The 1,153,433-nt window shown below is 42.4% G+C and overlaps 1 protein-coding gene and 3 pseudogenes across 3 annotated transcripts; 2 read left to right on the forward strand and 2 right to left on the reverse strand.

The window, feature by feature from the left end:
* Nucleotides 1–34,462: 34,462 nt before the first annotated feature.
* On the forward strand, nt 34,463–34,580 carry LOC124621239 (annotated as a pseudogene).
* Nucleotides 34,581–87,278: 52,698 nt separating this feature from the next.
* Nucleotides 87,279–614,388, reverse strand: LOC124619745 (ankyrin repeat and IBR domain-containing protein 1-like). Of its 3 annotated transcripts, none has more exons than XM_047146322.1 (21): nt 614,223–614,388; nt 540,676–540,756; nt 540,417–540,540; nt 345,606–345,935; nt 326,266–326,445; nt 307,176–307,350; nt 294,127–294,308; nt 293,082–293,318; nt 287,458–287,621; nt 280,065–280,284; nt 261,185–261,319; nt 249,980–250,187; nt 246,821–246,975; nt 240,465–240,656; nt 225,363–225,473; nt 184,715–184,979; nt 171,076–171,261; nt 152,079–152,319; nt 144,515–144,694; nt 108,551–108,960; nt 87,279–87,776 (listed from the first exon to the last, which is right to left on the reverse strand). In XM_047146322.1, the coding sequence occupies exons 2-21, from the start codon at nt 540,705–540,707 to the stop codon at nt 87,508–87,510; spliced, it is 3,996 nt and encodes a 1,331-aa protein (XP_047002278.1). In that variant the 5' UTR covers nt 540,708–540,756; nt 614,223–614,388; the 3' UTR covers nt 87,279–87,507. The 3 variants fall into 3 exon arrangements, with proteins under 3 accessions (XP_047002278.1, XP_047002277.1, XP_047002279.1); XM_047146321.1 differs by having other exon boundaries at nt 293,082–293,321; XM_047146323.1 differs by lacking the exon at nt 540,676–540,756 and having other exon boundaries at nt 293,082–293,321; nt 614,223–614,387.
* LOC124620611 lies at nt 376,700–376,817 on the forward strand (annotated as a pseudogene).
* On the reverse strand, nt 584,207–584,324 carry LOC124620503 (annotated as a pseudogene).
* Nucleotides 614,389–1,153,433: the final 539,045 nt, after the last annotated feature.

Below are 1,153,433 nucleotides of genomic sequence, written 5' to 3' on the forward strand. Positions count from 1 at the left end.
GTCAGGGTGCGTGGGATAACCATGAGCTTCTGCTGTCATACGAAATCGTACTCCAGACCATAACTCCAGGTGTATGTCCAGTGTGTCTAGCACGCAGAAAGGTTGGTTGCCTCAACTGGCCTCTTTCTAATCAACACACGGTCATCACTGGCACCAAGGCAGAACCAGTTTTCAACAGAAAACAAAACTGACCTCCGCCCTGCCTTCCAATGAGCTTCCGCTTGACACAACTGATGTAAATTGCGGTGACTTGAGGTCAGTGGAATGAACGCAACAGGGCGTGTGTCTCGGAGCTGTCCTAGAAGTAACCGATTTGTAACAGTTCGTTCTGTCACTGTGGTGCCAACTGCTGCTCGAACTGCAGTACGATGCATCAGCGCCATACGCCGATTATGATGGGCTTCCCTCTCGATAGTGCCATGTTGCCGTCTTCCTGCCACCGTACATTCTCGTGACCACCGCTACCAACAATCATGTACACTGGCTACATTCCTGCCAAGTCTTTCTGCAGTGTTGCAGAAGGAACAACCAGCTTCTCGTAGCCCTATTACACGACCTCGTTTAAACTTAGTGATTTGTTGATAATAGTGTTTTTGTAGCCTTAAAGCAAAATAACTGATGATGCTCGAAGTAGAAAGAGTATAAAGTGTAGACTGGCGCTGGCATGAAAGCATTTCTGAAGAAGAGAAACCTGTTAACATCGAGTATAGATTTAAGTGTCAGGAAGTCTTTCCTGAAAGTATTTGTATGGAGTGTAGCCATGTATTAAAGTGAAATATGGACGATAAACAGTTTAGACAAGAAGAGAATAGAAGCTTTTGAAATGTAGTGCTACAGAAGACTGCTGAAGATTAGATGAGTAGATCACGTAACTAATGAGGAGGTACTGAACACAACTGGGGAGAACAGGAATTTGTGGCACAACTTGACTATAAGAAGGAATCTGTTGATGGGACACCTTCTGAGGCATCAAGGGATCACTAATTTAGTACTGGAGGGAAGCATGGAAGGTAAAAATTGTAGAGGGAGACCAAGACATGAATACACTTAGCAGATTCAGAAGGTTGTAGGTTGCAGTAGATGAAAAGGCTTGCACATGATAGAATAGTGTGTAGAGCTGCATCAAACCAGTCTTTGAGATAAAGATCACAACAACAACAATTTGGTATTAAAGGCATTCTTGACTAACATCCAATTCTTGCTAACGTCCAATCCCAAGGGTAACTAACGCTCACGACCATTACAGCGTATACTTAAAGCAAAACCTGATTTGCATCCTTATAGTGGCGCTACTAGCACCACTGTTATACAACTGGCGCAAAATCTGAATAGACATCATCTTTCAGACGTAGAACCTACCATCTTTCGTTTACGTCCCACAACACTTTTCTTGGTGTTGCGATTTTTTTCCCCCGTCAGTGTATTTACGAGTGGAATAGGAAGGGTGATGATTAGTAGTGGCAGGAGGTACTCTCCGCCATGCACCGTACGGTGGCTTGCTGAGTATGTACTGGCAATGACGAGAAACTGTGTTCAGATGCTAATGAATATTCTGTGTCAGCTCCTGTTATAGTTGACTGAAGAAGAAACAGAAAACAATTGTTCTCGTCCGTGTTCAGAACAGGGCCTGTGATGCAGCTGACTTCCGCAACAGAGATCAGATTGTTGAACCTGTGTAGATGTAGATGTAAATGTACATGACAGATCCCAATATCTCTACTACATCTGTTGTTAGAACAAGGTTCAACAATCTCATCTCTGTTCCGGAAGTCGGCTACATCATAGGCCCAATTCTGAACACGGACGAGAATAGTTGTTTTCTGTTTCTTCTCCAGTCAACTATAATTGGAGCTGATATAGAATATTCACTAGCGACTGAACACAGTTTCTCGTCGTTATCGGTACAAAGAAATGGGACAAACGGATATTTTCCGATCCAGTTACTCCAGCAACAGTCGTTCTTCAGTAGTGCCTTTTTAACTATTATTAATAACAGACAGCTATTTGCGAGGACTGGTTGATAGAGAACAGACTGGGCAGACATCAAATTTGATTATTTCATTTAATAAATCTGAAGGGAGTATGTCGTATTTGGTGTCTTTCTTTAAGTTTATTATGTTCCTCACATACGCCGAAAAGAGGTTATTGTTGTTTGTAAAATTCGAAATTATATTTCTGCTGATGTAAACCAAATGCGGTAGGTGCAGCGCTATACTTAATCACAGAAGAAATCTGAATGACATGATGGTAGATTTGTTTACTCTTGAACAAGACACTGCATCTGAGAAAAGCTATAAATGCAGTAGAAAAGTATTTAACTACACTATTTCACCAGCTGATCCCTACGAAATGTATACCGTGAAGAGATTCATACGAAAATCTCGTTTTTGAAGGCCACCATTTTTTTTTCTTTCAGCCTTAAAAGAAGGTTTAATAATAATGCTAGTGACTGAATGGTTAGTGTAACAGACTGACGTATGAAAATTCACGAATTCTATCCAAACTGTGGCCTTTTCTACGCCAAATTGTGTGGCTCATCATATCGAAGTAGGATGTAGAACCCCGAAGTATCTGTTTAGCTTACTCGCAGAAAACATTATTCCTCACATTTCGGAGCTGAAAATTGAGACCGAACATTTTTGTGCGGGTAATAGAGATGCGTGAATGATCTACTCGAGGAATGCGAACAGCTGTCAACCCTCTACCGTGGACGAAACATTTCAACATTCTCAAAAATTTTAATTACCTGACGCTTGTATAAATATCCACTCTTTGCAGTAAGGTAGACTCCTCTCTTGTCAGACAATATTCTCGTACTCGCATCTACAGATTATGAAATACTTATATCACGAAAACGAACAGTAAAAGTACCATTCAGAGTTTACAGTCATTGCATAGAAGTTTTGGAAAGACCTGGATATATTATGTGCCAGTGCATTATAACGTTTAATTAAATTTGGGGCTAGCAAAAAATGTGAACACAAAATATCTGCTATCTAAGATAATTATGGAGACTCAAAATATGAGACTGTATTCTTCCACTTCAATCATTAGCAAGCTACCAGTACTCCTAAATTGAACTGAGAGCCCACGGAAATGTTGAAAAACAGGCAACGTTTCTAGCATAAGAGGAATTTGAAGATGTTATCTGGGACAGAAAAATTAATTAGCAAACACTTGGCCCAGAGTTTCTTCATATGTCAGCAAAAGGTTGGGATACTGTAATTTCTCTTGCAGCGGTCTCTCCGCGATATTTTCAGAAATTTTATAAATTATATAACTCAGTACATATCTCGAAATATCTCTTCTTATCGTACCGATTCCTAAAGTTTAATATTCGATGATTATCAATGCAAAGTAGTTTCAAGCCCTATTATTCCCTGTAGCGTCCATTTACTCCATGGAATAGCTTCTCTGATATCTATGTTTTCTCTTATGAAAAGAATGATTCAGATCTTGCCGATTAGCCGTGAAAGAACGAGGATGTATATGTATGTATTGTTGAGCTAGTCGCCATCTTGATGAGATTCTGTATGAGAAGGAATTTAATACATGAACTAAACTAAAGTAAGTGTGTTCGTGTATTATTTAACTGATTATTATTGACAGTGTCTGCTTACTAAGCTGTGTTGCACGGGATCAGTGGGGAACGTCTGATTTACACTGGACGAACCTGCCGTTTTGTATGCTCAAGATATCCAGTTACTTCAAATAAATAGGCTAACACGGTCTTACCAGCAGATCTCCGGTCTTCCCCATGTGATCACCGAAAGTTAATAATTATTACAAATGTTTTTAGGAGATCGACTGACAATTTTCGTCGCACCGAGACTTCGAAATTGCTTCACTGCCTTATGGAATTTATGTTAAGCTCAATTTAATCAGGATAGAACAGTATTGAACTGTGTGAATGTGATAAGCTGCTTTGTGAATAAAAATTCCCTTAACATACGCATGTTTTTACTATACTGATCAGTGAAGCTAAATCAGGCCGGTGTGAGAGAGGTTTTTAAATTTTTGAATACCACAAAAAATATTAAAATACTAAATTGAGACTCGTTATAAATTGATACGCAGTAAGAATCCTGAGAACATTCTATGCGATACATTAAATGTGTCCGCAATTGTTAATATGGACAACCATTAGCTGCAGAACGGAATGACGGCAATGAAAATTTTGTGCCGGGCCGGAAATCGAACCCGGATTTCCCGCTTATCACGAGCGCTCGCCTTACCATTTTTCAGTGTTGACATTCCATTCTACAGCTGATGGTTGTCCATATTCGCAACTGCGAATACATTTAATGTATTACGTAACGGCTGTAGTCACCGCAGTGCCTATTCCTTTGAATATGCATGCCTGTCCAAAGGAACTTTACATTGCAATTTAGAATATAAACATACACTGATACACCGCATTCTATGCAAAGATCTAATTGAGAGAAGCCTCATTTAAACACACTTTTTCTCAGTGATTGATAAGTTTTCTAAAACGTGTTTGTCACTATTTTATGAACCCCTTGTAACTGTTCATATAGATGAAAACAGTTCAACAATAACACTAATGTGCCAAATGAAATTGGAGGTGAAAGAGTCAAATGGCACACACTGTACACAAAATAAAATGTTAACATGACGGAAGAGAAATCCAGGCATCAGCTGAAGTCGGGCATTGAAATAAATCCAGTGGCGACAAGTAAAAACTTGTGTCGAACCGGGACTCGAACTCGAATGTCCAACTTATCATCACCTTAGCCACATCGTGTTCCGGTCCAGCACAAATTTGCTCTTGTCGCCGTTGGATTTATTTCAATGCCCGACTTCAGCTGATGTCTGCATTTCTCTTTTGTCTAATACATATGCGGCTGTGGTATCATGTGGTGTCTGTTCTTTCGGACATGTCTTTCAGACATATACAGGATGCTCCGCTGATCATGATCGGCCAAATATCTCACGAAATAATCGTCAAACGAAAAAACTACGAAGAACGAAACTTGTCTAGCTTGAAGGGGGAAACCAGATGGCGCTATGGTTGGCCCGCTAGATGGCGCTGCCGTAGAACAAACGCATATCAACTGCGTTTTTTTAAATAGGAACCCCCATTTTTAATTACATATTCATGTAGTACGTAAAGAATTATGAACGTTTTAGTTGGACCACTTTTTTCGCTTTGTGATAGATGGCGCTGTAATAGTCACAAACATATGGGTCACAATTGTAGACGAACAGTTGGGAACACGTAGGTTTTTTAAATTAAAATACAGAACGTAGGTACGTTAGAACATTTTATTTCGGTTGTCCCAATGTGATACATGTACCTTTGTGAACTTATCATTTCTGAGAACGCGCATGCTGTTACAGCGTGATTACCTGTAAATACCACATTAATCCAATAAATGCTCAAAATGATGTCCGTCAACCTCAATGTATTTGGCAATACGTGTAACGACATTCCTCTCAACAGCGAGTAGTTCGCCTTCCGCAATGTTCGCAGATGCATTGACAATGTGCTGACGCATGTTGTCAGGCGTTGTCGGTGGATCACCATAGCAAATATCTATCAACATTCCCCACAGAAAGAAATCCGGGGACGTCAGATCCGGTGAACGCGCGGGCCAATCCACCTGTCATGAAATATGCTGTTCAATACCGATTCAACCGCACGCGAGCTATGTGCCGGACATCCGTCATGTTGGAAGTACATCGCCATTCTGTCATGCAGTGAAACATCTTGTAGTAACATCGGTAGAACATTACGTGGGAAATCAGCATACACTGCTCCATTTAGATTGCCATCGATAAAATGGGGGCCAATTATCCTTCCTCCCATAATGCAACACCGTACATTAACCCTTCAAGGTCGCTGATGTTCCACATGTCGCAGCCATCGTGGATTTTCCGTTGCCCAATAGTGCAGATTATACCGGTTTACGTTACCGCTGTTGATGAATGACGCTTCGTCGCTAAATAGAGCGCGTGCAAAAAATCTGTCATCGTCCCGTAATTTCTCTTGTGCCCAGTGGCAGAACTGTACACGACGTTCAAAGTCGTCGCCATGCAATTCCTGGTGCATAGAAATATGGTACGGGTGCAATAGATGTTGATGTAGCATTCTCAACACCGACGTTTTTGAGATTCCCGATTCTCGCGCAATTTGTGTGCTGCTGATGTGCGGATTAGCCACGACAGCAGCTAAAACACCTACTTGGGCATCATCATTTGTTGCAGGTCGTGGTTGACGTTTCACATGTGGCTGAACACTTCCTGTTTCCTTAAATAACGTAACTATCCGGCGAACGGTCCGGACACTTGGATGATGTCGTCCAGGATACCGAGCACCATACATAGCACACGTCCAGTGGGCATTTTGATCACAATAGCCGTACATCAACACGATATCGACCTTTTCCGCAATTGGTAAACGCTCCATTTCAACCCGGGTAATGTATCACGAAGCAAATACCGTCCGCACTGGCGGAATGTTACGTGATACCACGTACTTATACGTTTGTGATTATCACAGCGCCATTTATCACAAAGCGAAAAAAGTGGTCCAACTAAAATATTCATATTGCTTTACGTACTACACGAATATGTGATAAAAAATGGGGGTTCGTATTTAAAAAAACGAAGTTGATATCCGTTTTACCTATGGCAGCGCCATCTAGCGGGCCAACCATAGCGTCATCTGGTTTCCCCCTTCAAGCTAGATGCGTTTCCTTCTTTGTAGTTTTTTCGTTTGATGCTTATTTCGTGAGATATTTGGCCCGGTCACTATCAATGGACCACTCTGTATACGCACAGACTTATTCGCATGTGACATAAATGGCCGTATCTTGTGACTGCATTGACTTGGGAGCTGATGCTTATTATACCGCCAAGAGACCATAGACCTCACAAAGTCACATAAATTTTAGTTTGGTATGTCTACTCATTCCTGAGAAAAAGGGGTGTTAACGGAAGAACAGCCACAGAGACAGCTTGATAACAAAAGACAAAATTTTTTTACTATAATACAATTATAAATTAACAATTTTCGGACTTTTTTCTTTGGTTGTAGTGTGAAATCTTGCTTCTTGCCAGATTTAATGAGTCTAGGTCAAACCCTGTAGGTTTCGATGTCTGAGTTTGCGAGTATGAAAACACGTGACCTAAATTACCTTATCTTTTGATTGCATTGACTTAGAAGCTTCAATTTTTACGTTGTCTAGTGACCTAGACCTCAAAATGTAGACCTCAAAATGTGACATAAATTTAAATTTGATGTGTCTGTCCGTTCCTGAGAAAAAGGGTTCTGAACAGTTGGACAGACAAACGGACAGACATACGGACATTGTGAGCCTCTAGGGGATCCTTTTTTACCGACTAAGGTATGAATCCTCAAAATGTCAACAGTCGAGTACAGCAGCTTAGGGCAACAGTCTCATGTATCGTCTACAGCTTGCATAGAGTGAGACACATAGTGATGTGCCAGACATACTGACCACGTGCTTAGTAGCGCGTTGGTCCAAAATTGGAACACAATATAACAGCGATGCTGCGTGGAGTGAATTCCATAAGTTGTTGATAGGTTTTCAAAAGTATATTGCACCAGATGCCTACGCACAGGTCTTTCAGTTTCCATAAATTACGAGCCGGTGGTTTGTGAGCACAAAATTTGCGCTCTATAAATCACTGTAGCACGATTCTTTCCTTGGGAACGGACCGCTATCCTGCTGTGCGATGCCGTAGCCGTCGAGAAATACATCAAATATGAAACGATCCAGATGGACCACAATAATACTCACACAGTCCATAACAGTCATGGTGCGTACGATTACTACCGTAGGACCTATGATAGCACAGGTGAATGCACTCCATGGCATATCATCCCCACTCGACTGCGTACTTAGTGCAGTACATGTTTCAGTACATGTTTCGAGCGGCCGGAATATCCCCCCATGGCCGACCATCGGCTCGATGCAACACGAAACGTAATTCATCCGACCAGAAGATACGTTTCCATTAATTCACGGTCCAATCTCGATGATCCCGTGCCCACTGTAGTTGTAGTTGATGATATTGTAGGGTCAACGTGAAAACATGGAAGGGCTGTCTGTGACAGAGCGTCGTGTCCAACAATGTGCGCTAAACGTTGTACCCCTGAATACGTATGCCTATACCAGCATTATACTATATCGTCAGATCTGCTCCAGATCGCGGACTATCCTGCTTTACAGAACGGTCAAGCCCCCAGCCTCCAAGTTCTGTGTTGAGTGGTGGACTTACAACTTTCACCAACATTCCACCACTTTCTGTAAGTACAGCGTGAACAGCCGGCGAGCTTCCCCATTATACCCGTTCCCAGGGGCCGGACCATAACAATTAACTACGAGGGCTATTCGGAAAGCAAGGAACGATAGGTCGAGAAATGAGAACCACAGTGAAAATTAAACTGCTCTATTTGCAACGGTTGGTTACACCTTCAGCTACTTCTCTACACAGTGGCCGCTCAGACTTAGACATCTGTCGTACGTTGTACTAACTTTTCAATTCCGCCAGTGCTTTTCGACAATTTTCTACTCTGGACTCCAGCTCGTTGTCTGTGTCAAAATATTGTCTTCATAGCCAGCTGTTCAATTGAGCAGAGATGAACCTCAGGGGTAGCCAATTACGAGCTGTATTGTGGGTGATCAAACACTTCCCATCGAAAACGCTGCAGGTGCATCTTCATTGCCCCTGCAGAGTGCGGCCGAGAATTGTCATGTAGAACGAACAGCACGACGGCTATGTTATGTGGATTGCATAGCTTCAAGTGCAATCTTTCGCCAGACCCTCATACTTGGCGGGAGACACCAATTTCTAGCCATCTTTACGTCCTCACTGTGAGCTCAGAACTGGAAAGAGCGACATGATGCGATCGACAGGCGTACTAGACACAGTGCCCAATGCGTCTGTGCAAAGCTTCATACGATTTTCACTGTATTTTCCATTTCGCGGCCGATCGTTCCTTACTTTCCGAATAACCCTCGTATTTGTCAAAGTCATGTATGTCAGTGGACTTGCCACTTTGCGCCCCATATCGTCGCTGGAATGATTCTCCATTCGCCTCTGCTCCGATTATACACAGTCCAGTCACATTAACGTGATCACCTGCCAAAAGCCTGAATAACCCTCTTTCGCAGCGCGGACCGCTCCGAAACGTGCAGCAAGAAAGTCAGCGAGATTCTGGAAGGCACCGACATGGATATTGAGCCATGTCGAATCCAGTGGCGAGGCCTGCTCCGATAAATCTCTAGGTTGAGGATCCATGGCGCCCGAGGCATCCAGCCCAATCGAGGTGGTCTGCTATATTCTCGTTCTGGTTTAAATGCGAGAAACCTCGTGGCTGGGGAGTGTGGTAAACTCACCCTGGTGCTCTTCGAACTACACTCGTACACTATAAGCAGTGCGACGTTTCATTGTCCTGCTGGTAGATACCATCGTGCTGAGGAAAAACATACTGCATGTATTGGTAGACATGGTCTCCAACGGTACACGTACGTTTGTCGTGATCCATTGTCCCTGCCAGAATGAGTTCACCCAGGAAATTAGTGATGGGGAGCAATTAGTGATGGGAAGCTCGTGAATGAGTCGTTCAGATGAACGCTTCACTCCAGTGAAGTGTGAACTAACCACTCAATTTCAATGAACTGGTGCTTCAAACTCTTCACAGATAGCACACTCCTCACTTTTTTCTAGTTCACTCGCTCGCTTCCCCTCTTCCTCTCCCACTACATCAGCGGCCAACATGAAAATAAAAGGTTAGTTAATAACACTGAAATAGGGATTTTACCTGAAATTGTACCAATGACTACAGGTGACAGTTTACATTTTGAGGGAGGGTTATTATTTTCAACAAAAATATAATCTACAGGAAAACTTATGAATAATTACTTAACGTAGGTATATAGACTTTGTGACGGTGGTAAACATACTCATTCTATTTTGGATTAAATTTTAAAAGGAACATAAAATTGGACTGCATTTCGTTGGTAGCCCTAGTTTTCAGTCCATGAATACAACAAATAATGTATCATTTGGTAGATAAAGACTTTTTTGAGAGATTCATGAGAAAATGTCGAGCAAGATTAAATGTAATACCCTCTTTATATGTGACAGGTTTCTCTGTTTATCTTTCCTTTGTCCCCTTCGACCATGCTCTATTTAACTCAGACGCTGTAAGAGCGTAAAAAGTTGCGTGCACATTACTGCATAGTTCGGCCATCTGTTGGTAAAATTATGAAGTAATACGAAGCTTTATTGTACGAGCGAGGCGAAGCGAGCGTAGTCGCGGCTAAGCGGCGAACTGGGCAACTTCGCCAGGCTTCCGTACTTCATGAATTAACTATTTCATTTGAACGCTTCACGGCAAAGAGTGAAATGAATGAAGTAGTTCACGGGAATGAACGAGTTCGACCCATCCCTACAGGAAATACTACGAAAACATTCCCCACACCATAACGCTCCCTCCTTGTTTGCCTTCAGACGTTGCACGCCGTACACACCAACACACATCTGTCCGATGGAGCATAAAACGTGATTCATCTGTAGGGACTACCTGTCGCTACTAGTGGACGTCCAGTGTTCCAGCGTTCCCCGACGCGCTTTAAATACCCTCGACTGCTTGTGCTGCCACCTGCTGTCTGTGAGTGTTGTAGCACGCTGACGTCGAACAGTAATATTACGTTAATTTGATTGGACCGCGCATATTTCCTTAACGAATTACGTGTCCACAATTCCACCATGTGGCATTCAGTCTTACATTCGGCTGTGGTGATAGTATTTTGGTTCATCAATCTAAGTGGAAGTTCTTTCTGTAAGAAATGCATTTGTAGAGTCTTACCTGCCAGATGCGGAACATGATGATGGCCAGCTTCTGGTAGCGGTCCCGGATTCCTGGCACAGATTCTGGGAAGCTCTTCCTGGCCTTCATCAGCAGCGTCACGAGCTCCTGCATCAAGTCCTTCTGCCCCGTCAACAGAAAGATCTGGAAACACCAACAGTAAAAGAAATTGCAACGCTAATTTTGAACGGCTGTTGGAAGCAGTTCTAAGCATACTTCGGCTGCTTTCACATTGACGACTTCGACGCGTCGAATCAGTCGTGCGGTTCAATTGCTGTAATCCTCGACAATCGCGCGGTTGAGCCGCACTGCCGAGTTGCGGGTCATGCGACTGAACCTCTTGGCTGAAGCTCTATGGCGAGAGCTGTCTGTGTGCCTGTGGAAACCTGTTACGAAATGTATTCTTTTCGTTTTGTTATTGGAAAGAAAATACAGTCAACGAAAGTATTGTGTTTTCGAAGTACAGAACAAATTGTTTACACATCTCTTCACAAACATTACATTTTTCGTTCTTTTTTTTGTGTGGTTTTAGGGCGCACAACTACAGTGATTATTAGCACCCAGACTAAATTATGAATACACTGCGAGGCACAATGTTAAAACAGCAACTAAAAAGGACAACACTATAAAAGGCACATTAACAGGCAAGGGATTAAAAGAAAACAGCATAATCAAATGTCCTTAGACAGGTTTGTCAAGTGGATAAAACGAAGAACGCGAGCAGCTGCTCCTGGGTCATCCGCTAAAATTTCATCCAGAGTACATGGCAGGCCAAGATCAATGCGCAGTGTATTAAAATTCGGACAGGACGTTAAAATGTGGCATACCGTCAACACTTGCCGACATGGGCAGAACGGCGCCGGCGCAGCCGTCAGCAGATGGCGGTCGAGCTTATTGCTGTAATAAACATGATACCCTACAAGTCATGGATGGGGGGCAACAGACAGTTTCCATAATCCGAGATTTCCAAAAAACGTTTGACACCGTGCCCTACTGAAAGCTGTTAACAAAAGTTCGAGCATACTGATTGTGTTCCTAGATATGTAAGTGGCTCGAAGACTTTTTAAATAGTAGAACCCAATACCTTGTCATCGACAGAGAGTATTCATCAGAGATAAGGACATCGTCATTAGTGCCCTCCGGAAGTGTGATAGGGCCGCTCTCATTCCGTATATAAATAAATTATCTGGCGGACAATATTCAAGAAAGGAAATAGGAGTAACCCATTGAATTACAGACCCATATCACTGACCTCAATTTGCAGTAGGATTTTGGAGCGTATACTGTACTCGAACATTATGAATCACCTTGAAGAAAATGACTTATTGATACATAAACAACACGGATTCAGAAAATATCGTTCTTGTGCAACGCAGCTAGCTCTTTATTCCCATGAAGTAATGAGTGCTGTGGATAAAGGATCTCACATCGATTCCATACTCCTGGATTTCCAGAAGGCTTTTGATACCGTTCCTCACAAGCGACTATTAATCAAATTGCGTCCATATGGAGTATCGTCTCAGTCGTGTGACAGGATTCGTGATTTCCTATCAGAGAGGTCACAGTTCGTAGTGATAGACGGTAAATAATCGAATAGAACAGAGGTGCTATCTGGCGTTCCGCAAGGAAGTGTCATAGGCCCTCTGCTGTTCCTGATTCACATAAATGATCTAGGTGATAATCTGAGCAGCCCCCTTAGATTGTTTGCAGATGACGCTGTATTTACCGTCTAGTAAAATCATCAGACGATCAATTCCAATTACAAAATGATCTAGTGAGATTTCTGTATGGTGCGAAAAGTAGCAATTGGCACTAAACAAAGAAAAGTGCGAGGTCATCCACATGGGTGCTAAAAGAAATCCGATAAATTTTGGGCATACGATAAATCGCACAAATCTAAGGGTTGTCAATTCGACTAAATACCTAGGAATTACAATTACCAGCAACTTAAATTGGAAAGACCACATAGATAATATTGAGGGGAAGGCGAAACAAAGACTGCGCTTTGTTGGCAGAACACTTAGAAGATGCGACAAACCCACTAAAGAAACAGCCTACATTACACTTGTCCCTCCTCTGCCGGAATATCGCCGCCCGGTGTGGGATCCTTACCAGGTAGGATTGACGGAGGACATCGAAAAAGTGCAAAGAAGGGCAGCTCGTTTCGTGTTATCGCGCAATAGGGGTGAGAGTGTCACTGACATGAACGCGAGTTGGGGTGGCAGTCAGTGAAACAAAGGCTGTTTTCTTTGGGGCGAGATCTATTTACGAAATTTCAGTCATCAACTTTCTCTTCCGAATGCGAAAATATTTTGTTGACACCCAGCTACGTAGGGAGAAATGATCATCATAATAAAATAAGAGAAATCAGAGCTCGAACGTAAAGATTTAGGTGTTCCTTTTTCCCACGCGTCATTCGAGAGTGGAATGGCAGAGAAGTAGTATGAAAATGCTTCGATGAACCCTCTTCCAGGCACTTAAGTGTGAATTGCAGAGTAACCATATAGATGTAGATGTAGATGTAGATGTTATGGCTGTCTGCTGATGACACAGTGGTGGACGGAACAGTGTCGTCCTTGAGTGATGATAGGTGGATACAAGATGACTTAGAATTTTTAGTTGATATTATGAATGGCAGTCTGCTCTAGATGTAGAGAAATGTAAATTAATGCGGATGAGTAGGTAATCAACCCTATAACGTTCGAATAGGGCATTAGTATTATGCTGCTTCACAGAGTCACATCAATGAAATATCTGGGCGTAAAGTTGCAAAGCGATTAGAAATGGAGTGAGCCCGTCAGATTGGTATTCGGGAAGGCGAAAGACTGACTTCGTTATATTCAGAGAATTTTAGGAGAGTGTACTTCATTTAAATAGGAGACGACGTATGACGGTAGCGACCCATTCTTGAGTACTGCCCGAGTGTTTGGCATCCTCATCGTATCAGTTTAAAAGAAGATATCAAAGCGATGCATAAGCGGTTTGCTAGACATGTTACCGGAAGGTTCGATCAGCACGCAAGTATTAAGTAAATACTTCGTGAACTCAAATAGGAATCCCTGGAGGAAAGACAATGCACTTTTAGTGAGGCACTATTACGGAAATTCAGAGAACCGCCTCTTCTGAGGTCGCCTGCAGATCGATTGTACCGCCGCCATCGCTCGTTTCTCGCAAGGACCCCGAAGAAATTAGGGTTCGTACGGAGGACAATAGACAGTAGTTTTTCCCTTGCTCTGTTTGCTGGTGGAACAGAAAAGAAAATGACTAGTAGTGGTTCGTGCCACCCAACGCCATGTACCGTACGGTGGTTTGCGGAGTATGTATGTAGATGTAGATGTAGATGTAGATGTAGGGTCTTGAAAATGGGGCTCCGCAGCAGACGACGCAAAATGTGTTCTCACGCTGACCCAACGGCATCTTCAATCAAGACTGCAGTGGGCATCTTGGCGTATGGAATATATGAGACTGGTGATATATCATCAGAATTTCGGAAAAACATCATCCACACTATCTGAAGATTGCAAGAACCAACAAGTGCGAGAATTTCCGCACAATCGGCTTAACAGCTCATGCATCCAAATTACTGACAAGAATAATATACAGAAAAATTGAAAAGATTCAGAATCTGTTAGATGACGAACAGTTTGGCTTTAGGAAAGATAAAAGCACTAGAGAGGCTTTTCTGACGTTGCGGTCGATAATGAAAGCAAGGCTGAAGAAAAATCAAGACACGTTCTTAGAATTTGGCGACCTGGAGATAGCATTCGAAAATGTAAAATGATGTAAGGTGTTCGATGTTCTGAGAAGAATAGAGATAAGCTACAGGGAAAGATGCGTGATATAGGCTATATAATACGTACAAAAACCAAGAGGGAACAATAAGACTGGAAGACCAAGAACGAAGCCCTCGGACTGAAAAGTGTGTAACACTGTGAAGTAGTCTTTCACCCTTACTGTTTAGTCCATACACTGAACAAGCATTGACGGAAATAAAAGAAAGGTTGAAGAGTGGGATTAAAATTCATGGTGAAAGGATAACAAAGATGATTCACTGATGACATTGCTACCCTCAGTGAAAGTGAACAAGAATTAAGTGATGAACCGTCTAATGAATACAGAATATGGACTAGCGTAAATCGAAGAAAGAAGAAAGTAATGAGGAATAGAATAAACGAGAACAGCGAGAAATTTACCATCAGAATTGGGGATCAAGAAGGCGGTGAAGTTAAGAAATTATGCTACCTAGGCAGCAAAATAACCTGTGAGGAACGGAGCAAAGAGTACATCAAAAGCAGCCTATTGTTTGCTAAAGGCATTACTAGCCAAAAGAAGTCTGATAGTATCAAACATAGGTCTCAATTTGAGGTAGAAATTTCTGAGAATGTACGTTTGGACCAGAGCATTCTATGGTAATGGAACATGGATTGAGGGAAAACCGGAACGGAAGAGAATCGAAGCATTTGAATGGTGGTGCCACAGAGTAATGTTGAAAACTGGGTGGATCGATAACATAACGAATAAGGAGGTTCTCCGCAGAATCGGCGATGAAAGGATATATGGAAAACACTGACAAGAAGAAGGGACAGGGTGATATTATGTCTGTTAAGACATCCGGGAATAACTTCCGTGGCACTAGGAGGAGCTGTAGAAGGTACAAACCGTAGAGGAAGACAGATTTTGTAATAATCCAGCAAACCACATGGGGCGTGGGTTGCAAGTGCTACTCTGAGATGAAGAGATTGGCACAGAAGAGTAATTCGTGGCGAGCCATGTCAAACCAGTCAGAAGAACGATAACTTAAAAACAGGAGAGGGCATGCGATCATCGATAATGGACCGTGAATCGACAGAAACATGTGACCTGGTGCGATGAATCACATTTCTTGTTACATCAGTACGATAGTCGTGTCAGGATACGCCATCATCCAGACAAATGAGTGCTCGAAACATACACTACACCACGGTTGCAAGCAAGTGGGGGCGGCGTTATTATATGGGGGACATTCATCTGGGCTTCCATTGGACCTGTGGAAGCAATATGAGGTACCACAACTACTGTACTCTACCTGAACATTATTGGGTAGCACTTCCATCACTTCGTACTTGATGTCTTCGTCGACTGCAATGGCATCTTCCAGCAGGTGGTCTGTCTCACAAGGTCAGAATCGCGGTACTGTGGTTTGAGGAGCATGACAGTGAAATCACGTTGATATCTTTGCCACCAAATTCGCCTGAACTGAACCCAATGGAATACATGTTTAACGCTATCGAGCTACAGTTCCACACCAACAGACCACCGCCACGTGAGTTCTGGGAAAATACTAAGCGGGTCTAAGACTTCCATGAGGTCACTCTTTGACCCGTCTCGTGTAAAATTGAAGATAGCAGAACGAAATCCAAAGTTTTAAATTTCATGTTTAAGAAATCGTTCAAGCAGGAGGATGGCACAAACGTACCTTCGTCTGGTCATCACATGGAGGACATCCCTGGTGTAGAGAAACAACTGACAGAATCGAATACGCCGGCCGGTGTGGACGTGCGGTTCTAGACGCTTCAGTCTGGAACCGCGTGACCGCTACGGTCGCAGGTTCGAACCCTGCCTCGGGCAGGGATGTGTGTGATGTCCTTAGGTTAGTTAGGTTTAAGTAGTTCTAAGTTCTAAGGGACTGGTGACCACAGATGTTAAGTCCCATAGTGCTCAGAGCCATTTGAACCATTTTTAGAATCGAAAACAAATAAGTCGGTAGGTTCAGATGGAATCCCAATTCGATTTTAAAAAGCATACTCTACGGCACTGGCTCCTTACACAGCTTGTACTTATCGGGAATCTCTCGCCCAGCGCAAAGTCCCATGCGACTGGAAAAAGCGCAGGTGATTTCTGTATATAAGAAAGGTTAAAGAACGGACCGGTAGAATTAAGGGCCAATATTCTTAACATCAGTTTTCTGCACAATTCTAGAACATATTCTGAGCTCTAATATAATAAATTTCCTAAAGACCGAAAAACTCATGTCCACCAATCAGTACGTTTTTAGAAAGAAACGCTCGTGTGAAACTCAGCTTGCCACTATCTCACATGAAACACTGCGAATTATGAATGAAGGGCAACAGGTAGATTCCGTATTCCTAGATTTCCGAAAAGCATTTGACATGGTACTCCACTGCAGACTGTTAACGATGATGCCAGCATACGCAGTAGGTCTCCAGGTAAGTGAGTGACTCGAAGACTATGAGTAATAGATCCCAGCATGTTATCCACGATGGCAAGTGCTCATCACAGACAAGGGTATCGTTAGGAGTGCCCTGCGACAGTGCGTCAGGACAGCTATTATTTTCTATATACGAAGATTATCTGGGGGAGAGGGCGAGCAGTAGTCTGCGGATGTTTGCTGATGACGCTGTGGTGTATGGGAAGGTTGCAAGGTTGAGTGACTGTAGAAGGATACTAGATGACTTAGACAAAAATTCTGGTTTATGGGGTGGATGGCAGCTGCTTCTAAATGTAGAAAAATGAAATTTAATGCGGGTGGGAAGGAAAAACAAACCCATAATGTTCGGGTATAGCATTAGCAGTGTCCTGCTTCACACAGTCATGTCTTTTAAATACCTGGACGTAACGTTTCCGAGCGATTTGAAGTGGAACGAGCATGCGAGGATTGTGTTAGGGAAGGCGAATGGTCGAGTTCGGTTTAATGGGAGAATTTTACGTAAGTGTCGTTCATCTGTAGAAGAGATCACATATAGGATGCTAGTGCGATCTGTTCTTTAAGTACCGCTCGAGTGTTTGGGATCCACACTGTAGCGTTGCTCTTGGGGGACAAAAAATAAAAAGAATTGTTACTTTTTTTTAATGTCGAAAAAGTGAATATTTTGGTGGGCCACTTGGCAACAGAATCAGGGATTTATTACACTATTATAATAACATACGTTGACCATTAAATACCTGAATAAGAGCAGCATATTGATATATATATATATATTTGAGATCGCTCGGAAGAAACATTATCATTTCTGTGCATTTTTATAGTCGCGATGTAGTCATACCCGGATCAACACTAAGGGACCAGAAGATTTATAGACTTTAAAAGAAATGCAACACTACACGAAAAAGTTGGTTCAGAAATAATAGGAAAACGATAATGTTCCTTCTGCCTCATGCTGCGTTCGGCCCATCAGCGTGATCGTAATTTCTGATGAAGTAACACAAAAATAATTATCATTCAGTTAAATCAGGAGATGGAATCATCAAGGTTAATTTACGAAAATAAGCACACTTATCTTTAACACACGTTTTTTTTTAATGCTACGTACCTTTTCATATTAAATTACAATAGATGACCATTGTGGTTAAATACTTTATACATAACAGTCAAAATGTCCTCTTGACGCTGTCTGTTCGATATCAGTTACAAGAAACTACATGTTTTCTGATTGGAAAAAATAACAATTAGCATATTCACTAAATATTTTCACATAAAATATAAAATACAGTTGCGGAACGCAGCAAGTCCGCGTCCGCCTCTCATGGAATACAATCAGTAAAAGGTGAGGCGCGAAAAGCCTCATTTGTCTTGAAACAACAGAATTCTTTTTTATACCATTAATCGATACATGTACATAGAGATTTACTGGCACCGCGCAAGAAGGGCAAAGATAAAGAATAATAGATTCTGTCGCTGCTATGCGATGATTCATTTCTTTTACTTTACAATTTTTCGATAACTTTAGGCCATCAGGCGTTTACTATTGAGCGTATATTAATGTTTGTGAGGCGAAAATTACTAATATTACACTGCCTCCCATGAGGAGGGAAGGAATACCGAAGGTATTACTTTCATCCTCATGCCCATTGGAATATTTGTAATTTTCGAGTGTAACATACAGGTTATTAAAAGTTTCATTTTATATTCATTCCATAATAAAAGAATTAACGTTTCAATTTGTAATTACTGACGGTGGATCATTGTGAATTTGTTCTGTTTTCTATCAGTGTTTGCATGGATTCAGTCTATCTTGATGATTCTTAAAATTAAGGCTATAAGTACACATATTTACAAAATTTATAAGGAAATAGAGTCACACTTCATTTTTCATCGTTGCAAAAGTAATTTGACTACCACAACTGGTACACAACTTTCTGTTTTGACAGTATTCATTATATTGTCATCGTCTTGTCGATTGATTGCCTTGTCCGTCGTCGCATTTAATTATACATTTATTTTCGTCGCACATACACTATTTATGATAGACTTGGATTGTAGAGCGGCCACTGGTGATGGCTTCGAAAAGGAAGTCCATATCTTTCACTTTCAGGGTTCGAGTGTGGCTCTCCGAATTATTTCACATATGAAACAGATAAAATGTCTTATATTAGAATAGCTTACAAAACTAATTTTATATACATGTGGGATGGGATATAGGAAGGATCGGATCCTTTGACGTATTTTCGTGTGCTTATTTTGTTCTGTTTTCTATCAGTGTTTGCATGGATTCAGTCTATCTTGATGATTCTTAAAATTAAGGCTATAAGTACACATATTTACAAAATTTATAAGGAAATAGAGTCACACTTCATTTTTCATCGTTGCAAAAGTAATTTGACTATCACAACTGGTACACAACTTTCTGTTTTGACAGTATTCATTACATTGTCATCGTCTTGTCGATTGATTGCCTTGTCCGTCGTCGCACTTAATTATACATTTATTTTCGTCGCACATACACTATTTATGATAGACTTTGATTGTAGAGCGGCCACTGGTGATGGCTTCGACAAGGAAGTCCATATCTTTCACTTTCAGGGCTCGAGTGTGGCTCTCCGAATTATTTCACATATGAAACAGATAAAATGTCTTATATTAGAATAGCTTACAAAACTAATTTTATATACATGTGGGATGGGATATAGGAAGGATCGGATCCTTTGACGTATTTTCGTGTGCTTATTTTCATTCGTATCGTGACCGTTCGTTAAAGTTTACATTTCAACAGTGTTCAGAGGTGACCTTGTGACTTGTCTCTGTGTACAATCAGTCATTATAATAATTACGTTAACTTCTCTATTTTAGAGTCTCTCGGAAGGTTTATGATACATACAAAATGTTTTCAGTACTGGGTGTGAATGTTTTTGCTACAGAATGTAGCGCACAGCAACTGTGTTGGCGGTTGAACGTTTACATTATTTCGTCACGTGGTGGCTGTCCGCCTCCACTGTTGCGAGCAATCTTGAAATTCAGTCTGTGCGCGCGCACGTGACCGGAGCTTTCTTGCAGTGTTGATTTCGCACTTGAGGTGCCGTGCGTCGCTTTTGTTCGGCGGATCGTGGCTTTGTGCTTTTTTAGATTGCTGGAGGGAGCTTCTGCCACCGAAACTGCCTCACATCACTTCCTGTCCACTATCCAGTTACGGATTCACAGGTAAGTGGTAGCTACCGCTGCAACTGCATGTGTGGAATGACACTGATTATTACACGCTGCACACATCAACGAAATTGTTCACACATATGGTGCAGTAGAATACTGCCACTGAAAATCGTCGAACTTTAAAACTTCACTTGCACTGTGGTGAGCGTCTGCGTGAACGGTGTATTAACAGAAATTCTCGCGTCATAACATCACACGGTGTTTACAAGTTGATTTACATACTAATATTTACAAGAGTTCATTTAAATCGATAAATAATCTAATTGACCACTTTGAATCAAAACAATTGTTTCTTAATTAGTCTTTTTTTTTTATTTATGCCTACGGTCACAGGTAGGCTATTATAAGTACTTTTTCTTTGACCAAATCCATTCCAATCTCCTTTACAAATTAATTTCATTCATAGTAATCTTTATCACGCTTGCTTATTCATTTTGTAGGACCAATACTTTTTTTTTTTAGTGCTCGTCTTGTTTAGTGTCAAAAGTTTTTCTCGTATGTGCTTGTCTTTAAAGAAAGTTCGAGGACAGATTTGAAAATAGCAATTCCGCCTCTGAGTTTCGTGTAGAAATACAAACAGTCGAAAAAAGAAAGGTGGGAAAAGCGGGCCTACTCGCGGATCGTCGACAGAATCTAAATTACTCCTCAACCAGGTCGAAAATTTAAATTACCTTGCGCATTACAAAAGCAATATGCGCGTCGCGAACCTACTCATTTTTATATGTAGTGCCTCACTTCCTAAGCACACGTGCATCTTTACAAGTTGATCCTGAGGAGTGGATAGGATCAAGGATCTTAAAGGATTTGCACTTAGGAAAGGGATTCAATAATCACATAATCACAGAGAAAACAATAAATATTGCAGTGCACACTTAAAATAAAATCTATCACTTCAAGCATGTATATCTAATATGTATCTTGCTGCAGCTTGCTTACTACTCTTTGCTCATTTCTTAGACTAAGTCAAGTTTATGCATTACGCATTTGGGTATTAATTATCATTTGTATATATAAGCCTCTCACTAGAGTGTTGTTTGCTGCTGTCGCTACCTGTGAAGCTTGGGCGAGATCCTTATTCTATGTGCTGCTAGCTTGTGAATTTGCAGTATCGCTAATGCTCAATAGTACCGTGAAGTTGCCATAATAAACCATGTTACTCCTATCTTCTTTTACTCAGCTTGTTTATAGTCTGGACTCATCTTACTTTGCGTTATACAATAAACTTCCTTTTTATTCCATCACGCTTTTACTTAAGGTTAACGTCAGGCCTTTGTAGAACAATTGCACTGCGTCATCAATCTGTTCATGCTTAATCCTAGGTATCTGTTCACTTCAAAGAGATGTTATTTTATCGCTGGCACAGCACTGTGCTGGAATTTACAAGTTAAATCTACCGACTGTTTTACGCTAACAGGTGGTGCCTTATTTACGTCACCTTTGAAAATAGGGAATAACCTCATGGAATCGAATCTTTTCTTACAACTTTCCTATTTTGTCTGGACGTTTAAGTATTTCCTTTTAAAACAGGTCATTAATTTGTCCTCGATTAAATTTCACTTACTAATACTAAGCACATATAATCATCATTTTCATATTACTATTTAGTGAGAGAAGTGCATTATTCGCTCCTTCCTGCTCATTCTCAAATTACTATTTAGCGAGAGAAGTGCATTATTCGCTCCTTCCTCTTTCCTCATTTTAGTACCTCGGGGCTAATTAATACCTCTCGAGTACATCATTTTCCTTACATGCTAACTTATAACTAAAATTGAAAATCGCCTCTAGGACATGTCCTCCTGTTTACATAAAGATTATTCATGTAAATACTTGTCTGCAACTTATTCTGTATTTTATTTTCCAGACACGTTGTTTTGATACATAAGGTTTCCTTTTAGCACCGGCTAACGTCCGTAGTCAGTTCAGATCCGTTCTTGTTACTCATTGGTTAATCCTGATCTCCAATACCTTAGAATTTTCTTACAGCTTAAATTAACTTAATTCCTGGCGTTATAAAATTTTCTTAAATCTTGATGGTGGAACAATCCTTTGATTTTATTCGTGGCAGGGTCAGATAACAAATAGCTACCAATGTGTGGTTTCCTCATTATCACAAAGGGACCTTCATAAATGTGTTGCCACTTACGATTCTTCTTTAACAACAGGGATGGTTTAAAGTGAGTCCTGACTAATACCTTTTCTCCTTCTTTGAAATCTATAACTCTGTTTATCTTCTTATCAAATGCCTTTTTTCGGAGGTTAGCATACGTTGTCAATGATATGAGAGCTTGCCTGATTTTTGCGTCTAGGTCCAATTCGTTGTCTTGTAACTTTGGAAGGGGGTCTATCCATTCATTCCTCTCTTTTGATCTTGACATTAACTCATGTGGCGTGAATCCGGTCGACAGATGAGGAAGGTGGTTTACAATCTGTTCGAATGGTGTTACGAAGTCTACCCACTTAGATTGCTTATTCGGAATGTACGTCCTTATAAATCTGTTAAATTCTTTGAAGATTCTTTCTGTCGGATTCGATTGCGGTCGAAACAGGGATATCAAAATTTGTTTGATTCTATGGCGAGCAAGAAATGCACGCCACGGGCGTGATGTGAAATTTGAAGCATTATCAGACAAAATTGATTCTGGAACCCCGAATCGTGGGAAATAATCATTTTCAATGCGACGAATTATTGGATTTGCACAAGAAGATTTTACTGCGTACAGTCTTATGTGCTTAGAAAAATTGTCCAGGATTGCTACTAAGTATTTAGCGCCTCCCCTACCGGTGGGTAGTGGACCTGCTAAATCAATACTAAGAAGCTGGTTTGGCCTTTCAGTAACTATTGGATTTAGTGGAATTGAAGTGGAAATGTTTAAGGATTTTGCCTTTTGACAGATGACACAGTTTCTCAATAATTTATGAATTCTCTGGTGTAGATTCGGAACATAACAGTAAGTCGAGATTTTCCTTTTACATTTTTCTGGTCCGTAGTGACCCCATGAAATGTGAGTGTACCACAGAAGATGTTCAATGAAATTTCGAGGGATGCAAACACACCACCTCTCAGATGACTCAGACGTCTTATGAAATAGCACTTGGTTATGAACTTTATAAAACTCGGACAACTTGTGGGCTGGATTTTCGTGAAGAATTTGTATAACCTTTTTCCATTTTGGATCTGTATTTTGAAGAATCTGAATCTGCCTACATAACTGAAGAAAATACTTTCTGTGAATTGGATCTTTCATTAACAAAACTTTATAATTAGACATTTGTTCCACCAGTTCGCTGGTTTCTAGTAAGCCCTCAGGTGAGCGAGAAAGTGCGTCTGCTATAACATTATCTTTACCTTTTATGTATACAATGTCAAAGTCATATTCCTGCAGGAATAAGCACCATCGAGTAAGACGAGGGTGTTGCAACTTGCATGTAAGGAGGAATGATAAGGCTTGATGGTCTGAATAGACTTTAATTTTTCTTCCATAGATATAATAGTTAAATCGCCTAAAAGCCCATATTACGGCAAGTGCCTCCAACTCCGTAACCGAATAAGACTTCTCACACTCTGATAACACTCAACTCGCAAAGCTAATCACTTGGATTTGCTCGTGTCCATTTACTAATTGAATCTGGAAAAGACAAGCGCCGATACCCACAAAGGAAGCGTCTGCAGTAATACAAAATTCCTTATCCATCTGAGGATGATGGAGAATGTTACTGTTAACCAGACTGTCCTTAATTTTCTTAAATCCGTCTTGGCATTCCGGCGTCCAATTCCAATGTGAATTCTTTTTTAAAAGGTTGTGAAGAGCGGGATTGTTCAATACCTGATTGGGAACAAAACGTCTGAAAAATGACGTAAGACCGATAAATCCTCTCAGTTGCCTTTTTGTAACAGGGGTTGGAAAGTTTTTTATAGCAGATAATTTTTCCGGGTCGGGTTTAATTCCTTCAGGGGTGATGATGTGCCCTAAAAATTTAATTTCACTTTTTCCAAACTTGGATTTCTTAAGATTTGCTGTAACACCATACTCTCTGAATCGTTGAAATATCTTTTGCAGAAGGGCCACATGATCTTCCCAATTTTTCGATGCTACAAGAACGTCATCCACATAGACTGTTACCTCATCTAAAAGTTCAGGACCTAGTACATAGTCAAGGGCAGAAATAAAAATTCCGGAACTCACATTTAGTCCAAACGGTACAACTTTGAAATGGTAAGATCTACCTGCAAATATAAACGCAGTGTACTTCCTAGACTCCTGCGCAAGTTTTACTTGCCAGTAACTGCTTTTCAAATCAAGGGTACTCAAATACTTAACTCCATGAAACTTCTGCAGATGCTCTTCAAGAGCCTCTGGTCTCGTTCTTATGGGTACTATAATTTTATTGATTAATCTTGCATCTAGGACTAGCCTTACGCTACCATCTGATTTTAGCACAGACAATAAAGGACTCGAATAAGGTGAATGAGATACTTCTATCACATTCCAGCGTAACATTTTCTTGATCTCGCACTTGACAGCTTCGCGTCTCGCATATGGAATGGAATAGCTTGTTCTACAGTAGGTTGAATGGGGCAGGACATCCATTCGATATTCAAAGCCTTTTATTAGTCCAGGTTTCTTAGAAAATACTTGAACGTAATCTGTTAACAAATTGTAAAGCTCATTCTTCTGTTGTTTGGATAATTCAATGGACTCACTAGCTTTACCGTATAATTCATTCTGACCGGGAATTAGGTCTTTATACTCATCGTCATTAACACTTTCAAGATCTGTCATGTCTTCTGTCTGACTGTACTGTTGTCTTTTAGTCCATGGCCGTACTGCTGTTTGAAGCACCCCAAAGTTTGTCTTCACCTTACTTCTTAACAAATTTACAGTTACTTGTTGCTGGCTCGCTACTAGAGTACAGATTCCACACTCGATGTCAATTTTAGCTTTCGTCTGCCTCAAGAATTCCATACTCAGGATACATGGCACTGATAGGTTTTTAACAATAAGAAAAATGCACGTTACTGAAATAGACTCTATCTGGATTTGAAGCTGAGTCTGAAGATTTACACGTTGTGTTAGTGGACCAATTGCTCCCGATATGGTGCAACCTTGAATTGGAAGTGATAAAACTTTGCATACAGAGGATATTTGCTTAAATAAACATAAAGATAAGACATTTATATTAGCTCCTGTATCTACAATAGCTGTTACTGGTATGTTGGCAATTGATACCCTTATGGAAGCTTGAACTTGTTCGTCCCATACGTCATCATTGTCTTTCGTCTCAGTGTCTGCTACTAGATCATCCCGTAAGTTTGTCTCTTTGTCATACCTAATTGCTTTAATTTCGTGTGGACTAAGGGACAGGGTGCCCCCATTCAAACCTGCAGCATCCTCTAGGAGGCTCAAAGGTGCTGCTTTTAATTTTCCGCTCGACGCTTACTTTCCTGCTGATTTATATTTCTTAATGTTTCTTCCGTCTGGAACTGGTGTTGGTTTTGTGGTACGAACTCTGTTGGAAACGGATCTTGTTGTCCTGGCATATTCGCTTGCGCATAATAAATTTGCGTATTATGCGGGCGTTTAGGCTTCAGAGTTCCCGAAGGTCCGTTCGCTTGTTGCGTGAAGTGTATATTTTGTGGCTGAAAGGTATTTTGCTGTGGCTTGTGTTGATTGTAACCGTTACTGAAAGGTGTACATTGGTCTCCACCTTGATTATGCCATTTATTTCTTTTCCACTGTCGATTTGAATCGTAAGACTGATCATTTTGATAATTCCCGTTGATCGGTTGCGTGTTTCCATATTGCTGGGGCTGTGTGTTATAATGTGCATTTTCGTACTGAGGTGGTGACGAATTATATATTGGATTGTATCTCTGGCCGTTATTGTACTTATTTTTGTATTTGCTGTTGGAGTACGTAGTGTGTTTATTTTTGAAACCGTTGTGGGGTTGGTACTGGCTGTCGCTGTGACGCGCTTTCGCTCGGCCACCATTGTTGCCTGCGTATTCTGTATTGTGCTGGCCGCCTGCACTGAAGTGGGCGTTGCCAACATCAACTCTAGCGTCCTCGTAAATCAGATCTAACGAGTCTAACACAGATAGGAAAGTGTCCGTATCGTCCTCAGACACGTTTACTAACTTTTCTCTGATCGCAATCGGTAGCTTAGTTTTTAGAATCATAATAACGTCTTTGGCGGTGATCGGCGAATCCCAGAACTTGATTTTCGCTAAATACTTTTCAAAATATCTTCTCAAACTACCGCGCTTACTGTTAAACACTTCGGCGTTGTAAACCTCTTTTCTCAGGCGCTGCTGCACACCAGAACTCCAGAATTTAGCTAAAAACATCTGTTCAAACTCTTTGTAACTTTTACAAGAGTCGACCATTTCGGTTCCCCATAAGGCAGCATCGCCTACGATAAATCCACTAACAAATTGAATTCGCTGGCGGTCACTCCAGCTACTCGGGAAAATTCCTGAAAAATTTCGGAGGAACACTATAGGATGAATTTCTCTTTTCTGTGGGTGAAAGGTCGGAAAAATACGATGTTTGATCACGCTTTCCTCCTGCATCAAACTGACAAAAGTGGATGGGCTGGTAGTCTGGTTAACGTGTGCTTCTATAGAACTATGAGTTTGAGCGTTATCAAATGGTGAACGGTAATGTACCTGCTGTTGTTCATTACTTCGTGGTGAATTATTCCAGTTTCCTGACACGGGAGGTGGGGAATTTTCAACTTGACATTTTAGTGTACGAATTTCATCAACTATCTGTTGACGCCATTCAGGTAAATCTTGAGCTAACGCTCGTCTTATCCGGCCTAATTCTGACATCACCGTGTCTCCTGTTTTTCCAGGGGCTGCCAATATTTCAAAGGTCATGTTTTTGACAGTTTCCCTGAGTTCGTTCTTGACCTTGTTTTCTATGAATCCGTCTTTGTTTTTAATCCACTCTTGGTAGTGATCAGACAATGCTTCAGCATGTGCCTTAACAGTATTCTTTATTTGGTCCTCTACATTAAGAGTCTCAATCTGTTTCGAAAGATCATCAACAACATTCTCGATCGTGTCTACTGCGGTTTTAACTCCTTTGACCTCATCAGAGATTGCAGTATAATCTTCTTTTAAGGTCGCAGCTTGTTTTTGATATTCTATCACTTTTGAATTTATCTCCCCCTTGGCTGCTTCGATTTTTTCATCTAACCGTTTTGAAATATCTTCTATTTTTGACTCTACTTGTGTGTCAATTTCTAGCCTCATGATCGTGATCTGACTGCTGATTTGGCTTTGGACATTACCCAACAGGGTATTTAAATCAGCTGTTATGTCTGCCTTTAGTTCGGCCTTTACCGAATTTAACCGTGTATTTAGGTCATTTATCTCCGTTTGCAGATCTGTTTTTACTGAATTTATGTCTGTTTTTACCGAATTTATTTCTGTTTTTACTGAATTTATGTCTTCTTTTACTGAGTTGCACAGATTTGTAAGGACCTGATTTTTATTATGCCGTCTTTCGGCCTTCTCTTTTTCTTCGCGGGCCTTTTCATCTAATTTTTCCTGCTTTTCACGTTCCTGTCTTTGCGCCTCTCTCTGCCTTTGACTTTCGAACTTGCGTTCCATTATTGCTTCGATCATTGCAGCCAAGTCATTTTTTTCAAAAGCGGGAATAGTTTGCACACTAGGACCAGCTTCTAAAACTTCGGTCGAGGCTGCTTCTGCCTCCGCTCGTGTACCTATCGCGCGTGATCGTAATGGATAGTGAGGTCCATTCGCATCACCGCTGTCGTCTGGTTTTGTTTGTGTCCGCTGTTTACCGTCAGCCATGTTCATGAATTATTTGTTAAACGTCAAAATGCTACAGATATTGTTTGTCACTGCCGTCAGTCGTTTGTCTGTGACGTAGTGCTATGGCTTACTGGGACCTAAGATAAAATTTTATCTCTGTGTAACAACTGACGTTCATTTACGCCAAGAAGACAAGATGGTTCCTACTAATTACAAACAAATGAAATATCACACGTTTTACCGGTTTTGAGCGTAGTTATCCGCCATATCGTATTTTTTTATGCACTGACAACAATGGTACACTTTCACTGAATTTAACTACATAGGAATGGGCTATGGACAAATTGAAATAAAGCTGTTTCAAGGCAAGGAAAGACAGGTTTACGTTCTGATCAACTCGAAAGATGCTACGTCACTACGAAAGCTTGGCTACTGCGTATAAAAATTTGACTTACTATGGCTGTCTTGATAATGATACAGCTGGATACTCGCGTTTTTTTGGTAATTTCATCAATGGTTCTTCTGAATTAATTAAAAGGTTTTCCCACTTCTCTTTCTCGGTTGAATTGCATCCACATGAAAAAATGAAACAGTTATTAGAACAAGAACTGAAAATTTTTTTTAAACACATACATGAAATGATTTTTTGATCAAGTCCCTGTTCGGGCGCCAAGTGTAGCGTTGCTCTTGGGGGACAAAAAATAAAAAGAATTGTTACTTTTTTTTAATGTCGAAAAAGTGAATATTTTGGTGGGCCACTTGGCAACAGAATCAGGGATTTATTACACTATTATAATAACATACGTTGACCATTAAATACCTGAATAAGAGCAGCATATTGATATATATATATATTTGAGATCGCTCGGAAGAAACATTATCATTTCTGTGCATTTTTATAGTCGCGATGTAGTCATACCCGGATCAACACTAAGGGACCAGAAGATTTATAGACTTTAAAAGAAATGCAACACTACACGAAAAAGTTGGTTCAGAAATAATAGGAAAACGATAATGTTCCTTCTGCCTCATGCTGCGTTCGGCCCATCAGCGTGATCGTAATTTCTGATGAAGTAACACAAAAATAATTATCATTCAGTTAAATCAGGAGATGGAATCATCAAGGTTAATTTACGAAAATAAGCACACTTATCTTTAACACACGTTTTTTTTTAATGCTACGTACCTTTTCATATTAAATTACAATAGATGACCATTGTGGTTAAATACTTTATACATAACAGTCAAAATGTCCTCTTGACGCTGTCTGTTCGATATCAGTTACAAGAAACTACATGTTTTCTGATTGGAAAAAATAACAATTAGCATATTCACTAAATATTTTCACATAAAATATAAAATACAGTTGCGGAACGCAGCAAGTCCGCGTCCGCCTCTCATGGAATACAATCAGTAAAAGGTGAGGCGCGAAAAGCCTCATTTGTCTTGAAACAACAGAATTCTTTTTTATACCATTAATCGATACATGTACATAGAGATTTACTGGCACCGCGCAAGAAGGGCAAAGATAAAGAATAATAGATTCTGTCGCTGCTATGCGATGATTCATTTCTTTTACTTTACAATTTTTCGATAACTTTAGGCCATCAGGCGTTTACTATTGAGCGTATATTAATGTTTGTGAGGCGAAAATTACTAATATTACAACACCAGCTCGGCTTAAACGAAGAAATCGAAGCAATTCAGAGGCGGGTTGCTAGATTTATTACTATTAGGTTCGACCAATACGCAAGTGTTACAGTGATGCTTCGGGACCTCAAATGGGAATCCCTGGAGCGACGTTCTCTTCAAGGAACACTACTGAGAAAATTTAAAGAAGCAGCATTGAAGTTGACTGCAGAACGATCGTACTGTCGCCGATATACAGGGTGTCCCATTCAAACCTCCCTGATTTCAAGGACCCAGGAGAGAAAAACCACAGTAGATATGACAATGAAAAATGCACCACATTGTAGAGTATCTCAAAAAAAAATTATATTCCGACATCAGAAGTGCCAAGTATATTCGCCACAGTGCAACATGGTCTCATGAAGTGAAAATGGCGACTCCACAGCAGAGCGCGCAAGCAGTAGTGTGGTTTGCAGAAACAAAATCGCCGATTACTGTGCAAAGATATTATCGCCATGTGTATGAATGTGATCTACCTGACGTGAAGACAATTAAGGAATGGTATAGGAAGTTTCTGGCAACAGGAAGTGTACTGAAGCATTCTGGGAGTGCACGTTACGGAGTTTCAGAAGAGAGGACATCAGACAAAAGTTTCTCAGAAGCCCACGTAAGTCAATTCGTGAAGCATCTAGGCAACTTGATGTACCTCAATCAACACTGCATCGTGTAGTTCACCAGCGTCTTCGTATGTGTGCTTGCAAAGTGCAAATTCTGCAAGATCTGACTCCGAACTACAAACCACGCAAACAACAATTTGCTGCGGATATGCTGCAGCGTATTGACATGGATGCCAGCTTCCTGGAAAGATATTTATTCTAAGATGAGGCAACCTTTCATCTATCAGGAAAAGTTAATAGGCATAATGTTCGGATTTGGGGTTCGCAAAATCCGCACGTTGTCATTGAACATGTTCGTGATAGCTCTAAACTAAACGTCTGGTGTGGGATAATGTACGACAGGATTGTTGGACCGTTCTTCTTTGTGGAGCAAACAGTGAATGGGTCAGTGTATCTGGACATGTTGGAGCAGTTTGTGTACCCTTAGATACAAGACTTGCAACCCAACAGCATTTTTCAACAAGATGGAGTCCTCCACATTGGTCAACGGCTGTTCGCAAGTTCCTGGATAGGAAATTTCCCAATCGTTGGATCGGACGCGAAGGACCCATTACCTGGCCACCACGTTAACCCGACATTACGCCACTTCATTTCCTAATGTGGGGATTCGTGATGGATCCCGTGTATGCGACGAAAGTGGACGATATTCCTACGTTGCGACATCGTATCACTAATGCGATTACAACAATAACAGAGGAAATGTTACAAAAAACTTGGCTAGAAATTGAATCTAGATTCGATATTTTTCGTGCTACAAATAGTTCACATGTAGAGGTATATTGATGATAAATAAATAAATTCGTTGAGATGCTCTACAATGTGGTGCATTTTTCATTGTCGTATCTACTGTGGTATTTTTTTCCTTGGTCTTTGAAATCTGGGAGGCTTGAGTGGGATAACTTGTACTTTTCGCGTAAGGACCACGAAGATAAGGTACGAGAAATTAGGACACATATGGAAGCAAATACAGTCGTTTCTCCCTCGCTCTATCTACAGGTGGAACAGGAAAGGAAACGACTAGTAGTAGTATGAATACCATACGCCACACGTCGTACGGTTGCCTGCAAAGTATGCATGTAGATGTAGATGTAGACATCTGGGTAGAGATCTGGTGCCAGATACCTCTGGCAACCTACCAATGTCTTTTGGCATGGGTGCTAAGAAGGACCGGTGTTATATTACGTTCCAATGGTGAACCAAACCGCTATGAAGCAGGTAATCACAATATTTTGGCTTGTGTTAGCCCCAAATGGGAGTCAATCGTTTTTGTAAAATTCCATTACCACAGCACAGCACGACTGCGTGCTGCGGTCTAGTTTTGGGCTTGCTGCACGTTATAAGATTACAACGTGTGAGCCTTTGTTTGTAAAATGATCGTCGCATCACTGCAGGACATAAAGGAAGAGTACATATTATCTTTCATTCCGATTTCATGTACACTGCATTAAAGTGTGGAATGACTAATAAACAAAAACCCATCATGACGTCTTGTGACCCGTTTCTGATGCTTTTGCTACAGTTTAGAGGTTGTTGTGTTAAACTTCCTTAAAACTGCGTGCCGGATCGAGACTCGAACTCTGGACATTTGCCTTTAGCAGGTAAGTGCTCTACTGACTTTTTTATAAATCTCACTTTGTTCGTTATTGTCCGTTAGGGGCGGACGTACTATGACACTTGTTCATGTTCATCGTTGATCCATTAACTCAGTTCTTTTATTACAGAGAGCAGCTAACACTGACCGAACACGCTGAGCTACCGTGCCGGCTTTCTCAAGCTTCACAGAAGCTCTCCTGCGAACCTGACAGAACTAGCGTTCCTGGAAGAAAGGATATTTCGGATACATGGCTTAGCCGCAGCCTGGGGGATGTTCCAGAATGAAATTTTCACTCGCGGGCAAGTGATGTGCCGCGAAAAGCAAATGTCTCGAGTTCGAGTCTCGGACCAGCACACAGTTTTATTCTGCCAGGAAGTTTCATATCAGCGAACACTCCGCTGCAGAGTGAAAATGTCATTCAGGTTGAAGTGTATTTTTCGTAATACACTACTGGCCATTAAAATTGCTACACCACGAAGATGACGTGCTACAGACGCGAAATTTAACCGACAGGAAGAAGATGCTGTGATATGCAAATGATTAGCTTTTCAGACCATTCACACAAGGTTGGCACCGGTGGCGACACCTACAAAGTGCTGACATGAGGAAAGTTTCCAACCGATTTCTCATACACAAACAGCAGTTGACCGGCGTTGCCTGGTGAAACGTTGTTGTGATGCCTCGTGTATTTCCGACTTTGATAAAGGTCGGATTGTAGCCTATTGCGGTTGCCGTTTATCGTATCGCGACATTGCTCCTCACGTTGATCGAGATCCAGTGACTGTTAGCAAAATATGGAATCGGTGGGTTCGGGAGGGTAATAAGGAACGCCGAGTTGGATCCCAACGGCCTCGTATCACTAGCAGTCGAGATGACAGGCATTTTATCCGCATGGCTGTAACGGATCGTGAGGCCACGTCTCGATCCCTGAATCAACAGATGGGGACGTTTGGAAGACAACAACCATCTGCACGAACAGTTCGCCGACGTTTGCAGCAACATGGACTATCAGCTCGGAGACCATGGCTGCGGTTACCCTTGACGCTGCATCACAGACAGGAGCGCCTGCGATGGTGTACTCAACGACGAACGTAGGTGCACGAATGGCAAAACGTCTTTTCGGATGAATCCAGGTTCTGTTTACAGCATCATAATGGTCGCATCCGTGTTTGGTGACATCGCGGTGAACGCACATTGAAAGCGTGTGTTCGTCATCGCCATACTGACGTATCACCCGGCGTGATGGTATGGTGTGCCATTGGTTACACGTCTCGGTCACCTCTTATTCGCATTGACGGCATTTTGAACAGTGGACGTTACGTTTCAGATGTGTTACGACCCGTGGCTCTAGCCATCATTCGATCCCTGCGAAACCCCACATTTCAGCAGGATAATGCACGACCGCATGTTGCAGGTCCTGTACGGGCCTTTCTGGATACAGAAAATGTTCGACTGCTGGCCTGGCCAGCACATTCTCCAGATCTCTCACCAATTGAAAACGTCTGGTCAATGGTGGCCGAGCAACTGGCTCGTCACAATACGCCAGTCACTACTCTTGATGAACTGTGGTATCGTGCTGAAGCTACATGGGCAGCTGTAGCAGTACACGCCAAGCTGTGTTTGACTCAATGCCGAGGCGTATCAAGGCCGTTATTACGGCCAGAGGTGGTTGTTCTGGGTACTGATTTCTCAGGGTCTATGCACCCAAACTGCATGAAAATGTAATCACATGTCAGTTCTAGTATAATATATTTGTCCTATGAATACCCGTTTATCAATTGCATTTCTTCTTGGTGTAGCAATTTTAATGGCCAGTAGTGTATTTGAAATAAGTGTGGTTGCAATTATTAGTGTAGTTTTGCATGTTTGTTATTATATTTGAAAATCACAACTCAGTGTGTCGTGTTATATAACCTTTTAAAAATTTTATTGTTTTAGTGACTGTGGCGTGACGACCTTGTGTGGTGTCAAATAAACATTTTAAGTTGCATATGCGGTGTCGCCCTTACCCTGCTGCTGACAGAGACGGAAGTGGCGATGACGAAGAAGGCGTCGCTGAGGCTCTTGAGGTCTCGTGCGCTCTCCATGAGCACGTAGGCCAGCGCGAAGACGCCCAGAGACACGTCGTTGGCCGCCAGCAGCAGGGCTCCCACCGGGCCGTCGCCGTCGCGGCGCCCGCCGTCGCGACGCCCCCCGTCCGGCCAGATGCCCAGCAGGCGGAACGCCGCGGCGCTGACGCCCATCAGCCTGATGGACTCCCGCTCCCACTGCCTCATCTCGCAAGTGTGTCGGGCACACGCAACGTGCAGTGCGGCTTTCGGGTGTGCTCAGCTACGTGGTAGATTGAAGTAATCGTTAGTGACACTATTTTAGCAAAAAGGCGCAAAGACAAAGTAATGGGTTCGTGCTTAAGTTACTAGCGTTTTTCCATAAGTTCAATAAACAGATACACGTAACAGAGAATTTAGTCATGAATAATGTATTCTCCTCCTTCGCCAACGGCCTTGCCGCAGTGGTAACACCGGTTCCCGTCAGACCACCGAAGTTAAGCACTGTCGGGCTGGGCTAGCACTTGGATGGGCGACCACCCGGTCTGCCGAGCGCTGTTGGCAAGCTTGGTGCACTCAGCCCTTGTAAGGCAAATTGAGGAGCTACTTGATTGAGAAGTAGCGGCTCCGGTATCGGGAACTGACATACGGCCGTGAGAGCGGTGTGCTGACTACATGCCCCTCCGTATCCGCATCCAGTGACGTCCACAGGCTGAGGATGACACGGCGGCCGGTCGGTACCGTTGGGCCTTCAAGGCCCGTTCGGGAGGAGTTTTTAGTTTTAATATATTCTCCTTCACTATTTACAACAGTCTGCCAACGCTCGGGTAATATTTCGACCCCGCAATGGAAGAAATCATGTTGCATTGAGGCGAAGCACTCGTCGACCCACATTCAGAGCGCACTTTCATCCGGAAAGAAAGTTCATTGAAAGCTCTTCGATAGAGAGCGGAAAAGGTGAAAATCTGAGGGCGTAATATCCGGTGAATAAGGTGGATGCGGAATGACTTTTACATCTACATCCACACTCCACAAGCCACCTGACGGTGTGCGGCGGAGGATACTTTGACTACCTCTATCGGTTCTCCCTTCTATTCCAGTCTCGTATTGTTCGTGGAAAGAAAGACTGTCAGTATGCCTCTGTGTGGGCTCTAATCACTCTGATTTTATCATCATGGTCTCTTCGCGAGATATACGTAGGAGAGAGCAATATATTGCTTGACTCCTCGGTGAAAGTATGTTCTCGAAACTTCAACAAAAGCCCGTACCGAGCTACTGAGCGTCTCTCTTGCAGGGTCTTACACTGGAGTTTATCTATCATCTCCGTAACGCTTTCGCGATTACTAAATGATCCTGTAACGAAGCGCGCTGCTCTCCGTTGGATCTTCTCTACCTCTTCTATCATCCCTATCTGGTTCGGATCCCACACCGGTGAGCAGTATTCAAGAAGTGGGCGAACAAGTGTACTGTAACCTACTTCCTTTGTTTTCGCCGGCCGCGGTGGCCGTGCGGTTCTGGCGCTGCCGTCCGGAACCGCGGGACTGCTACGGTCGCAGGTTCGAATCCTGCCTCGGGCATGGATGTGTGTGATGTCCTTAGGTTAGTTAGGTTTAAGTAGTTCTAAGTTCTAGGGGACTGATGACCTAAGATGTTAAGTCCCATAGTGCTCAGAGCCATTTGAACCATTTTGAACCTTTGTTTTCGGACTGCATTCCCTTAGGATTCTTCCAATGAATCTCAGTCTGGCATCTGCTTTAACGACGATTAATTTTATATGGTCATTCCATTTTAAATCACTCCTAATGACTACGGTCCTACGACACTCCCCTGCGGCACATCTGAAATCACTCTTACTTCGAAAGACTTCTCTCCACTGAGAATGACATGCAGTGTTCTGTTACCTAGGAACTCTTCAATCCAATCACAGAATTGGTCTGATAGTCCATATGCTCTCACTTTGTTCATTAAACGACAGTGGGGAACTGTATCAAACGCCTTGCGGAAGTCAAGAAACACGGCATCTACCTGGGAACCCGTGTCTATGGCCCTCTGAGTCTCGTGAACGAATAGCGCGAGCTGCGTTTCACACGATCGTGTTTTTCGAAACCCATGCTGATTCCAACAGAGTACATTTCTAGTCTCCCAACACGACACCCTGTATAGCGTTTTTTGTCAGTCTAGCAGAATGCGGGCGGGCTTTATTGTGGAGTAGCATCACTTCATGCTGTCTTTCTGGTCCTTGTAATTCATTTGCGTCTGCTAGACGTCTCAGTTGTTGACAATAAATGTCAGCAGCGATGGATACACCTCGGATAAGCGATTCGTAGTACACCACACCGTCGCTGTTCAACCAGATGCATAACATTATCTTTTGTGGATGCGCGCAGGTGTTTCCACGGCGAGTTGCTGCTTTGATTGAGGTTAGTCAGTCCTTTCATTTTCTTGTGTTTTCATAAAGACACCATTTCTCGTCACCAGTAATGGTAGAGAACAGACATGGTCGGTGTTGTTCACGATCCAGTTGATGACGAGCAAGTGGAGATCCACATATGGCAGCCACTGATTTTTGTTATTTTGGCTTAGAGCACGTGGTACCTATACTCCCAATTTTTGAACCTTTTCCATTGCATGCAAATGTCGCATGAGGTTGGAACGATCACAGTTCATCACATGCGTCAGTCCTCGAGTACACTGACATGGCTCATTGTGGATTAGTGCCTCTAAACGATTTTCATCAAACGCCGAAGGTCTTCCTGAACGTGGAGAGTCACTAACCATTTTCTTGCCGTGCTCTGTCCAATGGCATTATCCCCATACACGGCGTAAATGTTTCTCGCTGCCTCCGCTGCTGTCAAAAAAATGGCTCTGAGCACTGTGGGACTTAACTTCTGAGGTCATCAGTCCAGAGAACTTAGAACTACTTATATCTAACCAACCTAAGGACATCACACACATCCATGCCCGAGGCAGTATTCGAACCTGCGACGGTAGCTGTTGCGCGATTCCAGACTGAAGCGCCTAGAATCGCTGCTGTCACCCTACAACTCAATTCAAACAGAAGAAAATGTCGGAAACGTTCTAATTTCCCCACTTGGCACTCCATTTTCTAGCGTTCACAGTTCCACTCACTGTCTCCAAATGACCAAATGGCAACATGTAAACTCATGTAGCAACAGTGAACCACAATAAAAAATCGCTATTGATCAATAAACCCATAGTGACCGGAATACCAACACGCAAAGCATAAAGAGTACGAACTAACGCACAGAAACCTAATAGAAAATTAAGGGCCAATTTCTCTGCTATAAGTGCTTACGACACATATTGAGAAACTGAACTACAGGATGGGCAAAATAAACTGACTGACAAAGAAAGTGGAGCATCCCGCAGACATGATGATGCCAGTGTAGCTTCTTACACATACGCAATGATTAGTGTGGCAAATCTGTGTGACAGGTAGAACGGCCACCAGAGGGCATTAGTGTTGTTATCGGCCTGGAACGAGAATGACAGTGTGTGACACTCAGCGAGCACCTACGGTGTACTGTGGTGACGATCTTCATTACAGTGTAGCCCACAGACAACGTTTGGATGACTTAAAACTGGGAAGAATCATTGGAAAACTGCAAAGAGGACTAAGTGTGGCGAATGTGGTGCAGGAGTCTGGTATTGCTCGAAGAATTGCTTCACATACATGGGGAGCGTTCCAAACCACAGGCATAGCTGTCCGAAGAAGAGGAGGTGGTGGACGACGGTCAAATGCAGCAGCAGATGACTGCTACATTGGGAAACAGGCAAGAAGGGACCCGAGTCAAAAAGTGGGTGCACCTGAAACCGCTTTTAACAGGGGTTCAATGCACACAGTGTCACGCTCCATAGTGTCACGGCGACTGCATAGGTGGTTGGTTTGTCCGAGGACCAATACATTGTGTTGACACGCGCACGTCGGCGATTGTGCCAAGAGAGGCTGGAACAGCGAGGATTTGAGTCACGTGCTCTCCTCGGATGAGAACAGATTCAGACTCAGTAGTGATTTTGGACATAATCTCAAATGATGAGAATTGGTAACACGTAATGCATTGAGGAACGTTGTCGAACGTGCTCGTTTTGGTGGTCAAGATTTCATGATGTTGGGAGATATGGTTGGACTCCAAATCTCTGAACACTGTGCATTCGCCACTGAACGTTTTTGAGACTTTGTACTCCAGCCTATGTGCGTCTTTTCAGTGGTGCATTCTGCGCTGACTTCACTTTTATAGATAGCAATGCGTGGCCGCATCGAACATTGGAAATGGCGGAAGTCTTGGAACAACAGCATAGTCGGCGAATGGACTGTCCTGCCCCTTCCCTCGACTTAAATCCCATTGAGTACATGTGGGATGTGTTGGGCAGACGTATTGCAGCACGCCCACATATGGCTGCGGCCATCCAGAGACGTCAACCGCGCTGCTGGAGGAATGGAAGACCCTCCCACAAGAACTCCTTACCAATATTGTGGCCAGTAAGGGAATATGAATATGAACATGCATTGCTGTCCAGGATGATCACACACCGTGTGAAGAACCATGTCCCGTCTTTTTTTTAATCTGAAAGAGACCATCATAAACCGCAGTGACTGCAGTCCAATTATTGTCTTATCCGAATAAATGTGTCTTTTTTGTTCGTCTCATTGCCTATTTCTTTGAGTTACTTTCTGTCCATTTGTGGTCCACGTTTCATCGAACTATGTTACCTGGCAGTGATGCATCATGCGAAAGTTGTTTTCATCGTTAAGTTTCGCACACCAGTGTATTTAAAAACAAACGTGGAAAAATTTATAGAGTAGAAATAGATGAAAACATAATGAAGTTGCGGGAGTAATGCGAAAGTCCTTTTAAGGTACATAGGGGGCGTGAGCTGCGTCAGATGTCGAGTCGTGTGACGAAGGCCTCCCGTCGCGTAGACCGTTCGCCGGGTGCACGTCTTTCGATTTGACGCCACTTCGGTGACTTGCGCGTCGATGGGGATGAAATAAATCTCATTTTGTTTGTTTCGTTCGTTGTATCTGCTCTAGGCGGACGTCGAAAGACACCTGTTTCAGTTCGTTGTTGATCCATTAACTCAGTTTTGGTCGGCCGTGGTGGCCGTGCGGTTCTAGGCGCTCCAGTCCGGAGCCGCACTGCTGCTACGGTCGCAGGTTCGAATCCTGCCTCGGGCATGGGTGTATGTGATGTCCTTAGGTTAGTTAGGTTTAAGTAGTTCTAAGTTCTAGGGGACTGATGACCGCAGCAGTTGAGTCCCATAGTGCTCAGAGCCATTTTTTTAACTCAGTTTTTTTTATTACAGAGGGCAGCTGGCCCTCTGCCGAACACGCTGAGCTACCGTGCCGGCTACCACTCAGCTACCGATGTCGGACAGATATTAAGTGACCACTGTGAAGCACACGGATGTGCCGTGCACTCCTGGACACCGCACAGCAGACATTCACTTTTGGAAAGTCGCACTGGTGCTCAGTCAACGTATGTGGTTTCTCGCTTCCCCAGATACGGACGTTGTGTGCACCTTGCAATATACACGGAAAGAGGCTTCATCGTAGAAGACGAGTCTTTCTACAAAACCAGCGTCCTCAATTTTTAGCTGCAGCTCTTCATAACAGTCACGCCTTTTCACTTTGTCAGCTGATGTAAGGGTTTATGCTAATCCCACTTTGTTCGGTTTAAAACATAGCCGCTTAACCAACACTTTCCACACCTTAATCTCTGGCATGAAACAATTCCCTGCTTACTGTATTATGCTACTTGCGAGTTCATTTAAATGCCTTGCGCACTTTTTCGACTTTTTCTTCAGACACACGGGGCTCAGCAGGACTCTTGCCCTTACATTGGCATCCGGTTTCCACGAACTGTCGATACCACCTATCTGTGTTGTTTGTGTGTTGGGTCTTTCCTATACTGTGCACGAAACTCACGTTATGCTGTAACCATAAATCTGGACACCTCAAAACAGAGCGCGTGGAAAGCGTTTTCCTCTTGAGAAGCCAACTCGGAACCAGAGTTTTTAAAACAGCACGATTCATTTATAAACACGATGTTAATGCTGTAACGTAGCAAGTTATTACGGGATAACATTCAGGACAGTACAGCACGCATCAGTGTATCACGGTAGCTGCAGGATTGTTCTCTGCTCTGCAAAGCTGACGCTACTAGCCGTGAGAACGGTCTCCAGTACCATCTAGTAGGGACGTAAATTCATACCCCCTACGAATTTAAATAAACCATACTAATTATGAACCGATTTTCTTCAAACTTGGTATCCCATCTTTTGTTATTAAGAAAAGAATCCTGTGAATATTTCAGATATTTGTCTCATATAGTTCCGGAAACTGAGAAAATTACTTAAATGTCCCAAAACCGACACTTCTGTTTCAAAACTCAATTAGGAAGAACAGCAGCTTGACTTTTAGTATCATCTAAAGTCATAAACAGTGTTCTCAACATATAAAGTCACTTCATTGGAATTTTTTCTTTTCAAACCTTTAAATCCTCTGCATTTTGTAGTGTGAAAATTATTCAGAATTATTATCTGCTTACTAGTTTTGTGTATTCATGGGAATGAATGAGAGAGTGTCTGTGGCACATACGTTAAAACCTTAACATTGTTTTATGTAAAACCTGGTAAAACTGAATTGTGGGAAAATTGTGGTGCAACCATGATGCTGATGACGTATGTCGAAGAGTGCTTGCTTTTGTAAGAGAGCAGCCAGAATAGAAGCCGCAAGTAGAGTAAGTTTAAAAATTAACTTAAAGATTATTTATCATTTCGGTCTATTATATTAAACATTATGTTGAGACTTGGCAAGACAGCCAAGCCACTAGGAGAGGAAACCGAAAGGCACGCGTTTAAGCTCACGCAGGCTGGTGTGAGGTCTGGAATAACGTACGTAGCTGCTGGAATACTTAACTTTAATCCACAATTGGTGAACATCGGTCTGACGGTACATGCATCACAAGATAAATAGCAAATGATAATGGCGCCTTGCTAGGTCGTAGCAAATGGCGTAGCTGAAGGCTACGCTAACTATCGTCTCGGCAAATGAGAGCGTAATTTGTCAGTGAACCATCGCTAGCAAAGTCGGCTGTACAACTGGGGCGAGTGCTAGGAAGTGTCTCTAGACCTGCCGTGTGGCGGCGCTCGGTCTGCAATCACGGACAGTGGAAACACGCGGGTCCGACGTATACTAACGGACCGCGGCCGATTTAAAGGCTACCACCTAGCAAGTGTGGTGTCTGGCGGTGACACCACACATTATATTAGAAATTAGAAGTGTAATGACGTCCCCGACTTCACTGCTACTGTGTACGGACTGAACTCTGACAGACGACGACCCGGAAATGCTAGCGGTCGCTCCAGAGATGGTGCGATAGTTCACTTATTGATAAGCGCTGCTGCTGCCACTCGCGGGCAAGAAATCCAGCAACCTAGTGAAGCCAGTAAGTCGAATAAGAGGGACGCGACAGTACTGTAAAGATAAGGTGACAAGCAATAAACGGGCATGAACACGAGCCGCGCACGGCTCAGAGATACAAGGGCGTTATATCAGTTTAAAATTCCAGCTGGGTTTCACAGTAAGTGTCACACATTCTTTATATAACAAATGTATTTTCAGAGCTTACAACCTTTTTAAATTCTCATATTCTTGTATTACATTCTTACATCAATTCTTATATTAATCCTTATATTATATTCTTCTGGAAGATTTGGTGGGTTGCCTTGGTGACACCGATCGTAGAAACATTCTTAACATGGAAATTCCGAAAAACAAGAGCATCGTGCTAAGGGAGGTGTCCCACAGCGATATTCTCCGTATAAATCTCACTCTGGAAGATAACAACGATAGAACTGCTGAAGATTTCACGCGTTGGCAATAAAATCCCGGCAAACCACGCATAAAGGATCCCTTTACCGAAAACTGGCGATTAAAATTAATTTTGAATCCAGGAATTTCAACGAAACTATTTCAAATATTTTTATCATTCATTTTTTTAAATTCATTGACCGGACATACAATTGGTAGAAGAATAAGGACAATATTATTTCAGCATGCACTGGAAAAATTTTGGTGTAGTTATCTTCTGCGGACATGGGTAGATAAATGAAAAATAAAGATAATATTCGGGTTTCGAACAACGGATTCAAAAGTGTGAAACTGCGACGCTAGCCACTGTGCCACCGCTTCGGCTGCATTACTCACTCTCTAAAGATACATAAAATTTGACCGTCGTTTGCTCGGAAACGGCAAAGAACAGATAAGCTGAGACACGTGTTCGCTTATTTTGACCCCTCTTCCAATGAGCGAAGTTTCTCGGAAGTAGGGTTATGAGACTTGCCGTGTTCTCCTGGTGAAAAATACTGTATGTGTGCACTCGTCAGTACTTAATGTTCTGTTAGAATCCTTAGAAACCACAATACACTTCAACTTTCCAGGCCCTTTCCACCAAAATGGCGTCCAGCCTTAAGTTCAAAATACTACGCGCCCGCAGCATCTCGAGGAGTCTAGTTATTCTTACAAGGTCTTTGATCGTGTTTTGGGAGGAATCCTGCACAATAGCCAGTTCTTGGAACAGGAAATGAGAACCTTTGTTAAGATCAAATTCGGAGAAGAAGATAATTTTCATATTCAGGACTTCTTCAAAACCGATCTTACCAAGAAACAAAGTTAAACAGACGAATTCTACTGTCGTTTCTGCCTGTTACAACAACTAGGTCGTCAGCCTGGTCAACTTGTGAAGAACCGGTGCAGTAGATTCTCTGGAACTTACCATAGAACTCAAGTCAACGGTTTTCGGAGTAGTAGTATAAGAAACGAGAAGTGTCGTACAACTGCCTCAATGACGAATGGGCGTCTTATTTCCGACACCGAGTCCATGCATCACTGAGGTCAACGTCGTCGCAGCAAACCATGTTGCAGTAAGCAGCTAAACTCTCCGTAGCTAGCAATTATAGCTGCTCTGTTTTCCCTACCCTCATCGGATTTGTGGGCTTTCAGTACATTAAGAATACGTACACTACTGGCCATTAAAATTGCCACACCAAGAAGAAATACAGATGATAAACGGGTATTCATTGGACAGATATATTATACTAGAACTGACATGTGACTACATTTTCACGCAATTTGGGTGCATAGATCCTGAGAAATCAGTACCCAGAACAACCACCTCTGGCCGTAATAACGGCCTTGATACGCCTGGGCATTGAGTCAAACACAGCTTGGATGGCGTGTACAGTTACAGCTCCCCATGCAGCTTCAACACGATACTACAGTTCATCAAGTATTGTGACAAGCCAGTTGCTCGGCCACCATTGACCAGACGTCTTCAGTTGGTGAGAGGTCTACAGAATGTGCTGGCCAGGGCAGCAGTCGAACATTTTCTGTGTCCAGAAAGACCCGTACAGGACCTGCAATATGCGGTCGTGCATGATCCTGCTGAAATGTAGGGTTTCGCAGGGATCGAATGAAGGGTAGAGCCACGTGTCGTAACACATCTGAAATGGAACGTCCACTGTGCCTTCAGTGCGAACAAGAGGTGACAGAGACATGTAACCAATGGCACCCCATACCATCATGCCTGGTGATACGCCAGTATGGCGATGACGAATACACGCTTCCAATGTGCGTTCACCACGATGTTGCCAAACACGGATGCGACCATCATGATGCTGTAAACAGAACCTGGATTCATCCGAAAAAATGACGTTTTGCCATTCGTGCACCCAGGTTCGTCGTTGAGTACAGCATCGCAGGCGCTCCCGTCTGTGATTCAGCGTCAAGGATAACCGCAGCCATGGTCTCCGAGCTGATAGTCCATGCTGCTGCAAACGTCATCGAACTGTTCGTGCAGATGGTTGTTGTCTTGCAAACGTCCCCATCTGTTGACTCAGGGATCGAGACGTGGCTGCACGATCCGTTACAGCCATGTGGATAGGATGCCTGTCATCTCGACTGCTAGTGATACGAGGCCGTTGGGATCTAGCACGGCGTTCCGTATTACCCTCCTGAAACCACCGATTCCATATTCTGCTAACAGTCATTGGATCTCGACCAACGCAAGCAGCAATGTCGCGATGCGATAAACCGCAATCGCGATAGGCTACAATCCGACCTTTATCAAAGTCGGAAACGTGATCGTACGCATTTCTCCTCCTTACACGAGGCATCACAACAACGTTTCACCAGGCAACGCCGGTCAACTGCCGTTTGTGTATGAGAAATCGTTTGGAAACTTTTCTCATGTCAGCACGTTGTAGGTGTCGCCACCGGCGTGTGAATGCTCTGAAAAGCTAATCATTTGCATATCACAGCATCTTCTTTCTGTCGGTTAAATTTCGCTTCTGTAGCACGTCATCTTAGTGGTGTAGTAATTTTAATGGCCAGTTGTGTATATTACAGCCAAAGCCCGAAGTGCAGCCAGTTGCCTAATTGTCCGGCTATTTCTCGGATTGGTGGAAGTCTCTGGTTAAAGTTCGATGTCATGCTGGAACAATGTGCAGTAGGCAGCACTTCTTTCACTTTCATGTTAAGTGTAGCTGACGAATGAATCAGCACACTGGGCTGAGAGTCTCTTATTTATTTATTCAGTTCATGAAAAACAGTTCTTTTCATCCATGCCATCGCCATATGGGGCCATGTTTGGTTGCAAAGCAAAAGTGGGCCTGAGAACCTCTGACCTGCCCACCTTGAATCTACCAACAGAGGTTATGGATAGCATACTGACAGCAGATGGAGACCTTGAGAACGTTGACAAGAATTGAGGGATGCTGAAATGAAATGAAATGAAATGTCATGTGGCTAGGGCCTCCCGTCGGGTAGACCGTTCGCCTGGTGCAGGTCTTTCGAGTTGACGCCACTTCGGCGAACTGCGCGTCGATGGGGATGAAATGATGATGATTAGGACGACACAACACCCAGTCCCTGAGCGGAGAAAATCTCCGACCCAGCCGGGAATCGAACCCGGGCGCTTAGGATTGACATTCCGTCACGCTGTCCACTCAGCTACCGGGGACGGACGAGGATGCTGTAAACGCAGAAAACCCCTCCCCGACGGCGAAACTGACGCCGTGGTTGTGAAATCGTCGGAATGTGCAGACCAGTTGTCTGACAATAACAATGCGAAAGTATCGTTTGTGGCGTGTGAAACACAGTGTAGTGCAGCCACTCATTGTGTATCCTTCGGCCAAGATGTCCGTGCAATTTTAGGAACAAGTAGCGAAGCGGACGAAGGGTATGGAGAGAAAATTATTTGCAAACTATGTCAAAATAAATAAGAAATAAGGAACAAGAGGTCAGGAGCTGATGTCAGTTTGCAAACACATGGTGCGTAAATACGTAAAAATTCAGATGCAAAATTCCCACCAGCAAAAGTTGGAGACAATGTTGGCGACCGTGTACCAGATGTTGAGGTCGTGGTGATCCCAGAGGCGTTCTTGCAGTTGTCATGAACGTCGACGATGCTTTCTGCAAGCCAGGAACAGACAGCGGTGTTTGTAAATCAACTCTATTACAGACGTACGTTTTCCCTTCTGCACGAGAAACCGCTCACCCTGTAATCTCTCGTTACAGAAGAAAAATCATTACGAACCATCTCTTCTTCACAGTCACCGACCGGCGGCCAAGGATACACTCGATTCAAATGCGCTGATAAGTGCGCAACAAAACCGCTGCACATGTAGAAGTCAGAAACTGTTGTGCACTTACGAATGTCATAAAAGGTTATCTTGTAATAAATGATGACTTATTGCGATGATGAGACTGACAACGGCAACAGGTTGTATAAAGTTTGAAATCATCTACGCTCATCAATTCTTTTTTTTCTCGTTGTTGATCGTTGTGTTTTGGTCGTTGCGGACGTCATATGACATCCGTTCAAGTTCGTTTGTTGATCTTTACACTCAGTTTTTTTTATTACCGCGGCCGAACAGCTCTCTGACTGAACACGCTGAGCTACCGTGCCGGCATGTCGAAACAGTTTTTACAATTCTAAATGTCATAAAAGTTCATATTATAGTTTAAGTGACGACAGGTCGTGTAAGTGAGAACGTAATAAGAATAGCTTGTCTGAAATTATTCAGACTCTTCAGATAGACTCAGTTTTTTTTTTTCGTTCGATTTTGGCCGATGGGTCCACAGCATTTCGCTAATTGGCCGGCCAGGCCCCAAAATCAAGAAAAGCTCAGACATTGGCCAATCAGTTAACAGCGACACTGGCCAATTGCTGGCTTGGTAGCCACATCGCGTTTTGGCCGATTTCGCACATTGGCTATAACATATCCACTTTTCATCAGGATTCCTGTGACCATAAATTCCCTCGCACACCCAGCGAAAACAATAAGTTTTGTATGTACCTCCAGTCATTTTGCTGCTCTAGACTCGATCAACGGTCACAGTGTTACTGCGCAACACTGCAAGTAGCATAGAACCGATGTCATTTGATCCACAGTATTTTCATTTCGATTAATGTGAGCGGTTACTCTTTCAGATTATTTTATACACTTATTTCAGGTAGCCATATGCATGCGGTCGGTGCCATGAGTAAATGGTTGACCTCAAGCGGCGACCGACAGAGAACAGCAGCTATGAGAAAGTCACATTTGACTGAAAATATTGTACCGCAGATTAAATAAGTGACAATATACACAATAACAGGATTGCAGAAATGCTCACGATCCCAAATATTAAAAAAATTCTAGTGTTAAAGATCCCTCATGTAAAATGGTCGTGCTTAATATTTCAAAAATCCTTCATGCTACTGAAACAAAAATATGACAGTATTTCTGTGCTTCACAAATAACGAAAATGGACGTTTCAGAAATGTTAAGTAAATACGTCCAGATATGAGGTACTGTCTCGCCGGTACATTTTAACTACTTCAACTGTGGCATCACTCAACGCCCACCTTTGTACCTACAGAAAAATAATCAAAATTAATTTAAAAAGAGTGGCTTTATGTTTCTGAGTAACTTCGGGGTTTCCCTTCACTATCTATCTTTTATGTTATTTGTGAGGTACGCACCGATCTCCTGTCTGCTCTTTGGTACACGAAAGAAGACTAGCATCGGTGACGACGGTATACGACAGAACAGTACGGTAAAATAAGTTACATGATGTCCTACGGCTGAGTACTTGGCGGGGACCTCTTATAAATAATGTGGTGGCCACCTCTGTCAGTAAAAACTATGGGTAACAATCCCACATGTGTTACAGAGTTCGCACTTTAGCTTGTAATTGAGGCGTGAAATGTTTAGCCTCGACTTCGTTAAGTATTAACGGACACGTGCCAGATTCTTTGAAACGTCATTCCTATCTCTACTCCGCCTTTCAGTGACCATTCCGACTTCCACTGTCAAATAACATTGCTACAACAAGTCCTTTGCGCATAGAAATAAGGGGTGCCTTTGAGATTCGTTGATTCGTTACTAGTTTCGAACTCACTTGAATACGGTCATGTGCTAGAGAACTTTCGATCCCGTTAATGTAAAATTCATTCACCTAACGTAGGGTGAGGATGGTACCAAGCGTGGTTACAGGTGCTACGTGTCACAACGTAAGCAGTCGCTTTACGTTTCACGGGCAGCCATACGTAATGACAGGTTTCAACCGATCAATGAGCGTTTTGTTGACCTTGTGGTAGTTTCTTACTTTGCAAACGTAAAAAGCTTAAGAAATTTTTACTAGTATTTTCGGCCCTGGACAGAAAACTTGACCTTCTGCAGTAATGCTTTAAAAATGACCTATGAGAGACATTTTGCCCTTAATCATTGCAATATCTTAGAGATGTATCGACATTTTCAGTTCAAGGGACACTTTGTTATCCTTACTATTATTATTATTATTATACATCTATACACATTATAAAATATATATGTATGCATGTAAGTGTGTGTGTGTATATATATGTTCCACATTTCCTCCTAATACACTCGACCTATTTCAACCAAACTTGGTACTCATATACCTAAATGTCAGGCAACAATTGCTGTGTGGGTAAGAATCACCTATTATAGGGCTAGGGGTGGGGGTGGGGCGGAAAAGGAGCGCAACCCATGACGCGTAAATTCTCAGAATTTATTCACCCAATATTGGAAAATGAGAGCATTTAGCAACTTGCAAACTTTACGCATAATTTCAAACCTTTAAGAAATTTTTTCTCGGTGACAACGCCTACAGAATGATAAAAGGAAAACAGTTTAACACATATTCCTCTTCCGCTGTTTGTGAAGTGCAGGTACCGTATAAGGCGTGACGTTAGAATTTATTACTTCTTTATTACTACCTCTATTCACGGCATATATTGCAGGCACGATGCACATATAGCACTGAATATAAATACAAAATTATAATATTGCACGACACGTAATTCAGAAGATATGAGATCATAAACAATTAGATCCGTGAGAAACAACGACTCCATGCATGACGTTCAAATTTATTCCTTCTTTGCTACTACATTCGCAATAAATTTCACCGACAGTATGCACGTATGATGCTGAACGTAATTACAGTATTTTATCATTGTACAAAATACAGGTCAAGGGATATGACGTCATAACAATGAGATGCGTGAAAACCTTCCGCATCGAGCATGACGTTTAAATTTATTACTTTTTTGCTACATATTCCAATCGCAAAACGTTTTACAGTCAGTATTCACATATGCCGCTGAATGTACCAACAAAATTATATCATTGTACGATGCACAGTTCAGGCGATATGACGTTATAAACGTCGAGCACAAGGCCAGGCGCTGCTTGGTACAGGCGTGGACACAGCTATAAATAAATACCTGAACAATGCCGGGTTTCTCTGCTAGTATTGTTTATCAAAGTAAGCACAGCAGATAAGTTCACTACGTTGGATTTCCTATTTGATCACTAGTCGGACACTTCCCAAGCGCTGAGGACTGCGTGATATATCGACAGATAATTAGTACAGATCCCAGTAAAGTGGCTTTTTGTGGAATGGTTGATAGATCTTCGATCAATGGTAGTGGTTTTCAAGTGCTCAGTAAGCTATCTTGGTACTGCTCCCATTGTGCTGAGAACTACAGGGGCCATTTCTACTGTTTTACGCCAGAGTCGATGTAGTTCGATATTCAAGTTATCGTATCTGCTAAGTTTTTCAAGTTGTTTCTCTTAGATTCTCCTACCTGTGATGACAATGTCAATGGCCCTCACTTTATTTTTCACCACTGTTGTGATGTCTGGTGTATTGTGTTCCAGCATTCGATCTCGCTGAAGTCAGTAGCCCCACAGTAATCGGCATGTTCGTTTTAGAAAGTAGGTGGTAATTTTGCCGTAAGTTCCAGCGGATAGTTCTTGCCACATTATTGCTATTATTATTATTCCTGGATCAACTAGCTGATGGTCCAAAACTGTGTACCCTCACCGACGATTTGCCAAGAGTTACAAGTTGTGACAAACGAATATTTTACCGCATGCGTTTGCGTAGTAATTACATCGAAAAGGAAAGGGAATTTTATAAACATCGAAAGGAAATTTCATAAACATGTATTAGGCCTACCAAAAAATTAATGTTTTAATGAGTCATTCCCCTTTCTACAATTTTGACAAAGTCAGGTTATCAATTTGCCATGGTGACTGTTAACAGCTTCTTTGATTTCATTCACAAATTGCAACACCTTCTAAACTTCTCACGGTAATTAAGGCTTCTAAAGCGTAGTCTTTGGCGAATGTGCTTCTGACCAAAAAGCGATTCTGATAGCTGTAGTCCAAGGCTTTGTTAATCAAGCCTCTATCTTTTTTGAAGTGATATTTCCGTAGAAACTGTCATCCACTAACACATATCTCTTCATATCTAATAGAGAAGTGCAATCCCAATTTTCATGGATTTAGCGTTTTTTAATATAATAAAATATTTTCTTAAAAATGTTCATACCCTGTTTCGCGCCCTTTGGGATTGAATTCCCTAAAAGAGAGAAACACACATTTTTCTTTGTTTCAAACGGAGATGCCAATTACAAATTTTCATAGATTTAACTTTGTAAAGGCTTTCGTAATGAATGATTTCATAAAACTTTTCATCGTGTTTTTCACTGTCTTAGGGAATTGAATTTTCAAAAGCACCGAAAAAAGAAGTCAAATAGCAGTTTTATAGATTTAGCTTTAAAATGTTGTAATAGTTATTTAGTAATGACTTATTTTCATAAAAAAAAAACTTTCACCCACACCACCTCTTTAAGGGCTGAATTTCCAAAAGTGCTGAAACACGTATCTTTTTAGTTATGACTGAGAAACCAAATGCTGACTTTTGTGGCTCTAGTCTCGAATTTGCCTCAGCTGCCGCCAGGTTTTTCATTCGCCGATTCCCCGCCAATCACAAGCTGCAATGTAAACACCAATCAAAATGTCAGGTTTCCGACAGTGAGAAGAAATAATAAAAACACCAATAAAGAACTTCTGACATCTCTCTCCTTCATCCTTACCAGCCTATCAGAATTAGTTGTTTTCCTGCCTTCTAGCGCCGGCTGATCGCGCCAGTACTGTACGTACTTGCGGCCGCTGCAGTCTTCCGCGCGCCTGAATGTGTCGCTTCACGTGAGCCGTCGTCCCGTAACGCTGTTATTGCTGGCAGCCAAGACGTCTGAAGTCAGTACATGTCTTCTCTGTTCATGTTGGTGGGTGGTTTTTCCACGTCGAGGAAAGGCAGCACCCCATTATTTTCTATCTCAGTTAAGGTGTTGGTATCATCAACATATCGGAGCCAACATTCTGGCCGTAATGTTGTGGACTGGAGCGCTGTTTCTTCAAATGCTTCCATGAAGATGTCTGCTGCAGTAGGCGAGAGAGGGGAGCCCATAGCTACCCCATCTGTCTGTTCATAGAATTCCCATTTCCACCTGAAATATGTGGTCGTTAAACAGTGGCGCACTAGCTAGCAGATATCGGGTGCCATGCGTTCAAATGGTTCAAATGGCTCTGAGCACTACGGGACTTAACTGCTGTAGTCATCAGTCCCCTAGAACTTAGAACCACCTAAACCTAACTAACCTAAGGACATCATACACATCCATGCCCGAGGCAGGATTCGAACCTGCGACCGTAGCGGTCACGCGGCTCCAGACTGTAGCGCCTAGAACCGCTCGGCCACTCCGGCCGGCTTGTGCCATGCGTTCCTCCATTATGTTCATGGTGTCTTGTACCTTTACTCACGTCAAGGTACTATCAGATCTGTGGTCGAGATACACTTTTCTTTTAGAAGTTCTACAAAATGAGTTCTAGGAAATGGGTGGAGTCCTCAACGTACGAATTTTTGTGGCTCACCAAATCGACGTAAGCACTGCTAAAGCAAAGCACTGCTAAAGCAAATTAGAATATATTTTGACACGGCCAGAATACTCATCCCACAAGTTCCACAGGCACCAAGGGTATATGGTGTACAGAAGGTCCATAAAGAGGCCTTTCCTTTACGACCGATTGTGAGTACCAATAATTCACCGACGTACAGCCTAGCAAAGGAATCGGCTCCAAAGCTGCCACATGGTTCTCCATTCGCCGATTTCCACCAATCACAAGCAGGAATGCAAACATTCATCAAAAGGTCGGGTTTCTACCAACGAGAAGAAATTATAAAATCACCAATAAAGAACTTCTAACATCCCTATCCTTCATCCTTAACAGCCTGACAGAATTAGATAAAAGTACTGCCTGCAGATATAGAAGAAACAAAGTCTTCTCATTTAGCAGTAAACAAAAACACCCTGAAGAAGGTCACTTGAAACGTCGGTAGTGTACTGACAACGCGGTCACAAACCCAGAAGAAGTTTACTGACTGCGACAGTGGCCGGGGAAGCCTACGTTTAAGTTTCAAGAGGGTTTCCTTTAATTACGTTGAGTGATTATTTGTCAGTGTACGTTTTGTAATTTTATAATGCGTGTACGTTTTAGATTTTGCCTGTACCCGACTGAAGCGGTTCCAGACTGAAGCGCCTAGAACCTCTCGGCCACAAGGGCCGGCTACATGTATTGTACTTGGGATCGTAACAACATTAACAAATTACTTTGTGAAGGAAGCGGTCAACAAGGTCTTAGGGGATGTTTGTTTGGAAGCTATGTCGTTCGCTGCATGCCAGCGTACCTGTCATTTGAAATTTTTTTAACTGTTCAAATTGCTATTTTTGGGTAATTTACTGTTGAATACATATATATAATCTATGAGTGTTTCTTTGTGTTTGCGTCCACGGACTTCCCACAACAGAATTGACCGTGCTTAATTTTTTGTCAAGTAGTTCTACCAAGACTGCTAAACAACAATAAACTACGCCCGAAGTAGACTCATCTTTGATTTCCGTAAACAGATGTACCCAGTTACTCCATTCATAATTGCTGGTTTTGGCAAGACCACACACACGACTAATTTGTCAGGGCCATTAATTTCCAAATCGTTTCCACTGGGCACAGTTTGTCACATCACATCTGAGACGGAGGCATATCGATGGTTTATCTGACACAGATCAGAGCCACTATATGCATTCATCTATAGTCCAGTAGCCCCTTGAATTAAATTGGCCTAGGGTCGCAGGTTCGAATCCTACCTCGGGCATGGATGTGTGTGATGTCCTTAGGTTAGTTAGGTTTAAGTAGTTCTAAGTTCTAGAGGACTGATTACCTCAGATGTTAAGTCCCATAGTGCTCAGAGCCATTTGAACCATTAAATTGGCGGACCCTGTCTGGATGCTTGCAGTTAGGTAGCCTCCGATCATTTCAGAGAAATATTTGTCATTAGAGTTTTGTCCTTTTTCCATGGTTGGAACTTCATGACCGCATCACTGATAATTTTGGTTGTGGGGGTGCCTCTAGCACTTCACTTGCATTATTATGAGGAATATGGTTTCAAAAGAACTGATAAAGACTAAGTGCATGCAGAAAGTAAGGGGAAAGTTAATTCGCACTGTTCGAAAGATAGAAGAGTGTTCTTAATACGATAATAAACAAGTTTGGTAAGGGAAGGAGAAATAATTTAACTGGGTGGCGCATTTATTCGATTCCTATGTTATCTTTACGGATTTCTTTAAACTGTGTGAGGTTTGTAAGACTGGTCCATGTGTGTTGTGACTAGCGTTGTTTCAGTGTTGTAAAATTTTTGGAAGAGTTTCTTTCATGTATTGGCTCAAATGGCTCTGAGCACTATGAGACTTACCATTTGAGGTCATCGGTGCCCTAGGTTTGGAACTACTTTAACCTAACTAACCTAAGGACATCACACACATCCATGCCCGAGGCAGGATTCGAACCTGCGCGGTTCCAAACTGAAGCGCCCAGAACCGCTCTGCCACAGCGGCCGGCTTCATGTATTGTACTTGGGATCGTAACAACAGAGAGAGCTACAGACACTTCGTGTGCAGAAGGCCAAGCTCAGAGTGTGGGACACATTAGGAGGCATAAGGAGGCATTAGAAACACAGCAGCATTTGTAATAATATTTATTTGGTAGGATGAGTTCACAGAGTTATAAAGCGGCCCCCGTGCGTCATACAGCAGCCGGGCAGCAGTGCGTGCCACGAAGTGCTGACATTCCTTGTCAGCGAGTCGTCAGGTCGAAGCCTCATGTCATTGTGCCGCGGCCGTGTATTGTCATGCAGGTGGCAGTATGAAGACGCGAAGACATCGCCAGCCCAGACGTTCTGCAGTATGGTACGACGCTACACCCCAGAGCTCTCGTGAACAGCCCGTCGTGCACCGAGGCGAGGATAGCGGCCTGTGTGGTCCACGGCGTCGGTTGTCATGAAGGTTAGGCCATAGTCATCCACCATCTATCAAGACGGCAGCAGATGTTCACGACTCGGCCAGGGGCTGCACGAATGCATCACACCTGGACACTGTAGAACGTGCATATCAACCAAGGTTGACCCTGATTGGGAGGAGGGGTGTCAGCACACCAGTCTTCTCCTCATCTGTGGCAGCAATGGCAGACCATGGCTCTGGTTTGCATCAGGTTGGCTGCACCTTGGTATTGAAGCCAGCAAGCAAGTAGCAGGTGGATCATCATGGATCAACTTGTTGTGGTTTCAACTTGTGGCTTCACGTAAACTCAATAGAGCGTCATTCTCTTTGGTTCTAGCGAAACGGACAGAATGGCGGCACGACTGCGTGCGTCTTTGAGCTCCAAAAGCTCCACGATTTAAAGGGCTGAACACACGCAAATGATGCAGTGGCTCTCTGTTCATGAACGAATTTCGTTTACTGGTCTTGTTAGAGCTCCTTGCCTCGCTATGGTTGTTCAGTAATTATTCTGGGTCGCCGAGCTTGGGTATTTCTGAAACTTGACTGCTGAAGTGCGTTCTGGTGCTTGAAGCTACGGTTTGTTACTTCATACTGCTCAGTTATGTCGTACTGCGACGTTTGCTCTTGCTAGCCTCGCTCGGAGGGTGTGTGGCAGTGCTCTCCTGGTGCCCAGTCTTCCGCTGTCAGAGGCATGCCTTATTTATACTAATGTTGGCACACCGGTCCTCAGGTGGCCTCCCCGGCTCTGAGCTCGCTGTGTAGAACTAAACCATTAAGTCCCAAATTAATTTTTTTAAACTGAATTTTTTATTCCTTAATCATAATGTACTGGTGTATGAACCACAATAAGTACAAAAATAGCCAAAGAATATTTATACATGCTGATATAATGGCCGTCCTCAAAATAGGACACTGGGATCTAACAGTATCGTATACCACACTAAACTGTATTCAAGTCTTAACTATTTATTTCTTGTGAAATGGTACAAAACACTTCACACACAGCGTTACACGGCATTTAACACAATATGTTTTTGGTTTCCCGTTGCATCTAGCTCTTACACATCTTCTTTGCGTGCTTCTTTTGTCAATCATATGACCAATTCCATCAAACCTGATGTCTCGTATCACTCTCAACTGACTGGATGGGTATTCCATTGGACGTCCAATATTCGGTCTTCCAGTGTCCAATTTCAGGTATGTAACTGTAACAGCACGTCTGAAATCCAGTAAACCCTGTGCATTTTTCCCGTGTACTAGTCTGTAGAAGAGTCAGGCATTTACTAGGGCCATTTCCAGCAAACGTGTAATAGGACCCAGTACCATTTTTTCCCTCTAATTACCGTCGCATATTTCCCAACTAACCAGTCATGGTGGTCAACACCTTCCATGTACGCGTTATACGACTTTAAAATGGCAGGTTGTTGCACTTGTGTCTTCTTACTTGCTTGTCTACTGTACCGCGTAGCTCCTCCCAGAGGTTCAACTTGGTCAAAATTTGTACCAATTGTAACGCATCTGTTGTCGTGCCGCCGGCCGAAATGGCCGTGCGGTTAAAGGCGCTGCAGTCTGGAACCGCAAGACCGCTACGTCGCAGGTTCGAATCCTGCCTCGGGCATGGATGTTTGTGATGTCCTTAGGTTCGTTAGGTTTAACTAGTTCTAAGTTCTAGGGGACTAATGACCTCAGCAGTTGAGTCCCATAGTGCACAGAGCCATTTGAACATTTTTTTGTTGTCGTGCCATTGAACAAATAAGACTTCATCATTACTGTCGAACTGGTAGTCATAGTTTCCTCGAACTGTCTTTTTCAGTTCGTTGCTGCTCAGTAGTGGACAGTCATCAACTCGATTCTCTCTGACAGTCCCAGTTGCTCTAAAACCCAAATTTCTCAGATGAATCAGAATATCTCTACTAGTGAAGAAATTGTCAAAGTACACACAATGATTCTCGGGTTTTTCAATGCAGTCCAACATGTTTAGGACTACTCTTGATCCCAATAGTAGGTCATCCCTTGCAGTATCTTCTGGATCCTTTCCACAGTGTAAATCAAATTTGAAACAGTAGCCACTTGCTCCACAAAGAGACCACAACTTATAGCCAAATCTAATAGGCTTGCCTCGGATAAACTGTCCATCTGGAACTGTATTATTTAGTAATGGGTAACATATTCATAAATATACTTACATAATACACTGTAAATTTCAAAGTAACTTCATATCCTATATATATAAAGAGGGGTCGTTACTTACCTCAGTAACAAAATCTGGTAAAATTACCACGTTCAAAAAAGAAAATACACCAGCAGTAGCAGAGTTTCATATTCGAATGTGCAACAATACAAATCACTGAAATGATAACACCAAGTCCCAGTGTCCTATTTCGAGTACACCAAATTTTATAACAATGGAAAACAATGAATATAGCTCCAATTGAGCTAACAATGCAAGTAGTTTAAAAGACACATTGTTGACTATAAATAATCGCAAAAAGATCTTTGCCACATATGTCAAATATTACTAAATTGTAGATAAAGTAAATACCTGTAACAACGAAAAGTGTGCCTTAGTATTCAATAATCAATTAATGTTAGGATTTATTGCTTTTAATTTCCTGTAAGCATACATTTGTTATAAAAAGCATCAACAAATGACGTAGAACAGTAATAGTTGCAAATTAATAATTTATTGTGTATTTATAAATAAATATGTGCTCTGTCCTCAAAATAGGACACTGGTACTTAATGGGTTAAAACATTTAGGCACGTACACCCAAATTATTCTGTGGTGCAATATTCATCACTTCTTCTAAATAATTTCTCGCCAATTTTTCCACTGTTTATCCTCTGCATCAGCCTCATACATTTAAATAGACACACTGCGGCCGGCCACAGTGGCCGAGCGGTTCTAGGCGCTACAGTCTGGAACCGCGCGACCGCTACGGTCGCAGGTTCGAATCCTGCCTCGGGCATGGATGTGTGTGATGTCCTTAGGTTTGTAAGTAGGCTGTTTAGGTTTTTATTTTGGTAACGTCACGTAGCGCTCTGTATGAAAATCACTGACTGTGCTGTGTGCAGCCTGTGGCTGGTTTGCATTGTTGTAATCTGCTATTGTAGTTTTGGGCAGTTGGCTGTTAACAGCGCGTAGCGTTGCGCAGTTGGAGGTGAGCCGTCAGCAGTGGTGGATGTGGGGAGAGAGATGGCGGAGTTTTGAGAGCGGATGATCTGGACGTGTGTCCATCAGAGACGGTAAATTTGTGAGGTTGGATGTCTTGAATTGATATATATTATGACTTTTGAACACTATTAAGGTAAATACATTGTTTGTCTTTATCAAAATCTTTCATTTGCTAACTATGCCCATCAGTAGTTAGTGACTTCAGTAGTTAGAATCTTTTATTTAGCTGACAGTAGTGGCGCTCGCTGTATTGCGGTAGTTCGAGTAACGAAGGTTTTTGTGAGGTAAGTGATTGATGAAAGGTATAGACTATTGTTAGTCAGGGCCATTCTTTTGTAGGGATTTTTGAAAGTCAGATTGCGTTGCGCTAAAAATATTGTGTGTCAGTTTAAGCAATCATTTATAATTTTTCTAAGGGGAAATTATAAATGACTGTTTAAACTGACGCACAATATTTCTAAGGAAGTCAGTGATTTTCATACAGAGCGCTACGTGACGTTACCAAAATAAAAACCTAAACAGCCTATTTACAGATTAGTTAGGTTTAAGTAGTTCTAAGTTCTAGGGGACTGATGACCTTAGAAGTTAAGTCCCATAGTGCTCAGAGCCATTTAGACACACTACACAACAAAATTTAAAGATCAATTTTACGAAACCTCATAAATGTCCCCCATTTCAACGCGTAAGTTTGGAATTTGGCTCAAATGCGCCTAAAAGCTTCCTCTACAAAAGCATGCTGCCTTGCGGCGTCACCCTCGGGCTCAGCGACACTTCAAACACCGACGTATCGAGACGTGCGGAAAGAAGGTCACTGCTCACATGTTCATGTGAGCTTTAAGGTGTGTTAAATGTTGCATAAGCACCAGATTTCACCAATTCTATCCAACACCATCGTTGACGCGTCACATTATGGGAAGGGCGTCATACGTACTCTCAATCATGTTTCACCCCTGTTTTCGCCGCCACTGCAATGGAAGTTAGAACCGCGACACCGAGAGTTGAAATCACGAGGTTTATGCGTGCCCTAGCCAAACATTTCGGACATACCGCCGCTCAGAACCGACACTAAAAGCTCTCAGGAGTGGCATATGGGGCGTTAATGAAACCACACTTTCCCTTGGAGCGTTGGTTACCACACATTTCGACGTCGAAAACGACAATTTTGTAAAGCGATGAGCAACAGGATGACGTACTTCATAATGCTCGACGCTGCTGATACCACCTGAGCGTTCCAACCTTTCTCTAAAAACAGCGTGGGCCTCCAACCCCACTGCACGTGATCTGATCGCTTTTTTTTTCGCTTTCTCTTTTGACGTGATCACAGAGGAAAAGGGTGGGGGGTGGGGGATGGGAAGCGTGAATAAAACGACAAACGGTTCCCCTAAGACCCCCAACATCCTCGGTGCTCACCACTCACGTTTGTTGTGAACTTTAAAAATGTAGCTGTTGGGAATTTAGGACACCAGAATGAGATTTTCACTCTGTAGCAGAGTGTGCGCTGATATGAAAATTCCTGGCAGATTAAAACTGTGTGCCGGACCGAGACTCGAAATCGGGACCTTTGGCTTTCGCGGGCAAGTGCTCCACCAACTGAGCCACTCAAGCACGACTCACGCCCCGTCCTCACAGCTTTACTTCTGCCAGTACCTCGTCTCCTACCTTCCAAACTTTACAGACGCTCTCCTGCGAACCTTGCAGAACTAGCACTCCAGAAAGAAAGGATATTGCGGAGACATGGCTTAGCCACAGCCTGGGGGATGTTTCCAGAATGACATTTTCACTCTGCAGCGGAGTGTGCGCTGATATGAAACTTCCTGGCAGATTAAAACTGTGTGCCGGACCGAGACTCGAACTCGGGACCTTTGCCTTTCGCGGGCAAGACACCAGTTTAGTCTCGCATCCGCTCTAACGCCTGAAGGTAGGCAAACTACACCTAAAAGTTGTCGAAAGGGATGCCAAACTCCCAAACTTAGAGCAGCTACGAGACTAAATTGGCCTCGAAGTTCCCGACCGGCACATTTTTAAAGTGTTTAACAAAGATGAGTGGGTGCCACCGTGAGCGTTGCCGAACTTTGGGGTCTCAGAGGACCCTTTGCCGTTTCATTCACGCACATATAAAGTAGCTACCGACAGTCCCCCCACTCCCTCCCCTTTGTCACGCCACGGGAGAGCGCGAAACACAAGCACCGAAAAAGTATATAACCCCTTCGATGCTTCGGATCACTTTCATATGTCGTCGAATGGTTTTGATCGGCCCTGCTTAGTAGATCACATTCAATAGGGTTACAGCCCCATGATGCCTTTATAGTAGCATTTAAAAGCCCAGGGGGTGCCTGTAGTGTCGGATGCTGTCAATAACATCGTCCTGGTGCTCATCGCTCTGCAAACTATCGTTTTCGACGACCAAATGTTTGCGAATCAACGCCCCAGGGGAAAGAGTGATTTCATTGACCCCCTTTTTGCCAATTCCTGAGGCCTCTTCGTATCGGTTCTGAGCAGCTGTGTCTGAAATGTTTCCCTCGGCCACCCATAAGAAAACCACGTGATTTCAACGCTGGGTGTCGCGCTTCTGTCCTCCATCGCACAGACGGCAAATGAAGGGATGAAACGTGGGTAAGAAGGGGTGTGACGACATTCCCATCGCGTGTGCTGGACAGAACTGTGGAAAAATTTGGTGATACCATTAGCCCACCTTAAAGCTCACATGAATTCGTGAGCTGTGACCTTCTTTTCGCCCGTCTCGACACCTTCCTATTGGCAGAGAGGCCCAGCCCAAGGGTAATATCGCCGGGCGCCATGCATTTGCACCATTATGGAGGAAGGTCGTAGGCACCTATGAGCCAAATTTCAAACTTATGTGTCGGAAATGGAGACAACTATTTCGGGAAAGCGATCGTTTTATTTTGTTGCGTAGCGTAATTTTACACTGTGCCCAATACGCCTACTGTTTTGCTCGTGTGTGCTTACCACCATGAATATTCCTTTTGTTATTTAATTCTACACCGTCATTCTTAAGTTTTGGTTTCCTGAACCCTTTTCAGTGTTTACAAGCCATCACAAATTTACAGTTTTTCTGATTCTATGGTTTCCGTGTTATGTCAGTTAACCACTCGACAGGTATTTGAAGTGTCAGTAGATCTGCGGAAAGCCTACTACAACGCCTAACAAAAATAAGGTATGCAGATATAGCTATCAGAAACACGGCAAGACTGGTGGCTGTAATGCTTATAGTTATCGCATTTCGACGTCGTTCTCTTGATATCGCTGAATGTGTTGAATATTTCTCCTGTGGAAATTTTCCCTTGCTGAGATGCTATTAGTGTATCTAAAAAGTGAATGAGGTCAGGGTTTGGGGCGCTGTTAAGCCAGGTTAAATTTTGTGGTGAGAGTACTTCCAACAGTTTCTTTGGTGAATACAATGCAGAATGAATTAGTTGAAGAGCAGTGTAACTAGTCAGTGCTGGCCCACTGACAACATTCAATATGGGGCCCGTGACGTCAGCTGATGACGCGACTACCGTTATCCAAGATGGCGGCCGTGACATTAGCTGATAACACGAGTACCTTTATCCAAGATGGCGGGTTTTGCGGGAAAGTGCCACGCACCCCTGCCACGCCCCCCTGGCGGGAAGTTCGAATTTTGGCGGGAACTTGAATTATGTGCTTCTACGGGTCCCCCGCACCCCATTTTGCCGACTTTTTGCACGATGGCGCGTCATCCTCTTGGAAAATGGGCGGGAATTTCGAATTTTTGATGGAACTTTGCTCTAAGAGCTTACTTCTGCAGTTGAGGGGGAGTGAGTATGATGTTGCCCCCACTAGAGACTGCTCATGATGCCATTCAGTTCGAATATGATTTGTTTAAATGTGTATAACTTTGTTTAAATTTGTTGAAATATGTGGCAATTTATTATCCTCCTACAGCAGTAACGGCTTAGTGTGGTGTTATCACCACAAGAGGCCGAGATATCAGTGCTTGTTGAGCTGTCGGTGTGGAAAGAGCATGTATTCAATTAGCGAAATGTTGGTGCGAGATAGGGGTTGTTTTAAGAGCTGTATGCATGCACTCAATCAGCTGAAAAGTACATCCACATCTCACTGCATGAAGAATGGAAGCGAGCATTAATGCTTGAACATATGAAGAGGAAGAATATGGTTCTGCAAATAAATGCATTACACAATGCATGGAAACATCTGTCTCAGCTCCCACCCCACAAGAGACAACTGCCTACAGTCCAACAGACTGAGCTAGTTCGTGAGTTCACTCCGACAGGTCATGTGATTGTGCAGTTCAGTCAACAGGAGCCCAGCATCATAATGACCTCATGTGTTATTCCAGTACGTGTGCCCCAGCCTCCAAATCCCCTCCCCTCCCCCCCCCCCCCCAGCGGTCTGGGGGATAGGGGGGGGGGGATTGGCGGGGAAAGGAATCAGCCTGTTCTGGGCTGCTGGAGTAAGGAGCGTACTTTATTTATTTTTGGAACAATAAATAAATTGTTCCAAAAATAAATAAAGTACGGATTTCACTTAGTTTATTTATTACGATGATACAAAACACTCACCCTGACATGCTTGGGGTCTCAATATACAGTTTACAGACCTGGAAACTACTCATAAATAATGCAGTACACTAATGTGCAGAGACGCAAACAACCTGTAAATTACCGAAATAATCCAGTACACAGCATACAGATGTGCGAACTACTGGTAGTTCACCGAAATAATGCATGTATAACACTATGCAAACACTTAAACACCAGAAAATAATACACTACACAAACATTCAGTGCATGTAAAAAATGTATCGCATCAGCGACTCGAACCCTGATTCTACTGGATGGAAAGCCTAAGTGCACCGCCTAACACGTGGACACTGTCCAGATGCAGGAGAAGAAGGTTAGTTTAGTGCACTTTATTTATTGTTCTTGGGAAACTGACCCAAATATCGATCCTAATTACATAGTTAATCACAAATATCGGGCCTAATTACACAACTATATGCATGGCGCTACACGAGGACGGTATATGCCGCAAAAACTGACGATAGCATAAAACTGGTGTTATCCTGCTGGGAAAAAAAGTCACAATACCCCTCGAAACCAGCGAGAGAAACACTCAAACTCTACCCTACACCTACAAGCTAGGAGGGGAAAAGGCTGGGGTGTAAGCTACTATCTTTATTCTTTTTGGTGGGAAATAAGTTCAACTGACGAGATGCTGGTGTTCGATAGAGAGGAGTTTAAAAAAAAGCGTATTACCTTCAAGCATACAGCATCTATCACTGTTTGACGTCAGAGTTCACTACACACACCTAATAAAAATCATCATACAGCCCGGCTAACTGAAGCCAATACGCGCTATCACAGCTGATGGAAAAAAATGCATCACAATTCTAATTACACTTCGAAATTGTCGTGAAAAAACCAGCACTCGTATTGAACAGGTACTGGGGAAAATCATCGTCCTAAAACACTGCAGTTGACGTGCGTTCTCCTCCATGTAGAATTACAAACTGCCAAAAATCCACCTACACGTTGGAAGGAAAGAGGGAGGGAGCTACTCTGCCGACAGTCTTGCAACTTGTGATGGCCGCCGTCCACCTTGAAGCGATGGTACTTCGCCAGCGCAAAAGCATATATAGAGGTAAAAGGACGGCTTTCCCAAATTCGTCTTGATCATCTAATGACCTAGCTGCCCCTAATGGTTAGGAGGCGCCGCTGAGGCGACGAGCTGTCACAGACTAGACAGGTCCCCAACACCTCCAATAGGCCTCTCGTTCTCAGGTGGAAAACACTTTTGCTTAATGTCACGTAGGGTGCTCCAGCTGGGACCGGTCTGGTACAGTAGTCACCTGTCATTCTGCGCAGGATTATTTAACATCAACTCGACTCCTATAGTAAAGCAACTTAAAAAAAGGGAAAAAAACATTCACAATGATAATAAACGTCCTCTTTCCATGAAAATAAACAAAGTGTATTTTCATTTAGTTTTATGAGCAAAATCAGTATATCTTCTTACATTCAACTCAGAAACTTATCCCGTCAGTGAAGACCGTTACGTGAAAACTCGAAAAAAAAATAGAGGAAATTGATATTTCCACTCGCGAATTGCGTTGTCGGTGATATAACAGATTCTAAATCATCCTTATAATTTACAAAGCCAACTAAGGTGTTTCTCACGTCTAGAGAACCAGCAAACGTGTACTCCACCTGTCTTTCACCTGCTAGATGTACTCAGCAAACACTACAATCGATCTTCTCTCAACCAAATAAAGATGGGAAATGTGAAGAAGTAGACAATTGGCCAATTTACATGGGTGGTAATAACGGTCCAGCGCAAACAAATGTCTGTGGTGTCACCGCCAGACACCACACTTGCTAGGTGGTAGCTTTAAATCGGCCGCAGTCCATTAGTACATGTCGAACCCGTGTGTCGCCACTGGCAGTGATCGCATACCGAGCGCCACCACAAGGCAGGTCTCAAGAGACGTACTAGCACTCGCCCCAGTTGTATGGACGACGTAGCTAGTGATGCACACTGACGAAGCCTCGCTCATTTGCAGAGCAGATAGTTAGAATAGCCTTCAGCTAAGTCCATCGCTACGACCTAGCAAGGCGCCATTAGCCTTGCATAGCTTGTATCTAAAGAGTCTCACTTGTATCGCCACAATCTCCAGATGTACAACAAGGATGGATTAAAGTTAAGTATTCCAGAAGCTACGTACTTTTCTTTATAGCCTTCATTACGTATCCTGTTTCAGACCTCACGCCATCCTTCGTGAGCTTATAGCGTGCATTGCGGTCCCCTCAAACCACACTGTCGGCACTTCTGTCGACACATCTTATGGCGACGAGTCAAAAAAGGGTCTTGTTCTTTCTACTTGCTTACATTTACTTGTGTCATGGCTTCGCCAGATGTACTGTCCGAATTTTATCGCTTGCAGAATCAGCAGACGCAGGCGTTATTGGATCCCCTTGGACAGCTCGTTCAGGGTCAACGTGCACTGCAAACCGATGCGGCAGCCGCCGCTTCACTGCTACCGCAGCCACAACATGCAGTTGCACCCCCATTCCGTAATTTTCAAGCGGACATGGAAACATGGACGGAGTGGTCACGCAAATTTGGATTCCATCTCGCCGCCTACAGAATTCAAGGTAACGAGCGGCAGCCTTTTTTATTGGCCTGCGTAGGTGTGTCCACCTACCATGTGATAGTGAAATCGTTTCCCCGAAGTGACGTAGCAACTCTGTCCTACGAAGAAATTTTGTCGGCGTTAGATGCCTATTTCAAAGAAACAGTAAATGTCGTTGCAAAAAGGTATACGTTCTTTCGTACAAAACGTACGGCCAGTCAGACTAATAGGGAGTGGGTTGCAACATTGCAAGGCCTTACTAGGGATTGTGCTTTTGAATGTGAATGTGGACTCCCTTATTCAGATACAATGGTACGTGATGCAATAGCACAGAACGTTCTGATGTTCGTATACGGGAACAGATTTTGAAACTAGTTAATCCCTCCCTTCAACAAGTGATAGACACATTAGATAGGCAAGACACACTTGACTTTGCACAGGAATCATTTGAAACTTCGCCAGCCGTGTGTCACATTAACCGGCCCGCCGGGCGCGCTGCACGGAACGATAAACAGCCCTCGCGGTCGTCCGCGCAGCTGCCGCCTAGCTCTCCACGTGTGCCGCGTAAGCGAGCAAATGCAGTGAAATCATGCCCGCGGTGTGCGACTAGACATTCGCGTGAACATTTCCCGTCACGCCAAGCTATTTGCTTTTACTGTCATAAGAAAGGACGTGTTCAAAGTGTTTGCCAGAAAAAGCTCAGATCAGACAATCACAACCACTCCAGGCCCTTTGCTTTGCGCCGGAATCGAACCATGGACAATCAGGCTCGTGAACCTTCGCCCATGGACATTCATGTAGTTAATTCCACTCCGTCCAGTGCCACTTTCTCTACCAGTGACTGTGGTCGTCCCACAAAACGTGTGCGTCGCCGTCGACGGAAATCCCGTCAGGTCGCAAGTGCTTCTGTACCTGTATCAGTTCAAATTGCACGAGAAAGTCGCTCTTGTCGTCAGCAGGACAATAAACTTTTTGTAGACTTGGACTTTGAAGGCAAAGTGATCCCATTCCAGCTCGATACGGGAGCTGCCGTTTCATTGATCAATCACGACACGTACAAACAACTGGGCAAACCTCCGTTGCGTGCCGCAAATGTTCAGCTCACTAGTTATTCAGGACAGCCTATCCCTGTGATAGGACAGTGCACTCTTCCTGCAACATACAAGGGACGAACAAAACTTGATTCATTTTACGTTCTTCGTTCTTCTACTGCAGTAAACATGTTTGGTTTAGATTTATTTCAATTGTTTAACATGTCTATAGTCAATCAGGTACTATCAGTGAACGAGACTGTGCCTTCAGCCAGTGTTTCTCGTCTATGTGAAGACTTTGCAGACATTTTTGCACCGGGCCTTGGTTGCGCTAAGAACTATGAAGCACATTTGGAACTGAAAGTAAACGCGCAACCGAAATTTTTCAGAGCGCACAATGTTCCCCACGCATTGCGTGATGAGGTCGCAAGGACATTAAATGATTTGGAGTCACAAGGTGTGATTGAATGTGCGCAATGCCTCTTTCATTTCAGCTCCGCTTCATCGCTTACGCCGTACAGGTGTTCTGTTCGTCTGGACGATGGAATGCGAACGCGCCTTTCGCCAGTTGAAATCGGCGTTGCTTTCAAATACTTGCCTTACGCCATTCGATCCCCAGAAACCCCTTTTGTTGATGGTAGATGCATCGGATTTCAGGATCGCTGTGCTTGCGCACAAAGATGGGTCGCATGATCGCCCTATTGCCTTTGCGTCCAAATTGCTCTCATCTGCGCAATGAAATTATTCACAAATAGAGAAAGAAGCTTTGGCTCTCGTGTTTGGTGTTACTAAGTTCCATGATTTCTTGTATGGTCGTCACTTCACCATCATCACGGACCACAAACCTTTGACATCGCTTTTTCATCCGAACAAGCCTGTACCTCCACGTACAGTGCAGAAATTCATTCGCTGTTCTCTTTTCCTCTCGCAGTACTGCTACGATATCTTGTATCGGTCCACTGCTAAGCACGGCGACGCTGATGTGTTGTCCCGTTTGCCTGTTGCTGAGGATACAGCATTCGATTCTTCCGAACTTGCTTGCATGTTCATTGATTCGGAAACCGATGACGTGGTGGAATCGTTTCTGATTGATTTTCGTCGTGTAGCTACAGCCACAGCTGCTGACCCTGTCCTTGCTACCGTTTTGCGTTTTGTTGCTACGCAATGGCCCTTGTCAAAGTCACGGATCGAGGATCCGTTGGTTCGCCGATTTTTTGCTCACAAGGAGAGACTTTTTGTACGACATGGTGTTTTGTTGTTGCGTTCTGATAATGATCAGTCCAGAGTCGTGGTCCCACGTTCGTCACAGTCCTCTGTCTTACGGCTTCTTCATCAAGGACATTGGGGTATAGTGTGAACGAAACAACTTGCTCGTCAGCACTGTACTTGGTTTGGAATCGATGCTGCGATTGCGAGTATGTGCTCTTCTTGCATGGCGTGTGCCGAACAACAATCTGCACCACCGCGGAAATTCTTTGCATGGCCGAAAGCCACTTCCCCTTGGCAACGCTTGCACATCGATTTTCCTGGTCCATTCTGGAATGCTAGATGGTTGGTTGTGGTCGATTCTTTCAGTAATTTTCCTTTTGTTGTCAGGATGTCTCCCACAACGCCATCTGCCACCATCCAAGCGTTATCTGCTATCTTTTGCATTGAAGGTCTTCCACAGACTATTGTTTCCGACAATGGCCCACAATTCATGTCCGCAGAATTTCATTCTGCAAGGCTAATAGTATTCAACATCTGACATCCGCGCCGTTTTCGCCTCAGTCAAACGGTGCCGCTGAAAGATTGGTCCGGACTTTCAAGTCACAGATGTTGAAGTTGAAAGAGTTGCATTCTCGGGAGGACGCGTTATTGCTCTTTTTGTCTTCATATCGCTCTCAGCCCCGAGATGGTCGCTCGCCGGCTGAATTGCTCCACGGTCGTCCTCATCGAACCTTGATGTCTTTGCTGCATCCGCCGTATCAGGTTCCTGTGCAGCGGCAGACTCCTGCTTTTGCTCCAGGCGATGTTGTATTCTATCGCAACTATCGCGGTTCATGGCGTTGGCTCGCAGGGCTCATTCTTCGCTGCCTCGGCCGTGCGATGTATTTGGTTTTGGGGGCCTCTGGTGAGGTGCGTCGGCATCTCAATCAGCTGCGCCTCTGTCGTCGCCCGGGTTCTGCCGCTCCCCGTCTGCTTTCAGCGACGGTGCCGTCCGGTCAGCGCCCTGGGGACCCATCTACTGGCTCGCCTCATCCCCAGGTGTTACCGACGATGCCTTCCATTTTGCCCCATGGCGACGCGCCGCCGCCGCCGCCTGTTCTCCCGCCGGCGACGCCCGCAGTGGACGCGTCGCTGCACCCGCCTGGCGCCTCCCTGGGTCACGCACCGCCGATCGCTTCCCGTGACCAGATGTCCTCCGCCATGGAACTTTTGCCCGCTCCGGACCAGATGTCGTCTTCGCCCATCGGGTGCCCCGACGCAATGGCGGTCGACCCTTCGGCCCCTCCTATACATCTAAGGGCGCATACACCGCCTGTTGACGTGCACCCTAGACTAGATTTTCAGGCGTTTCCTAGCTCCCCTCGGACCGAATGGCCGGGTGCGGGTGGCACAGCCTCACCTGTTGTTAGGCTCCCCACCTCATCGCATACGTCAACATGGGGTCCTCCCCACGGCGGGCGGAAGCCTTATAAAACGACCGTTCGCCGATTTGCGGGGGAGGAATGTGGTGTCACCGCCAGACAGCACACTTGCTAGGTGGTAGCTTTAAATCGGCCGCGGTCCATTAGTACATGTCGGACCCGCGTGTCGCCACTGGCAGTGATCGCAGACCGAGCGCCACCACACGGCAGGTCTCGAGAGACGTACTAGCACTCGCCCCAGTTGTACGGACGACGTAGCTAGCGATGCATACTGACGAAGCCTCGCTCATTTGCAGAACAGATAGTTAGAATAGCCTTCAGCTAAGTCCATCGCTACGACCTAGCAAGGCGCCATTAGCCTTGCATAGCTTGTATCTAAAGAGTCTCACTCGTATCGCCACAATCTCCAGATGTACAACAAGGATGGATTAAAGTTAAGTATTCCAGAAGCTACGTACTTTTCTTTATAGCCTTCATTACGTATCCTGTTTCAGACCTCACGCCATCCTTCGTGAGCTTATAGCGTGCATTGCGGTCCCCTCAAACCACACTGTCGGCACTTCTGTCGACACATCAATGTCCATATTGAATCTCCTCAATTTTTCACATGATCACGAAAGCTGTCCAACACATACTAAGTATAAGTCCGCTATTCGACTGTCTAGAGGTCGACATGGTTAAGTCAGCTACATTCATGCATTGCAGCAGGCCTCACCATTCAGATGGCTCCTGTGGTTAGCGGGAAACGTGAATCATTCCCGCCAAGGGCCACTGCCACCACCGCATCAAGCACACATGGACAGAATCATCCTACGAAATGGGTCACAAATATATTTCATTGCTGTACTTACAATTAAATGTTAGGATTGCGGTTTCAGTTGAACGACATTCAACACCGAGTGAAGTATTGGAAATACACCCTTCTGACGACTGTGAATCTGGAAATAGAAATATCTGTACCATTCTTCTTTACGACTGGACATAGTCATTTCCTTTGCACATGTCAGAACACAAACATACTTTACAAGCCTGATGCTCAGAGCGAACCTATCACACATCCCCTACTACTAAGTGTAATACATCGTAAATAGCTGATTGCTGGCGATACGAAATAATACTGACCGAAAATCAACGATGGGTGGACATGTGTCATAAGTTTTTCTTACGAGTGATACCACTGCACCTTTGAAAGAGAGGCGTAATCATCGTACAAACCTTCAGTTGTTAAAAAAGCACAACCATATTACCATCACAAGCGGTCTTGGTTCTGCATGTACCAATGTTAAAAGCTACACTGGCTTTATAAATCGAGGTATGGCATTATCTCTGAATGAAGTGGTTTTTTCCAGACAAATACCGTGACACTGAATATAGACGGTGATTGCCGAATTGTATAGTATGAGACCAACAGTGCAGTTACATGTCACCGATGGTGCAATCTTGTAACAAAATTCCTAAATTTAGGAAGTGATTCGGCTAAGGAATGTGGTATAAAACTGGTATTTGCAACTCCTACATGCTGCCGCTGCTAGATATTTCTCCAGTATTTGTAACGCATTCTGTCTTAATGCCATGTCAGAGGTTCGGTGATTATCGACTGGGTAATAGGCGATGGATGATTGAGCAGGCACACAAACAGTAGGTGGTGTGCTGATTGAGATCGTAAGAAATGTACACTAGCTTTTCATTTCTCTAGTGCTATGCTATCCGCTATAAAAGCTGCCTGGGATTTAGAATCAAGTCTCCCCATTCAAACACACACCTGCGTTGGATCCAATGGAGAAGTCCTTCAATGATTACAGCCATTAGTGAATCATATTTCTGGCACTCTCATATCTTGTAACGAGTCACCTTTCACGAACCTATCTGCTACAGTAAAATTCCAACGTCGTTCTAGGTAGTCCGTAAGCATCTTGTAGTTGTTGCCGTTTCTGCAGCTTAATGCAGGTGATCGTTCCAATTTAAGTTGAAACTGGGGAGAAGTCGGAGAAAACTATATCTACAACATTCTGCAACCCATTTAGAAACAAGCTAGGGTGCATTACTGTGACAGTACTGTGTTTTGACCATTCGATGGAAACGGAAACTGGGAGAAGGACGAGGAGTTTTGCTACTGCACTGTGGTGCATCTCCAAACTACATACAAGTACTACAGATCTGCGTCCCTCAGAGACCATTCACATCTATCACCCCAAAATGCTATCTTTGTCATTCTGTACCATCCAACGGCGAAAAATTACCAACTATAAAAGCTCTACTAACTTTATCCGATAGAGAACTCGATAAGATTTTTACCATATCTCTCTCCTCCCATACATCGAAAACAAATACCGCAAACATGCCAGCATCGAGCACATGTGACGATCCTATTAAATGTACAGGTATTGATCAACTGCACAGACCAATTTAAAGTTTCATCACCTGTACTGTACGAGGATCATTGTATCCCGCAGACTATACTGTAAGTCGCAAGACACGCTCCCTGTGACCCTGTCTCGTTGTTTGAAACATTGTTTTTTTCTGCTGTAACATGCTTTGTACACTGCCATACATTTCGTTTTTCTGCCACGACTTCGAAGTCTGTGTCAGGTTCTAAACTGACATTAACACGTTCTGATCCATGGCCTCTCGCACGGTGGAAATTATGTTGTTGCTGCTGCTATCATAACAACCCACACACTCTGGATGACTTCAAATAAAAGTCAGTTACAACATAAGGAACCTGAAAGAGCTTTGCGGTGTTGTGGAGAGTCTCCAAACTACAGTCTGAAGGTGATTGATGACCTCTACGTTTAAACTCAGCTGTCACTGTGCTGGAATAGCTGATGGCTGTGCATTCCATTTCGACTGATTCCTCACATTGCAGTCATGTACGAGATCTCTGTTTTGTTGCTAGCCATCCCCAGAAGGTGTTGCCCCTCCACAAAACTCTTTCTCCAACTCAAACAAGCATTGTCAATCAATCATTAAGTGGTAAACAACAGCGTGCCAATAGACGGATGGGATAGAAACGACATCATCAATGTAATGAAATAATAAGCATCACAGTTGATAGTGCAAACAATTTTAGCAATTTTACAGTAATTTCAACACTGATCAATGATGCGACAGCATGTTTCCCAATTTCAGTATCATAGCTAGACCACCTCTTCTCCACTTTGCAAATATCATTGCGAATGTAGACAGATGACTGTCCAGTACGTCTATTTATTGCTAATCCTCGAACACATACATCATCAAAGTATACCAGACAGCGCACTACATATTTCTAACACCTCGAGCATGTGCTTAATTTACGATCTATCTCAATGCTGATGAGAGTCACAGAGCATTCTCGCAGTCTTAGGATAAAATTAGAGACAGAAAGACCCCCTCACACTGTCACTGACCAACCCACCCAGCAACACCGTTACCGATTTAATCTGAAACCAACCAGAAGTAGACCAGCACATTCCACGTCTCGTGAATGAATGGTGCTTGCCGAGGCCTCGCCCATCCAAGTGCACAAGATTTCTCGAGATGCGCCCATGTCGAGGAGATTAGCACTCCTTATCGATGTATAGTAACAGGTTTGAAAGTGTTGTGAGGTAATAGCAGACAGTTAAGAAGAACAAGAAACGGGTGATTTTTATGCGTGATGGAGATCCAGATGAATGGAATTCGAAGCATTTTTACATATATCAACTTGGAAGGTACTGGTAAGAGAGAACATAAACAAACGCACTCCTAAGGCTAAACTGTTCTGTACTTAAAGCAGGCTATAATGTTAGATCGCTTGACTTTCCGACCTATCAGTCTTATGGAAAGCAGCGCTGTTAATATTGCCATGTAAGAAATATATTTCGAGCACATGACATACATCTTTCTTCCCGGTTTCTCTACGACAAACTATGTTATAGAATCGTAAAACGAAAAAACTACTTCCTTAAAACATTGTGGTGTATGTTGAGTGGATCTAGCATGTGAATGACAGGTGGAGGACACGTTTGCTGGTTCTCTAGACATGAGAAACGCCTTAGTTGACACACGAGGTCGTCATGATGCTGTGCTGCTATTGACTGAACTGCACGATCACGTGAACTATCGTGGTGAACTCGCGAACTAGTTCAGTTTTTTGGTCTGTTGGATCGGAGGCAGTTGTCTCTCGTGAAGTGGGAGCTGACACAGATATTTCCATGCATTGTGTAATGCATCTTTAATGCAAAACATTTATTTTAAGGACCGTATTCTTCCTCTTCATATGTTCAAGCATTAATGCTCGCTTCCATGCTTCATGCAGTGCGCGGCTTGCGTTGATGCCGTTCATAGCTTGGCATCTTGTAATAGCGATAGCGACGTCTCGTTTTCTTAGTGTGTTCACTGGCGCCATTATGTTTGCTCGCCTTGTCTGTCCGTGAGTGGCAGCAGCAGCGCTTATTGGTAGCGTGTACTGTGGTACCATCTTTGGTGCGGTCTCTAGTATTTCCGGGTCGTCATGTGTCGAGCTAGTTGAGTTGGGACGGAACAACAGTGAGATCCGGACAGCCAGTACTCGCCCAACTGCTGGCGACACACATGCACTGTCCGACGGAAGGATGTGGTCGCGAGAGTGCACGACCAAGTCAAGGACCGGATTCAGCGAGTTTTAGTTGAATGGGCCGTGATATTCGAGTAGCGCAACTTCTTTCACCTGTGTGTGTGTGTGTGTGTGTGTGTGTCTTCCGGTCGAAGTGCCCTCTTGGCAATAAGTTGTCATTTGACGATTTATATTGGGATCTTTTCCATGCATGACTTGAGTAGGAATGACCGTCGTTCGTTCGGTCGTCGCAGCGTACGACGTACATTTTGTTTTCCGACCGCTTCTGGCTTCTCTGAGTTTGTTCTGACCTACAATTCGTCCGTGTTGTTTCACAGTGACTGGTTTTAGTATTGTTTGAGACATTGTGGAACTGTCTTCACCGATCCGTGTGCATTTTGTATGGTTTTTGATGTGCAGTTATTTATATGCTGTCTGCATTCTGGGTCGTCGTGTGTGTCAGGCAGTTCTGCTTCGGACTGAGCTGTGAGGAGGTCCGCAGCGGAGGGCAGGCCGGGACCACTGGCAGCGTGCAGCCTCTGTCGGACCGAGGGGCTGTGGCCGACGACCAAACCCAGGACGTTTGAAGTTGAGTGAACCGTGTCCAGTACTGAAACCTCCACCGTTTGAGATCTCGCTGTTGTTTGTGTGTTGCTGCTCCCAGGGTCGGCGAGAGCAACCACAACAAGTGGAGTCTGTCAAGTTGGTGGAAGGTATTAGCCGCCTTCTACTCCTTGATGTTAATTTGAATTTAGTATTATTCTTATTAGTGGAGTGCAACCAGCGGTATTTTCTGCCTTGTGGCCTTAACGCCCCAGTTACCTGCACTGGAGATAAGCATACTTTTTCGGCAGTGTACCTTTCCTCGTGGTGTTGATGCTGTCCGACACGGTGTGTAGTTCGACAGCTTCTTGAATTGTACTGTGCATATGTTTTTGGGAGGTCTACCTTGATTCTAGTGTTTCCTTCGGCCTTGGGTGTTTTTTCTGAAGACGTAGTGCTGTCCGTCTCTTCGCCCTTGCCTAAAAATATTTCATCGTTGTTCCCGGTGATCGGATGTTAGGCGGGCTGGTTAGTCAGTCGGTCAGTGCTTAAGCTACACCGAGTGTGAGTTGCCAACCTGTTACGTGAGTACAACTCTTGGTTGCCTGTCTCACTGCTTGCACTGCTGTAGTCACTTTCCTCAGGTCGATCCAGGGAGCACTGCCTGTGGATCACTCTGTCTTATTTGGACAAGTTGCCATAACTGTTTAAAATTTACCCTAATATATTAACAAGTTATTGCTTTCCCCACTTGTAATTCCGGCCATCAGCCGTTAATATATTCTGAAATTACTGCTGGCCTTCAGCCAACAAATAATTTTCAATCTAGCTTTAGTGAGGCCTTCAGCCATCACTATAGCTTGTTATAAGTTATTAAGATTTTTAGAAAGGTTATTAGTATTTTGAAAGCACCTTATTTGTAATTCAGGTCTTGAGCCCCTGTGTGTTCTGAAATTGCTTGTGACTTTCAGCCCACGAATAATTTTCAACTTTCTTAATCAGGCCTTCAGCCATAGATTGTGTGTAACATTATTTGTGGCCTTCAGCAGACCAATAATTTGCAATTTTTCTTAATAAGGCCTTCAGCCATTACTATAGCTTGTTAGCATTTGATTGTTAAGAAGAAAACATCTTAGTATTTGTTAATGTGTAACAGCCTTCCTCACTTGTAATTCAGGCCTTCAGCCGTTGCATATTTTGAAATTGCTGCTGGCCTTCTGCTGTTAATTGTCTCTAATATTGCTTGTGGCTTTCAGCTGACAGATAGCTTCAGTCCTGTCTTGATAAGGCCTTCAGCCATCCCTATAACTCGTTACAGTTACTAAGATTGTTAAAGGGGTTTTTGGTATTTTTAACGTGTAAATGTCCACCTTATTGGTAATTAAGGCCTTCAGCCATTGTGTATTTTTTAAATTTCTTCAGGCCTTCAACCACTGAATAATTTCGAACCTTCTTAATCAGGCCTTCAGCCATTGATTGTGTGTAACATTGCTTGTGACAGTCAGCCAACAATAACTTGCAATTCTTCTAATAATGCTTTCAGCCGCCAGTGTAGTAGAATCTTTTAAAAATGATTGTTGAGAGTTTTGTTTTTTAAAAATAAAGTGTATCTGTTTTCTGTGCAACCAACAGTAACTGATTAGGCCCCGTCCACACCTTTCCTCCTTTCCCTAAGTTCCACGTCTCAAATAGAGCTATTAAAACACTCCGTGTATGGCACCATCATCTTGCTAATTGAATACATGTTCCTTCCACACTGACAGCTCAACAATCACTGATATCTCTGTCTCTTGTGGCGGTAACACCAAACTAAGCTGCTACTGCTGTAGGTAGATAACAAATTTAATCAAATTTCAGCATATTTAAACAAATTTAGACAAATTATATTCGAATTGAATGACATCATGAGCAGTCTCTAGTGGGGACAACACCATATTAACTCCCCCTCAGCTGCAGATGCAAGCTATTAGAACAAAATTCTCTCCAAAATTCGAAATTCCAACCCATTTTCCAAGAGGATGATGCACCATTATGCAAAAAGTTGGAAAGGGGGAGAGGGTGCGGGGGGCCATAGAAGCACTTAATTCAATTTCCCGCCAAAATTCAAACTTCCCACTTCCCACCAGGGGGCGTCGCAGGGGGGCGTCGCACTTTCCTGCCAAAAGCCGCCATCTTGGATAATGGTACATGTGTCATCAGCTGGCGTCACGGTCGCCATCTTGGAACTTGTCTGGAGCAAGTTACGGAGTTGTCGCGAGAAATAGCAAGACATTTAAGTTGCCAGACATACTGGAACTAATGAGCAAAGCTTTCCACATAGCTCACACAGAAAAATTATCCTGTGTTTATATTCGGAATTTCAGTCATTCTATTTTTTAATTACAGTTTATGTTAGCTAAAGACGAAAGCATGTTCCATTTTTCGTCTGGATACCTAAGAAGCGTATTATCGGAGTTTTGTCACATACTATTTCATTCTGTTTAAAAATTGAATGATATTCGAAGCTATATTGTTTCTCTGCTCGCTCTTTTTACGTCTTAACTTGCACTGTTCATATCACTGCAGCTTAGCTGGAACATCTGGCTGGATAGTACTGTCCATGTTAAATGAACCGGTAAAGCTGTTGTCTCGCAACATCGCTGAGTAACGCCCAGCATAAAATGTATTTTTATTATTGCACTTGACTGTACTCGAGACGGCTTGGCTTTTTCTCTACATGGAACGACATCCAATGAGGATCCTGCAAACGCTGGAGAATCGTAGTGTAACATTTACATCGGGTTTATTCTTACTATAAATGAAGTACAGTTGCGCAGCAAATATATTTTCAAACTAGGCGCTGCCCTGTCAGGAATTGTTGTAGTGGTAATAATATCAAACTCAGTTGTCTCTTTACTGGATGATAAACTGCTTCTTGTACTGACTTGTACTTCCATTCTCGCATAGTTGAGTTTATGCCTGTAGCAGTATGGCTGCTGCTATTTTGCTGCCTAGTCAGCTCGGATGAGGGTGTGTTAGATGACGATCACTTTGGCTTTAGGAACGGTAAAGACATTAGAGAGGCAGTTCTGACGTTGAGACTGATAATGGAAGCGAGACTAAAGAAAAATCAAGATGCAATCATAGGACTTGCCGAGCTGGAAAAAGCGTTCGACATTGTCAAATCGTGCAAGATAGGGCCTACTCGAAAGTCTGAGGAAAACAGCTAAGTTACAGGGAGAGACGGGTAATATACAACATGCACAAGAGCCAAGAGAGAACAATAAGGGTGGAAGAGCAAGAATGAAGTGGTCTGATTAAAAAGGTTGTAAGGCAGAGACGTAGTCTTTCGCCCCTGCTGCTCAATCTATACATGGAAGATGGAATGACGAAAATAAAAGAAAGGTTCAAGATTGGAATTAAAACTCAAGGTAAAAGGATATTGTTGTTGTGGTCTTCAGTTTTGAGACTGGTTAGATGCAGCTCTCCATGCTACTCTATCCTCTGCAAGCTGCTTCATCTCCCAGTACTTACTGCAACCTAGTCTCCCTCTACGATTTTTACCCTCCACGCTGCCCTCCAATGCTATATATGTGATCCCTTGTTGCCTCAGAACATGTCCTACCAACTGGTCCCTTCTTCTTGTCAAGCTGTGCCACAAACTTCTCTTCTCCCCAAATCTATTCAATACCTCCTCATTAGTCATGTGATCTACCCATAAAATCTTCAGCATTCTTCTGTAACACCATACTTCGAAAGCTTCTATTCTCTTCTTGTCCAAACTATTTATCGTCCATGTTTCACTTCCATACATGGCTACACTCCAGACAAATACTTTCAGAAACGACTTCCTGACATTTAAATCTATACTCGATGTTAACAAATTTCTCTTCTTCAGAAACGCTTTCCTTGCCATTGCCAGTCTACATTTTATATCCTCTCTACTTCGACCATCATCAGTTATTTTGCTCCCCAAGTAGCAAAACTCCTTTACTACTTTAAGTGTCTCATTTCCTAATCTAATTCCCTCAGCATCACCCGACTTTATTCAACTACATTCCATTATCCTCGTTTTGCTTTTGTTGATGTTCATCTTATATTCTCCTTTCAAGACACTATGCATTCCATTCAACTGCTCTTCCAAGTCCTTTGCTGTCTCTGACAGAATTACAATTTCATCGGCGAACCTCAAAGTTTTTATTTCTTCTCTATGGATTTTAATACCTACTCCAAAATTTCTTTTGTTTCCTTTTCTGCTTGCGCAATGTAGAGATTGAATAACATCGGGAAGAGGCTGCAACCCTGTCTCACTCCCTTCCCAACCACTGCTTCCCTTTCATGTCCCTCAACTCTTATAACTGCCATCTGGTTTCTGTACAAATTGTAAATAGCATTTCGATCCCTGTATTTTACCCTTGCCACCTTCAGAATTTGAAAGAGAGTATTCCAGTCAACATTGTCAAAAGCTTTCTCTAGGTCTACAAATGCTAGAAACGTAGGTTTGCCTTTCCTTAATCTATCTTCTAAGATAAGTCGTAAGGTCAGTATTGCCTCACGTGTTCCAATATTTCTATGGAATCCAAACTGATCTTCCCCGAGGTCGACTTCTACCAGTTTTTCCATTCGTCTGTAAAGAATTCATGTTAATATCTTGCAACCATGACTTATTAAACTGATAGTTCTGTAATTTTCACATCTGTCAACACCTGCTTTCTATGGAATTAGAGTTATATTCTTCTTAAAGTCTGAGGGTATTTCGCCTGTTCCATACATCTTGCCCACCAGATGGTAGAGTTTTGTCAGGACTGGCTCTCCCAAGGCTGTCAGTAGTTATAATGGAATGTTGTCTGCTCCTGGGGCCTTGTTTCAACTTAGGTCTTTCAGTGCTCTGTCAGACTCTTCACGCAGTACCATATCTCCCATTTCATCTTCACCTACATCCTCTTCCATTTCCATAATATTGTCCTCATGTACATCGCCCTTGTATAGACCCTCTATATATCCCTTCCACCTTTCTGCTTTCCCTTCTTTGCTTAGGACTGGGTTTGCATCTGAGCTCTTGATATTCATACAAGTGGTTCTCTTTTCTCCAAGGGTCTCTTTAATTTTCCTGTAGGCAGTATCAATCTTACCCCTAGTGAGATAAGCCTCTACATCCTTACATTTGTCCTCTAGCCATCCCTGCTTAGCCATTTTGCACTTCCTGTCGATCTCATTTTTGGGACGTTTGTATTCCTTTTTGCCTGCTTCATTTACTGCATTTTTGTATTTTCTCCTTTCATCAATTAAATTCAATATCTACTAGCCCTCGTCTTTTTACCTACTTGATTCTGTGCTGCCTTCACTACTTCATCCCTCAAAGCTTCCCATTCTTCTTCTACTGTATTTCTTTCCACCATTCCTGTCAATTGTTCCCTTATGCTTTCCCTGAAACTCTGTACAATCTCTGGTTTAGTCAGTTTATTTGGGTCCCATCTCCTTAAATTCCCACCTTTTTGCAGTTTTTTCAGTTTTAATCTACAGTTCATAACCAATAGATTGTGGTCAGAGTCCACATCTGCCCTTGGAAATGTCTTACAATTTAAAACCTGGTTCCTGCATCTCTGTCTTACCATTATATAATCTATCTGATACCTTCTAGTATCACCAGGCTTCTTCCAGGTATCCCTAACGATCAGGTAATTCTCCTTTGGAAGGCATGTACCTTCATAGTATAGTCTGTCAGAACAAGTAACAATGTAGTTAGTAGCATAACTGAAAGGAGCACAAAACCTTTCTAAATCTGTCCACTGCGAAAGGCATTTTCCAGTACAACAATGCCCATCCCCAGACAGTACTCAGAATTTAAGTACCTTTTCTAAACTAGAAATGGGTTACATAAGGAAAAGATCTTTTGAATTGGATAATATTGAGATAAATTTTGTGTACAACTCTATGATAAGTTTTGTACATTATGTATGATAAGTCTATAAGGAAAGTTTTATCAGATAACCACGTCTGGGAGTATTTATATAATTTTCTATGCGATAGCAGGTACCGGTACACTTTACTCAAATTTTGTAGAAGCAAGTATTTTTACATTTTGTAGATATACTGTTTGAATTGGTTGGGTTTGTATAAAATTTTCTATGGGATGGTGACTATACTTAGATGTATAGCAGGGACCATCCCTGTTAAGAACTGAAGTGCAGTAACTGCTAACCATGTAAATGCTTATCAAATCAGCTTTAGGTTAGTTGAAAGTTATAGGTCACAGCATCTCAAGGTAGTGTAGACCTAGACAACTTCTGACCGTTGTTACAAAGCCGGTACATATTAAGCTGGGATTAATGTTCTATGTATTTATGGCTGAAAAAGGAAAGACATTTGAATCTCTCAAAAATGAATTGTTCATCTATATCAATAAATATGTAGCAGATTTTTTACTGTCTGATGGGAGTCAGATGCAATGCTAAGTCTTTCACAAATATAATTGTGATTGATATTGCTGATCACTAAATTTTTTTCTGTGATGTAAACTGCAGAATTTCATTTTATAATAATTAGAACTGGTTTGACTAAACCAGACAATATTAACTGATCAGAGCATTGATCTGCTAAACACTCATATGAAATGCTGTAATGACAAATGAACAACTTTATTATTTAGATCATCTCTTCTTCTTCTGTAGTGGTCAATCCAAGGATTGGTTTGCAACAGCTACAATGGCATCTTGTCTCCATTCTGTGCGTCTTTCAGCTTTTCTCTTCATTTCTTTATAGGTGTTACATCCCACATCTTTCACGATTTGATCCATGTACCTCAGTCGTGGTCTTCCTCTTGGTCTTTTTCCCTCGACATATCCCTCTATGTCTTAATAGATGGCCTGTAAATTGCACTCTTCTTTTAACAATGAAACTCCAGAAGCTTCTCTTCTCACCTGCTCTTTCCAGAACCACTTCGTTTGTGACCTTGTCGATCCATTTTATTTTGAGCATGTGTCTATAGCACCACATTTCAAAAGAATTTAGCTTCTGCTGTTCCTCTGTTCCGAGAGTCCATGTTTCACACCCATAGCATGCCACACTCCACACATATGCTTTCAAAAATCTTTTCCTGGTTTCAAGGCTGATGCTCTTAGATGTTAATATGTTTTTCTTCTTGTTAAAAGCAGCCTTTGCTTGAGCTATTCTACTTCTCACTTCTGCCTTGCTCCTTCCATCCCTGGTAATATTACTGCCCAGATAAGTAAATTTATCAACTTGTTCAAGCAATTCATTGCGTACATGAACTTGGACTTTCACTTGATCTTCTTTGTCGCATGCCATTACTTTTGTTTTTGCTTTATTAATTCTCATATTATATTCTTCATCCATAACTTTATCCAGTCTATTCAGTAGGACTACAAGATCTTCTTCACTTTCAGCCAGGACAGCTTTATCATCGGCATATCTTATCATATCTATTCATTGGCCGTGAATTACTACACCTGTCTGTGAATTTTCCCTTACTTTTTTCAGCGCCTCTTCAATGTATACGTTAAAGATAACAGGGGATAGTGCGCAACCTTGCCGGACATCTTTCCATATCTGCACCTGTTCTTGTTTTGTCCGTCTACGGATAACTGCTGTCTCGTTTTTGTACAGGTTCCATATCATTTTTCTATCTTTATGGTCTATTCCTACTTTTTTGAGTACCTCAAACATCTTATCCCATTTAACATTATCAAAGGCTTTCTCTACATCTACGAAAGCTATGTATGTTTTCAGGTTCTTATCTAGTCATTTCTCTATTATTAGTTTTAGAGCAAATATTGCTTCTCTGGTTCCTCTATCTTTATGGAATCCAAACTGGTCTTCGGAGAGTGTAGCTTCGACTTTTTGTTCTATGCGTTTTAGGATAATTGAGGTTAATATTTTAGAGGCGTGAGTAACTAGGCTGAGTGTCCTATAATCTTCACATCTTGTAGCATTTGCCTTCTTTGGAATGGGGACCATAATGTTTTTCTCAAAGTCTGTAGGAATTTTACCCTGCTCGTACATGTTGAAAACAAGATTATACAACTCCTGATTCAGTTTTGCTCCTCCAGATTTCAGAAGTTCGGCTGGGATATTGTCTATACAAGGCGATTTGTTGTTTTTCAATTTTTTCAGAGCTATTTCAAACTCTACCTTTAATATAGGTTCACCTATGTTGTGTGCATCTACTTCTGTTTCTTCTTCCATGATGTTTTCAGACAGGTCTGGTCCGCTGTACAGTTTTCCTATATATTGTTTCCATCTTCTTGCAACTTCATCATCGTCATCCAACATATTGCCATTTTCATCCATCACAGCCCTACATTTGTTTCTTCTGTCTCCAAAGCAATGTCTCACACATTTATAGGCCTTGTCGATATTTCCCTTGCTCATGTTGTCCTCAACTGAAATACAGAGATCATCAAGGTATTTTTCCTTGCTTGTTTTGCCTCTCTGTTGATTCTGTTTTTCAGACTCTTGTATTTCTCTTGGTCTTCCTTCTTCACAGAATTTTTTAATTTCCTTCTTTCTTCCATCATATTTAGTAGGTCATTAGTGATCCATTCCTTCCTTTTCTCTGTCGTAGATCATATTGTAAATAAATACGACAGTTTATCTATTTTATATAAAAGCGCTGGCAGGTCGATAGACACACAAACAATACTGGCAAAAACAGAAAGAGGAAAATAAGACGACAGAAAAGATTTCGAAATGCAACAGTGACAATAACAAACGTAATTGTTGGATTCAAATTAATGATATCAATATAATGGAAGGAAACATTCCACGTGGGAAAAATTATATTTTTCCCACGTGGAATGTTTCCTTCCATTATATAGTTTATCTATTTTCCTTTACTTATCATCACAACAAATGTAATTATTTGCTATACAAAATAAAGGTTTTCTTAAGGTTTGTGTGTTTGATTCATTAGTGAATAGAATTTCATTCATAGGGTCAGTGTGTGAGGGGGCACGTCAATTATGAGGTTTTAGTTTGTGAGAGCTTCATGAATATTTTTTATTTAAAACTGTTGTATTCTTAGTGTTGATTAAGAATGAGCAAACATACTATATTGTCATGCTGAAATGACACTAATTAATATTAGACAAGAGTTTAATTTTGTAGAGCAATGATTTACTTAAGTAACATGTGCCAGGTTATTCTGCATATAGAATGAGATTTTCACTTTGCAGCAGTGTGTGTGCTGATATGAAACTTCCTGGCAGATGGGAAAATCTCATTCTGGAAACATCCCCCAAGCTGTGGCTATGCCATGTCTCCGCAATGTCCTTTCTTTCAGGAGTGTTAGTTCTGCAAGGTTCACAGGAGAGCTTCTGTAAAGTTTGGAAGGTAGGAGACGAGATACTGGTATAAATAAAGCTGTGAGGACGGGGCGTGAGTCGTGCTTGGGTAGCTCAGATGGTAGAGCACTTGCCCGCAAAAGGCAATGGTCCCGAGTTCGAGTCTTGGTCCGGCACACAGTTTTAATCTGCCCGGAAGTTTCATATTCTGCTTGTGTTTTACAATTTCTATTTGAGATATTTTTTGGGCTTCATGTGCTGTTGTGGGCACAGCAACCAACGCTCAGGTATCAGGATAGTTGTAGCAGAGACCTCAATGCCATACATTACTCCAAAATATACTTCAGGTAGGAGCCTTCCTGGAATCAACATTAACAATGGTATATTAATAGAATATCAGTTGAATATAGAATATGGTCAGTCATTTGAGATGTTTTACCTTAGAAATGTCTATTGTATCAAGCATGGTAATAAATCAAACTGTCACTCTCAAGTCTACGACTACTCACAGATGTACACTTGGGCAATACACACACAGTAACATACTGGAGAATGAGGGTGCTGCAGGGCCAGAAGTTATAACACTTTATCCTGTGGAACCCTTGCAGTGCCACCTGAAGGAGGTTAGTGTACAAAGTGTAGGGTATACACTGAATCTCTCCCTGCAAGGATGCATACTGCATACTTTAAAATTCATCTAGCAAATTTCAGTTTACAAAATAAAATCAAACCCACGGAAAAGAAAAAACATGTAAGATGTTACTCACGATTATTTCCTCTTGTTGCATTATTTTATAATCATCTATGAAGTAGATTTCAAAGATCATCTATCACAACTTATCAAACAGTACAATAAATACTTTCAAATAGTTACTACCTGCAAATTTGCATGGATTCCAGATCTATTTAGAAAGAAATATCCAACACAACTTACTTCTTTGGAACAGAAAAACCATATTCTTCTGCCTTGACAGTACATTGAAGGCAAGCATTAGCAGTATACCACTTGTGATTTTTTGAACAGCAGTAATAGATGAGGAACTGTTGCTCAGTGGTAGTGCTCAATGAACAATAATTACATTTGCACCTTATTTGTGTGCAGCTTGGTTTGCAGCTATTGTAATAAAGAGTTCTATTGTCAGAAAAAAATAGTGTGATGTATGAAATGAGGGTAGCTGTATCCTGTTTGATTACAAGATTTGAAAAACTGAAAAAATGAGAGTATGGCATCGTTGACTGGGAGTCTCCATCCGGGGAAGTTTGGTGGCCACCAAGTGCAAGTCTTCTTTCCGTTGCTGCCACATTAGGTGACTTGTGCACCAGTGATGAGGATGAAATGATGATGAGGACGACACAAAAACCAGTCCCCAAGTGGAGAAAATCTCCAACCCCGCTGGGAATCAAACCCAGGCCCGCTTGCAAGAGAGGCAAGCATGTTACCATCCAGATAAGCAGGCGGGCTTGAGAAACTGATAAATCTGTTCAAAAAATTGTTTGTGAATTGAAAATGAGTGTTTCATTTATAATTATACTGTAAAACTAATATCAGTGAAGAAACTGTACCAAATAGATCAATGCTTTGAGTTAGGCCGCCACAGAAAAATTCTGATATACTTAACATCAGAAACAAAAAAGATTGAACCACTGTTCTGACATGTGTGATTAAATATTATCTGCTCCTGTAGGCATTACAGCTCAAAAATATGTTTGTTATTTGTACGAAAATATGATTTTTATTTTTGTGTGGATACTGACCAGAGTTTGTGGTTTTTACCTCATAAATGGCCCATTATTCTAAGTTTTTGACTGTTATATTACTACCTAAATATGACGATTTCTACTCATCTTCTGCACAGTAAATTGAGTGCTTGCATCAGTATTGTATAATGTTTCACAATGCTGTTGGGGTTGTATTCACTGAGAGGCTGCTGCTATCCACAACTTGAGTTCAACAAGCTGGTTTTTATACACTCTCCTACATTCTTGATACATGTCACTGTAAGAGGATGTAAAAATGGTAGGGGAGAGTGACTTCAGTAACCATTGTAAAGTGAAACAATGTCAGAGATCGAATAAACCTCATTAGCCACGCGCAATTCTTCCCCCCCCCCCCCCCCCCCACTTTGTGAATAAAGCACACAGAACCCCATACACAGACCTTAGTTTTTGTATGTGTTTAGGAGTTGACTCCAGTCTTTGTCTTGATGGATACCAAGCACTCCCTCATCAGTTATTAGGTAAGCAGCTGGCCAATTGATTTCAGGTAGTCACACCGTCTTTCAGAATGGAATGAAGGAACCTGTCATTGCACAGATCCTTTGTCTGTTCTGGAAAATTGCATTACATTTTTATTCAATATTTTGAGAATTCTGGCTGTTTGGTCCTTAACACAGAAACAAACATAAGAATTAATGATATATTACCTGGAAAACAAATCAGAAATAGCGAGCATTATAAAGAGAAGGAAAAAACAACTTATTCAAATTTCCCTTACTGAAAGATGATATAATCATCATGTACACTGATGTCATTCATGATTTTTCTTGTGCTTTGATTTATTTTGCTTGTCATGTTTCTGGCAATAAAACATTTTATAATCTTAATTGACATCTAATAATTTACTCAGTCACAATTCAACCATTAATCACAGGAATAGGCCAAATCAGTCAAACACAATAAACACACAGATTATTTCCCAAATTCAATAATTCTGACCTTGTACTAAGAAACTTCTTTCCTGACAGTACATATTCATAGGACAGTGCCTGTACTGTTTCTGAAACTACTTCACGACCCATTGTCGAAGAGTGTAATAAAAAGTGGCAGTGATTGCTGCTAGTATATAACTGGAAGTGGGGCGCAGAATGAAACAGTGTTGCGTTTGATGAGATTTCTCCTCATTGTCAGATCAAGTACTCCCATTTTTAAAAGATATTTTAAAATACAAATTCATGTCTCACAATAAACTGATAGAGAAACATATTGGAATACTGTTGAAGCCTGTCACTGGAACCCATCACTGTAATACTCAGGCAAAGCAATACTTGGATTATATTACCTATATGGCAAACTATGTCAGAAATCCTTTATCTGATACAATGGAATGCAGTATTATATTTTTTAGAATTAAGCAATGTGATGTCCAGGATGGATTAACAACGATATGGAATGAACAGACTGCTGTTCACCACATAGAGGGGGTATTGAGTGGGCACAAAGAAAAAGAATGGCGAAATATTTTAACTTTTGGACAAAGTCCTTCTTCAGAAGTAGTTATGTATATTCACACGCTGCTAAGCACACATGGCCACTGTCACCAGGTACTAAGGGCCGACTGCGGCTACTACTCATGTCAGCAGCAGTCTAGCTGGTGTGGGAAGATGGGGTAAGAAAATGATGTGAGGCAGGGAGGGGTGGGCGTTATAACATGGTAGAGATGGGGAAAGATGCTAGTGCTGCCTGTTGAAGATTGCAAGCCCATGGAAATGGTGAGGACAGGCACAGCATCGGAAGCCTGTGCTTGGGCAAAGGGGTGGGGCTGGGAGGGGAGATGGGAGGAGTGGAGGAGAAAGAGAGAGGAGATAAGTTGAGAATAGAAAGGTCTAGGTTGGTATGTTAAGAATATACACAGGTGGAGGACAGGTAGTAGCAAAGGTTGTGGTCAGGGTTTACAAAGGATATCTTGTAGGGAAAGTTCCCACTTGCACAATTCAGAAAAGTTGGTGTTGTTGGGAAGAATTCATGGTATAGGCTGTGAAGCAATCATTAGAGTGAAGCATACCATGTTGGACAGCATGTTCAGCAACTGGATGGTCCTGCTGTCTCTTGGTCACAATTTGGCAATGCCCATTCATGCAGATAGATAGCTTGCTATTTGTCATGCCCACGAAGAATTGCAGAATGCAGGAAACTGGTTGCAGCTAAGTTGGCAGATCACATGGCTGCGAAAGTGACAGCCTGAAGACAGTGGTCATGTGTATTTGACAATGTGTCAATGTGTTTAACTACTTGTGAAGAATGACTCTGTCACAAAACTAAAATATTTCAGCAACTTTTTTGCTACTCAGTGCCTCCTCTATGTGGTTTACCAACCCATTCTTTTCATATTGTAGCCATTTAGATTACATGTATATAAGCTACAAATCACCAATTCAAACTATAAATCTGTGTACCAATTCCTGCAGAGATATTAGCTGCTGACTAGGATTGAACTATGACAATCAATCATCTTAAGAGAATTAGTATTTACTATACTGTTTTTCTGTAAATACTATTCTCTACTCTCAACCTTAACTTCTAGTCTGCTCCACTTGTTTCTTTAGTATTGTCTGCATGTTTACATATTAAACTTTAGGACATATCACAAGCTCAGGAAATTGTTGACAACAGCGTTCTAGTACCATCTAAAAAAGTATTCAGATAAACTCAGAACAGTCAGTATTAGGACATAAATATCATAAATAACAGTGACTGTTTATGCTATATAGTTGATTTCAATGTAATTGTGGTCTTATTGCGTATCCGAAATAATATGTAATTACATACACAGAAAACATTCTACACAGTGTAAAAACGGTTTTAATTGCATTTACAAAGTATTGTACCATGGAATGTTTGAGGAATTATTTTAATTACATGCAAATTGTAAGAATCAGCGTTGCATACACACAGACAAATGTTTCAAAACCTTTTCTGTGATTCCAGTAACAGAAAAGCTGTTGGTTCAATTTTTTACAAATGTTGAAAACATGTTACACCGTTCTTGAAAAACCAAAGGAACATGTTATCACTAAATATGCATAAATGTCAAAAAATTGTTTGGTTATCATTTTGTTCTTAACAAAAGTTTGTCTGAAAGAGAGTGCTAAAAAAGCAGTCTCAGAAATTGATCCACTCCACATAAAAGAATTCAGAATCCCTTTACAATAACAATTCCAGTGTTAGTTTACAGTAAAGAATGAACATTCTCTAACCACACAGTCATTACATCGTACTAATAGCATCCCAGTGATTTATAAAACACAACTCATAAACAAGATTGCATCACAGTTTATTGCACAAAACAGATTAATTTTTGACCGCCACACAAGAACTGCCTGCCGAGTCCACAGATGATCTGCAACTATCATTTCCAATCATTTCCAACTACAGACTTTTCAACACCAGGAATTGTCCTCGCACCTTAAGAGATCTGACTGAGAGACTTGGTATCTCTCAGGCAAAAGTTCCAAGAGAAAGTAATAGAAAAAGCTCCACATTTGAGTGCCATGATCTACACACATGTAAGCACAATACAAGAGGATCAATGTATATGCATCCACATGCCGAGAAGTTAGTTCAGAACGAGGCACCAACATAGATGTTGTATCTCACAGTGCAGAGCTGGCTTCTTTGTGGCGTTCCTTTTTCGACTTCTTGCGGCGCTTGCAGGACTCCTTTGGTTCGAGCAGGAACAGGGCTTCGTGGAAATCATCAGAACTCAGATTGCTTTCCTGCACAAGAAGCACTGAGCTGAGTGCTCCATCTGTCTGTGATTTGGGAAAACGGAACACGGACCGCTCACGCTCAGGTTCGCTTGCTGACCGTGACTGTCCGGGAGCAGGGGCAGCTGGAGTCGTCGGCACTGCTGCGACACTGGCTGCACAGTAAACAAGGTTAGGCTCATATTAAAAATCTGCATAATGTGTGGGATAGCAAAAGGCACTCATTAATTACTATTTCTTGGAAGCAGTCATTTGAAAATGGACCATTTGTCAAAATTGTCACTAAGGATCTATTATATCAACATTCATCTACATCCACATGATCTAGATCTACATGATTAATCTGCAATTCACAATTAGGTGCCTAGGAGAGGGTTCACTGAATCATCTTCAAGATATTTCTCTACCGCTCCACCAAAATATTTTCACACTCTCAGGAGAATGTTGGTGACTGAAATCCCACAACGAGATCCTGCTGCAATGAAAAACACCTTTTTGAATTATTCACATATCATATCTGTAGCAGCTGCTCCCCTGTTTCACGATTACACAAAACAACCAGCTGTTTTTTGAAATTTTTTGATGTCCTCTGTCAATCCTACATAATGGGGATCCCACACTGCACAGCAATACTCCAGAAGAGGATGGGCAAGCATAGTGTAAGCAGTCTTTTTTAGACATAAAGCTCTGAAGAAATCAAAAACTGCACAACAGAATATCAGCAAAACTCAAATCAATTTGGAAGGATGTGCAATTGTTTCATGTTTTGTGCTGGAAATACATTACCATTTTTCTCATTTCTCTGTGGTTACTTACAACAATAATCCCTATTAGCTATGCATAACTGACACACTGTCTACCAAATCTAGGGAAGAAGCATCGTGGCTGACATTGTCCCTAAATTTAATATTAGTTTTCAGTGTAAATGACAAGCTCTGCATAAAAGAAAAAAAGGACTTATATTTCAAAATGGGCCACAGAACATCATAGGTAAAAATGAGGAGAAATATATTAATTCACTGGACAATTAAGCCCGGCTTAGCTGGTTAATCAATTATTAGTCCTCTCCCTTAGCTGACTGGTCAGCATGTCTGACCGTCATGCAGTGAGACTGGGTTCGATTCCTAGCTGACTGAGATTTTCTCTGCTCAGAGGCTGGGTGTAGTGTTGTCCTCATCATCAATTTGTCATCATTTGCCTTATGTGGTGTCAACTCAAAAGACTCACAAGTCGGTAGCATCAATGCTATACAATCATTTCATTTCATTTTATGTCATTTCAGTCAATCATAATTTTGTGGCTATTCACTAAGATGCAGAATGCAGAAAGTTGTTAGTCTACCGAAGTAGATACACCTTCCCAGTGAAAAATATGGCAACATGATTGTGTCAAAATAGACAAAACACACACACACACACACACACACACACACACACACACTTGCAAACACAACTTACACACATTAGACCACAGTCTCTGGCAGCTGGAGCCAGACTGTGAGCAGCAGGGCATTATGGGAGAGGTAACCGTGTGGGGTAAGGAGAGGCTGGGGCAAGGAAGGGGAGAGATGACAGGGTTTACATTCTCCACCAGGGTTTCAACTACCTCTTACTGTGCCCTGAAACGAAAAATGTCCTACCCACTACCCTTCCCACTCCTCCCACAGTGGTATTCCACTGCCCACTGAACCTACACAACATCCTCGTCAATCCCTGCATAACCCCTGCTCCCAACCCTAGCTTCGTGGCTTATATCCCCGAATTGAGCTACATACAAGACCTGTCCCATACATCCTCCCACCACCACCTGCTCCAGTCCTGTCACAAACATCACCTATCTCATCAAAGGCAGGGCTACCAGTCAAACCAGTCATGAGATCTACAAGCTGAGCTGCCACTACTGTGCTGCATCCTGTGCAGGCACGACAACCAACAAGCTGTCTGTCCACACGAATGGCCACTGACAAACTATGGTCAAGAAACAACTCAACCACCCTGTTGCTGAGCATGCCATCCAACACAATGTCCTTCATTACAAAGACTGCTTCACACCCTCCCTGCAATATATCCAATGTTTCTGTAAACCTCCTCACCTCAATCTTTGTTAGTGTCCTTACCCACCTACCCCCTTCCCTGTTCCCATTCCAGCACTACACAGTCCTCTTTTCCACCAATGTACCCATCTTTTTACTTCTCTCCTTTTGCAGTAACCCCCCTCCTCCCCTCGCCCCTTTGTCCAACCTCCCGACTGCACCTAGCTGCCCCATTCTCCACCTTGTCCCTGCACACTTCCAGCAGCACTTTGCCATCCCCCTGCTATCCTTCCTCTCCCTGACCCAGCCTCTCCCCCAGCCTCTCCTTACCCCCACCTGGTTGCCTCCCCCATAATGCCCTGCTGCTCCCAGTCTGGCTCCAGCTGCCAAAGAATGTGGCCATGTGTGTGTAAGTTGTGTTTGCATGAGTGTGTTCATGTGTATATGTTTTCTATTCTTGACAAAGGCCTTGTTGGCCGAAAGCTAACTTTCCGACAGTCTTTTTGGTGTTCCTCTCTGTGACTCAGGTTTTCATTATATGGTGAATATCAACCATTCTTTTATTGTATTGTAACTGTTCAAAGATTTTCATGGCTGAAAACACACCTTTCTGGGCCACACTAAGAATGAGTTTTGATAGTATAAGTTATTCTAGTATTACATTTATGAATCTTGCTTTTGGTTCCAAACTGAGATTGACTGTTGACAACAAAGTGCATAAGGGAGTAAAGGGGCTGTGGAGATGTCAGTATGCCCAACTGATTGAATAACCGTCTACAAAAGGTTCTAGAGTGGAACCACATGTTATCCTTATTACATTCTTCTGTGGAATGAGCACTTTCTATCTTAATGAAGAATTGCAGCATAACATATTACCATACAACATTGGCAAGAATGGAGTAAGAATGGAAAAATTAAATCAATTTTTTTGCCATTATCATGTCCAAAGTCTGCTTTTATCTGTCGTTCAAAAGTTTCAGAGTTTAGATGTTTCTCTACACTGAAGAACCAAAGAAACTGGTACAGGTATATTCAGGTACAGAGATAAGTAAACAGGCAGAATACGGCACTGTGGTTGGCAATGCCTATATAAGACAACAAATGTCTGGTGCAGTTGTTAGATTGGTTACTACTGCTACAATGGCAGATTATCAAGATTTAAGTGAGTTTAAACATGGTGCTACAGCTGGTGCCCGAGCAATGGGACACAACATCTCCCAGGTACAGATGAAGTGATGATTTTCATCTACAACCATTTCATGAGTGTACCGTGAATATCAGGAATCCGGTAAGACGTCAAATCTTCAGCATCGCTGTAGCTGGAGAAAGATCCTGGAAGAATGGGACCAACGACAGCTGAAGACAATTGTTCAACATGACAGAAGTGCAATCCTTCCACAAATTGCTGCAGATTTCAATGCTGGGCCATCAGCAAGTATCAGCATGTGAACCATTCAATGAAACATCATTGACATGGGTTTTCGGAGCCAAACATCCACTTGCGTACCCTTGGTGACTGCATGGTACAAAGTTTTATGCCTTGCCTGGGCCCGTCAACACCTACATTGGACTGTTGATGACTGGAAACATGTTGCCTGGTCGGACGAGTCTTGTCTCAGATTGTATCGAGTGGGTAGACGTGTACGGGTACGGAGACAACCTCATGAATCCATGGACCCTGCATGTCAGCAGGGCACTGTTCAAGCTAGTGGAGGCTCTGTAATGGTGTGGGTCATATGCAGTTGGAGTGATAGGGGCCCCCGATACATCTAAATATGACTCTGACAGGTGACACAAGCATAAGCTTTCTGTATGACCACCTGCATTCATTCATGTCCATTGTGCATTCTGACAAACTCAGGCAATTCCAGCAGGACAATGTGACACCCCACACATCCAGAATTGCCACAGAGTGCCTCTAGGAACACTCTTCTGAGTTTAAACAAACTTCCCAGACACAAACATTATTGAGTGTATCTGGGATGTCTTGCGTCGTACTGTTCAGAAGAGATCTCCACCCCCTCGTACTCTGCTCATGTGGGTCCTACACTATATTAGGCAGATGTAACAGTTTCTTTGGGTCTTCAGTGTAGATCTACAACACCTGATTTCCAATTCATATTCTTATCATATGAATACCAAGGAATCTTGAGTATTTCTTTTATTTATTGATTTTCCCTCATCCATTATTTCTAAAGTTGTGGTCAGGCCTTGTGCAGTAAAGATCAATATCAGCTTTGTAGAATTTGATTTCATATTTCCAACTGTATGGAAAGGATGCAATCTTACGTAGTGGTGGCACTAAGTCACAGACAGACACAATAAAAAAGAATGCTACAAATTTTTAACTTTCTTACATGTTCACACATCAACAACTCGCACACATATGCCTACGGTCTCCTGGTACTGAGGGCTGACTGAGCTTTAATATTTCTAGTATTCTTCTCCATTTTGTCTGTCTGTGACTCAACACTTCTTTGTGATGAGTACCTGTCTATCCTAGCCTTATTGTTGTTATTCCATCCTGGACTTTCTACTACTTGATTTCACTTCTTCAAGCAGCCTTCACAACTTCAGCTATATTCCTCAGATGGTTGGAACAGATTTTGCATTTGACTGCAGTTCTTTTATCACTGAATATATTTTACTAGACAATGAAGGCTTTGACAAATCACAGCTGAGAAATTAAACAGATACTCACTGTGGTCTTCTTGCAATGACGCTGAATTTAAAGATGGTGACTAGTGAACTAAAGATTCATTTAACAACAATTACCTAGCTTGAAATTGAGAAACATCTTGTTCCATAAAACAGCTGTTCATATAGCTTACTGCTATGTGATTCACTGGCTTGGTGAGTCAGATACTACATTGTAAATCAGTCTATTGAATCCAATAGTGGCGAGCCCCTTTGGAAAAGTGTTTGACTTCCACATTTGATACAGTTGTGTCTCATTTTAGCAGCAATGGAGTGATTTTCAAATTGGATCACTTCTGGAAAAAACTAGAGATAAGTGCTTGGCCAGTGATAATGTTGAGTTGATTGTGACGGGAATTTTTTTTAAAAAAAGAGAAGGATATCTGTGCAAAAAAATCTTGACTTTTTCCCATTTTTAACAACAGAAAAATTAGTGCCTATTGCCAGTAATTCTACAATTCTAGATTACATCTTCTACTGAAATGTGTTTGACAGTGTTATCATTAAACATGAGGAAAGTATTATTTTTTTTCCATTTCCTTAACAGTACATAAAACAGGCCCAGCGATAAACACATTAACCGAAAGCAATAAAAAGCATTCATTATTGATCAAAGAATACTATGAGTCACTGAACACATCATATCCCTCTCCAATACATTGTATAAAACTTATATAAGCAACGGACATTACATGTACAATACAGTGTTTATAAAATAATTTGTGGTAATGAATTCCACCAATTCTTAAAAACCAGCAAGTGAAAAGTCATCAAAAAAATGAAATCGGTATTGGCATACAAGGGAACTGAGCTATTTTCTTAGATCTTTCCTTTTTGCTCACCCAGGAAAAAGGAAAACTGATGAACATGGTGAATTAAACAAAAAAATGGTGAAGTATGGTGAAAGGTGTCAGAATCTAACATGTGGGGTTCCGGTATGTGTTTTTCTTTTCTCAATGAGAGAAACAGATATGTGAAAAAATGAGTTTCCCCAGCTGACTTTACAAGTTTATTAGAAGTCGGCTCAGAGAATTTCTGTACACTGTTTAAAATTTAAGTTTAAAAGAAAGCTCAGGTGCTACAGTTTCACTTCATGCGTTCCATCCCTGCTGCCTATCTTTATGATCTATGTTTGTGGTGCAAAGTATATATGTGTATAGTGTATGTGGTTGTTGCAGCTGTATCATGTCCGATTTTATGAAGAAAGTCTTTAAAATGTACTGTCACAAAACCCTTGTTATATTTCCATGTGACATCCCTCCCATAATACACAATCTGCATGAAAAGTATATTTTTGGCATTTTACAAAATGCTTTCACACCTACCTGCACTCCTGTAATTGAAGGACCCTTCCCCCTCTCCACACATCAAGAAGCTGAGCTCATTTTTATGTACTTGTCCTATATCATGTGTACTTTGTTCAATATGTGATCCACAGGGTAAATAAATAAATACAAATACATTAGTGTGGTGTGGTGGCTGCGCTGGCTGTTGGGTGATATAACAAGTCGCCAGCTAATAAGACCTCACTAGCTGGAAATGGCTGACATTTCCTTGATTCTGACCAAGTATATTTTTCAAGACTAAGTGTTGGATTTAAAAGATTGGCTCTTGATGTTATTGCTGAATACAGTACATCGGAAATACATACAAAAAGATGAAACTGAATTATAAGTGACACAACAAAATGTGGCAGCTGAGCCACTTTGTCATGTATTGGCTTCATCTGGAAAACTTCACATCAACTGTCCTGTTTTTCCATTGCTGCCACAAGCTAACAGTAGCTGTATGATGAAACTAAATGTTGCATGTTGTGTTGGTAATGGCAATCATGGATTACATCAGCATTTCCTCTCTCATGTCTACCCTCTACTCAATGGCCTAAAATATTCCTTAAACTCCATCACCATCAGTGGTGTGAACTGTCTGTCTCTTGTGCCACTTATAACTCTTTCAGTCACATCAAATGTCAATAGGAACAAAACGGAATGAAGTCAAGTGAGCCGTTGAGTAAGAACGTAGATGTAGACCTTACTTGGAAGAAACGTAAAATGGGGAATTTTTAGCATTCATCTTATGGTTTTTTTTTTCACAGTGGTGATGAATTTATGGAGTAGGATCATGAAAAACATAAAATCAGTTAATGTAAAATTGAATTTCCATTGTAATAATTTCCTGTGAGGGTTTATGTAATAACTAAATTTAATCATGGAAAATGGAAAGAGACATACTTTAATGACGAATGACAGGATAACAAAAGGTGCTTTCATTAAGGTGGTCTTTGATTTGTGTGTGTGTGTGTGTGTGTGTGTGTGTGTGTGTGTGTGTGTGTGTGTGTGTGTGTGTGTGTGTGAGGGGGGAGGGGGAGGAGGGGCAGTTAGTTCTAAATTTTTAGACACATGGTAGAGGATCTTAAACTGAATATTTTGAATGAGTAATGCATCTGAATCACATGTTTGTGAACTGCTTATGTATCTGTGTTGATGTTAGTAGATTAGTTTTCAAAAACAGTACAGTATAACCTGTGATGTTGCCATCATGGACTACACCAACGTATATAGTTTTGAATGTAATAACATGTACTTAATGATGGTGCTGCAGGATGTTTTGCCCAGGAAGTCAAATGAACATACAGGATATTTCATGTACTTAATGACAATGATGCAGGATGTTTTGTCTGGAAAGTCACATGAATATACAGGATATTTCTTTTCAGTGACAGTAATTTTAGTAAATGTTTTAATATTTTTAGGGAGGTGTAATGATTAAGCTCTTAGCAATAAACAGCCAAAATATTTTAATACTGTGTACGCTGTTCTCTGACAGTATTGTTAAAAGAGTGCCATATAAAGCTCAATTGCAAGTAAATATTCTTTTATTCTGATATTGATACAATCACAAGAACATCTTTCAATGTAACTGGTTTCAACCTCACAGTGATTATCTTCACACTTCACAAGAAAGGAGAACAATGTAAAGTTAGAATGCAGTCTGCCAACTCTTCAACTATACAACACAATAAATCCAAAACACTGTCACTCTTAACTGCACACACAATATATTGTTACACATAAGTTTTTTCATCATAAGAGGTCCTCTTCTTCTGGGGCCTTTCTATACTTCCCCAACACATCCCTATTTCCTCCCTGAGGAGACAACTAATAATTTTGAAAGCTAGGGATGGTTTTTCACTTTTAAATGTGTGTATTAGCAATGCTGGAATTTTGCCTCTTGCAGGTCAGTACTGGGTAGCCTTTTAATAGCTCCGTAATTTTATAATATGAGGCTTTGTACGATTATCAGTCAGCTGTTTTATTAGAACCAGTGTAAACCTGCCCATTATTCTCTTGGTTGTAACTGGTATGGATATGTTTGGGCTTTCTACCAGTATACTTGTGTCATCAGCAAACATAGCAATTTTTTAAGAGTCTGACATTGTACTGAATAAATCTCTATATATAAAAGGCAATGATCTGACTGACTGACTCATCGTCACCCACCCCAAACTGCTATGGGTAGAAATTTGAAATTTGGAGAAAGTGTGAAGCTTATACTCTAGGTGTCTTTTAAGAAAGCATTTTTCAAAATTCCATCACTAAGGGGGTGAAATACAGGATGAAGGTTTAAAAAAAAAAAAAAAAAAAACATGTTGCTGTTATGCCAATTTTGAAGGTAGACCTACCAAAACTGGTATTTGGTTTTTTGGTCAGAAGTAAAGAAATACGTTTCAGCATTTTTGGAAATTTAAACCTATGGGGGTGAAATAGTAGGTGAAAGCATTTTTAAAAAGTATATTATTATTAAAGAACTACTAAAGGCCTTTTAAAGCTACATTATCAACATTGGTATCTGACTTTTTGGTTACAAACTAAAAAAGTACGTGTTCCAGTGTTTCTGAAAATTGCACTCCTAAGCAGGAGAAATGGGGAATGAGAGTCTTTGTGAAAATATATTATGAAAGCATTTTTAAAGCTAAATTTATGAAATTTTAAATTTGGCTTCTCAATTAGAAATAAAAAATATGTTTCATTGTTTCTGGAAATGCAGTCCTTATGGTGCTGAAATGGGGTCAGTGACATTCACTGACTCATCATCACCCAGCCCAAACTGATAAGTATAAAAACTTGAAGTTTGAGAGAGGGTGTGGATCTTATACTGTAGGCATCATTTAAGAAGGGACAACCCAAAATTGTACTCCTCAGGGGGCAAAATAGGTGATGAAAGGCTTTTTGAAAGTGTCACAATTAAGGGAATTTTGAAGCTAAAACTATGAAAACTGGTATTTGGTTTCTCTATTCAGAACTAAAGAAATACTTGTTCCAGCATTTTTAGAAATTTAACCATATGGTGGTTGAAATAGTGGGTGAAAGCTTTTTTTAAAAAATATTACATTATTAAAGAACTACTAAAGGAGTTTTAAAGTATGTCTCTGAATGCTGGTATCTGACTTCTCAGTTACAAATAAAGAAGATATATGTTTCAGTGTTTTTGGAAAGTGAACCTCCAGGGGATGAAATAGGAGATGAGACTTTTTATGAAAATATTTTACTATGAAAACATTTTTAAAGTTAAATCTGTGAAAATTTAGATTTGGCTTCCCAGTTAGAAATAAAAAGATAGTGTTTCACTGTTTTTGGGAGTTCAATCCCTATGGGGGTGAAACGAAAATTTGTAAATGGCTCCACTGTTAGGAATCAAACATACATACATCACTGTTCGGGAAATTTCAACCCCTAAGGTGGTGAAATAGGGCATGAAATGTTTTATGAAAATATTTCATTGCAAAAGCATTTTAAAAGCTAAATCTTTGAGAATTGGTGATTGGTGTCTCAGTTAGAGATAAAAAATACATGTTTCAGTGTTTTTGGAAATTCAACCTTTAAGGGGGTGAAATCGGGTCCGACTGATTCACTGACTCATCATCACCCAGCCCCGACTTCTAAGGATAGAAAGTTGAAGTTTGGAGAGGGTCTTATGATGGTGGTCTGAAAAGTTCTCGTAATCAGCACAAGAGATCAGTGCTAGCACAAGTTGTTCACATAATATTCATTGGACTGTTGCCTGTAAACACATGCCACATCAGTGTTCTTGGAAGAGAGCTGTAGCGGTGATGTGGTTTGGATTTAAATTTGGTAGGGAGATCTTAGATGATGATCTGTGCAGTTGTTAGCCAAGATGTGTCACTACTCCAGAAATCATTGTAAAAGTGCACAAAATGGTCATGGAAGATCACCAACTGAAAGCGTGTGAAATTACTCACGCTTGACAGGTGTCATCTGAAAGGTTGTATCACATTTTAACTGAAGAATTAGAAATGAAAAAATTATCTGCAAGAAGGGCGCCGCAACTCTTGATGTGCCCGCACACATATGCCATCGCCATGGCAAAATTACATGAATTAAGGTATGAATTGTTGCCACACCCACCTTATTCACCTGATATGGCTCCATCAGACTTCCATCTTTTCCCAAAACAGAAAATTTTTCTTGGTGGACAAAGATTCACTTCAAACAAAGAATTGATAGCCTGAGTCGACAACTATTTTGCAGGCCTGGAGAAAACCCGTTTTCAAGATGGGATCAAGTCATTGGAACATCGTTGGACCAAGTGCATTAATCTAGAAGGACACGCTTTGAACCAAAGCTAACATAATCCCAACACTTAATGCTGCCTCTCCCAGTTCATTCCACTATCCAACCTTGATCCTCTCCCCCACCCCTGCCCCCTGGTCACCTTCCAGGAATTGCTTACCTCCAAACTGGCCTCTCCATCCTTCCCCAAGTCACGTACCAAAAACATCAATCTTTAGCAGAAGGTAGCCTTACACAGCCTCAAAACAAGTCCTCAGTACACCAATCTTCTTCCTATTCCCAAATATCAAGAAACCCATCAATCTGTGATACACTATTGTAGCTGGTTATAGAGTCTCCACTGAAAGAATTTCGACCCTCACTGATGTCACTTTCCTGTACACCAGCATCCCTCAGCCCACATTCTTGCTGCTATTGAACACTAACTCTCCCAATAACTCTGAGACTCCAGACCCACTATCTCATTCCTTATACACCTCACTAACTTTATCCTAACACACAACAACTTCTTCTTTGAAGAAAAGGTATACACAAAATCTACGACACAGCCAGGGGCACCCTCTGGCACCTTCCTGCACAAACTTGTTTATGCACCATCTAGAAGAAACCTTCGTAGCCTCCTAAAACCCCCAGCCCTTGGTATGGTTTATTCACAATATACATAAATGACCTTTTGGATGACATCGGAAGTTCACTGAGGCTTTTTGCGGATGATGCTGTGGTGTATCGAGAGGTTGTAACAATGGAAAATTGTACTGAAATGCAGGAGGATCTGCAGCGAATTGACGCATGGTGCAGGGAATGGCAATTGAATCTCAATGTAGACAAGTGTAATGTGCTGTGAATACACAGAAAGATAGATCCTTTATCATTTAGCTACAAAATAGCAGGTCAGCAACTGGAAGCAGTTAATACCATAAATTATCTGGGAGTACGCATTAGGAGTGATTTAAAATGGAATGATCATATAATGTTGATCGTCGGTAAAGCAGATGCCAGACTGAGATTCATTGGAAGAATCCTAAGGAAATGCAATCCGAAAACAAAGGAAGTAGGTTACAGTACGCTTGTTCGCCCACTGCTTGAATACTGCTCAGCAGTGTGGGATCCGAACCAGATAGGGTTGATAGAAGATATAGAGAAGATCCAACGGAGAGCAGCACGCTTCGTTACAGGATCATTTAGTAATCGCCAAAGCGTTACGGAGATGATAGATAAACTCCAGTGGAAGACTCTGCAGGAGAGACGCTCAGTAGCTCGGTACGGGCTTTTGTCAAAGTTTCGAGAACATACCTTCACCGAAGAGTCAAGCAGTATATTGCTCCCTCCTACGTATATCTCGCGAAGAGACCATGAGGATAAAATCAGAGAGATTAGAGCCCACACAGAGGCATACCGACAATCCTTCTTTCCACAAACAATACGAGACTGGAATAGAAGGGAGAACCGATAGAGGTACTCAAGGTACCCTCCGCCACACACCGTCAGGTGGCTTGCGGAGTATAGATGTATATGTAGATGTAGATGGTTAAGATTCATTAATGATATCTTCATGATCTGCACTCAAGGTCAACACACCCTCTCCTCAGTCCATCACGTCAAGATGTTCTCTATGATGGCTCCATCCATTCCTCTATCCACATTAATCCCACCAACTACCAACAGTACCTGCATTTTGACAGATTATCAGAGAGTTGTTCTGATTGATTATTTCCGAGAGTTGTTCTGATTGATTATTTCAAAGTTTCTTTGAAGCTGGAGTATTCTTCACATTCAGTGTGTTATTACATAAAATAGCTTAGGAAAGAGATTTAAAATATTATTTTACTTTGCAAAGTAAATATGTTTGTTTAATAAAAACTCTGGAAAAAATCCAGGAATTTTGTTGTTGTTTTAGTTTTCAATTAAGTTTTTGTAATTTTGACTGGTAAGAACTCCGGTAAGAACTGATACTCTAACAAAGAATTTTACTTTATCCAGCTACTGCACAATGATACTGCAGCAATGCAGCAATAAACCATAAACAAGGCGGGGGTGGGGGGCAATAAAGTAAAATTTATGTTGCAAAGGAAATACCTAATAACAAAACATAAGTGTCTGCCAACAGCAAAATGTGTCAAATGCTTTAGGATGAAGCCTATGCAATACTTCATGACAACAAACTTCTTCCGATTAGCATGACGTCAAAACATTTTACATTAGGTTCGTTTGAGCAGTTGCCAATGGGCTCATGCACATGTGCAGTTGAGTCACTTATGAGCAGTACTTGCTCCTGCTTATGGCTACTTTAAGTGTGGCTGTTAGCTGTATCAGCAAAAGCAACGAGCTGCTAGAAGCTACCACGAAAAAATTTTCTGGTGTGCCAAAGTTGCCAGCTTCATGCCTGCATAGAGCAGTCTGAGTTGTAGTGGGGAGGGGGATGGTCTTCATGTGAGCCATGTTTAGGTTTAGTGATTTTGCTGTTTCCTCTTCATTTACAGCTCTCACATAACACGAAAATTGAAAACAAAACAGATTTCTATGGCTGGTAGCTAGCAAGTGAATTAAAATACATTCACACAATTATGGAAGGCTAAAATATGTTATTAATTTCAGTTTTCTGATTTTATTTTATTTCCAGGTTTTGCCAGTCAAGCATTAATTGCCTTGCATAACAATGAAGATATTTTTGTTGATTTTCTAAAGACTTAATTTTTTTAAATTAATTTTTTCCACAGAGGGAGCAAATTTATTAGAAAAAAAGTGCTTTATTCCACACTATTGGCTAGTGTCAACTGTTTGCTGAATTACAAGTACCCATTTTGATCTTCTGGCACTTATGGCATTATGCCATAGTGGTACTCTAAGAAACTTTGCAGCCCGAAAACTGCATTCAAAAGCTTAATATCAGGTTGGGGCCTATTTCTTTGTGACTCTGGACATATGAATTTTCACTTTCTGCCGAAATATTCATTTTAATGTGGTTTATGTAATTCCGATGCTCTTAGAGTATGCTCTGATGTCCTGTTTCATTTATAACATAATGTAATATCTCTTAATGCTATATAGATGCGAACATGTGAGTTTTCTATGTCATCATAGCTGCTCATGCACAGTAACACCATTTTCTGGCACTCTCTGACAACCATTGAAATGAATTCTACCAAGTGATGGGAAAATATTGTAAATGGTGGTTCAAAATCATTACTTTCAAAGTAAATTTCATTTTATGCCAAATGAATTATGTTATATATGCAAATGTGCTTTGAATTTCTTAAATCATAGAGCATTTGATTCACATTTAAAGCTTAACAGTTTGAGGGCCAGCCACTTAGAAGAATTTCAAGCCAAGAAGACCAGACATTTATGTCATTATTTATAATTTTAGTGGCACATTTATGTGATGTATATTAAATTGTAACACACGCAAAGAAGACCGACACTATCTGTGAAAGATTAGCTTTTCTTGTAGCTATATCATGTATATTAATTTAAACCATTAACTTTTCCTATTTGTATGTTCGCACTATGGAACAGTGATGTTGCTATTGGCTGACTACATCATATGTAATATGCTCTAAAAATCTGCTATCATCAGCTGGTGAGATCACATTATATGAGCAATGATTGGCATACTAAAGCGCTTCACAATCTCGATTTCAGTGCTTCAGAAACTAACATATTGTGCTTGGTGGAATTCAAATACATACTTTTGTAATATGAAAATATGCATCGTATCATAATATGAAGATACACAGCATAATTGTTGCTGCACATCAAGATCTAAGAAAATGTATTTTTACCCGGGAAAAGGTGTATTTTCAACCAGGCAGAACTCAGGATTTTTTTTTTTCCTTGTCCACTTCTACACCTTGAAAATACAATTTTTATTGAATTAAGGTCTCAGACTCCTGCTTCTAGTTTTAACAACTGTTTCATATTAAAACACGGAAGATTTCACTTTATTTCTTATTTTATGCATTGATCTAAGGGAAAAAAAACTTAAATTTGATATTACATTGACACTTCAAATCAGTAAGTCTTACATATTACACTATCGCATCAGATATTTTGAAACCAAGCTCTTTTGTCTATATTTGAGTGAAATTTGATCCATGTATGAGAAACTGAGGATGCTCTGTAACTCAGTTTCATTATATCTCAGTTAAGTCATTGCTCCAGAGAACACCTAAGTTACAAATGATATTCTTTTATATTAGTACTGTGCATCATAAACAGTAACATATTTCTGAAAATGTGAGGGCCTCAGAGTCTGATGATGGGGCAAATTTTCTTGGTGGGTAATAAATCACAGTACCTGCCTAAGAAAGAATAAAGTGTTCAGGCTTTGCTGATCACTGACCTTGACAACTGCTGCAGCCATTTTATGTAAGGGTTCGGACCTTCTTTTGCACCTCTAAATGTTTCAAGTAGCACAGGAATCCCTGCCTCATTGCTGCTGTTGTCTTTCCCAGACAACAAAATAGTCAAGGAAATGTGTAGTCTTGTATTGTCATACAGAATCTGTGAAAGTAGCCATGACATATCCCACTTCTGCTGCAAACACTGCTGACTACAAACCAGCTATCCACCAGGATGAATGGTTACCATCAAACTCTGGCCAAGAGCAGAGTAGATCACTCTGTGGCACAGCATGCACCTGAGCATAATGTTTTTGAGTTCAATTGCTTCTTCACAAACCAGGCCATCAGGATCCTTCCCTCCACCATCAGCTTTCCTGAACTGCACAAATAGGAGCTATGCTTACAACACATTCTCCACTCTTGAAATTATCCCAGCCTCAACCTACAATAACCTGCTGCCCCATGCCCTCCATCCAATAATTTATTCCGCCTCTGCTCTATCATTTCCTCTCAAATCACACCGCCTCACCCTCACTGTGTGCCATTCTCTACCAGTGCTCCCAGTAGTCTCTTTTTCTGCTCCAACCCCCCCCCCCCCCCCCCACACACACACACAATCTCCTGATGCTGCACCTGGCAGGCTTCTACATCTACACATCTACATCTATACTCCGCAAGCCACCTGACGGTGTGTGGCTTGTCCTGCTTCCTTCTAGTCCCTGCACCCACTGTCCGAAAGCACTCTTCTCTCACCCTACCTGTATCCTGCTATTCCTTTCCATTCCCTACCCAACTTAGGATTGCTGCTTCCATTCAATTGAAACAGTTCCATTCTGGTCAGAGCAGCCAGAGATAGCGTCATGTGTGCATGAGGTGTGCCTGCTTGTGTGAATGTGTGTGTGTGTGTGTGTTTTCCTTTCTTTTCTGAAGAACGCTTTGGCCAAAAGCTCAGTGTGTAACAGTCTTTTTGTTGTGCCAGACTGCCAGTCTTTATGGTGAGTTGCCATTCCAACCTGAACTTTCCACTACCTTGTGCGTTATTTCCCCTTACAGCCCAAAAGCTTTCATGGAGCTCTTCTTCATCTTTTGTGTATATTTTTACAAAATATAGCTTTGCACAACAGTCCTTACTGACATCAAATTTCTAGTGAAAAATAATACTGTCCAGAATTTCTCCTTTTCTCCACCAACTCTTTCTTCCACTTTCCTTCCTGAACTTTACATTTCCTTCCAATGTTGTGGTTCTCATATTCGCTCTTCCTCCTGGATGTAAGAGGGACATTCAATAAGTAACGCAACACATTTTTTTCTCAGAAAATCTCAGTTAAAAAATGCAGACTTTGGTATGCAACAACAAACTGCTTCAGCCCCTACAGTTTCATGAAGTTCCAACGGGTTGCAGCCCTATATGTTCACTTCAAAATGGCATTTGTAACAGAGGTGTGTTCCAAGCAGAGCGCTCTCACTGACTTTCTTTTGGCAGGAAACCAGAGCATTGCAGGTATTCAGAGGCACTTGAAGAATGTGCATGGAGACCCAACAGTGAACAAAGCACAGTGTTGGGTGAGGTGTCTGTCATCATCAAAACAAGAATACACAAACCTGTCTGATCTCTACCATACTGGCTGGCCACACACAGCTGTGACTCCTTCAATGTTGGAATGTACAAACATTCTCATTCAAGGTGACTGATGGATCACAATCAAATACCTTGCTGCACAACTGGATATCTCTGTTGGTAGTGTTGACACACTCATCAAAAAAACTTCGCTGGACTGTTCTCCCTCATACACCCTGCAGCCCACATGTCACACCTTCCAACTTCCACCTGTTTCACCCAATGAAGGATGCACTCCATGGAAAGCAGTATGTGAATGTTAGGAAGGTTACTGATGCAGCAGGATGTTGGCTCTGACACTGACCAGTAGACTCATGCCACCCAGGCATACAGGCTCTCTCAGTAAGGTAGTGTAAGGCCAGCACTGAATGGAGATTACATTGAAAAATAGGGTTTCGTAGCCAAAAAAAGTAGGGAACAATACAGTGTATTGTGATGCTGAATAAAAGCAACTTCCTTTCAGAAAAATAATATGTCACATTACTTATTGGATGTCCCTCATATTATCACACTCACTTCTCATGCTGTTTATACAGTTTCTACTAGCTTCTGATGTGATGTCATCAAAAGTAGATTCCATGTTATGGATACCTATGGATACCCCATCACAGTCTCAGCTCAGTGCTCAGAAAACATGTTCTAGTGGTATTGTTTGTCTACAGTCTACAGTGATCTATGCGACAACATGTTGGCACAGTCCAGTAGACAAATGTTTATAGAGGGCATTGTGTCTGTCAGAAAGCAATAATATTTTGTAAAAAAAAAAAAAAAAAAAAAAAAAAAAAAAAAAAAAAAAAAAAAAAAAAACTTAATTCCAGGAAATGTCTTAATTTCTAGATTACATTTTCACCAGTCATGAAAGAAACCAGGCCAGTTAAATAAGACGCGATAATTGATTTCTTGCATAGAGAACTGCGAGTTTTCAGTTTGTCAGAACTACCAAGCACCATACAAAGATTTTCTAATCCACATCATATGCCCCAGGCTTGGAAATCCATCATAAAGCATTAAAGTTAGCATATCTTTCTTCAGAACAAGTTCTAAAAATTACTTAAGCTTTCAAACCTGTTCAAAGATCCAATATACATCAGCAAGCACAGCTGCACACTTGCACACACCTTAGACTCAGCACTTGTCAACATCTTCAAATGTGAGAAATCAGTATTTTCTGTGCAGCAGTGAAAGTCTACATAACACCAGTATTATATCTAAAAACAAAGATGATGTGACTTACCAAACGAAAGCACTGGCAGGTCGATAGACACACAAACAAACACAAACATACACACAAAATTCAAGCTTTCGCAACAAACTGTTGCCTCATCAGGAAAGAGGGAAGGAGAGGGAAAGATGAAAGGATGTGGGTTTTAAGGGAGAGGGTAAGGAGTCATTCCAATCCCGGGAGCGGAAAGACTTACCTTAGGGGGAAAAAAGGACGGGTATACACTAGCACACACACACACGTATCCATCCACACATATACAGACACAAGCAGACATATTTAAAGACCTCCTTTTTTCCCCCTAAGGTAAGTCTTTACACTCCCGGGATTGGAATGACTCCTTACCCTCTCCCTTAAAACCCACATCCTTTCGTCTTTCCCTCTCCTTCCCTCATTCCTGATGAGGCAACAGTTTGTTGCGAAAGCTTGAATTTTGTGTGTATGTTTGTGTTTGTTTGTGTGTCTATCGACCTGTCAGCGCTTTCATTTGGTAAGTCACATCATCTTTGTTTTTAGATATATTTTTCCCAAGTGGAATGTTTCCCTCTATTATATTAACACCAGTATTAGTCATACAGAGAGGACAAGACCTTGCTGATTTAGTTTCACTCTGCACTACCATGACTAAAAAGGATGTGACCCAGCCAGTCAACAATACTCTCCTCTAGAAACTGCCACATACTTCCTTCTTGTCCTTGGTACTTCCCTGATCACTAGCAACATGAATGTTCATTCTGCTTTATTTCTATGACTGTTGTCATAATCATGACCGCATCAACAGCATGTCATAGGAGGCTACCTAAATCATTGCATCGCCAATTGATATCAACTCTTTTGTATCACAGTGTTACCCTGAAGTGAATAAACTTCACAAAATTTTCATAGCATTCACCATACATTGGTATCCAAGATTCTTTCAAGTGGACCCTCATACAGTCCACACACAATTCAATTTAGAAAGCTATTACCAATTCCTAGGTCAACTGGTTTCACACAAGAAATACTTATTCACTTTTATAGCAATCAGGCTACTGCAATAAAAGGGATGTATTCTTTAATTGGAAGTAATCTGGTCTTGATTTTAGCAGATTAAAGCTGACAGGCTGAGAAGTCATTGCCTCCCAGAGAGGATGATAATTGTGACTTCCACATCATTGAGTTTTTCAGTATAATTAGATACAAGTTATTTACTATGAAGATTTTATTAATAAGCGAAAGTAAGTAGAAATGATCAAGCAGTGTGCTAGTATTAAAGGTACCTTTATCGTTCCAAAACCTTATACTGATAACATTAACTGTAACTTCAATGGCCCATGGTGCAGGAATAAGGGTAAATCCAGAATTAAGAAACATTAGATACTCCAACCTGGATATGGTTTGTCAAATCTCTATCTCAGTCATACAGATGACTCTGATGAAAGCTTGTGCAGTGTAATGTTGTGTCTGTGTTGGTATGGTGGAGTACTTAATGATGAGAAAAGAGGAACTGAAATCGACATAACGAACTTCTCTCAAAGAGCATTAAATGGACTGCCAAGATTTATTATTGCTACTCCCTGTCGCTCCATGTGACACTGCATGGAACTTTGAGTTTTAATCTATAACTTAGGTGGATAAAGTGGAACTTAGATTTAATGTTCTTCAATTTTACATTTTTGTGATTCTACTCCATAAATTCATAGCCCCTGTGAAAAACCCATAAGATCAATGCTAAAAATTCCCCGATTTTACATTGCTTCCTAGTAAGGTTTACCCCAATTCTAACTTCTTATTCAAAATCTTGCTTGACTTCATCCCATTTTCTTCCTATTGACATTTGATGTGACTGAATAAGTTATAAGTGGTACAACTGACAGACAGTTTGCACCAAGGGTGGTGCTGGAGTTAAGGTATTATTTTAGGCCATTCTGCAGAGGGGAGACATTAGAGAGCAAATGCTGACATAATTCACCATAGGCATTGGCAATGCAACTTGCAACAATTATCTTCACCACACTGCTATGGTTGCGGCAGCAATGGAAAAAAAGGAAAGTTAACGGAAGTGTTGAAAGTGTTCGGGACTTAACAAATACATGATGAAGGAACACAATCTTTTCCTGTGCCACTTATAGCTCAGTCTCATTTATTTGCATATATTTCTGATGTACTGTATTCAATAACAATATCACCTTTTAAATTCCAACACTGAGTCTCAAAGAATATGCTCAGTCAGAGTCAAGGAAACATCAGCCATTTCCAGCTAGTCAGCTCTTATTGGCTGGCGACTTGTTACATCATCCAACAGCCAGTGCAGCCATCACTATGCACTAACAAACATAAAATGAGCTTGCTTGCTGGATGTATAGAGAGGGGGGAGTGATCCTTCAATGACGGGAGTCTATGTAGAAGTGAAAGCATTTTCTGAAGTGCTGAAAATTTACTTTTCATGCAGATCTACATCTACATCTACATTTATACTCCGCAAGCCACCCAACGGTGTGTGGCGGAGGGCACTTTACGTGCCACTGTCATTACATCCCACATGTTATATTCCAATGCCTTACAAAATACAACATAGTTTTCAGTTTAATGTGCCATGTTAATTAATTTTTGCTTTCTGCTGTGTGAGCACAAAGGAATTTCTCAAAAATAAGTGTTTTGACATATAATTTGTGGTCATACATTGTACCCAAATACCAATTTCAATTGATGAGGAACTTTTACTTGCTATTACACATTTGTGTTTCTTAAGAACTGTGAGTTTTTAAAAAACAAATGAAATTCATTACCACAAATTAAGGCATAAACATCTTATTGCACATTTAATTTCCTTCACTTATACAAATTTTATACAGTGTATTGAAGAGGATTATGATTTTTTATTATACATGCCAACTGCATGTTTTTGTTCCTATTTCAACGGTTTTAACATTTTTCTCAGATCTCCATTTTCCTTAGTTTTGTGTTTCTTAACTCTGGACTGCAAGAAAATGTAAAACAAGGGTTTCACTGTACACTACTGATCAGAAACTTTATGCTACCACTATTCTCCCTGGAGTCCAAACACTGGTAAATAAAATGTAAGCCACAGCAGGACTTGAATAAGCTGCATTTTGTTTGAGCACTGTCAGAGTAACATTTCTTAATGACCTTGGATCAAGAGCCAAATTAGTTGAAGTAGTTGTCAGCATTCTATTGCAAAATTATGCATTATGGAGTGACAAACAAAACTAAATATCAATACTTATCTGCAGTAAATAGGTAAAATAGAGAATGGCCTGATAAACATTAATCTGGACAGAGATCAACATTCTGCTCACATGGATAAAAGTTTTATAGTGAACTTCACTGAAGGAAGAAGACTTTTACATACACAACTCATACAACAAAAAATAAGTAGCAAGAAATAAAGGGGGAAAATGTGATGGTGAGCAATAGAAAGCATACCAGTGTCACGAGGTGAGCTTGGAGCTGGAGATACAGAGGCTGGTGAAATAGGCTGTGTAGGGGCAATAGAGGCAGCACCAGAGGTTGGCGACCCCTCTTCGGGCACTGCAGGAGGTGGCAGAGTAGGGACTGCTGCAGGCTCAGGCGTCCGACTGATGGACACCCCACTGATGAAGAGCGTCGGGGAGCGGGGAATGCCCGTTTCACTCTCGTACTCATTGCTGGAGTCTGTCTCCAGAGGGCCTCGTGCACGGTCTGTTCCAGATGTAGTGCTCTGGACCCCACCAGAGCCACCACCGCCAGCCCCTGGGGAACGGCATATGCGTATTCGCAGTGAACGTGCCTGGGACGGTGCTCTCAGTTGTGCGTTACTGACAGTCACACTTGTGGCAGCAGGAGCTGGACTTGTACTGTCAACAGAGAAAAAGAAATATATGTTGTGGCATCTGCAAACCTCACTTTTATTAATAAAACATTAAAATATTGTAACTATAAATGTTTTTACACACAGCATATTTGTATGTTCCAATAGATGCTTGCTGAAAGAGGGCGAATCACTAGATACCAACAAAATAAATTGTGTGACAGTATGAGACAAGTAGGTGATTATTAAAAACAAAACAGATCTCATTATCTCCCTACACACACACACACACACACACACACACACACACACACACACACACACACACACACACACACACAAAAGCACGCACGCATGCGCTTTCAAGAAGAACCATAAATACACAGTTTTAAGCCTCATGGTAATAAAGGTGTGTCTATGCTTGGAATTATTTATTTGTAGGAATGCCTACGATGAAATAACAAATACTGAGTACAGAACAATAAACATAAGGGCATATAAAAAAATTTCGCTATTTTGAGTAGCAACAGTGGCATCATAAAATACAATCACTGACAGGATATAAGAAAAACTGAGCTCCAGACAAGCAAATAAACTAGATGTTGGACACAGTAGCTGAGCTTTTGCACTTGCGTTCTTCTTCGTACCATTCATGCATACAATTAAATCCTCTTAACAATGTATCTTGTTTGTATGCACTTATGTTACTAACTGCTTCCATCATACAGTACTTAAAGTTTTAAACAAATTGTTATTTTTCAGATAAACAATGCATTTTATGGAAAAGGAATACACCACAACCAGTCACAGAAATATCTGTGGAAATAAAAGATAGTACATCTCAATTATTTGCAGACTGTGTGTTCTTCTCAATGAAGAACACATGCAGATTCTTGAATGGAAGCAGAAGTTGAAGTTGATTATAACAGACAAAATTCACATTAACATTTAGGTATTTATGATATCTGTGGACTATAATTTTGACATTTTAGTATGATGTGAAACATGTTAATAGTTTCATCAATAGGATAAATTTCCTTTATGAAAATATGGTTACATGCTGGCCATTTATGTAGTTAGATATTTAGTTTAATCTTCATCTACAACAAAATTTAATAAATTTAACCCAACCACACATATGTATTATCTACACAGAAATTCATCTGTGAATTAGATAGAGTGCCAAGCAGAAATGATTTCAAATTTCTTTTTGTCTACCACCACCTTTCATTCACAATGATCAAATACCTTTTGGCTTATCCTTTCTGTGCTACTGTTAAACAAAATAAATTGGTCTTACACAATCGATAGTAACAATAAAATAATTGATAAATGCTTTTCCATTTTCCTAACAGAGATTAAGTGCATAGCAGAAAAGATCTCTCCCTCTGTAACCAACAGGTAGTATACTAATATTACATATAAGCAGCATCATACCATCATTTGGTGCATTCTACAATGTAACGAACTCAGGATACTACCACTCATCCTGAAAAGTAGGTCTCATGAATGTGGCTGGGACAAGGAAAATTATGTAAATATGAGAAAACTGTACAGATCAACAGTAAGAATGATAATAGCAGTACAAATGATGAGTTTATTTTAAATCCTGGAAATAAATGTAAAACAGCCTGAAACGTCATTAAAAGGGAAATTAATAATATCAATAAAGAAATCTGTATTGCTATTGACTGTGATATGCTCAAAAATATTTTGTAAATAGTGCCAGTACCACCTCCCCACTAAATAGGGACGCAGAAGCCCTGCTTGCATACAAAACAAACAAATGAGAACTTTTTTGGATCCTAATCAATTTAAGTGACATTCACAAGAAGAGGCCATTTCTCTCTAGATGAAGGTATAATCCAGGAACATCTCAAGCTCACAATTACATTAACTATAGCCTAGCAAAATTAGTCTGATAAACTTCTTAAGCTCACAATTACATTAACTATCACCTAGGAAAATTATCCTGATAAAAGGTCATGCCAGTAAATATGCACAACCTGGAAATAATTTTAATTGACATTAATAACATTAGGAAAAGGACAGATAGCTACTCACTGTAAAGATGACCTGTTGAGTTGCAGACAGCCACAATGGAAAGACTGTAGCATATTATAGCTTTCAGCCATAGTCTTCTTCAGCAAAGAAAAAACACACACATATTCACACAAGCAAGCACACCTCATACACATATGGCCGCTACCACTGGCAAATCTGACAGGACAAACCATGAAATTTTTGGACCTTTTTCAATTTTTTGCTTAACAATATATCCTACAGAAAATTTGCTAAACATCAAATTGAAAGAGCATCGAAATTTTGGATAGAATGACCAATGTAGGATTTAAAATTGTTTCAGTCATTTAGCCACAATCAATCATCAAAGATCAGCAATTTTTACCAACTTAATGGAAAAATAAGTTATGTTCATGTTCCAACACCTGTGGCTCCTAAACTGCTACTACAAATGAAAAGTGTGATTTATGAAAGTTGTAAAGCATCAAATTCTGCCTAAACAGAGCTCCTAAATTTTAAAATTCACTCATTTCTTTGCAAAGATACAAATAAAAATGTGAAACTATTTGTAGGGCTAAATTCATACTAAGACGTTTTTGGTGAAGTCAAATTACTGTTGAACCCCAAATCATCCACATTCATCCAAATATTCAAACAGCACTGATATGGAGAAATTCAGTTAGTGGTTTTATTCTCATGATCTATTCCCTCAAAGAACATTCGTCATGTGCATTAACACAAGAGTGTTGAGGGATGGTGTTATTTACTGCCAAGGAGTTTATGAGGAAAGGGAAAAAGCATAGAAAATATTCAAGGGAAAAACACTTTACGAAAGTGCGGTTCCTGTGGAAGAACTGAGTAGTGCCTCTATGAGACAGGGAGGCAACATCTTCATAGTGAAGAAAGATAACGACTTTTTGGTCCTGCTGACTGACCACATAGCTGATATTAGTGATCAGGAAGAACTTGTCACCAACATCTTTGTTACGAAACATAGAAAGGGCAACCAAGACACATTCATTTACACCCACAACAGTTCTAAGCTCTTTGAAGAACCCAAAAAAACATGTTATTTCTTCTCATGTTCAGTGGCTCTGATATTTTTTGAGAGGGAAAAGTTAAATTTAGAAACACATTTCAAATGAACAGGAACCTCCAACATGTTGCCTTAAGAGTTCAAGGATTCCAAAGTCACTCCTCGATAAGGTTGTTGAGATACGAATGGAGTGCACAGATGGCAGCTGCAAACCTTTGAATGAAATTCGTCTGCAACTATTCCCGAGAACTCTATCAGGTTAAAATTACCTCAGCTGTTTCATTAAAAGAATTCATATGATTTTGTTGTTGTTGTTGTTGTGGTCTTCAGTCCTGAGACTGGTTTGATGTAGCTCTCCATGCTACTATATCCTGTGCAAGCTTCTTCATCTCCCAGTACCTACTGCAACCTACATCCTTCTGAATCTGTTTAGTGTATTCATCTCTTGGCCTCCCTCTACGATTTTTACCCTCCACGCTGCCCTCCAATACTAAATTGGTGATCCCTTGATGCCTCAGAACATGTCCTACCAACCAATCCCTTCTTCTAGTCAAGTTGTGCCACAAACTTCTCTTCTCCCCAATCCTATTCAATACATCCTCATTAGTTATATGATCTACCCACCTAATCTTCAGCATTCTTCTGTAGCACCATATTTCGAAAGATTCTATTCTCTTCTTGTCCAAACTAGTTATCGTCCACGTTTCACTTCTATACATGGCTACGCTCCATACAAATACTTTCAGAAATGACTTCCTGACACTTAAATCTATACTCTATGTTAACAAATTTCTCTTCTTCATAAACGCTTTCCTTGCCATTTTCAGCCTACATTTTATATCCTCTACCCCAAGGCTCTGTTCTTGGGCCTTTCCTGTAAATTGTAGATATTAATGGGTTTTTGAGTTATATAGCATGTAAGAATATACTATATGCTGACGATAAGAGACTAATAACCATAGGTAAGACTTTACAAAGTGAACTTGTTGTGACTCGCCGATCTCTCAAAGTGCCGCCGCGCATCCTCTACATGCGGCACTGTCTGCCAGCCATGCAGCAGCAGCGCCACCTAAGCGGCCGGCCAGCCAGCCAGTGGCCTCTAGAATCAGACTCAGTTATGATTTGACTGTTAAAGTGACACACATCTTACTCTGCTTACTTGATCACACATTTTACTCTGCTTACTTGATCTGCGACTTTCATGTATTGCGTCGTCCTTGAAATATATTTGTTCAACTTGAAGTTATAACAATTGGTGACAAGGTAGTGAATTTTTCTTTTTCATCGTTGACCCACGTGTTTCCATGGCTACTTTAGAGCAACTATTGCAAGGTCTCGTAGAACAACAAATGCTTCTCACAAATGCAATTTGTGATTTCGTCATGGCATCAAATGTGGGGCGTCTCTCATCGTTGTCTCTACCTCCTTTTCCTCCTTACGACGAGACAGCGGAAGACTGGTCTGATTACGAAAAACGCCTTCGACAGCACTTCTTGGCATTTCATGTCGCGAATGACCAAACATGTAAGTCTCTGTTCCTTTCATGGATTTCACCTCAAATGTATCGATTGTTGTCGCAATTGGCTCCTTTGTAAGATCGGCGAGTCACAACAGAACTAGCTGTGCATAAATCAGACAAAAACAGAAAAAATAATTTTTAATCTAAAGATAATTAAAAATGAAAATAAAACATTAAAACTACTTGAACTGTTCACTGCTCAAAACGTCTCTTGGGAAGTAAACATTAATTAATTATCTATGCAGCAAACTAGCTTGTCTAATCTTTTTATTGTATAATTTAAGAAACAGTGTGGGCAAACAGTTGTTATCCCACTCATATTTTGCTTTCTTCTCTTGCCATCCACAGTAAGGAAGGTACAAAATCCCAGAAGGATTCACTTGCTTGATCTTTTGTCCTCAAGACATGCTATAATGCATAAGAACTACAAATTTTTCAATAAGTTACCATACTCGGCTCATACAATACCATTAAATATTATTGCCACTGGACAGCTAATCATGACACTTTTTCAATGACAGGCAAAATGTCCAGTGGATACCTCTTATATGGCTTTAATGCAGAGGTTTCCATTGCCTTTTGCATCGTCATGCCACTGATCATTGCTAAATCTTCTGCCTTTAGGAGCAGTTTCCCACCCCAAGGGCAAGAATTGCCATCATCCTCTTTCGGCTCCTCCACCATCTTTGACGAGGCTGTTGGCTAAATGAGGGTTACTGCTCATGCCAGAAGTCTTTGACCACCACTGATGATGACTTTTATTCAAAATTTAAGGGGTGGAGAGGTTCAGACCCAGAACAAAGGATTTTTTCATTACTAATAAAATACGGAGTCCCTAGATCACGGGTGCATTAACAATCTGGAATTTAAATCCTAACTTATGCAGACTGCCATATGCCTATCTTAGTGCCTGAACCTCTTGGTCAGTTGTACTAAATGACTCAATTATCTACATTACTTATACAAAGTGTTTCTAAATTTCACTTTTAATCTTCAAGAACGCGTAGATGGCAAATGTAGATAATGACCTGATTAGGAATTTACATATGGAATGCATACAGATGAATAATGCTACAGAAGAACAACCCAATTTCTTCAACTCTCCTGCAGCTGATGGCTGACAGTAGTAATTTATCGTCACCACAGTAATTTTATCATTGGTACCAAATTAACCAAAGTTATAACAGAGTCCAGTACGAATGTACACACAAAACATATGTATTCATGTGTAGTATCAGCTACTCATTCACTTTCTTCCACTAGTATTTCATATTCTGTTCCATTATTACAACAGCAGTTAGCATTAAGCATTTTTATCATATTAGTTGCTTGGTTTCAAATGTAATGATTATCAAAGACATAGTAAAATGCTGAAGCACATACATGCTATCTCCTTGGAAATACATTTCCATTCAAATCATTAAGAAGCACTCGCTATATGACTTAGGAGTTTAAAAGGGTAATTTGGAAACGTCCTATATATAGACTGACATAAAAGTTTTCTGTCATAGCACATCATAATGTAAAAAACTATATTGGAGAAACTAGTATTTCGGCCACTGTAATTGTGGCTGAAACTTTGGGTTCTCCTATATAGTTTTTTTTAAGTTATGACATGGTATGATACTCAGAAAACTTTTATGTCAACTGACTCTGGCCGCAGAAGTCTTTGCAGCTATATCCCATATATCCTTCTTCACACTTCCCAACTTTTTGCTCTTAAATTCTCACTGTTTTTTTTCCTCAAAAGGAAGATTATTGTTTGCATTTGGCTGCTCTGTTCAGGTTGACCCTACTATGTAATGTGTGTTCTTTCTGCACACTTATACAGAGCAGCACTGCAATATATATGGAAGTCAGCACAATGTATACAGCATATTATAATACCAAAATAAATCTAAAAATCATGCACCACATTATATATAACAAAAATGTACTGGGTGTAGCTTGTTATTGGTGAAAGCAAAATTATAATCCATCGACTTTTCCAGTGCACTCAGTATCCACACCTGACCGATAGAAAACTCTCATGTTACAAAATAATGCAAGTAGTAAAAAGGAGAATTTTAGGATAATATTGGAGCTATATTACCAGTACGACTTCATAAGATCGCATGTTCTACGACCATGTTCGTCAGGTGCCACTATGGTAATGTTTTGATATATCATTATTGGACTAGGCATTGTAGCACAAAAACCTGAGAAGAAAAGGACATGTCTTGGACAGATTTTTTAATGCACTGTATCAGTGAAACTGCATATTTGCTCAATATGCAAGTATAAATATGAAACTACCAAATATGGCACTATAGCTTCAGAAATTGTGGAATCGAGATTGTGCTGCATGATGTGCTTTAGTTACACAATCTGAGCACATGACATATGATCCAATTAGCCAAATACAGTGAGCACAGCAGACATGATGCACTCAGCCAATTCAAACATGACTATCCCATCGTGTGCACACAAGTTAATATACATACGGTATAGAAGTTAAGTAGAGCTGTGGCTTCATATACCATTTTGGTTGTCACAAATACTGGCTTCTTTTTTTCCCCTCAGAGATGTTGTTAGGCTGTGGTGTAAGAGGACATCTTAAATTGTTGCAAGTGAAGCAACGACATCCCTATTCTTGTTTGCAAGAAATATTTGCTGTTTTATTCCAAATATGACGTGGTTTCCACATCACAATTTCTGAGAGTGTGTTTCAGCTCTGACATAACAACAGAACTTAATCCTAGAAAAGTAAAGGGAGGAAAATGTTAATTGTTACCAAACCATCATAAATTTTACTACTCCATATATTATACAAAGAAAGTCATAATTTGTAGTTTATGCACAAGTTAATTACAATTATAAGGTCTCCAGTGCTGCATCACATACAAAATAAGTACAGAATGTTCTGTTTTACACTCTGTACTGACAACTGTACTGCTCAAAATTTTGGCAGGAACTGCGAATTGGTAGCAACTTTAGGATTCATAAACTTTACGAGGGTTTGCTAACCTAGGGTTAATTGACAGAATGAAGCAGTGAGATTTATATTCTTCATTTAATAAATATTTAGCTGCTGTTCTATGAATAGGTTGCAATTTCCATGTATGTGGTTAGGCTGTTTTTGGCAGTTTTTTTTTTATTTATCTTGCAATTTCTGAGGGTATGGTTAGGCTGGGACACAAGAGCACAGCTTAATTTGCTAGAAAAAAATCTGGTTGTGGTGGCAGATTGACCTGTAGTATAGCCAGAGATCTAGATTGGAAGGCAACAGTTTGGTTGTGAGTTGGTGGAGTCAATGAATACGAAAGCAACAAATCTTGTTGTGATGAAAGACTGATCTGTAGCGTAGCCAGAGTTCTTGGTTAGGTTGGAATGTAAGAGTTTGATTGTGAGTTGGTGAAGCAAATGAATATTAAAGCAGAAAGTCTTGTTTTGGTGGCAAACTAATCTGCAGTATAGCCAGAGGTCTAGATTAGGTTGGAATGCAACAGTTTGGTTGTGAGTTGGAAAAGCCAAGGAATGTTTAAGCAAAAAGTCTTGTTCTGAGACAGACTGAACTGCAGAACAACCAGAGGTCTACTTAGGTTGGAATGCAACAGTTTGGACATGAGATGGCAAATTCAATGAACTTGAAAGCAAAAAATCTGGTTGTGGTGACAGACTGATTGTAGAGTAGCCAGTGGTTTAGGTTAGGTTGGAACACAACAGTTTGGTTGTGAGTTGGTGAAGTCAATGAATGTGAAAGCAAAAAATCTGGTTGTGGAGACAGACTGACGTGTAGCATAGCCAGAGGTCTAGGTTAGGTTGGAATGCAACAGTTTGGTTGTCACTTGGCAAAGCTAATGAATGTGAAAGCAAAAAATCTGGTTGTGATGACACAATGATCTGCAGCATAGTATGAGATCCTGGTTGCGTTGGAAGGTAATTATTTATCTGCTAATTGGTGAAACCTATGAATTTGAAAGCAAAGAACCTGGTTGTGGTGACACAGTTATGTGTAGCTTGTGGAGCAACAGTGAAATGTATAACTTTTCTTGTCATAAATAATCGCTTATTTTCCCAAATACGTCACAATTTCCGATGGCATCGGTAGGCAGGAAACTAAGAGTATAACTTCAATAGATAGAGAAAACTATCCATTATAACCTAAAAGCAGAGTTATAGCTCATTGTGACTGTTTCACAGTACATCTCTAGAAGTTACTCTGTGTCAGTATGGTATAAAGTGCTGTGACATATTATAAAATTTGGGCCCCTTCGAAGGTGACTGCCAATTGGCCAGTCATAATTCATCTTCAACATGGAGTGGGTTGTATGCTGTCTGGGTGAAGTACCATATTTTACAGACTATAAGAGACTATTTTTCTTCTGAAAATTGACTCCAAAATTCAGGTGCATCTTATACTTGAAATTAATATAAAAATGTCCAGTGTTTGATTTAAAATTCCCACCAGTCTTAAAAAATGGCCTGTTATTCAATGCTATGGGAAACCTATCACAACACTGGATTCAACTGGCAGCACCAGTGCACTGATGTGACGAACATGAGTTGTGAGGATTCACAAGCTTGCTAATGCTATCTCCCTCTTGCCCCATCATTACAAACCCAGAACACTGCTAGCCCATGATGCATCATTGCAATCTATGGTGCCAGTGAACTTGAATTAAAAATGAGTTGTGTTATCAGTAACAGTACAATATTTTTGCTAGTAGTTAGCTTCATAATGGAAAAAAATAACAGGTATTCATATGAAGCGGGTTATAAATTGAAAGTAATGGTGTATGCAGAAGAACAACTGAGTGGCATTTTGGCCATCTACCAACAGAAAAAAACATTTGTGATTGGCAGTCTAGTAAAGGAGAACTGAAAAAATTGAGGGAGACAATATGTGAATATAGAGGACTGAATGCAAAAAGGCCCAAACTAGAAGAAGACACACTGAAATGGATCCAAGGACACCATCAAAATAGAAATGGAATTAATACAAAAGTGATTCAAATACACACTCGTAAGCTAGTGCTACAGTGGAATTTAACAGATTTTAAGGTTGGAGTTGGTTAGTGTTACAGGTTTATGAAACATCATGGACTTAGCACGCAAACAGAACCAAAATATCTCATAAAATGCCAGAAGTGTATGAAGAGAAAATATTTTCTTTCTGTTGCTTTATTATTCAACACTGAAAGAAAACCAGTATGGAACTAAGCTAAATAGTTAATATGGGCGAAACTCCTTTGACACTTACGCTGAGCAAGAGAACTGTTGCTATGAAAGGTGCTAAAACCATAACTATAAAAATAAGTGGGCATGATAAAAATTCACACACTGTTGTCCTTTCATGTTGTGCCAATGGTACCAAACTTAATCCAATGATCATTTTTAAGCAAAAAACTATGTCAAAACCTGCTGAAATACTGCCAGGTGTTTTTGTTCATGTACATGACAAGGGTAGGATGGACAACACTGGTATGAAATTATGGATTAATAGTGTGTGGGAGAGAAGGAAGGTGCTTCTTGTGGTAGATCAATTTAGTAGCCATTTGAAAAAATCAATGAAAGAGAAATTGAGACAGGGAAACACAGAGCTTGCTGTTATTCTGGGAGAACTTACTTCACAAATGCAACCTATTGATGTATCAACAAATAAACCATTTTAAACAATGGAAAATCCAGGATGGAATGAAACAATATTATGAAAGTAAAGTTGCCACTCACCACATATTGGAGATGCTGGGTTGCATATAGGCACAACAAAAAGACTGTCACAAAGAAGCTTTCAACTAGCAAGGCCTTCGACAAAAACAGAAGACAGATACACATACGCATTCACACAAACGCAACTCACACACACATAACTGCAGTCTCTGGCAACCGAAGCCACACTGCGAACAGCAGTACCAATGGTGAATGGGTGATGATTAGGAGGAGGCTGGGCAGAAAGGGGGAGGAGTATTAGGGTAGGGGTGGATGACATGAAGTGCTGCTGAGGAGCACGCAGGGACGAGATGGAGAGAGAGCAGGGCAGCTATGTGCAGTCGGAAGGTTAGGCGGTGGGCAAGGGAGAGGGAGGTGTTGGTGTTGGTGGGAAGGATCCATATGGCACAGGCTGTGAAGCAGTCATTGAAATGGAGGTTGTTGTGTTGGCTAGCATGCTCAGCAACAGGGCCATTCATGCAGACAAACACCTTGTTGGTTGCCATGCCCACATAGAATGCAGCAACTGGTTGCAGTATAGATTGTAGATCACACGACTGGTTTCACAAATAGCCCTTCCTTTGATGGGTTAGTTTATTGTTAATACACCATTTTAAAGTGTATATGAGAGAGGAATGGATCAAATTGCTCATGTATGAAACCAAACACGAATTCACACCGAAGGGAGCTTTAAAACAACCTACAATTGAACGATTGTGTCAGTAGATAAAACAGTCATGGTCTTCATCTACATCTACATTTGTACTCCGCAAGCCACCCAACAGTGTGTGGCGGAGGGCACTTTACGTGCCACTGTCATTACCTCCCTTTTCTGTTCCAGTCGTGTATGGTTCGCGGGAAGAACGACTGTCTGGAAGCCTCCATGCGCGCTCCAATCTCTCTAATTTTACATTCGTGATCTCCTCGGGAGGTATAAGTAGGGGGAAGCAATATATTCGATACCTCATCCAGAAACGCACCCGCTCGAAACCTGGCGAGCAAGCTGCACCGCGATGCAGAGTGCCTCTCTTGCGAGTCTGCCACTTGAGTTTGCTAAACATCTCCGTAACGCTATCACGCTTACCAAATAGCCCTGTGACGAAACGCGCTGCTCTTCTTTGGATCTTCTCTATCTCCTCCGTCAACCCAATCTGGTACGGATCCCACACTGATGAGCAATACTCGAGTATAGGTCGAACAAGTGTTTTGTAAGCCACCTCCTTTGTTGATGGACTACATTTTCTAAGGACTCTCCCAATAAATCTCAACCTGGTACCCGCTGTAGTGGGACGCAAAATTGAAGCGTCACACATCCACCAGTGTCAGCCCAGTTTGCAGGTGAATATAAGTTTAATTTAGTTTTGTTTATGTATTTTTGTAATATTTGTAATGGTTGTGAATTGTCTAAAGTTTTTGTATTTTTTTTTATGTTTCACGTACGGAGAGGGCGGCGCAACGAACGGAGACAGCATCTTCGATGCCGGGACCAGAGAGAAAATTGCTGGCCACTATACGTCGCGGGTCGACAGCCAAAGAGCAACAGAAGATCCTGAAACCGAGTTGTTGCGTCGTGCTTCTAAAAATCAAATAAATGAGAATTTATAATGTTTTGTACAACAATGATATCATAGGAAGTTTAATCTTATTGAAAATGTTAGTTTTGTCTCGTCAAGGCTCATGTTCACGTCTGTATGTAGGAAGATAATAAACTAGTGGATGCAACTAAAGTTGAAATACGTGTTCCGAGGATTTATTTATGAAGAATTATGTGAATGAATTAATAATATATTTGACAAGATTATTGGATTTTGTCAGCGTTCATCGTGACTTTGAATCTCAAAAGTCTATTCAATGTGGTTCTAATATCGATTAAATCAGATAACGTGTATCAATGTAATTTCTGAGGAGAAACAAACGACATCTAAATTGAAAAAGTTTACGCAAACCAATTGGCCCGAGTGACGTAATTCTGTGCATACGACTCAAATGATGTTTTACAGTTTCATTCAAGAACCATTCTGAGACAATTTAAAAAGAATATAAATAATTTTGAAGTGGGTTGTAACTGACGTAGGTGACGGAAGTCTACACATGGTCATATGTCGAAAGAAAATCATTTAAACAAATCTATATGTCGTTACACTACACCGTGGCGACCTTATAAACAGGACTTGATTGCATCTAAGGCACACAGGTACGAGACAATTAAAACATCAAGAGTCCTTTGGAAGTCAACGCGAGTCTTCGGGGAGCCTTTACCAGCCAGCGGCGACTTCTTGGGTGTGGGCAACTGACGGAGCACAGCCAAGCAGTACGGTCACGCAGTTATTCCACGAGAAGACGCATCTGTTGAGCAGCAGCTGAACGCTGCAAACCCCGACAACCTTTTTCTCCTAAACTAACAGGCCCAGTACGTCAGCTGGGGGGGCGTTCCTCCGGCTGGTATTAGAGGTGTTGCTGAGGGCTTCGCCTGTCAACGGTGGGCCGGGCGTGGTTGCAGCCAGTGACGTCTCCGGTGTTCGACTCAGCGTCCTGCCGGTTGCGGAAGTGGGGTCGCAGCATCTCAGCGGCTGCATCGTCGGCTGTTACATCCGCATCTCATAGCAGCACACTGATCATCGAGAACTACAAATTACAATATTAGTGTCCGGTGAGTCTGTTTTAAGTTGGAAGTGGAGTGTTGTATGTAGGGAGTGTGCTTTTATAGGATTGTTGATTACAAGTCTGCGTGTGTAACTAGTTAATATCTTACAATAATGTCAGGAAGTGAAATGTCAGACGAAGAGCAATCCATGTCCGATAGGAGCATGAGATCCCTTTTTAGGGCGATTGCTAAATTAAAACAATCTAATGGGGATTTTCTAGCTGAATTAAAACAGTCTAACGAAGAATCTACTGCTAGATTAAAACAGTCTAACGAAGAATCTGCTGCTAGATTAAAAGGGGAACTAAAACAGGAATTAAAACAGTCTAACGAAGAATGTATGACTAGATTAAAACAGTCTAACGACGAATCTACAGCTAGATTAAAAGAGGAACTTAAAGGGGAGCTAACAAAATCGACAGACAGGTTACAGGAACATCTTAAGGAAACCAGTCGAGAATTAAGTGATAAAATAGAGGCTTCTAAAGTTGAAATGCAGGAAAAACTAGTAGGACTTAGTAATAAGATTGCTGGTAATTGTAAAATGTTAGAAGAACATATCCAGGAATCACGTGAGGAAAAAGCTCGCATGCGAAATGATATTATTGACTTAACCAAGAGACTAGATAATGTCAATATCTTAGTTGTAAATGAAATACAGAAAAATAACGATAAGTTACGAGATGAATTTTCTATGCAAACAGAAACTGTTCATAGAGAATTATTACAATCTATTAAAGAGGTCTCTACCAAACTTGTAGAGATTTCTTCAATAGATAATGTAGAATTAGAGACATTAACTCATCAATTAGAAAAAGATCATACTGAAATAGAAAACATGAAATTTTTAATTACTGAAATATGCAGTAACCTTGAGACCTCCAAAGATAATAACATTGACGAAGGTACAGAGCGTTCACATCGTGAACACAGTGAAGAATCGATATTAGCTAACCGTGTATCCAATACAGAAATGAGAATACAGGAAATTACTAAACGGTTATCGGAATTAGATAATAATGAAAACATTCCAAGTAGTAGAAGTAATAACGTAATCAGAGACAACAGTCGCATCGTGTTTGCTAGCTCGGATGACAACAATACAAATAAAGAAATCATGGCAAGCAAATCCGACGCAACTCCGTCTCTGCAATCTAAACAAAATCCAACTATGTCTCTCGCAGAATGTTTGGATGATATAACGACAAATTCAAATGTAGCAAGTCGATTTCCTGTATTCAAACCAGGAGGCGAACTTCACCCTATAATCTTTATAAAAGCTTTTGAAACTTCATTATCTCCTAAATGGAGTAATGAAAAACGGATTCAATTTGTAATAGGACATTTAGAAGCAGAAGCTGCGGAATGGGCAGTACTGCATAGAACTGAATTTAGGGACTGGGATGATTTCGTTAAGCAGTTTACACAAAATTATTGGTCAAGAGGAAAACAACAACACTTAACTTTAGAGTTGTTAGACCCTCCTCCATACTCTAAATGGTGGGGAGGTTATAGGAATTATTTCGAATGGCATTTAAACCGTGCTAAATTAATTGAAGAACCAATTATTGAAAGTCACCTAATACGAGTCCTAATTAGTAGGGTACCGTATTATGTAAAGGAAAGAAAAATGTTATTCTACGAATTGTCCATCCGAACGAGAAAAGGAAGATCTTGTGTTAGTACGATCTCATCCTAAAAGTTCGAAGATCAATAAGGAATGTAGGAAATTCTTCTTTATCTTTGAAGGTCCATATGTTGTACATAAGATTGTACATCCCAAAGTGTTACTTCTTATGGAACCTTCATCAGGTGTAATTAAAGGATTATATAGTGTCGATTAAATGAAACCCTTCATTCCTAAATAAGTTAATATTTAGTATTTGTTACATATGGAAGAGCATTCATAGTTTATTCATGTGAAATTTTTCGTGATAGTTACGTGTTATTTTAAAGAAATGACAGGAAGCTTAAACAAGTGTTCTACAATAATCTACCGGTACTTCAAAAAGAGAAAGGTAACTAAAAGGGGATTTATATGGAAGAAATTTTGTTATTAGGTCAGAAGGAATTTTGTATATTTTTATATTTACTCGGATAGTAGGAACCAAAGGGGATGGTTAATAATTTTAGGGACCATGGGCGTCCAGAGCTATATGGCTCACGAGAACATAGCAGAGCGCCTTTAATAGAGATTTGTAATAGTGTTAATTTAGAACACACCAAACGGGGCTCTCTCGCTTGTTTCTCCTAAATAAATTGCCATTACCCAACAAAGTGTCCGAAGGTAAAGAAAGCCGTGCCGAGATTCTAAAGAAAGTTTTGCTTGATTTCTTCTTGACCTCAGGCATAAATAGGGCATTAGGGAAAAGAATGACATAAAGTAAATAGTACTATTAGTTATTGTGAGAAACTTATTAGTAATATACATTTTTGGAAAGAATAACTCTAGTAAATAAAACTGAAACTAATCTATCACAATTTGAACGCTCTGTCCTAATGTAACAATGTTAAAGAACGTACTAAATTATTATTTACTAGCAACTATTAAATGAAAAGGAGTAATCTCCATATATTCGGTTATGAATTACCATAATAGCACAATTAAGAGTAAATGACAAATAGTCACAACAATATCGTAGTAAAAGGATTAAATCTATCTCAGAGCAAGGACTCTAGAGTAATTAAAATGTGAGGAAAATGTATTAACAGTTAAATATTGTATATAGAAAAAGTTTTATTTTCAGATAAAACCTGACAAACTGCGCTTGTGGGTGGGGTATGTAGTGGGACGCGAAATTGAAGCGTCACACATCCACCAGTGTCAGCCCAGTTTGCAGGTGAATATAAATTTAATTTAGTTTTGTTTATGTATTTTTGTAATATTTGTAATGGTTGTGAATTGTCTAAAGTTTTTGTATTTTTTTTTTATGTTTCATGTACGGAGAGGGCGGCGCAACAAACGGAGACAGCATCTTCGATGCCGGGACCAGAGAGAAAATTGCTGGCCACTATACGTCGCGGGTCGACAGCCAAAGAGCAACAGAAGATCCTGAAACCGAGTTGTTGCGTCGTGCTTCTAAAAATCAAATAAATGAGAATTTATAATGTTTTGTACAACAATGATATCATAGGAAGTTTAATCTTATTGAAAATGTTAGTTTTGACTCGTCAAGGCTCAGGTTCACGTCTGTATGTAGGAAGATAATAAACTAGTGGATGCTGCTAAAGTTGAAATACGTGTTCCAAGGATTTATTTATGAAGAATTATGTGAATGAATTAATAATATATTTGACAAGATTATTGGATTTTGTCAGTGTTCATCGCGACTTTGAATCTCAAAAGTTTATTCAATGTGGTTCTAATATCGATTAAATCAGATAACGTGTATCAATATAATTTCTGAGGAGAAACAAATGACATCTAAATTGAAAAAGTTTACGCAAACAAATTGGCCTGAGTGACGTAATTCTGTGCATACGACTCAAATGATGTTTTACAGTTTCGTTCAAGAACCATTCTGAGACAATTTAAAAAGAATATAAATAATTTTGAAGTGGGTTGTAACTGACGTAGGTGACGGAAGTCTACACATGGTCATATGTCAAAAGAAAATCATTTAAACAAATCTATACGTCGTTACACTACACCGCCTTACCAACAATTAATTTTATATGATCATTCCACTTCAAATCGTTCCACACGCATACTCCCAGATATTTTACAGAAGTAACTGCTACCAGTGTTTGTTCCGCTATCATATAACCATACAATAAAGGATCCTTCTTTCTATGTATTCGCAATACATTACATTTGTCTATGTTAAGGGTCAGTTGCCACTCCCTGCACCAAGTGCCTATCCGCTGCAGATCTTCCTGCATTTCGCTACAATTTTCTAATGCTGCAACTTCTCTGTATACTACAGCATCATCCGCCAAAAAGCCGCATGGAACTTCCAACACTATCTACTAGGTCATTTATATATATTGTGAAAAGTAATGGTCCCATAACACTCCCCTGTGGCACGCCAGAGGTTACTTTAACGTCTGTAGGCGTCTCTCCATTGAGAACAACATGCTGTGTTCTGTTTGCTAAAAACTCTTCAATCCAGCCACACAGCTGGGCTGATATTCCGTAGGCTCTTACTTTGTTTATCAGTCGACAGTGTGGAACTGTATTGAACGCCTTTCGGAAGTCAAGGAAAATAGCATCTACCTGGGAGCTGTATCTAATATTTTCTGGGTCTCATGAACAAATAAACCAAGTTGGGTCTCACACGATCGCTGTTTCCGGAATCCATGTTGATTCCTACAAAGTAGATTCTGGGTTTCCAAACACGACATGATACTCGAGCAAAAAACATGTTCTAAAATTCTACAACAGATCAACGTCAGAGATATAAGTCTATAGTTTTGCGCATCTGCTCGACGACCCTTCTTGAAGACTGGGACTACCTGTGCTCTTTTCCAATCATTTGGAACCTTCCATTACTCTAGAGACTTGCGGTACACGGTTGTTAGAAGGGGCAAGTTCTTTCGTGTCTTGATTGAGAGAAGACATTACTGTTAAATCTTTCAAGAAGTGCAGCATAAGTAATACTCTCGATGGCAGTGAAGACCATCTTATATATGAAGAGGATAATGATGATGAAGAAGAAGAAAGCTCCAATGACAATTTTCAGGGATTTTAAAGGTTAGTTTAGTTTTATATACTAAGCCTTCTTTTGCCTGGCTTCATAAGGTAATAATAAAAATAGTAAAAATGTTATTTTCTAAAAAAAAATTGATAAAAATCAAAATGTATCTTATAGTCTATAAAGCCCAAGCACAATGCTCGGAATGGTACTTGGTTCAGACATTCATGGATGACAGTCTGAAAAATCTCCAATTTCTTTCTTTTGTTGTGAAGTGTGTACTGAGTGGGTGACAAACAGTTAAAAACAGTTATGGGGACTAGGAGTCATCACTGAAATAGACGAGATGAAATTTGGGAAAAGGGAACACAGCAGAGGCCATAAAATCTGTGGAAACTGGGTGCTCATCGGAATCAAGCAGCATCGAATAAGGCTTTGTTTAGCCAGCTGAATTTCAAATCAAGGAAGTGTAGATAAAGAATAATCAAAGAAAAGATCCTCTCTGGGACAATGATTATTAACAAACAATTCAGTTCACACAACACCCTAGGTATTGAAAGTTTTCAGCACCTTCGAGTGAAGCATAGTCTGAACTTCATAAATCCAAAAGATTGTTCCATTCACACAAACAATTATCATTAGCGACCAATTCAGTTAATACAACACTCTAGGTACCGAAAGTTTTGAGCACCTTAGAATGAAGCATAGTCTGGACTTTGTAGATCTGAAAGATTGTTCCCTTCACACATGGAATGTGGAGAGAATGTGACAGGATACCAAAGATGCTATCCCATGATATGGCAGATAGACCAAATATTTCATTGATTTCTAGCTGAATATATGTTCTATCAAGCACATAACTAAAAACAAAAATTAGATAACTTTTTTTGTTGAAGCAGGTAAGCTTTACCCATCTGACGGAACTGTGATGCAATAATTCTTTTGAAGGATACTGCAAGAACAGTTAGCAAGTACAATTCCATGCCGTTTATGTGAATGCAGATTTTCTTGGTATGTGTAAGGAAATCTTCTTGGGCTTCCATCCTGGTAGTTGCATTCAAATTCTACAATGTTTTGATGAGTGTCATCCTCATTATCTTCTTTGCCAGAAGATGGGGAGAATGATACTCATCAAAACGTCACGGAGTTTGAATACAGCCACCCACATGGAAGCCCGAGAAGATATCATCACTTCTGTGCCTTTCAGGAAAACCAGCACCTTCACTTTCCTCACATTAAAGGTATGTTACAGCGTCTCTTTTCTTGGTACTGTAGATTTTATACATTACTCTGAAACATCTACTTTATTCACGTTTAACAATTATTTGTCATTTGTACGTTTGCGCATTGAAAATGTAATGATGTGGATTGGCTGATTACATAATATGTAATGTGCTCTGATTTTGTATTCTCATTGGCTAAGGAGAGCATATGTTCTGTGCTCAGATTGTGTAACAAAAGTACATCTCACAGTGCAATCTCAATTTCACAGTTTCTGAGGCTATCGTACCATACATGGCGGATTTCATATCTATACTTGTGTACAGCCCAAATATCCAGTTTCAGTGATACAGTATATTAAAAAACTATCCAAGACATGTTCTTTTTCTCTCAGTTTGTTGTGCTATGGTGACAAGGACTTCGATAACAATATATAAAGACAGTACCACAGCTACCTCATGCTTTTACAAAAGAAGCTTCGTAAATTGTTGGATAGTATCAATTTGGCTACTTAAATGACTATATTTCTCACGAAACACTGCTTCCCTGCTCACTTTAGTAAACAAGTTATTTGACTGGGAGGGATGAACTGACGACATTGTCTGCTGTATCCCAAGAACTAAAGCCATAGGATCTAGTATGGCTCCAGTTCTCAGCTGAAACAGATCTACAGAGCAGCAAGTTACTTTTCCTGTATTTTCCTCCTAGTATATATATTAAATTGCATGCATTTTTCCATTTAAGAGGTGTGAGCTCTCATTCGTAAATGTAAATTTGCACAGTCCTTAGCACAGTTTTCATTCCTTCTGAATAGCCAACTACATTTAGGCATCAGCATCCATTGGTAACACTTCAGGAGAGTAGCAAGTTGCCAGAGACTGTGGTCATTTGTGTGTGTGTGTGTGTGTGTGTGTGTGTGTGTTGTCTTTTTTTGACAAAGATGAGCTGAAAGCTCATTTTGTGACAGTCTTTTTGTTGTGTCTATCTGTGACTCAGCATCTCTGCTATATTGTGAATAGCAACAATCCTGTTCATAATATTGTTACTTCTTGAGTTAGTGTCACTAGGATTGTTAGGATGCGTGCATGCTATGTGCAGATGCAGGAGGAGCTGGCCGCAGTTTGCAAACAGCTGAAGGAACTTTTGGCTTCAGTCAGTCTCCTTCAGGCAGCTGCCTAGGGGTGCAGCAGTGGTAGAGAATCTGGAGCATCACATGGGACACCTAAGGTACTGCTTGTTTTGCCCACGGGTTCTGCTATCAAGGCACCTCCTTTTGTACTAAACACAGTGGATCTGCTCTCACAGTAGAGTGAGTGGTGGGTGGTAACGCATTTGTGTCATTCGAGGCGCAGGACAAATGTGGAGATTGGTCGTCTGGCCTCGCCCACTCACCCTATGAGTAGACATGTGGCTGTTCCTTCAGCATGGTCCAAGTTTGCACATGGGGGGAGAGCTTAACTAGTACAACTTTAGGCGCATTATGGAGCCCCTTAGGCAGATAGCATTCAGGGCTGGCAAGAAAGCCAATGCGCACTCAGTACAGTATGTACTGGGGGGGGGGGGGGGGGGGGGGGGAGGGGGGGGGCCTTGGCCAACATGTGAAGGTGGCTTTGCCTGCAGCTATTGAGTGTACTGGGTGCAGTCATCTGCAAGCTGTGGCTCACGTTGACACCAACAATGCCTGTCGCATGTGTTCTGAGGCCAACCTCAGTTCATACAAGTGGCTGGTGGAAGTGGTGAAGGCTGCTGGCCTCGCATGTGGGGTGCAAGCAGAGCTTGCAATTTGCAGCAGTGTTCCCAGGTTGATCAAGGTCCTTTGATTTGGAGCTGAGTGGAAGGTCTCAACCAAAGGATTTGTCAACTTTGTTAGGGTCTTGGCTGCAGATTTCTAGACCTGCTTTATCGGTTGGGGATTTGTAGGACCCCCTTGATAGGTGTAACATGCAATTAGCCGTTTGGACCACATATATTCTCAAATTTACGATCTTATTTGAAATGTTTTAAACTCCTACTGTGTAATATGTCATGCTAACACAATTAGCCACTGTGATTAAGAGAAAAATTCATAAAAGTATTGTACTACAAAAATATATATTTTTTATGTGATATATATTATCATAATTGTTTTATTGTGCTGTTGAGTAAATTTCATTTTCTGTAAATTATTTTTGATTTAATGTTATATGCTTTGATCTTAATATGACTATGTCTTTACTTATATACTTTGGAATGATGTTAACTGATTGTGGTTGGCTTGCATGTGTGTATGGCGGGAAGGAAGGAAGGAAGGAGATATGAGAAGTTTTCTGGAAGTGTGTACAAATGGAATGTATTTCACTGAGTGAAGATTGTAAATGATTGCAGCAAGGCATCCAGAAGTATTAAATACGAAAAGTTACATATGAATCAGTTTTCTTGTCTACATTTTTCTACAAACACATCAACCAATAGGGCTTCGAGACCTACAAGAGAATCTGGCTTCCAGATAGAAGAAATTCAAGCAACGGATTTAAGGAGATCCTCAAGAAACAAGATGAGTATTTTTTCTTTACAGCTACCACTAGACCCAGCCAACAGTATTTTTACTCCATGAAAATTTATTACAATTAATGGTCATCCAATGTATGAAACAAAAGAAGTCATTAAAGTGGTGCCATTGTGACCAGGATACTTGTACATTTGGATTTTTGACAGTGTTTATGTTTCAGGTGACCAAACAGCACATAATTCTGTTGCAAAGTGAAATGATTTTTAAAACCAAATATAATTTTATGTAGAACATGTGGAGAAGTATTGGAATGAGGCAACACTATGGACATACATGGTTGTAAAAGCTCGAAGCATTATTACCAAAGTTGATGCCACCTACCCAATCCAGGACAATAATAAGCTAAGTACCAATTAAAACATTTATTTTTGTATTTTTTCAGTGCAGTGTTATGTGAACATTTTGATCGGTTTTTTCTTGCATTGATAATTTACGAACACATTTACAAAAAATGGATTGTGATCAGGACAATGAAATAAATATGCCGAACTTACCAGCTTCAGCTAGTGACTCTAAACAGGAAACAGCCAATAAAGACATGTTTTAGGATGTATTAGACAATAGTCAACCTAAACAGTTAAATGAAATCAGTGCAGACTCGGGATTTTTAGATAGTAGCGTGTTAGATTCGAGTCCAGACTGTGAGAAACAAGAACAGTCACACGTAAGTGAAACAATGTTGAGTGAGAAACCTAAACAGTTATACAGGACATGTTTACTGCATTAACGTCATCAATGAACAAAAACAGTGAAAAACGTGAAAAAATAGTGTAAAACTTGAAAAGTCAATAGTCACAGAACGTAATCTCATTAGAGCAGAGCTTAATGCACAAATATCTAATGTTAAAAATGACTTAGTTGGTGTGTTTTCTCGAGTGAAAGCTACAGATGAATGTGTGATAAAAGTAGAAGGGAGGGTAGAAGCTTCAGAGTCCAAAATACAATCTTTAGAGACAAAAATAGGGGAAGTAGAAAAGGATCTCAGATCTGAAATAGGTGCTGTTGAAGTTAGATGTAATGATTCTGTTGGAGACACTAGTAAACAAGCTGTAACCTTTATAAATAAGCTAAATGAAAAAATAGACAGTGTTGCCTTGAATGTAGATGAAAAAGTTGAGGAGATAACAGACTCAAAAGGGCCAGACTTACATAGTGATGTCACTATTACCAAAAAACAAGTACAACAGTTACAATATGGGGCTTATCTAAAAACATTCAGTAATGGACGACATCCAAGCTATCCTACTACGACACTAAAGTGTTTCCCTGGTGACAAACATTTTCATCCAGTTGATATTATACAACATTGCCGTGATAGTTTTCTCCTTGGTATGAAGGATGAACTAAAAATTAAGTTCTTTAAAAGAACATTGGAAGGAGAAGCCTTGTCATGGCCCAACCAACTTGACTGTAACAATTTATGCATAGATGAATTTGAGATGTGTTTCTTCAAAAAGTTTTGGTTTGACACCGAACAATCTAGGATAAAGAGTGAGTTTTTAAATGGTCCAATGTACAGGGAGTAGAGAGGGAGTATGAAAGAGTTTTGCAAAGACTAGATCATGGAACTTGCACACTTAGACCAATCTTTTGATGAATTAACTCAAATAGGCTACCAGAAAGAATTCAAATGGGGTTAGTTTATGGGCCTAATGATTCCATCTTTTTAATGAGGTGCCTGTGAATGAGCATACTAGCTGTAGCAAAAGTAATATTCTTGAAAATTTATTTGAGTTGAAAGAGAATAATAATACCAAGGGTAATAGTGTAACTTATAGTTCAGTAAATGAGGGTGTTATTGATAAGGATGTTGTGAATGATTCAGATGTTGATGATGCTGATTGTATTATTAGTGATTATAATGAGATAGAAGCTAATGATGATAGTGCTGAGGATGTGAAATATAAAGGAAGAAGTGAAGATGGGTTGTGATGATAATGATGGAGATTTTTCAGAATTAATTGAACTTAATGGTAGAAAGGGGGTTTTTGCAGAACATTTTAAGTTATCTAAAAACTAAAGTATTATAATTGCTCAGCTATGCTCAAGGCTTACATGATGTTGAGGGAAAATGCAACAGAAGGACAGAAAAAACTCACACTGTTATGATAAGGAAGCTAGAGAGGGGACCCTATATTTATGTGAAGTAGATAGTAACAGTAAAGAAGTACATAAACTTAGCAATCAGACAGCTATACAGTTAATAAATAAGGAGGTTGACCTGAATAACTTTGGTGAAAAGAAACAAGACTTACTTACTGAACCTGTTGACCATAATACCCATGATCAGATCAAAATTCCTTACATTAATCTAAAAATTTGGAACTGAGAAGGGAGGTGCCTTTTGGATAGTGGTAGTCAGATCTCAGGCATTTCAGAAACTTTGAGTGCTATTTAGAAGCACCTGTTGGGGGAGTCAAGGTTAGAGGAGCAACTGGCAGATACAGGAAACAAATTTAAGTCCAGGCTTGCATATCTTTCCAACTTAGCAATGCTACATTTACCCATGGGTTTCTTGTCATACAGGATTTGAATGACCACATAATTTTAGGGGTTGATTGGCTACATAAAACAAATGCAGTAATTAACTGGAAAGAGAAATCTCTGTTTATTTTAGGCCATAATGATAAAATTGTACAATCACCATCCTTGCAGGACGGGGACACATCATTAAAAGTTAAGGCAAATAAATTAACTTTCATTGAAGAGAAATTTTTACAACAGAGTGTGTGGAGGAGGGAGGTATATATGATGACTTCAGACAGACTGTTAATGAAAAAGTCATAATTGCAAACAGTTTAGATGATGGACAGAAAAGTGAACTTAAATCCTTACTTTATGAGTATTATGGTGTTTTTAGTGATGTACCAGAATAGTTAAGAATTTTGAATGTGAACTTAGGATGAAACCTCATATGCCACTTTTTCAAAAACTGTATGATGTTCCAATTTCTAAGAAAGAAGCAGTAGAAAAAGAGTTACAAAAACTTGAAAGATTTGGGATTATATAAAGGAGTAAAAATGAATACAACAACCCAATAGTCATTATTTCTAAATGATGTGGGGCTGTTGGAATTATTCTGGACTCTCGGCTGTTGAACAAGTACGTACAAAGAGAAAATGACCACCATGAAAATACGGATGAACTCTTATACAAATTCAAGAGTGCAATGCTAATGAGTACCCTATATTTAAAATCGGGTTTTCATCAAATACCTCTGTCACCAGAATCTAGAAAATATAGTGCCTTCTTGTACAATGGTAAGTGTTATCAGTAAAAATTTGTACCATTTGGTTTAACTGTGTCGTTCGCTTAATTCATTAGGGCATTGGACAGTGTACTGGATGAAGAACTCAGATCTAAATTAGCTATCTATGTAGATGACATTTTGGTATGTAACTCAAAATGGGATGATCATTACTGGTATTTGAAGGAAATATTTCCAAAATTATGGGAAGGGGGTATGATTAAAAAAATGTAATTTTGGAATGAAAGGAATAAAATTTTTAGATCATTACATTTCTGAAGACGGTATTCTGCCTGATCCTGAAAAGGTAGAAGCCATGAAGCCATTGTGAAGTTACCAGCCCCAAGGAATAGGAAGCAGTTGAAATCATTTTTTGGTTTAGCGGCATTTTACCAAAAACTTTTAGATAACCAAGTATTAAACACACCCTGTCTCAGTAACCTACTTAAGAAAAATGCTATTTGTAAATGGGACCAAAATTGTTAGGAAGCTTTTGAAAAGATCAAACAAACCCTATGCAATATTAGAATCCTATTTAGACCAGACTCTTCTCTACTATTTTGTTTATATTGTGACTTAAGTGGCTAAGGCTTAGGAACTCATTTATTTCAAATACATGAAGAAAATGGAATAAGGAAATGTTGTGCAATAGCATTTGTGAGTAGAGTCCTATTAAAACATGAGTGTAAATACACAGTGACTGAAAAGGAATTTCTTCCCATACATAGAGCTTTTACGAAATTTAAGACTTATCTTCTAGGCCACAAAGTAATAGTGTTTTCTGACCATACAGCACTGAGTTACTTGCAAGAATGTAGGTTGTACCACATGTGCTTGACCAGATGGGCAATGTTTCTTCAACAATTTGATTATGAAATTAGGTACATCAAAGGTTCAGGTAACAAAATTGCAGATGCATTATCTTGAGTACCTGTATGTAATTACCAAATAATTCATGAAGAAAGAGAAAGAGTTTACACTTACATATATGAAAGGAGTAAAGGGTGAGTAAACTATTAAAGCAATTTGTGATGACATCAGAAGGAACCAAACTCATGACAACAATTGGAAACTAGTTAAGAACCTATTAGGAAAGCCAGGTGAAGATAAAGTAGCAAAATTTTACAAAGTACTCAAAGGTATACTGTTTCGTAGAACACAAGATGACTCAGATGTTTGGAAATTAGGCTGGCCAGAACAATTTATTGAAAAATTAGTTAGTTGTCCTCATCAGAGCTAAAGACATTTTGGTGCACAAAAATGTTTACAAAAACTACTAGAAAACATTTATTTTTATAGTGTGTCAAAACATGTTAAGAAATTTATTGCTGGTAGTGATAATTGCCAAAGATTAAAGGTGAGTTGCCAAACTAGTCAAGGTTTGATGCAGAATATTTTACCTGAAAAACCATCAAGTCTCGTGGCTGCCTATCTTTATGGACCCCTCTCCACATCAAAAGGCAGATATAATTATATTATAGTGATGGTAGACATTTTCTCAAAATTTATTATACTCTAACCTATTAGGAAATCCACTAACCATGCAACTGCATTAATAGTTGAAAACAAGTATATCCCTACAGTAGGTAAACATGAAGCCATCTTATCAGATAATGGGTCACAATTCATTGCAAATAATTGGAGATACACAATTCCAAGATCAAAAATTACACATTTTAATATCTGCCCATAATCCATCTAGTAACCCAGCAGAGAGAAGCATGCAAGAGATTGGGAGATTGTGTAGAACATACTGTAGCCATAAACATACATCCTGGATTAAAAACATTGCAGATTTTTAAGACATTATAAATAGTTTACAACACTCAAGTACAGGTTTTTCCCCTTTCGAAGTTATATTTAATAGGAATCCACCAAAGTTCATGAATGAATCTATAGATTTCCCAACTTGTAAACCCGTTTCAGTCCAGAAAAGAGAAGAAATTGTTAGAAAGATAATGACGAAACATGGTGATGCTAGAAAAAAGAGACATGAGAATGAAGTAAAAACCACTCAGATAAATCTTGGTGAATTGCTCCTTGTTAAGATTCACGATAGATCAAAATCCCCCACTTCTGAAATAAGAAATTCTTCCATATTTACATTGGACCCATTGAAGTAATTGAAATCCTCCACCTCAATGCAAATAGACTGGTATACCCAAAGTCTAGAAAACTCCTAGGTTTGTGAAATATTGCCACCTTTTCAAAATTTGCAGAAAAGTATGGAATTCCAAGATGTGTCTGTGACTCTTCAGTGGCAATGTCACATATTCTTCTTCCTATTGTGTCATTAGTTTGTAGAAGTTAGGTAGTGGAGAAAAAAAAGGTTTTTGAGTATACCGAAAAGGTAAGGTAATGGAATTTTACAATATGTACAAGTATATCAAATTATGTTCAACACCCTGAGTAACCAGTAAACATGCAAGTGTAAAAGGTTGTATAACTGCAGGAGTAATGAGATTAGTACACAATGTATACACAATTTTTGGTAAGTTTTGAGGAAGTATATGGGATATATATATAGCTATTAGTAGAAGAGTACACCTGAGATATTTAGTGTAATGCACTAGTTTTCAAAGCGTTTGTACAATGTAACAAGTGAAAGTACAGTTGCCTAATGAAGTGTATTTGAAAGTAATAAAGTGATTGTTGGGAGTGTTACCCTTCTGACCCTTATGTTGAAATAATATGATTGTATATAGTAATTAGTTGTGCAAGCAATTTAATGATTACATACAGTAAAGTAATAAAACATATAAATAGTGTAATGTCTTTTCTATTGTTATAGAAGAAAAGCTATATCAGTTGTGAGGTCTGCTGCTACGTGATGTTATTTTGTGAGGTTGATCTATTGCCTAAGATGAAGCAGGTGACTTTTCTTAGGTGATTATTAAGATGATGGTGATGATGTTTGGTTTGTTGGGCACTCAACTGCTGTGTCATCAGCACTGTAAAAAGTCCCAATTTTTACCCAGTCCAATTTTTCATGCAATCCAATCAAGAAACTGTCACGAATGATGATGAAGATGATGATGATGATGAAATGTTGAGGACAACACAAACACGCAGTCCTCTGGCAGAGAAAATCCCCAACCCAGCTGGGAATCGAACCTCGGACCCCATGATCTAGGATTATTACTATGGAGTATTTAGTGCAGTAGTGAAGTGATATGAGGATATGAGGTGGAGTTATTAAGTTGATGCATTGAAGAGATATTTGATGAATTTAATGAGGTATTGATGTATTACTGATGTAATGAGGAGAATGATGTTAGGTAAGGACTGGTCAGGGACCCTGTTTTTTCTTACTGTGGAGAAAGTTTACGAAAGACACACACAGTCAGTGAGGTTTGTAATGTAGGTTGTTTTTTATTTGAAGTGACAGATGCAAGTAAATACTATACATATTTATGCAGAAATGTTGATTCTAGGTGAAGTGTGACATCTTCTGTAATTAAGCAACATGTCAGAAAGCTGTACATTGAAAATTGATTAAGCATCAAGTTGGTAATTAATGTGAAGAACATGACACTTGAAAGTAGGAAGTAAACTGAGGAATGTTTTAATGAATTAACAACTATACCTATACACCACTACATACTTGTACACCGTTGAAAGGTAATGAGAAATGAAAACTGTTTATTTCTGAACTTACAAAATTTTTTATACTTACATTGAATCATATAAGGTAAGTCTAGAAGACACATCTGACCACTTGATGGTTGACATATTCAGTACTCAAAGGTTTATAAATTGAACTGCGTATTGTATCAGACTACATACTTGAGATGTATGGTATAACTGTTTCATTACTGTTTCTGAAAAACTAATGAGAGGTGGGAATTATTTTGTTACTTTTCTGAAAACATGGTGAGGTATATACTAAGTTTTGAAATATTTTACACCAGATGGGAGACTTTATACTGAATTTACCTTGTGCTTTATGTGCACCAAGTGTTACAACCATACAGTGACTTATTGAAACACGTAATGATCAACATTTATCTGTACAGAAATTCTAGTTTTTTTCAGTGTTCAACACAACCATGTCCCACACAATGACTTGTAAATATGTTAGTGGTATTACATATTTTCTTTGATTTTTGCTATTTATGTAACCAACTATGAGTATGGGGGCAGTTCTTGAAAGATACTAACTGGTACAAAGACTACTTTGCCATTGAATACTATACCCATACCCCATAAAAAAAACTGCATAATACAGTATTTTAATATTTCTGTAAATACCTTGAAGATACTGTCTGATAATTAGTAATATATGCATACTATTCTTTGTCCTTGAACTACCTGTAAACAGTGCAGAAGGCACCACGCAATTTTACATAGATGTCTATGTCACAGAACTCTGAAACAAACAAATCCTATCTTCACTGAATAGTGTAAAAGATATCACGAGAGTATTGAAATCTGTAGGCACTTGTTTCCCAAAATTAGACTCATAATATCATGTGTGTGCAGTATATAATTTTGTGTATTACCTAAGAAGGCATTTTCCAGTTCTACCTAGCTTTAAGTAAATTTTCAACCAGAAATGATGTGTAAACTTCAGACAACCCCATGATATGGAAAGGACATTTTCATTTTTGTGCTTTAATTGTTAGTTACATGACATGTTCTATGGATACTCACCATAGTGCTTATAAATATAAGTTATTTCATTGATGTTGTATAGTATCCTAAACCATGAGTGGAATCAAACTGATAGTGACTTTGGTTGTCTGTTTGTTTAAACACACAACATTGTATTCCAAATAACAGTTGTGCTATTTTAGCACACAGGACTTATATTTGAACTACTATACACATAATCTAGTATCCTGGAATTGTGTAATGCTTATGTAGCACACAGAACTTTATCATATGCTTTGACATTTTAGTAATGTCTGTGCTGCACATAGTATTTCATGAACTATTGACAATGTAAAATGGTGTTGTAAGCCATGGTAGTACCAAAAAAGGCACAGAGGACTTGCTTCTGTGATATGGTATCGCATTTTTCAGTAGTGATATTGGCATCGTAATTTATAATATTGCAGTTATGATGAAAGTAACAGAAAAGATGGTTTTCAAAATAATATTAACCATTCAAAAATTGAGTAACTTTAGAAAGTCAAGTGTATAAGAAAACAAAGCATTTATCTTATTATCTTCTGCATCCAAGTTAAAATTTACTGACTGCTGAGTGTTAGTTTTAGTTTTGTTACACCTAATGCATTAATATTTGCTTTACAATTTTGTCTTAGTATAAGTATTTTTTCTTTAATATTTCTAAATAGTATTTGTACAAAATTCAACAGCATAATTACATCTGACAAAGTCTAAAATATTATTCTCCCCCCCCCCCTCCCCCCCTCTGAGAAGTGACCTTTTTCAAACTTTTTTTTCCAAGATGAGTTAGTATTTGCTTTCACCTAAGAGAATGCCAAGTATTCTTCTCACTTAACTTCAAATAAATTAAGAGGTCATTTTGACATTTCTGTCCCCCCCCCCCCCCCCCCTCTTTTAATTCAGATTCTGAGAACGTTGTTTACCTTGCAATTTTCACAGGAAATATTTCATATATGTGATTAGGGAACATTGGATCCTGAAGCTGATACACTGTGAAATGTTGTAAGAAATGCCCTGGGACATGTGTCTACTCCTACAAAATAATCAAGACCATCATCAGTATGAAGAACCATTGGACACCACCCTCCAATTCAGCACAGACCAGATGGTACTCTACAGCACTGGCCTGTTACTTAGCTTGCATTTATTGTTAATCACTAGCCCAGTGCAAAGTCTCAAGAGACTGAAAAAAAGTTCAGATGACTCCCATGTATAAGAAAATTTCCTTCAGACTGATAAACTTATGAGCAGGAATCAGCAAGATTTCAGAAATCATCGCTTATGTGAAACTCAACTTCCCTTTTCTCACATGATATTCCATGAACTATAGATGAAGGGCAAAAGTGAGATTCCATATTTCTGTATTTCCAGAAAGCATTTGACATAGTGCCCCAATGCAGGCTGTTAAAGAAGGTAAGAATATATGGAATATGTTCACAGATATGTTAGTGGCTTGAAGACTTCTTAAGTTATAGAACACAGTATGTTCTCCTCAATGGCTGTCATTCATCAGAGACAAGGAAATTGCGAGGAGTGCCCCACAGAAGTATGATAGGATTGCTATTGTTCTCAATATATATAAATGATTTGGCAGATAGCTGGCCAGTAATCTGTGGTTGTCTGCTGATGATGCTGTGGTGTATGGTAAGGTGTTGAAGTTAAGTGACAGTAGGAGGATACAAATGACTTAGACCAAATTTCTAGTTAGGGTCATGAACAGTGGATAGCTCTCAATGTAGAGAAAGTTAATACAGATGAGTAGGAAAAACAAACCTGTAATGTTCAGATACAGCTTTAGGAGTATACTGCTTGACACTGTCATGGCGTTTAAATTTCTGGGCCTAACACTGCAAGGAAATACGAAATGGAACAACCATGTAAGGATTGTGGTAGGAAAGGCAAATGACTGACTACAGTTTATTGGGAGAAATCTAGGAAAGTGTGGTTCAGCTGTAAAGGATACTGCAGATAGGGCACTAGTGAAACCTATTCTTGAGTATTGCTTGAGTGTTTGGAATCTATACCACGTCAGATTGAAGGAAGGCATTGTAGCAATTCAGAGGGGAGCTGCTAGGTTTGTTACTGACAGGTTTGAACACAAGTGTTATGGAGGTGCTTCAGGAACTCAAATGGGAATCCTTGGAGGGAAGGCAACATTCTTTTCAAGGAACACTATTAAGAAAATTTAGTGAACCACGATTTGAAGCTGACTGCGGGACAATTCTGCTGCTTCAAACATAGATTGCACATAAGGACCAAGAAGGTTAGATACCCCAAAATCAAGTCTCATACAGAGGCATATAGAAAGTCATTTTCCCCTCATTCTGTTTGTGAGTGAAACAGGAAAGAAAACGACTAATTGTGCTACGTGGTACCCTCCACTATGCACTGTAAGGTGGATTGTGGAGTATCAATGTAGATGTAGGTACATATTATGAGTTATGGAGATATTCAGAAAGTCACTGCATGAAAAAGGATATATTTATCATGAAAAAGCTTGTTTTAATTAAATGCAAATCAGACATGTGAAAATATGCAAAACAGACAACACTGGATTTTTAAGGTAACAGTTAATTTCCATAAATGTTTTCAAGTTGGACAAAAATGCACTATTTAGTTGCTGTGCAGTTACAACATATGTCGTAAATCATAACCATTGGCATATATACAAGACAGAACATGCTTAATTTTACTGGAAAACATTTTCTGCAGATATGATTGTGATACACTTCTCACATATGCTGTTATTTGAGTTTTTATGTCACAAAGTGTGTATGGGAAAATGTGTTACACTACAGGTTTTGCAGCTTTCCAAGGAAAAAACAACTGGTGGAGTAAGATCCAACAAGCAATGGGGCCATAAGCCTTTTGAGATGACACTTTCCAAAAAGACTTTTCCAGAAGATTCATAGTGTTGTTAGCTGTGTGCACAGTAGTGTCTTCTTGTTGAAACTATTGGTAGTTGATTTCATTCTCCTTTAGCTGGCCAATGAAAACATGTATAATTAAACAATGTTCACAGTTCACTGTTCCTTAAAAAAATAAAGGTCCACTGATGCACCGCTTACATATTGCTATCCACACTCCAATTTCCTGATCATGCAATGGTGGTTCAAGCACAGTACAAGGATTTTGACTACAAGTGTGGGTTTTGTGTTTTAATATGAGCAGAAAATTGACACAGGCTCATCTGTATAGGCAATGACAGCAAGAATATCAGTGGTTTTCCTCTTAATAAAAGATGTCACTCATTTTCTGTAATGGTTTCACTTTTCATGATCTGCATCTTTCAATTCATATACTGCTATAACTCATAAGGAACAATTTCAGTATTTTCCTAACCATTTTCTGCACAGTTGCAAGAGCAATATGTTTTCCTTTCTCTAACTAGCGCAATGATTTTGCTGGGCTCTGCTGCATAGGGTTAGAGATGTCCAAAAACTTCTGTTCACTTAGTTTAAGTGGTCTTTCATGTCATATGGCATCTAACACTAATGCTGTTTCTCAAAATTTCTCAGTAAGTTGATGAACCACATTATGATGAAAGACAGCTGTCTAAGGATATTTTGTGGCAAATGCAACCTCAACTAAATCTATGTGTTTATCACCTCGTCAGAACATGCGTTCAACAGGAAAAATACATTCCTCAATTGAAAGCAGCATAATTGAAAAAAAAAAAAAAATTGAACATCTAACACTCAATAGCTTTAATCAACTGAACCAAACAGTCAAATGATACATAACAGTAGGACAAATTAAAACACAATCACGTATCTATGAATAAACAGTTCTGTCCACTTACAACTTGCAACATAATCTACATCTGTAGTTCAGTGCACAGTGAGTTTCCAAACACACTGTAAAACAGAGCTTCAAAAGAAGACATGACTACCAATAAGTGGTGATATGCTTTTTTGACTATAATGAAGATTGGTGGTCACTCCTGCTGCTGCAGAAACAGTGGTGTGGTGTGGTGTGGTGTGTGTGTGTGTGTGTGTGTGTGTGTGTGTGTGTGTGTGTGTGTGTGTGTGTGTGTTCTTCAGAAGAAGAAGAAGAAGAAGAAGGCTTTTTTTTTCCAACGTCTGACTTTGCCTGGCAGCATAATTTTGTTATTCCAGTGGTGTGTTACTGTACTGTGGTGTGGGCATTTCAATGTGTATCAGGACTGCAGACATCTACCTGCAAATAAACAAAAATTAAGTACATGATACATAATTTTTTTATGACTATGCCTGTATAGAAAACAGCAACTGGAAATTTTGACTACAGGTGGCTACACACTCTGATCACTCACTACATATTTCCAAAAGTCTGATCTACAGACAAAGCATTTTAGCACTGTGATCCTGCAGGCTTTCGTGGCAGATATGTTCACTACATGGCTCTCAAGTCATCATAGCATTAATTATTTACTCATCCATGACTCATCAAAAATGCATAAGAGATTTTCATTATCAGTCTGATGGTACATTTACATTGATGATTTTCTGTATATGTTGACTGCCACACCATACATAATTAATATTCTTTTTCACTGTTCTTGGAGTCCTTTGTGGCAGTGCGTCTGAATGAAATCTTCTCAGTTTCCAGCCATGTCAATTTAAATAAAATTATCAAACTTTCAATGGCTAACTCCACCATCATTATCAGCAATAAAAACCACTGACTTCCAGGACTGGCATGGTTTCCCACTTATACAGATGCAATTTCAGCTTTGGGTACCAATCAGAGAGAGGACTGTAATGACACATGCACAGAAGGTGAGTGGGGCAGCTCACAGAAGCTCTAGCCCACTGCAGGACTGAGTAATGTCAGGTGGCACGAGGGGGCTGTGCCATGTTTGAAACTGCTGTTCCCATCTCTCTAAAAGCATCAAACACTTGCCTGTGCTTCCTTTTGATAGCCAAAGCCTGCCCCCATGCTCTTCTAAGTGTGCACCCTTAGCCTCTGTTAAAATTTTCTCTGTTAAATTTTTACTGCTTGTTCTGATCACAGCCACCTCCTTTATAATGGATCCCAATATGTTGATGCATGAGCTAAGACTCTTGTGCTTTCAAACTGTATTTTGTGTCATTTTCCAGGTAATGTTCAGCTATGGCTGACTTGTCAAGCTTCCTTTGTTTAATATGTCATTTTTGCTTGGCACAACACTCTGCAGCTGTGTGAGCTGACTGACCTATATAGCTGCTGTCACATTTGCAAAGGACACCATGCACACTGGGCACATGAAGAGCTACGTCATCTTTAACAGGGCACAGCATATCTCATATGAGTCTATACCTCTGCAGCATATGTCCTAACTTGCAGCTTGTTGCCCTGCAGTCTGGTAGCAAAGCAGCTGGCTTGGTCCCTACTGCTGATTCCAGTGACACCTGAAAGCATTTGCAGTGTCTCTTTTGCTATAACCATTCTCTCTGAACATGTGTCTCAAGTACTGCAGCTCAGACTGTAGGTGGTATTATTAGAAATAACTTTTGCTCTGTGTATTAAAATGTTCCGGAATGCTTTCTTGTGTCCAGAGTGCTGAAAACTACCATCATTCAGATAGCAACCAGCATGTGTTGATGTGTATTAAAATGTTCCGGAATGCTTTCTTGTGTCCAGAGTGCTGAAAACTACCATCATTCAGATAGCAACCAGCATGTGTTGATGTCCTGTACACTGGATGACCAACCAAGCGTTCTGCCTGCAACTAATACACCCAAGAACAGTAGCTGGCCATCATTCTCCATCTCAATAGTCAATTTAATGTTTAGATGAGCACGGCTCATGTGGCACAAAAAACAGTTTGAAAACACAAGAATCTTGGCTCATGCATCATCATATTGGGATTCCGTTAGGAGGCAGCTGAAAGTAGAATAACAGCAGCAATTTTAACAGAGACCTGGGGCGCACACTTAGTAAGGCATGGGTGCAGGCTTTGGATATCAAAAGGAAACAAAAATGGATTCTTGATGCTTGTAGGGAGGTAGGAGCAGCAGCTTCAAATGTGGTGCTGGCCTCTTGTGCTACCTGATATCACTAGGTCCTACAGTGTGCCAGAGCTGTTGTGAACTGCTCCACATACCCTCTGGGCATGTATCATTTTGGCCCTCTCTGATTGTTGCAAGGGTACAATTGTGCCCATATAAGCAGAAAACATGCCAGTCCTGGCAATCAGTGGTTTTTATTCCTGACGATGATGGTGGAGATAACCATCAAAAGCTTGAGAATTTTATTCCAGTTGATGCACCTTTGAAACCCAGAAGATTTTATTCATTCTTTTTCATTATGGTGTCTCTATTCTTCCTTAGGAAAGGGAGAATGCTGTTAGTAAGGAATGGCAGCATGAAATAGTGCAAAGAAGAACATTATGTATGTAGATTTGCAACTGTATAAAGATTACAGGAGAAGAAATGGCAGGCACCTTGTGCTGGGCCCTGCAGCCTCAGGGTCGGGGTCTGGTTCCTCCTCAGTGGCAGTGCTCGTGCTGGTGCCCAGAATCCCACACACCTCCAAGTCAGCATTGAGGGAGTCTGATGCAGTTGTGGTGGTTGTTGTGTCTTCCATGGAAGACTGACCACCAGGGCCTCCCGCATGCTCTACCCTATAAACATTGTAAGAGGATCAGTAAGCTGCACAGTCAAATTGGTGCAATGGTTAGTATTCTCTCATACAGATTGATACTACCATAAGATGAACATGAAGATTGTTGCTTGCTAAAATACAGTATGACTGGATGTGATTCTATTGCTCTTCTCCTACAAGAGATAAACTTGCCAAATTTAGCTCTGGACAAGGGCATGTGAAACAACTATGGCTCAAGTTTAAAAGAATAGTTGGTAATCCACTCGATAGATATGACATCTGTTCAAAAAATTTCATAACATTAGTAATTTTGTGCCAATGGTGTGCTGGAGTCAAATGCGGTTGGCATCCCTGCACGTGCCTGTGTTTAATGTGTAACGGCCAGAAGTTTCATTGTTGTATGTCTGTTAGTTATTGTTCAGTGCTGTATTGAGTAGCATGTTGTGTCACACAGTTTGTGTAATTCAAAATGGCAGAGTCAGAGGAGCAATGCATGTCCTTTAAATTTTGTGCAAAACTCAAGAAAACCTTTACAGAGACACACCAAATGATGCAAGTAGCCTACGATGACGAGTGCTTAAGCTGTTATGAATGATTCACATGGTTTAAAAATGGCTGGATGGAAGTTAAAGATGACCTTTGTTTAGGACGCTCTTTGACATCTACTGACAATGCTCATGTCAGAAACATCAATGACAATGTGCATGCCATTTGAAGACTGACTGTCCTAGAGATTGCAGAAAAATGTAACATTTCATTTGGTTCATGTCATGAAATCCTAAAACAACATCTTGGACTGCATCATGTAGCTGCCAAGTTTGTCCCACAGCTCATGAGTCAAGACCAGAAAAACCTTTGCCCCGCAATCTTCAAAGAGCTTTCAGGTTGTGCAAATGAGAATGAGATGTTCCTTAAGAGAATCATGACTGATGATGAGACGTGGGTCAACAGTTATGATGTTGAGACCAAAGTTCAATCTTCACAATGGGTTGGTAAAGGCTCCCCAATACCAGAAAAAGCTTCTCAGGTCAAGTCAAATGTCAAAGCCATGCTGTTAGTTTCCTTTGGCTCTGAAGGATTAGTTCATTATGAATTCGCACAACAGGGACAAACTGATGATCAATGGTACTATTAGGATGCATTGCAATGCCTGCAAGAAAATATAAGAAGGAAATGGCCTGAAATGTGGTTAGACAGTTCATGGCTCTTGCATCACGATAATGCACCCACACATCCCATCCATGTTTGAGCATGACTAGTGCACAAAAAACGAAATTGCTGTGCTGCTTCATCCTCTGTACTCTCCAGGCCTGGCCCCTGCAGACTTTTTTTATTTCCAAAGCAGAAAACCCTCTTGAAAGGACAAAGATTTGCAATGATACATGAGATAAAAGAAAATTCGCAGACAGCACATTACACAAACCAGCAAAGGCTTACCAAGACTGCTTCCAGAAGTGGAAATGATGTTGTGAGCAGTTTATCAATAGTCAGAGAATTTTGAAGGAGAAGATAATGTAAAAGGTGAGCATATAAAAATTTTGTGGACAAAGTTGAGGAAATTTTTGAACACACCTTGTATGTACTTAGTAGAACAGTTCATGATGGGAGGGATCCTCCATGGAATACAGTCACTGTAAATAAACTTGTAAGGAACCAGAGACTACCACAAATAGGTGAAAAATGAACAAAAGAGCTATAGATGAGAGATTCACAATGAAACGCATTTAGCTGTCAACAGGGCAATGTGTGATGCCTTCAAGAATTACTGTACAGAATATTATCAAAAGATCTCCACAACGGCCGAATAAATTCAGATCACATGTAAAGGCTGTTGGTGGTACAAAAACATTTTGTCCAGACACTCATCGACGAGTCAGAAACTAAATAAACCCTATTTTCAATTAATCCTTTACAAAGGAAAATCCAGGATATTGTCCCAACTTAATTCTTGTAATACCACTGCAAAAATAACTGGAATAGATATTAGTGTCATTGGTGTTGAGAAACAACTGAAATTGTTAAAACTGTACAATGTCTCAGTGTCCATGGAACTCCTATCAGATTTCAAACTGAACTTGCAAAGATAATAGACACAGGGATTTAAATACACATTCTTTCTGTACTCCATACACAGTTGGAATACGAATGAACCCTAACATTTGGTAAAATGTTAAGTATCCTCTACCATGCACATCACAATGGTTTGCTGTGTATGTATATAAATTCAGAATATTTACCTCATTCAACCTCTGTTTCACTGCTGCCCAACTGCATATTCTAATACAGCTTAAAAATGCTTGAAATTTGGTAGTTGTCAAGTCTTTCCATGCAAGACAGACACTGTCTGTTCTGGCAGCATTGGCATTTGTGGAAAGGTATTTGTGTGGATGTTTATACACTACATGAAAACACTACCAATAATACCCCACCCATCATAAATGCCTCACTTGTAATTCTATTGTTTTGTGTTTTTCTCTCATCTTTCACTTATCAGTATATCTCTCTAACACTTCTTTCAGGTTTGCAGAGCTCTTTTGTTGCTAACCCTTCCCTCATGCCCTGCAACATTATATTTCCTTTGGCACAAGATCCTGAGGGATCTTCCAACCTTTCAGTCTCTTTTCACAGATGAAGGTACCTCTCATTCCATGCTGTAAGCATTGGTGACTTATTTATTTTCTGTTTATTTATTTTATTTGCTCCAAGAAATCATTTTTAGTACATTGATTGTTCATATGATACAGGAAAAGAGTAAACACAATTAATTTACAATTACAGTACACATTGTAACTACATGGTCAACACAACCAAATTAGGCACAATTAATAATATAAACTGACAAACTACATTGTTTCTGCATGTGATAGCAGCAGTTATTAAGGATACAGGGTACTTTTCCAGCTCAATATTATGTAAAAATTAACACTATTTCTTTCAGGCACTGTTTATAATGTATATGTTTTACAGATTGTTAGCTGATATCAGCCAATGTAGCACATTTTCTAAACAAATTAGAAATGGTTTGAATATTTTTGAACCTGCTAGGGTTATTAAAAAAATTACAAAAAATTGCTGCAATTTATTTTTCCAAAGTGCTTCCTCAAATTGAGGTCCCATTTAGTCCAATGTTATAGAATTGAAGGAGACCAAATTTTTACCAGATATGCATGACATGATGGCTGTGGTACCAACCTACTTAATTCCACCTTTTATGTTTATTACAAGGATAAAAAATACCACATCTTATATTTTAATATTTATAATTTTTTTCCTGATAAAAAGGTTATTTTTTCTATAATTTAGTTGATTCTTCAATAAAGCTTACGTCTACTCCATAAGTATGGACTATTGAAAGTCACAGAAAAAATTAGAGCAAAGCTTTATAAACTTTAGGAAATATTTGTACCTATTCTGAAAAATACAACTTGTGGGAAATTGTGAATGTAGATACGAGTCCACTTAAACTGTGCCTCAGAACATTCCAAAAACACAGTCTTCATCCTGCAGCATTTCTTCCTCTTCAAGCTTCCTCTTGGCATTCCTTTTAGCACTTCTTGCTTCTTTGGTAACTTGAAGAGTGAATCTTACAGCTTCATGCACCCGTTGTCTGTCACATGCAAGCAATTTATCTTCCATATCAGAGCCACATTTTATGTCTAAATTTCTTAGGACTTCCAACCTTTCTATCACTATGTCACTGAAACATATCATTGCATCTAGTACACCAACTTGTAATGTATTTAGTGCTACAAAAGAATTCTTGGGTAACCTTTTCCATACGCAATGGTTGAAACTTTCATTTGTATTCTGAGTACCCCCATGAAGACATTTACTGAGCAAAACAGGGTCATTCAGGTCTCTAAAAATTGGTTTTATTTCATTCATAACAGGCTCAGGAAGAGAATGCTTATAATGGTATATTTGACCACTTTCTTTTGCTTTTTGGTAACCACACCAAGAACCTGCTCCTTTAGGGTAAAGTCCGTGAACAGGGTGGTCATCTGCGAACAAAATGTGAAATTACGTGGCCCATACAGCTTTTCTCATTGCTGTAACATCATTCAGGGGTGCAGTTCATCTAATGGTCAGTCCATAATAACTCTGAAGAAGGTCTATTTCAGTTTCTGTCAATCTGCCTTGGCCAGACATAGATCTTTCATCACATAGCAACTTTCCTTTCATTTCTCTTTGAAGCTCCCTCAATATAGCAACCTTCCTCTTTTGTACATGTCCACAACACTCCAGTTTTGTATATCTAATGTTATAAATGGGCACTGACCTCTAAAATATTTTTAGAGCTCCATCACACTCCACTGTAATCATCATAATTCGTAGAACACTGATGTTCAATATGTCCTTCATTGTTACCATGGCAGGTGTGGCAGTACTTACATAAGCATTCAACATCAACAACTTTTCCATTCTCCAGAGAAGTAGCATTTACAACACCATTCAAGGAATGATGTCATTGACGTTGCCACGTCCCATCAAGTGCAACAGCAATGTCCCTGGTTTCACTAACATTTGTTTTTCTTCTACTGCACATTTCATAGATGCTTTAGACACAACTGTCAAGGCACCTAAAAGTATTTTTATGTACTTTTTGGACCTACTGGGAGGAGGAGGACGGTCCATCAAACCACAAAACGTTTGAGCAGGCTTTTTTCCTTTTCCTATTGCACATACTGCATACAATAACTTCAAATTCACATCATATGAATTATACACAATGTTTGAAGTCATTTTTGAGGTACATTTATTGCAGGATCTACACAGAACAACTAATTTTGATCAACTTCATGGTTGGAGTGCTGACACATTATATGCATATCCAGTAATGCTGGCAACTGATGGGTTATGCATGGGGATCGTATCAACCTGTACCGCATCAAAACAGCCTGAAGATGAAGCAATGAAGTGTTGAAACTGGTAGTGACAAAATAAAATAAAATCATAAGGACAGCTGTAGGTGCTTTTATTTTTTGTCAAGACTGTATGTTGTTTGTCACGTGCATGTAGAATGCAGCACAGTGGTAGCCACTTAGCTCAGAGATCCCATGAATGGTTTCACAGTGAACTTCAAGCTAAGCTGCAACCACCGTGCAGCATTCTATGTGGGTATGACAACCAGTAAGATATCTATCCACATGAATGGTCACTGACAAACTGACAACGAAACAGCTGGTCCATCCCGTTGCTGAGCACGCCACCCAACACAAAGCTGCTTCACAGCCTATGCCGTTGTATCCACCAACACCAGCTTTCTTGAAATGTGCAGGTGAGAACTCTCCCTGCAACATATCCTACATTACCGTAACTCTCATTGCCTCAGCCTTTGTTAAGTCACTGTGCTTACCTATCTAACCCCTTCCTTGTTCCCATTCCAGCACTATACAGCCCTCTATTTCACCAAAGCACCCTCAGTCTTTTTAGTTCTCTCCTTTTCTGCTACCCCCTCTCCCCACCCTCTCCCCCACCACCCATCTAACCTTCCAACTGCACCTAGCTGCCCTACCCTCCCTCCAGTTCAGCCCTTTACATTCCCACAAGCAGCACTTTATTACTATCTGCCACCCCTACCCGGCTACCCCTTCCACTTTCTGCACGGCCTCTCCTTACCCCCACCAATTGGTTGCCTCTTCCATCGTGCACTGCTGCTTGCAATCTGGTTTCAGTTTCTAGAGACTGTGGTCATGTGTGTGTGAGTTGCATTTGTGTGAATGTGTGTATGTTCATGTTGTCTATTTTTGACAAAGCCCTTGTTGGATGGAAGTTCATTTTCTTAAGTTTTTTTGTTGTGCCTATCTGCAACTCAGCATCTTCACTATATGGCGAGTAGCAACTATCATTTTCATAATATTTTTACTTCCATCCTGGATTTTGCATTATTTCTTTTGTACTTTCTGTGTTTATGTGTAGGATCAGCTTCTGCTTAGTTTCATAAGCTTCTATATAATAGTTATATTTGAAGAAGTTGTTTTTTTCTTAAGAGGCTCCATTTGGTAAAAATCAGTATTTCATATATATACAAAGAAGGCAGATACAGTACTTTCAGACTTTTAAAAAGGGGTCTACAGGAATAATTGCATTTGACTTTCTTTATCATTCTGCTGATCTTTTTCTGTATTTTTAATTTTTTAAAAGAACTGTGGAATTCACCCAAAAAATTATTTTGTACATATTTGCTGACAGTATACTGCCATTTATGCCATTGTCACCACTGGTAAGCAGCTCATATTTTGAGTGAGAATCACAACAATAAATGTAAGTGTATTAAGTTTTTTATATTAATTCTTAAGATAAATTTCCCACTTCAAACCCTCATGAATGGTACACCTAAAAATTCTGTATGACCCACACTTGAGACATCTTTTCCTTAAATGGTGAAAACCGGGTTTACAAGATTGAGGTTTGTGTGATGTGAAAGTTAACTGCCACAATTTCTTTCAGAATTTATGATGAGCCTATTGGTCCTGAAGTACTGTGCAAAGCTATTAATATTGTAATTTCCTGCACATTTTCCTCACCACGTGATTTAATTAAAATATTAGTGTCCTTTTCAAAGAGTACTGTGGTTTCAGCATGTATTTTATCAGCCAAGTCATTTACGAACTGCAGAAATAGAATAGGCCCTATTACTGCAAAAACTAGAATCTTTTTGGATTCACTGTCTTTAGATTTTATTTCTGTAATCTGTTGATGATTGTTGAGGTATAGCTGACTCCACCTTTCAGACTGGCCTCTAATTCCATAATTACTTAACTAATGCAATAGAATTTCATGATTAGTAACATGAAAAGCTCTACTAAGATCAAGAAATATTCTAGATACATGTTGCTTATCATCCACGGCTTTTAGTATTTCATTTAAAAAAGGCAAAAATTGTTGACTGGTTTGACTTTCTGGCTCTGAACCCATGTTGTGAGTCATTTAGTAGCCCTACTTGTTAGTATCTATCCCTGCTGTTCGACATGCAGAAATTTTTTCAGTCTACATTTTATTTAACCATAATCACATGTGTGTGGCTCTAATACAACTCTAATCATGCTATGAGCTCTAACAGAGTGTTCTGGAATTCATTATAAAATGTTCCAAAGCTGCTTCTTTTTTCTTCCTCATCTTCTTTATCACTTTCACAGTTCAGCTCAAAGATTTTCCTTGATTAGTAATGTTGTCAGAAAGTTAAACACAAAAAAGTTTTAAGGTTTTTTTTTTTTTTTTTTTTTTACTACTTCCCCACAAATGTGACAAAATAAAATAATTATCATTTATAGAGGACTGATATCTGCTGGCCAATTTATTTGTACAAAAGTAAGATATAACCAATAAGTCAGAATATTGAATTCGTTGAAAAAATATACAAAATAAAAACACAGGAAACTGCAGTAAAGATAGAGACTTACGAATCTGCATTATGAGCTGTATGGGCGACAGCACAGAGGAATGCAGGTGGTGGTGGAGGTGGGGGACGCGCACAGCACAAGTCTCCTGTGGAGTGCGCCCTCCGCAGCTGCAGCAGGTGGCTGGTGCCAGACCCCGGGCCCTCGACCCAGCCGTTCTGGTGCAGTTCTCCAATCTGGAAACGGCCATCCTCTTTGCTACCCGGTCCCGGTCCTTGGCTCTGAAGTGTGCTGCTGCCTGACCCTGTAAAAAGATTGATAAATGTGCATTGTAAATTTATAATGATATCCCATCATTCACAGACAACATAGAGCAGAACACTCCAAACTGCATAATATCTAAAGTGGAAGAAATATTTAACAAACAACAATATTGAGAATCTTTGGTTCAAATGACTCTGAGCACTATGGGACTTAACTTCTGAGGTCATCAGTCCCCTAGAACGTAGAACTACTTAAACCTAACTAACTGAAGGACATCACACACATCCATGCCCGAGGCAGGATTCGAACCTGCGACCGGAGCGGTCGCGTGGCTCCAGACTGTAGCGCCTAGAACCGCTCGGCCACTACGGCCGGCCGAATCTTTAGTACTTTGCTTTAATGTGAGTTTTCTAAACTAACAAATCATTATGTTGTTCCATGGAATTTCAGCTGAACTGTCTGATGTTGGCAACTTCCTGCACTGATATTTCAGTGCGAGCTCTTCTGGCCATCTTTGGGTGTATACTGGCAAAAGTACACTGAGCTCCCCTCTTTAGGACCACTCTGTTGCAAGCTAGTACAATCAAATATTGCTGTACAGGAATTACTTGCTTAAGAAAATATAAGGTTAAAGTGGTTTTCAAGCCTTCAGCAAAAATTTGGCACTTCTGGGATCAGCCAAAAATGACTAAGGCTGCAGTCACAGTGGCACTGATATTGGTGGATTCCCCAATGATCACCATCAGCTGAAGATGGCTGATCTTTCCAAATAAGTATTCCACTACATACACAGCCACAATGCAGGTGATCTGAGCATCTGAATGTATAGACTTTGAATGACAATTGGTGAACTTCAACAGCAAATCAGCCAACATTCTCATTGTGAGGACTGTGGAGAACTGGTAAGCTTAGTGCAAGAAAAAGGAAGTTTGCGCTACCTTGAGGATGAAAAATATCATAACTGGAATGTAGTTCAGATTTTATGGACTAAAATGACAGCTCTACTGGAAACCACAAGAAGCCAAAATCTTTATCGAAAATTTTAAGCATAAAACATAACCTCACAAAATAAGACTAGCCAACCACTAAAAGCTTTTGAATAAGTTCAGTTCTCCCTTATGTATTTTTCCATGCTCAATATGAAAATCAGCATAAAAAGTGTGTAGCACATGCAGTTTATTCAGATTTTTTAAATTCATGATTCACTGCTTACTGGATGCTTTTTCTTTTTATTTCCTTTTGTGTGTGTGTGTGTGTGTGTGTGTGTGTGTGTGTGTGTGTGTGTGTGTGTGTGTGTGTCCAGGAAACTGTACTACTGCAAGCTGTATGTCGCTGGACAAAATTAAACATCAGTAACTTGATATCAGAGAGTGAGTGTAATAAAGCGGAAGTGCTCCAAGTTTTGATAAATACTCATTATGAGATTGCAGTATGACACCTCATTGTTGTGTGAATTCTCCAAATTTATTCTGTTATATTTGTGGTGAATATTTAATATGAAAACATCAACAAAATGTAACAGACTTCATTAGAAAGGTGCACTTTGCATATTTTTGCTTTCAACTGGGGAACTAAGACAAATATTGGGCACCCAATAAAGTGTGTTATGTGTGCATAGAAGACTTAAGGACATGGTTAAAGGGAATGAAAAAAGAGTTTCAGATTCAGCATCCAAATGGTGAGGCAGGATCAAATGAACCACTGTGAAAATTGTTGTTTTTGTTGTAGTGATGTTAGTGGTTATAATTCAAGAAAACACTCTATACCCAGCCTTTCCATCTGTCATCCAAGTGATTCCTCATGGTCCAAGCATTCCAACCTCCACAGTCACGACAAGAAACTGCACTTCCTACAAATATTTGAAGTGATTGTGATCCAGCAGATTCAAGTCATGATGTAGATCCTACTTTCAAATGTGCTAGACATCAAAACTGTGAGGTGTTTACATAGCCTGAACTTAGTGACTTTGCTAGAGACTTAAGTCTAACCAAAGAAAACGCAAAACTGCTTGCAGCTAGATTGAAACATAAGAATTTACTTCTGAAGGTATCTCTGTTCGTTTCTATAGGTGGAGAGACTTGCACTTTACATCTTAGTTTGAACAAGAAAGTGACTTAGTGTTTTATTCGGATGTACCAGGATTAATGCAAGAACTTTGATAAAGTATGAAGAGATCCTTGGAGGCTGTTTATTGATTCCCCTAAAACAAGCTTAAAAGCTGTCCTTTTACATTATGGTGACAAATATGCATCAGTGCCAACTGGTCATTAAGTGCACTTAAAAGAAACTTATGGAAACATACAATTGATCCTTGCAAAAGCAAAATACTCAGATCATAAACAGATGATCCGTTTCTATGCATGGTATTTGGTCAGCATGCAGGATTTATGAAGTACCCATGTTTCCTGTGTCACCTATACAGCAGAGCAAGTGTTGATAACTGGATCAGAGACAAATGGACACTTCACCAAAATCTCATACCTGGAACTAAAAATTTTGATTGAGCCTTGTTGACTGTAAAAAAATATTACACGTCTGACCCCACATTTAGCTTGGTATGATGAAGTAACTTGTGAAAACACTTCCTAAAACTGGGATATGTTTCTATAATTTGTGTGAATGTTTTCCTAATTTCCAAAAACATTTGTGCTTTTGGTCAGAAGGCCTTCTTCTGAAACAGAGAACATACACACTCACATTCAAGCAAATGCAGCTCACACATACACGATCACTGTCTCTGGTTGCCTAAGCTTTTTGTTATGCCTGTCTGTAACTCAACATCTCCATTATATGATGAGTAGCAATCTATCCTTTTCATAATATTGTCACTATTCCATCCTGGATTTTCCATTGTTTGTTTTCCTAGTCTGTCAGAGACCAAACTCAAAGGTGTTTTTGTTGGTCCTGACAACCACAAATTAATGTGTGATGACAAATTTGTTGCTGCAATAATGTATAATGGAAGAGAGGCATGGACTGCATTCAGAGATGTCATTTGCAAATTTCTTGGAAATACAAAGGATTCAGATTACAGGAACACTGTTCAACACATGCTTCAAAAGTTTGAAAAATTGGATTGTCTGATGGGCTTGAAACTTCACTTTCTTAAATCATATTTCAACTTCTTTCCAGAAAATCTAAGAGCAGTCAGTGATGATCAGGGGGAAAGATCCCACAGGACATTTGTGTCATGGAGAGGAGATATCAAGAAAGTTGGAAGGGTTCTATCATTGGTGACTATCACTGGCTACTGCATGAAGAAAACCCAGAGTCATCTTGTAAGAGGAAGAACAATATAAGAAGTTTTACAGAGAAGAGACAGGGAACACATTAGTATGGGAATAATGATGATGCTAAATACACACATCAAAAAAAGTTTTACATCACCCCAGTTCCCAGAACTCCTGAAGATAAACGTCGACTGTGGATATTGTATCACAGACACAGTCTCTTTGGCTGTTCAGAGATGTCACTAAACCTGCCCAAAGATGCAAACAACCATGCATGAGCAGCACCTATTAGACAGAGGGGGTCCGACAGCCAATCAGTTTCAGTTATTCCACCAGGAAGGAGGTACACGGCTCTTGTTGTCTGTAGTTAACCATGCCTAGATGGTCAATATTGCAGTTTGATCGTGTCCACATTGTTACTGTGTGCCAGGAAGGACTCTCAAAAAGGGAAGCATCCAGGCGTCTTGGAGTGAACCCAAGTGATGTTGTTCGGACATGGAGGAGATACAGAAAGACAGGAAATGTCGATAACATGCCTCACTCAGGCCGCTACCTACGGATTACAGCTTGGAGATACAACATGAAGTCATGTAGGAAGCAAGCAACCATCAAATCAACTTGAATATTTAAACACTGCTGAATAGCTTGCTAAAATGATTATTCACTTTGCTGTTCAGAAGCAATTTCTTGGTGCATTTTGGGCTCCGCCCTCATCAGAAATATCTGCCATCGAAGAATGCATAGTCGTAACCCCAAATGTAATTAACATACACATACAATAAATTTTGCAAAAGGTGTTACATAAAGTACAGGAGTAGACATACAAAAATAAGAACAAAGTCTTTATAAGGAGCATGGTGTCACATACCAGAACTTAATTGATAGCAGGACAGCCTTGAAAAGCTTAACTGATATCATTTGCCACCAGCTGCTGTACAGGTATGGGACAGTGGCATTGTATTGTGCCCATGGAAATAGTTGAAAACCTTAAATTAAAAATATAAATAACATAGGAAAAATCTAAGTATAAATCTAAAAATACGAAAAGGAAAGGATATATACAACAGTGCATACAGTATACAAGCTTCACAAACAGCTTCACAAAAAACAGCTGACAGAAGCTGCCACCATGTGACAAGACTGAGTTGAGAAATACCATAATTTAGGCAATATTAGTAATAAGTGATAAAATACAAACTACATGTCATTCACTATTCATATAAAAAAATAAGGCAAAACAATTAATCTGATGACAAAATATGACTACAAAGCTTGACTGAATAGACACATACCTTACATTTTGTATTTATATGAATAGTGCATTATGAGCAGTTGGTATTTTACAATTTACTACTAATGTCATGCAAATTACATCATTTCTCAACTCAGTCTTGTCACCTGGTGGCAGCTCCTATCATCATCTATATTTTTTGTAAAGCTGTTTATTGTATCCTGTACACTGTACACATTTTTGTGTCTTCTTCTCTCATTTAGTTCACACTTAAATATGTTTCTTTTATTTTTATATTTTTGATTTAAGGTTGTTCATCTATTTCCATGGGTACAATACAGTGCCATTGTCTACACATGCACATCACCTGGCAGCATGTGTTGTCAGTTAAGTTTTGTAACACTGGGCTGTTGTCAGTTAAGTTCTGGTACTGATGGGTGATGCATATGACTCCATACCCTGTACAAAGACTTTGTTCCTGTTTTGGTATGCCTACTCATGTGCATCATGTAACACCTTTTGTAAAATCTATTCTGAGTAAAGTGTTGTTAAGTACATTTGTGGTTACGACTTTGTATCCTTCCCTGGCTGATATTTCTGGAGATGGACAGAGTCACTCCTGAGCTGCAAAGTGAATAATTATTTTAGCAACCTATTCAGCAGTGGATAAAATTACAGTTTCTGCTGAAGTGTGGTTTCCTCTACTACAATAAAAGAAACAAAAATAAGTTTCAGGTTAAATTTGTCTTTTTCTCTGCAGTTCAGAATGGAGTTATGTACTCATATGAAAAAAATCTCCAATACAAACCAAGAAATTGGCAGACCATAACAATTTAAAAGAAAATTAAAAACATGCATCATTCACCAATTCTACAAATTACCTGATTACCTACATTTAAGGATTGAAGATCCTGTTAGGTTAAGAGTGTTAGCTACATATTGTAAATGAGAAAGCAGTAGCTGTGTTCAAAGTACAGATTTCTTGCTGGTTAACTAGATTTCATTTATCTAGTATTACACATTGTTAGTAATAAATTTCTAGGAGCTACTTCGATGTTGTTAATGTATGCCTTGACTTATGTCACATGCCTGAAGGCTATTGTTCTCGGTGGGATCGATACAACACTTTGAACGAAAGTAGAAAATCAACATGTTAAAAGTATACTTCGGTTATAGCACTGGTAGTGTAAAGGACAAATTTGTTTATTTTGTTATTAAATTCAAGTGTACTCTTTTACGGTACTTGTCAAACTCTAAAAGGTCAACATGTAGCCACATACACAAGTGAGTCACGCCTACTAAGCAGCAACACTACTATCACATAAATCTTACAAATGATCTATGTTAACACTGACTTGACTAGTTTCCTTTGCAAAAGGTGAAAATAAATGGGAGTAAAGATATGTTTGCTAGTTTTTGGATTAGGAAAACAAACTGTATTCACTTCACATGTATAGCTGGGGAGAAACAAGCACGGCTCTAAAAGGAACCAATACTGACAGAATTTTTAGGTGTTTATTCACAACCACCAAACGACGTGTTTATTGGTTTTCCATTTCCATTCCAAACAGATTATTTAAATATAATGGTAATGAAGAAGCATAAATTTACAAATATGTTGACAGTGGTTTTTCCATCCAGACGATTAAATCTGAATGAATTACTTCTATATTAGGCAAGTACTACTTGCCACTAAATTAGTTGAGTATTGTACAACATGATATCACTAAACAATGACAGCAATCTCAGTCATTAAATGACAATTGTTCTGGGAGAAACAATGTCTATCACTGAGGTGAGAAGATATGGTGTTATATATCAGGTAGTTGCATAAGTTAGTAGCATTTTTGTTTTGCACATTGGTATTCTGGTTGCTTCAGGGTTTCTTTATCGATTGTTGTTTTTTATTTGTAGTTCACTGTTGCTATTTGAGTTTACAAATTGCCATTTTGTCATTTGGAGATAGTGATTAGATCTGTGCATGCTAGGATATAGAGTGCTGAGTGGGGAGAGCTGAACATTTCCAACATATTCTTCTGTTTGAGTTCAGTTGAGTGGTAACAGCAGTGGAGATGGCACAAACATTTGCACCACATGTGAAGATAATGCCACTGGACAGAGCACAGCAGGAAAATGGTGGTCTTGTTCTAAGAAGGATCACTTTGACATTAGTGACTCTCCATGTTCAGGAAGACCTTCAGAGTTTGATGAAGATCATTTAAACACATTAATTCACAATGGTCCACATCAGTGTACTTGAGAGCTGACAAATGTGATGACCTGTGATCATTCCATGGGGAATGTTCAAAAACTGTATGGGTATGCACTCCGTCTTCAGGCCACAAGTGGCCCAATGGGACCATCTGGCCACCGTGTCATCCTCAGCTTAGAATGCAGATAGGAAGGGCATGTGGTCAGCACATCACTCTCCTGGTCGTTATTGATGGTTTTCTTTGACCAGAGCTGCTACTATTCAGTTGAGTAACTCCTCAATTGGCATCACAAGGCTGAGTGACACCGGGGGGTGTATGGGTACTGTATGCTATAAGCCAACATCACAAAAATCAACAGGTGGCTACATGTGATCTGTGCTTGCTTGTCATCAATTGGCTCATGACAAAAACACCAACCATTCCTATCCTCTATCGTTACTGGTGACAAGAAATACTGTCTTTATGCGAACATAAAGAAAAGAGAGGAATAGTTGAGCTAAAACTGTGCAGCTGCTCCTGGTACAAAGACCTATGTTCATCCACGAAAACCAATGTTATGCATCTGGTGGAACAGCGATGGTGTGCTGTAGTACAAATTGCTTCCCCAAAGTGTAACCATCACTGCTGACATTTACTGTCAACAACTGAAATGTCTTGCAGATGCAGTCCTAGAACAATGACCAAGAAGACTGTGTGAAGTGATGCTACTCCATGATAATGTCTGCCAGCTTTCTGCTAGACTGACAAAAAACACTGTACAGGAGTTGGGTTGGGAAGTCAGTCTGCACCTACCTTGTTCACCTGACCTTGTGCCCTCATATTTTAACCTTTTCCACACTCTATTGAGCGACCTTCAAGAAACTTGCATTCCGGATGAAAATGCACTCTGAACATGGCTCAATGAGATCTTTGGCTCGAAACCAATAGTGAAGGAGAATATATTACGGATAATTAAAGTCTCTGTTATGTGTATCTGTTGTGTTTACTAAACTTGTGGGAAAAATGCTATGAACTTTTGCATCCATCTAATAGATTCATTCATTCATACAAAGAAAATGAGTTGAAGGGAAAGATAAATTACTGAGAACACGGATCAAGAGAAACACATGGAAAGATTTGAAATGGCACATTCACGTGCAGTGATTATTTTGTCTCTGTCTACTTCCTACGCAACAAGTGGTCTTCAGGAATTATTACCTCTATCTCATGTTAACAGTTTTCAGTTCTGTGCATTAAGAATTTTACATTGTACAGATGATTGACGATTAAGATCTCAACCACCAACATTTTCCATACTGAGGTGATTGGTCCACTTGGAGCTGCAATGGGGAGCTAACAACCACCAACTTCCCCAGCCCTGACAAGACATAGCCTCCTCATATGTAATCTTAAACTCATCTGCTAATAAATAATGACACACAAGTGTATTGTTATGTTGGGCATATGTAATAACATTTGGAAAAACAGCAGAAGAAGGAAAGAAGGAAGATTTGTGTTTCATATCCCATGGATAATGAGGTCATTAGGGATGGGGCACAATCTCACTTTTTACAACGGTGGGGAGGAAAACTGGCCAATTTTTTTATTTTATTTTTTATTTTATTTTATTTTTTTTATTTTCATTTTTTTAAGAAAGTATCCTAGGATTTACCTTAATCAATTTTGAAAAATTTAAATATGAATGACTGGATAGGCATTTGAACCTCTACTCTTACTGAAGGCATCCAGCTCCATATCACTGTCCTCAACAGAAGAACAGCGTACCGTATTTACTGGAATCTAAGCCGCACTCGAATCTAAGCTGCACTCGAATCTAAGCCGCACCTGAAAAATGAGACTCGAAATCAAGGAAAAAAATTTTCCCGATTCTAAGCCGCACCTGAAATTTGAGACTCGAAATTCAAGGGGAGATAATAGTTTTAGGCCACACCTCCAAATCGAAACAAAGTTGGTCCATTATAATACGAGACACAGTTTAGGTTGAATGAATGACGATACAGCTACAGTAGTTTGGTTCGAGTCGTAAGCTTAGCAGTTAAGCTTTACCAGGTAGCCATTGCTATGCGTCAGGCGCTCCGTCCGTATTTATATGGGTACCCTTCCTTTTTCACGTGCTTCGGCTGGTTTGAATTGATTGCTTATTTTTCTTTGATCTGATAAGTGCCGTTATGTGTTTACGTCACTCTAAGCTGAAAATGCATTACTGTACTGTGTCATGCATTGTCTGTCGCATTCTGATAATGAGTGTTTACGGCCTGTCGCTGCTCACGGCATGGCTTGCTCTTGTGCGCGGTTACTTACACTGCTGCTTTCTTTGATAATGATCAACAAGAACCAAATAATAGACTGCATATGATGGAAGACGTTCTGAACGAGAGTTTAGCGAACATTTTTCTCCGTTTGAAAATCTTTGCAGACGCCTCTTTAGTACATTATATTCTGCACAGAAATTAGAGTCATCTTAGATTTAAAAATCTAGTCAATTGCCGTGCTTCATTTCTGACTGTATCACTATTAGGCATAAGAATAATACGAATATAAACATGACATGATATGTGTATTTTTCCACGTTTACTGTTGTCTCGCTATAGTTTCGTAGTTTATTAGGCAGACAGGATTTAAATGAGACAGCAGCAAACACGAAAGAATACATGGCAAAATGTTTATATTCATATTATTCTTATGGTGAAGAGAATACTGCATGTGATTCACAATTCATAAAAGTTCCTAGTAGCAAATATCTCTTCTCACAGGTAGGAAAAAATTCAGGACATAGAGTGTCCCATATTGACAAACATCCCAAACAGTCTTGCCAGTCGGATTATCGTAGTACATTGAACTGCTGCTAGAAGATGAACAATACGAAGTTTCTATTTACTTCGTTGGATAATGTATGAAAGTGCAGTGGTCGAAACTCGGGGCGGAGAAAAATCCCGTTTTCCACCTTTTTTTTTTAAATTTATTTACTGACGAAGAGGTTTTGGCACCAGTATTTATCTTTGTGCCTGCAAAACATGCCTGTTGTAGCGCTACATATATTCGATGGCAGAAGTTAGTTGTGGCGGCACCTACCAACATTTTTCAGAACTTCCGCTTACTGTGCACTCGATTCTAAGCCGCAGGCAGTTTTTTGGATTACAAAAACTGGAAAAAAAGTGCGGCTTAGATTCGAGTAAATACGGTAAGGAATCATCCCAAAATTACCTTAGATGATTTAGGAAGACCACAAAAAAAAACATAAATCAGATTGGCTGGAGTGGTCCTTCAACCCAGAGCTTCCTTGTAGCTCACTGGCCTGGTGCAAGTCTTTCAATTGGACGCCACTTTGGTGACTTGCATGGTGCTAACCTGCCCCATTTATCCAACTGAGGAATGGGGACCTATGGTTTAATGCTCATTATTTACAACTGCACCCTCTAACACTTATGAATACACAGTTCGTAATTAGTGTAACTTAATTCACAGGAAAAAAACTTCACACCCTAACGTAGATTTCTACAAGGGCTGCTGAATTTTATCACACAGAAAATAAAATGTTCTGTGTTTTAACCACTTTACACATAAACTGAATATACACAATTACACAGATATCATTACAGCACTACAGAAGTGGTATTAAACCTGTCAGATAAAATGTCAAAGAGTCTAAATGTGTGTGTAAGTTCTTCATAGAAACTCTTCCTCTGTTGTTGATGAGTAACTCTGTTTCCTTTTGCATTAGTATGTGTGCCAGTTTGTTTGTCTCAAATAGATGTCAGAGTTGTGATCAAATTACAGCTTTTGGTAAGTTTACTACTCAAGTGCAAATCTGAATAGAGGGTGGGGAGTCATCAAGTTCTCAGGATGCATGCACAAAAATGAAAACTGCACACTCCATGTTCTGTTACTCTTAAGAAACAACCTATTTTGATGCCACCCACTACCCTATATATTGCGTCATCTGCATTATATTCCGTATCTTTACTATCTTGTGTCACTGTGTACAGGTTTTTTAATTATATTTCGTTTTCATTGCTAAACCAATACTGCAGACATATCTAGCACTTCTCAAATTTTAATTTTTTACTTTGAATGCTATTCTGCAGCACAATAGGGTTTTTGGTTACATAACTAAGCACAAAGCAGACAGCAAGTGAAACTGTGAGAAAATTCAGACAATTTATGAAAGAAGTTCTAGTCAATTAAACTCCTGTAGCAGTTTGTCCAGTTTATTAACTCACTCTTCACAATGAAGATATTGTTATTAAATTACACTTTATAATGTAGTGCTTGGACAATGTACACATACTCTAGAGTTCTGAAGAAGAATTTGTTCAAACACTAGCAATGTTCTCAGACTTGTTTATGAACCTGTCCATGACTCAATGCCTGAATTATTTGGTGAGCTGTTACCATTACTCCTTAAATTATTTATATTCTATCAAGGACTTTCCATTACCATACTCTGTACTAGTAACATTCATATGTACCAAGAACTGTATTGATGCACTAGATGTTTCAACAGTCAGGAAAATACACTACTGGCCATTAAAATTGCTACACCAAGAAGATGAATTGCTACAGATGCAAAATTTAACTGACAGGAAGAAGATGCTGTGATATGCAAATGATTAGCTATTCAGAGCATTCACACAAAGTTGGTGCTGGTGGCGACACCTACAATGTGCTGACATGAGGAAAGTTTGCAACCGATTTCTCATACACAAACAGCAGTTGGCCAGCGTTGCCTGGTGAAACGTTGTTGTGATGCCACATGTAAGGAGGAAAAATGCGTGCCATCACATTTCCGACTTTGATAAAGGTCGGATTGTAGTCTATGGCAATTGCGGTTTATCGTATCGTGACATTGCCGCTCGCATTGCTCGATATCCAATGACTGTTAGCAGAATATGGAATCGGTGGGTTCAGGAGCATAAAACGGAACACCGTGCTGGATCCCAACGACCTCGTATCACTAGCAGTCAAGATGACATGCATCTTATCTGCATGGCTGTAACAGATCGTGCAGCCACGTCTCGATCCCTGAGTCAACAGATGGGGACGTTTGCAAGACAACAACCATCTGCACGAACAGTTTGACAACGTTTGCAGCAGCATGGACTATCAGCTTGGAGACCATAGCTGCAGTTACCCTTGATGCTGCATCACAGACAGGAGAATCTGTGATGGTGTACTCAATGACGAACCTGGGTGCACGAATGGCAAAACGTCATTTTTTCAGATGAATCCAGGTTCCGTTTACAGCATCTTGATGGTCGTATGTTTGGCGATATTGCGGTGAACGCACATTGGAAGCGTGTATTCGTCATCGCCATACTGGCGTATCACCTGGCATGATGGTATGGGGTGCCATTGGTTACACGTCTTGGTCTCCTCTTGTTCGCATTGATGGCACTTTGAACAGTGGACATTACATTTCAGATATGTTACGACCCATGACTCTACCCTTCATTCGATCCCTGTGAAACCCTACCTTTCAGCAGGATAATGCACGACCGCATGTTGCAGGTCCTGTACGGGCCTTTCTGGATACAGAAAATGTTCGACTGCTGCCCTGGCCAGCACATTCTCCAGATCTCTCACCAATTGAAAACGTCTGGTCAATGGTGGCCGAACAACTGGCTCGTCACAATACGCCAGTCACTACTCTTGATGAACTGTGGTATCGTGTTGAAGCTGCATGGGCAGCTGTACCTGTACACGCCATTCAAGCTCTGTTTGACTCAATGCCCAGGTGTATCAAGGCCGTTATTACAGCCAGAGGTGGTTGTTCTGGGTACTGATGTCTCAGGATCTATGCACCCAAACTGCATGAAAATGTAATCACATGTCAGTTCTAGTATAATATATTTGTCCAATGAATACCCGTTTATCATCTGCATTTCTTCTTGGTGTACCAATTTTAATGGCCAGTAGTGTAAATAAATGTATTCTGCCCAGAAGGTGACTGTTACGTTAGGTATCCTAGCTTTTTCTTTATAGGTTCTTCAACACTGGGACAACTATTAATTCACACAAGCATTTCATATAATACTGATAAACTGAACTGTGATTCTAGGTCATAATGAAAAATAACTTGGTCACATGCCTGTATATTTTTATGATCCTATTCAGTGTAGTCTGCACAGTTATCTCTTAGTATAAGTATCAAAAATTGTCAAGGAAAATACCTTCACTGACAAGTATCATTGCTTGTTATGTATGTTATTCAATTTATTGAATGAGAGGGAAAACTAACAATGGTTTTGAAGGAGAAAGTGACAGAATATGATACCAGGATGATAAAGCCTAGTAAGTAAACACTGTGCAAAAAAAGGAATTTATTTATTTTATTTCATGTTATTTTTTTTTATTTTTATTTTATTTTATTTTATTTTTTTTTTTTTTTTTTTGGGGGGGGGGGGGGGGGGATGGGTGGAGGGGATGTGTGGACATGCTATCAAGTGAAGAGGGAAACTCACCCAGAGAAGAAAAAGAGAAGTACTCACAAGGACTATTGCATTGGTGACAGCAATAAATTTGCTACTGAGTAGGTCTGTGCTACGTATAGTATACAGTATTAGAAACTATTAACTCTACTGAAAGTTTACAATATTTTATATTTATACTGTAATTAAAAACCAACAAAGAAGACACCAGGAAATGTTATCTAACCCTACGAGTGTCCTGGATGTGTTAACATGCACCACCGCTACTGTCCCCAAGTGCTCTGGACATTTTTACATGGACCTTTTGTCCTCCCATCAGCTGCTCTAGGCATGTACATGTGCACTCCGTTTCCACACCCTTTGTGCTCCCTACATGTTAACGCATCTGCCTGCTTATGTCTCTGTGTGCTCCGGATGAGTAAACGCACAAGGCACTTAGCACCCACATAGAGAAGCCAAGTAGCTGAATTTCTGCCCTGAGCGCTCAGCAGCTTTCCATCATTCGGCCTTTGTGGACTTGCTGCTGTAATCTTATTCACGTTGCTGATTTCACCTTCCTTTTTGTCTGAGAAAATGGCACATTACTGTGGTTGAACAGAGGAAGAAATCTTGAAAATAGTGAAAGGTAATTATACTTGGTGCTTGGCATCACAGGATAAAACAAACTGAAGTAGAGTATCAGATGCCTCCATATAAAGACCACTGCAAAAGTGTTGCTAGAGAGACTAGCAGGCAAACTGATATCATTACATGTAGTTGTCATGAATTCTAAAGGTTTAAATAAACAAAAGGTCTCAGTGGAAACTAAAATAATCAATCCATTTGGTTACTTAGCGATTACATCTTTTGGTACATAACAACAAACAGGTTTTGATTAAAGGTGAGTATCCCACACAAGGTATTATAAGTATTAATGTGTGCAATACCACAGTATTCTTTTCTGACAAGACATAAAATGCTGTCGAAAGAGACACACACACACACACACACACACACACACACACACACACACACACATCTACATCTCAATAGATAAAAGGCTTTCATTGCAAAAAAAAAAAAAAAAAAAAAACTCATTTCAATGTTTTGAATTGTTTTTTAAATACAAAGGATATTAAAACCACATGACTGCCATTGCAAATGGGCAGAACACTGGCAGAAATGCAAAAAAACACTCCCATGGATATGAGAACCAATATCCTGAGAACAGTGATCATATGACTTTGCATTCAATTTTTTAAATAAAATTTCAATTTGTTAGTTTCATTTCATACACAGCAATAAATGACATAAAATGAACCATACGAAAAGTCTACACAATGAGTTTTTACATCTTTAAAAATCTTGAAATATCATGTAATGCTTTATTTTATTGGATGCAGTACAGTAACTAAGAAGAGTAATGGAAAGAAATTCATTCTTTTAAGATATCATTGCAGTAGTTACTCAGAGATGAAGAAGCTTGCACAGGGCAGAGTAGCATGGAGAGCTGGATCAAACCAGTCTCTGGACTGAAGATCACAACAACAAGATATCATACTGTAAGATTTTAAAGCATCAAATGGTTTTCTTAAAACCAGATTGCGTGTGTTTCATAGTGGCTGGAATGTTCACTCCTCTGTGGCTCTGACAATTTGTGTAACCCACCTGTACATATAAAACCATTATCTCAAACAAGGTGATGATTTTTGAATTGTTAGCTACATTTCATACATGACAATAAATGTCCTAAAACGAACCATATGTAACGTCTATGTAATATATTTTTACCTCACAAAAGTCTTAAAATTTTGTGCAGTCTTTTATTTAACCAGATGCAGGTCAGCAATTTGGATAATAATGAAAAGAAAGATGTCATACTGTAACATGTCAAATTTTTTTGCCAAATAGTTTTCTTAGAGTGAAGTGATAAGTATTTCATTAGTGGCCTGCCACTCACCTGTGTCACTGACAATTCATGAATTAAATCAACAAATGAGGAGTGAAAAAGTTATTACTGTGGTTCCCAATGACTGACGATGTATTAGAGAACTATCACTAATAGATTCACCCTTTCCTCGAGTTACTACAGTTATGAATATGTGTGGGGCAGCAGATTTATGGAAGAGTAACTATGAAAGAATTCTAAGTTACTGAGATGAATCCTATGTGATGCATTGCTTTTGTCATAGGCTTCTACCATCCTACTAAAAATTCCAGGAAAGGTACAATTCTTAGGCACAAAACAGTATTGACACACCTGTGTGTTTGTCTATGGAGTGTTTCATCTCCAGAGGAGTTTTAAAGTGAGAAACTTAAGTTCTTTTTTCCCTTTCTTTTTTGAGTCTTCGGTGTTCTAACTGGTTTCATGAAACCTACCACAAATTCTTCTCCTGTGTCAACCTCTTCATCTCACAGTAGCACGGGCAACCTATGCCCTCAATTATTTTCTGGATGTATTCCATCCTCTGACTTCCTCTACAGTTTTTACCCTCTAAAGCTCGTTCTAGTACCATGGAAGTTATCCTGTGACATATTAACAGATGTCCTGCTACCCTGTCCTTCTTCTTGTTGGTTTTTTCCATATATTCCTTTCCTTGCCAATCTTCCCATATTTCCCAGCATTTTCCAAGTGTACCTCCTCCTCTTATGATTCTTGAACAGTGTTCACTATAACTGTTTACAATAACTCTCTTTCTCTGCCCTATCTTGCTATTCATAACAAATCCTACTCTGGTTATACCATTTTCTGCTGCTGTTGATATTACCCTCATTTTCTGCTGCTGTTGATATTACCCTGTACTTGCCTGACCAGGAACCCTTGTCTTATTTCCATTTCACTTCACTGACCCCCACTATATCTAGACCGAACCTTAGTATTTCCCTTTTCCGATTTCCTAGTTTTCCTATCACATTCAAATTTCTGAGATTCCATGCCCTGACTCATAGAACATTGTGCTTTCATTGGTTATTCAGTCTTTTTCTCAAGGTCGCCTTCCCCTTGACAGTCATCTCCTGGAAATCTGAATGGTGGACTAGTCTGGAATCTTTTGCCACTGGAGATATCACCATGACACTTCTTCAATTATTGTTGTATGTCCTGTGAATACACATTATGTGTCTTCAAAGCAGTGGCTTCCATTGCTTCCTGCATCCTCCTGCCCCTGATCATTGTTGATTCTTCTGCTTTTAGGGGCAGTTTCCCACCCCAAGGGCAAGAGAGTGCCCTGAGCCTGTGTTCGCTCCTGCAAACTCTTTGACAAAGCTGTTTGCTGAATGTGGGTGACTACTTATGCCAGAAGTCATTGGCCACCATTGCCGATGATTTTTATTCAAAATTTAAATGGTGGCAGGATTGGAACCCAGTACCAAAAAGACACTACCTCTAGACTATGCGTACTCAAGTAGATAGTCTTTCTTTCCTTTAAAATGTATTTTTCTGTACTCAAGTAGATAGTCTTTCTCTCCTTTAAAATGCATTTTTCTGTTCTTTCTGCATCCATGGCATCAGGGTAACCTGTAATATTTATTGTTAATAGAGTAACTGTATTTATTTCTTACTGATGGGGGCTGGGGGAAGACAAAACTTGTAACAGCAGCTAAAGTCGTCATGCCCAGCACTCCAGGAATATGCAGCACAGGGGAGATAGACCATGTGGTAAATCCGGTATTTAGGTAGTGGTCAGAACATGGTCTCCCAGGCAATGACAAAGCTATGCTCTCCATGGAGTGTAGCAAACCCGTTTGTAGCAGTCAAAGGGTTAAAATATGCGAAGCTAGATGAGGGAGAATGTGCAAAGGAACAGAAATATTTGTGAAGAGGACATATTAAATTAGATTTTAACCAAGGGATTTGGCGATGGACTTCTACTCAGAAGGACAGGAGTTTGATTCCCCATCTGTCCATGGGGTAGGTAAATGGAAAAAGGAGGTGGGTGGGGACGGAAGAGCACAGTAAAGCATAGTAAAGGGTGACTAAGGTCTATGAGGAAGAGGCTGCAGGAGAACAAGACAGGAATGTGACACTGGTGAGCTCACAATCCTCTTGGCCTCAGTCTCTTTTAGCCCCTGTCCAACACCCAACCCACCCCCGTCTCTCTTCTCATGGCTCTCCCCTACCCCCACCTTCTCACTTCACTCATTCCACACTTACAGAGTCTTCTTCATGGCCCCTGTTCTAGCTCCCACTTCCATTAACTTCACTGTGTGCCACATGTAACTCCCCACGCCCGCACCAGGTCCAGCTCACTAGTATCACATTTCCAGCCTGTTCCCTTCCTACCTTTCCCTTTCATATCCTTATCCCGGTTGAGCTATAATGCGAGGTACCATGTAATCAACCAGGATAACACCGTCTGAAAGCTTAGCGACATTTTCAGTCCTGTTTATGGGCTACTGACTGCTCAATTCCTCTGCTTTATGGAGAGTTTTCTTGTTTAATCCTTCCAGTATTTATATGTGATGTAGATTCACAACAAAGGAATTTGACAGTTATATGGTTAATTTCATGTGGAGTATAAAATTAAGTGTTTTCAAGTAAAGTGTTCACAAATTTCAAACTGTGGAAATTAATAACTTTAGGAGTAAAGGAGACCATTCACCAACAAGCAGAAACATTGAGTTGTAGACAGTCACATACAAAACAGAGATAGAATGCTTGCTGGCTTGTGGCAAATACAGGGATTCCTCTGAAGGAGAGCAAGTTTTCTTTCTCTTTTTCATGTGTGCTTGTTGACAATTCTTCTGCTTTTTAGGAAATGGTCTCCTTTACTCCCAAAGTATTTACATTCTACCAGAACTTTCTTACAAAAAAATTTAATAACTATGATTATCAGTAAAATTACAGAGATTTTCCAGCAACATTTCTGCAGTCTCATTTATTGTAAATGCATAAATTAAAAAGAGATACTCAGTTTCATTAATTGGATGTCTTATCTGAGAGTAGGTCCTTTGTGTATCTTTTTATTGTGTGTCGCTGTTTTCCTTTCCTGTTTGCAGTATATGCAACCTCATTTTTCGAAAATAGACAGAAAAAACATTTAAATAGCAATGACCATCTTCAGGTCTGTGTCATAACTCATCCTAAAATAAAAAAGGCATAATGGTATCATCACAAAATATATACAAAATCAGTATATCTATACCACACATATTTAAAATATGATGTAAACTACGCCACAGTTCTGGCAGTCATACTGCCTCTATTGCTACTGGCCACAACCAGGAGCGATAGAGGCCGCATGACTCTACCAGAGCTGTGGCTTGCTATGCTATCCTGATTTAGTGTATATTTTGTGGCAATTCCACTATGCCTTTATTATTTTAGAACAAGTTAAAAAACAGATCTGAAGATGGTGATTGTTGACTGAAACTGGTAGTCTAATGACCAAAGGTTTTGTGATCATTGGCAGGAATAAAAGAAACTCATTCTGCACTTCCTGGATCACTGTTTAGACCCACAACTATGTTGCAACTTGTGAAAAACATTTAACTGTTGGTTGAGAGCATTTTCTATTCGTGAAATACAAGGGCACGACATCTGTAATTAGGACACTGCTTCTATTTTGACATATAATTTTTATAGATAGAAAATTGACAGTAATAAAAGCAATTCTTGTACAAGTGGCTAGGTTTTCAGTACCAACACTAAAATAATGATAAGGTAGTTCTTTTGAATTAAAGAATTAAATTTCATTTCAGTAACAATATACACACCTGTTTCACTGCTGGCGTCTAGTCGTTGGCCAGCTAAACTACGAAGAAAATTGTCGACAGCAACATCAACGTCAATATCCATATCTTGGTCATTTTCAGTTTCCTGCACAGAGTCCTGCTGCTGTTCACGATCACAAAGAGATAATTCAATTGCAAGTTCTAACTGATGCTGATCTTCACGATTCCCTGGAATAAAATAATACATTTTGGTGGATCAATTTAAACTAACATGTAACACTACAGTAGTTTCAGTATTTGATTACTATTGTATGTCATCTGGATACAAATCATGCAATGCAATGCAATGATTTCATACTGTCATTATACACTGACATAAGTGAAAATTGCAACACCAATGATAATTGTGGCTGAAATGAAATTTATATCAAGCAAGACACATAAGACAATACAAAAATGATTAGAAATACAGATCTATCCATGATCTCTGTCTTTGAGAATTTAGTATAGGGTGGAGCCCTCAGGCTCTGCAATTAGAGCCTCAAAGCATCCTGTAATGGAATCAAAGAAGGCCTAGTACTGAAAAATCTTCTTCCCCATAATTTGTATGTGAGTTCACAAACCATCAAAAATGTTTCTTACAAGAGAGTGACAAAAAAGTTTCAACGAACTATACTCCAAGTGTGTTTGGTGTGGAACATATCACACAAAAGTGCAGACTAGGAAGTAGTACTATTCATAGTTCTTCAAGGAAGGCTTGCAAATTTTTCACCATTATGGCTTGGCATTGCCTTGCTTAAGTATTGTTTATTGTTACTGTTTCACACTGTAATAACTCTATGCTGTCTAGTAAAACTAATTTAGATAGAATTCTGCCAAGATAAGCCATTCATGTTAAGCAAAGCTATGTGGACTCTTTCTGAGAAAGCCTCTGCAAGAGTTAATGTAGCTACTCTTTGTGTATTCATTCCCATGGAATATGTGAAACTGGTGCACATGCTAATCTTATAACCTGGTGTAAGCAATGTGGTGATGCTACTAAGCTCAGTGATGGTGATTTGTATGCATATTATAGCATGAGGGAGGGGCATGCTACAGGCTTAATAACTATCCTCATGAAGCAGCTGTTCAGACTACCCTAAGTGCCTACGGGTCAAGATAACATACTGTATGCAGTGGCCTACCAGATCAAGAAGGCAGGTGCTGATAGGTGTGAATATTACTGAACCATCAGTTTAATACATCATTGTCGCAAAATACAGGGTGTCCACAATGAGACTCCGACATTTTAATATCCTATATCTTTCTCATTTCAGATGGTGGACCTGTGAATCCTGAAGGGGCAGACAGAGCAACTCAACAAGTTTGTGGTGTGCAAATTTGATATACCAAGTGGCCATAGTGGAGCTGCAATCAATTGTTTTAGCAAAATGGAGGATATGAAGGATCATGCACAAGTGGTCTGGTGGTAAGCATAGACAAAATCTGAGACCCAAGTGCAAAGAAACTTTTGTCGAGTTTACAACAAAGCGCCCCTGTCGTTCAAGACTATAAAGAAGTGGTGTGATCAGTTTTTGGCTACTGGGAGGGTTACGAAGGGGCATGGTGGTGGTAAGCCTAGGATCAACGAACATCATGTAGAACAAGTGTGGCGGTTATTCGAACAAAGTCCACAGAAGTTAGTGCGACAGACAGCTTTGCAGGTTGCGCAAGAAATCAAGCCTGATGATCGACCAAAGCAAGAAAAATTTGCATGTGTCATGTTAGATCGCATTGCCGCGAACGAGACATTTTTATCATGCATGGTGTTTACTGACAAGGCAGCCTTTCATGTGTCAGGGGCTGTCAATCATCACAATGTGCGCATCTGGGTGTCCAAAAATCCACATGCACCTTGGGAACATATGTGCGACAGTCCAAAAGTTAATGTGTGGTGTGGTTTGATGATAAATCGCATTGTTGGGCCGTTTTTCTTTCAGGAGCCGACTGTGGATGGAGCCATCTACCTGGACATGTTGGAACAATTTACTGTGCCACAGATAACAGACCTGCAGCCAAATGTGATGTTTCAACAGGACGGTGCACCACCCCATTGGGGTCTTGATGCCCGAAAATTTTAAAATGACACATTCCCACAATGATGGATTGGCCGTGGATGTCCAATTCCTTGGCCGCCACGTTTGCCCGACATAACCCCCCTCGATTTTTTCTTGTGGGGTTATGTGAAAGAACAGGTATATGCTACACCAGTAAAGGACCTGCAAGACTTGAAACAGTGCATAAGAATTGTCATCAACTCTGTCACAGAACAGATTCTCCACAATACATGGCACGAAATAGATTATAGATTTGATATTCTTCACGCTACCCATGGCACCCATGTTCAAGGGTACTGAACTGTCCATCTGTGTATGAAAACTTGATGAGCTGCCGTATGATTTCCCTGTATTTGTTTGTCAATAAATTGTGTTTCCTCTCAGATTTTATGAGTTCAAATGTTGGAGTCTCATTGTGGACACCCTGTACTTACCCATATTATCTACTGAAGACTTGAACAGCATGAGGTAGAGGCAGTGCTACAGGCTTAATAACCTCCCTCATGAAGCAGTTGTTCAGACTACCCTAAGTACCTAGGGGTCAAGATAACATACTGTATGCAGTGGCCTACCAGATCAAGAAGGCAGGTGCTGATAGGTGTGAATATTACTGAACCATCAGTTTAATACATCATTGTGACAAAATACTTACACAAATTATCTACAGAAGAATTGAACAACTGGTAGACACCAGCCTGTGCGAAGATAACCTAGATTCCAGAGAAATGTAGGAACCTGGTGGCAATACTCACCAGATGAATTGTCTAAGAAAATATATTGAAAAAAGACAAACCTAAATACTGTAGGAGCGAAGGAGACCATTCACTGAAAAGCAGAAGTGTTGAGTTGTTAACAGGAACATACAATGAAGGTGGCATGTGTGTCTGAATTGGGAAAGGGTGACAACAACCTTCTTGGCAACAGTTTGGTGGTGGCCACTCATTCTGGTGGATAGCTGGTTGGTAGTCAAACACAAAAAGTATAGTGTTTGCAGCAGTGTTGGTGTATAGCATGGCTTCTGGCCTCTGATGTGGTAGGATAAGTCTGTGACAGGATGGGAGTAGGAAGAGCTGGGTTGGTGACTGCGTAGATCTTGCACTTGCGTCTTCCACAGGGATATGATCCCTGTAAGAAGGGACTAGGTTTGGGAGTGGCATAGGAATGGACCAGGATGTTTTGGAGATTGGATGGGCAATGGACGCCACTTTAGGAGAGGTGGGAATGATCTTGGGTATGATTTCCCTCATTTCAGGGCATGATTAAGGATAATAAAAGCCCTGATGAAGGATGTTGTTCAGTTGCTTATACCCAGTGTGGCATTGGGTGATGAAGAGCACACCCCTTTGTAGCTGGTTCTTTGGGGTGGTGGGAGGATTGGGCGTATGAGGGGATGGATATGGCACAGAAAATCTGTTTGTGGACTAGGTCTGGAGAATAGTGCCTCTCTGTGAAGGCCTTTGTGAGACCTTCAGCATATTGGGCAAGGGATTTCTTGGTACTGCAGATACACTGTTCCCAAGTAACACAGCTGCATGGAAGGGATTTTTTGGTGTGGAATGGATGGCTCCTTTTGAAAATCAGGTATTGTTGGTGGTAGGTGGCATAATGTGGACAGAGGTGTTTGTGGGGCTGTTAGAGAAGAGAAAGTCAATGTCAAGGAAAGTGACACACTGTGTTGAGCAGGACCATGTGGCACAGGTGGGAGAAATGTTGAGGTTGTGAAGGAATAAAGATAGGGTGTCTTGGCCCTGAATCCAGATCATGAACATATCACCAATGAACCTAAACCAGATCAGGTGTTTGAGGTTTTGGGAGGCTAGAAAGGTTTCCTCTAGATGGTCCATAAACAGGTTGGCATAGGAGTGTGCCATATGGGTGTCCATGGCTGTGCCACAGATTTGTTTGTTTGTATACCTTCACTTTTGGAGAAGAAGTAATTGTGTGCTAGGATAAAGTCAGTAAGTTGTATGAAAAATGAAGTAGTGAGTTTGGAGCCTGAAGGACTCTGGGAGAGGTAGTGATCAATAGGTCCATGGGCGTAAGGAAAGTTCACTATAGAGAGGTGGCATCAATAGTGATGAGTAGGGGTCTAAGAAGTAAGGGTGTGGAGATGGTGGTGAGACAGTGAAAAACTGGTTAGCATCTCTGATGTGGGAGACTGGTTTCAGGCAATTAATTGGAGGTGGTGGTCAACAAGAGCAGAAATTCTTTCAGTGGGATCACAATAACCAACTACAATAGCGTGTCAATGACTGTTGGGTTTGTGGATTTTGGGGAGCATGTGGAATGTGTGCGTGTGTGGAATGATGTTGGGGAGAGAAGGGGGATACTCAGGTAGATGTTCTGGGAAGTGGTTAAGGATTTCATTAGGAAGGAGGAGTTGGAAAGTTCACAGAAGCCTTTTGCCAGGTAGTCCCTGTGATTCATCAGAAAAGTTGTGGAGCTTATGTCTGCAGGGAGTATGATTAGGCCAGGATCTGTTTTGAGGTGTATGGCTGTTCTTTCCTCTGCTGAATGGTTAGCATTCTGAGGAAGGGACCTGGGGAAGGATGGTGAGGCCAAGTCGGAGGTAAGGAATTCTCATAACATGACCAGGGGCTGTTTAGGTGAAACAGGGGGAGGTTCGTTGTTGGCTGGGGTGGTATGACATGGCTGAGGCGACGTTGGATGTTGGGATTAGGTTGGCTATGGTTGGCAGGGTTGGTATCAGTGGTAGCAGAGAAGTGTTTCCACTAGGGATCAGGAAAGGAGATTAGTTCTTTGACAAGTGCAACATGGTTAAACATGGAGTATACATGGACAAAAAAAAGAAATTCCTGGATTTTTCCTGGATCTCCTGGTTAAAAACACACTATTTCCCATGTTAAAATACACATCTTCCAAGGTGAAAATACACTTTTTCCATGATAAGCAACAGTGTACTTTCCATTGGAGCTCTAAAAGCATCAATCCTTTGAGTGGTAAAGGTTTTATACACCAGTGAGAACTTCCCAGCACTTTAGAAAACAAAACTCGGCAAGGGAGAAAAGGAAACGGCACTTTAGAAAGATCTTTGATGTGCAGCAACATGTACATTGCATACTTTCATATCAAGATATGCTGCATATTTTTTATTATGAAAGTATAAATTTGAGTTCCACCAAACACAGCGCATTAGTTTCTGAAGCATTGAAACAGAGATTGCAATGCACTATTGAAAGCAAAAATTCGAATTCCATTGAACACAGCATGTTAGTCTGCAAAGCACTGAAATAAGAGATTGCAATGTGCTACTGTAAGCCAATCATAGCTCATGTCGAGTGATCTCATGAGCCAATCGCATCAGATATTGGAGCATAGGACACATGATGTATTCAGCCGATACCAACATCACTTAAGTAGCATGAGCACACAAATAGGAAAAGTTAATAGCTTAAATTAATGTACATACAGTAGCTAGAAGAAAAGCCAAGCTTTCAGATATAATACAGCTCTTTAAGATTAATAACCCACAAGAAAAGTTAAGCTTTCACATATAACATTGGTATTTTTAGCTTGTGTTGCACTTTAAGATACATCACACAAATGTGCCAGTAAAATTTTAAACAATGACAATGTCTGGTCTTATGGGCTCAAAATTATTCTATGTGGTTGGTCCTGAAAGTTTTAAGTGTTAAATGAAAGTCAAACACTCTGTGATTTAAGAGATTCATTGCACATTCTCACATGTTACATAGTTCATCTTGCGTAAAAGAATAGTTCCTTCTAAAATAACACTTTTCGAAGAACCACTTGCAATTCTTTCCCGTGACCTCTTAGACATGGGTTCGTTTCAGCAGTTGCCATGGAACACCAGAAAACAGGCGTTACTGCGCATGGGCAGCTACGATGATGCAGGAAGCCCGTATGTTCGTACACACATAGCATTAAGATATCTTACATGATGTCATAAAAGAAATAGGACATCAGAGGATGCTCCAAGACCACAGGAATTTCATAAACCATACTAAAATGTGTAATTCAGCTTAAAGGACACATTCATGTGTCCATATTCACAGTGCAGTAGGCCCCGCCTGATATTAAGCTTTACAATGCACCTTTTGGGATGCAAATTTTCTTGGAATACCAGTACTGTATTGTCTCATGTTGGATCCTTTATTATGGCATAATGCCATATGTGCCAGAAGGTAAAAATATGCACTTGAATAGTGTGGAATGAAATACTTCATTTCTTATAAATTGACTGCATCTGCAGAAAAGATTAATAAAAAGCCACATTTATTTAGCAAACTGACAAAAATAAGTTCATTGTTGTGCAAGGCAATTAATGCTTGACTGTTAAAAAGGCAGAAATAAAACAGAGTCAGAAAACTGAAACTATTAACAGCCTTCTGTTATTATGTGAATGTTTTTTACTTCACTTGATAGCTCCTGATCACAGAAATTCGTTTTGTTTTCATTTGACATGTGAATTGTAAATGAAGAGGAAATAAGACATCAGGAAACAGCAAAATCACTAAACGTAAACATGGGTCAATATCCCCCTCCCCACTAAAATCCAGACTGCTCTGCACACGCACAAGTCTGGCAGCTTGGGGGCACCAGAAAAATGTTTCTGTGTAGCTTGAATGCTTCTTGCTACTACTGCAGCCACACTTCAAGTAGTCACAAGTGAGAGAAGGCACCGCTCATAAACAACTCAACTGTGCACGTGCACGAGCCTGCTGGCAACTGCTCAAAATGAACTTTATGTAAACAGTTGTGACGTCACACTCATCAGAAGCAGTTTGCTGTTATGAAGTATTCCATAGTCTTCATCCTAAAGTATTTGACACATTTTGCTGTTTATCAGCTCTTGTTGTTGTTGTTGTTGTTGTGGTCTTCAGTCCTGAGACTGGTTTGATGCAGCTCTCCATGCTAATCTATCCTGTGCAAGCTCCTTCATCTCCCAGTACCTACTGCAACCTACATCCTTCTGAATCTGCATAGTGTATTCATCTCTTGGTCTCCCTCTACGATTTTTACCCTCCACGCTGCCCTCCAATGCTAAATTTGTGATACCTTGATACTTCAGGACATGTCCTACCAACCGATCCCTTCTTCTAGTCAAGTTGTGCCACAAACTTCTCTTCTCCCCAATCCTATTCAATACCTCCTCATTAGTTACGTGATCTACCCACCTAATCTTCAACATTCTTCTGTAGCACCACATTTTGAAAGCTTCTATTCTCTTCTTGTCCAAACTATTTATTATCCATGTTTCACTTCCATACATGGCTACACTCCATACAAGTACTTTCAGAAATGACTTCCTGACACTTGAATCTATACTCGATGTTAAAAAATTTCTCTTCTTCAGAAACGCTTTCCTTGCCATTGCCAGTCTACATTTTATATCCTCTCTACTTTGACCATCATCAGTTATTTTGCTCCCCAAACAGCAAAACTCCTTTACTACTTCAAGTGTCTCATTTCCTAATCTAATTCCCTCAGCATCACGCGGCTTAATTTGACTACATTAGATTATCCTTGTTTTCTTTTGTTGATGTTCATCTTATATCCTCCTTTCAAGACACTGTCCATTCCATTCAACTGCTCTTCAAAGTCCTTTACTGTCTCTGACAGAATTACAATGTCATCGGCGAACCTCAAAGTTTTTATTTCTTCTCCATGGATTTTAATACCTACTCCAAATTTTTCTTTTGTTTCCTTTACTGCTTGCTCAATATACAGATTGAATAACATCGGGGAGAGGCTACAACCCTGTCTCACTCCCTTCCCAACCACTGCTTCCCTTTCATGTCCCTCGACTCTTATAACTGCCATCTCATTTCTGTACAAATTGTAAATAGCCTTTCGCTCCCTGTATTTTACCCCTGCCACCTTTAGAATTTGAAAGAGAGTATTCCAGTCAACATTGTCAAAAGCTTTCTCTAAGTCTACAAATGCTAGAAAAGTAGGTTTGCCTTTCCTTAATCTTTCTTCTAAGATAAGTCGTAAAGTCAGTATTGCCTCACGTGTTCCAACATTTCTGCGGAATCAAAACTGATCTTCGCTGAGGTCAGCTTCTACCAGTTTTTCCATTCGTCTGTAAATAATTCGGATTAGTATTTTGCAGCCGTGACTTATTAAACTGATAGTTCGGTAATTTTCACATCTGTCAACACCTGCTTTCTTTGGGATTCGAATTATTATATTTTTCTTGAAGTCTGAGACGATTTCGCCTGTCTCATACATCTTGCTCACCAGATGGTAGAGTTTAGTCAGCACTGGCTCTCCCAAGGCCGTCAGTAGTTCTAATGGAATGTTGTCTACTCCCATGGCCTTGTCTTGCTCTGTCAAACTCTTCACGCAGTATCATGTCTCCCATTTCATCTTCATCTACATCCTCTTCCATTTCAATAATAATGTCCTCAAGTACATCGCCCTTGTATAGACCCTCTATATATTCCTTCCACCTTTCTGCTTTCCCCTCTTTGCTTAGAACTGAGTTTCCATCTGAGCTCTTGATATTCATACAAGTGGTTCTCTTTTCTCCAAAGGTCTCTTTAATTTTCCTGTAGGCTGTATCTATCTTACCCCTAGTGAGATAAGCCTCTACATCCTTACATTTGTCCTCTAGCCATGCCTGCTTAGCCATTTTGCACTTCCTGTCGATCTCATTTTTGAGACGTTTGTATTCCTTTTCACCTGCTTCATGTACTGCATTTTTATATTTTCTCCTTTCATCAATTAAATTCAATATTTCTTCTGTTACCCAAGGATTTCTACTAGCCCTCGTCTTTTTACCTACTTGATCCTCTGCTGCCTTCACGACTTCATCCCTCAGAGCTACCCACTCGTCTTCTACTGTATTTCTTTCCCCCATTCCTGTCAATTGTTCCCTTATGCTCTCCCTGAAACTCTGTACAACCGCTGGTTTAGTCAGTTTATCCAGGTCCCATCTACTTAAATTCCCACCTTTTTGCAATTTCTTCAGTTTTAATCTACAGTTCATTGCCAATAGATTGTGGTCAGAGTCCACATTTGCCCCTGGAATGTCCTACAATTTAAAACCTAGTTCCTAAATCTCTGTCTTACCATTACATAATCTATCTGATACCTTTCAGTATCTCCAGGATTCTTCCATGTATACAACCTTCTTTTATGATTCTTGAACCAAGTGTTAGCTATGATTAAGTTATGCTCTGTGCAAAAATCTACCAGACAGCTTCCTCTTTCATTTCTTAGCCCCAATCCATATTCACCTACTATGTTTCTTTCTCTCCCTTTTCCTACTGTCGAATTCCAGTCACCCATGACTATTAAATTTTCGTCTCCCTTCACTACCTGAATAATTTCTTTTATCTCATCATACATTTCTTCAATTTCTTCGTCATCTGCAGAGCTAGTTGGCATATAAACTTGTACTACTGTAGTAGGCGTGGGCTTCGTGTCTATCTTGGCCACAATAATGCGTTCACAATGCTGTTTGTAGTAGCTTACCTGCACTCCTATTTTTTTATTCATTATTAAACCTACTCCTGCATTACCCCTATTTGATTTTGTATTTATAACCCTGTATTAACCTGACCAGAAGTCTTGTTCCTCCTGCCCCCGAACTTCACTAATTCCCACTATATCTAACTTTAACCTATCCATTTCCCTTTTTAAATTTTCTAACCTACCTGCCCGATTATGGGATCTGACATTCCACGCTCCGATCCGTAGAATGCCAGTTTTCTTTCTCCTGTCAGTTTTCTTTCTCCTGATAGCGGCATCCTCTTGAGTAGTCCCCGCCCGGAGATCCGAATGGGGGACTATTTTACCTCCGGAATACTTTACCCAAGAGGACGCCATCATCATTTAACCATATTATTATATAACATTATTATATAACATTATTATATAACATTACCATGTTATTATCAGCTCTTACCAGTCAAAATTACAAAAATTTAACCAAAGACTAAAAACAATGAAAAATTCCTGGAATTGTAGAAAATTCCTGGTTTTTTTGTGGTTTTCTCCCAGATAAAAAAATTCCCAGTTGTCCTGGAGTGTGTACACCCTGTTAAAATTAGGTACAGGCCTGAGGGTGAGGCTTTGGATAGGATTTAAACTCCTTTTGAGATTGAGAGTTTTGGTAGAAAGGTTAGTAACAGTGTTTTGGGTTTGTTTGGGTTCTGGATTTTTTGGAATATTGGTGAGAATTGTTGGAGGATACAGTAAATTGAAGAAGTCAGCTAGGCAGGGCCTGAGTGCTATGAGGGGTTGGCGAGGTTCACCATGGTAGCAACAGTGGTGCTACAATGCAGGAGTAGGACGTCAGTAGGTTAGACAATTTATGGAGACAGTTTCTGTAATGCTCTTCCACGTGCTGGATTCCAAGGGTTTCACTTCTGAGGATGTGGTGTATGTAGTAATAGAATCTTTCAGAGGGAGCAGAGGTGGTTCTGGGATGCCTGTGTCATGGAGAGGTGTTTCTGCAGTACCATGTTTGTGAGGGATAGGGACTGGAGGAATCCGAAAATATAAAGTTCGTTACAAAAAAAAGGATGGGAATTTTTATGGTTATGCCACTGTGTGTGTGTGGGGGGAGGGACGGGGGGGGGGGGGGGAATCCATAGCTTAGTTAGCATTTAAGGGACTGGGAAAGGGATATTTTTCTGAACTGATGCAGATAGATGAAGCAGCACTTCTGGGGGGTAGGGATGGTGCAAGGGAAATGGTAAAATGAGTCCAGAAATGGATGACTGAAAGTGTTAGGTGGTTGTAAGGTGAGGTGATAGCAGAGCATAAGTTTGGGGATGGAAAAAATGGGAGAAATAGTGCTGAGGGCAATGGGATAGTTTTGTGATGTGAGAATATTTGATTCCATATAAGTCCACGTAAGGAAAAAACACACTGGATGCAGTGAATAACTTTATTAAAAAGATAAGCAAACCACTGGATGAGAGGAGTAAAATTGCAGGTATCTTTTATGATCTCAAAAAAGCCTTTAACTCCATGAACCACAATTTGCTTATCTACAATTCAGAAAAACACGAGACTAAGGACAATGCTCTAAATTGGCTAACATCATACTTACACAACAGAAAACAAAGGGTAATTATCACCTCAGATGCAGTGAATTATTATTCTAAATGGAGTACAATATCACAAGGTGTGCCTCAATGCTCCATTTTGGGACCAGTCCTGTTCCTTTCCTACATAAATGACTTAATCATAAATATAAATTCCCCATTAGTTCTGTTTGCAGATGATGCTTGTGTTTTAATTGAATATGACAATGCAGAAAAAATTCCGAGCTCCATCATAAGCACACTGGATACCTTAGAAAACTGGTTCCAGTTAAAAGGATTCAAACTGAACATTGCAGAAACCCATACGGTATATTTCAAAACCAAACATCCAAAATGTCTGAAACTTAAAACACACCATAACAATCCATCTATGAAAGAAGTTCCTGCAGCAGGAGATCCTGGGTTCGGGTCCTGGTCATGGCACACATTTTCAACTGTCCCCGTTGATGTATATCAATGCCTGTATGCAGCTAAGGGTATTCATTTCATTGTATTGATTTAATTGTAATTTCATAAAAAAAATTAGATACCAGAGAATTCAACAATGTAGGAAAAGGTAGATTGCTACTCACTCTGAAGCTAACATGGTAATTTGCAGACAGTTCATTGGAGCTGGCAGTCATATGTGCATGAGGTGTGCTTGCTTGTGTGAATGAATACCATGTGTTTCTCTTTTTCTGACAAAGGTTGAGGCGCAAAACTTATGTCTATGTGCCTTTTAATTAATGGTAATTAGCAGTCTGTCTTTTCCTACACTGTTGAATTCCTACCTGGAGTTTCTGTTGTTAGATACAAGAGAAATCATCTTAAAGATGGATGATATCATGCCAAAGAAAATACATTTCTGTTTTAGAGAATGAGTGAACAGACTATCCAACACACTTACTATGACATTCAGTGTGTGTTTGAGACTGGATCAGTGGTTATTTGTAAGACTCCCCATAAAAGTCTCCATCATGAGAACATTTGGAGTTGGCTGATCCCACACTATTTAACTCAGGAACAGTAAGCACAGAATTTGGTGTTCAGTAAAAAAATGCTCGATAGGTTGAATTTTAACAGATTAAAACTGATTTTCAAAATTTAAATTGGTAACCGATAATTAATTTACCCATTTACCTTAGAGGTATGGCAATTACGCTTTTAGATCTTCTTATCCAATGAATTCAGCTATGACTAGAATGATCTATCTTTGCTTAAAGTAAACATATTAGTAGGTTTACACTTTTCAAAGGTAGAGTTGCAAGCACTGACTGGTGTGTGGAGTATGTCTCTCCAAGTGTTTAGAAAACTGGAGAAGTGGCCAACAATGGGCCTGCATGGGATCTCCGTATACCATAAGACCAGTATTTCTTGAGAACCAAACTGTGTTTGACAATATGTGTCATATATTTACTATTTCATATATATATATATATATATATATATATATATATATATATATATATATATATATATATAAAAAAAACAAAGATGAGGTGACTTACCGAACAAAAGCGCTGGCAGGTCGATAGACACACAAACAAACACAAACATACACACAAAATTCAAGCTTTCGCAACAAACTGTTGCCTCATCAGGAAAGAGGGAAGGAGAGGGGAAGACGAAAGGAAGTGGGTTTTAAGGGAGAGGGTAAGGAGTCATTCCAATCCCGGGAGCGGAAAGACTTACCTTAGGGGGAAAAAAGGACAGGTATACACTCGCACACACGCACATATCCATCCACACATACAGACACAAGCAGACATCATGTCATTCACACTACTGAAGATTTCATGCTTTGGCAATAATTCCACAGCAAATCACAGATCATGGATCACTTTACTGAAAACTGGTGCTTGCAGGTGATGAACTACAGGAATTTCACCAAAAACATTTTTCAATAGTTTCCTCACTCATTTACTGCTTTTTTAAATTCATCTACCCAAGTAGACTAATAGAACAACATTAATTCAATATTTACTGGAAAACATTTGTGTAGTAATCTTCTATGGACGTGGGTGGATAAATGAAAAATAAAAGTAATAATCCGGTTTTGATCATGGAGTGCGAAAGAGTGAAGCTACAATGTTAGCCACTGCACCAACGCTTTGCTTGAAAAATTTATCTGCTAAGAGGCACATACAGTACCTTGAAAACTTTGACCGTCATTTTGTCAAAAATGGTCGAGTATCTACAGTTAAGTGGAGACGTGTTCACTTGTTATGACTCATCTTCCACTGAGCGAAGTTTCTGGGAAATTAAATTATGGCACTTGATGTGTTCTCCTCATCAGAAAATGCCTACCTGCAACCCCTATTCCAATAACTACCAGTCCCCAAAGAACACATATCGTGCAACTTGCACTAAGTGGTGTGAGTTGATGCATAAAGTGTGCATAAAGTTTGAAGAAGGGCACTCTGAGAACAGGTGAAGGTAATTATTCTGAAAAGGAGAAGTTTGCATTACCTTCTCTAAACTTTCAAAATTACTCAGATAATAATAGCTACAAACTGAATGGAGCTTGAACTGATTTGGTAAGGAAACAGGACTGCAGTATACCTGATCTTGATGGCTCTCCAGTATCAGCTTCTTCACGCTGTCTCTTCTTGAACTCATCTTCAATCATCTGTAACCGTGACATTTCCAGGGCAATGACCAGGTCAACATTGTAATCAGCTGGGCCATTCACCACAGTAGCAGTAGCCAAGTGAGAACAGCGCCAGCTGCAGTATGCATGCAGCTCTCCTGTGCGAGGGTTACGAGCACGAGGATGGGGGCAGCCTATTCGTTCACATTTGCCCAGCAATGTCACTGTTGGAGAATCCTGAAATTTGACAAAGTTCTTAATAAAACATACTGGTTCAGCAACGAATTAGAAAACATAATTACTTCTATCCTTACATGCATCCCCCCCCCCCCACCCTCTCTCTCTCTCTCTCTCTCTCTCTCTCTCTCTCTCTCTCTCTCACACACACACACACACACACACACACACACACACAACACATATAGATATATATACGCACACCAAGAAGTTCTTTGCCTGCGATAGAGATACTTGACTTTTGGTCAAATACTATGATTTTTGGAAAGTATAACACTTCACATGGAACACTGTGATGTTTCAGAGCCACACACTTAAACACTTGTTTATGGTATTGATAATATTAAATTATAAGCTGCAGAAAGCACTTCATTTTAAGAGGTTTAACCTCAATTAATATACAAGATGTTAGATTCATCATTAAAGGATTACTTCTTTATGTTTATGAGTGCTTAGAGCAATAAAAAATCTTTCAGACCATTGAGCTGTGGCACGATTCACAATACCATACTCATTGGTCATTGACTTAAAGATATGTAAACTTGGTGGCATTACAACAATTCCAATAAGTTGTGTTCACCACTTTATACACAAAGTTTTGTGTGTGATCGCTTTCTCCTCAAAGAGTACCGCATCAATTAATCATTAACGAAAATGAAATTCAAATGAATTTTGCTAAGACTGTTCTTCTCTATTTAACACAATTCCAGTGAGGCTTTCCAATGGTTCATGTCAGTATGTGGTATGTGTATTCATCATTGCATGCGGTAATGAAACAGAAATAAACATAGCAAGTGGCAAGTGTGAAAATGTATTAAAGAAATAAAAAATGATTCCGTCTGTAGGAAAAGTAATGGTTAAATGACAATATTAAGAAAAGGATAGATTGCTACTCACCATATAGAGGAGACATGAGCTGTAGACAGGCTCAACAAAAAGACTGCTAAACATGTGAGCTTATGGTGGAAAGGTTTTCTTTTTAAGTAGACATCACACACACTCATTCACACAAGCACAACTTACACACAGGTGACACTGCTTTGGCTACTGAGTCTCAGTGGTCTGAGACAGTTGTCATTTGTGTGTGAGTTGTGCTTGTGTGAATGTGTGTTGTATACTTTAGAAGAAGGCCTTTTAGCCAAAAGCTGACATGTTTGGCAGTCTTTTTGTTGTGCCTGTCTGTGAGTCAACATCTGCTCTATATGGTAAGTAGCAATCTATCCTTTCCATAATATTATCATTATTCCTGCCTGGATTTTCCATTGATTAAAAGTAATAGTACTATTTCCTAAGATTCAATAGAATTGTGCCTATAGGGTACGTCCACAACTGCAGAATCATCACTGATGAGTATTCTGTTTCACTATTGGACAAACTGAAAGATATCATTCAGGCTTAAACTCAGCATCTTACAGTGGAGTCTTTTGTATGTAATGCTTGCCTTGAAACCTGAAACCTTCCAGTTTCTCATTCCATTTTGATTAGTCCATAGTTTGGGCACTACATCTTTTGTATTATTGCGATTCCTTTAGTTCCACTATTCATTATATTCTGATTAGCTTATTAGCAGATTTGGCTATTTTGTATTGATGGATTTTGAGCCCATGTGCCTGGATATAACAATGCTTGTATAAGCATTGCCCATGGGGAAGTCTATAGATGCAGAAACTCTAGAATACCAAGTAATAATTATTTTCTTGGAAAATTTGGTATGGAATATAACAACATAAAAAAGGATAGTTGCTACTAACCACATAGTGAAGATGCTGGGTCACAGAAAGTCACAACAAAGACTGTCAAAAAGTTAGCCAACAAGGCCTTTGTCAAAATAGACAGCAAACACACACACACACACACACACTCACACACGCAATGCAACTCACACACACGTCTGTGATAATGTGTGTGAGTTGCATTTGTGTGTGTGTGTGTGTGTGTGTGTGTGTGTGTGTGTGTGTGTGTTTATGCTAAGCCTTGCTGACCAAAAGCTAACTTTCGGACAGTCGCTTTGTTGTGACTTTCAGCAGCTCAGCGTCTCTGCTGTATGGTGAGTAGCAGCTATCCTTTTCATTACATTGTTATTTACTTTATTTATTTTCATGATTACATGAAAATGGTCACATGACAATCATTAAACAGAGAACTGTCAAAAACATTAAAGCAAAGAATAATCACGGAAACACAACTCAGCCAGTTGGTCAAAGAATATCTAAATCTCTTCACTTGTTGGAGCTCGCCACACAGGGATCACTCCCCCCATCACTTTGTCCCACCCCAAACAGTAGAGTATGGCTCCCAGAAAGTGTGGGGATTTGTGTTGTACTCATTGACCTGCCCTTGTATAAGTGATAGGACCCTTGGGTTTCTCTTCTACATCTACATCTACATTGATACTCCGCAAGCCACCCAACGGTGTGTGGCGGAGGGCACTTTACGTGCCACTGTCATTACCTCCCTTTCCTGTTCCAGTCGCGTATGGTTCGCGGGAAGAACAACTGTCTGAAAGCCTCCATGCGCGCTCTAATCTCTCTAATTTTACATTCGTGATCTCCTCGGGAGGTATAAGTAGGGGGAAGCAATATATTTGATACCTCATCCAGAAACACACCCTCTCGAAACCTGGCGAGCAAGCTACACCGCGATGCAGAGCGCCTCTCTTGCAGAGTCTGCCACTTGAGTTTATTAAACATCTCCGTAATGCTATCACGGTTACCAAATAACCCTGTGACGAAATCTTGTGGATTTGTTTGTCATGTTGGAGGCGGTACTGTTGCTGGTTGCATGGTCTCCATGTCTGGTGAGGCAAAGTTGCCAGTGTAGAACTCACATTCTCTCGCTGTTGCATAGGAATGTCTGTGGTGGCACATACGGTGTTTTACCTGCTCCCATGAAACCTGCAGGGACCAGTCTTGTATGCTATTTGGACCGTATGCTCACTGCATTTTAATATTCAGAAAGGTCACAAATATGATGTAAAGGCATGCACGCAGTATCTGTCTGCAATGTCGTATGGGAACAAGTTGCAGTTTCTTTCTGTATGAACCCTTTCCAAACCCCATGATGTTAGGGCTGGGTGCAGCCAGAAATTGAACCAATTCTTGACAAAAAAATCAGCTTCCGTGTTCCCTGCCCCTTTTAATGTGCCTTATATTGGTTATAAATTGTCCAGTAAATTCCAGGTGGTGGAAGTACCAAGGAGGAAAACCTTCTTTCAATTCTTAGGAATCAAACATGATTGGCTTATGACTGGGGTAGATCATACACGGCCAAGTGTCAACATAAGGACAGAAGTGTCATATGGCTTCATGAATGGCCAGTAATTTCCAGTCATGTGCCCTTCACTTAGTCTGTGCTTCTGACAGAGTTCAGGAGAAAAACCCTACAGACTTGCAATCGCCCTCCACATTTTGATGGAGTGCAGTACCAGTAGCCATTTGGCTGGTATCTACAACAGTTGCCAACAACTCATTATGAACTAACTGGGTGAGACAACAATACAGTTCTTTGAAAACTATCTCTTATCTTGTTGAAGGCTTGCCACATGGTGAGTGTTCATGGTAGGCACTGTTTGCCTGTAGTGTTGTTAGCTACTAGTGCATCATAGTGTTATTACCTGCTAATGCATCATAGTGTTGCTACTTGATGATTACAAGGTAGATATAACTTGCTTGCCCCACTATCAAGTGCACCTTGTCAGCGACTGACAGTACAGAACTAAAGTTTTCTATCCCACAAGTGACTACTGCCATTTTCACTAACTTTCATGACAGTGGCAGATGCATAAGCCACAAATGCCAAAGTCTCTCATCTGACATTGCTGCCCCTTCCACAAAATGCAGCAGATGTCCTGTCACCAACAAATTCAAACTGTAGGACCCACTGCATCTGTTGGTCTAAATATATGCCCATGTGATGGACCACCATGTCCCGCGAGTGTCGATATTGATCATGTGTAGAAGGCATCAAAATGATGTCTTGACAAGGCATGAATGAAGGGCTTATTTCAATAGTGGCACAAGTCCACCCCCCTCATTCTGAGACACAGAGTCCCAAAGCCAAAAGAGCGCTGAAAAATCTGCAGTTGAGACACCAGAAATATTCAAGTATATATACTTGAATATCCCGGCATCCCAACTGCAAACCCTTCAGTGCTCCCCCAACTCTAGGGGGTCTCTACTGCTCAAGTGTCCATGCTATTAACTGCCACTACAAACTTTGTATAGTTATTAGTGATGTCATTCTGAGTAAATGCTAACTCTAACATAGCAAAACATAGTTCTGGTTTCTTCCATAGAAAATTTGGCATTTATGTTTTCATCATCAGATTGGCACCCTTGTTAGATTCCACAGTTCCTTTGTCTGCCATATTTACTGCATGTCAATGCAGCTTCCCGTCATTATGTATTGTGTTTTGCCTTTGCATGTCCCTATGCTGTCTCTCTAGCTCTTCTCGCACAAGTGAACATTGTTCTTCCAACCAGTCTTGTTCAGTCTCATAACACAAAATTGCCGTCTCACTCTGTGCCATGCTTGAATTTGATTTTTCCTTTTGTGGTTTCAGTGTCGCCATTTTTCATAGTGTAGTCTACAGATCCAGAAACTAACCAGAATAATGATCAATAACTAATTCTTTTCCTTACAACAAGAAAATTTTCGCTTTACAAAGAAAGCAAGAATAAGTTGGGAAACATAACTCAGCTGGCCAGCCACAGACTAATTAAGTTTCTTGCTGTCTATAGCTGGTGCTTCCCAACCTTTAAAAATGATCATGCATTTCCTGGAAATTCTCCCTGTGAGGGACAACACCTATCACCTCTTTCAGTTGTACTGTGGGAAAGCCCCTTAGTAAGAGGCGTGCAATTCACAATGCACTATTTGGGATAGGCTGTATTAGCTGAAAAGCTGTTTTTTTCTGTTGCAGTACCCCACATTATGGTAGCATAATCCAAGCCTGGTTGGTGAAGCTACTTGCACTTTTATTAAAATTTCTTCTAACACCTGTAGCCACTTAACTTCGATTAATTCAAAACTCTTTTGGTTAACAATTAATAGGAGATATAAGACTTTATTCCCAAGAGTCAGTTCTCTAACTGACTGCTCAATATATACACTGATGTCCTTGCAGAGAAGTAATACCACAGTAACATTTTCTCTTCCTCATCAGCAAGAACTAATGTCCTCCACAGTAGTTAACATGGCTGATCTGTTTTCTCAGATTCACCCTGATCCTACTGATAAGTGTCCTATGTTAAAAAAAAGTAACAAATTTGCATGCCATACATACTCATACATACTCTGCTGCCTGAGTAGCTGTTTCCTTTATACAGTGGTTGCCTGGCCTACTTAAGATGGCCTACAATTCTTCACATAATAGCAGAGACCATGAAGTCCACAGCAGATACATCTGAGCTTCTGGTTCAAGTCTTCCATTCAGCTTCAGACCACAGAACCACTGTTAATTCTGAGTATGATGCTGTAAATCATACTTCACACACACACACACACACACACACACACACACACACACACACACACACACACAGAATAGGCACTGGAGGAGGCTCTTCCACATCAAGGATGAGATTCCAGTGCTTGTCTGGACATGGTAGGAAAATCTTGTACAGGCACAACACTGAGTGAAGTCTCAGCAACATTTGGAAGTGGCCAGTACCCATATTCACCTTCTGTCAAAAGGTAAACTGACCCACCAACATCTATCACTCACTCTCAGGTGGGACAAACAAGCGAGAACATGCACATTGGAATGTGCATCAGGGCTGCTACAGCTTTTGCCACAGGTGCACCAACATCACTGCTGCCTAGGACAGCAGCTTCAAGTCTGCTTATGGCAGTGAAAGTAGCTAATAGCTGTTTCCACACAACAGCCAGTTACCCTTGCATTCAAGTGCAGCAAATGCAGTTGCTATCCATTTCCTACTAAGTCAAACTACATGATTACTTGAAAGAATGAACTAATCAAAGTAAGTAAAGGCTAACTGAGAAACTAGCAGCAGACTGCAACAGTGAGCGGTCAAAATGCACCACTGTTGCACTCTAAGAGGCTTGAATGTACACTAATAAAATTATGACCTACTCAGAATAAAATGAAGAAAATAAAAACTAGTTCAAGTCTCATTTAGATGGCAGTTAAATTGATATTGCTAAATAATGCTGCTAATCACTTTCACAAAAGTCAGAGTGAAAATTACTGTGAGAGCACCAACTTACAAAACACTACAGCACTGCCTATGGGATTATAACCAAATGTGAGTACTGACTTGCTACTCTACCATGCTCAAAATATGAGACAATTACACTGCAGGTGGCATACATCTACACTACTAAAATTACAACGTACCCACAATAAGAACAAGAGAATAAAAACTGACTTTGTTGTCTTTTATACAGTATTAAAGAGATAGCACTAAATGGATTCATAAAATCGAAAGCAGAATAATTGGCTTTCAACTGATACATGTAGTCATAAAAACTGATAAGTTCACTCATAATGAATGAAATCTACTAAACACAAGAGGTAACTTCTTTCAGTTCTAAATTATTCATTTCTGTCTTGAGAGAGAGGTCAGAGGTGGATCAATAGTCATGCATGTTATTGGGCTATCACTGAGAATTAATCAAATATTGGTGCAATACAGTAGTGCCAATGAATAACAAACACCCAATAAAATACACGAATAAGGAAAAAGACAGCAGTTGATGACATGATAATGGCTGTTATGAAACAGAAATGAAGAAAGGCTGACCATGTAGCAAGACAGATTGCTGGAAGATGAACCAAGGCAATACTGTATTAGAGTCCTTGTTATAAAAGAAGACTTAGAGGATGACAAAGTGAAAGATGGACTGATGACATTAAAAAAAAACAATCAGGGTAAACTTGGATGTGAAAAGTTGTAGATTGTAGTGTATGGTGAAGTCCATAAGATGTCTGTATCCAGCATTGGATGATAAATGACTGATGATGACCAAATTGTTTTTTTCTTACACTACAACAACATGAAAATTATAATGAGAAACTGTAAATAATTCTAAATATGGAAATTCTTTTGACTGTAATAATTTCATGCAGTGTACCAAATATGTAGTATCTCTAGTTCATTAGCTATGTGAGCAAGCTAAAGTATCCTATACACGTGAAGGAGTGTCTACTCTTAATGCCATGTTTTTAGTATTGTAATTTGAAGTGGACGAGCATTCTCTACATTGAGACACTAAACGGTCAGGTGATCATATGAAAACTGAAAGAGAAAGAGCGTAACAGACTGAAAATTTAAGTCATAATTTGCTCATAATAATAATCTGTATATCTACACACAATATGCTATACCACAGTTCACTAAAGTAATTTTAGAAGCACTGGACAAAGGTGAAAATGTAAGTGGTATCTTTTTAGACTTGTCCAAGGCCTTTGATACAGTTGACCACAAAATCTTACTTCATAAATTAGGGCAAATGGGAATAAGAGGTGTGACAAAGAAGTGGTTCAAATCATACTTGGAAAACAGAGTTCAACAAGTTGAGATATCACAAGTTTCAAACAATTCCCTTATAAAACACCTGTCTGACCCAGAAAATGTGAATATAGGCGTCCCACAGGGAAGTGTATTAGGCCCAATATTGTTTCTTATATACATTAACGACTTCCCACAAAGTATCAGACAGGGCGAAAAAATACTTTTTGCTGATGACAGCAACATAGTAATAACAGGTGAAAATCCAACACAACTGTCAGAAAGAGCAAACGAGGCTCTCAATGATGTCCACAACTGGTCATTAAAAAATAAAGTAACCATAAATGTAAAGAAAACTAAGTATATTAACTTCCAATTGAACAAAAAACACAATGCCACTAGAATAAAAGTTAATAATAATGAATTAGAATGTGTAACAAGTACCAAATTCTTAGGGATGAATGTAGACAGCCAACTGAAATGGACAAACCATGTCAACATTTTGGCAAAGAAATTATCCACAGCATGCTATGCTCTTAGAATCCTTGCACCAGTATGCAATAATACCTGTCTTAAAATAACATATTACGGATATCTACACTCAGTCCTCAGCTATGGGATCATGTTTTGGGGAACAAGTGCCAGTAACATACAAACTGTGTTCAAAGTACAAAAAAGAGCCATAAGGATAATAACAAATAGCAACAACAGGGGCCCACTGTCTAGAATTATTTAGAAAGCTAGGAATTCTAACTGTTTCTTGTGAGTATATCTTTCAGAACATAATGTTCATTAAGAAAAATCTCAACATGTACAACACAAACAGCCTAATACATGACCATGAAACAAGAGCTTGTCACCACCTCCATCTAGATAGAAAGAACAAGGCAAAGACGCAAAAAAGTATATTTTACAATGGGATAAAACTGTACAACAAATTACCACAAGAAATTAAAGAAATAAATGAGCCCCTCACTTTCAGACAAAAGCTTAAAACCTTTTTAGTAAGTAAATGTTGTTATACTGTAAAAGAATATTTAACATAGATGTAGATTATTAGCAACATATGACATTATCACCAAAATATTATGTAATTATAAATATGTGTATGACTAGTTATAAAAACTACACAAAATATGAGAAACCTGTTTAATTGTAAATGTAAATGTGTGCTCATGTGTTGTAATCTGACGACATCCATACAATATTTATTGTTCCACGGATGAATAAATAAATAAATAAATAAATAAAATACATTGCCAATCTTCAAGGAACACTAACAAGTCAATACATTTCAGGAATCCCTGAAATATATTGTGGTTTGCATAGAAACACACTGGTGTGCAAAACTTAAGGATGAAATTAAATTTTGCATAATGTGTCACTGTCACAAAGCACAAAACTTGGACCACAGTTACAAAGAATTTCTAAAGTACATTACAGAAGGTAACTGAAAGAACAGAAATGATGCTTTTCATTCAAAGACAATAATTACACTGAATTCACCATGATTTATGATGGTCCTCTCGCTGGTACAAAGGGCAAGACATGTTACTTAAAAGGATATGTGATAAGCAAGGATGGCAGTGCATGCTCTGCAATATGATCTTGTGCTGGCCCTAAGGTTAGAAAGGAGTTCTTGTGGTAGAGTGTTCCATTCCTCCACCAGCATGACTGATAACAGCTGGATGGTTGTTATTGCTGCGGCTGCTGCATGTATATGCGGTGCAAAACATTTCCACCACACATCCCATATGTGCTCTATGAGACTGAACTCGAGGGGGGAGGGGGGGGGGGATAGTGTGGGCAAGCCAGACTCTTCGCCAAATATACTCTCATTCCAAAAGAACCTCTCCACCTCTGTTGTTCAATGTGGCTGTGCATTGTCATCAATAAAAGTGTAGTCAGGGCCGTATGCATCCATGAAAAGACACACATAGGGAAGGAGCACAGCGTCACAGTAACATCAACTGGTGAGTGTCGTGTTCAGATGTCTGTAAGTCAGTATGCCCATGCAACATTATGCATCCCTGCACCACCTGGTCGACCAAACCAATCATGTTTGACAATGTTTAGGGGGCACATCCAGACTGAATCTGCTCTCATTGGTGCCGTCCTTATGCTCTTGATATCATCACAAATAGTGCTACTTACATGTGGCTGTCAACAGAACACAATGTACTAGTCACCAGGCAAGGAGACAGCTGCATGCAGTTGCTGTGCATCTGTGGGTATGCAATTGTGTGCCTTGCTGCCTTGTTAAACATGGTTATTGCACCCCCTGACTGACATGTATCCCTTCTTGCCTGTAGCATAATGTAGCCCTGTGATTTGAAATGCTACCCCTGCAAGTGAAAAAATGCTTTGAGCAATACCAAAATTGTGGGCTGCACTTCTCACACTGGGTCCTCCTTCCCATTTTCCAATGATTCTTCCCCAGGTGCAGTCATCCAAATATTGTCTCCGGGCCATATTGTAATGAAGAACACCATCATAGTGCATTTTAACTGCTTACTGGTTGACACACACTGGCTTTTCCCATTCCTTCAATTGCTTCATGTTGTGAGGACAGCCCCATTTGGAACTATAGTCATGCTAACCTCATATCATGTGACGTCAAGCTTTCTGTGTATGAATGAGAGACCTATGGCAACACGCTCTAACACTTTCATTCATTTTCACCATGTTGTTAATATGTTATTTTACATGATCCATCTTGTCCCTGAGTTCTGAAGAGCAGTGAACATAAATGGTGCAATAACATTGTTATTTGAATAAGTTGTGTTACAACTGTAGACTTCGAATCAGGATACATATTACCCGACTCTGTTTCAAGGAGTTCCTTGCGGAGTGGGGGAGTGGCCATGTACGTAAAAAACAGTATCCCGTTTGAGTCTATAGACATATCACGGCACTGCACTGAACAGCTATTTGAATGTTGTGCAGGGACAGTTGAATTTAATGAGACTAAACCTCTAATTGCTGTTGTTTATAGGTCCCCTAACTCTGACTTCAGAGCCTTTCTGCTCAAGCTAGAGAGGGTTCTTGGTTCACTTTATGCTAAGTAACAAAAATCAGTTAGACATGGTGACTTCAGTATTAATTTTGTATTTGATTGTGCAAGAAAAAGGATGTTGATAGATCTCCTAAACTCATATGATCTAATGCAGACTGTATTTTTTCTAACTAGGGTGCAGGGAAACAGTAGCACAGCCACAGACAATATTTTTATTCATTCTTCATTACTAGATGGCCATTCTGTTGGTAAAAGGGTGAATGGCCTTTCAGACCATGATGCACAAATTTTAACTCTAAAAGGCTTTTGTACTCGAACAAATGTCACATATAATTACAAACTATGTAGGAAAGTTAATCCAATGGAAATGGAGAATTTTTTAAACCTCTTCACGGAACAAGCATGGCAGGATGTCCACAGTGCCAATAACATAGATGACAAATGTAGTGCTTTCCTTAACACATTTCTCATGCTCTTTGAGAGTTGCTTCCCATTAGAACAGGGTACTAGCAGTAAAAGGCAGCCTTGGTGGCTGACTAGTGTAGAATAAAGTGGGAATTATATCAAAATGTTAGAAGTAGTCACAATCAACTTACAGTAGTCCATTACAAACAGTATTTTAAGGTGCTTAAACGTGTTGTTAATAAGGCAAAGAGTATGTGGTATGCAAATAGAATAGCTAATTCACAGGACAAAATTAAAACCAGATGGTCAGTTGTGAAGTAAGTGTCTCATCAGCAGCACAAGGTCAATGGTATAGAGTCAGTTTGTAGTAAAAATATTTCGGTTACCGATAAGTCAGATATATGTACAGTACTTAACAATCATTTTTGAGCATTGTTGGTGAATTAAATAAAAGTTTAGTTTCTGCAGGGAATCATATAACACTCTTGGAAAATGCCTTTCCAAGACTGATGTCTGGAATACTCCTCTGTGATACTGACAAGGGGGAGACTGAGTCAATAATTATTGGATATGATGGAGTGCCTAGCAAAATACTGTGCTGCACACGTTAGCCCTGTGCTTAACCACATTTGTAATTTTTCCTTTAAGAATGGTCAGTTTCCTGAATGATTAAAGTACTCAGTAGTAAAGCCGTTTTATAAAAAGGGATAATGTAGACAATTTAGGCCTATTTCTATGCCATCAGTGTTTGCAAAAGTTATTGAAAATTCTGCGTATGTAAGGACAATTGATCGTTTTACATCACATAATTTGCTATCAAATGTACAGTTCAGCTTTAGAAGTCTCTAACAACTGAAAATGCTATATTATCTTTTCTCTGTGAGGCACCGAATGGATTAAACAAAAGATTTGAATGCTACGCATATTTTTTATTTAATTAAGGCGTTTGATTGTGTTGATCACAAGATACTGCTCCAGAAGATGGCCCATTACAGAATACAGGGAGCAGCTCACAATTGGTTCACCTCTTACTTTAACAACAGACAGCAAAAGGTCATTATTCGCAGTGTTGAGAATGGCTGTTATGTGGGGTACGATCAAATGAAGGGGTGCACCAGGGATCAGTGTTGGGGCCACTCCTGTTCCTTACTTATATAAATGATATGCCCTCTAGTATTACGGGTAATTCTAAAATACTTCTGTTCGCTGGTGACACTAGCTTCGTAGTAAAGGTTGTTGTGTGCAGTGTTCGCTCCATTTCAAACAGTGCAGAGCTCATGGCTTGTAGAAAATAAACTAATGCTAAATCACAGTAAGACTCAATTTTTACAGTTTCTAACACACAATTAAAAAAAAAAAAACATTTTAATTTCGCAGGATGGGCATATGATTAGTGAAACTGAACAGTTCAAATTTCTAGGTGTTCAGTAGATAGTAAACTGTTGTGAAAAGCTCACATTCAGGATCTTGTTCAAAGACTTAATGCTACCATTTTTCCTATTCAAATGGTATCTGAAGCAAGTGATAGTTCGACACAAAAATTAATCCACTTTGCTTATTTTTATTCGCTAATGTCATGTGGTATCGTATTTTGGGGTAACTCTTTCCATTCTAAAAGGATATTTTTGGCTCAGAAACGGACAGTTGTTGATTGCTTTTGTATAAACTTATGGTTTGACTTTTTTTGCTTTCATAAACATTTTATTTTTATCTGTTATTACTTTTATGATGTAATTTCATGTAGTGACATGTTCCGAGGCCTTGAGATTTGCTCCTCAATTTTGTCCTATGGAACTAGAAGTGTAAATAAATAAGTACATAAATAAATAAACCATTTATGGGTGTTAAGGAGAAAATATGTTAAACATAAATGGTCATTTTTAAGTACTCAAATTTTCAAGCAATCTATCTAAGTTTCAGTACATTTTCACAGGTTTCGAACAGCAGAGCATCTGTAGCACTTCCTTGGAATGCCAGATATCACTTCGGTTTTATTTGATAACTCTCCATCAATTACTACCAACTGTGACTTTTCTGACTGGAATTCGTGAATTTAGTTGCACAGCTGACAAGGGTAGGCTACAGCATTTGGATCACAGATTTAATTCAGACTTTGTACAATATCAATAGTCCTTTAGGATAACATAATGTGCACTTAGTAAGGTGTTCTGCTTCGGCTGTTTTGAGAAAATTGCAAGAGAAGTTTTATGTGTCAATAACATATTGGTGCATTGTGACCCTGAGCACAAGCTGGCAGTGCTCATTTGGTTAGCATTCAAGCTCCATAACTGGTGGACTTCTGGAATAAGTCCAGCTCATTCTCCCTTTTTTTCCCCAACACTAGCCATATTATTTGATATATATTTGAAAGGTAATCTAATGAAAATACAAATGTATTTGCATGAAATTTTATTGAATTTCCACAGTTATTTGGCTGTTAACTATTTTTTATTACTACAACAAACATTATGTGATTTTTATTTCTACAGGCAAATTAAAAACTTTAGCAATTGACTTCATATTTGACTGTCAACAACAAGAAATTGCTTCTTGTGAAAATGCTATTAAAATACATTCAGTCATACATAGCCAATTTTTGGTACCTATATTTGTGAAAATGTTGCATATGCATGGTTTGGATCCAAATTGTTGCAAGAAAGAGAAATTTTTTAATATGTCAATGAGCTTTGTTTTTCCTTAGGAACTCTTAGGATTCCATGTGCATGCAGGAAAATTGCATTCATTTGATGAAGTAGATACATTTACCATTTATGTTCTCCATGTCCATGTGAAAAATATCATCCTGAAACTAGTAACGTCGGAAAACATGTCTAACGATTAATCATTCGTACCATCATATTCTGGCATATTGTAACTCATTGTATTATTGAATAAAGTTATTTACATATTTATGCAGCAAAACCTGTTCCTCCTTCGTGAAACCAGTGTCTACAGATCAAAGCTTTCTTGGTACCTTACTTGATTGGAGATACAAGGGATTTCGGAAATTATGACAGGCACGCATTCTCAGGAAAACTTCACGTGTGCGGTCATTTACTTGTTGATAATTATAAAAATTTAATATTTGTTGTGATAATAAAAATTAGCAAACAACCAAATAACATTGGAAATCCAATGAAATTTCATGTAAATGCACGTCTTTTCATTATGTTACCTTTTAAATGTAATGTGTGTGAAATAATGGAGCTTGAACACTAACCATGTGACTACTGCCAACTCATGTTCAGGGTCATAATGCACTGATGCATAAAACTTCACTTGCACTTTTCTTAAAATTGCCAAACCTGTACATCTTACAACTTGCACGTTAAGTTGTCCTAATGGACTTCTCGTGTGAGATGATACTAGAGCTGTTCATGAGGAATGATGTTGTAGGCTCTCTACTGTTCCCAGTCTTTATAAATGATTTAGGAGACAATTTGAGCAGCCTCTTAAATTGTTTGCAGATATCGTTATTGTTTACCAACTAATAAAGTCATCATAAGATCAAAACGAATTGCAAAATAATTTATACGAGATATCTGTTTGTGTGAGGTTATCCACTTGAGTGGTAAAAGAAATCTGTTGAATTTCAGTAAAACGATAAATCACACAAAACTACAAACTGTCAGTTCAGCTAAATACCTATGTATTACAATTATGAACAGCTTAAATTGGAATAATCACCTACAAAATGTTGTTGGGAAGTTGAAAAACAAAAGACTGCATTCGATTGGCAGAATATCTGGAGGATACAACAGATCTACTACAGTGAGTGCCTGCACTACACTTGTCTGTCCTCTTCTGGACAACTGCTGCATGCTATGGGGATTAATGGATGACACTAAAACGTTCAAAGAAAGGCAGCTTGTTTTGTATCATTGCAAAATTGTGGAGAAAGTATCAGGGGTATGATATGTAAGTTGGATGGAAATCATTAAAATAAAGGCTTTTTCATTGTGGTAACATCTTTTCACAAAATTTCAATTACCAACTTTCTCCTCTAAATGCAAAAATATTTCCTATGGTATAATTTATGAAAACACCTGCAGTGTTCTCCAACCAAAATGGATAAAATAATGCAAAATTTTTTCTGTTGATGACCACCTACATAGGGGAAATTATAATTGTAATAAAATGAAAGAAATCAGAGCTCAGATGGAAAGATTTAAACATTCACTTTTCCCATGTGTTGTTTGAGGGAGGAATAGCAGAGAAATTATCTTAAAGTGGTATGATGAACCTCTGCCAGGCACTTAAGTGTGAATTGTAGAGTAGTCATGCTTGTGTAGATGTACATGTAGACATCTGTCAATCATGTTCAAGTGAGCTGTTGAAGGCTGACATAAGTTTCCTTCATATCATTCATGCACCGTATGCATGTCACACATGTGCGAAGATCATACAAACAGGTCTAGCAGCAGCATCCAGTGTAGTGATCCCTGCCATTCATGGAAGCGCGTGTACCACATATGTCCAATATAGAAGAGCTCACAGCAAAAATGTGCATGATTGCAATTAGTTTCTAAACATTGGGCCATATATTGTGGGAAAGTATTACTCAACAGGTGCAGGATCTATCTGCTGGAGAGCATTTGTAATCTCCATGGAACAAGGGGGAATGAAGGAGCTCTGGTAACATGGAAGATTTCCGGCATCATGGAAGACGAATACGATGTATATAAGTGATTGTTGTTATATACTATTTAGAGACAGAATGTTAATGAGAAGTCTTTGAGACAGTAATATTAGTATGTTCCTGTGTAACTTTTTGTGAAAGTTCTTAATAATATACAGAGTTTTTGAAACCAATTTGCACTTCATTTAAGCATAGCTGGACCCTGAGGTAAATCACTAGAGTTGCAAGGCTGAATATCAACACCAATCTAATAAATGAGTATTAAGGTGGTGGTGTTAGGTGTAGCTGCATGGAGTTAGAGGTCTAAAACAGACGTTGCTCAAGCAGTCAAAACATGGCCACAATACCTAAATACAACAGTCATCAGCCACCTAATAAAAACTCCATGTGGTGATCATATGGTTATAAGTGAAAAGTGCCAGATAAAAAACAGATTGAAAGGAAGAAATTCTGTAATAAATCTGCAAAGAGAACAGATGTTGCCAAGGGCAACAGGAAGTGTAAACAACAACATCGATGTGCCTGGGCTAAGAGTATCTGACGAAACACACAGCCATAGATGACTCGCCAAAAGTGAGCACACAGCCAGCAACATCCAGCCAGTCCACAGCCATCGATGACTGACCTAATGCTACCACACAGTCTACACCACTGCGACGCCAGCACACAGTCTGCATCATCACAATGCCAGCATGCAATCTACACCACTGTGATGCCAGCACACGGTATAGCTACGGTGAGCTACACCAGCATTTCACTTCAAAATTTTTTTGTGGTTGCAGTGCAGTGATTTGGAAATATTTGTGAGTTTTTTCATGCTGGTGATAACAAGGAAAATTCAACAGAAGATAATATGAAATGTTATTACAAGAACTGAATGGTAAGTTTGTGCAACTATATAAATACTTAGGTGTGCTGGCTTATGCCTTTGCCAGCACAACAGTCCATATTAGGAAACACTGTATAGCAGGTGCTGAACTAAGGATGCTAAGACAAGAGAAGACCAAGACACGCCCGCAGGCTACGTGTCGATAACAGCCCCTGGGCAGCGTGCATATAGGCAACCGGTGCCAACCAAGCTGTCTCAATCTCTCAATATCAGTACCTCCGTATGTCGCATTGGGACTGAGTTCACATTGCACCTCACTACTTTGCATTGTGCTCTAGTTTTCCACAGTGATATTCCTCATCTCACACCTCAGCTTGCTGTGAGGTAATGTTAGTCATTGTATACAGTTATGATAGGACACAGATAAGATTCAAGAATTAGTACACATTATTTGAATGCTGTTAACCACAGAACTTCAGATTGGACATAATTGAAGTTAAGTACTCAATTACTTCCTGTAATAAAGTGTATTTTAACAACATGTGCATTTTGTGTTGTCTTTTCATATTTTGCTGCAATTTGTTAGTGAGGGAATGGCTACCCCGCCACCTCCACCCCATTCCCCTGCACCTCCGCCACAGAGTGCTCCTGCTCTGGAACTAAATCAAATTTTTCAATTTCAGAACCAGCAAATCGCCACATTGCTGTCTACTGTACAGCAGCTGCTTGCCACACAAGCTGCGTTGTCTGCCTAACTGACAAACCAACTGACAAACCAACTGATCCAACAAGTGTAACCAAGCAACATTCCACTGTTTCGGCACTTTGATGTAAAAGAAGAGAAATGGCTCTAATACCTCACCACCCAGTTTAAGGCCCACTGTCAAGTCCATCAAATTCAAAGAACTGTGACATCTTATTATTTCTTATCTATCATGGGACCCCTCCGTTTCAATTAATTCAAAAACTCTTCTCAATGTTATTTTCCAACACACTCTCCTATGATGAAGTAGTAGGTGCATTAAGTTGGTATTACAAACAGCAGATTCAGGTTATAGCAGCCAGATTTCAGTTCTTTTGGGAAAAAAAATCTGGAACAGATGTACCATCAATGGTATACCGATTTACAGGGTCTCATTGGGAAGTGTAAATTCAAGTGTAGTTGGGGAACTTTTATAGTGACATGATGATCCTTGATGTATTCACATACAATGTCCCTGATTGCGGAATTAGAGATCAGATTCTCAAGTACTCAGATCCTTTGCTCCATCAAGTGCTGCAGTTATTAGAACAATTCAATTCCGGTGCCATAGCTGCCAATAAACTTGATCAGGTTCCGATTTGTCAGGTCCAGTTGCCTCTTACCTGTGATTGCCCCACTCAGCTGCTACAATGAGCACTGCTACAATGAGCACTCACACAGATGCGCAGAAAGCATAGTGAACAACAAGCCAGGCCTGTAAATCTAGTGAAGTCTTGCCTTCACTGTTTTGCTCACCATAACTGGAAAAATGCATGTCGCGCAACACAACATGTTACTCATGTGGAAAGAAAGGCCATGTCCAGGCAGTTTGCTTGCAAAGCCAAAGGAACGTCAATTCTGCCTGCTTGCACAACAACAGGTCTCATGCACATTCTGTGAATGCAGTGTTTTCAAAACTGACAACAGGTTCTAGCAGTAATTCAAGTAAGGTTGTGCCCTCATCTCGTCCCATTGCAGTTAAACACCATTCCGGCAAACTGTTTGTAACACTACAAATTCCTGGCCATTGTATTGACTTTCAGTAGGAGACAGAGGTTTCTGTAACTTTGCTTAACCGTTCCACATGTGAACAGTTAGGCTCACCACACCTGTCAAGATCTAGCATGCTCCTCACTGCATACTCACCTGCATGGGACCCTTACCAGTTGGGTCTGATTCAAGAGATTGAGAAGGTCCAAAGAAGAGGGGCAAGATTTGTGACTGGTACATTTAGCCATCATGAGAGCATTACAAATCTCATTGAAAGTTTGAAGTGGGACACACTTGCAGGCAGACGGCGCATAGAACGGAAGGGGCTGCTCACTAAATTCCGAAATCCGATCTTTGCCGAGGATGTAGAGCATATATTATTACCACCAACTTCCAAATCGCACAAAGATCACCATTCAAAGATAAGGGAAATTAGAGCTCGTACTGAGGCATTCAGACAGTTGTTTTTCTCTCGCGCGATACGTGAATGGAACAGAGGGGGGTGAGGAATATGACTTTGGCGCGAATTGTGCTCTCCGCCACACACCGCTTGGTGGCTAGCAAAGTATATATGTAGATGTAGATACAATGAACAGGAAATCACAGTACTTGGACAGTGTAGTTTACCTCCCACTTACAAATCTCACACTACGACAGTGTAATTTACTCTGTTGCAATCAAGAGACAGTGAAAATATTTTTTGCTTAGATTCGTTTGACTTGTCTGCCCTTACCATCCAAGACAATGTACTTTCAGTGAGTGTTTTTAATCCAATAGACATCACTGCTAGTTTGCTTAAGGAATTGCCTTAACTTCTTTCTGATGGACTTGGAAGAGCTAATAATTGTGTAGCACACATTACCCTGAAAGACAATACACAGCCTAAGTTTTTCCAGGCTCAGCCCATTCCCATTGCTTTATGAGACAAAGTAGCCAGTGAATTAAAGGAACTGCAAGACTATGGTGTGACTGCTCCAATACAAGCTAGTCAGAGGGCAAGTCCATTGGTTTTGATGCCAAAGCCTTCTGGTCACATTCACATTGCTGTTGACTTCGAAACTATGGCCAATTCACAGACAATAATTGCCTCACCCTGAGGACAGGCTTGGCACAGGCCATTACTTTTCTTAGATAGATTTGCGTGAAGTTTATTTGCAAATACCACTAGATGACAAATCACAGAAAGTTTTTGTTCTTAGTGCACACTCAGGCCTGTTCAAGTATTGGCATTTGCCCTCTGGCAGTGCCTCCTCACCTGCCATTTTTCAGTGTTACTTGGAACAGCTGACTGCTTGAGCGCCATTCTGTTTGAACTACCTTGATGACATTGTCGTCTCAGGTCATACGCCAGAGGAACGCATTGCCAATTTGCCTACTCTTTTTCAAGTGTTGACAGATGCAGGATTCAAGTGTCATCTCAAAAAGTGTGACTTTTTTCAAACAGAACTACAGTACTTAGATCATGTGATAAATGGTCAGAGGTGCACCCTCTCCATTCTCATTTGCTTGCAATCCATGACCTGCCTGTTCCCTGTAATGCATCTGAACTACAGACAGTGCTAGGCAAGTTGACATACTACATTTGTTACATTCCAAATGCTTCACAGATCACAGCTCCATTGCATCACTTGGGTCAGAAAAATATGCCTTTTGTGCAGACCAAAGAGTGTTGCAACGATTTCAGAAACTCAAAGATGCCTTGCTCAGTGACATGTTTAGTACATTTTGTTCCTAGCAGACCAGTGATTTTGCAAGTAGACACTTCCCCTTACAGAATCGGTGCTGTGCTTTCGCAAATAATTGGTGAACAAGACAGACCTATTGCTTTTGCCTCAAATTTGCAGTGCAATTATTCAAAAATTGAAAAAGAAGCTCTCACTCTTGTGTAGGGTGCAACAAAATTCCATCACTATCCGTTTGATCACAAGTTCTATTCAGTGACGGATCACAAGTCTTTGCAGTCCTTGTTTCATTCGTAAAAGCCAGTTCCTACATGTACTGCTCAAAAACTGCAACTTTGGACTTTGGTTCTATCCTATTATCAGCACGAAATTGTGTACAGACCTACGGCAAAACATGGCAGAGCTGACATCCTTTCTTGCCGTGCATTTGGTCCCGTCTCCACTTTTGATTCCTCTGATGCATCTTGTTGCCAGATTGACGCATAGGACTCTGAATTGCTGCAATCTTTTCCACTGAATTACAAAAAAATTTCATAGGTCATGGAAGTGGACCCTGATCTGAAGATTTTGTTACATTACATTCGCATGACTCAGCCTCACTCATTGAACAGTATTCAGAACTCAGTAGTGTGCTGATACTTTGCTTGTCAGCGTAAACTTTCAGTACAACATGGTGTGATCTTAGTGCAATCTGACAGTGGGCAATCACATGTGCTCATTCCCATAGTGTTTCAAAAGCATGTGTTACAACCGCTTCACCTAGGACATTAGGGAGTTGTTCACACTAAACAGTTAGTGTGCCAGCACTGTACTTGGCAGGGCATGGACACTCCGCCACAGCCATTCTCAACTTGGCCTGAGACTCAATCCCCACGACAACAAGTACATATAGGCTTCCCAGGACCATTTTGGAACACTCATTGGCTCATAGTGGTAGACTCTTTTACCAAGTTCCCATTTGTGGTGCCAATGAATGCTACCACATCATGTAGCACCATTCAAGTGTTGTTCTCCATTTTTTGCATTGAAAGATTACATGAAGTCGTTGTTAGTGATAATGGACCTCAGATTACATCACATGAGTTTGAACAGTTTTGTGAACTAAATGGCATTCATTATCTAACAAGTGCTCCGTTTCACCCCCAGTCCAATGGAGAAGCAGAACGCTTCATACGCACTTTTAAACGACAGATGGCCCAGCTTCTCACCTCCCACACACGGGAACATCTGCTGCAATTCTTTCTTGACTCCTATCACTCCCATCCATGTGACAGACCATCACCGGCGAAACTTCTGCATGGCCACCACCATCGGATGCTGCTTCTCTTGCTTCACACAGCATAGAATCCAGCACCACCAAAGGTCCGCAAGTATCACTTTTCACCATGTGATCTTGTTCTTTACAGGGTTTTTGACCAACGTCAGCAGTGGGAGCGAAGTGAGATCCAGAAACGCATTGGCACTTGTACGTATCTAATTGCAGGTCTCAATGGTTTGCAGCACCATCACCAGGATTAAATTCGCATTTGTAATTTGCCCTGTGGTTCTGCTTATTTTCTTCCCCCAGATTCCCAGCTTCAAGGGACCATGCAGCCTTCACAGCCACCCACTGGTGCCACTACGACGCCCCAGGACAAGTCAATGGGTGTTGTGCCTTCACCTCTGCCATCACCACTCTCTGACATGATGGACCGGGACCTGCCATTGCCATCGCCATCGCTGTCATTGGCCCAGGAGACGCCATCAGGACTGGACATGAATCCTGGGCATTGGGACATTCCTCTGCTCTCGCAAGCCAGATGGTGGGTTATGGCCAGGAGTATGCCGTCCTCCACAGCTATTGCTTCCAACTAATCTGTATGTGCAGCTTCCTGCCTTCCCCCCCCCCCCCCCCCTTTCCCTCCACCATCCGGTTGTCATTCGCATCTCCAACAATCCAATACACAATAACGGTGCTACATTTCAGGGGGGAGGAATGTGTTGGCATACACCTTCGCCAGCACACCGGTCAGCACTAGGAAACATTATATAGCAGCATCTGAACTAAGTGCACCTACGACAAGAGAAGACAGGCTACACACCAATAACAACCCCTGGGCAGCATGCATACTGGCTGCCACTGTCAACCAAGCTGTCTCATTCTCTCAATATCAGTACCTCCGTACGTCGCATCCAGACTCAGTTTGCATTGCACCTCAGCAAGTCACACTACGCTGTAGTTTTCCACAGTGATAGTCATCACCTTGCACCTTAGATAGCTGTGAGGGAACATTAGTCATTGTGTATAGTTGTGATATGTGATATGGACATGGACAAGATTCAACAATTAGTACATTCTATTTGATTGCCGTTAACCACAGAACTTCAGACTGGACATCATTGAAGTTAGGCGCTCAATTGGTTGCTGTAATAAAGTGTATTTTAACCACATGTGCATTTTGTGTTGTAGTGAGAGGAAATCGACCACTCTCCCATCATACCACCCTCTCTTCATCCAGCCATGAACTACAAAAATTACAAGAGGGCACAGACACAACATTACGAAATTAGCTTAATGAAACTCATGAGCAAGTAATGGAAACCAAAACAGATGATGACAAGAATTATAAACTCACATTACAGACACTCATGAAACGTTACAGACAGGTTTAGGACAGAAGCTACATCAAAGGGTCAATGTGTTAAGAGAAGAAATATACGCCAAAGTCTTCAAACAATGTGACTTAGTTTGGGAAGAGATATATGACCATATTGAAGATTTGCTTATGAACGTAGATAGTCCACGTAATTTTGCTGAAACAAAATGCAATTTGGTAAAAGAGCAGCTGTCAGATGTGCAAAGAGCCATACATATTTGCTAACAGAGAAGCAACAACACAGATTCCATATATTCACATGAGATACAGCAGTAAGGTTTGGAGGAAAAAATACAAGCATTGATAGATCATAAATTTCAGGAGACTTTATGCAGTTCATGAATTGGGCAGCTTTCCAGGGAGGAAGTCTCTACAACACCAACAACACCAATGAGTTTAAAAGACTCTGGGACAAATTGGCAAAAACTAGAAGGGAATTAACAGACATCAGGTTAACGTTAAACCTTTTGATGCAACAGCACTTTTAGAGAAATTACAGTTGGGAAGCAGAATGAAATTTTATAACCATTTTCCGAAGTTTAAACCAGATGGGTAAGTACATCCAACGTACATCCTGCGAGTGTTTTCCAGGTCATTACCACAAGTGTCCCCCCCCCCCCCTGCCCCCCAATGAACCATGGACATTGCCATTTGTGGGAAAGCTTGCGAGCCTCAGCGATACAGACAGCTGTACCGTAGGTGCAACCACGACCGAGGGGTATCTGTTGAGAGGCCAGACAAACGTGTGGTTCCTGAAGAGGGGCAGCAACCTTCTCAGTAGTTGCAGGGGCAACAGTCTGGATGACTGACTGATCTGGCTGTGTAACATTAACCAAACCGAGCCTTGCTGTGCTGGTACTGCAAACAGTTGTAAGAAAGGGGAAACTACACCTGAAATTTTTCCCGAAGGCATGCAGCTTTACTGCATCATTAAATGATGATGGCATCCTCTTGGGTAAAATATTCTGGAGGGAAAATAATCCCCCATTTGGATCTCTGAGCAGGGACTACTCAGGAGGACATCGTTATCAGGAGAAACAAAACTGGCCTTCTGCGGATCGGAGTGTGGAACGCCAGATCCCTCAATCGGGCAGGTAGGTTAGAAAGTTTAAAAAGGGAAATGGATAGATTAAAGTTAGATATAGTGGAAATTAGTGAAGTTCGGTGGCAGGAGGGAAAAAGAGTTCTGGTCAAGTGAATACAGGGTTATAAATACAAAATAAAATAGGGGTAAAGCAGGAGTAGATTTAATAATTAATAAAGAAATAGGAGCACAGGTACGCTACTATGAACAGCATAGTGGCCTTATTATTGTAGCCAAGATAGACATGAAGCCCACACCTACCACAGTAGTACAAGTATCAAGCCAACTAGCTCCACAGATAACAAACAGATTGAAGAAATGTATGATGAGATAAAACAAATTATTCCGATAGTGAAGGGAGACGAATAGTTAATAGTCATGGGGGACTGGAATTTGATAGTAGGACAAGGAAGGGAAGGAAAAGTAATAGGCGAATATAGAATGGGGATAAGGAATGAAAGAGGAAGCCACCTGGTGAATTTTGCACAGAGCATAACTTAATCACAGCTAACACTTGGTTTAAGAATCATGATACTAGGTTGTATATGTGGAAGAGGCCTGGAGACACTGGGAGGTTTCAGATAGATTATATAATGGTAAAACAGAGATATATGGACCAGGTCTTAAATTGTAAGACATTTCCAGAAGAGCAGATGTGGACTCTGACCACAATCTATTGGTTATGAACTGTAGATTAAAACTGAATAAACTGCAAAAGGGTGGGTATTTAAGGAGACAGGACCTGGATAAACTGAAAGAACCAGAGGTTGTAGACAGTTTCAGAGAGAGCATTAGGGAACAATTGACAAGAACAGGGGAAAGAAATACAATAGAAAAATATGGGTAGCTTTGAGAGATGAAATAGTGAAGGCAGCAGAGGATGAAGTAGGTAAAAAGAAGAGGGCTAGTAGAAATCCTTGGGTAACAGGAGAGATACTGAATTTAATTGATGAAAGGAGAAAATATAAAAACACAGTAAATGAAGCAGGCAAAAAGGAATACAAACGTCTCAAAAATGAGATCAACAGGAAGTGCAAATGGCTAAGCAGGGATGGCTAGAGGACAAATGCAAGGATGCAGACGCATATATCACTAGGGGTAAGATAGGTACCGCCTACAGGAAAATTAAAGAGACCTTTGGAGAAAAGAGAACCGCTTGTATGAATATCAAGATGGAAAACCAGTTCTAAGCAAAGAAGGGAAGGCAGAAAGGTGGAAGTAGTATATAGAGGGTCTATAGAAGGGCGATGTTCTTCAGGGCAATATTATGGAGATGAAAGAGGACATAAACGAAGATGAAATGGGAGATATGACACTGCATGTACAGTTTGACAGAGCACTGAAAGATCAAGGTCAAAACAAGGCCCCAGGAGTAGACAACATTCCATTAGAACTACTGATTGCCTTGGGAGAGCCAGCCCTGACAAAACTCAACCATCTCGTGAGTAATATATATGAGGCAGGCAAAATACCCTCAGACTTCAAGAAGAATATAATAACTCCAATTCCAAATAAAGCAGGTGTTGACAGGTGTGAAAATTACAGAACTATCAGTTTAATACGTCACAGCTGCAAAATACTAACACAAATTCTTTACAGATGAATGGAAAAACTGGTAGAAGCTGACCTCAGGGAAGATCAGTTTGGATTGCATAGAAATGTTGGAACACGTGAGGCAATACTGACCCTATGACTTATCTTAGAAGATAGATTAAGGAAAGGCAAACCCACATTTCTAGCATTTGTAGACTTAGAGAAAGTTTTTGACAATGTTGACTTTAATATCCTCTTTCAAATTCTGAAGGTGGCAGGGGTAAAATACAGGGAGCGAAAGGCTATTTACAATTTGTACAGAAACCAGATGGCAGTTATAAGAGTCGAGTGGTGTGAAAGGGAAGCAGTGGTTGGGAAGGGAGTGAGACAGGGCTGTAGCCTTTCCTCAATGTTATTCAATCTATATATTGAGCAAGAAGTAAAGCAAACAAAAGAAAACATTGGGGGAGGAATTAAAATCAATGGAGATGAAATAAAAACTTTGAGGTTTGCCGATGACATTGTAATTCTGTCGGAGACAGCAAAGGACCTGGAAGAGCAGTTATACGGAATGGACGGTATCTTGAAAGGAGGATATAAGGTGAACACCAACAAAAGCAAAACGAGGATAATGGAATGTATTCGAATTAAATCAGGTGATGCTGAGGGAATTAGATTTGGAAATGAGACACTTAAAGTAGTAAAGGAGTTTTGCTATTTGGGGAGCAAAATAACTGGTGATGGTCAAAGTAGAGAGGATATAAAGTGTAGACTGGCTATGGCAAGGAAAGCACTTCTGAAGAAGAGAGGTTTGTTAACATCAAGTACAGATTTAAGTGTCAGGAAGTCTGTTCTGAAAGTACGTGTATGGAGTGTTGCCATGTATGGAAGTGAAACATGGATGATAAATAGTTTAGACAAGAAGAAAATAGAAGCTTTCGAAATGTGGTGCTACAGAAGAATGCTGAAGATTAGATGGGTAGATCACGAAACTAATGAGGAGGTACTGACCAGAATTAGGGGGAAGAGGAATCTGTGGCATAACTTGACTAGAAGAAGGGATCGGTTGGTGGAACACATTCTGAGGCATCAAGTGATCACCAATTTAGTACTGGAGGGCAAAAATCATAGAGGGAGACCAAAAGATGAATACACTAAGCAGATTCAGAAGGATGTAGGTTGCAGTAGGCACTTGCAGGTGAAGAAACTTGCACAGGATAGAGTAGCATGGGGAGCTGCATCAAACCAGTCTCTGGACTGAAGACCACAAAAACAACCAACACCCTAGACCCAAGACCCAAGACCCTAGAAAAATAGATTTGTTTTCGAAAACAAAGTAAATTAGACTCAAATGGAGACACTGTATACCAAAATCTATAGAACTTGATCTAATTACATTTGTTCATCAAAGGTATGGACACTTTGGAGTACAAAAATGTGTTCAATATATGATAAAATTTTACTACTTTAAGAATTTAAGTAAAAAAGTACAGTCTGTACTAATTACATGTGAAACTTGCCAAAAGATGAATGACAACAATCAAATGCTAATGTATAAGTTATACCAAATACTACCTAAAGCCTTACATGACCTCACAGCTGCTGATTTATTTGGCCAACTGCCAATTGGTAGAGTATATATTGGAACTAGCTGAATGTTGGTCTAAATGTGTTAAACTATTTTCTATTAAACAAGCCAACACAAAGATGGTGATTAGATGTTTTCGGGAATATTTCTCAGAGATAGGCAAGCCACATAAGATTGTTGACAGACAACGGCCCATAGTTTATGTGTGAATCCTTTACACATAGGGAAATGTGGGACATTGCTATCTCGAAATACCAACCGCAAAGTAACCCTTGTGAACCTATCATGAAAGAAATTGGTAGGTTATGTAGAACATACTGTTCAAACAGACATGCAACTTGGGCACAGAAAACACCAGAATTCCAAGTAATACTGAATGAACTTCCTTATTTATCTACTGGTTTATCTCCCATCGAAATAATGCAATGTAAATTCATAGAAAGCCACTGTTGAAATTATTTAAATGGCCAGACAGTGATAATAATGTACATGGAGACAGTTTAGACAAGGCTGTAAAAGAAAATTTATAATTACCAGCAAATAAAAGGCTGCATATTGTGAATTGTGTTTTACTCATCTCGTGATGTACATTTGCAATCCATTTGGTTTGCACACAGGAGACATTGCAAAAAGTTATAAAACAGTTACAATGATTTCTACATTAATAAATAACAACACTATCATAAATAATAAACACTATAAGGATATTTCTTGTAATGTGTAACACATTGTATCCAGCTCAAACTTCCACTTTTTCCCGCATGAATTCATCCATTGAGTAATAACACTTCAGTGTCACCGTCATAAATATAATGAAAAAGCTACAACACCCACCTTTGATATGGAAGTACACCATAGCTCAAATCTGAAGAAAGAAACACACAAGTTTCTCCCTCAATATATTGGTCCTTACAAAGTTTTAATCATACTACATCCCAACACACTTTTCTTGGTCGATACACAAACTGGTCAATAAAAAGGATTATATTATACTGAAATGTTAAGGCAGCATAAGGCACCATTAAATTAAACTTGGGAAAGAAACACAGTAGCAACAAAGACAGTTACTAATGGTGAAAGTGTGTAAACAAATACTGTCAACTGTTATTTATTTCTTTACTATAAGATCGCTGACCAAAGAGGCAGGTTATTTACCATCATATGGTAAAAACAAGGGTTGGATTTGTAATTAACTTTATTTTTTTTTTTAAGGGATAGTAATCACGGGTAGTGATATCACCTTAATCGAGTATCGACCGATGAATAGACTGACTACAGAAATTATATTTAATGTATGACAATGATAGTGGACTACTATCTTGACATGGAACAAGGTGCATTATGCCGTGATTATCAAGGACATAACTGACATTGCAGTAATTTGATGTGTCGAAGGTGGCTTTGTGTTTAGTTTTTACAGAGGAGGTGTGGGATTTGTGTGTACTACATCTATCTCTCTCTCTCTCTCTCTCTCTCTCTCTCTCTCTCTCACACACACACACACACACACACACACACACACACACACACACACACACACACAGACCAGACTATGCACAAACATAGATGATTTAGGGGTATTCTTTAGCTGGGCTTGTCACTGTTTCAAGGGGAGGGAGGAATAGGACAGGGTGTCCTACTGATGAGCTTGAAACAGAAATGACAAGCCAACGCTATACAGGAAAAGGAGTTTTGGAGAAAGGAAGTTAGACAGGAGAATTAGTGGTGGAAAAGAGGAAGGTAGCTGGAGTTTCATGGAGGTTTCAGCCTCAAGATGAGATGAAATGATAAAGGGGAGGAGCATAGACGTACAAAGTAGTATAGTAGAAAAAGAGGGTGAGCTTCTTCAAATTGGGAGTTACGGGTAAGTAATCCCAAAAGAAGGGAGCTTAAGCCAGATTTTGGTGGATCACTGGAAGGGAGAACCCCGACTACTTTAGCAACTGGGCCTACGAAATAAGAGGAAAAGAGTACTGAATCCCTGGAAAGATAGCTTTCAATGAGGGAGAAATTGTTCAGGGTAATAGTTTACTGTCAGTATTTGAGTCCCTGCATAATCTGATGTTTGTTCTTCAAACTGTATAACAATTGCTTTTCCAGAGGTAAGAATACAAATTAATGGAATTAATGGCTAAAGAGCTGAAAGTGTACCAAAAGAAAGAAATGTAATTATGGTTCACTCTGTGTCACTGTGCTGGCCAAAGTAGAGGAGCTATTAAATAAAAACAATCAATTTAATGAAAATTCTAATTAGAGGATATGAATGTTTGTAGTGAAACTTCCTGGCAGATTAACACTGTGTGCCGGACTGAGACTGAGACTTGAACTTGGGACCTTTGCCTTTCACAGGTAAGTGCTCTACCATCTGAGCTACCAAAGCACAATTCATGTCCCATCTCACAGCTCCACTTCTGCCAGTACCTCATCTCCTACACATTCCAAACTTCGCAGAAGCTCTCCTGCTAACCTGGAGAACTAATATCCATTGAAGAAAAGATACTGCGGTGACATGGCTTAGCCACAGCCTGATGGATGTTTCCAGAATGAAATTTTACTCTGCAGCAGAGTGTGTGCTGATATGAAATTTCCTGGTAGATTAAAACTGTGTGCTTGACCAAGACTCTAACTCGGGACCTTTGCCTTTTGTGGGCATGTGCTCTACCATCTGAGAGAGCACTTGCCTGCGAAAGGCAAAGGTCCTGAGTTAAGAGTTTTGGTCCAGCACATAGTTTTAATCTGCCATGAAGTTTCATATCAGCACACACTCCACTAAAGAGCAAAAATCGCAGCTAATGTTTGTAGTGATTGATTGTTAAGTGTATGATCATAATATCTTTTCTCTTAGTGAAGGGATATGTAGTGATCCATGCAATTCATGGAAGGGCATGTACCATGTACATCAAATATAGCCTCAGAGTAAAGATGCGTGACCGCAGTTAATTTATAAACACTGAACCATGTACGGTGTGAAAGTATTAGTCAACAGGTGGGGAATCTACATGCTGGAGAGCATTTGTAATCTCTGTGGAGTAAGGAGGGATGAAGGAGCTCTGGTACCATGGAAGACTTCTGGCACCAAGGAAGATGAATATGAGGTATATAAGCAATTGTTGTTATATACTATTCACAGACAGAATGTTAACAAGAAGTCTCTGAGACGGTAATATTAGTTGGTTCCCGTGTAACCTTTTGTGAAAGTTTGTGATAATATACATAATTATTTAGAACAAATTTACACTTCATTTAAGTGTAGAGCAGTGTTTTATTTTATAGCTGCTATACTTACAGAAATCTGTGCAGAACCAAGAAGTTGGATGGCGAGGAAGTACAGGGCACAGCATAGCTGGACTCTGAGGTAAATCACTAGAGTTGCAATGCTGAATATCTACACCGGTCTAATAAAGGAGGATTAAGGTGGCAGTGTTAGGTGTAGCTGCATGGAGTAATAAGTCAGGAATAGATGTTGCTCAAGCAGTCGAAACTTGAAACTTCCAGGCAGATAAAAACTGTGTGCCGGACCGAGACTCTAACTCGGGACCTTTTCCTTTCGCGGGCAAATGCTCTACCAACTTAGCTACCCAAGCACGACTCACGCCCTGTCCTCACAGCTTTACTTCTGCCAGTACCTCATTTCCTATCTTCCAAACTTTACAGAAGCTCTCCTGCGAACCTTGCAGGACTAGCACTCCTGAAAGAAGGATATTACGGACACATGGCTTAGCCACAGACTGGGGGATGTTTTCAGTCAAAAGATTGTCACACTAGCTAAATACAGCAGTCATCAGCCACCTAGAAAACACTCCACCAGCAGCAAAAGCACACTGTCAATGGTAAAAGTACAATATCCACTAGAGAGCAGAGTTCTGCCCTTTCACCACAACGGCTCTGCCCATATTATCTTATCAGGTAGCAATGATATTCTTCCCACTGGCATACAAAGCTGCTTGTGACTAATGATGTATTCTAAAACTCATTTGACATTCCTGAAGGTTCTCCTTTACATGAGTATCTATTGAATCTGACACGTGAATCAATTAATGATATTTCACATTCCAAATGATTACAGAACAATATAGCTAAGTAAAAAAAAAAAGAAAAATGGTGTGTGCAAGTAATGAAACAACATAAGAAAATACATAAAATGTGAATCATATAGGAACAAGACATGGGTCCCTATCTTGAGATCTGAATGATATGCCCTTTTGTTCTAATATTCTCTGGGCTCCCCTAGTCTCCTTGAGCAAGGAACTATTAGTTCTAAAAGCTAAGAATAGTTTTTCATTTGTAAATATGTCTACCATCAGTACTAGAATTTTGCCTCTTTGTGATAAGTAATGACCAACCATTCTGTATCTTTGTAATTTTATTGACAGTTTATTTTCAGATCAACTACTCTCAGTAGTTCAGGAATAAAAGTAATATTCAATGGTGTATATGACCATGATGGTTAAATGTTACCAATACAACTTGCTGATCAGTTGGGTTAAGATCATAGACAAAAAGTGTTGTGTCGCAGAATCATAAACAAGGATGTCATCATGACATTCAGAGAGAAATAATAGGAAGAATGCATTGGAAGAGATTTATAAAGTAGACAGTAATAGGAAAAACAAACTCTTTCTTAAAGATATTCCTGCACCACTTTTAAGTATTCTTTTCCTCTAAAACACAAAATTATAAAATTAAACTGAGCAGAGACAAGTGTTGGTTAACTGCTGGTGTTAAAGTATCTTGCACAAGAGAGAGCGAGAACTCCACCTAATTCAGAGAACAGGCTGCAGTAAATAAATGACACTGTATTAAAGGCCTATTGCAAAATCTCCCTATGTGTTATTAGAAAAAGTAAAATACATGCATTGTGCATAAAGAAAACACATCTCCCCAAGAATAAAACAAAAATAATTTGGAATGTTGCTAAACAAAATACAAACAAATATAGTGGTGCAAATAATATACAGTTTCCAGAAAATTTGCTGAAATAGAAATAATGAAGCAAATTATCATTTCCTCACAGTCTAAAAGCATTGTACCAGCTAACAAGAAACCAAATGCAGATGCATCAGATTTACACTGACTAATTCTGGGCACACCCCCAACAAATATCAGTTTCAAAAATACAATTGATACGGAGATCACAAAATTCATTAGGTTCTAAAAAGTGGTCATTCTTATGACTAAGACGGTGTTCCTTTCCCAGAGTTAAAATAATATTCCGATTTTATAAGACTATCCTTAAGCTACCTTTCTAATGAGTTAATGACTCAGATTTGTTTTACTTCTTCCAGGCTTTTCAAACATTTTTGAGGAAGTGATCTATGACAGAATTTCTTGCTTATTTTTCTGGACAGAAAACATTAATTAACTCTCATCCAGGGGTGGCTTCTGAGGTAGTGCCACTGTGCCATGGAACCACTTGTATGGAAAAAAAAGAGAGAGAGAGAGAAATCTTTGCGAACTGTGTATAAAGTATTGTTTCAGAGTATGTATTATCTGACTTGAAGAGGCACATTTCACCGTGCGTGGCCTCACAGTAGTTTTCTGAATCTTGAAGCCAACTGCAGGCTGGCACTGTCTGCCCTCACAAGCACTGTGTGAAATGCTCGGCCGTTGCTGCTTGTGGCGGAGGTGGAGCCACAGCTGCTCTGACTCAGAGCTTAACGTTCCTTCTACCAGAGAGCAATAAAGTGCAGAACTATAGAAGCACAATCTGCCATTAGTGGCCATGTTAGAATATATCGGACTCAAACTTCTTGTTATCCAGTGCTTGCAAATTTCACAACAACAGGGCTATTGATGCAGAACAAAAAAGACTAATGTGTTCACCATCTGTTGAGCATCTATTTTCCAAAGAACAGTGGAGTATTTCTGTTTATACTCATTACATTTGTGTAATACAGTTCTGTACAAACACATTGTGGTAATTGTGGTCAGATAATATGCTTGCAAACAAAGTTTACACTTGGCACAGTGGCTGATGGGAGTGACTGTAAATGGGAAATGCCTTTATGGTCACTCCCATCAGCCACTGCATCAAGTATCAACTTGCATGTGTAGTAATTGACTGTAAATAGCTGTGTGCAAAGTGTTAGCTGTAAGTGAAAATTGACTGTGAATGTACCAAACATGAACAAAATAAGTGAGTTATTAAAAGATGCCATTTAGTGACAAGACACTCAGTGAAAAAATTCACATAAAAACTCTAGGTAGGCCACTCACGAATCTGAATCTGCAGCAGCACACAAAAAGTCGATGCTATAACTTCAATCTGGAAATTCACTAAAAGAACAAATGGATTTGTGGCTGTGAAGAAAACAACACTGTCTGTTTTTCTTGTGTGTTATTTTTGGGGAGATGTTCATTGGTGTCAGATCAGAATAAATGATATTTGGCATATACGGTCTAAACTGAAAGTACATGTGTCAAAGTGACACATGAATAACGTACCTAGTCTTCCATTTCTAGGCAAAACCAAGATTCAGCAGAAATTAGATTTGCAATGTAGATAAACAACTGACAGCCACAACAAACATGTACAAAAGAATAGATATTTATTGAATTTAAGTGTAAACAGTATTTGGTTCCGTGACGCTTTGGAACTGGTCCTCAGGAGCGACAATGAAACTGATGCCTCTCAAAATAAGAGGGTTTTTCGTGAGCTACCTCAGATCATTGTAGAACTGGACAAAGGATCTTCAAGTTCATCTCAGTCAAACATCAGCGTTTAAAAACATTTCTAAGACAGCTGAGAATGAACTACCGCAATGTATTTTGGAACTGATGATGTTCATAAAAAAATAAAATGTGCCGATCAGCTGGAATGATCGTGGATTAAACCACAAACGTGTATTGCGAATTTCTGATAATTATTGTCTTAGCATTATGTTGTTGAAGGAAAACCTGTTGAAAGATTTTGGAACTTTGTCAATCCAGAAAGTCAGAATGCTCATACTATGTCTGAGAGTATTGTGAAAGAAATTGAACCATTAATTGGCAATGTTTGAGCAAAACTGATAGCTCAGAGCTACAACAGTGCAAACATTATGAGTGGCAAGTCAAATGGCATTCATAAATTAATTAAAGACAAATATCCAAATGCAAAATACATCCACTGTTATGTTCATCAGTTCAACCTTATTACGTCTATGGCAGTCTTTGTTAATCGTAAAGCTCACATCCTTTTTGCACAGTTTTCAGGTATTTCTTCTTTCTCTTCTAAATCGCCACAGAGATCGGAATTGGTGCATAGCATTATTCAAAAAAGCTTGCCCTGTGTGAGTGTGTCACAAGATGCAATTACCTTTCATGAATAGCAAAAGATGTTTATGAAAACAGGGAAGATCTTATTACTGTTATGGAAGTCATTGAAACATGTTAGAGCATAAAACCATCTTCTACTATTGAGAAAGCTGATTCATACAAACAAAGACTGCAAAATAACGAATTCATTTTCTGGCTATCATTTTCCTACAAGGTAATGCCTAATGCACACATGCTTTTCAGTCATCTTCAGAAGAAGTTAACTGAACCAACCAAAGCAAAACAAGACATACAGAACTTTGAAGCAGTAATGCAAAACATCAGAGATGACACTGACTCCACTGTTAACAAAATTAGTTTCGAAAATGATAAAACAATGCCTGCCAAGAAAATATATCCCAAATTTTCCAGACAAATACCTTGAAATTACAGACACATATACATTTCTGGAAAAAAGGATGTTGAAGGGTGAGCTTCAAGTCTTCTATGCTAGGCCACATTTGAGAGCAGTTCCTGGCGCAGCTCCATTTCTTTCACTGATACTAGAGGATGAGCTTTGTGACATGTTTGAAGAGACTGTTAAAGTTTAGAAACTGCTAATCATTATGCCTGTCTTGACATCAGAAGCTGAGTAGTGCTTTTCAATGCTCAAGAGAATTTAAACGTTTCTACAAAACACTTTGAAAGAGGAATGACTGAGTGCCTATGAAAAGATATTTGTGTATAAAACCAAAGCTTTCAATTCAAGAGTGATAGACTTATTTGCCAATCATACACAACCATACATAAAAAAACCACTTACAACTGCAATTTAAAAGCTATCACACATGTCCTGTGAGCAGTGAAGAAAACTGCTTTGTATGTTTGTATGTGCGAGAGAGATTTTCAGAATTTGTGTTGCGATTTACATCTCATACAAACATGCCAAAAAGATAGCTAAAGCAACCACTTTCTCTCTCTCCCTCTCTCTCTCTAAATGTTAAATGTTTCATATTACATTCTCTAGGAATATATCAAAGACTTTCTATGCGTAAGAAGGGCACTGTTGTAGTAATTAGTTTAATTCTGTTTCCCTATATGTTTTGTTTGAAATGATATATTACAAAATATCTGAATTATTGACAAAATTTCATAATATGTTTGATGCTACAAAACAAATCCCCCCCACCACTAATGGAATCTCTTAGCGGCCGCCACTGCTCTCAGCGCAGCTTTTATAAAGGATTCTCACCAGAAAATGCCAAATGTGACCTAACAAATTAAGTCCTAGCACAGAGAAACAAGGAGAATCAAATTGATGGTATATTCTGTGACTGTGACGAAGCCTTGGATTATCAATAGTATACAGTTCTGGTTGGAAAATAAGACATTACAGCACATTTACAGACTGCATCACAGAAATAAAACTAAACTGAAAACAGGGGTGCATAACATGTGAACCCCACAAGATTTGGTACTTGGTTTCCTCATGTTCTTAACAAAAACTACAATGCTTGTGTCGTAATTAAGGACCAAAACTCAACTTTACCAGACACAATCCACACAGTTTTCTACAATGGTTCAGTTTAAGTCTTCATTTTAAAGAGAATCATATACTCAGTTCTAGACAAGCAAGAATGCCTTGCTAATAGATAAAACTATAAATTGGGAAGAAATATTGGTAACATCAAAGGCCATTAATAAGTATATTAATAAGATTTTTTAAGGCAGTATCTGCAAGATGGTCTATGATTAACAATCAAACCTAATTTTTGAGAAATGTTTCTGCATTATGAAATTGTCATTTCTGTAACCATAGTCTTGCCAATAAAATATTACATAACCCATATGAATGGAAACAGACAGATTAATTTCTTTAGTTTAATATTTTAACTTTGTCAAAATGCAGCCAAATATTTCAAGGTAAGCAAGCAAATCTGAATCTACAAAAACCAATTTTCCACTAATTGTATGAAATATTCATTTACAGATTTTTAAGAACAAAGTAAAGCAACAGCAATTAACTTGGATCTCATTTCTCCAGTCCTACTTCTTAGCCTGGTGTTTTGGGTGACTTTTCACAATTAATCCATGACGGATTTCATTTAATCTTTTTTGTCATACTTCCAATTTCCTGTGCGTGTCTGTATCTGCCAGAACTATAAAAGTGAACATGTGTATCTACATTTGATTATAGATTATCATTAAAATAGTTAACTGAGAATATACTCTTCAAATCTAGTTAACGAAGGCTACTTCACATTGCCAATGTATACTTGACTTACTCCATGCCCAAAAAGATTGTCTTACAAGATGTGATCTATATAGCATGATGTACCAATATGAATATATCTAAAGGGACCACACTGCAGACAGGACGTTAAGCACTAATGAATATATGAATGAGTGATATCTTGTTTGAAACAATGTCTTAAGTTCTCTCGTAGTGTGTTTTTGTGTCTCATTGATCCGTCAATAACAATAAATTTGCTCAGCTTGGTGACAAAGGTATAAAAGTCAACACAGTTATGAAATTCATGGTATATATTGTCTATTTGATTATTTTTATATTGAGCATCCACAATTTCATAATAAACTAATCTGTGCTGTGAAAATCCAGTTCATTACACACAGAGGTCAACTTTTTCTCAAAAGGGTGTGAACTTACTAAACTCTCCAGTGTTCTCTTATTTTCATCACCATCATTTTCCAACTCCAGTTTCCTGGGTGTGGTGTACAAGCACTCACCATCTCCTTCTGTCTTCATACATCTTCTGTTTCAGGACAACATCCCATTTGTGTCCCACCTCCTCCACATCTGATCTTACCATCTCTATGTGGCATTTTCTAAGTCTTCCCCGAGGTCTTCTTCCTACGACATTCAGGTTGAAATACCTTTTGGCAGATCTTCTGCTGTTCATTCTCATTATACGACCATACCACTGAAGTCTACATTTCTTTATGACACTGGTAACAGTCAGCTCAATACCAGATACTTTTCGATTAACCTCATACCTGATTATGTACTTTCTAGTTGGTTGGTTCACAGTTCTAATGAACCTAATTTCTGTTGCCTGAATTCTGCCGAAGTCTTCGTTTAGTGGGGTACATGTTTCTAAACCGTATGTTAGGATTCATGGAAAACAGGTGTGGCACATGGTTGCTTTTGCTTTTCATCATGTTTTATCATCACAAAGAAGATTTATGATTTGATTGTAAAAACTGGGTGCTTTCTGTGTTCTTTTGAGTATTTCCTGCTTAATGGAGGTGTCTTTCAAGATCATGCTTCCTAGGTACTCCTTCTAGAAATATATTTGAGGTTGTTCCTTGCCTGTTGATGGTCATTTCCACTCTCTTTGTTTTACTTATTTTGAGTCTGAAATTTTTTAATGTGTTGCTCCAATCATTAAGTTTCTTCTGTTCTTCACTTCTGTCTCTCCCCATACTATCAAATTATCAACAAAAACCAGGGCACTTGGTTTACTGTCTATTTTCTTGATGGATTTTATGATCTTATCCATTACTACTACAACCAGGAGTGGTGATACGGCACTTCCTTGTAGGACACCTCTTTCTGTTTCAAATCATTCTGATCATCCGTTGCCTATCTGGACACAGCTGTAACAATTATTTTCTGCTGCAGAAATATGTTAACAATATCAGCCACTAATTTTTAAATTTGTTCTATTATTGTTTTAGCATTTTCTTTCAGTCTTCAATCAAAAATCTTTGACAAACAGTTCAATAACAGAAAACAGATAGCCCTAGTGATAATTTAACTATAAATTTAATAAGAGACAAACAACGTTTTCATTATGCATCCTAAAATTTTAGAGATTTCACACACTTTTAAGTAACAAAAATTTTGGTTAATATTTTACTGTTACTACAGGAGCATGATGATTAAGCACTTTACATTGTAAATATCAAAAATATTTTAATGCAAAGTAAGTTGTACTCTAACAATAATGTTAAAATAAAGCAATACAATAATCAACTGAATGTAAATGTTCTTTTTTCTGCTATTGGTAGGGCCACAAGAACATTAAGCAATGTGACTGATTTCAATCACTCTAGTATCATCTCTGTACACTAAAAGAAAGGAAAAAAGTTGGAAGTCAGAATACAATTTGCAAGTCCTCAACTAGACAAAATATAAAACAATGTCCCCCCCCCCTCCCCCCAGCTGCACATATATGGATTACAGTGAAACCATGTGCTCATGATGTGATGAAATTCTATGTTATCCTAACAAAGTTGAAACATATGACTAAACTACACTGAGAGAACATCTCCTCCTCCTCCCCACTGCTGTGTGTGCATCAAATGTCATACATAACCACAAACACTGTTTACAGTGTCTTCAGTGCCACTTGTAAGGATTTGAAGTTACATAAACCTTATTCATTAAGGCAAAACACAAATAGATTATGTGCCTAAAAATGCTCCATTTTTTATATAACTACATCTGTTAACATTAATAGGGATCTTATTCAAATATTGAAGAAAAGGAAGTACTTTTCAAGTAGCTACGGTGCAATAAAAAGTGGCATGAAAAGATGTAACAAATATTAAATGAATAAATCCTTTATTGGCAATGTATTCAAAGGAATAAAACATATAATTATTTTATTTTCTGAAACGGCAAGAAGATCTGAGTTTAAAAGAATAGGTGCATTCATAAAACAGGTAGTGAAATGATGTAGATTGTCAGTAACATTGGGAAAAGTTCTTGTAATTGTGCCAATAAAAATAAGAGTATATAAAATGTCAGTTTCAATCTCAGCTGTCAACATGGGCCTTCATCACACAGATTTGAACTGAGAGCAGCCTGGCTCCCCATCACCTGGAAGCAGCCACTTTTAACATCCACAGTTACCCAGGCTGGTGACAACCTTCTGCTTCCACAAATTATATCAAAGCTTTGATCTGCAGTATCTTTCTTCTGCTTTCTCAAATTCCACAGAGACTTCTTAGGAGAAAGGATAAGGCAGAATGGCTTAACCACGGCCTGTGGGTTGGTATGTTAGATCATGGCTTAGGCCAAGATCATTGCCTTTGGGATAAAATACTAAACTATCTGAGTGCTTAAGTATTCTTTTTAAGTTCAAGACTTTTAATCTGTTAGAGAAGTTAATTTTAGTGTATCTTTACTGCAGAGGTAAGGTTTGATTCCATTAAACTATTGATGAAGCTCTCACTGGACAATTTCCATTTTTAATTTTTACATAGAGGAAATAAATAATTCAAGAAAGGAATTTTTAAAATCACTGAGTGCATCTTCACAATTTCTACCTTTTTAAACATGTAACCTAGGAAACAGTTTATAACCCCATTTTCACATACCTCTGCAAGTGTATATAGGGAGTCTCAAATCTTTAGAATCAAATTACATGGAAAAAGGACGTTTCTAAACTACATATTTTGAAATAAGAAACTAATGGTCACAAACGAATATGAATGATGGTGTAAGATCTTGAATACTGGCTATATGGTCTTCAGGAAAATAAGCAAATAAATAATGATAATAATAATAATAAATGAATCATAGTTGAGAGTGATGCACATGTTTGTAAATTGCTCATACAGACTGTGTTTAAAAAAAACAATGTCTGCAACACTGACATTGTCGACACTACCTTGGAAAACTGTGCACAACTGTCTGCAATGTTGCCAAGGTGCTGTTTACCAATATTTGCATTTCATGGCTGGTTGCTGATGATGGATCATTACTTGGTACAAAATCCTGCAGGAACATATTTAATATATGGCCCAGCAGGATTTAGAACCCCAAAAGCTGAATGAACATATATTCCTAATTGAATGAAAGTTTGCCACTCTAGATAGAAACATATGAAAAACTGGGTTGTTTAAGTGACAGAGTGTTGGCCATGGCCCATTACAAAAAATTGGTCTTACATTACAGTAGAGTTTATGGAGATAGTGTTGGATTATGTGTAAAAAATACATAACCCTACAAATATCTCATTAGATAAAGCAGAGCTTATTGAGAGATTCATAGCAGCCTGTGTTCTTGCATGTGAGTATGGTATATTTGGCTGGGAGTTCCCTTTTGGGTAGTTTGGCTGCCTGGTGCAAGTCGTTTTGGTGCCACTTCAGCAAACTGTGTATCGATGATGATGAGTACAAAACACACACACACACACACACACACACACACACACACACACACACAAACAAACAAACAAACAAACAATCCTCATCAGAGAAAATTCCTGATACAGCTGGGAATTGAACCTGGGGCATGTTCATTAAGAGTCAGCAACACTAATCATAAGACCACTTACTGCTGACTGTATTCTTGCATAATAGGCTTTAGTTCCTCATCTCAAAATACTCAGTTTTGGATCCTCTCTCCCTTTTGTTGGACATGGAAGGTTCTTTTTTTTAATTTAATTGGGGATACAAACAGATTAACCTTCAGTTGCGTAAGGTCCCTAGCCATTGCCTCACTTTCCTAGTACCTTGTCTCACTTTAGAGAAGGATGAGAGTACTAACTAAATACTCACATCCTCATCAGAGTCCATTGGCTGCCATTCAAGGGGTATTCCCATGGTACCAGGATGTCCCTGCAATTCTTTGACCCATGGGTTTGTCATTACTGCCTGATCCATTGGTAACTGCACAGGATAAAACAAAAGCAAGTTGCATTGAAATTACCTGTAGTACACACCTAGTGTTCATAATTTAGCAATGACAAATGATTTGCAACTAAATTTCAGGGAAACTACTCCAACAAAATAAAATGTAAGCAAAAATAATTGTAGCCTTCAACACAAAAAGCCTGTATAAACTGGCTTGAAGATACAACACTAGATTATTACTAATCATTACTTGGACAGTTATGCCTTGGCTTCTCTGTTTCTCACAGTTTGAATGTCACTTGGGAATTCAACAACATTTTATGTACTATTGCAACTGTCTCTATATTTGCCCATCCAAACAACATAAATGGATAATTTATCTTTTCCAATATATTTATCAACAAATTTTTTTATTGGGTCATTTTTACCTTTGCAAGATCCTCCTTTACTGTAAATGTATTGCCTGTTTATATTTTGTTGTATCAAGCAATTCTTTATAAATGTACTGTATGGAAAATCATTATGTACACCAGTCAGCTACCACAGTTAAAATACCACATGTATGAGTCATAAAAATTACTCAGAAGATAAGTTCTGTTCTCCTTTTTGTAACTACGTTTTCCTGCACTAATTTTAATCCCAATTGCAGGAGGGAACTCAAAGAAATAGAAAAGTAAGGAAAGAGGATGGAAGAGTATATGGTAAGCAAAGACTTCTTGCTATGCTTCCCTTAAGAGTAGTTTTGACAGTGCAATCGTTGGAATCATTATACCATTATATGGATGTACATAGTAGTGATGTCTTGCACAGTTGTTTTCTAAGGTAGGTGGTTGAAGGTTTGACATACAAAATTCATTGGATGCTCAGCATGCTCTCAATCTGTTCATCTAAATAGGATGTGTGTTGATGAACCTTCTACTGTATAACACACTACAACCACACTACAACAGCTTTAGTCCATTCACTAAATACATGTCACTGAGAAATATAAGAACCAATCACTTTGAAAAAGACTGTCTGCCAAATAAAGCAAAAAAGGAAGGGAGAAACAAAGGAAACAATGAAGGAAGATTAGGATCAGTAATAAGTTCATTAGAGACATAACACAAGTTCAGATTCAGGAAGGATGAGGATGGAAACTAGCCATGAGCATTTGAAGGAACCATCCCAGCATTCACCTTAAGTGATTGGGTAACTCAAGGGAAACCTCAGCTGTATGACTTGAGGGGGATTTGAACCACCATCCTCCTGAATGTGAGTCCATCTTCTTACCACTGTACCAACTTGCTCAGTAACACCTGCTAAACAATATTGTTTTGCTGTTTGCACACTTTTTACTTGCTTCTCAGCTCCCAAATCCTCAAATGATAGTATGCTTCCCTATTATGTTTTTCTAGAAACAACATCCATCCCCCATAGTACAATGCCATGATATTTTAACTTCTTGTTTCTCAGTGCACCAATATCTTCCTACATGAAACACTTCAACATCACTCCAAGAGTAGTGGAAATAATACAAATCTAAACCAAATGAGTAAAATGTGTGTTCATCAATCATATTAAAACTGGGCTTACTCAAAGAATTAAGGTAAATGGATAACACAGGACTAGGTGGAATCATATACAGATGACACTGTACTTACAAAACTGTAAAATTACTGTCATAACAAATTAATTACTATCTTAATTAAGGAACTATAGAACAACAGTCAAAATACAGCTGTCAATGATGTTATACATATGTCAGTCCATTTAGACACTATATGGCAATTTAGTTGAAACAAATCTATAGCAAAACTGAAAGAAATAAAAACTAACACGCAGCAACTAGTCTGGACACTCCTTATAAATATCAAAATAACTGTCTATTCACTTCTTGATGACAGATCATCTCCAAGGAACTGCACAGTGACAAGTGACTACTAGTTCTTTCTCTCCTAGATGGAATCAGTGAGTAGTACAGTAATCAGGTTATCATCCCATCACTATCCTGGCAGTACGAATCAGATTTTTTAAAATAAGAAGCACTACTTTTCCTTCAAATAGCTTCTCACTTGTCTACTGAGTCGACTGCATACTTATTCTCTAACAAGGAAAACTCTCAAACCCCAATGGGGATCAAAATCAGGTCCCGTACATGATGGCCAGACAAACTGGCTGCTCAGTAACTGAACTGGAGAAATATCATAATACTAGGGTGGAATAAATACTATTGACTTTCACAGCAAACAAAAGGTTTGTTCAGACTATGCAGGTATCTGAAAACCCCTTCACTGGATACTTTCTACAGGGTGAACATTAATAAAACCGTGAAACTAAATGGATGGACTCCTGACTGGAACTGGAGGAAAAAAAGGCACTATGAACATATGTCCGGAGAAACACCAAGGCACAAGAGATGGCAGTGACAAATGACAGTCCCTCTGACTACATGCTACATGTTCCTTGCGTGTTGCATGCTGTGTGGTTGACGCAGCATACTGTACACACCAGAATGGTCAGGTATTCAAGTCAAGAACAAACCAAGATGGTGTTCATGTATGGCCAAGTAAATGGAAACAGTGCATACACCTCATTAGGAGGACCAGGTTCTAAAAGATATTGAGATGAACCCAAGTACAAGCTGCTCCAGATCTGGTGTATGCAAAGTCCACCATCTAACTGCATGTTCATCTGCCTGAAAGAACCCATGTTCACACAAACACCCAAAAAGGGCTTGAAACATCATGTGATGTGTTTGGTGTCCGGGAGGGTATTTGTTCTAGTATAGCTGTGCTACCTCCCAACCATTTCCATATGCTTGGCTATACACAAACACCTACTGGCTTGTTCCCAACATGCATATCAGACCATTCTGCTGCTTACAGTACACTGTGTCAATAACACAGCCTGCAACACACAAGGAACATGCAGCACATGATCATGGGAACTGTCATTCATCAGTGCATCTACTGTGGCAATGATGCATTTCTGGACACATATTCATAGGACCTTTTTCCTCCATTTCCAGTCAGGAATCCATCCCTGAAATTTGTTGGTTTTATTACATGTTCACCCTATTTAAAGAACAGAAATCATTAGTCAAAAACAGGAAAACATGTGGTTTACAAATAAAATTAGAGACGAACTCATCACATAAAATTAGCAAACTGCACAGTTTAAATTTATGTCATACTAAGGAAAATACTAAGACTTCTACATAAAAGTGATAAATCCGCAAAACGGGGCTCATAATGATTGTGTGATCAGCAACTATTCTCATGAAGTGGAATGCAGTGTGAGATACCACAAATGACCAAATTAGGGAAGAAAAGGAAATTTACTGATTCAAAAATCACACTGTATGTGAAAGCGGAAAATACATAGCTCATAAAGTTACAAGTGTGACAATGAATTTGTAGATCTCTTTTCAAGAACAGTAAAAAAAACCTCCATCATGACTCTTAAGAACTCTGCAGTCACTCTTATTATCAATTACATTCCCTTCAACTACTTATTATCACCTCCCACAACTGGGGATGACACTGAAAATGTTATAAGAAAAAGAAATAAAAAATAATTCTCCAGGTCCTGACACAATTTTCACTGATCTACTTGATTAGTGTTCCACTTACATAAGCCCATTTTCAAAATCATACATGCCTTACTTGAAGACGGACTGTACCCTAGTTAGTGAGGAGAGCAGGGGAAATTCTGTTGCTCTACAGAAAGAGGGAAAACCAATGACACACCAATTGCAATATTATGTGTATCATTCAAGGTCACTGAACATTATGTTGCTCTAAGACTAGACAGATTCTTGGAATCACAGAATATTATTTCATCTTCCAAACATGAATTACATAAGAAGTCGTGTGTACATGGTTAGTATGAATTTCTTGATCAACACTCAAAATAACGGTCATCAATGATTTGACACCCACTGTTGAATTACTTCACCCTGTAGAACTTTCTATGTCTTAGAGTCTTCAACAATATGTGTCCATGCTTCTGTCTCATATTTTCCAATGTCATCAACAACTAGGTCACTGTGTGAGGCTTTAAATCCAGCAAAGGGCGTCCTTGGTTCTTGGTGCTGAGTAATCATCAGTTTTTTTAACAGCCTTCATATTAGAAACCATGTCTCACAAAATTAGACAAAACTCGTAACACATACAACTGAGAGTAAATACTCTTTTTCAGTCATATCTCAGTTTTTAAGACTTCTTAGGTTAACAAAAGGGCTCCACAACATTTTAACTCTTTAGTTTATTTCTTTGCCTTTCCATTCAGTCTTCAGCTGCTATAAATACCAAAACACAACCAAAGGTTTTATGATTTATTTATCAATACAACATTCTTTTCTGTGTGTTGATTATATATTATTTTAGAAACACTATAAGTGAGGAGGATGAGGGGTCAATAGTTTCTCCCTTGTTCATCTTCTTTTTTGTAAAGCAGAATGAATACTGGCTGGCTAGCAGCTACTCACAGAGGTTCAGTATGGGCTGTAATTAGTGTATGGTGGCAAAAATTGGTAGATACAGTAATGTATCCCCATGAACCATGGACCTTGCAGTTGGTGGAGAGGCTTGCATGCCTCAGTGATACAGATAGCCGTACCGTAGGTGCAACCACAATGGAGGGTATCTGTTGAGAGGCCAGACAAACATGTGGTTCCTGAAGAGGGGCAGCAGCCTTTTCAGTAGCTGCAGGGGCAACAGTCTGGATGATTGACTGATCTGGCCCTGTAACACTAACCAAAACAGCCTTGCTGTTGTGGTGCTGTGAATGGCTGAAAGCAAGGGGAAACTACAGCCGTAATTTTTCCCGAGGGCATGCAGCTTTACTGTATGATTAAATGATGATGGCATCCTCTTGGGTAAAATATTCCGGAGGTAAAATAGACCCCCATTCAGATCTCTGGGCGGGGACTACTCAAGAGGAAGTTGTTATCAGGAGAAAGAAAACTGGCGTTCTATGGAGCGTGAAATGTCAGATCCCTTAATCGGGCAGGTAGGTTAGAAAATTTAAAAAGGGAAATGGATAGGTTAAAATTAGATATAGTGGGAATTAGTGAAGTTCAGTGGCAGGAGGAACAAGACTTTTGGTCAGGCGAATACAGGGTTATAAATACAAAGTCAAATAGGGGTAATGCAGGAGTACGTTTAATAATGAATAAAAAATAGGAGCCTGGATAAGCTACTACAAACAGCATAGTGAACGCATTATTGTGGCCAAGATAGATACGAAGCCCACACCTACTACAAGTTTATATGCCAACTAGCTCTGCAGATGACAAAGAAATTGAAGAAATGTATGATGAAATAAAAGAAATTATTCAGATAGTGAAGGGAGATGAAAATTTAATAGTCATGTGTGACTGGAAACATAGTGGGTGAATATGGATTGGGGGAGAGAAATGAAAGAGGAAGCCGTCTGGTAGAATTTTGCACAGAGCATAACTTAATCATAGCTAACACTTGGTTCAAGAATCATAAAAGAAGGTTGTATACATGGAAGAATCCTGGAGATAGTAGAAGGTACCAGATAGATTATATAATGGTAAGACAGAGATTTACGAACCAGGTTTTAAATTGTAAGCAATTTCCAGGGGCAGATGTGGACTCTGACCACAATCTATTGGTTATGAACTGTAGATTGAAACTGAAGAAACTGCAAAAAGGTGGGAATTTAAGGAGATGGGACCTGGATAAACTGAAAGAACCAGAGGTTGTAGAGAGTTTCAGGGAGAGCATAAGGGAACAAATGGCAGGAATGGGGGAAAGAAATACAGTAGAAGAAGAATGGGTAGCTTTGAGGGATGAAGTAGTGAAGGCAGCCGATGATCAAGTAGGTAAAAAGAAGAGGGCTAGTAGAAATCCTTGGGTAACAGAAGAAATATTGAATTTAATTGATGAAAGGAGAAAATATAAAAATGCAGTAAATGAAGCAGGCAAAAAGGAATACAAACGTCTCAAAAATGAGATCGACAGGAAGTGCAAAATGGCTAAGCGGGGATGGCTAGAAGATAAATGTAAGGATGTACAGGCTTATCTCACTAGGGGTAAGATAGATACTGCCTACAGGAAAATTAAAGAGACCTTTGAAGAAAAGATAACCACTTGTATGAATATCAAGAGCTCAGATGGCAACCCAGTTCTAAGCAAAGAAGGAAAATAGAAAGGTTGAAGGAGTATATAGAGGGTCTATACAAGGGTGATGTACCTGAGGACAATATTATGGAAATGGAAGAGGATGTAGATGAAGATGAAATGGGAGATACGATACTGCGTGAAGAGTTTGATAGAGCAAGACAAGGCCCTGGGAGTAGACAACATTCCATTAGAACTACTGATTGCCTTGGGAGAGCCAGTCCTGATTAAACTCTACCATCTGGTGAGCAAGATGTATGAGACAGGCGAAATACCCTCAGACTTCAAGAAGAATATAATAATTCAAATCCCAAAGAAAACAGGTGTTGACAGATGTGAATATTACCGAACTATCAGTTTAATAAGTCACGGCTGCAAAATGCTAACGCGAAATCTTTACAGACGAATGGAAAAACTAGTAGAAGCCGACCTTGAGGAAGATCAGTTTGGATTCCGTAGAAATATTGGAACACATGAGACAATCCTGACCCTACGGCTTATCATAGTAGCTAGATTAAGGAAAGGCAAATCTAAGTTTCTAGCATTTGTAGACTTAGAGAAAGCTTTTGACAATGTTGACTGGAATACTCTCTTTCGAATTCTGAAGGTGGCAGGGGTAAAATACAGGGAGCGAAAGGCTATTTACAATTTGTACAGAAAGCAGATGGCAGTTATAAGAGTTGAGGGGCATGAAAGGGAAGCAGTGGTTGGGAAGGGAGTGAGACAGGGTTGTAGCCTCTGCCCGATGTTATTCAATCTGTATATTGAGCAAGCAGTGAAGGAAACAAAAGAAAAATTCAGAGTAGGTATTAAAATCCATGGAGAAGAAATAAAAACTTTGAGGTTCGCCGGTGACATTGTAATTCTGTCAGAGACAGCAAAGGACTTAGAAGAGCAGTTTAACGGAATGGATAGTGTCTTGAAAGGAGGATATAAGATGAACATCAACAAAAGCAAAACGAGGATAATGGAATGTAGTCGAATTAAGTCGGGTGATGTTGAGGGTATTAGATTAGGAAATGAGACACTTAAAGCAGTAAATGAGTTTTGCTATTTCTGAGCAAAATAACTGATGATGGTCGAAGTAGAGAGGATATAAAATGTAGACTGGCAATGGCAAGGAAAGCGTTTCTGAAGAAGAGAAATTTGTTAACATCGAGTATAGATTTAAGTGACAGGAAGTCATTTCTGAAAGTATTTGTATGGAGTGTAGCCATGTATGGAAGTGAAACATGAACGATAAACAGTTTGGAGAAGAAGAGAATAGAAGCTTTCGAAATGTGGTGCTACAGAAGAATGCTGAAGATTAGATGGGTAGATCACATAACTAATGAGGAGGTGTTGAATAGGATTAGGGAGAAGAGAAGTTTGTGGCACAACTTGACTAGAAGAATGGATCAGTTGGTAGGACATGTTCTGAGGCATTAAGGGATCACCAATTTAGTATTGGAGAGCAGCGTGGAGGGTAAAAATCGTAGAGGGAGACCAAGAGATGAATACACCAAGCAGATTCAGAAGGATGTAGGTTGCAGTAGGTACTGGGAGATGAAGAAGCTTGCACAGGATAGAGTAGCATGGAGAGCTGCATCAAACCAGTCTCAGGACTGAAGACCACAACAACAACAACAACAGTAATGTGTTAATGCAGAACCATTTCACACTGGAAAAAATGTTAGTTTCGGTTTTGGCCACCAGGTACAAATGTCATTTGACAGTGTGAACCAAAAATCTTCTAGATCGACTCCTTGACTAACACACCTAAAGGCATTTGCATCCTGAGCCCTTTTGCCTTCCTTGGACTGCAGTTTCACTTCCTGCTGCTTCTTGTTTCTCTCTTTGCTTTATTTTTTACAGCCCTTTGCAAAATGGCCCTCTTTACCATTAGTGTAACAGGTAATTTTTTGTTTCCTAATTATGCTAGCTAACTGGACTGATTGTTTCTCTCTTCCTCAATGAACAGTCTTGAAGTTAGTTCATTAAGTGTTTCCTTCTGAGAGGGGACAGACTCCCATGCTGAAAGGAAATGTTTATTTCTCTCTGGCAATGATATCAACACCTTGGTTCTTATCATTTTCTCTGAAATTGGTTGACCCCATTGCTTCAATTTAGTGCTGATTTCTTCTATTTTTGACATAACTATACTCACTGAGTCATCACCTGGAGAGAGAAAAACTTTTGTTGAAGTAGGTGAATGTTCACTGCAGAGTATTTCTCACACATTGTCTTCAGTTTAGTCCACACACCAGCTAACATCATACACAACAGTAGGTGAGTGAGTGGCACTACATCCATCTGCATCGCAATAAGCTCCTGTGCCTTTGATTCCTGTTACTGTACAGAAAAAACCTAGTATCCTATGACTATAACAGCAATAAGTTACAGATGGGATTGGCCAACTCATACAAATACCTGCATGTAACACTTTGTAGGGACATGAAATGGAATGAGCACATACGCTCAGCTGTGGGTAAAGTATGTGGGAGACTTTGGTTTATTGGTAGAATACTAGGGAACTGCTATCAGTCTACAAAAGAGATAGCTCACAAATCATTCATGTGAGCCATTCTAGAATATTTTTCAACTGTATGGGAACCATACCAAAAACGACCAACAGGGGATATTGAACAAACAGGGAAAAGTGCAGTGCTACTGGTCACAGGTCTGTTTGACCCGTGGGCTACCGAGATGCTGAAGAAACTGCACTGGCAGACTCTTGAAGATAAGACATAAACTATTCTGAAAAAGTTATTAACAAAGTTTCAAGAACCGGCTTTAAATGATAACTCTAGGAATATACTACAATCCCCTATGTATCATTCATTTAGAGATCATGATGACAAGATAGAATAATTACTGCATGCACAGAGGCATTCAAACAATCATTCTTCCAACAATCCAAACATGAATGGAACGGGAAGAAACCATAATAACAGGTGCAGTGGAACATAGCCTCTGCCACACACCTCACAGTGGTTTGCAGAGTGTAGATGTAGATGTAGATGTATACGTTGAGCATTCTCAATATGGAAGAGATATGGTGACCTTGCTATCCAAAGTAGGGTTTTGGCAAGCATGAAGACAAGCATTACAAACTATGGTGGCATGCGGGTCAGCATTTCTTGCTGAAATGGAAGATCAGGGTGGCTTGCAATGAAGGGTAACAAAACAGGCGTAGAATATTGTCAATGTACCATTGTGCCAGAAGGGTGTCATGGATGACAACCAAAGGGATCTTGCTATGAAAAGAAGTGGCATACCAGACCATCACTCCTGGTTGTTGGGCCGTATGGTTGGTGACAGTCAGAAAGGTATCCCAACAAAGCGAGGCAGGTGGAGGAAGTCTCCAGACATGTCATCATGGTCATCAGGGCCCGGAATTTCATTGACTGGACTAAGACTGTCTTCAGTCACGGGTCTCACTTATAACTGAGTGCCCATGAACTGTGAAGATGTCTCTGGAGACACTCCAGGCAGTTGTGGGATGCAAACCTGACTGTCACCCACCATACAGCCCAACAACCAGGAGTGGTGGTCTGGAATGCTATTTCTCATTATAGCAGGTCCACTGGTCAGCCACTTGTCATCCGTGGCACCCATACACCACAGAGGTAAGTCAATGATATTCTGTACCCCATTTTGTTGGTCTTCATGGCAAGCTATATTGGACTTATATTTCAGCAAGATTATGCCTGCATGCACACTGTGAGAATTTCTACTATTTGTCTTATACTTCCACACCCTACCTTGGCTAGCAAGATTGTCAGGTCTCTCTCCAGTTGAGAGCAATTGGAGCACTATGGGTAGGGTCCTGCAATCAGCTACTCAAAAATGGTTCAAATGGCTCTGAGCACTATGGGACTTAACATCTATGGTCATCAGTCCCCTAGAACTTAGAACTAATTAAACCTAACTAACCTAAGGACAGCACACAACACCCAGCCATCACGAGGCAGAGAAAATCCCTGACCCCGCCGGGAATCGAACCCGGGAACCCGGGCGTGGGAAATCAGCTACTGATTTCGACATTCTAACGCACCATTTGAACAGAATTTGGCATGAAAACCCTCAGGACAATAACCAACAACTCTGCCACTCAATGCCAAGCCAAATAACTGTTTGCATACGGGTCAGAGATGGAATTTTTTTGTCTTATACTGTATATTGCAAAATCCATAATTAATCGTCTCTGAGACTGATATGCAGTTCCTTATGCTAAAAGTTAATACTGATCAGGAAACGAAAGCTAATAAATCTGAGTCTGGGAAAGTAGACCACAAGCCAAATCTGAATATTCTAGGAAACTGTTCAAAGTTATGAACTGGATTGATGTATACTGTGCTAATGATATGCATGGAAAATACATTTATTAACAAAATCATCACCTTATTTGAAGACTGTTTTCTCCCAAAAGCTAATAAGATTAGACCAAAGTCTAAAAAAAATTCTTAAGTTGTCAAGGAATAAAGGTGCCTTTCAGGAAAATAAGGGAACTGTACCTTCATGCAGTAACATTTCTGATCTTTATTCTATTGCTCATTATAAGGTTTACTGCAAAATACTGAAGAAACGAATTCAAACATCAAAGCAAATGCACTGTAACAAAATCCTAGTAACGTCAGGTAACAAAATAAAGAGAGTATGGGATATAGTGAAGGAAAAGGCTGGCAGGACCAGAGGTAAGGAATATCATGTAGCTTTAAGTGTAAATGATAAATTGGTGACAAATGTTTGCTGCAAAACTTTATCAAGCATTTTATATCTGTTACTGAAAAGTTGTGGCTGTCAGGATCAGTAAATGGTGCCACAGAACACCTGAGATCAGTCAATACAAATAACTTCAGTAACATATGACTGTGACACATGAGAAGAAGCAATGCCCATTACAAAATCCTTGAAATCGAAAAATCAGTAGATAAGGATAACACATCAGCTAAGTTAATAAAAGAATGTTCTTCTGAGTTCAGCTCAATAATAAGTTATTTGTGTACCAGCCATTTATGATTAGAATGCTTCTTAATTAATTGAATTATGCTGCAGTTAATCCTATGTGTAACAGAGGAGATAATGAAATTACAACAAACTTTCATACAATATTACTTCTACCAGCATTCTCAACATTTTTAGAAATGGTAAAGTACAAGTGGTTTCTTAGACACCTGACTACATATAACATATCATCAAACTTACACTTTGGTTTTCTAAAGGATTCTGATACTGAGGAAGCTACCCATAAACAAAAAATAAACAAAATAAAATACACCAAGAAAGTACTTAATATATTACACAATAAACTGAAGTCTACTGGTATATTCTGTGATCTATCAAAGGCATTAGACTATGTAAATCAAAAATAATTTTAGGTAAATTAGAATATTGTGGTGCTACAGGAAATCCCAAAATGGTTCAAGTCATATCTAACAAGAAACAAACAGTGTTAGTAGGAAAGAGTCCTGTATTAAGCTATCATTCCTCACAGCACTGTGAACTAATTGCATATAATGTCTCAGAAGATTTCATCTTCCTCTTTTTCTTGTGAATGTTAACTACCTTTGTACAGAAACATTACCAGACATGAAGTTTGTTTCATTCGCAGATGATACAAACACTTATACTTTAATCTACGATAATGATAGAAGCTGAAGAAACGCATTAAAATTTGTGCCATGGCCAGGACTTGAACCAAAGTCTCCATGCTTACCAAGCTGGTGTGCTAGCTATTACACCACCACAGTAGTATAGCTCAGAGAGTTGCATGGACTACCCTAGTCCAGTACCCTCCATAACACAGTTTTCAATGCACATCTTTCAGCTATTTTGGAAAGATTCCAAAACCGATATTCCATGAACATTAATAAATTGTTTTCAGCTAATTTTTTTGCCCCTAGACACTGAAAAGACACACACTCTATGTGTATCTACAAAGTATGATGACAAGCAAATGGAAGAGATTTACCATTAAATTCTTGGGGTTACAACTTATAAGAATTCCACTTGGGAGAAGCATACCACAGAACTTCTGAAGCTCAGAGTAAGGAATAATTGTTCAAAAGCTAAGATTAATTTTTTAGTTTAAATGTGTTTACAGCCTGTAGCAGAATTTTGCTTTCTGCAGGTGATTACTGGACAGACATTTTGCCTCTTTCTAATTTTATAGTTTTCCTGAAATGAGCCATCTTTACGATATTATTATTATTTATCTGTCTATTTCAGTTCACTATTGAACTGAACATCGAGTAATTTTACATGGAGTTTTATTTAGTGTATGGCTATTTTTGCCTATTCTTGCAACCAGTGGGTAATTGTAACTTCTTTGAAATTGCAAAATATGAGCCTTTCTTAAATTAACATTCAAAATCATTGCTGTGAACCAGTTGTAGATGGGTTCAGCTATTGTCTAGGCTGTATGGTAAGGCTGAGTTTGGGTCCTTCTATCTACATCCAAATGACTACTTCGCAATTCACACTGAATTTCTGGCCACAGGGTTCGTATAACCACAAATCCAGACTTGGATGAAATAATTTTGGGTATTGGGCTGCATCATCATAACTACTAAAACAGCTGAAGTGCCATAGTTCCAACTGACTTTCTGTGGTCCTCTTCAGGATAGTTCACTGAAGAAGGCCATAGCAAGTCAGTCACAACATTGGCAATTTAGCTGTTTTAATAGCTAAAATGATGTAGCCCAATAATCAAAATATTTTATACAAAATTACACTGGTCATGGAAGCCTATGAACTTATATAACTTTCAGACTATTTCTTGACAAATATATGAAATTTTCCATCTACAATAATCACTACTTAGTCCTTTTTTAAGCTAGTTGTTTAGTAGAACTAATAAAGGCACATAACTGTTACAGCTGTATGTTTTAACAAATATGGAAAATGAGTTCCTATAGTTATGAAAGCAAAAAAACTTAGTTGACGAGTGCTATGCATGTCTGTGAATTATACACTATTAAGCAATCAGTAGCAGAATCATATCACTGAAATTGAACAGCTTTTCTGGAAGTAGGATGTTTCTGTCACCAGAAGAAGGTTAGTGGTCTACAGGATGATACACCTTAATCTTCATTGTTCCTTCATAAAGTAAAATTAATGCTCACTACAACAGGGGTACGTAGATGCAGGAGGATAAATAACTTCAACTGAAACCACATAACCTGACCTACAATCAATCAGTCTCAGTTTCCATTAAGTAAATCACTGACATTTTCCATTTTTAAGTGGACTCTTAATTACTGTCCCAAGTTATACATCAACAATCATGCTTTACTGTACTACTTATAATGTAATTGAAGTGTACATTGCCAGAAATGTAATAAAAATTTTTAAATCATTTTGTGATACCTTCAGCTGATATTTTCTGTATTTCATCCTAGCAAATCTTGGGATATGACTTGTTCTTATGTTAAATCCATTAATTGATACTAATGCATTCGATGTATAATGCTTCGATTTTAGATATGTGAAAATGGTCTCAGGCCAAAACTGTGGGATCATACATAAAATAAAGGAAACATCAGCTGCAGGCATCACAAGATCATTTAAAAAATTCATAACAACTGCAGACCTTGTCACAATGAAGACTGTAATACAGCATAGTTACCATGAATGAGCTGACAGTGTCTTTGATCTCTCAACATCCCAGTCCCCCCTTTTCTGCCATCTACAGACCATATTACTTCAGTTGTGATCTTTCTCTTCCTTGCACCTGGATTTCAACTTCATCCCAATATTTCACATTATCTTCCTATGCCACTTCTTCCTAGTGTTTATGCATATTTTTCCAATTTTTAATTTATGCCTGGCTTAGAGTTCTATCTTGAATGGAATGCCTTTTTGGATATCCTCCTGTGAACCCTACCTCCTCTGATTCTTCTTGAGAAAGTAGCAGAGGATGTATGTGATCGCTCAGTGTTGTAGGGTTCATATGAGCAACATTACCATTGAAAACAGTTCTCCTCCTACAAATAGTGCTTATGATCTTTTCTAGAAGTATTTAGAGTTAGTGCTTGTTTCCTCTTTTGAAGTTACAATTTTCCTCAAGAAAAGATATGGTTTGAATGTGATACTATTAAAAGTTTTAATACTATTATAATTAATCATAGCTTTAAGTGAAATGATCTTGCAGTCTCAGACATTAATTTACCTAAGCAGATTAGTTTGCCACACAATGACACACTGCACATTTGTGTGATAATCTTGAGGTGGCTAGCAGTATGCTTAAAGGGAAATTATCTCTGAAAGACTGGACATGAAAAAAAAAGAATCAATAAACTACAGATCATGCCTTAGAAATGAAGGAACTTATGCTCTTTCAAGCAAGCAAGCAAGCAGTATACAATACATATACATATCACATACATAACATAAAAATTGTGAATTAGGTTACAGAAGAGTGCCAGGATGTGGAAGTGTGTCTAATCTCCACTTGTGGAACATACGTGGTGAGATGTAAATAACCAAAGTGAGGAGGGACTTAATTCAAAATACCACAAAAAAAAAAAAATTCAATTTTCAATCTCAGGTGAATAAGTGAGGCATAAGTAGTTGTGATGCAATTCAGCTGTCTCCAAGAAATACAAAGAAACCGTGGCACTTTATAAAATTATTATGTTCATCTGGCGTGTATAATAGGAAATTCAAATACAAATATCAAGACATGGAAACATTCCTAGGTGATTACCTCTTCACTTACATAGATCTGGTAATAAAACATTGAAAATTTTCCTAAATTCACTTTTTAGACAGAAATATGTATCTGATTTATATATATATCATCATTATGTTTGTAAAAAGTGATATGAAATTTCTCAACATACTTTGTCTGCAGTAATTTCAGCAACTGTAAGATAATGTTCGAGGTACACACCACTGTCCAAAAACTTACTACTGTTCCTTCCATTCTTCGAGAAGAGGGAGGAGTTTCAGGTGGAACTAGCCCTTTGGATACAGCTCGCACAAATTCATGACGCTTACGGCGGGCAAGAGCTGTGGTCTGGATAATCACTGCTCGAGGTGTTCGAAGGTAAGGCCGCGCAACCATCTCTGACAATCGTTCTGTGACCTCCTCAAGTTCATTCTGAAAAGTGTTACAATGATTTTAAGCTACAGTGTTACCTATTTGATGCTTAAAAGTCTACAGTCAGTACAGCAAGAGATAGTTGTAATATTACAAGGATAGTAATTTCTAAATGATTAATGGAAAATCTCATATAAAGATGTGAAACAAATACTAACAAAGAGATAGAGGGGCTGGCCAGTACTTACCTCAGCTCAGTACAGCTGATAGATACACAAAAAACAGAACCGAAAATTTACGTTCCTAGCTTTCGGAACAAATGTTCCTTCATCAGGGAGGAGAGAGGGGAAAGAAAGGGAAGAAGGGAAAGTGGGTTAAGTTACTCACAACCCAGGTTATGAAGCAACAGGGAAAGGAAAACACATGCCTGCACTGCACAGCCTTTTACATCAGTATGACAACAACTAAACTGGCTGAGCGCATGAACGGACACAGACGAACTGTCCGCCTAGGAGATGTCCAATACCCAGTTGTGGAGCATGCTCTCCAGCATAATTCTAGGGACCTAGGAACCTGCTACACCGTATGTGCCATTTGGCTTCTCCCACCCAACACCAGTCCTTCTGAACTGCGGAGATGGAACTTGCACTCCAACACATCCTTTCATCCCGCCATTCCCCTGGACTGAACCTACGTTAAACAACCTCACTCCCAATTACTCTTCAGTCTTCTCCTCTTTCCCTTTCCTCTTTAGCCATTCACGCATCTTTTCATCCTTCATAGTTGTGTTTATCTTTATACTATATACCTCTTTACTTCTGTATGCATCCTCTTTGGTTTTAAGCTGGCACAGAACTTACAGTAGAATATCTTTGGCTTCCCTCTGACAACCATGCCTCCATCCTTGCTACCCACCCTGTTTTCCTTTCCCTGTTGCTTCATAACCTGGGTTGTGAGTAACTGAATCCACTTTCCCTTCTTCCCTTTCTTTCCCTTCTCTCCTCCCTGATGAAGGAACATTTGTTCCGAAAGCTAGGAACGTAAATTTTCGGTTCTGTTTTTTGTGTATCTATCGGCTGTACTGAGCTGAGGTAAGTACTGGCCAGCCCCTCTATCTCTTGGATAGTAATTTCTTTCAGACATGAGTAATACACATAAAAGATATACTAACAGGTACAATACAAAACTTACAACACTCCATTTGAATGAGACAGTTACAAATACTTGTCCCAACTATAACACCTGGGAACAAAGAAGAATATTTATAGATCAACAGAAAACAGTATTTTTAGCTGAACAGTCGCTTTTGTTAAGCAGCTGATCAAATTTACACTTTATCTTGTGACAGATTGCAGCATTATTGAGTGCTTAATGAATGCAGTACTAATAAAGAATCACTAAGAACAATGGATTGCCCTTGGAAAAACTGTGAAAGAAATTTAAAAATGTCAAACTTTTGAAGCTAGTGAGACAAACAAAATGATGAAACAATTTAATGGTGTCTTCTGATAAATATGTCTGGTATTCATTTCTCTCATGTCTAAATCGTGTAATCACTACACCTTAATTTGCTGCTCATAGATATACCCAGATACTTCATGTTTGTGACTCCAGTTTGTAGGCGAGTAATTTTTTCAGCTGTTTATGCACAGTGCACTACATTTCATTATGTCAAGAGTGAGTATCTATTATTTGGAACCATGTGAGAATTAAATGTCTATATTAGTGTTCCCACAAACAAATTAAGTCCCCAGTTTAATAAGGAACAACTGTTTATTTTGTAACCATTCTCACCAATAGCCACCTTGCCTCTACAACAGAAAAATAACTGGCCAGAGATGTTACAAGGAAAAAGAATTCATACTGAGATAAGTTGAAACTGTATCAAAGAAATTAAACTTTTCATACAACAACAAGAAAAATATTAATCATCTATATGTCTTCCTGCTTTCTACAACAACTTTCTAATGATATTTTTTCATATACAACAACATTGTCCAAGAACAGCTTTCAATGGCTAATGAATATTGCCTTAATGTAAGTTATCTATGACTTCCCAAAATCACTGCAGATGAGTGCAGAGACAATTCCTTCAACAAGGATACAACTGATTCCAAGAGTAATTTTTCTCCCAGTGAACCAGTGTTCTAGGTTTAATGATATCAGTGCTGAATAGATATTAAAACTCCTGGCTTCCTTCCTTTTACTCAACTAAGCAAACAACAATTCTTGGTGGAGGACCTGAAAATAAACTTAATATGATACCTATACTGGTCTGCACAGCAAAATTGTTCTCCCAATGACAAAGTGTTTTGCTCAACATTACACTCAATTTGAGGATCAGTTTACCCACTGCTTGTTATGTAATTCCCCCATCGCATTCTACACTGTGGTTTCAGTTACCTGAGACTGCAGTCGTGTGTGGGAGTTGCGTTTGTGTGTGTGCGTGTGTGTGTGTGTGTGTGTGTGTGTGTGTGTGTGTGTGTGATCTATTGTTGATGACGGCCTTAATGGCTGAAAGCTTTATTTGTGATAGTCTTTTTGTTGTGTCTATCTGCGACAGCATCTCTGCTACATGGTGAGTTGCAACCTCCCTTTTCATAATATTGTTTCATTCCATCTTGGATTTTCTATTGTTTGATACATAAGAACATTATCTTCAAAGTGTAAGAAAACTAAAACACAGACATAAAATATTTCTCCTTACTAACCTAACATACAATAACAATATTATGAAAAGGGAAGTTGCTGCTCACCATATAGTGGTGATGCTGAGTCGCAGATAGGCACAACAAAAAGACTCTCAGAATCAAAGCTTTCAGTCAGGAAGGCCTTCATCAACAATAGACGACAGACACACACACACACACACACACACACACACACACACACACACACACGCTCACACACACAACTGCAGTCTCAGGCAACTGAAACCATACTGCAAGCAGCAGCACCAGTGCATGATTTTAAGGAAGAGGTTGGGGCAGGGAGGGGGAGGGATAGTCTGGGGGGGGGGGGGGGCAGACAGTGAAGTGCTGCAGGTTAGATGGAGGGCAGGAGAGAGGTGGGGAGGGGTGGGGGTGGGGGGGAGGTCGGAGGGAAGTAGTGGAAAAGAGAGAAATAAAAAGACTGGGTGTGGTGATGGAATGTTCCAATTTCAGCACTGCACAGCCGTCATTCCACTATCACACCCAGTCTTTTTATCTCTCTCTTTTCCACTACTTCCCTCCCCCCCACCCTCCCCACCTCTCTCCTGCCCCCGGTCTAACCTGCAGCACTTCACTGTCCACCACCCCCACCATACTATCCCTCCCCCTCCCCACCCCAGCCACCTCCTTACCTCCATCCTGTTGCCACTGGTGCTGCTGCTCGCAGTGTGGTTTCAGTTATCTGGGACTGTAGTTGTGTGTGCGAGTTGCATTTGTGTGTGTGTGTGTGTGTGTGTGTGTGTGTGTGTGTGTGTGTGTTTATCTATTGTTGACAAAGGCCTTAATGGCTGAAAGCTTTAATTGTGAGGGTCTTTTTTGGTGTGCCTATCTGCAATTCAGCATCTCTGCTGTATGGTGAGTAGTAACTTTTGTTACATTCCATCCTGGATTTTCCACTGTTTAACATACTACAACAGATAGACAGAAATATGCATGGATAATGCATCTACCAACCTCTATAACAGGGCTATAACTTTCTGAAGTTTTTCTGTGAAATGAGGTCTACCTTACCCATTATTTTCTCCATATCATCCATAATAATTACTTGTTGGCCTCCTAGTCTCCATAACAGTATACACAAACACTATGCCTAATGCCACTACAAAACACGAGAATCTAAACATGGTACAAAAAATTGTACCTGGTGGTGGTTACAATAAAAAATTTATTAATTTTAACAAGCAACAATGGTAAAAAAGTGAATGTAGCTAGATATCAACAAAAATAAACAATTTTTTTAAAATAAAAGTAATTATAATACCTTTTATATGCGTGTTCCCCTGCTGCTGCTTAGTGAGTGAATTTTTTTATCCATCCAATTATTTATATTAAATCTCACATTTAAGAAATTATTCATGCAGAAGAAATATACAAACACACTGCCATTTGACCACCGGACAAACTCCCGTATGGAGGACATAGTAATAGGCACCCCTGGCATAGAGAAACCAATAAAAGAGTTGAAAACAAATAAGTCGCCAGGTCTGGATGGAATCCCTACAACATTGGCCCTTTACTTAGCTTGCATTTATTGCGAATCTCTTGTCCAGCACAAAGTCCAAAGTGACTCGAAAAAAGCACAGATGACTCCTGTATCTAATAAGGGGAAAAGAATGGATCCAAAAAATTACAGAATATATCCTTAACATCAATTTGCTTTAGAATCCTTGAATATTTCAATTTAAATATAAGAGATTTCCTTGAGACAGAAAAGCTTCTGTCCACTAATCAGCATTGTTTTAAAAAGCATTGCTCATGCAAAATTCAGCTTGCCCTTTTGTCATACATCCTGTGAACTGTGGATGAAGGGCAACAAGCAGATTCCACATTCCTAGATTTTTGAAAAGCATTTAACACTGTGTCCCACCGCAGGTACAAGCATACGGAATAGGTTCCCAGATTGTGACTTGCTCAAAGGCTTTTTAAGCAATAGAACCCAGTATGTTGTCCCTACAGCAAGTATTCATCAGAGACAAGGGTATCACTGGGAGTGTCCCAGGGAATGTTATAGGACCACTATTGTTTTCTTTATACATCTGGCAGACAGGATGGACAACAATCTGTGTTTCTTTGCTGATGATGCTGTGATGTACATGAAGATGTCATAACTGAGTGGCTATAGGTGAATACACGATGACGTAGACAAAATTTCTAGCTAGTGTCATGTAAGACGGCTAGCTCCAAATGTAGAAAAATGTAAGTTAATGTAGATGAATAGGAAAATAAACTCATAATGTTCAAATACAGCATGAGTAGACAGAGTCACATTGATCAAATATAATGTTGCAAAACAATATGAAATGGAATAAGCATATAAGGATTGAAGTGGGGACGGGGAATGGCCGACTTCAGTTTATTGGAAGAGTTTTAGAAAAGTGTGGTTCATCTTTACAGGAGACCACATACATAATAATAGTGAGACCCAATTTTGAGTATTGCTTGAGCATTTGGGATCCACAACACATTGGATTAAAAGAAAAAATCAAAGCTGTTAGATTTGTTACCGGTAGGTTCAAACAACATGCAAGTATTACAGAGATGCTTCGGAAACTCAAATGAGAATCCCTGGACAGAAGTTGATGTTTTCATCAAGGAGCACTACTAAGAAAATTTAGAAAACTGATTTGAAGCTGACTGTAGAATGATTCTACTACCAGCAACATACATTTCATGTAAAGATCATGATGATCAGATGAGACATTAGGGCTCTTATCGAGGCATTTTCCCCTTGCACTATTTGCCAGTGAGATAGGAAAACAAATGACTATTGGTGCTATAGAGCTCTCTCTGCCACACACTGTACAGTGGCTTGTGGAGTATGTATGTAGATTTTCTTCTTTCATGGTGGGAAGCAGCAATTGCTCCTTTTTCCTGTGTTGCTGTTATATTAATGTAATTTATGCCTCTATTTTCAATTTGTCCTTCCCTTTATATCTGATTTGTCAACCGCTCCTCAGGTTTTCAAAACTCACCTGTTGCCAACATTCAACCATTAAACTTTTTCTTATACTGTTACCTCTCTAGGTCTGGAATCATAGCTCACTTTCCTACTTATTAAATAAACGAAACACTTTTTTAGCCTAGTTACATGAACTTCATTACTACTGTATGACCTAGGTCTTGTGCTATAAGCTCATTTTCTAGAAAATGGGCTTATAACCTGAAATCTAAGTTTTACAATAATAATAAAATTTTTCAATGTTTTCTGTTTATATTCTTGATTGATCAATTCTTTCACCCTTTTATTATTATTATTATTATTATTATTATTATTATTATTATTATAAGGAACCTTCAGTCCTTACTTGACTGTCGTATTTATGTGACTTTTGCCTCTTTTTATTTGTCTGTGTCTGCAACCATTTGGTAAGAAAATTTTTTTATGTATACTTGAAAAGAACGTCTACTAAATTTTGATGCAACAGCACAACTAACACAGAAAATGTTTTATTCAATATTGCAACTACATAGAGGCTAAAACAGAAATTTATGTACAAAAATCAGTTCTCTAACCTGCATAAATTCAAAGATGGATTTGCTGTAACCATTGTCATGTAGATAATACCCATGAACGTATGAGCCACAGAGCACCCTACGTGCTTTCAGTAGCTCTCGTACACCATCTTCCACAAATCTAGCTCCTTCTGGTCCCAGTTGATTAGTACGTTCTGTCAACAATATTAAAATATTTTTAATTATAACCTGTTCTTTATCTTCTTAATCAGTCTGCTGTTCAGAGCTACAGAATACATGTTACAGATACTATTGCCACTGTTAAAAGAAATGCACAAACTGAAAGGAAAATTCACTTGTGAATTTTCCCTTTACATGGAAAATCTCGAAAAAAAGAGTGTGTGGTGCATATTAATGAATTCTTCCAGTACAGGTGAAGGATACTAATTTCTTCTCAATCAATTTTGTTAGCTGGAAAGAAATGGTCCTCACCACGTCTCTTAAGAGTTAAGTTAGAGAAAGTATGACATTATATGAGTCAGGACATGTAACATCACAAGTTTGAATGTTATAGGGAAACTAGAAAATCTACAAGGGAAATGCAAAGGCTCAGTATATATAGTGGGGAGGGGGGGTGGGGGTGTCAGTGAAGTGAAATGGAAAGAAGACAAGGGTTTCTGGTCAGACGAGTATAGGGTAATATCAACAGCAGCAGAAAACAATATAATGAGAGTAGGATTCATTACAAATAGAAAGGTGGGCCAGAGAGTGAGTTATTGTGAACAGTTCAGTGATAGGATTATTATAATCAGAACAGATAGGAAAGCAACACTGACAACAGGTACACATGGCAATGTCTCAAGCAGAAGATGAAGAGATAGACAAAGTATATGAGGATATTGAAGAAGTAATTAAGTATGTAAAGGGAGATGAAAACCTAATAATCATATTAGACTGGAATGCAGTTGTAAGGGAAGGAGTAGAAGTAATGTTTACAGGAGAACATGGGCTTCATAGTAGAGGAGAGAGATTAATTGAGTTCTGCAATAAATTTCAGTAGTTATCACAAATACCCTATTCAAGAATCACAACAGGAGGAAGTATAGTTGGAAAATGCTGGGAGATATGGGAAGGTTTCAGTTAGATTACATCATGGTCAGGAAGAGATTCCAAAATCAGATATTGGATTGTTAGGCATACCCAGAAGCAGATATAGATTTGGATAACAATTTAGTAATGACGAAGAGTAGCCTGAAGCTTAAGAGGCTAGTCAGGAAGAAACAATGTGCAAATAAGTGCGATGCAGAAATGCTAAGGAATGAAGAGATACACTTCAAGTTCTCTGATGCTATAGATACTGTGATAACGAAGCTATATTATTTCACTGATGCTCAATTCAGAAAGAACAAGTACCGTATGTAGTGTAGTATATCTTAGTGTAGCATAATAATTCATGGTGTAACATAAAATAAATAAGGTCTTTGTTTAAAATGAAATTGACTGGCGCACACCGCATCAAAATCCATCCAGCAGATGAGTTGTTTGAATTTTAATAGCATAGGCAAGATGGAGCAATGTGGTCACGGAGTATGCAAAGCCTGTAGGTGAAGAGGAAGTAAGGGCATTTGGAAGGATTTTGAAGCTCAGTGCAAGAATACTTTTGTGAAAAACTATAAGTAAAATGCAGGTTTTGGGGAGAAACATTCCTTGGCAAAAAGGGTAGGATTCATCCATGGCCCTGAAGGGTGGGAGAAGCAAGAATAGTATGTCCACAAAAATATGATTTACGGCAGAGGGAGCAACTGCAAATTTTATTCTGTGGAAGTTCTAGAGTGAGTTTACATGGGAAGAACATGTGTGGAGTGTCATACCAAAATTGTGTATTGTTGTAAAAGTGACTTGTCTGATGTCATAGTCAGCTAAAATGTTATAAATAAAGGATTCCCTCATTCAGGGCATATCATAGTGAGTACTGACTGAGGACGGACCTGTAGCATTACACCTCAGGGACGTGCTAATGCTTTCGGTAGTTCATCTGATATTTGCAAAGTCAAAACATGAACAGTGACACAGGAGGGTGACATTAATTAGTGTTTCAAATTTATGTTACTGACTATGACAATAACTACAGATTTAGATGTGGTTAGCTCAGATGAACAAAGTGTATGTTGCCCTATTATCTCATGTGTCACACTGATGCTGGTAAGTAGAGCAATGCTTCTTAACTTGCTGTTAGTTTCTCAGGATTGGGTTAAATAATCACAGGTGGCCTTCTGGTCATGGTTGTGGCTGTCAGTTTTTATCGTCTTGGAGAATATTACATGTTTAGGTCCCAAGTAGTTTCAAAACTATCCAGACATCTCGGTTATAAAGTCTCAGATGGTAGCAGAACCATCGTTTGATCTCAGACTGGAGCAGCTAGATATGTAAATTTACAGTAGACAAGTTTTATTAAGAATTAATGGCTATAATGTAGGCATTGTGAATTCTGGTTCAAGGCACTTTCATCTTTATGTTTATACTGTTGTTAATGTACAGCAGCCTAATAGGAGGACATAGGGTGTAAACAATATATTGTGTTATTATTAGATTCATGTTTTACTTATTTGATAGTGTACAAGCCCCTCCACAAATTTTCATTGGCAATGCAGAGAATAGGCATGCCATCCCAGTTGGAATGCATCATCTGAATGAATGCAAACCAGGTAGGGGGGAGATAGGTTTCAACATGTGGAAGCAGTGCATAATGGCAACGAGTGAACTGAATCAACAAGCAGGTATCTGGTATCATTCGTTCATACATGCCTGTTATTCCTCTGCTCACAGAGGATCTACACAAAATAAGTTTTTTCTCTTCAATGCAACAGATATAAAGGGAAAAGATTCATGAGGATGCAGGGGCTACCGACAGTGGAAGAACAACAAAGAATGACAAGCGAAAGGGAGGGTTTGGCTCAATTTGTGCAACATCAGAATCAGTCAAAAAACATATTTAAAAGTCAGTGACATTTTGCACATACACTTTGTAAGTACCATGACTCCATTTATCATCTGTTTTAATGGCATGCCTCCCTTTTCCAGTATTTTATCCTTCTCTTTTGACTCCTGAAAACTTTAAGCTTATGGTTCACTAACCAGCCTGTTTCTATTGGCATTTGTCATTATGAATACATTCTGTATTAAGAATCTTTTGTTATTGTATAAGTACATACTTCTTACCAGTGCTCGAAACTTGACCTGTTCCTAGAACCTGTCCTGTTCCTGGCCCCTGTGCTGTGCTAGTAGATGCCAGCAACAACTGAGCTTTTTGTCGCGCATTTATCAGCAGGGGCTCCTCCAGACGGTGACTGTTTTCATGATTCTTGAAACGAGTGTAGTAATGCAAAAAACGGTTAAGTTCCTGAACTTGCTGGTTACGGACAACTGCCTGAAATATCAGAAATGAGTAAGAATACTTACATGAAGAGAACTTAAATTTCTATACAAATATCACTAATAAGATTGAATAATTAAATACATAAACTATGATCATTGTTTGAGATGGTAGTTCTCCTGGTAGCATAGCAAGTACAGTAGAAAGCACACATTAAAAGTCCAGAATTATAGTATTGAATGTAAAGCACAGGGCAGTGGATTGCTTTTACTTGTATCTGTACTCAGCTTCTCAAGAATATGTAAACATAATTGTTCCACTGGTGTCTTTGTAACATTTTAAAAAATAGTATGCAGGTCACAAGAATCCAATTAAGAGTAACAATTTACTTTTACTTAATATGCAAGTAATTGGTAATTGGTGGCACTGAATATTTTACGTTGTTAAAATTAAGAGTTGAAGGTAAGCCTCTTTAACATTTTGATACACACAGAAACCTAATAAAGACCACTACTGAAGAGTCTACAGATTCTGATTCCACAGCACAATAGGTTTTGCTTTTAATAATGTGATTTTAATCAGTGAATACAAGAAAGATAACAAATCTGCACAAGGACTGTTATTTTCAAAATTCTTGCATAAAAACCATACATTACTCTGCAGGATCCATTTGCAAGGAGTTTCCAATACTTATGGACAAGATACCGGACTGTAAAGTTGGAGAGCGAAACTGGAACTGCCCTTTAAACACAACTTACATAATCAAAATATCCACGGGTGTACTGCCGGTCTACAGTGTCCAACGGGCACAATATTTCGGCGATCATACATGTCGCCATCATCAGGTGAACTGACGGACTGAGCTCCTGCGAACGTGCCGGTACGGAGATCCATACGCTATGGCTGCTCAGGGGGAACTGGGTTCGGTCACGGCGGTGGCCAATTTAAATACCCTCCGCCCGCAGTGCACTCCCTCCGCCGTCCGCGCCACGGTCGCGCAGTGGAACAGATTGCGATGGCGTCTGAAATGACATCGGTGTGATGGCTCTGTCCGCCGTGGTCGTCACAACTATACGTTTGCTCGATTTACTCTTGATTAACCCAATCGCTGGTTCCCAAGCCTTGCTAAGATTATAGCCACAGTCGCGGTTTATGAGGTCGCCATTGGTGCGAATTTCGATGGCCTCTCTAACAACACTGCCCCAGTATCTCAACGTCTGTACCAGAATCCTCGTGCGTTCATGCTCCATAGCGTGATTTTCCGACAAACAATGTTCAGCGACCGCCGACTTGCTTCGATTCATCAGTCGAGTGTGCCTCTGGAGTTCATGGCATTGATCCTATCCCATCAAAGGCAGGGCTACCTGTGAAACCAGTCATGAGATTTACAAGCTAAGCTGCAACCACTGTGCTGCATTCTATGAGGCATGACAACCAACATGCTGTCTGTCCACATGAATGGCCACTGACAAACTGTGGCCAAAAAACAAGTGGACCACCCTGTTGCTGAACATGCTGCCAAACATGATATCCCTCATTTCAATGAGTGCTTCACAGCCTGTGCCATATGGATCCTTCCCATAAACAACAGCTTTTCTGAATTGTGCAAGTGGGAACTTGCATCCTACGTTCCCCTAACCCTCCTGGTCTCAACCTTCTTTAGTCACTGTCCTCACCCATCCAGTCCCATCCCTGTTCCAATTCCAGCACTACACAGCCATCATTTCACTGCCACACCCTGTCTTTTAATTTCTTTTATTTCTCTCCTTTCCGCTACTTCCTCCGCCCCTCCCCCTCTCCACCTTCTCTCCTGCCCTCAATCTAAACTGCAGCACTTCACTGTCTGCCACCCCCACCATAATATCCCTCCACCTCCCCACCCCAGCCTCCTCCTTACCCCCACCCAGTTTCATCATGCACAGGTGCTGCTGCTTGCAGGGTGGTTTCAGCTATCTGAGACTGCAGATGTGTGCACAAGTTGCCTTTTGCTTGAGTGTGCGTGCGCGGGTGTGTGTGTGTGTGTGTGTGTGTGTGTGTGTGTGTGTGTGTGTGTGTGTGTGTCTATTGCTGACAAAGGCCTTAATGCCCGAAAGCTATAATTGTGTGAATTTTTTTGTTGTGCGTATCACGACTCAGCATATCAACTACACTCCTGGAAATTGAAATAAGAACACCGTGAATTCATTGTCCCAGGAAGGGGAAACTTTATTGACACATTCCTGGGGTCAGATACATCACATGATCACACTGACAGAACCACAGGCACATAGACACAGGCAACAGAGCATGCACAATGTCGGCACTAGTACAGTGTATATCCACCTTTCGCAGCAATGCAGGCTGCTATTCTCCCATGCAGACGATCGTAGAGATGCTGGATGTAGTCCTGTCGAACGGCTTGCCATGCCATTTCCACCTGGCGCCTCAGTTGGACCAGCGTTCGTGCTGGACGTGCAGACCGCGTGAGACGACGCTTCATCCAGTCCCAAACATGCTCAATGGGGGACAGATCCGGAGATCTTGCTGGCCAGGGTAGTTGACTTACACATTCTAGAGCACGTTGGGTGGCATGGGATACATGCGGACGTGCATTGTCCTGTTGGAACAGCAAGTTCCCTTGCCGGTCTAGGAAAGGTAGAACGATGGGTTCGATGACGGTTTGGATGTACCGTGCACTATTCAGTGTCCCCTCGACGATCACCAGTGGTGTACGGCCAGTGTAGGAGATCGCTCCCCACACCATGATGCCGGGTGTTGGCCCTGTGTGCCTCGTTCGTATGCAGTCCTGATTGTGGCGCTCACCTGCATAGCACCAAACACGCATACGACCATCATTGGCACCAAGGCAGAAGCGACTCTCATTGCTGAAGACGACACGTCTCCATTCGTCCCTCCATTCACGCCTGTGGCGACACCACTGGAGGCGGGCTGCACGATGTTGGGGCGTGAGCGGAAGACGGCCTAACGGTGTGCGGGACCGTAGCCCAGCTTCATGGAGATGGTTGCGAATGGTCCTCGCCGATACCCCAGGAGCAACAGTGTCCCTAATTTGCTGGGAAGTGGCGGTGCGGTCCCCTACGGCACTGCGTAGGATCCTACGGTCTTGGCGTGCATCCGTGCGTCGCTGCGGTCCGGTCCCAGGTCGACGGGCACGTGCACCTTCCACCGACCACTGGCGACAACATCGATGTACTGTGGAGACCTCACGCCCCACGTGTTGAGCAATTCGGCGGTACGTCCACCCGGCCTCCCGCATGCCCACTATACGCCCTCGCTCAAAGTCCGTCAACTGCACATGCGGTTCACGTCCACGCTGTCGCGGCATGCTACCAGTGTTAAAGACTGCGATGGAGCTCCGTATGCCACGGCAAACTGGCTGACACTGACGGCGGCGGTGCACAAATGCTGCGCAGCTAGCGCCATTCGACGGCCAACACTGCGGTTCCTGGTGTGTCCGCTGTGCCGTGCGTGTGATCATTGCTTGTACAGCCCTCTCGCAGTGTCCGGAGCAAGTATGGTGGGTCTGACACACCGGTGTCAATGTGTTCTTTTTTCCATTTCCAGGAGTGTATATGGTGAGTAGCAACTTTCCTTCTCTAATATTGTTACATTTCTTCATTAAAGTTATGGTTTCAAAATGCTGTAGAAAGAGAACCAGTACTTAGAATGATCTCAAATTTGAACAACATACTATTGACGCAGGGGAAAACTTCCTGGAAAAAATAAAATTAGTGAAAATTTGACCAACAGATGGTTCTGTAAGCATCAGAATAAGCACACCAACAGACAAAGGGGACACAGCTGTTCCTCAGTTTGCATCTGAGATGCCCAACATGACTATCTCCATGAAGGACCACACACTGCTGGTAAAGCTCATTTACAAGAATGGTGACTGTGTGCCAGTAGCCCTGCAGAAGTTCCAAACACTCAAGGGAGTGGTTCAGTGTCCACAATGGGTCAGGAGAAAATCATTACAAACTTCAAAAAGACAGGTTCTTTTGAAGTCCAATGCAGAAGAGGGAGGAAGGTAGTTGATCCAAAGTCTGTCGAAGATGTGGCCACAGCATTACAGGAGAGATTGAGCAGTGGTGTGCAAACATACAATGCACAGGGAATTGCCGTGAAAATTGGGCACGCCTGTGATCACAGTGGTTAAAATCCTATGAAACAGCCTACATTGCTATCCATACAAAAATCACCCATATTCAGGAGTTGCTTCTGCTCATCTGCCAGCAAGACAAACATTCACTCTGGAATTTCTTGCTCACATGGAAGTGGACAATGAATGGCCATGTAACATTCTGTGGACAGACAGAGCTCATTTCTATCTCCAATGGTCTGTCACTATGCAGAATTGCAGAATATGGGCATCAGAAAATTCACACGCTCTTCATTCTGTAAAGGCAACTATGCAGTGCGGGTTGACAGCATCATTTATCATAGTGCCGTTGAGGACATGAGTCCTGTGGGTCCTGTTACCTGTGCTGTCACTGGTAAACGCTATGAGTCTTTCACACACCAACGTCATTCCAACCCTTCGACAACATGGATGACCTGGTAGGATTATTTTTATGGAAGATAGTGCTCCTCTGCACACTACACAGCCAGTGAAATGGCTGCTGCTGAGATATTTTGGAAATGTTAGAATTATTGGCCATCATTTCCCTACAGCATGGCTGTACGGATCACCTAATCTTAACCTGCGTGACTTTTGGATGTGGATTCACCTTAAAGATGTTGTGTTCAGTGCTTCAATTTCATGCATAGCTAAACTGTAGGCATGACAAAAGAAATCATTGGAATAGTTAAGGGAGGTGAAAATTTAATTGTGATGAAGGACTGGAATTTGATAGAAGGGAAAGGAAGAGAATGAAAAAGAGTAGGAGAACATGGCTTGGAGGAAAGGAATGAAAGAGGAAGCAGCTGGGTACAATTTGGTACAAAGAGCAATTTAAGCATTGTTAATACTCTTAATACATAGTTCAAGAATCATCAAAGAAGGCTCTATACATGAAAATTACTCAGAGCCACTGGAAGGTTTCAGACTGATTATCTAACGATAACACAAATACTTCAAAATAGGACTTTAAACAGTAAAATCCAGGATGGAATAATGATAATATTACGAAAAGGATATATTGCTACTCACCACATAGTGAAGGTGCTGGGTCACAGACAGGCACAATGAAAAGACTGCTAAATAAGTATGCTTTTGGCCAAAAGGCCTTCTTCTGAATTATATAACACGCACACACCCATTCATGCAAACACAACTCGCACACATATGACCACTCTCACTGGCTATTGACGCCAGATTGCAAACTACTGCACACGATGGGAGAAGCACTCTGGGTGATGGGGTAAGGATGAGGCTGGGACAGGGAGGGCAGGGATGCTACCCTGTGTTCCTCCCACCATGCCCCAGCCTCTTCCTACCCCCACCACCCAGACTACTTCTCCTATCATGCACTGTAGCTAGTAGTGTGGCCTCGGCAGCTGGAGGCAGTGGTCATGTGTGTGTTGAGTTGTATTTGCATGGAAGTGTATATGTATTTTATCAAATTCAGAAGAAGACGTTTTGGTAAAAATCTTACTTATTTAGAGGTCTTTTTGTTGTGCCTGTCTGTGGTTCAGCATCTCCGCTATATGGTGAGTAGCAGTTTATCCTTTTCATAATATTGTCACTTTAAACTGTGAGCCATTTCTGGTGGCAGATGTGGATCATAATTTGTTGTTTATGAACTGTAGATTAAAACTGAAGAGAATGCAGAAAGGCAGATAATTAAGGAGCTGCGATCTGAATAAATTGAAAGAGCCAAGGTTGTTGGGAGTTCCGCAGGAGACATTAAGCTATTCTTGACTGAAATGGGGGAAAGTATTACAATAGAAGACAAATGTGTAGCTTTGAGTGAGGAAATAGTGAAGGTGACAGAAGATAAAATAGGTAAGAAGGTGGCACTCAGTAGCAATCCATGGATAACATGGGAGATATGGAATTTAATTGATGAAAGGAGAAAATATAAAAATGTATCAAATGAAGCAGGCAAAAGAAAATACAAATGTCTAAAAAATGAGACTGATAGAAAGCACAGAATTGTTAAGTAGGAATGGCTATGAGAAATGCATGGCTGTAAAAGTGTGAATGCCTGGTAAAAGATAGATGCCACTTATCGGAAAATTAAAGAGCCCTTTGAAGCAAACAGAAACAACTGTATAAATATCAACCAATGACATGGCAAGCTGATGCTAAGCAAAGAAGGGAAAGCTCAAAGGAGTATATGGAGGGGCGATACAAAGGAAATGAACTTGAAGACTATATTCTAGGAAGGTAATTGAGGAAGTAAATGAAGATGAGATCTGAAATCTTGTAATGTGAGAAATCTTGTAATGTGAGAGAAAATTAACAGACCTTTGAGAGACCTAAGCATACAAAATGGTCCTGGAGTAGACAACACTCCCACAGAAAAAATGAGATTCTTGGGAGAGCTAGCTACAAGCTAAACTATTCCTCCTGGTATGCAAGATATATGAGACACAAAAAACACCCTCAGACTTCAAGAAGAATGTAACAATTTCAGTTCCAAAAAAGGCATGTGCTGACAAGTGTAAATATTACTGAATCATGAGTTTATTCATCATCGATTTAGTACATCATGGTTTCACAATACTGACACGAATTAGTTACAGATGAATGAAAAAAAGGAAGAAGCTGACCTTGCAGAAGATCAGTTACTGTTCCGAAGAAATGTAGGAACGTGTGAAGCAGTACTTACCCAACAATTTATGTTAGAAGACAAGTTGGAGAAAAGTAAACCTACATTTCTAGCATTTGTAGTTTTTAGAGAAAGCTTTTAACATTGTTGACTGGAAGGCACTGTTCGAAATTTTGGAGGTAACAGGAAAGAAATACATAGAGTGAAAGGCTATACTAGAACTGAAAGCAGACTGCAATTGTAAGAGTCAAAGAAACGGGAAGGAATCAATAGTTTGGAAGGGAGTGAGACAGTGTACCCTATCATCAATGTTACTTAATCTTTCCACTGAGCAAGCAGTAAAGACAACTGAGAAGAAATAGGAAATTAACATTCAGGGAGGAGAAATAAAAACTTTGAGGTTTGCCGATGACTTTGCAGTGCAGTAAGAGATGACATAGGACGTGAAAGAGTAGTTGAGTGGAATGGATAGAATCTTGAAAAGTATGATGGTTAGAGTTTTGATGAACACAAATAAGAGTAAAACCTGGGCAGTGGAATGTAGTTGAATTAAAGCAAGTGATGATGAAGAAATTAGATTAGGATACAAAACACTAAAAGTAGTACATGAGTTTTGCTATCTGAGCAGTAAAGTGATTGATGATGGTTGAGGTAGAGAGGATATAAAATGCAGTCTGGCAGTAGCAATAAAAGCATTTCTGAGTTTGTTAACACATAATACAAAATTAAGTGTTAGGAAATTTTCTGAATGTATTTGTCTGAAGTCTAGTCACATACTGATGAGAAACATGGATGCTAAATAGTTTAGGCAAAAACAAAATGGAAGATTTTGAAATGTGGTGCTAAAGATGAATGCTCAATATTGGATGGGAGGATTGAATAGTTAATGATATGGTTATGGCACAACTTTGAAACAAGAGATTGGTTGATAGGATACATCCTGAAGTCAAAGAATAGTAAATTTGGTGATGGAAGGAAGTGTGAGGTGTGTAAAACTTGTAGAGGAAGTCCTCAATATGAATAGAGCAACCAGATGAAAAGAATGTATGTTGCAGCAGTGATTCAGAGATGAAGAAAGTTGCACAGGATAGACTACTTTTGTGAGATGCATCAAACCATTTTTCAGAATGACAACCACAACAACAACAACAACAACAACAACAACAACAACATTGGCATTTGTAGTGAGAACCTACATTTTAACAATTGACTTTAAAGCACTAGGCTACCTTGTATTCTTCACACACACTAATCACTGCCAGTATAAACATGACAACATGTCACAGAAAAATAGGACTGAATAGGGATTTGTGGACAGAACCTATCCAATGTGCCACCAAATAACCCATACATAGAATGACCACATGAATTTACAGTTAAATATCTGTATCACCACCAACAAAGAAAACAGTGTCTCAACAATGCAGCAAATGATCTTTATCTGCTTTGGGGAGAACTGCCACGAGGTTTAATATCCAAGACATGGATTCTCTAGAACTTATCATCCTTTGAAATGATTTAAGTACAGTCAATATTTGTGACTGTACCACAGAAAATACAATTATATTAACCACATTTATTCTTTAACTCTGTAATGGAGTGCATACAGTTTTGAAATTTCCTACCAAATTAAATCTATGCACTGGATTGGGTCTAGGACCTGCAGTCGACAATGTTCTTCATTACTGAACTACCCACAAAAGATGTGAGTTCAAGTTCCTGTCCAATATAGCATTCTAATTTGGTAGGAAGTATCTAAATAGAACACAGTCTGTTTCAAAGGGCAATATTCAGTATGGAATCAGTCTTTATGCTGTGGCAACCTTTGTTGTAGGTGTGCTTGTAGTCCCACAAGGTATGCAGGAGGACTTCTGTAAAGTTAGAAAGTGGGAGAGATGTACTGATAGAACAGAAGTTGTAACAGCAGCTTATCAGTCATGGCTGGCTACATCAGCTGGTAAGAACATTACCCACAAAAGGCAAGGTTCCAAGTTTGAATCCTGATCTGTCACATACTTTTAATCTACCAAGAAGTTCATAACTGCAATATGCATACTGAATCATAATAACCTAATTTCCTGACAAGTCTGTTATCTTGGCAGAATTATAGAATAAAAGTCAAAAACAATTATTACGACTGTTTGCTATGAAAAAATGAAATTATGACCACAACTTTTGAAGTCAATTTTCAGGGAATAAAAATGGCTACGAAATAAGATTCACAGGAATTGCAAAATGGCTACGTAGGAATGGCTCAAGGACAAATGTAAGGATTTAGAAGCATATATCACTAGGGGAAAGACAGATGCCACCTACAGGAAAAATAAAGAGACCTGTTGAGAAAAGAGAACCACCTGTGTGAATATCAAGAGCTCAGAAGGAAAACATAGCCAAAGTAAAGAAGGAAAAGCAGAAAGCTGGAAGGAGTATATAGACATTCTGTGCAAGGGAAATGTACTTGAGCACAATATCATGGAAATGGAAGAGGACATAGATGAAGAAGAGATGGGATATATGATACTGTGTGAAGAGTTTGACAGTGCACTGAAAGACCTAAGTCGAACCAAGGCCCTGGAAGTAGACAACGTTCCATCAGAACTACTGACAGCCTTGGGAGAGCCAGCCATGACAAAACTCTTCCATCTGATGGGCAAGATGTCTCAGGCAGGTGAAATACCCTAAGATTTCAAGAAGAATATAATAATTCCAATTCCAAAGGAAGCAGGGGTTGACAGATGTGAAAATTACTGAACTATCACTTTGATAAGTCATGGTAGCAAAGTACTAACATGAATTCTTTACAGAAGAAAAGATAAAATGGTAGAAGCTGACCTAAGGGAAGATCAGTTTGGATTCAGGAGAAAGATAAGAACACACGAAGCAATACTGACCCTATGACTTCTCATAACAGGTAGGTTAAGGAAAGGCAAGCCTACATTCACAGCATTTGTAGACTTAGGGAAAGCTTTGACAATGTTGACTGGAATACTCTCTTTCAAGTTCTAAAGGTTACAGTGGTAAAATACAGGGAGCAAAAGGCTATTTACAATTTGTACAGAAACCAGACGGCAGTTATAAGAGTTGATGGGCATAAAAGGACAGCAGTAGTTGAGAAGGGAGTGAAAGGGTTATTCCTGATGTTATTCAATCTGTATGTTGAGCAAGTAGTAAAGGAAACAAAAGAAAAATTTGGAGTAGGAATTAAAATCCAGGGACAAAATAAAAACTTTGAGGTTTGCTGATGAGACTGTACAAAATAATTCTATCAGAGACAGCTAAGGGCTTGGAAAAGCTGTTGAATGAAATGGACAGTGTCTTGAAAGGAGGACATAAGATGAACATCAACAAAAGCAAAATGAGCATAATGGAGTGAAGTTGAATTAAATCAGGTGATGCTGAGGGAATCAGATTAGGAACTGAGACACTTAAAGTAATAGATGATTTCTGCTATTAGGGCAGTAAAATAACTGATGATGGTCAAAGTAGAGAGGATACAAAATGTAGACCGGCAACCGCAAGAAAGGCATTTCCAAAGAAGAGAGATTTGTTAACATCACATGTAGATTTAAGTGTCAGGAAGTCTTTCCTGAGAGTATTTGTATGAAGTGTAGCCATGCATGGAAGTGAAACATGGACAATAAACAGTTTAGACAAGAAGAGAATACAAGCTTTTGAAATGTGGTGCTACAGAAGAATGCTGAAGATTAGATGGGTAGATCATGTGATTAATGAGGATGTACTGAACAGAATTGGGAGAAGAAAATTTGTGGTACAACCTGACAACAAGAATGGATTGGATGGTACAACACATCAACGGATCACCAATTTTGTACTGGAGGGTAGCAAGGGGGGGAATGGGGGTGGGGTGGGGGGGTGGGGGGGGGGGGGGAAGGTGTAAATAAATGGAAGCGACGAGATGAACACAGTAAGCAGATTCAGAAGGATGTACATTGCAGTAGTTACTTGGAGATAAAGAAGTTTGCACAGGATAAAGTAGCATTGAGAGCTGCATCAAACCAGTCTTCAGACTGAAGACCACAATAACAACATTGTTCTTTTGCTTCTATTTTGGCCTGAGGTGTCGATTTATTTCCTTGCCTAATCTGTTGAGCCACAAATGTCTCTCTCATTAATGACCATTGCATACCTTCCTTTGAGTGTAGATTCACTTGAAATAATCTTCTATTTTGGTCACCTTTCACTTTCATAGTAATTAAAGAAAACATGTAATACTGCAGTTATTAGACAGTTTATTTATTTATTTTTTATCTAGCATCAGTTCTACGAAACAACTTCCAGTGTCTGGACATAAAACACTTTTCACACTTTTGTTCTTACCTCAGTGATAAGAGCCCCCTGCCGCTCATCAGCCTTGTGCACTGCTTCAAAACGATTGCAACGAAAATAGCCACCTGTTGCTGAACTGTGTTTCTTCCAGTTCTCCAGACACACCCAGCAGAAGTCACACTTACACTGCAAAAGAAGTGTGAAATGTGATTTATTCGTCTCATTACATACAATTTTCAAATCATTTAATGTGATGTATAGGAGACATGTCAAGTTTTACAGTAAGAATATTTTAGGAGAAATACAAAAGTTTTCATTATTTTGTATACTCTCTGAGATACAGCTACACAAATACTTATTATAGTTTTCAATACAAAAAAAAAATATATATATATATACAATTACGTTTGTTATTGTCGCTGTTGCATCTCGAAATCTTTCCTGTCGTCTTATTTTCTCTTTATTTTCTCTTAGTCTCACTTTCTAAGTCACATCATCTTTGTTTTTAGATATATATTTCCTACGTGGAATGTTTCCCTCTATTATAACCATATCATTAATTTGAACCCAACAATTACGTTTGTTATTGTCGCTGTTGCATCTCGAAATCTTTCCTGTCGTCTTATTTTCTCTTTATTTTCTCTTAGTCTCACTTTCTAAGTCACATCATCTTTGTTTTTAGATATATATTTCCTACGTGGAATGTTTCCCTCTATTATAACCATATCATTAATTTGAACCCAACAATTACGTTTGTTATTGTCGCTGTTGCATCTCGAAATCTTTCCTGTCGTCTTATTTTCTCTTTATTTTCTCTTAGTCTCACTTTCTAAGTCACATCATCTTTGTTTTTAGATATATATTTCCTACGTGGAATGTTTCCCTCTATTATAACCATATCATTAATTTGAACCCAACAATTACGTTTGTTATTGTCGCTGTTGCATCTCGAAATCTTTCCTGTCGTCTTATTTTCTCTTTATTTTCTCTTAGTCTCACTTTCTAAGTCACATCATCTTTGTTTTTAGATATATATTTCCTACGTGGAATGTTTCCCTCTATTATAACCATATCATTAATTTGAACCCAACAATTACGTTTGTTATTGTCGCTGTTGCATCTCGAAATCTTTCCTGTCGTCTTATTTTCTCTTTATTTTCTCTTAGTCTCACTTTCTAAGTCACATCATCTTTGTTTTTAGATATATATTTCCTACGTGGAATGTTTCCCTCTATTATAACCATATCATTAATTTGAACCCAACAATTACGTTTGTTATTGTCGCTGTTGCATCTCGAAATCTTTCCTGTCGTCTTATTTTCTCTTTATTTTCTCTTAGTCTCACTTTCTAAGTCACATCATCTTTGTTTTTAGATATATATTTCCTACGTGGAATGTTTCCCTCTATTATAACCATATCATTAATTTGAACCCAACAATTACGTTTGTTATTGTCGCTGTTGCATCTCGAAATCTTTCCTGTCGTCTTATTTTCTCTTTATTTTCTCTTAGTCTCACTTTCTAAGTCACATCATCTTTGTTTTTAGATATATATTTCCTACGTGGAATGTTTCCCTCTATTATAACCATATCATTAATTTGAACCCAACAATTACGTTTGTTATTGTCGCTGTTGCATCTCGAAATCTTTCCTGTCGTCTTATTTTCTCTTTATTTTCTCTTAGTCTCACTTTCTAAGTCACATCATCTTTGTTTTTAGATATATATTTCCTACGTGGAATGTTTCCCTCTATTATAACCATATCATTAATTTGAACCCAACAATTACGTTTGTTATTGTCGCTGTTGCATCTCGAAATCTTTCCTGTCGTCTTATTTTCTCTTTATTTTCTCTTAGTCTCACTTTCTAAGTCACATCATCTTTGTTTTTAGATATATATTTCCTACGTGGAATGTTTCCCTCTATTATAACCATATCATTAATTTGAACCCAACAATTACGTTTGTTATTGTCGCTGTTGCATCTCGAAATCTTTCCTGTCGTCTTATTTTCTCTTTATTTTCTCTTAGTCTCACTTTCTAAGTCACATCATCTTTGTTTTTAGATATATATTTCCTACGTGGAATGTTTCCCTCTATTATAACCATATCATTAATTTGAACCCAACAATTACGTTTGTTATTGTCGCTGTTGCATCTCGAAATCTTTCCTGTCGTCTTATTTTCTCTTTATTTTCTCTTAGTCTCACTTTCTAAGTCACATCATCTTTGTTTTTAGATATATATTTCCTACGTGGAATGTTTCCCTCTATTATAACCATATCATTAATTTGAACCCAACAATTACGTTTGTTATTGTCGCTGTTGCATCTCGAAATCTTTCCTGTCGTCTTATTTTCTCTTTATTTTCTCTTAGTCTCACTTTCTAAGTCACATCATCTTTGTTTTTAGATATATATTTCCTACGTGGAATGTTTCCCTCTATTATAACCATATCATTAATTTGAACCCAACAATTACGTTTGTTATTGTCGCTGTTGCATCTCGAAATCTTTCCTGTCGTCTTATTTTCTCTTTATTTTCTCTTAGTCTCACTTTCTAAGTCACATCATCTTTGTTTTTAGATATATATTTCCTACGTGGAATGTTTCCCTCTATTATAACCATATCATTAATTTGAACCCAACAATTACGTTTGTTATTGTCGCTGTTGCATCTCGAAATCTTTCCTGTCGTCTTATTTTCTCTTTATTTTCTCTTAGTCTCACTTTCTAAGTCACATCATCTTTGTTTTTAGATATATATTTCCTACGTGGAATGTTTCCCTCTATTATAACCATATCATTAATTTGAACCCAACAATTACGTTTGTTATTGTCGCTGTTGCATCTCGAAATCTTTCCTGTCGTCTTATTTTCTCTTTATTTTCTCTTAGTCTCACTTTCTAAGTCACATCATCTTTGTTTTTAGATATTTATTTCCTACGTGGAATGTTTCCCTCTATTATAACCATATCATTAATTTGAACCCAACAATTACGTTTGTTATTGTCGCTGTTGCATCTCGAAATCTTTCCTGTCGTCTTATTTTCTCTTTATTTTCTCTTAGTCTCACTTTCTAAGTCACATCATCTTTGTTTTTAGATATATATTTCCTACGTGGAATGTTTCCCTCTATTATAACCATATCATTAATTTGAACCCAACAATTACGTTTGTTATTGTCGCTGTTGCATCTCGAAATCTTTCCTGTCGTCTTATTTTCTCTTTATTTTCTCTTAGTCTCACTTTCTAAGTCACATCATCTTTGTTTTTAGATATATATTTCCTACGTGGAATGTTTCCCTCTATTATAACCATATCATTAATTTGAACCCAACAATTACGTTTGTTATTGTCGCTGTTGCATCTCGAAATCTTTCCTGTCGTCTTATTTTCTCTTTATTTTCTCTTAGTCTCACTTTCTAAGTCACATCATCTTTGTTTTTAGATATATATTTCCTACGTGGAATGTTTCCCTCTATTATAACCATATCATTAATTTGAACCCAACAATTACGTTTGTTATTGTCGCTGTTGCATCTCGAAATCTTTCCTGTCGTCTTATTTTCTCTTTATTTTCTCTTAGTCTCACTTTCTAAGTCACATCATCTTTTTTTTTAGATATATATTTCCTACGTGGAATGTTTCCCTCTATTATAACCATATCATTAATTTGAACCCAACAATTACGTTTGTTATTGTCGCTGTTGCATCTCGAAATCTTTCCTGTCGTCTTATTTTCTCTTTATTTTCTCTTAGTCTCACTTTCTAAGTCACATCATCTTTGTTTTTAGATATATATTTCCTACGTGGAATGTTTCCCTCTATTATAACCATATATATATATATATATATATATATATATATATATATATATATATATATATATATATATATATATATATATACTTATTCAGTCTGTGAAACTCTCCTCAGTGAAATCATCAGCAAAATAACAGAAAATAATAGGACTTTTCCATCAGAAAAGTAAAGAGGAATCTTTTCAATAAACCAAGCTCCATGTAAAATATATCACTGTCTCTTATTAAATTGAAAATTTTTAACACCAAATACTCTCGTGTTTGGGCGTAGTGTTTGAAATGGGGTGTTGGAAGTTTAAAATAATCTGTGTGGTTAGTGCTGCAGATGTGTGGGAATCATAAGTGTCAAATGTATGTCGGCTCTTGCATACAGAAATCAACACCTCATACATGTAAAAGTGAAAACGGATAATATTTTTAAAGTTTCAAACAGTGATTGACAATATTTCCATCATTTGGCAACACACACATTTCTAATTATTTTCTTTTGTTATACTAGGAGCCTTGAGATATTTTCTGAATTTCCCCACAAGATTATGCTGTAACTAATAACTGACTCAAAACAGCACTGATATACTATCTTTCTGGTGCCTAAATTTGTGGCACCTGACAAAATATGAATTGCAAATGCTAAGCTATTCAGTTTGTTTGCTAAGCAGTGCACATTTACCATTCAATTTAAATTTTTATCAGGATTTAGGTCTAAGAACTTTACATGGTTTGCTTTTGTGATATCCTGATAATTTTTTGTTATTTTTATTTCACTCTATTCCACTGATTTAATTTCAGATTGCATCATTTTGGTGTAGTTGTGCTTAGTTTTAGTCCATTTTAATGTAACTGAGATTCAAATTTTCCTGAAGTATTTTTAACACTTTCTGGGAGTCTTCCAGGCACTTTTTTCTCAATTATAACTGATGTATTGTCAGCAAATAAAACTGAATGAACATCAATAGCAAATGGTAGGTCATTTGTTTGGGAAAGGAACAGGTAGGGACCTGCTTTCAAACCTTGTGAAACTTTTTGATAAACAGCTTCCCACTTTGAGGAGTAATTGCTTGAATTTCAAACTAGTAATTGCTTGAATCTGAAATGAGAATTACTTTTTGTTTCCTATATGTTAAGTAAGAATTGAACACTGTAGAGCAGTGTCTCTTGATTCCATCTACCTGTAATTTGTGCAGAAGTAAGGAGTGATTCACTGAATTTAATGCTTTGTCAAGAACACACAATATTCCAGTGAGCACTCTGCCCTTATATAACGAGTAGCATACATTTTGAGTAAACTCACTGAGGGCACTTACAGTATTTTTTGTTGTTAGAATCCAATCTCGTTTTTCAAACTTGTGTCATTTATAGAAAGAAGTTTATGAAATTGTTCTGCTACAATATGTTCAAACACTTTAGAGAACACCAACATAACAGAGATAGACCAGCATTTCCCCATATCTTCCATCAATCACTTTTTGAAGAATTGTTTTACCTTTGCATATTTCAATTTATCTGGCAAAATCCCTGCTCAAAAGACTAATTTTACAATAATTGACACTGGAAGTGAAATGACATCATACACACTCTTGGTTACAGATACAGGTGTCTCATCCTACCAAGATCAGTTTCTGTTTATTAAAGACAATATTTCATTTTTCAAATCTCTTTGGGTGAGTTTTACAACTTGTTAAAATATGTATTCTTGTTGTTTTCCAAGCTTATGAAATTTTCTTGTCTTGCTAAGCTGCCACATCTACATCTGTGCTCAAGGGCACCCTTATGATAGTTTGTAAGGGGGAGGGGTGAGCTAGACCTAGGTGGGGTTATGGAGTATTTTAATGTTTTGGAAGAGAAATGGAGACTTGTAAGCAGCCATAAAAAAGTTCCAGTTCCCATCCTGTTAACCTGAGTAATAACAACCTTTAAATCATTTTCTTGAAAGAAAAAGATCTGACTACCTATTTTTTTCCCATTCCCTCACGCCCCCCCCCCCACCCCCACCCCCCAGTATGGGCACCCTTGTCTGGGTTTACTATATTTAAGAAAAAAATGGAAATGATCATATGGCATTGTTGGTCGGAGGCCCCACTCAGGGGAGTTTGGCCACCGTATTGCAAGTCCTTTTTAGTTGGCACCATGTCGGTGACTTGCGAGTCAATGATGATGAAGGACACACAACACGCTGTCCCCTGCCAAGAATCAAACCCGGGCCTCCTGTGTGGTAGGCAGTAACACTACCGCTATGCTATGGAGGCAGACTACTATGCTATGTAGGCGGACTATATTTAAGAATAATTCATTCAAACAATTGGACTTCTGAATAGGGCTTACTATAATATCATTTTCAAATCTAGTTTTCAGAATCTCTCATCTTTTCACTTTTGCTCCTAACTCCGACAGAACAACTGACGATACTGTTTTTGGCTTGTTTCTGTGTTGGAGGGTGAATGTATTATTTGCCATTTTTAGCAGCTAGTACAACTCTGCTGAATACTGCTTTGTAACATTTAATGTACATAACAAAATCAAAACAATACTGTTCATTGAAAACAATAACAGAACTGAAAAGCTACTAAAATACACACATTAACTATAATGAAAAATAAAGTTATTACTGAACCAATTCAAGGATAAGAACAACAGGATCATATTTCAAGTTCTTGGAGTCTCCAACTGCTTCTACAAAATATAAGGATAAGAAGAAGAGGAAGAAAGAGTTATAAATTATAACTCCTGTTCCTTTTTCATACACACATACACGTCTCAGATAAGGATACAACTGAAGCAAAGAAGTTAAGCAGATGAAAATGAGAGTATTAAGAATTTAATGAAGCACTGTTGTTGCTGATGATGATATGCTTGCTTGAGTGCAATAAATGAGATCTTTAGTGCCAGAGCAGTGATGATAAGGGATCTGTCAACTTATCACAATAGTACTGGTAACTGATCAGAAAGAGAGAGACAGCAAAAAGTGTCACATTTTGAAAAATTACAACAAAAAATCATGAAGAGATATGTCAAATAGTTGTGTGATGTGTGACTCAAATGTAACTGTTGGTTGGTTATAAATTACTACTACCTATAGAGATCAGCTTGCATTTGTGAGCTTACAAAATCGTCATGGATGCATAGCCAAAGTTTCTCAAACTTTTCAACTTCTTAAAAATTAGTGGAGTACGTATAGCTTTATTTTCATTTTCAAGTTCTCTTTAAACTTTTTTTTTCAGTTATTGCTTTCATTAGGCTAATGTTCTTTGAGGCTTATACATTATATGCACAATGTCTTACATCTGTAGTGTGTTTAATTTCCTACACTTTCATAGGAATCTATTGTATTCAAAGTCAGTTTAAGGCACAGTAATATAAAAAATAATGACTGTATTGTGAGAATTACAATTTGTGTTGATCAGGACTTGAAGTCAGATTCCTGCTTTTCACAAACATTCGACTTGACCATAAGTGTATAGGACAATGCCTGGGGTTTAGCATTTCTCAATGGTGGTAACTTGCACTATTTCATGTCTCTGGATCTTCACTGATTTCATCCCCACTGAGTCAGTTTATCATATTTCATCAACAATCACCCCTGTGATGCTATTCACAAGTAACTCTTGAGAGAAATTACAGGTGGAAATGCCAGTGGCAATGAAACAATTGACAGTCCAATATGGAATAACAGTGATATCGAATGGACAGCTTGTTACTCACCATACAGAGAAGGCATTGTGATTGTTGTGGACAAGCTAAAAAAAAAAAAGGAGCTAGAAATTTTCAGCTTTTGGGCTACATCCTTCATTAGAAGTAGAAAACACAAATTCATATAAGCACAACTCATGCTTGCAAAACCACTGTCATCCCTGGGCACTAAGATCTGATTGCAGCTGTGTCTGTGGGTCTGTGGTGGGCAACAATCTTGCTGAGGTAGGTAGTGTGGGTACATAAGAGGAGTGTGGAAGGGAGGGTGTAGGATAGCAGTGGGAGAAGATGCTAGTGCTGCTAGTGGGAGTGTGTAGGAACATGGTTGCAGTAGGATAAGGCAAGTGTAGGATTGTAGTGTGAGCAGCAAAGGGGAGAGCAGTAATATTTTTGGAGAAAATTTAAGTGCATATCGGAAGTATATGTATTTGTCACAGTCTACAAGAAACTCAAAATCACTGAGATGAAAACTGAAGTTGCATGTGAGACTGTTTGGGCAAGATTCAGTATCAATGGTGGGCATAAAATCATAATTGGATTATCCTATTGCCCCCACCAGACACTGCACCTTAGTTCCCCAACCATACTGTAATAATCAGTGGAGACTTTAATCAACCAACTATCAGCTGGGAAAATTACAGTTCTCTTAGTGGTGAACATGATAAGACATCCTGTGAAACATTATTAAATGCCTTAATTGAAAACTATCTCGAACAGATAGTTTGGAACCCCACTCATGACGGAAATATATTGGATCTAACGGCAACAAGTAGACCTGACCTCTTTGAGGATGTCACATCAGTGGCCATGACACTACTGTAGCAGAATACTGCCAAATGTTCTTCCACAAAACCAAAAGAAATTTTGGTCACATGTAAAGGCTATTAGTGACACACTTACTGTCCAGTCATTAACAAATGAGACAAGAACTGAAACTGAGGGAAGCAAAGCAAAAGCTGAAATGCTTAACTCTTGTTTTCAAATGTTCCTTTACAAAGGAAAACCCAGGAGAACTGCCTCAATTTAGCCCTTGTACCACTGAAAAGGGTGATGATAACAAACAGCTGAAATTGTTAAAACTGGAAGCTTTGGTTTGGGACTGTCGAGTAGATGCAGTATTTCTTGATTTCTGAAAAGCATTCGACTTGGTACCAATCTACATTTATTTTCAAAAGCATGGCCAAATGGGTTGAGTGAAATTTGTGTCTGGATTGAGGACTTTTTGGCAGGGAGGATGCATCATGTTATCTTATGAGGTCTGTTCAAAAAATTCTGCAACATTCATAGGTTTGCACCAATGGTGTGTTGGAGCGAAATGCGGCTGGCATCCCTGCACATGCCTGTGTTTAATGTATAACTGCTGACAGTTTCATACTTACAAGTCTGTTAGTTATTGTACAGCACTGTATTGAGTAGAATATTGTGTCACACTGTTTGCAAATTTCGAGATGGCGGAGTTAGAGGAGCAATGCATCTGCATTAAATTTTGTGTGAAACTCAAGAAAACCTTTAGAGAGACTCACCAAATGGTGCAGAAAGCCAACAGTGATGAGTGCTTAAGCCATACTTGGTGTTATAAATGGTTCACACAATTTAAAAATGGCCAGGAGGAAGTTCAAGGTGACCCTCGTTCAGGACACCCTTTGATGTCTACCACCCTCGCTCATGTCAGGAACATCAATAAAATTGTGCATGCCAATCGAAGACTGATTGTCTGACAGACTGCAGAAGAATGTAACATTTCAATTGGATCATATCATGAAATCTTTAAGCAGCCTCTTGGAATGCACTGTGTTGCCATCAAGTTTGTCCTATGGTTCATGCCTCAAGAGCAAAGAGACCTTCACCTTGCAATCCGCAAAGAGCTTTTGGATCTTGCAAATAAGAATGAGATGTTCCTTAAAATAATCATAGCTGGTGATGAGACATGGGCCTACAGTTATGATGTTGAGAACAAGGTTCAATCTTCACAATGGGTCGGGAAAACTTCTCCAAGATTCAAAAAAGTTCATCAGGTCATGCTGATAGTTTTCTTTGCCTTTGAATGATTAGTCCACAATGAATTCGTGCCACAGGGACAAACTATTAGTCAATGGTACTATCAGGATGTGTTGCAACATCTTTAAAACAATGTGAGAAGGAAATGGCCTGTAACGAGGTGAGACAAATCATGGCTCTTGCATCGCAATAGTGCACCCACACATTCATCCCTGTTGGTGCATGACTGCTACACAAAAAACGAAATCACAGTGCTGACTCATCCTCCGTACTCTCCAGACCTGGCCCTGCAGACTTTTCTTTTCTTTTCTTTTCTTTTTTTTTTTTTTTTTTTTTATTATTTCCAAAGTTGGAAACACCACTGAATGGATAAAGATTTGCAATGATAGATGAGGTAAAAAAAAGTTCTGGAATTTTTTGAACAGATCTTGTATATGGAGAGTCATCATCAGACGTAGAAGTAACTTCAGGTGTGCCCCAGGAAAGTGTGTTGGGACCCTTGGTGTTCATATTGTATATTAGACTTCATGGACAATATTAACAGTAACTCCGAATTTTTGTTTGGCACCTTGCTTTAAATGTTCAGAAATGTAACATTGTGCACTTCACAAAACAAAAAAAACATAGTATCCTATGACTATAATATCAATGAGTCACAGTTGGAATTGGCCAACTCATACAAATACCTGAGTGTAACACTTTGTAGATATGAAATGGTATGATCACACAGGCTTAGTTGTGGGTAAGACATGTGGGTAGATCTTGGTTTGTTGGTAGAATACTGGGCAAGTGCAATCAGTCTACAAAGGAGATTGCTTACAAATCACTGGTGTGACCAATTCTAGAATACTGCTCAAACTACACTGGCGGACTCTTGAAAATAGATGTAAACTAACCCTAGAAAGTTTACTAACAAAGCTTCAAGAACCAGCTTTAAATAACAACTCTATGAATATACTACAACCCCCTATGCGTCGCTCACATAGGGATCATGAGGACAAAATTAGAATAATTACACACAAAGGCATTCAAACAAATATTCTTCCTGTGCTCCATGTGTGGATGGAATGGGAAGAGCCCTAATAACTGGTACAATGAGATGTGGGCTCTCTCATGCACTTACAATGGTTTGCAGAGTTCAGACATAGACGTAGAGATGTACATGTAGATAGGCAGATGAAGGAGAGAGCCCAGTGCAGGTTGATGACAGGGGGGTTATGGGAACGAAGGATATGTTACAGTGAGAGTACCCACATGTGTAGTTCAGTCAGTGAAGTAGCCATTACAGTGAAGCACATCACCTTGGGTGGCATGTTCAGCAACTGGGTCGTCAGGCAGCTTCTTGGCCACAGTCCGTCGGTAGCTGCCTATGTAGTTGACAGCTTGTTAGTAGTCAAATGCTGCACAGTGGTTGCAGCTAAGTTTGTAGACCACATTGCTGCTTTCACAGGAGGCCCTGCCTTTCATGGGGTAGGAAACGCCTGTGACAGAACTAGAATAGGTTGTGGAGGGAGGATGTAGGATGTATGCGACAGCATATCCCTGCTACAAACCTAGATGCAAGACACGTTCCATACATCTTCTTACTACCACCTGCCAGTGACAGGACTGGAGTAGGTAGTAATGGGAAGAGGGAGGGTGTGTGGCATAGCATCAGACCTAGATGCAAGGACATGTCCCATACATCTCACCATTATCACCTACCCTAGTTCTGTCACAGGTATCTCCTACCCCATGAAAGGCAGGGTTACCAGTAAATCTAGCATTTGATCTTCAAACTTAGTAACAACACTGCACTGCATTCTACATGGACATGACTAATAACAAGCTGTCTGTCTGCATGAATGACCCTGACCACTGCCAAACAGTGACCAAAAGACCTCAGTACCACCCAGTTGATGAGCAAGCCACCCAATATGATCAGTTTCATTTTACCAACTTCTTCACAGACTGTGTCATCTGGATTCATCCCACCAACAGAAGCTTCTCTGAATTACACAGATGGGAGCACTCTCTGCAACATACCGTATTTACTCGAATTTAAGCTGCACTCGAATCTAAGCCACACCTGAAATTTGAGACTGGAAATTCAAGGGGAGAGAAAAGTTTTAGGCCGCACCTCCAAATCGAAACAAAGTTGGTCCATTGTAATATGAGACACAATTTAGGTCGAATGAATGACGATACAGCTACAGTAGTTTGGTTCGAGTCGTAAGCTTAGCAGTTAAGCTTTCCCAGGTAGCCATTGCTATGTGTCAGGTCTCCGTCCGTATTTATACTCGTACCCTTCCTTTTTCACGTGCTTCGTCTGGTTTGAATTGATTGCTTATTTTCCTTTGATTTGATAAGTGCCGTTCTCTTTGTTATAGGTGTTGACGACACTCTAAGCTGAAGATGCGTTACTGTACTGTGTCATGCATTGATTACGGCATTCTGATAATGAGTGTTTACGGCCTGTCGTCGCTCGCGGCATGGGTTGCTTTTGTGTGTGCTACCGCCGCTTTTTTTTTTTAATCTTTTTTCTTAAGTGGAATCACCTCATTAGCAAAACGATGGCAAGAGACTGCTATTTGTTGTTACTTAACACTGTTGCTTTCTTTGATAATGATCAACAAGAACCAAATAATAGACTGCGTATGATAGAAGATGTTCTGAACGAGAGTTTAGCGAAAATTTTTCTCCATTTGAAAATCTTTGCAGACGCCTCTTTAGTACATTACACTCTGCACAGAAATTAGAGTCATCTTAGATTTAAAAATCTAGTCAATTACTGTGCTTCATTTCTGACTGTATCCCTATTATGCGTAAGAATAATAAGAATATAAACATGACGTGGTATATCTATTCTTCCGCATTTGCTGTTGTCTCACTCTAGTTTTGTAGTTTATTAGGCAGACAGAATTTAAATGAGATAGCAGCAAACATGAAAGAATACATGGCAAAATGTGACTCACAATTCATAAAAGTTCTTATTAGCAACCATCTCTTCTGACAGGTAGGGAAAAATTCAGAAAGTAGAGTTGGCCATATTGACAAACATCCCTAACAGTCTTGGCAGTCAGATTTTCATAGAACATTGAAACGCGGTAACATTCGAAGATGAACAATACGGAATTTGTATTTACTTCAATGAATAATGTATGAAAATGCAGTGGTCGAAACTCGGGGCGGAGGAAAAAAAGCTCGTCTTCCACCTTTTTTTTATTTATTTATTTACTGAAGCAGAGGTTTTGGCGCCAGTGTTTATCTTTGTGCCAGCAAAGCATGCCTGTGTAGTGCTACATATATTCGACGGCAGAAGTTAGTTGTGGCGGCACCTACAACATTTTTCAGAACTTCCGCTTACTTTGCACTCGATTCTAAGCCGCAGGCGGTTTTTTGGATTACAAAAACCGGAAAAAAAGTGCGGCTTAGATTCAAGTAAATACGGTATACTTCATTCCAGTAATACTGCTCACCCCAATCTTTCCTATTACCTGTCCTCCACCTACGTGTCCTTTTCCCTGCTCACACTCCAGTACTACACACTCCTTCTCTCTTGTCAATGCATGTATACAGTCCTCTCCTCTTCTCAACATCTCCCCTCCTCCCAGTAGCATAATTTTTCAATGCTGTAGCTGTAACCTGTTTCCAACATTTCCCTGTATACTCCCACAAATAGCACTAGCATCTTCCCCACCACTACTCTGTCTCCCACTTCAGGGTTCTCACTCTTTTCCTGATCTGAAAATTAATGTCTTTTTAAATTCTGTGAACACATGCGTTCTAACGAGAAATTTTTTTAAAAAAGAAGCTGCAAATTTAAGATAAAATAAAATATTCATTTGTTCCACAAGATTTTTTTTTATTTAGCAAAACCAGTTGATAGGCATTATTAGCCACTTTAAAATATGTATTTTATAATTAAATTTTATTTTATATACACACTACACCACTATCTACATACACATTAATTATGATTACATATTCTAATTACTTTCATACCTTTCAGCATGAATTCAACTGATCTTCTGAAACTGTTTGATTGGAAAATACATTTCATGTCTCCCACATTTTCAGCTTTTTCTGCCAAATCAGCACATTTCTTTAGTTCACTAACAGCTTCTTCTAATCTCCTCTTTTTGGTTTACAATCCTTCTATTTCATCTACCACTCATTTTCTTTTAGAACCTTACATTTCACTTTGTCTCCATTTTTTCTGTTCTTTAAGATACGATGTATACTTTTGCCTGGCATCAACAGCAGATAAATGAAGTTCCTTCCTCACTACAAAATTAGCTAATCCCCCAGTGAGTATTACACGATCAGTTATTACTCTTTTGGCAATAAATGTTTTACTTTTCATATTCTCCACTGCTATCAATTTTTTTTTTCATGAGAAACCTCTTTATACATCTGCTTGACCACGAGATAAAATCAATAACTTTTTGATGACATTGTACAGCTTTGAAAAATCTGGAGCCAAAAACTTACTTCAAAGAGAATCAAGTCTTTCCTCTGAAGGACTGAAAACTTAAAAGAGATCATAGTTAGATGATACTTGCCCACTTAGAAATTTATTATAATTTACCAGTAGCACTTCATATTCATCTTCTTTGGTAACTTAAGCCTTCATAAGGTTGCTTAACACCGATTTCATTTTAGCATAACAATCAAAGCAATTAAATGCCATCTCCCTTGGCTCTAAAGAAGATAAATTTGGACCATAACTGAAGATTTTTCTAGCAAGTTTTTAACTAATAAAATAAAAAATTATGAGCATCAGATCTTGAATTAAAGATCTCTTTCTTTGAGACTTGTTTCTCAAAAAGTAAATTTTTTGGTATTAGGTTTCCTATAAAGCCTAAACTAATACATAGATTTGTCTTCCAAATCAAATTTTGATAGTCTGTTTTCAGAGGTTAGTTTATCTATGTGTTATTTTTTTATTATATTAAAAGTTATAAAAACATCAAGAACAAACCCTCTTAGATCCTCAGCAAAAAAGGTAACATTGGATTAAGGCTTTGATATTTTTCCAAGAATGGTTTTAACATTCTGGCAACAGGTAAAAAAACGAGTTTCACAGATATCAAGTCACCTTTGGTAGATTTTTCTACTGTCTCATAAGATTTTGTACCTGGTTTGTAACATTGCTTTTCTTCACACAAGAAGCAAACTGTTTCACATCCTGCCATACCTACAATGTCCTCTCTGTTGCCAGAATATTTTCAAGCCACCTATGGCTACAAAATTTAAATGGTATTTTCTCACTGGTTGATATTTTTAATAAACCCTTCCTATGTGAGGGAGAATCCTTGAACAGCCAGTAAAGTGCTGCAAACAAAGCATCTAAACTGCACCCTGCCACTCTGTTTTCCTTCTTCAAAGCATTATTCATCACATGCAGGCCACAACTACCTAAATTAAGCACCTGTTCATTGAGCTCTTAATTTAAATTTCCTCGAATCATACCAAATAGTTTCCATTTCATAGCTGGGCCATCCACTGACTTCTGAATCAACGTTTGTTAGATCACAAAATGCTTTCATAGCATCCTTGGCAGCACTGTGACCTAAGTAAGTAGAAGATAGATATCGTGTTTACTGTATTGTTTACGTCATCCCAGTAATGGATGTGTAAGTCCATTGTTTGGCCTGTAAAGATTTATATAATGCTTCATCAGAGTGTAGTGTGAAACTATCCATATTATTAATTTTATCATGCATTATATTCATGAAATATGGTGCCACCCCAAAGCTGACCAAGTATGCACACTTAATTGTTCAACATAAAAACTGTTTTGCAATGTTGCTGTCTAGAAATATTTGCTGAAAAACATCACTGATGTCCTTACAAGACCTGTAAGAAAAATTATTAGTCACACATTTGATTGCCTATATTATTTCAACATCTAATATTGCATTTTTAAAAACTTGTTCTACTGCTTCATGAATGTTTTTCTCCTCTTGTTTGGGAACTACAGAATTGGGTGTTGTAGTTCCTTCTTTAGTTTTTTGATTCTAAGTTCACAGCACCTGTTTCTATGGCCATCATTAATATCATACGTCTCTTACCTAAAGAAAAATATTAAAAACGTAGTTTTCATTAGCTACTATATATAGTTTCATGTACTATTAAGGCCCTTTCTGAAACACCATACAGTCTGAGCATTCCATCAAATCTATGTAGTACAGTACAACTTCTCAAATCCAAACTCAAGCTGATGATCATGTTGTGCAATTATTACAATGTCCTCAGTACAGTGCTGAATTAATAAATTAGATTTCATATTGTCCATAATGAATGCAAGAGATTTACCACCCTATCCTGCACATAAATTTTTATGTCGCTGTTTCCAGTTTCATCTGCTAGGAGCACAGTTCTCGCGTCATGTGAACAAACTGTATTCTTCTTGGCTCATAGTTGCTGCCAATTGCACACATTGCATGCACCACTACAGAGCCAAACAATTTGTGCATTATTTCACAGTTTTCCTGCCTCAATAACTTAGTATCAAATTTTGTCATTCAAATGCACCACCACTTAACCCTCTCGTGACAAAGCAATGTCTGGTGTAGCTTCATATATTTTGATTGGTAAAAAGTGCTAATGCAGTGGTCACATTAATGAATATGTAATTTCATTCTGCAGTTATCCAAGATGGCTGCAATACTATTACCAGACTTTCTTTGAGTTTCTTTACTTTTACAAGTGTGCTAACAACTATTTCATGCAGGTATGAAGGTAGTACAATAATTATTTCTCATTTAATCAGAACATCAATCAGTCCGAGAACAACGGTTGAAATGAACAACACTAGTCCAGTCACCCAACAGAATATTTAGCATACTAAGCCACTAAGTTATCACCAGCTCCTATGCAGCCCAAATATTTGCAACGAAAGCTAATCACAGTTGGTTGCATTTAAGTGAACTGTTTGATTGTGCGAAGCTTCGTGGTGATAGATATAGGTGTGACTCCAGCATTGTAAAGGTTTAGAGCAGATGAACTTTACATCTAACAACAAAGTCATGGCAGTTTAATGGATTTGAGAAAAAAAATGCTTTTATACCAAAATTCAAATAGTTTTTATGGTTTCTCATAATGTGAATGTTCAAGATATTACACTTGCAGTGGTGCATGTCAATTGTTTGCTAGGTGATTTACATTCTAGCATTAACAAGAACAATGACAAATCTAGTCTTTCTGTCAGAATACCATGGAAAAGAAACTAGCATCTTTCAGAAAGAAATATTAAGATTTTTTCGTAATAGGGTGAACAGTGCGAGGAATGAGTGCCAGTATAAAAATAGCTTATGCAAACTAGAAACTATACAGATTGGTATTTTACATGAAAACAATGAGAATTAATTCACTTATCTTCCATTTGTAATTACGAGTGAATGTAAATAAGCTAGCATCAACCAACTCATGCAAGTCCAGGTTTTAGAGGTTGCTCTCAACTAATTATTTTATCACAAACTTATTCCGTGATAAAACATTAGTCACTATAATAAAATAAATACATATGGAAAAATGATGGAAAATGTACTTACTGATCATATGAAGTTTTAAGGACAATTCTCCCATCTTTCCAAGCACAAAATCTTTGTTGCACACAGTGTGCAATTTTCTCTGAACTTATCATCAGATGGTTTAATCCAATTCCTGAATTCATCTTTTTTTTAACCAAAGATGATTAAAAACACACTTACCCATTATGGGCATTTAATCGCGGTAACATTCAACAAATTACTCAATGGAGGGCATAATTTAATTCTTGAATTTGTCGTTTGTTAACCAAAGACAGTAAATAGAGGAATGCTGGGTACACAATATTCTGCCCTTGACATTACATGCATAGATGGAGATCAAAGATGCCATGGGCATTAAAGCCTACTCCTTCTTGGCTGTAGTTGCCATATAACCTGCAGCATCTCTAACATATTACATGGAACTACTGCCAATATAGAATAGCCACTTATCCTTGTGGCATCTTCAATCTCCTGTGCAAGTGATGCCTGGGCTTAGTCTCACATAGCTACGCAACACTCCTCACTATTGAACCCAAAGATGATCTGAAACACATTTTCCCATTGTGAAATTTTTAAATTTCCACTAAAGGACAGTAGCACTCAACAAAATCTGTATTAAAGAACTAAACAAGCACTAGCTCACAGGATACTGATGAAAAGGACTGAATGGAAAGTCAATGGATTATTCAGTATGACATATGACATTTACTCTTCTCATCACATAGAAAATCTGTTGAATATCGATGAAGATACATGCCCCCCTCACGAGTACAAATCTAGAACCAATAATGATATAACAAAAACCACTGTGAGTGGGCAGATGGAATGCAACATCATGCATTTCAGCAATTCGCCACTGAATTAGGCAAGCCCTCTACAGTTTGATTATGGAAAGAAGGTGGTTTATTCTTTGTGTAATGTTGGAGTGTTTTATTGACTTTCATGTTGTCTGTCCTCTGTCCCCCATTGTAGCCATTTGCCAAGCTCAGCAATCTAAGAGTTGTGGTTGTTTGGGATCGTAGCTGCTATATGTTACAAGGTGCGCACTTCTGTAGGTTACTAGTACTCGCCCTTTCACCACAACCATCCGTACATTCCATTCCCCCACACAGTATCTACCTGCCTTCTTTCCATAGCCAAATCATATACAGGCAGTAACCTTTAGCTTTCCTTCCTGGCTGTTGTCTCATATGTGAATAATTATTTCCACTAGCATACCGAAAGAAAAAGTAATGAAACTTAAAAAACAAACTTTTATACAATTTTTAGGACCTTAAACTTTAATAAAATATGGCCTTCTTAGGGGACCCTACAAAGGATTTTGAAAATTACAGCCTTTTTGGGCCTTTTTAAGGTATGTGGGTACCCTGCTTTCTCCACCTCACACCTCTTCTGTAGGCTCACTACCTGCCGTAGCTAGACTGCTGCTCGCCTCAGATGCAGTCACAGTTGGGCTGTAGTCCCTTGAGATGATATAGGCAATAAAAGTTAGTGTCAGGCCTGAAGGTGTGCTCATATAGCCCAACAGTTAAGATGACTGCTTGTATAAAGCAGCAAATCCAGGTCTCGAGTCTCAGTATGGCATAAATTTTCAATTGCCAGAACACAAACACAGCAATGAAGTTTCAGAATTTCTGTACAGTCTTTACTGGTGCCATTTCATGACACCACTTCCTCACTGATTTCATCTCCAGTGACCTCATTTATTACATTTAAGGAGTTTTATTGAAAAACTAAATGAAAAAAGTTGCAAAAGTGGAATTCAAGGCAGTAGTTTTCTTTGACATTTAGTTATGACTTTTAAGCAATTTGTCCACAACATTTTAATAAACAGTGATTTTTCAGTAATAAATGTAGCAGACAGCAAAAATATTCTGAAAAAAGGAATAATTGTTGAGGAGGTAACCTTTGAACACTTCATGTGGTTGCAGCCTTCATTCTTTTGTATTGGAGACTTGCAGTTGGGACAAGGTTTTGAGTTGGTGACCAGCCACAGGCAGTTAGCAGCATCCTCAGTCTCAGTGCATGAAGCTCGCAGCTCCTCAGGCCGAACTTCTGAGATCTTGCGCTGCCACTGTTGCCACTGCTGACAACCACAAGGCGCATGTGCCTCCCCTAAACATTCCCTGTGCAATTGAGAATAATTTAGCCTCGCTCTCTACACAAAACATTATTTCATTAGTACAATAGATTATAGACATTCCTTAGACAAACAATAATCACTAGTAGTATGATGTTTCAATAGCTAATTAATAGTTTGTAAAACTGAAATCTTTAAATTATTTACAGAAAAATGAAAAATATTTTAAAAGAGAAAAAGCAAGAGAGAATGATTATGCTAACACACAGATTGAGGCTACAGTTGCCTGAAACTGCAGCAGTCATGTGGTGTGAGTTGCATTTGCATGTGTGTGTGTGTGTGTGTGTGTGTGTGTGTGTGTGTGTGTGTCTGTGTGAACAGGTCGAAAATTAGAGGAAAAATTTGGTTACCAGTAGTGAAGCATACAAGTCATCATTCAAGCACCAATGATATTAAAAGGTAACGTTACGTGAAGGCCAATAAAGAATGTATGTTCAAAGAATAATGATATGTCCCAGTACTGAGATGGTGATACATATATTTCCACAATGTAGATCTGTACAGTGATTCATCAGTAAACACTTCCGGGCTAAGTTGCCGTGGTCGATCTGTAGAACTTCTTCTCCCTGACGTTTCGTTCTCAACTACGGAGAACATCTTCCGAGGTGAGTCAACGACTGGTTGACTCACCTCGGAAGATGTTCTCTGTAGTTGAGAACGAAACGTCAGGGAGAAGAAGTTCTACAGATCGACCACGGCAACTTAGCCCTGAAGTGTTTACTGATGAAGACGCCGGCCGTGAAAGCCTACATGGAATGATTGTACAGTGATTGTTGCTAACACATGGAATGGGTTATGGTTCTGTGCACAAGATTCAGAGCAGGGTGGGTGAGCATTGGAAGAAGACAGGGATTTAAATGAGCTAATCATAGAAAATTAGGAATATATTTTCAATAATGGTATACGGAAATGGATTCAACCTGGGGGAGGACGGAAAGGCTGGCTGCAAGTCTAAGCGTTGGGGCCTAAATAAAGAGGAATAGGGGAAGGTACAGATGGATGTAATGTCCGTGCTGTTGGTGGCCAGTCCTGATGAGCAGAGACAGAAGCAGGGGGTGTCAGGCTATCCGCCCTTTCTGAAGTCTGGATTCCAAGAGCATTTTCTCTGAGCGAAGAGAGTGAACCAACTGTATTCCGTGCTCCAGAACCTTTCAACAGCCACACAAGTGATCCACATCTCACACTCTCTATTGGTTACACTGACAGTGCAGACAGCCAGTTTAGCAGAGGGCTGAAGGCATCTCTTGTCAGTGGCTTTAACTGGGCAGAATTGCTTCAGTTCTGAATGGCAGGCAATGTGGGTCATGTAGGCACAACAGAAGTTACGCCGAGTGAACACTTTGACTGGAAATATTTATTTTAAATAAATATTTTCAAACTAAACCCCTAAATATTCCCTGAACTATACAACTGTACAGTGAACTGCAGCAAGCATGCAGCAGTACAAAGCAAGTTGTCAGCTGACTGATTTGCCGATACAGCATGATAAACATTTGTGTGTGCTGAAGGATGTGGGTGACATAATGCATTCCGTGTAATAAGCTGTTTCCGTGACACTAAAATGTAACCAATTTAACATTTTGACAGCTGACCACATAAACCTTGATGTTTCTTACAATGCCTGCCACTTTCATGGTTTTCAATATTTGTTAACATGAAAGAAGGAAGAACAAAAATGTTCACGCAGATTCAGGAATACATAAATGTAAGTCATTTAGGAACGACATAAATAAGAACTGCAGGGAAGCTAAGATGAAATGGCTGCATGAAAAATGTGAAGAAATCAAAAAAGAAGTGTTTATCAGAAGGACTAACTCAGCATATAGAAAAGTCGAAACAACCTTTGGAGAAATTAAAAGCAAGGGTGGTAACATTAACAATGCAATCAGAATTCCACTGTTAAATGCAGAGGAGAGAGTGGTTAGGTGAAAAAAGTACATCGAAGGCCTCTATGAGGGGATGACTTATCTGATAACATGATAGGAGAAGAAATTGGAATATGCAGGGAAGAGATAGGGTTACAACATTAGCATAAGAATTTAAAAGAGTTTTGGAAGATTTAAGATCAAATAATGCAGAAGGGATTGACAACATTTCATCAGAATTCCTACAATCATTGGGGGAAATGATAACAAAACAACTATTCATGTTGATGTGTAGAATTTATCAGACTAGCAATATACCATCAGACTTTCAAAAAAATATCATCCATGCAAATCTGAAGATTGTGAGCTGACAAGTGCAAAAACTATCACACACTCAGTTTAACAGCTCATGTATCCAAGATGCTGACCAATATAATATACAGATGAGTGGAAAAGAAAATTAGATTAAGATCAGTTTGGCTGCAGGTAAGGTACAGGAACCAGAGAGGCAGTTCTGACGCTGCAATTGATAATGAAAGCAAGACTGAAGAAAAATCAAGATAATGTTCATAGGATTTGTCAACCTGCAAAAAATGTTCAACATTGTAAAATGGTGCAAGATGTTCAAAATTCTGAGAAAAATAGGGGTAATCTATGGGGAAATACATGTAATACACAATATCTAGGAAAACAAAGAGGGAACAATAAGACTGGAAGTCCAAGAGTTGAGTGCTCAGATTGAAAAGGACGTAGGACAGAGATGTAGTCTTTCACCCTCTACTGTTCAATGTGTACGTCAAAGAATCAATGACAGAAGTAAAAGAAAGGTTCAAGAGTGGGATTAAAATTCAAGGTGAAAGGATAACAATGATATGATTCACTGATGACATTGCTGTTCTAAGTGAAAGTGAAGAAAAATTACAGCATCTGTTGAATGGAGTGACCACTGTAATGAGTACAGAATATGGACTGAAAGTAAATCAAAGAAAGAAAAAAGTAATGGGAAATAGCAGAAATGAGAACAGTGAGAAACTTAACACCATAATTGGTCATCATGAAGTAGATGAAGTTAAGGGCTTCTGATACCCAGGCAGCAAAATAACCTATGACAGATGGGGTAACAAGGACAAAAGAAGCAGACTAGTACCAGCAAAAGGGGCATTCCTAGCTAAGAGAATCTAGTGGTATGAAACATAGCTCTTAAGTCAAGGAAGAAATTTCTGAGATTATAAGTTTGGAGCACAGAATTGTACACTAGTGAGACAGGGACTGTAGGAAAACCAGAACAGAAGAGAATCAAATCATTTGAGATGTGGTGCTACAAAAGAATGCTGGAAATTAGGTTGACTGATGAGGTAAGGAATGAGGAGGTTCCCCACAGAACCTGTGAGGAAAGGATTATAGAGAAAACATTGACAATAAGATGGGGCAGGATGATAGGTTATCTGTCAAGACATGAGGGGATAACTTCCATGACAGTATAGGGAGCTGTAGATGGTACAAATTATAGAGGAAGACAGACTGAAATACAGCCAGAAAATAACTGATGAAGTTTGCAACTGCTACTCTGAAATGAAAAGGTTGGGACAGGAGAGGAATTCATGGTTACTAAAAATGGAGAAGGAGAAGAAGAAGAACAAGCATGAAAAGTAGAAGAAGAGACATGAGAAATAATAACAAGAAGGAGGAGAACAGCCAACAATGAAAAATGATCGAGCCAATGAATATACGTGATTTTGTATTCATGAGTGGGAGAAATCGTATCCCATCAAATGAGGGAATCGGCAGTCTACAGAAATTGATGGGATTGGCATTCAAAATGTTAAACACAGTTCAACAGCAACAAAGAGTAGTTTACAAAAAGTCTACATGTGAGAAGCATTTACTGTGTGGTGACAAATTTTATCTGTCCTGTGGCATGGTAGGTGTATTGGTGGAAAATGTTGGCCCCAGACAAATTATAGCTCACCCAAAAATGTCAAAACTGTAACTGTTGTCAATCAGTGTATTCCAAGAAGATACATCTCTTGTATTTCAGTGGAGTCACAAGTAACACCATCCATTACACACTAAATCTGTGAAAAACCCTACACGTGTTTGTGTACAAGATAAAGAAGATACCGGAGTGCGCTCTGCAACAAAAATAAGAATTTATGGAGAATATGCTCTCCATGGTTGACTATGTTGAATTCTGTAGTGTAAGAGGAAGAGTGTGGAGTTTCCAAAATAGTTGCTTTATTTCCGTAATTATCAGTATTAACATTATTATTATTAGTATACTTTACAAAACTGTCCTCAAGTGGCTGCTGTGGCTGCTACTCCCAGTTATTATTTAACATGACTCATTCTGCATAACTGAAGACTCTCCTTTATGGAGCTTGATGCATGAGAAAGTTTAGTGCCGTGAAAATGGTTTACAGCTGAAACAGAACTTAAGCTGGATAGTTTCACAAAAGGACAAATCTGTGATTTTTGAGCTATTGCACTGAAAGCACACATCTGTGTATGCAACCGCACAGGTGACAGCTTGTGCTGTAGTTTTGAGAAAAGGTGTAATTAGAAATTTTGAAGTACTACTACCTGGCACATATTGTTTATGGAAAAAATTGTTGCTACAGTACAAGCACTGAGAACCTACTTGGTAAGTAACTGTACCCTAGCCACTTTTGTTTCTCTTGTGTACATTTCCTACACACTTCACTTGACCTCAATGACTACTTTTGAGGGTCACAGTGAAGGGCACAGTTTGCCATAACAGCCATACAACACTGGACGAGATAGAAAATTGATCTGCCAGGAATGTGCATCCATTTTAATTCATACACTTTAGCAGACGACAGGCAATAATGTACAGTGGAAACTACAGGTTATTCCTACATTGTTGTAGACAACTCACATTTTTATGAGTGGGTGACAGTAACGTGCATCTAAGGGGTATATCAACCTTCATAACCACTTTTTCTGGTTCCTTACAGTGATAGCTGTGCCCCATGCCATCTGTTAGACACATATGGAATTAATTGCAGAATTTATGTACAAAACTTTAATGGCATTCTCAATAAAGAGGAAACTAGTAAGTTTCTATTGTTCACTGTGCCTCAGTTATTTCATTTCATTTGCAGTATTCTTTATGAAGCAACCTGTATACATAAACCTTGAAATATAAATGTGCTGTTTGGCCATGATAGGAAGACTCTTCATATTGGCACTGCCAATAGTACAGGAAACTGGAACAAGTGTGATAATATTCACAATCTCCAGGCGCTGCCAATATTATCTAGAACACATGTTTCGATAGAAATGTGGCATCCATTTTTAGAGAGCCACTATTTCTTAGTTTATTGTGCTCTATCGAATTTGTGAGTTGATCTGATTTGCAGACTGTGATAACAGTTTAAAGTGAGTGAATAGGCCATCCCTGGTCCATCGAGTACTTCATCTAGTTTGCCATCAACACCATAATGGAAAATGAAGTTTGTCATTCACAGCAGTAAGTGAAAAATTATTTTTTACATTTTACATTGCTGCAACAAAGAAAAACAGCAAAAGTATCAGCTCCACTCTATTGCACAGGCTAAATTACGAGCTGCTACATACAAAGGTAAAAGCCTGTCCAGTTCTACAAGGCTCAGAAGGTTTCCCAATACTATTCGAGTGAATCACTTGGAACCCCTGGCAACAAGGTTTAATTTCTGTTGTAATTTGAATTATTAATAATATTACTATTGATCATCCTTTAACATGGCAGAGTATGTATGTACTATTGTTGCTGGAGGACTCAGTGTAGGTGGACTACATGTTGTAAGAGCTACTATATGCACACTGTAGTTTCACATGTAACATGGCTGCTGCTAATATATACAAAGGATTCTTCCTATTAATCCAGTTCTACAATCCTCTATTCCAAGAGCAAAGTACAGGGCATGTATAATTACATTTATATTCCATCTAATTTCCATGATAGTTATAGATAATACACCATACCACAGCAGCCAGGTCAATAAAGCATCATCTAAATATGACTTTTAAGATTACAAAGATAGAGCGATGTTTGAGTGATCATGAGCCGAAAAAATAAACTGCAGTGATAGAACCGGGGGGGGGGGGGGGGGGGGGGGGGGACTGTGTGGCTTAATTAAAAAGAACAAACCAGCCAAGAAAGTTAATGGTCTTAACAAGCTTGCTGCCAACAGACAGCATGATAATCTACATAAAATAAACTGCTTCAGTTGTGTGATATGCATGTGACTGAAGTTGCATGGGCCAAAATTACATATAATTTCAGAGAACGCAATGTAACAGATAACATGTCTAAGGAAACTCTTTAGACTCTCATTAATACTGCATTTCTCTCAGCTGTTGTGGAGGAATGGATGGTTATTAAAGAAAAATACAACACTTGGAGCAAGAGTACTGGAAGCAACACGGAGTCATCAAAATGGCTGTTGATGAATTTGTTAATAATACAGCAGCTTCAAGTGATGATGCTGAGGAGTCTTACACTGATGAGAGTAGTGACTGATAATTCATTTGTAATCTTTTTAATCGTTCTTTTGTAATAATTTTTAATCATTTTTATTAATTTCTGATATACGTCTTCACGTATCACTAAATATCTACAGTGAATAAATAAATTTAATGTTTCAATGAATTTGACATAACAGTCATTGGCCTTTAATTAAAGGCATCAAAATGTATACCTCTCTGCATCTTAGTTTTTCATTGTTTCTGATAAATAATGTATAATTTCAATTTATATGTATCTGGACTGCACATGCCAATCAATATGGTGACTTCAGTTTCAACTGCAAGTGTCATTTAAATGAATATCATTTCTGCTTATGTGGCTGCTTTTGCAGAAGCACAAAACACAGATAATGGTGTCAGGAATATTGGTTCTATGCCAACCCACCACTGCACATTTCCTTGGGGCAGCCAATATGTGAGGCAAGGCATGCTGCCTTATGTTCTCTACGACCATCACACAGAAAGTACTATTGTGAACAAAAAGTTGCCCATTTCAGGTCTTGAACTTGAATGTAAAAATAAACTTAAAATTTTGTATCATCGTTTGAGATGTAAACTGATGAAGGTAGAGCTTGCATGAGGTCATGAAAAATTCTTCTGATGTTGAGGTCTTATACACTGTAGTTACAGGTGAGAATTGTTGTTCTCCTTCCAGAACAGGCATATTTTTCTAAGCATGTTAAGCCAAAGTGAATGAGAATGTCATTGTACAGCTATTGAAACCAGTGAAATATGCAAATAAGCATCATGTAGCCACTAATACTCACCAACAAAAGAAATGCCCATTACCGCAGTCAACAGCATGTGATGTTGGAGGTGGAGAACCTGAGCGAGAGCCAGGTAGTGGCTGCTCATACTCAGGCAGCCGCACTGCTCGACCACAGCCAGGCATTGGGCACCATTTAATGCTTCGGTTGCTCTCCACAAACGCCTAGCATTTAAGAATAATTTGTAAGTCAACTGCATTGAAAGTTCTGAACTGTTATAAATAATTTAAATTGTAGATTGTGTCTGGAGCAAAAGAGAAGCATTCACAAAACAACACAGAACTGCCACAAAAATTACAGATATAGGAAACTAAAAATTTTTTTAAAATTAAGTTTTATGTTGCACTAAGTGAGAAGCCTGGCATTGCCCAGGGATTTATTTATGGCTGTGCCTGAAATTTCATATGTGTGGAATTTATTTTTTACTTATAAGCTTCTTTGTACACAGTCTCTGACTGGTATGATTGGGGGACATGTATGAAGAGCTTGTTTGCCTCACTAACACAGGAGAGAGCCATGTAAAATTGGTGGTGTGAAAAGCAGCTGACACCAAGTTCCAAGATCGCAGCACACAGAGTCTCACCTTGTGCTTTGTTTATGATCATGGCATAACATAAGATCACTAGAAATTGTACATGTAAAAAGTGAAATGGTAAATTGTTTGAAATAAGCGGGATTCAGGGTATAAAAACTTACTCACTTGCACCACTTCTCATCAAAATTTCTGCTTCTGGAATGTTATGTTGTAAAGATGTAACTACAATCCTCTTCAAGTAAAGGGTTCTGAGAAGCAAGAACCCTGACAACCCAGACCATCACTCCTGGTTGTCAGTCTGTATTGTGGATGACAGTCAGGTTGGTATCACACAGTCTTTGACCTGGAATCTCATTGACTGGAATAGAATTGTCTTCAGTGATGAGTCTCATTTTGAACTGAGCCCTGATTACATGTGAAGACCTGCCTGGAGACGCCCTGGACAGTGGAATGATACCAGCCTGACTGTCACTCACCATACAGCCTTATAACCAGGAGTGATGGTCTAGGGTGCCAGTTCTTTCCACAGTATGACCCCATTGGTTGTCATCCTCAATACCCTTACAGCACAGTGGTATGTTGATGATATTCTACACCCCATTTTGTTGCCCTTTATGGCTAGCCAACCTGGCCTGATGTTTTAGCAAGATAATACCTGCCCGCACTGTGCGAGAGTTTCTACTGCTTGTCTTCGTGCTTGCCAAAGCCTTCTTTAGTAAGCACGGTCATTGGATCTCTCCCCAATTAAGAATTGTTGGAATACTTTGGGTAGGGCCTTCCAAACAGCTTAGGTGATGTAATGTGCCAATTGGACAGAATTTGACACGATATCTCTCAGGAGCATATCCAACAATTCTGTAAATCAGTGCCAAGCCAAATAATGGCCAGAAGTGGACCAACACATTATTGACTTGCTCCATTTCTGAAGCTCTTTCTCTTGAACAAATCACCCAATTTTTCTGAAACAGTAATCATTTGTTTGTTTGTACATCTACATCACATTTACTGATTTGCACCCAATTTGGATAATTCCTTTGTGGTGAACAGTTAAATACATGAAAGAGAAACAAAGATAATAAAATGTACAGATACTAGAAGGAAGGAAGAAAGGAAGGAAGGAAGGAACAAAGGGATAGTTGCTCTATAGCCTATGTCAGGAGAGAGAACAATTTGAAGTAACTTTTTCTTTCCACCTGCAACTACCTATTGTATCTTTTCTTTTCATGCTTCCTTTTTTACTGTATTTTTGTATATTCCAACTGTAGCATCTGGCCACTTGTGCACCAAATAACACCACAGGTCACATCTTTGGCTGGCATGTTGGCACATTCTAGGCATCCTACACCGAAACCAGTCACATGCAGCAATCACAATTCTGGTCATACACACCACAGACCAGATGACAACAGCAACATGCTGCTCTGTGTACGCACCACACAACAACAGCATCACACCCGTCTGGGTACAAACCACACTCCAGTGGACTCCACAAGAGGCACCATCATCACCTGCCAGCTGCACGTGCAACCAATCATTGCACTGCAAACCCAATCCATGCACCACACGTCAAGTATCTGCAAGCCACACGACCGTCACAGAAACCCTTCAGCTAGATTAATTAAGATGCTGCATGATCACTAGCCTACAGCACTCGCTCTCACTCCAGACTCAATGCCTGCAAATCTTTGCACCTTATCTGTTGGCAGCGATCTTCAGCAGCAGCCATCAGTCCCTCTCCTACCTCCAACAGAATGTTGAGTCAGCAAGGCCCAGGACTCCAACCAAGACACGGACTGAGCCGGACATCACCCTGGCCATACTATCATGTGCCGTTCTATCCACCTCATAAGGACCAAGACATAAAAGTGGCAATGAGGAACAATCCTATGTGTGTCTTTTCTTTCGTAGATACTTCTCACATCTTCATGACCACCATGGCCGTTCCTGCACTGGAACTACCACAGCTCCAACTTTAACAGTTACATGATCTGTAGTTGCAGCATCTCACTCAGGGCACTGCTCATTTAGCTCAGCACTGTCCCGTGAGAATGCTCCCACATGCTACAGACAGGACAGCATAGTTTCTGCATCACACATGGCACTTCCTGCATACCACTGCATGCATCTTTGATGGTGCCTTGCCCATCCTGATGCTGTTCCCCCTCTCCCCTGGCTAGAGACTTAGTGCAGCTTCCTCTGCAGTTCAATCCTGCTTAGGATTCATGGCCTACATTCCTTGCAAGGCTGAACCATCTTCTCCTCATCTCTGCACTTCTTATTGTTCTCTTCTGGCTGCCTCTAGCTCCTCTGTCTCCAGTACCACCAACTACAGCACAGTTTCCTCAGATTCCAATGCCCTCTCTTGCTCTATGCATCCTCAGAATCTCTTGCTCTACCACTCTGACACATTCTTCGGCTCCACCACCCTCTTCAACTTTTCTTCCTTTTCAGGCTTTGGCACTTCACCCAGCTCTGAAGCCTCCTCTAGTCCTCCAGTGCCTGCACCTCAGGCCCTGTTGGTCCCTGTATCACAGGAGTTTCCAGCTCCTGTGCATCAGACCTCGTCAGTTCCTGAACCACGGGTGCCGGCCAAATCCTGTACCATGGGCACCTCCTGCTCCTGTGCCTTCCGATACTGTGCCTCCTGATCTGGGTCCTCCTGCTGTGATGCCTTCTGTTGCTGTACCAACAGATCCTGTGTCATCTATCCCTGCATCATCAGCACCATCACTGCTGGCTCCAGTGCCTCTTCCTGTTCCAGCACCACCGCCATCCTCCTCACACTGGCCAGCTAGCTGCACGACTCCTCACTCCCCTCTCCATTGGATACTCTCATTTCCTTCCTGTGCATCTGACATGCACGCTCAAAGGACTTCCTTTCTTCATCCACTGATGGCATTGCTCTGCTCCCTTCCAACTCTGATGACCCTGGTGTGTCACCCCCTGACACATCAGCCTTCTTTCTGCCTGTCGAAGATTCTTTGCTCTTGTCCTTGGTGCCCTGCTTCCCTCTGGGGCCTCTAAGCTTCTATGTACGGGTTCCACCCATCTCATGTTTTTGCCTCTTCTCCAACAGATGACTCCACAGTTTGTACTGTGGCTAAGGTGTGGTCCTGCCCATTGCTGCCTCAGCCTGCACCAGGTCTCACCACCCTTGGAGGCCTGGTTGTTCTTTCCTGATGACAGCTCTGCTTGCCTCTTGCTTTCCATATCCACATCTTCTCTCACCTGGCGACTGTCCTCCTTCAGTCAAGTCTGACGCTATCAGACCACTTCATCTGAATGATGCTGCCATGGTCAGCTCTCCTCTCAAGAATGACCCCACACCCAGATCTTCAATACACAATGGTGACGGTACGGGCCATGTGTTGATCTTTCTCGGGCAGTCTTTCTGGCATCCGATGTCACCTACTGCTACACTCACCACCCCCTCTGGCCGCGAGGTCCAAATTTCTTCCCTCCCCCTGCCCTTCATCAGGAAGATGCAGTGATGGCTGGTATCCCTTCCATGAGTGCCATGCCATAGCAACCAGCACTGAGGTCCCAACTTACGTTCACTTCCTACATGTGCCACTGCACTCCCACGTGCACCACTGTGCTCCTATGCACAACTCTGTGCATGTCAAGACACACACTGCAGCCTTCACACTTACAGCTGCCTCTGCAATTGGACATGGGACTATCTCTGCGTAGCATTCCCCGGTCTGATGCTATCAGGACGGGTCTTTCAGTCTTCCATTTTTCTTTAGTGCCTCTTTGATGCATATGTTTCCTTCCACTCCGCCTTCATATTTCTCCTCTTCCTTCAGTGCCTTTTCCTTGCACATTCTAGTCCATTTTTTCCTTGTGCATCAGATCTCATCTTTGCTCTTCGGGATCCTTGCATGCTCGTGCCACTTTTCCACTTTCTGGCACTTCTGTTGCGCCCCCACTCAGGGCCCATTCTCCATCCTCCGGAGCATCTCCACCTTCCCTCTGGCAATCTGTGCTTCATGGTTTAGCCATCTGTTTCAGGGGGAGGGGCTGTATATCTGGTCACCTGCCTGCCCAAATACCACTACAGAATGTATCTGCAGCCAGCAGGTTCCCATACCATAAGCATCCTCTGCCGACCCAGACACATATGGCAATCCCAATTCTGCTCATATATGCTGCTCACCACCTCATGTACATAACAGATGACAACATTAACATGTCCCTCTGTGTACATGGCAGAATCTGGCAGGCTCCATGAGAGAGACCAGCACTGCTTGCCACCTGCACCTGCAGCCACACAGTCCACTGCAAACATGGCACATTTTCTCTGCATGCCATGTCATGTGCCTGCATGTCACATGATCATCATGGAAATCCTTCCAAAGGATTACTTAAGATGATGCATGACCACTAGCCTACAGCACTTGCTCTCACTCTGGGCTCAACACTGGCTGTTCCTTGCATCTCATCCATTGGTAGTCATCTTCAGCAGCATTCTTCAGCACCACACAGATCTCTGACCATATGTTGACCCAGGGCAGTACAGGACTCTGAACAAGACACTGACCAGCTTGCACCTGACTGAGCTGGACACAAATCTGCACATTGACCAGAACACCATCTACGACATCAACCAGGCATCAGCTAGACACTGACCTATGACACTGAGTTGGACTATGGTGATAACTCTATCATTCATAATAACTGGCTCTTATTTTCTACATCACATCAGAACTGTGAACTGTTCATTTGTGCATTACCCATAAAATTGGTTCTTTCATTAACCAGTGGATCAAGTTTATTACATGCTGTCCTTGTCACCTCAGGAGTACCAAAACATAAAACTTGTAATGAAATAATTTTTAAAAAATCTGAGCACTGGATATTCAAGTACTACAAAATTTATCTCATGTGATCCTTGATCATTTACTCCTAACTTGGGGTCATGTGGGTGCCCCGCTTCTGTCAAAAAGTTAATACTCAATTTTTGCTTCTATTATGTTGAAATATAAATTGAATCTACATATAATGTTTAGAAAATAATAATTTAGAACCATGATGCAAACACTGGAACAAACCTAGTAATTTAATTACTGCAGTATATCATACAGACCTCAATATCAAACTGAAGATATCGACGAGCCATATCTGGAGAAACAAGCTTCTCTATTACATCCGCAGGCACTAACATGGGGCACTGGTAAGCAGGACATAGAATTCCATGGGCATCGCCAGCTTGGATCTTGACTGTGAGATAATTCTCCCAGCACGAAGTGCAGAAGCGGTGACCACAGGGTGCTGACACATCACCACCAGTCTCCTCTGACACTGGCAGTGTGCAGATTTCACACTGCTTATAATGCAAACAAGAAAATTTGGTGAAACAGTAACAGTCTGAGAAGATTTAGGTAGAAAAGAAAGAACATACATGAAGGCAGAACAATTAGTTCACGTGGTATCATCTACACTTTTCCCACAAATGATTCTCTCTCTCTCTCTCTCTCTCTCTCTCTCTCTCTCGTGTGTGTGTGTGTGTGTGTGTGTGTGTGTGTGTGTGTGTGTGTGTGTGTGTGTGTGTGTAAGACTGAGAGAGGCAAACAGAGATAGCCAACAAATAAAACTGAAGCATTAAGAAAGCATATAGTTAGTAATGATGTAACAAACAATAAATCATGAAACAGATTACACATATGACCATAAATCAATGACAATCCAAAATACACATTTTTACAGGAAACTGCTACTTTCTGTTTACAAGAAACTGCTACTTTCTGTATTATTAAAATATGTTATATGTCTCATGTGGAAGCCTACAGCATTACTCTAATAAAAGATCAATGCACGTCTGTGCCTCAGTGCACATGAGGAAACATGAGTCACATGCATTATAGCAAGTTTCAAATGAAAATATTATTTTAATTGTAACAGATCTTACCACCCCCTCCCCCTCCGATCCCCTCCTCTCTTCTCCTCACCCCTTCCCTCCCAGCGAACTCTGCACAGATAATCCACAAACTGGATTTTTTGCACCCAGGTAATCAGGAGTTCGCTGTATTCACAAATGGAGTCTATTTGGCAAGTGCTATATGTTAAAATTTGTATGTCTAATTTTTCACATGGCCAGTACATGCAAAAGAAAATCTTATCACGACACTCACAACAGGCTCTGTAAGGTCTTCAGGGTCTGGTGGTATATCTGGAGGCTGCAGAACTGGGGATGAAGGTGTGCTGCCACTGTCACGGAGCTGAAGAGCCGAGGCTGGGGGCTGCACACCTGCCAACTGGCAACAAGCAACTGCATCCTTCATCCACTTGTCTAGGAGGGCCTCGCGGGACCATTCTGAAACATCGTTCCTTCTATGAATTACGTAGTCCACAATGAACATTTGAAAAAACCACAGCACAGAAATGTTATTAAAGTTTAAATTACTACATCATAACATGTAAATAGAATGAATGACAGTGATGAAATGCAGAGAGGATAAAATTTGGCACAAACGAAAAAGGTAGAAAATAAGACACGATAAATTCAAATCCAGTACTTTGTCATTAGTGTTGGCAAAATATCTGCAAAAGGGGTATTCCACATAAAGTAGGACACATGTACGATATTTAAAAGTTTAAAATTTGGTACTTTTTATATATTTTTTGAAAAGGCTGGACTTTTTACTGTATGGCAACAATGGTTTGTGGCCCATTATTGATTGCCCTCCTTAATTTGTAGCCATTTTTATAATGCCATATGTTTTTCATGTGATGAGAGTGTGAGTTGGAGATTTTAGACCTTCATTTCAACTAATTGGCAGCAGGTAAGAATTAATATATCATTATTTATATTACTGTTACATACCCTAATGTATTGCATAAAGAGTATAAAACTGAAGTGGGTAAATTATAGGCTGGGGTAAACAATATAACACAACAGCATGAACTTTCATGTAACATGAGTCACTTACATGTAATTAAGTTTTTATGTCAATAGAGATATATGAGAGATAACTTTATCTTGTTCAGTAATTTACTTCTTAGTATGAATGTGTAACTAACATCACTACTAAAAATTTCCCAATTTTTAACCAATATAGTAAAAACAGAAAATTAACAGTGTAATGTGACTCACATAATCTGAGTCACAGTTGTATTATTTTAAGGTTAGAAGAAGAGGATGCTCTTAGTAGCAGCAGAAAGACAGAGTAGGAGGAGGGAAAAGTTAAAGAATGAAGGAAAAATGAAGAATTTAAGAAGAAGCATCTGGAAGAAACTCGAAAAGGCCAGCAGAAGTAGAAACAAAAGTTTCTACATTTGAGTCAACATAAGCAAGGGCTGTTATCATAAGAAAGAAGAGATAAAAATGGGGAGGGAGTTAGAAAACACAGGCAACATAAGATGCAAGATCAGCAGCCTAGTAAAGCAAGCTTATCACCATATAAGTCACTTAGCGCTCTGGATAAAGCCATGGCTCAAATGCTGCAATTGCTTTCATTAGCAAGGTACTGTCAACTATACCTGAAAATGTGAAGGTATTTTCAATCTGGTCAGATGGACCTGCCTCAATTCAATCATTTCATAATGTGGAAATCTATTGGAACTTATTTGCTACATCCCATGGTAAAAAAGCCGCAAACGGAATTGATGCAGTTGCGGAACGGCTAGTGGGGAATGCAGTAAAAATGCGGAAATTCATAGTAGGTGATGCATCAACCTTCGCTCAGGTAGCTGCAAGTACCACAACTATGTAGGTTTTTCATGTGTCTATTGATGAAATTCAAGGAATCAATGTAAAACTTAATTTGGCTCAAATATTTATTCAGCACCATCAGTACCAAACATAAAGACCATTCACTACTTTCACCAAAAGAAAGGAGTACTACAAACATATCTGCTGTCTCCAAAGAATTTTGTTGCTGCAGATCATCATACTGAAGAAACTATAGAAAGTGTGAAAACTGGAGACTGGTACAAAGTAGGATATGATAGAAAATTCAATGCCGGAGTAGTATGTGCAGTTTTTGGAAATTCTTGCTTAATCAGTGCAATGGAGTGTGCTGATCACTACTGGAAATGGCCTGTAAAATGTGACGAAATTATAAAGAAAATGCAAGAGGATATTTTCTGTTCTCTGACATTTAATTGAAACAGTTCATTTTCCCAGATGTCATGCTCTTATAATTTTTCATAGTATTTGAAAAGTGAAATGTTAATGTTAATTTTACCTTATTTAGCACATAATGTCATATTTTCTTATCTCTCTCTCTTTCTCTCTTATCTTCCTGCTGTTTGCAGGAAAAAAAATTTCCAAGAAGAGGTAGCAAGTAACATGAGTCACGTAACATTGAATCACACACCTTTTTCAATATATTACAATATTCACATGGTATAAATATTTTTAGAAATCTGTAACTCTGTCATTTGAATGCCAACCTAATACACATTTTCTGTGATAAAAACCAGATCCATACTCCTGATAGTTTGAGAACACTTTTGACCTAAAATGCACATTAGTAATAGGATGTCCCAAATTTGTAACATGAGTCATAACATAAATTACTTTCTTGTTCTTTAATTTTAATGCCCTTCCCTGCTTAAATAACACTTCAAAATCTTTGCCTGAATAACACAATTTATAATGATTATTTACAAAAGAAAATATGAATTTATAGATTGATAACAAGTCAACATAATAAAACACTGATTTCAAAATGTAACATGAGTCACCATGGAAGGTCCCAAAAGAATTATATTGAAATTTATATTAACAATATAAAAATCCTGAATTTCTATGACCTTGCTGAATGGAGTGTGTAATTTTATGATCAAGAATTTATTCAGTTTCCCAAGTAGTCCCCCCCTTTGGATAAACACAGTTGGCCAACATCTCTGCTATGGGCAGAGTCTATCAGGGAAGAGCAATTGTGGAAGAAATTTGAATTGTCAGTCTGTATTTATTGATACAGAGTTTATTTTTATTCTTCCGCTCTCTGGTTGAAGTTATGAATGATGGCGGGTGAGTTTAGACTTGTTCTGCACAGGTGTGTAACTTGCAATAGTCCATACTTACGTAGTAGACCTAAGCTATGTTGCAGAAACAAGTAAATTATAGAAAAAATAACATTTTTATTATGGCAAAAATTGATAAAAATTAAAATATAAGATGTGATAGTTTTTATCCTTGTAATATACATGATAGGTAGAATTAAATAGGTCTAGTACCTCAGCCATCATGTGATGCATATTTGGTAAAAATTTGGTCTCCTTCAAATGTATAAAATTGGATTCACAAATTCTCCAACAGTCAATGAGCATTCAGTAGTGCTCTAAATGCTCTGCTGTGTATGTTGTAACCATTACAAGCATTAAATATAAAGAGAGAAAGTTATTTAGTGAGTCTTTATTCCATTTGTTGCAAGTTGTCATACGGAATCTATGCAAATGATTGAGTTCAGCAACTTATGCATTACGCATTGTTTCTTCTTATAGAAGTATGGAAACCATGAAGTCCGCATATTATGGTTATTTTCATGCCATTATGGCATATGGAATTATAGTTTGGGGTAATCAGTCACTGGCTAAAAAGTACTGTGTGCACAAAAAAGAGCCATAAGTATCATGTGCGGAGTCCATCCTAGAGCTACATGCAGGATTCTTTTTAAGAAACTTGGAATCCTTGCATCTACTGCGCAATACATATTCTCTTTGATGTTCTTCAAAGGGCAAGAAAAATCCATTTTTAAACTGAATAGTGAGTATCATAGTCATGAGATGAGAAGAATACATGATATCCACTCCTGTTTAAAAAAACTTTAAGGCAGTTCCTATGACAAGGTTCATTTTATATGATAGAAGACTTCCTGAACCACAATGTTTTGCATTTCTTTTATTATTAAATGCAAATATGTGCCCAAATCTACATTCGTAATCCTGACTATTCTTTATGGTAAACACATATTTTGCAAAATTTATTGTATGTAACACTTATTATTTTGTAATGAACAAGAAATAAATAAATAAATAATAAATCAAACCTGATGGAGGGGGCAAGTGACAAATTCTACATAAGCAAGCAAGAAACACAATTTGCAGGATATGTGCTTTCTTCAAGCACAAAGCACTTGTACACAGACACCACAACTGATGCTTGGTGGTGGCAACACTGCAACCCTTTCAAAAAAATGAAGAAACCGCAGGACAGCTGCTTAATCCACAATCTTTTATTGTGTACATGACCAGTTTTGGAGCACTTACTATTACACAGTTTTCCTGCTTGTTTCCTGCTCGCAGAACACAGGGGAAGAATTGTTACAGAATTTTTCTCTCTTTTACCCTTTTGAAATGGAAACTTTGGTTCCATGACAACACTGGGATGAGGATGACCTCAGATGATTGAGTTATTTTATTTTTTACACCAGATGATGGAATGTTCTAAAACTAGTCAGGTACACAATAAAAGGTTTCAGATTAAGCAACTGTCCTGTGGTTTCTTCAGTCTTCAAAATGGACTTGTATAGCTGTGGGTGTCCCACAAGAAGAACTCTTACTGCAATCCCTATCTGTGACTAGGCTTGCATGAACTGTCATCATGTATGAATTGGACAATACTGTGTCTTTCATTGTCTATTAGAGAATTGATTCTGATATGACTTGCAGTATGCATGCCATGTTTGTAAACTAGTTGTTTGTGAATTAGTAACCCTTGATAAATATTCAAACTGGGTATACAGTGTACCAGTTGTAGCAGGTTTAAAATTTTTGGATAAAACAGGCTGAGAACTTTCTGTCACTGTGACATCCAATTGGTCAGGTAGACATACCAATTATATTTTAGTTACTTTTGTTACATGCTTTTCAAAGTAACCAATAAGATGAATATTTAACATACACAGAAATGCAGCAGACGAAACTGTCTTCTTTGGTGCAGTCTTCACACAGTCTATCTTTTTATTTTTTAAAAAAAAGGATGTGATGAATTCATGTTTGGTACACAATAACAAACTGACACATAATTAGAATGCATAGCTGCTGTCACTAATCCATACCTGTATGGTTCTTCTCAATTTGGAGGTAGCCCATCTGAATTATAGTTATGAAAATAATTTTCAACTCCAGTATTTGAATGGGAAGTGTAGGACAGATGGTAGCATTAAGCTCCTGATCACCAGACTTTGCACCAGTGTGGTGGATTAAATTCCCAACCAGCCGACACTTTTTCATGCAGTGAGGGTGCAGGATAGTGTTGACTGTGATTCATCTGCAGATGGAGACATTTAAGTTGAGTGGCCCTCTTTTTTTTTGCTACTTGAGAGGAGTAAGCTACATGCTGGCACAAGGTTTCATCCACTCCCTTTTTTCTCAGTCTCATCAGAAATAAAAACACAACACCTAAATCTAATATGCACTCATTACAGCCACCATAGAAACCAGCTACACTTGTACACTGCAAAGGAAAGATGCCACTATGTGTGCAAAGAAAATCATTCCAATCAGGTGGCTGAAACTACTTCTAGGGGCTTACTGCCCCACAATGCCATACATCTTTTTCTCTCAGTAGCACAAAAAAAAAAAAAAAAAAAAAAAAAAAAAAAAAAAAAAAAAAAAAAAAAAAAAAAAAAAAAAATTGGATTCATTTCTGAAGGGACCAAGTTTCACTAAGAAATTCTTTTTCACATTTGCTTTTGGTCAGATTTCAGTAAGTCAGTAACCATCTCACACAAAGGATTCCTCTGTCAGAAACAAGTGGAGGAGGCTCAGGCACATCCTTTTTTTCTCAGAATTGTGTTACAATGCTGCCTTTACTGTGTGGGAGCTAGATCATGCTCCCAGTTCATCCCAACCCTCTGCTCCAGCACCAGACATTGTATACATATCTTGCAGAACCTTTCTCTTGTGGGCAAGCACTTTCTCCTTCATACGTACAATAGCATCTGGGCAGAGGGCATTTGAAGCCACTATGATACCCATACCTAAGCCCAGTAAGGACAAACATTTTCCTTCTAGCTGCTGCTCCATTACTCTCACCAGCTGTGTTTTCAAGGTGAAGGAATGTATGATTCATGCCCAAGATGGTATGGTGGCTCGAGTCTCGCAATTTACTAACTACTGCACAATGTGGATTTCGAGCATGCCGTTCTGCAGTTGATTGTCTTATCACTTTGTCAACCAATGTCATGAATGGTTTAACACGGAAATACCAGACTATGGCCATGTTTTTCGATTTGGAGAAAGCCTATGACACCTGCTGGAACACTGGTATCCTCAGTACTCTCTACACATGAGGCTTCTGAGGCCACATACCCTGTTTCCTTCAGGGATTTTTAAAAGGCCATGTTTTTAGGCACGTATGGGTTCTGCCTTGTTGGACACCTTTATAAAAAAAAAAAAACAGTGTGCCTCAAGGTTCCATCCTGAGTGTCATCCTCTTTGCTAGCACCATTAACCCTATTATGGCCTCTCTACCACCAGGCATCTCCGGTTCCCTTTTTGTTGACAATTTTGCCATCTACTGCAGGTCTTCATGGACACGTCTACTTGACACGGCGTCTTCAGTGTTGTCTCTATTGTCTTTCCTTGTGGAGCACTGATAGCGGATTTTGCTTTTCCACTGACAAAATCGTTTGTATGAATGTCTGGCAGCACAATCGGTTTCTTCCACCATCGTTACATCTTGGGCCTGTTGTTCTTCCATTCACTGAAACTATGAAACTCATGGGGCTCATGCTCGATAGGAAACTTTCTCAGTCCTCCCATGTGTCTTACCTAGTCACATAGTGTACACGTCCTATGTACCCTCAGCAGAACTTCCTGGGGAGGGGATTGGATCATCCCCCTCCATTTGTACCAATCTCTTGTCTGTTCGAAACTAGACTATGGGTGTTTCGTTTATGCACCTGCATGTCGGTTCATATTATTCCGTCTCAATACAATCCACCATCATGGCATCCGTTTGGCCACTGGTGGCTTTTAACACTAGCCTGGTTGAGAGCCTGTATGCAGAAGCTGCCACACTATTGCTGTCATACCACCATCATTTTCTCCTCACTAGATGCACATGCCATTTGTCTGCCATGCCTGGCAACCCATTCTATGCCTCCTTCTTCAATGACTCCTTTGATCGGCAGTATAGGACGTATCCCTCTTCTCTGTTACCTCCTGGAGATCACTTTTGACTATTACTCTGGCAGCTTAACTTCACACTACCTGCCACTTTCCCAACAGGTGTGAATTCCTCACCAACTTGGCTTCGTGCAGCAGCCTGTGTTCACCTTGAACCTTATTCACTTCCTAAGGACACTACTCGAGACTTGCTCTATTGCTGTTAAGTTTCTCAACCTTTGTACGAAATTTCATGATAGTACCTTTGTGTACACTGATGGCTCTCGGACTGACCATCGTGTTGGACATGCCTTCATCATCGGCACCAACAACTTTTGGTATTGGTTTCTGAAAAACTGCTCAGTATTTACAGTGGGGCTCTTTGCACTGTGTCAGGCCATGCAGTACATCCGGTGACAGAGGATTTTCCGTTCTGTCATCTGCTCTGACTCTCTTAGTGCCCTTCAGGATACAACTCCCTTAGTGCTCTTCAAGATACAGGGTACTTTTCCAGCTCAATATTATGTAAATACCAACACCTATTTCTTTCAGGCACTGTTTATAATGTATATGTTTGAGATTTTTTTGTTTATATCAGATAATGCAGCACACTTTCTAAACAAATTATAAGTATTTTGAATATTTCGGAACCTGCATAGGGTTATTAAAAATATTACAAAGAAATTGATGCATTTTTTCCAAAATGCTTCCTCAAATTGAGAAACCATTTAATCCAATGTTATACATTTGAAGGAGATCAAATTTTTACCAGGTAAGCATGACATGATGGCTGAGGTACTAGACCTATTTAATTCTATCTATTATGTATATTACAAGGATAAAAAATTCACATTACATTTTAATTTTAATAATTTTTTCCCTAATAAAAATGTTATTTTTTCTATAATTTACTTGATTCTGCAATATGGTTTAGGACTACTACATAAGTATGGACTATTGCAAGTTACAGAAAAAAATTAGAACAATGCTTTATAAAATTTAGGAAATATTTGTACCTGAATTCTGATAAATACAATGAATGAAGATATGAGTTCAATTAAACTGTGCCTCGGAACATTCCTGAAGCATAGTCTTCATCCTGCAGCGTTTCTTAATCTTCAAGCTTCCTCTTGGCATTCCTTTTAGCACTTCTTGCTTATTTGCACCCGTTGTCTCTCACATGCAAGCAATTGATCTTCCATATTACAGCTACATTTTAAGCCTAAATTTCTCAGGACTTCCAACCTTCGTATCACTCCACCATTGGAACTTATCACTGCATCTAGTACACCAACTTTTAACGTATTTAGTCCTACAAAAACATTCTTGGGTAATCTCTCCCATGTGCAATGGTTGAAACTTTCATTTGTATTCTGAGTGCCCCCATGAAGACATTTACTAAGCAAAAGAAGGTCTCTAAAAATTGGTTTTATTTCATTCATAACAGGCTCAGGAAGGACTCTAAAAATTGGTTTTATTTCATTCATAACAGGCTCAGGAAGAGAATGCTTATGATGGTATATTTGACCACATTCTTTTGCTTTTTGGTAACCACACCAAGAATCTCCTCCTTTAGGGCCAAGTCTGTGAACAGGGTGGTCACCTGTGGACAACTCATGAAAGTAAGTGGCCCATACAGCTTTGCTCATTGCTGTAACATCATTCAGAGGTGCAGTTCCTCTAATGGCCAGTCTATAACAACTCTGAAGAAGGTCTATTTCAGTTTCTGTCAATCTGCCTCAGCCAAACAGAGATTTTCCATCAGATCGCAACTTTCCTTTCATTTCTCTTCGTAGCTTCCTCAATAGAGCACCCATCCTCTTTTGCACATGTCCACAACATTCCAGTTCCGTCACCAATGCATCACCATAAACATTGAACTCATTAATTTTATTGAAAGCTTTTGAGTCCCCATCGCCTAGGTACTTCATGTTTATTATTATTATTATTATTATTATTATTATTATTATAAATGGGCACTGACCTCTGAAATATTTTTAGAGCTCCATCGCACTCCATACCTTCACTGTAGCCATCATAATTCTTAGAACGCTGATGTTCAATATGTCCTTCAGTGTTACCATGGCAGGTGTGGCAGTACTTAGATAAGCCCTCAACATCAACACCTTTTCCATTCTCCAGAGAAGTAGCACTTACAACACCATTGAAGGAACGATGTCCTTGACGTTACCATGTCCCATCAAGTGCAACAGCAAAGTCCCTGGTTCCACTAATATTTACAGTTTCTTCTACTGCACATTTCATAGATGCTTTAGACACAACTGTCAAGGCACCTAAAAGTATTTTTATGTACTTGCTGAACCTACTGGGAGTAGGAGGAAGGTCCATCAAACCAAAAAACGTTTAAGCAGCCTTTTTTCCTTTTCCTATTGCACGCATTGCACACACTAAATTCAAATTCACATCATATGAATTATGCACAATGTTCGAAGTCATTTTTGAGGTAGATTTATTGCAGGATCTACACAGAACAACTAATTTTGACACTAAACCATTCCTGCTACTTTGTTGTTCAGTTATTTCCAGACAGTCTACACCATCACATTGTTTGCATTTTGCCACTTCCTTTATCAAAGAAGATAAGATGACCACATCGATAACAAGAAATCCACTACAAACAGCGTCATTGTTAACACAAAAATTTGAATCACCAGGAAGCGTGCCATGTGGGAATTTCGTCCCTTAAGATCTGAACATAGGTTACTTTCAACAGTGTGGCTTGCTTTGTTTATGAACTGGTTACCAAGAAATTTCCTTTTACTGAATTTCTTGATGCGTGGCATGGTTTGTATTTGTTGCACACTAAAGGATATGTACTTCCACAAATATATGTAGCACTCGGGCAACAAACATTCAGTAACACGTGAACAAACTGCTTCAGCAAAACAAAAATAAAAATTAGCAAAGATAATCATTTACAGATAGTAGAAACCTGCACTGTTACCAAAATATACAATGTACCATTCGTATAATCCATGGAAACAGAAAGTTCACAGTTCTTTTCAAAATAATACTGGTTTCTGTAACAGAAATAGAGGAGGCGTGGCGGCATACATGACCATAAATTTAAAATTTGGTATATATACGTCATTATTCATGTGAAACCCTATAATGTATACATCAATTTAATCAGGAAAAACTATAGAATTTAATAAAGTCATAAAGAAGTATTGATTTTTCCACCATTATAAGTACCCTGTATCCTTCAGAGCATCTTTGTGCTATACACCATTCATCCTTTAGTGCAACAACTCCAGGAAAGCTTTCACTTGTTCACCCTCAATCGAGCCACTGTGATGTTTATGTGGATCCCTGGTCACATCAGTCTGATGGGAAACGAGGGCACTGACACTGCTGCCAAGGCTGCAGTCCTCGTACCTCGGCCCACTAGTTTTTCCATTCCCTCCAATGATCTCTGTGTTGCCATCTCTCAGCAGGTGGTGTCACTTTTGCATCAACACTGGTCTTCCCTTCATGGAAACAAGCTTTGGAGAATTAAACTCTCCCAGTGGCTTGGCTGACCTCCTCTCGGCCCTCTCGCCATGAGGAGATCATTTTAGCTACGATACATATTGGGCACTGTCTTTTTAGCCATTTCCATTTGTTAAATGGTGATGCCCCACCTCTTTGTGCTCATTGTCCTCAACCTTTGACGGTTTACCATTTCCTGATGGAATGTCCTTTTTTAACCTCTTATGTTCTCATTTATGCTTGCCGTCTGAGTTATCAGTTATTTTAGCAAACAACACACAGGTTGCTGACCGCATTTTACTTGTTATCCGTTGTAGCGATATGGTGAAGAACATTTAATCTTTAGTTAAGAACCTCTATTGTCTCTATGGCATATTCTATGGACCTTCCTCCAAGTCATGGTTTTTAGCTGTCTTTCCTTCCATTAATTGAGCTTAACATTTAGTCACTTTTAACTCCTTTTTTTGCCTTTATGTTCTATGGTTCTGACATGGGTGCATATGAGTCAAGTTGTTTTTGTGCCCTAAAACAAAACAAAAGAAACAAACAAGGCATTCTCTCATGCTTCTTCATGTAACAAGTACTATACAGTATCTTGTGATATGCTCATCACCTCAGCTATTTAATATGCCTTTAATCATTAATCACTGAGTACCATATTTTGCTTTTTCTCAATCTTTTATTCTATGTTGCACTGTTTGGACCTCCTTCAGATAAGACATGTAGTTTCACAATTGAATTCAAGTAGTCAGTTCTTAATAGTTGAAAAATATAGAGCAAACTCCTTATAAACCTCCACCAACTTTGGATGAATTTCTGCTTCCTACAAATAACACAAAACAAAGAATTTTATTATGTCATAGTATTCCAGTTTATCCATTGGAATGAAATACCTGCCACATGACAAACTTAAAAAGCTTTGTAAATAAAAATGTCCCACAGATCAAGATGCTAGCTGATATATGATGTTGCGCAACATGAACCAACATAACAGCATTTTGCTGTCTCAATGGCATCTCTTTGTCAGGCTCACAAATTTTTACCTTGTCCATATAAAATTCATTAATAATGCCCCAAATGGAAGTATTTCCTAATCGGGAGTCTATGAGAAGGCCCATATCTAAACAATTAACAAAATATTTTGATTTGGAGAATACAGGCTTTCTCGGAAAATCTCAATGATAAACTCTTCTTGGGTTGACAGCCAAGTCAATGCATCATTCTCCTGCAACGTTTCAGCAAGTTTCTTACTTGACATCTTCAGGTGAAGATTTTGCCCATAACATCCACATCTATGCTACGATGTTTGAGCAGTAAAATGCTCAACCAACATACAAGTCATAAACAGCATTTATGAAGTCAATATTCAGCAGGGGCTGGAACATGAGATCTTAACAGAACTTTAATAAACTCAAGAACTCCAACTGTGTCACTGATCAGGATCATCATATGCTGCCTGAGATGTCTGACTACCTGTGGATATAGCAGTAAAGCATACTGGTTTCATCTTGGCTTTCCATTTTTAGTGAAATTCTATTTGGAATTTTGTGATCTATTTGTAGCTGTTTTTTGCAATTATGGTGGTACTTTGGTACTCCTCTCATATATCACAACTTTTAAGAAAATCAGTACATTTTAAAATCTTTTCACATTCAGAGTCTAGTTTTTGAAATACACTCTTGTAGCCTAGAATATATTACAGCAAATACATGCCACCTTAAAACAGCACTTTGTTCCTTCACATCAGATTATTAGTCCCTGAGATAGGATCCCATTTATGGATTTTTTCAAAAGAAGAAAAGTAAAAAATTGTGGATCCACAACATCCAGCTGCTATACGACGTGGAGAAGTAGTAGCACAACTTCTTATCTTTCCTCTCTAAAGCAAGATCAAGATGGCAAACAATTTTAGTGTCATTCATTTGAGTGTAATGGAATAAGACACATACCAAGTTGGAAATTCCTACCCTTGTTATGTTTTCTAACATGATTATATTTCCAATAGAGTTTCAAGTGTAAAATCTAATATGTACATGAATATTTCAATATTCTATTTAGGCAAGCTTCCATTTAAATACAAGACTTTCAAGATAAAGATTTGATGAAATGAATGCAAAAACGATGTAAGGTGAATGTTGCAATTCCCCACACCCAAAATCAGTTTTAAAGATGTTTTAATGACAGAATCAGAACAGCAAATTTATAAATAGTACTTATACGAAGGTATGAGAGTTACACAGATGTACTTTCAAGTTTATGACACTATAACATAAAACATATAGAATAGGCGTGTCTTTTACTGTGTAAATTCCTCCAGATTTATTCTTGAGGACAGACAATTCATTCTGCATTCATTACATATTAGGGACTTGTGAGTAAGAACAAACAGGATGTAACACAAAGCACATGACTTATACGTGTAGTTACCTCATTAATACACTTTTTTTACTTCCTACTATCAGTCTTCCTCACAGTTTGATAAATTCTCTTCTTTTTGTTAGATTTATTTTTAATAAGTGAAGAAACATTTGAATGCTTTTCTAAAAATGTACACTAGAACAGTCATTACCAGTAATGTACTAATATGATTACAATTAATATGTTATATTAGGACAAGTTCTAGGGATACCATTGTCTCTGAGAAGTGCCTCAGCAGTAAAAAGTGGCACATGCAGCATGTCAGAGGTCTCGACAAGTAGTTGGTCCTTGGCCTCCTGCAGGTCCTGTGTCCTTAATCCTGAGTACACTTCATCTGGCTCACTGCCGTACAGCTCTGCCTCATTCACACTATCACTGCTATCTGCCTGTGAAGAAAATAACCACTACAGTTAATGGCTGTTGCTTTCAGCAAACACATATAGAGAACACTAGATTTAAAGTGTTTAACTAAAAGATGTAATCTATGCTTCCCCTTTCAAATAAACAACACTGCATGAATATTGTAGGCTTTGGACTTCTGTTATATTTACTTACTGAAAATGGTTTATTAACTTGTTTGAAAATTAATATTTATACATTTTCTCCCTATTTTTGTACTTAATTACAACTAAATTATTCCAGTATCAAGGATCAAGAATATTTACTACCAAAGGACTGAACAAAATTGTAATGTATGTGTGTCAGGGGGTGTGGGCCTAAATCTGTATCAGTAATCTGTAAGCCACTATGAAGTGCATGGCAGAGGGTACATCACATTGTACCAGCTATTAGGATATTTTCCTGTTTCGTTCACATTTGGAGGATTTGAAGAATAATTGTTTAAATGCCTCTGTGCACACTGTAATTGGTATAATCTTATCCTTACAAAATCTACGGGAGTGATACGTAGGGGGTTGTAATATATGCCTAGATTCATCGCTTAATTTTGGTTCTAGACACTTTATAAATAGGTTCCCACATGATAGTTTGCATCTACCTTCAAGAGTCTGCTGGTTCATTTCTTTCAGCATCTTCATGACACCCAGCAACAGAATGAATAAACCTGTATGCATTCATACCAGCATCCTTTTTATCCATTCAATGGCCTCTGTCAGTTCTATTTGGTATGGGTACCACACACTTGAGCACTAATGTTTTGTATGCAATTCCCTTTGTAGACTGATTGTATTTCCCTAGTATTCTGCCAATGAACCAGAGTCTGCCACATGATTTACCTTTTACTGAGACTATGTGATCATTCCATTTCATGTCCCTGCAAGTTGTTACACCAAGTATTTGTATGAGTTGACTGATTCCATCTGTGATTCACTGAAAATGTGGTCGTAGGATACTGTGCATTTCGTTTAGTGAAGCGTACAATTTTAAATTTTTCAATGTTTAATGCAAATTGCCGATGTTTACATTCTAGCTTCTTTCAGACAGTAGACCTACATCATTATAGATAACTGCATCATCTGCAGAAATTCTGAGGTTACTGTTAGCAATGTCAATAAAATCATTAATAAACAACTTGTATAGCAAGAGTCCCAAGAAAACTACCCTGGGCACAACCAAACATAACTTGCTGCATCCTCCTTACAAAAAAATCCTGAATCCAGTCACAACTTTAACTTCATATCTCATACAACCTTAATTTTGATAATAAGTGTTCTGTTCAAAACTCCTCATTACATTTGAGCTCAGAATATGTTCTAAGATCCCAAAACAAACCGATGTCAAAAAATGTGCATGAGGTTATCACAGAGAGGATCAAGATCTGTTGTACATGTAACAGATGGGACAGACAATACAAATTTGTTGAAAGGAAATCAGTATCATCATTTCACCCCATCAATGCGCAAGTCGCCAAAGTGGCGTCAAATCGAAAGACTTGCACCCGGCGAACTGTCTACTCGATGGAGCAGTTCACTACTGCCAGAGGTGAAAAGGGTGGATATCCTGTGCAGTATGAGAGAAAATTACATAGAGAGTTGTTATGAACAAATGAACATATTTTTGGACTCAAAGGGATCAGTTTCTCTGAACTGTGTGGGTAGGAACTCTTCCTATAAGATATCCTACACATACATAACACCCTGGCATAAACTTTCACTAGTCCCTGTCTCCAACCTACCATACTCTTCCCTGCTCATATTCAAGTATTACATTACACCTACAAATCCTTTCCCCTTCTCTCCACTCCCCCCCCCCCCCCCCCCCTTCACTGTCTTTCAATAATGCACCGAACAGCCTTTCCTGTCCCAATCAAGTCCCTACATGCACTGTGAGGCAAAACTAGCATCTTCCCCCGTTTGCACCCTGCCATCCCTCACCCTCCCCATCTGCTCCGTACCCCCACCACCCATCCTTGATTGCTGCTCCTTCAAATGAAGTCGCCATTGGGTTTCAGCATCCTGAACAGTGGTCATGTGTGTGAGTTGTGCTTGTGTGGATTTGTGTGTGTTTCCTACTGCAGAAGAAGGACTTTGTCCAAAAGATATAATATTTTAGCAGTCATTTCCATTGTGCCTGTCTGCAACTCACCACTACCTCTGTAGGGTGAGACACAGTCTATCTTTTCCATATCATTGTTATTCCATACTGGACGAAGTGAGTAAAGTTTAATACTTTTTCTGGATGGACTGCATGGGTACTTGGAGCCTGATTAGTCTCTGTCGGGTGTGTGGTATCAGTGTGCAAACATCTTCTATCCATAGACTGTTTAGCAGCTGTCTGACAAAAAGGAGTTCTGGGTTGTATCCTCTTCACCATCTTGCACTATCACAAAGTGCAGGGAGTTCATTGATGCCGATCAGCTCATAGGTTTTTATTTCAGCCCACTGAATAATACCCTCCCCACTGTTATTGTCTTCGTATTAACTCCATGGTTGTTGAAATCTCATATAATAAAGTTGACCTTGCCCCTGTTTAAGTTGTTACAACTTCAAAGGAAAGCTGGATGGATGATGAGCTATTGAAAGTCTGTAACCCAGATAGGAGCCATCTGATAACATGACAGAAGAAGAAGAAGAAGGAGAGGAGGTTAATGCGGAATAAATATTTTTTTTCATTCAATTGGGGCTACAGCATGGTAAACATCATAGTAAGACATTTTGAAAAGGAAGCGTCCAGATTAGATGTAACGAGGTTAATATTCTTTATTACGACAGCTGTTTAAATTTTAGTAGCATTCCCAAGTAAACTGTGAATGCAACATTTGTGATGGCTGTCCATGTGATTAATTATACATTTGAATAGTTCATTGGTACCTGTGTCTAGTCTGATTTTACATCCATATTGCATCTACAGTAAACTGTCATCAAGTAATTCAAAGATATCACTTGGTATGCACTAATTATAAATGTATGGAATACATTTTGGCACTTATTTCATGGTTTGTTTACTACAAAGTATGATTTGACATTTATTTGACAGTTCATTTACTATCATGCTATATGTTTACATAGTCTAGACACTTAAGCAATGATAATGTTATATTTCAATGACTGGATTTTGCTGCAAATTATATCTATTGTCTGAGTACATTTTGTTGTTCTTTGTACTATCCAACTGAAATACTAAACAAACACACACATTAAACAGAAACATTATGTGGAAAACTCTATTGACATATTGGAACATGAAAAGGGACAGTATATACAGACAACAAAACATACTCAGATCAAGGATATAATTCACAGCAAAATCCAATCAGTGAAATATAACATTATCATTGTTTAACTAGCTACACATTGTAAACATAACATTAGAGAACTGTCAAACTGTACTTTATAGTAAACAGACTATGAAATAAGTGACGAAACATGTGGCATACTTGTACAATTACTGCATGCCATGTAATCTATACGAATTAGACAGTGACAGTTTACTATAGAGGCGATATTGATGTCAAATCAAACTACACACAAGTATCAATGTACTATTCCAATGTATGATTATTCACATCAACAACCACCATATGTGTATATAATTTTACCAACATCGTATTCACAGGTTACTTGAGAATGGCATTAAAGCCGAAACAGGTGTTATAATAATGGATATTAAACTTATTGCAGCTAGTCTAGACGTTTCCTTTTTTTAAGTAATTGACAACCTAACAAACATTATTATGCCAATATTTATTATACAACAATATTTATTTGCATTAGATATTTGTTGTGCATAAAACCAGACTCCTCAGTTACTGACGGAGGACAATTAACAACAGCACAACTGGTTTACCACGCAAATATTTTACTTTGTTTAGAATTTATTGAGATTAGAGGCAAAATTTATGTGGAAATTACTTTTGTCTTCAATTATGGCTGTTTGATCAACAGTTCATCTGGAAGTATATTACAAACAAATATTATTTAGAATGAATTCTGCCGGGAAACAGGTGCAAGAATTCCAGAATCCCTGAAGAGGTTTGTCATCTTCTTCCTAAAACGTTCTCGGCAGTTGCTTTTGCTATGAATAAATACCGTCTCTGAAGTCTGTACTGCCCCCGTAGATAATCCCATAAGGCAGTAGGGAGTAAAACTATGCAAATAATCTTGTACCCTGGTCTTGAAGTCAATATAATGGGGTGTTCCTGAGGGACAGATGAACGAATAGGCACTGGATAAGGATAAGTGACTATAAGGTAAATGATTAAGAGGAATTTTGAAAAAGGTTCTTAGGTTTATTGATAAAAGGGGCTATATTTGGTAGGAACCCTTGAGGAAGAATTATGGGGCTGAAGCCAGTAAGCAACCTCATGAGGAAAAAAATTGACAAAAATTAACAGGAAAACTGAGTGGCTAAAGGCAAGATGCCTGAAGTTTAGTAAGGCTAGTGATGCACCATACACACTTGTGAATCTAAGTCCATCATCATAGAGTGGCAAATGATCAAACGAATTAATTGTTCTGGTCAAGACTGGCAAACCAAGAGAGAGTGTTCAGCTTGACTAGCTTCGGGGATCGGGGTACCCTATCACATGACATGGGTCCTGCACTTCCCAATTGGTTGATCAGACAAACTGCACATTCAATGTTGGGTGTAGGTAAAGTGTCCTTGGTTGCTAGTCACATATGCTGCACAATGGCACCCTGTGCTCGAAGGAAGAAAAGTTCCTCCTGTTCCAAGACACATTACAATAGGAAAATACAAAACAAAATATTTTTTGGAGTATTGGTTAGTTGGCTTGTACAGTGAGATATCTTTAAGTGCAAAATATGCTGAAGTGAACTTCCTGGTTAGTTTTTCTTAGTGGTATTCTTCTCAGGTTTTCAGCCTTATCCTAAAATCAATTTGTCATATTATTTCATCAGTTCACCTAGCTATCTTATTTAGATGCCGAGGCTCACCATTTCTGATGGCAACACCTGAGACAAAGGACTTAAATGACATAGGTTTCTAAAATTAAAGCTTTTGTCTCTATTAATAATAATATTATTATTATTAGAAAATGAAGTAAATGAATGGACACACAGAACTGCGGGCCAATACTGCTAAAATCTGGTTGTTGCAGGACTCTAGATCATACTTTAAGCTTGACTGTTATGATATTTCTGGAGGAAAAAAAAGCTTTGCTGAAACAATAGTTATTGATTCTGGGTAAACTACTCCTGTGAAACACAGTTAGCTTTGTTCACACACAGTATACTGAAGTGTAGGTGAAGAGGTGGATTTCATCTAGGCCTACCTAGTTTTGCAAGATGTTTTTGGTACTGTGCCATGCTGTTCACTAATAACCAAAATATGATCAAACAGGGTATCTTCATGGACATGTAACTTCTCAGTTTTTACAATGAAATGAAACACCACTCTGGCGACAAGCATGCCAATGAGAATGAATTGATGATGAAGACAACACAACAACCAGTCCTCAAGTGGAGAAAATCTCTGGCCCAGCAAGGAATCTAACACAAGCGTCTTGTGTGCATTCTGCCACATTGACCACTCAACTATGGAGGCAGACATTTTTACACTAATAGAAAGAATCCGAAAAACAGGACTATATGGTGAGGCTTACGTTCCACACAGACCCAGCCTGGGGCTGGTAACAGTTAAAACACAAAGGGATCACTAACGTTCTTGATGTGCATAAAAGAGTTATTGTTCACTGACTTGATGTTGCCTAAAGGAAAGTGTCATTTCACAATGAAATGTTCCACTTACACGGGAATTTCTGGAATAAGTACAACACTGTTCTCATAAATGTCTAAATGTACAGGTGCAAATTTTGAGCAATTGTGTTACAAGAAGGCTGTTGACAGTCCTGTTACCACCACCGTATATCTCACTTAAAGATCACGAGTCCAAAACTTCACTTTCGAAAGCTAAAATGGAATTATGTCTTGATTTCAAGAATCTAAAACGTGAGAGGGTACAATACCAAAAATGACTGAAATCTTTGAAACACTTTCTCGATTTATACACTCCTGGAAATTGAAATAAGAACACCGTGAATTCATTGTCCCAGGAAGGGGAAACTTTATTGACACATTCCTGGGGTCAGATACATCACATGATCACACTGACAGAACCACAGGCACATAGACACAGGCAACAGAGCATGCACAATGTCGGCACTAGTACAGTGTATATCCACCTTTCGCAGCAATGCAGGCTGCTATTCTCCCATGGAGACGATCGTAGAGATGCTGGATGTAGTCCTGTGGAACGGCTTGCCATGCCATTTCCACCTGGCGCGCAGTTGGACCAGCGTTCGTGCTGGACGTGCAGACCGCGTGAGACGACGCTTCATCCAGTCCCAAACATGCTCAATGGGGGACAGATCCGGAGATCTTGCTGGCCAGGGTAGTTGACTTACACCTTCTAGAGCACGTTGGGTGGCACGGGATACATGCGGACGTGCATTGTCCTGTTGGAACAGCAAGTTCCCTTGCCGGTCTAGGAATGGTAGAACGATGGGTTCGATGACGGTTTGGATGTACCGTGCACTATTCAGTGTCCCCTCGACGATCACCAGTGGTGTACGGCCAGTGTAGGAGATCGCTCCCCACACCATGATGCCGGGTGTTGGCCCTGTGTGCCTCGGTCGTATGCAGTCCTGATTGTGGCGCTCACCTGCACGGCGCCAAACACGCATACGACCATCATTGGCACCAAGGCAGAAGCGACTCTCATCGCTGAAGACGACACGTCTCCATTCGTCCCTCCATTCACGCCTGTCGCGACACCACTGGAGGCGGGCTGCACGATGTTGGGGCGTGAGCGGAAGACGGCCTCACGGTGTGCGGGACCGTAGCCCAGCTTCATGGAGACGGTTGCGAATGGTCCTCGCCAATGCCCCAGGAGCAACAGTGTCCCTAATTTGCTGGGAAGTGGCGGTGCGGACCCCTACGGCACTGCGTAGGATCCTATGGTCTTGGCATGCATCCGTGCGTCGCTGCGGTCCGGTCCCAGGTCGACGGGCACGTGCACCTTCCGCCGACCACTGGCGACAACATCGATGTACTGTGGAGACCTCACGCCCCACGTGTTGAGCAATTCGGCGGTACGTCCACCCAGCCTCCCGCATGCCCACTATACGCCCTCGCTCAAAGTCCGTCAACTGCACATACGGTTCACGTCCACGCTGTCGCGGCATGCTACCAGTGTTAAAGACTGCGATGGAGCTCCGTATGCCACGGCATACTGGCTGACACTGACGGCGGCGGTGCACAAATGCTGCGCAGCTAGCGCCATTCGACGGCCAACACCGCGGTTCCTGGTGTGTCCGCTGTGCCGTGCGTGTGATCATTGCTTGTACAGCCCTCTCGCAGTGTCTGGAGCAAGTATGGTGGGTCTGACACACCGGTGTCAATGTGTTCTTTTTTCCATTTCCAGGAGTGTATCATGTAGTTGTTTTCTCTAACATTGAACTAGTATTCATCAGCCCTCCAAGGACTTTTATGGGGCTATATGATGTATATATCTTGCAACCTAATTAACATTTGTCTATGTCTAATCTGGTTCTCTCTCTTTTCGCATGTGCTCACCATTCCCACTCTTTTTTTTCCGATCGGGCTTCGTATGCCAAATTACCAATTTGGTCATCCGGGGCCATTTAAATTCTCAGTAATTTTACTATATTTGTTTGTCTACAGTTTCCCTGGACAAACTCTCAGTAATCAGCACTGCTGTTCGTTTTTAGGAATAGAACACCATAGGGAGCAGACGGCGCTCGCAACTCCTCGCTTGTTTACGCTCGCTTGCGTCAATCACCACCATAGTCGGAGTGTGTCAATAGTGCTATACGAAATTAAAAATTGGAGAAACACATTCGGAGAGAATCTGAAACAAATACATGAGACACTAAGCATTTGTGGTCACTCGTAATTTTTCAACCTTCAATGGTAAACACTATTGGAACACTCCGGTTTTGTGCAAGTGAGTCAAGCTCTGTTTCTGTATAATCAAGCACGTGTAACTAAATGTTATACATTCGCAGTTAACTGCATTACTGTAATGTCTAACAGATTCCAAATTAAGAAAATAGATATAAACTCATGCTAGTCCGTTACACAGTGTAATTACGCAAAAATAAAGCTGCACAGTAATACACCTTGTTACAGGTAAGCTTTTTTTATGGAAATTTTTTTAGTAACATTTATCTTACTTCTTGGAGGATTGGCGACTGTGACAATTCCGCTCACACTACTTGTAGTTGACCACATATCTGTACTGTCTCAAGTCTGAAATATTTATTGTCGTTGCGTCTAATAAATTAAGTTTCTCCATCATAAAACTGAAATAAAGTTTTTGGATCAATGCTCATTTACGCCATGTATAGGCCTATACATGTACAGTGAAACTGACCATCTTTGAGATGAGGAGCACTTTTAGCGGAAAATGTGAGTGAGGCAGGCACTGTTTCAGGTTTTTACCAACTCGAATTTCTCTCAAGCAAAACTGATAATTTTCTGTCGTTGCAGGCGCTGACGTCTACATACAATTTTTTTCCCCAAAATCAAATATGCAGCTCAAGTTAAAGAGCGAAAAAAGGTCGTATTAAAAGCCTTTTAGACTATACAAGAAAAAATTTCGACACACTCCATAGACCGGTGACTCACATTAATGTGTGATACATCAGTCTCGAAAGTTTGATCTACCTGAGCTTAAACGGATTAAAGGTGAAAGTGTTTAACACTGTGACATTCTGTGGGGGGAAAGTGAGCACACTGACGAATCTTAAAGGGATATGTCATGCATGAAAACTTTAGAGAAGTTCGTCGAAACATGGTAGACAAATATACGTTAATGCACACTGTGGCTGAACTGAAAAGTAATGAAAGGAACGTATCACAGTACAGCAAAACCAGCTCTAAGTGAACTACATTATAACTAACCTTAATTCAGTCGAGCAGCTGTCAGACATAGGGTGTATTACGGTTGTCCGACTCAATCGACAAGCGGGCTACGTCACTAGGTGTCAACAAACGGTTTTAAGGAGAACATTTTTAACAATGTAAGGAGTTTCCACCGTGAATACAGTGTAGAGATGGGCAAACTGAAACACGTAACTGTTTGGAAACAAATGAAACAGTACAATGTAATGTTTCGATACACTGTTTCGAAACAGTTTGTGTTTTGTAATCTAATAAACCTAGACATTTTATCATCTTGAATGTCTACTGTATAGGTATGTCCATATAAACACAAATGAGGTGCGAGAGCGCTAATCATATCGCAGAAAGTATGAAACTATCACTTAGGCGTCTTGGCAGTTTCGTATTTCATGCAGCAAATGCGCTGCTTTCGTGTCGTGTGACTTTCATACTTTTCAATTCGCTGAGGACAGCCATAGCTGAAGACGGAAGAACCACCACGAACGGAACTTGAGGTGGGAGCGAACTGCAGAAACAACGGATATGGTACTGGGATTCCCACATTCCGCTAGTATGGGAATATACCCATCCTGCTAATTCCCATGCACACAAAGGGAATCATTGTGGATAATAGGCACAGTGACTATAGACTCACAAATAATGCCAAATAATTCGAATAAATAATAAAATATAACAGAAAAATTTTGTCTTTCAAGGTGTTTCGAACCGTTACTATAAATTCACCATGCTTCCTAGCCCTTCCCGTTCACCGTTACACAATCAGTGATATGTCAAACAGATTGCTTGCAATTATACCTACATTAAATTTATGTATATGTATAATAACTGTCACTCTACGCCTTTTTTTTAATTCAAAATGTTCTAGGCTTACTTGCGTTTCTTAATATGACTACTGTACTTGAACAGAGAAACGTATGTTATAAAAAAATGTGTAATTTAACTGAATGATTTTCACATATTTATTATTTTGAATGCGAATAGTATGCGTTGTTTTATTGTTTAGTTAATATTTATAAAGCAAATGTTACGCCATTTCGGAATAGGAAAGTCATCTAGAAACGAAGCTTTATTTTCGGATATCTTAAGCTTCATGCTATTGCGTGTCAAAACGATTTCGACACTCTTGAAAGTGTTTCACGAAGTGGTATGTTGTGTATCAGTACCTGTGCCGAGCCCGAATCTCGTCCGACACAGAGCGGAATGAAACATCACTGTTTCGATACAATCAGTCCGTTCCAAGCACAGGTGGACTGAAACAGCCTTATTTTGAAACAACGATACAGTTTCTGTGTCTGGTCCGGATATCCGAGACAGGGGCGGAATGAAACACCACTGTTTCGAAACAGTGAACCACAGCCGTTCCGAAACACTGAAACAGTTCCACGTATCGATACACTGTATCGAAACATAGAAACAGTGGCCAAGTCTAACACTGTGGCACAAGCCCGTATTAACGTACAGCAGAAGGACATGGCACAGGGCAAAAAAATAAAACACTGTGCCAATTTATAATAAGTAACATGTGGTGTGGTAGAGTGGAGATAAGTAAGACACACAGTCTTTCGTAAGAGCTCTATCGCGGCGATGTGCTGTTCATAAAGCAAACAATCGGTCGCTCGCTTCTACCCTGCTGATACGTCAATTTATCTAACAATTTCAACTAGTACAGTACCAGTACTGCATTTGGGACGCCACTGTGTCGTTGAGTTCCGCTATCTGTGGAAAATGAACTGCTTTGTTTATTAGAGGTAGCTGTTATTCTCCGTATGTCGACAAATACTTGCAAATTAGAATTGTTACTAAATACTATTTACAAAAAAGAAACTGTGATTATTCTTTGTGGTGATTTCAATATTAATCTTCTAGTTGAAAGTCAACAAAAAAGGCAATTTTTGGACATATTAAAGAGTTTCAACACGTCACCACACATAAACAATTCAACTAGAATAACAAACACCTCCAATAGCCTCATAGATAACATTTTCTCAAATATGTCAGCAACTGACATAGAGGTAACAAACATAGATTTAGGATTGTCTGACCACAATGCTCTCACAATTGAAATCCCTTTAAGGTCAAAGGAAGATAAAGGTGTAAATAATATTTACAAAAGAAACTTCTTTGTGGACAGCTGTCATCAGTTCATAAGTATCTTATAAAATGAAAATTGGTTAGATGTTATGAAACAGTCAAGTACAGGTGAGGCATATAGTGTATTTGCATCGATTTATATGATGAACTTTGAGATGTGTTTTCCAAAGAAACTGACCAGAATCAAGTCTACTGGACACATAAAGTCAAGTTCTTGGATGACTCTTGGCATTAAGAAATCATGTGAAAACATGAAAAAACTGAATTCAGAGTTGAGGGAGTGTACAGATACTGATTTTATAGAATATGTAAAGAGGTGTAGGAAAATATACTGCAGAGTAATTGCAAATGCAAACTTATTAAGTAATAATATGGAAATAAAAAAGTCCAGAAATAAAACTAAAATAGCATGGGAAATTGTGAAAAAAGAAACCGTGGTACCTATCAAAGACAAGGAAATTATTCTAAAAGATGAGGAGAATAAAATTGTAGATAAATATGTCATGCCTAATTGTATAAATAATTACTTTTTAAATGTACCCCAGACATTAAGCAGGAATTTTGGGGAACAGATTAAGATGGAAGCACTCAAGGCAGCCAGCAGTATGATGGCAGTTCCAACAAACGAAAAGGAAGTTTTAAAAGTGATTAAAAGTCTCATGTCCAAGATGTCATCTGGAGTAGATGAGGTACCAATAATATTAGTAAAGAAAACAGCTAATCAGATAGCGAAACCATTGGTGCACATGTCAAACTTGTCAATGGCTGAGGGCGTGTTTCCACAAAAACTGAAAATTTCTAAAGTCATTCCCCTGTTGAAAAAGGGTGATAAACTTAAAATAGAAAACTACAGACCTGTCTCACTCCTCCCAACTTTCTCTAAAGTTTTAGAGATACTAATGAAATAGAGTCACACAGTATCTTAATATGCACAATCTGATAAACAGTAATCAGCATGGATTTCAAGCTGGGAGAAGTACTGAAACACCTGTACTAGAATACACAAAAGAAATAATCACTAAATTGGAAGAGGGAAAAAGTGTAGTTGGGATAAATCTAGATTTGTCAAAAGCCTTTGACACTGTTGACCACAGCATACTTTTGAAAAAGCTTGAAGCTATAGGTATCAGAGGACTGGTAAAAAAGTGGTTTGAGTCTTATCTAGAAAAGAGGATGCAGGTGGTTGAAATTACAGCACTAAATATTAATCAAAAAATTAAACTAAGATCAGATCCAAGGGAGGTCACAGTAGGAGTACCCCAAGGAAGTGTATTAGGCCCCTTGCTGTTCCTCATTTACATTAATGATATTCAGGTGTCAGAGAGAAAAGCTAGAACCATGTTATTTGCTGATGATACTAGTTTAATAGTTAGTGATATGAAGCAGTCATTGCACAGTACTGTGGACCATGTCCTACAAGATATACAAAAATGGTTTAGTGCTAACAAGCTAACACTGAATGCAAAAAAACTAATTATGTGCAATATGGAAAAACAAGTGAACAGGACGACCTAAATCCCACCATGGAGGGCAAACAACTTGAAAGAGTACAGTGTGCAAAATTCCTGGGTATGCACATTGATGAGAAGATTAATTGGAAGGACCATGTGGTGAGCTTAGCACTAAAACTAAATTCAGCATGTTTTGTGCGTAGAATAATTTCAAGAGTTTGTAGTAATGACTGTACCAGATTAGTATATTTTGGCTATTTTCAGTCCATTGCATCCTATGGGATAGTATTCTGGGGAAAAACAAATTGTCATCTAAATGAGATTTTCAAATTACAAAAGCGTGCTATTCGGATAATGACCCACAGCCCACCTCAAACACATTGTAGGCCCCTTTTTAAAGCATTGAAAATTTTAACAATTCCGTCATTATACATTCTGAAACGTCTGTTGGTGATCAAAAGAAATCAGGACAAAATGAAAACCAATACAGACTTTCATAATTACGATACACGGCAATGGAAAGATCTCCACATACAAGCTGTAACAAGGACCCGAAGCCAGAAACATGTGTGTAATCAAGGCATCAAACTTTTTAATGCACTACCAAAACATATCAAAGAGCTGGAAAACGAGGATAAATTTAAAACTGTTATAAAGAACCACATGCTTGACAAATGTTATTACAGCATAAGTGAATATCTCTGCGCAACTGTATAACAATATATGTTTAAGTTAATGAAATTATGTTATAAAAACACTTATTAGTTGTATATTGTATTAAACATAAGATAGATTAATATGAATTCAGCACAGATACAAATTTTGTAAAGATATTATATAGTTGTTAAAATGTACCCTGACAAATCCTATATCACAAATGTGATCATTGGGATGATAATAAATAAATAAATACATAAATAAAAATAAAAGAAATATAAATAAAGAAATGGGAGCTTAAATTTGTTTTGGAACGCTTTTCTTGAGAATTGTATGCTTCATTGCAGAGATTACATTTTTCGGCCACACCAAGTGTGCTGTACACATCTTTCTAGTCTGTGTTTTCACTACAAGTATTTACGCAACTGCTTTGAAGTATCGATGTATCCGGAGAAATGGTTTCAATAGCGGCAGTGCTTATTTCCATAACACTAGTACAGTGGTTCCCAATCTGAAGCTAATAGCTACCCTCTGAGGGATAAAATGTAATTTTCTGAGAATGTAAAACACAGTCAGGAAACTAAATTCTTTTTTAAACCCATTACTATTATCACTGTTTTTTATGAGTATAGTACTGGTGATATACGTTACCAATAATTACATTTTTTTCAAATAAACTGTAAGGCAGACAAAACAACCAGGAGCGGTGGCAAGGGGGGGGGGGGAGGTTATAGCCCCCCCCTCTACAGTATCATATTATACTGGATAAAATGACTTCAGAAATCAGCGAATATATTACTTCAACAGATTCAATCATGTTTGTATAATTATATAGCAATGCAGGATACAGTGTATTACATTTCAAACACATTTTAAAAAAAGAATAAGAGCGGTAAATACCTTACTATCTAAACCAATAAATATCATTTAACTTAAAATGGGCGTCTTATTATTTATTAATATACATTGAATGAATAATAATGAAAGGAGAGCTGAAACTATGGAAGAAAAGGTGGGTTGATGAAAGTAAAAGACCTGAAACAGCAATGAAGCTTTAAAGAACTGTGACAAGCAGTTTTTCCCAAATGCATATGTTTCACTTCAAATATTTAGGGCTATTTCTGTCACCACAAGCACTCCTGAACAAAGCTTCTCTACTTTGAGGCGAATAAAGACGTTTGTGTAACACAATGGGGCAGGTGAGACTAAATGGGTTGGCTCTTGCAAATATCAATAAAGAAAAAGATATGGACATTGAAAATATCGTTGACATATTCAGTAAAAAGAAATAGAGACGAATGAGCATGACAAATTGGGCAGAAGACGAAAATATCCAGTGAATTTTGTTACAGATTTTTTCCTTATATTCATGTCAAGTTCAAGTTTTTACATTCGTGTCATCTTATGTATCCAGTAAATTAATGAAAACTTATTTGTCGTAAGTTGACCTTTTTTATGGTTTATGTAATTTATAAAATCTCCCATGTTAAAATAAGTTTTTTTTTTACAGGGAACTCCAACATAGTTACCAAAAACTAATTTAAGCAACACAAAATTTTACGAATTTGTAGGTGGAGAACCCCAACTCTCCTTTTGTTAAGCGATATTCTATTCCCCCAAACCTCCTGCCCCCCATTAGCCCCAACCCCCCACCCGCCCCCCTTGACCGACTTCTAGAAACGCCCTGAAACCGACGCACCACGAAAGAATTTTCCGAATGGGACGGAAATCGGTAGATGTGATGTAAATGTGCTGAAACGTCCCCTTAGAAAAATTATGAATTACTGTGCTGGTAAACTTCTTACGTTATTTGATTTTCAAACAGCTGAGCAAAACTGAACGTAGGGATTATTGAAAGTCAGATTGCGTTGCGCTAAAAAAGTATTGTGTGTCAGTTTAGTGATTATCACAATAAGTAAAGAGAGAACTGTCTGAATACGTTCGGTTTTGCTCAGCTGTTTGAAAACCAAATAACGTAAGAAGTTTACCAGCACAGTAATTCATGATTTTTCTAAGGGGACGTTTCAGTACAAACAAACAAGTGATTACAATTTCAGAAATATTGGATCTTTATTCAAGAGCGAGAGCTTCACAAACTGAGCAAGTCAATAACGCGTTGATCCGCCTGATCGGCGTGGCATTGGTTGACTGTGAGTTGTATCCTCCTAAGACACATTGTGCCAAATTATGTCCAATTCACACGTTAAATTGTCAAAATCCCGAGCTGATTGGAGGGGCCTGCCCATAATATCCGAAACGTTCCCAGTTGATGAGAGATATAGCGACCTTGCTGGTCAAGATAGGGTTTATCTGTCATGAAGATAAGCAGTAGAAATTCTCGCCGTGAGCGGGCGGGCATTATTTTTCTGAAATGTTAGCTGAGGATGGCTTCTTATGAAGGGCAACAAAATGGGGTGTAGAATATCGTCGACATACCGCGGTGCTGTAAGGGTGCTGCGAATGACTACCAAAGAGATCCTGCTATGAAATAAAATGTGGCACCCAGACCATCATACATTGTTGTCGGGCCGTATGGGGGCCACTGTCATGTGGTATCCCGCCGCTGTCTGGAGTGTCTCCAGACTCGTCTTCGGCCTGGAATGTCATTGCCTGGAGTAGAATTGTCTTCAGTGATGAGTCATGCTTCGAACTGAGACTCAATGATCAGCGAAGACGTGTCTGGAGATCCGCCGGATAGTGGTGGGGTACCAACCTGACTGTCGCCCGCCATATTGCCCGACCACCAGGAGTGATTGTCTCAGCAACAAACGAACTGACAGCACAACAAAACAGTGACTGTCTAATGACTACTACACGGACTGGGTGTTGTGCTGTCTTCATCATCATTTCATCCCAATCTGGCGCGCAGGTCGCCCAATGTGCCGTCGAATCTAATACCTGCACCAAGGCGGCCGGACCTGCCCCCCAAGGTGCCTCCCGCCCAATGACGCCAAACACTCATTTCCATTATTATTATTATTGGCAGTGGTCAGACATAAAGCCTGAGGTCTTCCAATTTCTGATTGCGCCCCCTTTTTCCAGAGCTTCTGCCATTGGTGGAAACATTTATGGAACTCATCTTCTGTAATATCCTCCAAGACCCTCGTCACAGCTTTTTGGACATCTTGTGTTGTTTGAAAATGGTGTCCCTTGACCACCGTTTTGACTCTTGGAAATAGAAAAAAGTCGCACGGAGCGATATCTGGTGAATAAGGTGGCTGTGGTAACACTGAAATTTGTTTTGAGGTTAAAAATTGCTGACAGAGCAGTATGGGATGGCGCATTATCGTGATTCAGACTCCAATTATCAGCAATGTTGGCACGGATACGAAGAACTCTTTTACGAAGTCTTTCTAAAATTTCTTTGTAATAATATTGGTTAACTGTTTGTGCAGGAGACACCCACTCTTTATGAACAATTCCCTTGGAATCAAAGAACCACACAAGCATGCGAGCTTTTTTTGGTCTGGGTGATCCCTTTGCGCACCATTGCGAACTTTGGCGCTTTGTCTCTGGATCGTACTGAAAAACCAACTTTCATCACCAGTGATAACACGGCTCAACAATTCTGGATTGATTTCCGTTTGCTCTGCCGCCACATTTTTCTGTGTTTCTCACTGTTGTGGTATGAGATCTTTGGGGACCATTTTTGCACAAATCTTTCTCATACCAAGATCTTCAGTTATTACTGTATTAGATGAACCATTTCTCGATTGATGTTCAGTTCTTCTGCAATCATTTTCATGGATAGTCTTTGATCAGATCATACGAGTTCACGCACCCTGGCCAAGTTAGCATCCGTCCGTGAGGTTGATGGTCGTCCACTGCAGTCTTCATCTTCAATATTCGTTCTGCCTTCACTAAACATCTCATGCCAACGATAAACTTGAGCTCTTGACGTAACCTCCTCTCCAAAAGCCTTCTGAAGTTTACTGTAGTGGTGGTGATGGGTAGTGTTTAACGTCCCATTGGCAACGAGGTCATTAGAGACGGAGTGCAAGCTCGGGTTAGGGAAGGATTGAGAAGTAAATCGGCCGTGCCCTTTCAAAGGAACCATCCCGGCATTTGCCTGGAACGATTTAGGGAAATCACGGAAAACCTAAATCAGGATGGCTGGAGACGGGATTGAACCGTCGTCCTCCCGAATGCGAGTCTAGTGTGCTAACCACTGCGCCACCTCGATCGGTCTGAAGTTTACTGTAAATTGTCGTCGCGTTTTCACACAATTTAACGCAAAAAGAAATGGCATACCGTTGCGCAATATTATGTGGTTCCATTTCCGTGACGAGAGACACAAACACGCGTTAACTTATTACAGCACAACTCACGACTGAGGAGTTGCATCGATGTGCCGCTTGGACTAGAAGCAGCTTATAGACGAAGGTCAAAGATATTGTGCCTACACAAGCCTGCAGGATTGCCACATCTTGCAAAGAAAATCAGTCTCATTACTGTATTGTCACACCTCGTATAACTTCTTCTAGTCAGTGTTTACATATGATCCTTTCTTGGTCGATTCTGCATAGAACTCATCTTTCCTTACGTATCAGTTCATCCGATTTTCAACGTTCTTCTGTAACACCACATCTCAAACGCATCGATTCTCTTCTGTTCCAGTTTCCCTCTATCCATGTTTCAGTACCATACAATGTTCTGTTCCAAAGCAACATTCTCAGCGATTTCTTCCTCAAGTTAAGGCCTGTGTTTGACGTCAGGAGACATCTACTGGTCATGAATGTACTTTCTGCCTTTGTTAGTCTTATATTTGATACTAGTAGACTTCTGTTGGCAGGGAATGCACTTTTTGCCTGTGCTAGTCTGCTTTTTTATGTCCTCCTTGCTTCTTCCACAATGGGTTATGCTTCCAAGCTAGCAAAATTCCTTGACTTTGTCTATTTTGCGATCTCCAATTCTGACGTTAAGTTTTTTGCTATTCTCATTTCTACTACTTCTCATTTCCTCTGTCTTTCTTCGGTTTACTCTCAAACCGTATTCTGTATTCATTAGATTGTTCATTCCACTCAACAAATCCTGTAATTCTGTAATTCAGTTCATTAAAATACCACAATGTGGTGACATATACATCGTCCTTGGCAGAACCCGAGAGCTTCGATTTTTTATTTTATTTCACACCCGTTTGTGTGTAGTCCAAAGAACACTGATTTTCCTTCATAAAGTGTACTACGAGTATATGGCTGGGGAAAACGCGACACTCTACCACCTTGGTAACTGCCAGTGCTCTTTTATTTTTATCCATATGTCTAATATATTCCCCTGATGCTGAGAGAAAAACTCTTTTTCGCTAAATACGCATGACCAACTCAAAATAGTCTATGTTTGGCAAACAAGTCATTAAAAGCTGCACACTGCCAAATAATTTGACAAACAAGTAAAGTTTGACAAATTTTCCGGTCGTTTACATGGGCCTTATCCGACAAATTGCTTTGTTATAAAGAGCCTATACGCAGAGCAGATAGACTCACTACTTTGTCGAAGCAGATACTGCGAGCTACGGGGAATATCTGGATTCTGAAACTAAAACGTTGATGGGCAGAAAGTACAAGGTTTAAACTGTTAAGTGTGCGCTACAACCAACCATAGTAAAATCGATTTACACTCTGAGTTAGCAAAAGAAAGTTATATGTAGCGTAGGCCTGTATGCTACATAACGACTGAGGTCGACACCGTAGTTTGTAGCGTATGTAGTAATTGGTTGATACCAAAAGTGAGCGGTTCGCTGGAGGGGGCAGGTACTCACGAAGACCATGCGGGACTCGAGGAGGCGCGCGATTTCGTGGTGGCTGGCGCGCATGGCCAGGTCGCAGGGCGTCAGCTTGTCGTGGTTCTCCTGGAAGAGGGGCGCACCGTGCGCCAGCAGCAGCTCCACGCACCGCTCCAGGCCGCTGCTCGCCGCGCAGTGCAGCGCCGTGTTCCCCTTCTGCAACACCGCACCACCTCTGCTACAGCTTACATAGCACCCTAATGAAATTCAACAGCTATCGAAACTCTGAATTCATTGTGGGTTGCATAAAACAACTGCAAAAACACGTGGATTTTATTTATTCGAGTTTTAACCGTACAGGGACATTCAGCTGCCCCTACCGATGGGTTAAATGCAACCCCCAACGTCTTCAAAAACTGCACACGAGATTTTCATAATGTCTTGCTCACTACAAGCGAACTCTTAGGGCTCCAGAAACAATGAAGAGCTCCTTTTTGTAGGACATTTAATGTACACTACTGGCCATTAAAATTGCTACGCCAAGAAGAAATGCACATGATAAACGGGTATTCACTGCACAAATATATTATACTAGAACTGACATGTGATTACATTTTCACGCAATTTGCGTGCATAGTTCCTGAGAAATCAGTATCCAGAACAACGACATCTGGCCGTAATAGAGTCCTTAATACGCCTGGGCATTGAATCAAACAGAGATTGGATGGCGTGTACAGGTACAGCTGCCCATGCAGCTTCAACACGACACCACAGTTCATCATGAGTAGTGACTGGCGTATTGTGACGAGCCAGTTCCTCGGCCACCATTGACTAGACGTTTTCAATTGGTGAGAGATCTGGAGAATGTGTTAGCCAGGGCAGCAGTCGAACATTTTGTGTATCCAGAAAGGACCGTACAGGACCTACAACATGCGGTCATGCATTATCCTGCTGAAACGTAGGGTTTCGCAGGGATTGAATGAAAGGTGGAGCCACGGGTCGTAACACATCTGAAATGTAACGTCCACTGTTCAAAGTGCCGTCAATGCGAACAAGAGGTGACCGAGACGTGTAACCAGTGGCACCCCATACCATCACGCCGGGTGATACACCAGTATGGCGAAGACGAATACACGCTTCCAATGTGCGTTCACCGCGATGTCGCCAAACACGGATGCGACCATCATGATACTGTAAACAGAACCTGGATTCATCCGAAAAAATTACGTTTTGACATTCGTCCACCCAGGTTCGTCCTGTCTGTGATGCAGCGTCAAGGGTAACCGGAGCCATGGTCTCCGAGCTGATAGTCCATGCTGCTGCAAACGACATCGAACTGTTGGTGCAGATGGTTATTGTCTTTCAAATGTCCCTGTCTGTTAACTCAGGGATCGAGACGTGGCTGCACGATACGTTACAGCCATGCGGGAAGATACCTGTCATCTCGACTGCTAGAGATACGAGGTCGTTGGGATCCAGCACGGCGTTCCATATTACCCTCCTGAACCCACCGGTTCCGTATTCTGTTAGCAGTCATTGGATCTTGACCAACGCGAGCAGCAATGTCGCGATGCGATAAACCGCAATCGCGATAGGCTAGAATCCGACCTTTATCAAAGTCGTAAACGTGGTGGTACGCATTTCTCCTCCTTACACGAGGCATCACAAGAACGTTTGACCAGGCAACGCCTGTCAACTGCTGTTTGTGTATGAGAAATCGGTTGGAAACTTTCCTCTTGTTAGCACGTTGTAGGTGTCGCCACCGGCGCCAACCTTATGTGAATGCTCTGAAAATCTAATCATTTGCATATCACAGCATCTTCTTCCTGTCGGTTAAATTTCGCGTCTGTAGCACGTCATCTTCGCGGTGTAGCAATTTTAATGGCCAGTAGTGCATCTCAATACAAAATTTAACTACATTAAATTTTTTACAAAAAGTTCGATGTTCTCTTTTTCTGCTGGCAAATAGCGAGCAAGAGAATACCAAAATATTGCATACGCTATTTGAAGGTGTTGCGGTTTGCATAAAATCCACTGGCAAGGCAGCTGAATAACTCTGTATACAATGGTAATGGTTGGGGGGATGTATGAACGGGTATATAACAGGTATACTGTATTTTTCTCTGTTCTAAGACCATTTTTGTAATTTTTTAAGATATTCCAATAATAATCCATTGTAACTGAATCAATGACCAATGGAAGTCGATGATTAAACAATACTGGATTACAAAGAATGCTGAACAGGTTCTATAAAAATGGACAGAAGTATTCAATACACCTCCACCAAACAGGCTATCAATTTACAGGTTGAGACATTTCATCAAAGTGGGTCTGTCTGTAACATGCCAAAGAGTGGTCGACAAGTGAGTGTTGCTACCCATGAAAATGAAATAAAAAAGAGAGCCTATTTTGAGTCGTACATTTCCTGTAGATCCTTGGGTTGTCTGATGGAGTGTTTAGGTTTCCAAGAGTATCACCCAAGATTACTTCGAGGATTACTAGAGGATGATCTAGATCGCTGTTTAGAATTCTGCGAGATGCTTTTGAAGGAAGAAGTGCAAGGTGACGGCGTAATTAGAAAAATTTGTTGGACTAAGCGAATTTTTAGCTGCCAGTCGCTATTAATAGGCATAAGTATATGTACCACAACACAGAAAGATTCCATCCTGTAACTAAAAAACAATTGAACTAACCTGGAGTTAAAGTTTCGGCGTGCCTATCATGTCAATGGATCATTGAGTTTTTATATACATAGGGTGTTACAAAAAGGTACGGCCAAACTTTCAGGAAACATACCTCACACACAAATATAGAAAATATGTTATGTGGTCATGTGTCCGGAAACGCTTAATTTCCATGTTAGAGCTCATTTTAGTTTCGTCAGTATGTACTGTACTTCCTCGATTCACCGCCAGTTGGCCCAATTGAAGGAAGGTAACGTTGACTTCGGTGCTTGTGTTGGCATGCGACTCATTGCTCTACAGTACTAGCATCAAGCACATCAGTACGTAGCATCAACAGGTTAGTGTTAATCACGAACGTGATTTCGATTCACCGCCAGTTGGCCCAATTGAAGGAAGGTAACGTTGACTTCGGTGCTTGTGTTGGCATGCGACTCATTGCTCTACAGTACTAGCATCAAGCACATCAGTACGTAGCATCAACAGGTTAGTGTTCATCACGAACGTGATTTTGCAGTCAGTGCAATGTTTACAAATGCGGAGTTGGCAGATGCCCATTTGATGTATGGATTAGCACGGGGCAATAGCCGTGGCGCGGTACGTTTGTATCGAGACAGATTTCCAGAACGAAGGTGTCCCGACAAGAAGACGTTCGAAGCAATTGATCGGCGTCTTAGGGAGCACGGAACATTCCAGCCTATGACTCGCGACTGGGGAAGACCTAGAACGACGAGGACACCTGCAATGGACGAGGCAATTCGTCGCGCAGTTGACGATAACCCTAATGTCAGCGTCAGAGAAGTTGCTGCTGTACAAGGTAACGTTGACCACGTCACTGTACGGAGAGTGCTACGGGAGAACCAGTTGTTTCCGTACCATGTACAGCGTGTGCAGGCACCATCAGCATCTGATTGGCCTCCACGGGTACACTTCTGCGAACGGTTCATCCAACAATGTGTCAATCCTCATTTCAGTGCAAATGTTCTCTTTACGGATGAGACTTCATTCCAACGTGATCAAATTGTAAATTTTCACAATCAACATGTGTGGGCTGACGAGAATCCGCACGCAATTGTGCAATCACGTCATCAACACAGATTTTCTGTGGGCGTTTGGGCAGGCATTGTTGGTGATGTCCTGATTGGGCCCCATGTTCTTCCACCTACGCTCAATGGAGCACGTTATCATGATTTCATACGGGATACTCTTCCTGTGCTGCTAGAACATGTGCCTTTACAAGTACGACACAACATGTGGTTCATGTACGATGGAGCTCCTGCACATTTCAGTCGAAGTGTTTGTACGCTTCTCAACAACAGATTCGGTGACCGTTGGACTGGTAGAGGCGGACCAATTCCATGGCCTCCACGTTCTCCTGACCTCAACCCTCTTGACATTCATGTATGGGGACATTTGAAAGCTCTTGTCTACGCAACCCCGGTACCAAATGTAGAGACTCTTCATGCTCGTACTGTGGACGGCTGTGATACAATACGCCATTCTCCAGGGCTGCATCAGCGCATCAAGGATTCCATGCGACGGAGGGTGGATGCATGTATCCTCGCTAACGGAGGACATTTTGAACATTTCCTGTAACAAAGTGTTTGAGGTCACGCTGGTAAGTTCTGTTGCTGTGTGTTTCCATTCCATGAGTAATGTGATTTGAAGAGAAGTAATAAAATGAGCTCTAACATGGAACGTAAGCGTTTCCGGACACATGTCCACATAAAATATTTTCTTTCTTTGTGTGTGAGGAATGTTTCCTGAAAGTTTGGCCGTACCTTTTTGTAACACCCTGTATAACGTCTGTCTCAACATGCTGCAGGATATTGGTATTCCAATTCCACAATTACTACTGCAGGGTACTAAAGGAGTTCTTCTTACAGAAAAATGGGCCTCCTTTCCACTATGCTTTAACAGTGCGTCAGTTTCTTCACAACAAATTACCCCGTCGGTCGGCCGCGGTGGCCGAGCGGTTCTAGGCGCTTCAGTCTGGAACCGTGCGGCTGCTACGGTCGCAGGTTCGAATCCTGCCTCGGGCTTGGATGTGTGTGTTGTCCTTAGGTTAGTTAGGTTTAAGTAGTTCTGAGTTATAGGGGACTGATGACCTTAGATATTAAGTCCCATAGTGCTCAGTGCCAGTTGAACAATTTTTTTTTTTTTTTTTTTTTGAGTTACCCAGTAACTGGATACGCTGACAGGGTACAACTGAATCGTCACCAGGATCGCTAGAACTTACTTCAATGGACCTTTTCTTTTGGTGTGTTATCAAATACACTCCTGGAAATTGAAATAAGAACACCGTGAATTCATTGTCCCAGGAAGGGGAAACTTTATTGACACATTCCTGGGGTCAGATACATCACATGATCACACTGACAGAACCACAGGCACATAGACACAGGCAACAGAGCATGCACAATGTCGGCACTAGTACAGTGTATATCCACCTTTCGCAGCAATGCAGGCTGCTATTCTCCCATGGAGACGATCGTAGAGATGCTGGATGTAGTCCTGTGGAACGGCTTGCCACGCCATTTCCACCTGGCGCCTCAGTTGGACCAGCGTTCGTGCTGGACGTGCAGACCGCGTGAGACGACGCTTCATCCAGTCCCAAACATTCTCAGTGGGGGACAGATCCGGAGATCTTTCTGGCCAGGGTAGTTGACTTACACCTTCTAGAGCACGTTGGGTGGCACGGGATACATGCGGACGTGCATTGTCCTGTTGGAACAGCAAGTTCCCTTGCCGGTCTAGGAATGGTAGAACGATGGGTTCGATGACGGTTTGGATGTACCGTGCACTATTCAGTGTCCCCTCGACGATCACCAGTGGTGTACGGCCAGTGTAGGAGATCGCTCCCCACACCATGATGCCGGGTGTTGGCCCTGTGTGCCTCGGTCGTATGCAGTCCTGATTGTGGCGCTCACCTGCACGGCGCCAAACACGCATACGACCATCATTGGCACCAAGGCAGAAGCGACTCTCATCGCTGAAGACGACACGTCTCCATTCGTCCCTCCATTCACGCCTGTCGCGACACCACTGGAGGCGGGCTGCACGATGTTGGGGCGTGAGCGGAAGACGGCCTAACGGTGTGCGGGACCTTAGCCCAGCTTCATGGAGACGGTTGCGAATGGTCCTCGCCGATACCCCAGGAGCAACAGTGTCCCTAATTTGCTGGGAAGTGGCGGTGCGGTCCCCTACGGCACTGCGTAGGATCCTACGGTCTTGGCGTGCATCCGTGCGTCGCTGCGGTCCGGTCCCAGGTCGACGGGTACGTGCACCTTCCGCCGACCACTGGCGACAACATCGATGTACTGTGGAGACCTCACGCCCCACGTGTTGAGCAATTCGGCGGTACGTCCACCCGGCCTCCCGCATGCCCACTATACGCCCTCGCTCAAGGTCCGTCAACTGCACATACGGTTCACGTCCACGCTGTCGCGGCATGCTACCAGTGTTAAAGACTGCGATGGAGCTCCGTATGCCACGGCAAACTGGCTGACACTGACTGCGGCGGTGCACAAATGCTGCGCAGCTAGCGCCATTCGACGGCCAACACCGCGGTTCCTGGTATGTCCGCTGTGCCGTGCGTGTGATCCCGATCATTGCTTGTACAGCCCTCTCGCAGTGTCCGGAGCAAGTATGGTGGGTCTGACACACCGGTGTCAATGTGTTCTTTTTTCCATTTCCAGGAGTGTATAACGTATTTGCAAGAAAACCAAACACTGTTGATGACATGTGTCAGTTCAAAAGAGAAGCGCGCCAAGACATTCATGATAATAAAGAACTCTGTGCTACAGTGTACTAACCACACTACACAAATGTGGAAATGCTGATGGCCGGCAATTTGAGTACTCAAAACATTGAACTTATTGTGACTTCATAAACCTACTTCATGTAATTTTCTATAATCATTTTTCATTCCAAGCTATTTTCTATAATACATAATAATTGCCACTAAAACATTCCTCAGTCCATGACGCTACTTCCTGGTTGCAGGGTGTTTCCTTTCAGATGTTTCACACCGTACATGTCACTGATCATCTGTCCACTACAGCGTAGAAAGTGATTCATCTGAAAGGGCCACCTGTCGGCACCCAGTGGCCTCCTTTTGCGTGCAAATTCCAGTCTTTGTCGCCGATGAACAGCAGTGAGCTTGGGTGCATGAACCACGCGCCTGCCGCCTAGGCCCGCATGCAGCAACGTTCACTGAACGGTCGTTGAGGACACGCCGATGGTAGCCCCTTGGCTCATCTAGGCGGTCAGCTGCTCAGTAGTTGCACGTCTATTCGCCCGTACATAACTCTGGAGCCATCGTTCACCCCTGTAATCTACGGCCCGTCGTGCACCACAGTTGCCTCACCTTCGGTTTTAGGTAGTGCCGTTTTGTTATGCACGGTATACTTTAATCAAGGTGGCACGTTAATAGTTTACAAAATTAGCCGTTTCAGAAATACTCCCACCCTTGACTCGAAAGCCAATTATCATGCCCTTTTGGAAGTCGCATAAATCGCTCCGTTTCCGCATTACAACAACTGCACCTTTTCCACGACTCTCTGATTGCTGGTGCTGCCGCCTGCCGTCTGCGATTGGTTATCACACTCTGATGTCGAACATACGAGGGTCGTTTGAAAAGTTCTTCCAAAAATAAAAACTACTTACGTGTTTGGGGTAAACCTTTTTTATTTTCCGACATAGTCTCCGTTTAGACTTATACACTTCGTCCAACGCTGTTCTAATTTGTTGATCCCTTCTGAATAATAGGAATCGTCCAAGTCTGCAAAATAGCTATTAGTTGCTGCAATCACCTCCTAGTTTGAATAAAATCTTTGTCCTGCCAACCATTTCTTGAAATTGGGGAACAAATAGTAGTCCGAGGGAGCCAAGTCTGAAGAAGAGGGGGGATGTGAAACGAGTTGGAATGCTATTTCCAATAATTTTGTGGCCACAATCACTGAGAAGTGTGCTGGTGCATTGTAGTGATGGAAAAGGACTTTTTTGCGGTCCAATCGCTGGCGTTTTTCTTGCAGCTCCGTTTTCAAACGGTCCAATAAAGATGAATAATATGCACCTGTAATAGTTTTACCCTTTTCCAGATAGTCGATGAGAATTATCCCTTGCGAATCCCAAAAGACAGTCGCTATAACCTTTCCGGGCGAAGGAATGGTCTTCCCCTTTTTTGGTGCAGATTCTCCCTTGGTAACCCATTGTTTAGCTTTCTGTTTGGTCTCAGGAGTATAGTAATGTATCCATGTTTCATCCACAGTGACGAAACGACGCTTAAAGTCCTGCGGATTCTTCCTGAACAACTGCAAACCATCTTTGCAACACTTCACACGATTCCGATTTTGGTCAAGCGTGAGCAATCGCGGAACCCATCTTGCGGATAGCTTTCTCAAATCCAAATGTTTATGCAATATATTATGTACCCGTTAATTCGAGATGCCCACAGCACTAACAATCTCACCCACCTTAACTCTTCTGTCATCCATCACCATATCACGGATTTTATCATTGATTTCTGGAGTCTTAACCTCCACAGGGCGTCCAGAACGCTCACATTTTCCAGAAATGCTTTCGTGAGAACGACCATGAACTGTCGCGTCTTACCCGGCCACCGCAGTCACCAGATCTGAATATTACTGACCTTCACTGATCTACTTTGGAGAGAAGGATGCATTATAACTATCGACCTCCGTCATTTTTACTTAACAGTCCACTATTTTGTAGAAAGGATGGTAAAGAGTCTCTCGAATACCACCCTGGACCTGTATTTATCAACTGCGAAGCTTGAAGCTGTTTTCAATGCCAACGGTTCTGTTACCTCGTATTAGTCATGGTAATATGTTATTTTTTGGTATTTCTATATTTTCGTCCACTCCTGTTTAAACAACTTGACAACAGAAGTGAAGCAACCAGAAGTCATCATCTGATGTTAATGCAACTTCTTGCACGTACACACCTTCGGCACGTAAGCAAATGGTTAGTGTTGCAAATTCCTGTGACAGGTAAAATAGCTACCAGAGTTTATTGGTGTTGTTAGTGGTTAATGTTGTTACAAAGCCTGGTAGGGTAGACAGTACAACAGGCGTGAGTATTCGTGTGAAACAGCGTCATCAACACGTGACAGAGTTTGAATCTGTGCCTCATTATTGGTCTCCATTTGGCTGGCTATTCGAAACGTGCAATATCCAGATTGTGCCGCATTGGATGTCACAATGGACCGACGTTGGACTGCGTGGGAACGTAAAGACAACACATCCGTCGTCAGGGTACCGGCTGATCACGTCCTATCAGTATAAGGGAGGATCACCGTATTGCGCACCAAGCACATCGTAACTTCTTCACATCTGCGCCTGCTATCCGAGAATAAGTAATGGACTCCCTGTAACATTCTTTGTTATCTGGCACCACTGGTCGGATACCAGCTGCGGCCGGACTGCAGGTGAGTCGGCGTAAGTTGATCCCTAAAGGTGGGCTCGGCGAGGCGGCTTCGAGAGCCTGCCTCAACCAATAACGTAAGGCGGTTTGGTAAACGTCTCTATGGCAACGCTTCAGTGTCGTCGCAGCTCTGTAGATTACCACTGTTTCCGTCTACAGCCGTTAGCGCTTCGCAGTTGAAGGCTTACCAACAGCGCTACGAAATGTCAGGAATCTCCTTACGCCGTCTCAACTATAGGGAATTAGCATTCAACGCCAGCAACACCACTACATAAACAGCTGGGTTTGGAATGGTGCCGTGACTGGAAAGCATGGGCGGCTGATGAATGATGACACATTGTGTTCAGTGATGAATCGTAGTTTACACTACCCTGCGCCGGCCGGAGTGGCCGTGCGGTTCTAGGCGCTACAGTCTGGAACCGCGAGACCACTACGGTCGCAGGTTCGAATCCTGCCTCGGGCATGGATGTGTGTAATGTCCTTAGGTTAGTTAGGTTTAGGTACTTCTAAGTTCTAGGGGACTGATGACCTCAGTAGTTAAGTCCCATAGTGCTCAGAGCCATTTGAACCATTTTGAACACTACCCTGCATGACCAACTTTGGTGAGTATGGTCGCGACCTAAGGTGAAGTTCCATTCTTCCAATGTTTCTGAGAGGCACAACAGCGCTACTCCTGAGGAAGCACTAAGTTAGGGAACATAAATTTTAAACTGATACTTTCATCCATTCTTGAAAAATATGGGTCTTAACAGACGGGCAGACAGACAAACGGACAACAAAGTGATAAAGGATTTCTGAGACGCTTTAGCTGCTTTTGTGGGCATTGAAAATTTGTGTCCAGAGCAGGGCTCGAATCCAGGGAACTCCGATGGCACAATGATAGGTCCTCCTGAGCTACCTCTCTTGTGACAGTATAGAGGTGAAATTTTTTAACAGGACAATACTCGGTCGCACGTGGCACTTGTGTTTACAAAATGTGCGTATAATGTGAGGTACACATGTGACCAGCAAAATCGTCACATCTATACAGTTCATCAAGAGTAGTGACTGGCGTATTGTGACGAGCCAGTTGCTCGGCCACCATTGACCGGACGTTTTCAATTAGTGAGAGATCTGAAGAATGTGCTGGCCAGGGTAGCTGTCGAACATTTTGTGTATCCAGAAAGGCCCGTACAGGACCTGCAACATGTGGTCGTGCGTTATCCTGCTGAAACGTAGGGTTTCGCAGGGATCGAATGAAGGATAGAGCCACGGGTCGTAACAAATCTGAAATGTAACGTCCACTGTTCAAAGTGCCGTCAATGCGAACAATAGGTGACCGAGACGTGTAACCAGTGGCACCCCATACCATTACGCCGGGTGATACGCCAGTATGGCGATGACGAATACACGCTTCCAATGTGTGTTCACCGCGATGTCGCCAAACACGGAAGCGACTATAATGATGCTGTAAACAGAACCTCGATTCATATGAAAAAATGACGTTTTGCCATTCGTGCACCCAGGTTCGTCGTTGAGTACACCATCGCAGGCGCTCCTGTCTGTGATGCAGCGTCAAGGGTAACCGCAGCCATGGTCTCCGAGCTGATAGTCCATGCTGCTGCAAACGTCGCCGGACTGTTCGTGCAGATGGTTGTTGTCTTGCAAACGTCCCCATCTGTTGACCCAGGGATCGAGACGTGGCTGCACTATCCGTTACAGCCATGCAGATAAGATGCCTGTCATCTGGACTGCTAGTGATACGAGGCGTTCCGTATTACCCTCCTGAACCCACCGATTCCATATTCTGCTAACAGTCATTGGATCTCGACCAACGCGAGCAGCAATGTCGCGATACGATAAACCGCAATCCCGATAGGCTACTATCCGACCTTTATCAAAGTCGGAAACGTGATGGTACGCATTTCTCCTCCTTACACGAGGCATCACAACAACGTTTCGCCAGGCAACGCCGTTCAACTGGTGTGTGTGTATGAGAAATCGGTTGGAAACTTTCCTCATGCCAGCACGTTGTAGTTGTCCCCACCGGTGCCAACCTTGTGTGAATGCTCTGAAAAGCTAATCATTTGCATACCACAGCATCTTCTTGCTGTCGGTTAAATTTCGCGTCTGTAGCATATCATCTTCGTAGTGTAGCAATTTTAATGGCCAGTAGTGTAGATCTACCAGCGCAGAGTCCACATTAAAGAGCAAGAAGACCACTATAGGGGTTCATTTCATGAGTCCTATTCCTGTTCGCAAGACAGACTGCAGAAAGATTTGATTCCTCTGCTCTTTCCGATAAATTGTGATCACGAGCCAACGGTTATATCTCTGCACATGATTGTTTGTGGATGTCACTGCCCAAATCCCATATTTGAAAACGAGTCTACGTGCATGAAATTGCAGTTTGCGACATTCTAGTGGCATCTGATACTGCTCGTCGTGGGGACATCTTGCAGCATAACACAGTAAATAATTTTTTGAAACTTTATCCCAGCCCCCTTCTTTCAAAATGAAAATTTTCCCAGAAGCTGCTCCAATAGTTGAGCAATACTCCGCTATTTGTGAAGTGTTGTTGTGAGAGGTCGATTGATGTCAAATGACAACGAGGAGTTGACGAACAAGTTCCCGAACTAATCAATTAATAAGAGTTTGCAATCACGTCTATCAAACTCTCCATTTGTCCCTCGTCCCGCGATCTAGCGACGTTTGATAGTAGTATTTTAAAGACGGATATTGCCACTATACTTTTATTCTCGTGATAGGAATACAGTCAGTTTGCCATGATGTATTTCCTTTGTTTTGCATTTAGTGTTTAATTGATTTTCTGCATTGTTTCATCTGAATGTAGAAATTTGAAGTAAATCGGCCAAGAACTTTTAGAGATTTTTGGTAAAATCCTTTCTCCTTTATATATTGCATACATGTGTAATTCAAGTAAGATTACGAAATCTTATGAAGACAGTGATCTTCCGCTTGTCTTGAAAGTAAAATGTACAATATTTCACTAAGCTCAAAATAAAACTATATGTTTGTATGAATTAAAAACAAACAGAACTCTTCCTTATATGTATAGATATTCTAGCTATTACTGACTAATCGGGGAAGTTGCACTTATTAGTATTTGGAAAATAAACTTGATAAATCTCGAAGAAATGACGTTAGAAATCTTGCCACAGGCTAACAAATTTAAATAATACTACTTTCAGCTAATTACGCAAAAGGTGATAGATTATGGCCTCATGTTGTTTTCAGTGATTGAAAAATAGGGTGCTACTGAAATGCCGACACATTCACTTGATCTAAATTTAGTGGACTAATTATTGTGGGATGCAGCTAACCGACGAAATACATAGGAAGCTACCACAAAACAATGAGCAGCTGAAGAGAACACTGCAATATTTAGACATGAGTACGAACATATGTTTTCATCTGTGGTTCAGACAGTTCCAAGCGGTACTTTAAAAAAAGAAGGAAAACATAGCGAACACAGAGTGAAATGAAAATATTAAAAATAATGCAAGAAAGATAAACTGCCTTTTAAAAATGTGATGTCACATATTTGCTTCGTATTGTATTGACTTTGACAGCATGCTAAAGCTGTACCTGCCCAACAAACTAGAATTATTCAATAACGTATTTTACATATTCTAATCATTATGTCTTTAATATTTTTCTGTTTAGTACCTCTCCAAGTACCATTTTACTTATTCAGATGTTCCGACAAAATATTCCTTATTCTACATCTATGTCTATACTCCGCGAACCGGCTTGAAGTGTATGGCACAGACTACGTACCAATGTACCAGTTATTAGGGTTTCTTTCCGTTCCATTCACGTATGGAACGCGGGAAGAACAATTATGTGAATGCCACTGTGTGTGCTGTAGTTATTCTAATCTTATCCTCACTATCCATATGTGAGCAATACTTAGAACGTTGTAGTATATTCCTAGAGTCATCACTTAAAGCCAGTTCTTGGAACTTTGTTAGTAGATGTTTTCGGGATAGTTTACGCCTATCTTCAAGTCAGCCAGTTCTGTTCTTTCAACGTCTCAGTGACACTCTTCCGAGGGTCAAACAAACCTGTGACCATTCGTGCTGCCCTTCTCTGTTTACGTTCAATATACTCTGTTAGTCTTATTTGATACGAATCTCACACAGTTGAATAATATTCTAGAACCGGTCGCACGAATGATGTATAAGCAGCCTCCTTTGTAAACTGATTGCGCTACTCCAGTATTCTACCAGTAGACTGAAGAATACCACCTGCTTTACCTACGAGTGAACCTAAGCGATCATTCCGTTTCACATCCCTACAAAGTACTGCATCCAGGTATTTGTATGAGTTGGCCGATTCCAACAGTGACTCATCGATATTATAGTCACAGAATACTATGTGTTTTCGTTTTGTGAAGTGCACAGTTTTGCATATTTGAGCATTTAAAGCAAGTTGCCCATGTTTACAACGCTTTGAAATCTTGTCAAGATCTGAATGAATAATTACACAGCTTCTCCTCAGACAGTGTTTCATTCTAGATAACTGCATCATCTGTAAAAAGTCTGAGGTTACTATTAATATTGTTTGCAAGTTCATTAATATACAACGTGAACAGTAAGGGCCCCAACACATTTCTCTGGGGCACACCTGCACTTACATCTACATCTGACGATGACATGCTACGTGCTCCCTACCAGAAGGTCCTCAATCCAGTCACAACTTTCACTTGATATCCCACACGACTATATTATTGACAATAAGGGTGGCTGTTACGTATGACATATAACCTAGAAGATATTTTAGTCCGTGTTTCACAGTTATTTTTATTATTAAAAACTACAGTGTCGTACAAACGCTTCCAGGCCGTGGATGTAGTACCAAAAAACGTCACTAGATTGCGGGGCGATCAAAAGATCGAACAGAACCCGAGATTTCCCGAACTGTGACGTAAACTGTTCGAACAGTTCGAGTCATGCTGAAACACAGCCCTGCTTCAAACAGTGACAATTGAGCTGAAAAGCGGAAGACGAATTCTCCAAAAGCGCAATGAGATATTTATCGCAAAATGTAACAACAGATGGTGCAACTAATTGTGTTTTCATACAGGGAAAATATAAAGTTTGCGAAAACTTGCTTGAAAATATGAATTAATAATGTTAATAGACACAGGGCCAATTAGTTTGTGTGGCGATATTAAACATCCTGGGAAAAGCTTGGCACTGAAGCTAGTGATTTTATACAGGACAGTACGACTAATCATTAGCTTAGACAGTGATAGATTCGAACTTGGTAGACTTCCAACTACCATGCAACACACGCAGAATGCTCACCTCGCTATTGCACTGACGAGTGTGCAGTGTGAGGATAATCTGCTTGTAATCGACTTATGAATTTGTTTGGCTTCTACAGTCAGGCGCATTTCGTGTGCTTCGGTCACCCACTATGCGATGCATCTATAGTGCTTCGTGTTGCTGCAAATTTCTCTACTGTTAAATCATAAATAGACTTTTGTAAAAGCTAATGTTTCATTTAGTAATGTCAACAAGAAAAAACATTTTCGTATATTTAACGTAGTCTTAAAAAACGCTGCAAAGTAAAACCAAAATGACAACGTAATACAGCTCCCCCATAATAATATGCTGATATCTTTGTACATTGATCAGTTTGCGAGTTTCAGCGAACTGAACGAAAAGTAAAATTACGCACCTGTTTCATGCGAGATGTGGCAACTTAGCCCCAAGCATTCTATTGAATTTCAGTTCTAAAGCAATGTTGAACCGAGTGTAGCTATCGGCTGCGAACGGTGAGGCTACCATCCACCCGGTGAAAGTAAGAGAAGTCCGTTTTTTTTTTTTGGTATTGTGGTTGGTCCTGGCGCCTTTCTATAATTTCGTAAAATGTCTGGCATTTCACTCTACATGAATTCAACATTTCAAATATTTTAATTTATCATTATTAGCTTTTTACGAACATAAGTTTCTGATTATTGTAACAATGAAAAACAATATTAGTTTCAGACACGTTTGGTATTAAAGCCAGAACTCCTCGAAAAAAGAACGAAGAATTTCCAAGCGATTCGTAATACGAGGGTTGAGCAACAAAGACTGAAACTGACTGTTTTTACACAGATGTTTGTTATTCCATTTCAATGTTTACGTGATCTTTTTCGAAGTACTCCCCTCCTCACCTTGAATGCACTCTGTATAGAGTCTCTGCCACTCCTCGAACGGATGTCGCAGGTCATTCTTTGTGAAGTCGTGGGGAATCGCATCACTTTTCTTGAGCACTGCTTTAGTTCTCAAATCGAATGCCCCGAAGCTTTACCTTTAATGATGGTAGTAAAAAAAATCACAGGGTGCAAGATCAGGGCTATAAAGGGGATACAGTACACAGGTAATGTTGAAATGAGTCAGAAACTACATGATTTGATTTGCGACCTGTGGCCGCTCGTTGTCCTGATGAAGTCGCCACCCAGTCCGAGGAAGTTCTGGTCGTTTTCTTGCAACGCGTTTCCTCAGTTTAGCCAATACTGACGTATAGTATGCTGCTGTAAGAACAAAGTGAGGGGGAACTGCATGCTGGTAAATCATTCCATGAGCGTAAAAAAAAATGTGATCACCATCACTCCCTACAGATGGGTGTTTAGTACTGAAATTGGGCTGAATACATTTCCCAGTTTCGATAATAATCCAATATTTCAAAACAATTGAAATTTTGCGAATAAAGATTACTAATTTTTGAAAAAGTTTTATTTAGAAACCAACAATATCAGCACTGCTACTGCAGCAAATTGGTGTGCCTATTTTTTAGCCAGTTATTAGTAAACGAGAAAAAAAGTACTATAACCGAAATAACACAAATACCGAAAAATACCAGTTATTCAGAACTAAAACACAGGTATCGGTTTTAGCCGGTCGGTTTTCCCCATCACTATATCACAGTTTAACATAACAGTCGCGACACTCACTGCAGTAGAAGTTGTTACCGTTTGACATATGGAGCGACACTAGCGCTCCAAGCGGCGAATAAGGTGAACGTCAGACGCTTCGTAAGCACGTTTGTTTTGCAACCATTTCCTAGTAATTTACGAAATATTTGAGTTATTTTCTTGCCTTCAAGGGTTTGTGTAGTATCAGAAGGCATATATGTTTCTAAAATGATTCTAAAATAAGCGCAAGTGTGGACAAAATCTATGAATCGAGTGGCAAGCTACAACATATTCGTGAAGAAACACTTGTGACGTTGGACAGAATTGCAGCTTACCACGTTGATTTCAAAAGAATATAAACACACGGATTCACACGGAAGAAGCACAGACATGTACCTCTACATGCAAAAGCGATCGACTGCTCATTTATCGTTCTGTAGGCCTACTGTGTTTGTCATTGTCGCCTGTTGCCACAAGTACGACCTTCATCTTTATATTATTCTAAGTGGGACAAGCAACTGCCAAATAGTGGGTGAAATACGTTGAAAATATTATAGTGAGCTGATTACATTACATTTAACGCAAAACCAAATATTTGAATAATTTTCAAACAATCTGTCAGTGAACAAGGTGCTAACAAAGTAATGTCATCACATGAAGGAAAGAAGGAAAATTAAGTGACTAACAACAGAAGTGAATGAAATACAAACCAAACATTACGCTTTTGTAAGACACAAGTAACTGCACTTAATCTAACCACTTCATCGTCCAAGCAGGTCCGTGTTGGCGATTCACACGAATCTGGCACAGATACACAGAGAGTTGAACTGGCTGCTTCTGCGTCATAGGACTGTTTTACAGCTTTAGATGGATTGTCGAATGTTTGTGGCAGTTTCCTCTTCATCGTCAGTTGAGGTGGCTTATTTGGGATGTCAAACAGTGTGGGTACTGCATTCCACACGAGTTTATTATTGTCTGCGTTCAAGAACTGGTTTTGTTCGAAATGTAGCGAACAAAAACTAATACTATTATACAGATAAACTGGGTCTTTTTTCATAAGGTCTTCTCGTCTGCTATTAACTAGCCATTTTCTGCTCCTAAAACGAAACATTAATCATTAATACAAATGTAGTTTGCAAGTGAATCCTGACGATACAGTTTAATAACATGATGGTATACACCTCTCAGGATCCTTAGCAAACCTTAAAAAAAGACAGCTGTGGTGTCTACTTCCTGTTGTTGCTGCAATTTATTGCGCTAAAAACGCTCCCACTTGTAAAACTCATTGTAGAAATCAAAATAAACAACCACTATTCGCTTTCACGATCGCGCCGAACTCACAGTTGCTGGCCGCTTGGGGCGCTGCTGGCGCGGTAGGCAACAAAGAGAATGACAGGCAAAAGTTAGTAGAGATTCGTGCTGCTGTAAGGAGGGCTATGCGCGAAGCATTCAACCACTACCACCGTTGTACCTTAGCAAAAGATCTTGCTGAAAACCCTAGGAAATTCTGGTCTTACGTAAAATCGGTAAGCGGGTCTAAGGCTTCCATCCAGTCACTCACTAATCAGTCTGGCCTGGCAACGGAAGACAGCAAAACGAAAGCTGAAATTTTAAATTTAGCATTTGAGAAATCTTTCATGCAGGAGGATCGTACAAACATACCGCCGTTTGAGTCTCGTACAGATTCCCGTATGGAGGACATAGTGATAGACATCCCTGGGGCTGTGAAGCAGCTGAATGGGTTGAAAATAAATAAATCGCCAGGTCCTGATGGGATTCCAATTCGGTTTTACAGAGATTACTCTACTGCTTTGGCTCCTTATTTAGCTTGCATTTATCGCGAATCTCTTGCCCAACGTAAAGTCCCGAGCGACTGGAAAAAAGCGCAGGTGACGCCTGTGTATAAGAAGGGTAGAAGGACGGATCCTCAAAATTACAGACCAATATCCTTAACGTAGGTTTGTTGCAGGATTCTCGAGCATATTCTCAGTTCGAATATAATGAATTTCCTTGAAACAGAGAAGTTGCTGTCCATGCATCAGCACGGCTTTAGAAAGCATCGCTCTTGCGAAACGCAACTCGCCCTTTTTTCACATGATATCTGGCAAAGCATGGATGAAGAGTATCAGACGGATGCCATATTCCTTGACTCGGTGCCCCACTGCAGACTGCTAACTAAGGTACGAGCATATGGGATTGGTTCCGAAGTATGTGAGTGGTTCGAAGACTTCTTAAGTAATAGAACCCAGTACGTTGTCCTCGATGGTGAGTGTTCATCGGAGGTGAGGGTGTCATCTGGAGTGCCCCAAATGGTCCGTTGTTGTTTTCTACCTATGTAAATGATCTTTTGGATAGGGTGGATAGCAATGTACGGCTGTTTGCTGATGATGCTGTGGTGTACAGGAAGGTGTCGTCGTTGAGTGACTGTAGGAGGATACAAGATGACTTGGACAGGATTTATGATTGGTGTAAAGAATGGCAGCTAACTCTAAACATAGATAAATGTAAATTAATGCAGATGAATAGGAAAAAGAATCCTCTAATGTTTTAATACTCCATTAGTAGTGTAGCGCTTGACACAGTCACGTCGATTAAATATTTGGGCGTAACATTGCAGAGCAATATGAAGTGGGACAAACATGTAATGGCAGTTGTGGGGAAGGCGGATAGTTGTCTTCGGTTCATTGGTAGAATTTTGGGAACATGTGGTTCATCTGTAAAGGACGCCGCTTATAAAACACAAATACGACCTATTCTTGAGTATTGCTCGAGCGTTTGGAATCCCTATCAGGTCGGATTGAGGGAGGACATAGAAGCAATTCAGAGGCGGGCTGCGAGATTTGTTACTGGTAGGTTTGATTATCACGCGAGTGTTCGGGAAATGCTTCAAGAACTCGGGTGGGAGTCTCTAGAGGAAAGGAGGCGTTCTTTTCGTGAATCGCTACTGAGGAAATTTAGAGAACCAGCATTTGAGTCTGACTGCAGTATAATTTTACTGCCGCCAACTTACATTTGGCGGAAAGACCACAAAGATAAGATAAGAGAGATTAGGGCTTGTACAGAGACATATAGGCAGTCATTTTTCCCTCGTTCTGTTTGGGAGTGGAACAGGGAGAGAAGATGCTAGTTGTGGTATGAGGTACCCTCCGCCACGCACCGTATGGTGGATTGCGGAGTATGTATGTAGATGTAGATGAATCGGAGCGAAGTGTCGCGACTGTTTTATTAGACTGTGACTATATCCCGCCCCTTTGATTCTCCGCGTCAGGTAAGGACGGGGTTGGAGGCTGTGGGCGGTCGGTTGGCAGCAGCGGGCAGTTGGCAGCAGTGTCACGCACCTGGTCCTGCGCGCGCAGGTCGACGCGCTCGGCGCCCCCTCCCGGCGTGGCGGCGCCGCGCCACTGCAGCAGCAGCGCGGCGCAGGCGGCGCGCCGCTCCTGCGCGCTGAGCGGCTTGCCCGCGGGCAGAGTGCACGCCGCGTGCAGCGCCGTCTCGTTGGCGGCGTTGCGCTTGTTGGGGTTGCCCGCCAGGTCGTTGAGGAAGGTCCTGAGCAGGTGCTTCATGCCGTGGCGCGCCGCGTAGTGCAGCGCCGTGTTGTGGCCGTGGCTCTCGCCGTAGCTCACGTTCGGGTCCAGGTTGCGCCGCAGCTCGGCTGAGCTCTGGAACACCTGACACAGCCCGCCGTCACACTCACTCGCCGCGCTCTACAACCTCAGTGAAATTACTCGCTAGCTGCGAATAGTGTTCGTGACGAGCTCGGCTTACTCGGGACTGAATTCAAAATGACACGTACTGTACATGTTGTAACACCCCAAGGACAGAAAACCCCAATAAACAAACTTTGTGGAAACTTAAAGTAGGGACGTGAGTCATCTTGACAGTGACGACAACTATTGACGATAAAATCTACACTGGTAATATTTTGATTAACACCAATATCATTCAAATACTGAGAATAGCATACAAAAAGATGAGATAAAAGGAAAGGATTATCATAGATTCTTTATCAAACATCTACAGAATAAATTCAAAATCATATGAACGAGGGTTAAATCCAAGAAAGTAATTCAGTCAAAGATAATATTTACTATGGAAGAGAGTTGTAGCCACATCCAAAAGGAAATTCAATGCGGCTACAATGCAACTCAGATATGGAAATGTTCAGTTAGCTGCTCGTTCTAGAGTACTTTAGCGATAGTTTTTTGGACGCAAACGCTATTAGATTGTTTCAGTTTTGGAAGTTTGATAGTTCGTGAGGTAGAGACTGAAGTATTGCTCAGTCATTCGACTGATGAAAGTTAACCGTTCTCAACGCGAAGGAAGTTTACCGTTCTCAACGTGACGCTATAGTAAGACTTCAGTTGAGTGATATTGGTTTATCAGACTTAGTCTTCATACTGATGAGCAGTTACAAACCTTGAGAGAAGTGGATCAACGACAGAAAAACAATTCGTAGTCTTGAGTAGAACACAATAAAACGAAGACATGAAGAAAGACAAGTACGCCGATTAGTCAAAAGTTGTCGTCAGCATCACGATCACTGAACTGAACAGAAGTTAATCTTGAATGATATATCGGTGTTCGTGTGTTGTAGGGACAAACAATTAATTACAGAAAGAACAATAAAATATGAGTCAAATGATAAATCTTACGTGTTGCCTAACTCATTAAACGGACAATGCAGTGTGTATTAATGCAAATTGATTGACTCTTTAAAAATTTTAAGTGACTAAATGAGTACATGAATAATGGACAGTGAAAAGTGATTAGTTTAAACCAGTATTACGGCGTATTAAAAAACATTTACCCCAACATAAGTTATCTCTGGAGTTTACACAGAGTACACGAAGGAACTTCTTGCAGCGGTGTACCGTAGGTCTCTAGAAGAGCGTAGCGTTCCAAAGGATTGGAAAAGGGCACAGGTCATCCCCGTTTTCAAGAAGGGACGTCGAGCAAATGTGCAGAACTATAGACCTATATCTCTAACGTCGATCAGTTGTAGAATTTTGGAACACGTATTGTGTTCGAGTATAATGACTTTTATGGAGACTAGAAATCTACTCTGTAGGAATCAGCATGGGTTTCGAAAAAGACGGTCATGTGAAACCCAGCTCGCGCTATTCGTCCACGAGACTCAGAGGGCCATAGATACGGGTTCACAGGTAGATGCCGTGTTCTTGACTTCCGCAAGGCGTTCTATACAGTTCCCCACAGTCGTTTAATGAACAAAGTAATAGCATATGGACTATCAGACCAATTGTGTGATTGGATTGAGGAGTTCCTAGATAACAGGACGCAGCATGTCATTCTCTATGGAGAGAAGTCTTCCGAAGTAAGAGTGATTTCAGGTGTGCCGCAGGGGAGTGTCATAGGACCGTTGCTATTCACAATATACATAAACGACCTTGTGGATGACATCGGAGGTTCACTGAGGCTTTTTGCGGATGATGCTGTGGTGTATCGAGAGGTTGTAACAATGGAAAATTGTACTGCAATGCAGGAGGATCTGCAGCGAATTGACGCATGGTGCAGGGAATGGGAATTGAATCTCAATGTAGACAAGTGTAATGTGCTGCGAATACACAGAAAGATAGATCCTTTATCATCTAGCTACAAAATAGCAGGTCAGCAACTGGAAGCAGTTAATACCATAAATTATCTGGGAGTACGCATTAGGAGTGATTTAAAATGGAATGATCATATAATGTTGATCGTCGGTAAAGCAGATGCCAGACTGAGATTCATTGGAAGAATCCTAAGGAAATGCAATCCGAAAACAAAGGAAGTAGGTTACAGTACGCTTGTTCGCCCACTGCTTGAATACTGCTCAGCAGTGTGGGATCCGTACCAGATAGGGTTGATAGAAGATATAGAGAAGATCCAACGGAGAGCAGCGCGCTTCGTTACAGGATCATTTAGTAATCGCGAAAGCGTTACGGAGATGATAGATAAACTCCAGTGGAAGACTCTGCAGGAGAGACGCTCAGTAGCTCGGTACGGGCTTTTGTCAAAGTTTCGAGAACATACCTTCACCGAAGAGTGTGTGTGAAATGTTATCGGACTTAACAGCTAAGGTCATCAGTCCCTAAGCTTACACACTACTTAACCTAAATTATCCTAAGGACAAACGCACACACCCATGCCCGAGAGAGGACTCGAACCTCTGCCGGGACCAGCCGCACAGTCCATGACTGCAGCGCCAAGACCGCTCGGCTAATCCCGCGCGGCTCACCGAAGAGTCAAGCAGTATATTGCTCCCTCCTACGTATATCTCGCGAAGAGACCATGAGGATAAAATCAGAGAGATTAGAGCCCACACAGAGGCATACCGACAATCCTTCTTTCCACGAACAATACGAGAATGGAATAGAAGGGAGAACCGATAGAGGTACTCAAGGTACTCTCCGCCACACACCGTCAGGTGGCTTGCGGAGTATGGATGTGGATGGATGGATGGATGGATGGACCGTTGTTAATAACTGGACGTAGCAACGGCATAGCAACGGAATAGTAGACAGAAAAAGTTCATCCTCGCTATGTATGAAGTGAAAAACGACCGTAATGATGAAATCAAGATTCAAGATTTTATTTCATCACGAAACTAACCGGGCATAAAAATAAAAATAAACGATTGCAGTTTATCAGTTCGCACAAGGTGAGAAGACTGTTGCGGACAGATAACAGAATATTTCTAAACCACGCAAGGGGTTGTATTCTTACGAGAGGTACAGGTGCTGTTCCACGTCACACCGACGGGGACGAACATCGTGACGAGTCGCGTCTCCTCCCGGCGAGTGAAGGAGGAGGGAAGGGACGTCACAATGTCCGCAGCACATTTCGAGACCCGCGTCCGGCCATCCTCATTTAGGTTTTCTGTGATTTCCCTAAATCGCTCCAAGCAAATGCTGGGATGGTTCTTTTGAAAGGGCACGACCGACTTCCTTCCCCGTCCTTCCCTAATCCGATGAGCCGATGACCTCGGTGTTTGGTCTCTTCCTCCAAACAACCCAACCCAACCCCACATTTCGAGTAAGCCGAGCGTGACAGTGTCGTCCCATGCGTAAGCGGGCTCTCGGAAAACGCAACGTATTCGGAGAGAAAAGAAGCTAAATGCTTGTAACAAGGAAGAATATAAATGTCACTGGTGTTTCTTTCAGTCGCAGAAATTGAGCTCTCCCCCTACATTTCTAACTTAACAAATTCTCAGAAATCTCAACACATTTATACTAATTAAAAAAACTGTAAAACTGTCATGTCTGTCTGTTTGAAAACGCTAAGCTCCAAAACGACTAGAAAATTTTCATGGGGTTTTCACAGATAACTTGCGCGAAGCTTCGGGCTACATGTCTGAAAGAACAGATACCTTCATGTAATTGATTCGACTCGATGGGCGACTAATCTACCCTCTTCAGTGCAGATGCCCAAGACTTCCTAGAAACCAGTTCTGAACGACAGACTCCAAATAGCTGATCAATTTAACCAATGGTCGCCGGGAGTGAAGTACCTCGGTGTCTAACTTGACAAAAAAATTACTCTTTACGCAGCATATTGACGACAAGAAGACGCCACACCAGAAGATGGCCAGGTCATTGATTCCGTTCCTGAAGAGTAAGGATCTCAACCCTAAGACTAAACTTCAATTGTATAAGGCAACGGTGGAACCCACAATGTTATATGGCTCCACCTCATGGGGAACTACAACTACAACAAACACCAAACGCTGCAAAATATTTGCTATCGATGGATCACAGGAGCTCCATGGTGGACAAGAAACGTCGACATCCGCACCGCACTCCACGGGACCACTATACAAGAGAAGGTCCATGACAATGCTCTACGAGTTTTTGACAAAATCGATGCCCTTAGGGACGAAATTCGACAATCAGAATCGGTAGGAACGGTAAACCCTGCAAGATGGCACAAGTATCGGGTACCGAAGACAATAACATTTCACTCCCCATAGGCAATCTGTCATAACACAAGGAAGCAGTCACACATAACAGCCTAGACACACCTCACCCTCCACAGCAGACAGACATCACCAAAGACAGCAGGCTAAAGGACCCATTGAGTGCCCAAGCCTAACTGGATGTGGAATAAATAAAGTGTTTTCCTTTTATCCTCACATCCCATCCTAGAAGAGTAAGTCATCAAGGGTGACCTCTTCAGCCAACACTACACAATTTAAAAAAAAAATTAAAAAAAAAACGACTTCCGAAGGTAACATCAGCATAGCGAGGACTGTGGATAGGTGGCGCTAGCTGGGAACGTGGGTCAGCTTAGAGGTGCGCAGAGACGTTCCGCGCAGTTGCGATAAACACAGTGTCTACGTGGCGCAGTAGTTAAACTGCCTAGTGAGCGGTAGATCCCAGGTTTAAGTCCTGGTCTGACAGACATTTTCACTCATCTCCGCAGATTCTGCGTGATGTACCGATGCGTCTGACATCAGTAATCCTTTCTTCTCTCCCTCCATCTTCATTTTATATAAATAAGATATTGTTATTTAATAATTTAGGCGTCTGCTCAACTTAGTAGATTATATGTTTACTTTAGTGCGACGATCATCACGGCATAACACACCAAAGAAGCAAGAAATGGCTCTTTTAGTTTCGTAGTACATCAAAGAACCAATAGATGGCGCTGTTAGTCTCATCTCAGCCACAGAAGAAATGTAGTAAGTTTACGTTCGTGGTAGAATTAATCGCTGCAGTCTTATCTTTACGAAAACAAACTAACATCGAAGTTACTTGCCCGCATTATACTCATTTACTTTTTTCTCTTTATGTATATAAAACAAACGATACAGTTCGGAAATAAACAGCGAAATTCTTGTGACAAGCAAGGAATAGAAATGTGTTTGCTGGTCGTTTCACTCATATCAATTTCATCCTTTCATTTTATCGGACAGATGTCACAAAATCGAAGAACTCAGTCCCGATTGAGTGCGCTCTTATATGTAAATAATATCGAATATTGCAACAAATACTTGTATTTCATTAACAAGAAAGTCACAGAATCTGTTACAAAAGCAAAGACAAATATATATACACTCCTGGAAATGGAAAAAAGAACACATTGACACCGGTGTGTCAGACCCACCATACTTGCTCGTGACACTGCGAGAGGGCTGTACAAGCAATGATCACACGCACGGCACAGCGGACACACCAGGAACCACGGTGTTGGCCGTCGAATGGCGCTAGCTGCGCAGCATTTGTGCACCGCCGCCGTCAGTGTCAGCCAGTTTGCCGTGGCATACGGAGCTCCATCGCAGTCTTTAACACTGGTAGCATGTTGCTGCGACAGCGTGGACGTGAACCGTATGTGCAGTTTGACGGACTTTGAGCGAGGGCGTATAGTGGGCATGCGGGAGGCCGGGTGGACGTACCGCCGAATTGCTCAACACGTGGGGCGTGAGGTCTCCACAGTACATCGATGTTGTCGCCAGTGGTCGGCGGAAGGTGCACGTGCCCGTCGACCTGGGACCGGACCGCAGCGACGCACGGATGCACGCCAAGACCGTAGGATCCTACGCAAGACCGCTACGGTCGCAGGTTCGAATCCTGCCTCGGGCATGGATGTTTGTGATGTCCTTAGGTTAGTTAGGTTTAACTAGTTCTAAGTTCTAGGGGACTAATGACCTCAGCAGTTGAGTCCCATAGTGCTCAGAGCCATTTGATCCTACGCAGTGCCGTAGGGGACCGCACCGCCACTTCCCAGCAAATTAGGGACACTGTTGCTCCTGGGGTATCGGCGAGGACCATTCGCAACCGTCTCCATGAAGCTGGGCTACGGTCCCGCACACCGTTAGGCCGTCTTCCGCTCACGCCCCAACATCGTGCAGCCCGCCTCCAGTGGTGTCGCGACAGGCGTGAATGGAGGGACGAATGGAGACGTGTCGTCTTCAGCGATGAGAGTCGCTTCTGCCTTGGTGCCAATGATGGTCGTATGCGTGTTTGGCGCCGTGCAGGTGAGCGCCACAATCAGGACTGCATACGACCGAGGCACACAGGGCCAACACCCGGCATCATGGTGTGGGGAGCGATCTCCTACACTGGCCGTACACCACTGGTGATCGTCGAGGGGACACTGAATAGTGCACGGTACATCCAAACCGTCATCGAACCCGTCGTTCTACCATTCCTAGACCGGCAAGGGAACTTGCTGTTCCAACAGGACAATGAACGTCCGCATGTATCCCGTGCCACCCAACGTGCTCTAGAAGGTGTAAGTCAACTACCCTGGCCAGCAAGATCTCCGGATCTGTCCCCCATTGAGCATGTTTGGGACTGGATGAAGCGTCGGTCTGCACGTCCAGCACGAACGCTGGTCCAACTGAGGCGCCAGGTGGAAATGGCATGGCAAGCCGTTCCACAGGACTACATCCAGCATCTCTACGATCGTCTCCATGGGAGAATAGCAGCCTGCATTGCTGCGAAAGGTGGATATACACTGTACTAGTGCCGACATTGTGCATGCTCTGTTGCCTGTGTCTATGTGCCTGTGGTTCTGTCAGTGTGATCATGTGATGTATTTGACCCCAGGAATGTGTCAATAAAGTTTCCCCTTCCTGGGACAATGAATTCACGGTGTTCTTATTTCAATTTCCAGGAGTGTATTATTGACATGTAGCGGGATATAAACCTGCCTTCCACGTTGTGAGTAGCTTCCCTAACCACAAGACCTCGACGAACACATGAAAGTCTCAACAATATTATTCATCTTAACGATCTCCTGAAGACTTTTACCCGTGATTCGTCATTAACAGACATTTAATTATAAGAAATCGTACCAAGCGCGACAATTTGTGATAAAACTTAAATCCTGTGTTCCCTAGAAACGCCGTTCTGCTATAACACGCATGTTGTAACAAAGGACAGCAAAATACAACTTTGACGAAATCAATATCACGCCTCCAAAGTTGCCGACTGCTGTCAGCGCATCGAGTGACGTGACATTCTGACGTCTGTTCTGAGCAAGCGACGTCCACGAGGAAGACAGGCTGTGGAGCGCACGTCACAGCACGTGGCACTGCAGGTCTTTAGAGTGCCAGCAGCCTCCTCTGGCAGCGAGCGAGCAACTATTTCAGACGGATTTAATAATTCTTGATTGTGTGTTTAAATGTTTGCAAGCCCTCGATAACACACGACAAAATTAAAACCTTTAATGGTTACCTTTTTAATTACATATTGATTTCCCATGGGCTCCGCACCGAGCCCAGCGTTCGTGAAGTGTGGCGGACAAGCCGACTAGTGTGACATCACAAGTTTGTTGTAGGGCCATTATATCTCGTTGGTCCTGCGGGCAACTCGAATGCCTTACGAACGGGACCCACTACTTATCACCTCGGCCTTCAGAATCACATCAGTTAAGGCTCAGAATACAGGGAGTGCAAGATTACTACAGAGAATGTTGAGCCACTGCGTTCAGCAGCGATCGTGCGTTTCCCCGTGACGTCACTTTCGAAAAGTGGTAGCAAAACGAGACGTATTCTTCTCATTTTCCGGTATGGCACCATTACACCGAAACTAACATAACTTTACGGAACGTGAAAGGCAGTGGAATCAATAATGGGTATGATAGAAAATACATACGCATTACTACTTCATATGGCAATGAAGTTCAAATGTGTGTGAATTCCTAAGGGACCAAACTGCTTAGGTCATCGGTCCCTAGACTTACACACTACTTAAGCTAACTTAAACTAACTTATGCTAAGAACTACACACACACACACACACACACCCAGGCCCGAGCAAGGACTCGAACCTCCGGCGGGAGGGACCGTGCAGTCCGTGACATGACGCCTCAAACCGTACGGCCACTCCGCGTGGCGGTAATGAAGTTCATATACTTCCTTCCTTACAGTGAGAAGGCTGAAACCATAAATTACGACTGCATTCTCCTAAGAATTGTCAGGCACATTTTCTCTGGTATTTCGGCAGATATCTGCGACACCCAGTGTTAACAAAAACCATCGACTTGTTCCCTGCTACAAAGTCCTTCACGTGGAGTTTAATGTGAGCATTCGAAAGAGAGGTTTGAAGTTGGTCTAGCGCGATGTTTGTTCTATCGTTTTATCGATGGTATTAAAAGGGATAGTTAAAGAAATAGAATAACCATTACTATAGAAGCGAGAGACACCACTGCCATGGCCCTCGTTGACTGCTACTGCCATGAAGCAGTGCTGTTCGGTCGCTGCTGGAGTACTGTGTGTTTTAATGTCCCTGATAGTACATATCGATAAGACGAGTATCGCACTACACTAATTTGGTAGGGCTCCATCGAATGGATGCATAAAATTCTGCGTTAAAAAGGTTTGTTCGTAGTGGGGAACAAAAAAATTTTGTTCGTAGTGGGGAAAAAGCCGGCGGTTTCCGACGACACTGAGTGTACATGAAAGATGTGACGAATAGTCTTTGTTTGGGATGACTCAAGATAAACTCTGCAGAAGCGAAATAGGAAATAAACGCAGATAATAAAAAAAATGCGCCTGATGACTCTTAGGAGAGACACCCAATATATCACTCAATATTTTCTGTTAGATGCCTACTAATCTGCTGTCCTTCACTTTGAGTAATACTGCATACACAACAGTAAGAGATATCCAGGTAGTAAAACATTTTGTGTATCACAATCAGCAGTATTTTTTTTCTTTTTTGTTTGCGTCATGTCTTCAGACTAGTTTGATGCGGCCCGCCACAAATTCATCTCCTGTGACAATCTCTTCAACTAAGATTAGAGACTAGCACATGCAACCTATTGTGTGCTGGCTGTATTCCAGTTTCCGCCTTCCTCTACAGTTTTTATCCTCCACAGCTCCCTGTACTACCATGGAAGTTATTTCCTGATGTCTAAACAGATGATCTATCATCCTGTCCCTTCTTCTTGCCAGTGTTTTCCACATATTCCTTTACTCTCCGATTCTGCGTGGAACCTCCTCATTCCTTACTTTATCAGTCATCCTAAATTTCAACATTCGTCTGTAGCACCACATCTCAAATGCTTCGATTCCCTTCTTTCATGTTTCACTACCATGCATGTTGTGCTGCAAATGTACATTCTTAGAAACTGATTCCTCAAATTACTTTTATACTAGTAGCTTCCCTTGGCCAGGAATGTCCTTTTTGCCAGTGCTAGTGTGCTTCTTATGTCCTCCTTGCTGCGTCCACCATGGTTATTTTGCTGCCTAGGTTGCAGAATTCCTTAACTTCGTCTACTAAGTCATTACCAATTCTAATGTTAAAGCTCTCTCTGTTGTCATTTCTGCTACTTCTCATTTCTTTCGACTTTCTTCGATTTACTCTCAATACACATTCTGTACTCATTGGAACGTTCATTCCATTCAGCAGATCCTGTAATTCTTCTTCACTTTCACTGAGGATGGCAATGTCATCAACGAACCTTATCACTGATTTCCCCACACGGGCGGCTTCCCCCGTCGAAGGTTCGAGTCCTCCCTCGGGCATGGGTGTGTGTCTTGTCCTTAGATTAAGTTCGATTAAGTAGTGCGCAAGCTTAGGGACCGATGACCTCAGCAGTTTGGTCCCATAAGACCTTGCCACAATTTTTTTTCCTCCCACCTTGAAGTTTAATTCCTCTCTTGAAGCTTTGTTTTATTTCCATTGCTTCTTCAAAGTTGGGATTGAACAGTAGAGGCGAAAGACTACATCTCTGACTTACACCATTTTTAATCCGAGCACTTCGTTCTTGGTCTTCCACTCTTATTGTTCCCTCCTGGCTCTTGTTCACACTATATATGGTTCAAATGGCTCTGAGCACTATGGGACTTAACTTCTGAGGTCATCAGTCCCCTAGAACTTAGAACTAATTAAACCTAACTAACCTAAGGACATCACACACATCCATGCCCGAGGCAGGATTCGAACCTGCGACCGTAGCGGTCGCGCAGTTCCAGACTGTATAGCCTAGAACCGCTTGGCCACTCGGGCCGGCCACACTATATATCATCCGTCTTTCCCTATAGCTTTCCCTTATTTTCTCAGTAGAACATCTTGCGGCATCTTACATTCGCAAACGCTTTTTCCAGGTCGACAAATCTTATAAATAAGTCTTGATTTTTCTTTAGTCTTACTTCCATTATCAATGGCAACGCCAGAACTGCCTCTCTGGTGCCTTTACCTTTCCTAAAGCCAAACCGATCGTTACCTAACACATCCTCAATTTTCTTTTCCATTCTTCTGTATATTATTCTTGCCAGCAATTTGGATACATGAGCTGTTAAGCTGATTGTGCGATAATTCTTGCACTTGTTGGCTCTTGTAATCTTTGGAACTGTATGGGTGCGTTTTTCCGAAAGTCAGCTGATATATCACCATCTAAACACCATGGTGAACAGTAGTTTTGTTGCCGCTTCCTCTAGTGATTTTAGAAATTCTGATGGGATGTTATATCGTGTCTGCCTTAGTCGATCTTAACTCGATCAAAGCTCTTTTAGTTCTGATTCTGAAAGTGGATCCCCTATCTCTTCTATATGGACTCCTGTTCCTTCTTCTATCACGCCATCAGACAAGTCTTCCCCTTCATAGAGGTCTTTAATATACACTTCACACATATACGCTCTCTCCTATGCATATCCCAAATTTCCCTGAAGATTTCTGTACTTCCTTCTTTAATCGATCAGCTTAAGTATTTCTTCTATTACCCATGGTTTCTTCGCAGTTCCCTTCTCTGTACCTATGTTTCTGTTTCGAACATCTGTGATCGCTTTTCTTTAGAGATGTCCATTCCTCTTCCACTGAACTGCCTACTGAGTTATTCCTTAATGCAGTATCTACAGCCTCAAGGAACTTCAAACCTATGTCTTCATTCCTTAGTACTTCCGTATCCCACTTCTTTTCTCACTGATTATTCCTGATTAGTCTCTTAAACTTCAGCCTACTCTTCATCATCAATAAATTGTGATCTGAGTCTATATCTGATCCTGGGTATGACTTACACTCCAGTATCTGATTTCGGAATCTCTGCCTGACCATGATTTAATCTAAATGAAATCTTCCCATATCTCCCAGCCTTTCACAACTATACCTCCACCTCTTGTGATTCTTGAACAGAGTATTCGCTATTACTAGCTCAAATTTATTGCATAACTTAGTATTTCTCCTCTTTCATTCCTACTACCAAGCCCACACTCTTTCGTAACCTCTTCCTCTACCTCTTCCCCTACAACCGCATTCCAACCACCACGACTATTAGATTTTTATCTCCTCTTACGTACTGAATTACCCGTTCAATAACCTCATATACTTTCTCTATCTCTTCATCTTCTACTCGCGACGTCGGCCTGTACACCTGAACTATCGTTTCGGTGTTGGTTTGCTGTCGATTCTAACGAGAACAATCTTATCACTGAACTGTTCACAGTAACTCGCTACCTGCCGTACCTTCCTATTCATAACGAATCCTACTTCTGGGATGGATCTGAGCACTATGGGACTTAATTGCTGAGGTCATCAGTCCCCAACTTAGAACTACTTAAACCTAACTAACCTAAGGACGTCACACACACCCATGCTCGCGGCAGGATTCGAACCTGCGACCGTAGCGGTCGCGCGGTTCCAGACTGTAGCGCCTAGAACAGCTCAGCCACCCCGGCCGGCAATCCTACTTTTGTTATATCACTTTCTGCTACTGTCGATATCACCCTATATTCATCTGACCAGAAATCCTTGTCTTCTATCCATTTCATTTTATTCACCCCCATATACCTAGATTGCGTCTTAGCGTTTCCCTTTTCGGGTTTTCGAGCATCCCTACCAAGTTCAAACTACTGACATTCCATGCCCCGATTCGTAGGACGTTATCCTTTCGTTGGTTATTCAATCTTTTTCTCATGGCCACCTCCCACTTTGGAGGCCCCACACGGCGATGTGAAGGGCCGACTAGTCCTGAATCTTTTGCCAATGGAGGGATCATCATGACACTTAATATAGGTATAAAGTAACAACAAACGCAAAATGACAGGTAACTGGACATACTAATAATTATACAGAAGCTTGAGATTAGTCAACACACATTAATCGAAATGCCAGGATAACATCGAAAAGAGTTAGATACCCATCTTTTCGAAATCAAAATTTTGGTAATGGTATACAGAAAAGTTTCTGAAATAATATAAGTTTTCTTAAAAGCAAGAAGTTATTTGTATCTTCCCAACTTCAATGGTAATTCTTCTTGCATTTGATGAGAAATTTAATTTTTGCGACTGCCAAGACTTTTCATAAAGTCTGTTGTAGTTTAGTTATCAATTTAGCACTTTTTTCGAAACTGAAAGATTGGCATTGCTTCCTCTATATGTATAAAGCATGAGCCAGTTGTTTTTTTTGTTTTCTTAGCGCAGCAATGGAACAAACCGGTGCGGTGAGTAGAGGGAAAAATAGTGTAAGGTAAATAGAATAGGGCATGTGTTTGTACTTATCTGTAGCTATCTTACTTCGGCTAATAAAAATAGTGGTAAAGGCTTTTCGATTAACCTTTGTGGAAATTAGAAGGAAAGTTATAAAGAAACACAGTTTTTCAAAAACTCCAATGTTTTTTCTAAGCTTTGCAAAAAAAAAAAAAAAATATTTTGCCCTTCAGTCCATTTTGTTCAAATGGTTCAAATGGCTCTGAGCACTATGGGACTCAACTGCTGAGGTCATTAGTCCCCTAGAACTTAGAACTAGTTAAACCTAACTAACCTAAGGACATCACAAACATCCATGCCCGAGGCAGGATTCGAACCTGCGACCGTAGCGGTCTTGCGGTTCCAGACTGCAGCGCCTTTAACCGCACGGCCACTTCGGCCGGCTAGTCCATTTTGTTGTTGATTTAAAACTGAATCCATTCGTGAAAACAATCTCTTAAATGGAACACACATGCCAATCATTGTCAAGTACTGAAACGCGATTTTGTAAACGTTTAGAAATTTTATTTTGTAATTTTTCCAAATTTTCGACAGTTCAGATAAATTGAAAGCTCACTGGAAAGAGTTTTTATTTTATTTTTTCGTACAGGAGTATTCAGATAAACTGGAAGCTAATCAGAAACGAAAGTTCTCCAGATTTATTACTCTTTCAATTTCGATTTACTTATTTATGATGGTCACCCACTGCAGTGGCTGACAACAGTGCTATAAGGGTCCTTGACATGCTCTTCGTTTTTGCTATTTGCTTTCTGTGCTGCCATAGTTCATAAATTAGCTTTGGGATTTCTTGTGTGTTTGTATTCGCATTTGTTTATCATGTCAAACCCGCCGTTTCAAACCCCTCATTTCCCTGCCTCACAATTAGTGGCGCCACAAACGCAAACACCTGTGGCACCACCGCTCGATCTAATTCGGTTTGTTCATTGATAGACTCAGTCAATGAACTACCTTATGGGACTGTTGAAGGAATCCATCCAAACGGAGACGGTAACATATGAGAAACAGATTCAGACTCCACCACCCACTTCACCGCCACTGCACAACTGCAGACAGTGGTTGATTCATTTCGAGTGCCGCGACTTGATGAGCTTATGGACCGCTTAGGAGCGGCTTGCTATTTCTCTAAGATCGATCTGCGCTTTGATTACCTACAGATTCCATTTCATGAACAGTCACAGGAAGTGTTTGCGACTGATACACATCCGGAGCTCTATAAATTTCTTCACTGGCAGACTATTTTTTCAGACGATGATTCATTAGGCGTAACGATTTGTCTGCGCAAATATCGTCTATACAGAAAAATTGGGGCAAATATCTGAGCATGTAAAGGGCTATTATAGCGCTGTTATCAGCCACTGTTGTGGGTGACCGTCATAAATTAGTGCATCGAAATCGGAAGAACTTTCAATTATGACGAGCTTTCAATTTATCTGAATACTCCTATACGAAAACATAAAAACTGTCGAAAACATGGAAAAATTACAAAATAAAATTTCTAAACGTATACAAAATCGCGTTTCAGTACTTGACAATGATTGGCACGTGTGTTCCATTTAAGAGACTCTCCTCTTTTTCGGTAGCGCATCTGCACCAGCGATCCTTCAACGCTGCCTCGAACAGTTAACTACATCTGTGCCTTCATGTACAAATTACTTGGATGACATAATGGTATCAGGCCATACGGCAGAAGAGCACCTCAGTAATTTGCGAACCCTGTTCAAAGTGTTGTCAGAGGCCTCAAATGTAAAAAAGACAAGTGTATGTTCTTCCCGACTGAGACTGAGTACTTAGGTCATGTTATCAATCACCAATGTGTTCATCTGATGCAGTTGCACTTGCAGGCTCTTCGTGACCTCAAGCCTCCAAGAACTCTCTCTGAATTGTATTCAGTACTAGGGAAGCTGATCTACTACATCCGCTTCATTCCTAATACAGCTCAAATCGCGGCTCCCTTACTTCGTCTTCGACGCAAGAATATACCTTTCGTGTGGTCCCACGATTGTGACATTGTATTTTAGAAACTGAACGACGCTTTGCTCAGCGATCGTTATCTGGTCCATTTCGATGCTGGCAAAGCAGCCGTCTCGGTACGGACACATCCTCGTGCGGCATTGACGCGGTACTTTCGCACAGAACTGGTTCTGCAGACAAATCAACAGCTTTCGCCTCCAAACTTCTAAACCCGGCTCAGACCAATTATTCGCAGATAGTGTAGGAGGCTCTTGCAATCGTTTATGGAGTGACTGAATTTCACCAATACCTGTATGGACGGAAATTCTACTTAGCCACTGACCACAAACTGCTGCAGTCACTTTTCAACCTGGTCAAGCCTATTCCAAACCACACTGCACTAAAATTGCAACGATGGGCTTTTATTCTTTTACATTATTAGAAGAAGATAATTTGCAGGCCCTTATCCAAGCGTGCTAATGCAAATATGCTCTCGCGTCTTCCTATGTGACTGGATGCAGACTTTGACACTTCGGAAGCATCGTGTTGTCACATCAATGCACAGGATTTAATTGTACTGGACCAGTTCCCCTTAGATCACCGGAAGGTCGCCCAGACAACGGCAGTGGACCCGGACTTGCAGATTTTGTTGCACTGTGTCCGCACAGGATTTCCTCATTCAATGAAAAAATCGTTAGCCGGAGGTCCACCGACACTTTACATATCGGTATGACTTGTCAGTGCTTCAAGGTGTTGTTTTGCTACGCATTAACTCTCAGAAGCCGGCCGGAGTGGCCGTGCGGTTATAAGCGCTACAGTCTGGTGCCGAGCGTCCGCTACGGTCGCAGGTTCTAATCCTGCCTCGGGCGTGGATGTGTGTGATGTCCTTAGGTTAGTTAGGTTTAATTAGTTCTAAGTTCTAGGCGACTGATGACCTCAGAAGTTAAGTCGCATAGTGCTCAGAGCCATTTGAACCAGTCTCAGAACAATCGCGTGTGGTGATCTCAAAGGCTCTCGAGAGATACGTACTCAGCTAGCTTGCTCCACCAGGGTCACTGGGGAGTGATCCGTACGAGACAGTTAGCTCGCAGACACTGCACTTGGTTCGGAATGATGAGGACACAGTGCCATTCTTGTGCGGAACACCAGGCAGCTATCATCAAAGTTTATCTGACTGGCCAAAACCACAACCGCGTTGGCAGTACATTCATCTGGACTTTGCTGGACTCCACTGGAAAACTCGTTGGCTGGTTGTCGTCGACGCATATAACAAGTTTCCTTTCGTCGTACCCATGAATTCAACATCGACATGTCACACATTCCAGTTTTTGTAGTCCATATTTTGCGTTGAAGGTCTTCCAGAGTTGCTAGTGATTGACAATGAACTTTAATTTTTGCTGGCGAGAGTACTTTTGTACAACCAGGGTCATTCGTCACATCACAAGTGCAACTTTTCAAACTTTATCAAATGGGGAAGTGAAGCGCTTCATGCGCATTTTCAAACAGTGGATGGACAAGCTACACTCCGGCCACATGCGTAAACAAGCGTTGCTACTCTTTTCTCGTGGAGTTACTCCGTGGACAGCGTCATAGCACACTACTTCAGCTGCTGCACCCTCTAAAGGCGGCTGGCGCCTATTCCGCTCACTCAGGCAGTGTATAAAGCTAATCACCAATTTTTTTCCAGATTGTGCGGCAGGCGGAAGACCTGGGAGCGCGGCAGTATTGTAAAATCATTAGATACATGTGTTTCTTCTACAGGGTCTAGAGGTTTTTTGCAACAACTGCACCGGAACTAACTTGTCCCTTGTAATTTGCCTGGTCCTGCTGCCGAGTGTTTGTTTACAGATTTGTGGCCTGCCCGGATGATGCAGCCTGCACTCCATCCAGTGACCTGTGGTCCTGCGTCGCCACTTCCTGGCCCTGAACCCATGGACCTGGATCCAACAGCTCAGCCAGCACCGAGTAGACAACAGATGTCTTCTGGGATGGTTCACTCCACGCCACAGCCACCAAGAGGGCGCCATCCCACATCACGACACTGGGTCGGGTCAACACCATGAAGTTTGCACTCCACTATCAGGTGCAGAAGATTGGCCTCCACCTCGTTTTTAAGGTGGCGTTCGAGGGCAGTCGCAAGGCAATGATGGGGTACTAGCGGGGACTCGACACCAGCTACAGACTCGGCTCCTGTTACCTCATAGATTTGCTGCATTCACACCTCAAACCCCTCCCCCTCCTCCCGCCGTCGTAGAAGCAACCGACAATACATGACGACGGTGAGGAGGTTCAGAGGGGAGGAGTGTTGTGTCCTCGCCCAGTGGATGTAATCGGAGCTGGCGCGCTGAGATAGTTTCCGACTGGCACCATGGGTGGCGCTTTGAAATTCGCCGCCAACCATAAGCACGGCCCAATAAGCAATTTCTGCGCCGCCACGAATGAGTTGACTTCCACATTATGATAAGCGGCGGCTACAGGCAGCAGCGGACGGTTCATGTTTGGCGATGGCTTACGACAGTTCTAGTACATAGTTCCAGGGCTGCTGTTAGTAGCTACAGTTCATAGTGGTGATCAGCCTGCGAATCGTCTATAGTCTTCGCGTAGGGACGTTTACTGCGGTGAGAGGCGGTGTGGCGCCCACGTAGGACATAGTCTTGTTGACATTGTGTTCAGTAATGCAAGCCTTGACAGGCCACTGCTTGGATGTATCTCTCCGTAAGCACATCCAACGAGATGCTGTACAATTTTAGTTAAGTATCGTAGTGCAATAAATCTTTTCTGTGTGTCACGGTTCCTCTGTCCACCTTGGAGCACCTAAACCTAATACAACGTGTGTAAGGTATTCTGCCGAGACGACCCGTACACATTACTGTCAGTTGCCAAGCACCTCAATGTTAGTATAAGTCTTTCATAAGCTCTTTCATATTTTCTTGTTACAGTGTCATGGGATGTAATACACCGCAACAACACAAATAATGTCTTTTCGTCCAGTCTCAGGTAATTAAACTAGTCTTCCTTTCCGATATTTAGCTCCTTCAAAAGGTTAACATGCGAAAGCGTTAGACATTTTAGAAAGCTTTCTTTTGTCCGTCTTCACCGTACTGATCTATTTCTTTCTATAACTTCCGAAATAACAGCACGAGACAGAATAATTATCCTATAAGCCAATTTAATTAATTTTCCATGGGCAGAAAATACTCTGCAGACTACTGATTCAGGACTCTGCGAAATCTGCATTGTGGATGGAGGGTGTATGTGACTGAAACTGCAGAGCAGATGTGCAGGCGGTTGTTGCGAACATGGTCTGCTCAGATACACTGGAGCGTGTAAAGGACCCTTTAGATTGCGTGTGAACTGGGATACAGTGCACCGCAGCTTGGGATAATCAGGTCGGCCAATACGAGAAGAGGCAGGACAGCAGAACATGCTGCAGGCCAGGCAACTGAAGATCACTGGAAAAGAGGCGCCTGGCTCTGCTAAAGTAGTCACCATTCCCGAACGGGAATCGACCCTACTGCAGTGGTGGTACTGTTTCCTTGTTGTTTCATTAGAAGGAAGGAAGGACGGAAGATTGGAATTTAACGGTCCGTCGATAATTAAGTCATTAGAGCGGAGCGCAAGGTCGGTTTACAGAAAGATGCGGAAGGAAATGAGAGACGCCCTTTCAAAGGAACCATTACGGCAATTGGCTTATGCAGTTTAGGGAAATCACGTAAAACGGTAACCTGCATGGCCTCTCGGGGATTTGTACCGACGTGTTTCTGACCGCGAGTCCTGTGTCTAACCACTGCTCCAACCCGGATGGTTTTTTGAAATCGTGGCCAGTTGTAGGCATACGTGACACTAACAACCACCTGGACACCAAGTTGAGAGGGGCGCCAGAGGCTCCCAAGAGCAAAATTTGTACACCGCTTAAATCATATTTATCAACGAAACTGTGTAAGGTGGCAGAATAAATGAGGGTCAATTTCGCACCTTACATAAGAGTTCATATATCGTAACGGGAAAGTGAATATTACACCTAACTTACTTCGGTGATAATGAGCAGATTTGCCTATAAGTATGTAATGCAAAAGGGATGACACTCCTATATAATGCATACCATTGAGCAGAAGGTGAAACAAGCAGCAAGAGGAAACGTTTTGTGTGGAAGCCAGCGCAGGCAGATGCAGAAGTCGCACCCCCGGGAGGCACTACAAAAAGCCCTTAAGGGGGCGTGTCCCTCGGTGGGTCAGCGACTGGACAGGTGACACATACTGCATGGCGAGTAACGGACCGCCAGAAGTAGGACAGAAAGAAGATTTAGAAAACTGCGTTTCGGAATTCCAAAGGGATACGAACAAAACCAGTGACGCATTCCATCATGTGAACTGCAAGTGGTACACACGTGACAGACACGTGTAACTTCCGATTGGTGGAGACGCACCGAGAACGAGTAAGTGATTAGATTTTGATGCAGTTTAATGGTAGGACCATTGCGATTGGTAGAGAGAGTTTCCACAAAATAAGAGGAACGCTCCTATTGGTGGAAAAAAGCATGACATGGAGAACAAAAGAACCCAGGTGGGGAGAAAGTTCGACTATGAGAAAGACGAGAGCGAAATTTTCGGGGACTCTTCTCTGAACTGGCGTCAAGTGCAGAACGGAATGCGTAACGCTCATTACGACACAGAGGAGAAATTAGTGTGAACACTGCGTTCACAGTGGCTGACCTCCAGCTAGAAATTATCTGTAGCGTCGTTGAGCTCCAATTGTGGAGAAACTAACCAGCCAGTTAGTTAACTGTTCTTCTGAGAACTGAAAGGGCATTATAATATGCACGCTGCTCCAGCCATGCGTGTGTAAATTACCATAGTCTGAGACTAGGGATGAGTTCATGTTTTCTCACATATCGAGAAACATAGGGAGAGTTAATGCTGGAAAATTCAGCAAAGGTTTAATTAGTTTTATAGGAATTTCAGTGGGCGAGAGCAGCCGAGCTAGGACCGCACGACCGCTACGGTCGCAGGTTCGAATCCTGCCTCGGGCATGGATGTGTGTGATGTCCTTAGGTTAGTTAGGTTTAAGTAGTTCTAAGTTCTAGAGGACTGATGACCTCAGAAGTTAAGTTCCATGGTGCTCAGAGCCATTTGAACCATTTTTGAGCAGCCGAGCAGGTGACAGCTCATTGCAGCTAAGGCAAATACCGCGTGCAGAGGTGTAAACTTGTTGGTTCACCAGCCTGTGTCCACTGTAAACTCGAGCGACCTTGGGTAATCATTTGCTCGACTTGTCACAAAACTAACCATCCCCTGTAGACTTGATTGTCATCCTAAAAATAGTACCGAACTTTGAACCGGAATAGGATGATTTATCGCACTACTGGCCAACACCATCACGTAACTCTAAGAATAATTTTGTAAAGAAACTTCTAGTTAAAATTTAATATTGTTGTGTTTAGGATTATTTCACTGTCAGAGGCCGAGATGCGTCATTTTGACAACTGTCTTAACATTGTCACACTGTCAACTGTGTAAAAGCGTGTATTTCCAAATGTGTGTGAAATCTTATGGGACTTAACTGCTATGGTCATCAGTCCCTAAGCTTACACACTACTTAATCTAAAGTATCCTAAGGACCAACACACACACCCATGCCCGAGGGAGGACTCGAACCTCCGCCGGGATCAGCCAAGCAGAATAAATGAGAACTGCAGCGCCTAAGACCGCTCGGCTAATCCCGCGCGGCACGTGTATTTCCGTGAAAAAATTGCAATATCAAACAATGGCATTACAGCTTACACAGTTGTGTTCAGTCATGGAATAAGAAACCACCTAACCATAACCTTACAACTGACTCGCGTGAAAGTATACGATGGTAGGTGGAAAAACAAATTTATTATCTTCGTTGATTACATTAATTTTTTAAAACGATCGGTTTCGTTTGTAAACGTACCGTTGTCGGTACTCTTACAAAATTGTCGATTATAACCACCTACTTTCGGTGGAGGCCACATCGCTGCCCTTCTGGAAGGTTCCAGAAACGAATATTTCGGGCCAGTACACAGTGAGTTCCTCCATTAGATCGCGCACACTTCGCAGACGTCTGTAACAAGTGGCCAAATGCAAACCGTTAGTCGGCTTGGCAATGATTGACAGAGTTGTTGGATATCCTCCTGAAGGATATCGTGCCGTGTTATGTCCAATTGGCGTGTCACATCTCAGAATCCCGAGCTGGTTGGAGGCTCTGCCTGTAATGCTCCAAACGTTCACAAATGAGGAGAGATCTGGCGACCTTGCTGGTCAAGGTAGGGTTCGGCAAGCAGGGGTGATGGTCTGGGATGCTATTTCTTTTCATAGCAGGTCCCGTTTTGTTATCATCCGCGACACCATTACAGCACAGCGGTAGGTCGACGATATTCTACGCCCCGTTTTGTTGCCTTCGATGGCAAGCTATCCTGCCCTACATTTCAGGAAGAAGATGCCAGCCTGCAAGTGGCGAGAGTTTCTACTGCTTGACCTTCCCAATCTGTGAAGCTCGTCCTGTTATACATCTTCAAATTTTCCTGTAACTGTATCATTTGTTCGTCTGTACATGTCCGTCTACCGTTAGCAGTCCCATTGGGATAATTCGTTATTTTTTTGTATTATGGTATATCTGCTTGATTAAGGTTCTGAGCAGTTCAGTGAATGGAGGAAGTAATTCTATAATTGTGGAAGAAGTTTTGTCAGTATATTTGCAAAGAATCTTAAGTTAAAAAGTGGAAGTGGAAGAGATACCATCGCATATTACGTATGTTCCCGCCATTAATATCACATGGGTGCTTCAACATTAATAAAGTGACCGTTGATATTATCGGATGTTGGAAGAAGTTGTGTGTCAGTGAGTCAGTTTTAGGCTTCAGAGGTTAGATGGAGTGAATGCTGTGAATTTGCCTTTGAGTCGGTTAGGGACCATTAACTTGTCTCAAGAATTAATAAACTGTGTTCCGCAAAGTGAACTTTATTGTTTCAAAAAAATGGTTCAAATGGCTCTGAGCACTATGGGACTTAACATCTATGGTCATCATTCCCCTAGAACTTAGAACTACTTAAACCTAACTAACCTAAGGACATCACACAACACCCAGTCATCACGAGGCAGAGAAAATCCCTGACCCCGCCGGGAATCGAACCGGGGAACCCGGGCGCGGGAAGCGAGAACGCTACCGCACGACCACGAGCTGCGGACTTTATTGTTTCAAAATTTCGTTAAATATAGATCCCTATAAGCTTAGGAAGCAGTGCATAGGTTGGTTTCAGGCACATGGCAGAATTCAACAACCCTATACGCATCTGGATGTAATCGCCACTACTCACATACACTATGTGATCAAAAGTATCCGGGCATCCCCAAAAACATACGTTTTTCATATTTGGTGCATTGTGCCGCTATCTACTGCCAGATACTACATATCAGCGACCTCAGTAGTCATTAGACATGCTGAGACAGCAGAATGAGGCGCTCCGAGGAACTCACGGACTTTGAACGTGGTCAGGTGATTGGGTGTCACTTGTGTCATACGTCTGTACGTGAGATTTCCACATTTCTAAACGTCCCTAGGTCCACTGTTTCAAATGTGGTAGTGAAGTGAAAACGTGATGAGTCACGTATTGCACAACAGCACACAGACCTACCGCGTCAGTTGACAGACAGTTGAAGACGGGCGTAGGCAGACATCTATACGGGCCATCACACAGGAAATCCTAACTGCATCACGATCCACTGCAGGTATTATGCCAATTAGGCGGAAGGTGAGAAAACTTTGATTTCATTGTTGAGCGGCTGCTCATAAGCCACACATCACACCGGTAAATGCCAAACGAAGACTCGCTTGGTGTAAGGAGCGTAAACATCGGACGATTGAACAGTGGAAGAACGTTGTCTGAAGTGACGAATCACGGTACACAATGTGCAATCCGACGGCAGGGTGTTGGTATGGCGAATGCCCAGTGAACGTCATCTGCCAACTTGTGTAGTGGCAACAGTAAAATTCGTAGGCGCTGGTGTCATGGTGTGGTCGCGTTTTTTATGGAGCGGGCTTTCACCCCTTGTTGTTTTGCGTTGCATTATCACAGCACAGGGCTACATTGATGTTTTAAGCACCTTCTTGCTTCTTACTGTTGAAGAGCAATTCGGGGACGGCGATTGCATCTTTCAACACGATCGAGCACCTGTTCATAGTGCACGGCCTGTGGTGGAGTGGTTAAAGACAATGTTGTTGTTGTGGTTTTCAGTCCAGTGACTGGTTTGATCAAGCTCTCCATGCTACTCTATCCTGTGCAAGCTTCTTCATCTCCCAGTACCATCTGCAACCTACATCCTTCTCAATCTGTTTAGTGTATTCATCTCTTGGTCTCCCTCTACGATTTTTACCCTCCACGCTTCCCTCCAATACTAAATTCGTGATCCCTTGATGTCTCAGAATATGCCCTACCAACCGATCCCTTCTTCTAGTCAAGTTGTGCCACAAAATCCTCTCCAATTCTATTCAATACCTCCTCATTAGTTATGTGATCTACCCATCTAATCTTCAGCATTCTTCTGTAGCACCACATTTCGAAAGATTCTATTCTCTTCTTGTCCAAACTATTTATCGTCCACGTTTCACTTCCATACAAGGCTACACCCCATACAAATACTTTCAGAAACGACATCCTGACAATTAAATCTATACTCGAAGTTAACAAATTTCTCTTTTTCAGAAACGCTTTCCTTGCCATTGCCAGTCTACATTTTATATCCTCTCTACTTCGACCATCATCAGTTGTTTTGCTCTCCAAATAGCAAAACTCATTTACTACTTTAAGCGTCTCATTTCCTAATCTAATTCGCGCAGCATCACCCGATTTAATTCGACTACATTCCATTATCCTCGTTTTGCTTTTGTTGATGTTCATTTTATATCCTCGTTTCAAGACACTGTCCATACCGTTCAGCTTATTTTCCAGGTCCTTTGCTGTCTCTGACAGAATTACAATGTCATCGGCGAACCTCAAAGTTTTTATTTCTTCTCCATGGATTTTAATTCCTACTCCGAATTTTTCTTTTGTTTCTTTCACTGCTTGCTCAATTTACAGATTGACTAACACCTGGGATAGGCTACAACCCTGTCTCACTCCCTTCCCAACCACCACTTCCCTTTTATGCCCCTCGACTCTTATAACTGCCATCTGGTTTCTGTACAAATTGTAAATAGCCTTTCTCTCCCTGTATTTTACCCCTGCCACCTCCAGAATTTGGAAGAGAGTATTCCTGTCAACATTGTCAAAAGTTCTCTTTAAGTCTACAAATGCTAGAAACATAGGTTTGGCTTTTCTTAATGTAGCTTCTAAAATAAGTCTTAGGGTCAGTACTGCCTCACGTGTTCCCATGTTTCTACGGAATCCAAACTGATCTTCCCCGAGGTTGGCTTCTACCAGTTTTTCCATTCGTCTGTAAAGAATTCGCGTTAGTACTTTGCAGCCGTGACTTATTAAACTGATAGTTCGGTAATTTTCACATCTGCCAACTCCTGCTTTCTTTGGGATTGGAATTATTATATTCTTCTTGAAGTCTGAGGGTATTTCGCCTGTCTCATACATTTTGCTCACCAGATGGTAGACTTTTGTCGGGACTGGCTATCCCAAGGCTGTCAGTATTTCTAATGGAATGTTGTCTATTCCCGGGGCCTTGTTTCGTCTTAGGTATTTCAGTGCTCTTTCAAAATCTTCATGCAGCATCATATCTCCTATTTCATCTTCATCTACATTCTCTTCCATTTCTATAATATTGTCCTCAAGAACATCGCCCTTGTATAGACCCTCTTTATACTCCTTCCACCTTTCTGCTTTCCCTTCTTTGCTTAGAACTGGGTTTCCATCTGAGCTCTTGATATTCATGCAAGTGGTTCTCTTTTCTCCAAAGGTCTCTTTAATTTTCCTGTAGGCAGTATCTATCTTACCCCTAGTGGTATGCGCCTCTACATCCTTACGTTTGTCCACTAGCCATGCCTGCTTAGCCATTTTGCACTTTCTGTCGATCTCATTTTGAGACGTTTGTATTCCTTTTTGCCTGCTTCATTTACTGCATTTTTATATTTTCTCCTTTCATCAATTAAATTCAATATTTCTTCTGTTACCCAAGGATTTCTATTAGCCCTCGTCTTTTTACCTACTTGATCCTCTGCGACCTTCACTATTTCATCTCTCAAAGCTACCCATTCTTCTTCTATTGTATTTCTTTCTCCCATTCTTGTCAATCGTTCCCTAATACTTTCCCTGAAGCTCTCTACAAACTGTAATGGCCTGGCCTGCGCAGAGTCCTGATCTGAATCCTGTAGAACACCTTTGGGATTTCGGAACGCCGACTTCGTGCCAGGCCTCCCCAACCAACATCGATGCCTGTCCTCAGTGCAACACTCCATGAGGAATGGGCTGTCATTGCCCAAAGAAACTGTCCGGCACCTGACTGAACGTATGCCTGCGAGAGTGGAAGCTGTCATCAAGGGTAAGGGTGGGCCGACACCATACTGAATTCCAGCATTGCCGATGGAGGTCGCCACGAACTTGTAAGTCATTTTCAGCTAGATGTTCGGATACTTTCGATCACATAGTGTATCTCTGATTTGTCGAATAGGCACGAGAACTATTCAGTAGCACAGGGCGCGGTTGTACGTTTTAACATCAACCATCCTCATGTCCGTAAAATAACTTATCTGCAAATTCTCTACGAAAATACAAAATGTTATCGTACCATGCCATAATCAAACACCAAAAGCATCGCATCGTAGCTGATTGTATCGGTTACATGAGTATCCCGTCCCACTATCAGTAAAATTTACATGCTACATCGCTTAGTACAATAATGTTATTAATATAGCCCTTAAAGTTACTGACAACAGGTGGCGTCTGTTACACAAACAGGGAGGGACTTCGGAACCATAGCCAGGAAGCACACATACCCTCAGAGCACCTTAAATACTGCCATTAACCACAAGAATCTCTTTTCTTTAAAACCATTTAAATTTAAATTGAATGCAATCGATTCCCAGTAATCTCTAATGCCATATGCGTGTTCAAAACAGTCAGCAAAACACGTACCTCAAGATAATTACCAACAAAATCCGATGATACAAATGGACACGCGTCAAAATCTGACAGCAAAGTGTCCGAAATTTAACGAACGCAAATGCACTTAAATAAGAATCGAAAGCTTAACGCTTGACAAAAAATTTAAAAAGGTACTTAAAATTGATTTTGAACGCAGATGATGTAAACTTGAACCAGAGAACACTGGCTGAGTTGCTATAATACGCTAAAGTAAAGAATAGAATAATGAGCAAAGAGGCGTTCAAGCAACATTAGAATTACCATCTGAGCTACCGAAGCACGACTCACGCCCGGTACCCACAACTTTACTTCTGCCAGTTTGGTAGGTAGGAGACGAGATACTGGCAGAAGTAAAGCTGTGGGTACCGGGCGTGTGTCGTGCTTCGGTAGCTCAGGTGGTAGAGCACTTGCCCGCGAAAGGCAAAGGTCCCGAGTTCGAGTCTCGGTCGGGTACACAGTTTTAATCTGCCAGGATGTTTCATATCAGCGCACACTCCGCTGCAGAGTGAAAATCTCATTCTGGAAACATTAGAATTAATAGCGTAATAAAAATGAAGTTCTTTAACAAGAGAGGTAAATGCCCTCACCCGTTTCACGTCAACCTGCTTCGCCGTAAAAAAAATTGTTAGGCCTTGCTGCATTTCGAGTTACTGTGCCAAGCAAAAGGCAGCTCCAGTCAACACACCAGATGGGAGCAGAACTAATTCACGAAATTCTTACAAATCACCAATCAAACGAAGCCCAGGCGGGGAGTGCATTGCCGAATTGTTTTATGAGCCATGACATTTAAAATAGTTCTTAAAAACAAAAGTACAAAAACCAGAAATACTGCGAGAGGCTGAGCTGCACCGCAAACAATTTAACTAACTAAAACATGCTTGTCCGGCTTCAGGAAATCAGCTCTACATCGGCCGGTTCAAATGGTTCAAATGGCTCTGAGAACTATGGGACTTAACATCTGAGGTCATCAGTCACCTAGAACTTTGAACTACTTAAACCTAACTAACCTAAGGACGTCACACACATCCATGCCCGAGGCAGGATTCGAACCTGCGACAGTAGCAGTCACGCGGTTCCAAGCTGAAGCGCCTAGAACCGCGCGGCCACACCGGCCGGCCACATCGGCCGGTAACATGAGTTACAGAATACAGAACACCGTCCGTTAAAACCACTGAAGAAATGAAATAACAGGTCGCACAGCAACTTTCTTGCGCCAAGGCTACAACGTGCCAAACAACGACGTTAATTACGTTCTCACCAGTAATAAAATCCGGCAAGCTGCTATAAAACACAAATTGATGTCGGTGTGAGAGCCGCCTCTTCCCCTCCTCCTCCCCCCCCCCCCCTCTCTCCAAGTGGTAGGACTTCCTCTCTGGTAGCTTTCCACAAGAACGCTGTCCGCCTGGTTAGCTGGGTGGTAACGAGATTGCCTCCCATGCACTGGCCAGGGTTCGATTCCCGGCCGGGTTGGAGATTTTCTCCGATCGGGGAATGGGTGTTGTGTTGTCATCATCATCCTTTCATCCTCAACATCGGCCGCAAATCGCCCATTGTGGCGCCGACTGAAATAAGCCTTCCACTTGGCGGCCGAACCCGAATGGGACATCCCGGCCAACAATGCCATACGATCATTTCATTTTTTACAAGTACCTCTAAATGGCAAGCGATTTACACTTCAGAACAAAACAGCGTTTGAAGGACACGTGGCAATCTGCGAGCATTCTTTTACGAATATTGAGCAAAATTTGGATGTCAACGCAAAACTCAAAAGGGACGATGCCTTGACGTCTTGAGGAACTCGAAATTTGTACTCACAAAAAGCAAGATCTAACTCTAGTGCTGAATGAGCAGAACAAATTCAATCATAATACTACTTCAACATTTATGCCGATATACCAATGTGATGATTGTTGAACATGTATGACCAAGACGAGAGGTGAGAGAACGCCATGGATGTGGATACCACCGTCTTTTGAATTAAGAAAATTTTTATGGCGTGTTATAACGCCTTTAAACCTTGACCAACTGCAGATTTTAGTTCAGTACCTCCAAGAACAGTATTCTCACCATACAAATAATACACTCCTGGAAATGGAAAAAAGAACACATTGACACCGGTGTGTCAGACCCACCATACTTGTTCCGGACACTGCTAGAGGGCTGTACAAGCAATGATCACACGCACGGCACAGCGGACACACCAGGAACCGCGGTGTTGGCCGTCGAATGGCGCTAGCTGCGCAGCATTTGTGCACCGCCGCCGTCAGTGTCAGCCAGTTTGCCGTGGCATACGGAGCTCCATCGCAGTCTTTAACACTGGTAGCATGCCGCGACAGCGTGGACGTGAACCGTATGTGCAGTTGACGGACTTTGAGCGAGGGCGTCTAGTGGGCATGCGGGAGGCCGGGTGGACGTACCGCCGAATTGCTCAACACGTGGGGCGTGAGGTCTCCACAGTACATCGATGTTGTCGCCAGTGGTCGGCGGAAGGTGCGCGTGCCCGTCGACCTGGGACCGGACCGCAGCGACGCGCGGATGCACGCCAAGACCGTAGGATCCTACGCAGTGCCGTAGGGGACCGCACCGCCACTTCCCAGCAAATTAGGGACACTGTTGCTCCTGGGGTATCGGCGAGGACCATTCGCAACCGTCTCCATGAAGCTGGGCTACGGTCCCGCACACCGTTAGGCCGTCTTCCGCTCACGCCCCAACATCGTGCAGCCCGCCTCCAGGCGTGAATGGAGGGACGAATGGAGACGTGTCGTCTTCAGCGATGAGAGTCGCTTCTGCCTTGGTGCCAATGATGGTCGTATGCGTGTTTGGCGCCGTGCAGGTGAGCGCCACAATCAGGACTGCATACGACCGAGGCACACAGGGCCAACACCCGGCATCATGGTGTGGGGAGCGATCTCCTACACTGGCCGTACACCACTGGTGATCGTCGAGGAGACACTGAATAGTGCACGGTACATCCAAACCGTCATCGAACCCATCGTTCTACCATTCCTAGACCGGCAAGGGAACTTGCTGTTCCAACAGGACAATGCACGTCCGCATGTATCCCGTGCCACCCAACGTGCTCTAGAAGGTGTAAGTCAACTACCCTGGCCAGCAAGATCTCCGGATCTGTCCCCCATCGAGCATGTTTGGGACTGGATGAAGCATCGTCTCACGCGGTCTGCACGTCCAGCACGAACGCTGGTCCAACTGAGGCGCCAGGTGGAAATGGCATGGCAAGCCGTTCCACAGGACTACATCCAGCATCTCTACGATCGTCTCCATGGGAGAATAGCAGCCTGCATTGCTGCGAAAGGTGGATATACACTGTACTAGTGCCGACATTGTGTATGCTCTGTTGCCTGTGTCTATGTGCCTGTGGTTCTGTCAGTGTGATCATGTGATGTATCTGACCCCAGGAATGTGTCAATAAAGTTTCCCCTTCCTGGGACAATGAATTCACGGTGTTCTTATTTCAATTTCCAGGAGTGTAATTACTATTAATTCAGTGTTGATGCATATGTTTTATTCAAATGAGATAAATGTATCAGACGCTCCTTGTCGGCAGTAGCCGTGTGGGCTATAGGCTACTGATAACGTCGCTTCTACCAAACCAATATTTTATTACGAGAGGCAGCATCCAAATTTTTCTGATAGTCGGAGGGGTTACACTTGTAACCGATACAGTCAGGTACGTTCTGATGTATTTGTGTTTTTTTGTAACATGGTATGGTAGCCTTTTGTATTTTTTGCAGAGAGCTTGCTGATTAGTTGTTTTACTGTTGCCTACAGATCTGAGGATGGTTGATGTTGAACCGTAATGGTCAGTTACAAAAAAAATAATGCACTGAAGACGGCTAATAAATCTGTTTTAAAGCCAATGATCTTAGATTTTGTCTTCAGCTACATTACGTCAATTTTTGCAAAGAAGCGAAAATGTACTTCTGCCCCTGGTTCCGCAAACGGGCCGTTTTTGAGATAATTTCTAATTTATGGTGGCTGACGGCTTTATATCAAGCGCTGTCCTACAGTACCTAGGCATCTCGGGCCACATTTTCGCGTTAGACGTTGTCGTACATCACCAACGAAATGTGCTTATGCCCCATTAAGCTTGTATCAACCACATACCCCCAACGTTAAACAAGGTCAGGTAAGCAGTGGGAGAAATTCGAGTCCAATTGCACGGGGACGTAATCGAAGACTTCACGACAAATTTTCCGTCATTTGACTACATACTGGTGAATTTTTTCACATCTAAAATACAACTTATGCTATTAAACAGTATCTTATATTTAACACCTCGGTACAAAATTAGATGGTATTTTTTAAGTTTACATCCCTTTTGTTCTCATGGAAAGTGAAATATTTTGTAATTTATAGAACTAAAACCTCCACTATCATTAAAAAAATTAACAGAAATTTTATAATTTCTTTCTTTCCATTCAGTTTGATAGAGTAAAACATTTCCATTGAAACTGGAACAGTGCAGTAGGTCGAGTTCCTTCTGCTTTCACTAAACACTTTTAAAAATCTCACGAATTACCTTAAATGGAAATGAATTATTTCTTCGTTAATATTTTGCACTGGAATAAGATTCGGGAATATATTACTCTTACAGAGGAATGACTATATTGCAGTTGCTTCAAAAGAAGAAACCAGCTTTTTCCACGATCGTTAGACTGATATTTGTTTTTAAAGGTCTTACAATATGCGCAAGGAGAGACAACTAATACCCGGGATGTTCTTCGGGTCGGAAGGCGGGGGGGGGGGGGGGGGAGGCAGTGGTAGGGGTTAGCGCCAATGATATGTCGCTTGTGTGGAATGATATTTCCAATCGGTCGTGATTACAGTAGATGGCAAACTTGTTACTGTAATCAAACCTCTTAAGGCTGGGTTTATTTTTTTGTAACTGGAGCTAAATGATGTTTACTCATTGTCGAAGTGGGATGTTGGCAACGGCCTTGCCGCAGTGGATACACCGGTTCCCGTGAGATCACCGAAGTTAAGCGCTGTCGGGCATGGCCGGTTCTTGGATGGGTAACCATCCAGGCCGCCATGCGCTGTTGCCATTTTTCGGGGTGCACTCAGCCTCGTGATGCCAATTGAGGAGCTACTCGACCGAATAGTAGCGGCTCGGTCACAGGAAACCATCATAACGACCGGGAGAGCGTGCTGACCACACGCCCCTTCTATCCGCAACCTCACCCGAGGATGACACGGCGGTCGGATGGTACAGATGGGCCACTTGTGGCCTGAAGACGGAGTGGTAAGTGGGTTTTTAATAACTGCTTATCGGCTTTTTCTGGTACAAGCACTCTTCTAGCCTTCTTGGTGGATTTATTAACTTCAGCAACCATCATCTCTATGATGAAATCATGATCACTAATCGCTGTCTCTATATTGACACTGTCGATAAGTTCTGGCGAGTTTGTAGCTACAAGGTCTAAAATATTTAAATTGAGGGTGGGTTATCTAACTAAATGTTCATGGAAGTTTTCGGAAAAAAATATGTTCAGAAGTACTAACAAGGCTGTCCATACAATCTGCAGTGAATCCATAGACGTTCCAATCTATACTCGGTCCGATAGAGTCACCTCCAACTAATATTGTATGATCTGGGTATTTCCACGATACTGACCGTAGACTTCCCTTGAAGTCTCTGGCACAGCGGAATCAGGTGGCCTGTAAAAACATTCAACAATTAACTTAATTTCACCTAGATTTGTTATAAGCCCCCAGATAACTTCGCTGTCACATTCAAATTAGACGTTAGCAGAGGCAATACTTCCCTTCCTAGGGCATCGAATCCGTCTTTCCGCTATACGTTCCATGAACCGCTAAATATCTCAGAGCTTTCTACCTCGGATTTCAGTCACCTCTCTGTCCCGAGAATGATTTGGGCGCGGGAAATTTACTGGGGGAGGGGGGGGGGAGGCAGTAAATTCGGGAATACTGTAACAATTTACTGTTAAAATTTTTACAGTTGAAGTGTCTTTACTTTTTTAAGCGATCTGGTTTCGTTCTTTGGGTATCGACTGGGGAGCCCGCCCAGTTAGCCGTGCGGTCTAACGCACGGCTTTCCGGGCGGGAAGGCGCACCGGTCCCCAGCACGAATCCGCCCGGCGGATTAGTGTCGAAGTCCACTGTGCCGGCCAGTCTGTGGATGGTTTTTAGGCGGTTTTCCATCTGCCTCAACGAATGCTGGTTCCCCTTATTCCGTCTCAGTTACACCATGTCGGCGGTTGCTACGCGTACACCATCATTACTCTATTACTCTACCACGCAAACACTGGGGTTACACTCGTCTGGCGTGAGACGTTCCGGGTTCCGGGGGGTGGGGGGTGGGGGTGCACTGGGGGGCCGAACTGCACAATAACCCTAGCTAGGTTCGGTGTGGGACGGCGGAGGGGTGAGTGGACTGCTATAGCTTGTTGTGGGGTTGGCTACTACTAAGGTTACAGCGGGGACGAAGCCTTTCCTTCGTTCCTAGGTCCCCAGTTCAATACAATACAATACAATCGGCTGGGGAGCGTTCATCAGTGGACCTCAGACTACTGCCTAGTCTAAAAAAAACCATGTGTACTCCGCTATCCGGATACCTGCTTCGTTGTGTAGTCTGAGCCATGGCGTTCAATGTGAGGGGTCGCTTTCATTCGGGACGAAGATAAAGAGAATTTCGGCAGGTCAACTAGAGAAACTAGCCGTGAGAGGTTGGTATCGCTGCGCGAACCGAGGAGACGCATGCGGACTGCGGGCGCGAGAGGGAATTGAAAGTAGTGCTGTGGGCCTGCAGAGGGTGTGGAGACCAGCCCGGAGTCAGTTGGCTGGAGCTGCTTTGGTCGGCTACGATTGTCCTTGGCCGAATTCGTCCGTGGAGCTGTGAATTGGTAGCCTCGTGTTTATTGAAACCACTGTATACTCTGTACTTTAGGACCACTTCCAAAGACTGAAAACGGCGAGCCTTGCTACGCATTGGACAAATCTGAGTGTAGTGACTGTTTCTGATGTGACCAGTTGGATCTGACGAATCGAGCTTATTCCATGGAACTGTGTATGCTGGGTAAAGATCTCACAAGTGAAGTAGGCTCAGAGCATATGTTCGCATGTGACTTTGTGGTATAGCTTGGTCAGCTGAATAGCATTATCTAGCCTGTTAGTCTTCACAACTGTGAACGCTCCCTTGCCGTGTCGTGATTGCTGTAATTACTTACATTGGCCTTATTAGTGCAGACTGGCAGTAACGTGGTACGTTCAGGTTTCATTATTGTCAGATAACTGAGTTTAACCTTGTGTAAATGGTCGTACGCCAAGCGCCACTTTCAGCAATATAAGCTTTTGGCGTGGCCAACTACTGCTCCTTAGTAATGTTTCAGTGCACTACTCCTCGGGTCCTGTAATTCATCGCCTTTACATCTACGTTGTTGGACAAGGAATCCAAGTTTTTGTGGCGATCCAAGTTGTTTAGGCCGGTCAGTTAATGGAGGAAGAAAACGGCACAATGCAGCAATCGTATTTGTAATACTGCTGTGACAAAGGGGAACGGGTCGGCGCCTTGGCCTTTGATTGTTATGGAATAGGTTATGTACATAACAGTTGTGTTAAAGTTATGATGTTTAAAGGTTTGTATGAGTGCCTCGCTTAATTTGCTTGCCACTTGGCAATTGAACGAAGTTTAGGTGCGTGCCCAGCAGTATTTTCTTATATCCTGTGAAAGCGCACGAAATCCATTTAATCACGTTTTAATCTATGTAAATTGTTACTAGCCAGTTACTGAATGTGGGTTTTACAATTTTAGCAAGTTGTGTGTCCTGAGAAATAATTGTTTCTGAAATGAAATGATCAACGGTCTTATTTGTATTAATATTCTTTATGTTATATATTTAATCAGTCTCTTTCTTAGCCTCAGTTTTTGTTAGCCTCAAGTTTTGGCGCGAATTCAGGGAGTCGCTAGTAGTTCTAGATATTGATTGCCTTAATAATGGCCGGCCGGGGTGGCCGAGCGGTTCTAGGCGCTACAGTATGGAACCGCGCGACCGATACGGTCATTTTCTTGAGCTTTGTTATTTATGATACTGTTTTCAAGACAATTTTTATTTTTTAAATAGATCATTATTTTAAATATATCTGAGTGAGACCTGAAAAATATTCCTTAAGATTTCATTGTCATAATTACATGCTATATCAAATTAAACTTTAATTGTTAAATAAATTTTCTGTTAAAAGTTTTTAACTTTTAATGGGTGTTGCTGTTGTTGCGCTTGGGTTCCGCTTCCATACTATATCCTTTGTGCTGCCCTTTACCTTCCCCCTGGTAAAACGCTTTTCATTGTGCACCCCTGACCTATCAGAGTGTGTCCTACAACTCAACACCCAATAACGCAGGTTCAGAAATATGTAGCCACAACCGTCAGAGAATCGACGGCTCCAAAGCAAAGGACCCCGACTCTGGCTATGATGTTACAAATTGTGAGCTCTGCTTTCACCCTGAGAATGAGGCAATCAGTCGTCACCACTTCCGCCAACCGCGCGTAGCAACTGAGGAAGTCCTTAGGACCCAAACAACTGACGTCATTGGTGTCGACATGAGCAACAGCTTGCAGACTACTGCACCGAGCACCCTAGGTAGCCGTAGGCAGGGCATCCTCCCAGCATACACACCGAGTGTAGACTGGAACTCTTTCCGGCCTTGGACGTTATTTCCCTAAGGAGCTCCATAACACGCTTTAACATTGGAGCTCCCGATAACTAGTAAACCCTTTCCCCGATTTGCCTGCTTCGGCCCTGCGGATGGAACGGGCACCTGTCCACTCACAGGGTTAATGCGTAAGGCCAGATGGCCAGTGCTCCACATTGGCTCTACATTGAGACCGTGGGCGAAGTAAGCGACACCCGAGGTGTGGCAAGCGACGTGCCAATTTCTCCGCTGCCACCACACCCCGGGGCAGCAACACGCAGACGGCTGACCGTGGTCATAGCGTCTTCAGCTTTTCACGAACCGCAGCCAGCTGTTCCTGCGTCCTCACACAGCACGCACACGCCCTATCAGTCCTGCTACTAGTAACTTGGGAATTAAACTATGAAAACAAAATGAAAAAGCTGAATATGTGACTCGTTGGGGTCCTAGAGCTTCACCAACGGAGGGTGGCAGCTGCAATAGTTGTGTTCAGCGGTAATTGGGCATCCAAAAAAACAAGCAAACGAACAAACAAACAAACAAATGACGTCTGCGCGAATGTACACACGTTACCGTTACTAAAACGCATTACTATATTTCTCAAATAAAAAAATACGTAATAAATGCAAGATTTAAAATTTGCAAGCTCACAAAAACAAGCAAAGAAGAATTAAACTGAGAACACAAACAGAGAGGCTACTTGTTGGCCTCCTGGAGCCTCCTCCGACGAAGGCTGGCTGCTGACTGGCTGTTATCGACAGGTATTGCCCGTCCAGAACAATAAACAAGTGACGACCGCTACTAAAACTCGTTACTATACCTCTCAAATACAAAAATACGCAATGAATTTAAGAACTATACTTTGCTTAAATTGAGAACACAAACAGATATGCTAAATATGCTTCTTGATAGCCTCCTGGTGCTCCACCAACGAAGGCTGACGGGTTACGTACATTATTTCCGTAATTTCTTGATTTCCGAGTGTCCACGGCCAAGAGTCCTGAACTGCGTATGTAAGTGGGTGCATTCAACCAAGGCTGCCTTCCCTAAGCTCTTCATAATGGAATTTTCAACCAACTCTGTAGGAGAGAATACAGTGATGAAGGTGAAGGAATTCTCTCTTTTCTAACCACGGTGGGAGTGAGTTCGCTTTTCGACAACTTTTTTGCCTGTTCTTGACAGCCGGCCGGGGTGTCCAAGCGGTTCTAGGCGCTACAATCTGGAACCGCGCGACCGCTATGGTCCCAGGTTCGAATTCTGCCTCGGGAATGGATGTGTGTGATGTCCTTAGGTTAGTTGGGTTTAAGTAGTTCTAAGTTCTAGGGGACTGATGACCTCAGAAGTTAAGTCCCATAGTGCTCAGAGCCAATTGAACCATTTTTGTTCTTGACAGCTCGCAACTCACTGTTATGGTGTCTGCTAGGGTCCCATACATAATGGTCGTAAGAACATTGTGGTTTAATGTTCATGTAATATATATTAACTGATATCAAATAAATTAAAATTCACATAGTACATGAACTTCTGCAGTTTTTTTCTCCGCCCTCTGCACGAGCGGACTTCAAAAGGTGAAACACATATTATGATGACAGACCAAGTAACTTCAATTGGATGCTGCACTACACATCAAGTAATACAAATACAGGACGCTACTTTTCCACATAGTCACTAAGTCTCTGTAAAAAAACGTTCTACCAATCGTTCAATTCCTCGACCATTGAAATCCGCTCCTTGGTATCCCACCGTTCGAGAACCTCTGCCGGAAAACAACCAGGGACTGTTCAAAACCATTCGATGGTATATGAACGTGACCCGAAGCTAAAAAGGGTGTGTATGATTTTTCAGGCCTTCTGTTTCCCGCTCTCGTGCGTCGTGATCACAGGGGTGTGTGACATCGATACTTGCATGACTAAAACGACATACGCGCACCTTTTTTGAACACTTAAAAATGTTCATGTACAGAGAAAGCGATTACTAGCCCACGGCTTGATAGGCAACCATTTCGACACCCCTGAGCTGAGAGGTGCTACGTCACCGAAGTAGCGCCTGCTGGCCACATACCAAATCTGAGGTCGTCGAGAACGATGCCTGTCATACAGGTGCCTGGTGATCAGTGATTCGCAGTCTCTCTATAGCTACATTTTTAAAGCGCCCAGCAAATGTGTACGAGTGGCACTGAAGGTGTTGCAGAACTGGGGATTCTAGAGAGGACCTTTGTCGTTTAAATCATTCATCTATCAATGTCGATCGCTACGCTTCTCCCCTCTCCCATCTCCCAAGTGATCACGACACAGGAGAGACGAAAACAGGTGGGCTGGAAAAGCATACACACCCTTTGCTGTTTCGGGTCATGTTCAGATTTCGCCGAATGGTTTTGAACTATTCCTAGTGGTTTCAACCTGTATACCAGAGCAAAAATTGCGGACGCGCTGCACTCCAGAGAGGTACGATCACGTTCAGTGGGACTGCAGGCCCACAATATTCTCAAAGGAGAGTTGAATCGTCCGGGGATGTCAGCAGCTATCAAGTACGTTATCCTGTCGCTCACCGTCCTGGGAACTCGTATCAGACTGCAAAAAGTGTGGGAATCAACGCCGCAAAGGAAGCGGTGGTTTCATTGACGCTATTTATGCCACCACCTGAGGCCACTTTGTGTTTGTACTGATGGGGTGTTCTGAAATATTTTCCACTACCACCCATAAGAAAATCGCGTGATTTCAAGGCTGGGAGTCGCGGTTGTGACCTCCACCACACAGGCGTCAAAAGAGGGACTGTGATGACCTCCCCATCGTGTGACAATTCCACGGTGGTGTTGGGAAGAATTATGGTGACATTTGGTGCCAGTGGGACATCGTTAACCCGCCTTACACCTCACATGAACTTTTGAGCTCTGGCCACCCTTTTGCATGTTTGAAGCGTCGCCGTCCGTGGGTGATACTGAAGGGCGGCTCGCTTTTGTACCCTTACTGAGGAAGCTACTAGGCACGTTTGAGTCAAATTACAAACTTATGGCCGGCCGCTGTGGCCAAGCGGTTCTAGACGCTTCAGTACGGAACCGCGCTGCTGCTACGGTCGCAGGTTCGAATTCTGCCTCGGGCATGGATGTGTGTGATGTTCTTAGGTTACTTAGGTTTAAGTAGTTCTAAGTCTAGGGCACTGATGACCTCAGATGTCAAGTCCCATAGTGCTTAGAGCCATTTGAACCATTTAAACAAACTTATGCGTCACAATGGGAGAGAATTACGGGGTTTCGAATAAGTGACCCTTTAAGGGAGGACGTTGATGAATCACACACCCTCCTTCAAAAATGCACCAAATCCACATTTTTGAAGATATGGCAATGAAATTTTGTACCACGCTTTACATGAAATTAACACATTTCCGTATAAAATCATTTGATTATATATAATCAACTTTTTTTGAATGAAATTTGAGGTTTTATTTTCAAAAAGTAATGTATGTTCCTTTTACTCTGAAAGTATTCAAGGGATTTCTACAAAAATTTCTCTGTTTCATCTCTTTATATGTTGTAAGCTTCTCTCATGAGGTTTTTGGAATTGGTCAAATAGGAGAATTTTCATGATTTTTTAATTATAATTCCACAAGTACAATTTTGAATCCATGCAAAATTCCAAGCACTTTGCCCCATATCTCAGGTTGAAATCCGAATTTCAAAATTTGCTCTTGAGACAACGCTTATTAGGTTTACAGAAAAATGTGTACAAAATTTCATAATTCTAGCATTCCTAGAATCTGAGGAAAAGGTACATAAACTTTAAAAAACAAACTTTTCAGTAAACGCAATTTAATGTTCAACCTAACTTTTTTCCTTCTGTCACTTCTTCAGAAGGCACCACATTTGTACTCTGGGTCGCCTTTCCCTTCAAGGCTTTTCTTCTGGTTTCTTGTTGTCTGTCTTTTTTCCTTTACCAGGTCTTCAGTTGACTTTTCAGCTGCAGAGACGTGCTGTAAATCTATTTTTCTCAGGATGTCTTGAGTAAAATTTTCTATCTGGAAGCCCATTCTTTCTTATACCTTCATCCTCCCGACGTTCCCATCATTAAATACAATAATGCATCATAAGTTGCAATTCTGACAACTGTAGCAGATGAAAATGTGTTTTTAGTGCATTGTTTCCATATGACTGAGTTTAGAGAATCATTTGGATTTTGGGTTTTGCCATGAACACACTTTTTGAGACGTGCAGGATCGGCCAAAGACGGTCTATAAAACCAAAGAGTATGTATCACGACCTTCTAGATGTATCCCGCACACTTTTGTTTTAAAGTAATACACAGAATCGTTGTTCACTGAGCTGGTATTGAAGTGCTGCTTCAAAACGTGGGCGTGGCAGGGAGGCTGCGTCACACTTTAATTAATTTTTAGGCACTTAGGATGCGATTTCAACATTGAAACTTTGGGAACTTATTGTCCATGAGTTGTCTTAACAAATAAAAAATTTATCAAACATTGATATTTTTGGTCAATTTCATCAGCGACCCCCCTTAATTGTGCTGCGCATAGTATCTCTGTGTGAACACATACAGTCTTTTTGCAACGTTTAGGTTTACAGTATCTGGCTTGCGGATAGGAGGCCAGTTAGCTGTCACACAAAATGATATCTCAGGTGCATGTAGCAGTTTAGATCGCTGATGATAAGAACAGAGTTTAGTCACACTACTTGGCTCGAAACGAAAGAAGAGGTGATGACGCTTAGTTTCCGAACGTCAGACTGTACTTTAATGTCCTGGATTGAACTCCACGTATCCCAGCAGTGTGTCATGGAGTGAAGACATTGCATTTTCGCTGGAAGACATTACTGTCGGCACTCGGCAGAGAATCAGAGGATGTGCTTGCGTCTCTCCCTCCTCTTCATTTCACTTACCGTCCATATCAACACATGTATAACAACGGACTGCTCATGCATTCGCGACAGTGATTCACATAATATGTAACTCGGACGCGTCATTCAGAGCGTGGGCAAGGTATCTAGTCACAATAGTAAAATATTTCATACATGTAAAAAGACACAAGAGAGCAACCTGAGCAAAACTTTTTCAAAAATATCAGAAAAAAAGATGAAATAAAATTAGAGAAAATAGTCTTTCCGCTTTATAATCAACACTCTGGATAAAATCATCTCCTAGTAAAGCGACAAGCGCTGGATAAGTATAAATTTTATGAACACAGTATTCAACAAATTTTAATATTGATTATGGTTACTTTGCGTCTTATCAATATGTACTATATTAGCAATAAGGAGTGCTCAAAAAGTACGTAGTTTTTATGAAAAACTGCTTAAACGGTTGTTAAAGTTTGAAACGGCCCATAAAAATTTAAAATTATGAGGAATTGCAGGGTCTATTAAATGAGTACGGGGCCTGGATTGAGGGTACATCGAAGAAAGACGAAATGTAAGAAGGAGCAGCAGAAATGAGAACAAAAGATCAAAACTGGTGACCATGAACTGAAAGAATTCTGCTAACTTGGAAGCAAATTTACACGTGACGCACGAAGTAAGCGGGGCAGAAAAAGCAGACTCTCGCAGACGTTAGGGCATTGTTGACCAAGAGCGGTCTATTAGGGTCAAACATAGACCTCAATTTGAGGAAGAAATTTCTCACAATGTACGTTTTGATCGAACTATTGCATGGTAGTGAATCACGGCCGTTGGAAAAATTGGAAAACAAGAAAATCGAAGCGTTTGAGATGTAGTGTTAAAGAAGAATATTGAAAATTAGGTGGACTTGTAAGGTATCCTTTATTTGCAGATAAGAGCACATTTTACTTTATTTCCACTTTTGCTGTTTCACATACGTGGAGTGAATGTACCAGTGCTGCGGTACGTTCAGAGTAAGGAGCAAGCGTTAGGTTCCCACGCTGGCTAGCAGAGGCCGTTGGCCGTCTGGCACTTTCAGAGCCAATGGGATGAGGTGCCGATGCACAAATTGCTCAATACACCAGCAGAGACAAACGTAGGGAAAGAACATTTATCCTGGCGCGAATCAAGTAATTGCTGTTAATATATATTTGTTAACAAAAGTTGCATTTTGCCACTCTGATATTAGGAGGAGTGTACAGGTGACAAATACTATCTTTCAGTAATTTTACAATGTCAGGAAACGTTGATATTAACATATAAATGATTAACTTTGGCATAACCGAAGATGTACTATCTTAAACGACCTATACCGATTGTACGCTCAACTTACAGACTATGTAGCACAGTCGGCAGGCGTTGATAGGATGCCTTTCGATCTAGTAATGCGGTAGACCATGCTCTCGTACCGTTAATAATTAGTGTGAAAAAGTTCGTTTTATAGAGTTTCTTACATAAACGCACCATAATTGCATCCTGTGTAAAAATTATTTGTACAAAAAACTTCTTCCCGCTTGATTACGTACGACATAGATCACTGTTGCACTTTCAGAATCCAACTGTGCTTCTACGGCTCTGCAAGGAGTCATAAAACTACGAGAGCGTCTCCCCTTAACAGGCAGGAAGAATTCCTACGCGGCGGCTCACTAAGTCAGTTCAAGGAAGGACTGGCTTAATTGTCGCAAAAATCGCGTGAGAAAGTATGGGCAAATACACTGTACGCCCCGTGTACCACCATCTACGGACTCACTGGCTAAACTGAGACATTCTGGAGGTTTGGTACTTGTGGGAGTTTCTTGCAGACTGATGCGGTAAGGAATGAGGAGGTCGCAAACTGATGTGTTCGCGGCGCATTTCTAACTTGTGCAATTCTCGTGTGTCCGGCCGAGTCACTTCGTAATTACTCCACGATATTTCGGCAAACAAGATGGTGCCTGGTAACTGTCCAGCCGGACATCCGAGAATTCTACAAATGAGGAGATTCTCCGTAGAATCGGTGAAGACAGGAACACGTGGAAAACAATGATAAGAAGGAGGCACGGGATGAGACGACATGTGTTAAAACATCGGGATGTAACATCCATGGCACTTGAGGGAGCTATCAAGGGTAAGAAACTGTGTAGTACGGCAGAGATTGGAATTTATGCAACACATAATTGAGGACGCTGGCAAGTGCAACTCTGAGGTGAAGACATTGGCAAGGCCGCATCAAACCATTCAGAAGACTGATAAAAACAAAGCTGTATAGTTTTTGGCGCATATGTAATTTTTGGCGAATGCTTGAAATCTACTGTCAGCCCAGTAATGCTACAGGCGCCATTTCCCCCACCCACGGGCTACCGAGGTGAGGCTTCGTCGCTAATGACCTGTACGTCGACGGTGCGTTGAATTCTAGGTTTACCTCTTTTCATAGTATGAAAGCTTTCACGACCGGATGACATATCTTCTGGTAAACCTTCCGGGATGTAAGGTCGTGGTCCATGAAACTCTTCAGCTCCTAACGTTTCGTCCAGAGCTGCGCTGGACATCTTCAGAGGGGTGTTTCTCCTCCGGTGAGTCTTGCCGTCGGAAAGACTCACCGGAGGAGAAACACCCCTCTGAAGATGTCCAGCGCAGCTCTGGACGAAACGTTAGGAGCTGAAGAGTCTCATGGACCACGACCTTACATCCCGGAAGGTTTACCAGAAGATTTACCTCTTTTGCCTAGCACTGGGGACAGGGCAGGAGGTTAACGACATTCGTGATATGTTCTGAATCGGAGCTCGTGGCCTCTGGGATTGGAAGTATTTCGGCGTTGCTGGCAGAGCGTCCGCTGCGAATCTGCGGCGTAGGTCGTTTGCGAGTGCGGCTCTGAATCGATAAGGAAGCGGCGCGGCGCGGCGCGGCGCGGCGCGGCGTGGGCGGAACACGTCAGCGCGTGACGGCCGGCCCCGCTGCCCACTGCCTGGTGGTGTCTCTCCTTCCAGGGAGGCGTCCCAGGTGGCACAGCAACGTTTATAGTTCGGTATAGCTGGCATTCTGCTGAAATCGACTTATTAAATATGGCGCGAACGTAAACATTAGGATACGTTCAGCTCAATCTGTTATCGCGGCCATTATCTGGCTTTCACATTCGTTGGCTTCGCCGGCTCACAATCAAATTATCACCTTTCAACCTAACCTAGAGCTCGGACCTCATCACCTGGGGAAACAGATCAGCAAACTCGAGGAGCAACTGGGAATGGTAACTACGTGAGTTTTAAGGTATTCAGATAGTTGCGTATAACTGCTGGCTGCCTGGTCTCCGTAACCATGAAAATGTGAAGGTGGCCAAAAACGGGGAGCCACTGGCAGGAGTAGCTGTGACTCTCTTAATGTAGCAAACGCCTCGTCACCGGACCAATCACATCAGCAGACACGAGGAGTAACTGGTGGGAGTAACTATGACCCTCTTAAGGAGTCACATCAGCAGACTCGAGGAGCAATTGGCAGGAGTAACTATGAGAGTCTTAAGGTATCAAGCGAATCACCGCTGGTGGACTGGCCACAGTAAGCATGAAAATGTGAAGGTTGCCAAAAGGGGGAGCAACTGGCAGGAGTAAGTATGATTCACTTAGGGTAGCAAATGCCTCGTTATCAGACCAGACACATCAGCAAACACGAACAGCAACTGGCGGAAGACACTATGACTCTCTTAAGGTATCAAATGCCTCATCGCCAGGCGAAACACATCAGCAAACTCCAGGAGCAAGAGGGAATAGTAACTATTACCGGAGTCTTAAGATATCCAAACAGTTGCGTATCACTGCTAGCGGACTGGCCACATTAACTATGAAAATGTGTTTGGTGTTGTGACTGTATGTGACCACAACTAAATCGAGCATTTTCAGCCGTACGCTAACTGTACCGTACGCGTTTTAGCGACTCGTCCCTAGGTGAAAGGTATCTTCCCCACTGAAACGCACTTTCGATGACGATAGCAGCATTTTATCAACACAAACGGATACAGATAAGTGAGTAGTAATGTTCGAGGTAAAGTGATTACCTGCTTTTCTGCGTGGAGGCTACTTCATACTTAAAAATAAGGCCAAAAACATTTGTTGCGCATAGGGAAAGTACGTGTTGACTTCCCTAACTCACTTGCAGCTGGAAGCGGCATCTAGCGGCAGTTTGAAAACTGGCGACGTCAGACTGGCCCAGATGGCTCTGAGCACTATGGGACTTAACATCTGAGCTCATCAGTCCCCTAGAACTTAGAACTACTTAAACCTAACTAACCTAAGGACATCACACACATCCATGAACGAGGTAGGATTCGAACCTGTGACCGTAGCGGTCACGCGGTTCCAGACTGAAGCGCCTAGAACCGCTCGGCCACAACGGCCGGCGGAGGTCAGGCTGTCCGGTATAATCTGCTCCCTTTCGGGACAGATTGTAACTGTATGTGCGGAAGTGGACTTCGCAGGTCCTTTCTGCCCGCAGGTAAGCTGGTCGACTGTTGTAAGCCGCCAGCAGGTAGCCCGCAGCGAGGACTGTCTCGTCCAGCCAAGGGCCCCGGCTCGCGGGCATCTTGCGCACTTGTTGGATATTGTTGAATAGCACTTGTAAAGTAATACGGAATGAAGTGTTTATATACCAAAAGGGCTGTCTTCGGTATAATTATTGCGAATGAAAAAAAGGGGAGGACGGTGAGTCCTATCGCATTGCACCCTCAAAACTGAAATGTACTACGTAGGACCAGAGGACTGCAAGTGATTTGCGTACAGTACGTCTCGCTCATGAGTTCCATATACCAACAGCACAGAGCAAAAGTGTTGTAAGTACAGAATTTCTAAGGAACATATTATGAAATAGAATGAATATTTTTGAAACTTACTGTACTTTCCCAAGTTTTTATACCACTGCCCATTAAAATTGCTACACCACGAAGATCACGTGCTACAGACGCTAAATTTAACCGACAGGAAGAAGATGCTGTGATATGCAAATGATTAGCTTTTCAGAGCATTCACACAAGGTTGGCGCCGGTGGCGACACCTACAACGTGCTGACATGAGGAAAGTTTCCAACCGATTTCTCATACACAAACAGCAGTTGACCGACGTTGCCTGGTGAAACGTTGTTGTGATGCCTCGTGTAAGGAGGAGAAATGCGTACCATCACGTCTCCGACTTTGATAAAGGTCGGATTGTAGTCTATCGCGATTGCGGTTTATCGCATCGGGACATTGCTGCTCGCATTGATCGAGATCCAATGACTGTTAGCAGAATATGGAATCGGTGGGTTCAGGAGGGTAATACTGAACGCCGTACTGGATCCCAACGGCCTCGTATCACTAGCAGTCGAGATGACAGGCATCTTATCCGCATGGCTGTAACGGATCGTGCAGCCACGTCTCGATCCCTGAGTCAACAGATGGGGACGTATGCAAGACAACAACCATCTGCACGAACAGTTCGACGACGTTTGCAGTAGCATGGACTATCAGCTCGGAGACCGTGACTGCGGTTACCCTTGACACTGCATCATAGACAGGAGCGCCTGCGATGGTGTACTCAACGACGAACCTGGGTGCACGAATGGCAAAACGTCACTTTCTCGGATGAATCCAGGTTCTGTTTACGGCATCATGATGGTCGCATCCGTGTTTGGTGACACCGCGGTGAACGCACATTGCAAGCGCGTATTCGTCATCGCCATACTGGCGTATCGCCCGGCGTGATGGTATGGGGTGCCATTGGTTACACGTCACGGTCATCTCTTGTTCGTATTGACGGCACTTTGAACAGTGGACGTTACACTTCAGATATGTTACGACCCGTGGCTCTAGGTCCTTTCTGGATACAGAAAATATTCGACTGCTGCCCTGGCCAGCACATTCTCCAGATCTCTCACCAATTCAAAACGTCTGGTCAATGGTGGCCGAGCAACTGGCTCGTCACAATGCGCCAGTCACTACTCTTGATGAACTGTGGTATCGTGTTGAAGCTGCATGGGCAGCTGTACCTGCACACGCCATCCAGGCTCTGTTTGACTCAATGCCCAGGAGTATCAAGGACGTTATCACGGCCAGAGGTGGTTGTTCTGTGTACTGGTTTCTCAGGATCTATGCACCCAAAGTGCGTGAAAATGTAATCACATCTCAGTTCTAGTATAATATATTTGTCCAATGAATACCCGTTTATCATCTGCATTTCTTCTTGGAGTAGCAATTTTAATTGCCTGTAATGTAGAAGGTATCCCACTTGCTCTTTGTACAAATATGTGGTGCGAACATGACGGAGACCCAGATCACTTCGCACATTTTGTTCGTGACCACCAGCGATATATTCTTTAGGCTAACTGGCTAAGACCTGCCAAATGAGAACCATGATGTTAGTTTACTGGGAGACGGTCATCGCAGCCAAATAACGCGTTATGTAGAAACTCTAATGTGCAGTACTGTGCAAACTCAACGAGGTTACACCTACTGCGCCGCAGTAACGCATTAGGTGCGTGGCAGAATACGTGAAACGAATTAGCAATACGTTTCTAGTCCCCCAGTGGAAGTCCAAAGCACAGCCTTATAATGTAACGCTTCCTTTTCTGGCCTCTGGCTACACTGGAAGACAGAGAGACTAGAACGGCCTGACACGAAGGGGTGGTCACTATCTCAGGGTGAACGTGCATGGAGAATGACTTACACAGTGCAGACACATGCTGTAAATAGTACAGATTCTGATTATGGTTTACTTCAATTGCGTGTGATTGTCATACAAAGTTGCAAGGTGGCAGAATAAATGAAGGTCAGATTCTCACCTTACATGAGAGGTTTATACATCTCAATGGGAAGGTGAATATGACACCCAACTTAATTCGGCGGTAATGAGCAAATTTGCCCATCAGTATGTAATGCAAAAAGGGATGACACTCAATTGATGGTAATTAACACACCGTTTCTATAATGCATGTTTGAGCTCAGCGTGAAACAAGCAGCGAGAGGCGTTTTAGTTTGGAATACAGATGGACGACGCAGAGGCAAGGCCGTGCTACAGAGGGTACCAGAGAAAGCACTTAAAGGGCTTTCCCAGGTGGAAAGTCAATGGCCGACCAGGTGACTCAGATGGGGAGAGCGAGCATAACGACCCATCTGAGGGAGGACAGGAAAGAAAGCTTTTAGAAAACTGCATTTCGGAATTCAAAATGAATACGAAACAAGACCAGTGACGCATTTTCGATCACGTATCCAGCGAGTGGTACACACGTGAGAGAGTCAATGTACGCATTTCGCCGTCTGGAATGGGCACACAACGTCCGTTTGGCGGAAATGCGCTAGGAAGGAGAAAAGAGCCAAAGTTTCTACGCAGTTTAATGGTAGGGACCTTCCGATTGGTGGAGAGAGTTTCCACAAAAGAAGAGGAACGCTCCTATTGGTCGGAAAAAGCCGTGACGTGAAGAGCGAAAGAACGCAGATGGGGAGACAGTTCGGTTATGAGTAAGACAAAACGGAAATGGCGTAAAGTGCAGAAAGGAGCGCATAACGCTCTGTACGACGCAGAGGAGTAATTTGTGTGAACACTGCGTTGACAGCGGCTGATATCCAGCTAGAAATTAGCTGTAGGTAAATGTGGCTTCATCATTAAACAAGATACATCTGGAGTATCCTGTCTTAATGCAGATGTACAGAAGTTAAGACGATTCTCATAATCGTTTCCATGGAGCTGTTGATGTAGAGAGATGTAGTAGGAGTGGAAGTTATGTCGATGGAGAATGTGTAGGACGCTTGCCTGGTTCATGCGACTTCCTCGTCTGATTGCGCGGGAGCTAATGTGCAGATGAAGTGCAACGGCAGCAAGAACATTAATTTCCCCCCTTTTCTGTCGTCACTTGCTTACTTCCGTTACGCTGTCAAGGTGTTACACCACCACTTCCACGTAACTGGCTGAAGAGGTTGATCAATAATTGCCGAGTTGGTTACGTTTCTCCGAATATCTTGTCGGATATACCGTACAAGAACTAACTGCATTCTTCCTGCACCCCCATACACCATGAGCGTATCGGATTTTTCTGCATTGGGGTGAACCCTTGCGTCCACTGGCAACCTAACTCTTGGACTGTCACACACTAATTGACTAGAAAGTTGCAGTGCACAAGCACACTGTAAGCATCAACAATTTCGTACCTAGTTATTCAGCCTGAATGCCACAAACAATTGTTGATATGGAAACTTTTCAAAATACGATATCTAGTAAATGACTTGCATTAGAAACTGCAGCAAGCACCACTGTCATTCTAATTCACCCTGCTTTTCGTGTGCTAATGCCAATAGGCGTTGTTCCATTTAAAAAAAGTGTATGTTTGAACAAAAAATACGCTTTCTAAGTATTATTACAATCTGTATATTGGCTAACAATATGAGAAAACCGCATATCAATAGCACTTTCCATTTCCGCAATATCTGCGGTGCAATTTTAGGTGATTCACCCCTTATACGTAGAGTATCACGAGAAAGAGAAAATTCTGCAGATTGAGACCAATGAAAAAAAAATTGAAAATTTCAACAATTGGGCTGGTATGGAACCCTTAATGTGTAGATTACAACAGCGTTTTAGATTTTTAAATTCGGTCAATAGTTGTAATAAATATTGAAGATAAAAGTTTTTCTTCCACTGGAAGCCGGAAATAAGGAACCTGCACTTCTGGTCGGGGTCCCATGTGCCAAACTAGTCAACTTAGTAATATAGATTGTAATGATCTTCTATAAATGTCGACCTCCATATCTGCCCCATCCCCCATACATACTCAACAGCTCCTATTCCCCCTCAAGTGTCCTCTCCACACCTTCTTGACGTGCGCCGCTGCCCCTCCCCTGCTCAACTACCTCAACCGCACAACTGCTGCAACGCAAGAAGCATAGGCACGCGTAGCGTAGTGCTGTGAGCAGTGAGTGCTGAGGGGCATGACAGAGAAATATGCAAAGAGTACCAGGGCACTTACACTTCGGGCTGAGACACCGAGCCTTTACTTAGGCAGTCGTCCATAGTACTGTGTGGCGTCACGATGGCATTGACTTAGATTTCACAGTACCTAGCCAGCCGGGAGTTTTTAAATGTTTTTAAAATTTTTGTGTGTGTTTCTGCGTGTAAAAATTATCTCACGTGTGTTGATATTTACAGTATGACACCTGAAGATGTGCGTATAAGAGCCAGAAACGGGTCGTGTGTTAAATAGAAGAACCTTACAACTGTAGCGGTATTTTCAACGTCTGGTATAATGCTCAGTTGCGGATGTTCCTCTGACAGGATTGTTGTAAGTAATCCATATTGTTCTTCAGAGTCAAAGCCATCTCCATATCGTATTTCATTGAAATTGGATCAGTGGTTTAGTCGCGAAAACTTAACAGACCACATTACTTTCGCATGTAATAATAGTAGGTTGGTGCATAAGTTCGTAGCGTTTTTGTTTTACGTGTTGGTATTCCGGGTCCTATGGGTTTATTTATCGATTGTCATTTTTATTTGTAGTTCACTATAGCTATCTAAGTTTACATATTGTCATTTTATCTTTTCGAGATAGTGAGTGGAGCTGTGGACGTTAGAAAATGGAGTGCCAAGAGGAGAAATCGGGACATTTCAGACATAATATTGGGGTGACAGCAGCGGTGGCACCCAGAATCATTTGCGCCATATATGGAGATGATGTCATTGGATGGAGCACGGGAAGAAAATGGTTTTCTCTTTTTAAGGAGGATCAATTCGACGTTCTTCGTACATCCACATTTAAATTGGGTGATGGTGGGACATCAGCTGGTATAAATTTTTATTGAAAATGGAACTCCTCCAGCTGTTACTGTCCGCCATCCATGTGGAGCACGTATTGGTCTCACCGCGAACTTCTAGTACTCAGCCACATACAATTGACATCATCAAAGCGTACGGGCCTGAAAATGGCGCTGACGCAATGTCGAAAAACTAGTAGCCAGATAAATATGAAATCGTAAATACAGCTGGAGGAGTTTCATTTTCAATAAAAAAAGAACCATTTCGACATTAGTGATTTTCCACATATAGGAAGGCTTTCAGGGTTTGATGAAGATAGCTTAAACGCATTAATCCATGTCATAGTTCTCGATAACTGGCAAATATGATGAACTGTCATCATATCACAATCTTGCAACATTTACATGCAATGAGGAAGGCTCAAAAATCGCGTGTATGGTTGCTGGATGCACAGGGTACCGCATAATCTAAGACAAAATAACAGGAATCAGCGGGTGGCTACATGTGCATCTCTGCTTGCTAATCAACAATTGGCTGCTGAAAAACACCGACCATTCCTATCCTGTGTCGTTACTGATGATCAGAAATTGTATGTTAATGCTAACGTAAGGAAAGAAAAGGAAAGGAATGGTTGAGCCCAAACAATGCAGCAGCACTCCGTACATAGACTTGCGCGCATCCACAAAAGATAACGTTACGTATCTTGTGGTACAGCGACGGTGTGGTGTACTACGAATTGCTTGCCCGAGGTGTGACTGTGGTGTCACCGCCAGACACCACGCTTGCTAGGTGGTAGCCTTTAAATCGGCCGCGGTCCGTTAGTATACGTCGGACCCGCGTGTCGCCACTATCAGTGATTGCAGACCGAGCGCCGCAACACGGCAGGTCTAGAGAGACTTCCTAGCACTCGCTCCAGTTGTACAACCGACTTTGCTAGCGATGGTTCACTGACAAAATACGCTCTCATTTGCCGAGACGATAGTTAGCATAGCCTTCAGCTACGTCATTTGCTACGACCTAACAAGGCGCCATTACCAGTTACTATCGATACTGTAATAATGTACCGTCAAGACCTACGTTCTTCATTAACGGATTAAAGTTAAGTATTCCACCATCTACGTCCGTTTTTTCTAAATTCTAATTTCCTTGTCCTGTTCCAGACCTCGCGCCAGCCTGCGTGAGCTAAAACGCGTGCCTTTTGGCCTCCTCTAGTAGCCCGGTGTTGGCTCTCCTGCCAACCACAACAGTATCCATCCTGCTGACATTTGCCAACACCTGTGATGTCTTGCAAACAGAATCCACAAACAATTATCCGGAAGACTACTCTAAAATAACACCTGTCCGCATTCTGCCAGGCTGACAAGAAACATTATACAGGAGTTGGGTAAGGAAGTCATTCCGCAACCACTTTATTCATCTGAGCTTTCGCTCTCAGATTTTCACTTTTTCCGCTCTTTATCGAACAACTTTCAAGGAACTTCCTTTCCGGATGAAAGTGCGCTTCAAATATGACTCGATGAGTTTTTCACACCTCAAAATAAAGTAATTTCTACAGCCGCGGAATCGAAAAGTTACAGCGTTGGCAGACTGTTGTAAATATTCAAGGATAATATATTACTGATGACTAAAGTCGCTGTTATGTTTGTCTGTTGTTTCTATTAAAATCATGGAAAAACGGTACGAACTTCAATATTATTATGGAAATAAGGATTATACACGTCGACGATTATGTAAGCATTGTATTCCCTACATTGAATCGCGTTACACAGAGCATATCAACCAATTAAAGAATTTTCACAAATACGGTAAAGTTCAGAATACGAAGAGTAAATGAAACAAGCACTGTATAGAAAAAGATAGGAACGCCACAAAAACTAGTAAAGACGTACATCACCTCCCTTTCCAAGAAAATACAAACGGCTAACACACAATAACCAGTTACTCAATAACGAAATAAATATTGGAAACCAGACACTATAAAATAATTGAAAAAATCACACAGTGGAAAAAGTCTTTTAGTTTTCCATCCTCTCCCCCTCCCCATTGCATTTCACATATTGCTCCTCACCCTTTCCCTCCATCTCACTTTCTATCCCACTATTTTGAAATTACTGTTCACTCATCTTTGTCTCTTCCTTCCGCCCCCTCATGCCCTCTCCACGCTTACATCTACGCACTACTTAGATTTTCATCTCTCTTACAAGTTACATAAATACATAGTATCATAATTAAATGGAATAACTTACAAGTGACGAACTTCAGAAAGAAAGAAAGTTTTAGATAAAAGAAGAAACTAGTTGTATAGCTGGTATATTAGGCAGAAGGACACAAACAGTAGTAGCGCTGCCACAGACTATGTATATCTATGGAGAGAACACTGTCTATTGTGCATGTTCTCAACATCGAAACGGACTTATCACGTAATTTTGGGACGATGCTGCTTGTCTACAACTTGCGTTAACAACGAAACGAATATTACACATATTCGCTTGGTTTTATATACGTTTGTGTACGTATGAGTTTTAGTAACAGCTAAGGTGCAGTATTGTCGTTACTGAAGACGTAAAGAGAAGTATGTGAAATGACTACCAGTTACTTTTCACAGGTATCTACAACAAATGTATAATTATAAGTATCTAATTGACATGAGTCACTTTATATGCTGAATAATATCCTTACACGCTGTTATGAAGTCTTGTACTGTAGATACAATTTCTGCGAGTTTGCTGCCATGTGTTTATGAGACAAGAGCTAGATAGTTTTGCAAATGTGTTTGAGTAAACCGCCAATCATATGCAGATAGAATTTATATGTGAAAGTATGATTGATTTCCTCAAATCTAGGCAAGTTCTCAAACTCTTGTGTGTATCTAGGTATTTCTACAAGAGACAGTTTCCTATTAAATGTCACTGTAACGTAATTAATTACAACATATTCGACAACGTGAGTAAATGCGAGACAGGCCAGCTAATAAAATATTGTTGGCTGTCGCTTCTGTTATTACTCCAAAATTCGTGCATTGATCTGGTATTTTTTATTTTTTTGGTGTAGTGTACGGTTTTACTTTCTGATGAAATGGTAAAAAAATAGTTACAGATATATTACTTCTCTAAAAAACGCAGAATGGTAAATAAAGAACAATTGAAAATAATAATCGACAAGCAAACGGTGCAAGTCGCTTAGCATATTTAGTGTAGCGATTTCCTAGTTCAAATTCGTTGTTTTCTAGTGATACTTCGGCGCCGTCTACAGTGTCATTGTGACGTAATTAATTAGAAACATTCAGTGAAACAGAAAACGTAAAATAATATTGACGGCTCTCATTTCTTATCCCGTTGCCGAAAAAACGTAAGGAAAGTGGAATCTGAGCGATGATACTCTGATGAAAAAGCACAATACCATTATGAATGAGAGTTCCACTCTGCAGCGGAGTGTGCGCTGATATGAAACTTCCTGGCAGATTAAAACTGTGTGCCGAACCACGGCAAAGGTCCCGAGTTCGAGTCTCGGTCCGGCACACAGTTTTAATCTGCCATGGAGTTTCACAGTACCATTGCTTTTCACTTCTTTATACCAGCTTCAATTCCTGATATTAAACGGTTAAGATGTCTGTAAAACGCGTCAGCAAAGTCTCACATTACTTCTGAAGGTGGTCTATCTGTAGCAGCGCAGTAACAACATTCAAAATACGCTAAGCACTATATGGGCTAAAATACGAGTATGCTGTCCCAAAATCGCGTGACTTGTCTGCAGGTGATGTTGCTGACAGAGTTCTCGTTCTGTGCATCCGAATGTCCACTCTATAGATAGTTATACTCTTTGGGTGGTTCACTGTGTTGTGGTTAACGTCAAACTATGCATAGCTCCGCAAAGCAGTGCGAAGTGTCGGATTGGGACAAAAAAAAAAGTGCCAAACAGAGAGAGATAGCACCAAACATTGCTTTCAGGAGGCGTGTCCTGGTGTGACAGAAAAACCAGGCACGAAAGACCGTTAAGTTAAAAATCAACGTATTCTGTAACGAACAGTTGTTCGATCTAGAAAACGAGTCAAACTGTAAGTAACTTTAATTGAATCTGTGGGTTCTTGGTGAAACATCGTAATTTAACTAAACAAAAACTGGTTTTTACTTGTTTCACAAGCCAAAAAACAGTGTTTGTTTAGGTAATTGTAAGTATCTATCATTGCAGACCACCGATGGCGTTTTAGTTCAGTAAAACTAAACATACTTGAAGACAAATAAACGAATTTTCTTGTTGTTGTAAAGACTGATTTAAAATACCCTGATTAAAGAGTAAAAGACGTTTTCAAAGAGTAAATATTTTCCGTAATTCGCATAATATTCTTCAGATTAATAAATATCTTTTACTATACGTTTTCTGCAGTAGCCTATTTCTTCCTCAGTGTTCAAGCTATCTCCATACCAAATTTCATCGAAATCGGTTGAGGAGTTTTGGCGTGAAAACGTAACAGAGTTGCATTCGCATTTATAATTTTAAATATTGGTATGAGGGTATTGAGGGTTATATAAGCATTGTATTCATTACTTTGAATCGTGTTACGTAGAACATATCAATCAATGAAAGCATTTTTACAAATATGATGAAGTTCAAAAGATTGAGAGTAAATAACTTCAAGGAATATACGTTTTCCCTAATTCGTATTATGTTCAACATATTAATAAATATCTTATACTACTTCGCAAAGTACCGGTGACATATATTCCTCCTAGCGTTCAAGCTATATCCATGCCAAGTTTACTCAAAATCGATTCAGAGGTTTAGTTGCGAAGTGGCACACTTTCGTGTTTATAATGTTAGTACAGGCCTTTTTTTATAAAGAGTATATCATGGCATTGAATACTATGATTATGCGGTATTTCTTTGTTACTCCTAGCACCACTGAATAACTAAGAAATACCAAATGATCATAACATCATTATGTGCCTAGACATAAATATCCATAAATGTTGTAAAAATTGATGTGTGTGTGTGTGTGTGTATGTTCCGCGTCTCCCCATAAACGACTGGAGCGATTTCAACCAAACTTGGTAAACATATCTTTTACTGTCAGACAACAATGCTGTGGGGGTAAGAATCACCTACAGAACATAGTGTAGGAGAGCGAATGTCATAAACAATGAGATGCATGAGAAACGGCCGCATTGTGCATAACGTTTAAATTTATTACTTCTTTTCTACTAACACTATTCCCAACACATTTTGCAGACAGTATCCACATACGCCGCCCATTGTACCTACAAAATTACATTATTATATGACACGCACACAGGAGATATGACGTCATAAACACTGAAATGCTTGAAAATCTGCCACATCGTGCTTGACGCCTAAATTTGTTACTCTTTTGCTACTAACTCCATTCGTAACATATTTCACAGGTAGACTTAATCTATGTAATCAGTATCCATACATGTTGCTGAACGTACCTACACAAATACATTATTGCACGACACATATTTCAAGATATATGACGTTATAAACACTAAGATGCGTGAAAAATTTCCGCATCATGCGTGAAATTTTAATCCATCTGCACTACTCATACAGTCGAGTCAAATCAAGGAAATCCCTGACACCCGGCAGCACCTTTGACAGCTTTCAACTATATTGCGGAAAATCTGTTGGAGAAAACGGTAGCCGTATAGTAGGGGTACGAAGAATCGTAGGCATAGAGGAGTTTACAAAATCGCTTCCTAGACATACAAAGTGGAAGAGCCTAGCATACAGAATCTGTCCAAGGTTATGTTTCTTAATTTGGATACTATACCTACACATTTATATATCATGCAAATTTCTTTGTAGGAGTGTTTCATAATTTAAAAGGTGTTTTCACGAGTGTATGCAAATGAAATTCGTTCGATACTTCATTAAAAACACAGTTTATTTTTATGAAATATTTTTTTAAATAACATATACTGCAAAAGTCATAGTTACCAATATTTTATTAGCATGACGCATTTCTGCAGCATTCTGCCATCATCAGGTGCATTTAAAGTTACTTTTACATTATGATTAAAATACCGTGAGGTTAGTTCCCTTTAATATGTGTGTCAGTGAGGTTATGTGCCGAAAAATTCGCCTGTTGAGAAAGTTAAATATGTTGTAGTGTGTACATTAAGTGATAGGCATCATTAGGTCATTCCTGTTACTGCATTTACTTACAGTTTTATTGTTAATTTCGTTGTTTGGCACATAGAGCGTGGTAACAAGTACATCACGAGTTAATACTTTCACAATCATTTGTTTACATCAATCCAAACAGTGCTACAAGCTAAGATAAAGTAGTTTCTATTGTTAAAACAGAAGTATGCAGTGAAGATGAAACATTTATATCTATATGTATCTATGTTGTAGCACATATTAGATGAGTAACTGGTAAAAGCATTGGTTTTTTCACTTGAGATAGGCCTTCAATAGTGGAGGAGTTTTGAAATAACTTGATGTTATTACCCACAACTTTTCATTTAGTAACATGTCTCCATGTACTGTGCCATGAATGAATATTTCCGATTCTTCAAATAAGTCCATTTGGTGTCCCTTGTCCATTTCATGTAATATATGAATATCATGTGCAATATCACGGAATGGGTGGCTTGTGTTTTTCATGTGGGTGGCTATTGCTGATTTGTTATAGTCGTTAGGGTGGAATGCATTTATATATTCGTTGGACTTTAGGAAGTCTCACTCGGTTGGACCTACGTAGAGGGCTTTGCATGTACTACAAACTATATCATAAATGAAAGATACTTATCTTCCTGAACAGGCGTCTTTTTCAACACTTAACCTTAGTCACAAACAGAGCAAATGAAAGTAACCTCACTTCTTTTAATCACAATGGAAAGGAACTGTAAATGCTCTTGATGATGGCACCATGCTGCAGAACAGCGTTGTGCTAAGAAAATATTGGTAACTAGTGACTGTTGCAGCATACATTGTATCGTAAAGATCTTACAATACAATTGCAGCCCTCAGACAGCATGGATAAATTCAAGTCTAGAAATTCATTTTTTTTTTTTTCATTTCCAACAGATAACTGGCAAAATGGAAACGAGAGCAATTCCGGGTTTGTCAGATAGTACTTGTTTGCGCTGTGTTAGTAACTGAAAATAAGTTTATATTAAAATTTAAGAGTCTTTGCTGTAAAGATCTGAATGTGAAAATGTTATGTGGTGGTGTGTTTATTACTATTCTATGTGTGCCAGACAAATAAATAACCCTCAAAAATGTTAATACATTAATGAAATGATATAAATATTCAGCTCACTTCATGTATACAACAAAATAAATAAATCTTTCTGTACAGATATAAATTTCGGTACGTAAGTTCACTGGGCACCCAGCCAATAATCCTCACCACACTACAGATTAATGTACGTATAACTGGAAGGCACCTGATGATGGCAGCATGCTGACAAAATGCGTCATGTTAATAAATATCTGTAAAAAGTGACTGAAGCAATAAAAATTATTTCATGCAGTTTGCTTCAAGCTGCCACCCGCAATCTTGATGATAATATGTCTTACAACACTAGTGTATCATGCCCGATTCTGGGAGAGAATTATGCCATTCCACTCACTCCCTGGGCCTTGCCGCTGTGCAGAAAGGAGAAGTTTGCCTAATCCGGAAAGCCTAGGCACCACGTTCCCTCTCACTTCCCCTCGTCCCCCCCCCCCCCCCCCCGCCACCCAACCCCTTTCATCCGCTCAGCGGCCGACCAGCAAGTTCCGGCGTGTGTGCTTGTAGTCTGAATCAGGGCAGCCACCTGTTGCAGCCAGGGGAGACCTGCCGGCGGCTCTAGCCTCCACCTCCCCCCCCCTCCCCCCTCACCATCCTACTCGTTCATGGCTGGTGCCTCCTGCTGCCAACTGCCTTATATTGAGAAAAAATAAAACAGTCAACAAGTCGGATGATAGCTTCACCACCACAATGTTTCCTTAGAAATTAGCCTGTGATAGGCAGTGTTGCCCTTTCCTATCTCTGACATGTGAATCAGGTGAAACAGGCAGTCGTGATGGAAACCGTGAAACACTACTTCCAGACCCGAGACTGCGTAATACCACGTTTCACTTATTCAAATATTCCAGTCTTCTATCTATGTCCAAAGAGTTTCTTGGATAAACCCAATGTTCTTTTCTTAGTACTCACGTACAGGTCTCCACACCTGCGTAGTATGAGAGCCCTGCAGGCTTGGCCTATCCGCGTGGCCTGCTCGTTGCTGCAGTGTGCAAGAGACGGCGCGAATGCACTTCGCAACTGTCGACGTACGATGCCGAAGACAACTGATTCTGTCTCGCCTGACTACGCAGCCGTGTGATCTCTTTTTGACACCATGAGTAAGTTACGCGTTTATCTACCGTCACATGGGTACCACACGCTCGCACACGCTTACATATTCCCGCTATACCTTACGCTGCCCACGTCTTTCGACTACAGCGGGTCGTATTAGTTCATTCTCTCGCTTCAATCACGAAATGAATGAACAACTGCAGAAAGTCAGTGGAGGACAATCCAAAAAGAAAGTGATATAAGAATTAGTTCCATCTTTTAAGTAGCCACCCTCTTTTTTTTCTTCTGGGTTTGTATTTTAAGGCCATCTTCAGAATCCTAGTTCCCGTCATTAGTTCTAGCACTTACAGCACGGTGCCCGTACGCCATACGGGCGCGGCCGCCCTGACGTTGGCGACGGCGCCCGTATACCGTACGGGCGAGCCTTTATTTGGCTCCGTAAGCGCGTTTAGCGCGTCTCCGAAGCAGTTTCGTCAACTAATGTGGACGTATTTCGTTTTTCTTCCGCAAGAGGCAAGCACTTATCGGCTATCTCATCCTGGGGGCGGCTGTGAGCACTGCAAAGTCGAAGTTACCTGCAGTTCATTCACAGGTGTTTACGATCGTGAAAATATCGCGCAGCGAGTTGGCGGAGGCAGAGATCTTAGATATTCTTTGTGGAGATGAAGGATCTGAAGTTGATAATTCTGACATAGAGGATTCGTACTCTCCAGACGAAAGTACAAGTGACGATTCAGGTATGTATATGTCTCAATTTTTTATAAAGTGAAGAGCCCGTTTGCCCGAAAAACTTTGAGTGGTGGTAAAAGCTGTTTTTCCATTTGTTTATAGTGTCAACTGTCAACAGTTTTATTTTATATAAAGAGAACACTAGGTAGAATGTATTCCTAGTAGACTTTATTCACAGAGTGGGGAAGAAATTGCCTGAGAAGGGCGGAAATATTTTTCAGCAACAAGCCGCTTCATCCTCACAAATTGAGAGGACATTTGCAAGGCACTTTCCAGAGAAGGTCCCACCCACTGCAAACAAGGTGAACACTACTAGGTATTGCAAAGTATGTTCAGACAGGGGAAACAAAGAGACCGGTGAGCGCATCAGGAAGGAAGTAGATGGTGGCGCAAGGACTGTGGCGTTGGCCTTTGCGTCCCACAGTGTTTCCAGGATTTTCATATGAAGGCTAACTGCATCTGAACTATTAAAATACTCTAGTTTACAGGTACCGGCAGTTAGACAGTCAAATGATATTTTGTTTTAAATTTAGATACAGTAATAATGGCATTACTCAAGAGAGAGATCATGTAAAACTTTTTTATCCACGATATTTTTGTGTTTTCTTTTTTAATTATGACACCCATTTGTATTTTATATTGTAAAATAAACTTACTATCATGTAAAGCCCTTACTTTTTCCTTTTAAATGATGCAAGAACTATATTCCTATCATTTTTCTGTTCTTTGCAATCTAATTTCAAACATTCATTAAATATACCAGTCCACAGCCAAGCGCCGGGTGTAAAGAGGGCAGTGTTGAAAGTGCTAGATGTTCCTTCGCTTTGTTTGCGTTCTTCTACAGTGTCATTTACTGATAAAATGTTCCATTCTTGTCCCACTTTTTCTTCAGAAGGCCGATTCTACTTAGTGCAACCTCCGATTCCTTGTAAACATTTCATTTCAGCCCCCTGAACATGTCTAAAATCTTTTCTCTTCATAACACAGGTTTCACTGTTGTACAGTATGACAGGTACAACAGCAGCTTATTTATAGAATTTAATTTTTCTGATTGTTCGTATATTTCTTTTAATGTTCTGCTTATAGTGGCATATTCACTGTGATATCTGTGTAATTTAACGTCTACATTCTTATTTTCATTAAAAGTGATGTACCTCCCTAGGTAAACAATGCATTGAACTTGTTCCAAAATGTCATCTTCAATTACACTACTGGCCATTAAAATTGCTACACCAAGAAGAAATGCAGATGATAAACGGGTAATCATTGGACAAATATATTACACTAGAAATGACATGTGATTACATTTCCACGCAGTTTGGGAGCATAAATCCTGAGAAATCAGTACCCAGAACAACCACCTCTGGCCGTAATAACGGCCTTGATACGCCTGGGCATTGAGTCAAACACTTTGGATGGCGTGTACAGGTTCAGCTGCCCATGCAGCTTCAATATGATACTACAGTTCATCAAGAGTAGTGACTGGTGTATTGTGACGAGCCAGTTGCTCGGCCACCATTGACCAGACATTTTCAATTGGTGAGAGATCTGGTGAATATGCTGGCCAGGGCAGCTGTCGAACATTTTCTGTATCCAGAAAGGCCCGTACAGGACCTGCAACATGCGGTCGTGCATTATGCTGCTGAAATGTAGGGTTTCGCAGGGATCGAATGAAGGGTAAAGCCACGGGTCGTAACACATCTGAAATGTAACGTCCACTGTTCAAAGTGCCGTCAATGCGAACAAGAGGTGACCGAGACGTGTAACCAATGGCATCCCATACAATCACGCTGGATGATACGCCAGTATGGCGAAGACGAATACACGCTTCCAATGTGCGTTCACCGCGATGTCGCCAAACACGGATGCCACCATCATGATGCTGTAAACAGAACCTGGATCCATCCGAAAAAAATGACGTTTTACCATTCGTGCACCCGGGCGTTCCTGTCTGTGATGGAGCGTCAAGGGTAACCGCAGCCATGGTCTCCGAGCTGATAGTCCATGCTGCTGCAAATGTCGTCGAACTGTTCGTGCAGATGGCCGTTGGGATCCAGCACGGCGTTCAGTATTACCCTTCTGAACCCACCGATTCGATATTCTGCTAACAGCCATTGGATCTCGACCAATGCGAGCAGCAATGTCGCGATACGATAAACCGCAATCGCGATAGGCTACAATCCGACCTTTATCAAAATCGGAAACGTGATGGTTCGCATTTCTTCTCCTTACACGAGGCATCACAACAACGTTTCACCAGGCAACGCCGGTCAACTGCTGTTTGTGTATGAGAAATTGGTTGGAAACTTTCCTCATGTCAGCACGTTGTTGGTGTCGCCATCGGCGCCAGCCTTGTGTGAATGCTCTGAAAAGCTAATCGTTTGCATATCACAGTATCTTCTTCCTGTCGGTTAAATTTTGCGTATGTAGCACGTTATCTTCGTGGTGTAGCAATTTTAATGGTCAGAAGTGTACAATTCTGTTCCCTCCTGGGTATTTCCATGGATTGCCATGACCTCAGTTACATGTAGTACTGCCTCAAAATTATAGTCTTCGTCAATAACGTTTAAAAGACGGATTGAATTTTGTACTTTGCCTTCAGAATTTGCTATTAATACAGTGTCACCAGCATATAATAGTATGTTAATACATTTATTCTTGCTTATGTGGATATCTTCAGTACACCCTTCTCTCTCACTGTGGTTTATTAAAATGTTTTCCCCAGTGTACTCTATTATACAATTATATTTAAAAAACTGTCAGTTTACAGACCCAGCTGAAGTCAAAAACTAATCCGTCATTAGGTTCTTCGCATTATTTGTTGAAATTTCTCAACGTATCTGTCCAGCTGTGGGTGTACTGGTCCAATCCCAGTTAAAAACTCATGAAACTCTCAGTTAAAACTCATGCAAACATTTGTAGACGTTTAATTTCACTGCTGAGAAATGGGGCGGAATGAAATGAGCTACCGTGCTGCTCACAACAGCAGGTGCATAAAAGAATGTGAAAACGCCGTGGCGACTTGCCGTGTACGCGATGCCGTTTAGACAGATGCCGAGCAAGTGTGGCACGTGGCTTGCTCCCAGACTGAAACTTGATATGGGACACACACTCAGTCTAAAGGGGCATCGCCTACCAGACTTATGTGACATAGCCCCTTCGTCTGGCATTCCACATCGCTGACAGTGACTGTGGTGTGCTGCACATGGGTAGTAAGTACAACAGCTGTACCATAATTCCTGTCGCCCTGAACTCCAATTGAACAGGTACGATAACATATAATGTCTCTATCATAATATGATTCCAAGCCTAATTGAGGCTTATCACTGCCCCTTACAATAGCAATAGTAAACCAACTATTACCAGTTACAACCTCTGTAGTTGTACAAGAAAAGTTAATCTTAGCTCCTACAAAAGTAATAGGTCCATTTAGCAACTCTTCCTGTGCTACATTATTAGGAGTAAGACTAAATGTATCCACAGTCTTGTACACAGGCATTCTTGTTCTTCTTGCATATCTTCTCCTCCTGTACGGCATGGCTGTGTGCTCAGTGCGGCTGCCTTGAGTCGAATGAGCGTGCAGCTGCCTGTACTGCGGAAGTTCCCACTGATAAGCGCCGCCACATTGGGCGCTGATAATCCAACATGGCGCCCGCTTCCGGTATTTTTCCCTCTGAGCTCTAGCGGCGGCCGAGCGAAACTCGTTCAAGGTCACCCGCCAACATGGCGGCGCACACAGCCATATACACGTCTACACCATATAATGGCAATTTACGACAACTGATCTTGAGTTTAACATTCATTCTGTTGGTCTTGTGATGTACGTACAACAACAGTGCTGAATAGATCAACGGGAATGCGGAACATGTAGAAGCCGGCCGATGAGGCCGAGCGGTTCTAGGCGCTTCACTCGGCTCACAGCTGTGTCAGCGTGCGGAGCTGCTCCGCGCGTCGTCCGACGCTCCGCTCTCGGCGGTGTTTACTTCTGCGTCGCGGTGTTTGTGTCTATCGAGTCCAGTACTAACGTACTCCATGGCGCACTCGTACCGCCGTGCAACGATCAAAGTAACGTTTCAGGCCGAACATCCACGACCCAGAGCTTACGAAGTCGAACAGTTCGTACGAGAGGATCTACGTTTGAAGCCCCAGGACGTAATCGGCATACACTTTTCCATCACTGGAAGTGTTGTCTACATCAAGATGTCGATGGAGGAAATTTGCACTAACATAATTCACCGTCATGCCACCGGGCTAAAATTTAAACACTCTGATGGACATATGGGTGCTGTGACAGTCGCCCATGCTGGATTCGGTCTTGCGGGTGTTTGAGCTCCCGTTCGAGGTGCCTCAGGATGTGGTCATTGCCGCTTTCCAACCATATGGCACCGTCTTGGGTCACGTCGCGGAGAAGTGGCAAACATTTACGACCTACCCCGTATTAAATGGCGTCCGACAAATAAAAATTGAGCTGACGAAACATGTCCCATCGTACCTGCTGATTGGCGGTGTGAGGGCCATCGTCATGTACGATGGACAGCCACGAACGTGCGCAGGATGTGGGCAAGAGGGATATGTACGTTCCGAATGCTTACACCGCCGCTTAATACAGACGCCGTTACGTGAAGAGACCCAGGCTTCGACGGTCACGTCCTTACCCATCACCTACGCCAAGGTTGCACAGGACCCCGTCGTACCAATCTCGATTGCGCCAGCAGTATCGTCAACGCCACCCGCCGCAACACAACGCGCCGACGACACAAGCACGGTGTCGCCTCCGGTGCTCGCTTCAGGACCGTCCGGGTTGCAGACCGAAACTGATGTTCCTGTTGGAACCGTGGACGTCGACCTCGGTGTCGTGCCGACGTCTGCCTTTGTCCAGACAGGTTCGGCGTCAGACGACGGGCGACCACATTCTGATTCAGAAGGCCACATCAGAAAACAGCGGTCGCCTCGCAAACACAGGTAACGACGACGAACGTCTTCCGATGACGCCCTTTCTCAGACGGTCCCGCGAGATGTCGACCTGATGTCTGACGGTGATCTCCCACATTGCGTCCAGTCACGCGATGCGGCAGCAACAGGCGCCCCTCCTGTGACGCCTCCTCTCCCAGCCTGGGACGTGTCCTCGCCGTTGTCAACGAATGATGACGGCGATCCCCCTGCCACTCATGTTGCGGAATCCACAACACCCCTTCCGGAAGTACGTGACCGTCACATGTCCACGTCGTCAGCTTCCTGGGCCGATGACGTAGAAGAAGAAGTGGAACAGACTGCCGGCGTGTCTGCACAGGAGTCCACCACGGCGGCACTGGGGCTGGCGCCCCGCCAGTAATTATCACCACTGCTGCACCACCGGCGGGTCTCCACCTGCCGGCTACTTCTACCGCATGTTCTGCAAATACTGAGGGTGGCCGTACACAGCAATATCGTATCGCCACGATGAATCTTGCCACCATTCGTGCCTCCCATAAACTGGCCGTGTTCCGAGACACTATTTACTCTGGGGATGTTGATACAGCACTCTTACAAGAGATGTTTGTGGCTGACTTCCTAGTTCCCACCGGATACAACGCCCATGTTTCTCCCGCATCCGACACCGGTAGCGGCGTCGCCATCCTGCTACGCGTCGGATTCCCTGCAGAGGACATCATCTCCCTCCCCACTGCGCGAGGTATGGCCCTCACACTGTTCGGCGTGCGTATTATTAATATCTACGCTCCGTCCGGCACTGGCCGCCGTCATGACCGACAAACTTTTTTTTGCCGAAAGCGTCACACCCCTCTTCACAGGTCCGCAGGACGATTTGGTACTCGGTGGGGATTTTAACTCGACACAAGAGCCCGCAGACCAACTCCCGTGACATTCACCTTGTGCATCTCTCTCAGTGGTCATCGACCGTCTACGACTTGTTGACACTTGGAAGAAGCTCCACGGAATTCAACCGGGCTATACATTCTACACCTCTCACTCGTCAAGCCGCATAGATCGCATCTACGTTACCCGCTCCCTTGCTGATGGCACACGTCATGCGGGAGTCTCAGACCATGATGCGTACCTCTGTGACATCACTCTCGCCCGACAGCAAGTGTGGCATAGTCGTGGTCTGTGGAAACTCAATGTCGCTCACCTGACATCCTCAGACTGTCGACGTATGGTCGAAGAAGCGTGGGCACGCTGCCGCCATCGTCGAGAAGCCTATGACACCACCTTATCATGGTGGCTCTCCTGTACAAAGCCGACCCTCAGGAAGACACTGATAAGTTATGGGAAGGAATTTAAGGCGTGGCAAACTAATACCCTGCACTTCTACTACACCATACTACGTGACTGTGCGACGATGCCTTTCTCGCCAGCCCGGCAGTCGCCATCGCACGAAGGCGCAGATCTCCTTGATCATGCGGCATCACTAGTCCGTTCTCGTGCTTCTAATCGTATCCCTCAAGAATGTCCGTCGATGTACCACCTCCTTCAGGCAAGACGATGACGACGACGAGCTCTGATCCAAGTACTCACTGATGTGGAAGGGCGCCGGCACCACACCCAACAAAGCATCGGTATTGCTCTCCATGCTCATTTTGCCGGGTCTATACGCAGCCGTACCGCATTCTGCAGCACTGATCACACAAGTCGCTCAGCTTACAACGAGGATGCAGTGCATGACCTCCAAGACGACGTAACCACAGATGAAGTGGTAGATGCTATCAAGGCGGGTTCCGATAACAGATCTCCTCAACCTGACCTGACGGTATACCCATCGAATTTTATAAAGGTTTTCACTATTTGTTGGCTTCCACGTGGACGGCAATCGCACAAGAGCTGACGTCACCGATTGCAGTGGTCCCGAGCGCCTTTCTAGATGGCATTATTATCCCCGTACATAAACCGCACGAGTTATCGAGGGTCGAGGACTATCGACCAATTACTTTGCTCAACAGCGACATGAAAATATTCACACGGCTACTGGCATCCCGACTCAAGAAGGTCACACGTTACGTCACATCCTGCGACCAGACTTCCCTAGGAGGCGACAACAACATCCGTGCCACCCTTTGCCGTTACAGAGACATGATAGCATTAGCGCATTATCAAAGTCTCCCTGGCGCCTTGGCTTCACTGGACTTTAGCCAGGCTTTCGAACGTGTTGACCACTTCTATTTACGGACAGTTCTTCAGCTTATGGGTTTTCCTGGCGGTATTGTCCCAGTGGTTATGCGCCTGTTGAGTAGTGCAACCTCTAAAATCATGTACAATGGTCGCCTCACACCGCCCACGTGCCGACTCGTGTCAAGGCACTTTACGTCAGCTCCCAACTAAAACTTTGGCATCGTTGCCCGCAGAGCATTACTACCCTCCCGCTTCACAACTTTGCGCCGGCCTCCTTGTCCGCCCCAGTACTGGTATCGACCATTCCAAACCCCTTTTATTACATCCGACGATTTTTCCTGGAGTTCAGTTATGTCTACCGGTCCTTACCACTTACACGTTTGTACCTCACGAAAACAGTCTCCGAATTGTTACAACAGTGCCGCCCGTCCAACCCCATCGAACGTAAGTATCCACAGTACGTGTGGCGACATATATGGAAGGCGATCCATGCGCGTTTTCTCGAATCAGACGTTCAATCGGCGTGGTACATCACCGTGAATGGCAAACAAGTTAACCGAGATCGTCTGCACCGCATCCATCTCGCCGATTCATCCCTCTGCTCCCACTGTGGAGTGGATGACACGGATGTCCACCGGTTCCACTGTGGCACAGCGTTCGACGTCTGGACACTTGCGCGGCGAATTTTGGCGTTTCTTACTCGACAGACACCAGTTCAGATCGACGTCCACATGCTTTTGTACCCCGATAAGACTTTCTACCCTTCCGCCAAAACTCACTCTGTGAATTGGGTCTGTGGCCATACGATCCGCTATCTTTTTACTTCTGGCGACAAGTCTGCGCTAGGATATTGGACTTATCTGAACGAACGACACTGCGTCCTGATACGCAACTCACGCTATAAGCAATATTTTTCCAATTTCTTACGGAGCACCTTCGATGACCCACCTCATAGCTGGAACGTCCAAGCCCTAAGAAGCTGAAAACTTTATTAACCGAACCAAACTGAATAGATCTGCTACCCAGAACCCACGCCTACGCAATGAGATGACACGTTCGGACGAGCTGGCCTGCTGTAGGCGGAGACACTTCAGGCGCTCCCGTAAGAACTGGTCTTTAACTACAAGTTGCACGACGACTATAAAAAAAATTAAAAAAAGAATAGGCGCTTAAGTCTGGAAACGCGCGACCGCTACGGTCGCAGGTTCGAATCCTGCCTCGGGCATGGATGTGTGTGATGTCCTTAGGTTAGTTAGGTTTAAGTAGTTCTTAATTTCTAGGGGACTGATGACCTCAGATGTTAAGTCCCATAGTGCTTAGAGCCATTTGAACCATTTTTTGAACATATAGAGTAAGAAATTTTTGCGAGTGAAATGTTGGAGTCTGGTGCGATAATCGAAATTAGTTTAAGGAATTCTTGGAAAAGAAAGAAGATATGGGACTGTACAGTACAGAAATATACAGTGTGGTGTCCTATGAACCAGCACCCGGAACCTTGGCATTAACATACAGAAATACTGTACATACCTCTTCCCCTAGCTAATTTATACTTAAATATGCACCTTTCTTCAGTTAATTTTCTATGAGGATCTGACCTCGTAATGTGTTTTGTAACACCAGAACCTTCTACCACAGCAGAATAACAAGAAAACTGGCAGTCTTCTGGCAGTAAAGGTGTAGAGCTCGTACCAAAAGAACTTTGTTAGTACGGAGAATATTATGCACAAGTTGCCCATGTGTGTGCTATATTTTATTTAAAAACACAACGTGTTTCGAAAAGACATTATTTCATTGTGATTATAGTATGGCATAACATTTTAAAGAACTTAATAAAGGGGTCACGTCTTTCCAAAACATGTTGTGTTTTTAAATTAAAGTAAGGATGCATCTGGACAAGTGGTGCATCATACTTTTTGAACTGACACATATGTAGCATGGTTTCACGACAGATTTTTTTAAATGCTGTCCCATCACTGTTGCAGCCATTTCCCCAGCGCCAATAAAAGGATGCACCCGACAACGTATTTCTTACATGTAGTGATTAATGTTAATTAAGTTGACTAAAGCCAGGAAGGCTTTCTCGTCTGAGGAAGATATGATGTCACGTTACTTACTATTCTATCAGCGTTGTGTCACACGCGTCACGCGCCAGTGCCATGTATCTCACACGCCATATGTCACATCGCTCGCATGTCACACTACGTGTGTTAACCGCGTGGGAGGGTTACGCGCCACTTAACTGCACTCAGTGGGTGAGCGCCACGTGTTGTCGCGTGACGTGACTGCCAGCTGCGTGCTTCGCTCGCGCGTGCATAGCGATAGATGAGTACCGTGCTGTTCACTGCTTTCGCCAGACGGATGCAGGGCTGGTGTACATTGCTGACGGCGGAAGATTGGCAACTGTATAAGGGGAGAAACAGATGGATCACCTGTTGCAGAGCGTGCTTTAGAGCTGGGAAAACATCACATTCGAATTTGATAAGAATCGATTCCTGGCTGATACGAGCGATCACTGTGATAAACTATAGGGAGAGGTGACAGAGATTATTAAACACGACAATAATAATTATAATTGGAAGGAGGAGATTGTGAAACTGAACGGTATCTGGATTCCAATGCTGAAAGATACATTGATGATCCAAAATATGATGAACACCTGCTCAATAACGCATTTGGTCCCCGTTGGAACACAGTACACCGGCGATTCTGCATGGCATGGATTCGATAAGTGCTTGGTAAGTACCTGGAGGTATGTGACACCAGACATCGCGAAATTCCTGTAAATTACTAAATTACAGGCCGGTGATTTGTGGACGTGGAGCTGGCGGCCGATAGCGTCTCACATGTCTTCCACTGTGTTCACATAAGACGAATTTGGTGACGAAGACTTCAACATCAGTTCACTATCATGCTCCTGAAAGCACTGTAACATCAATCTGGCTTTGCCACGCTGACAGTCTTAAACCTGCCTGCACTTTTCACTGCATTAATGACACTCTGTATCTTAAAGAAAAGGCATCAATTGGGAAGCATTTTGTGCCAGCATGCGAATAAGTGTGCTACTGAAAGCTATTATGTAATCTAGACACACTGCCTTAATAACGATCAAAATCAAAAAACTATGTGACTGTACCAGTTTGCTTTTGTTCTACAATATTACTTTTATTGTTAACCGGTTTCCGGCTTACAAGGCCATCTTCAGACATTTACTCAGTAAATGCCTGAAGATGGCCTTATAAGCCGAAAACCGGTTAGCAATAAAAGTAATATTGTAGAACAAAAGCAAACTGGTGCTTTTCATTTATTATAATGTTGTTCTACCAAGAACCGACGGAAGATTCTGTAAGTATGTGACTGTGTTAACTGATTCTGAGTAAGACTCAAATAAATTAATGATGTAGCAGCCAGTGGGCATTGATTGAAATCTATGGAGAAAGTTGAAATTTTTTGCCAGACTGGGATTCGAACCCGGGTCTCCTGCTTACTAGGCTGATGCACTGAACACTGCAAGGGGCAGTGCATCAGTAGTGTGTAGATAAGTTGAAAATTTAGGTCTGAGGGGAGGCGTGCTATTATAGTTTGCGAATTTGCGATGACCACTGTGTTCATTTGACGCAGCGGATACACATCTGCGTTGTAAGCAAAAAATCTGGGTTCGAATCTTGGTCTGGCACAAATTTCCAACTTACCCATTAATTTAAATCAATGCCCACTGGCAGCTAATATCATTAATTCCTTTGTGTCTTGATTCATAGTGGCTGCAGTATCAAAGCTGTGTCTCTACTTTTAGATATGATTTTGATTAATTAACGACAATGTTATTAATTTCAAACCGAAATTTAGCAATGCTGCAATTGTTTAATAAAATAATACGGACACCAGCTCATATTTCGATAAAAATTTCGAAACTGTGTCGAATAAAAACATGAAATTAGGTAACAATTACCGAAAATTATGTAAGTGGCCACATGTAGCACTATTTTACACTATGTACTGTTTGAGTCAAGACATGTGAGAGCTCGGTTTACAGAGAAAGATATTAGAAAATTTTTGAAGGTTAATTATCATGACAGTACACTTGGCAATAATTCAAAACCAAAAATAATTTACTAACTGTGGCAAGTAATACGATAGTGCTTGGCAAAGCTTACTTCACTACAATGTACTGTATTTGGCTTTCACTAAACATTTCCTTTCAAAAAGGTATTCATTACCGGAAACGCAATAAATGAACCATGGAATAAATGAAATGTATCCGCAGTTGCGAACTCGGACACCCATCAGCTGTATAATAACATGACGTTAATAAAAATTTGTGCCGGAATGGGACTCGAACCTGCATATCCCGCTTTACGGGAGTGGACGTATGTGTATGCCCGAATGAACTGTTTATTAACGTTTGCCATTAGAAGAAAAGTTTTACAAATGGTAAATATTGCTTTTGGTGAGTCTGTTACGAGTACGAAAGAGTTTACGAGTGGCATAGGTTTATGGAAGAAGACCTTACAAGGTATTGAAGATGACGAGCGCCCTGGATGTCCCAGCACGTCATTAGGTGATGACGTCATGAGAAAATGATTTTAGTGTTCGTCGAATCACAATCAGAGGGGACGCTAACGATGATGGTTTATGCACTGAATGTTTTTCAGATGTTTTGGTTATGTAATGTCATTGTTGTTGTTGTGGTCTTCAGTCCTGAGACTGGTTTGATGCAGCTCTCCATGCTACTCTATCTTGTGCAAGCTTCTTCATCTCCCAGTACTTACTGCAACCTACATCCTTCTGAATCTGCTTAGTGTATTCATCTCTTGGTCTCCCTCTACGATTTTTACCCTCCACACTGCCCTCCAATGCTAAATTTGTGATCCCTTCATTCCTCAGAACATGTCCTACCAACCAGTCCCTTCTTCTTGTCAAGTTGTGCCACAAAATCCTCTTCTCCCCAATTCTATTCAATACCTCCTCATTAGTTATGTGATCTACCCATCTAATCTTCAGCATTCTTCTGTAGCACCACATTTCGAAAACTTCTATTCTCTTTTTGTCCAAACTATTTATCGTCCATGTTGCACTTCCATACATGGCTACACTCCATACAAATACTTTCAGAAACGACTTCCTGACACTTAATTCTATACTCAATGTTAACAAATTTCTCTTCTTCAGAAACGCTTTCCTTGCCATTACCAGTCCACATTTTATATCCTCTCTACTTCGACCATCATCAGTTATTTTGCTCCCCAAATAGCAAAACTCATTTACTACTTTGTCTCATTTCCTATTCTAAATCCCTCAGCATCACCCGACTTAATTCGACTACATTCCATTATCCTCGTTTTGCTTTTGTTGATGTTCATCTTATATCCTCCTTTCAAGACACTGTCCATTCCGTTCAACTGCACTTCCAAGTCCTTTGCTGTCTCTGACAGAATTACAATGCCATCGGCGAATCTCAAAGTTTTTATTTCTTCTCCATACAAATACTTTCAGAAACGACTTCCTGACACTTAAATCTGTACTCGACGTTAACAAATTTCTCTTCTTCAGAAACGCTTTCCTTGCTATTGCCAGTCTACATTTTATATTCTCTCTACTTACTATGAAACGAGAGACAGATAAAATTGTTCCGAAAATTGTTGAATTTCGGAGAAAACCAGGGGCGACACGCTCAGGAGTCGACAGATGGACAGCAACGATGCAGAACTGCTGAAACGTGTCATAACGGGTAATTAAATGTGAATTTAGGATACGACGTTGAAACAAAGGCTGAACGGTCCCTGTGGAAGCGTTCTGGATCGCCAAGACCGAGAAAAGCGCGACAGGTGTGGTTACTGTTTATGCTTACTGCATTCGTCGATCTTAACAACGTAATGGACCGCAAGTTCTGGCCACAAGGTAGAACGATCAATAAGGAGCACTGCTTATAAGTTCAACACCGCCTGTGTGAAGCAATCAGAAAAAAACTCCAGAATTTGGAGGTAAATCTTTCATAGCTTTTGCACCACGATAACGCACCTGCTCAGACTTGGTTTGTTTGTGAAATTTTACCAGAAATCAATACTGTAGTTAAGCCACAGTCTCCATATTCTACAGATAAGGTCATATGTTGCATTTTCTGTTACGAAAAATAAAGAAAAATTTAAAAGGCTGTCGTTATACGAGCATAGACGAGACTATAAACACTTCGCTGAGGGCACTAAAATCTATCCCAAAGATCGAGTTTAAGAAGCGTTTCAGGGTTTGGAAAAAACCGCTGCCTCAGTCCATACTAATATTGTAAATGCGAAAGAAACTCTGTCTCCTACGCTTTCACGTATAAACCACACAGCCGATTTGGTAAGGAGATAGTTTCAACGCTGAGGGAGAACATAGTATACTTTAGAAAGTGTATAGTACAAGATATTTATTGATTTGAAGAATAGAGCGAACGCGACATATGGAACAATGATTACTCGTTGAAAAAGCTACTTAGCCTCTGACTTTTGAACTTCGTCATGTTTGAGAGGTCAAAAGCCTATGGGCATAAGTACACTTTTTGTAATTTAGAGAAAACTGAAGTTATAGTTCACAAGTTTTCAGAATTACCTTGAGATTGCAAAATGAGATTTCAATTTTTTTGTGTATATTAGACATAAAAATACTTTATATCAATTTCCGTTTGACGTTGGAATGACAGATTAACACAAATCATCAGCTTTAAATCACAATTCTTAAAAGTCTGTATGCACTCGTATCCCTTTGTTTGTAGAATGTTATGAATTAAAAAGAATGTGATTTATATTTACTCTATAATACTTTATTATTGGTCGTCATCAATTCAGTTACATGAAATTGCTATTAAGAGCTGTAACAAAACAGTTATGTAATGCTAATGAAACAGTCTATTCATAATTTAATTCCAGAAAGTCTTTGTTATCATCTGGTTTAAGTTCTTCAAGTGTCTCATCCCTAGTTGTTGTTCCTGGTTGTACTTGGAAGCGAGCAGAAGAATTCATGGCGGATACACGGGATAAACGGAAACAATTCCAGAAGATTTTTGTGCTTATGAAGCTTAACCTTTGGGGATTGGCTGTGGAAATTGACAAGATGACATTCGTGGGAGTTTTACATTTTGTGCCAGGTTTTGTTAGGCACAAATACATATGTGTCTCTTTGGAACTAGCTGTTTCGTGACATCTTGTTACTACTTTTCTTTTCGTTCGCTAGGGAGCAGCCCAAGTGAGATCTCGCTTTTACCTTATTGGAAAAACAGTTTTACATGCTTTATCATGCTCTACATGCACTTATCTCATTTTTCTGGGAAATTTCTCTTGTATCTCTTTACTTCTGACCTCTTCTCTTGTGAAGATTCTTTAATTGTTTGAAATATTCTACATTATACGATTTAACGTAATGAAGACAACGCTTGTACAATCCGCAACGTATTTAATCCATACTTCCACATTAATATCAATCACAAGTCTGTTGCATTTTAGCAGCTGAATGTCACGCATCTCTTATAGCTTCTGTAGACTTACAAGAATGTCGTCATTTAAACAATGTATGACAAACAGAGAGATGATGTGCATTTACATGTAGGGCATGGGAGGCTTTTAGTAAGGGTGCATACGCGAATGCAGCAGCAGGTAGAAGGTAGAGAAGTGAGGACAACTGACGTTATTGAACGTACAAATATTATAAAATTTATATTATTTACTTTCTTTCTTTGACAATTTAATGCTATTTAACAATTTTAGAAAGCCCACCTTTTATTTTAGTACCGTCATCATCACTCTTGATAACGAAACTACTGACATGCGTCAACAACTAATAGTCTTATTGTTAGCGTTGCTCACCGTCGATCACGGGGTCACAGGTTCTATTCCCAACCGGGTCAGATTTTCTCCACTCGAGACAGGGTACGTGTGTTGTCCTCATCACCATTTTATGATTATCGACTTGCAAGTCACCGAAGCTGCTTCGGATGTAAAGACTTGCACCAAGCTGCCGAAAATACTGAATGGGACCTCCAGGCCACTAAAGCCATATGCACATTTCATTTTACTGACATGTGAATAGAGACAAGGGTAACAGCTATTGTACAGTATATAATGGGGAATATTTTGAAGTGGATAAATTGATGTGGATGGATAGCTAAAATCCTTCCCAAAACAAGAATTCCCTTTATTTATTGAACTTACCTTGTATGCTTCCCATTGTAGACGTATTTAAACACACCCTGTTGCAGGGAGCAGTGTAAACGTAGCCTGACGGTTTCACATTAAGTGTTTCCATTGAGCAGTAATCTAGATTACGTGGGTCACGCATTGCTCAAGCTCCACCTTTGAACGTTTGCATTCATCTTTCATTAACGCCTCTTCTATGATGGAAGATGGTCCACACACTTTTACTCATTATTTTTGACAGAAAAATGGATTTAGATACGCTGAACACAAATGTCAAGGTTAAAATCGTCTCCTAGCTCAGGATTACAAGTACACAAGGTGTTTACATTTCACAATAACACGTATTTAATATTATTAGAACATTGTGACAAAGGTTCGTCATTGAATGGGGTGGATGCATCCAATGCAATCTGGCAACACCGCTTTACACCATGACTCATGTGCGCACCAAACAGTCATTTGAGAAAATCCAGACCCGATTTTAATTGTCGTTTGCCACGGCTGCGTGCTCTTCTGCTGCATTAGTTCATTTTTTTAATGAGACGAGTGTCGTAGCAGTTGGCATTGAATGTATGTGAAGTGTTGAAATTGAATAAATGTGTTATTGTACACGTTTACAGTTTCACAAAAATGGCCCACACCTGCAGTAACACACCTGATCAGTTTTGTTACATTTGTGCATACGTTATATTTGGTTCGAGAAGGCAACCATTGACTAAAGGAGTGTAAAAATCATATGCCTTGTATTTCGGGTTTCGCGTTGGAGGCCAAGATAAATCGTAGTCTCCAAACGTGTGTTGCGCCACGTGGTCGTATACATTGCATGCCTTGACGCATTGTAAAACCGTTTCCATGAAGTTTGGTGTGCCTGCTATTTGGTGTGAACCTACAAATCGTGCATCGAAATGCTGTTTTTGTGTGGTAGTTCCCTTGAAGAAAGGAGATAGTACCAAGAGGAAGAGGAATATTCAACACTCTGACATCGCATCTGTATTTGGGCCTGTGGCTCTAGCGAAAGACTGCCAGGTCCTGTTCCTTCCACCATCAAGCAGTGGTAGCGATGGTGCTGAACTGACACATATAGCGGAAAAAGTACAATCATCCGCCAGTGACACTGACCCTACATTCACACCAACACCGTCTGGGGAACCACACAAAATCAGACAGTATGAACTCAGTGATCTGATTACAGATTTAGATCTTCCAAAGGGTAAAGTCGAACTCTTGGCGTCACGTTTGCAACAGTTGAATCTCCTCGATGAGACAGCAGGTGTGTCTCTATTTCGGGAGTGTCAGAAAAAAACTTGGATGTCATTTCAATAGTGCAGGTGACATTGACGGTTTATTGGAAGTCGTGAACATCATATACAGTCCGAGACTCTTTATAGATGGCCAAAAACAAGTCTGAATGGAGTGCTCTTACACAATACCAATCAATGACCACCTATCTCTGTCGCATATGCTACGTAAGTTTGGACTGCCTTAACAGATATGACGTGTTAATGGTCTAAAAACTTTTAGCACTATACTCGATGTGGCATAAAAGCCGAAATCTAGACAGTACAGAAGAGAAAAAAAGCAATACACAATTAAACAGTGGTTTATTCTTTCAAAAAATATTGCATGATTGTGGCTCAGCACCACCGAAAATGTTTTAGCTAAGTATCATGTTGAAAACCGTTGTAAACTGTAGTAGTTAAATAAAGCATAACTGGCTCGTACGTGGAGATTTCAAAGTTTTTGCGGTGCTGTTGTTGTTATTACGATGTTGTTGTTGTTTGCGAGGGGGTTAAACTAAGTATTGCCGTTACCTGTGTGAGTGGGACAGTCATACAATAGAAAAACACAATACACAGAGGGAATAGCCGACACGGACAGCTCTGGTGCCTGGATAAAAAAAAAAACATTGTTCAAAAACCACCAGTGAATCCGATCCAGATTGTTCTCCCACCACAGCACATTAAGTTGGAACTCATGGCAGTGTTTGTTAAGACCGTGCCCAGGAATGAAGCAATACTTCAGTATTTGTGTAAGAAGTTGCCACGACTCAGTGCAGAAAAGATATTCATTGACCCACAGTTATGATAGCTGTTGGGGGAATCACAGACAGAGTTCACTATATTTCTTGATGAGTTTATGTGTGGCATTGTTTTTGTAATGAGACAACATTGTCCTTGGGAAACTAGAGAGGCGAAAATTAAATGGACCTTATGGACGGGCTCACGCATGCTTATAAAGTCTTTGGCTGCAACGTGAACCTGAAAGTGCACTGCCTTTACTCCCGTCTCGATGTGTACCCAGAGTACTGTGATGCTTTCAGCGATGAGCACGGCCAGCAGTTCTAGCAGGATATTTGTGTCATGGAACAGTGGTACGCAGCAACGTGGACTATTGCGATGTTGACTGATTTCTGCTGGATGCTACAGAGAGATGTTCCGGACACCACCCACAAGAGAACGGCAAAGAAACGGTGCGGATAAAGGAGGTAAGTTCAATTATTGTAGATATACTATTGATTACAATAGCAATACACGCGAAAACTAAAGACGCAACTTTCTTGTAACACTGTTTGTATAGCGCATCGAAATCTATAAAAATCTTCTACTTTGATTTCTGCAAAAAATCATCTGTGGATGAGTATATACGAGCGGAAATCAAAAAGTAAAGAGCCTTAAACCTAACCAACCGAAAGATATCACACACATCCACGCCAGAGGCAGGATTCGAACCTGCGACCGTAGCAGCAGCGCGTTCCGGACTGAAGCGCCTAGAATCGCTCGGCCACAGCGGCCGGCCGTAGAGGTGGGTCATACTGCTAGTATCCTGGGCTGAAGTATTGCCGACTGCAACAATTCTACTAACTTGTCACTCTTATTCTCGCGTTATCAGACCGTGAAATATGGCAACTACATTGTCGATCTGCACCAAGGAGGAAATCAGGTCAGTGATTCGGCCACAGCGGCCGGCCGTAGAGGTGGGTCATACTGCTAGTATCCTGGGCTGAAGTATTGCCGACTGCAACAATTCTACTAACTTGTCACTCTTATTCTCGCGTTATCAGACCGTGAAATATGGCAACTACATTGTCGATCTGCACCAAGGAGGAAATCAGGTCAGTGATTCGCTTTTTGTTTGCGTACGGTGCCAAAACTACGAAAATTATTCGTCGAATGCAAGCGCCGTGTGGTGACAGCTGTTTATCGCGAACCAAGATCTACGAATGGCTATAACAACTTCAAACAGGGAAGAAATTTTCTGTGTGACGAAGGCCATCGACGTCAACAACTGAGGACAATTTAGCAGTCGTTGAGGGTACGCTGATGGGAAACAGACGAATCACTGTGGACGAAATTGCCAGTACTTTACACATCAGTCATGGTTTAGCGTATTACATCTTACACGGCAGGCTAAATTTTCGGAAAATGTGTGCAAAGTGGATACAGAAAGAATTAGCAGGGCAGCATAAGACGTAAAGGATGGACATCTCTCGTAAATATCTGATCCGTTATCATCGCAAGGGATATGGATTTTTACAGCAAATCCTTACTGTAGGCAAAATGTGGGTGCGTCATCACGGACCGGAAAGTAAGGCTATGAGTATAGTTTGGAAACATCCATCATCACCATTTAAGAAATTTAACGTCAGCCATCAGCTGGTAAGGTTATGGTAACACTATTCTGGGACATATATGGTGTGGTAGCCGTTCATTTCACCCCAAGGGACGAAACTGTGAATAATGAGAATTATTAGGACGTTTTGCGAACTAAACTGAAACTGAAATCAGATCCAAATGATGCGGAAAACTGCTCGACCACATTCTGCCAAAAAGACGGCCGAAGCAACAGAGCTGAGTTTCGAATTGCTGGAACACCCGCCATACAGCTGAGACCTGGCTCCAAGCGATTTCCATACGTTTGGACCATTGAAGCTCTTCGCCCAGGGGAAGAAGATTTGGGATCAATGCAAAAATCATTGATGCGGTGCAAAATTGGTTACAGATGCAACCAAAACATTTTTTCAGGCGGAATCAAAAAACTTGAGAAACGATGGACAAAGTGCGTTGAAGTTTAGGGAGGTTATGTAGAAAAAGTAGTATATGTTTCAGTTTCCTATCACTACATTAAATATTCCTTTTCTCAAAAGTCCCTTTACTTTTGGGCTTCCCCTGGTTTAATTGAAATTGCGTTTCCTAGACGTAACTTCCTCTCAGCAGCTTAACTTCTTCTCTTTCAGTTTATTCTTCTCCAAATTAGTAGAAATAACGAATATTATTAGTTCTGAAACTTCCAAGCAGATTTAAACTGTGTGCCGGACCAAGACTCGAACTCGGGACCTTTGCCTTTCGCGGGAAAGTGCGGTACTGGGAGAAGTGAAGGTGTGAGGACAGGGTGTGAGTCGTACTTGGGTAGCTCAGACAGCCGGTGCGGTAGCTCAGCGTGCTCGGTCAGAGGGATAGCTGCCCTCTGGAAAAAAAAAAAAGAGTGAATGGATCAACGTAGACTTATCGGACGTCCTAGGACGTCCGCCCCGAACAAACGGAACAAACTTCAACGAACAAAATGCGATTAAAAAAAAAAAAAAACGATAGAGCCCTTGCCCGCGAAAGGTAAAGGTCCCGAGTTCGAGTCTCGGTCTGGCACACAATTTTAATCTGCCAGGAAGTTTCATATTAGAGCACACTCCACTGGAGAGTGAAAATCTCATTCTGGATTATTAGTTTTATACTTCTGTTATACTTTCTGTGTGTATTGAACCTTCATCAACTGCAACGAAAATCTTTATTATTCCTATCATTTTCGGTTAAAACTGAGAATGATCAAAGTTTTCCGCTCATCGTGTTTGCGTATATACGTACGCTGATGATTCAAAACATTGTGACAACTGCTCACCGCGAAATTTAATGATGGCTGTTAGGGTTGCGAACATCTGAAGTACATATGCGCAACAGAGACGAATGGAAACATAGTGACACAACGCTAAGAAATTGCAGCGAAATGTAACTGAATGATGTTTGGTGCGAGGAGTGGCAACTGACCCTAATAATAAAGAAATGTAAGGTGCTGCTGATACCCCCTACTTTATGATTACATGTCTGCATAACAATCACTGGGCCGGACGCTGTGGCCAAGCGGTTCTAGACGCTTCAGCCCGGAACCGCACTGCTGCTACTGCCGCAGTTCGAATCCTGCCTCGAGCATGGATGGGTGTGATTCCTTAGGTTAGTTAGTTTTAAGTAGTTCTAAATCTAGGGGACTGCTGACTCAGATGTTATGTCACATAGTGCTTAGAGCCATTTGAACCATTTTGAACAATCACGGGAAGCAGTTACTTCCATAAAACATCTGTGAGTATGTGTATGGAGCGACCTGTGCGGAACGACCATATAAAATTAGTCGCGGTAAGTGAGATGACCGAGCGAGGCGACGCACTGGTCTCGCATTCGGGAGGACAACGTTTTAAAATCGCGTTCGACTACTCTGATTTAGGTTATTTCCCTGATTCGCTTAAGGCAAATGCCGGGATGCTTCCTTTGAAAAGGCACTCCCAACTTCCTTCTCCATCCTTCCCTAAAACGCTGTTTTGGCTCCTCCCCCAAATCAAACAACCTAAAACTTAGATTCATTGGAAGAACCCCACGAAATCTAGTCCATCAACAAAGGTAGTAGCTCATAAAACACTGCTACAGTTGCCACAGCGTATGTTCGTAGAAGAGTCAACCACTATATTGATTTCTTTTACATAGACGATACGGAGGCCTACCAGCATTCATTCTTCTAGCGAACCATGCCCAACTGGAACAGGAAAGAGAGAAGTGACACTGGCACACGAAGTACCCTCCGCCACGCATCGCAAGGTGGCTTGCGGAGTGCAGATGTACATGTAGGTAAGCGACTCTGGCAGAGGACAGACTGTTATGGCGACGCCGGGGAACGAGTATATCTGGAAACGGCGAAGCTGGTCGGCTATTCGCGCGCTACTGTAGCGAGCATCCCTGGAAAGTGGTTGAAAGACGTGGAAGTCGGAGGCATGCCCACTCTGTAAAGCAAGATAGGCAGAGATTTGTGGCAGATCAGACGACAGAGTACAGTCCTGGTGCAGGCCAAAGACTTTCAAAGCACACCATTCAGCGCACGTTGTTGAACATGATGCTCTGAAGCAGATGACCCCTACGCGTTCCCGTCTTGACCAACGACATCAAATTCAAAAGGCTCCAAGCACTATGGGACTTAACATCTGAGATCATCAGTCCCCTAGAACTTAGAACTACTGAAACCTAACCAACCTAAGGACATCACACACATCCATGCCGGAGGCAGGATTCGAATCGGCGGCCGTAGCAGCAGCGCGGTTCCGGACTGAAGCGCCTAGAACTGCTCAGTTACAGCGGCCGGCCTCAAGGGCATCGTCAGTCCCGATTGCAGTGGGAATGGGATATCGAGATTGGACTGTGAATCAGGAGAGACGTGTTGCCTGGTAGGCAGAATCATTTCCTTGTTGCTCTAGGTCGAGGCTCGTGTCCAGAAACGTTGTCATCCAGGTGAACGGCTCCCCAAAACGTGTGTTGCGCCACAGGCGTAGGCCGGTAGGAGCAGTATTATACAGGGTAGTTTATTGACAGTGACCGGGCCAAAGATCTCACGAAATAAGCGTCAAACGAAAAAACTACAAACAACGAAACTTGTCTATCTTGAAGGGGGATACCAGATGGCGCTATGGTTGGCCCGTTAGATGGCGCTGCCAGAGGTCAAACGGGTATCAACTGCCTTCTTTTAAAATAGGAACCCCCATTTTTTATTACATATTAATGTAGTACGTAAAGAAATATGAATGTTTTAATTGGGCCACTTTTTTCGCTTTGTGATAGACGGCACTGTAATAGTCACAAACGTATAAGTACGTGGTATCACGTAACATTCCGCCAGTGCCGACGGTATTTGCTTCGTGACACATTACCCGTGTTAAAATGGACCGTTTACCAATTGCGAAAAAGGTCGATATCGTGTTGATGTATGGCTGTTGTGATCAAAATGCCCAACGGGCGTGTGGTATGTATGCTGGTAGGTATCCTGGACGACATCATCCAAGTGTCCGGACCGTTCGCCGGATAGTTACGTTATTTAAGGAAGCAGGAATTGTTCAGCCACATGTGAAACGTCAACTACGACATGCAACAAATGATGACGCCCAAGTAGGTGTTTTAGCTGCTGTCGCGGCTAATCCGCATATCAGAAGCAGACAAATTGCGCGAGAATCGGGAATCTCGATAACGACGACTTTGAACGTCGTGTACAGTTCTGCCACTGTGTACAAGAGAAGTTTCGGGACGATGACACATTTTTGGCACGCGTTCTATTTAGCGACAAAGCGTCATTCACCAACAGCGGTAACGTAAACCGGCATAAAATGCACTATTGGGAAACTTAAAAACCACGATGGCTGCGACAAGTGGAACATCGGCGACATTGGCGGGTTAATATATGGTGTGGCATTATGGGAGAAAGGATAATTGGACCCCATTTTATCGATGGCAATCTAAATGGTGCAATGTATGCTGATTTCCTACGTAATGTTCTACCGATGTTACTACAAGATATTTCACTGCATGACAGATTGTACTTCCTACATGATGGATGTCCGGCACATAGCTCGCGTGTGGTTGAAGCGGTATTGAATGGCATATTTCATGACAGGTGGATTGGTCGTCGAAGCACCATACCATGGCCCGCACGTTCACCGGATCTGACGTCCCCGGATTTCTTTCTGTGGGGAAAGTTGAAGGATATTTGCTATCGTGATCCAGCGACAACGCCTGACAACATGCGTCAGCGCATTGTCAATGCATGTGCGAACATTACGGAAAGCGAACTACACGCTGTTGAGAGGAATGTCGTTACACGTATTGTCAAATGCATTGAGGTTTACGGACATAATTTTGAGCGTTTATTGCATTAATGTGTTATTTACAGGTAATCACGCTGTAACAGCATGCGTTCTCAGAAATGATAAGTTCACAAAGGTACATGTATCACATTGGAACAACCGAAATAAAATGTTCAAACGTACCTACGTTCTGTATTTTAATTTAAAAAACCTAACTGTTACCAACTGCTCGTCTAAAATTGTGAGCCATATGCTTGTGACTGTTACAGCGCCATCTATCACAAGCGAAAAAAGTGGTCCAACTTTCCTACTTGAGAAAACGCAGTTGATATCCGTTTGACCTATGGCAGTGGCATCTAGCGGACCAACCATAGCGTCATCTGGTTCCCCCCTTCAAGCTAGACAAGTTTTGTTCTTTGTAGTTTTTTCGTTTGACGCTTATTTCGTGAGATATTTGGCCTGGTCACGGTCAATGGACCACCGTGTATATTATGGGCAATATTCGCCTTGGGTTGCTTGGGAAATGTTGTAGTACTCGAATGCCTCATGACAGCTGTGGACTATGTGAGCGTCATAACATCCCTTCATACTTGGTATCTTCACCGATGGCGGCATCTTCCAGCCGAGAAACAATCCCCGGAACACATCCACAATTGAGCTGTGGAATAATAGTTAACAGATGTTGTTGTCTTGGACACCATGATTTCAACTCGATGGAACGTTATCGGCCGCCACCTCTGCGCCCACAAACCGCCGCTCCGTAATATTCGGTAACTGTGTGTAGACATTAGGTGTCATATAGCTCAGGAAACCTACAAAGGACTTGTGGTATTCATGCCACTCACAATCGTTGCAGTTCCGCGTTCCAAGGTTGGACTTACACGCTGTTAAGTAGGTGGTCATAGTGTTTTGGCTCATAAGTGTGTATGACATACCATCCCACTCTACATATCGCCAGTAACAAGAAGTGGACAACGGAGCTCGATACATTAAATTTAAATATTATGTAGCACTTTCTGTGCGTCATTAATATAATGCAACAACTTACCTAAGCTCTGGAGACTTATTACCTGTCGGAACAATTTCACCACATGATGTAAGGAAACACAGCAATAAATAAATATAATAAACACATTTTAGAAAGAATAAATCATGTTCAGAGCAGATTCTCAGCTTGAAGACAATAAATATGTGTCTGAAAAGAAGATGTATAAATTTCGTAAATTGACTTCAGGAAAGCCTATGACTCAGTCGATAGGAAGTTACTGTTTGAAATACCCAATGAAATGAGAAAATAAAACCACAGCTCTATTTAAGCAAATACCAACTAACACCAATCTTAAAGTGAAATTTAGAAGTGAAGTATCTGTGTGTTTCGAGGTTAAAAATGGAATAAGGCAGTTGGGGGGGGGGGGGGGGGGGGGGGAGAGGGGTGGTACCTTCCCGCTGCTCTTTAACTGTGTTCTATAAAAAGTCAAAAGGGAGTGAACAAAGTCATTAGGAGGAAGCCAAATCAGTGAGGGAGTTAGATTAGTGTAAAGAACTTACAACCTACGAATAGACTGTTTAGCGTCTGCAGACGACCCAACTATCTTTTCACACCCGATGGAAACAGCCGCTAGACAACTAGAATTGCTTAAAGAACAAGCTGGAAAACAGGCTTACAAATCGCCATTGAGAAAACCAAATTTTGTGACAAACACTAGCTGACAAAGTGGGCATTGCCAGGGTATTCATTTTGCCTATTTTCTATTAGAAACAAAAACAAAAATTGAGCTGTGTTCGAAGAGTAATACCGAAAAAGATTAATTTTCATGTATTAGAGGCAACACCTTTGAAACTATGCAACAGTCGTACAAATAAATATGCGTAATGTATAAATGTATAAGTGCAGTATCCAAATTAAGAAACATAATGTGTCTTTACAATGGACGCAGCTGCTTCGAGTGTCTACAACGCGATTTTGTAAACGTCTCTATGTCAACGCCTCTTCATAGCCCTACAGACGGCTGCTGTTTTCGCCTACAGCCGTTTGACCTTCGCTGTTCAATGCTGTCGAAAACGGTGCCGGTGGTCAGGGATTGTAGGAGTGTCTTTACTAGTTAAGAATAAATGTTTTAAAACTTCATACATTATGCGCAAGTTCTTCACGCATCTAACTGTTTGATAGCTAGGTTGTTCTTACTTCCACAGAGACACTAAGAGATATGTGTACCAAGTTTGTTTGAAATGGTTCAAGTGGCCCTGAGCACTATGGGACTTAACATGTGCGGTCATCAGTCCCCTAGACTTAGAACAACCTAAACCTAAATAACCTAAGGATATCACACACATCCATGCCCGAGGTAGGATTCGAACCTGTGACCGTAGCAGCAGCACGGTTCCAGGCTGAAGCGCCTAGAACCGCTTGGCCACAACGGCCGCCTAAGTTTGGCTGAATTCTATTCAGTTGTTTAGGAGGAGATGTGGTACACACGACGGTGGTCCATTGATCGTGACTGGCCAAATATCTCGCGAAATAAGCGTCAAACGAAAAAACTACAAAGAACGTACCTTAAAGGGGGAAACCAGATGGCGCTATGGTCGGCCCTCTAGATGGAGCTGCCATAGGTCAAACGGATATCAACTGCGTTTTTTTAATAGGATTATTTTATTACATATACGTGTAGTACGTAAAGAAATATGAATGTTTTCGTTAGACCACTTTTTTCGCTTTGTGATAGATGGCGCTGTAATAGTCACAAACGTAAGTACGTGGTATCACGTAACATTCCGCCAGTGCGGACGGTATTTGCTTCGTGATACATTACCCGTGTTAAAATGAACCGTTTACCAATTGCGGAAAAGGTCGATATAGTGTTGATGTTTGTCTAGACAAACTGAGCAAGGCTTAACTCGCTTAAATCTGTTTTATAAAGAAAAATAATAATAATAAACAGGAAAAGTACTGCTGTTCTTCAGGCTTACAAAATCGGTATTACTCTTCAAACACAGCTCAAGTTTTGTTTTTGTTTCTAATAGAAAATAGGCAAAATGAATACCTTGGCAATGCCCACTTTGTCAGCTAGTGTTTGTCACAAAATTTGGTTTTCTCAATCGCGATTTTGTAAGCCCGCTTTCCAGTTTGTTCTTTAAGCAATTCCACTGCGGTCTTCGTGTTCAACATTCATTCTGCCTTCACTAAACATTTTATGCCAACGAAAAACTTGAGCTCTTGACATAACCTCCTCTCCAAAAGCCTTCTGAAGCTTACTGTCAGTTTTCGTCGCGTTTTCACCCAATTTAACGCAAAAAGAAATGGCATACCGTTGCGCAATATTACGCAGTTCCATTTCCATGACGAGAGACACAAACACATGCTAACCTATTGCAGCACAGAAGTTTCATCGATGTGCCGCTTGGACTAGAAGCAGCTTATAGACCAAGGTCAAAGATATTGTGCCTACACAGGCCTGTAGGGTTGCCACATCTTGCAAAGAAAATCTGTCTCATTACTTTATTGTCGTGCCTCACAGGTATCTATATGATGATTTGATGAGATGACCTGTATATAACAATGATTCTGCTGCTACAGATGATGATTAATGAATCCAGTGCTGGTACTAAGAGCTTCTCTTTCCGCACCGGGGTTGAAGAACATAATTCGGAAGTTCGATTTGATCCTGGGAGAGACCGACTACCAATTGTGCCACGAATTGTTCAAGAAATTACTGTTCCCACGGCTGAGCACGCTGAATGCAATATGCAATGTTCAAGTAGTGCATGAGCCGTGTCAAGACAGCTGAACACTCCATTGTACATCGCAAAATGCGAACAATTGTGAAATGGTGTCTGTACAAACTTCACATTACTGACCAACTTCTGCCACGTTCGCAGACATTCCAGTAGACTTTGCTATTACGTTTCTTGCAACGATTTAAGTTGACGACATGTCACCTACAAATATTTTACGGAGTGATGCAGAACTTTTTATTCTTTATTTCTCTACCGCATATGCTTACAAATGTTTTGCGAAGTTTCTTTGTCCTACGATCACTCGTTTTTCGTGGGAGTCCTGTTAAGTAGCGTAAGTGTAATTACAGCCACCGTACCCGTAAACGATTTAAAGACAATCTCAGCAGTTCTCTTAGATTGTTTGCAGATGATGCTGTCGTTTACCGTCGAGTAGAGTCATCAGAAGATCGTAAACAGTTGCAAAATGATTTAGAAAAGATGTCTGTATGATGCGAAAAGTGGTACCTGACTGTAAATAATGAAAAGTGTGAGGTCATCCACATGAATACTAAAAGAAATCCGTTAATTTTCAGTTCACGATAAATCACAAAACTCTAAATGCTGTCAGTTCAATTGAATATTACAATTACGAAAGGTTTAAATTGGAACGATCACATACAACATTTTGTGAGGAATAAAAAACAAAGACTGCGTTTTACTGGCAGTAGACTTAGTACATGCCACAGGTATACAGGGTGTAACAGATGTAAAAATAATTATTTATATATGTGGTGCTTTAATATATACGCACACCAGTGTGTCAGTTATTTTTTCTTTGAGTCGAACAGTCTTCCCACAAACGTTTTCTGCACGGTCATAATTGCACCACCAAGTGGACTGCGCCTGTCAGTATAGACTAAAAGTTCTGCTTCGACGTATCCGCACATCAACAACTGACCAGATGCGCACGGGAAAATAAACGTTGTGGCTTCCTCGTCACACATCCTTGGAGGTACTACGCAACTTACCGAGCGAGGTGGCGCAGTGGTTAGCACACTGGACTCGCATTCGGGAGGACGACGGTTCAATCCCGTCTCCAGCCTTCCTGATTTAGGTTTTCCGTGATTTCCCTAAATCGTTTCAGGCAAATGCCGGGATGGTTCCTTTGAAAGGGCACGGCCTATTTTCTTCCCAATCCTTCCCTAACCCGAGCTTGCGCTCCGTCTCTAATGACCTCGTTGTCGACGTGACGTTAAACACTAACCACCACCACCACCACCACCACTACGCAACTTAGAAACATACGACTTGTAACAGCTCTAACTGATACAGTCGTTTCTGAAAGGACTTTACTCCAAAATCTTAGTTTTCAGGAGCGAAGGAAAACATTCTGTAGGTGATTAGGAATGTGACAGGCTGGGCTTTGGCATGTTTAAAGAACATAATAAAATGAATTTTTTGCAATTACTGTAGTTGCAAGGTTTTGCAATCTCTTTGAAAAAAAGTAACTCTAAAATGTCGGCATAAGGTCCTTTTCTTGTGGAAGCAATTCATATGCATGATCAAGTTACGTTTTTAGTAACATTTTGTTTCTTTTTTTACTCATATATTTTCGCACTATTGTAACTCTAATAAAAGTACATACAAAATGGATTCATTAATCATCATCTGTAGCAGCAGAATCATTGTTATATACAGGTCATCTCATCAAATCATCATATAGATACCTGTGAGGCGCGACAATAAAGTAATGAGACAGATTTTCTTTGCAAGATGTGGCAACCCTACAGGCTTGCGTAGGCACAATATCTTTGGCCTTGGTCTATAAGCTGCTTCTAGTCCAAGCGGCACATCGATGAAACTTCTGTGCTGCAATAAGTTAGCATGTGTTTGTGTCTCTCGTCATGGAATGGAACTGCGTAATATTGGGCAACGGTATGCCATTTCTTTTTGCGTTAAATTGGGTGAAAACGCGACGAAAACTGACAGTAAGCTTCAGAAGGCTTTTGGAGAGGCGGTTATGTCAAGAGCTCAAGTTTTTCGTTGGCATAAAATGTTTAGTGAAGGCAGAACGAATGTTGAACATGAAGACCGCAGTGGACGACCATCAACCTCACACACTGCACATCAGGGCGGCCAGGGTGCGTCAACTCGTACGATCTGATCGAAGATTATCCAGGAAAACGATTGCAGAAGAACTGAACATCAATCGAGAAACGGTTTGTCTAATAATAACTGAAGATCTTGGTACGAGAAAGATTTGTGCAAAAATGGTCCCCAATAATCGCACACCACAACAGGGAGAAACATGGAAAAATATGGCAGCCGGTGTGTTAGAGCAAACGGAAACCAATCCAGAATTGTGACGATGAAAGTTCGTTTTTTTCAGTACGATCCAGAGACAAAACGCTAAAGTTGGCAGTGGTGCTCAAAGTGATCACCGAGACCAAAAAAAGCTCGCATGTCAAAATCAAAAGTGAAATGCACGCTTGTGTGATTCGTTGATTCAAAGGGAATTGTACATAAAGAGTGGGTGCCTCCTGGACAAACAGTTAACCAATATTACTACAAAGAAATTTTAGAAAGACTTCGTAAAAGAGTTCTTCGCGTCCGTGCCAACATTGCTGATAATTGGATTCTGCATCACAACAATGTGCCATCCCATACTGCTCTGTCAGTACAGCAATTTTTAACTTCAAACCAAATTTCACTACTACCGCAGCCACATTATTCACAAGATATCGCTCCATGCGACTTTTTTTCTAATTCCAAGATTCAAAACGGCGGTCAAGGGACACCATTTTCAAACAACACAAGATGTCCAAAAAGCTGTGACGAGGGTCTTGAAGGATATTACAGAAGATGAGTTCCAGAAATGCTACAATCAACGGCAGAAGCGCTGGAAAAAGTGTGTGCAATCAGAAGGGACCTACTTTGAAGGAGACAACACTAAACTTGACTAAAACGGTAAGTAACATTGTTTTTCACATCAGTCTCATTACCTACTTTATTGTCTCACCTCGTATATTCATGCGGAATGTATCGAGTAAACGTTGAAGATCTTGCGGTTTGTTCCTGTTAATAACCATTGGTTCAGAGTAAGCCTTCGCAAAGTTAAAAACAACAGACACTTCCAGAAATAAAACATCGAATTATTCTACCGTAACCCTTCTATGTATTTAGAACGCAAAGAATCTGGCTGTCCAAAATTCGTAAAGTAACATAGTTGAAACTTGACTTTCTGCTGTTTTGGAACACATCAACGTTCCGATTCGTTCGACAACAGCCCTTTCCTGTAGTATGTTGGCCACTACTTAAAGAAGTTGTAGATGCCTTCAGTTCTTATTATTGTGGTGAGCTTTCGATGTTAGGAAACACTTGCAATGATTCCACAATAGCCTTTCATCTTATACTCTCTAAGGGCTCTTCCGGTTACTCGTTTCACCATGGAACATTTCCTACAACATATGTTTTACGAATTTCCACGAATAGGAAAAAACTGTTCCACTTTATCAAAAGTTTAGTGTTCATTAAAGCTGCACATATTACAACCTTACAATGATTCTTATGTTGTCCAGCGCAACCATCGGAAAACAAGCCTTGCTCTTTGACTTCTTTGGTACATATTCTTTTATATAATCAAATCGAAACGAAGGAACTTCATTTTCTCGTTTCTTCGCAGTGTCTTCATGGTGTACATGCATTACAGACTCATTATTCTTCATGTTACGCATCCAATTGAGTAGTATCGTTCGAGATATGATTTGAACTACGAAAAGCGAAACGTAACGCATAGTGCATTAAATATTCGATAGACGGCACGTGAAGGTGATCACCATTGAAGGGGTATTATCGCTGGAGTGAAACCCTTTCAAAAATGACGTCGCTGTAACGAAGTCGGAAAAACACGTTTACAATGTTTGGAATAAAGCCCTTTTCGTGCAGAGAGGTGTGTAGAACCTGATACCGCTCTTTACTCATTTTTTTCACAATTTGGAGTAAGGCCCTTCAAAAAATGACTGTATTAATTATTAATCTGCAAATGACCTAAATACTGAAGTAACGTTTTTAGGTACATCGTCCTCAGTCGTCAACAAAAATATCTGCACAGTTACCTGTTAACGCCCGTATAAGGGGCAGTCAAATGAGGAAGGTGGAAAATAAGTAAGTAGACTGTTCATTATATCAGAAACAATCGCCATAACAGTTAATACATTTATCGCACTGTGAGTCAAGACGGCGAATGCTTTCATGGAAAAGTTTCTCGGTTGACAACGGAACCATGACTGTATCTAGGAGCGCACCTCTTTGTCCGAAGCAAATAGATGGCCGGGAGATATCGATACTGTATGGAGGACTACGGTCGCAGGTTCGAAACCTGCCTCGGGCATGGATGTGTGTGATGTCCTTAGGTTAGTTGGGTTTAAAAAATGGCTCTGAGCACTATGCGACTCAACTTCTGAGGTCATCAGTCGCCTAGAACTTAGAACTACTTAAACCTAACTAACCTAAGGACATCACACACATCCATGCCCGAGGCAGGATTCGAACCTGCGACCGTAGCGGTCGCTCGGTTCCAGACTGTAGCGCCTAGAACCGCACGGCCACACCGGCCGGCTGTTGGGTTTAAGTAGTTCTATGGGACTGATGACCTCAGAAGTTACGTCCCATGGTGCTCAGAGCCATTTGAACCACTGTATGGAGGATGTCTAAGGGCTTCGTAGCGAAACTTCTGCAGTGTAGTCGAAACAACCTTGGCAACAAGTGGGCGAGCGTTATCCTGCAACAGGATGATGCCGTCGTCAACACTCCTGTACGTTTGGACTTGATGGCGCGCTTCAGTTTCTGCAAAGTGCCCACGTGCCCCTGTGCGTCCATTGTGGTGCTGTGTTCCAAAAAGTGAATGAACAGTAGGCCTTTGCAATAAGAAAAAGTCATCATGACATTCCCAGACCTGGCGTCTGTTGCTTGTACTACGCTGTAATGTTTCACTGGGAAGCCCTAAAGCATCCCATACGGTTCCGATCTCTTCCCATGCGATTTCCATTATTTTGGATATGTGAATATGGCATCTGTTCCCGAAAGAACAGATACCATTGATGGCCGTGCAGCTTCTCTTGAATGAAATGATAATTAAATCGAAAACCCTTAGCTGCCGACAGGTGTTGTTGATATACATCAATGGGGACAGCTGAAAATGTGTGCCCCGACCGAGACTCGAACCGCTGATCTCCTGCTTACATGGCAGACGCTCTATCCATCTTATTTTTCTTTTTTCTTTTTAAAAAAATCTCGTTTTGTTCGTTTTCGTTCGTTGTATCTGCTCTAGGCGGACGTCGAAAGACACCCGTTTCAGATCGTTGTTGATCCATAACTCAGTTCTTTTTTTTATTACAGAGGGCAGCTATCCCTCTGACCGAACACGCTGAGCTACCGTGCCGGCGCTTCATTTTGTTCGTTTTCGTTCGTTGCATCTGATTGCGACGGACGTCGTAAGACACCCTTTTACGTTCGTTGTTGATCTATTAACTCAGTTTATTTTGTTACAGAGGGCAGGTAACCCTCTGACCGTACATCCATCGGAGCCACCGAGGGCACAGAGGATAGTGCGAATGCAGGGACTTACCCCATGCACACTTCCCGTCAGACCCACATTCCCAACTGTCCACAACCTCCATTCATAGTGTTCCTAATAGATATTTGCCCATTCACTCGAGTCCTGGCCGGGGCACATATTTTAAGCTGTCCCCATTGATGTATATCAACAACACCTCTGGGCAGCTAAGGGTTTTCGATTTAATTATCATTTCATTCTAGAGAAGCTGTACGGTCATCAATGGTATCTGTTCTTTCGGGAACAGATACCACCTTCATATAGTTAAAAGGCTACCCGGCCATTGACCTTCCTCTGTGCGAATGCGCACGCTTTGGTTGAATTCTTATGGGACTTATGGCGCGAGTAATGAGTGAATGGGAAAACGTCTATTAGAAACACTACGAATGTAGGTTGTGGACAGTTGGGAACGTGGGTATCACGGCAAGCGTGCAAGGGATAAGTCCCTGCAGTCGCACTATCCTCTGTGCCCTCGGTGGCTCAGATGGAGGCCAGCACGGTAGCTCAGTGTGCTCGATCACAGGGTTAGCTACCCTCTGTAATTAAAAAAAAAGAAAAACTGAGTGAACGGATCAACAAAGAACCTGAACGGGTGTCATCGGACGTCCGCCCAGAACGAATTCAACGAACAATAGAGAACAAAATGAGATTTAAAGAAATATATGGATAGAGCGTCTGCCACGCAAGCAGGAGATCCCGGGTTAGAGTCCCGGTCGGAGCACACATTTTGAGCTGTCCCCATTCATGTATGTCAACAACACTTGTCGGCAGCTAAGCGTTTTCGATTTAGTTATCATTATTGTAGAGCCGTGAAGAAAGACGCTCGTGGCCGTCGACTTGCTTTGGACGGAGAGATGCACACCTGGGTAGAATCATGGTTCCGTAGGCAACTGCAAACATTTTTCCGTGAAGACAATATCTTGTCTCACAGTGAGATAAATTTGTTAACGGTTATAGCGATTATTTTTGCAATACTAAACAGTTTACGTATTTTTTCCCACCTGTCTCGTTTTCATTTGACTGCACCTTATGCTAAACAGACTGGCTAAACTACGCTTGTCAGTCCTCTTCTGGAGTACTGCTGATTGGTATCAGACCAGACTCACGGTGGACAGCGAAACTGTTCAAGGAAGGACAGCACGTTTTGTATAATCACGGAACAGAAGAGGGAGTGTCACGGATGTGATAGGCGTGTTGGAGGGGTAGTCATCAAAACAAAGGCGTTTTTCGTTGTGACGAGATCTTTTCACGAAATTTTATTTTGCTGACCTCCAGCTACATAACGAGAAATGATTATCGTAATAACATAATAATAATCAGAGCTCGCACGGAATGATCTAATTGCTCGTTTTCCTTGCGCGCTTTTCGGTAGTGAAACGGTAAAGAAATAGTCTGGAGGTGGTTTATTGAACCCTCTGCCAAACACTTAACTGTGAATTGCAGAGTAGTTATATAGATGTGGATGTAGGTGCAGGTGTAGATTTGTGTAGGTTGGAGGCTTGCCCGCTGTGTACAGCAAGAAAGGCTGTGATTTGTGGCGGATCAGACGACAGAGCACAATACTGGTGCAGGCACAAGTGTTTCTGAGCACACCGTTCGGTGCACATTGTTGAACGTGGAATTCCACAACAGACGACCTCTACAGGTTCGCATGTTGATCCACAGGTATCGTCAATTCCGATTACAGTGGTTATAGGATGATCGAGAGTAGACCGTGGATCAAGGGGAACTGTCACTTTGCCTTCGCAGGAGAGATGCTGCTGGAAAATTGCGCGGCGCCATTGACGCAGGCTGGTGAGGGTAGGATAATGCTATGTGGGACATTCACCTGAGCTTCCTTAGGATCTGTGGTAGTAATCGAAGGTACCATGACAAATGTCGACTATGAGAACATCGTTACGGACCACCTGTATCCGTTCATGCTTGATTTCTTCGCTGTTGAGGAGGGCATCTTCCAGAATAACTATCCACATCAGCATCGTGCTACATTGGTATGAAGGGTACGAGAATGAACTCACACTGGTCTCTTGGGCATCAAATTTGCCTGATCTGAACACGACAGAACACATGTGGGACGCTATCGGGTAACAGCTCGACGCTCACAAACACCTGGCCCGTAATTTACTGTAATTGCGTCACCTGTGCGTGGAAATCTGCTGCGACATACCTCCAGAAACCTATCAGAGGACTTGTCGAATCCATGCAACGCTGCTGTACTGCGGTCCGAAAATGGACAAACACACTATTAAGCAAGTGATAAGAATGTTTAGCTCGTTGTTATTGTGGTCTTCAGTCCCGAGACTGGTTTGATGCAGCTCTCCATGCTACTCTATCCTGTGCAAGCTTCTTCATCTCCCAGTACTTACTGCAACCTACATCCTTCTGAATCGGCTTAGTGTATTCATCTCTTGGTCTCCCTCTACGATTTTTACCCTCCACGCTGCCCTCCAATGCTAAATTTGTGATTCCTTGATGCCTCAAAACATGTCCTACCAACCGATCCCTTCTTCTAGTCAAGTTGTGCCACAAACTTCTCTCCAATCCTATTCAATACCTCCTCATTAGTTACGTGATCTACCCACCTTATCTTCAGCATTCTTCTGTAGCACCACATTTCGAAAGCTTCTATTCTCTTCTTGTTCAAACTAGTTATCGTCCACGTTTCACTTCCACACATGGCTACACTCCATACAAATACTTTCAGAAACGACTTCCTGACACTTAAATCTATTCTCGATGTTAACAAATTTCTCTTCTTCAGAAACGATTTCCTTGCCATTGCCAGTCTACATTGTATATCCTCTCTACTTCGACCATCATCAGTTATTATGCTCCCCAAATAGCAAAACTCCTTTACTACTTTAAGTGTCTCATTTCGTAATCTAATTCCCTCAGCATCACCCGATTTAATTTGACTACATTCTATTATCCTCGTTTTGCTTTTGTTGATGTTCTTCTTATATCTTCCTTTCAAGACACTGTCCATTCCGTTCAACAGCTCTTCCAAGTCCTTTGCTGTCTCTGATAGAATTACAATGTCATCGGCGAACCTCAAAGTTTTTACTTCTTCTCCATGAATTTTAATATCTACTCGGAATTTTTCTTTTGTTTCCTTTACTGCTTGCTCAATATACAGATTGAATAACATCGGGGAGAGGCTACAACCCTGTCTCACTCCCTTCCCAACCACTGCTTCCCTTTCGTGCCCCTCAACTCTTATAACTGCCATCTGGTTTCTGTACAAATTGTAAATAGCCTTTCGCTCCCAGTATTTTACTCCTGCCACCTTCAGAATTTGAAAGAGAGTATTCCAGTTAATATTATCAAAAGCTTTCTCTAAGTCTACAAATGCTAGAAACGTAGGTTTGCCTTTTCTTAATCTTTCTTCTAAGATAAGTCGTAAGGTTAGTATTGCCTCACGTGTTCCAACATTTCTACGGAATCCAAATTGATCTTCTCCGAGGTCCGCTTTTACCAGTTTTTCCATTCGTCTGTAAAGAATTCGCGTTAGTATTTTGCAGCTGTGACTGATTAAACTGATAGTTCGGTAATTTTCACATCTGTCAACACCTGCTTTCTTTGGGATTGGAATTATTATATTCTTCTTGAAGTCTGAGGGTATTTCGCCTGTCTCATACATCTTGCTCACCAGATGGTACAGTTTTGTCATGACTGGCTCTCCCAAGGGTTTCAGTATTTCTAATGGAATGTTGTCTATTCCCGGGGCCTTGTTTCGACTCAGTTCTTTCAGTGCTCTGTCAAACTCTTCACGCAGTATCTTATCTCCCATTTCGTCTTCATCTACATCCTCTTCCATTTCCATAATATTGTCCTCAGGTACATTGCCCTTGTATAAACCCTCTATATACTCCTTCCACCTTTCTGCCTTCCCTTCTTTGCTTAGAACTGGGTTGCCATCTGAGCTCTTGATATTCATACAAGTGGTTCTCTTCTCTCCAAAGGTCTCTTTAATTTTCCTGTAGGCAGTATCTATCTTACGCCTAGTGAGACAAACCTCCACATCCTTACATTTGTTCTCTAGCCATCCTTGCTTAGCCATTTTGCACTTCCTGTCGATATCATTTTTGAGACGTTTGTATTCCTTTTTGCCTGCTTCATTTACTGCATTTTTATATTTTCTCCTTTCATCAATTAAATTCAATATTTCTTCTGTTACCCAAGGATTTCTATTAGCCCTCGTCTTTTTACCTACTTGATCGTCTGCTGCCTTCACTACTTCATCCCTCAGAGCTACCCATTCTTCTTCTACTGTATTTCTTTCCCCCATTCCTGTCGATTGTTCCCTTATGCTCTCCCTGAAACTCTCTACAACCTCTGGTTATTTCAGTTTATCCAGGTCCCATCTCCTTAAATTCCCACCTTTTTGCAGTTTCTTCAGTTTCAATCTGCAGTTCATAACCAATAGATTGTGGTCAGAATCCACATATGCCGCTGGAAATGTCTTACAATTTAAAACCTGGTTCCTAAATCTCTGTCTTACCATTATACAGTCTATCTGATACCTTTTAGTACCTCCAGGATTCTTCCAGGTATACAACCTTCTTTTATGATTCTTGAACCAAGTGTTAGTTATGATTAAGTTATGCTCTGTGCAAAATTCTACAAGGCGGCTTCCTCTTTCATTTCTTCCCCCCAATCCATATTCACCTACTATGTTTCCTTCTCTCCCTTTCCCTACTGACGAATTCCAGTCACCCATGACTATTAAATTTTCATCTCCCTTCACTACCTGAATAATTTCTTCCATCTCATCATACATTTCATCTATTTCTTCATCATCCGCAGAGCTAGTTGGCATATAAACTTGTACTAGTGTAGTAGGTATGGGCTTCGTGTCTATCTTGGGCACAATAATGCGATCACTATGCTGTTTGTAGTACTTACCCGCACTCCTATTTTTTTATACATTATTAAACCTACTCCAGCATTACCCCTATTTGATTTTGTATTTATAACCCTGTAATCACCAGACCAAAAGTCTTGTTCCTCCTGCCACCGAACTTCGCTAATTCCCACTATATCTAACTTTAACCTATCCATTTCCCTTTTTAAATTTTCTAACCTACCTGCCCGATTAAGGGATCTGACATTCCACGCTCCGATCCGTAGAACGCCAGTTTTCTTTCTCCTGATAACGACGTCCTCCTGAGTAGTCCCCGCCCGGAGATCCGAATGGGGGACTATTTTACCTCCGGAATATTTTACCCAAGAGGACGCCATCATCATGTAATCATACAGTAAAGCTGCATGTCCTCGGGAAAAAATACGGCTGTTGTTTCCCCTTGCTTTCAGCCGTTCGCAGTACCAGCACAGCAAGGCCGTTTTGGTTAATGTTACAAGGCCAGATCAGTCAATCATCCAGACTGTTGCCCCTGCAACTACTGAAAAGGCTGCTGCCCCTCTTCAGGAACCACATGTTTGTCTGGCCTCTCAACAGATACCCCTCCATTGTGGTTGCACCTACGGTACGGCCATCTTTATCGCTGAGGCACGCAAGCCTCCCCACCAACGGCAAGGTCCATGGTTCATGGGGGGGATGTTTAGCTCATCAGTGAATAAATGCTTTATTTCCGAGTGGGAATTTTTGTACCTCGCTGTAAGTGCCTACGCGATATTTTTTAATCATCGGATGTAGTGTTTTGGTCTTCGGTCCGGAGACTAGTTTGATGCAGCTTTCCACCCTAGTCTATCATGTGCAAGGCTCTTCAACTTACAAAAGTACTGCAACACACATGCGCTTGAATCTGGTTACTGTAAGCCTAGTCGTCGTCTCCTTCTATAATTCTTCCCACATCAGTCCATTACCTAATTAGTTACTTCATTAAGTGTCCTACTAATATATTATTTTAGTCAAGTTGTGTCATAAATTTCTTCTCCCCCCCAGTTCGGTTCCTCACCTCATCATTAATTATCCGAAATATCCATCTAACCTTCAGTTTTCTTCTGTGGCATGACTTTCTAATATCATCTATTCTCTTTGTGTCTGAACTGTTTATCGTCCACGCTTCACATCTGTGTAAGGCTGCACTCCAGACAAGTGTCTTCGGAAAAGATTTAACAACACTTCAATTTTTATTCCACTTTTTGAGAAGTGCGTTTCTTGCCATTGGCAATCTGTATTTTACCTTTACCTGCTTCGACCAGCGTCCATTATTTTGTCTCTCAAACAGCAAAACTAGTTCAGTCCCTAATCTAAGACCCTCACGATCGTCTTATTTCATTCGACTACATTGCGTTATCGTCGTTTTATTTTTGTTCATTTCATCTGATGTCCTCTTTTCAAGATACCATCCATTCCAGTCAACAGATCTTCCACCTACTTTGAGGTGTCTGGCAGAATAACTATGTCCTCGGCAAATTTTAGTTTTTATTTCTTCTCCCTCCACCTTATTAGCTTTTCCAAATTTCTTTTACATCTACATCTACATGGATATACGGCAGGCCACCGTATCGTGCATGGCGGAGATTATCCTGTACCACCAGCAGTCATTTCCTTTGCTGATCCACTCACAATAGAGCGAGGGAAAAACGACCCCCTATATTTGAAATGCGAACATGTAAGATTAGGCTTTACCATGACTGTTACTGACATTAAATGAAACAACATGTTTACTGTCACCGTTTTATTTACCTCCACGACGCATTTCAAAGGTTTAAACCTCCATCATCAGGTGGATTTACATTAGTTAGTATGACATTTGTGGGTGTGTTGTTTTACGATTTTGTGGTGGAACTTGTGGCACTGTCTCGTGGAGAAACAAAACACTATTTCAGAGCATGGTTTTGGGTTTCTTCTGACAAAAATTAAACTGTTAACTAACGGTAAACATAAAATAAGTAAAATAGGGTACCTCCAGTGGTCACAGGTTCCTTTCGCTGTCGTAACACATGACATGTATGCTGTCATATTTGTAAACAAATATGGCGTCTGGAATCTGCTGGGTGCAAGGTTCGTATTGCAGAAGAGAAGACATTATTGCAAAGTACAGAGAATCTACATCGTAACAACATTATTACAGAATAATTTTTTTAAAGGATTTGGAGGTGTTTGTTTTGAGGTGTCGAATACATGTGTGTGTACTTCAGGTGGCATATAAATCCGATTATGACAAGTTAAAACAGCTTAAACTTCATACAATCAAATGAAATGTTCAAATGGCTCAAACTTCATACTTGTTAGTAGCAATCGGGTGAAATGTTACAGACTTTAAGTATAATAATCATATTGGCTACAGCGATAAAATTATACATAAATAACAATATTTGATTGGGATTAATAGACAGATATGAAAGGCTGGAGGCAGAAGGAGAGGAAGAGAGAGAGGCAGTGAGAGAGAGAGAGAGAGAGAGTGAGAGAGAGAGAGAGAGAGGGTGGAAAGAGTAACTGTGTGAGAGCAAACTTTACATGGCAAGGGGTCTTAAGATTACATGTTACATATATTAGCTGCCTAAAGGTTGGGATAATACATTGGTTAATGCTAGACGTGACTGTCTATATTCCTCCTTACGAGTCCTAATCTCTCTGATCTTTACTCCATGGTCCTTTCGCGAAATGTACGTTGGCGACAGCAGAATCGTTCTGCAGTCAACCTCAAATGCCGGTTTTCTGGATTTTCTCAGAAATTGTCCTCGAAAAGATCGTCGCCTTACCACCTGTGAAACACATTTGAGTTCCCGAAGCATGTCCGTGATACTTGCGTGTCGTTCGAACCTGCCGGTATCAAATATAGCAGCCCTCTTCTGAATCGACTCGATGTCTTTCTTTATTTCGACCTGGTGAGGATCCCAAACACTCGAACAGTACTCAAGAAAAGGTCACACTAGCGTCCGATATGCAGTTTCCACTACAGATGAACCACACTTTCTTAAAATTCTCCCAATACCCCGAAGTCGATCATTCGCATTCCCTACTACAGTCCTTATGTGCTCATTCTATGTCATATCACTGTGCAACGTTACGCCTAGATATTTAATCGACGTGACTGTGTCACTGTATTCGAACATTACGGTTTTGTTTTTCATACTCATCTGCATTTACATTTTTCTACATTTAGATTTAGCTGTCATTCATAACATTAACTAGAAATTTTGTCTGAGTCATCTTGTATCCTCATACAGTCACTCAACGAGGACACCTTGCCGTACGCCATAGACTCATCAGCAAATACCCGAAGATTTTTGCTGACCCTGTCCACCAGATCATATAGAAAATAACAGCGGTCCTATCATACGTCCGTGGGACGTACCTGAGGAGACCCTTATCTCTAATGACTACTCGCCATCGAGGAAAACATACTGAGTTCCGCTACTAAAGAAGTCTTCGTGCCACTCTCTTATCTGGGAACCTATTCCGTGTGCTTGTACCTTCGTTAACCGTCGGCAGTCTGGCACCGTGTCAAATAAACTAAAAAAATAAACTCTGAACAGGCCTCACAAGACCCAACGTTTTCGGACGACCGCCGAGTCATCCACAGTTGACAGGGGTCATTGATGTAGATATGGAGGGGCATGTGGTCAGCACATAGCTCTCCCGGCCGATGTCAGTTTTAGTGAGAGGAGCCGTTACTTCTCAATCAAGTAGCTCCCCATTTGACTTCACAAGGACTGAGACCGTGTCGATTACTTTACGGAAATCTATGAATACGGAATCCGCCTGTCAACTTTCATCCATGGTTCGCAGGAGCTCAAATGAGAAAAGGGGAAACCGGGTTTCACACGAGCAATGCTGTCTAAAACTGTTGTAATTTGTGGTCCGTAGCTTTTCCTTCTCAAGGCAATTTATAATATTCGAACTCAGAATATGTTACAGGATTCTGCAGCAAACCAATGTTAGGGATATTGGTCCGTAATTTTGAGGGTCCGTTCCTTTACCCTTACCTGAGCTGATTTGCAGTCGCTTGGGCCTTTGCGCTGCACGTGAGATTCGTGATAAATGCAAGCTAAGTGGAACTCTCCTTGTAAAACCGAACTGGAATTCTATCAAATCGTGACAACTTACTTGCTTTCAACTTTCTCTACACTAGCAATGGTTATTACTATGCTCTTCTTGATGTCCTATAGTGCTTGTTTTATGTACGCATTGAATAACGGATAACATAGGGGATAGGCTGTAACCCTATCTCCCATTCGTGTCCTGCAGTCCGTTTCCCGTAAAAGCTGAAGATAACCGTTCGCTTCCTGTAATTTGTCCCTTGTGTTTACAGAATGTACCACTAATGTTATGTGGTACCTGACATACAATATGCATGGCAAACGAGAGAACCAAATGAGGGAAGTAATGTGTCACCTTTTTTTCAACAACATGTCGAGTTCTCCCATGGCTGAACATGCTGACATTTATCGTCCATTGCTCTAATTGTTACTCTTCAACGCTAGGATCAGTGCATCGTATTGTGGAGACGTTCGCTAACTTCATAGTTAAAGTTGACGACTTCACCGCTCATGCTACTGAATGACACGTACTGTTATCTCGTGAAACTGCAGATAAACTTCAGTTCTTCCTTTGGGCCTTCTACTACGCAGCGTGTTTGGTCGGTTGAACAAGTCACATTCGCAAAATACTAACACGAATTTTTTATAGAAGAATCGAAAAACTGGTAGACGCCGACCTCGAGGAAGATCGGTTTGGATTCCGGAGAAACGTAGGAAAACGCGAGGCATTACTGATCCTACAACTTCTCATAAAATATAGCTTGAGGGAAGGGAACCCACTTAGAGAAAGCTTTTGATTAGAATACTCTCCTTGAAATTCTGAAATTAGCAGGGGTAAAATACAGGGAACGAAAGGCTATTTAAAATTTGTACAGAAACCAAATGGCAGTTATAAGAGTCGAGGGGCATGAAAGGGAAGCAGTGGTTGAGAAGGGAGTGAGACATGGTTGTAGCCTATCCTCGATGTTATTCAATCTGTATTCGAATCAAGAAGTAAAAGAAACAAAAAAAAATATTTGGAGTAGGAATTAAAGTCCAGGGAAAAGAAATAAAAACCTTGAGGTTTGCCGATGACATTATAATTCGGTCAGAGGCAGCAAAGGATTTGGAAGATCAGTTGAATGGACAGTGTGTTGGAGAGAGGGTAGAAGATGAGCATCAACAAAAGCAAAATGAGGATAGTGGAATGTAGTTGAATTAGATCAGGTGACGCTGAGGGAATTAGATTGCGAAATGAGACACTTAAAGTAGTATATGAGTTTTGCTATTTGTGCAGCAAAATAACTAATGATGGTTGAAGTAGACAGGATATAAAATATAGACTGCCAATGGCAAGAAAAGCATTACTGAAGAAGAGAAATTTGTTAACATCGAGTATAGATTTAGCTACCACGAAGTCTTTTCTGAAAGTATTTGCCTGGAGTGTAGCCATTTGTGCAAGCGAAACGTGGACGATAAACAGTTTAGAATCTTTCGAAATATGGTGCTACAGAAGAATGCTGAAGATTAGATGGGTAGATGACGTAACTAACGAGGATGTACTGAACAGAGAAATATATGGCACAAACTAACTACATGAATGGATCGGTTGGTAGAACACATTCTGAGACATCAACGGACAACGAATTTAGTGCTTGAGGGATGCGAGAGGGGAAAAATGTCGAGGGAGATCAAGCTGAATACAGTAAGTAGATTCAGAAGGATGTATTTTGCAGTAGTTACTCGGAGATGAAGAGGTTTGCGCAGGATAGAATAGCATGGAGAGGTGCATCAAACCAGCCTTCAGACTGAAGACCACAACAACAATAATCTGATGCACATTCTCACACTCTGTTACATTAAAGACAACTTGGGACAGCGCGCTGCATGGCGAATATTATAAAATTGCTCTGTAATCAATTCTACAATGTGCTGATCAAGGCCCTCCCGTCATAGTAAACGTTTCTGCTGCTCTTGAACATTGTGCCAGATGACGTCACTGGAACTTCGCAATATTACGTCAGAACAACTTTTCGTCGCCTTCATGTCAAGATGCTGCATATTGGCAGAATTCCTCAGGAAGTAGTTAGTTGTCGTGGCGAAACATGAATGCACCTGCGCTAGGGAAATGACACATATCTCGATTTGAATTACCTTGCGTTTGATAGCGAGAGGACAGTGCTGCTCCTGACTGTTATACACCAAAGAGTGTCTCGGATTGCGTTCTTCCGCTGTGTTGTGACTTCCACTGCGCAAAGCACTGTGTGTACCAGTTTTCTGGGTACGTATTAGGACGAACAAATTTCGCCGATTTAGAGTCAAAACCATATAGGTGGTGGACAAAAATATGGAAACAGAAAAACGCGACACATTGCTATCCCTAATAAGGTGTAAGAAAATTGTTGGCATTCAAAACAGCTTCCAGTCGTGTTGAAATGCATAAATACAGGTAATGCTTAGTTTTCAAGGTACTGCTTAGTTTTCAAGGGAATCTTACGCCACTATTTCTGTGAAAGAGTGGCACGTTCAGGTAGCGAGCACGCAACCTTCTCTCCAAAGTAGACCACAAAGGCTCAATGATATTGAGATGTGGTTACCGTGTTGGCCACTGGAAATACGACAGTGCATCCTCGTGCTCACAAACCCGTCCTGGACTATGCGAGCAGAGTGAAGAGGGACCCTTTCGTCTTGAAACACAGCATTATAATTTCTGAAGAAACGTTGTACCATGGGATACACCTAATCTGTCCAAATTGTCTATAATTCTTTGCAGTTATGCGACCTTGCAAAGTAACCATGGAGCTCATGGAATACCACCCTATAGCTGCCCAAATCATTACCGAACCCGCAACGTTCCACTCTTGAGTTGCAAAATAATGCAATCATAACTACATAGAAAACTGTTCTGACCGCGACTGAGAGTTGCAACATATTGAGGGCACTGGACATCTGCTGTTCGTGGTCAGATACAACAACGCAACCTGCGCTTGGCTAGCGTCTGCATTTGTGTCCAAATGTCCAAGCATGGATTTCTCGCGAAATTTCCATAGTTTTTGTCCAAGCCCTGTAAATGTTCGTGTACATCTACAACTGTACTCTTAAAACCACCGCTAAGTGCATGACGGAGGGTACTTCTCATTCTTCCACGCATTACATTTTCTTCACGTTCCATCCGCATATGAAACGCTGGAAAAATGATTCTGTGCGCGCTATAACCAGTTTCATCTTGTCGCAGTCACCTCGGCATTGATACGTACGGGATAGTAGTATATTCACAAATTCCTCCTTCTTTCTTGAAACTTCATACGTACGCTTTAGCGGGATAGTTTGCGTCAGTTTTCAGGCATCTGCCAGTATATGTTCTTTTAACACCTCCGTTGCGCTGTCCCATGGATCAAACAAACACGTGACTATTTGTGCTGCCCTTGTTTGTACGCATTAAACACGTTCTGTTAATCCCATCTGGTATGAGCCCGCGCACTTCAATAATACTCTACGATGTACTGCATGACACTTTTGACAGCAATCTCCTTTGTGGACTCATATTTGCCTAATACCATATTTATGAACTAAAGTTTACAATATGCTTTTTCCACGACGCAGCCAACCTGACACTGAAGTTTCTTTATAGGCACTGTGTGTACTATGGACTGTCCCTCCCTTCACAAACCGTTCTGTTTGGTACATATCTGTCTATTAATTAGGTAATTATTTCACAAAGATTGGTATAAATTCATAGAGGCATGTTCCGTCCAAGCAACTAAATGAAAGGCAGTTTTTTTTCGCATAAGCGTTTCGACTCTTTTATTTATGAAGCATCTTCAGTGGGGTGTAAGACATGTTTCTTTTTATACATCTGTTAAACTTCTTATGATGTACTTACAATATGTTACCATGTCACAATTTTTGATGATTTTCTCTTGTTTTTTTAGATTAGAAACAACTTTTGTAGCATAAGCCAGTCGAAATACAAATGACTTTAAAAGAAAAGCGATAATGCTCCGGAAGGCATCTGATACTGGTCTAAATTTCCTAATTCATCACTGATTTACTGCCTGCTCAGCGCACAGATTAAGTAACACCAGGCGTAGGCTTCAAACCTGTCTCACTTTCTTCTCAACAACTGCTTCTCTTTCATGCCCTTGACTCGTATGACTGCAGTCTGGTTTCGGTACGTGTTGTAAATAGTCTCTCGCTCTCTGTACTTTATCCCTGCTAACTTCAGTATTAGGAAGAGTGTATTCCTGTCAACACTGTCAAAAGCTTTCCCTACAAATGCTATAAAAACAGGATTGTCTCTCTTCATTCTATCTTATAGGGTACGTTGTAGTGTTATTATTGCTTCGCGTGTTCGTATTTTTCACCAGAACCCAAACTGTTCTGCTCCAACGTCAGATTCTGTCAGTTTTCCAGTCTTTTGTAACTAATTCGAGTGAGTATCTTGCAACCATGACATATTAAACTGACATTTCCGTAATATTCAGCACCTCCCGGCACCTGTCTTCTTCGGAATTAGAACTGTTCTTTTTCCGGAATTGGAACATTTACATTTCGGGCTGTTTTGCCCTTCTCGTGTATCGTGTACACCAGGTGGAATAGGATCTCAATATTTCTGACGGCGTGTCATTTACTCCAGGGGTATTGTTCGCACTTCGATGTTTTAGTACTCTGTCAAATTTTTCTCACAATATAAGATTTCCCATTTCATCTTCATGAACTTCCACTTCTCTCTCTGTAATATTGTCTTCAATTTAATCTGCGTTGTATTGACCCTCGGTATACTTCTTCCACCTTTCAGGTTTCCCTCCTTTGATTGCTACTGGTTTTCCACCTCCACTCGTGATATTAATACAGCTGCTGCTCTTCTCCAAAGGCTTCTTTAATTTTCCAGTAAGTGATATCCACCTTTCCTCTTGTTGTGCATGCTTCTCCTAGCCATTCGTTCTTAGCCATGTGCACTTTCACCCAATCTCATTTTTAGGCGTCTTTTTACCTGATTCATTTGTTGCATTTTTATTGTTTCCTCTTTCATCCATCACAGGTGACGATTTGACCTCGTGGATAACGTGTGAAGCTCCGCGAGGGTTTTCAAAATTAATATATTGTCAACTGGAAGTTTGTGACGTGTATAAACGCTTTTATAATAATTTGTTTCGTCACTATCGTTGAAACGTTAGCGGTTTCGGCAAGTGGATTCCATCATCAGATAAGCTAAAGAGCTTGATAAAAATGTAGAACAAATACTGTTAGGCGCATTAAACATCATGAAATCGTCTTCTGAAATTAAAATATCGTACTGTGTTATAATACAGGTATATGAGACAGAGGGCTACGGGAGAATGGGGTAGGAGGTAAAGAGGAAGGGGGAAATACACAGGACAAACGCGGTGGATAAACGCGCACTGTGTATCAACTTATGCTTGCCGTAAGTTATAAATTAAAATCTGTGGTGTCACCGCCAGACGCCACACTTGCTAGGTGGTAGCCTTTAAATCGGCCGCGGTCAGGTAGTATACGTAGGACCCGCGTGTCGCCACTGTCAGTGATTGCAGACCGAGCGCCGCGACACGGCAGGTCTAGAGAGACTTCCTAGCACTCGCCCCAGTTGTACAGACGACTTTGCTAGCGATGTTACACTGACAAATACGCTCTCATTTGCCGAGACGATAGTTACCATAGCCTTCAGCTACGTCATTTGCTACGACCTAGCAAGGCGCCATTACCAGTTTATATTGAGATTGTTATTAATGTATCAACAAGAGCGATGTTCTCCAATTATGGATTAAAGTTAAGTATTCAATCAACTGCGTTCTTTATTTATTAGACTCAACTCCTTTAATTGTTCCAGACCTCACGCCAGTCTGCGTGAGTTTAAACGCGTGCATTTCGGCCTCCTCTAGCAACACGGTGTTGGCTCTTCTGCCAACACTACAAAATCGATAATTTAAAAGGAGAAGCTAAAGTGCAAATAACTAAAGTTATAAGACATTAAATTTGTTCAAAGAGTTGTTTTAAAGTTTCTGAAAAAGTGAATGAAAACATCAAAAAATTATGCACTTGTCAACTTCTTTAATGTTCTAAAATGTAAAAACATATAGCCAATTTCACGCCTAATTTAAATTCAAAACAAATTTTTATAACAATGTGTTGTATTAAAATACAAGTGCTCATTTTGAAAACTTTATAAGAGTATAAATAATAATCTTTGTTCTTTAATAAGTGTTACATAATATGTTATGTAATATATTATAATACTTGATACATATTTTAAGAAACTTTTGAGTGAAATAAGCACATGTGAAGATGATAACTGCTTGCCGAAACCGGCAATATGAATGTTTTATACGTTGAAGCAATCATGATGCTATAAATTATTATACTTGGTGAGGCTGTACGTGGTTAATTCTTTGTATGTACTGAAGTAGCAACGCCAGAAGATTGTAGCGAATGGCATGAAGATCGGCAGAGGAGAGACGCTTAGTGTAGGGACCGGTAGTTGATCCTGAACGTGAATCGCGGATAAATAGGCTGAAAGACGCGTTATTCGACGACTACACAACTGCTGAAGATGCACTACAAGCAGTCACATTCATTAAATATTTGGGACAACGCGGATGGAGCAATTGAAAGTTGTAAAACTACTTCTAGGATAGTCTGATGCCTTAGAAATTCATTGAAAAATCGTCAAAGAAACCCTCGCTCGACCGATACGTGATTATAGTTCCTTGTAGTATACAGAGAAGTTGCAGCATTAGAAAATTGCAGCGAAATACAGGAAGATCTGCAGCGGATAGGCACTTGGTGCCGGGAGTGGCAACTGACCCTTAACATTGACAAATGTAATGTATTACGAATACATAGAAAGAAGGATCCTTTATTGTATGATTGTATGATAGCGGAACAAACACTGGTAGCAGTTACTTCTGTAAAATATCTGGGAGTATGCGTGCGGAACGATTTGAAGTGGAATGATCATATAAAATTAATTGTTGGTAAGGCGGGTGCCAGGTTGAGATTCATTGGCAGAGTCCTTAGAAAATGTAGTCCATCAACAAATAAGGTGGCTTACAAAACACTCGTTCGCCCTGTACTTGAGTATTGCTCATCAGTGTGGGATCCGTACCAGGTCGGGTTGACGGAGGAGATAGAGAAGATCCAAAGAAGAGCGGCGCGTTTCGTCACAGGGTTATTTGGTATGCGTGACAGCGTTACGGAGATGTTTACCAAACTCATGCGGGAGACTCTGCAAGAGAGGCGCTCTGCATCGCGGTGTAGCTTGCTCGCCAGAGTTCGAGAGGGTGCGTTTCTGGATGAGGTATCGAATATATTGCTTCCCCCTACTTATACCTCCCGAGGAGATCACGAATGTAAATTTGGAGAGATTGGAGCGCGCGCGGAGGCTTTCCGGCAGTCGTTCTTCCCGCGAACCATACGCAACTGGAACGGGAAAGGGAGGTAACGACAGTGTCACGTAAAGTGCTCTCCGCCACACACCGTTGGGTGGCTTGCGGAGTAGAAATGTAGTTGTAGATATAGTCTGAGACCCTTAGCAGGTGTGTTTCATATGGGAAATAGAGAAGATCTAAAGGAGAGAAGGTTTAGGTTCGGTTAACAAGTCCTCCAGCATCCCGTAAATGCTCACCAAACTCCAGTGGCAGACGCTACAAGAGAGGCATTTTGCATCACGGTTGAGCGTACTTTTTTAGAAGAGGCAGCCAATTTAGTGTTTCCAGCTACCGGTATATCTCGCGACGAGATCGTGTAAAAAGAGATTCGAGCTCACACGGAGGCTTAGCAACAATCGATTTTCGCGCGCAACCTTCGCGACTGGAATAGGAAAGGGAGGAAGTGACAATGGTACACTAAGTACTGTACCATCCGTCATACTTGGGATGACAGGTTGCCCGAGTATGTCATGTGTGCACTGTAGGTGCGGCCGTGTTTTAGGCTGGCGAGGTGGGCCAGCCGCGCGGCCTGTTTGCTATGCGGGCTGCCTGGTAATCGGGCGCTACGTGGCAGCCGAGCAACAGGCTGGGCCGCGCTGCGCCGCCGATCAATATCCCGGCCGGCGAATGCCACAGCCACACCAGACCACGTAGCAGCAGCAGCAGCAGCAGCAGCCGAGGAACAGCCGGGCCGTCTCCACAGCGCTACAAGTTGCTGTCTACTCACTCTGGTCTCCATACTCAACCTTGTACGAATTCAAGTAAATGGAATCTTCCCTAATCGTCTGATGCAACAATATCGTAAGCTAGCTGGACAAACTATTAGTAACGACATTAAAATAGCAGTACAAGTTCACTGCAGATGCTGTAGAACTGACGTCAGGGAGTCTTGTGTACCTCTACTGCTGACGATAGTCACAGCGATAAGGTGATGCATATACACTACTGGCCATTAAAATTGCTACACCAAGAAGAAATGCAAATGATAAACGGGTATTCATTGGACAAATATATTATACTAGAACTGACATGTGATTACATTTTCAATTTCCCCGCAATTTGGGTGCATAGATCCTGAGAAATCAGTACCCAGAACAACCACCTCTGGCTGTAATGATGGCCTTGATACGCCTGGGCATTGAGTCAAACAGAGCTTGGATGGCGTGTGCAGGTACAGCTGCCCATGCAGCTTCAACACGATACCACCGTTCATCGAGAGTAGTGACTGGCGAATTGTGACAAGCCAGTTGCTCGGCCACCATTGACCATACGTTTTCAATTTTTGAGAGATCTGGAGAATGTGCTAGGGCAGCAGTCGAACATTTTCTGTATCCAGAATGGCCCGTACAGGACCTGCAACATGCGGTGGTGCATTAGCCTGCTGAAACGTAGGGTTTCGCAGGGATCGAATGAAGGGTAGAACCATGGATCGTAATACATCTGAAATGTAACGTCCACTGTTCAAAGTGCCGTCAATGCGAACAAGAGGTGACCGAGACGTGTAACCAATGGCACCCCATGCCACCACGCCGGGTGATACGCCAGTATGGCGATGACGAATACACGATTCCAATGTGCGTTCACCGTGATGTCGCCAAACACGGATGCGACCATCATGATGCTGTAAACAGAACCTGGATTCATCAGAAAAAATGACGTTTTGCCATTCTTGCACCCAGGTTCGACGTTGAGTACACCATCGCAGGTGCTCCTGTCTGTGATGCAGCGTCAAGGGTAACCGCAGCCATGGTCTCCGAGTTGATAGCCCATGCTGCTGCAAACGTCGTCGACCTGTTCCTGCAGATGGTTGTTGTCTTGCAAACGTCCCCATCTGTTGACTCAGGGATCGAGACGTGGCTGCGCGATTCGTTACAGCCATGAGGATAAGGTGCCTGTCATCTCGACTGCTAGTGATACGAGGCTGTTGGGATCCAGCACGGCGTTCCGTATTACCCTCCTGAACCCACCGATTCCATATTCTGCTAACAGTCATTGGATCTCGACCAACGCGTGCAGCAATGTCGCGATACGATAAACCGCAATCGCGATAGGCTACAATCCGACCTTTATCAAAGGCGGAAACGTGATGGTACGCATTTCTCCTCCATACACGAGGCATCACAACAACGTTTCACCAGGCAACGCCGGTCAACTGCTGTTTGTCTATGAGAAATCGTTTGGAAACGTTCCTCATGTCAGCACGTTATAGGTGTCGCCACCGGCGTCAACCTTGTGTGAATGCTCTGAAAAGCTAATCATTTGCATATCACATCATCTTCTTCCTGTCGGTTTAATTTCGCGTCTGTAGCACGTAATCTTCGTGGTGTAGCAATTTTAATGGACAGTAGTGTATGCTAGTGCAGTAAAATAGCTCGACAAGGAGCTATGGCAAAATTTCTAAATGAGCTGTTATGTTTGGACGTACCAACCTTGGATAATGTTTCCCGTTTGTTGGTGTACCAACGCGGACTATCTAACGCAGGGTCGGCCACGGCGTGCCAAATCACACAGGAGCCGGATGTGCGGGCCGCATGCTGGCCGAGTCTCGTCCTACCATGGAATTTCTCAGTCCTTCGCGGAAGTACTCGGCACAGTGGGACAGTTCACTTGCGGTGTGGCACCTTGTGGTCGGCATAATTCTCTTCTCTTCGGCGGAATCACTGTGTCAGTGCTGTTTACCCTTCGCTGTTTGTTTGGGAAATGAAGGACAGTGACAAGTCCAGTGGCCGTTTGTACAGAGAGAGGTAGTCTACCCATCGATCGTCACAAGCAGAGACCGATGACCATTCTCAGTACCTATTACACAGTCACATAATAGACGGGTACTGCAAATTTGCTACGATACGACGTTACAATACCATTCACAAAGAATTTAATATTTAGTTGGCAATGAAAGAGCAAAGAAATACAACGAACGACAGACGGGATTAATTGCTCTGTCCGCCAAGAAGGACTTTTTGCTAATTTAGAAGGCATGGAGGATTTGAAGAGACTGGTGGTAGGAATAGTAAAATTTCTGAAGTCACATTATTCCACTGTAATTTGCAACAACATTCAATAGAACTAAACGATGAGTTGGAGACTTCCCGTATTATGGATAGATCCAGGAGCACGCCTGGAATGATTTTTCGATTCAAAACGAGCTGTTGTTGAATTTGTGGAGAGTACAGGAACAAAAATTGGAATATCCAAAATCGATTGATACCGCACATTGTTAGTAGACTTCAGTACCCACTGCCCAAAGCAAGACGTTGCAAGGTGGAAAACAACTTGGTTCTGATTTGATGTGGACGCATTTGAAAAGACAATTACGTTGTAGAAGGGACAGATTCCGACAAGCCGAGTCCTGTTCCCTAAGCTCGCTGGCGTTAAGGAAAGCGAGGTTAGAAGAATTCGTTGTGGGGTTCAAAGAAATACTAGTATTCAAAATGGTTTGAAGACACTGCCAGTCTTGCATCTGCTTTAGAACTGTTTTCGAGACGGTTTGCCATTTCAGTCAGATCAATCACTTGCACTGTGCATTGGCACGTGCAAGTGATTGATCTGCAGTTTAAATTCTTGTTTTAAAGACATGTCTTTTACGTTAAAACTGTTGAGGATTCCAAATTGTTTTCCTGCGGTAGAGTTTCCACGTCTCCATAATGAAGTTACAAAGTGGTACAATATTTCGAATGACATATGTGTGAAAGACCCTTTTCTGATTATGAAACTAAATAAGTCGCGATTACGTGGCAACCTGAGTGCAAATATCTGTGAAATTGTTCACGTTGTAGTAGAACCTAATAACATTTTTTATTAAATTATAAAAAACGAATAATAAAGTGACGTTTTTTAGTTATATAAATGAGAATATAAGTCTATATTTAAATGTGTTGTATTGGAAGTTGTGGTACCCCTGGATACAGCCCGACAATACCATCGCAGCGTAATTATACTAGGTTCCTACACAGCATTTTTTTCAGAAATGTTCTGTATTGTTATAACTTTTGTTAATCAGTTATGACAGTACCCTGTAGCTCTTAATTTGTCCAAGAGGCGACGACATACGAATTGTTTGTCGTATTCTGTGTAGAAGTTTGGTCGCCCTGCAGTTATATGTAATTCATACCCTGCTTGCAGAATTCTTTTTCTGTAAGGCTTTTATGAAACCCAATCTGAATTAATTTCCCATACTCATTTTTCTCTTCTGTAACTCACTTATTATTTCACTTCATGAAAGTACACACTTTTAACATCAACTTCAGAACAGAACGCGGATTGTAACTATACATAATAGGAAGCGACATTTCCTCCCATCTTCGTATTGCCTCGCTAACTGACAACTCACGACTCACGAACACAATAAGAAGAGCTCAGTTCAGAGATATACCTATCTTACTCAACGACTACTCGTAACTCGTTCTTAATTCGTGACAGCTCTGTTTCTCTGGCAGTGCCACGCTAGAATTGAATATATCTATATACTGTTTCAGATTATTTAATTTAATTACATTTCATTGGAAAATAAAAGTAATTAAAGGAAGAATTGCGTAGATGATTTGTCCTTCAGCGCCAGACAGTTATTTCTTGTCATTGCGACCTAATGTTCCACTTCAACGTCTGTCCGTATGCCAACAGCTTGTAGCAGACAAAAATTATCTTATGACTTCAGTGTGCCACAAGTAATTAAATAATACTGGAAATTTGCTTCGCTTCTGATTTATGTTGTCGAGAAATGTGAAATATGAAACCAAGTCGGAAGCAGTGTGACTGCGTTGCCATTTAAATGTGGCGCGTTCGCAGTTTCCGCCTTCTCCCCTTCTAACGCTCAGAAATGGTGCTATGGTGCTGGAGGAAATATGCAGCCAGGCTGAGTGGTGTGGCAGGCGTGCCACTGCAAAGCTCGCAAGCCAAATTCTTGCCCCGCCCCTGATCTAATGTGTCTACAAGGTGTGACATAGCACTCGCAGTTATATAACACCTCCTAAGAGTATTGGAAGGTATCATATAGATTATATAATGGTAAGACAGAGATTCAGGAACCAGATTTTAAATTGTAAGACATTTCCAGGGGCAGAAGTGGACTCTGACCACAATCTGTTGGTTATGAACTGTAGATTATAACTGAAGAAACTGCAAAAAGGTGGGAAATTGAGGAGATGGGACCTGGATAAACTGAAAGAACCAGAGGTTGTAGAGAGCTTCAGGGAGAGCATTAGGGAACGATTAACAATAATGGGGGATAGAAATACGGTAGCAGAAGACTGGGTAGCTTTGAGGTATGAAGTAGTGAAGGCAGCAGAGGATCAAGTAGGTAAAAAGACGAGGGCTAGTAGAAATCCTTGGGTAACAGAAGAAATATTGAATATAACTGGTGAAAGGAGAAAATATAAATGAAACAGGCAAATAGGAATACAAACGTTTCAACAATGAGATCGACAGGAAGTGCAAAATGGCTAAGCAGGGATGGCTAGAGGACAAATGTAAGGATGTAGAGGCTTATTTCACTAGGGGCAACATAGAGAAAAGAGAACGACTTGCATGAATATAAAGAGCTCAGATGGAAACCCAGTACTGACCATAGAAGGGAAAGCAGGAAGGAGTATATAGAGAGTCTATACAAGGACGATGTTCTTGAGGACAATATTATAGAAACGGAAGAGAATGTAGATGAAGATGAAATAGGAGATATGATACTACGTGAAGAGTTTGACAGAGCACTGAAAGACCTAAGTCGAAACAAGGCCACGGGAGTAGACAACATTCCATTAGAACTACTGACAGCCTTGGGCGAACCAGGCCTAACAAAACTCTACCATCTAGTGAGCAAGATGTATGAGACAGGTGAAATACCCTCAGACATCAAGAAGAATATAATAATTCCAATCCCAAAGAAAGCAGGTGTTGACACATGTGAAAATTACCGAACTATCAGTTTAATAAGCCACGGCTGCAAAATACTAACACGAAATCTTTACAGACGACTGGAAAAACTGGTAGAAGCCGACCTCGGGGAAGATCAATTTGGATTCCGTAGAAATGTTGGATCACCTGATGCAAAACTGACCCTATGACTTATCTTAGAAAATAGATTACGGAAAGGCAAACCTACGTTTCTAGCATTTGTAGACTTAGACAAAGCTTTTGACAATGTTGAGTGGGATACTCTCTTTCAAATTCTTTAGGTGGAAGGGGAAAAATATAGGGAACGAAAGGCTATTTACAATTTGTACAGAAATCAGATGGCAGGTATAAGAGTAGGGGGGCATGAAATGGAAGCAGTGGTTGGGAAGGGAGTGAGACAGGGTTGTAACCTATCCCCGATGTTATTAAATCTGTATATTGAGCGAGCAGTAAAGGAAACAAAATAATAATACGCAGTAGGTATTAAAATCCATGGAGAAGAAATAAAAACTTTGAGGTTCGCCGATGACACTGTAATTCTGTCAGAGACAGCAAAGGACCTGGAAGAGCAGTTGAACGGAATGGACAGTGTTCTGAAAGGAGGATATAAGATGAACATCAACAAAAGCAAAACGAGGATAATGGAATGTAGTCGAATTAAATCGGGTGATGCTGCCGGAATTAGATTAGGAAATGAGACACTTAAAGTAGTAAAGGAGTTTTGCTATTTGGGGAGCAAAATAACTGATGATGGTCGAAGTAGAGAGGATATAAAATGTAGACTGGTAATGGCAACGAAAGCGTTTCTGAAGAAGAGAACTTTGTTAACATCGAGTATAGATTTAAACGTCAGGAAGTTGTTTCTGAAAGTATTTGTATGGAGTGTAGCCATATATGGAAGCGAAACGTGGACGATAAATAGTTTAGACTAGAAGAGAATAGAAGCCTTCGAAATGTGGTGCTACAGAAGAATGCTAAAGATTAGATGGGTAGATCACATAACTAATGTGGAGGTATTGCATAGAATTGGGGAGGAGTTTGTGGCACAACTTGACTAGAAGAAGGGATCGGTTGGTAGGGCATATTCTGAGGCATCAAGGAATCGCCAATGTAGTATTGGAGGGCAGCGTGTTGGGTAAAAATCGTAGAGGGAGACCAAGAGATGAATACATTAAACATATTCAGAAGGATGTAGGTTGACGTAGGTACTGGGAGATGAAGAAGCTTGCACAGGATAGAGTAGCATGGAGAGCTGCATCAAACCAGTCTCTGGACTGAAGACCACAACAGCAAGAGTATTGGAAGTAAAAAAATCCCGAATGGACAGCGACCAGAGACGAGTCTCATACCTTGTGAATCACAGTCAGCTTCACAGTTGACAGGAATATCCGCTATTAGTAAATGCAGGTCCATCGCAACCATTTTTCGGGTGAACGTATCGAAGGTAATTGTATGCAATGGATATTTGGAACAGAATACCCTAAAATAGGCCATTTCTCACAGTTCCACACAAAGCTGCAATTTTTCAGTGGCTCAGGGAACACTTTGCCCTCTTCATAATTAGTATGCTTCATAATTACATTCTGTATATCAGGATAAATTACACAGCAGTTCCTCATTCATAAATCCCGTTTTGATGCTTTTTTGTGAGGTGGTCGTTCTATGTCTCGTGTAATTTACCAATATGTGTTGAAACTGGGTAGCGGACGGATAGTGCCCTATCGAGACAGTGGTGCGTTCCGTGATACTTCTGCTTCTTCGTGATCTCTACCCCATGCAGGACCTCAGCGGACCCGCGTGACTAGCTCTCGAAAGGGCAGCCGTATTATTCACTCGGACGAGTGCACGGTTGTACAGACACGCCACAAACCTTGTGTAAAGAAATGGGATTGCTTGCAGCAAGAAGCGTATCCGCACGGATAGTTCGACGCCATCTGGCGCATCAAGGACCGTCAGCACGGTGACCACTGTTGCGACTTACCTGGACATGGCAGCAGAGACAGTCGTACTGACAGCCGTGTGTCCAGCTGATACGTGACAGTCTACTGCTGGACTGATTCGTCTCATGTGAGATCGATCTCTTTCACTAGATGAATGGTCGCCTTTATACACTACTGGCCATTAAAATTGCTACACCAAGAAGAAATGCAGATGATAAACGGGTATTCATTGGACATATATATTATACTAAAACTGACATGTCATTACCTTTTCCCGCAATTTGGGTGCATAGATCCTGAGAAATCAGTACCCAGAACATCCACCTCTGGCCGTAATAACGGCCTTGATACGCCTGGGCATTGAATCAAACAGAACTTGGATGGCGTATACACGACCAGCTGCCCATGCAGCTTCAACACGATACCACAGTTCATCAAGAGTAGTGATTGGCGTATTGTGACGAGCCAGTTGCTCGGCCACTATTGACCAGACGTTTTGAATTGGTGAGAGATCTGGAGAATGTGCTGGCTAGGGCAGCAGTCGAACATTTTCTGTATCCAGAAAGGCCCATACAGGACCTGCAACGTGCGGTCGTGCATTATCCTGCTGAAATATAGGGTTTCGCAGGGATCGAATGAAGGGTTGAGCCACGGGTCGTAACACATCTGAACTGTAACGTCCACTGCTCAAAGTGCCGGCAATACGAACAAGAGGTGACCGAGATGTGTAACCAATGGCAACCCATACCATCACGCCAGGTGATAAGCCAGTATGGCGATGACGAATACACGCTTCCAATGTGCGTTCACCGCGATGTCGCCAAACACGGATGCAACCATCATGATGCTGTAAACAGAACCTGGATTCATCCGAAAAAATGACGTTTTGCCATTCGTGCACCCAGGTTCGTTGTTGAGTACACCATCGCAGGCGCTCTTCCTTACACGAGGCATCACAACAACGTTTCACCAGGCAACGCCGGTCAACTGCTGTTTGTGTATGAGAAATCGTTTGGAAACTTTCCTCATGTCAGCATGCTGTAGGTGTCGCCACCGGCGCCAACCTTGTGTGAATGCTCTGAAAAGCTAATCATTTGCATATCACAGCATCTTCTTCCTGTCGGTTTAATTTCGCGTCTGTAGCACGTCATCTTCGTGCTGTAGCAATTTTAATGGCCAATAGTGTAGATAGGAACGTCAAGGATTGAAGAAATTAGGATGCGAACTAATTAGGACTAATATCTTACTTCTTCCTCTAAATACGTTGACGGAAAAAATCGCGGCACTGAGAAGGAGTTATGTGATGTAAAAGAAAGTTTTCAGGCGTGTTTTTACACCAGAAAATTTCGCACAAGTCGCGTAAGGATGGCGCTAGTATCGCCACTACGAGGATACAAATCAGGTTTGCTATAAATACACGTTGTAACGGTAGTGGCAGTTACCTTTGAGATTGGGCTTGCTGTGTTGATGTTAGTCAAGAATGCCTTAAAGTTGAGAAGTCGCCATGACCAACACCTCACTTAGTTTGGCCGAGATAGTGTAATTGGGCTGCGAGGGGCTGTATGTTCCATTTGGGATACTGCAGAAAGACTAGGCAGGAATGTAGCCAATTTCAATTACAAAATGATCTAGAGAGAATTTCTGTATGGTGCGAAAAATGGCAGCCGGCCGGTGTGGCTGTGCGGTTCTAGGCGCTACAGTCTGGAACCGCGCGGCCACTACGGTATCAGGTTCGAATCCTGCCTCGGGCATGGATGTGTGTGATATGCTTAGGTTAGTTAGGTTTAAGTAGTTCTAAGTTCTAGGGGACTGATGACCACAGATGTTAAGTCCCATAGTGCTCAGAGCCATTTGAACCATTTTTCGAAAAGTGGCAACTGGCACTAAACAAAGAAAAGTGCGAGGTCATCCACATGCGTATTAAAAGAAATCCGATAAATTTTGGGTATACGATAAATAGCACAAATCTTAGGGCTGTCAATTCGACTAAATACCTAGGAATTACAATTACGAGCAACTTAAATTGGAAAGACCATATAGATAATATTATAGGGAAGACGAAACAGCGCTTTGTTGGCAGAACACTTAGAAGATGCGACAAACCCACTAAAGCGACAGCCTACATTACACTTCTCCGTCCTCTGCTGGAATATTGCTGCGCGGTGTGGGATCCTTACCAGGGAGAATTGACGGAGGACATCGAAAAAGTCCAAAGAAGGGCAGCTCGTTTCGTGTTATCGCACAATAGGGGTGAGAGTGTCACTGATATGATACGCGAGTTGGGTGGCAGTCACTGAAACAAAGGCGGTTTTCTTTACGAAATTTCAATCACCAACTTTCTCTTCCGAACGTGAAAATATTTTGATGACGGTCACCTACGTAGCTAGGAAAGATCATCGTAATAAAATAAGGGAAATCAGAGCTCGAACGGAAAGATTTAGGTGTTCCTTTTTCCCACGCGACATTCGAGAGTGGAATGGTAGATAAGTAGTATCAAAATGGTTAAATGAACCCTCTGCCAGGCACTTAAGTGTCAATTGCAGAGTAACCGTGTAGATGTTGATGCAGATGTAGATGCACATGACAGCGGTGTTCACGAGAATGTACGGTAGCAAGAGGACTGGACTCTGGACGGCTACGTGGCACTACCGAAAGGGAAGATCATTGAGCTCGGCATATGGCTCTGGCGCATCGTTCCGCATCTGCAGCACCAATATGAGTAGCAGTTGGCAGCGCAGTGACACAACGACCTCTTAGAAATCGGTTACTCCAAGAACATCTCTGAGCCAGACGCCTTGTAGCGCGCATTCCACTGGCCCCAAGCCACCACCATTTGCTACTTCTCTGCTGTCAAGCGAGAGCTAATTGGAGAGCAGGGTGGAGATCTATTATGTTTCCTGATGAAAAGTGGCTCTGTCTCGGTGCCAGTGATGGCAGTGTGATGGTTAGGAGAAGGGCGGCTGAGCACCTGCAACCAACCTGTCTGCGTGCTAGACACATTGGATCTACACCTGGAGTTATGATCTGTGTTGAGATTTCGTAAGTCATCTCGAGGCAGGGAAAATCCCTGACCCCGCCGGGAATCGAACCCGGAACCACGCGCGCGGGAAGCTAGAACGCTACCGCAAGACCACGACCGGTCCTATAATGACCATCTTTAGATCTGTTTTATGAAAACATGTCCTAATATACTGGAGCCATAGTGGCATTATAGGCCGAGACCGGTAGTCTGATGGGAAAAAAAAGAAAAAAAAATTGCGCCCATAGACATGACCAAGTGCAACAGACATTGAACTGCATCCCATAAAATGACGTCCGGTACTTGTACAATGCGTGCGCTTCTGCAAACTTGCATTCAATGTCTGGAGGTTACACCGATTATTAATGTACCAGCATTTCACATATGCAAAAGGTTATCTCGCACTTATATTGACCTGTGATCTTGTTATGTTAATTCCTATTTCATACTCTAATTATTTTTTTGGTGTTACGTTTTTTTCCTTCAGAGTTATATACTTGTGGACATAGCACGTAATTTTTTCGGTGATTTTCTTGGAGTTGGTGAATTCCAGACGGGAAGTCTGCTTGTGAACGGCAAAATTGTGATCCCTTAAGGTCCGCGGGGACGAACACCCTTTCAGCTTAGGAACCAGGAAATGGGACGACCCTGTGCGGACAACTGCTTCGCCGGTCGAACTGTGACATTATCTGGGCCGTGCGTCCTTCCTACTTCTGGCTGCACAGTGGTTCACTCACTTCACGCTACGAGTGGTCTCGCTATCTTCTTGAGGAAATGAGGTAACACAGCGGACGAACACTTGAGTTTGGGCTAACTCGCAAATTTAACAAGCCGAGCCACTCGACCATAACTGTTGACGAAAAAACTCCGTTTGCGTGACGGGAAGTCCTACCAGAAGAGAGTGGAGTGGTACAGCGGTCACTTCGCTATATCCCGATAAATGAGGAAGCCTTGATAATCTACTGGAAGCAGTTAGATATCTTGTCGAAAATTCGCAGTGGAACTTGTAATTATTTAACAGTTATCATTTGGCAGTGGGGAGGAGCCAAAGGCTAGTTTTCAGAGAAAACCAACTTGGAATCCAGCGCATTGGCAGTGAGAAAGTTCAGCTGCAAGAGAGGGCATGTCAGATGAATTGCCTTCTTCGCTATACACTACTGGCCATTAAAATTGCTACACCACGAAGATGACATGCTACAGGCGCGAAATTTAACAGACAGGAAGAAGATGCAATGATATGCAAATGATTAGCTTTTCAGACCATTCACACAACGTGCTGAAATGAGGAAAGTTTCCAACCGATTTCTCATACGCAAACAGCAGTTGACCGGCGTTGCCTGATGAAACGTTGTTGTGGTGCCTCGTGTAAGGAGGAGAAGTGCGTACCATCACGTTTCCGACTTTGATAATGGTCGGATTGTAGCCATCCGCGATTGTGGTTTATCGTATCGCGACATTGCTGCTCGCGTTGGTCGAGATCCAATGACTGTTAGCAGAATATGGAATAAGTGGGTTCAGGAGGGTAATACGGAACGCCGTGCTGGATCCCATCGGCCTCGTATCATTAGCAGTCGAGATGACAGAAATCTTATACGCATGGCTGTAATGAATCGTGCAGCCACGTCTCGATCCCTGAGGCAACAAATGGGGACGTTTGCAAGACAACAACCATCTGCACGAACAGTTCGACGACGTTTGCAGCAGCATGGACTGTCAGCTCGGAGACCATGGCTGCGGTTACCCTTGACGCTGCATCACAGACGGGAGCGCCTGCGGTGGTGTACTCAACGACGAACCTGGGTGCACGAATGGGAAAACGGTATTTTTTCGGATGAATCCAGGTTCTGTTTACAGTATCATGATGGTCACATCCGTGTTTGGCGACATCGTGGTGAACGCACATTGGAAGCGTGTATTCGTCATCGCCCTGCGTGATGGTATGGGGTGCCATTGGTTACACGACTCGGTGACCTCTTGTTCGCATTGACGGCACTCTGAACAGTGGACGTTACATTTCAGATGTGTTACGACCCGTGGCTCTACCCTTCATTCGATCCCTGCGAAACCCTGCATTTCAGCAGGATAATGCACGACCGCATGTTGCAGGTCCTGTACGGACCTTTCTGGATACAGAAAATGTTCGACTGTTGCCATGGCCAGCACATTATCCAGATCTCTTGCCAATTGAAATCGTCTGATCAATGGTGGCCGAGCAACTGACTCGTCACAATACTTCAGTCACTACTCTTGATGAACTGTGGTATCGTGTTGAAGCTGCATGGGCAGCTGTACCTGTACACGCCATCCAATCTGTGTTTGACTCAATGCCCAGGCGTATCAAGGCCGTTATTCTGGGTATTTATTTGTCAGGATCTATGCACCCAAATTGCGTGAAAATGTAATCACATGTCAGTTCTAGTATAACACATTTGTCCAATGAATACCCGTTTATCATCTGCATTTCTTCTTGCGTAGCAATTTTAATGGCCAGTAGTGTATTAATACTGAAAAAATGTTGCTAACTGCGGAAATTTTTGGTGCCATACCTGTGGTCAAAATACTGTAAAGCCGTCTCATTGGTACACAGAAAATTATACAGGCTGAGATGCGGGACTTAGTCTTTGGCCGCCATTGACGATGATTTTCATTCAAAATTTAAGCAGTGATGGGGCTTGAACACACGGCTAATCGAAGACGCTTTCCCTGGAATACGGGTGGAGGAGGACTTAGGCAGAAGAATGAAAGAAGAGGCTGTGGACAGAGAGAAGAAGAAAGGAGGAGATGGACTGACAGGTAGTGGGGAATAAGGAGATGGAACTAGAGAGGGTGGAGGAGGAGGTGGATGAGTGAAGACAGGGAGGAGGAAATGCAGAGAGAAAGGGAAGAGGTGATGGAGAGAAAGGAGAAGAAGAGATGGAGGGAGAAAAGGGGGAGGTGCAGATAGAGAGTGGAGGGTGGAAGGGTGGACAGAGAGAGAGGTGAGTAGGAGATGGACAGAAAGGAGGGCGTGTACTCATAGAACTCGAATAAATACATAGCCGGACAGCGACGGGTACTCAGACTGTAGACAGTAAGAAAGAGTTGGAAGTGTGGGAGTGCGATCGCGTGTCACTGTGGAGTCTGCTTTAGCGAGCGGCAGCAGGCAGGCAGAGCCCGCTCGTGCAGTGGGGACATTGAGAGTTGCCAGGCTGGCTGGCTGGCTGGCTGGCTGGCTTGACTTCCGGCGGCGTCGGTGGACGCCCAGATAGCACAGCGGCCGCCCACACAGACACGGCACGGCTCGCCACTGTCCGTCGGCTTTTGTTATCTGACCTGCCGCTGGGTTTGCTGCGCCGTCACTGATAAAAAAGTTGCGCCCGTGTGTTTCCCTGCCGACATCGCAACGTCGCTTAACGAAGCGGCTCTCGTCCAGACGGAAGCTCACTGTCCATCCCGTTCTGAACGTTGAACAGAGAATACAGTAAATGACCTTCTTGTTACAAGAACATTAACTTCGTAGAAAAAAAAAAAAAGCAACTATATACATCACCCAGTCTATTATGAACGTATCGTTTAATTAAAATTAAAATTAAAATTAGCTGACACCTTTACTTGAAGGTACAAAGTTGCAATGTTGTCTGCAGGCAGCCACCATGGCACTACTCTCTACATGCAGACAGAAAATAGCTTGAAGCCCTTGTCTCTTACCAAAAACCACGTAAAAGAATCTGAGCGTCACAGAGTTCCGTAGTTAGAGGCCTGTTTTGATGTCAGTTTCTTCGAGTATATCTGCGAATATTAGGAGTAATAATTGGTTTGAGGTTAGAAGGTAAAGAAAAGCGTCATTAACACGAGTGTTGTATGTTTGTACAACATGCGACCGATTACAATAGTTTTCATTGTTTTAAGTCACTATTACTAGTCATTCGGGATAGATTGCCGCTATAGTGGCTTGACTGCTCAATATCCTGGGGAAAGTAGGTACTGCAGTGCTTCACCCAAAAATTCCCAACTAGTTCGTGATAGTAGTACTGTGATTATTGTTCTTTTTCTTGACACGTTACTCACACTCTCTTTCCTAAATTCATAATTAGAAAAATCACAACCGTTGAAATTATAGCAATTTCTATTTCAACTGTGGGTGTTTATACTGATCTAGTAGTTATTAAGTTTACTTTTGTCTGCTGGCAGCGCTGTAAATACTTTCTTTCCACTCTGAACGATATACTAATTACATTACGTTCTGTAAAACAGGGCGTGAAGTATTTCAAAGATGTCACTATCTCAGCCACATCTCTCCTCAACGAATATTCCTTCTACGTTCGCCGGCCGCTGTGGTCGAGCGGTTCTAGGCGCTTCATCCGGCTCCGATCAGCTGCTACGGTCGCAGGTTCGAATCCTGCCTCGGGCATGGATGTGTGTGATGTCCTTAGGTTGGTTAGGTTTAAGTAGTTCTAAGTCTAGGGGACTGATGACCTCAGATGTTAAGTCCAATAGTGCTTAGAGCCATTTGAACCATTTGAACCTTCTGCGTTTGTTTGTGTGGCCATTTTCCGCAGCAGCTGTTAACATCTGTTATTATAGGTTATCCGTCTTGAGCTGACTGCAATGTAATTAAAAAGAATTACAACAGACTCGTTTCTCTTTTATTTCTGTGGTATTCTGTAAATTGTATACATATGTTTGTATACTGTATTTATTTTTAATTCTTTTAGGTTGAAAATAGCGTTTTCTTTATAAAGTGGTCTGCAAGCCACTTACGTTGTTGCTTTACATAATCTGCTCCTTCCCCTCTTGCTAGCAGTGGTTGGTGTCGACAGGCTTAATTTCACATCTGCACCTGGTAAGGTGGGTTACTATCCCTCGCCTTAGGTAGTCAAAAGCCCTCTTGCAGGCCTTCTGGGAATATACGTCAGACCTGTTAGTAACGCATTGCAATTTCCAACCCTTATTTGCACAGGCTGAGGCTCCTTTCCAATCAACTAAACTTTCACGCTATCTTCCTGACTCAAACACGGCTTAAAGCAAACATATATTCCGTATTTGTTCATCTCTCGGATGTTCTTTCCTCAGAACTGACGGGCCCAAGAAACGCGTTGGGGGGGGATTAAGAGACATAGAGATACGTACATTGAAAGACCTGTACAGAACTGCTTAGCAGATGAATCTATAAACTGCCGACGAAAATCAGCACACTGACTTCCTTTCAGTCGGAATTAAATTCACTTCAGTGACAGTGCGAGCACGTCATAGTAAACAGAGATATGAACATACGCATGTTGAGAGATGCTCCCTCCACGTTTATTGTAAGAAGATCGTTTAGTTGCAACAACATGAACATTCTTCCACTACTATCCACTACAAGGCGCACTATCACAGTCTTATAGCAGTAATTACAACAACAACAAAAAAGATTGGAAATGTGACAGGTCAATCTTCGACTCCAGACCTTTCAGCACGTGGTGTGATATCCTTAGTGAACTTCTCATAGCATTCGAAGCTCAACTCTCTTCATATAACCCGTAGGAAAATCAAACATACAGATCGTGACGCTCTAACAGCCGAATCACAATTTGTGGCAAAATCGATTAACCTCCTCATAAGCTCACTTTTCTGTACAAAAAACACGCTCTCATACGTACAATCCGTCTAATAAAAACTCATACCCCTTATCTGACAAATGACGTACGTCAAATCATGAACAACAGAGATGCTGCTCGCAGACGTTTCAAGGCAAATCTGAATCTAGAACACTACGAAGAAACAGGGTAAAGCAATGCGATCGCAATGTCAAGATCAGACACGCTCGTTTTAGTTTGGTATTGGAAAAACCAGATCAGAACCTGGTATCACCCGACGAAATGACTGAATTTTTCTCAGCAGCGGTCAACACCCATGCTCCAAAGGACTGTAGTCCCCAAGAATACCCAGACTACATACGAGGCTGAGTCAAATGAAAACCTTAAATATTTTTTAAATATTATTTGTTGTGCAGAAGTGGTACAAATCTGTATCACTTTTCAACATAATCCTCCCCACGCTCAATGCAAGTCCTCTTGCGCTTACAAAGTGCATAAATTCCTCTACAAAAAAATTCTTTTGGTAGTCCGCGCAACCACTCATGTACCGCGTGGCGTACCTCTTCATCAGAACGTAACTTCTTTCTTCCCATTGCGTCTTTCAGTGGTCCAAACGTATGGGAATCACTTGGGGCAAGGTTTGGTAACTATGATGGATGAGGAAGACACTCAAAATGCAGGTCTGTGATTGGTGCAACTGTTGTACGGGCAGTGTGGGGCCTTGCATTGTCATGTTGCAAAAGGACACCTGTTGACAGCAATCCAAGTCGCTTTGATTTTTTTGCAGGCCGAAGATGTTTTTTTTTAGGAGATCTGTGTATGATGCACTGGTGACAGCGGTCCCTCTAGGCATGTAATGCTCCAAAATGACGCCTTTTTCGTCCGAGCATAACCTTCCCTGCTGATAGTTCTGTTCGAAACTTCTTTGGTTTTGGTGATGAGGAATGGCGCCATTCCTCGCTCTCTTTCTTCGTTTCCGGTTGGTGGAAGTGAACCCAGGTTTCTTCCGCAGTAACGATTCTTGCAAGGAAGCCATCACCTTCTCGTTCAAAGCGCCGAGAAAGTTCTTCACAAGCATCAACACGTCGTTCTCTCATTTCAGGAGCCAGCTGCGGTGCCACTCATCTTGCAGACACTTTGTGAAACTGGAGCAGATCATGCACAATGTGCTAATCTGTAAACATGCTGCGATGTCATTCAGTGTCACTCGGCGGTCTTCCTTCACTATGGCTTCAACTGCTGCAATATTCTGTGGTCACAACTCGTTGTGCTTGACCTGGACGAGGAGCATCTTCCACTGAAGTCACACCATTTGCGAACTTTCTACTCCGCTCGTAGACTTGCTGCTGTGACGGACATGCATCACCGTACTGAACCTTCATTCGTCGATGAATTTCAATAGGATTCACACCGTCACTAAGCAAAAACCGAATAACAGAACGCTGTTCTTCCCTGGTGCAAGTCGCAAGTGGGGCGGCTATCTTTATACTGATACTGCGACGGTATGTGTGCATCTGCACTATGGTGCCACCTACAGGCCAATCTACACGCTGTTTGTAGCACACTTACCAACATACAGGATAACGGCGCGAAATTTCGATTTGTTATTACAAATTTGTTTTCATTTGACTCACCCTCGTAATTAACTACGACACTTTCCACTTTAAATACGTTACAATAGCCGGCCGGAGTGGCCGTGTGGTTCTAGTCGCTACAGTCAGGAACCGAGCGACCGCTGCCTCGGGCATGGATGTGTGTGATGTCCTTAGGTTAGTTAGGTTTAATTAGTTCTAAGTTCTAGGCGACTGATGACCTCAGAAGTTAAGCCGCATAGTTCTCAGAGCCATTTGAACCATACGTTACAATAAATACACCACTTGAAAAAAAAATAGTACACCTAGAAAGACGACGCTGATTTTGATTACGGCATATGCAACCTGGTGGATAGTAGATTTTAACGTCGTGCGCCTACAGATAGCCAGGGAATGCTCACTGCCAGAAGGCTCAGTGTGAAGCAAACAGGAAACCGTGCCAAGTAGAAGCAGCGCCCTACAGTGAGTTTGAACGGTGTAAATGTGTGCCCTTCCGAGTGGCAGGGTGGTCCTTTCGGAATTGCCACATATGTCGGACGTGCTGCATAAGTTGTGCAACAGTGCTGGCGTTAGTGGTCACGTGAAAATTCTCACATCCGTAGACGAGGTTCTGCACGCCCACGCGCCACTGACGCCCGCCAGAATTGTCGTAGTGTAAGGGTACCAGTGGAAAATCGTACAGCTACCACAGCACAGGTAAGGGGGCTTTTGGGCCCAGACGTGTTAACCTGACCTGTTGGGGATCGGTGGTTACCAGTCGGTGTACGGGCACGCACACCTCTAGCCCGTCTTCCACTCACCCACAGCATCGACTTGCACGGCGCGACTAGTGCCGTCAGACGATCACTTGGAATGGCGCGCCGTGGTCTTCAGCGATGAAAACGGATTGTGCCTGCACGCAAGTGATGGTCGCCTGCGGGTACGACGTAGATCAGGTGGGCGCTGTCTCGCAGAGTACACGGTAAATAATGGAAATGTCGTGTGGCTAGGGCCTCCCGTCGGGTAGACCGTTCGCCTGGTGCAGGTCTTTCGATTTGACGCCACTTCGGTGACCTGCGCGTCGATGGGGATGAAATGATGATGATTAGGACAACACAACACCCAGTCCCTGAGCGAAGAAAATCTCCGACCCAGCCGGGAATCGAACTCGGGCCCTTAGGATTGACAGTCTGTCACGCTGACCACTCAGCTACCGGGGCGGACAGAGTACACGGTGAAAAGTATTTAAACCGACAAACTCTGGGAGGTTGTAGGGGACACCAAAACAAATATTTTTCCCTAATGTCATTTTTTCCTATGAGGAGTATTTAAACTGGCAAATTAATCAACCAACAAACACTTTTCCATTTTTTTATGACCAAGAGACAACACATTAACACAACCCAATTTCAATTACAGTAGATTTTCAAAAATGCCTCTACCGACACGTAAACAAAGGTAACACCGTCGGATCATGTTCTGTCTGGCACGTGCAAAAACCTCAGGAGTATCCTGAATTGTCCCTGCTGATGCTACTATCCTGGCAACCAGATCCTCTTCTGATGCAACAGGAGTTGTGTAAACAAGGTTGCGCATCTCTCCTCACACAAAAAAGTCCAGAGGGGACATATCTGGGGATCGAGCAGGCCATGGTACAGGACCACCTGTGCCGATCCACGTTTCTGGGAACCGTCGGTCCAGGAATAGTCACACACGACGACTGAAATGTGCCGGCGCCCCGTCACGTTGGAACCACATACGTTGTCTTGTGGGGAGCGGGACGTCTTCCAGCAATTCTGGCAATGCTCTGGCGAGAAAATTGTAATAGTGCCTGCCATTTAATGGCCTAGGTAGCAGATACGGCCCAGTTAAACAGTCCCCAACAGCACCTACCCACACATTAACGAAGAACCGCACTTGATGAGCGCTAGTAACTGTGGCATACGAGTTATCCTTACTCGAAACATGCGAATTGTGCACGTTGAAGACTCCATCACGCCCGAACGCTGTTTCATCGGTGAACTTTTAACACAGAGGTTGGAAATGTAGGATGCATTTCACACTGTTCTAGGTACCACTGCAAAAACTGTGCACTGGGTGGACAATCAACTGGTTCCAGGTTGTCGACATGCTCTAACTGAAATGGACGTAACAATTGCTCTCGAAGGACTGTTCTTACATTCATCTGATTCGTTTCCATGTTACGTGCAATTGCACGAGTGTTGATTGAAGGATCCCGCTCCACATGCTGCAAGACAGCTTCCTCAAATTGCAGCGTTCTTACCGTGCGACGGCGTCCCTGTCCAGGTAATCTGCTAAATGACCCGGTGTCACGCAGACGTTGGTACACAGCAGCAAAGATCGTATAATGCAGGATACGGCGATTAGAATATTGTTGTCGATAAACCCGCTGTGCATCTCGTCCGTTGTGGTGCGCTACGTAGTACGCACCAACCATATCAGTGTACTCACTCCAGGTGTATCGCTCCATTAATAAACAGAGACAATGCACTACTACACTGGTGGACAGCAGTTGCCTACAACTGAAGAGTGTAATGCGTCCTCTAACAACTGAAGATCGTAATATGGCCTCTAACGACTGAAGAGAGTAATACGGCCTCCACCGGTTTACATAATCCTCATAGGAAAAAATGACGTTAAGGAAAAATATTTGTTTTGATGTCTCCTACAACCCCCCCAGAGTTTGTCGGTTTAAATACTTTTCACCCTGTATATTCGTCCAAGATACACTATCCCCACCCAGGTGTTATGATCTGATGTGAGGTAAGCTACCACTCTCGTTAACCTTGGAGGGGACGCTAACCAGATATCAGTACGCGCAGAATGCTGTTGGACACATTCTTTTGCCGTTCTTGCAACATGCATAATGCTCGCCCACAAACTGTCCGTGAAACTTACCGTTCTCTGCAAGATGTGAAGCAACTTTTCCAGACAGCACATTCTCTGGACCTGTCTCCAGTTGAGCACGTGTGATATATGATGAGACAAGGAGTGACACACTTGAGTCGTGAACCAACTACTCTTACAGAATTATGTGAACAGGTTGAGCAGTGCTGGCATAGCTTATCTCAAGACAGTATTCTTGCTTCAGAAGAGATTCTCATTAATGCTTTTCTTGATGTACACTGCCGGAAAGAAATTAATACACCCTTTGAGATGTTTCCAATTCACTCAAGATTTATTGTTGCAACAGTGCATACGGAATACATGAAACGACATTTACAGAACAACAGCACAATCGATTCTGAGGTACCAGGTATCGACCATGCTGACACACACATATTAGTACGTACTGTAGCCTCCATAGGCGTCAAAGCTGACGCTGACTCTGGAACACAGTCGATTCGCACACACAGCGTGCTCAACTGGAGACAGGTCCAGAGAATGTGCTGTCTGGAAAAGTTGCTTCACATCTTGCAGAGAACGGTAAGTTTCACGGACAGTTTGTGGGCGAGCATTATGCATGTTGCAAGAACGGCAAAAGAATGTGTCCAACAGCATTCTGCGCGTACTGATATCTGGTTAGCGTCCCCTCCAAGGTTAACGAGAGTGGTAGCTTACCTCACATCAGATCATAACACCTGGGTGGGGATAGTGTATCTATGTCCTCAAAAAATTTCGTCGCATGTTTCTGACGAACCTCTACTGCTGCGACGTAATCCATCAAGGCATGATTGGTGAAAACACTGGAAGATTGAAACTGAGCACGAATGTTTGTTGGCGTTACTTCTGCAACTTTCGTCTGTATCAGTGGAAGTGAAGCTGGCCCCATCGCCCACTAGTGGAGGTTCCAGCCTTCATGCTGGGCGGTTATAAAATGTTGCAACGAACAGAGTTACGAAAGTGGGAGGTTAAAATGGCTCTGAGCACTATGGGACTTAACTTCTGAGGTCATCAGTCCCCTAGACTAGAGGCAGGATTCGAACCTACGACCGTAGCAGCCGCGTGGTTCCGGACTGAAGCACTTAGAACCGCTCGGTCGCCGCGGCCAGCGAAGTGGGAGGTAGGTAAAAAAAGGTTGAGTACTACAGCTCTATAAGATCACGCCAAGCTTTATACTGCCAGTCATGTTTGTTGCGAACAAGCAAGTGACGTTACTACCACACGCCATGTCTACCTCATCGGTCACTCAGTCCACATGCAACCCAATACCTCACAATAAAGATTACAAAACTGTCGTCTCAATCGATGCACAACGCTTCACTTATATAGCATGCTAGCTATGCCCATTCATAAAATAAAAAAAAATCGCAATTTTCTTCTTTCTTGCTGCCGCTTGCCTCTGGAAGAAGCTGCCCTGCACTCAGTGCCCTCTTGTTTTTAAACAGCTCAAGGACTTCCTTTTGTCACCCTCATAACGTTTCCCTAAAAATTAACGAATGTGGTCAATTTTCGCTCTGTCACACAGTGAAACCAATGCTCATATTTTCTTCCAGCTACGTTTCTTTCTCTTCACTTTTCTTTATGAGTCTTCATTTTTTTTGTATATTACCACGTTCCTCTTTCGCTCTCTCTCTCTCTCTCTCTCTCTCTTTCTCTCTCTCTTTCTCTCTCTCTCTCTCTCTCTTTCTCTCTCTCTCTCTCTGTCTTCCATACATCTACATCTACATAGATACTCCGTAAGTCACCAAACTGTGCATGAAGGAGGGTGCCTTGTACCACTACTTCCTTTCCTGCTCCACTCGCAAAGAGAGCAAGCCGAAAACGACAGTCGCTATGCCTCCGTACGGGCCCTAATTTAATTTATCTCCTCGATTCTTAGCCAGTAGAATCGTTCTGTATTCAGCCTTAAATGCCAGTGCTCTAAATTTTCTCAGTATTGTTTCCCGGAAGGAACGCCGTCTTCCCTCGACGGACTCCCATTTCAGTTCATCAAGCATCTCCGTAACAGTCGCGTGTTCATCGAATCTACCACTAAAACATCTTGGAGTCCGCCACGCAATTACTGCGATGTCTTTCTTTAATCTAATCTTGCGGGGATTGCAAACACTCGAGCGGCACTCGAGAATGGGCGGCACTATTGTTCTAATAGCAGTCTTCTTTGCATGTGAAGCACACTTACCGAAAATTCTCCCAATAAATGAAAGTTCCCTACAGCGGACCTTACGCACTCATTCCATTTCATTTTTCTTTGCAACGTTACGCCAGATATTTAATCGACCTGACTGTGTCAAGAAGCACACTACCAATGCTGTATTACGGACTGTTTTTCCTCCTCATCTGCATTAATTGATATTTTTCTACATTTAGATCACGCTGCCAATCATACCAACTAGAAAACTACGTATAAATGCCTTTGTATCCTCCTACAGTCACTCAGTGATGACCCCTCCCGGATACCAAATATCATTTGCAAACAGGTGCAGATTGCCACTCACCCTATCCGTCAGATGATTTTTGCGTACAGAGCTGTCCTACCAATTTTCCCTGACGACTCCCTTACCTCTGCGGGACACTGCTGTTGAGGGCAAAGTTCTGGGTTCTATTACTTGAGACGACTTCGCCCAACTCGTATATCTGAAAATGTATGCCCGAACCTTTGTTACAGTCTGTCAAATCCTTTCGAAAAATGGAATCTGCCTGCTGCCCTTCATCCGCGGTTCGCAAGATATGCGAGGAAAGGCAACACCAGTTTCTCACGAGCGATGCTCTCTAAATACGGGCTGATTTCTGGGCGTGAGCATCCCCGTCTGAAGGAAATTTATTATGTTCGAACTCTTCCACCGTTTCATCTCATGTCCATTGCTGCTAGCGTTCATAGTCTAAACCTTCTAAATCTTCCCATAATTTATATTTATTGTTGTACTTAGCATGAAAGAACGTAAACTGTGTTTTTCCCCACCACTGTTATTTTTCAGTGTTGTATTCCACATTATATCTATACGGCCCATTCACATTAACGTGGCAACCAGTCAGAAGCCTGAATAACGGTATTTTGCAGCGTGGACATCCAGGAAAAGTGTCCATGACAGTCTGGGAGGTACCGACAGGAATGTGGAGGCATGCAGACTCCAGTCCCGTGGTCAGTTATGTTAGTGTCTCCAGTTGAGGATGTACGGAGCGGTCAGCCCGGTCGAGGTGCTCTACAGACTCTCGACTGGGTTTAAATCCAGGGAGTTTCATGATCTTTGAACCACGCGCGTACATTGAGAGCTGTATGACACGTTACATTGTCCTGCTGGTAGATATCATCGTGCCGAGGGAAAAACAAACTGCATGCAGGGGTGGACATGGTCCCAAGCGTACAAACATACTTGTGTTGACCCATTGTGCCTTCCAGGGTAACGAGATCACTCAGTGAATGCCACGAAAACATTCCTGGACCATAACACTCCCTCCTCCGGTCTGAACACTTCCGACGGTTGTTGCAGGGCTGCACGCCCCAACAGCCACCTGTACTGCAGAGCATAAAAAGTGATTGATTTGAAAAGGCAACCTGTCGGCACTCAGTGGATGTGAAATTGCGATATTGGTGTGCCAATTGCAGACTTCGTCACCGATGGACAGCAGTTATGAATCCAAGCGCCTGCTGTGGAGGCCCATACGCAATAACATTCGCTGAACGGTCGTTGAGGAGACACTGTGGGTAGCCTTTTGGTTCGTCTAGGCGGTCAGTTGCTCAACAGTTGCACGTATATTCACCCATAAACGTCTCTGCAGCTGTTCACTCTCGACATCGATGACCCGTGGTGCATCACAATGACATCGGTGCTGGTTATGGATAGCACTATTTTGCCTTGCACGGTATAATTTAATCATGGCGGCACACGAGCAATTTACAAGCTTAGCCGTTGCGGAAATGTTTCCACAACTGGCCAGACAGAGAATTGTCATGCCCCATATTGGACGTCATATAAATCTCTCCGTTCCCGCATTACGGCAACGACTGCACTGTTTCTGCGACCCTCCCGACACGCTTTGCATACCCTTCAGTTGTAGCGCTGCTACCTGGTGTCTGTGAATGGTTATTGCACGTTACATCGGACTTAGGAGGGATCACGTTACTGTAATGGACGGTGTAACTTATAACATGCTTATCGTAGTACATGTAATGTCTGTATAGCGCCTTGTTGGATTAAGAAAAGGCCTAATAGACCTGATCTTGCCTGGATAAATAAAACAAAGTGACAAAGAGGGCAAAATGAAGTTGTAGGTTGATCCTAAGTGGTAAAATCGCCACATAAAAAGATAAAATAAACAATGTGTAGGTTACTCTACTTAGGTTGACCTTCTGCAATAATATACAACAATCATTGTTTGACATACATGTTAGACACACACATCGTGCCTAGTATTTCCGTCTGGAATAGCTTCGTCTAGCGTATAGAGAGCTGTAAAATACCGAAAATTAAAAAAAAAGCAACTCTACTGTTCCAGTTACATTTTCATATCTATTAATCTTTTATTTTCCTTTGTTTGCTGTAACAATACACTAAATGCAAATAAACAAATAAGAAATGTATGAAACACTCTTCAATAATTTAAGATTAACTATAAAAAGAAACGAAAAAATATTCACGTATGTTGGCTCATTTATAAATCATCCTTACATGTTAATTTCAGTCAGATGTAGAGAAATAAAAGGCATAGATACGTCAAAGATTTAATCTGACAGTATTACACAATTACTTTAATCACGACTTTGTTCAAGTTAAAACACTGCAGTTCCTTGTTACGCAATATTCTCGTCGACGAATCGTAAGCCTTAAGATGATTATTGTGAGAAAATAAAACACCTATAGTCGTCCTTATGATTTTATTTGTTGCAACTAGTTTCGGCGCTTCAATGCGCCATCTTTAGGCTGTAGTTGTTGCGGAACGGATTGACACGATTACTTTAAATATAGCACCAGTTGCCAGCATAACTGGATACGCAGGTAATGTGTCAGCACTGCTAGTCTAGGTGTTTTATTTTCTCACAATAGTAAACGGCTCTCGTCCCAAAGACCTCCTGCCAAAAGCATGGACATACAAAAACTTAAGATGATTATGTTAACGCATAAAATTTCTTCTTGTCGCGTCTGTCCTATTAGTAGGAACGCTATAAAATTTTCCTCCCTTCTGGACTCGAAGAGTCCCACCGAGTACATCATCACTGTGGCCTCATTTCAGTGGCAACTTCCGAGAATACACAAGACGTCCTATGATGCATACATGACACGAGGACCCAATATGGCCGGAAGAGTCACGTGACGCGACTTGAGCCAATCATGAACCGCAGACGGCAGCAAGCGGAGGGGAAAAAGATGACCTTACTTTCCTGATACAGATCTTTAGTGCAGCTCTCCTCCATACCGAAAGGGTCGTAGGTCCCACGTTTTCCTGTTAGAAGCACCCACTGAATATTCGTGAAGAAAAATGCTTTTGCAGCATCCCCAACACGTTTTGCTTTTCCCGCTCGATACTGTTCTCACGCACCGTTGGGGAGTAAGATGGATGGCTCGATGTGGACTACTGACTTGGCCGTCAAAGTTGTAGCGTTTGTATCCTTTGCACTTTTCCTAGTCGGACGTGAGGAAAAGTCCTAATTATGAGGCATCCCTGAACTCATTCCGACTACAGAGATTTTACTCAGTTAAGATGAACCAAATCCACATCGTAATGAATGTCAACTGACAGAAACCGTGCAACAGTAATTCATTTGTCAAGATAAGGAACGAATTTGGATTTCGACTTTCAAAATCTAGGTGTAAGAAATGGTACCGAGGAGGCCCAAGTATCAGTAACGGATTCTTCACAACCTGACTGTAACCTTCTCGCAGAAGCGAAAAAGAGCAGCTGTACCGAGCTGATGTATGATACCAAAAACACGGGAAGCATTCACATTATGGGGCATCGATTATGTGTTACGGAAGAGCATCAGACACTCTAGCAATATGAGAAATATAAAATATGGTTTCACAGTTTTGTTAACAAATGTCTTGTCGTAGATTAGTATGCATAAGGATAGATGGAAGGAAGACATAATTTGAAAATGCAAATGTGTGAAGTATAAAACGTGTGTTTCCTTTTCCTTCATGTTTCTCTCTCTCTCTCTCTCTCTCTCTCTCCCCTTCCCTCTCTCTCTTTCAAGACAGGAGATCATATTTTACAAATTAATATAGTTTGTTCTTAAGAACTTTTTCTATAATTTTTTTGACAAATTAATATTTTTTTTCTAAATACTATTATCACTTCCTATCTAAAAGAAGCGGCTGAATAATAAAGAGATCACGTTGAAAAAGGAGAGGATTATTCTGCGGGAGGAATAACGTGCCGTATATCTGATGAGGAGCGAATGTATCAGCACTTACAGCAGAGCTACAATTGATTTTATTGCCTGTACAGATTTCTTTCACTCTTAAAATGGCCGGTTTCGGTTCCACATGAACTATCCGCATATGAGATGGAATCTGTTACATTAATAATCAGTCCATCTTACCAGTAAAATTTACATGCTATTTCATAGGATAATATAATCGAGTGACGCAGAATGTAAATTTTACTGATATGTTGGATTCATTATTCTTGTAACCGATTCCGTGAAATCTGAAGATTGTTCGTGTGGAATCGAAACCGGCCAATTTAAAAGAATCAGTCTAGACTGACTGTATAAGGTGTTGTATAATAAGTGATTGCGGATTTTCTCCGAACTCCCTATGTAAATATTTGGGGAGATAGAGTTTGTGGACCGAAGCTCGATAGCAGTATTTACAGTTCAGTGGATAAGAAACGTCTATACTAGCCAACATAAAGAAAAGTGAAGCATCCAGATGGCAGTGTAACGCAGTGCAGGCCATTGCAGAGCATGTAAATGGTTTAGAGTTGCAATTATCTGGGGCAAGTAGAACGGATACCAGGTTGCATTAATGCAATTTATGTTTAGTGCTGTTACCAGGCCTGGTAGGCTTGTAAATTGTGTGGGCAGCACCAAATATTGAGTGATTATTGTGAACACTCGTGTGAGGCAGCGTTATCAGCACACGATAGAGATCGAAAAGCGCCTCATTATGGGTCTCCATTTGTCCAGTTGATCGAACTGTGCAATATCTAGATTTTTGTGGTTTTTGGAGGAGCCACAGGGCGGATGTTGGACTGCATGGAAAAGTGAGAGCAGTCACAATCGTCCATAAGGTTCTTGTCGACGACGACTGACTACCACAAGGGAACATCGCCGTGTTGCACTCCATACACATCGTAACATCTTCACATCTGCACTTGCCCTCTGAGGACAAGTGCATGCAACATTGTGTGACATTCATTGGTCGGAGACCAGCAGCAGCCGAACTAGGGAATTAACGCGTATGTTGCCATCAACAACACAATCCAAACGGTTGCGTTTGGAGCGGTGACCTGACGGGGAAGCATGGGCCGCTCATGAAGGCGATGAATAGCGATTCTGCGCTACGCGGCTGACTATCGTCGGCAGGTATGGCGGGAAGCTGGAGACATGACTCGTTGTTGGAGAAGTATGGCGTGTCACTCACGGCGTCATGGTGTGGAGAGCCATCGGGTATGAATTCAGGTCACAGCTGGTAGTGACTGAGGGAATGCTGACGGCACAACGGTACGTCACGGACGTCCTGTCTCCTCGTGATAGTATTCCGGGGCCATATTTCAACAGGACAATGCTCGTTCAAAAATGGCACTTATCTCAATGAACGGTCTGCGTGATGTTGAGGTACTCCTGCGGCCAGCAAGATCTCAATATATGTTTCTGATAGAACATGAGCGGGACTGGCATGGGCGTAAACTCTGCCCCAATGACAGTATCTTCTATATCAAAGACCAGATACAACTACTGTGGGCCAGCTAGCCTCAGCAGAGGGCACTAAGGTTTTATGGCAACCTTCCCAACAGAATCAGTGCATGCGTCCAAAAAATGGTTCAAATGGCTCTGAGCACTATGGGACTTAACTGCTGTGGTCATCAGTCCCGCATGCGTCCAAGGCAGAAAGATGTACCTCTATACTGATAAGTAGGCTAATACTGACGAGTTATTTTTAAATTTGAGTCGTTACCGTAATCGCTGAAGTAGCATCATTTCAACCCGTTAAGTCTCACATCGTTTCCTCCTGCCCTTCTGGGTGCTTGACTTTATTTTGGTCAAGCTCGAGAGTAGAAATGTGGATCAGTTTTATTTCCCTTGCGATACAGAAATGTCTGCCTCTGTAGCTGAGCGTACATCGCATCTGACTGCCATATGGTCGACCATGGTTCGATTTCGGGTACTACCAGGAATTTTGTTTTGTGTTGTGGGAGCTGTGGAATGGGGAGCACTCAGGCTAACTGAAGAGATGTTTGAATGAGAATTAACGACTCCAATGTGTCGGTAGCTGACGGAGGCACTGAGAGCGGTTTGCTGATCCCATGACCTTTCATACGCATCAAAAAAACGTCGTAAGGCAGAGGATAACAAGGCGGCCGCCGGCCAGAGTGGCCGAGCGGTTCTAGGCGCTACAGTCTGGAACCGCGCGACCGCTACGGTCGCAGGTTCGAATGCTGCCTCGGGCATGGATGTGTGTGATGTCCTTAGGTTAGTTAGGTTAAAGTAGTTCTAAGTTCTAGGGGACTGATGACCTCAGCAGTTAAGTCCTATAGTGCTCAGAGCCATTTGAAACATCTTTTTTTAACAAGGCCGCCGGTCAGCACCGTGTTTTCCTCTGTGCCTGATCTGGGGATTGCGTTTTCGTGCTCTCTGTTTCTGAGCTCATTATGACTTCAGTCTTCGTTCCTTCCCAACACAAATTACGTGCCAATCATGGTGTCCAATTCATTCGCTGCTACTATAAGTCTGCCTTACTTTTTGCGCATGGGAGTTGTAGTGAGCAACGTGATTTAAGTTTCAGTAAGTAAACGAGCATGCTGCAGTGGGAGAGAGACTCAGGATATGCGCCGGAAGATTACTGAAGCAGACTTTGTGAGATCACCAAAAGAGACCAGGAAAGTTTGGTATTAAAACTTGCTGGAAGATTAAAACTGTGTGCCAGACCGAGTCTCGAACTCGGGACCTTTGCCTTTCGCGGGCAAGTGCTCTACCATCAGAGCTACCCAAGCACGACTCACACCCCGTGCTCATAGCTTTACTTTTGCCAGTACCTCATCTCCTACCTTCCAAACCTGCCCGCAAAAGGCAAATGTCCCGAGTTCGAGTCTTGGTCCGGCACACAGTTTTAATCTGCCAGGAAGTTTCACATCAGCACACACTCCGCTGCAAGTGAAAATCTCATTCTGGAAACTTTGGTATTTCACGACAGATTTCTTGTCTTGTGCAATAACAGGCAAAATGATTGTTTCTATGTTTACCCATCATGGTTTTGGGATAGTATCTTTCCCCTGAAAATGGTTCAGTTCCGTGGTTCGAGTCCCGCCTAGGATGAGTGCGTCATTTAAACGTAATTGTCTATTTTTTGGTGGATTTCCGTACAGAGATATTCTATAGATTACATTGTGCAATTCTATCGTAATGTTGCAGCGTACTTATCAACTGCAATCATGCAGAGATCTGCGGAGCTGATATCAGGTGCGTGCAGGAGTGTGTGTGTTGGTGCGCTGGGACGGCGGCCGACATAGGCGCGACGCAGTAAAAGATAGCAGTGGACTTAATAGCGCCAGCTGACGCAACAACTCTGGCTTATCGGCCTGACGAGGCAAGGCTGTCAGCGATTGGTTCAGGGAATATTTTCTGCTCCTCTCGATTGTAATTAATTACTGTTTTAAGAGATTAGCGCGGTGAACTTGGAACTCATCAGATAACACCTAGAAGTGTGTACATCCGTCTGCTTAACTAAAACAAACGTGTATGATTAGAATGAAGGGAAAACCTACTCTATATTTGACATCATGTTTTGATTGCACTACTTTATTCTCTGTCGTGTCACAAATTTTGAGACGTAGAGCAAGATTGACTTCCGTATCCTTCTCTTGGCGCTTTCGCAAAATACATTCTTACATTTAATTTGGTTCTTGAATTGACCTCTTCCCGTTTTCTTACCTGTAGAAAACTGAGTTCTGCCAGCATGTTCACTTTTCCGGTTTGTGTGCTGTGCTGTAATCCAAATGGTTCAAATGACTCTGAGCACTATGAGACTCATAGGTCATCAGTACCCTAGAACTTAGAACTACTTAAGCCTAAGGACATCACACACATCCATGCCTGACGCAGGATTCGAACCTGCGACCGTAACGGTCGTGCGGTTGCAAACTGAAGCGCCTAGAACCGCTCGGCCACAGCGGCCGGCAAATATTTACATATGGATTTCCTGGAAAATTCGCAATCACTTATTATATAACAACTTATATAGTCTGTCTATACTGATTCATTTAAATTGGCCAGTTTCGGTTCCACATGACCCATCTTCAGATTTCACGGAATCGGTTACAAGAATAATGAATCCAAAGTACAATTTAAATTCTGCGTCACACGATTATATTATCCTATGAAATAGCATGTAAATTTTACTGGTAGGATGGACTGATTATCACTGTAACAGATTCCATCTTATATGCAGGTAGTTCATGTGGAAGCGAAACCGGCATTTTAGGAGTAAAAGAAATCTGTAAAGGCAATAAAATCAGTTCTAGCTCCGCTGTAAATGCTGATATATTCGCTCATCGTCAGATATACGGCACATTATCCCTCCCACAAAAAATCCTTTCCCTTTATTAACGTGATATCTTTATTATTCAGCCACTCCTTTTACATAGAAACTGATATAATATATAGAAAAAGTTCTTAAGAACAAAAATAATTGATTTGCCAAATAAATTATAGAACAAGTACTTAAGAACAAAAAATATAAATTTGTAAAATAAATTATGATCTCCTGTCTTGAAAAAGATAGAGAGATAGAGAGAAAGAGAGAGAAACATGAAAGAAAAGGGAAAAAACGTTTTCTACTTTTTACATTTGCGTTTTTAAATTATGTCTTTCTTCCATGTATCCTTATACTTCCTAATCTACGGCGAGACATTTGTTAACGAAACTGTGAAACCATATTCTATATTTCTCACGCTGCTAGAGTGTCTGATTCTCTTCCGAAACACATAATCGGTGCCCTATAATGTGAAAGCTTGTCGTGTTGTTGGTAAGGCGGCCGCTGGTGGCACTACAGTCCGGGACCGCGCGACCGTTACGTTCGCAGGTTCGAATCCTGCATCGGACATGGATGTGTGTGATGACCTCAGGTTAGTTAGGTTTAAGTAGTTCTCAGTTGTAGGGGACTGATGACCTGAGATGTTAAATCCCATAGTGCTCAGAGCCATTTTTTCGTGTTGTTGGTAGGATACATCAGGTTGGTAGAGCTGGTCCTTTTTTTTTTTTTTGCTTCTGCGGGGAAGGTTATGGTCCTCGGTACTATTTCTTATTTCTTACAGCTAGATTTTGAAAGTCGAAATCCTAATTCGTGCCTTGTCTTGATATATGATGAGCTCTTCCACGATTTCTATCAGTTGACATTCGTTCCGATGTGGATTTGATTCATTTTAATTGAGCAAAATCTCTGTAGTGGGAATGAGTTCAGGGATGCCTCATAACAAGGTCTTTTCATCATGCCCCACTAGGAAAAGTGCAAAGGACACAAACGTGACAACCTTGATGGCCAAGTAAGTGGTCCACATCGAGCCATCCATCTTATTCCCCAACGGTGCGTGAGAACAGTCCCGAGCGGTAGAAGCAAAACGTACTGAGGATCGGCTACAAACATTTTTCTTCACGGATATTAAGTGGCGCCTCTAACAGGAAAATCAGGTGCCTCCGACCTGTTCGGTGTACAGGAGGGCTGCGCTTGCAGCCGCCTGCGATTGTGATTGGCTAAAGTCGCGTCACGTGACTCTTCCGGCCATATTGAGTCCTCGTGTCATGTATGCATTATAGGACGTGTTGTGCATTTTCGGAAGTTGCCACTGAAATAATGACACACTGTTGACTCTTAGAGTCCAGAAGGGAGGGAAATTTTATAAGATTCCTACTGATGGGGCAGATGCGACAAGGTTTCATACATTTCTTATTTGGTTACTTGCATTTAGTGTATTGTTACAGCAAACAAACAAAAATAAAAGAAGAAAAGAAACGATTAACAGACATGAAAATGTAACTGGAACAGTAGAATTGTTTTTTATATTCGGTATTTTACAGCTGTCTTTACGCTAGACGGTGCTATTTCAGATGGAAATATTAGGTACAATATCCGTGTCCAATATGTATGTCAAACGATGATTGTTTTATATTAGGTCAATCTAAGTACAGTGACCTGCACTTTTTTTATTTTATCTTTTTAAGAGGCGAATTTACCACTTAGTATCAAGGTATAACTTTGTTTTGCCCTCCTTGTCATTTTGTTTTGTTTATTCTACCAAATGTTTTTTTTATCCATTAGGCCTACTCTTAATATCACCAGGCGCTATACACATTAAATGTACTACTACGATAAGCGTGTTATATGTTACACCGTCCATCACAGACGCAAGGTGACAGAACTACCACTGGAGGGTATGCAAAGCATGTCGGAGAGGGGGGAAGGGAGGTGCAGTCGTTACCATAATGCGGAAACGGAGCGATTTATATGGTGTCCAAGAGGGCATGATCATTGGCTGTCGAGCCAGTTTTGGAAGCATTTCCGAAAGGACTAAGTTTGCGAACTGCTCGCGTGCCGTCATGATTATACTATACCGTACAAAGCAGAATGGCGCTATCCAAAACGAGCGCCAAGGCCATTGTGGTGCACCACGGGTCATAAATGACAGGGATGAACAACGGCAGAGATGTGTACTGGCGAATATATGTGCAACTGTTGAGCAACTGACCGCCCAGGCGAACCAAAAGGCTACCAAAAGTGACTCCTTGGAGACCGTTCAGCGAAAGTTGTTGCGTATGGGCGTCCATAGCAGGCTTCTTCTTTTGTACACCCACGCTGACTGTTGTTCCATCGGCGAGGAATGCTGGAATTTGCACGCCAATACCGCAGTTGAAACGAAAGTGATTATTATTATTGTGATCGTTTCATAGCTTTAGTTACTGATAATAACTTGACACCATGCCTATGAGTTTAATTTCTACACAACAGCACTGAAGATGATCACTATGTGATAGGAAAATCGATTTTTCTGTCAATAAACCATCAATATTACGGCCAACGCTGACCTTTCTAATTTCACGTACATGGTCTTTGTGCACACAGCACTCTATGGAGTCGCCAATCAACTAGCGATGACTTCATCACCTGTCATTAATTGGCAACCAGGGTCATCGGGATTACATTCCAGCCAGTCTTGAATGTTTTCTTCTCGCAGTCTTCAAATCCTGAATGTTCTTTAATCGATCCAGCCAGTTCTGATACAAACTGGCAGTGGTTGAGTCTTCAATTGCAGTCATAAACTCATCTGATGGAAGGAGCTATTCCAGTGTTTTGCTAAGTTAGTGTCCTTCGGGTGGCCCAAGCTTCTGCTACCATGTACACAGCAGCTTTAAAGTTAATTCCAGTGCACACTTCTTGAGTTTTTACATACTACCTCAATCAGAAGGATACATAGTAGTTCAGCACAATAACAACTTTTGAAGCTTTCAGTAACGCCTGACCCATCGGCTGGAGGAATGAAGTAACATTCGGAAACTAAAAACCTTTGAACTTGCCATTATCTCACATTCGTTGAAAGGTTTGAAGACTGACTTGGTTCGTCATCAATCAACAACAAAACATTTCCATTATTACCAGTTGTATGCTGATGGTTTCTGATTTAAGAGATAAATACAGTTTCATATATTTCTGTAAAAATGCTTCTATCTATCCATGAATTCCTCTGATTCTGCAGATGACCGGAAAATTTTTTAGTTCCGTAAAGCATCGCGGATTCGTAAACTCTTCTACAGTCAGGAAGGATAGCTTATGCGTTCCAGTGACATTTCCGCACGGCATTGCAGTGATGGTCGTTTCGCTTGCCTTATAATAAAGTGCAGACATTTCTTTCTAGTAAACGAGGGTTTTGTTGGCATTTTCTTCCACGAGAAACCAGTTTCGTCAACATTATCAATTGGTCTCCTATTGGTTGTCTTTGGGTACACCTCCTGCATGAACCTCGTGTAAACTGCGTTGCCTAAATCCTGGTTTTCTGCATTTTCCACGTTTTTCTGTGCAAGTATACGTCGTCACTGTCAAATCGACTTGCAGATTTTGTAATGACAGCACGTTCTTTTTCTTTTCGTATCCAGTACTGCGGCATACCCAACTCACTATTCACTAGCGCCGTTCTTCAATTGGTGTGTTATTCTGAGTTTATTGGAATCACTAGGAACAAGGCTTTTACCTTTGTTCGCCATTGCGAACGATACAACAAGAACACGATGTTACAAGCAAAGGCTCAGATGCCACTTACGCTAGATGGCTAGAAGCTCAAGCTCAAAGACGTGGTTGCTCATTGTTGATAGAGAGAGTAAAAAAGCTGCAGCGCGAAGAACTAGCGCAACCCTTTGGGTTAACCGATGTTTCTGTTGATCGATACTCAGGTAATCGATGCTCTACTGAACAAACAAAATCAAGTGTTTAGTATTGACGAGGGATTACAGCAGCCAGCCCCTGTGGCCGAGCGGTTCTAGGAGCTTCAGTTTGGAACCGGGCGACCGTTACGGTCGCAGGTTCGAATCCTGCTTCGAGCATGGATGTGTGTGATGTCCTTAGCTTGGTTAGGTTTACGTAGTTCTAAGTTCTAGGGGACTGATGACCTCCGAGTCCCATAGTGCTCAGAGCCATTTTAACCATTTCGATTACAGCACAGTGTGGTGTCACCGCCAGACACCACACTTGCTAGGTGGTAGTTTTACATCGGCCGCGGTCCATTAGTACATGTCGGACCCGCGTGTCGCCACTGTGTGATCGCAGACCAAGCGCCACCACAAGGCAGGTCTCGAGATACGGACGAGCACTCGCCCCAGTTGTACGGACGACTTTGCTAGCGACTACACGGACGAAGCCTCGCTCCTTTGCCGAGCAGATAGTTAGAATTTCAGCTAAGTCAATGGCTACGACCTAGCAAGGCGCCATTAGTAACATTGCATGTATCTATGGAGTCTCACTTATATCGTCAATAGCGATGTACCAAGGATGGATTAAAGTTAAGTATTACAAAAGCTACGTACTTTTCTTTATAACATTCATTACGTATCCTGTTACAGACCTATATCTTGCCTGCTAAACGCGTGCCTTTCGGCTACCTCCGTGGCGTGGCTGTCTTGCTACGCCACAACACACAGCACACAAACCGGAAAAGGGAACATGCTGGCAGAACTCAGTTTTCCACAGATAAGAAAACGGAAACGGGTCAATTCAAGAACCAAATTGAATGTAAGAATGTATTTTGCGAAACCGACAAGGGAAGGATACCGAAGGCAATCTTGCTCTACATCTCAAAATTTGTGACACGACAGAGAGTAAATTAGTGACATCAAAACATGATGTCAAATATAGAGTAGGTTTTCCCATCATTCTAATCATACACGTTTGTTTTAGTTAAGCAGACAGATGTACACACTTCTAGGTGTTATCTGATGAGTTCCAAGTTCACCGCCTTAATCTCTGAAAACAGTAATAAATTAAAATCGAGAGGAGCAGAAAATATTCCCTGAACCAATCGCTGACAGCCGTGCCTCGTCAGGCCGATAAGCCAGAGTTGTTGCGTCAGCTGGCGCCACCAAATCCACTGCTATCGCTTACCGCGTCGCGCCCGCGCCGGCTGCGGTCCCAGCTCACCAACAGACACACAACTGCACGCACCTCGTATCAGCGCCGCAGATCTCTGCATGATTGCAGTTGATAAGTACGCTGCAACATTACGACAGAATTACACAATGTAAAATGTTCAAATGTGGGTGAATTCCTAAGGGAACAAACTGCTGATGTCATCGATCCCTAGACTCTACATCACTAACTTAATCTAACTTATGCTAAGAACAACACACACACCTATGCTTGAGGGAGGACTCGAACCTCCGGTGTAAGAGGCCGCGCAGTCCTTGACATGGAGCCTCAAACCTCGCGGCTACTCCGCGCTGTTCTGGTGGGGAAATTGGCTTATGTCTAGAGTAACTTTTTTTTCTAGATTTCAGCACCCAGTTTTAAATGAAGTGCATACTGTTGATTGGTAATTTAATTTTTAAGCCTAGAGGTTGAGCCCTATTCTAAGTCACATTTTGTCACTACGTTGGTCTTAAGAAAAGATATCCTGTTAATTTAGTGGCACTGACTTGTTTTTTGCAGCCGGTAAGCTTTTTCCCACTTGGATATATAAAATATACCACTTATTTCTCCTAAAGGTGGTCGTGGGACAACCTTTAGGAGAAATAAGTGGTATACTTTATATGACGCTTAAATGATACTTGCTTCTGTTAAATTATATGTAAAAAAGTGCTAAAAGTAATGCCATAAGGACAGCTGAAGTTCGCGAGATACTCTCATCTGATTATTAAGCTGATAAAAGGGTTGTGGATATTAGTTCGAAGGCTGCTTCTGCCGTTATTAATGTTATGGTTATATTAGTTCTACACTTAAGGTACTAACGATTTTAGATCCTTAGCCAGTAGCAATTCCGGCTTCAAGTGTGTATCTCGCCCTAACCTGTTAACTTTAACTATCATCACGAGGCGAATTAACATTCAGTGGCAATTATTCTTAACTTAATATTATTTATTCGATTTGTTTTAGAACCGGTGGAAAGGCTTTGGTTTTATTCAACCTGTTCACTGCTTAAGATAGCTTTGATTTGTATGTTTAAGTGCACCACCCATCCTGTCTCGGCCGACCGAAGTGGCCGAGCGGTTCTAGGTGCTTGAGTCTGGAGCCGCGCGACCGATACGGTCACAAGTTCGAATCCTGCCTTGGGCATGGATGTGTGTGATGTCCTTAGGTTAGTTAGGTTTAAGTAGTTCTAAGTCTAGGGGATTGATGACCTCAGATGTTAAGTCCCATAGTGCTCAGAGCCATTTGAACCATTATCCTGTCTCGGCTTGTTGTCGTCTGCGTGTTTGTGCCCTGAGATGAAGGGGGGGGGGGTGCTGTATTACTCTGATTACTCTGTTGTAATTGTCAGGTTATGGTGTGCCTCGGCATGACTTTGAATGTAAATTATAAACATTTAATGTTTTGATGAACTGAAACTTAAAAAGACAAAAATTTTAAAGACTATCTGAACTGTTTCGCGTCAGATATTACATGTTTAATGCCTTTTTTAAAGGGTGAAAGCTAATGTTTGGTATTTAATGTTTTTTTTCAAGTTGAACCTTGCACCTCTTTGCTGTTGAGGCAAAGACATGATTCTCGGTTAGCAAATTGTTTTGAAGAGTACTTGACAATAAATAATCTTCAACAGTCTTCTCCATCCCTTCCTCTGGGAACTGTATGTTGATATCCTAAGATACAAGCACTTGTTGCCTGTTTCCATACTGTAGCTAGAGCGTGGTCACGTTCTAGTCTTATCCTCCTTTCAGTGGACGTCGGTTGTTTTCTTGTAATTTTTTTCTCGTTTATTGTGTAATATTTGGTATTTCTTGGAAACTGTTCACTCTTGATTGTTGTTTCAGATACTCTGTGCAACAAGGAAGCTCGTGACCCCCAAGAAGGAGCAACTTAGTACGAATTGCTAGTACGGGCCAAAGGAAGGTGACGTCAGTGATACGTATGCGCGCTTCTCCTTGTTGCTGCCGCGCTTCCTGCGCTCGTCATGGAGGCCAGCTTTTACCGCGTTAGCGAGTTGCTTCGCTTCCCAGGCAGACTCAGACAGGAATGTCGCATTCTTGTCCGACACTACTCCCTCTTACGCCCAAATTTATCACTCGAAAGCTCAGACTGCGCATTCGTCAAACGTAGTGAAGGATTTGAGATCTGTAATTTTCGATTTTCCCTCTAAGGCTAATGTAGAAAGTTAAGCGCCTTAGAAACGGTCCCGAAAGGGTGAGGGGAGTGGCCCAGAAAAGGAGCGTCCGGGGGAGAGTCAAAGTCCTATTGAACGAAACATGGCTAATGAGGCGACGTGTTTTGCGAAGCTTCCCAGTACGTTTCTTGGTGTCTTTAAGGGCAAGTATTATCTTGCCATAAATACTGTTAACCAGTTGGTGAAATTTTTGTGGTTGTCTGTGAACTTAGGCAAGTCAGTGTATTTAAGATTACTTGGGATTTGGTGTTTGAAATCATTTACCCCTCGTCGGTCCCCTTACCCGGTATCAGGTGGGTTACAGCTACATTTTAGTACCAGTCAATACCCTCTGCGGTTTTGTATGGTTGACGCCGAGCAGGGAGCAACTGCAGGGGCCAGCACAAAACATGTTGGTTAAAATATTTCTCTCTTTAGCCCTCCTATCACTCTCGTCAACAATAACGCCCCAGCCTTTCTGTCTCGTGAATTCTGCAGAATTTGGTTTTAGCATGGCATCCATCACGCAACTGCCTACTACCTTCAATCATGTTTCGTGGAAAACGTAAACAGGAGCTCGAAGATCTCTCTCTGAAGCGCCGTCGAAATGAGGCCGTTCTCTCCCATGGTTGAAGTTTGCCTTTAATTTGAAGCTCATCAGGTTGTACCGGCATCCTTAATGTTCATCCACCCTGTAAATTTGCCATTGTCCCACTTGTGTGAAAGAGCGGACTTGCTTCCTGACCAGGCAATTCCCTAGGTTCTTAGTGATAAATGACGGAGGGCGATACCAAACATCGCTTGGGCCCATCAAAGGGAAGCGACGCACCACAACTGTGTAAGCCGGCTTGCCAAATTTAAGATAGGCGACGTGCTTTACATTCGCAACCTTGGAGATTGTAACAAAGGGAGGCAAGGTATCCTACAACTTCATGCCACGTTTTGGGTCTATGGCGTATCCTGGGGCCGGCCGCGGTGGTCTCGCGGTTCTAGGCGCTCAGTCCGGAGCTGCGCGACTGCTACGGTCGCAGGTTCGAATCCTGCCTCGGGCATGGATGTGTGTGATGTCCTTAGGTTAGTTAGGTTTAAGTAGTTCTAAGCTCTAGGGACTGATGACCACTGATGTTCAGTCCCATAGTGCTCAGAGCCATTTGAACCGTATCCTGGGGGTCATCACTCGGGTCACGCTACGAGGGAAGGACGAGGCATCCAACAAATGCAATGTGTACACTTTTGTCAGTTTAAAACTGCTAATATTGAATGATTTCTTTGGTTTCCCTTACTGACCTCTCACCCCAAGAGTTCAGTTTACAAGAGGAATCCGATAGATCGAGTCTGGAGAATTGAGCACGTTATTTGCTCGTTAGAGATACCAACGGCCTTGCCACAGTGGTAACACCGGTTACCGTCAGATCACCGAGGTTAAGCGCTGTCGGGGTTGGCTAACACTTGGAGGGTGACCGTTCGGTCTTATAAAATAAATAAAAAAATATTGTTATTTAAATATTAATTAATTATTCTATCTGTATGATGGTGATTGTGATTGCAATTGTATTTGCTTATCTGGAACGTGGACGTTTAATTATTCGTTATCAGACGCTTGACAATGGCTTTTTCGTAAAGGCAATGTTACTCGTAGTTGACCGTGAAATAAAACTGAATAATCGGACTTCGTAATTAAATCGTTTCCAAAGACTGCTGCGGTAGGTGCGGACTCATAATCTAAATCTCAATATTACAATAAATAATTTGCCAGCCATGCCAATACGTCGTACAGAGGTGATTGTCTACTAAACATAAAAAAGTTACACAGTTAGTTAGATCAGATATATTCAATGAATAAGCCTACAGTTCATAATTCTACTTACTTTTATAAATATAAATTCTTTACAGAATCGAGTGCCTAGTGTGGTTGCAACTCGCAGTATTCTTCTATAACATGAAATATGGCGGTGTGCCAGACAATAAAATAAAATACGTGCTTCTCGCACCACTTCAACCAGAGCTCTCCCTTTCTTAATCAAACATAAGAGTAATGTAATTGTGCTTTTGTTTTATCAGCGACACAGCGCTGCAGTTGTGTGCCATAGGCTTTATTTATTTGTCACTGATTATTTATTTAATTAATATTTCGCGTTTCCGAGGAAACTCACGCTCGGCATGCAAATGTGCCTTTATAGTCTGACGAGCGCTGTTGCCAACCAGTGTACATTCATCCCTTGTGAGACCAATTGAGGAGCTGCTTCATGGGGAAGTAGCGGATCCGGTTACGAAAACTGACGACGGCTGGGAGAGCTGTGTGCTCACCACATGCCCGTCCAAATCCGCATCCAGTGACGCCTATGGGGCTGAGGACGACACGGCTGTCTGTCGTTACGTAAGGCCTTCAAGGCCTTTTCGGAGGGAGTTTAGTTTAGTTAGCCGATTAGAGGGTCTTTGCTTTTCTTGTGTGAGCGTTGGCGGTCGGCGTTCTCAGTGCAGAACAGTGCTGCCGTAGTGGGCCAGCCTAGTACAGCCCTGGCTGTACTTGTTCCCACAGTACCCTGATTCCTTCCACAGAATATGGGGGCGATTCAGCGAAGCCTACCGGTCGTGTCCCCTTCTGCGCTAGACGACCAGAACGCCTTCACCACACCATTTTACCGGGCACCGACTCAACGTCTTCTTTGGGTTCCATGGACGAGGAAAGACCCAGGTTCCGCTTTTTGATGTTTATAGCGCTAGTATTTTCTCCAGAGACTTGTCCCCATTGCTTGCTATTGGTTATGTTTGAAGCAGCTTGTCGCTGGCCTTCCGCTTGGTTTTCCAGATTTTTTTGTGTGCCTTGCTCCCCTATATCCCATTTAATGTGGTTTTGAAAGGGTGTGTGGCAGGTGCTCAAAGTTCTCCCTTGGGGAAATTAGCTTATGTCTAGAGTAAACGTTTTGAAAATTTTTTTGGGCACCAAGTTTTAAATAAAGTGTAGACTGTTGTCTTGCTATTTGATTTGAAGGCCGAGAGGCCTGTGCCTAATTGTAAGTGATATTTTGCCACACTGTTAGTGTTAAGAAAAGAAATCCGTTTTATTTAGCAGCACTGACTTGTTTCTTGCAGCCAGTAAGTTTTCTTCCCCCTTAGATACCACAGCGACCTTCAGGGAGGAGCAGGTGCAAAGTATACGTAATACTGTGCTAAAAACAATTCCACGGGGACAATTGAAATTCCTGAGAACCTCTGATTTGATTACTGAGCTAATAACACCTTGGAGTGTGGATACTAGTTTGAAGGCTGCTTCTACAGTTGTCAATATTGTGGTGATATTTGTTCTACACTTAAGATACTAATGATTTTTTATACTTGGCTTTATGTGTGTACCTCGCTCAAACCTGTTCACTTGAACTAGCATCGAGAGGCGAGTTAACATTCAGTTGTGCTTTAGCCTTAATATTAGTTATTGGATTTCATTTAGAGACGAGGCGAAAGCTTTGGTCTTATTTGACCTGTTCACTGCCTAAGAGAGCTTTGGTGTATATGTTTTAGTGCACCACCTATCCTCTCTCGGGTTGTTGTCGCTAGGAGGCTGGGTCCTGAGGTCCGCGTCTGGGATCTGTTGCGTCGTCTGTGAGTTTGTGTCCTGGCGTGACGGGGCATCGCTCCATTACTGTATTTTAATTTTCTTGTTGTGGTGTGCCCCGACACGGCTTTGAGTGTCACTTATTAATATTTAATGTTTTGATGAACTGTAATTTAGAAAGGAACAAAAAGCTTTAAAGAATGTCTGTCTTGTACCTCTTTGCTTTCGAGGAAAAGAAATTATTGTTGGTTAATAATTTTTTTTAGAGTACTGGGTAACAAATAATGTTCAGTCTTTCCGCTGGTACCTGTTGGTTGGTGTCCTCCTAGGATACAAGCGCTTCTTAGCTGTAACAATTTGTTAGCAGATCAGAAATCTTTCTCGTCTTTCCATTGTCCTTCAATGACCCTTACTATATCCATATTGAGCATCTGTATTCCTCCTTTCAGATTTTATAGCTCTCCTACCACGTTCAGACTTCTGACGTTCCACGCCCCAATTCATAAAACGTTACCCTATCGTTGGTCATTCGGTGTTATTCTCTTAGTTAACTCCCATTTGGCAGTCCACTTCTGGAGATCGAAATGGAGGACTAATCAGGATTCTTTTGCCAATGAAAAAATCGTACTGACACTTTAAGAATTACAGGCAACATGTGCTGTAGAAACACAATGTATGTCTTTAATGCAGTGGTTTACACTGCCTTCTGCATCCTCATGTCGTTAATCATTGCTGATTCTTCCACCTTTGCGAGCAGTTTCTCACTCAGAGGCCTAGAGGTCGTCCTGAAACTCTGCTCGCTCCTGAGCCCACTTCGACGAGGCCATTGGTAATACATGGATGGCTCCGTAGACCGGAAATCGTCGGCTACCGTAGCTGATGATTTTTATTCACCATTTAATCAATGCTTAGATTCGTTGTGCGAAAGTTCTATTAAAGACTATAATCATTTTTGTCGTCATTATAACAATGTTATTACAATTACTGCTGTAACCAGCTCGATTGATATCTGCGACCATTCTCTTCGAAAGCACTTTACAGTTCTTGTTTTGTTCTGGTAGGAGGGACAAGGCCAGGCAGGCTTCGATCTGAATAACGACAAATGCGTGCGACGCAGTGACGTTTTGAGAGTCTGCTGGCCATTCATATCTTCGGGCGATGTAATCAATCATTTCTAGAATTATACTGCCAGTATGTACCTCACATGACGGTGTTAGTTGCGTATGCTGGCAGCTGTGTATATACCGTAGACTCTATAGCTTATCATCTGAAAAAAACGAAATGTTCTCTTTTGCCTGTCGTTCTTTGATTTCCTACTGAGAATCTCTCTATATTGCGTTATTTATATTTCTTGTTAGGTTCATTTTGATGTTGTGGGGGAATTTCCTCGTTTGTTGCGAGATAAAGCACTGATTTGTTTTTATGTAGTCATTTATTGCATGTTACACAACTATTTTGTATAATTTGACATCAAGGGACAAGATATCTGCTGTCACTTCATGTATTGTTATAGCTACGTGGTGTTCATTCGTTTCGCTTCATGTTTTTTTGGGGTGTGCCGCGCGTTAGGTTTGAGATGTTTAGACTTGTGTGTGTGTGTGTGTGTGTGTGTGTGTGTGTGTGTGTGTGTGTGGGCGGGGGGTTATTTACACATTTCTTCGTAGCAGCTCAGAAATAAGAAATGCTACTGCATCCGAAAATATAATTATATATAGATCCACTTAAAAAAGAAAGCGAAGAAAGGGTATTTCAGCCGACGACCACCTACAGTCTGAATTACAACACTTGAGATACGTGTTCAGAGAGAATGGTTATAGCAAGAGAGACATTGCAAACGCTTTTAGGTGCCACCGAAGATGGACGCCTTGTGAATCGGCAAAAGAGGCTAACCCGTCTGCTATCCTGCGATATTGTGGGGAAACGAGCAGCAAGTTAGGACGTGTGCTGCTGTGACATGGACTGAGACTAGTGTTCCAGCCCGCTCCCAAGTTAAGGGATGTGTTCCGCCCTGTTAAAGACGCCATAGCTCTTCGTGTACCACGTGTGTGTGGTGTTCCTTGCGAATGTGGGAGCATCTATAGGGTGACAATTATTGAACTATGTGAAATAAAATCATCATAGCTTCTGAACGGTTTGCGTTAGGGCGTTCAAACTGCACGGCTGGCAGCGGGGCATGATGGGAAATAGTATGCACGGTATGGTTTGGTTTAGCGACGAAGCCCACATTCATTTGGATGAGTTCCTCAATAAGCATTTCGCAACCTAGAAGTCTCTTCACCCTCAGTGAGTGACTGTGTGGTGTGCAATGTCCAATCGGGGAATAATCGGTGCGATGTTTCTTGATGGCACTGTGTCTACCGAACGGTAAGTGAAGGTTTTGGAAGATGATTTCATCCCCATTGGCCAGAGTCATCCTGATTTCGACAATACGTGGTTCATACAAGACGGATCTCGACGCCATCTATGTAGGAGAGTATTTGATGTCCTGGACGAGCACTTTGGGGACCGCATTCTGGCTCTGGGAAACCGAGACGGCCGCTGGCATGGGCATCGATTGGCCGCCGTATTCTCCGGATCCGAACACATGCGACTTCTGTTTGAGGGGCTTTGTTAAAGACAAGGTGTACGTAAATAACGCCAAAACCATTTCTGAACTGAAAACAGCCATTCAGGAGTCATCGAGAGCGTCATGTTCCGACACTTCAGCGGATCATGCAGAATTTCGCTGTTCGTCTGCGCCACGTCTTCGCTAACGATGGCAGGCATATCGAATATGTCATAGGCTAAATACGAATATCTGTAATTTACTTTTACAAAAATGGCTCTGAGCACTATGGTACTTAACGTCTGAGGTCATCAGTCCCCTAGAACTTAGAACTACTTAAACCTAACTAACCTAAGGACGTCACACACATCCATGCCCGAGGCAGGATTCGAACCTGCGACCGTAGTGGTCGCGCGGTTCCAGACTGTAACGCCTAGAACCGCTCGGCCACCTCGGCCGGCTTACTTTTACATGTTGAATAAAGTTTATGCACGCCGAAGTTTGTAACTATTTTACGTTTTTTTTCATATAGTTCAATAAGTTGATCGTAGCTAAGTATTGTCTGGAAAACAGACACAAAATACTGTTTGAAACACGAGTGTCTTGGCTCATGCGTCAACATATTAGGAATCCGTTATAAAAGATGCAGCTGAGTGTGGTGTGCATACCGTAAGACCTTTAGTACACACACTATCAGATTATTTGACTTGTCGCTCTAACGAAGTAGGCGAGTGTCAGCAATATGTCTCGTGGTCTTATCGTGGCGTGTTTATCTTCTGCCATTAGGTCAGACGATAGAAATGCCACTTGCACGCTTAGAGTAGCAGATTGACGGTGATCAGCTTTAAACAGAACTTGATTAATTTTCACACACATTTATTAAAATAATAACAAGCATAAAATTACTTAACTTGGTTCTGGATGCTATTTACAATTGACAGTCTGAAGTTCCTTTGGTATTGGTACGTTAATCTTATTCTCACATATATCTCTGATACTTGACAAAAGCGTCTATACATTTATCTTCATGGCTATGTACAGGAATATGGTAATCTTATTGGGCGCAGACTGAAACTTTACTAGACTGGTACAGACAAATGTAGAACTCGTACAGACTGGTGCAGACAAATGCAGACTGGTACAGACTGGTGCAGACAAATGCAGACCGACTAATCGTAGGTCTGTACACTCGTTATAATACCTCACGCGTTCATGTATCACTGCACGAGTGTGATCTGCGAGGAGGAAAGGTACTACGTTAGCTGCAATCTCATTGGCTGCGTTACATATTAATACGCTGATCGGCGGAAGCAGAATTTGGTCCGTCTCTATGGCAGCGCCATCTCGTAGTGCGGAGTTGGACGAGCGCTGCGCCTGCTCTGTTGTGCTTAGCGGGGCGCGCTCTAGTGGGAAAGTTGTGTAGGCGCTGACTACGCGGAACTATGTACAGAACACTGAGATTGGAATGAGAAGCAACAATTTTAACGTAGACTAGCCTTACACACTTAGCAGGGCGTGGAGATTGACTTTGGAGGTCGAAAGGAAGCAACTACGGATGATTGACGCCTGTAGCGGGGAGGGAGCGGCAGTTTCAAACATGGCGCCGACCCCTCTTGCCACCTGACGTCACTCCATCCCGCAGGAGCTGTTATGAGCTGCACAGTAAGCTTTCGCGCACACGTTTTTGGTGACAGAGGCCGCAGTCGTGGCTGTACAAACGGAAAACCGTGCCAGCCCGGCAGTCAGTGGTTTTACTCATGCCGATGATGGCGAAGATGGCCATGGAAAGCTCTAGAATTTTATTCGAATTGATGCGGCTTGAAAATCGAGAAGATTTTATTCTTCCTGCCCTCATATTCCCTTGCAGTCCAGTGTCGGGCGACTGTCCAAATGCCCCACAAATCTCTATATTGCACAATTCGACCAGCTAGATTAGTGGAAACCCAGGTCAGCGGCTGATAACGGTTTCTCATATGAGTATGCAGCATTTCCGTGTCCTTTATAGCGATCACCCAACATCTGACGCTGTCCACACCGCTTATGTACTATTATAGGGGTTATAACAGCACTAAATACTAATAACACTCTGGTGGCGGTTCGACCTGTCACAGAGAATTTACCTCTAATGATTTACATGCCTGCCGAAGCTTCCTTCATAACTGACGTTAACATCTGTCTGCTTCAATTTTTTGTTTTTTGTTTTTTGATTTTTCCTGAAGTGGTGTGATAGCTTTCTCACTAGCTATGGGACTAACAATCGCAAACGTGATCGTAATAGACGCATACATGTGATATGAATCTTTGCAAATAAAGGTAAATACGGTAGCCGCAGAAGTTTGGTTTCAAATGGCTTGGGCATTTGGTAATAAGGTCGTTGTCCCGAAAATTGTTACGGCAGATAAACAGAGAAGTCGACTGTACATGTGGATGATTTGGTTCCTTAAATGACATCTCAGTTTCCTTAATTCGCATTAACTCCGATTAAGTCCATACAGTAGGAATATCTAAGGAGTGGACATTCAAATGAGCAGAGCAGAACTTTCGTGCCAACATCAATGTCACTTGATTTTGTGGCACTAGACTATGAAAAATAACTATCCCTCCTTTCGTGTATTTACATTTGGACCTATAGTGCCCATAATTGTTGACGACTGATGTTGCTAATATATAATTGTGTACAAGTTCCGGTCTTAGTGCAAAAAGTAAACAAACAGCGTTATACTGAAGTCGCTTGATAGTTCCAGGTTGATGATGCTAACTTTTGCAGTACGTCGTGGTCACTGCATAGAGATTCTTATTCGATGATTAAATCCTAGCTGTTTCGTGCACGATTGCAAAACGGGAACTCGAAACCTTTCGGTTCTGCAGCATCTTTTTCCGCACTATTCTTGACTACGACGGCAAGTGTCTTTCACACGACTGATACTTTTCCAGTGTCAGAAAATAATTAAGAACTACCATTATAAGTTTTGTGTTCGGATGCTGCATATTAGTGTATAAATCGGTTTTTCGAGATAGATTAGAAGTGAGTATCTCGTATGCACTTCATCGTTATTGACACACTAGCGATTCCGGAGTGCGGAAAGCAGCGCCAAATATCGCCATAAGATATTAGAAAGCAGTGAAAATAAAATTTACACTCATCGAAGATACTATTTTAAAAACACAGAAACAATACATTACGTAATAAGATGTTCGCAGAAGGACTGTAAATGGGTAGGTATGTATTGTAAAGCAAAGATGTGCTTTTGTATGAGACGATCTTCTTTAGCCCATGCGCCGATTTTAGTTTACGGTGGTGTGGGACGGCCGTGTTTGCTTTTTCTGGGGTGACGCAAGTGCGAGAGGAGGCGCTTAGCCGCAGCAAACCGTAGACTTTGGTAGAGGCTTCACCTCAAAGAGAAGAGAAGATAGCTCCCAACATCCGTTACGGACACATTCTGCTAGGTGGAATGACATAAACACTTACTACTCGCTTACATGCACCTTACAGGACAGTATTAATGTGTACGTGAGTATACAGGACATACATCATTGGCTCAGATGCATGCTAGTGACCTGAAATCGACTGCTAGGTGACCGGGAAGTTCATGTATATAAGCGAGGAGAGGAGTGTTCGTCCGTCGTGGGAAATCTCCCACGATTTCTGCTATTCTACCGCTGGACTACGACTTATGGAGTTCAACATTACAGAATATTCTACGACGTTTAAGAAACTTTGGCACCAGTCTGCATGTGATCGATCACTTCAGAGAGGGAAACACCTGCTGGAACAGTACTAGGTGGAGGCAATAAAAAGTTTATCATATAATGGGCAGTCAAATGTAAACGAGGCAGACATAAAAAAGTGAGTAAACCTTTATTACTTCAAACGTAATCGCCATAACCGTTAATGCAGTTTACGGAAAAATGTTTGCGGTTACCTATGGAACCATGCTTGTACCCAGGCGTACACCTCTTCGTCAGAAGCAAATCGACAGGCACTAATGTCTTTCATCATGGCTCCAAAAATTCGGTGGCCGAGCGATTCTAGGCGCTTCAGTCTGGAACATCGCGACCGCTATGGTCGCAGGTTCGAATCCTGCCTCGGGCATGGTGTGTGTGATGTCCTTAGGTTAGTTAGGTTTAAGTAGTTCTAAGTTCTAGGGGACTGATGACCTCAGGTGTTAAGTCCCATAGTGCTCAGAGCCATTTGAACAAAAAATTCGGAAATCATATGGAGGATATATAAGTGCTTCACAGCCGAAATTTTGCAGTATAATCGAAATAAGCGTGGCAACTTGTGGACGGGCCAACATGTTACCGAGGTGGTTTCGATTGCACCGAGGCGGGCCCACATGTTGCCAAGGTTGCTTCGACTACGCTGCTGAAGTTTCGCTGCTAACGCTTATGCATCCACCATACGGTTCGATCTCTCCACATGCGGTAACCATATTCTTGGAACGCTGAAGAAAGACATCCGTAGCCATCGATTTTCTTCGGCTGAAGAGGTGCAAGTCTGGGTCAATCAGGATTCAATGAACATTTTTCTATGAAGGTCTTCATCCCTTTGTGGTGTCACCGCAAGACACTACACTGGCTAGGTTGTAGGCTTCAAATCGGCCGCGGTCCGTCAGTACACATCGGACCCGCGAGTCGCCACTGTCGACGCTAGCAGACCGAGCGCCGCCACTCGGCTGGTCTTACGAGACAAGCTAGCGCACTGGCCAGTTCTACAGCCGACTTTAATAGGAATGGTTCACTTGTTATAGCTTCAGAGAGCCCATTTTCAGAGACGCTAGTTAGCATAGCCTTCAACTAAGTCAGTAGCTACGACCTATCCAGGCGCCACTTTCAGTTTAAGCACTGACTAATGACCTACATGTGTGAAGCAATCAGAATTGTAAAGCAGTATTCGCAGTTCAGTCTGTAACTGCACTTGTAAATATTATTGTGCAAAGTCAAGATCGACATTAATCTCTGATGCTGAATTAAAGCTAAGTATTTAATTGTATTCCTGTCAACTAAGTTCTAATTATCTAAGATGTTCCAGATAAATACCGTCAAGTGTAGTTCGTTGATCCTTACGTCATCCCACGTGATCAGCGCGTGTAATGGCCACACTTCATGATCATAGCGTCAAATTGCGTGACTCGGCCGGGTCACCCTTTTTCCATGTGGCCCATAGTTCTGCCTCATACGTAATACCCCTTATTCACAGTGGAATAAATATGTTAACAGTTAGGGCGATTACTTTTAAAATAATGAGCTGTTTACCTTTTTTTCCATCTGTTTCGTTTTCATTGTGCCGTCCTTCATACATTACCAAACGGAAGCAAAGGTTCTATTGGATATAATGAATCCTGAGGGGAATTTCTGGAAAGTCTCTGGGTTTCACAGAAAGTACAAATCTCAGTTTAGGTTTCCTAACGAAAAGAAGTGCTATCCTGAGTCTCAGGATAGCGGGCGGGCGGCAGGGTTATTCAAGAACTTTCGAAACTATGTCTGTAACGTAAGGCAAAGTACATACAGAAACACATGTTCGCTGAGAGTATCCAGATCTTCGTATGCGAATTCACAGTTCCTTAACTCGCCTGGATCGAGTCCGAGTGTCATCCAAGAGAGGACAATAAATATCGAATACAAAGAGTCTGTATGTCAAGAAATAATTCGGTGGGCTGTTAGAAAGTAATTACCGGTAATCCCAGCTGAAGTGAACTCTGTACAATCCTTATTTGGCTAGCTGGCGCTCATTGTAGATGCGCAGGGTGGTTATAATTAATCTTTACATACTTGCAGCATGCTGCAGGTGAATATAGGTCCATAACTAGTTTTTTATTGAAATAGATGGTTGCAATGCAACTTATGACGAAACTACAACCACTTATTTCAATAATTAACCTTTCGAACGGAAAGCTATGTACCGTACGGCTACCCAACTTTACAGGAATGATAAGGAGACTGCGCGCTGCAGGATTTGCGTTGTTAATAATGTTACTGTCATGGCTTGCCGGTAGGCGCCGGTACTGGTAAGGCGACCTTGGGATGAAACACAATCTTCATTGTGCATTACAACTGCAGACAGTGAACATGGGTCTATACTACGTGAGCAGGGCTTTACTCGTAAAGCTATTTTATCGAAACTGAAACAATGGCGTTGCTGGTCTTCGCGAGTGTCGACTTGTTGAAAGAATACAGTGTGAGTTTCTTCCTGGATTCGGAAATTTTAATTACATGGCGTTTCTGAACTGCTCCTTGGAGAGGCCGATGGCCAATTTTGCAACAAATTATTGAAGTTACTGTTGCCATGGCTGACAGAGCTGTACGCAATATGCGACCTTCGAACAGTGCACGACAACGTAATGTTATACGGTCCACAGGTAGAAAAGCGCTGCGAACAGTTGTGAAACGGTATCCGTGCATACTTTCGGAATGTCGTGGGTGCAGATGGTCGTCACATTGTGCAACGTTTGTAACCTGGAACGTAACCATGGTGCGCAGTTAACAAATGTTACCCTGTAATATCGTTCATTATTTTACTTCCGCATGACCTTACAAATGTTTCTCATAGTTTCAATGTTCTACGATCACTCAATTTTTATGGGAGCCCTGTCAAGTAGCGAAAGTTTAATTGTACGTCTACATCTACATGGCTACTCTGCAATTCACATTTAAGTACCTGCCAGAGGGTTCGTCGAACCATTTTCATGCCACTTCTCTACCATTTCACTATCGAATGGCGCGTGGGGAAAAAGGAACACCTAAATCTTTCCGTTCGAGCTCTGATTTCTCTTATTTTATTATGAAGAACATTTCTCCCTACATAGGTTGGTGTCAACAAAATATTTAAGCATTCGGAAGACAAAGTTGGTGATTGAAATTTCGTAAGTAGATCTCGCCGCAAAGAAAACCGCCTTTTTTCAGTGACTGCCACCCCAACTCATGTATCATATCGGTGACACTCTCACCCCTACTGCACGATAACACGAAACGAGCTGCCCTTCTTTGCACGTTTTCGATGTCCTCCGTCAATCCTGTCTGGTGAGGAACCCACACCGCGCAGAGGGCGGACAAGTGTATTGTAGGCTGTCTCTTTAGTGGGTTTGTCGCACCTTCTAAGTGTTCTGTCAACAAAGCGAAGTCTTTGTTTCGCCTTCCCACAGTATTATCTATGTGGTCTTTCCAATTTAAGTTGCTCGCAATTGTACTTCCTAGGTACTTAGTTGAATTGACAGCCCTTAGATTTGTGCGATTTATCGTATACCCAAAATTTATCGGATTTATTTTAGTACCCATGTTGATGACCTCGCACTTTTCTTTGTTTAGTACTAATTGCCACTTTTCGCACCATACAGAAATTCTCTCTAGATCATTTTGTAATTGGAATTGATCGTCTGATGATTTTCCTAGATGGTAAATTACAGCGTCATCTGTAAACAATCTAAGGGGGCTGCTCAGATTATCACCTAGATCATTTATGTAAATCAGGAACAGCAGAGGGCCTATGACACCACCTTGCGGAACACCAGATATCACTTCCGTTCTATTCAATGATTTACCGTCTAGCACTAAGAAATGTGACCTCTCTGAGAGGAAATCACGAATCCAGTCACACAACTGAGACGATACTCCATATGCACGCAATTTGATTAAATTTGAGGAACGGTATCAAAAGCCTTCTAGAAATCTAGGAATAGGGAATCGATTTGAGATCCCTTGTCCACAGCACTCATTACTACATGGTAATAAAGAGCTTGCTGTGTTTCACAAGAACGATATTTTCTGAATCCGTTTTGGTTATGTATCAATAAGTCATTTTCTTCAAGGTGATTCATAATGTTCGAGTACAGTATATGCCCCAAACCACCCTGCAACAATGATGAACCAAAACAGTTTGACTAACTACCTAATAGTGTCTCCCAAACTTTGGAGACCAATGCAGTATGGTTTCTACATCTCATGGATTATAAGAGTCCTAGGTACAATCACGGATTGGTGTCTATGCACGGGTCACGCAATTCCCATAAATTACGGGACAGTCGTTCGTGGGCGCCCCAGATGCTTTCCATTGGATCAGACTAGGCGAATTTCGTGGCCGGGATATCAACGTGAAATCAGCGTCATACTGCTGAAACAACTGCAACACGAGTTTGACCGTGCGGCAGGCTCATCGCCATCGGGAAAGACATCAAACATGGAATGGTGGTAAGTTCCACGGGACTGGAAGAAGGCCCATGTCATAGCAATCTATAAAAAGGGTATAAAATCGGATGCACATAATTATCGGCCAATTTAACTGAAATCGATTTGTTGTAGAATCATGAAACATATTTTGTGTTCAGACATAATGACCTTTCTAGACTCTGAGAAGCTCATCTGCAGAAACCAGCACGGTTTTAGGAAACAGCGGTCATGCGAGATACAGCTGGCCCTCTTTGTGCATGATATACAACAGGCTCTAGATACCGGCTCCCAGGTTGATGCCATATTTCTCGGCTTTCGAAAGGCGTGCGACTCAGTCCCGCAATGTCGCTTGTTTCAAAAAGTGTGCGCTTATGGTCTAGCGAATGACATATGCGGTTGGATAGAAAGTTTTCTAACAGACAGGGAGCAATATGTCGTCCTGAACGGGGTAAATTCAACAGAAAGAAGAGTAACTTCAGGTGTGCCCCTGGGCAGCGTAATAGGTCCTCTAATTTTTATGATTTACATAAACGATCTGGTTGATGGTATTGGTAGCGGCCTTAGACTGTTTGCCGATGATGCTGTAGTCTACCGGAAAGTAGTATCACACGAAAGTTGTGAACAAAACAATGAGGCTTTGCAGAAAATAAATACGTGGTGTAATGACTGGCAGTTATCTCTCAATATTAGTAAGTGTAAAGTACTGCGTATAACAAGGCGAAAATCCCCATTAATGTATGAGTACAAAATAAATGATCAGTCTTTGGAAGCGGTAACATCAGTCAATTATCTGGGCGTGACCGAAATGATCTCAAATGGAATGATCAGATTACACAAGTAACGGGTAAGGTGAACTCTAGATTGCGGTTTATTGGTAGAATCCTGAAGCGATGCAGTCCTTCAACAAAGGAAGTAGCTTACAATACGTTAGTTCGGCCAGTCTTAGAATATTGTTCGTCTGTATGGGACCCTTACCAGTTGGGTCTGATGCAAGAGACTGAGAAGGTCCAAAGAAGAGCGGCAAGATTTGTAACTAGTACATTAAGCCATCGCGAGAGAGTTTCGAATCTCATAGAAAGTCTGAAGTGGGACACACTTGCAGAGAGACGACGCGCTATACAGAAGGGGCTGCTCACTAAATTCCGAAATCCAATCTTCGCCGAGGATGTAGAGCATATATTATTACCACCAACTTTCAGATCGCGTAATGATCACCATTCAAAGATAAGGGAAATAAGAGCTCGTACTGAGGCGTTCAGACAGTCGTTTTTCCCTCGCGCGATCCGCGAGTGGAACAGAGGGCGGGAAAAATGACTTTGGCGCGAATTGTGCCCTCCGCCACACACCGCTTGGTGGCTAGCAGAGTATATATGTAGATGTAGATGTGGATGTAATAGCGGCGGGTGATAAGCAGTAATGTTCACTTTTTACACAGTACCTTCGATTATTACAACAGGCCCCCCTGGATACCCAGGTGAGTGACACCCATAGCATAATACTGCCCTCACGGGCCTGCATCCGTGGCGTTGTGGATGTTTCTAGCAGCCGTTCGCCCGGATGACGGCGTATCCAGACACGATCGTCAGTTGAAACAAGAAACGTGATTTGTTCGACAAAGTGACACGTTTCCCCTGTTACATAGTCAAATCTCGAAGATTTCGTGCCCTCTGCTTCGTGACTGATGAAGTAGTTTTCTCAACATAGGTACACATAGGGGTCGTCTGCTGCGGATCCCACGTTCAACAGTGTGTGCTGGACGGTGTGTTTAAAAACACGCCTGCGTCAGTATTGCACACTGTCGTCAGATCTGCCTATCCAACTTCGCAAAGCGGGTAAGCCCCCGACCTCCGCGTACTGTGATTTGACGTGGACGTCCATCACCTTGTCGTCTACTTCTGGTTTCAGAGACCTTCAACCCCTTTTTCGGACATCCTCACCACAGCAGCAGGCGAACAATGGACCAGTTTCGCCGTTTCCAAGAAGCTCGTTTCCTGGTACTACGGCTTAACGATCTGCCGATATCAAAGTCGCTTATGTCAGTGAATTTCTCTACCTGTGGCCCGGTCGTCGCTAGAGAGATACGCTGTTCCTCTCTGTTCCGCTTGCCGTATACTCTTCATACCACCTCACGTGTTCACGTCACCACCACGTGGCATGGATATTGCGGTAGGTAGTTTTCAGAAGGTTTAGGCTCATCGGTGTAGGGCCACCCAATTAAAGGCTTCAAGGGTGAGTCATGGTTGTGCAGAACTTCAGCAATAGCGTCATTTACCATCGATCGTTGGTGAGTTCTACGCCTAGTTGTCTCGCCTCGATTGTCTGTCAAAAAAGGTGGAGCATATCTTCCTAGAAGATCTCTGCTGTTGTTGGGATTTTATGTTTCCCTTCTGTCTTTCTTTACTAAACGACTCCTCTGAAACAGGTGATTGGGAGATAAACATTAGACAACCCCCAGAATGAAACTCTCACTCTGCAATGGAGTGTGCATTGATATGAAACTTCCTGGCAAATTAAAACAGTGTGCCAGACCGAGACTCGAAAAGGGGACCCTTGCATCTTTCAGGAGAGCTTCTAAGAAGTCTGGAAAGCGGGATATACGGTACAGGGAATGAAGCAAAACTGTGAGAACGGATCGCGAATTGTGCTACGTTAGCTCAGTCGACAGACCACTTGCTAGCGAAAGGCAAAGGTTCCGAGTTAGCCTTGGTCCGTCACACAGTTTAAATCTGCCAGGACGTTTCATCTCAGCGCACACTCCGCTGCAGAGTGAAAATTTCGTTCTGGAAACGTTCTCTGGGGCTGTGGCTAAGCCCTGTCTCCGCAATATCTGTGCTAGTCGTGCAAGTTTCCCAGAAGAGAGTCTGTGAAGTCTGGAATTAGGAGATGAGTTACTGGCGGAAGTAAAGCTATCAGGGCGGGTAGTGAGTATTGCTAGGATAATTCAGTCAGTCTGACTTTAGGAGTTACACAGTGAGGACGTCCCATATTTCCCCTTGCGGATCACTCGTACTAGATTTGTTTACCTTTTATGGACGTTATGTGCGTCCCGCCTTGTTGTCCAGATCAGCGGCGAACAGATTACGCAAATAAACACTCCGTTTCACGTTGTGCAATGACTACTCACTACCAAAGGCGCTCGAGATACAGAGCTTTGTTGTAACCAAAATCCTGGCGAACGACACAGTGGGCATTCACTTATCCCTACTGCACGACACGATATATGCTAAAGACACCGATGATGCGACTTGCAATAAGATCCTTCGAAACACGTAGCAGGGACTCCGTTTCTACGATCGACTATATAGAATTAGGTATGCGAACAATTCGGGTCTTTGCACTGCCATTCGAACTCCCAGAGGCGATCGTCATGGACGCCTTCCACCCATATAGAACCGTTCACGGCCATGTAGCCAAAAGGTGGGCACAATTACAAACATACGTGGTGATCTACTGGGACTCCATGGTTCCGCGTGGAGTGATGACATAGAAATCAATCCTGACTCCCGGTGGACAAAGCGACTCCAGTGCCCACGACCTAAACATACTTAGACTGCAACTTCGGTGGTTGGACAGGACGGTATAAGACTGCCATGTTCGCTCTCTGTTAAATGATATGGAACCTCCACTTACTATGTCGCCAATCATACAGGATGGCAACCAACCATATCACTTCGCCCAAAGTTACCTCTACTACAAAACAAAAACTTTTCAGTTAATGTCAAGACAGAAGAAAATAGAATGTAATGGAAGAATAATATTGACAGAATGAGAGAAAGCAGATTGCCAAAACAGATACTGAATTATCGGTCGACTGGAAAGAGAATTAAGTAGACCTTGTTAGAGATAGATGGGTGGATGATAGAGATTGTAACAGGTGATTACAACACCTAATCTTTGGTAGACGACGACGACGACGACGACGACGAGATATGATCTGGGCATCTGACGTTGACATGGCGTTCCTACAAGAAGCACAACTGGATGCTCTGTTTCACATTTCTGGATACATAACTTACACCTCTGCTGATGACCACCTTGGCAGGGACACCATTGCATACGTTTGTGAAGGAACTCCCGTCACGGTTCTCACCATTCTTCCAACAGCATGAGGCATAGCCTTCACCAGACGCGAATCATCAACATGTACGACCTCTCCGGTTCCACCCATCAGCAGGAGAGTCACACACTATTCCAAAGACATCGCCCCGTTGTTCTTAGAGCGTTATACTAGTTGTATATTTGAAGATGACTTCGACTATGTGATGCAACAGAAAGATCAAGCGCCTAACTTAAACACCTCTCAAGAAGTCTGCATGACTGTCCAAGATCTATGGCTCAGCAACACATGGGAAGAGAAGTACGGCAATGCTCAAGGCCCCACATATCAAACAAGCCATTTGATAGGATTTATGTCTCCTGGGAGCTGGCGTCTAATGTCCAAGAAGCTGAACTGTGGCCGCTGGATTTCTCTGACACAGTGCATACAACTGCACGATCCTCCTCTAGTCGCACCCAGCCTGGCTAGTTGTATTCAGTGGAAAATGTGAACTTCACACGTCTCTAGGAGGTGCAATGTCTCCAGCATGTAACAGACTTGGACGACTTGCAAAGGAGAATCCCCACCTACAGAACGACTTTAGAGAGATGATTAGGGTGTACCAAGCCCTCCTTCTCTTGAGCCGCTGAAAGTACTTGTTAGAATAGCGCCGACACACAACTAGCTGCTACTACGCCATCCTCCGAGACTTTGACACTCAAGGACGCAACCCGACCACCCAGAGAAAGTGGCAGCGGATTAAGACGCGCATAACAACGATGGCCCGAGATCGTCTGCAGGGAGTATGCATGTATGTTTCAAAAATTTTCCACGCCAGGTCACTTTGTCCCATCTGGCTTTAGCAAGGGTGTGGCAATCACCAATTACCATCCGATAACCCTCCTTAATGCAGACTATAAAATCTCGGCCTGCATTCTGGCAGCGTGCCCTCGTACCCTACTGCTCAGCATCTTTTCAGCAGAACAAACGACCCGAGGCGTTCAGGTAGCTACGCTTACAACAACTGGCGAATGCCGCGATGTACAGCACTGGTCGCGACCTGTCGGCTCCTGGTAGCTATCGTTACAAAACACTTCGACAGCGCATACGGCAAAGTACATCACGATTCCCTATACTCCAAGATGGCTCAAACTGGTTATCTGCTCCCATTCCTCAACGGTATAAATGACAGTCCCACGTACATGTCAACGTTGCTTAACGATTTAAGTTTCAGTACGGCGATCTATCCAAAAAGGCTGTCCGCTATCGACCCTGCTATACCCCTTCGTGCTGGACCCCCTCATTGGGAACCTCAAATCTACGCTCATGAGAGTCACGCTACGACAATGCACTTTCTGTTCGTGGTTCGCTTGGAATTGGAAACACAACAGACTGCAGTCGTCACAAACGATGCAGTAGCAGGCAGCTCGATGACAGTGAATAATCTGCAGCTCTACCAGTAGTACGTGGCCTCCTTGCAGCTGAAATAGCATCACTCCCAGGAATACAGACCATCAAGTACCTGGGCACTGTCTCCTCCACCAGTAAATCCCGCGTGATGGCCATTAATTTTGGGTGTACATGGCAGAGTGTTTATACTGAGCTCTACAACAGCCTACTCTGCCACCTCGACCCTCTTCAGTGGGTCGTCTACCTTGATCAGCATCTTGCTTAGAAACTAATGCATTTTACACAAGTCTTGCCCTTGAAACCTCCTGGCTGATTAAAACTGTGTGCCGGACCGAGACTCGAACTCGGGACCTTTGCCTTTTACGGGAGATGGTCTGCCAACTGAGATAACCAAGCACGACTCCTTTCCTCCAGGAGTGCTAGTTCTGCAAGGTTTGCAGAAGAGCCTCTGTAAGTTTGGAAGGTAGGAGATGAGGTACTGGCAGAATTGAAGCTGGGAGGACAGGTCGTCAGTCGTGCTTCGGTAGCTCAGTTGGCTGCCGCAGCGGTAGCTCAGCGTGTTCGGTCAGAGGGCCGATTGTCCCCTGTAATAAAAAAACTGAGTAAAAGAATCGACGATCAACTTGAACGGATGTCATGTGACATCCGCCCAGACCAAACGAACCTAACAATACGAACAAAATTTTAAAAAAAGGTTGGTAGAGCACTTGCCCGCGAAAGGCAATGGTCCCACGTTCGAGTGTCGGTCCGGACACCGGACACAGTTTTAATCTGCCAGGAAGTTTCATATCGACACACTCTCCACTGCAGAGTAAAACTCTCATTCTGGAAGAAAAGGTGCAAATTTATCTCAAGACATGATCTTAGTGCAGTAGCGAAGACGAATATCAGCTACTGAAATAACAGCGCTCGACATCAACAGAATGTTAATCATTTTGTCTATGTATTGATCACTCAGTGGCAATGTGGGTCCTTTTTTTGAAGAAATTCTACATAATGTTTCACGCACAAAAATTGGTACTGTTTTGCGTGGAGGCATAAACATGAAAACGAATACCGCATACGAAAAAGTAATACATTCATAAACAACCTTCACAGTTTCAGCGTGTTCCTGTTGGTCGGCAGTTCAACTAGAATAATTACAACGGCAGTACCAATAGTCGACCACGTGGTCACAAATATGAACACGGTAAAACATGATGTAGCAGTAAAAGATGATTTCTGCCAAATGATAACAGTAAAATCAGATGAGGAAAAATTTCGTGAAGTGCAGTCCTGCAGAAGTATTAATCCAAATTCAATACACAAGAGTTTTCAAGTAAACTAATGTTGTCATGAGATATATGAGAAACTAAAATTCTCTAAGTATTAAACGCTATTGAAATTGAATTTTGAAAGGGCAAGCACGAGGGCGTGCTGAAGAGCAATGCCCCCGAATTTTTTAAATCTTTTCTCAACATAGATTGAGGTTTTCATGTCATATATATTTTCGGTCGACTTTCCCGTTTCGCTGACCCAAGTTGCAATCCTCTGCTGCTAGAGTGCTCCGAATTGTAGCGTCTAGCGTAGCGATGTGAGACGTTTTTATGTCTGTACATGACATCCTCAGAAAACTGAAAGCACGAATTCGAACACATGGAACACCATCTCCTCCAGCGTTACAATGTCAGACCAGACACGAGCGCTATGATATCTGTAACAATCCAATGTCTTGTGTTCACTGTTATCTGTCATTCTCCACACAGTCTGGATTTGTCCCCATGCGATTTTCAGTTTCCAGAACTTAAAGACCGCCTTCGAGGACTTCACTTTGATAGTGATGAAGCGGTGCAAGCCGAGGTGAGATTGTGGCTCCATGAACATAGTCAAACATTCTACACTGACAGCGTCAATTAACTGGTCTCCGATTGGGAGAAACGTATTCGTCACCGGGGTTGCTATCTTGAGAAATACATATGTAGCCATGAATAATAAAGATGTAGAATGTTAATTTAGTTTGTTTTATTTACGAGGGTAAATCCGCAATTTAGTTATATTTTTGTTTATTCTGTTAGTACTGTCGTTTTACGTGGATGACGCATGCTTTGTTTGTTTGTTGTTATACATTTGCAATTTTCAGGCTGCTAGCTTAGTTTCGTTATCGCTGCCGTCCTGTTAACCATGGCTGCTCCGCTGTCTATTTGCGCCAAAGAAGAGCAACATCCAGTGATCCGTTTTTTGTGGTCGGAAAGCGTATCAGGAGTTGAAATTCATCGAAGACTTTCGGTACAATACGGGAACAGTGTTTTGCCACAACGGGGTGTCTACGAATGGATTGAAAAATTCAGAAATGGTCGCACAAATGCTACGCACGATGAAGTAGCCGGACGACCGTTTACCGAAGCCATTGAGCGTTCACGTATAATGTTTCTCTTGGGCCGACGATTAACTATTGACGAAGTGGCACATCGTCTACAAATGAGGCACGGTTCGGCCTACGAATTCATCCACAACAGACTTGGGTTTCATAAAGATTGTGCAAGATGGGTTCCAAAACAACTCACACAGTTGCATAAACAAACGCGCTTGGACATCTGCAAAAACCATTTGGATCGCTATGGTAACGAAGGGGACAACTTCTTAGACAGGATCATTACTGATGACGAAACATGGATCCATCATTACGAGCCGGAGAATAAATGGCAGAGTATGGAATGGAACATCCAAATTCACCGTGCAAGAAAAAGTTCAAGACCCAACCGTCCGCGGGAAAACTAATTCTTGCGGATTTTTGGGACGCACAAGGTCCAGTACTGAAACGTTATGGGGAAAGGGGCACAGCAATAAACAGTGTACATTACAATGAGATGCTTACTGCCAGGGAAAGCCTGCAATTCGAAGCAAACGCTGAGGATTGCTGTCAAAAGGTGTTGTGTTGTTGCACGACAATGCCTGTCCGCATACTGCTGCCCACACTGCTGAACGCTCCAGAGACTCAAATTTGAAGTACTGGATCATCCTCCATATAGTCCCGATCTTGCCCCTTCATTATCACTTGTTTGTTCCACACAGGCATTAATGGGCCGTCGATTTGCCTCGGACGAAGCAGTGAAAGAAGCGGTGGATTCCTAGGTTGCAGCTCAAACGAGAACCTTCTTTTAAGAGAGAATCAGGAAGCTTGTAAAGCGATGGACGAAGTGCGTTGAAACGCAAGACTATGTCGAAAAATGATATTCTTGTAAGTTTCCTATTTGATTATAATAAAATTTTATAACTACTTTGCGGATAATAATTGACTTACCCTCGTAAAAAGCTTTCAGAATTTCACGGAGGCATTACTTTTCAGCCACGCCCTCGTAGTTCTACTGCGACGGTAGGTGCGTCAGCTGTCGCGTCGGAAAGCCGCTTCTTAGAAATCGCATCTTAGATATTTCAGGAAAAAGGCATAGGCTGTTTGTGATAGCAGCATCCAGAATGTCTTGATATCACAGATGAGGCATTTTCTACAAATGTCATGTCATCACTGCCAATATACAATTGTGTTACCGCTCAACGTAGTCTGTGGTTAAGACATTACTATGAGTGTGGAGGAAGGAAGGAAAGAAGATTGAGTTTAACGTCTCGGCGACATCGAGGTCATTAGAGACGGAGTGCAAGATCGGATGGTGTCAGCTATGGGGAAGGAAATCGGCTGTGCACTTTCAAACTAATCATCCCATTACTTGGAGCAATTTAGGGAAGTCACGGAAAAGCTAAATCTGGATGACTGGACACGGATGTGAACCGTCGTCCTCCCGAATGAGAGTCCAGTGTGCTAACCGCTGCGCCAGTGTGGAGGATACAAGAAGGAAACCAGAGTGGGCGCCTCGAAGATGACATGACTGCTCGCTCGCGCCGAAGCAGTGGGGCCTACCGCAACGCCCTAGGGTCTGTGTGAGGCTGGCACGTCATCGCAGCCCAGAATAGCGGCGGGCACGCATCGCTGCTCTGCATCGCGTGCATGAGCACTGAGCACGTCAAGGACCCACGTGCCGCTCTCTCGGGCATTAGCTCGCTGAAATGTTCACTGGCCCGGACAGCTTCGCGACCGGGAGAAGTAGCCTGTTACACACGATGTTAACCACAAAACAACACCTTGTTGCTTATTCGCGCTGTACAGTTTGACCTCACGCTCACGTATGAAGGAAGGAAGAGATTAGAGTTTAACGTCCCGATGGCTACAAGGCCAATTTAGTACAAGCTTTTGCTGTGGAAAGAAACCCGTAGAATCATTTTCGGACGAACCGTAACAGCATTTGCCTTAAGTTATGTAGGAAAACCACGGAAAACTTACAGGGACAGGAGAGAAATACGGAAACACCGCGAGAAATGCGTGCCTGAACGTAAATGCAGATGCTAACACCAGATGTAAATTCTGTCCAAGTTATCCTCTATCGTCCTACAGTCATTCAACGACGGCACTTTCCCGTACTCTACAGCGTCATCTACATACAGTCGCAGATTGCTGCTCATCGTATCTGTCAAATCGTTTTTGTATATAGAGAACAAGAGCGGCCCCATCAACAGCCGTCTTATAACTTTATCCTTGGGCACTCCTGACTCGTTACCCAGGAGAACGCCCTGAGTTTAACCACTTAAGAAGCTTCTGTGGCACTCACATATCAGGAAAACTTTTATGTACGTTCAGAACTTCGTTACAGTCTGAAGTGTGGCACAGTGCCAAACGCTTTTTGGAAATCTAGGAATGGGGAATGCACCTGTTGCCCTTCATCCGTGGTCAGCAGGATATCATGTGAGAAAACGGTAAGCTTATGTAAGGTATATAACTATCGATAGTGTTACGTGTGACGTAGTAAATCGTACTTCCTACGTATGAAGAGTACTCTCGAAATCAGTCGCGCCCAATTTATTTGGTCAATTTGTTTATGTGATGGATTATGAGATTGGAAATATTCAAATGATTGGCACTGTAGTGGGAGCTGTGTCAAGTCAAATTGTCGTACAGGATCCTGAGAACAGTTCCATGCCTTTCACTTTTTCCACCGTCGCCTCGATTGCGATACATCTGTCTTGGATTAGCAGGGCATCAACTTCTCTTGCTATTATCTGTTCTTCAGATGCAGATGGTCAGCCACTCGTTCTTCGTCATCAGGCGTCTTTGACCATACTGGAAGTGTTTCTGTGTTTGTGCCACCTAACCACTGCAGTGTTGCCAACTCATTTTCGACCGCGTCCCTTTACGACACGTGAAAGGTCCCTACGTTCACTGTGAAAGTCAAAAATTCTAGACTGCCAAAAAAAAACCTAATCACCTATTGGGTAGTAACATTTTACCAATGATAACAAATTTATGCACTGAACGACCACTGTTTTCAAACAAAAGATTTTAATACGTTACTTGGGAAGTTTGCTGTTATTAGTGTTTTGGGCAGTTTTATGAGCGACGAAAATATCCTTTATGAGCTCACCTATATGGCCTATTGTTGACAAGGATAGTGAGTGCTCAGCAAAAGCTGTCGCCAGTCGTATTCCAGCAGCTTTGTTGTACTTTTCGAGAGCAAGACCGGCGGTGCTTGTAGTATTTAGTTGCACCCGCAATAAAAACACTGTTTATTAAATTGTGACATGCGACTTTTGTGCTAATCGCTATTTGTATGTTTAAAAACTTCGCTTCTTCTAGCACACAAACTAATATGAAAAAATGGTTCAAATGGCTGTAAGCACTATCGGACTTAACATCTGAGGTCATCAGTCCCCTAAGTAACCAAAGAACATCACACACATCCATGCCCGAGGCAGGATTCGAACCTGCGACTGTAGCAGCAGCGCTGTTCCAGCCTGAAGCACCTAGAACCGCTTGGCCACAGCGGTCGGCTGAAAAAAGACTAATATCACACGCCACGTAAGGAACACTATTGTCCTTGGGCTCTGCAGTTAGCCACCCTTTAAAGTGTTCTTACTCTCGCCGCGCTTCCCTAAATTTCTGTTTTCGGCTTTGACTCTCATTGTTTTGCAACTTTCTTTTTCGGTGCTTAACCCATAATAAAAAATACTAATACAACAGTTACCTTAAAGAAAAGAAACTTTAGAAGTTAATATTAAAGCTAGAGGAACTGAATTACTGAACTAATCTACACGAGCTGAACTGTTTATCAGTTTGTCATTTACTTTCAACATGTGAACACACAACAAAGACAGATACGCAACCGCCTCCGCGGAAGTTAAGAATGGAAGTGTGGAAGTAACAATAGTGCAGAAATTAGAGGACACGCGGTAAAAGTTGTCTGATGGGCCCCTAGTTTCGATCGTCGCATGTTGGCCCCATTCGGAGTACTTCGTGTTGATTGTCTTAGAAATTCACAATTGTTGCTAGCGACAGGGTTTCCCCGACAGTGGCCATTGTTCTTCTAATCATTGCGTTTTTTGCAACAACTTTACTTTAATTTACGTTTTTTGCTACAAATAAGTGCCGTATTTGAAAATGATTGTCTCATAATACGCGTTCCAGGATCTATTTTATTTCCGTGCGAAATTTGTACCTTAATAGGCAGCAGCTCTTCGGCACGAGGAGCGCTAAGCAACAAACACGTCAGTATTTCCCTTGTGACGTATCCTCTCAAGACAGTATCTAGAATACTTTCCTTGTGCCTCTCGTTTTGTCCGTGAGGTAACACTTTTAGGCGAACTTTTGTACGCAATGGTGACAGATGTATACAATGTTCAAAATTTATACAGTTTGGTAACTTTTTCTCTTTTAATTTCTCATTTTGTAATTTTTCTTTCTTGGGCCAATTGTTTCTGAATCCAGTTAATTAACTGTTGAGCCAGGTAAGGAAGAGCTCTGGAGTGGTAAGGTCTAGTAGCCCAGAAAACAAATTTAAAATTCTCTTAAGATATTTATTTTAATGCCGAGACGTGTTGTAAAGAAATTTAACACGCTACAGCAACCAAATAGCGCAACAGATAAAATGATTTGCCTGTTGCAAAATTAGAAAAAAAGGATGATAAGTTCACTTTTATGCATGCCAAATGTGATCTGATAGTATAATAAATCTTAAAGGAAAAATATCTCAACTTCTCGTAACTTAACTTTAATCTCAATTTTATTTGTATTGGCCGGTTTCAAATGCAAAAAATAATTTCACTGACTCTAGAGAATCATGTAATATGAATATAAGAAAATTGATTCCCTTCTTTTTTTTGACAAGTATTACAGCTAATAAACTAACATCTGACAAATATAAGATACGTATTTTACAATATGGAAATTATGCGAGTGAAACCTTTCGAAGTGAAAATAATTGTAGGCAAATCACTCTCGACAGAACGGATACAAACAGATTCTTCGCCACCACACGAACCGGCGAAACACAGTACAGGAAACAGCAAAATGGCACACCACTCGTAATAAATATGCAGTAAGTTCTCTTCAACATAGCAATTGAGAACGATTAGTAATAACTTTAACTGAATTGCTGCAATAAGTAAAGTCTGTCAAGTCCAGAGTGCAATCTTAAAAATGCACTTTAACGGATAGGAGCAGTCAATTAACTGTAACGGCGACTGGCGTGTGGCTGTAATCGGAGCACGACCAGGAGCCAACTAGATCAGGGGACACAGCGGTCAATGTTTACAAACACAAATCCTCACCAGTAACAATGAGGGGCGTGCAGTCGCTGTGATGCAGTTGCAGTCCTGACGCTCAACATGGTCCTTATGCCAGCAACGAATCAACTCCAAAACGAATAGAGACATGTACAGTAGAAAACAAAATTTCTTTTCAAGACTGCACATCCATCTCGTGCCCCACTACCAATGATCACTGGCTGCACATGCGTTGCTTCGTCTAGCCGTTGCCTTGTCTAGCCGTACTGACTGGCGGAGCCTCCTCCTGGCGGAAGACACACACACTTCTCCAGCAGGCTCGGTCATACTAACGTTCTGCGGTCAGACACAAAGTTCGCGAGGCATGCTACCTGAAGATCTTTGACACAAAGAGAGCGATTATTTTGATACAACTGGATCTATAAGACCTGACGACGGCTTAGTTTCTACTTTTTAGAGTGGGATCAGAAACCCGTCCCTACGTCTCTGCGCCATGGAAAAAAAGAGGCAGAAGTTCCTAAGCGAAGGGATATGTCCCTATTGTTTGTAACTATAAACCACTGTGTCGTATGATGGAGCATCGTTGTCTTACACTTCCACCAGCCCAACATGGATTGTTGTACTGTCGTTCCCCTTCAAACGCAGAATGTGAGTTACTGCACTGTACTCTGCTTTATCAACGTGCTGCACCATTTTGTTTTGAGCCCTCTAGAGGCCATCCACGGAACTGGGGCGCGATCATTTCAGTGTGCATTAGAACTGCAGACATATACCCGCAAACAAATAAAAAATTCATAACTTAAAAGTATTCATTCGAGGCGATAAAACTTTATTACTACCCCTCGTGTACATCGTGACGTATGTAGCACATTGATTGCCGTGGTTACTTCTCCAGAGAAGTGTGTTGGGGCCCTTGCTGTTCATGTTGTATATTAATGACCTTACATACAGTATTAATAGTGGCATCAGGCTTTTATCAGATGATGCAATTTTCTGTAATGAAACGCTATCTGAAAGAAACTGCACAATTATTCAGTCAGATATTGACAATATTTCGAAGTGGTGCAGAGACTGGCAACTTACTTTAAATGTTCAGAAACGTAAAATTTTGCACTTCACAAAACTAAAAAAACGTAGTATCCTATGACTATTATATCAAGGAGTCACAAATGGAAACGGCCAACTCATACAATTAACTGGGTGTAACACTTTGTAGGGATATGAAGTGGAATGATCACATAGAGCTCAGTCGTGGGTAAAGCAGATGGTAGACTTCTTGTTTGTTGGTAGAATACTGGGGAAATGCAGTCAGTCTACAAAGTAGACAGGTTACAAATCACTCGTGCTACCGGTTCTAGAATGTTGCTCAAGTGTGTAGAACATGTACCTAGAACTAACAGCGGATAATGAAGATAGACAGAGAAGGTTATCACGAGTAGTCACAGGTTTGTTTAAGCCGCGGGAGAATGTCACAGAGATAGTGAAGAAACTGACTGGAAGACTCTTGACGATAGAAGTAAACTATCCCTAGAAAGTCTATAAACAAAGTTTCAGGAACCGGCTTTAAATGATTACTCTAGGAATATACAACCCCCTACGTATCGCTCGCATAGGGATGGTGAGAATAAGATTATAGTAATTACTGCACAACAGATGCTTTCAAACAATCATTCTTCCCACCCTCTATACGTGGATGGAACAGGATGAACTGTAATAAGTGGTACAATGGGACGTACCCTCAGCCACGCAACTCACGGTGCTTTGCAGAGTATAGATATAGGTGTAGATGCACTGTCGTCCATGTCTGAAGAAACACGATTCGTTGTAGTGATACAAGTGTTTGGTGGATGATAAAAATAAATAAATAAGTAAATAAATCTTAGTTGGACTGACGCTCTGAGGGTTCCGTGCAAACATAACTGTGTGTAGACAGTAACTAAAAGTTCGTGTGGCCCAGTGGCCCCATACAAGTCTTTCTATCTGTCGACATTTCGGCGATTTTGTCCCTTACCTATTCCAGTTATCGACCCGAGGAAAGGCGACCTACAATTTAACGTGGAATCGGAAACACGTGTAAAATTTCTGGCGACTGAGACATGAGGGCTAATCTAAAACTAAGACTGAAAAATTCGTAGTCCAACCGAGATCCGAGCCCGCGACTTCTCCGTTTACACGCATGCGCTTTACTGCTTTTTTGCGACGTTTACCATTTTTTTTTTACGATACAGAAAATCCTTGTACCCAGCTTCTGGCTGGGTGGAGACAAGATGGGCAGAGGTCGAAACCCAGACTTGGCGTGAATGCCTCCCCCTGGCCCCCAAACATGTCACCGTGCTGGTCCCTCACATGGCACTGGCCTTTTCTTTATTTTTTATAATTTTTTATTTTCTTTTTCTAAAACCTTACAACTTGGTAGTCAAAAAAGAATGGAACAAAATCTGAGTTAATCCTACACGCCGGCCGGAGTGGCCGCGCAGTTCTGGCGCTGCAGTCTGGAACCGCGAGACAGCTACGGTCGCAGGTTCGAATCCTGCCTCAGGCATGGATGTGTGTGATGTCCGTAGGTTAGTTAGGTTTAACTAGTTCTAAGTTCTAGGGGACTAATGACCTCAGCAGTTGCGTCCCATAGTGCTCAGAGCCATTTTTTTTTTAATCCTACACGGCTTCCACCTGTTAAAAAAGATAAAGCCTTTTCCGGTCGTTTCCTGCAACAGATTTTTGTTTATTTTCTTTTTATTAATAAAAAAAGGAAAAACAAGACTAACAGAGCCACAAAAATGAAATAAACTGTACAACAATAAGCTTGAAAGGCACCATGGCGAGAATACCAGGAGGAGCAATTAACACAATTGATATCTTGACGACGAAATACATGGTTCAACATATTGGCGAGGGAGTCGCGATCTCGTGGGGGTGCCAACATTTCAGATATGCAGCGGCCATGTATTGGAGGAAGCTGGTGGGTCCCTATCGCTCCCTCCATCTATAATGTAATCAATATAGTGGCCTGACAACTATGCAATGGCATTTCACTTTGCTCTCGGAAAGTAGGAGAGTCGGGACGCAATAGAATATCAGTCGAAAAGGCTGTCTCGAGTAATCGAGTTAGAAACGCTAACTATTTTATAAACCAGTGGCAGTTCGCTTCGTGACCATGACAAATAAATCTATGTTGTAGCGTGTCTGTCGCGGAACAGCGGCTGCAGTGATCCATGACACTGAGTAACAGGTTGCGTACCACTTGATACCAGGAGGACGCGACCACCACTGGTAGAACAGGAAGGTTAAGATGAAACCTCACCGTCTTCCAAGAAGATTGCGGTGATGCCCGTGCAGTCAAACCCTCTCCCGCGCATTAACAAAAATGTGGTAGTGAGACGCTGCGTCTATAGAATATCAGCCCCCAAATAAATGACAGCACTATAAAGTTCATGGACATATTTTAACTGGAAATTCTCTCGACCAACATCGACAGGCGGATCAAGACTGCTCGGCCGCAGGCAGTAAAATAACCGAGACGTGAATGCGTGGGTACCATGAGATATAGTCAGCACGGTGCGCAGAACAAATAACACAGGCGCTTTACTTTGAATATCGGGCAGTCATAAACCCACGAGACATCCGATAGACCACCAGGCCCGACACTGAAATATATATTTCATCCATAGGTATTGATTAGTGAGTTAACATCAAAATATGTGGCCTACATCGCTGTATCTTTTGATAGCATTGCCTTACAAGTTTAAACTTCTCACACTGACAAATGACTATAGTCTTCTTGGTATGTGACTTGTAGTTCAACTCGGTATCTAACTGTTCTCGAGAAGAAGGTGTCTAAACACTCCGCAACAAAGTGATCCTATAAAGGTCCCGTATCTCTAAAATGGAAAAAATACCACTTGAACGCAGTATGAGCAGACTTCTGGGTCGCCGTTTCGCGGACACGCTAACGCCACCGCTATACCGCTAGCACTCTGACACAGTACCTAATAGTCTCGTAAAATTTCGAGTTCTCGAAACAGTTGAGAAGCGGATCGCACCAGAGCAGCGTTAACTCAAGATAGGAATGTACTACAACCGTGCGAAAGGTGGGGTAAATCGGTGAGCCCTTACGCATATGCTTCGATCTTTCTATCTCAAGTTCCACGAACTTGCAAAGTCCGTTTTACAAGAGCGTCTTTCTGGTCAAAATCGACGCTTTTGCGTCAGGAGGTTGGGAGTAAATCGGCAGCCAATCACGTTGCGAGTGATCAGGTAACTATGCTCAGTGTCACGTTCTAAAGTCTTCAGTATGCTACAGGCTGCGCATAAACAGAATCACAGGGAGCTATGACGTTGTCTGTTAACACCGGGTTTTAACTATCTCTCGCCGGGCTCCTCGCGACGACAGTAACGGACCTTTGTGTTTTCGTAGCCTTTATTTTCTTCGTTGCTTTGTTGTCGGACACGATCGAAAGGTTGCACAAGGGCCTCATATTTTTCGTAGTAATGTTTTATCACAAGAGAGACGAAATATCTGAAAGAAAAAAGGTATTTAGGTTATATAATACTTGCTCAAACAATAAGCCTTCGCCGTGCATAAATAAGAACGTAAACAGACAATCGATTTTTTACTGAAAAGTGTTCAGTCTAGGTAAACTCAGAGATATTAACGAAAATAAAAACAGTTTTCTATGTTATTTGGCACTTAGAATGAAAACAAGGCACAATAGATAAAAGGAAGAGACACTGTTTACTATCACGTAAATTGCAGGTGGAGAGGGTTCAAAAATGGTTCAAATGGCTCTGAGCACTATGGGACTTAACATCTGTGGTCATCAGTTCCCTAGAACTTAGAACTACTTAATCCTAACTAACCTAAGGACATCACACACATCCATACCCGAGGCAGGATTCGAACCTGCGACCGTAGCAGTCGCGCGGTTCCGGACTGAGCGCCTAGAACAGCTAGACCACCGCGGCCGGCAGGTGGAGAGGGAGAAGCGAAAGAGAAGCAACATTTGGTGTCAGCTGCATTGGAACTTTGTGTGGAATCAGAGGCGACGAGTGAAATCTGTGTCGGACTGGATGGTGGCAAATCAGTTATCGCACATGTCCGAAAGAAAAGAGGCCACGCACCCATATAACTGAGTCGCCTTGGTGGGAAATGAATCCGCCACCTTCAGTGCGGGTGCACAATTACTTACGGCCTCCTGCGAGAATCTCAAAATAGCGAGCATGGGGGACATGGAGGGGACTGCGGGTAGCTGGAGCTCTGGGACGGGGTAGTGCTGGGGGAGGGGGGGTGGAGTAGGGGGGGGGGGGTGGATCGTCCAAGAAGCGCGCCGAGACAGTCCATGCAGCTGCAATAAACACTGTGTCTGGATGTGCAGTGGTTAACGGAACTGCCTCGTAAGCAGGAGATCTGGGGTTCGAGTCTCAGTTCAGAAAACAATTTCACTCGTCGCTGCTGATTCGGAATGCAGCTTACGTAAACAGCTCCTTTCTTTTCTCTCCCTCCACCTTCACTTTACATAATATGGATCACAACCGCGGATTCCACATGGTGTCAGTTTTTCCGGACGTGTCCGTTTCAAAATGATTTCGAATGGCACTACGCAAACTACGATATAGTGGACGTTTACTATTTGCTAAAGCAACTTTTAACACTCTTTGACTTGCTTATTTTGCCCCATTCCACAGAATTCTATTGTAATATAACGATTAGTTTAGTCATTTCCTTAATAAAACTATAAAAGCAATGCAACATACTCGACAGATACTTGCAAACCCCTCTTTCAAAAGTCGTCAATCTTCCCACTTCCCTGTATGTATATGATAGAAATTTGTAAATATATTATAATTTAAAAGACATAAATAAAAATTGTAATGAACATGACGTGGCACAAAACAAAAGGAAAGGCTTCATGTCCACCTCAGTAAGGGGATTAGCTTATAAAACTTCCGCTATAAATAGCGCTATTAAACTCCCACTACAACACTACAAGTAGTGCTACACCAATTGACAATAGTCTAGTACATAAAATAAAAATCGTATCGTCATTTTTGTAAAGCTCTACGGTCATTCTTATTAGATCATTGCTTCTATTCAGCAGGCGAATTTTTAGGACATTTGAGATACAGGAGACTTGAAATAAGACAGTGCAACTACTGCAAGTTGTGTGAGCTCTTTTATGGACAAAGCTGAAATTCATGTATTTGCTGGAATAATACGAGGGCAGTTCAATAAGTAATGCAACACATTTTTTTTCTGAAACAGGGGTTGTTTTATTCAGCATTGAAATACACCAGGTTATTCCCCAATCTTTTAGCTACACAACACTATTTTTCAACGTAATCTCCATTCAATGCTACGACCTTACGCCACCTTGAAATGAGGGCCTGTATGCCTGCACGGTACCATTCCACTGGTCTATGTCGGAGTCAACGTCGGACTGCATCAATAACTTCTTCATCATCCGCGTAGTGCCTCCCACGGATTGCGTCCTTCATTGGGCCAAACATATGGAAATCCGACGGTGCGAGATCGGGACTGTAGGGTGCATGAGGAAGAACAGTCCACTGAAGTTTTGTGAGATCCTCTCGGGTGCGAAGACTTGTGTGAGGTCTTGCGTTGTCACGAAGAAGGAGAAGTTCGTTCAGATTTTTGTGCCTACGAACACGCTGAAGTCGTTTCTTCAATTTCTGAAGAGTAGCACAATACACTTCAGAGTTGATCGTTTGACCATGGGGAAGGACATCGAACAGAATAACCCCTTCAGCGTCCCAGAAGACTGTAACCATGACTTTACCGGCTGAGGGTATGGCTTTAAACTTTTTCTTGGTAGGGGAGTGGGTGTGGCGCCACTCCATTGATTGCCATTTTGTTTCAGGTTCGAAGTGATGAACCCATGTTTCATCGCCTGTAACAATCTTTGACAAGAAATTGTCACCCTCAGCCACATGACGAGCAAGCATTTCCACACAGATGGTTCTCCTTTGCTCTTTATGGTGTTCGGTTAGACAACGAGGGACCCAGCGGGAACAAACCTTTGAATATCCCAACTGGTGAACAATTGTGACAGCACTACCAACAGAGATGTCAAGTTGAGCACTGAGTTGTTTGATGGTGATCCGTCGATCATCTCGAACGAGTGTGTTCGCACGCTCCGCCATTGCAGGAGTCACAGGTGTGCACGGCCGGCCCGCACGCGGGAGATCTGACAGTCTTGCTTGACCTTGCGGCGATGATGACACACGCTTTGCCCAACGACTCACCGTGCTTTTGTCCACTGTCAGATCACCGTAGACATTCTGCAAGCGCCTATGAATATCTGAGATGCCCTGGTTTTCCGCCAAAAGAAACTCGATCACTGCCCGTTTTTGCAACGCACATCCGTTACAGACGCCATTTTAACAGCTCCGTACAGCGCTGTCACTTGTCGGAAGTCAATGAAACTATACGAGACGAAGCGGGAATATTTGAAAATATTCCACAAGAAATTTCTGGTTTTTTCAACCAAAATTGGCCGAGAAAAAAAATGTGTTGCATTACTTATTGAACTGCCCTCGTACTGTTTTTGTACTTTATGGCTGTGTGCGATTTCGTACTCGCGAAAATAAATGTAGACGTTTTGAAATGTTTAGAGAGGACTTCTCCTTTTCCTGAAGTCCTCAGGAGTGTGGAGAATCTATCAAACGACTTTTGTCATGAAAATCTAATATGAATTTTGCTTTGTTCGTTAATAAACTATATTATGACTGCTTGTTCCTATATTCTGTTACTGTATTTCGATTTTTTTTAGCGAAAACGATGATCTTTAGTGACCTCACTTCAACGTTCAGGTGCCAAACTGCACACAAGACAGCACTCACAATACACACAGTTTTCGCGCTGACGTGTAAACTGCTGACGGGCGAGACTTAGTAGAAAAGCAGGCCACGATTGGCGCTCCAATAGAATCTCCTGCCACGAGCAGTCGATTGCTACAAAAATGTCGCTTTTGTATAAAGGGCTTAAGGAACGCGCTGAGGAACGCCGCGAGTGTGAGTAGAAGCAATATCCCCCGGCGTCCCTTCCGCGTGGTTACCGGTCGCGACTTCCGCGTCTTTGGCTGTCCGCTCGTGTGGAGTGCCCCCAGCGGCCAGGCAGGCGCACGTGATCCCAGCTGGCGGACGGGTCGCAGAGCTCAGCCCAGACGGCCCTGACCCGGCACACTCCAGCGGAACCACCTGTTTGGGGCCCACAGCTCTCAGCTGCCGGGAACGCGCATACACGGGCACTTCCTGCCATAGCCCGCCCAAGGTAGCGCTGAAAAATATCTTCTGTTACTTTACCTTTTATTTGATCGGTGAGCGAGGAGGAGTTTTTGGAGGTCGAGTTCCTTCATCGTACTGTAGATGTAAGGCGTGGACAAAAATTTGGAATCACCAAAATCCCAACACATTACCGTGCCTAATAAGCTGCAGTAGAACCGTTGGCATTCTAAACAGCTTTCAGTAGCCTCGGAATCGATAAATACAGTTGTTGTTGTTGTTGTAGTCTTCAGTCCTGAGACTGGTTTGATGCAGCTCTCCATGCTACTCTATCCTGTGCAAGCCTCTTCATCTCCCAGTACCTACTGCAGCCTACATCCTTCTGAATCTGCTTAGTGTATTCATCTCTTGGTCTCCCTCTACGATTTTTACCCTCCACGCTGCCCTCCAGTACTAAACTGGTGATCCCTTGATGCCTCAGAACATGTCCTACCAACCGATCCCTTCTTCTGGTCAAGTTGTGCCACAAACTTCTCTTCTCCCCAATTCTATTCAATACCTCCTCATTAGTTATGTGATCTACCCACCTAATCTTCAGCATTCTTCCGTAGCACCACATTTCGAAAGCTTCTATTCTCTTCTTGTCTAAACTATTTATCGTCCATGTTTCACTTCCATACATGGCTACACTCCATACAAATACTTTCTGAAACGACTTCCTGACACTTAAATCTATACTCGATGTTAACAAATTTCTCTTCTTCGGAAACGCTTTCCTTGCCATTTCCAGTCTACATTTTATATCCTCTCTACTTCGACCATCATCAGTTATTTTGCTCCTCAAATAGCAAAACTCCTTTACTGCTTTAAGTGTCTCATATCCTAATCTAATTCCCTCAGCATCACCCGACTTAATTCGACTACATTGCATTATGCTTGTTTTGCTTTTGTTGATGTTCATCTTATACCCTCCTTTCAAGACACTGTCCATTCCGTTCTACTGCTCTTCCAAGTCCTTTGCTGTCTCTGACAGAATTACAATGTCATCGGCGAACCTTAAAGTTTTTACTTCTTCTCCATGGATTTTAATACCTACTCCGAACTTTTCTTTCGTTTCTTTACTGCTTGCTCAATATAGAGATTGAATAACATCGGGGAGAGGCTACAACCCTGTCTCTCTCCCTTCCCAACCACTGCTTCCCTTTCATGCCCCTCGACTCTTATAACAGCCCTCTGGTTTCTGTACAAATTGTAAATAGTCTTTCGCTCCCTGTATTTTACCCCTGCCACCTTCAGAATTTGAAAGAGATTACTCCAGTCAACATTGTCAAAAGCTTTCTCTAAGTCTACAAAAGCTAGAAACGTAGGTTTGCCTTTCCTTAATCTTTCTTCTAAGATAAGTCGTAGGGTCAGTATTGCCTCACGTGTTCCAAAATTTCTACGGAATCTAAACTGATCATCCCTGAGGTCGGCTTCTACCAGTTTTTCCATTCTTCTGTAAAGAATTCGCTTTAGTATTTTGCAGCTGTGACTTATTAAACTGATAGTTCGGTAATTTTCACATCTGTCAACACCTGCTTTCTTTGGGATTGGAATTATTATATTCTTCTTGAAGTCTGAGGGTATTTCGCCTGTCTCATACATCCTGCTCACCAGATGGTAGAGTTTTGTCAGGACTGGCTCTCCCAAGGCCGTCAATAGGTCTAATGGAATGTTGTCTACTGCCGGGGCCTTGTTTCGACTCAGGTCTTTGAGTGCTCTGTCACTCTTCACGCAGTATCATATCTGTATGATTTTCAAGGGAATTTAATACCATTCTTCCTGAAAGATAGTGGCAAGTTAAGATAATGATGGCAGTGGCGGATAGCGATCTTCTCTCCAAAGTAGATCACAGATGCTCAGTAATATTAAGGTCAGGTGATTGTGGTGGCCAGAGGAAATGTGACAATTCATCTTCGTTCGTACGATACGAGCTGTGTGAACACAGGATCTGTCGTCTTGGAACACAGCATCACCATTGAGGAGTTACTATTGTACCATGGGATGGACCTGACCGGTAAAATGATCTCATATTCCTTGGCAATAAGGCGACCTTGTAGAGTAACGAAAGGGCTCACGGAATATCACAATATCGCTACCAGAATCATCATGTTCCACTCTTGGCAGCAAGCATTCTGCATCATTAACTTGGGACAGCGTATGCCAGACGTAAACTCGGGCCGCGTGGGATTAACTGAGCAGTCTCGGGCGCTGCAGTCATGGACTATGCGGCTGGTCCCGGCGGAGATTCGAGTCCTCCCTCGGGCATGGGTGTGTGTGTTTGTCCTTAGGATAATTTAGGTTAAGTAGTGTGTAAGCTTAGGGACTGATGACCTTAGCAGTTAAGTCCCATAAGATTTCACACGCATTTGAACATTTGAACGTAAAACCGGCCAGAAGTCGGAAACAGTTGCCAACAAGACTCATCCGACCAAATCAGTTTACTCCGTAGTCCAGGTTTTATGACTTCGGCACAACTTGTCCTGTTACGGGCATTTGCATCACTGATGAGTGGTTTTGTAGTTCCAGCTCGCTCAGCAATTCCCTGCTTACTAAGTCCCCTTCGTGTTGTTTTGGAGCTGAGAGGGTTCGTGAGTGTTACATTCAGTTCTACAGTGACTTTTGCAGTTGTCTTTCACTTATTTTTTGTCACAAAGGTCTTGAATTACGTCTGTCACTATCAGTCAACACATTCTTTTGATCACCTTATGACGTTTTCCCGGTGTTCCTGTATGCAGTATAAATTTTCGCTATGGTACTTCTTTAAACACCAAACACTTTGGCTACCTTGATAACGGAAGCACCCACGAAACGAGCACCAACCGCCGGCCGGAGTGGCCGTGAGGTTCTAGGCGCTACAGTCTGGAGCCGAGCGACCGCTACGGTCGCAGGTTCGAATCCTGCCTCGGGTATGGATGTGTGTGATGTCCTTACGTTAGTTAGGTGTAAGTAGTTCTAAGTTCTAGGGGACTGATGACCTCAGAAGTTAAGTCGCATAGTGCTCAGAGCCATAATCGACTCCCATTAAACAGAACACTGTTCTGACCATGAGTGACCATTGCAACGTATTGAGTGCACTGCTCAGGTGCTGTTCATGGTCAAATATGACAGCGGCACTTGCAGACACGGCTAGTATCTGCATTTATGTTCAAGCATGCATTTCTCATGGTACTCCCATACTTTTCTCCAACCACTGTAGCAAGGGCAGGTAAATACAAGAAATATCATACAGTTAGTTTGATATCTCATGCAGTCGTGTGCACTGACGAAAATGCAAAATATTACACCCTTAATCACTAGTTCGATATTATCAAACTTTGTACGGATGTTCATCACAATACAGGTCACATTCGTTCCAGGTGGAAGTAGTGTCCATCATCAACATCAGTATCATGTGTGACCCAAAATGGCAAGAATACAATCTTGCATTTGTTGTGCTGTTGCAGCAAACAGCCTCTGAAAATCATCATTCATTTTTTGCCATGCCTAAAAAAAAGAAATATACTGTGCCAGTTCATGAAGGTTGCTGGTTGGAGGCTTCCCATCACGGCTATGACAGACAAGTGAGAGAAATGGACACGTCAGTCAAGGATCTATATATTCCTCAAGGCATTTCTAGTGTGAGTCTCTGTGTGTCCAGCTGGAGTGTGGCATTTGCTAGCCTCGTCATGAAGAGGGTATACTATTGGTGTCACATAGTGGAGAGTATTCAGCCTCCTTGCAACAATTACTAAAACAGTTCTCTTGTCCTATCCAATAGCTCTCCATACAAGGAGTCGGACAACTATGGGTTACTTGTCCGGTGCTTCGTGGTGAACTGGAAAAAAACAGCTGAACGGAGTGGGCAGTGTCATGAAAGGAGGATATAAGATGAACATCAACAAAAGCAAATCGAGGATAATGGAATGTAGTCGAATTAAGTCAGGTGATGCTGTAGGAAATGAGACACTTAAAGTAGTAAAGGAGTTTTGCTATTTGGGGAGCAAAATAACTGATGATCGTCGAAGTAGAGAGGATATAAAATGTAGACTGGAAATGGCAAGGAAAGCGTTTCTGAAGAAGAGAAATTTGTTAACATTGAGTATAGATTTAAGTGTCAAGAAGTCGTTACTGAAAGTATTTGTATGGAATGTAGCCATGTATGGAAGTGAGACATGGACGACAAATTGTTTGGACAAGAAGAGAATAGAAGCTTTCGAAATGTGGTGCTACAGATGAATGCTGAAGATTAGATGGGTAGATCACATAACTAATGAGGAGGTACTGAGTAGGATTGGGGAGAAGAGGAGTTTGTGGCACAACTTGACTAGAAGAAGGGATCGGTTGGTAGGACTTGTTCTGAGGCACCAAGGAATCACCAGTTTAGTATTGGAGTGCAGCGTGGAGGGTAAAAATCGCTGAGGGAGAGCGAGAGATGAATATACTAAGCCGATTCAGAAGGATGTAGGCTCCAGTACGTACTGGGAGATGAAAAAGCTTGCACAGGATAGAGTAGCATGGAGAGCTGCATCAAACCAGTCTCAGGACTGAAGACCACAACAACAACAACAACATCTTTGCCTGTGTAGCTAACCAACCACCTCCTCCCCACCCCGCCATGGGCAATGCGCGATGTCCACCGCGCCATCTTACGGGACTGTGCATGCTGTAGCAGAGATCTTCGCAAAAACGATAGGCAACCCTTTGGGCGCGTTGGGCATGCGTGCAGCCTACATTGCCCCTGTACGACGCAGAGTCGCGAACTCGCCTTGCCACGGTGCCAGCGCTAGCAGAGGCCGCCACTTCCAAAGGATCTATTCGCGTCCGCCACACGTGTGACCAGGAAGCAGTGTCGCGAGTACTCCGCCGCCGGTCTCTAGAACGGTCGGTGCCAGTTCTTCCCGCTTCAAGAGCCTTTCCTAGCCTCCGGGCAGGAGCTACATACCCGTCGTTTTGGACACTCTCGAAGTGCTTCGCAGGAACCGACGGCGCTGTATTCAGCATTCATCGTTGTTGCAGTCATACTGTAGGCAGGATAGACTCTACTGTTCCTACGCTGGTGTTGTTCAGGATAGCATCATCTGACTTAAATATTTTCCTTACATGTGTATTTGTCTATGAAGGTCCTAATTGTGTTACTTTGTCAGACTCTGGAATCGCCATACTGTCAAGTCTTCACACTTTCGAGACACTGTAATTGTGATTTTATTATTATCGTCGAAGCAGATGCTTTATTTCCTTTGTCAATAAACTTTTGTAAAACTTTGGTCAGCGTTTTCGCTGTGTCGGTGCGTGCGACACATCAGTGCATAAACCTGCTCTCCGTCCTTTCACCGACAACAGCAGGATGGAGATCGAAGGACAAGTGCTGTTGGTCATGTGGAACGTCGTCATGTGGATCGTGGATGCCAAGAGTAGTTGCACATCCGAGAAGCAAATTCCTTGGACTTGGTGGAACACAACCTTGGAACTTCGTGTGCTTACGGCATACATGGGAAGAGTGGAAATAATTAGACATAGTGATCAGAGGATGTTGGAATTGTTTGGTGAGCGCCTTAGCATGTAGACTGTACGAACAGTTATTCAGAGCTATCCACTGTGCCGGAGGCTTTTTTAAACTATGTGTGCTATATTGTTTTAGGTTTGAGTTACCCCATTTTATTTTACCGGGTCCAAATTGGCAAACTTACATTTCTAAATTGTTTGTGCTATAGTTATTCCGGTCGGGTTATCCAGTGCTGGTCTATCAGGTTTGAACGCTGTTGGTAATTTATGCATATTACGTGTGCTGGTTACGTGTAATTTATTTTGAACTTCGGATTAATTTTGCTACCTGCTTTTTTAGTTTAAGACATATGGGCGCTGTTATTTAAATTTTATTTATACGTTCTTTTGTAGAACTAGACAGAACTACCACAACTTAAAACTAGCTATGTCTCGTGCGTTGGTACATTCTCTCTTGACTGAGATTTGCCTTATGCGTAATTCCATATTTGTCTAATTGTACCTCATCTCCGGCTCTTTAATGCGACAACCACTTCCTATTTGCGAGAGTTCAATTAATGTTCTTTCGATTTACATAAACGTTTTACTTGACATTGTTTTTATAGATGGTCATTGCCTGTGCTTACACGTGTTAACAGATGCGTTAGCTAAACGTTTGTTGATGATTAATGTGTTATTCTGGAACATTTGTTATTTGAAATGTTTTTCTGTTTGTAGTACCTGAACTCATTATTGAATTTATTTTTAGACAGAACAACCTGAATGTCGTCAAGCTATACGCAATATCAGGATCTGAAATCTTAAATTAATACTGACCAAATTTTAAATACAGCATTAATGTCGTTCGATTGTTATCAACAATTGTACTCATTTGAGTTTGTAAAATTTGACTTGTCAAAAAAATCATAATAACATTTCGCACAACTTGTTATTTAAAATAAATTGATCTTTTCTGAGTGATGTGTAATGTTTTGTAGCATGGCACCCTACAACTCCCAGCGCCTCGCCAGCTACCGTCTTCAAACGGTCTCGAGAATCTTTGCTTCTTATTTGCTTCTCCAGATCGTCTACGGACAAGTTGTAGATGTGATCGCCACAAACAGAAACAAGATTCATCGCTGAACAACACTGAATGCCACTCAGCGTCCAAATCGTGAGACCTATTGCTGACCAAAGCATAATGTCTCTCAGTATCTCGTCCGACTTTGGCCCTTTACTATGTATGCCGTGCACGCGTTATCTCGATGGTTTCTTGGATATCGATGTACCCGTGGTTACAAACTACGGAGGTAACTGGTGCTCGGATGACGCCAGAGATACCGGGTGGTTATAATTAAACTTTCCTATTTAACACGGTATAACATTAATTACCGTACGAGTACCAAACTTGATAGTATTAATGTCCAGAGTATGAGGTGCATGATTTCCATGCGTCTAAATGCCACTGTCCAGGTCCAACTATGGCCACCAGGTGCCGTGATCAGTCATCGTGATTCATAGTCTCACACACTTGACCAATCACAGTGCACTTGTCGATGTGCCAACATGAGCTTGGACAAAACGAGCAGGGCATTATTGGTGAGGCTCTACTATCAAAACAACAGTAATGCTGCAGCTGCACTTAGGGATAGTCGCCGGCTGAAAGGATTACGGAAGTCTCCTCTTTCTCCACCTGCTGTGTGGAGCATGATGAAGCTCAAATCAACTGGAGAACTGAGTGTCGCTCCGGGAAGTGGCCGACGACAGGTCGCACCACAGGTGGTTGACGAAATCGCTGTTGCTATGGCAAACGGCGCTGCCCGCAACTCGCGATCGTTAGGCAGTTCGTGTGCTGTGTCACGACAGTTGAGTATCCTGTAGTTCTCTATACGGAAGATGCTTCGAACCATTCTCAAATGGTATCCGTACACGATCCATATCGTACAGGAGCTTGCACCACAGTACGCACAAAGACGTGCTGTCTTCGCTCTCCACTTTCTCACAAGGATTGAAGTTGACGGGGGATGACCCTCGACCATCGTATGGACGAACGAAGCTCATTTTTCTCTGACGGGTGAGGTGAACACACAGAATTGCTGATTGTTGGGATCAGTCACTGTGCATGAAGTTTCTCTGTGTGGTGAACTTGTCACCGTATAGTGTGCCTTCGCGGCTATGTTCAACATTGTCCATTATTTTTTTGAACAGTTTGGCGCTCAAGGACCAAAGACATGCAGAGTGAATGGCCAGCGTTACTGCGATATGCTTCACCAGCATGTCATACCCGTCCTACAGGAGAGAGACGCATTGAACTCATGCAAGATGGTGCACCACCACGCATCACTGGTGAAGCTCACCTGCTACTCCGAAACACATTTGGAAACGATCCAAATGTTTGGCCGGTACGACTACCTGATCTCACATCCTGTGATTTCTGGTTGTGGTGCTTCCTGAAGGACAGGGTTTACCAGAGGAACATTCACACACGTGCTGATCTGAAGTGCAGCATATCAAGAGAGCAGCATACTTCGTTCTGCTGTGCAGAATGCAATCCTGCGCTTTCAGACTCTTCTCGAGTGATGGGAGCCATATTCAGCCCCTTTTGTAGCAGTAATGGTGTGTGTATGTAATGGCAGGATGTACCGAAGCAGTACATTAAAAGTGTTTCAATTGAATTGAATCTGCATTATTTCTCTTCACCAAACCCTAGACATTAATGCTACCAAGTTTGTTGGTCGTACAGTATTTAGTCTCTGTGTTATAACGAGTTACATAGGCAACGTTTAACTATAACTACCCGAAATTTTGAGGAGGGCGAGAGTGTTGAGCGAGCGGACAGATTCCGGGCAGTGCCGCTGTGGCTGTTGGATTAAACTGGGGTGATGAGTACTGGCGGCAGCAGTCGGTGTTTGGATGGCACGGAGTGGAGACAGGCGTAGTTCTCTTAGTACTGAGCGCACCTGGGGCAAGTCCGGCTACTCACTACTGCACGTGTGTATTTTCAAGCCTTCTGAAAAAACTCGCTTTTGGAAAAACATAAGCGTCAAGCCCGTGGGTTTTGCACGCCTTTCTGTTCGCTACCTGTGTCGCAGTAGTGAGGATTGCTTAGTGCAAGTGCGTCTGCCAGGGTGGGATTCAAAAAGAATACCACAACTTTAAAAATGTGTATTTAATGAAAGAAACATAATATAACCTTCTGTTATACATCATTACAAAGAGTATTTGAAAAGGTTTTTTTTCACTCAAAAACAAGTTCAGAGATGTTCAATATGGCCCCCTCCAGACACACGAGCAATATCAACCCGATACTCCAACTCGTTCCACACTCTCTGTAGCATACCAGGCGTAACAGTTTGGATAGCTGCTGTTATTTCTCGTTTCAAATCATCAATGGTGGCTGGGAGAGGTGGCCGAAACACCATATCCTTAACATACCCCCATAAGAAAAAATCGCAGGGGGTAAGATCAGGGCTTCTTGGAGGCCAGTGATGAAGTGCTCTGTCACGGGCTGCCTGGCGGCCGATCCATCGCCTCGGGTAGTTGACGTTCAGGTAGTTACGGACAGATAAGTGCCAATGTGGAGGCGCTCCATCCTGCTGAAATATGAATTGTTGTGCTTCTTGTTCGAGCTGAGGGAACAGCCAATTCTCTAACATCTCCAGATACTGTAGTCCAGTTACAGTAGCACCTTCGAAGAAAAAGGGACCAAAAACTTTATTGGCTGAAATGGCACAGAAAACGTTCACCTTAGGCGAGTCACGTTCATACTGAGTTATTTCCCGTGGATTCTCAGTGCCCCATACACAGACATTGTGACGGTTGACTTTCCCGTTAGTGTGGAAAGTTGCTTCATCACTAAACACAATCCATGAAACGAAAGATTCATCTGTTTCCATTTGAGCAAGGATAAAATCACAGAAATCGATTCTTTTAATCTTATCAGCTGCAGACAGTGCTTGAACCAATTTCAGACGATAAGGTTTCATAACTAACCTTTTTCGTAGGACTCTCCATACAGTTGATTGTGGAATTTGCAGCTCTCTGCTAGCTCTGCGAGTCGATTTTCCTGGGCTGCGAACAAATGCTTGCTGGATGCGTGCTACATTTTCATCACTCGTTCTCGGCCGTCCAGAACTTTTCCCTTTGCACAAACACCCATTCTCTGTAAACTGTTTATACCAACGTTTAATACACCACCTATCAGGAGGTTTAACACCATACTTCGTTCGAAATGCACGCTGAACAACTGTCGTCGATTCACTTCTGCCGTACTCAATAACACAAAAAGCTTTCTGTTGAGCGGTCGCCATCTTAGCATCAACTGACGCTGACGCCTAGTCAACAGCGCCTCAAGCGAACAAATGTACAACTAAATGAAACTTTATAGCTCCCTTAATTCGCCGACAGATAGTGCTTAGCTCTGCCTTTTGTCGTTGCAGTGAGGTATTCTTTTTGATTCACCCTGTATATTTATTGCTGGACTGTGTGGTCAGATAATCTGAGATATGATAATGCGCTAGTAGTACTCATTAACCTAGATGAATGAAATCTTAGCTCGCGCTTAGCACCAGCCATCAGTACTGTACTGAATTTTGCCCTTGGAGGCTTTTCTTGATTACTCTGTGGCCGTGTCTAACTATCGTTGTAAGTTTCATGTGACGCATGTTTAGCTTAATCCTAAAGCGCACGAGTCGCTGATCTGTGCTAGAGTAATGGACCTGTGGTTCACACCTAATATATTAATTTTCAGACGCACTTGCAATGACTGTACAAATGTAGGACTGTATCTACTGACATCAGTACTCCGTACTAAGGTGATTATATTCTATTCTTTGTGTTTTACTTAATTACTGTAATTTTCTGTGTACTACCGTTTACGTGCAAAATTACAGTTGTAAGTTAACAAGTAACAGTCGAACCCAGGTGACAGTTGGTCGTTGGCTCAGTTCAGACTTGGGCGTCATCCGCGCCGTTCTACCTTGCAGTGCTGATATTGATAACCGTAATTAAGGCACTTGTGTATAGGCTTGCTGAAGCCCGGGTCCAGCTGACAGGGTAACTAATTTAGTTCCTGGAATAGTATTATCTTGAGGATTTAATATCTTGTTTTACGGTCAACTAATATCGTTCCAGCAGTAGGGGTTGTACCATCTCAGTTGAAACGTACTCCTTAACCAAAACCATTTGATTACACCACTCCAGTAATTGGTGCTAAGCCTTTATTGATAAGGCTGCCGTACGGAATGGCCAATATTCCAAAATTTTGACAGACGGCTCCAATGTTGCCCTGTATTTGACATTTGGCTTTGGGTGTCTTACGAACAGCCTTGGCTGTTAAAGGCTTCTTGTTCTATCCTACTGCCGAGCGGGCTGTCTTTCATTATTTTCCACACCTGACAAGGGTATAAATTGTTTAAGCAAGAATAAGTAGGGAAGACTTACTCCAGTTTGATGGCACCGTACCTCACGGCCAGTTAATGTATAATTTGAGACCGTAAAGGGTATTATGTTGCTTCTGGCGATATTGTGATGTGGAAACCAGTTAGATAGTCAGAAAAGCTACTATTTTTACTCTAGGCAGAAAGAGCGGTACAGTTCGTTCTCCTTTCGAAAAAGCAAAATAAGTACCTGAAGACCTGCTTTCCTTATAGTATTTCACTGCAAGGATGTAACATTCAGCTGAGCATATGTGAATTAGTGAATCAAAATGCACATTACGGTGAATCACATCCTAACAGATCAAAAAGGTATTTATATCATTTGCGAAAAGTCGAACACTGATCCATATACACTGACATACAGGCACTCACATAACATACAGGCTGTTGCAGAGGATGTTGGACCATTTGATATATGAATCATGGTCATTCTACTAAAGTGACATATTTGTAAATCATGGTCGTACATGCAGTGGTTCTTAGAGAGTCCTCTAGTGCTCAGGTCAGATCAGCTGATTAAGATGGCGGGAAAGGGGCGGCTAGCTGCTTAGCAGAGAGGCAGAGAAACCAAGAGTGTGCTTATTACATGAAGACGTCCCCGTCAACATTTTAACGCAAGGTGGGTTCCCGCTAAAACATCCAAAAAACATCCATAGCTTGCATCAGCAACTTGAAAATAATGAAATGTTAGAACCAAAGCAGTCACGTATGTCTCAAATCCGATCACCTGAATACGTGGAAACTGTGAGTGTGGTAATGCTCTCGTTAGTCCACAGGGGAACCACAGCCGAACTTGGAATAAGTATAGCATCGCTATGTTCAGCTCATTCTTCATTCATTCAGACATTCATTTATTCTGGTAGAAAATCGATTAGCAGGAAGGAGACAGACGTAAGTTTGCTACTTGGGTAACGCAGACAGTAGGGGAAGGATTCCTGCACAACGTCTGGTCCCCTGACGAGACGTACATCCGTGTTAATGTCATGATCAGTCAACAAAATTGGGCGTGTTTTAGCTACTGAACGTCCAGTGGCCTTTCATGAAAAGGTTAATTCGGCCAGAAAATATCTGTTTGGCCTACCATATCTAGACACGAATTAACTGGATCTTTCTTTTTCACTGAAACGGTCAGTTCTGAACAGTACATGGGGACGTTGCGTAACCAGTCCTTTCCTGCACTTTTGCCGCACGACTTCCAACGTGCAGGCACTGGTTTACACAAGATCGTGCCCGCCCATACACAGTCATTGTTGTTCTCTACTTTCTGCATGAAACATTTGGTAAGCCAGTATTGCTTCACCGCTTTCCCCAAATTCTTCAGTGTGGCAAATTTGGCCGCCTCACAGCTCCAACATCAGTCTTTGTGATTATTTTCTGTCGGGAAGAAGAAGTCTTCCGTTAGCATCCTCGACATCTTGTGGAACTCAGAGCTGGCATTATGGAAGCCTGCAATACTATCAACGAAGATCTGTGCCGGCGAGTAGTCTAAAACACCGACGGCGGCAAAATGGTGACCACATTGCAACTGATCTTCACTGATGTCAATTCTCTATGGCTTTGTGCCAGTATGTATTTCGTAATGTTATGTGTCATAGTATTCAAACAAACATAAGTATAAATGGTTCAACAGTCGGGCGTCATCATGTACGTTCACACACACAGACACTAAATTTTAATTTTTGTCTGGGAGAAACATTGTTCCATAAGAAAATTAAAAATATACCCAATCCCCTGGTTCTGGCCAAGTTTTTGAGAGGTTATCCCAATTTATCATGCGAATGCTAGATCTAATTCCGTTCCAAATACTAGCTATTGGAAACCCCTATGATCCACTCCCAGCCTTCTGAGATATTTGGCTGGAAAGAACGAAATTGTATGACAGCACACTCAGCTCTCATGAATGGGAAACAAACATGTAAAAAAAAGTTATTTTCTTACTTCTCGTTCAAAAGCTGCTATTCTGTTTGTGGCAGGCACAAAAGCGTTAAGATAATTGTTTTTAGTTCAAAACAGTTGTGCTAGAAATTCCGAGATATTGAGAAATTTCCAGGTAGTAGGGCTAAAATTGATATTTTGGATTCAGTTACTAAGTATGACCTAGAGAACGCATTGCAGCAGGTGAGCGGTTGGCGCATGCAGGACGAGTGCACTCACCTGCATGGCGGCAAACTCATCGCCATGCTGCAGGTACTTCTTGAACTTAGAGGAGGCGCTCCCCATGGCTGGCCAGCTGCGGCGGGCGGGTCGCCACGGCGCAGGGGCATCACCTGCTGCGCGCCTGCCAACATGACAAACGCAAAGCGGTCAGCGCGGGGCGCCACGGCCAAGCACGGGGGGGCTTCACCTGCTGCATGCCTGCCAACACAACAACTACACACTGATCGGCTCGGATCGGCAGAGTGCGGCGGCATACCTGCTCCGTCCCTGCCAACACTGCAACCACATTCTGAGGGGGCCACGTCGCCACGGCACGGAGACATCACCTGCTGCGTGCCTGCCAACAAAACAATTGCGTACTGATCAGTGCAGCAGTGCTAGGATTTCGTCCGCTGCACATCTGTTTACATACTTGATTGGGGTAGTTTTCGTGACACAGGATAATCACTTGCACTGCAAACCTGCCAATAAAACAAACACAAATAGAGATAAAATAAGACTGCTGGATTAGTGGGAGGAGAAGTGGAGGAAAGAACCTCCGCCTCCACATAGACTGTCACTGGAAGAATTTGGAACGACCAGATCTTTCTGCACTGAATGATGACAGAGGGCTTTCTTTTTGGAGCAGGAGACACAGTAGGCAATTATAGTCGTAATCGCATTTTGACACCACTCAAACACAGCACAATGCAACAATGCGAAGCACAATGGCCTGTGAACTCTTAGTTACTGGGAAGGAGATGCAGGTGTTCCACTCATTAATATAGGAATGGCTCCTTCACTCATTCTACCACAGACAGTTTGGATGTACCACAAGAAAGTGAAACTTATTCTCCACCGATGGCTATAGCTGATCACAAATATTGGCAGTCATTGGAGGAATGGTACATCCATGACTGACATGTAGGACCTCATGCTAAGTGAGTGTCTCTTCCAAAACACAGACACATACACAGCATTTCATAATACTACTATGTAGGAAACAGGAAATCAAATAATCAACAACTGCATGCAAACTGGGAAACACAGCCATAGTACAGGACTGAAACACCAAATACATAGTGATTATAGCCTTAGACAGACAAAATTTTGACATTCCTGTCAATAAATCAACATCATACTTATTGAAATAGGATCCTTGCCATATTGTAATGTGTCTGGAGCCCATTGGTACTATAATCTTACACTGATCGAAAGACAGACTGTGATAGTACCGACTCATAATCTGAGCTTCGTGGTACCCGATTTTCGAAACACTTCTTCCAAGTGCAACAGATCTACTGGGAGGTTATCGGTGTCACCATTTGTACCGCCTGAAAGAGTACAGGGAAGTGCAGATTGGATATGTGTTGAAGGAAAGACGCAGTCAATCACGAAGAACAGCAGGGGGACAGAATATTCAATATTTTCTTTATGTGGACCATTCTCGGCCAAGCTTACGACAGTCATCTGAAAGTGAAACAACTAGCCGTCCACCCGTTACAAAAGACTAAAGACGTTCATTGCTAGACAGCATCATCTGATACAAGACACTGTGTACAGCATTCCAGGTAAATATAGCAGTGGACTACGGCAACACCTCTTAGGATACGTTAGATGCGTACATCTGGAATAAAAATGAAATCAAAGGCTGCAGAAAATAGGGTCTACGAAAAAAAAAGTGATCGATGTTGTAGACATCAAGGTGCTTTGGGGCTACTATTGGCTCACCATCACAAAGAATGTGATAAAAGAAATTAATTTCGCCAAGTAGGAGATGAAGGCTATCAGCTAAAGCCGTCCTCACACTGAATGCGAGGAGCTGGACGAGTTTTGTGTGATCACAGTATGGAATTTCACATTATGCGGTATCCTAGAGCGTAAAAAGAAGAATCACGCAAGTTATAGTGTGGAGACGAACTTGGCCAACAGGATGCAAGATAGCTTTTTACGTTACTGGTAGAACATAGGAGAAACTACATCGGATTACGTCGTGTGCAATTTTTTACGTTACTGGTAGAACACAGAAGAAACTGCATCGGATTACGTTGTTTGCAAGGTGATGCACATATATGACGTTTCTAATCACAACTTACAATATATGAATATACGTTGTTTGAATGTAACGGTACATTGATGTTCTCTCTGAGACGCGTCGTTTTTGATACAATTTGCTATAATAAAATGAGGAGAAACGACATGAAGTTGGTTGACGGCTTTTCAGATTTGATGTTATTCACGTCATGGCTTGCTTTCTATGAAAGTACACCATTTCAAGGCATCACCACATTAAAAATATATAGAAGTTATAATTAAATGCATGTTAATGACTCGTTGCCGATGAAAGTCGCTAGCGCATTCTAAGCTCAAAGACACATATTCCAACAACGTTTGTCAACTGTAGTGTAACGGACAGAAATATGGACTGTATACAGAAAGACTGCATGTTTTCCACCTGCATTGTGCAGATAATCACTTTCATGTTTTCCAAAAGCTTCTGTAGCTTTCTTTCTAATTTAATAGAAATATGTTGTTGAATATTCGATGTTAATATATAAACAAGAATTCTCCGTTCAGGAGTGAGTTTGTTCGATTTTGATAACGAGCCAGGGAACACGGACCAATGAACTGCAGGACTGCTCAGAGAGCTAACGAAACTATTTTACGCGCGTCCATTTTCGTAACCAAACTGTGTGATTTGCGTGACAGATATAGCCGCTCAACTTCCGCTGGAGTGTGCTAGGTCTCAAATCACGTTGCACTGCACGTTCTGTGTGATATATCAGGCCGTTTCTTAGCGCACACTGATCACATTGTAAACAACGTTCCGCAATATTCACGTTGAGAAACACGTCAGTACGGAGTAAGACACTCCTGTCTTTGTCGCAGGAGGGCAGCACGAGACGACGAACTAAAATGAATTGGCTTTAACTATCGAGAAGCTCAGTAGGAAGATAAAGCTATCGAGAAAAGAGAAGAAGGGGGAAGCTGTCAGGAATGCACTTAAGGAACTGAGAATGTGATTTGATACGTTTTGTATCATGACTTGGTTTCACGTGTGGCTATGTTTTTGAAGGAAGTAAATTGAAACTAACTTTAACATTAGGGAATGAGGTCATATTTATGAGTGTTAAATGCTGACAAAAATAAGTAAATGATTCTTCGCCTTGTGTCCTTTTAAATGTCCCACTGTGTGCTTTTTTTGTGTGCGCTACTTTTTTACGGTTTTTATATCCATTTTACAGTCGCCCCTTTTTTGTCTGTTGTCTTCCATAATATTCCCCTTTTTTCATATCTATGTATACCATGGTTTCTCGTTTCTGTTATTTTTAAATGTCTTCTATTGTATGTTTCATGTCTTATGTCTTTCGGCTGAAGAGAAGCGCATATGCTGCTGCCAGCACGCCCCGATGGGGAACTGAAATACAATAAAGAAAAAAAAAGTAAATGAAAATCATTCTTAATAATCAGGCAGATTTTGCTTTTTGTGATTGCTTTGTCGTCCAGAAGATGCAGGACGCAGCATACATGGAAGAGCACCATAGTACCCTGCGACTCAGGCGCAGGTTAGTTAAGTGAAGTATCCCTGATTGTAAGTAATTACTCTGTCTTTGTTTTTGCTAACCAGATAAAGTTTTTTGTGTGTCAGTATTTCAGAATTAACCGCAATGAGAGGACACTGGATACTTCTGTATAGACATTAGCTTTCAATCAACGTAGAAAACATTTACTTACAACTTTCTATATTTACCAACAGCAATGGCGATATTGCATAAGTGTATTCTCTGAAGTTTTTAATTCTGACATGATTTATTTAATTAAATTATTGGAATTTACTGTTATTGGTCGACTACACGGATAACATTACCAAAGAGAAGCAGGTCCGACGTTAATATAAAAAAAGAAGAAACACACACACACACACACACACACATTTAGTGGTAGTACTGGGAAACAGTACTTTTAACCAACGGAGTATACATGCTACAATTCATAAAAGAACCTAGCGTAGAGAGCTTGAGAATAAAAACATTTCATCTATAATGGCAGTATTGTCTACATAAAACTACGACAAACTTGTGAAAAAACTTGTAGCTCCAGTCACTGATCTTTTGGTTTGATGCGGCCTGCCACGAATTCCTCTCCTGTGTAAATCTCTTCATCTCAGAGTAGCACTTGCAACCTACGTCCTCAATTATTTGCTGGATGTATTCCATTCTCTGTCTTCCTCTACAGTTTTTGCCCTCTACAGCTCCCTCTAGTACCATGGAAGTCATTCCCTCATGTTTTAACAGATGTCCTATCATCCTGTCCCTTCTCCTTATCAGTGTTTTCTCCACATGCGCAGAACCTCCTCATTCCTTACCTTATCAGTCCACCTAAATTTCCATATTCGTCTATAGCTTCTTGTGTCATGTGTCTGTAGTTCGTTTCTAACAGATAACGTAGTGACCACTTTTCTAAAATAACCCGCTATTTCAAAACAATGAAAGTTTTACGGAAAACATAAAACGTTAAAAATTTTTATTTCAGAATCAAATAATTTAGCACCACTATTATGGCAGATTTATATATTAGTTTTTCAATCGGTTGTTAGTTAAAAATCAAAAAATCCTGTTATAACCGAGGCCAAACAAATATAGAAAAAGACCGATTATTCAGAACTGCAATACTGATGTCGGTTTTAGCCGATTAGCTTTTTCCGTCCCTACTGGAGTCTCCGCGACAGTTTTGCAAGGGCCGAGCGCACAGGCCATCATTATAGTCCAGCCACATGGTGACTCATGGAGAAAAGTTTTGCAGAAGTATTGAATGAAAATTTTTGAAGTCTCATTAAAATTGTTGCCCGGAAGTAGACGAAAAATGGAAAATAAACTATGACGAAAGGGACGTTTTTGAATTTTTCGCTTATAATACGGAAACGACGCAGTTTTCGGCGAAGTTGATGATTTACGAAAATGAAAATAAAATTTCCCACAAAATACTATCCAATGTATTTTTTCGTCAGACCAACCGCATGGCTCATAGCGCAGGTTGAAGTCAGCGTAACTTCAGGCGCCACCACCAACAACCAAGTATATGCTGTTATGTTCATTCAATCGACAAAGTGAAAGCTTTCACGTCTCAAGTAACAGATGTAAATGACAACAATTATGCTTTAGTTTGCATTTGGTAATGGTCCCGGCGGAGGTTCGAGCCCTCCCTCGGGCGTGGGTGTGTGTGTTTGTCCTTAGGGTAATTTAGGTTAAGTAGTGTGTAAGCTTAGGGACTGATGACCTTAGCAGTTAAGTCCCATAAGATTTCACATACATTTGCACATTTTGCATTTGGTAGTAATAATAATTATTATTATTACCATAATATTATATGATTTATACAATAATCATAAAAAAATTAAAGAAGTTCCATCTCTTTCCACTTCTTTACTTGATTCACTGGCAAAATGAGAATATAAATAGGTATGTTACAGCTAGGTAATACATGACTAATTTCAGTTCATACTAGGTAATACGCCATCAAAAGTTTGGGTATTGTACTCAGCATTGTCGGAGGCAAATTGAAATGAGAGGGATGGAGTAAATTCCATCCCTTTGCCATCATACGTAGTGCTTCTGCGTAGATGACAATGCATTCTAAAGCTGACAGTTAATGATTTTCTGAGAGCCATGCGTCTCATAGATGAATGTGCCTGGCCAGCTTGCAATGGTGACAAGAAAGAGTTGGGTCTGACAGCTGCCACCATGCAGTGTGCTATGGCCACACTTTGTCTTCTGTTCATTCAAGTTTCCTCGCTTCTTCATCACTAGGCGATTAACGAAATTTCGGACAGTATCAGGGGTGAAGACCTCGTTCTTCTGTCAGAAACTGGTCTGACGGAGATATTTCGTATTGTTGTACCGTAAACGTGCCTTCGAATACCTTCAGCAAGTATATCTGCTGCTGTTTCAATCACACGTCAACGGTCTTCCTCCGGAGATGACCTTTTTCACTGATACCAACTACATGCAAGAATTTTTACCCAGTGTTTTGAAACAAACAACAGTTGATTTCTTCCTGATGAGGCAGTCACTCTATTACTTCCAGACGTCTTCTACAGCTGAGCTTTCACTGTCTTAATATCAGGGTGGTAGTCGCCGAGATCTGGTCTGTTAACTGCTCAAGGGAATACTGACACTACTTATCACTTTCACTGAGCTAGTCGAAAATTTTCTGCATAGCACCATCAATTTGTGTGGTTTATAGATCGCATTTTTTCTGCCTGCTTCGGATTGCCAATTAGGATGTTCACGCATTTGATGTCAAGCTAGGAACTGGTCTAATCCGAGGTATTATTGAGACTAAATTCATTGGTTTGTCTCTCAGCAAGGTTCAGAACAGTCTTCTGCAGCCCCTCCCCCCCTCCTTACACACACAGTACGCTAGGTTCCTATTATTATTTGACATTGTCAAAGACGAAATACGCGATCTGTTGGTTTAAAACATGTCTACATAAATTTTTATCCACCCGTGTTTTGTACGCTAGGTTCTGTCGAATGGCTTGGAGCTTGTTTTGTTGAACCGGAAGTTCTGGCATAACAGCCGGTCCCCACAGAAGTTGGTTTTTGGATCAAAATTCAATTGAGCATATCGAATTTCTCTTCGGCTGCAGCCAGCCGCAACCCTCTTAGCGTCCGTACTAATTAATTATTCGTTAGAGTACTTTCTTTAACGTGGACGAAAGTATAGAAACACAAAAATCACAACATATCACCATGAAAAACTGGTGTAGAAAAACCGTTGGCATGTAGAACAGCTTCCAGTCGTCACGGAATGGACAAACGCGGGTACCACATTGTTTTCATGGAAATATTACGCCATTATTCCTGCAAAATAGAGGCAAGTTCAGCTAACAATCATGGATGTGGATAGCGATCATGAGCCCTTCTCTGAGATGGACAGGCTGGCACAGAACAGAGTAGCGTGGAGAGCCGCATCAGACCAGCCTGCAGACTGAAGATGACGACGACAATACCAGTTACATACCGCAAATACCAGTAATCTTTCCAATCTAAATAATTTAGATTCTATTCTCCTTTTCTTATAACGAAAGTCTACCCAGTTAAAAGTTGACTTGTACCTACCGGCTGTTTCCCGCCCATGGGTTAATTGATTCCCGGCTCCGTAGATGGAAACGTCGCTGAACACACCAGCTAATTTTCTTAATTCATGTGAAAGTATGGAACCAAAACGAATAGTGAAAATGAAATGTAATCGAATGAATTTGCATATTTCTTGTGACAGGACTGGTTGCGAGTTCTGTTAGGGTCTGTTTCATTAGTTTGGAGTCCCTGGCTACCCACAGAAATTGGACACGAAACTGACTCGACAGGCTTTTACTTGATTACCCTATCCTCTTATCAAGTCGTTACGATCTCTCCACGAAAGGACTGGCGTGACAGCACACTGTTCGCGGATTTCCAAGTATTTCGCCTCCACCTTTTCGTAAACAGAAACGATATCTCCCACTTGATCTTTTTCTTCCGCGTTGTGCCGGTGTTGATAAGACGCCCCCCTCCATAACCCCCCAAAAAACTAAAAACAAAACAAAATAGAAGAGAAACAGAGTAAGTATAATAGAGTAAAAATTACTAAGAAACGTAAGTAAAAAAAATGAACATATATGTTCTGTCAGAAAACAGTAATTCAGACACAGACAGACTTAAGGCTGTATGGAACATAGTGAGAGGAGAGTCAGGACAACCAGCCACGGAACATGATAACATCCCTATTGAACTAATGGAACATGCATCATGGTAGCAAATATGTTTAACAACGTGTCTTAAATATACTAGAAAATACAGGGACAAACAGTTACAGAGATAAAACATACTAGTATCTTGAAAAAGCAACCTCAAAAATTCAGTCAGATGAATGTATCACCTACTTCTCATCCTTAAGTTCAGAAAATTACATATTTCGTCAAAAACAAAAGCTCATCTGGATTTGATAGTGTTTCCAACAGAGTACTAAAGATTTGTTTTCATGTGATAAGCCCTGTTCTATCTGAAATATATAATGACGCACTGACTCAAGGAATTTTTTCAGAGAGATTGAAATATTCCATTATTAATTTCGCCTATAAGAAAGGTGACTGATTCTAATAACTACCGACCTGTTTCGCTACTGACATTTTCTAAAATTCTGAAGAAGGTGATGTATTCTAGAACAGCATCCCCATCGAGCAACAATAATATCCTCAGAATATTACAGTTTGAATTTCAGAAGAGTTGTTTTATTGAAACTGCGGTTTACGCATTCAGTCACCAAATTTCACAAGCTTTAAACAACAATATAGAACCGGTTGGTATTTCCTGCGACCTATCTACGGCATCTGACTGTGGGAGCCACAATATTTTCGTAGACAATCTGAGATTTTATGGGATTCATGGCGTAGTCAACCAATGGATAATGTCATTTCTAACCAGAAGCATGCAGAAAGTTCTACTTAGTAATTCAGGCAACGTAATCAGGAGAGATTCTTCTGCCTGGGAAGATTTCACGTATGTGATTCCCGAAGGCTCAAACATAGATGCACTATTGTTTCTCATATATGTAAACGACATTCCATTTTCCATTTAATACAAAAATATACAAGAACCCCCCCCCCCCCCCCCTCGTCCACTCCATGAAACATGGACCTTGGCCGTTAGTGGGGAGGCTTGCGTTCCTTAGTGATACAGATGGCCGTGCCATGGGTGCAACCACAACGGAGATGTGCCCGTTGAGGGGCCAGAAACATGTTGTTCCTGAAGAGGGGCAGCAGCCTTCTCAATAGTCACAGGTGCAATAGTGTGGATGTTTGACTGATCTGCCCCGGTAACATCAACCAAAACGGCCTTGCTGTGCTGGTACTGGGAACAGCTGAAAGCAAGGGGAAACTACAGCTGTAATTTTTCCCGAGGCCATGCAGCTTTACTGTACGGTCAAATGATGATGGCGTCCTCTTGGGTAAAATATTCCAGAGGTAAAATAGTCCCGCGTTCGGATCACCGGGCGGGACTACTCAAGAGTACGCCGTTACCAGGGGAAACAAAACTGGTGTTCTACGGATCGGAGCGTGGAATGTCAGATCCTTTAATCTGGCAGGTAGGTTAGAAAATTTAAAAAGGGAAATGCTATGTTAAACTTAGATATAGTGGGAATTAGTGGAGTTCGCTGGCAAGAGAAACAAGACTTCTGGTCAGTTGAATATAGGGTTATAAATACAAAATCAAATATGGGTAACGCAGGAGAAGGTTTACTAATGAGAAAAAAAAAACACATAGAAACGCGGATAACCTACCACGAACGGCACAGTGAACGCATTATTGTAGCCAAGATAGACACGAAGCCCACGCCTACCACAGTGGTACAAGTTTATATGCGAACTAGTTCCGTAGATGATGAAGAGATTGAAGAATTGTATGATGAGATAAAAGAAATTATTCAGGTAGGAGACGAAAATTTAATAGTCATGGGGGACTGGAATTTGATAGTAGGAGAAGTAAATGAAGGAAAAGTAGTAGGTGAATATGCACTGGAGGTAAGGAATGAAAGAGGAAGGTGCCTGATAGAATTTTGCACTGAACACAACTTAATCATAGCTAACACTTGATTTAAGAATCACAAAAGAAGATCGTATGCCTGAGAGAGATCTGGAGACACTGGAAGGTTTCAAATAGATTACGTAATGGTAGGACAGAGATTTAGGAACAAGGTTTTAAATTATAGGATATTTCCAGGGGCAGAAGTAGACATTGACCACAATTTATTCTTTATGAACTGTAGATTAAAACTCAAGAAATTGCTAAAAAGTAGGAATTTAAGAAGATGGGACCTGGGCAAACTGAAAGAACCAGACATTGTAGAGGGCTTCAGAGGGAGCAATAGGGAACGATTGACAGTAACATGGGAAAGAAATATAATAGAAGAGAAATGGGCAGCTTTGTAATAATGAAGGCAGCAGAGGATCAAGTAGGTGAGAAGACGGGGACTAGTACAAATGTTTAGGTAGCAGAAAAGATATTGAATTTAATTGATGAAAGAAGAAAATATAAAAAAAGCAGTAAGTGAAGCAGGTGAAAGAAATAGATACGTCTCAAAAATGAGATCGTCAGGAAGTGTGGAATGGCTAAGCAGGGACGGATAGAGAATAAATGTAATGTAGAAGCATAAATCACTAGGGGAATAGATACTGCCTACAGGAAAGTTAAAGAGATCTTTTGAGAAAAGTGAACCACATCTATGAATATCAAGAGCTCAGATGGAAAACCAATCCGAAGCAAAGAAGGAAAATAGAAAGGAGGAAGGTGTATATAGAAGGTCTATACAAGGGCGATGTACTTGAAGGCAATATTATGGAAATGGAAGAGGACGTAGACGAAGATAAAATGAGAGATATGATACTGCGTAAAGAATTTGACAGAGCATTGAAAGACCTAAGTCAAAACAAGGCCCCAGCAGTAGGCCACATTCCATTAAAACTACTGATAGCCTTGGGTGAGCCAGCCGTGATAAAACTCTTCCATGTCATCAGCAAGATGTGTTAGACACGCAGAGTCAGACTTCAAGAATAATACAATAATTCCAATATCAAAGAAAGTAGGTGTTGACAGGTGTGAAAATTACAGAACTATCAGTCTCATAAGTCATGGTTGAAAACACTAATACGAATTCTTCACAGATGAATTGAAAAACTGCTAGAAGCCGATCTTTGGGAAGATCAGTTTGGATTCCGTAGAAATGTGGAACACCGTGGCAACACTGACCCTACGACGTACCTTAGAAGATAGGTTATGGAAAGGCAAACCAACGTTTATAGCATTTGTAGACTTAGAGAAAGCTTTTGAAAAGGTTGACTGGGATACTCTCTTTCAAATTCTGAAGGTGACAGGGGTAAAATACAGGGAACGAAAGGCTATGTACTATTTGTACAGAAACCAGATGGCAGTTATGAGTCGAGGGGCAGGAAAGGGAAGCAGTGGTTGAGAAGGGAGTGAGATAGAGTTGTAGCCTACCCCCGATTTTATTCAATTTGTATATTGAGCAAGCAATAAAGGAAACAAAAGAATAATATGGAGTAGGGATTGAAGTACATGAAGAGGAAATAAAAGTTTTGAGGTTTGCTGACGACATTGTAATTCTATCAGAGAAGCAAAGGACCTGGAAGAGCAGTTGAACGGAATGGACAGTGTCTTAAAAGAGAAATATAAGATGAAAATCAACGAAAGCTAAACGAAGATAAAGGAATGTAGTCGGATTAAATCAGGTGATGGTAGGGAATTAGATTAGGAAATGAGACACTTAAAGTAGTGAAGGCGTTTTGCTACCTGGGAAGCAAAATAATTAATGACAGTCGAAGTAGAGAAGATATACAATGTAGACTGACTATGGCAAGGAAAGCGTTCTGAAGAAGAGAAATTTGTTAACATTGAGTATAGATTTAAGTGTCAGGAAGTCCTGTCTGAAAGTATTTGTATGGAGTGCAGCCGTGTATATAAGTGAAAAATGGGCGATAAGTACTGTAAACAAGAAGAGAATAAAAGCTTTCGAAACGTGGTGCTACAGAAGAATGTTGAAGATTAGATGGGTATATCACATAACTAATGAAGAGGTACTGGGAAGAAGACTAATATGTGGCACAACTTGACAAGAAGAAGGGATAGGTTGGTGGGACAAGGTCTGAGGCATCAAGGGATCACCAATTTAGTACTGGAGGGAAGCGTGGACGGTAAAAATAGTAGAGGGAGACCAAGAGCTGAATACAGTAAGCAGATTCAGTGGGATGCAGCTTGCAGTAGTTAGTCGGAGATGGAAGAGGTTAGCGCAGGACAGAGTAGCATGGAGAGCTACATCAATCAAGTCTCTGGACTGAAGACCACAAAACAACATACATGAATCAGAATCAGTTCTTTTTGAGGGTGACAGTAGTATTGTAATTTATCCAAGCATACATACAGCAACAGAGGAAATGGTAAGCAATGTCGTTAAAAGTATCATTGACTGGTTTTCAGCAAATGGGCTCGCTCTCAGTTCTAAAAAGCACCTCAAGATGTACTACTAAATGATAAGTGTAACACATGGCGAGAAAATGAAAATACGGCGAAAACTTCAAAATTCTTAGGTGTCCATACTGATGAGAACTTAAATTGCAAAAATAGCGTTTTGGAACCCCTAAAACATTTAATTCAGGTACATTCACACTTAGAATCATTAAAAATCTTGAAAGGGGACGAATCACTAAGTTGCCATATTTTGCATCATTTAATTCAATAATGTCATATGGAATAATGTTCTGGGATAACCCATCTATAAGAAAGAAAGTTTTCACTGCAGAAAAACGTATTGTATGAGTCATATTTGGTGCTCAGCGACGATCATCTTGTAAACATCTACTCTGTACTGCTCCACAGCGTACAATACTTATCCCCTTATGAATTTTGTTGTAAATAATCCACTGCAGTTAGAAGGAAAACTGTTGTACATAATTACAATACCTGAAGAAGAAATACTATGTATTACGCCAATTAAGGTTGTCTTTAGCACGAAAAGGGTACAGAATGTTGCAACCAAAGTTTTTGATGACTTACCCAGTGATCTAAAATTTCTGATAGACAGTGAAGCAAAATTTGATGTCAAATTGGATAAGTTTCTCCTTGGCAACTTCTTCTGTTCCGTTGAACAATTTGTATTAATGTTATGGGTAAAAGGTGGCGGGTAGGAATTACTAATACTCATCTGTATATTAAAAAAAAAAACTATTGGCAAATGGTCAGCATGTAGCAATATTTGCATCATAATTTGTGATGTGAATGAAATGACACGTTCAACATCATTACGATCTGTCATGCAAATGACCTACGGAACACGAAAACAACAAATTAACTAAACTTCAATGTTCGTGAGCTGCAGAGAACCGCCTGCTTAAGACAATTGCAGACATAAGTTCACTCGTGATTTTTACTTTATCCTCAAGATGCAAAGCAGAGTGTATCAATTTCATGTCTGTCAGTTAACAATTGGCGCCCAGCATCTGAAGCAGTGAGACATAATAAGCATCAAGGTTCTGTTTTGAATCCCCTGTTGTTTCTGTTATACATAAATTTCGGCTTGCATTGCCAGAAGTTAAATTTCATCTTCTTGAATGTGATACACCCACAGTAATGAACATTAGTACCAGTCCCCTTTGAAAAGTTGCAACTAACGAAACAATTGAAAACATCAATAAAGGAATAGAGAGTTCAAATTCAATAGATTAACCTTAAATTTTGGCAAGACACAGTACATACAATTTAGAATTTGTCGTAGTACATAGTACATAGCTATAATAGTTATCTGACAATGAAATATATGAAGTAAACGTGGTAAGAATATGGTGTCTCTAAATAAAAGTCTAAAAAACATAAAGTTAAAATTTGAGCCTTTTTCTATTGTTAGTTATTTAGATAATTGTGGCCCACTGTGCAAAAATGGTTAAGAACCGGTATTTTGCGTAAGTAAAGTAATTCTGGACCTCTGGATCTTGGTAAGAGATAATGATATCGAAAAAAGTTTGAAGGTTCTCTGAGAACATTATCTTAAGAACAAATGGTAAAAATTTCGAAGATCTGCGATAAACAGAAATTATAGAAGTGACCATCCCAACAACTGGTACTTTTGGTATCCAAGAATCTTAGTATTCTTGAGGTTTCCCCAGGAACCGTCCATGAACAAACGGTATTTTTATAAGCCACCTTAGCCCCATCGTAAAACACATGTAATGACCCAACTGATTTGTTCAATTTGCCTGGGATGGAGGAAGCGTGAAAATATTTACCCTGTACTGTAGGATAGGTACAGTTTGGTCTTGCTATAGGTATACAAATGACCGATAGGCCAAGGGCTAACCGAAACATTTGATACATTATCTCTGTGATGAATAGAATCCAAGATACGAACCTGTGAAAAAACGCATATTGCGCACATCTCTTCGGGATATGTCCATGCTCGGGCTAGATCTCTTGATAAGGAAGGCATAGGTGAAATTTAACCCATTTTTGTTGGGGACTTTGAGCCGTGGGGAAGTCGCTGGCGAGGGGCAATAATCCCGCTCGTTCTGGCATGCGCGTTTTCTCTTTGGTTTTCCTCTTCTGGCCGCTATTTAAGCGCGGCGCTTCCGGCTATGCTGGCACGGTTTTCCGCTACGGGGCCCTAGTGGTCTTGCTTGCCCATTGCTTGGGCATGGGTTGTGTTGGCGAGTCCTGCAGTGACCGTTACGGAGGAGCGTCGGTTGCTCGCGGCGCTGTGTTATGATTTGAGGAGTTTGTCGGCGGCGGGCTGGTGGTGATGGCCTCCAATGCACTACCAGATGCTGGATGCCTATGTATGCTATGTGAATTCTCGTTGTTTGCTGCTACTAACGGTGGGCCTCAGCTATTTCTCTGAACTTGTGTTTGTGATCAGTCTGATAGTAATTTGTGTTCACAGCCAGAAAAAGTTATTTGTGTGTGATTATCCCCCCCCTCCCTCCCCCTCCCCGTGACGGGAATATGGAATTCATGCTTGGTTCCGACACATGTTTAGTAGTGCTGTTAAGATTGTAAAACATTACTCAGTGACGGGAGCACTAAGCGTGAGTAGCGTGAAGACTGCACGAGTCATTCTAGGATAGTGCGCAGGTCATGTTTAGTATTAAGACAGTGTGCTTGTGATGTTACTCAAGTATCTTATGATTTATTCTGTGGTTTTGGTTTGGAGGGGACGTGGCTTTGGTGTCTTGTATTATGGGTTTTTATGCTCTTGGTTCGGCAGGCCGTTACTTCTCCAGACTTTATGCTTGTTATTGGGGTCTGCCTGTAAGAGAAACAAGTACGAGCTGTAAATAATTTTCCGTGCTGTTGGTTTACATGTGTTAAAGGTATTAAATTCGAAAGGGGGGGGAGTGGACATAACTCTGAAATAAGAGGGTTTGTGTTCTGTCGTTTGGTTTGGTTGTCTGTCCTTTGTTGTCTTTTTTTTTCCTAATGTTACCGTGTACTACGAGCGGCGGGCACAATCAGTTCCAGATTGACCAATACAAGGGGCGGTGCCTTGATTGAAATATGTTCGGACGCCGCCGTTAGCTCGGCCAGCTACGTTTTGATGACGCTCGGCGCTACTTGGCTGTATCCTGTCAGAGTCGCAGTAGTTGACAGAAATTGAGCATACTCTCTCGTAATTATTTGGAGAGTCCTCTTGTTTATGTGTTCGGTCTGCGCCAAGTTGCGTCTCCTGTTCGTAGTAGTTTGGTCACTCTTGTTTTAGGGTGGGTCATCCGTTGGGCTGTGCCCGCTGTTGCGTGGAACCTAAATTGTTAAGATAAGTGTCTTTTCTGATAATTACTAGAATTCCGCTGTTCTATGATCTACCTATTGGTCTTTTACTAGAAATTTGTTGTTTAATATTCTGTACTGTTTGTTTTACCATTGGGTATTTAGTCCTGGTAAATTCCTATTAAATTTGTGGTCCATTACTCTAGTCATCTATATTTATCTGGGACTATTTGTTATTTACTTAAAAGGAAGGATCTTTACTTAACTTGTTTCATTCTGTATAATCTTACAAAGACTGTATAAAGTTTTTAATTATATTTGTTGTTGGTGGCTATTGGAAGGTTGGTTTGTAAAAGATTTTGTACAACTGTTTTTGGAGATATATGTAATAAAATTTTGTGAACTAAAAGCCTGTGTTTGCGTTTTCTTGTGACTCACGTCCCAGACGTGATCTAAAAGTTGATATTTCAGATACATCCGTGTTCCTAAATGGCTAAAACTGTCACTCAGTTTCAGCTACAGGTTATCTACCAAACGGCTTACAGGCACTAAAATGTTTGATTCTCAGTGTTTCACATAAATATTGATCAAAGTTGAGAATTTTAAATGCTGTCATTATCTGCTGATTAAAATTTATAATCTTACATTTGGCACAATTAAGCAAGTACTAAGGTTAGAAACTTTGTTAGGTGGCATGGTCTCTTGACCTTCATTTCTTACATATTCTGTCCTCACAATCATACTCTGCACATCAAGACGCTTCATTCGAATCTAAACTCGACAAGGTAGAGTCAATTTTGTATGAATTCATGTAAGCGATATGCAAATCTGGTAAGTAAATCGCAAGTGCACACTGGGGTTGAAAAGGTCGAGGATGGCGTACACAACATGACGGCCACAGGAATTTTCCTTCTAAAGAGGAAACCAGCCCTCTGGGAAGACCGACCCTTGAGAGGGCTGGGTCAACAACATACCTACTTTGGCCGAAGCGACCGCCCAGAGAGAAGACAGTTTTTGCCAGAGCGAAGGGATAACGACCCCCATGTTCAACTTACAAGCAAATTCCGCTACATTGTGTGGGAGCGCCCAGAAGACACATTTTTTTCACCGACCGAGTGCGTAGTTACAGAGTTCTCACAGGAGGACAGTATACGCCTAACAGAGATGCTACAGATTTCCGCATTGGTCGACTCAAACGAAACGTCATTCTCCCACTTAAAGGAGCAACGCTGATTGGCGGATTATTTCCAACGCAAACAGCCAGAGGAGTGAGGGAAGACAGCGAATGATATACCATTGCAACTTTTCCAGGGAAAGGGGCAGTTCTGTTGTCGCTCTTGGAGCGGGACCACATAACAAGAGCGAGTGCGCTCGTACGTGTACACAAAGAGCAAGGAACAAAGTCTCTCCTCAGTATTTCACTGGGAGAGCAGCTCTGTCGTTAGCGAATCGGAGTGACGCTCTATATTGAGTCGCTCGCGATTAAGCGTTGTCCACTGTGTTGGCTACCACACTTATTGGGCGGTGTGAACACGGACAGAGTATTAGTTAAACGCCTGCGAGCGAGTATTCAGTGGCATCGCGTTGGACTGATTATTTGACTGGTAAACCATTCTAATAGTTAGACTAGGGGCGGATAGAAGTCCTTGACTTCATCAAGGTGTAGGGAGAGTTTGTTTGGCGAAGGACAATCCAGATAGAAAGAGATAGTTGTGTTATTTGTCAGCAGCGAGCAACACAGGCGGCAGTCATCACAGCTCACGGTATGTGCGCTACAACGTATGCAAGCCCCATCTGTCCTCCATAACAGTACACTCCATTATATTTCTCACACGACAGCCTTGACCATACCTAGAAAAGTTATTCAAGTTGTGTAGGCGCGGCTCTCAGCCATTCTGCCGAGTAAATAACATTCTTAAAGAAAAGGGAGAAAAGAACCTTTCCATGCTTTATAAAATAATAGCATTCCTATCCATAAGAGGAAATCTACTGTTCCGAAAAGAACCCGGAAATTTTTTTATAAGAATGTGTTTCACTTGATTTCTCAGAATTTTTTTGCAATAAATAATATTTTTCGTTCGTTTAATGTTTTTCTCACAACAACTAGCAATACTCCAGTAATCAAGTATTCCACTAGTTACGTAAGAATATAGAATATTTTTTGTCTTTTACTTGCAGCGGCCGACTCCAGAAGATATTTGTTGCTGAATGTTTTTCAAGCATTTCTTGTTGGTACATTAGTAGCGTCTGTCTGACTTCTGTAGTAGTGTGAGGAGGAAATTGTTTCTTGCAGGAACCGCAGGCTACTTGTTGGGTCAATCCATTTCGCAACTTGACAAAATAAAACCCACACACTCACAGAACTTTGTCTATGTCTTGACGTAGGATAACGTACGGCACACAAATTACTTAGAGTGTATTCATCCAATATACGACAATCAATGAGAGCATTTAGCTACTTCCAAAAATGTTACACAGAATTTCAAAACTTTTAGATACTTTCTCTCACTGACACCCTCCTCAAAACAAAAAAGTTTAGCTGTTCATGGAGTAAAACGTCAGTATCTGGCATGACGTTTTAAATTATTACTTCTTTACTACTTCTTCTTCTTCCGTATCCGGATGCACCAATTATATCTTCCCTTCCCAGTACTTAGCAACGTAGTTTGCTTTGTCATTGACTTTCAAAATATCATCTTTAGTGCATGTTATAGACATATCTGGGCAAATCAATAGGTGGTCCAAGTCCTGTATTGCTCCGCATTCACACTTATCGCTATCACTGTAACCCCATTTAAATAGGTTTGATTTGCACCCAGTTACTCCAGTGCGCAGCCGGTTTAATGGCCTCCAAGTTGTAAAAGGTAGTTGAAATCCTGCAGATCCCTCCTCAAGTTGTTCCATTGTGGAGTGTGGCACCATTTCTTCCCAAAGAGATAGCCGCCTTGCGACGGGCTTGGTGGCAAGCTCTTCAGTAGTTTCAATGAAACTCCTGCGGGATTTCAGCCGGACACGTTGTTTTCGGTGCTTATGCATTACGTGTTGAGGATCATTCTTTTGTTTTGATCTTTCGATCTCGGCGGCTACTTGTCTGCGGATAGTAGGTGGTGCTATGCCTATGATGGGATAAATGATGTCTGTGGGAGTTGGTTTGAGGCATCCTGTGGCAATACGTACAGTTTCGTTTACGGCGACGTCAACTTGCTTTGTGTGAGCAGAGTTCCTCCAAACTGGCACCGCATATTCCGCTGCTGAGATACTCAGCGCCAGACCCGTGGTGCGCAAAACATGTGGTTGAGCTCCCCACGATGAACCTGTTAGCTTCCGCAGTATGTTGTTCCTGGCACAGACCTTTTTTTAGTGTTGTGACAGTGCTGCTTAAAAGTAAGTGCTCTGTCCAGTGTTACTCCCAGGTATTTTGGGCTGTTTGTATGTTTCAGCTCTTCCCCTTGCCACATGACTCGGAGTTTCCGTTTGGCTTGTTTGTTCCTAAGATGGAAGGCGGATACTTGAGATTTACTAGGGTTTGGTTTGAGATTATTGCCGTCGTAATAGGTAGCAAGTTCTGTTAAGGCTCCTGTGAGATTCTCCTCCACTTGTTTAAAGGTTTTGTCCTGAGTGGCCACTGCTGCATCATCAGCATATATGAACATTCGTGTCTGGTGGCTGATGGGAAGATCATTGGTATAGATGTTAAATAATATTGGAGCCAAGACACTACCCTGTGCAAGTCCATTTTTCTGTGTCCTCCATCGGCTGTTTTTAGATTGTAAGGTTACATAGTAGCGTCTGTTCTGTAGCATGCATTGCACGAACGTAGAAAGGGTGTAGTCCTTAGTGACATTATACACTTTCTGGGTAAGCAACTTATGGTTAACTGTGTCATATGCAGCACTGAGATCCAGGAATGCGACCCCAGTTACTTCTCCTCTCTGATAGCCGTCTTCGATGTACTGTGTGAGATTAAGGATTTGCCCACAGCATGATTTTCCTGGTCGAAATCCAGCTTGTTCGTTAATGAGGGCTTTGTCCACATAATCAGCTATGCGTTTGAGGATCATTCGCTCCAGCACTTTAAATAAATGACAAAGCAGAATGGCAACGGATTTTGGAGACTGTATCCCCACACACCAGTGATCTGCATGCACCACTGAATACACCTGCAAAATTATGTCATTGTACGACACATATTTTGGGGGAAATGACGTCATGAACTTCGAGATTCATGAAAAATTACAGTTTTCAACTTTTGTTTCAAGAGAACTCACAACATGAAAACTTACAAACACATTCAAGAAACACACACACTGACAACACCACACAGAAGAGAACCAGATGGTACACCATGACCTACACACATAAACTAACACGCAGAGTTGCAAACATCTTAACGACACAGGGCTTCAAAATAGCATATAAACGTGGGCAAACCCTGCAATCACACCTAAGGCAGCCAGCTACCAAGAGGGACAAATTCCAACAATCAGGAATATATAAACTTGAATGTCAAAGTTGTGATGCAGTATACATATACATGACATGCAGGAATTTTGAAACACGATACAAAGAACATATTAGATGTTGGAAGTATGAAACAAACCATTCCACATTTGCAGAACATTTAAAACACCATAACCATCATCCTACAAACATGGAACAAGAAATGAAAATAATGAGAATAAGCAACCATGACAAAGATCTTATACAGACACAAGAAAATTTCCACATCCAGAAAGCCATAGCAGAAAACAAATATGTGACAAATGAACAAACACACACCAACACAGGGTCCCTACTACACTTAATAAAGGAAATGATAAGATAAAACAAAAAAACTCTTCCCCCTTCACCTTCTGCACACACACATACACACACACATACACACACACACACATCACAAAAAAATTGTATCACACCAAAACACACACACACACACATATATATATATATATATATATATATATATATATACCAAAACACACACACACACACTCACGCAGCACAAAAAATTATATCACACCTAAACACACACACACACACACACACACACACACACACACACACACACACGCTCACACACACAAGCGCACACACAAATGCATATACGAAATGAATCACAGATACTTCAATAATTTCACTCGAAAGTTTGGCAATAACGTTCGATCTTTGGCAAAAACATTTGACAATCGGCAAGAGAAACCAAAATATTACATTGAAACAAGCTTTCAGTTCATAGTGCTGTGGAATGTGGGAAAAACCGCAAATTGGCATTCATAAGAAGAAGAACAACTCTAAAAATGCAACAGGAACGTAATATGTTAGAAATTGCCCACGCAACCTGTAAGTACAGTTCAAAACATTACTACTTAATAGGAAATACCAACCACCAGAACAGTTTATTAACCTATAGGTACAGTCGAAAAAACGTAAATTAAATAGCAAACCTCTGTACATATTCCATGCCACTGATGATGCCTTGCAGAAAATAAAGGCGAAACGTGTATGGCACTAAAATTCTGTTTTATTCATTTACTGTCAGACGGTCCATAAGTAAAAATTATCAATATACAGTAAAAATTATAGTGTCTGCAATCATAAAGATTTTACATGCTTAACGTAAAGTATTTATCACATTTGTAAATTAATATGACGTTTGAAGCTGTTTCATATGTGGGTGCCCTTTCACACATGGGAGTGCGACTCTTGGAAGAATCGGTGGTGGGATTTGTACTAACCAGGACAACATTTCATACTGAAGTCAGTTATCACACAGACGCCTCTTTCGCGCTCCCACATTTGGTGGAGTGGTTTTGCGTGTAATGTCGTATGCTCTCTCAGCCGTGCCACTCGATTGTGGTATCGTGTCACGAGGAGCAACCTGCACTGTCAAACGGTTTCGCTGCGCAGTGCTGCAGGCTAAGCTAAGCTACGCTACGCCAGGCGCGGCCCGAGCTAACAGGTGGCTGCACAATTATGGCACACCACTCGACCCCGCTCGCGCTCGCTATCGACCTGCGCAAGTGTCTGGCTCCACAACATGGCCGACGCTCTTCCGCTAACGGAGCCGGGATCGCCCCTGCTTCTGCTTCTGCTCTGCCTCCTGGGGACGATCAGTAGGTAGCAGGACGAGCCCTGCATCTTGGCCTACATCAACGTTCTTCAAACCGCTTTGGAATGGGCACTTCCCATTGCAGAGTTCTGACATCATCGGTGTGAGTGCATTATCTAGTCGCGAGGCGTGAGGTATCGCAACTGTAATCGCTTTTAAAAGATTGTTAAAAGTATGGCTATTGTAATAATTCTTATTATTGTTATTGTTACTACGTAATTTACTATTACCCAACTAACAGTATTGTTGCTGTAATTATTATGATTATTGTCACTGTTATTTTTATTATGATATTGTTTACGATTATCCGTTAGTGCCGTCGCATCACGCCCTAGTCTTACCATGAATAATGTATGCCACCTGTTAATGTACCAGGGCCCACCTCGTAAAGATGTGACCTACTGAGCGATACCAGATATTCGGATAATACCTGTTAATGTATCTAAATGAATAAGGATGACATTAAAAGTAATATTTACCGGTATATTTGAGGACAATTCTGTGATCCATCTTGGCGAAAACTTCAGTCACGAAGTTGCAGAATGATACTTGTTGTTTCACGGACTTGAGCAATCGTTTTGAATGCGCTGCAAAGCAAGGTGAGACAGTCTGGTTTGTGGATGTGTATTTCTAAGGTAAATTTTGATTCTCTTCAACGCCGAAATGATCTTTCTGCCGAAACACTGATTTGTTAAAATTAATTTCATTATTTGATCATTGACATCAACGAACCTCAAAAATCTCCCACCTTCACCAGTAGGTAACAAATATCGTAAAACAGTTGAATGAGACAGGCTTCAAAGATCTAACGTTACATCCCAATAACAGTAACAAATGGTGTTCCTTTTAGTTCGTTCGAAACTTCTGTACGAATGACTTCAGTACTAGAATCGATGAGGTCATCCTTTATGTCACTTGAGATATCTTGAAAAACTGTTGAAGCCTGCAAGTAATTTGAGAAACTTTCACTATTTTGTGCCATTAGCTACAATGTTGTTGTTGTTGTTGTGGTCTTCAGTCCAGAGACTGGTTCGATGGAGCTCTCCATGCTAGTCTATACTGTGCAACCTTCTTCATCTTCAAGTACCTAATGCAACCTACATCTTTCTGAATCTGCTTAGTGTATCCATCTCTTGGTCTCCCTCTACGATTTTTACACTCCACCCTACCCTCCAATACTAAATTGGTGATCCCTTGATGCCTCAGAACATGTCCTAACAACCGATCCCTTCTTCTAGTCAAGTTGTGCCACAAACTCCTCTTCTCCCCAATTCTATTCAATATCTCCTCATTAGTTATGTGATCTATCCATCTAATCTTCGGCATTCTTCTGTAGCACCACATTTCGAAAGCTTCTATTCTCATCTTGTCCAAACTATTTATCGCCCATGTTTCACTTCCATACATAGCTACACTCCATACAGATCTATACACGATGTTAACAAATTTCTCTTCTTCAGAAACACTTTCCTTGCCATTTCCAGTCTACGTTTTATATCCTCTCTACTTCGACCTCATCAGTTATTTTGCCTCCCAAATAGCAAAACTCCTTCACTACTTTAAGTGTCTCATTTCCTAATATAATTCCCTCAGCATCACCTGACTTAATTAGACTACACCATTATACTCGTTTTGCTCTTGTAGATGTTCATCTTATATCTTTTTTTCAATACACTGTCCATTCCGCTCAACTGCTCTTCCAAGTCCTTTGCTGTCTCTAACAGAATTACAATGTCATCGGCGAACCTCAAAGTTTTTATTTCTTCTCCATGGATTTTAATACCTACTCCGAAGTTTTCTTTTGTTTACTTTACTGCTTGCTCAATATACAGATTGAATAACATCGGGGAGAGGCTACAACCCAGTCTCACTCCGTTCCCAACCACTGCTTCCCTTTCATGTCCCTTGACTCTTATAACTGCCATCTGGTTTCTGTACAAATTGTAAATAGCCTTTCGCTCCCTGTATTTTACCCCTGCAACCTTCAGAATTTGTAAGAGAGTATTCCAGCCAACATTGTCAAAAACTTTCTCTAAGTCTACAAATGCTAGAAACGTAGGTTTGCCTTTCCTTAATCTTTCTTCTAAGATAAGTTGTAGGTAGTAATAGTCCAACATAATTGCCCCAATTATCACCGTTCCATCGTGTCCTCTGAAAGAAAGTTCTTGCGCAGCCAGGTAACATGTGACATCAGTTAAACAGCTCACAATAGTTCTGTTTTTCTTCACTTTCTCGTTATGCTCCTGAACTTTTAACCTCAGACCACTATTCAAACAAAAATCAATACTTCTCCTACCAAATTTTATGGGTGTCTATACACACGTAATTTGGTCCTTGGAATTTTCGTACGGTTTCCGTTAGTTGTTGAAACTATTCGTGGCACACACGCAATTCTGTTTTCAACACTTAGGAGGAAAACAAAATATATGGCCAACAGTGCAATTTTTGTGTATGTTTACAGCTACATAGCCATGCTTAAAAGTAGTGCTAAGATTCTTGGAAATGTCGGAAATAATTTTTAGTTGCTATATTTAAATGTGGAAGATTTGCTGTAGGCCATCTTTGTTTGGTCATGTCACTTTTCTTTTCAAAACTAAGTCCTCCAAATGGATGTTTCACAGACTTTCCAGCACATATTTACAATCTGATACGTTTTTATCTTTCGAAGAGCTCACTACGCCGTCTACATGGTGTGTCGTAATAAATGGTGTAAACACATACAGTTGAAAATACACGATACTAGAATCAAAAATGTCTAAGTAAACATAGTGTCAAAAATGCATACCTTAAGAGCTACGAGCAATTTTCATCTTCGGTACTGTGAAGCAAATTTCTTCCACTGCAAGTTCTTTGCTTTCCATCTTTTGGGAAGTAGTAATGTGGACCAAAAGAAGAAAAAAATGTCCAGTAAACATGTGCTCTAAAATGCATACCTGAAGACAGGCTCATCCAAGGCAGTGTAGTTCAGCGCCCCGTACACGACCATGTTTCGCTAGTGTCGGCATAGGAGACAGAAAGAGAGAGAGAGAGAGAGACAGACAGAGACAGAGAGAGACAGAGAGCTGCGGAGCGAGTGAGACCGCACAGCACTGCTCTGCGCTGGACTGTCCCGCGGTCTGATCCAACGTAAACAACATATTCTATTTTAGAAATGGTTTTATGTAAGGGATATTGTGTCTCATTCTTACTGTTAGTAGTTACAAGTAAATATTTTTTTTATACTTCGTGCTACAGCTTTTTGTATCCCTTTTCAGAGTTTAAAAATCGGATCCTTAGTCTGCTGTTTTGTACGTAATAATTTTAACTGACCAAGTTTGAAAACTTATTAAAAATAGAATTAAGATTATAAAGCTCTTTAATTCTTACAGTCAATATTGTTAAAAAGGCAGTTAACATTTTACACGTTTTTCTTTTTCGAGGAAACTATTTTGTCTAGGTTTGGTACAATATTCCGTGAGACTGCTAACCTCAAAGGATTACTCAAATTTTTATCGCCAACTAATGAACGGTTCTTAGTTTTAGCAAGCTTTAAAAGAGAGAAAAAGCGCTCACAAATATACGTAAAACCAAACATTGAAAGAACTTTGGCCGCGTGCTTGTGCAAAAGAGGATATTTCTCTGGTGGAAGTCATCTGTAAAAGTCATCCAAAGTTTTACACATAAGAAAGCGGTTCTTCAGGCGGATATCGCACTGCAGGTCAATCAGCTCTAGTTGAAGCACTTGTGAGACACCCTCTTCCCGACGGGAAAACGGGCGAACAAATATATATAAGGCCGGGTGAAGCTCACTCATCTCCATAAATTTTCAGACTGTTCTTGTAATTCGCAAACGATTTCAACATAATCTGAAAAATCCACATTTCTTTAACACTGTCTAGTACAGGAAAGTGTCCACAATTCTTCTCGCGCAGCTGTTTTCCCAACAAAATAAGTTTTTTTTAAATGCTTGAATCGTCTGCACTAAATCAGCAACAGAGTGATTTTCGCCTTGGAGTGAAATGTTCAAAGTATTTAAATGACCAGTAAGGTCACTCAAAAAAGCCAAATTCGCCACCCACTTAGGATCACAAAGTAATTCTTCTGGACATCCTTTCATTTCAAAAAGATATTTATTTCACCCCTCAAGGAGAAAAACCGGTGAAGCACCTTTCCTCTGCTCAGCCAACTTACTTGGCTGTGGTAGGGGACGTCCGGGTATTCCACTTCGATATCAGCCAGAAATTCTTTAAATTGGAGATGTGTGAGTCCATGCGATCGAAGATAATTAACCGTTCGAAGAACTGTGTCCGTAACATTTTCTATGTTGACAATTTTTGCACAAAGTGCCTCCTGGTATGTCAGACAATGAACTGCCGCGAATAAGGAACAGCCGACTTCAGCTATTTTTGACCTGACGTGACCCAGGAATCCAGTGCGTATCCCTCGTAGCGCAGGGGCTCCATCCGTTGTTACAATGGTCAGGCGTTCCCATTTTAAACCCATCGACTTTAACACGTTTTCCACGGTTAGAAAAATATCCAAACCCGTGGTTGTGTCTTATGCTGGTATAGGGTCGAGAGGCGCGGCGGGCGGTCGGGCGGTCCGCACGGCCAGCTAACCGATATGGCTCGGCCACTGGGACAACATACGAATTCGCCCGGGTCGCTGGCCGCGGGCGATCGCGGGTGCTAGCGCCCCAGGGGCACAGTTTGGACGAGCCTGCCTTAAGAGCTATGAGCACTGGTTGATCTTCGGTACTTTGGAACAAAACTCTTCTAATGAACAAGTGCTGTAACTTTTAAGGTATGCATTTTAGAGTACATGTTTACTGGACTTTTTTTCTCGTTTTGGTCCATATTACCACTTCCCAAAATATGAAAAGCAAAGAGCTTGCATTAGAAGAGATTTGCTTTACTGTATCGATGGTGAAAAATTGCTCGTAGCTCTTACGGTATGCAGTTTCGACCCTACGTTTACTCAGAGTTTTTTGCTTCTAGTATCGTGTACTTTCAACTGTATGCATTTACTCCATTAATTATGATACATCCTGTATATTGCTTCAGCAACCCAACCATACTTACGCAGAAACAAATTTAAAATCATTAAAAATATACCCGTTCACTACAACTGAATAAATAGCTATATGCACTAAAGCACAATGAGATGCTAGAAATGTACCCCCTTTATACCGGAGCAGTTTCAGCACTGTGACGCGTGAAAGTATAACATACGTGTCTTCAGAAGAGCTAATGATTCGTAGGCGCTACACGATTATCAACGGCCTTTACCAGTTGCACACCCTTCCTTCTCTTTGTACAGTGGAAGCGAGAGACGGTAAGGACCTTGCAATGGGATGCGCGCGCATCGTTGATCGCTGGTGCCGGGAAGTTACAGGAGTGTTGCATGTAGCGGACCAGCCCCTGTGGCCTTCCGAACTGACGCCTGTCACGTTCATAGCCGATAATGTTAAGTGCCCCAGGTTAACAGCACGCTGTACAAACTGAAATTGCAGAAAAAATTTATACCAAGAAATTTTAAATATAAATAACTGGGACTCATCCTTAACTGTAATCGGCGATTACAGCAGTTACTAGCATGCATCGCACCTGGTATTATGAACACTGAATAAATTTTCAACTGTCAAGACCGCACATTTGCACGTGATTTCAGAGACTTTTTAAAACTGTTGAATATTGACTCGGCTTATAAGTAATGATAATAAGTTAGGCACATGTAATTATATGAAGTTGTAGATCCATGTCTTAATTTAATGTGAGGTGAAATATCGACACGTACTACCACTGGATCATCTGATTTACTTCTGTGTCGCTAACAATGTTTAGGCTGGGATGTGTCAGTTTTAAAATGGTGACGAATGTGAGCAATCGTAATCGGCGCAATAACGCGTGTGCACATAGCTGTTATTTTAAAACTGATGTACCGACTTCTACAATAGCTGACGATACCAACATGGACACACATTGTATGGAACCACTTGATGTAGTGAAGGAGAAGATTGTGTAATGATGTAAACAAAGGAATGTCGTTATTCCATGTATTGCAAATCTTGGATACAATTACGTGTGCTGTCATGCTAGTTCCTGCATCGTAGCATATTCGGTCACTTCTTTTGCAGAACGGAAGATGGAAACAGAGAACTGCTGAAACAGGTGATCTGTACGAATAAACGATTTTAGAGAACTTGGCAGCTGAAATTTTTTTTTAGTGTTCACTTCGCATTGTACCAATTACTAGGGTTTCTCTCGTTCCATTCGCTTACGAAATCCGGGACGATGGATTGCTTAAACATCTCTGTGCGCTATAACTGCGCTAATCTTTTTCTTGCGATAGCTAACGGTAGCCATACGTAAGGAATTGTGGAATATTTCTAAACTCCTCATGTAAAGGTGTCTAGTGAAACTTCTTAAATAGGCTTTAGGAAGATAGCTGCCATCTCTCTTCAGATGTCTGCCAGTTCAGTTTCTCCGGGACTCCCGGGAGTCAAATAACTCAGTCATCACTTAACACTTGCGGGCCGAGATGCCGTGGTCCGTACATAAGTCTCTCCCCCGACGTTTCGCCTTCGACTGCTGAAGGCATCCTCCGAGGGCAATCGGCGAACTGCAACGAGAGCGCGAGTGAGCGCCGTATATATAAGCCATCCATAGAGCGTCGCTATCAATCACGTGACGTCGGCTGTGCTATGATCTCTGATATTGCCAACTTTCTCAATTGAAATTAATCGATTGTCACGCTGAGGCTGCAATGTTGACATCCATATCTTATCCAGCTTGATGCTTCATCTTTTCTATTAAAATTATTGCAGTGTTTGGCAAGCTCAATGGCCTCTCTGTACATTCGCGCATAATATTGCGACGACTTTGCTATGACGGTCGTCTCACTAAACTTTATTTCATGATCACCTTCCTGAAAGACATGTTCTGCTACAGCCGGTTTATCAGTATGTCCGAGGCGGCAGTTCCTTTTATGTTCATCCAGACGGATGTTGACGCTTCTTTTTGTTGTGCTTATGCAGACCTTTTCAAAACTGCACGGAATTTCATAGACACCTGGTGTAGCTAGAGGATGTCGTTTATCTTCTGCGGATCTTAAACATTCTTTTATTTTCGTGGTGGGTCTGAAAACAGTTTCCACATCGTACTTGCTTAAAATTCTGAATGGTAAGAAGACTTTCCCCTTGGTTTGGTGTCGATCCTCGTCCGTCCTGGTTGTCAGTCTAGGGTGTAGTGCACGATCTATCTCTCTGTTGGAATACCCATTTTCCTTGAAGGTCGCTCTAAGGTGTTCAATCTCATCATCTAAGTGAGCTGGTTCACATTTTTTGTGCTCCATGTCTATTAATGTTTTAATCACCCCTCTTTTATGTTTTGGGTGGTGGTTAAAATCTTTCTGCACATAGCGATCAGTGTGTGTGTGTGTCTTTTCTGAAACCCTTATGACCCAATGATCCGTCCTCTCGTTTGATTACAGTCACATCTAAGAAGTTCAGGAGACCATCGATTTCCTTTTCCATAGTGAATTGAATTCTTGGATTAATACTATTCAGATGTAACAGGAAGGCATCCAGTCCCTCTTCCCCATGAGTCCATATAACAAATGTATCGTCTACATAACGATACCATCTGGCTGGTATTTTTCTATCTGTTTGCAGCGCCCGTTGTTCAAGTTCTCCGTGAACAAGTTTGCCACAGCTGGACTAAGAGGACTTCCCATAGCCACCCCGTCAATCTGTTCTGCCTTCCGCAGTCGAAGGCGAAACGTCAGGGGAGAATCTTATGTACGGCATCTCAGCCCGGAAGTGTTAAGTGATGACAACACCTGCCGTGAAAGCCTTCATTCTATGATCAAATAAATCAGTGATCAACCATCCTTTGCCATTTCGTATATACATTCAGTATCAGCTGTTTTATCACCGAATTTTTCAGCCGTCTAAACAGGTCATGGAAGACAGAAAGCCTATTAGAAACCATTCAAAATAACTGAAGATGCACTGTGCATATGTAGTGGAGAAGACTAAACTACTGACCAACTGCTTGTCGACTGCAGCAGTTTAACGACAGAGAGGATATTATCAGGTAGCAAACAACTGAGAAAGGAGGACGATGGCCCATCAATATATCTGCCTTAGTTTGCAGATTCACAACAGATTTTTACAACTTTTGTAGCTCGATAACATTCGCAGTTGTAGTTTCATATACGTCTTGAAACACTTGAATGTATGCTAGAAATATGACAGGTTTACATTCATACCTCATACAGCCATTTCAGTCTGGAACCGCGCGGCCGCTACGGTCGCAGGTTCGAATCCTGCCTCGGGCATGGATGTGTGTGATGTCCTTAGGTTAGTTAGGTTTAAGTAGTTCTAAGTTCTAGGGGACTGATGACCTCAGATGTTAAGTCCCGTAGTGCTCAGAGCCATTTGAACCATTTTGAGCCATACAACCATTGACTCAGTTGTCAGATTGTTCAAAGTGCCCTTAGCAATACCTCAGTAGTCATTTCAAATATGAATATCTTCAAGAAGCAGATCTGCACTTGTACATACCAGTGTTAATTGCTAAGTTTTGAGAAATTCCAATTTTGTATTTGGAGAGTAAGGCAGCTGATTTAACCACGCGAGTTGCGTAACCCTTATTGATCACAAATTCTACAGATATCATTTTATGTTAACTTTCAAACACCTAATGTTACATGGTAATGGGTATGCTTAATAAATAAATAGATAGCCTCTGTTAGTCCTCACATTTGAGCAGTGCTCTAACACGGGTGGCACGAATGATTCATAAGCAACATGCTTTGTAGACTGATTGCATTTTGTTAGTACTCTACAAATGAACCATGTGCTTTACCTAAGACTGGGCCTAAGAGGTCGCTGGATTTTATATCCATGTTAAATGTTACTATTCGACTTATTATAACATTGACCCATTGATATGTCCTTATAGGGTACTAAGTTTTTTACCTTGTGAAGTGCACAGTTTGACATTTCTGCATGTGGAAAGCAATTTGCCAATCTGGAGCACTGCAAAATCTTATCTTGATCTGGCTCAATATCTGTTGAGTGATTTTTCAGACAGAGTTCCATTAAGGACAACTGAACCATTTCCGAATAGTCCGAAGTTACTGTTACTTTGCCTCCCAGGTCAATGACATACAAAATGTATAGTAAGTGTCTCAGAACACTTCCATGGGGTCCATGCAAAGCCACTTATGTAGGGAGTGGATAAAAATACGGAAACACCTAACATATCACCATGCCTAACACGTTGTAGAGTAACACGTCGGCATTCGAAACAACTCGTAATGGATAAATATAGGTCCTGTATGGTTTTCAAGGGGATCTTATACCCTTCTTGGCAACGGCCTTGCCGCAGTGGGTACACCGGTTCTCGTGGGATCACCGAAGTTAAGCGCTGTCGGGCGTGGTCCACACTTGGATGGGTGACCATCCACACCGCCATGCGCTGTTGCCACTTTTCGGGGTGCACTGAGTCTCGTGTTGGCAATTTTTTTTTTATTTGGCCTTTGAGTGTGTACTCAATTTAGCCATCGGCAACACATAGTGAAAATGTACACATAGTTGAATAAACAAATACAGAAATGCATATTTACAAAAATAAAAAGCTTAACTGTTACAGGTTTGTACATAATGTTTTAAAAATTGAATTGAATTGAATTGGAAAATAATTAAAAGTGCCTTGGCTTACAATTCACACCAATTCTGAAGTATCTTCATCAGCAAGACATATTTATAGTTTACGTACACCATTAAAACCTACAGATTGTGGCCAGTACTCTTGATGAAGTTAACTATCACTTTATATAGACGAACGTCTTTAGTACACAAAAGAGAAGAAGCTGATTGAGGAAGATGGTAGCCCATATTCAGCAACGTCTTTAGAAAGGCCAACCGTTCACGGTCAAATTTGGGGACATAAATAAGATGTGGTTGACATCAGCTTCCGACTCCGGATCACACTCACATGCTGAGGAGCTAGTCCACCGAATAGTAGCGGCTTCGGTCAAGAATACCATCATAACGACCGGGAGAGCGGTGTGCTGACCCCACGCCCCTCCTACCCGCATCCTCCACCGAGGATGACACGGCGGTCGGATGGTCCCGGTAGGCCACTCGTGGCCTGAAGACGGAGTGCTGCTTTTATACCCTTCTTGCCACAAAATAGTGGAAAGCGCAGGTAACGATGATGGAGGAGGACTGCAATCACGCGTGCTTTTTTCCAAAGTACACTACAGAGGCTCAATAATATTGAGGTCTAATGACAGCGGTGACCTGGGGAGATGTGTCAATTCATCCTCGAGCTCACAAAATGAGTCCTGGCAGAGTAACAGCCATATTTCATTCTTGGGACGTAAACCCTGCCAGGATCCGGACTCATGCGATCAAATAACTTTCTTCCTTTGCTCCACCGTACAGGTTTTATGGCTTTGTCACCACTTTTTCCTGTGACTGGCATCTGCAACACTGATGAATAGTTTTGGAATCCCAGCTCACCCAGAAATTTCCTACTTATGGAGCTCCCTTGGTGTTGTGACTTCACGGATGATGTTTTTCAGCTTTCTTTGCATGCAGTGCATATTTTCGGTATGGTGCTTTTTGAAACACAAAACACTTCGGCTACCTTGGCGACGGAAGTATAAATAAAATGACGTACGACTAGGGCCTCCCGTCGGATAGACCGTTCGCCGGGTGCAAGTCTTTCATTTGACACCACTTCGGCTATTTGCGTGTCGATGGGGATGAAATGATGATGATTAGGACAACACAACACCCAGTCCCTGAGATGAGAAAATCTTCGACCCTGCCGGGAATCGAACCCGGGCCCTTAGAATTGACTTATGTCGCGCTGACCACTTTTTTATTTATTTATTTATTTTTTTTATTTCCCCCGACCGGGACTCGAACCCGGGATCCCCTGCTTACATGGCAGACGCTCTATCCATCTTTTTTTATTTTTTTTATTTTTTAGTTTTTTAGACGCTACCCTTTTTGTTTTTTTTCTTTTTTTTCTTTTCACGCTACCCGTTTTTTTATTTTTTTGTTTTTAACCACTCAGCTACGGGGGGCGGACTACGGAAGTATGTATCATACAAACACTAACAATTTTCTCACGTTCGAATTCACTTAGCTCCAGCATAATGCACTCACAACTACACGGAACACTGTTTTGACCACGACTGACGCTTGCAACATAATGAGGACATTGCACAGGTGCCGTTCGTGGTCAAATACAACAGCGCTAATTGCTCGCTTGGCTAGCGTCTTCATTTATGTCCAAGCAAGTATTTCTCGTGATGTTTCTATATTTTTGTTCTAGTGTTGTTTATTTATCGATGACACTTCATCCAGGATAACATACTGCGTCTTTTGTATGCAGAAATCCTTAATGCAGTCACAAATATAGCCTGATACCTCATACGATCGTACTTTTGATAGGAGGAGTGGCACCAAGAAATGCTGCATCTACCTGGCCACCTAGATCCATGGCGGTTATGACGTCATGTGAGAAAAGCGAGAGTTGGGTTTTGTTTGACTGTAGTTTTCGGAAGTTTTGATTGTTAGCATGGAGTAAGTCTTTCTGTTCGAGATATTCTGTAGTATTTTGTAATATTCACACATATCAATTTGAGTTACTACATTCTTCTTGAAGTGTGAGAGTAATTCACCTGCCTCATATACGAGGGCTGACTGAGAAGTAATGCCTCCACCTTCGTAACTCTTAAACAGTTGGCAGCATTGGTATGCGACGAGTACTGGCTTGTTCCGTAGCCTGTTCTCTACAGCTCCAGTTGGCGGGGAGCCTTAGTATTGAACATTTGTGTTGTTACAGTGTAAAGTATGGGGCCCTGCGCAGACGGTCGGTCAATGCGATTTAAGCAACGTGTATTCATTGAATTCTTGACAGCAGAAGGTATCACCACAAAGGAGATTCATCAGATAATGAAACGGCTGAGTCGTTCTTCCCAGTCTTAGAGGCAGCGCTGAAAGGCTTCACCACCAGCTGCAGTGGGAGTCAGCACCGATTCAAACAAGCAAGGAGAGAAGTAGCGATGGCTGGTGGCAGGAATCCAATATTATCTGTACATAACACTTCTAAATTAACAGAAGGAAAAAAAAACAACTTTTCATAATGAAGTGGCTTCCTGTACTTTCTGTGCCTGCTACATGAAATTACTATTACATACTATTCCTACTCGCAGAACACAGGCTAAGTATCTTCTTCCTATTACTCAATACTGATACTCTCGAAGTCTGCAACCGAACTGGGGCCGACCAGAGAAGTCAGCGTTGACAGGGGGCGCTGAACTCTCTGAATTCTGTCTTCCTATAGGACGTGGCGCTGCCCGCTCTTTGCATTGGCGCGCTGGTCAGCGCCTTCTTGATGCCGTATCGCGGCGCTGCGCTGGTCGGTGTGCAGTCGATACGTTATGACTGCACAGCTCCAACTGTTAGGTTCTTTAACATGTCACTCACATTCTTATGAATGGTCTCCAGAATCCCAAAATGACGTCACTTTAAGATGTTTTTAAATTTTTGGAAAAGAAAAAAGTCACAAGTACTCAGATGAATAAAGGGGGGGGGGGGGGAGTGGAGGGGGAGGGGGGTGCGCTGTGGAACAACAGGAAAATATTCCGCTATGGAAGTGGTAAGGAATGTTGTCATGATGCAGCATCCACTTGTCTGCAATGTCTGGTCTCACGATTTACCCATTTCATGAGCCTTTTTGGGACATCTTGTAAAATACTTGGTTGGTACTATTAAACGTCGATCTAATCTCTCTAGAGCATGCACAAGTTCGATGTTTTCGTCAGATTTTGAATTTGAAGATCTCCTTAAGCGAGGTTCGTCTTCAACGTCTTCTCAGCCTTCCAAAAATGGTTTCTGCCCACAATAAACTTGTGATCTTTAAGAGGAATGCTCCTCATAAGACTACTTCAACTTTTCAAATATCACGTTCACGAATTCGCCAAGTTTTTAAACTTGATGGCACAATGTAACTCAAAATTTCGCTGTTCCATTTTCGTAACAAACAACAAAAATACAACTTCACTGGCGGCGCTCTCAAAGATGACACGATGGCTGTACGGACCTGAAACTCTGACTTAGCATCTGGAAAGGATGAACACACCAAAAAATGTTCAAATGTGTGTGAAATCTTATGGCACTTAACTGCTAAGGTCATCAGTCCCTAAGCTTACACATTACTTAACCTAAATTATCCTAAGGACAAACACACACACCCATGCCCGAGGGAGGACTCGAACCTCCGCCGGGATCAGCCGCACAGTCCATGACTGCAGCGTCCTTAGACCGATGAACACACCGGTCTACAGAAGTAGAACAGAAAGCGCTGCCGTATCTTTCGCTGTGTTATCAGTCCCGTTACTCTTCTCATATATCTCGTGTTTTGAACCGTTCGTGCACACTTATCAGTTGCTGGCGCTCAGTGAACATCTCTGGTATTTCATTCTTAGTTATGGCTTTCCAGGCGTCTCATGTGGAGGCAGCCTTGCGGCTCTTTGAACGGTCTTAGCCGGACGCTGTGGCCGAGCGGTTCTAGGCGTTTCAGTCCGGAACCGCGCTACTGCTACGGTCGCAGGTTCGAATCCTGCCTCGGGCATGGATGTGTGTGATGTCCTTAGGTTAGTTTGGTTTACGTAGTTCTTAATCTAGGGGACTGATGACCTCAAATGTTAAGTCCCATAGTGATTCGAGCCATTTGAACAGTTTTTTTGTGTGGTCTTAATCGCACAAACGTCTCACTAAGTCGTCCTATGTTGCTGACTATTGCGGATCATAGCACGAGCTGCTAGCCCTTGAGTGAGGTGGGGTCGCCATTTTGCGTTAGGCGACCCTATCTGTGAAGGGCGTGATGATGCAATTTGAAGAATTAGTGCTTACCTCTACCATTGTGGTCCAGTGTTGCCAGAAGAGTGGCACGATCAGCCACCACTCGTGACCCTTTACGACAGATTGGCTCTGGCACAGAAGTGACGCAACGATGAATGACGTAACCAAATTTGTCGTCGAAGTTAAGATCGACTCGACGCCCAGTTGGGTCAGAGCCAGTGTTGCCACCAGAGGGGGCAGCTCTGTAGACTGCATTTGGCACCCTGTGCAGCCACAGATCACCTATATACTGGTATTTAATTGTGTGTTCTTCCTACTATGCTACTGAGCCGTTTGTGCACCCGTATCGATTGCTGTCGCTCCGTAAATCTTTGTGGTCTTTGCTTCATAGCGACGGCTTCCCTGGCATCTGGCTCTCTGAAGAGACTTAAGTTAATGCGTGACTCTGTAAGTCGTCTCATCTTGTCGGCTATCCAGGATGATAAAAAGGGTTGCTAGCCCAGGAGTGGCGGTGTTGTGGTTGGCGATCCTTCCTGAAAGCCGATGTCATACGAAGGATTACTGCTTACCTCTTCCATCGTAGTCGCAGGTTTGCGTCTTCTGTCTTTCGAGTTCTCATTTCTTCTGCCTGGGTTGGTGGATGTTGCCCTGCCAACTTTACTATTTAACCAAAGACCGGCATGGAGAACTAATGATGAGCATTTAATCTCGTGTATGATTTGACACGATTCGCGGAAACATCTGTTGATTTACCGAGCCCTTGCTACATAAATTCGTACTTGGGTTCTCGCACGTAGATCTTCATAATTTTTGCTAGCGGCTATGATTTTCTCCAGTATCCTGAATGTCGATCAGCATCCCTGATAATCAGAACATGTCCAAGTTATTCCTTTATTCTTGAAACTGCTGTAGAGAGCCATATATTTTGAACAGTACAAGTCCCATTATTATATGGTATAATTAACCTTAAGTGCAAATACTGATTCTTATAAAACTGTATGAGTGTATCACTGTGCATACTTAGGTGTTAAAAATTGTTATAAAACAGTTATACCTCCAACTGCCTGTTAACTCTAAAGCTCTCGTGACTCGAGTGTTAAATCGGCACAGTTTCTCTTGCTTAAAATTCATATTCCAAAGTAAAAGGCTAGAGTGCAATCTGAAATTTATTTCTGTTGTATAATTTTATTTGCATGTTGTTTTTGTTTTAGAGCCTGAACTGAACCAAGTAACTGTGTGATGCATGGAATGAAATCAAGCCGGTCACCTTATGTTGGCGAATGCATTCATTTCCAGCTCCCTTTTAATATTTATTTAGATCTGTTATTTTTATAGTCTCTGTGTGAAATTGATATTTTATTGTTTTTCTACATGTTTGTGAGATTTAAAAATACAGATGTGCTAAAAATTAAAAATAAGATGAATTAAATTTCTGAAATGTTTAACGGCAGAGTCTGAAAATTTTTTCTGACTGAATTCTTCTCTGTTGTTCCAGTTAGCCTACTGTAAATATTCAGGCCTTAATTGTTTATGGTATTTGGTGCAACTGAGGCAAAATAAAGATGTCAAATTTTCGTATTTGGTGTGTCCAGCAAGTTACCACTCCCAGATGCAAGCTCCTTACTATTTCAACTACATACTGATAATAAGTAAACTTTTCTTATTTTCTTTTGTTTCTGATGATCGGAGGTGAATTAAATAAGCAAACGAAAACACACTGATAAAAATTGGAAAGTGGTACGAAAGACAATTTCGATGTGCCCCAAACTTTTGTAGATGTTCACCACATAAAAAGTATTAATTATCTAAACTTTAATTTTAATTCGGAACTGATGTCTACCATCAGCATCGATATGAGTTGTGAACGCTATGGGCGCTAATAAACTCTTGTGTTTGTTGTTGCAGGGAAACTAATAGTCACCGGTTATCACGTTGAGAAATTTCTTACCATGACTGAAATCCGTACTTTGTCAGTTCATGAGCATTGCTGACTGGCGGCTGGTGTGATAATATACATACAGGAGACCGGGCAGGCCAGGCAAGGATCGGTACATTCCTCAAGTCGTTTTCGGTGTGCACTGCCGTGTGGGGTCTTGCATTATCATGCTGGAACATACCACTTTGTATCCCGAACATGAATTCGACCGTTCTTGACATATAATGGCGAGAATTCAGCCTCTCCACTATTGCCAAAATCGTCCTGATGTCATATCCAATAGCTGCCTACACAGTAAGGGTCTCGAAAATTGCTGCTTTGTGTGACCATTCACCCCACTGTCTATGTACACGTTGGCGTCAGTCTTCCTCTTCTCTGACTTTTGCCATCAGAGGGTATACGTTTTCTCCTTCCAGTAGTCTCCATTACTCCGATGGAAAGCTGTTAACCTCTTCTCATCAATGACTCCCATAACGATGGTGCCGGCCCCGTTTTAGTTCTTCTCGGGGCCAACACTAACATCTTATTAAGTCACCTGCCACTGCCCCTTCTCTTAATATGCCCAAACCACTGATGACTTTTGTTCACTGTTTTGTTTCACTACAGTTTTATCTCACATTTTAGATTTTTCGATTTAATCTTTACGGGTAATCTGCAAGACTCTTGTCATAAAATCTAATTCCACTCCCCTGAACTTATCCTTCTTTTGTTCCTGAGTCGACACATTTCTGCACGTTAAGTAGGATCCTGTTTTTATTTGTATGAAACATGAAACAGAGAATGGGGAAACAAAAGGAAGGGATGGTGGTATTTCGTGGCTTCCAGCCGCACTGGATATTGGCGAAAGTCAAAAATTCGTTCCGGACGGGAACACCACTCAAATATATACAATGCTGTCTTTTGTCTGTTGACTAGTGCCATTGTTTCAAATTACTCTGTGTAGGAACTTCGTTGCTCGTCAATCCATCACTACTTTGGTCTCAATATCTTTGTCGCAAGTTCTGTTACTGGATATAACAGTACCTAAATATTTAAAATTGTCATATTTTTAGTTTTTCCATCTTCGAGAACTAAATCTGATCCTCGTTTACCAAGACACTTATTTTTTCCCGACAAAATTAATTTTTACACCCCATCTTGCGTATTTTTTCTGCAATTTATCCAACATGTGTTCCACACTGTGTATGCTGTTTGTAAAAATTATTTGGTCATCTGCAAAAAGTAGTGGAAGCATTTTGTTCTGTCTAGCGAATATACCAAGACCTGAACAATTCTAGTACCATGCCTCCAGCGTTTGGTGTGTGTGTGTGTGTGTGTGTGTGTGTGTGTGTTTATTAAAAAGTAAAGGGGATAGACTAAAACTTTGCTTAAGGCCTCTGGTAGTTCTAAAGCCTTCAGCCGTCTTAACTGCTTCTGTCTCCTTTTACATTCTCGTAACTATATTAATCCATTTATACCGTACTTTTAACGTCTTCATGATGAATGCAGTCTCAAATCTCGGGATGCTGTCGTATGCTTTTTCTAAATCCACAAATGTCATGTGCATTTCTACGTTCTTTTCAACTGCTGATCTAAGTGGATGTTATCGAATGATAATCTACCAGCCCTAAAAGCACTTCGACACTCTGAGGGGCCGGCCGGAGTGGCCGTGCGGTTCTAGGCGCTACAGTCTGGAACGGAGCGACCGCTATGGTCGCAGGTTCGAATCCTTCCTCGGGCATGGATGTGTGTGATGTCCTTAGGTTAGTTAGGTTTAATTAGTTCTAAGTTCTAGGCGACTGATGACCTGAGAAGTTAAGTCGCATAGTGCTCAGAGCCATTTGTACCACTCTGAGGGATTTGTCATCCCTTCTGAGGGTATCACACTAATTCTATTGTAATTTGAACAGGGCTCCTTATCCCCTTCTTTATAGATAAAAGAAGTGTTCATCTCTCTAGGTGTATCCTCCACTTGTTCTGTTTCATTAAAAATTACACACAGATATTCTACTAAGTTTTCACCTCCGTATTTCAAGAATTCCATTCTAACATTCCCTGGCATAAACCTGACCGCCACAAACAGAAACTAGACTCGTCATCGAACGTCACAGAATGCCACTCAGCGTCCGAATTGACTCTGGCCCTGTACCGTGTAAGTCCCTATTGCGTGTAATATCGTAGTCTATGTCAGCACAGCTACTAGATTTCTCATTTCAGTCTCTACAAATCTCTTCTTGATGGTCCGTGGTGACTTTCTACCTGTAATCTCTGCCCAGACTTCAGCTCTTGTCATTCGTCTCTTCATGAGAGCCAGTACAACAATCCTACGCTCTTCTTGTGAAGTATTCCCTAAGCTTGGACGAATCTCTAAGATTGTAAACGCAAGAACGAAGTGCTCGGATTAAAAAGGATGCAAGACAAGGATACAGTCTTTGACCTCTACTGTTCAATCTATACATGGAAGAAGCGATGACGGAAATAAAATAAAGATTGAAGAATGGAGATAAAATTCAGGGTTTAAATATGTTGATGATAAGATTCGCTGATGACATTGCTGTCCTCAATGAAAGTGAAAAAGAATTACAGGATCGGTTGAATGGAATGAATAGTCTGATGTGTACAGAATATGGTTTGAGAGTAAACTGAAAAAAGGCAAAGGTAATGAGATGTAAAAAATGTGAAACTCCAGTAGAATTGGTAGCACACAGTAGTGTGACGCTTCTGGAAGGGTCCGCTCCTACTCTTGTTGTCTCGGTGTTGTACTGAGTCCATACTGTCGCTACTACTGTGATCATTACACTACAATCAAGTGTCTGTGCGATATGTCGGTATGCTGTCCCTATGTCCCTCTATCCAGTGACTGAACTATAATCAGTGTCCGATTGATAAACTGCAAGTCCACGTCCTCTGAGTATTCTGTATTGAGATAACGACCTGGAAAGTTCCAATAACGGCAGACACACACACAATAGCCACCACGTTCTCTCGTCATTCCTCTCTTTGTGTACTGAAAATAAGCATGGTTGAGGGTGAAATTTTAGTCCGCTTATCGTATAGGCATGGAAATACTAGAGTATCAGTTTGGAAACTTACGGTCAAGGTGATCATGGCGTAATGCTCTTCCATTTCGCTCAGTCAATAAAAATTTGTTTTTCGTTGCACAGGATGGGAACTGCAAATGTTATGCTATCGGGCAAGGTGGCTCAATGGCTAGAACGCTAGACATTGAGTCGGGATGAGCATGGTCCAAAGTGTCGCCTGGTCATCCGTGTTTAGGTTTTTACGACTGTCGTAGTTTTATCAAATCTTGTAAGCATCTTGCATAGCTATCTTCCGCTCCCAGCGAGTCGAGTGCTTGTGAGTATAACATCTTTGAAAAGGAATTCGCGGCATTGAGTTGTGGGTCGTTGACCAGTGGAGTCTGAGGTGAAAGTAAATGGTTTATATAGGTTGGATTTTTTTTAAAGATGTGAACAATGCAGTTAGCTAAAAAAATTCAAGTAACTGAAACATCCATCAAATCGTTTGAAAGTGTTGATCCTCTTTGTGTTTGTCCCCTGCCCACTAGGTTCGTGTTTCAGGTTACATTGAGCAATAGAGATGAGAGGACAGAGAGTTCTGGCGACGTATGTGAGCGACGTGGAGAAATCCCTTCGGCCAAACAGCTTACAGATGTGTTTACGCCTCAGCAGCAGGCGAGTGCAAAATATCAATAAAGTCTGACTGTAATTGACGTCGGTAGTCGCTTTTAAGGAAAATAGTGAAATTTCCTTTGGTTGTAGCAGTTTATCCGCTTGTAACCTGTTTAGGCTGATTTAGGATCACACGTTAATCGTGTCTCGGCTGCATCTTATCCCTCATCTTTCTACAACCATGCACCGCCTTCAGTGGCTTGCAACTATACGTCATTAAATTGCAACCTCCTCCTTATTACAACTTAGTACAAAACCAGTAAACCTCCCCTCTCCATGCCACGATTCGTTAAAGAATCGAACTCCCATACGTTTAAAGATTGTTGGAAGTCGCTAAATACTCTAATTATCAAAGAAACTATATCAACGTTTATGATATCGTATCTCCTCAACTATATCTCGTGCAACGATTAATTTTACAAGTACATTCAGTGCTGTATGTGGAAAACGTTTGCAAATTGTGTCGCGAATAGAATTAGTTGTAAAGAAGCAATAAATTAAAGAGTCATGCCCGATGCTGAAGGTTTACAGTACGAAGAACCAGAACGGTACGTCATAAAATCTTTTCCTCTCATTAATTAGTGGGGTGTTGTCAGCAACAAAAAGTTTTGAGAAGATCTGAAATTATGTTTAAAGTTTTATGCAAGTTGCCAAGCGTTCTCATCCTCAAATACTGAATGAATACAGTATGGATAATTTGCGCACTGTGTGTTTTGTTGTCGCAAGGCGTATAACTTTCTCTAACTTCAATACAGCGTTAAAGCTATAACGTAAGATTATACCTCTTAATCAGTAGAGTATGACAGAATATTAACTTTTTAAATTAGGTCAATAATTGAATGATCTGCTCAAAATCAAATTTTTGTTGCCCTTGTAAGCCGTTAGATAGCAGCCTTCAACTGGTACTGGGTGACTGGGTGACAGATTTAATAGGTTCTTATTTTAGAGTACTGAGAGACTAACATCAAAACAAAGGAGCACCTTAATAAACATCAGCGATCAATGAAATGCAGCAGGGTGCAGAGAAGCCCCATAAATATTTAAGCTCAGAGTTTCCTTGCAGTCCACATAGCGTGACTCCGACGTCCAACAGGCTCCCAAATACGGTAGCTGCAGCCATCGATCTCCCAGGGAAAATGCTTCCCCTAACAGGTGCGGCTCAACTTCGGGACCTCCCAGACATTTATAACTCTACAGAGTTCATTTATTATTATGTGTCGTTGTGCAACGATGTTTCGTTTCACTTTCAAAGAGAGAGAGTGTCTGCGTGACAGAGAGAGAGAGAGAGAGAGAGAGAGAGAGAGAGAGAGAGAGAGAGAGAGAGAGGGCAGGGAGCCCGTTTTGTCTTCTTGTCGTTTCTGTCTTCGTTTCTTCGTTTAGTAACAGAGACTATAGCGTGACTCACAAAGGGGTGCAGATTTTGATGAAATTCTATGGCCGAAGTACAAGGTCATTTAACTGAATGAAAGTGTAATGTTTTGTTCAGCTGATACGTTATTACTTAACAAGTAAACCTCTGATTCTTTGAAGAATCAAACTTTCTTGTATACAACAGCTTCAAACGTCTGATTACATTCCAAGTAGGTTAATGTGCTACATATCCGATGTTAAACATCCAAGAGAGAAAAAGTTTAGAAACGGTCCGAAATTATGCTTAAAGTTTGTTGGAAGTCGCTAAGTGCTCTCATTGTCGAACACTGGATAATGTAGAATGAAATATCCACTCTGCAGCTTAGCGTGCGCTGATATGAAACTTCCTGGCAGATTGAAATTGTATGCCGGATCTAAACTCGAACTTGGGACCTTTGCCTTTCGCGGGCAAGTGCTATACCGACTGAGCTACCCAAGCACTACTAACGACCCGTCCTCACAGGTTTTATTCTGCCAGTACCTCGTCTCCTACCCTCCAAACTACACAGAAGCTCTCCTGCAAACCTTGCAGACATAACACTCCTGGAAGAAAGGATACTGCGGAGACATGGCTTAGCCACAGCTTGGTGTATGTTCCCAGAAGGAAATTTTCACTCTGCAGCGGAGTGTGCGCTGACATGAAACTTCCTGGCAGATTACAACTGTGTGCCGGACCGAGACTCGAACTCGGGACCTTTGCCTTTCGCGGGAAAGAGCACTTCAATGTGTCGTACAATAATATAAGTTTTAGATACATTCAATGGTATATGCGTATATTATCTGCAAACTGTGATGCGAATATAATTGGTAGTAAAGCTATAATAAATTAAAACGTCATGTCTGTGGATAACGTTTTTCTGCATGAACAGCGAAAAACTACTAACCAATAATTTTTTTCCTTACATCAATTAGCGGGAAAGTCAGCGAGAAGAAGTTTCGTATGCGTTAGAAATTATGTGTAAAGTTTTTTGGAACTTTATAACTCATTGACTTTGTTAAGCACAAACCGCACGTGGCACGGCAACAGATTCTGTGCAGACCAGTCCTCACCAAAGGAAGAGGGAGTAATAAAATCAATCTTTTGATTCTAATCACAGACTCGAATTCCAAATAAAATTCTGAATAAAGTGATACCTAACTGAAACCAGTCGATAAATTAATAAACAAATCATCAAACTTCATTTCTGAATTGACACTACTAAACAAATTTTCCAAAGTCTGTAGACACCACCGAGGTATTGTCTACATAGAGAGGACCATCGGTTGGATGGGCAGTACAAAGTTAACCAAAACTAAAAACTCCTCCCGAACAGGCCATGAAGGCCCAACGGTACCGACCGATCGCCGTGTCATACTCACCACAGGCGTCACTGGATGCGGATGCGGAGGAGCATATGGTCAGCACGCCGCTCTCCCAGCCGTATGTCAGTTTCCGAGACCGGAGCCGCTACTTCTCAATCAAGTAGCTCCCCACTTTGCCTCACAAGGGCTGATGCACCCCGCTTGCCAACAGCGGTCGGCAGACCGGATGGTCACCCATCCAAGTGCTACCCCAGCCCCACAGCGCTTAACTTCGGTGATCTGACGGGAACCGGTGTTACAACTGCGGCAAGGCCGTTGGCACAAATTTAACGCTCCCGTTTAATTAATATAGAGAACGCCCAAGATGGCGAAATCTAGCTTGTTTTTCTGGCCGATATTTCGAATCGTCGTTGAAACCACACGATGGCAGAGGCACACAAATGTTTCCCACATTCTGAGAATTCTAGTCAGTCCAAGACACCAAACTTGAGGGCCGTAATTCGGGTACTCCAGGCAGCCAGGACAGCAGGAATGTCTCCACTTCTCACCCCCGGTTAGGTTGGCTACATGGACGTTTTCGTGTAGCTTTAACTAACCTGGGGAGCAGCTCTCCAGCCCATTCCGTTGCAGTTTCTAGGGGGGTCAACGTCGCAAGGTTCAGTGTACGACAGCTACAGCCATTTAATGTTTCCCTTTACTTTGGGAAGTGCATAGGTTAGTCATCCAGGAACTACTCGTAATGTTTAGTTGCTATGCACGTCGCAATTACAATGGTTACGACTGTACTACCGCTACGTCTGCGCAGCAAGATACTGGCGCTGCAGATCGACATTTAGCGCGGTAAGCTGTTCTGGCCGACCTTTGTTAGTTTTATCTAAGCGTAAACCATGGTTAGTTTCTTCTCTTACAGTGGAACCCATTATTTGATTTCTGCGTTCTCTCTGGGGACTGGTCTTTATTTTGAAAACGGTTTTGTTGCGTGAACTTGTGTACTTTGAACTTGTCCTGCATGATGTCTATTACTCGCCAGCGGCTACATTCTGTAAAAGATAATTTACAGAAACATGCGGCAGGACAGTTTTCGTTTACGTGTTCGTTTTTGAATACATGTTTCTCTAGATTATCCCGACTTTCATTGTTTGTAGCTACCCCAATGCCTATTTTGTAAACCAGTCCCTTGCTAGGAACTGAAACACCTGCGGAAGGAACGAAATCCGACGCCTGGGACAGAAGATCCGGAAGTGAGTGATCTGCTAGGGAACAGTGTCAGTCGGTGCTTCTTCGCTAATCTGCTGTAATCAAATCCACCAACAATCAAAGACTATAGACGTGGCAACAGTGATAGAAAATCTAACCGAATGTACAAACTGGTAAGGTTTCACGCTTATCTCGTCGCCAGGTAAAGGCTTTGTCCTCGTTCTTCTAAAAAAGTAAAAAGAAGCAGCAGATTGTTGGCCGTGAGAATAACAGGCAGACCTCCGAGGTAGGAGATTTTGCCCACTTTGCGATGGTTCAGATGGCTCTGAGCACTGTGGGACTTACCTTCTGAGGCCATCAGTCTCCTAGAACTTAGAACTACTTAAACCTAACTAACATAAGGACATCACACACATTCATGCCCGAGGCAGGATTCGAACCTGCGACCGTAGCGGTTGCGCGGTTCCAGACTGTAGCGCCTAGAACCGGTCGGCCACATCGGCCGGCTGACTTTGCGAAATGTATGAGAGCAATGCACAGAATTCGACTGTCCATTTCTCATAAACGTCCTTGACAAAAAACAAATGGTTTTGATGGTATACACGCGAATCATTGTGGAATTAAGGCTATACGGAATTTCTTACCATCTCCTTGATGCTCTCAGAAAAGTATCATCACATCACGAGTGTTATTTCCGGCTGTGGCAGCTTCTCGCTTCCCATTTTCCACCTCTATCTACTAACCCAATCTCCTTCCTACCTCATAGACACCTTCCTGCAATGTTCTTCGCGGAAATCTTCCTTTCCGTCTCCCTTATGGAGTTCGTTTTAAAGTTTGTTCTGGCCATCTCTGGTCTTCCGCCCTTTCTAGGAGGCCGATCAATAACAGACACTTTTTCTGTTGAACCGATTATCTTTCCGGTTCCCATAATCTCTCATATTGCGTTTTCCTTCACTTGGTCTAGCCTTGATATGCCGCAACTTCTTCTTCGAAAGTGCTAGTACCTTCTCACATATTCAGCTCCAGTGTCCCACATAGCAGCGCTCTCAACAGCTGATTCAAATGTGATTTCCTTCGTCCTATTTTCTATGCTGATATTTCAGATATAACCGTTGATTTGTACTATTTCTGTTTTCCCTTGGCCTATTTCGTTATTTATGTCAACTGTGCATCTGCTTTTGAATGACAAATGTCTGAAAGCGTCACATCCTTAGATTTTTATCTGTTCAAGTGTCAGGATCGTCTACAGGTCTTTTTTGTGCTATTAAAAATTCAGTTTTATACGTGTCAATTGTCATACCCAATTGCTTCTTTCAATTTTTGCAGTATGTCGTATGCATCGCCGTTACTTCCAGCTACAATAACCTGATGGTCAGAGAAGAGAAGGACGTACAAAGTGTTGCCTTCCGTACAACTTTCTTCTCCATCTCTTTGAGGCTTCTTCTAAGTACATTTTAAACATGGTTGGCCACATAGACGATCTTCTTTGCTGTTCTCGGAAGACTGGGAGTAGCAGGGAAAATAATTTTTTCCGCTTTAAACCTACTTGTACAATCTGTATAGAATTGCTGCATAACTATAATAAATGTATGCGAATCAGCTGCACTTATTTTGCCGATCAGCAATCTAGTTTGTGGAACTTTTTGCACATCCACAAAGACTAAATGTGTCAGTACGTGGTTACTGTTTGTTTCTCTGTGAGAATTGTGATGTTCCTATTCAGTGCTTAGTATTCAATGACCTGTCTTCAAAACAGACGTTTCGAATTAAGTTGTATCGAATCGCATATCCACGTCTAAAATTTTAAGTTATTACTTAGCTGATTACCTCGCTAGTGGGCTCGTTGTTGATGCTGGTCGCCATTCCTATTCCGATACGAAGAAACATTAGCTGAGGAAAGGATTGTGGTATTCATGTGGCTTCCATAGATAACTGAGTGATATAAAATGTCTGAACGTTGCAATAATTATATTCATTAATATTTTTCACTCTGAACTAGTAATACAAAATACATCTGCCTTCAGCTGTTCCGCGAAACCACACTAGCTCTTTTTACCACTCTCCCGCCAAGACTATCCATCTACGACCAAGCTAGCACTAAGACCGTCCACAGCGAACAAGTACAGAGAGGTAAGATAAATTGTTTACAACTTCTTCAGTAACAGTCACTGGTATAACTTTAAAAAATAAATAAAATGAATTTGCAGAATTTAAGTAAAGTGTTTCATAATTAATTCAGATATCTAGATTATGATTTTTAAGTACGAAATAATTAGTCTTTATGAGCATGTATTTTGTGATGTTACTTTTATAATAACTAAGGTTCCGATCCCCTATGGTGCCATAGGATTCTCTTTGTATCATTGGCTTTATTGCATTACCAACTCTGTAAGGTAATATTCCATATGTATGTGAATATCCCGGCATAAATCTGCTCTTCTAGGTCCTGTACTTCTATTTCTTCTCTTTGTTTCAGAATCGACTTAATAGTCTAGCCAGTGCTGATATCACACTAATTCCTCAGTAAGTATAGTAGTATTGTCTCCCATCTGTTTTACAAACAGAACTATTTACATCGTCTCACCATTCACCTGGATCTGTATTTCCCTTTTAGGCATATGCTGTACCTCTTTTCAATTTAAAACTGTTCATTTTCACCGACAGGCCAGTGCTCATTAGATAAATTCGTATGAAAGGAGGAGGACGTCATGAATGCAAGAATATCTTTTAACGACTCTGTTATTGTGGGAATGTCCATTTCGGGTGGCAATACGAAATAATGTGAAACTCGGGAGTAGGGTGCGACGGAGGCTTTAAATGGAACCCAAGAAGTTCTATCTGTATCACTTTTGTGGGTTTTCCGGAGGGGCCAGCACCTAACATCTACATTCACGTCTACCTCTATATTCCACAAGCTATCATGCGGTGTGTGACGTAGAATACTTCGTGTACTGCCACGTTCCAACAGAAAATACACTGACGGAAAGAAAATTGTAACACCAAGAAGGATTTTTACGACATAATCAAAAGCTGGCAGATGTGTTTGTACATCTAAAAGATGACGTCTGTTCAAATTTCAAGCCTGACGCTTAAGAGTGGAGCTAGTTGCGTCACTATGAGGATGCAAATTAGGTTTCCTTCAAATACACGCTGTGACAGTCGTGAGGGTAGTTCCATTTGAGATGCTCTGGATGGCCACCTGGCACTACCGAGAGGAAAGAAAATCGTGTTGAGAGTATGGCTCTGGCGCACCATACTTCATCTGCAGCAGCAATTTAAGCAGCTGGAACCACAGTGACACAAAGAACTGTTACAAATCGGTTGCTTCAAGGACAGCCTCGAGCCAGGCGCTCAGTAGCGTTCATTCCACAGACCCCAAACCACAGTCATTTGCGACTCCACTGGTGTCAAGCGAGAGCTCATTGGAGGGAAAGGTGGAGGTCTGTTGTGTTATCTGATGAAATCTGGTTCTGCCTCAGTACCAGTGGTGGCCGTGTGCTGGTTAGGAGGAGACCACTTGGGGCCTGCAACCAGCTTGTATGCGTGCTAGACACACTGGGCCTACAACTCGAGTTATGGTCTGTGATGCAATTTCGCATGATATCTGGAGCACTCGCGTGGCTATCCCACACACCCTGACTGCAAATTTGTACGTGAAACTGGTGATTCGACCGGTTGTACAGCCATTCATGAACAGCATTCCAGGGGGCGTTTTCCAACAGGATAACGCTCGCTCACACACCGCTGTTGTAACCGAAAATGCGCTACAGACTGTCGACATGTTGTCGTGGCCTGCTCGATCACCAGATCTGTCTCCAATCGAGCACATATGGAAAATCGTCGGACAACAACTCCAGCATTGTCGACAAACAGTATGAACCGTCCCTGTACTGGCCGACCAAGTACAAAGGGCACAGAACTCCATCCCACAAACTGACTTCCAGTAATTATACAACACGGTGCGCATATGTTTGCAGGCCTGCGTTCAACATTCTGATGACTACACCGGTTATTAATGTATCAGTATTTCACATTAGCAATGGCTTATCTCGCGCTTACATTGCCCTGTCATCTTGCAATGTTAATCAGTTAAACATGTTATCTAGAAAAATGCATTCACAAAATTTCAGCTGTACATTTGCTATACTTTGCTGTTGCGATTTCTTTCTCCATGAGTGTAATTCGCGGGAAAACCAGCTGTTAAGCGCCTCTGTGGAAACGAATCTTATCTCCATGGACTTTTCGCCAGCTATACGTAGGAGGAATCAGTATATTGGTTGACCCTTCAAGGAACATATGCTCTTGGAATTTTGACGGTAGATCTTACCGTGGTGGCCGGCCGGAGTGGCCGTGCGGTTCTAGGCGCTACAGTCTAGAACCGCGAGACCGCTGCGGTCGCAGGTTCGAATCCTGCCTCGAGCGTGGATGTGTGTGGTGTCTTTAGGTTAGTTAGGTTTATGTAGTTCTAAGTTCTAGGGGACTCATGACCTCAGAAGTCCCTTAGTGCTTAGAACTATTTGAACCTTACCGTGGTACACACCGCTTCTCTTGCAGTCTCTGCCACTGCAATTGGCTGATCGTCGCCGTGAGGCTTTCACTCTTACTATATGAACCCATAATGAAACGTGCTGCCCTTCTTACAATCTTCTCTATTTCCTCTATCAATCTTATTGGTGGGGGCCCCAGACTGACGAGCAATATTCAAGCATTTCTTGAATGACTGTCCAGTAAGCTACTTCTTTTGTTGATGGACTAAATTTCTTGAGGATTCTTCCACTGAATCAAAGTATGGCGTCCACCTTAACTGCGATTAATTTTATGTGGTTGTTCCACTTCAGATCACGTCATCGCGTAGTCTTGGATATTTTATGGACGCATCCGTTCAGAATGGCATGCTGTGTTCTGTTTGCACGAAACTCTTCAATCCGATCACACAACTGATCTGACGTTGCGTATGCGCGTATTTTGATCATTAGGTGGCGGTGCGGAACAGTACCGAACGTCTTCGCAAGGCAAGCAACACTGCATCCACCTGAGCGCCTTTATGTTCTGTTTTCTGAATCTCGTATACGACCAGAGCGAGCTGCGCTTCGCACGATTGTTGTTTTCTGAAGCCACGTTGGTAGATTCTCGGTCTCCAGAAAGTTCACACTACCCTAGCATAGAACATGTTAAAAAATTCTTCAACATTCCGAAGTCCGTGATATAGCACTGTTGTTTATTTCGTCCGTTCGAAGACCCTTCTTGAAAACTGGAATGACCTGTACATTTTTCGATCAATTTGGAGATTTAACTCCCCCAGAGACCCATGGTACACAGCTGCTAGAAGAGGGGAGTTTCTTTCTGATGCCCCTTGTAGAATCGAACTGATATCCCCTCAGGTCTAGTGACATTTCCTCTGTTAAACGATTTCAGCTGCTTTTCTGTTCCTTGGTCATTTTTTTTTTCAATATTGGTCATTGTGTCGTTCTTGCGACGATTTAGAGGAGGAACTATAGCGCTATCTCCCTCTATGAAATAATTTTGGAAAAAGATGTTTTGTATTTGGGCCTTTCCTGTGTCATCCTCCGTTTCAATCTTAATATGGTCACAGAGATGGACTGGAAAGGAAATCCTTCCTGGCCCTTTCAAAGGTACCATCCCATCATTCATCTTCATCGATTTAGGGGAACAATGGAAAAAATTAAATCTAAGTTGCTGGATGAATTCATCATCTTCCAGAATCCAAGTCCTATATTTGGTCGGAGGTGTTCAGGCATAACATGTAAATCTACTAGTTGCGCTTCCCACATAACGTCGGCATCGGCAGAATTCCTATATGCGACATGTTCATCAAAAGCTATGACGAGCCGTCGAAATTTACAAAAGCTATATATCTTGCATATACGGTTACGCATCTAGCACCTACTGAACTGAACATAGCATGTTAGCAGTCAACAACGAGAAGCGAAGTCCTGTTAACACATGTCCGCCAATAACTGTGACTTCGGAATTTACAAAAGCTGCATATCTTGAACATACGGTCACGCAATCACCACCTATTGAACTGAACATAGCATGCTTGCAACCAACAACGTTCCGCCTAGCGTGAAGCGAAGTCGTGTTCATTCAGCACAGAGATTTGGCCTTATCGCCAGGTTAACTGTGCGAAAGCATGAGACTCGGTAAAGCCAGATTTAGACCCGTGATAAATTAAGCTATTTCCGGCCAGTTGTACTAGCATATACGTACGTTTCGAAGCAACAAGTTACACTCAAGATCATAAAGTTCATAGATTGTGACTGTATCAGTGCCTCAGTAGAAAACTGAAAGTAGCGAACCAAGGACTTCTAACTACACTTGCTTTGGTCTGCCAGTTGTCATTTTTATGAGATTAATGTTTCCATGAAAGACAGCAAGAAATGTTCGGGTGCAAATCTTCCAATCATCCAATTTATGCTTACTTCTTCCTCCTACTCCACATCTTTATCGTCACCAGTTATGTGACACCTACTGCTTGATAAAGACTTCAGCTAGATTTTACCGCGCATTACGGTCTTAAGCTCCAAACACCCATGCTGCTCTCACATGTCTTTAATGAAATCTACCCACCTTCCATTAGGTCGGTGTTATCATCAATTCTTATCTACTGAGTTGCTAAACATGTATGTGACCACTAGGTTTAAGTTGAAGGCTGCCTATCAGCTGTCTCCCAGTGGCAACAAAAATTTGTTTTTCACTATTTCATATAATTATTCACCGAATTTAAAGATTTGAAATGCTGTCGTATTCTACTCATTAAGAGGCTTAAGTATTAAGTATTATAAGTGTTAAAGTTAGAAACTGTAAATGCCTCGAGAAAGCGCAGCTCTTGGCACGCAAATTACTTAGACTATATTCATCCAGTATTGGAGAAGGAGAGGACTTGGCGACTTCCAACAAACTTTATGCCACACACACACACACACACACGCACACGCACACGCACATGCACACGCACACACACACACACACACACACACACACACACACACACACACACACACACCGTTGGTTGTCGAAGCAGTAAAACTTCAGTATGTGGAATCCCGTTTTAATTTATCACTTCACCACTGCTGACTCTACATGCAGTACACGTATACCACTGTATGTACCTGCAAAATTGTGTCACTGTACTGCACATAGTTTAGGAGAGTTGAGGTCATAAACACTGATATGTCGGGAAAGTTAGCTTTTCTGTTTTACGTATGGCAGTTCGATTCTTTAAAGAACTAGGGGTGGGGTATTACTGGTGTCTTAGCATACAGCCAAGAATGTCCTTGGTCCAGTTTTCATACGTTCACCTAGCTGCATATCACTCTCAATTGCACTAAAGTTTCATTACAGTTATAATTACGCCTTCCCACGTCAGTCTTTTTGCGACACTGCAGTGGAGTATATGACACGACAATACAGGCTTTACTAGTGAACAGTTTAATTTTATTTCTTTTCATGAATGTGGTTTTTTAAAAATTCGTTTCTATCTGTGATCAGTTTCACTGTCGTCTAAGTATTGTAAACTAAACAGGATAAATGTGTTTGTATGTGTATTGTTACCTAAAACAGTTAGAAACAGTTTTATAAAATCTGTGCGGTAGACACACATCAATGTTAGGAGCTTTGTACTGCGTCGAATCACTGAACACTCTCAGTGGTTAAAACGAAATCTCTGAAATATATAAAGTCTTTGACAACAAAAAGCCATCAGAAAAGGAAGTTCTTTAGCTATGACTAAGTAAAGATGAAAGTGTGACTGGCTGAGGTATAGCGTTCATGGCTGCAGCAATGTCTCGCGTTTGAAGAGGCGAGTTACAAGGGCCACAGTACGATGGTTACTTATAATGCTGCTTCAAGAAGAATAAAAATAAGAGTACTGTTTGGTCACAGCAAGTGTTAGAAATGTTTGGATCTGGAGACGAGAAACTATAATTTGTAATTATGAAGCATTGTTTCGCCGAGTTACTACTTCTCACCTGCAGGAACCAAAAATGTAGGAGCGAAGATTTTTAGCTTTGCAAACTTCTGCGTGTTTTTTAAATTATTTGCACATATAATTACCATGTGAACTTTAATTGTAATTTCATTATTACAAATGATTATTACCTGGATGCCGTGTTCTCTTACATTCCGAGTGACACATTGTGAATGCTAAATTTGATTAATACCAAAGACAGTAACGTTGTCAGAAAGTAAAACAAATTTTTTCTTGAATTTGAAATTTCATATTCTTGCTAATTAATGAAAGTCATTAAAGAATTTGAAGAAAAACTGATATGAAATTAACATTTAAAATAACTCTTGAAACAACTAAATTTTACTTCTTATTGAACTGAATTAATTTTCTATTACTTTGGTAGTTTTCTATATCTATATTTTGGCTGTCGTATTTCTGTGTTGCCAAGGTATTTTAATACTGCTCTGAAATTATTAGCGCTAAAGTGAAGTAATATTAAGAGTGAATTTTAAGTATTTGGGAAACTTTGTCTAGTACCATTCTTAACAGTAAAGTTTATATGAACTTTACTGTTAAGAATGGTCTTAGATAAAGTTTTCCAAATACTTAAAATTCACTCTTAATATTACTTTACTTAAGCGCTAATCATTTCAGAGGAGTAGTCGTGCAAGGTACTACTGTCATCCATTAATTTTTCAGTTTGTGCAACATTATTTCAAACAATTCTAAAATTATGGGTATGAACCCTGATTTAACTAAAGATTTTCGTTTTGATTCCCTGGATACACCAGCACAAGTGATGTCTGACGTCACCAATACATATGTAACTGTTCATTACGCGAATTTCAGTCTGTTTACAACCAATTAGATTCTGAAATAAACTGCCTGCCTGACGACTAAATTATTTCATTCTATAATTAGAATTTCATTAATATACTAATTTTACTTAATGATAAATTCGACTTAACTGTCTGAACTGACCTTGTTAATTACACAAATTATTTCATTCTACAATTAGAATTTCATTAATATACTAATTTTACTTAATGATAAATTCGACTTAACTGTCTGAACTGACCTTGTTAATTACATTTATTTTACAAAGTCCTTATTAAGACAGTGATTTCAATAGCAATTTTGATGATTAGTTGTAGACTTCTCCACATGATTTTGGTCAAATTACTTCAGAATAGATACCTTACGACAAACCATGTATACGTAATCACAGTAGATTACAGCGTATAGCGTACGGAGAGGAACTGTTACTTAATCTGTTCGCTCGCCCATTTGTTTGCCTTCCTCTCTCCTCTAGTAATTCACGACATGCATTGTTCGTTAAATACCCTCATTTTCTCAATGATTTCGCGTTTGAAGACTATATTCACTGCCATAACTCAGAACTGGTAATAGTCGCGGATGGTCAAGTGTACATTTCATATCCGGAGCTTGGTTTTAAAACTCCTGTTTAGCTTACCTAAATCGCTCCAGCTCATCTTCTCTGTTTCTTTCTCTTTTCAGTTGCTCTGTCCAGGAAAACACTTACAACTAGTTCCGTGACTTAACCACTAATTTGTACCGTTTTCTTTTCGATATGTTGGTTATACGGTGTATTTTAAGAAAAATGTCTCACAATCCTGCATGTGACAATACTGTCAAAACAAGAAAATAAAAGCCCTATGAACATATAACCGGAAAAACACATACTGAGATTTTGTTCGTTCCGTGCTACGAAAGCCACATATTTGTTGACACTACAGGAGGCACTTAATGTGGTTAGCACCCATTCCTACACAACCTTCAGCCCTGCTCCTCCGCGGTGGAGAAGTGCTCCTACTATGAGTGCGCCTTTTCAATGGGTGGGGGACACCTTCCGATACCGTCATAGCCAGAAATCTAAGGCAATAATGTCAGTGAATGGGGATGCCGCTGGACCTCCAAGACAAAACATTATACATTAATGTAAGACACTGACGCAAGTGGCTTAGAAACAGGGGTGGCGCCTAAACGACACGTCGGTTGTCGATTTACAAGAGCAACATTCTGTAATATTGCTGGTTATTTGTGTTGAAGAAACTGGTATTAAACAGCACCTGTTAATTCGTTGTTTGAAGTACTACTCACTAACTGATACTAAAGCGAACCTACTGCTTACTTCCATGATCGCTCAAGTATTTGAATAGGACTCCCGGAGTATATCGGAAAAATTCAAAGAAAAGCAGGACGTTTTGTATTATCTCGAAATTTGGGAGAGAGTGTCACTGAAATGATACAGGATTTGGGGGTGGACATCATTAAAAGAAAGGCGTTTTTCGTTGCGACGGTATCGTCTCACGAAATTCCAATCACCAACTTTCTCCTCCGTATGCGAAAATATCTTGTTGACAGTGACCTACATAGGGAGAAACGATCACCACCATAAATAAGGGAAATCAGAGCTCTTACGGAAAGATATAGGTGTTCGTTCTTTCCGCCCGCTATACGAGGTTGGAATAATAGATAGTTCGATGAACCCTCTGAAATGCACTTAAATGTGATTTACAGAGTATCCATGTAGATGTAGATGTAGATGCCCTCACTGTGTGAATGTCACCTTACCCGTAAATAACATGTAAGCTGTGGACTGTGGGCTATAGATTTCAGCGCCCCGTCTTAGAATCCACAGGCATAACTACAGAGTGTCCTTAAAATCCCGCTATCACTTTAAAATATCATAACTTGGAAACTATTAGAGACAGAGATAGAACATCGTGGTTTCTTGTATAATGCTTAGCAGCTATCACAGCTTTTTTTCTATTGCCCCAGAATTTCAGTGTGTGCCCCACTCTTCGCTCGTAGAAAATCAGAGTGATATTCCAATTCCATTCGTGTAGGCCTAAGCATCGTTATTCGAGCATCAACATGATTGACTGCGATGTCATTGACTGGTGCTGTGCAAGCGAGAATCTGGACGTAACCACACAAAAATAAGTCTAATGACGTGACATTAGGAGGGTGTGGTTTCCATGAGATGAGACCATCACCACCCATACAGCTCTCAGGAAATGCATAACTCAGTACATCCCACATGTTCAAACTCCGATGTAGCGGTGTTGGTAGATAACGCAAAGCGGCAGCTCTTCAATCTGTTGCAGAAGCAACCGTCAGGACACGTATGGGTAAATGTTCCCCATTATAGTTTTCTCAGCGAAGAACAATCGGTCTAACACCTTATCGTGTATTACGCCACACCAAAAATTAAGCTTCAGTGTATCACGGATGCGGTCACGTGTGTTGCGTAAGTTTTCAGGCTCTCAAATCCTAATGTTCTTCTTTTTTCTTGTCGAGTCATCAGTCTTCTGACTGGTTTGATGCGGCTCGACACAAAATCCTCTCCCGTGCCAGTCTCTTCATCTCAGAGTAACACTTGCAACCTACTTGCTCAACTATTTTCTGGATGTATTCCATTCTCTGTCTCTCTCTGTAGTTTTTACCCTCTAAAGCTCCCTCTAGTACCATGGAACTTATTACCTGATGTCTTGACAGGTGTCTTACCATCCTGTCTCTTCTTCATGTCAGTGTTTTCCATAAATTCTATTCCTCGCCGATTCTCCGGAGAACCTCCTCATTCCTTACGCTGTCTTCTCACTCTCGTTTCAGAATCATCTTCTAGTCGTCGCAACATTTGCTCCTTCATAATCGGAGGGCAAACTGTATGAAAACTACGTCAGTCTCTTCGTTTAGGTGCGAATGATCGCTCGTCTGTTGGTCACCGTATCAATCTGCTGGACATAAGGTGGCGTCGAGAATCTCGTTCGCTGTATATGACGCGTATCTGTTCATTAAAGCCATAGCCTAAAACTTAGTAGACTACCAAATATGGTATTTCCCGCGTGGAATATTAAGGATCGGAGTTCATAGTCCACAGAATCACAAGTCTTGTTCTCATAGCAGTGCAACTTACAAACGACCGATGCGGAATGTCTGATATGGTGGTAGTTGTAAGTGCTATGCCTGACAACGGGATTGGCCGGAAGAATGGAAGCCAAACATAATTAGAAATGAACAATTAACGGCAACAGGAAGATGGCATGCCGGACGGAGTGGCCGAACGGTTCTAGGCGCTACAGTCCGGAACCGCGCGATCGCTACGGTCGCAGGTTCGAATCCTGCCTCGGGCATGGATGTGTGTGATGTCCTTAGGTTAGTTCGGTTTAAGTAGTTCTAAGTTCTACGCGACTGATGACCTCAGAAGTTAAGTCCCGTAGTGCTCAGAGCCATTTGAACCATTTTTTGAAGATGGCATACAGTGCCGAGTAATGGCCGTTATCGACATATGTAAATGCGCCATTTGTCAACCGGTAATTGTCTTCGACATATGTTAATCGCTTTTCTTCTACTTTTAAACCCACTATATCGTACAAGAATATGGGACATTTGTTTGAAACTCTTTATCTTAGTCTTACTCTAATTTTTTTGTCTGCTTTAAAACTTACTCCATTCAGGGCTTCCAGTCGTTAGGGTTACGTCCCGTCGTCAGGGTCATTAGATACAGAGTCTACTGTGTTATCTCTGCGTCACCTCGTTCGGTTAACACAGAACGAGTTGCTTTTTTACACCGTGACTCGCTATTCCAAAATTCTTGAGCCATTTCTCTCTCCATTTATCGCCTGGAATGTGATTCCATGTATGCAAAAGGCAAACATTGTGAGTGGTTACCGACAATACAGCATGAATATTTTATTAATTTCTTCGTGTATGGTTCCTCGACCTCAATCTAACTTCTAAATGGTGAAAACATTTAAAAAACCACCACATTATTTATTTATTATACAAGATGCCTTTACTGCAATTGGTATATACACTGAGGTGACAAAAGTCACAGGATACTTCCTAATATTATGTCGGACCTTCTTTTTCCCGGCATAGTGATGTGGTGAAAATGCAACAAGTCGTTCGAGGTTCAGAAATATTGTGTCATGCTGCCTCTGTAGCCGTTCATAACCTCGAAAGTATCCCATATGCACAATTTTGTGCATGAGCTGACCGCTCCATTATGTCCCATGAATGTTCGATGGGGTTCATATCTGGCTATCTGGATGACGAAGCCATTCACTCAAATCCTCTAGAATGTTCTTCAAACCAGTCGCGAATAATTGTAGCCCGGTGACATAGCGAATTATTATCCATAAAATTTCCATAGTTTTTTGGGAACGTGACGTCCATGAATGGCTGGAAATGGTGTCCAATTAGCCGTGCGTCCAGAGGTCCCAGTCCATTCCACGTGAACACATTCGTTACCATAGTGGACCCACCACCAGCTTGCGCAGGGCCTTGTTGACATCTTGCGTCCATGACTTCGTGGGGTCTGCACCACACTCGGACCTTGCCATCAGTTCTCACCATGACTTCGTGGGGTCTGCACCACACTCGGACCTTGCCATCAGTTCTCACCATGACTTCGTGGGGTCTGCACCACACTCGGACCTTGCCATCAGTTCTCACCATGACTTCGTGGGGTCTGCACCACACTCGGACCCTGCCATCAGTTCTCACCATGACTTCGTGGGGTCTGCACCACACTCGGACCTTGCCATCAGCTCTCACCAACTACAATTGGGACTCATCCGATCAGGTCATTGTTTTCCATTCGTATAGCGGCCAAGCAGTATGGTCACTAGTCCAGGAAAGGTGCTGCAGGATATGTCGTACTGTTAGCAAAGGCACTCGCGTCGGTTGTCTGCTGCCATAGCCCAAAAACGACCAATTTCGTCGCACTGTCCTAACGGATACTTTCATCCTACGTCCCACATTGATTTTTGCGGGCATTTCACGCAGTGTCTGTTAGCACTGACTAAGCAAACGCCGCTGCACTCGGCCGTTAAGTGAAGGCCGTTGGCCACTGCGTTGTCCGTGGTATTCTCGGCACACACTTAACTCTGTGGATCTCGGAATATTGCATTCCCTAACGATTTCCGAAATGGAACGCTTCTAGCGCGTTCAAAGTGTGTTAATTCACGTCGTGCGGGCATAATCATGAAGGAAACCTTTTCGCGTGGCTCATCTAAGCACAAATGACAGCTCCGTCAATGCCTGTCCTTTTATACCCTCTGAATGCGGTACTACCGCCATCCGTACTTATGCATGTCGCTATTGTAAGAATTTTGTCACCTCAGTGAACGGGGTGATTATACAGGGTGATTCAAAAAGAATATCACAACTTTAGGAATTTAAAACTCTGCAACGACAAAAGGCAGAGCTAAGCACTATCTGTCGGCGAATTAAGGGAGCTATAAAGTTTCATTTAGTTGTACATTTGTTCGCTTGAGGCGCTGTTGACTAGGCGTCAGCGTCAGTTGATGCTAAGATGGCGACCGTTCAACAGAAAGCTTTTTGTGTTATTGAGTACGGCAGAAGTGAATCGACGACAGTTGTTCAGCGTATATGGGGCACTGAGAATCCGCGGGAAACAACTCAGTATGAACGTGACTCGCCTAAGGTGAATGTTTTCTGTGCCATTTCAGCCAATAAAGTTTTTGGTCCCTTTTTCTTCGAAGGTGCTACTGTAACTGGACTACAGTATCTGGAGATGTTAGAGAATTGGCTCTTCCCTCAGCTCGAACAAGAAGCACAACAATTCATATTTCAGCAGGATGGAGCGCCACCACATTGGCACTTATCTGTCCGTAACTACCTGAACGTCAACTACCCGAGGCGATGGATCGGCCGCCAGGCAGCCCGTGACAGAGCACTTCATCACTGGCCTCCAAGAAGCCCTGATCTTACCCCCTGCGATTTTTTCTTATGGGGGTTTGTTAAGGATATGGTGTTTCGACCACCTCTCCCAGCCACCATTGATGATTTGAAACGAGAAATAACAGCAGCTATCCAAACTGTTACGCCTGATATGCTACAGAGAGTGTGGAACGAGTTGGAGTATCGGGTTGATATTGCTCGTGTGTCTGGAGGGGGCCATATTGAACATCTCTGAACTTGTTTTTGAGTGAAAAAAAATCTTTTTAAATACTTTTTGCAATGATGTATAACAGAAGGTTATATTATGTTTCTTTCATTAAATACACATTTTTAAAGTTGTGGTATTCTTTTTGAATCACCCTGTATTTAAAGTTTCAGTTACAAAATGCTGTAAAAAAACGAGCCGCTGGTGAGAATAACGTCAGTTTTGAACGGAATACTATCGAAGAGAGGGGAAACGTTATGAAACCAAAAAAAATTAACGAAAATTTTATCACTACATGTCACAGTAAGCGGCAGAATTTGCAAAATGGAAAATGCTGTTCCTCAGCTTGCGTTTGAGACGGTCGGCGTAACTTTTCAAGACAGGATCGCGCGCTTCTGACAAAGCTCTGATCGGTACTAGCTCTGCAGAAGTTCAGGCCAGTCAAGGGTATGAAAAAAGGGTTTGGTCCGATGCCTGCCTAGGGCCATGCCTGCCAAGGATCTGAAGAAAATGATTACGAAATTCGAAAATGCAGGATCTTTTGAAGTGCAGTGTGGCAGAGGGAGCGACACAATTGTTCCGACCTCAGTAAAAGCTGTGCCCACAGCACTGCAAAGGGGGTGGAGCAGTGGCGGGCAAACATGAAATGCACCGAGCGAGGTGGCGCAGTGGTTGGCACAATGGACTCGCATTCGGGAGGACAATGGTTGCGTCCAGCGAACCTGATTTAGGTTTCCCGTGATTTCCCTAAATCGCTTCAGGCAAATGCCGGGATGGTTCGTTTGAAAGGGCACGGCCGACTTCCTTCCCCATCCTTCCCTAACCCGAGGGGATCGATGACCTCGCTTTTTGGTCCACTCCCCCAAATCAACCAACCATGCAGTGCACGGGGAACTGTCTGAGCCGGCCGCGGTGGCCGAGCAGTTCTAGGCGCTTCAGTCCGGAACCGCGCGACTGCTACTGTCGCAGGTTCAAATCCTGCCTCGGGCATGGATGTGTGTAATGTCCTTAGGTTAGTTAGGTTTAAGTAGTTCTAAGTTCTAGGGGACTGATGACCTCAGATGTTAAGTCCCATAGTGCTCAGAGACATTCGAACCATTTTTTTTGAACTGTCTGAACTTTGGACGTATGGTGAATAAAATTCTGAAACAGCGTGGATGTGTGGGTAGCACAGACAGCGAAGCAGATTCTGCAGATGTATTTTGGAAATTCTAGATTTATCAGCCATCATTTCCCTACAGCCTCGCCGTCCAGATCACGTGATCTTAACCCGTGTGATTCCGGCAGTGGGATTATCTGGAAGATGCCGTGTTCAGTGCTCCGATCACAAACATAGGTGAAACGAGGACACGCACTGCGCAACGCATTCTGAAAGTGACTCCCGTGCCACTCCTGTCGGTGATGGAACATGCTATTTCTCGATTTCAGCTTGTGGCAGAAAAAGGCGGACAGCGTACTGAATATGTCTTGCGTCATGCTCATGACATTTAAAAACCGATGTCATTGTTGCTTTTTATGCGGTTTTTAGCCTCAAGAGAGTTAAAAACCGATTTCATTGATACTTTTATGCGGATTTTGGCCTTTGGATGGTTAAAAACCGAGTTTTCCCATCCAATGAGGTTTTTACCTTGCTATTATGGATGGGCTTATCTAACTAACAGCGCTACAACTGGTGAATCTTAGACTTGTGTGGTCATGCATATTGCGCAGTACGTTTGGTTTAATGTGCAACTCACACTTTAGCCGTCCTATTACTGGGCATTTGTCATTTGTAACCGAACACATTTACATTATGACGCTCAGAGCGCCATCTAGTGGGTTATTTTTTTTCCTTTGCATAACGTTTCCCTCATATTTGACGTCATTCTGAACAGCGGTTCTTTTTTTTACAACATTTTTGGAACAGGAGCTTTAATTAAGATCATCCTGTATATCACATTTTCAAAGTCCATTACGTAATACTTTTTTCAAGAATTAATGCAAGTACGCAACGCTGTGGTCACATGGCTGAGCTCCGCCTGTCTATGAATTATGACTCGCCGCAAAATGGCACGTGTAACCTGTTTATTGTTCTATTGGAAATGTATTCTCAAACTTCTGAAAACGGACAAAGGCCGAACTGGCCGGTAATGTGGTGTATTTATATAATGCAATAAGAACTTATTGCATGATAACATTGACAGGGGTTTGAAAAAGTTTTCAATATTTACACGATTGTTTTGGTTTGTGCTAATTTTCATAGTTAAAATAAGTAAGCTGAACAAATTTTATCCCGCTGTATTATTCCGTGGGTTTCAGTGGATCATCTGTGTCCTGACATTTTACTGTCAGCTTGGACCACCAATTCTCACGTGAAGTTTTCGTAGAGCGTAATTAGTCATCGGACGAAATAAGTGGATATTTATCAGGAAACGTAGCTGTAAAGTGCTAGACTACGACTCTAAAGTTCTCCGATTCCCAGTAGGTCTTAGGATTTTTATGTCACTTATCACTTCTTCCGCCTCAGCCAATGTTTGTTTATGTGGAAAATGTGGCGTGTCCTACGGTTAGGAGTCCACATTCTGTTGTAGCAGTCAGTTAGATGGTCGGAGGACGGCAAGGGGACTACACCACCTTCCATTAGCCATATGTTCAAAGTACCCTTCTGTTTTTTTACACCTTTAACCTTCTTTATGGAATTCCAGGCGGATGAAATCATGACAAGATACGAGGAGTTACAGAGATAGGCTCTTGGCAGCCAACTACTGCATTAGGACAAGAAGCAGAGTCGTCCAACTTTCAAATTGTTGCCTAAGGCTATGTCTCCATATATGCAATAGTTTGTGACCACGGTAATACAGTGTGGACAGCCTACACAATACATGGATAAAACTTCATCTTTGAATGTTTTTAGCTTCTCGAAGTTTGGGGTGAGACTACTGGTCATCAACCGCATTGCCCCAATCAGATGAACATCACTAAGACTATTCCTGAGCTTTCAGTGCGATGATTTCATTGTTGAAAAAAGCACTTTCACAAAAGTTTGTGGTCCCTAAACTCTGCGGATTTGAGCAGCAACTCGAAACAACTGCGTGAACTGTTCTCGAGGGAACTTTTTGTGAAACATTATAACAGTTTCTGCAATGCGAAACCGCTCGCTGAGCACAAGACTACGCTGCAAGTCGATGAGCTCCAGTTGAATTTCAGGAGGTCACTTTCAACGTCCACTGGAAAAGAAGTTGCGAAAGATACTGAAATCAAGTTCGAATGGATCACTACCAAAACTTTCTAAGAATCTGTGTAGTACCTTAATATATTCATCAAAATGTTTTTAAGGTCAGTTAGAAATAGAAGATCTAATATTCAGTGGGGCTCTTCAACCCTTTTGCTGCCATTCATTTTATGCTATGTCTTTACACAAGTTAAAGAAATGATCTACACCACCAACTCGATTCAACCAGTGTACTTCACAAAAAAACACCACATGCCGTAATAACATTTTAGCTCCGTCAGGAAATATTTGAAGCCGATGTCCCAAACCGTGCGATGTTTATTGGCTTGGTTCAAATGGCTCTGAGCACTATGGGACTTAACTTCTAAGGTCATCAGTGCCCTAGAACTTAGAACTACGTAAACCTAACTAACCTAAGGACATCACAAACATCCATGCCCGAGGCAGGATTCGAACCTGCGACCGTAGCGATCGTGCGGTTCCAGACTGTAGCGCCTAGAACCGGCGATGTTTATTAACGGTTTTTACAACAACCTCCATGACGCCAATTATTTTGGCACATTTTGTTAGCACATTAACGCAATGTATGCTGCAATGTTATTTCCTCCTAGACACCAACTTCTCTGGCCTTTTTCCTAACCAAAACAACGCACTGCAAGAGAGACGCAGAGGGCTGGTTTGTGTTTCGATAACAAAGTAACCGTCTTTCCACTGTGGGCTGAAGCGTAGGGATTATCGGTTTTCTTTTTGAGGATCTTAACTCACTAATTTTGTGCTTGGTCCGCCTCGTTAGCTGCGGGGTCAGCACAGTAGATTGCTAACCGAAGTGGACCATGATCGATTCCCGGCCGGGTCGAGGACTGTAGTCCTTACATTCGTATCGCCACACCTAACACAAAAGTCGTCTCAAACACATTGTCATATCGTCTTTGCACTGTTGAGATGGCTGTACGGGCACGAACAGAAAGCCAATTAATTGAAATTAAAAATAAAAATGTCCTCCCACGAACTCTAAATAGACTTAGACACCGACAACACTAATAACGGGAAGTAAACAGCCCCGCCTTGTCCTCTTGCTGCGTATGCCGGACGTACGGTGTTAACAGAGGGGAGGAGGGGGGACTGCAGACCTGACAGCGCCCGCTGGCAAGCCCATCCCTGAGATGGATTTTCTGTCTCCCAGGTCGAATTTTTTGAACATTTCCTTACAACAATTGACAGGAGCCAGTTTTTGAGCGTGAGTCAAATTGTGCGAGATCCAAAGCGATCTTTTTCACAACTAAACGTGATGCAACAGCGAATGTTGTACACTCTTAGGTACAAAAAAAATGGTTCAAATGGCTCTGAGCACTATGGGACTTATCTTCTGAGGTCATCAGTACCCTAGAACTTAGAACTACTTAAACCTAACTAACCTAAGGACATCACACACATCCATGCCCGAGGCAGGATTCGAACCTGCGACCGTAACGGTAGCGCGGTTCCAGACTGTAGCGCCTAGAACCGCTCGGCCACACCGGCCGGTCTTACGTTCAAATCTCCATTTCACGCTTAAGTTGAAACTTCATTATTTAAATGAGTGTGTCTGTATTTAAATTGCTGAATGTCTGAGACCCACAATATCCTAGAGCGACGCAGTCTGAGTGCTCAAAAAAAGGATAACTTGACTTCAAATAATTAATTCAAAAGAATGGCCCTGACTAAAAAGAAATCCTAGCAATAACCTATACGTTTCATTAAGCACTTACCTCAGAAAGATCTTCATTACGCGAACTACTGCCAGCTAAATAAAAGATTCTAACTACTAAAGCCACTAACTACTAATAGGCATGTCGTTAGCAAAGGAAAGATTTTGTTGCAAATCAAATAATGTATTTTTTACCTTAATAGTGTGACATCCAGCTCAAACACGAATATAAATCGTCATTGACATCCAGTACAAAGATATATAATCATGAATAACATGCCATCACCAAGTCGAACATGTACAGATCGTTAGCCTACGCTAACACTTCAGATCTCTACCCTCCATCAATGCTGACTTCTCACATCTAACATCCATCACTGCCGGCTGTTCACCTCCAACTGCCCAACAGTACTTCCATCACTGCTGGCGACTAACTTCCAACTGTCCAGCACTACTGGTGATTAACTTCCAACAACGTGTCCCGCCAGCCACAGAGTTTCTAACAAAAAAAAAAAGCGCAGTCATAGATCCAATGCAAAGCGCTACACAGCGCTGCTAACACACAAGCAGCCCACTTACAAAATAGCATAGAGATCTTATTCAACCTTCGATGCACATAGCATCGATGTTTCTACAACAGCTACAGATTTTGGTATATCTTCACGAAATTCAACACGGACGGATGTATGACGACGAAACTGTGAATACTAAATGTACACAGTTTGCTCTGAAGCTGGCTGATTACCATAAGTACAACTAATCGATGGAGGCCATGTTGTCGAGTTAGGTCTTTATTAAAATCGTGAAAAAATCATTCAACGAGAACCTTTCAAGTAGCATTTTCATTTTATAACCACATTGTTTCTGTTAAACAGTCACTGAATACAAATTTCTAGATCACTTTTTTGGTTGCGAGTGTTAAGACAATGACAGTGTCAGTTCTCAATAGCGCCATGTAGTGGTCCTTTGTGAAAACATAAAGGAGAGTTCGCAGTAAGAGCAAAAATGAAATATTCGACATGCCGTTACAGAGTTCAAAAAGAGCTAACAAACTGGAATGGACAGAGTTTGATCGCTGAGATTTTGTGTTAAGAGAGTACCAAGAACAATGTATGTTATATCATGCAATGTGTTTCACTGCGTAAGATGTACTGCATTCGCGATTGTGGTCCTTGACATGGGGCCTACGTTTGTGATTAAGAAGAGGACCTTAAGATCTCGAATATTCAGTTTGGGATAAGACTTCCCAGGTTAGTAGTAAAATCTGTAAAGCGCACAAGTCAGAAAGATCCGAGAAAAAACGCTGTGAAGATTTACGCGCAGCATAAGTATCGTTCAGTTTGGACACTACGGCAGGACAGCCAAGTGGTTGCGTCTGTAGCCGACTCCCTTGCCCAGTGGGTGATCCAGGTTCAATCCTATGTTTGGATAAATCTTTGTTTTATTTCTTTTAATTATTTTAAATAAAATTGATGACCTAAAATATTATCTGTTAAATCATACAGTATTTTTATTTATTTATGAAATGACTATTACAGCTAATTAAGGTAAAATATGAATTACAAATAATATTTTCCTTTTAAAATGTTGAATAACTTCAAATGCATTTTAATGAAGGCAAATCAATGCATTAATTATCACTGTAAGAAAATTTTGGGTAGGTTCTTATTTAAACAAAGAATTTTTAAAATATCTTTTTTATTTGTCAATTTCGTAGTTTTCATGTAGGGTGAGAAGTGTCATATAAACACTGAAAATAAAAAATACTTTGTATCTTGCACAGTTTATGACGGAAATTTGTTTACACAAACAATCTTTTCTGAAAAGATGCTGGAAAATATACTCCATTAACATGAATGAAAACGCCTCTTTCAACTGAAAGCCTGGGAGTGTAACAGGCATAGAGTATCATTTCGTTAAAAATTGGTGATGGCACTTGATTGTGCGTTATTGACTGTATTTTTATACAATGTTAACGGGGATTTATTCCTCTATTATTTTCAATCAGAGAAATGCAGTTTTGTATGCGCTTAATTATATTTCTTTACCTGTCTGTAAAAATAGAATCGCAAGGTTGAACAAAGGAAGTACATTTTGGAGGAATCACTTTAATTGCAAATGTCGGTGATTTCTCGTCATCCTGAAAGACTTCGTCATATAATTCAGGCGTTGCTTGTCCATTCCAATCTCTGCAAAAGTCAAGAATGCACCTGGACGTTAGTTCGAGTTTCTAGATGAATACGGGTGGCTACAACTGTACATATCGTACTGTAGCAGGTAAAGACCTTTCGTCAGTTAGTTCCTTGACGGTCTTGGCACTTCCTGACCGTCTGCCTATTTGTATGTACAATACGGCAACAGCTACACTCCACACTTCCACGCAGAAGCCCTTTCCTCAAATTTACAACGAATACTTTTAATCACCCCCATTTTGTACTGTCGTCTGATTTGTAATAACATTTTAATGACGATAGTAACAGTCAGTTTGATAAGTAAAATAAAATTGTGTATGATTTAATTGATAATATGTTAAATCATTAACTTTATTTTGTTATAACTTTTAAAAAAAATAAAAAGTTACTAAGGTAGGATCGAAACTAGATCGCCTGGTTAGCAGGCTTTACAGATTTTATGGGTGGACTACTGATCTGCGAAGTCCGCTCCCGAAGTAAGCCGCATTTTCTGGTCTTTGGACAACAGTTTTTTTGGAAATGGTGCGTGAGTTACTGGAGGATGTGGTAGTAACCTTTAAAAACAGTTTACAACAGTAGCAGGAGGGAAATACCCTCCCCCTCTACCTCCAATCAGCTGTATGCGCTCTCTGATGTCCATGTTAAGGATCACATACTCGCTAATTTTCGTTAACATGGAATCTGTAACTTTTGGCGCACTATCTATCATCTTCGAGACTATGAAGCGCCTAGTGTACGACACGCTGATCAACGCTCCAGAAGAGTATTGTCAAATGATCGTGGTCAGCCTGTCCTACAGGCATTTACTTGCAGAGTCAATTGAACACTAGTGCATAATTAGGGCAAATTTTACGGCATGAAAGCCATTTATTAAAATGTCTTTCATATTTATCACCACACGACTTGCAAGTCACCATCATGGCTCGAAGACTGTCTACTGTTTTGGTCAGCTGGGAACTCACATCTTCTTTTCAGCTGGGAACTCACATCTTCTTTATTGGGCTTCCTTTCACGCTTTCTGGCGCTGCAGTCTGGAACCGCGAGACCGCTACGGTCGCAGGTTCGAATCCTGCCTCGGGCATGGATGTGTGTGATGTCCTTAGGTTAGTTAGGTTTAACTAGTTCTAAGTTCTAGGGGACTAATGACCTCAGTAGTTGAGTCCCATAGTGCTCAGAGCCATTTGAACCATTTGAGCCTTTCACGCTGCCGCTGACACGGTACGCTGTTTCTTCGGGTTATGGTGAGGGCGTTGCTTGCTAGCGTAGCATTATCGTAATTCTATCTTACATGGTTTTCCTGTTTTGGTGGTGTGTTCGCATTGCAAGTGATGTTAGATTTCTTTGCACCGACACAGTATTTGTCCATGTACAAGGATCCATATCGGGTTTTCATTAAGACATCCTTAGTTTCAGGTCGTTTCTTACTTTCCCACTCATTTCATAATATCTACATACATACTCCGCAAGCTACCGCGCGGTGCGTGGTGGAGGTTATACTGTACAACTACTAGTCATTTCCTTTCCTCGCATATAGATCGAGGATAAAACGATTGTTTATATGTCTCCATATCAAGCCTAATTTCTCGTATTTTATCTTCGTGTTCCTTACGCGGAATGTACATTGGCGCAGTGGAAACGTCCTGCAGTCAACTTCAAAATATCGGTTCTCTAAATATTCTCAATAGCGTTTCGCGAAAAGAACGTCGTCTTTCTTCCACGGATTCCCATTTGAGTTCACGAAGTATATCCGCAACACTGCCGGTAACAAATCTAGCAACTCACCTCTGAATTGCTTCGATGTTTGTCTTTAATCTGTCCTGGCGTTGATCCCAAATAGTCGAGCAGTACTCAAAATGCGTTGCACTTGCGTCCTACATGCAGTCTCCTTTAGAGATGACCATACTCTCCTAAAATTCTGCCAATAAACCGAAGTCGACCATTCTATGACTATCAAGCAGCACATTACTAACGCTGTATTCGAACATTAACTTTTTTTTTTTTTTTCGTCCGCATTAACTTTCATTTTTCTACATTTAAGCTTGCTGCCATTCACCACACCAAGTAGGAATTTTGTCTAAGTCATCTTATATCCTTCTACAGTCACGCCACAGAATCGTCGGCAAACAGTCGCAGAATGATGACCACCCTCTCCGCCGGATCATATATATACAGGGTGATTCAAAAAGAATACCACAACTTTAGGAATTTAAAACTCTGCAACGACAAAAGGCAGAGCTAAGCACTATCTGTCGGCGAATTAAGGGAGCTATAAAGTTTCATTTAGTTGTACATTTGTTCGCTTGAGGCGCTGTTGACTAGGCGTCAGCGTCAGTTGATGCTAAGATGGCGACTGCTCAACAGAAAGCTTTTTATGTTATTGAGTACGGCAGAAGTGAATCGACGACAGTTGTTCAGCGTGCATTTCGAACGAAGTATGGTGTTAAACCTCCTGATAGGTGGTGTATTAAACGTTGGTACAAACAGTTTACAGAGAATGGGTGTTTGTGCAAAGGGAAGAGTTCTGGACGGCCGAGAACGAGTGATGAAAATGTAGCACGCATCCAGCAAGCATTTGTTCGCAGCCCAGGAAAATCGACTCGCAGAGCTAGCAGAGAGCTGCAAATTCCACAATCAACTGTATGGAGAGTCCTACGAAAAAGGTTAGTTATGAAACCTGAACGTCAACTACCCGAGGCGATGGATCGGCCGCCAGGCAGCCCGTGACAGAGCACTTCATCACTGGCCTCCAAGAAGCCCTGATCTTACCCCCTGCGATTTTTTCTTATGGGGGTATGTTAAGGATATGGTGCTTCGGCCACCTCTCCCAGCCACCATTGATGATTTGAAATGAGAAATAACAGCAGCTATCCAAACTGTTACGCCTGATATGCTACAGAGAGTGTGGAACGAGTTGGAGTATCGGGTTGATATTGCTCGTGTGTCTGGAGGGGGCCATGTTGAACATCTCTGAACTTGTTTTTGAGTTAAAAAAACCTTTTTAAATACTCTTTGTAATGATGTATAACAGAAGGTTATATTATGTTTCTTTCATTAAATACACATTTTTAAAGTTGTGGTATTCTTTTTGAATCACCCTGTATATATAACAGCGGTCCTATCACACTTCCCTGGGGCAATTTTGAAAACACCCTTGTCTCTGATGAACACTCGCCGTCGAGGACAACGTACTGTGTTCAGTTACTTCTTAAGAAGCCACTTACATATCTGGAACCTATTTCGTATGCTCGTACCTTCGTTAAGTCTGGAATGGAGCATCGTCTCAAATGCTTTTCGAAAACGTAGAAATATTGAATCTACCTGTTGCCCTTCATCCATAGCTCGTAGGATGTCATGTGAGAAAAACACAAGCTGAACTTCGCTCGAGCGATCCTTTCTAAAATTGCGCTCGTTCGTGGACAGAAGCTTTTTCGTCTCAAGGAAATTTATCATGAATACGTGAGTTACGTTTCTGTTATTTTTGAGAACATGTCGTAATGTACTTTCAAATGGTATGAATGGGGACATACTTATGTATCTTTTCTTGTGAACTGTCATGCTTATTCCTTAGTTTCAATTCTGTCCTTCACTATTTCTCTTCCGTAAATATTTCTGAATCTTACGAGGTTCATGCTCAAACTATATGTGCTTTTTAACACGCTTTTATTACCTCGCTTTTTTTGTCGTTTGTGTGTTCGGTACAATTATTGCAATTGACTTCAAACTAGCTTCCCGATGAACTAGAGACTTGAAACTTTCAACATAGCTCAGAACTTGACGACGATGCAATATTGCTCCGCTTTCGTGTCTAGTATGTGGTGGAGGGTATTTTGTTTTTCTGCCTCTTTGTTCGGTACAAATTTTACAACTGATTCTAAACTAACTTCCCCATGACCAACAGATTTGGAATTTTCACCATAGCTCAGAACTGGACAACAATGCAATACGGATTCCCTTTCTTGTCTGGTGTGTGGCGAAGGGTACTTTCTGTACCATCTCTGTTTCTCAATGTTATTTTCCAGTCGACAATGTTTCACGGTAATAACGATTGCTGGTAAGCACCTGTATGAACTCGAATGTCTCTAATTATTAAATTCACAGTTTTTTCGCGAGATATACGTAGGAGGAAGCAATATATGTCGACTCAGGTGAAGACAGACTGAAATACACCTGTAATTTACCACATTTCCCTGTTGTAATATTATCGAAGAAGAGGAAATAGATTTAAAAACAAACAAGCCAATAAAGTAGAAAATATTAATTTAAATAAAAATCATTTTAATAACATGTTAAAATATTGTAAAATAATTTGCCTTAGACGCACACAAATTCCAAATTTCGCACATACATTCACGAAATTTTGTACTTGTGAATTTTTTAATAGCTATGACAGTACTTGTAAAATTTAAAACGAAAGAGGTGGGGTGATGCAATAGATAATTTTAAGGATTGTAGAGAGAATCAATTGCCAAGGAAACTCACATAACAGTTCTTATCATTTGCAGTGCTATAAAACTGTTAGTGACTTAGGTGAACTATTGATGCATTAATTAGCTGTTGCATGTGCACCGCTCTTTTAGTTTTAAATTTTTCAAGTGTTGTCATAGTTATTAAAAATTCACAGGCACAGATTTTCAGAACTATGTGTATGGGGTTAGGGGTCTGTATGGGTATAGGAGAAGTTATTTTGTACTTCTTTGTCCGTTGTAAAAACGTGTTACGTTAGAATGCTGCGGTTCATGAATAATGCAAGCCTATTGAAAAGTAATCTGTCTTCCATAGAACTGATATAACGAGAAGCTGCTTTCAACAAATACGATATCGTTCTCCTATGCACGCGATTTACAGCAAATTCAAGATAGGTTTGAGCTGCTGACAACTTAGAGACACGTGCTAAATTCTGAAGACTTCAGTATTTGGTTACTTCGTGATTTATGCTTTGCATCATCAGATGTTAGGCAATATAAGGCGCATTTTACATTTTCATAGCACGCATTTTCTCTATAAGAGAAGTGGCAACCCCGCTTATAGCTTGACCAACCGCACTTGCAGTTTGCGCTCCAATACGTGAATATATTTCTTATAATTTTCCACTACTTCACTACATTTTAGAGGTCCTTTCATAAATTTCGTTGTGCTGTTAGTCTGCTTACTACATAATATCTCACCAACATAAGTCAGATCACATTATTGTCTATTCATACGTAGAAGTTTTGCGAAACAGACCACTGGAAAGATCTACAGTAAAATATCTAGGAGTAACTATCCAGAGCGACCTTCAGTGGAATGACCACATAAAACAAATAGTGGGAAAAGCAGATGCCAGACTCAGATTCATAGCAAGAATCTTAAGGAAATGTCACTCATCCACGAAGGAAGTAGCTTATAAGGCGCTTGTTCGATCGATTCTTGAGTATTGTTCATCTATGTGGGATCCCTACCAGGTAGGGCTGATACAAGAGATAGAGAAGCTCCAACGAATAGCGGCGCGTTTCGTCAAGGGATCGTTTAGCCGGTGCGAGAGCGTTACGGAGATGCTCAACTAACTTCATTGGCAGGCGTTAAAAGAGAAACGTTGTGCATCACGGAGAGATTTACTATTGATAGTTCGAGAGAACACTTTCCGGGAAGAGTCGGACAACATATGAGTTCCCCCCCCCCCCCCCCCCCCCCCCTTCTCCATACGTCTCGCATAATGACCGCGAGGACAAAATGCGAGAGAAATTAGAGCCAATACAGAGTCTTACCAACGTTCTTCCCATGCGCTATTCGGGAGTGGAACAGTGTTGGAGGGATCAGTTAGTCGTACCCTCCGTCACACGTCGTTAGATGGCTTAAGGAGTATGATGTAGCTGTAGATGTATATTTTCAGGACATTAATACTGGAATCATTAATGTCGTTCAGTCAGGTTGAAGTCAAAAAAAGGTAGAGAGGTGGTTTTCAAGGATCACTAAACAGCATACTGATACTGCATAAGTAAACGGTTTTATGATTACCTTTACATCACGTGATCGTGATTCCGCCAGAGATTTTTATATGTCCATCGTTTTGAGGAGGTCTTTCGAACGACGGCCTTTTACTATTGTGAGAAAATGAAACGCCTACAACCGCCCTCACGATTTTATTTATTTTGTTGCAACCAGTTTCGGGGCTTCGATGCGCGATCTTCAGGCTGCAGTTGATACGGAGGGGGCTGACACGATCCCTATATATATCTCACCAGTCGATAGTTAGAGCGCTGACACCAACGATTTCAGAGAGTCTGTGTGACTAGTTATCCTGTCCACTGATGATATATATATATATGGATGGTGTCAACCCCTTCCGCATTAACTACAGCTTGAAGATGGCGCATTGAAGCGCCGAAACTGTTTGCAACAAAACAAATAAAATCACTAGGACGGCTGTAGGCGTTTCATTTTCTCACAAGATATTTTTATCGTTTATCAGTACTCAAATGAAGCATGAGCTTTTTCTTTTTTAACTCAATGCCCCCCCCCCCTCCCCCCATGAACCATGGACCTTGCCGTTGATAGGGAGGCTTGCGTGCCTCAGCGATACAGATAGCCGTACCGTAGGTGCAACCACAATGGCGGGGTATCCGTTGAGAGGCCAGACAAACGTGTGGTTCCTGAAGAGGGGCAGCAGCCTTTTCAGTAGTTTCAGGGGCAACAGTCTGGATGATTGACTGAACTGTCCTTGTAACACTAACCAAAACGGCCTTGCTGTGCTGGTACTGCGAACGGGTGAAAGCAAGGGGAAACTACAGCCGTAATTTTTCCTGAAGGCATGCAGCTTCACTGTATGGTTAGATAGAGTAGCATGGAGAGCTGCATCAAACCAGTCTTAGGACTGAAGACCACAACAACAACAACAACTCAGTGACGAGAACTGCTCAGCAACACAACCAGTGTAGATAAGCCACAGTTAGTAGTTTAAAGTGTGGAGAGTCGCTTCTAGCCCCAGTCAATAAAACGTAAAAATGACGTATAGTAAATGGAAGAAGGAATGCATGGGTACATACCTGTGACGAAGTACTATTTCGCAATCTCCAGTTTATAACAAATGCGAAACGCTAGGCCTTATTGCACGCGAACCATGAGGTAGAAGGAAAAGAAAATGTCGAATTCACTTTTGCGCACGTTTCATTGAAGAAGCGGCAGCGTCTCGGGTGATTCACCTGCACTAGAGCAGAGCTCGCGAACTGCGCCTTACTGGCGCCTCGTCAGCTGTTCGAGAGACCCGCGTGTCACCTAATCGCCTGCCCTCTGCGCCTATCTGGGAGGGTCGTCGCTCTCTGCTCCCTGATTTGCATGCTGCGCTGCGCGTGGAACTGCTTCTGCGGTGTAGCTGACTCCTTTCTTCTAATAGGGACCCTCGGAAAACATAACTCATAAAAATAGTTGGACATGGAAGCACAAGGTAAATAACGATAGCCGGCCGGGGTAGCCGAGCGGTTCTAGGCGCTCCAGTCTGGAACCGCGCGACCGCTACGATCGCAGGTTCGAATCCTGCTTTCGGGCATGGATGTGTGTGATGTTCTTAGGTTATTTAGGTTTAAGTAGTTCTAAGTTCTAGGGGACTGATGACCTCAGAAGTTAAGTCCCATAGTGCTCAGAGCCATTTTTGAAATAACGATACTGTTTGACTATTTAAAGGTCACCAAAAAAATCAAACCCGCTTCCAGCCATCCTGATTTAGGTTTTCCATGATATCCCTAATTCTCTTCGGACAAATCCAGAAATGCTTCCTTTGAAAGGGCATTGCCGACTTTCTTCCCCAACCGTCCCTCACCGGATGGGACCGATGACCTTCCTGTCTGGTCCCTTCTCCCGAACCAACCAACCACCAAAAAACAAGACTCAATAACAGTGTGCTGGCCGGAGTGGCCGAGCGGTTCTAGGCGCTACAATCTGAAACCGCGCGACCGCTACGTTCACAGGTGAGAATCCTGCCTCGGGCGTGGATGTGTGTGATGTCCTTAGGTTAGTTAGGTTTAAGTAGTTCTAAGTTCTAGGAGACTGATGACCTCAGAAGTTAAGTCCCATAGTGCTCAGAGCCACTTGAACCACAATAACAGTGTGACTCTTTTTTTCCTGCCTTGCAAGACGGTAGAGTTTATGAACAATTGCAGCTGACATTTACTAAACATCCTGACAGATTAAAACCGTGAGCCGGACCGAGATTCGAACTGGGAACTTTTCCTCTCGCGGACGACTACTCTACCGCCTGAGTTACACAAGTACGCGTCCTCATGGCTTCACTTCCGCTCAAGTGTACAAAATGTTTTGGCTCGACATTGTAGGTGGACTCAGAAGCACTATGCTGCAACCTGTTCTGTCTCGCAATGGAAAAGTGACCAAAACAGGAATCGATTACACTCTGACTTTTCTTTATCTTATGAAACGAGTGACAGCTGTGAACGATAGAAAGTGAATGAAATAAGAAATGTCTAAGCCTCTGTAGGAGCCCTGACCTGTCTTATATTACAGATAAATTCTTGCAAGGAAGTAAAAACAGCAACCATCCACTGTTAACAATACTATTTATTAAGAACAAATACCGCCATTACCAGTTTGAAACCGATAGGATCATGGTCAGGTGGCTACTGATGTTTAACACTGCATTTAAGGTATGGTGTCAAGCAATTTTGGCTGTGTCGAAAGTTACTTGGGTGGCGATCTTATATTTGATGTAGGGAACCACCGCTCCAAATAATCAACCACATCGAAAAACTAAAATTTGACACAACTTGACTAAAAGAGGGGAAATTCATAGGACATATCTGAGGCATCAATTTCGTGACGGAGGGAGGAGGGGGATGGGTAAACATTATATATTATACATTATACAACGGATGTCCTCCCAAATAGGAGTTCGCTGTCTTACTACTACAGCCCCTTTCTCGGTTTCGATGCTGTGCCTACCTGATGAGGATACGACACGTTGTAGCAGCATTCTGCGATAAATTTTGTAAGCAGCATCGTCCTGTGCACAGTTTCTTTAACAAATGCACTGCTCTTCCCCAACAAATCTAAGCTTTCCTGCACCAGTCTATCTTCCCTACTGTTAATATCACACGTTCCTGCACTTTCATATTGCTTCGTATCATCACCGCTAATCATTTAAATGAATTGGCTCCAGACGTTTACCCTAATCTTGTAATCGGATGCTATCGGGTTATTTGTGTTTGGTGCAGGAATTACGAGGGCAGTTCAATAAGTAATGCAACACATTTTTTTCTCGGTCAATTTTGGTTGAAAAAACCGGAAATTTCTTGTGAAATATTTTCAAACATTCCCGCTTCGTCTCGTATAGTTTCATTGACTTCCGACAGGTGGCAGCGCTGTACGGAGCTGTTAAAATGGCGTCTGTAACGGATGTGCGTAGCAAACAACGGGCAGTGATCGAGTTTCTTTTGGCGGAAAACCAGGGCATCTCAGATATTCATAGGCGCTTGCAGAATGTCTACGGTGATCTGGCAGTGGACAAAAGCACGGTGAGTCGTTGGGCAAAGCGTGTGTCATCATCGCCGCAAGGTCAAGCAAGACTGTCTGATCTCCCGCGTGCGGGCCGGCCGTGCACAGCTGTGACTCCTGCAATGGCGGAGCGTGCGAACACACTCGTTCGAGATGATCGACGGATCACCATCAAACAACTCAGTGCTCAACTTGACAACTCTGTTGGTAGTGCTGTCACAATTGTTCACCAGTTGGGATATTCAAAGGTTTGTTCCCGCTGGGTCCCTCGTTGTCTAACCGAACACCATAAAGAGCAAAGGAGAACCATCTGTGCGGAATTGCTTGCTCGTCATGTGGCTGAGGGTGACAATTTCTTGTCAAAGATTGTTACAGGCGATGAAACATGGGTTCATCACTTCGAACCTGAAACAAAACGGCAATCAATGGAGTGGCGCCACACCCACTCCCCTACCAAGAAAAAGTTTAAAGCCATACCCTCAGCCGGTAAAGTCATGGTTACAGTCTTCTGGGACGCTGAAGGGGTTATTCTGTTCGATGTCCTTCCCCATGGTCAAACGATGAACTCTGAAGTGTATTGTGCTACTCTTCAGAAATTGAAGAAACGACTTCAGCGTGTTCGTAGGCACAAAAATCTGAACGAACTTCTCCTTCTTCATGACAACGCAAGACCTCACACAAGTCTTCGCACCCGAGAGGAGCTTACAAAACTTCAGTGGACTGTTCTTCCTCATGCACCCTACAGCCCCGATCTCGCACCGTCGGATTTCCATATGTTTGGCCCAATGAAGGACGCAATCCGTGGGAGGCACTACGCGGATGATGAAGACGTTATTGATGCACTACGACGTTGGCTCCGACATCGACCAGTGGAATGGTACCGTGCAGGCATACAGGCCCCCATTTCAAGGTGGCGTAAGGCCGTAGCATTGAATGGAGATTACGTTGAAAAATAGTGTTGTGTAGCTAAAAGATTGGGGAATAACCTGGTGTATTTCAATGCTGAATAAAACAACCCCTGTTTCAGAAAAAAAAATGTGTTGCATTACTTATTGAACTGCCCTCGTACCTTTCAGAAAAGCTACGATTCAGTACAATAAGCGGAAACCAATGTACACGTGTTCCACCGCCATGATCGGCCTCGTCTTAAAGGCGGCCACACACGTAACTGAATGCTTAACAAGCACGCACGCGCAAATGTAATTGCCCAAGCATGCTTATGCGTGCGTAGAATAAATTTGCGCAAGCATCAGGACCGTACAAGAGGCTTGATGTATGATCAAATTTCGAATATGGATGTTTGTGCGAGCGTCCTAGCGTGTGCATGTTTGAGCTGTGTACCAAGAATAGGCTTGCGCAAGAATTCGTCAGTAAGACGATTTGATTTAATTTTTATTTGGTCCTGTTCAGTTACATTCTGTACAAAGTTTGTACTGTAATGTAGGACACATCAACGAATACAGTATTACATGGAGGAAAAAAGAAGAAAACCAGCAATGTTGTGACTCAGTTTTCGTAGCTTATCTGCAGCAAATACTTAATATATGAATAACATTTTCCTTTCTTCATCCACTTTTCCTCATCACGTTTCCTCTTTTGCGTTTTTCGTAACACATGCAAAAAGACTGCCAAAGCCAGCTCATCGTCACCTGAGCTCGACATTTTCTGATGCTTGTACAAGTATTCTTGAGCCGGATGGAAGCGTGAGGAATTTGTGAATACTTCCACAAGCAAGCTTGCATAGGTGTGTTTGTCAAGCTTGCAGTTACCGTCTTAATGGAGCAGTGTGGTGGATAATTTTTGTGTTAGAAATGGCACTGACTTTGCGCATATTACTCTATAGATGGGGTTTCACTAGACACAGCCTGTACACACCTAGGACTAATGTTGGAAGATAGACAGGGCTCTGATTTATGAAAGTATGGGGTTTAACGTCGGGATCACGCATCGATAAATACTTGTTGCCATGGATAGAAAAAGGGGCTCTCTTTTAGGATAAATGGAGATAGCGCATTTCCCTGCCTGGACAGTATATCCGTCAATTAAAAAGAAAAACTGCAGTAAGCACTCACATGATAGATTCTGACACCGAAAGGAAAACTTAAAAGTTGCTGTAAAGAAAAAGAACGCATTGAAACAAGTAAAATTGGGCATTTTACTAACTTAACCACCATCTGTCAGAAAATACAAACGGTAAAGGACAAAAATACAACATTTTGTAGTTGAGCTCCGATCTTTGAACTCCACGGTATTTCGTCACTGAACACTGACCTAGAAACTAAGAAATTTAATATGTAGTACTATCGTTATGTGAAAGGACAGAGCCTTACTACAAGACTTTTGCCGAGGCTTAAGGATAATGTATTTATATAAAAAAACGAACACCCTTTCAATAGACGTATGACATTAGTACAGCTGGTGGATACAAACATATTGAAATACCGCCTGTTGAACTGCATAATAATTTATTACTTCAAGAACTCTTAAAATATATATAAAACACTCATATTTCCGGTTACGGCTTGTAGACACCTTCAGATCTGATGAATCCGCTAAAGAGCTTCGGTACAAATGCTGTTAGGCACTTCGGACATAACGAAGTCAGTTTAAACCTTTCAATTACAAAAATCAACCTAATTTTATGGGGAGAAATGAACATAAAAAAATATCACAGATGAAACCAGTGGCACCCGAATAAACATCCATCACAGTTTCAGCATGTCGCTGTTGGTCAACAGTGCAACAATGGTAACTTTAACGTCAGCATCGTAATCGACCATGTGGCCACGAATATGGAAAAGGGAAAAACTCTGACGTAACTGTAAAAGATCTTACGACCTCAGACCATTTCCGGCGAAACATTAAAAACAAATATCTACGAAGGTACTACAGTTTTTTATCGGAAATCAAAATGCACGATTGTTCAAGAGAACTAGTAGACCAGAATTGGGATGAAGTGTATAGAGAAACCAATGTACGTGACAAACTCTCAATATTATTTAAAGTGAAGTTTGAAATCGCGTTTTCGACACTACTTAAATCAGTAGCAATGTCTCACTCAAACAAATGGATAACAGCACGTATTAAAAAGTCCTCACAGATCCTAAAGTAACCCATTTCCATGAAAAATAGTAATAATGAGCCATAGTTTTTAAATTTTTCCCATACATACTACATAAACATTTATGGGATGGTGCTGATAGCTGCAAGACGAAATAATATACAATGAAGAGAACAAAATCGAAATAGTCATAAAACAGTTAACAGGATGAGACAAGAAAGCATAATGACATTCACCAGCTAACGAACTTACTTGAATGAGCATTTTCCATGTGCTGAAGAGAAAAGACAATAAAAATACCCAAAACCAAACTTAACACCTACTTGGAAAACTGGGCACAAAGAGTAGAGATAACCCAAACCTCGAATAAGGCTAAAACATCAAACTGCATTAACACAGGAGTTGTTCAGTGTAGCATACTGACAACAGTACTGTTGCTGGCACACATCCATGATCTCCCATATAATTAGACATGGGGGAAAGAATTCTCGTTGCTGATGACAGGAATATCACAGTCATGATACGCAATAAGACTCCTCGGAGTGAAAGCAAACTAAAACCTCGCGGAAGTTTAGAGTGGGTCCATACATAATGAGAACGAAGGAAACAATGCCATGAATTTTAGTTGGAAGTGGAAAAACGATACTATGAAGTTAAATGTAGATAGTACATCGATAGTCTGTGTAACAAAGACAAAAGTTTTAGGAAAGGATATTGATTCTAAGTAACGTGAATATGCTGATTGTTGGTTTGTTTGAAGGAGGGGACCAAACAGCTAGGTCATCGGTCCCACTGGAGTAGGGAAGGATGGGAAAGAAAATCAGCTGTGCCCTTCCAAAGGAACCGTCCAAGCATTTGCCTGAAGCTATTTAAGGAAATCACGGAAAACCTAAATAAGGCTGGCAGGACGCTGGTTTCAACCGTCTTGCTTCCTAATGCGAGTGCAGTGCTGAACACCGCACCACGTAGCTCGGTCGTGAATACGCAAAGGAAGTTGGAAACAGAATGCCATCAGTGTGTCAGTGGTCTTACAGTTCTGGCATCAGAGCGTAACAACCACCGTTTTTTTAGTTACATACTATTCGTATGTGTTGAAAGCTTGAAAGGCGTTAGTTGTTTTAATAGTAGAAGCTACTGGACTATAACTTAACCACTTGTTCCTGGAGGACGGGGAACTATGATTTCAGGTGTTCTTCCATAAGAGAAGGATTCTTCACCACGGCTTTCCGTTACATGAAAATGGAATCCCGCAACAATTGACATGGGCCATAAAAAGCTTATACAATGAATCTAAACTTGTAATAAAAGCAGGGAACAAATTGAGTAAGATTATAATTATAACTAATCAAGGAGTTAAACAAGGTTGCAGTCTTTCATCAGTTGTGTTCAGTTTATATATAGATGACATGATTAAAAAGTGGAATAAGGAAATAAAGAACAACGAAGGAGTAAAACCAGGTGAGGAACATCAATTAAAAACATTAATGTATGCTGACGACGAGACTATACTAGCCACTTCAGAAGAAGAGTTAGAAGTACAAAGGCATGTATTTGAATTTAACTAAATTGGTCAAAATTATAATTTCATACTATCTGTAGAAAAGCAAAAGTAATGACATCCAGAGTAAAACGGCAAGTGGAAGCAAAAATAGTTAAAGAAAAAAATAATCGAGCAAGTAAATCATTTTAAGTACCTGGACTGTGACATCTATTTTCACCATGGTAAGGTTATAAAAAATGAGACAACAAAATTTCAGGAAACAAGGAAGACATTAATATAATAGTGAAGCAAGAAATGAAATTCCTCAGACGAGTTAACTAGAAGATAGCTATTAGAAATTAGCTTAAAATATTTCTTATAACGGGAAAAATCAACACTTACAGGGAGAAATGGAAGGAGCATGAAACAGAATGCCTCGAAGCCAAATATTCTACAAAAAATTTCATTGTATTCCCAATGGGGTAAGGGGAACAAATGCACAGAAATGAACATAATCTTCAAACTACAGAGAAGGATCATAAGAATATTAACCAAAATAGTCACTGAGCTCATTGTAAACATCTAATCCAAACGTTGGGATTTTAACTACATCATTTGATTGTATTCACCAGCCAATTATGTACACCAAAAATAAGGTTGTTAGATACAATACAAACAGCTCTGTTCATAACCATACAATAAGATCTACATTAAATTTATATTTACCTAGGAAGAGTAAATATAAATCTCTAAATAACATTTTCATCCAAGGGATAATGTTGTACAATAAACTATTCAGGGAGATTAAAGAACTTACAAAAACAAACGAAAAAAATTGCAGTGAGTAGTTCCCACTCGCTCCACTTCCAGTGTCAACACCTGTACAGGTGTTCATTACACCAATCATCAAGGATGAGTTTGTCGATGCATTGCATAAAATGGAAAATGGAAAGGCAGCGGGACCGGATGATATGCCAACAGACCTTTGGAAAGCAAAGGGGTAGGATTCAACTAAATGGCTGATATATTTCGGCAACAAAGTTTTTGGGGGGTGGGGTTGGGGGGGGGGGGACGATTCCACCTGATTGGACATGTAGCACAACAACCACAATTTTCGCCCAATGTACCTTCTACACACACAATAAAAGTCTCTGAACGGATTACTGGCAAAAGAAAAAAAAACTATAAATTATCAGTCTCACCGTCAGTAGATATGGATTTGTGAAGGGCTGTGGGACGGCGAATGCAATCCATGCTGCTCGCCTACTTGTTGAAAAACAGTATGAAAAGTCAAGGCACCTGTACTTTACCTTCCTCTAACCAGAAAGGGACTTTGGCCGAACGCCACACAAGTTGATCTGGTGTGCGGTGCTACAAATGGAGAACCTAAAGAACTAGTAGGATGAGTCAGACTGCTCCACCATGACACGAAAAGCCTGGAACGACTGTCTTGCAGAAATAAGTACGATCCAACACGAAGAAAACGCAATACCTTACTGCGGATGTAAATGACTAGGATGCCGTCAGAATCAATGGTGTTGACCTGCAAACCGTAAGGACTTTTAAGTGCATAGGCTCGACTAATGGAGCTGGTGAGAATCTCTAATCCTCTGAGCTACACATGGCTCAAGTGGCAATCTGTGCTGGTGTACTCTGTGACTCATTATCCCAAACAGGTTCAAGTCAAAAGTACACCGATCTGTAGGCCGTTCAGTGAAACAGTGTGGTGCTGAATATTGGCCTTCAACAAAAGAAGTTGAATGCCGACTTGCTGTCGTGGAAACACAGACACTTCTGTAGACATTTACGTTAAAATGTATGATCGTGTCACAAATGAGGAAGTTGGTAAGTTAAGTGATCAGCCAGAACAGTATTACCACCGATTTACGATTGATTTAAACCTTTAGATAGGAGCATCACCTGGTGAGGACTGACTGCTAGTTAGACACACGCACGGTGTATGTACACTACTGGCCATTACAATTGCTACACCACGAAGATGACGTACTACAGACGCGAAATTTAACCGATAGGAAGAAGATGCTGTGATATGCCAATTATTATCTTTTTAGAGCATTCACACAAGGTTGGCGCCGGTGGCGACACCTACAACGTGCTGACACGACGAAAGTTTCCAACCGATTTCTCATACACAAACAGCAGTTGACCGGCGTTGTCTGGTGAAAAGTTGTTGTGATGCCTCGTGTAAGGAGGAGAAATGCGTACCATCGCGTTTCCGACTTTGATAAAGGTCGGATTTTAGTCTATCGCGATTGCGGTTTATCGTATCGCGACATTGCTCCTCGCGTTGGTCGATATCCAATTATTGTTAGCAGATTATGGAATCGGTGGGCTCAGGAGGGTAATACGGAACGCCGTGCTGGATCCCAACGGCCTCGTATCATTAGCAGTTGAGATGACATGCATCTTATCCGCACGGCTGTATCGGATCGTGCAGCCACGTCTCGATCCCTGAGTCAACAGATGGGGACGTTTGCAAGACAACAACCATCTGCACGAACAGTTCGACGACGTTTGCAGCAGCATGCACTATCATTTCGGAGCCCATGGCTGCGGTTACCCTTGACGCTGCATCACAGACAGGAGCGCCTGCGATGGTGTACTCAACGACAAACCTGGGTGCACGAATGGCAAAACGTCATTTTTTCGGATGAATCCAGGTTCTGTTTACAACATCATGATGGTCGCATCCGTGTTTGGCGACATCGCGGTGAATGCACATTGGAAGCGTGTATTCGTCATCGCCATACTGGCGTATCACCTGGCGTGATAGTATGGGGTGCCATTGGTTACACGTCTCGGTCACCTCTTGTTCGCATTGACGGCACTTTGAACAGTGGACATTACATTTCAGATGTGTTACGACCCGAGGCTCTACCCTTCATTCGATCCCTGCGAAACCCCACATTTCAGCAAGATAATGCACGACCGCATGTTGCAGATCCTGTAAGGGCCTTTGTGGATATAGAAAATGTTCGACTGCTGCCCTGGCCAGCACATTCTCCAGATCTCTCACCAATTGAAAACGTCTGGTCAATGGTAGCCGACAACTGGCTCGTTACAATACGCCAGTCACTACTCTTGATGAACTGTGGGATCGTGTTGAAGCTGCATGGTTCTGGCCAGTATGAATTGACTTTGCAAGCATGATGTTATATGCTTTATTGCTATAATGCTATAGATGATGCAATAAAACATACGATATTCACTACAACTTCGTGAAAAACCACGTGGGAGTTTTTCACTATATTACCTCACAAGTGTCATAAATAATGTGACCAGTGATAAAAAAGATATTGATTGAAAAATAAGTGCTGGCCGGAGTGGCCGAGCGGTTCTAGGTGCTACAGTCTGGAACCGCGCAACCGCTACGGTCGCAGGTTCGAATCCGCCTCCGGTATGGATGTGTGTGATGTCCTTAGGTTAGTTATGTTTAAGTAGTTCTAAGTTCTAGGTGACTGATGACCTCAGCAGTTAAGTCCCATAGTGCACAGAGCCGTTTGAACCATTTTTGAAAAATAAGTGTTGACAGGTTTGGAACCGTCGTCTCGTCTACAACCCTCTTGCAAAGTGCGAAAGATAGCTACTTTTCCACAATGACTTCTTATATGAGACACCTTCGCACGGATACATCACACATAATAGACGTGTAAAACTTCTCTTGTGATTTTCTCTGGATTTCCACTGTAGTGCACCTTGCTACTTGCACACCATGTTGTTTTAATGGCTTAGTAAGGCTACACAAAGTTTTAAGTATATTCGTGATCCCAAAGTCGTGGCCTCCTCTTGGATATTTTAGCTTTTGTGTAAAAAATTTGAATTGTGTTCCAATATGTGAGCTATAGTTATTTTAGTATAATAAGGACTGTCCACTGGCGGCGCTACGAGGTGTGAAATGTATGTGTTCGAAAGATTTCTTTTGTACATCCCTCCTTTATGTTGTGATTGTGTTTTAATATCAAGCTAAAATGGATATTATTTGTGGTCATATGTAACCGTTATTTTGTAATTCTGTAAAATAAAACAACCTCCCCATGGCGCACTCCCTTCAGCGCGCTCCACCTGAGTTTACCTAACGACGTTCAATGCTCAAGTGACATTGTCTCACTGCACGCAGGACTGGAATGTCGTATTCAAACAGTACCTTGCACTTAGCCACGCATACAAGCAATGTGGCCAGTGTACAAATATTACGTTGCTGTGGTAGGACTTAATTCGTATGTAGTCATCTTGTCAAACGTACTTGTACTTGGATTCACCTTAGGTATTGTAAATGTTAACTGTCATACGGTACACTCTGTTCTACAGGATGTCTTGATAATGGAACACAATCCGAAACAGGCCGCCATTTAAATAAAAATAAACTTCTGTGCAACTTTAATTGTTTTGTAATTTTGTTGCATATTTTGCCTATTTTGAATTTTTCTGGAAATGTTCTGTTTCAAAGAGCAGTTTGATTGATCCAAGAGTGGGTCGGTTATTTTTTCACTCATGTACTTTATTGTATGATTTAATATTTCATTGTCACCGTCAGACTTTTTGTATTCTTGTATTTTAGGCTCTGGAAGACTTTAATAAGTTCCTGTTCTGACATTGGCTTTAGAAACATCGAACGGTATGGTTACCCAAGTACTTCTAGAGTGCTATGGTCCCTGGTGTTTTATTTCACAGTTTCAGTTTTTGTTGAGTAGCACGGTGTTATACATTTTTATTTACTTAATTGTATTTCTGTTATCTACATTCTTTTTACTGTAGTGTTCAGTATTTCAATTTTTTTCTTAAGGTTTGTATGGTCCTGTTTATTAAAATGTTCTTTGCTTCTATTTTTAAATGAATGGTTCCTTCTTCTGGTACTGTTTATTTGTCTTCAGATTCCTAATTTCTCTGAGATTCACTTGTCTAGTACAGAGTTCGATTGTTTCTTTGGTAAACCATTGCTTACGGTGATCTCACTTTTACTGACGGGTTATTTTGGGGAAGACTACATGAACATGGAGCACTAGTATGGTAAGACACACGTCATAGTTTTCATTTGTGTTCTGTGCTTGCATTGTTTCAGTCCAAATTAGTTTCTCGGTGTAATTTTAAAAACGTTCATGTTTTCTTTTGGACTTCCCTCTTGCCTCTCTTTGTTTCTTTCTTTGAGCTCCTATTTTTGTAGATGTAACACAGTGTCCTACAATGTTATTTGAAATTTTTCCTGTGACTTAAAGCCGAAATTTTACAATCTTTTTCAAACCGCAGAATGTATTGCTACTACTACTGCTATTACTACCACTACTACTGTTACAGACTGTTATAGAAGCTGTGCTTATATTTTTATATTTTCCGTTTCCTCCAAACGAATTATTTTGGTTTCTTCTCTGTTGTTGTCTAACTATATTATGTACCTTTCTGTGACACTTAACAGCAGTATTTAATAATACAGACATGAAAAATAATATTTTACGAACCAAATGTACGTAATATCCGTAAGAGCAGGTGTTGTTGCTGGCCAGTTAGACGAGTAATTTACGTGTTATTATTGGCCGTCAACTGTAGCAGGCGCTGTATGCTTTCAACTGTGACAGATGAAGGACATGTATTCCTGGTTTGAGCACTTCCTTTGCAGTTATTTATGTGTACATGTCAATGCAGCGATCTTTTGTATGCTGATGTGTTTGCGGGTGCTTGGACAGTCGTTTACAAGGTAGATATTACAAACACTTTTGACTGCTTTGGATGAGAGTGACTGCTCATGCTTTGTGCGGAAGTGACAAAATGGTTTGGTTCAAATGGTTCAAATGGCTCTGAGCACTATGCGACTTAACTTCTGAGGTCATCAGTCGCCTAGAACTTAGAACTAATTAAACCTAACTAACCTAAGGACATCACACACATCCATGCCCGAGGCAGGATTCGAACCCGCGACCGGAGCGGTCGCTCGGCTTCAGACTGTAGCGCCTAGAACCGCACGGCTACTCCGGTCGGCACAAAACGGTTTCAAGAGTTTAATTGAAAGTAGTAATTTTCAGAGAGATACTGGTATTTTTGAGGTTTCGTCGTGAAATTTCTAGGGTCTACGATTTTCAAACATCTTTTGTGATATACTAAACTGTCTTATGTGAACAGTCGAAAAAGTAATGCAATACTTGTTTCCATGCTGGTAGAGAATTGAGGCTAGTGTTACTCAGGGAAATTACTACCATTACACAGACACATTAATCCATTGTGCTGTAAGCTGAGGCCGGCAACTGTGGCCTTGCGGTTCTAGGCGCAACAGTCTGGAACCACGCACCTGCTACGGTCGCAGGTTCGAATCCTGCTTCTGGCATTAGGTTTAAGTAGTTCTAAGTCTAGGGGACTGATGTCCCATAGTGCTTAGAGCCATTTGAACCATTTTTTGTAAGCTGAGAGCGATGAATATCATTACGTATGTGGTGTCTGTTCTTTTGGATATGTTCGAAACAACAGATACCACACACATAATTATAGCGATGGCGGCCAATCATTTCGGATGCACACCACGCTCGAACTCTTACGCGTATCAGCGAAATGCCACGAGCAATGAGGATAATGGGCAAGGGACACTACATCAGTAGAGTGTGGAGAAATTGAGAAACTGGGTCTGGGAGGAGGTGTTCTAGGGTAGTCCATGCAGTTGTGATGACCACTGCATCCAGATGGTGCAGTGGTCAGCGATCTGACTAGTAAGCAGGGGACCCGGGTTTGAATCCCAGCCTGGCGTAAATATTCAGCTTTCGTTACTGATTTAAATCAATGCTCACTGTCAGCTAATGTTATTAATTACATTGTGTCTCAATATCATTACACTGAAAGCAGATGATGAAAAAATGAGACTGACTACTGTCAACTATGACTGCAGGATTTTTCGCAAAACACAATACTGACACAAAAGTTACGCATCCCCATCGGTGTAATGCTTCAAGTAGCCCAGTTCATTGCCCCTCACAATCATCCATTCTATTGTGTTCACATTTCTGTTTGAGGTGGGCAGTACCAGGCACAATTTACAGATTGAATCTGAACAAGATATTTCTCTCGTTAACGGCAGCTGCAGGAATTCGTAATCGCTAGGAAATTATTGAGGATAATTGGAGCAGTCGTATGCTGCCATAGTGAGATTTGGGCACTGGTTAGTGTTCGCTCGATCGAGACTCTACGATAAATTTAGTGTAAAATAAACTATAATTAACAATGTATGTAGCCTGTCTTCCATTTTACTTTTCCAATCTGTTAGTCGTGGTAATCATTCATCTTATGTCTGCTACGTAATTTACTTGCTAATACAGAATTGGATATGACTGGTGAGCTGCGTGTGTGGATACCCAACATTTGTTGCCCATATGAAATGAAAATGAACAGCTGCATATCAGTTGTCGAGCAGGTGTTACGCTGATTAAACTTCCATCAAGGTATCAGACAGTTGCATGTTAACGAGTGGTACTGAACAATATGCACGATCTGTGAACGAACTAGTAAGGTTCAGACCTGCTACAAGTGTAGTGTTTTCATGGTAGATCCGACAGGAGAAGAAAACACTACAGGCTCCATAGTACAAGGTTTATAATTGAGCTGCTTGTGTGCTGTGGAAGAATATTGAGGAGAGGACGGTGGTATTTGATTTAACCATATGACCCGATAAGTGTAATAGTTTGCCGACTCAGTGACAATTGACGAACAGTTTTCGTTTCATAACTGGAAGGCAAAAACTGTGGAGTGAATTGGACATAACAGGAAAGTATGCAGGTTTGGCGTCTGAGTCTCGATTGACGTGTGACACACTTTGTACCCGCCTTTTTACAGCGAAGCACAAGCACTAATACATATTACCATTTCTGCCAAGAATCTAAGAGTAAAATGGTCCAACCTTTCATTTCGGAACCTAATTTTTTCACACATATATTTACAACACACGAAGAATATTTAATTAAGGGTGACAATTTTGTCTGTTGTTGCGCATGGTCGGAGTATGGAAAGAGTCATGCCTAATATTTATGAAGTGGTGAAATACAAATTACGAAATATGTCTATAACAATCTCTTACGTTGATGTTCCATAAAAGTCTTCTATGCTGGAAAAATTGCAGGAGTGATATCTGTAGTACCTTCATCGTTCCAGTTAGAGACTGCCCGCATCTCGTGGTTGTGCGGTAGCGTTCTCGCTTCCCACGCCCGGGTTCCCGGGTTCGATTCCCGGCGGGGTCAGGGATTTTCTCTGCCTCGTGATGGCTGGGTGTTGTGTGCTGTCCTTAGGTTAGTTAGGTTTAAGTAGTTCTAAGTTCTAGGGGACTGATGACCATAGATGTTAAGTCCCATAGTGCTCAGAGCCATTTGAACCAGTTAGAGACTGAACTATCTGTACGTCTTTGCCAGTGTAATTTCGAAATGCGTCTGACAATAATTCCAAAATTCTATGATGTGTCCAGGAATCTATAAAAAAAAAGCCAATTTGATCCCAGAAAACGGTACGAGAAGGCAACTCATGAAAATTGAAAACTCTCTTCCCCAAACTGCTTTTATTTTTCTTATCTAACCGTGCTGCATCACATATGAGCCAACAACTGCGGTTCCGTATTTTATTGAATATCCTTATTACTACAGTAAATTAAGGTTTAGTAGGACCTGATTAACTACTAATTTACTGAGTGTAATAAGGATCCGCTGATGGTGGTACAGAATTACTGAAATATGTTTGAACCAGAAAACTAGGAAGAGTTTCTGTTTTCCGAAGGGGTATGACGCTGTTACATTATCTTTCCTGGAACACGACAAAATGTAAAATAAGATTTTTTGATTACCAGTTTTAAATTTCTCGAAGAGTCTACCACATCATTTTCCGTACAAAATATTTCAAACAATCGTCAAACAATTACCAAAAATATAAAAAAGGGAGTGTCAAGAAACATGTCTACTTACATTTGAACATAACCTTGAAGAGATTTTTTTTTCCAGCGAGAGCAACCATGATAAATAAATTGCCGCACTTTCTCGACAATGAGCGCATAGCTTGTCAACATAGTTGTTGCAACTAAGATACTATGTCTCTTTTTCTTACGAGCATCAGCATTGTCTTGTGATGGCTTCCGGTCTGTATCAGCAATTAAAAAGGTTGAAGCGGAGATTTTACGTGATGTTAACTGCACGTGAAAAAAAAAATTACGGTATATTTCGAGATGGCACGTATGCCCGTTCCATTATAAGCAAAAACTAACGTTCAACTGAATTAAGTTTCTCAAATCCTAAAGAGCGAGGCTGTCAAAACGGGATATTTTCACAATAAAAAAATTTGCTGATCCTGATCGAAGATTTTCCCAACGTTGCCCGGTTTATTACCTCATCAGTCCCTTTATCCACTCCCGAAACACTTTTCTGAATACGATATGAGCAAAAGAATATTAGGTGGAGGAAACACATGGGCTAAACAGCAATTCCGGGACTCATCAGAAAATTACAGTGAAGAGTGATAACAACATCCTGAAGAATTTGGACCTTCTGGCGGCCTACAAACAAATCACCAGACTTAGAGCTCCCCAATGACAGTGCAGTCGGAATAGTAAAAGGGCTGGAGAACAGCAATGTGTCGTTTAGAAACCTGTTAGTTGAAGAACTACTCGAATACAAAGGAGTACATTTAGAGAGTTAGCTATAAGATATTATATAGAGAAATCTCGAAGACAATGACGATTCAGAAAAATGGAGAAAAGCAGAAATGTATCGGCCGCCTCCCACAAAAAATAGGTGTTATATTTTTTAAGCTAAGACAAATAGTTAAAGAGGAGTAGACATACACTACTGAAAATATTGGAACAGTCGAAGTAGATAGGAAGACAAGATACATTGCAAATCAAATATTGTTGTTGATGTTGTGGTCTCCAGTCCAAAGACTGGTTTGATGCAGCTCTCCATGCTACTCTATCCTGCGAAAGCCTCTTCATCTCCGAGTAGCTATTGCGACCTACATCCCTCTGAATCTGCTTCGTGTATTCATCTCTTGATCTCCCTCTACGATATTTACCCCACACGCTTCCCTCGAGATCCAGACTGGTGATCCCTTGATGCCTCACAATGTGTCCTACCAACCGATCCCTTGTTTTGGTCAGGCAGTACCACAAATTTCTCATCTCCCTAATTCTACTCAGTGCCTTACCTTCTGAATTCATCTGTATCATCACATTTCAGAAGCTTCTATTCTCTTCTTGCCTAAGCTGTTTATTGTCCATGGTTCACCTTCATATATGGTTTATATGGTTAGACTTCAAATAAATACTTTCAGAAAAGATTTCCTGACACCTAAATCTATACTCGATGTTAACAAATTTCTCTTCTTCATAAATGTTTTTCTTGCGATTAGCAGTTTACGTTCTATACCCGCTCTACTTTGACCATCGTCAGTTATTTTGCTTCCCAGATAGTAAAACTCATCTATTACTTTGTGTCTCATTTCCTAACCGAATTCCCTCAGCACCACCTGATTTATTTCGGTTACATTCGATTATCCACGTTTTGCTTTTATTGATGTTCACCTTATATCCTCGTTTCAAGACACAGTTCATTCTTCCAGCTGCGCTTCCAGGTCGTTTGCTGTCCCCGACAGAATTACAATTTCGTCGCCAAACCTCAAAGTTTTCATTTCTTCTCCATGGATTTTTATTCCTACTTCCATTTTTTTTTCTTTTGCTGCTTGGCTCAATATACGGATTGAATAACATCGGGGATAGGCTACAACTCTGTCTCAGTCCCTTCTCAACTACTCATTCCCTTTCGTGGCCCTGGACTCTTATAACAACTATCTGGTTTCTGTACAAATTGTAAATAGCCTTTCGCACCTTGTATTTTGCCCCTGCCACTTTCAGAATTTGAAAGACAGTATTCCAGTCAATATTGTCAAAAGCTTTCTCTAAGTCTACAAATGCTAGAAGCGTAGGTTTGTCTTTCCTTAACCTATCTTCTAAGCTAAATCGTAGGGTCAGTACTGCTTCGCGTGTTCCTACATTTCTCCGTGTTCCTACATTTCTCTGCGATCTCAACTGATCTTCCCCAAGGTCGGTTTCTACGAGTTTTTCTATTCTTCTTTAAAGGATTCGTATTAGTATTTTGCAGCTATGACTTATTGATCTGCTGGCCGGTGTGGCCGAGCGGTTCTGCGCGCTACAGTCTGGAACCGCGCGACCGCTACGGTCGCAGGTTCGAATCCTGCCTCGGGCATGGATGTGTGTGATATCCTTAGGTTAGTTAGGTTTAAGTAGTTCTAAGTTCTAAGGGACTGATGACCTCAGAAGTTAAGTCCCACAGTGCTCAGAGCCATTGAACTGATAGTTCGGTAGCTTTTATATTTGCCAGCACATGCTTTCTTTGGAACTGGAGTTATTATATTCTTCTTGAAGTCTGAGGGTACTTTACCTGTCTCAAACACTAAGGGACATTATTTCGAAAACGAAATTACGTGAGAAATTTTGGATCCACTCGTTATTTAGACGGGAGTCGGGCACAGCGATGACATGGAACCATTACTGTACCATATTACCCCCTCCCACATACGTCTCGCAAAACGGGTAAATCAGAAAATTAGATCTAATACGGTTGTTAAGCGAAAATCATTCTTCCCACGCGTCATTCGCGAATGAGACAAGGACTTGGGGAAATTGTAGTGATACCAGATGTAGTATCCGCCATACACCATAAAGTGGCTTGCAAAGCTTACATGTGAGTGTAGATTCTTGTTTAAACTCAATCCTAGGAAATAAACGATTACTGAGCAAGAAAAGCTGATAAGTGCGACAACTATCGTACAATCGGTTTAACACCTCACGCTTCCAAGTTTCTGACAAGAATAATATACAAGAGAATGAAAAAGAAAATTGAGGATCAGTTAGATGACCATCAGTTTAGCTTTAGGAAAGACACCGCACCGTGGTGGCAGTGCTGACGTTGCGCATGATAATGGGAGCAAGACTGAAGAAAAATCAGGACACCTTCGCTATTCGTGACCCCAAAAAATCGTTCGACACTGTAAAACGGTGCAAGATGTTCGGAATAGTGAGCAAAATAGCAGTAAGGCACAGCAAGCACACAAAAAAAAACGGAAAAATAAGCCTGGGAGAACGAAGTGCTCAGGTTGGATAGTTGTAAGACAGGGATCCACTCTTTCGCCCCTACTGTTCAGTCTAACATCGAAGAAAGGGTCAAGAGTGGGATTAAAGTTTGCGGTGAAAGGGCACCAATAATAATATTCGCTGGTGACATTGCCGTCCTCAGCTAAGGTGAAGAAGAATTACAGGATCTGTTGAATGGAATGAACAGTCTAAAGAGACAGAATACGTACAGAGAGTAAATCGAAGAAATACGATAGTAATGAGAAGTAGCAAAAATGAGAATAGAGAGGAACTTAACATGAAAATTGGTGATCACGAAATAGTTGACGTCAAGGGATTTTGCTATCTAGGCAGCAAAATAAGCCATTATCGACAGAGCAAGACGAGCACTGCCAAAAACGGCATTCCTGGCCACGAGAAGTCTACTAGTATCAAACATAGGTCTCAGTTTGAGGAAAAAAATTCTGACACCTATGTTTGGAGAATGGTAGCGAATGGTAGCGAAACATGGACTGTGGGAAAATCGTATGAGAAGAGTACTGAAGCAATGGAGATGTGGTGCTGTGGAAGAATATTAAAGGAAGCAATGTAGGGAAAATACTGACAAGAAGAACGGACAGAACCATAGGATATGTGGTAAGAGATCAGGGAATAACTTCCATGGTACTGCAGGGGGAAAGGACTATTGGGAAAGGCTGAGATTGGAATCCACGCAATAAACACGAAGGCGTGCTGAAAGATAATGCCTCTGAATTGTTTGTGAGAAAGTTCTTAAATCTTTGTAAATAAAATAAATGTTATACTTCATGTCTAGCTATTTGCAGGTCTCTGTCGCAAGTGGGCTCCGAATTGTAGCATGTAACGCGGCGGTGTGTAACGTAGCTATGTCGGTGAGTGAGGAACATTGTGCCGTAAATTCGAAGAGTTTGTCAACTCCTTATTCGAAGAGTTCGTCGATTCCTTCAGCAGAGCATTGCAGTGCCTTCAACAAACCGACGCCTTGGGTTCATTGACATCGATCATACTCCATGCAGTCGCGACTAGGCTATATCCGAATTTCATCTGTTTCGAAAACTTAAAGAGCACCTTCGAAGACTTGATTTTGAAAGTGAAGGAGAGCTGCAGGCAGAGGTGAGGCTGTGGCTCTGTCACCAAATATCCTGAAGGAACGGTATCAATAAACTGGTCTCTCGTTGGAAAAAATAGTTGGTCGCAAGGGTTGAGAAGCAAGTATGTACATATGAAAAATAAATATGTATTATGTTAAAATGTTTGTACACACACCCAAAAAAGTTTTCCGTCACCTTGGTTCCGAGAGTTCCTGAACCTGTACAGAAAATTGAAATAGATATCAATATAAACATCATTTCCGCGCTTTTTATTTCTCATGAAAACCACACATTGCATGTTGTACCACCATACGGCGAGACCTTCAGAGGTGGTGGTCCAGATTGCTGTAAGCACAGGTACCTCTAATGCCCAATGCCTCATGCATTGATGATGGATGCCTGTATTCGTCGTGGCATACTATCCACAAGTACATGAAGGCATTGTTGGTGCAGATTGTCCCACTCCTCAACGGCGATTCGGCGTAGATCCCTCAGGATGGTTGGTAGGTCACATCGTCCTAAACAGTCCTTTTCAATCTATCCTAGGCATCTTCGGTAGGGTTCATGGCTGGAGAACATGCTGGCCAGTCTAGTCCAGCGATGTCTTTTTCCTGAAGGAAGTCATTCACAAGATGTGCACGATAGGCGCGAATTGTCTTCCATGAAGACGAATACCTCGATAATATGTTGCCGATATGGTTGCATTATCGGTCGGAGGATGGCATTCACGTATCGTACAATTGTTACGCCGCCGTCCATGATCATCAGTGGTGTACGTCGGTCCCACATAATGCCACCTCAAAAGAGCAGGAAACCTCCACCTTGCTGCACTCTCTGGACAGTGTGTCTAAGGCATACAGCCTGACTGGGTTGCCTCCAAACACGTCTCCGACGATTGTCTGGTTGAAGGCATATACGACACACATCGCTGAAGGAAACGTGATGCCAATCCTGAGAGGTCTTTTCGGCATGTTGTTAGGACCATCTGTATCACGCTGCATGGTGTCGTGGTTACAAAGATGGACCTCGCCATGGACGTCGGGAGTGAAGTTGCGCATCATGCAGCCTATTGCTCACAGTTTGAGTCGTAACACGACGTCCTGTGACTGCACGGGAAGCATTATTCAACATGGTAGCTTTGCTGTCAGGGTTCCTCCGAGCCGTAATCGGTAGGTAGCGGTAATCGACTACAATAGTAGCCCTTGGGCGGCCTGAGCAAGGCATGTCATCGACAGTTCCTGTCTCTCGGTATCTCGTCCACGTCCGAACAACATCGCTTTGGTTCACTCCGAGACGCCTGGACACTTCCCTTGTTGAGATCCTTTGCTGGCACAAAGTAACAACGCAGACGCGATCGAACCGCGGTATTGACCGTCTAGGCATGGTTGAACTACAGACTACACGAGCCGTGTACCTCGTTCCTGGAACTGATCGGCTGTCCGACCCCCTCCGTCTAATAGGCGCTGCTCATGCATGGTTTTTTACATCTTTGGGCGGGTTTAGTGACATCTCTGAACATTCAAAGGGACTGTGTCTGTGATACGATTTCCACAGTAAACGTCTATTTTCAGGAGTTCTGGGAACTGGGGTGATTCAAAACTTTTTTTGATGTGTGTATTATTAAAAACTTTTAGAATTTTTACATGAAAAGTCGCAGGGAATACTTTTCTACGCTCCCTCATAATTGAGGACGTAGGTTCATGAAGAAGCTGGCACAGGAGAGATATTGGTGGCGAATCGCATCAAACCGGTCAGGACCATGATGGCTAAAAAGAAGGAGGAAGAGAAACTAGTGGTCTACAGAACCGAGTAGTGCTGAATGCAAGCTTGAAGGAGAAGAGTGGAATTGGTACTAATGCTGTCAGCGGCACTTTATCGTGAGCAAATGGAAACAAGACACTTAGCGAAGACATTCAAGATCTGCACTGTTGTACAACATGGATGCAAAGCTAATAGGGGCAAGAAACGAAACGAGATGCAGTAAGTCTGTAACGAACCTTTGGAGATCGTGGGTCCCTCATACTAAAATACTCAGAAGGTATTCCTGAACAAACCCTGGAAGTCTGTCTGTGGAATTCTGGTTCAACCTGAGTAAAATGTCAACATCAGTACAAATTTGGAGAGTGAGTTCTTAATAATACACGGTTGTTATGGAATTTGACGAGTAGGGTAATGGACTATGCTAAGGAATCGCAGGATACTATGACTCAGCATTTGGGAGTGCTGCAACCTACAGTAGCCTGTCGTATTGCTTACGCCGTAACGAAATGTGCTACCTGCCAATTACGAGATGCGGGTTCGTATTCCGGCCACATAACACTGTATAGTTCGGAAGATAATTTTAAATCAGTTAGGAGGTTCTGTCTTGATGGTCGATCGTCGAGTGCATAAGCCTTTTATTATTTACAGCAGTTGTAACATTTCAGTTTTGAAAATCGCCGTACCACGGTCTCATCTATTTCATTGGTATAGTAACTCACAGATATTACTTTCATACGAGATGAGAGCAGTAAATTTTATCTATTTCGTCAGTATTCAATTCTGAAACAGTCTGCAATTAATCCACGAAGTTCAAACTCAATTAATCTGCACTGTTAGTCTTAATGAATCCTTTGGCTTTGAGTTCTTAGGTAAGTACGATGACCTTTCCACATTAATACTGCAGTCAGCGTAATTTGTGACAGTAAACGATACTAGTATGCTTGCTGGCATAAGTTTCACTTCCATCGCAAAGAAGATTTCTGTCTAGTTCTTGTGAACCGTCACTTGAAACTTATTTCACTGTTAACTTTATATTCATTCTTTCGAAAATGGGTGTAAAGTTCTTTAAGCCTTGAAAAGATCTCCGAAAAATCGCTTTCATTCAAACTGGCGGGCTGCATCAAACAGGTCAGGACGCTGATGACTAAAAGGAAGGAGGAGGAGAGGGTAATGGTCTAGAATTGCTAGCAAGAGGCAAAGATGATGTTAAGAAATGTTTAAAAAAAGGACAACATAAGGTCTCTTATAGGAAAACAAAATATATGGAATACGATAAAGAAAGTATCTGGAAAAATCAAGGGAGTAGATACATGTATTTCATGGAATAGTTGCAGACAAATAGGCTTTGATAAAAAAAAAAAAAGGAAATGAGAGGAGAGCTAAAGAGACTGTTTAAGCACATAAATATGTTAAAGTAGAAAGGGGGGGACAAAATGATCAACTCCTACAAAGACAAAACGAGGCATTAACCACAGTAATGAAGACAAAATGCAAAACGCACGACACTGAAAAAGAAAGGAGAAAAGAAGTAGAGAAGAAAGAAAATTTTAAGGTATATTTTAGGATCAGAAAAGCGTATAAGGTGGTTCATAGACAAAGAGGAAATACCTGTGCAGGCAGGCGGAGAATATAACTTAAACGAGAAGATACAGAACCCTGAAATTATACTAGAAAGTTACAATGTGAGTAAAGTTAATTTCTGTCTCAGCACCAAGTTATAATAAAATCATTTATATAAAAATAATTTTTATATAATCGACGCTGACACTGTTTCCCCACTCACCAGTCAGCAAAGTGGTGCTGGCGATGCAGACTGAACAGGGTCGAAGAAAAAAAGGACATTTCAAATAGGAGTTCAGAAATAAGATGGATAGCTGTAAGGAAAAACAAGGCATAATAACACGTGGTAAATGTAAATGTCGTGTTGCTAGGGCCTCCCGTCGGGTAGACCGTTCGCCGGGTCAGGTCTTTCGAGTTGATGCCACTTCGGCGACCTGCGCGTCGATGGGATGAAATGATGATGATTAAGACAACACAAAACCCAGTCCCCGAGAGGAGAAAGTCTCCGACCCAGCCGCGAAGCGAACCCGGACCCTTAGCATTGACATTCTGCCGCGCTGATCACTCAGCTACCGGGGGCGGACAATAACACGTGACAGAAGAAATAATCAGGCATCTCTACAAAACCAAAAAAAAAAAGAAAAATGAAAATGAAAAATTCTGGGAATGGTCGTGGTGTAGGAGGAGGAGGAAGAATATGGTTGCTACGTATGGGTAATAAAATTCTATATAAGTCTCTACAAAAGAGGATTGCGAAGAATATTGGGAATAGGCTTAGAGGGTATCAGGCGGTTTTATTATCTACTCATGAATTCAGGATGCGGTTCTGAAGCCTTGGGCAAAGGGGTTCAGAATATCTGGGAGAGAATATCCATCCTGGTATTCTGATAATAACCAACGGAAGCTTATTAAAAACCTTGGGTGGGACCGGGAGATAAGACCCACATTGTGCACTGTCCCAGAAGAAAATTAAATGTGTATCTGTGGTTAGTGCGTGAGATAATACAGTACTAAACTTTGAACTTAATACAGTTATGTATGTTCATTGTTATAATTATTGATGTCAAACTAAAGTATTCATCAAGGAAAGCTTCAGAGACGCTACCTCATGGCTTAGGTAGTGGGTAGGTTGTATAAAATATTCAGGGTTAACATGTCAGATTGGATTCAGTATTATAATTGATAAGTGTGATGATGAGGAGTAACAAAGTGACGAATTTGGAGATGAAAAGTGAGATGGGAATTTCAAAGTCTAGAATGAAAATCGAGTGTCAAGCTTTTTCAGGTAAAATTGATAATATTTGCATGGTGATGCGGAGCACCAGCGAGTCATCATGCATATATTACACGGTACACAGTCTCACTTACGTATTGCGGTATGCTGAGAACCGATTTTGGATGGCAAGTATCCATTGTCAAATTTCAACTAGCTTAACCACTATTGTAAACTTAATGCTAGATCCTTAGCGTCCGAAACCAATCGTGAACACATTATAATCTGAATGTGAGACGGATACTACGCACTGCTGCGAGAAAAATGGTGGTGCTGCCAGAAAACATACAAACAGCAAAGCATAGGTGTGGAAACACAAAATTCATGATACTGGACATAGCAGAAACAAATATGGTCCGTGCGAACCACAGGGATAATGACGGTGTATAAAAGCTGAAGTACCCAGCTGTAGCGGAGAGGAGAGCGCCGGGTGGTTTACAAGAAACAACGCTACAGAAAACGGCAGTAAACACGCACATAGTAGAATGCTATGCGGAGATGTATCTGGAAAGACAAAAACATTTCAAACAGCCTCAGAATTCGAGCATTTTAATGGGAAATGTAGCGTTCATTATTGAGTAGCTCATATTCTTTCCGGCATTATAGGTTTCTTACTGAGAACAACTTGTTTATTTTGCCATTATTGAAAGGCTGATACTCTTATCCCATTTAGATAGACAGAAAATTGCAAACACAACCTCTCAAAAATGTCTAGAACTCTTACAATGTTACTGAAGTGTTTGTAAAGTGCGTTAGAGGGAAATGTTATCACATTACTATCGCGATTTTAGTTACCAGTTGTATATATTAAACTGGTGAAAAAAATTATTATGATCTGCACAATCTACGATCTATTACCAGAATCCACTATCAATCGTAGAACTGAATTTGTCATGTGCTTGAAATGAAGAGGGTGGAGGAGTGAGACATAACTGTCGCCTTTTCTGTTGAAACGGGTGCTCAACGTTTTAAAATGCGTTTACACGTCTCACCATCACCAGACGTCAAGGCAGATGGGATATAATCCAACTACGTATTAGTAGAATTGGAGACAGAAGGATGTCACCTATTAATAAAGGGAAAGTAATATCAGATACGACTTCGACAGTATTCGTCACGTGTAAAGCAGAGACGGCAATCCCTCAGGAGCTGCCGTAGCGAGAATAAGTTAAATACTTCGAATTTTTTTCAGCTGTCGGCAGATACAAAGCGTGATAAGAAGTACTTGTCATGTTGAAGATAGTAAGCCCATTCTTTGTAACTGAATAATTCAATTCCAAACGTAAAAATGGTACCGCCAAATAATCATGTTGGCAACAACATTCTATATCGACGAACATCCAGCATTCTGAAGTAATTGCAGGGCAGGAACTTGTGTTAATGAGTACAATGGAGAAACAGCCGAAGTTACAATTTTCACTTTTATTTACTTGATAAATAGTGTCAGATCGGGATCCATTTTCAAATCATCCAGATAGTCAAAATTGTATTTCCCAGAATATAAGAATCATGTCAAGATAAAAGTATACACATAACAAAGTGCAAATGAACATTTGCAGTGTTATCTGTAAGCTCTGTGCCTGTTCATTTGTACTTTGTAACCAGTATATATTTATCTTGACATTGTACTTATGTTTTTGGGAATGCCATTTTGACTATCGGGGTGATTTGAAAATGGGTCCCAACCCGAAACTAGTCATCAAGTAAATAAGAATGTTGGCTGTTCTTCCGATGTGTTAATATTTATATCATCAATACCAGATTTTTGTATAACTGTTACATATCTGCCTTAAACAATCATAGCACAAGTAAGAAGTATACACGAAAAATTCAGATTTCCTTTACCAAATCGTATCATCTACGAAACAACATATAAATAACGCAACGAAATGAGAAATGTTACTGCCTTTATAACACACATTCAAAACTGTATCTGTAAAGTCAACACAAACAGTGAATGGGCATAAAGTAATAATCTGTTATTGTATTCTTGATGACTGGTATTTAATGGTCTGATTTTAACAGTTTCATGATCATAATATCATGTTATATTTTGACTAAAGTTCAGTCTTGATCACATCATGTATGTTTTAATGATATAGGTTACATATTTAATATACATATACATATTTAATGATAATACCTATATCATTAAAACATACATGATGTGATCAAGACTGAACTTTAGTCAAAATATAACAACTAATTGATCACTGCTTTCCAAAAATGTTTACCAAAATTGTGCAAAATAGCATGTAACTGAAGAACATACACGCCATTACCGAAGAATGGTTAAGAGATCAAGAAGCTTCGTATTTCATCCAAAGCGCAGGTACATTAAGTGGTGCTATGTGAGCCAAACATACCATATCAGTCACCGATAGGTTTAGAGACAAAAAAAGGGGGTGCAGGACGGACATTTCCCGCTTAGTACCTACTTTACTATTTAATGTATATCTAGTCGTAATCGAACAAAACAGGAGTATGTAGTTTGAACTGGTGACACGTCTGTCATGTATAATGACCTTTCTCGTCACAAACGTTACGTAGATTTTCAGGTAGGTCATGAAAGAAACTATCTCTGCCATCTAGCGACCAACTGTTGAACATGCTAACTAGTAACGATGCTGGGCAACGGCAGCCCCATAAACCGATTGACACTGGGTTAAAAAATAAAAAAAAACCAACATGGTGCTAAAAAGTGGAAAACGGTTCAATAAAACAAAAGTTACTATTGGCGTAGCTGCGATTCTGGATGATTCAGGACCTGCAGGCAGAACAAATTTTAGGTCGCTGCACACACAGACGACACTCATTTTCGAAACAATCATGTGATCGCGAAGCTACTGGGAACATCAATACTGAATGTTTGGAAAGTTAATGAAACAGAGCCATTCAGCGTGATCTAAATGAAAGGCAGATATATTGCATAGCTGTCAAATTTCGAAAACAGGTTCTGAGTATTTGCTAGATAGTAATGAACACTGTAAATACGCCAATACAGACCATTATGACTACTGAATCCTTCACACAGTCGAAACAATATTATAGTCATAAAATGGATGTTCTTCCGATGACCAGACGTTACATATGGTGCCAACAGCTTGTCACACCACCACCACCACCTCTGTGTTGCCAACTGTGACGTCTTGGAATCACTGGAATCTGAATTAGTCGGCTTCATTAACGAAATAGTGACGTCTGTCTGATCTGTCAAATTTCATGATTAACTCTAAGCTGTCGCCAAAATCTCGTTATGTCTCCAGCACTTTCGTCGAGCATTTCATAAAATAACATCAAAAATTTTACTGTTTTTTAGCTACTTCTTCGTACGATATGCAATTCTGGCAATGTAAGAGTTGTACCCCGAAAGTACTATCCGTAGTTGCTCTCAGTAATATGGATACTGTAACGTAGACTGACTAGCTGTTCGTGAAAGCAGGGTAATTTATAGTTGCTATTATTGCGAATTCCATTTCGAGGATAGATTGTGATTGTAGCTGCTCCTAAAATCAAGGTCGTGATGACAAGCTGATATGTAGGGCACACGAAGGCTAGGTTAGGTTGTAAGGTGGGGAAGCCATTGAATAGGCAAGCAAAACAGTAGTTCTGCTACGTGAGTGCCCTGTAGCGTAATCCGATGTCTACATTCGAGCAGTATTTAAAGCACTTGTCATCACAAAAACTAAAACTGAAAGGTAAAGTCATAAAACTTTAGTAGACAGCAGTCAAATCTCCGACAAGTATTTCTACATACATCGTACATAAATTACAAAAAAAAGCGAGAGAGGAGGGGAAACGATGTTGTATTAGTAATCTATTTGGATAACATTTTTGAGTTAAATTAGTCTAAATAAGAGATGCATTACAGATAATAGTTTTAAAGCTAGACGTACAATTCATCATAGCAATCAGTTGGCTACGCATTTCCAGTTATTAGCATTTTTTGTAAAGACATAGTTGTATTTTATTTACTGTCCTGCAGCAAACCTGCGTAACTTTTTGAAAGCCTCAAGGACCAAGTTAATCTACAGGACGTTTGAAAAATCTGAAGTCCTGTTTAAGTGCACATTATAGATTAAACTAAAGTAAAAATAGACTGTAGGCTATAAATGACAGGAATATACGTTTAGGGCTATAAAACGGCGCCTATAACGTTACAAGAAAGCAATCTGTTTCATGGGAAGCATTGTAGCAAAGAATTTCGCTCGGAACTGGTAACTGAATTGCAGTAGGTGCTATTCTTCTGTCACAATCAGTTTTCTAGACATGGCAATGGCTTCGATTCCACAGTGATGCAACAGTTTGTACGGTGCGTACGAAAATATTCCCTCAGGCTAAAAAATAAAACGGGCAACGTCTTTGGTTCCCAACGAATCGAAATGACCTACAGAATATCTGCTGTTCAAGTACACATTACAGATTAAACCAAAATGAAAATATATCAGATTAATATACACGTGATGTCCGGCGCGGTAATGCCATGTAGAGTAGATTACATGAGGGTAATATATTATACGAAAAAACATGTAATAAGGAGTTACGGGCCACATTGATAACAGAACTGTAGAAGACACTATCCTTCCAAACGTGTTCAGCTTTTGGGGGTGAATCAGTCGAGTAAGGCTTTCCTCCTTCAGCGATGCAACAGTTGCAGAACACACGACATGTAGGAAGGCGTTCATCGAGGCCTTCTGGAGTGATAGGCTACATGATGATGATGTTACCGTTTCTGTGGTCCTAGCTGTCATCGCCGACAGCTGAAGACTTGAGGAAGGTGAGTAGGCGACGTGGCAGGGCCCAGTTGGCTGCCATCTCAGTAGCAGCTGCGCGGCTGGCAACACTTTGTAGCTCCACTCGTTTCCTAGGCACTGCTGGATCACTAAGCACTGCTGCGAAAAACGGCACCACTCTCGTTCCCGCGGATCAGAGGTCACTCCACAGTGTGGTCGATAACACAGATGTTCCAGGTACCGCCAGTGGGAATACGGGTTCGATTCTCGCGACTGTAGGCTACGTACATGGCTCGGGGACAACACTGGCGGCTCAGCAGATGGTGGTGGTGGTGGTGTGTTGCGCGGAGGCACGAGTGGGACCCGATGTGGCCGGGCAGGCCGTGCAGGGGACGACACAGAGAGGGCAGAGGTTAGGGCCGAATGCACTCGCAGACACCAGTGAAGAGGGCCGGGCTCCGACGCAGCCGAGCGGCGGCAGAGCTGCGCGGGGCGGCTGACTAGTTACCTGCGGAGGCGGCGGGGGCGGCAGCAGCGCGCGGGGGCGGCGGCGGGCGCCGCGTAGGCGGAGGCTGCCGTGTCGGCGGCTGCAGCTGCAGCTGCCGGCCATGCTGCGCGGCTCCCTGCGTGCCTCTGCCGGCAGCTGGCGGCAGCGGCGAGCGGCGAGCAGCTACCCCGGCTGGACGGCTGGACGGTCGCTCGCGGCTCAGATCGATGGCGGCGGCCGCGCGGCCCAGCGGAGGCGGCGGTGGCGGCGGCGGCGGCTCAGGCCGAGGCGGCGGAGGCGGTGGAGGCGGCGGGGGCGAGCCGCACAGCGCACGCGCGCGTCAATACTGGCGGAGCGCCGCCAGAGCCCCTGGCGGAAGAAGCCGCAACCAACTGGGGGGTGGCTGCGCCCCGAGGTGCGCAAGGAGGCCACTGATACTGAAAACGCGGTATATTCGGAGACCTTCGAAGCAACCTTATCGAAAGCCGAACTCCTTGTGCAACTCCTAATTTTTTGTAGGTTCATCCTCGTGATTCATAGTCTGTATGACTTCGGCCGCTTACTTAAGTAACAAAATGAGCACTTGCAGTCGTCGTTTTGATGTTATTTTATTACACTACTCGCCATTAAAATTGCTACACTAAGAAGAAATGCAGATGATAAACGGGTATTCATTGGACAAATATATTATACTAGACACGTGATACTGACATGTGATTACATTTTCACGCAATTTGGGTGCATAGATCCTGAGAAATCAGTACCCAGAACAACCACCTCTGGCCATAATAACGGCCTTCAAACGCCTGGGCATTCAGTCAAACAGAGCTTGGATGGCGTGTACAGGTACAGCTGCCCATGCAGCTTCAACACGATACCACAGTTCGTCAAGAGTAGTGACTGGCATATTGTTACGAGCCAGTTGCTCGGCCACCATTGACCAGACGTTTTCAATTGGTGAGAGGTCTGAAGAATGTGCTGGCCAGGACAGCAGTCGAGCATTGACTGTATCCAGAAAGGCCCGTACAGGACCTGCAACATGCGGTCGTGCGATATCCTGCTGAAATGTAGGGTTTCGCAGGGTTCGAATGAAGGTTAGAGCCACAGGTCGTAACACATCTGAAATGCAACGTCCACTGTGCATTATCCTGCTGAAATGTAGGGTTTCGCAGGGATCGAATGAAGGGTAGAGCCACGGGTCGTAACACATCTAAAATGTAACGTCCACTGTTCAAAGTGTCGTCACTGCGAACAAGAGGTGACCGAGACGTGTAACCAATGGCACCCCAAACCATCACGTCATGTGATACGCCAGTATGGCGATGACGAGTACACGCTTCCAATGTGCGTTCACCGCGATGTCGTCAAACGAGAGTGCAACCATCATGATGCTGTAAACAGAACCTGGATTCATCCGAAAAAATGACGTATTGCCATTCGTGCACCCAGGTTCGTCGTTGAGTACACCATCGCAGGCGCTCCTGTCTGTGATAAAGCGTCAAGGGTAACCGCAGCCATGGTCTCCGAGATGATAGTCCATGCTGCTGCAAACGTCGTCGATCTGTTCGTGCAGATGGTTGTTGTCTTGCAAACGTCCCCATCTGTTGACTCAGGGATCGAGACGTGGCTGCACGATCCGATACAGCCATGCGGATAAGATGCCTGTCATCTCGACTGCTAGTGATACGAGGCCGTTGGGATCCAGCACGGCGTTCCGTATTACCCTCCTGAACCCACCGATTTCATATTCTGCTAACAGTCATTGGATCTCGACCAACGCGAGCAGCAACGTCGCGATACGATAAACCGCAATCGCGATAGGCTACAATCCGACCTTTATCAAAGTCGGAAACGTGATGGTACGCATTTCTCCTCCTTACACGAGGCATCACAACAACGTTTCACCAGGCAACGCCGGTCAACTGCTGTTTGTGTATGAGAAACCGGTTGGAAACGTTCCTCATGCCAGCATGTTGTAGGTGTCGCCACCGGCGCCAGCCTTGTGTAAATGCTCTGAAAAGCTAATCATTTGCACATCACACCATCTTCTTCCTGTCGGTTAAATTTCGCGTCTGTAGCACGTCATTTTCGTGGTGTAGCAATTTTAATGGCCAGTAGTGTGTATTTTTCGATAATACGGCTGTGGTGGTTCGTTTTCTTATTTTACAGCCATCTAGGTTCGAAATAACTTTTTCAGCAGGTAGATAATTGTTGCGTGTAACCCAAATGCAGGGTGATTTTCGCTGTTATTTACTTAATACTTTGCCGGGAAGAATCTATGTATTGCAGTAGCCTAGTTTAGACGACTGTCACACCTAAAGAGTGTCATATGATTATATATTCTAGCAGCTTATATATTCTAGCAGCCAGAAAGCGTCTGTCTGCGTCTTATGACTTCAATGTTCTACTCAACTGCATGCTGTGATACCTTTTTTAGTGTGTGTTTTTGGTGTATTTTGTTAAAATATGGCGCTGTGCTGAATTTTAGACATTCAGAATCGCATGTTTAGATATACAGGGTGTCCCATTTATCTTGACCACCCTAAATAAATTTTTGTCCAGATGCAAATTACAAAATGTTTCAAGGAAACGTTCTTCGGCCGTCAGGGGGACATCAATCAGCATGATTTCCTTCGGTGTAACTATGTTTTTTTACAAAGATATGAACAGCGGTATGACTTTTTTTAATAGCGCCCTGTATGTTTTATTCGGTAATTCATTTCCTTTCCTAAAGACCTATTGAAAAATGTATCACAGTGTACTATTCACTGAAACACACGTTATTTACTACATAACACACCATTGAGGTTGACACTCCCAGCGCTTAGTGCAGGTACTCGGGGTAATGGAACACATCCACGTGCTGACGTTGACAGAGGACAAATGTAAACATAAGCAGAATGCACACCCGTCATTCCGTCAATCATCGTCAATTGAAGAGTCGTGTGAGTAGAATGTACACCAACGAAGAGAAGGTAGAAATGCTACTCATCCATGGGGAACGTTAAGTTAGCAGAACAGTAATTGCAATACTGTTTTCTTATGCATGGGTACATTTAGTACAGTAGTTTAGTCCTTTTAAATACAGTTGGTTGGTTTGTGGCATTAAAGGGACCAGACTGCTACAGTTGTGTAGAGTAGGCATACAATAAAGCTGTCCTTCCTACAAAGTGCGTCGACAAAACGTTTGTGTTATTGTCGTTGAAGGGAGGTGAAATGCTACGCACTCAGCGGAACTGTACAGATAACGATATACTGACAAGAACCCCCCATTCCAGACGGATGTTTTCTCGTCTTGTTGTGACGCTTCAGGAATCTGGAAGTTTCAACCCACGACAATGCAATCGTCGTAGCACTCGCACAGACGAAGCTGCCGAAGATACTGTTCTCGCCTCCGTTGCTATGAATCCACACATTTGAGCACACGACAACTTGAACACGAGATTGGCATTCCTAAAACCAGTGTACATCGTATTCTTACACATCACCGGTCCCATCCTTACCATGTACACCTACATCAAGAATTGCATGGCAATGATTTCCAGAATCGTGTACAGTTCCGCCAGTCGGCACAGCAGCAAATCCTCGCCAACCCGAACTTCTTCTCTAATGTTCTATTTACCGATGAATGTTCCTTCTCAAACAAAGGACAGGTAAATACAATTAACATGCATTATTGGTCCAGCGATAGCCCACGATGGCTTGGTGGAACATCAGCGTCAATGGAGAGTTAAAGTCTGGTGTGGAATGCTTGGTACTATAATTATTGACCCTTACTTCATAAATGGTAGTCTAAACGGCACGGCGTATGCCGCTAAGAACCAGAATGCTTATGTGGTATCAACACGATGGATGTCCAGCACATAATACCCTGCGTGCACGTCGTGTTCTGAACCGAAAGTATCCTGCCTGATGGATTGGTCGAGGGGGGAACAGTTACTTCGCCTGCTGGGTCTCCTGATTCAAATCCTCTGGACCCTTTTCTTTGGGGATGCATTAAAGACGCTGTCTATCGCGATATCCCAACAACTCCAGAGGACATGCAGGAACGTATTGTGCTAGCTTCTAATTCTCTTCAACAGGTAACACTGGAAGCAGTAAATAATTCTTTTATTCAACGAGTGCACCAATGTATCAGTGTCCAGGGCCACCACTGTGAGCACCTTTGAATGCTCTACTCCTGGGCAATGGTACAGGAGAGTCAAAGTCAATTTCGTGTTATGTTTTTACTTGGTTTTCATTTGTTTTCTGACAACTCCAGCAAGTGGACGAGTTTGTGATCCTGGGCTCAAAGTCAATGTTGTGTTACGTAATAAATAACGTTGTGTATCAGCGAATGGCACACTGTGATACATTTTTGAACAGGTCTGTAGGAGAGGAAATGAATTACCAAATAAAAAATACAGGGTACCATTTAAAAAAGTCATACCGCTGTTCATATTATGAAACATCCCCTTAGAAAAATTATTGAATTACTGTGCTGGTAAACCCCTTACGTTACTTGATTTTCAAACAGCTGAGCAGAACTGAACGTACTCAGACATTTCGCTCTTTACTTATTCTGATCAACAATAAACTGACACACAATATTTTTAGCGCAACGCAATCTGACTTTCAAAAATCCCTACAAAAGAATGGCCCTGACTAACAATAGCCTATACCTTTCATGAATCACTTACCTCACAAAAATCTTCGTTACTCGAACTACTGCAATACAGCGAGCGCCACTACTGCCAGCTAAATAAAAGATTCTAACTACTGAAGGGAATAACTACTGATAAGCATAGTTCGCAAATGAAAGATTTTGATAAAGAACAAACAATGTATTTACCTTAATAGTGTTCAAAAGTCATAATATATATATCAGTTCATGACACCCAGTCTTACAAATTTATTGTCTGTGGTGGACACACTCCAGATCATCTGCTCTCAAAATTCCGCCATCTCTCTCCCCACATCCACCACTGCTGGCGGCTCACCTCCAACTGCGCAACGCTACGCGCTGTTCACATACAACTGCCCAACACTACAACGGCGACTATTCCAACAATGCAAACCAACCACAGACTGCACACAGCACAGTCAGTGATTTTCATACAGAGTGCTACGTGGGGTTACCAACATAAACACCTAAACAGCCTACTTACAATATCTTTGTAAAAAACAAAGCTAAAACGAAGGCAATCATGCTCATTGATGTCCCCTTGAGGGCTAAAGAACATTTTCTTGAAACATTTTGTAATTTTCATTTGGACAAGTAGTTATTTAGGGTGGTCAAGGTAAATGGGACACCCTGTATATTAGGATGGAAAGGTGTAGATATTTGGAGAGAAAGAAAACAGAAAATGTTATAAGAAATATCAATGGGAGGCTGGTGTGCTTACAGAAATAAATCACGGCGTTTTTATGTAACACATCACTTTAATACATGTTTCTATGGTTGTTTAGCATTTTTAGCATTGGTAGGTGGTCATACAATGGCGTTAAGCGTTGGGTATTATGCGTTAGGCATTTAAGTTAGCCATTACGTGTATTTGATTCAACGTTGTGCTTACAAAGTGTGCAAAATATTACAAATAGTACAACTTTAGTTTCGCTCAAATTTTCGTAGAAGTCCTGTATATAAAGGGCAACGGCCTTGCCGCAGACCACCAAAGTTAAGCGCTGTCAATGGCCGGCACTTGGATGGGTAACCACCCGGGCCGCCATGTGCTGTTGCCATTTTTCGGGGTGCACTCAGCCTCGTGATGCCAATTGAAGAGTTACTCGACAGAATAGTACCGGCTCCGGACACAGAAAACCATCATAACGACCGGGAGAGTGGTGTGCTGACCACATGCCCCTCCTATCTGCATCCTCATCTGAGGATGACACGGCGGTCGGATGGTCCCGATGGGCCACTTGTGGCCTGAAGACGGAGTGTTGCATATTAAGGTAAGCACGCAGGCTGTGTGTTTATTTTACTAATATCGATATAAACCGGTCCAGCAAGATCACCTGCCTAGCAGTGACAGCAGCGTCACCTGTCCAGGACTGATGTTAGTCAGACACACGCACGGTGCATTGTAGTATCAGTAAGCGTGCTGTCCGTATGTAGAATGGGAAAGGCGCGCGATCTGTCTGAATTTGACCGAGGGCTGATTGTGGAGGCTCGGCACTAGCATTTCAGAAACTGCATAACTTGTCGGCTGTTCCAAAAGTTCAACACATGGCGAAACCAAGGTGAAACCACGTTTAGAAGTCGTGGGACTGGGCGGCCATCTCTCATTACAGATATCAGACGTTGTAGACTGCGCAGACTGGAATAACGGGACAGGCGGCGGACAGGGGGGGAACTTGTTCCGGCGTAAAGTCAAGCGCCGACACGCCGGCCGGGAACGTTAGAGCAGAGAGGGTTGTGAAGCCAATGGTACGCGTACCGACCTCTCTCTAGGACGACAACGAGGCAGCAGCGCCCTCGACACGAAGACGACATGAGCGTCTCGCCACCTGGCCCCGGCCCAGTTGAAGTCTACCCAATTCGCCGACTTCTATAGCAGCATCGAGAATAGGTACTTGTGCAGCAGCGACTTAGGAACTTGAAATACCTGGGCTAGTAGGCCAGAGCGGATGCGGTTATATTTGTGGAAAGGGGCCAAAATAAGTTACTGTCAGTTGCACTCAACACATAAACTTTATTTCTTAAAACACACAATCACACAAGCAAGAATCAGAACTCTCAAGGTTTTAACAAAAGACCTCTTTTGATCTGATTTAGATCGGCTGAAGGCCACATCGAAAATCCAAGACACAATGCCTAAGCAAAGAATTGAGGTACAGGAGTTCTTCTGGAGGTTTCACTTCTTTAGAAAAAAAGAATTATCTTCAATATAAATAGGCTGAAAGCCTTAGCTTAAATTTTTCCCATAGAACTCGGCTGAAGGCCTCACATTAATCAAGAACAGTGTTACGGCTTAAGGCCGAGACAAAGATTTTCAAAGTTTAATCTAAATAGGTTGAAAACTCGGCTGAAGGCCGCATATCAACAAAGCAATTTAACGGCTAAAGGCCTAGGAAAAGGAACTTCCAATATGAAAAGGCTCAAAGCCTTATCTGAAAATATTTCGAGTAAAACTCGGCTGAAGTCCTAGTACTAAAGAAAATTTTGTGACTTAAGGACGAGACAAGGATTTTGAATTTTTAATTTAAGAGAGATTAAAATTCGGCTGAAGGCCACACACCATACAGAAAACAATTTTACGGCTTAAGGCCTAAAGGGGAGAGCTTCTAAATTTCAACTGAAATAAGCTAAAGGTTTTTTCCTCAAATGCTTCACATAACTCTCGGCTGAAGGCCACATACGAAACCCAAACAATTTCACGGCTTAAAGCCAGACAAAGAAACTTCCAATTTTTAATTTTAGCTGGAAAACTCGGCTGAAGGCCACATAAAAACTAGAAAATATTTCTTACAGCTTAAGGCCTAGACAAAATTTTCCAACTTTTGATTTTAAAAGGCTGAAAACTCAGCTGGAGGCCACATACCAACTTGACACCAATTTATGACTAAAGGCCTAGGCACAAGAAATTTTCAATTTTAATTATGAAAGGCTGAATCTCGGCTGAAGACCACATACCAAACAAGAAAGAATTTTTTTTACATAAAATTAGAAGGAAGCTCAGCATTTGTAGTAATTTTGATGATTTATAAACAGCAAAATCGATTTTCGATCACATAATGAACATCTTCAGCCCTGGAAGTTAAACATTTCACATAGCGATCAGTGAATAAGAAACAAAAGACCACAAATACACCTGAGTAGAAACCAACTGTTGGTAAGAACATACCTTTAGCGTACAAATTAAAGCTCGTAGGCAGTGGTGTCTAGTTATTAGCAGTAACAGAAGCTATGAAACGATCACAGTAACTGAAGCCGCTGTTTACATTCACCTATACAGCAGACCTTGGTGTCACAGAGGCTTGGAACGCCCTCTATGCGAAACGTGTCACATGAAGACTTAACATTACATTATTTGGCAATAGATTACTCCAAAATACCTGCAAATCATTAATTGAATATTTCAAATTTAAAATTGTACATTAAAAACGCATAGTAAAATGGAAGGGGGAAATGCACATCTTGCCAACATACACTGGCGTGTTATTTTCAAAACAACTTAAAAAACATGCAAGAATAAAAATAAACAGGTAAATTATAAGGTTTTAGATTACAGGACTAGTAAAAAAGAAAAAATATGCAAATAACATGGCATCAAATATAACAGAATTTGTTGTAGCACAGTAACCGCCATCTGGTGTAGGAAGTTAGAGGTGCAAAGTTCTTAATTTACGTAAAATATTACGTAGACAACAAGATGTCAAATACAGAAATAGTGCTCACTGTGCAATATGCCACGATTTAACAGGTCAAAATGTCATGAAATAATATTCTATATAAAAAATTTTTAGGGTGCAGACTAACAATTTTTTATCGTATTTAACGACATGATGACACACACATCTCATTCGCCTCGTTTGGACATGTTAACACATTATAACTGTTTCTGAGACTTAATTACAAAAAAACCATCGTAATTACGAAAAGCAGAATGATATAAAAGCACATTGTGGATGCAGAGATCGTTTAGCGCACTCAGCAGTAAATAATTAGCAAATAATTAGTGATATGTTGGCTAGAGAGATAAGTGTACAAATACGCTAGCCTAGTAGAAACCTGCACTACCACACCTATTTGTTGTTGTGGTCTTCAGTCCTGAGACTGGTTTGATGCAGCTCTCCATGCTACTCAATCCTGTGCAAGCTTCTTCATCTCCCAGTACCTACTGCAACCTACATCCTTCTGAATCTGTTTAGTGTATTCATCTCTCGGTCTCCCTCTACGATTTTTACCCTCCACGCTGCCCTCCAATACTAGATTGGTGATCCCTTGATGCCTCAGAACATGTCCTACCAACCGGTCCCTTCTTCTTGTCAAGTTGTGCCACAAACTTCTCTTCTCCCCAATCCTATTCAACACCTCCTCATTAGTTATGTGATCTACCCATCCGATCTTCAGCATTCTTCTGTAGCACCACATTTCGAAAGCTTCTATTCTCTTCTTGTCTAAACTATTTACCGTCCATGTTTCACTTCCATACATGGCTACACTCCATACAAATACTTTCAGAAACAACTTCCTAACACTTAAATCAATACTCGATGTTAACAAATTTCTCTTCTTCAGAAATGCTTTCCTTCCCACTGCCAGTCTACATTTTATATCCTCTCTACTTCGACCATCATCAGTTATTTGGCTCCCCAAATAGCAAAACTCCTTTACTACTTTAAGTGTCTCATTTCCTAATCTAATACCCTCAACATCACCCGACTTAATTCGACCACACCTATTATTTACAGAAAAAATTCCTCATGTGATAAAAACAGAACTTGGGTGTAAGGAAACAGTGTTCTCTTTAAAGTATAGAAGCATTGTCCTAAAAAATACACCGCACTCTGGTTATACACTTGTGCACAAGCACTGGGTCAGAACACATCATACATACATTTACAGTTGATGCAACACAAGTGAAAACTGTCAAGCAAACGATTTTGAATACTCATATTAAGAAGATAATTTTATTACATATCTTATAGCAGCAGTGGGACCACTTATAACATAAAAGCCGATTTTGAAAATACCCATATATCCAAAGTAGGCCATAATGTTGTGGATGAGTAGTAATATACATCGTACATCCAGAAAAAAGCTGTAACTTAGGAAAGGTAACAGTACAATTTATTCCCAAAATATACATCATACTGTAGACAAATTAGAACCATATTATACACATTTTTTCGCAATTACTTACTAAGGCAGTTAAAATGTAGTGACAAACTTGCAACATGAAATAATCACTTGAAAGTGATGAGGATTTAAATTTCTTGTCTATTGGGAAAACATAAATTTTCATAACCAAACGCTTAATGTGTAGTGTGCATGGATTTTGTCAAAGGCCTAGTATGACTGTCAGTTATGTAACTTGACCACCAGTTGACAGAGATTATTACAAAACCGGTGCTAAAAGTACAAGCCAATTAACAATCTCTATAAATAACCTCAAAAAATTGCTGTACATTACAATATGTTGGTTAGTGATTAATAAGCTAGAACTCGGCTGAAGGCCACACAGAGTACTTAAGACTTAAAAGGAAATCACTATGCAAAACACAAGGAGCGGCTCCTAGAAGGTTCCAAGGATCGGCCTTGGAAAGTAACACTAACGGACATTCAGGTGAGACAGGCAGCCAGACCGACAACCCGTTAATCGGAAGGCAACCCAACCGACATCCAGCCGACGATCCAACCAACCAACAAGATCGGTTCTGCTCCACCCAACCAACAAAGCGACAAGATGTCAATAGCACAACGTTCTGGATATTTGTGCCCAATCCAGCCAATTCAGAATAAACGCCCAAAACTACCAACACACGTCAGCTGTGGAACTACACGAAGTGCTGGACAGCATCAACACGACAAGGAAAATACACTGCCGAAAACTACATCAACGACCAGGGCAGGTCACCGGAACGTCAACGGCCACAAGGCAGAAGATACCACTGGTACACTTCATTAATGAAGGAATGAATTAAATTAAGTTAAGCACCACACAGGAAGACGGATGCATTTCTAGCCGACTTTGATGCACACACGTTGTTGCTCGCGGGAATCTCCCGGAAAGCGACAACCAGGATCAAACGAAGAGATGTGATATCAGATGAAGCTTGATTAGTAGGTTAAATGAGCACTGAACTGTAGTGTCCAGGATCGGTGGGCGACAAACTTCGTAACCCTCGCAAGAAGCGCCTCACAACTGCAACCGCGCTTGCACGCTGCCAGTGGCTCCAGCGTGACTATGCGCCACGGAGACTTCCTCGCTGCTCTGCCCCAACCGACCAACTGCCTAGGCCTGGAAACGGTCAAAGACCGATGAGACGACCGACCGAGCGATCAACCAACGGTCGTTGCCACTCCAGTCTCCTTCCATCGGACAGTTGAACTGTGTCACCAGCGGTCGGTGAGCACTGGCTGTCCACGCCCCACCGGCGCTCCATCCCCGACTTCACTGCTGCTGCGTCCCGACTGAGCTCCCAACTGAACTCTCAACAGACCACGACCCGGAAATACTCTTGGTCACTCCAGAGATGGTACGACAGTGCACTTATCGATAAGCGTTGCTGCTGCCACTCACGGGCAGGTAAGGGAGGAAGTTAGTGACGCCAGTAAATGGAATAAGGAAACGAGGCGGCAGTATCGTAAGAGAAGCTGACAAACAATAATGGCATGAACACGAGCCGTGGACGGCTCAGAGCTGTATTACTTCTCTTGTATTAGAATTGCATATACCGAAGAGATTTCTTGCTTGTACGACGTCTAACAACCCTACCACAACAAAGCTCAAAATTTAATAATGATTGTGGTGTTGCTCACGCTGCTAAATACTGCATTTTCGGGCAACAACAAAGTTATTATGTGGCAAATGTCATTAGAGCACAGTTAATAAAGTCATTTCATGTAATAATGAATAAATTAGGCACTCATCTGTTCGTTCAAAAATGGCTCTGAGCACTATGGGACTCACTGCTGAGGTCATTAGTCCCCTAGAACTTAGAACTAGTTAAACCTAATTAACCTAAGGACATCACAAACATCCATGCCCGAGGCAGGATTCGAACCTGCGACCGTAGCGGTCTTGCGGTTCCAGACTGCAGCGCCTTTAACCGCATCTGTTCGTGTTTCCCACGCTGGTCTCGTTGTAAAATCATGGCTCAATCGTCGAAAATCTAGGTGGTGATGATTCCAAGATCGGATGCAAAGAGGCCTAGGTTTTATTCTGCTATATTCAAAAGTTTTATAGATGTGTTTCACAAACCATTCTTGAAGACTAAACCTTTCAAAGTTAGGACAATGGTGAAGCAAAAAAGTAATCAGCACTCCGAATTTAAGTTACACTTCTTTTTTATTGCTTTTGTTGCAATATCACGTAACACACAAAACATAACTTCACAATACAAAACATACTTGAAAACATCTTCCTTACTGTTAAAGTTCACATTTTATAAGCTGACTACAATATGCGTCTTTCCAACATGACGTCCAAGACTTGACTTTTTCAAGGTCCGACTCAACAACTTATTAACTAACTAACTAATAATCACTTACTCGCCCAAAAATTAGAGTTGCAAGTACATCAAAGAACATAGTGACAAAAGAAAGAATACACATAAGAGTAATATCATTGCAAAATAAACATATCGATGTACAAAATACCTCTACATTAATGAAATCAAATCTGAATGTTGTCTCAGAGATATGTTAACTACTTTAGAGAAACATAGTAGTATTGCTGGTATCGAGAGGTTGAGGTGAGGTACCGTAATGGTTACGGAATTCAAGTACCATTACAGACGCCCTTTGCCTGCGACATATCTGTATTTCACGAAGTTCAGTATTGTAATCATTTCCTTTTGTAATAAACTTCATTAATACAATTAGCGATCCGAGAGAGCAGGTTTCCTAGGCGCCCCGTATTTGACGAGTAAGCAGAATACAGCAGAAAAAACGTCAGATTTTAATGGTGGGCAGGGTACAAGTATGTCTGAATACACAGTGCTCGGAACACTCCTCAACGATTGGCGTCCGCAGCCGATGTCTAATGTTAACACCACAACATCGGCAACAACGACTGAAATGGGCACATGACCATCGGCACTGGACGTTGACGCAGCGGACGAGCGTTGGGAGGACGCGAATTCGTCGTCTTACAGGGAAACAGCTCCTTGACACCTGTTCTGTGGTACCAAGGTAAACTGGCGGCAGCTCCATCATGCTCTGGGGACATCCATGGGTACAGTGGAGCTCATGCAAAGCACGATCACGACTAAAGATTAGCGTGAAGTGGCTGCAGACCACTTACACCCTTTCAATGCGATCATGTTTCCCGACGGCAGTGGAATTTATCAACAAGGTAATGCGTCATGAAACAAGACCAGGAGGAAGACAGCAGAGAGCTCAAATTAATGTGCTGGTCCCCCAGGTCGCCAGATCTGAACCTTATCGAACACATCTCGGATGGGACTGAACATGGTGTCAGAGCTGATCGCCAACCTCCACGGAATTTACAGGAATTAGGTAGTTTGTATGTGCAGACGTGATGCCAACTCCCTCCAGCGACCTACCAAGGCCTCATTACTTCCCTGCCACGACGCGTCGCCGATAATATCCGTGTCAAAGGTGGACATACCGGCTATTAGGTAGCTTGTCATAATGTGCCAGCTCATCAGTGTTATAAGCTATGCAGGCAATTTAGATGCAGCAATGTTTAATTTGAGGCCTCATTGCGCTCGCAATGTATGAGTAATCTTACTCATTAAGGAATTTTGTTTTTCTTGAATTTTCGTAGAGGTCTTTGTTGTACACTACTGGACATTAAAATTGCTACACCACGAAGATGACGTGCTACAGACGCGAAACTTAACCGACAGGAAGAAGATGCTGTGATACGCAAATTATTATCTTTTCAGAGCATTCGCGCAAGGTTGGCGACACCTACAACGTGCTGACACGAGGAAAGTTTCCAACCGATTTCTCATACACAAACAGCAGTTGACCGGCGTTGCCTGGTGAAACGTTATTGTGATGCCTCGTCTAAGGAGGAGAAATGCGTACCATCACATATCCGACTTTGATAAAGGTCGGATTGTAGCCTATCGCGATTGCGGTTTATCGTATCGCGACACTGCTGCTCGCGTTGGTCGAGATCCAATAACTGTTAGCAGAATATGGAATCGGTGGGTTCAGGAGGGTAATACGGAACCGTGCTGGATCCCAACGACCTCGTATCATTAGTAGCCAAGATGACAGACATCTTATCCGCATGGATGTAACGGATCGTGCAGCCACGTCTCGATCCCTGAGTCAACAGATGGGGACGTTTGCAAGACAGCAACCACCTGCGGGGACAGTTCGACGACGTTTGCAGCAGCATGGACTATCCGCTCGCAGACCATGGCTGCAGTTACCCTTGATGTTGCCTCACAGACAGGAGCGCCTGCGATGGTGTACTCAACGACGAACCTGGGTGCACGAATGGCAATACGTCATTTTTTCGGATGAATTCAGGTTCTGTTTACAGCATCATGATGGTCGCATCCGTGTATGGCGACATCGCGGTGAACGCACATTGGAAGCGTGTATTCGTCATCGCCATAGTGGAGTATCACGTGACGTGATGGTTTTGGGTGCCATTGGTTTCACGTCTCGGTCACCTCTTGTTCGCATTGACGGCACTTTGAACAGTGGACGTTACATTTCAGATGTGTTACTACTCGTGGGTCTACCCTTCATTCGATCCCTGCGAAACCCTACATTTCAGCAGGATAATGCACGACCGCATGTTCAGGTCCTGTACGGGCCTTTCTGGATACAGAAAATGTCCGACTGCTGCCCTGGCCAGCACATTCTCCAGATCTCTCACCCATTGAAAACGTCTGGTCAACGGTGGCCGAACAACTGGCTCGTCACAATACCCCAGTCACTACTCTTGATTAACTGTGGTATCGTGTTGAAGTTGCATGGGCAGCTGTACCTGTACACGCCATCCAAGCTCTGTTTGACTTAATGCCCAGGCGTATCAAGGCCGTTATTACGGCCAGAGGTGGTTGTTCTGGGTACTGATTTCTCAGGATCTATGCACCCAAATTACGTGAAAATGCAATGACATGTCATTTCTAGTATAATATATTTGTCCAATGAATACCCGTTTATCTAGTCTTCTTGGTGTAGCAATTTTAATGGCCAGTAGTGCATTTATGAGAAGCACACATTTTAATAAGTCATATAGATGTGAAAATTACATGTATAATGTATGTCAATGCGGAACACAGAAATCCATCCTGATCTGCCAATATACTCGTATATAGTCCCCTTATATTCCTATCAGAGCTGTAACTATCAATATCTAGTGGTTAAAACCCCCCAGTGAAAGAGAACTGTCGCAATATGTTCCAATAACGATAGTATGACCCAATCCTTTCAGCCTGTGATATGCATTACTGCTATTAAAGCAACGTCAGATGGCCTCTCCACGAGTGTTGTCGGCACTGCTACTCAGCACGCGGTACACGCACGCACACCACAGATGCCACCGCTGCCACAAGACAACCAACCACCTCTCCACAATTCACCAACGTGCAAGGAACTCCACCTCCTATTGTAATGTTCGATAACGTAAGCTGATATCCACTAATACTCCGATCACTGAGCGGTTACCGCAATGACATCACTGTGAGACTACTCCCTTAAGCAAAATACGAGGTGTGGTGCTTCAACCTTTCCGAGAGCGCGTATAGTGCCATTTCCCATCTATAAACCCATCGCGAAGATGTTTATGCTGGCAGAACTGTTGCAGTCGGGTATGTACGTATTCTGCGAGCTAGTATTTTTTGAGCTATCAGATCAATTGCAAGTACCCACGGTCCAACAAACCTCCAATCCACCGGTGTTGGAAATGTTGGGTCACGACATGAATGTGTTCATGTTGCCTGATCCATTGCAGATATGCGCAGGTCTTCAACATTTTTCACCAGTACTCGGGAGTATGGGTACTTACCATTGCTATCTACAGTTAAATGATAATATACCCATGTGTCTAACCGAATACATATAGCCTGCCTGCAAATCTGATATAGACCTTTCACTTCCATACACAAAGATCATCGTAAATAGGAAGCATTTTTATGGATTTTTGACAGAATAGAGAATACGAAAACTAATATTCTTGTACAAAATATCTATTAAATTCTACATAGAAATTTACACAAAGGAAACAATTCTTTCTTTATTTTTGCTCGGTGTAGTTTTAATAGTGTCCAGCTTCATTTTTAGCTTATAGTTTATATATACAGCAGAGAGCCTTCTAATTCTTTCTTCAGCCAGTAACTTGACAAGCACAAAGAAGGAATGTTTTTGTATTCCAATATGTAACTTTTTCCTGTAAAATACCCGACTTATGGTTTTAACAATAAGTTCCATTCCTTCCTGTAAATCTTCTAGACGTTAAATTCGTGGAACTATTATTTTATGCACAACACTTATTACAACAGTCCACACCTTCCAGGGTGTACACTATCAACTCTTCTGTTGCAAATTCTTGTGGAATCTCCATGTGCAACTTAAAGTTTACAAATTTTTCAAACTAATTACCATCAGAGGTTATTATTATACGCTGGTTACAAGCTCTGCAGACTGCTGTTCCGTTGCTAGGTGTACTACACCCAGCCCACCACATTTCAGTGCTATGTAACCATCCTTTTTAAGCATATCCAGGTGGGAATGGAGTTTTATAACAGATTTTTCGTATATAACGTAGTAACCATGCTCCAATCCATAATTTTCAGCCATGACTAACAAATGGCCACTTACCATTGTTGTTTACAGTAAATGCTAATGTCTTGTATTTCCCACTCGTAGTCAGATATGTCCAAACACTGTATTTGAAGCCATATGTAAACATTCGTTGCAACCGTATAATCGTTTCTTCTATTTTGAAATAAGTTTATGTTCTTCGTCTATGGCAGTTTTAGGCGTATACTTTTGTTTTTTTGTTATGACTGATCTCTTACATTTCCAATTTTCTGTTTCGTGCGCCTAACAGATTAATAGCGCTTAAAAGCGTAATGTCTACAATGGGGAATGGTTTGAGGGGACCAAACCGTGGTTCATGTCGAAAAAAAATGATTTTCGGTTTTCATCATATTTCGATAGATTAAGGTTTTATTTAAGTACTCTCAAAAGATTTTTGCTGAAAAAAATTTTTTTCGAGAATTTAAAGAGCATTTTCCTACCACGTGTGTTTATGTGCCACGTCCACTTTCCTGTCACCCACTTTTCTGCATATATTTTAGATCTTTATGTCCCCTACATTACACGTTAGGGATTTTTTTTTTACTCCCGAGTGTGTTGGCTATCCTTGGAATGCAACGGTCGGTATTCTTTTGTTTCTGCTGTTTGCAAACAACACGCGGTTAGTTTTGTTCAAGTGTGATTGCGAGTAGTTGTTATACTTATGTTTGCACTGCTTGTTTTCGTGTGTTTTGTTGTGTTTATTGAAGATGACGAAACGTAAACGCATTTTCTAGAAACGACGATTTAGAGGAAGTAAGTTTAGAAAGCTTTCTGTACAAGAGGTTATGTCGCATGGCAACGATGTTTCTAATTGTAATTCTTCAACAAGTGCATCATCAAAGAAGCTCTCACCATTTCAAAAGAGTTACGACGAATTTACTGTAAGTGACAAGGGGTGCAGTAACGTTATTATAAATCTGAGAATATTATCAGATGTAATTTCTAAATTTGTACAATGTAGACACTGTGGTGAGTCAGAGAGTGTGAAAATTTGTGAGAGTGCCAGTGGGAGAAAAGGCCTAGCAGTTGCTTTGAATTTAATTTGCACTAAATGCTCAGCTGTGATTACATTTATGAGTTCTTCAAAATCATATGCAAGTGGGCCTTATCAATCAATATTAGATTAGTTTATGTCTTACGATCCATTGGCAAGGGCATGGCTGCAGGGAGAACATTTTGTTCAGTGATGAACGTACATCAGCCATCAAATAAATTTGAAACACTGACTGCAATATTAGAGAAAGCTGTATGTGAGGTCAGTGAGGAAAGAATGAAACTGGCTACTAGGAAAGCAGTGGAAGAAACTGATGGATGTTCGGATATTGCAGTTGCACTTGATGGAAGATGGCAGAAAAGAGGACATACTTCGCTGAATGGAGTAGTGACTGCCATGAGTGTAGACACCGGTAAAGTGTTAGATGTGGAGATAATGTCTAAATATTGCGAATGCCGTAAAGTCAATGAACACAAAGAACCCAACTGTGTGGCTAATTTTAGAGGAACAAGTGGTGGTATGGAAGTTCATGGAGTACAACAAATATTTCATCACTCCATAGAAACAAGAGGTGTACGGTACACCGGGTATTTGGGCGATGGTGACAGTAAGGCATACAACAATGTGGTTAACTCTAAGCCATATGGAGATGCTATTATTAGCAAAATAGAATGTGTAGGCCATGTTCAAAATCGTTTGGGAACAAGGCTGAGAAAAATAATTGTTGATATGAGAGGAAAAAAATAGAAGATGGAAAATTGTTGACCAGACAGGGTCAGTTAACTAAAACTGAAATAGAAAACTTGCAGGTATACTATGGGCAGGCAATTAGGAGACTAAAGCAAAATCTGGAGGAAATGAAGAGAGGTGGTTGAGCCATATTCTTCCATAAATCCTCTACTGATGATAAGCCATGTCATGGATTGTGACCATCAGGAGAAAGTTCATGGCGCAAATACAATATGGCTCAGGCAACTGGAGAATCTTATTCTTACCAGCATTCTCTTCCTGCTGCTGTTATTATAGCAATTAAACCTATTTTCAGAGACTTGGTCATCCTAACCCTCTAAGGAAATGTTTGCATGGGCAGACACAGAATCCAAATGAATGTTTCAGCAGCATAAATTGAAACCATCTTCCTAAAACTGCATTTGTAGGCATGCATACAATGAAACTAGGAGTTCATCATGCTGTTATTACATTCAATTGTGGTAATACTGGAAAGTGTTGGGTACTGAAAAAGCTAGGAATTAATACTGGTGAAAATATGATCACTGGGCTGCAACATTGGGATAAAATGAGGATAGCCTATGCAGACAGGTCTGCATCTAATATGGCCAAGAAAGTAAGACAAACATCCAGGAAGGTGAAAAATAAGATGGAAGACCTGCTAGAGGCCAAAGAAGGGCCATCATATGCAGCAGGACAATTTTAATTAACTGTAACTAGCAAATTTCAAAAAGTTTTTTCTTTCAAGTCAATCTCCCGCTAACAAAACTAAAATTTTTAGTAGTTATGCCCCATAATATGAGAAACCATCACAGAAAAATGAATGAAATTTTCAGAAACGCTGCATAACATAAAAAGCCAACTCTGGTGCTACATTCATTAATATTCCCCCATTACAAAGCTCACAAAAAAAAATTTCTGCAGAAAAATATTAATATTTTTTGTTGAAAATTTTTAAAAAGTATTTCTTAAAAACTATAAAATAGCTAAAGTAGATTTTTAGTAAGTTGACTATTAGCATCATGTAACATACAGTAAAAATATTGAGGTCCTGCATCAAATAGTTTTTTTTCAGAAATGGGTCAAATACTTGCCTAAATTGACATGAGTTAGATAGGCTGGGTGTGGTCCCCTTAAGACTGCTCAGTATATTCATCTTTTCCTCAATGCTTATGGAATTAAATTGTTGATAACAATCAGTCCTAACTTCGTAATATCTGTAGCCTATTTGATGGTATAAGTCTCCCCTACTTTAATCTAGCACTTCTGTACAACACATAGCCGATGTGGCCGCTGTGGCCGAGCGGTTCCAAGCGCTTCAATCTGGAACCGCGCGACCGCTACGGTCGCAGGTTCGAATGATGCCTTGGGCATAGATGTGTGTGAAGCCCTTAGGTTAGTTAGGTTTAAGTAGTTCTAAGTTCTAGGGGACTGATGACCTCAGAAGTTAAGTCCCATAGTGCTCAGAGCCATTTGAACCATTTGTACAACACTTATATCGTGTTTGTTGATGTTGGTGTTAGGAATCTCCACATACTTTAACGGTAGATAATCAAAACTGTATACAGTCAGAACATAGTTGGTGTGCGTTTCTCGGTCTTGAGTGTCTGCAAGAATTACTTCTACACCAATCAATTTTCCTTTTTTTTTTAATTTTATTTATTACCACAGTAGACAAACTGCAGAACATTATTAAACATCACACAGCAGCTGTTCTGTAAGTTATTCGTTAACTGACACCAAATAGTAGCAACTGGCAAAAAATTGAGTGGAGCATGTTCTAAGTATTGTTTGTATGTGTTTAATACATTTAAACGATCTCGTACTGCATAAAACACATGATCCCTTCTGTAACTGTATATTGTGGCCTCCAGCCTGGTAATAGTATATTCTTTAGCTGAGGAAGACATTAGAGATTGCAGTAGTCGCATGTCTGGACCCTTCATAAAATTTATAAGGTGGTTACCAGTAAGTATGTTCACTCCTGAACTTGTGATTTGACATATAAATTTATTATACATCTTTAGAGTTGGAACTCAGCTACAATAAACAAACAATCTCAACTGTCTGTCATTGTCAACAATCAAACTGCTGTTTTTTTTAGCAGTTCCCTTCCCGGCAAAAGACGGAGTTTGGTATTAGGTAGTCATAAATCTATATGTTATTAGAAACCACAGGAAAATCTTGCGTTATATCCAAATCCAAAAGGTAATAGTCATCTACACGAATATACTCCAACACTGTATGCAGCTCTTTCATTTTACTGTCCATTTTAAAGTCGACTAATTCCGCTTTATATGGATTTCTATGTTTCTCTGAAACGATATCTAGTGCTTCCTAGCCGATTTCTTCCACTGTTCCTCTTGCCGTTACATTGTCGTTCCCACGTAGGATAAATGGTAACTTTGCCTTGACAGCATGTCTCACAGTGACGAACATGGAACCCACAGATCTCGTTCTTTAACGTTACTGACCCTCCCTTGTCTAATCGCTCATGACAGTCAGCTTCACAAATGTTTTAATTAGCGCAATTTTATCGCGGAAGTTCTGTAATGGATATAAGCACTCGAAATTCTTCTTGTTAAGGAGCATACAAATATCAGTGTAATTTATGTTGCCAATGTTAGTAACAAGATTGTCCAGATACTCCAGGAATAACCATAAATCAATGCATTCTTCGGTTGTCCCCATCTTTCGCCCTTATAACTGACGGATGTTTAGCGCTTTGAAACAGTCCATGTTGACACTAACCACTGTTCATGAAACAGTTCACATTTTCAGTATGTATCAGCTGTTAGCTACTTTTGACAAATGAAAATTTGAGCCGGGCTGGGACTCGAAACCGGATGTCCTGCTTGTCATGAACGGTCGCCACAAATACTTTGGTTGTCTGAGCATGCCCTCCACTGCCAGTCCAAATCTCCAAATGCCACACAGTCATAGTTAAAATACTTGCACATTCGTGAAACTAAGCATTGAAAGAGCAATGTTATTTTTGTCTCGTCGTTTTGGCCTCACCAGGCATGATAATACCATTAGTAATGACATGTTTATGCAGCAACTGCATTTATTACTTCCTTCAGACATATCTGTAATCACATATGAAGTACGTTATACTATAGTAAATCTATCTACTGAATAAACAGACACTTTCGCCATTATTAATATAATCAAGCCTATAGGGGCAAAAATGACGATACAAAAATGATATTGGTCTTCCTATGCTTGGTGCACGAATGTGCGAACATTTGAATTGTGACTATGTGACTCATGGAGGTCTGGACTGGCCCTGGGGACATACTCAGGTATTCAAATGGTTGACGAAGGCGCTCATGAGAAGTGGGAAACCCAAAGCCAAGTCTAGTTTCGACACAAATTTTCATTTGTCATAAGTAGCTGATGTTAGAACATATTCACAAAATGTGAGTCTCTTTCATGATTTCCCCTGCTGCTTATCTTCAAAGACTGGCACGTCTGAAGGACATTGTATCATAATAAATGCGGCTGCAGCTTAAACACGGACACTGTCACTATTAATGATACTTTCCACTACCACGCAGACCGAACACTGGTGGCTGTCCAGTCTTCTTTTATACGCTAAAGATCAAAGATGGTGGCACTATGATAAGTTACAACCACACAGCAGCTGTTCCTCAGGTTATTCGTTAACTGATACTAAATTGTGGTGATTGGCACAAAGGGTAGTGCAGTATATTGTAAATACTATGTTAGTGTTTAATACCCTTTCACAGTGTTGCAAGGCTCAAGCACACGATCTGTTCTGTTCCCAGCTATAATATTCTATTTATTCTTTATTTGGATTCCAAAAGCTGTTGTGTGTTCTGTTCAATTCGTGCATACGAGCTGAAGTAAGGTTTTGGCAGTACTTAACTAATATTAGGTAGATGTGGCGTCATGACACATCTATGTGTACATGCCAGCGCTGCGGCTACCTGCTTTGTGGAGTGCATAAAAAACGATTTGGTATTGCTATTTCCACGTAAGAACGTGTGCCCAATTAAAGCTACACCAAGGAAAAATAAAAAACCATTATTTTTTGTGTGTAGATGTTTATGTCGGATTTAATAAATATGGTATACAACAATATCTGTAATTCTATCCTCCTCTATATTTCTTAAAAATTCCTAAACATGTCTCCTACACTGAAGCGGCAAAGAAACTGGTATAGGCATGCATAATCAAATACAGAGCTATCTAAACAGGCAGAGTACGGCTCTGCGGTCGGCAACACCTATATAAGACAACAATTATCTGGCGCAGATGTTAGATCGGTTACTGCTTCTACAATGGCAGGTTATCAAGATTTAAGAGGGTTTGAACATAGTGTTATAGTCGGCGCACGAGCGGTGGGACATAGCATCTCCGGGGTAGCGATGAAGTTGTGATTTCCCGTACGACCTTCACACGAGTGCACCGTGGATATAAGGAATCCTGTAAAACATCAAATCTCCGACATCGCTGCGGCCGGAAAAAGATCCTGCAAGAAAGGGACCAACGACGACTAAAGAGAATGCTGCAGATTTCAGTGCTGGGCCATCAATGAGTGTCAGCTTGCGATCCATTCAACGAAACGTCATCGATATAGACTTTCGGAGCCGATGGCCCACTCGTGTAACCTTGATGACTGCACGACACAAAGCTTTACGCCTCTCCTAGGCCCGTCAGCATCGACGTTGGACTGTTGATGACTGGAAACATGTTGCCTGGTCAGACGAGTTTCGTTTCAAATTGTGTCGAGCGGATGTACGTGTACGGGTATGGAGACAACCTAATGAATCCACGGGCCCTGCATGTCAGCAGGGGATTGTTCAAGCTGGTTGGTGGAGGCTTTGTACCGGTGTGGTGCGTGTGCTGTTGTAGTGATATGGGTTCTCTAATACGTCTATACCCGACTCTGACAGATGACACGTATGTATACATACTGTCCGATCACCTGCATCCATTCATGTCCATTGTGCATTCCGACGGACTTCGACAATTCCAGCAGGACAATGCGACAACCCACATTTCCAGAATTGCTACAGATTGGCCTCAGGAACACTCTTCTGAGTTTAAACACATCGTCTGATCACCAGACTCCCCAGACATGAGCATTAATGAACATTTCTGGGTTGGCTTGCAACTTCCTGTTGAGAAGACATCTACACCCCCTCGTACTCTTGCGGATTTATGGACAGTCCTGCAGGATTCATGGTGTCAGTTCCCTCCAACACTACTTCAGACATTGGTTGAGTCCATGCCACGTCGAGCTGCGGCACTTGTGTGTGCTCACGTTGGCCCTACACAATATTACGCAGACGTACCAGTCTCTTTTTCTCTTCGGTGTATTTGTAATGATATATATGTATGTTATGTGGACAGTTGGGTGAGCATGGGATGTAGTCAAAATGAGATATATTAAAGCATAGTAACCCTTGTTTCTTACTTATATGAGGCTAAGTTACCATGTGCAGCCAATGTTACGTATTTAGATGAATTTAATGCAATCAAACTACCCTCGTCTGCTAACCTATTATTTATTTTAGTAATACAGACAACTTAGGCGTGGAAATATTTAATTAAATGCCTCAATGTGCTTGAAAAGTATGAGATGTCTTGCATTAAATAAGTAATTTTATTTATTTTCGAGTGACTGTCCATGTCGTCAGCAGTTCAAGTGATACGTTGTAATAAGGCACCTTATCACTCCTAAAATCGAATACCTTATTCCTTCCTTGACTGATGAAATAATTATGTTGTGCATGTGTGTGTGTTGGTACTTTAATTAGTTGTTGGCAAAGCTAATTACAGGTTTTACTTCCGCGAGCAGTAGTTTCCCGAAATGCAGCAGCAGTTTGTTAATAATACTTGTCACCGATTTCATATATTTGTGGTGCATTGTCTTAGCTCCGTCTCCTAATCTGGTTGTGAACAAAAGAAATATGTGGTAATGGCAGGGTGCACATTATCAGATTGCATACAGTACGCATATTTAGATAGTGTTGCAATGTGAACAAAACTGTGTTACCCATTTTATAATAATGCGGCATCATAGATGTGGTAATGTCATTAAATTGAGCCTTACGATGCCTCTTTTGTACTTAACCTGAACTAGATGCCCAATCATTTTTGCAGTATGCAATTCTCTTTTGCACAGAACCTGAATCTAGATGCCTATTACATGCAGTTCCATTCACAATGTTTTTCGACACTGGGGAGCATGTATCAGTTGCCAGTAGAGACTCAGTCGTTTGGAGGCAACCCACCATGCTATAGGTTACGTGGGGTTGGGGATAATGATGTGAGGCCACTGTGGCTGGTGGACATGGATTTTTATATAGGGGGAGTTTGGTTTAAGCAGTGTTTGGAGGTGGTACCTAATGTACAAGAGGACAACATAATCCAAGGAATTTTAGACTTTTTTGATTGAATCTTCTCATGCTGGGAAAGTAGAAGGAGAGATTTGTTTTAATTGTAAAAAGTTTCTAAAGCCAATAATCCATAAACATTCCTTTATTCATAAACATCCAGTTCTGAAAGTGTTTTCTGTCATCTTCAATATTGAAAAATTTATGTTATAAAATGTGTTCATTTTCAGTTGGATCTAACTTTAAATTGTCATGCAGATAAAATGTAGAACATTATATAAAGGTTTGCCGTAAATAAAACATTTAAAAGAAAAAACAACGCCTTATGCACATTGCCATGGCCGTGGACATTGGTGTATCAGATACCATATCATATATATGCGGCTGATTATTGGCGATTTTGGTGACCAGCAGTTACCTGATAGGATATCAGAAGAGGGTAGTAGTCGATGGGTGCTGGAATCATGATCATACCAAAGAAGTTTGTAGATAGTTCCGAATAGTACAGGTTCTGTTGTGATTACCATCGCCTGAAAGCAAGACTGTAATGGATACACATGCCAGCCACAATATTACTGAGACCACTGATATCACAGGACAATGTCGGTGCTTTTCGACTGTGGATTTAAAGAGTGGTCATTTTGATGAGAAGGGAGCACTATCCAGCACTATCCATTGAACACAATCATGTCTGGACTGAAAAATGCGCCTGCAATCTTTCAGAAGTTATTGGGCGAAGCGTTGAGAGGTCTGAAGTCGTCCCAGTGTACAGTTTACTTGGATGATATCACCATATTCTCAAAAGACATGGAGCAACGTAGAAAACACCTGAAGTATTTAAGAGATAGAGGGCAGCACTTCTGACAGTGTTCAGAGAGAAGTGCTGTTACGTATTAGAAGAGGTTGGGTATTTAGACCAAGTAATTAGTAAAAAATGGAGGAAGGATGGATTCAAAGCTAGTGCAACAATACGAAAGTTACGAGTGCCGAAGTCGATTAAAGAAACTGCGATCTCTTTTAGGGATCTCAAATTGTTACAGAAAATTCGTCAAAGAGTCTGCTGACATACCGCGACCACTCACATTGTTTCTAAGAGAAGCTGTGAAGTTCGTATGGACAAAAAAGTGTTAGGATACTTTTGAAGAATTGAAGAGAGTTTTGACATAAAGTGCAGTTCTAGTATTTGCAGATTTTCATAAGGATTTTATCCTTTCAAGCAACGCATTTAATATGTCTAATGTATCTAATGTGTCCTAAGCCAGGAGACCAATAGTGAAGAGTATCCTGTAGCCTACAGATCAAGACAGATAAATATGTGGAGAACCATTCAACGACAGAGAAAAAAAGATTATGAGCCTCATTTATTGTGTGCATTTTAGAATTTATCTTTACGGGAAATATTTCGAGTAGTGACCGACCTTGCTGCTTCAAAGTGTTTACTAGGACTGTAGGAACCATCTAGCAGGCTGATGAGGTGGACGCTGACACTAAGCGAGTTCGACTGTGTAATAATACACAAGTCAGGGAAGAAGCGTGGGAAGCAGACGCATTAAGCAAGAAGATTGCAGTGTTGAAAATTCTGGGTCTTGGTCTTACGGAATGGCAGGCAGTTCAGAGCTCTGACAGTGACTGTAAGCAGTAGCGACAAATAAGTTTCGCACATGTGACAGACTGTTGTACAACAAGACGAATCAGGGATCGTGTGTAGTAGCAGCAGCAAAGTTGAGATAGGAGATTCTAAAAAAAGCACATGATCACGTGTTATCTCACCATGGAGAGTGCAGATCAACAAACGAAAGAGTGGCTGAGAAAGATAATAATGGAGAGAAAAGAAAGCCGATGTGAATCGATACGTGAGTGCAATGTGCCCAGCGAGCAGTCTTGAACTGTGAGTGACTGCCATTGCGCAGACTACAGGACGCATCCAAACCGTTTTAAATGCTTGGAATCAATGTATTATCACTATTCAGTCATTGCCAGGAGGAAATGTATTAATAATAATAGATCACTTTTCTTGGTGCATGGAAATGGTTGCTATATCAAACCAAGAGGTAGTGACAATTGCACAAACAATTATTGGTAACAACTGGATCTTGAAGTCTGGAATGTGTAACGGAAGATCCTCCTCTACCATTACTTTTCCTCAACAGTAGTTGTCGATACCAGTGTTATTTTTCCAATTATGGACAGGTCACTATTATCATAGTTGCTTTTCTGAAAACTTTCATATAATTTTATACACAGTATGTTATATTTCAAGCTAAAATTTATGAAAGGAATTACTTTATAAAATATTTTAGTTTCGATGTTACAATCGATAAGTACTAGTTTTGTACGTACAGTTAAATTTTTTTTTAGAAACATTTGAAACTACGAATTATTTGCACACTTAAAATTTCTATTATTAATTAAGCAATCCTGTAGTGTTTACTCTGTTTATTTCTGGATTTGTTTGTGAAATAATAATCGAAATTAATAAAGTAACGAAAAATAGTAGGAGTTCATTTGATAAGAAAAATTGTAAACCATTTGGAATGTTGTTATCTCTGCAGAGTGTAGAGTCGTACGTTTGCCTCTGATTTGATCGGGCGCATTTTTGTATAATAGGTGCGAACATTGTAATTTCGGCTTTGTTAATGTGAAAAAGCAAAATACTGTATGACATACTAACATACGTGAAAATCAGTGGAAAATACATTTATGTAAGAGATTCTGCAACAAAAGTCTTCCAATTTATTTAGTTCAAATCAATCGTGAAGATCTGATCTTAGATTTTCAGCTTCAAGAATCAGACTCCTAGACAAGAAGAACTAGACCCATCTCAACATGACAAGCTAAGTAAACTTTAAAGTTTATTGTAATATTCGCTCTCCTCAAATCTTCATAAAAATCTTTGCTTATTAATTACTTGGACTGAGTATTGTTTAATGTGGACAATAGATGGAAGAAGGAAGGAGAGGGGAGATTACAAATGCCAGGGACGAATTTTATGCTGCATTTACTGAAGCAGTTGTGCCAATTGTTGCCTTTGAAGAATTTAAGAACTAGTTCCTTTCATTTACTACCCAGTGATAGAACGGAGAGCGTATACTGAACAATTAGGAAGATGTTAAGTTACTACGTGGATGCTCATCAAAGGGATCTGGATACGTATCTTACGGAAGTCATATGAGTGTTTAATTCAAAGGCACACACGAATACTGGTTGTGCACGTACACTATGTGATCAAAACTATCCGGACACCCCCAAAAACATACGTTTCTCATATTGGGTGCATTGTGCTGCCACCTACTTCCATGTACTTCATATCAGCGACCTCAGTAGTCATTAGACATTGTGAGAGAGCAGAACGTGGTCAGATGAATGGGTTTTAATTGTGTCATACGTTTGTATACGAGTTTTCCACACTCCTAAACATCCCTAGGTCTACTGCGATAGTGAAGTGGAAACGTGAAGGGACACGTACAGCACAAAAGCGTACAGGCCGACCTCACATGATGACTGACAGAGGCCGCCGATAGTTCAAGAGGGTCGTAATGTGTAATAGGCAGACATCTATCCAGACCATCATACAGGAATCCCAAACTGCATCAGGATCCACTGCAAGTACTATGTAAGTTAGACGGGAGGTGAGAAAACTTGGATTTCATGGTCGAGCGACCACACATCACACTGGTAAATGCCAAACGACACCTCGCTTGGTGTAATGAGCGTAAACATTGGACGATTAAACAGTGGAAAAACGTTGTGTGGAGTAATGAATCACGGTACACAATGTGGAGATCGGCTGGCAAGGTGTGGGTGTGGAGAATGCCCGGTAAACGTCATCTGCCAGCGTGTATAGTGCTAATAGTAACATTCGGAGGCGGTGGTGTTATGGTGTGGTAGTGTTTTTCATGGAGGGGGCTTGCACACCTTGTTGTTTTGCATGGCACTGTCACAGCATAGGCCTACATTAATGTTTTAAGTATATTTTACTTCCCACTGTTGAAGAGCAATTCGGGGATGGCAAACGCATCTTTCAATACGATCGAGCACCTGTTCGGAATGCATAGCCTGTGGCGGAGTGGTTGTACGACAATAACATCCCTGTAATGGAGTGGCCTGCACAGAGTCTTGACCTGAACCCTACAGAACACCTTTGGGATGTTTTGGAACGCCGACTTCGTACCAGGCCTCGCCGACCGGCATCGATACCTCTCTTCAATGCAGCACTCCGCGAAGAATGGGCCACCATTCCCCAATAAACCTCCCAGCACCTGATTGAACGTATGCCTGCGAGGCTGGAAGGTGTCATCAAGGCTAAGGGTGGGCTAACACCATATTGAATTTCAGCATTATCGATGGAGAGCGCCACGAACTTTCAGCCAGGTGTCCCGTTACCTTTGATCACGCAGTGTATTAGGTTGTTTATCGTCAGAAAATGCCATCACCGGTGGATTTGATAAAGGCAAAGTAAGGTAAAGATGTGGTGTCGCTCACGAATTTGTGCAAACAATAAGAGAAATATGAAAACGAGTACAGAAGGCGAATACAAAGGTTTTAGAGAAGCAGGAGGAATCAGTAAAACTTACACCAAGTTTACTGCAGTAAACAGTAGGGCACTGGGTGATGTTATCCAGTCCTTACACACCGAAAGGGAGGACAAACAATTTCATCCCAATGTAGTAAGGACACTGTCATGTAGTGAGTCAACATAAAGCATCAGTTGCCAACAAGAACGACAGTAGGGCATGTTAGATATCTATGACCTTTCTGAGGTAGTCCAGAGTCGATTGTAGCTGTCTCAAGGGCATAGCTGGACAAGAACATTAGGAGAAGGGGTATGGTCAAATCTGCACAAGTAGTACCGCATACCTTAACGTCAAGGAAATGGAAAGATGATATTGGTCGTTGTCATCAGTTTGCAATACGTCGATGGCAAGAATGGAAGGAATGCGTGACGTAGCGGTATTGCATTTTTTCGTCTCGATCGGGGTGGAGGCATTGCAGAATAAGCACCTGGAAGGAGGAGTGCTATTCTGAGGGCATGAGGAGATGGTAGATACCAGTCACCAGTGGTTGCTGAAGAAGGTTTCAGACATACTGGAAATGTCGAATGAGATGAGGCGGTTGAAAGAAGTATTCGACAGATTTTGACAAATTACCTAGAGCAAGTGCGTGCTCATGGAAGTGTCAGTGAAGGGTGGTAAACTGTATAAACCCTACGAGCCACAACGAGAACTGACGGGACAGGTAGTGGACGCTACGCCACATACGCGGGGGAGGATGTTTGGATGCGTGTTTCGAGCAGCCCATGAGTGTGAAACCAAACTGTGGAAGCAGTAATAAAGTTGGCAGAGGGAAGTAAGTCGACAGGAGAGTGCGACGCTATGTAGACAGCGAAACTGGAGGGCGAGGTGCGTTACAACACACTTTTGTCACGGAAACGGATGGGTACAATAATCGACTGCTCTAGGAAATTGCAGGATGTGATGAATCGGAATCTGGGTGTGCTGGAAGCACGGGGAGAAGTATGGAACAAGGGAGTTGTAGTGACGAGGCTGTTATAAGTATTAACAGATAGTTTATGGGACGCATGAGGGGTGGTGTCAAACACGCAAGAAGTCATACATCACGTGTTGTATGGACAATGTAGGGTTAATCTTCTGTTGTCTCAATTATACTGGTCTTGTTTACAGAAACCACAGAGAGAGCTTCGGCCTGAGTTAATCCTGATTATGTAAACCAGAAGATGAAATTTGCCCTTCCACATCTATATCCACAAACGTACTCCGCAGCCACTGTACAGTGCGTGACGGAGGGGTACCCTGTACCACCACTAGTCATTTCCTTACCTGTTCCACCCGCAAACAGAGCGAGGGAAAAACGACTGCCTCTATGCCTCTGTACAAGCCCTAAGCTCTCTAATCTTATCTTCGTGGTCTTCATCTACGTGATTAGTCTACTATTCACAATAAAGTGCCTGGCAGAGGGTTCGGTGAACCACCTTCAAGCTGTCTCTCTACCATTCCACTATCGAACGACGCGCGGAAAAAATGAGCACTTAAATTTTTCTGTGTGGGCCTTGATTTCTCTTATTTTATCCTGATGATCATTTCTCCCTATGTAGGTGGGTGCCAAAAGAATGTTTGCGCAACGGGAGGAGAAAACTGGTGATTGAAATTGTATGAGAAGATCCGGCTGCAACATAAAACGCCTTTGTTTTAATGATTGCCATTCCAATTCACGTATCATATCTGTGGCACTATCTCCCCTATTTCGCGACAATACAAAACGAGCTGCCCTTCTTTGAACTTTTTCGATGTCATCCGTCAGTCCCACTTAACGCTGACCCCACACCGCACAGCAATACTCCAGAATAGGGCGAACAGGCGTGGTGTAAGCAGTCTCTTTAGTAGACCCGTTGCATCTTTTAACTGTTCTGCCAATAAACCGCAGTCTTTTATTTGCTCTACCCACAACATTATCTATGTGATTGTTCCAGTTTAGGTCATTTGTAATTGTAATCCCTAAGTATTTAGTTGAATTTACAGCCTTCAGATTTGTGTGACTTATCGCATAATTGAAATGTAGCTGATTTCTTTTAGTACTCATGTGAAACAGTTCACACTTTTCCTTATTCAGGATCAATTGCCACTTTTCGCACCACACATATATCTTATCTAAATCATTTTGCAATTCGTTTTAGTCGTCTGATCACTTAACAAGACGTTAAATGACAGCATCATCTACAAAAAATCAAAGAAGGCTACTCAGATTGTCTCCTATGTCGTTAATATAGATCAGGAACAATAGAAGGCCTATAACACTACCTTGGGGAACGCCGGATATTACTTCTATTTTACTCAGTGAGTTTCCTTCTGTTACTGCGAACTGTGACCTTTCTGACAGGAAATCACGAATCCAGTCGCACGACTGAGGCGATATTCCATAGGCACGCAATTTGGTTAGAAGACGCTTGTGAGGAACGGTATCGAAAGCCTTCTGGAAAAGTAAAAATATGGAATCAATTTGACATCCCCCGTGTTTACGCGAAATGTACTTTGGCGGCAGTAGAATCGTTCTGCAGTCAGGCTCAAATGCCAGTTCTCAATATTTTCTCAATAGCGCACCTCGAAAAAAAATCGCCTTCCCTCCAGCAACTTAGTTTCCGAAACATTTACGCCACACCGTCAGTAGAAAGGCAGTTGAATCCCCACTTTGTAACACCATAGCTCTAATGTTGTACTGATTTATTTTGCCTTTTGTTTTGTTTAATTTTATATCGTTGAGTTTCTGTAATTATTTTATGATTAATTCGGTATAAAAATGTGTACTTCTTTCTTTGTAGAAACTTTGATGTCCTGGTTTAATCATATGTAATGCATTGTCTTTATTAGTTAAATGCTTTGTCTCATTTGGAGCGAACTAAACTTAATGTATATAATTGTAATTTTGTTTAAATAAATTTTTGTAGAAATACCAATATGTACAAACAGTATGTTTTGTTTAAAGTAACTACTTGCTGTTATGTAAAGACTGATCCTCACTAAGGGCTTTTAGTTATTTTGTATGTAAAGGGTGGTGTGGTTCCCCTCAGGAACGGAACTTTGTAGCGGGCGCAAAATGTGGTTGGCATGGATGGATAGGTGGAAGGGAGAGCCAGTCGGGAACGGGGTACCAAACTGTCAACAGCTCATGTAGAAGTTGTGTATTGTGCTGGTGCCGAGAAAGGCTTTTCGTGCCGCTTTCCAATGCCTCGGATGGATGGATAAAGAGCTGGAACTATTCTGGAGTTGGTATCTATCATCGCCACCAAAAAATGACAGAGTCCAGCATTTCTGCCTGCAAATCCACCCACCGACATGCACTCGCCACCACGTCGCGCAATCACTGAAAAGGAACCAAGGAAATGTAGAAATGTACAGTGAAGGATCAGCTCATTTGGATGATTTATTTGTTTTCAGTATAAGGTAAACCAAAAGATTGTTTATGTAAATTTACCTTGATCTATCCTCTGTCACATTTCCCCTTAGGATCCTTCTCATGCTAAAGTGATTATCGAGTGTCCTTATTGAAAGAACATTAAAGCCCAGTGTTTTACTAATTAATCCCTCTTGAACATAGTAAACAGAAAGTTAAAGTTAATGCGGCAAAAGAGTGAGCTAAAGTAAATAATGTTTGCTGAAGGTAATTTTGCAACTAAAACTGCCTATTAAAAGTTTGTGGGCTTGCTAAAAAAACTAAAGTGAAAAATAAAATTTAAAGTAATAAAATAGTACAAACAGGAATTATAACAGTTTGCTGTCGACTTCAAAATTAAAAAGTTCTTAAAACTAAGGCTTATAAAGTTTTGCTTAGTAAATGATCACATTGCTGCCTGTTGTAAATCGCAAAACGTGAGTCAGTATCTTACAAATATGTCAAATTTGTATCTCACTGCTGTAAAAATTGAAAACTGCAACTGTGGAAAATTATATACTCATGCTTGCTAAGCACTTGTTTCTCTTGTGTATTGAAAGTTCATATTAACAGTGTAACAGGACCCACAGTTTGTCAGTTTTGCTCAAGCTAAATAACGATTAATGGAAAGACCACTATCTATGAAAACAGTAGCTTCTTTTAATCAAAGGTCAGTGAGAAAGTCTTTGTTAGTGAAATACAGTCAACTTTCATTCTAAATAGAAAAGCATTTAGCTGAGAGAGACTTAACCTATGCCCAGATCATAATTTAGCCGTGAACTACATTTACAATTTTTTTCAGATAGAAAAATGTTTGAAAAGTAATACAGAACCTACAGTGAATATTAATAGTAATATTATTGAGATCATTCAGTTTGACTACGTCCTGAAGGTAATAGTGTGTATCGTTATGTGCTATATTTATGCAAACAGTTAGTTCTACTCTGTCAGCTCCAAACTTAACGTTAACATATGCAGGTGCCAGAATTCATTGCACTCTCGTGTGACAAAGTATAGGCTGTGTTTGCCCATTGAAGTTACTTATTTTAAGTTCCTTGAACAAGAGTGTTACTCATTCTTATGTCTAATTAGGCTGGCGACCGTTTTCTTTATTCTTCGAACAGTGTGGATAGGCTAAATTTTGTTTATTACTGTTTGATTGTTTACGTAATTCTGACCTTCACTTCCGATAAGCCACCTCCGTTGGGTACATCACGGTCAGCACAACAAAATTCCATTCAGAGGGTAACACTGCTCTACTTCTTTACACTGTAATTGCTTTAGTAAAAATAATTTCATTATACGAACTGCCTCCAGCTTAGAGGTTATGGTGTATCTGCAGCGGGCGGTAGTGTTATAACTTCTCTGGGAAAGTTCGAGCAGGTCAAGATCATGTTGGCAGCTGTTCTTGATTCGAATTCTGGAATATTACTTCATCTTCTTTTGTGAAGGAATTTCGGAAGGCTGTGTTTAGTAACTCTGCTTTGACAGCACTGCTATCGCGCAGAGAGGACATTGCCGCTAACATACTTCACATACTACCAGAATCTCTTTGGATTTTCTGCCAGGCTTCGAGACAAAGTTTCGTTTTTTTTAATTTTTTTTTTTTAATGTGTGTGAAATCCTATGGGACTTAACTGCTAAGGTCATCAGTCCCTAAGCTTACACACTACTTAACCTAAATTATCCTAAGGACAAACACACACACCCATGCCCGAGGGAGGACTCGAACCTCCGCCGAGACCAGCCGCACAGTCCGTGACTGCAGCGCCCTAGACCGCTCGGCTAATCCCGCGCGGCAAAAGTTTCGTTGTGGAAACTGTTATAAGCATCTCGCATTGAAGTCCGCGCTAAATTTCGAGCTTCTGTAAAAGACCGCTAATCTTTAGGATCTTTCGTCTGTTTAAATTTAGCATGTTTTTCTCGTTGTTTCTGCAACAGTGTTCTGACCCATTTTCTATTTCTCTGAATTCAATCATCTGGTCTACACTTCTATCATTAATTTGGAAGCAATGGAGACTGTCTCTCAGTAAGACGTCAAGTGAATTTTTATCTGCTTCTTTGAATAGGTATATTTTTCGTTTATTTTTGGAGGATTTGGAGGTTACAATATTCAGTCGCGCTACGACAACCCTGTGCTCACTAATCCCTGTATCCGTTATTAACTCAGGATTATTTGTTGCTAAGAGTTCAAGTGTGTTTTCACAACCGTTTACTATTCGCGTGGGTTCATAAACTAACTGCTCGAAATAATTTTCAGAGAATACGTTTAGCACAATTTCGGGTGGTGTTTTATGCGTGCCTCCGGAATTACACATGTATTTTCGCCAACATATCGAGGGTAAATTTAACTCACCACCAGCTATAATCGTATGAATCGGGTACGTGTTTGGAATCAAACTCAAGTTTTCTTTGAACCTTTCAGCAACTGTATCATCTGAATTGGGAGGTCGGTAAAAGGATCCAATTATGATTTTATTCCGGTTGCCAACAATGACCACTGCCCATACTAACTCACAGGAAATATCTACTTCAATTTCGCGTCAAGATAAACTACATCTAACAGCAACAAACAGGCCACTGCCAACCGTTTTTAGCTTATGCTTTCGGAACACAATTAGATTCTTCGCAAAAATTTCGGCTGAGCTTATATCCGTCTTTATCCAGCTTTCAATGCCTACAACGATTTGAGCATCAGTGCTTCCTATTAGCGCTTGGCGCTCTGGTACTTTTCCGACACAGCTACGACAATTTACAACTGTTCAAAAAATGGTTCAAATGGCTCTGAGCACTATGGGACTTAACATCTGTGGTCATCAGTCCCCTAGAACTTAGAACTACTTAAACCTAACTAACCTAAGGACATCACACACATCCATGCCCGAGGCAGGATTCGAACCTGCGACCGTAGTAGTCCTGCGGTTCCGGACTGAGCGCCTAGAACCGCTAGACCACCGCGGCCGGCTTTACAACTGTTATCCGATGGTTTATGTATCTACGTTCTTCCTGTGTTCGGCCTGCACCCTTTGTGGCTGAAGCCCTTCTTGTGTTTTCCGGACACCCTCTAACCCAAAAAACCGAACGCCACACAGCCCCTGCTACCCGTGTAGCCGCCTCCTGCGTATAAGGGACACCTGACCTATTCAGCGGAACCCAAAACCCAACCACCGTTTGGCCTTTCGAGGAATCTGCAGCCTACACGGTCGCAGAACCCTCTGAGCCTCCGATTCAGACCCTCCACTCGGCTCTGTAGCAGAGGTCCGCAATCGGTGCTGTCGACTATGCTGCAAATGGTCAGCTCTACTTTCTTCTTCTGTTAGCCGCTCGAAACCAGAGAGAATCGCTTCTGATCCAAAGTGACACACATCATTGGTACCGACGTGAGCAACCACCAGCAGTTGGCTGCACACTGTGCTCTTCATGGCACCCGGGAGGACCCTTTCCACATCTGTAATGACTCCACCCGGTATGCACACGGAGTGCACATTGGTTTTCTTTCCATTCTTAGCATCCATGTCCCTAACGGCTCCCATAAAGGCCGAATGTTGGAGATCCCGACTATCAATAATCCTACCCTCTGTGACTGCCCGGATCTCGCAGGCTGAGAGGTTTCCTCTGAAGCAGGACAGGCGAGAGCATCTGGCGGAGGCCTTACGAGCGGCCGCATGGGAAGTCTTTCGCCGCCTGCTACGCCTCGGGGCGACCTCCCACTCGACCACAGGTCAGGGGTCAACCTCTGTACGAGCAGTAGCTGGGCTGTCCACCTGTGAAGAGCGATCGGAGTACTCGGCCATGCTGGACGTACGTTGGATCCCCACGGCCGGCCCACAACAGTGGTGCCCACCCACTGCAGCCTCAAGCTGTGTAACCGAAGCCCTCACAGCCTGAAGCTGGGAGCCAAGTGTCACCAACTCGGCTCGCATCCGCACACAACAATCGCAGTCCCAGTCCATACAAAAGACGGTGGAAAACTAAACTATGCGGATAAACGGACTATCGGCACGTGCTGCGCAACTCTACTGTAGACCCTGACGAAAACGGAGGAACTGTGTCTAATAAATTAGATTAACACGCAGAGATTCAAAAACCTAACTACCAAGCACTCAGGTGAAACTAAATAATTCGCCCTTGATTAGGAAATTGTAATATGTCATAAAATCGGTTTGCTTTACTACATAAACGAAACTGCGAGATCTGTGCCTATTAGATACTAAATAAACACCCAGAAACACAAGAAAATAAACTATTAAAGCACACAGATGATATTAGAAAATTCGCTTCTGGTTAGGAACTCGTAAAAGTCACAAAATCGGTTACCTGCCTGTTGCTGCTTGCGTCGCGGCCGGCTACTGCTGCCTGACTCACTGGCTGGCTGACAAACGCCAACAAGCGGTCACAAGCTTTCAATACAAACAAACAAACAGACGACTATCAACTCTCGCTACGGAAATCTACTGTGCGCCCTGATGAAAACAGAAGAACTACGTCTAATAGTTTAAGACGCAGAGATTCAAAAATCTAATTATCGAAGCACTCAGGTGAAACTAAATAATTCGCCCCTCTTTAGGAACTTGTAATATGTCACGAAATCGGTTTACTTTCCGACGCAAACGAAAACGCGAGAACTGTGGCTATTAGATATTAAATAAACACGCAGAATCAAAATAAACTAAATCATTGTTTCAAATGTCGATGAAACAACTCGGCACGGTTTCATCTGTTGGTATACTACCACATAAATTACGGCAAAATTTAGCGTCTTCACTTGCATAGTTTTCAAGCAAATATCGAAGAAATATTTTTTCTGATTGTTATTGGAAGCAATACTATGCAACTCTACGACTGCATCCCCGACTATGCTTGCAGGTAGAAATCCTAAACCAAACACATACACTGTGTAACAGAGTCAAAGGAACAGTTTTGCGAAACACTGTCTCCCATTGCGACGCAGAAGTTTGAAATTTGGCTCAAAGGTGCCTACAAACTTCCTATCAAGTGGTGCAAAATCATAACGCCCTGTGACGTCACCCTTGGTGTCAACACATTCGAAAAATAGACTACAGCTCCGTAGTTCGTGCGACGTGTAAGACGGGTTAATTTTGTCATAATGGCGCCAAATTCACCACATGGTGCCCAACGCCACCAGGATCGGGTCATACTATGCGACGGTCGTCACAGACCCTCTTACCCACATTCAGACGGTTTTCTTGTGAGCGATGAGTGCCCGAAGAAATCATTTCAGACACACCGCCGGTCAGAATCGACGCGAAAAGGTATCAATGATACCACCCCTTTCCCTCAGGCTTCGAATCCCGCACATTTCGCTGTCGAAAATTAGAGTGCGCAGTGCGATTCCCGACAGGAAGACGTTCTTGATAGCATTTAACACTGATGAGATCTCCTGGACGATTCAACCGTTCACGACTGACGCCGTGGGGCTGCATCCCTACTGAATGTTATCTGACCCCTGTAATATCCACGCGTATATTTATTGAGAAAATAGGACACCATTGTGTGTGGAATCTGAGTGAACATTCTCGTGATATTAATAAAAAAGAACTTCATCGTTACTAAAATAATAAATAATTATGGTCAGAGGCATAATTTAATAGTCTGTGAAAACCTGTATCTCAGACAATACCTATCGATAAAGATATTGAAAAACTCCATCTTTTGTTATCTATGATTCTTCTAGACTAATCCTGCTTCTTGTTCGAACTGTTGTACTGATCGGACGTGATTGATGTCTTGTTGCCCAGACGTCTGTAAAAACCCTATTACGTCGTTAAATAATATTTGAACATAGACTTTCTGTGTCATGGAAATCAATATGTGTGTTTAAAATTTTATTTTTGTATGATTCTCGTCCTATATAAATGTTAAGTCTTTTTTTTATTCAGCTACAATGGAATGCAGCCATTAGCGGCTACTGATGTACAGCGCTGTTTCTTGGTAAAATGCTTAATAATAAGTGATTAACATTCAAAATTACTTTTAAATGGTAATATATATATAGTAAATGTACCGAAAAAATTTGATGTATATTATCTGTTAATAGTAAAACAATGCCTGAACCCAGTGATCTCAATAAAAACAGGATACACAACTGCTGTGCTTTGGACCCTTGGAAATCGTGACGATCAATTTTTGTTAGGTTGGCAACTCCGTACGTATACGTCGTGTTGTTTTGTGTTTTCTGTTGTTTGATAATCATTCATCCGTGAGCGGTTTATTAAGTTTTTCCGCAAAAACTAGATCAAAGTATCAAAAGTTTTATCATTCCGAAACTGCTGTTTAAGTAGGGGAGAATATTGTTGTTGTTGTGGTCTTCAGTCCTGAGACTGGTTTGATGCAGCTCTCCATGCTACTCTATCCTGTGCAAGCTTCTTCATCTCCCAGTACCTACTGCAACCTACATCCTTCTGAATCTGCTTAGTGTATTCATCTCTTGGTCTCCCTCTACGGTTTTTACCCTCCACGCTGCCCTCCAATGCTAAATTTGTGATCCCTTGATGCCTCAAAACATGTCCTACCAACCGATCCCATCCTCTAGTCAAGTTGTGCCACAAACTTCTCTTCTCCCCAATCCTATTCAATACCTCCTCATTAGTTACGTGATCTACCCACCTTATCCTCAGCATTCTTCTGTAGCACCACATTTCGAAAGCTTCTATTCTCTTCTTGTCCAAACTGGTTATTGTCCATGTTTCACTTCCATACATGGCTACACTCCATACAAATACTTTCAGAAACGACTTCCTGACACTTAAATCTATACTCGATGTTAACAAATTTCTCTTCTTCAGAAACGATTTCCTTGCCATTGCCAGTCTACATTTTATATCCTCTCTACTTCGACCATCATCAGTTATTTTACTCCCTAAATAGCAAAACTCCTTTACTCCTTTAAGTGTCTCATTTCCTAATCTAATCCCCTCAGCATCACCCGATTTAATTTGACTACATTCCATTATCCTCGTTTTGCTTTTGTTGATGTTCATCTTATATCCTCCTTTCAAGACACTCTCCATTCCGTTAAACTGCTCTTCCAAGTCCTTTGCTGTCTCTGACAGAATTACAACGTCATCGGCGAACCTCAAAGTTTTTACTATTTCTCCATGAATTTTAATACCTACTCTGAATTTTTCTTTTGTTTCCTTTACTGCTTGCTCAATATACAGATTGAATAACATCGGGGAGAGGCTACAACCCTGTCTCACTCCTTTCCCAACCACTGCTTCCCTTTCATGCCTCTCGACTCTTATAACAGCCATCTGGGAGAATATGGATGGTAAAAGTGGACACAAAATAATTTTAATTAAATAATCTTTTTGTTTTGGGAAAATTGATCTTATTTATACAGGGTGGTCCATTGATAGTGACCGGGCCAAATATCTCACGAAATAAGCATCAGACGAAGAAACTACAAAGAACGAAACTCGTCTAGCTTGAAGGGGGAAACCAGATGGCGCTACGCTATGTTTGGCCTGCTAGATGGCGCTGACATAGCTCAAACAGATATCAACTGCGTTTTTTTTAAATAGGAATCCCCATTTTTATTACATATTCGTGTAGTACGTAAAAAATATGAATGTTTTAGTTGCGGTATTTGCTTCGTGATACATTACCCGTGATAAAATGGACCATTTACCAATTGCGGAAAAGGTCGATATCGTGTTGATGTATGGCTATTGTGATCAAAATACCCAACGGGCGTGTGCTATGTATGCTGCTCGGTATCCTGGCCGACATCATCCAAGTGTCGGGACCGTTCGCCGGATCGCTACGTTATTTAAGGAAACAGGAAGAGTTCAGCCACATGTGAAACGTCAACCACGACCTGCAACAAATGAGGATGCTCAAGTAGGTGTTTTAGCTGCTGTCGCGGCCAATACGCACATCAGTAGCAGATAAATTACGCGAGAATCGGTGATCTCAGACACGTCGGTGTTGAGACTGCTACACCAACATCGACTGCACCCGTACCATATTCCTATGCATCAGGAATTGCATGGCGACGACTTTGACGTCGTGTACAGTTCTGCCACTGGGCACAAGAGAAATTACGGGACGATGACACATTTTTTGCACGCGTTCTATTTAGCGACGAAGCGTCATTCACCAACAGTGGTAACGTAAACCGGCATAATATGCACTATTGGCCAACGGAAAATTCACGATGGCTGCGACAAGTGGAACACCAGCGACCTTGCCGAGTTAATTTACGGTGCGACATTATGGAAGGAAGAGTAATTGGCCCCCATTTTATCGATGGCAATCTAAATGGTGCAATGTATGCTGATTTCCTACGTAATATTCTAACGATGTTAGTACAAGATGTTTCACTGCATGACAGAGTGGCGGTGTACTTCCAACATGATGGATGTCCGGCACATAGCTCGCGTGCAGTTGAAGCGGTATTGAATAGCATATTTCATGACAGGTGGATTGGTCGTCGAAGCGCCATACCATGGTCCGCACGTTCACCGGATCTGACGTCCCCGAATTTCTTTCTGTGGGGAAAGTTGACGGATATTTGCTATCGTGATCCAACGGCAACGCCTGACAACATGCGTCAGCGCATTGTCAATGCATGTGCGAACATTACGGAAGGCGAACTACTCGCTGCTTAGAGGAATGTCGTTACACGTATTGCCAAATGCATTGAGGTTAACGGACATCATTTTAGCATTTATTGTATTAATGTGGTATTTACAGGTAATCATACTGTAACAGCAAGTTCACAAAGGAACAGGTAACACATTGGAACAACCGAAATAAAATGTTCAAACGTACCTACGTTCTGTATCTTAATTTAAAAAACCTACCTGTTACCAACTGTTCATCTAAAATTGTGAGCCATATGTTTGTGACTATTACAGCGCCATCTATCACAAAGCGAAAAAAGTGGTCCAACTAAACATTCATATTTCTTTACGTACTACACGAATATGCAATAAAAATGGGGGTTCCTATTTTTAAAAAACGCAGTTGATATCCGTTTGACCTATGGCAGCGCCATCTAGCGGGCCAACCATAGCGCCATCTGGTTTCCCCCTTCAAGCTAGAAAAATTTCGTTCTTTGTAGTTTTTTCGTTTGACCCTTATTTCGTGAGATATTTTGCCCGGTCACGATCAATGTACCACCCTGTGTCTAAAAAAACGGTGTCCACTTTTACCCCATGCCATTTCTTCTTCTTCTTCTTCTTGTTCTTCTTACGTTACGGCCTCTGTAGGACCACGGGTAGCCCCTTCGTGGACTGCATTTTCCTCTTCTTCTCCCAGAACCTCTTCATTCTTTCTCTTCTTCTCTCCCGCTCCTCTTCCGAGATCTTCAGTTTCCGTATCTCCTGTCGGCTCCACTGGTGACACTCTAATCTTTTCCTGTATTCTTCTCTGTCATTGATCTCCGGCATATTGGTCGGTGTATATTTGTTCCTCCAATTTTCCTTTCCTTCGACCTTGATCTCCACTTCCAACCAGTCCTTCCGAAGTTCAACAATCCACTTGGTTCCTGTCTTTCCCTTTGTCCTCCCTGTTGTTTCCCTCACTCTCTTCTTCATTCTGTCCATACTCATCCTAACTACATGTCCAGCAAACCTTGCCCTTTTGAGTCTGATTACCCGGATATTGTTCTCATGTTCCGGTACAATTCTTCCCTACGTCTTCGCATCCACCTCTCTCCACCTCTTTTGGGACCTAGTATTTTTCTCTCTTCTTTCTCTAGTTGTTCTGCCCCATTTCTTCCTTGTGTCATCGTCTCAGCAGCATATAATACTGCATTCCTCACCGTTGCCTTGTAGTGGCGTAACTTTGCCTCTGTGGATATATTCTTTATATTATTTATGTCTCTCATCTTCTTTATCCTCTCTGTTATTCCCTCCTTGCTCCTGTTCCTTCCTGCTATGAATTCTCCCAGATATTTAAATTTGTCCACCATTTGCACAGTGCCTTCCGGTGTTTCCCAGTATGCAGTGGTATTTAATGTCTTTGTCTTGTTATAGGCGATCCTCTGTCCCACCTTTCTGACTACCTTACTTAAGTTGTCAAGTTGTGTCTTTGCGTCTTCTTCCGTCTCACTTACTATTGCTATGTCGTCTGCAAAGGCTAGGCAGTCCACTTGAGCCCTGTTGTCCTTTTTGTCTCCCACATTGGTCTTTGGTATTCCCATTTCCTCGTTCATTGCTCCCCACTGCCTGATCACTTCGTCCAGTGCTATATTGAACAACAATGGTGACAATCCATCTCCCTGGTTAACATCAGTCTTGATCTCAAATTCTTCTGACCTCCTCTGAATTTCACCCTTGGTTTTGTCTCTGTCAGAATTTGTTTTATGAGTTCTTGTGCAGTTCCATCAAGTCCTCTGTTCTTCAGGATCCTAACAAGAGTCTGTCTGCCGATGGAGTCATATGCCTTTGTGAAGTCCACGAAGGTTATTACTGTCTTTTTGTTTTTTAAGGCCCTATGTTCTATCAGCTGCTTCAGGATAAATATCTGTTCTATACAGCCTCTTCCCTTCCTGAATCCCGCTTGGTAGTCACCAACTGTGCTTTCTACCTGTTCTTCTACTCTCTTGAGCAATAGTTTTGACAGCACCTTGTATCCGACCTCTAGTAGCGATATTCCTCTGTAGTTGTTTGCATCTCTCTTGTCCCCCTTCTTATGTATTGGTACTACAATTGCATTCTTCCATCCTTCTGACAACTTCTTTGTTCTCCGGATCTGGTGAATGTTGTTGGTCATGTTGTCCATTGCTTTGTTGCCTCCCCGCTTTATCATCTCGGCTGCTATAACATCTTCTCCAGGTGCCTTATTATTCTTCAGATCGCTTATGGCATGTGCGACTTCATCCCTGGTTGGAGGGCGTGGCTCTCTCTCTTCTGTGTCAGTACCCAGTTCCAGCTCTTCTTCAGGTGGTTCACAGTTCAGCAGGTCGTGAAAGTGCTCTGCAAAAATTCGACAGTTCTCCTTTGCACTAACAGCCAGCTCCCCTTTCTTATCTCTTATAAACAGTTCTCCACCCTTGTATCCAATGAGGCTCTTTTTGAATTTCCCGAAAAAGTGTCTGCTGTTGTTTTTCCTGAAGTTGGTCTCAATCTCGTCCAGTTCCTGCTTCATCTTCTGTCTTCTGGTCTATCTTATTGTTCGGGCCGCTTCCTTTCTTGCTCCTAAGAAAACATCCCATTTTTTCGGGTCCTTTTTGCTGCTCCAGTCTCTCCAGGCTTTCCTGCGAGTCTCTACCGCTTTCTCACATTCCTTGTTCCACCACCAGTGCTTCCGTTTCTTTTCTTCCTTTCCCCATAGTTCAGCATGTTTCGCCATATTTCGCTTCATGTCGTCCCATTCACTGAATGATTCAATTCCTTCCTCATATCTGGATCGATTGTGTCTTAATTTGTCTCTGTCTACCTTTATGTTTTCTGTTCTTCTATTCGTCTGTGGCAGTCTGTCCCTGTTTGGAATCCAAAGGCACTTAAATTCTGTAAGATAGTGATTCGATTCTATTCTTGTGTTCTTCCTGACCTTTGTGTTCATGATTTCTTTAGCATTTGTCCAGCTGATTGCTATGTGATCAATTTGGAATTCCGCAAGGCGGGTGCATGGGTTTGCCCAACACGGTTTGGCCCTGAAGTGTGTTGTCATCAGTCTTATTTTGTGTTCTCGACACAGTTCAATTAGTCTTTCTCCATTTTTGTTTGTCCAGTGGTGTGCAGGGTACTCACCCACTATGTTGCTTCTCTCTTCCAATCTGTGCATTATAATCTCCTACGAGTATCTTTACATGTCTGTATGGTATGTTTTTCAGTATATCATCTAGCTCTTCCCAGAAACTATCTGCAACTTTCTTGTCTTTCCTGTTCTTGTCATTTGTTGGTGCATGTCCATTTATTATTGTATACTTTTTGTTCCCTGCTTGAAATGTCAGTGTTGATAACCTTTCTGACCTGCTCTTCATTTCAGTTATGCCATCCTCGTATCTCTTGTCTACTATGGCCCTGTACCAAAGCATCTAGGTGCATGTTTTTCCTTTCCCACTTTAACTCCTGGTTTCCCCTTCAGTATTATGAAGCCTTCTGACTCCACTGTATCTTCGTCAGTGTATGTTATTTCTTGCATCGCTAATATTCCAATGCTTCTCTCTTTCATCTCATCTATTACCTGTTTAAGTTTACCAGTCTTAATCATTGTCTGTACATTTATGGTTCCAATTCTGAAAGTATTTTTAGTTTTAATCTTCTTTGACGTTCTTGGGAGCTCCGACTCTTCCCTTATGCACTTTTTGGCAGGTCCCCCAGAATCCGAATGCCTGCTTGCGTCGACCTTGGTCAACGGGGGATTGTCCCCCTGGGGTAATCTCGATTCCATAGTGCGATCCATTCCATAAGCTAAAAAAAATTTCTGATGGGACGGCTCATGTCCGTCCAGTTATACGACTGAAGTTGTTAGCCCCAGAAGATGTGTTCAGGCCGCCCCTGACATGCGGACACAGACGCCTTTGGTAGCCGCCCCTAACATGGAGTACAGCCGCTACCTGATATGTTTGAGTGGCTGTTCCGCTCTCTCTGCCGTTGGGAAGCGCCGTTCCCCTTCCGCCTTCTAGACCGTTGGCCGGGCTTCGCCTGTAACCCTAGGCAGGGGCCCTAACAGGGTGCTACCATCCGGAGCCAGATGGACCCAGGTTTTTTTTTACGAGGTTGTTACTCCTCCCCCTCCTCCTTCCCCATGACTTGCGAGATGGGGGCCCGGGCTTAAGAGCGGCAATGGCGGAGTTACCCCATGCCATGCCATTTCAGTTAATGGCAACACTTTACCAGTGGGGTAAATGTGGACAGATTGCATTTGTTTAGATTTTTCCATTTGCTGATCAAACTATTGAAGACACGTAGAAACACCTTAATGATTCTTTTAGTACGAAAACTGGTTAATCGAAACACATTAAATCTTTAAAGTATTCCTCAAACTGCTTCGAGATAAATCGTGAAATATACAAACCGTCTGTAGTAGGCCCACCCACTCCCTACATAGTACATTTTATTTCGAATGAAGGTCGTCAAACTTTTAACGTATGTAATACCAGTTACAATCAAATTACAGTATTGCTGTGGCCGAGCGGTTCTAGGCGCTTCAGTCCGGAACCGCGCGACCGCTACCGTCGCAGGTTCGAATCCTGCCTTGGGCATGGATGTGTGTGATGTCCTTAGGTTAGCTAGGTTTAAGTAGTTCTAAGTTCTCGGGGACTGATAACCTCAGATGTTAAGTCCCATAGTGCTCAGAGCCATTTGAACCATTTATTGCTGTGTCTTCAAGGAAGTTTTGCTTTACAGTTTTTCAGCCGATAATGTGAAAAGGATATTTTTAAACAGAAGGCTACGGTTCTTTAGTTTCTGTAGGCATTTAATGTTCAAATAATTGCCAGATTGAGCAGTCAGGAATGTCAAAAATACAAAATTCACATAAAATGTGATGTTTTATGCCCATAATGGTGGAAAAATAAAATTTTACTCTTCTACTTGCGGAACAGCTATATACTGACAGTTGGATAGAGTTCAGTAACATGGCGGCCAAAGATGTCGAGCGTAACGACTTCGTAACACACAGTGCTGCCTCTAGATTATCTTCTTTGAGCTCACAGCCTGAACCAGATTCGATAAGTGTTTGTCTAATGTTAGTCGCCATCTTAGTGCAGCGGCAGTCTTAAACTGAATTTTTGAACAGACATAAATATTATTGCGATAATAATTGTATGTCGGTGGCTCAGAACCCACTCAGAGGTAACGAATTCCACTTAGATTGTGAACAATCTTTAAATATAGTGCAAACATCTTCCGTGATTAAAAAGTGTTCTCTGCTAATATATGAAGCCTAATTATTTACTAATAACTTTTATGAAATATTTTTGATAGGAATGAATTCGTTAGTGTTGTGCGCGCGTGGTATTGTGTGTAAAAACTGTTCATTTTGCTTACGGAAAACTGTTGCTACCTTGAATAACAACAGTAGCAGTAAACTGTATGAAATCACTCTTGTGCATGAACTTAGTGCCATTTACACTGCTTCGCCGGCCGGTGTGGCCGAGCGGTTCTAGGCGCTTCAGTCTGGGACCGCGCGACCGCTATTGTCGCAGGTTCGAATCCTGCCTCGGGCATCGATGTGTGTGATGTCCTTAGGTTAGTTAGATTTAAGTAGTTCTAACTTCTAGGGGACCGATGACCTAAGATGTTAAGACCCATAGAGCTCAGAGCCGTTTGAACCATTTTACTTACACTGCTTGACAGACAACATTGCTTCACGTTTCCAAGTAGAGATTTCTTTAACTGAATAGCTATCTTTAGCGGGGAGAGGCAGCGATTAAATGAAACCTCATGTCGCGCTAATAATAAGTAATTGGTTTTGTTGTAGTCCTTCCCGCGATTTGTAAAATACCGCAATCTACTGCACGCCACACCTCTTTGGGGAACAGCGCGACCGCAATTTTTGCTCTGATTTACAGGTGGAAACCGCTAGTGAACGGTCAAAGCCATTCGACGAAATTTAAACGTGCCCCGGTGATCCGAAGCAGCAGAGGGTGCCTACGCTATTTCAACCTGTGGCGCGGTGTGATCACTGTGGGGCGTGGATGGGGTGGGGGGTGGGGAAGGGGAGGCTGCGACATCGACACACGCGTGAATAAATCGGCGACACTATCGGTTACATCCACCCACGTTTATAGAGATAATCTTTCAAGTAGCCCTAGGCACCTGCACGCACGCGACCTCTTGACACCCCTCCGACTCCAAATTCCTGCCTGCAGACGCCTAGGACTACTTCACAGGTTGTCTCTGTACATGTCCACTTTTAAAATTCTCAGTAAAGATGGGCGGATGTCCGCGAGGATTTTGTCGAACTGGGGCATCTTACAGGGACCCTTTGAATTTTATTCACGCACGTGTCAGTGTCACACTCCGCCGAGATCATGCCGCAAGAGCGAAACAGAGGAGTAGCCGTAGCACCCTCTGCTGCTTCGGATGACCTTCAAATTTCTTCAAATAGTTTTGAACGGTCCGCAGTGGTTCCATTCTGTACGCGAGAGCAAAAATCGCGGTCGCGCTGTACTTCAAAGTGGTCAGACCACATTCAGTGGGGCTACAGCTCCGTGATGTACGTCGAGAAGGGTTGAATCGCCCAGTAGGTGTCAACAATGCCAAAGGCTATCAAGAAAGCTGCCCTGTTGCTCATTGCAATGCGAACAGTAATTTCGACCGCGAAATGTGTGGAAATCAACGGCCCAGGGAAAGGGGTGACTTCACAGACACCCTTTATGCTCCCCCCTGACACGTTTTCATGTCAATTCCGAGTGGCGGACGTCCTCGCTCAATCATAAGAAAGCAGTGTGTTTTCAACCCTGGGAGTCGCGGTTCTGACATCCGTCGAAGAGGCGTCGAAACAGCGGGTGAAATGTGTGTAAGGGGGGCTGTGTCGACCTTCCCATCGTATGATACATCCACGGTGGAGTTGCGCCGAACTGTGGTGAAATCTGGTGTCAATTTGACATCACTGACCAACGTTACAGCTCAAACGAATTTCTGAGTTGTGGCCCTTTTCTCCGCAAGTGTCAACTCCTAGTTGTTGGAAGCGTCGCAGGGCGCCACGATTCTTGGCAATTGCAGAGGCAGGATGTACGCACCTTTGAGCTAAATTTTAAACTTCTACGCCTCAAGACGAGAGAATTTGTTTCGCAAAAGTGATCCTTTTAATTCTGTTGCGGGGTGTATTTCAGAAATTTTCTGGCTTCGGTTCTGTAAACCTGCTACACAATTTTTCTCGCTGCACCTCGACGAATAGTCACTTGTCCTCATTTTACGTTGCTTTATGTGTTGAAAATTTTTCTTAGTAGTACAGTCCCCTCCACGATTTGTAGTATATCTTAAGAAGTACATTCTTTGAAGACTTAAAGGGTATGAAAAATACAAATGCACTTCGATACCGCTGACGAGACTTTGTTCCCACCACCTGCAAGAAGCGGTGACTTGCGACTGTGTACATGGAGATATCCAACACATCTCCGTACACAACATACAGCCTTCTCCCCGGGCAACCCTGTCTACAGTAACTTTTGCCTGTGCTCGTAGAGTCAGTCGTCGATCTAGTGCCACTTACAAGAAGCAACAGCTATGTACACAGACTGGCACAGAACAAACGAAGAATTGCAAAATTTACGTAGTATGTAATCTTCTGTTTAATTAATAATTTTAAGAATAATAATTATGATGGAAGTCTGATGGTGCCGCACAAGATGCGCAACAATAGCGAGTTTACTCGGGAACGTCTATCTCAGCTAATTTACCCACAGTGACGCACGCTCCAGACAGCCATGCTTATGATTTTTCGTATACATGAGAAGTCTGTAACATATAGCACTGAATTACTAGATGATAGTTCTTCGAGCCTTGAAGTTATTTACTCCTCTTCTTCTTTGAAGACAATACTTCGGCGTCTAGTTTATTCTGCTTACATCTCTTTCTTCTCCGAATTATTACAGGTGCTGGTAGTGAAGGAAGATAGATCAGGTGGAAGTTCACTTCGTCAAGTTGACTTCGTACCACAAGAAATAATATATTTCACATTATTAGCAAACTAAAGAGAAATCCGGTTCCTCTCTCTGTCATTGACGAGAAAAGACAAACACTACGAGACTGATAAAACACCCGATAGGAGTTTTTGCAAAAATAGCCCTGGTGTTATTCAATCTGTATATTCAGCAAGCAGTAAACTAAAGAAAAGAAAAATTTGGAGTAGGAAAATCCATGGAGAAGGAATAAAAACTTTTGAGCTTTGCCAATGACATTGTAATTCTGCCAGAGGCAGCAAAGGACTTGGAACAGCAGTTGAACCGAATGGACAGTGTCTTTAAAGGAAGATACGTATAGGATGAACATCAACAAAAGTAAAACGAGGATAACTGAATGTAACGGAATTAAATCGGGTGATGCTGAGGGTGGTTTTGCGGTTCATGGTGTGGGTTCCTGTAGTCATGTCCTAGTTCATGAACCACGGGCAACGTATGGGGGAGTGGCCAAGTAAGTGGTCCCGACAGTCGGGATACCAGTTACTTTGGAATAAGGCTGGGCATCTCGGACATATTCTGAGTCGTGGTCACCTTTGTGCTCATACGGCAAAGACTACCAAATCCACCGGTTAGTCCCTCAGCCGTTAGGGGTAAAACCCAATGGGACTCGGGGCAAGTAAGGCTAGTAACCTGCTTCCCTGGTACTTTAAATATGATGCTGACAATAATCAGAGCAAAATCCCTTGGACCTTTGGAGGTGACGGAGTCCCACCTCTAACTGATAAACCAGGGACTCCTAAGATACGACTTGGCAAACAAATGGTAATGAGATGGGTAGCTATTAATATCAATGGGGGCTACTCTGGGAAGAAGGTAGAGCTGGCAGAGGCTGCAAGTAAGATGGGGCTCGACGTTTTAGCTGTTAGTGGCATTCGGGTAAGGGGTGAGAAAGAGGAGGAAGTGGGAGAATACAAGGTCTACCTGTCAGGAGTCAAAGCAGGAATAGCACAATGGGGTGTAGGGCTTTACATCAGGAAAGAAATGGAACCCAGCGTAGTTGCAATAAGGTATGTAAACGAACGACTGATGTGGATAGATTTGACAGTGTCTAGCAAGAAAATTAGGATTGTGTCAGTATATTCGCATTGTGAAGGGACAGATCAAGATAAGATGGATAGTTTTTATGAGGCACTCAGTGATTTAGTTTTTAGAGTAAGGGACAAGGACAGTGTTCTGCTCATGGGTGATTTTAACGCCAGGATTGGACATCGAACAGAAGGGTATGAAAAGGTTATGGGTAAATTTGGAGAGGATATGGAGGCCAACAGGAACGGGAAACAACTCTTGGATTTCTGTGCCAGCATGGGTTTAGTAATCACAAACTCCATTTTTAAACATAAGAACATTCACCGGTATACTTGGGAAGGCAGGGGAACCAGATCTGTCATTGACTATATAATAACAGATCAGGAATTCAGGAAGACTGTGAGGGACACACGTGTATTCAGGGGATTCTCTGATGACACTGATCATTATTTAATCTGCAGTGAAATTGGGATTGTGAGGCCGAAAGTGCAGGAGGTCAGGCCCATATGTAGGAGGATAAGAGTGGAGAAACTTCAGGATACGGAAATCAGGCACAAGTACATAACAGAGATCTCAGAAAGGTACCAGTTAGTTGAATGTAGTCAATTACAGTCATTGGAAAAGGAATGGACAAGGTACAGGGACACAGTACTAGAAGTGGCTAAAGAATGTCTTGGAACAGTAGCGTGTAAAAGTAGGATGAAGCAAACAGCTTGGTGGAATGACACAGTCAAGGCAGCCTATAAAAGGAAAAAGAAGGCGTATGAAAAATGGCTACATACTAGAACTCAGGTAGACAGAGAAAGTTATGTTGAAGAAAGAAACAAAGCCAAACAGATAACTGCAGCATCCAAGAAGAAATCTTGGGAAGACTTTGGAAACAGGTTGGAGACATTGGGTCAAGCTGCTGGAAAACCATTCTGGAGTGTAATTAGCAGTCTTCGAAAGGGAGGTAAGAAGGAAATGACAAGTATTTTGGACAGGTCAGGAAAACTGCTGGTGAATCCTGTGGATGCCTTGGGCAGATGGAGAGAATATTTTGAAGAGTTGCTCAATGTAGGTGAAAATACGATCAGTAATGTTTCAGATTTCGAGGCAGAATGGGATAGGAATGATGATGGAAATAGGTTCACATTTGAGGAAGTGGAGAAAATGGTCAATAGACTGCAGTGCAATAAAGCAGCTGGGGTGGATGAAATTAAGTCGGAACTCATCAAATACAGTGGAATGTCAGGTCTTAAATGGCTACACAGGATAATTGAAATGGCCTGGGAGTCGGGAGAGGTTCCATCAGACTGGACAAAAGCAGTAATAACACCAATCTTTAAACATGGAATCAGAAAAGATTGTAACAACTACAGAGGTATCTCTTTAATCAGCGTTGTGGGTAAAATCTTCTCAGGTATTGTTGAAAGGAAAGTGCGAGTATTAGTTGAGGACCAATTGGATGAAAATCAGTGTGGGTTTAGGCCACTTAGAGGTTGTCAGGACCAGATCTTTAGCTTACGGCAAATAATGGAGAAGTGTTATGAGTGCAACAGGCAATTGTATCTATGCTTTATAGATCTAGAAAAGGCAAGTGACCGGGTTCCTAGGAGGAAGTTATTGTCTGTTCTACGAGATTATGGAATAGGAGGCAAACTTTTGCAAGCAATTAAAGGTCCTTACACGGATAGTCAGGCAGCAGTTAGAGTTGACGGTAAATTGAGTTCATGGTTCAGAGTAGTTTCAGGGATAAGACAGGGCTGCAACCTGTCTCCACAGTTGTTCATATTATTTATGGATCATATGTTGAAAACAATAGACTGGCTGGGTGAGATTAAGATATGAGAACACAAGATAAGCAGTCTTGCATATGCGGATGACTTAGTTGTGATGGCAGATTCGATTGAAAGTTTGCAGAGTAATATTTCAGAGCTAGATCAGAAATGTAAGGACTATGGTATGAAGATTAGCGTCTCCAAAACGAAAGTAATGTCAGTGGGAAAGAAATATAAACGGATTGAGTGCCAAATAGGAGGAACAAAGTTAGAACAGGTGGACGGTTTCAAGTACTTAGGATGCATATTCTCACAGGATGGCAACATAGTGAAAGAACTGGAAGCGAGGTATAGCAAAGCTAATGCAGTGAGCGCTCAGCTACGATCTACTCTCTTCTGCAAGAAGGAAGTCAGTACCAAGACTAAGTTATCTGTGCACCGTTCAATCTTTCGACCAACTTTGTTGTATGGGAGCGAAAGCTGGGTGGATTCAGGTTACCTTATCAACAAGGTTGAGGTTACGGATATGAAAGTAGCTAGGATGATTGCAGGTACTAGTAGATGGGAACAATGGCAGGAGGGTGTCCACAATGAGGAAATCAAAGAAAAACTGGGAATGAACTCTATAGATGTAGCAGTCAGAGCGAACAGGCTTAGATGGTGGGGTCATGTTACACGCATGGGAGAAGAAAGTTTACCCAAGAGACTCATGGGTTCAGCAGTAGAGGGTAGGAGGAGTCGGGGCAGACCAAGGAGAAGATACCTGGATTCGGTTAAGAATGATTTTGAAGTAATAGATTTAACATCAGAAGAGGCACCAATGTTAGCACTGAATAGGGGATCATGGAGGAATTTTATAAGGAGGGCTATGCTCCAGGCTGAACGCTGAAATGCATAATCAGTCTTAAATGATGATGATGATGATGATGCTGAGGGAATTAAATTAGAAAATGGGATACTTAAAGTAGGAAATGGGTTTTTCTATTTGGGGAGCGAAGTAACTGATGATGGTCGAAGTAGAGAGGATATAAAATGTTGACTAGCTACGGCAAAGAAAGCGTTTCTGAAGAAGAGAAATTTGTTAACATCGAGTATAGATTCAGGTCCCAGGAAGTCTTGTCTCAAAGTATTTGTACGGAGTGTAGCCACGTATGGAAGAGAAACATGGACGACAAATAGTTTAGAGGCGAAGAGAATAGAAGCTTTCGAAATGTAGTACTGCAGAAGAATGCTGAAGTTTGGATGGGTAGATCACATAACTAATGAGGAAGTACTGAATAGAATTGGAGAGAAGAGGAATTTGTGGCTTAACTTGACTAGAAGAAGGGATCAGTTGGTAGGACAAGGTCTGAGGCATCAAGGTATCACCAATTCAGTACTGGAGGGAAGCGTGGAGGGTAAAAATCGTAGAGGGAGACCAAGAGATGAATGCACTAAGCAGATTCATAAGGATGTAGGTTGCAGTAGTTACTCGGAGATTTAGAAGCTTGCACAGGATAGAGTAGCATGGAGAGCTGCATCAAACCAGTCTCTGGACTGAAGAGCACAACAACATCAACAAGAAAATTAATGTTCTTCATCATTTATCGCCAGCTCCAAATGCTCGACTGCAGTGGGCACACCACGTTTTAATCTTTGTAGTACTATTTAGGCGAATGAATGGATAAAAATAGGCAGAAAAATAACATATGTAGGAAAACCAGCGTAAGTTCCACTGCGTAATTAGGGATTTAATTTAGCGATACTGAAAATTTATCTTTTGCTGTAACGAAAAAGTAGTTGTTCCGGTGGTTAAAGTCAGTTTTTTCGGAGTTTGTTTCACGTTTTTGCGCATTTCCAGTCGCTCCTGGAAGAGTGTCAACCTCATCCTAGGCGCACACGGCATCTGGGCGGACCAAATTCCCTCGCCTTCGCGTATCTCTGTTTCGCGACGTGGGAGGCAGTCGCTTTCCTTTCCTCGTTCCAAAAATACACCGGAAGTGGTGCGGCTGGCGGCTGGCAGCTGGGAGAGGTCGATCAGCATGTGACCTCTGACCCTTGTGTGGCTGCGGGCCCAGGGGAGGCGCGGATATGGCATAGCGCGCGCCTCGGCGGGTTGCGCCAGCGCCCCGGGAAACCCACGGGGAGGCCGAGTGGCGGCTTGCAATCGCGGAAATGTCAGTGCCAGGAAGATGCAGAGCCCTCCGTCTGAAGCTCGAGGGGGCTGGTGGGCCGAGAGGACAGAGGGGACAATGGCTGAAAGCTAATTAGTACTTAGTGCTTCTTTTACAAAATGGACAGTCATTCCAAAACTAGCTTGTCACCCTGAGTCTCACGGTTACTTATGTTACATCTGTATTTATATACCTATGAGCCAAATCATTGAGACCACTTGTTTAATAGCGTGTTGGTTCCCCTTCGCAACGGAGTACAGTAGCGATTGTGCGTGGTATGCTTTCGACAAGTCCTTGTTTGTTAGTTAGTTAAGTAGTTAAACGTTCCAGGGATCATTTGCACGATAAATCGTAATGATGTGGAACAAGTCTTTTACTTTCACATCGCAATTTAAACAGTAAGTATAGTTACATGCTGATCATTTCTAAGGTTTTTTTATGTACAGTTGTACAGATATGAGTTAGTAATTCCTACCCACCACCTTTTACACATTAGAATAATTAAATTTCTTCAAATGTTTTTTTATACCAGTCTTTGATCACAATATGAATTCTTTAGACGATGAACGGTTTCAGTCCGTAATGACCATCCTCAGATCTTTTTTTCACCATGTCCTAAAGTGATAAGGCCATAATGGCATCGTCACTTGAGGACATGGAGTAAAAAAGATCTGAGGATGGTAATTACGGACTGAAACCGGTCATCGTCTAAGGAATTCGTATTGTGATCAAAGACTGTAATAAAAAACATTTGACAGTATTGGATCACTGTTTTTACCGGCGACTATGTCGCAGTTGGTAAAATTTCTTCCACCACAGAATAGAAGGAAATGTCAAGGAGGAATTTTTTGTTTCTTTTCGGATTTTGCTTTTCTGGCTGTCACACATATTATATTGCTGGTTAAGTGATCTAAAATTTTTGTTGCAGCATTGTGCACCCCTTTTTGTGCTAAAGATAATCTTATATGAGGAACAATAGTGGACATAAGATTGTACCTCAGGGAAACCTATACTTGATTTCTCCCCTGTCAGAACTATGCCTACAGACTATGTTAGTTGAATTACTAAGTTTTGCATTCTTTGGTTAGATATGACATGGTTAGCTATAGCATCAATCCTATAGAATTTCAATTTGTCTTAGAGAGCACTGTGATTCACGCAGTCATACGCTTTAGATAGTTCGTAGAATATACCGACCAGCACTGTTTTATTCTTTAATGTTTGTAATATTTGGTGAGTGAACGTGTAAGCGGCTTGTTAGTAGAGCAACTGTTCTGAAACCCAAACTGTGATTTGCTGACGATATTATTGTTGCTAAGGTGAGATCTATTCTCGAATATCTCACCTTCTCAAAAATTTTGGAAAGTGATGTCAGCGATGTAACAGGTCGGTAGTTATTGACATCTCTCTCTCGCCATTCTTAAAGAGTTGTTTATCAACAGTATATTTCAATCTCTATGGAGTAATGCCTTGAGTTAGTGATACGTTACATATTTCAGATAAGACTGAGCTTATTATATGGGAACATATCTTTGGTACTCCATTGTACGGCCGGCCGTTGTGACCGAGCGGTTCCAGGCACTTCACTCCGGAACCGCGCTGCTGCTACAGTCGCAGGTTCGAATCCTGCCTCGGGCATTGATTTGTGTGATGTCCTTAAGATAGTAAGGCTTAAGTAGTTCTAAGTCTAGGGGACTGATGACCTCAGATGTTAAGTTCCATAGTGCTTAGAGCCATTTGAACTCTATTGTAAACACCATCAAAACCAGATGAGCTTATATTTTGAGAGAATGTATAATTTTCTTTGATTTCAGAAGGAGAAGACAGTTATATTTCCATATAATCGCTTCTTACGACAGTTAATTTTTCAACATACTGCTATAATTTTTCTCTTGAATTGTTTGTCTCTATGCTTTCTACTATAATAAAGAAATGATTATTAAATAAATTTGCTACCTGTGACTCATCATTTATAGCTCTTCAATTCAGTTTGAAACCTTCCCGTCTCCTCTATACCTCTTTTTTTTCTGTTACGCAACTTTCCCTTCTACAATAACCTATGAAACCTTTCCTTAGAATTTCTATCTCTTGCTTAATAATAACAAATAAAATCTTCCCTTTGAAATTTATTCTCTTTCTCAATCTTCGCATACAAATTTAATTGCTGCATATTAAAAGTGATTTTCTGATTATTTCGACAAAACATAGAATGTGTCGTCGTCGTGACCCTCAGTCGTTATCTGCAATAACCCAAAACTGTTCCTTACCTTTTTTCTGTTACTGGATCGCCATCTGACTGTTACATCGAACTGCGACATGAATATACTTACTCTGGTTTACTATACTCTATTAACTGCTGGTGGGCTGTCATAATAAGTGGCTGTATTTATTACCAAAGCTGACGTTATTCTTTAATAGCAAAGCTGACGTTATTATTTAATTAATTTGACTGAAGTTACGTAATTCATAGTTACACTTTTTCTTGACAACAATAAAATTTTTGCAAAGTTTTACGTTGATGGTTTTTGGGATGGATTATAATCAGTAACGCAACATTGCTGCCAAAAATTAATTATATTCTGGAAACGTTTCTTCAAATATTTACTGCTGGTAATGAAATGATTTTACAAACGTTCAAATGGGACTTACCTTTTATAATAATCTTACAACTAGCATTGCGCAAACATACCTTCAGTAGTCTTGAGTTTGGCAAAGAAAATAATTCAATAATATTAGTTCCTCTTATGATAATAATTAGCTGATGTCTCTGTACATCCGTTTATAATATTTTCTCCTCTCAACCTCTCGCTTCAGACCTGTTACCGACTCGCTTCACTTCTCGCTTACTACTGACTTCCTACGAACGCTAAAGTGCGGTCTCTCCTGCCAACAATGCTTTCTGGTGCAGACAATCCCTGCTACCATTACAAAATGTATCCATACGCGGTTTGGTCTGTCCCACCCTTTTTAAAATTATATCAATTTGTGGTCTCTCTCGTCAACAATACTTTGGTGCAAACATTCCCTGTTACCACAATTATTTCCAACATGACAAATACACTCCTGGAAATGGAAAAAAGAACACATTGACACCGGTGTGTCAGACCCACCATACTTGCTCCGGACTCTGCGAGAGGGCTGTACAAGCAATGATCACACGCACGGCACAGCGGACACACCAGGAACCGCGGTGTTGGCCGTCGAATGGCGCTAGCTGCGCAGCACTTGTGCACCGCCGCCGTCAGTGTCAGCCAGTTTGCCGTGGCATACGGAGCTCCATCGCAGTCTTTAACACTGGTAGCATGCCGCGACAGCGTGGACGTGAACCGTATGTGCAGTTGACGGACTTTGAGCGAGGGCGTATAGTGGGCATGCGGGAGGCCGGGTGGACGTACCGCCGAATTGCTCAACACGTGGGGCGTGAGGTCTCCACAATACATCGATGTTGTCGCCAGTGGTCGGCGGAAGGTGCACGTGCCCGTCGACCTGGGACCGGACCGCAGCGACGCACGGATGCACGCCAAGACCGTAGGATCCTACGCAGTGCCGTAGGGGACCGCACCGCCACTTCCCAGCAAATTAGGGACACTGTTGCTCCTGGGGTATCGGCGAGGACCATTCGCAACCATCTCCATGAAGCTGGGCTACGGTCCCGCACACCCTTAGGCCGTCTTCGGCTCACGCCCCAACATCGTGCAGCCCGCCTCCAGTGGTGTCGCGACAGGAGTGAATGGAGGGACGAATGGAGACGTGTCGTCTTCAGCGATGAGAGGCGCTTCTGCCTTGGTGCCAATGATGGTCGTATGCGTGTTTGGCGCCGTGCAGGTGAGCGCCACAATCAGGACTGCATACGACCGAGGCACACAGGGCCAACACCCGGCATCATGGTGTGGGGAGCGATCTCCTACACTGGCCGTACACCACTGGTGATCGTCGAGGGGACACTGAATAGTGCACGGTACATCCAAACCGTCATCGAACCCATCGTTCTACCATTCCTATACCGGCAAGGGAACTTGCTGTTCCAACAGGACAATGCACGTCCGCATGTATCCCGTGCCACCCAACGTGCTCTAGAAGGTGTAAGTCAACTACCCTGGCCAGCAAGATCTCCGGATCTGTCCCCCATTGAGCATGTTACGGACTGGATGAAGCGTCGTCTCACGCGGTCTGCACGTCCAGCACGAACGCTGGTCCAACTGAGGCGCCAGGTGGAAATGGCATGGCAAGCCGTTCCACAGGACTACATCCAGCATCTCTACGATCGTCTCCATGGGAGAATAGCAGCCTGCATTGCTGCGAAAGGTGGATATACACTGTACTAGTGCCGACATTGTGCATGCTCTGTTGCCTGTGTCTATGTGCCTGTGGTTCTGTCAGTGTGATCATGTGATGTATCTGACCCCAGGAATGCGTCAATAAAGTTTCCCCTTCCTGGGACAATGAATTCACGGTGTTCTTATTTCAATTTCCAGGAGTGTATTAATTATTCCTACTTAATCATATTAATAAAATATAAACATCTTTCATAAATTGTGGTTTGACAAGAGACAATAGAAATATACACGTCTTACAAGTTCAACAGTGGTATTATCCTCTTCTATGGCTAGTTGTCCTGTCTCTCGTTTCACTATGTTCCACGTAGCCTGAAGGCTGTTGTTTTGTGACGTTATGTGTTTTCCAGAGGAATGTCGCAACAGGTGACTACGTATGGATCACACAGTTCTCGTGTACTTCGGACTGATCCATTACGAGCCTGGAGCTGGCATTAGATAGCGTACCAGCCGTGTTCCATCAAATTCACATCAGGCTAATCTGATGGCCAGTACCATCGTGCTCCTCAGATCACTGTAGCATGATTCTGGCTTGGTGACACGCGCAGTTATAATGCTGGAGAATGCCATCGTCGTCGGGGAAGACATCAGGTTGAAGGGATGCAGGTGATCTGCAGTAGTGATCACATACTCCACAGCTCCCATGGCAGTGTCCAGTGTCACCCAGAGAGTAATATGGCCCGCCTGCCCCCCTCCCCCCCCCCCTCCCCCGCCTAATCCCCTGGGTAATGATGTATCTGGACACGACCATCGACCTGCCGTATCAAGGTACTTCTTTCATCCGACCAGGCTACGCGATTCCGTGGATCCACGACCCGGACAAGATTTTCCCGTGCCCACTGCGATTGAAACGAACGACGTCACTGGGTTTAACATGGCAACACATAGGGGTCGTCTCCTGCTGTATTCATGTAGTCAAAAGTGTTTCGAGTAGGCTGCAGAAGATTCGCTGGTAAACTCTTACACATCCTCCATACTATCCCGATCTCTCCCTATGCGATTTCCATATTTTTGGAGGCCTTGAGTTTTGTATCCCACCTGGAAGGCGGCGCGTGGGTCTGCTCCTGAAATCTGACAAAGAGACCGAATGGAAGGAAGCGAGTAGGAGCAGGTGAGGTAAAGCACGTCGGTACTGCAAGTAAAGTAAGAGAGGTTTTTATTGGTGTATGAATATATTAAAACGAATACGTAGCTTTGGTACAGGGGAGCACGTAGGTGCGAAGCCAAAGTCCAGATAAGAAAGTCTCAATAGAGCTAAAGAAAGCTAAAGCTAAAGCGATGGCTCTCGGCCGTCTGCTCTTCATGAACTGGGCGAAAGTGCAGCGGCGTTTGTTGGGCTGCACAGCGTCGGCTAGAGGGCGCTGTGGTCGGCGAGGATTTTCCGCTCTCGTAGTGCCAACCTACGCTGTGGCATAGGAACTATCGATACCACATTAAGAAATTCGTGGCTGTCTATTTGCTTCAGAAGAAAACGTACACGTGTAGGTACCATCACGTTTCTGGAGGCACCCGAAAACATTTTTCCATAAAGGCATTGACTGCCGTGTCTCGCAGTGGGATAAATGTACACTCCTGGAAATGGAAAAAAGAACACATTGACACCGGTGTGTCAGACCCACCATACTTGCTCCGGACACTGCGAGAGGGCTGTACAAGCAATGATCACACGCACGGCACAGCGGACACACCAGGAACCGCGGTGTTGGCCGTCGAATGGCGCTAGCTGCGCAGCATTTGTACACCGCCGCCGTCAGTGTCAGCCAGTTTGCCGTGGCATACGGAGCTCCATCGCAGTCTTTAACACTGGTAGCATGCCGCGACAGCGTGGACGTGAACCGTATGTGCAGTTGACGGACTTTGAGCGAGGGCGTATAGTGGGCATGCGGGAGGCCGGGTGGACGTACCGCCGAATTGCTCAACACGTGGGGCGTGAGGTCTCCACAATACATCGATGTTGTCGCCAGTGGTCGGCGGAAGGTGCACGTGCCCGTCGACCTGGGACCGGACCGCAGCGACGCACGGATGCACGCCAAGACCGTAGGATCCTACGCAGTGCCGTAGGGGACCGCACCGCCACTTCCCAGCAAATTAGGGACACTGTTGCTCCTGGGGTATCGGCGAGGACCATTCGCAACCATCTCCATGAAGCTGGGCTACGGTCCCGCACACCCTTAGGCCGTCTTCGGCTCACGCCCCAACATCGTGCAGCCCGCCTCCAGTGGTGTCGCGACAGGAGTGAATGGAGGGACGAATGGAGACGTGTCGTCTTCAGCGATGAGAGGCGCTTCTGCCTTGGTGCCAATGATGGTCGTATGCGTGTTTGGCGCCGTGCAGGTGAGCGCCACAATCAGGACTGCATACGACCGAGGCACACAGGGCCAACACCCGGCATCATGGTGTGGGGAGCGATCTCCTACACTGGCCGTACACCACTGGTGATCGTCGAGGGGACACTGAATAGTGCACGGTACATCCAAACCGTCATCGAACCCATCGTTCTACCATTCCTATACCGGCAAGGGAACTTGCTGTTCCAACAGGACAATGCACGTCCGCATGTATCCCGTGCCACCCAACGTGCTCTAGAAGGTGTAAGTCAACTACCCTGGCCAGCAAGATCTCCGGATCTGTCCCCCATTGAGCATGTTACGGACTGGATGAAGCGTCGTCTCACGCGGTCTGCACGTCCAGCACGAACGCTGGTCCAACTGAGGCGCCAGGTGGAAATGGCATGGCAAGCCGTTCCACAGGACTACATCCAGCATCTCTACGATCGTCTCCATGGGAGAATAGCAGCCTGCATTGCTGCGAAAGGTGGATATACACTGTACTAGTGCCGACATTGTGCATGCTCTGTTGCCTGTGTCTATGTGCCTGTGGTTCTGTCAGTGTGATCATGTGATGTATCTGACCCCAGGAATGCGTCAATAAAGTTTCCCCTTCCTGGGACAATGAATTCACGGTGTTCTTATTTCAATTTCCAGGAGTGTATTAATTATTCCTACTTAATCATATTAATAAAATATAAACATCTTTCATAAATTGTGGTTTGACAAGAGACAATAGAAATATACACGTCTTACAAGTTCAACAGTGGTATTATCCTCTTCTATGGCTAGTTGTCCTGTCTCTCGTTTCACTATGTTCCACGTAGCCTGAAGGCTGTTGTTTTGTGACGTTATGTGTTTTCCAGAGGAATGTCGCAACAGGTGACTACGTATGGATCACACAGTTCTCGTGTACTTCGGACTGATCCATTACGAGCCTGGAGCTGGCATTAGATAGCGTACCAGCCGTGTTCCATCAAATTCACATCAGGCTAATCTGATGGCCAGTACCATCGTGCTCCTCAGATCACTGTAGCATGATTCTGGCTTGGTGACACGCGCAGTTATAATGCTGGAGAATGCCATCGTCGTCGGGGAAGACATCAGGTTGAAGGGATGCAGGTGATCTGCAGTAGTGATCACATACTCCACAGCTCCCATGGCAGTGTCCAGTGTCACCCAGAGAGTAATATGGCCCGCCTGCCCCCCTCCCCCCCCCCCCTCCCCCGCCTAATCCCCTGGGTAATGATGTATCTGGACACGACCATCGACCTGCCGTATCAAGGTACTTCTTTCATCCGACCAGGCTACGCGATTCCGTGGATCCACGACCCGGACAAGATTTTCCCGTGCCCACTGCGATTGAAACGAACGACGTCACTGGGTTTAACATGGCAACACATAGGGGTCGTCTCCTGCTGTATTCATGTAGTCAAAAGTGTTTCGAGTAGGCTGCAGAAGATTCGCTGGTAAACTCTTACACATCCTCCATACTATCCCGATCTCTCCCTATGCGATTTCCATATTTTTGGAGGCCTTGAGTTTTGTATCCCACCTGGAAGGCGGCGCGTGGGTCTGCTCCTGAAATCTGACAAAGAGACCGAATGGAAGGAAGCGAGTAGGAGCAGGTGAGGTAAAGCACGTCGGTACTGCAAGTAAAGTAAGAGAGGTTTTTATTGGTGTATGAATATATTAAAACGAATACGTAGCTTTGGTACAGGGGAGCACGTAGGTGCGAAGCCAAAGTCCAGATAAGAAAGTCTCAATAGAGCTAAAGAAAGCTAAAGCTAAAGCGATGGCTCTCGGCCGTCTGCTCTTCATGAACTGGGCGAAAGTGCAGCGGCGTTTGTTGGGCTGCACAGCGTCGGCTAGAGGGCGCTGTGGTCGGCGAGGATTTTCCGCTCTCGTAGTGCCAACCTACGCTGTGGCATAGGAACTATCGATACCACATTAAGAAATTCGTGGCTGTCTATTTGCTTCAGAAGAAAACGTACACGTGTAGGTACCATCACGTTTCTGGAGGCACCCGAAAACATTTTTCCATAAAGGCATTGACTGCCGTGTCTCGCAGTGGGATAAATGTACACTCCTGGAAATGGAAAAAAGAACACATTGACACCGGTGTGTCAGACCCACCATACTTGCTCCGGACACTGCGAGAGGGCTGTACAAGCAATGATCACACGCACGGCACAGCGGACACACCAGGAACCGCGGTGTTGGCCGTCGAATGGCGCTAGCTGCGCAGCATTTGTACACCGCCGCCGTCAGTGTCAGCCAGTTTGCCGTGGCATACGGAGCTCCATCGCAGTCTTTAACACTGGTAGCATGCCGCGACAGCGTGGACGTGAACCGTATGTGCAGTTGACGGACTTTGAGCGAGGGCGTATAGTGGGCATGCGGGAGGCCGGGTGGACGTACCGCCGAATTGCTCAACACGTGGGGCGTGGGGTCTCCACAGTACATCGATGTTGTCGCCAGTGGTCGGCGGAAGGTGCACGTGCCCGTCGACCTGGGACCGGACCGGAGCGACGCACGGATGCACGCCAAGACCGTATGATCCTACGCAGTGCCGTAGGGGACCGCACCGCCACTTCCCAGCAAATTAGGGACACTGTTGCTCCTGGGGTATCGGCGAGGACCATTCGCAACCGTCTCCATGAAGCTGGGCTACGGTCCCGCACACCGTTAGGCCGTCTTCCGTTCACGCCCCAACATCGTGCAGCCCGCCTCCAGTGGTGTCGCGACAGGCGTGAATGGAGGGACGAATGGAGACGTGTCGTCTTCAGCGATGAGAGTCGCTTCTGCCTTGGTGCCAATGATGGTCGTATGCGTGTTTGGCGCCGTGCAGGTGAGCGCCACAATCAGGACTGCATACGACCGAGGCACACAGGGCCAGCACCCGGCATCATGGTATGGGGAGCGATCTCCTACACTGGCCGTACACCACTGGTGATCGTCGAGGGGACACTGAATAGTGCACGGTACATCCAAACCGTCATCGAACCCATCGTTCTACCATTCCTAGACCGGCAAGGGAACTTGCTGTTCCAACAGGACAATGCACGTCCGCATGTATCCCGTGCCACCCAACGTGCTCTAGAAGGTGTAAGTCAACTACCCTGGCCAGCAAGATCTCCATATCTGTCCCCCATTGAGCATGTTTGGGACTGGATGAAGCGCCGTCTCACGCGGTCTGCACGTCCAGCACGAACGCTGGTCCAACTGAGGCGCCAGGTGGAAATGGCATGGCAAGCCGTTCCACAGGACTACATCCAGCATCTCTACGATCGTCTCCATGGGAGAATAGCAGCCTGCATTGCTGCGAAAGGTGGATATACACTGTACTAGTGCCGACATTGTGCATGCTCTGTTGCCTGTGTCTATGTGCCTGTGGTTCTGTCAGTGTGATCATGTGATGTATCTGACCCCAGGAATGTGTCAATAAAGTTTCCCCTTCCTGGGACAATGAATTCACGGTGTTCTTATTTCAATTTCCAGGAGTGTATTAACAGTTAGGACGATTACTTTTGAAATCGTAAACAGTTTAATTACTTTTTTTCTAGTTCTCCCGTTTTTCATTAGACTGTCCCTTAAGTGGAAGGGGCCGGTGTCTTAGTATTCGTATACAGCTGTGGGATCTGCGTCACGAGTGCTAAGCACAAGAGAAGAGGGGAATTAATGTGAGATATGGAATTATCCCAACATACTGACAAGTCTAACAATTTCGGCTGAAGAAACAAAATTCGTGACTATTATCTGCTGTTTTTATTGAAGTCCGCAGTACTAAGATGCGTCTGACGCAGTTCCTCATGCTAGTCCATGTTTCTTCATTTCAGTATAATTATTGAACCCGCTTCAAATCTGTCTCCCCTTCGCAATATACACCCTGCATGCTTCCCTTTATTATCAGATTAACTTTTACTCGATATTTCTCGGACTGTCCTATGAAACCGTCTCTTACTTTAGTCCAGCTATGTCATAAAGCTCTATCTGTAATATAAGAAAAAGTTACGAGAGTTGAAAACATCTTGGAGAAATCTTGCGACAGCGTTACAGCATATGTAAGCATATATTAACCTCTGACCTGGTTCCAGAATGAACCTTTGAATCAGCAGGGACTGCGTGTGTTGTAGTGAAACTATACAGTCCAGTTACAGCAAAGCGACCACCTGTCAAAAGTCTGCGAGACGTGCAGGAAGACAGTCAATGAGAGTACCGAGAGGGATTTGGAGCCCTACCAACTTCAATGCCATGGTCAACTTGCTAGGTTTCTCAGCTGAGGATCTATGACCCGAAGAGCCTTATCAAGGTGTCCCACAGATTCTCAGTTGGATTTATGTCCGGAGAATTTGGTGATTAGAGAAGTACGAGAAACTCTTCGAACCACTCACATACGCGGCGAGCTGTGTGACGCGTTCCAGTGCCCAGCTGGTAGACGTCTTCGTGGCGAGGAGAAACAAACTGTATGTAGGGGTAGGCACGATAACCAGTTGATCCATTGTGCTTCCAGAACGACGAGATCACCCAGGGAATGTCAGGAGATCCTTTCGACGACTGTTGCAGATGTTTACTTTCAGACGTTTCGCGTCATACAAGCTAAGACACGAGCACCTCCCTCAAATATTTCAACAAAGGCTTAATCAGTCTTTTATCAAACAATTAAATATTATATGAGGAGATAGGAAATCACGGGAACAACTGAAATAGCGCATCACTTCACTGCAATTTGCATTTATTGTAACACTTGATAACAGACCAAGAAAATGTCGCGTGTTGCACTTACCAGATAATAGCACTAGAACAATAATAAGCCTCTGATCCAGTTTTCTGCACTTTAGTTAAAGTTCAACAGGCGAACACAATTTAAGTTCTCCCATAAATATAAATATGTGCGTAAGCGCGTTGAAGAACTGGTTATGAAACAGTCACTTACAACATCAAGGCAAGCACACTCCATTTAAAGGTAAAGTAATCAACAAGTTTACACATTGACCAGAACATTAAAGTGAATAACAGGAAAGTGCTCCGTCCACAACACCTTACGGCCACAGTTAACCTCCAATAAGTTACTTTCTTTACAATATGACATTAAATACAGCTCAATAGTAATAAAAACAAAACATTTAAATTCCACGATTAAAAGCTGGTGAAAAAACAATAAATTGGAAATTGACAAATCTATACTCATAGGAGCCGCAATCCATCTAAACACCCAAAAAATGGCAACTTAAGGGCTACCTAGAGTAACAAAAGTAAGAATAGCATGCTTATAGATTGATTAGAATAAAGGAATAACAACACATATACGGCTTCTGACGGCCGACAAACTGTGTTGGTAGCGGCGTATTTTAAGACAGGCGTCGAGCAAGAACCCTGTTCAGGAGGTAATGGAACCAGTACTAATTTACAACTAACTACCGCATTGAAATCAACTGCTGACAGGTTGACCATTACCGATGTTGCATACGATGGACAGACTGAACATTCCGCTGAAACCCAAGTGTAATGCTGAGGGGCGAAACGCCCAACTCAAAGCATGTTTAGTGCAAACACCTAGTTTGAGAACAAAACAACCATGAAACAACAGGATGATATTGCAGCTTGCAGTACAAATGACAATGCCCGCATACAGCCTTACCGAAGACAGGACTAAAGCACACTAATTTCTCTCTCAACAAAAGTTTCCAAAACAATCAATACTAGCAGGGTTCCCATACACGGCAGACGTGTCAACACTTCCGTTCATATCCCAGAATCAACTAGCGCAACAGAAATCATTGACACATTTAAATACCTTTGTTTACCACAAGCCTTAATTAGTTAACAGGTTAGGTTCTGTTAATTATGCCACGCAATGAGGTAGCAAGTTAAGATCTACAATTCTACTTTGGCATTTAACACGCATCGTGACGAGGAAAGAAAGAGTCCAGCTAATTAACTGAAAGTCACTGCTTGGATTCAGTATTTGACGATGCGCTCAAAATCAACAGACCAAGGTGAGAGTCAAGTTTACACACGCAAGCAGCACATGCAGAACACGAGCATAGTGTGAACATTAAATAAACCGCTCCTTGTTCAATATTTACACACCGACGAAACAAATAATCTTCGCCGAATTACTGCAGACGCCGGAATCCCCAGTTGTTTGCAAATGACGTAAATAATGGTCAAAACGTCTTACTGTAAGTCCGATGACATCCGTAGGGTCGGAGTTTCAATGGGCAACCAGGCCTCACCCTCTTGGATCCACCTGCGACCAAGACAGTAACATAGGCTGCTATCACGGCTTTAACGATGCATCAGACCTGACAGGGGTCACGCCAAACCATCAACAAAACGTCCGCAATCATAGTTCCTCCTCCCGATCGACGCTCTCCCGCAAACACGGTAGGCAGCTGGCGGCAGCTAAAGAGCCTATACAGGGTGTTACAAAAAGGTACGGCCAAACTTTCAGGAAACATTCCTCACACACAAATATAGAAAAGATGTTATGTGGACATGTGTCCGGAAACGCTTAATTTACAAGTTAGAGCTCATTTTAGTTTCGTCAGTATGTACTGTACTTCCTCGATTCACCGCCAGTTGGCCCAATTGAAGGAAGGTAATGTTGACTTCGGTGCTTGTGTTGACATGCGACTCATTGCTCTACAGTACTAGCATCAAGCACATCAGTACGTAGCATCAACAGGTTAGTGTTCATCACGAACGTGGTTTTGCAGTCAGTGCAATGTTTACAAATTCGGAGTTGGCAGATGCCCATTTGATGTATGGATTAGCACGGGGCAATAGCCGTGGCGCGGTACGTTTGTGTCGAGACAGAATTCCAGAACGAAGGTGTCCCGACAGGAAGACGTTCGAAGCAATTGATCGGCGTCTTAGGGAGCACGGAACATTCCAGCCTATGACTCGCGACTGGGGAAGACCTAGAACGACGAGGACACCTGCAATGGACGAGGCAATTCTTCGTGCAGTTGACGACAACCCTAATGTCAGCGTCAGAGAAGTTGCTGCTGTACAAGGTAACGTTGACCACGTAACTGTATGGAGAGTGCTACGAGAGAACCAGTTGTTTCCGTACCATGTACAGCGTGTGCAGGCACTATCAGCAGCTGATTGGCCTCCACGGGTACACCTCTGCCGTTGTGGCCGAGCGGTTCTAGGCGCTTCAGTCCGGAACCGCGCTGCTGCTACGGTCGCAGGTTCGAATCCTGCGTCGGGCATGAATGTGTGTGATGTCCTTAGGTTAGTTAGGTTTAAGTAGTTCTAAGTCTAGCGGACTGATGACCTCAGATGTTAAGTCCCATAGTGCTCGGAGCCATTTAAACCTTTTTTTTTTTGTGGTACGCGGCTAGGAACACCCTGTACTGCTGCTAGTCATTTCCTTTCGCTGTGCCACTTGCAAATGGAGCGAGGGAAAAACGACTGTCCATATACCATACGCCCCCATATGAGCCTCTAACCTTCTCTTCGCGGTCCTTACTCGAAATGTACGTTGGTGACAGTTGAATCATTCTCCAGTCAGCTGCAAATGCCAGCTTTCTAAATTTTCTCAGTAGGGTTTCGCGAAATGAACGTTGTCTTCTATCAATGGATTCACATTCGAGTTCACGAAGCATCACCGTAATACTCGCGTGTTGATCGAACCTAGCAGTAGCCAATGTAGCAATACGCCTCTGAACTCCATCGATATCATCGGTCTCGTGGGGGTCACAAACACTCAAACAGTACTCATGAACTGGTCGCACGAGTGTCCTATACGCAGTCACCTTCACAGATGAGCTACACTTTCCTAAAGTTCTCCAAATAAACCAAAGTCGACCACTCACCTTCCCTACTACCAGTTTTACGCGCCCGTTCCATTTCATATAGAGTTGCAACGTTATTCCTAGATACGTAATCAACGCTACTAGGCCGTGCAACACGCCACTAACAACAAGCAAGTCCGTAAGACCCCTGCCGAAGAAGCAAATTCCTGGGATCGGGGACACGTGTGGGACACAGTTTAAATAGCCTGAAAGTTTATCAGGGAACTTCGGTCTGAGATAAGCGGTAAACCGGTAAACATATCAACATCTCTAATGGCTACACTGCTGGCGGTACGCTGCACTCTAACTTTCCTTCGTAAATCTATACGCTCTTTCCTCTAGCTGATTTCTTCACCTACCTTTGCTCACTACAGTGCAATATCCTTTTGTTACGTTCGTCGATATTCATCTTATAATCTCTTTTTAAAACACTATCCATTCCGTTCAGCTGTTTTTCCACATTCGATGCCGTATCTAACAGAACTGCAAATTCACTGGTAAACCTAAATGTTTTCTTCCAAAAACATTCCTCGATTTCCTTCCCAGTTATCTCGTAGTCCAGATTGAGTGACACCAGCGTTAGGCTGTAACCGTATTTCACTCCCTTCTTAACTACCGTTTCCCTTCGTTCGACTCTTAACAGCAGCCAGCTTCCTATACAAGTTGGTAAATAATTTTCTCTCCCTGTAGTTATCCTTGGCACCTTCAGAATTTCAAAGAGGATTCTTTTGACAAAGTCTCCACTAAGTCTAGAAATGTTATGAAATTCGGATGCCCTTCTTCCATTTGTCTTCTAGGACAAGTAGTAGGGCCAGTTATTGCCTCGCGTGTTCCTACGTTTCCCCGAACGTGTTCAAAATGGCTCTGAGCACTATGGGACTTAACTTCTGAGGTCATCAGTCCTGTAGAACTTAGAACTACTTAAACCTAACCAACCTAAGGACATCACACACATCCATGCCCAAGGCAGGATCCGAACCTGCGACCGTAGTGGTCGCCCGGTTCCAGAATATAGCGCCTAGAACCGCCCGGCCACTCCGGCCGGCCGAACGTGTTCTTCCCTGAGTTAGAAAGCACAAAAGCCTTAAAGTGAGCAGTACGAGTTCTACCAAACTTCACTACCGGTCAAAAGCTTTCTGTCACCCATGGTAAAAACTATATAATTTATTTCAGTATGCAAAAACATCGTACAAACTAAATAGATCAACAAAATTAGTGTTTTCCCTCCCTTCATTTAGTACAGTACAACACTATTTAGATGTTACCCTCTTCATAGTGTCCTTTTGTCCTCAGAACAGCTGCATTAAATCTTAGTATTCTGGAGACAAATTTACTAGTGTATTTGCAGATTTTGCAGGCCAACAATTATGCAATTTATTGCATAGATCTTCAACATTAGATAGCCGCAGTTTCCTGACCTCAATGTCAGTTTCATCCCATAAGAGTGCAAATGGGAATTGAGTCAGGTGACTGACTTCGTCAGATCACATTCTTCTGTTCTCCATGTTTATTTTTTCTATTGACGTACCGCCGGCCGCGGTGGCCGTGCGGTTCTAGGCGCTCCAGTCCGGAGCCGCTGCTGTTGCTACGGTCGCAGGTTCGAATCCTGCCTCGGGCATGGGTGTATGTGATGTCCTTAGGTTAGTTAGGTTTAAGTAGTTCTAAGTTCTAGGGGACTGATGACCACAGCAGTTGAGTCCCATAGTGCTCAGAGCCACCCAGCCTATTGACGTACCCTTTTCCAGTAAGTCCCTCTCCAGATGGAACTGCATTGTTGATCAATATCCTGTGCTATCCTTCCTTCACTAAATCACCCTTAGAAACACCAACACTGACTCTCCACCATACTTCACCGTTGGCTTCATACATTAGCTTTTCATACGTTCTCCACGAGATCGATGAAAAATCGTTCGACAGTGGTTTCCAAATACTTCAGCTATAGATTCGTCCACGAATAACACCTTGGATTATTATCACACGCTTCAGATTTTATGTTAATGTGCCCATTGCACTCTTTTCGCATTATTTTGTTTGCGTAGTAAAGGCTTCTAGGCTGCAATACACCCCTTTAAACCTCGTTCACAAAGACGGCGTTACACTGTTGAGACAGAGATTGGAGCTACTCGCATACTGCTTACTTCCTCGCGAACTTCAGGTGCAGTACGTCTCCACTGACGTTTACTCTTTTCACGCAACTGACCTCTCCCGTACGACCTTACCCGGGGTCTTCCAGATCACGAAACACTTGCATGGGCACCAGTTTGCTTGAACCGCTGCAATGTGTACAAGACTGTAGATAGGTTACTCCAACTGTTATTGCTACTCTCCTACTAGAACAGCCTTCCCGATGCAGAGCTACAATTACAGCACGTTTTAAACAGCCTACTATTTCCGTCCCATTATGGGGTAAAATGATATGAAACTGATCAGGTATACAAACACACTGCTAGGCGCACACACAATATACTGAAAACTAATTGAAAATGATTGCTACGCAGACAGCTGAAGGAAAGAGGTATATTAGAATGAAACCACTTGAGAAAAGACACGTCGATGTTGTTGTGGATACTCATCAGCGTCCAGTTATGAGGACAAAAAGTCAAATGCACAACGGAGGCGCTTAGTTTTTACATGTTTATACCTGATTTATTATCATAATGGGGAGGTTATACAATACTGAAAACGAAATCCTTGTTTAAACCCAAAGCCATAGTTGCGATAGATGATCGAAAAATTTTCACCTGTGGAGTATCAGTCACAATGCTTCCACGTGCTGCTCCAGACAAATCAGGAGATAACGTAACAACCATAAATTAGAATGAACACGAATATAATGCAAAGAAAACAGTGTGAAAATATTCTTCGAAGGAGTATATTTGTTCATATTACCTACCCACTCACCGACCAGCGGCTAATACTCTATGTATAACGGATACTGCTTTAATGTGTCTCAGCTTAGGCACACACTTACTGTGCATCATACACTCGTTTGCTGCAGTGTCCTGAAAAAATCTCTCGCTTACGAGAACGGCGGAGTTGTTGTCCAGAACACACACCAGAGCTGTGATTCAGAACCATCACTATCCATACAGCCGCTATCAGTTGATATCAACATGCTGTCGACTGCTCAACCTCGGGTGTTAAAACACAGAAACTTATTTTTACTACACGTCTGTTCGATGTATCGTATCTGCGTCACATCTTTCAGCTGTTTCAACTCCGGCCCGGATGCCATTTCTTGATTAGATGCTGCTCTCATTTACAACGATATTGATTCTTATTAAAGGTTTTCGTCTACCCAGGCAGTGAACAGACAGCTACGAGGCCTTTATTTATTTAACAGCTCGCACTTTTTGTCTGTTGAAGTTTATCAGGAATCTCAAAGGACTTTTCACAACCTTGTTGTCCGCCTCTGAACTGCGCGTTCGTCCATTTTTCTGTCTCTAACACTGACACACCCAGCACACACACACACACACACACACACACACACACACACACACACACACACGCTACTTCTTAATTTAGTTTACGACACTCAGTGTTTTTCTTCTTAGAATTTGGTTTGCATCCTTGAAAAATATTCCTACATCGAGGAGTCTAGCTCACCTTCGGAAAATTACGGAGAAACAGCGCTCTCCAAAGGAAACGTTGTCGACCTCTAAAGTGAAGGTTGGCAGTTCCCTTCTGTCTTTTTCCCGTTTGTCATTACAAGTTCACGCAGCCTTCGCTCTGCAGAGAAGTTTCGTAAACGACAGGATACGATTTGTGTTTGTGTGTGTGTGTGTGTGTGTGTGTGTGTGTGCGTGCGTGCGTGTGTGTGTATGCGTACATGTTTGTGAGAGAGAGGGGTGGGGGAAAGCGAAAATATGTATAGGGAGTAAGAAGTAGTTAGTTCTCCATCCAGGTTCCCTGCGGATTTATCGCAGATGTTGGTGACGTCACACTGTTCTGGGGAATGTTTATCGCAGCCTCAGCTACGTTGGAAGTGAAGGCTATTTTGTTCATTATGTATCAAAATCGAAAGCTACTCCGCAATAAAACATTACGTCGATAAGGTAATTAGCGTTTTAGTTTTCCTTCTTCGGCAGAATTAGAAGTAACATCGTTAGGAGCTATTAGAATGAAGGACGTTTAATTAGAAAGTTACATGATCTAGGTCGACAGAAACAGTTTAACTTGCAGAGAAGCTAAAACATGCCCGTACTTATCGTGGTGTCTAGGCATACAGTACACTGAGGAGGCAAAAGTCATGACATAGCAATATCCACTAGAAATATGCACTTATACAGATGGCGGTAGTATCGCGTACACAAGATATTAAAGGACAGTGTATTGGCAGAGCTATCACTCGTAGTCAGTTGATTTATATGAAAAGGTTTCCGACCGGATTATGGCCGCTTTACAAGAATTAACAGACTTTGAAAGCAGAATGGTAGCTGGAGCTAGATGCAGGAGTATTCCATTTCGGAAATTGTTAGGGAATTCAATATTCTGAGTTCCACAGTGTCAGGAGTGTGCCAAGAATACGAGATTTCAGGCGGTACCTCTCACTACCGATAATGCAGTGGCCGACGTCCTTCATTTAACGACTGTGAGCAGCGGCGTTTGTGTAGAGATGTCAGTGCTAACAGACAAGCAATACTTCGTGAAATAATCGCAGAGTGTGGGACGTACGACTAACGTAACCGTTAGGATAGTGTGGCGAAATCTGGCGTTGGTGGGCTATGGCAGCAGACGACCGACACGAGTACTCTAGACGACAGGAAAACGGCGGCCACGCCAGGTGAGTCCCGATTTCAGTTGTTAAGAGCTCATAGGGTTCGAGTGTGGCTCAGATCCCACGAAGTCATCGACTTAAGTTGTCAAAAGGCACTGTACAGTTGGTGGTGGCTCCAGAATGTTGAGGGCTGTATTTACATGGAATGGACAGGGCCCTCTGGTCCAACTGAAACGATAGTTAACTGTTAATGGTTACGTACGACTGCTTGGAGACCATCTGCAACCATTCATGGTCTTAATGCCCCCAAAAGGCCTTGTCATATCAGTGTGCAACAACTGTTTGCGATTGGTATGAATACCGTTCTGAACAATTCGAGCGAATGATTTGGCTTCACTGCCTGTTACATGTAGATGGCTGATTACTTAATAAAAAGAAGCAGGAACCCAACCATTCACTCAAAGCGCACTGACTTTGTAAGTAGGCTGTTTAGGTTTTCTTACTGGTAACGCCACGTAGCGCTCTGTATGAAAATCGCTGGCTGTGCTGTGTGCAGTCTGTGGCTAGTTTGCATTGTTGTCTGCCATTGTAGTGTTGGGCAGCTGGATGTTAACAGCGCGTAGCGTTGCGCAGTTGGAGGTGAGCCGCCAGCAGTGGTGGATGTGGGGAAGTGGGGTGGCGGATTTTTTAGAATGGATAATCTGGAGGTGTGTCCATCAGAAACAGTAGATTTGTAAGAATGGATGTCATGAGCTGCTATGTACATTATAACTATTAAATAAATACTTTTTTTGTTATCTATTAAAATTTTTCATTTGCTAACTATGCCTTCCGTAGTTTGAATCTTTTATTTAGCTAGCAGTAGTGGCGCTCGCTGTTTTGCAGTAGTTCGAGTAACGAAGATTTTTGTGAGGTAAGTGATTTGTGAAACGTATAGGTTAATGTTAGTCAGGGCCATTCTTTTGTAGGGATTACTGAAAGTCAGATTGCGTGCGCCAAAAATATTGTGTGTCAGTTTAAGCACAGTCTTGTACAATTTTTCAAAGGGGACGTCTCAACTTCCTCTTCCCAACGCTTTTTATAAGATGCCTTCCGTCGATGTTTTCTTCAACTATGGAGGCACCACTTTGTGTGGAAACACTAATTAACCAACCACAGTAGAAACAACGAGCTGAATATATTAAGAGGCGTAAGGATATTTACATGAACGTTTCATATACACTACTGGCCATTAAAATTGCTACGCCACGAAGATGAGGTGCTACAGACACGAAATTTAACCGACGGGAAGAAGATGCTGTGATATGCAAATGATTAGCTTTTCAGAGCATTCACACCATGTTGGCGCCGGTGGCGACACCTACAACGTGCTGACATGAGGAAAGTTTCCAACCGATTTCTCATATACAAACAGCAGTTGACCGGCGTTGCCTGGTGAAACGTTGTTGTGATGCCTTGTGTAAGGAGGAGAAATGCGTACCACCACGTTTCCGACTCTGATAAAGGTCGTATTGTAGCCTATCGCGATTGCGATTTATCGTATCGCGACATTGCTGCTCGTGATGGTCGAGATCCAATGACTGTAAGCAGAATATGGAATCGGTGGCTTCAGGAGGGTAATACGGAACGCCGTGCTGGATCCCAACGGCCTCGTATCACTAGCAGTCGAGGGGACAGGCATCTTATCCGCATGGCTGTAACGGATCGTGCAGCCACGTCTCGATCCCTGAGTCAACAGATTGAGACGTTTGCAAGACAACACCCATCTGCACGAACAGTTCGACTACGTTTGCAGGAGCTCGGAGACCATGGCTGCGGTTACCCTTGACGCTGCATCACAGACAGGAGCGCCTGCGATGGTGTACTCAACGACGAACCTGGGTGCACGAATGGCAAAACGTCATTTTTTTCGATGAATCCAGGTTCTATTTACAGCGTCATGGTGGTCGCATCCGTGTTTGGCGACATCGCGGTGAACGCACGTTGGAACTGTGTATTCGTCATTGCCATACTGGCGTATCACCTGTCGTGATGGTATGGGGTGCCATTGGTTACACGTCTTGGTCACCTCTTGTTCGCATTGACGGCACTTTGAACAGTGGACGTTACATTTCAGATGTATTACGACCCGTGGCTCTACCCTTCATTCGATCCCTGCGAAACCCTACATTTCAGCAAGATAATGTACGACCGCGTGTTGCAGATCCTGTACGGGCCTTTCTGAATACAGAAAATGTTCAACTGCTGCTCTGGCCAGCACATTCTCCAGATCTCTCACCGACTGAAAACGTCTGGTCAACGGTGGCCGAGCAACTGGCTCGTCGCAATACGCCAGTCACTACTCTTGATGAACTGTGGTATCGTGTTGAAGCTGCATGGGCAACTGCACCTGTACATGCCATCCAAGCTCTGTTTGACTCACTGCCCAGGAGTATCAAGGCCGTTATTACGACCAGAAGTGGTTGTTCTGGGCACTGATTTCTCAGCATCTATGCACCCAAATTGCGTGAAAATGTAATCACATGTCAGTTCTAGTTTAATATATTTGTCCAATGAACACCCGTATATCATCTGCATTTCTTATTGGTGTAGCAGTTTTAATGGCCAGTAGTGTATTTTAATACATGGTAAAGTAACAGATCAACTGATGTTATCACTGATGACCCAAAATTTGTGTCGACACGGCTCAACATCTGAATTAACTAATTAATTTGTGTTTCTGGGGAACGCATGCAGCAGTCTCATTTGTGAGAAGAGACATCGTTCAGACAACGACATGTGTATGTTACTATCCATTGAGAGAGCTGATGACTATGCTTTGGAGCGCCCTAAATTCAACATCATCGCCAGTAGAACTGTAAGCTATCGGCTGAGAACTTGTTGTTCGAGGTGTGCGGAAGAAGTCAACCAATTCTGGGGATAGGTAGTGGCAAGTATGGTACAGCCATAAACAGACTTTTACTTACGTAGAGCAACAAATTCTTAACTATAATCATCTTTTTGACTTTAGAGCTGTAATTTTACTTAGTGATTCAGGTCCATGGCTTCAGCCTGCTTCACAGAGGACAATTGCTGAAAAAGAAGTTATTGATAAATGTCTTACACGATAGCGTTTGATGTTGGGAGTAAGAATCTGATATCAGACCTTGTTAAGGCAACGCATCTGGAAAGTAACCAGAGCATATTTAATTTCTACGAAATCAAATATCATTTTGTGTGAAAAGCTGATTGTGTGAATGTGCTTCGACTAAAATGACCCACGTGTTTCATAAAATGTTTTCAAGAATCGTCAAAAAACTAGAGAGAGAAACAGAGCAGTGTTTCCGTATCAGACCAGATGAGATTAGCCCACAGAAGCTATCCTTCACAAAACTGCGAATGAAAGTTGACTCTGATTGACTCCGTAAATCTTGCCAACATTAGGAACAAATTTTAAAAATCAGCACGAACAACAGCTTGAATAACTTTATGACTACTGATAAAGTTAACATACCTAACATGATTTATATCAAAGAAGACGAAGAATTTTAAGTAACTGTACATTGTAACAGAAAGTGTGTTATATTACATCTGAAGCAACTTCCATTACTTTAAAATTTAAGATAAAGGACAAGGAGGTCGCAGTCAGAAGAAATATATCGAGGGTTTCTTATCAGCTTTTGATTTAAAGAGCGGCAAATTCAACAGACTTACACCGCTGGGTGTGCAGTGAAACGGGTCCTTTTTGCTTTTGAGATGACGGTAAACAACACCAGTTATGATGTTATGATCGTGTGATGCTTGAAACTTCCTGGCAGATTAAAACTGTGTGCCCGACCGAGACTCGAACTCGGGACCTTTGCCTTTCGCGGACAAGTGCTCTACCATCTGAGCTACAGAAGCACGACTCACGCCCGGTACTCACTTGCCCGCGAAAGGCAAAGGTCCCGAGTTCGAGTCTCGGTCGGGCACACAGTTTTAATCTGCCAGGAAGTTTCATATCAGCGCACACTCCGCTGCAGAGTGAAAATCTCATTCTCGTGTGATGCTTGATAAACTCTGACTATATTTCATTAATTTCGCAAATATCTGCAGGTTTCCCTCACCTGAGGAAGAATATGAAAAAGGAAATTCTTTTCTATGGACGCTTTTAGAAACTGTCGTAAATTCAGTTATTGATTTTCTCCGTATCTAAACAACCAGCGTTGGAGCACTCATCAATATCACTGAAATATTAGTTTCTGCGTTAGCAGTTATACTTGAAATTAATATTTTCCGACATTAATAGACCGTAAGATTATTTCCCAGGCAGTCTCAATGTAAACTTTTCTTCAACGAACTGTTTGTATCCCTTCCCTGTCACTAAAACACAAAAATATTGGTTCAAATGGCTCTGAGCACTATGGGACTTAGCTTCTGAGGTCATCAGTCCCCTAGAACAGAGAACTACTTAAACCTAACTGACCTAAGGACGTCACACACATCCATTCCCGAGGCAGGATTCGAACCTGCGACCGTAGCGGTCGCGCAGTTCCAGACTGTAGCGCGTAGAACCGCTCGGCCATTTCGACCGGCCAAAAATATTCTTTTGTAAAAACTCGTCATCGAAGTATTATAAAACCAAAGATATACTTATTACTTCTAGTACACCTCAGCATGAAGTAACTTTCTCTGGATTGTACACGACCCAGTCTCATTAATGTGACCACCGCCTATGTTCGACGTAAACGTGCAGCAACCACTCACAGATGGCAGGTGGCAACACTAGCACTGGAGGATACATGAGGCATTTTGAGGAGACGCGGTAAATAGTGCAGTTGTTGTCATAACGTGGGACTGGAGCGATTTATCTGAAGTCCAAAAGGGTATGACTGTTGGCCCTTAGGGTCAAGGGTGGCAACACTTCCGAAACGGCAAAGCTGATAAACTATTCGCGTGCTACCGTCGTTAACGTATACGTGCACGGCAAAATGGCGCTATCCAAAACCGTTGCCGAGGTAACTGTGGTGCGCCATGGGCCATAGATAACAGGGGTGATCGATAACTGCGCAGATATGTGTACGAGCGACCAGAAGTTCAACTGTTGAACAACCGATTGCCCAGATGAACTAAGGGGCTACCATCAGTGTCGTTTCAACGACCGTCCAGCGAACGCTAATGCATATGGGCCTCCGCAGCAGGCACTTCATTCATACACCCATGCTGACTGCTGTTTTTCGGCGATGAAGGCTGAAACTTGCACGCCAATACCACAACTGAACCTCCACTAACGACAGGTGGCCTTTTGAGTTGAATCACATTTTTTTCTCCATCGGACAGATGGCTGTCGGCGTTTACAGTAATGAAACAACCGTCAGGAGGATCCAATGGAGAGAAAGTTATGGTCTGCGAAATGTTTTCACAACTTTACCACGATGATTTCGCCATTCAGGAAGACACAGTTTATCAACACAAGTATGAAGCTATCTCTCGGGACAGTGTCCATCCCTAAATGGATTTCGTTTTTTCTTCGGCCCGATGGCACCTACCAGCATGACATTGCCACACTGCTCGCAGTGTACATACGTCATTCCAAGATCACCAGGATGATTTTATCGTGCTTCCCTGGCTACTAGATTGACCGGATTTAAATCCAGCTGAAAACCTGCACGATGATCGGGCTGTTCGCGCCATTGATACTCAACCGAAGAACATAGCGCACCTGGCCACGGCACTGGAATCAAAAAATGGTTCAAGTGACTCTGAGCACTATAGGACTTAACATCTGAGTTCATCAGTCGCCTGGAACTTAGAACTACTTAAACTTAACTAACCTAAGGATATCACACACATCCATGCCCGAGGCAGGATTCGAACCTGCGACCGTAGCGGTTGCGCGGTTCCAGACTGAAGCGCCTAGAACCGCTCAGCCACTCCGGCCGGCCACTGGAATCAGAATTGCGCCAAATACCTGTCGGTACCTTCCACAACGTCATTGACTCTCTTCCTGCACGACCGCACTGCAAAAGGTGCTTATTCATGCTTTTGACGGGCGACCACATCAATGTGACTGGACCGTGCATAAGATAGTAAACACCATTCAATGACTATTAATTATTCTTGATAAACATTGTGATTGGATTTGTATTCACCAACGATATACAATGAAGAGCCAAAGACACTGGTAGACCTGCCTAAAATCGTGTAGGGCCCCCGCGAAAACACAGAAGTGCCGCAACACGACGTGGCATTAACTCGATTAATGCCTGAAGTAGTACTGCAGGGAAATGACACCTTGACTCTTGCAGGGCTGTCCATAAATCCGCAAGAGCACGAGGGGTTTGAGTTCTCTTCTGAATAACAAGTTGAAAGCCATCCCAGATATGCTCAATAATGTTCATGTCTGGGAAGCCTAGTTGCGAGGGAAGTGTTTAAACTCAGAAGAGTGTTCCTGGAATCACTCTGTAGCAATTCTGGACGTGTGGGGCGTCGTATTGTTCTGCTGGAATTGCCCAAGTCCGTCGGAATGCAAAATGGACATGAATGGATGCAGGTGATAAGACAGGATACTTAGCTGCGTGTCACATGTAAGAGTCGTATCTAGACGTATCAGGGATCCCTTATCACTCCAACTGTACACGCCCGCACCATTACAGATCCTCCACCAGCTTGAGCAGTCCCCTGCTGACATGCAGGGTCTATGGATTCATGAGGTTTTCTCTATACTTGTACACGTCCATCCGCTCGATACAATTTGAAACGAGACGCCTACGACCAGGCAACATTTTTCCAGTCATCAACAGTCCAATGTCGGTGTTGACGGGCCCAGGTGAGGCGTAAAGCTTTGTGTCGTGCGGTCATCAAGGGTAGTGGGCCTCCGGCTCCGAAAACCCATATCGGTGATGTTTCGTTGAATGAATTCTCATGCTGACACTTGCTGATGCTCCAGCATTGAAAGCTGCAGCAATTTGAGGAAGGGTTGCACTTCTGTCACGTTCAACGATTCTCTTCAGTCGTCGTTGTTCCCGTTATTGCAGGATCTTTTTCCGGCCGCAGCGATATCAGAAATTCGATGTTTTACCGGATTCCTGATTCACAGTAGACTCGTGAAGTGGTCATACGGGAAAATCCCCGCTTCATCGCTGCGTCAGAGATGCTGTGTCCCATTTGCTCGTTCGCCGACTATAACACCACGTTCAAACTCACGTATATCTTGATAACCTGCCATTGTAGAAGCAGTAATCGATCTAATAACTGCGCCAGACTCTTGTTGTCTTATATAGGCGTTGCCGACCGCAGCTCCGTATTCTGCCTGTTTACATATTTCTGTATTTGAATACTCATGCCTATACCAGTTTCTTCGGCGCTTCAATGTACAGTGGTAGGCCACATAATAAGATGTCTTAGATGTTTACGTAAAAATGAACTTAATACTAGAGTAGCGAAAGATGTACATAGTACGGAATGTCGATTCATTTATTCCACTGTAAAATCACAATCGCCGCTGGACAAGATGTATAGCTTCAGGTTCCTTGGTGCGGTGGACGTCCGTCGACCACCTGGGTATTCTACCCGGCTACGCGATGAGGTAAAAAGGCACCGTGCGTAATATAGATGTCGGTGCTCGTCAGATTTCTGTAACGTATATGTAACAAACAAAACGCATTGCAGATTACACAGAATAAAAATATTATTATAATAGTCTCATTACACTAATTACAGTATGTGTAAAGTGGAATTGACCACCAGATGTCAGAAGAGGCGGACCCGCAAGCACAAAACGAGGCGAGGGATTTTGTGTTGTCAGTACAGAAGCAGGAAGAGCAGACTGGGTCAGTCAAGAGAGCATACTGCTAATCCAAGACCAGGCAAACCTGCACTTAGTGAAGGACATGGACTGGCGAGCAGGCTGGGAAGACTGGTAAAACAGGACTGGCGGCAAACTGTCGCGGAATTAACAACAGGCTTGAAAGTTGAGCAGAGTAAAAGGGTGTCTGAACACACAGTGCACCAAACACTCCTAAAGCTGGGCCTCTGCAACCGACGACTCATGTACGTACACCAGGATATCGGCAACTACGACTGATATGGGCAATGGACGTTGGCGCAATGGTAGAACGTTGCATGGTCTGATGAATCCCAACACCTTCTTCATCATGCCGATGGGAGGGCGCGATGTTCCATGGGAACAGCTCGTTGACACCTGTAATGCAAGACAGAGACAAGTTAGTGGCGGCTCCATTACGCTCTGGGGAACATTCACGTGGGGATCCATGATCCCAGTGGAGCTCGTGCAAGGCACAGTGACGGTCAACGAGTATCGTGCACTGGTTGTAGACAACGTACATTGATTCATGACGATCTTGCTTGCCGACGGCAGTAGCATTTTTCAACAAGGTAATGACTCATATCACAAGGACGGGAGTGTGATAGAGTGATTCGAAGAACAAAGCGTCGAGTTCCAGTTGATGTGCAGACCTCCCAACTCACCATATCTGAAACAGATCGAACACACCTGGGATGTGACTGAACACGGCGTCAGAGTTCATCGACCTCCTCCCAGGAATTTAGTGGAATTAGGTGATTTGTATGTGTAGATGTGGTGCCAGCTACCTCCGGTGAACTACCGAGGCCTCACTGCTTCCATGAAACGACGCGTCGCCGCTGTTATCCGTGGCAAAGGTGGACATATTATCATGTAGGTGCTCATAATGTTCTGGCTGATCATTGTGCATTTCTTCACGATGTTACAGTTGTCATTGTCAGTGAATGTTTTGCATGTGTGCTGCGGCACCTACATAGTTGCTTATGGCAGTCGTTCGCTGCCCCACGCAAAGCGATGACCTAAGAGCCCTCAACTCCTATCCGTCACATAGTCCGCGCATTAGGCCAAGGATCCAAGTGACGGCCTTTGGTCGAGACGTAACGTTGTCCCCCCCCCCCCCTCCCCCCCCTCCCCCCTCCCCTTGCGTTAGTCTGATCCCAGGGGAGACGCTGAATCAGGATGTGGACTATGCATTGACCTCTGTGTCCCGAACCTTTAACTGTCAACTACTTTTTCTGTTTACCGTTGTGTCTGCTCCATTCAAACCGAGAAGTTAGAAGAATCTCTTTACATTGTACGGCTTAGATGATATATTAGCTGAGCTGGAGAATGCAGAGTTTAGAATGAAGAGCTCACGAACTGGCTGTCACCTACCTAGTCTACTGTCTGTCAATATATAGTTGGAGTACAGGAAGCAAGTAAACGTAACAGCAAAATTCGCAGCACCCAAATCAGACGGGTGTGAAACAACAAATGGACAAAACACAACGGAAACATATCATCAATCAATCGCGCAGAGAAAACTTGAGAGACTAAACTTATTTTTATTGCAAACGTACAGGCATACAGATTATATCGCCTTATAACTAAACTGATACGAACTGAACGAACTGATACGAACTGATCTATCGAAAAACGTTATCCATTCAGTTATAATACGGAAAAGATTAGCTGTTTTCCGTATATGCAGATATTTACCCGTCGAGATAATACAAAAATTATAATTCAAAATATTTCTTAATAGATATTCGAATCCTCTGGAAAACGGGAATGCAGCGATGATACTGGCTTGCTGTTATTAACAATTAAGCTTTCTGCGTAAATAACCACAAATTTTTTAAATATCTGGATCGGACGGATCTTCGTTATGCAGGTTGATGTGGGAGTGACGGTAAAACTGTGCTGTGCAGTCAGCCCTGCTTTCTCAGACTTAGAAACTTGTTTAATTTAGTGAAACCACGTCCCTATAGTACCTCGGTAACTATTAACCGCCGGCCGGAGTGGCCGAGCGGTTCTAGGCGTTACAGTCCAGAACCGCGCGACCGCTACGGTCGCAGGTTCGTATCCTGCCTCGGGCATGGATGTGTGTGATGTACTTAGGTTAGTTAGGTTTAAGTAGTTCTAAGTTCTAGGGGACTGATGACCTCAGACGTTAAGTCCCATAGTGCTCCGAGCCACTTGAACCATTTGAACTATTAACCGCCGCCGTCCTGGTCACAGACGGACCATTCGGGAACGATCGCTGTGCCATCCTCAAATCAGCACACTGCGTTCCCGACTGTTCTCGGTTTAGCAGACCTGCTCTTCAGTTGCCATCACGATGCTGGCTGCTCCTCGTACCGGCCTTTCCTGCAAAAAACACACGGAATCGAACCGGGTCCACCCGCGTTGCAGTCAGCCACGTTGACCACTTTTTTTTCCTTCATATATCGTCATTATCGTTATCATTATTATCATTATTATTATATTTATTATTATCATTATTATTATTACAGAGGGTGGCCAGACGCCTGACGAAACACGGTGAGCTACTGTGCCGACACCACTCGGCCACAGAGACGGACCTGTTACGTTGGTAGTTATTAATATTTAACACTGTTTAAATTATTTTTCCCTTTTCGTATATTAACCAAGAAAATAACCCTGCTGTTTATGGGTACATTAGAGTTCGAGGCCATGTACGTCGAAGTCACACAAAACAAGGCAGTGCAGCTTTTTTGGGATTATAAATATAATTGCCACTATTCGAGAATCAATATCTGATTGATCCTAGAGTTCCTACCAGGCATTAATCTGGACACCCACGTAAGATAAGATTTTCAGTAAGCGAAAAGAATAAGTTATTCCGATACCAAAATTTAAAATAAAATTCGAGTAGTGAGGTTGGTATGGGACACAGTAATGCAGCGGTGCACAATGCACAACAGTACCATATACAGCAAAATAATCTTTGGGCGGAAGACAGTTACTTCTTTTAGATCCAGAAAGTCAACAACCTACCCATTTTCTTTCTTTCTTTCTTTTTTCTTCTTTCTTCCTTTCTTTCTTCTTCTTCTTTTTCTTCTGTCAATCCATCTCTTTCTCAGCTTTCCCACAGTCTTTCTTCCAACAGGACTGTATTCCATCGCTTGTTAAGGGATTCTCCGAGGTAAGATACGGAATACGTGCTCTTTACGATCCTGCTTTCTTTATATATATAAAACCAATTTTAACCATCTTACAGTACTGACAGTCTTATTTTATGTCAAACATACAGGCATCACAGGAGAAACAAAACGAACAATTACTGGAAAACTGGGGAGTTTACCAGTAATTGTTTGTCTGGTTTCTCCTGTGCTGTCTGTATGTTTGACATAAAGTATGATAGTATTCTAAGGCAAACTGCTTCTACAATTGTGGATAATTCCGACAGGGTTCAGCTTCAAAAGAATATGGGATGTTTTTAACTAATCTGTTGTACCCTACGTCCTGGATGATGGTTAATAACCAAAAAAAATGGTTCAAATGGCTCTGAGCACTATGGGACTCAACTGCTGTGGTCATAAGTCCCCTAGAACTTAGAACTACTTAAACCTAACTAACCTAAGGACATCACACACATCCATGCCCAAGGCAGGATTCGAACCTGCGACCGTAGCGGTCGTGCGGTTCCAGACTGTAGCGCCTTTAACCGCTCGGCCACTTCGGCCGGCTGGTTAATAACCGAAACCGGTAGATGACTAATGGGACAATAAACAGTTGACAGTTAAAATGCATTGTATAAAATACTTTTCGGCTGTTGAACCGCGACTTATTGAAACATTAAAAATCCTGCTTTCATTGCATTACTTTTTGAGTTAATTGCTGTATCCTCGGTTCTGTCCTTATTTTTTCGTTTCTTATTCTGTCTGCTCTTGTGCAGCCTTTCACTGATTTGAGGAATTTCATTTCTGATGTTTTCATATTGCTGTCCGACTTTTTGCTCCATATAGTACTATAGGTAGTGTCATGACTTCAAAAACTTCCTTTGCGCCATCTTCCCGTTTTACCCTTCAACGTTCTCATCGTAGCACATGTGTGTTAATAGGGTTAATTTTGTTATTTACGTGTTTCTCTTCTTCAAAAGTTGCGTCACATCCTAGGTGCTGGAAAGGGGCACCTGTTCTATTATTGTGTTATTGATGACTTCCTTAATTCTTATAGGATACTTTCCTAAAAACGGCGTTGTGTTTGTTGTTGACAATTTTAAATTGTAATTTAGGCTCATATTGTTCACTCTATGTACCGCTGATAATAATTTGCCTTCACTGCCATGTATGATTACCTGGTCATCGACAAAACGCACTGTATTTAGAAATATGCGTGGCACAGTTCTTATACCTCGAGGTATTCTGTCCATCATCCATTCCCTGACCAGGGCGTCAATGTAAACCAGTGTTGGTGTCTTACAAAAGCCTTGCCTTGCTCCCGGATTTACCTCCATTCTGATGTCAACTCTTTGCCAGAATCTACTCTGATTTTGGTGTTATGTATAAACCTTGGCATAGTTTAATCGGGCGTCTGGGGAAACGTCTTTTCTCCATTATTGACCACAGATTTTTTTATGCGGATGCCTTCTCAAAGTTAATAAAGGCTAGGTGTGACTCCAAATTGAATTCTCTTCTTTTTTGTATAATTTCTTTCCGAATGAAACATTGTCGCCACAAGATCTTCCTTTACGGAACCCCACTTGCTGTTCTAGTAAATCTGAATCAGAGATTTTTCGAATCTCACTAAGTATCAATTTCTTTTTCATATCTTTTCTTCTTCTTTGTTGTGCCCGTCGTTGTTATCGCCTCTTTCACCTTGTCAGTGGTCTCCACTTTGCGTCCATCTTGTTCTCGTTCCTATTCTCCTCCTCATACTTTCTTTATTGTATTCGTCCATGAACGAGTCCTTCCGTAGGCATGTCCAAAGAATTTTTCCTTGAATGAGATTTTCACTCTGCAGTGGATTGTGCGCTGATATGAAACTTCCTGGCAGATGAAAACTGTGTGCCGGGCCGGGAAACAGTTGGAGTCTCCGTCCGGCAAACAGTTTTAGTTTGCCAGGAAGTTTCATGATTTTTCCTTGAATGAGGAGAGGTGGGGGATCCGGATGGAGATATCAGGAGTGAGGATACAGCGTGAGGGGAAGGTGTTACCAGCAGCTGCAGGCGAGTCCCAATCTATCTTGCCCAAAAGCGCAGACAGCTCGTCTCTGAATCACTTATTATACATTTATGTCAAACTATTCACATATTCGCTGACGGAAACAGCATAATGGACACAAGCCACATACTGCTGGAGTCAACCTTGACCGAAAAGTTCTCATTCTCGGAGGTGTAAAATATTATAGCAAAGTAACTTCTGAAGTACCTCATACGATTCAGTACAATAAATCCAGCTTTCTGCACAAATGGTTCAAATGGCTCTGAGCACTATGGGACTCAACTGCTGTGGTCATAAGTCCCCTAGAACTTAAAACTACTTAAACCTAACTAACCTAAGGACAGCACACAACACCCAGCCATCACGAGGCAGAGAAAATCCCTGACCCCGCCGGGAATCGAACCCGGGAACCCGGGCGTGGGAATCAAGAACGCTACCGCACGACCACGAGATGCGGGCAGCTTTCTGCACCTGGATATCAACATAAATGAACGATATTGCATAGAATATTTTTGGCAACACTTGTTTTCTCGCTTCTGGAAGCAGGCTAATCATAGATACGAAATATTGTCCAGTCCTGAAAAGTTATTCGAGTCCCGCACCAATGCCCTGTGGAGGCCCTTTTTCTGCAGAACGGTTCATTGAGTATGATGTAGGTCATCCTCTGGATCAACGTCTCGCAGATCGTGTTCCACTGAATCGGGCGTTATGGAACGTCTTTGAATGTTTAAAAGACGTGAGCATTTATATTACCATTACTTCCAAAGTCTTCAGAAATTGTAACTGTCTGCCAGACGGCTCGAACACAGACCCTTAACTCTAGTGTGCCAGAAAAGTTTCTGCGTAATTTAAAAAACTTAGCATTACGAGGTGGAAGCTGCGATGCACGTCGTTACTGATGCCTGGGCTCAGAGGGCAACAGCACTGTCTCCCAAAGCCAACGACCAGTGTTCGAGTCCCAGTCAGCTCACGGTTTTAATCTGTCAGGAAGCCTGACAACGGCGCAGAGCGAAACATTCGCTCTGAATAACTTGCTACAATATCTTAAGCTCTTAAAAATGACAAGACATTTCCTAAAGCCTGGAAGTTACGACAACATAATTCGTTTTAATATAATATTTTAAAAGCGTTTGTGATCCAGTTGATAGGGTATCGTTGTTTCAAATGAGTCTAGGAAATAGAACAGCCACCTTAAAGGATAAAACTTTAACTCTAAAGTTAATTTCAGATGTGAAATATCCAAAACCTTCGAAAGTCAAACAAATATCAGTCAAGAAGACGGTGCTTCACCATTGTTGCTTAACAGTTTCTTGACATATTTATAAGAGAATGGAGGAAATCATTAGAGAAAAATTTTAAAAGCATTTGTGATCTAGTTGATAGGGTATCGTTGTTTCAAATGAGTCTAGGAAATAGAACAGCCACCTTCAATGGTAAAACTTTAACTCTAAAGTTAATTTCAGAAGTGAAATATCCAAAACCTTCTAAATTCGAACAAATATCAGTCAAGAGGACGGTACTTCACCATTGTTGCTTAACAGTTTCTTGACATATTTATAAGAGAATGGAGGAAATAATTAGAGAAAAATGAAAGCATGCACTCGTATATATTGAATTTTGATACAAGAGAGAAAACCAAGCAATAGACTGCTTAGCCTCCGTGGACGATCTAGCAATTCTGACAGATTCTGTAGAAATTGAGACCATACAAACTGAAGTATTGAAAATACAAGCTGGAAATAAAAAGGTTTACGGATTTCCTTCGAGAAAACTAAATGTATGATAAAGATTTAGGCAGCTTCTAAGAACATGGTAACTAAATATTACCAAATAAATTCAAATAGGTAGGAGAAGATATTGCACAAAATCCTCCAGAAAAAGAAGAAATATACTGAAAAGTAACCGAAATACGAGTAAAAGTAGTATACACCTTACAGATATGTATAACAACTAACAAGTGGTCTTAAACGCTAAGCTTAGAAACTGTGCAACGGCAGTTCGCTTAGAAACACTTCATGTTGCAGAATGCCTATTACTGTATATGTAAATGATACAACAGGAACCGGAAAACAATCAAAGAAAAGTATTAAGAAGTCTATTACGCGCAGTTAAAGATGGAGAAGAATAGAGAGGCAGACATAACTTTGTTGATAAAACTACAGACATAACAAGAAAAGGCGAATGAACCCTAACAGATGCAGATGCGGGAGAAAATTATGTAATTAGTTTACAAAATGGAAAATAACTAATTCGTTAGGAACAGAGAAAGGACACTGAAGATCTCAAAATTATTCCATGTATGTGCATGAGTTTAAAGAAACGTTACAAAATTGTTAAGTTTCCAGGAAAGCCCAAAAAGAAAACTGGTGCAACTTGGACCGAAGCAAGAAGACAACAACATCGCGTAAGAATGGAGTGTGGAGGAGAAGGAAAGAAAGAAATAGCTGAAATTATTGGTTGATAAAATGAAACAAAACTACATTGATCATAAGTTCAAGGTTAATTACATAAACCGACAAACAAGGAAAGGTAACAAATAAACAGGACTGGGTAACTTGAATATCAATTTTTGCTCGGATGTGTCGACGTAGGAGAGTCGATGCTGACACTTGGAGAGTAATTGCATAGATTAAACGCATAGCTAATAGCGACGTGCCTGCATGACGCAGCTGCGTCAGTAATTTCAATTATGTATCCTTTCGGATTTGTAGAAATGTGACCCCTGCCGTATGCGCATTCATCGTTCATAGTATAACCGCCTTCGTTCTCCTGACAGAACCCTTCGAAACGGCGCCACTCGCTATAGTAAGGGCATTCGCGTACAGATGGGGTGGCGAGCGCTGGCGACCGCCGCACTGCTGTCACAGACGCACAGTACATTTGTGGATCGGGACAGCTCGGCTGCGCTCCGTGACTGGCTGCTAACCATAAACGAGACGTGTTTTGACGTGACACCGTGCGCTAGCGTAGAAAGTTAACGTACTCTCGCATTATATACTTTTAGCAGTGAAGTTCGTGCTTTTGGTTCTGTAGTGCAGTGACCTTCTTAATGTGGCATAATCTCATTATTTAACCAGTAGTTCGTATCTAAGGCGATGTACCTACTCTTCACCTGATCGCCAGCTCCACCGACGAAGCTGGTTTCTGATATTCGTACGAAGATAATTTAATACTGTACGCTTTCACGTTGTGAATGTTGGTATTAGTTCGGTAATACACGCGGTAAAGACTATTATTTTTCTAAATCAATTTTTCAGTCAGTCGCAGGCGGAATCGTTGATTTTCCTGTTGCTATATCGACTCACAATCAGAGGTTATGCTCCAGTGTTGTATTCTTATGGAGGTATAATAAGGGGCGTTATCGTGATATTACAGACTTGAAGCCGACGTCCGCCATGTTGGTAGCCCCCAACATTAGCTTCTGATAAAGCATGCCAGCTTGCATCATTTACATGTGTACTAGTCGTTACGATTATAGCTTAAAGTACAAAGGAATCACATTTCATTCGTAAATGAACTCATTCAAGCGATGTTTTCATTTGTAGTTTCGTTTGTTACTTTCACTGTAGTGGCTTTGTTTCTGGAATTTGTCTTTAGATTTCCCATCAGTACAACTCGGAGAGCACTCCGAACGTTGTATGAAGGAAATACTGCAAACCGTCCAGACATAACTAAATATGTTCTTAGCATTTTTGGGAAGAGGAAATAGAACATCAGTTTCGTTATTGCATATTAAGAAAAATGCTGGATTACGGAAGCAGTCTTTTCACAGCACTTACTTCGCTTCTTGATTATTCAAAACGTGTAACAGAAAGAAAGCACAGTACGGAGGTCAAATGCGTCGATTAGTGGACCAGACCTGAAATGCGTCTGAAAATGCCTTCCCAACACAGTGTTATTCAAGAAAGCGCTGTAATATTTAAAACAACTGTTGCGTGGACACGACAGCAATGAAGAACAGGAAGCAATTGTAAACAGTAATCTGCTAATATTTAGAAGCTACTAATATGGTGACACCGGCTTCAACCCAGCTGTCACAATATCTCTGTTTAAAAACTATCAGCGTTTCTCTATAAACATACTTGAAATATTCTTCACTTGGGGCTACAGTATCAAGAAATTTCGAACATTTGCACTTTTTTATTTATAATCTGTACAATTCAAAGAGATACAATACCATAGAGAGGCAACATCGCAATCAGAGTGAAGCAAATAGAGCAACCCGCCCCCATGTTTTTGGAAGCGAAACAAAGGGGCAAAGCACATGATAGTGCGTAAGGAAATTACGAGACCTAGCATAAAATAATAAATTCACTTATTCATATGAAAGTTCCTTCTGTGCTGGAGTATAACACAAATGAACAAAACCACCAACAGATAATATTTTTAAATAGTACGCACATGAAATGAGATATAATCGTAGTTTTACTGCTTTTGTGAGTGCATTTGTAGACTGCGCAAACTTTAGGCATGATTTCGAAAAGAAATTCTGCAATTGCATAGCTTACAAGATCGAACACGTACCATCTCGCTTTTAAAACAATGACAGAATGTCGAGCGACTAAAATGAGGAAGCCACAACCGATTTCGACTGGCGTTCGTCTGAAGTCGGAAATTGGTCACGTGACGTCCCACGCTCGTTAATTTTGGAAAATCCATCGTATTTTGTTATTTCCTTTTCTAGTTTCCGTGGTACGACAGTACGCTGTTTCATGGCAACGGCGCGTTGAAGATCTATCACAAACATGTCACTCTAGGTACAATTTGTTACAATTAAATGTCAGTTAAGGACACATGAACTGCAAAGTCCATAGGAGATTCTAAGACGAACGACAACAATTTTCGAAAGTGTAACCGATCGCTGGGCTCATGTAGTTAGAGACGTGCAATAGGGGAATCGAAGGAAGTATGTTCGCGTGGTGGTATACGCCTTCTTTCCCATCTTCACGTTTGTAACACACTCCGAGACTTTCTTACTCATGTATGAGAATCATCTTCTGCAACGTTATCTGTTAAATGTGTATTATAAGACCGTACTCTATCAGTAATACTCTATCTCTTTTGTGTAATTTGTTTTCACCACAGATCATCACTATTTATTTATTTCATTGGCCCGTAGCATACAAACTTCTTAGCCATCACAATTTAAATGTATTGATACAGATACACATATCAAGGTAGCATTTGTTCTTCATTAACATACGTCTTAAATCGAGATTGTTGTATTTACATTGCAAAGAACAATTGACAGCTAACCACTTAGTCGTTAATTCATTTCTTTAGTTAAGTTCTATGGTCACAATTCCGTTTAACTTTTTAGGTCTTCTTTAGCTACGAATCTGGATATGGCTTCGCAGGTCTTCCCGGTTGTGTCTGCGAGAATTTGTCATCATTACTTCCAAGCAGTTGGATTATATAGTCTCTGACACTTAATATCCACCATACAAATAAAAGGCAAATTGTATTTAAATTTCATCATTCACTTCACCGAACTGTTCAGATCCTTCTAACTAGAGCAAAAGCACTCTGAAATAATTCCCTTTCACCAACAAGATTAGTGAAGTCCCTTTGCTCAATTGCGTAAGTTATTAGAAGTCGAAGATCCCTTTAACTTTTCAGCCGTGTCAAATTAAATTTCGTCTTTAATTACGTATTTTCTTCCACCGCTGGTTAATTCTTGCATACTGGTTTTAAATAACTCCCAGCCAGCGTTTCAACTTCCTTCAGATATGTTTCAGTAAAATGTACAAAGTCTTATCATGAATTATTCAGACAAGCACTATTTATCGTGTACCTCATTTGAGAACACAAAACAGATCACAAAAGATAAAAGAAGATCGAAAATGGTCAGCTTTAGTTAAGTCATTTGACCTCTTTAGCGATATTATATCTTAACTTTGCTGTTCATCTTCATACAACATAATTACAGATTGCAATAAAAACTTTTATCTTCAGTCCTTGTACCACTTGTTATTAAAGTTTTCATCTCATTTTCCTGTACATACGTTACATTACATAATGTAATAACTCTTAATATCAGGATTAGATCACACATCTTGTTGCTTCATGATCTCAAGACGGACCGAAAGTTTTTCAGAACAAATTATCATTCTTTCTTTATACATTATTAACAAAAATAGGCACAGCAAGAACTTCTTGTTCTTGGCATCTTTTTTTTATCCCTCTGGCCACCAGCTTGGTTGCAAATATGTCCGGTGACGTTAACTCTCGATGTAAAAACTGTCGTCGCTACCAATTTCCTGCTGCGCCACTCATGGGACAAAATAAAACAACAGCTTTCGTGGCTACACGCGAACAATACAAATTACATAACCTAATGTCAAAAGTAACAATTATATGAAAAGTGTGAATTCGTCTTTCCACATATCGTTGCCACTGGTAATACCAGTGATGATACTACCAAATATTTTGTCTCACTGCGGACCTTAATATTTATTTTATTCAATGAGCCGTTTCCCTGACGCATTCCGAAGGTTGCTGACAGATTTCATTTTTTATTTTTGGAATTTTCTACCCAGGCGGCACTTATAGTTATCGGCTCTAAGGCTGAACTACCACAAAAAAGATAATAAAATATATTTTTGATAATATAATACAGAATTTAAATTAGCAGGAAGCATTTAGAATACTTTCCGCACGCATTTAAATAACTACAGTCAGTTCTTTACTACTGTTGATACCGGGTGATGTTTTTCAAGCGGGTAGAACCCAGTCTGAAAGCAGTACCTTGAAACGCCGTTTAACAGATTTTTAGGAGCACATCTTCTAGAAACCTGAACTAGTTGAGGCTGAGGGAGTCGTACCAGCCTCAACATGATTTTCACATTCTGCTGTTCGCAACAAGGGCGATTCAACAGAGCAGCTGGCCCTTCGCTCTTTGTGTCTGTATCTATCACTACCCTTTGGTACGTGATTATTAGAGGTTTAAATATACATATTTCTGGCGTTGGCGATTCAGGCCACTGTAGTAAAGGCATGCTAAGATTTGTATATGTCTTGCCAGAGTGCACTAGAATATTGTAAGGTAAGTATTACTACCTAGTGAGAGTTTCACAAATGATTAGATGGTACAAGGGTGCGAAATATGTGTCGGTTCCTTCAGTTGCTAACAAACTCCGTGTTCGCTAATGGCGTTCTTATTTGAGTGAGTCTCTTTTAGTTCCTTGAGATGGGTTTTCCGCAGCATGGAAATCATGACCCGCCACAGGCTGTCCCATGAAAGAAACCCAATATGTGATAGCTAAAATTTATTTAGTCTCTACACTGCCTGGACAAAGAAAAGGCCTCTACCATACATCAATACATTACAATAAATACAATAAAAGATTTTAAACTGACAGTTGCTTCAATATTTCTTATTCCACTGAAAACAATCTGATTCTATTGCTGTTTCTTTAATGCCAATGTAAGAAATCCGACTTTACGTTAAGACGGATGGCACATTCTACGGCTCTTAAGGCTCGGAAAAGAGACAGCTGAACTGAAGCGGTCCTAGATAATTGAAACGAAGAAAGAAGAAGAAATAACAAAAGCAGGCAGCTCAGTTAAGAGGGAAAAAAATGGTTCAATTGGCTCTGAGCACTATGGGACTTAACATCTATGGTCATCAGTCCCCTAGAACTTAGAACTACTTAAACCTAACTAACCCAAGGACATCACAGAACGCCCAGTCATCACGAGGCAGAGAAAATCCCTGACCCCGCCGGGAATTGAACCCGGGAACCCGGGCGTGGGAAGCGAGGACGCTATCGCACGACCACGAGATGCGGACCTAAGAGGGAAAACTAAAATCATTTTCATTGTTTGGCAATTAGAAATAAAACAAGATACAAAGAAAAAAAAGTACTGCATTACAAACACCTTTTTTCGTTCCGTATCTCACTCGGAACTCATATATGATTGCTTTGCTCTCTATCTGTTCGCCTGTAGAAACCCGTTTGCTCAGGAACGGATAGAGGAATCAATTTGATTTTTGTGTGAAGTACTAAGGCCTATCGTACCTTAGCGGTGTAAAAAATTTAAACTTCTAAATCTATGCAATGCAAAGGTACGGCTACTTATGTCGCATGATTGGACACTCGAAAATTCACTGATCAAGGCCTATAGATGAACTATCTACATACGTAATTATGTTTATATAGAACGCTTAGTGCCCCAGTCCTACTCGGACTTGACCACTTTGTTATGTATGAATTTATGTATTATCTTGAGCAAATAAATGTTAAACTTTTCAAATGTTTGCGTAAGACTTCATAATAGCTATTCTTCTAATTCTTTTAGATCCTGAAATTTACTTCATTTGAAGCATCAGTCACAAATATTTCTTATTCCACTGAAAAAAATCTGATTTATTGCTGTTTCTTTAATGCCGATGTAAGAAATCCGGCTTTACGTTAAGATGGATGGCACATTGTAACCGCAGTTTCGCTGTTTAGCACTGGACTGGGTGTTACATACGTCAATGAACAACAGCCAATCAGTGACTGGAGCCGCACTGGCCCGAATCACGTGCCAAACATTTGCTGCGCGAACTGGCATGTCGCGTCTGGGTCCTCTTCAAACACAGGGACGAGGGACGCTATCTCATCGATCATGGCAGTAAGCCAGAGGAGTACACAGGAAACGGCCTGTTCAAAGCTCTTCGCTTTCACGTCGGGAGGGCTGACACCTACCTAGTGATGTGAGACAAACGTTATCTTGTCTCGCTTGATGAATCGGGCAGTGCGAAGTAAATAGCTATAGAACTTTTCCTTGTTAAACTGGAGGACGATTATATAAGTATCTGTAGACTATGGACTTGAAGAAATCGTTTTTGTTATTTCTTCTTCTTTCTTCGTTTCGATCAACAAGGACCGCGTCAGTTCAGCTGTCTCTTTTCCTAGCTTTAAGAGCCGCAAAATGATCATGCATTCGTTCTTGTTCTCTCTTGCATCCAGGCCTTCTTTAGCTTCGGCTTTCCCAGTAAATCTTTGTGCGTTCGTAATTTGTTTAAGCGGCACACGCTCGTGGTTATCTGTAGACAAATAATTATGACTGTCCACTGAAAGTTAAATTTCGAACAGCTATAGTTATTGTCTTCGGCTGTCGAAACTTAAGAATCTTAACATCAGTGTCAGATGGTTTTTGTTTAGGATACACAGAATATAAATGAGAAAGTCATCCAATTATTAGATACCTCTGTCACTGAACGCCAAGGCTTCATAAAGGATTGCGATAAGATCGCGATTTCGAGAACCGTCTGTCCGTTTTGTGTACGCTATGACCACTGAGGTCATCTGATGCTAAAACTATTGCAGTGGAAATTCACCACTTTGGGTGTGTCGAGAGATTTCTACGAAGACGTTAAAGAAACTCGCGGGACATTGACGGATGTTGGGAAAATCCAGCACTTACATAGGCATTGGTCAAAGTTGTGACAACTCTCGTCATTATGATAAAGAAGTAATTTTGTCTTCTATAACTGCCATAATCGTCAGTAGATCGACGTCCATGAATCTTGAAAAAGTGCAATTGGATTTGACGTCAACTGTTTTGTTATTTTTGTTTTATCCCAATATGAAACAAAATGTCTCTAGAATATTCAAATACGGTAATGGCGGTGGCTAGATATACGTGTTATATCTTTCTGACTGTCCTTAAGCTAATGTTGCTCGTGTCCAGCCGTTTGTGAGTCGGAAGAGAAACATTAAACAAGATGCAGTTCCCTGCTGGGAACGATGCCTGTTTCAATGAGCCAACATTATATCGTAAAACTGTCTGATACACCTGACCAGCTACCTTCCCCGTTCTTGTGACCACAGGACTCACTGAAAATTATAACTGCTCGACCAACACCATTATGTAATTTCCATTGTTACTTGATACAACTAGAAGCAGACACGCTACGTGGCACGCATCACCGTCCGATCTGGGTACATAAATCCGTCGTGCGATATTAAACGCTGGAAAAATGGAATTGTTAGCCTACGTCACGTTTTCTATACTTTATACTTCCTTTACAACAGGACTGACAAGAAAAGCTCTATCATAAATACAGAGATTGTCGTAATACTTCTGTGATGTTGTGCTGTAAAGCTAATCCATACTCCGCGGCACAGGCAATCTGGGCTTCTACGTCTAGTTTCAAGAGACGTTCATGTACTGTACTTTCTATTACAGTAGCTTTCCTACATATCATGACTTGCAATGGATAGACTATCTGCTTCTTTCTGAAATAACCATTGTGAAAATTCCATACTTATATGAGAAAAGTGAATACACGCAGTTAACTGATGCCTTTAGTAATGAGAATATGGTGGAAATTGAGTTACGAGAAATTTGTTCATTGTATTACAGATGACATCTAGCTGAGCTTTGAAATTATGTAGGTCAATAAATTGGAGCACACGCACTCACAATTATGCGTGCACAAAAATGGCTGTGAGCACTATGGGACTTAACATCGTAGGTCATCAGTCCCCTAGACTTAGAACTACTTAAACCTAACTAACCTAAGGACATCATACACATCCATGCTCGAGGCAGGATTCGAACCTGCGACCGTAGCGGTCGCGCGGTTCCAGACTGAAGCGCCTTTAACCGCGTGGCCGCACCAGCCGGCTATGCGTGCACACACACAAATACAGATACACACACACACACACACACACACACACACACACACACAGGAAGTCCAATTTAGTGAAGCGAGTAAATAAAGAAACAAACAGTTTGATGCCCAGGTGCTTTGAAATTGTTCCAACAAGCGTGCAGTCTTAGGCAGTTGGAAATGGCCGCCACTCTTGTTGGGAATGACAGGATAAAGAAGTCCTTTGTAGAACGGCGAAAAACAGGCGATGGACCGTCCTTACTCGCCCGGTCAAAAATCGAGATACCAAACTGACTAATACAGTCCGACGTTAGTATTGTGTCTGTCCTGTTTATTACACTGCCATGCAAAACTTATGGACGAAAGTAACTTTCACGTGATGTCTCCCTGCCAAACAACGAACGAAGGATACATAAAAAGAACTGCTACACTAAGCACAGAAGGTAACTACAAGAACTGCGCAGAGAGGCGAACAGAAAGATCATTTTTATTCACAGACAAATAGTCACTGTAGTCCACTATGTTCCGTGGAGATTACAATTGGTGGGACATGGTTCTTGATGGGGTGTGCATCACCACAGATGGTGATGCATACTCTGCAATACAGGGTGGAACATTGGTAGTGACCGGGCCAAATATCTCACGAAGTAAGCATCAAACGAAAAAACTACAAAGAATGAAACTCGTCTAGCTTGGAAGGCGAAACCAGATGGCGCTATGGTTGACGCGCTAGATGGAGCTGCCGTAGGTCAAACGGATATCAACCGCGTTTTTTTAAATACGAACCCCCATTTTTTATTACATATTCGTGTAGTACGAGAAGAAATATGAATGTTTTAGTTGGACCACTTTTTTCGCTTTGTGATAGATGGCGCTGTAATAGTCAAACGTGTAAGTACGTGGTATCACGTAACATTCTGTCAATGCGGACGGTATCTGCTTCGTGATACATTACCCGTGTTAAAATGGACCGTTTACCAATTGCGGAAAAGGTCGATATCGTGTTGATGTATGGCTAGTGTCATCAAAATGCTCAACGGGCGTGTGCTATGTATGCTGCTTGGTATCCTGGACGACATCATCCAAGTGTCCGGACCGTTCGCCGGATAGTTACGTTATTTAAGGAAACAGGAAGTGTTCAGACATATATGAAACGTCAACCACGAGCTGCAACAAATGAAGATGCCCAAGTAGGTGTTTTAGCTGCTGTCGCGGCTAATCCGCACATTAGTAGCAGACAAATTGCGCGAGAATCGGGAATCTCCAATACGTCGGTGTTGAGAACGTTACATCAACATCATTTGCACTCGTACCATATTTCAATGCACCAGAAATTGCATGGCGACGACTTTGAACGTCGTGTACAGTTTTGCCACTGGGCACAAGAGAAATTATGGGACGATGATAGATTTTTTGCACGCGTTCTATTTAGCGACGAAGCGTCATTCACAAACAGCGGTAACGTAAGCCAGCATAATATGCACTACTGGGCAACGAAAACTTCACGATGGCTGCATCAAGTGGAACATCAGCGACCTTGGCGGGTTAATGTATGATGCGGCATTATGAGAGAAAGGATAATTGGCTCCCCTTTTATCGATAGCAATCTAAATGGTGCAATGTATGCTGATTTCCTACGTAATGTTCTACCGATGTTACTACAAGATGTTCCACTGGATGACAGAATGGCGATGTGCTTCCAATATGATGGATGTGCGGCACATAGGTCGCGTGCGGTTGAAGCGGTATTGAATAGCATATTTCATGACAGGTGGATTGGTCGTCGAAGCACCATACCATGGCCCGCAAGTTCACCGGATCTGACGTCCCTGGATTTCTTTCTGTGGGGAAAGTTGAAGGATATTTGCTGTCGTGATCCAATCGCAACGCCTGACAACATGCGTCAGCGCATTGTCAATGTATGTGCGAACATTACGGAAGGCGAACTACTCGCTGCTGAGAGGAATGTCGTTACACTTATTGCCAAATGCATTGAGGTTGACGGACATCATTTTGAGCATTTATTGCATTAATGTGGTATTTACAAGTAATCACGGTGTAACAGCATGCGTTCTCAGAAATGATAAGTTCACAAAGGCACACGTATCACACTGGAACAACCGAAATAAAATGTTCAAACGCACCTACGTTCTGTATTTCAATTTAAAAACCTACCTGTTACCAAATGTTCGTCTAAAACTGCGAGCCATGTGTTTGTGACTATTGCAGCGCCATCTATCACAAAGCGAAAAAAGTGGTCCAACTAAAACATTCATATTTCTTTACGTACTACACGAATATGTAATAAAAAATGGGGGTTCCTATTTTTAAAAAACGCAGTTGATATCCGTTTGAGCTGTGGCAGCGCCATCTAGCGGGCCAACCATAGCGCCATCTGGTTTCCCCCTTCAAGCTAGACAAGTTTCGTTCTTTGTAGTTTTTTGTTTGACGCTTATTTCGTGAGGTATTTGGCCCAGTCTCGATCAATGGACCACCCTATCTACTCCCATACTGGCTACAATAATGGTAAGGAGTTCTTGTGGCAGGGAGTTCTGTTCATCCACCAGCGTTGTTGACCATTGTTCGATGGCCTTTCTTGTATGTGGACATGCTGTTCCAGTCCTCTGACAGCTTGGCTGACGACCGCTGGATGATCCTTGCTACATATGGACGTGCTACAACAAGTCTTCGCGGCACATCCCACATGCGCTCGATGGAATTGTAACCAGGAGAACGGGCAGGCCAGTTCATTTGCGAATATCCTCTCGTTCCAAGAGCTTCTCCATCTGAGCTGTTCGATGCGGGGGCGCATTGTCATCCATAAAACTGAAGTCGCGGCTGAACACACCCCTGAGAATGGGGAAGGACTACAGTGTCTGTGAGTGTACAGTGTTCAAATATCTGGAGATGGAGGACCCATGCAGTATTATGCATCTCCACATCACATCACCAGGACACCGGAAACACCCATGTTCTTGTGAAACACAACTAGCTCTTCATACTCATGAAGTAATGAGTGCTATCGACAGGGGATGTCAAATTGATTCCATATTTTTAGATTTCCAGAAGGCTTTCCACACAGTTTCTCACAAGCGTCTCCTAACCAAACTGCGTGTCTACGGAGTATCACCTCAGTTGTGAGACTGGATTCGTGATTTCCTGTCAGAAAGGTCACAGTTCGTAGTAATAGACGGGAAGTCATCGAGTAAAACAGAAGTAACATCCGGCGTTCCCTATGGAAGTGTTACAGGCCCTCTATTGTTCCTGATCTACTGTATATTAACGACATAGGAGAAAATCTGAGTAGCCGCCTTAGATTGTTTGCAGATGATGCTGTCATTTACCGCCTTGTAAAGTCATCAGATAATCAAAACGAATTGCAAAATGATTTAGATAAGATATATGTACGCTGCGAAAAAGTGGCAATTGACCCTGAATAAGGAAAAGTGCGGAGTTATTCACATGAGTACTAAAAGAAATCAACTAAATTTCGATTACGCGATAAGTCTCACAAATCTGAAGGCTGTAAATTCAACTAAATACTTACGGATTACAATTACAAATAACCTAAATTGGAACGATCACATAGATAATATTGTGGGTAGAGTAAACCAAAGACTACGATTCATTGGCAGAACACTTAGAAGGCGCAACAGGTCTACTAAAGAGACTTCTTACATCACGCTTGTCCTCCCTATTCTTGAGTATTGCTGTGCGGTGTGGGATCCGCATCAGGTGGGACTGACGGATGACATCGAAAAAGTACAAAGAAGGGCAGCTCATTTTGTATTATCGCGAAATAGGGGAGATAGTGTCACAGACATGATACGTGAATTGGAGTGGCAATCATTAAAACAAAGGCGTTTTTCGTTACGACGGGATCTTCTCATGAAATTTCAATCACCAGTTTTCTCCACCGATTGCGGAAACATTCTGTTGGTACCCACCTACATAGGGAGAAATGATCATCACAATAAAATAAGGGAAATCAGGGCTCGCACACAAAAATTTAAGTGCTCGTTTTTCCCGCGTGCCGTTCGAGAGTGGAACGGTAGAGAGACAGCTTGAAGGTGGTTCATAGAACCTTCTGCCAGGCACTTTATTGTGAACAGCAGAGTAATCACGTAGATACAGTTGTCTTGACAATGTTCCTGAGTGCATAATATGTTCCTACCCATCACCATACGAGGGTACATCCAGCATTGACGAGCACGATCGTTTCTGTGATCCAGAAGTTGTGGTGTGGGGAGGTATAATGTAGCATGGGCACACTGACCTCCAAATCCTTCACCGTTGTGTACTCCCCTGTCAGCATTATTATGACACTGCACTCCGTCACGTGCCTGATTTCAGCGAGCATTCGGTGCTAATTTCATTTTTATGGATGATAACGCGCGACTGCATCGAACTGCACAGGTTGAGGGGCTCTTGGAACGAGAGGGTATTTGGCGAATGGATTGGCCTGCCCGTTTTTTCGACTTAAATCTCTCTGAGCAAGCGAGGAGCGCTTTGGGAAGACGTATCACGTTCACGGGCAGCAACGACCATCCAGCATTTGTCAACCGCAGAGGTGGAGGTAACGGACGTCCTGCCACGAGAACTCCTCAGCAACCTTCGGGCCACCAGGAGCACACAGCATAGTATGCATTGTAACCTGTGGTGATCGCACATTCTACTACGAATCATTTGCTGCCATTTTTAATGTCCAAGATACGATAATGAATTACGGTGACTTCAGTGTAAATATTGTCTTCAAAGTGTCATTTTTATTTATGTCATTGCGTATTTCTTTCAGTAACCTTCTGTACTGTATTGTAACAGATCATTCTATGTATGGTCCAAGTTTTAACTAGCTACGTTAGTTGTCAATGACACATCATCCAAAAGTTACTTTCGTCTTTAAGCTTTGCAGACTACTGTATAAAAAGTTATTATTATGTAAAATACATAAGGGCCAAGAGGATCTATCGTCCATCTGGAGGGTTTATTAACCTTACAGGGTCGTAATTAACATAAAAATAATATTAAATTCTAAAGAAGCATGGAAGGAGGTACCGTCTCCTCAAACCTAAATGGCACGAGCTTGTCTCGAGACAGTAGAGATCAGAAAACGGCACTTCTTTCTAGACCATAGGTGAGTGACAAACGTGCCAGACTTCGATATCGATGGGTTTGAGAGTAATGATGTACAACATTGGTGACATTGTTTACACACATTACCTTGTTCCATTGATGGTGTGTCTTCTTCTCTGGCATCTGCTTGAGACAGCTACTTAAATGTAAATAATTAGTTTAGGATTTAACTTGTGCTTCATGAAAGCAATCGTACATGAGGAAAGATTATAGTAATAACTATCAGTATTATCTCGACTTCGGTTCAATTATTCCAGGCTGGTATCGGATGGCAATCATGGTGTTTGATTCATTCTTGCCGATCTTGTGAGCGTGCTATTTGCAGAGTATTGGGTGAATTTTTTGTGCGACGGGGCACGGAGGTGAAAGTACATGTTGGGAACAGTTATGCTATGGCATTATAAAGCAGATCTCGGTCCGCTTCGTTCCAAAGGTGATGGAATCCGCATGCAAGAGTACAGCTCGGTAACAGTATTAAACACGCTATGATGCTAACAACTTATATCATCGTACGTGTCTTTCCTTGCCACGATTTGTCCGCAGCTCGTGGTCTAGTGGCTAGCGTTGCTGCCTCTGGATCATGGGAGCCCGGGTTCGATTCCCGACCGCGCTGGGGATTTTTCTCTGACCGGGGACTGGCTGTTCGTGCTGTCCTAATCATTTCATCATCATCATCATCACCATCATCATCATCATTCGTGACAGTGGCTAGATTGGACTGGGTAAATAATTGGACTGTGAAAAAAATGGGGACTTTGTACGGGCGCTGACGACCGCGCATTTGAGCGCCCCACAAACCAGTCATCATCCTTGCCACAATCTGCCACTCCTGACGTACAACACCGCAAAATGTGGACATATTGCTCACATTTGGCGTGGTTCTCCTTGAACTTTCTGTGGTGGCGACAATCAAGGTCGCCTGAGAGCAACTAGGTAACTTACCGTCGAGACTGTCCCGCGGGGGATATCTTTCCTTTTCACAGGGTATCGATTGGTGCGGGATTTAAGGATTGCCACGGTGGTCAGCAAGAAGACTGGAGTTCCGGGCAGGCATGGAGACGCTAGTGAAGACACTGTGTTTGAGACCGGTGTGGCGCTAGGCTTCGGCAGTAGCTATGCACCAAGAGGCGAGTCTGTGCTGATTGGACGGTTGGTGATGATTGGCCAGTGAATATCACGCACTGGAAAACCTATTTTGACGTGGTGGTTAAACCGTTACTTGCGCTTCGAGTTTGGATTTCTGAAGGAACTCTGTCTTAGCTGTGGTGGCGGGTTTGTTACCTGTAAGTCAGTTTCCATATTTTGACGTAAGAGTGTCCTGGTTGCTACAATTCTTGAACGACAACTGTACGGCTAAAGCAACTGCTAGCTAGCAGTCTCTGTTATCTGGGGGCTGATGCTGATTTCCGCATTGATCCTCAGAAATTATGGTGACCATTTTGTTTTACGACCGTTACATCGTTAAGTGAGTTACCCGTCTGTGTACTCGCCGCCCTAACTGCCCGTAAACTTGTCAGAAGCGCAGTGAAGTCGGTGAACTAGTTATCAAGTGCTTTTGTGCCGATTGCTTGTCATTAATGTTACTGCTTCAGTGAAGTCGCTAAGCCAAGTCGGGCAGTGTTAAGTGTGGGCCCTGTTCAGAATGGCTAAGCCACACGTGATTTAAGTCACGTGGTACTTTGAGCCTTATGTGCTGTTGTACCTCGTGTGGATGAGTGGTCCGTGATACCTCACAACAAGGGTTGGGATAATTTTAAGGAAAACCACATGGAAGGTGGACCCACATATTTCGTCATTTGTTGTTTTATGGAACACACTTTATTCCTTAACAACAATTATTATGATTACAATTTAAAAACTTTATTAAAATGATAACAACGCTCACAATAATTTAAAGAATTTCAACAGGATCGATTCATTAATATCAAATTTTAAGAATTTATGCCGTTAAGAACAGGGCTTGAAATCAGGAATGTACACTCCTCAAAAACAAGTAATAAGCCACACCCACTACGTGTGGCTGCAAGCAGATTCAATAAACTGAGTTTTATCAGTAAAATGAATTACAAATAACTGCCACTAAATCTAAAACAATTCGCAAGAATGGATAACACGTTAAACATATGGATAACGCCCATCTAAAATACAGAAAGATTAGGAGTCACGCCACTGATTCTGGCTGTTGGAAAGCCGTTAACAATGCATAATCCTTAATGAAATCCATTAAGCAATAAAGTACACATTCTCCCAAAATACAAGCAAAGCTGGGAATGCATACAATTTAAATGTGACTCCCAACTGTTACACAACAGCAGAAACATTGAAATGGCCCTTAAAGAAATATACTATCCCCCAACATACAAGACTAGCTGGGAAATACAGCAGGCGGCTATCGCAGCCAACAGGCAACGAGCGGGCAAGTTATGTAATGAGTTGAGTTAGCTAACGACTGCGGATGAAAGGAAAAGTTCAACAGTTCATTATCATAAGTAAAGGGCCTTAAAACTTAACACGCTGCAGAAGTAGCAATAAGGGTGCAAGGTTTAAACGAGTAGATAAGATCAGGTATGATGAGGGGGACCTTCGGGCTTGCACAACACGCTTCAAATCTTATGTGCTTATTGAATTCTTAAATTGGATAGATTAAGCGTTCCTGATTAATTGGCGACTCTGCGCCATTGCACGTATCAGTCGATCAACTTTACTTAATTGATGCGGCTGGTAGAGGCACCAGATTGCGGGCCAACCTAAACGTTGTGCGACGACGGAGGTGTCACCGCTGCAGAAGTAAACAAGTCTCTGCTCCAGGCGCAGGAAACAGGAACGCGTCGTCCGCTGCCAGAGCTACCCTGCCAACACACATCAAAAGGGAATAGTAACCTGCCCAAATAAATCTACAGACGAGAATGCCTAAGATTTATCCAATATTAACTTATTACAGAAGCGACCACACACAACTTAAAAGCTTAACACTCATTAAAATTACTTAAAATTAAAAGGATGAAATATGAGCGCCTGCTAATGCAATGGCTAGGTCATACTCATCTACAAAGGGTCCCTTGCCTTTGGTACAAGCTGTGTTACAATTTCAATTTGATTAACTCAATTTATAACAGAGATTGCTCGTACACTTCATCGGAATATGGCCTGGTTCAAATGGTTCAAATGGCTCTAAGCACTATGGGACTTCTGAGATCATCAGTCCCCTAGAACTTAGAACTACTTAAACCTAACTAACCTAAGGACATCAAACACAACCATGCCCGAGGCAGGATGCGAACCTGCGACCGTAGCGGTCGCGCGGTCCCAGACTGTACCGCCTAGAACCGCTCGGCCACTTAGGCCGGCGAATATGGCCTGGAATAGTAAATTACATCAGTTACACTAACCGATAACCACACACACAGTCACTAAGAGGCGCATTAATATAACAGGTCTAATTCCATATTAACACAAACGAGACATTACGATAAGAAGCACGAAATAAAAAGCATGAAATGCCTGGCTAGTAGGCCAGAGCGGGTTAGGTTGTGGAAAGGGGCCAAAATGAGGTTGCTGTCAGTTGCACTCAACATACAAACTTTATTTGTTCACACACAATATTAAACAAGAAAGCAAAACACTGAAAGTTGTAATGGATCTCCTTTAATTAACTTTAGATCGGGTGAAGGCCACACTCAAAATCCAAGACGCAAGACTTAAATAAGAAATTGACATAGAAGGTTCTTCTGAAGGTGTCACCCAAAAATATTTTCTACATCTTCAATCTAGACAGGCTGAAGGCCTTAGCACTTTAATTTTAATGAAACTCGGCTGGAGGCTGCATATTAAGCAATAACAAGTGTTTCAATCCAACAACAGAAGGCCTTATCTTAAAGCACTTGGAGCAAATTCTACTGAAGGCCCCATACAAAAACATCACAATCGTATGCCTTAAGGGCAAGACAAGAACATTAACTGACGACATATTATAACTCGGCTGAAGGCCACACATCAACCAAATAACTAAAACTGCAACAGGGAAGTTACTATATAACAGACACGGAACGGCGCTCAGAAGTTTCCAAGGGTCGGCCTGGAACTGTAACACTAACGCCCGTTCAAGCGAGACAGGCAGTCTGACCAACAATCTCTTAATCGGAAGGCAACCCAACCGCTATACAGCCGGCGAAACAACCAACTACCTGATTTCGCTCACCAGACCAACGGCACTACAACCAAAATGCCAGCGAGGCGAAGAGACGAGTAACACTAGTCTTCAAATATGGGTGTGTTAATAAGCCAAGGCACACAAGGCGATTACTGACATACATGAACATCGCAACAGCTGAGGAACTACACGCCGTGGCGGACAGTATCAACGCGATAAGAAAACACTCCACGTCCAGCAAGATGACCCAGTGGCGAGGCCCAGAAGCGGTCAAAAGACCAAACACACATCGCCCAAAGAGGCGACAAACTGAACGACCGACCAACGGTCGATCCCGCTGCCATCTCTGTCCGTCGGACAGTTCATCCTGTGTCGCGAGCGGTCGGCGAGTACTGGCTGTCCGCGCCTCCCTAGCGCTCCGTCCCCGACTGAACTTCTGCCGCGTTCCAACTCCAACCGCTCCAGGTCCGATCTCTCCAGCTGACTGCCAGACACACGACGACTCGGAAATACTATCGGTAGCCCAGAGATAGTACGACAGTGCACTTATCGATAAGCGCTGCTGCTGCTGCCGCTCATGGGCAGACAAGACAACAATTCAGTGACACCAGTAACTGAAATTTAAATGACGAGGCGGCCGTACGGTAAAAACAAGATGTTAAATAAATATGGCACGAACATGAGCCACGCACGGCTCACAACACTTAACTCCATTCAGGTGTGAAGGAGCCGTGACCGACGATTCCAAGCCGGGGAGTTATTGCCTCCAACACAGCTTGCAAAGTAGGCCGGGAAATTGCGGTCTAGGTTGCGCGTGATGTCCACTGCTCTCCCGCAACTCGCCGCTAGCGTTCCTTAATCCAACCGGCAAGGCTTGCCCCCTCCTACCGATTTAACCACTCGCGGTTTCCGACGCCCTTACTCAACAGGAGTCCCCCAAAACCAGCCACTTGCCCTTCAGCTACCTGTCAGTACCAGAGCCCGCCAAAAACCAACACCACACTCCTCGACCAAAGACCATAGCTGCAGACATATGATCAGATCGATATCGGAAATCCAAGTAGTGGCACCAGAGGAGTTCCATGCCCGCCAAAATTAAAGCCGCCACGGCTCAGTGCGTTAATGTCATGGTGATCCTTTCTGTGTATGTATAGTTTGTGAACTTATTTTGATTTGTGTCTCGTGTGCTATAGGAAGGGCATTTTATAAACTTGTCTGTTCATTTTATGTATTCGTGGAGTCCGGAGCCGGACACCAACATATAATTAGTAACGTCTCTTCTGAAACAGGTGAATCACTTGATACTAAAAGTTTTGTCATCCATAAGGAGTGCTAGTTAGGCTGGCCAGCCGTTTAGTCCAGTCATTTCTGCTTTGGACTCGTTCCGTTACAACCTGACACTCCCCTTTTACAGACAGAATTTTGTATTGTCCGACTGAAGGTCAGTGCTCTTCATTTTTATAAGAAGGAGAAAAAAGTGGCCGCCTTGCTGGACTACCCGCTCTGAGTGGGGTTTAAAGTTCAATTTAATGGCCTGTGCTGTACTAAATTATATTTATGGCTGTGTTCTTTTTTTTAAACGGTTCTCTGGCTGGAAGTTATGTTTTTATTAATTCATTGGATTATTTTTATTAAATGCAATCACCAGTTATTATTACTCCTTTAAATTCTGCCCCCAGTGGTTTCCTACAGCATAATTGTAATTCTTGTGAGCAGTTGCTGCTTTTGTATTGCATCAATTAGTTGCTTAAATTCTGCTATCAGTTGCTCATTATTATTTTAAATTATGCCGCCTGTAGCTTCCCGTAAGTGTAACCGTAGACCTGCTGAGTAGTTGCTGTTTTTCTATTAATTAGTTACTTAAATTCTGTCACCAGTTGGTTGTTACTCTTTTAAATTGTGCCTCAGTGGCTTTCTGCAAGTGGAACTATAAACGTAGTGCTCAGTTGCTGATTTGTTTATACTGTTAATTAGCCTTTTAAATTCCATCACCAGATTTTTTCTGTGATATTTTATTATTAACCTGCTGGGAAATTGCTGCTTTGTTATTTATTTACATTCCACCACCAGTAGCTTATTATTCCTTTAAACTCTTCTGTCACTTGCTTTCAATAAGCGTAACTGTAAACTAAATGAGCTGTGGCGGCTTTTCTTTGTTTTTTTTCTTTTTTTGCACTGATTACCTTATAAAAATTTTGATTGTTTAAATACAGCGGTTTCTTTAAACTTAAAGCTATTTTGTTTCATCTTACCATTCAACACCAACTCCATCTCCCTAATGCTTTCAGAAACGATTACTGCTTTATAGCTTCGCAGTCGAAATATGTCCGTTGAGCGGTCTTCCACCATCTGGCTCAAGATACCATCTCAAGCAAGGGTGACTTGAAGGAACAATCCCCGGTGGTTGTCTCACACAAGACAAGGGACAACTCGCGCCGCGCAGAGTGGCCGCGTGGTTTGAGGCGCCATGTCACGGATTGCGCGGCCCCTCCCGCCGGAGGTTCGAGTCCTCCATGGGGCATGCGTGTGTTACTCTTAGCATAAGTTAGTTTAGGTAGTGTGTAAGTCTAGGGACCGATGACCTCAGAAGTTTGGTCCCTTAGGAATTCACACACATCTGAACATTTTGAAACTCCTCGCACAGTTGGCAAGACGCGGTCATATAGCGCCGAAAGCATCGGATCAACCGTTGGCAGCCGGGCTGTCAGGAAACCTGGTGTCCCTACCCCTAACAACCACAGTTGGTGCCTTTTTCACGCATTCAGATTTTCGTAACAGCTTTCTTGCACGTAACTGTGGCGTTACTTTTAACTTAAATAAATGGATGATTGATGCCCCACTTAATGGGGCGAAAATGAAACTGAGGTGACTAGCTGTTCTGACAATTTGTACTTAACTGGCACATTTAGGTGTGGTACTCTAAGGATAAGACATTTTTAATTTGTTTATTCCGCATAAAAAAATTCGTTGTACGCCACCCACTCATTCCTCCAACTGCATTATCCTATTAATTTGTATATTTATTATATGTCTTTTTAAGGAGAGGAGGGCAGATGCTGTCTCTCGCACCCACTTTGGAATCGAAGTGCTACAATCTTTTCGTCGACACTTGTCTACACGTATTTTATACTGAGCAGTCCCTTTTGTGGTCTTATTATATGTAAATTTGCATTCCTGTTGTAAAGTAACGTTTACGAGGGCGCACATTGCACCAGAGATGTGTTCTTGTTCGCGGTGTATGAATTCGAAGTGTCTGTATCTAACTGCAATATAATGGTTTCGAAAAGTTCTCAACTCAACTCTTTGGTCATTACGACCATCTGACTACATACTTCTGAGGAAAAGGTGCGATTGTGTGATATTCTAGGTTAATTAATTATGTTAAAAGAAATATGTGTTTTATTTAACTAGAATCTCAATCCCAATTTATGAAATATTTAATCAACTTCATCCATACGTCAAATACTGAGCATTCACTTTGTGGAATATTTGAGATTTATAGTGTGTCATGAACTGGTATCCTATCTTGTGATAGCTTACATTCCTTGATTAATAATTATGACACGAAGTGAAATGAACGTGTGGCATTGTTGGCCGGGAGGCTCCATCCGAAGAAGTTTGGCTGCTGAGTGCAAGTCTTTATTTCAGTCGACGCCACATTGGGCGACTCGTGTGCTGGTGACGAGGATGAAATCATGATGAGGACAACACAGCACCCAGTCCACGAACGGAGAAAATCTTTAACACGGTCGGGAATCAAAGCTGGGCCTGCTACATGGTGGGCAAGCACATTAGCATATAGCTAAGCAGGCGGACATTAATAATTATTATTTCATTTAACGACCACAGACCCCGCACTTTCGTAACGAGTTCGATTCACAGATTTAGTTTAACATTAGAGTCATTCGCGTTAATAATAAACTTTAATAAAATTTGTTAAACCAAATAAGACGAATAGGGTATACTACTATATGCATTCTATTCGTTTAATGTATAGCCATCCTGCACTGTCCCTAACAGTGAGTTAACATTCAGATACACTGCCGGAAATGGAATGTGATAACCCATGAAGCACCAGTCCCATGTCTATCAAACTCCGTGACTTTCATTACATTGAGAACAACTTCAGTACGAGGTGTGTCCACTTGGGCAAGTATACAATCAGTATCCTTTGTGGTACAGAAGCAGACATTTTCCAAATGTCATCTTGTCAGTTTCTTGGCATGTGCGAAACACATGTTGCTGGATGGAGGCTGTTATGAGAGAATGTCTTGCCATCACATCCCGGACGTGCTCTACCTGTAACGCCACGGGTGTGTGCCCACATAGCCATCGAACAAAGACAGACAACATTAATAATCAAAAAACATGCAAGCTGAATAAACATTCAGCACCCTCTAATAATGAATATCAGGTTTATTTCGAGTTCGTTTAATTTTCAATTGCCGTATAACCCGTTAATTATAATTCTGAGAATAAAAGAGAATAATTATAATTATTCCTAAAGCTCTGAGGAATTGAAATGTGCAAGCGAATTTCGGCTGCGGTCATTTCGACAGACGTGATCAGTGTTGTAAAAATAGTAGCAACCGTTAAAAACTCATCAAACTTCAAACGATTCCTTCATCTTTCACGTGGGGCTAAGCAAATTCCCTCCAACGTTCCACATCTAGCAGGGCACCGCCCTTTGTGTAGCTCATTCTTTTCCTGTCACCAGTCTTCTGACTCCATTTGTGGGGTCCACGACAATTTCCCATCCTGTGTCAAACTCTTCATCTTACAGCGGCACTTACACCGAACATTTATCTGTTGCTGTATTCCAATATCTGTTTTCGAAACACCCATAATTATAAATCGCCCCCTTTGCACATGGTTGCCCGTTTAATGCCCTCATTTACTCCTCTGATCTTCTGCTTGTGACGCCGGATTGTATCTATAAATCGTTGGCATAAGTTTGTTGGCGTTTCTGATGAGAATGATCCCTTAACTGAATTGTTCAATGTAAGTTACTCTCTGACGTATCTTCCAATTCATAACGAATCCTACTAGAGTTACACCATTTTTTTGCTGCTACTGGTATTACCGTATATTTTTATGACCAGAAATTCTTATCTTCTTTCCATTTCACTTCTCTCAACTATGCCTAAATTGAGCGTTTTCATTTCTCTTTCCAGATTCTCTAACTTTCCTACCACATTTAGACTTCTGACGTTCCGTGCTCCGTTCCGTGGAATGCTACCATTTCGTTGGTTACTCAGCCGTTTCCTCATGGTCACCTCTCCCTTCGCAGTCCATCCCCCGATGTCCGAGTGGGAGATTGCTACAGAATCGTTTCTCAACATGATACTTGGTTCAACTACAGGCTGTATGTCCCTTCAACACATATTGTCTTCAGTGTAGTTGTGTTCATTGCGTTCTGCATCCTCGTGCTGTTGATCATTGATGATTTATCCGCATTTAGTAGTGCAGTTTTCCAACCAAAGGACAAGAGGTTGCCCCAAACCTCTGCCTCCTTCTCCGCTCTCCTTGACAAGGCTGTTGTCGGAACGAGGGTGACTCTTATGTCGGAACCTTTCGGCCGCCATTGCTGACGATTTTTTTCAACATTAAGCAGTGGTTGTGATCGAACCCGAGAGCCAGAATGTCGTCAACACTAGTCAAAGACACTCCTCATAGACCACTGTGACTATAACGTTTGTTCAGTGTAAATAAAATTGTATCGTGTACTTTCTGTTCCCTTTAGCTGAGGTATTTATCCATACACTCCCCTAAATGCAGGCATTTTTCCGTTTAAACCTGCTGTTTCTTTACGTAGTTCTGACCTATCCCCCCCGTCTTCCTCAGTTTCTATACAGTTCAAGGACCCCTGCAAGTAGGTACGTTTCCGATGCCTAATGCGATCGGAGATTGAACAGAAAATCGTTATTGGAATCCCGACGGCCTGTTGATCTTTGCCGCCTCTGCAAACTGGGGCAAGTTACTTTGATATTATTCGCCTATTAACAGCCAGCGAGGGGAACGGTACACATTGGTGACAAATCAAGGATCCATGCAGTCTTCAAGGCTTTTGTGGTGTGAGCTCTGGTTTGACGTCTTTCATTATGCTGGTGGAATATATTTGTTTGACTGTTCATTAGGGGGAGAAGAACAAGGTTTACCATTCTTGTCGCATAATGGGGAATTTTAGTCTCCCTTCAACAATTACCACATCAGTCGTCTTGTTGTATGCAATGGCCCCCCACCTCATGGTTTCAAGAGAATGAAGAGGCACCGGTCTCGAGAATCACTGATTCCTGGCACCTTTCACAAGGCCATGTACGGCCACACTGGCGTCAATCTGACCCCCTCAAAAAGAAACAAGGCACAACAATGTATGCCACAGAATACCACTCAAGGTCGCAGTTGACTCAGGGTCATAGGTAAACTATTCATGGCAACTTGAGATCTCATCCCAGCCTCCAGCAATTTGCTCCCGGCGGTTTGAGGTGACGTTCTCCCTTTATCTTCTCCCCTTATTTCGGCAAAGTCAGTCCAGCGATCCTACGACATTCTCGTGGTACTGGCCATCTGGAAGCACCTGTGCCTACTCGTCTTGCCACGCTCTTTTCCTGAGTCCACCTCGCCACCACTCGTTCACCTGTTGCACAATTATATCCTTTACTCGTTGTGCGATTGGATAATTTTGATACTACGTCTCTTTCAAGCACTTATACATAATCATGATGCAAAATGTCGTACGTGATGCTACATACAGTCGAAAAGTCATCCCATCGGTCTATATGTGAAGCAATAAGTGAAATAACCCATCTGCATTACAATGTAAGAAAGAAAACGTCGTTCTGGAACCATATAATCACGTGATACCATGGTTGAAACACATTTCCACATTATGCATACGGACGATAACAATACTAATTTGTTGTGGTTCACGCATGATATGACGTGATTATACAGGGTGATTTTTTCCATCGTGTACAAACTCTATGGATTGATCGATGTGAGAATAAGGATCAGAAAATGTCTAATGAACTTATGTCCAGAAATGCACGGTTTCCATGCTAAAGACCATTTATTCAATCACACCTTGTAACAGAGACTGCGGTCTAATACGCGCTGTACCATGCAGCCACAGTTACAGTACGTATGGTTTCCTCCTAGCGGGTGGTGCTGTTCCTCATACATCATTCCCTGGCGCCTTCTCCTGCCATAGTCACTGGTAATGCTATGTCCCATTCACTTCTCTTGCGGACTCAAATTGCAGTGGATGTGATGCAGCGTTGTTCACAGTGGTTCCGTTCTCCAATCGAGAGCTTGCTGACATGGTGTTTGCTTACGAAAAGTGAAATGGCAAAAGGTGGCGGGAAACAAGGTTGTACCAGGAGACCTATCCTCGCCGACATCAACCACACCATTCAATGTTTGCAACAGTGTTTAACCGTTTGTCTGAGACAGGGCCGTTTCAGGGAGCAGGAAATCATGAGGGAGGTACCCGAAATGTTACGACACTAGACTTGGAGGAAAATGTGATTAACACTGTGGAAGGCGACCGCCGTGTCAGTACCAGGCAGTTGGGCCGCCAGTACAGGGTAGGTGCCGCTCGGGGTAGCCGTGCGGTCGAGGCGTCTTATCACGGTTCGCGCGGTTCCCCCTGTCGAAGGTTGAGTCCTCCCTCAGGCATGGGTGTGTGTGTGTGTGTGTGTGTGTGTGTGTGTGTGTGTGTGTGTGTGTGTGTGTGTTGTACTTAGCATAAGTTAGTTTGATTACGTAGTGCGTAAGCCTAGGGACCGATGACCTCAGCAGCTTGGTCCCATAGAACTTACCACAAATTTCCAATTACAGGGTAAGCCAGACGAACGCGTGGAACATTCTCCATGACAATTGTTATTACCCTTATCACTTACAGCGTTTGCAGGGCTTACTAGCGACAGCGATCTGGAGCAGTTTCGTCAGTGGTTTCTTCACCAGGCAACCACGATTCCGGGATTAGTGTCATCCATCCGATTAACAGATGTGGTTACGTTTACGTGGAGTGGTATCTTCACCTTTCATAACAGTCAAATGTGGGATAGCACGCAGAACCCCTATGGTATGGTGACAGCGAATCATCAGCATCGGTGCAGCCGGAATTTTTTGGCTGAGATAGTTGGGACCAGTCTTCCTTCCACTTCGTCTAACAGGTAGGAACTATCGACGTTTCTTGCGAATGTCTTTGCCCCTCTGCTGGAAGAAATGCCATTGATGATTCGGGGGGTTACGTGGTTTCTACATGATGGTGCTCCAGTCCATTTCACCTTTAACGTCCGGACGCATCTCAATCGTGTCTTCCCTGGACGAAGAATTGAACGAGGGGTTCCAATTGCATGGTCTGCTCGTTCACCGGATCTCATCCCGTGCGAACCCATGTGATTAATGGTTATGGGCCATCTCAAAGGCATCGTGTATGCAGAGCAAATTTACAGACAAGGGGACACTGGAGCAGCATATTCGTGCTGCCTTTAGCACTGTTCGGATGCAGCCTGGCTAATGTGAACGTGAGAGACAGAACATGCTACAGCGCGCACACGCATCCGTTGAGCCACATGGAAACCGGTTTCAACATATACTGTAACTTTGTTTGCATATTGCAGCTGCGCGCTAGACCGTAATCTCTGTGACAATGTATGATTGAATAAATTGTCACTTGCATGGAAACCAGGCATTTCCGAACGTAAGTTCATTAGATATTTTCTGTACCGTGTCCTTTTATCAATCAATTCCTAGAGTTTGTACAGGGTGGAAAAAATCACCCTGCATTGTTCTAGGACGATCCTTCCGTTCTTAACATTATAATGTTCATGGATTATTTTATATGTGGTGTCACATATGGAATGACTTCGATTGTATGCAGCATCACGAACGATATATTGCATAAAGCTTATGCATCCTACTCGCCATTAAAATTGTTACATCACGAAGATGACGTGCTACAGACGCGAAATTTAACCAATACGAAGAAGATGCTGTGATATGCAAATGATTAGCTTTTCACAGCATTCACACAAGGTTGGCACCAGTGGCGACACCTACAACGTGCTGACATGAGGAAAGTATCCAATCGATTTCTCATACACAAACAGCAGTTGACCGGCGTTGCCTGGTGAAACGTTGATGTGATGCCTCGTGTAAGGAGGAGAAATGCGTGCCCTCACGTTTCCGACTTTGATAAACGTCGGATTGTAGCCTATCGCGATTGCGGTTTATCGTATCGCGACATTACTGCTCGCGTTGGTCGAGATCCAATGACAGTTAGTAGAATATGGAAGCGGTGGGTCCAGGAGGGTAACACGAAACGCCGTGCTGGATCCCAACGGCCTCGTATCACTAGCAGTCGAGATGACAGGCATCTTATCCGCATGGCTGTAACGGATCGTGCAGCCACGTCTCGATCCCTGAGTCAACAGATGGGGACGTTTGCAAGACAACAACCATCTGCACGAACAGTTCAAAAAAAAAAAAATGGCTCTGAGCACTATGGGACTCAACTGCTGAGGTCATTAGTCCCCTAGAACTTAGAACTAGTTAAACCTAACTACCCTAAGGACATCACAAACATCCATGCCCGAGGCAGGATTCGAACCTGCGACCGTAGCGGTCTTGCGGTTCCAGACTGCAGCGCCTTTAACCGCACGGCGCACGAACAGTTCGACGACGTTTGCAGCAGCATGGACTATCAGCTCGGAGACCATGGCTGTGGTTACCCTTGACGCCTGCGATGGTATACTCAACGACGAACCTGTGTGTACGAATGGCAAAATGTCATTTTTTCGGATAAATCCAGGTTCTGTTTACAGCATCATGATGGTCGCATCCATGTTTGGTGACATTGCGGTGAACGCAAATTGGAAGCGTGTATTCGTCATCGCTATACTGGCATATCACCCAGCATGATGGTATGGGGTGCCATTGCTTACACGTCTCGGTCACCTCTTGTTCGCATCGACGGCACTTTGAACAGTGGAAGTTACATTTCAGGTATGATACGACCCGTGGCTCTACCCTTCATTCGATTCCTGCGAAACCCTACATTTCAGCAGGATAATGCACGGCCACGTGTTGCAAGTCCTGTATGGGCCTTTCTGGATACAGAAAATGTTCGACTACTGCTGTGGCCAGCACGTTCTCCAGATGTCCCAGCAACTGAAAACGTCTGGTCAATGGTGGCCGAGCAACTGGATCGTCACAATACGCCAGTCGCTACTCTTGATGAACTGTGGTATCGTGTTGAAGCTGCATGGGCAGCTGTACCTTTACACGCCATCCAACCTCTGTTTGACTCAATGCCCAGGCGTATCAAGGCCGTTATTACGGCCAGAGGTGGTTGTTCCGATTACTGATTTCTCAGGATCTATGCACCCAAATCGCATGAAAATGTAATCACATTTCAGTTCTAGTATAACATATTTGTCCAATGAATACCCGTTTGTCATCTGCAATTATTATTGGTGTAGCAATTTTAATGGCCAGTAGTCTATAAGTGCTTGAAAATGACTGAATGTCGAAACTGGCCGATCGCACGACGAGTAACTTATATAATTACTAGTCTACTACGGGCAATGTCTTCTTTCACCGCAATTTTAATCATCTTACCCCACAGATGTGTACTGGCGTATCAATTTGGTGTAGGTGCTCGCGGTATAACACTTTTCAGTTAGTGATGTGCAAGCCCGATGCTACCACGACCCTTTGGAAGCTACACGATACCGCTCGCAGTGCCTGTCCGCGCGTGAACAGCCCAAAAAACAAAATGGAAGGAAAGGACGCCCAGTGGCGTGTGCGCTGTCGGCGGCGGGGCGTGCCTAAGCGGCTGAAATGTCAACAGCGTCACGTGGCCCAAATACCAGCGCCCCCATCCAGGCCTGACCGTTGCCCCGGTAACCCTAGCAGTAACAGCACGCTGGTCCGGGCTGCCGTCTGCCGTCTTTCTCACGTTCGTATCTTTGACAGACGACATTGCCGCGATAACAAACGTACGCACAACGATGAAAAGGCCCTGCGCACACATTTGCGTCTGTCATTGCTCCGCTATCCTGTAACGTGGCAGTTCTAAATTAAATTCATTTGATATATAACACCCTTTACAAGTGAAACTTGTTATGGTTTTTGCATAGTACCTGAAACAAGAAGACTTAGATAGGAATTCCACCGTTAAACTCAGAGCAGTGAGCGGATTGGTGGATAGATAATACATCCAGGAAATCAACGAGGAGCAGGAGCTATTTGCTGATGCGATAGAGGAGAAAGGTGTGTCGATCTGGAAGAGATACGGTATCCTGTGTTAGAGCCATAGTTTAATAGAACTATGGAAGACCTGCGAACAAGCAAGGCAGAAAGTATAAATAACATTCCCTCAGAATTTCTAAAATCATTCAGTTTGTGTCAACCAAATGACTATTCACGTTAGTGTGACTGGAAATATACCAAGTTACAAAATTTTGTACATGGTTGCATGTTCAGAGACCGTGAATAGTTACAACTGAGAGAAAACACCCTTGGTCACTATTTTTAACGAATTAACCGGGTTTCAACACTGCTGGGAGTGTCTTCCTCAGAATTTAAATCAAAGAATGGTCTATAACATGGTCACAGAATTATGACTAAAAACGTATCATACGTCTATAACATGGTCACAGAATTGTTACTAGTCATAATTCAAAAATGGCTCTGAGCACTATGGGACTTAACAGCTATGGTCATCAGTCCCCTAGAACGTAGAACTACTTAAACCTAACTAACCTAAGGACATCACACAACACCCAGCCATCACGAGGCAGAGAAAATCCCTGACCCCGCCGGGAATCGAACCCGGGAACCCGGGCGTGGGAAGCGAGAACGCTACCGCACGACCACGAGCTTCGGGCAGTCATAATTCTGTGACCATGTTATAGACGTATGATACGTTTTTAGTCATAATTCTGTGACCATGTTATAGACCATTCTTTGATTTAAATTCTGAGGAAGACACTCCTAGCAGTGTTGAAACCCGGTTAATTCGTTAAAAATAGTGACCGAGGGCTGTTTTCTCTCAATTGATACCATGTTACTTTCGAAGAAACGTCATCTACGCAATCCCGGAGATAGCGATAGCGGATAGAAGGAAGAACTCCGGAACAATCAGATTAACAGCTCGTGTATCCATGTCATTGATAAGAAGAATCACAGAAGTACAGAAAAGAAAAGTGACGCCCTGTTAGAAGAGGATCGGTGTGGCTTTAGGAAAGATAAAGGTACTGGACAGGCATTTCCCACGTTGCGCTTGATAGTGGAGACAATATCAAGAAATCAAGATACTTTTATAGGATTTGTGTACTTACAAAAAAAGCGTTCGATAAAGTAGAATTACGCAAGATATTCGAACTTCTGAGAAAAATTGTTGTAATCTATAGGGGAAAAACGTGTCTTACATAAGAGGAAATCAAATGAAAGCGAGACAGATGGAAAAAAGTAGTAAATTGTTCGTCACTGCAAAAGTAATCGCCATAGGTGCTAAATCATTTATCCCACTCTGAGACAACATGATCAATGCCTTCATGGAAAACTGCGGTTGCATAAGAACCATAATTGTACCAAGGTGTGCACCTTTTCGTCCGAAGCAAATCGACGGCCACGGATGTCTTTCTTCAGGGTTCCAAAAATAACGAAATGGCGTGGGGTCTGTATGCCGGTAGTGTAAGGGCTTCCCAGCAAAACTTCTGCAGCGAAACAAACTGCCAAAAAGTGCCTACCCACATGTTGCCCAGGTTGTTTAGACTACGCTCCAGTAGTTTCGCTGGGAAACTTTTACTGATCTTTCATACAATTGCGATCTCTTCCCAGGCGATTTCCATATTTTTAGAGCCCTGAAGAAAAACATTCCTAGCCGTCGATTTGCTTCGGACGAAAAGGTGTACACCCAGGTACCATTATGAGTCCACAAACAACTGTAAATATTTCCAGAATGAGATTTTCGCTCCGCAGCGGAGTGTGCGCTGATATGAAACTTCCTGGCAGATTAAAACTGTGTGCCGGAACGAGACTCGAATTCGGGACCTTTGCCTTTCGCGGGAAAGTGCTCTACCACTGAACACTTGCCAGCGAAAGGCAAATGTCGCGAGTTCGAGTCTCGGTCCGACACACAGTTTTAATGTGCCAGGAAGTTTCAACCGTAAATATTTTTCCGTGCACGAAGGGACCGTCTTGTCTCACAGAGCGATAGGTGTATTAACAACTATGGCGATTAATTTTGAAATAATAAACAGTTCACCTACATCTGTCTCATTTTCATTTGGCTGCCCCTTGTAGAACAAGTACAAGAACCAGAGAAGAATGGAAGAAAAAGAAAAGGCAAGTAAGTATAGGGTTCAAGTCGACATCTTTAGATACCGAGGACAAGCTCGGAATGATTCAAGGCTGGGAAAGGATAGAGCCCATGCACTTTTCAAAGGAACCTTCCGGAAATTTGCCTCAAACGATTTTGGGAAATCGTGCGAAGCCTAAATCAGTATGGTCGGACGCGGATTTGAACAATCGTCTCTCCAAACGTAAGTTCAGTATGCTAACCACTGCTCCACGGAGTTAGAATAAGGAAGACCAGAATTGCATAAGGCAGGGATTAAAATGTTCTCACGTACTGTTCGACCTATTCATCATAAAAGTTGTGATGGAAATAGCAGGTTCAGAAGCAGGATTCAAATTTAGGGTTTAAGGATATCAGTGATTCGACGGAGATATTTCTTTCCTGAGTGTGAGTGTTGCAAAGTACCTCTTAACAATGCTATCCTCGGTGGAAGTGAGTACTACACCGTGCCTCTTGAATAAAATCAGCAGTATACTGACCATAGAACGTGGAATTAAAATAAACAAAAGAAAATCGAGCGCAATAAGGAGTAGCAGAAATGAGATTCGCAATAAAATTATCGAAATGGGAGGCCACTAAGCAGCGGAAGGGAAGGAATTTTGCTATCTTGGAAGCAAAATAACTGATGAAACAATGACATCAGAAGCAGGCCAGCATTGGCAAAGACAGCGTTCGTCACTAAAAGTAGTCTCGTTGTACGAAACATGGGCCTCAATTTGAGAAAGAAATTTCTGAGAATGTGCGTCTGGAGCACAGCATCGTACGGATATGAATCATGTATTTAGGAAACCACAGAATAAGAAAATCGAGGCTTTAGAGATGTGTCGTTACTGAAGGATGCTAAAAGTTTAGTGGACTGATAGATTTTAAAAGAAAAAAAAAAAACGGACGAGTGCGAGCAGGACTAGGGCTCTGAGGGTTTCGTACCAACTTTACTATGTACGCAGATGATAATAGTAGCAATTTCTTGTGGCTCAATGGTCTGATGCAATACTTTGTCGCACGCCACTCTGGCGACTTGCTTGTCATTAATCTACCCCAATTATACACCTTGGGAAAGGGGTACCTGGAGTTTAACGTGGAACTCGAACTACGTGTTTTTTCTGGTAATGCCTCACACAGTTAGGAAATGGAGGCTAGGTTAAAGCGAAGACTGAAAAATCCCTGGTCCGACTGAGATCTGACCCGGTGATCTTTCGATTTGTGGAGGCATGTGATTTAAGGTTTGACTACCAGGCCCGACGAGGATGTAATTAGTGTATCTATTGGTTTTGGTGAGTTTGCGAGTATCAAAATATATGACAAATGGCCGTGTCTTTAGGTTACAATGATTTAGAAGCTTCAGTTTTTCATGCCGCCGAGGAACTACACAAATCGTTTCCGTAAGACCGTGCAAAAAATTAACAGGATATGGAGGATGCTGCATTGAAGAATTTGAGGTAGGGAACCTGGAGTCGTAGAAGCCAGCTTACGGAGATAATGGGAATAAAATCACATTACTGTGTACTTTTTCATTTACAGTAGTTACAGTTAACTGCAAATGGCGTCACTGACACAATGAACGCACCAGATGTAGTGCTTCTTATAAAATGTGCTGAAACTGACAGATATCAACCTCAATGCAAGCATGATACCGGCGAACAAGATTCTGGCGCTTTCTGATAATTATCACTGGTGTGTTTCGAATCATATCACAGGCAGCTACAATTCTGGCAACAAATTCCATCTTCTTATCGATTGGTGTCTAATACGCAAGTGACTTCAGATATCCCCATAGGAAATAATCAAGGGGATTCGCAGGCCGTGGAATAGGACGTCCCCCTCCAACCCAGCGCCAGGAAATACAGCAGTGAGATGATTGCGGACGTCCACACTGAAGTGAGGCGGTGCACCGTCATGTTGTATCCACATCCTCTCCCAAACAGCCAAGGGTACGTTCTCCGAGAACTCAGGTAGTACTGTTTGTACGAACCTCAAGTACTGCAGGCCAATCAGACGGCCAGATAGAAGATAAGGCCCAACGTGATCGTCACCAATAATGCCGGCCCATATATTCACAGCAAAACGTACGTGATGGTATGAATCTACTACAGCATGAGGGTTTTCCTCATGCCACACATGGCTATTCCTGATGTTCCAAATATCATCATAATCGAATGAGGCCTCCTCAGTAAACAGAACGATTTGGAGGGAGTCTGGTCGATCAATCCATTACTGGAGCAACCACTGACACAATGCGACCTTTTTTATCCCGCCTGGAAGGCGGCGCGTGGGTTGGAACAGGAAAAGGTAAAACACGTCGGTACTGCTGTACGAATTTAAATCCCCTTTTCTCAAGCAATAAGAATACATAACTTGGAATGAGATGCGGAGCTGGCTGGCTGCACCTGATGAAAATGGGCTGAAGCAGTCGCGGATCTCGTACATCTCGACGGCGCCTGCTAGAGGGCGCTGCCGTCGGTGTCTCGTGGTAGTGCCAACCTTTGAACTATGTGGCATCGTTGCTATCGATACCACATCCTCCTCCCTGAAATGACGGGCCGTCGTTGAGTATGGCTTCCGACGGTGGGTGGAGGGACCCAGGGGCGGCGAAGCTGAGGGTGCAGACAGCGGAACAGCCGGGGCGCGCTGTCCACCCGCGACCCCGAATTGCTCACAAGGGGGCGAGGAAAACGCCCCGTGGAAAACCTGCCCAGGCCGCGCACCGCTACTGGGTATGTTCGAAGGAGGAGGTGGAGCAAGGACCTCCATGGGTGACGGCGGCGGAGTGACGGCAGCCTCAGCGTCCACAGCTTCAGGCACCGCGGAGGAACGCGGCGGCGGCGGCGGCGGCGGCGGCAGGAGGCGTCCGTCCGGAGCAGGTGACCGGACCGGCAGCGGCGACGACAGGAGGCGCGCCCGCTGCGGAGGCGCCGTCATTGGTGTCATGGGCCGTGGCGGCGGAAGTCGCGAAGCCTCCAATTCTGGCGGAAAACAACCAGCGGCAGAAAACAGAGGACGGCAAAAACGAATTTGGTTCCGGAGTCGCTTGACAGAGCCGGAGGGACCAGAAATGACAAATAAGGTGCGGCCAAGCTGGCGAAGAAAGCGCCCCTGCTCCCAGCGCTGCCTGCCAGAGAAAACGAGACGCAACACCAAATCATGCGGCGCCAAGCCAGAGCGATGCGAAGCAGCGGGGGAGTGCAGCGGCGGGTGCAATAGCTGCAGGAGCGACCTGTAACAATTCCGCTGGGGAATGGGTGCCGCGCGTCTGAGAGCGATAGGAAGCGAGGAAAGTCCAGAGCGCGCGCTCGCGAGAGTGCGTGGCGCGCAACTTGCTCATCTGCGACTTAAATGTATGCTCAAAGCGTTCAGCCTCGCCGTTCGACTGAGGTGGAACGGGGCTGAAGTCAGATGGCGATTGCCATTAGCGGCACAGAACACTTCAAACTCTGAGGACACGAATTGTGGGCCGTTGTCGGAGACAATAACTTCAGGAAGGCCCTCAATGCAAAAAATAGACGTCAAAGCCCGAATAGTACTCGCAGATGTAGTAGAAGACATAAGCACAACAAAAGGAAAGTTGCTGTATGCATCAAATACAATCAGCCAGTGAGTGTCCCAGAGAGGACCAGCAAAATCAAGATTTATTAGACCGAGTAGGGCCACGCCGGAGGCGAAAGAATTTGTAACTTGTAGCTACCACATTTACACTGTCACGGAAGTGGGAGTTCAAAGCTTCAATCACTTCGTCGTAACTTTTAATTTCTGCGCGGGTGGTGCGAAACAATTTCACGAGCACGCGGTACAACACAACACCCGCGTTGGCAATGAAAAAAGCAAGCCGCTCTGTACCTGGTATGTTGTAAGCTGCGAAGTGTGCCTCGAGCTGGGCGATGTATTCTGGCCAGCGTTCAACGTCTGGATTGAAGGCACGAAATGACGGCGCCGTCGGCGACGGCGTCGGTACAGGCGGTGGCGTCGGAGGCGCCGAAGTAGCTGCAGTTTGTAGTGTCACCAGTCCATTTATGGCAGCAAGCAGCTGCGTCATTTGCTGAGCCTGAAAACGTACAAGATCGGACAGCGAAGCCTGTTCCTGTGGCGAAGCCATGGTGTACACAAATGAAAGTTTTATAGCGAATGATGAGAACACTCAGGCACACGGGAGTATCTCAAAAAAGCTAAAGTAGTACCGATCAAAAAAGGAAATGATAGGAAAGGCAAAAGAATTTTAATCCCATCCTCCTCGCCAAATTTTGTATCCCGCCTGGAGGGCGGCGCATGGGTTGGATCAGGAAAACGTAAAACAGGTCGGTACTGCTGTATGAATTTAAATCCCCTTTACTCAAGCGATAAGAATACATAACTTGGAATGAAGTGCGGAGCTGAAGCGAAGTGTTCTGGCTGGCTGCACCTGATGGAATGGGCTGAAGCAATCGCGGAGCTCGTAGACCTCGACAGCACCGGCTAGAGGGCGCTGTCGTCGGTGTCTCTCGCAGTGACAACCTTTGAACTGTGTGGCATCGTTGCTATCGATACCACACGACCCTCGGTGCAAAGTGAGTCACAAGCATCGCGTGGAGTCGTTGTGGGTGATTTGGGTGTAATTGTTGTTCGTGGGGTACTCGCCACACACTAGTATGTGGAGCGCCGATGTCACGTGCAATACGACGAGTACTTGTAGTGGGGTCCGCTGCAACATGTTCCAGCACCTACTCTTCAAAATCGGGTGTGCGAGTGTTCCTCATGCTGCCAGGTTCCTCGCTTCTTCTTTCCAATGAACCACTCTCCTTAATTCGTCTATTGAGAGAAATAAATACTTGTCGCCATGGATGATACCTGTTAGCGAGAGCATTGCAAAGTACTTACCCATACACAAGACGCATGGCAGTGGGTTCTGCGAAACTGTACTGGTACTGCTCCATCGTATTGCACTGTACGTCTCTGAATAGCACAGAGTAATGAACGGGTCTGTCGTTGACTCATAGCACGTTCTGTCATGAGACAATGTAAATACGATACAACAGAGAGACTTTATGGACAAGTAAAGTAAACAAAGCCTGCATCGTGACTTCCTAGTAATGATGCACCTACTCCTTGTTTCCTTGCAGGAAATAAAGAATGTACATGTAAATAAACAGTACAATACGTGTAAATTTGTACGCATATTATTTGTAAATAAGCCGGAAGACATAAATGTTAGACAAATGGGTAGACAAGTTTACTTCCATATCTCCGTAAGCTGTCTTCTCCGACCTTAAATTTTTCGGTAGCGCATTCTTTATGTCCTGTTACATTTTTGCACGCTCTTACGGACACAACCTGTAGAGTATGAACGTCAACAAAATCGACAAACTGCAGGAACCGATTCCTGACAGGTAACGGAGGAACCAAGGTCCTATGAACATGTGACCGGAAATGGACGTTGTGCATGCAACGAGAACAGATTGTCCCGGAACACAATACAGAATTGCATTACATCCACGTCACAACAGATTTTCAAAGTGGGCCCCATGGGATGCAATGCACGCTATCTCGCGCCGCATCGTGGATTGCTGCACTCTTTCGTACGTTCCGGTCTCTCTCCGAAAAACTTCACAGGCGTTGTGAACACGTTATTGAAGGGTCTGCACTTCAGGAACTGGTTGAGGATACACAACGATTTTCCCATGTCCCCGGAGGTAAAGATCCAGGGTAATTAAGTTCAGTGACGTAGCAGGCCATGCTACAAGGTTTCTGCGTCCTAGTCAACGTCCGGGAAAGATTTTGAGGCGTCGGCAAACTGTAATGCGGAAGTGGGGTGGTGCTCCGTCATGCGGAAACCACCTAATCACGTAACCTGTCGTATTGGCAAAGGCACATTCTCAAGCAACCCAGGCAGAGTATTCTACAAGACGCCCAGGTACGTTCCTCTGTCGAGGCACTGTGGAATAATAACCGGTCCAAGTATGTGGTCGCCAAGAATCCCCACCCACACATCGAAGCTGAACCAATGTGCTCCCCGAAGATTATCTGTAGCCCACAGATGACGATTATGCAGATTAATAGTGCCAATCATGACAAAGGTTCATGGTAAAGAGGACTAAAGACAAAAATTCCATAATTGTGATTGTCTGGTGCAAAAACGATCGACAAAATCCTTCCATTATAGGAAAATCTGTTTCTGGTAATCCTTGCACTCGTTGCAGGTGATAGGGATAGTAGCATGCAGCATACTCATAATCGTACTTAGGCTTACACCATGTTGGCGGGCCACTTGTCTGGAGCTTGTACTGGGGCTCGTCTGAATATCCCGCAGAACCGGATCCTCAAAACCTAGTGTACGCGCAGTCCGCCGCACTCCCTTCACGTTCGTCTATCTGAAAGGCTCAAGAGCACACAAACGCCCAAAAATTAATTGATACATGTACTCGTCCTGAGAAAAGGGCTCTTAAGATATGGGCAGGCGGACAGACAGATGGACAACGAAGTGATCCTATAACGGTTCCACCTTTCCGAGTCAGCTACGGTTCCAATGGTTCAAATGGCACTGAGCACTATGGCACTTAACATCTACGGTCATCAGTCCCCTAGAACTTAGAACTACTTAAACCTAACTAACCTAAGGACATCACACAACACCCAGTCATCACGAGGCAGAGAAAATCCCTGACCCCGCCGGGAATCGAACCCGGGAATCCGGGCGCGGGAAGCGAGAACGCTACCGCACGACCACGAGCTGCGGACTGTCAGCTACGGAACTCTAAAGTTGCGAAACGTCGAGAAAAGGGATACATGGAAACCACTTACTGGAATAAAGGACAGGAAGAGAAGAAACATATTAAGACATAAGAAAACAACTTCTGTGATACCAAAAATAGCAGCAGAGGGCAAAAACAGTATGGGAAGAGAGATAGTGAAATTTATTCAACAAATGATTGAGGACGTCGCATGTAAGTGATACTCTGAGATGAAGAGGTAAGCACAAGAGTGAAAGTCATGGCACGTCGTTTCAGACCAGCCGGAAGTCTCACAGCCAGGGAAAACTGGACCTAGACATTAACGGTCTTACGCTAAATACAAGATTATGTAAAATCCTTTGGAGGACTTCTGTATAACAAGCTTAGGTGGACGGACATATTAACTAAAGCAGAAAAAAACATATAGGAGCATTTTGAAATTTGAAGTACCTCTTCTTGCTCTACTGGCTGAAGTGGCAGAATAGTTAAAGACAGTGAGTTCACTTCCTATTAGAATGGGAGTCGAATACATCTACAGCCTTCCCAATTTAGTTTTTTCAGCGGCTGCCTTAAATTTCTCGAGGCTGATTATGATTAACTGCCTGCCTCATTCGCGATTCTTCTCCATCCTGAGTTCGTGCTCCTTCTCCAAGGAATTCATCACCGATGGGATTTTAAACGTTTACTGCCTTTTTTTCTTTCTGTTGAAGTGAAATCAAATGTGCTACCTTATTTTCTCACAGAGAAAGTATGATTGTTCATTTTCGTCATGAGTAGTGGAGTTCCGAAATGAGCTCCATATACTTGCTTTAAGCTCACTAGCGAGCCCTGTGACGTCATCTCCGAACCCGCCGTCTCGTGAGTCTCCGCCGAAGCCCACTCGTCACCTGAGTCTGGTGTAGGGTAGAAGTAGACGCGATTCGCTGAGAAAGTATAAGGGCGGACTCCCTACATTCCCGCTACATAGGCAACCGTTTTGAAAGAAATTTCCTCCCTTAAACTGTAAATTACTATTCATTTATTTCACACAATCATGATTACGGCTTCATAGCCATTCTCAGGTGCAACTTGAAATATCACAAACAGTCCTGCCTGCCTAAATGACGAAGCAAATAATTTACCAATATAACGACTGATTGGTTAACAGCGAATATTGTTATGTTTATGTACACATTCATAAAGATAAAACTTTTTTTTTAATATTTGATACCTATTCAGAGAATCTCTAACAATTACGTTGACATGTACACACTTTCGAGGCGTTACCAAGTGTGTAACGATAGCGCCAGATAACGTGACATGCGGATAAAGTGCAATCTCTAAATGTTGATTAATTATTAAAATAAACGACAGAAATAAATGATAAGCTGCACGACTCGCTGTCAGCCCATAAATGCAAGTTGTCATGGCCGAATGAAGACAGAAATAGCGCACTTTCTAATCGCAGGGCTGTAACAGTGACGCTGCTCAGTGCCCAGTTTTCGCTTGACGCAGCACGTATGTTTTCTCACGGTGGACCTGGGATTAATAAGAATAGAACCATTTTGTTTCCATTTGAGAAAAGTTGTTTGTTTTTCATCTGACGCGTGGAATATAGCGTGAAACTTATTCCAGATATCACACCTCTTCTAACGGAACACATCTACAGTTACGTATTTTGCATCAGTTAACTTATTTTCGTCGTACACCCTTCAAAAAAATGGTTCAAATGGCTCTGAGCACTATGGGACTTAACATCTATGGTCATCAGTCCCCTAGAACTTAGAACTACATAAACATAACTAACCTAAGGACATCACACAACACCCAGTCATCACGAGGCAGAGAAAATCCCTGACCCCGCCGGGAATCGAACCCGGGCGTGGGAAGCGAGAACGCTACCGCACGACCACGAGCTGCCGACCGTACACCCTTCACAGTCTCAAAAAACACAGCATCGTTAAAGGCCATCTGATCCCGACAGTCGGTCATTTCGTCTTGTCAGTGTACTTTACAGCAGCAGGATCGTGTACTCATCTTCAGTACTAACAATAAGTCACGACTTAACCTTAAACTACTGTGTGCTTCTGCAAGAGAGAACGAGTCGACGAGTTTGAAGCGACCGCAGCGCCGCACTTCTCGCACTCGTCATATTCGCTGAACTACAGCGGAAACGAAGGAAGCCCATTAGCACTGACGTAACTGCGGTGCCTTGATTTGTGAAGTATGCAACCCAAACGTTCGATACCTCCTCGCTTTGTTTCTGATATCTACCCAATGCCCGCGGATTTGTATTTCCGCTCAGCGAGTCCAGCACGACGTGCAATGTCCGTCGTTTTCCGATGGCGAGTGGGCTCTTGTATTGAGTCCACAGGGAACACGTTACTGAGAAACAACTGCACCGTGTAGCGAAAGGAAGTTGTCCGTGCACGGCTTGAAAGCACTGAACCATTCTAACTCACGGACATCGTATTGAAACAGCAAGTGAAGTTATAACATTTTGTAATCCTACTCCTGAAGGCCGGTGTTAGTGGCCGATATCTAGTACTTAGTTTAGGAAAGCTTTACCTGTTGTTTAACGGATCTCTTGGTGATTTCTCACTTGCCAAGTTGATTTCTTGTTCGGTTGTGACAATCAGTATTCCACAGGCACAGTTAATTTTATGAGATATTTTGGTGTAAGACTGTTCCGTTTATTATTAGAAAGTTCTTTAAATTTCAATGTTACGGATGACCAACTTTAAAGAGAGTTCCTTGATACTATTTCGACGGTTGCTGCTTCTTGATTTTCTAATTAATAATGAAGTACAAATCTAATAGGGAAATTGAGTTTAAGACTGTTTTAAGAAATTGGGGAATGTTAAATTATGATCAAATGTTGCGCACACCCCTCGATCCCAGTACCACCATTCCTAAAAGCGTTACGGAAAATGAGCAATAGCAACATTTGTAAAGCTGAAAACCATACACGATCTCTTAATAGAGTGGTTTCCAGTGCCTTCTCATTTCTCATGCCGTTGATCTTTCGCCATTTAGTTTTCCACATCTCTGTCCACTCATCCGACGTCTGTGACAGGACCGTTTTCAGACTGATCGTGAATGATCATACCAGATTTCTTCAGCCGCCATTGGTGATGAAGACGGGTATTCAAAATTTAAGCAGTGACTGGGTTCGGACACAGGATCCAGAACGTTATGATTATTAGTCAACGACGCTACCCATTTTTACCCGAGTATTCGATTTTCGAAATTAGCATATTTCTTGACTCGTGACTTTCTTCTTCAATAAATAAAATTTTCTTCTAAAATAGATGCTAATTAGATATTCTAGATGAATTTTATGTTAATCTTCCAGAATTGGCAAGTGATGTTTTCTTGAAAACATATTCATTAGTGAAAATCTTGAAAATAATCTAATAATAACTTTAAAAAATGTAACTACAAACAAGTATCGTTCTCGAGTGTTAAGATTTTTTTGTTTTCAAACTTTTTGCTTTTAAAATATGTGTTGTTTTCCCTGGATTCTTCTCCTGTGGATATCTTATTCCATATGTTTCAAATGTTATTTCCAGCTTATTCTCGAATAACTTTAAGTTACAACACTTTTTGTTTTCCAGAAGACAGTTTTCATGCAGTTATTGAAGTTTCTTAAGTTAATTGTCTATCTGATACATTACAGTGTTTTTTTTATGTGAGACGCAGTTTGGTGTCAGGCCTAGGTAGGACCTCGGTTGTAGAGTCGGTTCCGGAAGTTCTTGGCAGCGGTGCAAATCTGTTTCAGCACCATCTCCAGTTACATTAATGACCGCTGAAAGTGAAGACGTTAATCAATTAAGCCACATGAGGAGCATTTGTTTGTGTCATTGTGGCTCTTTTCGTTTATTGTAGTGATTTTGTTCACTTCCTTGTGCCATGTTGTTGTAACGTCAGTTGTATAGATTTTAAACGTTATGTTTCTCTATAGGCTCTCTGTCGGTATCCAACTAATTTTATTCCGTATTGTTAGGTTTATCGCCTTTGATCACTCTCTTTGTGAAGCTCTTGTCTGGCGGTTGCTCCTTAAAATACTAGTGTTTATGTAAGAGACACAATTCTGCAAAGTGTTTTAATTTGTAGTTAGTTTTGCTTACGTCGATCGGGGGACGCATACTTCCTAGGCGCCCGGTTTGGAAAGACGTTATTGTAATATTCCCTGGACTTTTGTACAGCAGCGTTATTATACGCCCGAAGAAAAGCGTCATTGCATTTATGTTGTGGGCCGTCAGAGCAGCCGAGCGGTTTTAGACGCTACAGTCTGGAACCGCGCGACCGCTACGATCCCAGGTTCGAATCCTGCCTCGGGCATGGGTGTGTGTGATGTCCTTAGGTTAGTAAGGTTTAAGTAGTTCTAAGTTCTAGGGGACTGATGACCTCAGAAGTTGAGTCCCATAGTGCTCAGAGCCATGTGAACCATTTTTTTTTTTTTGTCGTGAACAAATTAGAGCCCACCTTACTTCTTCGATTTGGCTGTCGTATAATAGACAGTTTGAATACATTTTCCTTCCGTTTGCAACTGCTTGTCAGGCGCATTATCTAGTTGCCTTGTAGTTATGGAAATGTAAAGAAGTGCGCGATGTAGTATATTTTGGAGAACACCTAAGTGCTTATGACTATAAGCTTTTTTTAAATTAGGTTCACGGCGAACCAGTTATTTTCTACAACTGCCCCTTGCATTTTGTTTGTTACACATCTTCATCTTTAGAGGACATCTGTCTAGTATGACTCTTGGCGTGTTGTGATTTTAGACAACTTGCGCCCACGGCATAGCGAGGTTAGGAAATCCGCTGGCGTTTAGGATTTTACGATTCCGATGGCTGACAAGGGGAGGCCGCCAATTGTAAAATTCAGATTCGATTCATACTGTGCATAATAAAAGCTCATGGCCAGAGGTGTAATGTGGCAAAACACCAAGATGCACTTCTCAGCCGTAGTCGAGAAAATCGACAGTTAAAAGAAACCGTTGCGGTGAAATACTCTCTACGATTAATAATTTTGTACAGCGTCGTGGCGCAGCGGTAAGCTCTCGGGTTCGTAATCCGAAGGTCGCCGGATCGAATCTGGCACCATGCATCCCTTTTTTTTTTAGTATTTGTTTTTTGTAATTAAAATATATATATATATATATATATATATATATATATATATATTTCCCGGCAATCAGTTGCAACAATTATGCATGTAATAAGTTGTTGAAAGTCGTTTGTCGTGGGAAAACTGGCGACTTCGAACATCATTATGTTTTCCGCAAACAAAGTTGTATTTCACAAATGTTATTAATTGTCTTCATAATGTTAACCGCGTATAGTTAACGGATGACGTAGAAACAGTATTCCGAAACGAATACGTATAGCGTAAGTCAAACGTTCGAGTTAGAATAGAGACCACACGAACACAAATTTGCTGCGGCAGGTATGAAATATAAACTCCGTTACTCGCTCGTTACACTTGAAGGACAGATGTTGAATGGGCCGAAACGAGCCGCCGCATAACAGCGTAGTTGCCTGCTAACTTCGAAAGAAGGTAGATGCGGTCCCAAGCGCAACTTATAACATCGTCGAAAATCAGTGCGGACGGGAGAGCTTTGGTACACCCTCTTAAACACACAGAAAAACGGAGGCGGTACAATTGGAGAGTGACCCGCCTTCACCAACATGCATAAGCAATTCATTAATAGTTTATATATATAAATTACAAAAAACTAATAATTAAAAAAAATGCTTGGCGCGAGATTTTTATTTTTTATTTTTTTATTATTATTATTATTTTTTTTTTTTTTATTGCAGAGACATGGCTTAGCCACAGCCTGGGGGATGTTTCCGGGATGAGATTTTCACTCTGCAGCGGAGTGTGCGGTGATATGAAACTTCCTGGCAGATTAAAACTGTGTGCCCGACCGAGACTCGAACTCGGGACCTTTGCCTTTCGCAGGCAAGTGCTCTACCATCTTTTTTTTTTTTGGGGAGGGGGGGGGACCGGTGGGGGCTCGGGGGGCAAAGTGGGCAGGGGTCGAAACTTGAGGCCTGGCCACAGTGTCCCCCGCACCACCACCGAGCCTGTGGTGCTTAGGGAAGTGGGATAAACAGGAATCAACAGTAGTGGAAGGCGTTGTTATTTATTTATTTGCATGTGTTTTTGTAATATTCACTAATAGCATGAAATTATGGGAACACATATGCGAAAGATAAAAGAAATATAAATTCTAGGTAAAGAAAAAGAAAGGAAAAAGGAAAAGCAAAAAGAAACAAAATCCGCGCAATCTGCGACGCGCTCTCCCATCCGCGGAGGTCAGAAGTAGAATAGATCGTAGGCGGTTGAAACTCAGACACCGCCGGGGGAGGAGGGGTGGGTGCCCTCTGTGCCAGGCACCCCCCAACTCAGTGGAGGTCTAACAAGGACCGCTCGAAGATAGTTAGCAAATAATGTTCGGTAACGTGGCGTGTTTTCGAGAGCTGCATGGGCTGTTCGTAAATAGGTCCAGAAGTCGAGGCGGGATTTAGGTCCCTCATTAAAGAGATAAGCGACCGCCCACCCTTTGACCCACGTAATAGCATGACATTTGGCGGCGGGAATATGTCGGTCCTCCGGGTATAGAAACATTCGAGGCTCGACTGTGTCTGGTGGCACCCGGAGATAGCAGGCAATGATTTGCTGCACGAAGCGCCATACATCTTGCGATGAGGCGCATGTCAGACGGTGTTCATCAGTGTCCAGCTGCTGGCAAAGGAGACAAAGAGGGGATTCTGACAAGCCAATGTTGTGCAGGCGCTGCTTCGTGGCAAATTTCCTGTTGACTATGTGATACCACAGCGCCCGGACGTTCGTAGGGAGGAAGGGCTGGTGGACGGTAGTCCACACTATGGGCCACTGGATGGAGGGGTGTTTGGTCTCCATCACATTCCGGGGAACACAGCGCAGCAACAGGCTGTAAAAATCCTTAGTCCTAGGTGGGCGTGTATCTGGGAGACTGGTATGTATATAACTGTAGTCGACGAAAAAGGTCGAAAGATGGGACAAATGAGGCACGATATGGCCGACAGACACTGGTGGTGAGGTGGAAGCTGGTAGGAGGACCTCAAGCAAGCTGCGTGTTAGAGATGTACCCTGGCCCATCCACTGTTTTCTCATGGTACTCATGTACAAGGCTGCAGATCGCATACGGACATTGACGAGCCCAACGCCACCATACCGTGTGGGCAGGGTAAGTGTCTCATAACGGACTTTAAACATTGAACCAGCCGTGAGGTAATAGCCAAAAGCCGCCTGAAGGTTGCGCCCAATTGCAGTTGGCAGAGGGAGAACTTGCGCGATGTGAACCAATTTTGATGCCACATAAAGATTAATAAACGCAACCCTTTGAAGTGTGTCCTGGCGGCGCAAGAGGTTCTGGCGGACGTCGTTGCGGATGACGTGTAACAGGCGACGGTAATTCGTTGCCGCCGTGCGTGTGACCGTGGGGGTAAAGGTAATGCCCAGGTACCGGAAAGTCCGCACAAGCGGCAGTGGTGCCACTTCACCCTCCTGGAGGCCTCGTCCAATGTGCATTGCAGAAGATTTGGCGACATTCATGGCACTGCCAGCGGCAGCCCCATAACGGGTAATCAAGTCGAGGATATCCCGAATCTCAGAGCCGGAGCGAATGAAGAGGAGGAGGTCATCAGCATATGCCCGACAGCGAAAAGTGTGTTGGCGTAGGGTGAGGCCAGAAAGCTTGGTCGTCAAGCCCCCAATAAGGGGCTCAAGGGCAATAGCATACAGGAGGGTAGAGAGGGGGCACCCCTGCCGTATCGAACGGCAGATAGGTACCGGCCCTGCTATACGTCCATTGACTTGGACACGTGAACTGGCACTGTCGTAAAGACGCCGGATGACGTCGAGAAACGGAGGGGGGATGCCCATTCGGGCTGCCACCGAAAACAGGAAACGATGACGCACTTTATCGAAGGCGCTGTCGAAGTCTATAGCGACGACCGCTGCCCGGAGCCTGCAGGCCGCCGCTATCGCAATAAGTCGCGGCATTCCCCTGTGGCAGTCTGTATGTTAATCTGTCCGCCAGGCGTCGTTTGTTCTGGCGAGAGGATATGAGGGAGTGTAGTTCGGAGCAGCATTGCCAGTAAGCGCGCGAAAATCTTGTAATCGGCATTGAGGAGGGTGCGCGGTCTGTAACTCGTGACCATCGAACCACGGGCTGGTTTGTGGACTGGTATAATGATGCCCTCAGCAAAGGCGGGTGGGATTGCTTGGTCAGATGTTATCAGTTCTTGATACATAGTCGTCCACCGTGGGGCCATGAGGTCCCGAAAGGTACGGTAAAACTCAATCGGTAAGCCGTCAATGCCGGGCGATCTGTTGACTGCACCTTTGGCGATTGCGTTGTTGACTTCGTCTAGCGTGACCGCCACTGTCAAAGCATCCGCCTCCGTGTGGGGGAGGGTGCGCGTGACGTAATTCAAAATGGAGTCGTCTGCTGCAGTTTCAGAGTCGTCATCACTATAAGTACGACGGTAGTGCTCGACGAATGCGCGGACGATGTCATTCTGAGTGGTCACCTGCGTTCCATGAGGCGTTGTCAAAGTGCTGATGATCTGCCGACGACGCCTTCGGTTGTCGGACACTATATCATGCATGGATGGAATTTCTAAATCCGCGTGATCGTGGCGCCGCGTCCGTATCACGACCCCTTGCAATTTCCGGCGTGCCAGCGCAATTATCTTCGCCTTAGTTCTTTGCCGTTCCAACTGGTTGTCCGGGGTTGGCGGTTGAGCATCCAGATCTCGGAGAATCGCGTAATAGAAGTCAACAGTGGTGCGATGCCAGTCGGCCATGTCCTTCCCGTATCTCATCAGTGTCCTCCGGATCGCCGGCTTGGCGCAGTCCAACCACCATGTCAATGTCGAGCGGTAGCGGGAAAGGCGTCGTTCGCAGGCTGTCCACGTGTCAGTGACTTGTTGGCGACACGCCTGGTCATGCAAGTGTGAGGTATTGAGTTTCCGTGGCGCACGGCTGCGCCATACTGATTGCGGCGGAAGGAGGACCGTACAGATGTAAGCGCAATGGTCGGAAAAGGCCAGCGGCCAGCGTTCGGCGCCCCGTATCGCAGATCTAAGAGTTTGTGAGACATATATCCTGTCTAGTCGGCTTGCGGAATGACTTGTAAGAAAGGTATGGCCAGAAAGGTCGCCGTGTTGTACTTCCCAGGTATCGTGAAGCAGGAGGTCTCGCACCACTATACGTAGCTCCTGGCATGTAGTATAGTGGGGGATCTGATCTTTAGGATGCAGAACGCTGTTAAAGTCACCTCCTAGTAGGAAATGGTCATAACGCCCTAAAAACAGGGGAGCGATTTCCTCGGAATAAAACTGGGCTCTTTCATGCCGTCGTTCGGTGCCTGAGGGAGCGTAGACATTAATGATGCGTGTCCCCATGGCAGTGAGTGCCATGCCCCGAGCTGATGGAAGGAAGGCGACATCGGTCACAGAAATCCCGTGGCGGACGTAGATGGCCACCCCGCGGCCCATAGGATCACTCACGGAGGCGTGGGCGGTATAGCCATTAATATCCGGGAGACTAGTCAAGTGAACTTCCTGCAGAAGGGCGAAATCAATATCCGAAGCCCAGAACATCTCCTGCATAAGGCGGATTTTCACCCTGGAACGGATGTTGTTGGTGTTGATGGTTGCTATCCGGTAGGCCTGGTGTCGGATTGCTGGTGGCTGGTCCACTCCGCCGTCCGCGCAAGGGTGTGGGCGTCGCAGCGGAACGTTATCACGCTGGGCCGCAGGGGAGTCTGGGGAGAGTAAGATTAGTGGTGCGGCCGTGACGGCGCAGGGTCCCGTAACGGGTCCTGCTCCGTGACCTCCTCCTCGTGCCACGCCGTGGAAGCGGAAACTGGTGTATCGTCCATTTTGTCTTCAGAAGATGTTGTAATTGTGCGTGGTGTCGTGTCGCCTGTGAGACGTTCATGATTTAGTTCAGCGTCAGCACGGGGCGCAGGCACACCGATAGATGTCTCCGCGCTCATGACGTCTTCGTCAGCAGTAGCGGGTTCTGAGGCTTCGTGCTGGTCGACGGGTACGTCCTCCTCGACTTGTAACGTCTCCTCTTGGCCGAAAACGGTGCGACGTCTTCGCTTGCGACGTTTCGGGGAACGTTGTTTCCTTGTGCGACCCTCCGTGTCCGACGACGGAAGGGAGTCACGTCGTTCTGGCAGAAAGGCCGCTGTAGGAACGATGAGCGAGTCGATCTCCATCGTGTTTCCGAGATCAGGGTCAGCGTCTGGTTGCGTCGGCATCTTCGGAGCGGCGTCAATGGCCGGCCGAGGCGGCAGGTCGTCCGAGGCGCTCTCCGTCAGTGTCTAGTCGGGCTCGTTGGTGGCGTCGTTTGCGGTGACCGGGCGACGTTGCAAAGTGGTAGGAGAAGCCAGAGCAGCGGCATAGGTCACCGGTAGCACTGTAGGTTGCGACGTGGGTGGTTTTTCGGCAGCTGGAAGTTGCGTAATACGCCGTTGTAGGCATTCGGATCTAAGGTGGCCTTCTTTGCCGCACCCGGAACAGGTCCGAGGCTGGCCATCGTATATAATTATGGCACGGCATCCGCCGATCTGTAAGTAGGACGGGACGTGGCTTCGGAGATCTATGGTGACCTGTCGGACCCCGTTTAGGACAGGATACGTCCGAAACTGTGTCCACTTCTCCGCAGTGTGGCCGTGGACTGTGCCGTATGGGCGTAGTGCCGCGACGACTTCCTCAGCTGGAAGTTCGAATGGCAATTCGAAAATGCGTATCGTTCGCATACCTAAGCCTGCGTGGTCGACGGTTACCTCTCCCACATTGCCATCAGCGTGACAGAAGCGGAGCCCCTGTTTGGTCTCACGTAGTATGCGTTCGCACGCCGCGTCGTTAATGATTTGTACATAGACCGTGCTGCTCACGATGGACAAATGTATGCCTATAATATCGGTCGCCGGGATCTTCACTTTCTCTCGCAGAAAACGCTCCACCTCAAGTGCTTTGGGTCGGGCATAATCGTTGCAGAAAGTAAATCGGAGTGTTGATTTACGGTAACGGTTCGCCATGGATCGTACAAGGTAAGCCGGCACTTAAGCAACGGCCGTCGGAAAGTAAACAAGGCGAGCTCGCGCGCCGCACGAAGTCAACACGTACGCGTCCGCTCTGTTGCCCTGCCGAAGGCAGACTGATTCGATCCGGCGACCTTCGGATTACGAACCCGAGCGCTTACCGCTGCGCCACGACGCTGTAGAAAATTATTAATCGTAGAGAGTATTTCATCGCAACGGTTTCTTTTAACTGTCGATTTTCTCGACTACGGCTGAGAAGTGCATCTTGGTGCTTTGCCACATTACACCTCTGGCCATGAGCTTTTATTATGCGCAATATGAATCGAATCTGAATTTCACAATTGGCGGCCTCCCCTTGTGAGTTGTGCCCCCGACGTTACGCTAAGTTTATTAACGCCTCGTTTCATACGTGCTATCTCTTCTTCACGTACTATTAGAAGAACGACGTCATCAGCAATGCTCTGACAACCAGCGTTTGATCTACCATAAATACCTGATAACATTTCGTTAAAGAACGGCTCCAGTGACAGCGCGAAGCATAGAGAGCCGACTGCCCGTGTGGCACATCCCGCAAAATGTCAACAGATTTTGTTAGCTGTATATTAACTTGTACCCTAGCAGATACGTCAGTGATCATATTCAGAATGACTTTTATTACAATCTCTTCCAGATACACATTCTCCATTATTCTCATTATGTATTACTGACAATCAAGGAACCCGATAAAAAAAGTGCATTTCATGTTAGTCACAGCTGTTGTTGAAATGACATCCCCAACTTCTGCGGACGTAATAGTACTTCCGGGAATGCAATGCTGATATTTTTGTACTACTTTTTTTAAGCAACTCTGTCCTCGTGTTAATATCTCTGGCGATCGTTTAAGTCAAAGTGAACAGTGCAATAGGTCGTGTTTTTCGAATTTTTTCAGTCCTCTCTTCTTTTGGACATTCCTGTCACTGATAAAGTCATTTAAAATTTTCGATTCAATAAAAGTAGTCTCGATGATGTCCCAGAATCTGCAAACAGAGGATGGGAATGTATTCACTCGCCAAAGAAAGAGGAGAATGGAATCCAACCGCATACCACAGCCTCTACTCCGTGAGCCGTACCGATGAAATGATAGCTGAAGCCGTACAATCACTGAAACTCAGTAACGCAGTAGACAGAGTAAGACTAAACACACACACACACACACACACACACGCACACACACTAGTGCCAACGCGAAAAAGACGGAGAACACACGACGTCCTCACAGTACGCGTTAATCGGAACATCGCTAGACCACCGTCTCGTTATAGGTAACTGCATCAAAAAATGGCTCAAACGGCTCTGACAAGGGAACCTCCCCATCGCACCCGCCTCAGATTTAGTTATAAGTTGGCACAGTGGATAGGCCTTGAAAAACTAAACACAAATCAATCGAGAAAACAGGAAGAAGTTGTATGGAACTATGAAAAAATAAGCAAAATATACAAACTGAGTTGTCTATGCGCAAGACAGGCAACATATAGGATAATCTACGTTCACGAGCGCCGTGGTCCCGTGGTTAGCATGAGCAGCTGTGGAACGAAAGGTCAACGTTTCAAGTCCGCCCTCGCGTCAAAATTTTAATTTCTTATTTTCGCAAAGTTATGATCTGTCCGTTCGTTCATTGAAATCTCTGTTCACTGTAATAAGTTTAGTGTCTGTGTTTTGCGACCGCACCGCAAAACCGTGCGATTAGTAGACGGAAGGACGTGCCTCTCCAATGGGAACCGAAAACATTTGATCGCAAGGTCATAGGTCAACCGATTCCTCCACAGGAAAACACGTCTGATATATTCTATACGACACTGGTGAAGGCATGTGCGTCACATGACAGGAATATGTTGTCGACCCACCTAACTTGCACACTTGGCAAATGGGTAAAAAGATTCTTCTACCTTGCCCGATTTAGGTTTTCTTGTGGATGTGATAATCACTCCAAAAAAATTGATGATAACATAAGAGTCTGTCACATAAACTGCAAATAGAATATTAAACTTTTCACTGGAGGCAGGACTTGAACCAAGGACCTCTCGTTCCGTAGCTGCTCACGCTACCCACGGGACCACTGCGCTCCTGAGATCACGCTATCCTTGATGTTGCCTATGTTGCATATGGACTACTCAAATTGTATATTTTACTTATTTTTTCGTAGTTCCACACACCTTCTTCCTGTTTTCTCGATTGATCTGTGTTCAGTTTTTCAAGGCCTATTCACTGTGCCAACTTATAACTAAATCTGAGGGGGGTGCGATGGGGAGGTTCCCTTGTGAGCACTATGGAACTTAACATCTGAGGTCATCAGTTCCCTACAACTTAGAACTACTTAAACGTAACTAACCTAAGGTCCTCACACACATTCATGCCCGAGGCAGGATTCGAACCTGCGACCGTTGCGGTCGCGCGGTTCCAGACTGAAGCGCCTAGAACCGCTCGGCCACAGCGGCCGGCGTAAGTGCATCATCTGCAAAAAGTCTAAGGGTACTATTAATATTATAAGCGTAAAAAATGAACAGCAGTTATCCCACTACAGCGTACTTGGGGGCACGCCTAAAATTACTTTTACTTCTATCCATACCTCTCCATTCCAGGTAAGATGCTGCATCTTCCCTACCTAGAAATCTTTTTGGTTTCGTATGACGATGCTTTCGGAATCCATTCTCATTAAGATGATATCGGTCGTTCTACTCGAGATACTTTATTACGTTTGAACTCAGAATACGTTCTAAAATTTTACAAGAGATAGACGTCAATGCACTTTGATGCTGTGGATCATTTCTGCTCTTTCTCTCAATCGTTAGGCACAGGGTTTCGTTCGAGGTGCGTACGGTATATTAAGGCTTAAAAACACTTCATGCAAAGCAAATACAAAGACAGATCTGGTTAAGAAATCAAACGAAATTCAGTTACTCTGCAATTACCCACCGGGGACCACGGGTGTATCACACATAAATATTCAGAAACGCCGGTTTGGCCGAGCGGTTCTAGACACTTCAGTCTGGCTCTGAGCACTATGGGACTTAACATCTATGGTCATCAGTCCCCTAGAACTTAGAACTACTTAAACCTAACTAACCTAAGGACAGCACACAACACCCAGTCATCACGAGGCAGAGAAAATCCCTGACCCCGCAGGGAATCGAACCCGGGAACCCGGGCGTGGGAAGCGAGAACGCTACCGCACGACCACGAGTTGCGGACTTCAGTCTGGAACCACGCGACCGCTACGGTCGCAGGTTCGAATCCTGCCTGGGGCATGGATGTGTGTGGTGTCCTTAGGTTAGTTAGGTTTAAGTAGTTCTAAGTTCTAGGGGACTGATGACCTCAGATGTTAAGTCCCATAGTGCTCAGAGCCATTTGCACCAAAATACCCCTGAACTGCCTCCGAAATCTTGTCGGTGGATTTCTGCACAAGATGTGTATCATTCTTCTTTGCAGTGATGTAGGAATTAAACTGAGGAAGCAGTCCTAAATCCTGAAGTGCACCAGAAATTTGGAAACTGAATTAGGTGTTTCTGCTTTTGTATAGATACCCACAAATTCGGGACATGTGTCATCCATGAAGAATTGTATATCAACTTCGGTGTCACTGAAAACCTTAAAATACGATAATTATTCCTAGAGTTTTGTGAGAAGAGCTGTTATCCTTACTTGAACTTCTTCAATGGCAGAAGGAATGCAGGTGTTTGTGGTAATCTTTTTAGACAACAGCCTCTTGCACACTGAGACAGCAGTTTGGAATCGGCCGATTTCTACACAAGGAACGAATTCTGGGATTAAAGTCACGTGAACAGTGAGTTCATCACAGATGAAGAAGGAAGTAATTCGGTGGTGTTTTTTTTTTAGAAGAACCATTCTAGAAATTAGGCTCGAGCAATTTAGGGTAACCTAAATGCGAATGGCCAGAAGACGATGTGAACGGCCGTTCGCTCAAATAGGTTTTCAGTGAGTTACCCGCGCTCGGTGGTGAATGGAAGCCTTTTATTCGCCGGCGGCTGGTCGTGACACGGAGATGAGCAGCCAGCTGGTAGTAGACGGAGCCCGGCTGGTAACAGGCGCTGGCAATGACCTGCGGCGGAAGCCCGGCACTGCTGAAACGGCGATCGTCTTTTTTTCGGCGCTGCAAGTCGCGACTTGCGCATCGCGGCGATGCGTCCACCACGGGAGCACGTGGCACAGCTGTTCCACGTCGCTGAGCCGCGTACTCCTCACCACGCCCTATATGCAGCGTCTGGACCTGCTGGTAGAGCCTACCGTGCAGCGGGCTAGCTTGCGAAACAGGTGGACGAGCCACATCCGAGTTAATTTTAGTCTAGGACTTGTGATAATTGTTTTTAAATGTGTGAAATTTGAGCGCCTGTATTAGAGTCTCAAAATTATCATATCCCCAAAACTATTAAACTCATTGCAGTAAGTATTTATCATTCGTTGATTTCGAAAATACAGGGTGTCCGAAAAGTCTTTTCCTGATTACATAAATTGATAACTCAGGCTAGAAGTAAGATACAAATATGAAACTTGTGTCTAACTGTTGACAAACTATCAAAGTTATTTTCACACATCAGTAAACTTCCACATGAGCACCCTTGGTAGCACGTAGCACATATAGGCGATATTCAATTTCCCTCCACACATTAGCCAACATCACTGGAGGGATCGATTCAACGACTGTGGTTATCCGTTGCCGCAGGGTTTCAAGATCTGGTACACGTGTTCGGTAGACCTCGTCCTTGACATAACCCCATAAAAAGAAGTCTAATGGGGTTATGTCAGGAGAGCGTGGAGGCCAAACCGTTGGCCCATCACGACCAATCCATCGCCCAGGAAAGGTCATATCGAGATAGTCACGGACGTCCAAACCGCAGTGAGGCGGTGCACCGTCTTGCTGAATCAAGACATCGGGGTGATACTGAAGCAGCTGAAGAACAGCATACAGTTATGTCCAGATACTGCAGATGTGGTGGTAGCCCAGCGAAGAAGAATGGCCCGATAATTGGATCGCGCAATAGCGCGCACCAAACATTCACCTTTGGACTGCCTCTGGTGCACTCCATGATCTCGCCAGGGGGTTGTGAACCTCAAATGCGCACATAATGGCGATTCACTACTCCACTGACGAAAAAGGTCGCTTCGTCGGAAAAGGAAATTCGTCTGAGCTAACCATCATCGTCCTCAATACGTGATAGCATTTCGACCGCAAAGTCATATTGACGTGTACTGTCATTGGGCAACAAGGCCTGAACGATTTGCACTTTGCATGCGCGAAACAATAAAAGTTTTCATGGAGAGAGCTTTTTGGCATATGTAATTCACGTGAGGCCCTGCGCACCGATTTCTTCGGACTTCGCAGAAAAGACTGCCTTACAGCATCCACCCTGTCTGCTGAGGTTCTTGGTGGAGCAGACTTGAACTTCTCATACCAGGCTTTCATGCTCTTGACATCAGGTCGATTCCTTCCAAATGTTGTCTGGAAGTGTCTCTGCACTGTGGTTGCTGATCGTGTCTCATGGTACCACAGGACACACTGTGTGCCTTCTCCTGAATTGTTAACATGACTTCTTGGTCACTGCACCTCTTCCACTACTTACGTACTGCGAACTTAAAACAGAAAAAAAACTTTGATAGTTGTAAACAATCGACACAAGTTTCATATTTGTATCTTACTTCTAGCCTGTAGTCAGGGAAAGACTTTTCGGACACCCTGTATATCACTTGTTTCGTATCGCATTGCGCTTGACACTGCGAATTCCAACGCCTTTTCCATAACGAACAGTACCTCTTAGCAATATCAATGCACCTTCAATAACATGTACTACAGGCTTCATAACAACGACACAAAAATTTAAAAATGCAAATTTCGTTCATTGTTGCTGACTTTTATTTTCAATTTGACAAACATCAGGGAAAGTGAAATCTGTAACTGGGACTGAGATTTTTGCTTTAAGTTTAACTGAAAAGTTTAAAAAATATATGTTATCTGGTAAAAGAATTTATTAGAAACAGTAAATATCATTAAAAAATTTCAAATATAAAGTAACTGACTAGATCACAGTTTCTTCAAGAGGTGGGCATAAAGGACATATCCTCCCCCTGGTATTGCGAGGGTTAATGTGTATAAACTTCAGAAAAAGTGGTCCTTTTTTTCAGTTTTGTCTATATTTAACAAAACGATAATGTTCGACAATGTTCCTGAGTATATTATGAGTTCCCATCTCGCACCATATGAGGGCGCGTCCAGCACTGTCGATCGTTTTCGAGGGCCAGATGTTATGGTGTGGAGAGGCCTAAACTGCGTGGACTCACTGGTGACACTGTACTCGTTCCCCGTGTGCATCTTTTCAGGGGAGCTCTAGGCCAAGACTTCATTTTTATGAATGAGAATGCGCGACCCTATCGAACTGCGCTGGTGGAGGAGATGTTGGAACGAGAGAATATTCGGCGAATGGACTGGTCTACCTATTCCCCCGACTTATATCCCACCTGGCACGTGTAAGATGCATTAGGGAGATTTATTGCCGCACGTCCACATGCACCAACGACCATCCGACAACGCTCTGCTGGAGGAATGGAACGCTCTACCACGAGGACTCCTTTCCACCCTTGTGGCCAGCGTGGGAGCAAGTTGCAGAACATGCAGTACCGTCCGTAGTGCTCACATACCCTGTTTAAGAACCATGTACCGCCTTTTGTAATGTCCGGGGGACTTCCATAAATCGCGACATCTTTGAATGAAAGTATGATTCCTCTTTGACTCATTCCGTATTTCTTTCAGTTACCTTACTTGTAACAGTTCTTTCTATATACGCAACAAGTTTAATCGAACTATGTTACTTGTCTGTATCGAGCGAAGAGTTACTTTTCGTCTTATGTTCTGCACACCAGTGCAGCACCAAGTATCAGCTTTGAAGTCTCATGCCCTACGAATATCATTCTGATGGTCATGTATGACACAGAGCTCTGTAATGTGTTAAAGCATATTAATATGAGTGCTATACATTAAATTAAGGCCGCAGCTACTATTTTCTTGAAATGGACGAAATTTTCGCATTGGGAAAAAGTTTTGAAATTAGTGGTAATTTCCAAGCTGCTGAGGTCATCGGTCTCTAGGCTTACACACTACTTAATCTAACCTAAAGGACAACACACAGATCCATGCCCGAGGGAGGACTCGAATCTTGGACGGGGGGAAACACGCGAACCGTGGCAAGGCGTTCCAGACCACGCACTACCACGCGCGACTATCGGGGAAAATATGGGGTTTTTGGGGAGCAAAGCAACTTACGATGGCAAAGAGGATTAAAATACAGACTGGCAACAGAAAGAAGGGTGTTTCTGAAAAGGAGATTTACGTTAACAGCGAATATACACTTTTTTTCTGACTGTTCTTGTCTGGGGTGTAGCCTTATATGAAGGGGATTGAAAAAGTTACAAATTATTAATACAGGCTAGGAGACTTTTATTGAATGATTATCTATGATTCAAAGTGTAAACATGACAATATTTTTCAACTTTTTCAAAGAAATTTGACTGTGAATTTATGTTCACTTATTCACACAATCATGATTTCGGCTTTACAGCCACTCTCGCTGAAAGCTGAAATGTCACAAAATCTCTGAATTACACATCATCATCGAAATAACACATATCTGGACTTATTAACCCGTCGCCGTATTACGGGGTATGAGCACATATCAAACATACATAATATGGCTCATTGTCCATAGCTCAACAGCGTTTGCCATAGAAACAATGTAGCACATTTGTTGCACTGATTCTGCACGTATTTTCCCGGCATATTGACGCCCTAGTACCTCAAAGAATTTGGTGAGGCTGCTGCAAACGTTTTCAATCGGGTTTTTGTAGTAGGTGAAATACAACAGAACAGAGATGGTTTTAAATGACATTAGTTAACCATTTCAGTATCGTGACAAAGGGTAGACTAATGCACGAAAGTTTTGTATGTAAAACGATATAGAAGTTAGTCTGCATTAATACGTGTGGTATATGGAAGTAACTATTATTCGGGTAAACCGATTAAAAATTAAGTGTTGGAAAAAGTGGGCACTTTTGTCAAATTTCCCGACTAGTGGAGTGGCCACTTTCCCGATCGGACACCATGTCGACACTAATGGTTCACAGATGAAACTATCGGATCGAAAGAAACAACAAGGAACTACATTTTTCAGCCAAAAGATGTTGTTTAAACGTTGGCTTCATAAAAGAAGTATTACTCTACGTTTAAGTAAGGCAATAAGAGTAATATAATTGATTCACATTACACAGACGACAGAAAAGTTTTTACAAATAATTCACCAACACAAGCCTCACCATTTCTCGGCAGATAATAGCATTGTTCAGGGCAAAAAATATGCATTTTCCTCTTTTCCACCCTCTCCACTTTATTCCACCACCCCCAACTTATACGGCGTGTTTGTTTTAATTTGGTTCAACTAAATATTTCGAAAGATACGCATCACAAGGGAAAAATATTTGAGGTGACAGCTCAGTATTTTTAAAGGGAACATCTCTCTGTGCTACAACTGGCTAACTGGCTTTCCCTCCCACTCTCCATGGACGGATTGGCTTTTATTTACAAATGGCAAATGGGAACCCCTTTTTTTATTGCAGATTCTGATTCTACGCCATAAAAATGCCTGGGGTATACCCAAGACATTTCTGGCATTCGTGGTAGACGGTAAAGTAATCGACAAAATTTAATTTTTCCAGTTTTTGCTCTTAAGAACACACTCTTACATTCTACATTACATTTTCGATACAAATGTAAATTTTTTGCTCTAAGCAGCTGAGCTATTGTAAAAAATTTAATTCAGTATTGCAACTTTTATTGCACAGTGCACCCTTTCGTTTAGTCATTTTAAACTCTGCCAAATAAATTATTTGTAACTTAACGTAGTTAGGAGCTGGTTTCAGTGTGTCCTTACACTAAGGGGATGTCTGATTTCGGTGAGGCCCCTTGTATGTCACTATTAGGGGAACTGATTTCGGTGTGTTCTTCCGCCTAAACGCCGTGGCCTCCATCTAACAAGAATAGAAAAACAATTTTTCGGATAAACCCTAGGAGTTTCTTGGAGAAGAATACTAATTTTCAATAAAATGGGTTGTTTCCATTTGAAAATAGAAAGTTGGCCCCTCCACGGGGGAGAGGAGAGGCCGTGGGTGTTTATGGGGTGACCGGTTGCACCACTGACAGAAGTCCCCTTCGAAAATATTAACTTTTCATCTCGAACGTTTTATTTTCGAGATATTTACTTGTTACAAGTTAAAACACCCTATACATGTCGACGCCATCGTTCAGAGTAGCAGTATATCTAATGCTATGCATCGGGGCAAAATTTCCGCACGCATTTCTCGAAAAGGGGAACAGGCAGATTCCATATTTCTAGATTTCCGGAAAGCATTTCACGCGGTGCCGCACTGCAAGCTGCTAACGAAGGTAGGACCATACGGAATAAGTTCACAGATATGTGAGTGGCTCGAAGACTCCATAAGTAACATAACCCCGCATGTTGTCCTCGACGGCGAGTGTTCATCAGAGTAAGGGTATCGTCAGGAATGTCGCAGGGAAGTGTGGTAGGACCACTGCTATTCTCTATACACATAAATGGTTTGGCGGACAGGGTGGGCAGCAATCTGCGGTTGTTTGCTGATGGTGCTGTGGTGTACAGTAAAGTGTTGAAGTCGAATGACTGCAGGAAATACAAGACGACGTAGACAAAATTTCTAGTTGGTGTGATGAATGGCAGCTAGATCTAAATGTGTAAAAATGTAAGTTAATGTACACTCATGCTCATAAATTAATGATAATGCTCATACATAGTGAAACAACGCTCTGGTGTGCGGTTTGCGGGTTTAAATCACCTCGAGATATGACCATGCGGTGCATTTGACCTGCGGTAGTCTCACGGTGGCACTGGCAGCAGTCCACATACGCAGAGGTGTGTTGGTGCATGTCAAAGTACGCTGCAGCGAGTAAGTGTGCAGACGTTTTCAGACGTCCTAATGGCGACTGTGTGTTGAAAATGGCTCAAATAACACATATTGGTGACGTTATGAGGGGTAGAATACTAGTGCGACTGGAGGATGGTCAAACACAGCAGGTCGTAGCACAGGCCCTCCGTGTGCCACAAAGTGTGATCTCAAGATTATGGCAACGATTCCAGCAGACAGTAAACGTGCCCAGGTGCTACAGTACGGGACGTCCACAGTGTACAACAACACAAGAAGACCGATATCTCACCATCAGTGCCCGCAAAAGGCCACGGAGTCGTGCAGGTAGCCTTGCTCTGAACCTTACCGCAACCACTGGAACAGTTATCTCCAGACACACAGTCGACAAACGACTGAACTGATATAGTTCATTCACCCAGAGACCTGCGAGGTTCATTCCACTGAATCCTGGTCACAGGAGAGCCCGGTGTCAAGAACACAGTACATAGTCATTGGAACAGTGGTCCCAGGTTACGTTCACAGACGAGTCCAGGTATAGTCTGAAAAGTGAGTCTCGCTGCGTTTTCATCTCGCATCTGGTTAGATACCAATCCCTTAATGCACTTTTGCACCAGTATGTTCGCCTTTTCAGGGCGCCTTTGCAGTGGGACCCACGTTCCTCCTGATGGATGATAACGCACGGCCCCACCACGCTGCCACCGTGGAGGAGTACCGTGAAACAGAAGATATCAGGCGAATGGAGTGGCCTGCCTGTTCTCCAGACTTAAACCCCATCGAGCGCGTGTCGGATGCTCTCGGTCGACGTATCGCTGCACGTCTTCAGGAGCTCCGACAGGCACTGGTGCAAGAATGGGAGGCTATACCGCAGCAGCTGCTCGACCTCCTGATCCAGAGTATGCCAGCCTGTTGTGCGGCCTGTGTACGTGTGCATGGTGATCATATCCCATACTGATGTCGGGGTACATGCGCAGGAAACAGTGGCGTTTTGTACCACATGTGTTTCGGGACGGTTTTCTCAACTTATCACCAATACCGTGGACTTACAGATCTGTATCGTGTGTGTTCCCTAAGTGCCTATGCTATTAGCGCCAGTTTTGTGTAGTGCCATGTTGTGTGTCACCACATTCTGCAATTATCCGTAATTTATGAGCATGAGTGTACATGTGTAGGAAAAACAAATCCAAACAAGCTTGAAATGTTTGATTAGAGTATTACTAGTGTCCTGTTTGACACTGACAAGTGGTTAAAATATCTGGGCGTAACTCTGCAAAGCGGTATGAAATGGAACAAGCATGTGAGAACTGTGGTAGGGAAGGCGAATGGTCGACAACAGTTTATAGTGGGAATTTTAGGAAAAAGTGGGTCACTTGTAAAGAAGACCGCATATAGGACGCTGGTAGGACCTATTGTTGAGTACTGGCAGAGCGTTTGAGATCCATACCAGGTCAGATTGAAGGAATACATCGAAGCAATTCAGAGGCGGGCTGCTAGATTTGTTACCGGTAGGTTCGAACAACACGTAAGTTTTATGGAGATACTTCGGGACCTCAAATTCGGGAATCCCTGCAGCGGAGTCAACATTCTTCTTGAGAAACACTGTTGAGAAAAAACAGTGAATTGGCATTTGAAACTGAGTGCCAAACGATTGTACTGCCGCCAACATACACTGTGGGTAAAGATCGCGAAGATGAGATACGAGAAATTGGGGCTCATACAGAGGCAAACAACATTTTTTCCCTCGCTCTATTTACGAGTGGAACAAGAAAGGAAATTACAGGTGGTGGCTCAGGGTTCCCTCGGCCACGCACAGTACTGTGGCTTGCGGAGTATTTGTGTGTGTGTAGATGCAGACGTTTCGTTATCGGTCGCCGTCCGCGATGTGTGTGTCGTTCTCGTATGGTCTGTGGCCGGCCCTCGCGGCTGCTCCTGCGGCCAACCCTGCATACGGCGAGTCTCGGTGGCGCCTTTGCGATTGCCGCCTGCGCGGCCCTAATTAATGCTGAATATTATGAGGTCGAGGGCACGGTCCAGGACGAACTGATGACAGCATTCTCAGGCGCTCTCGCTCTACTCACTGGGCCACGTGCCCAGCCACCGCACGTCCTGCGTTTCAGTTCGTAAGCATACTGGATCAGAAAGTATAAGTACCAGACCGTCTATCCCCAAATCACTTAGAAATTTAGTTATGTATTGCTCCTACTGTACACAAATTAAAATTTATTGTTTGTGAACCTCCCTGGTGTTGTAATTTTAGTTTCCAGCGGCGTACCTGCATCTTAGTGCGTAATAAGGGGTGTTCGGAAATTCCTCTTACAGATTTTAGGACTTGTAGACGGAAGCGAGCAACATAATACTTTCAATAGCAACCCATGTCCGGAAACGTACCGCTTCCATTCTAAGACGGTTTCAGTTCAGATGTGTAACGCGTCCACGTCTGCTGAGGGACAGAGAAAAGTCTCGAGGTTGCTTCTCCAGGTACGCAGTTGGGTAGACAGCATGACGTTTACCACGTCAGATGGTCACCTCAGGTCACGCAACGTCTGCATTGCTACGAGGTTCCTGTAGGGACGGAGGAAGATCTGCTGGCACTAGTTCTGGCCGCTGTACTAGAATCTGAAGAGACACCAAGTGAGATGGAGAGTGTTTACCACAACAGGATTCGTAGGTACAATGCCAGTCGCTATGTTGGTTGCGGCCACATCGAGATGCTGTTGTAATGCGTCACTACTGGTTCAAATGGCTCTGAGCACTATGGGACTTAGCATCTGAGGTCATCAGTCCCCTAGAACTTAGAACTACTTAAACCTAACTAACCTAAGACATCACACACATCCATGCCCGAGGCAGGTTTCGATCCCACGACCGTAGCGGTCGCGCGGTTCCAGACTGTAGCGCCTAGAACCGCTCGGCCACTTCGGCCAGCGCGTCACACCTTTTTCTGTACTTAAAGTACGCCTGTTTCTTTTCCGTTTTGGAAACACGTAATGGTTAAGTGTTAACAGAAACTAATGTGCTGAAGTTATAAATGGATGCTTCGTTATGCTTTCTCTCGAAACGTTATCTGATAATTGTACTGCGTCACGCCTAATTCAGTTCCTCAAGCACAAGTGGATGAGTTAAACATCTGAATTGAAACCGTGGTGGAACGGAAACACAGTAAGTGTAATCGCATTTGTGAATGGATCAGCTGTAGAATGGAATGACGACAATGAAAGTTTTTGTCGGATCGAGATTGAAACCCGGATTTTCCGCTTATAGTGAGCAGTCGCCTTACCATTTGGGTATCCATGCACGACTCGCGGGACCCAAAGTTCTGTATGTCGTCAACCACACGTCCACACCCTGTACTCGTACATAAACTGTGTATATTCTATTACACTAGCGACTTTTTACATGAAAGTCGCTTGCCACATGTCGGCGGATAATACGATATTACGGTGCCTGTGTTATTCCGATTTACGATGCAAAGTTCTCTTGGACACGGTTGCATATCGTTTCCAGACATGGACTCCCATTAAAAATGTCCTAGAAGTTTGTAACCGGAATTTTTGAACACCTTTATTCGAGGCACATGTTCAGAAAGTTAGTGCACTAGATTTTTATACTTTTTTTTTAGAAAGAAAGAGTTTTTTTAAAAGGAACAAGATATTGTTGATACACTTTATTTTTCCACATCTTCGACATCCCATTCAATGCTTGTAGTGATACTTGGTACAACCTGCTCCAAGGTCTCTCCCGCCAACTCAGAACCTCTTCCTGCACCTGCTCGTCATTTGGAAATTTAATGCTGCTCACGTGTATCTCAGGGATATGGAGAGATGACACCAAGTCATGGAGACATTGGAGTGGTTCAAAATATCTCAAGCAAATGAGTCCGAGAGCGCCTTGGTGGCTAATACTGTGAGAGGATGGGCGTTGTCGTGCAACAAGCTCATCTCTCGTCAGAATTCCCCTCATTTTGAATGTTCCTTTTCAGTTTTTTTTAAAGTCTCACAACATCGTTGTGTACTGATGGTCTCCCCTGTTGTTGTTGTGGTCTTCAGTCCTGAGATTGGTTTGATGCAGATCTCCATGCTACTCTATCCTGTGCAAGCTTTTTCATCTCCCAGTACCTACTGCAACCTACATCCTTCTGAATCTGCTTAGTGTATTCATCTCTTGGTCTCCCCCTACGATTTTTACCCTCCACGCTGCCCTCCAATACTAAATTGGTGATCCCTTGATGCCTCAGAACATGTCCTACCAACCGATCCCTTCTTCTGGTCAAGTTGTGCCACAAACTTCTCTTCTCCCCAATCCTATTCAATACTTCCTCATTAGTTATGTGATCTACCCATCTAATCTTCAGCATTCTTCTGTAGCACCACATTTCGAAAGCTTCTATTCACTTCTTGTCCAAACTGTTTATCGTCCATGTTTCACTTCCATACATGGCTACACTCCATACAAATACTTTCAGAAATGACTTCCTGACACTTAAATCTATACTCGATGTTAACAAATTTCTCTTCTTCAGATTGACTTTCCTTGCCATTGCCAGTCTACATTTTATATCCTCTCTACTTCGATCATCATCAGTTATTTTGCTCCCCAAATAGCAATACTCCTGTACTACTTTAAGCGTCTCATTTCCTAATCTAATTCCCCCAGCATCACCCGACTTAATTCGACTACATTCCATTATCCTCGTTTTGCTTTTGTTGATGTTCATCTTATACCCTCCTTTCAAGACACTGTCCATTCCATTCAACTGCTCTTCCAAGTCCTTTACTGTGTCTGACAGAATTACAATGTCATCGGCGAACCTCAAAGTTTTTATTTCTTCTCCATGAATTTTAACACCTACTCCGAATTTTTCTTTTGTTTCCTTTACAGCTTGCTCAATATACAGATTGAACAACATCGAGGAGAGGCTACAACCCTGTCTTACTCCCTTCCCAAACACTGCTTCCCTTTCATGTCCCTCGACTCTTATAACTGCCATCTGGTTTCTGTACAAATTGTAAATAGCCTTTCGCTCCCTGTATTTTACCCCTGCCACCTTTTGAATTTGAAAGAGGGTATTCCAGTCAACATTGTCAAAGCTTTCTCTAAGTCTACAAATGCTAGAAACGTAGGTTTGCCTTTCCTTAATCTTTCTTCTAAGATAAGTCGTAAGGTCAGTATTGCCTCACGAGTTCCAGTGTTTCTACGGAATCCAAACTGATCTTCCCCGAGGTTGGCTTCTACTAGTTTTTCCATTCGTCTGTAAAGAATTCGTGTTAGTATTTTGCAGCCGTGACTTATTAAACTGATAGTCCGGTAATTTTCACATCTGTCAACACCTGCTTTCTTTGGGATTGGAATTATTATATTCTTCTTGAAGTCTGAGGGTATTTCGCCTGTTTCATACATCTTGCTCACCAGATGGTAGAGTTTTGTCAGGACTGGCTCTCCCGAGGCCGTCAGTAGTTCCAATGGAATGTTGTCTACTCCGGGGTCCTTGTTTCGACTCAGGTCTTTCAGTGCTCTGTCAAATTCTTCACGCAGTATCATATCTCCCATTTCATCTTCATCTACATCCTCTTCCATTTCCACAATATTGTCCTCAAGTACATCGCCCTTGTATAGACCCTCTATATACTCCTTCCATCTTTCTGCTTTCCCTTCTTTGCTTACAACTGGGTTTCCATCTGAGCTCTTGATATTCATACAAGTCGTTCTCTTATCTCCAAAGGTCTCTTTAATTTTCCTGTAGGCAGTATCTATCTTACCCCTAGTGAGATAGGCCTCTACATCCTGACATTTGTCCTCTAGCCATCCCTGCTTAGCCATTTTGCACTTCCTGTCGATCTAATTTTTGAGACGTTTGTATTCCTTTTTGCCTGCTTCATTTACTGCATTTTTATATTTTCTCCTTTCATCAATTAAATTCAATATTTCTTCTGTTACCCAAGGATTTCTACTAGCCCTCGTCTTTTTACCTACTTGATCCTCTGCTGCCTTCGCTACTTCATCCCTCAAAGCTACCCATTCTTCTTCTACTGTATTTCTTTCCCCCATTCCTGTCAATTGTTCCCTTATGCTCTCCCTGAAACTCTGTACAACCTCTGGTTCTTTCAGTTTATCCAGGTCCTATCTCCTTAAATTCCCACCTTTTTGCAGTTTCTTCAGTTTTAATCTACAGGTCATAACCAATAGATTGTGGTCAGAGTCCACATCTGCCCCTGGAAATGTCTTACAATTTAAAACCTGGTTCCTAAATCTCTGTCTTACCATTATATAATCTATCTGATACCTTTTAGTATCTCCAGGGTTCTTTCATGTATACAACCTTCTTTCATGATTCTTAAACCAAGTGTTAGCTATGATTATGTTGTGCTCTGTGCAAAATTCTACCAGGCGGCTTCCTCTTTCATTTCTTAGCCCCAATCCATATTCACCTACTATGTTTCCTTCTCTCCCTTTTCCTACACTCGAATTCCAGTCACCCATGACTATTAAATTTTCGTCTTCCTTCACAATCTGAATAATTTCTTTTATTTCATCAGACATTTCTTCAATTTCTTCGTCATCTGCAGAGCTAGTTGGCATATAAACTTGTACTACTGTAGTAGGTGTGGGCTTCGTATCTATTTTGGCCACAATAATGCGTTCACTATGCTGTTTGTAGTAGCTTACCCGCATTCCTATTTTCCTATTCATTATTAAACCTACTCCTGCATTACCCCTATTTGATTTTGTGTTTATAACCCTGTGGTCACCTGACCAGAAGTCTTGTTCCTCCTGCCACCGAACTTCACTTATTCCCACTATATCTAACTTCAACCTATCCATTTCCCTTTTTAAATTTTCTAATCTATCTGCCCGATTAAGGGATCTGACATTCCACGCTCCGATCCGTAGAACGTCAGTTTTCAAAAAATGGTTCAAATGGCTCTGAGCACTATGGGACTCAATTGCTGAGGTCATTAGTCCCCTAGAACTTAGAACCAGTTAAACCTAACTAACCTAAGGACATCACAAACATCCATGCCCGAGGCAGGATTCGAACCTGCGACCGTAGCGGTCTTGCGGTTCCAGACTGCAGCGCCTTTTAACCGCACGGCCACTTCGGCCGGCACGCCAGTTTTCTTTCTCCTGATAACGACATCCTCTTGAGTAGTCCCCGCCCGGAGATCCGAATGGGGGACTATTTTACCTCCGGAATATTTTACCCAAGAGGACGCCATCATCATTTAATCATACAGTAAAGCTGCATGCCCTCGGGAAAAATTACGGCTGTAGTTTCCCCTTGCTTTCAGCCGTTCGCAGTACCAGCACAGCAAGGCCGTTTTGGTTATTGTTACAAGGCCAGATCAGTCAATCATCCAGACTGTTGCCCTTGCAACTACTGAAAAGGCTGCTGCCCCTCTTCAGGAACCACACGTTTGTCTGGCCTCTCAACAGATACCCCTCCGTTGTGGTTGCACCTACGGTACGGCTATCTGTATCGCTGAGGCACGCAAGCCTCCCCACCAACGGCAAGTTCCGCGGTTCATGGGGGGGTCTCCCCTCTGAGGCAGAAATTCGACAAACAATATGCCTTTTATGTCCCAAAACGCTGACGCCACGGTTTCTTTGCCGGAAATTCTAGTTTTGAACTTGTTGACAGATGGGGAATAGGTGTGGTGTCATTGTGACGATTGACTTTTTGTCTCAGGCGTATAATGATCCGCCCAAGTTTCGCCTCTAGTCACAACAGAAGTCAGGAAATCCTCACCTTCTAACTGAAGAAGCTCAAGAGAGAGCGGGCGCCATTGACTCGAATTTCCTTATTTCCTTATGCTGAACTGTCAGCTATTTTGGGACCCATCTTGCGCACAGTTTCCGGTACCCACGTGTTTCTGTGAGTGTCTCTCATAAGAGACTCTGGAGAGTTGCATAAATATCGAAGAAATTTAATCCACTGCCAATCGCCGGTCTTCATGAAAAGTTTCCTCCATTTTTTGCGCTGAGTCATCAATCAGAATTGAAGGTCTTCTACTCCTCTGTTCAGCATGAGCATTTGTTCTGGCTCCACTAAACTCCCTACACCCCTTACACACACTCGTTCTGTTCTTAACATCTTCGCTGTAAGCCTTTTTGATTCATGAAAAAAATTCAATAGATGTCTTACAGAGAGTAGGAATGTCTCGCACTTGGCGTGATTTGCTATCAACATCTTTCGCGCAGCTAGAGACTATAACGTGAGTTTAGATAATATCGAGTTCCTGCGATGCTCACTCTGGTCATTGTTGCCAAACATTAAAAAAACGTTCCCCTATATTGTTGCGTTACACTTACTTTCTGACCATGCATAATCATAAATTACTTTCAAAACTTTACACTTTAATAACGTTAAAAGTATGGTAATTAGTAACAACAAGTTTTCTGCAAAGTTTCTTGTGGTGTCAGTTTTTTGCAGCTGCTACATAGATGCCCCAGCAGGAACGATCAGTATTCACGTATGTGGTAAGAACAATCGTTCGAAGCAAAAACAGTCGAGTAAACATGAGCTCTAAAACGTATGTCTTAAGAGGTAGGAGCACATCTTCATCTTCGATAATTTGAAACAAATTTCATCTACTGCAAACTCTTTCACTTCCATATTTTGGAAAGTGGTAGGATGAACCAAAACTAAAAAAAAAAAAGAATATCAAGTAAACATGGGCCCTAAGGTGAATACTGTAAGAGCTATGTGCACTTATTCGGTAGAAGATATATGTTTCACAGTAACGAAGATGAATAAGCGCTCACTGTTTTAAGTTATACATTTTGGAGCCCATGTCTGCTAGACTTCTTTGCTTTGAATGGTAGTTCCCGTCATATTCCTGAATACTGACCATTCCCCATAGACAACCTATACATAGGGTGGCAGAAACATCTGAAACGCTTTTAAGGGTGTTACAGGGTAGGTTATGCTGAGAAATAATTGTTAATAAAATAATTTGATACGTTGCGCCGTTTCAGGTCGTTTCGCGCCAAAATTCATGTAGCCTGCCAGCGGCGGTGTTGCCAGACGTGTTCTTCGTTTGCTTTCCTAGAACCAAACACGACAGCGATAGAGAATCTGGACATAGGCTGGTAGCAAAGGTCAAACCCGATCCAATGGTTGAGCAGTCTCGTGCGCTATCATCTACTTTATGAGAAACAACTGACAATAACAATTTCATCATCCAGGCAGCTAGAATTTTCTCGCGAACGAGCTGATAGGCTATCTTCAATGTTAATTAAATCAAGAACGGCGCAACGTATCAAATTTTTTCTTAACTATTATTTGTCATCCCACGCTAACCTGCAGCATCCTTACAATATTTTGAGACTGTTTCTGACCACCTCGTATAAATTCCAATTGGTCTGTGTTCTGCCGACAGGAATGTACCAATCAATTACAATGCAAAAAATTTGATGGTAGATACCTAGGATAAACTCGCAGAACATTTAACGTTCAATACATAGAGAACATCAGAGCCTGGGAGTATGAACGATCCACTCGACTTTTGTAGAATATTGAAGAGTAATGAATCACAGGCCAACCACAAAAGAGAGATGCATAAAAATAATAAGAACAAATAAAGAAATACACCAGCTAAATTCCAACAAAAATGTTACATACACAACGCAACTGCAGAGAAGAAACTGCTTGATGACCAAATGAGTATGATGAACAAGTTACTGTTTAAGTTAATTTATTGCATAATAGACATACACCTTTATAGGTAATCACAAATACCATTTCTTTCCCAGTTAAAAAAACTAAAGATTCTCTTATATGTGGATTCACTCACTTGCTCTCTCTCTTTCTGTCTCTCTCTCTCTCTCTCTCTCTCTCTCTCTCGCTCTCTCTCTCTCTCTGTCTCTCTCTCTCTCTCTCTCTCACACACACACACACACACACACACAAGCGTAAACAAAAAAAAAGTCGTGAAATTTGGTATCACTTTAGGATCACGTAATAACTTCAATTCCTAATCTTTCTTTATTGTTTTCCACTTTTGCAGTGCTCCTTCGTATTCTCTGAGTATTGTTTCTATACTTTCTTCTGTCCTCCGTGTTCCCAATTTATTATTTCTTCTGCACTGGAAGCCTTCTAAATTTAGCAATTTCTTCTTTAAAGAATTTCTGTCTATTATTTCGGACTCGTAGATGCTGTTTCTTTCTAGTTCTTTCCTTATTTCTGTAATCTATACTATTTTTGATTTCTTCTTCCAGAAATACAAGAACATTTGTTAGTGAACCTGTTCTCATTCATTCGATAGAGGTGTTCAAAAAAGATTAATCTTCTTTTAGCCATTATTCGGATATATTCTCTATATTTTTGTAGATCTTTGTCATTATTTATTATTTTCCAGCCATTTGTAGTTTGTATTGCATCCGTTGCTTTTCTAACAACCCATCTTTCAGGTACCTGTATTCTGTGCAGCTTATAGTTTATTGCTGGACATTCACATCCATATAAACTTTCTGATCCTACCGCTGTGATATACTGTTTGAGTTTTGTTTTTCTAGATATGTATTTCTTGTTGTAAGTATTCTCTCTCAAAGAATATGCTCTCTCCATTTTGTTAACTCCGATAGCTACTGCAAATTTTTGTAGCCCATTCTGCAGTACAGTTTCTCCAGTATATTTAAGTAACTCTATTTTACTTATTTGTGTTTCTATGAATTTTCGTGAATTTTTTATATTTGTCATGATTTTTTTTCTTTTTTTCAGCTGAAAATTTGAGACCTCTTCTATTTGCTATTCTTTACAGAAGATTTATTTGAATAACTACGTGTATCATATCCTCTGAAAGTATTTGCAAAATCGTCTGTGTCACACCTTTTCCTTTTATAATACATGATTTCCATTAACCATTTTAAATCTTAAAACCAATTCGTGAAACGAAAAATCATGTAATATTCCAGGACACCCATTGAAGACGGCTTGTTTTTAGCAGGTGTCTGGATGTATAAATAAAATTTTAAAAAAAAATCATGCGCAACATGAAAAAAGGCGTTTTATTGTGAAACACTGCATTTTTAAAAATTTCCAGATGCCGCAGATTTGACGAAAAATGTGGACACCAGAGGAGAGAGCTGAGCGTGTAGCTTGTGTCACAGATTCTAAGTCCGAAGTGCAACGATACTTTCGGACACAGTATGAAAGAGAACAACCGACCCGGCCAACTATTCCGACCTGGTGTAAGCCGTTAGAAGAAACAGGTATTGCCCTTCATAAACAAGGCAGTGTCTCCCTCCTATTCGAGACGCCAACGTGCACAAGGTACGGCAGCCGTTTACAAGGAGTCCAACAAAATCAGTGGGTACAGCGGCCAGAGAATTGGATGTGCCAGGTCAACCTTGCTCAAAGTCTTACGTACTGGGTTACGTTTTTATGCCTATATAATGCAGATAGTTCAGGCACAAAAGCTGACAGATAATACTCAAACGTCAATAGTGTGGTGTCACCGCCAGACACCACACTTGCTAGGTGGTAGCTTTAAATCGGCCGCAGCCCATTAGTACATGTCGGACCCGCGTGTCGCCACTGTCAAGGATCGCAGACCGAGCGCCACCACAAGGCAGGTCTCGAGATACGGACTAGCACTCGCCCCAGTTGTACGGACGACTTATCTAGCGATGCAACACTGACGACGCCTCGTTTATTTGCAGAGAAGATAGTTAGAATAGCCTTCAGCTAAGTCAATGGGTACGACCTAGCAAGGCGCCATAGAAATTGATAGTTATCGTATGAAGCATGTCGCATCAAGAACGATGTCTACAAATGATGGATTAAAGTTAAGTATTCCAGCAGCTACGTACTTTTCTTTATAGCATTCATTACGTATCCTGTTTCAGACCTCACGCCATCCTGCTTTAGCTTAGCGCGTGCCTTTCGGCTTCCTCTCATTGTGTCTAGGCTGTCTTGTCTAGACACAACAAATAGTTTGCAGGCGATATGCTTTCCAACATTGACACAAAAGATGACTAATCATAACATGTATGCTTTCACGGCCGGCGTCTTCATTAATTAAAACTTCCGGGCTGAATTGCCGTGGTCCATATGTAAAACTTCTTCTCCTTGCTGACGTTTCGTTGGCTACTGCGGGCAACATCTTCTGAGGTGAGTCGGCGACTGGCTGCTAGGCGCTGGAGGTCCCGCTTATATAGAGCGCTTAGATGGCTCCACCACTCATAACGTGCTGTCGACTATCTCTGGCTAGTGCCATCTCTCTCGATTACAGGTCACTTCGGTTGTATAAAGTCGACCGCCATATCTTGTCTAGTTTTAATCCTTCTTCTTTATTAAAGTCGAAAGCACGTGATGAGTGGTGGCGCCATCTAAGCGGGACCTCCAGCGCCTAGCAGCCAGTCGCCGACTCACCTCAGAAGATGTTGCCCGCAGTAGGCAACGAAACGTCAGGAAGGAGAAGCAGTTTTATATATGGACCACGGCAATTCAGCCCGGAAGTTTTAATTAACACGAGGAGGAGGAGGAGATTAGTGTTTAACGTCCCATCGACAACGGGGTCATTAGAGACGGAGCACAAGCTCGGGTTAGGGAAGGATGGGGAAGGAAATCGGCCGTGCCCTTTCAAAGGAACCATCCCGGCATTTGCCTGAAGTGATATAGGGAAATCACGGAAAACCTAAATCAGGATGGCCGGACGCGGGATTGAACCGTCGTCCTTCCGAATGCGAGTCCAGTGTGCTAACCACTGCGCCACCTCGCTCGGTTTTAATTAACAGAAGATGACTTTTTGGAAAAGCTTTTTTTTTCTCTCCGATGAATGAACTTTCCCTACATCTGGGAAACTTAACTGTCATAACGTTCACAAATGGAGATCAGTATCCTCATGTGTAACGTGAAATGGAAATGGATAGTCCCAGTATATGGTGCGGACATGTCGACAACTGCTTCATTGGTTCATTATTTCTCAGCTAGTCTGCCGTCAGCATCAAGGTTTACCTACCACAGTAGGCAAAACCTGCTACCTGAGTTCATCATTTTCTGGATGAAAATTTTAGGACAAGAAGATAGGGCGAGATGCTGAGGTTCGTTGGTTTCAACGATCACCTGACATCACACCACTAGACATCTTCCCACGGGTTTTTTTAAAGGATCAGGTGTACTGTAGCTTGGTTTCAGAATTGAAAACACACATTCACAATGTATCTGAACATGTCACAGACACATTCCTGCACGCTAAATGAAGAGGATGTTGTCCCTAGCACTAGCGTTGTACACATTGACGTGTACGAGTGAGGAATCAAAACTTCATAAATCATTTAGTCTTATGTTCAAAATCAGCATAGTTTTAGAGTTATTAAACTCCACAAGTGTAAAGATAATTACGGACACTGTACAGTATACGAGGGCGTTCCATAAGTAATGCAACACATTTTTTTCTGAAATCACGTTGCTTTTATTCGGGATTCCAATACACCATATTATTCCTCACCCTTTTGCCTACAAAACCTTATTTTTCAACAAAATCCCCGTTCAATGTGACGGCCTGAAGCCACCTTAGTGGTCGACGACGGAGCCAACGTCACACTGCATCAGTAACATCCCTATCACCCACGTGCTGTTTCCCGCGAAGTGCATCCTTCATTGGGCCAAGCAGATGGAAGTCGGAAGGTGCCGCACGCGTGAGATCGGACAGTTCTGCGCGATTTTCTTTTACTGTGATGACAGACACCACGCCCAACAACTCACCGTGCTTTTTTTCCTCTACCATGTCTCTGGAGACGCTCTCCAAACGCCTAAGAATACTTCCGATACTCTGATTTTCCGCCAAAAGAAACTCAATGACAGCTCTTTACTTGGAACGCGTATCCCTTACAGTCGCCAATTTTAAGGCTACGTGTAGTAGCACCACCACCTGTCGGAACTTCATGAAACAATACGGGATGAAGCGGGAATATTCCACGTTCCCAGAACAAACTCCCCACTTTTTAAACCGAAACTGACCTACTCATCGAACGCCACCCGTACATTTCACAACAGCTGAAGCATCTCTACTATGAACAGTGTACATATTATGCTGCTCGTAATGTCGATGGCCTGCAGTTAACATCGTCATATGTCGCTGTAGTCTTCCAACCGTTCGCACATCTTGGCGGTAAGTCTTTTTTAGTGTTCATTTTTTATCTCTGTTTATAAAAACGTGAGAAAATATTTGTCACATTAGGAACACACTGGTCGCTCTCGAGCAAGAACGGCTCATATTACCTGATACGTACCATTCTCGTCGACAACCGAGTATGTAGTGGCGGCTAAGCTCTGAGGGATGGTGCTATAAACGGATGTAAGACTCATGTAAAACGACACTACTGCACCAATATTACCAGGAAAAATCTCTAGGCATCTCATTTCTGGATGGTATAATTTTTATCTTCTGGTTTTGATGATATTCGTTATGGCTAACATACATTGAAGCGCCAAAGAAACTGTTACAGGCATGCGTATTCAAATTCAGAGATATGTAAACAGGCAGAATACGGCGCTGCTGACGGCAACGCCTATGTAAGACAACAAGTGTCCACCTCAGTTACTGCTGCTGCAATGGTAGGTTATCAAGATTTCAGTGAGTTTAACGTGGTGTAATAATCGGCGCGCGAGCTATGGGACCGATGGGGCACAGCATCTCCGAGGCACCGATGAAGTGGGGATTTTCCCGTACGACCATTTCAGGAGTGTTCAGTGAATATCAGGAATCCGATAAAACATCAAATCTCCGACATCTCTGCGGCTGGAAAAATATTCTGCAAGAACGGGACCAACGACGACGAAGAGAGTCGTCCAACGTGACAGAAGTGTAACTCTTTCGCAAATTGCTGCAGATTTCTATGTCGGGCCATCAACAATTGTCAGTGTGCGAACCATTCAACGAAACGTCACCGATGTGGGGCGAACTCATGTCCCTGCACGACACAAAGCTTTATGTCTTGCCTGGGCCCGTCAACACCGACTCTTGATGACTGGAAACATGTCGCCTAGTCGGACGAGTCTCGTTCCAAATTGTATCGAGCGGATGGACGTGTACGAGTATGGAGTCAACCACATAACTCCATGGACCCTGCATGTCACCAGGGGACTGTTCAAGTTGGTGGAGGCTTTGTAATGATTTGGAGAGTGCGCAGTTGGAGTGATATGGGACCCCTAAAATGTCTAGATACGACTGTGACAGGTGACACATACGTAAGCATCCTGTCCGATTACTTAGGACAATGCGACATCCCACACGTCCAGAATTGCTACAGAGTGGCTCCAGGGACACTCTTCTGAGTTTAAACGCCTCCGCTGGCTACCAAACTCCCCAGACATCAACATTATTGAGCGTATCTGGGATGCCTTGCAACGTGCTGTTCACAAGAGATCTCTACCCCCTCGTACTCTTACGGATTTATGGACAACCCTGCAGGTTACATGGTGTCATTTCCCTCCACCACTACTTCAGACATTAGTCGAGTTCATGCCACGTCGTGTTGCGGCACTTCTGCGTGCTCGCTGGAGCTCTATACCATATTAGGATGGTGTACCAGTTTCTTTAGCTCTTCAATGTGTAACCATTGCAAACCACTGAAATGCACGCAGCATTAAGATGTGGAAGCGACACCATCTTTCTTGGAAATGAAGAAGAGATAAGAGATAGATGTTTACAAGAGGACGATTTGCCTGTCAGAACACGCCTGGAAACTGGTAGTGGGAACTTGGCGTTTCACACTAAATAAGAAATTTCAGGAAAGCGCAAATGCAGATGCTTTGTCTGCAGATCCAACAGGAAATGGCACACAAGGTAAGAAATTCTGGGGAATTCCTCTCTCCACGACTTTCTGACTCAGAAGAGAGGATCAGAACAACTCAGAAGTATTCAGAACTGTTTAGTTGGGAGATTGGGTTATTAAAATTGAGGCTTCCACTCGAGGAAGACACTGAAGTCTCACATTATAGCCATCAATACAGGTTTTTTTTTCATCAAGGACACCTGCGTAACCAAAAAGTGTATGTCTGACAAATTCTTATTAATATTAACCTGTTGATTATTTTCTGTGACTCATGTAAGATTTTTCTCATTGAATGTTGCGGTACCTGTAAGCAGCAGAGAAAGAATAGTGATTATTGTAAACTGTCTGCCGTAAAAATACAGCGAAATTCGACCTGTGTGGCTACTCTCTGCAACAAGAAATGTGAGTTTTCTTCCCTCTGTACTGTCCATCATTCAGGTATGTTTCATTTGTTCTGACATCTACGAATGCAACGTAGTTATGTTTTTCATTCAATATTAACGGAATTCGCAAGCATTACTCGGTCATGCAGGAAGAATTTACAAGGATCTGTACTCTAGTACCTACCCCTGATCAAGCACTGGAGGATCTGCAAGCAGCATTGGAGCATTTACAGTGGGTGAAGAAGAAGAAGAAGATCTAATTCTTTCAGTAGACTTAACTTCACCGACTTTCAAATTAAGGTATTAATATAATTAATTTATCAGTAAAGCGAGGATCGGCAGCAAAATAAATTACATTAGATGATCTAGAATGATTCACAGGTGCTGCTGTCGTGTCTGCGTTTAGAAATTCTGTAGATCAAGCTGTGATAAATAAGACATTTGGTTTTGAGGAGCCTAGACATTTTGCGGATGCCTATTCACATGGTTTCAAGAACAGGGCTGGTGTAATTAACCAAGTCCTAAAATAAATATTTTACTAATTTTCAAGTTCCTCTTTCCCAAGTCAGGTGAAGGAAAACAAACTTACCTCAATTTCGGGAACATGAATAAATTCCGTCCAAAATAAGTGATTATTGGTACTCGACTAACGTCACAGACACGCTGTTAAAAAAACTTGAGACATTCCAAGATGAGTTTCCGGTTGGACTTTGAAGAGAGTAGTTAACTACATTTTAATGAAAATGAAAATAATGAGTTTTATGCGGAATATATACAAATCTGCCCAGATTGATGACAAATAAAACCACAGTGATAAACATCAAGTCAAAGAACAATTAATGTTTTGAATGGTCAATTTTAGCAGGGTTGTATATCATAAATCAGCATGCAGAACACGAGTCTAACTATTGGCAACACGAAAAAAAAATTAACCTTTGCGAACATACTATTCCATGTAGAGCTGACATATGTTTACAGCTAGAAAAGAGAAAATGAAAACATCTTTATGACCTTATATGGCTTCCAATATTCAAATTTCGAACGAATGAGCGCAGAAGACACTAGAGACGAGGACGAATTCCGAGTTGTACATCTGCATATTACCGAACATTATTGTACGAAACATGTAAATCTATTAATGCTGTAGGTTATTATTAGAGATACATACCATTTCTAGTGCCTTAAAAATTCCAGTCGAGGCTAACACGAAACGGTATTACTGCTCATAGTTGATCCATCAAAGTATGTGAATGCCACCTGTGCTATATCCATTCCAAGGAAAAGTTACACACATATTTACTTAACTGTGCACAGTTTAGAACAGTTCACAGTATATCGTTTAGCGGCAAGAACGAGTTTACTAACTTTAGTAAGTTCAGTAACCAAACTAAGCTGAGTTGTGTAATTTATGCTGATACGGAATGCGTATTAAAATCAATTGCCAGTTGCAGCTGTAGCATTGACTCAGGTTCGTATTCCTATCAGGCACATAGGCATATACCATTTGACATTGCCTATTACATACACTGCGGTTAAGATGTAGGGTATTCCGGGTTTAAATTGTACAAAGGCAGCTATTGCATAAAATGGTAGCACTGAACAGCAGAATGCAATCGCTGAGAGTCTGAATGACATGTTATTGCAAAATTAAGAGATATAAGTAAGCCCTGAGAAAATTTAGAGTTTCGCTTGGCAGAGATCTGCCTTATTTGCAGGAACAATTTCAGAAAGGCAATTTTAAACACAGAGGCTACTGCCGTACCGAGATGCAGCACATCCCAGTTGCATATGAACTATAGTCCTCCATTATATTCTGCAACCCATAAGATACGATATTTCTTGATCACGAACATTTATGAACAAAAGTCATCAAATGGTGACAGAGAAGATAAATGAAATCCAGGCCATGTTCTCTTCTGCCATCGAACATGGAAAAATATAAATATTTTACGAAATTTTTGCAGTATTGCACAAAACCTAGCCTTATACATTACTGGCCATTGAAATTGCTATACCATGAAGATGACGTGCTACAGGCGCGAAATTTAACAGACAGGAAAAAGATGCTGTGATATGCAAGTGATTAGCCTTTCAAAGCATTCACACAAGGTTGGCGCCGGTGGAGACACCTACAACGTGCTGACATGAGGAAAGTTTCCAACCGATTTCTCATACACAAACAGCAATTGAACGGCATTGCCTGGTGAAACGTTGTTGTGATGCCTCGTGTAAGGAGGAGAAATGCGTTCCATCACGTTTCCGACTTTGATAAAGGTCGGATTGTAGCCTATCGCGATTGCGATTTATCGTATCGCGACATTGCTGCTCGCGTTGGTCGAGATCCAATGACTGTTAGGAGAATATGGAATCGGTGGGTTCAGGAGGGTAATACGGAACGCCGTGCTGGATCCCAACGGCCTCGTATCACTAGCAGTCGACATGACGGGCATCTTATCCGCATGGCTGTAACGGATCGTGCAGCCACGTGTCGATCCCTGAGTGAACAGATAGGGACGTTTGCAAGACAACAACCATATGCACGAACAGTTCGACGATGTTTGCTGCAGCATGAACTATCAGCTCGGAGACCATGGCTGCGGTTACCCTTGACGCTGCATCACAGACAGTAGCGCCTGTGATCGTGTGCTGAACGACGAACCTGGATGCACGAATGGTAAAACGTCATTTTTTCGGATGAATCCAGATTATGTTTACAGCATCATGATGGTCGCATCCGTGTTTGGCGACATCGTGGTGAACGCGCCCGGCATGATGGTATGGGGTGCCATTGGTTACTCGTCTCGGTCACCTCTTGTTCGCATTGACGACACTTTGAACAGTGGACGTTACATTTCAGATGTGTTACAACCCGTGTCTCTACTCTTCATTCGATCAATGTGAAACCCTACATTTCAGCAGGATAATGCACGACCACATGTTGCAGGTCCTGTACGGGCCTTTCTGGATACAGAAAATGTTCGACTGCTGCGCTGGCCAGCACATTCTGCAGATCTGTCACCAATTGAAAAGTCTGGTCAATGGTGGCCGAGGAACTGGCTCGTCACAATACGCCAGTCACTAGTCCTGATGAACTGTGGTATCATGTTGAAGCTGCATGGGCAGCTGTACCTGTACACGCCATCCGAACTCTGTTGGACTCAATGCCCAGGCGCAACAAGGCCGTTATTACGGCCAGAGGCGGTTGTTCTGGGTACTGATTTCTCAGGATCTATACACCCAAATCGCGTGAAAATGTAATCACATGTCAGTTCTAGTGTAATATATTTGTCCAATGAATACCCGTTTATCATCTGCATTTATTCTTGTTATGGCCAGTAGTGTACATTTCTGGTACGTCGATTCACTGAATTTCGTGACATTCCGTCTCAAAAAGTGTGCATCATATCTAAAATCAGATAAACTCACGGTAATGAGGACGTATTTTCCCAATGATCGAGAGTGTAATATAGTTAACAGAAGGAAATTTTTTCTTTAGAGTATGTGTTCTAAGAATCGATTCCACTGAAAGTTCGCCTACTCTCAAGTGAAAAGTTTAAAAGTTTATTAACGAGCTGAATGATAACAGCAACCGAATACACAAAGAACTTGCAGTGTGTGGAATGTATACAAGTGTAAAGCACTTGCGGATTATTCCGATTTATGTCTGAAAATTGATGTACAACTCCTTGCTGACACGCTTGAAAACCTTTGCGGCCTTTGCCTCAAGACGTAAGATTTTAATCCGCTTCAGTTATGTACATGATTTTGCCTAGCTTGGCGTGGGATGTTCTGCAGAAAATTACTGAAGCGGAATTGCAGCTTAATAACGATAACGAACAACCCCAGTTTGCCGGCCGCGGTGGTCTCGCGGTTAAGGCACTCAGTCCGGAACCGTGTGACTGCTACGGTCGCAGGTTCGAATCCTGCCTCGGGCATGGATGTGTGTGATGTCCTAAGGTTAGTTAGGTTTAAGTAGTTCTAAGTTCTAGGGGACTGATGACCACAGAAGTTAAGTCCCATAGTGCTCAGAGCCGTTTGAACCATTTTGAACCAACCCCAGTTTGTTGAAAGCGGCATTAGAGATACTATCGTCCATTCTTCTTGTAGGCATACTGCTGTCAACAGCAGATTCATGGCCGTTATAACAACAAAATTGACGACTCGTACATCATTTATTTTGATGAGAAAAGCCTATACAGAAGTGCGATGTTACAGTAACTTCCAATGTTTACTTCTGTACACCTTTCTCCTGACAGTCTTGAAACTGGTGGAAAACATAACAGGCGATTCCAACATAGAGTGCATTTTAGAAGCTGCTATCGAATACTCCAAGAGTATTCCCGATTTTCATTCAGATTTTCCCTTATGCCTTGAAAAAACTGTCGGCAGCATCCGACAGTAAGAAATTAATAATTTTCGACCTTGTATGACAAGAAAAACTATCTTACTCAGTACAGAAATCTGGAACAACATTTGCAACATAAATTGGCTTTACAATGATCCAGCGAGTTTTCTCATTTAGGGACGCTCCCGGGATGAGGCCAAACGTTGAGATTGACGTAAAATATGCAAGAGTACAGGAAATTGTTCTAGGAAAACTATTTCAAACTGATGTGTAATAGTGCACTAGGAAAAAACATGAAAAATATGGTAAAGATAAGCGAAATAAGACTATTGACATTCTGGGAAGACAGATATGGAGCAGCTGCATTAATTTTCAAAGGAGTCTGATGTTCAACGAAAATTTAACCACCGTTGAACTGAACGAGCTTAGTGCAGTCTTCGACAAACCTACTTGAGTAGGAATGGCCATTTTCGATATTTCAAAAACTCTCCTTATCGACTTTCACTGCAGATACACATTAAAAAAGTTTCCATCAAACCATGTAAAGCTCTGCTACACCGACATCGATAGCTTAATCTATCACATTACAAATCTAAAAATCTCTGAGAATAGCAGGAATCATGTCCACACAAGGGTTAATACTTCAGGTTTCCCTGTACGTAACAGATACAATATACCACTGGTGAATAAAAGAGTTCGCGCTAATTAAGGACGAAATTAATGTTAAACTTATTACAGAATTTTTTGGTGTGTGAGCAAAAATATATGCTCTCGAGACTGAGTCGGGATGCACAATGTGCAGATGAAAGGGTGTAACATAACGTTCTGTTGATAGGTTAACCATTGATGGTTACAGGCAATGAGTGTTGGATTCGGAAATACTCATACAAATACCTCCTATACGTAATGGAGTCAGGGCACCACGTTGTTAGTACTGTAACATAAACTGTCTTCATCTACATAGGACGATAAAAGTTTAATACTTCTGGATAAGATAAAAACAGTGGCTTGGGGCCATTACTAAACGAAAAATGATGATGACTGATTTTATTGCACATACCTAAGAAAAAGTAAATATCGTAAATACCTTAAAAACGTAAGTTATAGATTTTAACTTGATATCTGTGGTGTCACCGCCAGACACCACACTTGCTAGGTGGTAGCCTTTAAATCGGCCGCGGTCCGTTAGTATACGTCGGACCCGCGTGTCGCCACTATCAGTGATTGCAGACCGAGCGCCGCCACACGGCAGGTCTAGAGAGACTTCCTAGCACTCGCCCCAGTTGTACAGCCGACTTTGCTAGCGATGGTTCACTGACATATTACGCTCTCATTTGCCGAGACGATAGTTGGCATAGCCTTCAGCTACGTCATTTGCTACGACCTAGCAAGGCGCCATTATCAACTGCTATTTATCTTGTGATACATGTACCGTCAGACCGATGTTCACCAATTATGGATTAAAGTTAAGTATTCCAGAAGCTACATACTATTTTTGCTACTATAAAGATCTTGTCATTTTCCAGACCTCACGCCATCCTGCGTGAGCTTAAATGCGTGCCCTTCGGCCTCCCGTCCTCGTTCATTGTCTGTCTTGCCAGTCCACAAAAGTTGGCGACGAGGATGGGATTTTTTGTACGACGTGGTGTTTTGCTGTTGCGTTCTGATAATGATCAGTCCAGGGTCGTGGTCCTCTGTCTTAAAGCTTCTCCACCAAGGACATTGGGGTACAGTGCGAACGTAACAACTTGCTCGTCAGCACTGTACTTGGTTCGGCATCGATGGTGCGATTACGAATATGTGCTCTTCTTGCATGGCGCGTGCCGAACGACAATCCGCACCACCGCGGAAATTCTTTGCATGGCCGAAACCCACTACCCCTTGGCAGCGCTTACACATCGATTTTGCTGGTCCATTCTGGAATGCTCGATGGTTGGTTGTGGTAGATTCATTCAGTAATTTTCCTTTTGTTGTCCGGATGTCTTCCACGACGTCATCTGCCACCATCCAAGCGTTATCCTCTATCTTTTGCATTGAAGGTCTTCCACAGACTATTGTTTCCGACAGTGGCCCACAATTCATGTCCGCAGAATTTCAGTCAATCAGCTGCGCCTCTGTCGTCGCACGGGTTGTGCCGCTCCCCGTCTGCTTTCAGCGACGGTGCCGTCCGGTCAGCGCCCTGGGGACCCACCTACTGGCTCGCCTCATCCCCAGGTGTTACCGACGCTGTCTTCCATTTTGCCCCATGGCGACGCGCCGCCGCCACAGCCGCAGCCGCCGCCTGTTCTCCCGTCGGCGACGCTCGCAGTGGATGCGTCGCTGCAGCCGCCAAGCGCCTCCCTGGGTCACGCGCCGCCGATCGCTTCCCGTGACCCGTTATCCTCCGCCATGGACTTCTTGCCCGCTCCGGACCACATGGCGTCTTCGCCCGTCGGGTGCCCCGACCCGATGGAGGTCGACCCTTTGGCCCCTCCTGTCTTTCTACGGGCGCATACACCGCATGTTGGCGTGCACCCTGGACTAGGTTTTCAGGCGTTTCCTAGCTCCCCTCGGACCGAATGGCAGGGTGCGGGTGGCACAGCCTCGCCTGTTGTTAGGCTCCCCACCTCGTCGCATACGTCAATATGGGGTCCTCCCCACGGCGGGCGGAAGCCTTATAACACAACCGTACGCCGATTTGCGAGGGAGGAATGCGGTGTCACAGTTTGCTACGACCTAGCAAGGCGCCATTATCAACTGCTATTTATCTTGTGATGCATGTACCGTCAGACCGATGTTCACCAATTATGGATTAAAGTTAAGTATTCCAGAAGCTACGTACTATTTTTGCTACTATAAAGACCTTGTCATTTTCCGGACCTCACGCCATCCTGCGTGAGCTTAAACGCGTGCCCTTCGGCCTCTCGTTCTCGTGGATTGGCTGTCTCGCCAGTCCACAAAAATATCACTAGCGGTTTTGTAACTGATGTTAATTCACGTAGTCCATTCTGCTTAAACTCATGTTTTCAGTAGCCTGAGTTCAATACACGTATTCTTCTTTACGGAAACTTAGTTTGTTCGTGATCCATCATAATTACTGAGATAGTAAAAAATATACAAACACTGTACAATTTAAACTCAATAGCCCGTCTTGTAGCTAGTGTAAATGTTAGGGGAACTCGGGGCGGAACTGGATACTTAATGTTTAACAATTTCTATAAAATAAGGCAACACAAGGAAACACTTCTTAAAGTGATAAAAAACACCTTGTAGTGTATCCTAATGTACCATATTTTAAAATCACTTAAAACAATACATTTTGCATTTTTTACAATTTTTCAAAGAAAGTCTTGCATATTTACCGTTCCGCCCCACCCAAGGGGCAGAATGGGATAAGGGTATTTTTTGTTAAATTATTGCATAAACGTTGAATTTGAATTACGAATATCGTATCAAACTATAACAAAATGTTGTATAACAGGCAATTCAGATTAAGGAATGAGTAAATTAAACAATTAAAGAGTCATTCTTCAAAATAAGAAAATATTTTAATGTCATTCTGAAAAATGTACAATGCTTAATAGCCACCAAACCACTAACTACTAGCCCTTTCGACAATAGTCACAAATCAGTATTTCCTCTTCATCTTCACTGTCTGTGCCAGCACATGAATTGTGTGCCCACTCTGGCATGCGACCCAGCCCTCATTAGAAACGGAGTAGAAGTCCCCACAGTAGAGACACTCAGCATCCTCTCTCTCTGAATATTTCTCCATCATCTTCTTCCTTTTATTTTTCTTAAGGTCTTTGATGTCCTCTGTTTTGATTTTTTGGGTGAACAGTTTGATATTTTTGCCTTAAGTTGCATTGCGCCTGACGTCTCTGTCCTGACACTGTTTATATTTATGCACCCTCCTCATTTCTGTAGGCCTACTTTACGTGCGACAGAATTCTGCAGTTCCTTCTTTTAAGGAGAATCTGTTAATACGACGGTTTTTCCTTTTCGTCTTGTAGTCCGCCGAGTATTTTGACAGATTAGTGGGATTGGGATGAGAGCCTCGGGTGATATCTGGAAAGCTGAGTTGTTCGGCGAACGTGGCTGGTTGGGAGAGTCTGGCATCCATGAACATCCAGGCTGGGTTTGCTTTCTACTTGCATCAAAATATGACGGGGCAGAACAGGACACTATACCATTCTGCCCTGTCCCGTTCCGCCCCAAGATCAGTTTTGTGGTTAACAACTTTTATGGAGTGTAATAACTGTCGTATTTAAACGCATTAAATAACTAAAGTAAAACAAATGCCATGCACTTTAAGGGACTGTGTCATTTTAGGGTATACAATTAACAATTAACAGCTTACGTGGCGTTGAAATTCACCAAACGTTAGAACAACGCAAGCGGTAACGTGACGGACAACAATTCACTTAGATCTCGCACTTCAAACTAAATCAGAATGGCTGCCCTCACTTCCCTTGAATTCGGAGAAATAGTTACATGCCCATACAACAGGTTGCAACACTGTCCAGCCTAGAAAAGAGCAATTTCCCATTGTGCCCCGCTATCCCGTTCTCCCCAAGTTCCCCTATAGGATAGGCTGGTATGTAAAAAAAAGTGTGAAAGAAAACTAATTGCTGAAATGTAAAAACGTTGGATGTAAAAACATTGCATGAAAATGTAGAAAGATAATATGAAACCACAAAAGACACTCAATGTAAAAACGTTGTAAATTTTTTTTATAAAAGTATTATATGTAGTGTGTTTTTTGTTTGTTATTCCTTCCATTTCCTGTGTAACATACTGGTTGTGTTTCATTCAGCATAACATTAGCGAGTTGCCATTCATTGTGTCTCTTAGCGGACCTTATTGGCCTGTATCTTCTCAGACACCCGATGCATGAAGAGACATTTCTGTCTCCAGCTCTGGCCTCCTCAGGATCTCACTCTGTCACATCAAGTTGCTGAATTGACGTCCATAACATGTATGTATGTATGTATGTGTGTGTGTGTGTGTGTGTGTGTGTGTGTGTGTGTGTGTGTATTTAAGAGACAAATGATGTATTATTATACAGATAGGCGGTCTGCGTCTCTTTAATACTATGGTGATCAAACAAAGATGTGTACACGATTTAGAGGTAAATACTCTATGTTCGTACATAACCCTAATTTATGCAAACGCCTATTCAAGTGAATGTTAACGCAATTTTTTTTTGCAAAACTGCATATCTTTGAACTCTGCGTCAATTAAACAATACTTTCTAATCGAAGGCGTCACTTCCTTCCTACCAAAGAAAATCCGATTAGCTTCAGACACGAAGCGGCTACTTTATTATCCATTCAACTTGGGCAATGAAAACCGCTGTTGTTCTCTATAATACTGAAATATCCATCTCTCTAAACGTGCGCCCTTTCTGAATGACTGGTAAAATGCGACTCTACTTTTAAAATGCACATTGTTGCATATGCAAATGGCGTTCACACTTAATGGGACGGTTACGTTGTTTCTTCATAAGAAAGTAAATTATTATTAGCTGCCGCAGAGCCCACTAGATGTCACGCTCCTCACATTCTTTGGCCCACGCAGATCCAGATTTTTCATGTCACACAAAGTAACAAATTCATCAAACGTTCATGCAAACATCACATAAGTTTTAATCATTCTCATTTAGATGTTGACTACGTCTGGTGCAAACAAAACACAGAAAGTGGCCTTTATCAATTTTCTGACTGATTTGATGGGGCCCGCTAGGAATTCCTCTCCTGTCCAAATCTTTTCATCTCACAGTAGCAGATGCAACCTACGACCTCAATGATTTGCTGCATGTAACCCAATCTCTGTCTTCCTCTACCATGTTTACGCTCTACATCTCCCTGTAGTACCATGGAAGTTACTCCCTGATTTCTTTATAGATATTCTGTCATCCTGTTCCTTATTCTTGTTATTGTTTTCTATATATTTTTTCTTTTTCTCACCGATTCTGCGCAGAACATCCTCATTCCTTACCTTATCAGTCCAACTGATTTTCAAAATTCTTCTGTAGCATCACGTCCCAAACGCTTTGCTTCTCTTCTGTTCCGCTTTTCCCATAGTCCATATCTCACTACCATACAATGCTGTGCTGCAGACGTAGATTCTCGGAAATTTCTTCCTCAAATTAAGATCTCTGTTTCACACTGGTAGACTTCTCTTGGCCAGGAATACCCTTTTTGCCAGTGATAGTCTTTTTTATGTCCTCCTTGCTCCGTCCATGAAGGGTGCCATTTAGGTATACTTAGTAACGTAAAAGTTTTCTTAATGAACAGTATCTGATGTAAATGTGCCATAGTGCCACATATACAGGGTGATAGTTATTGAGTTATACGAAAAAAAAACGTAAATTAGTTACAAACTGAGGCGTGCTACACTTTATTGAACATGTAAACGTCACTACAGATATGCGCATTTAGGTTATGACATGTTCTACATGCCTGCCATCATTGGTGATTATGTGGCGCAGACAAATAGCGAAATTCTACATGACCCACTGAAGTGTCGGAACATCGATGCTGTCAATGACCTCCTGAACTCCTGTTTTCATCTCAGCAATGGTTTTGGTGTTATTGCGTTAGGCCTTGTCTTTAATATAACCTCGCAAAAAGGAGTCGCATGTGTTCAGAACTGGAGGATACAGCGGCAAAAAAAAAAAAAAAAAAAAAAAAAAAAAAAAAAAAAAAAAAAAAAAAAAAAAAAAAAAAGTTCAAATGTGTGTGAAATCTTATGGGACTTAACTGCTAAGGTCATCAGTCCCTAAGCTTACACACTACTTAACCTAAATTATCCTAAGGACAAACACACTCACCCATGCCCGAGGGAGGACTCGAACCCCCGCCGGAACCAGTCCACGATTGCAGCGCCCTAGACCGCTTTTTTTTTTTTATCTCATTTTGTTCCGTTTCGTTCGTTGTATCTGCTCGGGGCGGACGTCGTAAGACATCCGTTTTAAGTTCGTTGTTGATCTATTAACTCAGTTATTTTGTTACAGAGGGTAGCTAACCCTCTGACCGAACACGCTGAGCTACCGTGCCGGCTCCGGCTAATCCTGCTCGGCGATACAGTGGCCATTCGAGGCCCATGCCACTGCGCTCTTGGTACCACAGAGCCAGAATGCGGTCTCCAGAATGCTCCTCCAGGACATTAAACACTCTCCTTCTTCGATGGGGCGAACTCCGTCTTGCATGAAACACATCTTATCGGAATCAGGATCACTTTGGATAATGGGGATGAAATCATCTTCTAAAACCTTCACGTACCATTCGATAATCACCGTGCCATCAGGGAATGACGCAGCGATTATTCCGTATCTGGACATTGGACACAACACAGTCTCCCGCTGAGTATGAAGAGACTTCTCGATCTTGAAATGGGAATTCTCAGCCCCTCAGATGCGTCAATTTGGCTCACTGACTAACCCATCCAAATGAAAGTAGCCTTCGTCACTAAACCAGACCATACAGTCATACTAATTCCCATTATGCCACGCGGCCAACCATGGAGTTTGATCGTCCTAATGCAAACCGGACAGAAGTTATGACGATTTTATTTCATATAGTTCAATAATTGTCACCCTGTACCAGCTCAGTTTCTGGGAGACAATTCTTTCTAGTGTTGACCATGCGAGATTTTTGATTCGAGTGCGCATTCGTTTTTGTAGTGTGTGATTCGGTGGAATCTGTTGGAGGCATTCAGAATTCCAAGTTATTCAATATCAGAGGAGTGGTATCATATGGAACAGTAAATAATATGAAATGTGAGATTAATGTAGACAATTTTAAGGTAAAAGTGATGATGATGATATTTGGTTTGTGGGGCGCTCAACACCACATTTTTCACTGTCCAGTCTCGCCAGTTTCCCGAATGATGATGAAATGATTTCTACTCAGGCTGAGAAGATCCCGGACCCGGCCGGCAATGTTCAGAAGTAGCACCCTTCAGTTCATACAAGTACATATAAAACAAATTAGCCGGCCGCGGTGGCCAAGCGGTTCTAGGCGCTTCTGTCCTTAACTGCGCGACTGCTACGGTCACAGGTTCGAATCCTGCCTCGGGCATGGGTGCGTGTGATGTCCTCAGGTTAGTTAGGTTTAAGTAGTTTTGGGTTCTAGGGGACCGATGACCACAGCAGTTGAGTCCCATAGTGCTCAGAGCCATTTGAAGCATTTGAAAACAAATTACAAAGAACAGAATTAAGTGGTTGAAACGCCAAGCCAATAGTGTTTACAAAATTTTTGTAGTGATGTGGGAACGTCATGAATTTCGAATTAAACTTAAACTAACACAAATTATGAACGAAAGGGCATATTAATAAATGCCCGCGTTTCAGTTATGCATAAACGACTTTTTTGGACAAGAAATAAAATGTTTAAATGCACTTTCACTTATGTGCGAATTTCGTAAGCACTTCTTGCGCAACCCACTCAACGCTAAGGCGTCTTCTTGCACTAATTTTTCCATCGCACTAAACACGCTCACATGGATTTTAGCACGAAGTATTGATCAACCCACATCAGTATTTGACCACGTGCGTCGCAGAAATTGTGTCTGCCTCTGAATTCCGAGCTCCATCGTTTAACGTGACAAACCTGTCTAGCCAAAAGTAGAAACCCATCAACAAACCATTTCCCGAACCCAACCAGGATCCTCGCTAAAGATTCCCTCCAGTGGGAAAAGATACTTTAGGAACAAAGTGACAAGGCAAATGACTGATTGACAGTTGGCTCAAAATCCCACAAGTTCTAGTTAATTGACTTTAATAAGTTCTTCCTACCTCCACACACCAAAAAATGCGTGCACATACAATTACAATTTTAATATCCTTCAAATTGACCACTAAATTCCTTGCCACGCTTTTTTTTTTTTTTTTTTTTGGTCATCAGTCTACTGACTGGTTTGATGCGGCCCGCCACGAATTCCTTTCCTGTGCTAACCTCTTCATCTCAGAGTAGCACTTGCAACCTACGTCCTCAATTATTTGCTTGACGTATTCCAATCTCTGTCTTCCTCTACAGTTTTTGCCCTCTACAGATCCCTCTAGTACCATGGATGTCATTTCCCTCATGTCTTAGCAGATGTCCTATCATCCTGTCCCTTCTCCTTATCAGTGTTTTCCTCTCCGATTCTGCGTAGAACCGCCTCATTCCTTACCTTATCAGTCCACCTAATTTTCAACATTCGTCTATAGCACCACATCTCAAATGTTTCGATTCTCTTCTGTTCCGGTTTTCCCACAGTCCATGTTTCACTACCATACAATGCTGTACTCCAGACGTGCATCCTCAGAAATTTCTTCCTCAAATTAAGGCCGGTATTTGATATTAGTAGACTTCTCTTGGCCAGAAATGCCTTTTTTGCCATAGCGAGTCTGCTTTTGATGTCCTCCTTGCACCGTCCGTCATTGGTTATTTTACTGCCTAGGTAGCAGAATTCCTTAACTTCATTGACTTCGTGACCATCAATCCCGATGTTAAGTTTCTTGCTGTTCTCATTTCTACTACTTCTCACTACCTTCGTCTTTCTCCGATTTACTCTCAAACCAGACTGTGTACTCATTAGACTGTTCATTCCGTTCAACAGATCATTTAATTCTTCTTCACTTTCACTCAGGATAGCAATGTCATCAGCGAATCGTATCATTGATATCCTTTCACCTTGTATTTTAATTCCACTCCTGAACCTTTCTTTTATTTCCATCATTGCTTCCTCGATGTACAGATTGAAGAGTAGGGGCGAAAGGCTGCAGCCTTGTCTTACACCCTTCTTAATACGAGCACTTCGTTCTTGATCGTCCACTCTTACTATTCCCTCTTGGTTGTTGTACATATTGTATATGACCCGTCTCTCCCTATAGCTTACCCCTACTTTTTTCAGAATCTCGAACAGCTTGCACCATTTTATATTGTCGAACGCTTTTTCCAGGTAGACAAATCCTATGAAAGTGTCTTGATTTTTCTTTATCCTTGCTTCCATTATTAGCCGTAACGTCAGAATTGCCTCTCTCGTCCCTTTACTTTTCCTAAAGCCAAACTGATCCTCACCTATCGCATTCTCAATTTTCTTTTCCATTCTTTTGTATATTATTCTTGTAAGCAGCTTCAATGCATGAGCTGTTAAGCTGATTGTGCGATAATTCTCGCACTTGTCAGCTCTTGCCGTCTTCGGAATTGTGTGGATGATGATTTTCCGAAAGTCAGATGGTATATCGCCAGACTCATATATTCTACACACCAACGTGAATAGTCGTTTTGTTGCCACTTCCCCCAATGATTTTAGAAATTCTGATGGAATGTTATCTATCCCTTCTGCCTTATTTGACCGTAAGTCCTCCAAAGCTCTTTTAAATTCCGATTCTAATCCTGGACCCCTATCTCTTCTAAATCGACTCCTGTTTCTATCTTCTATCACATCACGCTCTTATAAAATGTATAAATCAATACATATTTTACTTAAATTCACGAGGTCACTGACCTCCACGTACCCTCAGTGCCTAAACGTCCCCCTCTTACACGCGTGGAGTGTAACAATAAACCAACAAATTACTAATGAATCCCCAAGTAAAACATATAAAACTATCCCTCCAAAATTAATATCACTAATTACAAATTAGATCCGCTTATCATTTCTCCCCTTTCTCTATATACAGCCTCAACTCCGTGTCGTTTCTTAGACGCAAAGGTTTTCCTGAGACAGGATATTTTAAACGGTATGCATTTGGGTGAAGGCACTCTTCTATAACAAATGGTCCGTAGTTTAACTCGAATAATTTCTTAATCTCCCCGTCCACTTCGCTGGAACGCTCTTTGGTGCGTACAAGCACTTTGTCCCCCACTTTATACTTCATCGGTTTGTATCGCCCATAGTGTCGCCTTTTTCTTACAGCGGCTAACTTTTTCTTGTGGGCCGTTACTACCTGCTCTCTCTCAGCAGCCGATTCAGCTTTTCACGGAGGGAATTCTACCGTTTCTGTGAGTAGGAACTTTCCTTTAATGTGATTGATTAGGACCTCTATCGATAGCATATGTTAGTTGCAGAAATTACTGCGTAATTTCACTATTTCCAGAAATCTAATTGCGGAATAAACCGATCTGACACTGTGTTTTGTGAGAGGTTCACTCTACAGATATCTCCACTGGTTTTGGTTTTTAAAAGGTTTTTACACTTCACATAGTACGCTGATTAACAGAGAGCAAAAGAATTACCACTTTGCAGGACACAAATCCTGGACGAGCCCCCAATTGCGGGCTTTCAAATAAAACATGTGGCCCTTAACTACGTACACTCAGACTCGGAGTTGAAATATTAAAAATTTTGCCTGGTTTCGTTGCCTAGGGGCTGGGATACGTAGTTGCAGCATTGCATGTCAAATAATGCTGAGTCTACAGTATACAATATGAATACACACATGAATCAAATGGTCGAAAGTTGCTATTACTCGGCAATTGCGAATTTTGAATGTAACATAGAAATTTATAAATGAAAGATTGCAATTAAATAAAATCTGAAGGTACTATTTTAACGACTTTAAATGATGAGTACGATAGCAGAAGTATCTTTAAGAATGGCGTTTATTACTGCAAAACACTTATTGGTGTCGATGGTTCAGCAATTAAATAAAATATAACTTGAATAACAGGGAAACAATAGATTCCCACTTAATGTAGTTAGTTATGAACAACAACATAGCTCGCGAGATGTTCACTTCTAAACGCATATTACTTCTTCACTGCAGAAGCCACGGAAATCTCACAAGTGCACCAGTCGGTACTACGAAATATTTCTATCTCCCGCGACCATGCGCAAACTGCCCAACATTCTCCAAGTATCTCCTGCGGCCGTTTGTAGTGCCTTCCCACCCAGCACTCCCCCATGTCCTGTGCCACCCGATGATCCTCCCCCACTTCCATATAGTCTCTCCATTGACTTCGGTAGTCGCCTGCCGTAGTAACGAGCGCTGTGATTGGCTAAAGCGCTCCCGTCATTTCTCCAAGCCAACGCACACTCATAAACATATTGAAATACATACCAAATACTGGATATACACTTAAATAACTTAAAATCAAATAAATATTCCTACAGCTGGACCATAAACATTCTCTCACACATATTAGTAAATACATAATTAAATAAAATAAACATATACGAAAGAAATAGAAACAAGAGTAGGCCAGTAGCCTAATGTCTGTGTGCTTTCTAGAACACAGTAAATACTTGACCAATTTCTTCATGAATAATATATATCGCATATAAACAAAGACACAGACGAATAAATATATTTATAAGCATGATTACCGTTTTTTCGTGCAACTGTGGAGTAATGGGCTGATGCGATCAATACTAATTGGCTAATTTGACCTCCAATAACTCATTTACTATTCAAGTTACATGCCTATAATTTATACCAATTTCTGTTTACACTAATATCTAACAGAGATATTGAAAATCTGATTACACCATCAGAATCGTCGTGCAAGTAATGGCAATATACATGTTTCCCTCTTAAGGTATCATGATTCCTCTGGCTATTATTAATTTGTGAATGAACTGTGAAATGTCTGCCATTATGGTTTCACGAAGACCGCCATCTTTGGCACTCCCGGCATACAAGTCTCCCTCATCGACACAAAACACAGCCCTTGACACAGTGTCAACATGGAATTCCCAGCCACGCAGTCGGCCTGGACCACGCGCTGGGGCTGCCCCTCTTGCTCCGGCTAATGTTCGACACCACCCTGTTGCTGACGAGCCCCAGCTTGCCGAGCGGCCCGTGCAGCCACGCCAACTCCGAACTTAGAATATTTTCAGGGCGGGATGATGATGGCATTGAAACAGAGGATGACACGCGTAAAGCTGAAATACTAAACACCTTTTTCCAAAGCTGTTTCACAGAGGAAGACCGCACTGCAGTTCCTTCTCTAAATCCTCGCACAAACGAAAAAATGGCTGACATCGAAATAAGTGTCCAAGGAATAGAAAAGCAACTGGAATCACTCAATAGAGGAAAGTCCACTGGACCTGACGGGATACCAATTCGATTCTACACAGAGTACGCGAAAGAACTTGCCCCCCTTCTAACAGCCGTGTACCGCAAGTCTCTAGAGGAACGGAGAGTTCCAAATGATTGGAAAAGAGCACAGATAGTCCCAGTCTTCAAGAAGGGTCGTCGAGCAGATGCGCAAAACTATAGACCTATATCTCTTACGTCGATCTCTTGTAGAATTTTAGAACATGTTTTTTGCTCGCGTATCATGTCATTTCTGGAAACCCAGAATCTACTACGTAGGAATCAACATGGATTCCGGAAACAGCGATCGTGTGAGACCCAACTCGCCTTATTTGTTCATGAGACCCAGAAAATATTAGATACAGGCTCCCAGGTAGATGCTATTTTTCTTGACTTCCGGAAGGCGTTCGATACAGTTCCGCACTGTCGCCTGATAAACAAAGTAAGAGCCTACGGAATATCAGACCAGCTGCGTGGCTGGATTGAAGAGTTTTTAGCAAACAGAACACAGCATGTTGTTATCAATGGAGAGACGTCTACAGACGTTAAAGTAACCTCTGGCGTGCCACAGGGGAGTGTTATGGGACCATTGCTTTTCACAATATATATAAATGACCTAGTAGATAGTGTCGGAAGTTCCATGCGGCTTTTCGCGGATGATGCTGTAGTATACAGAGAAGTTGCAGCATTAGAAAATTGTAGCGAAATGCAGGAAGAGCTGCAGCGGATAGGCACTTGGTGCAGGGAGTGGCAACTGACCCTTAACATAGACAAATGTAATGTATTGCGAATACATAGAAAGAAGGATCCTTTATTGTATGATTATATGATAGCGGAACAAACACTGGTAGCAGTTACTTCTGTAAAATATCTGGGAGTATGCGTGCGGAACGATTTGAAGTGGAATGATCATATAAAATTAATTGTTGGTAAGGCGGGTACCAGGTTGAGATTCATTGGGAGAGTGCTTAGAAAATGTAGTCCGTCAACAAAGGAGGTGGCTTACAAAACACTCGTTCGACCTATACTTGAGTATTGCTCATCAGTGTGGGATCCGTACCAGATCGGTCTGACGGAGGAGATAGAGAAGATCCAAAGAAGAGCGGCGCGTTTCGTCACAGGGTTATTTGGTAACCGTGATAGCGTTACGGAGATGTTTAATAAACTCAAGTGGCAGACTCTGCAAGAGAGGCGCTCTGCATCGCGGTGTAGCTTGCTCGCCAGGTTTCGAGGGGGTGCGTTTCTGGATGAGGTATCGAATATATTGCTTCCCCCTACTTATACCTCCCGAGGAGATCACGAATGTAAAATTAGAGAGATTAGAGCGCGCACGGAGGCTTTCAGACAGTCGTTCTTCCCGCGAACCATACGCGACTGGAACAGGAAAGGGAGGTAATGACAGTGGCACGTAAAGTGCCCTCCGCCACACACCGTTGGGTGGCTTGCGGAGTATCAATGTAGATGTAGATGTAGATGCGAACTCACCCGTTACCTCACAAGCCCATGATCCGCGGGCAACAATACTAGCTACAAGACCACGAGCTGCGGACTAAACGTGATGAGGCAGAGTGTATTACTTACAAGGGGGAGCCGCCAAATGTGAAATTCAGATTCGATTCATACTGCGCATAATAAAAGCTCATGGCCAGAGGTGTAATGTGGCAAAGGACCAAGATGCACTTCTCAGCCGTTGTCGAGAAAATCGACAGTTAAAAGAAACCGTTGCGGTGAAATACTCTCTACGATTAATAACTTTCTACAGCGTCGTGGTGCAGCGGTAAGCACCGTTGCAGTGAAATACTCGCTACGATTAATAACTTTCTACAGCGTCGTGGTGCAGCGGCAAGCGCTCGGGTTCGTAATCCGAAGGTCGCCGGATCGAATCTCGCGCCATGCAACCTTTTTTTTTTTTTTTTTTTAGTATTTGTTTTTTGTTAGGTTAGTGTTTTTTAACGTCCCGTCGACAACGAGGTCATTAGAGACGGAGCGCAAGCTCGGGTTAGGAAAGGATGGAGAAGGATATCGGCCGTGCCCTTTCAAAGGAACCATCCCGGCATTTGCCTGAAACGATCTAGGGAAATCACGGAAAACCTAAATCAGGATGGCTGGAGACGGGATTGAACCGTCGTCCTCCCGAATGCGAGTCCAGTGTGCTAACCACTGCGCCACCTCGCTCGGTTTGTTTTTTGTAATTCATATATATAATTCCCGGCAATCAGTTGCAACAATTATGCATATAATAAGTTGTTGAAAGTCGTTTGTCGTGGAAAAACTGGCGACTTCGAACATCATTATGTTTTCCGTAAACAAAGTTGTATTTCACAAATGTTATTAATTGTCTTCATAATGTTAACCACGTATAGTTAACGGAAGACGTAGAAACGATATTCCGAAACGAATACGTATAGCGTAAGTCAAACGTTCGAATTAGAATAGAGACCCCACGAACACAAATTTGCTGTGGCAGGTATGAAATATAAACTCCGTTACTCGCTCGTTACTCTTGAAGAACAGACGTTGAATGGGCCGAAACGAGCCGCCGCATAACTAGCGTAGTTGCCTGCTAACTTCGAAAGAAGGTAGATGCGGTCCCTAGCGCAACTTATAACATCGTCGAAAATCAGTGCGGACGGGAGAGCTTTGGTACACCCTCTTAAACAAACGGAAAAATGGAGGCGGTACAATTGGAGAGCGATCCGCCTTCACCAACATGCACAAGCAATTCATTAATAGTGTATATATATATGAAATACAAAAAACTAATTATAAAAAAAGAAACTGCATGGCGCGAGATTCGATCCGGCGACCTTTGGACTACGAACCCGAGCGCATACCGCTGCGCCACGACGCTGGAGAAAATTGTTAATCGGAGAGAGTATTTCACCGCAACGGTTTCTTTTAACTGTCGATTTTCTCGACAACGGCTGAGAAGAGCATCTTGGTGCTTTGCCACATTACACCTCTGGCCATGAGCTTTTACTATGCGCAGTATGAATCGAATCTGAATTTCACAATTGGCGGCCTCCCCTTGTTAGTAATACAGATGAAAGTGATAAATTAAATACATATTGTTTTGTTTAAAAATGGCTTAAGTGGTTAAATTTAGCAATCGAGCATATAACAAGATATAGTAATTGAAGTAATTGATGCTTTGAACATAAGCGTTGTAGTTTTCATAGGAAACCATGAAGATTGACACTAGCCTTAATGACAATTGTAACAAAAATGACGAGTGTGTATGTTTGTAAAACTGACAAGTTGAAATAGTTGTCAAAGTGTCTGTATGTTCTTATTTTGGTCATTCTGAAATACCAAACGTAAATCGTTATCATACTATTAACTGGTAGCACTTAAATGAATCATTATCAAGCTAATCTATTTTACTAAACGGCTAAAAATAACTACTAAGTGGAATTTGTGTCCGCTTTTATCCACGTTAGCCAGATGGAAGTTTAAAGAGAGTCCTTGTGTGCACCATCATTTGTAGCTTAACCTTACTACTCTGCGCTTAAGTCATAGGCAACACGTCGACTTTCAATACAGCCTATGCACTGCATCTTCTGGAGGAAACAGAAAACAGCTGGTTACGAGTCTTCGAATCAACCTGATACTTTGCCGACGTAAGCGTCCTTTTCTTAAGCACAGGGATTAGACATCTACACTATGTGATCAAAAGTATCTGGACACCCCCAAAAAACATACGTTCTTCATATTGGGTGCATTGTACTGCCACCTACTGCCACGTATTCCATGTCAGTGACCTCAGTAGTCATTAGACATCGTGAGAGAGCAGAATGGGGCGCTCCACGGAACTCACGGACATTGAACATGTCCAGGTGATTGGTTATCACTTGTGTCATACGTCTGTATGCGAGATTTCCACACACCTAAACATCCCTGGGTCCACTGCTTCCGATGTGATAGTGAAGTGGAAATGTGAAGGGACAAGTACAGCACAAAAGCATACAGGCCGATCTCGTCTGTCGACTGACAGAGACAGCCGACAGTTGGAGAGGGTCGTAATGTGTAATAGGCAGACATCTATCCAGACCATCACACAGGAATTCCAAACTGCATCAGGATCCACTGCAAGTACTATGACAGTTATGTGGGAGGTGAGAAAACTTGGGTTTCATGGTCGAGCGGCTGCTCATAATCCATATATCATTCAGGTAAATTCCAAACGACGCCTCGCTTGGTATAAGGAGTGTAAACATTGGACGATTGAGCAGTGGAAAAACGATGTGTGGAGTGATGAATCACGGTACACAATGTGGCGACCCGATGGCAGTGTGTGGGTATGGTGAATGCCCCGTGAACGTCATCTGCCAGCGTGTGTACTGCCAACAGTAAAATTTGGAGGCGGTGGTGTTGTGGTGTGGTTGTGTTTTTCATGGAGAGGGCTTGCAACCCTTGTCGTTTTGCGTGGCACTATTATAGCACAAGCCTACGTTGATGTTTTAAGCACCTTCTTTCTTCAGACTATTGAAGAGCAGTTCGGGGATGGTGACTGCATCTTTCATTACGATCGAGCACCTGTTCATAATGCTTCGAGCACCTGTTCATAATGCACGGTATATGGCGGCGCGGTTACACGACAATAACATTCCTGTAATGGACTGGCCTGCACAGAGTCCTGACCTGAATCCTATAGAACACCTTGGGGATGCTTTGGAACGCCGACTTCGTGGCAGGCCTCGACGACCGACATCTAAACCTCTCCTCAGTGCAGCACTCTGTGAATGCCTGCGAGAGAGGAAACTGTCATCAAGGCTGAGGGTGGGCCAACACCACATGGAATTACAGTTTTATCGATGTAAGGTGCCACGAACTTGTAAGTAATTTTCAGCCAGGTGTTCGGATACTTTTGATCACATAGTGTATCTGTTTTATCTTCGCAAAGTGTATGTCCATCGTTTCCTTGTTCGACCTATGTTTCTTCTTCCTCTCGGTTTCTAGTCATAATTTTCTTGGCTAGCCCTACATTTCTTATTCAACTGTCATGTTGTTTCCACCTCTCTCTGACTTTAGATATTTCCTCATGAATAGGATGTATGTTCAACTAATTACCAGCGTTTTAGTATCTCATCTTGTACAGCCCTTGACTGTCCTCGAGAATTTCATCTCCGCTGTTGATATTTTGCTGTCATCCGAGGAATACCATAGTTGAGTGCCATTTACGCGATAAATGCGAACATGCAGAAGAATACATAGATTCTTTTTATGCCCATGTACCTTTGATGTTGGCTTTAAAACACTACGACAGAATCCCACAGCCACGACTTGTGATAGGACCTAAACGTTGCGTCACGTACTCAACTTCTAATGACTTTCCCACCGAAAGCCGCGCCAATATTAATGTCGCCGTTCGTATTTAGATAAGCAGACAGGCGCCGATAAGGCAGCTCGGATGTCACGACAGATGTTTACGTTGTGGACGTGTGGATAAGCTACGACAAAGCTACTTCTAAATCACTTACGGACAAAATGAACAGGTAGAATGACAACGCATGAATGGAGCGCTTATAAGCCGATACCAATGACTATGCAGCCTGTCGGAGCTTCCACGTAGAATGTGTTCACGTGGCGCTGTATTTGGCGTCCAGTCACCATTACCCACGCTGATTCGTGACGTTAGCCCCGACTATACACTTCTCGCAAATGTGTAATACTTCACCACTGGCTATTATCAGGATTTTAATACGGTTTTCATTAATAGATGGACTGGTTTACGAGGAAGGTTTGTGCACGTAATTTATTTTTTATAGTAGCCATGAGGGTAGTATATGTTTTGCTATCTCTTCCATGTTTAATTGGTGCGGTGACATCTTGTGGCAATGTTTGTAAGCACGAGCAAGTCAGCTACAGAGGAGGTGGTATGTGCCGAGAAAATCAGTAAAGTAATAGCCCCCAAACTCCAGAGAGCAGTGAAGGTTAAACGGAGTCTATACATGTTGTAAATTAAAATCCGTCGCCACTTTTTTCTGTTTGTATGTGTTTAACCTCACGAGCTATTGTAGGGATTTCGATACGGTTTTACCTTACAATTGGAGTGATTCATGAGAAAGCTGTGTATCGATATATATTAGAAAAAAAGTCATCCGACAGCAGATATTTACGTTAGTGATACCCATACTAAGCGGCATTAAGTCCCTATTACGTGGTAAATGACATTTTCCGTTTGTATACGCGTCAGTCTCAGGAGGTTTACAAGTCTATCTTTTCTGATGACAGTAATGCCCAAATAATAACTAAAAATAGAGGAAAATCTGTTTGTGTTTTTGAGGCAAATTACATATTTGTAAATTTAGTTGTACCTTAGTAACTGAAAAAAGTAACAATATGTAAATTTAGTTGTACCTCAGTAGATAAAAAAATTGAAATAGTAGTTTTAGGAAATTGTTGACTGTGTTTATGAGGAAAACGGGAGATCCGGCAGTTGAAGGTGAAGGCCGTGCATGGAGTTATTAAGAAGTGCAAAGGGTGAACCACTGTCTTCTGTAGAGTAACAAGGACTTGTAGCGTCCTAAGACAGGTGTACCGGACTCATGAGCTGGCGGACACTGTATGCCGAGGGGAGGCCCTTCGCCTTGCGGATTTATGTAACGCGCTCGCAGCAAACGGTATCCTCATGGCGCAGGTGGAAGCGTGGGAAGTACTGTTCTGTCCTACACTACACGAGCAGTTGTACACAGAGAAACCTAGGCCGCGCTGAGCTATCAAGTGCTACTTACGTAACGAAGTACATTTAGGTGAGTACGGCGCATGCGCAACAAAAACCACCTGACATCTCACTAAGTATTTCCAAACAACCCACAAGTCTCGAGAGTTATTGTGGCAAGCATGTACCTTGGCTTGACTAGCTTTCTTCTAGCGAACTGATCGTTCAAGCCTTACCACCCCTTTGTGAGGTGTGTAAACCCACAAGGAAAACTGTATGTGGAAGGACCCCTGACTGCAATTCTCTCGTCATTATAAAAGCGGAAGGATGTGGCTCAAGCCATATCGACACCTGTTAAGTGTGTAAACCTACAAGGAAAACCGTAAGTGGATGGTCCACCTGAACGCAATTTTCTCGTCATTATAAAAGTGCAAGGAAGTTGCTCATGCTTTATCGATCTCTGTTAAGTGCATAAATCCACAAAGAAAACTGTGAGTGGATGGTCCACCTGAATGCAATTCTCTCTCATTATAGAAGTACAGTAATAACGGTGTGTTAAATAATAAGAATGTACTGAAATAATCAGAATGTATAAACAATTTAAATGAGAGTAAAGGAATGTGTATGTTAATCTGAAAGTTCCTATCCGCTATCTCTCTGCACGTACTAAGACATGTGTCTTGTGGGTCTTACCATATGACTGATAAGGAAGTCTGTAAGGGAAAAATCACAGAGATGAATTCAAGAGGTCACTAATTATCCGTCAGTAGAATTGTCTAAAAATTTATTGGAAATTTTGAATTATGCTCAAAGGAATAACTTAACTTTAGACTTTAAAACATGCATTCTCCCATATACGTAAATCGTGTTTAATTTTTTAATTAATAGGTTTCGGGTTGGCATGCCCTGACTATTTTATTTTACACATTTTACTGAATGTTTTCCATTTGCTTTATTTTGGAAATTTCATCCCTGCGCTCGAATACGTTTCCGTTAGTCTCATTCATAACTGATATTTCACCTTAAAGAAAAGCGATTCATGGCTATACATTCATAAAATTTTAGCTGAGTCGCCTCAGTTGATTTCACTTTTAAATATTTCGTTGTTTTACACGTAACTTAGAATATACTTGGTTTGATCAGGTGATTGTCCTGGACCTAACTACAGCTTTCTAAGGAGTCCGTGTTGAAAATATCGGTGTTTGACTCATTTAATTTTAACTAACATGAACGTTTAGTTAGAATTTAGTATTTTTTAAAAATATTCTCAAATTATAGAAAATATATAACTCAGCTTTTGAATGAGATGTTTTAGCTCCAATATGTTCTCTTTTACCAAAAGCCCATGAGCAAGAAATCGTCTCCTTTTGATTTAATTTTTTCGCTGTCTTTGAGGCTGAATGATGCTGTCTAGATCCATCAACATAGACTTTTTCTATTTTAATAGTTTATTGCAGTGCTTATCCTAATTTTGCTAACAGTGTACATTCACCTCTAAAAACGTTTCATTGTCCAAATTTGTGTGGCTACGGATTTTTGTTTACTTTAACAGGACTATTTTGTTCGTTATATTACAGATAACGCTGTCACTGTTCTTTATAACTCATTACACGTTGAACAGTTAAAAATATCCAAGGACGCTAATTTTAATTTCTCTAACAATAGATCTAGCGCTTTACGAAAAACAGCATTGCTGTTCTGCTCAATCAAACGTAATCTGGTCCCCACGGAAAAATCAGTAGTGTAGGTTGAGGCCAGAGTTTTTCCCAACGGGCTCTTGGAAGCATCTGTATTAATATATCTTTAATCTGATAAGTTCTACACCGACTGTTCGGCTCTGTAAGAAGTGTCGAGTGTCACTTCTCTGGACGTTATTTTCCATTTGTGATAAGAAAGATAAATCAACTGAAGTCAGTTACATGACAAGAGGACCAATTACATTGCAGCACGCTCTGCTGATGTGAAAGCCCTCGACTTCCTTCTTCAAAGCTGCATTAAATTTGGAGTGCGCTTTTTGCTCCCGTCTGCAGATCTGATTGGCACAACAACAGATCTGACACCCTCTGCACAGTCTAAAGATTATCGCTAACCTAATATCAGATGAGATTATGACGGCATCTCCAATACAGCCCTTTCGTTACAAAAATGACTATTTCACGAAATGTCTTTCGTTTTCCTTAATAAGTTTCCTCCGTTAGTACCATAACTCTCCAATCTTTTTGCACGCACGTAAATCAGAAAGCTTTCGCTGAAGCACCTCATACTCCCTAAACCTGTCTCCGTACCTGATATCGCTAACCGCCGGCCGAAGTGGCCGTGCGGTTAAAGGCGCTGCAGTCTGGAGCCGCAAGACCGCTACGGTCGCAGGTTCGAATCCTGCCTCGGGCATGGATGTTTGTGATGTCCTTAGGTTAGTTATGTTTAACTAGTTCTAAGTTCTAGGGGACTAATGACCTCAGCAGTTGCGTCCCATAGTGCTCAGAGCCATTTGAACCATTTTTTTTTTTTTTTTTTTTGAATCGCTAACCCATTCCTCCGCAGTTCAGCTCGATCAGTACGAAGTCAAGTGTAATTTTCACCATCAATATTTAGCTGACACAGGTTTGAAGAGTAAGATGTGTGCCAGTCTAGGGGTGAATTTCAAAAGCTCCACAGTGTCTGAGAATAGAACATTCTATCCTTTACTTGAGAAATGACACGTTAAAATAATCATTTGATGAGTGTGAAGTAGTTATGCCCACCCACTAAGACAAACCACTGTGCAAACATAGTCACTCGCTGAAAAAAATTGAAACATCCACAAATAATTAATGTAGAGTAATGAAATTTCGGGAATTCATTAGTTTAGGTAACATACGTATGAGATAAACATTGAAAAATCACACGTTACGCGAGATATGCCATTGCAAATGTGAAATGCTGGTACGTTAATAATCCGCGTTGTTTAATTCAAGCATGCGAACGACTATCCATCGTGTTGTATGTGTGTTCAAATGTGTGTGGAATCTTATGGGACTTAACTGCTAAGGTCATCAGTCCCTAAGCTTACGCACTACTTAACCTAAATTATCCTAATGACAAACACACGCAGCCATGCCTAAGGGAGGACTCGAACCTCCGCCGGGACCACCCGCACAGTCCATGACTGCAGCGCCTAAGACCGCTCGGCTAATCCCGCGCGGCATTGTGTTGTACAAGTGCCACATTTCACTTGCTGGTACGGAGTTCCATGTCTGTTGCGTTTGGTCGATCATTACAGGGTCGTTAACTCTATTTGTGGATGACACTGGTGTTGTCACCAGTTGATGTCCCGTGTGTGCTCGACTGGAGACAAATCTGGTGATGGAGCGGGCCAAGTCCAAATGTTGACACTCTGTAGAGGATGTTGAGTTACAATAGGGGTATATGAGCGAGCGTTTTCCTTATGGAAAACACTCCCTGTAATGCCATTCATGAACGACAGCACAACAGGTCCAACCACCACATCGACGTACAAATTTGCAGTCGACGTATATGGGATAACATGAAAGAGGGTTCCTGCTGTCATACGAAACCGAACGTCAGACTCCAGGTGCAGGTCCCGTGTCTCTAGCAGGGAGACAGGTTAGTGCGGCGCTAAACTGGCCTCCTCTTGACCGGCTAACGGTCATCACTGGCACCGAGGAGAACCAGCTTTTATCAGAAAACACAGCACAACTCCACCCTGCCTTCCGATGAGGTCTCACTCCACACTACTGAAGTCACAAATGGGGGTGGGTTGGGGTTAGTTGAATGCACGCTACAGGGTATCTGACTTGTAACAATTCGTTGTGTCACTGTGGTACCAACTGCTCCACAAATGGCTGCTGCAGATGCTGTAAGATGCACCAGAGCCATAGGCCGAACAACGATGTTCTTCCCTCTCGGCAGTGCCACGTGGCAGTCCGGAGCTCTATCTTCTTGCTACCATACAATGTCGTGACCACCTCTGCCAGTAATCAAGTACAGTGGCTACACTCCTGCAAAGCCTTCTGCAATATCGCAAAAGGAACATCCAACTTCTTGTAGCCCTGTTACACAAACTCGTCTAAATTCAGTGAGGTGTTGATTATGATGTCTTTGTCGCCTAAAAGGCATCAACTCACCACGTCTAATCTCAGAGGTAACTAACGCTCACGGCCGTTACAGCGTGTATTAAAAGCGAACCTGATTTGCATCCTCGTAGTCGCGCTATTAGCGCCACTCTTATGCGACTGGCGGGAAATCTGAATAGACATCGTCTATAAGATGTAGAAACACGCCTGCCAACTTTCGTTTACGTCACACGACTCCTTCTTGGTGTTGCGATTTTTTCCGTCGGTACATTACTACACAGTCGATGATTACCCACCTGTGAGAGTCAAAAAGGCTGAGTTAATCTACACGATGCTCAATAGCCGATTACCCCTGTAATACGTAGTTACTAAGATGCATGAACGTGACTCTCGTTGAATCACTGATAACACACACAGCTGCAGCTTGCGGTTGCAACACGTCATGGCACACGCAGCTCATACAGAACAGGATTGTAGATGTGCCGTGGGCACTGGCAATGAATTGCGTCTCGGGTTCCTTCTCTAGGTATTCAAGAAACTCGCTATATGACTATAGAAGAGCTCGAGGCCTCCGAGTGATCCATTCTCATTCTGGGAAACAGAAACAGCCAACCATACTATTACGTAAGGCAACGTAACAAACTGTATTTAAGTTCAAACCCTCACACTGTAGTCAATACGATGACGCTGAGTCCCTCTGTATCGGCAAATCTGACTGGCTTTGCCACCTTTATTTCTGCAGCCTACCACCTCGCTACAGTAGGGCAGATGGTTACAGAAAACCGAGAGACATCCCCTCTCACCAAATGTACTGCGAGGCCGATTTAATATACCTATTTGTCTCTCTGATGACAACTATGGCATGTTACTGGAACGAGAATGCTGTGGCTGGGCAGCTACAACTGTAATTAGCCACACATCGGTACATCTTTGCATCCATGACTGTTGGAACTGGAAAGCGTACTATGCGCATTGCCCTGCAAGCCACCCACACTGTTCCACAGCTTTTCTTTTTCCATGGTTTTTTTTTGTCCCACCCTAAGCCATTACAGTTCAAATGCTCTATACGTATTGTCTGCTACTATGTTAATGAGTGTTTGCACCCTGACGTGTGGACAATATTACTCCTCATAGCAACTATTACCGTCCCAGTGGTTACAGCAGAAGTTTTTGTGATGGTCACCACGCGAATGTGGATGTAGAGGCCACTTAATAAAAAAGAAGGAAGATTGTGGCTTAACGGCTCGTTGATATTAAAATCATTGGAGTAGAAGCTCTGATTGATTTCAGGATAGGGAAGGAAATCGGCCTTGTCCTGCCAAAGAAACCATCCTGGCATTTGCCTGTAGAGATTTAGGGAAATCACGGCAAGCCTAAATCAGGACAGTCGCACGCGGGTTTGACCGTCGTCCTTCCTAATGCGGGTCCTGTGTCGTAATCATTGTGCAACCGCGCTCGGATTCACATAATAAAAAGAGAGGGCTAGAGAGAGATAGGACAAAATTTTATGCGAATTGTCTGTTACGCTGAAATGTTAAGTTCGGCTACCCCTTCAGTGCTACTCGAAGGGAGTAGTCTTCGAACCGACATTGTGTTTCACCTTATCCCTGCATTTCTCTTCATTTGTATAATGTTCTCGAATAACATAAACGTAACACTTTATCATGTCAGACATTCGTCCGTCAGCTGCTTACTTACAGTGGAAGTGTATTACGATTTGGAGGCAGGTATTGATGCTAATCAACCATAAGGTAGTCTGTAGTTCGGCGTTTCATGGGTAACTGTATCACCATTAGGCTTGATTGCATCCAAGGCAGTGGAAACAATACGCTTCACAACATCTTTGGCTTTTAACCGTATTTTAGAGAACGACATCCAGCGATAAAGATGACGTGCTGAAAAAAATACACACATAAAAAAAAGTTTTGCATCATCCGGGTTCGCAGAAATCCTGAAGATAGACGTTGACTGTGGATATTGTGTTACAGATACAGTCCCTTTGACTGTTCAGGGATGTCACTAAACCTGCCCAAAGATGTAAACAACTATGCTTGGCTAGCACCTATTACACGGAGGGGGTCCGACCAGTTCCAGTCGTTCCACCAGGAAGGAGGTACACGGCTCGTGTTATCTGTAGTTCAACGATGCCTAGATGGTCAATACCGCGGTTCGATCGCGTCCGGATTGTTACTTTGTGCCAGGAAGGTCTCTGAACAAGGGAAGTGTCAAGGCGTCTCAGAGTGAACCAAAGCGACGTTGTTCAGACATGGAAGAGATACAGAGAGGCAGAAACTGTCGATGACATCCCTCGCTCAGGCCGTAGTGGATGACCACTACCTACGGATTATGGCTCGGTGGAACCCTGACAGCAACGCCACCATGTTGAATGATGTTTTTCGTGCAGGCACAGGACGTCGTGTTACGACTCAAACTGTGCCCAATGGGCTGCATGATGCGCAACTTCACTCCTGACGCCCATGGCGAGGTCCATCTTTGCAACCACGACTCCATGCTGCGCGGCATAGATGAACCCAACAACATGCCGAATGGACCGCTCAGGATTGGCATCACGTTCTCTTCACCAAAGAGCGTCGCTTATGCCTTCAACCAGACAATCATTGGAGGTGTGTTTGGAGGCAACACGGTCAGGCTGAACGCCTTAGACACACTGTTCAGCGAGTGCAGCAAGGTGGAGCTAACCCTGCTGTTTTGGGGTTGCATTATGTGGGGCAGACGTACGCCGCCGGTGGTCATGGAACTGCCGTAACGGCTGTCCGTACGTGAATCCCATCCTCCGACCGATAGTGCAACCATATCGACAGCATATTGGCGAGGCATTCGTCTTCACGGACGAGAATTCGCTCCCCCATCGTGCACATCTTGAGAATGACTTCCTTCAGGATAACGACATCGCTCGACTTCAGTGGCCAGCATGTTCTCCATACATGAACCCTATCGACCATGCCTCGGATAGATAGAAAAGGGCTGTTTATGGACGACGTGACCTACCAACCACTCTGAGGGATCTACGCCGAATCGCCATTGAGGAGTGGGACGATCTGGACCTTGATGAACTTGTGGATAGTATGCCACGACGAATACAGGCACGCATCAATGCAAGAGGACGTGCTACTGGGTATTAGAGGTACAGGTGTGTACAGTAATGTGGACCACCACCACTGAGGGTCTCGCTGTATGAATGTTTGTGTTAATCTCTATTCCAATTTTCTATACAGGTTCCGGAGCTCTCGGAACTGAGACACGTGGATTTTTTTTTTAAAAAGGTATATTTAAAAACCAAAAAGTTTATCACTTCTCATGTGAGTAACTGATATTTCGTTTTTCTAACCGGTTATTAGTAAAAAACAAGAAACCCTTACTATAACCGAGACCAAACAAACACCGCAAAGTATTGGTTATTCAGAACCAAAATACCGGTATCGGTTTCAACCGGACGGTTTTTTCCATTCCTACGACTGACCAAGCCGTATTATCCAGGTACGGCGAATCACGCTGTTACGTGTACTCTTTGCCTGACTCGACCCGCGCAGTGAGTATGCACAACAGTGTAACTCGCCGCACCAGAAGCCCATTTGGTCGGCCATCGAAAGTTTGTGCATACAACGGAGAAAGCAACTCGGCTGAAGTCCAGGAAGTATATCATTAATATTGTAACAGTGACATCGCTTCTCGAAATCGATGCTAATTGCAACAGACATGTTCGCGTTATTTATTGATGACGGATATGCCTACTAAAGTAAATTATCGTGTCGGTATGTCTTATGCTGCAAAACATTGTGATAACTACGAAGGACACACTTATCTATACCCTATATTACAAAAAAAACATGCTTTCACACTACCTTTGTTTCAAGTAATTAGCATGGACTGGTTATTATTTCATGCTAGTAGTTTATTGATAAGTTAATTTTTAACTTAAAATCAAGGTAATAAACACTGCAATTTTAATCTTAAGGCCACATTTTAAAAGAAATACAACATGCTTTTATTAATAATAATAAAAGGGGCAGCTATACAAAACTTCAGGTGAAATTTGTAATTTAAAGTCTTAACGCAACTGTTTGGGGAAATATAACATGCTATTAATAATATAGCCGCAGCTCGTGGTCTCGAGGCAGCGTTCTCGCTTCCCGAGCACGAGGTCCCGGGTACCATTCCCGGTGGGATCAGGGATTTTCACCTGCCTCGAGATGACTAGGTGTTGTTGTGTCGTCTTCATCATCGTCATTCATCCTTATTACGGTCGGAGGAAGGCAATGGCAAACCACCTCCACTAGGACCTTGCCTAGTACGGCGGCGCGGGTCTCCCGCATCGTTCCCTTACGTTCTGTCAAGGAGTATGGGACATCATCATCATCATTAATAATATTAATAAGAAAATGTAAAAGTTCAGGTAAAAATGGCAATTTAAATCCTAAGGCCATCGTTTGGAGAAATATGACTACAAGGTTACTCCTTTCAGACCACTGTAGTTAAACGAAGCCACACTTACTAAAAAAATGTTGAAATGTGTGTGAAATCTTATGGGACTTAACTGCTAAGGTCATCAGTCCCTTAGCTTACACACTACTTAGCCTAAATTATCCTAAGGACAAACACACACACCCATGCCTGAAGGAGGACTCAAACCTCCGCCGGTCCAGCCGCACAGTCCATGACTGCAGCGCCTCAGACCGCTCGGCTAATGTCGCGCGGCACACACTTACTGCTAATCTCGGTCCAGGATGAAGCAGACGAACCAGGTTGCGAGCGACGTGAAGGGTCAGTCCAGACAACCCGATGAATCGGGGTGTCATTAACCAGCGATGGGTCTAGGGGTGCCGGCACGGTAGCTCAGCGTGTTCGGTCAGAGAGCTGGTTGGCCTCTGTAATAAAAAAACTGAGTGAAACGATCAACAGACGAACTTAACCGGATGTCATGTGACGTCCGCAACGAACAAACACAACGATCAACAACGAACAAAATGGAGGGAAAAAAAAGGGGGTCGCGTCTTTGATCCATGATCAAAACGTCTTCGGTCCCGGGTTCGATCCCCGCCATTGTCTAAATTTTGATAAATAATCAGCATTGGCGGCCGAAGACTTCAGGCATAAGAAGTCAGCCTCATTCTGCCAACGGCCTTATCAAAGAGGGCGGAGGAGCGGATAGAGGTTCAGGGCACACTCTTGTCCTAGGGGTGGGAAATTGCCCCTAAAGGCGGAAGAATCAGCAATGATCAACGACATGAGGATGCAGAAGGCAATGGAAACCACTGCATAAAAGACACGTAACGTGTATCCACAGGACATGTGGCCTGTAATTGAAGAAGTGTCATGATGATCTCTCCATTGGCAAAAGATTCCGGAATAGTCCCCCATTCGGATCTCCGGGAGGGGACTGCCAAGGCAGAGGTTACCATGAGAAAAAGATTGAATAATCAACGAAAGGATAACGTTCTACGAGTCGGGGCGTGGAACGTCATAAGCTTGAACGTGGTAGGGAAACTAGAAAATCTGAAAAGGGAAATGCAAAGGCTCAATCTAGATATAGTAGACGAAATGGCTGCAGGAAAAATGTGAAGACATCGAAAAAGATATGATTGTTGGAAGGACAGACTCAGCATACAGGAAAGTCAAAACAACCTTTGGTGACATTAAAAAGAGCAACGGTGGTAACATTAAGAGTGCAACGGGAATTCCACTGTTAAATGCAGAGGAGAGAGCAGATAGGTGGAAAGAATACATTGAAAGCCTCTATGAGGGTGAAGATTTGTCTGATGTGATAGAAGAAGAAACAGGAGTCGATTTAGAAGAGATAGGGGATCCAGTATTAGAATCGGAATTTAAGAGCTTTGGAGGACTTACGGTCAAATAAGGCAGAAGGGATAGATAACATTCCATCAGAATTTCTAAAATCATTGTGGAAGTGGCAACAAAACGACTATTCACGTTGGTGTGTAGAATATATGAGTCTGGCGACATACCATCTGACTTTCGGAAAAGCATCATCCACACAGTTCCGAAGACGGCAAGAGCTGACAAGTGCGAGAATTATCGCACAATCAGCTTAACAGCTCATGCATCGAAGCTGCTTACAAGAATAATATATAGAAGAATGGAAAAGAAAATTGAGAATGCGCTAGGTGACGATCAGTTTGGCTTTAGGAAAAGTAAAGGGACGAGAGAGGCAATTCTGACGTTACGGCTAATAATGGAAGCAAGGCTAAAGAAAAATCAAGACACTTTCATAGGATTTGTCGACCTGGAAAAAGCGTTCGACAATATAAAATAGTGCAAGCTGTTCGAGATTCTGAAAAAAGTAGGGGTAAGCTATAGGAAGAGACGGGTCATATACAATATGTACAACAACGAAGAGGGAATAATAAGAGTGGACGATCAAGAACGAAGTGCTCGTATTAAGAAGGGTGTAAGACAAGGCTGTAGCCTTTCGCCCCTACTCTTCAATCTGTACATCGAGGAAGCAATGATGGAAATAAAAGAAAGGTTCAGGAGTGGAATTAAAATAGGTGAAAGGATATCAATGATACGATTCGCTGATGACATTGCTATCCTGAGTGAAAGTGAAGAAGAATTAAATGATCTGCTGAACGGAATGAACAGTCTAATGACTACACAGTATGGTTTGAGAGTAAATCGGAGAAAGGCGAAGGTAATGAGAAGTAGTAGAAATGAGAACAGCGAGAAACTTAACATCAGGATTGATGGTCACGAAGTCAATGAAGTTAAGGAATTCTGCTACCTAGGCAGTAAAATAACCAATGACGGACGGAGCAAGGAGGACATCAAAAGCAGACTCGCTATGGCAAAAAAAGGCATTTCTGGCCAAGAGAAGTCTACTAATATCAAATACCGGCCTTAATTTGAGGAAGAAATTTCTGAGGATGTACGTCTGGAGTACAGCATTGTATGGTAGTGAAACATGGACCGTGGGAAAACCGGAACAGAAGAGAATCAAAGCATTTGAGATGTAGTGCTACAGGCGAAAGTTGAAAAATATATGGACTGATAAGATAAGGAATGAGGAGGTTCTACGCAGAAACGGAGAGGAAAGGAATATGTGGAAAACACTTATAAGGAGAAGGGACAGGATGACATAACTCTGCTAAGACATGAGGGAATGACTTCCATGGTACTAGAGGGAGCTGTAGAGGGCAAAATCTGTAGAGGAAGAGAGATATTGGAATACGTCAAGCAAATAATCGAGGACGTAGGTTGCAAGTGCTACTCTGAGATGAAGAGGTTAGCACACGAAAGGAATTCGTGGCGGGCCGCATCAAACCAGTCAGTAGACTGATGACAAAAAAAAAAAAGGGGGACGGCCACAAAGTAACCCCTTTTCCACAGCCGGAGGCCCGCACTAGCAGACGGACGCGACGAAGGGAGTCCCCATCAACCGTCCGACACGACCCCCACCCACCACTCGTCTGACAGACAATTTTCTGTGTCGGTCGGATGCGGCTTTCGCAGACCAACTTGCTCAAACAGCCCAACTCAGCTCTCACATAGGAACCCGATGTCACAAACAACTCGGCTCTAATCGTGCAACTCCACTGTATCAGACCAACTGTCTTCCCACCCAGAGACTTCGACCAAAGATGCTTAATGAACAAATAGTAAATCGATAGCAAACGCGAGTCAGTGGCGCCAGACAAGAGCCAAGCGAAGTAAGATATGGCCACCATGTTCCAAAAGATCTGTACATAATACGGTCCGTACTACGTAGACGCGCTACGGTCGCAGGTTCGAATCCTGCCTCGGGCATGGATGTTTGTGATGTCCTTAGGTTAGTTAGGTTTAACTAGTTCTAAGTTCTAGGGGACTAATGACCTCAGCAGTTGAGTCCCATAGTGCTCAGAGCCATTTGAACTACGTAGACATGGCAGGGAAATCAGTGCTTACTAAGACTGTATGGACATAAGCTGAAAACTACTGTAAAATAATCCCATGTTTCTGTAACAATGCCAAGAAGCAAAACACAAATATTCGTGCTTAATACACTTAGACAGTTTAAACGGATACGGCAAAGGGGGGTACTTACAGAACTAAAAATTTAGAAACAACATTTAAAATGACCATATGGCTTCTCGTAGTCTAACTTTAAGTGAGCAAACCTCTTAATTACTCTCCACTATAGAACAACAATGATATAAAATAATGCAAATCATTTAATTTTCCACTGTAGAATTAATTAATTTTTGTTCGCTTATTCGTAATGTGCTGAAAGGCGAAACGGTCTTTATTACCATCTGCGATCATAAAAGAAATCGTTGTTTAAGTCGCAGCTAGCGTGGTACGCCTGATCCCCGTAAAGACGATCCTAATTTCTGAGCCTGGTGGTTTCGTATGTGCCGAAATCTAGGCGGTTCGTCGGAGCAGCTTGCTAACAGGTGTCGTATTGACTTCCGAAAGGGAAGGTTCTGCTTATGGAGAAAGAATAAAGTTCGGCAAGTCGATACAGTGTCCCATTATACAGAAACGTAAGTCCAATCTCGCCACTTGCATGAATGATGATGAAATGATGAGGACAACACAAACACCCAGTCATCTTGAAGGTAGGTAAAAATCCCTGGCCCCGCCGGGAATCGAACCCGAGACCCCGTGCACGGGAAGCGAGCGCGAGAACGCGACCGTGTGACCACGAGCCGGGGAGCAACGTAAGAGGGACTGTATATTTGAGTGTCATGGTAATGCCCAATGGTTGCGAAAGTGCTTGTAACGTTTATCATCAGCTGTCCTGGAATTCACGTGACTGATCAAAAGCGTTTTCGTAATCGCTACAATGAGACCACATCACAACCACGGAAAAAAACCACCCACCACCGTACTACAACATCAACTCCTCCGTATTTCACTGTTGGTACTACAAACGATCGCAGCTAACATTCTCCTCTGGTATTCGCCAAACCCAACCCCTGCCACTGGATTACCACAGGGGTCAGCGTGAGTCATCACTCCAAATGATTCCAGTCATCCAATGTCCAGTGGTGTCGCTTTTTACACCATCAAAAGCTTCGCTTAGCATTGACTACAGAAATTTGGGGCTTATGAGGAGCTGCTCGACGACTTTCTTGTGTTCCTACGCACTGTCATTGTGCTGTCTGGACTGCTGATAGCACTTCGGAACTCATGAGTGATTCCTTCCGCTGATTTTACACCCATCCTCCGCAGTGTTCGACGGTGCCAGACCGTCACTACGTGAGGTCTTCCGGGTCTTGATTTAGCTGTGATTGTTGCTTCGTGGTTTCACATAAAAATCACAACGCCAACAGTCGGCCTTCGCAGCTTTAGAAAGGTAAAAATGTCCCTGACAGATTTGCCCTCAGATGACACCCAGTGGCTAGACCAGGTTTGAAAGTTGCTGCCTCTGGATCACGGGATCCCGGGTTCTATTCCCGGCCGGGTTACGAATTTTGTCTGCCCGGGGACTGGATGCCAGTGTTGTCCTCATCATTTCATCATCATCATCATCATCATTTGTGGCAGTGGCTAGATTGGACTGTGTAAACAAAATTGCACTGTGTAAAAATTGAGACTTTGCATGGGCGCTGATGACTGCGCAGTTGAGCGCCCCGCACACCAATCATCATCATCATCATCATCATCATCACGTTTGAAGTCACTGGGCTCACCTGACCAACCCATTCTGCAGCTCCTGCTTCCCTATTGACAACACAACACTCGTACGCCCCGCCTCCTTGTGTGCTGGCAGGTGGACCACTCGTGACGTCTAGTGGTCAATTCTGTATTAGTCAGGAATGTCCTGATACTTTTGATCATGTGGTATATAATGTGGTGCGCAGTGGATGTTCTAGACCAAGCTGTTGTCAACGAAACTTTGGTGCATTTGTTCGAGGGAACATGTGTGAGGAGAGATGTAATTCACTCGAAACTTCGTAATGGATACGGATACTAGCATTTTTTTTACTTATGGAGATGGCTCATGTTTCCTTGTGCAAGTATTGGCTTCGAATAGAGCTTGCAGGCTGGCGCCACTCCTGGTTAATTACGGTTCCCCACGAATGATGACATTTTGATTTAAGGCTACCTTACAGTAATTTTCGTATTTCATGTCTAGCAACTGTAACATGTTTAAACAAAAAAAGGAAGAAAACCTTGCGGTTTGGTACTGCGTACATCACACATAACCCCAGCTGGCATATGCATTGGGCGTCAGTTCTTACTGCACAACTTCTTGTCGATGTATCCACTATGTGAGGCCATTGGCCATTTGTAAGTGGTTTATGCTACTTATGAATTATGTCTGCTACTAACTGTGTTAAACACAGTACTAGGCTCTAGCTATAGGCGTGGGTGCTGAACGTTAACAAGACCTCTTTGGAAACTCGCACTTGTTTTTATTACTGTGATTGTGCATTAAATGTTGTCTCGTGGTTTTGAAATTCAAATGGTGTTGCGCATACTAAACTTCTTTTTTTTTCTTTTTTTTATCATTTTGAACTTGTTGGCGAACGTGCTTCTTGCAATTTTTTTTCCACCGAGCATAGAATATTATTTTTAATCATAATTAGTGTAAGCGTAATGGTCGTTCAGTATCTTAAATAAGCTAGCAAGTCATAATATTATGTTCTTATAAAAATTCAATTTGTGAACCCTTCGTAGGAAGTTATGTATATGTATTGAACTTATTACTATCTGAGTCCGATGCTAATGTGGTATGTTTTTCAGACAAGAAAAACTATCTACTTCACTTGTGTATACTAACTGCCAAAAGAGATACTTTATTTAAGTTTGATGGTGAAGAAGTACCTTATGTAAATGATGGGATATAAGCTGCAGATTAAGAGATATAAATATAAAAATGGTCCAAATGGCTCTGAGCACTATGGGACTTAACATCTGAGGTGATCAGTCCCCTAGACTCAGAACTACTTAAACCTAACTAACCTAAGAACAGCACACACATCCAAGCCCGAGGTAGGATTCGAACCTGTGACCGTAGCAGCAACGCGGACTGAAGCGCTTAGAACAGCTCAGTCAAAACAGCCGGCTATAAATGTATGTAGGAGAAAAAACGATATTACCAAGGAATGAAGGCAGATATTCTCGTCACATCGAGGTCACATAATTGGTAATGGTATGAATGCAAACTGCTGAGGCAGGCTATGTAATTTATGTCTGTTGAAATGTACTCGAATTAACTGTTAGACACTAAAACTGTGATACTTTCCAATTCCAAGAAAGGCAAATGCCGAAAATTGTAAATATAACTGAACTATCAGTTTAAAAAGACATAGTTGAGAAAAACACGGATTATTTACAGATGAATGAAATAACTGGTAGAAGAGGCCAATCTTGGGAAAGAGCAGTTTATATCCCGGAGAAATGTAGGAACATGCCAGGCAATCCTAACCCTACATCTTATTTTAGAAGTTTGGTTAGAGAAAGGTCAACCTATGTTTATACACTCCTGGAAGTGGAAAAAAGAACACATTGACACCGGTGTGTCAGACCCACCATACTTGCTCCGGCCACTGCGAGAGGGCTGTACAAGCAATGATCACACGCACGGCACAGCGGACACACCAGGAACCGCGGTGTTGGCCGTCGAATGGCGCTAGCTGCGCAGCATTTGTGCACCGCCGCCGTCAGTGTCAGCCAGTTTGCCGTGGCATACGGAGCTCCATCGCAGTCTTTAACACTGGTAGCATGCCGCGACAGCGTGGACGTGAACCGTATGTGCAGTTGACGGACTTTGAGCGAGGGCGTATAGTGGGCATGCGGGAGGCCGGGTGGACGTACCGCCGAATTGCTCAACACGTGGGGCGTGAGGTCTCCACAGTACATCGATGTTGTCGCCAGTGGTCGGCGGAAGGTGCACGTGCCCGTCGACCTGGGACCGGACCGCAGCGACGCACGGATGCACGCCAAGACCGTAGGATCCTATGTAGTGCCGTAGGGGACCGCACCGCCACTTCCCAGCAAATTAGGGACACTGTTGCTCCTGGGGTATCGGCGAGGACCATTCGCAACCGTCTCCATGAAGCTGGGCTACGGTCCCGCACACCGTTAGGCCGTCTTCCGCTCACGCCCCAACATCGTGCAGCCCGCCTCCAGTGGTGTCGCGACAGGCGTGAATGGAGGGACGAATGGAGACGTGTCGTCTTCAGCGATGAGAGTCGCTTCTGCCTTGGTGCCAATGATGGTCGTATGCTTGTTTGGCGCCGTGCAGGTGAGCGCCACAATCAGGACTGCATACGACCGAGGCACACAGGGCCAACACCCGGCATCATGGTGTGGGGAGCGATCTCCTACACTGGCCGTACACCACTGGTGATCGTCGAGGGGACACTGAATAGTGCACGGTACATCCAAACCGTCATCGAACCCATCGTTCTACCATTCCTAGACCGGCAAGGTAACTTGCTGTTCCAACAGGACAATGCACGTCCGCATGTATCCCGTGCCACCCAACGTGTTCTAGAAGGTGTAAGTCAACTACCCTGGCCAGCAAGATCTCCGGATCTGTCCCCCATTGAGCATGTTTGGGACTGGATGAAGCGTCGTCTCACGCGGTCTGCACGTCCAGCACGAACGCTGGTCCAACTGAGGCGCCAGGTGGAAATGGCATGGCAAGCCGTTCCACAGGACTACGTCCAGCATCTCTACGATCGTCTCCATGGGAGACTAGCAGCCTTCATTGCTGCGAAAGGTGGATATACACTGTACTAGTGCCGACATTGTGCATGCTCTGTTGCCTGTGTCTATGTGCCTGTGGTTCTGTCAGTGTGATCATGTGATGTATCTGACCCCAGGAATGTGTCAATAAAGTTTCCCCTTCCTGGGACAATGAATTCACGGTGTTCTTATTTCAATTTCCAGGAGTGTAGCATTTGCAGACAGAGAAAAAGTTTTTGACCATGTCGACTGCACTACACTCCTTGAAATTCAGCAGGTAGCAGGTACAGAACACAGGGAGCCAAAATTTACATACAACTTGTACACTAACCAATCCGTCGAAGAACGTGAAAGGGAAGCAGTAACTGAAAAGGGAGAGAGACATGATTGCAGCCTGTGTCTGTATATCGAATACTGAGCTAGTTGTGAAGGAAATTACGGAGAATTTGGGAAATGAAGGTAAAGATCAGGGAGAATATATAAGCACTCAGATTTACTAATGATATAATAATTCTATCGGAATAATTTTGCTAGTGTGAGGGGCCACAACCTCTACAAATTTTATGAAGCAAGGCATGGTCCGTAGTAGACTGTATTACTTTTTTTTGTCAGCTATGTCTGTTCACTTCTGTATTATTCGATGATTTTCCGTCAGTTACTATGTACTGCTTCTTTTCTGACAGGAAATAAGAAATCCAGTCGCACAGCTGAAGAATTACTGCTCAGGCATTCAAGTTGATTAGAAGTCTGTTGTGAGGAACGGTATCAGAAGTTTTATGGAAGTCAAGAAATATGGAATCGTTGCTGGTCCCCCTTCTGATAGCACTCGTTACTTCATGCGAATAAAGAGAACGGCATTTTCTGAATCCGTGCAGACTGTATCAATAGATGGTTACCTTCTAGGTTATTCATAATGTCTGAACACAGAACATATTGCAAAATTCTATGATATGGCTCCTTAACTCATCAGATTACTACTATTTCTTTTCTTGAGTCCTGGTGTGACCTTATCAACTTATAAATCTAAATGTTGGGAAGCCCTTTATGAATATACAGAGTGTCTGGATATTCCCATTGCAGGAGTCGCAGAGGGGGGTGAGTACATAATATTTCGAATAAGAAGCCATGTCCGGAAACATGCATTGTCCGTGCTACAACCGTTTGAGAATATCTTTGCTAGGTAGATATACAACAAGGTAGTCATGATTGGGGGGGGGGGGTGGTTACATCGAATCAGATCACGTTATTTCACGACTGCTCTGTCTGTCTGACCTGCTTCGAGCTTTATTCACATGTCTATGACTATTAGAGCAACATGGCTGACTACACGTTTGCAGAATACACCGACATGATACTTCTGAACGGCGAAGTTCACGGTAATTGAACAGCTGCTCGTCGCCTTTATCAAGATCGTTCTCCACAACGTTCGACTCCATCGCATATACTTTTCGCCACAATTACACAACGGCTTCGAGAAAGGGCTGGCGTGACTGTGGTGCACCAAGGAGACGCCGCACAAATGGTTCAAATGGCTCTGAGCACTATGGAACTTAACATCTGAGGTCATCAGTTCCCTAGAACTTAGAACTACTTAAACATAACTAACCTAAGGACATCACACACACCCATGCCCAAGGCAGGATTCGAACCTGCGATCGTAGTGATCGCGCGTTTCCAGACTGTAGCGTCTAGAACCGCTCGGCCACAGCGGCCGGCGAGACGCCGCACACTCAAATTGGAAGAGGCTGCACTGCATCACGTTGAACAGAACCCGTCGACGAGTACACGACCAATTTCTTTGGCTATTAATGAATGGAATTGTAAAACAAGTTATATACTGAGTCTCACGTAAAAGTGGTCGCGTTACCAATATGTATTGAAATGGTAAGTTTCTGGACGTGAGTTCCAATTCAAAAAATTACGTACTCACTTCCCTCTACAAGCCCTGGAAGACTGTCACGGGAATTTCCGTACATAGATAACAAACAGATGAGGCATGATAAGAGTAGAAGATTTTGAAATGTGTTACAAAAGAATGTTGAAAATTTGTTCGGCAGATGGAATAACTAATGAGGAGATACTGAGCCGAATTGGGGAAAAAAGTCGTGATACAACCGACCTAAAACAAAGGGTTACTGGATAAGACACATATTGAGGCATCAAGGAATCATCATTTGATAATGGAGGGAAGTGGGGCTGTAGAATTCAGTACAGTAAACGCATTCAAGTGGATGTGGGTTGTAGTCTTTATGCAGAGGTGAAGAGACTTGCACAGGATAGGCTAGCATGAACGATTGCATCAAACCAGTCCTTGGCCTCTAGGTCACAGAAACAGTAGCGGCCTCTGTGCCATATTTTCCAGCTCTCCGTGACGTAAGCTTTCAACAAAATAATGCAACATCCCATCTTTCCTTTGCTGCCCGCCCCTACCTCGATACAGAATGTGTTAGAATGAAATTATTGATGTAGATAGTTCCTGTGGGTTAGTATGAGTAGAGGTTATACGTGACAACCGGTATAAATTAATAATGGGTTCCTTTCACCGCCCCTCTACCCCCCCCCTCCCCCCTACGACTCAGGTGAGACAGTTGATGAACAGTTCAAAGAAAACTTGAGTCTCGCTTCAAATATGTACCGTGTTAGTGGTGACCTTGGCCTACACTCGATACGATGGTGAAAATACATGTTTAAAATCGGTGGTAAGAATAAAATGTCGTCCGAAATCGTACTGAATGGTTTCTCAGAAAATCATTTTGAGCAGTAAGTTCAGGAGCCCACTTCAAGTGCAGATGGTTGCGAAAATATACTTGATCTACAATTAGCAAATAATCCTGAGTAAGTAGGGAGGATCATGACGGATACAGAGAGTAGTGGCCACTAGATTGTTGTAGCGAGACTGAAAACCGTAACATCGAAACCCAATAATTTTGCGAATAAACGCAAAATACACTTAATTAAAAAGGCAGGTAAAAATTCGCTTCACTCTTGCCTGAGAGTTTCTACTTCTCCCAGTCTATTTATGCGTGGACCAGACATGGTGTGAATTCAAAGAAATAGTTGAGAGATGTATATCAAATAAATTAATAAGAGGTGGTACTGATCCCCAATCGTACACAAAACACGTTAGAACACTGTCGTAGAAGCAACGAAAAAACATTCCAAATTTAAAAGAACGCAAAACCCGCAAGCTTGGCAATATTTTACTATTTTACAGAATCTCGAAATTTAGAGCGAAATTTAACGCGAGATGATTTTAATACTTTTCACAGCTAAACTCTGTCTTCAAATCTGGTAGCAAACCCAAGTAGGTTCTGGACGGATGTGAAGTACAGAAGGGGCAAGACGCAAACAGTACCTTCACTGCGCGATAATAATGATGATGTTACTGATAACGGTGCCATTAACGAAGATTTACTAAACACGGCTTTCCGAAAGTATTTCACCAAAAAAGACGGATAAATATTCCACAATTCGATTAAAAACAAGTGCCAACGTGAGTAGCTTAAAAGAAGATATCTTCGATGTAGCGACGCAGCTTAAAACGGTTCATAAGAGCAAGGCTTCTGGTTCAGACTGTATACCACGCAGGTTCCTCTCAGTGTATGCTGATACAATAGCTCCACACTTAGCAGTCCTATACAACCGCTCACTCGTTGAAAGATACATACCGAAAGACTGGAAAGTTGAAATCCGCTGAATTGCATACGCTTATCACGAACGTCGATTTGCAGTAGGATTTTGGAACGTGTACTGTGTTTGGACATTATGAAATATCGCGAAGAAAACGAGTTATTGACAAACAGCCAACACGGATTAGGAAAATATCATCCTTGTGAAACACAACTAGCTCTTCAGTCTCACGGAGTAATACGTGCTACCGACGGGGGATGTCAAATTGATTCCATATTTTTAGATTTCCAGATGGGTTTTGACACAGTTATTCACAAGCAATTTCTAATAAAGTTGCATCCAATGGAGTACCGTCTAGTTGTGCGACTGGATTCATGGTTTCCTTTCCTAAAGGTTCGTAGTAACTGACGGAAAGTCTTAGAGTAAAATCCTAGGAAGTGTTATAGGCCCCCTGCTGTTGCTAATGTACAAAACGAATCAAGAGACAATCTGAGCAGATTTCTTAGATTGTTTGCGGACGATGCTGTCATTTACTGTCTTGTAAAGCCATCAGATGATCAAAATCAATTGCAAAATGTTTTAAAAAGATATATGTATGTTGTGGAAAGTGGCTATTGACACTACATAACGAAAAGCGTCAAGTCATCACCGTGAGTACTAATAGGAATGCACTAAATTTCGGTTACACGATAAATCACAGAAATATGAAGGCTGAAAATTAAACTAAATATTTAGCGATTACAGCTGCGAATAACTTAAATTGGAACGACCACATAGATAATGTCGTGGGGAAAACAAACCAAAGACTGTGATTTATTGGCAGAACACTTGGAAAATGAAACAGGAGAACTAAAGAGGCTGCTTACATTACGCTTGTCCGCCCTCTTCTGGAGTCCTGCTGTGCAGTGTGGGATCCGCATCAGATATATACGATATTGTGGTGCCTGTGTTGTTGTTGTGGTGTACCGAGATACCAGACAAGAAGAGTTTGGGACTGTTCGTGCCAGAAGTGCCGTGGACGTCCGTCCGCAGCAGGAACATCGCTCCGTGAAAGCCAATCACGCTGTCAGCGAGAATCACGCCCCCTGGAGCGGCAGCGCCACCGGGAAGAGAGGGTCAAATGGTTCAAATGGCTCTGAGCACTATGGGACTTAACTGCTGTGGTTATCAGTCCCCTAGACTTAGAACTACTTAAACCTAACTAACCTAAGGACAGCACACACATCCATGCCCGAGGCAGGATTCGAACCTGCGACCGTAGCGGTCGCGCGGTTCCAGACTGTAGCGCCTAGAACCGCTCGGCCACTCCGGCCGGCCTAGGAAGAGAGACACGTGCTTACAGAACCGTGCACGAACAGAAGTTGTTCAGTTGGAAGTTGTAAGTCAGTCCGAGTATTGCTCCTGCAAAACATTCGTCGTGTCTGCAAGTCTTCAAGTCGTCGTGTGAGATAGAAACAGTGGCCGATAGGTAGACAGTGGTTAGTCTTCGGCAGAAACCGGACAGTGAATAGAATAATCGTGTATGGACAGATACCACCTGCCTAGAGGTTAACTGAGTACTATTCGTTTGGAACTGTTCTTCGAATATTACATCAAGACAGAAGATTAGTTTTCTTACGACCCAAGTTCAGAGAGCATCATTTAGTCTGTCTTCATAGAACTGTTGTCAACGCAGATTACCCAGTCTAAACCTGCATTCTACAGTTGCTGTAATGACATTTACTGAAGTTTATGTTTTACTGTTCACTATTCTGTGGTTCTTAATTGTTTGTGTGCTGCCCTGGAACCCACGCATCCTTCCTGCAAAGACATCCTATTCTAAAGTACGATGGATTCTTTCTTCGGACGTGCATTCATGTATGAAGGAACAAGAACTGTGAGGACTATGAAATGTATTCGCAGTTCCGAATATGGAGAACCATCAGCTGTTGATGAAAGACGACAGTCAAAAGTTTGTTCCTGGCCGGATTTCCCGCTTTTAGCGAGCAGTCGGCTTACCATTAGGCTATCCGAGCACGACTCGCGGCCACACCCAAACTTCGACGTCAACCATGTGTCTGCAATTTGAACTCGTACATCCATTATGAATATTCCTGTACAGGAGAGTCATTTTTATTGAAAGTCGCGTGCCCAGAGTCGGCGTAACGATGAGATACTGCAGTGCATATCCGAACGAACATTGCATCGTACTTCAGAACAACACAGGCTGTAAGCTGTTTAGGTTTTTATGTTGGTAACGCCACGTGGCGCTCTCTATTAAAATCGCTGACTACGCTGTGTGCAGTCTGTGGCTGGTTGGATTCGTTGTTGGAAGTTATTCGCCAGTGTAGTGTTGGGCAGTTGGATATGAACAGCCCGTAGTGTTGGGCGGTTGGAGGTGAGCCGCCAGCAGTGGTGGATGTGGGGAGAGAGAGGCCAGAGTTTTGAGATGTTAATATGAGCGGACGATCTGGACGTGTGGCCGTCAGAAAAAGGAAATTTCTTAAACTGGATGTTAAGAATATATATATATATATATATATATATATATATATATATATATATATAATGACTTTTCAACATTATTAAGATAAATATATTGTTTGTTCTCTACCAAAATGTCTCATTTGCTAATTATATGCCTATCAGTAGTTAGTGCTATCAGTAGTTAGAATCTTCTATTTAGCTGGCAGTATTGGCGCTCACTGCATTGCAGTAGTTCGAGTAACGAAGATTTTTGTGAGGTAAGTGATTCATGAAGGGTATAGGTTATTGTTAGTCAGGGCTATTCTTTTGCAGGGATTATTGAAAGTCAGATTGCATTGCGCTAAAATATTGTGTGTCAGTTCAGAAATGTTGAGAATAAGTAAAGAGAAAACTGTCTTAGTACGCGCAGTTTCACTCTGGAGTTTGATAATCAAGTAACGTAGAAGTTTTACTAACACACTCATTCTTTACATTCAAAGGGGTAGTTTCACAACACAGGCACTAAAATATCGTATTTATCCTCTGACACCGGGTAAGCGACTTTCAATAAAAATGTCTTCCCTGTACAAGAATAATCATAATAGATGTAAGAGTTCAAATTGAAGACACATGGTAGATAACATATGGAAGTTTGGGTCTCGCCGAGAGTCGTGCTCGGATAGACAATCGTGGGGCGACCGCTCCCGATAAGCGAGAAATCCGGGTTCGAGTCCCGGTCCGGGACAAATTTTCTTCGTTGTCATTCCATTATACAGCTGATGGTTGTCACATTCGCAACTGCGAATACATTTTTCGTATACCGCATCAGAGACGATTGACAGAAGATATCGGAAAAGCTTAAAGAACGGCAGCTCATTTTGTAATATCGCGAAATTTGGTTGCTGACAGGCAAAGTACTCAGAAGAATGGAAAATAAAATTGAGGATCTGTTAGTTGATGATCAGTTTGGCTTTAGGAAAGCTAAGGCAGTTCTGACATTGCAGTTGATAATAGAAGCAAAACCGAAGAAAAATCACGAACGTTCATTGCATTTGTCGACCTGTAAAAAGAGTTCGACCATGTAAAATGGTTCAAGATGTTCGTAATTCTGAATAAAATAGGAGTAAGTTATAGGGAAAGATGGATAATATACAATAGTTACAAGAACCGAGACGGAACAATAAGAGTGGAAGATCGAAGCCGACGGGCCGCGCGGGATTAGCCGAGCGGTCTAAGGCGCTGCAGTCATGGACTGTGTGGTTGGTCCCGGCGGAGGTTCGAGTCCTCCCTCGGGCATGGGTGTGTGTGTTAGTCCTTAGGATAATTTAGGTTAAGTAGTGTGTAAGCTTAGGGACTGATGACATTAGCAGTTAAGTCTCATAAGATTTCACACACATTTGGACATTTGGAAGTCGACGGATTGTAAAGGGTGTAAGACAGGGATGTAGTCTTTCTTCCCTACTGTTCAATACCTGCGCCGAAGAAGCAATGAGGGAAATAAAAGGATTCAAGAGTGGGATTATCATTGAAGGTGAAAGGGTATCAATGTTAAGATTAACTAATGAGATTGCTGTCCTCAGTGAAAGCGAAGAAGAATCACAGGACACGTTGAACGGAATGAACAGACTAATGAGTATAGAATTGGAGTGATAGTAAACTGAAGGAAGACGAAAGTAATTAGCAGAAATAAGAACAGCGGGAAACTTAACATCAGACTTGCTGATCGCGATGTAGATGCACTTCAAATAGTAAAATAACCTGTGACGGACGGAGGAAGGATGACATAAAAAGAAAACTAGCACTGGCAAAAAGGGCATTCCTGGCAAATAACAGTCTGTTAATATCAAACGTAGACCGTAATTTGAGGAAGAAATTTCTGAGAATATACTTCTGGAGCACAACATTGTATGGTAGTGAAACATGGAGTATGGGAAAACCGGAAAAGAAGAGAATACAAGCATTTGATATGTGATGCTACAGAAGAATGTTGAAAATTAGGTGGACTGATAACGTAATGTTGAAATGATTCAAATGGCTCTAAGCGCTATGGGACTTAACATCTGAGGTCATCAGTCCCCTAGACTTAGAACTACTTAAACCCAACTAACCTAGGGCATCACACACATCCATGACCGAAGCAGAATTCTAACCTGCGACCGCAGCAGCAGCGCGGTGCCGGACTGAAGTGCCTAGAACAGGATAACGTAAGGAATAAGTAGGTTCTCCGTAGAATGAGCTAGAAAAGGAATATATGACAAAGACTGACAAGACGAAGGGACAGGATGACAATATCTGTTAAGACGTTAGGGAACAACTTCCATGCTACTAGGGGAAGCTACAGAAAGTAAAAACTATAGAGGAAGACAGAGATTGGAATAAATCTAGCAAATAATTGAGGACGCAGGTTGCAAGTGTTATCCTGAGATGAAAAATCTGGCACAGGACAGGAATTCGTGGTAGGCTGCATCCAACCAGTTAGAAGAGTGATGACTCAATACAAAAAGAGGAGAGATGCAACGGGTATAATACCCGAATTGGATTGGCCATCATCAAAAGAAAGGTATTTTTGTGGCAGCAAGATCTTCTCGTGAAATTTCAATTACTAACTTTATCCTAGTGTGTGAAGATATTATGTTGGTGCTCACCTATATAAGGAGAAATAATCATCGTAATAAAATAAGAGAAACCAATGCTCGCACGAAACGAATTAAGTGTTCGTTCTTACAGCGCGCTATTCGAGAGTAGAACGGTAGAGAAATAGCTTGATGGTGGTTCAATGAAACCTCTGCCAGGACTTAAATGTGAATTGCAGATATGATATCATGTAGATATAGATGTAAATGCTCTGGACAGCACGTCATTTACGCCTCACACTATAAAACCCCATATATAGAGCCCCTAATGACATCCATTTTGACAGCAAAAGATATAAAATTATTAACACTACCGAAAGTTTTACCAACAGCAATACTAGGGCACTAACAACATCTATTCCACGGAAAGAACTAAATGAAAGACTAGCAGATGATCAATTAATCTACGAAGCATGAAACTCTAAATAAAGAAGTCAAAATATATGCTTTTCGAAGGTTAAAACCCGGACGAAATAAAGTGATCAGAGATAACATTATCCAAGAAAAGAGTTGTAGCCGTATAGAGCTGTAAGTTCGCTGCGACTACAATGAAAAACTTCAATGGAGATGTTATTTCGCTCTCTTGTAGACGTCGCGATAGAAACACGCTTATTGGCCGATATTAGATTGTTTCAGACCGATATGGAATTTTAAAGTTCTTCAAGTATCGTCTTGACGTATTAGTCAAAGTTCTGAAGAAAAGTGATAGAACATTTACCGTTTAGGAGACGACGGAACAGAGGGAAAAGTAACTCGTCTGATACTTAATCAATTCTGGGACATAGTCGTCGTGATCTGTGATTGTCACGAACATTGAAGGACACAGCAATGTACCAGACGCCGACATAAACTCTACAAATAGACTTGAGTAGGAAACGCATACATGCAGTCATGAATAATTCTATGGTACGCCGTGTTGTCGGAAGCTGTAGTCAATGTCAGAATTGCTGATGTAATTCGTAGCTTCAGTTCCTTGAATGACAGATCGGTGTGCTTTCCAGCACAGTGGTTAAATAACTCATAAGTTCAATAAACTCAGTTATTACTTTAATACTTCGTGTTGTCTCCATCATTTAATTGAACTTTATTGTGTAACTGTGAATAATTATTTTCTTGATAGAACGCCAAAGCTAAAGGTGATTGAGTGACATTATTAACAGGGAACAGTAATTGAACATTGTATTACGACGCTTTCTGTACGTTATTTAGAGAATTCATTATCTCTGCATTTACGACGTAGGGGTTATTGAATTAGCACCGTAGCAACGCATTAACGATGCTATAATACTTCACAAATCAACATCTTCGAAAGACTATAATGTGGCATCGGCTTGAATGGTGGAATTTATAATTCGAGATATCATATTATCTACGTTTGAACATTCATTTCCAAACCGGGCATAAAAACTACTGTTATCAAGTTTCGCGTAAGCTTATAAGCCTGTCGTGAATACGCGAAAAATATTTGGTTTATTGTTTCAGATAAAGGGAGTTGTTGCGGTAGCGAGTCGTGAACTCGCTGTGTGTAGTTGTAGAGAAGACATTCGAACACCATCGCTTCAATTATAAGCGAGAGCCGCTTATACATTTCGGCGTGCTGCTCCATCGATACGCGGATATCTGTTAAAGGGAGATAGTATCTGAAACTAACCAAACAAAGTGGGGAGTTTGTTTTAACAGTTACAGATCTGAGTTGTCGCGATCGACGGACGCCGACCTGTGTAACCAGACTTGAACATCCACTTCCATAGAGCCGACACACGCACACTCGCCACAACACCCACTGAAAACATCTGGCAATAGTTGCCGAAACACTGGCTCGCCACTATTCACCGGCCACCATGACTGAAGAAATCTGGCACAGTACTGAAGCAGCGTGGAATAAAGTAACCGTATCTGTTATCCACGGTGAGCTCGAATCGATGCGCAGGCAGAGTAGAGCAACTGTTAGTGCTATAGAAGGCAGCTATGTAATAAATTTCGTATGCAGTACATATTCCAAATTTATTCATATGTTCTTCCTAACATATCGTGTTAATCCGATATTCTTCCTAATAGATCGTACATACATAATAAGTCAACTTATTGTTGTTTGCTATCCTTCCTGGTATTACAAATTTTATGGACCGCAGTGTACAACGTGAAGCTTTGTATTTACCTAAAATATTTAAATATGCACAGCTATGTTTTATGTTATACGAGGGTTGTCAGAAAGTAAGTTCCGATTGGTCGCGAAATGGAAACTACAGTGAAAACTAGAACCGTTTTATTTGCAACAGTTAGGTACACCTTCCACCTACTGCTCTACTTAGTCGCCGTACCAAACTCGAGTGCTATCGTAGTGCTGTATCAAATTTCCAATATCCTCGTCACAGAAAGCAGCCACCTGTGCTTTCAGCCAGTTATCTACACTGGTCTGCAGCTCGTTGTCTCTGGAAAATTTTTTCTTCATAGCCAGCGGTTCTTGTGAACAGAGACGAGACTCAAGGGGAGCCAATTACGGACTGTATTATGGGTGATCAAACACTTCTTATCGGAAATGCTGCAGGAGCGTCTTCATTGCCCCTGCAGTGTGCGGCCGAGAATTGGCATAAAGAAGGAACTGCTCGACAGTTGTGTTATGTGGGCTGCATGACACAGGCGAAATCTCTAACCAGGCCCTCATACTTGGTGGGAGACGCTATTCCCTACGCATCTTTACGCGCTCACTGTTCACTCAAAACTAAAAAGAGCGACGCGACACTATCGACGGGCGTACTAGAGACACTGCCCAACACATCTGTGCAAAGCGTTACCGGATTTTCCCAGTGGTTTCCATTTCGCGACCGATCGTAACTTACTTTCTAGACAATCCTCGCATATTATGACATTTCTGAACACTGAATATTTCTTATGAAGGAATTAACGTGGGCAGCGCTCTCTTCGTCCACGAGACCCTGAAAGCAACTAACTCCGGCGCCCAGGTTGACACTGTGTTGCTTGTCTTCCGAAAGACGGTCGAAACGGTTCTGCACTGCTGCCTAATGAACATAATACGAGTAAGGAATATGAGATCAGCTGTGCAAGTGGACTGAAGAGTTTCTGGCATACAGAACACAGTATGTCATTCTGAACGGAGGCAAATCCTCGGACGATAAGTAATTTCAGGAGTACCCCAAGGAAATGTTGAAGGACCATTACTTTTAACAACGAATATAAAGTAGCAAATTCTATGGGGCTTTTCGCAGATGCTGTTGCTGTATATAGAATAAAATTACAGTTAAATCAATACAGTGAAATGAATACCTTTACAAGCATACATGCATTGATATACGTCAACGGGGACAGTTGAAAATGTTTGTCTCGACCTGGACTCGAACCCGGAATCACGTGCTTACAGGGCAGATGCTCTATCCATGCGAGCCACCGAGGACACAGAGGCTAATGCGACTGCAGGGACTTACCGCTGGCGCACCTCCTGTGAGACCCACATTCCCAACTTATTGTCCCGCATTGTACTCGTAGTGCCCCTGCCAATTACACTCATTACTCACGGCTTTACCGATTCCCATAAGAGTTCGGGCAATGTGTGTGCATCGGCACAGAAGATGGTCAAATGCCGGTGAGCTTTAACTATATATATGAAGATGGTATCTGTATTTATTTCATTGTAGACAGTACAACATTAACAACCAAGTAGGCAGGACTCCCCCATGAAATAAATTAATGGTGCCTGAACAGCATAAATATACCCCAGGCTGAGAAGGACTTGGGTCCTCAACATTCACCACTACCCGCGAGGGTATAACATCCCTTAAAAAAAAAGTTTTGATTTAATTGTAATTTGTTGCACAGTCACCGATGGTATCTGTTTTTTCGGACAACTCAGAAAGAACAGATACCGTCTTCATATATATAGTTAAGGTTCACTGGCCATTTGACCATCTTCTGTGCGGATGCACACTCATTGCCCGAACTCTTACAGGAATTTTAAAGCCGCAAGTAATGCATGTAATGGACAGGAGCAATACGAATATAGTGCGGGACAATAAGTTGAGAATGTGGATCTCATGGGACGCGTGCCAGAGATAAGTCCCTGCAGTCGCACTATCCTCTGTGTCCTCGCTGGCTCAGATCGATTCCATGTAAGCAGGAGATCCCGGGTTCGAGTCCAGGTCGAGGAAAACATTTTCAACTGTCCCCGCTGAGTGTATCAACGCCTGTATACAGCTAAGAGTATTCATTTCATTGTATTGATTTAATTGTAATTTCATTCTAACGAGTTGCACGGTCACCGATGGTATCTGTTTTTTCGTACATGTACAATAGAACAGATACCATCTTCATATGTATATAGAATAGTCACAACGCTATGAAATTGTAACGAGATTCAGGAAAACTTGTAGAGGATCGACGATTAATGCAGGGATTACTAATGTAATGGATTACTAATGTAATGTAGGCTACTGCGCGTACACTGATAAGCCAAAACATTGTGACACCTGCACACCGCGACGTTGGATGCGGCCGGGTGGCGTTGCGGGCAAGTGACGCGGCAGCAAAAATATTTAGGCGATACAGACACAGACGGGCGATCACCATAGCAAAGATTTGGGCTGCAAATGCGGAAATCCACTGGGGTAAGAGAATTTGACAAAGGGTAGATGATTATTACGCAAAGCCTGTGAACGAGTACCTCGAAAATGGCGAAGCTGGTCAGACGTTCACATGCTACTGTCGTGAACATCTACAGAAAGAGATATAAGAAACTACCACTGCGCGCTAAATCGTCGGACATCCACGACTCTCCGCAAAACGTGGGATTCGGAGGCTTGTCTGCTCTGTAAAGTAGGACGGATGGTGATCTTCGAATTGTTCAAATGTGTGTGAAATCTTATGGTACTTAACTGCTAAGGTCATCAGTCCCTAAGCGTACACACTACTTAACCTAAATTATCCTAAGGACAAACACACACACCCATGCCCGAGGGAGGACTCGAACCTCCGCCGAGGCCAGCCACACAGTCCATGACTGCAGCGCGTTAGACCGCTCGGCTAAAACCGCGCGGCGATGGTGATCTGTGGCATCTCTTCCGAAAGAGCAGAATGCTGGTGCACGCACAAGTGTTTCGGTGCACACCGTTCATCGTACATTGTTGAACATGGAGCACCGCAGCAGAACACCCGTTCGTGTTCGCACGCTGACCCAGTGGCATCGTCAATTACGATTGTACGGGACCATCGGTATTCGACCGCCGATCAATGGAAAGGTGTCGGCTCTTCAGATGAATCACATTTTTGCCACATTTGGTCGCTGGTTGTCTTCACAAACGCCGCCATCGAGGTGAACGGCGGCTCGAAACGTGCAGCGCGCCACGGACGGAGGCTGATGAGAACGTTATTATGCTACGGGAGACGTTCTCCTGTGCTTGCATGGCACCCGTGGTAGTAATGGGAGATGCGCTGACAGCTTCGAACCACGTGCATCCCTTCACGCTTAATGTCCTCCCCGACGGTGATGTCATCAGCAGTCTCGGAACCAGAATAGTGCTACAGTGGTTTGAGAAGCATTATATTGAACTCACGTTGATATCTGGATGACCAAATTCGCCTGTTGAAAATCCTTTGAAACCCAGGTGGAAGAGCAAGCTACCACCTGATATCCCTGTAAAGGAAGAGCTAGCTCCAGGAAATTACTTACCCTACCCTATTTGAAGATCGCTAAATCGTCTCAGGGTGGGCGTTCCTCTTTGCAAGACCAACATGCGAAAATGGGGCATTCTTCCAGCTGATGGAAATACATCCTGCGAGTGCGGAACAACAAAAGATCCGGCCCACATGCCGATTTGCCCTCAACTTGAACAACACTTCACAACACAGTACCCGATCGTGGGTAACAACAAAGCCATCGGAGTTGCTACCTTCTGGAAATGCTGACCGGACACGGAAATGAATGAATTCCGTTACTTATGCGAATTAAGTGACCTGTGAGAAGACATGTAACGCCACATACTTGCACAAACCTACTAACAAACTGTCGGACCACTGATACGTAGAATCAATGATGTATTTCGTTTCAAAGACAGACAAAGAAGCCATTAAGCAGATGGTCATAATGTTTTGACTCGTAACTGTAAACATTGCGTAAACACCGTAAACACAACACTGTAAACAACTGTAGAACAATTGCTGGAAGCAATCACATCAATAAAATAGCCAATACTATGCGTACAGACCTATTTAAGGTGGAATAACCATACAGAACTAAATCTCAGGTTAGGCCAGTCCAGACAGACTCACTGGAAGAATTCTCAGGAAATGTAGTCCATCGACAAAAGGAGTAACTTGCAAAACCACGTTCGGCCAATTCTTGAACATTGCTGGGATCAGTACCACATAAAGAGTGATAAAGGAAATAGAGAAGATCCAAATAAGAGCAGTAAGTTTCGTTATATGTTCTTTTAGTGAGTGCGAAGTCGTCACGCTGAAACGCAGGCGTTGCGCATCAGTGTGGTTTACTGTTAAAGTTCCGAGAGCGTACGTTCCTAGAACAGTGAACCAACATATTCCTTTCTCCCACATAAATAGTACGGAAACGCCATGTGGAAAAATTAGAGACATTGGAGCTCACGCGGAGACTTACCAACAATCATTCTTCCCGCGAACATGAATGAGGAGAAGTGACAATGGTACACAAATTAGTCTCCGCCACGCTTCGTAAGGTGGCTTTTGGAGTGTAGATGTACATGTACTGCTTGTCAGTTTCTCACTTGTCTTTCACCAGCTCAACAACACAGAACACATCACTAGCACTTATCTCTTAAGGACGCTAAGACAGTTACAAGTGAGACACAACTCTGACGTTTCCGCTAGAAAATATGTAAGCCCCCGTCCAGTACGTCAACTCTTCTGGGGCGTACAAAAGACGACGTGCTTTTACGGCAGTTATTTATGAAATTCCTTGTCAATATAGCTACAGTCGACATACGAGGTTCAAATGGCTCTGAGCACTTGGGACTTAACATCTATGGTCATCAGTCCCCTAGAACTACTTAAATCTAACTAACCTAAGGACATCACACAGCACCCAGTCATCACGAGGCAGACATACGAGGGTCGTTCAGTAAGTAATGCCCCACATTTTTTAAAAATCCATTAATATGTATACATATGTAAACGTCCTTGCTGTTGCTTCACATTTGATGTTTGTTCTGTGCACCGGTGAAGTTCCGAACCGTTCTGGCAGATGGAAGAGCCGTAGTACAGCGTCAAAAATGGCGACTGAATACGACTCACCTTACAAGCTGCGTGCTGGTAATGAATTCTTGTTTACAGACAAACAAACCGTGGTGAACACCCATAAACGGTTGTGTGTAGTGTATGGCGATGCTGCAGTTGATATGAGTACAGTTGGTCGACAGGTAAAGAAAGTTGCAGTGCTAGAAAATGCAGAAATAGAGCTCCATCAACAGCCACGCTCGAGTCATCCTGTCACAGCCACTACCCCAGACAAGCCGAATCCTGTGTATGCCATTATTCATGCCGACCGGCGCATCACAACTCGACAGTTGGCTCTACAGTTGTCTGTCAGCACTGGAGGTGTGTCTGCAAAGATCGAGACTCTTGGATATTCAAAGAGGTGTTCACGATGGGTTCCACAAATACTCACGGTGGACCACAAGATTCAAAGAAAGGCCATTTCATCTGAACTGTTAGAGCATTTTGAGACCGACGGAGAGGCGTCTCCGTCGCTTTGAATATGTTAGTAATGCAGTGAAAACATGGCTACGCCTACAGAACAAGAAGTTTCACCGGCAGGGAATACATGCTGTTCGATAACGTTGGCGTACGGCCATAGAACGTGATGGATACCACGTAGAAAAATAGGACATGGACAAGACATTTTGATGCATATTGTCACTAAATTCTGACTCTTAGCAATAAATACGTTATGAGAAAAAATTGTGGGACATTAATTATTGAACGACCCTCGTACAGTACTCACTGCACAAGCACGGTGCAACAAACACCAGCGACACACCCATCTGCTACAGTCCATCAAATCTGAAGTGGATTAGGGGAAGATTATGATACTCGCCACAGTGTCATCCTGTTGGGATTCAGTGGCTAAGAAAGCTGTGAAAATACTATTGGTAGACAATCTGTTCAGCTGCGACAAGAGTTTCCAGCTCAACAGCTAATGGAAGTCTCTCACTTCGCATCTGCACTCCTAGAGGAATTATGGTTATGAGTCTTTCAGTCCAACACGTGCCATATGTTTTAAAAATTAACCATGTAGTTTGTAACCAGTGTGGGTTTTCCGACTAGGGGCTTCCTAAGTTTTACTTATTATTGACGCTGTGCTTGTGTTATCTCTCACACTTGTGGATTTTACTCCACAGTGCCAAGTGGTTTTAAATCAGTCACCGACGGCTGTTGCGTTAACAGCAGAAATATCCGAACATGAAATATTTTGTCCTGAATACACACCCGAAAGATGATAGAACACCAAACCATCGTTGGTTATCGTCAATTTAGCGACGAATGTAAGGGCATGAAACTGAAATGGGAGATTTAGAAAGATCGGTGCAATAACAACGAAAACAGAGGAGCAACGACTGTGGATTCCTCTTGACTAAGGACTGGGACTACTCTACTCGATGATTTAAGTTACAAAATGGTTTAACCTCCGAAAGAATTGGCACTCGAGGATGTTATCGACATGTTTCGACTAATGAATTTCTGATTACACACTTACAGTGGCAGACTTCCAGTAGTTCTAAGAGATAGAAATTTGGAATGTTTGAGTGAGGAGAGAAAGAAAACAGTGGCTACACTGATGGATTTTCCTTACTTGTGGGTTTATTTTCTTTCAAGCTACCTTTCAAACACGATAATTTCAGAGCGACTGTCGTAATCAGGAGGTGCTAAGTGCCATCTTCAGACAACAGGGCTGCCTCTTCAATAATACGTTAGCCGCACTCGACTCCTGCAGGAGGGGTAGAAATTTGAGGTGTAAATACGGTCGTTGTGATGCCCTATGGGTTTGTTTTGCTACGAATGGTGCTGGTCCTATAGTAGTCGTAGGTCCTCCGTTGCGAGCGTCTATGGAATTATTGAAGAATCTCAAGACAACTTAAAAATATACGTTATACACTGTATTACCGATAATATACGAGCAAGTCACCGTACAGTCATTTAATAATATGGGAAATGAACTATTAACCGAAATAATCTAACGTCGCTACCGTAGCTATGTTATTAAGAAGACATAGATATTATTTCAAACTGCAAACTTCTTGTGATTTTAACCTTGCACATACGTAAAAAGCGACAGACATAGTGCACACAACAAAATGTCTAACGTAAGTGCACAAGCGTTTAAAAGGAGCGATGGAAAAAACCCGCATTTAATTTTCTCCACAGACCATCTGAGTGTAGATAGCTCATTCTTCAGCACATAGTAAACATCTTCGGTGTCGTCACCGTACGCCTACGGATTAAGTAAATTCCTTGCTGTCACGAACCGACAACTGGGTCGCAGAATCTTTACAGAGGGTTAGCTTATCTCGGACGCAGCTTTATTCTCGCAGACGTGAACATGCGGAAGTTCCTGGCTTCTTCTGATGTCCAGAGTTTATCTGATAATGGAAGTAACGCATCTCGCCGTACAGTTTGCTGTAACAAAACATCACACAGACTGGAGATATGAGTATGTTCTGTGATAGGTGTTGGATAGCTTCCATTTCCCAATGATAATTACAACTGCTGTTAACTTTCAGAAAACCAGCCTGCTTGTTTAATCTGTAGCGGGAAATAAACTATTGTACCTGTATGTGCTTAAATTAAAATTAATTTCATTACTCAGCTTGTTGATATTGAACGTACAAGTATATTGCAGTAATCATGAAAGATTACACTGAAACGTCCCCTTTGAACAATTATACATGACTGTGCTTAAACTGACACACAATATTTTGTTAGCGCAACGCAATCTGACTTTCAAAATTCCCTACAAAAGAATGGCCCTGACTAACATTAAACTATACCTTTCACAAATCACTCACCTCACAAAAATCTTCGCTGCTCAAGCTACTGCAATACAGCGAGCGCCACTACTGCCAGCTAAATAAAAGATTCAAACTATGGAAGGCACTAACTACTGATAGGGATAGTTAGCAAATGAAAGATATTAATAGAGAACAAACAATGTATTTACCTTGATGTCATCATATATAAATATAGCAGTTCATGACAAATTTCAAAACTCCGCCATCTCTCTCCCCACATCCACCACTGCTGGCGGCTCACCTCCAACTGCGCAATGCTACGCGCTGTTCACAGCCAGCTGCCTAACACTACAATGGCGAGTATTACAACAATGCAAAGCAGCCACAGACTGCACACAGCACAGCCAGTGATTTTCATACAGAGGTGGCGTTACCAATAAAAAAACCTAAACAGCCTACTTACATAGCCCCCATGCTCCCCACAAAAAATTTTACAAATTGGTTTGGGCAGTGGCCAATACAGATTTGAAAAATTTTTTCATAATTACAATAACAAAGATATCAAATGCACACACTTATTGATACAATGTTGGTCAAAAGCTAAAATTTTCTCACAGTCTATAAAGACAGTCCTGATTCATCACAGTAAAATTGCAGTGTTTTTCTCAAAGTCTGAGCAGTAAAGGAAAATGCACACAGAAGTAGTGGATTTCCATGCAATCTTGAAGAAGTAGTGTTGTCCTTCCAACGGAACGACAGTGCTGACACTTGACATGCATACAGGTAATGAATGGGCCACAACAGAGCAAACCCACAGCAGAGTCAGTCGAAATTTTGAAGAGTATTGGTAGGTAGGTCATCACAGAGCAGACCCACTGTAGTCCTGGTAGAGATTACGGTATTGGTGGGCCATCAGAGTCCTTGTAGAGATGTCCAGCAGCCATCTGTTGCGATTGTGCAGGTGCACATTCACCATCGAAGAGTCTTGCGGAGAATATAGCAAGTCCATAAACCACAACTTGTGCACTCACAAAGTTTCTGGAATTGTCCTTAGAACCAGCAATGCTGTTATCCAGTCCCTTGCCGAATTAGTAACACACGTGCAAACACTATCAGTCCCTACTTCTCACATATTGTCCATGTACTATGACCAACAGAAACGTGTGCAGTGAAATGTAACTTAATTTGAAGAACTGGTGTCTATACAATTATAAATTTACAACATGAAAATACAATTACAAAGGTACAAAATACATCATTAAAGAACATAATAGTACAGATAACATTTGTAGCAATATGGGCTTTACAAAAGAATCGAAATAACATATACATCAGTGTTACAGGAATTATGACATGAGTACATACATAGAAGATCAGAATAACTTGCGAAACATCAACTTCACACATGAGCATTTAAACAGAATAATTAATGTCTAACATCTTTACAAAGTAAATAACATATTATTAATGCCAATTATATTTGAGGATAACAGTATTCCTCATCATAGTGAATGTAGCTTAATATTAAAAGAAGAAAAAATTCTATGAAACTACGCAGAGACAGGAAGAAAACAACTACACAAGGGTACACAAACACATAGTGGGATAACACCAATAGGAAAGGACAGGGTTCGTTTTCAGTGTAACATGTGGTACTGCAGTCCAACCCAAAACTTCATATATCTTTCCTCTTATTTCATCCTTTGTTTCCACAAAAAAAAATTCTATCTAAGCATGCTTTCTGTATTTATATGTTCACACATTTCTTACCTCAACATTTATTTCCAAGAAAATCCTACCTAAACCTGTTTTCTGTACCTTTTTCGTATAACTTCTCAATGCATTTCTTCCAATTCATCGCAACTCATTCTCTTAGAGGCTACCCCCTCTTAAGCTAACTTAAATCTACTGAGCTCAGATGCTAAACTAAGGGACGAGGCAATGCAGCAGCACAAAATAAGTAACACAAACAGCAATGACCAAAAAAATGGAAAATTGCAAAGCAAGCTACAGTAAATCTAAATTACCAAGCAATGCAACATTACAACTAATATGAGCTAATGTGCAGCAACAAGAAAAATAAATGAGTAGTAAAATTGGCTTAGCAGAGTAACACAAAGTCAAATTCAGTAACACTACGCCTGGCAAACAGCTGTAACTTATACCTAAACATGACATAGCTCAAGCAGAAAAAATATTACAGTAAAAACAACAATGCAGATAAGGGAAATGTATATTCACATCTTAATATCTATGTAATTAAAGTGGTGCACCACAACAACTGATTGTAAAAAGAAATATTACCATGTACTTGAAAAGAAAATTATGTGTCCAGTTACTGTTACTAGTCCCTTCTTATTGTTCTTTCCTTTCCAAGTGCTCCTTTTTTTTAAAGAATGTGGATCACAAAATTATTATTTAATAGATCTGTTGACAGAAAGTGTTCACATTAGCAAATGCATCTAAGTTTATTTTATAAAACTAATGCTGTAACACAGCTGGAAAACAGGTATCAAATGAAATAAGCAATTACACAAACCAAAGCATAAAAATATCATTCAATAGTCATGTGACATTTCATAAGTTAGTAGAAATTCTCTCAACTCTCGTAGAAAGACGCTTGTCGTAATCAGGTGTGCAGATGTAAAAATATTTCTCGTCATTTCATTAGGCATTTCAGTAAATATCATAAATTACGAGCTCCACAGTATGCTTTCAACAAGGAAATGTCAATAGCGAGTATAATGGCCTCCCCTTTTTTTTCTACCTGTGCCGCTGAAAGGCTAATGGGTTTTTTTTTCGGGCGGCTGTCGCCCAGATGGGTGCCCGCGACGCATTACGTGCAGGTGGTCACTTAACTTTCTTACGGAAATATTTACGACAGCAGTTTCCGCTACAGTGACAGTCTCACATAAAAATATTTCACAGGTCAAGAATTAGCGTTGCAAATCTGTAGAAAGAAAATTCTATAAATATAAGTGTCCAAATAAAATATTCGTCAGCATTGTGATACAGTCACGCATTTACGCACATTTCATAACTCTTAAAGCACGATTCTTGGTTTCCAACATACTTCTTATTCCTCATATACGGTAGCCTCATCTTATTGATCATAAACATATCTCAACAGCATAGTACACATCGTCGTCGTAATAATAACATCATAACACCTCAGTCAAATCTCAAAAAAGTCGTAGCTTTCTGCAATAATTTCAAACCATAAAAAATATTCTCTGCTCATATCAATAGTGTCATCTGCCTCAAACGTACTTTAAAAATCATGATCTCATACCAAATACATCATTCAAAGCTCTCGTAGTATCACAATGGTTCTGAAAAATATGAGCATTTCTCAAAGTACAGACAAAATACAATTTCGTAAGTGTGAAGTTATCCAACGGTGTAATTACGTAAACATGTGCCACTGACGTAGTAAAAAACATGTTTATCTCTCAGTTAAATGATCAGATAGCTGTGTAATTTATGTTTTAGAGAAATATGGTACCGACGTGTAAAGTTGTATAAGCAAATACCATATTAGCTAGGGCTCCTTGTGCTTGCCAAACACATGGTACACAAAGCAGGCGTGTACCCCCCTGAGGATTATTGTAATTATACCCTCAGGTGTTACAGATTACAGCAATGGAATGAAATGTATCACGGAAAACTTTCTTTGTAATTCAAAAATCTTTAAAAATAAATGTTTTAAGTACAAAATTAATCAGTCAAATACGTGTCCTGTAGCGCTAAATATGCGTCTTGCTGTAAGATAATCTCTGTGGAAGTGTCTTAGTTATCGTCCTCCGAAAGATAAGTTCTGCAGAAGTCAATGTACTCACCTCACGATAAACAAAAGTGAAATGCTTTGCGTATAGATTTCTTAGTTATTACGCTTATTGTCGCAATGAAGAAATTACTGTGCTGTAACGTATTGTTGTGCTACGGAAAAGGCTGTCTCATTGTAGCTACACCACAAAAGTTACTACTAAAACATGTTTTACTTTCCAGAAGAATTCAGAAAAACTGTGCAGATATAAAACAAATACACCGCAAAAGCAACATTGTAAATTGTCACTCATTAGTAGCGTCGTGATAATATCGTGTAGCTGTCACATAAACTAACCACTGTGTCCTCTGGTATCTCACAGAAAGTACTTTAAACCCAGAATGTATTTTCAAGTAAACCAAAATGTTGCATTAAAATCTCATTAGCAGTACCAGTATGTGTCCTAAGTATGTAAGCCTGATAGTCGTTACGTAATCGTGCAACTAACAAGCAAGAATGTACAACTAACAACACTGTGTTCTCTGTTCATTATAACAATGCATTCGTAATTTCTGTTTAAAAATGCTCCCTAGGTTCTAGACTGGATGTTTAACTTCAAACATTGTTGTATGTTAACAGATTCTAAGTCTGACAAAGCATACTAGTAGCGTCAATTGAAAAGTTTTATGGCAAAGAAAAAGTTAAAAAGCAGATTGTCTTTCAATAATCGGTTTTACATGTGAAATGTGGTACAATCTTTTACTCTTCAAGATACTCAGAATTTCAGCTTGAACGCAATTATCATGCAGTATACGTCGGTAAAGAATACTGGAATTTTTCACAAGGTTAGCATCTATGTTATTTTTCTCTGAGCCAGCCGACGCACGTGGGTGCCTGCGGCGCGAGTCATTGTCTGTCTCCTTGTTGGCGCGCGTTGTTATTGGGATTAGGAGACCTAACTTCTGCAAATTCGCCTTGCCGAGAGGGCCCAGCTCTGTTAGAATCCCGCCAGTTCTGATGAAATTCACGTCTGTCGTTTTGTCGGTAGTTTACATAGTTTCTTGTTTGTCGGTCATGTGGTGGAGAATTTCGCCCTGAGTCGTAACTGCGCGCTGGACCGTTGCGTCTAAAGTTATTCTGTCTCCCTTGATAATAATTGTTTTGGTTCCCATATTGTCTATTTCTAAGGTAATCTCTGTCATATTCTTTACTACGGAAATGCGATCTTTCTCTGTAACTATTATTACGCTGCCAGTGGTTGTCATATGGGTGGTGTCTGTTTTGGTCACGATTTGCGTTGTAAGAATAGGCTTGTCATGTCCAGTTATTGCTTCTGTCGTCACAAAATTGTGACGGATGTGACCTGTAGTGATTGTTTTCCTGTTTTTGCATCCCGCGACTGTCTGTGTCGATTTCTAATTCTTGTAACAGTCCCTGAAAAGCTTCAATGTCGTCTTTGCAACATCCTGCTAAAATAATATGTCGTAAATATTCAGGCAATTTCACTAAGCAAATGCGGATGAGTTCTGAAGGGCTGTATGGGTTTGAAAGATATTGATTCTTATGCAACATGTCTTCAAAATATTTGACAAGACTGGAAAATTCAGATTGTTCGAAATGTTTCATCATTATGATGCCATGTTTTACTCGGTCTTGTGTGGCTTGAGACCAATATGCTGAGAGGAAGGCATGGTAAAATTCTCCTTCACTGTGGCAATCGTGAATGACCGATCGCATTCTTACAGCTGGTTCATTCTCTAAGTAGCCACACATAAATTCTAATCTGTGTTCTAACGACCAGTTGGGAGGAAAACAATGAGAGAATTGATGGAGCCATGCTTGTGGATGAATGTCGTTGCCAGAATTCTTAAATGTTTTGAATTTACGTGTAGTAATGAACAGCTTATAGTCAAAATCATCATGTCGGCGAGTCGCATGTCGGTCATTGTTACGTCGTTTCGGCGGTTCCATCTCAAAATTCGGTGCACCTTGCCAACGTCTTTCACAATTTCCGAAGTGCCCTGTGTTGTTATTTTGTGTCTGTTCCGTATTTCTATGTCCCTCTTCCCGTACTGGAGCGCGAGTGTCCTCTGAAATATGTAATTCTTGTATTACTTGTGCCAACTGATCTTGCACTTCCCGGATTTCTCTTTTGTACTGTGTATTGATTTGATTTTGATTTTGTTTGAATTTTCTAATTTGTTCATACTCTTCTGTGTCAGTGAAGGCTACGGGTCTTGTGTCATTCAGATCATCATCTACCTTTGTAGATAAGTTAGTGACCTGATCCGAAAGTTCGGCTACTTTCTCCGATAGTGTACTTATTTCCTCCATGTGTCTTTCTGAACCAATTTTCAGGGTATCTACTGTGTCCTTTAAGTTTTCCTGAGTTTTTGCAAGTTGCGTAACCGAATCGGTAGATGCAACTGAGTCAATTTTAGCTTGCAAGGTCTCATGATTTTCATGAACAATAGTTTGCAGTTCTTTTATGGCTGCTTCGTGATTCTGTAATACATCTTCATGACGCGAAAAAATAGGTTGGAAATGCTCACAAATTTGTGTTTTTACGTCATTACAGACCTTTTGACATTTCGATTCGATGTTATGTAACTCAGTAGTTAAATCTTCGCGTGTTTGTTCAAGTGTGGTGTCTAACTTTTGAAGATTTTGTTCCATTGTGTCTAACTTTTTGAGATTTTGTTCCACTGTGTCTAACTGTTGCTGTGTTTGTCTCTGGTGTTGTTCCATTGTGTCTAACTTTTCAAGCTTTTGTCCCATTTGTTGCATTAATTGTAATAACAATGCACTGGTGTCTGAAACATGTTCCTCAGTGCTTTTCGGCAGTGAAGTTGCACCGGCAACATTCACATTTTGACAAGCAGAAAATGTTTCTTGACTCATTTGAGAAAACGGTGAGAACCCAAAACCTGAGTCTACAGTATTTGCAATATTGTGTTCTGTCATTCCCGATTCCTGAGGCAAGCTGTTGCCGACCGATCGATCGATAATGCGTCCCTCTTCACTAATTGTTTCACTGTCCACGCCATTGTTTGCCGCCTGCTCCATTTCCCTATGCACAGTTACCAAATTACTACTTTGAATGTCTGTTAATTCATTACTCTGCGGCGCTATCACACTGCTTTCGTCTTCACTGTCATTTCTCAGTTTACTTTGGAGCCTAGTATTACGTTTTTCACACGCCATTATTGTCACAGTATTTCACACGACAACACAGAAAAACACAATTTGAAGAGCAAAAATAAGAGAACACATTACCATAACACTGAAAATAATATCTAGTTAATTGCAGCTGCGAAATACTTGGTGCAAATCTACATGCATGCCACAACTGTTTTAATGTACAACAATGAAAGACTACAAAAAAATGGCTCTGAGCACTATGCGACTTAACTTCTGAAGTCATCAGTCGCCTAGAACTTAGAACTAACTAAACCTAACTAACCTAAGGACATCACACACATCCATGCCCGAGGCAGGATTCGAACCTGCGACCGTAGCGGTCACGCGATTCCAGACTGAAGCGCCTTTAACCGCACGGCCACACCGGCCGGCTGAAAGACTACAACTACAAAGGAGATTCTCTCTACAATTACGCGCTAGCAATAAACAAAATCTACACTAATTACACAAACTACAAGAAAAATCAGAAGATTCCAGTGAGGTATCCTAGGCTAAGGGTCGACATATGAAACGTCCCCTTTGAACAATTATACATGACTGTGCTTAAACTGACACACAATATTTTGTTAGCGCAACGCAATCTGACTTTCAAAATTCCATACAAAAGAATGGCCCTGACTAACATTAAACTATACCTTTCACAAATCACTCACCTCACAAAAATCTTCGCTGCTCAAGCTACTGCAATACAGCGAGCGCCACTACTGCCAGCTAAATAAAAGATTCAAACTATGGAAGGCACTAACTACTGATAGGGATAGTTAGCAAATGAAAGATATTAATAGAGAACAAACAATGTATTTACCTTGATGTCATCATATATAAATATAGCAGTTCATGACAAATTTCAAAACTCCGCCATCTCTCTCCCCACATCCACCACTGCTGGCGGCTCACCTCCAACTGCGCAATGCTACGCGCTGTTCACAGCCAGCTGCCTAACACTACAATGGCGAGTATTACAACAATGCAAAGCAGCCACAGACTGCACACAGCACAGCCAGTGATTTTCATACAGAGGTGGCGTTACCAATAAAAAAACCTAAACAGCCTACTTACAACACGTAGAACGCTTACCATAGAGCGTCAGGACTCACATTCCAGCGAAGCAGATTTGAAAAACCCGTGCTCATATTAAGGGTTGTATATTTTACACTGAAGTGACAAAGAAAGTGGTATAGGCATGTGTAATCAATTACAGAGATATGTAAACAGGCAGAATACGGTGCTGCTATCGCCAACGCTTATATAAGGCAACAAGTATCTGGCGCAGTTGTTAGATCAATTACTGCTGCTACAATGGCGGGTTACCAAGTGTGAACATGGTGTTATAATCGGCGCACGAGTGATAGGACACAGCATCTCCGAGGTAGCGATGAAATGGGGATTTTCCCATACGACCATTTCACGACTGTATTGCGAATATCAGGAATCCGGTACAACTTCAAATCTCCGAGATCGCAGAGGCTGGAAAAAATTTTTCCAAGAACGGGACCAACGACGACTGAAGAAAATCGTTCACCGTGACAGAAGTGCAACCCTTCCACGAACTGCTGCAGATTTCAATGCTGGGCCATCTCAACAAGTGTCGACGTGCGAACAATTCAACGAAACATCATCGATATGGGCTTTCGGAGCCGAAGGCCCACTCGTGTACCCTTGATGACAGCACGACACAAAGCTTCACGCCTCGCCTGGGCCCGTCAACACCGACATTGGAGTGTTGATGACTGGAAACACGTTGCTTTGTCGGACGAGTCTCGTTTTGAATCGTCTCGAGCGGATGGACGTGTACGGGTATGGAGGCAACCTCATGAATCCATGGACCCTGCATGTCAGCAGGGGGCTGTTCAAGCTGGTGGAGGTCTGTAATGCTATGGGGCATGTGCAGTTGGAGTGATACGGCACCCCTAATACGTCCAGATACAATTCTGACAGGTGACACGCACGCAAGCATCCTGTCTGGTCACCTGCATCCATTCATGTCCATTGTGTTTTCCGACGGACTTGGGCAGTTCCAGCAGGACAATGCAACACTCCACACGTCTAGAATTGCTAGAGAGTTACTCCAGGAACACTCTTCTGAATTTAAACACTTACGCTGGCTACCAAACTTCCCAGACATAAACATTATTGAACGTATGTGGGATGCCTTGCAACGTGCTGTTCAGAAAAGATCTTCACCCTCTCGTACTCTTAAGGATTTATGGACAGCCATGCAGGATGCATGGAGTCAGTTCCCTCCAGCACTATTTCACACATTAGTCGAGTCCATGCCATATCGTGTTGCGGCACTTCTGCGTGTCGCGGGAGCCCTACGCGATATTCGGCAGATGTACCAGTTTCTTTGGCACTTCCGTGTATTTCCTCCAACGAGTGCTTGGCTGACTTCATCTAGATTCCCTCCTCATCCTTTAACAATGACAGTCCTGCTCCGTTTCTAATCGTTTCCTCGTTAACAGGCAGTGGAGCCCGTACTTCTTTCTTCAAAGATGGAGCGGATTGCCACAGTGAAATGCCGTAGACTTCATGAAGAATCTGAACTCTGACTGGGAGAGTACCTGCTCGCGTTGCATACAGTGTGTTCGGAAATTCCCGTTACAAACTTCTAGGACTTTAAAGGCAAGTGAGTACACAATATTTTGAATAGGAACCCATTTCCGGAAACGTGCCAATTCCGTTCTACGAAAGTTTCAGTTCAGATGTTTAAATCATCCACTTTTGCTTGAGAGACTGAATTAGGTGTGACGCAGTAAAATTATGTTGTGTCTAGACAAGACAGCCTAGACACAATGAGAGGAAGCCGAAAGGCACGCGCTAAGCTAAAGCAGGATGGCGTGAGGTCTGAAACAGGATACGTAATGAATGCTATAAAGAAAAGTACGTAGCTTCTGGAATACTTAACTTTAATCCATCCTTTTGGTACATTTGGAGATTGTGGCGATACAAGTGAGACTCTTTAGATACATGCAATGTTACTAATGGCGCCTTGCTAGGTCGTAACCATTGACTTAGCTGAAGGCTATTCTAACTATCTGCTCTGCAAATGAGCGAGGCTTCGTCAGTGTGCATCGCTAGCTACGTCGTCCGTACAACTGGGGCGAGTGTTAGTCCGTATCTCGAGACCTGCCTTGTGGTGGCGCTCGGTCTGCGATCCCTGACAGTGGCGACACGCGGGTCCGACATGTACTAAATGGACCGCGGCCGATTTAAAACTACCACCTAGCAAGTGTGGTGTCTGGCGGTGACACCACAAATTATTAGGTAACAATTCGAAAGGAAGCATAGCAAAACATCAATTTATAACTTTAGCACAGCTGTTTGAATTAACACTTAAACATTACGTGTTTCCATGATTCCAGTAAAATAAGAGTATGTACAGAACAGAGTTGCCGCGAGGCATTAGCGGAATGGTCTGAGGGCTGCAGTCATGGGTTGTGCGGCTGGTCCCGGTGGAGGTTCGAGTCCTCCCTCGGGCATGGGTGTGTGTGTTTGTCCTTAGGATAATTTAGGTTAAGTAGTGTGTAAGCTTAGGGACTGATGACCTTAGCAGTTAAGTCCCATAATATTTCATACATTTTGAACAGAGTTGATGCATTACAGCAACGACTCGATGTAACGACCGACAACGTTGTTACAGACGCTGTACCTACGAGGTATATTATGGTACACACTCTGCATGTCACATTTTCTAGAGCAGCAGCCAGAAGTCGTGTCAGCAGACCTTCCTCTGTCTTTACAGGAGTCTCGTAAGTCAAACTGTGCAAGGCAGACGTTAAATGAAATCAGGCGACCGTTGGACGTATTATACGTCATGCTGTCCACCCAGCTGCATACCAGAACAAGCAACTCTGAGACTTTTTCTCTTCCCCTCATCAGACGTGGAGGCGTTACAAATCTGAACTGAAACCGTCGTAGGACGTAAACGGTACGTTTTGGGACATCGGTTCTTGTTCAAAATATTACGTACTAACTCGCCTCTACAGGTCCTAGGAGTTTCTAAGGGAAATTTCCGAACACCCTGTATAATCTTCTTCTTAAGTTGCCAATCCTAAGATTGATTTGCAGCAGCTCTCCATTCAGTGCGATTGTCGGCCAGCCTCTTCAATTCTGTGAAACTTCCGCATCCTAGGTCCTGCATTATCTGGCTTATGTACTTTCTTCTAGGTCTGCCTCTTGCCCTTTTGCCCTCCACAAGGCCTTCCGTTATAGTGTGGAGAAGACTTTCATGTCTCAGAATGTGTCCCATCCATATATCTCTCCTCTTCTTGACCGTCTTCCAAAGAACTGGAACTTCCTCCGCTCTCTGCAGGACTTCTTCATTTGTCATCCTGGCCGTCCATGGAATTTTTAACATCCTTCGCAGACACCACATTTCGAATCCTTCAATCCTTCTTCTTTCGTCCTCTCCAAGTGTCCAGGTTTCGCTGCCGTAGAGAAGCACACTCCCAACAAAGGTCTTTATTAACCGCTTCCTTAACGACAGACTTATCATATTTGATGTGAGGAGTCCTTTCCTTTTATAGAATGCAATCTTTGCCTGATTTATTCTACTTATTACATCTTTCCTACTACGACCACCTGATGTTATTCTGCTTCCCAAGTTGACAAAGTGTTGTATTTCTTTCAGCTTCTCTCCATTCAGCCTTATATTCGTAATTGCTTGATTATTTTGTTTGCTTGCAACTAAGATTTTTGTTTTTGACTTATTAATTTTCATGTTGTACCGTGTAGCAATAGTGTTTTCCATTTCCTCCAACACTACTTGTAATTCTTCCTCATTTTCCACTAGGACAGCAATGTCATCCGCAAAACGCAGCATATCAACTACGCAAGCGCATGTAGCTGAATTCCTTCCGTCTATTAAAAACAATTATTTGCCCTGTGAAAACTGTTCATAAGACATAAACTATGTACATAAAGAGTATCCAGTCCTTCTTCACTTTCTTTCTCCTAGCATTTATCTCGTCTAGTACGGCGTCCGCTTTGTCAAAATCCGGCAAATTTTAATTCATGGTTTAACTATGTGGCCCGGTGCTCTTCGTGACGCCACAGTCGTCAAGGTAACCTAACAAAGTGAGGTTGCGCTATCTACCTTTCAATCGTGTAACTTCGCTGTTATTGCATTTTAATGCTTTGGGGCAGAATTTTGGGAGCCCAGTATTTGCTTGGACGAGAGAAGGAAACCGCCTAAAAACCCAGCCCGACGTCCGTTAATGCACAGGTATGGTACACCTCTCTATCTCGCCGCGCGTTATGCTACACGAGCAGATAAAGGTATCCGACTTGATTATGGCCGCACGACGAGAATTAACCCACAGGATAGTTGCAGCCGGACGTATAGGACATTCCGTTTCGGACATCGTTAGAGAATTCAGTATTCCAAGATTCAGACTGTCAACAGTGTATCAAGAATACCAAATTTCAGGCATTAACTCTGACCATGGAAAACGCAATGGCCGACGGCATTCACTTAACGACCGACAGCAGCGGCGTTTGCGTAATGTTGTCATTGCTAACAGACAAGCAACACTGCGGGAAACAATCGCAGAAATCAGTGTGGGACGTACGACGAACGTATCCTTTAGGATAGTGCCGCGAATTTTGGCGTTAATGGACTTGGCAGCAGACGACCGATGTAAGTGCCTTTGTTAACATCATGACATCGACTGCAGCGCATCTATTGCGCTGGTGATCATATCGGTTGGTCCCTAGACGACTGTAAAACCGTGAGTGACGTGAGTCCTAATTTCAGTTGGTAAGAGGTGATGGTAGGGCTCGGGTGTGCCGCAGACCCAGCGAGGCCATACACCCAAGTTGTCAATAGCGCACTGTGCAAGCTGTTGGTGGCTCCGTAATGGTGTGGACTGTATTTACGAGGAATGGTCTTGTCCAAGCGAAGCGATCATTGACGGGAAATGTTTATATTCGGCTACATGGAGACCATTTGAAGGTACTCGTGGATTTCATGTCACCGGGCCACAACTGTTCGCAACTGATTTGGGGAACATTCTGGAGAAATTGTGGCAATAATTTCGTCACCTAGATCGCCCGTCATGAGTCCCGTGGAACATTTATAATAATGATATTATTTATATTAATATTTATTATTTATAATAATCGAGAGGCCAGCTTGTGCACAATATCCTGCACCGGGAATACTTTATTATGAACGGCTGTAGAGGCTGCATGGCACATTATTTCTGCAGGGGACTTCCAACGACTTGTTGAGTCCATGCCACGTTGTGTTACTGCGCTATTCCGGGAGAAAGGAGGTTCAGCACGATAGAAAGAGGTATCCTTTGAGTCTTGTATCTTCAGTGTACTGCTTAGGATCAACGGCCTGGTGCAGGTGTCTAAATTTGATATCCCTTCGGCGACTTGTGAGTCCATGGTTTTCCGAAGTAACCATGCTGGGGAAAGTAGACCTACTGTTTAACATTGAATCCGAATAAGTTGTTGTTCCTGGCGAATCTTCACATCACTGAGAGGTGAAAGCTTCGTTAAAGGCAGAGTGAAAATTCCGTGATGCGACAGGTATTTTCAGTCCCGCTACATTTCCGTGCAGGGGCTTTACCACTAAATCACTAGGTCTGTGTGACACAGAAACGCAGCCCCTTCTCCAAAATCAGCTCCAGAAAGCTGCGTTGAAGCTTATGGTCCAGATGAGCAGCTGAACGGTGACTTCTTGACGAAATGACAAGTTGAGGTGGGACTTATACTGAGGTTGCTGCCGCTGTAGGATGAGGCGGGAATGTTATATCTCAGGTGTGTGGACGCTTCTACTAACTTGCTGGCTGATGCGGCAGCGGGCGGCCACTACAAGTGCAGGTTGGCAGGACTTACTGCGGGAATGTTATCTTTGTGGTTGGCCATCTCAGGTGCGACGAGGGCAGCCAAGAAGCCATTATCAAACACTCTAGCTCTGCAGTAGCATTATCTGGTGTGTGTGTGTGTGTGTGTGTGTGTGTGTGTGTGTGTGTGTGTGTCTCTGTGCATGTGTGTGTGTGTGTGTGTGTGTGTGTGTCATTCCGATGGTTGCTGCCACGTGTTTGCTGTCTTCGATGTCTTCGAGTTGAGACCCGATGTCTCTTATCGACGATGCAGCATCTGATCTCTGGCTCTCCCTCTCTCTGTCTCCAGTAAGCTGTAGTTCCTAGGCAGATGCTATTACGATATATGTAAAGGAGTGACTCTGCGCAGGGTACACATAGCAACATTTTATTGACAGAATAGGATCTGGGAAATAAAACAATTTTATGGGAAATATAATTTTTCTATAATCCGGTTAAAATTACTTGATAACTGAGATTTCAAGTGCTGGAGCTCGTTTCCTTCAGTCAGATAGTTCGACATCAATCCCAAGCCGTTCGCTGTTGCCAAGCTACCGCAATAGTTGCTCATTTCATCTTGTCTGGCTTTCTTTCTTGATGTGTTTGGATCCTGAATCCAACCCCACACACACAAGCACACTCACACACGCACGCACACAGAACAATGCTAATGATATACACATGTTTCATACACAGTACTAACCTTCGGCACAAGAAGCAATTCAGTGCCACATATACAGTTAATATAATCAGAGAGACCAGCTTACATTAGATAAGCTTCACACAAAATTGTGTGAAGCCGAATTTTTGAAGGCTGCAATTCATCGTTGCTACTGGAGAACCAGAGATATAAATGTAGCAACTTGTTGCACAACGTGTAGAAGGTCGTAGTTTAAAAGTTAATCAAATGAAGCGAAACTTCATTTATTTTTAAATCTAGTCAAAAGACTTTCATTATTGCTGTTATTCAATTAATTTGTTTAAATGTAGCCGGCCTGGGTGGTCGAGAGGTTCTAGGCACTACAGTCTGGGACCGCGCGACCGCTACGGTCGCAGGTTCGAATCCTGCCTCGGGCATGGATGTGTGTGCTGTCCTTAGGTTAGTTAGGTTTAAGTAGTTCTAAGTTCTAGGGGACTTATGACCTCAGGAGTTAAGTCCCATAGTGCTCAGAGCCATTTGAACCATTTTTGTTTAAATGTAACTTTTTTATATTTCTAATACTTTGCCGCTTCATTCTAAGTACAAAATTGACTTTTTATTTGCACTGGTTTCCTATCATTCTTTTTTTGTTTGGAATCTGCCTATACTGCCTATAATCAGCAATCACGTGCCAACCAGAACAGCTCATTGGTTGGTAACGTGGAAGTTCGTCCTGCCACTGTGTGGATAGCTTCAGGTAACCAGTGAAGGATAGCGAAAATTTAAATTTTGTTTTTTGGCTCTGAAATTGAAATTTTTCTGTCTTGTCTTTGCTCGTAGAGGTTATCTTTAATCCCTGTGAACAAAGAAATCGTGATTTTTACTTCTGCAGCTGATTGATGACCACCGCTTTCTCGAATACACTGCACATCAGGAGATTGTTATTAGGTTAAGACATGAATTTAAGTTCACGGCTACAAAACGTGTCGTCTGCCGCAGTTCTGCCAGTAATCACTTTAAATGAGCTGTCGACAGAGCATCTTGCCTGTCCATCATACCTCACGGCAGGATGCTTCCAACATTGCTTCATTTGTGAAGTGACCTGCCGTGTTTGCGCGTTACCTGTAAACGAGCGGTAGTCTGCAGTTATCAAATAGTTTTAATTGGACTATGTACATACATTGTCAATCATAATAGTTAAAAACTACAGTCATTGTGTTTTGCATTATTTCACAAATAATTGTTTTCTATGTGCCTTAAATTCAAACCAATAGAAGCCACAGAATACTTAAGTATTCCAGCTGCAAATTACACTTCTATGGATTTAATACTTATTTGGACGATAATAGGGTACTTTGGTTCTGAATGAACACACGAATTTATACATTGTTCTAACTCACTCGTATGTACACTTTGCTCACACAGACTGTTTGCAATGTCATGGAATAATGCTTTAAGATATGACTACTAGTGACTCAGCCTGTCTGTCAGAACACAATCACATACTGCATAGGTTACATACTTGAAAGACGTAAAGAAATGCACGAGTCTTCAGTTGTATACCACAGTTTTGCTTCTCTATGTGTACTGATAGTGGATATCTTCCTGTGCAACGAGCAGGCATTAATAACAGTGTGAGGCTGGTAATATCTGATCATCATCTTACTCTTCATGTGACCCAACATGCTGCATTGATAGTCCCACTCAAACCATATACACTGCCCTTTAGCACCACCACGTTGTTCTCTACTTCTACTATACTTTCGAAGTCTGTGTCAAGTGCTGTGCTTGCATTCTTGTGTTTCGATCCGGTGGCTGACGCGTGACAAGTATTGGCAAAAAAAAGTATTCTGGAACCACTTAACTGTATGAAACTTCCTGGCAGATTAAAACTGTGTGCCCGACCGAGACTCGAACTCGGGACCTTTGCCTTTCGCGGGCAAGTGCTCTACCATCTGAGCTACCGAAGCACGACTCACGCCCGGTACTCACAGCTTTACTTCTGCCAGTATCCTGTCTCCTACCTTCCAAACTTTACAGAAGCTCTTCTGCGAACCATGCAGAACTAGCACTCCTGAAAGAAAGGATATTGCGGAGACATGGCTTAGCCACAGCCTGGGGGATGTTTCCAGAATGAGATTTTCACTCTGCAGCGGAGTGTGCGCTGATATGAAACTTCCTGGCAGATTAAAACTGTGTGCCCGACCGAGACTCGAACTCGGGACCTTTGCCTTTCGCGGGCAAGTGCTCTACCATCTGAGCTACCGAAGCACGACTCACGCCCGGTACTCACAGCTTTACTTCTGCCAGTATCCTGTCTCCTACCTTCCAAACTCTACAGAAGCTCTTCTGCGAACCGTGCAGAACTAGCACTCCTGAAAGAAAGGATATTGCGGAGACATGGCTTAGCCACAGCCTGGGGGATGTTTCCAGAATGAGATTTTCACTCTGCAGCAGAGTGTGCGCTGATATGAAACTTCCTGGCAGATTAAAACTGTGTGCCCGACCGAGACTCGAACTCGGGACCTTTGCCTTTCGCGGGCAAGTGCTCTACCATCTGAGCTACCGAAGCACGACTCACGCCCGGTACTCACAGCTTTACTTCTGCCAGTATCCTGTCTCCTACCTTCCAAACTTTACAGAAGCTCCTCTGCGAACCATGCAGAACTAGCACTCCTGAAAGAAAGGATATTGCGGAGACATGGCTTAGCCACAGCCTGGGGGATGTTTCCAGAATGAGATTTTCACTCTGCAGCGAAGTGTGCGCTGATATGAAACTTCCTGGCAGATTAAAACTGTGTGCCCGACCGAGACTCGAACTCGGGACCTTTGCCTTTCGCGGGCAAGTGCTCTACCATCTGAGCTACCGAAGCACGACTCACGCCCGGTACTCACAGCTTTACTTCTGCCAGTATCCTGTCTCCTACCTTCCAAACTTTACAGAAGCTCTTCTGCGAACCATGCAGAACTAGCACGCCTGAAAGAAAGGATATTGCGGAGACATGGCTTAGCCACAGCCTGGGGGATGTTTCCAGAATGAGATTTTCACTCTGCAGCGGAGTGTGTGCTGATATGAAACTTCCTGGCAGAGTCGTGCTTCGGTAGCTCAGATGGTAGAGCACTTGCCCGCGAAAGGCAAAGGTCCCGAGTTCGAGTCTCGGTCGGGCACACAGTTTTAATCTGCCAGGAAGTTTCATATCAGCGCACACTCCGCTGCAGAGTGAAAATCTCATTCTGGAAACATCCCCCAGGCTGTGGCTAAGCCATGTCTCCGCAATATCCTTTCTTTCAGGAGTGCTAGTTCTGCATGGTTCGCAGAAGAGCTTCTGTAAAGTTTGGAAGGTAGGAGACAGGATACTGGCAGAAGTAAAGCTGTGAGTACCGGGCGTGAGTCGTGCTTCGGTAGCTCAGATGGTAGAGCACGTGCCCGCGAAAGGCAAAGGTCCCGAGTTCGAGTCTCGGTCGGGCACACAGTTTTAATCTGCCAGGAAGTTTCATATCAGCGCACACTCCGCTGCAGAGTGAAAATCTCATTCTGGAAACATCCCCCAGGCTGTGGCTAAGCCATGTCTCCGCAATATCCTTTCTTTCAGGAGTGCTAGTTCTGCATGGTTCGCAGAAGAGCTTCTGTAAAGTTTGGAAGGTAGGAGACAGGATACTGGCAGAAGTAAAGCTGTGAGTACCGGGCGTGAGTCGTGCTTCGGTAGCTCAGATGGTAGAGCACTTGCCCGCGAAAGGCAAAGGTCCCGAGTTCGAGTCTCGGTCGGGCACACAGTTTTAATCTGCCAGGAAGTTTCATATCAGCGCACACTCCGCTGCAGAGTGAAAATCTCATTCTGGAAACATCCCCCAGGCTGTGGCTAAGCCATGTCTCCGCAATATCCATTCTTTCAGGAGTGCTAGTTCTGCATGGTTCGCAGAAGAGCTTCTGTAAAGTTTGGAAGGTAGGAGACAGGATACTGGCAGAAGTAAAGCTGTGAGTACCGGGCGTGAGTCGTGCTTCGGTAGCTCAGATGGTAGAGCAATTGCCCGCGAAAGGCAAAGGCCCCGAGTTCGAGTCTCGGTCGGGCACACAGTTTTAATCTGCCAGGAAGTTTCATATCAGCGCACACTCCGCTGCAGAGTGAAAATCTCATTCTGGAAACATCCCCCAGGCTGTGGCTAAGCCATGTCTCCGCAATATCCTTTCTTTCAGGAGTGCTAGTTCTGCATGGTTCGCAGAAGAGCTTCTGTAAAAATTTGGAAGGTAGGAGACAGGATACTGGCAGAAGTAAAGCTGTGAGTACCGGGCGTGAGTCGTGCTTCGGTAGCTCAGATGGTAGAGCACTTGCCCGCGAAAGGCAAAGGTCCCGAGTTCGAGTCTCGGTCGGGCACACAGTTTTAATCTGCCAGGAAGTTTCATATCAGCGCACACTCCGCTGCAGAGTGAAAATCTCATTCTGGAAACATCCCCCAGGCTGTGGCTAAGCCATGTCTCCGCAATATCCTTTCTTTCAGGAGTGCTAGTTCTGCATGGTTCGCAGAAGAGCTTCTGTAAAGTTTGGAAGGTAGGAGACAGGATACTGGCAGAAGCAAAGCTGTGAATACCGGGCGTGAGCCGTGCTTCGGTAGCTCAGATGGTAGAGCACTTGCCCGCGAAAGGCAAAGGTCCCGAGTTCGAGTCTCGGTCGGGCACACAGTTTTAATCTGCCAGGAAGTTTCATATCAGCGCACACTCCGCTGCAGAGTGAAAATCTCATTCTGGAAACATCCCCCAGGCTGTGGCTAAGCCATGTCTCCGCAATATCCTTTCTTTCAGGAGTGCTAGTTCTGCATGGTTCGCAGAAGAGCTTCTGTAAAGTTTGGAAGGTAGGAGACAGGATACTGGCAGAAGTAAAGCTGTGAGTATCGGGCGTGAGTCGTGCTTCGGTAGCTCAGATGGTAGAGCACTTGCCCGCGAAAGGCAAAGGTCCCGAGTTCGAGTCTCGGTCGGGCACACAGTTTTAATCTGCCAGGAAGTTTCATATCAGCGCACACTCCGCTGCAGAGTGAAAATCTCATTCTGGAAACATCCCCCAGGCTGTGGCTAAGCCATGTCTCCGCAATATCCTTTCTTTCAGGAGTGCTAGTTCTGCATGGTTCGCAGAAGAGCTTCTGTAAAGTTTGGAAGGTAGGAGACAGGATACTGACAGAAGTAAAGCTGTGAGTACCGGGCGTGAGTCGTGCTTCGGTAGCTCAGATGGTAGAGCACTTGCCCGCGAGAGGCAAAGGTCCCGAGTTCGAGTCTCGGTCGGGCACACAATTTTAATCTGCCAGGAAGTTTCATATCAGCGCACACTCCGCTGCAGAGTGAAAATCTCATTCTGGAAACATCCCCCAGGCTGTGGCTAAGCCATGTCTCCGCAATATCCTTTCTTTCAGGAGTGCTAGTTCTGCATGGTTCGCAGAAGAGCTTCTGTAAAGTTTGGAAGGTAGGAGACAGGATACTGGCAGAAGTAAAGCTGTGAGTACCGGGCGTGAGTCGTGCTTCGGTAGCTCAGATGGTAGAGCACTTGCCCGCGAAAGGCAAAGGTCCCGAGTTCGAGTCTCGGTCGGGCACACAGTTTTAATCTGCCAGGAAGTTTCATATCGGCGCACACTCCGCTGCAGAGTGAAAATCTCATTCTGGAGACATCCCCCAGGCTGTGGCTAAGCCATGTCTCCGCAATATCCTTTCTTTCAAGAGTGCTAGTTCTGCATGGTTCGCAGAAGAGCTTCTGTAAAGTTTGGAAGGTAGGAGACAGGATACTGGCAGAAGTAAAGCTGTGAGTACCGGGCGTGACTCGTGCTTCGGTAGCTCAGATGGTAGAGCACTTGCCCGCGAAAGGCAAAGGTCCCGAGTTCGAGTCTCGGTCGGGCACACAGTTTTAATCTGCCAGGAAGTTTCATATCAGCGCACACTCCGCTGCAGAGTGAAAATCTCATTCTGGAAACATCCCCCAGGCTGTGGCTAAGCCATGTCTCCGCAATATCCTTTCTTTCAGGAGTGCTAGTTCTGCATGGTTCGCAGAAGAGCTTCTGTAAAGTTTGGAAGGTAGGAGACAGGATACTGGCAGAAGTAAAGCTGTGAGTACCGGGCGTGAGTCGTGCTTCGGTAGCTCAGATGGTAGAGCACTTGCCCGCGAAAGGCAAAGGTCCCGAGTTCGAGTCTCGGTCGGGCACACAGTTTTAATCTGCCAGGAAGTTTCATATCAGCGCACACTCCGCTGCAGAGTGAAAATCTCATTCTGGAAACATCCCCCAGGCTGTGGCTAAGCCATGTCTCCGCAATATCCTTTCTTTCAGGAGTGCTAGTTCCGCATGGTTCGCAAAAGAGCATCTGTAAAGTTTGGAAGGTAGGAGACAGGATACTGGCAGAAGTAAAGCTGTGAGTACCGGGCGTGAGTCGTGCTTCGGTAGCTCAGATGGTAGAGCACTTGCCCGCGAAAGGCAAAAGCCCCGAGTTCGAGTCTCAGTCGGGCACACAGTTTTAATCTGCCAGGAAGTTTCATATCAGCGCACACTCCGCTGCAGAGTGAAAATCTCATTCTGGAAACATCCCCCAGGCTGTGGCTAAGCCATGTCTCCGCAATATCCTTTCTTTCAGGAGTGCTAGTTCTGCATGGTTCGCAGAAGAGCTTCTGTAAAGTTTGGAAGGTAGGAGACAGGATACTGGCAGAAGTAAAGCTGTGAGTACCGGGCGTGAGTCGTGGTTCGGTAGCTCAGATGGTAGAGCACTTGCCCGCGAAAGGCAAAGGTCCCGAGTTCGAGTCTCGGTTGGGCACACAGTTTTAATCTGCCAGGAAGTTTCATATCAGCGCACACTCCGCTGCAGAGTGAAAATCTCATTCTGAAAACATCCCCCAGGCTGTGGCTAAGCCATGTCTCCGCAATATCCTTTCTTTCAGGAGTGCTAGTTCTGCATGGTTCGCAGAAGGGCTTCTGTAAAGTTTGGAAGGTAGGAGACATGATACTGGCAGAAGTAAGGCTGTGAGTACCGGGCGTGAGTCGTGCTTCGGTAGCTCAGATGGTAGAGCACTTGCCCGCGAAAGGCAAAGGTCCCGAGTTCGAGTCTCGGTCGGGCACACAGTTTTAATCTGCCAGGAAGTTTCATATCAGCGCACACTCCGCTGCAGAGTGAAAATCTCATTCTGGAAACATCCCCCAGGCTGTGGCTAAGCCATGTCTCCGCAATATCCTTTCTTTCAAGAGTGCTAGTTCTGCATGGTTCGCAGAAGAGCTTCTGTAAAGTTTGGAAGGTAGGAGACAGGATACTGGCAGAAGTAAAGCTGTGAGTACTGGGCGTGAGTCGTGCTTTGGTAGCTCAGATGGTAGAGCACTTGCCCGCGAAAGGCAAAGGTCCCGAGTTCGAGTCTCGGTCGGGCACACAGTTTTAATCTGCCAGGAAGTTTCATATCAGCGCACACTCCGCTGCAGTGTGAAAATCTCATTCTGGAAACATCCCCCAGGCTGTGGCTAAGCCATGTCTCCGCAATATCCTTTCTTTCAGGAGTGCTAGTTCTGCATGGTTCGCAGAAGAGCTTCTGTAAAGTTTGGAAGGTAGGAGACAGGATACTGGCAGAAGTAAAGCTGTGAGTACCGGGCGTGAGTCGTGCTTCGGTAGCTCAGATGGTAGAGCACTTGCCCGCGAAAGGCAAAGGTCCCGAGTTCGAGTCTCGGTCGGGCACACAGTTTTAATCTGCCAGGAAGTTTCATATCAGCGCACACTCCGCTGCAGAGTGAAAATCTCATTCTGGAAACATCCCCCAGGCTGTGGCTAAGCCATGTCTCCGCAATATCCTTTCTTTCAGGAGTGCTAGTTCTGCATGGTTCGCAGAAGAGCTTCTGTAAAGTTTGGAAGGTAGGAGACAGGATACTGGCAGAAGTAAAGCTGTGAGTACCGGGCGTGAGTCGTGCTTCGGTAGCTCAGATGGTAGAGCACTTGCCCGCGAAAGGCAAAGGTCCCGAGTTCGAGTCTCGGTCGGGCACACAGTTTTAATCTGCCAGGAAGTTTCATATCAGCGCACACTCCGCTGCAGAGTGAAAATCTCATTCTGGAAACATCCCCCAGGCTGTGGCTAAGCCATGTCTCCGCAATATCCTTTCTTTCAGGAGTGCTAGTTCTGCATGGTTCGCAGAAGAGCTTCTGTAAAGTTCGGAAGGTAGGAGACAGGATACTGGCAGAAGTAAAGCTGTGAGTACCGGGCGTGAGTCGTGCTTCGGTAGCTCAGATGGTAGAGCACTTGCCCGCGAAAGGCAAAGGTCCCGAGTTCGAGTCTCGGTCGGGCACACAGTTTTAATCTGCCAGGAAGTTTCATATCAGCGCACACTCCGCTGCAGAGTGAAAATCTCATTCTGGAAACATCCCCCAGGCTGTGGCTAAGCCATGTCTCCGCAATATCCTTTCTTTCAGGAGTGCTAGTTCTGCATGGTTCGCAGAACAGCTTCTGTAAAGTTTGGAAGGTAGGAGACAGGATACTGGCAGAAGTAAAGCTGTGAGTACCGGGCGTGAGTCGTGCTTCGGTAGCTCAGATGGTAGAGCACTTGCCCGCGAAAGGCAAAGGTCCCGAGTTCGAGTCTCGGTCGGGCACACAGTTTTAATCTGCCAGGAAGTTTCATATCAGCGCACACTCCGTTGCAGAGTGAAAATCTTATTCTGGAAACATCCCCCAGGCTGTGGCTAAGCCATGTCTCCGCAATATCCTTTCTTTCAAGAGTGCTAGTTCTGCATGGTTCGCAGAAGAGCTTCTGTAAAGTTTGGAAGGTAGGAGACAGGATACTGGCAGAAGTAAAGCTGTGAGTACCGGGCATGAGTCGTGCTTCGGTAGCTAGGATGGTAGAGCACTTGCCCGCGAAAGGCAAAGGTCCCGAGTTCGAGTCTCGGTCGGGCACACAGTTTTAATCTGCCAGGAAGTTTCATATCAGCGCACACTCCGCTGCAGAGTGAAAATCTCATTCTGGAAACATCCCCCAGGCTGTGGCTAAGCCATGTCTCCGCAATATCCTTTCTTTCAGGAGTGCTAGTTCTGCATGGTTCGCAGAACAGCTTCTGTAAAGTTTGGAAGGTAGGAGACAGGATACTGGCAGAAGTAAAGCTGTGAGTACCGGGCGTGAGTCGTGCTTCGGTAGCTCAGATGGTAGAGCACTTGCCCGCGAAAGGCAAAGGTCCCGAGTTCGAGTCTCGGTCGGGCACACAGTTTTAATCTGCCAGGAAGTTTCATATCAGCGCACACTCCGCTGCAGAGTGAAAATCTCATTCTGGAAACATCCCCCAGGCTGTGGCTAAGCCATGTCTCCGCAATATCCTTTCTTTCAGGAGTGCTAGTTCTGCATGGTTCGCAGAAGAGCTTCTGTAAAGTTTGGAAGGTAGGAGACAGGATACTGGCAGAAGTAAAGCTGTGAGTACCGGGCGTGAGTCGTGCTTCGGTAGCTCAGATGGTAGAGCACTTGCCCGCGAAAGGCAAAGGTCCCGAGTTCGAGTCTCGGTCGGGCACACAGTTTTAATCTGCCAGGAAGTTTCATATCAGCGCACACTCCGCTGCAGAGTGAAAATCTCATTCTGGAAACATCCCCCAGGCTGTGGCTAAGCCATGTCTCCGCAATATCCTTTCTTTCAGGAGTGCTAGTTCTGCATGGTTCGCAGAAGAGCTTCTGTAAAGTTTGGAAGGTAGGAGACAGGATACTGGCAGAAGTAAAGCTGTGAGTACCGGGCGTGAGTCGTGCTTCGGTAGCTCAGATGGTAGAGCACTTGCCCGCGAAAGGCAAAGGTCCCGAGTTCGAGTCTCGGTCGGGCACACAGTTTTAATCTGCCAGGAAGTTTCATATCAGCGCACACTCCGCTGCAGAGTGAAAATCTCATTCTGGAAACATCCCCCAGGCTGTGGCTAAGCCATGTCTCCGCAATATCCTTTCTTTCAGGAGTGCTAGTTCTGCATGGTTCGCAGAAGAGCTTCTGTAAAGTTTGGAAGGTAGGAGACAGGATACTGGCAGAAGTAAAGCTGTGAGTACCGGGCGTGAGTCGTGCTTCGGTAGCTCAGATGGTAGAGCACTTGCCCGCGAAAGGCAAAGGTCCCGAGTTCGAGTCTCGGTCGGGCACACAGTTTTAATCTGCCAGGAAGTTTCATATCAGCGCACACTCCGCTGCAGAGTGAAAATCTCATTCTGGAAACATCCCCCAGGCTGTGGCTAAGCCATGTCTCCGCAATATCCTTTCTTTCAGGAGTGCTAGTTCTGCATGGTTCGCAGAAGAGCTTCTGTAAAGTTTGGAAGGTAGGAGACAGGATACTGGCAGAAGTAAAGCTGTGAGTACCGGGCGTGAGTCGTGCTTCGGTAGCTCAGATGGTAGAGCACTTGCCCGCGAAAGGCAAAGGTCCCGAGTTCGAGTCTCGGTCGGGCACACAGTTTTAATCTGCCAGGAAGTTTCATATCAGCGTACACTCCGCTGCAGAGTGAAAATCTCATTCTGGAAACATCCCCCAGGCTGTGGCTAAGCCATGTCTCCGCAATATCCTTTCTTTCAGGAGTGCTAGTTCTGCATGGTTCGCAGAAGAGCTTCTGTAAAGTTTGGAAGGTAGGAGACAGGATACTGGCAGAAGTAAAGCTGTGAGTACCGGGCGTGAGTCATGCTTCGGTAGCTCAGATGGTAGAGCACTTGCCCGCGAAAGGCAAAGGTCCCGAGTTCGAGTCTCGGTCGGGCACACAGTTTTAATCTGCCAGGAAGTTTCATATCAGCGCACACTCCGCTGCAGAGTGAAAATCTTATTCTGGAAACATCCCCCAGGCTGTGGCTAAGCCATGTCTCCGCAATATCCTTTCTTTCAAGAGTGCTAGTTCTGCATGGTTCGCAGAAGAGCTTCTGTAAAGTTTGGAAGGTAGGAGACAGGATACTGGCAGAAGTAAAGCTGTGAGTACCGGGCGTGAGTCGTGCTTCGGTAGCTCAGATGGTAGAGCACTTGCCCGCGAAAGGCAAAGGTCCCGAGTTCGAGTCTCGGTCGGGCACACAGTTTTAATCTGCCAGGAAGTTTCATATCAGCGCACACTCCGCTGCAGAGTGAAAATCTCATTCTGGAAACATCCCCCAGGCTGTGGCTAAGCCATGTCTCCGCAATATCCTTTCTTTCAGGAGTGCTAGTTCTGCATGGTTCGCAGAAGAGCTTCTGTAAAGTTTGGAAGGTAGGAGACAGGATACTGGCAGAAGTAAAGCTGTGAGTACCGGGCGTGAGTCGTTCTTCGGTAGCTCAGATGGTAGAGCACTTGCCCGCGAAAGGCAAAGGTCCCGAGTTCGAGTCTCGGTCGGGCACACAGTTTTAATCTGCCAGGAAGTTTCATATCAGCGCACACTCCGCTGCAGAGTGAAAATCTCATTCTGGAAACATCCCCCAGGCTGTGGCTAAGCCATGTCTCCGCAATATCCTTTCTTTCAGGAGTGCTAGTTCTGCATGGTTCGCAGAAGAGCTTCTGTAAAGTTTGGAAGGTAGGAGACAGGATACTGGCAGAAGTAAAGCTGTGAGTTCCGGGCGTGAGTCGTGCTTCGGTAGCTCAGATGGTAGAGCACTTGCCCGCGAAAGGCAAAGGTCCCGAGTTCGAGTCTCGGTCGGGCACACAGTTTTAATCTGCCAGGAAGTTTCATATCAGCGCACACTCCGCTGCAGAGTGAAAATCTCATTCTGGAAACATCCCCCAGGCTGTGGCTAAGCCATGTCTCCGCAATATCCTTTCTTTCAGGAGTGCTAGTTCTGCATGGTTCGCAGAAGAGCTTCTGTAAAGTTTGGAAGGTAGGAGACAGGATACTGGCAGAAGTAAAGCTGTGAGTACCGGGCGTGAGTCGTGCTTCGGTAGCTCAGATGGTAGAGCACTTGCCCGCGAAAGGCAAAGGTCCCGAGTTCGAGTCTCGGTCGGGCACACAGTTTTAATCTGCCAGGAAGTTTCATATCAGCGCACACTCCGCTGCAGAGTGAAAATCTCATTCTGGAAACATCCCCCAGGCTGTGGCTAAGCCATGTCTCCGCAATATCCTTTCTTTCAGGAGTGCTAGTTCTGCATGGTTCGCAGAAGAGCTTCTGTAAAGTTTGGAAGGTAGGAGACAGGATACTGGCAGAAGTAAAGCTGTGAGTACCGGGCGTGAGTCGTGCTTCGGTAGCTCAGATGGTAGAGCACTTGCCCGCGAAAGGCAAAGGTCCCGAGTTCGAGTCTCGGTCGGGCACACAGTTTTAATCTGCCAGGAAGTTTCATATCAGCGCACACTCCGCTGCAGAGTGAAAATCTCATTCTGGAAACATCCCCCAGGCTGTGGCTAAGCCATGTCTCCGCAATATCCTTTCTTTCAGGAGTGCTAGTTCTGCATGGTTCGCAGAAGAGCTTCTGTAAAGTTTGGAAGGTAGGAGACAGGATACTGGCAGAAGTAAAGCTGTGAGTACCGGGCGTGAGTCGTGCTTCGGTAGCTCAGATGGTAGAGCACTTGCCCGCGAAAGGCAAAGGTCCCGAGTTCGAGTCTCGGTCGGGCACACAGTTTTAATCTGCCAGGAAGTTTCATATCAGCGCACACTCCTCTGCAGAGTGAAAATCTCATTCTGGAAACATCCCCCAGGCTGTGGCTAAGCCATGTCTCCGCAATATCCTTTCTTTCAGGAGTGCTAGTTCTGCATGGTTCGCAGAAGAGCTTCTGTAAAGTTTGGAAGGTAGGAGACAGGATACTGGCAGAAGTAAAGCTGTGAGTACCGGGCGTGAGTCGTGCTTCGGTAGCTCAGATGGTAGAGCACTTGCCCGCGAAAGGCAAAGGTCCCGAGTTCGAGTCTCGGTCGGGCACACAGTTTTAATCTGCCAGGAAGTTTCATATCAGCGCACACTCCGCTGCAGAGTGAAAATCTCATTCTGGAAACATCCCCCAGGCTGTGGCTAAGCCATGTCTCCGCAATATCCTTTCTTTCAGGAGTGCTAGTTCCGCATGGTTCGCAGAAGAGCATCTGTAAAGTTTGGAAGGTAGGAGACAGGATACTGGCAGAAGTAAAGCTGTGAGTACCGGGCGTGAGTCGTGCTTCGGTAGCTCAGATGGTAGAGCACTTGCCCGCGAAAGGCAAAGGTCCCGAGTTCGAGTCTCGGTCGGGCACACAGTTTTAATCTGCCAGGAAGTTTCATATCAGCGCACACTCCGCTGCAGAGTGAAAATCTCATTCTGGAAACATCCCCCAGGCTGTGGCTAAGCCATGTCTCCGCAATATCCTTTCTTTCAGGAGTGCTAGTTCCGCATGGTTCGCAGAAGAGCATCTGTAAAGTTTGGAAGGTAGGAGACAGGATACTGGCAGAAGTAAAGCTGTGAGTACCGGGCGTGAGTCGTGCTTCGGTAGCTCAGATGGTAGAGCACTTGCCCGCGAAAGGCAAAGGTCCCGAGTTCGAGTCTCGGTCGGGCACACAGTTTTAATCTGCCAGGAAGTTTCATATCAGCGCACACTCCGCTGCAGAGTGAAAATCTCATTCTGGAAACATCCCCCAGGCTGTGGCTAAGCCATGTCTCCGCAATATCCTTTCTTTCAGGAGTGCTAGTTCTGCATGGTTCGCAGAAGAGCTTCTGTAAGGTTTGGAAGGTAGGAGACAGGATACTGGCAGAAGTATAGCTGTGAGTACCGGGCGTGAGTCGTGCTTCGGTAGCTCAGATGGTAGAGCACTTGCCCGCGAAAGGCAAAGGTCCCGAGTTCGAGTCTCGGTCGGGCACACAGTTTTAATCTGCCAGGAAGTTTCATATCAGCGCACACTCCGCTGCAGAGTGAAAATCTCATTCTGGAAACATCCCCCAGGCTGTGGCTAAGCCATGTCTCCGCAATATCCTTTCTTTCAGGAGTGCTAGTTCTGCATGGTTCGCAGAAGAGCTTCTGTAAAGTTTGGAAGGTAGGAGACAGGATACTGGCAGAAGTAAAGCTGTGAGTACCGGGCGTGAGTCGTGCTTCGGTAGCTCAGATGGTAGAGCACTTGCCCGCGAAAGGCAAAGGTCCCGAGTTCGAGTCTCGGTCGGGCACACAGTTTTAATCTGCCAGGAAGTTTCATATCAGCGCACACTCCGCTGCAGAGTGAAAATCTCATTCTGGAAACATCCCCCAGGCTGTGGCTAAGCCATGTCTCCGCAATATCCTTTCTTTCAGGAGTGCTAGTTCCGCATGGTTCGCAGAAGAGCATCTGTAAAGTTTGGAAGGTAGGAGACAGGATACTGGCAGAAGTAAAGCTGTGAGTACCGGGCGTGAGTCGTGCTTCGGTAGCTCAGATGGTAGAGCACTTGCCCGCGAAAGGCAAAGGTCCCGAGTTCGAGTCTCGGTCGGGCACACAGTTTTAATCTGCCAGGAAGTTTCATATCAGCGCACACTCCGCTGCAGAGTGAAAATCTCATTCTGGAAACATCCCCCAGGCTGTGGCTAAGCCATGTCTCCGCAATATCCTTTCTTTCAGGAGTGCTAGTTCTGCATGGTTCGCAGAAGAGCTTCTGTAAGGTTTGGAAGGTAGGAGACAGGATACTGGCAGAAGTATAGCTGTGAGTACCGGGCGTGAGTCGTGCTTCGGTAGCTCAGATGGTAGAGCACTTGCCCGCGAAAGGCAAAGGTCCCGAGTTCGAGTCTCGGTCGGGCACACAGTTTTAATCTGCCAGGAAGTTTCATATCAGCGCACACTCCGCTGCAGAGTGAAAATCTCATTCTGGAAACATCCCCCAGGCTGTGGCTAAGCCATGTCTCCGCAATATCCTTTCTTTCAGGAGTGCTAGTTCTGCATGGTTCGCAGAAGAGCTTCTGTAAAGTTTGGAAGGTAGGAGACAGGATACTGGCAGAAGTACAGCTGTGAGTACCGGGCGTGAGTCGTGCTTCGGTAGCTCAGATGGTAGAGCACTTGCCCGCGAAAGGCAAAGGTCCCGAGTTCGAGTCTCGGTCGGGCACACAGTTTTAATCTGCCAGGAAGTTTCATATCAGCGCACACTCCGCTGCAGAGTGAAAATCTCATTCTGGAAACATCCCCCAGGCTGTGGCTAAGCCATGTCTCCGCAATATCCTTTCTTTTCAGGAGTGCTAGTTCTGCATGGTTCGCAGAAGAGCTTCTGTAAAGTTTGGAAGGTAGGAGACAGGATACTGGCAGAAGTAAAGCTGTGAGTACCGGGCGTGAGTCGTGCTTCGGTAGCTCAGATGGTAGAGCACTTGCCCGCGAAAGGCAAAGGTCCCGAGTTCGAGTCTCGGTCGGGCACACAGTTTTAATCTGCCAGGAAGTTTCATATCAGCGCACACTCCGCTGCAGAGTGAAAATCTCATTCTGGAAACATCCCCCAGGCTGTGGCTAAGCCATGTCTCCGCAATATCCTTTCTTTCAGGAGTGCTAGTTCTGCATGGTTCGCAGAAGAGCTTCTGTAAAGTTTGGAAGGTAGGAGACAGGATACTGGCAGAAGTAAAGCTGTGAGTACCGGGCGTGAGTCGTGCTTCGGTAGCTCAGATGATAGAGCACTTGCCCGCGAAAGGCAAAGGTCCCGAGTTCGAGTCTCGGTCGGGCACACAGTTTTAATCTGCCAGGAAGTTTCATATCAGCGCACACTCTGCTGCAGAGTGAAAATCTCATTCTGGAAACATCCCCCAGGCTGTGGCTAAGCCATGTCTCCGCAATATCCTTTCTTTCAGGAGTGCTAGTTCTGCATGGTTCGCAGAAGAGCTTCTGTAAAGTTTGGAAGGTAGGAGACAGGATACTGGCAGAAGTAAAGCTGTGAGTACCGGGCGTGAGTCGTGCTTCGGTAGCTCAGATGGTAGAGCACTTGCCCGCGAAAGGCAAAGGTCCCGAGTTCGAGTCTCGGTCGGGCACACAGTTTTAATCTGCCAGGAAGTTTCATATCAGCGCACACTCCGCTGCAGAGTGAAAATCTCATTCTGGGCACTTAACTGTAGATCATGAGCTTGAGGAGACTCCGGTGGTTGCTCTGATCTCCCACTGCCGTGCTACTAGGGTGTCTACGCTGGCTTCGTTTCCTGGTGCCGTGATTTAGGTCTGTGCTGCTGCTGTGGTGCAGCCAATAGAAACTCGAACAGTGATGTGTCCTGGTCCAACGTATCAGCTAGTACTGTTTTCAGCTCTATTGAATGACAGGGGTGTTGTGCCACTGGGAAAAAGGAAAATCGTGAGTATAGAATATTAATAAATGTGTAATACTTACATTTGAATGTGATAGTGTTTTTGTTCTTCTTGTTCTTCCTGAAGGCAGGGCTGATGTGTGTTGATGACACTTGATGATGGTCGTTTCACTAGAGTGTATAGACCACAAGTAACGAAAACCACACAACTGGGCTAGATAAGCAGGAGGCTTGGGAGGGGGGGGGGGGCAGCAGAAGGGGACTTGATCTTCCTGCCATTTTTAAGTCATCCTATTGCCATAGATCACTGGGAACGAGTGTGACCTTGAAAGTGAACTCGTATGTTCATAGTAGATGGGTGACCTTAATTTACGCTCCATTCTTACGTCACACAATTGGCCTACAGGTCTGGGTGCCGAAACTAGGACATATCTTGATACGTAATAGGTATCTGGTTACATCGTGACCTTGAATTTACCACATGCAGTTGCCCTATAAGTGTGGGTGCCCACCTTGATCTAGATCGTCATCTGAACCAGAATGTACCTTTCCCCACTACCATCCTATCACCCTCTCCCTTCTTCTTGTCAATGTTTTCCACAAGTTCCTCTCCTCGCAGATTCTATGCAGGTACTCCTCATTTCTTACGTCATCAGCCACCTAATTTCCATTATCCTTCAACAACACCACATTTCAACTGCTCTTATTCTTTTGTTTCCTGGTTGTCCCACAGTCCACGATTCACTTCCTGTGCTAGCGTACGCCTTCTCCAGAGCACAGGTCGGTACGAGGAAACGTTGTATAGCAGGTGCTGAACTAGGCACGCCTATGACAAGAGACAGGCCCCCAGGCTACCCGCCGATAACGCTCCCTGGGCAGCATGCAAATAGGCCGCCGCCGCCGACCGAGCTGTCTCAATCTCTCAATTTTAGTACCTCAGTACGTCGCATCGAGACTCAGTTCGCATTGCACCTTAATACGTCGCACTATAGTCCACTCTTCCACAGTGATAATCTTCGCCTCGCACCTTAGTTAGTCATTGTATATAGCTCTGATGGGGACACGTAAAAGATTCAAGAATTAGTACATATTATTTGATTACTGTTAACCACAGAACTTCAGACTGGACATCGTTGAAGTTAAGTACTTAATTGGTTCCTATAATGAAGTGTATTTTAACCATATGTACATTTTGTGTTGTAGTGAGAGGAAACCGGCCACCCACCTATCATATCACCCTCTCTCCAACCAGCCAGGAACCACAAAACATTACAAGAGGGCACAGCTATTACACTTCGATATACTGCTGAGTCCCAAACACACGTTATCAGACATTTCTTCCTCTAGTGGACTTCTTGCTAGACTGCTTTTTAAGTTCTTCGTTTTCGTCCATAGTGTTATTTTGTTTCTAGGGCAGCAGATTTCCTTCATTTCGTCTATTTTGTGCTCTCCAATTTTGAAGTTATCTTTAACAGTAATCTCCTTTCTGGTACTCCTCTTTAGTTTCATCTTTCTTGATTTTCTCCGGCCATAGGTTAGTATTGCTGGCAGGTGTTGCAGTGGCTGAGTAGGCCCACAGGCACCATGCTGAATGATCAGCAATGAAGGTACTCAAGCTTTCACATGGCGATGGCCACTATACGCAAGCAGTGTCATTTGAAAGTCTTTCCTTTCATGATCATGCCATGGCAATACAGAGTGGAAAGAAATGGTGAGACATACTCCCCTCATATCAGGTTGTACACAAACAGATGGGGAGTCCTTCTCGACTACAAAACACTCGCTTCTTATTCAAGACATTGAGACATTTCAAATAATGTTTGAATGGAAGAGGGTATTTTCGCAGCACCGGAAATTTGATAGTGTCAGGGCGGAGATGAGTTCCTGACCTTTACAGTGGATACAATGGCCATGCGGTCCTGGCAGTGGTGTGAGAACGGTGATTGCTTTCGTGTTTGTAACGCTGTCGTAGAGAGGATTAGATTTCCAGCCCCGAGCAGCATCACACAGGTCGGAAGACGAGATACGCCATTTTCCTCTGCAGTTTGTTTTGGGTACGAGTTTGTGGGCAAAAATGTTATGTAATCATTGATAAAGAGAAACTACAATGGATAAAGGATGCAGTGCGGTTGTCCCTCTTTGAACTAGGAAGTTGTCACAATAATGAAAATAGCAATGATCAAGAAAAACGGTAGATAGATAGCTCGGTGGGGAAAGCAAAACTTCCTGTTTGGTTTATTGATACCAACTTTCTCGGCAGACGGAGAAGATGCATTTAGAACGGCTGGGGCGACCGCTTTGCTTGCTCATGTGAATATAGGAATTACTTCACACTGCGGGCAAAGAGTAATTATAGGTTCTGACTCAAACTTTAATACAGTTAAAGCCGCCTGTTTGTCATGTTGGTCTCTATTTTCGTTAAACCACTAAGTACACACATCAAAAAAGGTTTTGCATCACCTCGATTCCGAGAGTTCCGGAACCTGTACAGAAAATTGGGATAGAGATAACATAAACATCATTTCCGCCCTTTTTATTGCTCATGAGAGCCACACGTTGCATGTTGTACCACCATATAGTGAGACCTTCAGAGGTAGAGGTCAAGATTGCTGTACACACCGGCACCTCTAATAGCCAGTAGCACATCCTCTTGCATTGATGCATGCCTGTATTCGTCGTGGCATACTACCCACAAGTTCATCTGTTGGTTTACATTGTCCTACTTCTTCTCCTCAACGGCGATTCGGCATAGATCCCTCAGAGTGGTTGTTGGGTCACGTCGTCCATAAACAGCCCTTTTCAATCTATCCCAGGCATGTTCGATAGGGTCCATGTTTGGAGAACATGCTGGTCACTCTAGTCGAGCGAAGTCGTTATCCTTAAGGAAGTGCCGATATGGTTGCACTGTCGGTCGGAGGATGGCATTCACGTATCGTACAGCCGTTACGGCGCCTTCCATGACCACCGGCGGCGTACGTCGGCCCCACATAATGGCACCCCAAAACAGCAAGGGATCTCCTCGACCTTGCTGCACTCGCTGGGCGGTGTGTCTAAGGCGTTCAGCCTGACCGGGTTGCCTCCAAACAGGTTCAGGCACATGCGACACTCATCGGTGAAGAGAAGGTGATGCCAGTCCTGACTGGTCCATTCGGCATGTTGTTGGGCCCATCGACCTTGCTGCACTCGCTGGGCGGTGTGTCTAAGGCGTTCAGCCTGACCGGGTTGCCTCCAAACAGGTTCAGGCACATGCGACACTCATCGGTGAAGAGAAGGTGATGCCAGTCCTGACTGGTCCATTCGGCATGTTGTTGGGCCCATCTGTACCGCGCTGCATGGTGTCGTGGTTGCAAAGATGGACCTCAAAAATGGTTCAAATGGCTCTGAGCACTATGGGACTTAACTTCTGAGGTCATCAGTCCCCTAGAACTTAGAACTACTTAAAGCTAACTAACCTAAGGACATCACACACATCCATGCCCGAGGTAGGATTCGAACCTGCGACCGTAGCGGTCGCGCTGCTCCAGATCGTAGCGCCTAGAATCGCTCGGCCACCCTGGCCGGCGATGGACATCACCATGGACGTCGGGAATGAAGTTGACCATCTTGCAGCCTATTGCGCACAGTAAGAGCCATAACACGACGTCCTGTGGCTGCACGAAAAGCATTATTCAACATGGTGGCGTTGCTGTCAGGGTTCCCCCGAGCCATAATCCGTAGGTACCGGTCATCCACTACATTAGTAGCCCTTGGGTGGCCTCAGTGAGGAATGTCATCGACAGTTGATGTCTCTCTGTATCTCCTCCATGTCCGAACAACGTCGCTTTGGTTCACTCTGAGACGCTGGACACCTCCCTTGTTGAGAGCCCTTCCTGGCACGAAGTAACAATGCGGGCGCGATGGAACCGCGGTATTGACCGTCTAGGCATGGGGTTGAACTACAGACAACACGAGCCGTGTCCCTCCTTCCTGGCAAAATGATTGGAACTGATCGGCTGTTTGACCCCCCCCCCCTCATCTAATAGGCGCTGTTCATGCATGGTTTTTTACATCTTCGGGCCGGTTTAGTGACATCTCTTAACAGTCAAAATTACTGTGTCGGTGATACAATATCCACAGACAACCTCTGTCTTCAAGGAGTTCTGGGAACCGTTGTGATGCAAAACTTCTTTTGACATGTCTATATTAATAGAAATCACCTTTAAGCTGTTCGATATATCATGCTCTTAGTCTAAGATACCTTTCTCAACACACGTGATTATTTGCATCATGCAAAAAATTATCATATAGTCGCGATTTCAATAAATGTATGTTTTTGCAGGCGATGTTCCCACTCTGGGACGTATCTCAATGGCGCCTCTTGCTACGAACCCTAAAGCCATTCACCAAATTACATAATTTCAGAGCCGTTTCCCACAGCAACCCACTTTTCGTTTAACGGCGCAGTAAAAATCCATACCACGTCGTTATAATATTGCGAAAAAAAATGAGGAAAACAACATCTCTTAGCGAAGTGCGAAGAGGCTATTCTGATTAAAACAACGACACCTACTGTCACATGCATTGTTCTACTCTGACAATGTCGGTGGGTTACCCGTCAACACCGCTCGCTGTGGTCCAATGTGTAATTCTCCATCATGAACCAAAACGCCATGACCATTGTCTAACGCTTGTTCGTATGCCACATGGTGACGTTGTGGTTAGCTGACGTCGCAAGGAAGGTATATAAGCTGAAGAGAAATGAATGAAGAAACATTCCAGTGATGATACAATCTGCGAAAGTGGAAATCCACTGACATAAGGGACTTTAAAAAAAGCCAGATAGTTACACCTCAGTGCCTGGAAACGAATATCTCGGAAGCGACATAGCTGGTCGGCTGTTCGTGTACTACTGTCGTGAGAATGTATGAGAAGTGGCTGGAGACCGGCCGGTGTGGCCGAGAGTTCTAGGCACTTCAGTCCGGAACCGCGCGTCCGCTACGGTTGCAGGTTCGAATCCTGCCTCGGACATGGATGTGTGTGATGTCCTTAGGTTAGTTAAGTTTAAGTAGTTCTAAGTTCTAGGGGACTGATGACCTCAGATGTTAAGTCCCTTAGTGCTCAGAGCCATTTGAACCATTTGAGAAGTGACTGGAAGACGATTAAACCACGAGTATGCGACACGGGCTTGTGCGTTCACGCCTCATCACAGAACATGTAGGTAGGAGGTTTCCCCGCTCAGTGATGTAGGATAGGCGGCGGACTGTAGAAGATCTCTGGACAGAGTGTAGTGCCTCTGCAGACAAGTGTCGCAGTGCACACCGTTCAGCGCGATTTATTGAACATGGATCTCCCCTCAGCAGACGACCCCTACATTTCCTATGCGGGCCAGTCAACATTATCAACTACGATTGTAGTGAGCACAGGACTACTGAGACCGGACCGTGGATAGGGGAAAGTCACCTGGTTGGATGAATTACGGTTTTGCTATATGGTTAGATTCACATACGCCGTAAACCAAAATATGCATCTTGCTACGGATGTCGGGCGGTGGATGTGGTTTATGCCTTGGGCAAATTCGCCTGATGTGGACGTGATGGAAAACATTTCGGACATTGGCAGGCACAATGCGTCGGGAGTCAGGCTCCGCTGTGGCTGCCGGGGGCCTCGTGACAGTCAACACGTTAATTTAATTTCTGGGGGATGACATCACTTACCATTACGTTTTTAGTTCTGACAACAAGCTGTTAATTGGTCACACTTCTTTGCCCATTTTGTCAATCTAATAACAAGAGCATCCAGTAATCGGATTTTTGTAATTCTAATATTTATGCAATGCGCAACAGAATTAAAGAATCATTGCTTCGAAACACCGTAATTTTCACACATTTTGACGCTTAAGTTTGAAATTTCGCTCAAAGGTGCATAAAGCCTTCCTCCATAATGATTCAAAAGCCTGGTACCCTGCAACGTCACTCTGGGGCTCAACGATTCTTCTGACAACAAGGTGTCGACACATGTGGAAGAAAAGGCCACAGCTGAAAAGCTGGTGTGGCGTGTAAGGTGTGTTAATCATGTCACATTGGCACCAAATTTCACCACAATTCTGCCAAATGCCATTGTGTCAAGTGATCGGAGTGTCGTCAAACCCAACTTACCCTCATGTCACATCTTGACGCCTCTGCGATGGAGGTCGGAACCGAGATGCCCGGCTTTGAAATCACGCTGTTTTCCGGTGAGCGGCCCAGGAAAACATATCAGACACACGATCTCTCAGAATCGGCACGGAAAGACCGCAGGGGGTGGCATGAAGGACCTCAATGAAATCACTGCTTTCTCTGGGGCGTTCATTTCCAAGCGTTTCACAGTTGGAACGACAGTTTTCTGTGTGATCAGCAGCAGGAAGACTTCCTTTCACAAACTTCGACTGTGCTCACACTCTCTGGCGTTTCATCACTTTTCTAAAAATATATTGAGTCTGCATCTCCATCGAACAAGATTGTACCCATCAGGAGCACTGCGCAACCGCAATTTTTGCTCTCGCGTACACGTTGGAAGCACTACAGACCCTTGAAAACTATTCGACAAAATTTGACCCAGATACGAAGCAGCTGAATGTGATTATGCTTTTTCAGCTTTCCTATTTTGTGGCCTCCTGTGGGGTGAGCACGGAAAGGGGTCGGATGCGACAGTGACACATGCACAAACAAAACGGCAAAGCGTCACACTAAGACCACGCCAGTTCTGCAAAGCCCTCGATGGCACCAGCCATCTTTATTGAGAATTTTTAAAATGTGCCTGTGCAGACAGAACCCGTGACACAGCCCCAGGCACAATCAGACCAGCAGCCCTTCGACACCCTCCAACTAGGGTTGGTCTACTAGAAGGTGCAAGAGCACCACTATTGAGAAAGAGTAGTGTAGCTTGCTCGCAGGCGCCTGGTAGTATCGTGACAGGTTGTGTCTCTGTAGGTACATTTTTAAGGCGTTCAGCAAAGGTGGGTGGATGACACTGAGGATACTGCCGAACTGGAAGATGGGTCTTACAAGGATTCTTTGCCGTTTTATTCACGAAACTGCCAATATCGCTTCGCTCCTGTCACACTACAGTATACCACAAAATAGTAGTAATTCAAAAGCATGCTTTCCTGTTTCGTGTCAAATGTTGTCGAATGGTTCTGAATCGCCCCTAATGGATCCATCCTGTATACAAGAGCATAAGTTGTGATACCACTGTGTTCTAAACAGGTCAGATCCCGTTTAATGAGAAGAGCTGAAACGATCAAGGATCTCAGCAGTTCAAATGGCTCTGAGCACTATGGGACTTAACATCTGAGGTCATCAGTCCCCTAGAACTTAGAACTACTTAAACCTAACTAACCTGAGGACATCACACACATCCACGCCCGAGGCAGTATTCGAACCTGCGATCGTAGCGGTCGCGTGGTTCTAGACTGAAGAGCCTAGAACGCTCGGTCACAGCGGCCGGCAATCTCAGCAGTGTTAGAGGTTATCAAGAACATATTGTTGTTGCTCATCACACTGTGAACTGTCGTTTTCGACTGCGAAATGTGTAGGAATCAACGCCCCAGGAGGAAGGGGTTGTTTCATTGAGGTCCTTTACGTGAGCCCCTGAGGCCTTTTTATGCCGATTCTGAGCTGCGGTATCTGGAATGTTGTTCTCGGCCACTCGTAAAAAAACCGTGTGATCGCAGATCTAACCTCCATCGTAGAGGTGTCAAAACAAGGCGTAATATTTGAGTAAGAGAGGCTTTGACGATCTTCACTTCGTGTGACTCGTCCACGGTGGCGTTGGGCTGAATAGTGACGAACTTCTGAGCTGTGGCCTTTTTCCCGCATGTGGAGGGAGTTACGGTGTTTCGGAAAAGTGATCCATTAGTTTTTCTGAGCAGTGTAGTAAGTGAAGATTATAAATCGGTCCCAAAATCGCATTAGATAAAACAATCAAAAAATTTCAAGAAAATCGACTCATAAATTTTCTGAGTGTCTCTAACGCATTTAAATTAAAGAATCTTACGACAGGCCACGTCGCTCACTCGACAGTATTAGAGAATGGTAATGAGGTAATCATGGAGCACTGTGTCGAATCTTGCTGAAGTCTTTTTTTCTGTTTATATTTTTTGTTCAATTCCAATACCTACAGCGCTTAAATATAAAATTTATCAAATATATATCCTAGTCATAATTTTGTATGAAAAACCTTTCTTGTTTCTAATTACACATCACATGCATTGCAAACATTGTGAACTATCGAAGTTTATTTAATATTGTTAATAAAGTTAGTTTAAATTTTAAATCTCTTGTAAAATATCAATAGTTAAGAATTTATATTTGCAATGAAAAGCAATTTTTTGTACGATATATAATTAGACACAAGTAGATTTTTTCATTTCTATACAAAATGTTTAAATGTGTCTAAATTGAGATATTTTTGATGAATTTTATGTTTAAATGGAGTAAGAATTCTAATTGAACAAAAAATAAAACAAGGAAACGACAACAGCAAGTTTTGAATCTATTTATTACCTAATCACCGTCCTCAAATGCTAACGAGTGAGCCGCGCGAAACATCGTTAAAGGTGCCTTAGTTTTAACGAATTAAAAGTCCACGGAAAACTTCAAATTCGATTTTCTCGATACATTTCAAGTGTTACTTTTTACTGCTTGGGGAACTGATATTTAATTTGTGAAATTAAAGCACTCTAAATATTTAAAAAATTTAAAAAATTCAAAAATCCGGTTGCCAGGAGGTCTCCTCATTAGTTCTATCGCAAGTACTCTGTCTGTATCTAATTGACTGCATGAGACAGGAGGCTCTTTGTTCACCACAACCAAAATTTTAGCGGAAAAAATGTTGGCACTGATATACAACAACATGCTTTAGGCTACGTCATAAAATTGCTTGAAATTCACCGACTCTTCTTTCACATCAGCCTTCTTACTTATATTTATATTATCAGCTGTCATAACGTTATCCTAGTTCTTGCTTTTGGTTTCCTTATTACAAATAATGCCCAATATCAGTAACATTTACTAAGGGTCAGGACTACCTCTTATCTACAAATTTATGGGCAGAGCACTGTTCAACTTATTTTTTGACACTTTCTAAAGAAAACATTCTGAAGCAATCGTTTCAGTCGAAGTTCGAGGTCAAAATAATTTGATACAGTTTTTGTTTTAGATGAAAGAAGCTATGTCTTAATTACTATCAAAACATCGAAAAATACATCGAAAACTGGAAAAATTCTGTCTTTACAAAATCCGACTACACGTTTTTAAGCTGTTAACCAAATCCAATCTCTTGACGTAAGTATAAAATTGTATTCTGTAAAGCATTTATTTTCGTATTTTGGAGTGATTTTTATTTTCGTGTGTTTTGGTCCTTCTGTCTCGTGTCAAACTGGTGCAAACAAAACATTATAATCACTGTTTGCATGCGAACAGAAGCGGTAATACGTGACGATTCCCTAGTTCTGAATTTATCTACTCAATTTTGCTTCAGCGTCATTTAAAACTGTATAAATGATAATTTCATTCAAAAGAGATTGTGGAAATTCTGATGTAAGGCTTGACTGACACCATAAGAACGCTAAAAGCCACATTTATAAAAATAACTACTTAAGATGATGGTAGGTAGTTATTAGCAGAGTGAGGGAAACGTCAGGTGATTGTGCTTTCATCTCCAAGAAATAGTATACTGGCAACAATTACAGTGGCCATATTGAAGCGATGCAGAGACAAGTTTTTTTGTACTGGGGACCACCAATAATAACCTTTACGTAAAGTTTTTTATTATTATGATTATTATTTACTAAGTCTTTCACACTACCGTAGATATCAAATGAAGCCGTGCTTCTGCAGCTCTCTGACAGAAAGAACACAAAGTAAATATACCCATGGAAGGTGTAGATTTGATAAATGCTGACGTAGGATCGAATTATATGCCAAAACATAAAAAACGACCTACTTTCACTTTTGAAATTCTGAAATAAATCTGAATGAATATATACCAGACAGACAATTAAAAACGAAATTTAAAATAAGTGGAGGTTTCAACAGAGTTTTCAAAGGCATTTCCCGACAATTAGTTTAAGCGCCTAAATGAGTAAACAACGTAGTATACACCTGCATCGGGTAAATGTCTTATGGATCTCGAGCAGAGCGGTGCAATGTTTCTATCTCACAGATGACTGTAGGACGAAAGAATGGGAGGTACTACGGTGCCACCAAACAGTTCCTCTGGATTAGTGGCAATAGTCACAAATTGCTATTCCCTCGCACTGCGAGACACCGCGAACTTACCGATGTGGTGACCCTGTAGGCGTAGGACACCAATAAAACGTTGGTTGCGTCAGCAAAGAAGTGTTCGGGCACCATTAAGAAAGGGTGGCATTCACAGTAGGCGAACAGATATGCACACATGGACAAGGTTCCTAAACAAACACATTGCTTTCGAGCGACACATACGACCTTACTGCACCTGTTCGCTTAGTATTTACTGTAAACATAACTGTTCATTTACACTTCATTAGCAAAGGTACGGTGACTTTGCCGCTTCTTGCTAGGTGTACAACCAGCTTATAGCTGCATGGTGTTCCTGAGCACTATTAATCTTGTGTTCTGACGCAAATGGTAGGTACGTGGAGAGGCTCTGTTTGGTGGGCATCGATAAAAGTGAGAGAAAACCAAACCAAATTTTTTTAAAATTCATGATGGCAAAACCGAATGAAAACTGTGGATTAAGCCGGTTGATTTAAGTATCGGTTGGACTGTGAGCCACACTTTTCTCTCGAGTGGAGCAACCGAACGAGAACAGTCGATTAAGTCAGTTGAAGATCTGCACATTCACTTAATTTCTCATTCTTTCTTTTCAAGTGAAAGCTGTCTGTTGAAACATGTATTCATTCTTTCAACTATAACCGCTCTGTAGTGTTTTATCTGACTTATTCTTCTAGGTGAAACCAGTCTATTTGTCATTGAAAACAGTAATATATTGCTATGGATTAAGTTCTCAAGATGAAATTAATACGTAACTAATTAAGGTCGTTGGGGGTAAAATATTGAATATAAAGGTTGCCTCAGGGGCTCTTGAAGAAGGGAACAAAACCAAACATTAACGACTGACTGCATTCCATTTTGTTGAAAAAGTGTGACGATGACCATTAAATAATAATCATTTCAAACTACAAGGAGGTGACTAAATCATTGGATAGCAATATGCACAATACAGGCGGCGATAGTATCTTGTACACAAGGTATGAAAAGACAGTGCATTGGCGGAGTTGTCACCAGTACTCAGGTGATTCATATGACAAGGTTTCCGACGTGATTATGGCCGCACGGCGAGAATCAACAAACTCTGAACGCGGAATGGTAGTTGGAGCTAGACGCATGCGACATTCCATTTCGGTAAACGTTAGGAATTCGGTACTCTGAGATCACAGTGGCAAGAGTGTGCCGACAACAGCAAATATCAGGCATTATCTCTCGCCACGGACAACACAGTGCCCGGCGGCCTCCACTTAACGACCGAGAGCAGCGGCATTTGTGTAGAGCTGTCAGTGCTAACAGACAAGCAACACTGCGTGAAATAACCGCAGGAAACATTGTGGGACGTATGACGAACGTATCTGCTACGGCTAAGTTTGTAGCTACTGGGCTGTGACAACAGGCGACGGATGCGAGTGACTTCGCTAACAGCACGATATAGACAGGCATTCAGCCATTTGTTTGTGTGGAAGGTAAATATATTGCGCAAAACACAGCGTTACCGGCTACGTAAGTACAGATCGTACCCTTGCACACAAATCTGTTCACATTTTACAGCGTTTGAAAAACAACAAGTGTGGTGTCACCGCCAGACACCACACTTGCTAGGTGGTAGCCTTTAAATCGGCCGCGGTCCATTAGTATACGCCGGACCCGCGTGTCGCCACTGTCAGTAATTGCAGACCGAGCGCCACCACACGGCAGGTCTAGAGAGACGTCCTGGCACTCGCCCCAGTTGTACAGCCGACTTTGCAAGGAACGGTTCACTGACAACTTCACTCTCATTTGCCGAGACGATACTTAGCATAGCCTTCAGCTACTTTTGCTACGACCTAGCAAGGCGCCGTATTCAATTGATATTGAGATTCTATTAATGTATCATCAAGAGCGATGTTCTACAAATGTGGATTAAAGTTAAGTATTCCAGAAGCTACGTACTTTTCTTTATAGCATTCATTACGTATCCTGTTTCAGACCTCGCGCCAGCCTGCGTGAGTTTAAGCGCGTGCCTTTCGGCTTCCTCTCATTGTGTCTAGGCTGTCTTGTCTAGCCACAACAACAAGTATTTCATGAACATGAAAAAGTACTGCTCACATTCTCACATTGGTATTTCAGTTTCACAGTTGAGCCTTTTGTAGTCCTTCCCCTTGGACCGCTGAGAGGGATAACTGGAGTCACCTGATCCTTCGTGAATTCAGTTCTGAGCGGAAATATCCGATTGACATTGTTAGATTGCTATTGTAGGCTTCACCTTGTTGATGCCTATTGTCACTATTATTACTGTTCGGATATTTGCTTTTTATTGAGGGGCGATCGGTAGCCTTTATTTCAATTTTTCATCTATGCTTACAAATAGGTGTTTACTTAATAGTAAGCTTTACATATGGATCAGAATGCCAAAGTGTTCAGTGGCTTGGAAATATAAGAAATCGTATGGCTAGTTAAAAATATCTTCAAGACAAATTCAATGAATTATACCGTATCTGCAAAGATGATTCATTTTCTGAAACTATACTAGTTTAAAAAATTCAATGAAAATTAACCAAGGATGGCAAGTTTTTCTAGCGAAAAAACAAAATTCTTCCGACATGTGGTAATGTATGTCTAAAAAGCAAGTGATTAAGTCACCAACCAATTAAAAAAATCATATTATATGCTTTCTGTTCAGCTCAGCAGTTATCGTAAGGAAGTGATAGGTGATGAGTGCTAACTAGCGGAAAGAGAGAGAGATAGAGATTCAATAATGTTTTTTGAAAAAATAAGCAATTGTTCATTTATTTGAACAAATATTTATAATGTAGCACCATTTTTAATATCAACTGAATGTTCATTTTAATTGTAATGCCACAAGTAAGAAAAAATCATATTCAAGTAAATAAACATATAAATTTTGAAAATACATTATTTACAGAAATATTCTTGTTGTTCATCTATTACTGAAGTAATGTAAGTTATTTGTCTCTTAAGTTATTTGTTTCTAAAAAAAAGTTGGCAGTCCTAGTCTTAGTTTAGACGGAACAGAAAAAGCTGAAAGTTACATAAGTGAAACCACTCAAACCCAGAGACTGAGTGAAAACATTCGTATAATTAGGGTAACAGCCAGGACTAGTTTCATTTTGTTGATTCATTCGACCAAAAAAAAGCCGACCGAACCAGAAAATAATCAACTGGCTACATAGTTCTGGAAACCAGTCAGTTGACCCATCAGTACTTAAAATAACGTCTCAAGCTGGCCGCTGATCAAGTGGCTGATATTATGCAATTCAGCCTGGGTATTGTTACATTTGCTTCCTTTCATGATGTCGGTCAGTATATTGTCACACATTTTTCGTTCTCTTTTAGTCCAATATTTACGCAGTGAGCGGAGTTAAAGAGAAATCCCTAAACTCGAGGGTTGTGACATTCAAGTACTATAGAATTAGTTTCAAATATGGAATCTCCTAAAATTATTTTCAAATATGGAATCTCGCACTGCGTTTTGTTGTTCATTTCCAAGTATGAAAAGACGGCTGCTCTGATCATGTCTGTATACCATTGTTACATCTACCTCACTTCAATCATTAATCTGAGAAGGCATGTCTTCATTCATTACTGAATGTGATTACTATTAGCAGCAGCTTCCATTAGTCCTGTAACACCTGATTTCGACATAATAGTTCTTGACACCTTAACTCAAACGCAGACAACAATAACGAATGAAAATCACAAATATCCTAATAGTATTAGTGAATAATTACTATATGCAAACAGTTACTGAAGTCACAACTTACTCCCCTACATATCCAAGAAACAAGCAAACAACTGAGAAAGGATACCAGTGTTCCTATCTCAAAACACAAATTTCCAAGGGAAATGCAAATCTATTCTACAGGATGTCTATAACACAGAATGAATATTCAGTATAAGATACACCATAAATCACTGTGTAACTCTGTATCGTCCCAATCCAAAATTAATGTGTAGCGGAAACAAAAAACTTAAAAGACGACATCTCAAAATGTACAGAATTCCAAGCAAACCCTGTATGTTATTTAAAAAATTACACAATTTCTGAAATTTAATACAAGGACTGATTGTCAACAGTACCCAACACAATGGCTAACTGCCACTCCTGAATTATACAAAAAACTTTCAACGGCATACGGTTTCCTTATTCCACCTCACAAAGTTCATATTGCTCCTACGATTGGTTCTTACTTGCGCAATCGACAACGCTGCTCCGCTCTGCATTACCGCCTGGTTATTTACACAGCTGTAAAAAATCATGTCGTAACAAGTATTCTTAAAATTAAGTCAGTTGCCCTTTTTTACGAATCTTGGAACTAAATGCTGCTAGCTGACCACGCAATAGTGTAAGACATGTCAGCACTGTTGTATTAAGATTTGCGTTCAGGCCTGAGGAGAAATTTAGTGATATGTTGGCAAATGAGTGAAACGTTTCCTTTAAATTGATGTTGTATTACGATCCTTTAATAACACAGAAGTGGATCACAATAAATTGAAAGTTATGCTCTTCCTTTGGCAGTGAAAACTGATTCAGACAAACAGTCTTAAAATTACGAAATTTACTCGTTTTTGTTACGAAGTACTTTTAGCTGAAAGGCGGAAGGCGAAGAGTAGGTATCGAAACACCCAACAGATGACCGATAATTTTACAATAGATACCAAAACATAGCTATCGTTTACTGGAATCACAGTTCTGTATTCGCATTTGTGGAAGTTAAATGTGCAAGACGCACTTGCAGCAGATACGAACTCTGTCATCTTACCTCTTTCCAAATGTACAGTCACTCCATGAAAGCGTCTCTAAAACCATCTATCTTTCATTATACCGGGAAGCATCTCAAAGGAAAATCATCGTGTGTTCGCCACGCCAGTCATCACGGCTCCTCGCACACGGACAATTGGGCACAGATTCTCGCAACGGAATCACAGTGTTGTCGTCCGCTACTAACACAACCTCTGGTAGCCAAAGAGTCACACATAATTTACGTGTTCAGATATCCAGAGACTCACATAATGGCAAACATTCCAAACAAAACTGCCATTTCTTATGGTATAAAAACGTTTCCATATGTATTATATGGGGGAGGGGGAGGGGCTTACATGCAATTGACAGGCTGACACACGCGTTTTTGTGCTCGGTGGTCGGCTCCAAGAGGATTTAACTTAGTTTGCTTGAATGCGATATTCTGACGAGTCATTAGAAATGCTCGAACACGGTAATGATTTAACAAGTCTTCCAGGTTCCGCTTCAAATATGCAGGTAGAAGTTCCCCGTAAAATAAATACTAATTAATCACCCTGAATGCCTCCTACTGCTTTTTATACTTGAACTGAGTACATAACTAGTGTGATTCAGTGCAAATGACCCTAAAATATTCCCATTTTTATACAAAAGTTTGATCCATGAATGATTTACAACACGATACGACTACAGTAGGTGCTATATTCAAAAGCAACGACCTTTATAGCGCAACGAGAAAAATGTACTTAAATGAATACAAAATTATTGTCAACACTCAAACATCGTAGTACGGTCTGAAAAAACATTTTCATTCTCTCTTGCGGGGAGGACGCGTGCAATGGGTATGTAAGCCCCACGATGTATAGTCTAATAGCTATTCACAATAAAAACGAATCACAATAATCGCTCCGAACATATTCAGTATAAGCAAGAACTCTCGAAGTTGTCATCAGCGCCTATCTAACTTATACTTGGAGCAAAGTTAATGCAAAGAACTTAAAACTATTCCTACTGATGGGAAATTGTATGAATAACGATTCCGCTAAAGGCATAACGTACTTAGAAAATTGTGCTCGCATCAACTCGTTTGGGGTAAAAGTGAGCACATGGGACCAACACAGGGAAAACGTAATAAAAATTAATTTACTTCAGAGTGAAAAACAGCTAAAGAGAATTTAATGTAACTTCGCATTGTTATTTATCAAATAGACAATAGAATTTAGTAACAATGTTACAGGTCTCCTCCAACAGACCACTTGGTTTACAAGACCACAAACTACGAAAAACAGGAAAAAACTAAAATAATTGGCCGGGTGCAAGTATGTACACTCCTGGAAATGGAAAAAAGAACACATTGACACCGGTGTGTCAGACCCACCATACTTGCTCCGAACACTGCGAGAGGGCTGTACAAGCAATGATCACACGCACGGCACAGCGGACACACCAGGAACCGCGGTGTTGGCCGTCGAATGGCGCTAGCTGCGCAGCATTTGTGCACCGCCGCCGTCAGTGTCAGCCAGTTTGCCGTGGCATACGGAGCTCCATCGCAGTCTTTAACACTGGTAGCATGCCGCGACAGCCTGAACGTGAACCGTATGTGCAGTTGACGGACTTTGAGCGAGGGCGTATAGTGGGCATGCGGGAGGCCGGGTAGACGTACCGCCGAATTGCTCAACACGTGGGGCGTGAGGTCTCCACAGTACATCGATGTTGTCGCCAGTGGTCGGCGGAAGATGCACGTGCCCGTCGACCTGGGACCGGACCGCAGCGACGCACGGATGCACGCCAAGGCCGTAGGATCCCACGCAGTGCCGTAGGGGACCGCACCGCCACTTCCCAGCAAATTAGGGACACTGTTGCTCCTGGGGTACCGGCGAGGACCATTCGCAACCGTCTCCATGAAGCTGGGCTACGGTCCCGCACACCGTTAGGCCGTCTTCCGCTCACGCCCCAACATCGTGCAGCCCGCCTCCAGTGGTGTCGCGACAGGCGTGAATGGAGGGACGAATGGAGACGTGTCGTCTTCAGCGATGAGAGTCGCTTCTGCCTTGGTGCCAATGATGGTCGTAAGCGTGTTTGGCGCCGTGCAGGTGAGCGCCACAATCAGGACTGCATACGACCGAGGCACACAGGGCCAACACCCGGAATCATGGTGTGGGGAGCGATCTCCTACACTGGCCGTACACCACTGGTGATCGTCGAGGGGACACTGAATAGTGCACGGTACATCCAAACCGTCATCGAACCCATCGTTCTACCATTCCTAGACCGGCAAGGGAACTTGCTGTTCCAACAGGGCAATGCACGTCCGCATGTATCCCGTGCCACCCAACGTGCTCTAGAAGGTGTAAGTCAACTACCCTGGCCAGCAAGATCTCCGGATCTGTCCCCCATTGAGCATGTTTGGGACTGGATGAAGCGTCGTCTCACGCGGTCTGCACGTCCAGCACGAACGCTGGTCCAACTGAGCCGCCAGGTGGAAATGGCATGGCAAGCCGTTCCACAGGACTACATCCAGCATCTCTACGATCGTCTCCATGGGAGAATAGCAGCCTGCATTGCTGCGAAAGGTGGATATACACTGTACTAGTGCCGACATTGTGCATGCTCTGTTGCCTGTGTCTATGTGCCTGTGGTTCTGTCAGTGTGATCATGTGATGTATCTGACCCCAGGAATGTGTCAATAAAGTTTCCCCTTCCTGGGACAATGAATTCACGGTGTTCTTATTTCAATTTCCAGGAGTGTAGAACTCGTGCGCTGAGGGTTTCGTACAAACTTAATTATTTATATAGACAGTACATCCGTTCCAGGTATTGACGATTTTTGCCTTTTATTGATATTGATAATGGCAAAATATCGGTCACACTGATTCCTAGACTTTCGAGCTGTTTATAATTTCAAGTTTCTAGTCAGATTACAAATGACAAAAGAAATACTTTTTTGTCTGCTATAATTATGAATTAACAATTTTCTGCTTTTCATCGTTTACTTATTGTGTGAAGCCTTTTTCTTGGTAAATTTCACGATTCTACGTCAAGGTTTCATGAGTGAGTGACATAAATGGCAGTTCCTGAGAAGAAGGGGTGTTAATAGAAGGACGGAGAGACAGACAGTCCGATAACAAACAACGAAAAGTGGTTTTCGAATGACATAGCTGCAAAGTAACAATTTCCGTACTTTTTCTTTGGTTGTAGTATGAAACCTTTCTTTTTGCCAAATTTCATGATCTTAAGTCAACGGGAAGTACGCTGTAGGGTCGATGACTGAGTTTGCGAGTGTTAAAATATGAAACACTAATGGCCGTATTTTCCGAACGCGTTGACTGAGAAACTATTTTTTGCTATACCATCAAGAGACCGTAGACATACATTTCGACTTGGTACGTCTACCGGTCCCAAGAAAAAAGGGTTTTGAACAGTGGGGCAGACAAGCAGACAGACAGACAGATGGATAACAAAGTGCTGGTATAAGGATTCCGTTTCTACCGATTGAGCTACGGAGCCCTAAAAAGGACTCTCATTATAATTTATAATCACCGTAATAATATCATATAAGTGGGTTAGTAGCGTATGACATGGCATACATTCGCTGATTAATAAATCACAGACCGATATTTATCCCCCAATATAAAACAAAGTCTCACGCTTTGAACAACGGATTTAATCTTGATAACAAAAACATTACGTTACGCCAAAGTGCGCTTGCAAGCAACGTTCTCGTCATAAATTCTTGTATATTTCAGATTTGAAATGATTATAAAAATAAAACATTAAACGAGTCATCGAATTAGAGCCATGGAAAGAGCATGCGTCAGCGTCCATGCGATGAGTTCGATGTTTCTGGTCCCGGCAGTCCCGGAAAAGACAAGTGCGCTTTTGTCTTACCATCCACGTGGGCACGCTAGGAGAAATCTGAACCGTGCTTATCCAGGAATGACCAATCAGCTACAACCTCCAAATTACAGAGTATAAATATACTTTCGCTCTGCAGTCAAGGACAGAGGCCTTCCTAGAAGACGAAGCCCGTGCATAGAGCATCCTTGCACCTCGTCATTGATTTAGACTGACGTGATTGAAGTCATCGGATACCTTCTAATATCGTGTTGCACATCCTTCTGACCGGCGTACTGCATCAAGGCGACGCGAAATGGACTGAACAAATCGTTGGAAGTCTCCTTCAGAATTATTAAGCCATGCTGCTTCTATAGCCCTACGTAACTAAGAAAGTCTCAGCTGTGGAGGATTTCGTACAAGTACTGATGTCTCTGTTATGTCCCATAAATGTTCACTGGGATTCGTCTCGACCGATGTGGATGGCCAAATCATACCGTGGAAATGTCCAGAAAGTTCTTCAATCCAGTCACGAACAATTGTGGCCCTGCGACATGGAGCATCATTATTTGGGAACATGAAGTGCATGAATAGCTGTAAGTGGTCTCTAGGCAGCCGAACAGAACCATTTCCAGTCAATGATCGGTTCAGTTGGACCAGACAACCTAGTCCATATTATGTTAACACAGCCCACACCATTATGAAGCCACCACCAGTTTGCACAGAGCTGACTGCTGGTGGCAAGTGTCGCATGAAGGTTAACTGGTCGTCACACTTGTCAGTTATCGGATACACTGCCATTGGCCATAGTAGTAAATCGCAGAAACGACCTTCATTAATGCCTGTTTGTCTTTCTGAATGTGGTGATTAATTTATCTCAAAACATTCGTACTTGAAACGATAAAATCTAACTTTCTCGATAGCATTCAGTCCATACAGCGTACAGGTGTTTCGAATTCTCTCCACTGCTTTCACTCTTTTATTAAACGCAAACAGAACACAATGTCAAAAATGTTATAATTTACTCCGTTTTAAGTCTCCGTTTTCTAATGCATAAACGACGCTCCTCATAACGTCAGAAATGAGTATATTCAGGCAGTCATGGAACGAGCTATACTACAAACTTAAAAAAATAAGGCCGGCCGCGGTGGCCAAGCGGTTCTAGGCGCTTCAGTCCGGAACCCCGCGACTGCTACGGTCGCAGGTTCGAATCCTGCCTCGGGCATGGTTAGGTTAGTTAGGTTTAAGTAGTTCTAAACTGCAGGGGACTGATGACCTCAGATGTTAAGTCCCATAGTGCTCAGAGCCATTTGTACCATTTTTTGAAAAAATAAGACAGTTGTCAAATGCGCTTATAGCAACATGCCACGGAGGTTGCTGAAAAACAGTATTACATCGCACGCAACGTTACATAATGTTGAACTTCCTTAATCTAGACCAGGAAAGACCGCTGGAGATCGTAAGCTCGGTGCCCAGTGCGTTCCATCACTTGGGCAGATGCCTGTCTCTGTCGAGAGGCCGCCGGCTCATGGCGCTAAAATTGCTCTTTCCACAACAAACACCCACGAGCCCTCTCACAAACATGTTTCTGCAAGATTTTTCTGTTACTTGATGTTTATGAACTGAATGAAACTGTCTCTGACCTTCTGTCAAACTGATGCTGCCACCAGACATACGAAATACGTCTTTAAAAAAAAGGAAAAGGAGAGGTTTAATATTACGACCACGGCTTTGCATTCTCACTGCATGACGTTGACTACCAGATCACGAATAGGTTATTCACAACAGCAGCTCCTATGGAAGTCAACACTTCTCGTATACCGTATGCTGTGTACCCCTTTATGACGAAAGCATGATGCTAACACATGTAGAATTCGGTGGTTGGTTGAGTTGAGGCTAGCTTGTAATGACTAAGGTGCGGGTTTGATCCCCGCTGGGGGTACCATTTTTCAACACCCACAAACATACCATCTTCATCTCCACTAACGCAAAGTGAAGAACGCAGGACTGTGCCGTGGTTCCACATCAACATTAAACGTGTCCATTCGCTGCTGACTGGAACGGAGTTAAATTAGTTTTGGCTGTCAGAGGAGGAAGACGCTGCTTGCAGAAACTCTGCATCTAGTAAGCTTTCTTACACTAGTAATTTTAATTTAGTTCACAAACTAATCGTCAATTAAGGTCATAGGACTTTCATTTCTTATTTTAAGTGATATTGAGATATCGAAATTCCTGCAACTGGACTAGGATTCGAGGTCCATTTCCAATCTTTTCTGGATTTCAACCCTTCGAGATGATACTGTCCATCATTTCATTGTTTCCTCACGATGTTAAACTCCTCCAGGTGTTTATAAACAGCGCCATCATAGCTACTAGCGAACGGGAATTTCATAGATGACACATCTTCGTGTGGAGTGGACAACAATGTTATGCACGGGGTTGGCGTCACAGGCAGCGCGCAACTCAGAACTATTGTTTGATTTACCTCTAGCACATCTTTCTTATTGGTGAAGAAACAATAAATATTTCATGTCTATTCGTAGTTATAAGACAATAGGGTTCGAATCACTGCCAAGCAAAAATCATTTGTATCGTCATTTCAGATGTAGGTATCATGTTGTTGGTGAACATATTTAGTATCTGACATCTGATTGTGCTTAGATAACAATTCATATAGGTACTGTCTTGTAGTCCCCGTCCAGCACCACAACTTTACTTCACGGCGTTTCACACTTCTTTGTTGCACTTTATTATATACATTTTCGTGGTTATTTGTCAGGGCAATATAGGCTTCACTGGATTCCCGCTGCAGTGCTAAATAAATCGTAATTTATTTCCTGCTTTGGACATTCGGCGTTGTAAGCTGATACTGGTGAACACTTCCACATTTTATGTCTCTTTATGCCTAGTCGAGTCTCGATCAGACACGCAAACTTTATTTTGTTAGCAGTGGGTTCAAATTCGGATCACAAACGACAACTCGTCATGTCATTTAATGAGTGTGATAAGACTTCTACAGCGTCATTTATTGCAATGAAGATCAATTTAAAAGCGTAAAGAACTGTCTCATGTCTAATAAGTGGTTTTCTATTATTTGTTGTATCGTGGTATTAGTTTACATCTGGACTGACTGCTATAAAATGTAGTGTTCTGTAGCGGTCTCTTGTAGTAACCACTGTGTACAGTCTAATGACTGTACCCCACAGTGCTTCAGTGTTCAGATGACCTGCGACACAGCTGCATTATATAGGTTGTGTTCAGCAGTGGCCTTTTTTTTTCTGTCAAATGGACGTATCGCTACTCCATGATTTTTGACACTTCAGTGTATAACTCATGCAAGGATAAATGATATGCAAGACGTTTTCTAACAAACGGCGTTCAACATTTAGTGCTGTCCACGATACTACTCGGCTGTCAAAAGATCAATAATTATTTAAAAAGTACCAACATGTAGGATGCTATACAGTTCCATAGAGCTGTGTGGTTTGATCAATCAAGGACCAAGGGTGGTGTAACTGTACCTCCATTTTAGTACAAGTGGACTGTTTGATTCTGTAGGTAAGCATCAATAATTAAACTGCTCAGAAAGAGTTCAGTTCTGATCGTCCTCATGACTCGTACATTGGTTTTTGATCAGGAACTTATTTTTCAGCGCTCTTTCACCATTAGCAAAATGCCGAGTACACCCGCTTTTGTAATGAAGGTAAAAGTAATATTCTCTGTGCGGTTCAGTAGAACAACTAACTCATCTGTAGTGCGCGCATTGCCATTCGTACACTATAGTAACGTCATACGGACATTCTATTGCTAACATGAAGCACAAAACATTGAAGAACTGCTTTGTAGTGGTCGCGTGCGATCAACAACACCAGTTAATGACTACTACAGACAATTTACGGCTCTTCTATCGTTCAGGGACTGTAGGACTGTGTTGAGCTGTGAGTGATCAATACTCTTTGAAATTTTCATTTGATGAAATATCAAAATAATTTTACAACAGTCCGATTTTATAAATTTAAAATCGTTTGTGAGAGCTTGCGACTGTGAGAACACTGTGTTTGTTTCTAAATAACTTTTCTGCTACCAAGCACTATTATCTTTTATTCATATTTTACACGCCGAGTTTCAGGAAATGATTCTCATTTTCATGTGAGTTTCTTCCTGTGTACTGCGACAATTTTACTTAATATCACCATAAAATACGCACTTTAAAATGGGAATCATTTCCCAAAACGCGCCGTGTAAAATATAAATTAAAGAAAATGAAGGAAAATCTTGACTAGTAGCAGAAAAGTTATTTACAAACAAGTCCATAACTTTAGAACAAATTTCCCAATTTTAAAAATATCACTGGTTGTAAAATTGCAACATTCAGTGGTATTAACAGACTGATAGCCTCTGAATTAGACCAAAAGTCCAAGGCGTTACAGCAAAAAGATTCAAAAAACAGGTAACGAACACCCCAAGAATACCCACATAGTGTTGAAAAAACTGAATATTAAAATTACAGAGTGCTGCCCATCAAAATAAATACAATTAGCTAGAAAATTTTAAAATGCGTAACAGATTTAAAATAAATGTGCCTAGGCCAGAGAACTACATACAAGCATGCTATAACAGTGAGACCGCTCGCATGAAAGATTGCGCTGAATAATGCTACACACCGTTCGGTGAATAAGACAGTTATAATTTACAGACACTGTTATCGGATGCAAGAAATATCTAAGGAATTTGAAAACAGACAAAACAGAGCCAATGTTTTCACATGTTTTAAAAATAATTTATGCTTTATGCACAACAACACTGACCAGATAAAGTAAAGCTTTTAACACCATCATTGCAAGAGAAAACCAGATCGAGACACGAGCATTCTAGCAGAAAATACGCCAAGGTTTGTTTCAATTGTAAGTGCTCACATGACCTGGCCACAGGTACAATAACGTGCTTTGTTCGCTGAGTATTATTGCATAACTGCGCTACATAAACAACACACCGCGCTAAGAAAAACAGCCATAATCCTGTAAGGACTGAGCATGCACGCAGTAATCACTACTCGCTAGAACCGTATGTACATAGAAGTAAATCTACTCTTTCCCGTGAGTACACTAGCTATCACATCGGTAAGATAATTAAGCATAACTTGCACGAAGAGTTAAGGAAACACTATATGACACACATACACACACACACACACACACACACACACACACACACACACACAACAACAACACACGCGTACACCACAATATGTCGCCCTAATTTGTGCGTTCCAGGACACTACAGGACAGACAGATCTATGGCAAACGGAACCCAGCATGTCGTAACTCCTCTACTCGGCCAGTTCATCTGCTCTTTTTATCCGCCGCCGAGTGTACGAGGAGTGTGAGAAAAGTAATGATATTGACATTTCATCTACCAAAACGTTTTTTTTTTTTTTCAAACAACAATATCGTCCCCTTCAGCGGCTATACACTGGCGAAGTCGTTCCCAGTCATGGTTGCAGCGCTGATATCATTCACATGGTAGGGCCTTTATGTCTGTCACATTCTCCAGAGCCCAAAATAACGTTCGGAAAAAGAAAAAAGTCACTAAGATCAGGTGGCCAGGAGGGACTATGGAACAATGGGAGAGTCTTTTGAGGTTAAAAATTCCGTTATGGAAGTGACAGTGTGACATGGGGTGTTGTCACGATGCAGTATCCACTTGTCTGCAATCTATGGTCTCACTCGATTCACCCTTTCCCTGAGCTTTTCACGAACGTTTTTGCAAACCCTAGGTTGACAGTTTGTTCTGGAGGAACAAATTCTTTACGGGTGTTACGCATACTGTTAGGAAAGCAAATCAGAATAGTTTTGATCTTTGATTTGCTCATTTAATCTATTTCTCGGTCGAGGAGACGTCACAGTGTGCCACTCCTCACTTTGTCGCTTTTTCTCAGGATAGTACTCAAAAATAAAGAATTCATCATCTGTCATCACGCGACTGAACAATTCGTGGTCTTTCACAATCCTCTCAAGAAGATTGCGACGTTTCGTCGACAGTCCTTCTGCTCAGTTGTGAGGTTTTTCGACCCCATTTTGGCACAAACCTTTCGCATGTGCAAAACTATGGTCAAAATTTGATGTACGGTGAAAGCGTTTAACAGGTCGTCCGTCGTCCTTATTCTTAATGATCTCATCTCACAACAGAACGCACATGTTCAGCGTTTTCGTCGATTTTTGAAGGTGAAGGTCCCCCTGAGCGAGGTTCACTTTCAACGTGTTCAAAAATGTGCTCTTGATAATAAATGCTCTCCATTGGCCTGTTTCAACTTTCCAAAGCTCACATTCGCGGGTTCCCCAAGTTTAACGCAGAACTTGCTGGTATAACGTAGCTCTAAATTCCGCTGCTCCATTTTCGTTACACACAACCAACAACGAAACTTGACGGATGACGTTCTCATATATCACGTGAAGGTTGTACGGAGCTGAAAATCAGACTGAGCATCTGGAAGGGATGAAAACACAAGTCTACACAAGTAGAACAACGCAGCGTTGTCGGATCGCTCGCAGAGTTTTCAGTCTGGTTATCTTCTAACTGGCCTCGTACAGCGGCTACCCAGGCGTTCCGTCAGATCCATCCTGTTTGCTCCACAGTGCTTCCAGGTTCCCCTGATGTGCAGTCTTCTCCCATGCTGAACTTTCTGGTGCCATTCCGGACCAGGGGCTCTATTCTGTATCTTTCATACCGATCGGTGTAGTGGGTTAGTCTCGGTAGTGACGTCATTTTCGGTTCTTTATCGAAATATTCTATTCAGTAAGCTTCTGAGACCTGTTACCGAACGGTCCTCCCACCGACTTTACAATTGTACCGAGAGGTTTTGGATTTCGGTGTGACCCTGTCGATCGGTGAGCTGTGATTTATGTACGCCTATAATTTGTTATTTTAAACATATTTAGCAGTTTTAGCTTAGGATTTAGTGATTGTGTTACTAAAGAATCACCAGAGGACGCATCCGGTTGGAATGTGAGTTCACAATAGACTATTTTCCTTTGTTAGTAACACGGTTAGGTTAGGTTGTTACTGTGAATGATTACATCCAAAAAAACGTTTTCGGTCAATATTCTATCAAAATACTTGTTACTTTTATGCAAATAAGAGTTTAAAGATCATTAAATATCAAGACATCGGCTCTGCTTACGTATATTACGTGAGTGTGACCTGACGTTACTAGTGACTTTGTGTACTTTTCCCACAAATGGATGGTTCCTTTGAAAGGGCACGGCCGATTTCCTTCCCAATCCTTCCCTAACCCGAGCATGAGCTCCGTCTCTAATGACCTCGTTGTCGTCGGGACGTTAAACACTAACCACCACCACCACCCATAAATGATTTAGTTAGTAACTATGTAAACGTGTTTACAGCTTTCAGGTAACATTGGATAGTAATTATGTGAAGCCTGATACTGGAAACCGTCCAAACTATCACTCATTTATGACTTATGCAGGACCGTTTGAGAACGAAGTCAACCTACGTTCCTCTCCGCCATAGTACAAGAATTGAGCATTGAATTACTGATGTTTGGGGTGACTATGTGGTTAGCGCGCAGGTATGTGACAAGAAAGGCTGCGGGTTCGAGGATGGATGGGGTACAATTTTTTTTTACTCTTCATACATGCAAGACGTTCTAAGACAATGTTGTTCGTGTGAGTGAAGATTTTTCTGCAATATTTGTTATTACTTACATGTAAGAGCGCACTTCCTCAGTAATGATTTCGTGATTTCTGTGAGTTTAAAAATCGAAATATGAAATTGCTGTGAGTGAAACAACCGACAGTGACCTTTATATTCTTTCTTGTCAGATAAATTCACCATTTTTTCCGAATATGTAGCGATTTCCGAGTATGCGGTTAGACAGGAATCTAAGAGCACAACTTAAATTACTGGGAATGTAACTAGCAGCAGTCATCCTCACAATCTTGCTTGTCACCATTATTTGTCTGCGATCGAATCCTCAACAACAGTAGACAGAGATGAAAGATCTCCGCCGTAATAGTTTTAGACCGTAGCACCATATACGAAACATTTTCATTCCTGAGATGCATGTTATAAACTTCGACGAACTGCAGGAACTCTCGAAAATGCGATGCACCCAAGCAGCACCGACTTCTCTACAGCAAACCGCACCGGGCGCGCCGCACTGCGACACATCGGCCAACACATTCTTCTTAACGGCTGCCACTCAATCACGGCTGCCGGGGCACGCGGTTAAATCCACCCAGCCCGCTCGTTCGGCGGTGCCTCCAGGTTCATTGTCACGTGCCCTCTTGTGGACTGTCCCCCGTTCTCCTTGCAGAACACCGCAGCCTCTGTCCTTGGCTCCGGAGGTTTCTGCTGTTGTGTCACGGAGGCTGTCAACGCCCTCGCGTCGAAGCGGTGGTGCCACCATGGCTCCAGCGGCGGGTTTTTGAACTTGCCGCGGATGGTAACGTCTATAGCCCGATTAAAATTACTTGACAGCTGACACATCACGCATTGTAACTGGTTTCCTCCAATCAGAGCGCTCAACATCACGCCCGAACCGTTTGCCAAAATGCCGCAACAATTACTTCCCTATTCATGTCCGGCTTTCTTTCTTGATGTGTTTGGATCCCGATTCCTGGATCTGGCTCTTTTGTTCCGTATTTCATCAGACATGATAAGCTCACCAAAAACAACACACTCACACTAAACGATGCTGTCGAAATAAACTCATTTCATACACTGCACTAAACAAACACTGCTGGATCCTTCCGCACAAGACGCGATTCAGCGTCATTTATACAGTTATTATAATCACACAATATTGTGCGAAGCAGAATTTTTCAAGGCTGTCAATTAATTGCTGCAACTGGCACACAAGAGCCATAAGCGCAACAGCGATTTGCAGTGTAATGGCACAGTGTAGTGGTTTAGAAGGCCAGAGGTTCGAATTTAGTCAAATTCAGAAAATAATTTTAATTTTCTGAACCTAATCAAAAGACTTTCAAATGGCTCTAAGCAGTATGGGACTTAACATCTGAGGTCATCAGTCTCCTAGACTTAGAACTACGTAAACCTAACTAATCTAAGGACACCACATACATCCATGCCCGAGGCAGGATTCGAACCTGCGACCATACCAGCCGCGTGGTTCCGGACTGAAGCGCCTAGAACCTCTCTGCCACAGCGACCGGCTAAAAGACTTTGATTATCGTTTTATTGAGTTAATTAGTAATAATTTTTTTATTTCTCATAATTCATTTTCATCGTTTTACAGACTTGCTCTCATTTTTATTCCCATCACTCTTTTTTCGTTTGGAATCTGCTTGTGTCGCTGTAATCTGCAACCGAGTGCTAACCAGAACTGTTCATCAGTTGGTAACGCTTCATCCCTTGTAGCCAGTGTGAGGATGGTTCCAGGTAACCATTGTCAGCGAGAAATTACAGTTTGCTTTTACCGCTAAAACAGAAATTTTGCTGCTGAATGTAGCTATGCTAACAAACATATTATGCAATTTTTGTGTCTTGAGTTTGCTCGTAAAGGTCAGTCTTTAACACCGTGAACAAAGCGATCGTGATTTTAGTTCCACCACAGATTGTTGTTCGCCTTTTTCTCGGATATACTGCATTTAATTAATCATTTACTCGGATATTCTGAGGCATCAAAGGATCACCAATTTGGTATTGGAGGGCAGCGTGGAGGGTAAAAATCGTAGAGGGAGACCAAGAGATGAATACACTAAACAGATACAGAAGGATGTAGGTTGCAGTAAGTACTGGGCGATGAAGAAGCTTGCACAGGATAGAGTAGCATGGAGAGCTGCGTCAAACCAGTCTCAGGACTGAAGACCACAACAACAACTGCACATCACGAGGTTGTGGATAGGTTAGGACATCAGTCTAAATTTAGGCCTACAAAACGCTTCGCCTGCCGCAGTTCAGTCACTGGTCTCTTAAATCAGCTGTCGACTGAGCATCTCCCATTTCCGTCATACCCCGCGGCGGCCGCTTTCAACATTGCTACGCGTTACATATTAACATCATTTGTGAAGCAACCCACTGTGTTTGTGCGTCGCCTGTAACAGACCGTAGCCGGCAGCGCATGTGGCAACATTGTAGCAGCAAGTCAACTATCAAGTAATTTTAATCGTACTATAGCGACGGCGTAGCTGTAGATACCAAAGGGAAAGTGCAGCGAAACTGCAGACTGCCTTTTGAGAGGCAACTAGTTTCTTTAGACCTACACTGTCCGCAACCATCTCTACGCGATCAATTTCACGTCTAGGGGAATGCACAACATCATAAGACACCATCATAATGGTACGCGAAGGGGATGGGCAAGGGAGCATCTGAAATGGAAGCTGGTTCTGTAGTCTTGGGTTTTCTTCACCAACGAGTGCCGAATCTGCATAACACCTGATGATCGTCATAGAAAAATCTCGAGGTGGACGGGTGGCATATCTCAGGCAATAGTTCCACAGGGGGCTGCGTATCGGTCATCCAGGTGTTGAGGGCTTATTTACACCTCTCATCTTTATCGAGGGTAATCTGAGGGCTGTGGAGAAATCGAGATACGATCTTTCAACTTACTGGCCAGGCTTGTAGGTAACATTTTATCGATAGGTTCTTCTTTGAAAAGAGTCATCACTGTGAGTACCTCCGCCAGGAGGCATGAATCCATCCGATGCAGTGGACTACGCTATCTTCTGATATGAACCTGAATGAGCACGCTTGGGAGCACTGAAACCTGCAGTGTATCATGACAGGGACCCTCCTCCCACACTCGACGGCCTTAGTAGGGTCACCGTTGAAGACTGGGACAGGGTTAAGTAACAATTCCTCGACATAGCAAGCATAGCAAGGAGAGTCCTTTTTTCTTTTTTTATATGCGACCCACCAGGAATTACTATTCTGTACCACCTTCATCTCAGAGTAACACTTGCAACCAACATCCTCAATTGTTTTTGTATTTACTCTAATACCTGTCTTCCTCTATAGTTTTTACCCTCTACAGCTCCCTCTGGTATCGTGTAAGCTATTCCATAATATCTTAATGTACAGACAGGGTGGTCCATTGATCGTGACCAGGCCAAATATCTCACAAAGTAAGCGTCAAACGAAAAAACTACAAAGATCGAAACTTGTCTAACTTTAAGGGGGAAACCAGATGGCGCTGTGGTTTGCCCGCTAAATGGCGCTGTCATAGGTCCAACTAAAACATTCATATTTCTTTACGTACTACACGAATATGTTATAAAAAATGGGGGTTCCTATTTAAAAAAACGCAGTTGACATCCGTTTGACCTATGGCAACGCCATCTAGCGGGCCAACCATAGCGCCATCTAGTTTCCCCCTTCAAGCTAGACAAGTTTCGTTCTTTGTAGTTTTTTTCGTTTGACGCTTATTTCGTGAGATATTTGGCCCGGTCATTATCAATGGACCACCCTGTATGTCCCATAATCTCGTCCCCTCTTCTTGTCAGTTTTTTCCGTATGTTTTTTCTTCGCCGATTCTGAGAAGAACCTCCTCATTAATTACCTTATCACTCCACCTGATATTCAACATTCTTCTGTAGCATCACATCTCAACAGCTTTGATTGCCTTCTGTTCTGGTTTCCCTATAGTCCGCGATTCGCAACCCTTACGAAGCTGTGCTCCAAACGTACATTCTCAGAAACGTTTTGCTCAAATTAATACCTAGTAGACTTCTATTATCCAGGTACGCTTTTTATGTTCTTGATTCGTCCGTCATGGTTAATCTTTCTGCCAAGATAGCAGAATTCCTTATTTTCGTCTACTTTGTCATCACCAATTTTAACGTTAAGCTTTTCGTTACTGTCGTTTCTGCTACTTCTCATTACTTTCGTCTTTAAATGATAATTCATTGAAACCCTGAGCTGCAGACAGGGGTTGTTGACATACCTTGATGGGGACGGCTGAAAATGTGTGCTCTGACCGGGACTCGAAGCCGTGATCTCCTGCTTACATGGCAGACGCTCTATCCATCAGAGCCACCGAGGACACAGATGAATAGCGCCACTGCAGGCACTTATCCCTTGCATGCTTCCCGTGAGACTCCCTGCAGTCGCGCTATTCATCTGTGTCCTCGGTGGCTCTGATGGATAGAGCGTCTGCCATGTACGCAGGAGATCACGGCTTCGAGTCCCGGTCAGGGCACACATTTTCAGCCGTCCCCATCAAGGTATGTCAACAATACCTGTCGGCAGCTCAGGGTTTCAATGAATTATCTTTTATTCTAGAGAAGCTGCACGGTCGTCAGTGGTATCTGTTCTTTCGAGAACAGTTACTATCTTCATATATACTTCAGCCTTTCTTCAGATTACACTCAAATTATGTCGAGTACTAATTAGACTGTTCTTTCCATAAAGCAGATCTCGTAATTCGTCTACACCTTCACTAACGACAGCAATGTCATCAGCGAACCTTATCATTGATATCCTTTCACCCTGTCTTTTAATCCCACTATTAAAATTTCTATTATTTCCGACACTGCTTCTTCGATGTATAGATTGATCAGTAGGGGCGAAAAACTGCATCCTCGTGTTACACACTTTTCAGTTCGAGCACCTGGCCCTTAATCTCCCAGTCTTATTGTTCTCTCTTGGTTCTTGTACTTAAGGCACACGGTCCAACCGTTTTAATGAAGCCATCTGTCTAAATCCTGAATAACCACATTTTGCAGTGCGAACGGGAGGAAAGACTGTCAATGAAGTTCTACAAGATTACGTAAAGTCATTTCTCAGTTGAGGATCCATGGCAGGAACAGCCGGATAGTTGTGGTCCCGCAAATTCTCGATCTGGTGTAAATCCTGGAAGTCTGGTGGCAAGGAGACTATACCAAACTCATCCTGGTGTTCTTCCAACCGCACACATACACTGCGAGCTGTGTGACATGCTGCATCGCCGGCCGGAGTGACCGAGCGGTTATAGGCGCTACAGAGTGGAACCGCGAGACCGTTACGGTCCCAGGTTCGAATCCTGCCTCGGGCATGGATGTGTGTGATGTCCTTAGGTTAGTTGGGTTTAAGTAGTTCTAAGTTCTAGGGGACTGATGACCTCAGAAGTTAAGTCCCATAGTGCTTAGAGCCATTTGAGCCATTTTGAACATGTTGCATTGTCCTGCAGGTAGAGACCATAGTGCCGGCTGATTGCGGTGGTGGACCTGGTCCCCAAGGAGAGATGCATATTTGTGTTAATTTATGGTGCCTTCCAGAAAGACGAAATCACCCAGAGAATGCAACGAAATCATTCCCCAGACCACAACGTTCCCTTGACCGGCCTGGACTCTTACAGTGATTGATGCAGGGCCATACACGCCAAAGGCCATCTGTCAGATCGAGCGTAAAACGTGATTCATCTGAGAAGGCCACCTGTCGCCCACAGTGGATATCCGGTAATAGTGTGTAGATTCCAGCCTTCATTGCCGATGAAAAGCAGCATGTCTGAATGAACCAGGTGCCTGATGCGGATTCCTACTGTTGGTGGTCCCTTGGTTCATCTGGGCGGTTAGTTGCTCAACAGTTGCGCTTCTACTGGCCCTTCACAGCTCCGTAGCTGTCGCTCTCCCCTGCTATCTATGGCCTGCGACGATTTTGTTAAGCGCTGTTTCCCAATGCGCGGTGTGCGTGAAACTACGATGGATAGTGAACAATTTACGTACTTCGTAGTTTCGGAAATGCTTCCACCATTGGCCAGAAAGCCAATGATAATGCCCGTTTTGACCTTAGGTAAGTCGCTCCATTTCCTACTTACGACAACTAATCCACTGTTTTCCCCACCTCCCTTTCCGGACACGGTTTATAAACCATTCACTCGCGCTGCCACCTCCTGTCTGTGAGTGGTTATTGCATGTTGATGTTGAACATAGATAGTGGTCACATTAGCCAACGGCCTGCCGCAGCGGTAACACCGGTTCCCGTCAAATCAGCGAAGTTAAGCGCTGTCGGGTTGGGCTAGCACTTGGATGGGCGACCATCCGGTCTGCCGAGCGCTGTTGGCAAGCGGGCTGCACTCAGTCCTTGTGAGGCAAACTGAGGAGCTACTTGATTAGAAATAGCGGCTCTGGTCTCGGAAACTGACATACGGCCGGGAGAGCGGTATGCTGATCACATGCCCCTCCATATCCGCATCCAGTGACGCCTGTGGGCTGAGGATGACACGGCGGTCAGTCGGTACCTTTGGGCCTCCATGGCCTGTGGGGGAGGAGTTTAGTTTTAGTGGTCACATTACTATGACTGGATCGTGTATGTTACTCGTTCTTTTCTCGGAACTTTGGAACATCTTCCAACATATATGGGGAAACTAAATCGCTAATTCTGTTGCAATTCCGACTGATCCTTAAAACCAAAGTGTTGTTTGACTAATGAAAAAGTCTAAAGAAAGTTACCAACCAATTTTCTCTCTCTACTTGAGTGCTCTGCAAAATCAGAAAATAATTCACCGTTGATATCTACATGTACGTCTACATTTATACTCAGCAAGCCACCCAAAGGTGTGTAGCGGAGGGCACTTTATGTGCCACTGTCACTACCTCCCTTTCCTGTTCCAGTCGCGTATGGTTCGCGGGAAAAACGACTGCCGAAAAGCCTCCGAGCGCGCTCGAATCTCTCTAATTTTACATTCGTGATCTCCTCGGGAGGTATAAGTAGGGGGAAGCAATATATTCGATACCTCATTCAGAAACGCACCCTCTCGAAACCTGGACAGTAAGCCACACCGCGATGCAGAGTGCCTCTCTTGCAGTCTGCCACTTGAGTTTATTAAACATCTCCGTAACGCTATCACGCTTACCAAATAACCCTGTGACGAAAGGCGCAGCTCTTCTTTGGATCTTCTCTATCTTCTCTGTCAACCCGACCTGGTACGGATCCCACATTGATGAGCAATACTCAAGTATAGGTCGAACGAGTGTTTTGTAAGCCACCTCCTTTGTTGATGGACTACATTTTCGAAGGACTCTCCCAATGAATCTCAACCTGGCACCCGCCTTACCACCAATTAATTTTATATGATCATTCCACTTCAAATCGTTCCGTACGCATACTCCCAGATATTTTACAGAAGTAACTGCTACCAGTGTTTGTTCCGCTATCATAAATCATACAATAAAGGATCCTTCTTTCTGTGTATTCGCAATACATTACATTTGTCTATGTTAAGGGTCAGTTGCCACTCCCTGCATCAAGTGCCTATCAGTTGCGGATCTTCATGCACTTCGCTGCAAATTTTTTAATGCTGCAACTTCTCTGTATACTACAGCATCATCCACGAAAAGCCGCATGGAACTTTCGACACAATCTACTAGGTCATTTATGTATATTGTGAAAAGCAATGGCCCCATAACACTCCCCTGTGGCACGCCAGAGGTTACTTTAACGTCTGTAGACGTCTCTCCATTGAGAAAAACATGCTGTGTTCTGTTTGCTAAAAACTCTTCAATCCAGCCACATAGCTGGCCTGATATTCAGTAGGCTCTTACTTTGTTTGTCAGGCGACAGTGCGGAACTGTATCGAACGCCTTCCGGAAGTCAAGGAAAATGGCATCTATCTGGGAGGCTGTATCTAATATTTTCTGGGTCTCATAAATAAATAAAGCGAGTTGGGTCTCACACGATCGCTGTTTCCGGAATCCATGTTGATTCCTACAGAGTAGATTCTCGGTTTCCAGAAATGACATGATACGCGAGCAAAAGACATGTTCTAAAATTCTACAACAGATCCATGTCAGAGATATGGGTCTATAGTTTTGCGCATCTGCTCGACGACTCTTCTTGAAAACTGGAACTACCTGTGCTCTTTTCCAATCATTTGGAACCTTCCGTTCCTCTAGAGACTTGCGGTACACGGCTGTTAGAAGGGGGGCTAGCTCTTTCGCGTACTCTGTGTAGAATCGACTTGGTATCCCGTCAGGCCCAGTGGACTTTCCTCTGTTGAATGATTTCAGTTGCTTTTCTATTTCTTGGACACTTATTTCGAAGTCAGCCATTTTTTCGTTCGTGCGAGGATTTAGAGAAGGAGCTGCAGTGCGGTCTTATTCTGTGAAACAGCTTTGGAAAAAGGTGTTTAGTATTTCAGCTTTACGCGTGTCACCCTCTGTTTCAATGCCAATATCATCCTAGAGTGTCTGGATATGCTGTTTCGATCCACATGTCATGATGTATCTTCTTGTATCGAATCTTGTATTTCTCGTCCTTACGTCCCAAATACAAGGTCTCTTTTTCATTTCCGTTATCAGAATTTCTGTGTAGATTTTCTCTATGTCCAGGAGACAGACTGTGGAAGACCCTTTGTAGACACACAGATCGCAACACTCTTGTTGTCTGACAGCTGGCCACTCCGATCCCAGCACTGAATGCTGCAGCTCGCCTCTCTCCGCATACGCGCGGCACAACCCGTGCGAACTGCCCAATTGATTCTCATGGTCCATAGCACTGCGGTTTCTGCCGCGCGATTTCCTTCTCGCTCTAGGTGATGCAGCAGGCAAGCGGCGAAATTCCGCAGTCGCAGACGTTCCGCCTTGTCTGGGACTGCTACATCCACCCCGTGAGCCATAGCAATACACCCATTCACCGCGCAACTGACTTTCCGTAAATACCGCTCGTGTGAATGCATCCTAAACCGCCTGCTCGACATTGCGGCTACCACAGCCAGGCAGCTTAGCGCTAACTGCTGAGGTCGGTTTCGGCAATGCAGTGCTTTACTAGCCATGGTGGTGTGCAGTTGACTTCCTCACACCTCTGAACAGACTTATACAGTGAGTTAGAGGGGGATCCACATTTCAACACGTATTCACAAATACGTTGCAACTTGACTTGGCATTACTGTCATTGTTATAGGTGAAAGAAGCTATAATTAATAGAGAAAATTGCAGGACAAACGCCTTTAGTTTTCTAAACGGAAACTGAAGCCCTTTTCTTTGTTAGGTAATGTTCGTTGTGTTTTGGTCTGGGCGGACGTTATAGGACATCCGTTCAAGTTGATCGTTGATTCCTTTACTCAGTTATTTTATTTCAGAGGGCCAGCGCCTCTCCGACCGAATACGCTGAGCTACCGTGCCGGCTAATGTGTACCCCGACAAGCCGTTGAGCCACAAAGGCACATTTCTGGACAAGCCATTAACAACTTATTTACCAAACAGTAACTGCACTGAGACAAGGGAATAGATACTAATTATGTACAAGAAATAAACAAAGAAAATACAGTGGCGTTATATGTTATTCATTGTTTAAGTTACAAATAATTTATTGGTGATTAAATCTGTTTGAATGATCTGCTTGTACGAACTTATTCGGGTAATACCCATCTCTTCTCATCAATGCACTTTACGCTTCTTTTCTCTTTCCGTTCATATTATCAACTGCAACGAGTTCTATCAGTTCATTTGTTCAACTGTCTGACGAAACCCTGCAGTGGAGCTGGACTGAAGATTTTTTTTTTTTGTTAATTACAAACAAATTTGACAATTATAGTCTGCTGTCCTGCTTCTCAACATAAATCTTTAATTAGTTCTGATCAAATTATGTCTGAATGTCAGTGCAACTTTAGTAGCTGACTGAAAGCGAGCTTTATTTCATCAGCTATTCTTTCACGTAACTACACAGTTCTGCAGCTAAACCAGTAACATTTAATATTCCATTAGCACTTTAATTTTCGTTATACTGTGGTAGCACTTCGTGAATCCCAGTTACACAACACGCATTCTCCATAGAAAACACGGAAAATTGACAGCTAAAAAGAAATTTTAATTCTAAATACATTCGAACAATTGCAAGGCCATCCTGCTATGGCCCATCGCTCGGTGAGTGAGTGAACTGCCAATCGCGTGCTTTCACGAGCGCTTGCATAGTGAGTGACGTAGAATAACGCTACTCACGCGGATTCGTCACATGGTACAGTGCTCCAGTGCTTTATTTATTTCAGTTAGTTTGATTAATTTGATGCCTTTTGGTAGTGAATTTAATGTGTACAACTGTGTGTAATGTCATTTATACCCAAAAATCATATGTTGACACATTGTGCCGTTCTAGTCTTTTGCACCCATTCTGTGATGTTTACACTGAGGTGGAAGAAGACGTGGGATAACCTCCGAATATCGTGTCTGGCCTCCTCCGACATAGTGAAGCACATCGATGTCACAAGGACTCAACAGGTCGCTACAGAAATACTGAGCCATTTTGCAGCTATAGTCTACAGTTTGCACCCTTTGTGTAGGGGTAGCGTCAGTGATGAGTAATCAAAACGTCCTCGGGCCTGGGTTCGAATCCCGAATAATCAGCACTGGCAGGCAAAGACTTCTGGCCTAAGAAGTCACCCTCATTCTGCCAACGAGCTTGTCGAAGAGGGCGGAGGATCGGACAGAGCTTGTCTTGTCCTAGGGGTGGGAAATTGGCAAATCTGGAAAGGGAAATGTAAAGGCTCGATCTAGATATAGTAGGGGTAAGTGAAGGGAAATGGAAATAATGGAAATTCCTGGTCAAAAAAGTATAGGGTAATATCAATAGTAGCAGTCAAGCAAGTATAGAGTAATATCAATAGTAGCAGAAAATGGTATAACGGGAGTAGCATTCCTTATAAATAGGAAGGTAGGGCAGAGAATGTGTTACTGTGCACAGTACAGTGACTCGACACCGTACCAAAACCGACAACGATACTTCAGTTATACATACCGACGTCGCAAGCTGAAGATGAAGAACAGAGAAAATGATGAGGATACTGAACGGGTAATACAATACGTAAAGGAAGATGAAAATCTAATAGTCATTTGGGACTGGAATGCAGTTGTAGGGGAAGGTGTAGGAGGAAAGGTTGCACGAGAATACGGGCTTGGGACAAGGAATGAGAGAGGAGAAAGACTAATTGAGATCTGCAACAAATTACAACTAGTAACAGCGAATACTCTGTTCAAGAATCACAAGAGGAGGAGGTATACGTGGGAAAGGCCGGGTGGTACGGAAAAATTTCAGTTAGATTACATCATGGTCAACAGCAATTCCGAGATCAGATACTGGATTTTAAGGCGTATCCAGGAGCAGATATAGACTCAGGTCCAAACGTTGTAGTGATGAAGAGTAGGTGAAGAAGAACACATTAGTCACGAAGAATCAATACGCAAAGAAGTGGGATACGGAAGTACTACGGAATTACGAGATACGCTTGAAGTACTCTAACGCTATAGATATAGCAATAAGGAATAGCTCAATAGGTAGTATAGTTGAAGAGGAATGGACATCTCTGAAAAGAGCCATCACAGAAATTGGAAAGAAAAACGTGGGTACAAAGAAGGTAACTGCAAAGAAGCCACGGGTAACGGAAGAAATACTTCAGTTGATCGATGATAGGAGGAAGTACAAAAATGTTCTGCGAAACTCAAGAAGTCGCAGAGAAATGAAATAAATAGGAAGCTAAGACGAAGTGGCTGTATGAAAAATAGAAATAAATCGAAAGAGAAATGATTGTCGGGAGGACAGAGTCAGCATACAGGAAAGTCAAAATAACCTTCGGTGAAATTAAAATCAAGGGTGGTAACATTAAGAGCGCAGCGGGAATACCACTGTTAAATGTAGAGGAGAGACCGGATAGGTGGAAACAGTACATTGAAGGCTTCTATGAGGGCCCTGATTTGTCTGATGTGGTAGAAGAAGAAACAGGAGTCGATTTATTAGAGATAGGGGTTGCAGTATTAGAATCATAGTTTAAAAGAGCCTTGGAGGAGTTAAGATCAAATAAGGCAGAAGGGATGTATAACATTCCATCAGAATTTCTAAAATCTTTGTTGGGAGTGGTAACAAAACGACTATTCACGCTGGTGTATAGAATGTGTGAGTCTGGGACATACCATCTAACTTTCGGAAAAATACCATCCACACAATTCCGAAGACTCCAAGAGCTGAGAAGTGTGAGAATTATCGCACAGTCAACTTAACAGCTCATGCTTCCAAGTTGCTGACAAGAATAATGTACAAAGGAATGGAAAAGAAAACTGAGGATGTGACAGATGGCAATCAGTTTGGCTTTAGAAAAGGTAAAGGCACCAGAGATGCAATACTGACAGTGAGGTTGATAATCAAGACACGTTCTTAGCATTTTTCGACCTGGAAAAAGCGTTCGACAATGTAAAATGGTGCAAGATTCTAGTAATTCTGAGAAAAATGGGGCTAAGTTATAAGGAGAGACGGGTAATAAACAATATTTACAGAATCCAAGAGGGAATAATAAGAGTGGACGGCCAAGAACGAAGTGGTCGGTTTAAAAAGGGTGTAAGACAGGTATGTAGTCTTTCGCCCCTACTGTTCAGTCTGTACACCGAAGAGGCAACGATAGAAATAAAAGAAAGTTCAGGTGTGGAATTAAAATACAAGGCGAAAGGATATCATAAGATTCACTGATGGCGTTGCTTTCCTGAGTGAAAGTGAAGAAGAATTACATGATCTCCTTAATGGAATGAACAATCTAATGAGTACAGAATATGAATTGAGAAAAAAGCGAAGAAAGACGAAAGTATGAGAAGACCAGAAATGAGAACAACAAGAACCTTAACATCAGGATTGATGGTCACGAAGTCGATGAAGTTAAGGAATTCTGCTACCTAGGCAGTAAAGTAACCAATGACGGACGGAGAAAGGAGGACATCAAAAGCAGACTAACTATGGCAAAAAGGGCATTCCTGGCCAAGAGCAGTCTAGTAGTATCAAACACAGGCCTTAAGTTGAGGAAAAAATTTCTGAGAATGTACGTCTGGAGCACAGCATTGTATGGTAGTGAAGCATGGACTGTGGGAAAACCGGAATAGGAGAGAATCGAAGCGTTTGAGATTTAGTGCTACAGGCGAAAGTTGAAAAATATATGGACTGATAAGATAAGGAATGAGGAGGTCCTACACAGAAACGGAGAGGAAAGAAATGTGTTGAAAACACTTATAAGGAGAAGGGACAGGATGACAGGTCTCTGCTAAGACATGAGGGAATGACTTCCATGGCACTCGGGGGAGCTGTAGAGGGCAAAAACTGTAGAGGAAGACAGAGATTGGAATACATACAGCGCCGAGCGGTTCTAGGCGCTACAGTCTGGAACCGCGCGACCGCTACGGTCGCAGGTTCGAATCCTGCCTCGGGCATGGATGTGTGTGATGTCCTTAGGTTAGTTAGGTTTAAGTAGTTCTAAGTTCTAGGGGACTGATGACCTCAGCAGTTAAGTCCCATAATGCTCAGAGCCATTTGAATTTGAATACATCCAGCAAATAATTGAGGACGTAGGTTGCAAGTGCTACTGTAAAATGAAGAGGTAGGCACAGGAGAGGAATTGGTGGAGGGCTGCATCAAAGCAGTCAGAAGACTGATGACCCAAAATAAAAAAGTCGTCCATAATTGTGAAATTGTTGCTGGTGCAGGATTTTGTGCACGAACTGACCTCTCGATGATCTCCCACAGATGTCCGATTGAATTCACGCTGGACGATCTCAGTGGCCAAACCATTCGCTCGAATTATCCAGAATGTTCTCCGAACCAGTCACGAAGGACTGTGGCACGGTGACAGGGTGCATTGACATCCATAAAAAATCCATCGCAGATGGCTACAAATAATGTCCAAGTAACCGAACATCCGGAAGACCAAGTCCATTCCATGTAAATACAGCCCACACGTTATAGAGCCACAACCAGCTGTCACGGTGCCTTATTGATAACTTGGGCCTATGGCTTTGTGGGGTCTGCGCCACACTCGAACCCTATCTTTTCTTACCAAATGAAATCGGGACCCCTCTGACCGGGCCACTGTTTTCCTGTTGCCTAGAGTCCAGCCAATAGTCACGAGCCCAGGAGAGGCGCTGCAGGCGATGTCGTGTTGTTATCAAACGCATTCAACGTCGGTAGTCTGCTGTCGTAGTCCACCAGCGCCAAATTTTGTCGCACTGTCCGAACGGATACGTTCGTCGTACATCCCACGTTGAACTGTATTAGCACTGGCAATTCTACGCAAACGCCGCTGCTCACGTTCGTTAGGTGGAGGTAGTCGGCCACTGCGTGGTCCGTGGTGAGGTGTAGTGCCTGATATTTGCTATTCTCAACACACTATTCACACTGTGGATCTCGAAGTACTGAATTTCCTAACGATTTCTGAGACAGAATGTCCGATGCGTCTAGCTCCAACTACCATTTCGCGTTCAGAGTCTTTTAATTTCCATCGTGTGGCCATTATCACTTCGGATAGCTTTTCTCATAAATCACCTGAGTGCAAATGACATGCCCGCCAATACACTTCCCATTTATATTTGCATACACGATACTACAGCCATCTGTATATGTGCATATCGCTAGCCCATGACTTGTCAGTTCGGTGTACCACACAAAGACAAATTTTGACAATACAAAGAAACAATGTTTGTTGTACAGAACTAACTTCAGAACAGCAAGAACATTTCCTCATGTAACAGAGTTAACTGTTACTTCTCAGTGAAACACTGTCGGTGATACAAAGTGATTGTGTCTTATTTTGTTCATTTGTTAAGCGTCTCCATAATTTGCAATCTATTTCACAGGCGTAACTCTATCTGTTGCACACAATAGCTTCTCTGACAACAATTTTTTGTGTTGTAGTTGACAAGAAAAGATGCAGTACCATCAGGTCTCACAACTGTTAATATAATGAGACTATGTAGGTATCAACTAAATGGAGTTGAAATCCTCTCCGGCACATGGTCACATGAAGAATTAGCACGACCAATGCGACGAAAGTATTTTTTGATACTCCTACGTTTTTTTTTTGGGGGGGGGGGGGGCATTGGTACACTAAATAACGTACGCTAGCATCTCAACAACACCTTGCCATTTAGTTGTCATAGGTGCTTCGAGGGTGGGGGGGAAGGCAACGTCCATCTCCTAAGAAAACGTTTTGCAAAAACAATAGAACAATGACAGCGTTTATGGGGCCTCTAGAGAATTCCACCGTCATTTTAATTTAAGACGCCATGATCGTGTACCAGCAATACACACAATTAAAACATTGATACGTACTTTCGAAGAAACTGGTTCAGCACAAGGAAAAGCACCCCCCCCCCCCCCCCCCCCAGGCCGTGTGCGAACCTTTCGCACGTCAGACTTCGGCCAATCCGTCGTCGCTCAGCATCTTTCCAGTTGGATTGTTCGATCGCTCGAAGAATGTTAGTTCAGGAGTTGTAATGCCATTCATTCAAGTTTTGTTAACATACAAAATTTTATAAATTGGGCACAAGACGGTCCTAAGGAGCTGCACCAGCATCCATCGAACATCAACAAAGTTCGGTGTGGTGTGCTATGTCATCACACGGGGTGACAGGCCTTCATTTTTGTTTTGTTCTTTGATTTTTGAGGACGAGAATTGTCATGCTATTACAGTCACATCGAATCGTTGCGTCGCCACGCTTGAAACCTTTGTTGTCCAACAACTACAGAGATTTACAAAATGGTTCGAATTGCTCTAAACACTAAGGGACTTAACATCTGGTGTCATCAGTCCCCTAGATTTAGAGGTACTTAAACCTAACTAATCTAAGGACATCACACATATCCATGCCCGAGGCAGGATTCGAACCTGCTACCGTAGCGCGGTTCCGGACTGAAGCGCCTAGAACCGCTCGGCCACAGCCGCCGGCCAGAGATTTCCAGGCATTATTGACACAGCCTGGTATCAACAAGATGGATCAGGTTTACAGACATCACGAATGTCGATGGCTGCTGTACGTCAATTGTTTGGAGAACTTGAAATTTCGAGAAATGGTGACATTCAGTGGCCTCCGAGATCCCCTGATCTGACAGCTTGTGATTTCTATTTGTGGAGTGACCTTAAAAGCAAAATGTTCCTTAGTCGAGCTGTGACAACGAAAGTACTGAAAGCCAAGATTCAAAACGTAACTGCAGAAATTCCAGTTGAGATGTTATGTCAAACCATGAACGATGTATCGAAGAGACTGCAGGAATGTTTAAGTAGAGAAGGCATCACGTGCACGATGGCACCTTCAAAAAATAACCGTATCTATTCTAAAATGCCATTATGTTCACTATTAAATGATATAAATATTTTAATCACCCTGTATGTGTTTACGATTGGCCAAGTACCTTTGACTCAAATAGTCCCATGAAATACGAAAAAGTGCTGTTTCATATACACATACGTTCTTTTTTTTACTTTTTATCACCAGGCAGGCGTTTCGTGGTTGGAGCTATGCGGAGCCGTTGTTGAATAGCAAAGCTAATGAATGGGTTATCTATAGTGTGACTATTTCCTCATTTTTGAAGTGCTGGTACTGGTAGCTACAACAGCAAGGTCGTTGGGAGCGGTCGGAAAACTTCGGCGGCTGTGATTTACCGAGTCGTTAGCGAGGAGACTAGAAAAATATTGAGTTTGGCGGCTGGTCTAGGCCGCCGAGGCGTGGTGGGAGGCTATAACGGTGCCCCGAGTGTGGCCGGCGCAATAGCCGGCGTTTCGCGGCTTTACGTAAGCCGCAGAGTCAACAACGGTGACGTCTTAGGCCAAGGCCCGACCAGTCGAACATTGTGCTAGCTATGAGGGCAGCACCGAGTCACGGTGGCCTTCCGAGGGGTGTGGGCAGAGCAATTTCCGCGCTCAGAGCTGGTGACTAGCGGAACTCGCTAAATACAGAGGCCCGAGAGCCACAGGTTACTTTGCAATTTTGTGATACACAGAGGCGCCTGGCTCAACAAGTGGCAAGCGTATTGTTACAGCTGAGAATGAGCATACGCTCCCGAAGCGTCGTTGCTTGACTAAATAAAGCAAAGAAGCACCCGGAAATGAAGGAGCAAAAAATGGCTCTGAGCACTATGGGACTCAACTTCTGAGGTCATTAGTCCCCTAGAACTTAGAACTAGTTTAACCTAACTAACCTAAGGACATCACACACATCCATGCCCGAGGCAGGATTCGAACCTGCGACCGTAGCAGTCGCGCGGTTCCGGACTCAGCGCCTAGAACCGCTAGACCAAAATGAAGGAGCAAACGAAATGAATCAGCACCGGTCGAGTGGATATGTGATGTTATTTCAGTGCTTACAATATCGAGTCAAATATACAAAGAACTTATCAGTATGAGCCCACTTATTAGTATGACGATGCAGCCCAACTGGCCTGGATGCAAACACTGATTTGGTTGGGAAGGTTGTCGTAATGCCGTTGTATCCTCTCTGGAGGCAAGATGTTCCACAGCTGATCCTTGATATATTGGATACTGCCACTGCGACAGTGTTGACTTTGAGCTGGTACCACATGTGTTGTATTGGAGATAGCTTTGGGTATCTTGGTGGCCGCTGGAGTACATGACCATCGCGCAGACAGCTCATAGAGAGATGTGCTAAGTGTAAACAAGGACTGCCCTGTTGAAAAACTGCCCACAGGCGGCTCATGGAGACATGTGTCAAGTGTAGACGAGCACTGCTCTGTTGAAAAATGCCATGCGGGCAGCTCATAGGGACATGTGCCAAAGTGTAGATGAGCACTGCCCTGTTGAAAAATGTCGCGTGGGCTGCTTATAGAGACATGTGTCAAATGTAAACAAGCACTGCCCTGTTGAAAAACAGCCCGCAGGCTGCTCATAGAGACATGTGCCAAGTGGAAACAAGCACTGCCCTGTTGGAAAATGGCACACAGGCGGCTCATAGAGACATGTACGAAGTGTAGACGAGCACAGCCCTATTGAAAAATGCCATGGGGGCAGCTAATAGAGACCTGTGCCAAGTGTAGACGAGTACTACCCTGTTGAAAAATCCCACGTGGGCAGCTCATAGAGACATATGCCAAGTGTAAACAAGTACTGCCCTGTTGAATAATGGCACACAGGTGGCTCATAGAGACATGTGCCAAGTGTAGACTTCACTGTCCTGTTAAAATATGCCATGCAGGCAGCTCATAGAGACGTGTGCCAAGTGTAGATGAGCACTGCCCCGTTGCAAAATGCCATATGGGCAGTTCATAAAGACATGTGCCAAGTGTAGACGAGCACTTACCTGTTGAAAAATGCCACGTGGGCTGCTCATAGAGACATGTTCCAAGTGTAAACAAGCACTGCCCTGTTGGAAAATGGCACACAGGTGGCTCATAGAGACATGTGCCAAGTGTAGACGTCACTGCCCTGTTAAAATATACCATGCAGGCAGCTCATAGAGACATGTGCCAAGTGTAGATGAACACTGCCCTGTTGCAAAATGCCATGCAGGCAGCTCATAGAGACATGTGCCAAGTGTAGACGAGTACTACCCTGTTGAAAAATGCCATGTGGGCTGCTCATAGAGACATGTGCCAAGTGTAAACAAGCACTTCCCTGTTGAAAAATGGCACACGGGTGGGTCATAGAGACATGTGCCAAGTGTAAACAAGCACTGCCCTGTTGGAAAATGGCACACAGGGGGCTCATAGAGACGTGTGCCAAGTGTAGACGTCACTGCCCTGTTAAAATATGCCATGCAGGCAGCTCATAGAGACATGTGCCAAGTGTAGATGAACACTGCCCTGTTGCAAAATGCTGTGCAGGCAGCTCATAGAGACATGTGCCAAGTGTAGACGAGTACTGTCCTGTTGAAAAATGCCATGTGGAAAGCTCATAGGGGCATGTGCCAAGTGTAGATGAGCACTGCCCTGTTGAAAAATGTCACATAGGTAGGTCATAGAGACGAGACAAATGCTAAGTGTTGACGAGCACTGCCATGTTGATAAACGACACTACAACACTGCAGCTTGAGAGGTAACACATCAAGTCCAAGCGTGCCAGCGACATACGACTGTGCCATAAGAGATCCCTCAGTCAGTGACCTGAAATGGTATCTGATGGCATCCTACATAATGTCATCGGAAATAACATCTCTATGCTTCTTCATACCATTGGAAGAATGCGACATCTCCCCAGATCGCCGTCATACTCATCGACAATGGTCATCCGGACTTGTGCAGAACCGCGATTCATCGCTGAACTTATTGTGATGCCATTCACCAATAGTCCCTACTTCCCGGTTACGACACCACGCCAAACTCAGTCTTTTGTGCTGTGATGTCAACGGCAGCGTACAGGTGAGACGGTACAACCCTAGTAAGGCTACTGGTGCGGCATCACACGTAATGTTGCTGGGGTCCATTAATTGTTCTTGGACGGCAGGCGCAGAGGTGAAGGGATGACGATGTTCTTGGTGTACACCACGGGGATCCTCTCTTTTCATGGTCAGACGTGGTCGACCGGAAATTTGACAACGAGTATGTCTGCCTTCGCGTTCCTACGCAGTCACACTGGAACTTCCCACAAATCTGGGTATTGCACTATTCGATTACTGGCCAAATGGAGAGCCACAGCGAGGCGTCTTTCAGATTCTTCCAGATAGTGATCACTCAGCATTTGACGCTGTTCACACCCTTCATATACCCCACCAGGCCTGGTGACAACAGTAAAAACGAAAACGCTGGTGTACCCCGGCCGCCTTTCTGCCTGTGACAGACAAGTGCAACTCTAATCGTTTATACACCCGTCAATGTTGTGTGCATGAACGAAGTTACGTTGACACCCGACCATGCGTTTTGTATGATTCACTTTTTTTTTGGCAGGTTATTAACTATAGCATTTAGCCGAGAAACTGTTTTCCATACATCACATTTTTATTTCTGTTGGAAGGCCTTGCAGTACACCGTACAGTTTTTGTGTTGTTATTTCTGCTGTCCAAGGGTAAATATCTTGTCTGTTGGCACATACAGAGAACATGGAGCAGTCTCTTTGTGTCAGTCCATATTAAAGGGTCAAGAATTCCATGAACTACATGTACTGAGATGCCAGTGTCTGAATTTCTAGACGCTTCAACTGTGGCCACAACGAAATTTCAGAACTTATACCGTTAACAATTCTGATAGCCGTTTGCTGAGTTAGAAATATTCTTTTGACGGCATAGATGTACCCCAGAATTTACGTCAGTAGGACACAATAGAGCAAAAATAAGGAAAGTAAATAAAATTTCATGTTTCAATGTCAGTTGCAGTGGAAATTACAGCTGCTATGAAGACGACAGCGATCAGTTTCTGTTTGAGGTATGGAATGCGAAATTTCTAAGGAATCTTTCTGTTCACCAGCAATCGCAGAAATTTAAAAAATATTCAGCAGTGCGCTAAAGATTTTAATAGAAATGCACAGAACGAACAGGTTTTTAAATAATACAAACAGTAAAATTATAGCCAGACTAGCTGAAATTTTCACCGACACTGTATCCTCTAGCAATTCTGTAGCAAGTTATCGCCTTTGATTAAACAGTTTTGCTTTTTGCAGTCATCATACAAAATTTCACCGGATATGGACCAGTCTTCGCTGAGGAAGATATAAAATTTTTAATGAACAGTGAATACATGATTTCGACATTAAAACTTTTTTATTGACGTTAGATGTTCTGTTAAATCGTGCTGTCTTCACGAGACTTTTTTTGAGTAATCAGTCTTCTGACTGTTTTTGACGTTGTCCGCCACGAATTCCTCTCCTGCGCCCACCTCTGCGTCTCAGATTAGCACTTGCAACGTACGTCCTCAGTTCTTTGCTGGATGTATCACAATCTGTGTCTTCCTCTACCTTTTTTACCCTCTACAGTTCCCTCTAGTACCATGGAAGTTATCGTTCATGTCTTAATAGATGTCCTATCATCTTTCCCTTCTTGTTCTCAGTGTTTTCCGTATATTCCGTTCTTCACCGATTCTGCAAAGAACCTCTTCATTCCATAGCTTATCAGTCCACCGAATTATCAACCTTCTTCTGTAGCGCAACATACCAAACACTTCGATCATCTTCTGTTCCGCCACTGCTTAAACTTTCAATGAAAATCATCATCAATGGTGGATGAACACTTCTGGCATAAGAAATCATCCTCATTCAGCCAATGGCCTTTTTAAAGAGGGCAGAGGAGCGGACAGAGGTTCGGGCCACTCTCTTGTCCTTTGGGTGGGACACTGCTTAAAAAGGTGGAAGATACGTCAATGAACAAGGACATGAAGATGCAGAAGGCAACGGAAGCCACTGCATTAAAAAAAGAGTGGCCTGTAACTGGAAAAATGCTGTGATCATCATGTTTGGTTTTTGGGGCGCTCAACTGCGCGGTCATCTGCGCCCGTACAAAGTCCCCATTTTTTTCACAGTCCAATTTTTTACACAGTCAGATCTAGCCAGTGTCGTGAATGATGATGATAAAATGATGAGAACAGCACAAATACCCAGTCCCTGGGCAGATAAAATCCCCAACGTGGCTAGGAATCGAACCCAGGACCGCATGATCCAGAGGCAGCAACGCTAGCCACTAGAGAAAAAGTGTTGTGATGATCTCTCCATTGGCAAAAGATTTCGGTCTAGTCCCCCATTTTGATCTCGGGGAAAGAACTACCAAAGTGGAGGTGATCATAAGCGAAAGATTGAATAACCAACGAAGGGATAACGTTCTGTGATTCGGGGCATGGAATGTCAGAAGTTTAACATGTTATGGAAGTTAGAAAATCTAAAAAGGGAAATGCTGAAGTGCAATCTAGATGTAGTGAGGGTCAGTGAAGTGAAATGTAAAGGAGGCAAAGATTTCTGGTCAAATGTAATATGAATAGCTGCAGGAAGTGATACAACGGGTGTAGGATTCATCATGAATAGGAAGCTAGGGAAGAGAGAGAGTTACTGTGAATGGTACAGTGATAGATTCTTCTCATCAGAATCGACAGCAAACCAACACCGACAACTGTAGTTAGGATATACACGCCGACGTCGCAAGTCGAAGTTGAAGAGACAGAGAAAGTATATGAGGATAGAACAGGTAATGCAGTACGTAAAGGAAATTGAAAATCTAATAGTCATGGGGTATTGGAAAGCGGTTTAGGGGAAGGAATAGAAGAAAGGGTTACGGGAGAATATGGGCTTCGAACTAGGAATGAGAGAAGAAAGAAACTGAATTCTGCAATTAATCTCAGCAAGTAACAGCGAATACTCTTTTTTAAAATCTCAAGAGGAGGAGGTGTACTTGAAAAAGGCCGGGAGATACGGGAAGATTTCAATTAGATTTCATCATACTCAAGTAGAGATTCCGAAATCGGATACTGGATTGTAAGGCGTACCCAGGAGCAGATATAGACTCAGATCACAGAGTGTAGTAGTGGTGAAGAGTAGGCTGAAGTTAAAGAGACTAGACATTAAGAATGAATTCACAAAGAAATGGGATGCGGAGGGAAATCAGAGATATACTTGAAGTACTCCAGGCTGTAAATACTGCGATAATGAAAATCAAAGTTGGTAGTTCTGTTGAAGTAAAATTGACACCTCTAAAAAGGATAATCACTGAAGTTTGAAAGCAAAACAACGTTGAGGTACATTCAGGAACACAGAAATACAAGTCGCCGAGGAATGAAATTAATAGGAAGTGCTGGGAAGCTAACACGAAATGGCTGCATGAAAAATGTGAAGATATCGAGTAATAAATGACTGTCGGAAGGACAGACTTTGCATACAGGAAAGTCAAAACAACCTTCTGTGACATTAAAAGCAAAGATGGTAACATGAAGAATGCAATGGGAATTCCACTGTCAAATGTAGAGGAGAGAGCGGATAGGTGGAAAGAGTACACTGAAGGCTTCTAACAAGGGAACCTCCCCATCGCACCCCCCTCAGATTTAGTTATAAGTTGGCACAGTGGATAGGCCTTCAAAAACTGAACACAGATCAATCAAGAAAACAGGAAGAAGTTGTGTGGAACTATGAAAAAAATAAGCAAAATATACAAACTGAGTAGTCTATGTGGAACATATGCAACATCAAGGACGGTGTGAGATCAGGAGCGCCGTGGTCCCGTGGTTAGCGTGAGCAGCAGTGGAACGAGAGATCCTTGGTTCAAGTCCTCCCTCGAGTGAAAAATTTAATTTCTTTATTTTCGCAGTTATGATCTGTCCGTTCGTTCATTGACGTCTTCGATCACTGTAATAAGTTTAGTGTCGGTGTTTTGCGACTGCACCGCAAAACCGTGCGATTAGTAGACGAAAAGACGTGCCTCTCCAATGGGAACCGAAAACAGTGGATTGCAAGGTCATAAGTCAACCGATTCCTCCACAGGAAAACAAGTCTGATATATTCTATACGACACTGGTGGCGGCATGTGCGTCACGTGACAGGAATATGTTGTCGACCCACCTAACTTGTACACTTGGCGAATAGGTAAAAAGATTCTTCTACCTTGCCCGATTTAGGTTTTCCTGTGGATGTGATAATCACTCCCAAAAAAGTGATGAAAACATAAGAGTTTGTCACATAAACTGCAACAAATGACTGCAACAGTCGCACAACAGTCGCACAGTTTTCCCCGTGCTCTGTCAAAACATATGTTTTTAACGTTTTCAAATTTTTCCGTGTGTAGACCGTCAAATCCTGCATTTGTCCAAGCAAATCTGAACACATCCTGGAATTTTGGAGAACGAAGTTGATTGTGTGTATGTGTGTGCCTGAACTTTGATAATTGTCTGAAAATAAAAAATTAAAATTTTCACTCGGGGGCAAGACTCGAACCAACGCCCTCTGGTTCCACAGCTGTTCACACTAACCACACGACCACGGCACTATTGAGGTACTACTATCCTTAATGTTACATATCTTGAGCATGGACTACTCAGTTTGTATATTTTGCTTATTTTTTTCATAGTTGCACACAACTTCTTCCTGTTTTCTCGATTGATCTGTGTTCAGTTTTTCAAGGCCTATCCACTGCGCCAACTTAAAACTAAAATGAGGGGGGTGCGATGGGGAGGTTCCCTTGTAAGAGGGAGAATACTTGTCTAATGACGTGATAGAAGAAGAAACTGGATACAGAAGGAATAGGAGATGCAGTATTACAATTAGAATTTAAAAGACCTTTGGAAGACTTAATATTGAATGAGGCAGAAGGAATAGATAACATTCCATCAGAAATTCTAAAATCATTGGGGGAAGTGGCTAAAAAACGGCTATTCACGTTGGTGTGCAGAGCGTTTAGGTCTGCCGATATACCATTCATATAATTCCCAAAATTTGAAAAGCCGAAAATTGCGAGAATTATCGCGCATTTAGCTTAGTAGCTCATACATATACAGAAGAATGGAAAAGAAAAATAACGATGTTTAGAAGACGATCACTTTGGTTTTAGGAGAGGAAAAGGCACGAGAGAGGCAGTTCTGACGCTCCGGTTGATAATGGAAAAAAGACTAAAGAAAAATTAAGACACGTTCATACGATTTGTCGACCAGGAAAAAGAATTCGACAATGTCCGATGTTGCAAGATGTTAGAAAGTCGGAGAAAAATAGTGGTAAATTATAGGAAAAGACGGGTATTATACGATACGTGATACGTACAATAGCCGGGAGGGGGGGGGGGGAGGACAATAACAGTAGATGACCTAGAACGAAGTTCAAATGGCTCTGAGCACTATGGGACTTAACATCTACGGTCATCAGTCCCCTAGAACTTAGAACTACTTAAACCTAACTAACCTAAGGACAGCACACAACACCCAGCCATCACGAGGCAGAGAAAACCCCTGACCCCGTCGGGAATCGAACCCGGGAACCCGGGCGTGGGAAGCGAGAACGCTACCGCACGACCACGAGATGCGGGCTAGAACGAAGTCCTCGGATTAAAAAGCTTATAAGACAGAGATGCAATCTTTCGCCCCTTCTGTTCAGTCTGTACATAAAAGAAGCAATGATGGAAATAAAAGAAAGGTTCAAGAGTCGAATAATAATTCAAGGTGACAAGATTTCAAATGGCTCTAAGCACTATGGGACTTAACATTTGAGGTCATCAGCCCCCTAGAACTTAGAACTACTTAAACATAACTAACCTAAGGGCATCACGCACATCCATGATCGAAGCAGGATTCGAACCTGCGACCGTAGCGGTCCCGCAGTTCCATAGTGAAGCACCTAGAACAGCTCGGCCACACCGACCGGCTTGACAAGATTACAATCATTAGTTTCGCTGATGACATTGCTATCCTTTGTCAAAGTGAAGAAGTATTACAAGTTCTGCTGAATGTAGTGAACAGTCTAATGAGTACAGAATAAGGATTGAGAATAAATCGAAGAAAGACAAAACTACTGAGAAGTAGCAGAGACGAAACTTAACGTCATAATTGGTGGTCTCAAAGTAGATGAAGTAAAGGAGTTCTGCTATCTAGGCACCAAAACAACCCACGACAGATGGAGCGAGGGGAATATAAAAAGTAAACTAGCATTGGTAAAAAGGTCGTTTCTGGTCAAGAGAAGTCTGCTAGTCTCAACTACAGGTCTTAATTACAGGAAGAAATTTCTGAGAATGTGCGTTTGGAGCACAGAATTGTATGGAGGTGAAAAATGTACTGCGGGAAAACCGGAAAAGAAGAGAATCGAAGCATTTGAGATGAGATGCTACAGAACAGTGTTGATAATTATAAAATTAGGTAGGAATCAGGAGGATCTCCCGACAACCGGCAAGAAAAGGAATAAATGGAACCACTGACAAGTAGCAGGCATAGGATGGCAGACATCTGTTAAGACATCGTGGAATAACGTTCACGGTAGGACTTCTTGTTCCTGATAGTTCTATCTGCCAGGAAGTCCAAAATACAGCTACAAAGCTGGCAGGCCCGATATTCCGTAAATCTGTATTCCGTCATCTCAGCGACAGGACTGAAGTATAATGAAAGCATTCTGGAAGTAAAGCAACATGTTAGCGTCTTGGGAGCCAATATTTATTGTCCTCTGGATCCAGCCCGTGCTGAGTTTTAAAACGTCACCTTTTTTTCGTAATTTCTATCAGTTAACTTGAGACGAATTTCAGAATGGTTTCTTCAGATGGATCGCGGCCACTTTCCATCCCTTTGTGCCTCGGATAAAGTAATGAAATCTCAGTGGACTGGACGTTATGGTTAACCTGCATTGCTTCCTCCGTACAGTGTGGAATGGATTGCACAACCAAATACTGTGTCATGATGTATTATTGGTGATGATTGAAAACTCTCACCATGCCATGGCAGTAACGATGGTCTGAAATTTTAATGTTATTATTATTCAAATGAAGAATACTATTATCGTTTTTCTGATTACTGACTCGAAAGTGCCGGAGGCCTTGTAAAGAAAACCATAAGCAACGCGTAAAAGTCCATAGCTCACTACCCCAGTTTTCCGTAGATAGTAACTTCAATAGGAATCTCTCCTCCTGTATCCACCTCTGCGAATAACAAGACGCTATCCTCACCGACCAGTAGTCTGAAACCTTGCAACACGTGAGCTGTAATAAACAAGCCTTCAGTGCGTCGCGCTTGCGTAAGATGACGGCTGTAGATACGTTCATCCCAAAAGCTGCCCATTGTCCTCGAATTTAGTGCCGTATATCTATCCGTTGTCTACTGGACAGCTCGTCCACATTGTAGTTTATTCCTAGCCTACAGTATCAACTACACTCCTGGAAATGGAAAAAAGAACATATTGACACCGGTGTGTCAGACCCACCATACTTGCTCCGGACACTGCGAGAGGGCTGTACAAGCAATGATCACACGCACGGCACAGCGGACACACCAGAAACCGCGGTGTTGGCCGTCGAATGGCGCTAGCTGCGCAGCATTTGTGCACCGCCGCCGTCAGTGTCAGCCAGTTTGCCGTGGCATACGGAGCTCCATCGCAGTCTTTAACACTGGTAGCATGCCGCGACAGCGTGGACGTGAACCGTATGTGCAGTTGACGGACTTTGAGCGAGGGCGTATAGTGGGCATGCGGGAGGCCGGGTGGACGTACCGCCGAATTGCTCAACACGTGGGGCGTGAGGTCTCCACAGTACATCGATGTTGTCGCCAGTGGTCGGCGGAAGGTGCGCGTGCCCGTCGACCTGGGACCGGACCGCAGCGACGCACGGATGCACGCCAAGACCGTAGGATCCTACGCAGTGCCGTAGGGGACCGCACCGCCACTTCCCAGCAAATTAGGGACACTGTTGCTCCTGGGGTATCGGCGAGGACCATTCGCAACCGTCTCCATGAAGCTGGGCTACGGTCCCGCACACCGTTAGGCCGTCTTCTGCTCACGCCCCAACATCGTGCAGCCCGCCTCCAGTGGTGTCGCGACAGGCGTGAATGGAGGGACGAATGGAGACGTGTCGTCTTCAGCGATGAGAGTCGCTTCTGCCTTGGTGCCAATGATGGTCGTATGCGTGTTTGGCGCCGTGCAGGTGAGCGCCACAATCAGGACTGCATACGACCGAGGCACACAGGGCCAACACCCGGCATCATGGTGTGGGGAGCGATCTCCTACACTGGCCGTACACCACTGGTGATCGTCGAGGGGACACTGAATAGTGCACGGTACATCCAAACCGTCATCGAACCCATCGTTCTACCATTCCTAGACCGGCAAGGGAACTTGCTGTTCCAACAGGACAATGCACGTCCGCATGTATCCCGTGCCACCCAACGTGCTCTAGAAGGTGTAAGTCAACTACCCTGGCCAGCAAGATCTCCGGATCTGTCCCCCATTGAGCATGTTTGGGACTGGATGAAGCGTCGTCTCACGCGGTCTGCACGTCCAGCACGAACGCTGGATCAACTGAGGCGCCAGGTGGAAATGGCATGGCAAGCCGTTCCACAGGACTACATCCAGTATCTCTACGATCGTCTCCATGGGAGAATAGCAGCCTGCATTGCTGCGAAAGGTGGATATACACTGTACTAGTGCCGACATTGTGCATGCTCTGTTGCCTGTGTCTATGTGCCTGTGGGTCTTCGGTGTGATCATGTGATGTATCTGACCCTAGGAATGTGTCAATAAAGTTTCCCCTTCCTGGGACAATGAATTCACGGTGTTCTTATTTCAATTTCCAGGAGTGTATTTATTCTGTGTGTGACAAATGCTATACTCACTAGCTGTAGGCCGGCGCATTTAAAGTAAAGCTGTTCCCAAAATCGGCTACCCTGAGCGCAAATAGTTTCGAATCTGAGAGATGAAACTGCATGGAAGTCGTAGAATTCTAAATCGTGGTACTGAGTATCACCGCAAAATACTTTCATTACTGATATTCTGTATCACTACGAATTGAGGTACAAATGGTATAAACCGCTGGTTACAGAGCAATATTACAAATGAGAACGTTAATAACAAAAGAAACAAGGTAAAACCTAATCAGTATATGGAATCTTGTAAATACTCGAAATATAGGTAAAAGATGTAGACATGAAGAATAAAGACGTAGAACGTTAATAACGTTGGTTTTATTTAAAAAGCTTGAAAAGTATAAATCCATGGAGAAGAAATAAAAACTTAAATGTTCGCCGATGACATTGTAATTCTGTCAGCAAAAGACTTGGAAGAGCAGTTGAACGGAATGGACAGTGTCTTGAAAGGAGAATATAAGATGAACATCAACAAAAGCAAAACGAAGATAATGAAATGTAGTCGAATTAAGTCGGGTAATGCTGAGGGAATTAGATTAGGAAATGAGACACTTAAAGTAGTAGATGCGTTTTGCTATTTGGGGAGCAAATAACTGATGATGGCCGAAGTAGAGAGGATATAAAATGTAGACTGGTAATGACAAGGAAAGCGTTTCTGAAGAAGAGAAATTTGTTAACATCGAGTATAGATTTAAGTGTAAGGAAGTCGTTTCTGAAAGTATTTGTATGGATTGTAGCCATGAATGGAAGTGGAACATGGACAAGAAGAGAATAGAAGCTTTCAAAATGTGGTGCTACGGAAGAATGCTGAAGATTAGATGGGTAGATCACATAACTAATGAGGAGGTATTGAATAGAATTGGGGAGAAAAGGAGTTTGTGGCACAACATGACTAGAAGAAGGGATCGGTTGCTAGGACATGTTCTCAGGCATCAAGGGATCACCAATTTAGTATTGGAGGACAGCGTGGAGGGTAAAAATCGTAGAGGGAGACCACGAGATGAATACGCTAAGCAGATTCAGAAGGATGTAGGCTGCAGTACGTACTGGGAGATGAAGCAGCTTGCACAAGATAGAGTAGCATGGAGAGCTGCATCAAACCAGTCTCAGGACTGAAGACCACAACAACAACAACAACATAGGTAAATAAAGTATCAAGATTACCTTCTGCGATTGTTAACAAAATGATTCCACGAAGTGAATCCAAAATAACGAGCCTAAACACTTCCATGTTAGTTGGGTGACGTTCGATATGTAATGACGTAAGGTGTCTCTGAAAAAAAATATTTAAAAAATAATTTTATAACGTTTAGTAGTTAGTGCCACTGTCTTTAATGATTTTTGACTAAGGGCATGTGTTATATCAAAGGGTATCCCTGTACGAGGGCGTACTAAAAAGGAATGCCTCCGAACTTTTTATTTGAATACTCTTCAAGCTTTTTAAATAAAACCAACGTTACTAACCTTCTACGTCTTTATTCTTCATGTCTACATCTTCACAGCCCTCTTCCGCTAGAGGGCTCCGAATTGTAACGCTCAACGTGGCGGTGTGTAAGGTAACTACCTCAGTGAGTGAGGAACGGCGTGCTATAATCAAGTTTCTAATTCCACGCGTTCGTCCAACATGGAGCACAGTCACATTGAGTATGTCAATGCCAGACCACACATGAGGGCTGAGTCATCTACAACAGTCCGACGCCTTGGTGTCATCGATCAGGCATACAGTCCCGACTTGGCCCTATTCGATTTTAATCTGTTTCCAAAACTTAATGTACACCGTCGAGGACTTCACTTTAATAGTGATGAAGCAGTGCAAGCAGAAATGAGGTCTTGGCTCCTTAAAAAAAAACAAATATTCGACAGTGGCGGTATTAACAAACTGATCTCTCGTTAAAAGAAATGTGTTCTTCGGCCAAGGTGTGTTCTGAGAAATAAATGTTGTGACATGAAGAATAAAGATGTAGAATGTTAAAATCGTTTGTTATATTTTAAAAAGCCGAGTCTCCAGAATGAAATTCTCACTCTGCAGCGGAGTGTGTGCTGATAAGAAACCTGGCAGATTAAAACTGTGTGCTGGACCGAAACTCGAACTCGGGACCTTTGCGTTTCGCGGGAAAATACTGTACCATCTGAACTACCCAAGCACGGCTCACTATCCGTCTTGGCAGCATTACTTCCGCCAATACCTCGCCTCCTACCACTCATACTTCGCAGAATCTCTCCTGCGAATCTCGCAGAACTAGCACTCCTTGAAGAAGGAGGATGAAATTTTCACTCTGCAGCGGAGTGTGTGCTGATATGAAACTTTCTGTAAAATTAAATCTCTGCGGACCGAGACTCGAACTCGGGACCTCTGCCTTTCGCGTGGAAGTGTTCTTACATCTGAGCTATTCAACAGCGACCTACGACTCATCCTCAAAGGTTCAGTTCCACTAGTACACAGTTTTAATCTTCCAGGAAGTTTCATATCAGCGCACACTAAACTGCAGAGTGAGATTTCATTCTGGAAACATTCCCAGGCTGTAGCTAAGCCATGTCTCCGCAATATCCTTTCTTCCAGGAGTGCTAGTTCTGGAAGGTCGGCAGGAGAGCTTCTATGAAGTTTCGAAGGTAGAAAACGAGGTTCTGGGTGAATCGAAGCTGTGAGGACAGGTCGTGAGTCGTCCTTAGATAGCTCAGATGATAGAGTACTTGCCATCCGAGTCTCGGCCCTGTATACAGTTATAATCTGCGAGGAAGTTTCAGTTTTAGGCGTTTTCGAGAGGATTAATTTTCATCACGTCCTCGTATGAGCAGGTGATTTTTACTATAAAAGGTTGCACGTGAATCAAGAATGAGATATCCATAGTGGACAGACGAGCCGGAGTTGATAATGGAATCGTGTGACTGCTGATCTCGTTTAGAGACTAAGTAAAAAGCAAAGAAAATTGTCGTCAGATCGAAGTTTGGTTGGAATACCACAGTGCAGTCTTAGCCACGGTCATAATGGAGGTAGGTATGCTTGTCTTCCTCTGACTTTTGAAACAACTTATCGAATCATAAACGCGGGAAGTTGAGCTTAGGACTGATCCTGAAGCACGATGTAACTCGTCATTTTCTCACATATAAATTATTGCTCCAGATGAAGGAAGTGATAAGTGAAACAACCGTATATGACTGATCCAGACACGGTCTGGCACATAATCATAGAGCGGTTTGTAAGGATTTTGCAGTTTGAACTAAATGGATGAAATATCAGAATGAAATACGGAACCCCAAGTGGAAAATGAAATTGAAGATTTGTAGATGTTTATGGCTTTCGCAGAGGGAAAGGTGCCAGACAGGCATTTCTGACGTTGTGATCGACAATGGAAGCAAGACCTTCATAGGACTTGTCGACCTGAAAAACTGTTCGATAATTTAAAATGGAGCAAGATATTCGAAATTCTAAGAAAAATGGGAGTAACCCATCCGCATAGACGGACAGCATATAAAAAGTACAAAAACCAAGAGGGGTGAATAAAAATGGAAGCCCAATTTACTTTGAAACTCATAAATATCCATCCTTTTGGAGCCAATGCTTTTATGACGTCATTTTTCTTTGGGTTTGCTCATCTAACGATTACGAATATGATGGAGGTTCATAACTGTTTATTTGAAATAGGAGGGTAGTTAGTGTTCATCGTAACGTCGATATCGAGATCCTTAGAGACGGATCATGAGCTGTGGATTCTGCAGCGAAGCTAGAAGTGTCACTGTAAAGCGAAATAAATGCGTTGTAATCTGTGTTCGGACATAGAAATACGCAACTCACTCTGCCATTGCCTGTGTTATGACCAGACAAAACTATAATCATCCAACCATAACTGTGGGTTCTTTGCTTGCTCTGAGAGGTGGCTCATCTGAACTACGATAGATGAGATATTAGTCCACTTTATCATATGGATTATAAACAGAATTACTTAACTTTATAAAGTCCTTTGCCACAGGAGTGCTTGATAATTTGCAACTGTCAGTGACTATTAAACTACAGAGGAATAATCCTATTGTCTCATGGGCTGCAAATGCTTGAGAAGACCATAGAAAAGAGACTGAGAACTACAACTGCAGGAGGAACAGTATGGCTTCAGAAGTGACAGATCAACAATAGATCTAATTTTTAGCACTCTCATGGTGGTGGAAAAGTATTGGAAGAAAGGCAAGAACCTGGTCATTGTATTCCTGAATATAGAAAAGGCCTATAATAATGTTATAAGGGATAAGATCTGGGAATGCCTGAGCAAAAAGAATATGCCTGAAGGACTAATAAGAAAAATTCAGATATTGTACAAAGACTGCACTAGCTCTGTACAAGTTGGAGCAGGACGATCATCATGGTTTGTGACCAATAGTGGAGTTCAGCAAGAAAGTGCGCTGTTCCCACTACTATCCATCACAGTTAGGATACTACAATGAAGAACGTCAAGGAGAAGTCAGGTGAAGTGAATGTGTTTGGCTTTGCTGATGACGTCATGATATGGGGTGAAACTGAAGAGGAAGTACAGATCAGACTCGATGAATGGAAAGCTCAGTTCCAGAAATATAGCCTCAACATCAGCAAGACCAAGACAGTGCTGATGGCAGTCAACAGAGGTGTAAAACTAAGCGGCTGCCAACTACAGTGTGTGGACAGTTTTCCTCACCTTGGAAGTGTAATCTCCAGGGACATTTGGTCAGAAATGAAATCACCAACAGAGTGCAAAAAGGATCCGCATTCTGCCAACAAATAATCACTTTTATGGGATGACTTGATCCCAAAACCGGCCAAACAGATGATGTTTAATAGCTACTTCGTACCAATATTGACCTATGGTATTGAAACATGCCCCCTCACAAAAAGAGTATCATCAATGCTGCAAGCAGCAGAGATGAAATTTCTGAGATCCACCATCCGAAAGACCAAGACGGACAAGTTAAGGATTGAGGAGGTGAGGAAAGAAGCCAGAACAAAGACATCCCTATTAGATCGAATTGGCACATTTAGACTTCAATGGTACGGGCATGTGATGAGAATGGAGCCAATTAGAACAGATAAAATAAATTTAGAAAGACAATTGGATGGGAGAAGGCCTCAAGGAAGATCTCGAACCCGATGGATGGACTTGATTAAGGCTATCTAGTGACCAGAGGATGGACAGTGGATGATCTCCATGAACAGGTGTATTTGGAAAGGACGAAGTGGAAGAGGCTCAGTACCGGTGCCCGGGAAACTGGAACTGTTAAATGATGATGATGATGACGATGATGATGACTGACTATTAAAGCACCACTTGATGCACTAATTAACAAACTCTTCTCCTCAAGTACGACGTTCAACATTTACAAAAGTACGCTTCCGTCTGAGACTTAAATAGCTCTTTAATCCTACTCAATAACGTTGAGTGCTTCAGTTGGAGTCACGATCTGCGCAGCTCATCCCATTTCTGCCCTGTCTTGACCTCCGTGCGAGCGTGCTGCTGTGCACAGAGACATAGCGTGTCATCTTCAGCCTCTCCCATTTGTTGTTGCGGATTGCAGTGAGTCATCGCTAGTGTTTGTGGTACTGTTGCGCGTTGCCGACTTTGGTGTAGCAACGCCATCTTTGGACGATACCACAGCCGTCAGTATATATTCCAAAATACTCTGATAAATCTATTTTCTTTCTTTTTTTAAGTTGAAAACGTTGGTTGCTGAAGTTATTTCGTTATACTGGTAACGGAGTAGCATATGATGGCTTTTTCGGAAACAGGGTAAAATTTCCTACAAGTATACACCGAAGCGCCAAAGAAATTGGTATAGGTATGCGTATTCAAATACGGAGATATGTAAACGGGCAGAATACGGCGCAACTGTCGGAACCGCCTATATAAGACAACAAGTGTCTGGTGCAGTTGTTAGATCGACTACTATTGCTACAATGGCAGGTTATCAAGATTTAAGTGACTTTGAACGTGGTGTTGTTGACAGCGCACGAGCGATCGTACACAGCATCTCCAACGTAGCGTTGAAGTGGGGATTTTCCCGTATGACCATTTCACGATCTCCGACATCGCTGTGGCCGGAAAAAGATCCTGGAAGAACGGGACCAACGACGACTGAAGAGAATCGTTCAACGCGACAGAAGTGCAACCCTTCCGCAAAATGCAGCAAATTTCAGTGCGAACCATTCAACGAAATATCATCGATATGGACTTTCAGACTTTCGGAGCCGAGGGCCCATTCATTTATCCTCGATGACTGCATGACAAAAAGCTGTACGTCTCGCCAGGGCCCTTCCAACGCCGACATTGTACTATTGATGACTGGAAACACGTTGCCTGGTCGGACGAGTCTCGTTTCAAATTGTATTGAGTGGATGGACGTGTGCGGGTACGGAGACAATCTCATGAATCCATGTACACTGCTATTCAAGCTGGTGGAGGCTTTGTAATGGTGTGGGGCGTGTGCAGTTGTATTGATATGGGACCTCTGATACGTTTAGATACGACTCTGACAGGTCACACGTACGTAAGAATCCTGTCTGATCACCTACATCCATTCATGTTCATTGTGCGTTCCGACGGACTTGGGCAATTTCAGCAGGACATTGCGACATGCCACACGTCCAGAATTGCTGCAGAGTGGCTCCAGAAACACTCTTCTGGCTTAAACACTTCCGCTGGTCACGAAACTCCCGGTACATGAACACTATTGAGCAATTGCCTCCAACACTACTTCTGACATTAGTCGAGTTCGTGCCACGTCGTGCTGCGGCACTTCTGCGTGATCGCAGGGACCTACATGATATCAGGTAGGTTTATCAGTTTCTTTGGCTGTTCAATGTAAGAAGCTGCTACATAACTCCTGTTTGGGGCCGTGTATCCTCTGTCCATTCACTCCTCCATGAGACAGTCTTCCAAGTTTCTGTATTAGTGGTTGGCGAACTGTAGAAAGTGTTTCCAGGAGAAGTACACCTGCCATTAATTTCCAGCGTAAGGTGTTGGGCATTTCTGCAGCTTCCGCTAACCAAACTAGGCAAGTTCTGATGCAACTGAACTAGAGATTTTTGCAGGTTTGAAATTGACTTCTGCTTACCTCTCCAGAGCAACGTGCTACCATTGTCAATTTTGAATCTTATTAACCCCCTGCATATTAACAGCAAAATATTATGATCCGCACCTAAACATGCTCTAATAAGAGAGCGCAAGACGTTGAGACAAGGATGGGTCTTGTGAGATACGCAATATCCCGCGTGAGAGGTGTGACTCCATTACCATTCCAAGAAATTTACTTTGTCTCTTCGCTGAGAAAAGATGACTATTTAAGCTCGTGTGCTAGTCCATGTGGAATCCATTGCCTATTATAGTTAACAATAGTCGTCTTGAGAACTGAGACATGTACGTCTGTGGACGTCAAAAAGGTTCCTAACTGAAACGTTACTGAAAACTCCTCGTTTATCCAACGGTGATAGCAGTGCTCTATGTAAATACCCTGTCAATCCAAAAAGGCTGCATAAATAAAAACAGAGAAGTAAAAACTTCAACAGCCAATATAGCTAATTATAATTATATTTTTATGACCGTTTTCGGCAAATCTAAGTTACCATCATCAGATCTATAAAGCATATAGTTCGAAAATTACAAGAATAATCAGATCATATATAAAAAGCCGTGGTATATATATTCACATAATGGATATATACAACATATCTTATGCAAGTACACCTCAATACACTTCCACCAAATGTACAATTGTAACAAGTCGTAACACGTTCCAGGAACATGAAGAAAGCCATACATTGCCATGTCAGTAATAAAACAAGATTTACATAAAATGTCGTGCATATTGCACCGACAGCACAAGTTCACATTCACACAAAAGATGAAAGGAGACTGAGGACCACAAGTCAAAGCAGTTACAAATTGCCAATAGGTGACACTAGTGGTAAACATACAGAAATACGCTCGTAACATATAAAACAAAAGAAAGAAGTTTTCATCAGAGGAGTCGACAAAACAATGCCGTATATACTTTTAGTATAAAATTATACAGGGTGAGTTACTAACTATTGCTACCAAGAATAACTCCGAAAGTATGTTAGGAGGTGAAAAGTTTGTGGGACAAATGTAGCATGGGACAATGGGGGCCATGATATGACGTTGGTTTTTTTCTTGCTAGGTGGGGTCGCGTCGAAGATATGAAGGTCAATTTTGTTTTTTAAAGTGGAATGCTATATTTTGGTACTTATTTTCTCATAGCGACTATCTAGACGAATCCAATGATATGTAACAGTAAGGTCTTTGATGGTCAACGAAGGTCACAAAGGTGGCATGAACGTCCATTTACAGAAGGTATCAATGCACTGCTGCAATCTTCTTATTCATGGATTGAGTGGTATTCCTTATCACTTCGGCACTTATCGAAGCACATGCTCTGACAATTCTCTCACGCATATCTTCAGGTGTAGATGGAACGTCTTTATGAACAATGTGTTTTACGAATTCCCACAAGAAAAAATCCGGAGGCGTCAAGTCTGGCGAATGAGCCGGCCATGACACACCTCCTCCGCGTTCAATCCAACGATCTGGGAATTGTTTCTGCAACTCATTTCTAGCCATCAGCGAAAAAGGTGCCGGGCGCCCATCGTTTTCATACCACATTCTGTTCTTCCAATAACAGACCTAATGTTTCTTGCAGGGATGTGGTGTAATTCCTACCATTAAGATTTCCTTCGATGAAATGGGGGCCTATAATTCTGTCCTCCACAATCCCACATCATAAATTCACCGACCACGGTTTTTGGGTTGCAACTTGCCGCAGGCAACATGGATTTTCAGTTGCCCAATGATGCATGTTGCGCAAATTAACATTTCCATGGTTCGTGAATTTAGCCTGGTCAGTAAATAAAATCAAATTAATAAATGTGTCGTCCAAAAAGGCTGCATAAATAAAAACAGAGAAGTAAAAACTTCAACAGCCAATAGAGCTAATTATAATTATATTTTTATGACCGTTTTCGGCAAATCTAAGTTACCATCATACAATCCGTGCCAGTTAATTCTTGGTGGACACTGATGTGGTAAGGATGGTATTTATCGCGATGCAGAACACGAACAACACTACTCTGGCTCATGCCAGGTTCCCTAGCGATCTGACGCGAACTATCACAAGGATCTCGAATCATAGTGGCAGGAGTACCAATTTTCGTTCCCTCATTAGTAACTTTCCTTTGCCGGATATGTTTCAGATGCGTTAACGATCCAGTTGTTCTTGATTTATCATACACACACTTAAATGTACGACATGTAGGGTGAGTACGTTGAAGATATCTTTCAGCATATAAGTCTCTAGCTCTCACTGGATTTCGTTGGCATATTGACCTGTTCTTCGAAGGAATACATCATTCAAATTCTCTTGATTCGACGATAGTAGTCTTACCGCTCCTATTACTGTTGTATTGCGAAACCGTCGAATGGTGTTTTCGTATGGATGGCACTTTAGGTGGATACGCAGTGTTCGGCGAATATTCCTATTTGCACGATATGCAAGAGAGAATTGTCAGAGCATGTCCTTCGATAAGTGCCGAAGTGATAAGGAATACCACTCAATCCACGATAAGAAGATTGCATTGATACCAATGGTCATCTCTTCGAACACCTGTAAATGAACTTTCATGCCACCTTTTTGGTCTTCGTTTATCTTCAAAGACATTACTGTTACACATCATTGGATTCGTCTCGATAAACGCTATTAGACAATAAGTACCAAACTATAGCACCCCTCTTAAAAAAAAAGCAAAGTCGACCTTAACATCTCTGACGCGACCCCACCTAGCAACAAGAAACCAACGTGATGTTATGGCCCCTGTTGTCTCATGCAACATTTGTCCCACAAACTTTTCAGCTACTAACATACTTTCGGAGTTATTCTAGGTGACAATAGTGACTCACCCTGTATAGTACTAATAATCAAAACTAGAGTATACTGGAATAACAAAATGCTATTTTTATTTTATGTGAATCTTGTTTCATTTTTTATTTATTTATTTATTGTTCCGTGGGACCACATTTAGGAGAAGTCTCCATGGTCATGGAACGAGTCAATACATGAAATTATAACACGATTGTAGAAACAGATAAACTGAAATATAAGAAACATATTCAGGCGACAAGTCGTTAGTTTAAATAAAGAAAATCAAGAATGTAACAATGGAATTTGCTTAATTTTTTAGCTCTTCCAGGAGCTCCTCGACAGAATAGAAGGAGTGAGCCATGAGGAAACTCTTCAGTTTAGACTTAAAAGTGTTTGGGCTACTGCTAAGATTTTTGAGTTCTTGTGGTAGCTTATTGAAAATGTATGCAGCAGAATACTGCACTCCTTTTTGCACAAGAGTCAAGGAAGTGCATTCCACATGCAGATTTGATTTCTGCCTAGTATTAACTGAGTGAAAGCTGCTAACTCTTGGGAATAAGCTAATATTGCTAACAACAAACGACATTAAAGAAAATACATACTGTGAGGGCAATGTCAAAATTCCCAGACTATTGAATAGGGGTCGACAAAAATACCCTTTTTGAATCAGAAGAATTACCCCAAAAAATAATACCATATGAGATAAGCGTATGAAAATATGCGAAGTATACTACTTTTCGTGTTGAAATGTCACTTATTTCAGATACTGTTCTAATGGTAAATAAAGCGGCATTTAGTTTCTGAACAAGATCCTGAACATGGGCTTTCCACAACAGCTTACTATCTATCCGTACGCCTAGGAACTTGAACTGTTCCGTCTCGCTTATAACATGCCCATTCTGTCTGATTAAAATGTCAGTTCTTGTTGAATTGTGGGTTAGAAACTGTAAAAACTGAGTCTTACTGTGATTTAGCATCAAATTATTTTCCACAAGCCACGAACTTATATCATGAACTACATTATTTGATAATGTTTCAATATTACACACAAGATCCTTCACTACCAAGGTGGTGTCATCAGCAAACAGAAATATTTTTGAATCACCTGTAATACTAGAAGGCATATCATTTACATAAATAAGAAACAGCAGTGGCCCCAGCACCGACCCTTGGGGAACGCCCCATTTAACAGTGCCCCATTGGGACTGAACATCATCACCACTCTCAATATTGCGGAGGATTACCTTCTGCTTTCTGTTCTTAAAGTAGGAGGCGAACCAATTGTAAGCTACTGCCCTTACTCCATAATGTTCCAACTTCTGCAGTAATATTTTGTGGTCAACACAGTCAAAAGCCTTCGTTAAATCAAAGAAAACACCTAACGTTCGCAACCTTTTATTTAATCCATCCAAAACCTCACAGAGAAAAGAGACTATAGCATTTTCAGTTGTTAAGCCATTTCTAAAACCAAACTGTACATTTGACAGCAAATTATGTGAATTTAAATGCTGCAGTAACCTTGTATATACAACCCTCTCGATAACTTTAGCAAACACCGATGGCATAGAAATAGGTCTATAATTGTCAACATTATCCCTGTCTCCCTTTTTATAAAGTGGCTTCACTACCGAGTACTTTAATCGGTCAGGAAACCGACCACTCCTAAAAGAAAAGTTACAGATATGGCTAAGTACTGAGCTAACATACGTGGAACAATACTTAAGTATTCTGCTAGATACCCCGTCATATCCATGAGAGTTCTTGGTCTTTAGTGATTTAATTATTAACTCAATCTCCCTCTTGTCAGTATCATGGAGGAGCATTTCAGGTAACAGTCTCGGAACACTTTTCTCTAAGAGAGCTATATGATTCCCTGTTGGGACTAGGTTTCTGTTTAGTTCACCTGCTATATTCAGAAAGTGATTATTAAGTACTGTACATATATGCGACTTATCAGTAACACGGACATCCCCACTACGCACTGATTCTATATTCTCGACCTGTCTCTGCAGACCAGCCACTTCCTTTACGACTGACCATATGGTTTTAATTTTATTCTGAGACTTAGCTATTCTATCTGCATACCACATACTTTTTGCATTAATAATAACTTTTTAAGCACCTTACAATACTATTTGTAATGGGCTGCTGCATTTAGATTTTGACTGTTTCTAACGTTTTGATATAATTGCCACTTTGTTCTACAAGATATTCTTATCCCTTTAGTCAGCCACCCAGGCTGCCTGTTTGTGCTAGTACCCTGTTTTGAACGTTCTAACGGAAAGCAACTTTCAAAGAGCACAAGAAAAGTCTTGAGGAAAGCATTGTATTTATCGTCTACTGTATCAGCACTATAAACATCTTGCCACTCTTGTTCCTTGATAAGGTTTACAAAAGTCTGTACAGCAACTGGATCAGCTTTCCTAAAAAGTTGGTAACTATATTTAACATGTGTTGCAGCACAAAAATCTTTTAGACTTAAAATTTGTGCATCATGATCTGAAAGGCCATTCACCTTTTTGCTAACAGAATGCCCTTCTAATAATGACGAATGAACAAAAATATTGTCTATGGTTGTTCTACTGTTCCCTTGCACTCTCGTTGGAAAGAATACGGTTTGCATAAGATTGTATGAATTAAGGGGGTCTACCAGCCTTTTCCTTGCACAATCACTTATACAATTAATATTGAAGTCACCACATATAACTAACTTTTTGTATTTCCTATAAAGTGAACCAAGAACCTCCTCTAGCTTTAGCAAAAATGTTGTGAAATCGGAGTCTGGGGATCTATAAATAACAACAGTAAGAAGTTTAGCTCCACTAAATTTAACCACACCTGCACAACATTCAAACACCTTTTCAGCGCAGTACTTTGAAACATCAATTGACTCAAATGGGATACCGTTTTTCACATACATGGCTACTCCCCCACACCGCAAAGAGCTCCTAGAAAAGCTGCCAGCCAACCTGTATCCTGGTAAAGAAAGCCTCTGAATTATCTCCTTATTTAAGAAGTGTTCAGATACACCAATAATTTCAGAGTCAACATCTATAAGCAGTTCACTAACTTTATCTCTAATACCTTGTATATTTTGATGAAATATACTAATTCCCTCATTAATCGGATACCCAAGCTTTGTAGAAAGTGGTTTCTTTGTTAGAGAGACTTCCCTTAAGCAGGAATACCTATCAGCTGACTTCAATCTAAAAAACGTACAGCTCTAACACCCACAACTACCGGAATTTTCCCATGAGTGATCCCACCACCCCCACCTATGCTGTCACCTATAAGTTTTGCCAACCTCCCCTTCCCATACCTGTTGAGGTGCAGGCCGTGTCTAGTGAAACCCGTCCTACTGATAGACTCCACCGACACCACTGAAATGTGACTCAAGCCTTCTGTCATCAGCGCACCCCCAAGTCTCATGTTATTACGCCTGACGGCTGTATTAAGATGAGGCCGATCGTGACGCTGAAACAGTTCCACGAAATGCACATTCGTGTTGCCAGTCTGAGTGGCTATCTTTTCCAGGTCACCATCTATGTCATACTCCCCATCCCTATCAATACTATTACCAGCCCCACCCACAATCACTACCTGATCCTCTTTAGTAAAATCCCTACATAACCCCCCTACGTTAAAAGTCACCTGAGCCAATCCTGCATTAGGCTTCACAATGCTGGTGACCTGGTACTCACTCCCCAAAACTTCCTGCAACTGCTGGCCTACACCTCTACCATGAGAACTACCTAACAGCAGAACCTTCTTCTCTCTCTTAGATTTTGCAACTGTCCTAGCCACCGTAACTGCTGAGGTCTGCTGCATTATTGTCATGCCGATGTGTGTCATGCCTATGTGTGTCATGACGTGTTACGACTTGACACGACATGTTGTACATTTGATACAAATGTATTTAAGGTGTGTTTGCATAAGGTATGCTGTATATATCCATTTTGTGAAAATATGTAATCCAAAAAATCTACATTGAAATGCTGTATATATCCATTTTGTGAAAATATATACCCCACCTTACTATATATGACCGATTATGCTTATAATTTTCGACTTATATGCTTTACAGATCCGATTACGGTAACTTAGATTTGCACAAACCGATCATCAATGAAGAAATTAGTGTTAGCGATATTGGCTGTTGAAGTTTTTACTTCCATATTTCATATTATTCTAGTACACCCCCGTACTTGAGTGGTGGGCAAGCATTAACGGTGAGGTGACAAAAGTCATGGGATACCTCCGAATATCATGTCTCACCTCCTCTGACCGGCGAAGTGCAGCACCTCGAAGTAGCACGGACTCGACAAATAGTTGGAAGTCCCCTGCAGGAATATTCGGACATGCTACCCCGGTAGGCGTTCATAATTGAGAAAGCGTCGCCGGTGCAGGATTCTGTGGCCGGCCGCGGTGGTCTAGCGGTTCTAGGCGCGCAGTCAGGAACCGCGGGACTGCTACGGTCGCAGGTTCGAATCCTGCCTCGGGCATGGGTGTGTGTGATGTCCTTAGGTTAGTTAGGTTTAAGTTCTAGGGGACTGATGACCACAGATGTTAAGTCCCATAGTGCTCAGAGCCAGAGCCAGGATTCTGTGCACGAATTGACCTCTCGATTATGTCATATAGGTGTCTGATGGGCTTTATGTCTCGCGATCTGGATGGCCAAATCATTCACTCTAATTGCCCAGAATGTTCTTAAAACCAATCGTGAACAATTGGGGCCTGATGACTTGGCGCACTGTCATCCATAAAAATTCCATCGTCTTTTGGAAACATGAAGTTCATGACTGGCTCCAAATGGTCTCCAAGTAGCCGACCATGGTCATTTCCAGTCAATGATAATTTCAGGTGCACCAGAGGACCCAGTCCATTCCATGTAAGCACAACCAACACCACTATGGAGCCACCACCAGACTGTGCACAGCCTTGCTGATAACCTGGGTCAATGGCTTCGTGTGGTCTGTGCCACACACATAGCCTACCATCAGCTCCTACCAACTAAAATCGAGACTCGTCTGACCAGGCCACGGTTTTCCAGTCGTCTAAGGACTAACCGATAAGATCACGAGCCCAGGAGAGGCGCTTCAGGGGACGTCGTGCTGTAAGCGAAGGTACTCGCGTCGCTCGTTTGCTGCCGGAGCCCATTAACGCCAAATTTCGCTGCACTGTCCTAGCGGATACGTTCGTCGTACGTCCCACATTGGTTTCTGTGGTTGTTTCACGCGTTGTTGCTTGTCTATTACCACTGAAATCTCCATCTATCTACATCCATACTCCGCAAGCCACCTGACGGTGTGTGGCGGAGGGTACCTTGAGTACCTCTATCGGTTCTCCCTTCTATTCCAGTCTCGTATTGTTCGTGGAAAGAAAGATTGTCGGTATGCCTCTGTGTGGGCTCTAATCTCTCTGATTTTATCCTCATGGTCTCTTCGCCAGATATACGTAGGAGGGAGCAATATACTGCTTGACTTCTCGGTGAAGATATGTTCTCGAAACTTCAACAAAAGCCCGTACAGAGCTACTGAGCGTCTCTCTTGCATAGTCATCCACGGGAGTTTATCTATCATCTCCATAACGCTTTCGCGATTACTAAATGATCCTGTAACGAAGCGTGCTGCTCTCCGTTGGATCTTCTCTATCTCTTCTATCAGCCCTATATGATACGGATCAAACACTGGTGAGCAGAATTCAAGCAGTGGACGAACAAGTATACTGTAACCTACTTCCTTTGTTTTCGGACTGCATTTCCTTAGGATTCTTCCAATGAATCTCAGTCTGCCATCTGCTTTACCGACGATCAACTTTATATGATCATTCCATTTTAAATCACTCCTAATGCGTACTCCCAGATAATTTATGGAATTAACTGTTTCCAGCTGCTGACCTGCTACATTGTAGCTAAATAATAAAGGATTCTTCTTTCTGTGTATTCGCAGCACATTGCACTTTTCTACGTTGAGACTCAATTGCCATTCCTTGCACCATGCGTCAATTCGTTGCAGATCCACCTACATTTCAGTACAATTTTCCATTGTTACAACCTCTCGATATACCACAGCATCATCCGCAAAAAGCCTCACTGAACTTCCGATGTCATCCACAAGGCCATTTAAGTATATTGTGTATAGTAACGGTCCTACGGCACTCCCCTGCGGCACACCTGAAATCACTCTTACTTCGGAAGACTTCTATCCATTGAGAATGACATGCTGTGTTCTGTTATGTAGGAACTCTTCAATCCAATCACACAATTGGTCTGATAGTCCATATGCTCTTACTTTGTTCATTAAACGACTGTGGGGAACTGTATCAAACGCCTTGCGGAAGTCAAGAAACACGGCATCTACCTGGGAATCCGTGTCTATGACCCTCTGGACGAATAGCGCGAGCTGGGTTTCACACGATCGTCTTTTTCGAAACCCATGCTGATTCCTACAGAGTAGATTTCTAGTCTCCAGAAAAGTCATTATACTCGAACATAATACGTGTTCCAAAATAACTAGAACTGATCGACGTTAGAGATATAGGTCTATACTTCTGCACATCTGTTCGATATCCCTTCTTGAACACGAGGATGATCTGTGCCCTTTTCCAATCTTTTGGAACGCTACGCTCTTCTAGAGACCTACGGTACACCGCTGCAAGAAGGGGGCCAAATTCCTTCGCGTACTCTGTGTAAAATCGAACTGGTATCCCGTCAGGTCCAGCAGCCTTTCCTCTTTTGAGCGATTTTAGTTGTTTTTCTATCCCTCTGTCATCTATTTCGATATTTAACATTTTCTCATCTGTGCGACAATCTAGAGAAGCAACTACAGTGCAGTCTTCCTCCGTGAAACAGCTTTGCAAACACTGCTGTTGTCGGTGGTTAAGTGAAGGCCACCGGCCACTGCGCTATCCTGCTGAATAGTAATGCCTGAAATTTGGTCCTCTCGGCACACTCTTGACACTATGGATCTCGGAATATTTGAATTCCCTATAGATTTCCGAAATGGAACGTCCCATTCACCTAGCTACAACTACAATTCCGCGTTCAATGGCTGCTAATTCCCGCCGTGCCGCCATCATCACGTCGGAAACCTTATCACATGATTCACCTGAGTACAAGTGACAGCTCCGCTAATGCACTGCCCTTTTATACCGAGAGTACGCGATACTACCGCCGTCTGTATGTGTGCACATATCGCTATCCCATGACTTTTGTTACTTCCGTGTATAGAAAAGCTAAGAATTTGATTATAATGCTCTAGTGTTCTATATATTATCCTTCCCCCTCCTCTGTACTTGAGTACAACGCTCAGAATGTTCATATAGTCATGTGAAACTGTTAACAGTCCTTGTTTGGTGTGTTGTTCAACTGGCGCATCACATTGGCTCGAATGTCGATTATGTTGTCCAAACTTTGACTCTTCATGTGAATTGCTACACCTTACCGTTTTGTAGTAGATTCGTACAGATAACACCAAGTCTCATCACCCGTAATGTCTTTTTCCGGAAAAGAATTGTCTACGTCATGCATTTCAATTAAGTCGTGGTAGGCGGCCATGCGCAGTAGTTTTTGTGCGGGAGTCAAGGTGTGCGGTCCAAACTTTGCACACACTTTAATCTTCTGCAAGACGTCCTCGATAATGTCTTGAACACTTGATTTAGAGATGCAGTACTGGCCATTAAAATTGCTACACCAAGAAGAAATCCAGATGATAAACGAGTATTCATTGGACAAATATATTATACTAGAACTGACATGTGATTACATTTTCACGCAATTTGGGTGCATAGATCCTGAGAAATCAGTACCCAGAACAACCACCTCTGGCCGTAATAACGGCCTTGATACGCCTGGGCATTGAATCAAACAGAACTTGGATGGCGTATACACGAACAGCTGCCCATGCAGCTTCAACACGATACCACAGTTCATCAAGAGTAGTGATTGGCGTATTGTGACGAGCCAGTTGCTCGGCCACCATTGACCAGACGTTTTCAATTGGTGAGAGATCTGGAGAATGTGCTGGCCAGGGCAGCAGTCGAACATTTTCTGTATCCAGAAAGGCCCGTACATGACCTGCAACGTGCGGTCGTGCATTATCCTGCTGAAATATAGGGTTTCGCAGGGATCGAATGAAGGGTTGAGCCACGGGTCGTAACACATCTGAAATGTAACGTCCACTGCTCAAAGTGCCGGCAATACGAACAAGAGGTGACCGAGACGTGTAACCAATGGCAACCCATACCATCACGCCAGGTGATAAGCCAGTATGGCGATGACGAATACACGCTTCCAATGTGTGTTCACCGCGATGTCGCCAAACACGGATGCGACCATCATGATGCTGTAAACAGAACCTGGATTCATCCGAAAAAATGACTTTTGCCATTCGTGCACCCAGGTTCGTCGTTGAGTACACCATCGCAGGCGCTCCTGTCTGTGATGCAGCGTCAAGGGTGGCCGCAGCCATGGTCTCCGAGCTGATAGTAGATGCTGCTGCAAACATCGTCGAACTGTTCGTGCGGATGATTGTTGTCTTGCAAACGTCCCCATCTGTTGACTCAGGGATCTAGACGTGGCTGCACGATCCGTTACAGCCATGCGGAAAAGATGCCTGTCATCTCGACTACTAGCGATACGAGGCCGTTGGGATCCAGCACGGCGTTCCGTATTACCCTCCTGAACCCACCGATTCTATGTTCTTCTAACAGTCATTGGATCTCGACCAACGCGAGCAGCAATGTCGCGATACGATAAACCGCCGGCCGGTGTGGCCGGGTGGTTCTAGGCGCTACGGTCGCAGGTCCGAATCCTGCCTCGGGCATGGATGTGTGTGATGTCCTTAGGTTACTTAGGTTTAAGTAGTTCTAAGTTCTAGGGGACAGATGACCTCAGATGTTAAGTCCCATAGTGCTCAGAGCCATTTGAACCATTACGATAAACCGCAATCGCGATAGGCTACAATCCGACCTTTCTCAAAGTCGGAAATGTGATGGTACGCATTTCTCCTCCTTACACGAGGCATCACAACAAAGTTTCACCAGGCAAAGCCGGTCAACTGCTGTTTGTGTATGAGAAATCGGTTGGAAACTTTCCTCATGTCAGCATGTTGTAGGTGTCGCCGCCGGCGCCAACCTTGTGTGAATGCTCTGAAAAGCTAATCATTTGCATATCACAGCATCTTCTTCCTGTCGGTTAAATTTCGAGTCTGTAGCACGTCATTTTGGTTTAGCAATTTTAATTGCCAGTAGTGTATTCCTCCAATGCACAACAGCGTTGATACACTAACGCCTCCCGGTCTCTTCTTAACACTGCCTTCTCACAACAGGCTGGTCGACTGCGTATCTGTTGTCTACGCTTGTTGGTTCAAACAGCCACCGTAGTTACTGCGCTGACGGCGCTTATACACCAGGTATAAAATCACGCTCGGATCTTTTTGGGCTACAATTATTCGTACTTTGGTGCTCATGTCCGCTGTGTAAACATCAAACAGTAGTTGGCTTAGTATCAATACTAGTGGAAGGCCAATAGTGGCATACCTCGGGCTTACAGTTTTCTTTTTGGGCTAAGAGGGTAGTCTCTCTAACGACAAATATTGTTTCTACCCCAAATGAAGCTGTAGAGCTGTCCGATCTGTGTCTTTCTTTGTCATAAGAAAGGAATGGTAGCATTATCATATGCCTCCTCAGTATCCACAAACTTGAACATGACTTACTGTCTTTCCACAAATGCTCTTTGCCTGTCCAAAGCCAGTTTTATGAAATAAATATAGAACTATCTTTGTGAAAACAGTTTTGGTAGCCTGGCAGTATATCGTTGAAACTTCCTGGCAGATTAAAACTGTGTACCGCACCGAGGGCCGGCCGCGGTGGTCTAGCGGTTCTAGGCGCTCAGTCCGGAACCGCGCGACTGCTACCGTCGCAGGTTCGAATTCTGCCTCGGGCATGGATGTTTGTGATGTCCTTAGGTTAGTTAGGTTTAAGTAGTTCTAAGTTCTATGGAACTGATGACCACAGAAGTTAAGTCCCATAGTGCTCAAAGCCATTTGAACCGCACCGAGGCTAGAACTGGGGACTTTTGCTTTTCGTGGGCAAGTGCACTACCATCTGAGCTACCCAAGCACAACTCATGACCCGTCCCCACAGCTTCAGTTCTGCAAGTACCTCGACTCCTACATTCCAGACCTCACAGAAGCTCCCCCGCCAACCTTTGAGAACTAGCACTCCTGAAAGAAAGGATATTGCGGAGAAATGGCTTAGCCACAGCCATCTGCCAGGAAGTTTCATATCAGCTCACACTCCACTGCAGAGTGAAAATCTCATTCTGGAAACATCCCCCAGGCTGTGTGGGGCTAAGCTATGTCTCCGCAGTATCCTTTCTTCCAGGAGTGCTAGTTCTGCAAGGATCGCAGAAGAGCTTCTGTGAGGTCTGGAAGGTAGGAGACGAGGTACTGGCAAAATTGAAGCTGTTGGGACGGGTCGTGAGTCGTGCTTCGGTAGCTCAGATGCCGGCACGGTAGCTCAGCGCGTTCGATCAGAGAGCTGGTTGGCCTCTGTAATAAAAAAAACTGAGTGGAAGGATCAACAAAAAGGAAAAGGCAAAGTTCCCGAGTTCGAGTCTCGGTCCGGCACACAGTTTTAATCTGCGAGAAAGTTTCAGATCAGCGCACACTCCGCTGCAGAGTGAAAATCTCATTCGAGTATATCGTTGATTTCGAGCGCTGGGTGAATATTTTGTGTCACGATCGTTACGGCACTGGCGTGCTCCTACTTTACTGCACCGACCGTGTCGTGTCCTCGGCCCTTCCTAGACGCCCCTTGACTCAGCTGTAACATGGTGGCCCGCGACGCGTCAGCTGCAACGACGCCAGTCAGCGTGACTGCCACTGTTTTGAAGCCTACCAAACGCGAACCAGCTGGCCGTGGCTCGCTTCTTCCGTTCCAGGAAAGTAAGCTGTTTCACAGGAACGTAAACGCATTTCCAAGTTTGTGCCCGAACAGAGAATCGCTTTGTTCATTCTTTCGCTGTGGGACATGACGTCCTCTCTTTCTGTAGACTTCGTTTTGACACTTTCGTGGTAGGAATCGCAGGGCCTTCCTAGACGCCCCTTGACTCAGCTGTAACATGGTGGCCCGCGACGCGTCAGCTGCAACGACGCCAGTCAGCGTGACTGCCACTGTTTTGAAGCCTACCAAACGCGAACCAGCTGGCCGTGGCTCGCTTCTTCTGTTCCAGGAACGTAAGCTGTTTCACAGGAACGTAAACGCATTTCCAAGTTTGTGCCCGAACAGAGAATCGCTTTGTTCATTCTTTCGCTGTGGGACATGACGTCCTCTCTTTCTGTAGACTTCGTTTCGACACTTTCGTGGTAGGAATCGCAGGGTCTCCGCACCCTTAACCCTAACCAGCACAGAAATCACCTTTTCTTCTTTTGCAGAGAATTTGGTGATAATTCTGGACCATCATCTAAGCTGCACTGAACACAACTGTAGCCTGTAAGAAGGTATCGTAATCATTTCATTAATTACAGAAATTATGTGAATGTGGCGTCTATTCTTTCGAACATGTCCGAAAGAGCAGACACCACACAGAATACGCAGCTGTTATACATCAAATGTAAACTGAAAGTGGAGAGGGGAAGAGAGGAAAGGAAAGGGAAGGGATCAGATGCACCGGGACATTGAGCGTAATCAACGGCCGCAAGTGAAAATGTGTGAATGTGGATGAAATGGCCAGGTACTGCGGTAGGTGTCACTCGATGGGAATGTGAATCGGCCGTGAGGCGTGTCCAGATAGCCCGTGCAGTTGCGGTAACGCTGTGTCAACGATGGTACAGTGGTTACGGCACCTACGTGGTAAGCAGGAGATCCCTGGTGCGGCTCATATTTTTATTCGTCGCCTCTGATTCTGCGTAATGATCGTAATGACCCGATGCAACTGACAGCAGTGATCCCCTCCCTTTCCTTTCCTTTCCTTTCTTCCCCTCTCCACCTTCAATTAACATCTGAATTGTTGTTGTTGTTGTGGTCTTCAGTCCTGAGACTGGTTTGATGCAGCTCTCCATGCTACTCTATCCTGTGCAAGCTTTTTCATCTCCCAGTACCTACTGCAACCTACATCCTTCTGAATCTGCTTAGTGTATTCATCTCTTGGTCTCCCTCTACGATTTTTACCCTCCACGCTGCCCTCCAATACTAAATTGGTGATCCCTTGATGCCTCAGAACATGTCCTACCAACCGATCCCTTCTTCTGGTCAAGTTGTGCCACAAACTTCTCTTCTCCCCAATCCTATTCAATACTTCCTCATTAGTTATGTGATCTACCCATCTAATCTTCAGCATTCTTCTGTAGCACCACATTTCGAAAGCTTCTATTCTCTTCTTGTCCAAACTATTTATCGTCCATGTTTCACTTCCATACATGGCTACACTCCATACAAATACTTTCAGAAATGACTTCCTGACACTTAAATCAATACTGGATGTTAACAAATTCCTCTTCTTCAGAAACGCTTTCCTTGCCATTGCCAGCCTACATTTTATATCCTCTCTACTTCGACCATCATCAGTTATTATGCTCCCCAAATAGCAAAACTCCTTTACTACTTTAAGTGCCTCATTTCCTAATCTAATTCCCTCAGCATCACCCGACTTAATTAGACTACATTCCATTATCCTTGTTTTGCTTTTGTTGATGTTCATCTTATATCCTCCTTTCAAGACACTGTCCATTCCATTCAACTGCTCTTCCAAGTCCTTTGCTGTCTCTGACAGAATTACAATGTCATCGGCGAACCTCAAAGTTTTTATTTCTTCTCCATGAATTTTAATACCTACTCCGATTTTTTCTTTTGTTTCCTTCACTGCTTGCTCAATATACAGATTGAACAACATCGGGGAGAGGCTACAACCCTGTCTTACTCCCTTCCCAACCACTGCTTCCCTTTCATGTCCCTCGACTCTTATAACTGCCTTCTGGTTTCTGTACAAATTGTAAATAGCCTTTCGCTCCCTGTATTTTACCCCTGCCACCTTTAGAATTTGAAGAATTACAGACATATAAAATGATATTTCCTTTCTACCTCAAAAAGAATCTCGTAGAGTCACTAATACTCCACGTCCTTGATTATGGTGATCCTGTTCTTCAAGAATTTCCGTATGAGACCTCACGTCGGCTGGAACTGGAACGGATGATAATGCTTGTGTGCGATACACTTGTGACGTACTCTAATGCGACCATATCACTTCTGCCGATGAACAGTTATCATGGCTACGTGCCGATAAACGTACAGATTATCATACCCTGTGTTTGCTGCATCGTCTTCCCAAGACTTGAAAAAAAAAATGGTTCAAATGGTTCTGAGCGCTATGGGACTTAACATCTGAGGTCATCAGTCCCCTAGAACTTAGAACTACTTAAACCTAACTAACCTAAGGACATCACACACATCCATGCCCGAAGCAGGATTCGAACCTGCCAGCGTAGCGGTCGCGCGGTTCCAGACTGAAGCGCCTAGAACCGCTCGGCCACACTGGCCGGCCAAGAATTGCACTCCTTCCTATGTATCTTCAATCCTTACCTGAAAAACACAGCAGAAATACTCGTTTACAACAAAGTAAAAACCCCTCCGTACCACTACACAGCATTGCCATGTTCTCTAAATCATTTTCTGTATCAAGAACTCGACTTTGGAACAATCTTCCTAAAAATATTAAAAAAATCAAAATCCTTTCAAATTTCAAAACACAATAGGTACTTCTCGTTGGAGCTCACTGTTATCAACCCACCCTACCCCACTACTTTTCCCTCCCCTTGTCTACGGAGATATCTACTGAAATTCTCTTCTTTCCTAGCAGCCATTATCACTTTCATTTCAATCTTCTCCCTTTCATCATCCCTCTCACTTCTTCTAACACCAAACAAGCTTCAAAAGTGTTAAAGTAATCATTCTAATAATTCTTCTTAGTGCCTCCATTATTTTATTATTATTAGTGACACTATTATTATTATTATCGCAAATTATTACTTTCCGATAATAACGCAAATTATTTTTATTGAGTTTGTTATCTAATAATTAATTAATATTATTCTTAATTGCTCCATTACTTTATCAACATTTTTAGTGTTTCTATTATTATTATTAATGCTAATTATTATTTTTATTAATATTGCAGATTACTATTATTGTGTTTGGTATTTAATATTTTTTGTACATTTTTTCCTGGTCACATGTAAGAGAGAGCCTTAAGGCCCTGATATGGTAATGTGAAATAAGCACTAAATAAATAAATGCGCATGTATGATTGCTTGGTATAAGATCGCATACCGCAATACATTGACTTGTCAAACTCAGAAAACTGTTTTATCGAGCAGAACCAACTGATGAACTAACCAGAGTGGTAGCAGCACATTCGTGTTTGCGCCACAGAAACAGGTAGGGTAGGTAGCGATAGAGTATACTCTAATATTCTAAGAAATGGAGCGCCTTCAGACGCTATATGTGAATGCCCTGAATAAGACATTAGTTAACGGGCACTTTTGTTTCACAATACTCTATGCATACTTTTAACATTTGTTCACAACCTAATTTGTATGACTCTACGTTTCATCTGAATAAACTTCTGGCCCCTCGTGATGCTTCATTCTTCAGTAGATTTTTACTATAGTATGCCATTCTTGAAACTACACTCCTGGAAATGGAAAAAAGAACACATTGACACCGGTGTGTCAGACCCACCATACTTGCTCCGGACACTGCGAGAGGGCTGTACAAGCAATGATCACACGCACGGCACAGCGGACACACCAGGAACCGCGGTGTTGGCCGTCGAATGGCGCTAGCTGCGCAGCATTTGTGCACCGCCGCCGTCAGTGTCAGCCAGTTTGCCGTGGCATACGGAGCTCCATCGCAGTCTTTATCACTGGTAACATGCCGCGACAGCGTGGACGTGAACCGTATGTGCAGTTGACGGACTTGAGCGAGGGCGTATAGTGGGCATGCGGGAGGCCGGGTGGACGTACCGCCGAATTGCTCAACACGTGGGGCGTGAGGTCTCCACAGTACATCGATGTTGTCGCCAGTGGTCGGCGGAAGGTGCACGTGCCCGTCGACCTGGGACCGGACCGCAGCGACGCACGGATGCACGCCAAGACCGTAGGATCCTACGCAGTGCCGTAGGGGACCGCACCGCCACTTCCCAGCAAATTAGGGACACTGTTGTTCCTGGGGTATCGGCGAGGACCATTCGCAACCGTCTCCATGAAGCTGGGCTACGGTCCCGCACACCGTTAGGCCGTCTTCCGCTCACGCCCCAACATCGTGCAGCCCGCCTCCAGTGGTGTCGCGACAGGCGTGAATGGAGGGACGAATGGAGACGTGTCGTCTTCAGCGATGAGAGTAGCTTCTGCCTTGGTGCCAATGATGGTCGTATGCGTGTTTGGCGCCGTGCAGGTGAGCGCCACAATCAGGACTGCATACGACCGAGGCACACAGGGCCAACACCCGGCATCATGGTGTGGGGAGCGATCTCCTACACTGGCCGTACACCACTGGTGATCGTCGAGGGGACACTGAATAGTGCACGGTACATCCAAACCGTCATCGAACCCATCGTTCTACCATTCCTAGACCGGCAAGGGAACTTGCTGTTCCAACAGGACAATGCAAGTCCGCATGTATCCCGTGCCACCCAACGTGTTCTAGAAGGTGTAAGTCAACTACCCTGGCCAGCAAGATCTCCTGATCTGTCCCCCATTGAGCATGTTTGGGACTGGATGAAGCGTCGTCTCACGCGGTCTGCATGTCCAGCACGAACGCTGGTCCAACTGAGGCGCCAGGTGGAAATGGCATGGCAAGCCGTTCCACAGGACTACATCCAGCATCTCTACGATCGTCTCCATGGGAGAATAGCAGCCTGCATTGCTGCGAAAGGTGGATATACACTGTACTAGTGCCGACATTGTGCATGCTCTGTTGCCTGTGTCTATGTGCCTGTGGTTCTGTCAGTGTGATCATGTGATGTATCTGACCCCAGGAATGTGTCAATAAAGTTTCCCCTTCCTGGGACAATGAATTCACGGTGTTCTTATTTCAATTTCCAGGAGTGTAGATCGCCTCGTTAGTACACGTGATGACTTTTTTACATTTGCATTTTCTAAAAACAAATCTCATAGACAGTACAAGTTTTCCAGAGTTTCTTCGCTAGAATTTAGATCCAGCTGTGTATGACAAAAGATGTGATGTTTTCATGAACTTGATATTTGTTTGTATTGTTCATAGTATCACTGAATTTGCTGCCTCATAATGGGATTTTTATTGTGTGCATTTTTCTTTTTCTTTCAGGCAAATTTTTGAATCCCACTCCGCCCAGCACGAGAGAGCAATATTAAAAAATTGCTACTTTATAGACAGCTGAAAAATGAAACAACACTGTTACCAGTTGTTAGACTGCCAGTTTTCTCTGAAACTGTCATCCAACATACTTCAGAATATTTTTATGCTCATTTACCTTGATAAAGTAGTCGATCGCTGCTTAATAATTGTAATCGAGATTCAGTGCCTCCAGTGACTGTTCTTTTACTGCTTTTTTGTTCACTTCTCTTTTTAGTACAGTGGAGGGATTACATAGTTGGAAGCCTTCTAGCTGGATAGCAAAACATAAGAATCCTGTTAAGAGTAGTCGGCTATCATAAATATGCGCAGAACATGCGGCGAAGCCGCAGCCTCAGGTAGACAGACAGGCATTCAGTTCCCTCACCCCACCCTTTCCAGGCAGGACATGGGATTGCCGCTACCTGTCGAAAAAGCACAGTACTGTTTGCAGCAACATTTCAGCAAGACAAGAGATCATCTAGCCAGGTGGGGCTGCCCAGAGTTTAGTGTGTGAACCTTCATTAACCCAGTGACGACGTCACGAAATACAATTCGGTTTGAATTTTATAATACAGTGTTCTGGTTGGGTCTTTGTGTTCCTTTCCATAGAGCAGTTTCTCGGACATTCCTATGTGTCAAACTTCTCATAGACCCTTGTTAACATTTTGTCCTGTAGTGGGAGATATTTTCTGCCTTCCTTCCAACTTCAGTGCGCTATTGGTTGGAAATGACAAAAATCCGCACGAGCAGGAGATTTTTAACCTACAGTGAAGCGCCAAAGAAATTGGTATAGGCATGCGTATTCTAATACAGAGATACGTAAACAGCCAGAATATGGCGCTGCGGTCAGAAGAGCCTATATAAGATAACAAGTGTCTGGCATAGTTTTTAGATCGGTTGCTGCTGCCACAATGATAGGTTATCAAGATTTAAGTGAGCTTGAACGTTGTGTTATAGTCGGCGCACGAATGATGAGACGCTGCATCTGCGAGGTAGCGAGGAAGTGGGGATTTTCCCGTACGACCATTTCACGAATGTACTGTGAATATCAGGAATCCGATACAGTCTCAGACATCGCTGCAGCCGGAAAAAGATCCTGCAAGAACGGACCAATAACGACTGAAGAGAATCATTCAACGTGACAGAGTGCAACCCTTCCGCACATTGCTGAAGCTTTCAATGCTGGACCATCAACAAGTGTCAGCGCGTGAATCGTTCAACGAAATATCATCGATACAGGCTTTCGGAGACGAAGGCCCACTCGTATATCCTCGATGACCGCGCGACACAAAGCTTTCCACCCCGCCTGAGCCCGTCAACACCATCATTGGATTGTTAATGACTGGAAACACATTGCCTGATCGGGTGAGTCTCGTTTTAAATTATATCGAGCGGATGGACGTGTATGGGTATGGAAACAACCTCATGAATCCATGAACCCTGAACGTCAGCAGCGGACTGTGCAAGCTGGTGGAGGTTCTGTAATGGTGTGGGGCGTGTGCAGTTGGGTTGACATGGGACCTCTGATACGTCTAGATACGATTCTGACAGGTGACACGGACGTAAGCAACCTGTCTGATCACCTGCGTCCAGTCATGTCCATTGTGCATTCCGACGGACTTGGGCAATACCAGCAGGACAATGCGACACCTCGCACTCACAGAATTGCTACAGAGTGGCTCAAGGAACAGAGTTTATACACTTTCGCACCTAACAGCTATCGGTACTTTAAAAGATAAAATATTTTGGAATAAGTAATTCCCTGTCCAGCTGCGGGACGACACAAAACGTTGCAGAGAGTCCGTTTCTTGTTCTGGGATGGCAAACACAGATGTGAAAGTATTACTTGGTGCACAATACGGCGATAATCCATTGCGGTGGTCGGACAGGGTCGAGAGGAACCTTGATGACGAGTGTGCCGGCCCTCTCTTTCCTCTGAAGTCCAGCATCGGACTACTGTGTCTCACAAATCTGGACATTGCATGATTCGACCAGGTGGGCAAATGGAAACCTACAATGAGGTCCGTTTAAAACTCTGTCAGATGCTGATAACGCTGTCTCATACAATTACGCAGCTTCTTAGTATCCTTCAAATTAATCACTCGATATCTGACACTGTTCACTCCACTTAGATATCTACCTGGCCTGTCAACCATACTAAACATGAACAACACTAATGCAGTCTGCTGGCCATTCTACCTGTCACAGAGAATAGCAACTCCAATTATTTACATACCCGTCGATGGTGCGTACGTGTACGAAGTTAGATTGACATCCGACCACGTATTCTGGCTGTTTTACTTTCTTTGTCATTCAGTGTATGTTTTCAGATGTGCAATCGTTTGTTATAATGAAAAGAAGCATAAAGAAATTAGATGTGCTTGGCCATAAAGGTATTATTTACTTTGTTTCCAAACGACGCAGTTAGTAGTATATTGCCGATTGGAGGACGAATGGGTGGCTTATAACGAAACTTCAGGTGAAATAACTGATTAGAAATAGCTTATTCTTTAAATACCAATCCAGTTAAACATAACACTACCAGTTAAACATAATGGTTGTAAATTGTCAGAGCAAGTAGTTACCTCGCTAAACTATTCCCCACATTTACTTTTGTTCCACTATTTGTGACACCGATAGCAGGTTTATTTCAGTCAACAGTTATGTCTCAGATACGTTCAACAAAGCTGCTGTGAAGATCAGTGCGAGAAAGGGGTACCTACTGTGGCCGTTAGCGTAGGGATACTTTCCCGATCGCGATGCGTGTGCTGCCTTTATGCACTATGTGGTCGCGTCTTGCCAACCATGGTAGGTGCTTGCCCTTGGCTCGTGCAGGTAACACTCGGCATGGTTCCTCCACGTCATCCCTGCTTGAGTTGGTAGTCCGAGTCAGTGGTGGGAGAGCTGCTGAACAGACAAACTGGAAGGGCGGATGTTTAAAACCGTTCTTCAAAGAGCACATTCTCACTCTTAGCCCACGTCTATCTACGCCGATGCTGGAAGTTCGTGAAAAGTTGCGATAATGCCCGAGCAGCTTCTGCACACGAGGTGAACCGTCTCGCCATTACTTTCCACCGCTTCACACTCCATTCTCCGAATTTTCGTTAGGCCTTTGATAGATTACTACTTGGAGTTACGAGCTACGGAACAGAAATGTACTCTTTATATTAGAAGGAAGGTCAGCGTTGGCCGTAATTTTGATGATTTACTAAAAGCAAAATCGATTTTAGATAACATAATGATCATCTTCAGTGCTGGAAGTTAAAGGTTTTCACATAGCGATCAGTGAATAAGAAACAAAAGACCACAAATACACCTGAGTATAAACCAACTGTTGGCAAGAACATACCTTTAGTGTACAAATTAAAGCTCGTAAAAATTTCCTCATATGATACCCAAGTTCTGTTTGTATCATATGAGGAAATTTTTTCTATCAATAATAGGTGTGGTGCTGTAGGTTTCTATTAGGCTAGCGTATTCCGTACACTTCTGTCTCTAGCCAACATATCACTAATTCTTTGCAATTTGTAACAGTAATTCTTACTCATGAGTGCGCTAAAATATCTCTGCACCCACAATGTGTTTTTAAATCATTCTGCTTTTCATAATTACGGTAATTTTTTGTAATTAAGCCTCATAATTTGTTACAATGTGTTAACATGTCCCAACGGGACGATTGGGATGTGTGTATCATCATGTCGTTACATACGATAAAAAATTGTTAGTCTGCACCCTAAATTTTTTTTATAGTACATAATGTGTTTCATTACATTTTGACCTGTTAAATCGTGACATACATTGTACAATTACCACTATTTATGTATTTTGCTTCTTGGTTTCAACGTAATATTTTACGTAAATTAAGAACTTTGTACCTCTGACTTCCCACGCCCGATGGCTGTTACTGTGCTACAACAATTTCTGTTATATTTCATGTCATGTTATTTGTATATTTTTCTTTTTTACTAGTCCTGTAATCTGACACCGTATAATTTTACCTCTTGATTTTTATTCTTGCATGTTTTTAAGTTGTTTTGAAAATAACACCCCAGTTTATGTTGGCAAGATGTGCATTTCCCCCTTCCTTTTTGCTATGCGTTTTTAATGTACAATTTGAAATTTGATGTATTCAGTTAATGATTTGCAAGTGCACAATTGGTATTTTGTGGTAATCTCTTGCCAAATAAAGTAATGTTAAGTCTTCACGTGACACATGTTACATAGAGGTCGATCCAAGCCCCTGCCACACCGAGGTCTGCCGTATAGGTGAATGTAAACAGCGGCTTCAGTTATTGTGGTCGTTTCATAACTTCTGTTACTTCTAATAACTAAACACCAGCGCCTACGAGATTTAATTCGTATGCTAAAGGTATGTTCTTGGGGGTTGGGGGTTGTTTGGGGAAGGAGACCAGACAGCGAGGTCATCGGTCTCATCGGATCAGGGAAAGATGGTGAAGGAAGTCGGCCGTGCACTTTCAGAGGAACCATCCCGGCATTTGCCTGGAGTGATTTAGGGAAATCACGGAAAACCTAAATCAGGATGGCCGGACGCGGGATTGAACCGTCGTCCCCCCGAATGCGAGTCCAGTGTCTAACCACTGCGCCACCTCGCTCGGTGTATGTTCTTGCCAACGGTTTATACTCAGGTATATTTGTGGTCTTTTCTTATTCACTGATCGCTATGTGAAAATTTTTAACTTCCAGCACTGAAGATGATCGTTATGTGATCGACAATAGATTTTGCTGTTAATAAATCATAAAAATTACGGCCAACGCTGACCTTCCTTCTAATTTTACTTATTATATACTCGATGTGCACACAGCACTCTATGGAGTCGCCTATCAGTACTCTTTATACGTGATCTGTTAAACATATGCGTATCTGTGTGGGCTTTCCAATATTTGCTCCATATACTTTCAAGGTACCCTTTGCCTACAGCAAGGTGCCATCGGTAATATAATGAACGTAGTTCTGATAGGCCATTTTAACTATGCTCTCACTTCTAAATGCATTATATTTTTTCCCAATTTTAATGGCTTTCAGGCAGTGCCTATTCAGCTAACTCACTAATGTAATGTTAATTTGACGATGCAACGCGGTTCCCAGAACTCCTGAAGATAGACGTTGACTGTGGGTATTGTATCACAGACACAATAACTTTGACTGTTTAGAGATGTCACTAAACACGCGCCGGTTCTAGGTGCTACATCTGGAACCGCCCGGCCGCTCGGGCATGGATGTGTGTGAGGTCCTTAGGTTAGTTAGGTTGAAGTAGTTCTAAGTTCTAGGGGACTGATGACCTCAGAAGTTAAGTCCCACAGTGCTCAGAGCCATTTGAACCATTCATTTGCGACCGTAAGCACAACACGCAGTCCCCGAGTGGAGAAAAGCTCCGACCCGGCCCGGAATGGAGGCCGAGCCCCTTTGCTTAGCAATCCGCAGCGTTTACAGCGCAGCTACCGAGGCAGACTGCTACAGGCATACATGGTAAAGTAGAGTTCCTACTTCTGGCCCTATAGGTGCCAATCGGGTGCAATCAGTCGCTGTGCCCCTCTGCAGCTTCACTGGACGCGGTATGGAGGGATGTGTGGTCAACACGCCGTTTTCCCGGTCGTTGTCACATTTCTTAAACTTGGAGCCGCTATTACGTGGTCAAGTACCTCCTCAATTAGTCTCACGATGCACTCAGTGCACTTCGTTGCAGTCCTCCCACTAAGGCACAATCCCTGACAATACCAAGAATCGAACCCAGGTCACCCACATGGCAGTAAATCACACTAACCACTCAGCTACGGAGGCGGCAGAGGCATCAGGATTAGAAATATGTATCTTTTTGCTTTGAGTAGCTACGAAATAAGCTGTTCCTTGCAATTCATGCTAATTAGCCGAGGGCGCCCTGAAAATTAATGCCTCTAAATTTTTATGTGAAAACTCGTAAACCGTTTTAAATAAAACAAATGTTATTAACTTCTTGCATCTTTATTCTTCATATCCTCATAATTTTTTCTGACATGTTCATCCTGGCGACGAACACATTTCACTCAACGACAGGCCAGTTTGTTGATAGCGTAACTGTAAAATGTTTGATTTTGTTGAAGGAGCAACTACCTCACCTCTGCTTGCACGGCTTCATCACTATCAAAGTCAAGTCCTCGAAGATGTTTTTTAAGTTCTGTGCCGGGCGGGGTGGCCGAACGGTGCTAGGCGCTAAAGTCTGGAACCGCCCGACCGCTACGGTCGCAGGTTCGTATCCTGCCTGGGGCATGGATAAGTTTTAGATTCAGTGCATTAATGCGATCTTAGTAAATTAGTATTGTTTTAGTTGTAAATATTTTTCATGTATTATTGTTTTTCTGGCATATTCTGCAACCCAGAGGACCTCCTCACTACGGATCAATTGGAATAAAGAGTAAATCTAATCTAACCTCTCTGTAACAATCCAACACCTTGGGTACACTGACATCTATCATTCTCCATACACTCCCGACTTGGCCCCTCCGATTTTCATCTGTCTCCAGAACTTAAAAAAATGGTTCAAATGGCTCTGAGCACTATGGGACTTAACTTCTGAGGTCATCAGTCCCCTAGAACTTAGAACTACTTAAACCTAACTAACCTAAGGACCTCACACACATTCATGCCCGAGGCGGGATTCGAACCTGCGACCGTAGCGGTCGCGCGGTTCCGGACTAAAGCGCCAAGAACCGCTCGGCCACCGCGGCCGGCATCATCTTGTAAGAGGTATGCGATGTATGCGCTGCCTGCAACAGGCAAGACTTAGGAGAGTCTCTGACCAGAGAGCAGTATGTAGTTAGTTGTTGCTTGTCGCTAGTCAGCATTAGTCTGTGCTAGTCTGCGGTTGAATACAGTAGTCTGCGCTTGTCTGCGCGTGTCGACAGTAGTCTTGAGTAGTCTGCGTGAGTCGGCGGTAGTCGGCGCGTGTCGGCTGTCTGCTCTGCTCGGGACTCTGGTCAGGACTCTGGAGGATGAGTATTGTTGTAGAAGGTAAAGAAGCAGCCTTGCGCATATCTAATAATGTATGTTAATTGTCATTTAATTTGTTTCAAAAAATGCCCCAATAATAATTTTTATAATATAAAGTAATTTTTTTAAAAAAAAGCATTCATTTCAATTTAAAAATTTTATCCAATGAATAATTAAATCCTTTCACGAATCACAAAGCACAGCCTAATGCCGACTAGCGACAAGCAACAACTAACTACATACTGCTCTCTGGTCAGAGACTCTCCTAAGTCTTGCCTGTTGCAGGCAGCGCATATAGCGCATACCTCTTACAATCTACAGAACTTGACAGCCCCATCTTTGTTAACAAGTTCTGCAACACTATAAACATGGCAGCTCTCGTGTGTGGTCTGGTGTTCTCATGTTGAAGGAGAAGGTGCTCCATGTGTGGATGAAGTCGTCGGATTCGAAATGCGATTACAGCACGCTTTTCTCGTGTACCAGCGTAGTTACGTTACACATAACAATGTTACAAAAAATGGTTCAAATGGCTCTGAGCACTATGGGACTTAACATCTGAGGTCATCAGTCCCCTAGGACGTAGAACTACTTAAACCTAACTAAGCTAAGAACATCACACACATCCATGCCCGAGGCAGGATTCGAACCTGCGACCGTAGCGGTCGCGCGATTCCAGACTGTAGCGCCTAGAACCGCTCGGCCACCCCGGCCGGCAATAATGTTACACTCTACAGTACAGTGCCCTCTAGCGGCAGGTGGTTACAACTTCCGCAAGCGAAGCAAGAAAGTCGACCGAGTTATATGTATGGCATGTTATACTTCAGCCGCTTTTGTGAACAGAGTAAAAAATTCGGAGGCGCTATTTTTTAGCATGTCTTTGCAAACTGACTGTCACTAAAATTACCCTCCTGCAAGCCAGCAAAGACGTTCGAATTTCTTGTGCAAGGTGCAGATGATATTTATTGATTCTGCGTATTGAATGACTTGACAGCATAGCAACCCCTCAACTATTTCTTCCCCGGGCTTCCGCTCAGAAATGGCTCAAATGGCTCTAAACACAATGGGACTTAACATCTGAGGTCATCAGTCCCCTAGACTTAGAACTAGTTAAACCTAACTAATCTAAGGACATCACATACATCCATGCCCGAGGCAGGATTCGAACCTGAGACCGTAGCATCAGCGGGGTTCCGGACTGAAGCGCCTAGAACCGCTCGGTCAAAACAGCGGGTGGCGAGCTTCCGCCATCTCCCATCCTTCTCCCCTCCGCAATACCATAACTGCTTACCATCATTCAGTAAAAATCAATTTTCTTTCTTCACGTGTAGTTGACAAAGCAGCTCCTCTTATAAATCCCAACCGGTTCAATCGCTTGGAATCACAAACTTCACTCTACGCTTATACGTCCTTTTGACTTATTGCCAGTTTTTAAGCCGTTCAGACTCCAATTTTTATACATTAATTTTCCAGAAAATCTCACGCCACCCCAAGTTATCTTTCCCTCCTTCCACTTTCCTTTAGCTGTTCATCCCTTTGATTTTACACAGATACAAAACCGGTGCTTTTTCATGCTTTCGCGGCGCAATGAATGTGGTGTCACCGCCAGACACCACACTTGCTAGGTGGTAGCTTAAATCGGCCGCGGTCCATGTAGTACATGTCGGACCCGCGTGTCGCCACTGTGATCGCAGACCTAGCGCCACCACCAAGGCAGGTCTCGTGATACGAGAGAGCACTCGCCCCAGTTGTACGAGAACCTAGCTACCGCCCAGTTGTACGAGAACCTAGCTAGCGACTAGATGTACGAAGCCTTTCTCTCTCATTAGCCGAGAGACAGAATAGCCATCAGCTAAGTTAATGGCTACGAACTAGCAAGGCGCCATTTGTATCAGTGCCTATAGCTTACGAGTATTCAAGAGAGATGTATTCCAAGGACTAAATAAAAGATAAGTAATAAGCATCTACATACTTTTCTTCTTATTCATTTATAAGTTCTCATGTTCCAGACTTCACGCCCGTCTGCTTTAGCCGTGCGTGCCCTATCGGCTACAGCGTTAGTCTAGAGTTTATTTTCAGCCATCTCAACTTCACGGTGTCGGCCCAGCTACCGACACAACATTTATTGGCGACGAGCAAAAGAGTTTGTATTAATTCGTTTACAACATTGGCGACGATTTAAAGTGTTTTCTGATTGCTTACATTTAATTGTCATGGCTTCGCCACATTCTCCAGATGTACTGTCCGAATTTTATCGCTTGCAGAATCAGCAGACGCAGGCGTTACTGGATGCCCTTGGACAGCTCGTCCAGGGTCAACGTACCATTCAAACCGATGCGGCCGCCGCCGCTTCTTCGCTACCGCTGCCACTAAACGCTGTTGCACCTCCCTTTCGACCATACGTGGCAGCCGATGAGACGTGGCAAGAGTGGTCTCGCCAGTTCAACTTTCACCTCGCTGCCTACAGAATTCAAGGTAATGAGCGGCAGCCGTTTTTGCTTTCTTGTGTCGGTGTGTCCACATACCGTGTGATAGTGAAATTGTTTCCCCGACGCGACGTAGCAACTCTGTCCTACGAGGAAATTTTGTCTGCATTAGATGCCTATTTCAAAGAAACAGTTAATGTGGTTGCAAAACGGTATACGTTCTTTCGTACAAAACGTACGGCCGGTCAAACTAATAGGGAGTGGGTAGCAACATTGCAAGGACTTACCAGGGACTGTGCCTTTGAATGTGACTGTGGTCTTTCTTATTCAGATACAATGGTGCGTGATGCAATTGCACAGAACGTTTCTGATGTTCGCATACGGGAGCAAATTTTGAAACTAGTTAATCCCTCCCTTCAACAAGTGATAGACATATTGGATAGACAGGACACACTTGACTGTGCTCAGGAATCTTTTGAAACTTCGCCAGCAGTGTGTAACATTAACCGGCCCGCTGGACGCGCTGCGCGGCCCGGTAACCGGGCCTTGCGCACGTCGACACGGCGGCCGCCGCGTGCTAAGCCAGGTGTGCCGCGCCAGCCCACAAATGCAGTGAAATCATGCCCGCGGTGTGCTACTAGACATTCGCGTGAACATTGCCCGTCACGCCAAGCTATTTGCTTTTTCTGCAATAAGAAAGGACATGTTCAAAGTGTTTGCCAGAAAAAGCTCAGATCAGACAATCACAATCATTCCAGGCCCTTTGCTTCGCGCCGGAATCGAACCCAGGACACTCAGGCTCGTGGACCTTCGCCTATGGACATTCATGTCGTTAATTCCGCTTCGTCCAGTGACACTTTCTCTAACAGTAACTGTGATCGTCCCACAAAAACTGTGCGTCGACGTCGCCGGAAATCACGTCAATTAGCAAGTGATTCTGTACCAGTGTCTGTTCCAATTGCACAAAACAGTCGCTCTTGTCGTCGGCAGGACAATAAACTTTTTGTGGACTTAGACTTTGAAGGCAAAGTGATACCATTCCAGCTCGATACCGGAGCTGCAGTTTCATTGCTCAATCACGACACGTACAAACAACTGGGCAAACCTCCGTTGCGTTCCGCAAATGTTAAGCTACCTACATATTCCGGACAGAAAATTCCTGTATTAGGACAGTGCAGCCTTCTTGCAACATACAAGGGACAAACAAAACTTGTGTCATTTTACGTTCTTCGTTCTTCTTCTGCAGTGAACTTGTTTGGTCTAGACTTGTTTCAGTTGTTTAACATGTCTATTGTAAATCAGGTCCTATCAGTGAATCAGACTGTGCCTACAGACAGTGTTTCTCGGCTGTGTGACGAATTTGCAGACATTTTTGCACCGGGCTTAGGTTGCGCTAAAAACTATGGAGCACATTTGGAACTGGAAGGAAACGCGCAACCGAAATTTTTCAGAGCGCGCAATGTTCCCCACGCATTGCGTCAGGAGGTCGCAAGAACATTGAACAATGTAGAATCACAAGGTGTGAGTGAATGTGCGCAATGCCTCTTTCATTTCAGCTCCGCTTCATCGCTTACGCCGTACAGGTGTTCCGTTCGTCTGGACGACGGAATGTGAACGCGCCTTTCGCCAGTTGAAATCGGCGTTGCTTTCTAATACTTGCCTTACGCCATTCGATCCCCAGAAACCCCTTTTGTTGATGGTAGATGCATCGGATTTCGGGATCGGTGCTGTGCTTGCGCACAAAGTTGGCTCCCATGATCGCCCTATTGCCTTTGCGTCCAAATTGCTCTCGTCTGCGCAAAGAAATTATTCACAGATAGAGAAAGAAGCTTTGGCTCTCGTGTTTGGTGTTACTAAGTTCCATGATTTCTTGTATGGTCGTCACTTTACCATCATCACAGACCACAAACCTTTGACATCGCTTTTTCATCCGACCAAGCCTGTACCTCCGCGTACAGCGCAGAAATTCATTCGCTGGTCTATTTTCCTCTCGCAGTACCGCTACGATATCTTGTATCGGTCCACTGCTAAGCACGGAAACGCCGATGCGTTGTCCCGTTTGCCTGTTGCTGAGGATAAAGCATTCGATTCTTCCGAACTTGCTTGCATGTTCATTGATTCGGAAACCGATGAAGTGGTCGAATCGTTTCCGATTGATTTTCGTCGTGTCGCTACAGCCACAGCTGCTGACCCTGTCCTTGCTACTGTTTTACGTTTTGTTGCTACGCAATGGCCTTTGTCAAAGTCTCGGATCGAGGATCCGTTGGTTCGCCGATTTTTGTTCACAAGGAGAGACTTTTTGTTCGACGTGGTGTTTTGTTGTTGCGTTCTGATAATGATCAGTCCAGAGTCGTGGTCCCACGTTCGTTACAGTCCTCTGTTTTACGGCTTCTTCACCAAGGACATTGGGGTATAGTGCGAACGAAACAACTTGCTCGTCAGCACTGTACTTGGTTCGGAATCGATGCTGCGATTACGAATATGTGTTCTTCGTGCCCGGCGTGTGCCGAACAACAATCCGCACCGCCGCGGAAAGTCTTTGCGTGGCCAAAGGCCACTTCCCCTTGGCAACGCTTGCACATTGATTTTGCTGGTCCCTTCTGGAATGCTCGATGGTTGGTCCTGGTCGACGCCTTCAGTAATTTTCCTTTTGTTGTCCGGATGTCTTCCACGACGTCCTCCGCCACCATCCAAGCGTTGTCTGCTATCTTTTGCATTGAAAGTCTTCCGCAGACTATTGTTTCCGACAATGGCCCACAATTCCTGTCCGCAGAATTTCAGTCATTCTGCCAGGCCCATGGTATTCAACATCTGACATCCGCGCCGTTTTCGCCTCAGTCCAACGGTGCCGCTGAACGATTGGTCCGGACTTTCAAGTCACAGATGTTGAAATTGAAAGAGTCGCATTCTCGGGAGGACGCATTGTTGCTCTTTTTGTCTTCGTATCGCTCTCAGCCCCGAGATGGTCGCTCGCCGGCTGAGTTGCTCCACGGTCGTCCTCATCGCACCTTGATGTCTTTGCTGCATCCGCCGCATCAGGTTCCTGTGCAGCGGCAGACTCCTGCTTTTGCTCCAGGCGACGTTGTATTTTATCGCAACTATCGCGGTTCACGGCGTTGGCTCGCAGGGCGCATTCTTAGCTGCCTCGGCCGCGCGATGTATTTGGTTTTGGGGGCCTCTGGTGAGGTGCGTCGGCATCTCAATCAGCTGCGCCTCTGTCGTCGCTCGGGTTCTGCCGCTCCCCGTCTGCTTTCAGCGACGGTGCCGTCCGGTCAGCGCCCTGGGGACCCATCTACTGGCTCACCTCATCCCCAGGTGTTACCGACGATGCCTTCCATTTTGCCCCATGGCGACGCGCCGCCGCCGCCGCAGCAGCAGCAGCAGCAGCAGCCGCCGCCGCCGCCGCTTGTTCTCCCGCCGGCGCCGCCCGCGTTCGACGCTTCGTTGCAGCCGCCAAGCGCCTCCCAGGGTCACGCGCCGCCGATCGCTTCCCGTGACCAGCTGTCCTCCGCCATGGAACTCCCGCCCGCTCCGGACCACATGACGTCATCGCGCGTCGGCTACCCCGACGCAATGGAAATCGACCCTTCGGTCCCTCCTGTCTCATTACGGGCGCATACACCGCATGTTGACGTGCACCCTGGACTAGTTTTTCAGGCGTTTCCTAGCTCCCCTCGGACCGAATGGCCGGGTGCGGGTGGCACAGCCTCGCCTGTTGTTAGGCTCCCCACCTCATCGCATACGTCAACATGTGGTCCTCCCCACGGCGGGCGGAAGCCTTATCACACAACCGTTCGCCGATTTGCGGGGGAGGAATGTGGTGTCACCGCCAGACACCACACTTGCTAGGTGGTAGCTTAAATCGGCCGCGGTCCATGTAGTACATGTCGGACCCGCGTGTCGCCACTGTGATCGCAGACCTAGCGCCACCACCAAGGCAGGTCTCGTGATACGAGAGAGCACTCGCCCCAGTTGTACGAGAACCTAGCTACCGCCCAGTTGTACGAGAACCAAGCTACCGCCCAGTTGTACGAGAACCTAGCTACAGCCCAGTTGGACGAGAACCTAGCTACAGCCCAGTTGTACGAGAACCTAGCTAGCGACTAGATGTACGAAGCCTTTCTCTCTCATTAGCCGAGAGACAGAATAGCCATCAGCTAAGTTAATGGCTACGAACTAGCAAGGCGCCATTTGTATCAGTGCCTATAGCTTACGAGTATTCAAGAGAGATGTATTCCAAGGACTAAATAAAAGATAAGTAATAAGCATCTACATACTTTTCTTATTCATTTATAAGTTCTCATGTTCCAGACTTCACGCCCGTCTGCTTTAGCCGTGCGTGCCCTATCGGCTACAGCGTTAGTCTAGAGTTTATTTTCAGCCATCTCAACTTCACGGTGTCGGCCCAGCTACCGACACAACAATGAATATACCCTCAGATTTTGGGCGTACAACCGCAGAAACCCTATTGCTTCGCCAGATATGTCGGTCGTATATGTTTCGGCCATGAGCCGTGGTAAAAAAATTGCTGTTTTGAAGAGCGCGCCGCAGCGCGTAGTGTGAAGCAGTCGCCCCCCTGTTTCTTGCGGTGGCGCCGCTGTGGTAATCGCAGCTTTGGTGTCTCCCTCTGGTGGGAAAGCGGAAAAGTTGCCTGTTCACGTGCATTTAAGGGGCGCTTTTAGCTCGGCAGGAAGTCAGTCGGAGTGAGGCTAGGTCAGTCTCGCGTGACGAGTTGCTGGTCTGTCTCTCGTCTGCATTTGTGCGGCAGTTAGTGCCTGTCTGTCGTCGGAGTGGTAGTATGTCTGTCGTTTGGATCAAACTTTAAAGCCAGAAAATGAGAGTCTTACCTCTCCGCCAGTAACAGAACTCAGCTAGTGGTCGCCCGGTCGGGGCTGAGTTCCTGCATCTGAGTCTGCGCGTTAGGCCTCCAGTCTGCTCGAGTTGCTCGTGCAATGGTCATTGGCGGTTGGATCGGTTGGTTGGTCGGTCGCGCACTGGGACACGAGATGACTTGTCCGCCTTGAGCTTTGGCGCATGTGAAGTCCCCACGTAATTCCAGTGGGCAGCGACGTATAGAAAGGGGCAGTGGCTTCGCGGTTCACACGAGAGCAACAGGAGCGAAACCACGACATCGGGCTGACCGGGGCGAGCTGCGACGCCGTGAGACGGGAGATCGGCGCGCCTTCCTGCGTCCGTTGAAGCGGCTGGCAGCGGACGGTTTGGGAGAGCGTTGGGGGTGCTGCTCCAGGTCTTCGCCAGAAATCGCAGTTTATTAGAAGTAAAGTGATTGGAGATATGTTGTTTCATTAACTTGTTAAATTCTACTTGTTTTCTTGGTGAGGTCACCAGCTAGTTTGTTTTGGGGTCGTCCCACCATTCTTCTCCGTTTGCCCACCCGCGGGAAGGTGGTTATTTGTGAATTGGGTGGTCCGTTTTTCCCTTGTGAAATTGGGGAGGTTTAGCGCAATCTTCGGATCGGGTCGTTTAGTAACCCCCCCCCCCCCCTGTAAATCTACCATACGTTAATAGCTGCCTCTGTCATGTTTGTCGGATTCGGTGTTAACGAATTTATTGCATAAAGGCCGAATTCTTGAAATATGTTTTTATCTTGCGAGGTGGTATATGTGTAATGTAGAGCATGTTGTACATTTTATGTAAGTCTGTATTTTATGGGTTTTATTTAGTCATTTTAGGTTAGAAGGTTGACACCCTTCAACCGCAAGAATCCGTAAAAAAAAAAAAAAAAAAAAAAAAAAAATTCATTTTCGGTGGCGAATAATTTGAGTGTTGTACCATTTCCATCCCTCTTACAGGGTGCATAGTTTACGTGTTTCTGTGAGTTGTTAAAGAATTTTTGTAGTTTAAAGTAATCTGGTGTGTTGCAGATTTGCACCGTGTACTCTTTCAGAGGTTGTTGTGAGCGGTCATGACTACGGTCATGTTGAAAGGGAGCAGGCAAGCATCTCAGCCCAAAGGCTCCTACTGTTAATATTGTTATTTCTGCCTCTAAATAAAATTGTAACTTGATATTTCGAGGGTGCTTTTCTGCTTATAATTTTAAATCTGTTTTTTGAAAAAGCTTTTAGAAATAAAATTCACATTTGTTAAAGTAATTTCATTTTCCATCAGTTACTTCCTGGCAACTACTTCCACGCTCGCCTAGTATGATTAAACGTGTTAATGTTCTTGACGAATCGCTAGTAAATAAAGTAAATTCTTTAAGAAAAAAAATTTGAAAGTAAATTCACGGGTCAGGCCATCTTGCAAGTGAGCTGACAGGGTGAAGTAAATCTGTGCCTACTGATCAGATAAGAAAGTAGAAGCTCCGTAGGACATTATGCCCATCCGACTTCTGTCTGAGCTGTTGATGACAAGGAAAATGAGGAGATATGCATTGTTTGTGATGTTACTCTTTGTGTATGTAAAGGTGTGTCAGTCCCTGAGGTGATATAAAGATCGTATCCGGACGTTCACGAAGCGAGTTTTGGGTTTGTCTGATGAACTAATGAGGTTGTGGGAGTGAAGTAATTGTTTTTTGTGTAGAATATGCTTGATATGGTGATGTCGTAAGTGTTGCCAAATGTCTGTGTTGAGAGTATTGCAGCGAGTATCGTGTATAGCTCCGAATACCTTGTTCTAAATATACTGTAGCCTTCTCAGGTGTTTGTTGGCTTCCATTGACCGCACATCCGAACCATAGAAAATGTCTTGAAGTATGATCATGCGCCAGATATTCAGTTCTGTGTTGTTTGAAAGTACATTACTCTTGATGAGAGGGTACAGTTCATAAAACATGGGCGCAACCCTTATTGACAGTACAGGTTTTGTGTGACCTTGAACGCACTCTCTTGTCTATGGTAAGACCAAGGTATTTGCCTGAGCCATATCATGTCAATCCTTGTCACCAACGGCGAGCTGGCCGTTGGGGAGCTTGAGCTTGGTCGTCAACGTAATCGCTTGGTTCATGTTAGGACTGAGTGTCACCATTCTGTGTATTTGTCCAGCTATCTCTGGAGGTGCCCAACAATGAAACTGAGACTGTGGTAGCGCATTAGTAGTGGACTTTCATTGGGTTACATGGCGTTTGCCGCTTCCACCTGATTTGGTATGTCATTACTGCAGACAGAATACAGCAATGATCCCAGAACTGAACTCTGTAGCGCTCTAGTCAGTACCGTTTTATGATTTTGCAATGATTTCCATTCCTGACAAAGGAGTTCTTCTCTATCAAGACTGACTCAACCATCTGAAGCATATGTCTTGGACAAGCTTAGGAGTCCAGTTTGGGTATAAAACCATTACGCCAGATGCGGCCAGAAGCTTCTTCTTTGCTAAGGATTACACATCCAGAGCTTTCTCCTTGGCTCCTGGCTGTACAAACGTATTTCCCCAGGAGCAGGAGCTGCTGGGTTGTGGTGTGCTCGGCGACGCAGCGAAACAGTTCTGGGAAAAGAATGTTGTGGACAGTATTGGTGTCCGTAGCGACTGCAGTACAATACGTTACAGAAATTTACGAGGGTTATTCCAAAAGTAAGGTCCGGTTATAAAAAAAAATCAAAACTAAAATGTTTTTTCAAAACAATTGTTTTATTTACATTCCTTACATCTTTATCTATTTTTCTACATAACTTCCATACTTATTTAAACATTTGTCACATCGTTCAACAAGCTTTTGAATGCCCATGTTATAGAAATCGGCCGCCTGTGACGATAACCAGTCCTTAACTGCTTCTTTCACTTCATCATCTGTGTCGAAGCGCTTGCCGCCGAGAAACTCCTTTAAGTAACGGAACAGGTGGAAATCACTTGGCGCCAGGTCCGGACTGTAAGGAGGATGGTCCATCTGTTCCCATCCAAATTTCTTGATCAGAGCTTGCGTTTCATTTGCAGTGTGGGGTCTGGCATTGTCATGCAACAACAAGATTCCAGACGACAAAAGACCACGTCGCTTATTCTGGATTGCACGTCGAAGTTTAGTCAGGGTAGCGCAGTAGGCGGCTTTATTAATCGTTGTTCCTCTCTCCATAAAGTCGACTAACAATACTCCACGTCTATCCCAGAACACAGTCGCCATAACCTTACGTGTTGAGATTGTCTGCTTTGCCTTGACCTTGACTGGCGATGACGTGTGACGCCATTGCATTGACTGACGTTTAGACTCTGGAGTGATGTGAGAAACCCATGTCTCATCCCCTGTGACAACATTGTCTAAAAGACTGTCACCTTCCTTATGATATCGCTCCAAAAAATCAAGAGCAAAAGCCATTCTTTTCATTCGTTGGGGCTCAGTAAGCAGCCTGGGAACCCAACGGGCACACAATTTGTGAAACTTCAAATGTTCAGACACAATTCTGTACAAAGTTGTTCTACTCACATTCGGAAAATGCATGTCTACGTCTGTAATAGTGAATCGGCGATCTTCACGAATTTTTTTGTCAACCGCATTGACCAAATCGTCTGAAATCACTGATGGTCGGCCACACCGTGGTTCATCGTGCACATTATCCCGTCCTTCATTAAAAGCTCGCACCCACTTGCGCACTTTACTGTCGCTCATTATGTTAGGACCGTACACTTCAGTAATCTGCCGATGGATTTCCGCCGCTGAATTGTTTCTTGCAGACAAAAACCGTATCACTGCCCTTACTTCACAATCGGCGGGCTGATCAATTGTCTTAAACATTGTAAAGTGACACTGTGAACTACACTCAGCAACAGTAACAAAGCGAATGGCGGCGTTTGACGCGCAAGGCTTGCCGGGAGTCGGCGCGCATGCGTGTTTTGTCATTGGCGCCAAATTTCAATAGTTACGGCGAATCGGACCTTACTTTTGGAATAACCCTCGTACTAACGAAACCAAGGAGGGAAGTAAATCTACACTTTTCAGGAAGAAGCAGCTTTTCAGAGGTTTGGTAAGGGTGATGATTTCAGACAACTTTCACACAGAGAGGAGGTGGAAGGCTATAAAGATAAGTAAAAAAAGGTGATGGCTCTGGGATGGACGCGTTTGAGAAAAAGATCCCGAATGCGATCAGGACCAGGTGCTTAAAGATTGTCCGGGCATTTGATGAGAGCACACACAGTGTCCTCGTCCAGAACGGTGAAAGCCCTGTATGGTCTTCCTGTCCTCAACTGAGTTACTCGTCCAGGAACTAACACTTCCCAGCTGTCACTTGCGTCATCGTTCAAAATGGTTGAAATGGCTCTGAGCACTATGGGGCTTAACATCTAAGGTCATAAATCCCCTATAACTTGGAGAACTACTTAAACCTAACTAACCTTAGGACATCACACACATCCATGCCCGAGACAGGATTCGAACCTGCGACCGTAGCGGTCGCGCGGTTCCGGTCTGAAGCGCCTAGAACCGCTCGTTCACAGCGACCGGCAGCGTCATCAAAATGGATGAAGTGGCTCTGAGCACTATGTGACTTAACTGCTGAGGTCATCAGTCCCCTAGAATTTAGAACTGTAAATCTAACTAACCTAAGGACGTCACACACATCCATGCCCGAGGCATGATTCGAATCTGCGACCGTAGCGGTCGCACGGTTCCAGACTGTAGCGCCTAGAACAGCTCGGCCACCTTGGCCGGCGCAGCGTCCGTGACGTAAGTTCGTAATTGTAACTCCAGTTAATCGGCCACAAATTTTGCTTTTTCTCCTTCAGCAAGATGCAAATAACGTGCGTTATACGCCAAAGAATCTATGAATATTTCTCTCAAATATATTGACAAGCTCAGAATTTAGCAGTAGTACACTGAGGGTTTAGCTCGTTAGGTACACGGATGGCGGTAATCGCTGAAACAACCGGTTCCGTGTTATATTGGTTTTCTTCAACGCCAGTTTAACCGGACTGTTAAAACCACTCAAAATAATCGGTTTCTGAAATAATTGATTTTTAGTATTTTTTATTCCTATTATTTCCTGTAATAAACGTAGAACTCGAGAAAAGATTGAAAATTTTTGACTCCCTGTTTCGAGATTCGTAAACTCAAAACATTAAATTAAACAGGCAAATAACAGAATGGTTAGCCTGCCCTCCGCTCACTGCTTTTCTCGGAAAGTGGTAAGTGTCTGACAACTGCAAAAATTCACCAGTGTTACTCTATTGAGTGTAGGTTTTTGAAATTCTGCCCAAAAATCATGTTGCAATAGCGGATCACACCACTATTTGGACATTACACGTAGTCAGTTATGAATGGTGAAAACTGAGGTTGAAGAACTGTATATTTCGTTTTCAGGGGCTACAATTATATAAGGGCGTGTTGTGTACTTAGGCAGTAGGTCAGCTGCTTTCCATTTTTATTGTAACTGTCAATGATTGGGTTTTTAAGTTTTCTCCTTACATTACGTCACAAGTCTGTTGTGGTTTCTCCCGTCTGTAACCATTTAAAGCAACTGGAGCAGTGTACTTAATTGATATCGAACTTCGTAAAACACTTCCAGACTGAGGATGGTGCCATTTTATAATACAACTGATATCTGATGACGACGCTGAGATGAAAACACGTGCCACACCTAATACATGTGCCACGTGGTAACAGGTACGCTATTGTCTCAGCAATGCTGTACCAATTTTTACACAATGTGTCAGCTGCTTATTTCTGTCGGTATGTTATTAAAATAGCACTGTTCACTTTTTCCCAATTTCTATAATGACGCAATATTTCAAAACATGCAAATTTCACGAGTAAAAACTACTCCTTATTTAAAAAACGTTTACTCGAAAACGAAAAATTTTAACACTGCTGCTATGGATGATTGATATTTCGGTTTTTTTATCCGGTTAGTACTAAAAACAAATCCTGCTGTAACCGAATGAGACGCCCTGCTAAACCCGCAGGGCAGGATAGGTAGTTTAAGTTGTGGAAAGGGGCCAAAATAAGTGACTGTCAGTTACACTCGACCATATAATCTTTTATTTGATCAAACATTACAAGAACCAAGAAAAAATTAAAAAAGAAACACAGCTTTACTTTTTGAACTTAATTAGTGGCTGAATGCGCCGTACTATCTAATGCCTTAAGGGCATGACCACTTTCATTTAAAAACGACTGAAAGACAATAACTTAAAGCTCAACGAAAATCAGAAACTAAAAAGTCATTGCCTTATCTTAAAACCAGTTCCTTAATTAGGCAGAAGGCCCAAAGAATCTGTCTCTTTAAGACCAAACAACCTAAACTTCAAATCGGCTGAAGGGCCAACATTTAAGAGTCAATAACATTACTTTTAAAAATGCCAAAGGCTTTACGAAAAACAGTTCTTAAATTAGGCTCAAGGCCAAAACCATCTCACGCCTTAAGGGCAAAACAACCTTAATCTAAAAATCGGCTAGAATCCATACAAGCACAAACAACAAGAACAAACAAGAAAAGGCATTCTTGCGCCTGGTGTTTTTGTCCTAGCTTTACGTTGTCTTACAGCCCTACACATTTCCTGACTCAAAAACATGACTAAAGATTGCAGCACAAATATATATTTACGTTCCTCTGCCTAAACGCACGTCTCTGTATTTTATGCGTAAACTGCTGTCACCTTGTCTTTTAGATTCCGTTTCATTCTACCCAAAAAACGATCATTTGAACTATGCTCTGCGGTAAGTGTAATGTGAAATTTTATTTGTGCTCCTAGGTATTACTTCATTATGTGAGTGAATTGAAGCTAAAGTGCGGGTTGGTGCTCTAGATAGAGCGGAAGAGGAGAGGTGAGGGATGGGAACGTAAATAAACATGAGTGGCGCAATATTTAGTAGTATTACTACAGAGCGTTTCGCTCGCTCAGTGTCCTGCCTGCTACGAGTACACAGGCACGCCTCTGGGGCATTGCACAACCACCCACGTGCGCACGACACTACTTTCATCCTACTTAACGCGTTGCCTCTAATTGCGCTTAACAAAACACGTTCCGTTAGGACGTTTCAATAATGAAGAGGCATGTTACGTCGTCATCGCTTTCTGAAGGAAACGCGTATGTACAGACTGAATAGCTTTCTAGGCTGATGACCTTGGTAGAAGCATTATACAATTTTTGAAGCAAAAAATGAATTATGTTAAGTTCCTGTTCCGAACCACTACATGGACATCGATAGCTTGAAACATTTTAGTTACACGATACCGTGGCATATGGAGGTAAGACGCTGTGAATTGTTAACCCCGGAAAGCGATGTTGTGATGTTCCCTCTACGTTAGACTGATCAGTTGTGTAATGAGCAAAAAATAGTATCGTAGCTGTAGAGCCCAAAACTATTATTTCGGTCTGTTTGTAGTTCAAGAGTGAAAGTAAACAGAAATCGAGTCCTATACGAATAAAACGTCTAATGTCTATTTCACTTGATCAATTCGTTCAGTTTATGATATGCAGACGCTATCAAAGACGAGGTACGTGATGGAACTATGCTATTAAGATCTGTGAGTTTATGCAGATGGTAGCGATATCGTGGTGGATGCAAGACATCCTGAAATCAGTTCTGCGTGTCAGGTAGACGAATGTGCGATGGGTCCCACGTTTGTTCACCTCAGACGAAATACGCTTGTGGAAGAACACTTCAAAATAGTGTTGAGAATATTTTCGACATATTATACAGCACTTTTTGTTTCGTTATGTAGTTGCAGGCGAAACTTGGTTCCGATATTAAATTCGAGAAACAACTCGTGTCACAGCAGTGGGTTGGCGGGATGAAAGGATTTCGAAAAAAGGAAAGACCGTTTCGTTGGCTGGAGAAATGATGAGGACTTTAAATACCTGATGCATTGCTGTGGACACTTTGTAGGAGCTATTATGATAGAAGTCTGTAGAACAGTCGTTCAATATTTCTAAGACGATATTTCTTGTCTGGTTAGGTGTTTCGCTGCACTTACGTATCACAGCAACGTACTGCCATAAAATGCCTCACAGTAATTAACGGGCCACTTGTTAGCAAATATGTAACATTGTGATACGACGTACACATGTAACATTGTGATATCACTGCAATTCTAGTAAAATTATGAGTTCTTCATTAGTAATGCTTAAACTTCTATATTTCTTGCTGTAGAAGCGAACTACACGGTTTTTATCAATTTTGTAACTTTTGTGTGTTTAACTTCAATATTTTTAGACATTTGCTTTGAAATTTTGTATGCTAATATGATTATGATGTGAACTGTTGAACTGGGAAAATAATACAATTTTGGAACACTGACCGGGCGAGCGCTGTTAGCAAGCGAGCTGCACTCAGCCCTCGTGAAACAAAATGTGGAGTTATTTGACGGAGAAGTTGCATCTCCGGTCACGAAAGCTGGTAACGGGGCCGGCAGAGCGATATGCTGCAGTCAGTGACGCCTATGGGCTAAGGATGACACGGTGGTCAGTACCGTTGGTCATTCAAGCTCTGTTAGGACGGAGTTCAGAACACTAACTCTGAACGACACTTCTGATATACCCATAAGAGGAAGGAGATCTAATGTTTATTCATTCCATATGTGAGGTTAAAAAACAATATTTACTTGTGTATGAGATGTTTTATTCTTCAGATATCGCAAAGCTCCCATACTCAGTGTTGTCCTATACTAACAAGGGGAGGCCGCCAATTGTAAAATTCAGATTCGATTCATACTGTGCATAATAAAAGCTCATGGCCAGAGGTGTAATGTGGCAAAGTACCAAGATGCACTTCTCAGCCGTTGTCGAGAAAATCGACAGTTAAAAGAAACCGTTGCGGTGAAATACTCTCTACGATTAATAATTTTCTACAGCGTCGTGGCGCAGCGGTAAGCTCTCGGATTCGTAATCCGAAGGTCGCCGGATCGAATCTCGCACCATGCAATCCTTTTTTTTTTAGTATTTGTTTTTTGTAATTTTTATATATATATATATATATATATATATATATATATATATATATATATATATATATATATATATATATATATATATATATATATATAAATTCCCGGCAATCAGTTTCAACAATTATGCATATAATAAGTTGTTGAAAGTCGTTTGTCGTGGAAAAACTGGCGACTTCGAACATCATTATGTTTTCCGCAAACAAAGTTGTATTTCACAAATGTTATTAATTGTCTTCATAATGTTAACCACGTATAGTTAACGGAAGACATAGAAACGGTATTCCGAAATGAATACGTATAGCGTAAGTCAAACGTTCGAATTAGAATAGAGACCCCACGAACACAAATTTGCTGCGGCAGGTATGAAATATAAACTCCGTTACTCGCTCGTTAAACTTGAAGGACAGATGTTGAATGGGCCGAAACGAGCCTCCGCATAACAGCGTAGTTGCCTGCTAACTTCGAAAGAAGGTAGATGCGGTCCCTAGCGCAACTTATAACATCGTCGAAAATCAGTGCGGACGGGAGAGCTTTGGTACACCCTGTTAAACAAACGGAAAAATGGAGGCGGTACAATTGGAGAGCGATCCGCCTTCACCAACATGCATAAGCAATTCATTAATAGTTTATATATATAAATTACAAAAAACTAATAATTAAAAAAATGCTTGGCGCGAGATTCGATCCGGCGACCTTCGGATTACGAACCGGAGCGCTTACCACTGTGCCACGACGCTGTAGAAAATTATTAATCGTAGAGAGTATTTCACCCCAACGGTTTCTTTTAACTGTCGATTTTCTCGACAACGGCTGAGAAGTGCATCTTGGTGCTTTGCCACATTACACCTCTGGCCATGAGCTTTTATTATGCGCAGTATGAATCGAATCTGAATTTCACAATTGGCGGCCTCCCCTTGTAAGATCATTTTTGAGGGTAACAGTTCTACAGTGTATGCAGAAACTAAGTATCGATTTTGAGAAAACGGTGCTGTAGGAGTAAGACATATATGTTGGTGGATCGCAGGTGCACTTTGGATGTAAAAATTGTGGTCGCTACTGAAAGCGGTGGACTGGCTACGAGGCATCTCTAAACATGTGTTCCGTTGTTACAAGTACCCGTACTGGCGTGATGTTAACTGTGCAGGAGAGGATAGCTATTGTGACGTGGGATGTCGTATGGTGAAATTCGGATGAGATTTGATCGCTGATTCCATAAACCTGAACCTGCTGATACGGCAATTCAACAATTTAAGCGCACTGGTACCGTTAAGAACGAATCCAGACAAGGCCGTCCATCAGCCTCTGCTGTTCGAATTTAGAACACTGAAACGTTGAGTCAACACAGACCAACATCGGTGCGGTGATTGTCGGTGGAATGGGACATTCAACACTCGACGGTACATAAAGCGTTGCGACACACGCTGAAAAAAGCGCCGTACCCTCTGCAGGTTATCCTCCAATTACATGACGAGGATTTGGCAGAGCGTTTGAACATGTGCCAGGAATTACTTGACGCAGACGCAAATCGCAACATCCTCAGCCAGATCCTATTCAACGACGAGGCAATCTTCCACACTTGAGAAAGAATTAACCGACATACCTGCATCAGCTGGACTGACACACTAACAGTGGAGTATCTAGAATTCCACCGAGACTCCTCCAAAGTTAATGTGCGTATCCATTGATAAAATGTTACTCTTCAGAAACCGCTAAATACGAAAGGCATTGTGTACTGCGTACTGTAGGAGAACACTTCGGAAATGATGATTGTATCAGAATGACAATGCATCTTGTCATAAAACCGCATGTGCGAAGCAATAGTTTGTAGTCTATAACAAAAAAATTGGTTCAAATGGCTCTGAGCACTATGGGACTCAACTGCTGTGGTTATCAGTCCCCTAGAACTTAGAACTACTTAAACCTAACTAACCTAAGGACATCACACACATCCATGCCCGAGGCAGGATTCGAACCTGCGACCGTAGCAGTCGCACGGTTCCGGACTGCGCGCCTAGAACCGCGAGACCACCGCGGCCGGCAGTCTATAACATTCCTGAAATGGACTGTCCTGACCGGAGTCCCGACGTACACTCAATGGAACCCCTTCAGAAGAGTTAGAACGTCGGCTTAGCTCCAGCCCCCAGCACCCAAATCACTTCTCCTCTGATTTCGGCTGCCATTCTTCCACAGTCAGTCAGAGAAATCTTTGAATGTGTCCCCAGCAGAGTTCAAGCCCTCACAAAGGTGAAGCGTGGACAAGGCCCATATCAACGTCTCCGGATACTTCCTATCATATAATGTATGTACTGAGAGACAATCTTTGCATCCATCCTGAAATAAGACATTTAGCGAATATGACTTCTGCAATAAAAAAAAAAAACACTGGTAGCAACCACCGAAACAATGAACTGATAAGCGAATGAAAATCAAAACGAACAGTGCACTAAAAATTTTTGACTTTGAATGTATTTGAATTTCGAAGGAATGATTTGTGACCCCCACTTAGGCCTATTAAATTGCACACAAGTGTATACTGCTTGTTCTACCAGTGTCTTTACACTGTCCTAGCTGATTTTGCGATTTTTTGAAGACTCAAACAGTAATAAGGAGTTCCGTAAAACAAGAAGAGCTATCCAAATAACAGCGCGAACGAGCAAGATCGCTGCAAGTCATTGATGGCCTACCTGCCAGCGATTCTCGTCCAGCGGGCCACTTGTGTTCACCAGCTAGCAGCCCCATACTGGCCCGTGTTCAGCTGTGAAGAACTGGTCACAAAGGAACTGCCGTATGGCATCGCGGTCCTGGTGCGGGAAAATAATAACCTTCGGTTCAATTAGCCGGTTCGCTATCGCCTACCAATCATCTACAGAGTAGTGCAGGCAATAGCGTATCGAACAGCCACACCACCTTAGCAGTCGTTACGTCAAACTGCCCAGTAGTATCCTAGACTGTAAGGTCAATATTTACCTGGACACCTAACTAGGACAGTACTCAGTATTTAGGAAAGACCATCCTCAAAAGAGGTATGAAATCTGTCTCGCCTTCCGCATCTGCCTACCTATATAAACTCTGTGGTGTCACCGCCAGACACCACACTTGCTAGGTGGTAGCCTTTAAATCGGCCGCGGTCCGGTAGTATACGTCGGACCCGCGTGTCGCCACTATCAGTGATTGCAGACCGAGCGCCGCCACACGGCAGGTCTAGAGAGACTTCCTAGCACTCGCCCCAGTTGTACAGCCGACTTTGCTAGCGATGGTTCACTGACAAATTACGCTCTCATTTTCCGAGACGATAGTTAGCATAGCCTTCAGCTACATCATTTGCTACGACCTAGAAAGGCGCCATTATCAATTGCTATTTATCTTGTGATGCATGTACCGTCAGACCGATGTTCACCAATTATGGATTAAAGTTAAGTATTCCAACAGCTACGTACTTCATTTGCTAGACTCAAATCCTTTAACTGTTCCAGACCTCACGCCAGCCTGCGTGAGCTTAAACGCGTGCCTTTCGGCTTCACCTCCTAGTGGCTTGGCTGTCTTGCCAAGTCACAACAAACTCATTCACTTCTCTCACCTTCTTCTCTTCCTGGAGCATCTCCGGATCCAATACATGAATCTCTAAACTCAGTCGCGGCACCAGTCCAGCACCATAACTCCACATTTCAAGCACCTTCATGCGTTATCCATCCTCTTCCGTCGGAATTTCAACCAAACCATACCCCCCCCCCCCTCCATCCCATCAATGAAATCCGCCCCTAGTCACAAAGATCCAGCTCAAATCATCCTTCAATTTTTCTTCCCCCCACTTTCTATGTCTCACTGGCTTTGGGTCCTTACCTGCAGTTCAAATGGCCCCCAAGTGATTCGTATTATTCCACCTCCATCGTGGCCATGATCATTTCAAGTAAGACCTGCGCCTAGCCGAGCGGTCTAACGCACGGCTTTCTAGAGTGGGAAGGAGCGCCTGGTCCCCGGCACGAATTCTCCCGGCGGACTTGTGTCGAGGTCCAGTGAGCCGGTCAGTCCGCCTCAGCTACACTATGTCGGCGATTGCTGCGCAAACAAGTTCTCCCCATACGCGTACACCACCATTACTCTACCACGCAAACATAGGGGTTACACTGGTCTGGTGTGAGACGTTCCCTGTGGGGGGGGAATCCACCGGGGGCCGAACCTCACAATAACCCTGGGTTCGGTGTGGGGCGGACGTGGGTTGAAGTGGACTGCGATAGTAGTACTGGGATTGTGAACCACTGCGGCTGTGGCGGGGACGGAGTCTCTCCGTCGTTTCTAAGTCCCCGGTTAACATACAACGTACAATACCTGCGTCAACATTACATCACAGCATCATTCACATTACCATCAGTTTATACATAGTGTATAAGTAAATTCCCTTTACAGATGTTGAGGACTTGTAGTGGGGGACCAAGACGGTCAAGTTTAGCACAGGAACTCATGTCCGCAAATGTAGCGTTGTCCAACAACACGTAAAATACCGCAGTACATGTTCAAATGTGTCGTATTTTCGGTGCCACTGACTAGTGTGTTACGTGCATTCTCCCGACTTGAACCAACACCGACTCAAAGGAAGGCCTCGGCGCTTGTTCGTGACGTCACGTCAGGTAGGCACGGCGAACTTCAGGTCTGTTGCAGGCGTACTCATAATGGTTGTGTCTCCCTCTCTGACACAGGAAAATGTGAAACTATTGGCGGTAGTTGACCAACACACATTGTTCTGAGAGATTTCTGCAATCAATTGATTGTGCAATTCATTATACTTCTTTACAAATAGTGTACTACTGGACTTAAATTTCCACCTGTTTTAAGGATTGACATACAAAAACAACTTCATGGTCGAGCAGCAACAGAATTCGTGCTTCTTTACCTTATTTGTAAATCTGAGGAAGTTACGTTTGTACTGGGTTGCTTTTACAAGAAACTGTGAACATATTGCTGCTCTTCTTTAGGTATCTTGGTTGACTATGGGGTGAGGAGAACTGAATGTTAATGAAATATCTTGCGATTGTACACCTTGGGGGAGGGGGTGGGGGACAGAAGAAGAGGCAAAAGAGAGATACTTGTTTTATTAAACAAAATTTTTTTATCTTATAAAGTTTCTCCTTTCGGTTGCAAGAGGGGAATATTTATCTTTTCTAATGTGCATGTTTAAAAAAGTTTAAGCTCAGCAGTATTTTCGATGTATGAAGCTATTTTGTTTCCTGTTTAGAATTCCTTTCGTTGAAAACGACTGTAATCTAATGACTGGCAACAGTTGGACATTTACACGTGTAAATTAGTTCACAATTCCAGTGACGATGTCAAACGAAAATAAATAAATAAATAAAAGAAACGAGTTAATTGTAAGGGGGTTGGGGTATGTTTCGATAACAAAATGGATCAAGTAAATATAGTTACTTGAATGTAAAATTTCCCGAAGCTTGCAATGGGGCAAAGGATCTTCTCATATTGATCTACGGTTGTTTCGACAGGATTAAGTAATACAGAACTATGATCTTCATTTGTAACTTTACGATAGTAAGAAAATCTTTCGTCTAAATAAAACTGCAGAATCCAAAACAATACCAAACATTTTGTCCAAAAATAAGAGATTTATAGTGTTAAGCACGCCCAGGCGTTTCTGCCTGCAACAGACCTAGCGTTCGCCGTGCCTAGCTGACATGACGTCACCAACAAGCGCCGAGGCCTTCCTTTGAGTCGGTGTTGCTTGAACTCGCTAGACTACCACCTGTGGAGGTCTCATGAAATTCTTGATTTAGGAGACCGCTGCACATCCGAGGAAGACCTACTGTCGAGGGTTATGACTGCGGCGGACCAGGGATTGGTAATCGTGTCTACCAGAATGTGATACGAGATATGGTGTTAGATTTCCGTGGTCGACATATCGAGTGCTACTTTAAATGAACCCAGACGACAAGTAGCAGGAGTCAGAGAGTAACATGTGGTGCCCGTGCGGTGCACTGCTTTCCGGGCGGGAAGGCGTGCCGGTCCCTGGCACGAATTCGCCCGGCGGATTAGTGTCGAGGTCCGGTGTGCCGGCCACTCTTGAGACGGTTTTTAAGGCGGTTTTCCATCTGCTTCGGTGAATGCGGGGTGCTTCCTCTTATTCCGCCTCTGCGATTGCTGCGCAAACACTTTCTCCACGTACGCGTACACCGTAATTACTTTACCATGCAAACATTGGGGTTACACTCGTCTGGTGTGAGACGTTCCCGGGGGAGTCCACTGGCGGCCGAACCGCACAGTAACCCTGGGTTCGGTGTGGGGCGGTGGTGGGGTGAGTGGACTGCTGTAGCCTGTTGTGGGTTTGTGCACCACTGCGGGCTACGGCGGGGAATTTAGTTACACTCTATTTTTAATTGCCGTATATAATTATCTAAAAAGTTCTAACAATCATATATATTGTCTACCAACGTCCTTTCTAAAAAACATTCTTCATTGCCATCCGTTCTTATATAAAGATCATTTTCATTCCACCAACTTCCTTTTCTTATATAACGATAAAGGAAGATATCGTTATTGTTATTTGCGTTTGTGTATTTTAAAACATCTTTTTAATTTTTGTGACCTTTGGCTCAAGAGTGAAATTATCCGCTGCCAGCACGCCCCCTTCGTAGGTAGTCGAAATAATAATAAAGCATAAAAGTGATCTAGTAGTTAGTCGCTGTGAAGAGAACCGCTGCAAAGACGCTCGAAACATCGGTGGTGCAGCTGTAATATCGTTGTGCAATGACGTCGGTGGTTAGTTGTACTAGCGTTTTATAATGACGCGGTCACAACACCCAAAAGGATTTTATTCAAATTGACACAGGCTGTGGATTCTGACAAACTTATAGCAGTAAACATTGCCTGTTAGTTGGGAGGGATACATTTAGTCTGCTTTCGCAGCCGTCCACGCGTGTGCGGAGTGACGTGTTTGTTTATTGCTCTGCGCGGTTTGGCAGCGCCCGCCACATTCTGAGAGTTCCATCTCACCGGCCGCGGCCGCCACACCACGTCTCGTTTGCTGCAACTGCACCTCGCTTCGTCTGTTGACGCACGTTACTAAATCTGTTGCGACGCAAACCACGGTCTAACACGTCCACTCCTTACACTGCTGTGCAACTTGTCACAGCTTGACGGATGGAGCGACATAGTGCCCCACTTCAGACTGTTAACAAAGGTCTGGGCATACGGAACAGGGTCTTAGATATTTGAGCAGCTCGAAGACATTTTAAGTTACGGGACCCGTAAGCTGTCCTCGACGGCTAGCGTTCATCAGGGACAAGGGTATCGTCAGGAGTGACCCAGCGAAGTGTGATAGAACTGCTCCACACACATAAAAGATCTGACGGATAGGGTAAGCACCAACCTGCGACTGTATGCAGATGACTCTAGTGGACAGAAAAGTGTCGTTTTTGAATGACTGCAGCAGGGTACATCATGACTTAGGACAGGATTTGTTTTTGGTGTAATGAGTAGCAGCTTGTTCTACATATAGAAAAATCTATGTTAATGCAGATGAGTACGAAAAACAATGCTGCAACGTTCGAACACAGTATTAGTGTTGCACATCTACATCATCATTATTCTGCCTGAGAGAGGGTTCGACGAACCACCTTTAAGCTACTCGTACTTCTCTACCGCTCCACTGTCAAATAGCGCACGCGAAAGACGAACACTTAAATCTTTACGTGCGAGTTCTCATTTCTCTTATGTTATTATGATGATCATTTCTCCCTATTTAGTGGCCGACAACAAAATATTTTCACACTCTGAGGGGAAGGTGGTGATTGAATTTTCGTGAGAAAGTCCTACCAAAGAGGAAAACGTCTTTGTTTTAATGACTGCCACCCCATTTCGTGTATCACATCCGTAGCACTCTCTCCCTTACTTCGCGAGAATACAAAACGAGCTGTCCTCCTTTGAACTTTTTCTTCTCCGTCAGTCCTGTCTCGTGCGGATCCCACACCGCACAACAGTCTTCCAGGAGAGGGTGGACAAGCGCAATGTAAACACTCACTTCAGTAGAGCTGTTACATTTTCTATGTGTTCTGCCAATAAATTGCAGTCTTTGCTTTGCTTTCCCCACAACATTAGTATGTGATCATTCCAATTTGTTATTCGTAAGTGTAATCCCTAAGTATTTAGTTGAATTTACAGTCTTTAGATTTCTGTGATTTATCGTGTAACTGGCATTTAACGGATTCCTTTTAGTGCTCATATGGAAGACTTTATTCTTTTCATTAGTTAGAGTCAATTGTCACTTTTAATGCCATACAAATATCTTGTCTAAATCATTTTGCAATTCGTTTTGGCCGGCCGTGGTGGCCAAGCGGTTAAAGGCGCTACAGTCTGGAACCGCGCGGCCGCTACGTCGCAGGTTAGATTCCTGCCTCGGGCATGGATGTGTGTGATGTCCTTAGGTTAGTTAGGTTTAAGTAGTTCTAAGTTCTAGGGGACTGATGACCTTAGAAGTTAAGTCCCATAGTGCTCAGAGCCATTTGAACCATTTGAACCATTTGAACCAATTCGTTTTGATCATTTGATGACTTTGCAAGACTGTAAATGACAGCACCATCTGAAGACAATCTAAGAGGGCTGCTCAGATAGTCTCCTAATTCCTTTATGTCGATTAGAAACAGCAAAAGACCTATAACATTTCCTTGGAGAACTTCAGATATTACTTCTGTTTTACTCGTTGACCTTCCGTCAATTATCACGAACTGTCGCCTTTCTGATACGAAATCACGAATCCAGTCACGGATCTGAGAGAGTACTCCATAGGCACACAATTTAATTAGAAATCGATTGTGTGGAACGGTGTCAAGAGCCTACTGCAACCAATGAGATGTCCCCTGTCTATAGCACTCATTACTTCATAAGAGTAGGAAGCTAGTTGTGTTTCACAAGAACAATATTTTCTGGATTCTTGTTGGTTATTTGTCAATTATTCGTTTCCTTCGGGGTAATTCATAATGTTCGAACACAGTAAATGTTACAAAATACTATTGCAAATCGACTTTAGTGATATGGATCTGTAATTCAGCGGATTATACCTATTTCATCTCTTGGGTATTGATGTGACTTACGTTACTTTCCTATCTTTGGATACGGACTTTTCTACGAGCGAGCGGTTATATATGATTGCTAAGTATGGAGCTATTGTGTTAGCATACTCTGCAAGGAACCTAGCTGCTATACAATCTGGACCGTAGGCCTTGCCTTTCTTGTGTTTTAAGAAGGAATTTCGGAAAACTGCGTTTAGTAACTCTTCTTTAGTGGCATTGTCATCCATAACATCACAATCCTTATCGCGCAATGGGGGTATTGATTATGTTCTTCTACTGTTGTACTTTACTTTTTTCGTTGCTTCTGCAGCAGTGTTCTGACCTGTTGTGTGTACTATTGGGGTCAGTGCTACCTCTTATTAATTTATTTCGTATATATCTCTCAGCTGTCACTGATACTATTTCTTTGAATTCAAACTACATTTGGTCCGCCTTTACATAATCAGACTCTAAGAAATGGAGGCTCTCTCTTAGTCGTCAAGCGAATTTTTATGTGCTTGACACAGCCACATTGGTTAGATATCTAGGCGTAACGTTGCAAAGTGAAATGAAATGGAACGAGCACAAATTGTCGACTTAGGTTTATTGAGAGAATTCTAGAAAAATGTAGCTAGTCACACCAGAAATGTTGAATCCTCCCTAGTCGTCGATATAGGGTGTCTAGGAAACCTGCTTTCTCGGATCGCTAGACAACACTCAAACAAATCACATTAATAAGTTTTGATTACAATAAGATAAATGAATACTCAGCTTTGAGAAATACAGATGTGTGGCAAGCAAAGGGCTACGGACAAAATAAACAACGTTATCCAGAATAACAATTCCATCTTTGAGCTACAAAGAATGTACGAGCAAAGTAACGAGCTTCGACGCTTCTGTCTAGTTGCTAGTCTTCAAGCTGCTGTAGAACTGGGCCCGCGGCCACTCCGAGCGGCGCTTACGTCGTCTTCGCATAGACCAGAGGCCGCTGCTGTCGCGTTGTCGTCCTGGAGAGGTGTCGGTCAGCGTGCAGTTGGCTGACGTCTTCTCACAGTCGTCTCTGCTCTCTCGTTCCCGACTGGCGTGCCGGCGCTTCACTTTACGCCGTAACAACCAGTACGGCCTATTCTTGAGTACTGCTCGAGTGTTTCGGATCCCCACCATGTCGGATTAAAGGAAGACGTTTAAGCAATAATGAGGTGTGCTCCTGGATTTACCGGCATGTTCAATCAACATGCGAGTATTACAAAACTTTACCTAGAACTCGAATGGTAATCTGTGGAAGGAAGATGTATTTCTCGGGTGAAATACTACTGAGGAAGTTTAGACTCCCGATTCCATGCACAGTTTCAATCAGCCAGGAGGTGTCACACACACATTTTTCCTTTTCTTTTGAGTCATCAGTATTCTGAGTCATTTGATGCGGCACGCCACGAATTCCTCTCCTGTGCCAAACTTTCTATATCACTTGCACCCTACGTCCTCAATTATTTGCTGTATGTATTCTAATCTCTGTCTCCTTCTATAGTTTTTCCCTTTACATCTCCCTCTAGTATTCCATATATTCCCCTCCTCGCCGATTCTGCCAGTTCACTTACAATTTTCAACATTCTTCTGTAACAGCGCATTCCAAATGCTTCGAATCTCTTCTGTTGCGGTTTTCCCAAAATCTGCATGAATAATACAGAGAAGAAGGGAAAATAAAATTATAATCTGCTAAATGGCGACCAGTTCGACTTTAGGAAAGACAAAGGCGCCGAGACGCAGATCTGACGTTGCGACTGATAATGGAAGCATGACTTAAGAAAAATCAAGATATCTGCATATGATTCGTCGAGAAGCGTCGACGATATAAAATAGTGAGAGAGTGAAATTCTCAGAAAAAGGCAGGGCGTGTAACATACATTCATGACGTTGGGTGTAAGTGTTACTCGAGGTTAAGAGATTGGGGCACAGGAGGGGAAATAGCTGCTGTCTGCATCAAACCAGTCTCAATCCTCCTAAATAAAAATAAAACGATGTAAACCGTCGTACGCCTACGAATATTAATATTCCAAATGCGAGTAATGGCCTTAAATGTCATTCTTCTAGTTTATCATCTTTCGTCGAAGATATGTTGCTTTGGAGCAGACACGCAAATGATGCCCCCTTACAAAACGTCTGTTGTAATGAACCATATGGATAATATATAGAAAAAATGACAACGCAAACATCTGAGTTAATAGCGGTAACGTTATGTACCCTGCATCGTGGTTTTTAAGCTAACTGGTGTACTTTCACAAATTTAGTCACGTAGTAGTCATAGAGCGTAACGCAGTGAAAGGTGGACATACATAGGTGGACTGGACATTTATTTTCGGCTAGTTTGAGAATGAGTGAAAATTTCATGTTACGGGAGCTAAGCAGTCGCGTGTGACATCTGTGGAAAGGTGGACTTACGGCAGTGACAGTGGTATTTGCGAACATGCATATCTTTGGCTTACTTGTAGAGCGGACGATTGTCGAATACTGGACTTGGAGCAAGGCTGCCAGAACCTTTAGCGCAGTGCATATTGGAGGAGGATTTTGAGGAAGAAAATTGTTAGGAATTATTAATCCGATGGACGGACTTACAGTCGCAGAATTTATGGAACGGAGAGGATGGATTTGCGTTATGGAATGTTTTTAAAGTAATAATTTTTGCTGGCGCGTACTGATAATGTTAGCGATTCTTGCAACAGTCCACCTCTCCACCTCGGTTTATGTCATATCAGTTTAATTCATTTCAATTTGCATAATCTTAAAAACATTGCCTTGTAAGACTTTTGCATGGAAGGTAAATTTTTGGTTTTCTGTGAGTTTTATGTTCTTGTGAAATAACAGTTTGAATTACAGCATTGTCATTATAATGAACGGATCAGTATTTTGATTTCAAGTAAGAAGCTTTTTTTAGTAAGAGAAAATCGTCCCAATCTTTCTCTCAGTAGTTTAGTTTCACTGTAGCATATTTTAGCTGGCGCAGTTTCTTCATGCTATTGCTGCTGATTATACTGTAATTTTTCAGGTGGGATTCTTTTCATATTTTGTTGGCTCTTTCGTTTCTCATCTCACGTTTCCATTGCACAAATTCTAATTTTTATTTATAATTCAGACTTTTAATCGGCGACTCAACACTGTGTGTTTCATAGTGTTGCTACGTAATTTCAGTATTTTTTTGGGCAATACACAGTTTGATTATGGTACTGGTTTTTGAGTAACAGTTTTGATTTAATTTCCTGCACACTGAACGCCAATTAGTTTTGTCTTTATGTAAATTTGTGCACTGAGATGTGCTGTTCGCAATAGTAATGTCAGTTCAACCTTTTTATAACAGAGGACAGAACATTCAGTTTTGAATAAAAAAGTAGGCAAACATTTTAATACTCATGAAAAAACGAACGATCGAGTCAGAACGAAAAACTTTCAGCAACAACATCTACGGAAAAATGGAAATGAGTGTTTGATGTCATTGGCCAGGAGGCCCTTTACGGGCAGGTCCGGCCGGCTTGGTGCAGGTCTTATTACATTCGACGCCGCATTGGGCCGGATGAGGATGAAACGATGATGAAGGCAACACAACACTCAGTCCCTGAGCGGAGAAAATCCCCGACCCAGCTGGGAATCGAACCCGGGCCTCTGAGGACGGGAGGCCGTCACGATGACCATTCAGCTATCTGGTTTTTTTTATTATTTATATAGATATCGATGTGCGAACAGTCATAGTTAATCAAGCCTGGAAAACTAAAACAGAATGAAGATACCATCGAAGATAGTAAACATAAATAACATGAAAATAAAGCTACCACTTCGCAGTTAGGCTTCCCAGCGACTGCGCCCACTGATAAAGTTTGTTCGATATATGATCGTTTGCAGTTCGTTCTGACCTCATCTGCCACTGCCTGGAACATTCCAGCTACACGGCGGGCTGTGAAAGGCACTCCATAGGTAGTTTGCGAAGCACTGTCGATATCTAGTATGCCCGGAAATAGCATTATGTCTTTCTTGCAAATAGAGCCAGAAGTCATGTAAATTCTAGTGTCCGTCACGGCAGAGGTAATGGACCGCATGTCCACATATCCAGGTGACGGAGTTCGTTCGAGTCTTGGGGTAATCAAAGGGTAACTAACGCCCTGACCGAACACGCTGAGCTGCCGTGCTGGCATAGCTATCAGGGCGGACAGCAACACCATCTACAGTGATAGCTGTATGGTGGGTACATTTGTTTCAGAGCATACACTATTTGACAAGAAAAGTGAAAGACTCTGAACGGGATGAGTAAACGAAATGAAACGTCACGTGTGGAGATGGTCTGTGCTGTTGTTACGGTAATTACAAAATCTAGTCAAATTTACAAAGAACTTGCCAGGATTAACCCACTTGTCAGTACGACAATGGGCCCCTTCTGGTTTGAATGGATGCACTGATTCGGTTGGGAAGAGTGTCACAAAAGCCGTTATGTCATCTCCTGAGACAAACTTGCCCAACACTGTCGTAATGGGTCCTTGATATCCTGGATACTGCGACTGACATCCGAGATGATCCCAGTCATGTTCACATGTTCTTTCAGGAACACGTTTGAAGATACTACTGGCCATGGGAGTACTTCTGCACAACGGAGACAGTCCATAGCGACACGTGCCGTGTGTAGACGAGCATCGTCCCTTTGAAACACGGTACCACTAAATGGTCGCTTGATAGGTAACACATGAGGCTTAAGGATGTCTGTGACGTACCGTTGTGCTGTCAAAGTTCCCTCAGTCACTACCAGCCCTGTGAAGACACCTGATCGTTCCCCCACCACGATGCCAGAAGTAACAACGCTGTGCCTCTCCAAAACATTCAAAGAACGGGACCTCTCCTCAGATGGTCGCCATATTCGTCGATAATTGTGATTCGGGGTAGTGTGGAACGGCAGTTCATCGCACAAGAAAATGCGACGCCAACCATTAGCAGTCTATGCTTCTCTGTCACGGCGCCACTGCAAACACAGCCGTTTGTGTTGTGGTGTTAACGGCAGCTACGAATACGACAGTAATTACCTAGTCTGTCTGCTGCTAGCCTCCGATCAGTGACAAGCGGCCGGCCGCTGTGGCCGGGCGGTTCTAGGCGCTTCAGTCCGGAATCGCCCCGCTGCTACGGTCGCAGGTTCGAATCCTGCCTTAGGCATCGATGTGTGTCATGTCCTTAGGTTAGTTAGGTTTAAGCAGTTCTAAGTCTAGCGGACTGATGACCTCAGATGTTAAGTCCCATAGTACTTAGAGCCATTTGAACCATTTTTTGAATGACACGGGATGACACTGAATGCTGCAAAGAGGCCATCAGGCCCCTACTCATTGTCGGATGGCAGGCACAGATGTGAAAGGGCTACGTTGTGCCTGGTGCACAGCATGGCGATCCTCTCTTGTGATGGTCAGACGTGGTCGAACGCTACTTGGACGAGTATGCTGCCCTCAAGTTCTCACGCAGTCTAACACTGAGCCACTGTCATATCCGAGTGTCCCACAAATCTGGATATTGCACGACCGACAAATATGCCAAACGGAGATTCACAATGAGGGCCCTTTTCAAAACTGTCATGTGCTGATAACGCTATCTCACACGAGTCCACAGCATCTCTGTGTGCCTCTCATGGATTACTCATAATCTGACGCTCCTCTTATACTGAAGCGCCAAAGGGACTTGTACAAAACATGAGTACTCAAATACAGAGATATATAAACAGGAAGAATACAGCCCTGCGGTAGGCAACGCCTATAAAGGACAAGTGTCCACCAACAATTGTTTAATAATCAGGGAGGGATCAAAAATAGTCACAAATAAACTCTTTAACGTAAGGATAAACCAAAAGACTGCTACTACAATGGCAGGATATCAAGATTTGAGTGAGTTTGAATGTGGTGTTATAGCCGGCGCACGGGCAATGGGACACTGCATCTCTGAGGTAGCTATGAAGTGAGGAGTTTTCCGTACGACCATTTCACGAGTGTACAGTGAATATCAGGAATCCGGTAAAATATCAACTGTCCGACATCGCTGCGGCCGGAGAAAGATCTTGAAAGAAGTGAACCAACGACGAGTGAAGAGAATCGTTCAACGTTAACAGGAGTGCAACCCTTCCGCAAATTTCTGCAGATTTCAATGCTGGGCCGTCAACAAGTGTCAGCGTGCAAACCATTCAACGAAACGTCATCGATATGGGTTTCGGAGCCGAAGGCCCACTCGTGTACCCTTGATGACTGCACAACATAAAGCTTTCTGCCTTGCCTGAGCCCGTCGACACCGACATTGGACTGTTGATGACTGGAAACATGTTGGTTAGTTGGACGAGTCTCGTTTCAAATTGTATCGAGCAGATGGACGTGTACGGGTATGGAGAGAGTCTCATGAACTCGTGGACCCTGCATGTCAGCAGGGGACTGTTCAAGCTGGTTGAGGTTCTGTAATAATGTGGGGCGTGTGCAGCTGGGGTGATATGGGTTCACTGATACATATATATATACGACTCTGACAGGTTATAAGTACGTAAGCATCCAACCTGATCACCTGCATCCACTCATGTCCATTTTACAATCCGACGGACTTATGTAATTCCAGCAGGACACTGCAACACACCACATGTCCGGAATTGTTACACTCTTCTGAATTTAAACACCAAACTCACCAGATATGAACATTATTGAGCATATATGGGTTGCCTTGCAACGTGCTGTTCAGAAGAGATCTCCACCCCTCGCACTCTTACGAATTTATGGACAGCCCTGCAGGATTCATGATGTCTGTTTCCACCAGCACCACTTCAGACCGTAGTCAAATCCATGTGTGCTCCAGAGCGCCCTACACGATATTAGGTAGGTGTACCGGTTTCTTTGCCTCTTCAGTGTATATACTCTACCAGGCCTCGTAACAAGACTAAACACTAACAAACTGAACTCCGCCCGAACAGGCCTTGGAAGATCCAGTGGCAACCGACCGGCCGCCGTGTCATCCTCAGCCCACAGGCGTCACTGGATGCGGACATGGAGGGGCATGTGCTCAGCACACCGCTCTCCGGGCCGTATGTCAGTTTACGAGACCGAAGCCGCTACTTCTCTATCATATATGAAGATTGTTTTTGCGGACATGTTCGAAAGAACGGATACAATTGGTGATCTTCCAGCTCTCGAAAAGTGAAATTACAATGAAATCCAGACCATTAGATGCTTACAGGCGTTGATAAATATACAAATATTAACGTGGGCAGTTGAGAATGTGTGCCCCGACCAGGACTCGTACCGGGGTCTCCTGCTTACATGGCAGACGCTCTATGTGACTGAGCCATCGAGGACACAGAGGGTAGTGCGAATGCAAGGACTTACCTCAGGCACGCTCCCCGTGAGATCCACATTTCCAACCACTATCCAAACACTACATTTGTAGTGCGGCAGTCAATCTACCGATTGCCGTAAGTGGGCAGGGTCACTACAAAGGTAGGGTGTGGACAGTAAGTTGGAAATGTGGGTCTCACGGAGAGCATGCCAGAGATAAGTCCCTGCAGTCGTACTATCCTCTGTGTCTTCGACGGCTCAGTCGGATAGAGTATCTGCCATGCGCTTAACTTGCGTGATATGACGGGAACCGGTGTTACCACTGTTGCAAGGCTGTTGACAACAACACTAAACACGAACAACATTATTACGTTCTTGTGGCCATTCTACCTGTCTAAGAGAATTTCAAATCTAATCGTTTATATAGCTGCCGGTGGTGTATTCGTTCAAATGGTTCAAATGGCTCTGAGCACTATGGGACTTAACATCTGAGGTCATCAGTCCCCTAGGACTTAGAACTACTTAAACCTAACCAACCTAAGGACATCACACTCATCCACACCCGAGGCAGGATTCGAACCTGCGACCGTAGCGGTCGCGCGGTTCCAGACTGGAGAGCCTAGAACCGCTCGGCCACCAGCGGCCGGCAATGTATTCGTCTACCAAGTTATTCTGACTTCGACCATACCTTCTAGATGTTTCACTTTTTTTTGTCAGGCAGTATATTTTCAATGTACGTTTGCTGTTCTGTTCACTTACGACTACATCCGATGTGTTATATCTGCACTCCACAAGTCGTTCGTTTTGTACTACTATGTCTCACCTTTCGTATTGCATTTACAAATGGTTCTTGAGAAGAATGACCATCAAAAAACTTCAGTATGAGCCAGAATGTTTCTGAGTTTCCCTTAATGATATTTTCCTGAGATGTCGATAGTGAGGAGATAGTATCTGCCTGCCACTTCTTGCCTGCGCACTCTTTAGTAATAAACCTCTCTGTTCTGTAAGACGCCTCTTTTGCAGTGCCTGTCACTGGAGTTTGGTATCTCTGTCCTGCTCCCATCCTTATTAAACGAAGCCGTGACGAAATGCATCGCACTTAATTGATTTTCTCCATATCTCCTCTATTAATTGTACCGAGTAACAGCCCCAGCTTACCGAACTATTGTCGAGTTTTTGTGAGCCACATCTTTCGTGGCTTAAGTACATTTCCTTACGATTATTACAGTGGATTCGTGTTATCTGTGGAGTCACTGTAACACTCAGTATAGGATACAATACGGGTTTCGCTAACACATCTAAGTACGTTAACAACGAAAAGTTTCTAGGAACTCTGCTGTGTTGTGAGGTATGTGATGTCTTCGTGGACGGCACGGCTTGGTTACACAAGTTATTTTTTTAATTTTTATTTTCAAATGGCTCTGAGCACTATGGGACTTAACATCTAAGGTCATCAGTCCCCTAGAACTTAGAACTACTTAAACCTAACTAACCTAAGGACATCACACACATCCATACCCGAGGCAGGATTCGAACCTGCGACCGTAGCGGTCGCGCGGTTCCAGGCTGAAGCGCCTTTAACCGCTTGGCCACACCGGCCGGCAATTTTTATGTCGTCATGAAGTCACTGTTCTGCTGAAACAGATGGGGCAGTGTAAGATTACAGGACAGAATTGTCAGCCAACATTTATAAACATCATACGGGTGGTTCCGGGCGAGAGAGAGATCTTTGTGTTTCCTGAGACCTTGCTACATCGGTAATTAGTGCTGCGACTGGCCATGCTGTAGCTGTACACCAACTGCTGCTTGCTCATGCTGCGTAGCCGGCTGCTAGGGGCGCGCTGACGTCACAGTCGCCAGATGAGTTGGCAGATGGTGCCCTTGCGGATGCTTTCTCATTGTAGTGACGCGGCGATTTCTTCGGAAACGCGTAACCGACGTCGTTCGGCCGTTACATGTACAACGATCATAACGGTGGACGCACTGAGGAGCCCGGTGGAACTCGAAAACTGCCTCAAGAGTGTGCTAAACGATTGTTGTTCTCTCGGGTCTGTGTCACCATTTCGATACTGGACGGTTAGAGTCAAGAAAAGCAGGTTTCCTATCCCTGGTCGGTTTTTCAGGCTGGGTATTCTACACAATTTCTTCAAATCTGCTTTATAAGTGGTGTTCCGTGATTTGTTACCCATTCATACAGGTTGTAGAGCCGACTTAGTAGATGAAGTCCGGTAACGTCATCCAACGACGCTACAAAGCCTCAAAGTCATACGCGCCGGGGCCTGTAAATGTGTGTATATACAGGGTGATTCCGTGATGATGTTACAGACTTTCCAATATGATGGAGAAGGATAAATGCATCAATTTGAGGTAAGGCTCCCTGTACCGGAAACAACCAAGTCGAAAGTTATAAGCGACTATGACAGAGGAATACATGCACCGGTACTGTCGTTGCTAAGATTGTAAGGTAGGACCAAAACAAGGAAGTAAACATGGGCTATAAAATGCATACTTGAGGAGCTATGAGCACTTATTCATCTTTGCTACTGTGAAACACATCTCCTCTCTTGAACAAGTGCTCTTAGCTGTTAAGGTATGCATCTTCGAACCCATGTTTGCTAGACAGTTTGCTTGTTTTTGGCCATACTACCACCTTTGAAAGTCGCCTACCGTACAATCTTAACAAAAACAGTAACATAACATGTATTCCATTGTCAGATCCATCAGAACGAATTTCGCTTATAACATTCGACTAGTTCGTGTCCGGCACACGGACCCTTACCTCAGATTGTTAGCTTTCTCGTACTGGCTGGTGGCTCTAAGCACTATGGGACTTAACTTCTGAGTCCCCTAGAACTTAGAACTACTTAAACCTAACTAACCTAAGGACATCACACACATCCATGCCCTAGGCAGGATTCGAACCAGCGACTGTAGCGGTCGCGCGGTTCCAGACTGTAGCACCTAGAACCGCTCGGCCACTCCGGCTGGCCCATTTCTCGTACTCCATCATCCCAGAAAGTATGTAACATACACAAGGTGATTCAAAAAAAGGCTTACAAACTGACATGGCACATTGGGCATGCAACAAGGGTCAGTAATCGCATAGGAACCAGGACGACATGCTCAGAGTTTTCCCACAGGCATCGAGACAGGCCTGACATCGACGCTGCTTCGAAGGGCTCACGATCTCAAAGATACCTGGTGTACCTCGAAGACATTCTGCTGCCGCAACAATCCGTCTACTAGCTCCTCCGGCGATGTATCAGGTGTTACACAAGGCCCTTCGGGTACCTCCACAGAAAAAAATAGATTGGAGACAGATCGGTTGGGTCATGCGTCCAATCCAGCAGCCCGGAAAGTTTGTCTGCAGATGTCTGCTGACATGCACGGGGATCCGTCGTGCTGAAATCGGATGTGGTGACGAATAGGCATGGGAACATCATTCAGCATTCAGAATGACTGGCAGAACCGGGAGTATCAACGGCCGGGAGTATCAACGGCCAATGAAACAGTGTCCGACGCCGCCAACGCACGCGTTGTGAGGCATGCATACGTGTACGATGTGGTTCCACATCCGCTCATGTATGCAGGTTGTGAATGTTTATCACACTGCCGAGTGAGAACGAAACCTCATCGGTGAAAAGGACACTCGGTGTGAAGCTTCGGTCTCGTGTCCGTAGCTCCCTCTTGTGGCTTCTGCGAACCGCCGTTCCTATGTGATTACTGAAGTTTTTGTATGCCCGATGTGCCAGTTTGTAAACATTTTCTTGAATCAACCTGTACATACATTTACAGGCGCCGGTGCCTGTAACTTCAGCGCTCTGTAGAGTCGCTGGATGACGTTTCTGGACACGGGTTTCTCTGTAAAACTTGATCTGCTAAGTCCCCTCTACAACCTCTAGAAGTGTGTAACGTGAATTCTGAAACACTCTGAATATAAAGACGTTACAGCCAATTTCCTTCCCCACGCTCTTGCCGTTAATGCTAGAGAAAAGGCTCATAATGTAAAACGTGGGACACTAAAATAAATAATCAGTAACACAACCGACAAAAAGCCTGTTTTTTCCCTGCAATAGATTTTCATCAAGTACCCACGGCGAAGTTACCAAAAATTATAAAGAAATTTTGTTTGGTTTCCAGACGTGCTATCGTCATTGCTACAAACTTGATACTTAGTTCAAAAGTGTCTTGAATTCTAATCTCCATTAAATTTGAGTGCAAATAACACATTATCAGTCAAATTGCTTTATTCATTTTGCTACAACTAAAATTTCCTAGCAAGTTGTCTAAGTACAGCTTGAAATAATGTTAACTGTGAAGAATATTCTCTAAAAGGAAACCCCTAGGGCAGTCTTAAATATAAGACGATTTTCCTTTGGGCTTGCCGTAAAGGTGTTCGAAATGGACTACTTTCAAATGTATAGCGTAAATCGCATGTCAACAACAACGACAACTTCACTGCGTTGTGCCTTTTATAATCTTCTAAGAGGATAATTTGGTTCAGTTTTTTAACTTGTAGCTTTGTTGCCGCAAATACTGCGTCGTCAGTATTACAGACTAAGGCGCAGGAGTATTCGTGTTTGCAAGTAACGCAGCTCAAGTGGGACGGAATCTTTCTTCCTAAGAAGTACACACGCACTCAAGGTAAGCGTCCGCTGCTGGACACTGACTCTGCTTGTTGCTGCGTGACTGGCCGTGACTCGGAACTTGCAGGCGAGAAGTGCAGGTCAGCGAGAGGCCGGCTTCCAGGAATTTTGACGGACACGCGAGAATAGCCGCAGAGCTACATTCGCTCGCATAGGCTGTCTGCGTTCGGCCAGGTCGCGAGCAGGAGAAACTGCATCATATGTGAGACGAGACTGACTGCTGGACAAAGTCATGAAAATAGTACCCGCAGTGGCTCTGTGACAGCATCAAGCACTAGTAAGCGCACCGGATGAGATACTACACTCATGCTCATAAATTAAGGATAGTGCTGATACATGGTGAAACAACGCTCTGGTGGGCGGATTGCGGATTTAAATCACCTCGGGATATTACCATGTGGTGCATTTTACTTGCGGTCGACGCACGGTGGCTCTGGCAACAGTCCACATACGCAGAGGTGTGTTGGTGGATGTCAGAGGACGGTGTAACGAGTAAGTTTGTAGACGTTTTCAAACGTGCTAATGGTGACTGTGTATCTAAAATGGCTCAAAGAACACACATCGATGACGTTATGAGGGGTAGAATACTAGGGCGACTGGAAGCCGGTCAAACACAGCAGGTCGTAGCACGGGCCCTCCGTGTGCCACAAAATGTGATCTCAAGATTATGGCAATGATTCCAGAAGACAGGAAACGTGTCCAGGCGCTACAGTACGGGACATCCACAGTGTTCAACACCACAAGAAGACCGATATCTCACCATCAGTGCGCGCAGAAGGCCACGGAATACTGCAGGTAGCCTTGCTAGGGACCTTAATGCTGCCACTGGAACGGTTGTCTCCAGACACACAGTCTACAGACGACTGAACAGACATGGTTTATTCGCCCGGAGACCTGCAAGGTACATTCCACTGACCTCTGGTCACAGGAGAGCCCGTAAAGCCTGGTGTCAAGAACACAGTCCATGGTCATTGGAACAGTGGTCCCAGGTTATGTTCACGGGCGAGTCCAGGTATAGTCTGAACAGTGATTCTCGCCGGGTTTTCATCTGGCGTGAACCAGGAACCAGATACCAACCCCTTAATGTCCTTGAAAGGTACCTTTATGGAGGTCGTGGTTTGATGGTGTGGGGTGAGATTATGATTGGTGCACGTACACCACTGCATGTCTTTGACGGAGGAACTGTAACAGGTCAGGTGTACCGGGACGTCATTTTGCACCAGTATGTCCGCCTTTTCAGGGGTGCAGTGGGTCCCGCCTTCCTCCTGATGGATGATAACGCACGGCCCCACCGAGCTGCCATCGTGGAGGAGTACCTTGAAACAGAAGATATAAGGCGAATGGAGTGGCCTACCTGCTCTCCAGACCTAACCCCATCAGCATGTCTGGGATGCTCTCCGTCGACGTATCGCTGCACGTCTTCAAATCCCTAGGACACTTCAGGAGCTCCGACTCGTACTGGTGTAAGAATGGGAGGCTATACCCCAGCAACAGCTCGACCACCTGATCCAGAGTACGCCAACCCGTTGTGCGGCTTGTGTACGTGTGCATGGTGATCACATCCCATATTGATGTCGAGGTACATGAGCAGGGAACAGTGGCATTTTGTAGCACATGTGTTTCAGGACGGTTTTCTCAAGTTATCACTAATATCGTGGACTTACAGATCTGTGTCGTGTGTGTTCCCTATGTGCCTATGCTATCAGCGCTAGTTTTGTGTGGTGCCAGGTTGTGTGGCACCACATTCTGCAATTGTCGTTAATTTACGAGCATGAGTGAAGTTACGATCTTAACAGAGCACACTGGTCACTTTGGAGCGCTTTAGATGTTACGGAACTGATACCAGATGGCCATACACTTCCCAGGTACTGCCTGTGAGCTCCTGTCAAAACCCTGAATACTGGCCTTTTGCAGCGCGGACCACTGCGAGACGTGGAGGGAGAAAGTCAGTGAGATTATGGAATGTACCCGGCCGACTTCAGTACCGTGGCCAGTGGCACTAGGTTTCTCGGTTGAGGCACGAACAGCCGATAGAGGCGGTCCCACAGATTCTCGACTAGGTTGGCCAGAAGAATACCGTAAGCTTATCTTTGCACTCTTCGAACCACGCCCGTACACTGCGAGCTGTGTGACACGTTGCATTGTCCTGCTGGTAGATACCATCGTGACGAGGAAAAACAACTGCATGTTGGGACGAACATGGTCAACAAGGACAGATGCATACTTGTCTTTATCCATATTGCTTCCCAGAATCACGATATCACAGAGGGAATGGCATGAAAGCATTCTCCAGACCATAAGGGAGTTTACTTTCAGATGTTTCAAGTTTCGACCACCAACAGCCATCTATTTCGATGGACCATAAAACGTGATTCATCTGAAAAGGCCACTACGTGGAAGTCCGATTGTGGAACTGGCGTGAAAATTGCAGTCTTCGTCGCCGATGAACAGCAGTCAGCATGGGAGCATGAACCTGGCACCTGCTGTGGAGGCCCATGTGGAGCAACGTTCGAAGAATGGTCGTTGAGGAGACGCCGTTGGTAGTCTCTTGGATCATAAGAGCGGTCAGTTGCTCAACAGTTTCACGTCTATCCGCCCGTCGTTCACTCCTGGCCCGTAGTGGGCCAGAGATGCCTGGGCGCCATTTTGCTATACACAATATACACTACTGGCCAGTAAAATTGCTACACCACGAAGATGACGTGCTACAGACGCGAAATTTAACCGACAGGATGAAGATGCTGTGATATGCAAAAGATTAGCTTTTCAGATCATTCACACAAGGTTGGCGCCAGTGGCGACACCTACAACTTGCTGACATGAGGAAAGTTTCCAAACGATTTCTCATACACAAACAGCAGTTGACCGGCGTTGCCTGGTGAAACGTCGTTGTGATGCCTCGTGTAAGGAGGAGAAATGCGTACCATCACGTTTCCGACTTTGATAAAGATCGGATTGTAGCCTATCGCATTGCGGTTTATCGTATCGCGGCATTGGTGCTCGCGTTGGTCGAGATCCAATGACTGTTAGCAGAATATGGAATCGGTGGGTTCAGGAGGGTACTACGGAACGCCGAGCTGGATCCCAACGGCCTCGTATCACTAGCAGTCGAGATGACAGGCATCTTATCCGCATGGCTGTAACGGATCGTGCAGCCACGTCTCGATCGCTGAGTCAACAGATGGGGACGTTTGCAAGACAACTACCATCAACACGAACGGTTCGACGACATTTACAGCAGCATGGACTATTCGTTCGGAGACCATGGCTGCGGTTATCCTTGACGCTGCATCACAGACAGGAGCGCCTGCGATGGTGTACTCAACGACGAAGCTGCGTGCACGAATGGCAAGACGTTATTTTTTCGGATGAATACAGGTTCGCTTTACAGCATCATGATGGTCGCATCCATGTTTGGCGACATCGCGGTGAACTCACATTCGAAGCGTTTATTCGTCATCGCCATAATGGCGTTATCAACCAGCGTGATGTTATGGGGTGCCACTGGTTACTCGTCTCGGTAACCTCTTGTTCACATTGACGGTGCTTTGAACAGTGGACGTTACATTTCAGATGTGTGACGACCCGTGGCTTTACCCTTCATTCGATGCCTGCGAAACCCTACATTTCAGCAGGATAATGCACGACCGCATGTTGCAGGTCCTGTACGGGCCTTTCTGGATACAGAAAATGTTCGACTGCTGCCCTGGCCAGCACAGTCCCCAGATCTCTCACCAATTGAAAACGTCTGGTCAATGGTGGCCGAGCAGCTGGCTCGTCACAATACGCCAGTCACTACTCGTGATGAACTGTGCTATCGTGTTGAAGCTGCATGGTCAGCTCTACCTGTACACGCCATCCAAGCTCGGTTTGACTCAATGCCCAGGTGTATCAAGGCCGTTATTACGGCCAGAGGTGGTTGTTCTGGGTACTGGTTTCTCAGGATCTATGCACCCAAATGGTTCAAATGGCTCTGAGCACGATGGGACTTAACATCTATGGTCATCAGTCCCCTAAAACTTAGAACTACTTAAACCTAACTAACCTAAGGACATCACACAACACCCAGCCATCACGAGGCAGAGAAAATCCCTGACCCCGCCGGGAATCGAACCCGGGAACCCGGGCGTGGGAACCGAGAACGCTACCGCACGACCACGAGATGCGGGCTCTATGCACCCAAATTGCGTGAAAATGTAATCACATGTCAGTTCTAGTATAATATATTTGTCCAATGAATACCTGTTTATCATCTGCATTTATTCTTGGTGTAGCAAATTTAATGACCAGTAGTGCACTTTAACAATGACGCCAGCCGAACAGTTTATAAAATGCTTCCGCCCTTGGACCGAAAGCCAATGATCATACCCTTTTGGACGTCAGATAAATAGCTCAGTTTTCACATTTTGACAATCAGTACACTGTTTTCCGTGTCCTCCGAAACGCTTTATGTGCTTACCACTGCTAGTGGTCTCACCTGGTGTCTGTGAATGGTTATTGAAATACGGTAGAGAGCTAGTGTTGAGTGGAAAGGTAGTGAGCGATAATGAGTTTATTAAGGTTTCTAAAAAGACTAATGAATTTATTTTGAAAAGCAAACATCCAAGAATAACAACAACTGAAAAGACTGAATTTCAATAACCAACTGATGGCCAAAACTTCAAGATGGCAACAGTATATAATCACTTCCTTTTCGTAAAAAATATTAGATGGAGTAAGAAAATACATTTACATCACAAACAGCAAAACATACGATCAAATGATTGTCACAAATCTCAACTATCGGCTATTGCCAGAGAAAATGTAAATGTCGTGTGATTTGGGCCTTCCGCCAGGTAAACCATTCGTCGGGCGCAAGTCTTTCGATTTGACGCCACTACGGAGACTTGCGCCTCGATGGGGATGAAATTATAGTGATTAGGACAACACAACACCCAGTCCCTGAGCGGAGAAAATCTCCGACCCAGCCGGGAATCGAACCCGGGCCCCTACGGTTGACATTCCGTCTCACTAACACTTTTCTTTATCTCATTTTGTTTGATAGTGTTCGTTTTATTTGTTTGGGGCGGACGTACCATGATGCTTGTTTAAGTTCATCGGTGATCCATTAACTCAGTTTTTTCATTGCAAACTGACAGCTAAGCTTCTGACCGAACACGCTGAGCTTCCGTGCTGGCAACACTGAGCTACTGGGCACGGACATTGCCAGTAATTATCAAAACGCGATTGCCTTAGAAGTTGCGAAAATGACTGGGGACGCCAGTAGCAATAATTCCTCCTTCTCTACTAACTTAGGACGGCGACTGCCGCTGCCACAGTAGTAGAAACCTTCATTAAAAATTTCAGTCATGGTACACAGACATCTTTAACCAGATCACAGTTAACCAGAGATACAATCACCTATCCTGTAACACAGAGTCAACTAGTTTATTAATTAGTAACAATTAAACATACTACAAATGCAGACATTCTTCTTTAGTTTCTTTTGTAGAAGCAAACAACTTATTAAACAGCTGGAGCTCGTGATAATAGCCAACAGGTAACTATGTGCATACCTCAGAAATGGAAATGAGCGTTTGGCGTCACTGGCCAGGAGGCCCCTTGTGGGGCAGGTCCGGCCGGCTTGGTGCAGGTCTTATTCATTCGACACCACATTGGGCGACCTGCGCGCCGGATGGGGATGAAACGATGATGGAGACAGCACAACAGCCAGTCCCTGAGCGGAGAAACTCCCCGACCCAGACGGTAATCGAACACGGGCCCGTAGGACGGCAATCCGCCACGCTTACCACTCAGCTATCGGGGCGGACAGGCCTCAGAAATAACGCAGCTAGATTCAACGATTTTCACTGGCTGTAAAGTACAATTCGTAAGTCAGAAGAATTATATCTGCATTCTGTACCCTTACATTCTAAAATCAGTTTGTAATAGCGACAGCCACCAGCTCACTCAAGCAGTATCAGGAAAAACCTTCATAAATAACACATTTATATACCTAACATCCTAGGGCATATCCTATGACACAATAACATCGTTGGAACAATAGCAAAGGAGCTATTGAGGGAAGGAATCGGCGGGGGCGACCAAGGATATTATACATGCAACAGATCATGAATGACGTAGGATGTAACACATACGGGGAATGAAGAGGAAGGCAGACAGAAGAGAGGACTGGCGCTCTGCTGCAAACCAACCTCAGGGTTGAACACTAAAAGAAAAAAAGATTACCTAACAACGGGCAACCAGGATACGGTGTCAAAATAGCCACTACACGATACCAAGTGATGTGCTTCTCGTAAAATCCAGCGCCCATTGACAAACGCCTGCTTAGAGTTCTCCGAGAGATTGATGTAGCAAAGATTACTCGTAGTCGGAAACCCACGGGTACCATCCAGCAGACCCCACCGCGTCCAGTACTTGCAAAGGGCAGACCGGACTCCAACCCGGCACCACAATGGACACAAACTGCTTGCAACTTGAATAGCAGAGGACATGCCGAAAACTGGGCGTCCTGCCGAAGTAGCTTTTTAACGTCCTATATTCACGGTTGCGACCAACACTCTGACCCGCCAAACCCGCAGTGAGCAAAGGCACCACTCTTGCCAATGGGCCACGGCAGGCGCTCGGCCACAACACGCCGTCTTACTTGCGCTCTTCGCCATCCGTGTCAGACCCCCCCCCCGTTTTCCTCCAGGTCGCCGCAGCCCTCAACTACTTTCTCCTCTGACCTGCCCTCTACCGGCGACAGTAATACTCCATGCGCTCTGGCGGCCAGAGGGGTTCCAAATCCGCGAGAGCTGCGCAAAATTAAACGTGGGCGCACAGCATAGTTATTTCACATTGACATCGAACATAAGCGGTGATCACATTAATGTGAATGGCCTGTGTATGTGCCTCTGTCATTCAAAAATATAGAAACACCGAGGGAAATCCCGCTTGAACAAAACGCAGATGCTAACCACGACTGCAGACGGCGCCGTTGTATTTGGCTCGAACGGCAACCGCGCAGTGCCCTCAAAACGTCGCGAGTGCCATTGGTAGTCGGGACAATGTTCTGCGTGATTGTGAGTGCAGTGTGTTGGAGCTAAGCGAATTCGAACGCGGGCAAATTGTCGGTGTTCGCATGGTGGGCGCTTCCGTAACCAAGGTGGCGAAATGTTTCGTGTTTCAAGTTGCACACTGTCGAAGATTTATACCGCATACAGGGAAAGCGGAAAGACTTCAACCGTCAAGTCACATTGCGGACGGAAGTGTATGTTGAGCGATCGTGACGGTCGGTCACTGAAGAGGATTGCGACGAAACATCTACATCTATATCTACATGGTTACTCTGCAATTCACACTTAAGTGCTTGGCAGAGGGTTCATCGAACCATTTTCTTACTACTTCTCTACCATTCCACTCTCGAATGGCACGTGGGAAAAAGGAACACCCAAATCATTCCGTTCGAGCTCTGACTTCTGTTATTTTATTATGATGACCATTTCTCCCTATGTAGGTGGGTGTCAACAAAATATTTACGCATTGGGAAGAGAAAGTTGGTGATTGAAATTTCGTAAATAGATCTCGCCGCAAAGAAAGCTGCCTTTGTTTCAGTGACTGCCACCCCAACTCGCATATCATATCAGTGACACTCTCACCCCTACTGCGCGATAACAAGAAACGAGCTGCCCTTCTTTGCACTTTTTCTCGATGTCCTCCGTCAATCCTACCTGGTAAGGATCCCACACTGCGCAGCAGTATTCCAGCAGAGGACGGACAAGTATAATGTAGGCTGTCTCTTTAGTGGGTTTGTCGCATCTTCTAAGTGTTCTGCCAACAAAGCGTACTCTTTGTTTCGCCTTCCCCACAATATTACCTTTGTGGTCTTTACAATTTAAGTTGCTGGTAATTGTAATTCCTAGGTATTTAGTCGAATTGACAGCGCTTAGAGTTGTGCAATTTATCGTATACCCAAAATTTATCGGAAATCTTTTAGTACACATGCGGAAGACCTCGCACTTCTCTTTGTTTAGTGCTAATTGCCACTTTGCCATTTTGTAATTGGAATTGATCGTCTGATGATTTTACTAGACAGTAAATAACAGCGTCATCTGCAAACAATCTAAGGGGGCTGCTCAGATTATCACCTAGATCATTTATATAAATCAGGAACAGCAGAGGGCCTATGACACTACCTTGCGGAACGCCACATATCACTTCTGTTCTACTCGATGATTTACCGTCTATCACTACGAACTGTGGCCTCCCTGAGAGGAAATCAGGAATCCAGTCACACAAATGAGACGATACTCCATATGCACGCAATTTGATTAATAGCCGCTTGTGAGGAACGGTATCAAAAGCCTTCTGGAAATCTAGGAATATGGAATCGATCTGAGATCCCTTGTCGACAGCACTCATTACTTCATGCGAATAAAGAGCTAGCTGTGTAGCACAAGAACGATATTTTCTGAATCCGTGTAGGATGTGTATCAATAAGTCTTCTAGGTGATTCATAATGTTAGAGTACAGTATATGCTCTAAACTCCTACTGCAAATTGAGGTCAGTGATATGGTTCTGTAATTCAATGGGTTTCTCCTATTTCTTTTCTTGAATATTGATGTTGGTTGAAATGGTTCTGAGCACTATGGGACTTAACTTCTGAGGTCATCAGTCCCCTAGAACTTAGAACTAATTAAACCTAACTAACCTAAGGACACCACACACATCCATGCCCGAGGCAGGATTCGAACCTGCGACCGTAGCGGTCGCGCGGTTCCCGACTATAGCGCCTAGAACATCTCGGCCAGAATATTGGTGTGACCTGTGCCACTTTCCAATCTTTAGGAACAGACTCTTTGTCAAGTCAGCGGTTGTATATGATCGCTAAGAAAGGCGCTATTGCGTCTGCATACTCTGAAATATATGCTCTGAAATGTCACATAATAAGACGACACTTGCAAAAGTTGCTGCATAACTGAATGAGGCTCACCCGGCCCCAGTGAACACCAAAACAACACAAAACAGATCTCCAGAAGCCTGGAATTGCAGTGAGAGCATTCTTCAGTGACGTAAATGCCCGTAACAGGAAACCTTGGTGCCGAAGCGGTAAAACCTTGAGTACGGAGCAGTGGACGTCAGTCGGGTGCGTCTTGTTTCAAACTGTTTCCAACTTCTACTCGAGTTTGCTTCCCAGGAGTGAATTATGCCGGGGTTTCGGTGATGATTTGGGGAGGTATATCGCTGTATTCCATGGATCCCTTGATTACTGTGCGACGTCATATTAATGCTAAGGATTACGTGACCATTTTGGCTGGTCTGGTCCAATCTTTGCTTCCCAATGGTGTTGCCGTATTTAAAAACACAGCCCAGTTCCCACAAATCACATCGTCCAGAAATGATTTGGTGAAACACGAGGATGAGTTGTCGCATCCAGCCTGGCCATCACAGTCACCAAAATTGTTACCTGAAGTTGCCACTGTGTTACAGGAAGAATAGCATACGAGCTCTTACAAAGCCATATAGTACCTGTATTCATCCATTCTGCGATCAGTGGAAAGCTGGCCTGAATGCCAACGGTTTTCCTACACTGTACTAGCAAGTTTGTGTTGCGTTTGCGGTGTTTCCATGTTTTTATCCAACCTCTGTAAGCCGGCGTGTATGAAACAGGCGGCTGGATGGAATGCGTGCAGTGAGATGGACGTGCAGACGTGGCACAATTGAAGAACCGAGCTGTCTCGTCTGAACGTACCCATAGCCACAGCTCGAATGAAGTTGCGACATTTGTTGGTGTGTCGACGCAGACTATCTAACTTGTCCGAGAATGATGTATCATCCGCAGTTATGTAACGCGGCGTAATAGGAGTCATCGTAAGGAGGTCCTAGCCTAGAGCCGGCCGCGGTGGCCGAGCTGTTCTAGGCGCTTCAGTCGGGAACTGCGCAACTGCTACGGTCGTAGGTTCGAATCCTGCCTCGGCCATGGGTGTGTGTGATGTCCTTAGGTTAGTTAGGTTTAAGTAGTTCTAAGTTCTAGGGAACTGATGATTGGTTGGGTTGTTTTGGGGGAAGAGACCAAACTACGAAGTCATCGGTCTCATCGGTTTTAGGGAAGGACGGGGAAGGAAGTCGGGCGTGCCCTTTCAAAGGAACCATCCCGGTATTTGCCAGGAGCGATTTAGGGAAATCACGGAAAACCTAAATCAGGACGGCCGGACGCCGGATTGAACCGTCGTCCTCCCGAATGCGAGTCCAGTGTGCTAACCACCGCGCCACCTCGCTCGGTGGGAACTGATGACCTCAGATGTTAAGTCCCATAGTGCTTAGAGCCATTTTGATCAAGTCTTGCAATATCCAATTTTGTGAGGCATTGTAATGTGACAGTGAATCGATGTTGGAGTACATGGGAACGTGAGCACAGGCATACTTGTGAAGGTTTTAGTTGAACACGTCTCACAGCCACAAGGTAGCATTCAGTATTGTGCACCAAGAAGCACATGGTAACCCCTTCACATATGGCTCTGAGCACTATGGGACTTAACATCTATGGTCATCAGTCCCCTAGAACTTAGAACTACTTAAACCTAACTAACCTAAGGACATCACACAACACCCAGTCATCACGAGGCAGAGAAAATCCCTGACCCCGCCGGGAATCGAACCCGGGAACCCGGGCCTTCACATATGCACCTGATCGCTTCAGTCGCAGGTTCGAATCCTGCCTCGGGCATGATGTGTGTGAAGTCTTTAGGTTAGTTAGGTTTAAGTAGTTCTAAGTTCTAGGGGACTGATGACCTCAGATGTTAGGTCCCATAGTGCCCAGAGCCATTTGAACCTAGCCCAGAGGATCAGGAGACGACCGTCACGCCTAATTAATGATAATGATTCTAAACACCACACGAACTGCTGTTGCCAGTGAGTGAAGGTCCATCTCAACCATTCCAAAACATGGCGGAGGGAACTGCATGCCATGGACATTTGGAGGCGGGTACCCCGCGAAAGGCCATTGCACACAGGGCCACACCAAGCTGCATGTCTTCAATGGGACAAACGATACAGAAACCCTACCTGGCTGGGGCTTGTGACGAATTTTCCTTTTTTCCCCTCAAATAACACAAGACGTCGTGTGCATCGACGGCAGAATAAGTTGCTAACCTGCAGTGTGTGAAGAATTCATTTCATGCCACAAATAGTTCTGTTATGTTTTGGGGGTGTTTCTTGTTCTATGACTTCCACCCACATATGTTACCGTTAATGTGAACTAGGATATTTAGTCCAACATTCTCATTTACCAACTCTTGTCCTTTCATTTTCTGTATCTTGTAAAATGTTTTACCATACAATATTCCATATTATCTGAGAGTTTACTCTGCACCATCATGTTTCTTTCTTGATTCGAGGGTAGGTGAATGCGTATTCGAATTGAAAACTCTTCAGTAACAAGAAAATGGAAAGACCTTATTGATCGTATCTCTGGTTGCGACAGTCATTTATCACATGATGATGACCCAAATAGCCGAAAAGTGGCTAGCGATATTTCGAGAAAATATTTCTTGGTAGTCAAACCCTTAAATCAGCGTTCTTAATAAAACGGCCCATGAACAGTGGGGTTTTCCGGGATGGTGTGGCTTGCGTGCCTCAACGCCACAAGTAACCGTACTGTAGGTGCAACTCAGCGTAGGGAAATCTGTGAAGAGCCCAGACTGACACGTAAGTCCTGAAGAGGGGCAGCAGCCTTCTCAGTAGTTTCAGGGGCAACAGTTTGGATGATTTGCTGACCTGGCTTTGCAACATGGCTTTCTTCAGCTGGTACTGTGAGCGGCTGAAGGCAAGGGTGAACTACAGCTGTTGTTTTCCCCGAGGACATGTCGCTATTCCGTATAGCATAATGATTATGGTATCGTCTCAGGTAAAATATTCCATTCAGAAGGATGTCATCAGATAAACAGAATTGGTATTCTACGAGTCGGAGTTGGATCTCTTAATAGTGTACATAGGTTGGCGAATATTTTGCTTTTATAAAAGGCTAATTACATTGGATGTAGTGGGAACTAGTGAACTGTTGTCAAGTGAGTACAGGGGATAATGGAGGAGTAGGCCTAATAATGAATGACAAAATAGGAAAGGTGGTAAGATACTATGAACAGCATAGTGAATGCATTATCGAAACCAATAGCACAAGATTACTATCTAGGCAACAAAGTAACTGATGACTGCCAAAGTAGAGAGGATATAAAAAGAATACTGACTATAGCAAGAACAGTATTACTGAAAAAGAAGAATTTGTTAACATCTAATATCCACTTACGTTGTAGGAAATCTTTTCAGAAATTATTCATCGGGAGTGTAGCCTTGTACAGAAGTGAAACGTGGAGATAAGCACTTCAGACAAGAAGACAACAGCAGCATTTGACATTTTGTGTTCCGGAACAATACTGAAGATTAGATGGGTACGCGGAGTAAGTAAACCCAATGAAGAAGTACTGGACCAAAATGGGGAAAAACGAAATTTATGACACTGAGTGACTAGAAGATGGGGAATGGTTGATAGAAGACACCGTGATGCACATATTTAAAACACTCGTTAGCAGATGCGCGTGTTCTTTGTGGCAAGCAGTGCTTCCTCTGGAGTTCCAAGTGCAGTGCATTAACGCCTCCTCCATTTAGGTGATGCATAGTTTGCATAGTAAACAAAATGCGTGTTAATTTTTGTTTGCAGCTGTCAAACATTTTTGTATTGGATGGAGATTTGTTTCTCAAAAATAGTAAAATGTTGGTGTAGAACAACGTGTATTTGGAAAATTTTATGAAAAGACATTTCTTTCTCAACAGCACAGTGAGTTCTACAGTATACGTTGCAAAATATGATCCCGAAACTGTAGCTGTTTAAGAAACAGAAGTCAATCCAGTAAGGTTTTTTTATGGAATTTAAATTTTTTATTACCTTGCAAAAAATTAGAAATATTTAGAAATGGATTTTGTTGATTTTAGTTTGTAAATTCACGGATCGGTTTAAAGTTAGACTGCTAGTATAAGTAAATCCGAAGATGCCCTGATTTGGAAAGCTATCCCGTTTCGTATGCGGAGTTTTGATCCACGCAATCAATTTAGGAACGCTATTTGACTACCAAATGGTAGAGAAAATACACCTATCAAAGTAAACACTTTAAAAGTACAACAAATAGTAACACCGATAGAAAAAGAAAATTGAACTTAAATGAATACGCAGAATCATGCGAGGGATGTCTGCGGTAATAAATACTCCTTAAGACAAAATGGGTCGCACCACAAAGTAATTGCCGGCCGCTGTGACCGATTGGTTCTAGGCACTTCAGTCCGGAACCGCGCTGCTGCTACGGTTGCAGGTTCGAATACTGCCTCGGGCATGGTTGTGTGTGATGTCCTTAGGTTAGTTAGCTTTAAGTAGTTCTAAGTCCTAGGGGACTTATGACCTCAGATGTTAAGTTCCATAGTGCTTAGAGCCATTTGAAACATTTGAGCGAAGGAATTAGCCGAATGGGAATGGAATCTGTAGATATGATGTACACGTACAGACAAATAAATGATTATAATTTCAGAAAAAAATGATGATTTATTCCAGGGAAAGAACTTTACAAACTAGGTAAGTTAATAACGCATTGGTCCATCGCTGGACCTTATGCAAGCAGTTATTCGGCTTGTCACTGATTGTTGGATATTCTCCTGAGGCACATCACGCCAAACTCTGTCCAATGGGCGAGTTAGATGGTCAAAATTCAGACACGACAAGAATTTCAGTTGCTTGTGTACGTGATGATGGCCAAACACTACGTTGGCCAGCAAGTGTTATGAGCAGAACCCTCAAAGCAGCTCGGGATTTTGACGATCTGACGCGCCAGTTGAACAGAATTTTCCACGATATCCCTCAGGAGGACACCCAACTACTCTATCAATCAGTGCTAAGCCGAGTAACTACTTTTTAAGGGCCAGAAGTGGACCAACGCGTTATTGAAATGTGTGTGTGAATTCCCAATGGACCAAACGGCTGAGGTCATCGGTCCCTAGCCTTACACACTACTTAAACTAACTTAAACTAGCTTATTCTAAGAACAACACACAATCCCATGCCAGAGGGAGGACTCGAACCTCCGGCGGGAGGGGATGCACAGTCCGTGACATGGCGCCTCAAACCACACGGCCACTCAGCGCAGCATTTATTGACTTACTCAATTTGTGAAGCTTATTCCCTTGAATAAATCATCCAATTTTGTTGAAATCGTAATCATTTGTTTCTCTGTACGTGTAGATTACTCCTACATATTTCCAACTCAGTTGGATAATTTCATAGAGTTGTGTCGTTTTTTTTGTCCTATGTTGTGCGTTTTAACAACTCGACTTACAGTCAGTTACTATGCTCTGGCGATGTATACCCTGATATGTGTACCCTGATGCGAAATTATGACAGTTAAACATGATGCATCGAACATACACACTCGCGTAGAAGCAAGTACAGCGTCTCTGCAAATGACATCAGCGTCACAACTTACCTTAGGTATACTTGTAAAAAACGGAACATATAATAGTCAGAAGAGTGACTGCTGACTTGATGCGAAAAAACATACGAGAATAGTCCAGTGTGCCAATTACTGGAGACATAGGTTACGTTTTGCAACAAGCGGCCATATAACGACCGCAGAATGCAAGTCCGGCAAATTCATTTCAAAAGCTAATACATAAGCAGGGAAACTGAAATGAGAGAAAATTTTTCGATACCACTTCATACAATTGATTTTAGAGATCCAGATCAACAAGATAAGTATATCAGTGCACAAGCAACACGTGGCAGATAAAGTCCAAAATACGCAATCACCGTAAAACTATACAACTCACAAACCATTTATGAAGATAAACTGATGAGAAGTGTTACTGAATTGATTGTAATACTCTTCTGATTAATTTACTTAAGTCACATTATGTATCAGCCCTCGTAACTACTGTCTTCGCTAAGCAACAAGAGTCAGTAAAGACACGTGGAATGCAAGTCCACTCTCGCTGTTCAGAGCAATTTCGCAATGTGAATTAATGAAAATTTGCCAGATCCATATGAATAATTAAGGAAATAACATTGCAGATATGGATTGCGTACGCACAACCCATTTACGTGAACCATCTCATCAAACAGCAACCTACAGCGGGTTCAGGAACAAAGACGGCCCTCCCTCGCTACGGAACGTATTTCAAAGCTAGTCCCGGCCTACCTCGAGAGCGGACTACTATTTCGTTCACCTGTACATCCGGAAGTGCTGCCCATGCTCCCCGTAAACTCAATAGATATATGCTTCGAAGATAGGCAGCGTTTGTAATCAATACAGGGAACAGAATCCTCTTTTCAGCAATGCGGTATCGAGCTTGCGAAGTAATGGAAATATAGAAAGAAAAAGAAAATTTTTGACTTTTGAAAGTGGCGATTTAATACGCAACTTTCAAGCTGTTGCAATGTATCATTTTTTCTTTTTTTCTCATAACGATAGTTATTCTTGAGAGCTCGGATTTTCATAGAGAATTAACGCTTCAAGTGCAGCGGGAACAGTTTACACAATAAATTCTTTGCGGCATCCTTTGTAGTTCTACTTGTACCAATTTTTTTGGTTCGCAGTTATCTGTTATCACATCTAGGTTGAATTAGTGCTAGCTTTATTTAGCATTCAAGATGAACACAATCTCCATCGACAAAATTTCAGACATGTACAGAGATATTTTCTATTTATTTAAATATAAGAGACACTTTGTCTGCGGTGGTTCATTACAGAGAACTAATGCAATCATCATTCATTCGGTTTGTTGCCCCAAATAATAATTTTTTTCTGTCTAAACATTTCCACAGCAGTGAAAAAGCCTATAACACGGAATCACCCAAAACACATTGTAGTGAAACAAGACTCAGATAATGTAAAAATACTGTATCGTAATTGTCGTCGCTGCGGGAACACTCAGTATGGCGTCATCGTTTAAGTCTTCTATTGCATTCATTGGATCCGCATAGGAGGTGCGTTTCGGAGAATTCCTCATCAGTAAGCCTGTCCATAATGTTGTGTAACATTGTAAAAGTATAGTTAATACTGCTGGAAAAACAAACCCGACATAGAACCGAGCAGTACTGAATGCAGGCTTGAGACCGAAGAGTAAAGTGGACATTGTTGTTGTGAAAAGTAAATTCCGTGAAAAAACTGAATTTATTTTTCGTTGGTGGAATTCAGGCTCAGCCTGTCCAAGAGGATTCATCAGATTTTAAAATCACCTCCAACAAGTTGTGACAGTGAAACTTCGAAATGATGTCAGACCAAACAGGTGGAGTAACATAAATTTAAAGTCCAGTAGTATGAAATGAAAGAAACAGTAAGAGATGGAAGAGGGGAAATCCTGTGAGGCTATTTTACCAGCATGTCGGCCATTTTGTAATCAGCCATTCTGCATGAAGTACGTAATTTTCAAATTGAAAGGGGGTCATGTATTTATGAAATACATAGGGAATTGTACGAGAAACACAACTGTGCCTTTAATTTGAGAATAGCTTTTTATTCATTCTGAAATTGTGACATCTTTATTCTTTACAGATGATGTCAAAGCAGTTGGCGTTAACGTAAGCCTAACGCTCTGAGATCGTACTGATAACAGGAAAGAGAAGCACCAAAGTTATCGCAGAGCACTTCTATCAATGCCGCGCAGACGGGCCACCCATTACCCACAAAGTGGTGGTGAAATATCTCACAAAATTTTGTGGAAAAGACAAACCGGATGCTGGGTGACCGAAAACGGGTACGAAAGAACCGACATCAACCACTATTCTGGCATCGTTCAGCACTCGTCGCACTCCACAGGAAACTGGGGTCAGCCTTACATCATTTACAAGCATTTTTGCCACCTATAAAGGGCGTCCATAGAAAATGCGAGTGGTACAAGATCTCCCCGAGGAATATCCAGATAGTCGGACTCAGTTTGCAGAATGAGTGAGACGCAAGCTGGACGAAAATCTTCCTTTTCCCTATCACACACGGTTGAATCTAATTTCTTTGTGGACGGACAGGTAGAAAAGCTATCACAGACACTGGTTGGATATCAACACCCACTGGATGCACCCATCAGGAATAGATGGCGCATCGAAAGGGACGGTTTGGCGTGGAAAACGATTTTCACGTATTGTTGGGCCCTTCTTAATTCCCTAACAGCAGCCCTTTATCTGCAGTTGATAGCGGTGCTGCTTGAAACTGGTTATTTCGAACTTCCTTTCAGCACCATGATGCTCCCACCTCATTAGGGGCCAGCTGTGCGGGCGTGACGAGCCCCAGTTGCTCGGTCACCATTGACCAGACGTTTTCAATTGGTGAGAGATCTGGAGAATGTGCTGGCCAGTACAGCTGTCGAACATTTTCTGTACCCAGAAAGGACCGTACAGGACCTTCAACATGCGGTCGTGCATTATCCTGCTGCAATGTAGGGTTTCGCAGGGATCGAATGAAGGGTAGAGCCACGGGTCGTAACACATTTGAATTGTAACGTCCACTGTTCAAAGCACCGTCAATGTGAACAAGAGGTGACCGAGACGTGTAACCAGTGGCACCCCATACCATCACGCCGGGTGATACGCCAGTATGGCGATGACGAATACACGATTCCAATGTTCGTTCACCGTGATGTCGCCAAACACGGATGCGACCATCATGATGCTGTAAACAGAACCTGGATTCATCCGAAAAAATGACGTTTTGCCATTCGTGCACCCAGGTTCGTCGTTGAGTACACCATCGCAGGCGCTCCAGTCTGTGATGCAGCGTCAAGGGTAACCGGAGCCATGGTCTCCTAGCTGATAGTCCATGCTGCTGCAAACGTCGTCGAACTGTTCGTGGATATGGTTGTTGTATTGCAGATGTCCCCATCTGTTGACTCAGGGATCGAGACGTGGCTGCACGATCCGTTACAGCCATGCGGATAAGATGACTGTCATCTCGACTGCTAGTGATACGAGGCCGTTGGGATCCAGCACGTCGTTCCGTATTACCCTCCTGAACCCACCGATTCCATACTCTGTTAAGTAATTGGATCTCGACCAACGCGAGCAGCAATGTCGCGATACGATAAACCGCAATCGCGATAGCCTACAATCCGATCTTTATCAAAGTCGGAAACGTGATGGTACGCATTTCTCCTCCTTACACGAGGCATCACAACAACGTTTCACCAGGCAATGCCGGTCAACTGCTGTTTGCGTATGAGAAATCGGTTGGAAACTTTCCTCATATCAGCACGTTGTAGGTGTCGCCACCGGCGCCAACCTTGTGTGAATGCTGTGAAAAGCTATTCATTTGCATAACACAGCATCTTCTTCCTGTCGGTTAACTTTCAGGTCTGTAGCACGTCATCTTCGGGGTGTAGCAATTTTAATGGCCAGTAGTGTATAGTTGCCGTTGACTGAATTGAATGTAATCGCCCGCATCTCGTGGTCGTGCCGTAGTGTTCTCGCTTCCCACGCCCGGGTTCCCGGGTTCGATTCCCGGCGGGGTTAGGGATTTTCTCTGCTTCGTGATGGCTGGGTGTTGTGTGATGTCCTTAGGTTAGTTAGGTTTAAGTAGTTCTAAGTTCTAGGGGACTGATGACCATTGATGTTAAGTCCCATAGTGCTCAGAGCCATTTTTTTAATTTAATTTTGTTAATTTCTATTTACTGATTGCAAAGCAACGCTCAAGAGAATTTTGATTCTTGCCATGGAACGGCCAAGATAAAACTTACTGAACTCAGGGAATCGGTATAATTTTAAAAATGATCTTTAACGTTAAATTAATTACCTGTTGCAATTTAGAAAGGTTCTTACAACGAAATCTCTCGCATTTACAGGTACTGTTAACACTCTGAAAAATAAATTAATACTTCGACGCGTAATGGCCGACCAGAGGCTGCATCGGAAGATGAGCTTCCGGCAGCTCAAATTACTAAAAAAAATGCTTATTAAAAATAATTAGCCGCTGTGACCATTTGAGGTGACAACTATTACAAAGAAATCTATTTTGTGATAGCAATAATTAGTTTATTTTAGCAGAATACGGAATAGCTTACATAAAATATGTGTAACCGCTCAATGGCTGCTTTCCGTATCGCGAAACAAAACAGTGTGTGTGTACCATAAAGTATGTCCGTCCTCCTCGGTCGTACAATCACGTCTCTTAGCGATAGATTTTTATTTTCATTGACATGTTTTAAATAAAGATGCTACTTTTAGATTATCGCTGCATCTAAGTTTTTTTTTCCAAGAACATTAACTGCATCTTTTCTGCTAATTGTGTTCATAAAATACGTTAAGTGTTTACAAATAATTTTTAGTTCACCCTTAACACTTCACAATATTGTTCACTGCTGACAACCGGTAAAAATGTCAATATTTATGTGACGTACCATCACCCTGGGATTAACTGCAACAGCGTGTGAGACGAGGAACACTGCTGCAGTTTGGTAGCTCTACTGGACTTGATTCACAAGAAGTGGTTCCAGTTGAATATAGTACACCAGGAGAAATTTGCGGACTGCCGTGTGCGCCAAACTGAGGCCATTATGAGGCTAGGCATGATGTAACACGAGCCTCATGTCCTCTAGAACGATTAATTTTTTGCCCGGAATGCTTATTAGTCTCAGGTTCCTCAACCTGGGTAGGGGATTTGGGATCAGATGAATAAGATTTTAGTTAGATGGGAGTACAGTGGCTTCGACCATTCGTCTGGGTTGAGACAGGTGAGGTGGGATACAGTTAAGGTAGATATTAGTGCTTTCAGACGCAGCACGTACCATTGTGTGGATGCGGTATATTTGCGTTGTAGCGTCATATGATTGGGCCATGTCGCTGAGTCCTGATTCAAACGACTGTGCAGGAATTGCTACTTCGTCTACAAGTCAATATTTTGTTAGAGACGCGAGATATTTGGAAATTTTCACTATGTCTATTCGGGAAGATCTGTATCAAGAAAAGCTTTAATTGTTGATTATTTATTCCGTATTGACATCTGAAAAAAATGTGTTTCAGAATTTGGAAGGTCTACGGAAGTAATTAAAAATTAGTAGATGAAAAATTTTCAATAGTTTCAAAGCTACAACGTCTGTAACTTCCATATGCACAACTGTGCGTACTGGGACTACGTCACAGACGGATGCTCTTTTCAGTCAGTGTCTGAGGTTAGGATTCAGGGAGATTATGAAATTGATATGTCATTACCGTTAACTTTATATATTATTTTTTAGGGCTTACTGACGAAACGCTGGTCTTATTAGATCAGTCCAAACTGGAAGACCTCAGTGGGCTTACGGCAGATGGATAGGAAAGCGTTAATTTCTTCGTCTTAGGATAAAGAGCACTTATGTGGACCTGACAAAGAGCTACCAAACAGAATACATAAACCAGCAACTACACTACGTGACAGTAAGAAGCTACACAGGTATCAGAGCTGGCCTACTATTGCCGATTCGTACTTCACTCATTGCTGCAGGAAAAATAATTACAGAAAGAGAACAAGGACGAGATGCGTGAAGTGTTATGTTTATCTCGTTTGTGGAATATCCGGTACTGCTTCCGTGGATACCAGCGTAAGAAATTATTTGAATATGTGAGACGGTCGTGACCCACACAATTATGTTGTAAGGTTTTCATAGGTTTTCTGCCATTCTAAGTATTTCACGTTTGCTGTACTGGGACAAAGAGGCATGAGCGCACTCTACTAATAGTGCCTGAGGTCCTTGAATGTGTGTTTCGCATAATCTGTGGAGCACTTCATCAACGGGCACTTGCACAGCCTTATGGCATTCTTGTTAGAGGCATGGTAGCGACCAGTTGAGTTTTAGAGAAGGAGATATATTTGGGACTCCGTAAGAAATTATCTGAAATACTTTATTATGGAGATGAAAACTTTTTTGTAAGGATATTTCCTTGACTGTGTGGGTGGAGAATATTTTGGAAGGAATATTTCAAGATAACCAGTCCAAGAGCAAGAATGAAATGCTTGTTTGTCAGAACTATTGACAGAAGGAAATCATTGTTCCTTTGATAACTAATAACACGCATCTTTAGTATTAATTTTATCTCTTTGTTTTCATTATTTCATAAATAACTCAATCTGTTTAAATGTCTGTAACTTTTGTAATGACTGAATTTTGTAATTGTTAGTCTTCCTACGTTGTACAGCGTTTTTGACAATAATCAGAGTTCACTTTTTCTAGAACGCTTTTCTTTGAAGTAAAATCGTCCTCCATTACTCTTAGTACAGTTTTAAATGTTTTGCCGCATCACTTAGACACAGTTTGTTTCTGACAAGCAAAGAAAAATTTAGTGGTTAGTAGATTATTTTTCTTTAGCTGCGGCATTTGCTGATCTTAATTTGCTTACGAGGACGTCAATGCAGCAGACACAAAATAGTGTGGTGAGCACGAGGTAAGTTACTTTTCTGTCAGGGCAGATCTCACTTTGCATTCTTCTGAGCAAATAGTACGCTGTCAGAATTTTCAAGTGTTGTGCCAAGTTGTTGTTGTTGTGGTCTTCAGTCCTGAGACTGGTTTGATGCAGCTCTCCATGCTACTCTATCCTGTGCAAGCTTCTTCATCTCCCAGTACCTACTGCAACCTACATCCTTCTGAATCTGCTTAGTGTATTCATCTCTTGGTCTCCCTCTACGATTTTTACCCTCCACGCTGCCCTCAAATACTAAATTGGTGATCCCTTGATGCCTCAGAACATGTCCTACCAACCGATCCCTTCTTCTGGTCAAGTTGTGCCACAAACGTCTCTTCTCCCCAATCCTATTCAATACTTCCTCATTAGTTATGTGATCTACCCATCTAATCTTCAGCATTCTTCTGTAGCACCACATTTCAAAAGCTTCTATTCTCTTCTTGTCCAAACTATTTACCGTTTCACTTCCATACATGGCTACACTCCATACAAATACTTTCTGAAATAACTTCCTGACACTTAAATCTATACTCGATGTTAACAAATTTCTCTTCTTCAGAAACGCTTTCCTTGTCATTGCCAGTCTACATTTTATATCCTCTCTACTTCGTCCATCATCAGTTATTTTGCTCCCCAAATAGCAAAACTCCTTTACTACTTTAAGTGTCTCATTTCCTAATCTAATACCCTCAGCATCACCCGACTTAACTCGACTACATTCCATTATCCTCGTTTTGCTTTTGTTGATGTTCATCTTATATCCTCCCTTCAAGACACCATCCATTCCGTTCAACTACTCTTCAGAGTCCTTTGCTGTCTCTGACAGAATTACAATGTCAGGACTGCCAAGTAGGCAGATTAATTTATAGAGGACAGCGAAGATAATCTCTAAAAGTTATTTTATTCCGAGTTAGGCAATATTTCATTTTGTGGACATTACAAATTGGGCATTGCCCTACACGCTTCGGAGGTTTCATAACTTACTTCAGTATCAACTTCCAGTTAAATAGACTTCACTGAGCATACAATTAGTTTCTTTTGGGATTAATTAGATTCATTTACGTTATTTCAAATTCAGTGTTTCATTTAGATTAAAGTTTTGTTGACACTGTTCACAAGCGCAAGTCATTTTTCCTCAGCAGTTGAATATGATACCTCAAGGACACGTTACACGAGAGAAAGTTTTTGAAAAAGAATACTCAGTATTTCATATTCAGATAATTTTCATAGAAAGTTTATAGTGTGTGTCCTAGATTTTTGTGGAAATGAAATAATAAAAATTTGCTCTTTAATATACCATTCTACGAATATTTTTGTTCTCATCATCATTATTTTTATGTTAGACACATGCAGTAAATTTATGATATTTAGTGAACGCCGTTGCGTAAAACAAAAATAAAACAATTAAATATTAATATCAGTTTCTAATCCATTCCACCGCTGTGGGACTGGCATTCATAAAATCATTCCACGTGCCCTTGTAGCATCGTGGGGCTCCCTCCTCTCTTGTACGTCTGATAGATCGTTTTAGTGCACCACAGTCACAACTCGGAGACTCCACAATACCCTATTTATAGAATTGGTCAGAGTACCAACCGCATCCAGTGCGGGTCCTATTTAATTTGACCCACAATTTCCTGTCAACTTCGACACTCACAGTATGACAGTTATATTTCTCGAACCACTTCCGTTCCTGGTAATTTCCGATGTGTTGTTCTCGTTCCAGGGATCTCTTACTTTGGTGTTACTTGTAGCTAGTTCTTCAGTGCACAGTAGTGGCGGGTGTCTCGAAAGTAAGACAGGTATGTCGTGCTGAATGAGTAAGTTCCTTATTTTCTTATATGTTGTGATAATCTTTAAGCAAGGTCTCAGTTCTGCGAATCTCTGGTGGGTACATATTGCTTCGCAGATGGAGCCTGGAGAGAGGAGTTGGTCTGATTGCACCAGTAATCATGTGCATCGTGTTGTTGCGCTGAGCATCAATGAGGTTGGTATGACAACTATTACATGCACTGAAGCACAATACTTCGAGGCCGAAAAACGCAGTGCGCCAGCCGATGTAGACAGTCTCCATTGAACCACCCCAGGTTGTGCTACACAGCCTCCAAATGACACTGTTGCGATTTTTTATCTTGGTTGATATGTTTCCCATATGTTTTCATAAGACAGAGTGCGGTCAAGTGTAATGCCAAAATATTTGGGCACTTGTTATGATGGATAATGTTGCCATCATATGGCACCTTGATCTCATTGTTAGCTTGTTTGTTGTAAACGCACAAACCTCGCTCTCACTGCTACTGGGCTTCAGTCTCTGTAGTTTGAAATACAAGTTTTATTTTATTTATTCTCATGTCAGAAACATACTTAGGTGTACAGTTAACATGTCATATGACGGGGTTAAAGCCGAAGGGGTGTAAGTCACGTTTTTAAAGTTATTGACTTAAGTGCTGCAATACAATTTTGAAATATAGATCTGTTAAATGGACGAATGGTGTAACTGACAGTTTTGTTCTTACCCCCATAGATGGCGTTAGCAGTTTCACATGTAAATGAAACGGCTGCTTTGTTTACAGGCATTACGGTGCAAGTCTGACTTACGCCATTATTCCTCTAAGTGCTTCTAAGTTGTGCTTTCGTTCTGTGTAGTTTACGTGTTTTGGTGAAGATGGATCCTCAATTTGATGAAGACACAAGTAGTGAACCCAGTATATTGCAAAATGCAGTATCTAGCGATGATTATGATCCTTCAGAGAATAAAATGTTTGGTTCTTCAGGTAAGTTTAACTCACGTAGTCTATCATTTGGCCAATTACGTTAGTAACACATTATCATGTCTTTGAAGTTTAACAGTGACTGGCCTATAAACGTAATTTCACTGAAAATAATAGCAAACGTGGTGCGCGAGCTAAACGATGTAGCATAATTTCCGCAAAACAATTCGTAAAAATAATAAGTCTTGATACACAACCTCAAAACGTCGTAGCATAACATTCGGAAAATAATAATGTGTGTTTGTTTGGTTGCAGAGGAAGAAGTGGAAATAACACAACTTGAATTACCAAATCGAAGTAGAAAGAGGCAAAACAAGGGGAGTACGAAGCAGGAAAGAAAGAAAAAAAGAAATTTGGGTCAGGCATATGAAACTAAGGAAAGGAGAATGGTTCCTGAAAAGACGTTCTCAAACATAAATTGTAACTGCAGATTAAAATATATAGATAAGATATCACAAGTGGCACGCCGAAGTTCATTCGAAACATTTTGGAATTTATGTTCGTTTTCCTGTCAGAATGCTTTTCTGTGTGGGTTAATTAAGCAAATAAGTCCTCAACACAGGCGTCCTAGAGATGGGTCAAGATTGCCAAAGTCAACCAGCAATCGATTTTATATTCAAGTTGATGGAACTGGTGTTAAAGTATGCAAAAAATATTTCCTTCAAACATTCCAAATATCAGATGGGCGGATGACCAGATCTGAACAAAAGTTGAAAATGGGAGAGCAACCAGGATCGGACAAACGTGAACAAAATCTCCCCTCATACCAGTCTCGTTATACAAGAGCTCAAAACCCAAACAGAAAATATTTATTCCCTGACCTTAATGTAGGTCTTACGTATAACTTATACAGAGAATTCTGCAAAGAGAAAAAAAATCTTACCTGTTAAAGAGCCCATTTATCGCGGATGTTTCAGTCATGACTTCAACTTGCACTTTCATGCTCCACGTAAAGATACCTGTGTGAAGTGTGACAAGTACAAAATACAGATGTCCACTTTAGAAGATGCAATAGAAAGAAAGAACGTGGAAGTACAACACGAACTTCATCTTCGAAAGGCGGAGGTTGCTACATCATCCATGAAATTAGATAAAGAAAAGTCACAGAAAGATAAATTGTGTTATGCCTTCACTTTTGACTTGCAGAAAGCTCTAAAATTCCCCAAACTGACCACTTCTGTGGCCTCTTATAAAAGAAACATGTACTTATACAGTCTTGGCTGTCATGAGCTGTCAACTGATGGGATGAGACAATGGCCTCCCGTCGGTCACAAGAAATAGGTTCTTGTTTTACAAAACATATTATTACAAGAGCTTCAGCTTCAAAACATGTTGTCATGTATAGTGACACTTGTACGGGGCAAAATAGGAATTTGAAATTTGCATTGTGTCTCATGAAATTGCTTCACACCAGTGTTAACACCGACATTATGGACCATAAATTTATGGTTAGTGGCCACTCCTATCTCCCTAATGGTTCAGATTTTGGATCTATAGAATCCTATGCACGAGGTAAAACAGTTTATGTTCCTGCTGATTGGTGCTCCATAATCGCAAAATCAAGAAGAAAGAAAGCTTTTATTGTTACGCAAATGTCACGTGAAGACTTCAAGTCTACGAAGAATCTTGAACAAGCTATTACAAGGAGAAAAGAAAATGTCGCTAAAAAACCAGTGTCGTGGCTTAATATGCAGTGGATTCGTTTACTGAAGAACGAACCTTTTATGCTCTATTACAAGGAGACTCTTAATGAGGATTTTCCATTCTCCGCTCTATGTCTAAAGCCAGCCAAACCAGGAAGGCCAGTTTCACTTGGACGCAATGCTATGGAAAACCTATACCATGGACCAAGACCTGTAACCAAGGAAAATAAAAGGGACATGTTAGATCTTTTACCATACATTCCTCCCATCAACCATGCTTACTTCCAGGGACTTACAACAGCTGAAGCAACAGTAGATGATGCAGGTCCGCTGGATGTTGTTGATACTGAACGTGACTGAACATTGTCATAGCTAAGAAAGGATATTTCGTTGTACGGCTCTTACTTATTTCTGAAATATATCATTTGTCATTAAAAATACCTTTTGGATTTATTTAAATTTACTGTAAATACAAGATTGGTTAAAGGCAAAATGGTGTAAGTCATTTGGGCCCTTCAAAAGACACATAATTTTGTATTAAATCGTTTTCAATTATGAACACATTGAAACAATGACACCTTCCTGTGATGTAAAACACAAAAAAAGTGGTATTGATTTCTTGTGGAATTTATTACAATGCTTCTCACAAAACCTTCTGTTTCTCAAAATGCATGAAACATGACTTACACTACTTTGGCTTTAAGCCCCTCATATAGTCTTTGATCAAAATTTGGCCACTTCCAGTCCGTATCCTACCTCTTGATGGAGTTGTTCTGCAGCACAGGAGACTGGAGAGAGTTGGCGCTGGAGTATTTGCTGGACAACCTGGATTTCGCCACAATCACACTTAATATTGTTTTTTGTACTACAGCCCTATCTTAACAGATTAAACCTTGATCTACCCACTCCTGATCTCACCTTATTCATATATTTACGGGCCATCCATTGCTCGTCATATCCTGGGGACAGAGTTTCAGAAACTCTTTTCCAACCAGTGGCATGGGAGATCCTATGCGTTGAACTTTGCAAAAAAATGCGTGTGAATTCTAAGGGACCAAACTGCTGACGTCATCGGTCCCTAGACTTACACATTGCTTAAACTACCTTAAACTGTCTTATTCTAAGAGCAACACACACACCCACGCCCGAAGGAAGACTCGAACCTCCGGCGGGAGCGGCCGCCCAGTCCGTGACACGGCGCCTGAAACCACGGGTCTACTTGGAAATTGCACCCTGGCATTTTCAGCAGTAAGTACATCGACGTTCTAAGGAAACTCCTCCATAACTTCGATTACTGCGAATGCGGTTTATGCCCTTTCTTTTTTTCCCTTACTGGGGATGGGTCTGTTCTTTTTCCATTTTCTTTCATTCGTTATTCACAGCAATTTCTTAGTGGGCTGTAATTCCTCTGTTAGTGTTTCGTCTGACTGATGAAGCTCTTTTGACAAACAATCGTCTGCAGAGCAGAATTTTCTTGAATATGTTTTTGGAAGGCCAGAACCTACCTGCTGTTTGTTACAAACACCACTGATCTCTAAATCCTATTTCAAGTTTAATTGGGGAGGGGTCAGGTCAGAAAGCGTTAATGATTAAGTCTTTGTCTGGTGGAGAGTGGTATTTACAGCAGGGAAAGAACATGAAGTGTTCTGAGTATGATAGGAAGATAGGTGCCGCAAGAGGTCAGTAACTAGGGACGGCGGGATGTGCAGAAAAGTGGAGGAGCTGTAGTTGTGAGCAACACGTTAATAGCCCTTACTGACGTAACTGCGCAGATCCCGCCATTGCTCTCTGAGGTGAGTACAATGGGCGCCGCGGTGCAATCTTATCTGCCCGGCTGCTCAACAAGACGCTCCCCAGCCGGCGCCTGGCAGTGAGTCAGGCGCCGTGGTTTCGCAATGTTGAGCCAGACCGGCGTGGGCGGCGGCGTCTGAGGCGGGTTACGCAACGGCCGCCGCCCATGTGCCGGCGCTGGGCCAACACGGGAGGCGCAGCCTACAGCTGACGCGCCGTGTTCCGGGGGCAGGGTCCGTCCGGGCGCCGCGCCTCCACTCACATTTAGCACGATAGTGAGGGGCGGGACGCAGAAACCAGAGTCCGAACCTTACCTGTGCCACTGATCATACACTATAGCCATTAAAATTGTACACAGAGAAGAACACAGATGATAAACGGGTATTCATTGGACAAATATATTATTCTAGAACTGACATGTCATTACATTTTCACACAATTTCGGTGCATAGATCCTGAGAAATCAGTACCCAGAACAACCACCTCTGGCCGTAATAACGGCCTTGATCCACCTGGCCATTGAGCCAAACAGAGCTTGGATGGCGTGTACAGATACAGCTGCCCATGCAGCTTCAACACGATACCACAGATCATCAAGAGTAGTGATTGGCGTATTGTGACGAGCCAGTTGCTCGGCCACCATTGACCAGACGTTATCAATTGGTGAGAGATCTGGACAGTGTGTTGGCCAGGGCAGTACTCGAACATTTTCTGTATCCAGAAAGGCCCGTACAGGACCTGCAACATGCGGTCGTGCATTATCCTGCAGAAATGTAGGGTTTCGCAGGAATCGAATGAAGGGTAGAGCCACGGGTCGTAACAGATGTGAAATGTAACGTCCACTGTTCAAAGTGCTGTCGATGCGAACAAGAGGTGACCGAGACGTGTAACCAATAGCACCCCATACCATCACGCCGGGTGATACGCCAGTATGGCGGTGACGAATACACGCTTCCAATGTGCGTTCACCGCGATCTCGCCAAACACGGATGCGACAATCATGATGCTGTAAACATAACCTGGATTCATCCGAAAAATGACGTTTTACCATTCGTGCACACAGCTTCGTCGTTGAGTACACGATCGCAGGCGCTCCTGTCTGTGATGCATCGTCAAGGGTAACCGGAGCCGTGGTCTCCGAGCTGATAGTCCATGCTGCTGCAAACGTCTTCGAACTGTTCGTGCAGATGGTTGTTGTCTTGCAAACGTCCCCATATGTTGACTCAGGGATCGAGACGTGGCCGCACGATCCGTTACAGCCATGCGGATAAGACGCCCGTCATCTCGACTGCTAGTGATACGAGGCCGTTGGGATCCAGCACGGCGTTCCATATTACCCTCCAGAACCCACCCATTCCATATTCTGCTAACAGTCATTGGATCTCGACCAACGCGAGCAGCAGTATCGCGATACGATAAACCGCAATCGCGATAGGCTACAATCCGATCTTTATCAAAGTCGGAAGCGTGATGGTACGCATTTCTCCTCCTTACACGAGGCATCACAACGACGTTTCACCAGGCAACGCCGGTCAACTGCTGTTTGTGTATGAGAAATCGGTTGGAAACTTTCCTCATGTCAGCACGTTGTAGGTGTCGCCACCGGCGCCAACCTTGTGTGAATGTTCTTAAAAGCTAACCATTTGCATATCACAGCATCTGCTTCCTGTAGTTTAAATTTCGCGTCTGTACCACGCCATCTTCGTGGTGTAGCAATTTTAATGGCCAGTAGTGTATTAATTTTGTATGCTATTGTGCAGGAAAAAGGCTGTTGGAAGATGTCCTAAATCCATATGATCTGATGCGGGCTGTGCTTCTTCCAACTAGGGTGCAGGGAAACAAATATTTTCACTCATTCTTCATTACTAGATCGACATTCTGTTAGTAAAAGTGTGAATGGCCTTCCAGACCTTAATGCACAAATTTTGACACTAAAAGATTTTTGTACTCAAACAACTGTTGTATATAATTACAAACTAAGTGGGAAAGCTAACCCTACAGCAATAGAGTTTTTTAAACCTTGTTAAGGAACGTGAGTGGCAAGATGTTTGTAGTGCCGATAACGTAGATGACAAATATAATACTTTCCTTCACACATTTCTCATGCTCATTGGAAGTTGCTTTTCCTTAGAACGTTTTAAACAGGGTACTAGTAGTAAAACGCAACCTTGGTACCTGACTAGTGGGAGTAGAAGATAATGTAGAACAAAGTAGGAATTACACCAAAATGCTAGAAGTAGTCACAATCGATATAGAGTAGCCGATTACAGTCAGTACTGTAAGGTGCTTAAAAATGTTACTTGGAAGGAAAAGAGTATTTGGTACGCAAATAGAATAGCTAATTCACAGGATAAAATTAAAACCTTATGGGCACTGACCAGCAGCACAAGATCAACGATACAAAGTAAGTTTGCAATAAAAATACACTCCTGGAAATTGAAATAAGAACACCGTGAATTCATTGTCCCAGGAAGGGGAAACTTTATTGACACATTCCTGGGGTCAGATACATCACATGATCACACTGACAGAACCACAGGCTCATAGACACAGGCAACAGAGCATGCACAATGTCGGCACTAGTACAGTGTATATCCACCTTTCGCAGCAATGCAGGCTGCTATTCTCCTATGGAGACGATCGTAGAGATGCTGGATGTAGTCCTGTGGAACGGCTTGCCATGCCATTTCCACCTGGCGCCTCAGTTGGACCAGCGTTCGTGCTGGACGTGCAGACCGCGTGAGACGACGCTTCATCCAGTCCCAAACATGCTCAATGGGGGACAGGTCCGGAGATCTTGCTGGCCAGGGTAGTTGACTTACACCTTCTAGAGCACGTTGGGTGGCACGGGATACATGCGGACGTGCATTGTCCTGTTGGAACAGCAAGTTCCCTTGTCAGTCTAGGAATGGTAGAACGATGGGTTCGATGACGGTTTGGATGTACCGTGCACTATTCAGTGTCCCCTCGACGATCACCAGTGGTGTACGGCCACTGTAGGAGATCGCTCCCCACACCATGATGCCGGGTGTTGGCCCTGTGTGCCTCGGTCGTATGCAGTCCTGATTGTGGCGCTCACCTGCACGGCGCCAAACACGCATACGACCATCATTGGCACCAAGGCAGAAGCGACTCTCATCGCTGAAGACGACACGTCTCCATTCGTCCCTCCATTCACGCCTGTCGCGACACCACTGGAGGCGGGCTGCACGATGTTGGGGCGTGAGCGGAAGACGGCCTAACGGTGTGCGGGACCGTAGCCCAGCTTCATGGAGACGGTTGCGAATGGTCCTCGCCGATACCCCAGGAGCAACTGTCCCTAATTTGCTGGGAAGTGGCGGTGCGGTCCCCTACGGCACTGCGTAGGATCCTACGGTCTTGGCGTGCATCCGTGCGTCGCTGCGGTCCGGCCCCAGGTCGACGGGCACGTGCACCTTCCGCCGACCACTGGCGACAACATCGATGTACTGTGGAGACCTCACGCCCCACGTGTTGAGCAATTCGGCGGTACGTCCACCCGGCCTCCCGCATGCCCACTATACGCCCTCGCTCAAAGTCCGTCAACTGCACATACGGTTCACGTCCACGCTGTCGCGGCATGCTACCAGTGTTAAAGACTGCGATGGAGCTCCGTATGCCACGGCAAACTGGCTGACACTGACGGCGGCGGTGCACAAATGCTGCGCAGCTAGCACCATTCGACGGCTAACACCGCGGTTCCAGGTGTGTCCGCTGTGCCGTGCGTGTGATCATTGCTTGTACAGCCCTCTCGCAGTGTCCGGAGCAAGTATGGTGGGTCTGACACACCGGTGTCAATGTGTTCTTTTTTCCATTTCCAGGAGTGTACTTCTATTACTGGTAAGTCATATACGTACACCATTTAACAGTCACTTTCTTAGCAATGCTGGTGAATTTAAAAATAGTTAGTTTCTACAGGTTATCATACAACTCTCTTGGAAAATGCCTTTCCGAAACTGATGTCTGAAATACTCCTCTGTGATACTGGCAAGGGGCATATTGAGTCAATAATCAAATCACTTAACACTAAGCGTTGAGCGTTGATGTGAGCAGAATATTAAAATACTGTTAGCCCTGTACATATCCGTATTTGGAATTTTCCTTTAAGAATAGTCAGTTTTCTTTACGATTACAGTACTCAGTAGTACAGCCGCTTTATAAAAAGGGAGAAAGCGATAATGTAGACAATTTAGACCTACTTCTAGACCATCAGTGTTTACTAAAGTTATTGAAAAGGCTGCGTATGTAAGGACATGATTGTTCATTTTAATTCAGATAATTTGCTATCAAATGTACAGTTTGGTTTTAGAAGTGGTTTAACAATTGCAAATGCTATATTCTCTATTCTCTGTGAGGTACTGCGTGGATTAAACAACGCTAGGGATCTGTTTTGGTTTAACGAAGGCGTTTGATTGTGTTGATCACAAAGTATTGCTCCAGAAAATGTGCCATTATGGAATACGGGGAATGGCCCACAATTCGTTCATCTCTTACTTTAACAACAGATAGCAAAACGTCATTAGCCATATTGTTGAGAATGGCTATGATGTGGGGTCTGAGTGGGTTTACGGTCAAATGGGGGGCTGTCGCAGAGATCTGTGTTGCGGCCACTCCTGTTCCTTATTTATATAAATGATACCGCCGGCCGGTGTGGCCGAGCGGTTCTAGACGCTTCAGTCCGGAACCGCGCTGCTGCTACGGTCGCAGGTTCGAATCCTGCCTCGGACATGGATGTGTGTGATGTCTTTAGGTTAGTTAGCTTTAAGTAGTTCTAAATCTAGGGGACTGATGACCTCAAATGTTAAGTCACATAGTGCTTAGACCCATTAATATAAATGATACGCCCTCTACTATTACAGGTGATTCAAAAATATTTCTGTTTGCTGATGACACTAGCTTGGTAGTAAAGGATGTTGTGAGCAACACTGGCACTGTTTCAACTAGTGCAGTCCATGACATACGTTCATGGCTTGTAGAAAATGAATTAACGCTAAACGACAATAAGACTCATTTTTTACAGTTTCTAACACACAATTCAACAAAATCTGACTCTTTAATTTCACAGAACGGGCATATGATTAGTGAAATTAAACAGTTCAAATTTCTAGGTGTTCAGATAGATAGTAAGCTGTCGTGGAATGCTCGCGTTCAGGATCTAGTTCAAAGACTTAATGCTGCCATTTTTACTATTCGAACGGTATCTAAAGTAAGTGATAGTTCGACAGGATGAGCCGTCTACTTTGCTTATTTTCATTCTCTTATGATGTATGGTATTATATTTTGGAGGAACTCTCCGCATTCTCAAAGTATATATATTTTTGACTCAGAAAGGGGCGATTCGGGAAATAAGTGGTGCAAGTTCACGAACTTCTTATCGACCCCTGTTCACGAGTTTCGGTATTTTGACATTGGTCTCTCAATATATATATATATATATTTGCTGTCGTTTCCTATTAACACTATCAGCTTATTCCCAAGAATTATCAGCTTTCACTCAGTTAATACCAGACAGAAACCCAATCTGCATTTAGATCGCACATTCTTGACTCTTGTTCGCAAAGGTGTGCTGTATACTGCTGCATCCATTTTCAATAAGCTACCACAAGAATTCAAAAACCTTAGCAGTAGTCAACCCGCTTTCAAATCGAAGCTGAAGAGCTTCCTCATTGGTCTCTCCTTCTATTCTGCCGAGGAGTTCGTTGAAAAATTAAGGTTATTCCTGTGTTATATTGTTGACTGCGTTTACGTAAACTCCTGGCTTGTCTTTTTTGGGTTCATAAGCATTTTATGTTATCTGTTATTACTTTTATGTTGTAATTTCGTGTACTCACACTTTCCATGACTTGGAGATTTGCTCCTCAATTTGGTCGTACTGAACTAGACGTGTTAAATAAAAAAATGCACGCGAGGTAGTCAAAAAGTTTCAGTTATCGCATCGGGAACAAGTCAGGTAATTATTTTTTTGAAACTTCCTGGCAAATTAAAACTGTGTGCCGGACCGAGACTCGAACTCGGGACCTTAGCCTTTTGCGGGCAAGTGCTCTACCAGAACCTTTCTTCCAGGAGTGCTAGTTCTGCAAGGTTTTCGCAGGAGAGCTTTTGTAAAGTTTGGAAGTTAGGAGACGAGATACTGACAGAAGTAAAGCTGTGAGGACGGGGCGTGAGTCATGCTTGGGTAGCTCAGACGACGCCGGCACGGTAGCTCAGCGTGTTCGGTAGGAGGGTTAGCAGCCCTCTGTAATAAAAAAAAAACTGAGTGAATGGATCAAAAATGAACTTGAACGGGTGTCTTGGGACGTCCGCCCCGAACAAACGCAACGAACATTTAAAAAAAAATGGTAGAGCACTTGACCGCGAAAGGCAAAGGTCACGAGTTCGAGTCTCGGTCCGGCACACAGTTTTAATATGCCATGAAGTTTCATATCAGTGCACACTCCGCTGCAGAGTGAAAATCTCATTCTGGATTATTTTATTTTATTTATTATTTTTGTTTGTTTGTTGATAAGTACATGTCTGCTGTTCGTCTCCCCCTCCCCAAAGTCACACACAAACGTACAGAAAAGTCCACCGAGTTGAGGCAGCAGCGGAAATGTTGCATGATGGCTTCTTTAGTCGGCTGATCAGCATCGACGAGAGCTGGACTGCGAGGCAAAGAGGCAAAGCAAGCAGTAGAACACGTGGAACCACCTCTACCGAAAACAGAGAAGACACAAGCATCATCGAGCAAGGCGGTATTTTAGGAGTTCCATGGTACGATCCTAACAGATACTACTCGTGAGAGGTAGACCGTCACCGGAGCAAGCTAGCGAAACCTCCAACGAAAGCCAGGGAGGCTGTCGATACGAAGCGTTGCGGGTTGCGGGAAGAAGTTGTCCAAGTAACTGTTTTTACTCCACGACAACGCCACAGCTCATTCTGTGTAGGATACATTCTCACAAGGATATTTTCTCACATTCTACTTCTTTGCGCTGTAAGATTTTTACAACCGAAGTCTCAACCATCGTTGAGACAAATGTGTCGCGCTGAAGGGTGAATATGTAGAGGTGGATTAATAACGTCATTAAGTTTCATGTAGCAGTTTTTTACTGGGTAGTAATTAAAACTTTGTTCCTGCCCATAAGAATAGATACTCCGTTAATAGCAGAACAAGTTTACCTCATTGTCTTTCTGCACTGCGCAACACAATTAAAGGATCACTTTTTCGTAACCCTGTAATGGTCTCCCATTCTAACGCAAAAGTTTGGAATGCCCATGGAAGTCACCCTCGGGCTCACCGACTCTTCAAACAGCAAAGTGACGACACCTCCGAAAAAGGGCCAGAGCCGAGAAGTTCATAAGAGGTATAATGTGTGTTAATGACGTCACATTGGCACCGCAATTGTGTCCAGCACCACCGTGGAACTGTCACACCGTGGGAAGGTCGTCACGCCCCCTCTTACCCACATCTCGCCTCTACTTTTGACGCCTCTGCGATGGGGGTCAGAACCATGATGCCCAGCGTTGGAATCACCATTATTCTTGTCTGTTGCAAAGAAAAACTTCTAAGTCACATCGCCGCTCAGGATCTACACGGAAAATCATCAGGCGATGCCATAAAGGGCGACAATGCCACTGTCCCTTTCCTCGGGATATTGATTCCCACATATTTCGGAAACGACAATACGCAGTGCTACGAGCAACAGGACAACATTGACAACCTTTGACGCTGCAGACTCCACCAGACGTTACAGTCCTTTTCTGAGGACACTGAGCGTGTGCGATGCCTTCCAAAGGTATCGCACCCCTTTTGGGGTTGCAGCGAGACTGTAATTTTTCCTCTCACGTACAGGTTACATCCACTAGGACCCGGTCAAAACCATTCGACGAAATTTGAACTTGATGCGAAGCAACAAACGATGCTCATGCGTTTGAGGGACGGCGTGCGACATTGACACATAAGCAATATGGCAACACCCATTGTGACACCTTCAATGAGAATTTTAAAAATGTCTGTACAGAGACAACCAGGTTCTTTTAAATTCAATCAGTGCGTTTGTGATGTTCTGTAGTTAGACACATGAGTACGTGATACTGAAAAGACTAGAAATTTTATTTCGAATTCCCCTATAAAAAAATTTGAAAAGAAAGATAAAGAAACCACAAAGAGATAGAATAATGACTCCCGTAATAAGTACTTTCAAAGATAGCACTGTGACCTCATGTCGGAAAGAAAATAATTTTACCTTCATCATTGTACATTCAGAATGCTAAGGAAAGAGACTCTATGAGATAGCATGAGTTTTTCCTACTACTAACAAGAAAATTAACATTTAAATCCTATTAAAATGAATAATAAATGTAGTATTTTAATACTGAAGTTAATGAGGTCATAAAAACGAAAAGAAACTGCATTTTAGACTTCATTAGTAGGGAACTATTTCCTTAGTTAAAATTACGACCATAACAAAAGACTAACAGTGAAGATTTCACATTACGTATGACAGGACGTAGTTACGAAAAAAAATTTTCTTAAGACTTTTTTCTTAAACAGTTGCGGGAAGTAACCCTGCTATAAAATTATTTGGCTCTTATTGATACGATTAGTCAGAGATACTAGTATTTTTTTAGAGCTGTACAGAGCGGTGAGCTCAGTTGACTTTAATACGCCTACGTTTGATTATTCAAAGAAAAGTAACTGCACTCCCTTAGATATAGTATATGTTATGAATATATAGGAATAGGAGATGTTCGTTTATGCAGGTAATTGAGTATATATTAATCTGAGTTGCAGTTTTGAGAGAATCGTACAGACATTTTCGAATTTATCTTGTACGTTACAGTACATAGATTGGTGACAACTTAATAACTGACAGTTATTAAAAGTATAAGTTGTAGATTAACGTACAGGCAAAGTTATCATTTTCCTGGATCACATTAAAAGTCACATATCGAGCCGCTGCAGCCAGTAAGATTGCTGGGACGTATCACAGTAGATACGCAGTACTGGAACCAAGGGCAAAAGTAATGATAGGATCGGAACGGTACAAATGCACTTTCTAAGATATAGGATCATAGCTGAAAATGAAAAACGCGCTGAACAGACTAAGTTTACAGCAACTTACGAGTAACAATTTCAGCTAGTCCATTTTCTTTTGTAACCGACAGGCCCTCGACAAAAGCTACTTAGAAAGCTGTGATGTCTGTTTCCAGAAAGGAATCTAGGAACATTTTCCATTTCTTTAAACCACTAAAGTATTAATAAAAAATCACTGAATGGTGCATGCTCTACGTTTGAGACTACGGAAAGGGCTTTGTTGCTTTCGTTGATTATCCTGTATCGGAAGTCTCTAGAACGAGATTGGTGGTGCTGCAGCACCGGTGGTGTATGGGAAAAATAACTAAACTGTCAGCTAATAGAAGAAAATACTTTTGAAACGAAAATTATCGTTTAACAGAAGTCCAGCCGGAATAGGGAATTATTCTTATCTGAGCACAGCTCGACGCCACCTTATCACTGCGGCACACGATGGTGCATTGTTGCCGTCCGCTTCCACCAACTCACCATGGATTTTTGCTACGTTGTTCCCCTTCCAATACACAAAGCGAATTAGCGCGCGATACGCCATTTTATCAATGGACTGCATTTTTTTCTGCTTCCCTCGTGGTGTGCTGTAAGACTGTAACTGGAGTGTGGCAATCGGGAAGATAGTGGAAACAGTGAAAATGTCATGGGGCAGTATTCAACATCTTACCCAATTGTCTGAACAAGATAAAGATCGACACCCACGTGATTCCACGACTGCTCACACCCATTGAAAAAGACAGCCGAACCGTGGTAGCAGTGGTGATGTTGCGGCTGTGACAGGCCACCAAATTACTTCCGGAGCTGCCTGATTACCAAGGTCGAGTACTGGGACTATCATTATGACCACGAAACAAAGAAGTGAAACAAGGCGAAGATCTAGTCATCATCGAGTAATGTGAGGCTGAGCCATTTTGCCTTGGTGTGAAACTAACAGATTATATGCTCTTAACGGGCACTCCGTCACAGATGTAACTACCGAAATGTTGACGGTGTTACAAGACATTGTGAAGACGAATCGTCGCGGACTAAGAAATTCTGCCTCGTCACCTCTCCCCTCCCGCCCCCGTACCGACCCACCATGTTCTCTACGTCTACATCGACATACATACTCCGCTAGCCACCAAGCGGTGTGTGTCGGAGGGCACAATTCGCGCCAGACCCATATTTGCCCCCCTCTGTTCCACTCGCGGGTCGCGCGATGGAAAAACGACTGTCTGAACGCCTCAGTACGAGCTCTTATTTCCCTTATCTTCGAATGATGATCATTACGCGATTTGAAAGTTGGTGGTAATAATATATGCTCTACATCCTCGGTGAAGATTGGATTTCAGAATTTAGAGAGCAGCCCCTTCTGTTTAGCGCGTCGTCTATCTGAAAGTGTGTCCCGCTTCAAACTTTCTATGAGATTTGTAACGCTCTCGCGATGGGTAAATGTACCAGTCACGAATCTTGCCGCTCTTCTTTGGACCTTCTCAATCTCTTGAATCAGCCCCAACTGGTAAGGGTCCCATACAGACGAACAATGCTCTAAGACTGGACGAACTAACGTATTGTAAGCTATTTCCTTTGTTGAAGGACTGCATCGCTTCAGGATTCTACCAATAAACCGCAATCTAGACTTCGCCTTACCGGTTACTTCTGTAATCTGATCATTCCGTTTGAGATCATTTCGAATAGTCTCACCCAGATACTTGACTGATGTTACCGCTTCCAAAGAACGATCATTTATTTTGTACTCACACATTAATGGGGATTTTCGCCTTGTTATACGCAGTAGATTACACTTACTAATATTGAGAGATAACTGCCGGTCATTACACCACGCATTTATTTTCTGCAAATCCTTAGTGATTTGTTCACAACTTTCGTGTGATACCACTTTCCTGTAGACTACAGCATCATCGGCAAACAGTCTAACGCCGCTGTCAATAACATCAACCAGATCGTTTATGTAAATCGTGAAAAGCAGGGTACCTATTACGCTGCCCTGGGGCACACCTGAAGTTACTCTTGTTTCTGTTGAAGTTACCCCGTTCAGGACGACATACTGCTCCCTGTCTGTTAGGAAACTTTCTATCCAACCGCTTATGTCATTGGATAGACCGTAAGCGCGCACTTTTTGTAGAAGCGACAGTGCGGAACTGAGTCGAACGCCTTTCGATAGTCGAGAAATATGGCATCAACCTGGGAGCCGGTATCTAGAGCCTGTTGTCTATCTTGCACAAAGAGGGCCAGCTGTGTCTCGCATGACCGCTATTTCCTAAAACCGTGCTGGTTTCTACAGATGAGCTTCTCAGAGTCTAGCAAGGTCAATATGTCTGAACCCAAAATATGTTCCATGATTCTTCAACAAATCGATGTCCTGAAAATGTCGAAAAGAAGTAACACCACTGGCATCACTAATTTCTCTTCTTGATGCTGTAGTTAACAGCTTGATAGGTACCCTTCGTACAATACTGTCTGACACTGAAATCAGAAAAATAAGTATTTGCATGATGAAAGCATTTCAGCAATGTACCGAGACAAATTCTTCAAATTTATTTTTACATCGGTACAGCAGTCAAGCCACAGTCGCAGTAAATTACAGGAAGTTTACCATGACTAGTTTCGGTGAAATTCAGCCAGCATTATCAAAAGTAATAAGTATGAAATAAGTCTTCTATTAATTATGAGAAGCTGATGTATAAGTAACATCTAATCATAACATCTTTGTCATAGGAAACAATACTGTGAATTTCTCATGCCAAATCATCATCATGTATACACCACTCATGTATTTTCAACTTTAAGACGCTGAGATATAGAGATTTTTGTCTCAGAGTTGACCAGTTGGTTTGGAAACAATAAATACAGATAATAACATTAACCATTCATGCATGGAGGTTGTTATTTCGTTAACTTCATCAAGGAGCATTCTGATAATTCAGTTAACGGATCCATCTCATACTTGAGCGACGTTTGTTTCAGAACAACAGCAGACTTGCTAAGATTAATGAGACAAGATCGTCACTTGTCAGTTTCGTTATGCTAGTAGTTAGACAACACCGATCCTAATCCAACATATACGACGTTAAGACTTTAATGTTCTGTATAGATAAAGGCTTTACAGCGATCAATTGCGATGACATTGCTTCTTTGCCATTACTACGCAACGAGGTTTGATTTAACGTGATAAATTCACAGTATTGTTTCCTGTGACAAAGACGTTGTGATTAGAAGTTACTTATGTTTCAGGTTCTCATAATCAACAAAAGACTTATTTCATACTTGGTACATTTGATAATAGTGACTGAACTTCACCGAAACTAATCATGTAAACGTTCTGTAATTTACTGCTACTATGGCTTGACTACCGTACTGACGTCCAATAAATATAAAAAAACTTACATTTAGTCGCGCTCCTTAAGACAATCATTCCTAATTACAAAAATACCAGTCTTTGTTTTGCAAATAAAAGGGGTAATACACAATGGTAAAGGATCAGGCGCTGGGTAGGGCTAGGGGCTGAATTTCCATTAAAATTGACGTGTGGAGTAGAAGTACAGGAACAGCGGTGATTCCTCCCATCAACCGAAGTGTAAATGAAGCAGTCGCTCTACAGCTTCTGGGAGAGTGCACTACCTCTGGAAAGCCTACTCATTCAAAATGCAGGACGGGCCTGCCGGCAATCGAAGTTTCGCTACGGAGGCAGCACAGCGAGAATGAGAGCGGCCTACGTTGGAAGTCACAGTCTGCGTATCCCTCATTCGTCGTGAAATGTCTGACAATGAAAATCTGCCGTAAATAATGCGTGTACACAACTTCAAACCCATAGTTCGCTGTCACATTAAATCTGTATAATTCCACATTATTAAATCTGCATGTAGAAGTTCTAATTATTCTAAATGCCAGTAATAAGTTAAATTGTTTTATTTTCATTGATAAATAACCCACATCACTGGTGGAATACAATACTATGTGTATAATTTGCAGATGATACGTTTTGCTAGGAAGAAGTAAAAGTGGTGAAAACAAAATGTTCAAAGATGATGATGAGATTTGTTAAGAATATGATATGAATATTACAGATATCAATAAGAGAAAAACAAAGCGCAAGGTGATTGGCAAAAGAGGTAAAGTACGTAACACTGAAGTAGTAAAATAAAACGCCTCGGCTGTTTGACGGTGATTCCACTGGAAACATTAGTGTGTGGAAGAAGAATAAAACGAAGGGTATACAAGATGGAGGAAGCCATCAAAGATAGTGGAAGCTACGAGGAAATGAAGAGAGCAGCGGAAGACAGAAGAACATGAGAGTGGCCGTGTGACAATCTTCCTGCGCGCAGAACACAGTAACAATAATGATAATAATACCATTACACGATCGTGGCACAATCAGTTTTGTGTACTAGGTAATTTATTTCAAGAGCAATAACAACTGCGACTCGTTGCACCATGAATCGCATGCGATACATGATTACAATAGATGTTATTTCGTTCTTGAGTGCTACGATGGAAGTACAGGATGGGGCTAATACAAGTGGCCCGGACGAGTAGCAGCGTTAACGGAGGAGGAAAAGACGTAGAGTTAGTTCCAACAGGATGGAGCAACTGCCCATACAACGGCCGAGCCTTGGAGCACATTTACACAATCACGTCTGTCAGAGGCCAGACCCACCCAGGTGATCTGATCTGTCAGTGTGCAATTACTTTGTGTGGGGACCCCTCAAGTCTAAGGTGTACGGCAACAACCCTCACAGTCTTCAATAAATGCAGCAGAACATCTCTGATGAGGCTGCAGCAATTCCAGCAGTCCAGCTTCAATCTGCTATAGTTAGGTTAGAACAGTATCTCTTTTCCTCTGCTGTACGTCTTTGCACCCAGGACCTCTGTTCTCTGGGTCACTTATATTTGCCCCACCCTGTAGCTGAAGGTGTACTTTATTATGAAGTAGCTTGCTTTCATAATCGTGTTTGTGATCTATTTTTTAAATTCCGTTGCTGTTGTGGTCTTCAGTCCTGAGACTGGTTCGATGCAGCTCTCCATGCTACTCCGTCGTGTGCAAGCTTCTTGATCTCCCAGTACCTACTACAATCTACATCCTTCTGAATCTCTTCAGTGTATTCATCTCTTGGTCTCCCTCTACAATTTTTACCCTCCACGCTGCCCTCCAATACTAAACTGGTGATCCCTTGATGCCTCAGAATATACCCTACCAGCTGATCCCTTCTTCTAGTCAAGTTGTGCCACAAATTTCTCTTCTCTCCAGTTCTATTCGGTACCTCTTCATTAGTTATGTGACCTACCCATCTAATCTTCAGCATTCTTCCGTAGCACCACATTTCGAAAGCTTCTATTCTCTTCTTGTCTAAACTATTTATCGTCCACGTTTCACTTCCATACATGGATACACTCCATACAAATACTTTCAGAAACGACTTCCTGACACTTAAATCTATACTCGATGTTAACAAACGTCTCTTCTTCAGAAACGCTTTTCTGCCATTACCAGTCTACATTTTATATCTTCTTTACTTCGACCATCATCAGTTATTTTGTTCCCCAAATAGCTAAACTCCTTTACTACTTTAAGTGTCTCATTTCCAAATCTAATTCCTTCATCATCACCCGACTTAATTCGACTACATTCCATTATCCTTGTTTTGCTTTTGTTGTTCATCTTGTACCCTCCTTTCAAGACACTGTCAATCCCGTTCAACTGCTCTTCCAAGTCCTTTGCTGTCTCTGACAGAATTACAATGTCATCGGCGAACCTCAAAGTTTTTATTTCTTCTCCATGGATTTTAATACCTACTCCGAACTTTTCTTTTTTTTTCTTTACTGCTTGCTCAATATGCAGATTGAATAGCATCAGGGAGAGGCTACAACCCTATCTCACTCCCTTGCCAACCACTGCTTCCCTTTCATGTCCCTCGTCTCTTACAACTGCCATCTGGTTTCTGTACAAATTGTAAATAGCCTTTCGCTCCCTGTATTTTACCCCGGCCACCTTCAGAATTTGAAAGAAAGTATTCCAGCCAACATTGTCAAAAGCTTTCTCTAGGGCTACAAATGCTAGAAAATTAGGTTTACCTTTCCTTAATCTATCTTCTAAGATAAGTCGTAGGGTCAGTATTGCCTCACGTGTTCCAACATTTCTGCGGAATCCAAACTGATCTTCCCCGACGTCGGATTCTAACAGTTTTTCCATTCGTCTGTTAAAAATTCGTGTTAGTATTTTGCAGCCGTGACTTATTAAACTGATAGTAGTTCTGTCAACACCTGCTTTCTTTGGGATTGGAAGTATTATATTCTTTTTGAAGTCTGAGGGTATTTCGCCTATCTCATACATCTTGCTCACCAGATGGTAGAGTTTTGTCAGGAATGGCTCTCCCAAGGCTGCCAGTAGTTCTGATGGAATGTTGTCTACTCCCGGGGTTTGATTCAACTCAGGTGTTTCAGTGATCTGTCAAACTCTTCACGCAGTATCATATCTCCCATTTCATCTCCCTCTACAACCTCTTCCATTTCCACAATATTGTCCTCAAGTACATTGCTCTTGTATAGACTCTCTATATACTCCTCTCCTTCCACCTTTGTGCTTCCATCTGAGCTCTTGATATTCATACAAGTGGTTCTCTTTTCTCCAAAGTCTCTTTAATTTTCCTGTGGGCAGTATCTGTTTTACCCCTAGTGAGATAAGCCTCTACGTACTTACATTTACCCTCTAGCCATCCCTGCTTAGCCATTTTGCATTTCCTGTCGATCTCATTTTTGAGACGTTTGTATTCTTTTTTGACTGTTTCATTTACTGCATTTTTATATTTTCTCCTTTCATCAATTAAATTCAATATATCTTCAGTTACCCAAGGATTTCTACTAGCCCTCGTCTTTTTACCCACTTGATCCTCTGCTGCCTTCACTACTTCATCCCTCAAAGCTACCCATTCTTCCTGTACTGTACTTCTTTCCCCCATTCCTGTCAATTGTTCCCTTATGCTCTCCCTGAAACTCTGTACAACCTCTGGTTTAGTCAGTTTATCCAGGACCCATCTCCTTAAATTCCCACCTTTTTGCAGTTTCATCAGTTTTAATCTACAGTTCATAACCAATAGATTGTGGTCAGAGTCCACATCTGCCCCTGGAAATGTCTTACAATTTAAAACCTGGTTCCTAAATCTCTGTCTTAGCATTATATAATCTACCTGATACCTTCTAGTATCTCCAGGATTCTTCCATATATACAACCTTCTTTTATAATTCTTGAACTAAGTATTAGCTATGATTAAGTTATGCTCTGTGCAAAATTCTACCAGGCGGCTTCCTCTTTCATTCCTTACCCCCAATCCATATTCACCTACTACGTTTCCTTCTCTCCCTTTTCCTACTACCGAATTCCAGTCACCCATGACTATTAAATTTTCGTCTCCCTTCACTATCTGAATAATTTCTTTTATCTCATCATACATTTCATCAATTTCTTCATCATCTGCAGTGCTAGTTGGCATATAAACTTGTACTACAGTAGTAGGCGTGGGCTTCGTGTCTATCTTGGCCACAATAATGCGTTCGCTATGCTGTTTGTAGTAGCTTAACTGCACTCCCATTTTTTTATTCATTGTTAAACCTACTCCTGCATTACCCCTATTTGATTTTGTATTTATAAGTCTGTATTCACCTGACCAAAAGTCTTGTTCCTCCTGCCACCGAACTTCGCTAATTCCCACTATGTCTAACTTTAACCTATCCATTTCCCTTTTTAAATTTTCTAACCTACCTGGCCGATTAAGGGATCTGACATCCACGCTCCGATCCGTAGAACGCCAGTTTTTTTTTTTTTTTTTTTTTCTCTCTCCTGATAACGACGTCCTCTTGAGTAGTCCCCGCCCGGAGATCCGAATGTGGGACTATTTTACCTTCGGAATATTTTATCCAAGAGGACGCCATCATCATTTAACCATACAGTAAAGCTGCATGCCCTCGGGAAAAATTACAGCTGTAGTTTCCCCTTGCTTTCAGCCGTTCGCAATACCAGCACAGCAAGGCCGTTTTGGTTATTGTTACAAGGCCAGATCAGTCAATCATCCAGACTGCTGTCCCTGCAACTACTGAAAAGGCTGCTGCCCCTCTTCAGGAACCACACGTTTGTCTGGCCTCTCAATAGATACCCCTCTGTTGTGATTGCACCTACGGTATGGCTGTCTGTATCGCTGAGGCACGCAAGCCTCCCCACCAACAACAAGGTCCATGGTTTATGGGGGGGGGGGGGGGGGGGGTAAATTCCATTATCTATCGTATATTAAAAAATAACATGAACAAGAAAGTTAATTTCTCTAAAACAAAGTTGCCTATCGCCGGACTGAGATATTCTGGTTGCAACAGTTTCCTTTAGAACGTGAATTTCAGTGACGTTTAGGTGGTATTTCCTAAAGTGTCGAGGACAGTCGTAAATAGCCTTATGTTGCCTGAAAGATATATGCCGACTGTTGCTACTTCTGGCGGATTTTATCTGCCGCCTAATTTCACGACAGCTGGGGTATGTTTGGTTTTAGCTAAGCTGTAAACTTAAGTGCTACATTTCTCCACATGGCGTTATAGTACAAAGTAGGACGAGCAAAACAGTTTTTCGTAGACGATTAAAACTGAACAGCTGCCTCAGAAACCGGATCTGTTGTTTGCAGGGGGAAAGTAAAGGTTGTTGCCGCTGTAAACTGTTTCGACAGTTATCAGACGAGCCCTACTTCCGGTTCGGACGTAGGCACTAATGTGGCTGTAGTCGGCTTACGTCTGATGGTCCGGCTTGCCTTTCATTGACGACTGTGTGTAATGTTGACCCAACGATGAGAGCGCCCCGGCCTGTCGTGGACGTGTGAATGGGTTTGTCCACTGATGGTTCTGGCGTGAGACAGTGGATTGCACAACAGAGCCATTACTGTAGAAAAAAGACAAGCAACAGTCACTGGTTTCTTCTGACGATTTTTTTAATACTTTTTTTGCAGATCTGACACTGAAGAAAACGATATCATAACTCAGTAGCAGATACAAATACGTTAGGCAGACTTGGAACCGAATTTCCACTGGCGTAGTAGCTAGTATGAGATGGAGGTAGTAGGACGAAACCAAGATTTTTCGTTGTTTACGCGGAAACGCGGAGGGAAGGTCAGACGCCAGTTATCAAAAACAAGCAAAGACCTTATGAACAGGATAGATAACGAATAATGTCCTTGGTTCTGCTTCAGGAAATAATACGAGCAATAAGCGCGACCTTTATCATGATCTCGCAGATTCAAAGCTTCTGAAGTACTATCTGATTTTACTCAGTTTCCCTTTAGAGTGTGGTGTTTGATGGCAAACAAAGTACTTACCACGTATATTTTGAATAAACCTGTCCATCATTTAATAACAGGATCAATCAATGTTACTGATACAATCATCACCATCATCATCGACTCTGATCAACTGACAATGTGGCCTCTTTGAGTTAGCCTGCATCGTACAATCCCTGCAGGTCCTTACATTTTTGCCTTCCTTGATCTTCCCGCTGCCAGTTCAATCCAGCTGTCTTTCTTAAGTCGCTGTCCCATCTGTCCGGTGGACTTCCCCTTGGCCGCTTTTAGTCAATTGGGCTCCAATCTAGTACTTGTTTTGACCACCTGCCATCTTTTCTTCGAGCGACATGACCAAACCACTGCCATTTCAAGGTATTCACTCTTTCCATTATGTCATTGACCTTTGTTGTCTGCCTGATATCAACTGCTTTCTTTCTGTGTTTCTTTGTGTGGCCCATTCCTCTTTGGGCTACTAATAGTTTTCTGACAATTGAACTCATTTAATATCCACGTCTCACAGCCATAAGATATTGCTGACAGTATAAATTTGTCAAAAACTGCTTTCTTCAGCTTGGTTGACCTCTAGGGCTTCAAAACTGAGGAGTATCTTCCACAAGCTTGCCAGCCCAATTCAATACATCCAAATATTTCTGTTTTTAGGTGTCCTTTCGTACTTAGCAGTTGACCGAGATGACACATTCTGTGACCCTTTGCAGGCGCGTACTTCCAACAGATATATATTCCTCCGGTGCCCATTCATTGATCGTTGTTTTGTTTTTATCATAGTTCATTTTTAAACCAACTTCAGAGTAGACTGACGTAAGTTCTCTAACAAGTATTTGAAGCTTTTCTGTCCTATTTGCAGATACTACAATATCATCAGTGAACCTCAGATCATTTAATCTCTTTCCCAGAATTTGGAATCTCTTTGTTTTCCAGTCTAATTTAAACATTGTCTTTTCGAGAACTGCTGAAAATAGTTTTGGAGATACAGAGTCACCTTGTTTTACGCTCTTTTCGATGGGAAATTCACTGGTTTCTTCAAACGCTGTAGATGTTTTACATACGCTTAATAAAACTTTAATATAGGCCTGTTCTGTTCCTCGCTGATATGATACAAGCAAGAAAGTAAGGAATTAGAATTCCAGTCACATCCTCTCACGTATTCCTTAGAAAGTTACTTTATAAAAATATATTTTCTTTACTTCTTATTCCGACACAATCAGACGTACATTTCACGACTCAGTAACCAGTTTCGAACAGGCGGTGGTCAACTTTATATTAAAGGCACATACTGCAGCTATTTCCGTTGCGTCGTCTGTAGCAGCCGTCCTCGAGTTGGGGGGGGGGGGGGGGGGGGGGAGAGCGCAGAGAGTAATAATAGAGGGAAGCTTGGGGTTTTATTGAAATATTTATATTTCATATTATGTAGAAAAAAGGACTTCCAGTGAATAAAGTTGCCAGTGTCAGATTCTCACCAGGTGAACCAAGGAAGCTCCTTTATCGTTATGTGTTGTCTTATTTCAGGAGAACTGACCAAAAAACGCTGTCACCATGAACCCTGAGAAAAATCGCGAATAATATTTCATCACACAGCCCCCGTCACACTTAACAACCACTAGTGACAATAAGCCGCTTGACAATGCGACCGCCACTTTCTTGCAACACGAACTACAAGAATAGGTTGTTAATAGCAGCCATTGTGACCGTTCACTCGATTTCATTTCAGGCTTCCGGAGTAGTTCAAAGATAGTGAATTAGCTACAAGTCGAATTCTAGTGCGTGTTCAGTGGAATAATTAATCGGGTTTATAAGACAGTGCCGCCATTCCCATGGATAAGTGGCTGACTGGCTGTGGTAACAAGAGATCCCCTGGAAACGATTCACCTAGTGTCTCTTCTCCTCCAAAAGTTTGCTGTTTTAATAAGGAAATATATTCGAATTTAATCAAAATACTTTCTTATTTCACATCTTTCTCTGTTCCGGTCAGCAGCGTTAGTTCTAAACGCAAAACCAAAGTTTGTAAATATGTGGTTGACTGTATGACGTCAGGCTTTATAAGAATACTTTTGAATAAGGAGGAACGACATGAACTAAAGAGACGAAACTAAAGAAAAACCTGCAAGCAAAACATCCGGTCCTATAAGTGTTGGATTCCCTAAAATAAAATAAAAATAGGTATCACTTCCTACAGCTCCTAAGACAGCCCTAACAGCATCCAAAAAGTATTCAGCTTAACTGCAAGATTCAAATCGCCGCACATAACTGGTGACAAATTGCTTCTTCCCGCACCTGTCAAAATGTGTGAAATAATGCATGGAGAAAGGTTTGGCAAGAGTCTGACGTCGATACTACTCACAGATGATGGAAAATCGATTGCTAGCACGTCTTCATGACAGCCCGAAATTCATCCTGCATCGATGACAGTACTGATATAGATAATCTTTTACAGCTTCATGTTTTTGTATGTTATTGTTATGAAAATGAAATGCACGAGAACGTTCTGTTTTGTTAGTCTATGGAATGGAGAACAGCTGGCGAAGATTTATTGTGACTTCCTTTGCTGTTGACAACAATCTGTTATGAATTAATTGTGTTAGTATATCCACTGGTGGGGCGCCAGCATTTACAGGAACTAAAAGGGGCTTCATGGCAAGAGTGCGTGCTCCTTCTGTAAAATTCACACACGGTATGGTGCGCTGGGAGGCAGTGACTGCTGAAGTAGTGCCCCGAAGTCAATAAAATTCTGAACGAAGCAGTCAGTGTCGTAAATTTTGTGAAAGCACGAGCTTTGAACAGTAGGCTATCTTCCATTCTTTGCAAAGACTATCGGTTCCACTCATGATTTACTTTTATTGCACTTAGTGGTTCCTTGGTTGCGTCGTGGTAAAGTTCTCCTTATTGTGGAGCTGAAGGTTGAACTTCGTCGTTTCCTGCTGAACAGAAGTCCTACACTCTTGGCTCTGTTTCTGGATGAAAAATGGCTCCTAATATTGTGCTAATCAGACGACGTTTCTGAGAAAGAATGATCTTAACGTATAGCTTAAAGGCCGGAGTTATATAGTCTTTTGAAGAGAGGAAATGTTGGCGTTCAAGAGAAATCTTGGATTTTGGGAAAACCTGATGGATAAGAGTAACTGAGTTGCATATATGTAAAATTATTAGAATTGGCTTAGTATGTATCTAATTTGAGGATAAATTACCAAAACCTACATCTGATCGGATCCAAAATCTGTTCGATGAGATAATAACAAACCACTTCTCAACAGGTTGAACAGGAGGAGTTACTAGAACTCCCATGTGACAGAAGACTTCGAAATGAATTTAATTCGAAGTCTCTAGGAAGATTTTTGGGTGCAGACGCGACATGAATAACCCAGTTTAGCAAGAAGGAGAGTGGACGAGTAATTACACTTCACGTCAACTTACTTGTGTGATTCAACATTTTCAGCCATGGCATTAATGAAGACGAAAGATCGGTCTCGACGCCAGATAAGAGGATCGGCGAGCTGCTGTTGCAAAGATGCAGCCAAAACTGGATCTGCTTATCTGCTTTCTCAACAAAATCAAGCACATACATCACACTAAATGTGCAAAGGTCGAACAATTCAGAATTTTGAACCTCGTGCATTTTTACTCTTACTTTTTTTCCTTTTTGGATGATCAGCTTAAATAAAACGCTTTTTAAACCGGAATTATTGCTCTATCGTCATTTGCACATTGTGATCTCTCGAATATGCTGAAGGCGATCACTGCCTGATGGAAACTAGTTACTGCACTGTGAAATGTACGTATGACTGTGACTTGAAAATATGAAAATAATTAAAGAACACAACTAATCACTGAATCTTCGTGGACAGTATGTTAGTTTTTAATAGGTGGCACTACAATAACAGTGAACAAATCACTTGTCACTTGTTTCTCCATTAGACGCCTGATACAAATGTACTATAAAATACGAATGGTTAGTGCTTCATAGCATGCGTTTGTTCTGCACGGAGGATGATCAAATGCCTCTCAGTGGCGTCTATCACACAACAAGATTTGTGCCAGCATGACGGAATGCGGACTTGCATTGTCTCGCAAGACAATAATAACACGCCAGCACTTGCGTCGTCTGTTGTTTCCGCATAGCCAACCGTAACGTTGATGAATGCACAACATGGCCGTGTTGTGGGGCATGGAATCTGCGTGTACGAACTTTTGACAGCTATTGATGCAGTTTATTTCAGTGACAAATGTACGTGATATCACTGAATCAACTGTCGTTTTCTATCAGTTGAATTGCGTGATATCCTCCCCCTTCATAATAATTCGGTTAATATATGAGACAGCGTCTCGAATGAGACCCACCACGAAAATCAATGCTGCTGCTAATCTTGTAGAATTGTGGCTCTCTTGGTCTCTTAGGAAACACTGCTATACAGACAACAGATTATGCAGCCACATATTCAGGCCCAATTTTACAAATTACTCCTCAGTACATATTATAGTGTGTGGTAGAGTGCATTGCTTAGAAATATTAGACACTCCCAGTTCAATCTGATGACAAGTGGAGAAAAATGCCTATTGATTGGTTGACTGTTTTGGAGGAGGGGACCAAACAGCGAGGCTATCGGTCCCATCGGATTAGGGAAGGATGGGGAGGGAAGTCGGTCGTGCCCTTTCGAAAGAACAAATCCTGGCATTTCCCCGAAACGATTTAGGGAAATCACGGAAAACCTAAATAAGGATGGCCGGACGTGGGTCCGAACCGTTGTCCTCCCGATTGCGAGTCCAGTGTGCTAACCACTACGCCACCTAGGTCGGTAAAATGGCTGTCTTTACGTCTCAGTACGCGCCCTCTCATCGATTATCCTGCACTGAGATGGAGTCAGTAGAACTGTTGCGCAGTTTGTTCTTTCAACGTTTTCAGCAGTGTTTCGAGAGAATTAGGTCGCCCTTCTTCAACACTGCTATCGTATGACATATACTGATCCTGTTGTGGTCTTAGAAATGCACCTCTAAAAGTACTGGATGTCTTCCAACAGATTCAGTGGACAAGTTCGCAGATTCTGTAGGGGTTGTCTTCTGCGGAGCCCCATGGTCAACAACGTGCACTAGCTGGTGTGCTCCGCAACACATATGCCCACACCAGCATTGTACCGTAATATGCAGTCAAATACGACACAGGCAGCCGCTTATACTTCACACATAAAAAAGGTTTTGCATCACGACGGTTCCCAGAAGTCCTGAAGATAGACTTTTACTGTGGATATTGTATCACAGAGTCAGTTTGACTGTTCAGACAAGTCACTAAACCCGCCCAAAAAACGTAAACAACCATACATGACCAGCGCCTATTAGACGGAGAGGGTCCGACAGCCGATCAGTTCCAGTCATGCCACAAGGAATGAGGTACACGGCTCGTGTTGTCTGTAGTTCAACCATGCCTAGACTGTCAACACCGCAGTTCGATCGCGTCCACATTGTTACTTTGTGCCTGGAAAGGCTCTCAACAAGGGAAGTGTCGGAATGATCAAAAACGATATTGTTCGAACATGGAGGAAATACAGAAAGACAGGAACTGTCGATAACATGCCTCGCTCCGGCCGTCCAAGGGCTACTACTTCAGTGGATGACCGCTACCTACGAATTACGGCTCGGGGGAACCCTGATAGCAAGGTCACCATGTTGAATAATGCTTTTCCTGCAGCCACAGGACGTCGTGTTACGACTCAAACTGTGCACAATAGGCTGCATGATGCGCAACTTCACTCCCGACGTCCATGGCGAGGTCCATCTTTTCAACCACGACGCCGTGCGGGGCCCAACAACATGCCAAATGGACCGCTCGGGATTGGCATTACGTTCTCTTCACCGATGAGTGTTGCATATGTCTTCAGCCAGACAATCGTCGCAGACGTGTTTGGAGACAACCCGGTCAGACTGAACGCCTTAGACACACTGTCCAGCGAGTACAGCAAGGTGGAGGTACTCTGCTGTTTTGGGGTGGCATTATGTGGGGCCGACGAACACCGCTGGTGGTCATGGAAGGCGCCGTAACGGCTGTACGATACGTGAATGCCATCCTCCAACCATATAGGCAACATATTCCCGAGGCATTCGTCTTCATGGATGACAATCAGCGCCCCCATCGTGCACATCTTGTGGTTCAAATGGCTCTGAGCACTATGGGACTTAACATCTTAGGTCATCAGCCACCTAGAACTTAGAACTACTTAAACCTAACTAACCTAAGGACATCACACACATCCATGCTCGAGGCAGAAGTCGAACCTGCGACCGTAGCAGTCCCGCGGTTCCGGACTGAAGCGCCTAGAACCGCACGGCCACCGCGGCCGGCCACATCTTGTGAATGACTTCCTTCAGGATAACGACATCGCTCGACTAGAATGCCCAGCATGTTCTCCAGACATGAAACCTATCGAACATGCCTCGAATAGATCGAAAAGGACTGTTGATGGACGACGTGACCCACCAACAGCCGGCCGCTGTGGCTCAGCGGTTCTCGGCGCTTCAGTCTGGAACCGCGTCACCGCTACGGTCGCAGGTTCGAATCCTGCCTCTGGTATGGATGTGTGTGATGTCCTTAGATTTAAGTAATTCTAAGTTCTAGGGCACTGATGACCTCAGATGTTAAGTTCCATAGTGCTCAGAGCCATTTGAACCATTTTTGAACCCACCAACCAATCTGAGGAATCTACGCCGAATCGCCATTGAGGCGTAAGACAATCCGGACCAACAGTGCGTTGATGAACTTGTGTATAGTACACAAGAGGACGTGCAACTGGATATTAGAGGTACCGGTGTGTACAGCAATCTGGACCACCACCTGTGAAGGTCTCACTGTATTGTGGTACAGCATGCAATGTGTGGTTTCCATGAGCAATCAAAAGGGTGGAAATGATGTTTATGTTGGTCTCTGTTCCAATTTTCTGTATAGGTTCCGGAACTCTCAAAACCGAGGTGATGCAGACCTTTTTTGATGTGTGTCTTTGCGATGTTTATCAAAGTGTCTTAGACATTTGTAAACGACAAAGGTGGCCTTGTAAGTTCAAACTCTGTAATATTGATCTTTCCGATTCGTATCGATCAGGAAGACCAACTTCAGACGATGGCATGTTAAGCGCGGACGTGGAATCAAATCCTTGTCAGACGATCGAGGAACTGTCCAGCGCTCTGAACATGCCTTGGTTGACCATCCAAGAACATGTGCAGCAGACTGGTTAAGAAAGCGGAGCTAGCAGGTCCACCACACGCATCTTATTGCTTCAGCGGCACAATATGGTGGCGTATTTTGAGCCCTTGAGCACTGGAGATGGCACATGGTTCCTCTGAGATAATCGAAAATGAGGAGGTCGGTGGATCTCTCCGAATGAATAGCCACGAAGTACGGCTCAGCCAGGGTTACACCCTAAAAAGACGCTTTTGTGTGTTTGGTGGAGTATTCACGGGGTCGTTCATCCTGAAGTACTGAAACACGGACAAACTGTAAACTAAAACCAAACTGTTAATGACAACCTTCACTACGACCAACTGAATCGAAAAATCAACATTTTATTGAGAAGCGCCTAGTGACCGTCAACAGAAAAGGCGTTATTCTATAACACGATAAAGCAAGACGACACTGCGCAAGATGGACCCTGGAAGAAATTAATTAATTGGGGTTGGAGTTGTTGTCTCACCTTCCATACTCGCCAACATTGCCCCCTCGAATTTTCTTATTCGGGAGGACGACGGTTCAATCCCGTCTCCAGTCATCCTGATTTAGGTTTTCCGTGATTTCCCTAAATCGCTTCAGGCAAATGCCGGGATGGTTCCTCTGAAAGGGCACGGCCGATTTCCTTCCCCAACCTTTCCTCACCCGAGCTTGCGCTCCGTCTCTAATGACCTCGTTGTCGACGGGATGTTAAACACTAATCTCCTCCTCCTCCGCCTCGAATTTTCTTTTATTCCGATCGTTACAATATTTTCCGTGTGGCAGTAAATATCAAAATGTACACGTCGAAAAGACCATCTCCAAATATTTTGTTCAAAAACTTATTTACACTACTGGCCATTGAAATTGCTACATCACGAAGATGACGTGTTACAGACGCGAAATTTAACCGACAGGAAGAAGATGCTGTGATATGCAAATGATTAGCTTTTCAGAGCATTCACACAAGGTTGGCGCCGGTGGCGACACCTACAACGTGCTGACATGAGGAAAGTTTCCAACCGATTTCTCATGCACAAACTGCAGTTGACCGGCGTTGCCTGGAGTATCGTTGTTGTGATGCCTCATGTAAGGAGGAGAAATGCGTACCATCGCGTTTCCGACTTTGATAAAGGTCGGATTGTAGCCTATCGCGATTGCGGTTTATCGTATCGCGACATTGCTGCTCGCGTTGGTCGAGATCCAATGACTGTTAGCAGAATATGGAATCGGTGGGTTCAGGAGGATAATACGGAACGCCGTGCTGGATCCCAACGGCCTCGTATTACTAGAAGTCGAGATGACAGTCATCTTATCCGCATGGCTGTAACGGATCGTGCAGCCACGTCTCGATCCCTGAGTCAACAGATGGGGACGTTTGCAAGACAACAACCATCTGCACGAACAGTTCGACGACGTTTGCAGCAGAATGGGCTATCAGCTCGGAGACCATGGCTGCGGTTACTCTTGACGCTGCATCACAGACAGGAGCGCCGGCGACGGTGTACTCAACGACGAACCTGGATGCACGAATGGCAAAACGTTATTTTTTTCGGATGAATCCAGGTTCTGTTTACAGCATCATGATGGTCGCATCCGTGTTTGGCGACATCGCAGTGAACGCACATTGGAAGCGTGTATTCGTCATCGCCATACTGGCGTATCACGCGGCGTGATGGTATGGGGTGCCATTGGTTACACGTCTCGGTTATCTCCTGTTCGCATCGACGGCACTTTGAACAGTGGACGTTACATTTCAGATGTATTACGACCCGTGGCTCTACCCTTCATTCGATCTCTGCGAAACCCTACATTTCAGCAGGATAATGCACGACCGCATGTTGCAGGTCCTGTACGGGCCTTTCTGGATACAGAAAATGGTCGACTGCTGCCCTGGCCAGCACATTCTCCAGATCTCTCACCAATTGAAAACGTCTGATCAGTGGTGGCCGAGCAACTGGCTCGTCACAATACGCTAGTCACTACTCGTGATGAATTGTGGTATCGTGTTGAAGCTGCAAGGGCAGCTGTGCCTGTACACGCCATCCAAGCTCTGTTTGACTCAATGCCCAGGCGTATCAAGGCCCTTATAACGGCCAGAGGTGGTTCTTCTGGGTACTGATTTGTCAGGATCTATGCAGCCAAATTGCGTGAAAATGTAATCACATGTCAGTTGTAGTATAATATACTTGTCCAATGAATACCCGCTTATCATCTGCATTTCTTCTTGGTGTAGCAATTTTAATGGCCCATAGTGTATTTATTTATTTTGATCCGGCATGAGAAATTTACACACTAGATAGCAAAAGGTTTTCGCTGTCGAGGGTGATTAAACCACTGATTAAAATAACAAGTTGTTGACAGTTTATCTGCTTGAATTTAAGGTAAAAAACGATATTACTTTCCTTACCGCGTCACGCGCCCACAGCGCCACAAGAAGGCAAACAGTCTTTCAGTGGGCAGTGGTCAAAATGTTCTTGTTATCTATTGGTTTCACCTATTTTTCTTTTAAAGCAGATACTTAAATTCTAAATAAAGAATGTATAGTTAAAATTTCACACAATATCAACTCGATTCTTTGTTGATCACGCTATATTTCAATATATTATGTAACATAGCCTTCCATCAGGTTGCACGAAGAGGTACCTGCAAGACTGATTACCTACTTACATATCTGTGGTGATAAGAGTAATTAAGGGGTCACTTTGAGCGACATAGATACTGCTTGTCTTCTGACAGTTTACCGGTGACTCACACATTCATTTAACAGCTGAATTGTTTGTTTCAGGAATGATACTTATTTGCATCATAAACGTAGATAAAAACCATTTTGCGGTCAAATCTCTGTCCGTGGTCTCGTTTGCTTCTTAATATGTAATGAGGATACGTGGTTCTACCTTAAGCAAACACAATTTTTCCTGTTTTACTCTTCATACATATTTCGGAGAAATTTTTTTCAGAGGGTTTTATTTATTATCTGCTGAGTAGTATACAATGACTTTATTGTATTATGATATTCATCAGTTTATTGAGATTATAGTATTTGCCTTACAACAAGTATTGACAGATATAGTGACATGAAGAATAAATATGTACCTTATTATTACAAATTCGTGTTCACAAGTTTGTTTGATATTTGCAGCACAGCTACAATTACTGCCTTCTGGCATGTCATTTACAATTAATAAGAGTTTATCACTGTTTTGATACGTAATTTCTCGCCAACTAAGGCCTACTATGATATTATTGCTTTTTTCTTCTCTCTATATCTTTAATGTCTTTATATTATGTCTTTCGGTTAAAATACTACTTTTTGAAAAAATGTCACTGAAAAGCTAAAAATTCCCTGCCAGAACACCCAGGATAAGATGGCTGAGCAAGCGAACACGCAAACAGTGAAACAGTATGTGTTAGGAAGTTCCACTCAAACACTCTGTAGAAGCACGAAAAACCGAAATGTATAAAGAGTAAGTATACACATTTACATACGTAGTCTGGTCCCCCACCCGATCAACGTTTCATAAAGCATAATCACAGTCAGCACACATTTCGCACATTTTTCGAAAAACGGTACTGTAACGTAATAGAAAATGCCAGTCTAAGAGTAAACTAGCGTATCTTTGTTTGCAAAACAACATAAAATACTACTATATTAAAAAAATAATATGACAGTAGGCCTTTAAAACTTGTGAGGAATTACGTAACAAAACAGTGATAAACGGTTATGAACTGCGTATGACATAATTGTAGCTGTGCTTCAAATAACAAACAGACTTGTGGACACCAGTATGTAATAATAAGGTATATATTTATTCTTCACGTTAATATTTCTGTCAGTACTTACAGTGATGTAAATACTATAATCTAAAAAAAATGATAAATATCGCAATGCATAAATTCTTTTTATACTATTCACCAGATAATAAATAAAAGCCATTGCAGAAACTTCTCCAAAACATGTATGTGAATTGTGTTTGCTCCAAGCACAACTATATTTTTTTATTACATGTAGTATTTGCTTCGTTCTAAGACTGTTGCTATGATGACATTTCGCTTCAAGGGTTTTATCATTCGCTTAGGAACACTGCAACACTCGTAATTGTTCTTACAGTGTTTACGAATAGTGGACAATGCGAAATACTCACTCAGATTCAAGCAAGCATTATTGGTGGTGGAAGGCCGACGAGCGACAGGACTGTCTGGGTAGACGCTCGTTGTGTTCAGCCATCAATCTCTGCTACTTGACGTGGGTACTAATGGTTCAAATGGTTCAAATGGCTCTGAGCACTATGGGACTTAACATCTGAGGTCATCAGTCCCCTAGAAGTTAGAACTACTTAAACCTAACCAACCTAAGGACATCACACACACCCATGCCCGAGGCAGGATTCGAACCTGTGACCGTAGCGGTCGCGCGGTTCCAGACTCTAGTGCCTAGAACCGCTCGGCCACTCCGGCCGGCTCTTGTGTTATCAGTAGAGAATAAATAACAGCAGAATGGGTCGTTTAGGGAAGTTTACAGACTTCGAATGGGCCTAGTCATTCGATGTCACTTGAGTTGCAGATCCATCAGGGACATTTCAACCCTTGTAAAGCAACCCATCTCGACTGTTGATGATGTGACTGTGAAGCGGTAACGTGAAGAAACAGCCACAAATAAACCAAGACTAGCCAGACCACATGTGCTGATGGAGAGGAACTGTTATGCATTGCGGAGTGCTTTTGTAGAAAAATCTCATGAAATCAGAGGAAGGATCACGAGCGAATTTCAAAATGCTACTAGCACTTCTGCAAACACATTGAGTGTGCGTAGGTTGTTAAAATACCGGGGTACAATGGTCGAGCAGCAATACATTTCTGTAGCCAATGCTTAGTGATGCACGGTGTGGCGTAAACAGCGACGCCATTGGACAATCGATGACGGGAAACGAGTGATTTGGTGTGATGAAACAAGTTACCCGCTGTGCCAGTGCGGGTGCCTGGAGAACGTTACCTGCCGTCACGTGTAGTGCTAGCAGCGAAGTACGGAGGAGGTGACATTTACGGAATGTGGGTGATTTTCGTGGTTAAGCTGTTGTAATGGTTCCTCATTTACGTGACCATTACGGCACTCCAACCCCAGTTCTCGATACCAGTAATATCGTACTACTTTTCTGCGAAGTAACAGACATATTTTTGTGACAATATTCACATTTGGTTTTAATAATGTATAGGTACTCCGATGTATCGATATATTACAGTGATATGGTTCTTGTGTGTACTCATTTCTGTGAGACTGTAATAATCTTTGACTTACTTGTATCCGTTTTGGGGCGACTGCGCACAGAGCACTCTGTTTCACTTTGCAGAAGTGAAGTAGTTATTTCGCTTTGTAAAGGAACAGTGAAGTCTTGTTGGGTTGTATTGGGTGAGGAAACCAAACTGCGAGGTCATCGGTCTCATCGGTTTAGGGAAGGACGGGCAAGAAAGTCGGCCGTGCTCTTTCAAAGGAACCATCCCGGCATTTGCCTGGAGCGATTTAGGGAAATACCGGAAAACCTAAATCAGGATGGCCGGACGCGGGATTGAACCGTCGTCCTCCCGAATGCGAGTCCAGTGTGCTAACCACTGCGCCACCTCGCTCGGTGGTCAAGTCTTGTGTTTGGTTAAAGTGGAAATTAAATATATGAAGATTGATACATAACTGTTTTCTTGATGATGTGACAATTAAGAAGAAGTATATGTGAATTTACAAGAAGTTTAATAAAAATGTGGATCGTGAACACCAAGTCAAAAATTATTTCTACCATACCATTGTTCTGATCTGGGACTGTTTCATCATTAAGAATTTCCTGAAAAACGCATTTGTTAGGTCTTGAAATATTGCTAAAATACAGATCTGGACCTTCTACAGTCAAAGTGGAATCACCTTAGAATCAACAAGATGAGCCATAACAACTTCGACGAAATCTACGTGTTAATCCATTCAAGACAAGTGTCAAAAGTAATGACTTTTTTACAGTGACTTCATTATTTCCATTCTGACGATACCATCCAAAGTCAATAACTTCGTTGTTGCCCGATAAAGCGAACATATGCTGCGTGAGCAACATTATTAATCTGATTTCTAACCTACTTTGCAAGTGGTGGTATTGTTAGAGTGTGATCTCCTTATTGCGATTAGGTACAAGTTAAATGCAGAAGTCTAGGAACAGCACTTTGTACTACGTATACTCTAAGGGCACCGTCTTTGCTTAGTAATCAAAACCTCCACGGTCCATGATTGAAAACCGTAACCGCTCAAATTTTTATAAAAATAATTAGCATTGGGGTCCGAAGACTTCCGGCATAAGAAGTCTCCCTCACCAACTCCCATTCGGATGGATCTCTGGGAGGGGACTGCCAATGGGGAGGTGACCAAAAGAAAAAGATTGAATAACCAACGAAAAGATAACGTCCTACGAGTCGTGGGCGGAATGTCAGAAGTTCGACAGCCTTATCAAAGAGGGTGGAGGAGCAGACAGAGGTCCAGGGCACTCTCTTGTCCTTGGGGTGGGAAACTGCCCCTAAGGGTGGAAGAATCGGCAATGATCAAGTGCGTGAAGATGCATAAGCCAATGGAAACCACTGCTTTAAAGACACATTATGTGTATCCACAGGTCATGTGGCCTGTAATTGAAAAAGCGTCGTGATGGCTTGGTTCAAATGGCTCTGAGCACTATAGGGCCCAACTTCTGAGGTCATCAGTCCCCTAGAACTTAGAACTACTTAAACCTAACCAACCTAAGGACATCACACACATCCATACCCGAGGCAGGATTCGAACCTGCTGCCGTAGCGGTCGCGCGGTTCCAGACTGTAGCGCCTAGAACCGCACGGCCACAAGCGGCCGCCTTTGGCGTCGTGATGATCTCTTCATTGGCAACAGATTCCAGACTAGTCCCCCATTTGGATCTCTGGGAGGAGCTGTCAAAGGCAGGTGTCCTTGAGAAAAAGACTGAAAAACCAACGAAAGGATAACGTTCTACAAATCGGGTCGAGGAACGTCAGAAGTTTCAGCATGCTAGAGAAGCTAGAAAATCTAAAAGTGGAAATGCTAAGACTCAATCCGGATACAGTGGAGGTCACTTAAGTGAAATGGAAAGAATACAAGGATTTCTGGTCACATGAGTGTAGGGTAATATTAACAGCAGCAGAAACTGGTATAACAGGTGTAGGATTCTTTATGAATAGGAACGTAGGGCAGAGAGTGAGTTACGGTTCACACGTGCGTTAGTAGTGGAAGCCTCACACTGCACGACGCCATTTTACTTCTTCTAATAGCTGGACTTTACTGCTGTTTTTTTTTCTTTTCTTAAGTTTCTTCCCAATGCTTGGAGAGAGCTGCAAGTTAACTAAAACTTCTGTTTACTGCATTTATGTTCAAATGTGTGTGAAATCTTACGGGACTTAACTGCTAAGGTCAACAGTACATAAGTTTACACACTACTTAATCTAAATTATCCTAAGGACGAACACACACACCCATGCCCAAGGGAGGACTCGAACCTCCGCCGGGATCAGCCGCACAGTCCATGACTGCAGCGCCTCAGACCGCTCGGCTAATCCCGCGCGGCTACTGTATTTACGTGATCGCCAATCGTTTATGCTCCTGTCCAGCTTCCTTAGGGCGACAACCGCTGCCCCACTCTGTAGCCCACTTCTGCTTACCATCGTGTACGAAGTAGTACACAACAGTCAGGAAATCCATTTCAGTTAGGCGGCTGAACCTACCCTTCGAAGTCTCCCAGCTAACCAAGCCACGCGAATTTACTTTTTTACCTAGGTACCGGTACTTCTCATTCAAGTAGCTCCCCAGCTGGCATTACGAGGATGAGTGTACTCCGTTCCAGTCCCCCCCACCACGGAAGAATCTCTGATATCACCGGGATTCGAACCCGCGTTCTCTGTGTCGCAGTCAACCGCCTTTACTACTCAGTTCCGCATGCGGACACTTTAATATTCTTTGTATACTATTCATGAGTCGAGCATTGGAAAATTGACTGTTTGCAGGCGTCGGTCTGAGACGTGACTTGGCTGATTTTTATATGAAATGGCTCTGAGCACAATGCGACATAACTTCTGAGGTCATCAGTCGCCTAGAACTTAGAACTAATTAAACGTAACTAACCTAAGGACCTCACACACATCCATGCCCGAGGCAGGATCGAACTTGCGACCTTAGCGGTCACGCTGTTCCAGATTGAAGCGCCTAGAACCGCACGGCCACACCGGCCGGCGATTTTTATATCAATGATCTGCTAGGGCTCGATACATATACTACAAAAACATATTCGTAATACTTGGGGACAATTATTTAACTCTAAGAAAAAACCGTAAATTAGTTACAAACTACGTCGTTCGCACACTTTATTGAACATGTAAACGTCACTACGTATATTCGGATTTAGATTATAACATGTTCGATACCCCTGCCTTCATTGGCGACGGTGAGGCGCAGACAAAAGCGAAGCTCTGCATGACCCGTTGAAGTGTCGGAACATCGACGCTGTCGATGACCTCCTGCATGGCTGTTTTCAGCTCAGCAACGATCTCATGGTTGTGCTGTACACCCTGTCTTTAATATAGCCCCACAAAAATGTGTCGCATGTGTTCAGATCCAAAAAACATGGCGGCCAATCGAGTCCCATGCCTGTGTCCTGTGGGTACGTCAGAGCCAGGAAGCCGTACCCAAAGTGCTCTTCCAGGACATCAAACACTCTTCGATGGCGTCGAGCTCCGTCTTGCATGAACCACGTCTCGTCGAAAGCAGGGGCGCTTAGCTTATCGGAATGAAACCATCTTCCAAAACCTTCGCGTACCATTCGGTAGTCACCGTGCCACCAAGGAATATCCAACTGATTATTTCGTGATTAGGCGCTGCACACCACACAGTCACCCACTCAGGGTGATGAGACTTTTCTATCGCGTTATACGGATTCTCAATCCGCCAAATGCACCAGTTTTACTTATTGACGAATCCATCCAAATGAAAGTGGGCTTTGTCGCTGAACCGAACTACGCATGCGCATACTAAATCCCTTCATGCCCCGCAGCCAGCCATGCAGTTTTAACGTCCTGAACAGACGAACAGGCAAACGGACAGACAGTCAGAAAATGACAAAAATATTTTTTTCTATTATGCAATTACCGATGAAGAATTTTCGATTTTTTTTACTGTACTTGTAATTTGAAATCTTGCTTCTTGTCAAATCTCATGACTGTAGATCAACAGGAAGTACCTTGTAGGTTTTGATGAGTGTTTTCGAGCATCAAAACATGTGACATAAAAGGTGGTTTTAATGAACTGACTTATGAGCGTAAAATTTTTACACCGCCAAAGGACTATGGACCTTTACAAGTGACGTAAATTTGTACTTGATACGGCAACTCGTTCTTGAGAAAAAGGGTTTTTAATAGTCGGACAGATAGACACGGACAGACGCAGACAGACAGACGGACAACGAAGCGACTCTACAGTGGTTCTGTTTTTACAGATTGAGGCACTGAACCCTAAAGAGTCAGATATAGAAACTAACATTACCCGATAAGTCATTAATGTACAATATGGACAGAAAATGTCCTACGACTCTTCCTTGGGGCACGCCAGATATTATTTTAACGTCTGGAGATAACTCTCCGTCCAATATAGCGTACTGCGCCCTAGCAGTCACGAAATTTTCCTTCCAGCGGCAAAAGCGGGTAGATATCACACAACATTTGCTCTTCCGCAGTAGTCGGTGTGGTAATGCATGAAATGCTTTTCGCAAGTCTGCAACGGCCTTGTCGCAGTGAATACACCGGTTCCCGTAAGGTCACCGAACTTAAGCGCTGTCGGGAGTGGCCGGCACTTGGATGGGTGACCATCCAGCCGACATGCTCTGTTGCCATTTTTTGTGGTGCACTAAGCATCGTGACGCCAATTCAGGAGCTACTCGACCGAATAGTAGCGGCTCCGGTCAAAGAAAGCCATCATAACGACTGGGAGAGCGGTGTGCTGACCACACACCCCTCCTATCTACATCCTCAACTGAGGATGACACGGCGGTCGGATGGTCCCGATGGGCCACTTGTGGCCTGGAGACGGAGTGCTTTTCGCAAGTCTACAAATACCATAACCAACTGGACACAACTCAAAACTTGTTAATTTAAATGTGTGAATCTGCACTCAAACTGCTGAACGACTAAGAAGATTAAACTCCTACGTCATTTGATTCTGAAACAGCTGAGTAAAACTGAACGTACTAAGCCCACTTTCTCTTTACTTTTTCTTATCATGTCGACACTGACCCACAATATTCTGGCGCAACATGGTCTGACTGCTCAAAAAATTACAACCAGAATTCAAATAATTAATACAAAAGAATGGCCCTGAATAAGAAGCAATCCTAACAATAACCTATACATTTCATTAAGCACTTACGAAAATCTTCATTACGGGAACTACTGCAATACAGCGAGCGTCAATACTGCCAGCTAAATAAAAGATTCTAACTACTAAAGCCACTAACTACTAATAGGCACGTGGTTAGCAAAAGAAAGATTTTGTTGCAACCAAATAATGTATTTTTTACCTTAATAATGTGACACCCAGTTCAAACACGAATATAAATCGTCATTGACATCCAGTACAAAGATATATAAGCATGAATAATTTTCAGTCTCCAAGTCGGATACTTCCAGATCGTTAGCCTACGCTAACACTTCAGACCTCTACTCTCCGTCAATGCTAACTTCTCACATATAACATCCATCACTGCTGGCTGTTCACCTCCAACTGCCCAGTACTTCCATCACTGCTGGCGACTAACTTCCAACTGCCCAACACTACTGGCGATTAATTTCCAACATCGAGTACAACCAGCCACAGAGTCTCTTACAAAGAAAGCGCAGTCAGAGACCCAATGCAAAGCGCTACACAGCGCTGCCAACACAGAAGCAGCCCACTTACAAACTAACCACGGCAACGATAATCTCATTCGAGACCGTGTCTGAGAGTCCTTCGAGCGAGATATGGGCATCTCGAACCGATCTGTATGTACTGCGGGTGGTTGTTGTTTTTTATTTTTAGATGAATCATGCAGTGTTCCTTTCAGGGCCATGACTGATGTTGCTCAAACGCTTTCTTTAATAAAATGTGGCATTTAATGGCGAAGTGCTTACACTATCTAATCAAGACGATCCGGACACACCATGTAATACAGAATTAACCATTAGAAGTGTCCAGCAGTATTAAATGATGATGACGATGTTTGGTTTGTGGGGTGCTCAACTGCGCGGTCATCAGCGCCCGTACAATGTCCCAATTTTTACGCAGTCCAGTCTAGCCACTGTCACGAATGATGGTGTCATCACAAACACCCGGCCCTCGGGCAGATAAAATCCCCAACATGGCCGGGAGCCGAACTCGGGACCCCTCGATCCGGAGGCAGCAACGCTAGCCACTAGACCACGAGCTGCGGACAGCAGTATTAAAGGAGGCATGGAGTATTTGTTGCCAACAGAGAAGCAGGACCAGCAGAATGAGTCAGTAAGGATAACTCACCGACTTCGAACGTAGAGATAGTCAATGCGTGTCACATGAGCAATAAATCTATCAGGGACAACTCTTCTAAAACTGTCCAAGTCGACTGCTGATGATGATACTGTGAAGTGGAAACGTATAGGAACAAAATTAGCTGAAAAAAGAGCAGGTGGGGCTCATGTACTGATGGACGAGGATCGTCGAGAATTCTGGAAAGCGGCATTAAAAATCGTGTGAAATCAGTGGAAGAAATTAGCCATGAGTTCCAAAGTGTTGCTAACAGTGCAGCCAGCACATTGTAAGTGCATAGAGGCTGGCTCTGAGCACTATGGGACTCAACTGCTGAGGTCATTAGTCCCCTAGAACTTAGAACTAGTTAAACCTAACTAACCTAAGGACAACACAAACATCCATGCCCGAGGCAGGATTCGAACCTGCGACCGTAGCGGTCTTGCGGTTCCAGACTGCAGCGCCTTTAACCGCACGGCCACTTCGGCCGGCAGTGCATAGAGATTTGAAAGAATAGGGTGCAGTGGTAAACCAGCTCTTCACGAGCCACCCAGCTCTGTAGTCAGTTCTAAGCGATGTCTGAGGCGGTGTAAAAAGCGACGAGAGTGGATGATTGGAAACGAGTGATTTGCAGTAACGATTCACCTTATACTCACAAGGGAACCTCCCCATTGCACCCCCCTCAGATGTAGTTATAAGTTGGCACAGTGGATAGGCCTTGAAAAACTGAATCCACATCAATCGAGAAAACAGGAAGAAGTTGTATGGAACTATGAAAAAATAAGCAAAATATACAAACTGAGTAGTCAATGCGGAACATAGGCAACATCGAGGACAATATTAGCCCTAGAGCGCCGTGGTCTCGTGGTTAGCGTGAGCAGCTGCGGAACGAGAGGTCCTTGGTTCAAGTCGTCGATTGACTGAAATTTTCATTTTTTGTTTTCAGACAATTATTATCTGTCCGTCCGATGCGAGGTAACTGCGCCGTAGTATGGGAACGCCACACCTAAACAAACATCGAAACACACGTCAGTCGACTACAGCGCACGGAAGAGAGAGAGTATTCCTGCAAACGAGGCTCCCTGGCTGGCAGTTTACTGTTCACTACTTTGGACGAGAGTGCATTAAATGCGTGAGATGTATGAATCCAGCAAATATAGCTCGCGACTTCAGTAACAATCGCACGGTTTTGCGGTGCGGTCGCAAAACACAGGCACTAAACTTATTACAGTGAAGAGAGACGTCAATGAACGAACGAACAAATCATAACTTTGCGAAAATAAAGAACGTAAAATTTTCACTCGAGCGAAGACTTGAACCAAGGACCTCTTGTTCCGCAGCGACTCACGCTAACCACGGGACCACGGCGCTCCTAAACTCAAATTGTCTTTGATGTTGCCTATCGTAGACATGGACTACTCAGTTTGTATATTTTGCTTACTTTTTTCATAGTTCCGTACAACTTCTTCTTGTTTTCTCGATTGCTCTGTGTTCAGTTTTTCAAGGCCTATCCACTATGCCAACTCATAACTAAATCTGAGGAGGGTGCGATGGGGAGGTTCCCTTGTCAGCGACAATCCGATGGAAGAGTATGGGTTCGCGAAGTTGCTGGAGAAAGTTACTTGCCATCGTGCGTAACACCAACAGCCTAATACGAAAGTCGTGCTGTGGTGTGGGGCTGTTATTCGTGGTTAGGATGCGGTCCATTATTGCGCCTCAGAAAACGCTAAATGTGGAAGGATATTTTTCAGCACTGTGTACTGCCTACAGTAGAGGAACACATCAGAGAAGATGACTGCTGGTATCAGAATGACAACGCACCCTGCCAGGTTTGTCAGCTAGTAATCTAGAACCGTGCCCGGCATCATATTGAAGCATAGGAGATGCTTAGCCCTACTTTGCGCAACGGAAAAGAGATGGGGCGCACTCATGAATAGCTGAATGAATTTAAGATCACAATTACTTCGCGCAATTTCATGACATGATTCAACGAACGTATAACAGATCTTCCTTGTTGGTAGGTCAGGTGCTAAGAGGATAAACACTGGGGTGACAAAACTCATGAGTTAGCGATGTGCATATATACATATGACGTAGCGTAGCATGCACAAGATATATGGCAAAGATGTCACTTGTACTCAGGTAATTCATGTGAAAAGTGTGGCGGAACCGGTTAATAGTAATTCGTGACTGATTAGTTATAAATGATATTTCACGTAGATCAAAAAAATATATAAAAACCAGTTACCTATTGTCAGCGTAACAATTCGTTTGATCTCAAAAATGATTATCCCGGCTAATATTTGTCACTCTGCTAAAGAAATCTCCATTTGATGTTGTGTAGAAATGTTGTCTGTAAAGACGTGTGGGTGGCACTAAATTGCATATCATTTATCAGATTTTACACAAGTGTTACTTAAGAACCGGCCGTGGTGGTCTAGCGGTTCTAGGCGCTCAGTTCGGAACCGCGCGGCTGCTACGGTCGCAGGTTCGAATCCTGCCACGGGCATGGATGTGTGTGATGTCCTTAGGTTTAATTGGTTTTAAGTTCTAGGGGACTGATGACCACAGATGTCAAGTCCCACAGTGCTCAGAGCCATTTTTTGTTACTTAAGATGGAAGGACTTTTCTCTAGCAAAAGGAACATTTAGTCATAAAATACTACCCGCACAAAGCACTGGCCTATGACTCCTATTAAAATATTTCATGTAAATCGTCCGAAATAATTAGGCTTCACACATCAGCAAATAAGAAATTGATATTACGTAACGTGCTGTTAGCACTATTTTTAAAGATTCAATCTGAGTTGAATTCTGTCTTTTAAAGTAGAGTCGGGACCATCGGTGCACATTTATTTCCATTCATTATATCTAACAATATTTATATTTGTTAAAATTCTCGATTCAAAACTGCCGCGGAGATATTTTTGCTAAGATGGCGGCAGACAGACGATAGTCAATTTGTCTATTTTAGTTATCGATTCCTTTTATATCAAGTTAATACATTCAGATAAAAGTCTTTAAGCGTTTTGTTCTCTATTCTTTAGCATTTAAAATTATTCTCAATGAAAAATGTTTCATATTCTTTATACCAGCTACTAGTAAACTCCGCTGTAAGTTACTAGCGCTAATGGCTGCGCTCCTAATTGCGTAGCTGAAAATTAACACTTAAAACCATTAATTAGATTGGATTACAATTGAAATAAATACAAATCCACGTGTAGACAATAAGGAATCATTTTTTCATATAATAATTAACAATATAGTTACAGGTTTTCTCTTCACAGACCTCACACGTCTCACGTCCGAACAGTTCGTCTGTTAGCACAGGAAGAACAACTAAACCACAATTATCACAGATAATAAAAAAATATATATAATTTTCGTTGTCTATGAATGTAATTCTCTGATAATAGTTTTAATTCACACAGAAATTAAATTATTACAGAAATAACGAAATAATTATCGTCATTTTTAAACGATAAAGTCTTTTTTATACATAGTATCGATAATATTTGTTGATGTTTGTACACTTAGTTCATTTTAACATCTTGTGGCTAGAACATAGTGTCGTGGATATTACAAAAGGTTTGCGACGTGATTTTGGCAGCACGATGAGAATTAGCAGACTCTGAACGCGGAATGGTACTTGGACCTAGACGCATCATTCCATTTCGGAAATCGTTAGGGGTTCATAATTTTGCGATCCAAAGAGTCAAGAGTGAGCCGAGATACCACATTTCAGGTATTAACTCTCACTGTGGAAAATGCAGTGGCCGACGGCCTTCTCTTAACTACCGAGAGTAGTGGCTTTTGAGTAGAATAGTCAGCGCTAACAGACAAGCAACACTGCGTGAAATAAGCTCAGAAATCAATGTGGGACGTGCGAGGAACGTATCCGTTAGGACAGTGCGGCGAAGTTCGGCGTTAATTTGTACGGCAGCAGATAACAGATGCGAGTGCCTTTGTCAAACAGCACGACATTGCCTGCAGCCCCTCTCCTTGGCTCGTGACCATTACGGTTGGATCCTAGACGACTGGAAAACTGTGGGGTGGTCAAATGGTTCCAGATTTCGGTTGGTATGACCTCATGGTAAGGTTCTAGTGTAGCGCAGTTGTTAACGAGTCACTGTGGAAGCTGTTGACTGGTCCATAATGGTGTATAATGTGTTTACATGGAATGGAGTGGGTCCTCTGGTCCAACTCAACCGATCGTTGACTGGAAATGTTCGGTTGCTTGGAGACCATTTGGAGCAATTCATTGACTTCATGTTGCCAAAAAACGATGGAATTTGAATGGATAACAATGAACCATTTCATCGGGACGCTATTGTTCGCGTTTGGTCTGAAGAACATTCTGGACTGTCCGAGAGAACGTCTTGGTCACCCAGATCGCCCGACGTGAATCACATCGAACAGTTATGGGCCATAACCGAGACGTCAGTTTGTGCACAAAATTCTGCACCGGCAACACTTTCGCAATTGTGGACGTGTATAGGGGCAACATGGATCACTATTTCTGCAACGGCCTTCCAACGACTTCTTGAATCCATGCCACGTCTAGATGCTGCACTATGTCAGGCAGTAGGTATCTCATGACGCTTGTCACCTCATTGTATATCTATACTTCTGGCAATTAAAATAGCTATACCAAGAAGAAATGCAGATGATAAACGAGTATTCATTGGACAAATATATAATACTAGAACTGACACGTCATTACATTTTCACGAAATTTGGGTGCATCGATCTTCAGAAATCAGTACCCAGAACAACCACCTCTTGCCGTAATAACGGCCTTGATACGCCTGGGCATTGAGTCAAACAGAGCTTGGATCGCGTGTACAGGTACAGCTGCCCATTCAGCTTCAACACGATACCACAGTTCATCAAGAGTAGTGACTGGCGTATTATGACGAGCCAGTTGCTCGGCCACCATTGACCAGACGCTTTCAATTGGTGAGAGATCTGGAGGATGTGCTGGTCAGTGCAGCAGTCGAACATTTTCTGTATCCAGAAAGGTCCGTGCAGGACCTGCAACATGCAGTCGTGCATTATCCTGTTGAAATGTAGGCTTTCGGAGGGATCGAATGAAAGGTAGAGCCACGGGTCGTAACACATCTGAAATGTAGCGTCCACAGTTCAAAGTGCCGTCAATGCGAACAAGAGGTGACCGAGACGTGTACCCAATGGCACCCCATACCATCACACTGAGTGATGCACCAGTATGGCGATGACGAATACACGCTTCCAATGTGCGTTTACCGCGATGTCGCCAAACATGGATGCGACCATCATGATGCTGTAAACAGAACCTGGATTCATCCGAAAAAATGACGTTTTGCCATTCGTGCACCCATGCATCCAGGTTCGTCGTTGAGTACACCATCGCAGGCGCACCTGTCTGTAATGCAGCGTCAAGGGTAACCGCATCCATGGTCTCCGAGCTGATAGTCCATGCTGCTGCAAGCGTCATCCAACTGTTCATGCAGATGGTTGTTGTCTTGCAAACGTCCCCATCTGTTGACTCAGGGATCGAGACGTGACTGCACGATCCGTTACAGCCATGCGGATAAGATGACTGTCATCTCGACTGCTAGTGATACGAGGCCGTTGGGATCCAGCACGGCGTTCCGTATTACCGTCCTGAACCCTTCGATTCCATAATCTGCTAACAGTCATTGGATCTCGACCAACGCGAGCAGCAATGTCGCGATACGATAAACCGCAATCGCGATAGGCTACAATCTGACCTTTATCAAAGTCGGATACGTGATGGTACTCATTTCTCCTCCTTACACGAGGCATCACAACAACGTTTCAATAGGCAACGCCGGTCAACTGCTGTTTGTGTATGAGAAATCGGTTGGAAACTTTCCTCATGTCAGCACGTTGCAGGTGTCGCCACCGGCGCCAACCTTGTGTGAATGCTCTGAAAAGCTAATCATTTGCATATCACAGCATCTTCTTCCTGTCGGTTAAATTTCGCGACTGTAACACGTCATCTTCGTGGTGTAGCAATTTTAATGGCCAGTAGTGTATATCCAAACATGGTCGTGCCTGAAGGTAGTCTGAAGTTGGTCTGCCGCGTCGTTCTTCGACATCCATACTTGTTTGACTTCGCTGAAGAGGTATATGCCATCTAATCACTGTTCCATAAGATGTTGCGTTGATGCTGTAGTCTTCCGCCAACTCGGCGTGAATTAGTGGGGGGTTGTCCTCCTTCAAATGCAGAAAACGGATTACTGCAGGGTGTGGCACTTCATGAATTGGTGCAGCCATTTCGTTTCGGACCCTCTACCGAGGTACTACGGACTGTACTGTGCCGCTTAGATTTCACCTTGTCCAGGACTGCAAACAAAGAGAATATTAACAACGTAAAACAGCTTTTCGTGGTGGTTTTAAAAACTTTGTGACTAAGTTTAGCACAACTAAGCTGTTTAAAATTATCTGCATTGTTACAGAGGAAGGGAGCAAGCAAAATGACAAACTGTAAGAGAAAGTTTATAGGAATGATATTTTTTAACAGGACTTGTCAAGGATGGAGTATCGCAATAGCTGGCCCTGTTACAATGATGTGTCTGTAGGTGATCGGTTTCCGGGAAAAACAGCATATCTCTTGTTGTTTCTCAAGAGTGTGGTTCGCGATGTTCTGGGAGGCGCTTAAGTGTGCCTTAGGTAACGTGGTGGACCTGGCCAGTAGGCCGACGGTGAGCCACGTCTGGGACGAAGTGGTGTCGCTCGCGTGGACCCACCGGTACGTGGTCCTGGAGGAGAGAGGTGTGGAGGCAGGCCACCACGGTGTGGCCCACCACGCAGCCGAGCCGTGCGCTTACAATTTTGCAGCGCATACGGGGGCCAAGTAAGTCCGACAGTTGAGGACCCACTAGTACTGTTTTCCAGTTGTTTCTAATCTTCATTTCAGATGTCCGGCAGAGGCAACAGACTAAAGCTTAGCAGCAGCCCAAATGGAAGTTAAATTGTGACCAATAAACAAGGGTTCTGGTTGCGCCTCTTCCGGTCTCTCTGTGAACTAGTTACGAATAAAGTTTCTTGTAGAAGCCATTCTTAACAGAAGTTGTATGTAAGTTATAGCAGCTAGCATGCTCTTCATGATATTTTCATGTATATACACCGACGCATTTTGCCTTCTTAACAAGGCGTCCGTAATGTGTGTCCCGCAATATTACATGGTCTTTCGTCTAACTCATCGCCTGATGTTCCTACAGGTATCTCCCAGTGTGGAAAACTGGCTGAATGTGCTGCTGTTTCGCGTAGAGACACTATAATTTCGTAACAGATCATTAACCCGACTGTCGTTTTCGGTGTTTTCTGTTATCTTTCCCGACTTCCTTCCAATTTCTTTTTTTCTATCTGTATATGTACCAATATTTACGTAAGTACGTTGATGTGTATGTGTGTGGACGTGTGCCTTTTAAGTATAGATTTAGGAGATGAATGGGACTCATCATCACGTATTGGAATGTTTGTTTACTATTAAAAGACCAAGTAAATATAAGAACACTATTTACAGTAATTTATTACGTAGTAGACAAACATCCTAATATATGATCATAAATCCTATTCCTCTCCTAATTTTATATGTTATAAAATCAACCACTCGCCAAACAACGCACCCACCCACCCACGCAACCCCCTCCCCTCGCCCCCCCCCCCCCCAAACACAGAATCTACTCGAAAAAATTGCAGCTTTCAACCATTATTTGTCCGTATGGGGGGGGGGGGGGGGGGGGGGACTGCATAAGCTTCAAGTAATTAATACGATGTTTTCAGTACAATTTCATTGTACCATGAAATATTTGCGTTGAGTGTATTAAATCTATATACCAAACCGTAAAACAAAAATAATATATTACTCTAGGTTCCCCACTGAAGAAGCTCTGTTAAAAATTGATGAGTAGTGTGTAAAATTATGTTTTCTTAATGATTACCAGAATCTAGTTTAGTTTCGAATTTTCTTAAATATGGCGCCTCTTTGTACCAAGTCCAGTCTGCTAGGACATTATTTCGTAAAATATGCAAAAACTTTCTTTTGCGGTCAGACGTTGTTAGGGCTATATGGCGTAGTATTTTTCTCAAAATCTGTAAGGAGTTCATAGCTGGTCTTCGGGTGGGTATCGGGCAGCACATCTTAATCTCCTGCGTGGGTACTGATTTTTAGAATCACTGTTAACATATATCTTTGCACTTCTTTCTAGATGTGTCACAATTTCTGAGATGTGGTTTGGCTGGCACCAGAAAACACAATCTTTGCACACTCCGTTCCACATAATGTCGTGCATATTTCTATTTCGTTGTGCCATCGTTTTGTTCCTGTAAGGAGAGTGACGATGACGTTGATGGAAAACAAAATGTTGTATTACACATCTCCTTTCTGACCGCTGTCTCTCCATTTTAGTTTTTATTGAGTGGTATTTTGGGTTACTAGTGGTATGCTTCATTCTTCCTTTATTACTTGATTTCTAATTATTTCTGATACTTCTAATCTCCGTAAACCTTGATTTCTGAGCGTCGAGCTTCCCTCCCACCCCCGTCTCCCTCCCCACCACGTAATAAAGTGGGAACTGCCACGGTTTTATGAAATTTAAGTTGTTTTTCTTTTCTTGGCTGTCTTGGATGTTGTCCTTATTTTGTCTCTGGTAATTTTTTTTCTGTGTATTCATATGTTGATCATACGAAATAACTGGAATGGGCTACCTGTCCTATCGGTTTAACATTGAGGACAGTTTTGATTAATACTGGGTCAATACCTAAACAGACCCTGATTTTAATGTTATTTATATGGTCAGATTGTAGTTAGTTTATGTAATACCATTTGTAATTTATATTCTCTTTCTTCTATCATCACTTGATCATCTGTGAATAACATCGTATTAATATGTTTATTTCTCCCAATATTTGTACCTGGTGTTCTGCCTCTTTCCCATTCTCTGATCATGTCATCCATATACATTGAAGCGCCAAAGAAGCGGCTATAGGCACGCATATTCAAATACAGAGAGCCGGCCGTGGTGGCCGAGCGGTTCTAGGTCCTACAATCTGGAACCGCGCGACCGCTACGGTTGCAGGTTCGGATCCTGCCTCGGGCATGGATGTGTGTGATGTCCTTAGGTTTGTTTAAAGAGTTCTAAGTTCTAGGGGACTGATGACCTCAGAAATTAAGTCCCATAGTGTTCAGAGGCATTTGAACCAAATACAGAGATACGTAAATAGCCAGAATACATGGCTGCGGTCGGCAAAGCCCGTATAAGACAACAAATGTCTGGCGTAGTTGGTAGATCGGTTACTGCTGCTACAATGGCAAGAGAGTTTGAACGTGGTGTTACAGTCGACGCACGAGCGATGGGACACAGCATCTCCGAGGTAGCGATGATTGCCCCGTACGACAATTTCACGAATGTACCATGAATATCAGGAATCCGGTAATACATCAAATCTCCGACATCGCTGTGGCCGAAAAAACATCCTGTAAGAACGGGACCACGACGACTGAAGACAATCGTTCAGATTTTAGCGCTGGGTCAGTAAAAAGTCTCAGCGTGCGACCTATTCAACGAAATATCATCGATACGGGCTTTCGGAGCTGAAGGCCCATTTGCCTGGGCCCGTCAACACCGACAGTGGAGTGTTGATGACTGGAAACATGTCGCGTGGTCAGATGAATCTCGTTTCAGATGGACGTGTACGGGTATGGAGACAACCTCATGAATCCAAGGACCCCGCATGTCAGCAGATACTGTTCCAGCAAGTGGAGGCTCTGTAATTGTGTGGGGCATGTGCAGCTGGAATGATATGGGAGCCCAGATACGTCTAGACAGGTGACACGCACGTAATCATCCTCTCTGACCACCTGCATCCATTCATGTCCATTGTGCATTTCGACGGACTAGGGCAATTGCAGCAAGACAATGCGACACCCCACCCGTCCAGAATTTCTACAGAGTGGCTCCAGGAACACTCTTCGGAGTTAAAACACTTCAATTGCCCACCAGGCTCCCCAGACAGGAACATTACTGAGCAAATCTAGGATGCCTTGCAACGTGCTGTTCAGAAGAGATCTCCACTCCCTCTTAGTCTTGCGGATTTATGGAGAGCCCTGCAGGATTCATGGTGTCATTTCCCTCAAACACTACTTCAGACATTATTCGATTCAATGCCACGTCGTGTTGCATTTTCACGGGGCCCCTACACGATATCAGACAGATGTACCAGTTTCTTTGGCTATTCAGAGTAGATACTGATTAAGCCATGTATGGAAGTGAAACATGGACGATAACCAGTTTGGACAGGAAGAGAATAGAAGCTTTCGAAATGTGGTGCTACAGAAGAATGCTGAAGATAAGGTGGGTAGATCACGTAACTAATGAGGAGGTATTGAATAGGATTGGGGAGAAGAGAAGTTTGTGGCACAACTTGACTAGAAGAAGGGATCGGTTGGTAGGAAATGTTTTGAGGCATCAAGGGATCACAAATTTAGCATTGGAGGGCAGCGTGGAGGGTAAAAATCGTAGAGGGAGACCAAGAGATCAACACACTAAGCTGATTCAGAAGGATGTAGGTTGCAGTAGGTACTGGGAGATGAAGAAGCTTGCACAGGATAGAGTAGCATGGAGAGCTGCATCAAACCAGTCTCAGGACTGAAGACCACAACAACAACAACAACTGATTAAAAATTTCTAAGGTGCATAATTTAGTTATATGATGTACTCAGCTTGAAAAGGGACAAATTTGCCGTGAAATGCACGAGAATGAAAGCACAAAAACGGACGAAATAGTGTTTTGTACATAGCTCTTGACTTTATGTACAAAATTTCTGTCGTTACTAATGGTGGTTCAGGTGCTACAAGCCCTGGTGTTAGCCGTGATGTGTTTTGTTTGCGTGCCTGCGCCGCTGGCACCTCTCTGACTGCGGACAGCGTGCAGAGGAACCACTCGGGCCGCCCCCAACCACCTGCCAATCTGCCTTCTGATGCTGACGTCACAGTGTGGTGACAGACAGGGCGGGGAGTCTCTGGTTGTCCTCTGCGGTTACTGCAATCAAAGTGTCGAGGTAAGGTGTGCTACCTTAAATTATTGACGAACAAGGTTAGAAAAATGCAATCAGGTGGTAGAGTGTCAGTAATTTGGTCAGTAGTTGCGACATTTCTGGCGTGATAAGGCTGGTAGCTATACTCTATCTTCTGCCCTATCTTCATACCTCTATCTGTCGTCAAAGCTCATTTCAAATCGATTCTCAGCTGTGTTAGGGATGTTGTTTGCTGCTAGATGCGACAGCTGCGTCTGTTCAATTTCTCCCGCTGTATATCACCGAACCACCACCAAATTTAGTCATATTAAGAGATAGCAGGGCACTCTCCCTTCTGATTTGGTGTAGGGAATACGATCTATGGCGATTTGACTACATACATTGTGATGAAATGGTGGGCAGCAGTTTATGGTCTTGTTTGTGTGCCCTAAGGGAAAGAAATATGGTAAGCTTTACCTGCGTTCAAATGTACAGGGTGCCGACTTAAACGACTGCATTAAAATCACGGCATTGGTGGGGCAACAAAGCGCGTTTTTTCTGGAGAATGGTTGAGACATTTCCAGACAGTCCATGAAGAATAACATTAAGCTTGGCGCCACGGACGGGGGCAGACGTCCAGGTGTACGGCCTAACGCCGAAAAGTCGCCGACAGCACATTGTAGGCCTTGTTAGCGAGCAAGCCGCCAAAAGAAGTGTAGACGTTCTGTAAATGTCCGTGGGACAGGAAAACTGGCGGTCAGACGTGCAGACTCTGATTCAAAACATGTTTTGTCAATGCGATTTTATGGCCATTCCCTACAAACTTTGAAATGGACGCAACAGGGCAGATAATAAGCTGTATATAGAGGGCTGTGCTTCCACCCTGTGTTGTGTTAGCAAAAGACCTGGCAAACGTACGGGAAAGAGGCTGCAAAGCTGAATTTTTTTCTGTTTTTTGCCAATTAACTTTAAGTCTCTGATTGGTCAAATCGGTTTGCAGTGGAAAGACCATTCACCGAGATTAGAATGCCAGGCTCCAGCTCGTGATTGGCTTGTGCGAAATTGGGGGAAGTCTAAAAAGAGAAATGTGCTTTTGGAACCGAGCTGGGAGGCAACACAGAGAAAGGGAGGTCGTCTCTTGTACAAGTCTCTTGTACTGGCGCTTCGCTAGTAAAGAACTGCAGGTCTCTGCCTAAACGGTGAGACTCGTGTCCTTTGCTAGGGGGTGAGAAGGAGGAGGATATTGGTGTTTAACGTCCCGTCGACAACGAGGTCATTAGAGATGGAGCACAAGCTCGGATTAGGGAAGGATAGGGAAAGAAGTCGGCCTTGCCCATTGAAAGGAACCATCCCGGCATTTTCCTGGAGTGATCTAGGGAGATCACGGAAAACCTAAATCAGGATGGCCGGACGTGGGATTGAACCGTCGTCCTCCCGAATGCGAGTCCAGTGTGCTAACCACTGCGCCACCTCGCTCGGTGCTAGGGGGTGACTTAGAGCCTGTGTCAGTCACCTTCTGAACCATCAGAGGTGCTGCTTATATTATTACGGTCAAAACGAGTGATGTGTGGAAGTACTTATTTGTCCAACAGAATACAGATGCTTGGTGGTGGCGTAGTTTGATGCTATAACCTGGATTCACGTGTATGAAGTGAGATAAAGCGATTAGTGTTCTGGTTAGTGTCGTGTGTCGATCCCTAGCAGATCGCTTTGTCCACCATAGATCCGATTTTAGTAAGGCTTTTGATAAATATTTTTGTATGATGTTTCTTTAACAATTTTGTTGTCTTGCCTTGTTTAAGATCAATAAATCGATTGTGAATTAGACTAAAACTTCACCCTGAGTTCTGATTAACAGTTCCTTCGCATTTTTATGGCAATCTAGATCAGAAACATAAGGAGTAGCTTTTCTTCATTTGGTGTCCACTGCATGGATCTTTACTTCATTAACAGTCATCTTCTTTCAACGTATTCCTTCTACTATACAGTAGACACAGTAAGTAAAATCACATAATTGGTTCCTTCACGCTGGTGTAATTTAAATGGCAGAAATGTATAAAGGATGCATAAAAGCATAAACCTAAGGGATTTATATGGTACTGGAGTGCCTGTGTTAAGTACAACATCTGACCTGTACAGGAATGTACATAAAGGATGTACGAGTACGGCTCGTAGACGCATGGTTGACGATATGTGGAAGTTTGGATCTGGTCATGAGTCGTGCACGGATAGCCAAATGGTATGGCGACAAGTGGGAAATCTGGGTTCATGTACTGTTCCGACACAAATTTTCATTGTCTTCATTCCATTCTATTGCTGATGGTAGTCCTTATTCACAATTGCGAATTCATTTGATGTATGGGATTTATTATTGGCAACAAAACATCACAAAACGTTCATATGAACATGAGTCCGAAAATCCGAAAATCTTTCGTTTGGTAGATATGAAAGGATTTCTCTATAGTACAACTTACCTCAAACGTCCATTTTTACTCACATTCTTGTTGACAGTTGGTCGTAACGTTTTGTTCGTTTTCTCCTATTGTCATTTCTTCAGTTTTAGAGCAACTTCCACCATAACACATCACAATGATGTAGTCAGTATCCGAAATGACGCATATGCAATGCACGACCTCGCAGATGGGTATGCGGACCTAGCATGTCAGCTTTATGTTGACCATTACAGTGAGAAGCAATTGTACTGTACAAGAACGGCTGTGCTGCTCTACCAACACTTGTGAGCCACTGCATGTATGAAGAGCGAGTTGCAGATAGCTGGAGACCACGCCATGTACGAACGCCTGAACTTAAAGAACGGGTGCTGGTTTTGCACCCAGATCACCTTCAACATTTACTCAGAATACAGTGTTATGATGTGTTGTGACGGAAGTTACTGTAAAAATGCACATTTGGGGTAACATAGACTACTGGGAATCACTATAGGGAAACCCCTCCATGCCTCTGTAGCGAAAGATTTTCAGACCTGTGTTCATACATTTTTGTAATGTTTTGATAGGAAGAAGAAATTCCTAAAATTTCTGACACATGTATTCATACATCATGTATGTAACACAACGCATATCTAATTTTTACACCACTTGAAATATCCATGACAATTATAGCGTAACTTAATTTCTCTAATTTGATTCTGTTATGCTATATGGGACCTCAAATTGTAATGTAACTCACCTAATTATTAAGTTCACATATATTACAGGTCCCGTGTATTACACTGAGCTGACAAAAGTCATGGGATAGTGTTTTGCATGTATACAGATGGCGGCAGTATCGCGTACACAAGTTGTAAAAGGGCAGTGCATTGGCGCAACGGTCATTTGTAGTCCGATGATTCATGTGAAAAGGTTTCGGACGTCATTATTGCAGCATAACGAAATTAACGGACTTTGAACGCATAATGGTACTCGCAGCAAGGTGCATCGGACATTCCACTTCGGAAATCACTAGAAAATTCAATATTTCGAACTCCACAGTGTCAAGAGTGTGCCGAGAATGCCAGATTTCACGCATTACCTCTTACCACGGACAACGTTGGTACTGACGGCCTTCACTTAACGACAGAGAGCAGCGGGGTTTGCGTAGAGTTGTTGTTGCTAACAGACAAGCAACATTGTGAAAAATAACAGCAGAAATCAATGTGGGACGTAAGACGAGCGTATCCCCTAGGACAGTGTGGCGAAATTTGGTGTTAATGGTCTATAACAGCAGATGGCCGAGCAGGTTTCCTTGCCAATAGTACGACAACGCCTGCAGAGCCCCTTCTAGGCTCGTGGCCAAATCTGTTGGACCCTAGACGACTGGAAAACCGTAGCCTTTTCAGATAAGCCCCGATTTCAGTTGGTAAGAGCTAATGGCAAGTTCGAATGTGGTGCAGACCACACGAACCCATGGAGCCAAATAGTCAACAATGCGCTGTGTAAGCTGGTGGTGGCTCCATAATGGTGTGGGCTGTGTTCACATGGAATGGAACTGGTCCTCTGGCTGTTCGGCTACTTGGTAACCATTTTCAGCCATTCGTGGACGTGACGTTCCCAAAGAATGATGGAAATGCGCCACGTCAACGGGCTACAATTGTTCGCGATTGATTTGAAGAACATTCTGGGCAGTTCGAGCTAGTGGCCTGGCCACCCACATTGTCCGAGACGAATCCGGTCGAACGTTTATGGGACATAATCTAGAGGTCAATTCGTGCACGACATCCTACACTGTCAACACTTTCGCAATTATGGAGGACGCATGGCTCAGTATTTCAGCAGGGGACTTCCAGCGACTATGGCAGACCGAGCTGCTGCAGTAGGCCGTGCGAAAGGAGGTCTGACAGGATATTAGGGGGGGTGGGGGGGGTGGGTGGCCCATGACTTTTGTCACATCAGTGATCTGTCCACAGAAGAACATGAAATATAATTATCACGTCGAACATAATCTGGTAAATATCAAGTAGTGTCACAATCCCAGCAGTAGTGTTTACCTTTCGTGTTGTAAAAGTATACAAAGAACTTCAAAATGGTTCAAATGGCTCTGAGCACTATGGGACTTAACATCTGTGGTCATCAGTCCCCTAGAACTTAGAACTACTTAAACCTAACCAACCTAAGGACATCACACACATCCATGCCCGAGGCAGGATTCGAACCTGCGACCGTAGTAGTCGCGCGGTTCCGGACTGAGCGCCTGAACCGCTTGACCACCGCGACCGGCTACAAAGAACTGAAGAAGTCTTCTACTGATTGCTTCACAATGATTAATGTTCGTTCTGTAGGCAGACTTACAACACATTTTGTGCTCGGATTAAATACAGGGTGAATTCAAAACGATGTGTGCAGTCGAATTTTAACACAGATTTCCCTGACATGTGAAATGTTCGTACGGCATTATTGGGTGGGAGACCGCATCTGACGTGTTCTGTTGCCTGTTGCAAGTCTTTTTATTTGACCCCAATCCAGCGTCTTCTGCGTCGATAATGATGAAATGATGATAACAACACACACCCACTCCCGGGCGGAGAAAATCCCAACCCGGCCGCAAATTTAATCCGGAGCCCATAAATCGAAAGTCAGCAGCGCTAACCACCAGTCCATCAGCTGCTGACAGATTTCATTAAGCGACTGGGAAGGAAAGTAAATCTTAAATATTTTAATCAAATCCTGATTATTGACACTCATTTCATAAGTTCTAACAAACGAAAGATTACTCTTGTCCTGTGATGGATCACGTGGTACACGAGGCCAAGATATATAAAAAGTTAGCAAAGAAATTTTCTAGACACATCAACAAGTCCTGAACATATTTAAATTAACAGGAATGTCATTTAGCCAGTACGTCTACCATACGGATGAACGAGTGAAAAAACGACGGTATATCACATGTATGGACAACAATCTCTCTCCTTGAACAATGGAAGTTGAATTTGAACGTAAGTGAACGCATATTTAAAGATCTGAAAATTCTTCAAACAAAATACAGTAACGGAAAATAATCGCAACATCAAGAAGGAGTTGTGCGACAAAAGCGATCGTTGGTAGACATGTTTATACGTCTGAAAGATGACGTTTATTCAGTTTTTGCAGCTGTCGCATGAGAAAGGCGTTAGTAACGCCACAATGAGGATGCAAATCACGTTTGCCTTAAATACGCACTCTAACGGTCGTGTGCGTTAATTATCTTTGAGACTGGACATGGTGAACTGATCTTAGTCAAGAATACCTTTAAGGGAACAAAGGTGCCATTATCAACAGCACACTTGGTTCGAAAGAGGTCATGTAATAGGGCTACGCGTAGCTGGACGTTCCTTATGCAATACTGCAGAAAAACTTCCACGAGAAGACCTGGGCTCCGGACAGCCACGTGGAACTACCGAGAGGGAAGACCATCGTGTTCGGCGTAATCCTCTGGCACATCGCACTGCATCTGCAGCAGCAGTCTGAGCAGCAGTTGGCACCACAGTGACACAACGAACTGTTACAAATCGGTTACTTCAAGGATATCTCTGAGCCAGACGCCCTGTAGCGTGAATTCCACTAACCCCAAGCCACCGCCATTTACGACTTGAGTGGCGTCACGCGAAAGCTCATTTGAGGGCATGGTAGGAGTCTGTTGTGTTTTCTGATGAAATCTGAGTTTGCATCAGTACCAGTGATGGCCGCGTGCTGCTTAGAAGGAGGCTATTTTGAAGGCCTGCAACGAACCTGTCTGCGTGCTAGGCACGTTGGACCTGTACCTGAAGTTATGGTCTGCGATGCGATTTTGCGGTTTTGAATGACAGCACGATCACTCTCATGGTTACCCCACACACACACACTCTGACTGCAAAATTTTACGTCAACCTGGTGATTCGACCTGCTGTGCTGTCACACATGAATAGCGTTCCAGGCGATAACGTTCGCCCACATACCACTGTCGTAACCTTGACCTGTTCGGCCATCAGATCTGTCTCCAGTCGAGCACATATGGGACACAATCGGACAACTGTAGCCTCATCCACAAACAGCATTAAACGTTCCTGTATTGACCGACCAAGTGCTACAGGCAAGGAACTCCATACCACAAATGGGTTCCCAGCACCTGTACAACACGGTGCATTCACGTTTGCGTGCTTGCATTCAACATTCTGGCCGCAACGCAAGTTATTAATGTGCCACTGTTTGACATTTTTAATGGGTTATTAACATATGAACTTGCAACGTGAATCACTTAAATTTTTCACCTCGACAACTATATTCTCGAAATTTCATTTCTCTATATTAATTACTTTTTGTTGCTGCGACTTTTTCTTCCCATCATTGTATTAAGGCCAGCTGTAAGTGCAAATCTCCACCTCACCGTAAATTTCGCAGCTCCTTGCAGGAAAACGGCCAACAGAAAGTAACTGAATTTGCAAATACGAAAAATCCATAACCAAACAGCCACTCCAGTCGTTCGTAGCAAGTACGTGGAAGTGGCGGTACGAGACAAGCCGAGAGTAGAACAGGAAACAGAATGCTTTGTTCACAGTTCAGTGGGGCCCACAAAAACGAGACACAACCGATGCAAGTGCTTTGAACGGCAGACATGCTTTCACTCGAGTAGTCAAAGGCTGTAACGCATTAAGCAATGGACAATCGGGTACAGAATGTCTCTCAAATATGACAGCGACTCAGGACTGCGTAAGGATGAATAATTTGAAAGTTGACATTTCAGTATTTTTATCACATATTCACTATTTAAATTTTAACAAATGTTGTTACGTAGTTAACTGCGGTCTTCAGTTCCAACTATCAGATTGCAGGTAAGTTTAGACTGTGAGCACCTCTCTAGGCTCAAATTTGACGAGTTACTGTGTAACATTGTAATATATTCAAGTTGTGTACGGAAGTTGATTTTTGTAAATTTTTTCCTAGTGTTTTACCACAGTTCTTCCATTTTCTTTCAGATCATCTGATGATGACTTGCTGAAAAGTCGAAACCAGTTGTGATACATTTGTGTGGTCCGGGGCTGAAACCAAATGAAATGGAACTCCGGGATCAGGTCCTGAAGATGATGTCGACCGGCCCCCGTGTATCCTGTGCCAATTGCTGAATTGTGGTGTGGTATGGAGGGGCGTGTGATCAGCACACCACTCTCCCGGCCGTTGTCGACGTTTAGACCTTAGAGAAGCTATCTCTCAGTCAAGCAGCTCCTCAGTTGCCACCACGAGGCTGAGTGTACCCCAGTCTAGTGCTCCCACCAAGGAAAACTCCTTGGCAATGTTGAGATTCGAACTTGCGTCCTCCACGTGATAGCCACCTACGCTGAACTTATAGCTAGGAATGCGGACGAGGCTAAAATATGGGGTCTGCCAGAAAAATGTGTACACACTTCAAGGAACAAAAAGTATTGCCTACGTGTTTATTATACACAACTGGCCATTAAAATTGCTACACCACGAAGCTGACGTGCTACAGACGTGAAATTTAACAGACAGGAAGAAGATGCTGTGATATGGAAATGATTAGCTTTTCAGAGCATTCACACAAGGTTGGCGCCGGTGGCGGCACCTACAGCGTGCTGACGTGAGGAAAGTTTCCAACCGATTGCTCATACACAAACAGTAGTTGACCGGCGTTGCCCGGTGAAACTTTGTTGTGATGCACCATGTAAGGAGGAGAAATGCGTACCATACGTTTCCGACTTTGATAAAGGTCGGATTGTAGCCTATCGCGATTGCGGTTTATCGTATTGTGACATTGCTGTTCACGTTGGTCGAGATCCAATGACTGTTAACAGAATATGGAATCGGTGGGTTCAGGAGGGTAAAACGGAACACCGTGCTGGATCCCAACGGCATCGTATCAATAGCAGTCGAGATAACAGGCATCTTATCCGCATGGCTGTAACGGATCGTGCAGCCACGTCTCGATCCCTCAGTCAACAGATGGGGACGTTTGCAAGACAACCACCATCTGCACGAGCAGTTCGACGACGTTTGCAGCAGCATGGACTATCAGCTCGGAGACCGTGACTGCGGTTACCCTTGACACTGCATCATAGACAGGAGCGCCTGCGATGGTGTACTCAACGACGAACCTGGGTGCACGAATGGCAAAACATCATTTCCTCGGATGAATCCAGGTTCTGTTTACGGCATCATGATGGTCGCATCCGTGTTTGGTGACACCGCGGTGAACGCACATTGCAAGCGTGTATTCGTCATCGCCATACTGGCGTATCACCTGGCGTGATGGTATGGGGTGCCATTGGTTACACGTCTCGGTCACCTCTTGTTCACATTGACGGCACTTTGAACAGTGGACGTTACATTTCAGATGTATTACGACCCGTGGCTCTACCCTTCATTCGATCCCTGCGAAACCCGACATATCAGCAGCATAATGCACGACCGCATGTTGCAGGTCCTGTACGGGCCTTTCTGGATACAGAAAATGTTCGACTGCTGCCGTGGCCAGCACATTCTCCAGATCTCTCACCAATTGAAATCGTCTGGTCAATGGTGGCCGAGCAACTGGCTCGTCACAATACGCCAGTCACTACTCGTGATGAACTGTGATATTGTGTTGAAGCTGCATGGACAGGTGTACCTGTACACGCCATCCAAGCTCTGTTTGACTCAATGCCCAGGCGTTTCAAAGCCGTTATTACGGCCATAGGTGGTTGTTCTGGATACTGATTTCTCAGGAGCTATGCACCCACATTTCGTGAAAATGTAATCACATTTCAGTTAAAGTCTAATATATTTGTCCAATGAATACCCGTTTATCATCTGCATTTCTTCTTGGTGTAGCAATTTTTATGGCCAGTTGCGTACATTCAATAATTGATCACACGTGTTGTACAACCTTCAGTTTAGCACATGGTTACTTTAAATGTTAAAAATGTTCACCGTTGGCGAACGAGTGGTCGCCGCGACTGCGTCAGTCAGTGTTACAGTGTAGATCGCTGCTCATGTTGCTGTAGTCTCCTGGTGAAGTTCCTCCAACGTACGTGGCTTACGTCGATAGACGTTATCTTTCTCAGTTCTCCACAAGTAAAAGTCCATAGTTGTTAGATCTGCGGTTGTGGAAGGAACTCGATGGGCACTTTTCGTCAAATCCAATGCCCCAGAAAATTGTAGTCCAGGAAAACTCGTACGGCTAGGTGGTAGTGTGGTGCACCCTGTCCTGTTGGTAGAAGACCTCTTCATCAGCTCCATAAGGCGCACGTTGTTGTTGTTGTTGTTGTCTTCAGTCCTGAGACTGGTTTGATGCAGCTCTCCATGCTACTCTATCCTGTGCAAGCTTCCTCATTCCCAGTACCTACTGCAACCTACATCCTTCTAAATCTGCTTAGTATATTCATCTCTTGGTCTCCCTATACGATTTTTACCCTCCACGCTGCCCTCCACTGCTAAATTTGTGATCCCTTGATGCCTCAGAACATGTCCTACCAACCGGTCCCTTCTTCTTGTCAAGTTGTGCCACGAACTCCTCTTCTTCCCAATTCTATTCAATACCTCCTCATTAGTTATGTGATCTACCCATCTAATCTTCAGCAGATTTCTGTAGCACCACATGTCGAAAGCTTCTATTCTCTTCTTGTCCAAACTATTTATCGTCCATGTTTCACTTCCATACATGGCTACACTCCATACAAAATACTTTCAGAAACGACTTCCTGACACTTAAATCTATACTCGATGTTAACAAATTTCTCTTCTTCAGAAACGCTTTCCTTGCCATTGCCAGTCTACATTTTATATCCTCTCTACTTCGACCATCATCAGTTATTTTGCTCCCTAAATAGCAAAACTCCTTCACTACTTTAAGTGTCTCATTTCCTAATCTAATTCCCTCAGCATCACCCGACTTAATTCGACTACATTCCATTATCTTCGTTTTGCTTTTGTTGATGTTCATCTTATATCCTCCTTTCAAGACACTGTCCATTCCGTTCAGCTGCTCTTCCACGTCCTTTGCTGTCTCTGACAGAATTACAATGTCATCGGTGAACCTCAGTTTTTATTTCTTCTCCATGGACTTTAATACCTAATCCGAATTTTTCTTTTGTTTCCTTTACTGCTTGCTCAATATACAGATTGAATAACATCGGGGACAGGCTACAACCCTGTCTCCTCAACCACTGCTTCCCTTTCATGCCCCTCGACTCTTATAACTGCCATCTGGTTTCTGTACAAATTGTAAATAGCCTTTCGCTCCCTGTATTTTACCCCTGCCACCTTTGGAATTTGAAAGAGAGTATTCCAGTCAACATTGTCAAAAGCTTTCTCTAAGTCCACAAATGCTATAAATGTAGGTTTGCCTTTCCTTAATCTATTTTCTAAGATAAGCCATAGGTTCAGTATTGCTTCACGTGTTCCAACATTTTTGCGGAATCCAAACTGATCTTCACCGAGGTCGGCTTCTACCAGTTTTTCCATTCGTCTGTAAAGAATTCGCGTTAGTATTTTGCAGCTGTGACTTATTAAACTGATAGTTCGGTAATTTTCACATCTGTCAACACCTGCTTTCTTTGGGATGAAATTATTATATTCTTCTTGAAGTCTGAGGGTATTTCGTCTGTCTCATACATCTTGCTCACCAGATGGTAGAGTTTTGTCAGGACTGGCTCTCCCAAGGCCGTCAGTAGTTCTGATGAAATGTTGTCTACTCCCGGGGCCTTGTTTCGACTCAGGTCATTCAGTGCTCTGTCAAACTCTTCACGCAGTATCGTATCTCCCATTTCATCTTCATCTACATCCTCTTCCATTTCCATAATATTGTCCTCAAGTACATCGCCCTAGTATAGACACTCTATATACTCCTTCCACCTTTCTGCTTTCCCTTCTTTGCTTAGATCTGGGTTTCCATCTGATCTCTTGATATTCATACAAGTGGCTCTCTTTTCTCCAAAGGCCCCAAGAACATTGCTGACGCAGTAGCGAGTATGAACGCAGTTCTTTGCTCTGTTTCTCGATGGGCACAAAACCTAAGTCTGAAACTAAACCCCAAGAAATCCCAGGTCATACTTATATCTCATCCAAAGTTAATCAGCTGGTACTTTCGCGAAACAGTCCCTCAAATACTCCTCAATGGTACCCAACTACCATACCAAAAAACAGTAATAGACCTTGGAATAATCTTGGATGAACACCTAAACTGGGAAGAACAAACAGTCACAGCTTGCCGGAAATCGCTCTCCTCCCTACATGCAATTCAAAAATTTAGAAAAATATTTCTAACCCATGTTAAACAAAAATTAGTCCAAACACTAGTCTTGCCTAATCTTTACTACTGTGATGTAGTTCAACACGGCACAAATAGTGAAAATTCGAGATGCCTCGAGCTAGTGATGAATGCCTGCGTTAGATACGTGTGCAATATACGGTTGAATGATCATATCAGTCCTTCATACTCCCAGCTAGGTTGGATACACCCAGCTGGCCTGTGTGGCCGAGCGATTCTAGGCGCTTCAGTCTGGAACTGTGCGACCACTACGGTCGCAGGTTCGATTCCTGCCTCGGGCATGAATGTGTGTGATGTCCTTAGGTTAGTTAGATTTAAGTAGTTCTAAGTTCTAGGGGACTGATGACCTCAGATGTTAAGTCCCATAGTGCTCAGAGCCATTTTTTTTGTATACGCCCACATAAGGCACGCGATCTCCACACGATGTGCTTACTTCATCGATTTCTTAGCCACTGGTGCCCCCAGTACTTATCTTCTCACATTAAACACCTATCATCATTCCACAATCGCAATACCAGATAGGATACGTCTAGCATCTTGGCTGTACCTTTACATAACACAAAATCTCTCTCCGTGTCATTCTCCATCTCAGCCATACGACTATGGAACGCGCCCCCTGTGATCTGCGTCTTATCCAGAACCATTCAACATTCAAGAGGGAACTCAAAACTTACATATTAGGGACGGTATAGCCACCATTGTTGTGCCCCTCTCATCTCTTTCTTTCTCCTGTCCATCATAGCTTCGAATTTTACCATTCTATTTCTCTTCCTCTAACCTATTTACCTCTTCTATATCTCTTTCACCCCATTCTATCTTCTTATGTGACTGCTCGATGAGAATGACTCACAAGCTGCAAGAACATAACGAGAAAATTCCCAACTAGCAATGGGACTGACATTCATAAAAAAAATATGTTTACTCTCATATACATAGTCATTACTATTATTATTATTATTATTATTATCTTTTCTCAGATGTTATGTCTGATTAAAAATGGAAAGTGACGCGGACCTTGATCAAGCGTCACTTCCTTTTAACTGTACGGTATATGTTACATTGCATTTAGGAACTTTCGGGTAATTGAACAAGTGTCAATAATTACAGATTTCTGTAGTTGAATATATAAGTTTGGATGTAGCTGTACTGCGTTGATATACTGGTGAATATTGTGTGGTATGACTCCTGTAGTTGATAGTATAATTGGTATAATGTCAACTTTATCCTGATGCCACATGTCCTTGACTTCCTCAGCCAGTTGGATGTATTTTTCAATTTTTTCTCCTGTTTTCTTCTGTATATTTGTTGTATTGGGTATGGATATTTCGATTAGTTGTGTTAATTTCTCCTTTTTATTCGTGAGTATGATGTCAGGTTTGTTATGTGGTGTTGTTTTATCTGTTATAATGGTTCTGTTCCAGTATAATTTGTATTCATCATTCTCCAGTACATTTTGTGGTGCAGACTTGTATGTGGGAACGTGTTGTTTTATTAGTGTATGTTTTATGGCAAGTTGTTGATGTATTATTTTTGCTACATTGTCATGTCTTCTGGGGTATTCTGTATTTGCTAGCATTGTACATCCACTTGTGATGTGATCTACTGTTTCTATTTGTTGTTTGCAAAGTCTGCATTTATCTTTTGTGGTATTGGGATCTTTAATAATATGCTTGCTGTAATATCTGGTGTTTATTGTTTGATCCTGTATTGCAATCATGAATCCTTCCGTCTCACTGTATATATTGCCTTTTCTTAGCCATGTGTTGGATGCATCTTGATCGATGTGTGGCTGTGTTAGATGATATGGGTGCTTGCCATGTAGTGTTTTCTTTTTCCAATTTACTATCTTCGTATCTGTTGATGTTATGTGATCTAAAGGGTTGTAGAAGTGGTTATGAAATTGCAGTGGTGTAGCCGATGTATTTATATGAGTGATTGCTTTGTGTATTTTGCTAGTTTCTGCTCATTCTATAAAGAATTTTCTTAAATTGTCTACCTGTCCATAGTGTAGGTTTTTTATGCCGATAAATCCCCTTCCTCCTTCCTTTCTGCTTAATGTGAATCTTTCTGTTGCTGAATGTATGTGATGTATTCTATATATGTGACTCCATTTCACTACTCCAAATGAGTAGGTCAATATTGGTATAGCATAAGTATTTATAGCTTTTGTCTTGTTTCTTGCTGTCAATTCTGTTTTCAGTATTTTTGTTAGTCTTTGTCTATATTTTTCTTTTAGTTCTTCTTTAATATTTGTATTATTTATTCCTATTTTTTGTCTGTATCCTAGATATTTATAGGCATCTGTTTTTTCCATCGCTTCTATGGAGTCACTGTGGTTATTCAATATGTAATCTTCTTGTTTAGTGTGCTTTCCCTTGACTATGCTATTTTTCTTACATTTGTCTGTTCCAAAAGCCATATTTATATCATTGCTGAATACTTCTGTTAACTTTAGTAATTGGTTGAGTTGTTGATTGGTTGCTGCCAGTAGTTTTAGATCATCCATGTACAGCAAATGTGTGATTTTGTGTGGGTATGTTCCAGTAATATTATATCCATAATTTGTACTATTTAGCATGTTGGATAGTGGGTTCAGAGCAAGACAGAACCAGAAAGGACTTAATGAGTCTCCTTGGTATATTCCACGCTTAATCTGTATTGGCTCTGATGTGATATTATCTGAATTTGTTTGGATATTAAGTGTGGTTTTCCAGGTTTTCATTACTATGTTTAGGAACTGTATCAATTTAGGATCTACTTTGTATATTTCCAATATCTGTAGTAACCATGAGTGGGGTACACTATCAAAAGCTTTTTGGTAATCAATGTATGCGTAGTGTAGCGACCTTTGTTTAGTTTTAGCTTGATATGTCACCTCTGCATCTATTATCAGTTGCTCTTTACATCCTCGTGCTCCTTTGCAGCAGCCTTTTTGTTCTTCATTTACAATTTTGTTCGCTGTTGTATGTGTTATTAATTTCTGTGTAATAACTGAAGTTAATATTTTGTAGATTGTTGATAGGCATGTTATGGGACGATATTTAGCTGGGTTTGCCGTGTCTGCTTGATCTTTAGGTTTCAGATAAGTTATTCCATGTGTAAGTGTATCAGGGAATGTGTATGGGTCTGCAATGTAACTGTTAAATAATTTAGTTAGATGTGAATGTGTTTAGGTGAACTTCTTTAGCCAGAAATTTGCTATTTTATCATTTATCTGATTAAAAATGGAAAGTGACGCAGACCTTGATCAATGATAATTTATTATTATTATTATTATTATTCTTGATTGTTATAATTATAATTGATTGTTATAATTGTCATTGTACTACTGTTATAATCTCTACTTTTTTCTTTAACATTAATACTGTATAACACGTTATATGTCCTTAATGTTCTGTAGAAACTGTAATTCGTTCAATCTGAGTATGCCTGGTTAGGTGTAAGAGAGGGCCTGAAGGCCCTAATCTTGCCAGGTAAAATAAATGCATAAATAAATAAATAAATAATTTTCCTGTAGGCAGTATCTATCTTACCCCATGTGAGATAAGCCTCTACATCCTTACATTTGTCCTCTAGCCATCCCTGCTTAGCCATTTTCCACTTCCTGTCGATCTCTTTTTGAGGTGTTTGTATTCCCTTTTGCCTGCTTCATTTACTGCGTTTTTATATTTTCTCCTTTCATCAATTAAATTCAATATTTCTTCTGTTACCCAATGATTTCTACTAGCCCTCGTCTTTTTACCTACTTGATCCTCTGCTGCCTTCACTACTTCGTCCCTCAGAGCTACCCATTCGTCTTCCACTGTATTTCTTTGCCCCATTCCTGTCAATTGTTCCCTTATGCTCTCCCTGAAACTCTGTACAACCTCTGGTTTAGTCAGTTTATGCAGGTCCCATCTCCTTAAATTCCCACCTTTTTGCAGTTTCTTCAGTTTTAATCTACAGTTCATAACCAATAGATTGTGGTCAGAGTCCACATCTGCACCTGGAAATGTCTTACAATTTAAAACCTGGTTCCTAAATCTCTGTCTTACCATTATATGATCTATCTGATACCTTTTAGTATCTCCAGGACTCTTCCATGTATACAACCCTCTTTTATGATTCTTGAACCAAGTGTTAGCTATGATTAAGTTATGCTCTGCGCAAAATTCTACCAGACGGCTTCCTCTTTCATTTCTCTCCCCCAATCCATATTCACCCACTATGTTTCCTTCTCTCCCTTTTCCTACTCTCGAATTCCAGTCACCCATGACTATTAAATTTTCGTCTCCCTTCACTACCTGAATAATTTCTTTTATCTCATCATACATTTCATCAATTTCTTCATCATCTGCAGAGCTAGTTGGCACATAAACTTGTACTACTGTAGTAGGCATGGGCTTCGTGTCTATCTTGGCCACAATAATGCGTTCACTATGCTGTTGGTAGTAGCTTACCCGCACTCCTAATTTTTTATTCATTATTAAACATACTCCTGCATTACCCCTATTTGATTTTGTATATATAACCCTGTATTCACCCGACCAAAAGTCTTGTTCCTCCTGCCACCGAACTTCACTAATTCCCACTATATCTAACTTTAACCTATCCATTTCCCTTTTTAAATTTTCTAGCCTACCTGCCCGATTAAGGGATCTGACATTCCACGCTCCGATCCGTAGAACGCCAGTTTTCTTTCTCCTGATAACGACGTCCTCTTCAGTAGTCCCCGCCCGGAGATCCGAATGGGGGACTATTTTACCTCCGGAATATTTTACCCAAGAGGACGCCATCATCATTTAACCATACAGTAAAGCTGCAAACACTCGGGAATAATTACGTCTGTAGTTTCCCCTTGCTTTCAGCTGTTCGCAGTACCAGCACAGCAAGGCCGTTTTGGTTAGTGTTGCAAGGCCAGATCAGTCAATCATCCAAACTGTTGCCCCTGCAACTACTGAAAAGGCTGCTGCCCCTCTTCAGGAACCACACGTTTGTCTGGCCTCTCAACAGATACCCCTCCGTTGTGGTTGCACCTACGGTACGGCCATCTGTATCGCTGAGGCACGCAAGCCTACCCACCAACGGCAAGGTCCATGGTTCATGGGGGTAGGAAGGCGCATGTATACATGGCAAAATTGATGTGCGTAACATATCCAGGTACATTTCTCCAGTGACAGTAGCATCAAAGAAAAAGGGTTCTACTAAGCCCCTAGATGATAGTCCACACCACACATGAAACCCTGGTAGATTCACCGTTTTATCCACATAAACATGCGGTATTTCTGGTGACCAGTACACATTGTTACGCCGATTCACAGTTCCATTAAGTTTAAATTGTGCCTCATCATTTCACACTACATTCATCACAAATTGTTCGTCATCAGTTACCATTTGCTGATACCATTCGCAAAATTGCATTCGGCGATCAGAGTCGTCATCATTAATCGCGTGCATCATCGAATGCAAACTTCCCACTTTTCCCACTTCACGTGCACATTGCATCTCACACACGCGGGACAACAAATGTTTCAAACACGAGAGCCGACGAAGCAGAACTTGTAGCTGTATGCTGTCTTCCTGATCTTCCTTTGTGAATATCACAAATCGTTCCATGCAATTCAAACTTGTCAATGATGCATTTAACTGTTAGGTGGGTTGGCGGTTCTGTTTCAAACTCACGCCTCCACTGACGTTGCAGTTCAGCGGCGTTATCAAACTTGTAAAACCTCTTCATAATACATTTTCGGCTCTCGAATATCAATCGTGCTCCAGCCATGTTGTTTTCTCAATACCGACATGAAAGTACTAACATCTGTTGAGCCAAAGACCGTACTACAACACACTCGTAACTCAGATCGAACGACAATATCGATATGTAGATAGCCCCTGACAAAGAGTGTACACATTTTTCTGGCGGACTCTGCACATAACTTAAAATTTTGTACATAAAATTCGTACGTGAGCCGTAATGTGGCAGTTGTTTTAACTTTTTATTATATCAACTGAAAGATTCGGTTATATTTGATCGATTTGATGCTAGTTCTCAGGAACAACAGAAACATCGGAAGGTTTTAATGTCGCTCTAAGTACCCTCTAAATTTGCTTACGTAACCAAGTGTGAACGCGTTAACTGTGCCCCTATCAACGTTTCCAATTTACTCACAGTCAACATGCTAATATTTATAACTGAATCCAAGAGTTGTTGCTGTATACAGCCTGCAGACAGAAACTGGAGCGTTTCGTGGAATGGTGACTCACACAAGCACTCAATCTTTCACGCCAAGGTCGATGGCGAGATTCTTTGCACAACTACGCGGGACAATAAACTTTGAGCTACTGTGTATCCCCTCACCGGGTCTCATTCCTCTTGGTGAAGTAATTCATACAAACACAGACGCCACTTTCCTGGAAGGCTAGTCACGAACACCTCGCAAGGTTAAGGCCCGCGTAATCTTGTGCAACTGAGAGGATGGTAGCGGGCAATGCCAAGGCGATTAAAACACTTTGATATAAATTTGCAAAAAGAGGAGTTGCGCAGGGTGGCTTTCTCTTAATATGAAATGCTATACACAGTGCCGCTTTTAGAGGTCCCATGTTTCAGTAACTGTAGCAACACACATTTTGAGAAAAGAAAGGTTCCTCTTGACACAAGATAACTCAGCTCCTTAAAAAATGCATGTTCACGCGGCAATCGTTTGTGCCACTCTCTGGTAGGCAGCGCTGCCGTCGCGTGAAGTTAATGGCGAACAAGGACTGCTTTAAGAGTGATGTCCAGAAGCCAGTAATAAGCAAGACAAATTACAACTCCGGATCCAAATTGTTAACTTGATAATGTAGTCCAGGGCCCGGAGCCATACTGACAAATCGTTCCTTCAGAGTCCAGCTTAAGCCACGCTGTGTTGAAGGATAGAACAGCAGCGCCTGCAGAAAAGTGTCGCATTTGGATTTTATGAAGCCCTCACGAGAGATACGTGATAAGAACGTGGAGCTAAGGAATGGGCAGTACAGACATTTTGATTCTGAAAGTCAAGGTAGTATTAAATTTATCAGTTAAAATTTTTCATATATTTCATGCTGAAGTTGCTGAAAAATAAAACTATGAGCGATTAACAACACTCTGACCTCCCGAAAACCACTCTCAACTACTACAAAAAATTAAAATATAAATCCATATGCTTTACTGAATTATGATTATTCTGAGATGTGTGTCACTGATCAGTCATTTTAAAAGCCTAGCGATTTTGTTTCGAAATGGAGTTCCAGGTGTTCCAGATTTCACAAATGAGGTCAGATCGTCGAAAATGAAAACTCTAGATGTCACTCATTTCAGAGAAATAGCGGATGGTAGCTACAATACTTTCAATTTTTATAACTGCGTAGGAAGTGTACACGGAAAAGGTATACGAATTATCTGCTCCGTCCATTCTGGCTCTACGTTCATGCACTACAAACTTTATGGTTCTATGTTTTACAAGGACTCTTAGGATGCTAATTACAATTTAATTTAACGTTTACGTTTGTGGTAATGGTAAACGGAACAATGGCGGAATATCCACGTCCTCAACTTTGTTTCTGCAGTTGTCAGATGGAAGATTCGAAATTTCTGACACTATTGTTTTACGAAAACTTTAATTATTCTCTACGATGAAGTTTATTCGTTTTTCTTAAGTTCGTTAAAATCTTACGATTGCATTAGTTAGATGCTGACGAAGAATAAGTCAATATTAGACTATCAGTGGAATAAAGAATTGTTGAATTTGTCTTTGATATAACGCTTTCCGCGTGACAAACTTTCACAATAGCTACAACCATCCAAGTGCTACCTCCGAAAACTACACTTACAAGAACAGAAAAATGAAAATGACATTCTCTAAATACTTTTTAACCTCCAATGGTCTGTTGCTTGTTGGAAGTCCCAGAAACCTCAGTTGTGATAGCCTTCAAGCTCCTTTACGTAGGAAAGCATGCCCGATGTCGATATTCTTAAATGCATTTGCTTACTGCACAACTGAAAAATTGAGACATAAGGTATTGAACATTATTTTAGTGGTAAAACAACTTCACAGCCTAAGCTGGCTTCTGCCGGAATACAATATCTAATGGTCGCAAATATTCGCGAGCTCTTCAAATTTGTCCTAGTCGAAATTTATGTTAGTTGATACGGTTATTACTATTAAATGAACTTTTTAAGTTATGTGTGGGTTTCAGTTTCAGCGCTAATTCATTAAAATATTTGTCTAAAACGGGCGCCTCTTTACCTTTCGTGTTCAGCAACATAGACCTGTAAGTACATCACCAACAAAACTTCCGACCTCCATCTCGTTACTAATGAAGGAAACTATGCTACACTCACGCTCATAAATTAAGGATAATGCTGATACATGGTGAAACAACGCTCTGGTGGGCGTTTAGTGGGCTTAAATCACCTCGGGGTATGACCATGCGGTGCATTTGACCTGAGGTCATCGCACGGTGGTGCTGGTAGTAGTCCACATACGTAGAGGTGTCTTGGTGCATGTCAGAGTACGGTGCAGCGAGTAAGTGTGCAGACGTTTTCAGACGTGCTAACGGTGACTGTGTATTGAAAATAGCTCAAAGAACACATATTGATGACGTTATGAGAGGTAGAATACTAGGGCGACTGGAGGCTGGTCAAACACAGCAGGTCGTAGCACAGGCCCTCCGTGTGCCACAAAGTGTGATCTCAAGATTATGGCAACGATTCCTGCAGACAGTAAACGTGTCCAGGCGCTACAGTACGGGACGACCACAGTGACCACAAGAAGACCGATATCTCACCATCAGTGCCCGCAGATGGCACACGGAGTATTGCAGGTAGCCTTGCTCGGCACCTTACCGCAGCCACTGGAACAGATCTCCAGACACACAGTCTACAGACGGCTGAACAGACACGGTTTATTCCCCCGGAGACCTGCAAGGTGCATTCCACTGTCCCCTGGTCACAGGAGAGCCCGTAAAGTCAAGAACACAGTAGATGGTCATTGGAACAGTCCCCAGGTTATATTCACGGACGAGTCCAGGTATAGTCTGAACAGTGATTCTCGCTGGGTTTTCATCTGACGTGAACCAGGAACCAGATACAAACCCCTTAGTGTCCTTGAAAGGGAATTGTATGGAGGTCGTGGTTTGGTCGTATGGAGTGGGATTATGATTGGTGCACGTACACTCCTGCATGTCTTTGACAAAGGAACTGTAATGGGTCAGGTGTATTGCACCAGTCCGCCTTTTGAGGGATGCAGTGGGTCCCACCTTTCTCCTGATGGACGATAGCGCTCGGCCTCACCGAGCTGCCATCGTGGAGTAGTACCTTGAAACATAAGATATCAGGCGAATAGAGTGCCTGCCTGTTCTCCAGACCTAAACCCCATCGAGCACGTCTGGGGTGCTCTCGGTCGACGTATCGCTGCACGTCTTCAAACCCGTACGACACTTCAGGAGCTCCGATAGGCACTGGTGCAAGAATGGCAAGCTATAACCCAGCAACTGCTCGACCACCTGATCCAGAGTGTGCCAACCCGTTGTGCGGTCTGTATACGTATGCATGGTGATCATATCCCATATTGATGTCGGGGTACATGCGCAGGAATCAATGGCGTTTTGTAGCACATGTGTTTCTCAACTTATCACCAATACCGAGGACGTACAGATCTGTGTCGTGTGTGTTCCCTATGTACCTATGCTATTAGCGTCAGTTTTGTGTAGTGCCACATTGTGTGGCAGCACATTCTGCAGTTTTACTTAATTTATGAGCATGAGTGTAGTGTTATCCACGATCGTCCCCCTCCTTACTCATCATTCGTGGCTTAGAGTGATGTGCTACGGGGATGCTGTTTACCCTTCTCGCCGCTACGCTACCATAGTCGCTTTTGCCGTTCATCGCAGCTCCAACAAGAATCTACCTTAAGGCATTGCTGGGCGACACTGTTGGAGTGTACGGTGCTAGGACTCAGTCCTTCCGGTTGTTCATATTGGCTTCCGAAACTTGGACACTAATTCTCCAAGCAGCGCCTCAACTGCCTACAGAGTTCCACGGCACCTCACTCCAGTACGCCCGCCAATAAAAAACTCTTGTCAGTGGTGGGAGCTGAATCCGTATCCTTTATGTGACAGTCTTTCCTTCTTTTACTATTCAATGTACACTGAGGTGGGTACAAGTGGTATACGAGTACTAAATAAATGCCCAGTCTTTGGAAGCGGTAACATCTGTCAAGTATCTGGGTGTGACTATTGGAAATGATATCAAATGGAAAGATCAGATTACATAAGTGACGGACAACACGAACTCTAGATTGCGGTTTATTGGTAGAATCCTGAAGCGATGCAGTCCTTCAACAAAGGAAATTGCTTACAATACGTTAGTTCGTCCAGTTTTAGAGTATTGCTCGTCTGTATGGGGCTCTTACCAGTTGGGTCTCATTCAAGAGATTGAAAAGGTCCAAAGAAGAGCGGCAAGATTCGTGACTGGTACATTTACCCATCGCGAGAGCGTTTCAAATCTTATAGAAAGTTGTAAGTGGGATACACTTGCAGATACACGACGCGCTAAACGGAAGGGGCTGCTCACTAAATTCCGATATCCGATCTTCGACGAGGAATTAGAGCATATATTATTACTACCAACTTTCAAACCGCACAATGATCACCATTCAAAGATAAGGGAAATTAGAGCTCGTACCGAGGCGTTCAGATAGTCGTTTTTCCCTCGTGCGATCAGCGAGTGGAACAGAGGGCGGGGGGGGGGGGGGGGGGGGGAGGAGGATATGACTTTGGCGCAAATTGTGCCCTCCGCCACACACCGCTGGGTGGCTAGCGGAGTATATATGTAGATGTAGAAACTGGAACAAACCTAGGAGAGTGTTTAGCAAAAAATATTGTTGGAATGCTTGTCCAGCAGTAGCTCTAAGTATGCCTCAGGCGAATCACTCTCGGAAAATAATTTTCCCTTTCTTAATCTGAGTACGACATAAAACATTACCCAAGACGACAATTGTCATGTCGTACAAAGGTTACTTACGTAAAATTACACTGAGAGAAAGCAATGGTCAGAATTAAGAATAGGTATGCTCAAGTGAAAAAATAGAATAAAAAACGTTCCAGCCTTTGGCACGTGTGCCTAGCTAGGAACAACATCAGACTGGTCGGCGCAGTTGCTTACATTGTTTCCACGAAAACTACACAAGTTGCTTCATTTGTGGGGCCATGGTGTCCGTAGTTGCAGAACAAAAATACCCTCAAGAAATATGAAATTTGCGCCGCCTGTCGGGCTCGGACAGTGATATGTGCCCATTTGAAACGTTATAACAGAAATAATCGGAAAAAAACGAGACAGTTTTAAGAGTAAAATGAAAAGAAAGATAGCCTAATGTATTTTCGAAAATACACAATTCGAAAGGCTCTAAGCACTATGGGACTTAACATCTGAGGTCATCAGCTCCCTAGACTTAGGACTACGTAAACCTAACTATCCTAAGGACATCACACACATCTAAGCCCGAGGCAGGATTCGAACCTGCGACCGTATCAGCTGCGTGGTTCCGGACTAAAGCGCCTACAACCGTTCGGCCACCACGGCCGGTGAAAATACACAGTAGTCAAGCAGAGTAAGTACAACTAAAAGCCATCTTTAATGTTTTATAAAAATTAATATTACGTAAAGGACAGAATAATATAGAAAACGATGGCCTCATCCTCAGTGAACAGTTTCAACTGCGTAACAAAAAATTTTTCAATGGTTTTAAGGCACTCCTCGCGGAATTTTGATTCCTCTATTATTTACTGCATTTTCCTGTCTCTGGTTCCGAAACATTTTCTTCGAATCTCATAGCTGTGTGCTACTTAAGTAACGTTTATGCAGATATTTTCTGTATTGTGCAGCTGTTTGTACAATTTTTCTTTATTAATATGTTCTGTACGTAACATCAACTTCTGTAAAGTCTAATAGATGGCTCTTAGCTATACTTTATCTGTTTGACTATAGTGGATTTTCAAAAATACAATAAGCTCTCTTCCTTTGTATTTTGTTTTTAAAACTGACTGTCTTTTTTTCCAATTATTTCTGCTATAATGTTCAAATGGGCACATGTCACTGTGCGCGCCCGATAGGCGGCTCTACTGGTATTGTTTTTCGTGGCAGCAATGTAAGCCACTGGGCCGACCAGTCTGATGCTGTTCCTAGCTAGGCACAAGTGCCAAGGGTGGAACGTGTTTTATTTTATTTTTTGACTTGAGCACATCCGTTCTTAATTCTGACCATTGCTTTCTCGCAGTGTAATTTTACGTACGTAACCTTTGTACGTCATGACAATTGTCACCTTGGTTAATGTTTTTTGACATATTTAGTTTTCTATATATTAGTTTATAGGGTCCAGTTGCATGGCCCGCTCGTCACCGGATCTCACCCATGATATGGGTCCATCTCAAAAGTATCGTGTATGCAGAGCCCATTCCAGATGTGGAGACATTGGAGCAGCGTATTCATGCTGCCTTTGACACTGTTCAGATCCAGCCTGACTGGTGTGAACGTGTGAGACAGAATATGCGTTGAGACACATGGAACGTGGAACATACTGTAACAATGGCTGCATAGTACAGCGCGTATTAGACTGCAGTCTCTGTAACGATGTATCATTGAATAAATGATCTCTAGCATGGAAACCATTCATTTCCGAACATACGTTCATTGGACCTTTTTCGTTCCGTATCCTCTCGTCGATCAGTCCCTAGAGTTTGTACACGGTTGAAAAAAAATCACCCTGTATAAGTGAAGTTTATCTTCTGCTTGTTGTGTTAACTGGTTCGCTAATCATTTCTGCTCCTGTCCATCTTTCCTGCGACGACATTTGTCACATCACTCTTTAGTCCACCTTTCCTTACTGTTGTGTACGAAGTCATACATAATAACAGGCGTCTTCCGAAGAGCAGAAAAGCCTGTTTGAGTAGGCGCTGACTGTATTTGCCTTGACGTGACAACGTGTACTTGCTGACAGCTACGATGTAGCGTCACATTAGTCACTGTGAAGTACAGCGTTGCAAACGTATGGTCTGTTTATGATACTGCTTACCACAATGGAAACATTCTGAGTTACGACAGGGGCAAGCTTGTCTAGTTTGTCTAGAAAAAACACTGAGGACGAGATTTATTTATATTATTCTGAGGTACACCTTATGGACTATGAGACTGTCAAGATTTACCTTTACGTTTACATTTAAACTGAGCCCTGTTTTCTTCGCTTTTGCATTCACTTTAGACTGAATAGCTTGTATGCTATGAAGAAGAGATATAGAAGGAAACTCAAAATCAACTTTAGTTATGTCCACGATACTTTGAGACTCTGTAATAGACAAAACTAGTTTCAAATACGGATCTGGAAGCGTTAAAACAGCAATGTGAATATACGGATGTCTGACGCATTTTCCGTGCTTTCATCACGTAACGTAAAGGTGCGTTTACACTGCGATTTGTATCGGAACATGTATGACATACATGTATATGCGAGTTTGCGACATGTATCGCGACTTGTATGAGTTGACAAATATCAACCTCATACATGTATGAGCGTGCGTTTACACTGGTTGATATGTATCACTGTGCGATAGCTTCCGACGACGATTTGGAAGATTTCACATTTTTATGTGCTGATACACTTGCTCTTTTGGAAGATGATAGGAAGAACAGGCGGAGGAAGCGTAGATGGTGGCACAGAGAGTTTCTCGCGAATTAACGCTAGAGGATGGCGCATATTTTAGAAATTATGTTAGGATGAGTATGGAGGATTTCCGCGGTTTGTTATCACTTGTGGCTCCTCTTGTGTCCAAAACCAACACAAACTTTCGGGAAGCGATTCCACCAGAGGATCAGTTGGCAGTATCACTCCGTTTTTTAGCCACTGGGGATTCCTCGTAAAACGAAGATTTCATGACAAAACATTTGCATTGTCGAGCGATTGCTAATGCCAACGTCTCACACACGATTGTCGGCATCCGTTGTCAACATTATCACGCGAGGCCGCCGGAATAATAGCAAAACATTGATATACGTGCCAGATGCACGAAAAAATTATATAATGTATTACATACTCTGATATATATATAAAACTTTTACCTTCACTTCTTGGGATAAAACTTGCACAATGGCCTCGCAAACACGAAGAATAATGTTGCATATGGCACTTTTTGATATTCTATGCAGATACATTGACGTCGAAACGACAGTCGGCACCTTCAAAACTCAAACAGCCGCCAAAGAGCCTGGTACTACGCGTGCGCTAATCGTCGAAATAAGCGGCAGTCGACAAGACGACAGGAAATGATAGTACTGCGCATGCGCGAGTTCTTCAAATGTCGCTCATACATGTCGCGTATATGGCCAAAGAGCGATATACAAAATGTATACGCGACATGTATGAGCTCGAGGGTCCGCATACAAGTTACGTGAATTTTTGTATGAGGTGATGTATCGCGACATGTCAAACTGACATGTCGCTCATACATGTCGCGATACATGTATCCCAGTGTAAACGTACCTTCACATCGCTATAGCTTAGTCCATAATGTCTCGTTAGCTCTTTAAATTCAGCAATGCACTGTTCTTTAAGGCGAAAACTTTCAAGTATCGCTACAGGTACAGGAACCTGAGCCACAAAATGCTCGTACAGCTGATGAACGAGTTCGTCGTAAGCAATTTCTTCCGGACGAATGTCAGGGAACAATTTCCTACACAGTCTATGCACATCGGCTCCGACAGCCGAGAGAAAATCAGCAAAGTGCGCCATAACTTTAATGTTGTAAGCTGTGAAGTGTACTACCAGTTCCACGTGATATTCCGATAAGTCATCTCCTTTACTGTTAAACCGGCAAAACTGGGCAGTAGCAACCTGTTGCGGAACTGCTTGTTGCGAAAGTAATGATGCCATTTGTTGTGCACTGAGCAGCAATCGTTCAGTCTGCTGTATCTCAAACTGAACGTCATGGTTTAGAGCCATTTCTTGTGAGCCTTAGATATGGTTAAAGGCACAATGTTACTCAAAAAGAGACAAATGTGCATATGTGAATGCCGCCGCAACTAGCGCTTCACAAAGAACCATAGTGCAAGCGTGGGATGTCTATGCACTGAAGAAACGTGCACTCTTCAGCATCACCACTGTGTTTCGGACGAAAAAATACTAAACGACCGTCACCGTCGCCAGTGTGCATGTCTAAATTACTTCAAGAGGAGGTCTAGCAGATACTACAAACTCGCGCACACACACACACACACACACACACACACACACACACACACACACACACACACGCACACGCACACACACACAATTTAATAATTTATTAAAACTTGATCATGGCAAATACTTAACTTTGGAAACAATTATTGCCCTCACCAATGACGTATATTGATACTGCAACCGACATTTATGACATTTACCACTTTGGTCATTGCAGAATTTTAGTTTTACATCAGAGTACAGTTATCTGTCACTTGGTATAAAGTCTGAATAACACCACAGGTTGAAAATACCGCTTCAGTTGTAAGGTTCTTTTTCTTTTTCAGTAGTTAACCGGTTTTGGGCTCTTACATATCCATCATCAGGTGTTATAACTTTGTGCTGTGACCTGGAGCGCCGAGTTGGACGAGTACAAGACGCGGCGTACCACCAGCGAACGCAGAGCACGGGATCGTACACAACAGCAGGTGCCTTCCTCGCTGGTGATACACCGTGGCCTGTACTCGTCCACAGCGGCGCTCGAGGTCACAGTAAGAAGTCATAACACCTGATGATGGACATGTAAGTGTCCAAAACTGGTCGTGTTTTAACTGCTGAAAAATAAAGAGAATCTTGTAATTGAAGTGGTACTTTCAACCTTCGCTATAATGCCCAGTTGCAGATGTTTCTCCCGCAGGACTGTTTGTTCTGGATAACTGTTCTATTAGCACGCTGGCGGATCTGTGCTAATACGACACCGCCGTCCGCCGTCGTCGTAAGAGATGATTACAGAGAGGTTGGGCTGAGTGGCACTGCGCTCGGACATACACACTCATGAGCCAAAACACTATGACCACCTGCTTAATGGCTTATGAAACGCCCGCGCTAACAGGTCAGAGCGGTTTAGGTTGTGGAATAGGGCCAAAATATGTTGCTGTCAGTTTCACTCAACATACAAACTTTATTCATCAACACATAATATTAGAACAAGGATGCAAAACACTAAAAACTTTAATCGACCTCCTTTAATTAAGTTTAGATTGGCTGTAGGCCCACTCAAAATCCAACACACAAGGCCTAAGCAAGCATTTGAAATACAAGGCTCTTCTGGAGGTTTCATCCAAAAATATTTTCTAAATCTTCAATCTAAACAGGCTGAAGGCCTTAGCAATTTGATTTTAATGGAACTTGGCTGGAGGCCACATATTAGACAATAAGAAGAGTTTCAATCAAAAGACAGAAGGCCTTATCTTAAAACAAAAGCATAACAATCTTATGCCTTAAGTTGAAGACAAGAACATTAATTTAAGAGACATTAAAACTCGACTGAAGGTCACACATCAACCACATAACTAAAACCCAAACAAGGAAATTTCTACATAACACACAAGGAACGGCACTCAGAAGTTTCTAAGGGTCGGCCTGGAATTGTGACACTAACGACCGACACTTCTTAAACTGGAGGCAACCCAACCGACAGACAGACAGCCGACCGACCAATCAAGCAAATCATTTCCGCTCGACGCAACTACCAAACGAATACAAGATTTCCATACACGACACACCGAATATTGGGACCTACACTGACCAAAAACTCCTCAGCTGTCTAACTACACGCTGTGCTGGACAGCAACAACACGACGAGGAAAATACACTGCCTAAAACTACGTGAGCGACCAGGGCAGGTAACCGGAACGTCAACGGCCACAAGACAGAAGATACCGCTGGTGAACTTCCATATCATGGAATAAATTAAATTAATTTAAACTTCACAGGAAGATGGCTGGAATCTTAACCGACTTAAAACCACACACATTGTTGCTCGTGGGAATGTCCCAAAGCAACAAGCAGGATAAAACGAAGAAATGAGAACAGTTGAGGCTCGTTAGTAGGTTAGGTGAGGACTCAACATTCATGTCCAAGAGCGGTGGGCGACGAACTTCGTAGCACTCGCAAGCAACACCTCACTTTCCAGCCGCACGTGGAAGCCGCCAGCGGCTCTCGCCCGACTCCGCGCGATGGGGGCTTCCTTGTTGCTCCAAGCCAACCGACCGCCCAGGCCCGGAAAGGGTGAAAGGACCAAATCTATGTCGGCCGATGAGACGACCAACCGAATTACCGACCAACGGTCGTCCCGCTCCAGTCTCCCTCCACCGGACAGTTCACGTGTGTCGCCAGCGCCTCACCGGCGCTCCGTCCCGACTTCATTGCTGCTGCGTCCCGACTGCACTGCTGGTCCAACTGACTCCCAGACACACGACGAACCGGAAATACTATCAGTCGCTCCAGAGATGGTAGGACAGTGCACTTATCGATGCGCGCCGCTGCTGCCGCTCACAGGCAAGTAAGGCAGGAAGTTAGTGACGCCAGGAAACGGAATAAGAAAATGAGGCGGCAGTACCGTAATAGAAGACGACAAACCATAAATGGCATTAACACGAGCCGTGCACGGCTCAGCTTGTTTGTCCGTCTTTGAAACGAAGTACATCACTGATTCTTCGTGTCAGGGATCGGACAGTTTGTTGGTAGGTTTGTGGAAGTATGTGGCGTTAGATGTCTACGCACAGGTCACGTAATTCGCGTAAATAACGGGCCGCTGATTTGCGAACGCGGTGATGGCGCCCGATAGCGACCCAGTTGGGTCACACAGGATTTACATCAGGCGAATATGGTTGGCGTGACATCAACGTGAGTTCACTGTAGTGCTCCTCAAACCACTGTAGCACGGTTCTGGCACAGAGACACGAACAGTTATACGGCTGAAAGAAGACATCGCCGTCGGGGAAGACATCAAGCATGAAGGGATGCTGGTGGTTCGCACTGTTAGCGTGTCTTCGATTATTACCATAGATCCCATGCAAGCGCATGAGAATATTTCTCATACCTTATCACTGCTCCCACAAGTCTGTATCCGTGACGCGATGGAGGTTTAGGGCCGCCGTTCAACTCGGGGACGGTGTTTGTGGAGACAACCACCGACCTTTTGTAACAAAAATGTGCTTCACCTGAAGAGCCGACACGTTTCCATTGACCGATTGTCGAATCCCGTGCCCACCGCAATCGTAACTGACGATCCCGTTGGCTCAACTACGAACCGGTGGTTTTATTTTTATTTACACGTCAAGTTCCGTAGGGCCAAATTGAGGAGCAAACCTCCAAGGTCATGGGACGTATCAGTACATGAAATTACAACATAAAAGTAGTAACAGATAAAAAAAAATGTTTATGAACCCGAAAAAAATCAAGCCATAAGTTTAAGTAAACGTAATCAACAATACAGGGTGTTACAAAAAGGTACGGCCAAACTTTCAGGAAACATTCCTCACACACAAAGAAAGAAAATATGTTATGTGGACATGTGTCCGGAAACGCTTACCTTCCATGTTAGGGCTCATTTTATTACTTCTCTTCAAATCACATTAATCATGGAATGGAAACACACAGCAACAGAACGCACCATCGTGACTTCTAACACTTTGTTACGGGAAATGTTCAAAATGTTCTCCGTTAGCGAGGATACATGCATCCACCCTCCGTCGCATGGAATCCCTGATGCGCTGATGCAGCCCTGGACAATGGCGTATTGTATCACAGCCGTCCACAATACGAGCACGAAGAGTATCTACATTTGGTACCGGGGTTGCGTAGACAAGAGCTTTCAAATGCCCCCATAAATGAAAGTCAAGAGGGTTGAGGTCAGGAGAGCGTGGAGGCCATGGAATTGGTCCGCCTCTACCAATCCATCGGTCACCGAATCTGTTGTTGAGAAGCGTACGAACACTTCGACTGAAATGTGCAGGAGCTCCATCGTGCATGAACCACATGTTGTGTCGTACTTGTAAAGGCACATGTTCTAGCAGCACAGGTAGATTACCCGTATGAAATCACGATAACGTGCTCCATTGAGCTTAGGTGGAAGAACATGGGGCCCAATCAAGACATCACCAACAACGCCTGCCCAAACGTTCACAGAAAATCTGTGTTGCTGACGTGATTGCACAATTGCGTGCGGATTCTCGTCAGCCCACACATGTTGATTGTGAAAATTTACAATTTGATCACGTTGTAATGTAGCCTCATCCGTAAAGAGAATATTTGCACTAAAATGAGGATTGACACATTGTTGGATGAACCATTCGCAGAAGTGTACCCGTGGAAGCCAATCAGTTGCTGATAGTGCCTGCACACGCTGTACATGGTACGGAAACAACTGGTTCTCCGGTAGCACTCTCCATACAGTGACGTGGTCAACGTTACCTTGTACAGCAGCAACTTCTCTGACGCTGACATTAGGGTTATCGTCAACTGCAGTAAGAATTGCCTCGTCCATTGCAGGTGTCCTCGTCGTTCTAGGTCTTCTCCAGTCGCGAGTCATAGACTGGAATGTTCCGTGCTCCCTAAGATGCCGATCAATTGCTGCGAACGTCTTCCTGTCGGGACACCTTCATTCTGGAAATCTGTCTCGATACAAACGTACCGCGCCACGGCTATTGCCCCGTGCTAATCCATACATCAAATGGACATCTGCCAACTCCGCATTTGTAAATATTGCACTGACTGCAAAACCACGTTCGTGATGAACACTAACCTGTTGATGCTACGTACTGATGTGCTTGATGCTAGTGCTGTAGAGCAATGAGTCGCATGTCAACACAAGCACCGAAGTCAACGTTACCTTCCTTCAATTGGGCCAACTGGCGGTGAATCGAGGAAGTACAGTACATACTGACGAAACTAAAATGAGCTCTAACATGGAAATTAAGCATTTCCGGACACATGTCCACATAACATCTTTTCTTTATTTGTGCGTGAGGAATGTTTCCTGAAAGTTTGGCCGTACCTTTTTGTAACACCCTGTATAACAAGGATCAGCTTAATTTTCCAAGAAACTCCTCGACAGAATAGAAGGAGTGACCCATGAGGAAACACTTCAGTTTTGATTTGAAAATGCATGGATTACTGCTAAGATTTTTGAATTCTAGTGGTTGTTGTTGTTGTTGTTGTGGTCTTCAGTCCTGAGACTGGTTTGATGCAGCTCTCCATACTACCCTATCCTATGCAAGTTTCTTCATCTCCCAGTACCTACTGCGATCTACATCATTCTGAATCTGCTTAGTGTATTCATCTCTTGGTCTCCCTCTACATTTTTTATCCTCCACACTGCCCTCCAATCCTAAATTTGTGATCCCTTGATGCCTCAGAACATATCCTACCAACCGGTCCCTTCTCCTCGTCAAGATGTGCCACAAACTTCTCTTCTCCCCAATCCTATTCAATACCTCCTCATTAGTTATGTGATCTACCCATCTAATCTTCAGCATTCTTCTGTAGCACCACATTTCGAAAGCTTCTATTCTCTTTCTGTACAAACTATTTTTCGTCCATGTTTCACTTCCATACATGGCTACACTCCATACAAATACTTTCACAAACGACTTCCTGACACATCTATACTCGATGTTAACAAATTTCTCTTCTTCAGAAACGCTTTTCTTGCCATTGCCAGTCTACATTTTATATCTTCTCTACTTCGATCATCATCAGTTATTTTGCTCCCCAAATAGCAAAACTCCTTCACTACTTTAAGTGTCTCATTTCCTAATCTAATTCCCTCAGCATCACCCGACTTAATTCGACTACAATCCATTATCCTCGTTTTGCTTTTGTTGATGTTCATCTTATATCCTCCTTTCAAGACAGTGTCCATTTCGTTCAACTGCTCTTCCAAGTCCTTTGCTGTCTCTGACAGAATTACAGTGTCATCGGCGAACCTCAAAGTTTTTATTTCTTCTCCATGGATTTTAATACCTACTCCGAATTTTTCTTTTGTTTCCTTTACTGCTTGCTCAATATACAGATTGAATAACATAGGGGATAGGCTACAACCCTGTCCCACTCGCTTCCCAACCACTGCTTCCCTTTCATACTCCTCGACTCTTATAACTGCCATCTGCTTTCTGTGCATATTGTAAACAGCCATTCGCTCCCTGTGTTTTAGCACTGCCACCTTCAGAATTTGAAACAGAGTATTCCAGTCAACATCGTCAAAAGCTTCCTCTAAGTCTACAAATGCTAGAAACGTAGGTTTTGCCTTTCCTTAATCTAGCTTCTAAGATAAGTCGTAAGGTCAGTATTGCCTCACGTGTTCCAATATTTCTACGGAATCCAAACTGATCTTCCCCAATGTCGGCTTCTACCAGTTTTTCCATTCGTCTGTAAAGAATTCGTGTTAGTATTTTGCAGCTGTGACTTATTAAACTGATAGTTCGGTAATTTTCACATCTGTCAACACCTGCTTTCTTTGGGATTGGAATTATTATATTCTTCTTGAAGTCTGAGGGTAATTCGCCCATCTCATACATCCTCCTCACCAGATGGTAGAGTTTTGTCAGGACTGGCTCTCCCAAGGCCGTCAGTAGTTCTAATTGAATGTTGTCTACTCTGGGAGCCTTATTTCGACTCAGGTCTTTCAGTGCTCTGTCAAACTCTTCACGCAGTATCGTATCTCCCATTTCATCTTCATCTACATTCTCTTCCATTTCTATGATATTGTCCTCAAGTATATCGCCCTTGTATAGACCCTCTATATACTCCTCCCATCTTTCTCCTTTCCCTTCTTTGCTTAGAACTGGGTTTCCATCTGAGCTCTTGATATTCAAACAAGTGGTTCTCTTTTCTCCAAAGGTCTCTTTAATTTCCTGTAGGCAGTATCTATCTTACCCATAGTGAGATAAGCCTCTACATCCTTACATTTGTCCTCTAGCCATCCCTGCTTAGCCATTATGCACTTCCTGTCGATCTCATTTTTGAGACGTTTGTATTCCATTTGGCCTGCTTCATTTACTGCATTTTTATATTTTCTCCTTTCATCAATTCAATAGTTCTTCTGTTACCCAAGGATTTCTACTAGCCCTCATCCTTTTACCTACTTGATCTTCTGCTGCCTTCACTACTTCATCCCTCAGAGCTACCCATTCTTCTTCTACTGTACTTCTGTCCCCCACTGCTGTCAATTGTTCCCTTATGCTCTCCCTGAAACTCTGTACTACCTCTGGCCTAGTCAGTTTATCCAGGTCCCATCTCCTTAAATTCCCACCTTTTTGCAGTTTCTTCGATTTTAATCTGCAGTTTATAACCAATAGTTTGTGCTCAGAGTCCACATCTGCCCCTGGAAATGTCTTACAATTTAAAACCTGGTTCCTAAATCTCTGTCTTACCCTTAAATAATCTATCTGATACCTTTTAGTATCTCCGGGATTCTTCCATGTATACAACCTTCTTTTATGATTCATGAACCAAGTGTTAGCTATGATTAAATAATGCTCTGTGCAAAATTCTACCAGGCGGCTTCCTCTTTCATTTCTTAGCCCCAATCCATGTTCACCTACTATGTTTCCTTCTCTCCCTTTTCCTACAATCAAATTCCAGTCACCCATGACTTTTAAATTTTCGTCTCCCTTCACTATCTGAATAATTTCTTTTATCTCATCATACATTTCATCAATTTCTTCATCATCTGCAGAGCTAGTTGGCATATAAACTTGTACTACTGTAGTAGGCGTGGGCTTCGTGTCTATCTTGGCCACAATAATGCATTCACTATGCTGTTTGTAGTAGCTTACCAGCACGCCTATTTATTATTCATTATTAAACCTACTCCTGCATTACCTCTATTTGATTTTGTATTTATAACCCTGTATTCACCTGACCAAAAGTCTTGTTCCTCCTGCCACCGAACTTCACTAATTCCCACTATATCTAACTTTAACCTATCCATTTCCCTTTTTAAATTTTCTAACCTACCTGCTCGATTAGGGGATCTGACATTCCACGCTCCGATCCGTAGAACGCCAGTTTTCTTTCTCCTGATAACGGCGTCCTCTTGAGTAGTCCCCGCCCGGAGTTCCGAATGGGGGACTATTTTACCTCCGGAATATTTTACCCAAGAGGACGCTATGATCATTTAAAAATGCAGTAAAGTTGCATGCCCTCGGGAAAAATTACGGCTGTAGTTTCCCCTTCCTTTCAACCGTTCGCAGTACCAGAACAGCAAGGCCGTTTTGGTTATTGTTACAAGGCCAGATCAGTCAATCATCCAAACTGTTGCTCCTGCAACTTCTGAAAAGGCTGCTGCCCCCCTTCAGGAACCACACGTTTGTCTGGCCTCTCAACAGATACCCCTCCGTTGTGGTTGCACCTACGGTACGGCCATCTGTATCGCTGAGGCACGCAAGCCTCCCCACCAAGGTCAATGGTTCTGCAACTTCTGAAAAGGCTGCTGCCCCGCTTCAGGAACCACACGTTTGTCTGGCCTCTCAACAGATACCCCTCCGTTGTGGTTGCTCCTACGGTACGGCCATCTGTATCACTGAGGCACGCAAGCCTCCCCACCAAGGTCAATGGTTCACGGGGGGGGGATTCTAGTGGTAGCTTATTAAAAAGAGATGCAGTAGTATACTGCACACCATTCTGCACAAGAGCTAAGGAAGTGCGATCCAAACGCAGGTTTGATTTCTGCCGAGTATTAACCAGGTGAAAGCTGCTTATTCTTGGGAATAAGCTAATATCGTTAACAAAAAATGACAGTAAGGAATATATGTACTGAGAGGCTAATGTCAGAATGCCCAGACTAGTGAACAGAAATCGACAAGAGGTTTGTGAACTTACGCCACTTATTGCCCGAACCGCCCGTTTCTGAGCCAAAAATATCCTTTTGGAATGGGAAGAGTTGCCAAAAAAAATAATATCACACGACTTAAGCAAATAAAAATAAGCAACGTAGACTTCATATTCCGTTCCAATGGTAAAAATGGCAATATTAAGTCTTTGAACAAGATCCTGAACGTGGACTTTCCAAGACAGTTTACTATCTATCTGAATACCTAGAAATTTGAACTTCTCAGTTTCACTAACCATATGCCCATTCTGGGAAATGAGAAGGTCAGGTTTTGTTGAATTGTGTGTTAGAAACTGTAAAAACTGAGTCTCACTGTGATTTACCGTTAGTTTATTTTCTACAAGACATGAACTTATGTCGTGAACTGCACTATTTGAAACCGAGTCAATGTTGCACATAACATCCTTTACTACCAAGCTAGTGTCATCACCAAACAGAAGTATTTTAGAATTACCCGTAATACTAGACAGCATATCATTTATATAATTAAGGAACAGGAGTGGCGCCAAGACTGATCCCTGGGGCACCCCCCCCCCCTCCCCCACTTGACAACTTGACAGTACCCCACTCAGACCCCACATCACAGCCATTCTCAACACCGTGAGTAATGACCTTTTCCTGTCTGTTGCTAAAGTAAGAGGTGAACCAATTCTGAGCTACTCCCTGCATTCCGTAATCGTCCAACATCTGGAACAGTATTTTGTGATCAACACAATCAAACGCCCTATTTAAATCAAAAAAATATGCCTAGCGTTCAAAACCTTTTGTTTAACCCATCCAGTACCTCACAGAGAAAAGAGAATATAGCATTTTCAGTTGTTAAACGACTTTTAAAGCCGAACTATACATCTGATAGCAAATCGTGTGATATAAAATGATCAATATCGTTACATACACAGCCATTTCAATAACTTTAGCAAACACTGAGGGCATAGAAATAGGTCTAAAATTGTCTACATTGTCCCTTTCTCCCTTTTTATAAAGTGTCTTTACTACTGAGTACTTTAATCGTTCAGGAAACTGACCATTCCTAAAGGAAAAGTTACAAATATGGCTAAGTACAGGGCTAACATGTGCAGCACAGTACTTTAATATTCTGCTAGGCACTCAGTCATATCCATGAGACTCCCTAGTCTTCAGTGATTTAATTATTGACTCAGTCTCCCCGTTGTCAGTATTAGAGAGGAGTATTGCAGACATAAATTTCGGAAAGTCATTGCCAAGAGAGTTATATGATTTCCTTTAGATACTAAATTTTTATTTAATTAACCAGCAATGCTCAGAAAATGATTCTTGAATACCACACATTTATCTGATTTATCAGTAACAGAAATATTTTTACTGCCAACTGATTTTATATTGTCGACCTTGTGCTGCTGACCAGACACTTCCTTCACAACTGACTATATGGTTTTAATTTTATCCTGCGAATTAGCTATTCTATTTGCATACCACATACTCCTTGCCTTCCTAATAATATTTTTAAGCACCTTACAGTACTGTTTGTAATGGGCTACTGTAGCTTGTACCCTGTTTAGAACGGGGTCTGCTGCGGAGCTCCATATTAAAAAATGTACGTTGAACGACGTGCTCCGAAACACTTGTGCGTGTACCAGCACTGTGCTCTTTCGGCAGAGATGCCACAGATCACCCCATGTTCTGTGAACACTCGTGGACGTCCAACCATTTAGCGCATAGTGTAGTTTCACTGTTGTTCTACATCTTTGCGTAGATGCTCACGACAGTAGCACATGAACATTCGACCTCGTTCACAGCGTCTACATAATAATGATCTGCCCTTTATCAAAGGTGCTTATCTCAGTGGATTTCCCCATTTGCAGCCCATACCTTTGCTAGCGTGGTCCCCGTCCGTGTCTGCTCCGGTTACATACTTCTGTTACCGCGTCACGTGGCCGCAACGCCACCAAATGGCATCCAGCGTCGCGGTGGGTAATGGTCATAATGTTTTGGTTTATTCATGTATAACTGCGGCTACGCATGGAAACACATAGGAGGCGTGTTTACACCGACGCCTCCGAAACGTTGATGCGTCTGACAGTCTTTCAGAACAATGAAAAACCAGCCAATGTTTTGATTATGTTACTCAAATCTTGAAACGATATGTTCTGTATTTTTGGCATGTGCTTAAATATGGTAATATCTGTATTGCACATGAGCATAAATTTTGTTTCCTGCCCTGAATTTGCAGCTTTGGCTGGTTTTTCGTTATACTGATTAACAGAAGTTGTTGACCTACAATGATTTCAGCATACTGGAAGTTCGTAGCGACTGTCTTTACTTGTGGTGCTGTCGTGAAGTGCCTACTTTTGCGCGAGACTTCGTTCTGCGGACGACACCACATTACAACAGAATTACGTGAGCACAGGCTAAATAAACTGAAAGACGGACTTTTTCGTACTTCTTTCGCACTTTTTGGAAAATTTAATCCTGCAATGATATCGTTATCATTCCCCCATGTGCGAATGTAATACGCTGTTGGCCCTTAATTGTGTACACTTAAAAACACACCGTTGCTTGAAAGAGCATGGGAGCAAGGTATTTCTCTTTTATTTTCTTAAAAACTGCTATCTCTCTCAAGTAACCATAATGGCTTCCTTTTCCCGCCTAGAGCGTTTAGCTTGAATGCATATCTTGCTTGTTTGGTTGCCTAGTATGGGCCAAAGAAGACCCTTTACTTAGCCTCAGAAGTAGCAGTACCAACCATTGAAACCTTGCCTCTCCTGCATGTTTGGTGACGCAAAGAGGCCACCCTGCCTAAATGTGGCGAATCACGAGTTATCCTGCAGCGTTCGGGCCACTTGCCAGAACAACAGGTAGTTCAGTTTTGCGCGACCTCCGTGACCAGAATGGCGAGCGCCAGATTCCGCCCCCCCCCCCCCCCCCCCACACACCACCACCACCATAAGTCGCGTCTCCACTTTGAACAAGAGAGAGAGAGGGAGGCAGACTTTGTTGTCGTGTTCCTGCCGTCGATGAATAAGCATGTGATCCTAGTGGACACCGATTTAGACTAAGTCGCGATACATATATTAAGTCAGAAATCCCGTAAACTTAAAAGCATCAGCGCTTTCTTGTTCTATTATTGTCTCAATTTTTTTTATCCTTTTGCGTATGAAATTCATTAACGTTGAGTTGTTAGTTTAATCTCCTGTACGTTGAGACACTTGATAAGCTCGTTAATTCATCCGCTTTTTAAATTTGTTTCGTCTTCAACGAACTGTATGATTCAATACTTCGTGACTGAAACGAATATTTTTGGAAGGGTTAATTTTTCGCGAGACATGATCTCATTGCTTTGTTACTGATCTTAAGACCACGTGAGGAAATATTTGATAACCACCTTAAGTTAATTTATCCACTTTTCATGAATCTGTTTCGCCTTCAACAAGTTCTGTGATACAATTTTTTGCAAGCGAGTGATTATTTTTCTAGCTGTTATTTTTTCGCAAGAGATGATCGTCTTGGTTTGTTACTAATTTTAAAATTGCGTGGAGAGAGTGATTTCATTATTGCCTAATAGAACAATAATTATACGTGGCTGAGGAACCCATCATTTGCACTGTAATGAGTTACGCACCGTGTGATGAATGCTCCAGTGATTTACCTTAGATATCGAAAGTATCCTCCTTTGCTGTTCTTTCTTCCCTGTAGCGAGTTATTTCCCGGTTTATCTGTCTTCAGTGTTGGTGTTTGTTAATCCTCCCCATTTCTTTGCTACCACTAAAGTCATTTTCTTGCAGTTACGGTCCAGTTCCATCAATCTCCCTTTTTCCCCGCTCGATTTTTTACTGAGTGTCTTGACTGCTTTAACAAGTGTTCATGCAGATGTAATATTGAATTGTGGTAGGCTAATCATGTTCCGTTTGTAATCGATACTGAGATTTGCTACAATAAACTAATGTTGGAAATTCCTCTTTTTAATAACATACGACCCAAGTAAAACCGTAGATGAAATGATAAAACTGCAAATAACCTGTCATGGCTATCGTAAGGACGACAATTAAGTTCATGAAAACTGCATTCGGTTTTTTACGGTCCTCATGGATCCCGCGTTGTCATTGTGCTCTTGTTTTGCTAAATTACATCTAGAGGTTCCGACCACTGCACGTACGAAAGACTAGTTGAATATTGTTCCTTCTAGTCATGCATCGCCTCTTATTGCCAAAAACGAAATAAAATTCCTCTTGATATGGTGAAAGAGGATACTTGCTTTTGGCAAATTATAATTTAATCCTTGAGCTCATTCTACGAAGGCAGTCTTCCTCATCCACCCTCCTGGAAGTACCTATATAACCAAAAGTTATCGTGTATGCTAGCAAAATTCTAGTTCACACACTCAGGAACCTCATTTAATACGTAAGAAAATTACAAATAAAAAATGGCAAAATAAATGCTTAAGCGACCAGAGAAGTTAGTTGTGTCCTTTACTTTTCATCATATACTAGACATAGTATCCGTTTAGTATCAGTATTGCATTGTTAATCGAAAGATTTAGTTACATCTGATTCAAAACGCTTTCCCAGTAGCTCCCAAGAACAACGCAAACATCAGAGGCTTTTAACGTCGCTACCAGTAGCCTAGAAATGTGCTTACATAAGCACGCGTGAACGCGTTAAGAGTGTCCCTGTCGGCGTCTCCAATTTGTTCACAGTCAACATGCTAATATTTATGTGAGGCTCCCGGAGCTGTCACTGTACGCTCCAGACAGAAACGGTAGAATTCCGAGAGTTGTGACTCACTCAAGTACTGAGTCTTTGGCGCGAAGGTCAGTAGCGAGATTCATTGCACCACGCACGCTGGACAATAAACTTTGTGCCACACTGTTTCCTAACCACCCACCTGGTGAGGTAATTCCTATTAACACAGACGTCGCTTTCCTAGAAGTCTGGCCACGAACATACCGCAAGGTTGAGGCGAGCGTAATCTTGTGCAACTAGAGAATTGTAGACGGCAGTGCCAGAGAACCTGGGCGATTAAAACGAAAATTTTCTAGAAATTCGAAAACGGAGCAGTTACGGAAGATTTTTGTTAGATGAAAAATTAAACAAAGCCTGTCTCAGATTTCCCACGGTTCAATAATTGCAATAAAAAAGGAAGGAAGGAAGGAAGGTTGGGTTTAACGTCCCGTCGACATCGAGGACTTTAAAGCTCGGATTGTTTCTGCGCCACCTCGCTTGGTAATAATAAAATATTTATGTGAAAAGCACAATCCTATTGACACTAGATTAATCATCACCTTAAAGATGCACAATCACGTGGCAAATGTCTGTGCAACAGTCCGGAACACAGCGTCCTCATCGCTTGAAGTAAAATAGCCAATGCAGGCTTCCTTTACGGATAATTTCTAAATGTTATTAATAATTAAAAAATGAAAGAGCGAATACAAACTGCCCTTTACCTTATTTGATCATCAGGTCCAGGGGAAGGCGCAATACTGAGAGATCATTGCTAACGATATGTGTATTTGTATGTTGGAGCTCCGATAAACGATAAGAGAATCGAAGACAGTGACGACTTAAGCAAAGTTTGGGTCTTAACTTTTATGAGGCGCTCCGAACTGTGATGACAGCATGGAGCAAAGCACTGAACAGTAGATATTTTGGTTTTGGAATGGCAGTCATGGTTGTCGTAAATTTATGACTTTTTTTGAAGCACAGAGGAATTATAGACATTGGCTGCCAGCGGACGTTGACTTAAATCAATGGAGATAGTCGAAAATTGGTGCCAGCCTGGGTTTCGAATGCTGGTCTCCTGCTTACTTTCTTTATATGGGCCTGTCTCCTTATCTAAGTTTAGTCTCAACAACAACAAAAATCAAATCTACCCCTACTTGGCACCACCACTTTTGTCCTACCATAAAAAAGTAACTATAGCTCTTCAGACGTTGCCCATAACTATTCCCAAAAATTCTCCCATGGTGATAGGCCCCAGGGGTCTTTAATTTTTTTATATGTTTGTTATTAGTAAATATGTACTAATGAAATTTCTATAAAACAGAATGTTACAAAAAATGTGATTCAAAGCACAAACTTTGCATACTGTCTCCGTTGTTTCAGCTAAAATAATCTTTCTTCAAGAAATGGTGCAACTGGAGTTTTCTTGTGCACTGCCACTGGCGTTTTCTATCTCCAACAATGCCGTCTAAAATATTTACAACAGACTCTTGCAGTATTGCTGAAGCCCCAATGAATGCAGCGTTCCATGAATCAGCCAATCTCTTTTCCTTTCTCACTGCTTGCAGTTCAGTTCAGGTCATTCCGTCTTCGATGTAATGCGTCGTAAGTCGCACTGAGCGTGGCACTCATCAATTAGCGGTAGGGGATTTACGAAAACACTGTGTAAATATTTTGCAAAGGGCGTACGGTACCTCGGTGTGCGTTGAAGAGCGTTCTGAGCGTTTTTCCGGTTCCGCCAGTACTCAAGCACCACTTTCTCCCCTTCGCCGAAAATGTAGTCGATTGTCATTCGCCGGCCGCGGTGGTCTCGCGGTTCTAGGCGCGCAGTCCGGAACCGCGCGACTGCTTCGGTTGCTGGTTCGAATCCTGCCTCGAGCATGGATGTGTGTGATGTCCTTAGGTTAGTTAGGTTTAAGTAGTTCTAAGTTCTAGGGGACTGATGACCACAGCTGTTAAGTCCCATAGTGCTCAGAGCCATTTGAACCATTTGATTGTCATTCACTTGAATAATGTAAGAGCATGATATTTGGCTGGGGGAAAGTAATAATCCTGACACAGAAGAGAACGAGGTTCAACAACGTCTGGTGTGACACGGAGGTAACAAGCTAAGAACTTCTGTGTCAGTCATCAAACGCCGGACGACGACACGCACGTGAAGCGATATTCATCGGTGTCCAGGAGGCGACAGTCGGAGCAATCTAGGGAGTTCGTTAAGCCGATTATGTAGAGCCGGTATCTCGTGACATATTTTTGGTTGGTGACTTGATACCACGTCGCACGCACGTTGGTTGCAAGAAAGTGGTGTTTTCCACACTCGTGACCAATTGACAGTTAAATATTTTATTTCTACCACGTTACGTGGAACTGCCCACGGGCGGTGGTATAAAGATCTTTCGTCAGCGTTGCCCGGAGATCCGAGGCCACATCGCTGTCTTCCAGAATGAGTGTCAATATATTGGACAGTTGTGACGCTACCTAACCACCGGACCATTGGACGTGAGAGACCGGCATCAGGACCTACAATAGACAACCCGTGAGGGAGGCGTGTTGACTGGTCCATCATTTCCACATATTGCTCACATAAAGGGTAGTTACCTGTGTTCGTACGTTAACCAGTCCCAGCGTAAGGGGAGAATGAGAGTGTCGTACTTTGAATATATGTCCTGTGGATAGGAAATAACCGAAGACCGCCCGAAGTCTACGATTTATCGCCGCCGGAAGGGGGAGGACCTGTGCGTGTGATGCTACGTAGAGGTTCAGGTATTCCACACATTGCAGCTGGTTCAAATCCCAGAGCAGGATCTGGTGCAACATCACTCGTAAAATCTGTAGTAACCGGTGTTAAATTGTCACGGCCGTTCCGCTCACATCAATCGTAAACGTGACTCACAAATATCTCAGTTTGGTAAATGGCGGAAGGGACCGACAGTGCCCGGCCTGGTACCGTGTCCGACATCCAGCTCCGCCAACTTGTTGATGTTCAGAAGACTGCCTGCAGTCTGTTCCTGTCGCTTGATTCAGTTTAGTACGCTGCGGACTTCATCGGCGGAACGAACTAGCAGTAGCAGGTCGTCGGCGTATGTCTTGAAGCAGAAGCTGAAGTCCCGCAAAGTGATGCCAGACAGCCTGTGGTTGAGGCCCCCGAGGAGTGTCTCGAGCGCGATTGCATAAAGGTAGGTAGAAAGAGGGGAATCTTTGCGCAGAGACCTCTTGATGGCCGTTGGTCCCACCTTTCGTCCGTTGACCTGAATCTGAGAGCAGACTGCTGCAAGAAGGAGCCGCAAGGCGTCTATATGAGCCTGGGGAGGGTGGGGGGAGGGGGGAAATCTCATACGACCATCACCTGTAGGACAAGTTATGATAGTTATGATGCACTCTGTCGAAGGCAGTCGCCAGTGGCTGTTTCCTGCGACGGCTGTTGCGGGCCAGAATCATTGCCAAAGTCTTCTTCATGCGATCTGACAAAAGCCTGGCGGAAAACTTGTAGCCTTGTTGTAAGTGGCCGATAGTCGCTGACCGATTGCCCTCCCACTGACTTTTGTACAAATAAGAGAAGTCCTTCGACGAAGGCAGGCGGTGCTGTACAGTCTGGGTACGTGAGTTCTCGGAACATTGTAACCCAGCTGGGCATCGTGATGTCACGGAAGATCCGGTATAACTCGACTGGTAATCCATCGGGTCCTTGTGGCTTATTAACTGCACTTTCCTCCTAGGCGTCCCCGCCCCCTCAGACGAGATTACCTCCATTCATGCCGTCTCTGTTGGCTTGTCGACAGTGCATGTCAACCTGTTGTAACGCTTCCGCAGTGGCCTCGTCGTCTACGGCACTTTCCGGGTAAGAATAACGAAAATGATCCTCCATGGCTATTACTATGGTTGCTTGGGTCGTATAGGAGCGACCTTTCTGCGTCGTAAGGCGTGTGACTGTCGGCGATGTCGGTGCTTGTCAGCCACAATGTGTTGCACGATGAGGACCTGTCCAGTCGTTCGGTCGAGTCGTCGCAAGTGGACTACAGCGCCTTCTAAGAGACACTTCATCGACGATAATATGTGAGCCTTGGTTGGATGGCTTTCTCTCTGTGTGTCAGGCGATGGGGGTAGAGCGTCGAGGTCCCTGAGTGACACACAGTAAGGGTTCGTAGTCTACTGGTTCCATGCAGCCAACCAGCATAAAAGTTATGCAGACTGCCGGTTTGGCACAGAGAAGTCACCATACCAAAGTCGAGTATTATCGGGAGTGACGTCGTCCAGAGATGGTCCATATTGCTACAGCTTGGCAATGGCAGTCGGGTCCTGAAGGTGTGTCACATTCATCTTCCAAAGGCCGTTACTCTAAAGATACAGCCAATGTGATCAGAAGGCCATCGTTCGGCGTCCACCACTCCCTGAATAAGATCTTGCGACACTTATATGTGATCCAGTTGTCTCGCTGAATTGTTGGTAACATGGGTGTGTCCAGAGATGTCGCGAGTATCTTTCCCTCTTTTCCCGCGTATTGGACTAGTGAAGATCATCACTCACCGTATCCAGTTTCGGAAAAGGTGTGTAGTGCAGAATTTGGTCCTTGCGAGGAACGATGCAATTAATATCGTCAGCGAAGACGTTGTGTTCATACCATCCTAGGAAGAAAAGGGCGTGGAGGAGGGGGGGGGGGGGGGAGGAATGTCAGCAGAGTAAGATCTGCTGCTGTCACGACGATAACGCCACGCACTAAAATCGTCACGCTGGTGTCTGTGGGACCACCAAACGTTCGCGCCTCTCGCAGAAATGCAAAGTCGATTCCTGTGGGTCGTATTACTTCCTTCAGAAGTTGTATCATAGCAGAAGAGCTAACTATGTTGATATTCATCGTGGCCAGGCGGTAAGCCTGACGGTGCGGTGGTTGGTTCAAATGGCTCTGAGCACTATGGGACTTAACTTCTAAGGTCATCAGTCCCCTAGAACTTAGAACTACTTAAACCTAACTAACCTAAGGACATCACACACATCCATGCCCGAGGCAGGATTCGAACCTGCGACCGTAGCGGTCACGCGGGCGGAGGTTGGGTAGTGTTATACGTGGTGATTGTGGAGAGAAGCGGACGTCGCGAGTGACGTCACACTCCACCGACCGCGGCCCTCCCGGTGTTGTTCAAACCTCAGCGGACCCTGGATGTGGGTCCTGCACAGTCTCGACGTCCTCAGCTCACGATGTGGACCCGGAAGTCTGTTCATGTTCCATAAGGTCGTGGGGGTTGATAGGGAGGTACCGAGCGGCTTCGCAGCCTGCACTGGAACCTTCCTGTGATCACTGTTCGCCGCAGACGACTGGCAGACGGATCTCTCCCGCCCCGCCGTCCGTTCGAAAGGGGTGGAGCCAACTGAAATGGTGTCAGCCTGATGGTTGGCGACCTGCAGGAGTAGTTCTTCTTCCTCCTAAGAGCGGGAGCAGCCTTGTTCTGACACAGTCCTCCAGCGACACTCTCGGCGTTTCGGGGAAAGCTGTTTTCGCTTGTGGCCTTCTGTGTTCGACGATGGCATTGACTTACGCCTCGCCACCACAAAGGCCCCAGTTGGTACGATAACTGTATCGATTTCCATTATGCTGTCTGCGGTGCCTGCAGCATCCGGTGGTATCGGTGGCAGTGGCTGGAGTTCTGCCACTGGCTAGTCTGACTGATCATCCCAGCGTCGGTCTGCAGAGGGTGGATCTGGTACTCCAACGTAGGTCTGTTGCGTTTGGACAGATGGAGATGTGAGCACCGCCGCATAAGTTACTGGGAGGATTGTCGGGGTCAATGGATGTGCCAAGTCCTGCTGTGGAAGTTTTGCAATCCTACGTTGGAGGCACTCGGAACGCAGGTGACGATCCTTGCCGCATCCTGAACACGTCTTAGGCTGCCCTTCAGATATAACTATGGCTCTGCAGCTTCCTTTTTGGAGGTATGATAGTACATGCCGTCGACGTTCAATGCACTCCTGGCGTACTCCATTGAGAACTGGATATGAAATTCGATCCACTTTGCTGCCACATGTTCGTGTACTGTAGTCTTCTCTCTACACACCATCTTACTTCGGTTGTCAGCAGACAGTTGATGTCCCACTCTCACATGTCATTGTAAAGTTCGAAATCAAGATGCCTCTGGAGGGTTGGCTGTATGGTACACTATTACCTGCGCTATTCTAGCAGCTGATCTACAGCCGCTTCATTGCGCCGGCCTTTTCTCCACAAGAGCATTGTGTGACAAAAGAGAGTCGACTTATCAGTCTGTAACGGTAAGTTGTAGCTCGTGGTAAAGTTTAGATGCTGATCCCCCCCCGTAATTGTGGTTACAAGAAAGTATGATTCGTCTAAACACTTTTTCTAAGTTTAATTTAATGATACAAAGTTTGACACTTGACACCTACGGCAATATCTGTCTCTAACAATCATACAGGGTGACAGTTATTGAACTATATGAAATAAAATCGTTATAACTTCTTAACGGCATGTGTTAGGACGTTCAAACTGCACGGTTGGCCGCGGGGCATGATGGGAATTAGTAAGCTCATTGTTGTTTGTTTTAGCGACGAGGCCTACATTCATTTGGATGGGTTCATCAATAAGTAAAACTAGCGCATTTGGGGGACTGAGAATCCGCATTTCGCAATCAAGAATTCTCTTCACCCTCAACAGGTGACTGTGTGGTGTCAATGTCCAGTCACGGAATAATCGGTGCCATATTCCTTGATGGCACGGTGACTACCAAACCGTACGTGCAGGTTTTGGAAGATGATTTCATCCCCAGTATCTAAAGTGACCCTGATTTCGACAATATATGGTTCACGCAAGACGGAGCTCAACCCAGCGAAGCAGGAGAGTGTGTGATGTCCTGGAGGAGCACTTCCGCTCTGGGCTACCCTGGGCTACAGGCGTGGGCCTCGATTGGCCGCAATATTCTCCGGATCTGAGCACATGCGACTCCTTGTTGTGGGCCTATATTGAAGATAAGGTGTACAGCAATAACCCCAAAACCATTGCTGAACTGAAAACAGCCATTCAGGAGGCCATCAACAGCATCGATGTTCCAACATTTCAGAGGGTCATGCAGAACTTCGCTATTCGTCTGCCCCACATCATCGCCAATGGAAATTGGAAATTTGTGATAAGATCTTATGGGACCAAACTGCTGAGGTCATCGGTCCCTAAGGTTACACACTACTTAACCTAACTTAAACTAACTGTAAGTAGGCTGTTTATGTTTTCTTATTGGCAACATTACATAGCGCTCTGTATGAAAATCACTGGCTGTGCTGTGTGCAGTCTGTGGCTAGTTTGCATTGTTGTCTGCCATTGTAGTGTTGGACAGCGGCAGCTGGATGTGAACAGCACGTAGCGTTGTGCAGTTGGAGGTGAGCCACCAGCAGTGGTGGATGTGGGGAGAGAAATGGCGGAGTTTTGAAATTTGTAAGACTGGATGTCATGAACTGCTATGTATATTATGATTTTTCAACACTATTAAGGCAAATACATTGTTTGTTCTCTATTAAAATCTTTCATTTGCTAACTATGCCTATCAGTAGTTAGTGCCTTCTGTAGTTTGAATCTTTTATTTAGCTGGCAGTAGTGGCACTCGCTGTATTGCAGTAGTTCGAGTAACGAAGATTTTTGTGAGGTAAGTGATTTGTGAAAGGTATAGGTTAATGTTAGTCAGGGCCATTCTTTTGTAGGGATTATTGAAAGTCAGACTGCATTGCGCTAAAAATATTGTGTGTCAGTTTAAGGACAGTAATGTATAATTGTACAAAGGGGACGGTTCATATGGCGACCCTGCCAGGATACCTCACTGGAATCTTCTGATCATTTTCTTGTAGTTTGTGTAATTAGTGTAGCTATTGTTCATTGCTAGTGTGTAATTGTAGAGAGAATCTCCTTTGTAGTTGCAGTCTTTCATTGTTGTTGTGGCATGCATGTAGATTTGCACCAAGTATTTCGTTTTCTTATTTTGCTCTTCAAATTGTGCTTTTCTGTGTTGTCGTGTGAAATATTGTGACAATAATGGCGTGAGAAAAACGTAATACTAGGCTCCAAAGTAAACTGAGAAATGACAGTGAAGACGAAAGCAGTGTGTTAGTGCCACCGTGTAATGAATTAACTAATGTTTGAACTAGTGATTTGGTAACTGTGCATAGGGAAATGGAGCGGGCGACAAATAATGGCGCAGACAGTGAAACAATTAGTGAACAGGGAAGCATTATCGATCGATCGGTCGGCAATAGCTCGCCTCAGGAATCCGAAATGACAGGACACAATCTCGCAAATACTGTAGATTCAGGTTTTGAGTCCTCACCGTTTTCTCAAATAAGTCAAGACACATTTTCTGCTTGTCAAAATGTGAATGTTGCCGGTGCAAATTCACTGCTGAAAAGCACTGAGGAACATGTTTCAGACACCAATCCATTGTTATTACAATTAATACAACAAATGGGACAAACGCAGCAAATGCTTCAAAAGGTAGACACAGTGGAACAAAATCAGAGACAAACACAGCAAAAGCTTCAAAAGTTAGACACAATGGAACAAAATCTTCGGAAGTTAGACACCATGCTTGAACAAACACATGAAGATATCAAATGGTTCAAATGGCTCTGAGCACTATGGGACTCAACTGCTGAGGTCATTAGTCCCCTACAACTTAGAACTAGTTAAACCTAACTAACCTAAGGACATCACAAACATCCATGCCCGAGGCAGGATTCGAACCTGCAACCGTAGCGGTCTTGCGGTTCCAGACTGCAGCGTCTTTAACCGCACGGCCACTTTGGCCGGCTCATGAAGATTTAACTACTGAGTTACATAACATTGAATCGAAATGTCAAAATGTTTGTAATGACGTAAAAACACAAATTTGTGAGCATTTTCAACCTATTTTTTCGCGGCATGAAAATGCATTACAGAATCACGAAGCAGCCATAAAAGAACTGCAAGCTAAAATTGACTCAGTTGCATCTACCGATTCGGTTACGCAACTTGCAAAAACTCAGGAAAACTTAAAGGACACAGTAGATACTCTGAAAATTGGTTCAGAAAGACACATGGAGGAAATTAGTTCATTATCAGAGAAAGTAGTTGAACTTTCGGATCAGCTAAATAATTTATCTACGAAGGTAGATGATTATCTGAATGACACAAAACCGGTAGTCTTTAATGACACAGAAGAGTGCGAACAAATTAGGAAATTCAATCAAAATCAGAATCAAATTAATACGCAACACCAAAGAGAAATCCGGGAAGTACAAGATCAGCTGACACAGGTAATACAAGAATTACGTATTTCAGAGGACACTCACGCCCCAATACGGGAAGAGGAACATAGAAATACGGAACAGCCACAAAATAATAACACAGCGCATTTCGGAAATTATGAAAGAAATTGGCAAGGTGCACCGAATTTTGATATGGAACCGCCGAAACGACGTAACAGTGACCGATATGCGACTCGCTGACATGATGATTTTGACTATAGGCTGTTCATTACTACACGTAAATTTAAAACATTTAAGAATTCTGGCAACAACATTCATCCACAAGCGTGGCTCCATCAATTCTCTCATTGTTTTCCTCCCAACTGGTCATTAGAGCACAGATTAGAATTTATGTGTGGCTACTTGGAGAATGAACCAGCTGTAAGAATGCGATCGGTCATTCACGATTGTCACAGTGAAGGAGAATTTTGTCATGCCTTCCTCTCAGTGTATTGATCTCAAGTTACACACGACCGAGTAAAACATAGAATCATAATGATGAAACGTTTCGAACAATCTGAATTTTGCAGTCTTATGAAATATTTTGAAGACATGTTGCATAAGAATCAGTATCTTTCAAACCCATACAGCCCCTCAGAACTCATCCGCATTTGCTTAATCAAACTGCCTGAACATTTACGACATATTATTTTGGCAGGACGTTGTAAAGACGACATTGAAGCTTTTCAGGGACTCTTACAAGAATTATAAATTGACACTGACAATCGCGGAACGCGAAAACAGAAGCACAACAATTGCAATTCCGCAATGAAAGAAATAGTAACTGGACACGACAAGGCTATTCTCACAACACAAATCGTGACCAAAACAGACACCATCCGTATGACAACCGTTGGCAGAATAATAGTTACAGAGAAAGATCGCTTTTCCATAGTAATGAATGCGACAGAGACAACCATAGAATCAGACAATATGGGAACCAAAATAATTATTATCAAGGGAGACAGAATAACTTCAGACGCAACGGTCCACCACGCAGTTACGATTCCGGGAGAAATTCTCCACCACATGACCGACAAACAAGAAACTATGTAAACTACCGACAAAACGACAGACCTGAATTCCATCAGAACTGGCGAGCTTCAAACAGGGCAGGGCCTTCTCGTCAAGGTGAATTTGTAGAAGTTAGGTCTCCTAATCCCAATAACGACGCGCGCCAACAAAGAAACAGACAATGACCCGCACCGCAGGCAGCCACGTGCGCCATGCGCAGGCTGGCTCAGAGAAAAATAACATAGACGCTAACCTTGAGAAAAATTCCAGTATTCTTTACTGACATATACCGCATGACAATTGCATTCAAGTTCAAACTCTGAGTACTATGAAGAGTAAAGGATTTCACCACACTTCACATATAAAACCGCTTATTGAGAGATAATCTGCTTTTTGACTTAGTCTTTGCCATAAAATTTTTCACTTTACATTACTAGTATGCTTTGTTAGACTTAGAAACTGTTAACATGCAACAGTGTTTGAAGTTAACTATCCAATCCAGAACCTAGGATACATATTTAGACAGTAGTTACGAGTGCATTGTTATAGTGAACAGACGACACAGTGTTACTGTGTGTGTACATTCTTGCTTGTTAGTTGCACCATCACGTAACGACTATAAGGCTCACATACTTACAACATTTACTAGTACTGCTAATGAGATTTTAATGCAACATGTTTTAGTAGTAACTTTTGTGGTATAGCTACAATGAGACTGCCTTTTCCGTAGCACAACAATACATTACAGCACAGCACTTTCTTCAACACGGCAATAAGCGTAATAACTAAGATATCTATACGCAAAGCATTTCACTTTTGTTTATCATGAGGTAAGTACATTGGCTTCTGCAGAACTTAGCTTTCGGAGGACAATAACTACGACACTTCCACAAAGATTATCTTATAGCAAGACGCACATTTAGCGCTACAGGACACATATTTGAGTGATTAATTTTATACTTAAATCATTTATTTTTAAAGATATTTGAAGTACAATGATACAAAGGTTTTCCCTGATACATTTCATTCCATTGCTGTAATCTGTAACACCTGAGGGTATAATTACATTAATCCTCAGGGGGGTACACGCTTACTTTGTGTACCATGTGTTTGGCAAGCACAAGGAGCCCTAGCTAATATGGTATTTGCTTATACAACTTTACACATCGGTACCATATTTCTCAAACACACAAATTACACAGCTATCTGATCATTTAACTGAGAGATAAACATTTTTTTTACTACATCAGTGACACATGTTTACGCAATTACACAGTTGGGTAACTTCACACTTATGAAATTGTATTTTGTCTGTACTTTGTGAACTGTTCATATTTTTTCGGAACCATTGTGATACTATGAGAGCTTTGAATGATGTATTTGGTAAGGGAGCATGATTGTAAAGTATGTTTGAGGTAGATGACACTATTGAAATGAGCAGAGAATTTTTTTTAGGTTTTGACATTATTGCAGAAAGCTACGACGTTTTTGAGATTTGACTGTGGTGTTATGATGTTATTTTTACGACGACGATGTGTATTATGCTGTTGAGGTATGTTTATGATCAATAAGATGATACTACCATATATGAGGAATTTGATTATGCTACGTATTTATTAAGATGAAATATTGAAGAAGTGTCGACGAATATGTATATGTGTAATAAGGTAAGGAATAATGAGTAGTGGTTAGGGACTCTGACTTGTGAAAAAGGATGTTGGAAACCAAGAATCGTACTTTAAGAGTTATGAAATGTGTGTAAATGCGTGAATGTATCACAATGCAGGCGAAAATTTTTTGCACACTGTTATATTCATAGGATTTTGTTTCTACATATTTGCAACGCAAATTCTCGACCTGTGAAATTTTTTATATGAGACTGTCACTGTAATGCAAACTGCTGTCGTAAATATTTCAGTAATAAAGTTAAGTGACCACCTTCACGTAATGAGTCGTGGGCACCCAGCTGTACGACAGTCGCCTGGAAAAAAGACATTAGTGTGTGCCTTTCAGAGGCACAGGTGGAGAAAAGAAAAGAGGTCATTATCCTCGCTATTGACATTTCTTTGTAGAAAGCATCGCAAATACGACACGCTCAAACTTGAAAACATATGATTACACTGTGGAGCTCTTAATTTATGATATTTACTAAAATGCCTAATGAGAAACATTTTACATCTATTGTCTTTCTAGTTGAGAAATTGCTCATTTTGTTTAATATCTGGTTTCCAGCTGTGTTGCAGCATTGGCTTTATAAAATAAAATTAAGTGCATTTGCTAATGTGAACACTTTCTGCCAACAGATCTATTAAATAATAATTTTATGATCCATATTCTTCGAAAAACGAACACTTGGAATGGAAAGAACAATAAGAAGGGATTAATAACAGTAACTGCATACATAATTTTCTTTTCAACTAGTTGGTAATTTTTTTGGTAGAGTAAGTTATTGTGATGCATCACTCTAGTGTTAAGATGTGACATAGGTATCAAACATGGCCATTTTTACTGTAATATTTTTTCTGCTTGAGCTTTGGCATGATTAGATATAAGTTACTGCATTTGCTGCTGCTGTTTGCCAGGCATAGTGCTACTAAATTTCACTTTGTATTACTCTGTTAAGCTAGTTTTACTACAGATTTTTTTTCTTGTTGCTGCACATTGGCTCATATTAGTTGAAATGTTGTATTTGCTTGGTAATTTAGATTTACTGTAGCTTGCTTTGCCAATTTCCATTTTTTTGTCATTGCTGTTTGTGTTAATTGTTTTGTGCTGCTGCATTGCCTTGTCCCTTAGTTTAGCATCTGAGCTCAGTAGATTCAAGTTAGCTTAAGATGGGGTAGGCCATATAAGAGAACAAGTTGTGATGAATTGGAAGAAATGCATTGAGAAGCTATAAGAAAATGGTTTGGCCAAAAAAGTATTTTGAAAGAGGATATGAACCAAAAAAGTAGGGTTTAGGGACAACAGGTTTAGATAGGATTTTCTTGGAAATAAATGATGAGGTAAGATAATGGAAAATAAATAATGAGGTAAGGAATGTGTGAGCATATAAATACAGAAAGCATGCTTGGATAGAATTTTTTTGGTGGAAACAAATGTTGAAATAAGAGGAAAGATATATGGAATGAAGTTTTGGGGTCGACTGCAGTACCAAATGTCACACTGAAAACAAACTCTGTCCTGTATTTTTGTGTTATTACACTATGTGAATTTGTGTTTTTCCTGTCTTAATGTGTTTAGCTAATCAGAGTTATGTTGTAGAATTTTTCTGATAATATGTTATTTTCTTTGTAAAGATGTTTAGACATTATTTATTCTGTTCTGTTTTAATGCTCATGTGTGAAGATGATGTTTCGAAAGTTATTCTGATCTTTTATGTATGCACTCATGTCATAATTCCTGTAACACTGATGTATATGTTATTTCGATTCTTTTGTAAAGCTTGTGCTACAAATGTTATCTGTATTGTTATGTTCTTTAATGATGTATTTTGTACCTTTGTAATTGTATACTTATGTTATAAAATTGTAATTGACACCAGTTCATCATATTATTAACTTGTAAGTTCCATTTCACTGCACACGTTTCTGTTGGTCATAGTATATGGACAATATGTGAGAAGTAGGGACTGTTAGTGTTTGCACGTGTTTTAATAATTCAGCAAGGGACTGGGTAACAGCATTGCTGGTTCTAAGGACAATTCCGAAAACTTTGTGAGTGCACAAGTGGTGGTTATGGACTTGCTATATTATCCGCAAGACTCTTCAATGGTGATTGTGCACCTTCAGAGTCACAACAGATGGCTGCTGGCCATCTCTACAAGGACTACAGTGGGTCTGCATCTTTGCTGACTCACCAGTACCATTATTTCTACAAGGACTGCAGTGGGTTTGCACCTCTGGTGGCCCACCAGTACCACAATCTCTACCAGGACTACAGTGGGTCTGCACCTCTGGTGGCCCACAAATACCGTAATCTCTACCAGGACTACAGTGGGTCTACTCTGTGATGACCTACCTACCAATATTCTTCAAAACGTCGAATGACTCTGCTGTGGGCTTCCTCTGTTGTGGCCCATTACCTGTCTGCATGTCGAGAGTCAGCACTGTCTTTCCGTTGGAAGGACAACACTACTTCTTCAAGACTGCATGGAAATCCACTACGTCCGT

Source organism: Schistocerca americana, chromosome 6, assembly GCF_021461395.2.
Source record: "Schistocerca americana isolate TAMUIC-IGC-003095 chromosome 6, iqSchAmer2.1, whole genome shotgun sequence".
Lineage (NCBI taxonomy): Eukaryota > Metazoa > Arthropoda > Insecta > Orthoptera > Acrididae > Schistocerca > Schistocerca americana.

Coding starts and splice junctions, on each gene's coding strand:
- LOC124619745 (XM_047146321.1), bottom strand. CDS start 540,707: ATGTGGTTGCAGTGTTGGCAGGGACGGAGCAG. Junction 345,936..540,416: donor ATGAGTTTGCCGCCATGCAG/GTGAGTGCACTC, acceptor GGGCTGTGTCAG/GTGTTCCAGAGCTCAGCCGA. Junction 87,777..108,550: donor AAGCTCACCTCGTGACACTG/GTATGCTTTCTA, acceptor TTTACTGTGCAG/CCAGTGTCGCAGCAGTGCCG.